The sequence below is a fragment of the Balaenoptera acutorostrata genome, chromosome 14, assembly GCF_949987535.1.
Source record: "Balaenoptera acutorostrata chromosome 14, mBalAcu1.1, whole genome shotgun sequence".
In the NCBI taxonomy this organism is placed as follows: Eukaryota; Metazoa; Chordata; class Mammalia; order Artiodactyla; family Balaenopteridae; genus Balaenoptera; species Balaenoptera acutorostrata.
Genome location: NC_080077.1, coordinates 74479599 through 75586470, shown reverse-complemented (window position 1 = coordinate 75586470; position 1106872 = coordinate 74479599). Strand labels below are relative to the sequence as shown.

The window sequence follows — 1106872 nt, the reverse complement described above, 5'->3', positions numbered from 1 at the left end:
CACCGACTCAGTGCCAGACTTCATACTAGCTGCCTTATTATACAAGTCTTAATCTGCACAAACAGCACACGAAGAAGGTATTACTATTCCTATTTTACAGATATTGAAAAGGAAGCACAGAGGGTAAATAACTTACCTAAGTCAAGGTGCTGGAGGGTCTCAGAGAGGGGATTGGATCTGAAAGCCGGTTACCTCCAAGTCCTACATCTTGCCCCAAGCTGCCACCTTGGGGAGGTCAGGTGAGCTCTGAGAGGTGCTCTGACCCAGAACACGGAAGCCGATGTTGGAGCTGGGAAAGACAAGAGATGCAGGGTGTGGCTCTGGGCAGCAATACTCTTTAACCTGCTTTTTCTAAGTGACGCTGCTATCATTTCAGGGTTTTTCCAACCATCTTTTAGGACAGAATGAGGAATGGGTCATCGACCCTAGGAGGCCAAAGTGACTCACCTTCTAGCTCTGCCTTTAGAGCCTCTTTCTTGGGGAGCATAACCCAGGTCAGCATCCCCCAAAGTGTGTTTAGGGAAATGAGGTTCCTGAGAAGTAACTTTTTCAAAAAGTAAAAAAGCTTATTTAGTTTTGTGTAATGCAACAGTTCAAACACTCACTTGACCACAACGCCTTTTTTCCATACAACACCTGGCACCCTGCAGAACCGACAGTTCCCAGAACACAGGGTGACAAGGGCTGAGAAGCAATATCCCCCAAGGCAATCCCAATATCCAGATGTGAATTAGCCTCTCGGGTGATGATTCCACCAGAGACTGCTGCAGGCGCTGTGGGTGTGAAGAGCTGGAAACGTGCCATGTTCTGATGACTAATCAGGGGAGTCATTAACTCCTTTGAGCCTCAGTTTCCTCATCTGTGAAATGGAAGCAGCATGAAGTTGTCTCGGGGATTAATGAAATAATGCATTGAATGGGTTAATATAACTGCCTGACACATAATAAGACTCAGGGAATGTTAGCGATTACCTTTTAAAATCATATGAAAAGCTGGAGGTAAAGTTACATGAGATTTGTGCAAATACTCTATAAACCCAATAACACTGTAAATGTCAATTATTATCAAACACTTCCTGGTCTCTGTAAAATGTCACAGTTTCAGGTACTGTTTTCTGTGTGCACAGAAAATACCCAGTCGCTGAAGGCTGATCACTCAGCTTGTTAAGGCTTCATTATTCTCGCAGCCCTGACCCGCAATGGAAAGAAACAAAAATCCTCCTTTTCCCCCTCTATAAATGGAAATTACTTTTCAAGAGGCCACTTCCTTTTGAGTGAGAAGTGGAAGTACTTGGGTAGGGGTCTTTGTAATAAATAAAGTGTATGAAAACTAAGAACATTTATGATCATAAGAAAGTTTTAATAGAGTAATCTGCAAGGATCTTTAGAATTTTTTGTTCAGGTGGTCAGTTTCTAGCTATACACTAGAATTTCAAATATCCATGGAAACAGGCCCTGGGAAATAATCCACTGTGTGACTATTCTGCAGCAGGCCAGGCATGGAGCTTCTAGAAGCAGCGGTGGGCCCTCTCTCTGTATACATAGGCTCTGGCGAACAGTTTTCTCATGTAAGCAGGAGCTCTGTGAATGTATCCTTTTCCACAGCTCTTGTTTCCTCGTCTAGACTCTAGAAGGAAGAAGGTGACACCTTCAGCCTAAGTCTGGCAGGTTGGGGCCCAGCAGGGTGGGATACAGACACCTGAAGAGTTTAGCATCCTTCCCGAAGGGGCTAACTGCCTGCCAAGGTGCCCAGAACATGCCGGAAGAGACTGCTCTAAGGCACCATGGGCACTTGATATGTGAGCAGCACCCAGCACCCCCAAACCCCCCAGATAACTCTGCTCACTTGGTCAGCAGCACCCAGATACTCCAGCCCCTAGTCCTCCCGCAGGTGTGTGGGCAGGGCACGAACTCAGAAACAGGAGCCCCTGCTCACGCCCTCCTGCTCCCTGCTTTCTTCTCTCATCTCCTATCCTGTCCACATCCCTCCACCTTCCTCGCTCTCTTTCTCTCTTTCCCGCAAAGAAAATGTCTTACCCATGATAACACTTTCTGGTCTACAAGGCAATTTTACAATTGCCCTGACACATGGGCTTGGGAGCCCAGAGAGGACTCTGTGTTTCAATCTAGCTCAGGACTCACCAGCATGTGCCCTTGGGCACATAAAAGTCAGCTAAGAATACCTACCTCACAAAATTGTTGGGAAGACTAAATATTCTAATAATGTATTAGAGAATTTTCCACTGGGATTGGCATGGAGAAAGTACTCATTTAGTAGCAGCTATTAGTATTAGGTCCCTCTAAGTTAGGGGCTAATAGCACCATTTTACATAAGAGCAAACTAAGGCATAAAGGGAGGATGGGATTGCCCAAGGCCATTCAATTAATAAGAAACAGAACTAAACTGAACCTAAGGCACACGACTCCCTGGACACTTTTTACCAACACAAGAAATGTGTTTCTTAGTAACACAGATAATGATTCTGTGAGATTGGCTTTATTTTTCTGGCTCTAGCGGCCAAGAACTGACATGATTCCCACCGTCCTACAGTGGTCGGGAAATTATGGTCTGATTTGAACAATTCATAGCTCTACACAAGAATATATGTATATATGTATTATACATATATGTGTGTATATTTGTATATTAAACCACAATTTTTTTGTCTAAGAAAACTGTAGGTAGGTTAGGGATAGAAAATCTGCAGTGACATTCAGGGGACATTCAAGAACAAAGCACAGACCATTCAATGATGGGAGAGGAGAGAGAAAACAAATTCAGCCTCCATGTGATTCCAACTTTGCTGCAGCGTTGCTGAGTCAGGGTTTTCATTTCTTCAAAGAAATGTTTGCTGTAGCTCTTATATTTCACAAGCCAGCCTGTGCTCAGTGCTTCATAAATTCAAAATAAGAATACACACCTTTTTAAGATGCAAGAACACACAATAATACTGAATAGTGCTGAGAAAGCACCATCATTTGGTACAATATAGTTGATGTATAAGAAGAGAACTTTTCCGAATACAGTTTGGATAGTTATTATCTTCGAACTTGAGAAAATACACATAAACAAAGACATTATCAAATATAATCATGTTGAGAAATCAGAAAACTTTACTAGAACCTAAATAAAACACTCACAAATAAAAACTACCTTTTATTACAACCTGCCTGCAAACTAGATGGACAACTGCTTTCAGGTTAAAATCAGGAGCCCTTTAAAATGCATTAATTAATACTGGACCCATTTGAAAACCCCAAAATGTAGAAGCTGGGGGAGGGGAGTTGCAAATAGTTTCCTGGATCCTCTGGAACCGCCCCATGAACTCTCGATCCTGGGTATTCTTATACTCTGACTTCCTAGGGCTGCCCAGGTCTTAGCGCCTTATAAGGAGAGGAAGGCCTGGGAAATCCAAAGGCATCTCCATGGAATCACTGTATAAATGAGTCATTTCACTCAAAGTACATAGAATTTTATTTCCTATAATCAATATACTTCTAGTATCTAGTATTAAATATACCTTTTTTTAAAATTAAGACTTTAGTTTTTTCAGAGCAGTTTTAGATTCACAGCAAAACTGAGCAGAAAGTACAGAGATTTTCCCATCTACCTTCTGCCCCCCACATGCACAGCCTCCCTCATTACTAACATCCCCACCAGAGTGGTGCATCTGTTACAATCGATGAACCTACAGTGACACGTCACAATCACCCTAAGTCCATAGTTTGCACTACAGTTCACTCTAGGTGTTGCACGTTCTCTGGGTTTGGACAAGCATATAATGATATGTATCCACCATCACAGTATCGTACAGAGTATTTCCACTGCCCTAAAAATCCTCTGTGCTCTGCCTATTGATCCTTCTCCCTCCCGCTCCCCACCTCAACCCCTGGCAACCACTGATCTTTTCACTGTCTCCATGGTTTTGCCCTTTCCAGAACATCATATAGTTGGAATCATGCAGAATGTAGCCTTTTCAGAATGGCTTCTTTCACTTGGTCATATGCATTTAAGTTTCTTCCATGTATTTTCATGAGTCAATAGCTCATCTCTTTTAGCACCGAATAATATTCCATTGTCTGGATATGCCACATTTTATTTATCCATTCACCTACTGAAGGATAATAATATACTTTTAATCACAAACAGTGCAAATAATATGGAAGTAGGATGCAATGTATAAACTCTCAGAGTTTTAGAGTCTAAGAGTTAAATCATTTCAGGGTAGAAAGCTAGGAGGAGATAGGTTTAAATCTTGGCTTTACTACTTATGAGCTATGCACTTTTGCACAAAACATTTATCCTCTACGGGCCTTTATTTACTCAGTTATGATATAAGGATAATAATACATACCTCCAAAGTGCTATGAAGAATGGATAAAACCACATGCATAAAAACTCACAGCTGAACAGACAGCGAGAGTTCTGTAAATGGTGGTTGAATTTGAATCTGAATTGAATCTGAAGCCAGACATGTCCAGTTCTTGACAGCAAATACAGGTGGCTTCCAGTTCCCTCCCTGCCCTCACCCCACCCTGAATCCCTGGAGTCACATTCAGAGAATAGGGGGTTTTCAATTCATCTGAGTGATCTTTCCTTCAGAAGATCTCAAAATTCTTAGACATAACTTCATTCTCAGAAAGTAAAGAATCACATATTTTCTTTGAAAGCACCAGTTTCCAAACATGAGGGGGTTTTATTTATTTTATTTTGTTTTGAGGAAGACAATCTTTATTAAACTGAAATTTTATTTTGAAGCACGATATGTATAAAATCAGTAAAATCTGTGTGTATACAATGGTGAAGGCTTGTGAGTTTGGAACGGGGTAGGGTCTGGCCTCCAGCCAGCTTGTCTTCTCTCCAATGACCAACCTCTTCTACATTCCCCCAACCCCCCCAGCTAACTCCCAGAAATCCCTAGGATGGTTTGAAAACTTCTGTTCTAAAGGAACAGATAAGCCTTCTCATTCTAGGGTAGGAGAGCTGCCAGGAATATTCTGCTACAGCAATCATGACCGTGATCCTGTTCTTTCATCAGTCAGATGAAAATATATGTAATCCTGGGAAAATCGGGACATTAAATACCAATGGGGTCACCATCTATTGAGAAGTCACAGCCAAATAGAGATCTGCCCCCTTATTTCATTTCAAATTCTTGTGATCTTTAAAACTATCTTGGGTCAGTTAATTAACAAAGGCTTAAAGTGGGATTTATTTCAACCTGACTTGTTAGCCCATCCTTAGTATTGGTTTGGTGATGAGTGAAATAAATGAAGGTCAAATAGGGTATTTCTGATTTGGGCACAAGAGAGCAAAACTGGATGGGAATGTAAGTTGGTGCAGCCACTATGGAAAACAGTACGGAGGTTCCTTAAAAAACTAAAAATAGAGTTTCCATATGATCCAGCAATCCCACTCCTGGGCATATATCTGGAAAAAACTATAATTTGAAAAGATACATGCACCACTATGTTCATAGCAGCACTATTCACAATAGCCACAACATGGAAGCAAACTAAATATCCATCGACAGATGAATGGATAAAGAGGAAGTGGTATATATATATACAATGGAATACTACTCAGCCGTAAAAAAGAATGAAATAATGACATTTGCAGCAACATGGACGGACCCAGAGATTATCACACTAAGTGAAGTAAGCCAGAAAGAGAAAGACAAATACCATATGATATCATTTATACGTGGAATCTAAACTACGGCACAAATGAACTTATCTATGAAACAGAAACAGACTCACAGACATAGAGAACAGACTTGTGGTTGCCAAGGGGGGAGGTGGGGTGGAGGAGGGAAGGATTGGGAGTTGGGGATTAGCAGATGCAAACTATTATATATAGAATGGATAACAACAAGGTCCTACTGTATAGCACACGGAACTATATTCAATATCCTGTGATAAACTATAATGGAAAAGGAATACGAAAAAGAATGGATATATATGTATAACTGAATCACTTTGCTATACAGCAGAAATTAACACAACATTGTAAATCAACTATACTTCGATTTAAAAAAAAGAGAGAGCAGAACTGCCAGATTCAATACTCTGCAGGTTTAAATTCATCTAATGGTTAGCACCTAGCGGCAGACATCCTCCAGAAGGCTATAAAGACAGACGCAATCCATTTGGGTCTAAATTGAGCAAAGTAGGCACAGTGACATAAGAGTATATTATAGACGAGGCCTTGCCCTGGTGTCGAGTATACCTCAATCTCCCAAGCAGAAGGAATAAAGAAAGTACCATGCTTTAATTGGGTGGCTATTTATACATCTTCATAATTACAGTTGTGAAAGCAATGTCTTTTGTAAGGGAGTTTGGGCTAAAAGCATAGTTGTAAGAATCTGGATAATAGCTTTCCAGTAGCTATTTGTATTTCTCTTCACATTGACTATTGGCAGTAACTTTAGACTTTATTTACAGAAACGTGCTCCATGCTGTTTAATCTAAGATTACTTCATTTCAGGAAGGAGAAAGACCCTCTTTACTTGGTTGGAAGCAGACAGAGGATATCTGCACGAATCCTCTGTAGCCCTGAACATTTTCCCCAGGACCACGCATAACACACAAACCCTTTGAACTATCAAGTAAAAGTGACTACACAGCACTTTGCAACTTAAGCTCTTCTTTTAAATAATACATACTACTATTTTCAGTCATAAATTCACTTCCATGCAAACACTACTTATAAAAGCCAAGTGTTAATGATACACAAGCTGCAGTATTTTCTACATAGCCTGTTATCCATTAATAGAGCTTGCTTCACTCTCTTGGAAAATGGGCCTTTTCAAATCAGTGAGTGGCTCTAATCTAATAAATTAGATCAGTCTGGATTTTTTACACTCTGCTCTTTTTTTTTTTTCCCCCTTTTCCATCTTATACTTAAACTAAAGAGATTTATTTAGTCCCAGACTTTGTGTTTGCTCTTGGAGAGATGCAAGAAAAATTTCCTGGAAGCATCACGTTTTCCTCGTTGTGAACTGGAGAGAAACAGTGTGTGTGGGGCTGTGAGACACCGAGCGGGCAACTAGGAAACAGAACCTGCCGCTCAGCGTTATGGCTAAAGATTTGGAAGTGCCAATATTCTGGTCTGAACGGGTGGCTGAGTTTCATAAATATCCCTACTGTTGTGTGATTAGCCACAGAAAGGAGAAACTATGAGTCACGGAAATGCAAGCAAATTAAAACGAACAGATAAATGAAAACCCAGAAGAAAACAAAACTGTGATTCAGTGCCGTATGCAGGAATAAAATGCTGTGTCGTTGCCAGTGGCCACAAATCACACTCCAATGCCTGCTGGAGAGTTTAGGAATTCACAGGACTGGACTCAGATTCAAGATGGAAGACCAAGCACCTGCATCAGCCTACCTTACCTCCTCTTGTGTCCTACTGAAATGGGAGAAAAGTTATTCGTTTTTTAAATGAACCTATAACTGTGCTGGCAAGAAAGGAGTCAAGCAGAAGAACAGAAAGTCTGAAGGAAAGAGGAAGAGAGAAAGCAAATATGGTCAAATGAACAAAGAAAACGAAGTAGTGAAAACAGCACTTCAAAACTACAGTGCTGAATGAAACTTCAAGATTTAGGTTAACTAATGAAACCAAAAGGGGACCCTGTACGGCTACTGGATACAAATACTTCAGTCCCCTTCCACCACCCCGCCATTTCTTGTTTGTAGGAAATAGGCTTCATTCAGCCTTCTTGACCTTCCCTGAGTTCCAAAGATTCAAATAGTTGCTAATCAGGGAAGGGAGGGGAATGCAGAAACAAAGGAGGAACAATCAAGAAACTACAGGGCAGGGATTAAAGCAGGATCCTGGTTCCTCCTCAAGGAATATACATAACACTACCTTTGAGTTCTGCTGCAGAACTAAGGTCCCCAACACAGGTGGAGGCTGGCAACTTAAGGGTGAGCACAAGATTCCTGGAGCACTGCCCTGTTACCACCAACCAATCAGAAGAAAGTCACACACCCTGCAGCCCTCATCCCAAATTTTGCCTATAAAACCTTCTTCCCCAGAACCATCGGGAAGTTTGGGGTTTTTGAGCTTGAGTCACCCATTCTCCCTGCTTGGCTCTGCAATAAACCTTTCTCTGCTCCAAACTCCAAAGTGTCAGTTTATTTGGCCTCACTGTGCATCGGACACATGAACTTTGTAACACTAATACAAAAAGCAGGAATGAGACCAGGGGCACTCATCAAGGTAATTAATACAAAGCTGAAGGCAGAACAGCTGAGCCAGCTGGCCCCTTGCAATTTCCAGAATTATAATGGCTAACATTTACCGAGGACTTACAAAAAGCCAGTTGCTCACTGAATCTTCATAATAACTATTTGAAGTAGGTATTATTTTTATCCTTATTAGTTAAATAAAGAAACTGAGGCACAGAGAGTTTAAGCTCCGTATTTACAGTCACATGGCTAGTAAATGATCAAACAGGAACTCAAACGCAGGAACAGTTTGCAGAAAACATCGTTCTAATAGCCGTGTTATACTATACTGCCACAGAAGGCCAGCTAAAAACTGTTCCTTTGTGAAATTGGGGGGCTTCAGATTCAGCATGGCAGACAGAGCCTCCCAAGAGGTAACAGCAACAAAATTTTTAGTATTCATTTCTTCAGTGAAAAGCAAACAATGCATCCATAGGACCAGAAACTCTGAGGACACCTGAAAGACAGAAGTCAAACGGGATCAGATTAAAGAAGAAAACCACAAACCAAAGCAGATGCAAAAAAGGACTACTGGGAAAAAACAAACAAACAAACAAAAAGGAGGCCAAGAGTGCTTGAAGCCCAGATTCAGCAGCTACTGGAGAGAGGAATGGGTCTTAGGGCAGCGAAGAGACAAGTGCCCCACCCTGCCCTTGGGCAATGCTGGTGAGCAACAGAAATGGTGACCCTGATGAGAATTATGTCTGTGGGCACTTGGGTCATGGACACAGAGCGAAACCCTGGGTAAAAGTGTTAGGGAACCGTTGACTGAAACCGCGGCCTTGGCCAGGCATGATGAGAACCACTTGCATGAGCTGTCTCACAACAGGAGGGCCCCATGAGGGACATGGTGCTGCCGCCGGAAACTAACCAGGAGAATTCGGGAGGGGCCAAAAGGAGGGAGGAGACGCCAGCCCAAATGTCCTACCAACCTCCCAGAATCCTTTGTGCTGGAATCCATCTTGGCTGAGAGCTGCATGTGCCACCAGGAAGGACCCTGAGTCAGACCAAATATGGGCACAGGCAAGATGATTGGCCAGAGACAACCCAGAAAGCTAACCCCGTTAGCATAAACCCAGAGACTGCGAGCCACATGGCAGAGCAGTTTTCCTGGGTTCCCTTATCCCCCTGCTCTCTGCCCTGGCGCCCCTTCCCAATAAAGTCTCTTGCTTTGTTAGCACGTGTGTCTCCTCGGACAATTCATTTCTGAGTGTTAGACAAGAGCCCACTCTTGGACCCTGGAAGGGGTCCCCCTTCCGGTAACAAAAGGAGGGGAAATGGGTATCTGCTAACCCAGAAAACTGGACGAGGGGCAGATGTGCTTATATAAATATAGGCACATCTGCCCCTCCTCCAGTCACCAGAGAATACAAGTCATCAGACAGCACATGTGACCCTCTCCCAAAAGCAGGCTCCACAGACAGGCTGACAGGGAAGCTGGAACACAAAGAAGAATGCAAAACCAGGAGTCACCAATACTTTGATGTAGAACAGCACCAAATATAACAAATGGAAGCACTTGCATCCTGAGGAAATACAGCAAACAGAATAAACCTTTAAGATGGGTTAAATAATATCCTCAAAGACATAAAAGTGAGTATGACATCCATAAAGTGAATCAAGTATAGATCTTGAAAACTAAAAATGGTTACTGACTTAGTGTACCTGAGACTAAAACAGAGTCTCCAGACTGGGAGAAACAAGATTCAGCTGAGGGACGGGTTACCATATGAATAACAGAGAAGTGAGTGAAAGTCTAGGTACATACAAATCTTGTGACCCACTGCCTTGTTCCCAGCAGGATCCCAGAATGTTTTCAGGAATGGTTCACCCTCCAGACAACACACTAGGAGATTCTCTGGGAAATTAGAACAGCCCCAAAGAACAGACCAAGGAATTAAACTGCCTGATCAATGGCACTAAAAAGCCCCTTAATTAAATGAGCTTAGAACCAGAAATCAATATATATCTGAGGAAAGGAACGATCAAAGCCACACCCAGAATGAATAAAGTTGGAGGAAACAGTCTGTTCTAAAGAAAACTTAAAAAAATACTGTCATTAATATTCTTCCAGAAATAAAAGAAAATATATTCATAAAATAAGATTAGGATGCTTTTAATAAGGAGCATTCAGAGCAAAAAGAGATCTTAAAATTAGATATATGATGGATAAATATTAGAATGCTGGGAACAAAGAGAAATTCTAAAAACTTTCAGAGGGTAAAAACAGTTGTGGGCAAAAAAAAAAAAAAAGAAAAATCAAAACTGCATCAGCCTTCTCGAAGGCAAAAGTGGAAACTTGAAGAGAATGGAGCAATGCCTTCAAAAATTCTGCGGGAAGTGGATTCCAACACAGAATTAATTTCAAATCCAGCTAATCATCAATTAAGTATGAGGGTAGAATAAAGATGTTTTCAGAAATGTAAGGTGTCAAAACGTGTATCCCATGCACTGTTTCTCAGGAAGCTTCTGGAGGAGATGTTCCTCCAGAATGAGTACATGAAACAAGTCAATGAGATTCTGGAACAGGAAATTCAACGCAAGTGAGGTGAGGAAATTCCCAAAGTGATGGTGAAAGGAGACCCTAGCTAGGCAACAAGACTGGGAAGAGAGAGGTCCAAATGAGAGAAGTTCAGAAATTTCCAGTAGAGAATTCTCCAAAGATGCAAAATTGATGGTGTCCCACATGCACTCAAATATATGTATAAAGGATATTTAAACAATTTGCAGAAAGTTTGGGTATAAATTAAAGATAAATGTATTTTAAAAACTTAAATGAAAATCCTTTTCATTGCAGTGAGAGCAAAAAGATGTGCAATAGTTTTAAATAAAGTTACCATGGTCATAATCATAAAAATATAATATTGATCTAAGCAAAATTATGTATAAGTTCCTCAGAAAGACAGGAGGAATGGAAGCCTGCTTGCAGAATTAATAAAAAAATGATAAATCTTCAATTTCCATAATAAAAGATCAATAGGTAGTTCTCAAAACTAAAAACAAACAGAAAACAAGAAGAATTGGCAGTAAAACATGTTATTTAATACGCTTTTTAGAGCTACTTGGCTCTTAATCAACAGCAACAATTTGGAGGGAATCATGAATTACTTTAAATTTAAAAATAAATTTTTAAAGACTCACACCTACCTACAAAGAAATGAGAAATAAAACTGGCAACACTAGGTACTAGAATACCAAGTTGTAACATCGTCAAAGGTCAAGGGAAAACAATTTTCAACCTAGAAATTTATACCTATGTGAGTTGTCAAATATGGTGAGAATAAAATAAAAAGTTTTCAGCTATATATGGATTCAGAAAGTTTACATTCAGGTATCTCATATGAAAACTTCAGCAAAAGAAAAAGAAATGCAAGAAAGAAAATGACATGAGAATCAAGAAACCATGGTAACTGAATATTAGCTAAAAGATGAAAAGAAAACTGAAGATGCAAATTCATTGTTCTTTGGCAATTGGGATATTCTTTTCCCAGTAGTTACAGTTCAGAGACACAGTATGACAATTTTTTTAAGAGCAAAAAGAAAACTTGGCAATGAAGAATATTTTAATACTGTAATTGTTATTTTTATTTGGGGTTAAATTTAAAAAATCAATCTACAGATAAATCAGAGAATGCTGATTTCTAGTTAAAGATCATATTGTAAATGTCATAAACTTTGACCATAAAAAATAAGAATAGAACTTTTTTTAAAAGCAGGAAATTGAAGGGATTGCGGTTGAGGTACATATATACTAAGTTCCTCATCTTCCATAGTTGAGAATTAAAAGATGCCATCTAAATTGTGAATTATGAACTATGAATCATAAATATTTTATTTAAATTATAAAGGAAAGCAACAAAAGATATAAACAAAAGCAGTTAAAAGTAGTACTAGTACTCCCTTTGAGAAAGGGAATTAGTGGTAGGGACAGATGACAAGTATTATTTTTCATTTTATATATGTTTTCCTTATGGTTTGAGTATTTTTACTATGCTGCTATGGTCTGAATGTCTGTATCCCCACCCCCCACCCCCAATTCCTATGTTGAAATCGTAACCCTTAAAGGTGATGGTATTAGTAGGTGGGGACTTCAGGAGGTCAACAGGTCATGAGGGTGGAGCCCTCATGAATGGGATTAGCGCTCTTACAAAAGAGACCCTGCAGAGCTCCCTAGCCCCTTTGGCCACGTGAGGACACAGTGAGAAGTCTGAGACCCAGAAAGGGCCCTCACCAGACCATAACCACACCCTGGTCTTGGACTTCCAGCTTCCAGAACTGTAAGAAATAAATTTCTATTGTTTATAAACTACCCAGTCTGTGGTATTTTGTTATAGCATCCTGAACGGACTAAGACATATACCTAAATAAAAATTTAACTTTTATAAAAGACTAGCTTAAAATGAGAAAATAAAATGAAGATGGGCCTTCACCACAGGGAATTGGTAGCATCTCCTCCAATAGGTGGTAATGTGTCCACGCAATGGAATCCTGGCAGATGCTGGAAGGACAGAAGGGGGACTGAAGTCCCTCAGAAAAGGATGTCCACAATGTGATGTTGGTGAAAATGTTTTCCATTCATTTACTCGAAATTAATCAAGGGACTCTTATGGGCCTAGAACTGTACTGGGTGTACACTGGAGAATAATAGTTCTTATGGTACTGACAGTCTGGTGGGGAAGATAAACTTAGAAATAAATGTATAGTTACATTAGGACTTCTGTACAGAGACTGAGTCCTAAGCAAAGGCCTCGCAGTGGCAGAAAGTAAATACGTAATATGATCAGTGTGTGTTAAAATATTATATAAATATAAAAGTATGAATTATGGATGTAGGTAGAAAGAAGACCAGAAAGATGTACACCAAGAGGTCAGAATAAGGAACAGTAGGTGGAGGAGGGGAAAGAGTTTCATTTTGTACTTCCTTATTTTATAATTTAAACATTAAAAATAACACAAATTCCTGGTTAAAATAAGCAGAACTCAGCTAAGAAAGTGGACAACTGAGCAATATGCTATTCATCACTTCTGGAGGAAAAAATTAAAACATTCTTTCCATGGATAGAAAGTTGTTAGCATTATTCTCCTACCAAAAGGAAGAATGCTATTATTTAGCCAACAGGGCTTTCTGGAGCATTAATTTAGAGTCCTTTAAGAGTATTGAATTACTCGGACATTGATACTTATTTCTGTATCATAGACTTCATGCTTCAGTTAAGATAAATTTTTTGTGGGCCAACTCAGTATTTGGCAAGTCTTTAAATTCTAATCATTCAATTCACTTAGATTCAACAAACTTTTGACAAGAGTCTTTGTGACTGGACCTTTGTTAGAACCTGAGGGTCACAACGATGAGTAGGACACGAAAGCAGCTCGCGGGAAATTCGCAGGGGAATCTCAGTGTCTATACAAGGATAGCACCCCCTCTTGAGAGCCCTGCAATGTTGTTCTCTTCTTCTAGTAGCCTGTGGCTCTCTTCTTCTCATTTCTGTATCAAGTTATTAGGTTATTTTTCAAGGTAGCCAGGAGTCTTGCGGTTCTTCTGGTTAATGGAGATTTGAAATGTGGCCTTGGAGGCATGAAGCATAGTTTGATTCTGTGCTCTTTTCTGGTGAGTGATATCAACAACCGAAATTAGAGTTATGCGGTGCCCAGGACCTGGATGGAACCCCATCTGTGTTACCAGTGGTACAGTTTTTGCCTTCTCATTCCCAGCTGGATTTGCAGGTTCCATGTACCAACTCTGCGTAGGTGGAATATTGGCTTTACCTCCTTGAGGGCTTCATTTTGCCCTGATTTGAATACAGCTGCAGATAGATCTCTATCAGGTGACTCTGAGCAGGTTTAATTGCTCTTACACAGCTCCCTGTCACTGGAGACCAAAAATATACAGCACCCCAGTGTTTGTACCTTTTTATGGCCCCCAAGGTATCAGGTATTAGTTTCTATGTTTACATGTTTCTCTTCCCCTCTAGAATGTGAGTTCTGTGAGGGCAGGGGACCTGTCTTAACTGTTTTTGGTCTCTCCAGTACAGTACAAACTTTCTGGATATAAATTTTTGATTAAGAAGTGTTTAATGAGGGAATTCCCTGGCACTCCAGTGGTTAGGACTCCAGGCTTTCACTGCCGTGGGCCTGGGTTCAATCCCCGATTAGGGAACTAAGATCCTGCAAGCTGTGTAGCATGGCCAAAAAAAAAAAAAAAAAAAAGTGTGTAATGAATTTAAAAAAATAAGATTACTTAGGGGACAGTTTACCCTGTATGTATGATACGAAATATTTCTTGTTTCCATACACATCTACTTCCTCAAAGTACTGAATCTTTGACTCAGTATTTGAAGAGCATTCTATGAGAATCTAGCCCTGATTACAGTAGCAACATGTACTGATTCCTTTTTATGTTCCAGACCACGTGCTAAGTGTGTGTGTGTTTATGTACACATTGTGTTATTTTATCTTCACGACAATACATTAGTCAGTTACCATTTCTCACCACCGCACACATGAAGAATCGAGGCCTAGAAGTAACATGTCCCATTTCAAGACACAGCTAATAAAGGGCAGACAGGATTTGAAACCACACCCTTCTATCTTTAGAACCTATATTTAGTTACTGCATTATACAAAAGGTGGAGTTTTCTGGACTCTGAGAAAAAATAGTAAAGAAATGTATTAATCTCACGAAGTGGTAGAGACAGGCAACGCCTTTTAGAAATGTCTGGAATGCTAATCTTTGGGTTTGGTAGAAGTTTATTCTACCCAAATAGAATAAGAAGTAACATGAAATCCTTTGCTTCAACAAGAATAATGGACTTGAAAAATCATTCCATTACGTTTCTCAAGCAGCATTTAGTCACTTAACACTTATTTACATCACGGGAATAATTACAACTCATTTTGTAATTTGTACAAATATGCATAATGAACTATTTACAATATTTAGACCCATGATTGTACCACGTAATCGTAGCATAATTTTTTTTAACAAGCATTGATAAAATTAATCTTTTGGGTTTTTTTCATAATGCCTTTAAAAAAAATCCCAATGTTTAATTATTAGTATTTTCCTTTCTTCCTGTCTAACATTTTTAGTAAAACTTCTTCCCCTTCCCATGGAAGTGTTTTTAAAGCTTCAGAAAAGCCTGGGTTTACATCTTGGTTCTGCCACTCTACTTGTGTAACATTGGACATGTTATTTAACCTCCCTAAGCTTCAGATATCCACACATAAAGCAGGAAAAAGATGTCCTAACTTGCCAAGTTCTTTGAGAAGAAGAGACAAAATACACAAAGCCCCTTGCACAGGGACCCAGTATTGATAATTACTGGAACACAGTAATGGTGAGAAGGATAATGAGGATGAGAACAACATTTACTGAGGGCTTACTATTTGCCAGGAACGTTTCTAGGTGCTTCACATGAATAAACTCACTCTATAAAAAGTAGTGGGCAGTAGTCCCTGCAACAGTAGCGCTCAGTTTGAAGACTGCATCCCATGCCACCATTTCCCTATGGGAAACACAGTGATGGAAGGTTTTAAAAGTCATTGCAGCTCCTTGGTATTTACCCAAATGAATTGAAAACCTAGGTTGACACAAAAACCTGCGCATGGATGTTTAAAGCAGCTCTATTCGTAATTGCCAAAACTTGGAAACAACCAAGATGCTCTTCAATAGGTGAATGGATAAACCAATTGTGGTACATCTATGCAATAAAATATTTTTCAGCAATTAAAAAAAGAACTATCAAGCCACAAAAAGACATGCAGGAACCTGAAATACATATTGCTAAGTGAAAGAAGCCAATCTGAAAAGGGTACATACTGTGTGATTCCAACTACATGACGTTCTGGAAAAGGCAAAACTATGGACAGAGTAAAAAAAGACCAGTGGCTGCCAAAGGTTCGTGAGGAGAGAGGCAGGGAAGGATGAATAGGTAGAGCACAAGCGATTTTTTAAAACATTAAACTACAGTTGACCCTTGAACAACACGAGTTTGAACTACACAGGTCCACTTATATGCAGATTTTTTGCCATAATAAATACTACGGTACTGCATGTTCAGAGGTTGGTTGAATCCTTGAGATGCGGAAGTACAGATGCAGAGGAACTGCATATATGGAGAGCTGACTTTTAAGTTATCTGCAGATATTCAACTGTGCAGGGGATCGTGCCCCTAATCCCAGGGTTGTTCGAGGGTCGACGGTATTCTGTTACGATACTGTCTGTAATGGGGGATCCATGGCATTATACATTTGTCAGAACCTGTTGGGGAGCCATTGATCAAAACTCCCCACCTTGGCCAGGCACGGTGATAAACACTTGCCTGAGTTGTGAGAGGAGGTCCCGATAAGGAACATGGTGCTGTTGTTGAAAACCAACGGGAGAAATCAGGAGGGGCCGAGAGGAGGGAGGAGACGCCAGCCCATAATATGTCTGCCCACCTCCCAGAAACCCTCACACTAGAATCCATCTTGGCTGAGAGATGCGTGCGCCACCAGGAAGGACCCTGAGTCGGACCAAATGTGGGACAAGCAAGATGACTGGCCGGAGACAACCTGGAAACTCACCCCATTACCATGAAACCTGAGACTGCGAGCCACATGGCAGAGCAGTTCTGGGTTCCCTTACCCCCCTGCTCTCTGCCCAGGCGCTCCTTCCCCATAAAGTCTTTTGGTTTGTCAGCACGTGCGTCTCCTCGGACAATTCATTTCTGAGTGTTAGACAAGGGCCCTGGAAGGGGTCCTCCTTCCTGCAACAAACTCACTGAATGTACAAAGAGGGACACCTAATGTAAACTATGGACTTTAGTCAATAATAATGTATCAATATTAATATTAAATCATCAATTGTAACAAATGTACCACACTAAAGCAAGATGTTATTAGGAGAAACTATGTATTTGGGGGGTGTGGAGAGTAGTATACGGAAATTCTGTACTTTCTGCTCAATTTTTCTGTAAACCTAAAACTGCTCTAAGAATAGTCTGTTAATCTGTAAAAACATATGAGCTTGTACACTTGAAAAATATAGAGTTCTTTCAGAGAGTTAATACAATTTTTTTTCCTGAAAAAAAAAAGTCTTTGTAAAAAAACTAAAAGTTGGGAACTGTCTTACTTAAATAGGATTAGATGTAATTGGGTTCATTACCCAATGTTATTACTGCTTCTTTTTCACACATACACACATGGGAAGGAAAGGGGAGGGGAGGGGAGGGAGGGGAAGAGAATAGTAAAGAAGAGAAGGCAAGGGAAGGGAGGGGAAGAGAAGTGAAGGGAAGGAAAGGGAAGGGAAGGAAAGGGGAAAAAAAAAGAAAAAAGAAAAGAAAAGGAAAAAAAGATATTCAAAGATTAAATAAAGGGAACCCACTTTGAATGCCCAACCCCCCGGGATGAGCAATCTCAAACAGAGGAATCTCACATCAGTGATTCCTAAGGTGTGGTTCCCCCCAGCAGCTTCCCCTGGGACTTGTTAGAAATGCAAATTCTCAGGTCCACCCAGACCTGCTGACTCAGGGGCAGGGCCCAGCAATCTGTGTTTTCCCTCCAGGTGAGTGTGATGCTTCCTAAAGTTTCACAGCTGCTACGCTAAGTCCGTGCATCTCTATCCTTTTAGCAGACACAGAAACTCACAAGCAAAAGTCTCCTGTGTTTGATAATGGGGCTTCAGCATAAGACTGGGACTAGGGTGAGGCAGGTAAGGTGCCAAAACACGCAGTAATCAAGATAGATAATACTTCGATGCAGTGTTTGAAAAATCATAATTAATGCAAAAAATCTACGATGAACAAAATACCAAAATTTTCAGTAAAGACAGGATAAGTGTGACTGATCTTCCCTTTCTCCTCAGGCTGCAATATGGCTCCACAAGGTGCGGCTTCAACCAGGGGTGGAGGTAGGGGTGGAGGCTCAGGGCTACCATCGCTGAGGCCACTTCCACGCCTTTCTCCTGACTGATGCACAGACCCTGTGTCACACACCTTCCTCCTGCAGTCACTGCCTCTTCACTGCCTGTTTAGACCTCCCTTCACTGCACCCATTAAAAAATGATACTAATTGAGTGGAAACTGTTAGCATTTCCAAAAGAAATTAAATAAATACTGTTCTCCAGAAGCCTACTATTTCTGTGGGAGACTGAGTTCACACACAGAAATAAATAGCAGAGAACCCATAAAATAATACCTCTATATTCAAGCAACAGCAGGGTTGAGGGTTTAGATTCTGGGGAATCACCAGGGAGAAGACTGAAGTGAGCTAAATGGTTCATGCGATAACTTCATGAAAGTGCTTTGTGAACTGCACGTCCGTCACTGCAGGACTCGTAGCTGTGGCTATTCTCCTCCTGGGAGAGATCAGCTTCAAGCCACGTTTGAAGGAAGTGAGGTCTATATATTCAACACTTGGCCGAGGGGATTAGAGAAGAAACAAAATCTACTAGAGCGGGAAGAAGAAATGAGAAAACTGGAGAGTGCGGGAAATGAAAAACAGATTTGCTTCGCTCCTGTAGGAATAAAGAAAACAGGCCAAAGAGGGAAAGCAGGTGTCAGAGAGAAAGGGCAAAGTGGGGCAAGGTGTGTAGGGGGGAAGGCACAGCTTGTGACTAAGCATCGCTCGGCCGAGCCTTAACCTGAATTCTGGAAGCTGAGACACTGGAGGCCCTGATTCACGGTACAAGTGGCACATCATTAAAAGGAGCAAATGACATTAAAACGGAATTAAATGATCACTGTTAATTTCAACCGAAGGGAGACGTCAGCACGATTCAGACTTGTTCTCTGGAGTGGTGGTTGTGCGGACGAGAGCAATTGTTTTTTCTTTAGAACTGAAAACAAAATGAACGGCAGCTCCATGTGGGAGCCCTGACCGATCGATCCCTGGACGCCTGAGTCATTCTGGATGGAGACACTCAGCAGCAGCATTGCTGTGGGAATCTAGCACCTGGTGACCGTGTCAGGGCTGATTTTGGCAAACTGTTTTCTCTTTGGAGAAAGGTATTTGTCTTTCTCAGTAATTGTTGCTGAAGACCTGCAGCTGAGACCCCACAGTGGCTGCAGGAACCAGAGCAGGACAAGACTCAGCAGGTTATAGGAACAAGGGCTCCGGCTCAAGCCGCGAAAGCAAAGAGGAATCACACTGGGCGGGGGTAGAGCTCATCCCTAACCTGTTGCTAAGAAGTAAATGGCCAGCTGAACTAGGGTCAAGTAAAAATTGAACAGCAATGTCATCGCTTTTTGGAACTGAGAAGGAAAGGCGCTCCTCAGGGTTATTGGCATAGCTTATAAGAGCCAGAATTATTTAAGATCAATTTCTCAGGGATGGCCCATTAGGGATTTTGTGGAGAGGTGATGGCACTGGAACAGAGCCTAGAAGAGTATGATTATTTATAGGGATCAGGGTTCGTCTGTCACCTCTGTTTAGCAAATTGCATGGACTTTGTGGAACAGGAAAGTGGAGGGGATGAGTTCCAACAGGCTGGTGCTCACGGTGCCAGCCCATCACAGCTAGTGACATGTGGGCGGTCCTGCTCGGAACAGTCTTCCTACAGGAGGTCAACACGGACTGACTGACCGGGTCCAAGAGAGGACTCCACTGTCCAGAGCTGAACTGAAGCCCAGCTCTGTATCTGAGGAGATGATGACCCTAGGACCATGCCAAGGGAGAAAAAAAACATAGGTTCTGAGAGGGATAGAGAGTTCTACCAGCCTAGAGGCCACGCCCACTTCAGGGTTGAAGTGAAGGAAAGAAATTCAAGGCTCAGATCCTACAAGTTGTATCAATAGGTAAGATAATGATTTTCCTAAAATTGAAAAAAAAAAAAAAAAAAGAAAAGCTTCTTCCCCCCCACCCTCTTAGAGTCGCATAATGGTCTTCTTTGAAAATACTAACTTGTCTCTGACAAATTGCAAGTAAATGATTTTTGTTACTTCTTGAAAATGAAGACAAGGCCAAAAAGTCAAGATCTTTGCATTAGAGAGTGAAGAGTTTTCAAGATTCTTGAGTTATCCAGTGACGTGGTGAGATCAGTCTTCAGTGAGAAAGATCTGAGCAGCACTGCACAGGGTGCATTCGAAGAGAAGACTGAAGATGGAAAGCCTGGTATTTCAGGCTGTTGAAACGATGTAAAATCTAAGACAATAATTGCTAGGACTTGATGGTAGTAGTATAAAGGGACAAATCTCTAAGAAAAAAAAAATGTGCAGAGCTGCATGTAGGTAGAAAAACAGGAGAGATGTCTCTATGTCCTCTGAAGGGGGGACGAGAAAAATGTTGGAGCTCTTGACAGCGATGAGGAAACTGGGCTGAAGTGACTGTTTTTTGGGGGGGGCAGATAATGAATCATTTCCATGTTAGGTTTCAGGATAACTGGAACATCCATATTTTGTGGGCAAACTAGAGCTATGGAAATGGAGAGAGAGTGAGAGGTCAAATAAAATTTAGAAAAGAAAATAACTGGCTTGAAACTATGTGCATAGTGGTGGAGCAAAGAAGCAGAAGCACAATAATTATAATAACAACATTGGTAATTACAACTTCCACTACTTACTGAATAGCTCCTGTGTTCTAGCTGTTGTCCCAGCCATTTTACCTGTTTTATCTTTAGACACTATGAAATAGATCTGGTTGTTTCTATTATAAATGGAAAACTGAGGCTCCAAGAGATTAAGAGACTTACTTAAGGTTACACATTAAAGAAGTAGGAGTAGATTCCTATCAACTCCCAATCCACTCTCTCTCCATAGCCTGTTTCCTTACATGGATGGGGGTTCAGTCCCCTTATCATAAAACGACTGAGGTGGAGCTATGAAAATATGGATATCATGAGAGTACCACTGGAATGACTTTAAATAGAAGAGGGTAAAGGAAATCAGGGTGTAAACACAGGCTGGGCCCAACAGATGCACAGGTCTGGTATAGAAGGTGGCCAAGAAATGTGTCGTGTCCTCGTAGGATGACGGATAGTCAGTAAAGGAAGCATCTTCCCCCTTGTCCTAAACCTGACACAGCACAAAGACAGAACTCTGAAACAGAATTTGGTTTTGAAACACTGAATTGCCTCCCCCATTGATGCAAAGGGAAAGAAGAGGTCCAGACAACAGCTTTAGAGAGAAGCAGAAGCTCCACCCGGGAGTTGAGCAGAGAGAACCTACTGCTATACAGCTTCACTGATAAACTCCCGGGACACTGTCCACATTCACGTCAGTTACAAGCCCCCCCCCAACCCCGGGTCCTCCTCTCCTCCCTTTGGCCCCACAGATCCCAAAACCAAATGTAGGCAACTTTTATTCTATTTTCCTAATATTGAATGTAATAATTATATGTAAGTCTTAAAGCCAAATGATAAGGTCCTTAAACTGATGCCGTTTAATAAGCTTTTATAAATCTGTCAACATGTGCTAATCTCTGGTCAAGAGATAAAGTAGACATTTACGGAGATAAAGTAGACATTTCCTGCCTTCCAGAAACTCACCATCTTTACATAGGCACCAGTAAATCATACCATGTGATGAAGGCTACAGAAGTATGAACTAAGTATTCTGGGTATTTAAAAAAAAAAAAAAATCAAACTTGGCCTGGAATGGCCAGACAGAATCTCATCAGGAGATAATGTTTGTTCTGGGTCTTGAAAGGTGAGTACCAAATTTCTGAGAGGCTCAAGGACACAGAGGAAAGATGGAGTATTTTAATTGGGGCAGAAATGGAGGCTGGAGTAATTGACCAGACTAGAACTGGGCCCAAAGGGAAATAACCCACCACCTAATGGACGTGTATAAAGGAGCCTGAAGGATGGGTACCCTTTTGCAGTCCTGATATGGAACATGGTCCCATCAACTGGGGTGTGGGGATCAACAGCAGAGCCCAGGCAGCAGGGAGTGTCTGAAATCAGAGGGTCAGCAGAGCCGTGATTCCAGGGCTCTCTCCCTGGCCCTGCGACCCCAGGCCTGGGAAAGACTTTGACAAAGGCTTAGTCACGAGCTCAAGACAGAGTGCCGTCCCTCTCAGTGTTGGAAAGCGTAAGGAGCCGAGGTCCACGCAGAATGGTCTTGGCCATCCCATGATGAGCAGACCACCAATGTCTAGAATACAGCCTGAGAACATCAGATACCAGGTCTCGGACAATAAAATTAATCTGTGACCCCACCCAGCCAGAATAAGCTAGTTCTTATTATCTTTACTATTTCCCCAAATTGCTACTACAATGATTTACAAGAGGTAAGTATTCAATATATATTTTCTGAACAACTACACGAATGTGTTTTTCTGCTATACTAAACTTGTTTTGTTTCTATTTCCTGCAGGACTACAGGCTACATTATCATCACCATCAATCATCATTATAATCATTTTACTAGCTACCAATTATGGTGGGTTTACCATGTGCCACATGCAATGCTGAGAGCTGGAGATCTCTAATCCTCAGACAATCCTACAAGACAAACGTTATTAGCCTCATTTTACAGATGGAGAAAGTCGACTTTAGAAAGATTATAGATCTTGCCCAAACTCATATATAGCTAATAAGTGGTAAAATAGTGGGACATCAAAGCTGTGTTCTATCCAGTATCAAAATAGCACACTTTGATGGTAAGTAAGTCATTTTTATAAAAAAAATTGGTGAATTAAAAGGAAGCAAAAGTCACTCTGTTCAATTGGTATTCTGAGAATGAAACACTTAAGTGAATTTTTTAAAAAAATATTTATTTATTTATTTATGGCTGTGTTGGGTCCTCGTTTCCGTGCGAGGGCTTTCTCTAGTTGCGGCAAGCGGGGGCCACTCCTCATCGCGGTGCGCGGGCCTCTCACTATCGCGGCCTCTCCCGTTGCGGAGCACAGGCTCCAGACGCGCAGGCTCAGCAATTGTGGCTCATGGGCCCAGCCTCTCCGCGGCATGTGGGATCTTCCCAGACCAGGGCTCGAACCCGCGTGCCCTGCATTGGCAGGCAGATTCTCAACCACTGCACCACCAGGGAAGCCCCAAGTTAAGTGAATTTTTTCAGAGGGTTTTATTTAATTTATATACAGAAAAGTACACAATTTGATGAGTTTTTACCAACTGACAATATTGATTTTTCACATTTTGGTTGGATGTATTCGAGTTCTGTGAATATAGCACAAAAATCCCATTTTCTTTGTCTATTACAGCTTTCTTACAAATAAGAGGGAAGATGTAAGTTTCCAGTCTATAGACTTGTATGATCTTATTCTATAATTTACCAACAGACTTCCGGGGCCAGAACTCAAGTGTCTTGTCTATTTTTCTGCCCGTCACATGTTTAAAAATTCTAATTAGTTAAAACGTGCAATCAACTCCATCACCAAGAACTTCTACACTGACCTGAAGAGATTTTACTCCACTACATTCATGTTATCTTTCCCAAAGAAATATCTCAATTTTCTCCACTGTCTCCTAAGGAAACTCAGCTCCCCTGAAGTCCACTCTGAGTGCGTCAGAAGTTAGAGACCTGGTGGAACCCCAGTCGCCCCATTTATTCTCATCAGACAAAACTGTGAAATGTAGCAAGGAAGCTACACCTGACTGGCGAAGAGCCTCGCAACATTCCATTTTTAAAGTGTCCCTGTCTGTCAGGGCAGATGAATTATGATCCTCTACCGCCATAGCTAAGCCTGTCCCCTCTCATGGGGGTACCAGCTGCTGCCTGTTCCCCAGCAACAGCTCTGTCACTTTTACTTTGCATCTTAATTAAGAAGACATCGAGAGACGCATGGAAGAGCGGGTACCAGAAGGACTGTGCTATCTGTCACACTGTCCTCCAGATGTTCTAAGGATGCCTTTGAACGTGGACGGAGGAGACGCGCGGAAACAGCGCTGGTGACATGAAACCTTTCCGGGGCTACTTTTTAAAGAAAGACAACCACCAAACCGCTACTAATGGGAACCTTTAGCTGGAGAACTTCTTATGAAAAGCATTTACCCGCGCTCGGAGGAATTCATACAGATCAATACCATAGTTATGCTCCTTATTTTTGTTCTAAGATGCATAATTTATCCTTCCTAAATCAGTTTCCTCCCAATACTAAGAGAGCTCATTAAGATAAGAAAGTTATATCACCAATTAAAAAAAAATTATTCGGTAAGCTCATGAAAGCCTACAACAGGAATCATTTCCCAGAAAGGTTTTTAAAACTTCCCAAATATTTGACTGGTAGCTGCTGGTATTGTATGATAGGGGAATTGCAAACAGAAAGTTTTGAAAACTGGTGCCAAATAAAATGAACTTCCCAGCTGGTTATACCGCTAATTCACTATTTTTTTTAAAATAAATTTATTTATTTATTTATTTATTTATTTATTTATTTATTTATTTATTTATGGCTGTGTTGGGTCTTCGTTTCTGTGCAAGGGCTTTCTCTAGTTGCAGCGAGCGGGGGCCACTCTTCATCGCGGTGTGCGGGCCTCTCACCATCGCGGCCTCTCTTGCTGCGGAGCACAGGCTCCAGACGCGCAGGCTCAGTAGTTGTGGCTCACGGGCCCAGCTGCTCCACGGCATGTGGGATCCTCCCAGACCAGGGCTCGAACCCGTGTCCCCTGCATCAGCAGGCAGATTCTCAACCACTGCACCACCAGGGAAGCCCCACTAATTCACTTTTTAAAAAATACTGGACTTGCATGTAAATCAATGAAGTTAGAACACACCCTCACACCATCCACAAAAATAAACTCAAAATGGCTTGAAGACTTAAATATAAAACACGACATCATAAAACTCCTAGAAGAGAACATAGGCAAAACATTCTCTGACATAACCTGTACCAATGTTTTCTTAGGTCAGTCTCCCAACAGAAATAAAAGCAAAAGTAAACAAATGGGACCTAATCAAACTTATAAGCTTTTGAACAGCAAAGAAACCATAAATAAAAAGAAAAGACAACCTACAGACTGGGAGAAAATACTTGCAAACGAAGTGACAAGGGCTTAATTTACAAAATATACAAATAGATCATACAACTTAATAACAAAAAAACAAACAGCCCAATCAAAAAATGGAAAGAAGACCTAAATAGACATTTCTCCAAAGAAGACATACAGATGATCAACAGGCACATGCAAAGATGCTCATTATCGCTAATTATTAGAGAAATGCAAATAAAAACTACAATGAAATATCACCTCACACCAGTCAGAATGACCATCATTAAAAAGTCTACAAATAACAAATGCTGGAGAGGGTGTGGAGAAAAGGGAAACCTCCCACACTGTTGGTGGGAATGTAGATTGGTGCAGCCACTATGGAAAAACAATATGGAAGTTCCTCAAAAAACTAAAAATAGAGCTGCCATATGATCGAGCAATTCCACTCCTGGGCATATATCTGGAAAAAACCACTATAATTTGAAAGGATACATGCAACCCTATGTTCATGGCAGCACTATTTACAATAGCCAAGACATGGAAACAACCTAAATCACCATCAACAGAGGAACGGATAAAGATGTGGTATATATGTACAATGGAATACGACGTAGCCATAAAAAAAAATGAAATAATGCCTTTGGCAGCAACATGGATGGACCTAGAAATTATCATACTAAGTGAAGTAAGCCAGAAAAAGACAAATACCATATGATGTCACTTACAAGTGGAATCTACAATATGACACAAACGAACTTATTTATGAAACGGAAACAGACTCACAGACATAGAGAACAGACTTGTGGTTGCCAAGGTGGGGGAGAGGGATGGATTGGGAGTTTGGGGTGAGCAGATGCAAACTATTATCTATAGGATGGATAAACAAGGTCCTACTGTAGGGCACAGGGAACTATATTCAATGTCCTGTAATAAACCATAATGGAAAAGAATATGAAAAAAAGAAAAAGATATTGGGCTTGGAGTACTGTGACACACCCCCACACCCTTCTCCACAGGCACTTAATAGAAGTTCTTGCTTTGGATACATGTGAAGTTCAGGAACAAAAAAAGGAAGAAAGAAAAGGATCCAGTCAGCAATCCTTAAATTTTCATTTTGGCAGCAGATTTTGTCTTTGAGGGGGCCAGGCTTTACTATAACTGTGGGGTACATTGTTCTATTTGCTCTGAAGTGTAAAATGAAATTGAAAGGTATGCTTTTGATAAGGAAATGATCTTGAGCAAATTTCAATCAGTGTTGGTCTCATCCCCTGAAGAGAAAGACTAATTAATAAAATGGTCTTTTAAATAGAAACTCTGTCAATTCTGTCCAACTTCATTATTCCAATGACCCTTTTCTCTACTCCCAAAGAAAAATGAACAATTTTTACTAATTTTCATAAATACTGTACCATGCAATCAGGAAATAATTAATTTAGAGCTCTTCATCAGTAATGGGGATGAAGTTCCTTAATGAGCAGCCTCCCTTTTTTTTTTTTTTTTTGCAGTCTCCCTTTAATTCAATGATGAGACAACTATTACTGAAATATTTATTGCTATAAAATTATATCAGGGAGGGCTTCCCTGGTGGCGCAGTGGTTGAGAATCTGCCTGCTGGTGCAGGGGACACGGGTTCGAGCCCTGGTCTGGGAAGATCCCACATGCCGCGGAGCAGCTGGGCCCGTGAGCCACAGCTGCTGAGCCTGCGCATCTGGAGCCTGTGCCCCGCGACGGGAGGGGCCGCGATGGTGAAAGGCCCGCGCACCGCGATGAAGAGCGGTCCCCGCACCGCGATGAAGAGTGGCCCCCACTTGCCGTAACCAGAGAAAGCCCTCGCACGAACCGAAGACCCAACACAGCCAAAAATAAAAATAAATAATAAAATTATATCAGGGAAAGAAAAAGAAGCAATTTTTTAAAAACTTAATCTAATCTTGAATAAGGTATAGCTGATTGCTTGTCCTTTTTATCACCAAAGTAATGAATTTCTAAAGAGTACTAGCACTTTAAAAAATATTCCTAAATATTATTTTTGTTAAGAATAACAGTCAAGTTTCTATGCATCTTACATTAAATGCATTATATTAAAAGATATGGAGTGATACAAGTAAAAGAAGATTTTCCCTCAAGAAAATTATCATCTAATTCAGATTTTCTAAACAGCAGCACTATTGACATTTTGGGCTGGATAATTCTTTGCTGTAAGGGCTGTCCTGTGCATTGTAGAACGTTCAACAGCATCCCTGGTCTTTACCCAGACAATAGCACTACCACTCACCCCACTTAAAAAACCAAAAACCTTTCAGACATTACCATATGTCCCCTGGAAAGTAAAATCACCTCCAGTTGAGAACTGACTAATTGAAGGATCTAAAGCTCAAAAACCTTCAAGCTCATAGTTTGCATAAGTGGGATACAATGATAGATCAAAATAATAGCTCAGCATCAAGTGAAGCATCTAAAGAGCTAGATAATTGGGTGATCTAGTGATAAAATGAGCTCTGACTGTAAAGTTGGATGGCTTAGGTTTAAATCCTGGCCCCAGCTTTTTCTAATGTAGGCAGGTTACCTGTCTTTTCTAAGCTTCAGTTTCCTCCTCTACAAAATAGGGATAATAGCAGAATTTACACATAGGGTTGTTTTGAGGATGAGATAAAATAAAGCAGAGAAGGATCTCAAATGAGTCATATCGCCTGTTATTATCATAGATGGTATTCAAATTTTTGTTGAATTGGATAGACTAGACCTATGAATATTTATCCATTATTTGAATAGACTAACAAGTGCAAAATAACTGTGAATGAGTATTTTAGTGCTAGTGGAAAATGTAAGCATTTTTTATACATTGGTATAATGCTACTTACATTTTAAATAATATGTTTTATAGCAAATATGACATGTCTAATCTCATGAGTTTTTCCTTTACAGTAAAGGGTACACACTGACTCAGGAATAATTAATCCAAAATGATGAAAATTGAGACATATCCAGGGACTTCCCTGGCAGTCCAGTAGTTAAGACTGCCTTCCAGTGCAGGGGGTACAGGTTCAGTCCCAGGTCGGGGGAGCTAAGATCCCACATGCCTTGTGCCAAAAAACAGAAGCAATATTGTAACAAATTGAATAAAGACTTTAAAAAAGGGTCCACATCAAAAAAATCTTTAAAAAAAATTGAGACATATACTACAAAAGTTATTAAAGTTCAAAAACAAGCAAAAAATTTGGGGGGCAGCCAGGCAAAAAACCCCCAGGAATATATGAAGAGAGGAAAAAACAAGGCTGATCTCAGATTTCTCCATAGAATCCAATGCCAAAAACAAGTAAATCATTTCCTAAGATTTTCAAAGAAAGAATTGTGAGCTTAGGAATTTATATTCAATCAAGCTATCCTCAGAGTTTTATAAAAGCTTCAGTCAAACCACTTAAAAATATGAGAAAATTCAGGGAATACTGCCATGATCCCTCTCTGAGAAACTGCTGGATGACAAGTTCCATCCAACCAAAATACAGATGGGAAAGTATAGCAAGAGAAATGATGGTGAACATTGAATGTATTTCACTGTAAACCAAAGAAAAAATATTTCAACATGGTACCCTAACAAAAATTTGGAGAGAATTGTGAAGGAAGGTGATAAGAAAGTTTTTTGATTACCTCACCTTTAATATTGAATACCTGGAAATGAAAGGATCTCAAAGGCAACAAAGTCAAGTAATATGTTTCAACATACTTACAAGTACAAAGGGAAACACTAAGAAAGCTAATCTTATTGATTGAAATAAATTGATAAAGTAAAAGAGGAGCAGGAGAAGGAACAGAGAACATGTTAATTTCAGTGCTGCATATACTAGGAAACTAATAAGTATAGCCTAAAAACATGGAGGAATTAAAGGTATTACATAAAAACATAATGAAAAGGTAATTAGAACAAAAATGCAATCTTCTTAATATCAGAAAAACTACACATAGGCAAACAATGAAAAAAGACCACAAAGTGAAGGACTCTTTAAAATCGAAAATGTTGCATGAATACAGCAGAATCAAGATCAAGTATAGCTGTCATATCAATATATCTAAATGGCCCACACCAATTAAAAGACAAAAATTGAATCACACATAAAAACCCAATTCTATATATATATATATGAAAACTAAACTAAGGTGATTTATAAAGTGAAAATAAAGAGATAGGCAGCATTATAAAAAGCAAAAGCAAATAAAAAGAAAATTAGGCTTAAAGGTTTCACAGCAGGCAGCATGGAATCCAAAGCAAAAAAGCATTAAACAAGACAAAGAAACCTATTTATGATGACAAAATGTAAAATTTACATTGAAGATACAACTGCTAAAATATTTCTGCACCAAATAGCATAGCAGCATTATAACCGGAGCAGAAATTACAGGAGATGAGAGGATAAATACCTAGAAACAAATTAAAGTAAGAGATTTGAAGTTACTTTTCTCAGTCCACTGACAAATAGTGTAGAGGAAAAATATGTAAAGTCATAGAAGAATAAAATAAAAATTAACAACAGAGATCTGACTGGTAAATATAAAATTCTGCACCCTGAAAATTGAGACAATACCTTCATTTCATATAAACATAAACATTCACAAAGATTAACAACATATTGGACTCCCAAAATAAACTTGTAAATCCAAAAAGTAGAAATCACAGTGCCATTAAAATGAAAATTCTATCTAGAGATAGTAAAACTTTCCATTAAACAATGCTTGCGTACAATAGGAACTAAAAAGCAAAATTTCCAAATTTCTAGAAAACAATGGTTATAATAATGCACCATATCAAGATAAATGAGATATAGTCAACACAGTGCTAAGAGAAAAATTCATACCTTAAATGCCTATTTGTATAATAAAGAATAAAGACAAATGACACAAGCATCCAACCTTAAAAAAGATGATAAAGTGGAAATGTAAACATAAGAAATTAAAGAATCACAAGAGACTAATTTGCATAGAATTTGGTGAATTCTATGAAAATAAATTTTAAAACCTGTATGAAATAGATAACTTTCTAGGAAAGGACATTTGTAAAAGCCGACCACAAAAGAAATAAAAAATCTAAAGTGATAAAGAGCTTCAAACAACAACAACAAAAGAACTAAGCCCAGTTTATTCACAAGATAATTCTAACAAATCTCAGTGATTTTAAACAGCTCAAATTATAGGTATTGACAGACGTATTTAAACTATTTTTGTGAAGCAAGCTTAACATTGATAGCTACACTGACAAAAGAGCATAAAAAACGAATACTGGAGACAAATCTCATTTATAAATATTAGTGCAAAAAATCCTAAATAAAGTATTTGCAAACAAAATCTCGCAGCACGTTACAAGAATAATATAACATAACCTCATGAGATTTATTATGGAAATTATATGAAAATAATTTAATAACCATTCTTGAAAGAATAACACTCAGTAAAATAGAAAAAGACAGATACCATCTTAACATGGCCCCAAAGCCAACCACATGCTTAATAGGGAAACACTGGAGGCATTTTCACAAAAGGCAGGAACAAGAAGTGATGCCTGTCACCATTTCTGTTATTTAACATTTCACTAGTGTTACTAGCCAATAGAATTGCAAAGAATAAAGAGTCAGAGGTATAAAATATCAGAAAGGAGAAAGTGAATTTTTTTTTTTTTTTTTGCAAATGATATGGCTGTATATTTGGAACATCCAAGCCAATTAACTGCAAACAGTAAGATAATTCAGTAAGGGAGCAAGGTGAAAAAAATAAACACAGTAGTAATCAATAACTCATGTAGTTAAATATAACAGATAGAAGGTATAATAGAAGAAATGACTTTATATATCGTATCACCAAGGAATAAAATTAACAAGAAATGTACAAGAAATTATGAAGAAAAGTTTAAAATGCTACTGAATAATACAAAAGAAGGTATGAATAAATGGAAATGGTCTTAGACAGGATGACCAATATTACAAGGAGGTTGATACTCCCTGAGTTAATCAAATATTTAATAATATCCCAATAAGAATACCAGTTGATATCTTAAATAAGCAAGTGGATTCTAAAGTCTGTATTTAAAAAAAAAGAATATGCAAAAAACTCTGAAAATGAAGTAGGAACTAGCATCACTAGATTCTTATAAAATTATAGTCTCAATAATTAAAAACAGTGCTCTGGCATATGAACAGATAAAACAATTAGTTGAGATATAGATCCAAATTCATTAGGTGATTTAGGATGTTACAAAGGTGATATTTAAATAAGTGAAAAAGGGAAACGGTGCTGGGGAAAATGGATAGCCATATGGAAAACATATCCACATCTTGAACCAGGATCATTTCTAGATGGATTAAAATGTTAAAAGTAAAAAATTAAACATAAAAATACCTGGTGAAATGTCATGGGGGAAGTTTTTATATAACTTACAATTTTCTAAATTTAACACAAAATCCAGAAGTCATACGAGAAAAGACTGATAATTTCAAATATACAAAACACAAATTTCCACATAGCAAAGCCAAAATACAAAGGAAAAAAATGGTAAAAAAAAAAGATTTCACACATATCCCAAATGGCTAAGATTGCTCAATTAAAAGGACCTCCTGGACTTCCCTGGTGGCGCAGTGGTTAAGAATCCGCCCTGGTCTGTGAAGATCCCACATGCCATGGAGCAACTAAGCCCGTGCGCCACAGCTACTGAGCCTGCGCTCTAGAGCCTGCGAGCCACAACTACTGAGCACATGCGCCACAACTACTGAAGCAGAATACACATTCAAGTGCAGAGAAACATTCTCCAGGATAGATCACATGCTAGGCCACAAAACAAGTCTCGGTAAACTTAAGATTGAAATCATGGCAAACATCTTTTCCAGCAACAATATGAGACTAGAAATCAACTTTTAAAAACTGCATAAAACACAAACATGTGGAGGCTAACAATATGCTACTAAACAACCAATGTGTCACTGAAAAAATCAAGGAGGAAGCCAAAAAATACCTGGAGATAAATGAAACTGGAAATACAACATTCCAAAATCAATGGCATACAGTAAAAATGGTTCTAAGAGGGAAGTTTATAGTGATACAAGCCTACCTCAGGAAACAAGAAAAATCTCAAGTAAAAAATCTCACCTACACATAAAGAAACTAGAAAAAGAAGAACAAACAAAAGCCCAAGTTAGTAGAAGAAGAGAAATAATAAATATCAGAGCAGAAATAAATAAAATAGAGACAATAAAAAACAATGGAAAAGGTCAATGAAGGTAAGAACTGGTTCTTTGAAATATAAACAAAACTGAAACATGTTTAGACAGACTTATCAAGAAAAAAGAGAGAGGCCCCAAAATAAATGAAGTCAGAAATGAGAGAGAAGTTTCAACTGACACATAGAAATACAAAGGATCATAAGTGATTATTACAAACAATTATATGCCAATAAAATAGACAACCTAAAAAATGTGGATAAATTCCTAGAAACATACAGTCTCCCAAGTTTGAATCAGGGAAAAATAGAAAATATGAATAGGCTGATTACCAGTAATGAAACTGAATAATCAGCCAAAAAAACCCACAAAAGCTCCCTACAAACAAAAGTCCAGGAACACAGAGCTTCAGACATAAAGTCTACCAATCGTTTAAAGAAGAGTTAACACCTATCCTTCTCAAACTATTCCAAAAAATTGAAGGGGAAAGAATGCTTCTGAACTCAATCTATAATGCCAGCATCACCCTGATACCAAAACAAGGACAAAGACACCACAGAAAAAGAATATTACAGGCCAATATCACTGACAAACTTAGATGCAAAAATTCCTCAACAAAATATTAACAAACTGAATACGCTTGGGATTTATCCCAGGGATGCAAGGATGGTTCAATATCAGCAAATCAATCAATGTGATACACCACATCAACAAATTAAAGAATAAAAATAATATGATCATCTCAATAGATTCAGAAAATGCTTTTGACAAAATTTAACATCCATTTTTAATAAACATTCTCAACAAAGTGGGTATAGAGGGAACAATACTTCAACATAATAAAAGCCATTTATTACAAACCTACAGTCAACATCCTACTCAATGGTGAAAAGCTGAAAGTATTTCCTCTAAGATCAAGAACAAGACAAAGATGCCCACTCTTGTCACTTCTATTCAGCATAGTATTGGAAGTCCTAGCCACAGCAATCAGACAAGATAAAGAAATAAAAGGAATCCAAATTGGAAAGGAAGAAGCAAAACTATCATTGTCTGCAGATGAAATGATACTATAAATAGAAAATCCTAAAGACACCACCAAAAAACTATTATAAATAATAAATGAATTCAGTAAAGTTGCAGGATACAAAATTAATATGCAGAAATCTGTTGCATTTCTATGCACTGATAAACTATTAGAAAGAGAATTTAAGAAAACAATCTTATTTACAATTGCATCAAAAAGAATAAGATATTAAGGAACCAATCTAAACAAGGAGGTAAAAGAGCTGTACTCACAAAACTATGGAACACTGAAGAAAGAAATTGGAGATGACACAAACAAATGAAAAGATATACTATTCTCATGGATTGGCAGAATTAATATTGTTAAAATGACCATGCTGCCCAAGGCAATCTACAGATTTAATGCAAGCCCTATCAAAGTACTAATGGCATTTTCCACAGAACTAGAACAAATAATTCTAAAATTTGTGTGAAAACAGAAAAGACACCAAATAACCAAAACAACCTTGAGAAAAAAGAACAAAGCTGGAGGTTTCATTTTTCCTGATTTCAAACTATACTACAAAGTTACAGTAATCAAAACAGTATGGTACTGGCACCAAAACAGACACATATATCAAAGGAACAGAATAGAGAGTCCAGAGATAAACCCACACTTTATGGTCAATTAATCTATGACAAAGCAGGCAAGAATATACAATGAGGAAAAGAAAGCCTCTTCAATAAATGGTGTTTGGAAAACTGGAGAGCCAAAGAATCAAAGTGAACTCTTTTTCCATACCATGTACAAAAAATAAACTCAAAATGGATAAAGACTTATGTTTAAGACCTGAAACCACAAAATTCCTAGAAGAAAACAGAGGCAGTATGCTCTTTGACATTGATCTTACCAATATTTTTTTGGATCTGTCTCCATAAGCAAGGGAAACAAAAGCAAAAATAAACAAATGGGACTACATCAAACTAAAATGCTTTTGCACTGCAAAGGAAACTATCAACAAAACAAAAAGACACCCTACTGAATGGGAGAAGATATTTGCAAATGATATATATGATAAAGGGTTAATATCCAAACTATACAAAGAACACATGCAACACAACATCAGAAAAACAAACAACCTGACCAAAAAATGGGCAGAATACCTGAATAGACATTTTTCCAAAGAAGACATACATATGAAAAGATGTTCAACATCACAAATAATTAGGGAAATGCAAATCACAACCACAAGGAGATATCACCTCACGCCTGCAGAATGGCTATCGTCAAAAAGAACACAAATAACAAATGTGGGCGAGGGTGTGGAGACAAGGGAGCCCTCGCGCGCTGTTGGTGGGAACGTGAATTGGTGCAGCCGCTATGGAAACAGTGTGGAGCCTCCTCATGAAAACCGAACTGCTACAGGAACTAGCAATTCCACTTCTGGGTACTTAACCAAAGGAAACAAAAATACTAATTCTAAAAGATATACACACCCCATGTTCACTGCAGCATTATTTACAATAGCCAAGATATGGAAGCAACCTATGCGTCCACTGATAGATAAATGTATGAAGAAGATGTGACACATATCACATATGTACATATATGACTATTACTTAGCCATAAAAGATAATGAAATCTGGCCATTTGTGACAATATGGATGGACCTAGAGGGTATTATTCTAAGTGACATAAGTCAGACATAGAAAGACAGATACCATGTAATTTCACTTGTATGTAGAATCTACAAAACAAACCAAATGAACAAACATAACAAAACAGAAACAGACTCATAGATAGAGAACAAAGTGGTGTTTGCCAGTGGGGTGGTTGAGGGGATGGGGGAATGAGTGAAATAGGTTAGAGAGATTAAAAGGTACAAATTTACAGTAATAAATTAAATAAGTCATGGGTATATAACGTACGGCATAGGGAATATAGTCAGTAATATTGTAATAACTTTGTAGGGTGACAGATAACTAGACTTGTCATGGTGATCATTGTATAAGGTATAAAATATCAAATCACTATGTTGAACACCTAAATCTAATATAATATTGTAAGTCAATTATATTTCAATTTTTTACAGGTAAGAAAAGAAATTCAAGGAAGAGAAAAAAGAAAGAGAATAGGGGTTTATTTTACTCTATTTCTCAATAGGAACATATGTTACATTTGCTTATATTTGGAGAAGAGTTTAAAAGCATAAAAGTTGATACATAGTAAGTAATCATATAAAAAGAGAAAAAAAGAAACTAATCACATCTGACAGCATAATCCCAGAAAAAAATTCTTCTTTTTTTATTGGAAGGGTTATGGAAAAAATCACCTGGTGTTGACTCCCAAATTACTCTATAGATTCAAATCTCTTTTTTCAGTCCTTGAATGATCCAAATTTCTCAGATTTGAAGACTTTTTGACCTTCCTGTAATGTTTATATTGCCAACCCACACAATTTCTTATATATGTCTCACTCTCAATTAAATCTGTAATGGGTTTTGACCAATCTGAGCCCTCCTATTTCAATAATTTTTTAGTGACACGTTTATGGAACCTAGTGCAAACGGTATCTACACAATCACCTCATTTTAAAGTTTATCTTCCCACAAGTCTACTTCAACTTCTCACCATATAAACTGAAATTACACAGTATTTATTGGACTGTTTATCTATATACCCTGGGCCATTATTTCATATAAAAGGTTTTTGGTAAAACAAGAAGCATGTTCTCTTGAACCTTGCCCTTTAATTAGTGTAAGCTCATTAGGGCCTGATGGTCTGACTTCATAGCAGGTAATAGAATGGATCTAGGCAACAGTGCTAAAATTAAACATTCCTTCCAAATGTTTCAGGCAACCCTAAGCCATGAAATGCCTGCCAACCCGTCCCCCACCCCAGAAGATCAACAGAGCAACCGCTGGGCACATAAAGTAGAACTGCCCACTGCAAAGTCCAGTTAATGAAAATCCACAATGGGTAATAGGTCTGCAATATAAGCACATTCTTACAGAAGAATGGATTCCCTTTATCTGTGCTTCTGATTCCAGAGGATGGTCCAGTGAGCAATTAGACCAGCAAAAAACTAATACCCATCAGCACTAAACTGATTAGATAGCTTCACATATATAAGATTAGATTATTATGGAGTTCTTGCCTTTAGAAATCACTAGAGTACTGATCTTAAACACAAGCATTCTAGGGTCATATTGAGTTACAGGGCTTTTTTTTCTTTTTCTTTTTTTTTTTTAAAGAAATTCAATTCAAATCAGCAAACTTTCAGATCGCCTTTTGTAGAAAAAAGTAATTTGTCTTTTACTGACCAGCACACTTATCCATGTCCTTTGGCTTGCTTCATTAAATTCAATGCACATGTTTTGTACATATTTTAAGAGGAGAGACACACTCAAGTGTTACAGGCTGGATCTACTTTGCAATTCTGTATGAGGTTAGAATCCCTCTTTCAACAGCAAGTTATTTATCTTCCTAACAGTCTATCAAAATAAATATCTCCTAAGGTAGAGTATTATTAAATATTTTTCACAGCTGAAATTCTCCAACCCCCTCAGGCAGAATTAATAGTTCTTTGCTCAGATATATATCATGATGCTTCTCACCTTTTTAATGGGTGCTGTTGTTGACGGATCTTTTATTACTGCCAGATTGGGAACCCCCTGAAGGCAGAGAACATGTCTTATTCATCTCTGCATAAGTCCCAATGACTTTCACGGTGCCTCCCACATTATAGGTCAATAAATAATGACAACTTGTAGCTGGAAGTTTGTAGTTCTCTCTCTCTTCTGCCTAATCCCCATGGCACTATTGGGATGGGGGTGGCCAGGCAGAGAGGGGCAGAGGGTTGAAGCACTTTAGACTATTTCTCCTGAGTTCCTATCAATCCCAAAGCCCTAGTTCTCCTTTCCCTTTCAATTCTATTGCTATTTTGACTCCTAGATTCACAATATAACTCTCTTGAATGTGGCAGTGCTGTGCAGAATGGAAATTTAGACCCATGACAGTTCAATGCCGGAACAGGCAGCCTGGAGCACTAAAATTACCCAGTGGCACCTGAGGTCCCTGTTGGTGACACACTCTCACGCTGCCCTTGCACAGCCCTCTTTTCTTTCTTTCTTGCACAACTTCTCCTCTGTCTCTTCCTCTGGTTCTACTCTGTGACTGTCTTTTCTTCCCACACCCCACTATTTCTATTCCCCTGCCTGTGGTCAGAGTAGCCCATGGGCTAAAAGTGTTGCTGAGCAGGGCTGGAAAATAGCCAGCAGAGTGCTGCCACTCTTCTTTCACTTGGCCAGAACAAAAATCATTAATCGATTTTTAAGACTCTTGTCTGCAACCCCCAAATCCTAAAACAGGGCTAGAGACGGCCACCACCAGTTAATACGAGCATGCGTGGGAGATGAAATTCACTTGCAATCTCTAGGGAATTTTTATTCTCTTGGCAGTAGAAAGTATTCATTTATTTAAGCCTTAGTACTGAACTGTCAAAATAAAAGCTTTCTTTTTTTTTCCCTTAATCTGCCCCACCCCCACTTCCATCCTGATTGACTGGTAGCGACTCTCCTGAAGCACTGTGTTTCAAGTGATCAAGAGATCGCATCCTGGCCCAATAATAAAAGGTGCTGTAATGCATTAGTGACGTCTTGCTAAGAAATCAAGAATAGAAAGTGGCAACATCCATGCTAGATATTTGCTGCATTTGCCCTACACTCTCGTCTGGTAAGTTACTATTCCAAAATCCTCAATGTAATCATCAGGGCTTGCAAAGTTTATTTCATTCATTCCACCAATGAACTGAACTTGAGTTTGGGTTAGCTCATTACAATTGAGTATCAGCCGGCACTATTAGACATTAGATGTATAAAGATAACTAAACACATTCCTTAATGTCAGGCAACAAATACTCTAGCTTCTAACAACCACGGTATTCCATTTGTGCTTCAGTAAAACCAACCAGTAGGCAACGTTATCTATGGTCTCCCAGTTTAAGGGAATGGCTTGCATGGAACCATACTTTTATTTAAACCATGAAATCTTAACCTTGGATTTCCAAAAGCCTAAGCCAGTCACAGATATTTCAGAAGGTCTCCCAAGATTTTCTTGTTACATTTGAAAGGGCCTAGGTGATGTAAGTTCAAATAGTTAAATATTGTGTTCCCCTCCAAAGAGTTTGGGAATCTGTGGATTACATTTACATAGTACATGATATTGGTGACAATCGCTGAAATCAGGACAAGCCCACAGAAAATAACAGACTAAAGCAATACAGTTCTGCACAGATAAGAATACAGTTGACCTTTGAACAACTCGGGGTGGGGGGGGGATAGGGGTGCCAATGCTCCACAAAGTCAAAAATCTGCCTATAACTTATAGTCAGCCCTTCTATCCCTGGTTCCTCTATCCTCAGTTTGGCATCTGCAGATTCAACCAGGCACAGATGGTGTAGTACCATAGTATTGACTATTGAAAAAAATCTGCCTATAAGTGGACCCACGCAGCCTAAACCCATGTGGTTCAAGGGTCAACTGTACATGCCATGCAAGCAGTGACTAACTTTACAGAATAATCAGTTTAGGGTGAGGTGTGACTAATGTAGGAACTGTGACATTGACACATCCATGATGGTAGTAACAACCAGCCATCTGTGCTCAAAAGAGCTGTTTCCCTGCAAGAGGAGCATCTGGTCAACCTGAGAACTGGGGCAGCAGCAGGGCAAAGAGTGAAGATCAGAATGGAATATATACACGCTTAGTTCTCTGAGTTGAATCACCCTCTGCGATCAAGGTCTCCTCCTCTCTCTATCAAATATCATGGTGGTTTCAAACCCAGAATCCTCCCAAACATTCGGCTTCTGTTTTTTAACTAGGTACAGCCCAATGTGAAATTGGGGGATGGTGTGTCTTCCCCCAAACCAGCCAAAATAAATCCAGGAATTGGTTTATTTTCAGCTGTTGCTCTCTACTGCAAGATGAGATGGGTATTGCCCCTCTTTTACCTCCCTACCCCCCCCTTCATTAAAACCAAATGGATCCACAAGATAAGGTATTTCTCAAGGTGCAGCCCATCGACCACCTGCCTCAAAATCGACCAAGGAAACATTAAAATGCAGATTCAGGGGCCCCACCCAGGAAATATTAAGGGCCCGTGAATCTGCATTTTAACAATTTACCAGACAATTCATAAAGGAATTGAAGTGTAAGGATCCTTTCCATTCTCGGGTAATGGATTCATGGGAAAGGGCTTTTCCCATCTAGTTCTTAAAGGCATCTAAAATATATCAGAAAAACTGGTCACATCTGCGCAGTGGTACCAGGGTGACGCACAGTTCAGATCACTGGAAATTTTCCAAAGGTTGACATGAGGCCTCACCATCAGCCTGGTGGGCCCAGAATAATCCTGTTCCCTGAGTACACCAGGCGTACGGAGACCGGATGGCTGGATGTCTGTCGCGTGGTGATTCGAGGCCTATTTACAGACAGGGCACAGATCTTCGACCCTCAGAGGGCCTCTGGCAGCCAGGTCTCGGCCTTCACGGGAGAGGCAGAAGCTGACGTAGCTCCTTCCCAGTGCCGGGCCGCCTGCCTTGCTATTTACTGACGGATATTCCTGGCTCTGGGAGGGTAGCTCCCAAAGCGAGTCACGGAGGGATTTTTGCCTGCATCTCTGGCCAGAGCTGCTCAAAGCCAAGCACCTATCCTTCCTCCTGCCCCCATCAATCAATAGCAGACACAACATAACATGAACCAGGAAAGCTTCAAGTTCAAACACGGCCACTGAGGGAAAGCCCACTGTCCACTGATTCCCTGCTTCCTTTTTAAGAAAGAAGACGTCAGAGATAAATAGAGAAAATCATTCCCTTGCTATTTTCAAATATCTAACCTTTAACTTTGTTTAACTTCAATAATTGCCTGAGTTGAGACTACTTTTAAAACCAGGTTCAAGTTAAATACTAAGTTCTCTATTTGATTTTATTCACTCTAGATTTCCTTTTCCATCACCTCAAAAAAGCAATCATTTTGGGGCTTCCCTGGTGGCGCAGTAGTTGAGAGTCTGCCTGCTAATGCAGGGGACACGGGTTCGAGCCCTGGTCTGGGAGGATCCCACATGCCGCGGAGCAACTAGGCCCGTGAGCCACAACTACTGAGCCTGCGCGTCTGGAGCCTGTGCTCCGCAACAAGAGAGGCCGCGACAGTGAAAGGCCCGCGCACCGCGATGAAGAGTGGCCCCCGCTCGCCGCAACTAGAGAAAGTCCTCGCACAGAAATGAAGACCCAACACAGCCATAAATAAATAAATAAATAAAATTAAAAAAAAAAAAAAGTTTAAAAGCAATCATTTTGATTCACGCACCCTTATTTCACAGCACACATTTTAACACCCAAACAAAAAAGCCCCCATGCTAATGCTTCTATAGAATGAAAAGAGTTGAATTTGTGCATTTCCAAAGTATTTGTAAATCTCTTGGTACTCCTACCATGCTTCTAGCAAATACACTTTACCAGGCATATTCAGAACATGATTTTGTACAGAATTCTTACCTTGTCCAGAACTGCACCTACAGGAAAGATCTACAGTCAATGAAAGAATTAAAAAGTTAGAGAAGAAAATGTCTAGAATTTAGTGGACAGCTCTCATTTTTGCAATGAAAGAAAATGGATCCTGTAGGGTGAACTCAAAGTTTCCTTCCAGCACTGAAATTGTGATTTGCCTTGAATGGTGGAAGCTGTTGACACCCTTCACCACCAGGGTGGCCACACAGGCCCACAGCATCCTACAGCGAGCACCTGTGTCTCTACCTGCCTGACTGTTTTCTCCAGCCACAGGAGCCAACTGAGTTTATGCATAGGTAGGAGGCAAGTGCTGGGGAGTTAACGCCTCCAGACAAACTCTCAGCCAATGACACAGGTAGCTAGGTTAACCAGCTCCTCGCCCTCAGATGACACAGCCCTGAGGTGTGCTTCACACCATCTCCCAGAAACAGGTAACCTGCTGACATACCTTGTGTTGGTTTCCCTGACCCACTTCCGCACTCCCTGCCATACTTACCCTCCCTTATACTCAAATTCTTGTCTCAGGATGTAATTTCTGGCAGAGTCCACCCTAACACCCAAGGTCCCACAGTTATGGCAGAAAGGGAAAATCAAGCCAGTTTGGTTTTGTATTTTTTAAAGAGAAACGTATTGGGGAACACAGACGAAGAAGTCCATAGCTCTGTCTCAAACAGTGTGAGAGGTGTTCATCCGGTTCTTAACAAGTGCCAAGTTTTCAGAATCTTTATCTCAATTGATACTAGGGTGTTATTCAAATGCTGGAGAGGGTGTGGAGAAAAGGGAACCCTCCTACACTGTTGGTGGGAATGTAAATTGGTGCAGCCACTATGCAGAACAGTATGGAGGTTCCTCAGAAAACTAAAAATAGAGCTACCATGTGACCCAGCAATCCCACTCCTAGGCATATATCTGGACAAAACTATAATTCAAAAAGATACATGCACCCCTATGTTCATAGCAGCACGAATTCACAGTAGCCAAGACATGGAAACAACTGAACTGTCCATCAACAGATGAATGGATAAAGAAGATGTGGTTCACACATACAATGTAATACTACTCAGCCTTAAAAAAAGAACAAAATAATGCCATTTGCAGCAACATGGATGGACCTAGACATTATCATACTAAGTGAATTAAGTCAGAGAAAGAAAGACCATATGATATCACTTATATGTGGAATCTAAAATATGACACAAATGAACCTATCTACAAAACAGAAACAGACTCATAGACATAGAGAACAGACTTGTGGTTGCCAAGGGGGAGGATGGTGGGGGGGTGAGGGATGGACTGGGAGTTTGGGGTTGGTAGATGCAAACTATTACGTATAGAATGGATAAACAACAAGGTCCTACTGTAGAGCACAGGGAACTATGTTCAATATCCTGAGATAAACCATAATGGAAAAGAATATAAAAAAGAATGTGTATATATGTATAACTAAATCACTTTGCTGTACAGCAGAAATTAACACAACATTATAAATCAACTATACTTCAATAAAAAAAAATACTACGGTGTTATTAAGAATTGAAGAACACATATCAATCAGGCTCACAACTAATTTAGTGACCAATTTTGAGATAAAACTAAAAAAGCAACCAAATTTCCTCAAAGCCAAAAGTAGCATTTGGGATACTTGCTGTAAGAGGGCAAAGTGTTAACAATTCTGTAGATGTCTTCAGAACTAATATTTAGTCTGAGTAAGCCCAGTGTCTCTATTTGGTTCACTATGTTTCAGTTTTGCTTTAACCAAGACACTTTTGCAATATTTCATTTAATTTGTGTTGGAGTAACCCTACAAATACTTGCTGGAAAACTTGAGTTTTTATCTTTTGTTTTTATTAACCTGGCATTTGGTAACACTTTTGTCTCTGTAACAGTACACAATTTTTATGAAATAAGTTTTGTGGGCAATTTGCAGGTTTTCAGAACAAAGGCTTATCCCTCTTCCATTGTTATATTGATGGATACATAAAGACACGAAAAGAGGATTTCCAATTTGAGCCTCCACTCCACTGAGTCTGAGATCACCCAAAAGATTAATTTAGGATGAAAAATGTAGTAATATGGTGTACTGGTACAACTTTCTTCCCAAGGAAAGATATTAAATATCTTAAAAATAGTCATTGCTGCAGCAACACTGACAGAAGAAAAACATATATAGCCATGTTTTCCAGAACAAACCAAGACACTGAGGTTGCAAGTGAGCAAGTGAATTGCTGAGACCACTCTGAGTCAAAAGTGTAAATGAAAACAGGTTGCAGGACCCTAATTCCAGATCATGCTGTCTAGATAAAAAATTTGATTATTTAACTTCACTGCCAGACAGAGGTGGATTTACCCCCAATTCAGTGAAGCTTAAACTTCAGGACCCTCAATGTGCATGCATCACTTCCAGAGCCCTGGGTGACCCCCTCATATGATCTCACATGGTGATATAATTTTGTAAAATCTGCAAAAGTACCATTATTCTAACTGTAATTCATTAAGATCAGTCTCCTAAAGAGGACCTCCCCAAATTTTTTAAGCTTCAGATTCTACAAATTTGGAATCCTTTCTTCTGCTGGGTCTACATAAACATTACATGTATTTTTCAGCTGAACACTTACCCTACAACTCACAAACCCACCAAGAAGTTTTCTTTTCCCAAAGAGACTTTTTATTACAGCATTAGCTCAGGCCTCACAGCACCTCCCCCAAATAATGACTTCACTAATCCACGGACCTAGAGAAAATATTTTACAATTACTCTGAACCTTTGTGAGAAACTTAGGAAGCTTTAGTGCATCAGTGAGCAGTTAACATCTGTGGGTTCCTACTGAGATCTGAGGTTTAAATCAATTAGTGTTAACCTGGACTCTCTGCAATGGGCTTTCATAGAGAACAAGCATATGCTAATGTTTTAAATTAAAAATGTACTCTCCTGTAGAGAATGTCCACCAGCATTCTCCTTCTTTGGCCCATGTAATTCTTATTGCATTTTGCACTCCAAGAGTGGTTATGGGACTCATGGAAACAATGAATCCCCAAAGAAAATATTTCTTTGTAAGAAACCATAACTCTTTGAATCCCATTATTTTGTGGACTTTTAATCATGTAGCTCTTTTTATCTTTGTTTTTTCATAAGCCCCTGCAGCTCTTTCTTCATTCTCCACTCCCAAATCCCAGCCAAGATACTAGACAAAAAGAGATGAGTCCTAATTTAATAGCAGGACACCCTGGTGTTACCATGCTTCCAGGCTAAGGGGTAGACCTGGAGAGGAGCTGGCAACTCAGCCTTCTTTCCAACTCTTAGTATTGTAACTAGTATTGTCAAGTTGCCTGCACAGGTTTCATTATCAGTAATAATAGCTAACATTTATTGAGCTCAGATTATAAAACAGGCACTACCCAAAGCATTTGGCATGTATTATCTCATTTGAGCAGCCCAGTAACTCTAGAGGGTAGGTAATCTTTAATGTCCCCATTGTACAGATAAGGAAACTGGAGGTCAGCACGGTTAAGTAACTTGCCCATAATTAGTTTTTACAGATATCTACTAGCTTGAGTTGGCATCTGTTATTTGCAACTAAAGAGTTCTAACCAAAACAACTAAATCTTTCTCACACCAAACCCAAGTTCTTAACTATGAAAAGTTTCATTTTTCTTCCTGTTAATGGAAGCACACTACAAAAACATGTAAATTGTGACACCAATAACATAAAGGGTGTGTGTGTGTGTGTGTGTGTGTGTGTGTGTCTGTAGGGGGGAGTAAAAGTGTAGAGTTTTTGTATGTGATTGAGGTTATGTATTTATCCGCTTAAAACAGACTGTTAAAATTATAAGATGTTTTATGGACTCCTCATGGCAACCACACATGAAAATCCCTACAGAAGATACATAAAAGATAAGTAAAAAGTAATAAAAGAATATCAGTACAAAACATCAATGAAACACAGAAGAAGATAGCAAGAGAAGAAAAGGGGAACAAAAGAACTACCAGAGAGACAGAAAATGGCAATAGAAGTCCTTCCCTATCAATATTTACAATACTTTAAACTAAATGGATTAAACTCCCTAATCAAAAGACATAGAGTGGCTGAATGATAAAATACAACAGTCAACTATTGCCTTCTACAATAGATTCACTTTAGAATTAAGGACACACACAGGCTAAAAATAAAGGAAAGGAAAAAGACATTCCATGCAAATGCTACACAAAAGAGAGCAGGAGTGGTTATACTTATATCAGACAAAATAGATTTTAAGTTAAAAACAGTCACAAGAGACAAAGAAGGACATAATATAACGAAAAAAATATTAATTTATCAGGAAGATATAGCAATCATACATACACCCAACATCAGAGCACCTAAATATATAAAGCAAACAGTGACAGAACTGAAGGGGAAATAGAGAGTGATTGTAGGAAACTCCAATACCCCACTATCAACAATGGATAGAACATTCAGACAGAAAATCAATAGGAAACGGCAGTCTTGAACAATACTATAGATCAAACGAAGCTAACAGACACAGAACGTTCCACCCAACAGCAGCAGAATACATAGTTTTCTCAAGCACACACAGAACATTATTCAGGATAGATCACATGCCAGGACACCAACAAATTTAAGAACACCGAAATCATACCAACTATCTTTTCTGACCACAATGGTATTAAATTAGAAATCAATAACAGGATGATCACTGGAAAATTCAGAAATGTGTGGAAATTAAACAACACACTCTTGACAAAACAATGGATCAAAGGAGAAGTCAAAATAGAAGTCAGAAACTGTCTTGAGACACATGGAAACAAACACACAACATTCCAAGATATATGGGATGCAGTAAAAGCAGTCCTAAGAGGGAGGTTTATAGCAATAAACATCTACATTAAAAAAGAAGAAAGATTTCAAATAAACAACTTAATTTTACACCTTAAGAAACTAGAAAAAGAAGAATAAACTAAGCCCAAAGTTAGCAGAAGGAAGGAAATAAGAAAGATTAGAGGAGAAATAAACACAATACAGACTAGAAAAACAATAGAAAAAGATCAATAAAACTAAGAGCTAGTTTAAAAAAACAAAGTTGACAACCCCTTAACTAGACTAAGAAGAAAAGAAGACACAAATAAATAAATCAGAAGTGAATAAGGAGACAATAACGGATGCCAGAGATATACAAAGGATCCTAAAAAAACTAGTATGAACAAACTGGATAACCTAGAAAAAAATGGATAAATTCCAAGAAACCTACAACCTACCAAGACTGAATTATGAAGAAACAGAAAATCTGAATAGACTAATTACTAGTAAGGAGATTGAATCAATAACCAAACCCTCCCAAAAAAGAAAAGCCCAAGACCAAATGATTTCATGGGTGAATTCTACCAAAAATTTAAAGAAGAATTCACACCAATCCTTCTCAAACTCTTCCAGAAAATTGAAGAGGCGAGAACACTTCCAAATTCATTTTATGAGGCCAGCATTATCCAGACACCAAAGCCAGACAAGGACACCAGAAGGAAAGAAAATTACAGGCCAATATCCCTAATGAACATACATGCAAAATTCTCAACAAAATACTAGTAAACCAAGTTCAGCAGCATATTAAAAGGATTTTACACCATGACCAAGTGGGACTTTTGCCTGGGAGGCAAGGATGGTTCAACAACTGCAAATCAATCAATCTGATACACCACATTAACAGAATGAAGGATAAAAATCCTATGATCATCTCAATATATGCAGAAAGAGCATCAGACAAAATTCAATATCCATTCATGATCAAAACTCTCAACAAATTAGGTATAGAAAGAATATACCTCAACATAATAAAGGCCATATATGACCTAGCCCACAGCTAACATCATAATCAACAGTAAAAACCTGAAAGCTGTTTATCTAAGATCAGGAACAAGACAAGGAGGCCCACACTTGCCACTTCCATTCAACATAGTCTTAGCCAGAGCAGTTAGACAAGAAAAAGAAATAAAAGGTATTTAAAATGGAAAGGAAGAAGTAAAATTATCTCTGTTCACAGATGATATGATTTTATACATAGAAAACAGTAAAGTTTCCACATCCAAAATGTTGTTAGAACTAATAAATGAATTCAGTAAAGTTGCAAGACACAAAATCAACATACAAAAATCAGCTGTTTTTCTATACACTAACAACAGACTATCTGAAAAGGAAATTAAGAAAAAAATCCCATTTACCATCACATAAAAAAGAATAAAATACTTAGAAATGAACTTAACCAAGGATGTGAAAGACTTGTACACTGAAAACTGCAAAACACTGATGAAAGAAATAGAAGAAGACATAAATCAATGGAAAGACATCTGCCTTCATAGGTTGGAAGAAATGATATTGTTAAAATGCCCATTCTACCCAAAGCGATCTACAGATTCAATGCTATCTCCATTAAAATGTCAAAGTCACTTTTACAGAAATTTTTAAAAATTCTAAAACTCATTTGGAACCACAAAAGTCTCAGAGTAGCTAAAGGGATCTTGAGAAAGAAGAACAAAGCTGGAAGCATCACATAGGCATCACACTTCCCGATTTTAAAATATATGACAAAGCTACAGTACTTAAGACAGTATAGCATAAAAACAGACCATATAGACCAATCGAGCAGAATAGAGAGCCTAGAAATAAACTCATGCATAAACAGTCAACTGAATTTGATAAGAGTGCTAAAAACACACACGGGGGGAAAAGACTAGTCTCTTCAACAAATGGTGTTGGGAAAACTGGATATCTACATGCAAAAGAATGAAAATGGATCCTTATCTTACACCATACACAAAGTCAACTCAAAATGGATAAGACTTAAATATAAGACCCGAAACTGTAAGACTCCTAGAGATAAACACCTTGACATTGGTCTTGGCAATGATTTCTTGGGTTTGATACCAAAAACACAGACAACAAAAACAAAAACAGACAAGTGAAACTATATCAAACTAAAAAGCTTCTGCATGGAAAAAAGAAACAACAGAGTGAAAAGTCAACCTAAAGAATGGGAGAAAATATTTGCAAACCACATATCTGATAAGAGGTTAATATCCAAAATTTACAAGAAACTCCTGCAAGTCAACAGCAAACAAACAAAAAAATAACTCAATTTAAAAATGGGTAAAGGATCTGAATAGACATTTCTTCAAAGAAGATATACAAATGGCCAAAAGGTAAATGAAAAGGTGTTCAACATCTCTTATCCTCAGAAAATGTAAGTGAAAATCACAATGAAGTATCACCTCACACCAGTTAGGATGGATATCACAGAAGAGATAAGTGATAACAACATCTTGTAGGTAAGAATGTGGAGAAATTGGAACCCTTGTGCACTATTGGTGGGAATGTAAAATAGTGCAGCTGCTATGGAAAATAGTATGGAAGTTCCTAAAAAAATTAAAAAGAGAACTACCATACGATCCAGCAATCCCACTTCTGGGTATATATCCAAGAAAACTGAAATCAGGATCTCAACTTTTAACCAATGCCCTGCTGTCTGGAAACCCCCATTGTAATAACTCATCATTGTAAAGGTTAAACAACTTCCTCAATTTCACTTTATAAGCCATCCTGTAATGTCATGCCCCTGAACTTCATATCAATGTTTGAATTTGAAAGCTCCCAGTTTGTGAACTGTTCTTATATGCATAATGGACTCTTACTAAATACTTTTTATTGATATAGTGGTTTTAATTTTGCTATTTCTGGATTTTTTGACAACATTATGTTAAGTGAAATAAGCCAATTGCAGAAAGACAAATACTGCACGATTCCACTTATATGAGGTATCTAAAATAGTCAAAATAATAGAAGCAGAAGACAGGTTGGTTGCCAGGGGCTGGGATAGGGGGAACTGGGGAGCTGTTGTTCAATGGCATGAAGTTTCAGTTACGCAGCATAAACTCCTGTGATACAGTGCCCATAGTCAACGATCTTGTGTTGTACACTTAAAATTTGTTAAGAGGGTTGATCTCATGTTCCTACACACAGACACACACACACACACACACACACACACACATACACACAAGGCACAAGAAGACTTTTGGAGGTGATGGATATGTCTATTTCCTTGATTGTGGTGATGGTTCCATGGGTGTATCCCTATGTCCAAACTCATCAAATTAGGTACATTCAGTGTTTTTAAATATCAATTACACCTCAATAAAGGTGTTTTTTAAAAAAGGTTGCCAATGAAAGAAGTATGTTTTCCCACTGACTTCCATAATAAATCCAAAGGTGCAACTATGAATATGGATCAAAGAAGGCCTATTCTTGAATGGAGTGTCCTACCCTCAGAGATTTTGATCTAATTGCTCTGCAATGTAGCCCAAACATCAGGGTTTTTTGAAACTCCCCAGATGCTTTCAAAGTGCAATCATAGTTGAGATCATCTGATGTACATCAGGGCTTCTCCAACATGAATAAATGTACACCTCACCTGGGGATCTTGTTAAAATGCAGATTTTGATTCAGGATGTCTAAGATGGGGCCCAAGAGCCTACATTTATAAAAAGCTTTAGGAGATCTGAAGGTTGCTGGTCTGTGACTCACTCTTGGAGCAGCAAGACTCTCATAGGTACCAATATGTAACCAAAAGGGTAACTTGGATACAAGAAAAGTGGCTCCTGTAGAAAACATAAACAGTGCTTCTTGGCTAGTGCGGGGTGACTTTGTAAGGAAATCCATGAGTGGGACTCCATCTTTTTCATTCTGTTTCCCTAAATTTATCAAGCACCCACAACATCATTGATCTGTTGTAGTGCTCTAAGTCAACCACTCGGGATGGGGAGAGAACAGCTTCCTTTTATGAGTAGAGACACTCTGGAATGGGAAAGATACATTCATCTTTTTTTGTATTGCACCCGCCTGTGACAAGCTGTAAACAACAGGGGAAGTCATGTGGCATTTTACCTGCAGCCATTTGTCAGGTGTCATAATTCAATGAAAAAAAAAAAAAAAACGCCTTTGGGAAAGTATAATGAATGTATTCCTCACTATCGAATTTCTATTTATGCTGCTATCTCTTTAGAGTCTCAAGTATTATCTGTATTGTAACATTATTTTAATATTAATATCATTAAGCTTTTTGGAGAATACTTATTTGATACACAAACAGAAGGTATTTTTGGTAAAATAAAACAAGTATAACATTTCAGGATTTTCATTCTCCATAAAGTTTGTTCCTAGAAATAACCAGAAAAGACATACTTCTCACATTTATGACACTATTAAAGATTTTATGGCTATTTTTTTTAAAGATTTTTTTTATGTGGACCTTTTTTTTAAGGTCTTTATTGAATTTGTTACAATATTGCTTCTGTTTTTATGTTTTGGTTTTTTGGCCACAAGGCATGTGGGATCTTAGCTCCCCGACCAGGGATGGAACCATCACCCCCTGCATTGGACGGCAAAGTCTTAACCACTGGACTGCCAGGGAAGTCCCTTACGGCTATTTTTTAATGTCATAGAAATGTGAGTGCTGGTTTTAATTTTCATGGAAGATGCATAAATGAAAGGACTTAAATGTGACCTCAGGAGGTTTCTTCTAGACCAGTGGTTCCCAAATGTTTTGTCACAGGACCCCTTTCCATCCTTAAAAATTATTGAGGATAAAAATTGCTTTTGTTTATGTTGGTTATTTCTATTGATATTTACTCTTTTAGAAACTAAAACTGATATGTTCATATCCTTATTAATTCATTTAAAAATAACAATAGTACACCCACTACATATCACATAAATAATATATTTTTTAAAAGTTTATTTCCAAAATACAAAATATTTAGCAGAGTATCATTTTTTTTTCTACATTAAAAAAAATCCCTTTTGAGTCTGTATTACTGGACATTCATATCTGCTTCAGCATTCAATTAATTTTGCTATGTTATATTTGTTAAAGCATATAAAGAAAATTTAGCATCTCAAGATCTAGGATCTGGAAAGGAGAGAATATTTTAGCATTCAGATAATTGTGGATCTCTTTCTTTGATACTACACTAAAACTCAACAAGTGGTCACTTCTGAAAGGTTAACCTGCAACATGGAATCAGAAACCTTGTCAATAAACTTTCATTCTTTGTTACATTAAAATCTATTGGTCTAGCTTGCTCTTTGAATGGATCTCTTACCCATGCATGATTTGGTAACATTTGGAGCATACTGATTCCCCGAGTTATGGCAATCTTCCAAATGTTGATGCATTTCATTATACAATATCAAAAACATCAATTAATATCACCACCAATCTCATCAGAAAAGTTTTTACATATTGGATTAAGCTCATGGTGGCAGATAAAAGTTTTCCAAAATTCAAATTTTCACTTGATAAGTCAGAAGGAGAAAGACAAATACCATATGATAACACTTATATGGTGGAATTTAAAATACGGCACAGATGAACATATCTACAAAACAGAAACAGACTCACAGACATAGAGAACAGACCTGTGGTTACCAAGGTTGGGGAGGTGGAGGAGGGAAGGAGTGGGAGTTTGGGGATTAGCAGATGCAAACTATTATATATAGGATGGATGAACAACAAGGTCCTACTGTATAGCACAGGGAATTATATTCAATACCCTGTGATAAACCATAATGGAAAAGAATATGAAATAGATTGTATATACATATGTATAACCGAATCACTTTGCTGTACAGCAGAAATTAACACAACATTGTCAATCAACTATGCTTCAATAACATAAGATAAAATTTTATCATTGGCAACAAATGATGTCAGTTGTTTTCCTTGAAGCGACAGGACCAATTCATTCATTTCTTTTTAAATGTCAGCTAAACATTCATGTCTCAGTACCAGTTATCTGTAGTCATTTTATCAAGTGAAAAGGAAACATCTCCTGGTGTTCCAGGAAAAACATGGCTAGTTCAGCTACAGCTCAACTCCACAAGTGATTTTCTTCAAAATAGCCGTCCTACTTCACATGCAGGAGAAGTGTTTGTGCATAGTTTCCACTTACCCACATAGATTATTAAAAATATGTGTGCTCAATAGTCAAGATTTAATAATAATAATTTTTACTGCCCCATTGAGAACATTACTAAGTAAAATTGGCTTTTTGTTTGTTTATTGTTGTTTTACTGCAAGTGTGTGACAGTGAAGAATACAATGACCACTAGTACAGCTTGGAGCCACTCCCTTGATTTGTGCTAAGGCACCAGCAGTTTTACCCACCATTTGACTTTGCACCATCATTATTTGACCACAGAAAGTGTTCATTTATTTCTTGAAAATACTACTATTTTCTGCAATGGTGTTCCATGGAACACATTTGGGAAAAGCTGTATTAAATACCCCCTTTATTCCTGTCCTACTTCTAAATCTATGAAAGAATTTATGGTTGCACAAATCTGCCATTATCTCTTTGAACTGACATATATTTAGGGGGTGGGGACATTTTTACCAGTTTTCATTAGGCTTCAACGTTCTTTCCTATAATTTACAAATCAAGTTTTGACGCAGGTCTGTCGTACCTAACACAGTGCCTGCAACAAGAGTATGTTCTGAAAATGTTTATTTCGTTATACTTTATCATTTTAAAAGAGGATTTGAGGCACTTTACCAAAACATACAATATAACAAATGCATTTTTAAAATCTGATCAAACAAAAAATTGCAGCATGTCAGGGCCCGCAGCGTAGTGGATATGCAGTATGTTTACAACGTGGTTAATGCTCCTGTTCTGACTGATGGCTATGATCAGAAGAATTTTTGGAACTACTTGCTTTTCAAGGATATAGAAACAGTCATTATATAACTCTCAATAAAATTCTAATACACAAATAGCCATATGGAAATTATAAACTTAAATCCGTTTCGGGGGCTATGTTAATCACAGATAAAATCAGTCTAATTAAAGCTGGGACCCAGCCCCACCACAAGTTGCCTCTAGGAGAAATCTGAACTATTAATACTTTACCTTACTGTACCATACAAGTACGATAGAGAGGAAAGAGTAATAAACAGAATAAAATAATATTTTTTTAAAAAGTGCAGCATGAACATTTATAAGAAGTGAGTTGAAAATTTGACTCAGAACTTCCTCCTGGGCAAAAAAGCCATTAAATCTCCCTCAGAAAGAAAAGCCACATTATGAACTTGGGTTTTAATAAGAATTAGGCAAAAAAAAAAAAAAAAAGAATTAGGCAGAAGAGAAGTCAGGGTCATAGACAGTGGTCCCCATCCATATCCAGAGGGTTGAGACAGTTTAATAAATATTAGATACAGATTTCTGTTTCAATTTATGAGTAGTAAAATATTACTTCCCTATAATTTTATTATTTCACTCATAATTATAATAAAATCTACCTTTTAAAATAAAATCTACTTATGATTGTAGCTGTGAGGAGCCAAGTTGTCCAAGTGTCCAAGGGAATTATCTGTCTCATTCACTGAACAAGTTAAAATCCCTCAAAGTTTCACTACAATAACTCAAGAATCATAATAGCAGCACATGCCAATCATTCTAGAAGGATTAAAGTTTGTAAAGAAGTCTAAATATATTTGTTACTCTATTAATTTACTTACTTGGGAAATATTTATTGAGTATCTTTTGTGTACAAAACCACTGGCTGTGAGGTATGAGCACCAACATAAGACTTTCATGTTTCCTTGGAGTCAGGTATCCAGGTGTGATAACTCATGCAAATAATATTTTCCCCCAAATATAAAGATACTTGGGAAGTAGCTAAGAGCAAGCAAATTTTGCATTCACTAGGGATCATCTTTGACCATTGTGTACAGGGCTTGGATAAGAGCTCATATTAAGTAGATGTGCTAATTTAGATTTGGGACTACATAGCACAATGTGAAATGGAGACACACACACACACACACACACACACACACACACAGGAATATTACTCAGCCATAAAAAAGAATGAAATAATGACATTTGAAGCAACATGGGTAGACCTAGAGGATATCATGCTAAGTGAAGTAAGTCAGACAGAGAAAGACAAATACTGCATGATTTAACTTCTATGTGGAATCTACAAAACAAAACAAATGAACAAACACAACCAAACAGAAATAGATCTATAGATACAGAGAACAAACAGGTAGTTGCCAGAGAGGAGGGGTGTAGGGAGAGTAAAGAAATAGGTGAGGGAGATTAAGAGGTACAAACTTTCAGCTACAAAATAAATGAATCAAGGGGATGAAATGTATAGTGTCAGGAATATAGTCAATAACATGTAATATTTTATCAGGTGGCATATTTTAACTAGATTTATCATAGCAATTATTTTGAAATGTATAGAAATATAGAATTACTATGTTGTGTACCAGGAACTAACACAGCATTGGAGGTCAATTATACTTAAAAAACAAACAAACAGGAGCTTCCCTGGTGGCGCAGTGGTTGAGAATCTGCCTGCCAATGCAGGGGACACGGGTTCGAGCCCTGGTCTGGGAAGATCCCACATGCCGCGGAGCAACTGGGCCCGTGAGCCACAACTACTGAGCCTGTGTGTCTGGAGCCTGTGCTCTGCAACAAGAGAGGCCGTGATAGTGACAGGCCCGCGCACCACGATGAAGAGTGGTTCCCGCTTGCCACAACTGGAGAAAGCCCTCGCACAGAAACTAAGACCCAGCACAGCCATAAATAAATAAATAAATAAATAAAATAAAAATAATAATAATAATATTTAAAAAAACAAAAAACAAAAAAAATACAAACCCACAGAAAAAAAGATCAGATTTGTGGTTACCAGAGATGGGGGTGGGGGAGGGGAATTGGATAGTCATTCAAAAGGTACAAACTTCCAGTTATAAGATAAATAAGTACTAGGGATGCAATGTACGACATGATAAATACAATTACCACTGCTGTAGGTTATATATGAAAGGTGTTAAGAGAGGAAATCCTGAGTTCTCATCACAAGAGGAAAGATTTTTCCTATTTCTTTAATTTCATATCTTTATATGATGATGGATGTCTGCTAAACTTATTGGATAATCATTTCATGACGTATGTAAGTCAGATCATTATGCTGTATACCTGAAACTTATGCAGTGCTATATGTCAATTACCTCTCAATAAAAATGGAAGAAAACATCAATCCGTTAATTAAAAATCTCCAACTCTGTCAGCTAACTGACCAAGGAGGATTTATAATAAAGAACCTTAAGAATGTGTCTTACTTGTCCTGAGTAGCATTTTGAGGGCTGGAAGGAATTACATATCTGAAGGATATATCCAGAGCCTCAGGAATTACATCGCTTACCACAAATGGGCCTCACAAAAACAATGATGGTAGATGACTTGTAGCACAGTATTTTGTGATTTGTACTGAACAATCTATTTGAACAAGAATAAAATTCAGGCAGAATTAGACTTGCTGAAATTCTCTAATAATCATTAGAAACCCTGCTACCATTTTTGGTATGATGTGTTCCAGACACTAGCAAATCTCTACAAACCAAATGAAACTGATGTTAACATCACCATTTTACCGATAAAGAAACTGAAAATCAATCAATGAAGTAAATAATTTGTAGAGGTCATATAGCCAAAAAACAGAAGAGGTAGGAAACAAATACAAGTCTGTCTAATCTCAAGTTCCATGCTTGTAAATGCTATGCAGACCCACCCTTAAAAAACTATTTATATTCTGCCAATTTCTGAAGAGGATTTGCAGGTAAAACCTAGGCTACTTGGGAAGCTGACACAATTTTAATTTACCTTCCTCAATGCTCCTTTGTGGAATCCAAATAAGGCTCTCCCTCTATACATAAAATTATTTCTCCTAACATTTGTACAGTCTTACCTTGGTGTTGAGCTTTCTGCCCAGAAGTTAAAGCAAGCAATTTAGCTATGACTGTGTTAGAGAAACGACAGAGAAGAAAACATGACTAACAAAAAGGTAATTTTTGTCTTGGCTTCCATTCATTTAACAAATATTTTTTGAGTAGCTTCTTCACATCAGGAGCTGTTCTTATGCACTGGGGATATGACTGTAGGCAAATAAAAGGATCTTTGCTTTCATAGAACATGTCCGGTGGGCAAGAAAGACATTTAACAAAAATAATATAATGTGAATAAACAAAGAAACAAAAACTAAGAAAGAGTCTCTATGGAAAAAGAATAAGAATCTATGAGGGCCTATAATGAATGAAGGCTTTAAATTCAGGGAAGCCTTCCCTGAGGAAGGGACCCTTTAGCTGAGATCTAGGTATGATACGGTACTAACACTACATAAAGAGGATGAGGTTCGAGAGAGAGCATTCTATAAAGAGAGACTTGGTTCTTCCCTGGTGGTCCAGTGGTTGAGACTCCATGCTCCTAATGCAGGGGGCCCGGGTTTGATCCCTGGTTGGGGAACTAGGATCCCGCATGTCGCACGGCGCAACCAATAAACAAACAAACAAACAAACAAACCAGTGGCTATGTAAATCAACCACACTTCAAATAAAAATAAAAATAAGAGAGACTTACTTGTGCAAAGGTCCTGTAGTTGGAGGCAAGATGGCAGCATTGGGAACCTGAAAGAAGGCCCTGTAGATACCGGGAAGAGGGCAAGAGAAAGAGTGTGAAGGGACGTTGTAAGAATCTGTGAAAGGTGGCATATAGGACCAATGATCTTTTTCTTTATTTTAAGAACAATGTAAAGCTAATGGAAGATTTTAAGAAGAAAGAATGGGCTGACATAGAATAGATGTGGATAGGCCACATGAGAAGCAATTATGATAGGTCAGACATGAGTGCATGGTAGCTTGGACAAGAGTGAGGCTGGTGGAAAGGGCGAGAACAGGAACATTTTGAGAGATATTCTGTATGATCAAATAGACAGGACTTGGTGATATGTTGGATGTAGACAGTGAAGGAAAAGTCATCATCAAGAAAAACTCATGGGTTTCTGGCTTGTGTAAATGGTCTGATGAGATTATCATTCAGCGAGATAAGAAATACTGAAAGAACATCATGTTTGGGGAAATGGCAAGATTCTAAGTTCAGGGCTGGACATGTTGAGTTTAAGGTACATTTGAGGGTATCCAAGAGAAGTCAGTGGGCAGTTGGACATATGGGACTGGCATTAGAAGCGAGATCTTGAATGAAAATAGACATTTCCAGTCATCTAGACATCCACAGTAATTGAACCAGAGTTCTATCTGAGATTCCTTAGGGAAGGACTAGAGCATGAGAACAAAACGGAGGGTGGAGAACAAGCCCAGGACAGTGCTTCGAGGGAGATGAGTATGTATAAAGAACACAGAAGAACTGGCCAGAAAATATAAGAGGGAAACAGAAGGATATAAGAGGATACCAAGGGGGCTTCCCTGGTGGCGCAGTGGTTGAGAATCTGCCTGCCAATGCAGGGGACACGGGTTCGGGCCCTGGTCTGGGAAGATCCCACATGCCGCGGAGCAACTGGGCCCGTGAGCCACAACTACTGAGCCTGCGCGTCTGGAGCCTGTGCTCCGCAACAAGAGAGGCCGCGATAGTGAGAGGCCCGCGCACCGCGATGAAGAGTGGCCCCCGCTTGCCGCAACTGGAGAAAGCCCACGCACAGAAACGAAGACCCAACACAGCCATAAATTAATTAATTAATTAATTTTAAAAAAAGAGGCTATCAAGAGAACTAAGGGAAGAAATCATTTTAAAAGGAGGCTGTGGTCATCAGTCATTGAGTGTCAAGATTATCAATTGAATTCGGCTACATGGAAGACATCATGACCTTCACAAAAGGTATTCTGGTGGACTGATGAGAGCATAGTTAGATGGTAATGGTTTTGAGAGTAGTAAAGAATGGAGCAATGATTATAGAGAGCTCTTCAAGAAATTTGGTTGTGAATGGGGAGAGGGGAAATAAGATAGAAGCTTCTGGGGCTATGTGAAGTTTAAGAATTTATTTTACCTGGGAGAGACCTAAACAAGTATAACTGTGCATAGATACGATCCATACTCGTGGTGGAAGTGAAGACTGTGATCCAGGTGCCAAAACTGTCAACAAATGAAAGAGACCCAGAAGCTTCCAGATGACAGGAACCAGGAGGGGGTGGGGTGATAGAGCTGAATGGCATTGGCTTTAAAGAAAACAACTTTTCTTTTAAGCAAGTAAGGGAGTACTAAGTTAGAAGAAGCAAGGAGAACATCAATTCCATCTCTAAACACAAGGTATGGAATGTGAGTGGTAGAAGAGTAAAAGGCACCACTTCGATGGCCACAAGGAATGCCCTATCCTTGGGGAAAAGCCTGGTTTCTATTAAGGCAAGAGGGTCTTGGGAAAACTATGAAGAGGCTATGACATAAGGGCATCTGTCTATTAGACTGTGAGAGCCTTGAGATCAAGGATTATGTCTGTAATGACAAAATAGTTTAGACCTATGCTTCTCAAACTTTAGTATACATCAGAATAACCTGGAGGACTGGTTAAAACAGTGTTTGTTTTTTTTTTTTTGTCCCATCCTTAGAGCTTCTTATTTAGTAGACCTCAAATGAACTCAAGGATGTGCATTTCTAATAAGTTCTCAGGTGGTGCTGATGCTGCCAATATAAAAACCGCACTTTAAAAACCACTGAGAGTTCCATTCTTAATTTTTTGAGGCATCTCCATTCATGGTCAAGCTATTCTACTTCTGGGTATTTATCTGAAGAATATGACAGCATTAATTCAAAAAGATACATGCAACCCCAGTGTTCATACAGCATTATTTACAATACCCAAGATATGAAAGCAACCTAAGTGTCCATCAACAGATGACTGGGTAAAGAAGATGTGATACATATCTTCTTTAGTCCAACTGGGATGGATAGCTCTTCTAAGCAGAAACCCAGGAGTCCAAGTTACTGCTTCCTTGTAGTGATGCCATCTGGAACATGTGGCCTCCAAGGTCACATGGCAAAGAAGAGAGACCTGGAGAGTCATGTGATATGTTCTCAGGGGTCAAGTCTGGAAGTAGTTTATATTATCTCTGCAGAGATTTCATTGGCCAGAACTTAGTCACATGGTCCAAACATAATAGCGAGGGAGTCTGGGAAATGTAAAGAAGAACATGGATGTCTTGTGAGCATAAACAATCTCTCTCAGAGCATCTTCTGTCTCTAACTTCAGCAGAGAGAACAATGCCAGTCAAGATCCAGAGCTCAGTATATGCTGACTACTGGTTTAATAAACAGAATTGAATTGAACAATTATTGACTGAAACCTGGGTTTTAGTTTTCCTTTAGACACACAAAGCACCCCTTACAACTAACCATTGTTATCCATGCATACCCCTCAACACACACACACAAATCATGCCTTTGCTGAGTTAGCTTTTCTGTCCTTTCCAGGTTCAACTTTACATTGCTACACTTGGGACATTCACAGATTGAAGTGATATGATCACGTCGAGGTGGAAAAGAAAATTACACTGATGAAAAAAAAACAACTTTGAAGCATGTTCACTCCCCTTTGCTGTGAATTTGGACACTTGAAGGAGAGCATTTAGTTCAACAAGCAGCCTCCTTTTTGAGCAGCTTATGCCTTTGGGATGCTTCACTTCCTGTATTACCTTCAAGGCCTTTATTATATCTGAGGACTGGTGATGGCCGAGTGACAGGAGAGCTGACAGTTCTATCAGCTGTAGAAGCAGGACAGGTCAATCAAGACTTTTCACATCTCTAGGTAATGAGCTGAGTTTCCGAAGGCAGCCCAGATTTCAGCAGGATGAGCTGCAGAGTCTTGTTACAAGATGAAATGGGCTCTTGAAGGCTGCTTTTATACTCAAGGATCCTCGGTCACTGCTTGAAACGGACAGTGTTAGTCCTGTTTCAAACTTGTCCTGCCAGCCTTTGCACCTCGTGCAGAGGACAGAAATACAAACTGGTAGGGAGAGAGCAATTTTCTGGGTTCTGAGGTGTCAAGAGAGCACACTTCATCCTCAACCACTTGTGGTCTTTCAGGAAGGAAAAGATCTTGTGATGGGTACTGAAGATAAAAGAGGTTATGTTTTAATAATGTACATCTTATTTTGAATCACCAATTGAAGCACAGGTCTCACAATGCTAAAGAATTACTTTGTTCAACAAGCACATCTATTGGGGAGAAAATGAGAAAACTTTATGAAAAATAGTGAAAGACATTCCAGTGTGAAGTAAAAATGTATTATTCGATGTCTCAGTACAATTTGTGTGATGGGGCAATTCTAGTTAAAAAGTAGTTAGATTGGCATTTTATCAGAAATATAATTTTCACAGCATATCATAGATAGACGATGCATTAGAACATGTAGTATCTAGCTGCGGCTTTGAATCTTTGCACAGTACAAATCTTATATGTCTTCAAGTTCTCATGATAGTGACCAAAGGAACAAAAAGTTCATTTCTTAATACTTGACCTTGGTGAGATGCCTTTCAAAGGGAAGCTGAGACAATTGTAGCGACTGTCACTGAGTTCCCTTTTCAGGCATAAAAATATAGTGAGGTTTGCACAAACACGGTCAGCCTTCAGATCCCTACACACCCCAGGAAATGACTGGCTGAATGAGACTGTATTTGTAAAATGCCAGTGTGGCTTAAGAGCTCCTTTGCTGGGAGAAGTTGTTATTTCAGGAATGAATGTCTTACTTTTTGATACTCTGCTGTGGAGATCTGGGAACCAGCGCTGTCCAAAGATCTCACCAACACACACCACACCACAGGTCATGCTTATTAAGGTGTTATTGTCCTTTAAAAACATGAAAATGGTATTGTTCTGGAATCAATTCTGCACTCAATAAATATTTATTGGTGCCTATTATGTCCAATGAAAATAATTCTACATAATTTTAGTGAGTACATAGAAAAGTGAAACCATGAGGCTCAGAATCAGGGCTCACGTTTCAGTACACGGATAGAGAGAGCAGTTCTAAGAAAGAAAATACATCAAATTGCATTGGAAGGTTTGTTCAGGGACTGTCGTTGTAATGGAAAGCGTTTTTATGAATTTTTTAATTAGCAAGACTTGGGTTTCTCCATCATCCTATCATTTTCTATTTGTGGGATCATGGGAAAATTACTTAAGGCTCAGTGAGCCTCAGTTTCCTCATCTGTAAAAGAGACATAATATTATGTACCTTGTAGAGTTGCCATGAGGATTAAATGAAAGATATATGAAAAAGCCAAGTATGTAGTAAATGCCCAATAAATGGGAGCCATAATTGAGCTATAGTTGTTATTATTATTCAGCCTTCTGTGAAGAGGTGACTGTATTAAATGTTCTTTATCAAAAAGAATATAATTTCTTTTTTTTTTTTTTTTTAATTTTACTTATTTATTTATTTATTTTTGGCTGTGTTGGGTCTTCGTTTCTGTGCGAGGGCTTTCTCTAGTTGTGGCGAGCGGGGGCCACTCTTCATCGCGGTGCGCGGGCCTCTCACTATCGCGGCCTCTCCTGTTGCGGAGCACAGGCTCCAGACGCGCAGGCTCCACAATTGTGGCTCACAGGCCTAGTTGCTCCGCGGCATGTGGGATCTTCCCAGACCAGGGCCTGAACCCGTGTCCCCCGCATTGGCAGGCAGACTCCCAACCACTGCGCCACCAGGGAAGCCCAAGAATATAATTTCTAAATAAAAAGTGCTATAGACTGAATGTCTGTGTCCCCCCATAATGCATATGTTAAAACCCATTCCTCAATGTGGTGGTAGTATTTGCAGGATGGGCCTTAGAGAGGTGATTAGGTTACGAGAGTGAAGCCCTCGTGAATGGGGTTAGTGCCCTCATAAATAAATGAGACTCCAGAGAATTCCCTCACCCTTTCTACTATCTGAGGACACAGTGAGAAGATGGCCACCTATGAATCAGGAAGCGTGCCCTTACCAGACACCAAATCTGCCAATGCCTTGATCTTGGACTTCCCAGCCTCCAGAACTGTGAGAAGTAAATTTCTGTTGTTTATGAGCCAGTCTATGGGATTCTGTTATAGCAGCCCAAATAGATGAAGACAAAAAAAGCTTTCTTTGTAAAAATTTTAAAAGGATCTAAATGCATGATAATATATTTGTATAACTGCTAACATCAAATATACATTAGCTTGTAAAGGCTTGTTAACCTGAAGAGCTGGTTTATATTTCAAAAGAAATGAGGATGAAAAATAAGAGGAAATGAATTCTGACTTGCTATTTGATTATACTTTCTATTGTGTATTTGAATTTTTAAATTTCCATTGACCTTTAAATTAAACTGTTTATGTGTCACAGACTAGATTTGGAACATTCTTTTAGACAAGTCCCTAGGCAATTTAAAAGAACCAGGCTAAGGCTGGATATGAACTACAGTATACACACTGAAATTTATCAAACACCATATGAGAGACATATGATTCCTGAGTCACAGAAGCCAAAGAATTGCAAAAGTAGAAAGTTATTTTAAAATTTGCTCATTTTTTAATTAGCTCCTATAACATCATTCATCATAAAGTGTGAGAGACCTGTTCACAAATATCAGAATTTGAAGTTCACATTTATAGATAATATACTTGCTAGGCTTTCTCTATCTGGCCAATTGTCCAGAAGTAGGTTGTTTTTTCGCATGGACCAGACATACATTTTTAGAGTTCTCAAAAAATTTCATTTCTAGAAGGTTATGGTCACAGTTCCTGAAAGAAGAACTTTTTTACTTAGAAGCCTATCATCTTTTTAATGGAATAAAAAAGATTTATCTACCTCAATATTTGCCCTCAATATTTGCTTTCCTTTTTAACAAAATTATTTATTGATTACAATAAACCTAAATCATCAGGAAAAGATACATTATATTCAATACGGATTTTAATACATCTTATATTTTATAAAATGTTCTTTTGCAAATTATTTATGATATTTCTTGGAGTAAGCATCATTTATTTGCAAGTTTAAGGAACAAGAATTTTTAGAAAAAATTTAGAAAATTTTTTAGAAAATCATGATCTATTTAATATTAACATATAATTTTTATGGCCACATAATTTATTCTGAAAGAAGAACTTTAAAAGACACATATTGTAAAGAAATTAATATGTCTTTTACCAATATGAAGGTCTGGATTTCATCTTCCATACTGTTCGACAGAGTTAAATGTCAGAAATCAGGAACAAAGCTTAAATGTTCCATGCCATCTCTGACAAGGGTGTAAATTTAAAGGCTGTCAACACATTTAGTTTTAAAAACGAAAGTAGGCTTCCTGGCAGTCACATTTTTCCACCACTGATGACTCTGACTGTATCCAGAGAGGATGTGAACCAGCAAAGCGGAGCCAGGCAAGGAAGGAGAAGGACAAAAGGAAGTGAGAAGCATAATAAGGGAAAGAGAAAGAGAAAAAGAACAGTTTGATAACCAAGAATAGAAATAACCATGTTATTTTTCCAACTGGCTCAAATACAAAGAGAATTGAAGAAAATCAGAACTATTTTCTCAGTAAGATGTGATAAATAAACAAAAGGAGGCACCCCTTCAGGTCAAGTGTTTCTAACTTAGATGCGATTGTCCTCGTGTGGGAAGAGGCACCCAAGGCCAGTGTTTTAAAATCACATTCTAAATAGATTACGTTTCATATTTTAGTTTTAGGAGTGGCCATACATTTGGTCTCTTATCAAATCCAAGCCGTGGACTCTAAAAGTAACAATGTGATATCTCTAATGAACTTATTTAAGGAATGAAAGCAGGATTTGGGAAACTAATTGGATTTCTTATCTAATTTGCCCTGTTAGAAATAAATGAGATTCATTTCTTCTCCAGAAGTAAATTTTAGAACTAGGACTCATCTATGCTAATTTATATACAGATATCTGGTTGTGTTCTGTCCTTTATACACATTACTACATCTGTATATTCCCTTATAAAAAATACTAAAATGAACAACCACACTGAAAAGATTAGTGGTCATCTGTTCAGATCACACATTTCTATAGAAGCCAAGCATGAATAGGTAATCGTATTTATATTGTTACGATAGGATACTATTAAAACAGATGGATTTAGACATACTGTTGTCAAAATATATCTAAATATAACTCCTCACTGAGAGGAACCAGGGCTCCTTGGTAAAATGCTTAATTCCACGGCTGGAACAGGCAAAACATGAGCCTAGAACATCTTGTGCCAGAAAATGCTCACAGAATGAATGAGATATTTTTAAAGGACAGAGAAATCATCTTGAAGGTGCCCCCACTGGCCAAATTGGAGACAATTAGATCATCAAAATACCTAATAGTGGTAATAGATTATAACCCACTGAACTAAGAAAACCCGAGACAAGACAGTTATAAATAAACAAATAAACTGAAAGGCTGGTGAGGAACTGGCATTTACATAGTCTCATGGCACATGCCCACAAAATATTTGGTAATTACAGAAGGAAAAAGAATAAGCCTCTGGGAAACCCTGGCAGACATCACCTTTATCAAGAGAAAGTGAACACCATCAGTGATGGGACAAATCAGGATTGGTACCACCTAACAGGATGCAATGAGAAGAAGCCAGCATCACTTCTGTGATGTTCCTGCTAAGATGCTAATCTGAATCAAATCATGAAGAGATATCAGACAACACCACCTTAGGGACATTCTACAAAAATACTGACCTGTAACTTCAAAAGTTACAGGTCACGAGAATCAAGGCCACGAGAATCAAGGAAAATCCGAGAAAGCGGTCCAGACGGAATGAGACTAAAGAGACCTGGTAACTAAATGCAACCCATGATTCTGAGCTGGATTCTTTGGCTATAAAGGACACTATTGGGACATTTGGCAAATGGGGTCTGAAGACTAGATAGCAGTACTTTATCCACTTTAATTTCCAGACTTTGATGGTTGTTATGGGCTGAATTATGACCCTTCTCAAGTTCGTATGTTGAAGTCCTAACTCCCAGTACCTCCGAGAGTGACTGTATTTGGAAATAGGGCCTTTAAAGAGATGATTAAATTAAAATGAGGTTGTTGGCGGCGGGGCGGGGGGTGGGGGGAATCTATTCCAACCTCACTGGTGTCCTTATAAGAAGAGGAGATTAGGACACACGGAGAAACACCAGGGATGTGCGTGCACAGAGAGTAGGCTGTCTGCCTGCCTAGGAGAGAGACCTCAGAAGAAACCAAGCCTGCCAACACCTTGATCTTGGACTTTCAGTCTCCAGAATGGGGAGCAAAATAAACTGCTGTTGTGTAAGCCAGCCAGTCTGGGGTATTTTGTCATGGCAGCCCCAGGAAACTAACACCATGGTTATATTGTGGTTATGTAGGAAAATGTCCTTGTTTGTAAAAAAAATTAACTCAAGTAACAGGGTGCTTACTCTCAAATGGTTCTAAAAAAAAATTCTTTGAAATTGACCTGTAAATGTTCTATAAGTTTGTGATTGTTTCAAAATAAATAAAAATAAATATATATTTTAAAATTATATATATATATATATATATATATATATATATATATATGTATATGTATATATGGGCTTAAAAGTCCCCAAAAGAAGTGTTTGCAGAGTTGAGAGAAGAAAAGAAAGGTTTCTGACACACACAAAGTGCTGTTTTGCTGTTCCAGATCACTGCCAATGACAAGCTGAAAGGAAATGGGTTTAAACTGAAAAATTAAATATAAGGGTGGAAATGTAAATAATCTTTTTTTTTTTTTTAAAGACTTGAATTTTTTTTTTTTAAGATTGAATCTAGGTGATAAGGTCTAATTTCTTTCTTTTTTAGTATTAATTAATTTATTTTTATTTTTGGCTGTGTTGGGTCTTCGTTTCTGTGCGAGGGCTTTCTCTAGTTGTGGCGAGCGGGGGCCACTCTTCATCGCGGTGCACGGGCCTCTCACTGTCGCGGCCTCTCTTGTTGCGGAGAACAGGCTCCAGACGTGCAGGCTCAGTAGTTGTGGCTCACGGGCCTAGCTGCTCCGCGGCATGTGGGATCTCCCCAGACCAGGGCTCGAACCCGTGTCCCCTGCATTGGCAGGCAGCTTCTCAACCACTGCGTCACCAGGGAAGCCCTAAATAATCTTCTTTTAATGAAATAGTCTATAAAGCCCTCTATAAATAGAAAATTCCTTTAATTTTATTCCCCTCCTTAATTGATTCAGGCACCCGCCTTCATCCTCTGTAAGCTGTGGTTTCAAACTCTTTCAATCTTGTGAGGGTCCTCGATTATGTCAGCCGGTCAAAACGGAGTCACTCTGGATAAAATAATGGTTCTGGATGAAATAAAGTCACGTTCACTCAGCCTACCTTTTCCTTCCCTCTTGAGCTCAGGAATTCTGGGATGTCCACAAAGTTTGTGAGGCCTCTTCCTATAAGGGCTCCTTTGGCTTTTTAGGAAGAGCTGTGTAGATTCTAGGTCTTTATCACACACACACCCAGGATTTCGTGGGCATAAATACGGGTCGGGGAGTGTCCAGGGCAAACGGTTGGTACCATGCTGACAAGAAGGTGGCACCGACACCTGGATGTTGCTGACCCTTCAGGGCTAGCCTTCAATGCCCCCCCAGGCTACACCTTGTCCTGCTGGCCCAGAAAACCTCTAAAGCGAAGATCATGTTGTAGTGTCTGTCTGGGCCTAACCAGAATACTTCTGAGCCTACCTTGGGGTAAGTTAGGGCACTCTGGGGCATTGACAGGAGTGGTACGTGTTGGAGAACTGAAGACCTGAACTGCCCAACTCAAGACGATCTAGACTGGGAGCTGGCACTCAGAAGGCTTCCAAGATAACAATGAGCTCCTGAGTCTCTCCTGCTCTAAAAACCACATCCCTCTAAAACAGCCTCAGGAGCGCCGGGGTGGACGGCATTCTTGTTCAAAAGTATTCACTGCTCCTCTCTGGGGAAGGACTATACTTTCATACCCCATTGATGGCAGGCTTGGTCTTGTGATTTGTTCTTGGCTGTTAAAAAATGTCAAAGTGACACGTCATTTCTGGACAAAAGCTTTAAGAGCCAGTACGTGATTTGCTGTCTCTTTTCCCTCTGTTACAAAACTGGCAGTACTCCAGATAGAGGCTACTGCATCAGCCTGATCCCAAAGATGATGGGGAGTAGAGTTGTAGCTTACTCAGGAGGGACCTGTACATACTGTTAATGTAGTGTGGATTAAAAATAAGTCTTTGGGTTGTAGGCCATTTAGATTTCGGAGTTGTTTGTTAACACAGCAAACCTAGCCCATACTAACTAATACACAATCCAATTACCTAGAATCATTTCATAAAAAGCACGAAGTTTATTGTTCTAATACGTACATTGGAAAGTTCAGGTTGAATACCATATATTTAGTCTGGCATTTTAAAAGAGATTCTGTAAAAACTTGTGCTGTATTGCTTTGGTCTATGAAGTCATCATTTGCTGGAGAGCTAAAGGTAACAAGGTTTTAATATCCATAGTCTGGGGTCACAAACATCACCTCAAAAGTATACATTCAAGCAGGGCTTTTCTCTTAACCTGCGAGTCAAAGAACACATGCTCATTTTTTGCCCTTTTTACATCACAAGTTACGTTATCCACATTTTTGGAAACAATCGTTCCCCAATCACAAATACCTGGAGGTCATAAGATTTTCTGTCACTTAGAGACCCATGGCCCCAGCTATGTCTCAGTCCTAGTGAACTTTAAAGACCAGAGAGTTCATGTTTCTAACCCCCATCTGAGAACATGGCATTCAAAGGCCCTGTGTGGGTAAATCACACCATCACAAGCAAGGGGGAACATTGGTCTTAGCCACTTTCTCCTATATTTGACTAGAAAAAAGATCCGATTCAGACGATTATCCTCCTGGGAAATGACTATCTTACTATACCAAATTATAATAAAATTCATTTCTAAAACTCAACAGTAAGACCTAGACAATGTCCTTTTACAATTTGTTTAGTGATTTTTTTAAACAAAATTAATAAAAATAGGAAAAATATGTAACCATGACTATATAACAAAGCAGTTAGAGTTCTTCCATGGAGAAGAATTTGTTTTTCTTTCCGTGGACTAGATGTTAATTCCCAAGGGAATGATTTGGAAATTTAAAACAGGAGGTAACAGATTGTCCCCACCGGCTCAGAGAGGTTATTTGGCTAATATGATTGCGTTAATGACACTGGAATTTCACCCAGAAATAATAGCTCAGCTCTGCCAGGGATTGATAGGATTTTCTTCAATTCAAAACGTCAGGCTAAGGTTTTTCTTAATTTCTGTAAAACAATATTTCTCAAACTGTACTCCTTGAAACAGGATTGTCCTGTAAGCTATTAATAAGAATTATGTGAGAGAGGGATGTTAATGAGTATTCTATGAGAAATTTTCAAATAAATTTGTGAAATGCTGAATACCATATCATCTCCTTGTTCCAACTGACATTAGCATATTAAGACCCTGAAAAGTCTTGCAGGAAAGGAACCTGCTTAACATCGTTTAACCAAGTGATTTACAAAATTATAGGGAGCACCGTATAACATCCCTGGGAACTAATAATTCTCTGGATGTACTAAAAGATTAAATCTGTATAAGTACCACAGAATGGTCAGCACAGTAGAGCTAATCCTCAAAACTGTCTCAGGTCCCCAGGGAATTCAGACTCTGTGTGACCAAAGACATACTAGTTAGAAGAGACACAACGTGGAGCAAGTGTAGCCCACATGATATCAGGCATGAAATGGTAAAACAGAAATGCTCCTAAACTATTCCTGCGGCACTGCAAGTAGGGAGTTGTTGGTGTCACATAGGAAGTGTCATCGGGCTACACAAGGGGTGGATCCATTTCCAACTTCCACTGCAATTTGCAAGTGGTTCCAACCAAGAGAGATTCTCACCCTCTGTTACCACCCCTAACCCCCAGCCTCAACACCGTAGTATGTAGAATGCTAATCCAACAGGAAGAGCATAGTTGCAGAGCGTGAGGATTAGAGATACAGACATCTACCGCATGCATCACAAAGCCATTCCTGGGGTTACCAGGCAATCAATCATATGCTATGTGATTAGCATTTGAGAGCCAGTGACCTCAACTGATTGCAATCTTCATCTCTGCTGGCTTCGGTTGTTCAGAACCGTCATGCTTCCTGTCCAGTAGGCTACATGGGCTTCTGCTATGCGAAGTACAGATCCTTAAAGCTCTATCATCTCCTGGTGTCTTGAGAGTTCAGTAGACTCTTCTGAAGTGAGAACACAAATGTTTCCTCCAAGGAGCACTCTTACTGGCTGGGGAGGGACAGAGTCAAGTGTGTGTAACAGCCTCTGTGTTAGATGTGCAATCACAACTTCCTCAGACCCTGAGCATCTGCAACATTGTTTCACAAAACCTGAATTCCATTGTCTTCCACATCCATTATCCACAAGACATGTCTGTAAATCTCTGAACTTCCCTGGAAGTCACAGTTCAAGACAGGTTGTTAATTCTGTGGTTTTCCAGATTCTTTGGTCCCTATGTACGTCACTGGGTGCAAACAATTACTTGAGGGAATTACACATTTCACACATTACATTCAGTCCAGTCTCAGTTCCAGACCATTTATGACTCTTTATATGTATGTGATTTTCATTTCTGTGTATGGGTTTAGTTATTCTTAACAAAATTGTTATATGGAGATGCCAGGATAGGCTGACTACCTCCTTGGCCAATAGAGTCAAGAGTCTGAGTCACTTTGTAGAATGCTCTCCGGGCAAGCTGAACATCACACCACAAAACCACAAGTTTACTGTTTTTTTTTCCCCCTGGGGCATTCACACCCACACAGAAGAACTCTTTTTTTTTTTTTTTAAGATTTTTTTTTTTGATGTGGACCATTTTTTAAGTCTTTATTGAATTTGTTACAACATTGCTTCTGTTTTGGTTTTTTGGCCACAAGGCATGTGGGATCCCAGCTCCCCGGCCAGGGGTCGAACCCACACCACCTGCATTGGAAGGCGAAGTCTTAATCACTGGACTGCCAGGAAAGTCCCCACACAGAAGTACTTTTAACTTGCAGGTCAAAAGACAGTATCAGTGAAGCCGATTGGCCCCCATAAGCTTTAGCACATTCGTGTTTCAATTTTGCTACTCCCTTTCTCCTGTTTGCACAGGGAGTCCACCTTAAGAAATCACCTTTTCCCACACAACACTAATTTTTTTCTACCCTCTTGCAACCTGAAGATTTTCTCTCCTGACCACCTGAGCCTGAACTTTTCATCCCAGATCCCAAGTTCTCATTCACATGTGAAGTTACTGTCTTTGTTTAGGCGCTTCCTCCCCTTATCTGAGGCAATGGTCAGAATCTCTCAAGGTTTCTGTTACTGAGAAGACCACCAGCCTTGCAGCTGAAAATTCTAACTGGAAGCAATAATGAATTTACAACACTTAGACCAAACTCTTGAAAAATAATTTAAATATAATTGATTGACTTTTAAAAAAACTTTGCAAATCATTACTAGATGATATCTTAATATTTTGGCTATAATATGTTGTTCCTAAAATTTTTTTTCAAAATATTATTGTGACTAAATATAACAGGGATTCGTTAATGATTTTAATTATATTTTATTTGCACATTTAATAATAATTATTTATTGTTTTAAACATATATAATTTTATTTATAGTATTTTAAAATTATCCATAATTATTTTATCTATTTTTTATACATATTCAAACTATATTTAGTGCTATACTCTTTTTTAAGACAAAGAGCTTCACAAAACATAAATCTCTGATGTAATTTTCCTCACATAGCAACCTTATTAGCAACAACTATACATTTATTTATTTATTTATTTTAACTCTACATCTGTGTTTTCTTTTTTTTTTTAATTTTATTTATCTTTTTGGCTGCACGGGGTCTTCGCTGCTGCATGCGGGCTTTCTCTAGTTGTGGTGAGTGGGGGCTACTCTTTCTTGCACTGTGTGGGCTTCTCATTGTGGTGGCTTCTCTTGTTGCAGAGCATGGGCTCGAGGCACGCGGGCTTCAGTAGTTGTGGCACACGGACTCTAGAGCGCAGGCTCAGTAGTTGTGGCGCATGGGCTTAGTTGCTCTGCAGCATGTGGGATCTTCCTGGACCAGGGCTCAAACACGTGTCCCCTGCATTGGCAGGGGGATTCCTAATCACTGCGCCACCAGGGAAGTCCCTCAACAACTATACATTTAGATTCAATTTCTTTCACATTCAAAACGATTTCCTCATAATCAGGCAAATCCATTTGGAAGTTATTACTTCTCTAACACTGGAGTAGCATTTAGTGAGCCCAAAGAATAATGTTCTAGGCACTGGGAAATGGCTTAATAACTGCCATTCCTATGTGATGAAGAGGACCTCAATAGGTAGAAAACTTCTATAGGTTAAAAAAAACCCAACAAACCCCTCCCCCCTGCCATTTCTAGTTATGGGGAAACGATGACATACCCTTCCCTTAGGCACTGATACTGCCTCTCCCTGTGGAAGTGAGGTTAGCCATCTCTGCTTTTCTTCAGGCCCCAAAGTCCTCCTCCAGCGTAAATTGCCAGACACATTGGAGAAGGGGAGAGGAAGCACAGAGAAATACTGGGACATGAGTGGAGAACACACAAGATAAGAGTTGCTTCTTTTTTGAGCCAAGGCCAAGAAAAATAGCCATTGGGGGAGGGGAACAGCAGGTACATGATATTAGGAGAAGGTAGTCAGGGTGATTTTGAAATTATTAAGCATTATCTTAGTGCATTCAGGCTGCTATAACAAAAATATCATAGACTGGATGGTTTAAACAACAACATTTATTTCTCACCAGGGAAATGGCTGGCAAGTCCAATGTCAAGGCATCAGCAGATTTGGTGTTCAGTAAGAGCCCACTTTTTTGGTTCATGGACAGTCACCTTCTCATTGTGTCCTCACATGATGTAAGAGATGAAGGAACTCTGTGGAGTCTCTTTTATAAGGGCACTAATCTCATTCATGAGATTAACCTAATCACCTAATCACCTGCAAACTGGTGCAGCCAGTTACACAAACTAAAAATAGAGCTACCATATCATCCTGCAATCCCACTCCTGCGCATATACCCAGAGAAAAACATGGTCTGAAAGGATACATGCACCCCAGTGTTCACTGCAGAGCTGTTTACAATAGCCAAGAAATGGAAGCAACTTAAATGTCCTTCGAGAGAAGAATGGATAAAGAAGATGCATATACAATGGAATATTACTCAGCCATTAAAAAGAATGAAATAATGCCATTTGCAGCAACATGGATGGACCTAGAGATTGTCATACTGAGTGAAGTAAGTCACACAGAGAAAGACAAACATTGTGTGATATTGCTTTTATGGGGAATCTAAAAAAAATGATACAAATGAACTTATTTACAAAACAGAAACAGACTCACAGACTTAGAGAACGAACTTATGGTTACCAGAGGGGAAGTGTGGGAGGGAGGGATAGTTAGGGAGTTTGGGATTGACATGTACATACTGCTATATTTAAAATAGATAACCAACAAGGACCTACTGTATAGCACAGGGAACTCTGCTCAATACTCTATAATAACCTAATTGGGAAAAGAATTTGAAAAAGAATAGATATATGTATATGTATAACTGAATCACTTTGTTGTACACCTGAAACTAACACAACATTGTTAATCAACTGTACTCCAATGTAAAATAAAAAGTTAAAAAAAAAATAAGGGCACTAATCTCATTCATGAGATTAACCTAATCACCTAACCACCTCATAACCTAATCACCTCCCAAAGGCCCCCCCCCGTCCTAATATTGTCACATTGGGGGGTAGGATTTCAACATATGAATTTTGGGGGAACGCAAACATTCAGTCCATAACAAGTATATTTAAAGAAATATAGTGTCATTATTTCAGGTACACACTACCAGGAAGCAGGGCAAGGAACTATAATTACATAAAGTTTCTTAAGGGAATTGCTTTCAATAAAATCTGAGTGACTTATAGTTAATGAATCAATTATTTAAGGATAAATGGGTATTTCTGAAGTGTGTAAGGGTGCTTAAACTGTTTTGTTCTCCTCGAAATTTCAGCAACTGCCTACAGTTTTGTTTATACCATTTATTTTCGGAGTAAAACTTTCTTTACAGCTTCACCCAGCAGTGACCTCCACTCTCCCTAAAATGGGCTCTACCACAACAAGGTGTCAACCATGAGCTTCACCTTGAGCCTCCAACTGCTCTGGCACCAAGGCACTTTATCACTGAGTTCTGTTAAAACCTTGAGGCCCGTTGTCTTCCTTGGCCATGGCCCCAAACAGAAGCAACTCTTACCTTCTTTGTTCTCCACTCGTGTCCCAGTGTTTCTCTGGGCTTCCTATCCCCTCCCCACTGCTTCCCTCCTTCCCAAAGTTTTCCACTGAAACAAGCTCTCCTCCATCCTTTAACTATTCACAGAAAGCATCTTCCATCTATTTTTCCTGGCTTAAAAGCTTTCTCCCCTAAGATTGTTGCTCCCAAAGATTATCAGGCTTCAGGAGACCATTCTAGCTTATTTCTTACTCACTTTACACCTGGAGGTTGGGAAATGGGGTTAGCATTTTCTTAAATCACTTATGCCACTTCCAGACCATTATTTTTTCCTGTTTAATAATAATCCCTGCTTAGTTTAGGATGCTGCCATTTGGCTACACCACTTTGGCCCTTCCTCATCTCTGTCAGTTCTGATCTCCATTCACTCCACCCTCTTCTGCACAGTTTATGGCTCTAATTCTTCCTCAACTCTCCAAGTATAGCCACCAGCCTGTGTGACTTCACATGGGTGACCATCCAGGGCCCTAGACTCCTGGTTCCTCAGAGTTCCATTGATGGGAGCCTCTGTCATTCCATCTACTCCTTCTTACATCACACTGAGGACATCATCATGTCTCAGAATTGCTCCTCTTTTGAATTCATACTCTATACTCTCTAGAACCTCCTGGCCTCCCTTCCTTTAATCCCACTATTAGTAGTTCAGAAACCTCAGCAAGATTTTTATCCCCCTAACGTCATCTTCTTCCAAACTATCAGTTTTTAATGCTGTCTTGGGTCCCAGTACCCATGGTCTATCATTACCCCTTTACCCTCCTTTATATTATTCTTCATTATAATAATTAAAATCGGAATCACACTAGTTATTTACTCGTCTATGATTTTTCCACTAGAATATAGCCTCCTTAAGGGCAGGGACTCCAGTTCACTGAGGCAACCCCAGAGTCTAATAGCATGAACCACTAATGAAACTCACACATAGCATAGATTCACTAAATATTTGTAGAAGGAAGAAAAAAAAGGAGAGAAGAAAGGATACAGACATTTCTTCAATCTAGGGACTAAGATCCCCTTATTTAGTCCAACAAGTTTAAACCTGAAACAACTTTTCAGAAATGTGTATGTTAAAATGATTCAGTAAATCTAAGAATATATTATTCAACATTAGAGGGTTGATTTAATCCTTACTGGTACATCTATATAAGATAATACTGGGCAGTCAATGGTAAATGACTTAGAAGAATATTTAACAACATAAAAATTTACATATATATGGATAAGTATAAAAAGCTATTACAGTACAATATAGACTATAATCTCATGTTGATATAATAAAAAAAGACTAAAGAGAAAAATCTATGTGGCCTTGGATTTGGTGATGACTTTTTAGATACAATACCAAAATCATGATCCATGCAAGAAAACAGTCTGACCTTATTAAAAATTTTAAAATCCTCTCTGCCAAAAGCACTGTTAAGAAAACCAAAAGACAAGCCACAGAGAGGAAGAAAATATTTGCGAAATATTTTCACAGATCTGATAAAGGACTTACATCCAAACTATGCAAAGATCTCTTAAAACTCAACAATAAGAAAACAAACAACCCAATCAAAAAATGAGCAAAATAGCTTCCCTGGTGGCGCAGTGGTTGGGAGTCTGCCTGCTAGTGCAGGGGACATGGGTTCGAGCCCTGGTCTGGGAGGATCCCACATGCCGTGGAGCAACTAGGCCTGTGAGCCACAACTACTGAGTCTGCGCGTCTGGAGCCTGTGCTCCGAAACAAGAGAGGCCGCGACAGTGAGAGGCCCGCGCACCGCGATGAAGAGTGGCCCCCGCTTGCCGCAACTAGAGAAAGCCCTTGCACAGAAACGAAGACCCAACATAGCCAAAAAAATAAATAAATAAATAAATAAAATTAAAAAAAAAATGAGCAAAAAATCTGAACAGACACCTCACCAGAGAAGGTATAGAAATGGCAAATAAGCACATGTAACGATGCTCAACATCAGTTGTCCTGAAGGCAATGCAAATGAAAACAAGGATGAGATACCCCTACACAGCTGTAACAATGGCTAAAACCCAGAAAAACTAACCATCCCAATTGCTGTTGAGGATGTGGAACAGCAAGAACGCTCATTAATCCCTGGTGAGAATGCAAAATGGTACAGCCATTCGGAAGAGTTAGGCAGTTTCTTACAAGCCTAACAATCGCATTCCTAGGTGCATAGTCACAAGATTTGAAAACGTATATCCACACAAAAACCTGCATGTGAATATTTACAGCAGCTTTAAAGTGAAAATCAAAAGCAATCAACTTGTCCTTCAATAGATAAATGGATAAACAAATTTTGGTATGATTATCCAGTGACAAAAATGTGAAATATTCTTCAGTGAGGAAATGAAATGAGCTATCAAGCCATAATAAAATATAAATGAATGTATCTTAAATGCATTTTGTTAAGTGAAAAAGTCAGTCCGAAAAGGGTACATACTATACGATTTCAATTATAACATTCTGAAAAAGACAAAACAATTCTAAAAAGAGCAGTTGTTGGCAGAGATTTGTGGGGGGGCGGTGGGTAAGAGGGTTGATAGGTGACATAGAGAGGATTTTTAGGGCAGTGAAACTATTCTATATAAAATTATAGTGGTGGATATATACTACCCTTGTCAAAACCCATTGAACTTTACAGCACAAAGAATGAACCTCAACTTATGCAAATTTTTAAAAAAATCACTTAGGAGATCCTGCAGATCCTAGCATGGAATGCAGAATGTGACAAAAGAATCTAATTGTATTACAAATGTGTGAAACAACTACAGTGAAAGAAGTAGGGGGAGAGGTGTTGAGTAAGTAACTTTAGAAATGAGTGAAAACCATAAGACTAAAGGCAAAAGAAACTGCACATAAATACTGTGGTCTAGTTAATAAAGTTGGTTCCCATATGAATACCAGTTAACAATTCTAATTCTGCTATACACGTGTGCTAGAACTGAACCATTATGCCCTTGCTCTGTCGGCTGAAGGGGCCTAAAAGCAATGACACCCCAGTAACAATGAGCACACCTAACACCCAGATCTTGCTTCCTAATACCATTCTCTAATAAAAGGACCAGGATTCCTTGGAGAAATGGCTGACTAGGACCAAGACCATGAAGATAACCCTACACCATCTTGCAGTACCAGAAGGTAAGGAAGTACTCAAACAAACAAAACCACTTACAATTAGGAGGTAATGTCAAAAGGCAAGGACACAGAGCCAACTGAAAGAGCTCCCAGTAGTGAAAGCTGGAAAAATTTGTGCAAGAAAATAAATAAAGCAGTATTGGATTATAACCCAAAGTACAAAAAAGTATATTCATATGTATATTCATATACTCAAAAGTGTATTCATATGTTCACAATGATAAATAAATAAATAAAAATAAAGCTAGCTAGCTAGATAGATGGATGAAGAGGAAACAAATCTCTCGTGCGGAAGAATCCCAAATAGTCCATATAGACTCTCCATTCTCAAGGATGTGAAGCATAACTTCCCACTCCGTAAGTCTGGGCTATGCACAGTGATTTCCTTCCGAAGAGGACAAGATGGCGAGAGGGAGAGAAAAGAGTCACTTCACAGTGGAGAAACCTGACAACTACTCCTTCATCCAGGAGGTCAAGGTCAACATCAACGGTGATAAGTCATGTGTATAGCTTGCATCCTTGATACCATGGGATCAGAACGCATTTTACCTCCATGGTCTTCCTTTCGACAACCCATAATCCCAGTCTAATCATGAGAAAACATCATACAAATCCTAGTTAAGGGATAGTCTATAAAATGCCTGATCAGTACTCCTCAAAACTGTCAAAGTCATCAAAAACAAGGAAAGTGTGAGAAAATGTCATAGCCAAGAAAGACCTAAGGAGACAGGATGACTAAATGTAATGGGGTCTCATGGATGGGATCCTGAAACAGAGAAAGGATACTGGGTAAAAACTAAGGAAATCTGAATAAAGTACATTACTTAATTAACAACAATATATAAATATTGGTTTATTAATTTTAACAAAGACACCATACTAATACAAGATGTTAATAATAGAGAAACTGGGTACAGGGTATATAGAAAACTCTATATTGTACTCTCCTGGAAACTCATCTGTAAACCTAATACTTTTTAAAATGTATATTTAAGAAGGAAGAAAAAAACTGCAAAGATAAGCCCTAAAACTTTATCAGTGACTGTGCTTTAGTTATGGAATGACACATGGCTTTCTTTTTGGTTATCTATATTTTAAAAATAATACTATTGGATTTTGATTTTTAGCTCTTGAAGGCTTGACATTAGCCTAATAGGTTTAACATTTGGTCTCTTGCTTCTTCAGATACAGTTTTGGCCCTTGTTAAGCAAGTGACACCCGTTACCACCTCCAGGGAAGGAGTCCCACTGTGCTGAGGGTCCCACTACCAGGAGCCCGAGTCCCAGAATGTCAACCCACTGCACGGTTTGCAGGTTGCATGGGTGGCTGAGAAAAACATGACTCCCACAGACGCTGGATGGAACAACACTCACACAGAGAATAGACAGAGCCAGATCAGCCTTGATAGCGAGCGTGGGTGCCCCACGGCCAGTGCATCTCACCCCGCAGCTGACACAGGTCTGCACACACCCCTCTGTGATACAGGCAAAGGACCCCCTTCTCTCCCCACCAGGAACAAACACAGCAGTGGGGTTGTCCAGATGCCATAGGCACACGCTTGAAGCAGAACAAAGAAGTACACGTCAAACCCAGAACAGGAAAAGAGATTCACAAACAAGGCAGTATGTTCAGCACAGGCGGTGAGGGCTCCAGGTAAGGAAACGTTCCAGGCCCGAGGCACGCTCTTAAGCATCCCTGCGAGGTCAGCAGGCTCTGCGTGACCGCCCTTCCCCAAACCCCTCATTCATAGCAATATACCCCAGACAGTGTAACTTCCTTCTGAAAAATGAAATAAACGAAGTATAATTATCTCCTAATGAGTGATAGAGGTAAGCCATTTTAAACATCAGGGGAATACCGTGAGCCATTATTTTTAGAGAAACAATTATTTCTGCAAATTAAATTTTAGGAATCATGCCAGAAAGATAGCTGCAAAACTAATAACGCCTAGTAGAAGTAAAATCTCAAGCTCTTCAGAAAGACAATCCTCTACATATGTTACAGAAGCCAGAGGGAGAGCAACAGAGCAGAATTTCTTTCACAGAGGATGGCAGTGTGTCAGAGGGGATATGAGCAGACATCAGTCTTACCCTTGGTTGATAAAGGAATCCCTCTAAACTTGCCCTTCACATCTGCCTGAAGTGCCAGACTCCAGTGACAGCAAGTTTATTTGCCATCAACGTGGCTGGTTTTATTTCCAGATAGATTCCAAAGCCAAGTTACATAAATTAAGACTAAATTACTCTATGATGATTTGTTTGCTGTTTGTAAACAATCAGTCAGTGAAGACTAATTGTGAATTGAGGAGATGAATATTACTTATAAAATGTCTACTATCTGTTTGTTCAACTCTAGAAAGGCTATACAGAGGCACAGAAGTTCAGAACATACATTCATATTCTACCCTGAGCAATTATTTAACTTTTCAGTGCCTCAGTTTCTCCATCTGTAAAATGGAGATATTTGTAGTCCCTATCTCTAGCTGCTGCAAGGGTTCCATTGAATTAATGCGTGTTAAGTGCTTAGAATGGTATCTGGCACGTAGCAAGTTCTATATAAATGTTAGCTGTTAATTTAAATAAAGGCACTCAGTGGCTTTTGACCGTCTCCCTTTTACTCTTTCATGTTCCACTCAGATCTCCAAACCCAACATCATTTTGCCCGCATCCCTTGTCACTCGCTTCTGCGTGGCCTAGCCATTCTCTGAGTTACACGGGAACAAAGCCTACTGATTCTTTCCTTTCTCACTCCTTTTGCCGTGGGAATTGCTACATCCTTTAAGTCTCCCTTTGGTTATGGTTCTTGCATTTTTTTCCCCATTGCCATCACTAACACTGAAATCAATAGTCTATTAACCTGTTATTCTACTTCCCTCATCCACCCCCCCCCCCAATCACTCATACTTCGATACCAGGTTAAATTTTCTTTTTAACTTAATAACAACTTTGTTGAGATATAATTCACATTTCTTAAAGCTCACACTGTTAAAGTGTATTACTCAATGGTTTTTAGTATATTCACAGACTTATGCAACTATCACCATTATCTAATTACAAAATGTTTTCATCAGCCCCCCCAAACCCCATACCCATTAGCAGTAACTCCTATTTTCCCCCAGTACCACCACAGACAACCCCTAATCTGCTTTCTATCTCTATACACTTGCCTACTCTCACATCCTCTTCAACACTTATTACCCATCTTTTTAATTACAGCCATTCTATAGGCATGGAGTATTAGCTCATAGTTTTGATTAATATTCCCCTAATGCCTAATTTCATGTGCTTTATTGACCACTTGTATATATTCCTTGTATGTAGTCTTTAGAGAAATGTCTATTCAATTTTTTGAAACTGGGTTATTTGACTTTTTATTGTTGAGTTGTAGGAGTTCATTACGTATTCTGGATACAAGTCTCTTATCAGATATATGTTTCACAAATATTTTCTCCCATTCTCTGGGCTGTGTTTTCAAGTTCTTGATGCTGTCCTTTGAAACACAAAGGGTTTTCATTTTGATGCACTCCAATGTATCTGATTTTTCTTTTGTTGCTTATGCTTTTGGTGTCATATCTAAGAAACCACTGACTACCTAAGGTCATGAAGACTTACTCCTATGTTTTCTTCTTAGAGTTTTATAGCTTTACCTCTTACATTTGGGTCTTTGATCTGTTTTGAGTTAATTTTTGTGGAAGAAGTTAACACTCTAGCTTCATTCTTTTGCATGTAGATAGCCAGCTGTCCCAGCACCATTTGTTGAAAATACTATTCTTTCCCCATTTTGAGTTGTCTTGGTACCTTTGTTGAAAATCTGTTGACAATAAAGGTAAAGGTTTATCTCTGGACTTTCAACTGTATTCCATTGACCTGTTTGTCTGTCTTTATGCCAGTACCACACAGTCTTGATTACTGCAGCTGTGTGGTAAGTTTTGGAATGAGGAAGTATGAGTGAGTTCTCCAATTTTGTTCTTCTTTTTCAAGATTACTTTGGCTATTCTGGGTCCTTTGCCTTTCCATATGAATTTTAGGATCAGCTTGTCAATTTCTTTTTCCTTTTTTCTTTTTTTTTCGCCATGCTGGGAGGCTTGAGGGATCTTAGTTCCCTGGCCAGGGATTGAACCTGGGCCCTCGGCAGTGAGAGCACAGAGTCCTAACCACTGGATCACCAGGGAATTCCCAGCTTGTCAATTTCTGCAAAAAAAAAAAAAAAAAAACTGGCTAGGATTTTGACAGAGATTGCATTGAATCTGCAGGCCAGTTTTAAGAGCATTGCCATCTTAACGTTGCGTTTTCCAATTCATGAACATGGAATGTCTTTCCATTTGTTAGGTTTCTTTAATTTCCTCCAACAATGTGTTACAATTTTCAGAGTACAAGTTTTACACTTCTTATGTTAAATTTATTCCTAAGTATTTTATTCTTTTTGAGGCTATTGTAAATGGAATTTTCTTAATTTCATTTTTGAATTGTTTCATTGCTAGAGTACAGAAATACAATTAAATTTTCTATATTGATCTTGTATCCTGAAACCTTCCTGAACTCATGTATTATTTCTAACAGTTTTAGGATTCTTTAGGAGAAAGGTCTACATACAAAAAATCATGTTATCTTCAAATAAAGATAGCTTTACTTCTTCCTTTCCAAGGAATACCTTTTATTTCTTTTTCTTGACTAAGTGTCCTCTCTAGACCCCCAGTACAATGTTGAATAGAAGTGGTAAGCACAGACATGCCTATTTTGTTCCTGATTTTAGGGAGGAAGTCTCCAGACTTTCACCATTTAGTGTAATGTTTGCTGTGGGTTTTTTATAGATGGGCTTTCATAGATGGATGTATTTTACACTCGGGAAGAGTGTGAATTTGGCGAGGAGGTAAGAAGGCAGACTATGGTAGGCAGAACCTTTCTGCTCTAATCTCCAGAACCTATTAATATGATGATGTTTCATTCCTGTGATTATGTTATGTTCTTTGGCATAATCTTAAGAAAGGAAGATAATCTAGGCAGGCCTGAACTCATCACAAGCCCTTAAAATCACGCAGCTTTCTCCAACCAAAAGCACAAGAGGAAGTCAGAGAAATTTAAAACATGGGAAGAACTCAGTGTGCCATTGCTGGATTAAAGATGGAAATGGCCTCATGAGAAGGAATGCAAGCAGCATTTAGGAGCAGAGAGCAACCCCTTGCTGACAGCCAGCAAGGAGACAGGGAACCTCTGACCTACAGCCTCAAGGAACCAGATTCTGCCAACAATAGGAATGAGTTTGGATGCAGATTATCTCCCAGAGCCTCCAGATTAAGAGCCCAGCCCAGCCCTGCCGACACCCTGACTTCAGCCTTGTGAGATCTCATACATAGGATGTAGTTGAGCCCACCTAGACTTCTGGTCCATAGAACTGTGTGCTCACCAGTGTGTGCTGCTTTAAGCTTTGAAAGTTGCAGTCATTTGTTACGCAGCAATAGAAAACTAAGACAAGGACTGATAAGATTCATTCACTGCAGCAGAGGAGGTCAGCGCATTCCTCTAGAGTAGGGTGTAGGCAGTGTGCTAGGCGGCCCCGCGGACCCGTCTCTTGCTTCAACAGTGTTTGGGTGGAACAGACCCACAGGGACATCCCATGCTCCAGCCTCCGATCACGCTCCAACCTTTTTTCCAGTCACAACCTTCAGAATCAGCCACTCAGCTACCCTTGGTCACCGGGACCAGCCAACACCACTTACTGAGCTGAACTGCTTACTACCGATCAACCACGAGCTCCCAGATTCGTGAGAATTATCCCACTGCGGCGGAGGCCGCTGTCAACCCCCTGGCCGACACGCATCTGCGGGCCTCCTACACCTCCCTCTCTCTGAGCTTCTATTTCGACTGAGACAGTGTGGCCCTGGAGGGCATGGGCCACTTCTTCCGTGAATTGGCCAAGGAGAAGTGCGAGGGCGCCAAGCATCTCTTGAAAACACAAAACCAGCGTGGGGGCTGCGCCCTCTTCCAGAACGTGCAGAAGCCATCTCCAGATGAGTGGGGTAAAACCCAGGATACTATGGAAGCTGCCGTGCTCGTGGAGGAGAGCCTGAACTAGGCCCTTGTGGACCTGCGTGACCTGGGTTCTACCCGCGCAGGCCCCCGCCTCTGTGACTTCCTGGAGAGCCTTGTCCTAGATGAGCAGGTGAAACTCATCAAGAAGATGGGCGACCACCTGACCAACCTCCGCAGGCTGGCTGGTCCCCAGGCTGGGCTGGGTGGGTCTCTCTTCGAAAGGCTCACCCTCAAGCATGACTAGGAGCCTCTGAAACCAGCGGCCTTTGAGGAGCCCCTCTGGTGTCAGGGTTTCTGCCTGAAGCCCCTCCCTGCAGCCACTAGGCAGCTTTTTAACCACCCTGGAGCCCTCTCCCAAGCCTTGGACCAAATGGAAACCATAAGGCTTTTTACAGCAAAAAAAAAAAAAAAAAAAAAAAGAGTGGGGTATAGTAAGTAATGCATTATGCTTGGAATACGTTGGAGACACTTGGAAAAGCAAGCATTGCTGGCCAGGAGATTTCTCAGCCATGTGAGATCCTTCCTTCATTTGAAAGTCTTGGACTTGGAACTGTCACTGGTGTTCCTATAGTCTGGCACCTCAAAAGCATGACCATTTAATTTTATTCTCCACAGATAATTTACAAACAGTCAACAAGGGAAGGAAATGGAAGCAGGAAAATTTTTATAACTGGCTTCTGTGGTCAGAGGAATTGTGCTTGCTTGTTACTTTGTAATCTGCCCACTAGAGACTAAAGGAAAACTCATTTGAATGTGTACCAAATAAGAAGCAGAAGGTTGTAACTGGATATTATAACTGTCCATTACTTATCTTATTAAAGAGGGATTCAATTTTTCTCAACAATCAAAAGTGGAAACAACACAAGTGTCCATCAACAGATGAATGGATAAACAAAATGTGCTGTATACATACAGTACAATATCATTCAGCTTTAAAAAGGAAATAACTTCTGATATGCTACAACACGGATGACATTATGCTCAAAGACATCATGCTAAGTGAAATAAGCCAGTCACAAGAGGACGAATATTGTATGATTCCACTTATATACGATATCTAGAGTAGTCAAATTCACAGAGACAGAAAGTAGAATGCTGTTGTCCAGGGGCTGGGAAGAGAGGAATGGGGAGTTGGTGTTTAATGAGTTCAGAGTTTCAGTTTTGGGAGATGAAGTTCTGGAGATGGTTGGCGGTAATGGTTGTGCAACAATATGAATGTACTTAATGCCAATGCATACACTTAAAAGTAATTAAAAGGTTAAATTTTATGTTATATATATTTTACTGCCATTTTTTTTTAAAAAAGGGATTACATCAGCTTCCCTTCTTCAGAAATCATCATTCAGTTGTTAAAGGAATTTCACTGTGGGTGACTTTCTATAATAAAACTCCTTCTATTCTCACCTACTTATTTGTGTGAAAAATTTTCTCAGGATTTACATCTTATAAAACACAAAATAGGAATATAATTACTGCTAAACCTTGTGTCTTTCTAGCAACTCTTGGATACATAAATTCATTGAAACCAAGCAATACTGTCCCAATAAGTGATGCATTTGCAATAAAATTTTACTTTGTATGTTTAGTTATATTGGTCAAAATGTGGAATACATGTGTTTTTTTGACCAATTGTGCACTAACAATAAGTGTAATAGTAACTAAATTTTAAATTTTAATAAAATAAAGAGACATATCATAGGAAATAAAAATTAATATTAATCTATACCCATAATTATGGAAAGAGTTGTGATAGATCAGTTAAAAACCTTCCACCAGGAAGTATAGTGGTCCCTCAGTATCTGAGGGTGATGATTGGTTACAGGTGCCTCCGTGGATACCAAAATCCTCAGGTGCTCAAGTCCCTTGGTAGTACAAAGAAAAGAGCTGGCCCTCCATATCCGTGGGTTTCCCATCCACAGACTAAAACCACTTTTGATCCACGGTTGGTTGAATCTGAGGATGCAGAAAACTGCGGATACAGAGGGCCAACTATATATTATTATAACTTTTGAAGGAAGAGGGAAATGCACAGATACAGAGAACAGACTTGTCATTGCCAACGAGGAGGGGGGTGGGGGAGGGAAGGCTTGGGAGTTTGGGGTTAGCAGAGACAAACTATTACATACGGGATGGATAAACAACAAGGTCCTACTGTGTAGCACAGGGAACTATATTCAATATCCTGTGACAAGCCATATGGAAAAGAATATGAAAAATAATATATATATGTATAACTGAGTCACTTTACTGTACAGAAGAAATTAACACAACATTGCAAATTAACTGTACTTCAATAAAATTTTAAAAAATGTATCAGGAAGAGGGAAATGGAAATCTAGCCTAAATTGAAAACTAGAGCAATGCAAAATTTCTGCTTATTAATGATAATCTTGTTCTTGTATTGTTTAAACAGGTGATGGTATATCTCAAATGCTATCGTACTTTGATTCCATACTAGTTACATTTAAAACTAATGTAAACAATTTTATTTTAAAATCAAACTGGAAGTTATGCACTCTTTCTGATAACTGTACTTTCTTTTGAAAATTTATACTGTTTATTTCTATTCTTCTAGGGGTTTTCCTTGAAATTTTATGGTGAGTACCTAGCACAGTGCCATCCATGGTTAACATATTGACCTTAACCCAGATGCTACAAAGATTTAAAAACACTTTAATTTTAACCACCCCTCCCAATTTACATAATATTAGTTGTCAAGTATTTTAATTCTGCCCTTTGTTTAATTCTCACAAATTAGATACGATTTTATACAGATCATGTTTGTTTAGACTTATTTACAAGTTTATCAGTTTCTTTGTTCGTCACTCCTTGCATGCCTTTTAGAATAATCTTTCTTCTTCCTTAAATGCTTCCTTCAGAAGTTCTCAGGTATAGATCTGTTGATAAATTCTCTCCATTTTTGGTTATGAAATGTCTTTATTTTGCCTTTCTTCTTAAAAGGTAGTTTTGGTGGATATAGAGAGGTTTTTTGGGGTTTTTTCCCCAGCACTTTGAAGATATTATTCCACTTTCTTCTGCTTCTATTGTTGCTATTGAAATCACTGTAGACGTCAAATGTCTAAATGTCTTTTCTCTCTAGGATTTATTTTTGGGTTTTGGTGTTCTAGTTTGATTATAATCTTTCTAGGTGTAAATTTCTTCTGATTTATTCTTCTTGGTATGAATAAGTGAATTCATGTCATCCATCAATTCGTTATCTCTTCGAATATTGCTTCTTCCCCATTCTCTTTATATTCTCTCTCTGGGATTCAAATTATAAATTTGTTCACCCAGTTTCTCAAACCTTTGGGTACATACGAACCACGTGGGGAGTTTATTGACCAATGCAGATTCGGATTCAAGAGGTCATCAGTGAGGCTGAGTCTGAATTTTGAACAATCTCCTAAGCGGGGCTCTTGCTACCGTTCCATGTATTATACTTCAAGTAACATGATGTTAGACCTCCTCTTTCTATCCTCCGCATCTCTTAACATTTCTTTCCTATTTTATACCTCCTTATTTCCCTGTGTTGTATCCCAGTTAATTTCTTCAGGTCTGTCTCTCAGTTAACTTATTTCTCTTATCTTATATCTAATTTGCTCTTTAGCCAATCTGTTCATTTTTCAACAACTACATTTTTCATTTCTAAAAATTGTATTTCATACTGTTTTATATATGCCCAGACATTTTCAATAGTGCCTTGTAGTTTGCACATTTTGGTTATTCCATCTTCTATTTTTTCTTAATTTTATAAAATATCATTTGATGTTCTACATCTTATGGAAGTCTATTTTATGATTCCCATGTTCAGAGTCTTGAGGGTCTAATATGTCATAGGTTACCTAGGCTAACTCTCACTCATGTAGTTTAGTTCCTTTGCATGTTTAGTAATCTTTGATGGTAGGCTTACATTTGGTTGATCTTAATGAGTGGAAACCTAAAAGCCTACAATGAAGATATTTAGCAAGAATTTGGTTTCCCTCAGCCTTGAGCTAGGATAGGCTACCAACCTGTGACCACTCAGGCCACCTTCAAGTTTCCTAGGCTTATTCTGGACACTCAGATTTAGCAACTTCCCACCCCTACCTTGTCACCAGGCCAAGGCACAGTTTCTTGGAAGCAGTGACAATTTGGTTCCTGACTTTGGAGAAATCCCTGCTTTCCCTTGTGTGTTTGTTGTTTGCTGACTCCTCACAGATTTTCTCTTTTTTTTTTCTTTTTTCTTTTTCTTAACCCTAGATCTTTTCAGATTACCCTGAATTGCTTCAAGCCCCAAAATACCGAAAATTATGTCTCATTAAGTATCTAGGCTTTTTCCCCAATGAGAAGACCCCCTCCACAATACACACAGATATAAATATTCAATATGTTATACTCCAAGAACTATAAGTTATGAAAAGAATTTTCACCCAAGACTCCCTCACAATTGGGTATGTGTGACCCACAACTCATTACATGGTTATTTCCCCAGGTCCTGAACATAATGTTTGAATACATTTCAGTAGCTGGAAAAATAATCACAGTAGATTTCCAACTCATAGAGTAAGGACTATAGAAAATAGGTCCACCTGGAGCCTGTGTATCTCTCTTTTTGTACGGAATAGTAAATCAAGAGCAATACTACACCCCTAGGAGCACAGAGATTATTGCTACCATTGAAGGCTAGAAAATGCAGGGTGGTAATTCTAACATGCCCAGTTTAATTCTCTAGTTTAGTTAATGCAAAATATCATTTGATTCTGAGAAAGCAATAGTGAATTTTCATAACTTGAGCTAGTTGATGATGCCAACAAATGTTGCTATTCCAGATGTACTTTTTCTTTTTTTTCTTTTATTTTATTTTTGGCTGCATTGGGTCTTTGTTGCTGTGCGCAGGCTTTTCTCTAGTTGCGGTGAGCAGGGGCTGCTCTTCCTTGTGGTGCACGGGCTTCTCATTGCGGTGACTTCTCTTGTTGCAGAGCACAGGCTCTAGGCACGTGGGCTCAGTAGTTGTGGCTCGTGGGCTCCAGAGCGCAGGCTCAGTAGTTGTGGCGCACGGACTTAGTTGCTCCGTGGAATGTGGGATCTTCCTGGACCAGGGCTCGAACCCGTGTCCCCTGCATTCGCAGGCAGATTCTTAACCACTGTGCCGCCAGGGAAGCCCCAGATGTACTCTTTTTAATGGACTAAATTAGTATAGCCAGTGACACCTGGTAAGCAGCTACTGATCCAGTGATTTTCTTTTCAAATCTCCACAAGCAGAAAAAAACACCAGAAACCATTAGATTCCCCTGAAGTAGAGTAGTACATCTTTGTTATCCTGCCTCAGGAAACATCAACTCCCCAGCCCTGTGCCACAATTTAGTTCCCAAGGATCTTGACTGTTTCCCAGTCTACAACATAGCTCACTGGTCCACCATATTGATGATAACAATAATATAACCTGAAGAGCAGGAAGTAGCAAGTTGCCTGGAGGCTCAAGTTAGACACAGGCTCATCAGAAGATAGGAGGTAGGTGTCACAAAGTTAGAGGGATCTGATAGTTCAGTGTAGTTTTTGGCAGATGGGCAACCTGGTACAAGGCAGGATATCCCCTTCAAAACTAAAAATAAGTTGTAGTTTCATGTACATACAAGTCTTGGTGGAATCCTTGCATTTTGGAAGCTATATATACTATATTTACAAGGTAACTTGTTTATACGGTGATCTGACACTCTACTTAGTTTGAATAAGGCTTAGAGCAAGAGAAGAGTTTTTATCTTGTCCAAGCTATACTGCAAAAGCTCTGTCCTTTGATCCCCATGACTCAGCCAATTCAATAGGGTATGGCAGTTTAAATGCCTTGGGGAGATTAAGATAATGTATTAAGCTTGTCGCAAAATCCCGGCAGAAGAGTCACAGTGAAGGCTCCCAAGGATTTTGAAGAAAGCCATGTCCCCTTTGGTGTATCACTACTTTTTTGGAAAACAACTGTTTGCTTGTCACTGAGTCCTGCTAACCATAGAACATCTGGTGATCAGGAACCTCAGTTTGTTACTGAGTCCAAACGCGTACTGCTCACTGCACAACAGGGCAATAAATCGAGAGATGCGTTGCTGGGGCAAGGAATAGCAACTTTAATAGAAAAGCCAGCAGACCGAGAAGACGGTGGACTCATGTCCCAAAGAACCATCTTGCCTGAGTTAGAATTCAGGCTTCTTTTATACTAAAAGGGGAGGGAGTAAAGTCAAACATTTCCTGGTTCTGGTCAGCCTCCAGAGAGGATGTGTTCATTTCTTCCTCTCTGCAGTCGTTCACAGATGGGCCTGGTCAGGATGTTTCCTGTGAGCTAAACAAAGGTATTTTAGCTTAATGCTCATTACCTGGGAGGCAGGGTTCCCAGAGATGGGCCATTACGTATAATTTAAGCTTATAGACAACATCCCTTTAGTGATTAACTTGCAATAAAATACAAAGGTTCTTTCCTATTACAAGTTGACCATCATAAACTTGGAGTTTTCAGATCTACCTAGTTCTAAAACGGGCTGTAAGTAATGTACTCCACAATCAAGAAGAAATTGGTGTATTAGAGACCAGCCTTAGGAAGATCCTCAAGGAAAAAACTGAAAAAGAACATTGTCCACTTTTCTAGCAGGGCTACATCTCCCAAGCTGCTGTCTCTCCCTCAGCTCACTTCATGGGCTCACACTGCTTCATGGGAAGTCTCCTATGACTAGCTGATATGAAAGAGAAATCTGTGACTGACAGCAGGCCAAGGTAGACCACCATGATATTAGAGCCCACCCTGGGGTGGACCTGAAGAGAAATGAAGTAAAGGAAAGAAACAGTCCCAGTGGGCAGAGCTTCAAGTACATTTTCTGTCCACATTGCCGAAAAGAAGGTCCTGATTGGTTTGACTGGATGGGTTGTCAAGTTCTTAGAAGAGACAGGATCAGAGGACTGACGACAAAGAGAATATCTGTATCTCATATTGATGCTGGTTATAATGCCTTTACTGCAGAGAAGATGCTTGGTAATTAGGTGGCGCTCAACTAGCCTGTGGTACCACTTAGCCTCTTTCTCCAGCCTGGCAATCCTGCTCACTGGGCTTCTGCACAGTCATCCATATTGGCAGGGACAGAGGTAATACACAGACTTGTCAAGAAGGACCTATTCCCACTATGACTGTCTGGCTATTGTCCCAGTCAGTCAGCAAATCTGCCAACTACAGCTCATACCCTCCAATATGGTAGAACACTTAATTGAACCGTGAAGCCGTCTTGTGGCAGATTAATTATGCTGAATCCTGCTACGTCCCCTGGAACAAACACTTATTCTGAGTTTGGATATGCCTTTCCTGTTGGGCAGTCTTTTCAATACCATGGACTTACTAGATGGGTTTTTCATCCTAACAGAATATCACACAACATTGCCTCTGGCCAAAAAAAGTCCTTTTATTGTAAAAAGAAATAAGTCAATGCAATAAAAATTCACTGACCACAACTGTTTGCCCATCCCCCAGATGTAGCTGGAATTGCTTACTGAATACCCAGTTATCATGCCAACCGGTACATAACATTTTTCAAGCTGGAAGTGCTGTCCTAGAGAATACGGTAAGCGCTCTGAAGAGGACCGGCTAGAAGACGCGAGTCCCAGCACCAGCGGGGAATGAGAGGGGCACATCTTTTACTTACACCCAATGACTCATTCACAAAATACTTGCTCCCAATCTCCATGACTTTTTATTCTGCTGAATTAGAGTTTTCAATATCCAAAGGAGAAATGATTCTATCAGAGGATTTCACAATAATCCCCCTAAATTAGAGGTGGTGACTACCATCTATTCATTTACTCCTCCTGGGGATGTTAGATAAAGCAGCAAAAAAAGTGATGCTAAGGTCCTGGCTCCCTTGGGGAAATAGAGTGACTGCTGCAAAACAGGGCCATGAAGGAGTATGGCTGGAACCCAACTGATCCTAAGGTGCCTCTATTAAGTCAAGAGGTAAAGATTAATGGAAGAGTCCTGCAGTTCAAGACCGATTGGACATCAAGAGCCCAGATGCTCAGGAATGAAGGTTTCAGTAAGAAACCCAACAATCGGAGGTGCCGGCTGAAGGCAACATCAACCATGGCTCATGCCAGCTGCGTAATTTCTTCTTGCTGTATTATGTACACATTAATATACCTACATAAATGCCCTTCTCTTTTTTTTTCCTTTTTTCTCAGGATAGTTAATTTTACTACTTTGTACTTGTACTATATTGCAGCATTTGAGATGGTAACCTAACTGAGATCCTAAATAAACTTTATTTTATTTTATTTTTTAAATTATTAGCACCTTTAATTATGTATTTATTTATTTATTTATTTGGGCTGTGTTGGGTCTTCGTTTCTGTGCGAGGGCTTCCTCTAGTTGCGGCAAGCGGGGGCCACTCTTCATCGCGGTGCACGGGCCTCTCACTATCGTGGCCTCTCTTGTTGCGGAGCACAGGCTCCAGACGCGCAGGCTCAGTAATTGTGGCTCACGGGCCCAGCTGCTCCGCGGCATGTGGGATCTTCCCAGACCAGGGCTCGAACCCGTGTCCCCTGCATTGGCAGGCAGATTCTCAACCACTGCGCCACCAGGGAAGCCCCTAAATAAACTTTAGATTCTTCCCTTTGAGAGTTTCTGACCATTCTAAGGATGATAACATAATATTAAGCAACTTTTTGGAAGTGTAAGTATGGGATTAGATTTTTATTTCTGTGCACAAAGCACATAACACAATATAAAGGCAGAGTATATACTTGAATAAATGTTTAGTGACTGAATATATGGGAGGGAAGGATTAATGATTAGGTGGATGGATGAATGGATGGATGTGTAGTAATAGAAGAGAATAAATGTATGTGATCTTTTCTCTTAAGGGGAATTCTACCCTCTGTTTCTTCCATGTGGAAGTTGTATTAGACATATATGTTAGAGCAACTCAGTCTGTTCTTTATGTCTATCTGTAGTTCATATCATCCATAATTTTAATTGAGTTACATTATAGTTTTCTTCAGATATATTTTTCAATTCATTAATTCACTTTTCAGCTGAATCTAATATTGTTTAATATACTCTCTGAGTTTTTATTTAAATGATTACATGTAAATTTCTAGAGGTTCTCCTTGATGCTAGCCATGTCTTGTTCTTTTATATTTCTTCTTTTAATCATTTTAATTCACCTTTTTAAAGTCTGAGACTGAACGCTCTGATACAGTTTGAGATTTTTAAATGTAACATCTGAGTTTCTTCAGGTTATGATCCTGATGTTTGTTTACTGCCTTTGCTGATTCTAGTTCAGGGTGAATTATTTCCTTAAATATTTTGTAATTGTAGATTGTGAGCTCATCTTCAGAGTGTCTATTCCTGTGGGAAACCTCTGTGGTCTGGGCTGGGTGTTTGCTGTTTCCAGGTACTCATGGGTTTCACTGACCTGTGACCACTTCTCATGTTGATTTTCAACTTGTGGGTTCACAAATCATACAGAGCAGTATACATCTGAACCACAAATCCACAAGATTAACAAGCCAATGATTACGAAATTCTTCATGGAAGACTGACCTACAGCAAACATGCTTAGTTTTAAAAGAATCCTTGTGAGAGTGAGATTTATTTTCTAGTCTCTCTTTTATGGAGGGTGTTGCCCTTCAAGAGTCCCACCATAAAGGTCTCAGTTCCAATCCCTACCTCATATAGGCCCCAAGCCTTGTCATTGGTCCCCCCATGGTGATATAATCTAAATCCCTAGCTTATCATGATTACTGGAAACCATCCCTCTCCTACACACACACACACACACACACACACACTCAGAGCAATTAGAGTGTCAGATATGGTTTTTTATTCATTTGTCCCTTAGAGATTATGTTTTGTGAACTCATCTAGGCATTTATAGGGGAGGTTTAAAAAATTGTTCATTCAGAGTTTCTAGGTATTTTGTCAGGGGAGGATTTGCAGGTTATTTCATATGAAATATTGTCTGAAAAGGAAGTCTCAGGTGGTGAGAAACTGAAAGGTCTGTGACATGATGCATCTTAGAGAAGGATTTAATTTTCTGAGAAAGAGAGAGAGTGAGACATGTGTGGAGGGAAGGAGGAAAAAGACCCCAGGCAGGAGAGTAGCACTTGTAAGAAAAATCCACAACAGGAAAAGATAAAGCAGCTGGATTCCATGACTGAAAGGAAAATCATTGACCCAGGCAGGAAAGACTGTTAGACAAAGGGGCACAGAAGGGATGGTGTGTGGGGGATTGTGTGTTTTTCTGGGAGGTGATTGGAATTTTATATCAAAGATCTATCAGGTCACTGTTAAAAGAAGTAAACAGTACATGCCCACATTTCCAGTTCCATGGGGAAAGAGACAGAAGAGAAAAGCCTTGCAGCTTTTTAATGGAAGTTCATTTGACCAAAGGAGATCTAATAGAGCTAGGAGGTGACTGCTGAGGTCCAAAAGGAGATTGAACCCTCTGATACAATTTGAGATTGAACAAGTGTTGATAGATTAGCATCCACAAGCATTTCTGACAAGATATGGCTCCCTCGGGCTGTGGACAAACCTGGAAGTGGGCAACCGACAGCCTGCAGTACACTCACCACTTCCTACCACCTCGTCTGCATTTTATAATTATGAATCAGTTTTCTTTGACATGCCCCATTTTTCACTGCAGCATCTTCATCTCAGTGCCTGTATCAGTTATAACTTCATCAGAGCATCTGAGTGCACCATTTACAAAATTGCTTTGCTGCTGAAAGCGAGGGAGTACAAAGCAGTGCAATTCTGCAGAACAAAAAAGAGAAGAAAGAAGTACTACCCGGAGATGCCAGCACAGATGGCCTTCATTTTTCTAACAAAACACCCCTGTGAGGTGTTTTGCCAATAAATATCTTTATGTGTTGCAGTAAGATGAAACTACCATTGAGTTGTTAATGCATGCAGGTTTTCTCTATAGGTGGATGAGAGAAAAAAAGTAAAAAGGCCTTCCATGGGACACGTGCACAGAGAAGCACTGGAGTATGAAGAGTATCTACATGCAAGCTTCTCTCTCAAGTCCTCCAGCTCATAATAGATTCGCTTATTCCTGTTCCAAATGAGAACTCAGTTCTCTTGACAGGCAGCTCTATTTTATGCCCTTCCCTATCTGTGTCCTTAGGCTTCCCTAACATACTTACTACAAGGCCTAGAGCAGAAGACTGGAAAATCTTCTGCTTTCTAGAAGCTGCATGCACCATCCCTTCAGTTTGGGCATCTTCAATTGACAAAATGTGTGTGTATTTATTCTATCATCCCATGCATTAATGTAATATTAATCACCACAGTATGATCAGCTGCAATGGCTTCATTCACAATTATGACCTGTGAATAATCTATAACCCATGAATAAATAACCTGGTAAATATTATTTATGGAAGCAACATCATGTCCTTAAAGTCACAGATTTCTCCAGGTATCAGTCATGGCCAACAGGGGCTGACATTTGCAATGTAGCGTTTGCTATGCCTCCAAGGTCAGCTCCCTGGGACCAGATCAGCTTCTCTGTGTTCTAATCCTCGCTGCCACTAAGCCACTCATCCAGAGCAGGTAATTTACCCTCTTTCTGCCTTTGTTTTTCAATCAGCAGAGTGATGGTAGGCTACTATTTGCAACTGGGCTGACAGAGTTCAATAACTGTCGTTGAGCGCATGACTATAAATTTCCTTGAAATATGCCTGCAAATGTACCAGATGTTATTGTCCTAACTGCCAATTACTTCAAATTGCAAATACTTGGTTTAAAAGTTGAATCGAGGCCATTTTTATATTCCAGAGCCACTTCATATAACAAATTATCCTAGCTTAACACAAAATAAACACCTGTCACACTTGGGTATCCAACCAAATCCCATCCCCCCAACAAACATGAGCCACATAATTTATTCAGCCCCCCTCAAAAAAAACAAAACAACCCTCCAGCTGCCCTCATGGAAAGTTACTGCCCAGATGATTGTTAACTCCCAAGAGTCTTAGATTGGGTGGGCAGCTAACCCTTTCCTGAATCTATTTTGTATCCAGTCCAGTGAACAGGAAACAGCTAATGATTATTGACCGCAGACAGCCCTGCAGTGACCGGAAGCAGCAAGGTGCCCATCTCTGCCCAGGGGGTCAAGTGATTCACAGGTGAGGCTGCTGTAGTCCTGCAGTTGTTGTGCTTTTTCTACTTTTTCCCCTTTTTCGGCAGTTCTAGCAGATGGATTCATCAAAGCCCCAGATGCCCTGTGCCCCTGAGAGTCCTACTAGACCCAATGTGTGAATAAATCTCTCCTTCACCGATGTTCATTTTTCATTGGCAAATAAAACTCTGTTGATTGAGTAGGATGGTTGTTAAGTCAACACTTCTCTGGCTTTTACCAGTGAGGATGTCTGCATAAGCTATGACTTATTCCATCTTCAAATCGCTTTCCCCTTTTCTCCCTCTAATCACCTTCAGATTCAGTGTTAACGTTTCTGCAGGAGCGTCCATAGTAAATGTTTCATGAGTGGCCTTGCTCAGCAGCTCTCCCTGCATCACTTACCTTTTTCCCCAGCAACTGCCTCATCCCAGGGATACTGTTTGGTGGAGATGGGGATTCATGGCACTCATACACCTGATCTGGCAGATCACAAATCTGCCTGGTTATAAAGAGAAAAATCTATATCCTTTTGAATAGTCAATGCCTTTTCTTGACCTGCATGTTATAAATAAACTGTGTGCCTCCTTCTTAGGATGTATCCTGAACCTCCTCTTAAGTTAACTCCTTTTTCCCACTGCACTGGCTGCATCTCACGTATCCTGTCCTCTGTATTTCCAGATATTTATCTTTGAAGCACAATTTCCATAAAAATCTGGAAAACTGACTTAGTAAAACCAATACCTATCAGTTCCAACATCACCTCTGGTCTTTAAAAAAATATCACAGCAAAGAATTTTGCTCTGCTGTCTTGGCCATGTCACCGTTATTCTACATGTCACTTAGAAAGCCACCAAGGGCAGGGGCTCTGCTGCCGAGTCAGCTCCACCCTGGCCCTCGCCAGCCCGTAAAACCTCAGGGTTCTATTTATAGTGCCCACCCAATCCCTGGCCCAGACCATTCCCCCAAAACCATCCGGCACAGGGTTCGTTCTTCCCACCTCAGTGGCTACATCCCGTACCCCTCTCCCTCTTCTCAGGAGCAGGCAGGAGTTTTTCTGTCCCTGCCAGGTCACACAAGGACCCAGGATTTCTCAAAGGAGCTCAACCCAGACCCTTCTTCCTGTCTGCAGGGACTTCTATCAGAAGCACCTCTGCGGTCAAGTCCACTAAACGTTGATATATTAAGAATCAGAAAATTCCTTTGTCTTAAAGCGTCTGGCTTTTAAAGGTGTGTCTTCTTGCAAAACACTATTTCAGATTTCAGGAGCTAATTTAAAACTTTCTTGCTTTTCTTTGTGTCTTGTTCTCCCCCATCTAGCCCCACCCTTCCGCTGCCCTACCCCTTCACACCCCTACCTCAACACACCCCCATCCTCCTTTGTAGGCCTGCTATAACAATCTTCAACCTCCCCAAGACAAAGAATGCTCTCCAGAATAGTACGAGGTCGGGGGGAGGGTGGAGATGCAAAAGAGAACTTACACATATATATATAGTTTTTAAAATTATCCCCCTCACAAGCACCCGTCCTATCTGCAACTCAGTTAAGCTGCCTGACAGCTGCAGCTCATTGCTTTATTTCTCTCAGGTCCTCCTAACGGCTTGAGCAATAGCCTCTGTACTTCTTTCTCCTGAAGTCATTCCCGGCACCATCTTCATGTTCCCTCTTGCTCTTGTTAAGTCTCTGCCCCTTACGCACTCTGGGGATGGAGGCTTTATCGTTGCCTGAACTTCTCTTTCTTCTCCTCTCCTGAACTCTAACCGAACTTCTCACTTCTATTTTAATTTTTACCATTTTGACTTAAATTTCATCACCTCCATCCGCCCCACCCACCATCTTCCTAAGTGCTTCTATAGCTGGGAATATACATTTTAATTTTTCAAAGGCTTCAGCTTCCTTTCTTCCCTCAAGTGCTTCTGGAACACAGCGGGGATATTTAATGCTGTGATCCAGGAAGTCTTAGAACCTATGTAGTGGACATACATTTTTTTTTTTTTTTAATGAAATGAGGTTAAGGATATGTGTTTTTTTGTTTTTTTGTTTTAAGACAATCAGATGTTTTTATTTATTTATTTATTTATTTATTTATGGCTGTGTTGGGTCTTCGTTTCTGTGCGAGGGCTTTCTCCAGTTGCGGCAAGCGGAGGCCACTCTTAATCGCGGTGCGCGGGCCTCTCACTGTCGCGGCCTCTCTTGTTGCGGAGCACAGGCTCCAGACGCGCAGGCTCAGTAGCTGTGGCTCACGGGCCCAGTTGCTCCGCGGCATGTGGGATCCTCCCAGACCAGGGCTCGAACCCGTGTCCCCTGCATTGGCAGGTGGATTCTTAACCGCTGCGCCACCAGGGAAGCCCTACATTTTTATCTAAAGCCCCACAAAGGAAAAACCCCTTAGCAAGAAAAGGCCCTACTATCAAAATGGGGGACACAGCACTGGCCACAGCACCCAGCCAGAGAATACTCAGGTGAGAAAGAGCTACAACAGGGTCTAATAACAGCAAGAGGCAATTTTTCCAGTTACAGTTTTCCAGGAAGGCAGGCATTTTGCAGAGCACAGTGAAGGAAAAACCTCTATAGAGACAGCACTTAAAGTGAACAGGTATCACGTGCATATTCATTGACTGGAGGCAATTTGCAACTAATAATAAGAACCCTGAAAGGAGAGAGAAAAAACCAAACCCCACCGCTAGTTTTTGAGTGTTTACCAAATGTGTTGGGCAGAACGCAAAATATTTTACATGCGTTACCTTAATTAATTTTCACACCAACCATACGAAATTGAACTATTAACTTTGACAATCTCACAGAAGAGGAAACTAAGGATCAGAGAGGTTAAGTGAATTGCCAAAAATCACACAGTATATATGTGACAGAATCCAGGTGGTTTTAACACAAAGTAATCAGAAGACATAAGGTGATTTGGATAACACAAGGAGAGGAGCAATCCAAAACAGAAATCCTTCTTGGACATCTGGATAAGGATGATTATCTAATATTTAATTTAAAAAAACATGATATTGACATCAGAACCCCACTCAATAGTATGTAAAGCTAATGTATATATTTAAGCTTTAAAAATGTATAGTAGGGTCCAGACAGCAGAGTAGGAAAACCATGAGCTCACCTCCTCCCATGGGCATACCAAAATTACCACTATTTACAGAGCAACTATTAATGAGAACAACCAGAAGACTAGCAGAAAAGTGTTTGGCAAAATGAATTAAACAGAAAGTAAGGTTAAAAAAAAAAAAGAAGAAGAAGACTAGCAGAAAAGATTTTTTTCACAACTAAAGATATAAAGAAGGAAAGACAGCAAAATGGGGAGAAGGGACAGAGACATGGGCTAGTCAAGACCACTGGGGAGATGACCCACAAATGGGAGGATAATCACCAGTGCAGAGGTTCTCCCCAAGGAGTGAGGGTTCTGAGCCCCACATCAGGGTCCCGAGCCCCACATCAGGGTCCCCACCCTTGGTGTCCTGCACTGGAAAGATGAGCCCTCAGAATATCTGATATTGAAGGCCAGAAGAGCTTGCATATGAAAGAGCTGGAGGGCTGTAGGAGACAGAGACTCCACTCTTAAAGGGCGCACACAAAATTTCACAAACTCCGAGTTCCAGAAAATGGTAGTAATTTGAAAGAAGTCTGATCAGTCCCAGTTACTGATCTTGGAAAGCGTCCCAGAGAGGTAGGAGACAACTGGGACTCCCCCTGGGGATTTAGATACTAGTGGCAGCCATTTGAGGGAGCTCATTCTACCACAAGGACACTGATACTGTCAGTGCCATTTTGGATTCCTACCTCTAGCCTATTAGCACCAGGGGCTAACCCATCCACCAGCAGGCAGTCTAGTGAAACCCCCCAGCCAAGCAGCCAGCTGCAATGGGGACCCAGATGTACCCACCATCGGGCAGAATGAACCCTGGGCCCCCTGGGCTGTGAGCCAGCAACACCAGAACTTGGCCCTGTCCACCAAGGACTGGAACCAGTCCCACGAAGCTCTGGGCCACACAGCCAGCCACACCAGGACCTGGCCCTGGCCAAATAAGGCAGGGCTGGTAGCCAACTGAGCAGGGGACCAGCCTCACCTACCAGCATGCCTCAGTAGAAGGGCCCACACAGCCCACATAGTGGGCACCCCTAGAGTTTATAGATCTTGTGATCAGAGGAGAGTGTGCTGATGAGCCCCATAGGATGTCTCTGACACAAGGCCACTTCTCTAAGACAAGAAAATGTAACCAACCTACCTAATACATAGAAATAAACACAGAGAACTAGGCAAAATGAGGAGAGAGAGAGGACTATGTTCCAAACAAAGGAACAAGACAAAACCTCAGAAGAAGAACTAAACAAAGTAGAGATAAGTAATCTACCCAATAAAGAGTTCAAGGTGTGATCATAAAGATGCTCAGTGAACTCAAGAGAAGAATTTAACAAAGAGAAAATATAAAGAATAACCAAACAGCTGAAGAATACAATAACTGAAATAAAAAATACACTAGAAGGAGTCAACAGCAGATTAGATAACACAGAAATACAGATCAGCAAACTGGAAGACAAAATAGTGGAAATAACCCAAGCTGAACAGAAAAAAGAAAGAGAATTTTAAAAAATGAGGATAGTTTAAGAGACCTCTGAGACAATATCAAATGTATTACAATTTTCATTATAGGGGTCCCAGAGGAGAAGAGAGAGAGAGAAAGGGGCAGAGAATATACTTGAAAACATCATAGCTAAAAACTTTCCTAACCTGGGAAAGAAAACAGACATCCAGGTCCAGGAAGTGGAGTCCCAAATAAGATGAACCCAAAAAGTTCAAGAAACATTATAACTAAAATGGCAAAAATTAAAGATATAGAAAGAATCCTAAAATAAGAGAAAAACAACTAGTCACATACAAGAGAACTCTCATAACACTGTTAGCTACTTTTCAACAATAACTTTGCAGGCCAGAAGGGAAAGGCATGATATATTTAAAGGGATGAAAGGAAAAAATCTAAAACCAAGAATACTCTATCCAGCAAGGCTATTATTCAGATTTGGATGAGAGATCAAGAGTTTTACAGATAAGCAAAAGCCAAGGGTTCAGCAACACTGAACCAGCTTTAAAGAAATGTTAAAGAGATTTCTCTAAGTGGAAAAGAAAAGATCACAACTAGAAATATAAAAATTATGAAAGGAAAAATCTCATTGATAAAGGAAGCAGATCAACCACTTATAAAAGTAATAGAAAGGTTAAAACACAACAGTAGTAAAATTATCTATATCCACAATAAATAGTTAAGGGATACACAAAACAAAAAGATGTAAAATATAAAGGAAAAACATTGTATGGGGTGGGGAATGCAGGGTTGTAAGAATGCATTCAAACTTAAGAGATCATCAACTTATAATAATCACATACATGTAATTACATATATGTAAGTTGTTATATTAAGAACCTCATGGTAATTACAAACCAAAAATCTATGCTAGATACAAACAAAAGAAGAGACAGGGATCCAAACATAACACTACAAATAGTCATCACAAAGGAAGAGAGCAAAAGAAGAAGAAAGGAATGAAAGAGAACCTCAAAAACAACCCCAAAATGATGAACAAAATGGCATTATGTACATACCTATCAATAATTACTTTAAATGTAAATGGACTAAATGCTCCAATCAAAAGGCATAGAGTGGCTGAATGGGTACAAAGCAAGACCCATATATATGCCATCTACAAGAGACACAATTCAAATCTAAAGATACACATAGAAAGTGAGCAGATGGGAAAAAGTATTCCATGTAAATGGAAATGAAAAGAAAGCTGGGGTAGCAACACATATCAGACAAATAGACTTTAAAACAAAGACTGTAATAAGACAAAGAAAGACATTACATAATGATTAAGGGATAAATCCAACAAGAATATATAACAATTGTGAATATGTATACACCCAACATAGGAGCACTTAAATACATAAAGCAAATATTAACAAACATAAAGGGAGAAATTGATAATAACACATAATAGTAGGGGACTCTAACACACCACTTACATTAATGCACAGATCATCCAGACTGAAAATCAGCAAGGAAACACTGGCCTTAAGTGATACATTAGACCAGATTGAGTTAATAGATATATAAAGGACATCCATCCAAAAGCAGCAGAATAAACATTTTTTTTCAAATGCACATGCAACATTCTCCAGGATAGATCACATGTCAGGCTACAAAACAAGTCTCAATAAATTTAAGAAGACTGAAATAATATCAAGCAACTTTTCGAACCACAAAGGCATGAGACTAGAAATCAACACTAAGAAAAAAACTGCAAAAAACCCACAAACATATGGAGGTTAAATAATATGATACTAACCAACCAGTGGGTCACTGAAGGAATCAAAGAGAAAATCAAAAAATACCTGGAGACAAATGAAATGAAAACTCAATGATCCAAAATCTATGGGACACAGCAAAAGTAATTCTAAGAGGTAAGTTTATAGTGATACAAGGGAACCTAAGGAAATAAGGGAACCTAAGGAAATAAGAAAAATCTCAAATAAACAACCTAGTCTTACACCTAAAGGAACTAGAAAAGGAAGAACAAACAAAACTCAAAGTTAGGAGATGGAAGGAAATAATAAAGATCAGAGCAGAAATAAATAAAATGGAATAATAAAGATCAGAGCAGAAATAAATAAAATGGAAACTAAAAGAAACAATAAAAGAAACAATAGAAAAGATCAATGAAACTAAGAGGGTTTATTGAAAAGATAAATAAAATTGATAAACCTTTAGCTAGACTCATCCAAAAAAAAACACAAAAAACAAACAAAAAAAAAGAGCAAGAGAGAGAGGGCCCAAATAAGTAAAACAGAAATGAAAAAGAAGTTTCAACCAACACCATAGAAATACAAAGGATCATAAGAGATTACCATGAATAATTATATGCCAATAAAATGGACAGCCTAGAATAAATGAATAAATTCCCAGAAACATACAATCTCCTAAGAATAAATCAGGAAGAAATAGAAAATATGAACAGACCTACTACCAGTAATGAAATTGCATCAGTGATTTTTAAATCTCCCAACAAACAAAAGTTCAGGACCAGATGGCTTCACAGGTGAATCTGACCAAACATTTAAAGAATAGGTAACACCTGTCCTTCTCAAACTATTTCAAAACATTGAAGAGGAAGGAATGCTTCCAAACTCAATCTACAAGGCCAGCATCACTTTGATACTAAAACCAGACAAAGACATCACACACAAAAAAAATTATAGGCCAATATCACTGATGAACATAAATGCAAAAATTCTCAACAAAATATTAGCAAACTCAAATTCAACAATACATTAAAGGGATCAAACACTATGTTCCAGTGGGATTTATCCCAGGGATGTAAGGATGGTTTAATAGCTGCAAATCAATATTATACACTGCATTAACAAATTGAAGAATAAAAATCATATGTTCTTCTAGATAGATGCAAAAAAAAGCTTTCAACAAAATCCAATGTCCATTTATGATAAATATAAGACCTGAAACAATAAAACTCTAAGAAGAGAACATAGATAGAACACTCTTTGACATAATTCATAGCAATATTTTTTTTGGCTGTCTCCTAAGGCAAAAGAAATAAAAGCAAAAAGAAATGGGACCTAATTAAAAGCTTTTGCACAGCAAAGGAAACCATCAACGAAATGAAAAGGCAACCTACAGAATGCGAGAAAATATTTGCAAATGATACATCTGGTAAGGAGTTAACATCCAAAATATACAAGGAACTCATACAACTCAACATCAAAAAACAAACCGATCAAAAAGTAGGCAGGGGATCTGAATAGACATTTTCCAAAGATGACATACAGATGGCCAACACACATGTGAAAAGATGTTCAACATCACAATCGTTAGGGAAATGCAAACCAAAACCACAATGAGATATCAACTCACATCTGTTGGAATGGCTATCATCAAAATGACCACAAGTAACAAATGTGGGCGAGGATGTGGAGAAAAGGGAACTCTCACGCACTGTTGGTGGGAATGTAAATTGGTGCAGCCACTATGGAGAACAGTATGGAGGGTTCTCATAAAATTTAAAACAGAACTACTATAGGAACCAGCAATTCTACTTCTCGGTATTTATCCAAAGAAAACAAAAACACTAATTTGAAAAGACAGATGCACCTCTATGTTCACTGCAGCATTATTTACAATAGCCAAGATATGGAAGCAACCTAAGTGCTCATTGATAGATGAACAGATAAAGAAGATGTGGTATATATAATTAGTGGAATATTACTCAGCTATAAAAAAAGAATGAAATCTTGCCATTTGTGACAACATGGATGGACCTAGAGGGTGTTATGCAAAGTGAAATAAGTCAGTGTATGATTTCACTCAAGTGGAGTCTAAAAAATAAAACAATGAATGAACAAACATAACAAAACAGAAACAGACTAAGATACAGAGAATAGACAGGTGGTTGGCAAAGGGGAAGGAGATGGGGAATAGGCAAAATTGGTGAAGAGGATTACGGGGTACAAACTTCCAGTTTAAAAATAAATAAGTCACTGGGATGTAAAGTACAGCATAGGGAATACAGTCAAAAATATTATATGGTGACAGATGACAACTAGACATCATAGTGATCACTTTGTAATGTATAAAAATATTGAATCACTATGTTGTACACCTAAAACTAATATCATAAGTTAATTATACTTCAATTAAAAATTATATAAATATATGTCACTCTCTTTACAGAGCGTGGACTCAAGACATTTTGAATGAATTATTTTTACATCTTCATAACATTATATGTTCAAGAACCCCTCTAACTGTCATCAACAATAGATACATAAATATTTCAGTCAATACTCAGGTAGCCAAAATGGAAAACCAGGTGAATAGTTCACTTCTTACGGAATTATATCTTAAAGAGTGTTTTAATTTGGTGTGTCAATTAATACTCTATTTCATACCGTGTTACATAACACCTTTCTTATACTATCCCGAAAAGGGACAAGAGGTTCTTGCCTTTAATCATTTAAAATCATATGCTAACATTATCTCTTGTTTAAACAAGAGATTTTTTATGCTCTATGTATTCTTTGCAAAGTATTCTAGGTCCGAGAAATTATTTCAGCTATTCCAAAGCACGATCAGAAAGAGCAATTATTTCGCATTATATTTCATAACCGAAGTTCTTTTTTAGTTTGTAATTCTATTCTTTTTCTTCTACTTTCTGTTTTGTAAATATTCATACTCCAAGTATTAGCATACGTACCTAAATAAATACCTTTCAGTCCTCCCTTCTTGCAGTCTGATTAGAAAATGTGACGGCACCATAACAATGTTGAGTTTACAACAACTTATTAATGGTGTCTGGCAAAGTGCTGCGTGCACTAAAAGGTGCTACTTTTAGTAAATATTTATTTACAGAATTTTGGCTACCTCTGGGCTTAATAACAATAATAATAATAGAAATAATAATGAACATTTCCAGAGGGAAAGTAACGATTTACTCTGTGTTTGGCATTGTGCTAGGTTTTAAATTACTTCTCTCATGTGAACTTCATAGCAACACATTATTTCTACTGAACCAATGGGGAAATTAAAATTTGGGGAGGTTACATGTGCCCTTCCCAAGATCACACATCCCATAAGTGAGAGAGCCAGATTCCGTCCCAGGTGTATCTGTTTCCAAAGCCCACCATGCAAATAGTTTACAATACTATCATCTCCCTACCTTTTCGACTTTCCTAAAAAGCTCCTGAATAATTTTTTTTTTTTTTTTTTGGGCTACACTGCACAGCATGCAGGATCTTAGCTCCCCGACCAGGGATCAAACCTGTACCCCGTGCAGTGCAAGCGTGGAGTCTTAACCATTGGACCGCCAGGGAAGTCCCAAAAGCTACTGAATAACTTTTTAACCTCACCATTTCCTTTCATATTTCCTTGCAAGATACAAATATTTACTAATTTCAGTCCCCAACTCCCCTCCAATTCAAATCTATGCCCCTGCAAAAAAAATGTCAGATCTTATCACGTATGCTCGTTATTTATGATTCTTCTCAGGGGTGTGCTGGTAAATATCTGACAGTCAACTCTGAGAATGGAGGTTGGGAGAGGGGCCCTGATTTGTAGTGTTTGTCTGATTTCCATGGCATAAATCCTGCTACCATGGATAATTTCAAGCCACCGAGGTGATGTCACTGAACACAGAGTTGGAAAGAGATGCGTACAGCTCACTTTCTGCATCTGGTGCAGGCGTGCTTCAGCACACACCACCAGCTCTTCTTTCCCATATTGACTAGTGTACGTTGAAAAAAAAAAAAAACATTAAAAAAAAGTCCTCCCTGTTTGGACTAACTTTGGATGACTAACTAGGAAACACATCTATTTTAAACACTCACGTACTGTTTGATGAATTAAACTGATTTTTTGTTCTTCCAGACCAGTGGTTCTAAAAGAGTGGTCCCCAGGCCAGCAGTATCTGCATCACCTGGGAACTTGTTACAAATGCAAATAATGCGCCCCACCCCAGACTTACTGAATCAGAAAGAGGATGGTGATGGGGGTCGGTGGGTGGGGGGGGGGGTCAGCAATCATTATTTTTATGAGCCTCCAGGTGATTCTGTTCCTACTTTCAAAATCTCTCTTCCATTTCAGCCCTGTGAAACTAAAGAAATCAAGGTAGAGGAAGCTAATGAGAGGAACGCAAGGTCAATTTTAATGGAAACAAGAGCCAGGGGTGGTCATAGATCTGGTAAGTAAGTGTGTAATGCAGACCGCAGAGCAGAAAGGTCTCACTCATTTACCATTCACCCGATTATCGCTCACATCTGGGTCAGGAGAAGTGACTGTCAAACCTGTCTGCAGACGGTCTCTCCAGAACAAAGAAGCAGCTCATTGACTTTTTGAGACTCATCCCAGAAGCACTGGGATGGATCCAACTGGAAAGCCTCACTCCTTAGTGTACAGCTTGGGAAGCTCTGCACTTTACCCAAGTGAGTTAAAACACAAGCTTCCGGGACTTCCCTGGTGGTCCGGCGGTTAAAACTCTGCGCTCCCAATGCAGGGGGCCCGGGTTCGATCCCTGGACAGGGAACTAGATCCCGCATGCACGCCACAACTAAAGATCCCACACGCGGCAATGAAGATCTCGCATGCTGCAACTAAGACCCAGCACAGCCAAATAATTAAATATTAAAAACAAACAAACAAAAAAACCCCACAAGCTTCCTACCTAAACAGCACCTGGGTTTACCTGGGGGTAATTTTTTTCTGTCTTCCTCAGTAGTTGACCTGCTTCAGAGTCTCCTGGAGGGCTTGTTAAAACATATTGCTGACCTCTGTCCCCATCCAGCTCCTGATTCATTAGGTGGGGCCCGTACATTTGCATCTGTAACAAGTTCTCAGTGAGGCTGAGGCCGCTGGTCTGAGAACCACAGGCCACACTCTGAGAACTACTGGCTGTACCTCCGTGCTCTAAGTTCTCACCCCCTCTGGATCGTGTTCTTGGATTGTTAAGGAGCTGTTGGATTTTACCCTGAGGCTGGCCTGATGGATTCGTTGGTGGGGAGAGGTACACAGTGGAACTGGCAATAGCAAAGCTTTCATTTTAGTAAAGCCATCACTGCAAAACCAGAAACACAGTTTAACCAGAGCCATAATTGGTACACTGCACAAGGATTTTCATTTATTCTGCTACATCTCATTTGACTCTGAAGAGGCATTTACTGCAGACAGTTTTTAAAGGAAAATTTTTATAATTAGAGAATGCTTTATAAGTGTCATCAATTTTGGCTTAATGGGAAGGCTTTTCTAGAAATCAAAATGCACACTGGCATCAAAATACAAATATTCCAGAAACAAACATTATGCAATTGGCAAGGTATTCATTAATATTCAAATATTACTATTTCCAGCATCTCACTCAGGAATGAGTTGATACTTTCTCTGTGAAGACTAAGTGTTCCTATTCCTGAAATGACCCAGAGTCATTAGTACAACTTGTCTTCTTCATTCAGCTCCAAAGCACATGAATAACCAGATAGCAATCATTAAGTTTGCAGGTGGCATCAAGCTAAGAGAGAAATTATCCCAAAGGAGAAAAGAAAAAAATTAAATACAGCATGACCTCGGTAATTTGGAGCAAAGGAGAGAAAATACAGCAAACATTATCTGAGCAAGATATACATTGAAAGAGAAAATCCAAATTGCAAAATAAAGGTCAGTATATAAGCAAGTTTGCCATTTATTTATACATTTATTCAGCAATTAACTATTGAGCACCTACTATCTGCCAGGGTCTGGGGATAGAGCAGTGGGCAAAACAGACATTGTTCCTCACTCATGCAGCTCAGAGACAAGAGGGAAAGAGCCCTTAAACAAGTAAGCAAACAAATAAAACTTTAATTTTCTAATTATGGTATGTGCTTTGAATGAAAAGAGCAGAGGAATATGAAAAAGAATAGATTGGCGTGAGAGAAGAGGGATTATTTAGGTGGAGTGGTTACGGGAGCTTCTCTGAGGAGGTGACATGAGCCGGAATATAAGTGATGAGAAGCAGTCAGCTGTAGGGAGGAGACACTGTTCCAGGCCAAGCGAATGTCCTGTGGTTATTCCCAGGGCAGGAAGGGTCTAGGAACTGAAAGACCAGTGTGGCTGGAGCACAGGGAACAAGAGAGAGGTAGAGAGAGATGAGGAGTAGGGAGGCATCCAGGTAAACATGCATCAGCAACACAGTGACATTTTAAAGCAGGGGCTCAGCAAACTTTCCCCCCAAAGGGCCAGATAGTAAATAGTTTAGGCTTTTGTGGACCATAAGGTCTGGGTCCCAAGTTCTCAGCTCTTCAGGTGTAGTAAGAAAGCAGCCATAGACAATACTTAAATGATGCATATTCCAATAAAACTTGATTTACAAAACAGGCAATGGACAGACTTAGCCTGCAATCAGAAGTCTTTCAGTTGCCAACCCCTGAAAGAATAAAAGCAGGAATAAGACTAGACTAGAAAACATAAGCAGGAGCAGGAAATTCATCTTCTAAATGAGTTAGGAAATTCATCTTCTAAATGAGTCAGTACTCGTCAGACCATCACTCGATAAACTGTCTTCCTTAGGCTCAGCATTTAAGTGGGGTTTGATAAAACATGCATAGGTTCTAAAATAGTGATGATTATAGCTTTGGAAAACCCTGACCAAGTGAACAGTTTAAATGAGTCGACTTATCCAACGTGAACAACAGAGAAAAGGTAATAAAATAGTTTTCACATGTTTGAAGTGTTATTTTTGCTGAGGATGTGTCCAACTGTTTTCCATGTTCACTGAGTGGAGAGACACGGGAAACAAAGGGAAGGGGAAAGTGAGGCGTGGGAAGGAAATGGAACTGGAGGAACAGAATGGCCCGACAAGGTAAAAACTTGTAAACATGGTCCCCGCCAACCCTCCTCCCTGTTTCTGTGGCAGACATGTCTATTCAGGACTAAAGGAGTATTTTCATCAATGTGTCGCAGGTATACCACTGTTTAAAGGAACACCACCACAGGGAACTATACTCAATATTTTGTAACAACCTAGAAGGGAAAAGAGTCAAAGATAATAGATGTATATGCATATGTATAACTGAATCACTGTGCTGTACACCTGAAACTAACACGACATTGTATGTTAACTATACTTCAATTAAAAAAAAGGATGCTATATGTACACTTGTCAAGTGAATAGTCGCCCCATAATTTATCTTCTTTTAAACACTGCATCTTCCTTTTTAAAAAGAAGCTCACATGTATTGATCAATTATTTTATGCCAGGTGTGCTAAACACCTGATATGCATTTTCTCATTCACCCCTCATGATACTCCTAAGAATCAATTTTATTCTCATCCTCATTTTACTAAAAACTGAGTCCTTGCTTTTATTGTCCTCATTTCATAGAAAACTTAGACTTAAAATAGTAAATAACTTGCCCAAGGCCTAAGAACTAGTAAATGGTAGACACAATTTGTTTTACTTTTAAGGTGAGGCAGATTAAGGAATAGCTGTATTTACATTTCTTTCGTAAATAGCACTGAGCGATATAAATCATAAAATTTCCACTTTTTTGTTTGGAGGATCAAAGTTTAAAGAGAATGTACTTTTGACTAGAGCCAACTCAGCTCATCCACAACTCTGAAAACATTTCCAGAAGATCAACGATTTTTATTTATTGTCTATAGGTATGTATTATGTGAAGAGGCTCAAATCTTGGAATAGTCTAAGATGTTGATTCACTTTTCTAAGCTCTCCTAATATCTGTGGTAGTAATTAGGGGTTTGATTTCTTTAAACACAGGAAACATAGTTGTTTTGCCACCTCTCTCACACTTCCAATATCTGAAGTATTTGTGGGTCTGTTTCTTATTCTGTTGGTTCTTCCTCTCATGTCTGATGTCCTTATGTGCTTAGGTATCTTTTACTATATGATGTTCATTTCCTTCAGAAAATTCTTTGTGAGAATTCTTTGAGGCCTAGGATGAAGGTGCATTCCTCCGAAGAGGATTGGAATTTACTTCTGCCAAGTGCTTGGAGGGACCACTGGTTTAAAGCCAATTTAAACAAAATTCACAGGCTGCGTTTTATTGGACCGCAAATCTGGGAAGTTTGGGCTGCAAATCTGTGTCAGGATCAACTTGTCGTTACATCTCATGTTTCCCTCTTTCCATCACTGCTTGGTGCCAAGGTAAATATCCTGGCGTTCTCTTGGAGGAGAAGGATGTTAAGTGAATATTTGTGGTTTCCCCTTTCCCCCTGAGGTCCCAGAATGATGACAGAAGGGTCTACTATTATATTTCCCATCTCGGGCTTGGTCTGATTCCCCACACCTCTGAGGCCAGCTGGACAAGCCCATCAGGACTAGCAACTGTCCTTAAAGCAGGGATGGCTTCAGGGATTTGCCTACCTCTCTGGGTCCCACCCTCACTTAATCTTGGCCTAATAATTCTGTTATCTTATCAGGTCTTTGATGCTCTTAAAAGAGGGGTCTTAAATATTTTGTAGTATTTTAGGTTGTTTTATAGGAAAGAATTAACCTCACTCAACGAGGGGCCTGGCCTTTGCTCTTGGCCCCTGGGAGGTGATCTCTAAGCTCTTGGAACGTCCTGCCTGATACGAGTGTGTCTTGGTTACCTAAGGGCCTTGGGTCACACCAACAGCCCACTGTGGAGGATGTGAGTCACTGGGTATCAGCCACACAGGCGTCAGCCATGTCTAAGTGACTAAGTCCTTGGAAAAACTCTGGACACCAAGGCTCAGGTGAGCTTCCCTGGTTGGCAATACCCTGTGCATATTGTCACACATTGTCCTGGGAGAAGTTAGCCCTGCACATGACTCAACTGGGAGTGCAAGGGAAGCTTCACACGTGGAACTTCCCTGAACTCTGCCCCTGTATCTCTGTTCTTGGTGGATTTTAATCTGTATATTTTTGCTGTAATAAACATAACCATGAATAAAACAGCTTTCAGTGAGTCCTGTGAGTCCTTCTGGCAAATTATCAAACCTGTGGGTATCTTAGGAGCCCCAAATTTTCAACTGGTGTCTGAAGTAAGGGTAGTCTTGGGGACTTCCCAAATTCTGCAGTTGTATTCAGTGGAAAGTTGTTGCTTTCAGTGGAAAGATAGTCTCATTACCTACCCATGATTGGAAATGAAAGAGTCTGTAATAATGAGGAAATGCATTTTCCTGCCTTTAGTCCATGTTTTCATACAAAACTGTTTACTTGAGTTAAGCAATATGACTGAATTAATTTTAATCAAAATGTCGGAACAGGCTTTTATGAATCAGACTTAGTCAAATACTGACTACTTGGTTTTTCCAACAAAACAAATGTCATCATATGTGTGTGAATATATAAATATATATAAATGTAATGTATGTATATATAGCTATGTCTGTATGAATATACCTGATTAACAATAAAGCACTACATTAGGACTCAAGACATGTGGGTGATACTTGCGTAACTGATTTTACTACTTTCTGGAAAAGGCAACTTTAGTGATTCATTTATTTTCTTGAGCCTACTCCCTTGTAAACCTAGTGACATAGGTCAGGTGTTCTCATTGGGGGTGATTTTGCCTATGAGAGGCCATTTTGAAAATGGAGGGGGCGACATTTGGTTGTCATAACATTTGGGAGAACTACTGGCATTTAGGGGGAGTGAGGGGTTTTAAATGTTCCACAAGGCACGGCACAGAGCTGCCCAGCAAAGAACTGTTCCACATCCTACACAATTTTTGGATGTTTTATCAGACATTCATTTAGGTGAAACATTTGTTTAAAACTATCGGAGCCTACAATCTATTTTATACATAAAAACAACATATGTTTTGCATGATTTTAATACCTGTGGAATTTTCCAGATTTACAACTGCTATGTAATTGAGAGAAGACTACACATTGTCTTGTCTGGCATTGTCCCAGCAATGCCACTCATGGGTTTGAGTGCCTCAGACCACCCACCCACCTGCATGAGTCTGCATGTGTGCCCGTCACACCCATGGTGCAAGCACAGATGGCTTCATCAGGTCCTCAGTGTGGTCCTAAACTGAGCATTTGCCTACTGAAATGTAGGTTATTATAATTATAAATCACGTCTTTCATGTCTTCTCTGTACTGAAGTTAGTGCACTATAATTACTTAAAATTAGGTATGTATGTAGGTTATCATATCTATGGATTTCATTTCTGTGTGGTGCCCTGGTCTGCCTGTCAAATTTTCCCTAGGCCACTTGTAAACACACACACACACACACACACAAATGGAGGATGACTGGGATCTCCTTTTTCATTAAAAGATATTCCACATTAAGAATATGCCAAGGTGGGGATTGGTTCAAGATGGCGAAGTAGAAGGACGTGCTCTCACTCCCTCTTGCGAGAGCACCAGAATCACAAATAACTGCTGAACAATCATCGACAGGAAGACACTGGAACTCACCAAAAAATATACCCCACATCCAAAGACAAAGGAGAAGCCATAATGAGACGGTAGGAGGGGCAAAATCACAATAAAATCAACTCCCATAACTGCTGGGTGGGTGACTCACAAACTGGAGAACACTTATACCACAGAAGTCCACCCACTGGAGTGAAGGTTCTGAGCCCCAGGTCAGGCTTCCAAACCTGGGGGTCCAGCAACAGGAGGAGGAATTCCTAGAGAATCAGACTTTGAAGGCTAGTGGGATTTGAGTACAGGACTTCGACAGGACTGGAGGAAACAGAGACTCCACACTTGGAGGGCACACACAAAGTAGTGTGTGCATCAGGACCCAGGGGAAGGAGCAGTGAGCCCATAGGAGACTGAACCAGACCTACCTGCTACTGCTGGAGGGTCTCCTGCAGAGGTGGGGGGTGGCTGTGTCTCACCATGAGGACAAGGACACTAGCAGCAGAAGTTCTGGGAAGTACTCCTTGGCATGAGCCCTCCCAGAGTCAGCCATTAGCCCCACCAAAGAGCCCGGGTAGGCTCCAGTGTTGGGTCACATCAGGCCAAACAACCAACAGGGAGGGAACCCAGCGCCACCCATCAGCAGACAAGCAGATTAAAGTTTTACTGAGCTGTGCCCACCAGAGCAACAGTCAGCTCTATCCACCACCAGTCCCTCCCATCAGAAGACTTGCACAAGCCTCTTAGAGAGCCTCATCCACCAGAGGGCAGACGGCAGAAGCAAGAACTACAATCCTGCAGCCTGTGGAACAAAAACCACATTCACAGAAAGACAGACAAGATGAAAAGGCAGAGGGCTATGTACCAGATGAAGGAACAAGATAAAACCCCAGAAAAACAACTAAATGAAGTGGAGATAGGCAATCTTCCAGAAAAAGAATTCAGAACAATGACAGTGAAGATGATCCAGAACTTCGGAAAAACAATGGAGGCAAAGATCGAGAAGATGAAAGAAATGTTTAACAAAGACCTAGAAGAATTAAAAAACAAACAGAGATGAACAATACAATAACTGAAATGAAAACTACACTAGAAGGAATCAATAGCAGAATAACTAAGGCAGAAGAACGGATACGTGACCTGGAAGACAGAATGGTGGAATTCACTGCTGCGGAACAGACTAAAGAAAAAAGAATGAAACAAAATGAAGGCAGCTTAAGAGACCTCTGGGACAACATTAAATGCAACAACATTTGCATTATAAGGGTCCCAGAAGAAGGAGAGAGAGAGAGAGAGAGGACCTGAGAAAATACTTGAAGAGATTATAGTCGAAAACTTCCCTATCATGGGAAAGGAAATAGTCACCCAAGTCCAGGAAGCGCAGAGAGTCCCATACAGGATACACTCTAAGAGAAACACACCGAGACACAGTAATCAAATGGGCAAAAATTAAAGACAAAGAAAAATTATTGAAAGCAGCAAGGGAAAAACGACAAATAAAATACAAGGGAACTCCCATAAGGTTAACAGCTGATTTCTCAGCAGAAACTCTACAAGCCAGAAGGGAGTGGCACGATATACTTAACATGATGAAAGGGAAAAACCAAAAACCAAGATTACTCTACCCAGCAAGGATTTCATTCAGATTCGATGGAGAAATCAAAAGCTTTACAGACAATCAAAAGCTAAGAGAATTCAGCACCACAAAACCAGTTCTACAACAAATGCTAAAGGAACTTCTCTAAGTGGGAAACACAAGAGAAGAAAAGGACCTACAAAAACAAACCCAAAACAATTAAGAAAATTGTAATAGGAACATACATATCGATAATTACCATAAACGTGAATGGATTAATGCTCCAACCAAAAGACAAAGGCTTGCTGAATGGATACAAAAACAAGACCCATATATATGCTGTCTACAAGAGACCCACTTCAGACCTAGGGACACATACAGACTGAAAGTGAGGGGATGGAAAAAGGTATTCCATGCAAATGGAAATCAAAAGAAAGCTGGAGTAGCAATACTCATATCAGATAAAATAGACTTTAAAATAAAGACTGTTACTAGAGACAAGGAAGGACACTACATAATGATCAAGGGATCAATCCAAGAAGAAGATATAACAATTGTACATATTTATGCACCCAACATAGAAGCACCTCAATACATAAGGCAACTGCTAACAGCTGTAAAAGAGGAAATCGACAGTAACACAATAAGAGTGGGGGACTTTAACACTTCACTTACACCAATGGACAGATCATCCAAAAAGAAAATTAATAAGGAAACACAAGCTTTAAATGACACAATAGACCAGATAGATTGAATTGATATTTATAGGACATTCCATAGAAAAACAGCAGATTACACTTTCTTCTCAAGTATACACAGAACATTCTCCAGGATAGATCACATCTTGGGTCATAAATCAAGCCTCAGTAAATTTAAGAAAACTGAAATCATATCAAGCATCTTTTCTGACCACAACGCTATGAGATTAGAAATCAATTACAGGGGAAAAAAACGTAAAAAACACAAACACATGGAGGCTAAAAAATACGTCACTAAATAAGCAAAAGGTCACTGAGGAAATCAAAGAGAATATCAAAAAACACCTAGAAACAAATGACAATGAAAACACAATGATCCAAAACCTATGGGACACAGCAAAAGCAGTTCTAAGAGGGAAGTTTATAGCAATACAACCCTACCTCAAGAAACAACAAACATATCAAATTAACAATCTAACCTTACACCTAAAGGAACTTGAGAAACAAGAACAAACAAAACCCAAAGTTAGTAGAAGGAAAGAAATCATAAAGATCAGAGCAGAAATAAATGAAATAGAAACAAAGAAAACAATAACAAAGATCAATAAAACTAAAAGCTGGTTCTTTGAGAAGATAAACAAAATGATAAACCATTAGCCAGACTCATCAAGAAAAAGAGGGAGAGGACTCAAATCAATAAAATTAGAAATGAAAAAGGAGAAGTTACAACGGACACCGCAGAAATACAAAGCATCCTAAGAGACTACTACAAGCAACTCTATGCCAATAAAATGGACAACCTGGAAGAAATGGACAAATTCTTAGAAAGGTATAACCTTCCAAAACTGACCCAGGAAGAAACAGAAAATATAAACAGACCAATCACAAGTAATGAAATTGAAACTGTGATTAAAAATCTTCCAACAAACAAAAGCCCAGGACCAGATGGCTTCACAGGTGAATTCTATCAAACATTTAGAGAAGAGCTAACACCCATCCTGCTCAAACTCTTCCAAAGAATTGCAGAGGAAGGAACACTCCTAAACTCATTCTATGAGGCCACCATCACCCTGATACCAAAACCAGGCAAAGATACTATAAAAAAAGAAAACTACAGACCAATATCACTGATGAATATAGATGTAAAAATCCTCAGCAAAATACTAGCAAACAGAATCCAACAACACATTAAGAGGCTCATACACCATGATCAAGTGGGATTTATCCCAGGGATGCAAGGATTCTTCAATACATGCAAATCAATCAATGTGATACACCATATTAACAAATTGAAGAAAAAATATATGATCATCTCAATAGATGCAGAAAAAGCTTTTGACAAAATTCAACACCATTTATGATAACAACTCTCCAGAAAGTGGGCATAGAGGGAACCTACCTCAACATAATAAAGGCCATATATGACAAACCCACAGCAAACATCATCCTCAATGGTGAAAAACTGAAAGCATTTCCTCTAAGATCAAGAACAAGACAAGGATGTCCACTCTCACCATTATTATTCAACATAGTTTTGGAAGTCCTAGCCATGGCAATCAGAGAAGAAAAAGAAATAAAAGGAATACAAACTGGAAAAGAAGAAGTAAAACTGTCACTGTTTGCAGATGACATGATACTATACATAAAGAATCCTAAAGATGCCACCAGAAAACTACTAGACCTCATCAATGAATTTGGTAAAGTTACAGGATACAAAATGAATGCACAGAAATCTCTTGCATTCCTATACACTAATGATGAAAAATCTGAAAGAGAAATTAAGGAAACACTCCCATTTACCATTGCAACAAAAAGAATAAAATACCTAGGAATAAACCTACCTAGGGAGACCAAAGACCTGTATGCAGAAAACTATAAGACACTGATGAAAGAAATTAAAGATGATACAAACAGATGGAGAGATATACCATGTTCTTGGATTGGAAGAATCAACATTATGAAAATGACTCTACTACCTAAAGCAATCTACAGATTCAATGCAATCCCTATCAAATTACTAATGGTATTTTTTACAGAACTAGAACAAAAAATCTTAAAATTTGTATGGAGACACAAAAGACCCCGAATAGCCAAGTGGTCTTGAGGGAAAAAAATGGAGTTGGAGAAATCAGACTCCCTGACTTCAGACTATACTACAAAGCTACAGTAATCAAGACAATATGGTACTGGCACAAAAACAGAAATACAGATCAATGGAACAGGATAGAAAGCCCAGAGGTAAACCCACGCACCTATGGTCAACTAATCTATGACAAAGGAGGAAAGGATATACAATGGAGAAAAGACAGTCTCTTCAATAAGTGGTGCTGGAGAAACTGGACAGCTACATGTAAAAGAATGAAATTACAACACTCCCTAACACCATATACAAAAATAAACTCAAAATGGATTAGAGACCTAAATGTAAGAGCAGACACTATAACACTCATGGACAAAAACATAGGCAGAATACCCTTTGACATAAATCACAGCAAGATCTTTGTTGATCCACCTCCTAGAGTAATGGAAATAAAAACAAAAATAAACAAATGGGACCTAATGAAACTTAAAAGCTTTTGCAGAGCAAAGGAAGCTACAAACAAGACAAATAGACAACCCTCAGAATGGGAGAAAATATTTGCAAACAAATCAATGGAGAAAGTATTAATCTCCAAAATATATGAACAGCTCATGCAGCTCAATATTAAAAAAACAAACAACCCAATCCAAAAATGGGCAGAAGACCTAAATAGACATTTCTCCAAAGAAGACATAGAGATGGCCAAGAAGCACATGAAAAGCTGCTAAACATCACTAATTATTAGAGAAATGCAAGTCAAAACTAAAATGAGGTATCACCTCACACCAGTTAGAATGGGCATATCATTAGAAAATCTACAAACAACAAGTGCTGGAGAGGGTGTGGAGAAAAGGGAGCCCTCTTGCACTGTTGGTGGGAATATAAATTGATACAGCCACTATGGAGAACATTATGGTTGTTCCTTAAAAAACTAAAAATAGAACTACCATATGATCCAGCAATCCGACTACTGGGCATATACCCACAGAAAACCATAATTCAAAAAGACACATGCGGGCTTCCCTGGTGGCACAGTGGTTGAGAATCTGCCTGCCAATGCAGGGGACACGGGTTTGATCCCTGGTCTGGGAAGATCCCACATGCCACGGAGCAACTGGGCCCGTGAGCCACAATTACTGAGCCTGCACGTCTGGAGCCTGTGCTCTGCAACAAGAGAGGCCGCGACAGTGAGAGGCCCGCGCACCGCGATGAAGAGTGGCCCCCGCTTGCCAGAACTAGAGAAAGCCCTCGCACAGACACGAAGACCCAACACAGCCATAAATAAATAAATAAATAAATAAATAAATAAATAAATAAATAAAATGGGAGGAGTCATTGTATGCATTAAAAAAAAAAAAAAGACACATGCACCCCAATGTTCATTGCAGCACTATTTACGATAGCCAGGACATGGAAGCAACTTAAATGGATAGGATAGACGAATGGATAAAGAAGACGTGGTACATATATACTATGGAATATTAGCCATAAAAAGGAATGAAATTGAGTCATTTGTAGAGAATGGATAAAGAAGACAAATGGATACAGAAGAAGTGGTACATATATACAATGGAATATTACTCAGCCATAAAAAGGACCGAAACTGAGTCATGTGTAGAGACGTGGATGGACCTAGACACTGTCACACAGAGTGAAGTAAATCAGAAGGAGAAAAACAAATATCGTATATTAATGCATATATGTGGAACCTAGAAAAATGGTACCAATGAACCAGTTTGCAGGGCAGAAATTGAGACACAGTTGTAGAGAACAAATGTATGGACACCAAGGGGGGAAAGCGGCGGGGGGTGGGTGGGATGAATCGTGAGATTGGGATTGACATGTATACACTAATATGTATAAAATGGATAACAAATAAGAACCTGCTGTATAAAAAATTAATTAAATAAAATTCAAAAAAAGAGAGAATATGCCAAGTTAAAGAGTTCTCTGAAATCTTCCCTCCTTCATTCCATTAATTCGCCTGGTTTGGACTGTACGTGACGAAACACTTTGGAAATGTTTCTAAGTCACCCTGCCCCACATAGCACCATACCCACCTGCTCCTTTAACGTGTGGTCTATAACCAAGGATGATCCTCTGGTTCGGAGAAGAAGAAAGAAATGCATCAAGTCCATTCTTTTTTTTTTTTTTTTATTACTTAATGTGGAATTTGTTGAAGTTTATTTTAAAGTTAATGGGTTATTTATTTGTTTATTTATTTTTGGCTGTGTTGGGTCTTCGTTTCTGTGCATGGGCTTTCTCTAGTTGCGGCAAGCGGGGGCCACTCTTCATCGCGGTGCGCGGGCCTCTCACTGTCGCGGCCTCTCTTGTTGTGGAGCACAGGCTCCAGTCGCGCAGGCTCAGTAGTTGTGGCTCATGGGCCTAGCTGCTCTGCGGCATGTGGGATCCTCCCAGACCAGGGCTCGAACCCGTGTCCCCTGCATTGGCAGGCAGATTCTCAACCAGTGCGCCACCAGGGAAGCCCCCATCAAGTCCATTCTTAAAGGTAGCCTCTGCTCAGGATCAAGTGAGTGTGTCTTCATTTCACCATAATTCATTTCAGTGAACTTACTACTAAATAGTAGAATCACACGGATGACTGATGACCAGTGTCCTTCATCACAAAGGGCTTGCCATCTAACTGGGGAGAACGTTTTAAACCCAAAAGGCTACGACATCATGCAGCAGATGGAAGAATCTGAAGGGTGAAGGATAAGCAAAATGCTGTGGGGGAGCTCGTATGGGGATAACTAATTTGACCTGGGAGAAGATGAAAGGTTTTGAGAAGTGGGAGGGGGTGTTTCAGGTAGGAGGCACTCCATTAACAAGGGACCAAGTGGAAGTTAGAAAGTGTAAGGCAGGCCATGGGAAAGTCTGGTCCATGGTCTCAGAAATTTCACATCAGTGAGGAGATAAGGACAAGGTAAGGCTGGAAAGGTAGGTTGGGACCCGATCGTGGAGGACCTTGAAAGCCAGGCTGAGGAGACCCGACAGGATTCTGAGGCAATTCTGCAGCAAGCCACAAAGTTTTGAGGACAGTGATATGATCAGAGCCCTGGTTTCTGAAAATATTCTGGCTGACCTCTGCAGGATGCACTGGGGGCTTGGAGGAGGTACAGAGAAAGACACGTCTGTTGGTAGGTGGTTGCAGCAGTCCAGGTGAGACTCCCACGTGAGACTCTCAGGTGAGACTCCCAGGTGAGGGTGGGAAGCAGAGCAGCAGCAGCTGGGTTGGGAGAAGAGGGCAAAGAGACACTTACAGGGAAGAAGGGTGGTGAGGGAGGGCTCCAGCCTGGGTACCCAAGTGCAGGTGATGATGCTGCAGCCTGGATACCGACAGCCAGGGGAGGGCTGCCCAGGAAGATGGAGGAGATAAGGAGCTTGGTTTTCAGACCAGTTGGATTTGAAGGGCAGACACTATATTCATGTGGAGATGTCCAGCAAGCAATTAGAAAAAAAGGGCTGAGTGCTCTACAGTTTCCAGATTATCTGTCACTTCTCTACCGCTCTCTCTTCCTCCAAGAAAGGACCTCTCCTCTGTCATGACTGAAAGGTTACACAGAGCACTGTGGATAAGAACTCATGCTCTGGATCTGGCTGAGCGAGAGTCCAGTACTAACTCTGCCACTCTCTAGCTGTATGACCTTGGGTGAGTCATTTGATTTCTCTAAGCCTTGGTTTCTTCATCTATAAAATGGTGCTCACAAAAGTATATTCTGTATAATGTGGGTTTTTAAAATTTATTTATTTATTTTATTTTTTGGCTGCGTTGGGTCTTCGTTGCTGTGTGCGGGCTTTCTCTAGTTGCAGGGAGCGGGGGCCACTCTTCGTTGCAGTGCGCGGGCCTCTCATTGCAGTGGCCTCTCTTTGTTGCAGAGCATGGCCTCTAGGCACGCGGGCTCAGTAGTTGAGGCTCGCGGGCTCCAGAGCGCAGGCTCAGTAGCTGCAGCACATGGGCCTAGTTGCTCCGCGGCATGCGGGATCTTCCTGGACCAGTGCTTGAACCCCCATCCCCTTCATTGGCAGGCATCCGGATTCCTAACCACTGAGCCATCAGGGAACTCCATAATGTGGTTTTGACAAACCAATGAATTAGTACCTGGTATATTGTAAATGTCTAAAAATGTCACCTGTTATTAAACCAGATGACTTACCATTCCACAAACACACCCCAACTTTCCTACCTCTGGTCATCTGCCCCTGCTGCTGTTCTCTGCTTACAATGTCCTCCTACCTGAGTCTGACCCATCCACTAACAGATATCATTCCTCCTATTCACCTTGCTCCCTACTCAAGATCTTGAAATCTTATTTATCCTTGACTCTAAGAGCTGGGGTTGGAATTTGGAATTAACGAGATTGGAAGAGTTTTCACACTCACTGTGATGATTAAACAAAGTCTTGGCTGGCTCACAAGGGGAAATGCTGACTTTATTCTATGACAGAAAATACTCTGATTCTGTGAGACTTTTCTAATACGTTTTATTTAGTTACTTATTCAGAAAAAATTTACTTATTTATTTATTTATTTTAGCTATGTCAGATCTTAATTGTGGCACGAGGGACCTTCGTTGAGGCATGAGGTATCTTTCGTTGTGGTTCATGGGCTCCTCTCTAGTTGTGGCGTGTGGGTTTTCTCTCTCTAGTGGTGTGAGGGCTCCAGAGCTCGTGGGCTCTGTAGTGTGCAGCATGCGGGCTCTCTATTTGAGGCGCGTGAGCTCAGTGGTTGTGGTGCTTTGACTTAATTGCCCCGCGGCATGTGGGATCTTAGTTTCCGGATCAGGGATCAAACTCACGTTCCCTGCATTGGAAGGCGGATGCTTTACCACTGGACCACCAGGGAAGTCCCCTAATATGTTTTAATAGAAGGATCGTATAGCAAGCATCTCGCCAAACACAGCCTTTATCGAGTATAAAAAGGAGAAAAATGAAATCTTGGGAAGCCCAGACAAATTTGGTACTGTCTAATGTTTGCTATCCTTTCATCTTTGTGAAGAGCTGAGTGCTTTTTCCTTGGCACTTCTGTTTTGGATTCCTCTTTGGCAGCATTTTCCCAGAGAGAAAGTGCTACCAGCCAGTTCTTTCCTGTTACCTTCCACCCACGCTTTGTTTTGGCAAAGGTAACCTGCCTGGGAGCTGCAGAAATGCTGCTCTGCACACCTCTCGTGCCAAATTGGAAGAGACGTTGTTTTCTGTAAAATTAAGATAAGAGTTCAGAAGGGCCAATCTGCTTCAAAATATGATTTTAACCATTTTTTAAGTTAACTGAAACAGTAGCTCAATGTCATTCTTTGGGTTTCTACTTATTACAGTATCTTTCTTTTGTTTTCAAACAGTTCCTATAGCGATATAATGAAAATAACCTTTATTTTTTTTCCAGCTGCAAAGAGAGAACTATAAATTATTCCTTACCCTAGTTTCCTTTCAGCACATACCAAAGCCAGTGCTTGCTCTGCCCCAATAAATCAAAGCTTCAAAAGGGCAACCCAGCTAATCAGAGAACACAGCTTCCACTAACTAGACAATGAAATCCTGCGTCTGTCATCTTTGGAATTAATAAGAGATAAAGTGCCACTTTACACAAAGTTTCCAAACCAGGTCAGGAAAGAGTCAGGACACAGAATGGATTTGCAAACCTGGTCATTATATTCATGTAAGAAGATATAATTCAATCAAGATTGAATTTTCATCTGCATTTCATAGCCATGGGTTAATGTCTTCAATGCATTTTCAATAGAACCAAAGACTTAATCATTTTACTTTTGAAAAATATATTTCCAAAAGAGAAATATTTTTGAGCTGATAAGGAAAATGTTTCTAAGAGAAAGTGATATTGAAAATAAACCTTGAAGGATGTAGAAGTTTTTAACAGAGATGCACAAACATTTTGTAAGAATGGATAGACTCAAATCATAGGGTCATGCCCTATTGACCTAACTTTTCTAGTTTTCCAATATTATTGTCCCCAATAGAGTAATTAATGAAGGCAACAACTTACTGAATGCCTTCTCTGTACCGGGCACCATGTTGAACACAGGGTTAAGGAGACGAATAAACACTGGGCCTGCCCTCAAGGAGCTTTTAACCTTCAAAAAGTTCTAACTCTTGTTTAGCTTTATTACACAAAATAAAACACAAGAATCATTATAAATTGATTCTGAAGTTCAGTTGGAAGCTCTACATGAAAGTTTTGCTTCATAGCAATTTTCTCTGAAAATAAAATTGAATGACCTAAGATACAAAGAAGATAGCTTTTCTTTTTCTTCTTAATTTTCATACTCTTTTAATTAAAAAAAATTTTTAATGAATAAATGCGTGTAACATTATATATGGTTAGGGTGTGCAATGTGTTACTTCGATACGTTTATATTCTCATATTGCCAATGTAGTGATATTTATCACCTTACACAATTATAGTACAATATTATTGTCTATATTCATTATACTGTGCATTAGATCTCTATGGCTTATTTATTACTCATTATAAGTTTGTACCCTTAAACACCATCATCTTATTACCCCAGTTCTCAGCCCCTAGTGACTACCATTTTACTCTGTTTTTTACAGGTTTAAGTTTTTTATATTCCACATAAAAGTGATATCTTACAGTGCTTGTCTTTCTTGAAGACAGCTTTTCTAGGACAGAATGTAATTGCAAAAATCAGCTGGATTCCATAAATTTTCACCATAACCATAGCCACAAATTTAGTAATTCTACACAACTGCTTGAAAATTAAAACAGAAGAAAAAATTGGTTAATGCTTAAGTTACAACACTTCTGTAAAGGTAGAATAGTCAAAAATACATAAATGTATTGGAGTCCCATCTTCATCCAAACAGTGGCAACATCTGGGTCCAAGAAACTTCCTGGGAGAAAATCATTTCAAAAGAAGAGAGAATTCTGCATGTGGGCTTGGTTCAAAAGTGGCATTTTAGTGTGTTGTACTCAAAATTTGTCTTTAAGTCCAGCTACAGGATGGGGACTTCGAATTTTAAAAATTGATAAGCAATTTTTACTAAAAACAGACTATAGACACTGGGGTGCAGGGAAACACTGTTTTGGGATTTCTGTCACAAAGTGTAACACAAAATGGAGACACTCAACATTCTCCTACTTCTGCACCCTACACAGGGGACCATTGGCTTATCCAAGTTTCAGAGACAACTGCACCCTTTTGCTCCAATGGGGGGCATCCAGGAATAAGGGACACCATGCTCACAGACAACAGCCCCACCATGGACACCTTAGCAGTGGAGATCACCAGCACCAAATGATGCTGGATAAAAGAAGAAGAAACTGGCAGATGCCATAGGGTAGGTGATAGCTGGTAGATGATTTATATGATCACCACCTAGATACAGAAAATTTTGCAGGGAGCTGCAGGACTTTCAATAGCAGGTGAAGATAAGAACCAGAGAACTACAGTTTATTCTTGCTCGTCTGACCCCATTTGTCTACTTCCCTATGCTGAAGTTGACTACAGTAGACTACATAAACATATGTTACTCAAATATTAGGTCCTAGTTCATTTCAAGAATATGCTGAATTATTCTCTAAGAAGAAAAGTGATCACTTATCTGAAATTTAGTAACATATTCAACAACTTCTTTCCCATCTGTGGTATTTCTGGTTGAGTACTCATATTTTACACTGCTGCGACCCCAGAGCCTGATGCTTGAACATAAGGGAGGGAGAAAAATACACAAGAAAATTAAGAATATAAGGGAATAAGGCTTGTTCACCATGAAGACTCCACCCTGTTCTCCTGAGAACCAGTGACAATGAACAATGAAAAAGAACTCCTGTTACTTTTGGAAATTATATAAAAGGTAAATTGAACTGGTCAGAAACTTCTGGGCTGGCTTCATTTCCTCTCTTAAAGAGTTTTGCAAAAGCTTTTCTGCTCACAAGAGAATACTGAAAAAGAACTCATTGTAAAAAGTCTATGCGAAAGTGCTGAGAATGGGTTATCCTGCACCGTGGTAGATCAGAGCTGACTGCAGATGGAAAGTATGTGTCCTACTGTACTTTTAATGGCCTTCAAAAATAATTAAGAACTGAACAGGAAAAGCATTGATGAAGTTCCTCCATCAAGACTCTCTTTGACAGTTTTTTTGGAATTGGATAGCCTCTTCTTGTTTTGTAACGATAGATCTTCCTTTTCTTCTCAATCTACTGGGTGCTCTGCTACCAGCTTAATTTTCCTAATGTACCACCTTCATCATGTCATTCTCCTGCTTAAAATCTCAGAAAATAAATTTCATAGGCAATGGGAAGGAGGAGTGGCAAAGAATAGCTAATAGAATAATAGCTAATAGAATAATAGCTATAGCTAAAATGTATGGTGCACGGCGTGCCAGGCACTCTTCTAGACACTATGAGTATGTTAACCCATGTAATACTCAAAAATCCCTATGACATAGATGCTAATTTTTTTTACCCCAATTTAAGGATGAGGTTACAGATGGCCAAAAAGCACATGAAAAGATGCTCAACATCATTAATTATTAGAGAAATGCAAATCAAAACTACAATGAGATATCATCTCACACCAGTCAGAATGGCCATCAACAAAAAATCTACAAACAATAAATTTTGGAGAGGGTGTGGAGAAAAGGGACCCCTCCTACACTGTTGGGGGGAATGTAAACTGATACAGCCACTATGGAGAACAGTATGGAGGTTCCTTAAAAACCTAAAATAGAGCTACCATATGATACAGCAATCCCACTCCTGGGCATATACCCGGAGAAAACCATAATTCGAAAAGATATATACATCCCAATGTTCATTGCAGCACTATATACAATAGCCAAGACATGGAAGCAACCTAAGTGTCCATTGACAGAGGAATGGATAAAGAAGATGTGGTACAATGAGAAGCCCACACACTGCAAGGAAGAGTAGCCCCCGCTTGCTGCAACTAGAGAAAGCCCTGAGAGCAGCAATGAAGACCCAACGCAGCCAAAAATAAATAAATAAATAAATTTATTAAAAAAAAAAAAAGATGTGGTACATATATACAATGGAATATTACTCAGCCATAAAAAAGAACAAAATAATGCTATTTGCAGCAATATAGATGGACCTAGAGATTGTCATACTGAGTGAAGTAAGTCAGACAGAGAAGGACATATATCGTGATATTGCTTATACGTGGAATCTAAAAAAATAGTACATATGAACTTATTTACAAAACAGAAATAGAGTCACAGATGCAGAAAACAATCTCATGGTTACCAGGGGGGAAAGGGAAGGGAGGGATAAATTGGGAGATTGGGATTGACATATACACACTACTATACCTAAAATAGATAACTAATAAGGACCTACTGTATAGCACAGGGAACTCCACTCAATACTCCGTAATGACTTATATGGGAAAAGGATCTAAAAAAGAGTGGATATATGTATATGTATAACTGATTCACTTTGCTGTACAGCAGAAAAGTAACACAACATTGTAAATCAACTATACTCCAATAAAAATTTAAAACAAAACAAAACAAAAAATAAAGATGAGGTTAGTAACTTGCTCAAGATTATAGAGGTGACATTTCAACCCAAGCAGTCTGACTCTAGCGCCTTTCACTCTTAACCACTGCAGCTAAATCCCAAATCAGGGGCACAGAAGAAAAATGTGTCTCTTGTTCATGTTGTGCTCAATCTGGAGAAGTCAGAAGGAAGATTCTATGGTTTCATGATGGCATTCAGTGCCTTCCACCATCTAACAAGAACTCTTTTTCTATCTTATTCACTCTTCCATCTCAACTCCTCCAAATTAGCCAAATGTTCTTAATATCCTGAAATGCCCTCCTTCCTGAGTGTCTCCATCTTCCTGTCTTTACAAATTTAATGATCATTTAAGGTCCACATCAAGTCCTGCCTCATCTAAACAAGGACATCTTCTCCAGCCATATTCATTGGGAGGGACCTCTTTGAACTCCTACAGTCATTGCAGTCCACACCAGGGGTTTGCTCTCATCACTCATTTGTGATGGAATAAAGCAGAGGAGCAAATAAATACAAGTATCGAAACAGGCTTTTCTAAAATTGCCTTGAACAATTATCACAAGGTTGGAAAGAAACATAGGAAATGTGTTTTATTGATCGAGTCTCTTTGTTTCCTCTAGTGATTTCTAACACATATATTTCCAATTGGCTCATGATTTCTTTAAAAAAATTTAAAAATATATTTCAACTTATTTTTCTCTTAATTTCAACCATAAAACAGCATCTTCTGCTGTGCTAGATGAGAAAGAACCTTGGCCACTTTTTCTTTTCTTCTTGACATCCCTTCTCAGGTTTAATTGAATTAAAATGCAGAATTTTAGTTCAATTCCTTTGTTACTTTATGTACCTTATTTCAAGAATTCTTTCTTAACATTTGCACTAAACTTTGTAATCCTATGAACAATTGAGAGAATTTATAGTGACCTCTGTCGAGTTTATTATTCAGAATATTTGTGGGGATGGTATACTCTCTGAGTCCAATATGTACTATTATGGAATGATGACTAATTTTGATACTGTCACCATTCTATGAAGACAAAGTTTCAAGAGAAGAGGCCACACCAGTTTCCAATCCTTAAGCCTTTTTTTTTTAATTGGAGTATCATTGCTTTACAATGTGATGTTAGCTTCTGCTGTACAACGAAGTGAAGCAGCCATATGTACACATATATCCCCTCCCTCTTGGACCTCTCTCCCTCCCATCCCCCCCTCCCCCCTCCCCCCGATTCCCGCCCATCTAGGTCATCACAGAGCACCAAGCTGACCCTTAAGTCTCGATTCTGGAAGGGAGTATAGGAGTAACTAAGGCACGTGCTTCTGGTTCATTTTCCTAGAAATGGTGTTGCTTAAGGACGGATGGGGAAGGGGGTGGGAAATGTAAAGGGAGATACAGGTCAGAGATCTGTTTCCTGTTTCCAAGCACTGGTTTCCTAAGACTCAATGAAGAAACAGAGATTCCATTATTTTATGGGCACTTAACAAAATGCTTTGCTTCTATAATTCCTTTCCCAGCTTAAGTCTGCAGAAAGCCTGCCAATGGCCTCCTCAAGCCTGGAAGGGTTCTGGGCAAAGGGTAGCAAGTCCCATTTTTCTTGAGTTTAGAAAAGGTTCAGCCAGAAACTCCAAACAGGCAATTTACTGCTGCAATCGTTTTAAATTAGGTTACCTACTTGTTCCCGATTTAGGTCTTTTGGTAGATGTACTGAAATTTGCAACCAACATACTGATGGAGTGTGTATAAACAAATTTTGGCCATAAAGATTCTTCTCATTTTTTTGCCTCCAAAACAAATAATAAAATAGGAGGAAAAAGTTTTAATCCATGAAATGTTAAGAGATCAAATAAAAATATTAAAGAAAGGCTGTGGAAGGTCACAGATAGGTCTAATACAAGGCAGAAAGGGGACACAAATCCTGCACTCTGCTAATTGTACCCGGTAGCCCAAGGACCCTAGAATAATTGTGGGCCCCTGAAAATGGGTTTCTTAATTTATCTATAACAGGATTGAGAATGAATTAGTTTTGTCTATTCTTCAATGAAAATGGACTCATGTTTTTAAAAGAATATTAGGATAGGTTGGATGCTTTTTAAAATGTTTTGACCAAATGTTTCTCTTGTCATTTTTCTTAAAACTAGAGAATTTACCTCTTAAAAGAACTTATTTCCATGTAAGTCCCCCCAACATTTTCTCCCAGATTAAGGAATGATGAGCTCGATTCAATAGATAAAAGCTGGAAGCATCTCAAGAGGCAAACGAAGAGAAATCGTTATATTAAGTCACACTGAATGCCATTGAGTATAAAGATTATTTAAGAATGTGTAGAACGCTTAGATAAGCAGTTAGTGGGAATCACCCCTCTGATGTGTAAGATAAATGTTAATGCTTTTCTAACTCCAGAATAAGATGTACCAGTCATCCCCACATCCTGAATTACAATGAAACATGAGTCCCAATTAATCTTTGTTATATGCTAAGAACAAAAACAAATGTTACAGGGTCAGCAACTAGGCTGGCTTTTTCTATGCAAAACCATTTAACCTTGTCAGCACTTTTTACTACACGGGCTACTGATGGGTTTAATTACCAAAGTGGTTACTACAAAGCCAATTTCATCTGAGTTCTAGTCGGCTCTTCTGCAATCAATGAAATCAAACAAGCTTTGCTAACACTGGTGTATCTTGTTTAGTCAAGCTACTTTCGGCAAAATGATGTAAGTTTGCGGTTTCTACTCAATCTGTTGGCATTTAATGATGCGTCTCCACAGTCACTTTTCATGGAGTTGAAATATTTTGTACACTTTAGGCTCAAGTTGGACCTCCCTTCACTCTCCCTTTACCCAGTTTTTTCTTATTGTATTTATTATTTTTAGAAATTATACTATTGTATAACATAGCATTGTACAATAACATATAGTACTTTTTTGGTCAGCTCCCCCATGAAAACGTAAGCTCTGTGAGGGTAGGGACTTTGTTTTATTGATTCCATCTGTTGTACCCATAACTGTGCCTGGCATGTAAAAGGCATTCGATAAACACATGTTAAATGAAGAAACCTCAGAGACTGGTTTGCCAAAATGGGTGGCCAGTAGAAATGTTCAACAGGATCTATGTACTGTAATTATACTAGGTGATAATAGGTTCACAAAACCACTTATTTAAGCGATATGTGATTTAATAGATAACCACTTTGTCAACTTAAAAGAAAAAGCACACAACATAAGGGTTGTGAGTTTAAGTTTTACTCAGGGTCTTATTGAGGACTATAGCCCAGGAGACAGCCACTCAATTAGCTCTGAGAAAACTGCTCCAAGGAAGTAGGGGAGTGGCCCATTTATATACAACTTTTGGTGAGGTCATACATGCAGTCTAGCACACACCTTGGTAAAAGATTACTGCTAATCGCAAAGAATGGATATCTCAAGTTCATGATTTTAGTGCCTTCCTATGTATGGAAAGATGCAACACTCTGGGTTCATAAAATTCTTCCTGAGATAGGCATCTAACTATCTAAGGAGCCTGCTTGTTTAAGCACAGAGTGCCTCCTCTGGTTTTCCATCCCGAATTCCTCTCAGGGTGCACTGCTGTTCAGCCACTGCAGTGTGTTATACCACGTAACCCTAGTAGGATGAGGGGTGAGCGATGCTCGTTGATCTTATTTGTTCACAACTTACTTAAGCGATTTAAGTTTTTAGATATAAAAAAAATGGACTGGAAATTGATATTTTACTATGCTTCTGGTCCTAGGTAACCTCTTACTGTTCAAAATTCTCAGTACCATTATCTAGGAATGCTATGGAATAGATTCTGGAATTGTGTTCACAAGACACAGGAGGCTAACGTGGAACGATTTTCAAGGGCCAACATTAAGGTTGTACAGCCTGTTTCAATTCTCTCTAGCCCTCCTAACGTGGTTTACTAAATTCACACACACACAGATACACACACACACACACACAGAAGCAATTTTCTCTGTACAAAGAGGAAGTTGGATAGAAAGTCTCCCATTTCCCTTGTTTTCCCACCCCCTGTGGCCCCAAAGAAATAAACTCTCCCAGGTTTAGACATGTTATTCTCAGGCCTACCCAGTGACTTGATGTTTACATTCAGCTCACTCTGGGCACTAGCTGAGCTGTGCTGGCCCCCCCCTCCTAGCCCTGGGAGAACCAGTGGAGACCGACTGAGCTTGAGAACTTCACCATGACAAGATTTCAGGTGCCATGATAGATGCAACTTCACCCATGGTAACTGCAGTGTGTGGACAGAAATCTGTGATGCGTTTGTGTGTGTGTGTGTGTGTGTGTGTGTGTGTGTGTATGTGTGTCCCCTCCTTTGGCTCCCACCCCTCGTTCAGAGTCCCTCACAGCCACTCCACCTTGCACTGCCCCCCTCTGCCAACAGAAAGGAGGTGGGCGGGCTTACCTCTCATTGGCTTGGTTCCCATTCAGACCCCAGACACAGGTGAAGGGGTGTCACTATATTTGACTTAACCTGATTTTACTTAGACAAGGTTAGTAAATCAGAATACCTTTCTAGTTGGGTTTTGTTGAGTGGTAGAGTTATCTTTTGAATCATGAGCACCTTTACCATCTAAACTAAACAAACATTAGTATGGTACGGGTTTCTTTTCCAGAGGGAGAAAAACTATCTCAGAAGGAAATTCTATTTTAGGCACAGGATGAACTCTGCTTCATCTAATTTATTCCAATCTCCAACAATTAGATCAAAACAAACTGAACTCTTAAGAAATAGTCACACAGTGGTATTCATCAGCAGTGTCCATTTGCGAAAACAAGATTATACTAAAGCCAGGCCACATGCCAGGAAAAGACTCAGATTTTGTAATGACTGTGTCACTGGCGATACACCACTATAGGCAACCACCAAGTGTTGTTCTCAGGATACATCCTCAATAGCAGTGGTTCTCAACTGGGGTCAATTTCAGCCACCAGGGCAATGTCTGCAGACATTTGTGGTTGTCACAACTGGGGGAGGGAGCAACTGGCATCTGGTGGATAGAGGCCAGGGATGCTGTTAAACATTCTCCAATGTACTGAAGGGTACCAGGATATGTCACCCCAAAATATGCCACTTTGGCATAAGGATTATTTTGAGCTAAAGACAACTGAGAACGAGCAGAGGCAAGAAAGGCTTTTTAACCTCCCCTTAACTGCCTAAAAATAAAGTCTAAATTTCCCCATTTGTAAAGGAAATTTACATTTACAAAGGAAATTCCCATTTGTAAAGATGTCTCTGTATCAGGAAAAGATCTACACCTGGAGACAACTCTTTTAATCATAGAAACTATTACCAACAAAACAAGACAACCCTTATTTACCACGCATTTCCTCCCCTCACCTTCTTAGAACTTGCCTCCCCCTGCCCAGAAGCCGCAAAATCCCTTTTCTTTGTTTATTCTAAGATGGTATATAAATTTCGATCATCTGGCCACTTCCTAAAGTCTCATGTCTTTGTAAAACTTCTGTGCAGATGTATGTAATTAAGCTGGTTTTATTTTTCTGTTGTTAATCTGTCTTTTGTCAGCTTGATTTGCAAGCCCCAGCCACTGAACCTAGGAGGGTTTAGGAAGAAAGGTTTTTCCTCCTCACAGCACAGCACAGTCTCCAAAACAAAGACTTATCGGGCCCCAAATGTAAATAGTGCCGAGGTTGAAAACCCCGCTCTATACTGACAGACAGAAATCTAAAGCACCAAAAGTCAGCAAGGTGTTTGGGAGTTTAGTAGCTTCAGTGATGTCAAATCAACTCCCCTTTATGGCTGTGAGTCTTGGACATAATACTAAGAACTTTAATGTTTCAAACTGTGCTTAATAAAATGACCCTGCAGGATCAGACAGAGGGGTTTTCTTCCTCTGTCCATTCACCAGCCACAGAATTAGGAGCATGACACACCACTGCTCTGCTGGTAGGACCTGTGTTTTGGTTAAAACTACACGGAAGAAGAAATCATGAAAGGTTCACTAAATCACAACGCCAGTGACCCCTATGTTAAGGGTGTTAGGAAATCAGGGGACAGAAAACTTTTTGAGTAAAGAGGTATTAGGTGGTCCGTAGGGTAGGATTAATGCCAATATGAAACAAAGGAGGACCCTCCTGGGTACAATTCCTTTCCATGTCTCCCATTTCTTTTTTTTTTTTCCATTTCTTGTTTGTAGGAAATAGGCTTCATTCAGCCTCCTAGACCTTCCCTGAGTTCCAAAGGGCAGATTCAAACAGTTGCTAATCCGAGAAGGGAAGGAATGCAGACACTAAGGATGAGTCAAGAAACAATAGTGCAGTGATGAAATCGGGGTCCTGGTTCCTTCTCAAGGGACATACATAACAATATCTTCTGCAGGAACTAAGACTCCCCATCCAAGTGGAGGATGGTAACTTCAGGTTGAGCACAAGATTCTTGGAGCACCACCCTGTTACCTCACCAACAGCCAATCAGAAGAAAGTCTACACACTCTAGGAGAAAATGAAGACTCTGACCCCCTCCCCAAATGATTCTCCCTTTAAAAACTTTCATGGTTGAGCAGAATCTTTGGAGTTTGTTTTTGGACACAAGTGCGCCATCTCCCCAGGTTGCTGGCCTCCTGAATAAAGCAGGCTTTCCGTTCCAAACAACACTCATCTCTGGAGTAGTGGCTTTCAAGCGGCGAGCAGCCGAACCTGAGTTTGGTAACAAACAGGCTTGATGAGAAGCAGATATAGCTGCAAATCCAGAGACTGTCCTCCCTTGAGGAGTGGGCAGGGAGGATCTGCTTGGCTCCGGCCCCAGAGTTACTCCTACTGTGTGATTACCAGCAGGTCTGAAACCTTCTCTGTAAAATTAGGAACGGGGCCTATGCCTTGAAGGACCCCCTCCAGCTCTGTCATTCTCATTCAGTGGTTTCCTCACCACCTGCTCTGGCACACAAGGACTCAGACAACTCTGTAACAGGATGCCAGTGAGGTATATTTATTGATCTGAAGCAGTATTTGGTAAAGGAAATAAAGAACAAAAGGAACACATACAGGTTTGCATAAATGGGAAACCCTTTAATTTGATAATCATGCATTCAACAAACATTTATTTACTGAGCATCTCCTCTGAATAAGGTATACAAAATTCCATATTTTATTTTTAAAAAATGCCTTTATACGAGCCTGCGAAGTTCTCTGAAAGTTTATGTCCTAAGATTTGCAGCAGCTAACATTCAACTCCACCAGCGAAGCCCCTTGCTGCATTCCGCACAGGACAGATGGGTCTCCACCAGCTCTCTCTCTCTCCAGGTGGTGCTGACGCAGCACATATTTGAACACTCCTCTCGGTGGGAAATAGAGACGTAAATTCTATACTTATCTCTCAACCTGCTACTATGACTTTCTTCACAGCCTTGGTTTTTCAAAGATTTCAAGTTAACTCTTCTCTTAGAGAATTTATGCAAGCAAGTAAACTCAAAACTGCAATGCCCTGTTCTCATTCTGTCGCTGGGTTCTTGTCTCTGTAATTGCTGCCCACTGGGCCGACTGCTGGCTGCCGGTGCACCCCGTGCTGTGGAGAGGGATGCGTTGGTTCCCGCAGTTACATCTTCAAAAAGGCCACCTGGAAGAGGAAGAAAAACCCACAGTGCTTTCCTTATATAACGTGATGAAATGGCTGAGTGCACATCAAACCTGAATCAGGTAAGTCTGCTCGGTAAGGATGCTCGCCGGTCTACAAGGAAAAATGACTCGTAGTCGGGCCAGACGTTGCCATTTCACAGCAGGAGCCAATTAGTGCTTTTTTAATGAACCATACAGTAGTTAAAACAATTCACATGCACTTTAAAGGAAAAAAAAAAAGTTTAAATTGACACTAAAGTTGTATTGCCGTGAAGTAATCCAGTTCTCTTTCCCATTGGTTCAAATGGCTGCTTTGGATCTTCCACGAGCATTATTCCGAATCCCGAAGACTCCTGGGCAATTCCAGTTTCTCATTACGATTGGTAATTACACCAGCCTCTCTTCGGGTCATGCCAGTGCTTTCAATTGCATCATATTTATTGGGCCTGCCAGCGGCAATTTATCTTAAAACTCGGTTGTTTTAAAACATTTTAATTCATACAGGCTTAGGTACAAAATATTTTCAGACTGTTTAATAAGGTCCAGATCAAATGCATCGAATTTCTCAACAGTTTTAGCTAAAGGAGAAACAAACATCATGAAGTCCATCATAAACACTTAGAAAATTCTAGTTCAGGGTTCAGGGGTGATGATAAGTTGGGAAGGCGCCAGCACCAGGAAGAGGGTGGAATGTAGGTTAGAGATAAAGACGGAGAAACACGGGGCAGTTAGAAAGCTCGTCCCAGGCCTTTTTTGGGGGGAAAGAGAGAGAAGCAGAAGGAAAACATTCTACTCTGGGACATTTGGTACTTAAGTCCCCAAACGCAGTTGAAGGAGGTGTGTACTTAATGATCCCTGTTAAGGGGATAGGAAAAGTGAAGAGTCGTGCAGGGCAAAAGCCATCTGCTTTATGTTGAGTAATTCAGAAGGATGTTACTCTTCATACCGTGCTGGTGAGAAAGGCCCCTGCTGAGTTTCCGTATCAACTTCCCGCTGAGTTTTTACATCAAGTTCTGCAATGAGAACAAAGCTGAAGGAGCAGGCAAAGAAGAGAGGTTAAGATTCCTAAACAAAATATAAACATGGAATGCGGAGGGGACAAGATAGGAGAGTAGAAGGATGTGAGCTCACCCTTTCTTACGGACAATTGATGCAAACCTCAAGGGCTCATTGTGAAGAGTAAATGAGATAATGCTTATGAAAATACTTGTGTTTCTCTCCCTGGCCTCTCAGATGATAGACATTAGGAGCCCATGAATATTCTGATGAGAAGGGGCTGCTGAAGACAGACCAGCTGGGCCCTTTAGGGAATGATCACAGAATCCCAGGGAAGGGGACTTAGGGGTCGCTGAGGCTGACTTCTGGCTCACGGTGGTTAGTTGCCCTGTCGGGACATTCTGCTTCTTCAAGAACAGTTTCCAGGGAGATTGCCAAGATGCCAATACCACTGCTGATACTCAGAGACACAAGGATGATGGATAAAAACCAGTTATCTCTCTGTTAATTCTGAAAACTGCTGTGTCATGGAGTATTCCAACCAAGAACTACTTAGAATAACTGATGATGATAAATGTCATCATAAAAATGGTTAAGAACTTTGGCTCTGGAACCATACAGACCAGTGGCTCTCTACTTGGGACAATTTCGCCCACCAGGGGACATTTGGTAGTGTCTGGAGATTTTTTTTTTTTTTTTTTTTGTCACGGCATGTGGGATCTTAGTTCCCAGACCAAGGATCGAACCCAAGCCCCCTGAAGTGGAAGCCCCGAGTCCCAACCACTGGACCGCCAGGGGAGTCCCTGGAGATATTTTTGGTTGGCACAACTTGGGAGATGCTAATGGCATCTAGTGGGTAGAGAGGTAGGGATTGCTGCTAAACATCCAACTATGTGCAGGACAGCTCCCCGTAAGAAAGAACTAGCAGCCTCGAAACGTTAACAGTGTCAGCGCTGAAAAATGCTGAAGTTTAGAATTAGATCTCTCTGTGACCTTCGACAAGCTTGTTAACCTCTCTCAGCCTTTCCTTGTCTGCAAAATGGGAATTATAACAGGACCTGCCTGAAACCTGTAAAATGCTTTCCTATTTTGACTCTTTTCATCCTCAGCACAGTCTGGTGATTTAGGTAAAGCAGGCATTTGAAACTTTGTTTTACAAATGAAGAAACAGAAGCTCAGAAAAACTAAGTGACTTGCTCAGGATACAAAGCTAGTAAGTGGCAATGATGGGTTTAGGAAGAAATTTTGATTTCTAATCCATGCTTTTTCCCCTGGTAAGTTTACAGATAGATGATCAAGATAAAACTGCACAGGTTGGGGGACTTTTAGTCCTCATTATTGTCTCAAGTATGAAAGATTTATTTTCTTTTGCATGCCTGTGAATATGGACAAAAGATGGAGAAAACTACATGAGGCTGAGCTCATTAAAACAAATAATGCAAAATGGAGTCCCCATCAAAAAAGAAAAAAATTTTAATTTGACCTAATATTTCTTTTTTTTTCATCGTTCGTTTTTATAGTGCCGCCTGCCAAGGACACTATGTGTTTTGCAGGACTTAATAACAAGAAACTGCAATCATCCTTGGGAACAGGTACTGTACAATGCATTTTAGCTTCTTTTTATTTAAAACACTGTGAGTTAACATATTTCAAATGTTGATTTTGTGTTCCCTAGCTTTTATCCATGACAGGAAAAATTGCTTTCCCTAACTGTCATTTATTTTAAGAGAGGATAATTTTATTTTGTTCTACTACACTGAGAAAAGTCTCTGTATTTCATCTTTTTAGTTTTATTCCCCAAAGTAAAAAGTTTTAAAGCTTTGCAGAGTCTATGAGTACAGCTACAGCTTCAGGTTCCGTTGTTACATTCCTGGAATATATAGTTACAAAAGTATAAATAACTATTAGAAACTAGGGAAGACAGGACTCTTTGGAGTTGGCTGTAACATTTGACTCTCCCTGTTCTCTCCTCCTGAATTTGGACACTTGGGAAAGGAAAAGGGGAGAGAGAGTGAAAATGTCTAAAAATAATGTCTCTGCTTTGAGTCACCATCTAAAAACAATCTTCTTAAACTACCATAAACAGGGCCAGGCTGCTGTAATAGCTGACCAAATGTTCAGTTTATAATGCTTCTGTACAATTGCGTAAATATGTTAAACACTTCTGAATGTTCTTGTTATCTTAGTTAACAAAATTATACTATGAAATTCTATTTCTCAACATAGAGCTGGAATTTCAATCAATAAAAAGACATGCTGTCAAGGCAGACTGCACAAGATAAAATTAACATTAAAAAAAAATCCTACATAAATGCTTTGAGGTGCACTAAACAAGACAGATGAAACTGTAAAATACTGGAAACTGTGAGTTTCATAATAATTGTGAGCTTTAGAAAAGTCTCTTTAGAATAAGTAGCATAGCCATACACAAATGTTCCTTTTAAAGGGTACTGTAGACTTAAAAAAATAAATATTTAAAACTATTCCTTAAATATATATTTTTGTCTAGGTACGGCTCCTGTTCAAAGCTATGTCTGAGATAAATGTTATGGCATGGAAAAAAAGTTTATATTACAAAATCCAGTTTCTAGGCTCAAACTTCATTTACAGAATAAAATATACAGTATAAATGTAAATATAAAAATGATAAAAGAAAATGACCTTTTCAAGCATATTATTTATTTCGAGTCTTAAATCCCACTGGGGTACAAACCATTGACTAACTCACTAATTCAGCATCGATCAGGCCTGTGTTGATGACACCTGGACTCTACTCTTTGTGCTGAATAAATAGTATACGATCTTCCTCTCTCTGGGCTGGCAGGCTGTCTTCATTCATTCGATTCATTCAATGAGTAAGTACCATCTATGTGCTGTGATGTCCCGTCACAGACCACAGTGAGAAGGCGTTCCCTCGTGGCATTAACACGTGAGTGGGGGAGCAAGTCAAGTCGTGAGATGATTCTAATAGGTTGGAATAAGTCTAAGACGGACGCCTAACGCCTGCTGGCAGAAAAAGGATCATTCCTGGGTTATGAAAGGAAGTGCGATTTCTGAAGCAGTAGCCTGAACAAGGTAGTTATTACTCTAATTATGAATAGTGTGTTGGCGAGGAGAGGCGATAAAACCTGGCCTGGCACTGAGTGGGATATACTTTGTTCCCACCAAAAGATGCTGGCTTTGCTAAATGAACTCCTAGCAAAGAGGAAGGATGGAACAAAGGACCAAAGATGTGAGAAGCAATACAATGAGGAAGAAGGTCTTATCCCACTAAACGCACAACGAGTGTGTGGACAGAAATACCAGACCAAGGAAACATCAGCGCGGCCTTCCAACTCAAATTCTGTAAAAGCTTTTAGAGAGTGGGAAAAAAGCAAATAGGATCAGTGTCTTTAAAGGGATTTAAACCCTTACCTTGTACTTTATTTAGGCCATGGATGCACTAGGATAATTTACAGGTCAATCAAAAGCTTGTGATTTTCATCTACCGGGAACCAGTGAAGCAAAGCACAAGCTGTGTTTTCTAGCGGAGGGCAGCGTTTGAAGTACCAGAAGACGGAGATGTGAGTGGGGTAAAGATGACTGATGCCTCTTGCTTTCCAGATGGGGCTGGACACATGGACAATTCCTGGGTCCTGAGCCTATTCTTCAACAGAGCAAGCTGACTGCAGATGGAAAAGTATGTATCCTACTGTACTTTTAATGGCCTTCAAAAATAATTAAGAACTGAACAGGAAAAGCACTGATGAAGTTCCTCCATCAAGACTCTCTTTGACAGTTTTTTTGGAATTGGAAAGCCTCTTCTTGTTTTGTAACAATAGATCTTCCTTTTCTTCTCCATCTACTGGGTGCTCTGCTACCAGATTAATTTTCCTAATGTACCACCTTCATCATGTCATTCTCCTGCTTAAAATCTCAGGAAATACATTTCATAGGCAATGGGAAGGAGGAGTGGCAAAGAATAGCTAATAGAATTAGAGGAACGACTCAAACACAGTTCTTCTAACTCCTAATCCAGTGCCTTCATTTCTGGCCACTGCAAAGTGAAGACGCTGGTCTAGGGTATCCAAAAGTCCTTTAAAACAAACATTTTTTTTTTCTAGATGACAACAAGATTGTCAAAACAAGGGAGAAAGAAACAAATTATGTCTAGACCAGTATCTTGATATTGATATAGATTGGGCCCAACATCTACAAAAGGAGGACTGAGTCCTTTTTGTTAGCTATCTAGAGACTGAAGGGGCCAAATCTCTCAAACTGACCCACTGTGTAAAGCTAGTCTAGTAAGAGTTGAGAGAATGATTTTTTGGGGGGTGGGGGGGGTGGGAGGGGAGAGCTTCTGATATGCCCTGATATAGTTTTCTTTTCTAAATCTACTTAACATGGGCATCTTTAGCAAACTTATTTGGTTCAGGTAAAGAAAATTGTCACAAATTTGACTTCAGAATAAGCTGGTAAAGAAGAAATCTCCCACACATTGCTTGGAGTATGCCTATAAAACAGGATAGACATTCTAGAAAACAGTTTGGCAGTCTTTAAAAACTAAACATGTACATAATTACTGTATGACCCAGCGACTGCAGTCTTGGACCTTTATCCCAGAGAAATGAAAACTTTATATTCACACAAACAGCTGTACATGAATGTTCATGGCAGCATCATTTCAAGAGCCAAAACCTGGAATCAGCCCAGAGGAATGCTTAAGGGTGCGTACATCCATACTGCGGATGCCCATTCAACACCAACAAGCAGCGAATTGCTGATACATGCAACAACTTGGAAGATGCACCAGGGAGTTATGCCAGGCTCAAAAGGTTACGTACCGTAAAGTTCCATTTATACAACATTTTTGAAATGACAAAATTTCACAAACAGAGGACAAGGTAGTGGTTACCAGGGGTTGGGGATGGTGAGGAGAGGAGGGAGGGTGTGATTCTAAAATGGCAACAGGAGGGATCCTGGTGCCAACGGAACTGTTCAGTGCCTTGTCTGTGGTGGATGCACAAACAGACCCACGTATACAATTACACAGAACGTCACACGCTTGCACACACACATGCAAAGGAGTACAAATACAACCAGGGAAATCTGAGTAAGATGGGAGGACTGTACCATGTCAATACCCCAAGTACCATAGTTCTGTAAAATGTTACCATTGGGGGAAACCGGGCAACGTGTGCCAAGTGATCTTTCATACTCTTTCTTACAGCTACGAGTGACTCTATAATTCCTTCACTAAAAATTTTGACTAAAATAATGCCACAATACTTTGCAAATGACCTTGTCTAGCTTACTCCAATCCAGTTACCTGGAGTATCGTTCTGAGATGCATTATTCAAAGTCTTGTTCACACTGATGTTATGCTTAATATATCATTGTGATCCCATTTTCCTCAGTGGAATGACCTGAGTAAGCTGGTAAGTTAATTTTGGAATGAGTCCTGAAGCAGACGGCTACAGTGAGACTCAACACCGTTATATTTAACACAGGTTGGGCTGACAGTCTGGCATTAAATGCTTAGGTTACACATAACAGCACCTGAAATCTTAGGTTGTATATGAAGTACTTATTCTAAATAGTCCACTAAGCACTATTTTTTGCTTTTTTATTGCCATGGAGTAAATAATGAGAAAAAAGTCTGGCATTTTTAAAACCCAGAATTGCTGTAACAAATTTCCCAGACACATAAGAGGCACTGGACAAATATTTTTTTCAGACTGAATACATTAGATTAAAACTCTAATTTTAATCTTAAAATTAACAGTATCTTACAAAAGATTTGGAGAAAGAGGAAAACAGAGTTAGAGCGTTTGTTTGTTTCTTGTAATTTGGTTAACTGTGAATTCGCGTCCTTTTTTTTTTAACCTACCAACAGGGGGCTTAATTTTTTTAATAGTTTGTATAAGCCCTTTAGTAAATGTTAATATGTTTTTTATGCAGTGAAGAAATTAAGTGCATTATTTTTTCCTGTTTCCCCAAATACTCTAACATTATTATTATGTGGGTCTATTTCCATATGGTTTTAAGATGCATTTTTCTCATACTGATTATCACATGTGCATATTTTTTATATCATAAACATTTTTAGGTGCTGCTCAGTAAGCCTTTATTCTTATTTTAATAGCTGCAAAACAGTCCATCATAACAATCTATTACAAATTTAAGTTGTTCCCAGGTTTGTTAATATCAAAAGTAATAATGAAGTAGTTACTATCGTGTTTATAATTTTTTTCAATTTTTAGAATATTCCCTTAGGATAGAGTTCCAGAAATGGGACTATTAGATTGAAATGTATGAGTATTAATCTAATTTGATACATATTTTTTCCAATGAGCTGTACCAATTGGTAATGCCACCAGCATCCTATCTTTTTTTAAAAAAATTAGTACTAATTTAATAAAAGGAAATGACATCTCAATGTTTTTTGAATTTATTTAATTGCTATGAGTTTAAACATTCTCCCAAACGTTTGTTTAATAAACATTCTCCCAAACGTTTGTTTCTTGTAATTTGGTTAATCGTGAATTCACATCCTTTTTTTTAACCTACCAACAGGGGGCTTATTTTTTTTAATAGTTTGTATAAGCCCTTCAGTAAATGTTAATATGTTTTCTATGCAGTGAAGAAATTAAGTGCCAGGCAGCATCTCATTAAATCTTTATAAAATCCACTTGAATTAAATATCTAATTTAATTGTCTCTGGATTATAAATGGGGAACTGAGGTTCAAAGAAGCTGAGTAACTTCTGCTCACTGCTATAAGCTAGTAACAAGGCTGGGTGTGCAATCGGGTCTTTGTTTCTGAGCCTAGTATTCATTCCATCATCAAAGCTCCCTTCCATCTAATTATGGTGAGAGATAATTGCAAGTAACTTTAGTTGAAGAAAGAATCCATAATATTCCAATTTTAAATCAGATTTAGTAGCAGTTGAAATGATGCAGTCGCTCTTATTTGTTAAGCAGAAAGCAGATTACTTCTTTACGGTTAGATGTAAGGAGGAGAAAGAAAAAGACAGAAGAGCAAATTAAAGCCCTTCTTGTAAAGAGAAAATAATTCCTTGATTAGAAGAGAAACTTCCGGCAAGTGAGGAGAGCCTGCAGGATAAATGAGAAATCAGCCTGAAACCTCAGAAAGGAATTTCTGTCTGTAAGTTTAGCAAGCAGGATAAGTTACATTGGCATAGTTTAGTCAGTTCAGTAGAAAAGATTATAACTTGGAATAATCAAACAACAGTTAAGGCCTAGTGAGAAATGGATCAAATTGGAACCAGATGCTTATTTTCTTTAGCCACTTACTCCTTAGACATTACTTTGAAAATATAATATTAAAGATACGTGAATCTTTAAAAAGGAAAGCATGCTAATATATCCATTTTTAAATAAATACCATTTATTTCCTTAGCCTGTTATTTGGAATTGCCAGAAATAAACAGGGCTCATAAAACTGTAATTTATTTATTTTAAAGGAGGAGCACGAGGATATTATAACTACAAAATGAAACAATAGTAAATGCGTGCGGAAGGGAGCACACTGAAGAGGACAAAGCTTTGTGATTTTTTTTTTTTTTCCTTTTTGCTTTAAGCCACGTGGAAAGTAAAGAGGGGCTCTTGTATATAGAACTGTTGGTGGAGCGTCTCCAAGTCAAGAACAGCTCAGTGTATGGGAACAGAAAAGGGCACCTACTCATCAAGGGCTCCCAGGGTTCAAAGTGGTAAGCTTTACACCTGCCATTCTAAGCTCCACGAGAAGCCAGAGGCAATCAGGTGGACACGAGCAAAGTACAGACTGGTGAAGTCTAACTGATGTGGAAAGACTGGAAAGCTGGAGACAGAGTATACGAAGCCGAGAAGTAAAAACAGATTGGTGTGAGAAGGTGGTACTCTGTACAGAGAGCAAAGATTCAGACCAAGGGAAAGATGAGACTGAATCCCTTCCCTGACCCCTCCAAGCTGAGAGCCTCCTCTCCCTCCAGTTCTGCCCACTGGTGGCCGTGGGGACGAGTGACAAAGGACATCAATGGCCTGGCAGGCCCTGGAATGGACACAACCCTCAACAGCGGAAAGAGACGATTATTATTATTATAACTGTACATTAATGTTTTATGTATTTTAAATATTGCTACAGATGCTGTTCATGAATAAATTCTTCTCTGCTGTTCATGAATAAATTCATGCTTCTTTAATTATATTTAAAGGAAGAAGCACAATTGGCTGATTGTGTATAAAAAGCCTCCAAGGCTTACATAAGGCTTTCTCTCGCTTATACTATCCTATAACAATAGTATCTACCAGGGACAGGGACTGACACCGCACACATTGCCTCTGAAGAAAAAACTGCAAACCTACAATGTTTGCACACGGAAGAAGGTAGATGGCTTAGTGTAAGATATCACCAGCTACTAGAAAAATAACTCCGAGCCCAGAGGCCACTGATAGGATTGTGTAGAGAGGGTGTGTGTAACGGAAAGCACTCCAAGTGGTTCAGACCAGCACATCCTTGGTTAGAGACATAATTCATTCCATAGAAATTCAGTTCTGAACCCAGGATTATTGACTAAGCCATGGGTCTTTAATACATGAAACTATCTGGCTGAATTTACCAATAATTAGGCTTCTCCCCAATATATCCAACTGATAACATTAACTAGAAAGAAGAGTCTGACTGATTATTCATCAAGGCACTCTGTAAAGCAGCGGGAATGAATGGATGGACCTAAACACGACTTATAACCACTCATCATTAGTGTATTACAATGTGGACTGGACTTTTCTGGCTTCTGGGGCATTGAATACTTGGAGATGACCAATGCTCAACTATATTTTGTTGGGAAATACCAGTAACCTTTAAAATCAGCTAACTGCCTTCAAATGCTGGCCTTCGGAGTTCACTATGAGTTCACCATGCCAGCTTTCCACAGAAATGCACGTTCTATGAGATGGCATCACAGATTGACTGAAGAACTTGCATACTTCAGCATACTTCAATCAAGTAACAGCTGGCACAATTTATAGCTGAAAGAGGCTTCCTGGCTTAGGAGAAAGACCGTATGTAATTTCCAGAGGCAACACAGTCAGGTTACCCAACCTCTGTGCCTGAGTTTCTTCATCTGTAAGATGGGGCTTCCCTCTTCCTCTGGTGGGTCAAGGATTGTATGAGATACTGTGATGTCTGCGACTGGAACCAAGGAGGTCCTCTCCTCCCCACACGGATGATGAGGAAAGCTTATTCAGCCAAAAGCCTCCCTCCACCTACCTAAACGGGGTCTGAACATCATGACTCATTGAGCTGCAAAATTAACATCAAATATCTACGGGTGCTTTACAACAAAGTGCGAAATAATTTTTTCAGGATTAGAGAAGTTCTGAGATGAGACACAGAAACAATTTTGATCTGCGGAGAAGAAGGACTGGGAAGCCATGAGAAAATAATGTACTACATTTTGATGGGAAGTGGAGAAAATTTGGAAACTCATATATTGTTTCAGGTGTCTTTAACTCACCTAAATTGCTAAAAGGTGGTGAGCAGAAACAAGTATTCCACAGAGTCTGCTGTGTTCTCAGAACTATTCCATTTGGTATTTTTAAAGACAAGGCCTATAAACACTTGAAAAATGTTCTCTATTTTCTACTGGTTTAGGGGTAAAAAAATTTTCTTTGAAAAGAAAAAATATATTTTTTAAAATTCCCCCAAATTTTCTTTGAGGTCATCTTTCTAAAGTATGAGAAATGAATGGAAAAGGAAAGTGGGCCCAGTTGGGGGTCCCTCAGTAAGGGTTTTTGGACAACCAAGATCCCATATGAGATAAGCGTGCACGATCTCACTCCTTTTCTCGAGAACCCTTGGTTCATAACATTAGTGTGATGCAAATGTGGAGAGAAAAATGTTGGACTGGTTACATCAGTGAGTTACTATCTTTTCATTTTGACAAACTTATGAACAAACCCGTCAAGACAGGGCACCTCTTTGTAATGTACAAAAAATATTGAATCACTATGTTGTATGCCTGAAACTAATATAATATTGTAAGTCAATTTTACTTCAATTAATAAAAAAAGACAGGACTCCTCACTCAAGTCCCATCATCCCCAGAGGTTGCCTCTCCCTGTTCAAACTTCTGCCGGTTAATCCATGACACCAACAACCTTCAGGGCACTTAGCTGTTTTTTGTTTGTTTTTAACTTATAAAAGATTTCAAATATTAACATATTCTCTAGTCAACAGAATAGTATAATAAATCCACAAATATTACCCAGAAACAATAATTACCAACTCATGGCCATTTTGTTTCATCCAAAGCCCTGCCACAGAACTCTTTTGAAGCAAATCCCAGACCTATTATTTTGTATATAATTCAGTATGTGTCTCTGAAAGAGAAGGACTGGGATAAAAATAAAACCACAATGCCATGACCACATCTAAAACATTAATAATAATTCCTTAACATAATCAAATATCCATTCAGTGATCAAGTTTCCCCAACTAGCTCATAAAATTTTTTAACAGCTGGTGTTTGTTCAAATCAGAATCGAAACATGTCTAAGTAGTGTTACACTGGATTCATACGTCTTTTAAGTTTCTTTTAAATTATAAGTTCCTCTGCTCTTTTTTCTCCCTTTGATTTTTATGTTTTGAAGAAATCAGATCTTTTGCCTGCCGGGTTTTCCATAGACGGGAATGTGGTGAGTGTTTTTTGTTTGTGTTTTTAGTGTCATTATAAACTCATGGATTTAAAATACATCTGATACGCTTTAATCTACTACAGTCATTATTTGTATTAATACTCACATCATCCCATCTTTGTCAGTGAGAATCTCTTCAACTCAGAGCCTAAGTCCTGAGGACATGATCATAGTAATTTATATTGGTTTTTTGTTTGTTTGTTGGGTTGGTTGGTTGGTTTGCTTTCTGGTAGGATGGGACTCAGCCTCATCTTATCCCAGACATGGAATCAGCCATTCTCCGGAGGAGCCTAGGTCCTTCAGTGAGGAATGGTATTTGGAGATAAGAACTAGAGCGCCTTCCTGCTTCCAAAGTTCCTTGGACACGTTACCTCATGTGTACACATATACAGCCGCTACCCACCTCTGGGGCCACCATGTTCCCTTTTCAAAATGCACTCAGACCCTATTCAGAAACCAGGTCCTCAACTACTCAGAGATGAACCTTTTTGTCTGGTTACCTAAGGAGGACAGGTTAGAAAAATACCACCTTAGCAACAGAGAGAGAAACTGAAACCAAAGAAAGATCATGAGTCCCTTCCTTTTCCACTGGAACTAAAAGGAAATAGTTAAGATCTGTTATCAGAACTTAGATGGAAAAAGGAATCTTTCTAGATAGAGAACTTAATTTTTTTTTTTTTTAACTAGGTAAAGACCTTCCTGTATGAGTAAAAGAAAAATGCTTCCAGAAAAAGGCTGATCAAGAAGCTCTCTTGGGCATGGAATGATAAAGGTGACTCACTGCCTTGCGGGACAGGTCCCTGCTGTTAATTTGTTTGTCAAAGCTGTGGAAGAATGAAGGGGGGACGGTCATTCCGTGGAGGCTGAGCGCTGGAAGTCCGTCCCAAAGACAATAAAAGTCGTTTTGTAAACTTGTCTGGCTAATTAGGAAGAGTATTTCTGCCCTCACTAAAGGAGAATACCCTATAACCCTCACAGTATGTCAGGAACAGAGAAAAAAATGAAAAAATGGAAGGGCATGCTTCACAGTAATTTTGATAATTTAGAGCAAACTTATTCAGATGGCAAAATGTTTCCCAGCCCCTGAGGAGCAGCAGAAGGTTCCTGTAAAACCTGAACCTATTATCGGGGGGTGGGGTCTGGGGGGGGTGTAATGGGGACTCCTCCAAATCAACCATTAAAAAGTCTTACAACAGACACTTCACAAAAGAATGTAAATAACCAAAAAGCATCAGGGAGATGCAAATAAAAATCATAATGAGATGCCCACCAGAACAGCTAAAGTAAAAACGACTGGCAACACCACATGATGACGTCGTGGATGGTGATACGGAACAACAGCAATGCTCGTACACAGTTGCTGGGAGTGTAGAATGGCATAACCACTTTGCAGAAGTGTCTGGCAGTTTATTAAAAGTTAAACACATGTTTACCCTACAACCCGGCAATTCCATTCCTAGATATTTACTGAGAGAAATGAAAACATGTCCACAAAGAGCCTTTATCAGACTGTTCGCAGCAACCTTATCAGAATAGCCCCCAATCAGAAACAACCCGGGTATCCATCAAGAGCAGAATGTATTAACAAATTGTGTTTTTTTCATACAATGGACCACTATTCTGCAATAAAAAGAGAGTGAACCACTGATAGATGCAATAATGTGGATAAACTGCAAACGCATCACGTTAAGTAAAAGAGACTAGACCAAAAAAAAGAGTATACACTGTACGATTTAATTTATACAAAGTCCAAATATAGGCAAAATGAATCTATGATGATAGAAATGAGAGACTGGTTTCAGGGGAGGGAGGATTAATAAAAAGGCCTGAAGGGAACTTTCTGGAGGAATGGATATGATCTATATCTTCTTTCTGGATGGTAGTTACGTGGGTGTATGTACAGCAGTGGTTCTCAACCACGGGTGGTTTTGCTACGCAGGGAACATGTGGCAATGCCTGGAGACACTTTTGATTGTCACCCCCCAGGACGGGGTGCTACTGGCATTTAGTGACTAGAGGTCACGGATTAACAGGGCAGCTTCCTACAAGAAAGAATTACCTACTCCAAAATATCAACCCTGCCAAGGCTGAGAAACCTAGTGTATATACAGTTGTCAAAACTCACCAAACTGAACAACTAAAATCTGAACATCCTATTGAATGTTAATTATTACCAAAAGAAAGAAAGAAAAAACTCAATAACCTCTCTCCTCACCCCAAAATATAGGTGAAGGACAAGACTGGGGGGAAAACGAATTTCACATTTCAATTCTGTGAGTTCAACTGCCCAAAAAACACATTTCAATATCCAAATCACGCTCAGTTAATTTTGATTGAAATTTTAAAATCTTGGGCAAACTTCCAGTTCTGCATGTAAGGAGCTTGGAAGTTGCCATTCCAACCTAACAAGTAAAAAGCTGAACAGACTGAAAAATCAACAGCTCTTGGATCCATGAGGGAGAGGAGGACACAGGGCAGACGGAGGCTGGAGAGACAGGACAAGGCGGGGATTCAAGGCTTGCTGGAGGAGAGATTTACCAGAGGGAGCCAGAGCCAAGGTAGGAGACCTGGGCTGTAACTGACGAACCGCTGGAGGCTCAGTGTGCACCCGTCTGAGAGTGAAAAACTGCAGGGGGATCCAGTCATAGTGGGTCCCACAGTTGTGCGAGATTTACCTCCAGAGGCTCGACCCAGGTTCTCACAGTAAATATGGGAGAAAAGTCCCCTTGAGCTTCCAGAGAGGAGAGGGGAAAAGGAACCATTCTGAAATATGCCAGAGTCCTCTGCTGTTAACAAGGTCTGCCCTTGGGGGGCGGTGGGGGGGGATGACTAGTTAACCAGAATCTAACCTGCTGGGTGTTATTACAGCCTAACTGACCTGGGGAAAGGGAAGTGACCAACTCCAGCCCAATCTGGCCATCCCGTACCACCGAAGGGGGGAGAAAAAAAATTAAAACTTGATATAAAAATGTCCAAAAAAATTATACCGGGGGAAATATGGACGGGGTATGGGCAGTCCTCTCCACAACTCTCCCTGCAAACACACCCTTCCTATCTCCCCTCTCCCACTGGTAAAACGCACACCTTGGGCTACTGTACTTAAAACTTCCTGAAGGAATTACATTTGGGCCTCAGGGGAATGTTGATATAGTTGTGGACAGCCCTGGGTGATAAAAACAGTGGGGGGCAGGGCACCCGCCTGGCCCTTCAGCCTCAGCATCTAATCACCACCCCAGGCTCCACGCTCTTCCCGCCCATGGCTCTGAGCTCACGAACTTCGAGGGAGGCAGCTGCGGGGCGAGGCAGGCGTGGAGCTGGGTGAGGGCTTCCCGCTATCTCACAGGTCACAGTGACAAGCAGGCAGCTGATTTCCACGGTTCTCTCTGAATCTCAGGAAATTTCTGGTGCAAAGTAAAAAGCTGTTCTTAAGTGGAAAGAGAAATGGATCCGGAAATGCTATGCCGTAAACTAGTTTACGGTACAGGTGCTGTTACCTCTGATGTTTGCAGAAAACAAGTAGCTCATGACTCAGGTTACTAAAGTTGAATTTCAAAAACATTTTTTCCCTCGGGGGGAGTCTGAACTGTATACAATTAGCCTTCGTGCCAGTGAGTTCCATTCCCTACTTACAGTGGCACCCAGAATACATTTTACACTAAAGCCTGGAGGCAGCCCTGAGTCGGCTGTACCATTACCTGTACACCTAAGCCAGTCAAGAGACAGGTTACTCAGAAATGCCTCCGGAGGAGATGCTGCAGAGCTCCTTCAATATTCTGGCCTTCTCCCAGACCGAGAACTTATTCCTGAAGTTTGAATTAACTGACTTTTAACACAAGCGTGCACGTCTGCTTCCCTTCCCTTTATGCAGGAGGAAGTAGCTGCTTCAACCTGTGGCCGGGCGAACGAGAACTCCCAAGTTAGAAAAACTGCCCTCAAAAACTGTATCCCTCACTCACTCGCAGAAGCCTGAAGTTCTGTGCTTGCCTCTAACCTTCGCGCTGATTCTCCAGGAGGCGAGCTCTCTGAGCAATGAAGCCCATTAGCTAAATTCTCTTGGAAACCTGACAACCTCACACTGCGCCCTGGTTCCTGTGGGCGCATCTGCTGCCCAGCAGGGGAGTGAAATTGTATGTGTTTTAGACGCACATCTAAAGAGAGTTTTGGACGTGGTAGGTGGTGGACAAGAAAGGCACCTTTACACTTTGGCCACCATCTCTGACATATTCAGATACTCCAGCTTTACCATCGTCCATTCAATACTTTTACTGCTGATTCCAGGGAGCTACTTCGTAGGGTGGGATTCACAAAAGAGACAAAGCCCCAGTGATTTTTAATTCCCAAACCTTGCATGCAACGCAGCTCCATGGAATGTTCAACAGCCCTTGCCCATGTACATGGACACGGGGGGGCGGGGAGGGAGACGGGGGGGGGACCACATGCCTCTTCTTGCTGACACTTGGTGTTTTCATTTTCCCAGTAAAAGCCATTTTTATCCACCCACCCTCCACCCCACAAAAGGCAAACCTGCAATGTGGGATAGTAATGTCTTATCTAAATTTCTGTCTATCCCTCCATGGGGTCTTGCACGCAGGAGGCTTTCATTAAATATTTGTTGGCTGAAATGAATAAATGATTGAATTAATGAGTTACGTAACTAGAATCCAGGCTAAGTTCTTTTCTATGGAGGTGTCAAAAAAAAAAATAATGTTTAATAGGATGGAGCTAAAAACAGACTGGGAATTTTGATATTTTCAACTCTAACACTTCCACGCTACTGGGCAAAGCCTCACCCTGGCCAAAATGGGACTTGGCTTAGAAAACACTGCTTACAGCTTTGCCCAGCACTGCTTCACAGGCCTCAAAGTTGAGACCGAGGGGCAGAGACCCTCATTGCCCTTCCCAGCTCTGTGAGGAGGTAACTATCAGAAGGTAGGGGCCTGGGGATTCCGTGGTGATTTTGTTTCCTACAAAAGTTGCTTGTTGGGGTAACGTTGTAAGAATCCAAGAATTAGAATGGGGTGATAACCATTTTCATGATGAAAACACAAACTTAAAGACAACCTCAATCATCAAGTGATTTAAAATGTAGAAATTTAGGCGGGTGGTGACATTGACAAGGTGAAGATGTTCCAAGTGTGATTCTGAACACTGAAGCACCATCTGGGTCTTAACAATGACCATGGGGACCTACTGTATAGCACAGGGAAGGAACCCTTCTCCATACTCTGTAATGACCTATATGGGAAAAGAATCTAAAAAAGAGTGGATATATGTATATGTATAACTGATTCACTTTGCTGTACAGAAGAAACTAACACAACATTGTAAATCAACTATACTCCAATAAAATTAAGACAAACAACAAAAGAACAATGATCGTGGCTCACCAAGTTTACAAGGGTTTGCCTTCCATGCACAATTTGTGTCATCCTCGTCTAACTCAAAAGATCTAATCCCACAAGATCACCTATAATTAGTGATGATGCACTCTTAGAAGACAAATATAGACACCAGAGGTGATGCATCAGCGGTCTTAAAATAATTAATGCTTATCCTCACAAGGCCACCTACACCAAGGCACTTGGGAACAGTTCACCATAGCCATGTCATAGAAGGATGGCAAAATCATTTTTCTTACCTGCAGAAGTAGGTCACAGCAAGAGCCTTTGGCAAAGGAACCAGAGTGGACGTGAATGGGTTTTGTGACACAATCTTTTCATTTTTCATCTCAATGCAAGACTCATTCGTTGGTTCACTGTACTCACTAATCGTCTCCCTCCATGGTAACAGGACCAGAATGAGGCTTGGAAGTGCAGTATTTGGGGACACAGCAAAAAGCCCCACTACCAGAATACTGCTGCTACACTGAATAACCAGAGCTCAAGCATTTCAGGCAGCCACTGGGTTTTGTTGTTTTATTTCCAGTGATATGAAAATAAAACGGATCATCATAAACCAGCACACCGATCCGGAGTCTGAGCTAGGCAGTACAGAAGCACAGAGGCTAAAGGTTATAGCATTTCACACAGCAACCTTTTAAACTCCGCATACGGCCCCCATGTGGGACATTTTATTTCTGTTGAGACTTCTATTTAAACTCAAACATTCAGACTTTCCAAAAACAACGTTGAGTTATGTGCATTTCACTAGGGCTACTGCCTTCTAAATAATGAATGCCTTTCCCAATGAGGATGAAGAAGGTAGAAAAAAGAGGTAGACAGTAGCAAGAAGGGGAACCATGACATTCGCAAGTACTGTGTGATCTCAGGAAACCTCATCAGAGGGGCTGAAACGCACCTCATCTAAAGCTTTGTCCTGCCATCCCTCAGAAAGGCTCAACCTGCTTCCTGTACCAGCAGCTTCTCCCTGGCTAATGCTGTGTCTCCTGACCATCAGGCACTTGTGTTCAGACTGACTGATGGTGGACTTTCTTCCCGGGGCACGGACAAATTGTCTCTAGGACACCAGGCTTCTCTGCTAACTCTGTGGTCTTATCGACCTACATTTTTTTTTTTTTAATTTAAGTATAGATGATGTACAATATTATGTAAGTTGCAGGTGTACAATATAGTGACTCACAATTTTTAAAGGCTATATCCCATTTATAGTTATTATAAAATATTGGCTATATTCCCTGTGTTGTATAATATATCCTTGTAGCTTATTTTATACAGAATAGTTTGTACCTGTTAATCCCCTCTCTCTATATCACCCCTCCCCCCACTGGTAACCACTAGTTTGTTCTCTATATCTATGAGTCTGCCTAGTTTTTGTTATATTCACCATTTTGTTGTATTTTTACCTGTTTTTAAAGGGATGTGCTCTGAAGTTCTGGTAAGGGCTAGAACCCATTCTTTGGCTCCAATTCAGAGTTACTCATTTGGTACAGTCCTTCCTCCCTTCCCCCCCAAAATGCACTAAATAGCTTTCCTCTGTCCTTTTTCTCCCCCTTACTTTCTTCTTGCTCAGAGCAATCCTATTTCATTTTTCACAGAATATGATTTTCTGTGTTCGCTTTATCATTTTTACCCCCTCAGTGTCATTAATGACCTTCGAGCTATTAATAACCTTCAGTTATTCTATGTTTTTTCCTTCCACCTTCATCCTTATTTTGCCCCCATTTCAGAGCTGAAGGACAACTGTACAATGAGTAAATTGTAAAGTTGTGTCACAGTTCCCCTAGGGACAGTCTCCTTCCTTGCGCTATTAAGTTGGGAAACGGCTTTTTAAAAAAAATCAAGGTTTTGTCACAGAGCAGGTGCAATCATTACGATGTGAAATTAGTCCTTTTTCCAGTGAAAGTGGTGCAATACTTTACTTGTAACTGCACAAAGGGATTTAGGAAATGGAATATAAAAAAACCTATCAAGAGCTTTGGAGGGTTATGTGCAAAGTTATATGATAGTTTGTTCCTGCAATATAGACAATAAAGCCATGCCACTGTGGAATGCCAAAGTTTTGCTTTCTGGATTCACCAATGCAAAATCAGTTCATTTAAACTCTGGAGAATGACCTGCTTTTCATTCATGCACACATCCATGTCGTCTCTGTTCCCCACGGTCACTGGGCTCCTCCAATGTGCCAGGCGGAGTGATGAATTAAAGAAAAAGCAAAAGAAAAAAAAGAAATCTTTTTTATCCTGAGAAGCATGTCAATGGTTATCCTCTATGCTAGGCAAGCCGCTCACTTCAAAAATTATCTCATAAATTGTATTTACTTGCAGAAAATGAGGCGGCACAGTAATAATAAACCTGCCTGCAGGCAGATTCACTAAGGCAGATGTGGTTTTACAGCACCCTGTAAAACCATGACTGTTTCGCTAGTTAATAACTGGCAGCCCAGAGGGCTTGGACCACAGTGGGAGAAAAACAACCAGCCCTTGGATTCTTGCTCTGTGGTTTGCCACTTGTCTGGCTTTGACTTAGCCTCTCTGAGCCTCAGTTTCCTCCTGTGAAAAACAGGACCAGCTGCACCAGTTTCCAAAGAGTGGTTCTTAGGACTGAATGAGATAAAATCCACAAGGCTTCTATGACTGTGCCTGTTACAGTTTCAGCAGCATGATTATCATGACTGGAGTTTACAGCCTGGGAGACATGACAGCCCTAAATCAAGGCATTCTTTCTTTCTCAGAAGGAGAATGACAGGGCTAATTTCAAGGAGGCAGAGGAGACGGGTTGAAAATTAGGGTCTCCCTCCCCGTCCTAGCCCCGCCTCACTTCTCTGAGTTGGGCACCTACTTCCTTCACCTACATACCCCAATTACTCATTATCTCCACGAATGCCCTTCTACATCAGCAGCCCGGTCACTGATCCCTCCCTGTCACCATGATCTTTTCCTCTATCTAGCCCAAACTTATTTAGAGATAGCTTAACTCAGGGAAGTAGCTGACCACTTTAAATGAGTCAAAGAAAGGGAAGAAAATAAATCAATTTTCTTTTTGTTTGGGGATGGAGACGACGGAAGAGGAAAAGAAGGACACGGAGATAACTGGACTAAAAAAAAAAAAAAAGGGACTTAATAATCCAAACTTAACAACAGAAACTGATGCTTGCTTGTGGAGAGGCCTATCGATTTCATGTGTTCGCCTCAATTTGGCTCACAGAATTATAGAACGCTAGAGCTGGAAGAGATCTCAAAAATCATTCAGTCAAATCCCATCCTTTTAGAGCTAAAGAAACTGAGGCCCAAAGAAGTCTTATATGATGTCCTGACGGCAACCCAGCTCATCGCTGCGGACCTACAACTAGACTAGGTTTCTTACAGTTTCATTCCAAACAGAATTTCAAATGATTTGGGTGTAGTATGTTTCGGTGGCTGAGGTTATGATATTTTGTCTCTGTTTCTTTGTTGCTATTGTCTTCATTTAGCATGAAAAAGATGCAGTCTGACTTGATAAGTCTGGACTGGTCGGATGTACTTTAAGTGCCCGGTGACGGTGGTGGAGCGGTCCGTGAATGCTCTGAAATTGCAGGCAGAATTGTAAGTGGATGGACATTTTCCTAGGAATAGGGTGAAAAGCTTTAACACGCTCTCAAAGGTGCCAGCGAGCGAAACAAAGTTAGGCGAGTGGCCTGGGCAGGGAAGAGAGTGGTGAGCCCAGTGTTTGCACGCTCTGCAGGTGCAGACCTGGGGGGTGCGGGGTAGGGGGAAGCTGGCTGGTACAGCAGACTCTGCCGTCCACCTTGGCGTCAAGCAGCGTGGCATGACTTCCTACCTTCTTTCGAAATTCATGTTCTGCTCAGTTTGCTGAAAGACAGTCTTCTGCTGCTGGGAGTCGGGAGACTGAAAACCACTGTTACAGCATGCCTGTAACACCTCAGCGAAGGTGTGTCCATAAATTATGTGTAAATTATTCCTGTCCATAATAATTTACAGCATTCTGCCAAGAGCGCCCCTTCTCCTGACTGTCTCTGTTGCTGTTCTTTTACTCTCGTGTTTAACAATCAAGATGATAGATACCTCTTGCCTTCTCAACATCTTCATGAGTTCCTGCCGGTGGCAAGAAAATAAGGGCCAGGCATTGGAAGCGGCTAGAAAAAAAGAGCCTGAGTCCATCCTTTCTCATTCTGAGAGGATAATGGAAATTACTTTTTCTGTTTCCCTGGCATCTCACAGGCTGATCTTCATCCCAAAGGCCTAGGTGCTGCTATAGATGCATCAGAATCCCTGAGGGATTGTCCACTTTTTTCTTTTTTAATCACCAGAGAAATGCTCTCCCCTCCATTTTTCTCAGACAATAAAGAGTTGAGAGCATATATTTACAAACAAGAAGTTTTAAGTTTTATAGAATGTTCATTAACTTGAATTATGGATGGGGAAAAATGAGAACTAGTAAAAAGCAATAATGTTTAGAAAGCAATATATTTGGTCATTTTCACCCCAAATTAGATCTTCATGCCCCTAAGACACAAGTCTAAATAATGTTGTTTGTGTTGCATTAACCTTAAGCTATACTATGGCAAAAGTAGATTACAGGAGATCACAAAAAAATAGTTATAACATTAGCAGCAGCTAGCAGGGGTATTTTGGCAAGCAATCACTCTTAAAGATTCAGTTATAAACATCAGGATCACGGTCTGGGCCTGTGTGAGTTTGTACGATATTCGAGTACAAATATATGACTTCAAAAATAAGTATCATACTGAAAATTGACCACCCAGAAGACGTTTTTATATTTGAGGTGTTTCTCTTCTTCTGGTTTAACCCCCTGACTTCATGTGTTGATGAAGGTTGGCAGAGCCTGGGGTTGGAGGGGTACTTAGCAATCAGCTGGTTCACTCTCTCTCTCCCATTCTCCCCAAGTCTAACCATTTCTGCTACTCCATATAGCCCCTCCCCTAGAATTAGAATTTTTAAAGCTATTCTCTCATTGAATAGCTGGGCGGACACCCAGCAATGTTCCGGGCATTGTGAATTATATTATACAAGTATAAGGTCATGTTCCTGTTTTCAAGGAATTTATCATCTCACTGGAAACCTTGGAACTACATTTAAGCAGCTGTCATACTAAGTGACAGCAGCCAGAGCAGGAAATGGTGAAAACGCAGGAGTTAATCTTATTGTCTTCTTTGGGATCCTCTACAGTACCTAATATCAGGTTTATAACACGGCTTGTTGAGCCAGAGTGGTACAGACAACAGAGCACTGGGCTGGGAGATAAGGGGCCGCGTCTCCAAGAGTAACAGAAGTCGATGTGTAGAATTAGAAACAGAGGGAATAGTCACAGGGATAAAAGTAACAACCATTTATTCAGCATTTATTTTTTTTCCAAGTACTTCTCATATACTCATTGACTTTATAATTACAATACCCATAAAGTAATACTATTAATATATAGATGAAGAGACAGAGGCTAAGAGGGGTCCTACAGTCAGCATGATGTGGAGGGGTTGAACTTTCACACCACACCTGTCTGATTTCTAAGCCCATGCTTAAAAATGCATCTCGACTCCTAAGTCCTATCATTTCTGAGATTCTGTAAGTGTGTTAAATACCTAGTATTTGATATCTTATTTAATTATGAAATATAGCAAAGCTCATAAAGTATTCAGACATTTCTGCAGAAATTTTACTGATATCTAAGTATGTAATGATTTTCTAGTCCTCACATTAATATACCTTAAAGACTTCTACTGTAGCATCCTTAAGATAACAACAAACCCTTCACAAGTCCAAACTTCTGTTGTTTATATGCATGACTGAACTGCTATGGTTACAAGGTTTTTAAAAGTCACTTTACAAATGAGAAAATGATGGTATCAGGTATTAAGAAACACACCTGAGTTTATTTGATGAAAAAGTTCAAAAGAAGACCAAAGCATTTTCCAGAACAGATTCCTAGTTTAGCTTAGCTGAAGTTCCACGGAAGCATAAGGTTGGGTATAATGAGATATAAACCAGTGCACTGTCTTCTTTGTTGCTATGGATTCATTCATGAAAGAATTATAAGATAGTTTTCACTCTCCTAGACTTCCCTCATGCACAGAAAGAGCAGAAAGACCCTAGTGAGCATGCCTCTGGACCTTCGTTACTCCCCCTTGAGGCTAGCGCTTCCAGAGGCCAGGGCAGTGGGCAGCCCCACAAGGAGAAAGTAGAATTCTTAGGATGCAAGTCAGGGGAGGGGTGGGTTAAGTTCCAAAGCGGTGGTGACTCCTGCTCTTCATATAGTTCCTGGCTGTACAAGTGTCAGGATGTGGGAGGGCAGATGATTCTAAGGTCAAGGTCCTTAGCGAAGGTCCCAGAGGCAGCAGCACGGATCTCAATGACTAGCCTGGCACAGAGGGAGTAAAAACCCCAGGGAAACCATTCTTCTGGATTTGGGCAGAGTGCCTTGCCAGGAATCTTTTTCCTTGATTTTCTTGGACTGATAAAGATTGGTTACTTGTAAGAGAATCAATCGACTGATTACTTTAGGAGAGAGAAAACTTGCCTGAGAAAAACAAGCAGACGTTGTAGTTTCAATGTCTATCCCCAAAATGGCAAACAGGAAGCAACGTCTCACACACAAAAGTTCACTGTAAACATTCACTATCTGAGAAAACAGTACTTCAAACATCACCATATGAAACTACTAAGAAAAGTCTCATTTTCCAAGTCTGATTCCTAACATTAAGGCTCAACTGCTAAAAAAAAAAAGTATATAAATTTCTAAAAAACATATTCACAGAGAGAACTACTATATATTAACACTATAACCAAATACCACACAGTTGGCTGGAGTCATGGGAGAGAAGTGTTTTGGGATGAATTATGGAACAAAGGGGATCCGCGTCTAGCAATTAATCTCTAAAGTCCTTCGCCAAAGCTTCCCTTCTCATCCAGGCTGACAGATGCATTTTGGGATTTGATATCCAGAAAATCCTTGGAATTCTAAGACTAATTTTTCTCTGAGGAGGCAAAGTAGTAAAGAAGGCAAGGTAAATTGCCTTCAGTACTCCTTTGATATGCTTCCCTTTTTAGTACGGTAACAGCATGCTGATCTGCAACAACACAATTTAAATGGAAGTTTAAGATATATTACACATTTTGCTGCCCTTAAAAACAGCAACGCACCAAGCCTAAAAAGATTTCATCAGGCACAATTTAACCTTTTCCTGATGATCCAAAGTCAATATTATGAATTACCTGTTAGTTCTGTGGTCTCAGGCAAGTCACGGGAACCTCTAAGCATAGGTGTCCTATTTACCATGTGAATGACAGTACTTCTCTCATAGAATGGTGATGGTGGATTAAAGGAGATCAACCCTGTAAAGCACTTAGCACAGAGTCCTTTGCATTCTTAAAAGACTCAAAATGGTAGCTACTGCTACTTTTAACATATTTCCCTGCTTTTGGCTGTGATCTAGAAAATTAGGTTGACCTATGAGTGTAACTTCTGAAGAAGTTACTACATAGGATTTAAAACTTTAAAAGATTTATTTGCCTTTTAGGAAAACAAAAGATCTAACTCCCATTTCTTCCAATATGGTAGACTTGATGTCAGAAGAAGCCCTCTCAATATAAAAGACTAAAAATGCTGAATAAATAATTTTTAAATCTTTAAAGCCCATAGCTGAATTGTCAGGAGAATAATTGAACCCTCCGGTGGGAAAAGAATCCTGCACCTCTTGGTAAGCCAGGGCGGAAGAAGGAGTTTCCCAGAGGCCTCTGCCTATCCTTGAAGGTCTCGACTAGAGTGTGAGCTTTAACCTGTGGAATTTTGGGGGTCCGAGGACAAGCCTGGGGCCCTGAAAAATAGAAGGTTGGATCAGAGACCCCGGAGATTCCTGCCCCACCCCACAGTGAACAAACTGGGGAAAAATATCCACGTTCTAGAGGCAGACTGTGGGTGAGGCTACTTGCCTGTCTCGGCCTTGACTCAGAGTCTGGCATGGGGGTGGGGGAAAGGCACCCCTGAGAAATCCTGATTGCAGGTCCACGCTAGAGCGTTAGAATTCACCCTGTTTGGGATCAGAATTCACCCTGTTTACAGGGCCTCACAAATAATCCTCTCTGCAGGAACATACATTCCAACCAGGCCTCAAAGAACTCCCACAGATACAGTTCCAAGGAGAGTGCGAGCTTGCCAGTACAGTTACCCAATACGTGAGCAGCTGAGCAGAAACAAGGTGCAGACCCAGACCCGCAAAGCCGTAGGGATTTTAATTATGGAAGAACATATAATAAGTATGTTTAAAGAAATAAAAGAAGTACCAAAAGTATGCCTAGGGAACATGAGACTTTCAAAACTTCGGGCAGATCTGAAAAAGAAACAAACAGTATTTCTGGAAATGAAAAATATAAAAATTGACATCAGAAATTTAATGGATAAGGCAAAACATGAGATGCGACATCGCTGAAGAAAGATTAGTGATTAAGACTAAATAATAGGGACTTCCCTGGTGGCGCAGTGGTTAAGAATCCACCTGCCAATACAGGGGACACGGGTTTGAGCCCTGGTCCAGGAAGATCCCACATGCGCAGAGCAACAACTACTGAGCCTGCGCTCTAGAGCCCACGAGCCACAACTACTGAGCCCACGTGCCTAGAGTCCGTGCTCTGCAACAAGAGGAGACACCGCGATGAGAAGCCCATGCACCGCAACGAAGAGTAGCCCCTACTCGCCACAACTAGAGAAAGCCCGTGCACAGCAACAAAGACCCAACGCAGCCAAAAATAAATAAATTAATTAATGTTAAAAAAACAACTAAATAATAGTTGTAGCAGGCATAAAAGGTATATTCTGAACAACTTTCACCAAAATTCTGAAAATGTAGATGAAACAGACAAATCTCGAGAATATAAATTACTGAAAGTGATTAAAGAAGAAACAGAAAGCCTGAATCATCCTAAACCTTTACTTCTGCTGAGTCAGCAGTTAAACATTTTTCTAACTTGGAAAACACCAGGTCCAGTTTTACAAATGAGTTTTACCAAACAGGTAATTTCAATCTTATTATAAAGTCTTCTAGAAACAGAAAAAGAAGAAACTCTCTCTCCAAGTCATTTTATGGGCCTATCAAAACCTTGACACAAAAACCCCACAAAGACAGTATAAACGAAGAAAAGTACAAGCTTGTCTCAACTCTGAATATAAATGCAGATCCTAAACAAAAGATGAGCAAACTACAGATCATGACCAAACTGAGAGTAACTCAAGAGTAAGTTTAACATTTGAAAATTTCAGGTAATTCACCATATTAACAGACGACATGCAGAAAAAAACTGTGTGCAGCCAAAGCCTGGAGTCAAATGTAAAAACATAAATTAAGCTTTGTAATGTTCTTTGTAGGCTAATTACACCTTCCCTGCATACCTGGTAATTCACAGTAGGTAAAGCAGTGAAAACAGGCTAATTTATTTCTTACGTAGAAACATGCATATGCAAAAACAGCATATAAAGAAAAGCCAGACGGGAGAAAAAACATACGTAAAAGAAACTAACACACCATTGTAAGGCAGTTATACTCCAATAAAGACGTTAAAAAAAAAAGAAGTCCCAAAACAGCCATCGTTAAACACATTTCTCTCTTTATTCAAAACATTTACTGAGCCTCTCTAACTGTGCACTGAGACACTGTACTTGACAAGATGTACAGTAATAAAAGCAAAAAAAGGTACAGCCTTTTCTTGCATAGCTTACAACTACTAATTGATAAAACAGTATATTTTGGTGGAAAAGTAAATTGATGTGAACTTTCTGGAGAGTGATTTGGCAAAACGTATCAAAACAAAAAATATTAAAAATATTCATAACCCTTTTGACTTCAGAAATAATTAGAGATTCAGCCAAGGCTTATGGACAAGAAGTGTTTCTATAGCATAATTAATTTTTTGTACAAAAAGCTGAATTTATTGTTTCTGAAAACTGCTGAGTAACTTTAGTTTGTTTACAGTCTCTAGTATCACAGATTCAAAACCCTGTATTTTGCCTCTCAATCCAATTATATGATCTAAAAAGTGATTAGGCAACTTGTAAACCATTTATTACCATTTATAGAATATGTTAAAAATAAATCCTTGCCCAGCAGGATACTAGCTTTATTTTTAAAATTGCTGAATCTTTGCATAAGTTTTAAAAAAGGCACACATATTTCATTTTCTTCTGTGTTTTAAAAAATGCCATCACTTGTTTCCTTTAAAAATTTTTCACCCATTTAAAAATGTTTTGAAGTTCAACTGTTCAATTTAAGGTAGAATGTAGAAATTTCATAGTATTTAAATTAAACCTTACCCTTGTCTTGACTGAACCTAAGAACTCTGCTGGAGTCCTTGCTGGCCTCTTGGTCATGCTTTTCCTAAGACGTGGAATCTCATCTTTACTGGTCATCACCTGCTATGTCTAAATGAGCCCATGGAGAATGTGTGCTGTGGCTGGACATGACCCTGCAGACCTGTATTGCCCACTGATATTAACAGCAACGAGCTGACACTCTGTAATCTGCCTTATACAACGTTCAAATAGAGACATCCCCCAGACATGGCCCTCCATTTCAATGCTGGCCTCAAGTCGTCTGGTATGCCACCAGTACGAACTGGTAAAAAGTCGAGTGATACCTGTCCCCCCCACTGCCCCGACCCCCAAGCTATGTCTGTGGCACCTGTTAAGGTTGAAACATTTCTGATGAACTTTGGATTGAAGATGTGCACATAACAGAGAATGTCAGCTAATATCCTTGGCTCGGCATCAATGTTATTGACTTGTAGGGTCTCCCCATTCTTGGCTCTGATGACACCTCCCGGCTTGAAGGCTTAGGCTTGAGGTTACGTCCACAGAGAGGGCCAGACCTGTTACATTAAGTGGCAAGCTGAGCTTGTGGCCGTCACAGTGGCTGAGCACACGGCAGCTCCTCCCATGTCAGCCCTCAGGAAGTTGACGTTTGCAGACACCTTGATAAGATTACCACCAGGGTCGAAGGACACCCCCTCCCAAAACTACGAGCGGCACTTCACTTGCACTGAGGCTGCCCCTGTAGTGAATCTGCAAGACGACCAGATGTTCATTCCGTCATTTGGCCACACTTTAAAAAGATCCAATTTCTGGGTCTTCAGTCCAAGACTTAGGTGTGATCTAGACCTGAGCTTTACTCTTAGAACTTTAAGATTCTTCTCCATTATTTCTGCAAATATGGTACGTATCATCTCATAGGCTGGTGTCTCCATCAAAAAGGAGGCCAAGTTCTGCCCAGAAGCAAATAGGACTCCTTTCTGCCAGGCCTGCGATTCCCCACTTCCACGTAGCTCCGCAGAGACAAGAGCTTTGTCTTCCTGTTTAAGCTCCTCACATTCATATAGACGAAGATATGCCCCTCCCACTGCTGGGCAACCCCATCGATACTCCTCCACGGATGAGATCTCTCTGTCATGAAGCTGCCTGCAGTCTGCTGGAGTAGCAACGCTGGATTTTTTTGCCTTCATTCTGGTTTTCCTGCTCATTTGTTCCATCTGCCTTTTTACCCAGGATAACAGGATGGTGGAGAAGTCAGGACGCAGGCCATAGAAGGTTTGTGTTTTGCCTGCCTTCGGAAGTGGTTCAGAATGATCAAATTTCTCTTGATATTTCAGAAATCAGTTTATCACGATTATCTCCTGTCCATGTAAACTGTGAAGCAACTTCTCTTCCTTTGACACAGATTCCTAAAACAAGGCCCTTTTTTATGGCTGTGGTAGGGAGACCCTAGTCCCAAAGATGCTTTATGCCCAGGCCCAGAGAGGGACTCTGTTTATCATCTTAAAAACTGGAAACAGCCTCAGACTTCATACAGATAGTCATACAAATGAATATTATGCAGTCATTAAATATTATGTTTGCAAATCACATTAATGGCCAGGGAAACTGTTCACAAAAATAAAACATTAAGGGAAAAAAGCAAAATCAACACTGTTCATGACTGAATATCATATAGGCATCACAAATCATGTTTCAAAGTGATGGAAGTCAACAGCGTAACTGTTAAAAGTCACAGACTCTGGAGTGAGATCTGAGTTTGAATCCCGTCTCTATCGCTTACGAGCTTTGTGAACATGGGCGAACCCCGTCTCTATCACTTACAAGCTTTGTGAACTTTGAAAATCTCTCCGTGATTCAGTTTGCTCATGTGACAAAGGTAGACAATGACAGCACTTATATTAGGGACTCTTGAAAAGATTCAGTGAGTTAATATGTATAAAGCACCTACAAGAGTGATACCACATTGTAAATACTCAATAAATATAAGCTATTCTTATTAAATGATATAAGAAACTATTAATGGCATAAATGAAGAAAGCAGGATTTAACATTATGCACAGTATGATTCTAGTTTTGTAAAACCAACTGCCTTCTCTTTTCCTCACCCTCCCCCCGCAGTTCTCCCCTGCCTGTATGCAGAGAAAACTCCGGAAGGCAAGACACTTAAATGCTAACGCTGAAGGATATGATTCAGGAACTTTTTTTTCCTTTTTAGACTTTTTCATTTTAAAATTTCCAACAAGCACTATATATTTCTTTTAAAATTAAAGAGAAATGCTTATTTTTTTTAAAGGACTCCCGTTTCCTCTTGTTGGGCCACGGTACTCTGCCTCAGTGCTAGTGTGCTAATTTTTTTTTTTTTTTCCACAGAGATCCAATTTAGGGACATAACTTTCAGGTTAGTAGGTAAGATAAGAGAAGGATGACTAGAGGAAAACATATCAAAAATACCAGAATGATGTCTAAAGGAGAATATATCAGAAAGGAAAAATTGGCAGGTGCCCACGTCATGGAGGAGAAAAGTAATTTCCATATTTCCATGTAGAGAAACGGGTCAGCTAGTGATGATGACACTCATGATGAAAGTTAGCACAAGGCTGGGGATAAGGAAAATGAGTTTTTCCCCCATCTAGGTTGATTTGCTTAGGTTTTGTGTTCACAGCCTACCAAAGTCAAGACGTCCCATATATTACGTAGGGACAAAAATTTGAATGATAAGGTTAAGTGACACAGATATGTCTGAAAACAAAGCTTACTTCTTTAAAAAATAAAATATATGATTTGAAGAAGGAATAATACACCAAAGTCACCTTTCTTTTAATTTGAATATATTTTTGTCTTTATAAATCAATCTACTGTAACAAAAATGTCCCTGGAGCGCTATTATATTTTCTGCCTGCCCAGCATCTTTTGAACACCCTTGAAATGTTTGAGGAATTTCTTTCCTTATTGGCCCTACTTCCCTAGGTCAGAAGCCAGAAAACTTGTTTCCCCAGACCCCTAAGAAGCTTAAAGGAGGAAATCCCAGCTTGCTTTACCCAAGCCCTTTCCCAGAATTTTCAGTCCATTTCACTGTGACTTGTAAACCTGAATGTAGAAATGGAGTGGGATCCACGTAAAAAGTGAGTAAGAATGCAACATTTGGTCAGATGCTAAACTGGATCCTGGGAGCCACACATACGAATGACTTTCTTTTTTAAGCCAATTGCTATCAACCACAAAAAACCAAAACAAGTCTTCGAATCTCTCATGGACGTCTGAAAACATTATTAATGATGTTACATGTATCATAAAAAGCAGAGGAACAGGAAATAATCTGAATTTTTAAAAATACAGTTCAACTACATCCTGATTTCTGTAATCAGCTCTATACTGCAAATTACCACTTCATCATAGTAAATTTGCAAATGTACGGGGAAGCTTAAAAAGATCTTTTAACACCTGTTTTAGGGACACCAACCACCTTATACAATCACCTCCGCACATTTAGAAAACAAGATTCATTTACCAAGTCTGCTTAAATTTTAAAACATGAACGCATTCAGTGATAATTTTATTTTGCAGAGCAGAAAGAAGCACAAGGGAGCTTCTAAATGTTGGCTCTCATTATACTTCCAATTATTTCAATTATTTCAGATCATGCATAAAGCAATTTCCCCTCTGACAAAATGCTGGTAAAGATATCCAAAGGAATCCAAATAGCAGCAGTCTTTGTACATATGGTAAATTACCTTCTTGGGGGGAAAAAGCTGTAAGTTAGGTGATGTAATATGAATTTGATTTTCTTGTGGAAACACTATTATAACAAAGGCTTGAGTAACTAAATCTATTCCAACTTTAAATATATGACTACAAACACTGTATTTAATCAACTCTTCTGTAATATTTCAAACATGATTCTAAAAAACCAATACGGCAACCAAAACAATAAGCCCATGCCAAGTATGATTCCTGATTGAGTTCATGATAAAAATCAGAGGTTAAAGAAATAAATCTTTCTTTGGGTAAAGGTAAGATATCCATTTAGCCCACAAGCCAATGAACCCTTTCTTAACAACTTTCTTACTTCTTAGGCATGGCTTTTCAATAGCCATGTTTGTCCTGCATACCCTGGGCCCTAATTCTATCCAATGTAATAAACACTGACCTACTAGAATTGTCTGTTGCATCATGAAACTAAGATTTTTTTGGGGAAAGGGTCACTTCAATGCTTTTAGAGAAAATGTCATCTTTGCTAAGCTTCTTTTATAATTAAAGGACTAGATAAGGGCTTTCTATAACTAAAAAACAGAAGATTTCTGATTTTCTTAAGATTCCAGTTCCTCAACACCACCATCTATAGTTTGAACCTTAATGTTAAGTCATGGATGTCTTTAAGATGAAGATAACCAACATTTACTTCTTCAGTATTTTCTATCCATCCTTCCAACCCTCAAAGTGTGCATTTATACCATCAACAAGCTTAAAAGCTTTGAAATAAATGATGCTCACACTCAAAAAACAATTAATTATTGTGTATATATCAAAACTTTCCACCTCAACCTGAAGTCTTATATGTTATCTTACATATTATAATAATAAAGTAAACTATAATCAGTGTGATGATTTCTTTTTTATTTTATTTTTTATGGAAGTACAGTTAATTCACAATGTTGTGTTAGTTTCTGGTGCACAGCAAAGTGATTCAGCTTTACATACATATATGTATGTATATATATATATATTCTTTTTCATATTCTTTTCCATTATAGTTTATTACATGATATTGAATATAGTTCCCTGTGCTATACAGTAGGACCTTGTTGTCTATCTATTTTATATATAATAGTTTGTATCTGCTAATCCCAAACTCCTAATTTATCCCTCCCTCTCCCCTTTCCCTTTTGGTAACCATAAGTTTGTTTTCTATGTCTGTGAGTCTGTTTCTGTTTTGTAAATAAGTTCATTTGTATCATATTTTAGATTCCACATATAAGTGATATCATATGATATTTGTCTTTCTCTCACTTTCTTCACTTAGTATGATAATCTCTAGGTCCATCCATGTTGCTGCAAATGGCATTATTTCATTCTTTTTTATGGCTGAGTACTATTCCATTGTATGTATGTACCACATCTTCTTTGTCCATTCATCTGTCGGTGGACATTTAGGTTGCTTCCACGTCTTGGCTATTGTAAATAGTGCTGCTATGAACACTGGGGTGCATGTATATTTTCGAATTATGGTTTTGTCCAGATATATGACCTGGGGTGGGGTTGCTGGATCATACGGTGGTTCTTTTAGTTTTTTAAGGAACCTCCATACTGTTCTCCATAGTGGCTGCACCAATTTACATTCCCACCAACAGTGTATGAGGGTTTGCTTTTCTCCACACCCTCTCCAGCATTTGTTATTTGTAGACTACTTAATGATGGCCATTCTGACCGGTATGAGGTGATACCTCATAGTAGTTTTGGTTTGCATTTCTCTAATAATTAGCGATGTTGAGCATCTTTTCATATGCTTATTGGCCGTCTGTATGTCTTCTTTGGAGAAATGTCTATTTAGACCTTCTGCCCATTTTTCGATTGGGTTGTTTGTTTTTTGGTTATTGAGTTGTATGAGCTGCTTGTGTATTTTGCAAACTAAGCCCTTGTCGGTATGTGAGGACTTCTTAAATTGTATCCCTGCTACCTCCTGGCCCAAACCCTCAGATGCAGTCTGGCTTCCTTCTAACACCTCTCTTCCCTACATGGTACCAGGATTTTCCCTTTCTTAGGGCTCAAAAGATAAGCCTTAGTCTAGCTTCCCACTTTGCATAGAATACCTTTTTTTCATTTTTTGGTATGCCACTCATTATTTTCAAACTTTTTTATCTTCAAATAATTTTAGACTCAGAGAAAAGTTGCAAAAAAAAGTACAGAGTGTCTCCATATGCCCCTAACCAGCTTCCCCTAATATTAACATCTTCCATAACCACAGGACAACTACCAAAACCAGGAAATTAATATGTGTAAAATATTTACTAAGTAAACTACAGACCTTATTCAACTTCATCAGTTTTCATTTGTTGCATTTAGATCCCTAATCCATTCGGAGTTTATTCTTATGTGTGGTGTGAGATATGGATCAAATTTTACCTTTTTCCAAATAGCAACCCCGTTGTTCATAACAGCATTATTCATAATAGCCAAAAAACAGAAGCAACCAAAATATCCATAAACTGATGAATGGATGAATTAAAATGTGATATATCCATACAATGGAGTATTACTCAGCAATAAAAAGGAAGGAAGCATTGATACATGTTACAACATGAATGAAGCTTCAAAACATTATGTTAAGTGAAAAAGACCAGTCACAAAGACCATGATGCCATCATTTAAAAAAATTCTGCAATTTCAATATATATGTCCCTTTCAGGAGTTGTTTAATAAGAGAATTTATGAATATCCAGGTATAAGGGCTTTCCTCTTTTTTGTTTTTGTTAGAAAACTGTGACTTTTAGCATTCAAGAGCTTTTTCATATTTAACGCTCTGGGGCTTACATTCTGTGTTGTCTGATATCAGGATCACTACCACTTCTTTTTCTTTCCATTTATACAGTACACTTTTGTCCATCCTTCATTTTTAGAATATCTATTTTAGCTAGGTCTCTGATATAGAACATATATTTGGGTTTTATATTGTGAACCAAATTGTAAATCTTTTTCTTTTAATAGGTAAATTAAGCCTATTCACATTTATTGTTATACCTGATGTGTTTAGTCATAAATCTATCATAATATTTTATAACCATAAATTAAAAAAAATTTCCCTGTGTTTCTTTCCCCACAAGAAGTATATACTGACATTTAGGAAAGTTTCTTATTTTTGTTCTAGTGTCTACCTTTGTAATTATTCTTTTTTTAAATTTTTATTTATTTAATTTATTTATTTTTGGCTGCGTTGGGTCTTTGTTGCTGCGTGCAGGCTTTCTCTAGTTGCGGCGAGCAGGGGCTACTCTTTGTTACGGTGCGCAGGCTTCTTGTTGCGGTGGCTTCTCCTGTTGTGGAGCAAGGGCTCCAGGCGCACGGGCTTCAGTAGTTGAGGCTTGCAGGCTCAGTAGTTGTGGCTTGCGGGCTCTAGAGCACAGGCTCAGTATTTGTGGCACACGGGCTTAGTTGCTCCGCAGCATGTGGGATCTTCCCGGACCAGGGCTCAAACCCGTGTCCCCTGCATTGGCAGGCGGATTCTTAACCACTGCATCACCAGGGAAGCCCTGTAATTATTCTTTTTAAACATCCTTTATTTAACTAGTCACCATCTGGATTATCAGGTTTTGCTTTTGGTAGGAGTATTCTTTATCACCCACTTACTGCCTATACAACGAGTTTTTTCTGTTTTCATTTTTCCTTCTCCCTCTCCTCCCGCCTTTTAGTTACATTATTTCTACTTTGCACAGTATGTAACATTTGTGCATTAGTCTTCTACCATCATTCCTGTCACTGTTCTAGTCTAATACGTGCATCTTTATATTTTTAAAGGTCATGATCAGGGCCAGTCCTATGCTGAATTTTTCTCAGCCATTACCAGGGAATCCTCTAGAATAGGGGTCAACATACTTTTTCTATAAAAGACCAAATAGTAGAGACTTGAGGCTTTGTGGGCCATATGGTCCCCAGTGTACTAAAACCCTGCCAATATAGCACAAAAGCAGCCACAGATAATATGTAAACAAAGGTCCGTGGCTGTGTTCCAACAGAACTTTATTTACAAAAACAGGTGGCAGTCCATGGTTTGCTAACCTTTCTCTAGTACATTCTTCAAGAGGGGTTAAGTGCAGGATTAATTCTGTATGGTAAAACTGTTTCAGCATTGCCTTAACATCTGAAGGACAGCTTGGTTGGATATAAAATGCTTTATTCACACTTTACTGAGGTGTTTCTTTGGTTTTGGTTTTTAAATGCTGCTCCACTGTTCCTTTGATTTGTAGTGGTTTTGTTGTTGTTGTTGTTGTTGTTTTGTTTTGTTTTCATTTTTTTTGGCTGCAACATGTAGGATCTTAGTTCCCTGACCAGAGATCAAACCCATGCCCCCTGCATTGGGAGTACCAAGTCTTAACCACTGGACCACCGTGGAAGTCCCTGTAGTTTTTGGTGGTGGTGGTGGGTTTTGTTTTTTTTTAATTTGTAGACTTTTAAGTCTGATGCTAGTCTAATTCTTTTGCCTTTGTAAGTTATTTGACCCTTGAGTCAAGGTTTTAGAAAATCTTTCTAAAATCTGTTTTAGTATGATGTGTACCAAAGTTGATTGCTCTAGGTTAACTTGCCCAGGTGCCCAGTGAACCCTCGCAATGTGTAGATTCAGGTCTTTTTCTATTTGTGGGAAGTTTTCACAGGCGTGTGGATTCAGGTTTTTCTATATCTGGAAAAAAATTTTTAATTATAGTTTTATATATTAGTTCTGTACCATAAATTTTTTTTAATTAATTAATTTATTTATTTATTTTTGGCTGTGTTGGGTCTTCGTTTCTGTGCGAGGGCTTTCTCTAGTTGCGGTGAGCGGGGGCCACTCTTCATCGCGGTACGCGGGCCTCTCACTATCGCGGCCTCTCTTGTTGCGGAGCACAGGCTCCAGACGCACAGGCTCAGTAAATTGTGGCTCACGGGCCTAGTTGCTCCACGGCATGTGGGATCTTCCCAGACCAGGGCTCGAACCCATGTCCCCTGCATTGGCAGGCAGATTCTCAACCACTGCACCACCAGGGAAGCCCCCATAAAATTTTTTAATGACTCTGTCTGCCTCTTTCATTCCCAACACTTTCTCTTGGACCTGAAGGATGGCAGAATATACCATCCCAAAATATACTGCTTTGGCATAAAGATTATTTTGAGGTAAAGGCACTTGAAAAACAGCAAATGCAAGAAAAAACACTCTGACTTTCCTTCTTTTTCTTAAAAGCAGGAGATGAAATTCCCACGTGAAAGATGTCTTCACTGAACCAGAAGAAAAGTAACATTTTTATCATCAAGGAATGTTCTTATCATTGAGACTGAAAGAATTCTATACCATCAGACCTTGTTAAAATAATTATCCTCCTTTAGCTTTTCTACATAGTTCAGTTACTTTTCCACAAGTGCTTCTCTCTGCTCAACCTACTATCAAAACATGTAGGTTTGGGCTTCCCTGGTGGCGCAGTGGTTGAGAATCTGCCTGCCAGTGCAGGGGACACGGGTTCGAGCCCTGGTCTGGGAAGATCCCACATGCCGCAGAGCAACTGGGCCCATGAGCCACAACTACTGAGCCTGCGCGTCTGGAGCCTGTGCCCCGCAACGGGAGAGGCCGCGATAGTGAAAGGCCCGCGCACCGCGATGAAGAGCGGTCCCCGCACCGCGATGAAGAGTGGCCCCCACTTGCCGCAACTAGAGAAAGCCCTCGCACGAACCGAAGACCCAACACAGCCAAAAATAAATAAATAAATAAATAAAGTAGCTATAAAAAAAATTAAAAAAAAAAACATGTAGGTTTGCCATTTCTTTGGGTTTTCATTCCTTATGACGGCTCTTGTGCCATGTAAAATTCATATAAATTTGTATGCTTTTCTCCTGATAATCTGTTTTATGCTACTTTAAACCTCAGGGACAGCCGAAAAACCCTAAGAGGGTAGAGGTAAAAATCTGCCTCCCTTCAGATACTTTTTAACTTCCTTCTTTATGTCATTTTTCATTTTCTTGGTTATTTTCCTATCTTTCTTCAAACCCCTTATTAAATTTTCATTAGAGTATTTTCATTTGGGCACTTTTTAATTAATTCTTCATTTCTGAAATAATTTTGTCTTTTTCTTCCATTTCTTTTCTGAGTTCAGTTAAATCCTTTATTTATCCTGGGCTTTGTCCATTTTGCAATTCTGACTAAGGGTGACTTTTCATATCCTCAAATGCTTGTTTGAGAATCCTTAATTCTATTTGGAGTGTGAACTTACAATTTTCTTTTGCATTATGGGGAGAATTTTCCTGAATTGATGTTTGTGATTTTTCGTTTTCTGATTTTCTTTTTCTTGAAATAAACACATTTATTTATTTATTTATTTATTTATTTATTTATTTATTTATTTATTTTTGGCTGTGTTGGGTCTTTGTTGCTGCGCGCGGGCTTTCTCTAGTTGCGGCGAGCAGGGGCTACTCTTTGTTGTGGTGCGCAGGCTTCTCATTGTGGTGGCTTCTCTTGTTGCAGAGCACAGGCTCTAGGTGTGCGGGCTTCAGTAGCTGTGGCATAGAGCACAGGCTCAGTAGTTGTGGCTCATGGGCTCTAGAGTGCAGGCTCAGTAGTTGTGGTGCACGTGCTTAGTTTCTCCACAGCATGTGGGATCTTCCCAAACCAGGGCTCGAACCTGTGTCCCCTGCATTGGCAGGTGGATTCTTAACCACTGCACCACCAGGGATGTCCCCATTTTCTGATTTTCTGTAAAGCTTCTCTACTGACTTTACTTTCCTTTTGTTCATTTTTATGATACCGAAAAGCTTTATAAATTCCCATTTTAACAGGTGCCCTTTTCTGTCAGCCTAGCAAAGTCCCAAAGCTTTAGTGGGGTTTTCTGTCAGAGTGTTTCAGTGGTGGGAAAGAGGTATCAATCCTCTGTGTGATTCTCTTTTATCTTAGAGAACCCTAAATTTCCCTTTTCTCCTTCATCCCCTAATTTCTAAAAAGTACTTTTTTTTTCTTTTTTTCTCTTCCAGAAGTTATACTTCTGGAAGACTGCTCTATTAAGTGATGCCTACCTTTTAAAATCATGCTTGCCCCTTTAAATCGTGTATGTCTTTAAATGGTGCACCTGGTCCTGTATTGCATCTGGCCCTTTAAATCACATGCACTTTTAAAATCCCTTCCCTAATCTCCATGCTCTGATCTGCTTGGACATTTTTCTAGCATTTTAAACTTTAGGCTGGATTTAATCTTTCTAGTGGCCATTCCAAATAGCTCTTAGGTACCTTTGCTAGCCTCTCCTGCCTTCTCTGCAGTTTTTTTAAGTCTGCTTTTGCTCACCAAAAGCCTGGTGGCAGAGTGGAGATGGGGCAGAAGTATAAGGCATTGAGTGCTGGAACCTGTTGATATTTTTTTCTGTTTACTCACAGTCACTTTGCAGTTCTGGCACTCTCTGTCTCCAGAATAATGCTAAAGGTGTGGTTCTGTGTAGAATTTTCACAGTTGGGCAGTTGTTTAATGTTGTTTTCACTTTGGGAGATTGATTAGTACGTGGCTGCCATTGTTTTCTGCTATGTAGAAACGTGCGGGGAGCATTTTTAACCTCGGGTGATCAGAGAATGGAGAAAGAGAGGGAGACAAGATATTCAATTTAAAAAATGGCCAGTTAAAGGAGAAAAGCAGGGCTCTGGCTGACTGTTGCCAAGATTGTGGCAGCAGGAGAAGAGGAAACCTTTAATTTTTGTATCCAGGGTCAAACTCAGGCTGGGGCCTCTCTGGCTGGTTCTTAACACCTGATAATGCACAGTTTTCAGTTTTTTCTGTCGGGGAGGGAAGGACCTAAACAAAATGGTTTACAAAACTGATAAAAAGCATCATCTTCACAGTGAGACTCTCCAAGCCTTCTGCATGATGAGATGAAAGTAATCAGCTGAAAGAAGAAATTTAATAAACTCTTAAAATACCCAGAGCACGTTTAGTTTAAATGGATTTGTTTAAAGCACCTAAATATCAGATAGCAAGTTGTGTTTTGGACACCATCACTGGGTTAAAAAAGAAACAATAAAGTTGAGAAAAAAATGAAAAATCCAGTGAATGGTTGAGCTAGTTCTACTGTCATTAAACACAATTTCCTTTCCATTTCACACAAGTCTAAAAGTAAAAACAAAGCCACAATCCATTTGCCTCTAGAAACCACTCTGTAATTTGTGACCTGAACCGCTGACAACATTTAGTAGAAAACTAAAAATGTGGGGATATTTCATTCCCTCACCATGCCACTCACCCACCCCAAGAAAAATTTGACTCTAAAGATGTAGAGTAGTGGTAAAATGTGATACTAATTACATTAATTATAAAATGGCCACACCTTGCCTATATGATTTACAAAGTGCTTTCACATAGGAAGGGTAGTTGTTATTCTCCTTCTATTGATGTAAAAACCAAGGTAAAGGGCTTCCCTGGTGGCGCAGTGGTTGAGAGTCTGCCTGCCGATGCAGGGGACACGGGTTTGAGCTCCTGGTCTGGGAGGATCCCACATGCCGCGGAGCAACTAGGCCCGTGAGCCACAGCTACTGAGCCTGTGCGTCTGGAGCCTGTGCTCCGCAACAAGAGAGGCGGCGATAGTGAGAGGCCCGCGCACCGCGATGAAGAGTGGCCCCCGCTTGCCTCAACTAGAGAAAGCCCTCGCGCAGAAACGAAGATCCAACACAGCCAAAAATTAATTAATTAATTAATTAATTTAAGAAAAAAAAAACCAAGGTAAAATCACAGAGAGCCAAAGACGACACTAAAAGTCCTTGCCTTGAATTCTTCAAATATATGGCAATGGCGGATAAAATATAAAGTGAGAAAATTCCAAAGCACTCAACGAGCTAAGCATCTCCTTGGACCAGAAGAACGAAGAGGGGAGTCAGAGCTGAAGCCAGGGATCTGATAGGGCTGAAGTCAAAGTCAGGCTCCAGGGTGGAGTAATAGCCACGAAAGGAGACCCAAGAAAGTCGCTACTGACACCTGCTGGAGGTTACGACTCACACGGACTCCACAGCTACAGCAATGGCGAGAGGCCAGGCTGCCTGCTGGTTCAGGGGGTAAATCTGCAGGAAGCCCAGGAGCAGCACAGAACCGCACCCCCCCCATTCTGGACTCGGTTCTGGACGAGGCAGGGTGAAGTAGCTACAAAACTACCAGGAAGGTGGGACAAGCCCGGGGAGCACTAAGAGGAGAAACTTACACAAGGTGAGAACTTAAAGTGAGCTTGCAAACCAACATTCTAAAACACACGAAGAGACGTAACCCTGAATTAGGCCACAAAATGAACAACTAGAAGATTAGGCGACTCCAGACAAAATTAAAAGAACAGAACAAATGAAAAAGACTTAAAAGCGGGTATATTTAATAGCCTCAGAAAGATTTTTAAAACTTGGTATCATCTGAAGAGAACAGATTGATAATTGCCAGAGGCAGGGAGTGGGAGGGGCATGGGGGGCAAAATGGGTGAAGGGGTCACAAGGCACAAATTTCCAGTTATAAAATGTCCTGAGGATGTAAGGGACAGCATGGTGACTATAGTTCATAATACTGTATTATATACTTGAAAATTGCTAAGAGAGTGGATCTTAAAAGTCTTTGTCACAAGAAAACAAATTTGTAACTGTGTATGGTGACAGATGTTAACTAGACTTATTGTGGTGATCATTTCACAATATATACAAATACTGAATCACTACACTGTACATCTGAAACTAACATAACATTATATTCAATTATACCTCAATTTAAAAAACTTGATGCCTTGGAAATGAAAAAAATATCCATTGAACTAAAACTCAATAGTTGGGATAAACACCAGAATGAGTGAACTGGACAATCTAGTAGTGAGGAAGTTATCCTGAATGTGCACACGCACGCATACACACACACAAAAGAACATTTAAGAGATAAGCAGAATAGACTGAAAGACTCCAATATAAGTCTAATAGGAGTTCAACAGAGGAAATGGGGGCGGGGGAGATAATGGAGATTTCATATATCATAGCTAGTGATTTTCCAGAACTAAGTTAAAGACAGGAGTCCTCAGGTAGAGTCGTCTCAGAATACTAAGTAGAATACATTTTTAAAAATCCACACCTACGCATCACTGCAAAGCTAGAGTACATCAAGCATAAAGATAGAATCTTACAGGCCAGTAGGAGAAAAGAGATGGATTCCATCTGCAGAGCAACAGCAAATAATGCTATAATAGCTGTCTTATCAACAGAACGAGAGGGCAGAAGGCAATGAGTGACAGATCTTCAAACTGAAAAGGTGTACAGAATTCTATACCTAGCTGGGCCATCATTCAAGAACAAAATGAAGACATTTCAGACAGAAAGTCTGGAAAGGAATACTAAAGGATACGGAATGTCGGGAAAGAAAACAAAAAGTATGACACTGATATGTATATATGTAATGAATATTAAAATATTTAAAATCAATCACTAATTTATTTGTTTTTAAGTGAAACAAAGACAGTAGACGATAACAATGTGACAGATGTGGGGTATAGGGAAGGAATGTGCTTAACAGGTAGTTAAAATATGGTAAGGCACTTGCCTGTTTGAAAAAGGTAAAGATATTGAACAATTTTGTTTTTACTACAACACTTTACATATGTAAAAATTCTAAGAGCAACCACTAAAAGAAGAAACCTGCAAGCTATTGCTTCCAAGCCAGCAGAGGAAATTTTTTAGAAAGGGATGAAAAACCTATCAAGACAACAAGGAATAAGAAATAAGGAAAAAAGAAGAAAAGATCAAGTGTGACAACGAAAAAACACATACGTACACCCAACTGTATTATTAATCACAATAAAGTAAGTAGATTTAACTCCCCTATTTAAAATAAAAATACCAAGAGCCACGTCTTCTGTTTGCAGCGCTCTGATTTCTGTTAAAATTATTAGTGCATTTGGGGGACTTAGTGCTGAAAAGCAGCTGATGGTTCAAATGGACAATATCTGAAATGTTTACGGCCTTTACAAATGGGTTTCAAGCTGAAGGTAAATGAGAAGGAAACAATAAGACCAACAGAAACAGAGTCAGAAACATTGGGACTAGAGACAAATGTAGTTGTTTATAAAGAACATCAATCAACTCTAAAGAGACAAGAAAAGGCACCAGTACTTAAACATTACTTGGCTAATTGTTGACTTCATTTTAGTCTGTTCTGTTATTACAGCTTCGGACAACATATCAGACATCCTCTTGTAGGCTACAGATTTATCAAACCACCTTAAATTATTGCACGCTAACTGCTGACGCTTACTGCGTGAAGCCCAGGCTGAGCTACAGAAATACTCTCCCTGCTGTCCCAACGTCATCGCTACTCTGGGATCTTCATTCCCAACTTGTAACCTGGAAGGAAGCAACGTGCTAACGGGGATGCCAGCCTCTCCTCTTTAGACTAACTTAATCCACAAGCTCTCACACTTCTGTGAATCCTTCAACTCCTGACACGTAGCATCAGTGGATTCCTGAGCCGGAGGGATGAGAAACCTGGGGTCTCGGCAGGCAAGTGACTTGTGCCCAGATGTACCTGTTGCAGGTTCAGCAGCCAGGACCAGAACCCAGACCCATCTCCCACCTCCACGCCAGGGCTTTTCCATGCTACGTCGTATGTCAGGTCTACGAGAGTGAGGACCGAAAGGATAATAAAGTAACTCCATTCTTGTTCCTCACAGCTGCCCTGGCCTGGTCCTCCACACCTTCTCTGTTCTAAATCTTCTCTCTGCTGAGCAATCAGTGGTTCCTGGGTGGGCTCACGAGACGTTCTCAGCGGAGGCCCAGGACGGTGTCCCTTCCAATCCACCATTCCCTTGAAGGCCGGCATCACTCCCAGGCTGCCCTTTCCACTTTGAGCCAGAAAAGCTCCTTCAAACACACGGTGGCTTCCTCCACGGAAGAAGCCAGGGCAGTCATTTCAATCTTGATGCAACTTTGTTTCTAAAAGCAGACCTGTAGCTTTAGTTGCCTCTTCAAGGAAGCAAGACCAGGAAGCCACTTGGCTAAACACAGCCATGCTCAGTGTGGGAAAGAATCAAGTCCCTTTGTGAATAGCTCTGGGCAAGGGGAGAGTCTCACGTCTTAGAAACCTTTCTTGGAGTAACCATACTTACAAGTAAAATACATGCAAACGCGAAACCACTGGAAAATTCCTAAGCCACAAATGTTTCAATGTGGACCAGGATCAAAGTCAGAAATAGAAGTTGAAACCGAAAGCAGAAGAAGCCTGAGGGAGACTAGAGAAGAGAGAGGCAGAGAAATCAAAGGCTGCGCAGAGAACATTCCAGGTTTCTCTTCTTGCTGCTTTTCTCTGGCACACAGCCTACCTGACAGTGTTTTCCCCTCGCCTGCCTCCGTAGGAAAGGGTGAGCTGGGTCTCTCAGGCAGGAAGAGCCGAGGGCCAGACAGCACCCTCATCCCATCATTTCTGACCTTTCTTTGTGGCTGGTAGGAAGATCCTGTGACTGAGACTCCATTCTCTTGGAGAGCAAAACAAAAACAAAAACAAAAACCCTACATTATGTGGCTTTATCTATGCTTTCCTTCAGTTAAACACTTTCGAGATGTTCAAAAGAAATAAGGACTTAGTCCCCTTAAGGAATAGCGTTATATTATTCAGTCTGGGTGAATAAATTAGGAACAGCAGGGAACAGACAAAATGACTCTGTGTGCATCTACTTTCAAAGGAACTTTAGATCTTAACCCAACCCCCTCATTGCACAGACAAAGAAACTGGGACCCACAGAGGTAACCTGGCTAGGCGGGGTCACAAAACCCAGGTGGTGGCAGATCTGAGACTAGAGCTTGAGCGTCCTACATCAGGGTGAGTGACTGTCCTAGGACACCAGCCTTGCTATGAGAAGGAGAGGTTACAAGGGCTGCACGGCCCTGAGGGAGAGAGTATGCTAAGTTCATGCTGAATGGCACAAGGATGAGTCACAGAGAGAAATGACCCCCGGATTCTACCAAGCACTCAGTTCTACCAAGCACCTGAGTGCGGAAGGGAAAAATCGCGGTAGAAGAAAAAAAAAAAAAAAACAGCAAAAGAAAAAATACAAACTGCATGACGACAATTCAGTTTACTTCATTTGTTAGGGACTGTGTAAGGTGCAGATTAATAAGAAAAAGTGAAGAAAAGAGGAAAATAAGCTACTTGAGCTGATGACTAGGTGTTCATCATAACTGAAAGATTTTCATCCTTTACATTTCTCACTTCGGTAGGAATACATTCCATTTTCATTGAAGTGTTTCTTACCTTGGTTCTCAAAAACCTTTTTCAGCAACGTTTTGGGTGGTTGTTTTTGTTTGTTTGTTTGTTTTTGCTTTCCAAAAATTAATTTATTTTTTTAGGGGTGTTAGTTATAATGCAGATCCCTGGGCTCTCCTCTGGAGTTACTGAAGCAGAATCTCTGGGGCTCTCGCTCAGAAGTCTGAATGTTGAACAAGTTTCCTACGGACGCTGACATACAAGAAGCAGAACCATCCATAATCCCGGCGCTGCAGAATCAGCCAAACCCGTCGGTCCTCCAGGCCTCCCCTCACCCACTTCAGAGTTACTGAGTCTGAGGCACAGAGACAGTGAGTGCCCTCCAATCACAGAGGCTCCCCGGGCCCTGCCAGGCCTGCTCTCGCCGCCAGGCTGTGAAGGACTGAACCTGTTTGATTTGAAGATTCTATACTTTTAGGCTCAAAGTGCAAATAAGTATTGCTTTGCTAATGAAAAACATACCAGATTTTTCTGTCATGAGGATGTATTTTCCCTTCAAGGTCAGGGGGAAAAAATTACCTTATTAAAAACAAGCAAACAAAACAAGAGACAGAATGATTGACTTTCTGGGCTACGCCTCGTTCCTACTTCTCTCAATAAGGCCGAAGCCAGGGCACCCCAGCCCTACCAGGCTCCCGACCAAGTGGTAGCCCCTCAGAGTAAAGGCCATGGAAGGCCTGGGAACTGTCCCGCTTTGCCTACAAGCCCAACTCCTTGGAAGGGATAGAAATTTCTGAGGAGCAGCGCATGTGGCGGGGAATCTGGGACAGGGGAGCAGCCTCTTGAAAGAAGCAGTGTAGCAGCGAGAAGACTCCTGGGCTCGCTGACCCTCTGGGAGACCTCCAGGCTCTTTCCTGGCCCCTCCGTGTATTCTCTAGAATGTGGCCAAACAGCAGAGTCCAATACGAGAAGAGACAGAGGATGGAGAATTCAGACTAGAGACCTGTATGAATCTAAGGATACCTGCTTATTTCCCCAAACCACAGAACGCCCCACGGGGCAGAAAGGAAGGTTAGGGCAACATCCTTTTCACACCCAAATTGTTGAGGCAGTTCTCAGAAATGTTTTAAGGAGAGAGATTGAAAATAGCCAGAGCAGTAATCACCACCTTCGAGACTGGATTCCCTAAATATAATGAGTGGCACTCAACCCCGGATCATCTCTGCCCACTGAGGACGAAGGCGTTATAGAAGGAAAGAAAGAAGGCCTACGTGCCTTGGGACCTGAGGGCACCAACGCTGCATGCTCTCGAATCTCTGGACGGTGCGTGCGGATCAGGACAGTTTCTGTCTAGCAAGCGCCTGCCCATCTTGATGCGGGTCTGCCTGCCTCCTAATTCCATCTGCAGCAACCCTTGGACATCTGGAGTGGCTCGCAGCCTCCCTCCCCTCTATTCCCACCTGATAACAGGACCCCGGTTTATAAAGCCCTCCTTTGACAGTCTCCGGGAAGGCTGACTATCTTCATGCCAGTGACAAAACAGAGGAAAAGGAAGAATACAGCCAGTAATTGAGTCCCAGCATCTCCAACGAGGCCAATTTTATACCAAAATATATTTGTGTGTGTGTGCGTATATATACATATATAGAACAAGAGACACTAACAAGAATTACTCTAAAGTGTCAATCCTGGTGACTCCCAGTGATTTTCACTCCCTTTACATTTTTCTGTATTTCCCAATTTTTTATCATCAAGGTGATTATCTTTTTATAATCATTTAATAAAACGTTACCTTAAAAGATAATAAAGGCTATAATTTACCTAGACATGAGCATGGCATATGATAGACAAGACCATTTACATAGTGTAACGTCTGAAAGTAGACAGGAAAAAAATGGTGTAGAGATAGAATCCTCACTTTCCCTTTCTGTAGCCCCTTTGTTGCTCCTCATCTGTAAAGTTCCTGGGCCCCTGCCTACCCATTTCTTGGAGCCCCTATATACACTGCATATACCTATAAAAAAGTTCTGAAGTTGGAACCACAACTTCAAACTTCCATACAATCAAAGCCTTTCACCTGAGATGCCAACTAATGGCCAAATGACTAAACCAAATTTTTATGTGTTGTTTTCTTCTCTTCTTTGGATACAGGTATTAAAACAGGTAGTGAAAAAGTAGCTGGATGGGAGAATTATCTGTAAAATGATTAATTTCTGAACAATTGAGAAGTTGAATACAGCTGACCCTTGAACAACATGGAGGTTAACCTGTGTGTAACTCATAGCTGGCCCTCTGCATCCGCAGTTCCTTTCCATTGGCGCATTTGACCAACCACAGACCACGCAGTACAGTGATATTCACTACCAAAAAATACCATGTATAAGTGGAATCATGCAGTTTGAACCAATGTTGTTCAAGGGTCACCGTATACGGTTTTCACGTCATGGAAATGTTGACACTGGATATCAGTGTGTTTCTTAAAGTTAAAATCAAACTGCAACGAATTGTAAAAATTTTTTGTTCTAATTCTGTGAAGAATGCCATTGGTAGTTTGACAGGGGTTGCGTTGAATCTGTAGATTGCTTTGGGCAGTATAGTCATTTTCATGATATTGATTCTTCCAATCCAAGAACATGGTATATTTCTCCATCTGTTTATATCATCTTTGATTTCTTTCATCAGTGTTTTATAGTTTTCTGAGTACAAGTCTTTTGCCTTCTTAGGTAGGTTTACTCCTAGGTATTTTATCCTTTTTGTTGCAGTGGTAAATGGGAGTGTTTCCTTAATTTCTCTTTCTGAATTTTCGTTGTCAGTGTATAGGAATGCCAGAGATTTCTGTGCATTAATTTTGTATCTTCCAACCTTACCAAATTCACTGATTAGTTCTAGTAGTTTTCTGGTGGCATCTTTAGGATTTTCTATGTATAGTATCATGTCATCGGCAAACAGTGACAGTTTTACTTCTTCTTTTCCAATTTGTATTCCTTTTATTGCTTTTTCTTCTCTGATTGCTAGGACTTCCAAAACTATGTTGAATGAGAGTGGCGAGAGTGGACATCCTTGTTTTGTTCCTGATCTTAGTGGAAATGCTTTCAGTTTTTCATCATTGAGTATGACGCTTGCTGTGGGTTTGTCATATACGGCCTTTATTATGTTGAGGTAGGTTTCCTCTATGCCCATTTTCAGGAGAGTTTTTATCATAAATGGGTGTTGAATTTTGTCAAAAGCTTTTTCTGCATCTATTGAGATGATCATGTGGTTTTTATTCCTTAATTGGTTAATGTAGTGTATCACACTGATCGATTTGTGTATATTGAAGAATCCTTGCATCCCTGGGATAAATCCCACTTGATCATGGTGTATGATCCTTTTAATGTGCTGTTGGATTCTGTTTGTTAGTATTTTGCACAAAAACAGAAATATAGACCAATGGTACAGGATAGAAAGCCCAGAGATATACTCACACACATATGGTCACCTAATTTACAACAAAGGAGGCAAGAACATACAATGGAGAAAAGACAGCATCTTCAATAAGTGGTGCTGGGAAAACTGGACAGCTACATGTAAAAGAATGAAATTAGAACACTCCTTAACACCATACACAAAAATAAACTCCAAATGGATTAAAGATTTAAATGTAAGACCAGACACCTTAAAACTCTTAGAGGAAAAAAAAACACAGGAAAAACACTCTGACATAAACCACAGCAAGACCTTTTTTGACCCACCTCCTAAAGTAACAGAAATAAAAACAAAAATAAACAAATGGGACTTAATTAAACTTAAAAGCTTTTGCACAGCAAAGGAAACCATAAACAGGACAAAAAGACAACCCTCAGAATGGGAGAAAATATTTGCAAATGAAACAACAGACAAAGGATTAATCTCCAAAATATACAAACAGCTCATGGAGCTCAATATCAAAAAGACAAACGATCCAGTTAAAAAATGGGTGGAAGACCTAACTAGACATTTCACCAAGGAAGACATACAGATGGCCAAGAGGCACATGAAAAGATGCTCAACATCACTAATTATTAGAGAAATGCAAATCAAAACTACAATTGGATATTACCTCACACCAGTCAGAATGGCCATTATCAAAACATCTACAAACAATAAATGCTGGAGAGGGTGTGTAGAAAAGGGAACCCTCCTGCACTGTTGGTGGGAAAGTAAATTGATACAGCCACTATGGAGAACAGTATGGAGGTTCCTTAAAACACTAAAAATAGAACTACCATATGACCCAGCAATCCCACTACTGGGCATATACCCTGAGAAAACTATAATTGAAAAAGAGTCATGTACCACAGTGTTCATTGCGGCTCTATTTACAATAGGACCTAGAGTCTGTCATACAAAGTGAAGTAAGTCAGAAAGAAAAACAAATACCGTATGCTAACACATATATATGGAATCTAAAAAAAAAAAAAATGGTACTGATGAACCTAGTTTCAGGGCAGGAATAAAGAGACAGACATAGAAAACGGACTTGAGGATATGGGGTGGGAGGGTGAAGCCGGGGCGAAGTGAGAGTAGCATCAACACGTATACACTACCGAATGTAAAATAGTTGGCTGGTGGGAAGCAGCCGCATAGCACAGGGAGATCAGCTCCGTGCTTTGTGACCACCTAGCGGGGTGGGATAGGGAGGATGGGAGGGAGGCTCAAGAGGGAGGGGATATGGGGACATGTGTGTGCATACGGCTGATTTGCTCTGTTGTGCAACAGTATTGTGAAGCAATTGTACTCCAATAAAGATCTATTAAAAAAAAATCAAGGGCTTCCCTGGTGGCGCAGTGGTTGGGAGTCTGCCTGCCGATGCAGGGGACACGGGTTCGAGCCCTGGTCTGGGAAGATCCCACATGCTGCGGAGCGACTGGGCCCGTGAGCCACAACTACTGAGCCTGCGCGTCTGGAGCCTGTGCTCCGCAACAAGGCCCGCGCACCGCGATGAAGAGTGGCCCCCGCTTGCCGCAACTAGAGAAAGCCCTTGCAGAGAAACGAAGACCCAACACAGCCATAAATAAATAAATAAATAAATAAAATTAAAAAAAAAAAATCAAACTACACACAAGTAACATAACTGAGAATTTCCTGCTCTGGAAAAGTATACGCAACCCTTAGTCAAGGCGCTTCATCAGCTTCACCTTCCCCCGTGGAACAGTCTATGACTTCAAATCCATCAAGAGCTGAGGAAGCTTCCCTGACTAACCCTGTCAGGTGGTAATAGATAAGCTCTATAAAGCTCTTTTGTTTCTTCTCTTCTACATGTTTTCACTGCATTATGCAACCACACAGCATATACATAAAACTATAGTCTGATGAAGTTCAACTTATTTGCCAGGATCCATACTGCTCATGCTACTCCCTTGGCTGAAGGTTGTGGTTCTCTAAAGGATGATATTAATAAAAGAGATACTGTTACTGCCATATGGTAAAACTAAGATGCGCAAGACCCAGGGCAATTAGAGAGGACCATTTGGTACCTTCTTTGATGTAACTGCCATGAGATGGAATACGTAATAGACTCAGAACCAGAAGACCTAGGTTTGAAACTCAGCCTTGCGTTTTGGTAGTGACGTGATCTTGCCTACATTACTTACCTTCTACCCCTTTATTATTATTATTATTTTTTAAAACAATTTTTTTTTTTTTTTTTTTGGCCACGCCATGCAGCATGCAGGATCTTAGTTCCCCTACCAGGGATTGAACCTGTGCGCCTGCATTGGAAGCATGGAGTCTTAACAACTGGACCACCACGGAATTCCATGCCCCTTTAAAATGAGGGTTGTTGTGAGGATTTTAAAAAGGATAATGTCTGTGAAAACATTTAAATTACTGTAGGATGTAGCAACTTACCTGGGTAAGAAAAAGAAGCCTCAGTTCTGGGGCTCTGTGGCCTGGAAAATCCCATCCACACAGTTTGGATGGCCGGGCACAGTGCGCAGAGCTTGGAGTTAGAGGTAAGGTATGCAAATGAACAAAAGGGGCTTCCTGAACTTGGAGCTCAAGGCCGTAGAACATTCCTACTCTCTCAGTTGAGTGTAAGCTCCCAAGATAGACTCCCCTCGGGAGTTCTCGGTGGGAGTCCAGCCATCGGTTAGGAGAGAGACGGAGTTGAGCCAGATGGCCCCATCTATTAATGGGAGCCCTTGCCATATGACTACCTAGCGACGCTGTGTTTAGACTGGATGAGGTCCGAGCGAAACGGAAGGGGCAGCAGGTGCAGACCGGGAAAGCAACGCTCAGCCAAGGGCCTGCTGGGCCTCCAGGCAGGGTCAGTGTGTACCACAAGGGGCCACAGGCACATATTGTTCCTGTTGTACCTTTGGATCAAGGTGGCCCAGACCAGGAGGAGAACCACCTAGTCACTAAAGGGAGAGATGCTATCCTTCTGACAATCCACTAAGCCTGCAGCACTACTTCTCTGGGAGATAAACAAGGCTGACACAAAGACTGAGAATGTGAGCGCTCTGCCTCGGTCACTGTCATCCAAATCTTTCAAGATCTGAGAGGACACTGTCTCCCCGTCTGTGCTCTGAGAGCATTAATCCCATAAAACGCCCCGAGGAAAAGTCTTCCTGATAACAAGTTTTAAAAGCATTTACTACATTCTTCAACTAGGAGGGTCACACTGCCTCCGTATACACTTGAAAGGCCCTGAAAAGTCTTGCAGCTAAAAAAAAAAGATCTAACTTTGTTTAACCAAACTTCTGTTAATAGGCAACATTATCTGGTGGTTAAGAATGGGGGTGGAGGTGCGGTCTAGAGCCAGGCTATGAACCTTCTGTTCCTCCACTCACTAGCTGTGTGAGCGTGGGTGAGCAAGCTAATCTCCCTGGCTCAGTTTCTGTACCTGCAGAATGGGAATAATAGTGATAATATACCTTCCTCATGCTGTTTCTCATAAAAATGAAATGAACGAATAAGTACAAATCGTTGAGAACAGGGCCTGGAATACAGAAAGCACTGAATAAATATTAGCTATTGGGGCCTCCCTGGTGGCGCAGTGGTTGAGAGTCTGCCTGCCAATGCAGGGGACATGGGTTTGAGCCCTGGTCTGGGAAGATCCCACATGCCGCAGAGCAACTGGGCCCATGAGCCACAACTACTGAGCCTGCGCGTCTGGAGCCTGTGCTCCGCAACGAGAGAGGCCGCGATAATGAGAGGCCTGCGCACCGTGATGAAGAGTGGCCCCCACTTGCCGCAACTAGAGAAAGCCCTCTCACAGCAATGAAGACCCAACACAGCCAAAAATAAATAAATAAATAAATAATTTAAAAAAAAGAGAATGTTACAAAATATTAGCTATTTTAATTTGCATTATTATTATCTGATGATTAAATATCTCATGGTTTTTTATGAGTGGCACCTATTTATATGCTAAGTAACTTGTGTCCCACGGAACAGGGAAAATCAGGTGTAGCACAAAAAAGCCTAACGTAGGAATCAGAGTTTCAGTCTCCAATAACAACTTACCCTTCCTGGCTCTGCTCTTTATTTATAAAAGTAAAGTCATTAGACTAGTTGATCCTTCCAGCTACAATAGTCCAAGATTCTAAGAAAGAGGCACAGAACCATTAAACCCAGCGGCCCCGACCCAGTCCTGGATCCAACCTGGGTGCTCTAAGGTTCTACCTTCCAGAGACCTTGTTCAGATTTAAAGTTGCCACTGCAGGACTTCGGGTTAAAAAGCCAGATGCTGCTCACCAAGATGGATATGGAAACTGCCTTCCGCCACCTCCCCCCAGAGCTCTGAAGCTCTCAGAGGGGAATCAAACTGGCAGCAGTTACAGTGGCAGCAGCTGCCGCCCGCCCCCTCCAAAGGAGCCGTCGACACCCCCAGTCCCCTCTGCCTCGGTTTCTGGCACCGAAGCATCACTCCGGTTTCCCCTCCTGTGGTCTCCAGGGCCCAGAGGAAGCCTGGACCTGTCTACTGGTCATTCTGCTTATCTTGGATCTTGCCAGCTCCTTCCAAGGTCGACCCCTTCTTCGAGTCTTTCTCATTTGTACAGAGCTCCGGGCTGTCATTTCAGACACCCCTCTATGCTCAGTCTTGTTGATGTATCTCAAATCTGGACCTTACCCTTGGAGTCCACCGTGTCCCGGCAGGGAAAAAGCTGCTGCTTCTGCCCCTGAGGGTGTACTGCCCATGCCTCTGCTTCTCCCTAGCTCAGTCCTTTGGAATTCTCTAGAATGTCAAATGGCCATGCCAGTTTGCATTTTACTTGTGCGTCCGTCCACCCATCTCCAGCCAGCCAGCCAGCCAGCCAATATTTATTAAATGCTTCCTACAGCCGAGCACTGCCCTAAGTTCTGTGGATGCAACACCGAGCAAAAACAGACATTCTCCCTGTTCTCATTCAACACACATTTTTGTACAGGAAAAAAGACAAACAAAAAAAAAATGAAAAAGCACTCTAAATAGTGAAAAGAGCCATGAAGAAAATAAAACAAGGTGAGATTATAGAATAATAGTGACAGGGAGCGGGGGAATTTAGTAAGGGGCAGGGGGTGGGGGTGAGGTTAGGCTTCTTAGGGGAAGGGACACCTGAGCTGAAACCTGAAAGACAAGAGGACCCAGCCATGCAAAGCTCTGGTCCAGAGTATTCTCCTGGAAGCACGGAGAACAGGCAGTGCACAGACCCTGCGGCCAGGACCAGCTCGTGAGAGGGAGCAGGAAATAAGGCCAGTGTGACTGGAACAGAGTGAGTGAGAGGGAGCGAGCAGGAGATTAGGCCAGAAAGGGAGGTAGGGACAGATATTGCTGGGCTTTGTAGGTCCGGATAAGGAGTCTGGATTTTGTTCTCACTGCAACAGGAAGTCACAGAAGAACCGTAAGCGGGGAGTGATGTGCTAAGTCCATCCTTCTTGGGGCTGCAACAACTATGGTATGTGATTAGCAATACACCAGTGATTCTCAACCAAATCCTACATTCTGTTTGCTCAGAATCATACCAGGGATATTAAGGTACTGGACCAGAGCGGAAGTGAAAAGTATAACAAAACCACCCAACGATATCCCTGTTAGCCTGGGAGAAATGTTGCACTATAATTTAAGAAGTTAGAATTTCATATGCATTAATGGCTCTAACTAATAAGATAAACCCTTCCTTCTGGGATTTGGCAGTGATAAGAGCTCAGGCAGTAGTGCTGTCTGAATCCTCAGAAACCTAAAATGACATTTTTACAGAAAAAGCAGCATTGCTCACAGTAACTGACTCGCCCTGGAAAGTTAGAGAACTGGAAATGTAAAGATGGTATCTTTAACAAGTGTCATTCTACTATTTTACAGCTCTTGCCAACACAGCTCTTTTAAAACAACAACAACAAAAAAAAACAAAAAAAACACGCACTAAAGTGAGTTTCCACTTGAAGAAATAAATCCCCAACACCGGCAACATTAGCAGCCCAGTTCCTTGCCATTGTAATAACTGATAAGGTAGGTGTTCTGAAGATGAAAAAGCAGAGCATCTCTTTCTAATCCCGACAGACATCCTTCCCTGTTCACTGATCCTTTATCTTGGAGTGAAGACCTGCGTGGGGAAGTCAATTCCTGGCGTGTCCTTGATAAGAATGCATCTTTCCAGGGGTAACGGCAGGGACACGATCTCTTTAGCAGACATTGTTTGTGAACCCGCGCCCAGTTTCTCTGTACCTCTGAAACCGGGAAAAGCGTGTGTGTGCCGCTGACAATCATGCTCAGCAAATGCAGTGAAAGCAGAAGAAGCGCAGTCACTAATAGAGAGGGACAGTCAGCAATTCACGTCCCGACGGTGAGAGCGCCTGTGATGAGAGGTGCCGGGAGCGAGCACGGACGGCACGCAGGGCGGGCCAGGCTTTCGTGCCTGTGTGTGTATGTGTGCTCAAGGTGAGCACCTTGAAGGAGCTGGCTTTCCTCCGTCTCCTGGAGAAGAAGTACAGATTGGGCCTCCTCTCAAATCCCCCACGCCCGACCTAGATTACTCTTTTACCTTTAATCTCTTTAAGACTTGCGTGGAGGCTACCTTGTAATAAAATGATTCTAGATTTATATCGCCCATGGATGACGGTTCTATCTCCCCCAATAGGCTGTAAAATCCTCCAAGTCCGAGTCATCTCTTTTGCTCCTCACTCACCCGTCATATAAAAACTTCCAACAGTGTAGAAGGGAGTGAAATAAAAAATAATTGTCTTCCAGCCTCGCTCCCCAAAGACAACCACTATTAAGTTTCTCGCATCTCCCATAAAAGTCTGTGGGCGAACTTTTGTGTTCAATGTTCAATCCAAAGAGCAAAACTTAGAAGAAATATGGATTGATACACAGAATTTTAAATCAGTTCCAGTTCAGGGCAGTAGACAAATAATTACAATAATTACATAATAGGGGGGGTGTTGTGGACATTCCAAGGCAGATATGACCACTCACGCCCCGTCCACCTCCTGGGGCTTCGGCGAGCACTGAATTTGGGTAGCGGAAGCTGTTACCCAGCATAAGCCTGGCGAGTCCAGCTCTGTCTCTAACATGCTGGCTACTCCCTGGCCAACTGACTCCATCTCTCTGGGTCTCAGTTTCCTCCCCTACAAAATGAGAAGGTGTTCTCTCTGGTCCTTGAATCTAGGACCTTCAAGCTGACAATCGAGTAATGATAAATTCAAACAGGTATGACACAGCCAAAGTCCGAAATGTGTGTATCAGGAAGAAAATCACAGAGACAATCAATGTAACGGAGTACCAGGAGAATACTGATGCAACTTATTATGGAGCAGTTATTATTATTATTCTTTTTACCAAATTCCTGAGCTATATTTCATAGGAAAATCCACGTCTTGTTTTACCACAGAGATGCACCAAGCAATATCCGCCAATTCTGAAGTTATCTCAGGACACATCAGCAACCATTCAGAAGTAGAAACAAGCCACCCACGTTCAGTCATTTCTCAGCAACGCACGTGGCCTGCTCAACAGGCTCAGAGGGCTTGGGAATATTTTTCCAATGCCGAGAGTCACAGAGAAGTTCAATAACATTCAGTAGCTACATGGTCACAAGTGAAGTGACCAGCCAACATCTGGATTCTCATATGCCACCTTGGTGACAACTAGCTGCCTACCAGGGAAGGCGTCTTCCTGCTGGTCAGTCCACGTGTGTTGTTCTGTTCTGTACTGCTCTGACCAGGAGCACAGATAAATACCCAGAGAAGGGAGGGAGCGGGGAGAGAGGGAAAAGGTGCCGAGAGTGGCGGGGGGGGATGCAGCCACTGTTAAACCTCCATTCGGCAATCTGACTGCAAGCTAAAAGCAGCAAAGATCCTAATGATGGCCGAAGATCCTTGTTCTAGGGCAAAGCTGGGAAAAGGGAAGTGGCATTCACAGGTGTCTTTGCCGAACGTTCTCGCCTCTTCTCTCGGAGGCAGGAAAGACGGAGATGACGAGAACAAACCCCGGGTTAGAGAGACATGGGTTCGGCCACTACTAGACAATTATCTGATCAGTTCTGAGGCTCCATTTAGAAAGAGACAGAACAAGGCAATACATGCGTTGTGCTCGTTATTACTGTCCTGTGAAAACGTGGGATTCCGTGGGCTAGCGCCTGGTAAAGACAGGATCCTTAAAAAACGATAACGAGTCAAACTGAGAAATCACACCGTGGTAAAGGAGCCACGCCTTACCTGGAAAGAATTCATGCAGCGGAGGGAGGGAGGCAACGTGGCATTACTCCTTGACAAGATCAACAGCAGCTCCAAGCAGGTTGCAGAGGGCAGGGTGAGGCAGTGGACACTGATGTCACTTTCCCACAAGCTGGCGAGCCTGAAACACACCAATGGGTGCAACTTCATCATTCCATCCGGTCAGACGTATTTCAAAAACCTGATGTAAGGAGAAAACTTTTGGTTGTGGGAGAGAAAGAGCGATGTACAAGAAATAGAAATAAAATGGTTATACTAAAAATTCACAGAGAACATGTACAAGACATTTTTATAGTGTTTTTGATAGAAAACAGAGGGATTAGGCAATTTTTCTTCAGGTCAACAGCTCATACTCAAAGTTTAAGAGTTGTATGAAATGCAGTCTCATTTGTGAGGGACCTATTGGGGTGGGGGGTTAATAGCTAACACATCAAAAGCTTCCTTTGTTCTATGCCCTGTTCCACATGTAGTAATCTTGTTCAATCCCCAGATAGCTATGAAATGGAACTACTGTTATCCCATTCTCCACATGTGAAAATTCTTTCTGACCTGGATATGCCCCATGAAATATCTGGTTCTGTTTCTTTTTCCAGACTTAAAAAGTGATAGAATCCTTTTATCAATAATTCTTATAAAAGCCCCTGTTCATAATACAAACGAGAGTGAAGCTGCTCTCTTGCAAGGGAAGGGTTGGCGGAAGACCCCGTCATCTTCCAGAGAGGCCCGCGAAGCAGCTCTGCTACTTCCTGTGGGACCTACTCGAGAATCCTCTCACCAGGGACATGAGGGAACGGAGGGCTAGAAAAGTAGAGAGACCTGTCTGAGATGAGGCTGATGTTTAGAAAACGCTGTGGCTGGCTCTGAATCCTGGTTTCCTGACTTCCCATCTAGTGCTTAAAGTAAAGGGAAAATCAGGAAAGCATTATGAGAATACAACGTACTAAGAAGAGCACGAGTCTTATGCTATCAACTCTTCTATTTACTTGAGTATTTCCTGCCTGCGCCCCTACCAAAGTGTCTCTTATCGCTGTTCTAATTTTGAAAGAGTAATAGATGTGTATTTTAAATATATATTTTCGCTTAAAAATACATGTTTGCCTTTCCTTAAACCTCTCTCTGTAAAGGTACCTTTAACCGGATCAGTGGTGACTTCCGGAAGTTGAGAGGGCATCAGTGGCTGAGGGCATAAGGGATTTAACACTCTCTATGACAAGCCACAGCAGACGCTTTAGCTGTGCGGTCTACCAGGTTACTTAGGCTGATGCATCTCTGATGTGTGGTGGGGAGTTAACTCTGCAGCACTTGCCTACTCGCTGGACTGCAAAAGGACACTGTCCACTTTCCTAAAAAATGGTCTATTTCAGCAAGTGCACAGTTGAGTGCCTTTTCTATGTTTTAAAAATTACTCTTTTCTATTGATTGGCGAAGTTATTCTTTCTGCTTTTACCAAGTATATAACATTCCCAACAGTTCACTGGCATGGAAGTAAACATCTTGCTGTCTTTGGTAAAAGTCAAGTGTCATACTAGTGCCGTGGCTTCAAGCTCATCCCCCCCTCCTCCTTCCTTAGGACCCACAAACCACACGCTTACTTTCCATTCCCTGAACTGCAATATACTACACATGCTGTGTCTTGCTCATACAGTCTTCTGGGCCTAGAAGGCTGTTATCCTTACTGGTGAACTTCTGTTCATCCTGCAAGAACCACGTAGGTAACACTTCTTGGAGACAGCCTCCTGTTTCCCTTATGAGAATTAACTACTTGCGTAATACTGTACTTGCAGCTATTAAAATCCTTAACCACCGCCCTCCTTGCATTCTTATCCGGGCTGTGTCTACATCTCTGACTCATCGTAGATCAGACGTGAGCAACCACGGCCTGTGGATTCCTCTAACTCCACAGCTAGTGTGGAAATAAAGATAAGGTTAGTGTTGTTGTTCCTCAGATACACCCAGGTATTGACTTTTTTAGTGGCTAAAAGCAATAGTGATTTTTCACTTTTATTGTATGTTCAATCAACAACTTAAGTTTTCAGAATTGATACCGCCTGCCCTATCACCCACAATAGGGCTGACTAAAGCTACTTTCATTCTGAAATTTTTTTCAGTGTCTTGAAAAGGTATTTGCTTTTTCTGAATTGGATCTCTTGCCTCGACAAGAGGAGGCCTGGAGCGTGAATGTCCCTTGGGGACTCATCTGTGAAACCCCCAACCCTAACCCTGGCTCATCATGCCGCAGACCGTCAGCAAGGGTGTCCCCCAAGATGAAGGGAACACGGCAACCTGGACCGGGGCTGCTGCAGCTCATAGTTAAGGGTCCTGCCAATCAGAGATCAACTTCAGCCACTTTCACTTTTCATCATTTTCTTCTCCTCTTTTGGCAGTAATCATATTTGCAACAGAAAGAGGAAATGGTGAATTATACAACTAAATCGTTTCAGAACAGAGTTATCTTGGCTTATGGCTATAACATGCTCTCCATATTGAATGCTTAAATTTGACAAGTCTTAGGCCTTAGGTTGCTTCTGACTATCATCTCACCTGTGCCTACCCATCCAGACGGCAGGCCAGGCACTCTATTGACGGTTGTTGTGTCTAATCCTACAGCAGCCCTGAAAGGCAGGCATGTTCATCCCATTTTAAAGTTGAGGAAACCAGAGGTCAGAGAGTTTAAGTGATGGTCCAGCATCACACAGCTAGTGGGTGATGGGACCAGGATTCACTCAAGCGAGCCCTAATTCAAAGCCTTGCTCTCTTCCCATCGTACCACACTGATCTCTGAAGACATCGTAAGTAGCATTACCCTCTCCAAACAAACCACAAGCAGGACCTTAGTAAAGGAATCTGCCAACGCCTGTTTCTTCTGCATTTTAACTCTTTAGCTCGTAAAAGATAGAGTTAAGAGTATCTTCATTTTTCTGTAGGAAATTATTTTACCCTTTATAAGCTGCTACTTTATTACATATATATTCTAAAACTTGAATAAGAAAGGTGGTAAGATGAACATGGGAAAATACACCTATATCACGGTAAGCGAAAATAGTTCTACAGTGAGAAAAAAAATTAGGAGGCAACACAAATATAAACGGTTATTTCCATGAGAGGAATATAATAACCTCTTTTTTACATTTTCTTCTTTATTCTTGCTTATTTTCCAAGTGTTATTTTTTATAATCAGAAACAAGTTAATGTTATGATGTTGATGTGATCTGTGGTGCAAAGGAATGTTTAAATGCTGTTTAAAGGTATCAACATGTTGCTAAGTGGCTACAGTGTGACCTATCAAAAAGGACACTCAAATAGAAAATAAAATACATTAGCACTGCCTTGTCACTCACCAGCAAGTGATCTTGGATAAGCCAAGTTTCCTCATAAAATCCTGGAGTTTATACATAACATAACCAATGTATCAAACCACCAAAAGTTACATAAAAAGAACATTCATTCCACAAATGATAACCATAGTCACAAAGAAAAAATACAATTAGTTATACATATTAATTAGTCATGTTTCTCTGTAATTATATGTGTATGGCATGTAAATCCAAAACTGGCATTTTTAATCCAATCTTAAAGTATTCTGTGATTTAACAATTTTTATCTCCATTGAAGCTCAGAAAGGTGAAGAACGTTGTCCTGATCACATAGTCAGTAAGTGATGGAGAAGAAACTCAAGCATGTTCCTCTCCATCTAAATCTCATTCTTTTTTTGCTATATCATAAACAGAGCAAAAGCATAGTAGATATTTTTTAATAAATTTTATCCAAAAAAATAGAGAAGCCCAAGGGCAAATAATGGGATAAATTTTATTTATTTTTTATTTTTTTGCTTTACATAAATTTTATTATTAGAGCTTGCAAGCAGATATATTTGATATTTATCAAGTTTTGCAATGAGAGAAGAAAATTTTACTTACTCTGATCTAAATCCTATCTCCTGAGTCCTCTTTGGGATAAATTTTAGATATCTCAGAACATGTCATTTTTTAATACTTTGAACAGCCTTATTTTTGACATCAGACAATCCAGCTGGACCTAATATGGCTCTCAAATCCTAATATTCATCCTATCCTTTTTTTTTCTTCAGTATACATTTCATTTGCCCAGGACTTATTTTTTTTAGTGTTAAGATTTATAAATTTTCTTTACAATTTTAATTGCATAAAACATTAATCACATGAAACATCCATATCTGTGGAGAAAGAGAGAAAGTAATACATGAAAAATGAAAATAGCTGTTTTGGAAAGTTAGAGCTACAGGTAAGTTTTCTCCAAAACTTCACTTAATGTTTTTAATTTTTTTTTTTAATTTAGGAAGAAAGAAATGAGAACAGGAAGGAAAGAGGGAGAAAATTCAGTTTATCTTAATCTAAGTACCAAACTCATTATGTATTATTTAGGGCATGTGTTGTTTAAGCCAGAGGTGATACTTGAGACTATCCACCCATGGCTCAAATATCAATACAAATTTCTGTTAATGATATAAACATTTTAAGAAACAGGATTCTAATAATCCAGAATCTGGATTATTTCTGGTATTTCCTACAAAGACATCATAGACCTAAATCACATTAGACCTATAAAATCAACACGATACTTCAAACAGAATAATGAACTAAGTATCAATTGAAACCTATTTCTGTGATTTTTAAAGCACTGAAGAGGAAAAGCCTTCCTAGGAGACCAGAGCTGTCAGCCAGGTAACCTCAGTCTAAGAGACCAAATGCAAGCAGAGGACACACCATCTTTATTTCTAAACTTCTGCCTTGACAAAATTCCCTAGAGAAGCAGCTATGGCCTATCTATTTTAAAAGAGGCAATGAGAAGGAGAAAAAAAGTCATTTTCCATCACTTCTAACAAAAATAGTGAAACTGAGAATCAATCAAACACCAATCAATATTAAGAAAAGAACTTGAGAAAATAGAAAGGTGATACAGTCTTCTAGGAAACATAGAGGTCATCTAATGTAACAAAGGCAAAAATGACAAATAGAGATCATATAACACCTCTACCAAAAATTACAATTATATCAAAAGAGTCCAACACACTGTAATACGGTATAAAAGAGCTCAACTTAAAAATATTTAACTTAAATCTCATGTTTCTCATATTTTAGTAGTTGATTTGGACACTTCAGTCCTAGAAAGACCTAAAAAAGCAAATAGCCTTTATTAATGATGTTGAAATATAATATTGTTTATACCTGTAGATTCTTAAAATTCAATTTCAAAGCTTTGACAATGATAATCTCATTAATTTAAGCTGTCAAAATACCAAATCAGGCAAATGACCAAAACTTAGTGCTAGAATCATTAAAAACATACAACCATTTAATACATAATTTGGACAGAGTCAAAAATTTTTAAATTCTTATATTGTCAAGAACACAAAATTCTGCAACAACTAAATGTACTGGCATATCTGTTATGATAAGCCGTATTAACTCCATATTTAAATATTTAAAAAGTACTAATTCATAAAAATAGAACTTGAAAAATGCACATACCAACTACTGCTTATAAATTTCAAAATAAGGTTCTTTAAGTGATGAACAGTATTTCTTTGAAATTACAGTGTTTTCTTTGAAAATCACAGGAAAAAATGAGCTTTTCGAATCACAAATGTCAAAACCGTTCTTCAACTCTCTTTGAATTAAAGGGCTCTTGAGAGAAGACATTTTGGTACACAATTCCTGAAAGCTATGGCTTTCAAACTTTGCTCCTAAGACCTATAAGCTTATCAAGAGAGAAATATAAACTTCTTTCTCTCTCCCACATATCAGAAAGCACAGGGAAAATGGTTCTGCTTAAATAAGATACCAACAAGGCAATCTCAAAATTAAGTGTATTAATTCATGCCAAAAAATAATAAGAGATTTTGCTTTTTGTAAATGACTGTAATATTGCAAGATACCGGTTGTTGAGAACATCGGACTGGCATTATCCTTATCACTAAAGAAGAGAACTGACCCTAAGAACATGCGTGCCAGAAACGTCATAATTAGAAGTAATATCATTAGAGATGTCATAATTTAAAGAAGTCCATCTAAAGAGGCCAGCTAATTTCAGATTTTTTAAAACTTTTTGGTGTAGAAAATGTCAAGTATACAAAAGGATATTTGGAAGAAAATAAATTTAAAAACTTCTACCATATTCAAAATTAAAGTCAAGATGTGTTAATGGCGTAAGTGTAAAAAACAAATCTATAAAAAAGAATCTTTCCAGAAAAATCTAAGAAACGACAACAAACTCATAAGCCATAAGGGCTTTATTTTTTTTTAATGGTATTGTTAATAAACAAAAAATCTTTAAAATCACAGGCAGAGGGCAGAAACCATTGTGATAGAAAGAACTACTACATATTTATAAAAGGAGGACAAAGGATACAAATTCATTTTTTAAAAGGCTTTCAAGTAGTGATTTCCAAACCATTTGAACGTCACAGGTTTCCATGATAAGATGATTAAAACTATGAAGTCTCTCCCTACAACGGTGTTTATTTATACAAAGAAAATTTTGCCCAGAATTTTGATTGTTTCTCAGACCACCCAATCCCCCAAGCCCATTCGTGCCCTCCTTTCATATATACATGGAATCATACAATATATGAACTTTTTTCTCCTGGCTTCTTTCACTTAGCATAATGTTTTTAAGATTCATGGACCTCAGCATAAGAACCACTGTTTTTTAGGTCAAAATCTGATTTCTAATTTACCATATTTGATAACATATTTTAAAAGTTCCAACTAATTATACATCATAGTATTTGTGTTAGCATATTTTAGTAAGTATAACCAGTTAGAAAAAGTTTTTGAAGCATTTTAAAGAGAAAGTCTCCTGGCTCACATTTTTGTTTTGTATGTATGTATGTATGTATGTATGTATGTATGTATGTATGTATGTATGTATTTATTTATTTATGGCTGTGTTGGGTTCTCGCTTCGGCGCGAGGGCCTTCTCTAGTTGCGGCAAGCGGGGGCCACTGCTCATCGCGGTGCGCGGGCCTCTCACCATCGCGGCCTCTCCTGTTGCGGAGCACAGGCTCCAGACGTGCAGGCTCAGTAGTTGTGGCTCACGGGCCCAGTTGCTCCGCAGCATGTGGTATCTTCCCATACCAGGGCTCGAACCCGTGTCCCCTGCATTGGCAGGCAGATTCTCAACCACTGCGCCACCAGGGAAGCCCCTGGCTGACATTTTTATCTCAATACATTACCAGAGGAAGTTAGTTGAAAAGGAGACTGAGAAATGCATTTCCAATCCTTTAATCCCTTTCCTGAATAACTGAAGTCAATGTATGAGGTTGGGATGTAATAAATTAGGTCCACTCTGATGACATTCTCATAAATAAACCTCACACTGGGCCTCCCTATCTTCCCTGTCCCATCAGGTGCCACCGCAGCCAACACGTCCATCGATCAACACTACCTGCTCTGTCCCACAGTTTAAGTCCTTTGCCAGTGTGGATGGAAAAGTGCTTATGATGCATGAATTACAAAGCAATGGATTAAGACTTCTTCTTTTATTATTTCCTAGACCTGGTATATTTCCTAGACCTGGTATAACAAACAGGTTATCTTCATTTCTCAATTCAAATCGGTTGGCAGTGACCGTGTTGAGATGTCCAGTGAAAACACATTTGGTCTCAGCAGAGAAGAGACAGATGATCTATCGGAGCTGTATCAGCCCGTGGCTTCAGAATGGGTGTTTCCTGGTGGTTTGCACCATCCACCCCTCCCCTCCTCTGCCTTTACTGAATACCATCATCTTCAGCATCCCTGGCTACTCTTTACAACTCCTCCTAAGTCCACTCTCAGATGGCCTTCTTTTGAAAATCCAGACACTCTTCCTTCACGAGAGGGCAGTTGGCAATGGTGTAACTCATTTAGATGAATCAGGCCTGGCCAATCTTGGTATCCCAGCTATTAGTAACTGGACTGCATGACCCTACATCACAAGTGGCTCTCTCTGATTCATCAGAAGACGCATCCTGATGACTAAAAATTCTGTCCCTCTATGAGGAGAGATGAGAATCCAAATGCCAAGATCACTAACTTAACATATGTCAAAGTAACTCTGGTAACGTGAAAGCCCAGATGGCCACACCCATTTCAGGTAAGGTCAGAGAATCAATTTCCAAGTTATTTTGCATAGAGAAAATTCATTTCTACCAACTTAAATTCAATTCCCCTGTAACAATTTGATTCTTCTGTACCTTAATAAAATGAATATAAACCATAAGATCTACCAGGTCAGGCCATAGAGTCTCCTAAATTTTATACCTCTCGTTTACCCATTAGCAGACCCTAAAGAGATGTGATTATGGAGACTGGCAAGTATACTCCAAAGTTCTATTCAAAGGTTTTATGGATTAAGAAGTACCCCCTAGGTGAGCATCTTGAGTCAAAGAGGGAAATGTTTGACTAAATTTTTCCAAGGCAGAAAGAGATCTTGTTAAATGGAAGCTTTTGGAACCTGAGAGCAATTTCACTGAAACCCCCAAAGGCCACAATTTTTTTTTTTAATTATTAAATATATAGTTTCCCTTTCCTTGCCACCATACCCTTGAAATGAGCTATCTCTGATAACTGGCTTTCACTATTCTACATTCTGTTCATTTTGGAGAGGCTATTCTCAATATTTGGGACCAAAGTATGAAAAAGACACTGAAAATGTGGGTAATCATCCCTGTAAAAGTGTGTGTGTAAGTGGGGGTGGGAATGGGGTATTAAATGTGGGATACTCAAGAAATCAGTATTCTAGAAAGGTTTTCAAGTTATTCTCAGGAACTGATGAAAGGCAGTTAAGCACCTGAATTTACTGACATTAGGGGAGCTACAAAAGCTAACTTGTCATTTTTTTTTTTTTTAACAGCAATACAACACACTGTGAATAGAAAAATGTTGCCATCCTCCGAACAAATTTATACTATAATAAGAAATTATTTGTGAATGTTAAAATGAGGAAAGCTTGCATTTTTTAGCCTAAGAAATAGGAAGACAGCACCACAATGCTTCTTGATGGTCCAACCAGAAAAGCTTTTAATTCTTTACTTTAAAATAACAAAAATATTTCATTTATAACCAAAGTTTTTTTGTTAAATTATGATTACTTTTTACTTACTTTTTATTTTATATTGGGGTATAGCTGATTTACAATGTTGTATTAGTTTCAGGTGTACAGCAAAGTGGCTCAGTTATGCATATACATATATCCATTCTTTTTAAGATTCTTTTCCCATTTAGGTTATTACAGAATACTGAGTAGAGTTCCCTGTGCTATACAGTTGTTGACTGTCTATTTTATATATAGTAGTGTGTATATGTTAAACCCGAACTCTTATTTATCCCTCCCCCCAACCTTTCCCCTTTGGTAACCATAAGTTTGTTTTCTATGTGTTTTCTGTGAGTCTATTTCTGTTTTGTAAATAAGTTCATTTGTATCATCTTTTTACATTCCACATATAAGTGATATCATATGATATTTGTCTTTTCTCTGTCTGACTTACTTCACTTAGTATGATACTCTCTAAGTCCATCCATGTTGCTGCAAATGGCATTATTTCATTCTTTTTAATGGCTGAGTAATATTCTATTGTATATATGCACCACATCTTCTTTATCCACTCCTCTGTCAATGGACATTTAGGTTGCTTCCATGTCTTGGCTATTGTAAATAGTGCTGCTATGAACATTGGGGTGCATGTATCTTTTCGAATTATGGTTTTCTGCAGATATATGCCCAGGAGTGGGATTGCTGGATCATATGGTAACTCTATTTTTAGTTTTTTAAGGAACCTCCATACTATTCTCCATAGTGGTTGTACCAATTTACATTCCCACCAACAGTGCAGGACAGTTCCCTTTTCTCCATGCCCTCTCTGGCATTTATTGTTTGTAGACTTTTTGATGATGGCCATTCTGACCAGTGTGAGGTGATACCTCACTGTAGTTTTGATTTGCATTTCTCTAATAATTAGTGATGTTGAGCATCTTTTCATATGCTTCTTGGCTACCTATATGTCTTCTCTGGAGAAATGTCTATTTAGATCTTCTGCCCATTGTTTGATTGAGTTGTTTGTTTGATATTGAGCTGCATGAGCTGCTTGTGTATTTTGGAGATTAATCCCTTGTTGGTCACTTTGTTGGCAAATATTTTCTCCTATTCTGTGGGTTGTCTTTTCGTTTTGTTTATGGTTTCCTTTGCTGTACAAAAGCCTTTAAGTTTAATTAGGTCCCATTTGTTTATTCTGGGGTTTTTTGTTAACTTATTGATACAAACTTTCAAAACCTGTAAACTTGCTTTAGTTAGTGAAAGAAACATATATTTTCAGTGAAAGTATACTTTTGATACCTAAGTTCATCTCTTATTAACATCCCAAGCATCATCTTCAATTCTGCTTTCTAATTACTTACAACATTGAGTTTTAGAAACTAGCAGAAATAAGTCACTACTTCAAAATATGAAACCCCCAAAAATGAAGACCTAAATGATGACTGCAGATCTATATTGACATGGAAAGACAGTCACACTATTTTGACAAGTTAAAAAAAAAGCAAAAGAAGAATAAAGAACAATATATATAGCTAAAATTAATTTATATAAAACTAAATCTTCTAACCATATCTTTCTGTGTAATGTACATAAAGAGGTATATACAAGGAAGAGTGCCAAAATGTTAATAGCAGTTTCCTATGGGGACTGAAATTATAAGAATTCTGCTTGCTCTCTTATACTATATTTTCCTGTATTGTTTCAAATGTTTACAATGAATATGACTATTTTGGTGATCATACAAAAAGTCAAGCTATTTTCATTTTGAAAATATATGAAATGAAACCTATCTTTGAATGTTTAAAATATATATTAACATTACATAAAGTAAAATTAGTTTTTATGCAAGAAATCAACCAAATCATCTTACAAGTACTTTCAATCTTTAACTTAAAAATTTACTGAAACTAACCTAATCAGCCATCTTTTCCATGAAAAAAAGTACTTGAGATGGTAAATTTGGAACCCAAGATTTTCATCACTGTTAGCGTCACTCAAATTGCTCTAGATATTAAAAATCTGTTGCCTGCAAACTGACAAACTTGGTGGTTGCTATTAACAGCATTTTTTGCTTAGAAAACAAAGAATACAAAATAAATATACAAATGACTGACTGCTTGAGGTGACTTGAGCAGGTATATTATGTATTGTTAGGAGATAATAAAGAGGTGTGAATAAAACTAGGGAGACTTTTTTTTTTTAAGTGCCAGGAACAAAAAGCTTGCATCCAAGGAACATACGGCAAAATTATTTCAGGTAATTTCCATGAACTTGGAACAAGGTAAAAGCCCATGACAGTTGCTTTTGCACTTTGCCAAAATAAACAAGAGAGCGTGGTTTCTTCGGAATGTCAGTGTCCGACCTCGCAATCAACCTAGCATCCGTTTGTCTTTTTGTTATGTCCAATAAAATCATAATAACAGCCAATCTGCCTGGTGCTATGATCCCATTAGGTTGTGTTACCTAAGCAGAGCCAGCTTAAGTCTAATCAGACCAAACAGCTGTTTTAACAGTTGGGTTTCTCCAAGATTAAAATATTCTATTCCTGACAGTGCCTAGCAACTCAACTGTTAACACAGCTGCTCAAGTTGAAGAGTTAAAACCAAGTGTGCATACAGTCTTCCTTGCATTTGCAACTGCTTTGAGATTCTTCCAGAATAGAAGTTCCTAAAGTTAAGTGCATTTTGACATTTCCCTGACCTGTTTAAATTTTCATGCTTGTACTGCCTCTACCTCTGGACCTCAGCCAGCATTTCTGCCATCAGCCTCTCTCTTGGTGTTTGCCTTCTGTCACCTCCATACTCTGCACCATAACTGCCAGCTGGTGGTTCTGTGCTTCCCTCCTTAGAAATATCATCTGTGTGTTGTACACCCTTATTCTTCCCTTTATTGTCTCAGAATCAGAGGTGGAAACTCAGAAGTTCCCAGATTCCACTAAGTGATATACTACTTCCAGTGACTTCCATTAGTACTATTAAGGTTAATTGTTGAAGAAAGATCCTTAAAGATAATCCAAAATTGCTCACTGGCTACAGGTTTTCATTTGTGGTCACTTCATACATGTCTTCAAAATTCTGCATTTGTCACCATGCTCTCACTCAGATGTGTCTGTTTGTCCAACTGTTTTTACTCATTCTTTAGCACAGAAACCTATTCACCAACAATCATGTGATCAACAATAAGTTTTATCTGTCTATCCATCTCTCTACCTTACCTTTCTATCCATGGATTCATCCATTTATCCGCTCACTTTCTCATCTTAAAATTTCTACCAACTGGACTGGACACACCCAAGCTAAATTGACTCTGATAAGCTCTTCAAGTCTGCAAAAGATCTTGCCCCTGATTTTGTAACATTTGCTTTCTCCCCTCACAATGTCCTCATTCCCCATAATTGTACTGCATCACAGATAATTTAAAATCTTAACTCCCAGGGTCTGCCTGAGAACAGATTCACGGCAGTACCCAGACTCATCAAACCAGAAGATACCTACGAAGAAGCTGAACAAGTTTCAAGATGGCAAAATTCTTCCTGCAGCCACTTCAGCTCTTCCGCTGGGTTACGTACAGAGTGATTTGGGCATATTAACCTTAGAAACAACCTCTCTCCCATGGCCCACTTCTCAGCATGGGAGGGCAGAAGTCAAAGACTTCAACAAGTGCAGATGCCGTAAATGAAAAGGGCTCACAGACCTTGTACCAGGCAACACGATTCTGGGGCAACAAGACTCCGATGGAGACACTGGAGTGCTCTGGGAAACAGGATTCTTGGGCTGGAAGCCATTTCAATAAGTCATGCCACACCCTAAATTACCAGCATAGTAGAGCTGAACTTTTTTAGTTAAAGGAGACTTTGAAATACTGGCTCCGCTGTCACTATCCCATTCCCATCACATCAGTGCTGAAGACACTAGCCCCAAAGTTCCTGCACTTTATTTCTGAGTCAGTCTGCAGAACAGGATTCATTCTCCCAGCTTATGGTATTGTTAGGATCAGTTTTGCTTTCCAGGGCTAAACATAGAAAAGTTTTCATTTCTAATAAGAGCTTAGATAAGTAACCCTAAATCCCAAAGGGCCTCGTTAAAGCAGCCTCATAAAAGTTTTACACCTGCATATGAGTTTAAAAAAAAGAAAACCAAAAACTGTCTACCTAGCGGTTTGAGCTCCCACTGACTTCTCTAGCCTTGGGGAAGTCATTGTTGAAATTCATGTCTTGCTATTTCAGACGATTTAAAGCAGTCTATTATGATAAGTCACCATGAAATACACCAAATGAAAGACACTGTTCAAACAAAAATCTCAATTTTTAAATACACAAAATACACACAATGCACTCATCCATATGTTTAAATAGCATTAAGGTTCTGGTACGGTACTCATCTAGCCACATATTTTATCCTCAGAGCCTACGATGCAAAAACATATTTTGTATGAGGTGATCTGTTTTCCCTTTCTTTTCTTTAGGAGGTCATTTCAACACATTCTGACTCTACCCTGGAGAATTAAAATCTAGGCAGGAAAGTTCCAACAAAATTGGAAACTAAATCAGTTGGAATAACAAGAACATAAGTAGTGGGCAATGTTAACATTTTATCATCTCTCTTACCAGACCTGGAATGATCCAGACTGACACGGGATACATTTAAAAGGTGAGAGAGTGGTTGGAAACAGAACAGAATCTCATAGGTTCAAACAATGAAACACCAGAAATGGCTCCTTAAAAATGCCTCCGTACCTAGCACATCACCTTGCAACACGGTAAGTGTTTAATAAATATTTGCTAAATGAATTTTTAAAAATCATTTTCTGCCATTTTTATTCCATTATAGGACTATCATCCTCAGTACTTCTCAGACCTTGGAATCAGTGATCAGGAATCTTAACCCAATTCTAAAAGTTTGTTATATTTCAACAATAGATCCCCAAGAGTAGAAACCTGAGAGGAATTAAACTCCCCTGCAATATTCCTAACATGTGACTGTACGGTCTTGGCTTGAATATCTCCAGTAACAGGGAGACTCACTGCAAAGAATTTCTTTAAGTGAAATCTCTTCACAACTAGAGCCCTTCAGAAAATATCTGACATCTAACTCTTTCTCCTCACTTTTCCCTAAGCTAAACATTCCCCATTTCCTCATGTCATATGGATGAGTCTCATTACCATTCTAGTTTTTCAACTTGGTGACCATTTATTAAAATAGCCCTACCACGATCTTCATCTTCAGTGCAGAATGAAAGTTTGCATAGTACCTCTTATGTTATCAGACACTTTCAATATATTAGTTCATTTAATCTCCATAATAACATTGAAAATGGGGTTTCATTACACTCATGTTACGGACAAGCAGGCTGAAGTTCAAGAGTTTAAATGACATGCACATGGTCTCACAGAAGAACCAGGACTCAACTCCAGTTCCTCCAACTCCCAAGTGTTTTCCATTACTCTTTTGAACCTCAGTCTTTTCAGCTGTAAAATAGGGGTAATAATATTTGCCCTTTTAACCTCAAAGGTTTCTTGTGAATATCAAATGAGATAATATATGAAAAAAAAGCATAAAAGGCAGGTTTTTATCACTAAGATCATTCATATGTAGATAAATTCTGCTGTTTCAAGTATTTAACTTAAGAATGGGAGAGGTCCAAGTCACAGGTGATGTGAATGTTATTGCTCTTTGCTTCCAGAATTCAAAGCATATGGCAACTAAATGATCCAGGAGTATTAGGAGACTCAGTCCTATAAAGATGTAGGAAAGTCACTCATCTTTTGGAGTTCTGATTTCAATTAAGAAAGTATTTTCCTAACAATTAAATATCAAGAATACAAACTACCCAATCAAAAAATGGGCAGAAGACCTGAATAGACATTTCTCCAAAAAGACATACAGATGAAAATATCTCAAGATCGCTAATTATTAGAGAAATGCAAATCAAAACAACAATGAGATATCACCTCACACCTGTCAGAATGGTCATCATCAAAAACTCTACAAATAACAAATGTTGGGAGGCGATGTGGAGAAAAGGGAGCCCTCCTACACTGCTGGTGAGAATGTAACTTGGTGCAGCCACTATGGAGAACAGTATGGAGGTTTCAAAAAAAAACTAAAAATAGAACTACCATATAATCCAGCAATTCTGCTCCTGGGTATGTATCTGGAAAAAACAAAACACTAATTCAAAAAGACACATGCACCCCAGTGTTCATAGCAGCACTATTCACCATAGCCAGGACATGGAAGCAACCCAAGTGCCCATCTACAGCTAAATGGATAAAGAAGATGCGGGGAGTGTGTGTGTGTGTGTGTGTGTGTGTGTGTGTGTGTGTGTGTGTGTAATGAAATATTACTCAGTCATAAAAAAGAATGAAATTCTGCCATTTGCAGCAACGTGGATGGACCCAGAAAATATTATGCTTAGTGAAATAAGTGAGACAGAGAAACACAAATACTGTACGGTATCATTTATATATGCAATGTAAAAAATAATACAGGTGAATGTATATGCAAAACAGAAACAGACTCACAGATATAGAAAACAAACTTGTGGTTACCAAAGGGGAAAAAGAAGAGGGAGGGGCAAATTAGGGGATGGGATTAACAGATGCAAACTCCTATGTATAAAATAGATAAGCAACAAGGATATATTGTATAGCACAGGGAATTATAGCCATTATCTTGTAATAACTTAGAATACAATCTACAAAAATACTGAATCACTGTGCTGTACACCTGAAAGTAATATATATCGAACATACTTCATACAAAAAAAGTGTTTTCCTAGAAAAATTATGTAATTTTTGCCTGTACTGAAACCTTACTACTCCGTCAGTTTTGCAGATTATACTATATTATGGATTAATAGATTTTTGTGGACTGGACTGGAAACCTATTTGATATTTATAACATTAATTCTATGAGAAACATACTTCTAGTTCTAAGGAACTGCCTTAGAAAGAAGCTTTTGGAATATACCCAATTATAAGTGAGAAGAGACTTTTTTCACTTTCTTTTGTATGGCCCATTAATGGTTTTCTAAGGCATGAGAGAATATTTTAAAACATTATTTTATTCTCATTTTTCAAGGGGAATAAAGTAGTAGTGTATACTCTAGATCTAGTTGCAGAATGGCAAGCTGATTCTCAATTCAAGTACAGGTTACCCAGTGCTGCTGTGGGAACACCACATTAAGAACAAGACCTCCTTCATTAATGATTGTTTTCTAGAAGGATGGATTGATAAATGAATAGGCAGAAACCTATGGTAAACTACTTCTGTTTCTCAATGAAAATCATTTCACCTAAATTTAAAAAAAGATTTTTTTTGCCAAAAATTCAAAAGATATACAAAAGTAGAGAGAAGAGTGTAATAAACACCCATATCCCCATCAGCCAGCTTTAACATTACCAATTCATGGCTAATTTTATTTCAGCTATATTCCCCACCAAATACCTTCAACCCCTGGATTTTTTTTAAAGCAAATTTTACAAATGCTATCATATCATCTGTAAATACTTCAATATGTACGCTAAAAGTTAGGAACTCATTTTACACTAGCATAACCATAATATTATCATACCTGAAAAAACCTAACAATAATTTTTCCATCTCATCAAATGTTCACATCTCCTCAACTATTTTTTTTTTTAAATTTTACTGAATCTGAATCATATCTTTTTTTTTTTTTTTAAAGGATTTTCTTTTTTATTTATTTATTTATTTATTTATTTATTATTTTTGTCTGTATTGGGTCTTCGGTTCGTGCGAGGGCTTTCTCCAGTTGCGGCAAGCGGGGGCCACTCTTCATCGCGGTGCGGGGACCGCTCTTCATCGCGGTGCGCGGGCCTTTCTCTATCGCGGCCCCTCCCGTTGCGGGGCACAGGCTCCAGACGCGCAGGCTCAGCAATTGTGGCTCACGGGCCCAGCTGCTCCGTGGCATGTGGGATCTTCCCAGACCAGGGCTCGAACCCGTGTCCCCTGCATTAGCAGGCAGATTCTCAACCACTGCGCCACCAGGGAAGCCCTCAACTATTTTTTTTTAAAGGTTTTTTGATGTGGACCATTTTTAAAGTCTTTACTGAATCTGCTTCTGTTTTATGTTTTTGGTTTTTTGGCCCCGAGGCATGTGGGATCTTAGCTCCCCAACCAGGGACTGAACCTGCGCTGGAAGGTGAAGTCTTAACCACTGGACATCCAGGGAAGTCCCTCCTCAACTATTTTAAGATTCTTTTTTCAGTTTGTTTAAATTGAGATCCACATACAGTCCATATATTACAACTGTTTGATAAGTCATATGTTCCTTTTAATCAATAGGTTCTCCCCTCTATTTTTTTTTTCCTTTGCTAGTTTTTTGTTAAAGAAACCAGGTTGTTTGCCTTGTAGAGTTTCCCAGTTGGGATTCTTCTGATTACAACCTGATGGTATAATTTAACATGTTTCTGTCTCCTGACTTTCCTGTAAGCTGATTGTTGGATCTAGAGACTTGATTGACCAGGTTTGATGCTTTGGGGAACATCACTTCATAGGTAGGGTTATATACTTCTATCAGGAGACACATAATCAACTCCCCTTTTCTGTCTTTCTTCTGGTGATGTTAGTATCCATAGATGACCATTTCCAAGTCCCATTATTTCATGATGGGTCAGGAAATGGTGATATCTCAATTCTAGGATTTCTTTTTCATTTATTGGCTGGAATCCTTCTATAAAAAGAAACTTTGCCTCATGATCTATTTGGTTCCACTGAGGTGCAGTTCAGAGAGAAAAGGCAGGATAAATGCTAGACGTTTTTTCCCCCTTTTCAAAGCAATGAGGTGGTTCACTAGCATCTTCCAAAGGCAATGACCAATGAAATTTCTTTTTGAGTTTTTTTTAGTATCATTATGAACTCATGGACCTAAACATATTTATTGTTTTATTCTTATTATTAAGCTATTATCTTTATTGACTCAGATTGACCCATATTTAGCTAGTGAAGCCTAATTAAGTTGTCTCCTGAGTCCTTTTGACATGGCCCTGATAATACTTGATAACTTCTTTTCTGTTAGAACAAGGTATTACAAGTTCTTCTCATTCACTGCCTGTACATACCTGGAATAATCACTTCTGGCTGGAGTCCTGGTAGCTTTTATTGCAAAATGGTACTTAGAGATCAAATACTCTGGGTTTGATGGATGCATTGCCACAGGTTAGTCAATATTTTTAAGACTTTTCAGTGAGAAAAATCTAAAAGCGTTATTTTTTTGAGATTAAATTAAATCATGGATACCACTTATATGTGCAATCTAAATATGACACAAATAAACTTATCCATGAAATAGAAACAGACTCACAGACATAGAGAACAGACTTGTAGTTGCCAAGGGAAGGGGGAGGTGGGGGAGGGATGGATTGGGAGTTTGGGATTAGCAGATGCAAACTATTATCTATAGAATGGATAAACACCAAGGTCCTACTGTATAGCACAGGGAACTATATTCAATATCCTATAACAAACCACAATGGAAAAAAGTATGAAAAAAAATATATATATATAACTGAATCACTTTGCTGTACAGCAGAAATTAACACAACATTGCAAATCAACTATACTTCAATAAAATAAATTTTTAAATAAATAAATAAATCGTGTATTCATTTTAATATACTATTTCAAATGCAGGACTACAGAGGTTTTTAACCTCTTCAGTCCTGCATGTATATCTTCTTTCTCCCTTGCCAAAAATCCCAGTTCTCATGACACCAACATAATTACTGATTTGACTTATCCTAAAATGCATATAACAACAGCCTCAGTATATCAGCCACATGAGCACCAACAATATGACCAGTGAAAAGGCTTTAAGATGTTTTTGTAGTTTCTTTTGTCATGAGGCTATATCCCAAGAGAGACGTACAGTCCACTTACTGTGTTTTAAAGTAACTGGAGCGCTTTCTCTTCATGTGTTTATGCTACCAACAGTATATGTGCACTTAGGTGCCCCCCGCCCATGGATTTTTAGGGATGGCTTTTTAAAAATCGTATTTTGTCTTATAATTATGTAAAATACGTGCACAAAATCTATGAAATCTGGTAGATTTTCAAAAGACTAACTTCTACCCTTACTCTACTCACCCTCTTCTCTTCCTCCTTTTATACGTTATTTAAGGTTTTTATGTTTTATCCTTTGACTTTTTAAAATATAAGCAAATATATTCATATTCTAACCATTCTTCAATAAATAATAGAATACTATATACAATTTTCTTCACCAGAGCATACTGTACATACTTTTCTTCACCAAAAAGTTTCCTCACATTTTACAGTCGTATGGTTCTTAATTGCAAGAATACAGGGACTTTCCTGGTGGCGCAACGGTTAGGAATCCACCTGCCAATGCAGGGGACACGGGTTTGAGCCCTAGTCCGGGAAGATCCCACGTGCCGTGGAGCAACTAAGCCCGTGCACCACAACTACTGAGCCTGCGCTCTAGAGCCCGCAAGCCACAACTACTGAGCCTGTGCACCACAACTACTGAAACCTGCGTGCCTAGAGCCCGTGCTCCTCAACAAGAGAAGCCACTGCAATGAGAAGCCTGGGCACTGCAACAAAGAGTAGCCCCCGCTCACCACAACTAGAGAAAGCCCACGTGAAGCAAAGAAGACCCAACGCAGCCAAAAATAAATTAATTAAATAAATAAATTTTTTAAAAAAAGAATGCATCACATATGGATGGGCATTTAGGTTGTTTCTTTGTTTCTTTATTTCTTTCATTCATTCATTCATGCTACTAACAGTACAAATAGTACTACATTGAATAGTCTTGTGTATATATGTCCTTTCATTTTTGGCCAACGTGTCACTGGAACAAATTTCTAGAAGTGGGATTGCTGCAACAAAAAGGAAATGCACTTGTAATTTTGTCACATTCTCCTGCATCAGGATTGTACCATTCTGCATTCCAGCATTGTATGAGATTTCTCATTTCCCCACAGTTTCATGAGGAAAATATGTTGCCAAACGTTTGGATTTTTGCCAATCTAATAAAACAGAAGAGTTTTATTTTGCATTTATTTTATCAGGAGTGAGACTGAACATCTTTTTACATGTTTAAGAGTTCTTTGCATTTCTGTCCGTATGAAATACGTGTGAATATCTTTAGCCTATTTTTCTATAGGGTTGTTAGCCCTCTTCTCTGCAGATTTTCATACATTAAGGTTGTTAGCCTTTGTCTGTGGTTTAATTTACAAAGAGTTTTCATAGTTATTCTTTTTTACCTTATGATGCTCTTTTGTTGTACAAAAGTTATTTTTCTTAATGTAATCAAATTCATCATTCTTTCTCCTTATTGCTTCTAGATTTTGAGTCATAGAAAAATTTGCCGCACTCCAAGGTGATGGAAGAATTCACCCATATTTTTTTAAAACCTCTGATCCATTTGGAATGTATATAGCACAGGATGTGAAGATTAAAATTTTATCTTTTCCCTTGTATCTGTCCCATTACCCCAACACAAATTATTATAAATTCTGTATTTCCTGATTTGAGAGGCCACCTTTATTATAAATTCTATTTCCATATGAGATCAGGTCTATTTCTACTGAATTCCAATGGTCTGTCCATTCATGGGTCAGTCCCATACTATTTTAATTACAGTAGCTTAATACACTTTAATAGCTGATAGGTCTAGTCTCTCCCTTGGTTTCTTTCATTTTTCAGGGTTTCCCTGACTAATTTCGTTTGTTTCCAAGTGAATTTTGTAAATCAACTTGTCTGGCTGAAAACAAAACAAAGTCTGGTGGTATTTTTATTATTTTATTTTATTGGGTTTATACATTAATTTAGGGATAACTGGAATCTTTATGATTTTTAGCTTTCTTACCCAAAAGATAAGAAAACTTCTTGTTTATGGCACCTTTTGTGGTCTCTTTCTTTTACAATTTTCCTCATACAAGTTCTGGACATTTCTTGTTAAGTTTATGTATCCCCTCTCTCTCTTGCTATTTATTAGAAGTGGGGTATTCCCTTTCATAATACATTCTAAGTGATTTTTGATTGTATACTAAAAAACAGTAACCTCTACATAACTTGCTAATTTAATAAATTATTTTATTGTCTGCAGTCTTTTCCTGGATACTTTTGGATTTCCTTGATATAGAATCATATCACCCTCTAAGAGTTTTATTTCTTCCTTTCTAATTCTTATGACTGTAATTGCTTTCTCTTCTTTAATTGCATTAGCTAATATCACCAACACAATGTTAAAGAGTAAAAGTTTTAAAATAAAGTCAGTGCTCAATCACACTAGTAATTAGAAAGTACTATTTATAATAATGAAATATCAAAATTGGCAAAATTAAAAAGTGTTGATCGTGATGTGAAACAACAGGAATGCTTATGACGCTGTTGTGAGTGTAAATTTGTGTAGCTACTTTGGACAGCTACCCGGAATTAGCTAATAGTACTGAAAACGTACTTTAAGACCCAATCATTCCACTTCTTAGTGTAAAGAAGAGAAAAGCTCATGTACATTAATAAGACATATGAATAAGAATGCTCAAAGCTGCATTATTTGTACTGAAAAAAATTGAAAACAACTTAAATGTCCACTGAAAGGATAACAGATAAATAAGTTGTGCTATATTCTAACAAAGGAATATTTTACCATAGTTAAAATAAATGAATATAAGTTTCAACATGGAAAAGCCTTAAAAACACAATGTTAAGTGAAAAAAGCAAGTTGCAAAAGAATACATACAACCTGATACCATTTACATGGCATTTAAAAACACACAAATGAATAGTATTAATATTTATATTTAGTAAAAGTAAAAACGTACACATATTTTGTAAAAATATGAATGGTGATCAACAGCATATAAGCTTCTTATTTATAAAAGTATGCATGACAACGGTAAACACCAAATTTCAGAACTCACATTTTCTCTGGGGAAAATGAAAGAGGGTGGATTCAGAGGAAGCTTCAACTGTATTAATATCTTATTTTCAAAAATTACCTATCTATCTATCTATCTATAACAAATATGGCAATGGTAAAGTTTATTAAAAACTGGGAATAAGAAAAAGGAAGTTCATTACATTATTCTCTAACTTTTCTTTTTGTTTTGTTTTTTATCAGCCGTGCCGGGCGGCTTGCGGGATCTTAGTTCCCCAACCAGGGATGGAATCCGTGCCCCCTGCATCGGGAGCACTGAGTATTAACCACTGGACCACCAGGGAAGTCCCAGCTCTAACTTTTCTATAAATTCAAAACAGTTCGTAACAAAAGGTAATTTATTAGATTATAAGTTTGGTAAGAACACCTAGGAAATTAGCTAAAGTACTCTGAGAGACTGGCTCCCTCACTGAAGTTTAAGATGTAAGAAAACGAATACCTTTCACCGGCATAACCAGCCATACAGACAGAACTCTTCAGCAACTGGCTTTGAATACAGATGCATGAATCTGGTAACTGCTCCTCCCTGCTGAGGACATTAGCCAGTGTTCGCGTGAGGTCGATGTTAGTACATACAACGGTATGGCAGGTATCACGCTGCAGGTAGAGCACCTGGGCAGTCACGGTCAGCAGAAATAAGACAAAAAGACTGTACAAAACACTGACACAAACTACTATGTGCCACTTCCTTCTGAGATTTTTTCTGAACTGGATATTATTAAAGCTTGAGAGATGTCTTAGACATGAAAGAATAAACATTTAGCACAATGGAAACCAAAAGTACAAAGCAAAACCAGCTGTTTCCAGGAAGTTAACTTCAAGGAAACAGAATCTAACCTGAAGTTCCAGAAGGAAGCCCAGTACTAAAGGGAATATCACTTTTATCTGGAAGAATCGATCAGCAACTCTTAGTGACAAGAGAGTTCACGATACTATACAAAACAGAATGGAAATAGACTAGAATCTAGCCCTCAAGCCTCTTATTTCAAAATAAAGTATGCATCATTTATAGACCATTTATGAAATTTTGGGGGGAAAATAAGAAAGATGTCAAGTCATCGAGATAAATACAGGGGAAGCAAGAGCTTGATAGTAACAAATTACAGCAAGCTCTCCTACTTATACCCCTTATAGCTGAAGAGCCACTTTGAGCAGTTCAGCACCCTGGAGTGTTCACCTCTGATCCAGCATCATTAATCCGTGCCCTCTGTTCTACAAACCTCATTTCTCCAGGAGCCTGTCCAGATAGCCACTTCTTCCTTAGACCAGGATGGTAATCCCTCCTATGGGGCCCGGAGAGTAACTGTTAATGGATTACCTACCTGTAACAGAGTCTGCTACATGGCATGTGGTGTGTTCACTCATCAGTTGGAAAGATGCATCTTAGCTGCTACTTTTAGCCCACAAGAATGCCAGCCTCATCTCAGCATTCAAAAGTAAAGATCAGCAAACTTTTTCATAAAGGGTCAGATAATAAATATTTTAGTCTTGTGGGACGTCTGTCACAACAACTCGACTCTGCTCTTATACGGCAAAAGCAGCCTTAGACATTGTTTATACAAATGCACGTGGCTATGTTTCAATAAAATTTTATTTACAAAAGCAAGGGAGTGGGGGGATCTTGAACTTGTCCTGCTGGCTATAGTCTGCCCAGCCCTGATCTAAAACAACCAAACACATTTTGAAAGAGAACCGTCCCATGTGACTGTGTAAATTCTTTTCACTGTTTAAAGCCCAATTCATTCCAGGTTTCGTCAGCAAATACACATCAATTACTTATATGTAAGAGACGTTTCCCACAATGAAACCTTTCTATCTATTTCTCTGGGCCCTGCTGCTCTATTTCCTCTGAATAAAAACAGATTTAGAGTCTTTCAGAGATTAAGGACTCCTTTTAGAAACTGATGAAAGCTTTGAATACTTGCCAAGAGAAATGCACATGCATAATACACACATACTTTTCTATCCAATTTCATGGGGCTCACCGACACCCTGAAATTTGCTGGAGGTGCGGGTAGCAGGTCCCAGGCCTCCAGGTTTCTGTCTTATCCCTGCAGTTAGTCATCTGATACTGCTTAACGACCACTCCAAAACTTGGCAGCTAAAACAACAAACATCTCACGGTTTCTGTGGGACAGGAATCTGGGAACGACTGAGCTGGGTGGCTCTTGTTCAGGATCTCTCACGAGCTGGTAGCCAAGATGCCAGCAGGGCATCATCTGAAGGTTGGGCTAGGGCCCCAGTGTCCTCAGGCTGGCAGGTGGATTCCCCCAGAGCGAGTGATTGGAGGCCCAGAGCAAGGAGGAATCCGCTGTGCCTTTTATAACCTACTCTCAGAATCCACACTCGGGCACATCTACTTGGTTCTACTCATGAGAAGTAAGTCAGTAGGTTCAGCTCACACCGAGGGACAAGAGAATTTAGCTCCACCTCTTAAAAGGAGGAATAAAGAAATGGTGGACATACTTTAAAATCTTCACACACCATCAGGTAACCCAAATGATACCGAGAAGGTGGGATTATATTTAATCTGCCAGGAATAACTCATTTTTCCTAGCACCATGCTTACTAAATGATACATGGCACTGATTGATTAATATACTGAGTTAGGTAGGGATCAGGTAGTTTTTCATTAACAATCCTGTGAACTGGGTAGCAAACCATTTTTACAAGTATCTAAATAGAATCTTTAGTTGTTTGGCTTTCACAAATGAATTAAACTATACAATGAAGAATGAATGATGATTCCTGAGCTATGCTCCCAGGGCTTACAAGTTAAATCTGCCTCCCCCCACCCACCAATTTTTGCTAAGGAAGATCTTACATAAGAAGGTAAAACGGATAAATTCTATTGATAAAAAAGATTTATCATTTTGAAGATTTAAAAAAAAGAACACAAGCATAGCAATCCCTAACCAATTAACATTTACCTTCTAAACTGGCTGAACAAAAACCATCTTCCCCTGAGTACTTCCTGAATTCCAAACTTTTGGAATTTTCCCTTAAGGTTTTTCACCAAGCCTCTGATTATCCATAATTCTGCCAAGGACACAGCCTTAGGAGGTAGAACTGCCACGCATAATCAATATGGTTTCAGAGAATTAGATGTACAAGTCACATTAGCATTAATTAGCATCGCCTGCAAAAGTTCCAAGTGAATCAATAAAAAAATTAAGATCTTCATGTTAAAAAAAACAGTTGTAAGTTAAAAATTTTTTATTAAATTTTCTTTTGTTTCCATAGATTTCAGCGCAAACACACAGACTTTATATAAATATGCTAACATGTCAAATAAGCCCTCCAAAATTTATAGGTCATGTCTCCATGGTAAAAAAATGGTATCTGTAGTTTGTCTCTGTAAAAACATCTTGCATTCTTTAGGGAAAGGAGGGTAAAGTAGGAGAAACTGGGTTTTCCAACGGAAGTGTGAGTTGGAAGCAGGATGACAGCTTTGGGACGGCTCGTTACCTGTCCACCCTACAGGCCACGGGCACTAGGGTAACACTGGCTCTGTGTGTGTACTCGCATAACAGACCCAGTAGTTTTAACTCCTCACAGGGTAGTTTACCTGTAGCTACAATCCTGGGAACCCAGCACACTGGACAGGGTCCAATAAGATAGGCTAGTGTGCACAGAGGTACTGTTGGACATATTTTGTATTATAAGCCATTCTAGAGATTACTTCTATTTGAGTCCTTTACTAAGAATTGGCTTTGCCTTTTGGGTTTTTTCCATGCAGTCACCAGGTAAGTGGTGATACTCTTCAAAATAAATACTAGACATAGATTAGTCCCATTCTTAGACTGTATGTTCTACAAGAGCAAGAGTTTTGTAGCTTTTATTTACTAATGTATACCTATCACCTGACACACCATCTATTAGATGAATTCATGAACAAACAAATAAATAAATAAACCTTCCATCTTATCTGTGTGTACAGTAGGGCAGGGTTCTTGGGAGTGTGTGTGAGCAAAATAAAATTCATTATTTAAGTGGTTTAAAACATATTAACTTTAAAAGTGTAAACAGGTATAAATTCTTTTATGAACTGTTTTCCTTCGGTAAACAGGCATTGTTGGAAATGACCGACAGGTAACTGCCCTCCTTTAATCTATTCCCCTTGCTGGATGTAGCCAAGCCATACTTGGCACACACTGATACCTACCGGCTGGCAAAGAAATGGCTTCTGTGTGAACATGCACATTCTTCAATCTCTTTCTTCCTTAAACTCTTACTTGCCAACTTTGGTTCAATTAATATCAGGAAATCTCTCTTTCTATATTCACTCTGTTCCTCTGATACATAGGATCTTCTTGTGCAACTTCTCAAAAATATACTCTTTGGACCTAGCGTTCCCATGAAAAAGGGTTCCATGATCATGTAAGACTCATAAATGGTAAGTGCTCTATGTTCCTCTCAGCAAGTCATATTTACCTTTAGAATATTAAGGTGCTAAGCAGTATAGCAGTTAAAAATATCTACATATACAGTTTCACTCAGCCACTGACTCACAAATTTGTTTAATAACAAAATGGTCGTAATAATAGGCAACAATAATTGCACAGTAAAAATCTCAAATAGTATTATTTGACTTTGGCATCATTTTCTCCCCTCCAAAATATCTATTAATATCTTTTCAAATATATTTTGGGAAATACATCCTGTAATTTTCCACCTTTCGTCAGATTCTCTCCTCTTCAACCATTTGCCCCCATTATCTTTCCATATCTTCATTCTCAGAACAAATGCTGCCTTCTCCATGAAATTTTCCTTAATTAGAAATGATCAGAAAGCCCCTTGTTTGTCTATCATAGGACATAGCTTGTGTACCTTCTAAAGCTTTTATGTAATTTGCCAGTTTCCAAGATTAAACACTGAGACTCTGGAAGCTAAAATTCTGTCTTCTTTATATTTTTATTTTTTATATCTCTAAGCAGAAAGTTTTACACACAGGAAGCCTAAGTGAATGTCTGTTGAAATGAATCGGAGACTAGGCATTGCATTCATTAAATACTTGTAGCAAGGGAAAATTAAGCCTTCAGTTTATAAGAAAAACTAAACACAATAAAGAGCTTGAGGTCACACTCTTTAAAATGCTTATGTGTGTCCCAAAGTCGTGGTATTGCAGAATGTTAAAGTATACCCAACCCAAAAGATGAGGAAATTAAGGCAGGCCCAGAGAGGACATGTCACTTGTCCTGCCAACGTAGCTAGTCAATGGAAAATCTGGGACTAGATTCCACGTCTGACTCCAATTCCATACTCTTCCCATTGTAAAACGTCAAATGCCCTCCTACAACTTCTAAGCGCCCCAAATGTTTCAGGTCATCTCAATATCAAATACCCTAACAATCACCCCAGCTATAGATGGGGGAATCACTCCTGCGGCTGTCCTACTTCAGAGTGCTGAAGTCCCATACCAGATAAGATTATTAAATTTAAGAAATGCATGTCTACAACTGCATCACGAAGCCCCATGCAACTTTTTCAATTAGAACATAGTATCGTTACCTTAATCTTGTTCTAGGTTCATACTACTCTTCTAGAACACATTTGCTGAGTTATATGTAAATTTAACTAATAATTTGCATATATCTATAAGCATCTAAAGAACTATTTAGGTAAGAATTTTGCTAAGAACAAAGCATTTCTAAACAATCTCCTATCCTAAAGTTCTGCTTTTGTTGCAGGTGTTTATAAACACAGACCAAATGGTTTCATCAAAGGGGTAAAAAGTAGCTGGTAAGCCAAGGTGGATCTGGAGGTTTTACAGTGACTAAGTCAGTTACCCCAATGGGAAAAGGGTGAGGTGAATAATATACAAATAGCTATTGGAATTAGGTCCAAAGGCCAGGGAAAAGTAATGAAGCAGGAGACCTAAATGAGAGCTCACTATGGAGAATATTGGAAAAATAAAGTATTTGCAAAGGAGCCCTGCCTGTGCGTCAAATATGGAAAAGAAAGGGAAGGGGGTCAGCCCGAAAAGCACCAAGATGGTTTGAAGCCATTAGTGAGTGCATGGTAATGGGGAAATGAACTAAGATGGGCTCAGGGGGCAGCCAATTAAGGCTGCTATTTGCAACCAGGAGGGAAAAAGGAGTAGGTATTGAAATTAGGTTTAAAGGCAGTAAGTAGCCAAGTTTAGGCTTTATTAGGTAGATAAAAAGAATGGATTAGTTACTCTTACTTGGGGCTTTAAATGAGGTTTGATGGTATAAATCTAGAGTGCTAAGTAAATAAATCCATCTCCACCGCTATTTTTGCTTCACTGGCAGTGGCTTTAGATGCTAGTCCTTTAAGACTAAGACAAGGACACGTGGCAGACATAGCCCAGGGTTTTGAAGACAGACCTGTTTTTGAATCCTAAGTCTAATACATCTTAGCTGTGCCTCACTGGGCAAGTAACCTTAGTTTCTATAAACAGTGGTAAGCACAGCATTTCCACACAGAGATGATATGAAGATTCAATGATATAATGTATTAAAAAGCTTAGCACAAGCCTGATGCATAATAAAAGCTCAATCAGTGAGTTATAATTATTACTGTTAGATCACTAAAACCATAATATTTATCCTTAAACACTTTAAAGAGGAGGGGATTTATATCAAGCTTACAAAAAAAAGGAGTACATAATGCACAGAAAACACAAAAATATTAACCCCAAGGAAAAGTGGGAATGGTAGGCCACAGTGTCTATATAAACCTTATTTGAACTTAGAGACAATTCTATTCAGAAAACTCAACTATGCCTGAAAAACTTTTCAGCGTTAACTGGAACAACCTAGCATATAAAATGTCAGCTATGCCTCCCAATCTTTCCGTTTTGGCCTTATTGATTTAGAGACAAACTCTGTGATAAAATTAGTAAGGTTAAGCCACTTCACTGGTAAAGGTATTATTATTTTATGTTGCTAAAAGGAGAAAAATGATGGAAATAAGAGATGTTAAGGACTTTCTTAAAAATCCAAGAATCCACAGGACCTAGAATAAGCTTCTATATATTTATTTTTATGTAATTCCCTAAGATATAAAGAAGAGTTTATGAGCCATGGATAACAGAAGAAAAAATTTTTATAGGTTTCTTACTGAAGACCTTACCCATGCAGGACTACTTACAAAGACATCATTTTCCGTATCAATCCCTTTCTTATGGAAATATTACAAAAATCACACGTATATTGGTTGAAACGGAAAGCTTAGAGTCCTGTGGGTAATTATATACTCTTAACAAACACACTTAACTATATATGACCTGCACAGGTGAGTAAATATTTGAGAAGTTGCAGAACTCCATTCTGATTGGACATGACAGAACATGTGACAGGCACAGGAGAAGGCAGGGCTGGGGTGGTGAAACTGGAGCAGGCTGTGGAAGACCCCATATACTAATCCGAGGAGATAAAGGCTTTGGGTACATAACAGAAAGCGGGGGAGGGATATGACTGGGATGACCGGGCTGGCTGCAGAATACAGGCTGGACTAGAGAGTTCAAATAGGTTGAAGAAACACTTATAAACTTCACGTGAAGAGTGACAAAGTCTTGAAGTAGGTTAACAGTAATTATAATGAGAAAGGAAAGAATAGATATGAAGGAGATGTTGAAGGCAGAATGGACATGACTTCACAACTGCTTGGGGGTGCGGGGAGCAGGAAACAATCGAAGGCCAGCTTTAGGACTTGAGCCTGGCTGACGAGCAGGATTGTAATGCCATTGATAGAGACACAAACAAGAGGAAGCGTATGTTCACCAGGAATGTTAACGAGTTTCTTCTGCCTTGGCCATACTGAATTTGGGATATGGGATCAATGAGATCTATGGCAGAGACAACCTAGACAAGATGGAGACATAAGCTCAGAATATAAGTGAAAGGGAGGATTGGGAACGAAGACTTGAAAGGTTTTACTCAACAGAAATTAGAGTTTCTACCACAAGAGCAGGTGAGCTTTGCAAAGGGGAAGAAGGAGTCGGGGAGAACACTGTTAGCAGGGTATAAGACAAAGCAGATATGGCAGAAGAGGATGAGAAGAGGTCAAAAGAAAGAGGAAAGGGAAGAGGTCAAAGAGGTCAGAACAAAACCAGGAGAACGCCAAGGCACACACTTCCAAGAAGAAATGGTGAATGCTGGGTGCTAAAAATTGAGAAAAAGCAAATGATTTTGCTTAGCAGGTGACCACCTGAGATCTTTGGATCAGCAGTTTCAGTAGATGATTGGAGTAAAAGCATGAATGGCCATGTTAGAAAGAAGATCTCCTTAAGTGTGATACAGAAGCGAAAGCCTTCCAATTCTAATTTTAATTTTGATAGGATCAAAATGTAAACTTCTATGTATCACAAGGCATAATAAACCAAGCTTAGAAGTAAGTTACAGGGTGGAAAATATATTTTCAACAGATAAAGAATTAACATATATATATCACAATCTATAAGAACTCCTAATACCAAAGACACACACACAAACACACAGACTCACAGACACTAGCTTAAGTAGGCAAAGGAATATGAACAGGCTATTCATGGAAGAAGCTTGAATGGCTAGTAAACATAAACAAAGATGTTCAACCACACAATCGGGGAAACACTCACTTAAAAAAGATATAATTCTGGGGCTTCCCTGGTGGCGCAGTGGTTGAGAGTCTGCCTGCCAATGCAGGGGACACGGGTTCGAGCCCTCGTCTGGGAAGATCCCACATGCCGCGGAGCAACTGGGCCCGTGAGCCACAATTACTGAGCTTGCGCGTCTGGAGCCTGTGCTCCGCAACAAGAGAGGCCGCGATAGTGAGAGGCCCGCGCACCGCGATGAAGAGTGGCCCCCACTTGCCACAACTAGAGAAAGCCCTCACACAGAAACGAAGACCCAACACAGCCATAAATAAATAATTTTTTTTTAAAAAGCTTGCAATTAAAAAAAAAAAAAAGATATAATTCTGTCAGATTGGCCAAAATTATTAAACCTAATATAATCAAGTACTAGAACAGGTATGAGAAGTAAAAGTGCCAATTAGAATAGCCCCTAGGAGAAAAACTGGGCATTATCTAAGTATTAATATTTAAAATGCTAGCAGTAAGGATCACTTCCGTTCTCCAACAAAAAGAACCAGGGCTTCTTTTATGGCTGATTCCAGGGCTGGGGTAGGGAAAGTATAAGATGACTCTGGAGCATTTTGTAGTATCAGAAAGTAGGAAGATGATCAAAAATTAAAAGTATGAGGGCATGTCAAAGGACACAGGGAGCCAACCAAAAAGGGCTCCCAATGTCCAAAGATGAAACAACTTGAGCAACAGAATAAATAGCAAATAAATAAATAAAATAAATAACATACTGTATAGCACAGGGAATATGGCCAATTTTATAATAACTTTAAATGGAGTATAATATATAAAAATACTGAATCACTATGTTGTACACCTGAAACTAACAGAATATTGTAAATCAACTTTAATTCAATTAAAAACAAATGACTCACAGGGACTTCCCTGGCAGTCCAGTGGTAAAGACTCTGCGCTTCTGCTGCAGGGGGCACAGGTTCGATCCTTGGCCGGGGAACTAAGATCCCACACGCCACATGGTACACACAGCCAAAAAAAAAAATTCACAAAGAAAATAAAATCATTCACGTTGTTGCACAGATCGGTAATTCATTCCTTTTTCATTGCTCAGTGGTATTCCACTACATGGCTATTACAATGTTTGTCCATTCATCTGCTGATGGACATTTGAGTTATTTCCAGTTTGGGGCTATTAAAAATAAAACTTCTATGAATATTAAAAAATAAATAAATAAATAAATAAATAAATAACATAGTGTTGGTTTATAACCCAAGGTATGAAATAAAAATACATGAGTACATTGGATAAAAATAACTGAATAAATAAATAGAGGAAAAGAAACAAATCTTCCGTAAGTAAAAATTTCAAATAATATAAGTAGATACTAAGCCCTTCTAGGAGGTGGAGCTTATCTTCCCCCCTCCTCTTTGACTGGGGGCTGGACTTGGTGACTCGATTCCAAAGAAAAGAATATGGAAAGGGAAAAACAGTCACTTCACAGTGAGGAAGCCTGGCCAGCATTACTTTAGCCAGGTGACCAAGCTGAACATTGCCAGTTGATGGCTGTGGATTCCATGCACCCCCTGATATGATGTGATGTGATAGTATTCTTTTCAAAACCGATAACCTCAATCTAATCAAGAGAAAAAAATCAGACAAACCCAAACTAAGGGACATTCTACAAAATGCTTAACCAGTACTCCTCAAAACAGTCAAGGTCATGAAAAATAGGGAAAGTATGCAGAGCTGCTATAGACCAGAGGAGACAAAGGAAATGCACTGAATCAATGCAACGTGGTATCATGGATTGGATCCTAGAATAGAAAGAGGACGTTTGGGAGACCTAGTGAAATCCAAATAAAGCCTAGAGTTTAGTTAACAGCAATGTACCAATGTTGGTTTCTTAGTTTTGACAGAGGTGTCATGGAAACGTAAGATAACATCAGGGGAAACTGAAAATGGATGAAAGGTATGTACACAAGAACCATCTGTACTATCTTTGCAACTTTTATATAAATCTAAAACTACTCCAATAAAAATGTTTATTTTAAAAAATGTAAAATAAATATATTCCAGGAGCAGCAACTCCACTTCTTTCTATTCACTTGAAAGAAGTCCTTGCAGAGGTGCATAAAGATGTAGGAACACGGTCTTCACTGCAGAATTGTTAGTATCGGGGAAAGATTTTAAACAATTGTAATAGAATGGCTTAAGAAATCATAAAATACCTACATGATGGAATATCAGACTGCAGTTTAAAAAATGAGATATATCCACATGCACTGAGAACATATAATGTCGAGAGAAAAAAATAAACTGCAGAAGGATACTATAGGACAAGAAAAAGGAAAAGAGAACACAAAGTATTTCTACGTATATTTCTGGGGCATACAGACACATATGTCTATGTTTAGATAAAGTATGGCAAGATACACAGCAACCTGGCTACAGTGGTGACTTAGGCGGGGGGAGGTGCTGGAATTGGGGATGGTGGCCAAGGAGATGTGAGCTTTACCCTATGATGCTGAAATTATTTCACAAGGACGCGAGCTTCATCATTTACCTGGGGAATTAGTAATGATTTATAAGGTGGGAAGACAATTTTCCTCTAACACAGGAGAGAAAATGGCTAGAGGAGGGTTCTGGCAGTTGACCTGGTGCGGTGGCACAAGGCATTCCATGGAGAACAGCAGCATTGTTGGAGGCCCTTGGCCTGAAGCCCCGCCTGGGTCCCTGAGACAAGCACTTGCTGTCAGGTGGATGTCACAGAAGAAGCCAGCCTTAACAGTGGAGAGGCCAACAATGGAATGTTCGATTTATCTTGGTTTTCAACAGAGGTGCAAGAAGCACCCGGAGGGCTCCTACAGCCATATAAAAAAAAAAAAAAGGCCTCCAAGTGATACTGAAAGAAACTGACTTCTTCCCTCTACTCCAGATGACCTTAGAATCGAAGGTTCATTTTTCACTCCCGATGCCTAGAATAAAAGCAGAACCAACCAAGACCATTGCAGTTGCTTTACATGATAAATATCAAACTAAAACTCTGGCAGACTTGAAAAACTACGCATCTTTTCCTTTATACTTGTCCTCCCATGTTAGGCCAATAGATTTCCTTACAAAGTGGGATTACAAAAATCCTATGGAAAATTTAACTCCTCAGAGCATACATTTAAATAAGTGCCAAAGCTCCATTTTAAAGTATACAGCTTTCCTTAACATATTTTAAAGAACTCATTTCCCATCAGTCTGGTGTGCTTTAAAAGAACACTTTAGAAGCTTTAAATATGTAATTAAAAGTCAATTTCTTCTCTACCACAACTAAGTCTCAGTAAATGATTGGAAGCGATGGCCACTTTCCAACCCTTGATCTTCATTAAAACAGGCCACGTAGATTCTGTGGTCTATCGTCTTAATGATACAAGAAGAACACAACACTCTCTGCATTGAGACAACACAGTTTTAACCCTGATGATCCCAACTCTGCTTTCTGAGTTTACACTCAAGTAGATGATAAGCTGGAGAAAGTCACACCGAGGGGAAGATTCATACCACCATAAATTCAGGATGGCAAACCTCAAATGGGCAATGAACAATGCCTACTGGTCTCTCACCTGCTCTCCAAATGATCATTTTTCATCTCCTTTATTCTCTTCCAACCTCCAACTGTCCGTGACCCCCACCTCTTTCCCTCGTGCCCCTTCCCCATCACGTCTATGTTACAGATAAAACAGAGGCCATCGGAAGATGAGTCTCTCATCTTTCCAAAACCTAATATGCAGACCTGTCCCATCCTCTTCAGTTCTGATCTCCTTCTGTCCCGTCACAGAAAGGGAACCATCTGTGTTCCTAAGGCTGGCTGCTACGTCTGAGCCGGAGGTACAGCCCTATCCTGTAAGAATCTTAGCTTATCAGGCATCACTTCTTTCTCCTGTCTCGTCAATTCCTTCTTCTCAACGGGATCCTCCCTGTTGGCTTTTAAGTAGGCTCGAGGGGGCCCGACTGAACCTGCCTACCTTCAGTCAGCCCCCCACCCCCTTCCCATCCCTCCTACCCTTCAAAGTCAAACTTCTTGAAACGGTTGCCCATACTTGTTGACTTTGTTACATCACCTCTCACATGTTCCAATCCAGTCCCCAGCCCCGTCACTTGACAAAACAACCCCAGTTAAGGTCTCTAATGACCTCTGTAATCTAAATCCAATGCACATCTACGTTTGACATCTTACCTGGCCTCTCAGCAGCATCCGACCACTCCCTCCTTCTTAAAGTACTTTCTTCCCTAAGCGTCTATGAAACAGCACTCTGTAGCTTTCCTCCTTCCCCTCCAGCCACTCCTCTGTCTCCTTTCCAGGCTCATCCTCCTTTATCTGGCCCAGAAATGTGGTAGTTCTTCATGGCTCACTCCTTCCATCCTCTCTTCCTAAACTACAGAGGTGCAAGCACCCGGAGGGCTCCTGCAGCCATCTGGATTTAAAAAAAAAAAAAAAGGCCCCCAAGTGATACTTCAGTTATGCCCTTGGCTTCAATTATGACCAATATGCAGATGACTCACACATTTACAAATCCAGCCCAAACCTTTCACCCGAACTCCAGGTCTATGTATTAACTTTGTATGTGCTATTTCCTCTTGAGTGGCTCAAATGTACCTCAGACTCAACATGTGTAAAACTGAACCTCACAATCTTCTCTCCAAACCTGATCTTCTTCTAAAGTTATCTATCCCAGTAAATAGTGGTTCATCCCCCAAATCCAATCAATCACCAAGTGCTACAATATTACTTACTTTCAATTCTATCTTACCTACCATCACTCACTATAATCATTTCTCTTGAGTTTCTGCAATAACTTCCTATGTGATCTACCATATCCAACCGTTCTCTAGATGGCTGCCAGAATAATCTTTTGGAAGCACAAATTAAAACCACCTCGGGGCCTTCCCCGGAGGTCCAGTGGTTAAGACTCCGTGCCTCCACTGCAGGGGGCGCAGGTTCAATCCCTGGTCGAGGAACTAAGATCCTGAAGGCCGCACAGCAAGGCCAAGAATTGAAAAAATATATAAACAATTGAAAAACAAAACAATACAAAACCACCTCACCCTTGTCTCTGGATAAAATTCTTACTGATCTTAGGATAAACACAAAGACAAAACTCTATACAGTGTCCGTTAGGATGCTGGGTTGGTCTGGCTCCTCCCGACCTCACCCTCATTCTCACTCTCTCCAGCCACCTTCGCCTTCTTCCCATCCCCTGCACTCACCATGCTCTCCCATCGCAGGTCCTTTTGTACTGGCTTTTCCCCATTGCCTAGAGACTCTTCACACAGAGAGCAGTCAAGCAACAGTTCTGCATGGAATTCTCCATGGAATCTGGACCTGGCTGGTCTCCCTATAATTTTGCTCTCACAGCACCATTTATCTCTTTTTCATAGCACTGATCAGGTTACAACTTTGCATTTTCCACTAGACTCTGATAAGGTCTATTCTGCAAGGCATCAGATCTCTTTTAGCTCAATATTGCCCTCGCAGTACCTAGCATAGTAATATGCATTTATTAAGCATTTGTTGAATGAATGAATGACCATCTTCAACACCTCAGGTTGAAAACTTTTCTGTTTAATGTCCAAATTCAATGGAGTCTTGAAATCCAGTGTAGTTTCACTGAACACGCCTTCTTCCCTTTACACCTAAAATTACCTAAAACAGCCATGGAGGACGAATCCCTAGCTCTAGCTTTGCCCCAATCCACCCTGTCTGTGTAAAGCTGACAGGAGGCAGTGGCAACATCTACGGGCAATCAAGATGCTCACCAGGGGAGGAGACCTTCAAGATGGCGGAGGAGTAAGACGTGGAGATCACCTTCCTCCCCACAAATACATCAGGAACACATCTACATGTGGAACGACTCCTACAGAACACCTACTGAATGCTGGCAGAAGATCTCAGACCTCCCCAAAGGCAAGAAACTCCCCACGTACCTGGGTAGGGCAAAAGAAAAAAGAAAAAACAGAGACAAAAGAATAGGGACAGGACCTGCACCAGTGGGAGGGAGCCGTGAAGGAGGAAAGGTGTCCATACACTAGGAAGCCCCTTCGCGGGCGGAGACTGCGGGTGGCGGAGGGGAAGCTTCGGAGCCACGGAGGAGAGCGCAGCCACAGAGGTGTGGAGGGCAAAGCGGAGAGGTTCCCGCACGGAGGCTCGGCGCCGAGCAGCACTCACCAGCCCGAGAGGCTTGTCTGCTCACCCGCCGGGGCGGGCGGGGCTGGGAGCTGAGGCTCGGGCTTTGGTCGGATCCCAGGGAGAGGACTGGGGTTGGCGGCATGAACACAGCCTGAAGGGGTTAATGCGCCACAGCTAGCCGGGAGAGAGTGCGGGAAAGAGTCTGGACCTGCTGAAGAGGCAAGAGACCATTGTTTTGGGGTGCACGAGGAGAGGAGTTCAGAGCACCACCTAAATGAGCTCCAGAGACGGGCACGAGCCGCGGCTATCAGCGCGGACCCCAGAGACGGGCATGAGACGCTAAGGCTGCTGCTGCTGCCACCTAGAAGCCTGTGTGCGAGCACAGGTCACTCTCCACACCTGTCCTCCCGGGAGCCTGTGCAGAGCGCCACGGCCAGGGTCCCGTGATCCGGGGACAACTTCCCCGGGAGAACGCACGGCGCGCCTCGGGCTGGTGCAACGTCACGCCGGCCTCTGCTGCTGCAGGCTTGCCCCGCATCTGTACCCCTCCCTCCACCTGGCCTGAGTGAGCCAGAGCCCCCGAATCAGCTGCTCCTTTAACCCCTTCCTGTCTGGGCGGGAACAGATGCCCTCAGGCGACCTACACGCAGAGGCGGGTCCAAATCCAAAGCTGAATCCCGGGAGCTGTGCGAACAAAGAAGAGAAAGGGAAATCCCTCCCAGCAGCTTCAGGAGCAGTGGATTAAATCTCCACAATCAACTTGATGAACCCTACATCTGTGGAATACCTGAAAAGACAATGAATCATCCCAAATTGAGGAGGTGGACTTCAGGAGCAAAGATATATATATTTTTTCCCTTTTTCTCTTTTTGTGAGTGTGTATGCGTATGCTTCTGTGTGTGATTTTCTCTGTACAGCTTTTTTTTACCATTTGTCGTAGGGGTCTGTCTGTCTGTTTTTTGTTTTTTGTTTTTTGGGTTTTTTAGTATAGTTTTTAGTGCTTATTATCATTGGTGGATTTGTTTTCTGATTGCTGGTTGCTCTCTTCTTTCTTTTCTTTTTTTAATTACTTCTTAATTTTTTTATTTTTAATAATTATTTTTTATTTTAATAACTTTATTTTATTTATTTATTTATTTATTTTTCTTTCTTTTTTTCTACCTTTTCTTCTGACTGTGTGGCTGACAAGGTCTTGGTGCTCCAGCCGGGTGTCAGGCCTGTGCCTCTAAGCAGGGAGAGCCGAGTTCAGGACATTGGTCCACCAGAGACCTCCTGGCTCCATGTAATATCAAACAGCAAAAGCTCTCCCAGAGATCCCCATCTCAACACTAAGATCCAGCTCCACTCAATGACAGCAAGCTCCAGTGCTGGACACCCCATGCCAAACAACTAGCAAGACAGGAACACAACCCCACCCATTAGCAGAGAGTCTGCCTAAAATCATACTAAGTCCACAGACACCCCAAAGCACACCACTAGACATGGTGTGGAGGTAATAAAAGGAAAAAGAAAAACCCAAACTCTTCAGACATGAAAGTTTAAGATAACTACTTCAGACCTGACTTATAAAGATACCCAACACATGATCAGGAAGCATAGAAAAGCGAAGAAACAATTTCACATACACATTCCCCTCCTTTCCTTTATCCAATCCTTGTTACCCCACCCCCCTGCCCTTTACCACCACAGGTCAGGACAATACTTATCTCACGTTCTTTCAGAAGAAAGAAACCGGACTGTCCCTCAAGAAAGCAATCCCAAGAGATGAACTACTTCTCATAGGAAACCTGCTTGATTGGAATCTCTAGGAAAAAACGCTCACTCTTATTCTAAGTCATGGTCTTATTTCCTGTATCTTCTTTAATGATTATAAATGAATTCATGGATAATACAGGAATTCCAAATAAAATAGGCTTGAATTTAGGCCACTGTACTTAACACGGTCCACTCAGAAGAGGAATTTTTCCAATTACAGATCAAAGAAGTGTGTGCTCAACTTGCTTCATCATGAAGAGTGGTCTCTCGATGGATAAGTCTTGGTGATAATATGGTATTAGCAGATAAAATGTGTGAAAAGTCCTTTCCAAAGAAGCATTTATATTTTCCTAGAGGTACCTGATTATTTTCCTGTATTTTTAGATTAACTTTCTTTCAATGGATTCCTGTTCTAAGAAGCTAAGGTGAGGGACTTCTGAAAAAAATCACATTTGTATCCTTAAATTCTGACCTGTAAGATCAGATATAAACACAATATAAATCAGAAGTTTCTGCTACCAAAGTTACATATTAATATGTATAAATATTCACTGAGTATAATAGAGTAAGCAGTATATTTTGAGGCGTAATCAAAATGCTGACACATTCTAAACTACCACAGTGACAGTTCTTGAGAAAGAGTAAACATTTATAGCGACATTTTCAGGTCCCCTAAAAGGGACTACAGGATATAATGACAAAGCACTGAATTTGGAATCATAACAACATGGCTCTAATTGTGGCTTTATCACCAATTAACAAACTGACTAACTGTAGTCATTTCTTTTACTGCTCCTCAGTTTCCTCGCTTATAAAATATAACACGTGTACATTCATTTCTGAAGTGTAAGTTTCTCCTACTCTGCAAAGTCAGTGTCCCTAATTGCAGTGCATGGACAATGTCACCATGTGACTCCTATGTGGGGACGCAGAAGACGCTCACTTGAGATCGTTTAATAAAGTACTCTTTAGGGGCTGGTGACACGTATCAATTCATTCATTCACTTGTTCATTCATGTATTCATTCTAGCATCATATTCACACACTATCCACATAAGCTCATATGAAGTGTTTCAGCAGGTTATGCAATTAGTAAATAACAGGTCTTGGATGTTTTGTTGGATATAAAATTAGCATAAATTAACATCTGATTTATGTTTTTATCAATCAAAAGGACAAATTCCTCTAAATCTCAAAATCGCTTATTTTTATCTCCAAAGTATTTCAGGCAATGATAGTCTCCGGCGCATCAGGTGTAGAGCTTCAAAACTAAGTAGAGGGCTTCCCTGGTGGCGCAGTGGTTGAGAATCTGCCTGCCAATGCAGGGGACACGGGTTCAAGCCCTGGTCTGGGAAGATCCCACATGCTGCGGAGCAACTAGGCCCGTGAGCCACAACTACTGAGCCTGCGTGTCTGGAGCCTGTGCTCCGCGACAAGAGAGGCGGCGATAGTGAGAGGCCCGCGCACCGTGATGAGGAGTGGCCCCCACTTGCCACAACTGGAGAAAGCCCTCGCACAGAAACGAAGACCCAACACAGCCAAAAATAAATAAATTAATTAATTAATTTTAAAAAAAAACCAAAAAAAACTAAGCAGAGTTTGGCAATGATTTCTTAGTTATGACACCAAAACCACAGGCAACGAAAGTGAAAATAGACAGACAGAACTGTATCAAACTTAAAACTTTTGTGCATCAAAAAACACAGTCAGCGGAATAAAAAGGCAACCTATGGAATAAGAAAAAGTATTTGCAGATCATATGTCTGATGAGGGGTTAATATCAAAATACATAAAGAACTCTTACAATTCAACAACAAAAAAATCAAATAACTACATTAAAAAATGGGCAAAGAACTTGAACAGACATTTCTCCAAAGAAGATATACAAATGGCCAAAAAGATGCTCAATATCACTAATCATCAGAGAAATGCAAATCAAAACCACAATAAGATACCACCTCATATCCATTAGAATGGCTACTATAAAAAACAAAAACAAAAACAAAAACAGAAAATAACAAAACATCCAAAAGAATTGAAAGCAGGGTCTCAGCTATTTGCACATCCAAGTTCATAGCAGAACTACTCATAATACCCAAGAGGTGGAAGCAACCCAAAAGTCCCTAGAGGAATGAATGGATAAACAAAAAGTGGTATATACATACAATGGAATAGTATTCAGCCTTAAAAAGGAAGGCAATCTTGTTACATGCTACAACATGGATGAACCTTGAGGACATTATGCTAAGTGAAATAAGTCAGTTACAAAATGACAAATACTATATGATTCCACCTACATGAAGTATCTAATGTAGTCAATGTGATGAACTGAATTGTGGCCCCCCCAAAATTCTTGTGCTGAATATGAATACAGTTAGGGCTCTAACCACCAATGTGACTGTATTTGGAGATAGGGCCTTTAAGGAAGTCCTTAAGTTAAATGAGGTCATAAGAATGGGGCCTTATCAGTCCTTATCAGAAGAAGAGACACAGAGATTTTTCTCTCTCTCTGTGCATGTGCAAAGAGAACAGGTCACGTGAGGACACGGCAAGATGGTAACCATTTACAAGCCAGGAAGAGAAACCAATCCTGATGGCACTTTGATCTTGGACTTCTAGCCTCCAGAACTATAAGAAAATACATTTCTGTTGTTTAAACCATACAGTCTGTGGCATTTTGTTATGGCAGCCCTAGCAGATGAATGCAGTCAAACCCATAAAAACAGAAAACAGAATGGTGGTTACCACAGGCTGGGGGAAGGGGAAAACGGGTACAGTTTCAGGTTTGCAAGATGAAAAAGTTCTGGAGATCTGTTTCACAACAACGTGAATATAAAGTTGACCCCTGAACAACATGAGTTTGAACTGCGTGGGTCTACTTATATGCGGATTTTTTTCAATAGTAAGTACTACAGTACTACGCGATCCGTGGTTGGTTGAATCTGTGAATGTGGATACAGAGGAACCTCAAACACAGAGGGCTGATTATAAATTACAAGTGGATTTTTGACTGCACAGTTGGTTTTGTTCAAAGGGCAACTGCACTTAACATTTCTGAATTGTACACTGAAAAATGATTAAGATGCTAAATTTTGTTATGTGATTTTTACCACAATAAAGAAAAATTAAGCAGAATTTCAAATTTCCTTCTGAAATAAAGAGAAAAAAGAGATTAAAAAATACTACTTCACAAATAGAAACAACTAGTAATACTATTTTATGCATAGGAAATGTATATGTGTGCGGTTTATATGTGTTTTTTTTTCTTTTTCATTAGCCCTATTGCATTTATGTTCTCCTTTTAAAGTCTTAAACTTATATACTGTAGACTATACATTAACATAGCCCACAGATTTTATTTATTTATTTATTTTTATTTTTTATTTTATTTTATTTTTTTATAAGATTTTTTTTAACATCTTTATTGGAGTATAATTGCTTTACAATGGTGTGTTAGTTTCTGCTTTATAACAAAGTGAATCAGTTATACATATACATATGTTCCCATATCTCTTCCCTCTTGCATCTCCCTCCCTCCCACCCTCCCTATCCCACCCCTCTAGGTGATCACAAAGCACACAGCTGATCTCCCTGTGCTATGCGGTTGCTTCCCACTAGCTACCTATTTTATGATATGTGTTTTTATTTCATTAGAAAAAGCAATAATGATGACTATCTTAAGGCAAAAACAATACTTCTGTTGTAGAACCAATATTTAGCCAACAGAGAGAAACCTACTTAGTTTATAAAATTTAATTGCTAAATTCTACTAAAATTAGGGGTGAATATAACATGTCATCAGCATTTCCCTCAATACCTTTTGCAAGAAAATGCTGCTGTTAACAGTAGAATATAGAACAGTTCTTATCAGTTCAAATTTTCCAGATTCCTAAATCAGATATTGCATCTTTTGAAAAAGGTGGAAAGAACCACTACCAATATTAGGACTTATATAATTTATACAAAAGATACTTCAGCTTAGCTTAAAATAAAAAAAAAAAAAACCACTTATTTGCACTTAATGAATGCATTCCCCTAAGATCTCTTCTCTTACAAATATGAGAACAAAGGACTTGATATCTATGAAGTTCTTTGTCATTGTTTAACAAAAATACATCTATTCTTCACATTTGCCCCCCCATAAAAGAGAGAAGTGTAGCAATAGTTACACTATATTTTACCACTTATCCTGTTTTATTCTAACCAAAGTTAACATGTGGGATTATAGATATTTTAACCCATGCCACAGTAAAATTTCCCTTATTTGCTGGCCTAAATACCATTTCAAGAAAACTGTGGGTTGTGACCCCCAGAGGGAAAAGGTAGACACAGCCTGATTTCAGGAGATAATCTAGAACAGGGTATCTCAACTTTGGCACTACTGGCATTGGGGGCTGGATGATTCTTTGTTGTAAGGGCTCCAGTGCATTGCAGGATGTTTAAGAGTATCCCCAGCTCCACCTCCTACTAGATGACAGTGGTCCCTCAAGCTGTGACAACCAAAAATATCTCCAGACATTACCAAATGTCCCATGAGGGGCAAAATTACCCCCAATCTAGAGACTATGAGGCAACAGGTGAATTACTGAATTAGCAGAATTAAACTGCAGAAGTGAACTTAAAAGAGTCCAAAGCTAAAAAGTTAATATTTAGAATCTAAACTTTGATATGCAAACTAAAGAATGTGAGTTGTAAGGTAACTCTGGCTGGGGGTGGGTAGGGTGAGGGGGATTAAATAAAAGACAATAGACTTCAAAATGTTGAGACATGTGTCTATTGCTAGAAAGAACATTCTAAGAATATTACATGCCACATTTTTGTATGTGCTCAAGGAAATAAAACCATAGTTACATTTGCTATTTTCCTCTTTTAGACTGCCATCTGGCAATCCACACTTCCACTAGGAAAAAATTCTAGCTGATTGGACTAAAATAGTTAATATACCACCCCATGTGCCAAAAATATGCCAGGGAGTCTACGGTTTGCTCTGTCATGCCCCAAAAGAAAGAAATTAATGTCCTTAAAAGACAAAAGTAAATAACTCACACGATGCTTACTCAACCTGCGAAATTTCCTCCCCACCTTTGGAGGACCCAGAGGCAAACAGCAGGAGGAGGAAAAGCACAACAGAAGTAGGTTTATAGAACAGGCAAACTGAAGTAATAAATTCATTTACTGGATGTCCACTCATCCCCAAGACACATGGAGTTAAAAAATGTCCACTAATAAACACAGAAGAATACAATGGACTATATATTTATAGTCCATTACATCCCAGTGTCACAGGGATTTGTTAAAAATACATGAAATGATGGACAGGTGCACTGTGTCCTTGTTAACACTCCTGAAGAAAGGCAGTGCAAAGATCCTTCACAATAATGAATACAAGGTTCACCACCATAACTAAAGCTACAATCACTTCCTTTTTCACGACACCCAAAAGTTGTCAAAAAACGGGCACATCCAGACTAGTCTCTCCTTTGAGTTCTCATTCACCAGTCCATAAAGGCAAGCTATGGTAACAAGAACAAACAGTCACCAATAGATGAACATTAATTATCAAATACAAGGACAAGCAGAAAACTATGTGTGATTCACTTCACAAATGTTTCATAGACGTAAATATAAATTGCATGTTTTGAGCACTTCTACAAGCACTCATCTAGATGGAGTAATGAGCAAGACCGCCAAGGTCCTGGCTCACCTGGAGTTTATAGCCCAGTGCAGGAATTCCAGTAAAATCATCAAACATTTGGGAAAAGCAACACCATGAAAGGCAGTACCAAACACAATGGTTTTTTTTCTTTTTTCTTTTTTTCCAAAAGAGAAGAGTTAATATCCAAGGAACAAGAGTTAATAGAAAAAACAGAAGACTTTAAGTATAATTATGATTCTCACAGAGACTGAGGACAGATTATGACATTAGAGAAAATCTTGAATAAACACTTACATTTAGACACCTCTGAAAGAAATCTTAAAAATCAAGGATAAAGAGAAAATCCTAAAGGTTTTCAGAGAGACAAAATAGGTACAAGACATTTTCAGATATTCAAGGATTGACTACAGTCCAAGTTTAAAAGAGCTATTAGACTTTGTCAAATCAAACAATTGGAACAAAGAATCATGAGTTTAAAAAAATTGTAAAAATATACATACAATATAATACTATTTGTAAATATTTTTAAAACCATCAAGCAATCCTGTGTGTTTTTATGGAAACAGACTTACACAATAAAAACATAAAAACATTTATGGTCATAATGCACGAGTATAAGTTAGAAGTAAGCAAAAGGGGTAGAGCTTTGGCTTGATACTTCTTTAAGAAGAGACAACCACCATCATCAGAATCACAAAGGGAGAGTGCATTCAGGAGGGAGCAAGAGAGTGAATGTGAAACCCTGTTAAGCGTCGTTTCTTGTTTTGGTGAAGACAATGGATACTAGATAAATCTAGGTATTGACAGCTTTGAAAAAAAAGTATAAGGATATGTATCAAAAATTTAAGGTGAACCATTAAAAATCATTTTGAAATAGATTTTTTTTTAACTTTCAAATCATTACAGGAAAGAAATGACACAGAGAAGCCAACCAATGTAAAAGTTAGCAGACTAAGTTCAACTACATCAATAATCACAATAAATGTAAATTAATTAAGTTTACTATTAAAATAAACAGACTGTCACATTGGAGTTTTAAAATATCCAGCTACATGTTGTTTACAAGGTTGATGTTAATAAGATATATACCTAAGATAAAATAACACAAACTGAAAAATCACAATTGGAAAAAGATAGATCAATAATTTTTTAAAAAGGAAACTAAATTTAGCAATAATAACATCAGACAAATTAGAATTAAAGAAAAATAACATAAAATGAAAGGAGAGAAAAATCTTATTGATAAAATACACAATTAGTCAAGTCGTTATCGCACAAACCTTTCATGTACCTAATTACATAGCTTAAAATATATAATGCGAAAAGAGGCATCAAAACCAGAAGAAAATGACTTTTCCATAATCACAGTGTGAGATTTAACATACCCTTCTCAAAATATCCACGTTTCAAATAAATAAGAATAAAAAGTTTTAATAAATTTGACTATATAAATCTAAATACATAAAGGTACACACCACACACACACAACCCTCAACAAAGTCCCCAAAGCATCAAATACATAAGCCATATTCTCTGATCATGCTTCAATAAAACACAAGGAGAGTCAACTGAATCTGTTTCATTTAGACTGGCATCAGATGGGCAAAAATCTACGTAGCAGCTTGGGTGAGGGTGTAGGGAAATGGGCATTTATAGAAACTTTATGTGGGAGTATAAATTTGCAATGCCTTTTTGCAAAATAATTTGATATTACCTATTAAATTTTAAATGTTACACCCTTTGACTTAGTAATTCTACTTTTAGAAATACCTCATAAAAAAGTATACAAAATTGCAAAATAAATGTACAACATACAGTGGAATACTAATTATAGCAGCAAAAAAGTAATAACCCAAATATCCATCAACAGAAAAATGGTTAAATTACTTACAGTATATCCATTTCATAAAATGTCAAGCACTGACATAGAAAGAATCTCCAAGACACAGTGTGTTGTTGTTTTGTTTTTTGTTTTTTTAAGTGTAAAAAAATACACATGCATCATGCAAATTATGTTAAAATGCAAAATAGAAAAAAAGTGGAAAAATTTACAACATACTTTTTTCTTCTGGAGAGAGACATGATGGAGAACTTTCACAGTTTACTTTATGTAAGTCTCTACTGTTTGAATATTTTATGACTCGAACTGCTTGCATAATTCAAAGAAAAGAAAAGACAAGCAAGAATTTTTTAAAATTTCTTATTTACTTCCCAGAAGAAGACTGGGATCTTTCTGTTCTTAGTACAAATTTGATCAAACCCATCAGAGAGTACAGGACAAGTATAAACTTCCAATCTGTTTAAATAAGAACATTTTCTGTTCCCTCTGCCAAGAATGCTCTTCCTCAGATATGGCTCACTCCCTCACTGCCTTCAAGTTTTCCACTTAAATATCATTTTATCTGAGGAACCTTCTCTGACTTTTCAGTACAAAATGCCAACCTCCTACACCCTACTAACTTGCTTTACATTTCACACCTGTGTCTCAGTGTCCTTGTCTTTAAAATGGGGTGATAAGTGTACCTACCCCACAGGGTTGTTGTTGGGCTTAAAGGAGCGAGAAGCCCTCAGATGAGCGCCTGACTTACAGGAAGAGCCATATCAGTCTTTGATGTTTTGTCTGTTTTGTTTATGGCCTGCCTTCTTTCTCCCTATGAGGATGACAACCCCAGGAGGCAGGGGCTGCGTTTTGTTCACAACTGTATCCCAAATGCCTGGAAAGTGTTTATCAGTAAATAGTCATAGCTGTTGAAGCCTGATTTAGTCCTGCAGCCATATGTACAGAAAGCTGAGATTAAAAAAAAAAAAAAAAAAAAAGACCAATTATTTTCAGTAAAAGCATGCTTTCTGCACATTAGCATGAACAACCTGTAATGATTCAACCCATTTTTAAAGCACAATGGGTAGCAGTATGATTGCCAGAAGCATCAAGTAGGGAAGTGGTACAGTCCCATTTAATTCCTTAATTTCTTAACACCAGTGTGGCAACAGAAACGAAAACAAATGTGGAGGGAGAAAACCAAAGCATGACTTACTCTGCATTCCTGCTTTTGATGCATGGCTGGTAGAGGACCTTGACAGCATTCCAGGCAGAACTGGAATCGGCCTTCAATAAGTCTTCCAACAGAGGGAATTTTTTGATACTTGTGGAACTTTCCAAAGCTTCAATCACCAAACTGTCTGAGTTTAAAAGCCATAGCTAAAGACACGGAGAGAGAAGTCCAAGTACAAGAATATCACAACCCTATTCATACCTCTTACCACCACTCAAAAAAACAAAAACAAAACCATAAAAAAAAAGACAAAACTATAAAACACCAGAAAAAATATCACATATATAACTTTTAAGTAGGGTAAGCCTTTCAAAGTATAACCTTTGGTAGAGCCACTGACAACATAAAGTTTTTAAAGAAAAGACAACTGATTAGGAGAAAATACTTAATACATACAAAGTTATGATCCATAATATATAGAGCTCCTAGCAATCAATAAGGGAAAAAAAAAACAGCCCAAGAGAAATACAGGCGAAGAATATGAACAGAATGGAACAGAATATAAACAGAAGAAATAAGCGATAAATATATAAAAATGTTAACACAACTAGTAATAAGGAAATGCAAAATTTTGTGCCACCCATTTTCACTTATCAGATTGGCAAATACAAAAAGACTGATAACAGTCAGCTTGGAAGAGGGGTTTGGAGCAGGTACCCCCACATGTTGCTCATGGAAGACTGTTTTGGGATTTGGACACAGGTGATTCATTGAGGAAATGCTCTCAGGAGAAAGGGAGGGAGGTCAAGAAGATAAGGCAGGGTAGCCAACAATGTGGACTCAGCCTGATCTCACAGGGAGCTCTGAAGCCTGAATTCCACCTACAGAGTCTGTCCCATCTTGAGACAGGAGATGGCAGGTTTTGTAGCCCAGGGTTGGGTCATTGGCACTGGGCTGAGTAGGGCAGGGGTGGGGGACGGCGGAGGACAGGAAACTCCCGGGCCAGGAAGCATCTGTTAGGATGGGACAAGTCTCTGGAGAAGAGGACGACTGTGAGCCGTGAGCAGGCAACATTCTCAGCAATGGGAAACGGGGGGACCAGCTGAGGAGAGGGGACCTGGGGGGGGGCACCAAGAATGTCTATAAGGGATAAAGGATGTTCATAAGGGATAAATTAGTCCAACTTTTTAGAGGTGATAATTATCAGAGTTTAAAATGCACAAATTCCAATACTGCATAAGATGAGAAAGATCTGTTTCTGAAGTACTAAAATACATGTGCAAAGATGATTTTCCCTGCAGCACTGTCTTTACCGGCCATACAGTGGAGTTCTACTCATTAGTAAGAGTCCAATCCATATTTACACTAACAAGAAACAAGCCTCATGATACCTGGTTGTGTGAAGAATGCATGTTGAAGAACGATGCTAATCACATCATTATGTTATTTTTACAAATACCTGTGGGCGTATGTACATAGAAGTGTAAACAGGGAAAAGAATGATGAAGTACGCATGTCAGACTGTTAATGACTACCTCCGGATGGTATGACACAGTGGGGCAGAAGAGGGGACAGGACAGGGGAACTACCACTTCTTTTATGTTCTTCATGTTGTCAGAATGTGTTTCAAGACTGTATTACTTTTATAAAAAAGAAAAAAATTTTAATTTAAATATGCATTAGTAGTAAGTTTAAAAAGTTCCTACTCCTGATTTTCAACTTGAAAACTTTGCAATAAAAGGAAATTAAGGGAATTCCCTGGTGGCCCAGTGGATAGGACTCCGCACTTCCACGTGCAGAGGACACGGGTTCCCTGATCAGGGAACTAAGACGCCGCAAGGTGCGCGGTATGGCCGAAAAAAAAGGTGAAAAAAAAAAAATAAGACTGATTTCAGAGTAGGACTATGAGGTACACTTAGTATCAACCTGAGTTAGAAAATATTTTAGCTTTGAATAGAAATTATGTGGAATTAGAGAAGCATGTGGTCCCTGTGACAGATGGACAGCCACAGAGCAACACCTAATAACCACCTCAATCCCTCTCTCCTTTTAGCTACCGTGCTCCCTTATTAGCTTGCGAGGTCCTCAAAGGCATTTTGGTTCTATCTTGAGCACCCAGGACAGTGTCTTTCAAATAAGAAGTGCTCAATATATGTTTACTGGTTGAATAAAACAGGCGTGGAGGCAGAGAAGAGACGTGGGCCCTCGATCTTGGATTTTCACATTATGTCCCCAACTGTTTTCTGCAGAACATTATTTTTGACAGGAGCAGTTTAATATTAAATGCTTGTGGTACATGTAGGGGATGATTCTGCTAACTGCGGAGGCTTTTCTCCAAAACTTGCTACTACTTCTCAAACATCCAAGTGCTGAAATCAGGATCTCAAAGAGATCTCTGCACTCCCATGTTTGCTGCAGCACTGTTTACAATAGCCAAGATGCAGAAACAATCTAACTGTCCACCAGTGATGAATGGATGAAGAAAATGTGGTACATACACCCTATGGAATATTATTTAGCCTCTAAAAAGAAAGAAATCTTGAAATATGCAATAGTACAGATGAACCTCAAGGACATTATGATAAATAAAACAAGTCAGACACAGCAGGATAATACTACATGATTCCACTTACACGAGGAATCTAAAATAGTCTAACTCATAGAAGCAGAAAGTAGAATGCTGGTTGCCAGGCGCTGGAGGGAGGGAAGAATGGGGAGTTGTTAATCAAAGGGGATAAAGTTTTAGTTGGGTAAGGTGAGTAAGTTCTAGAGACCGGTTCTACAACACTGTGCCTATAACTGACAATGCTGTATGGTGCACTGAAAAATCTGTAAAGAGGGTAGATCACGTTAGGTGTTCTTACCACACACACACAAAACAATAAAAACAAAAACAGGAGCAACAGAACGTATTTTAACCATAAGAGTATCAAATGGGGAAAAAAGTGAGAAAGACAGAATTGTGTTACACTGACCAAGAAAGCCATTAAAAACTAAGAGTAGAAAAACTTCATCTTGTGGCATGAGCTTCTACAGAGGGATCAGGTTGTAGTTGTCTCTAAATCCCTAGTACCTAGCATGCAGAGGCACTTAAATCACTTGTTCAATTAAGGGGATTTGATTTGTGAATTAAACTGAGATTAAAAACTCAATTTTTCATCATTTATTTTCTAGACCCGAGAATTAAGAAAAAAGAATGACAAAAACCAAAGAATTTCTGAGACCCTGGATTACTAGGCTCCAAAGAGCTGGGTGAAATCATTTCTTACCAAGATGTACGCTTTGCCGTCGTGTCCTTGAAGAGTGAATCTAAAAGTGCTTCTAGCAGAGGAGAGTTCCACCAGGCACTGGGCAATAACGCTCTGCACAAACTGAGACCTGTTTGAACACAAACGAATTTTCACAACGTGCCTCTCCTAATAACTCTACCTGGCAGGATGAGCCAAAAATACCCACAGGGCACCTATAAGGCAGAGGTGGGTGCATGCTGGACTTTTCTATATGCTGCCCATCCCCTCACAACCTGTGCTAATTTTAATCTACTGTAATGTATTTGTGTTTACACCAGTCTTCCTATAACCCATTCTTTGATCCTTAATACATTTTCCACCCCAAACCTAACTATTCCCCCCACTAAATAAGAAAATACCGTTAGACAAGTCAATAATCCATTTGTGCTGTGGCACATTCAACAGTGCATAACTAAGTTAAAAAAGAAGGTAAGAAATTTCCTCCTAAACATTAGACAGTATTATCTCCAATGTTTTCCATCTGTATCCCCTCAGAGGGTCAGATCTGAGGTACAGAATCAAAGTATTTATAGGAGGATAAAGTTCAAGGTTATATTCAGAGAGCCCTAATTTTTAGACATCAATAAATTAGCTGAAATAAAGACATACTACATTTAACTTTCATTTGCAAGACTAAAAAGATTCTAAGAAAAGAAACACTAATGGATTGAGTGGCTAAGTAACATTCTTTCTTTTTTTTTTTTTTAACATTCTTTTTAAAAACGCACAAGTCATTTGAAAACTAACCCATGTTTCAAGTAAGTTAAATTAAAACCAGAAATAATTATACTCAAAAACCTATTGATGATTATATTATAAAACCTTGGGTATCTAGCACATAAAAAGAAACACAAAAAACTTTCAGAACTAGAAGATTTATAAGAGCACATTTGTCTATACCATTATGGAAGCAAACCATAAATAAATCCTCAAATCTTTCATATCTGTGGTTTGGTTCCACTACCTAAAAACCTTTCCAAAGACGTTTATTTTTCCTTTCCAAACAAAGAGGGGTATAAATAAAAATGAATTCCCAAATAATCACTTACAATAAATAATTATAATAAATAATTATAATTAATAATTCCCAAATACCTATCTTTCCTTACATGTGAAATTACAGAACACACTTAATTAGCTATTTGTACCTTGGTATGATGGGAAAATTTCTTTCAGATGGCTGAATAATTATCTCTGTCATATAAAACTTAGTGGTTTCTAGAAACAAAAAATAAGAATATTAAAAGATCTCCCCAATACATTAATATTTCTGTTGTGGACATGCTAGTTTCAAATTAAGACATTCCAAACCAAATATTTGTTATACTGGTACAGTTACCATTTAGTAAAACTTTTCCAAAAATGACTTAGTGTCAGAAGACAAAGCAATGATGACTACAAGGAGACAGTCTGAGACTTCAGATAATTCCGTGTTGTTTTAGCAGAGCACGTGGCCAGGTGAGCCTGGTGCAGCAAGACTCTGCTCACACGTAGGCAAGGTTATAATAACTAGTCACATCACAGCCATAGCCCACTCACCTAAAAATTAGTCATTTGGTTTCCTCATTTCTACAGAGTAGCCACAAAACTAGGAGTCACTGAAAAAGGCTTTTTAATCACAGTATTCTAAAGCCCATGAACAGAAGCTGTGAACCTCACGTTAATATTTACCCAGAATCTCACTGAGTCGATTAATGTGCAATTGTTACCAAATATGGTTATCTGAGTCCTTCATTTACAGAAAAATTTAAACAGTAAACTGAATATTTAATAGAACTGAATATAAACATAACCATTTTGGATTTTTTAAAAAATCCATGAAAAACGTTCACTCACTAGTAATGAAATGGAAATTAAAATATTTTTCAGCATCAAATAAATAACATATTTTTGAATGATAAAGTGCAGCAGCAATGAAGATATGGAGAACTGGATACACCTACTCACATTCTGCTGTCAGGAGTGCAAATAATAAATTTCTGGAAAGCCATTTGGTGAAGGCCTTAAAAATGTTTATATATTTTGACACCATAATTAAATGCCTAAAAATTTATCTCAAAGAAATACTCACAGATATCTGTAACATTTATCTATTAAGGTGCTTATAATATTAATAGAAAAATACTGCAATTTCTAAAAATTGAGGATGGTTGGATTAAATAAACAACTATACATTTAGGCAAGAGAATTATATACACTCATTAAAAATGCTGTGCTAACAATTTTTTAATTGTTTTAATAAGATGGCAAGTTGTTCCTTGTAGATTTTCTATAAATGTTTACAACTGCTCAGTATAACACACAGAAAAAGGCAAAAAAACAAATTTAAAAGTTTAACAGATTATTATATATCTAGAGTCATGATGATGAATTTATACATTTCCCCTTGAAGTCCAATTTTTCACTTTACTATTCTGAAGTCATGTTATTAGATGCAGAATTGAACCTTTTAACATTATAAAGTGATCCCTTTTGTCCCAGCTGTTGTTAAACTATAATTTAATTCCATAATTTTAATCCCACAAGGTATTATTGATTTACACAGTTAACATTCATTTAGTGTCACCCACATATTTACCACTTTCTTTACAAATCCTTCTTGAACGTAGACTTTCTATCTGGGATCATTTTCTTTTACTTAATATACAGGTAAAATTTCTTTTCATAAGAAACCAGACCATTAGAATTGAATTATCCTAGCTTTTGTTTGACAGAGAATATATTTATCTTTGTCTTGATTCTTTCATATCAGGACATTTTCTCCTGATATAAAATCCTAGGTTAACAGTGTTTAACCTTTGTGCACACTATCATTCCACTTCATTCCACTGTCTTCAAACCTCCATTTCTGCTGTTCCTTTGAAGGTGATGTCATTTTTCCTCGGTTACTTTTAAGATTTTCTTTTCTTTTTTTTATTTTTCTGCAGTATCCCTGATGTGTCTAGCTATAGACTTCTTTTTATTTCTCTTACTTGGGCCTCATCTAAGTAGAATTCTTTGGACTTCAAACTACAAACTGTTGTTCTTTGTCATTTTTGCAAAATTCTCAGCAACTATCTCTTCAAATATTGCCTATGCTCTATTCTATTTCTCTTTTCCTTCTAGAAGTCTGATTAAACATACATTAGATCTCCTCTGTGTTTTATGTCTCTTACCCTCTCTTCTATATTTTTTACCTTCTTGTGTCTCTGTGCTGGATTACAGATTTTTCTTCTCATCTATCTTCTGTTCATTAACTCATTCTCCACTTTGTACCTAACCTGCTGTTAAACTACCCACTGAGTTTTAAATTTCAATTATATTTTTTAGAAATTCTTTTCCAAATATGCTTACTGTTATAGTTTCCTTTTCCTTTTGATATCTTCAAACCTGTCTTTTGTATTGTTAAAAATAGTAAGCATGGTTGTTTTACAGTTTACATCTGATAATTCCAATAACATAAGTCTGTTTATATTGCTTGCTATTTTTGTTAGTTCTTGTGGATGGATGTTGTTTACTTGTGTGCTTATTTATGTTTGGTTGTATGGTAAACACTGTACTTGACAAATTATTTGCGGGAATAACATGAGTTTTCAATGAAGGTGTTTTCCTCCAGAGGTGACTTGCATTTGATTTTCCCAGGACCATGGCATTATGTCTAGTCCAACACAGACTAAGTTAAAGATCTGAAATTCCTAATGTCCCAAAGAACTGATACCTGCCTGTAATTCCACAGGCTTGTTTCACTTCTGATTCACCTTTACTGTGTGAAGGTGAATGGTACGGCCATTCAGGGTCTCATATTTTTGTACAGTCACCTACTAGGTTCTTACGTTGCATAGTCTTTGACTTCTGTCCTTACTTCTCAAAGCAATCAAAAGTTCTACTTTTAAAGAACTGGCAAATGGCAGGGAACAGGTGGTTTTCAATTTTATGCTAACCTCTTTTGAGTTTCCTTTTGTGCTAATTAACCCACATACTTTCCATTTATCTTGCTCTTCATTCCTTCATGTGGATTCCAATTACCATATCTTTCCTTAGCATTGTCAGCCTGAAGAACTTTCCTTAGCATTGTCTGCTAGTAATGCATTATTTCCATCTGTTTATATAAAAATGTCTTTATTTTGCCTTCATTTTTGAAGGAGAGCTTTGCTGGATATAGATTAGATGAAAGGTGTTTTTGTTTGTTTTCCCCCCAGCATTTATTTTTAATAAATTTATTTATTTTATTTATTTATTTTTGGCTGTGTTGGGTCTTTGTTGCTGCGCGCGGGCTTTCTCTAGTTGCAGCAAGCGGGGGCTACTCTTTGTTGCGGTGCGTGGGCCTCTCATTGTGGTGGCTTCTTTTGTTGTGGAGCACGGGCTCCAGGCATGCGGGCTTCAGTAGTTGTGGCACGCGGGCTCAGTAGTTGTGGCTCGCAGGATCTAGAGCGCAGGCTCAGTAGTTGTGGTGCATGGGCTTCGTTGCTCCGCGGCATGTGGGATCTTCCTGGACCAGGGCTTGAACCCGTGTCCCCTGCATTGGCAGGCAGATTCTTAACCACTGCGCTACCAGGGCAGCCCCTCCCCCAGCATTTTGAATATCTCATTTTAGTGTATTTTGGCTGTCATTACTTCTATAAGAAGTTGGCCTTAATTCTTAATGAAATCCCTATATGTGATGTTTTGTTTTCTCTTGCTACTTTCAAGATTCTCTCTTCACCTCTGGCTTTTATCAGTTTGACCACAACATGCCTGGGTGAAATGCTCTTTGTGTTTATCCTACTTGAGATTCACTGTAGTTCTTGGACCCAAAAGTTAAAATGTTTCACCAAATTTGACAAGATTTCAACCATTTTTTTTTCTACATTTTTTCCCTGACCCTTTCTTTTTCTCCTCACCTTCTAAAGCTTCACTTACACATTTATTAAAACAGTTAATATTGTTCCACAAATCTCTGACATTCTCTTCATTTTGAGAATTTTTTCTCTGTTCTTTGGATTGGTTAATTTCTATTCATCTATCTTCAAGTTCAACATTTTTTTTCTTCTGTCACCTCAAATATGAGGTTTTAGTAATCTAGTGAATTTTTCTTTCGTTATTGTACTTTTCAGCTCTGTAATTACCAACTGGTTCATTCTCTGAAGTTTCCAATTTGTTGAGATTTGCTATTAGTTCACTCAAGAGGTTTTTTGTTTTTTCTTTTTTTTAATTCTTTGCCATATTTATAATTAGCTACTTCAACATCTTTGTCTCCTAATTTAATATTTGTGCTTACCCGGCACCTATTTATTGAGTCCTGCTTTTTCCTTGAGTATGAGTCACTCCTTTCCCTTTCTCTGCATGGCTAATAAGTTCTGTAAGAAAGTAGGACATTGTATGTAATACATTGTACCAATTCCGGATTTTGTCCTTTTTTTTAAAAATTAATTTATTTTTATTTATTTATTTTTGGCTATGTTGGGTCTTCGTTGCTGCGCACGGGCTTTCTCTAACTGTGGCAAGCGGGGGCTACTCTTCATTGTGGTGCGCGGGCTTCTCATTGCAGTGGCTTCTGTTGTTGCAGAGCACAGGCTCTAGGGTGCGTGGGCTTCAGTAGTTGTGGCACACGGGCTCAGTAGCTGTGGCTCGTGGGCTCTAGAGTGCAGGCTCAGTAGTTACGGTGCACAGGCTTACTTGCTCCACGGCATGTGGGATCTTCCTGGACCAGGGCTCGAACCTGTGTCCGAACCCGTGTCCCCTGCATTGGCAGGCGGATTCTTAACCACTGTGCCACCAGGGAAGTCCCTTGCTGTTTGTCCTTTTAAGGGTAATTGGTTTATAGGTCAATTACCAAGCTTGGACTTAAACTGGGAAATATGTCTTCCCACAGTGTGTAGTCACTAATGTCTCTGTTCAGTTCTATTTTGTTTAGCTTGACTCCCTAGAGAGTATTCCCTATCTCTGCACAGTTTGGTTGTACGCAAATTTGGGGAGAGGTTCTGCTCAAATGCCTCAAGCCATTAATGCTTCCATCTTCTGCTGCCCAGGTTGTGTGTGAATTGAGGAATGCAATCCAAGGCACAGCAAATTTTCTGGTCTCCCCAAGCTTTCAATTCTTATTGGACTCCCTGGCATCTATTGTATGCATGTATAGTTTTGCAATCAGCCAGAGCCGGGTTAAGAAGTTATCAGCTCAGCCCCTCCAGGGCCCTCTTGCTTCCAAAATATCCCTCTTAAATTTCTACTTTCTCCTTTGCCTACCCTGAACCAAACCTACCACCTATAGATAATAAAGCTGTGGTTTTTTTTTCCTGCCCAAGTTTGGGGGGGCGTGTGAAGTATGGCAATGATCCCAAGCAAAAAAAGGTCACAAATTTGCCCTTCTAACCCAAGACAGTAGCAGTTTTTGGTAACTACACCTCTCAAATCATTGCTTCATTTTGGTTATTTTCTAGTAGCTGTTCTTCTGCACTTGTACAGTTCAGTACTTGTTTCCTACAGAGTAGGACTATCCATTCTCTTTATACCACCAGTTTTGGAACTGGAGTCCTACTAATTTACTTTTAGAGTAGATGTGGATATAGCTCTCTTACATCACCCCACACACATATGCACATACAATGACCTCCTAATATACTTATATATTACATCATAAAGAGTTTTGGTTAAATTGATATTCAGTGTTCACATTGTTGTGACCATAATGATACCATGGAAGTGCTTCCTTTTTTGTTCAATCTTCTGTTTTCCTGCAGCGCATAACTGCTTTCTTTTTCATGTGTTTAGTTTTTCCAGACACCTTTAGTTAATTCTTCCCATATGACGAGATGGCTTGTCTCAAGATTATTTGTTACATGTGGTTAAACAATTCAACAAATTTACCAGTTTCAGTGTATAACTGAAAAAGTCTTTATTACAATTTCTCTCCCCTTGCTTCAATCCGGGCTGTGATGCCTGCTGTACATCCCTCACCCTGGGACTTCCTTATCTCATTCTCCTGTGTTGAACAATCTGTTCCCCAAATCCCACACTTTCTCTTTTGAGGTTAAATCCCTAGTTTTGGTGATGCATACCCTATGGTAGATTCCTAAGGAAAATAAAACTTTGAGGTCCATGCTTTGAGACCCTGTATTTCCAAGTATGTATTTATAATCTTCATACTTGACTGACAGTTTGACTGTCTATTGAATTATTCTGGGTTGAAAATCTTTTTCCTTCTAAATTATGAGGGCATTCTTCATTGTCTTCTAGCTTTCAACACTGCTATTAAGAAGTTCAGTGCCATTCTAATTCCTAATCCTTTGTACATTACCTGCTTTTTTCTCTCTAGAAACTTCATCTTTGGCATTTGGAAATCACTCAATTACGTGGCTTTAAGTAGCTTCCCTGTCACCCCTCCATTAATTATATGAGACACTTAGTGGGCTCTTTCAGTTGAGAAACTTAAGCCCTAGCTCTGGGAAATACCTTTTTAATGTGTTTTTGGTATTTTTGTTCTTTGATAATTTCCCCCACCCTGTTGTCTCTATTCTCTCTTTCTAGAATTTCTCCTAGCTAGATGTTGGATGCCCTAAAAGGCTCAATTCATTCACTTATTCAACAAATATTTACTGGGTACCCACTATGTGCCAGATATTGATCTAAGTACTGTGGTTATCATGATAAATGAGATAGACAATATTCCTATCCTCAGGAAACTTACATGATCATTTTTTTGAAATTTCCTTTCCAATTTTCAACCTCTGTCTTTTGGTCCTTATTTCTGAAATAGTTCCTTAATTTTATTTTCCAGTCCTTTGGTTAGTTTTTTCAAGCTATTACATCTTTAATTCGACATTCTCCGAATTACAGAGATAATATTATTTCATTTCTCCAAGGACATTTATTATGGTTTTTAAAAATATTTTCTTCTGTTTTATACATAATTTGTTTCTTCTCAATGCGTCTACTCTGTTTACTTGATTATTTATTTGCTTTGGACTCTTTTTAACATTTACTGATTCTCAGCAATCTATTCAGATTTAAGTGTAAGGTAGTAAAATGCTGAGAGGGAGCTCTTGTGTGTAGATATGAGGCTTGTTGAGAGTAGGATGGCTGAATATAAGCTCATTTTTTTGCTGTTACACGACCCCTGAGAATCAGTGTCTGCAGATCTTTTCTCTGGTTAGTACACTTCCATTCCCTTATTCCAAGAAAGGCTGTTCCAATCCCCTACCTTGAGAGCATAAGCAAGTTGCAAGGAGAGAAAGAGTCTTAGGAATCTTATGGCTCCATATACAAACTCTGCATTAATCATCCTGCTCTCAGGCCCTTGTCCCTCTTACCTGCTACCTCTAAACTCTGGCCAGTTCTGGGGATCTACAGTGACAACTGGCTCACTCCTTATCTAAATGGTCTTCTGCAGACACCAAGGCTGCAGCTTCCTCCACACTGCCAAGTGTGTTCCTACCCATCTCAGCTCTACAGCTTCCAAAAAAAGTTCGCTTACACCTCTATTTCACATCACTGTTTCCTCCCCATTTCTCTTCGTCTCTGTGGATGTCCTTCTTTTTTTTATTCCTTAACTGACATTTTAACTGGGCTTCAGGTAGGAGAGAAAAGCATGAAAAAAATCAATTCACCTTATTTAAACTGGAAGCCTTAAGATTTTCTAAGTCATTGCTTAAGGGACTTGTTTTCATTCTCCAAAAATGACATTGAGGGTGGCATTCTTTACTACTACTCATTCTTCCTTTTCTGTTCTCTCAGAGCAAGTTATGAGACTCTGATGAGCTTAAAAAACAAACAAAAAAATGCTACCATCTGCCTTCCCTTGAGTACAACAGTTTCACTTAACTCACATCTTCTAATTAATTCTATTAAAAACAATTATTCTTCACCCACAAAGCTAACACAGCATGCTGTAGCTCTCTAGACATTTTTAAACCATATCTTTAAAGAGTGATGCATTTTAATTATCAGGATTTCATTATTATATTGGAAAGTGGTATAACATAGGCTTTATGTAAAATATAATTAACGCTATTGGAAAAAAAAGAACAAGGAAGAGAGTATAAAACTCAGAATGTTTCAACAGGTTCTCTGCACCCCCAACCTCCAAGCCTCAAAACACAGCCCTGAGGCAGACAACAGCCAGGAAAAGCATCTCCTCCATCATCTCTGGCAACCAATTCTTCTGACTGTGGAGCTGTACTAAGAAAAAAGCTCCAATCTTCTTTAAGATAGACCCAAGTACAAGCTTTATACTATTGCTTTATATCTACAAAGAAGATATGAAATATTGAAAATGACCCAACTTCTTAATGCTTAAAACTCAGTACTATGTACTTACAAAGGTCAAAATACACAAACTTCTTGGCATATTGGATGATATATTAGTTGATTTCTATTTTTAAAAGCATCAATTCTACAACATGCATTAGTTGTCTTTCATATATATTTCCTATAAAATCTCCTTCTACCGTTTTTTTTTTTTTAACAAGAAGGCAATCATTTTGGCTTTTTTATTATGAAATTCTTACCTGATGACACAGTCTCTCCCAACATTACCTTGCAACGCTTACAAATTACTTTGGTATTTGCCTTTGGTTTCTGTAGAACAGAAAAATGTCATTTAAATGTCATTCAGCTTTTCTTAAAAGGAATATATAATTTTAACATCGTCTCTAGAGTATACATTGAACTTTACATTTTATTTTGCCATCTACTAAATACTGGGAATACATTTAGCTTGTATGCATAATTCACATGCACAGAGATCACTTTTTTCAAGTCTAAAGACAAAATGAACAGAATGATTTTTCCAAACTAGTCACCTCCTGATAATCTACACGTTGCCAAGTAATTTGAACAAGAAGCATCTTACATTTCTAAAAAGCACCTCCAAACATCATTTAGAATAGGCAGATGGTGGGCAACAAAGGCAGAGAGGTTAGGTGACTTGCCCCAACTCATGTGTCCAGAAAACAGAAGAATTAGAACTTGAACCTATATTATTTTGACTCCTAGTCCAGTGCAATGTATGTAAAAGTAATCTATAATTCATAATCACCATTGGAAGTTAAAAATACCTAACCCATTCATATAATTCTATCTTTCCATTTAAGATATGCATTGTACCTGGAAAGATAGCATTCTGGAACAAATTCCTGAAACATTGTTAAACTTTGAAAATCCAACTTTATCACTGGGGATACAGATTAAAACAGCTAGCAGTCACCTAATTATTAAGAAAACAAAAGACTAATCTTTTAGACATCATACAGAACAGAGGTTGGCAGGAGTCGGCAAAAATGAGTGAAGGTGGTCGAAAGGTACAAACTAATTATAAAATAAGTCATGGGGATGTAATGTACAGTATGGCAACTGTAGTTAACAATACTGTATTGCATACTTGAAAGTTGCCTTAGTAAATCTTACAAGTTCTCATCACAAGAAAAAAAAGTTCTGTAACTAAGTATGGTGATGGATGTCAACTAAACTTATTGTCATGATCATTTTGAAGTAAATACAAATACTGAATCGCTATGTTGTATACCTAAAAGTAGTAAAATGTCCATTACACCTTAATAAAAAAAATCTTACTGACTTACAGTTTGTTATAAGAGATGATATTATAATTAATATCATGGTGGTTAAGAGCCTGGAGTCTGGGGCCAGACTTCCTAAGTTCAAATCCCAGCTCTGTTACTTACTAGACATGTGACCATGGGCAAGTTAATTAACCTGTTTTGGTTTCTTCATCTGTAAGATGAAATCGACAGTAGTGTTAACTCATAGAGCTGTTTATTAGGATCTAAAACGGAGTGCTGTAAAACACTGTCCCTGGCACATGGGTAACTGCTAGGCAGATGTTACGTAAATAAAATACACTTTTGGCACACTTCATTCAAGAAATGGGCAGAAAACCCATACCTTCCCACAAAGGTATAGATTTTTTTGTCTGGATGTGCTGCTAGTAACTAATAGAGCTGGTATTTAAATCCAGGTCCCTTTGATGCTACAGCTTATGCTTCCTAAGCACTATGCCAAGTGTTTTCCAAACTAATTCATAGAATCAATTCAGTGGGTGATACCCTGAATTTTTAAAGAAATATGAAATAGAATGGAACAGAAAATATCACCGTGCTTCAAACATAGTGTAAGTAGTTCTTCAAGAAACATCTACTTGAGGTGCATCTGTGTCTGTGTGTGCATTATCAGATCTTAATGTAAAAAAATTATTATATAGTTCTTACTTTAGTTAGAAGTCAAAAAAAAAAAAGTCAAAAGCCACAGACATAGGAACCAAGGCAGGTGCCAATTTGTTTAGGTCCAGGCAAGGTTACAGGAAGACGACAGCTTAGAAACCAAGCATGCTCAACTGCAAAGTTTCACATTTTGGCAGTTTCATGCTTTCTTACAATAAAATCTATCTGTATGGCTCCAAATTGGTATTAAAGATACTTTTTAAAGGACCCTATTTTGTACAAGTTAAATCAGACCATCCTCATTAAATCTTACCAAATACTAAGGGCTTTACTAAAAACTAATACAGGTTATTGGAGTAGCAATGCTTAAGAAGAAGGGATTTTTCTGTTCGAAGCAAAAAATTTTTTGTCAGGTGCTGTTATGTATTTCATTTATTATTGCTCTTATAGCACATTTTGCTTTGTCTTTCAATGAAGCGGAAAAAGTGTGTTTTGTTGGTTGGTTTTTAAAATAAAATTCTACCTTTTCAACACATGGGTAATCAGGATTTTAAAATCTGATCAATAAAAAAACAAATTACCTCAAACAACCAAATGTGTGAATTTTGATTCAAACAAATTTTACTGACATCAGAAGATACTTCTAATAAAATTTGTAAAATCTGTATATGGTCTGGTATTGTACCATCGAGTGTTCATTTTGTCTGGTGTGAAAATGACACTGTGTTCATGTGAAAAAGAACAATCCATATGGGGTGAAATGACATAATGTCTGGGATTTGCTTTAAAGCACTTCAGCGAAAAACTAAAAATAAAATGGGCAGATGAAGCATACTTTATGAATCAAGATGACTGGTATACAGAAGTTCATAATTCTATTTTTTATGTTTGGGAATGTTTACAAAGTTCAACACATTATTCTAAGAAAAAAAAAAAAAGAGAGACCCTCATGGATTTAACAAGACAAACAAATAACCAAAAAAAAAGGTAAAACTGTTAGTCATACTCGCCAGCTACAATACCAATGTTCAATCTCATTTGTTCTTTAAAATATAGGTTGAAGTCATCAGTGTGGCTATACTTTCGTCTAGAATAATAATATGAATCTTATAAAAGATTGAGGTGCCACCTTTATCAACCTGTTGTAAGACGCAAAATTTTTACTATGTTGGTGAAATGAAAAATATTGTGAAATAACAAATATTCAGTAGATGTCTTTTGAAAAGCAAAGATATATACTGTCACGTTCACAGAGGCACAAATAACACACTGTACACATACGGGGTTATTCAAGGAAAGGAATAAGTGTTGGACTTTGTTTATGCTGTTTCTTTGTCATTTGTGAATATTTTAGTTCAAGAGATATGCTGTGGAGTAATTCATTGTCAAATACTCCTTAAGCAGAACTAAATATACATTTCTCATGGTGAGGTGAGTTATCTCTTAAAATCCCTTTCCACAATTAAAATAGATTTTTATAATCTCTCACAAGCAGAGGCAGAAATTACTCCTACCAAACACTCAGAATACACACAGAATGCACCATTAATGTCTGATAAGCTAAACAGTCTTGACCTTTTAAATTAACGTATTACAATGCTTTTAATTCTGTTAAAGAGAAACTCTGCTTTGCAGTGCATTTTTCTTGACCTGCGCTTAAAGGAGATAATAAAGCGAGTTGCGCAAAGAAGCAGCCTAGCAGTGTAGGAACTCTACAGAGCAAACATGAAAGACAGACGTTGTTGTGCACTAATTAAATCAATATATCTGCGAGATGGCACTGCTGCTCGGAGAGGTGAGTCAGCCTCCGGTCCTCGTTTTTATTTTCCTTTGTGTTGCTTCCATTTCTAAGGACCCTTGATATTGTCTCGCCAAAAAAATGTTTCCCAAGAGATGCCATTAGGATGCTGTGTCACCACGTGACATTTCAAAACCCTGCGAGATGGCTAGACGGGGTGATGTGAGAAACAGGTTTTCAATAGCACAGAGAAGCCTTGTTCCCACAAGACCCTTGAGAGTACTGTTTAAGGAGTCCCTCCAAATTTATGTTACTATTTTGGTCACAGGCATATTCTTTCAAATGCAGCAATATGCAATTAAAGTGAAACTTTCATCTAGGCTAACTTGAAAACAATCTTGCTAACAGCAGCCTGTCATGACGGTAATTTCCCCGAGTCTCCGTGATACTTAAAAAACTGTAATGTCTCAATATGAAGGGTCTTCCTTTAACACGTGGGATGGTTGTTCACAATTAAGAGGACTTCTTATAAATGGCATCATATAACTGATAAAGACATAAATGTGAGGAATCTACTCCCATACAGAATGCAGAGTTCATCTGAAAGAAGGAAACTCATGGTTTTTCTTATTTAATCTTTCCCACTCCTCTTCTCGTACCTTCCAAACATTTAAAAAATTTATAGCTTAATCATAAAAATGAAAGTCAAAATACATAAAACATAAAGTACTAGTACAGAAATTTAGATTAAAATATAATTTTACTATAACCATATTAAATATAATTAAACCATAGATTTATATTATGTGCTTACCATTTATCTTTTAAAAATATAGAAGGCTATAGCACTAGAATTTGCGGGGGGTATTCTTATACATATATATATACATATATATAGATTAGAATATATACATACATTTTATCTAATGTGTATTATCTAATACACACACACATATACACACTGAAAAGCAGTGGAGATCAAAGGAAATATGAATGGTTATGATTTTACTAAAGGTAAAGATACATATAGAGAAAGAGTTGGGAGAGAGGAGGAGAGCGAGAGACAGTAAACTACTACAATTTTAAATAAACCTAAAGGTAAAGGGATTTGTGTTTATGGTGAAAGATGAGATACTTACATAATGTAAACAGATAACAGCTTAACCTCGATATTTGACAAACTTCCTTAATCTCCCGCAAATTAGAAAATAGTTCTATAAACTAGCAGACAACCTAAGAGCTGCGGACTGCTGCATGTTTCCTAGAGTGGCTCAGTTCTCATTACAAAAATTAAATGAGTTCTAAATGAAACTTAACACACAAGGCTTTCGTTCCTACCAATAATCAGATGTTAAAATGAAGGTTCTCTGGCAATGATTTTCTTAACTTTTTAAATGACATCAGTATTGACTTGCCATCCAGGGAATGATTTCTCACAAGGGCCAAGTCAATGGCACTGATTTTCTTTTAAAATAAGGTAAACCACCTGTTCTCTGCAGTGAGAGGAAATGGCCTTCTCCCTCCAGCAACTTTGAGAGGAGCTGCCTGACCTCGCTCATTAAGCATCAGCTTGGAGCCTGCAGTCCGAGCTTTATTTCCACGCTTGGGCTCCTCCACTTCCTCTTTTGCCTTGATGGCATCTGACTGTATGACACCAGCAGAAGTCTAGACTAGGGGCAGACACAGGAAAATACCTGGACCTATCAGGACAGTACATATCTTGAAGGCAAAGAACACATTTAATTTAAATCAGACTGTGAGGATAAAATGTACATGGATGACGGAATATTGTCCTAAAAGCAAGGAAGGAGGGCATTTTGGTTTGTAAAACGGTAACATTCCCAAAGTCTACGCGGGAAGAAGTCCTCTTCCCCTTCTTCCTCCCGCTCCCGTGGCTGTTTTGGTTTAAGGCCACAAGCTTTTTCCATAACAAAAGAGCAGAGCTGGATGATGAAGGCAACTGAAAGTCATGGATTTTGGTCTTTAGAACTGTCTGTCACATGCCCTGAATGAAGAAAAGACTGGAGGAAGCAGTTTCTAAACCGACCTCTAAATGAGCATTTATTTTGAAAGATACATTACCATTTTTAAATGGTTCTCAGAAGAAAGACAGCGCCTCTCCACCGGGGTTACTGCAGGTCTCGGCTGCTGTAAATCATGTCTTAAGTTCACCAAGAAGAAACAGTCTCCAGTGAAACAGTCATTCTCTTGTGGATGAAGTGGCTTATTAGCAAAGGGGTTGGCATGACAACACCACTCGTCAACCAGAGCACCCCAGTTTTCGTGTGGCAGGGGGAGCAGTCGCAGGAGCTTCCTAGTGGAAAGAGGAAAACAATGCTTTACAGGACAAAATGGAACTGTGACGTTCTCTCAATTAGATCAGCATAAAGGATGAAAGAAACTCATCAACCACATTACTTGCAGTGTGATTTTTGCCCCTGACGGCACCAGTAATATATACTCACTACAGACAATGTTGAAAACGCAGGGAGGCATAAAGCAAATAAAAACCGTCCTTGGATGGACCTAGAGATTGTCGTACCGAGTGAAGTAAGTCTGACTTACTTCACTTATTCCTAAGACGAACATCATATGATATCGCTTATATGTGGAATCTAAAAAAAAGGGCACAAATGAACTTATTTACAAAACAGAAATAGATGTAGAAAACAAACTTATGGTTATCATAAGGGGGGGGGAGGGATAAATTGGGAGACTGGGATTGACATACACACACTACTATATATAAAACAGATAACTAATAAGGACCTACTGTAGAGCACAGGGAACTCCACTCAATACTCTGTAATGGCCTATATGGGAAAAGATTCTAAAAAAAGAGTGGATATATGTATATGTATAACTGATTCGCTTTGCTGTACACCTGAAACTAACACAACATTGTAAATCAACTATACTCCAATAAAATTAAAAAAAAAAATCCTTTCTTTACCACCCAAGGACAGGTAGCTATTTTTTTACATGACTGTATTTCTTTGCCAGCCTTTCAAGAGAGACAGCTGTACATAGGCACACAGTCTGGGATCAGAGGAAATACACAAACTGTATCTTGCTTTCATTGTTTTATTTAGCTATATCATGATAATTAATGACTCCATTCTACTCCATAGGTATGACAAAACTTTTTAGATCATTCCCTCACTGTTAGATATTTGGATTTTGAGTATTTCATTATCAACAACAACCCTGAGATGAACAGTCCTAGAAAATTTGTATACAGATCTGATTATTTCCTTGGGAAAGAAATCTTGTAAGTGTGACATTACAAGCACAAATGATGCGCATTTTTTTTAAATTAATTAATTAATTTATTTTTGGCTGCGTTGGTTCTTCATTGGTTCTTTGCTGCTACGCGCAGGCTTTCTCTAGTTGCGACGAGTGGGGGCTACTCTTCGTTGTGGTGCGCGGGCTTCTCACTGCGGTGGCTTCTCTTGTTGCAGAGGATGGACTCTAGGCGCGTGGCCTTCAGTAGCTGTGGCACGCGGGCTCAGTAGTTGTGGCTCACAGGCTCTAGAGCACAGGCTCAGTAGTTGTGGCGCGTGGGCTTAGTTGCTTCACGGCATGTGGGATCTTCCCGGACCAGGGCTCGAACCCGTGTCCCCTGCACTGGCAGGCAGATTCTCAACCACTACGCCACCAGGGAAGTCCCAATGTGCATATGTTTTAAACTCAATTCCTATATTGACAAACTGCTTTCCAGAAAGGCTATACCAATCCATGATTCTTCCACTTACTTTTTTCAGAATTGAACACTATCATTTTTCCATGTAATTGGTGAAAGTGTTCTCAATACTGCTGTAACTGGCAATTCTTTAATTACTGGTGAGATTGAACTGGCTTTCATATTTATTCGCCACTATGTTTCTTCTGTGAATTACGATCAATGGCTATTTTCCAGTGAGATGTTAGTATGTTCTTATTAAATTGTACAAGTATATTCTATATTAAGAATATCAGTCCTGGGTGGGATAGGGAGGGTGGGAGGGAGGGAGACGCAAGAGGGAAGAGATATGGGAACATATTTATATGTATAACTGATTCACTTTGTTATAAAGCAGAAACTAACACACCATTGTAAAGCAATTATACTCCAATAAAGATGTTAAAAAAAAAAAAAGAATATCAGTCCTTTGTCTAAAATCTGTGACAAATATTTTTCCAGTGTTATTGCCTCTAATTTGATTAACATGTCTTAAATTTCAAATCATCCAACCCTTTCGTCTGTGATTTCTCTCATTACTATTTTCTATAAACTTTTTATTTTGGCGTAATTTTACGTTTACAGAAAAGTTACAAAGATAGTACAAATAGTTCTCATATATACTTCACCCAGCTTTCCCTAATGTTAACATCTTACATAACCAAGGAGGGTTTGTCAAAACTACTGACTTTATCTGGATCCCCCTAGTTTTTCCACTAAAGTCCTCTTTTTCTGTTCCAGGATCCAACTCACAACACACTGCATTTAGTCATCATGTTTCCCTCGTCTCCTCTGCTCTGTGGCAGTCTTTCCTTGTTTTTCAGGACCTTGAGATTTTTGAAGAGCACTGGTCAGGTATTTTACAGAATATCCCTCACTTGAGTTTGTCTGGTATTTTCTCAAGATTAGACTGAGACTATGGGTTTGGGGGATGTCTACCACTGAGGTGACTTCTCATCACACCAAACCCAGAGAAGACACTGTATTAGTATGACTTATCCCTGGGGATGTCAACCTTGATCACTCGGTTAAGGTGGCATCTGCAAGGTTCCTCCACTAGCAGAGCTCCTATTTCTGCCTTTGCACACTCTATTGTTTGGAAGTGAGTCATTAAATCCAGGCCACACTCAAGGGAAGAGAAATTAAGCTCCACTCTGTCATTATTACTTATGCTTAGAACATCCTTACAATTAAGTAGCCCCTTATATTTGCTCCCAGTTTTTGTTTTAATGGTTTCATTTTTTTCCTGTAGAAATATAGACACCTGAGACTTTTCCATGGTTTACCTCTATTTTAATCTAAATTGGGAAGATTTAATCTAAATTTACCTCTATTTTAATCTCAATTGGTCTAAGGGGTGAAGAAATGTGGGCAGGATGATGAGGACATTTCAAAATAATTTATCCTGAAAAAAAAAAAAACAGAATACAAACATGCTTCTGGTCTTCCTAATGCCTTTGAATATTGTGAAAGCTTAAAGCACCCTGAATACTTGCTCACTTCTGCTCCAATCGACTGGACCATTTGCCTGCTAAGGATCAACTGTATTTGATCACAGACCTGTTTATGCCACTTATGCATGCTTTTTTAGTTACATAATTTAATCAAAGATGTTATTTTGTTACATGTTATTTTAGTTACATAATTTAATCAAACATGTAAACCAAGGAAATATGAGTTGCTATTCCTCTGAAAGCTAAACATTTCAGAGAAGAGGAAAGTCAGTTATTAAAAAACAAAATCACTGGTGGAATGTGGGAGATACAACTATAAAAAAACTGAGGCGAGGGGAAAAGAATAAAAATCTAGAAGAATTCTGCAATCAGACTGCTTCAGTGTCTAACTTCTCATTCCACTTTAAAGAAACCTAAACTGGAAACTCTGGATAATGAATTTAGGATGGCATAAGTGAAAAAAGCTAAAAGAGTCCACAGCAGCAGACTCATATTCAACAAAAAGATATTAGTTCCATACTAAAATACTAGTAAGTTAATGTACATTTGCATGTTTTAAATGAAAATATTTAAGATGCAAATGTATCATTTTTAAATGATTCCCTCACATGAACCCATTTTCTTTGATTTCCCCAATCAACTCTGAGTCTCATAAAAGGGCAATTATAACATGGAAGAGGGTAGACATTTAATTTTAACTCCAGAGGACAGAAGTAGGAACAAGAAAGGCTGATTTTAGTTTAACAGAAGCAAGAACGTTCCCTTTTAAATTAGGAAATGCTGCACCACTAGCATCATTCAAGTTGCTGAGTCTATGAAGGAGATTTAAGAATCGATTCTTTCAACATATACTTTCTAGAAGTCTACTACTAGGAGTCAGGCATTCTGCCGACACAAAATATTAGTACATACAGTCCCTTTGTCAAGGTATTCACACTCTAGTGGGAAATTTACATCTATGAACAAATAACAAAACCAGAATATAATAGATGCTCATAACAGAGCAGCAGTTCTAAATTCTTGGGAGTTGAGGGGGGAAAGGGAGGGGATGGCTCAGACCCCTTTGAAAATCCGATGAAAGCATCAGCCCCTTTCTTCAAACATACATTCCCACCTGCACACAAAATCTGCATATTACTTTAGGGGATTCGTGGACTCGCAAAACCAATCCATGAATTCAGGGCAATATGTGCAAAGTGCTAGGGAAGTAGAGTGCCGCTGGACTTCAGAGAAGAGGTAACATCTGAGCTGACCTCTGAAGGAGGAATAGGAGTTCTCCAGGCATTGAAAGGAACTAAGGGCATCCCAGGTGTAGGAAACAATATGAAGACAGGCACCATATATGTTTAACTTGCCAATGGAGTCCCGGTGTCAGGCACAGTGCCTGACTCATAGTGTAAGCTCTTAAATCAAGGAATGAACTAGCATGTGTGGATAACTATAACATGTGAGGCCCCTGGTTGGGTCTGCAGCATACTCGGATGAAAGGGTTAACAAATATTTTCCTGTGCTTGAGAATCTGACCTTTGGTTTAACCATCTAGACCTGTTACCCTGGAAGCCAGGTAGATGGTAGGCATTGATTATATTGCTAGGCAGCGCTGACTATGGTAAAAATGATCCTTGATTGGTATATCGCATCTGGACTAGGAGGAAGTTTGAATGAGCTGTAAATATTAGATGAGGATGCCATGCTTCAAACTTCCCTGAATGCAGGTCTTTGTGGGGAACCCTAGAAACTATGCCAAAGAATTATCACAAGAGCTATTGGCTGTGTAGGGCATGAGGCTTCTTCTCAGGGTAGCTCCTGCACCTGCCAGATATGAATCTTGCACTTTGTACCTGGAACCGTGTCACATGGGGAGACGAGAGTCCCCAGAGGGGTATGTGACCTGCCATTTGCTTGGACTGCTGCAGGCCCTCTGCTGAGGGGAACTCCTGCCACCGCCCCGAAGGCGTGAAACGTGGCCTGCGGTAGTGTTGGGAGCCCACACATTTAATTGAACTTAAGAAAACCTCAGGTGGGCACCTCCCACACCTTATTCCATGTAATGCTTACTACAACTTTGTGAGATGAGAATTTCCATTCCCCTGCTACAGAGAAGGAAAGGGAGGCTCAGAAATGTTAAATAATCTCCACAAGTTCACAGAGTCAGAGCTGATGAAGGAAGGCAGGATCTTAACCCAGGTCTTCCAGACTCCAAACTAACTCTCTCCCTTGGAATCTATTCCCTCTCCTGGTAACACAGAACATCAGTAAAGGGGACAGGGAAGTCCCCTTTACTGGGATGGTACAGACTACATGGGGTGTGACACGTCAACCGAAGGGGCGGGAACTTGGTTCTGCAGATAGCTGGGGAGCAGCACAGAATTTAAGGTGCGGGAGTGACAGGTCGGATTTGAATTTTTACAAAGATGAGGAGGAAGACAGACAAAGGTGCCTGTTCAGAGTAAGAGTTGGGCCTAAACAGGCTCCTAGATCTTCTCCATCACTAAGATTCTCTGTCCCTTGACATTTTGCACGTAGTGCCAATAAACAGATGCTCAATACAGTGTCAAAGGCAGCAATGTCAAAACCTCATACATGATCAGAAATGAAACTGCACCGAGACTTAGAGAGATCTGGGAGCGTTGATGCACATTCGCACACAATGTGATATTTCAGACTTAACTTGACCCTGTATCACGGTGAATAAAAGCTATACTATATCCCATAGCTATCTGTGTAAGACATCAAGCAAGAAAGAGCCTAATTCTCAAGTCATTGCAAAGATAAAAGTGTTTTTACAGCAGAAAGAAATTTTCTGATGTTTGGAAAAAACATAAAACCTTTAAGAACAAAAGATGTATTTTAATCACAGCTCTCCTGAAAGTGTATCTATCGAAAACCCTGAAACTTTGATATGATCTACTTCCCAAGAGAACTTTCAAAAGAAAATAGATACCACATATTTTTCAAGGTAGTTTTTACGTAAAAACCTGCTGAAGCTCAGAAAAAGAGTGAAATGATTTCTTGAACATTCTCTCAGCTTAAGATTCTATGATGAACAGCAACACATGCTTTTAATTAATTAAAATGTTTTAGTTTTTTTTTTTTTTTGGCTGTGTTGGGTCTTCGTTTCTGTGTGAGGGCTTTCTCTAGTTGCAGCAAGCGGGGGCCACTCTTCATCGCGATGCGTGGGCCTCTCACTATCGCGGCATCTCTTGTTGCGGAGCACAGGCTCCAGACGCTCAGGCTCAGTAATTGTGGCTCACGGGCCTAGTTGCTCTGTGGCATGTGGGATCTTCCCGGACCAGGGCTCGAACCCGTGTCCCCTGCACTGGCAGGCAGATTCTCAACCACTACGCCACCAGGGAAGCCCTTTAATTATTTTTAACGTATCTTAAGCATAAGCTTTGGGGGAAAAAAACTTAAAATGCACAATTTTATTTTATTTTATTTATTTTTTTAAACTTGGTCAATGAGTATAAACAATTTTTAGTCTTTTAGTTTGTATTGCCAAATTGCCTTCAGAAAAAAAATGATCAATTTAGGGCTTCCCTGGTGGCGCAGTGGTTGAGAATCTGCCTGACAATGCAGGGGACACGAGTTCGAGCCCTGGTCTGGGAAGATCCCACATGCTGCGGAGCGACTAAGCCCGTGAGCCACAACTACTGAGCCTGCGCGTCTGGAGCCTGTGCCCCGCAACAAGAGAGGCCGCGACAGTGAGAGGCCCACGCACCGCGATGAAGAGTGGCTCCCGCTTGCCGCAACTGGAGAAAGCCCTCGCACACAAACGAAGACCCAACACAGCCAAAAATAAATAATAAATTAATTAATTAAAAAAAAAAAGATCAATTTAAAGATCCACCACTAACGTTCAAGAGTATCCATTTTACTACATTTTAAAATGTACAACTTTAATAAATGTTATGGATTGATGGTGTTTATTTAAAACTTAAACATAGATAAGAAAATGAAATGCCTTAACTTTAAAATCAACCATTAATCAGTGACATTAACAACGGTAATACAGAGATTTCACATTGGATTAGAACCAAGTGGGCAATAATCATTTTAAGAAAAAATCAAATATCTAAAGCTCAAGATACAGCCACTAGAATATAGATAAGCTGGCATTATTATTTATTCCAAAAGTTTGTACAGTGTTACCAATAATTCAGTGTGTGCCTGTCCTCTCTTTTCACCTCTTTGTTCTCTTTCATAGAAAAGTGACTATTCATAGGAGTAGTTATTTTCAGACTACAATAATAGCTGGTCTGTCAAGGGACCAATCAACTAGTTGGATATTCTGACATCTCTTATGTTTCCGTTAAGTTCATTCTGCTTGTTACCTGCTAGAGTTTCAATGCCCTCATAGTTGCTGGGCTGACACCCAGCTCTGCTGGTGCAGGTGGAACCGGGAGGGCCTTTCCAGAGACCTTGGGACACCTCTCAAATGACTGAAAATCAGGCTGATGTTTCAAAGAGTGTTTGACCAACCGATATAATTCAAGTCTGACATGAATTTATTTCTAAAAGACATAACAAATTCCAAACACAACGACCATTTAGCTGTTTCTGAGACTGATCACAATGAACTAAATTTTATTATTATTGTTGCTTGATATTAGGGACTATTAACAAGAGAATAATAAAAAATTGTATATGTTTGGACAATTTTTACAGAAAAACTCTGCTGAACTGGTAAGAATGCAAATTGGAGAATTTTACTGTAAAGAAACAAGGCATTATTTTCAAACAACCAAACAAATGGCTAGGAACGTGTGATTCTGAATGAAGAAAAAAGACTGCTGTAATTAGCAGATTTCATGCACCCCGGTGCTACTAAGTATTAAAAGCCATTAATGAGTCTTAATAGGTTAAACAGTCTTCTGCACCTATAATTTGCTTGACAAGAATCTTTTTCATTCAAAAAAAAAAAAGTAACAAGCATTAGTCTTGCACTATCCAAATAATCATGATTCACAGAACTCAAGGTGCAACTTTTTGAGGTTCACTAAGCACAGAATTTTCATGCTGGCAGGACTCTTATAGGTCTATCTAACTGAACCTCTGAATTTTGCAGATGAGGAAACTGAGAATCAAAGTGACTTGTTCCCAGATAGAAAGGCTGGCCGGTAAGCAGATCTTAACTCGGTTCCATTGCTCCCAATACAAGAGCTCCTGCTAAGACAAACCACCATATTCCAAGATGCCTTCCTGAAAAGAATGCCGACAATGAGTTGATTACAGCACATACAAGCCTCCTTTGAAATACCTTTGGTTTTACTTTCTACTCAACAAGCACAGATGTCCTTACCACCTGCGTGGCACAGGTAACTGGGGAGAAATGAGACGACCACTGGGCTTGATGCAAACAGTCAGCATGACATCCTTGTGCAGACACAGGAGGAAGCATGTCTTTCCATCAAACAGAGAGCCATGGGGCCTGCTGCCTAAGAGTGAAATGGAAGCAAAGCCTTCTGTAGCCTACTAAGGATTTCTCCGCATTGCTCAAGAGGCCCCCAGGTGCCAGGCGCACATGTGTGATAGGCAAAGGCATCCAGGGAAACCTTGTGAAGTGAGCGAGGCCTAAGTCACGTCCACTGTGGACCTTCTCGCAAAGAAAAAGGGAGAGAGGGGTTCATTTCCCTGACACACCTAAAAAATATGGAGTCCTGTGTCAAAAAGGCTTGAAACACTGTACTAGATAACCTGCTAGCTTGCCAATAAGGCCGATTATGGAAAACGGGGTGGAAGGAAGCTGTAAAGCCAACTAAAAGGAGCTTGTCGAGTATTTACTATTATATATGTTACAGCCTTAAACGTAAGAGCGTTTATTCTCTTCACAAGTTAGGAAACTAGGCCGCCTTACATCTACATAAGAAGCAGCGGAGGTGATGTGGACAAGGTTCCCCAGCCTGTGATGGTAAAGCTGGAGTTCGAACCCAGGTCCCGTTCTCCCGCTCTGCCTCTCACTCCACGGCCTCCCGATGGTCAGGATTAGGGAGAGCGCATACGGTCTTCCAGTGTCAGCCTCTAAGCCCTCCTAGCTCTCAAGTCCAGGGTCGTAAACGGGACTGACACAAAACAGAAGATGCAGTATCAGCCAATGATGTACGAGCACATCCTTCAGGCCAAGCACACCAGGACAGTCCGTTACTCTAGTAAACTCGCTCCTCTGTGACTTCCAGGTCTCTCACTGTTGTAGAGGCACACGTGTTTCAGAAACTGCGTCTGAGAGTTAAACCAAAGCCAGAAATAGACTGAGAGAAGGAAGACTGTCCTGGTTAAACTCCAGGGTAAGCTGGGATCCTCTGGACCTTCCAGGCTCAAGCGGGCCTATCCCTGACAGCGTGCCCTGTGGCCACCTCAGCCTTAGGGAAGCTGAGCGAGGACGTTCTCCCTGCCCTGCAGATCCAGAGTCACCCCGTGGCTTCCCCAAGATAATCACTCAGAGGGTGCTCTGCTCACAAGCCCCCCACTTACACCAGCATAACTTTCCGCGATCTCATCTACCCGGGATGCTGCCAGAAATCAGAGAGCAAGCAAGAGAGGCTGATGGAGGGCCCGAAGAAGCACCCTAACGTGTACTCGAGTCAACCCGGCAAGAATTTTTTTTTTTTAATTTTATTTATTTATTTATTTTTGGCTGTGTTGGGTCTTCGTTTCTGTGCGAGGGCTTTCTCTAGTTGCGGCGAGCGGGGGCCACTCTTCATCGCGGTGTGCGGGCCTCTCACTGTCGCGGCCCCTCTTGTTTCGGGGCACAGGCTCCAGACGCGCAGGCTCAGTAGTTGTGGCTCACGGACCCAGTTGCTCCACGGCATGTGGGATCTTCCCAGACCAGGGCTCGAACCCGTGTCCCCTGCATTAGCAGGCAGATTCTCCACCACCGTGCCACCAGGGAAGCCCCGGCAAGAATTTATAGAGAATGCACTCTTCCTCAGGCAGCGAGCCTGCTGCTGGGGGCGGTGATGATGAAGATGGTGATAAGAGTAAGAATTACAGCAGGAGCTATCGCATACTGAATGCTTAACGGTTACACTCATTCGCTCCTCCCCCTAACCCTACGGGGGTAGCGCTTATTGTTATCTATATCTTTGTAATAATAAAAAAAAAAGAAAAATGAAGGCACAGAGTGGGTAAGTAACTTCCCCAGGGTCACAGCTAGTAACTGGTGGACACAAACACAGACAGTCTGGCTTCCGGGTCTGTACTACCAGCCACTACACAACACTGCACTCTAAATATGAGCGAGGAGTAACATGCGTTATGCGTAGGACTATCCCGCACCCAAAGCCTCCAGTTTAGGCAGGAAGACAGGGAATAAACCTCTGAGGAGCACAGAAACCAACCCAGGGTTCAGGAGAGGCTCCCGGCAGAGATCTGCTGAATCTAGGTAGGCGCTAACCAGCGGGAGATGGGGAAGTGGGGTGCGTTCCAGGAGCGGGGTAGCTTTCACTAGGCACTAGGGTGGGGAAACCCATGAAGAGACCGTGGGACTGCAGGCCGATCGCTGGGGCTGTGCACAGGACGTGTGTAGGGAAGGAAGCAGGCGGGCAAGGGCGGGCTAGAACATGAGGGTGCAGAGGTAAGCAGAGGCACGCTCACAAAGCACCCGGCGCGGCATGCGGAGGGCTTACGGAACTTATCTTGGAAGACATGGGAGGCCACGGAGGGTCTGAACGGGGGGAGCCGGCTGCTTTTGGGAACAATCACTGGGCGGTCTAGACGTGATCAGAGGGGGTGAACCCAGAGTCAGGCTGAGCGCGTGAGGAGCAGGCAGCAAGGGCTCTTCGGCAAGAGGACAGTGGCATCGACTAAGAGGTGGAGGAAAGTGGAGAAACGCGGAGAAGGAAGTAGCAAAAGTACCCGGTAACTGGCTACCTGCAGGGGGACAGAGAGGAAGCCTAGGCAACAGCACCAGGATTCCACTCTGGGGACACAGGGAGAGAGAGGTCTGGTGTTCATCCCTCCATGGAGACCCGGAACACTGGAGGAGGAGGGGTCTCATGTAAGTCTCCAAGGAAACCCATCCAACAAAGAGCTCTAAATTCTTCCTTTAAATATTGTCAACAGGGACTTCCCTGGTGGTGCAGTGGTTAAGAATCCACCTGCCAATGCAGAGGACACGGGTTCGAGCCCTGGTCTGGGAAGATCCCACATACCACGGAGCAACTAAGCCCGTATGCCGCAACTACTGAGCCCGCATGCCACAACTACTGAGCCTGCGCTCTAGAGCCTGCGAGCCACAACTACTTAGCCCGTGCACCACAACTACTGATGCTCACACGCCTAGAGCCCGTGCTCCACAACAAGAGAAGCCACCACAATGATAAGCCCGCGCACCGCAACGAAGAGTAGCCTCCGCTCGCCGCAACTAGAGAAAGCCGGTGCACAGCAACTAAGACCCAACTCAGCCAAAAACAAAGTTAAAAAAAAATTGTTAACGATAATAAGGGTTTGCTCTGTCTTTCCAGCCTATGAGTGATTAGAAAATTCAGAGAGCAGGGTTTGCGCCCAGGAAACAAAGAGGCTGACAGGAGGAGAGGATGGAAAAATAATTAAAAGTGACAACGTGGGAATACAAAGAATACAGCAAAGGGCCCTTCCCATCTCAATGGGGTAATCACAGCACACCTCGAAGGCAGGTTACAGCATTAACCTAAGCATGGAGAAAAGGTTAATTTGTGCTTTATATGCTGTTTTAATAAGCAGGGAAACAGGAAATGGATTTTAGAAAGGCACTAAGAGAAATAGTTCAAGTACAAAATTGTGCTGCAAAAGCTTCTGTTATTTAGAAAATTCACTTAATGTGGAAAAGTTCATTCACCAGGATGATGGCTAAAACATGTGACAGATGCCGTGTCTGTTTTCAGAGGAGAGGGGCCTATCTCTACCAGCTATTCCACCAAGATAAGCCTTCCTCCCTCAGAGCCAGCATCCTATTGTTCCCCTTTGTCAGCTGGAGAAAATCTAGCTGCTCCGTGATTGCTGGAGAGCTTGGGGGCTGGTTTGGTTCAAAGTGACATTGAGCTGGCTCTCATTTGAAGGCCACAGACTGCTCCCTTGGCAGTTCCTTCAAAAATTCTGAGAGAAAAAGAGAAAAACCATTGCCAGGCACAGGATGAACCGGTGTTGACTGTGTTCCTTACCTGTTCCTTATGATGATTTCACCGCAGGACTGGCAATAAAACGTGCAACATTCTTGGGCTTGGGAGCTTTGATTAAACACTGAGATCGGTTCTAGAGGAAATCAAGGAAACAGCAAATCTTAGAGGTTTGGGACAAATCCATTAACATACTTAGAGTTTAATAGCCGCAATAAATTACCACCAATAAGCACTGCTTATGATCTACCCAGAAGCACCCATTTAGTTAGTATTATCTGATGGACTCAAGCAGAAGCAAATATTGGGAAGTGTTTTCAAAAACAGATTTTGCTACGTGTTTCAGAGTTAGGTATTGCCCTAAATTATTGGTGTAACATAGATAACTCGTTATTTCTCTCATTCTGGAAATACCAACATTAAGGATAAGAGAAAAGGAGCTATTTCTTTCACATCCAGCTGACTACTCAGAGCTTCCCCGTTCTCAGCTTTCCTCTGCTGTGCTTAGAGACAGTTTTTTATCACTGTGACTGCTGGTAAACAGACTTCTTAAATTCAATTCGATTTAAACAAGGTTGATGTCGGCTCTGGCATCTTACCAGTACGTACAAACAAAATCAATCTTGAAATTGGTCTTGATTGGGCAGGTCCCGGGGAATGAAACGGCTCCTAAGAAGAGTTCCATCTTCCAAGAGTGAAACTCAATTTCTGATTAAAGCTGTGGGACAACATATATTTCCCATAGAATATGAAAGAGCAGTATAAGACAGTATGTTTCCTTAGTTTCCGTTATTTCATTCACGAAGGAAACTTTCATTTCCAAAAAAAGCCCAAAATACAAAAAACCAAACCCACAAAAATATTTGTCTATTAAAAAAAAGTCTGAAGAAATGAGGTTATATCCATTAGAATCAAGCAATTTGAATTTGGTTTATGTTACTTTCTATTTTAAGATTAAAAAAAAATAATAATTGATGTGAGAAAGTTTAAGCCTTAAGAGTTAAAAATTCTTCTGTTTAATTTCTAGGACTGCCCTGTAGCACTAAAGTGAAACAAACAGTACTCTTTAGCTCTGAGCAGATAATAAGTAGACCTGGGTAAGACATCCAAAATTTTCTTTTCGGAACCCATAGACAAATTTTCAGTGACACACTGCCCTCTGCTGCTCACCCAGGATGATGCAGGCTCAGGTTCAAGTCAGAGCCTTCTGATACAGGGGCATCCTGGGAAGCACTGCCTCCTGGGGATGAACCTAATGCTGGTGCTACATCAGATTTTACTGCAGCCAGTTCTGGGTCAAAGGTCACGTCTGACCTATGCATTCAAAACAGTGTAACGATATGTCTACTGTAGTCCTTAAAAGAGCATTCTTAATAGTTGAAAAGTCAACTCTGTAAAAACCCTGAAACATAGATTGAATGCTATACATGTTAAGACTCGCTTCCTACCACAGATTTTGATTCACGTTTACATCAGTATGCACCTATTTGATATGTATTCATTCGGCGAATATTTATTCACCACCTATTATGTGGAAAGCACTAAAGCGATTAAATACTGAGGAATCTATTTTGCATACCCCTTCATGCACTGCGGAACAGGGCTTTGAATGTTTTTCCTTTTCAGACTGTTGAGTGAAATATGTGTTAAAAATGTAAAGAAATTGGAGACCCAAGAATGCCAACAACAGATGCAAACCAACACACAGCAGTCAATTTATTTTGTCCAACAGTTAAAACTAGACAGTAATGTTTGCTGATTTAAATTTTTAAAAATAGTTCAAGTTTTGCTATTTAACTGTTATAGAAAATGGGTAGGCAACATACCAATTCTGTCTCTGGAAGGTCTCCGTACCTCCGCATTATAGGACCTAAAATCATGGTCCCAGAAAACTAGCAGAAGATCTGAAAACACTCCACCGTGGCTTTCACGCCTGCCTTTCTCCAGTTTCCTGATGTGACACAAGATTCCTGCTGGGGGTACTGTTCCTCATCACTAAAGACAGGTGATGACGTCACAGGAGCCAGACTCCCAAGGCTTCTTCCCTGAAACAACACTTCGCCTGCCCATCATGAGGCACCCTCAGAGCGTCTATCTCCCATTTTGACGGCCCCATTCTTCTTTCCATGGTTATTCCAACAGTCATTCTTAGGTTTATCCTATGCCACTTCAGCCCCAGGACATTTCTTTCCTCAAACCAACCCTGCTCAACTCAGACTAGTTATTCACTAATCCAGCACTTGAGCAAAATCATTCTCCAACAAAAAGGGAACGGAACTCCCTCTACTTCTCTTTCGTTTCAAAAGCCAGGACAGAGATGCCAGGGAACACCTGGCAACTCCTAAACAGCGCTTCAGCACAATCCTGTCGACCGCCCTTGGGGCTGCATGGAGAAATGCAGAAGAAAGGCTTCGCATCCGCGAGGCAACAGGGAAATCTCAAGTGCATCTATAAGAACTATAATCCTTCTCTGAGAACGAGTATCACATCCAGCTGTTACAGCCTCCGTTTCTCCTTTTTGCATCATTTTTAATCCGCCGAAGCATATCACTCACATGGCAAAGAGGCGATGAACCAGTGAGGTCATTCGATAAATTATTGTGAGAAACATTTCTACTGCCTTTCTGAATCAATGTGCCAACAACAAAATATTGGAAGTATCACAGGCATAGCAACAATCAAAGTCAAATGATGCATCAAACTCAATTTCAGAATCTTTTTATGTACTGTTCTCTCTAGTTAGAAACGTCCCGGACTTCCCTGGTGGCGCAGCGGTTAAGAATCCGCCTGCCAGTGCAGGGACATGGGTTCGAGCCCTGGTCTGGGAAGATCCCACATCCCATGGAGCAATTAAGCCCAAGAGCCACAATTACTGAGCCCGCACGCCTAGAGCCCGTGCTCCGCAACAAGAGAAGCCACGACAATGAGAAGCCCATGTACCACAATGAAGGGTAGCCCCTGCTCACTGCAACTAGAGAAAGCCCACATGCAGCAATGAAGACCCAACACAGCCAAAAATAAATAAATTAAATAAATTAATTAATTAAATGTCCCTACATGGATGCAATCATTTCCATCATTCAGTTCTCTGGTCAAATGCTGCTTTCTCAGAGTGGCCTTCCCTGACCCTCATCTGCCCCTAGTCACGCCCTATTCCATTATTCTGCTTTACTTTGCCCACAGCACTTACCTCTGTATCCAAATAACTTGTGTGTTCATTACCTGTTCCCACTGATTAGAATCTTAAGCCCCATGAGGGCAGAGACCTTCCTAGCTTGCCCACTTCTGTACCCCAGCACCTAGATCAATGAGCTAATATTTGTTGAATGAATGAATTTCTACGTAATGCTTTAATATCAACCAGGTCTTGCACGATTGCCAGCTGATTTCATCTTCCCATCAACTCTGTGAGCCAGGTTTTTTACAATTAAAGAACCAAAGCAGGGAGTATGTGGGAAATCTCCGTACCTTCCGCTCAATTTTGCTGTGAACCTAAAACTGCTCTTAAAAAAAAAAAAAAAAAAGGGCAGGCTATTAGGAAAACAAAACAAAACACTTTAAAAAAACCCAAAGAAACAAAGCCTCAGAAAGGTTAAGTAACATGTTCAATTGCATGCAGCTAATAACGGGCAGAGCTGGCAAAAAAACATACGTCTTCTGGACCCCCAGCTCATTCCATGCAGCTGATGAGCAGTGATTTTCTCCTGGGAAAAGTTCAACCTTTCAAAGGAAAGAAAAAAAAATCACCTGTGACTTATAATGAAAAAGCAAATGCAGAAACAGGACCGCCAGCACTACTCACTTGTGCAGAATTCCGCCCGCGCCTGCAGCCGCAGGTGCAGTCCGTCCCCGGCCACGTGCTGCAGCCCGCGGCAGGAGGACGGGACAAGCCTGACCCCTGCTGGCAGCCAGAGCTCCGTGCAGCCGCCAGGGCTTTTCATCTGGAGCGAGGTCGGCGTTATGCAAACATCCATGGGCAGACCGCCTTCGTTTGGATCGCTGGGAATGAAAAATAACACACAAGAAATTATTTCTCACTGATGAAAGCCACATTATGAAAGAAACAAAAACGGCCAAGGAGCTCTCTGTTCCTCTTCAATAAGGGCCCTGAATTTAGTCTCTGTCGTGGAAAAACAGCAGTGAACTGATCGTAAAGGAAACTAATCTATACTAGGTTTAGATGAGGTCAGGGAGTACTTTTCGCTGTCACTGTAACAGGAAAGTTCAGAGACATGTTTTTCATTCCTGCTTCTTTTTTTATGGTAACGATGCATTTTTAAGCATGTACTCTTTCCCACTGCCAATGATCCTGAGTGCCAACTCTCTCCTCTATCCCAGTACTTCCTCCATCTACTCCAGCCCGGACCTCCCCCTGGGCTGCTCCTGGATCTGCTGCACAGCCTGCCACTTCGCTTCCCCACCCCCGACTCTTCCCTCCCACCAGTCTCCCCGACTCAGCTTCTGCAAACCAGCACAATGGAACGCTAGTCTGTCATGCACCACGCACTTGTTCATCAAAGTATTTTTGGTCAGAGAATTCAACAAGGCAGCGTAAGACGGTGGCTTATGCACCTTTGCATCCCTTGATCCTAGCATGATTTCGACATTCATTCACTCACTCAACACACCTTTTTTGAGTTCTACCATGTGCCAGGTACTGGGAATACAATGATTAACAAGATATTTCCTCTGCACCCCACCTCCCCAAGCAGGGGACAGGCTAGTAAACAGGAATGATCAAGGGAGCATTAAAACTACGTTGCACTTATTCATAATACAGGGGACTAAGGAAGCACGTGGAGGGGGGCAGCAACTATCCTAGGCCAAGCACTAAGTAAATGGTATGTGAATAATGAATGGATGAGTTAGTGACATATTCCTGCTTCTGAGACCAGCATTTCAATGTTTTACTTTACTTACAGTAAATTAGAGTAAAGCATTGGTATTTGATATACAGGATTTTGAAAAGGAAGCCAGGATTACGTAAAACAAAAGGTATAGGAGAAAAAACTTTGTCGATTTTAAGAATAAACAAATAATGAAGAAAACAATCTAGTGATGTATGAATACCAGGCATGAAAGGACTTACTAATCTAGTACACGGCAAACACAAATTACTTGGTGTAGGCAATAGAGTAAAACACAGTTGCTGTCTACCAGGCACCAAAAGGACAGAAGGGTATGAAGACATATAGAGATGATACTCCTACGAAGTTGAAATATTCTCAGCATTGCACCAGAGGAGCAAAGCACCTGGATCCCCTCTTAAGTGCTGACAGCAAGAGCAGGCCATCCACTCAGTGTCACTGAAGTGCAGAAGGTGGGCCATCCACTTGAATGTCATCTAAGTAGAGAGGTCATAACGTGTGTTCAGGTGTGAATCTTGGTCAGGCCTCCTATTTCGCCTTAGAAAATTTTAAAACTACTTTCTGGCTAGTTCCTTTTAGAAGTGTGTAGATCTGCACTTAATTGGCAACACAGAATATCAAGAACCTGAGTCTTGGGACTTCCCTGGCGGTCCAGTGGTTAGGACTCCACGCTTTCACTGCTGAGGGCGTGGGTTCGATCCCTGGTCAGGGAACTAAGATCCTGCAAGCTGTGCAACGTGGCCAAAAGTGTTTTTTTATTTAAGTTTTTTGACGTGGACCATTTTTAAAGTCTTTATTTAATTTGTTATAATATTGCTTCTGTTTTATGTTTTGGTTTTTTGGCAGCAAGGCATGTGGGATCTTAGCTCCCCAATGACCAGGGATCGAATCCACACCCCCTGCATTGGAAGGTGAAGTCCTGACCACTGGACTGCCAGGGAAGTCCCCCAAAATTAAAAATTAAATTAAATTTTAAAAAAGAAATTATTAAAAAAACAAAACAAATCTGAGTCTTTTCCAGGGAAGACAGACTCAAACTCTTGAGTCAAAAGTCTAGTCTTCAGAAATGATGTTTAAGAAATAATAATCCTCTAAAGTAGATGTCAGAAAACTTTATATAAAAGGTCAGATGGTAAACATTTCAGGTTTTATAGACCATATATGGTCTCTGAGGCATAGTCTACTTTTTTTTCTTCCTAATGACCCTTTAAAAAATATAAAATCCATTCTTAGCTCATAGACTGTAACAAAACAGGCCGTAGGTTAGATCTGGCCCCTAGGCTGTAGTTTGCCAACCACTGCTCTAAAGATACACAATTTGTTCAGTTTGGTACTTCAGTGATTTTCAAACTAGACTGTGCAGTTGGCACTTGGAAGTGTCTCAAGGGAAACCACTGGGTTCCTAAGTCCCCTGCCTGCCCATCTCTGGCATACCACCCTTTCCTCCCTTCCTCTTCCTGAAAAACGCAGCCGATTACATAGGGCAAAGAAAGATAGGTATCTTCGAAAGGGTGGGAGAACCACTGAAGCCTGGGGTAGATCTGAGAAACCCAGCAGGGTGAGGAGAGCACCCACCAGGAGGGCCACCCAGCAAGGATGTCAGGTTCCCAGAGGAGAAAGGAGGAAATGTGAGCAGCAGGTTGGGGGGGGGGGGCAGCTCAGCATGGAGTTTCAGAGCCTGTCTTAGTCTGCTCAGGTGCCTATTAACAAAACACCACACAATGGGGGGCTTAAACAACAGACATTTATTTCTCCTAGTTCTGGAGGCTGGGAAGTCCAAGATCAAGATGCTAGCAGTTCTTGGGGAGGACCCCCTTCCTGGCTTGCAGATGCCTGCCTTCTCACTGTATCCTCACATGGCAGAGAGAGGAAGCGTTGGCGTCTCTTCCCATAAGGACACTAATCCCGTCATAGTGGCTCCACATTCGTGACCTCATTGAAACCTAATTCTCTCCCAGAGGCCCCATCTCCTAATACCATCACACTGGGGTAGAGCTCTAACATATGCATTCTGAGGGAAAGGAAACATTCAGTCCGTAACAGAGCCCAAGCAGCTGAGGAGAGTGTCGACACTGAGCGGAGGGAAGGGAAGTGGCAGAGGAGGCCAGCGGAAGATTAATTGCATAGAGTGGAACTGACCAAGTAAATACATGTCATGAGGCTGATGGAATCCAGGATTCTCACTGTGGGAGAACAGCTACAAAGAGGGAAAGGGAGAAAACCAGAATGGATCCTATGGTGGTAGACTAGAATCTAAAATACCTGGGTGAAGTCATGGTTTCCAATGCATATAAATAGATACAGTAACATATATAGGTGTATATGTATGTGTATTATGATATATTTACAAACACACACATATACATGCATACATAAACACAATACATATGTCATACACACACACTCTAGTTCTGTCTGCTAGTGGGTCTGGGAGAAGTGACACTCCAATAGTAATGAGCACACTCTGTGCCCAGATCTTGGTTTCCAAAGGTCATTTTCCACTTAAAAACAAAATGAACAAAAATGAAACAAATCACGGTTCCTTGGAAAAATAACTACATCCAGGGCTGGGACAGGAAAAGAATGAGATGAGCCTGAGCCTGGCATATCTTGTTGTGCAACTAAGTAAAGAAGAAATCAAAGAATGTCAAAACAAACAAACAAACAAAAAACCAACAAAAAACAAAAAACACAGAAATCATCTTGAAGGGACTCCCCCTGGCCACATCTGGTTGTAATTTGAGAAAAAAGGAACCCACTGAATGAAACAGAGCTATGGGTCCATACTGATATGAATAAATGAATGACTATACGTCAATTAAAAATAATAATAAATAAATGAATAAAATGAAAGTATGATGAGGAACAGGGCATTTACATAGTCTCAATTAATACTTATTGATAATGAAAAGAATTATTAATATCAATTAATACTTACTGATAATGAAAAAAAAGGGCAATTTATGGTGGAGAAGCCTGGCAGATACCACCTTATTTAAGTTCTCAAAGTTAACGTGAACTTTAATGGAACAAATCAAAATCATGTGCCACCTGAGAGGATGCAATGAGAACACAGCATCAATTTTGTGATATTCCTGCCAAAGATGTATAACCTGAACGTAATCTTGAGGAAACGTAAGACAAAACCAAATGGAGGAATATTCTACAAAATAATTGGGCTGGAGTCTTTGAAAGTATCAGGATCATTAAAGTCAAGGAAACTGAGGACCTCTTCCAGATTGAAAAACGAAGGTAACATGAGGATGCAATGCATGATTCTGAGCTGGATCCCTTTGTATTACACATATTAAGTAGACAACTGGAAACACTTGAATAAGGTCTGAGTATAAGATGGCAGTAACATATTTCCCAGTTTTGAGTGTTGCATGCTGGTTTTGTAGGAGAACGTCCTTATTTGTAGGAAATCCACAGTAACGTATTCAGAAGTGACAGCAACTTACTCTCAAGTTTGAGATTATTCCAAAACAAAGTTTTTGAGACCCCCTAATTGCCCACACTTTTTATATGTGAGGCTTTTGTCACTATTCTCTTGTATTCTTTCAGGCGTCACACCCTGCTTGAAACTATCTAATAACCTCACATCTCAACTCTGAGTCCAAGCTAAGGTCCTTTCAATGGTCTCTAACACCCAGTAATATACTAGAGGCAACTGTTAACATTCCAGGCATTTTGCAAGCCAGTTGACCTCACTTTGGTAGTTTGATATCATCTATGGTGAAAGTATTCCCACCACAGGAATCAGTAAGTGCTGCAGATCAGGAAGAATGTTTTTGTCTGTTTGGTTTTCCTGGAGAACAGGTCATTGAACATTTTCCAGCACACCACTGCAAGACCCTTTACTATGTGCTTCACCAGCCCACCCACATCTCTCTGAACTAGGCACCACCTCATACTTTCTGTTCTCTCACAGGGCAACAGTCTTCCACTGGGAATAATACAGTCCCAGATCTCACCCCTTTCAGTTTATTGCTCCACTGTTGCTTTCTTATTCAGAATAAGGGGTTGGAATTTTTTTCCCTACCCCTTTTGTTTTATTTTCTGCTAGGTACATATCTCTATTCACTATAACATATATAAATATTTGTGTATTTTCTGCCTACCTCTTGCCACCATTAGGCTGTAAGCTCAATGAGAGCAAGTATTTTTGTCTTTGCTTTGTTCTTAGTGTTCACAGCCATATAACCATCACCTAGAATCTGAGTTTTGGGCCCTAGAATAGGAACTCAGTAAACGTCTGTGAATTTAATAAATGAATGGCCAAGGTTTATCCCAGGAATGCTAAGATGGCTTAATATAAATAGATTGTTTCTAATGCAATTCACAGAAGTAAAGACTAAAGGAAAAAATATGACCATCACAATACACGCAGAAATCATTAAGGAAAACACAGTATCTATTCATGATGAAAACCCTTAGTAAACTAGGAATAGAAAGGAACTATGGGGCTTCCCGGGTGGCGCAGTGGTTAGGAGTCTGCCTGCCAATGCAGGGGACGTGGGTTCGAGCCCTGGTCCGGGAGGATCCCACATGCCGTGGAGCAACTGGGCCCGTGCGCCACAACTACTGAGCCTGCGCTCTAGAGCCCGTGAGCCACAACTGCTGAAGCCCGCGCGCCTAGAGCCCGCGCTCCGCAACAAGAGAAGCCACCGCAATGAGAAGCTCATGCACCACAGGGAAGAGTAGCCCCCGCTCGCCGCAACCAGAGAAAGCTGCGCCCAGCAACGAAGACCCAACGCAGCCAAAAATAAATAAATAAATTTATTTAAAAAAAAGAAAGGAACTATGCAGTCTACCAAACAGATTCGCCAAAAGTCAACATCATCACACCTAATGATGAAATGCTAGAAGCAGTTCTTTTAAGATTAGGGGAAGAATAAAAATCATATCATTTACATTAACTGCAAATAGACTAAAAATTCTAATTAAAATGCAGAGATTGTCAGAATGGATTTTAAAAAACTCCGCCCAGTACATGCTTTTAAAATTTTACATATAAAGACACAGGTTGAGAGTAAAAGGGTAGAAAAAGACATACCATGCAAACAGTATAGTCAGCTGATTTCTGACAAAGACATTGAGTTATATCAGTGGAAGAAATGACAGCCTTTTAACTAATGATGATGGAACAACTGGGCATCCTTATAGAAAAGCAACGAACTTTGACCCCTACCTCATGCCAAATACAAAAACTAATTTGACATAATCACAGACCTAAATGTAAAAGCTAAAACTATGTAACTCCTAGAGAATAAACATAGGAAAAAAAAATCTCACAAGCTGGAGGTAGGCAAAGATTTCTTAAGGACACAAAAAACACTAACCATTAAAGAAAAAAATGCAATAAACTGGATTTCATTATAATTAAGATTTTCTGTTCATCAAAAGACACACTTAAGAAAATGAAAAGTTACAGATTGGGAGAAAATATTCACATACTCACAGGCATAAATGAAAAAGGTCTTGTTTCCAGACTATATAAAAAACTGGGCTTCCCTGGTGGCGCAGTGGTTGAGAATCTGCCTGCTAATGCAGGGGACACGGGTTCGAGCCCTGGTCTGGGAAGATCCCACATGCCACGGAGCAGCTGGGCCCGTGAGCCACAATTGCTGAGCCTGCGCGTCTGGAGCCTGTGCCCCGCGACGGGAGGGGCCGCGATAGAGAAAGGCCCGCGCACCGCGATGAAGAGCGGTCCCCGCACCGCGATGAAGAGTGGCCCCCGCTTGCCGCAACTGGAGAAAGCCCTCGCACAAACCGAAGACCCAACACAGCCAAAAATAAATAAATAAATAAATAAATAAATAAGAAAATCCTTTAAAAAAAAAAAAAACTATTTAAATTCAACAATAAGACAAACAACTTGATATTAGAAGACACTTGACAAAGGAACATATATAAATGACCAAAAAGCAAATGAAAAGGTACTCAACATTATTAATCAGGGAAATACAAATTAAAATGACAATGAGATACTACTTTATACCACCAGAATAGCTAAATAGAAGACTGACAACACTAAATGCAGGCGAGAATGTGAAGCCATTGGAATTCATTTTTTTCTGGTTAGAGTGTAAACTGGTACAATCACTTTGGAGAACTGTTCAATGGTTTCTCAAAAAGTAAAGCCGCCATCTACCCTATGACCCAGCAAAAACCCTTACACAAAAATGTATGGCAGCTTTGGGAATTCCCTGGCAGTCCAGTGGTTAGGACCCCACGCTCTCACTGCCAAGGGCCCTGGGCTCAATCCCTGGTGGGGGAACTAAGATCCAGCAAGCCGCACAGTGTGGCCAAAAAAAAAAAAAAAAAAAAAATGTATGGCAGCTTTATTCATAACAAGCAAGCTCTAGAAACACACAAAATATCCAGCAATAGATGAATGGATAAATGAATTGTCATATATTCATACAGTGGAAAACTACTCAGCAGGAAAAAAAGAATGGTCTATTGATATATGCAATGACATAGATGAAACATGAATCTTGCAAACACTGTTGAAGGAAAGCAGCCAGAAACAAACAAGTACATATTGTATGAATCCATTTATACATAGTTCAAGAACTGGCAAGCTAATCGTTGTTGAATGAAATCAGAACAGTGGCTGCTTTTAGGGTTGGGGGAATTGACTGGTGATAAAGCTCAACAGCCAAAGACCACCAGGGACAAAACAGGAGTCCAGCAAAGTCAGGTTTCTTAACTTGCTGAGAAAAGGGAGAGTTATCCAGGGGAACCATGAAGGGCCCCTTTGACGAGAGGAAGGAGGGAGGTTGTCTTGTTTCGTTTTGTGTAAGGTGTGGGCTCCGAATAACCTTACAAGGTGAATTTGAGTTGGACGTGCAGCACTTATTTGAACTCATGATTTGAGAAAGGGCGGGGGAGGACGCAGGGGAGAAAGAGAGAAAGAAGAGTAATAAACATCGTCCCCATTTTACAATTGAAAACATTCAAATGAAAGGATTCTACTCTGGTGAAGAAGCTAGGATTGAATCCAGTTCTCAGGCCAAATCCCAAACTGCCACACCAGACATCCGGCTGGTTTCAGGAAAAGAGAAGGCTAAGCATCAGTCTATCTCGGAGTGGCGCTGTGTAATAAAATGTTCAGGATTTTAACGTCTAATTTACTCTGTTTGAAACAGTGGTCACAAGGGAATAGTCGAGGTCCCATATACTACCGAACCAAAAAAAGAGAACACTTTTCCTAACAGTTTCTAGTTTGTGTAATGAATAGCAAGTTAGACGCGTGCAGACTTCGCACTGGAACTCCGAATATGAATAAAAGAATGAGCTCCAATAAGAAGTCTGCAACCTTGGTTAGTCGTTCACTGAACACACGTTTACTGAACCAGTGTGTCCGTTCCTTTGCATAGAGAACAGTTTGGGGAGGAAAAAATAACACCGGAGTTTATTTACAAAACAGGAAGCTCTCACATTGGAACAGATTTCTTACAACGAGGATCCCAAAGAGGCAATCAAAACATTTTTTGCACTGTTTTGTTGGAAACGCAGGGCACTGTCAACGGTGTGGTACATTAGGTATCCTCAAACTTTAATGTGCATCTGAATCCCGGGAAACGTGTTAAAATCTAAGTTCTGATTCAGTAGTGCTGATGTGGAGCTAAGACAATGCATTTCTAAAAAGTTCCCAGGTGATGCTGAGATTGCCAGCTGAGGGGAGACTGGGGGCGCGCGCGGGGGCGAGTAACTCGACTTTGAGTAACCCAGAAGCTCTAAGCAACTGGAAAACAGAAATTCAAAAACCCGTCCTTCCGAGGGAGGCGGAGCCTGCCCGGCCAGCGGAAAAGCGAGCTAGGTTTGCGCGTGGGAGCCCGCACTCCACCGCCCGCCTTACCCCAGGATTAGCAGCGCGCTCTGCAGCCGTTTCCGCACCTCCAGGAACAAGCGCGCCTCCGCCGCAGCCGCCGCCATGGCGGGCACCCAGCCAGAGGCTCCGGCGACGCCGGGCAGCAGGGCCGGAAAGACGCTGCACGTGCGGCCCGAGCCGGAGCAGGAGCAGCAGCGGCGGCGGTGTGGGCGGCGCGGGCCTCCGGGACCCGGAGGTCGGCTGCCCGCCAGCCCACAGCGCCACCTGCCGGGAGAAGAGCGCGCCGCCGCGAGGACTCCATCTGGGGGGCGTGGCAGTTTCAAATCCCGGCTTTGGGTCTGAGCGCGGAGAAAGATGGGCGGGGGGGTGGGGAGCCGAAGTGTCCTCCCAGGGTGCCCCCTGATGCATCCGGCTCCCTGGAAATGACCTTCAAAGTCAGACCCCCAGTGCAGTGCTTTGGGTAGCGTGGGTAGGGAGGAGACTGGGCGAGAGGGAGATGATGGAGAGGGGTCGTGGGTATAGCCGGGCACTGTCCCCAGGAGGCCAGAGAGCCGAACTCCCCACCCCAAACACACTGTATCTTGTATTTTTTTGTTTTTGTTTTAATGAACTACGCTCGGTTTTTGTTTTTTCTGTGTTTTAATGAACGCTAGTCGGCCGTTTGGTAGCTCTGTCTGAGGCAACAAATGTCCAGGACTGACGTGGCATTGCTTCTGAATTTAGACCCAGTCGCTCCAGGATGGAAACGATTGCAAAAATGTGAGAAGTTTTCTGTTATCTATGCAGAAGAGAGTGTGGTTAAATCCAGTATCATGAAGCACAGGATCAAGCATTCCCATGACTTTTGAAAAGAGGAAGATGAGAATGACTCCATATGTACATTTCCGCTCTTCACTTTTGCAAAAGTAAAAACTGACTCAGGGAAGTTGTACTATCATTGCTACTAGAAGATGTTTCTGGAAAGTTTGACCCAGTAAAGAAAAGGATCTAATATAATGTAAGTACTTATCATGGGAAAATATTAAAATATAAGGCCATGGTAGTATTATAATGAAAATTCTTTTCAAACAAGAGGCTTTAAAAAAATAGAAACAATGATTGCTTGTATGTAGAAAATCGTATGTTTATTGATTTCCTACTTTATCATTTCAAGGTCACAATTATCACACACCAAACGTATTAATTTGAAGATTTTCCAAGTAAATAATAAAGCCATGTCCCTAGAGATACTAGTTTAAGACAATTTTTCTAAAATCTATATTTGGAGTTTTTAAAGTTTATTGTTTTGCCTCACAAATTCCTGTATCCATCAGAATAATTAAAAATCATGGATGGAGGTAACACAATTAAAAGAATTAAGTTTACTGCTATTTCATCTCAATGGTGATGAAGGGTGATGGTTTTGATGGAAGAAATTTTCACATATTAAGATATAGGGAAGTCATTCTGGCTTATACAAGGTTTAACGTGAACTTTAGGCTAACCAAAACAGCCTATCTGTGGCCTATTAAATATGCATTGAGGACTTCCCTGGCGGTCCAGTGGTTTAGACTCTGTGCTTCCACTGCAGGGGACGTGGGTTCAATCCCTGGTCTCGGAACTAAGATCCTGTATGCCACCTGGCACAGCCAAAAAAAAAAAAAAAGAAAAAAAGAAGGAAAATGCATCGTGCATCTAATTTAACCATTAAAGAAAACATGCATTAAAAAAAAATGGAGTAACTGTGGTTCAGGCATTACAAATGGAGCCAAGGTGGTCATTGTGGACATAGTTTCAGACACATTCTTGTATTACTGAGAACTTAAATTTTCTGAACTGTATCAGACTCAAGGACGCCACCAGCCATTCTCAAAACAATATCTGCTAGCAGCTGCCAGCTGCAAACTTATAGTCTCAAGGTCTCCCCTTGTAACTACGCAACCGTTTCAGACCCCAACCAATCCTTACGTAACAAGCACCCGTACTTCTTGCCAGCTCCAATCCTAATTCTTGACAAATAATTTATGTAATTTTGGGCCTTTTCCCTTTATAAGCTGCCCCCATTTTGTAGTCCAGTGGAACACAATTCAAGTGCTTCTTTAATCTGTGTCTCCCAGGCTATAGTCCTCAATTTGGCTTAAATAAAACTCTTTTTTTCTTCCTAATATATATGATATATTGGTTTATTGATTATGTCCCTCCACAATTTCGACTCCTTATGCCTTCCACCTTTAATTCTCAAAGCTATTAAGTGCCTAAATACTGACACATTATATTGAAATATAACTTTTTTTTTTCTTTTCTTTGTGGGCCACTCGTCTTGCGAGATCTTAGTTCCCCGACCAGGGATTGAATGTGGGGCACGGCAGTGGAAGTGTGCAGTCCTAACCACTGGACCACCAGGGAACTCCCTATATACCATTCTTAACACAGCATGCTCTTCATAATTGATGTTTCATTATTTTTAAGAATTGTTATATTTCATGTATTCATGTATTTCACATTCGCAAAAGAAATCAATCATTTTTTTCACACTACATTTTAGGCAAAAGGGTGCAATTCTTGTAACAACATGATTCTAGGGTTCTAGAATGAAAATATCTCCTAATGTGATTACAACTATTTGTCTCCTAACTTCACAAGTCTTTTAACCTCTCTGTGCTTGGGGTTCCTTAATATTGAGGAATTAAACAATTAGTTAAACAATTTAAACAAATACTTAAATAATATTTAAAAGCTATTTTCAACTCCTAGCATCCCTTCCATCTCTCCACCCATCATGATGGGGCTGGCGTGTGGAAAACACCTGCTACACCCCTTTCCAGGTCCACTCCCTCAATTGGTGGTGATGGGCCGCTTCCCCGACAGTCCGCTTGAGGGCGCTGTGGCTACAGCTAGCGCCGGGAGGCAAGGAGCGGACCGGGGGCGGAGATCGAGGGCCGAGGACGTCGACGCCGGCGTGGGCGCGAGCGCGGTGCACGCCGGGAGCTGTCAGTAGGCCCTCAGGCTCCCGGCCTCCGTGTCGCTGCCGCGGTTGCCAGGAGAGCGGCGCCGGCAGGGAGCGGCCGAGCCCCGGCAGGTAACAGCGTCCCCGCCCCCAGCGCGGTCGCGAGGCCGGCCGCCGGCCCCGAGCGGCCTGCTCTGCCCGGCTCGTTCCCGAGCCGCCGGGACGCCCCGCGGGTCGGCTGGTGGGTTGGGGGGGTGTTGCCGCCCCGGCCCCGCCTGAACTCGCGAAGCCGGCCGGCCGCCCTCTGGTTTCCGTGGAGGCTGGAGTTGCGCGGGTACCGGCGGGCCGGGGCTGGGCAGCGGCGCCGCGAGGAAGGCCGGGGCCGGCGGGGCCGGGGCGTCGGGTGACCGGGCCGAGCCTCCTGCGCAAGGGCCGCGCGGTGCGCGAGGTTGGGGTGGAAGTCGCACCTGTGCGATGAGAGCGCGCGGATGCGCTTGTGTGTTGGCGGAATCGAGGCTTCGTGCGGTCTCTTGAATCTGGGGGGTTGGTTTAGGATTGAGGAGACACAAATGCCCGCCCTGGTTCATATTACATGTGGGGGGTTGGAAAGGAGTGTAGAAGTTTATTAGAGGAGGTCAGATCAGTTATAAGGAAGTTGTTAACAATCATCACCTTTGATTCTCAAGACTTTTAAAGTTGCAACATAACAATAGTCGCTTGTTCGGTCTCCTCCATTCTCGGAGGGGGAAGGGGAGTTGGCACACAACTACTTTTTTGAAAGCTAAGTAAATTGTGTTTTGATTATTCTTACACTTTCTTAGAGTTCTGTGGAGTTTGAGAAATATAAAGATTGGAAAATTCTGATTTGGAGATTGCAGTTAAAGCAATCAAAACTTTTTTTTGTGATTACAAAAAAGATAGGAAACTAAGTTTTTGCCTGAGAAATAAACCCCGAACTATAGAAAGACAAAATCCTTCAGTTTCGATGTTGTTGGTTGTCTTGATGCAGACATAAGATCTCGCGTTTTGCTGTGGATAACATATGTTAGCTTTATGTTGTAAGTAACTCTCCACCTGATAAGCAACAGTGATTTTGTTGAGCTGACAGAAGTTATAACAGGAGTAAATTAAAACCAGTTGTAGTACAAATGCTTTATTTTGAAGTGATTACTTTCAGCCACTCTGAACTAAATCATTACCCAGAATTACTAAACAATAGATCTCCAGGTGACCCTGATTATTAGGAACCCGAGACTCAAAGAATTAAAAACATCTAAGTTAATACACAAACCTGGAAATGTAACACCATAACCAAAATATTAAATGTAAAGTAAATGTTGTTAATTAAATGTTTGACTATATGCAGTCAAAGGAGTCCTATTTAATAGTTAAACTAGTGGAAAGAACTCTTGCCTGGGAAGGAGAGCTTTCATTCAAGTCCTTTGTTCTCCTGATGACCAGGTGTGATCTCTCTAGGCCTCAGATTTGTCATCTGTTTAAGGGAATTTCATAGGTTCACGTTTTTCCAAACTGTTTCCCCTGAACACTGTTCTCAATCCATTAATACTCTTACTGCCCCAAAACAGTGTTCCATGGCAAATAATTTGGGAGCACATTGGTTTACATCAGGCTTAACTTCTGATTTACTTTTAACGGCAAGACTTCTCAAAACCTTTACTACTCTACTAATACGCACGTACACCTCCAGGGTGTAAGCTTCCCAGGGAAGGTTATCCAAGCATTTCCTAAACTTACCTGGCCAGAGAGCACATTTTCTCATGGCCAACCTGTTAACGTCTCCTAGAGTATAATTACATAGAATACCAATATGAAAATTACTGTCGTTGAGCTGAGTCCCCTTTCAGCTCTAAAATTCCCTACATGATGTGCTTCTGTGGTGTTCAGCTTAAGCTTGGTGGAGCATGAAACCAAAAAAGCTTCTATTTGCCTTAGTAGGATATTGAGGATTCACATAGGTTTCTGTGAACCTTAATGCTTTAATTTATGGTGGAAGATATCGTCTTTTTCTGGTCTCTTGATGCTTTTCTATAACTGTAATTAATTCCAGTTTGGAATTTGATTTTATGGTCAAGTTATTGATTTTATTAAGAACGGCATTATAAAGTTCCAAAAGTAAAGACTTGTTGATAATGGCATTGTTTTTTACACTGATTCCACTTTCTGGTCATGAATTCTTAACCTATGAAATGTGATAAAAGCCACTTGAAATGTACTTAATAACTAAACAATTTTAAGAGCTTAGATGGTTGAAAAGAGTTAAAGGTTAAAATGTAAATACTAAGGCACTTATTTCTAAATTGCTTACAAACAAGGTCTGTGTTGAATACAATCTCAAATCATCTTGCTAAATTCCGTCAGGTGTCAGTAGCACACAACCTGTGTGGCTACTTCTGTCTATTCTTTGTTACTTTGTTAGGGGTGAGTACTGTTAATGTGCTCCTTTGTTTGAGGGGGTGCGGAACAGTACATTTAATTATAATAGGTAAGCCTTAATTCAGGTAAGTTCTGTCCCTGAAATGAAACTATTAAGTAGAAGTATGGAGCTGCTATTTTTGTGTAATAGCTAACAGCTTTTGTTGAGAATTTATTATATGAAAATAAGTACTTTTGATCCCCTTGTCTGAATTGGGATTTCCCTTCTCCTTATTGTGTTGACCTCCCCTTCCCAAACTCTCCAAGCCTGAAACCTCAATGATTTTCTTTGCATAGGTCAAAGATATGGTATCACCCTTATCAAGGAAAAATTTACATGTAATAATGTGCACTCGTTTTATGTGTACATTATATACACACCCATGTAACCACCACCACAATCAAGATTTAGCACATGTCACACACCACTCAGGCCTGTATTGTTATGCTTTTGTTCTCTTTGAATGTTCTCCCTGTCTCTGCATGTCTAAATCATACCTGTTAAGTTCTAGCTTGAATGCCACCTTGTCTGTGAATCCTTTAATTACCTCATTTTGAAGTAATTACCTTCTTTTCTGACTTTCCTGTTTACAGTTCTTTGAACATTTTTTCTGTCCTTCATGATGGCAAAACCAACGGCATGCTCATAGTAGGCAGTTATATTTGTTGACCAAATGGAAAGTATAGTATTTCTCAAACTTGACTAAGTCATTCTTATATCATCTTCAGAATTTTGGCCATATCTGCATACTTCCTGTATACTTACTTTCTTCATATTTATCAATATAATTATTAACATAATTTTAAAGGAAACTTGAAGTAACCACCATAAATAAAAAGCAGGTATCTGAGATTTCCTGATGTAGTCAGAGGAATTGAAAGAGAATGAAGGGAGAAGAACTTCCTCGCTTGATTCAGTGTCACTTAGCCCTGTCCTTGGGCCGCATAAAATCTTCTCCCATCTGATTGGTGGTCAAAATTTGGGAGATACTGGCTTAATCAGGGCCTGAGAATTCCTTAGAATTTTATCTGTGAAAGAACTGGGAAATAAAGCCTCAATTGCAAATTAAAAGGTGTACTGAGTTTCATCTTTGTATTGCATTTTTAAAGTTAAATAGGATCATTATTGAATCGGTAAATGTCTGTTTTCTTCAGAAATGTTTTTAATATTAGTAATGTTACTTTTACCCATAAAACACCTTTTTGTTATTATAGTACATTAGCTTTAAGATAAACCTTTGACTGTAGAGAAATAAATCTAAATTTAAAACCAGTTAAAGGCTTTTATATGACAAAGTGATGACTGTTGATTCAGGAGTGATGAAATGTTAATAATATGTTTATCTGGCAAAGCTCCTATAAGAGTAGATGGCAAAGCTCCTATAGTCATTATAAAAGAGTCTGATAATCTCCTCTACTTCTTCCTCTCATCAATTCTCAAGTTTGAGCTGTATATTTTTATTTCCATCTTGCAGAAGACATTTCCAGCCTTTTTTCTTCTGAGGTAATGAAAAATTCTCCTCTCTTAATGGAGTTTTATATGAACAAGAAAGAAAATAAATTCCCTACTTTTGTTCTATAAAATATACTTTGTATCTCAACTTGCTGACGTTATTTACCGGTGTATATCTATATTATGCACTTAATGTTTAAATTGCCATTGTTTCGTGTTTATGAACAAAGAGTTTACGTAAATAGACCATTTAGTTTGGTGCTACTGTTTTCCAAAAACTACTTTACCTGAGTGGCAATACTAGGTAATCTAAAGTTCTGGAATGCAACCTCAATTTGGAAATAAGACAAGAGCCCTTTGGATGAATAGTTTTTATTTCATAAAAAAACCTTCACCCAAGCAAGTAGTTTCTTTCCTGTGTCTGTACTATAAAATAAAGCAGCATTATAGAAGCAGTGCAAATAAACTCTTATCATTTAAAAGGGACAGCAGACTGGAATCCGAAAAACTATAAAAGCATAGCAGGCTTAGTCCTTTGCATTATACATATAAATAGGCCTACATTTCCAGTTGCTTTTGCTTGTGCTGTTATTTTATGGAAAAATACAGTAAAGTATCAGCCACCCGAAGCCCTTAGTATATGCGTTATTGTGATCAATCAAATTTTCCAGATAGCTGGAATTTTTTATATTATATACCACAAATGCCATCCCATTCTGTAGTTATACTTTTTGCTTATCTTCAACATGATGAAGAGTCATCACTTGGCACAGTGGCTTCTCATACACACATACATGTCTTACAGTGTTTCTCAATTTTTTTTTTGCATTTCTAATTATGTTTTTTATTGAATATTGATGTACAATATTATATAAGTTACAGGTGTACAATATAGTGATTCACAGTTTTAAGTTATACTCCATTTATAGTCATTATAAAATATTGGCTGTAGTCCCCGTGTTGTACAATATATCCTTGTATATTATTCCATACATAATAGTTTGTACCTCTTAATCCCCTACCCCTGTTGTCCCTCCCCCTTTCCTGTCCCCACTGGTAACCTCTAGTTTGTTCTCTATATCTGTGAGTCTGCTTCTTTTTTGTCATATTCACTAGTTTGTTGTACTTTTTAGATTCCACATATAAGTGATATCATACAGTATTTGTCTTTCTCTGATTTATTTCACTTAGCATAATGCCCTCCAAGTCCATCCATGTTGCTGCAAATTGCAAAATTTCATTCTCTTTTTATGACTGAGTAGTATTCCATTGTGTTCCATACATGTACCACATCTTCTTTAACCATTCATCTGTTGATGAACACCTAGGTTGCTTTCATGTCTTGGCAATTGTAAATAATGCTGTTCTGAACGTTGGGGTACATGTATCTTTTCCAGTTAGTGGGGTTTTTCCTCAGATATATACCCAGGAGTGGAATTGCTGGATCATATGGTAGTTCTATTTTTAGTTTTTTGAGAAATCTCCATACTGTTTTCCATAGTGGCTGCACCGATTTACACTCCCACCAACAGTGTAAAAGGGTTCTCTTTTCTCCACATCCTCACCAATATTTGTTATTTGTGTTCTTTTTTTTTTTTTTGACTGCGTTGGGTCTTCGTTGCTGCATGTGGGCTTTCTCTGTTTTCAGCGAGTGTGGGCTACTCTTCGTTGCAGTACACGGGCTTCTCACTGCAGTAGCTTCTCTTTTTGCGGAGCACGGGCTCTAGGCACGTGGGCTTCAGTAGCTGTGGCTCGTGGGCTCTAGAATGCAGGCTCAGTAGTTGTGGCGCATGGGCTTAGTTGCTCCGCGGCATGTGGGATCTTCCCGGACCAGTGCTCGAACCCATGTCCCCTGCATTGGCAGGTGGATTCTTAACCACTGTGCCACCAGGGAAGCCCCTATTTGTGTTCTTTTTGATGATAGCCGTTCTGACAGGTGTGAGGTGATATCTCATTGTGGTTTTGATTTGCATTTCCCTGATGATTAGCAGTGGTGAGCATCTTTTCATGTTCCTGTTGGCCATCTGCATTTCCTCTTTGGGAAAATGTGTATTTAGTTCTTCTGCCCATTTTTAAATCAGGTTGTTGGTTTTTTTGATGTTGAGTTGTATGAGCTGTTTATATACGTTGGATATTAACCTCTTATCAGTCATATCATTAGCAAATATTTTCTCCCATTCAGTAGATTGTCTTTTTGTTTTGTGGATGGTTTCCTTTGCTGTGCAAAAGCTTTCAAGTTTGATTAGGTCCCATTTGTTTATTTTTGCTTTTATTTCCTTTGCTTTAGAGACAGATCCAAAAAAAATATTGGTACAATTTATGTCAAAGAGTGTTCTGCCTATGTTTTCCTCTAGGGGTTTTATAGTGTCTGGCCTTACATTTAGGTCTTTGAGTTTATTTTGTATATGGTGTTAGAGAATGTTCTAATTTCATTCTTTTACATGTAGCGGTCCAGTTTTCCCAGCACCACTTATTGAAGAGACCATCTTTTCTCCATTGTACAGTCTTGCCTCCTTTGTCATCAGTTAACTGACCATAGGTGCTTGGGTTTATTTCTGGGCTCTCTATTCTGTTCCATTGATCTATTTGTCTGTTTTTCTACCATAACATACTGTTTTGATGACTGTAGCTTTGTAGTATAGTCTGAAGTCAGGGAGTCTGATTCCTCCAGCACCGTTTTTCTTTCTCAAGTTGTTTTGGCTATTTGGGGTCTTTTGTGTTTCCATAAAAATTTTAAAATTGTCCTAGTTCTGTAAAAAAAATGCCATTGGTATTTTGATAGGGATTGCATGGAATCTGTAGACTGCCTTGGGTAGTATGATCAATTTAACAACATTAACAATGTTGATGTTAAACAATTTTAAAGTTTCCTTGACAGAGGTTTTTCTCCTGAGGAAAAAAAAGAAAATATGGTACTTGCTTTAAAGTTAATATCTGTCATTTTGGAAGAAGAATAAATATTTAAATGACTTCCATACTGTATACCACCAGTTTCATAGGTGTTACACCAGTTAATCAGGATTTCACCCTTGAGCCTGAATGAGGGGTTCCAGCAGAATTACTTATCTTTTTTTTAATGGCAACTGGCATTTTATTGGAAGGCTGTCTTCAAAACTCTTTGCTCCAAGCCTACCTGATTCTATAATTTGAAGCTGCCAATTTTATGTGATCTGTTAACTACTTTTTAAATTATGGCTTTTAAGTTATAATAGAGGTGTGGTTTAAAAAGGAATATATTATTTGAGAATAAACTTTTTAGTTTTCTTTTGCTACATAACATTATCTCAAAATGTAGTGACTTGAAACAACAATATAAATCTCAGGAGGGATTGGGGAGCTGCTTGTCTCTGAGGTTCTGGCTTGAGGTTTTGTGAGGTTGCAGTCATCTAAAGGTTTAATTGGGATTGGAGAACCCCCTTCCAAAGTGGCTCACTCACCTATTGGGAAGTTCTTTCTGCTTGTTGAAGGGAGGCCTCAGTTCCTCCCACAGGGGCCTCCCCACAGGGCTGCTTGAATGTCCTTTTGGCCTAAAGGCTAGCTTGCCCCAGAATAAGAGATCCAAGAGACATCAGGGTGGAAACCACAATGTCTTTTATGGCCTGGTTTTCACTTCTGCAGTATTCTATTTATTGTTCACATAGGCCAGCAGTAATTTCGGGAAGAGACTACACAAGAGCTTGAGGATCATCGGGGGCCATCTTGGAAGCTAGCTACCACATCTTGTAAAGCTAGTATGTGAACATGTCATTAAGTAATAAGCAGTACATATTTACTCAAAATGCAGTTTATACACAGCTCATGCTTTTAGAAAGGATATTCAAAGATTAACTTACCATGCCACTTGAAGATTACTAAACAAAGCAAGTACTTTATCAACAAAATTCTTAGTCTCCATGGTTCTTTGGGAATGATGAGATGACTGGGTTCAGATATAACACTGAAGATACAGGTTTTATTCCTTTTGATTTTCTTACTTCTTATGAGACGAGGGAGGGGGAAAAAATGCCACATACTACACAGCTGCTATTTGATTTTCTTTAAGGTTACTATTCATTCATATACCTTTAAAAAATTAAACTTATTTAATACCATAAAGAGGGAATAAATCATGTGATTTTAAAAGTATAAAAAAAGTATGCAGTGAAAAGGCTCCATCTGCCTGGCCCCCATCCACCCAAGTTCCCACCTGGCCTCCAGGAAGTAATCAGCTTTACTGTTGTCTTGTGTGTTCTTTCAGAGCTATATCATACGTATGCAGATTATATGAATATATATTCCCCCCTTTTTATATTAATGGTAGCATTCTGTAAACACTATTCTGCACCTTGATTTTTTACTTCATATGTCTTAGGAACATTTTCTAAATCAGTTAGACTTTATTCTTTTTACCACTGGAGTATATTTTATTGTCATTCAGTTTTTAATATTTATTGGCTTTTTACTGTAGGTCAAGCACTGCTAGGAGCTGGGGATGTGAAAGCTAGATAGATAAAGACTGTGTCACAGGGATTAACACCCCTGGGAGTAACAGTTCAATTACAGTGAAGCAAAGTAAGTTCTATGATAGGGGAAGTACAGTGTATAGTTGGAGTCCACAGGAAAGATGTATGTATGTGAATGTTGGGGAGATGTAATGGTCAGGGAAGACTTCCCAAAGAGGGTAAAATCTGAGCCCTGAAGGATGAATAGGTACTAGCCAGGTTAAGTTGTGATTCAGTGTTTCAGGCAGAAGGAGTTTTTTAAAAAGACTTTATAACATATTACAAAGCTGTAGTAATCAAAACAATGTGGTACTGGCATAAAGACAGAATAGAATAGAAAGCTCTGAAATAAACCGTGGTGTATATATGGTCAAATGATCTTTGAGAGAAAAGGAGTTGTTGTTTAATTGGTATAGAGTTTCAGTTTTGCAAGATGAAAAAGTTCTGGAGATTAATTGCACAATTTGAATATACTTGATAACACTGAACTGTACACTTAACACTTGTCAATGTGGTAAATTTTATGCGTTTTTACCACAATTGAAAAATTGACATTAAACTTTTCAAAATGTGGCATATATGCATTTTTAAATACTATCCTGTAATGTAAGCCATGTTTCCAAATATTGACAAATGGTACTGTTTAAAGAATGAGCCAGGTCAGAGGAGTTGAATCAGAAGGTATTGTGCAGACACATAGCATTTCAAATATAGTTTGATAGAAAAATTTTAGGTGATGAAAAGGAGTATGGGGCCTATCCAGAGAAGAAATAGCATATGTAAAAGCACTGAGGTGGAAGGGAGCAAGTCTTTGAACAGTTGACTAGTGTTAAAGAAAAAATATTCAGTGACACTTCTTAAGATGGCAAGGCCAGCCTTATTCAGTATCATCGTCATAGGTGTAGGGACCACTGCAGTGGGATTTTACAGTGGAAGAGAGAGATTGGCCTCAACTCTCAGCGTGGGCACGTGGGACTTTATAGCCAAGGAGTAGTTGAGGGTCAGTGGATGGAAAACTACTCTTAAGAGGAAATATCAGGAGTAAGAGGGGATTCTGGTTAAAACCAACCTAACAGGATTCTTGCTGCAGACAGACCAGGATGATCAGTAGTTGGAGGGTGAGGACCCTGATCAGATATTGAGGGAAATCAGATATTGAGGGTGGAGGATTCTGGTTAAACTGACATAGCAGTGTTCTTGAAAAAGCTACATTTTATAAGAAAGTGCACAGACGGGCCTAGGAGAAGGTTCAGAACCCTGGCCAAAGTTTGGTCAAGCAAAGAATCTTTGTCACTAGGTTTTGCTTAGCTAGAACAGAAATATGCATTATAAGATTGAAAGAATGGGTCTAGTTTATGAAAAGACTTTAATCATATGATTAAAAGCTTGCATGTATATACTTTCTAAGTGATTGAATGTCACAGCTGTAGCAGTGATGAGAGTACTTCCTACATGCTAAGTAAGCACTGGGCTGAAGTGCTTTTCATGGTGTATGAGCTTATTTTTCTGAGCTTCCAGCAGGGAGTTATATGCTCAAACTCTTTTTTGCTGTGTAAAATTAATTGGCTCTTAGAAAGCTGAAGGTAGTGGAAGATAGATGGCTATTGTAATAGTCCAGGTGGAAATTATTCACGAGCCATGGTTAAAAGGCCATTCTGAAATATACTGTCTACCACAGTCAACTTCAGCTGAAGAAAAAAAAAAAAAAAAAGCTGAATTTGTTGATAGATTTGAATATGAGAATAGGGAATGAAGCCAAAGCTCATGCTTGTGTGATTGTGTGATTGGGAAGATGATGGTGCTGTTTTACTTCAGTAGTGAAGTAAAAAAAAAAAAAAAAAGATGACGACGTTCAGAGAATAATAATAGCAGTGCTTGACAGGTTTCTTGTAGTGGAGTGATATCCTAAAGAAATTTAACAGAGTAGAGTGACTGTGAAACAGAAAGTAAGGAGAGTCTAATAGTAATGATAACAGTTGATGGTTTTATCAGTGCTTTGGAGGATACCTAGTTTTCGTAAAGGGCCTCTGAATAAAGATCAAGCAATACCTTATTTTGGTTCTGATTCTATTAGGTGCTTCAGAATTTACCAAAGTATCTAGAGTTAATTCTCTTGCAGAGTAATAATACCTCAGCAAGGTTTTGTTCTTTTATATGTGTGTTATTAATACTTTTGTTCTATTTTTACCTTAACCGTAAAACGTGAGAGGGAATGAACATTGGAAGAGATGTAGAAGAAGCAAGGCAGGTCCGCTGTAGGTAGCACCTCATTTTTCTCTGTGAAGTTTCCTGATGTCCTTCAGATTAATTCTAGTCTCTTTCCTTTACCCATCAAGGGTTTTAACACTTACAAGGCTACTTACTATGTAGCACCATTGTTTCATAGCTTTGAGCAAACCAATGTGCACAAACACACGCGTAGTTTGTGTACAGTGTGAATGCTTTTTTTGTAAATCCCTGTGTGTAAAATTACTCAGCTAAAATGTTGATGCCTCCCTGCCTGCGTAATATTTTGATCCTGTCCTTTATATGCATAGGCATTGATTGAATCTGCATCTTAATGAGCATGTATGTGTGTATGTTTTACTCCTCATGATTATACTTTTGGAGCAGTTTCAATAAAATTCACAAAGGAAAATAAACCTTACTGTGTAGGATTTTTTTCAGCTGGGAAAAAAAATATATCTTTTTTCACAGGTAATAAAATTTGTTTACAGATACTCGAACTTAAATACATTACAGAAAAATTTATTTAGTATATACAGTATAGTATTTTTATGGTAATTTGTATAGCAACCAGTCTATTTTAAAGTTGAATAGTAAAATTAATAGTATATTGTTCATTACTTTTTTAATGCTGAGACCATTATTGTTAAAGTACTAATTTTAAAAAAATGAAATTTTATTTGAAACAATTGATTAAGTTAATATGGTGGGTTTAATTGTACTGTAAAGATTATTTTTGCTTCTTTTACTTTATTTCTAGTAGTTTATTTTAGTTAAGAAAATATTTCTTTCAAAGTTTAAGCAAAATCATTATTCTTCATTGTTAAATGAAGAAAATAGCTACAAATGAACATATTTATTTTGAGAAAGATACTTTCTGAAAAGTGATTTTTTAAATAAACTTGGAAAAGTACTTGATAGGATAGCTAAAAGTTAGATTTGTCCTTTATCTTGTTTCACATCTTTCTTTTTAATCACTCTGACTAGCTACTCAGTTTTATCATTATTGTTCTTATGTATAAAAAAACAAGCACTGTTTTCTTGCTTCTTCCTAATTGAAAACAAACCAGAACATGGTCAATCTGGATAATTTAGATTTTCTTTAAGTGTATTATTCTGATATTTACTCTCAGGCTGACTTACCCTTGCCACCTAAAACATTTCTGTTTCATCCCCCCTCCCATCCCCATCGATAGGGAAATCAAGCAGATTTTAATATTAGCAAATGCTAAACTTTAAAAAGGTATGTTTTAAAAAGGCATATGATAAGTCCCAAAGGCAAAATTTAGTTGTTTTAGATTCTCAGTTTTAAATTATGAACACAACCATTTCTTTCTATAGATATGTTTAATACAAATATGACTAAACTAGAATATGTAATTGAATTATCAGTGATGCCCATAGGTTTCATGAAAATGTGGGAAACTTCTTTGAAACCCTTATTTTCTGAACTATTATTTTGTCCCCTCCTACTTAACAGCCCTCATGAATTATATATCTCTTTCCCAAAAGAGAAATAAAATAAAACCTGTCTTTACTGGGTCTTGTAAAGCATCCCTTGGGTGCTTAATAATAGAATTTATAAACTAGATCCAACAGGATTCATCAGCCCTGGGCATCATTAATTTGGGGAAGCCACACCTGTATTGTTTTTGGACACACAACCCAAACCTGTAGCACCTCTCTAGGATTTAATCCCACTTGAAAGCATATTTTTACTTGTTTAGAATTGTTTTCTCGGGCATGTAGATTGTACATACTATATATAGTTCTTGTACATACTATATATATTATATATAGCAATACTATGTATAGTTCCTCTTCCACTCTAGTCATTTATTGAATTAGAATCACTGTTTTACATGTAACAACCAAAACAAAACCCTTTTACATCAGAATTTATAGTCATTTAGCCTTACACTTTAACGTAAACACTTGCAGTATCAAGCAATGAGCTAGGTAGGGGTATTCAGAGTTGAGCTTTTGTCCCTGTGCTTAACTCACGGTCTGAAAGGAACAACAGAGATATATTATGTACTTACATTATTACAGTTTTTTGTTTTGTTTTGTTTTTTTTAAGAAATAAGTGCAACAGGAAAAGAAAATACAATGTCTAAAAACTGGGGAGGTAAAGAGTCAAGAAAGGCTAGATAGCCTGAACAGGTTTTTGAAAAATGAAAAAGAGAGGAGAGGTAGGATATACCAGGCAGAAGAATTAAGAGCTGTGATTTAAAAGTAGTTCAGAAAGATAGTGATTAAGGGCCAGATGCAGGGGTCAGCCTGCCAGAGTTCTGCCAGGTTCCTCCCTTCACTCTCTGTGGAACCTCGAACACTAAAGCATTCATATGTACGTGGACCCATGAGCATACCTGCCTCATGGATTTGTTGTGAAGATTACATGAGATAATTCGTGTAAAAGAGCTTAGCGTAGTGCCTGCCACGGAGTAATTAATTCCTATGTCAGTTGCTGTAATTATCATCATCTTGAATAATGTATGGGCAATGTTTATTTGCCTGGTGTGATTTGGGGGCAGGATGGTTATCTTTAACTCAAGGGCATATGTTTAGTGTTCACTATTATAGCTATTTACTACTTGATGCTTACAGTAGAATCCCAGCTACCCATTAATGGATCATTTTAAGTTGTAATATGTGCCCACGCTTTTCTATTTTCTAAATTACTTTTCTTCATATTGCTTATGTATCACAAAAATCACAGAATTTAAAGCTACAAGGAACCTTAAGTTACCACGTTTATAGAATTCAAAGACTATTTTTAACAGATGTATAATTTTGTATATGTCTATTGAAAGAAAAAGCAAAATTAAATCAAGTTTGCTGTTTTTCACTCTGATGGAATGCTGGGATTCTTGATTTTTCATATCTTAGGTTTTAATTTTTATAGTTTTTACTGAAAGCAAAAGTGAAAATATAGCTAAATATAGTAAAACTCTTTGTCCGAATTTTCTTCAACATGAGAGTGTCACCTAATTAATTTTAAAAGATTAGACCTCTGGGAGTATCATACTTAACAGATTTCCTTTCACAAGGGCTAGAATGACATCTTCCACATTAAGAAGTTATGCCTAATACTGATGCTTAAAGTGAACTAATTTATAATTTGGTAAAATATAAATATAAAATATAATTGGATACAGCACAATTTTTATAGGTGTTCTTAGGAGAATCTTTTAATTTTTTAAAGCACTTAATAGCAATTATGAATATAGTCTGTTTGAAGAGAGTGCATGTTGGCTACGCTGGTTAGAAAAATAGAGCCAATTCTACTGTTTTCTACAAAGCTTTTCTCAGAGAAACAAAGCAAAATGGTTTGTGAACTGTGTTCACATTGACTAATTCATTTATTCAAAGCATTTGAGGGCCTACTATGTGTTAGTCACTTTTATGGGACTGCTGATACAGGAATGAATAAGTCCAGTAGGGCTCCTGATCTCATGACATTTGCATTCTAGTGAGGGAGGGTAGATAGGAAACAAGCAAATAAATAGGATAATTTCAGACTGTAATAAGTGCTAGGAGGGTAATCATGTGCTATTCTAGAGTAGATGTTAAGCTTGTGGGCCGAGCGTGGGCTACTTGAGAAAGGCTTCTCTGAGGGTTTGATATTACTTGGAGATGGGAAGGAATTTGCCTCACAAAGAGTTGACCTGAGAATTTCCGCGTGTGGAAAATAGCAAATGCAAGATGCCCTGCATTGCAAAACATGTTGCTGTATTTGAGTTTGCATGTTCTTATAATGATACAATGTGATTTTAAAAGATCTCTGGCTTCTCTGTGGATGATAGCGCTCAAGAATAGAAGCAGGAAAAAAAAAAAAAAAAGAATAGAAGCAGGATTCAGTGGCGTGCTAGAGTTGACACCAACCAGTTAGAAGAACAGAAGAGGAAATAATAGAAGAGGTGGTAATATATTTAGGCTCTATCAGTTAAATGCTATTTGAAACTGTAGAACTAGAGGAGATAACTTAAGGGAGAGAAGAGAGGAGAGCTCCTGATTGAGCCTTGAAGTACTTCAGCATTTAAAAAATAATAAAATAAAATAAAATTCAAATAGAGAAAAGAAGCCAACATAGACTGAAAAAGACTGGTTAGAGAAGTCAGAACATACCTTGAGAGCCAAGAACAAAGTACTGAATGCTGCTGAGAAGTTGATTAAGATGATGGGCTAGAGAAGTGACCTTTGGTCACTTTCCTGGTGACCTTTACATGGGTGGTTTTCTTGGAGGGACAGCATCATGAGGCATTTTTTTTAAAGTTATTTATTTTATTTATTTATTTTTGGCTACGTTGGGTCTTCGTTGCTGCGCTCGGGCTCTCTCTAGTTGCGGCGAGCAGGGGCCACTCTTCATGGCGGTGCGCGGGCTTCTCATTGAGGTGGCCTCTCGTTGCGGAGCACGGGCTCTAGGCACGCAGACCTCAGCAGTTGTAGCATGTGGGCTCAGCAGTTGTGGCTCGCGGGCTCCAGAGTGCAGGCTCAGCAGCTGTGGCACACGGGCCCAGCTGCTCCGCGGCATGTGGGATCCTCCCGGACCAGGGCCCGAACCCCTGTCCCCTGCATTAGCAGGCGGATTCCTAACCACTGTGCCACCAGGGAAGCCCACATGAGGCATTTCTGAGTGGGCTGAAGAGTGAATAGGAGATAAGGGAGTGCAATAGTGAGTACAGAGAAATCTTTCAAAAAGTTTTGTAATAATAGAGAACAGAGAAATGGGTTGGTAGCCAGAGAGCCTATGGGGGTGAAGGGGAGGCTGTTGATTTTAGTTTTTCTCCATGAGAGATTCCAGGGCTTATATGTAGCGTGATCCTGTAGAGAAGGGGAAACTGATGCTGAGAGAGGAGAGAAAGCCAGTAAAGCACTTGGGGAAAAGTCTTGAGAAGGCAAGAGGAGATGGAATCCAGAACGCAGCAAAAGAAGGAGGTTCCTTTGTTCCTCAGAGCAGGAGGGAAAGTGGAGAATATGGGTATAGGTGGAGATAGGTTTGTAGATTTGTTGGAGGGAATGTAAGAGCGTTCCTTTTTCTTCTGTTTTCTTACGTAATTTGAAGCTTGGTCTTTAGCATTGATGGAGAAAAGGTGGTATTAGAGCTTTGAGAAGAGAAGGTATGAAATAGTTGTGTCAGGCAGGTAAGGTTATAAAGGAAACGTGGTGGATTAGAACAGTGTTGAGTGTTTGAGGTTTGTGTTTCTCAATTTAAAGGGCAGTTGGTCAGCCTGGTTGTATGATTTTTCTCCAGCAATGTTCAGGTGCTTGGGTTCAGGCATAACTGAGCTCAACCAGAATTGGAATTTCCAGGTAAGTGTTATAGAGGGAGTAAGAAAGACACTTCACTCCCTGGCCCTGAGGTAGGATTGGGTATAAGAAGGAAAAAAGTCTCCATGAGAGTGAAGAGCAGTGGTTCAGTTAGAACTCTAAAGCCAGATTGCATAAGTGTAAATCCCTGGCTCTGCCATTTAACTGTGTCACGTATATTTCTATGCCTCAGTTTCTTTATCTGTTAATGTTGACAATAATAATGGTAAGTACCTGTATCTCAAAAGATCGAATAGGATTAAATGAATTTAAGTATGCAAAGCATTTGAACAGTGCCTGGCATTTAGTTAAGCACGATATAAGGTTAGCTAAGATGCTGCTACCTCTGCTACTTTGAAGGTCTTATCCTTAGAATATACTTAAGACCAGCAGGTGGCAGGACCTGCAGAGAAAAGCTGAAGATCTGTTGATCCTGTGTTTGGAGTTTCCTAGCATATATACCATTTGAAGGTTTGAGATTGGGTCAGATTGGTGGAAGTACAGAGCGTCAGGGTTCTAGTGGGTGATCTTAACCTATTTGTGAAATACCTGGTAGGTGTGTTCTTCTATCTGTATTGTTAGCCCTCCAGGGAAGTTACTAATTTTCTGGAGTAACTAGCTTCATAAATTGGTTAAATAAATGATTTGCTAAAGATTATTTAGTGAAAGTGTCAACATTGAAATTCAGAACTTTTGATCAAAATGAAATAGATTTGTCAATAATTGCCACATTCCTTTGTTAGATGGTAACAATTACTGGTTGATAATTTTTCGTTTCGTCAAAAAATTTTGGAAAAAGCATTTTTATAGCATTTTTTAGGTGCTTTTTCTTTCATAATCAACAAGTAGGGTTTTTCCCCTGCATTGCATGATGCTTTAAATAATTTATTCATATACATTCTTGGGATGTGGTAGAATGCTTGGACAGTCCCCAGGTATATCTTTAGAATTGGTTAATACTGAGTAGTTCCTGCTGTCTTCAGCCCTCCTCTTATCTTTCATGGCAAAGGAGGGAGGGAAGTGGAGAGCTCAGTGATAAGCAAACCAGCCAAAGTATCGTTGTGTAGTTATTCTGAAATTAAGTCTGCTCATTTTTTATAACCATTTAAACAAAACTTTTTTAAAATTCAGATGCTCTGTTGGAATGTTTTATTTCTTACTTAAATTTTACCTTTTTACACTGTAAAGTGTGAAAAAATAAACCTGTACTACCTGATCATTTTCACAGGGCATAATTTGCCTAGAGAAATTTATGACTTTATTTAAACAGCTATTTTGTTTCATTTTTATATTTGAATGACAAAACACTATACTAAACATGTTTCATGACAAGTTGGGTTCAATTTATCTGAATTAACAGTTTGAAAGAACTGCAACTAAATTGTCAAGTGGACTATAGATCGAGTCAGAAAAGCTACTTATTAACAGCTCCTGAAAGATTATAAATGCTATTTTGACTTTTCTGTATCACTTTAAGAAAAAACAAGTTAGAATTTTTATTTGTATTTATTTTTATATTTTCACATTTACTAGTTATATTAGTTATTGTATCTATTGGGGTACAATAGATTGGTTTTTTTAATTTCAGACCAAAAACTCGTTTGATGGAGGTGATGGATGTTCTTGGTTTCTTGTTTAGAGTGATGGAAATGTTCTGTATGTTAACTATGGTGAGGAATCTTCAGTGTCATGATGGTTTTATGGGTGTATGCATTAGTCAAACCTCATCTAACAGGTGCATTAAATATGTGTAGTTTAATAAAATAGTCAAAAAAAAGAAAAAACCAAAGCATGTTTGGCAATGATACATTTTAATTTGCATTCATGAGACAATGGGAGATAAGTTAGTGAGAGTCTTCAGTTTCCCATTTCTCTGCCAATAAGTTCAGAGCCATATCTGATGCTTAATTATAATTTATTAACCCTTATAATTAGCATAATTGCTTCCTAGTACTATGTTTTGTTTTTATTGGTAATAATTTTGTTTTTAGAGCATTTTCTATGCCGGGCACTCTGATAACTTTAATAGGTTCTTTTTTTTTAATTTTGACAACCACTGAGGTTGATATTATCTCCTTTTACAGATGAGGAAATGGAAGCTTGGGGCATCTTGCCCAAATTCATACAGCGAAGAAAGTGTAAGAACTAGGATCTGGATTCCCAGCTATATTGACTTTAAAACCCCTGTGCTTGGAGGCCCTGCCCTCTATTGCCTATCTTTCCATGGGCTGGGTTTTCCACAAAATACTGTTTTGTTATTGAATATGAGTATTTTTTGCCATGTGCCACCACCCTTTTGGACAAATTGCAGCATATAAAGTTTCCTCGATGCAATAGGAGAATATGTTACATTTGCATTATGATCTAAGCCAGTGATGTTCGAAGTGTGATTTGTGGACCATTCGTAAATTCTTTGTTAAGGAAACATGAGACAAGCGCAGAGAAGAAAGTAATCATTTAGAAACATTTATAGAAATTTGATGCCACTGCAACAATTAAATACATGATTTTATATTTTAGAAAAGCATCAGTCAGCAATGGGTTGTGGAGAAAACTGGTTCTTTACATAGATAGAGAATTACTGATCTAAGCTTCTTTAAAATAAAATATGGGAGGAAAAACCCTGAGAACTGGAATTTTCATTTATTGTATATTGGATGGAAAATTCAAAAGTGGTGCATCATCCCTAGACTTCTCTTCTGATATATAATAAGTAATTTTATTTACATTAAAATCACTGAGGAAGTATAACGAAATCTGACCATCTTTTCACACGAAAGAAAATACTACAGCTCACTGCTGATGAAACTTCTATAGAATGTCCTTTCTTAGTTTTCAACTATTTTCATAAGATTTTGCTTTTGATGTTCTACCTAGTATTATATGTGTCCCACGCTGTGTGTACTCTTCTTAATCATATTTAAGAATTTAGAATTTTTTTAGCTAAATAAATAAGAAAATCCAAATTTCTTACCTGACTCAACTTTTTTAGCTGTAAACATGTACAAGAGTTATAAACCCCAGAAACTTAGCTGGTCATTATTGGTTGGGTTTTTTTTTTTTAATATATATATACCAAATAAAAAAAGTATGTCTGAAAATATGTCAACTGAGGTAACTTAGTTTCACAATTATATTAATACCCCAATTACAGATAACTCATATTTTCATTGTTAGAAATTACTAGTAAATTGATTTTCAGATTAATCTTCCCTATGCACAAATATTGTATATCTTCAAAACAGATGTGTTATCTCTTATACTGGAAATACTGCTAAGGAAAAAAATGTACCTCTCAGTAAAATTTATACATGTGCTTTACTCTGTCTACCACTAGTACATTCTTAGGTTTATCAATTAGAATTTATAGTTATTTTATACTGTTTTTATACACCTTCAGAAAATCCAATCAAGTTGATTTTTTTCCCCCAAGTTTAATTGGTTTTGCAGTTCTTTCTTCTCTTTCAGAAGAAAAATTATAAATGTTTTATAAATGTTTTAGTTTGTGTTCATTCTAACCTTTCTTCCATATTTCACTATGTATTAATATTTATTAGTTATCAAATTTTATAGCTTTAAATGTTTTCGTATGTCAGTCTTTTGTATCTGAAGCACATATTGCAGTGTCTTTGTTTATAGTTGTGGTTAAATCTAGTTTAAAAAATTTTTAGAAACCATAGATTAATGATAAAACAGCTTGCAGAATTTTTAATTTATTCCCAGTCTTAACCATTACACTTAAACCACTTTGTATGAATCCAGCTTGAGCTTCACTATTGTAAGTTATGTGCTGTGCAGCATACGAATATATATAAAACGTAGTTCCTGCTCTCAAAGACGTCTACCCTAGTAGAAGAATTACATATCCAACTCTTCTATAAAACAAAATCAATTTTGAAATGGAAGGTAGTTGAGATAATTTTTGATTCACTTATTTAAATTTCACAGTCATCTTGGATTTTGCAGAGTAGTACTTCAAAATACTGCTTTATGTTTGGTTTGCTGCTTTGAGAGTCCAGACCATGAAGATAGAACTATAAAGTGGGTTTTTTCCCTCATAAACTTTGTATTAAGCCCCTAGGGTCAAATATCACAGTTTTAAAGAGAAAAGCAGATTAACTGTCTTAAAGGATTTACTTTACTTTATTCTCCACTCCCACCACTCCCAGTGGGAAAAGCATCAGTAAATCAGGTATATTCTCTCTAGTCAGCATCCAAACATACTGCTTGGCACATGGTGCAGTGAAGTGAATAATTTCATATGTCAAGTGACTCTATATTTAAGGTGATATTCTCTCCAAAGACGGGATTTAGGATTTGTCTGGTTTTGTTTTTATGGATTAAAGAGTTGAGATAGAGAATTGGGAAGTGCGTATTGCTTCTTTTTGGCATAACCTTAACCAGGGAAATTTTGATTTAATAAATTAAGAGATTTTTAGCTTTTTTCAGGCAAACAGGTTTTTATTAATATAGAGTACATTCTCTAGGGTAGTGATTCTTAGCCTTTTTGAAGATTACTTTAAAAAACTATTTTTGAGAATATTATAAAAGTAGGCTATTCCCCAATAAAATGTAAGATGTAAATTTTGCATGTAATTTGAGGTAATGCACAAATCCCTAAAGCCCATTTTTATATGTATACATATATCTATATATGTGTGTATATTTTACATATATAGATATATATCTTACATATATACACATATATATAGCTCTATACCTTTATTGAGATATAATTCACATACTATACAAGTCACCTATTTAAAGTATAATTTAGTGGTTTTCAGTACATTCACAGAGCTGTGTAGCCATCCTTATAAACAATTTTTTTATTGAAGTATAGTTGATTTACAATGTTGTGTTAATTTTTTCTGTACAGCAAAGTGATTCAGTTATACCTATGTATACATTCTTTATTTATATTCTTTTCCATTATGGTTTATCATAGGCTGCTGAATATAGTTCTCTGTGCTGTACAGTAGGACCTTGTTGTTTGTCCATTCCATATACAACAGCTTACATCTGCTAACCCCAGCCTCCCACTCCAACTCTCCCCAAGTCCCCTCCCCCTTGGCAACCACAAGTCTGTTCTCTATGTCTGTGAGTCTGTTTCTGTTTCATAGATAGGTTCATTTGTGTCATCTTTTAGATTCCACATATAAGTGATATTATATGGTATTTGTCTTTCTCTTTCTGACTTCACTTAGTGTGATAATCTCTAGTTGCATCCATGTTGCTGCAAATGGCATTATTTTGTTCTTTTTTATGGCTGAGTAGAATTCCATTGTATATATACCACATCTTTTTTTTTTTTCTTCTATCTGTATTGTATTTAAAAAAAAGGTTAACATTTAAAAACAAAGAACCATTATTTTCTTTGAAATCATTAAGCTTCTTGCACATCTTAAGCTTCCTTCTTCTGCCTGCGTTCTTCTGCCAATTTATTCAGAAATTTCTTTAATTTCTGATAATGAGGAAGACTGCTGCAATGAGTATTCTTTGTAACTTCTTCATTTGTATAAAAGAGTGAACACAGCTTACAGTAAAACCCTGTTTTAGGTATCACATAGTCTATACCAACAGGAACATTGGGCTGATATGGTCCAATTCCATACTCATCTGGGATTGTATAGTCCTCCTTGTTTTCATCACTTTGGCCATCTGCGTTTTCACGTATCTTTGTTGGGATCATCAGCATTCTCAGCAGATTTAGCACCTGGTTCTGTATTTTCCTCATTTTTAATTCCATTTTCCAACGCTGCTTCATTTTCTTGGTCAAGTTCCTCGATCTTGTCCACCTTAATTTCAACCAAACCATCATCATTTTTGTCACCAGATTTAAATGCCATGCCCGATTTACGAAGTTTCTGAAGTTCCGAATCTTCCTCATCACCAACCTCATCTAGAGTGACAAAACCTTCCATACTCCCTGGGAAACGACGCTTTTTAAGCTTTTTGTTCGCAGTTGCTGAAGCACTCGCATTTGCATCTTTTTTCACAATTTTGTCTGAAGGTTCCTTTTTCCCATCAGATGCCACATCCCCTAAATTAGCAAGATCTGTCTCATCTCCCACTGAACTGCCACTTTCTAGCAGTGCTGCTGCTTCTTCTTCTTCATCTACAAGTAGCTCATCTTCAGATTCAAGAAGCATGTTAGGTTCTTGTTCTGCCTGGTCATCCTTTGTATCTTTTTCACCATCTTCTCCTGATTTCTCTTCTTGTTCTTTACCTTCGGTTGTACTTTCAGTCTTTTGGGAACCATCAGTTTTGGATTTCTTATCACTTGGAGATTCTTTGCCATCTGGAGAGTAAGATCTTTTCCGGGACTTATCTTTTTTCAGTAAGTCAATGCCTCTGTTGGGAATCCTGAGTACCAATTTTTTGTATTTTTCAGACAGGTCAACTTTTATACATCTCCCTTGAAACCAAAGGGCCTTTTTCAAACAGTGGTCAACCATTGCCATTGCATCTTCTCTGGTCTCCATCTCAATAAAGGCCTGACTTTTCATCCTCATCAGTATATAATTCTTAATTTTCCCATAAGGCTCAGCAAGCTTGAGGACAGCACTGTCAGAATAGCCAGAATGAGGTAAATTGCTGAGATGTATCACACGTCCAAACTCTTGTTTTTGATCAAACTTCTGGTCTGGCTTCCCTTCAGGTTTCTTTATTCTTTTATACTTCTGGGATAAATGAACTCTCACTGGCTTGCCAAATACTAATGCTGGTGTGGTTGTATAATAATCCACTGCAGCCTGAGCATCTTCTGTGGTTGCCATTTCAATAAATGCCTCATTAATTTTATTTAGAATCAGATGATTTGAAATAACTCCAAATGGTTCCACCAGCTGTAATAGTTGATATCTCAAGTTTTTCCCTCGCTGGAAATCCATGATGTGAACAACTCGGCTAGTTATCACTCTGCCCTTTTGCATGTGTCTTGGTCCTTGCAGGTTTCCATTTCCAGCACCCAGATTTCCTCTTGGTCCAACTGCTGGTCCCCCAAGATGAAATGAGGGAGGCGGAGGTCCCAGAATTCCTGGTGCTGGGTTTGTAGATTGCTGCAACATGAATGGATCACCCATTGTGTGTCCTGTATCATTGTCAGGATTCCGTTCTGGGAAGATTTCAAGAAGAAGCTGGCATCGACGACTGTGACTTGCTCCATTGATATGTTGACCCCACTCCTTAAGGAGAGGGAGAGGGAAGAGGAGAGGTACCTCTCTCCAAGCGAGCGGGACGCTGAGGCTCCCCACCACACCACATCTTCTTTATCCATTCCTCCCGTCGATGGACATTTAGGTTGTTTCCATGTCTTGGCTATTGTGAATAGTGCTGCCATGAACATACGAACTTTTTGGATTAGAGTTTTGTCTGGATACATGCCCAAGAGTGTGATTGCTGGATCATATGGTAATTCTGTTTTTAGTTTTCAGAGGAACCTCCATACTGTTTTCCATTGTGGCTGCACCAACTTACATCCCTACCAACAGTGAAGGGGAGTTCCCTTTTCTCCACATCCTCTTCGGCATTTGTTACTTGTGGAGTTTTTAATGATGGCCATTCTGACCGGTGTGAGGTGGTACCTCACTGTAATTTTGATATACATTTCTCTAATAACTAGTGATGTTGAGCATCTTTTCATGTGCCTATTGGCCATTTGTATTCCTTCTTTGGAGAAATGTCTATTTAGGTCTTCTGTCCATTTTTTTTGATTGGGTTGTTTGTTTTTTTGTTGTCGAGTTCTATGAGCTGTTTGTATATTTTGGAAGTTAAGCCCTGTCAGTCGCATCATTTGCAAATATTTTCTCCCATTCTATAGGTTGTCTTTTCGGTTTTTTTAATGGTTTTCTGTGTTCTGCAAAAGCTTGTAAGTTTAATTAGGTCCTATTTGTTTATTTTTGTTTTTATTTCTATTGCCTTGGAGACTGACCTAAGAAAACATCGGTCCGATTTATGTCAGAGAATGTTTTGCCTATGATCTCTTCTAGGAGTTTTATGGTGTCATGTCTTATGTTTAAGTCTTTAAGCCATTTTGAATTTATTTTTGTGTATGTTGAGAGGGTGTGTTCTAACTTCATTGATTTACATGCGGCTGTCCAACTTTCCCAGCACCACTTGCTGAAGAGACTTTTTCACCATTGTGTATTTTTGCCTCCTTTGTTGAAGATTAATTGACCGTAGGTGTGTGGGTCTTATAATTAATTTTAACATTTTTGTCATTTCCCAAATGACAAAAGAAACCCTGTTGAAAGAAACCCTGTTCTCATTAGGAGTTGCTTTCTGTTTCTCCCCAATTCACTCCCCTTTCCACCCTAACCAAAAGCTCATTACTTTCCATCCCTAAAGACTTGTCTATTCTGGACATTTTATATAAATGGAATTATAAAATACATGGTTTCTTTCATTTAGCAGAATGTTTTCAAGGTTCATCCATGTCATAGTATGTAACAGTACTTCATTCCTTTTTATGCTTGAACAATATTTCATTGTTTTTTATTTATCCACACATCAGTTGATAGACATTTGAGTTGTTTCCCCTTCTTGGCCATTATGAATAATGCTTCTTTGAACATTCGTGTACAAGTTTTTGTGTGGACATGTTTTCATTTCTCTGGAGTGTGTGTACCATACCCAGGAGTAGAATTGCTGGGTTGTATGGTAATTCTATGTTTAACCTTTTGAGAACTGCCTGACAGTTTTCCAAAGCAGCTGCACCAATTTACATTCCCACTAGCAGTGTACAAGTGTTCCAGTTTCTCCATATCTTTGCCAATACTTACTATTGTCTTTTTTATTATAGCCATCCTAGTGTGTATGAAGTATCTCGTGGTTCTGATTTGCATTTCCCTGATACTTAATGATGTTGAGTATCACTTCATGTACTTTTTGGACATTTGTGTATCTTCTTTGGAGAAATATCTATTCATATTCTTTGCCCATTTCAAAGTTATTTGTCCTTTTATTATTGACTTGTAAGAGTTCTTTATATATCTAGTTCAAGTCCTTTATCAGAAATATGGGAGATATATTTTCTTCCATTCTGTCAGTTGTCTTTTCACTTTGTTGATGGTATCTCTTTTTTTTAAAATAAATTTATTTATTTATTTATTTATTTATGGCTGTGTAGGGTCTTCGTTTCTGTGCGAGGGCTTTCTCCAGTTGCGGCGAGCGGGGGCCACTCTTCATCACGGTGTGCGGGCCTCTCACTATCGCGGCCTCTCGTTGTGGGGCACAGGCTCCAGACGCGCAGGCTCAGTAGTTGTGGCTCACGGGCCCAGTTGCTCTGCGGCATGTGGGATCTTCCCAGACCAGGGCTCGAACCCATGTCCCCTGCATTGGCAGGCAGATTCTCAACCACTGCGCCATCAGAGAAGCCCCGATGGTATCTTTTGAAGCAGAGAAAGGTTTTTAATTTTGATGAAGTCCGGTTTATTTTCTCCTTGCTTGTGTTTATATCGCTTATGCTGCTTTTAGTGTTATTTCTGAGAAATCCTAAGAAGACCTAGCTCTAGGCCTTGAGGATTTATTCCTGTATTTTCTTCTAAGAGTTTTATAGTTCTAGCTGTTACATTTAGATCTATGATTCATTTTGAGTTGATTTTTGTATAGGTGTGAGGAAGGAGTCCACTTCATTCTTCTACATATGAATATCCAGTTATCCCAAAGCCATTTGTTGAAAGACTTTTAACCCTCATTTAATTGTATTGGCTAGTTCTTAGATCCTTCTGCAGATCCACAAACCCAGCTCTAGGGAAGGGTGCAAAGTTAAAAGTCAGATAGGACACCAAAAAGGTGGAGAGGCCACATTAATTTTTTATTTATTTATTTATTTATTTTTGCCTACGTTGGGTTTTCATTGCTGCACACGGGCTTTCTCTAGTTGAGGCGATGGGGGCTACTCTCCATTGTGCTGTGCGGGCTTCTCATTGTGGTGGCTTCTCTTGTTGTGGAATACAGGCTCTAGGTGCACAAGCTTCAGTAGTTGTGGCACGTGGGCTCAGTAGTTGTGGCTTGCAGGCTCTAGAGCTCAGGCTCAGTAGTTGTGGCGCACAGGCTTAGTTGCTCTGTGGCATGTGGGATCTTCCCAGACCAGGGATCGAACCTGTGTCCCCTGCATTGGCAGGCGGATTCTTAACCACTGTGCCACCAGTGAAGTCCCCGCGTTGATTTTTAAGTTGAGCCTCAGTTAAATCCTTGTTACTACTGCATTTTAGTTATCTATTCTATTGCTGTGTAACAAATTACCCCCCAGCTCAGTGGCCTAAAACAACAAAATTTCTCTAGGTCATGAATTTGAGAGACTTACGTAGTTCTGGCTCAGGATCTCTCATGAAATCAGTCAAGATGTCAGTTGGTACTGCAGTCAAATCAAGGCTTTCTTAGGGATGAAGGATCTGCTTCTAAGGTGGCTCACTCACGTGGCTGTTGGCAGAAAGCCTCGGTTCCTTACCACAGAAACCTCTCCATAAGGTTCCTTGAAATGTCCTCGTGATGTGGCAGCTGGCTTTCCCCAGATCTACTGATCTAAGAGAGAGAGCAAGGAGGAAGCTGAAGTGCTTTTATGACCTAGTCTTGGCCATTACAAATTGTCACTTCTGCCTTACTATTTTCGTTAGAATTGAGTTCCAGAATCCAGCTCACAGGGCTGGAGAATTAGGCAGTGCTTTTTGAAAGTAATATCAAAGAATTTGTGGACATATTTTAAACTACCACATATACTCATCAGTTTTATTAAAAGTTTTATTAATTCCAAACAGCTTATGTTCTTTCATACTATATGCCTATTATCGCTTAATAAAATAAGATGATCTCCAAGTCATTCATTTTCTTTTTCCTATTGTTGTTGTTGTTAGTGTTTTAATGTCCTTGATGTTTCTAATATAACCAGTCAGTGCATTTTAGGATCAAAACAAAGTAGAGGAGTATGTGTATCAGAATGTTATATCAGCAAATATGACAAAGAAATAACATTATTTCTAAATTGAAATAAGTACAGGAATATTTCCTCCTTTATAAATCCCTAAGTCCTCACAGCCATTTTTCCAGTTCCTAGAAAGGAACACATGAATAGTTACCTTTGAAGCTGTCTTTGAATACTTCCATGAACCTGCATACTAGCTGACTGAAGTTTTGATCACTTCTAACTCAAGAAACATTTTAAAGTTAGCCATTAACTCTGAACCCATTTTAATACTTTACTTTGTAACTTTGGTTCCTCCTGCAGACTTTTTTGTAGGTGATGATTTTACATGACTTTGGAATTTGCCTCTAGTGGGACACTGTGGGAGGATGAACACAGAAGAGCTGGAGTTATTGAGTGACTCCAAATACAGAAACTATGTAGCTGCAATTGATAAAGCACTAAAGAATTTTGAATACTCCAGTGAATGGGCAGATTTGATATCGGCACTTGGAAAACTTAATAAGGTATGTCTGTCTTACTCATTTCATAAAATAGAGTAAAAATCAGAAACCTGCATCTGTATTTACTGAATTTCTCTCAACCTTGAAGTAAAGAATTTAAAAACATAACTAAACCTCAGAATTACTTTTGATTCTGCTATTTTACTTCATGAGTTGCATGCCTATAGAGTCAGACTTTTTTTTTTTTTTGAGGCCAAAACCACAACAGTACTTGAAAAATATAGTTATTCCTTTATTACCTATAAACACAAGACTAGGAAGCAAATATGCTAACCATGAAGGTTAATAAGTTTCTGTAAATGAGCATCAGATATGGTTCTGGAGTTCCTAGCAGCAAAATGAAAAACTGCATGTGGAAAGCAGTAACTGCTGTGTCCTTTCCAAATGGTATGTAGCATTAAGAAAACATTTTATGTCCAGGCAGTTCTTAGTTATAGTCAGTACTTTTTACAAAAGTGACAAGCAGTTGCTTAGGCCTTGGAGCTTGGCCTTGAATGATCCTTCTTCACATGTCTGGTTGTTATCCACTGTTATTGTGGTGGCATCACTGATCAACTTGTAGCTTTAAATTTTGACCCCTTTTTTTTTTTTAACTTAGATCACAATTTTCTCACTTCACACACATAGTTTTTATTTTGGGGGCTTTTGGGGTTTGTTTTTAATATCTGTTATTGAATACAAATGCTACTAAATATTAAGTGGACTAGGGGAGCAGATAGGAAGAGCGAGCTCTTCCGGTAACTATTTTAACATCAAACACTCTAGCATACAATTATTAGGAAAGAAATTTGTCTTAAAATATATACCAAAAACACTAGTTTTCAATCTCATACTATAGATAATTACCCTGATATCTTAAAAAGAAAAGCCTTCATTTCCAATGCCAAGGATTTATCTTAAAATTAGATGCGCAAACTTCTGTTTGCATGTTAACTTCTAACATTTATCATTTGAGGTTTGATAAATTCTCAAAACTTTTACAATATCCCCAAGAAATTGCATCCAAAAATATAAGTTTGTTTAAAGGTAGTTAGGTTCTTTCTTGTCCTGAAGGGTCTCTTTCTGAAGACTTATTAGGAACTACGTGTAAAAGCAATTCATTAAATTGTGGAAATTAATTTGCCTAATTAAGTACATAATTAGTTTTTTATACTTAATCAATATTCATGAAAACAGATTTCACTGTATGCAGATAATATAACATAGGATATACAAGGCATTGGTGAAACTTACCTAAAATCATGGTGAAACAAGGCAAGGGTTTTATATATATATAAATTCGTTGAAGTTAGTCTAAATATGTTTTAGTATAAAATTTTATTAGTTATTAATATAGTAAATTATTATACCTCATTTATACAAGTTTTCTAACTCAAATGCTTTTAGAAAATAGTGCTATATTTTGCTTTTTTAAAAAAATTTTATTTGGTATCAGAATTTCTTTATTGAGGCATTTTGTGTTACACATCATTAAGTTTCCTTCTACAGAAGTACTTCTGGTAATAATTATACTTTTCTTTAAAATATATGTAAATATTGATTCTTTGCTCCTTCATCCAAAATTCAAAGTAATATTCTAGAAATGGAAGGCAGCTAGTTTCAAAAAATAAAAATGTTTTGTAGTTGAAGTCTTATTAGTGTTGTGCCCTTGATTTGCTTTGCATTCGTAGCTCTAATTTTATTTACATTCATTACATCCAATTTAAAACTGGATTGAAGGCTTGTAGTGGGAAGAACATTGAAAATTTTATATCTAAGTGGACCTCAGACCCTCCGCTTTTTTTATGAAATGGAAACTCTAGTGCTTCTCTTCTGTACTGCCTTTGACAGATCATTCATTTTATATATTTCAACCTCAGTTCTTTATTTTTTAAAATAAAGGACTTCTTTTGTGTTTCATCTAAATTCCAGTTCTCGTCTATTATACTGTATTCATTCTGAGTGTTCATTTTCTAGTATTCTATCAGCATTTTGCCATAATACTCTGAAGAACTGCATTTGTAAGTCTTTTGTCACTTAAATAATTAATCTCCTTTGAGTGATTTGTGAGATAGCATCTTCTTCTATAAATTCTGCCTTGACCATCATCTCTAAAGAAATGTAGTGGCTGAATAAATACAGCAACATGTATTTGGCCGAATTGGGAGATTAGTAAAAGCAAATGGGCAATTATAATCTCATGTATGTTCTTGTTAGCACTAGAGTTACTTGCTATAATATGATATACTACAGCAGTGGTTGTTCCTCTTCCAACAAAGTATCTATGTTGAGGTTTGATTTTCTTCATGTATTTCAAACAGTGTATCCAAAATAGGTTGAAGGCTGACTGACATTAAAGATTTGCAGACATCTAAAATAGTGCCTTTCTTCTGAACAAATTTGTTTTGGAAAGTATTGTTATTTTTCATAAAAATGTTATTTCTGTTAACACATAATGAGTTTTTTTTAACAAATTAATAAATATTTTTAAATCCTCAGTTTTAATTTTAAATCCAGTATTGACAGATGTAACTGACAAAAACAAAAGTTTTTTGACATCCTCTATAATTTTTTCAGAGTGTAAAGAAGTCCTATGAGGATTTTTGGTAATACTATGCTAGAAAATGGAAATAAAATGAAATGTAATATTTTTTCTCAACTGAATTAAAATGTTTTCTTCAAGGTTTTACAAAATAATGCAAAGTACCAAGTGGTACCCAAAAAACTGACCATAGGCAAACGCCTAGCTCAATGTCTACATCCAGCATTACCAGGTGGAGTTCATCGGAAGGCACTTGAAACATATGAAATTATCTTCAAAATCATTGGACCTAAGCGACTTGCCAAAGATCTTTTTTTATATAGGTGAGAATAATTTTACTATTTGCATGTAAGTAAAAAGTATTTTTAGCTATTATGCTTTTTGCAGTAAAAGGTAAAAAATTGAAAAGTCCTTAATGATGAAAGTTTCCAGATGTCAATCTAAAATATTTTGATAAATAAGTACTTCAGAAAAATTTACAGTATTTCTTTCTTTCTTTTTTTTTTTTAAGATTTATTTATTTATTTATTTTGGCTGTGCCAGGCCTTAGTAGCAGCATGCGGGATCTTCGTTGCAGCATTCAGGATCTTTTAGTTGCAGCACACATACTCTTAGTTGTGGCATGCAGACTCTTAGTTGCAGCATGCATGTGGGATCTAGTTCCCTGACCAGGGATCGAACCCGGGTGCCCTGCATTGGGAACGTGGAATCTTACCCACTGGACTACCAAGGAAGTCCCCAATGTTTGTTAATATAAGAATTTTTTCCTTCTCAGATGTCATTTTTGAAAAGTTTTCTTTTTCAAAATTGTTGAGACTACAGTACATTCTATGTTTTTAAGCTAGAGAACTACCCTGAGAAAAAACAGATACCTTGATCTCTTAACACCTTTCAACATAGTTGACCATTCTCTACTTAAAATAGTCTTTTTCTCTTGCCTTCTGTGATACTGCATTCTCCAGTTTTGTTACTGTCTCAATCTCCTTTACCAGCCTTTTCTCCTTTCCCTAAACTCTACATATGGAGTTCCTTAAGGCTTGCTTAGTCCTGTACCTAATGTTTTCATTTTATATTCTCTCCTTGGGCATGCTTATCCAAGCCATGGTTTATCTTTTATGTGCAGACTCCCAACTTGGTATCACTAGTGCTGACTTCTGCTTTAAACTCCTGGCTTACTCACCACCTCAGTGTGGATCTTTAAAGGCAACTGAAGCTCAACCTGCTCCAAACTAACCTCACCTTGTCGCATAAACCTGGGCATCTGCAGCGCGCTGAAGCCCAGCAAGTGGCACCACCATCCGTCCATTTACACCGGAAATCCGACTCACACTGGACGTCTTGTTTTCTTCGCCCACATTCTCCTTCCTCTCATGAACATTCTGTCGCTAAGGGTTCTATCTCGTGGTGGTTAAGAGCAGAGGCAGTGGAGTCAGACAATGCATATTTACAGCTAACTGGCTCTGTGATCTTGGGCCATTTTCTTCACCTCTGTATGTATTCTCATCTGCAAAAATGGGAATAAGATGATCAATTTCATAGTATTGTTAACAGAGTTAAGAGAGCTAATATATGTAAAGTGCTTAGAACAATGTACAGCATGTAATAAGTACTCAATAAATGTTAGCTATTGTTCCATGTTCCAAATACATCTACCTCTCTCTACCCTTGCTGGCAGCATCCACACTAAGTAAGCCTTATCCCTAGCGTGGTCTTTGTTACTGGCCTCCGAATATTCATATAACATCTGTTCTTATTCTCTTACACCCTTTTCTCCACATAGTATCAGAGTAAACTTTTTAATACATTGAATAGATAATGTCATTCCTCTGTTAAAAACCTCCATTGACTTCCTCCTGTCACTTAAAAATAGAATTCAAAGCCCTTACTGTGGCTTTTAAGGCTTTATATACTTTGGCCCAGTCTGTGTCAGTGACCTCTTAACTCCTACCACTTTCTACCCAGTTTACTCCATTCTGACAACATAGGTCTCTTTGCTTATTCTTCCTCATTTTCTTTGTTTTCCTCACCCTGTAATGCTTTAATCCAGGTCTCTGATAAAGTATCAGCTCCTCAGAGAAGTCTTGCCTGTTTACTTCTACATCTTTGTCATTAGTACTCTGCAGTTTTACTGCGATGTATTTAGAGGTAGATATCTTTTTCTTTATCCTGGCTGGGATTCATTGCGATTTTAAAATCTGTAAATCAATACCTTTCATCAATTCTGGAGTCTCTTTAAATTGAGTTTACTCCATGTATTCTCTCTTCCTTTTTTGGAACTATGATAAAACATATGTTAGAACTTTTCATTCTGGCTTCCCCATATCTTATCCTCTCTTCCATTTTAGTTTGATGTAGTCACACTTGTTTATTTTTGCTTTTGTTGCCTTTGCTTTAGGTTTCTTATCCAAAAAAATCATTGCCAAGGCCAGTGTCAGGGAGCTTTTCTCTATGTTTTCCTCTATGTTTCCTCTATATTTTATGGTTTCAGGCCTTATATTTAAGTCTTTAATCCATTTGGAGTTAACTTTTGTAAGTGGTGTAAGATAGGGATCTAATTTCATTCTTTTGCATGTGCGTATCCAGTTTTCCTCTATCATTCGTGACATTGGTGATGCAGACATCCTTTTTTACTTTGGTTAGTCTTGTCATGAGTTTATGAATTTTGTTAGCCTTTTTAAAAACAAACTTTTAACTTCATTGATCTACTTTACTGTGTATGTGTTTTCTCTTTCTTTAAATTCTGCATGGATGTTTTAAAAATAGAACCTAAAGTCAGTAATAGGTATTTTTAATACTAATAATAAACACTATATTCCAAGGAACAGTACTTTTTAATAAAAAGCTGAAAATTGCTCGGTTACATGTAATAACTGATAGATTCCTTTCTTAAGGCAAGACTTTTCTTATATAACTCATGCCTGCTATTTTTTAAACAAATAACAGAAAGTTTACTTTAAGAAACAGCTATTTTACAAAGTTGCAGTATATCTAATTTTATTAGCAATATGCTATATAAGAATAATAAATTAATTCTAGAATACCGTGTCTAAATATGGCAGACACTCTTACATACCTTATGGAGTAAAATTGTTATTCTGTATTTTTTAGAGGTATAGCTAAAAAACTGAAGTTTATATTAAACTTCAAGTTTATATTATATTAAAAACTGAAGTTTATATTAATGTTGGACTTTTTATTTTTTATTAAGTAAGTTAATCTCAAGGTTTATGCTTTAACATAATTAAATACAAATACTTTTAAAGTTCTATAACCTATTATATGGTAAAATATCATATTGTTTCTTCAAACTTATTTTTTTTAATATCATACAGTACACAGAGGTGTTACTAAGAAGGCTAGACATGTAGTTTGAGCAGCATAAAATATTAAATGGGTATGTAAAGTAAACTTTTGATAATACAAACCCAGGCTTCAGGCTAGAGAGATTTTAGAGCAGTTAGTATTCAGGTGGCAGTTGAAGCCAAGAGAATGATTGAGATCACCCAGTACATTGTGAATAATAAGGAGGGAAGAGGAATGAGACCATTCTGTGAATACTTAGGAGTCACATTATTTAAAGAGCAGGTGGAGGAAAGTAGTCATTGAAAAGGAACTAGAAGAATCAGAGATAGAAAATGTACCAGGAGACAGAGCTCACCTGAAGCCAAAAGGGGAAAGAATTTCAAGAGAAACTTGTGGTGAATAGTATCAAATATTACCGGCAAATGAAACGGTAGGGACTGAAAATAGACCATCAAATCTGGCAATTAGTAGACATTGGTGACAGTATGGAGAACAGCTTCAGTAGAGCAGGTAGAAGTGTCGTGATTGAAGATCACATGAGAGGTGATAAATTGAGAGAAGTGCTTTTTTTTCCCCCCCAAAAGTTGAAGTAGGAAGGCAGCTTCAAGCCAGGAGGTAGTTAAGATAAAGGTTTGGGGATTTTGTTGTTGTAATTTGTTCTCTTTTTAGAGTCATAGGAAAGATTTAAGCACAATTGTCAGTGGAGGAAGAAAGAAATTACAGGAAAGAAAAAGGATGGTAGATAAAGCAGGGCCCTGGCAAAGGCAGACATTGGGCCCTGGAGCGAGGTAGCTTTGAAGAGGTTACTACTGTAGCTTTAAGTCACACTGTACCTAAAATTGAAGGCAGGAAAGTGGCAAGTTGAGGGAATTCCCACTAGATGACCTCTGTTTTCTGTATAAAGTAGGAGGAAGACAGATTCTTAATTCATTTGTTAAGCACTTTGCAAGTGCAGGACTTGGTGTTAAGGATTTAGGATACAGAAATAAAAAGAGAGTCATGGTCTCTTGCTTTCTGATATTACAGAATTATCTATTAGAATTACTCTTTTTTTCCCCCAGTTTTATTGATAAATAATTGACATTCCTCACTGTATAAGTTTAAGGTGTACAGCATGATGGTTTGATTTACATATACTGTGAAATGATTACCACAATAGGTTCAGAAAACATCATCTTTTCATATAGATACAATAAAAAGAAAAGAAAGAAGAAAAGAATGAAGGAAAAAAATTTTCTCCTTATGATGAGCACTTGAGATTTACTCTGCTACAACTTTCCTATATATCATATAGCAGTGTTAACTGTAGTCATCATGTTTTACATTACATTCTTAGTACTCAGTTATCTTATAACTGGAAGTTGGTACCTTTTGACCACCTTCTTCTAATTCCCCCTCCCTCTACCATTGCCTCTTGTAACCACAAATTTGATCTCTTTTTCTATGAGTTTGGGTGTTTTTTTGTTTTGGTTTGGTTTGGTTTGTTTTAAGATTCTACCTATAAGTGAGATCATATAGTATGTCTTTTTCTGTCTGACTTATCTCAGTATAATACCTTAAAGATCCATCCATGTGGTTGCAAATGGTAGGATTTCCTCATTTTTATGGCTGAATAATATTCCAGTGTGTGTGTGTGTGTGTACACACATACACACAACTTCTTTATTCATCCATCAGTGGACACCTAGATTGTTTCCATGTCTTGGCTATTGTAAATAATGCTGCTATGAACATGGGGATTCTTTTTGAGTTAGTGTTTTTTTACCTTTGAATATATTCCCAGAAGTGGAATTTTTAACTTTTTGAGGAATCTCCATACTGTTTTCTATAGTGACTGTACCAATTTGCAGCCCCTCCAGCAGTGCACAGGGGTTCCCTTGTCTCCACATCCACACCAGCATTTGTTATATCTTGTCTTTTTGATGATGGCCCTTCTGCCAGGCATGAGATGTTATCTCACTGTGGTTTTTAATATGCATTTCCCTGTTGACTAGTGATGTTGAGCATCTTTTCATGTACCTGTTGACCATTCATGTATCTTCTTTGGAGAGAAGTCTATTCAGGTCCTTTGCCCATTTTGTAATTAGGTTACTTGTTTGTTTGCTACTGAGTTGTACAAGTTCTTTATGTGTTTTAGATATTAACCCCTTATCAGATATATGGTTTGCAAACATTTTTTCCCATTCTGTAGGTTGTCTTTTTACTTTGTTGATGTTTCCTTTTGCTGCTGCAAGGAATAGCATTACTTTTTTTTTTTTTTTTGGCTGCGCTGTGTGGCATGCAAGATCTTAGTTCCCCGACCAGGGATCGGACCCTTGCCCCCTGCAGTGGAAGCGCAGAGTCTTAACCACTGGACTGCCAGGGAAGTCCCTAGCATTACTTATTATTATCACAGCAATAGAATTACTTACTGTTGGTAAGAACAGAATTACTTATTAGAATAAGTGTTAGGTTCTATGGGAACATCAAATAGGGAGCCTAACCTAGTCTAATTAGGAGACAGTCTCCTCAAGGAAACAGCTTAGGCTGAGTCCTGAAAGTCTAGGAATCATCCAGACAACAAGGAGGTTGTAAGTAAGGGAGCAGGAATTGTATCTTTCAGAGCAGCATGTGCAAAGGCCTGCTCGCTAACGAGGGTGTGGAAAGTTCTAAAATGAACTTGAGAGGAATTGTTCAGCGTAGGTGGAGCAGAGGTTGCAGGAATGATATTGGTGAGCATACATGGTCTGTACAGAGGTATGTCATAGCGAGATGTTAAAGCCACATTAAGCATTTAGACTGTATCTTAAAGGCAGCAGGAACCCAGTGAAAGGGCTATCCTGAAGCAGTACTTGGTAAGACATGGTGATTGAGATATGATGATTGGTAAGAGATGATGACTGAGATATCTTGGTGGTCTCTTCTAAGGAACTATCTGATGGAGATGGAGAGAATTTATTATATTCAAAAAATATGTAGGAGAATGGCTTGGAGAGAAAACTTGATAATTGATTCCAATTTAAAGTAGATTTTTTTAAAAGGGTCAAGGGTCACTCCAAGATGTATAGCTTTTGGTCAACCAGATGGAGCTGATGCTGTATTTTGAAATGGAAATTACAGGGGAAGGATCAGGATTTGGGGTGGGGGGAGAGAGGGAACTCTGTTTACGAATCGTGAAATTTGAAGACCTTTGTGAAACAGCTAGGTGGCCACTGGGTTTATGAGTATGAAGCTCAGGTGAGAGACCTGGGTTGGTTACATAGATACAGAAGGCATCACTATACAGGGTACCATTTTAAGCTGAGCAGTATAACATTATTTCATTTAAAAAAGATTTATACACACATGTTGGTACATATGAATTAATATTTTGTAGTTATTTTATCCCCCACTTTTGTTTTTATTTTTTAAAACAGTTCTGGACTATTTCCACTTCTTGCAAATGCTGCCATGTCGGTGAAACCAACATTGCTAAGTTTGTATGAGATATATTATCTGCCTTTGGGTAAAACACTGAAGCCTGGTCTACAAGGATTGCTAACTGGTATTCTTCCTGGCTTAGAAGAAGGATCAGAGTACTATGAGAGGTAAGAGAGTACTGTTACTGCTGCAGCTAAGTAGTCAAAGTCATGGATTTGTCAGCAAGCATCCTTAAATCAGTAATAGTAACATCACAAAAACTAATTATTCTTGACACTTCAGTATATCACCTGAAGATTTTTATAGCAAAAAAATTATTGTAGTGTGTCTAGTTTGTGTATCACACTGAAAATTTAGCTGAGTAATAAGAGCACAGACTTGGAAGGTAGATGGACTGGGTTCAAATCCTAGTTTGACAGACACTGTGTGAGCTTAGGAAAGCTTTTTCAACATTTCTGAACTTTACTGAGTTTTCTCATGTATAAAAAAGCATAACCTATTTCATTGTGTTACTATAATATTTCAATATCACTTAGTCTAGTGCCTAGCACATAAAAATCACTCAAAAATTTGTGACCCATAATTTAAAATAATAGTACAATAGATAGGACATTTAAATTAATAAAAAGAATGGGAAATTGGGCCATGTACCATCAATTTTTAAATTGTTAATGGTGGAAAATAGCCTAGCACCAACCTATTGACATGATACTCTTGATATTTTAACTCTTCAAAGAAAATGATTTGATCTGTTTTGGAGCCTGTTATTTCTTTGAAAGTTAATAGTGGTAGACAATGCAGGGTAACGTTAAGTATCTTTAATATCTCTGTTACTGATATTCTTACCAAAAAGGAAATTATGAATTAAGGTGGCAGAAAAAGAAAATGCCAAACTTTCTTTACGAGTACACGTAATGATTTAAATTTAAATAATTTATTCCAGTGCATTGACAAGCTACTCTATTTTATTGTATTTCATCTGCTCCCATAATGCTGTAAGAATCTAATCCTGAAAATATTGGATTACTCTTATAAGCTACTTTGAGAAAAAATACTTTTGTCCTCAAAACTTATCATTTACTTTTATTAACTTTTTTACTTACTTGCTTACAATTTTAGAAATACAACGTGAGATTATTTTATTAAGTTTATAAATCAGTCTTGTTTTAAATTGTTTTATTAATTCTCCTAAGGGAAGCATACAATGAATACCATTTTATAAATCTGCTAGTTATAATTAAAAATTTAACGTAGAAATTGAATAATGATCTTTATGACTGTGGTATCTCTATGATTTAATCTTGTTATGTGTCTTAGTCCTTTGGGCTGTTGTAACAAAATACCACAGACTGGGTAGAAATTTATTTTCAGAAATTTAGAAATATTCAGAAATGCAAAAATTCAGAAATTTATTTCTCACAGTTCTTGAGGCTGGGAGTCCAAAATCAAGGTGCCAACATGGCCATGCTCTGGTGAGAGCCTTCTGCCTGGTTCATAGCTGGAGCCTTTTCCCTATATCCTCATCTACTGGAGGGGACTTTGGAGCTCTGTCGGTATTTCTTTCATAAGAACGCTAATCTCATTCATGAGAGCTCCACCCTCATGACTTAAGCACCTCCCAAAGGCTCCACATTCTAATACCATCACTTTGGGGGATCAGGGTTTTAATGTATAAATTTTCAGGGGACATAAACATTCAGACCACAGCAATATGTTTTGCCAGTTATTTCACACAAGTTCTATAAAATGATATGAAAACATGTTCTTTTAATGCGTAGGTAAATTGAGGCTAGAAGGGATTACAGTGTTAGTATTAAATCACATAGTAAGTTAACAGTAGAACTCGTCATCAGATTCTCTTGATTCTGAATTTGCTATACAGCAATGTAATAATTTTTGTGTATTGCATTATCTTATGTTTAAAACAAATGTAATTATTCTTTAAATGCAGTTCTTAATAAAGCAATAATGCGTCTCTGATTTTGTCATAGGATAATTCATTGAAATAGTGAATTACATAATGTGATTTCAAAGACAAGGAAATATTTAGAAATAGCCTTTAAAATTTTGCAGAAAATCAACAGAAGATATGTTCTGCTATAGGATTATTATTAACTATAATGTATGTGGGTTTAACAACCCACTGAGGCAGATGGGACTTGTGGTGGTGTTTTTGTTGTTATCTTCATTTTACGGATGAGGAACTGAACTGAAGAAAGACTAAGTGATTTCCCCAGATTACACAGCTAGTAAATGGGAGAGCCAGGACTTACACCCAGTTCTCTGACTCTGACGTGTATGCTTCTTCCCATCTATGGAACATATGACTATGGCAGGGATGCTTTCATACATTCTGGGAGAGGATAATGATTTGTGTTTAACATCGTGAAACTAAATATTTCCCTTTTTCAACCACTTTATTTTGTACCTCAGAACAAACACATTATTGGAAAAGGTTGCTACTGCAGTGGACCAGTCGGCATTCTACAGTGCCCTCTGGGGTAGTCTTCTTACCAGTCCTGCTGTGCGTTTACCTGGAATCACGTATGTTCTCGCCCATTTGAACAGGAAGCTTTCCATGGAAGATCAGCTTTATATAATTGGCAGTGATATTGAGCTAATGGTAGGTATACGTGTGGTTGCTCATTTAACTCATACTTCTTTATAGCCAGACACAAAATTCCAGATGCTGAGAATCGTGCCACGAATGAACTTCCTGTTTTCATGGAGCTTACATTTTTCATCAAGGAAACTTAAAGACCAAAATAGTTGCTAATTATTTTTTTGAAAACCTACAAATTTTTTTTTCATGGAAAAGGAATTGTTATTTATATGTTATCTTTATTATCTGTTATTCAAGCAAATAAATGGTCTTTATTACCATCTTGCTAACTGATTAGACCATTGTTAACATAGCCACATTCATTATATTATCCCGAAGTGTACCTTCTGTTGGATCATAGATTTCTTTATAGGAAAGACAGATTTTAGACAAAGTGATAGCCAGATTCTGTATGGGATTTATGCAAAATGATGTATTACTAAAGCAGATAGTGAAAGATAGTTGAAAAAAATCACATTGATTGTTTGCTTATACTTTTTAATTTCAAGATTAAGAACAGAAGGAAACCTTTTATCTCTGTAGAGTGCTGTACTCTTAAAATGAGCAAGGAGTGAAAAACAAAGAATCCCTTAAGGGTCATTTTGAAATGTTTAAAGAAGAAGGTTGTGATTAATCATCCTTTACTTTTTCCCCATATGATTATGAAATGACAGATTTTTATGCAGATTTTTGGTTATATGTATTAAAGTGTAATTAACATACACTGAAATTAACTCATGTGTACAGTTGTATGAATTTGACAATTATATAGTCATTTGTCAAATTCATACATACTATAGTATACTATACATACTATATACATATATACATACTATAAAATCAAGATAGAGAACATTTACATCACCCCAAAAAGTTCTTTTTTGTCCCTTCGTAGTCACTCTCATTCCCCTACACTCCCAAGCCCTTGTAAACACTGGTCTATTTTCTATTCCTGTAGATTGTGCTTTTTACAGAATGTTACGTAATAGAATCATGCAGTGTTAGCTGTTGTCTGGTTTCTTTCACTTTGTACAACGTGTTTGAGAATCATCCATGTTTTTGCATGTATCAATACTTTGTTCTTTTATATTGCTATGTAGTATTGTATGAATATACCATAGTTTGTTTATTCATTCACTGATTAATGAACATTTGAGTTCTTTCCAGTTTGGGGCAGTTATGAATAAAACTAATATAAACATTTGCATACAGTTATTTATATAGACATATGTTCTTTTTTTTCCATTTACAGCTATTTCTCTTTTTTTCTTATTTATTTATTTATTTATTTATTTATTTATTTATTTATTTGGCTGCGTTTGGTCTTGGTTGTGGCACACGCGATCTTTTGTTGCGGCACACAGGCTTCTCTCCAGCTGTGGCACTCAGGCTCTAGAGCGCATGGGCTCAGTAGTTGCAGGGTGTGGGCTCTCTAGTTGTGGTGCACGGACTCCAGAGCACGTGGGCTCAGTAGTTGAGGCACGCAGACTCTCTAGGTGTGGCTCACAGGCTCTAAAGGCTGCAGGCTTAGTTGCCCCGCGGCATGTGGGATCTTAGTTCCCCGACCAGGGATCGAACCTGTGTCCCCTGCGTTGGAAGGCAGATTCTTAACCACTGGACCACCAGGGAAGTCCCTCTTTTTTTTAAAATTTTTATTTTATATTGGAATATAGTTGATTTATAATGTTAGTCTCAAGTGCACAGCAACATGATTCAGTTATACATATGCATATATCTATTCTTTTTCAAATTCTTTTCCCATTTAGATTATTACAGAATATTGAGTAGAGTTCCCTGTGCTATATAGTAGGTCTTTGTTGGTTATCTGTTTTAAATACAGTAGTGTGTATATGTTACTCCCAACCTCCTAATTTATCCCTTCCCCCCATCTTCCCCCTTTGGTAACCATAAGTTTGTTTTCTAAGTCTGTGAGTCTGTTTCTGTTTTGTAAATAAGTTCATTTGTATCTTTTTTTTTAAGATTCCTTATATAAGTGATATCATATGATACTTGTCTTTCTCTGTCTGCCTTACTTCACTTAGTATGATAATCTCTAGGTCCATCTATGTTGCTGCAAATGGCATTATTTCATTCTTTTTAATGGCTGAGTAATATTCCATTGTATATATGTACCACATCTTCTTTATCCAGACATATATTCTTATTTCTTGGGAAAATACATAGGAATGGGATTCCTGCTTTATAAGGTAAATATATGTTTAACTTTTTTTTTATAACAGCTTTATTGAGATATAATTCACATACCATGAAATTTATCCTTTTGAATTGTACAGTTCAGTGGTTTTTAGTATATTCACAAAGTTGTACAACTATCACCACTAATTTGAGAACATTTTCGTCACCCCAGAAAGAAACCCCATCTGTACCTGTTAATCACATCACATTTTCCCCTCACTCCTGTCCCTAGCAACCACTGACTATTTTCTGTTTCCATAGATTTGCCTATTCTGGACATTTCATATAAATGAAATATATAATATGTAGTCTTTTATAAATAGCTTCTTTCACTTACCATAATATTTTCAAGATTCGTTCATATTGAAGCATGTACTTCATTCCTTTTAATGGCTGATTAATATTCTATTGTATGGATATATCACATTTTTATTTATCCATCATTCAGTTGATTACAGTTTGGGTTACTTCTACTTTTTGGCTATTAAGGAATAATTCTTTATGAACGTTCATGTATAAGTTTTTGTGTAGACATAAGTTTTTTTATCTTCTAGGTATACACCTAACAGTGGGATTACTGGGTCATATGGTAACTATGTTTAACTTTTTGAGGAACTGGCAAACTGTTTTCCAAAGTGACTGTACTGATGTACATTCCAATTAGCAATATACGAGGGTTCCCTTTTCTCTACATCCATTTCAATACTTGTTATTGTCTGTCTTTTTTATTACAGCCATCCTAATGGGTGTGAAGTGTTACTGTGGTTTTGATTTGCATTCCCCTGATGACTAATGATGTTGGACATATTTGTGGTTATTGGCCATCTTTAAATCTTTGGAGAAATGTCTGTTCAAATTCTTTGCCCGTTATTTAAATTGGTTTATTTCTCTTTTTGTTGTTATGTTGTAGGAGTTCTCTATACATTTTAGATATGAAATTCTTATCATATATATGATTTAAAAATATTTTCTCCCATTCTCTCAGTTGTCTTCTCACTTTCTTGATAGTGTCCTTTGAAGCACAAAAATTTTAATTTTGATCAAATCCAATTTATCTGTTTTCTTTTTTGTCATTTGTGCTTTTGGTGTTAGATATTATCTAAGAAATTGTGTCTAATCTAAGCTCAAACAGATTTACTTCTATATTTTCTCCTAATATATGTTTTAAGGTTATAAGAAACTACCAAACTATTTTCCAAATGTATCGTTACATTTCCTTTTAATGACTTAATGGAAGTTTTAAAGAAGTCATTTTTTAAAATTTCTTTAAAAAAACAAGTGCCGTAATTGGAAAACTGTTTATAATACATCACAGTCAAAGGATTAACCTCCTTATTATTCAAAGAGCTACATAAATAAATAAGTAAATATTAACAGTCAAGTAGAAAAATTGATTTGAACAGAAACTTAGACCTAAGGAAATAAAAATAATTCAAAGGTACGAAAAAATTCTCAATGTTATTTATAAGAAGAGAAATAAAAATTTAAACTGTATGAAGATACCCGTTTTCATATATCAGATTGGCAAAAACAAAAAATGTGTGGGTAAACACGGAAAAACAAATTGTCACACAGAGCTGGTGAGAATATAAATATACATAACCTTAAGACAAAGCATTACACTATTTAAATTGCAACTGCGTATATCACAATATCTGGCAATTCTGCTTTGAAAGATTTATCCTATAGGTGTGCTTGTATATTATGTAAGTATATTGCAACATTATTTACAATAGTAATTGGTTGTAAACAGTATAAATGACCATCATTAGGAGCCTAGTTAAATTAGGATTCATCTATGAAAGGAAGTATTTCTTCGGATATAAAAAATGAAGCTCTTTATGTAGTGTTAAGGAAAGCTCTTCAGAGTATGTTGTTAAATGAAAAAGGCAGAGTTTGGGATTATGCATGCATGTTTTTATTTACTTATATTTACAGAAAGTATTTAGTAGTCTTGATTGTTTACACAAACAAAACTGGGTGGTTGGAAACAGATGGGGGAGAAACTTTTGGCTGTGTACTCTTTTGTGCTCCTTAATTTTAAACTATTATAATATATTTACCTATTCAAAACAATGTAAAAATGTGTAATTAGTGATATAAGAAACTTGGAAGCATACTTCTTTTTTTTGAGGAAAATGAAGCATTGTTACATTTTCATGGTAACTATTTCCCAGGGTAATACACAATAGATACTAAAGACTCTCTTATTTTAGGTAGAAGCAGTAAGCACTTCGGTGCAGGATTCAAGTGTACTGGTACAGAGAAGCACACTGGACCTCATACTCTTCTGTTTTCCATTCCACATGAGTCAGGTAAAACAATAATGCCAATATCAACATAAGGCATTCTTTCGAAATTCATAGATACCTGATGTGTAGTTATTTTTAAAATTGGATTTAAGTTGGATTCTTTTGTTTTATAAACCAATAAGTACATAGAAAACAAGTTCCCTTTTTAAGGAGTGGAATTTGTGAAATTTGGGGGAAAATAAGATTTATTGATTTGGATAAGAATATGAAGAATGAAATAGATTATTTCATACCTTTAAAAAAAAAGTTTTAACCTTTAAAAAGCAAGAGGTACTGTTATTCATTGCTAGCTGTGAGTAAGCCAAGACTCTGAGACCCAGTCCTTCTACCTAGCTGTTATCTCTGTCCTAATGTCATCTTTTCTTGGTTTGGTGATTTTGGGGATGTATGTCAGACCCTTAGCAGAGTTGGCTGTAATTTGAAAGCCAAATATTGAGTTACTCTGACATTCTCTAGTACAGTTGAAATTTGAACAAGGGTTTGAACTGCACAGGTCCACTTATATGCAGATTTTTTTTCAGTAGTAAATACTACAGTACTACAAGATCCACGGTTGTTTGAATGCTAGGATATGGAACTGCGGATATGGAGGGCCGACTGAAATTATGCTTGGATTTTCCATTAACTGTCGGCACTCTTAACCCCCTCTTTGTTCATGGGTCAACTGTACTTTCATGACAGATGAGAATAGCTCACTTAAATCGTAAATGAAGCTGGAACTTAATTTAATCACTATCCTCATTTTTTAAGGAAGTGATCTAAATTCTTTTGAGTTCTAAATTCTGATGAGCAATTTAGAGCACCAATGTGTAAGTATTCAGAATGGTGGAACTACATACCTAACAAATGTAATAAGAAATGGAAAACTTTTACCTTGGAAAAGTAAGTTTGTTTCTAAAATGTCATTAGCAGAAAAGACTATTATTTGGGATTTTGTAAGAGCTGTGGTTAGTAGATAACTAGTGAATTTTCATTATGATTGGCCATGCTCAAATTTTTCTTTATTACTTTATTCAGTTTGAAATTGAGTTATTAATAATTGAAGAATCTTACCCTTCATTGCCTATACTGTTCCCTAGTAATAGGAACAGTATTTTTATAGGGGTGGGACATAAACCACCCCCAGTTTCTATTTTAAGACTTGCCATCCTTAAGCCAGGGGCCTTTATTCTGCCTCTGGCTTTTCACAGAAATGGCTGCTGGGGCATATGAGTGTAGTCTAAGCTTACCAGTAGAGAGGTGGGCAAGCAGCCTGCAAGGTAAGAATGATTTTTTACTTTTTAAAAAGCTTATAAAAGAAAACAAAGGAGATTATGGCAAAGAAATATATGTGGCTCAAAAGCCTAAAATGTTTATTAAAAAAACGTATTAACCTTTACTCTTAAACATTCCCATTGCTTTCTTCCCTTTCAAACTTTCAGCGCTATTAGTCCTTCAGTATACTGATAGATGATTCAGCAAGATCTGAAGAATTAAGTCATGGTAGACTTAAACTGAGAAGAACAATGTAATCTCACTAGACCAGTACTTCTCAGCCTTTTTTCAGCCTGAGCTTCTTTCAGTACTTTCTTACTCTACCACCTCTGTATCCCTACCAACCAAGAAGATTTTCTCTGCCTTCCTTCTGTAATTTGTATTATGAAAACAATAGCTGTGTTGAATATGTTTTTTAAAAGTACGTACTCCACCCAGACCCAATTCTAATACTCTTCCCCCCCATTACTATACCATATTATTAGATTACCTGAGAAAAAGGATCAAAGGATCATGACAGAGTAATCTTTGTTCCCCACTTTCCTCCTTTACATGTCTTGCATGTGATAAACTCATAACAAGTATTGATTGCAATGGTAATTTAAGAGAGCCTTCATTACCTTATCCCAAAAAGAGTGATTGCTGTTAGGAGTGTTAGCGCTTTACAAGTTTATTAGACTCTTTTTATTAATTTTATGGAAAGTTGACCCTAATCTCTAGAAGTTAGACCTTTAATTGAGATTATAATAGAATTTTTTTCCATATTAGCAATACGTAGTGATGTCAATAGTAATCAAGAAGTGACTTCTTACTTTCTTAGGAAAGTAAGCTTTTCTCTCAAAATAAGATTGGAAGACATGAGTACTTTTCATATCTTGTGACAATATCTGTGACCTACATATCTGAGGTTAAATAGGTAGATCAGCAGTTCTTTGGTTTCAGGACCCCATTACACTCTTTAAAAATATTGAGGATCCTAAAAATTCTTTTGCTTATGTAGGTTAGATCTATCTATGTTTATCATATTATAAATTAAAACTGACAAATTTTAAAATATTTACTAATTCATTTAAAATAATAAAGTTATCACATGAGTACAAATAATATTTTTTGAGAGTATTTTCCAACATGTTAAAGAGAATTTGTAGATTAGCATTGTTTTATATTTTTTGCAAATCTCTTTAATGTCTGGTCTAATAGTAGAAAGCAGAATGCTCGTATCTACTTCAGCATTCACTCTGTTGTGATTTTTTTCTTTTGATTGAAGTATATGGATAAAATTTGATCTCACACAGATAGTAGTTGGAAAAGGAAGGGGTATTTCAATAGTCTTTTTTGTTAAAATAGTATATTTTTCTTTGACGCTACACCAAAACTCAACAAGCTATAGTTTTCAAAACAATTAGTTGTAATATGAAGTCTAAAACCATATCAATGAACTTTGCATAGTGCGTTTCATTAAAATCCACTGGTCTGTCTTGCACTTTGAATGGATCTTTTACCCATACATGCTTTTGTAACATCATGATTGGTTGTTTGGAAAGTGTTGTTTTACTGAATAATGCATATCTCCCAAGTGTTAACACAGCAACAATCACATTTACTAGTATCACCACTGATCTCATCAGTAAAGTTTGTTAGGTATTGGGAAGCTTTCAAGCCAATTCAGTTCAATTCAATATAATTTCAAGCCAAATACAAATTTTCCAAAATTCTAATTTTCTCTTGGAAGCTCAAATTTTATTATTTGTAACAATGAATATTAATTGTTTTCCTTGAAGTGACAGGCTCACTTTGTTTATTTTTGAGAAAATGTCTGCCAGGTGTCCAAGCCTGAATAATCATAGATTATATCAGTCATTCTTTCAGGTAAAAGTGGTATTCTGTGACAAATAGCTGGTAGTTCACCTCACAATTCAAATACTCACACAAGTGCTTTTCCTCGAGACATCCATCATGCTTCAGTTTACAGTAGGAGTGCTTTATGTATACTCCTTTCATTACACAGAATATTAAAAGACAGGTACTCAAGAGTCAATACTTAATAAAATAAATGTTTGCTGTTTAATCGACATCCTTAAGTGAAACTGACTGTTTTTTCTTTTTTCGTTTTTGACTTTTACTGTAAATACATAACAGTAAAAAATACAATGACTACAAGTACAGTGGATGCCACTCTGGTACTGCTTCTTTTTGTGTTAAGATGCCAGCAGTTTTACCCACTATTGCATGATCAGAGCAAATGTTAACACATCAAAAAAGGCGAATAACATCTTGGTATTGTTTTATAAATTTTTTTTTTACCTTGTGGTCCTCCTGAAAGGCTCTTAGAGATCCCCGGGAGTCTGGGAACCACCGTTTGAGAATTGCTTAGATGAATAGAAGACACCTGTGTTCAGATGAGTGGCCGTATTTTGGCAGCTGTTGATGATCTGTGTTCTGTAACGTGTCAATTATTTCTCTAAGATTCCTTTAAAATAAGCAAGTTGGGTGAATTCCTTTCTAATACTGTCTGTCAAAAAGCATGGTGTAGTAAAAAGTTGGGTAGTCTGATTAAGGAGAGGTGCATTCTCTATCAACTGGGCACCAACAAGGCATTTAAGTACTTAGGCCCTGTGAGGCTCTGGTCCTTTATTCTAAAGTGGTTGTGAGACTAGGTGATTTCTACCATACCTTCTAATGCTCAAATTCCAAAATTCTATTCTAAAGTAATTATCTAGTAATATTCTTAAAATTGACAGCAATTTAATTAACTGCTTTCCTTTTTTCTTTTAACTTGAACCCTTTTAGCTGAAACCAGATCTCCTTTAGTAAATCATATTTTAAACATCTAATTAAGGCTATTAGGAAAGAGGCAAATAGTGAATTATTTCTCTTTAAAAGACCTGGAATAAAATGAAAAAAAGATATTAAGGTTTGTTAAAGCTGGGTGATGGTTACAAAAAGGGTTCATTATATTGTTTTCTGTATTTCTCCGTGTTTGAAATACTACAGGATAAAAATTTTAAAAAGAACAGGAAATGAAAGACTTGGAATTCATGAAGATAGTGAACTTCTGAACAGTTTATTTATAGTCAGTTGACACCACTATGAATGTGAAAGACTAAAGGCATATTATTTTCTTGTGTCTGTCCCTTCTGGCTCCAATTTCTTTGTTTCTGACAGATTTTGCTAATATTGGATAGGATAAAGAACTTTAAAATGGAGGTTAAACTATTTCAGTTATAGTTTTAGCTATGCAACTAAATAGCTGTGTTATCCAGCTTTTCTGTTTCCTAATCTGTAACATGGAAGTAATAATTCCTGTGTTTGAAAGATCAAATGAGATAATGTTGTATGAAAGTACCTCATAAACCCTCAAGTTCTGAATGTACTGTGAGGTATTATTTTTTTAAAGAGGAAAGAAAGTAATATATTTTTGTATGTGATTAAGTACAACCACATTCCCAACTGTTGCAGGCCACTCGACCAGACATGATAAGGATCTTGTCAGCAGCCCTGCACGTAGTATTAAGGAGGGATATGTCCCTGAACCGAAGACTTTATGCCTGGCTTCTCGGTAAGTGTTTGATGTGTGTGGTCTTAGCTAGGAAAGGATGAAGGGAAATTTTCCATACATAAGTATTATCAAGTTTATGTATGTCCTAAATTAAGAAACTAAAAGTTTACTTAAATAGACAATAAAAATAAAGACAGTATGAGTTGTGTATGGTATGAAGAAATCTCAAAAGCTTCTTAGTTGAAGAAGCTGTTTTAATCTATAGGTCATGTTCCCTTTGACAAGATTTTTTTCCCCTTATAAATTGAGGCTGTTATACTCTAAGTATGTAGACAAAGAAGGATAAATTCATAATCAAAATAATGACATAATATCCAAAACTTGAAAGGAATCAGGACTAGTACTACTGTCCCACACATGGTACCTGTCTCCCACTCAGGCAGTAAAATATTGTGTACACTTTGTTCTTCCATACTTTTTGTGAGTGTTTGGCCTGTCTTCACAACTCTTTAGTGCCTAGAGTGAGAAGACACAATATAACTTATTTTGGATTTTCTGAATCTTCAGTTATTTCACTGATTGAAAAAAACCAAGATAATTCTGGAAGTTTACTATGATACTCACTTATGTATTGAACTGGTTTCCCTTTATTAAACTATCTAAAATGATCTCTCTTGCTGACATTGATTGGGCTACTAATTGGTAAGTGTTTAGTGCTGTTTTTGAGATATTTGCTGTTTTGGTATTTAGTGAACAACAGTTTTAAGAATTCCATTTTAATTTATTTTACAATTTGTTTCCATGGAGGTTTTGATAACAACGGTGCTATCATAGGACCCAGAAGCACAAGACACAGCAATCCTGAAGAACACGCCACTTACTATTTCACTACCTTTTCAAAAGAATTGTTGGTTCAGGTAATGGATGCTTTCATTTCATTTTTTGGTTACTCCGTGACCACTGTAGTTACTCAACAAATAACAAATAAGACAGAGTCCTGCCTTAAATGAATTAATTTACAGTTGAAGGGGTGGAGACAAGACTCACAAACTTCCTAAGAATGACTGTAACAAGCAAATGGCTGCAATAAAATAAGTGAGTAATGGTAAGCTAGACTCACTTCTGTGTCAGTCCTGAGATCTTTTTCTTCATTTACTGTGTTTTCATGAGTTCATCACAACGTAGTTGCAGCTTCTCACCTGTCTGCCCTGTGCAAGTTGGAGCTCTTCCAAAAATGAGCCAGGACCTGTGTTATTTACTCTGAAATTCCAGGGAAATTTGGGTTGCAACAAGAATCTAAATGTTAAACTACTTTTGTAATGGAAATATTAAAATGATCTTATAGGCTTATTTCATATTATTTTTACTTCAATTAAATTTATTCAAGATATCATAAACTGAGAGAGTACATGGTATCTGAAACAGTTTGAAATAAGTGAGGTTATAAGAATACAGTTTTGAGTTACTAATGGGAAAATAATTGCATAATAGTAGATACTGCCATGATAACGAGTGATAGTTTGGGGCATGTTGACAGTCAAGAGGAACAGTTTTATCTTTTAGGAAATCAAATAATTCATGAATTTATTTTTCTAGATTTTCTTTACATTTTCTCTAGAAAAAAAGGTGGAAAAGTTAAGCCCTTTTTTCTTCTGTCAAGAGAAATGAATATAACTTTTCTTTTCCCCCTAGCAGAGGAAAAAAGCCAACTTCAGCAAAAGAACTTCAGAAAAGCAATAGGAGATGTAAATCTCTGTTTACATATGGTTGTATATAAAAATATTTTTCTTAAGAAAAAATCTTTGAATTTGTTTACTTAAATGATTAATGTACTTTTTCTTCTTTGAAGGCAATGGTGGGGATCTTACACGTGAATGGATTTGGAGAAGAGAGCACTTTAATGCAGGATCTAAAACCTTTTCGTATTTTAATCAGTTTACTGGACAAACCTGAGCTAGGTAATGTATACTATCCTAACTATCCTAGGGCATAAGATCATATGTGGTTGTTTTGTATTGCTTCATGATAAAAATAAGACAAAGTCATTACTTAGAAAAATTGGTGTATTTTGAGGTGGCCTTTTAAATACAGGTTCTCAACAATTTCTCACCTAAAATTCACTCTAGAACATTAAGAAGATACAGATGTACATTCAGCTGGTATGTTATCATATGTCTACCCTGTACTACATAGGTAGCAGAGGAGTCACCTTAAAGGTGCTATCTAAGCTCCTCTTAATCCTGATTAAGGTACTGAAATGGAAACACTGATGATCTGTCATGACTATCTTATAGTTCACAGAATTCAAGGATTTGAGCAAAAGTATTTTAGTCCCATCCCTCAGCCTTCTTCCCCACATCCACTTGGTTTTATGTGTTTTCCCTTTCTTCACTGTGCACTTCTTATATACTAGATCTCTGGGAAAGATAGCCATGGCACCTGGGACAGAAATTAAGGAAAACTGAAAATATTAGCAACGATAAAGTGAAATAATAAAGTATGTAGTTTTATTAAATTATGTGCAGAAGTTTTAGCAAATATGCATAAGTTCTCTCACCAACTCTTAAAAGAAAAATGAAAAAATTTAAATATAAAAATAACTTGAGTTGTACCAGTGGCTCTATTCCGTGGTAATAGATGGAAGTTCAGAAAGTTTTCTGAGGAGATTGGCATCTCTTATAGCAGTAAAGTTTAGCCTTGTGCACTTCTGTATTATTTTAATTAATAATAGTAATGTAAGTTACATTCATTGAATACTCATTATATTCTGGGAACCATGCTACCCATCTTACAGAAGTTTTCCTAACCCTTACACTGATGGTCCCATAAGTTTGCTATTATCCTCATTCTGCATGAAGAAACTAAAGCTCAAAGAAGTTACATAACTTGTCCAAGCTAATAGAGCTACTAACTGGCAAAACCAATTTCCCTGATTTTGTAATTTCTATTAAGTCAACCTATATAGTTAAATAAACATTTGTTCAGTGATTTACTATTTCACTGTTAGCCTCTCAGGATGTGAAGTTTAGTTTCACTTCTGGAAAAAACATTATGTTTTCAAAATGCTTGTTTTAAAGCATACTTTAATTGTGCCAATTTGCAGATAATCATGATTTGTAATATTGATTATTGTCCTTAATATGTATATTAATTCTAGGACCTGTAATTCTAGAAGATGTCCTTATTGAAGTGTTCAGAACATTATATTCTCAGTGTAAAGCAGAATTGGATCTTCAGCTGGAACCACCCTTCAGCAAGGATCACGCTCAGTTAAGCAGGTGGATTACCCAAATATTAAGCACGACACAAAGGCCCTCCTGTATTAATATTTGTAAAGTAGACATTGCTATATGAAATTTGTGTTATGAATGAGTGAGTTTGATTTAAAGTATCACTATATTTTAGTAATGTGAACTCTCATGATTAACTGCACTGACCCTTCAAACAGGCACGTGTAGCATGAGTGCTGTGTACAATGTCACCACCTTCCAGGGTTGGTTCTCAACCTCACCAGTTTAGAAAACTAAATTTTAGCAGTTAATGTGAAGATATAGATTCCAGGGAATTCATCCACACTTATCAAACTCACAAGAGATTAGCTTTCACATGTCAGTTAATAATGAAAGCTGTACCTTGCTTGGTAACCAGGCCTGGTAGTTTGCATGGGGTAGTGCCCTCTTGGTGCCTTGACACACTCAGGAGACCAAAGTATAGATCAGAAAAAAGACTTGAACACAGAATTAACTGAATCAGGGGGCACTAGGCGTTCTTTAAAGACTTTTTTTCAAGTGATGGTTCTTTCTTCTTTCAAATTATTTCTATATGTATATATGTGTGTGTTTATATATACACATATTTTTTTTAATCCCTGGGAGAAGTCATATAACATTAGCATATCCTCGTCTCCAAGTCAGTGGTAGATACATGCTGACAAAGTCTTACTTTTTCATTTCTTCTGTACTTTAAGGAGCCTACCTGTTTTCCAGTCTCATCTATCATTATGACAAAGGATCCAAGACAACAATTTCTTTTACATAGTTTGCATTTTATTTAATTAATTAATTAATTAATTATTTTTGGCTTCACTGTGTGGCTTGTGGGATCTTAGTTCCCTGACCAGGGATTGAACCTGGGCCCTCAGCAGTGAAAGTGCAGAGTCCTAACTACTGGACCACCAGGTAATTCTCACTTTGCATTTTATTAGTGTCACCTTGGTGACACTTTGGAGATAACCTGGGCTTTCCTAAAGCATACTTTTATATATTAAAACTTTTTAAGACAGTTTTTGATTTCTGATAAATATAATCCCCTCTGATTTTTGTTTGAGCAGCTAATATTGACTAACCTTGTACTCTGTTTCATTCTGTACACTGCCTGATAATTTATTTTGTCCCATAGAGTGTTTAATTAGCCTTTCGTGCTATAACATGCTAGTTATATTGACAGTACATCACTATATAGAAAAATAATTGTTTTAATTGTTAGGAAGGGTGACAGGAGATGGTAGTTAGGTGGGTATTTAATAGGCTAGAGGGCTCCCAGTTGAAATAACAAAGTTATTTTTCCCTGATGGAATTACAGTAAGAGTGGCTATTGACAGTATTACTTCTTTTTGTTGTTATTGTTTTTCAAGCTAAAAATAATAATTTGATTGAAACTCACCAAGATAAACTTAACCTTTCTCAAACAAATCCTGAATAGTACAGGAAAGCAGACAAAATTCTTTCAGAATCAAGGCTGTCAAAATCAAATCACCAGGCCTTCCGTGGTGGCGCAGTGGTTAAGAATCCGCCTGCCAATGCAGGGGACACGGGTTCGAGCCCTGGTCCAAGAAGATCCCACGTGCCGCGGAGCAACTAAGCCCATGCACCACAACTCCTGAGCCTGCACTCTAGAGCCCGCAAGCCACAACTACTGAGCCCGCATGCCACAACTATTGAAGCCCGTGCACCTAGAGCCTGTGCTCCACAACAAGAGAAGCCACCGCAATGAGAAACCTGCTCACCACAACGAAGAGTAGCCCCCGCTCGCCACAGCTACAGAAAGCCTGCACGCAGCAACGAAGACCCAGCATAACCAAAAATTAATTAATTAATTAATTAATTTTAAAAAAACATCACTACTCAGTTTATATGTGCCAAGGGAAACAAAGGAATTTAATGCCAAATTCACCATCAGGCTCTCAAAATAGTTCAAAAAGAACTTCCTGTTCTTCTGCTGGAAGCACAGCTATTTTTCTTATGCAAGGTTAATTTCTGATCTTGATCATACATTTGAGTTATAAAAACTCAAATTTGGAAACATAACTACACATAAAGTGATAAAGTGGCAGTAGATAAAAATTATTTGTTGCAATATTCTGACTAACAAGTTTTCTAGCAAATACTTAGGAATATGTACTCCCCTAACATCATTCCACTCACATTTAAATTTGAAAAAGTAGATGTTATATTTATCAGTTTTTGTTTTTTCCTTTTTTTTTTAGTAAATTAAGGGAAAATAAGAAAACAGCAGAACTGATTAAAACTGCCAACCTTCTCTTTAATTCCTTTGAGCCTTATTATATGTGGGATTATGTTGCACGTTGGTTTGAAGAATGTTGTAGGTACGTTAAACTGTTTTATTCATTTTCATTCAATAGCATTCAAAGCCAGTCTTTGTTATTTTTTTTAAGTTCTTGAGTTTAATGAAAAGAATGTTCTTTTATACATTTTACTACCACTACTGACAACTATCATTTAATGGCCATAATCTGTCTCTGCCATGTCACTCTAGAATACAGAATCGTTGATCGTATGATCTTAGATTTGAAAAGGAGTGTAGAGATGAGTTACTCAGTCCCCAGCATGGATGAACGATTTCCCCTCTCCAGTCTGTATTAACCCAGTTTTTCTCTGTTGTAGAGAAAACAGCACATGTTACTCAGTCCCCAGCATGGATGAACGATTCCCCTCTCCAGTCTGTAGTAACCCAGTTTTTCTCTGTTGTAGAGAAAACAGCACATTGTGGCTGGCGCCTCAGCACCCTTTCCCAAGACGCTTCTCACTTTGAATAACGAAAAAGTCCTCGGTCACTTTTATGTTTTTAAAAACACAGAACCAGCCCATATGATCATCCACTCCTTAGGTCGTAAACCTTAAAAAATGCTCTGAAAACCCAGTCATACTAGTGAACCTGGGTAGAATTTCTGTCTGGATTCTAGACCAAATTCTCTCAGCAGCAGATTAACCTCTCAAGCCTTGGGAGCATAGAGTCAACAAGTAAGCATTTATGATCTCGGGATTAGAAGTCTTTTAAAATATAAAAGTAATCCCTTTAATGATTTAGAAACCTGCTTGCTTACTCATTGAACAGCTACTGCGCACCCAGTGGAAAGGCACTATGCTAGACATATAGACAGTGCCTGTCTTCAAAGAGCTCACAGCAGGAACAAGTAAGACATGCTCATGCGTATTCCTAGTACTGTATTAAATTAAAGGTTACGGGTGCCTTAGAGATTAAGATGTGGTAGGAATGTAGAGGAATTGTGGGTGTCTTTTCACCACCTGGCCCTGGCCCAGGTTTCCACTTTGTTTTCACATTCACAAACATACACATATACCCTTCTTTAGCTAACCTGGACTATTCCTTGAACAACATTAACTGAGCCTTCAGTGATGCTGCTGAGCCTTCACTCATGTTATTTCTTCTAAAATATTCTTCTCCCTAGCCCATCTGGTAAGGTCCTGTAAAGGGGTCACCCCCTTTCAGAAGCCTTCTATGACTCCCTCAAACCTCCCATCAGAATCAACTTCTCCTACCCTATCACATTGTTATGTTATTTGTCTATAGGCTTATATTTCTTGCTGGCTAGGGACTGTAGCATATTCTTACTTTGTGTCTTCAGAGTGTAGGGCAGTGTATGGGCAGATAGGATTAATGTGATTTAATGCGCATATTTGTTGGAGGAATAATCTCTACTACTTGTATCAGAAGAGGCTTCTTGGAGGAGTTACCGTTTGAAGGATGGCTGCATTCTGGATGTGAGAGAATGAGGCTGGGAGGGGGTGCCTATCCAGGGGGACAGGCTGGTATGAACAAAGGCCCTGAGGTTAGAAATCAAGCAGCAAATAGTCCATTTTAACTAGAAGATGACATCTGTAGTGGGAGAAATAGGAAATAAGTCCCAAATAGAGAGAACCAACCAGAACACTTGGAAGTTCAGGATGGGTGTCATAGGGAGAGGTTCAGCGTAGGAATCTTGCTTTGGGAATTTTCCGTGTAGAGATACAGTAGTGTCCTAGGGGAAAGGGAACATACTTCATCACAAGAAGTTAACCGTGTGCATCCCAATGTTGACATGACTCATTTAAAAAACTGATGTCATCACATGTATTCACATCACTTGATAGGATACTTGATAAAGTGAATTTTGTCCTTTTAGGAGGACACTGCATGCCAGACTTCAGATTGGGCCTGGAGATATTAACGACTCATCTGAGTTACAGCTGACCAATTTCTGCTTACTGGTGGATTTTTTGTTGGATATAGTTTCTTTGGTAAGATCACCTTGGTGAAAAAATATTGAGGAAATGTAATAACATAGTTCAAATATTTCATTTTGGAAATAGACCTCATCTTCAAATAAATATCATTTTTAAAATTAAATTGATTTTTCCCCCTTTTGGCATAGCATTTTAAATAAAATTTTTGAAGTGTTTTGTCCTCTGACATACATTATATATAATACATATACAATTCTTATATAATACATGGAATATACTTCATAATTGCATGTTATTGAAGTCTTACATGTTTAGTATATAATAGTCTAATGCTGCATTTGTATTCATTAATGATTCTATTAAATGAAGACTGTTGGAAATCTTTTCCCCTTTTCTCTCCTCAATTCTTTGCTTTCTCATGTTGAAGCCCACTAGAAGTATGAGGGTGCTGTGTCAGGTATGACATTCAGCCTGTTTTGTTTCTAACTGATTGTATTCACTTTTGTTATGTTATAATTTCAGTAATGTAACAGATAAAACTGGGGTTCTTTTATAGTACATGCTTCGAAGTACTTAAATTGAGAATTTGGGAATAGAAATTTTACGTCATTAATAATAAATGACCATACAATGTTAATTAAGAGCATGGTACATATAAAATGAGTAAAATTATTTCTTTTTCTTATATATTAATAAATTAAAAATTAAATAACATAACTTTGGAGTTATACACTGTATAAACTTTTGTCACTTGGCTTTTATTTTCAGGAGACTTATATTGAAATCCAGACAGAACACTTGCCCCAGTTGCTGCTCAGGATGATATCTGCCCTGACAAGCCACCTCCAGACATTGCACTTGACTGAACTCACAGATTCTCTCAGGCTCTGCTCAAAGATCCTTAGCAAGGTTCAACCTCCTCTGTTATCTGCCAGCACTGGAGGTGTGTTGCAGTTTCCAAGTGGGCAGAACAACTCAGTCAAAGAGTGGGAAGACAAAAAGGTAACGTTTTGCTGTTATTTTTGATACTAGACCAATTATATTTCTTCAAGGCAGAACAGTTTCTAACTAAAATCACGTAACACATACTCATTTAAATATTCATCAGTCTTTCCTAGTTCCCAGTGTTGTGGCAGTAGACCGTCTTGTAGGCTTTTTTTGGGCTCTAGTGCAATTTAACTGTCTATATCCACACTTTCCAAAAGAAATGTAACACAAGCAACATATATAATTTAAAATTTTCTGGTGGCTACAGTAAAAATAAATAAATAAATAAATGAAACAGGTGAAAATAATCTTAATTGTATTTTTACTTGGCCCATTAGAGCTAATAATATATTACCGTTTCAACATGTAATCAATATAAAACTGATGTAACATAAAAAATACTAGTCAGATATTTTACATTCTTTTTTGTACTGTCTTCAAAATTCCACTGTGTATTTTATGCTTACAGCACATTCAAATACTAAATTTTTATTAGAAGTACTTAATCTATACTTAATTTCGTAAAATTTACATTTGAAAAATTAAATTCACATGCCTAGGTTGATCGAAACATGCTTAAAAGTTTTCTCGGAACTAAATTAAGGATCACTTTTAAAATTTTAATTAAAATTAATTGCATTAAAAAATTTAGTTTCTTTGTCAGATCAGCCACATTTCAAGAGCTCAATAGCCACATGTTGCTAGTAACTATCCTATTAAACAGCAGGTTTATAATCCAAACTTTATTGGTCCTTTTCATATATATACACTAAATTTTTGACATGTTCTTCTTGAAATCCAGAATCTTTTTGCTCTCCTCAGTCTTCCAGATTCTTAATGCTTACTTTATGATGTTGAACAGAATTGTAACACAGTTGACCCTTGAGCAACACAGGTCTGAACTGAGTGGGTCCACTTATATGTGGATTTTTTTTTCAATAAATATATTGGAAAATTGTTTGGAGATTTGTGACAATTTGAAAAAACTCTCAGACAAACCGCATAGCCTAGAAAAATCACAAAAATTAAGAAAAAGTTAGGTATGTCATGAATGCATAAAATATACATAGATATACATATAACATACAAAATATGTTTTAATATATTATTTATGTTATCAGTAAGGCTTCCAGACAACAGTAAGCTTTTAGAAGTTAAGTTTTGGTGGTATCAAAAGTTACATGTGCATTTTTGACTGTATAGGGGTTCGGTACCTCTAACCCCTGCATTGCTCAGGGTCAACTATAATTTGAATGTCTGGCACTAGTAACATATTTAAACACCTATGAAATGGGTGTGGAAAAATCAGCAATTTAAAAGCTTTCAGGTTTATAATATTACATGTACTTTTTAGTAAATAGTAATGAAAACATTCACGGGATCACGTAATTCCGTTGAATTTAGGCACAGGGGCACTATGTCAAAAAAAAGATTTAAAAATTTCTAGCATATAAGGTCATTACCTAAATCCTGTGGTTGTGTAGTTGCCCTTACTTTTTTTTCAGTTGCTTTTTAATTTTGTCAGCCAGGCAAAATACATTATCAGGATGATCTCATACAGCCTTGTCCATCAAGTCTTAACCCTAGAACTTTTTTCTTGGACCTTCTAAATATTATTGCTTTTCATGTATGAAATGAACATTACCCTCAAACAATTTAAATATATCCCAGGATTATCCCACATAAACTAAAACTAGTCTGTCTTATTTTCCTTCCTACCTGCTTATTATTTATATGTGAGAGATATTGATTCTGTTGTTGGACAGTTCATTTTGTTGTGCTGTTTTTCCTTAATTTATGCCTGTAGGATCTTCTTAGGAATAAATCTAAAATAGATATTAGCTGTTATTGGTTTGGTTTTTATTTGAATGAGATTAGTGAAAGCAGGGGAGGGACCTTAGCAGTCTCTCAATAGCATATTCAAATATGTGAATATTCACTATGTAGAAAACATCTGGAGGCACTTTATTGGTGGTTACAGGTAAAGTAAATGGGAACACCCATTCATATTAAATGAAAGACAATTAAATAATATACTTTTTTAATATAATGGTTGATTAACCTTAGATATGCTTCCCCCCCCCCCCACCCTTTGGTCTTCCTGCCTGTTCCCAGGGTTTCTACGTTCTTTTCTATTTTTTTGCTGAAGCACAATGGTATTATCTTCACTGAGATGTCTAATATTGATCATATTTGAAAGCTGAGAGTATTTTCAGTGTTCCTTTTTTTGAAATTGTAATTGAAGGAATGATTCTTTTGAAAATTATAAATCTAATTTTTTTCTCCATGCACTTAGTACATTTTTGTAAAATCAGTGTATTGGATCTCTATACCCAAATGTAATTCCTTTCTATTTTCAGAAAGATATTTTACTATAAAATAATCTGAACTATAGTTATGTAATATAGACCATACAACTAAGTGTTATAAATGTATGCAGGTGTAACTGAATTTATAGCACAGCACGAATTCTATTAATGTAATATCATCCATTGTTTTATAATCCTTATATGAGAAAGATTAATACAGAAATAATAATAAGCTAATGACAATTTTACCATTTAAATAAGACTTATTTTTTTAAAATGTATTAATTTCAAAGGAGAAAAATTGACAAGTTCAGTTCTGTTGCCTCTAAACTTTGGCATTGTAATGTGAAAAGTTCTCATGCTGTTATAGAGACAGTGATCTGTGGTGAAAGGAGGACGAAGTTTAGAATCATCTAATCTGAGCTCTTCTACCTACCAAGTTTATTTGCTATGACCTTGGGCGAGTTTTGTTTTGAACTTCCCTGAGCCTCAGTTTTCTTACCTTTGAAACGGAGAAAACAACCTCTCTTTGTTCAGCACCCACTCTATGTATCCAGTGGTGAACTAGGCACACCTAGGTGAACTCTGCCCTTCCTGACCCTTTCTTTCTGCTTGGGAGACATATATTAAACAAATAATTGCATATTTAATTATAGTTGTGATAAATGTATGAAGGAAAGAATGGAGTGGTAGGAATGTGGGAAAGGGGTGATCAGACCTAGACTGGGGGCCACGAAAGGCTTTCTTGAGGACGGATTGTTTGAGTGAAGCTCTAGAGGAATCCGGGCGGGTGAGGTAGGAAGAAGAGAGCCCTTGACAGAGGAAGGAGCATTTGCACAGACTCTTAGGCAGAAAGGAGCGCTGTGCAGACAGGGAGGGGAGATGCTGCTGTTGAGGTAGGCAGGGGCCGAGTCTTACGGAGCCTTTTCGCTGAACTAAGGCTTTTGTTCTTGATCTTCAGAGTGATGGGAAGACACCGAAGGGAAAAAAGCAAGTGACATAATCAGATTTGTGTATTCGAAAAATTAGTCCGAGGGAGGGGATATGGGGATATAAGTATACGTATAGCTGATTCACTTTGTTATACAGCAACAACTAACACAACAATGTAAAGCAATTATACTCCAATGAAGATGTTCAAAAAAAAAAAAAAAGAAAAGAAAAATTACCCTGGCTGCAGTGTGGAGTATGGATCTGAGAAACAGAAATGGATGTGGGGAGACCCGCAGTAGTACAGATGAGAGATGGTGGTAACATGTACTTACAAGATGGGGGAGTAAAGACAGAAATGGATGGATTCGCCACGTACTGAGGAGGAAAAATCAATAAGCTGTAGTAATGGATTGGTAGGGTAATGAGCGATCACTAACATTTATTGAAGGTTTACTAAGTGGCAGGTTCTACACTGTCTTACTTAATCCTCATTGCAACTGTAAAATGTGGGAATTTGCCATCTCAATTACATAGATTAGGAGGTTTGGAGAGGTTCAGTAACTTGCCAAGGTTCGGAGAGGTTCAATGACTTGCCAAGTGGGAAAGTGGCAGACTCTTAGCTGACTCATGGCCAGCACCCTTGACCACTGTACTGGAATGGATGTAAGGAAAGTGTGTAGGAGAGGTGGAGAACGTACTAAGAATCGCCCCTAGATTTCTGCCTTCCTGTGTTGATGAATGGTGGTGTCATTCACTGAGGCAGAGAACACCAGGTGAGGCCCAGCTTTGTAGCATCAGAACATTTAGTGTGTATATCTTCATTGATCTTCCATAAGATCACTTTTTAGTGATCTTATTCAACTTCAGATTATGCTCTGGCACAATCACCCAAGGAGTTTGTGATATGCATAGCTTTTGTTTACTTAAACTAAGCCAGAAAATATGCTTGATGATTGTACTCATCCTATCTTTATAGAGAGGGAACAGTTAATCATTATTATTAATAATGATGAAGTTATTCTACTTCAGTAGCTGGTTCATTTTTTGTTTATACTGTAATTGTCTCTTCTCCTCTAGATTATAAACAGTTCCTTTTGTTCCAAATATCTAATGTGGGAAATAATGTCGGTTCAGTAACTGCTTGTTGAAAGAATGTAAGCTTAATAGCAAACACTTAAATAGTACTTTACATATTTCAGACAGAAATTTCACTTCATATGGTCCCAAATAGAAGACTTACTAGATTTTATTTCTAGTTTTTGTTTTTGTTTTTGTTTTAACATCTTTATTGGATTATCATTACTTTACAATGGTGTGTTAGTTTCTGCTGTAAAGCAGAGTGAATCAGCTATACATATACATGTATCCACATTTCTCCTCGCTCTTGCGTCTCCCTCCCACCGTCCCTATCCCACCCCCCTAGGTGGACACAAAGCACCGAGCTGATCTCCCTGTGCCTTGCGGCTGCTTCCCACTAGCTATCTGTTTTACATTTGGTAGTGTATATATGTCAGTGCTACTCTCTCACTTCGTCCCAGCTTACCCTTCCCCCTCCCTGTGTCCTCAAGTCCATTCTCTACGTCTGTGTCTTTATTCCTGTCCTGCCCCTAGGTTCTTCAGAACCAGTTTTGTTTTGTTTTTTTTTTAGATTCCATATATATGTGTTAGCATACGGTATTTGTTTTTCTTTCTGACTTACTTCACTCCGTATGACAGACTCTAGGTCCATCCACCTCACTACAAATAACTCAATTTCGTTTCTTTTTATGGCTGAGTAATATTCCATTGTATATATGTGCCACATCTTCTTTATCCATTCATCTGTCGATGGACACTTAGGTTGCTTCCATGTCCTGGTTATTGTAAATAGTGCTGCAATGAACAATGTGGTACATGACTCTTTTTGAATTATGGTTTTCTCAGGCTATATGCCCAGTAATGGGACTGCTGGGTCATATGGTAGTTCTATTTTTAGTTTTTTAAGGAACCTCCATACTGTTCTCCATAGTGGATGTATCAATTTACATTCCCACCAATAGTGCAAGAGGGTTCCCTTTTCTCTACACCCTCTCCAGCATGTACTGTTTGTACATTTTTTGATGATGGCCATTCTGAGTGGTGTTGAGGTGATACCTCATTGTGGTTTTGATTTGCATTTCTCTAATGATTAGTGATGTTGAGCATCCTTTCATGTGTTTGTTGGCAATCTGTGTAGCTTCTTTGGAGAAATGTCTCTTTAGGTCTTCTGCCCATTTTTGGATTGGGTTGTTTGTTTTTTTGATATTGAGCTGCATGAGCTGCTTGTATATTTTGGAGATTAATCCTTTGTCCGTTGATTCGTTTGCAAATATTTTCTACCATTCTGAGGGTTGTCTTTTCGTCTTGTTTATGGTTTCCTTTGCTGTGCAAAAGCTTTTAAATTTCATTAGGTCCCATTTGTTTATTTTTGTTTTTATTTCCATTCCTCTAGGAGGTGGGTCAAAAAGGATCTTGCTGTGATTTATGTCATAGAGTGTTCTGCCTATGTTTTCCTCTAAGACTTTTATAGTGTCTGGCCTTACATTTAGGTCTTTAATCGATTTTGAGTTTATTTTTGTGTATGGTGTTAGGGAGTGTTCTAATTTCATTCTTTTACATGTAGCTGTCCAGTTTTCCCAGCACCACTTATTGAAGAGGCTGTCTTTTCTCCATTGTATATTCTTGCCTCCTTTATCAAAGATAAGGTGACTATACGTGCGCGGGTTTATCTCTGTGCTTTCTATCCCGTTCCATTGATCTATATTTCTGTTTTTGTGCCAGTAGTATATTGTCTTGATTACTGTAGCTTCATAGTCTGAAGTCCAGGAGCCTGATTCCTCCAGCTCTGTTTTTCTTTCTCAAGATTGCTTTGGCTATTCAGGGTCTTTTGTGTTTCCATACAAATTGTGAAATTTTTTGTTCTAGTTCTGTGAAAAATGCCATTGGTAGTTTGATAGGGATTACATTGAATCTGTAGATTGCTTTGGGTAGTATAGTCATTTTCACAATGTTGATTCTTCTAATCCAAGACCATGGTATATCTCTCCATCTGTTTGTATCTTTAATTTCTTTCATCAGTGTCTTATAGTTTTCTGCTTATGAGTCTTTTCTCTCCTTAGGTAGGTTTGTTCCTAGGTATTTTATTCTTTTTGTTGCAATGGTAAATGGGAGTGTTTCCATAATTTCTCTTTCAGATTTTTCATCATTAGTGTATAGGAATGCAAGAGATTTCTGTGCATTAATTTTGTATCCTGCTACCTTACCAGATTCATTGATTAGCTCTAGTAGTTTTCTGGTAGCATCTTTAGGATTCTCCACGTATACTATCATGTCATCTGCAAATTGTGACAGTTTTACTTCTTCTTTTCTGATTTGGATTCCTTTTATTTCCTTTTTGGCTCTCATTGCTGTGGCTAAAACTTCCAAAACTATGTTGAATACTAGTGGTGAGAGTGGGCAACCTTGTCTTGTTCCTAATCTTAGTGGAAATGGTTTCAGTTTTTCACCATTGAGAACAGTGTTGGCTATGGGTTTGTCATATATGGCCTTTATTATGTTGAGGTAAGTTCCCTCTATGCCTATTTTCTGGAGGGTTTTTATCATAAATGGGTGTTGAATTTTTTCAAAAGCTTTCTCTGCATCTGTTGAGATTATCATATGGTTTTTCTCCTTCATTTTGTTAATATGGTGTATCACGTTGATTGATTTGTGTATATTGAAGAATCCTTGCATTCCTGGGATAAACCCCACTTGATCATGGTGTATGATCCTTTTAATATGCTGTTGCATTCTGTTTGCTAGTATTTTGTTGGATTTTTGCATCTGTGTTCATCAGTGATATTGGCCTGTAGTTTTCTTTCTTTGTGACATCTTTGTCTGGTTTTGGTATCAGGGTGATGGTGGCCTCGTAGAATGAGTTTGGGGGTGTTCCGCTCTCTGCTATATTTTGGAAGAGTTTGAGAAGGATAGGTGTTAGCTCTTCTGTAAATGTTTGATAGAATTCGCCTGTGAAGCCATCTGGTCCTGGGCTTTTGTTTGTTGGAAGATTTTTAATAACAGTCTCAATTTCAGTACTTGTGATTGGTCTGTTTATATTTTTTATTTCTTCCTGGTTCAGTCTCGGAAGGTTGTGCTTTTCTAAGAATTTGTCCATTTCTTCCAGGTTGTCCATTTTATTGGCATATAGTTGCTTGTGGTAATCTCTCATGATCCTTTGTATTTCTGCAGTGTCATTTGTTACTTCTTCACTTCTCCGTTTTCATTTCTAATTCTGTTGATTTGAATCTTCTCCCTTTTTTTCTTGATGAGTCTGGCTAATGGTTTATCAGTTTTGTTTATCTTCTCAAAGAACCAACTTTTAGTTTTATTGATCTTTGCTATAGTTTCCATCATTTCTTTTTCATTTATTTCTGATCTGATCTTTATGATTTCTTTCCTTCTACTAACTTTGGGGGGTTTTTGTTCTTCTTTCTCTGATTGCTTTAGGTGTAAGGTTAAGTTGTTTATTTGAGATGTTTCTTGTTTCTTAAGGTAGGATTGTATTGCTATAAACTTCCCTCTTAGAACTACTTTTGCTGCATCCCGTAGGTTTGGAGTCATAGTGTTTTCATTGTCATTTGTTTCTAGGTATTTTTTGATTTCCTCTTTGATTTCTTCAGTGATCTCTTGGTTATTTAGTAGCATATTGTTTAGCCTCCATGTGTTTGTATTTTTTACAGATTTTTTCTGTAATTGATACGTAGTCTCATAGCGTTGTGGTCAGAAAAGATACTTGATACGATTTCAACTTTCTTAAATTTACCAAGGCTTGATTCGTGACCCAAGATATGATCTATCCTGGAGAATGTTCCATGAGCACTTGAGAAGAAATTGTATTCTGTTGTTTTTGAATGGAATGTCCTATAAATATCAATTAAGTCCATCTTGTTTAATGCATCATTTAAAGCTTGTGTTTCCTTATTTATTTTCATTTTGGATGATCTGTCCATTGGTGAAAGTGGGGTGTTAAAGTCCCCTACTATGACTGTGTAACTGTCAATTTCCCCTTTTATGGCTGTTAGCATTTGCCTTATGTATTGAGGTGCTCCTATGTTGGGTGCATAAATATTTACAATTGTTATATCTTCTTCTAGGATTGATCCCTTGATCATTATGTAGTGTCCTTCTTTATCTTTTGTAATAGTCTTTATTTTAAAGTCTACTTTATCTGATATGAGTATAGCTACTCCAGCTTTCTTTTGATTTCCATTTGCATGGAATATCTTTTTCCATCCCCTCACTTTCAGTCTGTATGTGTCCCTAGGTCTGAAGTGGGTCTCTTGTAGACAGCATATATACGGGTCTTGTTTTTGTATGGATTCAGCCAGTCTATGTCTTTTAGTTGGAGCATTTAATCCATTTACATTTAAGGTAATTTTCGATATGTATGTTCCTATTACCATTTTCTTAATTGTTTTGAGTTTGTTATTGTAGGTCTTTTCCTTCTCTTGTGTTTCCTGCCTAGAGAGGTTCCTTTAACATTTGTTGTGAAGCTTGTTTGCTGGTGCTGAATTCTCTTAGCTTTTGCTTGTCTGTAAAGGTTTTAATTTCTCCATCGAATCTGAATGAGATCCTTGCTGGGTAGAGTAATCTTGGTTGTAGGTTTTTCCCTTCCATCACTTTAAATATGTCATGTCCCTCCCTTCTGGCTTGCAGAGTTTCTGCTGAAAGATCAGCTGTTAACCTTATGGGGATTCCCTTCTGTGTTGTTGCTTTTCCCTTGCTGCTTTTAATATTTTTTCTTTGTATTTAATTTTTGATAGTTTGATTAATATGTGTCTTGGCGTGTTTCTCCTTGGATTTATCCTGTATGGGACTCTCTGCGCTTCCTGGACTTGGTTGACTATTTCCTTTCCCATATTAGGGAAGTTTTCAACTATAATCTCTTCAAATATTTTCTCAGTCCCTTTCTTTTTCTCTTCTTCTTCAGGGATCCCTGTAACTTGAATGTTGGTGTGTTTAATGTTGTGCCAGGGGTCTCTGAGACTGTCCTCAATTCTTTTCATTCTTTTTTCTTTATTCTGCTCTGCGGTAGTTATTTCCACTATTTTATCTGCCAGGTCACTTATCCGTCCTTCTGCCCCAGTTATTCTGCTATTGATTCCTTCTAGAGAATTTTAAATTTCATTTATTGTGTTGTTCATCATTGTTTGTTTGCTCTTTAGTTCTTCTAGGTCCTTGTTAAACGCTTCTTGTATTTTCTCCATTCTGTTTCCAAGATTTTGGATCATCTTTACTATCATTACTGTGAATTCTTTTTCAGGTAGACTGCCTATTTCCTCTTCATTTGTTTGGTCTGGTGGGTTTTTACCTTGCTCCTTCATCTGCTGTTTATTTCTCTGTCTTCTTATTTTGCTTCACTTACTGTGTTTGGGGTCTCCTTTTCGCAGGCTGCAGGTTCATAGTTCCCTTTTTTTTTTGGTATCTACCCCCAATGGGTAGGGTTGGTTCTGTGGGTTGTGTAGGCTTCCTGGTGGAGGGGACTGGTGCCTGTGTTCTGGTGGATGAGGCTGGATCTTGTCTTTCTGGTGGGCAGGACCGCGTCCGGTGGTGTGTTTTGGGGTGTCTGTGACCTTATTATGATTTTAGGCAGCCTCTCTGCTAATGGGTGGGGTTGGGTTCCTGTCTTGCTAGTTGTTTGGCGTGGGGTGTCCAGCACTGGAGCTTGCTGGTCATTGTGTGGAGCTGGGTCTTAGTGTTGAGATGGTGATCTGTGGGAGAGCTTTCGCTGTTTAATATTATGTGAGGGCCGGAGGTCTCTGGTGGACCAACGTCCTGAACTCAGCTCTCCCACCTCAGAGGCTCAGGCCTGACACTCGGTCAGAGCGCTAAGACCCTGTCAGCCACTCAGCTCAGAAGAAAAGGGAGAAAGAAAAGAAAGAAAGAAAGAAAAAAATAATAAAATAAAATAAAGTTATTAAAATAAAAAAAATTTTTTTAATAAAAATATAAAAAAGTAATTTAAAAAAAAGGAAAAAAGAAGAGAGCAACCAAACCAAAAAACAAATCCACCAATGATAACAAGCGCTAAGAACTATACTAAAAAAAAAAAAAAAAAAAAAAAAAAAACAAGAAAATACGGACAGACAGAACCCTAGGACAAATGGTAAAAGCAAATCTGTACAGACAAAATCACATAAAGAAGCATACACATACACACTAACAAAAAGAGAAAAAAATATATATATATTTTAAAAAAGGGGGCTTCCCTGGTGGCACAGTGGTTGAGAATCTGCCTGCCAATGCAGGGGACACGGGTTCGAGCCCTGGTCTGGGAAGATCCCACATTTCATGGAGCAACTAGACCCATGAGCCACATGTACTGAGCCTGCACGTCTGGAGCCCGTGCTCCCAACAAGAGCGGCTGTGATAGTGAGAGGCCCGCGTACCGCGATGAAGAGTGGCCCCCGCTCACCGCAACTAGAGAAAGCCCTCGCACAGAAACGAAGACCCAACACAGCCAAAAATAAATTAATTAATTAATTAATTTTAAAAAAGAAAGGAAAAGAGCAACTAAATCAATAAATCTACCAATGATAATAAGCTCTAAACACTAAAATAAACATAAAACTAGAAACAAATTAGATGCAGAAAGCAAACCCCAAGTCTACAGTTGCTCCCAAAGTCCACCACCTCAATTTGGGATGATTCGTTGTCTATTCAGGTATTCCAGAGATGCAGGTACATCAGGTTGATTGTGGAGGTTTAATCCACTGCTTCTGAGGCTGCCTGGAGAGATTTCCCTTTCTCTTCTTTGTTCGCACAGCTCCCGGGATTCAGCCTTGGATTTGGCCCCGCCTCTGCGTGTAGGTCGCCTGAGGCCGTCTGTTTTTCGCTCAGACAGGACGGGGTTAAAGGAGCAGCTGATTAGGGGGCTCTGGCTCACTCAGGCCGGGGGGAGGGAGGGGTACAGATGCGGGGCAAGCCTGCGGCGGCAGAGGCCAGCATGACGTTGCACCAGCCTGAGGCATGCCGTGTGTTCTACCGGGGAAGTTGTCCCTGTATAACGGGACCCTGGCAGTGGTGCTCTGCACAGGCTCCCGGGAGGGGCGGTGTGGATAGTGACTTGTGCTGCACACAGGCTTCTTGGTGGCTGCAGTAGCAGCCTTAGCGTCTCATGCCCGTCTCTGGTGTCCGCGCTAATAGCTGCGGCTCCTGCCCGTCTCTGGAGCTCATTTAGGTGGTGCTCTGAATCCCCTCTCCTCGCGCACCCGAAACAATGGTCTCTTGCCTCTTAGGCAGTTCCAGACTTTTCCCCGGAGTCCCTCCCAGCTAGCTGTGGCGCACTAGCCCCATTCAGGCTGTGTTCAGGCCGCCAACCACAGTCCTCTCCCTGCGATCCAACTGAAGCCCGAGCCTCAGCTCCCAGCCCCGCTCGCCCCGGCGGGTGAGCAGACAAGCCTCTCGGGCTGCTGAGTGCTACTCGGCGCCGAGCCTCTGTGCGGGAATCTCTCCGCTTTGCCCTCCGCACCCCTGTTGCTGTGCTCTCCTCTGTGGCGCCGAAGCTTCCCCCCCCGCCCAGCCCCCGTCTCCACCAGTGAAGGGGCTTCCTAGTGTGTGGAAACCTTTCCTCCTTAACAGCTCCCTCCCCGAGGTGCAGGTCCCCTCCCTATTCTTTTGTCTCTGTTTTTTTCTTTTTTCTTTTGCCCTACCCAAGTACGTCGGGATTTTCTTGCCTCTTGGGAAGTCTGAGGTCTTCTGCCAGTGTTCAGTAGGTGTTCTGTAGGAGTTGTTCCACATGTAGATGTATTTCTGATGTATTTGTGGCAAGGAAGGTGATCTCCATGTCTTCTCTGCCGTTTTGAAGGTCCCCCTATTTCTAGTTTTTAAAATGTCATTTTTTTTAACCTTACATGTCTCATTCCATGCATTGTTTAGGCATTAGGAAAGTGATTTCATGAAGTAGATTGAATAAATTATTAGTAGTTTGATAACAAGGATACAGATCCTAGAGAGTTTTACATATACGTATTTTGTCCTCAAGAACTTAAGCTTAAGTTATGCATATAGCAAATAATAAATATTTATTGAATAGCTTTATATTAATATATTAATTAGAACCGTAGCAGTATTTCCTATTAGCATAGATATGTGAATCAATTGTAGAAACTCTTAAGATTCAACCAAATATATAGATTAAGTTGTGAAATGTGAATTAGGTTGTGAATAAGTCAAATCTAAAGCTGACTTCTTTCAAAATATGACTTTTTAATTTTAATTTCTAATATAATACATGTAGTTACTCAGCCTTCTCTTCTTTTTACACTCTACCAGGTATCATCAGTTTCTCTTGAAAATCCTACTGAAGTGTTTGAAGATGGAGAAAATCCACCAAGTAGTCGCTCCTCAGAGAGTGGATTCACTGAGTTCATACAGTATCAAGCAGACCGAACTGATGACATCGACAGAGAACTGAGTGAGGGACCGGAGGCAGCTGCCATCCCAATTGGTAGCACATCCTCCGAAACAGAAACGGCCTCCACTGTGGGATCTGAAGAAACTATCATCCAGCCCCCTTCCATAGTCACTCAGGGGACAGCACCCCAAAGTGGGAAGACAGCCCAAAAAACTGCAATGCAGTGCTGCTTGGAGTATGTCCAACAGTTTCTCACCAGACTTATCAACCTCTACATCATTCAGAGTAACTCTCTCTCTCAGGCTTTGGCTACAGAGCATCAAGGGGATCTTAGTCGAGAGCTAGGAGAGACTTCAGACTGGGACAGGGATTCCCATGGTGATGTAAAAGAGAGAAACATAAGTAAACAAAAAACTTCAAAAGAATACCTTTCTGCGTTCCTTGCTGCCTGTCAGCTCTTCCTGGAGTGCTCAAGCTTCCCAGTTTACATTGCTGAGGGGAACCATACCTCAGAGTTACGTTCTGAAAAATCAGAGACTGGTAAGGTCATCTCTGTTTTATTTATTTAAAAATACTTTTTATGGCATGCTTTCCCCTCCCCCTTTATTTTAAGTAACACTCAGATATTAAAACTGGGTTTTTTTTTAGCCTCTTAATTTTTAAAACTTTTATTTTATTTGCTTATTTTTTTTCACGCACACACACTGTATTTTATTTTTACAAGAGATAAATAGACTGACACCAAGCATTGTACATGGATGACCACAACAAAAGCAACAATGATTGCAATTACCAAACATGAAACACACTCATACTATGTCATAATATTGGCATTCAGTCCAGTAATCCTCCACTGTAACAGCTCCTTTGCTTTGCAGTGAAAATTGATTTGTATATTCTTTGCCTCTGAGTCCTTGTGGGATTTTTTTTTTAATTTTATTAATTCAAACAGAAAGTCACAAAAATTATACTCATCCTCATCAGTTCACTCAGTCCCATGTAATTAGTTTTTTTTTCATCTTGATCTTTTGTTAGCACTTTTATGAGTTCATCAGTTTTTCATTAGAGTTCTGAAAATGCTTATTCATTCAGTTCAGCAGTACAGTCAGTTACCAGAAACCTGTACTTGTCAGAGTCTTTTCCATGAATTTCTTGAAGATGAAACCCTTTTATAGGAACATATTTGCAAAAGCATCAGAGTACACCCAGAACTGTCTGTAAATGACAAAAGACTTAAAAATGACCACGGTTAAAGATTTGATGAAAGTTCATAATAATGCAGTTGACAAGAAAATTAGTTATTTCTGAGATATACATTTTAAAGTAATAACTAGGATTATGACTTATAACATTATACCAGAACATATAATAAAACTTTTATTTTAATTTGTAGATTTTTTTTCAATGAAATACTGTCATTATGGGGAGATTGATATGTTGGAAAATTTCCTGATTTCCTTTATTATAACTAGCATTATATGTGTTTACCTTCATTTAAATTTTTATTTATATATATATACACACACACACACACACACATAGTGCACACACATAGTGCAGTGAGTACTACATAATGTTAATTGATTAATAAACTCTTTTTAGGACAGAAAATAGATTGTATGACTTGGCATAAGAAAAATACATACTAAAAAAATTTTATGAAACTCCTGTTGCTGCTTTATTTTCTTGAAGCTCTAGTCTCAGTGAGAAACCATGGTTCTGTTCACCGAGCAAGGCCTAAAGTTACTTGGTAGAAGTGCCTTGTGTTTTGAACTTAACCTGGAAGACAGAGCGTGCGTGAGAGGTTCGGTGTGATGGACTGTGCTGGCCTCCGGCTTTTGTTTCAGACTGGGAGCACGTGCAGCCTCCGCCGTGGCTGCAGACACTGATGAACGCTTGCGGCCAAGCACGCGACTGCAGTGTGCAGGGCGCTGCCATCTCACTAGTGATGGATCTGGTAGGACTGACTCAGTCGGTGGCCGTGGTCACTGGGGAAAATGTCAGCAGTGTGGAGCCTGCACAACCCTTAAGTCCAAACCAGGGAAGAGTCGCTGTGGTTATCAGACCTCCCCTCACTCCGGGCAATCTGAGATACATAGCTGAGAAGACTGAATTTTTCAAGGTGAGCTCTAAGAAATACATTCGTGACTAAGATGATACTTGAGCTAATTTGCGTAGCAGAGATTTTAAAGAAGATAATCAGGCTTGATTAAACACCTCTTAATATCATACCATATAGGAAAAGACACCACACTCGATCAGTGCTGCTTGGCCAGTCTTCTCCCCAGTTTTGTGAGGAGAAAAAAGATAAGGATGAGGGGAGTATTAGGGTAAAGAGAAAAGTTCATTTATACAGTAAAATGTATTCCCAGATAAAGTGGTTGTGACACTTTTGCTTTTCATAGAGTGCAACCTCAGCTCTCCAAAACACCCAGAAAAAGTTTTCTGACTCTGAATTGTCTGATGATCATTTGTGATGCATAATGTCATTCAAAAAAATGCAGTCTTTGATCTCTGTCACAACAGTACATATGATATCCTCTACATAGAAAGAACATCAAGTGTATTTGACTTAAGCAGGTAGACTATTTATATATAAAAATTTTTTTTAATTTTAATGTAATTTCAAGTTACTGTGCCCCTCCAGATAGTTCCTCCTGCTAGGTTAGAGCTGGGTTCTACAATGTTGTGGTGAACCCTGATGATTGTTGCATTTTTATTAATGCTGTCATAGATCATCAAGTGCTGCGTTAACACGTGTAGCACTGAAATACATACAACCTATTTTGTACGTTTTAAGTAGTTTGCATATTTGGACTATGAATTATATTTCACTTTGCAGCATATAACTGTAAACATTAAATCGCCTTCAATGTGGGATTTATATCCTCTTAAAGATAACATATTCTAGCATCACTTCACTAAGCATCTCTAAAATAGTGAAATGGGGTCTTATCTGGACCCTGTAAAAAGTGATTACGTATCTGCTGTTTAAGATAAATATAATTAAAGGACTATCATAAGAGGTTCTAAAAGCCTGGACCAGAAAGTAAGCAGATGGAAATCTGCGCTTTTAAATCTCATTCCAGTGGCATAATGAGTATTAAGACCTTCCAGGTCTGCCAGTCAGAGGCTTGTTTGTACCTAATAGGAAATGTCTGTTAAATAAGTTTCCATTTGCAATTTTGTAACTGTGACTTTTACATCTTTTTTTATAGCATGTAGCTTTAACATTGTGGAACCAGATGGGAGATGGGACACCTCAGCACCACCAGAAGAGTGTGGAACTGTTTTATCAATTACATAACTTGGTTCCTTCTTCTAGCATCTGTGAGGATGTTATAAGTCAGCAGTTAACCCACAAAGATAAGGTAAATTCTTCTCTTCTTATCCTGTGCCCACCCTACCTCCTGCTCGCATTATACTAAAAGGTAAATTAAGGAAACTCTAGGAAAATTATTTCATCTAGTATCTGAATAAGAGATAATATTAATTCATTCAGTGATCATCAAATCTTTAAAATACATGTGTTCTATTCTTTTTAGAGGCAAGTTCTTTACACACACGTCAGTAATATGAAAAATCAAGGAACCCAGAATCAAATGCTGGGTTTATTTCTTGGTTCAGGATACCACCTGTAGGGAGTGATGATTGAAGTTGTTGGTGGTCCAAGTTCTTGAGTCGTTTAAAGATGTATTCGGTGGCCTCAGTTATGAAACTGGTGGATACATTAACTAATATATGTGAAATGACATTTATAAGCTATAGAGTGTTAGTATGTGAGATTATATTATTTGCCTTATAATAAATTTCCAAAATAAGGATTTTGTATCCTGATGTATATGAAGTGTGATACATACGTCAGTTAGAGTAAAGATGACTGAGTCATGACTGGGCCTGAGAAGAAGCTAGAACAATCATTGTGATTGACCTGTTCAGGGTAACTTAATGAAGTTTGTGGTCTTCCTGTATCTGCTCTCTAATATTAATTTTAAGAAGATTTTACTGAACAGCTTTTAGAAGTGGATTGCCCTCATTTTGAGAAGTTCTCAATGCTAGTGAGTTTGAATGGGTTATGTTCAAAAAGGCATTGTGTAGAGTAAATGCAGCATTTGGCAGGGGGACCTGGCAAATGAAGGAGTAAATGAGAGGACTGAAAAGTTTATTCCAAGAAAACAGTTAAAATTCTAATTTTAATTCAACACATTCTTTCAGAATTGTTCAGAAAATTTTAAATAGAGCCTTGTATTTCAGTGTAGTAATTTGCTTTACATTAAGTATAAATCTAGGACAAATTATATACCTGTTTACTTGTATAACATTTCATTTTAAAGAAATACTAAGCACTGAATAAAGATATTATATATCCATGAAAAACAACTATCTGTTATTACTTACTTTTTTTTACATGTTTATATTGGTTGATGTACAAACACAGGCTTCATTGAAAAAACATTTATTAGGCCCACAGAAAAAGCAGGAACTCCTCTAACCTATCACAAACAGTTTAGACAGTCGCAATCCTGATTTCAGCGGTCTTTTACTTGAAGGATTCCACAAATGCTGGAGGAAGACTATAAAATTTTTGGTAATATTACAATTTCTTTTTCTCTGTTTTTTTTTTAAATTTTATTTATTTTTTTTATACAGCAGGTTCTTATGAGTTATCTATTTTATACACATCAGTGTATACATGTCAATCCCAATCTCCCAATTCATCCCACCATCACCACCACCCCCCGCCACTTTCCCCCTTGGTGTCCATACGTTTGTTCTCTACATCTGTGTCTCTCTTTCTGCCCTGCAAACTGGTTCAGCTGTACCATTTTTCTAGATTCCACATATATGCGTTAATATACGATATTTGTTTTTCTCTTTCTGACTGACTTCACTCTGTATGACAGTCTCTAGGTCCATCCACATCTCTACAAATGACCCAATTTCGTTCTTTTTCATGGCTGAGTAATATTCCATTGTATATATGTACCACATCTTCTTTATCCATTCGTCTGTCGATGGGCATTTAGGTTGCTTCCATGACCTGGCTATTGTAAATAGTGCTGCAGTGAACACTGGGGTGCATGTGTCTTTTTGAATTATGGTTTTCTCAGGGCATATGCCCAGTAGTGTGATTGCTGGGTCATATGGTAATTCTATTTTTAGTTTTTTAAGGAACCTCCATACTGTTCTCCATAGTAGCTGTATCAGTTTACATTCCCATCAACAGTGCAAGAGGGTTCCCTTTTCTCCACACCCTCTCCAGCATTTGTTGTTTGTAGATTTTCTGATGATGCCCATTCTAACCGGTGTGAGGTGATACCTCATTGTAGTTTTGATTTGCATTTCTCTAATAATTAGTGATGTTGAGCAGCTTTTCACGTATCTCTTGGCAGTCTGTATGTCTTCTTTGGAGAGATGTCCATTTAGGTCTTCTGCCCATTTTTGGATGGGGTTGTTTGTTTTTTTGATATTGAGCTGCATGAGCTGTTTATATATTTTGGAGATTAATCCTTTGTCCGTTGGTTCGTTTGAAAATATTTTTTCCCATTCTGAGGGTTGTCTTTTCATCTTGTTTATAGTTTCCTTTGCTGTGCAAAATCTTTTAAGTTTCATTAGGTCCCATTTGTTTTTTTTTTTATTTCCATTACTCTAGGAGGTGGGTCTAAAAAGATCTTGCTGTGAATTATGTCATAGAGGGTTCTTCCTGTGTTTTCCTCTAAGAGTTTTAAAGTGTCTGGCCTTACATTTTGGCCTTTAATCCATTTTGAGTTTATTTTTGTGTATGGTGTTAGGGAGTGTTCTAATTTCATTCTTTTACATGTAGCTGTCCAGTTTTCCCAGCACCACTTATTGAAGAGACTGTCTTTTCTCCATTGTATATCCTTGCCTCCTTTGGCATGGATTAGTTGACCATAGGTGCATGGGTTTATCTCTGGGCTTTCTATCCTGTTCCATTGATCTATATTTCTGTTTTTGTGCCAGTACCATATTGTATTGATGACTGTAGCTTTGTAGTGTAGTCTGAAGTCAGGGAGTCTGATTCCTCCAGCTCCATTTTTTTTCCCTCAAGATTGCTTTGGCTATTTGGGGTCTTTTGTGTCTCCATGCAAATTTTAAGATTTTTTTGTTCTAGTTCTGTAAAAAATGCCATTGGTAATTTGGTAAGGATTACATTGAATCTGTAGATTGCTTTGGGTAGTATAGTCATTTTCACAATATTGATTCTTTCAATCCAAGAACAATTTCTACGTGATTTCCATTAACACATTTTCATTATCTAGTACCAAATACTGGTCTTTCTAAATAATTTATTTTTACATTATTCTATCCATTGTTATCTTAACAGTTAATCTTTTCCAAATAATCCCAAAAGTGATGTAATATTTTTCTTGTAGAAATAATTTTTTTAGGTCCTTAAAAATTTTTTTTAATTAATTTATTTATTTTATATTTATTTTTGGCTGTGTTGGGTCTTCGTTTCTGTGCAAGGGCTTTCTCCAGTTGCGGCGAGCGGGGACCATTCTTCATCGCGGTGCACGGGCCTCTCAGCGTTGCGGCCTCTCCCGTTGCCGAGCACAGGCTCCAGACGCGCAGGCTCAGTAGTTGTGGCTCACAGGCTTACTTGCTCCGTGGCATGTGGGATCCTCCCAGACCAGGGCTCAAACCCGTGTCCCCTGCATTGGCAGGCAGATTCTTAACCACTGCGCCACCAGGGAAGCCCAGTCCTTAAAATTTTTAATCTAATAAACCAGCTTTGTAAGTGATGATAAATTCATTTGGGATTAACATGTAATTTCTGGGAGCAAAAGCAAAGTATATAGTGCCGTAAAATTAGTTTTGACTACTGTGTATTTATATATTAAAATGAGGGGGAAAGTGCTTCCTATACTCAGAATATCATAACATGCACATTATTAGGTTTTTCCATCCCCTGTTATAAAGTAATCTAGTAAACTGATTACCTAAACTAAATAATAACTTACATGGCAGCATGAGATGATCCTTTAGGTTTAATATTTCTTTATATATTTAAGTATTTTCCATTTTTCTACTTCCATAAAAAACACAGCTTATTTCATCATGTGTTGGAGTTCTGTGAACATTGAACATAATACAACAAAATACTCTGTCTTAAATAACTACTTTGTTTATACTAAAATCACTTAATACCTTCAAAGGATAATAAAATAATCTCTCATATTCATCCTCAGAAAATAAGGATGGAAGCACATGCAAAATTTGCAGTTCTTTGGCATCTAACAAGGGACCTCCATATAAATAAGTCTTCATCTTTTGCACGGTCTTTTGACAGGTTGGTTACATTTTATATTCTGATATCTTAATGTTTCTTTTCTTGAATCCCCTGGCCTATTTGGTAGGGGAGAGAGAGCAGGGATAGGAGAGAGCAATTTGCGATTTTATAAAGAGAATTTATAAATTATTTTTAAAAATCTAAGCTGTATTAAAAGGCATGGCGTTTTCATTTATCTAACAGATTTTCACCTTTCATGCTCTGGAGCACCCAGTGCCCCTTCCTTTCATTGGATGACTTCATCAAGTTACTTCTGTGTGCCAGGAGCCATTCTAGGTGTCAGGGTTACAGCAACAGATACAGCCTTCTTGAGTTTATATATATATTCACATTCAGTGAAATTTCATATAAACAGTAGATTGTATAAGTGTTTCTCTAGTAATCATTCTCAGTCTTCTGCCTGAACCAGACTTATTAAAATCTACAGCAAAAATACTGACAAACCGCTTCCATGGATTAAAAAAATCTGTAGTTAACTGCCTGAGAGTTTGTCTAGACTACATAGATGACCCATACCCCAAATATGAGATTTGCAGTAACTTCCAAGGAGATGCCATTTATAGGTAAATTTACATACATTGGCATAGATAGCAGTCTCAGCAAGTCTCATAGAAGTGGCCCCAAATCTAACTACGCTCAAGCCCCACTCAGGATCACATGTGGACTCTACTGGATGTTATTTCAGCTGGTGGTTTTTCACGCAGCATCACCATTTTAAAACGGTCTGCTGTTGGACCCCTGTAATGAACTGGGCCCTGGGCCTAGGTACTTTACAGATACCATCTGTAATTTAATGACCGCCTGTCCTCATCATGTGAGACGGTGAAGGCCCCAGTGAAGTTAAGTGATTTGCCCAAGATCATTATACACAAGGTGAAGTGGATGGCCCAGATTTGAATCTTGGGTTGTCTGATTCCAAACTATACCTCCACACCTTTCACAGAAGGTCTTTCCTTGAATTAAGCACATCGCTTCAACTGGTAAAGAGAATGGGAGCAGAGGGGCACAGACCAACATGAAAGTAGTGTTGACTTGCAGACGGTTCAGTATTTGGTGATGTGAACAGTAATATGTTGCTAAAACGAGACTAATTGTCTAAGGTTTTTTTTTTTTTCTGTTTTTTAGTATTTATCTTTTAAAAGTAATGTATGCTTGTGAAATTTCAAAAAGCACAAGAAAAGAGAAAAAACTATTTCTCCTTTCTTATTGTATCTACTGAGACTGGTGATTAAGATTATTAAAATGCTGTGGTCAAAAGTTATTCTGAAGTATGATTACTTTAAAATAGTTAATTCAAAGCAAGAAACACAACTTATAGTAATGTTAATTTTAGAAAAATTAGAGTGTTACAATTAAAGTAGGTATTTTGCTCATTGTTTTAATTATTGGTGTTTATTGTAGGTCACTGTTCATCATGTTAGATAGCCTTAACAGTCTCGATGGTTCCACCAGCTCTGTGGGACAAGCCTGGCTGAACCAAGTCCTGCAAAGACATGATATTGCAAGAGTTTTGGAACCACTGCTACTGCTCTTGCTTCATCCCAAAACTCAGAGGGTTTCAGTGCAGCGGGTACAAGCAGAATGTTATTGGAATAAGGCCCCCTGTTACCCTGGAGAAGAGAATGACAAGCATTTCATGCAAAACTTTTCCTGCAATAATGGTGAATATCACACGGAAGTAGAACAGCTTTATTTAGAATTAAATTATTAAAATAAAATGAAAGGCGAACACAACAGTGATTGTCAGGAGAACCAAACGTGAGAATTTCTCCATGGACTGATGTTCTCCCCTCCGCGTGCACTAGCAGTGCTCACGTGGGCTGTGTCAGTATGTACCTTATCAGTGACCATCACAGGGGACTTGGATCTCTGTTATCAGTTGCTTCTTTCAGGGGAGGACTCGGCCCAGCTCTGGGCAGAAGCATTCTTCAGTATTAACAAATAACCTTTAGAGTTTATAATCCTGGCCCTGCAAGGCTCTGTAGATACTTCACTGGGAATCTTTAGTAAGCTTATAAGGCACGTTTATATTTCATGCGTCATTTTCCTCATCTGTAAAATAGGTATGATAATACCCACCTCTCAAGGCTTCATTGTGAATGTTAGATATAGTAATGTTTGTGACATGTTTAGTGCAGAGACTAGTGTGTTTGATAAATATTCTCTATTGGTAGAATAAAGTCCGCACTTCACAAATTGTCAAATGATACCCTCTGTAATAATACACTGATAATGGCCCCCTTGGATTATTACACCTTAGGGACAAAAGACTCAATATTTCATTTGTATCTCTTGTCAAATAATCCCTTGAGGTCAGTAATGAAAGGTCATTTGAGCGAGCGGGAAGCTGACGCTTAGAAGGCTGTGGCTTTCTCACAGTCCCGCAGCCGGTAGGCGGTGAAGCTAGAGCCAGACTGTCCTGCTCCCGCTTCATCGTCAGTGTGTTTCTGCAGAGCCTTGCTTCCTTTCTCTAGCTGCCTTTCCACTGCTCCCACTGAAGCTTCTAAGAACATGCTCTACCCTGCTTATTGCCAGAACTCTCGTGTTAGCGCTTTGCCTGCCATGGTTCCCGCCTGTCAGCTGAATTCTCATCTGTCCTCTGAGATCATTCTCAGACCTCACCTGTGGTGTCATGGCGCTTTTCCTGAATTTGAAGCATCTGATTTTGCACTGCTTGCATGGAACTAAGCCTCTCTAAAAGAATGTCCCCCAAAAAGTACCGAAATGGATGTTTGTGATGCCCTGCTAGTTTTAAACTTCTTAGAGAGAACAGTGATGTCTTTTCCTTCCCTCACCCTCCTCTCCTGGTTTAGGGCCTTACTCAAACTAGATAATTCATAAATGCTTGCTGAATTTTATTAAAATCAAGAAGATTATGTATTTATTTATTAACTGTATACAAAATAATTTTAAAAGGATGTCGTATTTGGGGATAAGGGCAAAGTTTTATATTTTATCTGTTAAATGTGCTGTTTTGTTTAATTCAGTTGAATAATAGGCCTTCTAGTATTGAATTGTCTATTAAATTCTAGTTAATGGTCATCTACATAATTTTCTAACTTAAAAAGTCTAGCATATTAATAAATATTTTAATAGGAAAATATAAGGAGGTAATGAAAGTAATGATTAAAAATCTTGTTCAGTCTACATTTCAGTTATTTTAATATATTTTATATTTTTCCTTCACTCTTTTTCTCATATGCCAGTAAGCCAAGTACAACTCATTGCATCGAAAGGAAATGGTGAAAAGACGCTTACCATGGATGAAATAGAGAACTTCAGTCTTACTGTTAATCCATTAAGTGACAGACTGTCCCTTCTAAGTACCAGCAGTGAGACAATTCCAATGGTTGTGTCTGATTTTGATCTTCCAGACCAACAGATAGAAATACTTCAGAGTTCTGACTCTGGATGTTCTCAGTCCTCTGCTGGGGACAACTTGAGTTACGAAGTTGATCCTGAAAACGTGAATGCACAAGAGGATTCCCAGGTGCCAAATGCAGGCTCCGCAGATGAGGATGTTCAGCAGGTGGTCTTTGACCTGATATGTAAAGTCGTCAGTGGCCTCGAAGCAGAATCTGCATCAGCGCCATCTCAGTTAGAAATGGAAGACATGCCCCCAGAGGACAATGATGTAGATCCAGGCGAGGAGGTGATTGAAAGTGAAGATCAGTCCGCTCAGCAGAGTCAGACGGCTTTGCCGAGTAACGAAAATTCTCAGTTTTTGTCTGTGTCTGCAGAGGAAGGCTGTGAGTGTGCGCCGAACGGAATCTCCAGAAACAGCTCCTCACCTTGTATTTCAGGAACCACACAGATTTTCCATGACTCTGCTGTTGCTTCTACAGAAACCAGATCTAGACAGAGAAGTCACAGTAGTATTCAGTTCAGCTTCAAAGAAAAATTATCAGAAAAGGTCTCAGAGAAAGAAACAATTGTTAAAGAGTCAGGTAAACAACCAGGAGCAAAACCTAAAGTAAAACTTGCCAGAAAAAAGGATGATGACAAGAAAAAAACTTCAAGTGAAAAACTCAAACAAACCAGTGTTTTCTTTAGTGATGGTCTGGATTTAGAGAACTGGTATAGCTGCGGAGAGGGAGAAATTTCTGAAATTGAGAGTGACATGGGTTCTCCAGGATCACGGAAATCTCCCAATTTCAGCGTCCATCCACTCTATCAACATGTGCTTTTGTATCTCCAGTTGTATGATTCATCAAGGACTCTGTATGCTTTTTCTGCCATCAAGGCCATCTTGAAAACTAACCCCACTGCTTTTGTAAATGCCATTTCAACCACTAGTGTAAATAATGCATATACTCCTCAGTTGTCTCTGCTTCAGAATCTATTGGCCAGACACCGGATTTCTGTTATGGGCAAAGATTTTTATAGTCACATTCCTGTGGACTCGAATCATAACTTCCGGAGTTCTATGTACATAGAAATCCTTATTTCCCTCTGCTTATATTATATGCGTAGCCATTACCCAACTCATGTCAAGGTCACGTCACAAGATTTAATAGGCAATCGGAACATGCAGATGATGAGCATCGAAATTTTGACACTCCTCTTTACTGAGCTGGCAAAAGTCATAGAAAGCTCTGCAAAAGGTTTCCCTAGTTTCATCTCTGATATGTTATCTAAGTGCAAAGTTCAGAAAGTGATTCTTCACTGTTTGCTGTCATCTATCTTTAGTGCACAGAAGTGGTACAGTGAAAAGACGGCAGGTAAGAACGTGGTTGCTGTGGAAGAAGGTTTCTCAGAGGACAGCCTGATCAATTTCTCAGAAGATGAATTTGACAATGGCAGCACACTCCAGTCACAGCTTCTTAAAGTGCTTCAGAGGCTCATTGTTCTAGAACACAGGGTAATGACTATCCCTGAAGAGAATGAAACAGGTTTTGATTTTGTGGTATCTGATCTGGAACACATCAATCCCCATCAGCCCATGACTTCTCTTCAGTATTTGCATGCCCAGCCAATCACATCTCAAGGCATGTTCCTCTGTGCGGTGATACGAGCTTTACATCAACACTGTGCTTGTAAGATGCACCCACAGTGGATTGGTTTAATCACATCTACTCTGCCTTACATGGGAAAAGTTCTACAGAGAGTGGTTGTTTCTGTGACACTACAGCTTTGCAGAAATCTAGATAACCTAATTCAACAGTACAAATATGAAACAGGATTATCTGATAGTAGGTAAGGGTTGATTTTTAATTTTGTCATTATTAACATTTTTTTACATATATTACTGCTTAATCTAGTAAGTCAGTTGCAATTTGGGGAAGTAAATTAGTGGTTATCATTAGGTTACAAACAGTATCTTATTTTCATAAAGAAGAACATTGAGGAAGAGTATCAACAAAAGAAGCAGGAGTGGAAAACAGAAGGAATATATAAACAGGACTTTTTTCTCCTAAGAGCTGAAATTAATTTTGATGCTCTTAACGGAGCTGGCAAAAGTAATAGAAAGCTCAGCAAAGGGTTTCCCTGGTTTTATATGATATGTTTATCTAAGTGCAAATTAATTTCACAGTAAAATTAATTTAAAATTACAAATAATTATTTTCCCATCTGATTTTACTTCTCGTTTAGGATTTTCATAGTTTGGTGGCGAATTTTATCTGTATCCCCAGGCCATGTTCAAAATTAATCTGTCAAAATTATCCAGATGTTTAATAGACTAGTGTCTGGTTTATCTCCTGTATAATCTCAGGTACTAGATATAAAATATAAGAAAACTGCCTGTATCCTTTAATATTGATATGCCTGCCATTACATGGTTGCTAGAGATTTACTGGCTGTATTTATTTTGTATAGCATTTATTATCCAAAAAGAACTTTAGTACATTTAATGTGACTCACTTATTTTATTAGATGAGGATATAAAAGCTCCTAATTTATTCATTTAGTTATTTACTTATATAATATTTATTGAGCACTTACTGTGTGCCTGTCACATGCTGGACATTTACTACTGATAAAACACGAGCTTCTCTTTCACAGAACTTGTGTTCAAATGGATACATTTTATTTCAGGCCTCTGTGGATGGCATCAATTATTCCACCAGATATGATTCTTACCCTTTTGGAAGGGATCACAGCCATTATCCACTACTGTTTGTTGGACCCTACTACACAGTATCACCAAGTAAGACCACACAAATATTTGACTGCTTTTTAAAGACTATGAGGCCTAATAAGTCCCATTTGTAAACCTCAGGAAGTGATATGTTTTCTTCCCCCAACTTTAATAGCTTTTGGTCAATGTGGACCAGAAACACCTGTTCGAAGCCCGCAGTGGAATCCTCTCGATCCTTCACATGATCATGTCCTCTGTGACACTGCTTTGGAGCGTACTGCATCAGGCCGATTCTTCGGAAAAGATAACCATTGCTGCATCCGCCTCTGTTACCACTATTAATCTTGGAGCCACAAAGGTTAGATAATTCACACTTCATCTTTGGTGCTCAAGAGGCTATTTGAGGATTCTCCCAAAGATTATGTTCTGAATTTGTGAATAATTTGAGTAGTATTTATGATACTCTGCATGGATTGTGTAATTAGTTATCAAGTAATTTTTTTAACCGTTTTATTGAAATGACATAACACAGAATTCACCCTTTTTTTTTTTTTTTTTTTTAATTTTTTTTTTCCCCCTACTTTTATTTATTTATTTATTTATTTTTGGCTGTGTTGGGTCTTCGGTTCGTGCGAGGGCTTTCTCCAGTTGCGGCAAGCGGGGGCCACTCTTCATTGCGGTGCGGGGACCGCTCTTCATCGCGGTGCGCGGGCCTCTCACTATCGCGGCCCCTCCCGCTGCGGGGCACAGGCTCCAGACGCGCAGGCTCAGCAGCCGTGGCTCACGGGCCCAGCCGCTCCGCGGCATGTGGGATCCTCCCAGACCAGGGCTCGAACCCGTGTCCCCTGCATTAGCAGGCAGATTCTCAACCACTGCGCCACCAGGGAAGCCCCACCCTTTTTAAGCATTTATAATTCAATGTTTGTTTTTGTTTTTGTTTTGTTTTATTGAAATGACATAACACAAAATTCACCCTTTTTAAGCATATATGAGTCAATGTTTGTTTTTGTTTTTGTTTTGTTTTTTAGTAAATTTACAGAGCTGTAGTACTGTCACCACACTCTAATGTTTGAGCATACCCCTCACCACAGAAAGATGCCTCATGCCCATCTGCAGCCCCTCGGTTCCCATCCCTAACCACGATCAACCACTCATCTGTTTTCTCTGTACATCGATTCGCTTTTTCTGGCCATTTCCTGTAAATGGAATTATACATTATTTGGTCTCTTGTATCTAGCTTCTTTCATGTGACATAATATTTTTGAGGTTCATTCATACATGTTATAACTTTGTTCCTTTTTTTAGGACATTTCAAGCTGACATTTTAATATGCAGATCTCTCCTGGAAAACAGTTTAGCAATATGTACAGAGATCTTTAAGTTTCATAGTCTTTGACCTAGTAATCTACTTTAGTAATGAATTCTAAGGTAATCAAAATTATGTAAATATATACATAAAATATTTATTATAGCCTTATTTAATGGCAGGAAAAAGAGAGATCCTAAACAATAAGGGAATGGTTAAATAAATTATCTGTTCAGTGTTACATTATGTAGCCACTAATGTCGTGGTTTTGAAGAATTCTTAGTGGATGGAAAGTGCTTAAAAGTTTAGTGAAACAGGGATGTTACATAATTAAACAAATATTATATTTCTAACTATGTAAAAAAAATTTATCTGCGGAAAAAGGAATAAAGAAAATTCACGTGTTAGTAGTGATTTTCTTAGGATCATGAGGTTAATGGTTGATTTAAAAAAAGTGTTTTTCTTCTTATACTCTTAGGTATTTTCCAAATTTTCTACTTTATATTTAGAGGGAAATTATGTGAATGTTTAAAAGCATGTTACGCTATGGCAGGTTGTCAAATTGATATCCCGCAATTACCTAATCTTGCTCCTAGACCTGACTTCCTAGATCTGAGAGTCATGGGAGCACACCGGGCACCGCGGGGGAGGGTAGAAGTCATTAGAAAATTGTATTTAAGTCCTGATGTTTGGATTAAACTATTATAGGGTTTTTTTTTTTCCTTTTGAATTAAAATGACCATGGTTGCATCTCTTGACACTATTAAAGTTTCCTCTACCATTATTTAGGTAGTAAAACATACAAGTTCTGTATATTATTTCAAGAAAAACTAAAAGTACAGTCCAGTTATTAATGCTTCCATAATTTTTAATTCACTTGTCATTTGCTTAAATTTTTTTAGAACTTGAGACAGCAGATCCTAGAATTATTGGGGCCCATTTCAATGAATCATGGTGTTCACTTTATGGCTGCCATCGCCTTTGTATGGAATGAAAGAAGACAGAACAAAACCACCACTAGGACCAAGGTATGTGTTTGTCTTTTCATTTGGTAAACATATGGTGAGCACATGCTGATTTTCAATTCTCCATTAGTTGCAGTGGGGCTGGGATAGGGTGGGTGGTGGAAAGGCAACAACTTTGTGTACAGGTTTAGATAATGATACATTGCCTAAATTTCTTAAATAAATATAAAAAATATTTTATGTGAAGACAAGTAATTAATATGATATTAAAACTGTAGCTGTATTTTACATAGAAATGGTAATATAATACAATGTGTTTTTTAAATGATAGTCATTCAGGGCACAGAGCAAGAATATGGAGAGAAATTTTCATCTTGACTAGTTTTTCATTACAATGTGACTGCTTAAATCATTTCTAAATGTAATTCATATGTTGTCTTTGGATTATGTATGTGAAAATTTTGTTGTTTTGTGGGTTTGAAAGCTCAAAAAAGTGTTCTGGGACTTCACCGGTAGTCCAGTGGTTAAGAATCCACCTTCCAATGCACGGGATGCGGGTTCGATCCCTGGTTGGGGAACTAAGATCTCACATGCCGTGGAGCAACTAAGCCCGCGCACCACAACCAGAGAGCCCATATGCCGCAACTACAGAGCCCACATGCTCTGGAGCCCGTGCACCACGACTAGAGAGAAACCCACGTGCCACAACTAGAGAGAAGCCTGCGTGCCGCAGTGAAAAGATCCCACGTGCCACCACTAAGACCCGACGCAGCCAAAAATAAATGAAATTAATAGATAAATTTGTTTTAATCTGGAAAAAAAAGCTCAAAAATGTGTTCTATATTGGATATAAATACTAACTCATTAGAATACTAAGGCTATTAAATAATTTATGTTCCCATAAGATATATGATTTGTCCAGCTAAAGGTTTCTAATCTGTTATTTTTGTGCTTTCACATTACATGTAGGCTGACATTTCTAAAGTAATAAAAATAAACATTCCCACTTATATGACATTTTGCATGTGACGATTCAGTAGTAGATATTACATTGGACAGAACTGAGATCCTAGACTATTTAAAATCAGTCAAGCACACGTGGTTTAACATGGCAAATTGAACACATGCATTTTTCTCTGCTTTCTTCCCAAAAATGAGAGTAAAAAAATTTTAAATGGCAAAACCCACAATGACAAAAAAGTTGGGAGAGGTCACCACAAAAAAATAAGAAGAGTCAACAAAATTTTGCAAGATGAAAAACACATGTCTGAGTTGTAATTGACTTGGATATCAATATCAGCTTTCTCTGCTCTACTAAGTTGCTGCAAGAAGGGGATCAGTTCCCACTGTAAAACTATAGACAGTTTCTGGAAGTAGAAGTATCAGGTACGGGCTTCCCTGGTGGTGCAATGGTTAAGAATCCGCCTGCCAATGCAGGGGACACAGGTTCGAGCCCTGGTCCGGGAAGATCCCACATGCCGCAGAGCAACTAAGCCTGTGTGCCACAACTACTGAGCCTGCGCTCTAGATCCCTCGAGCCACAACTACTGAGCCCATGTGCCACAACTACTGAGGCCCGTGCACCTAGAGCCTGTGCTCTGCAACGAGAAGCCACAGTAGTGAGGAGCCCGTGCACGGCAATGAAGAGTAGCCCCCGCTCACTGCAACTAGAGAAGAAAGCCCGCGTGCAGCAACGAAGACCCAACGCAGCCAAAAATAAATAAATAAATAAATAAATAAATAAATAAATAAAAAAGAAGTATCAGGTACTTCTTAAAGGCAGAGAGTTAGGATGGGGCTGAAATCTGGAGGACTGATTGAGAGTTTATAGATCCCTTTTTCCCAACCCAAGCAACCAACCACCCACTTCTCTTACCCTACCCCATCAGGAGACTGGAGTCAAGTTTACTATGTGAAGAGTTTATCAAGAGAGGCTCTTGGGCTTACTCGGTGGTGCAGTGGTTAAGAATCCGCCTGCCAATGCAGGGGACATGGGTTCGAGCCCTGGTCCGGGAAGATCCCAGATGCTGCAGAGCAACTAAACCCATGCGCTACAGCTACTGAGCCTGTACTCTAGAGCCCGCGAGCCACAACTACTGAGCCCACGCACCACAACTACTGATGCCCACATGCCTAGAGCCTGTGCTCCACAGCAAGAGAAGCCACTGCAATGAGAAGCCCGTGCACCGCAACGAAGAGTAGCCCCCACTCACCACAACTAGAGAAAGCCTGCTCACAGCAACAAAGACCTAATGCAACCAAAAATAAATTAATTAATTAAAAAAAAAAAGAGGGGCTCTTGACCCAAGGGCATAAGGTTGACACAGGTAGAAATTAGACTTCATGCTGAAACCAGCATTCAAAAGTCTACATTTTGAAAAATGGGAATCACCCTCACCCCAGTGAGATGGCAGGAAGCTATTATGTCCCTCAGGTAGGAGTTTGGAGGATTCCTCTCTAGGAAAATGACCTGACCAAGAAAAAAGATCTGTAGCTACTGAAGTTTTTGAGTCTCCTAGCAAAAACAAACTAGGCTGCTATCACCACACAAGAAGGCCCACCTATCCAGTAGTCCTGCACACAAATGCTTGAGTTCCCATCATGTTTTACTTTCTTTTTGAAAGGCAATAGTAACATAGTTGTTAAGAGCACAGACTTTGAAACCAGATCTCTGGGGTTCAAATATTGACTTCTCCACTCACTAACTATATGACTTCTTCAGGGTAGCAATACTACTTCATGGGGTTGTGAGAATCAGAAAAAAAGTGAGGGGGGCGGGGGAGGGAGGGAAGGAGGGAAAGAGGAAGGGAAGAAGGAAAAATATATATATGGCACTTACCAATGCACAGCACTTAATAAGCACTCTGTAAATATATATATAGTTATATTATTATTACTCACATTTAAAATTGATAGAGAGCCAAGTCATATGAAGAAAGTCTCAAAAAATTGGACAAAGACCGAAACAACTAAATAGAGAAAGTCAAAAGAAACAATGCAGGTAACAGAAGAAAATGTAAATAATAGTAATGTCCTTCAAGAGGTAAAACCATACTACATCCATGAAATAAGAAGAGATTATAAGAAAGACTATTGCAAAATTTTTAAATTATCTTGAATGTTAAAAATTTTTATAGCAGAAGCAAAACAAAATCAGTTATTAAGGGTTGGAAAGTGAAAGTAGATAAATACCAAATATAGAATGTAAATTTAGAGATATGGAAAAATAGGTGAAAGGAGATTTAAAAATTAGGGAAATGATACCGGAGGCTCAATATCTTTTTGAAGAAAGAAGGAATAGAAAAAATGAGGGGAGAAAAGTATCTAAGAAATAGTACAAGGGAATTCCACAGAAATGAAGGAAATGAGTTTCTACAGGCACTGTAAAAAGAGATCTGTCTACACAAAGATCAGCAAGTAATTTCAAAACACTGAAGATAAAAAGGAGATCCGACAGTCTTCTAAAGAGAAAATACTGGTCATAATCAATGGAATAATGATAAGACTTGTCAACAGCAGCACTAGAAATTATGATGGGAAAATTAGTTTCAATCTATAATTCTAACTGAGCCAAACTGTCACTCAAGTGAGTTTTGACCATGAAATGTCTCAAAAAAACAAAAAATTGTGATCAATTCACCCTTTCTCAGCTCTCGTAAGATGTATCTCCACCAGAGGAGGAAAAAAACAAGAAAGAAGGCAACATGGGATCCAAGAAATAGGAGTTCCAACACAGAAGAAAAGGAAAGGGAATCTTTAAGACTGATGGTCACAGGAGAGATAGCAAGATGTTACTGTATAGCAAGCCTAGAGAGTACCAACCCAAGTAGAAGGTAGAGAGATTAATTATCTGATGTTTTTGAATACGCAATTAGAGGACATTTACTGTCTTTGACATGTTTGTGGATGAACATGTGATAGAGAAAACCAAGCAAACAAAAATAGTGCAGACACACAAATGCACGTGTGTGGGCACACACGCTTCTGTTAAACACATTGTGACAATTAAGGAAGTTTTTTTTAATAAAGGTAGAAAAATCCAACTGAAGTCATACTGCTTAGTGATGACCATGTTTTCTTGTATATACTTTCAGATTTTTAAACACATTTACATAATAAAATATTATGAATACGGGCATTGTATTCCTTTCCATTGATGTATATTCATTTTTTTCATCCATCTGCTGGTTGATATACAATTATTCATACATCTTTTATTTTTTTCATCATGATTTTAGTGAAAAGAGGAAATTTATATACAAAATATGCATAAATAATTCTTCATATCATAAACAACTCTGAAATGAATGAAAGTGCATACATAGTTCATCATATCCAGTGTTTCTTTGTGGAAATCCTTAAAAAAATTAAATTAAAAACAATTATATTTCTTTGAGGCAAATTATTAATCTAGACTCATTGAACCTTATCATTGGAATGAATAATGAAAACTATTTTAAAGATTGGCAAAAGAAAACAGTTTAGGGAAAACAAAAAGTTGTACAAGAAAAGACATGCAGTGATACTACACAGCATAACCATAAGTAGTCATGTGAACCCTAGATGTTGATTTAAATGAAGTTATGATGTAACTACGTTGGGAGGATAGGGAGAAAAGTATAAGAGAGCTAAACCTTTGTCTTCTAAAGTAGGAAGTCAGTAGATGATGTGTAAAATTAAAGAAAAATTGTGAAGTAGGAAAAGTAATAACAGTGTATATTACTCAGAAATGATAGAAAAGAGCTAAGAGTTGAGCATTGTTGCTTTGGGGCATGAGAAGTGCAAGGGCACTGCTATTTTGTCTTAAAAGGCTTCTTGTCCTATTTGATTTTTTGAAATGATGTACAGGTATTATATTGATAAAAAAAGAAATTTTACCTAAAGAAGAGGCCATAAAATATTCTCTCAATTCTGTGATTTGTCTTGAAAGACTTAAATATACATGTACATAAGTGAATACAATGATGTGTTCTCCAGGTTATTCCTGCAGCCAGTGAAGAACAGCTTTTACTAGTAGAACTGGTTCGTTCAATCAGTGTCATGAGAGCAGAAACTGTCATACAGACTGTGAAGGAAGTTTTAAAGCAGCCCCCAGCCATAGCCAAGGACAAGGTAAGAAGAACTTCAATTTGTTTACAGTTGTATTTCAGAAATGACCCTGGTAGGTAAGATATTTTTTGTACAATACATCCTTTTATTTAAAAGGATTGCAGAAATGACTGCATGTGTTCCTCGAATCGCCCTAATAAAAACAGTTCTCAGTATCTGCAGCGACTTGCTGCTGTGATCATCCCTGTGGCCAGTGAAGAGCCGTTCACTGCTCATAGCTCTACATATGTACATCTAAGGCAGTTAGGAGCTGTGTGACCAAATTCTTAGGTGAAATTTTCCTGGTCATGTAAAGGAAGAGCACAGAAGCCAGAGCCCAAGGGCTGTTTACCTCAGTTGTTGCCTTTTTCACAGCTTCTTACTGCATTCTCTTCAGAATGAATGTCTCAAGTCTGTAAACTCCCCACATTTTGCCATAACCTTAGTTCTAGTCAGTGTCATTTCTTGACCATGTACAAACTGTGCTTTGCAAGGGCTACCAAAAAATGAATAACGGAGTCTCTGCATTCACAATGCATTGTCTCTAGTTAGGCAGACATAAAAGTCTACAAGTTAATAAAGTTATGGACTTCTCTACTTTTTTTGCTCTTTGTTCCAGCAACACTAAGAGGTCCTATTTTCTTAAAAAATATTTACCAACTGAAAGCATTAGATTTTAAGCCAAGGCAAAATAGACCTAATCACTTCCTTAAAAGAATTATTACACATATCTGAAAATATTAAATTATTTTTTCTATTGCCTGAAGAGTGTACTACTTGTGTGTGTGAATAACCAGTGTCCTTATTAATTTTTTTTCTACTGTGAGTTTATTTTTTTTTAATTTAATTTAATTTTATTTTTTTAACATCTTTATTGGAGTATAATTGCTTTACAATGGTGTGTTAATTTCTGCTTTATAACAAAGTGAATCAGTTATACACATACATATGTCCCCATATCTCTTCCCTCTTGCATCTCCCTCCCTCCCACCCTCCCTATCCCACCCCTCTAGGTGGTCACAAAGCACCGAGCTGATCTCCCTGTGCTATGTGGCTGCTTCCCACTAGCTAGCTATTTTACGTTTGGTAGTGTATATATGTCCATGCCACTGTCTCACTTTGTCCCAGCTTACCCTTCCCCCTCCCCGTATCCTCAAGTCCATTCTCTAGTAGGTCTGCATCTTTATTCCCGTCTTGCCCCTAGGTTCTTCTGATCATTTTTTTTTTCTTTTTTTTAGATTCTATATATATGTGTTAGCATATGGTATTTGTTTTTCTCTTTCTGACTTACTTCACTCTGTATGACAGTCTCTAGGTCCATCCACCTCACTACAAATAACTCAGTTTCGTTCCTTTTTATGGCTGAGTAATATTCCATTGTATATATGTGCCACATCTTCTTTATCCATTCATCTGTTGATGGACACTTAGGTTGCTTCCATGTCCTGGCTATTGTAAATAGAGCTGCAATGAGCATTTTGGTACATGACTCTTTTTGAATTACGGTTTTCTCAGGGTATATGCCCAAGTAGTGGGATTGCTGGGTTGTATGGTAGTTCTATTTTTAGTTTTTTAAGGAACCTCCACACTGTTCTCCATAGTGGCTGTATCAATTTACATTCCCACCAACAGTGCAAGAGGGTTCTCTTTTCTCCACACCCTCTCCAGCATTTATTGTTTGTAGATTTTTTGATGATAGCCATTCTGACCGGTGTGAGATGATATCTCATTGTAGTTTTGATTTGCATTTCTCTAATGATTAATGATGTTGAGCATTCTTTCATGTGTTTGTTGGCAATCTGTATATCTTCTTTGGAGAAATGTCTATTTAGGTCTTCTGCCCATTTTTGGATTGGGTTGTTTGTTTTTTTGATATTGAGCTGCATGAGTTGCTTGTATGTTTTGGAGACTAATCCTCATATTAACTTTTTAACAATTTCCTTACTGTTCTGAAATCACCTCTGGGGCATTTGTGATAGGATTTTAAATTTGCATGTGAAAGCTCAATTCAGCTTAATATTTTGAGCATCTACTTGTGCCCGAGATATTGGGCTAAGTGTGAAGGATATGAAAACAAATAAGAGCAAAGTCTACACCTCTCAACTGCTGTGCCCCCTGCTCTCAATATACTAAATTCTGAACTTTTCTTTATATGGTAAAAGGGGAAGTTTTCAAGGGAATAGTTCATACTAAAAAGTAACGAATTGGTAAATTTCAGTGGACATCAGTATTATTTTCTTGCCAATTACTGATTTTTACGGACAGGTGTGTTCTTTTTATTATATGTTACACTCAGCACTACCTTTAGTTAAAGATTACATTTTAGGCTGTTAGGAGTTAGTTCAAATTTGGGACAACTACACTAATTTAACAGAAACGTGTGGGGTAAAATAGATTTAAATTCCCATTTCATAAAAAATTTCAACCTAATTCTGATAGCCCCAGCCAAGCATAGGCTGATTAAAATAAAAATAGTGTTGATGCTTACAGAGTGAATGGATCATTAAAAGTAATGACTGGGGTATCAACTTCGGATATGGGGTGGGGGGGGGGACTGAGAATAGTTTGATTTCTTCTGTCCATTTTCAACTTTTAAAATAGCTTTTGTTTTGTGTTTTCCCTACTACATGGAAGAGAGCTGCGTGGTTTTTATGACAACCTAGTGTTTGATTTTGTTTGCTTTTCATTTTTTAATTTAAAATTGGCAGTAAAATACAGAGTAGTTGCAACTATGAAAAGGAAAGGCAGCATTTTTCTTCACTATAAACTGATTTCTTTTGTTTATAGAAACATCTTTCTCTGGAAGTCTGCATGCTTCAGTTTTTCTATGCTTATATTCAAAGGTAAGATAACTGATGTAGATCCCTCCTCATTTCATTTAGCAATGTATAAAGGTTAGGATATATAGGAGAAAAGCACCTGAATTCTTTCAAGAACTTGCTTATTTTTTTCCTTCTAAAACTGAAAGAACTAATAGTAGAAACAGAAAAACGTTGTTTAAGGATATACTAATAAAGGTCATTGGTCTCTTAATGACCCAGTCATGCAAATCCTACGAACATAAACACCTAAGTGTATTAAAGATACATTGGACATTAAAACACTGAATTGTAAGAAAATCATTTAAATATGAATGAAAAGCTACATCCTACTCTTGAAACCATGCCTACTGCCACTAAATCCATTATTTTGATATAGGCGAACACATGGTAATCTAATCTGTTTTTAATGTTAGGAATGATGATATAAAAATATCTTCTTTTTGTGGTATTCCAGTTTTGCATTTAACTGACAACTGAACAGAAGTTAGTTGATTTGAGTTTTGATAAACTTCTTATTTAAGAACCTGAATCTTAATCCTCCCTTATAGGGTAGTTTCCATTTTAATCATCAAGCTTGGCAACAGTTTGTGATCTATGATTAACATTTATAAAGTTAGGTTAAACTGGTTGTGATTTAGAGCAAGGACTGCCTAAAAGCTGAATTTAGATACGTAGAGAGGAGTTAGGGTTAAGGTCAGCCAGAAACAGAGGTAATAATCTTAATTTCTCTAGAGATGATTGATATTCAGGATAGATTGACGGCTCTCCCTTAGATGAGATAGAAACTCATAGGTGAAGGAAAAAGAGCCAATATAAGAGAGATGTGGAGAGAATAGGATTGAGTAGGTAACTATGATGGCAGTAAATAAACTGAGATTTATTGCAGTTGTATTTTACTTTTGAGAGTCCATGTGATTAAAAATTGGTATTTCTATACAGCAGAATTTCTAGACTAATAATTTACACTGGATATTTTCAGTGTGCTTGGTTTTCTTTTTATATATAATATTAGTAGAAAATATAAAGCTTTTAGAAATGTTCTATCACAGTCTATACAAATTCAGGAAATGTTTCAGAGAAAGTAGTAGGAAAATATGGTAAAGACTGGGGAAATATAGGGAAAATTAAGGTTGATGTTGGCTTTCTCTATATATAGATGCTATGTTTATCTTGCAGAATTCCAGTGCCCAATTTAGTGGATAGCTGGGCATCATTGTTGATACTTCTGAAAGACTCCATACAATTGAGCCTTCCAGCGCCAGGGCAGTTTCTTATACTTGGGTAAGCAATTTCACTTAAAAATATGATTTCAAATAAAAGAATAATGTTCATTGTCTGATTGCTGAATAACATGTTTTGGGTGACTGTGTGACCTCTACCTTCTCATAGGATTCTCAAGGTACAGAACTAGATGTATAATATGAGGCCAGTAAAAAAAAAAGCGGGGGAGGGAACATTGTGTGTTTATACACATGGAAAATGTAAATGTGCTAACATAAAGCTGTTGCAACCGTAGTCACTTAGGAGAAAGTGTGGGATTGAAAGGGGTAAGGGTGAGTAGGATGGCTGAAGGGGAACTTCCTAGAGGAGGGTCATTTGAGTTCAGGGCCCTAAACATAAAAAGATTTGGAAGAGTCATTTTCTCTCTGTCATGTTGTTTCCTGATCTATGTTAATAATGTGTGTGATTATTTGATAAATTCCAGTCACCCTTAACTGCATGCACCATGATGTCCTAGGCAATGTCTGTCTTTTGTTCTCCATTATTCTTGGTTCATAACATGTCCCTAAGAAGTATTTGCTCAGTGAATGGAGGTGGTAGGAGCAGAAAGCCTTTGTGAAGCAGGAAGGGGAGGGGTACACTGGGCAAGGTACCTTGTCTGGTTTGGCTATGAAGTAGGGCACAGCAGTGGAATGGTGGGTGGATGAAAAGGGAGACGGGAGCTAGAAGGGGGAAGGATTTTGCATTTTCATTAAGAAGTTTGGTCTTGGGCAGGGGTGGGAGTGATGGCAGGTTTTGAGGAGGGTCATGACTGGCAAGTTAACAGTAGAATGGATCAGAGGGAAAAGACGGACTAGGAATTGTTTCTAGTGGGAGGTAGCAAGTTTGTGTGCTGTGGATGGTGGGATTGAAACAACAGGACAAAAAAAGAAGGAAAGGGGGCCAGCAAAGGAGATAGAAAAGCAAACATTGAAGCATCAGAAAATTAGAAGAAAAACAGGTATATTCAATGTTCTAGAAGCAAAGAGAATTTAAGAGGGCATGGCTAACCCCTTCAGAGAGATTAAGGAAGATGATATAAGAGGCTGTATTTATTGATGATTTGGAGAGCATTGGTGATTTAGGAGAGAGGAGTTTGGTGAGACGATAAGCACAGCAAGGGTTAGAGTGAGAAAGTAAGTGTGGATTATTCTTTGAATGTGTGATCATGAGAAGAAAAAGAACTGACAAGGTAGCAGGAGGAAATGTGATTTGAAAGTCATCATTAATGGTAAGGAAGACCTGAGGATGTTGAGTAGTGAACAGCAAAGACTGTTCCTGGATTCAGATCCCATCTCCTTTACTTCTTTGCTGTATGGCCTTGGGCAGGTTATTAACCTCTCCATCTGTAAAATGGGGACGATAATAGTGCCCCCCTCATAAAGTTGTTACGAGGATTAAATGAGTTAATATTTGTCAAATTCCTAGAATAGTGCCTGGCCTATGATAAGTGTTATATAAGAGGAGAGTGCTAGACAGAAGATTGTAGAGAGAGTGGGGCTCCTTGATAGCACCAGATTCCGGAGACAGCTGGGAGGGGATGGAGACCAGGGAATGGCAGGTGTAAGAGTGAGAAAGAAGGCTGCATTTTTTAAATTAATTAATTAATTTATTTGGTTGTGTCAGGTCTTAGCTGCAGCAGGCAGGCTCCTTAGTTGCAGCATGCATGTGGGATCTAGTTCCCTGACCAGGGATCAAACCCGGGCCCCCTGCCTTGGGAGCGCGGAGTCTTAACCACTGCGCCACCAGGGAAGTCCTGCTGCCTTTTCTCTAAGACTTTGCTACTCAGAGGTTGATCCTTCAACCAGCAGCACTGGAGTCACCTGGGAGCTTGTTAGAAATGTAGAGTCTCAACCTCCACCCCAGACCACCAGAATCAGAATCTGCATTTTAACAAGTCTCAAGTGATTTGAGTGCACCCTATAGTTTGAAAAGGACTGCTTAAGATAGAAGAGGGGAAGGAAAGGGAATACACTTTTCTCCAACCTGGGTTACCTTACCTCACACAGTCAACATGTTATCATGCTGAATGGATGTAAATTCAACCAAGTGCAAAGAACTTTGACCTCCTGTTCAACCTCTGTAGCTCTGATGGTAATTTTATTTTTGGCTGCGTTGGGTCTTCGTTGCTGTGCGCGGGCTTTCTCTAGTTGAGGTGAGCGGGGGCTACTCTGCGTCGCGGTGCGCAGGCTTCTCATTGCAGTGGCTTCTTTTGTTGTGGAGCACGGGCTCTAGGCACGCGGGCTTCAGTAGTTGTGGCTCGTGGGCTCTAGAGCGCAGGCTCAGTAGCTGTGGCTCACGGGCTTAGTTGCTAGTTGCTCTGCAGCATGTGGGATCTTCCCAGACCAGGGCTCGAACCTGTGTCCCCTGCATTGGCAGGTGGATTCTTAACCACTGCACCACCAGGAAGCCCTCTGATGGTGATTTTAAATGGGTAGTTGTCGGAATCTATATACACAGACTTAGCTTCTCTGTTGTCCTTAAGGGAACTGGTGATTCTGGTTTGGCAGCCAGTGGTCTAGAAAATTTTGAAGTGGAGGGGAGGGAAAGTGAGGCCTCTTTAGTAAAATGGCCTCAAGTGTTCTGGTAAATGTAGGAGTGTAGTCTTCCACCAGGAAGCAGAGAAGGGGTGGAGAGACAGTGATGAGAGCTGGAGGAGACCAGATCAGCCTGTAGAAGCTGAGTAACACTGGGAGCCCAGCCCGGCCACAGCGAGCTAGCAATCCTGCTCAAGAACCTCAGGGGTCATGATGATCCCTAGACCCTCGTGCTGTCTATTTTCTAAACCAAAAAGCTGAAGGAGTTTTAGCCATTGAAGGTGTAATGAAAAGAGCAGTGGACTCAATGTCTGCGATTCCTGGATCAAAGATTAAGATAACTAGTGTGTATGATAATTTTTAGTGATGACAGATAATGGTAAACACTGGAACTCAAACAACGTTCTCGTAAAGATTTCTGATTCTTATCTTCTGATCTCTAGTTCTAACCCTCATCTCTGGCACCCTGGGTACATCAGTAAACTTCTCCAACACTATTTTCCCGTCTGTCAAGAATAACAGTACCTGCCTTACCTACCTCTGAATTGTTCTAAGGCTCAAAGAGGGAATATGGACAGTTCTTTGAATCATCACCAAATATCCTGCTGGCTGATTTCATTAAAAATTAAGGCCATCTATTATGACTTGTAGCTTCTCCCCCACAAGATTTTACTGTTTCCTCACCTGTTTTTTTCTTCCTTTCTTGTTTCTCAGATAATGGAGGATCCTACCTCCTTCTCAATGTGTGTATCTTCTGAGTGTTTAAATTAAAAGTTGGACATTTTCAGTTATACTAGAAAATTCCCTTTTTAAATTTCTGGTGGCTTATTTTTTTCCCCCAACCATTCCACTGATCCTCTAAAAATTCCTAATTATAAAATAGAAATTGATATGATTGCTCTTCAATATCACTTTTCATACTAGTTTGGAAATAATTATGCATATAATTTATCTTAATGAAAGCAAGTCAAGGTAAATATTGAGTGGAATTTTAGCAAACAATGGAAATGGATTTTTTTCCATTCATGAAGTATTTTTAATCTTTTATACCTGTCTATCTGTACACACACACACACACACACACACACACACACAAGAAACCATTTTTATATTACAGTTTAAGATTGGTGGGATTTGGGGTATTTTTAAAATTTTTTGTTGATGTATAAAACACATACAGAAAACATACAGATTATAAGTATACAACTCCACAAGTTATTATGAAGTGAACATACCAACTGTTCAACCACAAACCTAAATTAAGAAATAAGACATCATATGTCCCCTCAGGTCCCCTCCCAATTACTGTCCTTTCCCTTTGCCCCAAGATAACCGCTGTTCTGACTTCTAACAACACAGATAAATTGTCTTGTTTTGAATAATAATTATATATATTTTATTTTGTGTCTACTTCTTTCACACAACATATGTTTATAAAATTTATCCACGTAATTTCATGTAGCTATAATTTATTCCTTTGCATTGCTGTTTAGTGTTTCATTGTATGAACATGCCACAATTTATCTCTTCTGTTGCTGGACATTTGGGTTCTTTCCTGTTTTGGATTTTACAGATAATGCTGTTATAAACATCCTTGTACAGGTCTTTCATGCATATGTTTATGCATTTCACCTGAGTCATAGGATATCCATATATACTTACTTTCATTACACATATAAAATAGAAATTCAGGCCACAAAACCACTTGCTCACTGTGAAAAATTAGATTGCATCACTTTCTTTACACTGATATTTCCTGTTTGTTTTTTTCTTTGGTCCTTTTAGGGTTTTGAATGAGTTTATTATGAAAAACCCTAGTTTGGAAAATAAAAAAGACCAAAGAGACCTCCAGGTAAGTCATTCTGAATTGAGAGCTGTTGCCCAAACTCTGTGTTTCTCAGTACCTCAGGTCTAAAATGGGGAAGTCAGATAAGATCATCTGTGAAGTTTTGTGTGTGTGCCTGTGTACATACATAGATATCATGGGTTATCCTTGTTTCTTCAGGATGTGACGCATAAAATAGTGGATGCGATCGGTGCAATCGCTGGTTCTTCTTTGGAACAGACAACATGGCTGCGGCGAAATCTTGAAGTTAAACCTTCTCCCAAAATAATGGTAGATGGAACCAATTTGGAATCTGATGTTGAAGGTATTGATCTCAGACATTTAAGTTTATATTGGTAGGCATCTATTCACTGAGAATTTATTGCAGTCAGCACTGTAGGTACAGTCAAATCGTCTCTTTTCTTGTGTTTAGCAGGTAGCTTTTTTCAGTGGGAAAAAAAACTAACCATATCTTTACCTGTCTTTTCTCTTGCTTATTAGATATGTTATCACCTGCAATGGAAACCTCAAACATAACTCCTTCTGTATATAGTGTCCATGCATTGACATTACTCTCTGAGGTAAACAAACATCACGGGTTTTTTCACATCAACTTTCAAGTAAACAGTTTCACAATTAAATATTAGCAAGTAATTCTTACAGAGAAGATTTTAATTTGAAAAACTGTTTTGTACTTCAAGAAATCACTATATAAAATAAAGTTTTGACTTTGTATTCAGATTAGTAGTTTGTTAAATATTAGTGATAATAACTTTAGATATTGCTCCCCACCATGCACTGTTTTTTAAAAGTGTACTTTTTAAAAATGGTAAGTGCTTTTGTATCACAGTATGGTAGGGAAGGGTGGAGGTGGTATAATGATGCTTGCCACTACAAAGTATTTACAGTTTACCAAACATTTTTATATACATCCTCTGACATGCTCTTTTTTATACCCTGTTATCAGGTCATTTTTGTTTCCCCTTTACAGATGTGGGTACTGAGCCTCACAGAGATTAGAACAGTATGACTAAGACCAAATTGACAGAGTTGCAGCTCAATTCATGTGGTTGGATTTTTCCCAAGCCACCTCGTAACCCAGTCAGGGAAAGAGAATACTGAGTTTCTAGTCTTAAATTTGCTGTTTACTCACTGTCACATTGGAAGGTTCTTAACCTCTCTTTTTCTCTTCTTCCCTGTCTTGGTTAGAAATAGTAAAATTTGCCCATATTTATATCCTATAGTTATAATGGAAAAAAACGCAAATTGTGGCAGAAACCATTCATGTAAAAATGGCTTAGGGAGATTTGATTTCAGGTTTTTCTAATTTTAAGGTATTCTAGGTTTTCTTACAGACTGAAAACCACCTCTAAGTGCTGTCAGTTTCAGCTCTCAGATTATACATTCCATTTCATTTCTTACTTTTTTTAGGTTTTGGCTCATCTTTTGGATATGGTTTTCTACAGTGATGAAAAAGAACGGGTTATTCCTTTACTTGTAAATATTATGCATTATGTTGTGCCCTACCTCCGAAATCACAGGTACTATTATAATTTAACTAGATGTGTTAGTTAACTCATACTCTGTTAAAAATAAATTATGTTCCTTTATTGCCATTTTTGGAATTACCACAAAATGACTTTATTTTTACCTTGAATTATAGTGATAAGAAAAATTATTTCTCTTATAGTGCTTTCTATTTCCCATCAGTGCTTTAGGTAAATGTGAACACTTAGGTATAACATAATATGATGATTAAAGTTATACCATACAGGTTAAAGTGGTCTTCCTTCCTCCTAGTGCACATAACGCCCCTAGTTATCGAGCCTGTGTCCAGCTGCTTAGCAGCCTTAGTGGGTATCAGTACACACGGAGAGCTTGGAAAAAAGAAGCCTTTGACCTCTTTATGGATCCCACCTTCTTTCAGATGGATGCCTCTTGTGTTAATCAGTAAGTCATCTTGCTTCTATTCAACATGATAATGCACCTCACAAAGTCTGTTGAAAACTACCATCTGCAAAGTAGAACACTTTTTTAATAATAATAACAACAAAATCTTATTTACATATCATAATCCTTGTCTCTTTCAGTTGGAGAGCAATTATGGACAATCTGATGACACATGATAAGACGACATTTAGAGATTTGATGAGTGAGTATTGTGGGGTGACAACCTAAGCAGTGTCTTTCCTATACAGGATCCATTCGTATTTACTTTGCTCTTTTCTAGAAACTGTTGAATTAGCTCTTTGTCAAGTTATACTTAGTACCCGATAGGAACATAATGTTAAAACTTAAAAAGGACAACATAGTTGATAAATAATAAGTAAAACTATTTGGCCATGTCAAATTTGTCTCCAAACTGTTTCCTCAGCACATAACGTAGAACATGGCACTCAGTAAGTAATCATTGAACGAATGAAGGACTGACAGGTAGGGAGGCCGAGAAAGGCAGGCAATAGGAACAAACCTAGCAAACAACTCCCTCTAAATCCTGGGGCTCTGGGGACTTCCCTGGCGGTCCAGTGGTTAAGATTCCGAGCTTCCGCTGCAGGGGGCACGAGTTCAATCCCTGGTCGGGGAACTAAGATCCCACATGCTGCATGGCTCAGCCAAAAAAGAGTCCTGGGGCTGTGTTTATCTTCTCGGAAGGAAGAAAGAGAGGGGCCAGGAAGGCCAGAATCGCTCCCCACCCCACTTCTTCTCCATCTTACTGGCTTATATATTAGGCTTCCTCATAGTATCTAATCTGGAAAAAAAAGGTTTTCTTGGTTTTTTTAAAGTTTGAAAGTTATTAAACTAATGACCTTAAATAGCAGTGAAGTTGGATGAATCTGTAGAATTTCTTGTTAGTTCTTAACCCAAGCTGCAGTTTCCCCCTCCGGAAAAGGGACAGCGTATTCTCTCTAGTCTTCACAGGTTTGTTTTAAGGTTCAGATTCATCTATTTAACAGTTATTTATTAAAAGACCAAAATGGGCCACACATTATGCTCACCTTAATCCAATAGATAAGATTATTTGACAGTAGGTAAGAAGTTGTGAAGGAAATAGGGTGATATGATAGATTTTAAATAACAGCTCAAGAGCTCATATTTGATGTGAAACTAAAGAAACCAACCATGAGAAGGCCTAGGGACAGAGTATTCCGGGAATAAGGGACAAAAATAATAAAGGTCTCAGGGTAGGAACAAGCTCGGTGAATTCAAGGAAGAGCAAGCAAGACAGTGTGCCTGCAGAAGAGGGAATGGGGGTGAGTACAAGACGTGAGGAAGGAGAGCTAGGTAGGATAGGCCTGGCCAGGCCAGAAATTTTTAAAGCAATGAGAAGGATTTTGGCAGATGGCCTAAAATAATAAAGGGTTTTATAAAATGGCATTGTTAGTGATTTTACCTTCTGAAACCTACAGTTCTAAATTTTTTTCTCTCTCCACATTGCAATTCCCACCCCTTGGTCTTTGGCTTGTATATGCTATATCTGTTTGCCAGTCCTTCTGCCTCGGAGAGGAGCCCCAGGTCCTCTACCCTCAGGTCCTCTCTCCCGGATGTCATAGGGTCTAGACATTCTTAAAAACAAAAAGCAGAATCATCTTTTTTCAAATCGCCTGATGACTATATCACAGCCTCTCTCACTTGTTTTTTTTTGCTTCCAGCTCGTGTAGCTGTGGCTCAAAGCAGTTCACTTAATCTCTTTGCAAACCGTGATGTGGAGCTAGAGCAGAGAGCCATGCTTCTGAAAAGATTAGCATTTGCTATTTTTAGCAGTGAAATTGACCAGTATCAGAAATATCTTCCAGATATACAAGGTAAATAGTGGAAAACTATTTTCTCTATTTTCCAAATATTTTGGTTCCTTAGAAATTACCTTCCATAAGTTGTAAGTTGGGGTGAAATATACGAAGTGTTGGTACATGGAGAATGTTGTTGAATTCGAAATTTGTTCTATTGAAACGACAAAAATTATCATCACCACTATGTAAAAGAAATCAAACACTGAGTTTATAGGACTTGCCTAAACATGGTCTCCATTTTATTGTTTGGGTCAAATTTCCTAGGAATTCATGTTTGAGAATGAGGTGTAAGACTGTTTTACTGCAGACAGGCATATTAGTGGGTTTTTTTGTTGTGGATGAGAGGTTATACACCTTTAAAGGAGGGGTCTGAAATAGAGGCGTAGCCTCTATTTTAGCTAGAAGGAGGTGGAGATCTAGAGTTTGGGGCCAGGGTAGGGGGTTGTGTAAGGTTTTTGATAACCTTCATCAAATGGGTTTGGTGGCTCTCTGTGTCCTGAAGGGTATCAGGGCAGTCATCGCCCTGTGCCACCAAATGGCTCCATGATGGGAGTGAACTTGCCCCAGGCAGTATTGTTTGCTGCTGAGTCAGCGTGCTTGTACAGCAGCCAGCCTCAGCAGGCTGTGCGGGGACGGGGTTGGGGATGACAGTTGTCATCTCTTTACTGAGATTATTTCTCTCTCTCAGAAGATAAGTGACTCCTCCTTTTCTAACCCTTTATACCTAATGTCCAGTGTGCAACATGCACACTATTGTCCTGTGATTTTTTTTTTTAAAGTCGACTAGATCGGTGCTACTCAAAGTGTGGTCCATGGACCAGTATCAGTCTGTTATTCCATCCATGATAAGTTCAGAAATGTAGAGTAAGCATTTTAAGCCTTTATAGCAGTGTGATAGAATCTGTTGAATCTAGCAATAAGAACATGGCATTGTATTTTATTTATCTTTTTTTAATTTGATTTTTTTCTAGTAATTCATTTTTATTATATTTTATGAAAGTATCGATCTGCAACAGACTGGAAATTATTTAAAAAGTTGATCATCATAGATAGTTTGAGAAGTACTGAACTAGATTATATAGAAAAGTTTATATGAAAATGATTCTATTTTGATATTGAAAATATACTGTATTTCTTTCAGAGAGATTGGTTGAGAGTCTCCGTTTGCCCCAGGTGCCAACTCTTCACTCTCAAGTGTTCCTGTTCTTCAGAGTGTTACTTTTAAGAATGTCTCCACAACATCTTACCTCACTCTGGCCTACCATGATCACAGAACTTGTGAGTTAATTTTAATTCAATTAGGTAATAAATCTAAATTATAAAACAATGTGACAAGCATCAACATGCTTACTGGATAAAAACTAATCTTGGAAGAGAACTGAAGTCTAGTTAAGCCTGTTACTGAAAATAGTAAACAAGTCAGATTCTGTCTCCATACAGCTTAAACTTTGAAATATGCAACATTAGCAATTATTAGCTCCTTGCGAATCATGACCTCTTCTGATCTGGTTTAGTTCATTCTCAACTACACCAAAGTTTTAACTTTGTCATGGCTGCCAGGCCTGGTTCCTGCCTTTTGCAGCACCTTGAGAGTGATTAGAGATGGTTTAGCTAGATTTAGGTGGCCTGACATAGGGCATGTGTCACTCTTGAAGTGCAGCACTTACCCAGGTAAGCTGCTTCAGAGAGACTCTGACAAGATTTTGTAAACCCCCAAACAATAAAACCTTCCTGAGTCCCACTACACCAGTCCATTCCCCTCCCAAACCATACCCTGTCGCCCTCATCTGAACAACGTGGGGAGCCGGGGAAAGAGATGAGAAAGGAAAGGGACAGGAATCTGTAACTCCGAAAACCCAGCATTATAACTTCCCCACAAAGAAATTGGCTTTAATATTTTTCCTTTTTTAATAACTGTATCTCTGTTCCATATCACCAAATAAGACCATGCTTTCATCTCATCTCTGCCAAATTAGTAGCAAGGCTCTGTGCTGAATTTTCAGTTTTACTTTTAGAAACTAAGTATAATTTAAAGATCCTAAAGTTGTATCATAAAATCTGTATTTGGATTAATGAAAATATAGCCTAAAGATAACTTGAAAGAAGGATTATATAAACATTTGACACTTTTTCCATGGTCTTCAGGTACAGGTATTTTTACTGATGGAGCAGGAACTCACTGCTGATGAAGACATTTCACGGTAATATGTAATTCATTTTGATTTAGTCTTGTCAGTGTGTAGTATCCTAAAATCATCCAGAATGTTACTTTACAACTAGGAGGGTATAGACACTATTTTATCTGAACACTTTATGTATTTAGTCCATTATTACCCAATTGATCATATTTGGATATAATACAGTTTCATGTATTCCTTAGGTATTTTAGACTGAATTAAACTATCAACATGTGTCTTTGGCCTCTAGACACAAATTTAGTTTAAAGCAAAGCAATACTGTTTCAGCTATGTGAGCAGTATTGGTTTTAGTAGGTCAGATCTTTTTCCTGAAACATTCAGCAAAACCTATTATGGCAGGTAACCTCTAACTAAGGTATACAAATGTCCATATCTTCCAGGATGATCTCAATTTAATGTACTAAAATTTGGAGTTTTTTTTAGCAGAAGCAGTTTATTAATATGTGACTAAATATAATTTATTTTTATTTAGGAATTTTTGTACAAATAAGTTTATAAATTAAGTTCCTTTAACACTGTGTGTCTTGAATATATTTTACTCTTCTTTAATCCTAGGTTTATAAAAGAGAGTCCCCTATACTAATAACTGTGTTGATGATTATAGAAAGTTTCCCTCCCACCATCCTTGCAGAAGGACACTGAGTAGTAGGGAGGCCTCTTGGTTTTACAGCTTGTATTTTTATACTTCTCGAGTATAACAAGTTATTCTCTACTATTTTTACATTCTTAAAATTTAAAGAAGAAAAATTAATTTTTGATTTGAGAACAGTAATATTAACTTAGTCATGAACTTGCTTAGCAATTTACTGGTACATTTATCAGAATGATTATGAAAAATATTAGCTGGCATTTTGAGATTTTCCAGGAATTACCTGTTAGTAAGTGGGTCCAACTGCTGACAGCACCGTCTCCTGCTTATAGGACTTCAGGCCCCTCTGTGGCTGGTCTGGAGACGACCTACACAGGAGGTAATGGCTTTTCTACTTCATATAACAGCCAGCGGTGGTTAAACCTCTATCTTTCTGCTTGCAAATTCTTGGATTTGGCTCTGGCATTGCCCTCCGAAAATCTTCCTCAGTTTCAGATGTAAGTAAAAGTCAGGATATTAAATGGATACTTTTGAAATGCATTTGCTTTGGTTGGTGACATCTAAGATAAAGTTTTTGTGTAAGTTGAAGTATTCATAATTTTTATTAAAATGTAATTGTTTTGGCAGGAGGATGGTAGGGCAACAGTTGTTGGAAGGTATCGAAAATGGTCGTTGTGGGTATATTAAGACTGACAGACCATTCAGTCAACAAGTTGAGTAGGCAGCACACGTGAGGCAGGGGGATACATGGCTTAAGAGCTTCAAGTCCAGTGTAGGAGACACGCCGTTAAACACACCATGGGTGTTCTGAGAGCAGCCGTGCAGGATGCTGTGAGGCCACACAGCGGAGACCCCTCCGGGCTCTAGGGGTCAGAGCAGGCCTGGGGGGAGTTTTACACTGAGGAGGTGGGGTGATGGTTGGGGGAGGCGGGGGTGAAGACCTAGAGGTTGGATGGCCCTGGTGTGTCTGCAGTGTTGAAAGGTCAGTATTGCTGGAGCAGCATGTTGAGATATGAGGCTGGAAAGGGCCCGAGTTACATAAGGACTTAGAAGCTATATTCAAGAACTTGGACTTTAACTAAGGACAGTGGGAAGCTGCTGAAGCATGAATTTTAAGGAATGAAGTGATGTTATCAGTCTTGTATTTCAGAAATTTTACTTTGGCTGTGCAGCTTGGAGAAAGGATGGGAGGTGGGCAAGACTGGAAACTAGGAGGCTCTTCTTTCAGATGATAGTGAATTGAACTAGAAATGGCAGAGGGGAATAGGGAGAAAATTAATGTAAGTTAAATGCCTTGTTCATAAGTGCTCAAAAGTATTTACTTATGATTTTTCATATTTAAATTTTTAAAATAATAGGCAAACTATATAAGATTGCTTTATCACTATGTAGCTAATTTGAGAATTTATCCACATGATCAAATATGTATTTATATAATATATAAAATTGTGTTATATTCTTCTTCTGGAATGGAATATTAATAGGATAAAGAGTAAGATACCAGAATCTTTTTTCTATATTTGGATATACTTAAATCTCTAAAAATTTGTTGCACAAGCTTACTTTTCATTAAATTTAATGGTAAGAACGAGAAATTTTTTTACATTAATTCCAGTTCCTTTAATAATTTTTTTTTTTTCCATTTGAAAACCATATATATCCACTTCTTAATGAATTTCAGTGGTTGGGTGTCTGTTAAACTGATGTTACTCCTGAAGAAGTTCAGAAAATAATACTAAGCAGAACTGTAGGAAAGTGGCCAAAATTAACTAGGATGCTTATGTTCACAGAGGTAACAGAAACTGTAGTCTTCATGCTCTAGGAAGACTATTATGCTCACAGCAGTGACCTTTCAGCTTCTGTGATGAGAACCAAAATGAGTTTGTCCTCTTTACTTGTCAAGATATAGTTATAGAAAAGAGATAAAAATGCTGTAATATCAACTACAGTTTTTTTTCTTTTAACTACTGTCTTTTTTCAAAAAATCTGTAAGGTAATAAAAGATAACATGGAGAATTTAATAATCTTGAAAGGGTAATATCTTTCTAAGCATGATATTTTTTCAAAAGTTTAAAATATTTCATAATTTAGTTACATACAATTTTTAGTCTCTGTGTGACTAAACAATACCATAAAGATTAAAAGGCAGCATTGAGTTGGGAAAAGATATTTACAATGTATATGACCAAGTCTAACTTGCTTAATATGTAAAAATGGATAACACAATAGAAAAATGGGCCAATGACAGGGTTAACAAATAGTTCAGAGAAAAGGAATGGCTTGTAAAACACAGGAAAAGGTGCTTAGTCATACTCATAAGAGAAATTCCAATTAAAGTTACTAATAACTATCAGAATGGTAAAGATCTAAAAGTACTTCCTTTTACCCTTAACAATAGACACATTCTTACTCTTGTTGGAAGAGTACATTGATATTGTCTGATTTTTCTCCAAAGAGGTTTATATTTACCAAAATTCAAAATATTCTCTTTAGGCCAGTAATTCTGCTGTATCCAAGGATTTCCCCAATCACTGTCCTCTCAGAAATGCATAAAAGGCAGCAGTTATACAAGCGTATCCATTACGGCACTATTTCTAATAGCAAGAAATTGGACAATCTAGGAGACTGGTTGAATCAGTACCTTCCAACACTGGAGTACTATGTAACTGTTAAAAAGGATGCTGTTTTGTATGATCTTATCTCCAAGATGTGTAATTAAAATAAGCAGCAATCATTTTATTTATTAAAAGAGGAGGGGATTGCTTGTGTGGCTATGTGCTCTTTTATGCATAAACTCTGGATGGATATATACGAAACTGGCAATATTGGTGGAGCCTGTGGTGGGAAGGAGACTGCCTTTCTTTGGTATGCCCTTTTATACTGTTTGAATTTTTTCCATAGATATTAATTTTACTTACTAAAGACAAAATTTAAAATAAAAATACAAGAGAAGTATGAAAGAAGTCCTACTTAAATCTTTCTTAAATCCTTTCAGTTCTTTGCCCCCTTAGTGTGTAGTTAGGGAACATCTGGCCAAGTATATGTTGGAGATTTTTATCTATATAGTAATGAATGAGCACGGAAACATTTGTCAAGTTACTTGTGTTGTGCTCATGAAAAAAATGGTGTTGAGTACTTTCCAAATTTCATTTGTTCATTACAAATGTCCATGTACTCATTTCAACTCTATGAGGTAGTTAATAGTGTCTTTATTTACTGATAAAGGCTCAGGTTAAGAAACATGCCCAAGGTGACAGGGCTACAAGTGGCACAGCTGGTGTGTGAATCTGTATAAGTGGTGGGGTCATGATGTGTCTACTGGATTTACATAGCCTTGTCTTAAGACGGCACAGCGTGCATCTTACCGATATTGGTATCATTCTTCTATACGTAGGTACCGATGGGCCTTTATTCCAGAAGCTTCAGATGATTCCGGTTTGGAAGTGAGAAGGCAGGGCATGCATCAACGAGAATTTAAACCTTATGTAGTACGACTTGCAAAACTTCTTCGGAAAAGGGCGAAGGTATTGCGTTCTTTTTTAAATTTGTTTTTGTTAAGTGTAAGAAGATAAAATTTGTAAAATATACTTATATCGTATCTATGTGCATCTTCCAGTGTGTATCAGGCTAATTAATTACAGATCTTTACCCAAGAAAATAGTAGTGAGTTTCTTACGTTCATCAGTAGGCCTTTGTTACAAACCTTTTGTCATCTTTTCCTTGCATTCAGAAAATTTCAAAAATAAATTGTACAATTTGGGGACGATCTGGGTTGTTTTGCGAGCCCTAGTTTGTAGTATGTGCTTTGAGTGCTCAGAAATTTTCCAGTCTTCTGGGGTCCCCTATTCAGGCAGCAGCTCCTAAACCACATTCCACACACTACAGAGATGGAATGGAGGACAGTGATTTAAAAGGAGGTTGTCCTTGAAGGACATGCGGAACTTGATTTAAAATCAAGTTGTTTCTTTAGGGACTAATAAGTAAAAGAAGAGATGAAAGATGGAAGTTGAGTCCAGAGTTTAGGAGAGCACTTGGGTACTTTCACGTTGATATTGCAGGGTCGGAGAAAATAATCATGACAACAAATCCAGAAGCAATGTGATTACAGGCACATGTACTTTGTCATCCCTGCATTACATTAGTAATGAGAGTTTTTATAAAACTCCTCCCTTATCTAAGGGATAAACATGACAGTCTTTTTGCACAACACTTGTCCCACAGAATAAAAAATGTTTCGATTGGAAAGCATTTTCCCATCCAAAACACCTTAAACAAGGTCTTCATGGCCAAGCCCACTTTTCACTGGAGCAAAGGCTATGAGTTCTCCTCTTTCCTTCCACAGGACAAGGAGGAGGACTTTAAGACAGTGATTTTGGAGGAGATGGCCAAGCATCAGGTGAGGGTGGCTTTTTGATGCTTGTGGTATGGCAGCAAAAGTTGCCACCTCTGGACCAAATCTTGAGACACAAACCCAGGTGTGGATTTCAACAGGACAAGAGAGGTAAACAGGAAGGAAGTCTTTCTTCAAGTGTAGACTGTTGCAGTGAAAGGAGGAATAGTTCATACGGAAACATGTTTGACTTGTTAATTTTATTATTGAAGAGGTGGTGTAGTTCTGATTAAGAAAAGCAGAAACACTAAAACCAGTGCACTGTTCTTGGTCAAGAGCTTAGCAAAAAAAAGTCCTCTTAAAGGTACATCTTGACAAGAATATAAACAAAAGGTTACATCATAGTTTTCTTACATTTGAAAATCAGCTATGTAGAGGGTTCAAGCATATTACTCGTTGCCCTTCAGAGTAAATTCATTTCTGTAGACCATTTAATGACGATTGAATTGCACTTTGACTCAGGGGACTGAAGGTGGTGTGGGCATCAGTCCCGGACTGTCATTAAAGGCAGTGTTATTAGGTGAGAGAAAGGAAAGCAGTTTCGTACTAAGAAATAAACTAATGGCTGTTTTTTCTTTTTTTTTTTTTTTTCTTCCAAATTTGACCATAGATAAAGAACTAGATGATCTTTTTTTCTTGTTTGCTCCTGTAGACTTCTGAGAAAGGAAAATAGATTTAAAGCAGGATTTTATTTTAAAATAAGCAAACTTTATAAGCACACACAGGAAAATAAGCTGGATTTTGCATCTGTTTTCTCCACTAGGAAACTAGTGATATTAAAATATTAAGTAAACAATGAAAGTTTCTCAGCAACATCTCATCTTAGAAGGCAAACTCCATTTGTCAACAAATATGGCAGACAATAATTCTGCTTCCTAAGTCCCACTTGATAGTTTTTTCTATCTAGTTCATTGTTTGTTTTCATTATCTTTACTCAGTGTGTTTTCATATCTATGATTCTGCCCCAGTTCACACATCTTCAGTTCTCTCAGAACTTTCTCTAGATAGACTGATGTCTACAACTGTGTGTGTACAGTTTAGCTGGCTTCTCAAACTAGCTACTTGAAGTATGTAAATTGTTGTGTTTATTGCAGTTGACAAGAGTTTTCACATACATTCTCTTCATCGCCCCATCTTGTAAGTGAGGAACTGTTCTGTACTTGCCCAGGACACCCACAGTAAGCAAGTGGCAGAGCCGGGGCCCTGACCCTGGCGTTATTCTGACTCCAGGTCCAGCTTTGCTCCCATGTGGTTTAGCACAACACAGAAGCACGTGGCAGGGTCTCTCCTGAGAGTTCCTTTCCTTTCTCTGTGCTGATAGTAATGATTCACTGTGGACTGCTGCTGTCTGTGGCAAGTTTAAGCCATTTGGCCGCAAGGTAATTGACTGACTTACTAGTAGTGAAATGTATAAGACTCTCTGTCCCTTCTTCAGTCATTTTGACCTAGTCCTCAGCTACATTAGTGGGGATCCAGAAATCTGGGAGCTTTTTGAGTATATGCAAAGCACAACATGAACTTTTGGATTTGACAGTCCCTATGCAAAACTAATTCAGCTAATAACTAAGCTTACTTGTGCATTCAAGTTGGAAAATATTACTACAGTGTTAGACCCTCAATGTACAATTAATAATTGGCACCAGAAGGCCTCAGTCAGAAGCAAACGTTTTAGCAAGTCTGGAATGGAGACTTAATGTCATCATTTGTATTCATTTCTTAACTCTGTTTGCTGATGCTTATATTCTTTTAAGTTTTCTCACATACTGCATCGTCTGTTGGTAACAATCGCCTTTTTGTTTTCTGCAGAAAAATCCGGAGGAGGACAACTCAGGGAGAGCGCTGGGCTGGGAGCCGGGGCACTTGCTGCTCACCATCTGCACGGTGCGCAGCCTTGAGCAGCTCCTGCCGTTCTTCAACGTGCTCAGCCAAGTCTTCAACAGCAAAGTCACCAGCCGATGCGCAGGACACTCAGGGAGCCCCGTCCTCTACTCAAACGCCTTCCCCAACAAGGACATGAAGCTGGAAAACCACAAACCATTTTCCAGCAAAGCCAGGCAAAAAATAGAAGAGATGGTAGAAAAAGATTTTCTGGAAGGGGTGATAAAAACTTGAGCAACATAGTGGTTCCATTTAGTTTAAATGTAAATGTAATTATTTAAAACAAACATTGCTCTGAGTTGTATAGTTCCTTTTTTTTTTGTATGTAACGAAACACATTTCAGGTTGTATTTAATTTAAATATTTGTAAATAAGAACGAATGTCTGACTGTGGCCTGAATCAAGCTTAAATATTATGGGCGCGTATTGATTATGGTGCCTAAGAGAGATCTATATATACATAAATAGTCCATTATGGTCCATTGTTTTCCTGTCCTGAGTTGTCTTAAACCTGCCAAATACACACTGCACATTTTTTTTTCTATTGGTTTCAGGCTTGGTTTAATTTAGATTGGTTGAGGATTTTTTTTCTTTCCCTTATTAACCCACATTCTAGTATCAGAAAGGCGTCACTTCTCTGTCAGAGGCTTGGTAATGTATTACAACTCGTTTCTCCCACATACCTTCACTAAGAGGAGTAAAGAATAATTGAAGCCTGGGCCACACATCCCTGTAAGTGTAGCACGAGCATCTCAACCTCGGTACGGAGTAGAGGTGTGTTCAGCCTGCATAGTCACAACTCTGAATTCCTGGTGATGTTAACTGAGGAGAGGTAAGTCATCTAAGAATTGTTCTGGAGACTCTGCTGTGAAAAAATTGGTTATATTAAGTCTTCTCCAGCCTCCTCATTTGTATTAACAATGGCGAATATTAGTACTGCAAAACGACTGAGGTAACGACGACGGAAAAGACATCAAAAGGAATTGGTAATAAAGTTTAATTTTCTAGCAGCCTTCATGAATTTTTCCTTGCATATATTATAAAGTTAATGACTGAATCATATACTTAAGCTCCAATATTTTACATTAGTGTGACTGATATTAGAGGTAAATTTCAGTTTTTTAAAAAACTAAATTTAACAAGTATAAGAGCTTACCTATTTCTAAAGAATGAATAATCAGATCTAGAAATAATCCAGTAAGGTGCAGTCTAAACATTTATGATGATAAATGTGTTTGAACCTGTCACAATAATGGCAGTACTATTATCCTGTAAAAAGTTTTTAAAAATCTAGTTTCTAAAAATATAAAAATTGTCCTCAGAAACCTGGTTGAGGTCTTTCTCCAATCCCTCCAGCCAGCTGAAATACTGCCAAGCTCACTTCATATGCAAGGCTGTCCGCATTTTCCTGCAAATTACATGAAAGGATATTAGATGAGAAAGACACAGCATCTACCAGGTTACTTGCAACTTTAGGGGAGGGAGCTTTCTGATTTTGTTTCACTAACAAACATTCAAATGAGAACTTTTTTTCATCTTTCAGTAACAAATTACAAGACCCTCAGATAAATGGAAAACAAGTCACATTCTTCTAAATCAGGTAAGTTCCTAGTTAACTAATTTTATAAGCTGATTTGATTATCATGCTAAAGCTCTGAATAAATTCAATAGAACCTAGTCCTTAAAGGCAAGAAGGCCACAATCAATCAGCCTAAAGAGTAAGTAACTCTTAAGGCCCCATCCTCATCCACTAGGGATATTTATTCACTATATTCTGGGATGGCCTAAGCTTCTGCAAAAAAGCTACTGTATAAGTTAACGGTAAATATCTCCTTCTGAGAGCTATTTACCTAGTCACCCCACTCTAACTTCCTCAGCTGAGCAAACACTTTTAAAAAAGTCTTTGACCCTATCAAGAAAACAGAGGCACAGAGCAAGGCTGTCATTTAAAGGAAATACTTTGAAAAACAAATTGAAACCTCCGAGACAAAGATGAATTTCAAGCAGTATGGATGACGGTACCAGTTGATTTAGAAATGGACTTGAAATAACCAGCTATTTTCTTTCATAAAGCAACAGGATGTTTTTTAAATGAAGGAAAAAGGTTTAATCCACTTCAGGATGCATAAGCTTAACATGTGTCTAAGTATGGTTTAGTACACTAAGTATTTATTAGTTATTCATGCAGCAGTTAGAAATATGACACTTTCAGGAAATCTAGAATAAATTAAAAATATTTGGGGGAATTCTGTTCAACTGTGTAACTACTGATGAAAATAAGAACCTAAAAGGCTCCATAAATCTCAGACATTAGAGATTCCAACACCATTAAAATAGTTTTCTCTCCTGCTGCCTGCCCCCCACCTCCGCCTCCCGCCTCCTCCGCCTATGTTAGACTCTCACCACACATTCCTTCAATAGAATTGTCCCAGCTTACCTGCGAGTCCGCTTCTGCATAGACTCGGACTATGTCTTCTGTGCCAGAGGGCCGGACAAAAGCTCGAGAAAGCCTGTACTTCTTCACCAGCTCATTGATGGCCTCCTGGAGTCCTGGAGGTTTAACCGCTTGTCTTTCGGCATCTGTGGTGCTAATAACTTGCCTGTCTGCAACCTAAGCACAAGCATTTCACATTTGTTACCATATTACACTCCCTTTCAGAAGCTTACCCCATTCAACATAATTCCCACCAAAAGATTATGGCCATTTCATGTCAACAGGAACAGACCCACATTTCAGCTTATTGTACCACAAAGTGTACAGCACTGAGATTTCCAGACTGTATTATAGTTATTACTAAAATAATGGCCAGTAAGTACTGTATGACTTAGTCATTGATCAAATAATCTTAGGTATTTAAAAAAAGAGGGTCCTAAGAATCTCTGGAAAAAACTGATCTGAACAATCAGCCATTTCTGTGAGCTCTGGCTTCCATAGCTCTGTCTTTCAAAAATTCTGTTGGTGAATGTGTAATCTGGTATAAATCTGTATAGAAATCAACCAGCAATTTATCTGAAATGCCTTTAAAAAAAAATTCTCTCCCTTTCAGCCCACAGATTCTGTCAGCATCTAGCCTCTGGAAGTACTCTGTAAACCAAGAATAATGCAGAGGAAATATTTACAGTTGACTCAACAGGCTATCCAGGACTCGCTTCAAAATAATATTAGGGACATGGAGAGCACTTGTTGAAATCTGTTCTCTCTACACATGTATCTTTTAAATTTTTTATAATAAAATCTTTTTAAGTAATACATAACATCATTTATAGTAAAGTTGGAAACCAGATACTTCTAAATAACAATAGAATGGTTAAGAGCGATTCTGTAATTTTTAAAGATGTGAGAAAATAGTCTTTTCTATGCAATATCTATTTATAGAATGCAATTGTTTTAGTTAATTTTCGGAAAAGAAATAATTTTAAAATCTCGCTCACACCTTAACTTTGAGCTGTCTGTTTGGAAGATCTGTATAGAGGGCGTCCCACTGCTGTACGGTCAAGCCCTTCAGAGCCAAGATTGCCTCAATCACCAGCATGTCAGAAATAGCATCACCAGTTGCCTGCAAGATGCAGAAGCAGAATACAAGCAGAGCGCAGACATGAATGCTTCTGTCGTCTCAGAAAACCAATCGCCATGTCCTGGCTGCCCTCCCCCCCGCCCGCCGCCCCCAATGCAGATGATAACTGACGGGGTAAATACAAACTACGATGAGGGAAAGGTATCCATGGAAGACAGCAGTAACAGGTCTGCCAAGAATACTGAAACGAGCCTGCCTTTAATCTTCCTGCTCATCTGTAAAGCGTAACTAACTCTTAAGGTTCCAGCATTAACAAACAAACAAACACTGAATGACTCAAAATTTTACTTACAACTAGATCCCTTTTGAGATGCTATGCCATGATGATGGAAGGCCTCATGCATGGTAAAGTGGAGAAATAGGAGCTTTGGTGGTAAGACACACCTAAAGCTGGATCCATACTCTGCCACTGAGTCGCTCTAAGTAAGTCTTTGTTTCTTCATTTATAAAACAGGAATTACAGTGACCCCCCTCCCTCTGTTACTGCAATACACAGTGAGGCATGGAAAGTGCCCAATATGTGCAGGACCCTCAAATATTAGTTCTGTTGCTTTCCGCTGGCCTACACTTTGCTCTTCCATTGCCATATTCTCCACTCCAATCCCAATAATCTGACCCACATATGTGCCTTGTCAGAGACTATTTTTCCTGAATTCCCTTGAGAAGGCTGGTTTCAAAACATGCTTAGATACATTTAGTAGCTGAATCTGTTGACTCCAGCTATAAGCTACTCATTACTTGAAAATTTGAAGCACATAAACATTGTCACTACATTTCAGTATAAATCTAAATTGTTGCAAGGAACCTGCCACAACTTCTCCACTTTGATGTTTTATACAGCACATTATTCTGTCCACCTTCTGAATAATGTAGAAGTAACCAAGAGTCCACCACCCCCTCAGTTCTGACCTGGTTAAACAAGTCAATCACATTTTCAAGCATCTTAGCAGCTTTCCTTTTCTTATCTTCTTCCAATTCTTTTGCTAGTTGTTTTATCTTCATTTCAGCAGCTTTACTAAACAGAACCTACAATCAAAGCATAACAAAAATCACAAAACACTATCCATGCCCCAGCCTTAAGTACCATCATCCCAACTAAACTGCTTTTGAAACTCTCAATGAATCTGGAGAAACTGAGGGAAAAATGGCAGCCTTAGAATGTATGAAATCAGTATACTACCAAATCAGAATTCAGACGAGATTACAAGGCGGGGGGAGTTCCTTTATGGATTATAAAATTGGGTTATCAAAATATAAAGATTACAAATAAAATATCACATTGGCAAAGGTGAATGCGCATGGCGAGTTTATGACGTTGCCCTCAGCCAGCTAAGCCAGTTCTGGGTAACCAGGGCTCCTTAAGCCTTATCTGTATCCATTTTACTTTGAAGAATATAACTCATTGCAATTAGTACAGTTTTCTTGTCCTAAATTTTTAAGGACATAAACTAAGCAAAAGTAGAAAAGAGGTTCATCTTATATATTACATTATAGTAAACAGTGCCATGGATATTTAGTATGATAAACATCATGTTGCTCAGGATTCCTGCCATTTTGAATTGCCTTGCCCATGCATGACTTCAGTGCCTTTGGAGGCCCAATACTAAAGAGGAATAGCTACACTACATTCAGCCACTTGATGACTGATATACAAAGTCTGTCGGTAAACGAAGATGAACACTGGTCACTTGTTTTGTGGGACCACGGCCATTTCCGTTCATTTACCCTCCACCAGGAGATCTGAGCTGATGCGACAGACCTTACGGCCTGTGAAGACTGAAATATTTACTGTCTGTCTATCTATTCAAAATCATTTACCAACCCCTGCATTAGATCGCTGAAGTTATATTTTAATTGCATTTTCTAGGAACTCATTTTTCTTCTCATATTCATGGCCTCTAGAAGCCAATTTTGAATTAATGAAAATTATTTGACCTAGATAACATTTTCTGTTAGCCACTTCAAATCCATTTATGAAATGAGGCTAGGTATAAAAAACATTTAATAAAGAAAAATTCTGAACGTTATGAATATGCTAAAGACCTATTAATATACGTTAAAATAGTGAATGTTACGATACGTGAATTATATCTCGAACTTTTTTAAACATTTTTCTCTGCTAAGAGCCATAAAAAACTTTATATAATGCCAATTCTAATTACTTTAAACTCATTTCTAGTTGCTAGTAACTTAATTCTCAACCTTTCCAACACTTTTCAATTCACCATAGCTACTGAACTTTCCTTTTGCCACGTATGGCCAGTTGAAGGAAAATATTTTAAAAGGGATGTATAGACCATCTGGTTGTAGGAAAATTAAGAACTGCATGTTTCTGAAGAAACTGTATTATAGGAACAAATTAGTATTATCTCTTCACACTCAAAGGAAGGTCATTACAACCTAAAAGAGCTATAGTTTCACAGAACATAAGAATATATTAACTAAATCTTATTCTATCACCATCCCAATCATTTCAGCGAAGTGGAGTATTACCTATTACTACCCGATACAGAATCCCATCACTGACGAGAAGTGCCAGCTAAAGCCAGATGTCGCCGCTTACGAGAACTTACTGTGCCGTGCCCGTTTGCTTCAAAATAAACTCCGACGTCAAACTCCTGAGCCTTGCGATGCAGGTGTTTTACACCAGTCTTAGTACAATAGACAGGTACCTGTAACACACGTTTAAAGGAACAGCAGCAGTTATTCAATCAGCAAACATTCACCGTGTACCTAGCATCCCAGGGAATGTAGCTTCCGGAGCTCAGTCTAGCGAGGAAGACAGCTAAGCGACTGACATACTAAGCGCTAAGTGTCACTGCGGGCGAGTGGCTGCACTGTAGAGGCGCACAGCCGGGAGAAAAGCAGGGCGAGAGTGAGAGGTCCCTTATAAGATAACGAAAGATCCCAAGTTGGGGAGTGACACGATACAACTGTTTCAGAAAGCTCCGTGTAGCTACAGTGTGGAGAACGGCTTAGAGCAGGGGTCTGCAAGCTTTTACTATAAAGAGCCAGATAACTAATATTTCAGGCTTTGCGGGCCACGTGGTCTCTGTCACAGTCGCTCGATTCTGCCACTGTAGTGCGAAAGCAGCCACAGACCATACGAAAACAAACGAGCACGGCTGTATTTCAATAACACTAGAAACAGCTGGCCAGCTGGACGTCGCCCACAGGCCACTGTCTGCTAAGCCCTGGCTCAGGTTAGGTGGTTTCTAGGGCTAATCCCAGTAAGAAATCACGGTGGTTGGAAGAGCAACAGTGGGTAGCAAAAGTCTCGGATGGATCTGCGAGACAAGCATGGCTAAGGAAAGACGGCAGCAAAACTGCAAAAGAGAGCAAGCTCAAATAAGCCTGGCATTTAATGGGATTTAGTAGACCTCAGGAATGGCTAGGGCTGAAAATATTTAATCCATAAGAGAATGTGTTGAGAAGGAATAGCTACTGATGTTGTTTCTTCAACAGGGCATTTTTACTATAAGAAATTTTTGAGACAGAAATTAAAATACTAAAATAACCCAAACACTGAGAATCCCTATGAAAGGCAGGCAACTGGGCCCCAGATGGAGTCCCTTGAGTAAGTTTACTGTGACCATATATTTAAATCCGGGCACAAACTAGCAGCCTCCAGATGTGTTTTACTTGGCCTACCCACTATTTCTTTTAAATTCTGAATCAGCTGCCAAGACTTAAAAGACAGGAAATTCACACAACAATTCAGATTTTCAGCTTCTCCTGAAGACTTTGCCCGGAGCGGGCAGCAGCTGGCCTGGGCACACCTTCCTACTCCTTGCCCGCCTGCTGGCTTCGTTCACTTCCCCTATCCAGATCCTAAAGGAATCTGACTTTGTCACTCCTGCTTTAACAAGAATAGAATGGCCACAAAAACTACTAAAATGCAGACATGTGAAAATGGATACACAAATGTCGGAAAATATTACACTAGCCAGGGAAAAAAAGAATAAAGGCAAAAAGACCCAATTTGGGCCCTGCAGCCTCTAACTCTTAAAGCGGGTGGCATGGTACAGAGGATAGTCACCTACCTGGTGGATGCTGGGGAAAAATTAGAAACAAAATCTCCCACCAACCCAGACAACATCTCCACAGAAGAAGAGTAAGACAAGTTGTATTACTGAATAAGCATTAAGCCAAACTGTGATGCACATCTCAGGCAATCTGCTAAGAGACGGCGAAGACAGAAAGAAATTCCACCCTTCTGCAGAGCTAAAGATAACTAGTGACCAAGATCTCTCCTCAACCGAACATGAGGGAGGCTCCTTTGAGCCTGAATAGGTCCTGTCCTTGGCCGTGTCTGCAAGAGCCCAATTTTATCAAGAATCTTTTGCTAAATCACTTTAGCCAGAATCCCCTACCCTCAATATCTGACCAAAGTCCCTACCCGGTACCATCTGATCACCCAGGCCTGCCTTCAGCAAAACGCCTGTTAGGTTGGTTTAGCCAGAATCCCCCCTGGCCGCCCCCGTTCCTCTTCGTACTTTCCCATCCACCAACCCCTCCCTCACATCTTATTCCTTGGCTACAAAATCCCCACTTTTCCTTGCTGTGTTAGGAGTTGAGCCCCGTCTCTCTTCCCCGCTACAAAACCCCATGGCGATATATCTATTGAATAAGCCTACTTCTTCGGAAGATGTCACAGTACCTTTTGTCACACGGAGTTTGTCCTAAATCTACCTGATAACTGGAGTGGCCACTGGTGTTAGCTAACTGCCCTTCTGCAAAGGAATAGTACAACTTCTCATATCTCTCTGTCAAGGAGACAGGTGTCTGGCTCTAAGTGGTAACTAGGTGAAACTCTCAGGAGGCTGAGACATGGGATGCTGTCTTCCTTGATGTTTATATTTCAAAGAGGTGACTCCAGGCCCTTATGGAAAACACTTCTGAACTGGAAAACTGGCCTATTTCGCCTAAAAAGGTTGATATTCATTCCAAAAGGACAGAGAAGAAAAATTGTAAGTTTTCTAAAAGAAATACTCTCAGAAAAAGGAGGGAGGAAAGTCTCTTTCCCTTTTTGCATTAGGGACCATTTAACTTTTTCTTATTTTTGATTTCTGTTTATCCTTAAGTAGACGACAGCTCTGCTTCGTGCACTTCAACCTGTTTATTTTTGTGAGGGCATTATTTTCCTCACAGAAGCGTCTTACAATAGAAGATAATGATGAAGAAGCTACCAGAAAATGGAAATGTTTCAATACCTTCATAACTTCTTCCAGGTACCGTGTTGAACTTCCATTGGCATATGCAGTTTGTACGACACCGAGACTCAAACTGTCTCCAATCTAGACAAAAACAAGGACAATTACCTTGCCATCAAAAGTAAAGACCCTACAAAAGCAAACCTATAATCAGAGTTCTAAAGGATGACAAAATTATCAGCCAGTTCAGCTGTGCCTTAGTTTTATGCAATAAATGACTCACCAAAAATTTACATGTATGCCAGAAAAAAAGCTAAAATACTTTTGAGCATTATTTAAAGCAATTCTACAAGGAATCCTTTTTTTTTTTTAAATCACCTGATTTCGTTTATATTACTCCACGGTTTATGTTAGGATTCACCCTTAGTGTTGTATATTCTGCGGACTTGGACAAATGTATAAGGACATGTTTCCATCTTCACAGTATCACATAGAGTATTTTCAGCCCTAAAACTCCTCGTGCTCCACCTGTTCATCCCTCAGCATCCACTTCCCCCCAGCCCCTTGCAACCACTGATCTTTTAACTGTCTCCACGGTCTTTGTGGGATTTGTTTTTGCAGAATATCATATAGGTGGACTCATACTAAAATACACAGCCTTCTCAGATTGGCTTCCTTCACTTAGTAACATGCGTTCAAATTTCCTCCACGTCTTTTCATGGCTTGATACATCTTTTTTTTTTTTTTCCTTCACTGCTGAATAATATTCCAAGGTCTGGATGGACCACAGTTTATTTGCCTATGAAGGACATCTTGTTTGCTAAGGAATCCTTTTCAAAGAAACCTGTGGTTTCTTGATCTCTTTCTCTTTCGTTTTTAGTAAAAGTATACACTGAATTCCTAAAGTACACATTTTCCCGATTGTGATAATTATCATTACATTTTATACTTAAAGCTAACCTGAGATTTCCAAAAGAGCATAACAAAATAAATCTCACGTTACTAAGCTTATAATCATAGTAAATAAATCCCTCAGAGGAGGAGATTTGCTATTTAAACTTGAGGCTCTGGGGAATGATGTTCGTGGAACCCTCATTAAAATATCAGTTATGAAGAAACCAAAACTTTGTAAAGCTGCAAATCATGAAACTTTTTGCCAGTATAAAAAAGAAAAGACTGGGCTTCCCTGGTGGCGCAGTGGTTATGAATCTGCCTGCCAATGCAGGGGACATGGGTTTGAGCTCTGGTCTGGGAAGATCCCACATGCCTCGGAGCAACTAAACCCACGCGCCACAACTACTGAGCCTGCGCTCTAGAGCCCGCGAGCCACAACTACTGAGCCCTCGTGCCAAAACTACTGAAGCCCGCGTGCCTAGAGCCTGTGCTCTGCACGCAACAAGAGAAGCCACTGCAATGAGAAGCCCGCGCACTGCAATGAAGAGGAGCCCCCGCTCGCCGCAACTAGAGGAAGCCCCGCGCACAGCAACGAAGACCCAATGCAGCCAAAATAAATAAAATAAATTAAAAAAAAAAAGAAGACAAGACTACTCTCTTCAGGTTTCAAACCAGAGCCCCAGTGTTGAAATGACTGGAATGACCACTTCTCCGTGTGTTTTCTGGCCACTTCCCATGATTGTGCCTCGGACATTCAAATGACTGCCTAATACAGAACAATCTCCCCAGTGAGTCTTGCTTGAAAGGGCAGTCCGTCCCCGCACCGTACCTCCAACAGGGGTTCCTTAAGGAAACTGCTAATGAGTGCTGCTATCTTGTCTCCGTCCACGAGATGAAACTGACCCTCTGCATCATGGTAGTAGTAAACTATTCTGTCTGCATCTCCATCGAAGGAACAGCATCTTTCATTGGACTTCATTTCGATTCCTGCCACACAGAATAATTCAAAATGAATAATTCAAACTAATTGAAGAATTCAAAATAATTCAAATAATTCAAATTTCTTCAGTCTAAGAAAGGGGGATAAAACTCAGTGTAAAAAGTTTTCAGTTTTTCTCTCACACCAGTTACAAGGGAAAATTCTTTTGGTTTAAGTATTGATCATAAGTGACCTTCTGTGTTACATGGAAGCATGTCCACTATGACTCTTCAAGAGGTGTTTAAAATTATCCTTCCAGGGCTTAAGCAAAATTAAACATGTGCTAGGCAAACAGAGCCTGTCCTCAAGATTTACAAAAATCAAATGTCAGTTGAACAAAGTTTCTCCCAATTTGTAAACTGAAGCCCACTTGAAAGGAATAAATGTCTTTATAACTGCAGATACAGAACCATTACTATCCTTACATGATCGAGCAGAGGGTACAATCAAATATAAATAACTGGAGTGTTTTGTCAATGAGGAGAATCCTGATCATTTCTCCTGTCTGAAGCGCTACATAAACATACCTAATTGTTTCTGTACCTGAATGGAGATAATAGCTTCAAAATCAAGGGAAGAGGATCCATTTAAATGGAAAGAAAACAACATAAAAATAATTATCCTTCCAAACAAAAACCAATGTCTTAAGCTTTAAATAGTATACAGGTTTACTGTATACAGGGCAAATTCTTTCACAGCTAAGTGAAAAAAAGAGCATTCAAAATCTATCTAAGCTGAAACCCGATATGATACTAAAATAAAATTCCATTTTACAAGCCAGAGGTTTGGCAATACAGATTCCCACATAGTGTTTTGAAAGCTACAGGTATTGAATTGAATGCAATTTCCCTAGTACCACAATGTCCTTTCTCATATAAAAAATAATCGGCAGTAGATGAGGTATGTGCTTGAATCCTGAAAAAAGTGATTTTTATTTGTTAACACCATCAATAACAAGAAACACTGGTCATTAAGAGCAAAGAATTATAACCTGTGAGAGACCAATGGCTTGTGTAACTTGTGTAAAGTTACTGAAACCCCAACAGCTGTGTCACATCAATTAGACAATGTGGCTGTTCCTTTGCCATGACAGCAGCGGATGGACAAACCCACCCCAGACCTACAGAGACTGAAACGCTGGGACAGAGCCCAGGAATCTGTGTGCGGACCAGCCCTGCAGGTGATTCTGATGCCTGCTAAAGCTTGAGACCACGGCTCTAGAATCCCACTTTGATTGCTTTCTCCACCAGATTTCCTGCGCCCGGTGAGGAGTCCTGTGACTCTCAGGCAGAGAGCAGCCTGTGCTCCATGTGGCACCGAAGAGCGGGAAGAGGCCCGGATGTATAACAGCGGCAGGGCCGGGACCAGCTGCATGACTCTTACTCACCTGGCCAGCTCTGTTTGTGAGACTGGTTTCAGGGAGAGCGCGAAAAACACATCTTTCACGTACCCTGTGGAGGTTTCTGGTGACTTTTCACAAAGTCAGCCCCACATAAATGATTGAGCTTCCCTTTGGTCCCATCGTTAAACAGCTGAACTGACAGCCCCTGGGAGAAGTAGTGTTTCATTTCTCTCAGCTTCAGGGCCCCTATGCCGTTCGCACAGTCAACCTTAAGTGTTCTTTGGTCATCTCCACTGCAGAAAGTCTGAAAAGGAAAAGACATACGCAAGAAAAATTTCAAGTTGTAAAAGTGAAGCATGGCATACATATGTATATATAAACATCTTCCATTATTTCAGTTAACTCGTCTGCTTTAACCCAGGAAACAAAAGGGTACACACATTCAGATGAAAACTGTAAAACACCAAAGTAAAATGTTAAAACACCTTTTTTCGGACACAGACACTGGAACACTTTCACTGACTGAATAAATGATGGAAATGAAGCTTTATTAGAATTTAGCCTCCATTAAGCAAGGTCTCTCACAATATTATAGTCTGTATTACACGGCAGGCATTCAAATACGGGCATGAGTACACAGACGAATGAGCAGTCATAGCATCCGTCATCTCCTCAGAGCGTATCACACCACCGGGCACGTCTGCCTTCTTTCCTGTCAGCCTCCTCTCCTACCCATCCCCACCCCAGAATGTAAGTTCTATGAGAGCAAAGGCTTGGGTTTGGTTAACTATGCCTGACAATGACATACACTCGATATTTGCTGATCAAATGAATTACACCCCTCAAACCTCGTTCAGGTTTAGGAAGCTAATTCACCTCGAAGAAAGGCTTTCTCAACAGTAGGTGCCTCAAGTATGACGCCAACAGCACCTACAGTAACTCTAAGACCAAATTCCTCTGAACAAACACAATGATAACCGCAAGGACACCACTCTTCTCCCCCAGTGAGCTCAGAACATACTACATGCCTTGCCGAGTAAATGTCAACACAGATTAGCAGGATACAAGGCCCAGACCTTGCAGAGCCCTAAAAAGAAAAAGGAGACACGCCACATTTTTGGAAGAGGAGGAGGGGTAACAAATATCTAATTAAAGTAAATTGTTCAACTGGTGTTATTTTGGTCATCTGCTTAAACTCTAACCACATTCAAGAGACTTTCACCTGTTTGGTAAGTTCCACAAAGGCTGTGGAGAGTTTCTGGTAGTAACCTTCTATGGTTGCCTTTCCATACCGGCCGCTGGTATTTCGGCAGTACACCATGTAGTGCAGCTGGGGCGTCGTCAACAAGCCATAATCTGTCACAGAAATACAAAAAGCAATTTACCACATTCCTTAAGAAGGAAGAAAAGTTTAGGACTCACACTGTGTGAATTTCAGGGTGACAAATCCTCTTCAAAAAAAGACATCTCAGAATACAAGAAACACTAACTTTGAAAACTATCCAGAAATATGCATAAACATCCACTGAAATCATTATAACTACATGTCACACTGTGACATCATGCTTTATAATAAGAAATATACATTTGGTCTCTGTCCCCACTTCTGGCACAGCCTCTAAACCCTCGGAACCTCCTTAACAATAAAGGTGTCTTCTGTTATGTTAATGAGGTGACTTTTGGACAGCCCTTAGAAACTAGGATGGGGGCTGGCTGCCAGGGAACCAACCACAGGATTAGAGAACTGGAACTTTCAGTCCTCCCCACCCTCCTCCCCATCTCCTCCCTAACTCCAGGGAGGGGAGGACGGAGCAGCAAGAGATTGAGTTGTAAATCAACTATACTCCAATATAAACACCAATGGCCAGCGATCTAATCAGTGACGCCTATGTAACGAGGCCTCCATAAAAACCCTGAAGGATGGGGTTCCAGGTTTGGTGAGCAAGAGGAGATTGGGGAGAGTGGCCTGCCCAGAGAGCACGGACACTCCACACCCCTTCCCATGTAACTCTCTACCATCTGGCTGTTCCTGGGTTATACCCTTTATCATAAACTTGTAATCTAGTAAGTAAAATATTTCCTTCTATGAGCCTACCTAAGCAAATTAATCGACCCCAAGGAGAGGGCTGTCAGAAGCCCAAGTGATAAATAAATTAATTAATTAATTAATTTAAAAAAGCAGCCCAGGTGACTGGCATCTGAAGGGGGGAAGGGCAAGGCTTGTGGCACTGAGCCCTTAACCTGTGGGACGTGACCCTAATTCCAGGTAGATAGTGTCAGAATTAACTGGTGGTGGAAAAGGCACACATTGGACACATACTTGGTTCTAAAAAAAATATGAACTACTACTGATAGCAAAAACCAATCATTTAGTATAGACGGGTAGCAGTGTAAAAATAGAGCAACGTAGAAAAGTGATAACTGAGTTCTATTTCCAGTAACATTACAAACTATGTAATTCAGATGAACCCGCCTCCCGAAAACAACCAAAAATGCTGAATAGAAAAATCTCTTTTTATTACAGTACCAACATTACAAAGGAATTAGGCCAAAATTTACATGAACAGAGAACTCCAGGATGTGAGCTAAGGGAAGCCAGTTTTGCTCTGAGGACATTCCTCTAAACAGGAAGTTGAGCAATGGTTCTCAGTGCAAACAGTCCATGCTGGTCTAAGACGTGCAACTGAGGGAACAGGCTCTCATGAGGCTGAAGCCCCAAAGGACTATTCTTCAAACCATAATTCGAAAAGATACAAGCACCCCAATGTTCACTGCAGCACTATTTACAATAGCCAAGACATGGAAGCAACCTAAATGTCCATCGACAGAGGAGTGGATAAAGAAGATGTGGTACATATAGACAATGGAATACTACTCGGCCATAAAAAAGAATGAAACAATGCCATTTGCAGCAACGTGGATGGACCTGGAGATCATCATACTAAATGATTAAGTCAGACAGAGAAAAACAAATATCATATGATATCACTTACATGTGGAATCTAAAACAGAAAAAACAAATGAGGGGCTTCCCTGGTGGCGCAGTGGTTGAGAATCTGCCTGCCAATGCAGGGGACACGGGTTCGAGCCCTGGTCTGGGAGGATCCCACATGCCGTGGAGCAACTGGGCCCGTGAGCCACAATTACTGAGCCTGTGCGTCTGGAGCCTGTGCTCTGCAACGAGAGAGGCCGCGATAGTGAGAGGCCCGCGCACCGCGATGAAGAGTGGCCCCCGCTTGCCACAGCTGGAGAAAGCCCTGGCACAGAAACGAAGACCCAACACAGCCATAAATAAAATAAATAAATAAAATTTAAAAAACAAACAAAAAAACGAATGAACTTATTTACAAAACAGAATAGACTCACAGACTTAGAAAACAAACTTATGGTTCCCAAAGGGGAAACGTGGCGGGGAGGGGTAAATTAGGAGTTTGGGATTAACATACACATACTATTCAATACTATATATAAAGCAGATAATCAAAAAGGACCTACTGTATAGCACAGGGAACTCTACTCAATATTCTGTAATAACCTACGTGGGAAAAGAATCTGAAAAAGAATGGATATATGTATACGTGTAACTGAATAACTTTGCTGTGTACCTGAAACTAACACAACATTGTAAATCAACTATACTCCAATATAAAATAAAAATTAAATTAAAAATAAAACCACAAAGGACTACTCTTCAGTGCAAGAGTGAGTGAGAAGTGCATCAGCCCCCAGGGCCTACTCCCCAGAAAGCTGTCTTGACGCTGAGCAGAGCAGAGGGGGAAGCCCACCCCAAACAGCTGTCACCACAAGCACAGGCCTCCCACGGACACCCAGTTCAAATTCACGTAAACACGGGATCCAGAAGAGCCCTGGCATCAAAGAACCTTGTCACCCACCAGCCAGGTAGTACCCCCAGGCCCCAGCAGAAGCAAACACTAAACTCAGCCAGGGAAATACACCTTTATCATAAACCGCAAAAATGTCCCACAAATAATTTTCCCAGAAAACAAACAGCTTATAGTCAAAAACAGCTAAACACACAAGAAAGGCACCATAAGCACGAAGCAAGAGAACAGCAAAAGTGGACCAGGATCCAATAAATATTCCGTGACGAAATCCCTCAATGTTCTTCAAAGTCAAGCACAAGACTTTGGACTGGAAGCAAGAAGTCACTTTAAGTTCTTGAGCCCTGCAGTTAGGTAACAGAAACGGTATTTTGTGAAGGCAACTTTGGCTCCGGTATAAGGATTAGGTGAGAGGAGGTGGAAAAGCTCAAAAAAAGTGAGTAAGAGCTTAGACTAGCTTAATGGAAGTGTGTAAGGAGAGAAAAACCATATTCCAAAGACACATACTGAAGGATGAAACAAAAGGATTTTGTGACCGATATCAAAATTACCAAATAAACATTTACTAAATGACTATTATAGACAGTTACTCAGTAAAAAGCATCACTACCTATTCCACGGAACAACCCAGAAACCTAGAAGCCATTCTTCACAGCTCTAGCCTCACCACATAGTCACAAAATCCTTTGAATTCATTACTAATTCCACCTTTTTCCATTTCTCTCACTAGCATCAGTCTTGCACGAACTACTGCACAGTCCCCTCCCTCTCTCCCCCTCCCTCTCTCCTCCTTCTCTCCCCCCACCTCTCTCCCTCTCTCCCCCCTCCCTCTTTCCCCACTCCCTCTCTCCCACCTCTCTCCCTCTCTCCCCCCTCCCTCTTTCCCCACTCCCTCTCTCCCACCTCTCCCTCTCTACCCCCCTCCCTCTCTCCCCCTCCCTCTCTCCCCTCCCTCTCCCTCTCTCCCATCCTCTCCCACCTCTCTCCCTCTCTCCCCCCTCTCCCCCTCTCCCCCTCCCTCTCTCCCATCCTCTCCCCCCACCTCTCTCCCTCTCTCCCTCTCCCCCTCCCTCTCCCCCCTCTCTCCCCCCTCTCTCCCCCCTCCTGCTCTCTCTCCCCCCTCCCTCTCTCTCCCCCCTCCCTCTCTCTCTCCCCCCCTCTCTCCCCCCTCCTGCTCTCTCTCCCCCCCTCCCTCTCTCTCCCCCTCTCCCCCCTCCTGCTCTCTCTCCCCCCTCCCTCTCTCTCCCCCTCTCCCCCCTCCTGCTCTCTCTCCCCCCCTCCCTCTCTCTCCCCCCTCCCTCTCTCTCTCCCCCCTCCCTCTCTCTCCCCCCTCCCTCTCTCTCCCCCCCTCTCCCCCTCCCTCTCTCCCCCCTCTCTCTCCCCCCCTCCCTCCCTCTCCCCCCCTCCCCCCACAACAGCTAAAGGGACTTAAAGTGAAAATGTGATCCTATCCTCTGGCATAAAGCCCTTCAACAGAGTCCCGCTGCATTTGGAGTAAAGCCCCAACTCTCACCAGGACCTGCAAGGCTTGGAGGGACTTGGCCCGGCTTACCTCCCTGACCCACCTTCTACTCGCTCCCCCCGCCTCTCTGCGCTGCAGCCACATTAACCGCCGTTCATTTCCTGAAACACACCAACTTGAGGAGAGAACTGAGCAAAAGGTTTAAAGAAAAGAAAAAGAAATCACTCTCAAATTTTCCTAGATTAAAATCCTAGAAAAGTGACGGTTCTAGAGATAGAATGACAGGACTGGAAAGGCCAACCATTCTGGGGATGACAGAAAGAACACAGTTTGGGGCAGGGTGAGACATCACTCAGACCAACGCTTTCAAACCTCAGGCCAAGCCTGTCAACAGGTCATGGAACCTATTTAGTAGGCCCAGCCACCATTTCTGCATTTTTTTAACGAAACAGATGAACACATGTCATTGAGTATGGGTAAGTACAGTTCACTGAAACTTTCATTTCAGTCATACACACAAGCACAGTAGAGACATGTCATGACACAAAATCGGTTTCTTACTGTAGGTTGTGATACGCAGAGAAACAGACTCCTGGAGGGCTGTATGTAGCAGGTAGTCAAAAATGGCTGATCAACTGATGAGCGAATGAATAAAAGAACATATGCAGCTGGAGCTATGGCAGTGAAGACACTCATTCAGAAATGAGGCAGAAAGAAAGCGAGAAGTGAGGAATGCCACATTAGGAGAGACACAAGAGGAGCCCGTGGACAAGACCAGTACACAACAGTGGCCAAGGAGGTAGAAGTTAAAGAAAGGGAGAGGTCACAGTGTGGACTGTTGATGTTATTTCAGTTGATGTCTCTTCACAGACATCAACGGAAATAAAAACTTTAAAATATAAATTCTGAGAGTTACTCTTAGATCACAGACCCCTTTGAGTATCTGACAAAAGCTATGAGCCCTCTCCCTAGAAAAGCGCACGTGCAGGTAACACAGCACGCTGTATCCAGAGGCCCACAGGATCCCTGCAGCTTGACCAAACACTCCCCGGGAAGCCCGGGCCCCACGTCAATTCCCGCTTTATAGCAGATTAGTGTCGGGGGAGATATTTCCCTGCAGAGGCAAGGACGAGGCTCACCGGCTTAGTAACGGAGGCTTAGTAGGCTTAGTAATGATGAGAAAAGCAAACAGAGAAGCAAACCAGGTGAGTCCCGGAAGAGGCCAGGTTAACCGGGAATGAGGGAACACACAGGAGGTTGAGGGGATCAGGAGAAGGTATTTTAAATGAGGGAGATCTGACACCAGGAAGATTCACCTCCAAGCACAGTGGAGTCACTGCATTCACATGGTGCACAACCTACGTGAGAAGAGGATTCCAGCCTGTTTTGTGGCATTCAATTCTTCTTCAGTTGATACAATAGGAAAAACCACCTGTCACAACTTCAAATCATGATTACAAGTAGGTCAAAGATATTTTCCATCATTATTTGACCTGTTGACAGCTGACTCCACACGTGATCAGCTATTCAGGAATACCCGATATTGACAAAAACTCCCCGGAGTGAACATCTTCAAGTTACCTCAGGGCTTATTTTTTTTTTTTGGTAAACATTTTTAAAAATTTATTTACTTATTTATTTTTGGTTGTGTTGGGTCTTCGTTGCTGCGAGGGGGCTTTCTCTCATTGTGGCGAGCAGGGGCTACTCTTCGTTGCGGTGTGCAGGTTTCTCATTGTGGTGGCTTCCCTCATCGCGGAGCATGGGCTCTAGGCACGTGGGCTTCAGTAGTTGTGGCACACAGGCTCAGTAGTTGTGGCTCATGGGCTCTAGAGCGCAGGCTCAGTAGTTGTGGCGCACGGGCTTAGTTGCTCCGCGGCACGTGGGATCCTCCTGGACCAGGGCTCGAACCCATGTCCCCCTGCATCGGCAGGCAGATTCTTAACCACTGCATCACCAGGGAAGTCCCCTCAGGGGTTTTTATATCAGGAAATTCAGCCTTATAAAGGAAGCTGTCTAAGATCAGCCTTGCCTACATATTATCTCCTACAAGTAAAATATAATACGCAAGCCCAGAAAATTTTTTTTAACTTAAAAAGCTAGTAGTTTAGAGCTTCCCTGGTGGCACAGTTGTTGAGAACCTGCCTGCCGATGCAGAGGACATGGGTTCGAGCCCTAGTCTGGGAAGATCCCACATGCCGCGGAGCGACTAGGCCCGTGAGCCACAACTACTGAGCCTGCGCTCCACAACAAGAGAGGCCACGACAGTGAGAGGCCCGTGCACCGCGATGAAGAGTGGCCCCCGCTTGCTGCAACTGAAGAAAGCCCTCACACAGAAACGAAGACCCCAACACAGCCAAAAATAAATAAATAAATAAATAAATAATATTTTTTTTTTTAAAAAAAGCTAGTAGTTTATATCTAGGAGTCCATTTTTTTTTTAACTTTATCTGTAGCTTCAAACTTTTCTAAATTAAATAGATATTTATTTTGCAATTTTTTAAAAAAACTTTTTTAAAGATTAATTTACAAGTCAGGATAAATACATACCATGGAATTGACCTCCTAAAACAGTCACACCATCTATTACAGACTGTGAAAGTTTCTCACTGCTGGGCCTAGGAAAGAAAAGGAAGAAAATATTACACCCCATCCCGAGACCAACTGAGCTGCTAGTTCTGAAAGCAAATGCAGAAATTCTGTGCTACCAGTTTCAGAATAACAAGTCCATTGTATTCGAACTAAATGAAACCTGCCAAGCCTGAAAACTCTGAAAAGATAATACGGGTAAAGCGTAAGCATTTTCCATTAAGCCTTTCACAATATATTTCTTGGAAAGAGTTTGGCTTTAAAATGCATTTAGGAAATAAAGGATACACTAATTAACCTACCCAAATACCTTTTCAAGTTTCACTGTAACAACACATACGCTGAGAACAGTAACAATAAATATTGAAACCACAGAGCGTGCGTAACCCAGGGCTGGGTATTAAACCACCAAGCGTACAGAATCTAGTTTTCATTCTAAAAAGTCAGAATAAATTATTTTTCTATCTATCTGAAAATAAGATATGTAAGATATATGACTGCCTTGTAGAAAAAGATGTTCTATATCATTTAAACTAGGTAATAGGTTAAGAGGCAAATACTGGGTTGGCCAAAAAGTGCCTTCGGTATTCGAGTAAAAATAAGAGACACATTCTTCATTTTCACCAAGAACTTTATTGAACAACGTAATCACCCTTTTGTTCCACTACCTTCTGCCATTTTTCAGGCAACTTCATAATTCCACTTTTCCAAAACTTTTTATCTTTTTGAGTAAAGAACTGTTCCAGGTACCTTTTACAGTCTTCCAAGGACCTGAAATTTTTTCCATTAAGAGAATCTTGTAAAGACTGAAATAAATGGAAATCCGAAGGTGCAATGTCTGGTGAATACGGCGGATGAATTAGAACTTCCCAGCCAAGCTGTAACAGGTTTTGCCTGGTCATCAAAAGAAACATGCGGCCTTGCGGCATCCTGATGGAAGATTATGCATCTTCTCTTGACTAATTCCGGACGCTTTTCATCGAGTGCCGCCTTCAGTTGGTCTAACTGGCAGCAGTACTTGCTGGAATTAATCATTTGGTTTTCTGGAAGGAGCCCATAATAGAGGACTCCCTTCCAATTCCACCCTATACACAACGTCACCTTCTTTGGATGAAGACCGGCCTTTGGTGTGGTTGGTGGTGGTTCATTTCGCTTGCCCCACAATCTCTTCCGTTCCACATTATTGTACAGTATCCACTTTTCATTGCCCATCACAATTTCTTTTAAAAACAGAACGCTTTCATTACGTGTAAGTAGAGAATCACATGTGGAAATATGGTCAAGAAGTTTTTTTTCACTTAGCTTACGTGGAACCCAAACCTCAAAGCAGTTTACATAACCAAGCTGGTGCAAATGGTTTTCAGTGCTTGATTTGGATATTCTGAGTATGTCGGCAATCTCCCGCATGGTATAACAATGATTGTTCTCAATTAACGTCTCAATTTGATCACTATCAGCTTCAGCTGGTCTACCCGACCATGGAGCATCATCCAGCGAGAAATCTCCAACACAAAACTTTGCAAACCACTTCTGACACGTTCGATCAGTCACAGCACCTTCTCCATACACTGCACAAGTCTTTTTTTGCGTTTCGGTTGCATTTTTACCTTCCTTGAAATAATAGAGCATAATATGCCGAAAATGTTGCTTTTTTTCTTCCATCTTCAATATTAAAATGGCTACACAAAAATTCACCAATTTTGCTAAGTCTTTTTTTAAATGCACGCTGATATGACAGCTGTCACATACAATCTAACAAAACTGTTTCGAGTGAAGTTTAAGACAACTAAGAGCTACTAGAGCCATCTTACGGAAAAAAACGAATGAACCTTTTGGCCAACCCAATACATGTGCAAGACTACTGTGAGATAATAATTTGCTTCAGAACATAAGTCACTTGGCTATTCTGCTACCTATAAATCCACAAACAATGGTATTTGGAAGTCCCTCTGGTAACACACTAAGGGTAAAACACCAGTCTAAGCCATTCGGAGACCGAGTAGAAATTTCCTTTAGAAAGAATCTCTGGCTAAAACCAGATCTTATGCAAAAGAGAATGCTTCTGTTCCAAAGTACACTTTTAATCTAACATTTTACAATAACACCTTTTTGTAGAGCTGCCAAACGTGACAAATGCGTAGAAATAATATAGATGGTTAATGCTTTCCAATGAACTCCAGCAAGGGAAAAATGATCTATGAACCAACAATAACACAGGTTATAAAGTAAATCTCTAAAAATAATGACTTACAATCACATGTTCTTACTCTATGGGGGAAAAACGTAAACCCACAGAAGTAAAGGGATGGGAGACATTTGCTAAGTGCTTCGCTTGTGCCAGGAAACAGGTGTGTTGCATGTATTACTTCATGTAATCCTCAGGAAGGACTGCATGATGTAGGCTCATCATCAACGTTGTACAGGTGAGCAAAGGTAAGCTCCAAAAGGTTAAGTGACCTACTCAACCCATACAGTAAGTGTGAGAGTTGGGGGGGGCTCAGACTCCAAAGCCCAAGCTGCAGTGGTCACTGAGCTCCTACATCCTTACTGAAAAGACCAGGACGTGGAGAAGCCTCTCAGGGCAGTTCCACTTTACTCGACTCTTTTGATTTGTCCTGGGTGCTAAAACAGATGCAACCATCTACGTGGTGTTCCCAGGCAGCTTTCACCAGTAGCTCCGATGGGCACCTGGTATCTCTACCGATCACCACGAAGGCATCTTGGTGCAGGTTCACAGCCGCTTTCTCGCCGATGTCCACCAACACTCTCGGCAAATCTGGTTCCTCAGCGTTTGCCAAACAGGTAGCGTGCTCCTCCCAGGATTGTGCCAACATCTCACCCAAAGGGTCAACCAACTTTACACCATTGTCTTCCTTGAAAGAAAAACAAATAATAAGCCATCGGCGCAAAGTCGTGAGGGTGAGTGAGGAAGTAAACCCAAGCTGCTTTCCCCCCAACAAAAGACAGTGTTGGCCGGGCAGTTTCACTGGTGACCACTACTGAAGGCCAGGCGCTGCACTAGGTGTTGTACACACATCACCTCAGTAAATCCTCACAACACACGTTATCTATCTAACTAATAATCCTATGGCTACTCCAGTCTTACTTGGAGAAAACTGAGATTCAGAGCAAGTAATCTGCTTACGTTCATACGGCTAGTGTCAGTTCTGATATTAAAACATCAAGTCCATCTGACTCGTAAATCCAACAGCCACGGTGCCATACTAGCTGTTTTAAAAGGCTGTCATCTGAGCATTCACCATCAATTAACTGATGAGGCACAACTGCAGCAGACCCAGGACCCCTGGAGATCCTTCCCGCTATGGCTGCACTCAAAGAACACACTGGCCAGCGTGTCAACCAGTGGGTGGTACAGAAGCTGAAAACTGACGCCCAATTCTGGTCTGCTCAAATTTCTGGAGAGAAATAAAGTGTAGTTCAGAGTGAATGTCAAAGGAAGGAAATAGCTCAGAATTGTTTTAAGCGGTGCTTCTGAAATTAACAATAAATGTGGGGTTCTGTCTAGAAAGCATTAAGCAATTAAGGTGATTTAGCCATGTAGACACTTACACCTTCAGAGTGATCCACATTTAGAAGCTGAATAAGCAACATCCTCTTGTTTTGGGGTGGGAAGGGAGGAGGTTACAATCCTTCACTAACCCACAGAGCCTTAACTTGCTGCTGATTTAGCTACGAAGGCAAAAGTCTCGTGCCCGAGCAACCGAACAGAAGCGTATTATTGAAGCCACGTATTAGTCATAGGCCAGTACAGAATATGACGGTTAGGCCTTCCCTGGTGGCGCAGTGGTTGGGAGTCCGCCTGCCAATGCAGGGGACGCAGGTTCGAGCCCTGGTCTGGGGGGATCCCGCATGCCGTGGAGCAGCTAAGCCCCTGCGCCACAACTGCTGAGCCTGCGCTCTGGAGCCCGCGAGCCACAACTACTGAGTCCACGTGCTGCAACTGCTGAGGCCCGCGTGCCTGGAGCCCGTGCTCCACAGCGGGAGAGGCCACCGTGGTGAGAGGCCCGCGCACCGCGGCGAGGAGTGGCCCCCACTCGCCGCAGCTGGAGAGGGCCCGCGTGCAGCAACGAAGACCCAACGCAGCCAAATAAATAAATTAAATTAATAAATAAAATTAATAATAAAAAAATTTAAAAAGTTAAAAAATAAAAAAAAATTTAAAAAAAGAATATATTGGTTAAATTGTGTCAAGAAACTTAATTGTCGTAAACACTAGACCCATCAGGCCTCATCAGTCTTCTGCCCAGTGCTCACCTTTGGATCCCTGGAGCCACGTGTTTGGCTGTTCACTCAGAACGGGAAACTATTCCCTAGCTATAGAAAAGCTGTGTGAAAATTTTCAAACTGTGCTAAGTCTTCTCAAATATTTGCCCTCTCCCCTCCCCCAGCTTGCCTCCAATCTCTTTAATCTCTGCTAAATTAACAGAGGCAACACTTTTTATTACTGATGCTGTCTCAATACAACTAACTTGGAAGGACGTTCTGTTACTTCTCAATATGGACACGCTCCAAAAAAATGACCATCTCATTTCACTCTCTCCACACCCTTTAAAGAGTCATGAGCTAAATGAACACTTGTTAAGAAAAGAGTTGTTTCAAAAGTAAAGGCATATAGCAATGAGAAGGCACATTCCTAGAATGAGAATTTGTACTTTGGGTCAAAGTGCTCAGAAACTAAGGTTTGGTCTTGCAAATAAACGTTCTGCTGTATCGGAGCACTAAATGCATTACCTCAGGATTGTGTGATGCTGTTACCATGACTCCTATAGTAGATTTGGTCTGTTTTGACCTCAGGACAGCTAATAATCCCATTCGAAACATGACATGATCAAGATGTTCTGCTTTCGTTCGAAATCCAGCAGTCCCATATTGAAGAGTGAGTCCATCAGGCTTGGCATGTAATGCTGACTGCTTTGTAACAGCATCTAAATCCATGTCTACAAAATTAAGGAAAGTTTTTCAGGCATAAGAAATCTTTCAAGGACCATCTGGTTCAAAAACTGCCATCCCAAACTAACAGATCTGCCTCATTCTGAACCTCCCCCCAAAAATCCTATGTTTGAGAGAGGAAAAAAATGGTAGAATAAGTCCCGGAGGTTAGCATTACCTGTATTGTTCACTTCAGGACAGAAATGAGACTGTCCCCAACAATTCCTGGACCCAAGGCAAACTTAAAATGGTCCATTCCCAACTAAAATGAAGATTCTACACCTAGATTCAGAGAATCCTACAAGGGATCATATCATTTTACAAATGGGAAAACTTAATTCTGGGTATCAGTTAAACAACCTAAATTTTACATGGGAAGCTGCTGAGAGACTGAGGCCAAAGGTCACATTCTCCAGTGGACTGGGGCTGCATACACAAAATATCTGGGAAATCTGTGTAGTTCTTCCGCTATTCCTCCCAGGCTACAGAGACCTATTCCCAAAGGAAAAGCAAAGCCTCCTCTCCAAGACCGCCCAGACCTCCCGATACACCTTGCAGTGGATTTTTGTATTTTCATAAGGGAGGATCAGGACACCCTTCTAAATTAAGCTCGGAAACTAGCAACATCTTCCTTTTACCTTTCATTTAAAAAATCAAACATCAGCCCTTAGCCCGCTAGTACTTCCTTCTCTGGGATACTCCAACCTTAAGTGGAACTTGGGGCTTCCAACTCTTGTTTTCTTTATTGTCCTTCACTGCGTCAATGAACAAAAGTTAAAATGTTTGCTTTTGTCCAGCTGGAAAAAGCTGGCATTCAGGACGCTAATTTAGTTTGGCCTAGAGCGATCAAATCTAGTTCACAAGCACGAAGACGTTTTATTAAAAAGTGACCGGTCGTCAATGTATCGTGATTATTTCTAAGGGCGTAAACCAGCTGTTACGTCCAAAAAGTCTTTAAAAAAAGAAGGAGTCAAGGTAAAATGTTTCCACCCTTTCATGCGTTTTAGGTCCTAAAACTACTTTCAAAGAGTATGTGAAGGGCTTTTATTGAAAGTATTTTCAAGTCCAAACTGTCCACTCTAAAAAAGCTAAGAACTTCCCTCCGTTCAGTCTTCAGCACCTCGTTAGTTCCCCTCTCCTCCCAGCCCCCGAATCGCCCCACGTTTCCTGGCACCCAGCCCTGAGGTCCCCACCTAGGTGATGGACGAGACCCCTTCCCCAGCTCGAGACCCTCGGGCCCGCGCCTCCAGCCCGCTCCCGAGCCGCAGGGGCGAGGAGGTGTGTCCCGCGCGGCCCGCGAGTCAGTCCGCCAGCAGGCCCGCTAACCTGGCGGTCGGCCGAACCCCTGCGGACCCGAAGGTCCCCTTCTCGCCGCCAAGCCTCGGGACCCCGCTCACCTCTGCCGGGAGACCCACCCCCGACCCCCCTCTCACCTCCACAGCGCGGACCACCTCCCCCGCGGCGGCGGGGGGAACCAGACTAGGCAGGAACCGCACTAGGGAAGTCGGCATCCGCAACGTGGCCCTCCGTGGCTTCCGGCCCGTCGTCCCGCCCCTCAGCCAATCACAGCGGGGAAAGACTCCGCGGGCCAGGCCCCGCCTCCTTGCCGGTCACGCGCGGCTCGCGCCTGCGGAACTGCGGATCCGCGTTGCGAGAGGGCTTGGGGCTGTTTCCTTTGAATGACCGGGAAGGGTGAGGCCCCCGCGGTGGCCCGGGGGTTGGGGCCGAGGGTCGCGGGCCCTCAGAGCACTGCGACCGGCAGATACGCAGCCCCTGACTCCAGATTTGGGTCTCAGAGGGTGGCAGGTCCCGCGTTCCTGGGAAGCCGGGCTTCCAAGTGGTCCTGGATGGGGGGTACCAGCCCCGATATGAGGCCTCTAACCAGGTGGTCCCGGCCCCAGTGAGCGCCGCCCGGCTTCCCACATCCCCCTGTCGATTCTCGAGGTTCATCTCCCAAACGTCTGATTCTGTGGAGCCTTCTCGTGCCCCGCCCCCTTCCCCATCCCCCCCGCCCCAGCTCGCACGAAACGTCATTTTATTTATTTACCTGTAAGACCCCCTCACTAAGCCTGGGCCCCTCGGGGCAGAGGCCAGGTGGATCCAAATCGCCCGGACTCACAGGATGCCGCCCGGGGCCAGGGTGGCTCCCGAGAAAGGCGGAAAGGCCCACCCGGGAGGGATTCGTGGCGCTGGGGCTGAGGGGCGGCAACTGGCGTGGAGCGCAGCTCGGCCCCGGAGACCTGGGAGCCGGGGGAGGCGGAGCTCCGCCCCGCCGGCACTGCGGGCTTCCCTCGCCGCAGCTGCCAGCTCCGCCCAAGCCCGACACCTGGGTGGGATTCGGAGGCTGGGCCCCTCGCCTTTCCCAGAATACAGGCTTGCAGAGCGTCTGCAGGTGGTGGTTGCCCAACCACCTGCAACGGAATAATTCGGAACACTTGTTGAGAGTCCGGATTCCCTGATCCAGATCGGAAGCGGGGGCTGGGGATAAAGGGACTGGGAATCTGAATTTTAACGACGTATCTTGGAGGATGTCGTGTATACTAGATTTGGGGGCCAGGAGGTAAAGCAGAAGAGTGTAAGTGTCCCGGTTTGTGCCCTTAGCTCTCGACGCGTAATAGCGCTCCTGCAAAGCTGCTTCCACGAAAAGGGAGCTGCGGGAAATTCCTCTGGACACCGCCGACGTTGACAAATCCAGTGTCCCAGGGCCCTTCCGGTTTTCCTGACAGGTTGATTTCAAGTCAGCATGTCTGCTTCAATGAAGGAATGCCTTCAACTTCAGCTGCTGGAGATGGAAATGCTGTTTTCTATGTTTCCTAACCAAGGAGAAGTAAAACTTGAAGATGTCAATGCCCTGACGAATATAAAGAGATATTTGGAAGGCACAAGGGAGGCACTGCCACCAAAAATCGAATTTGTGATTACACTCCAGATCGAGGAGCCCAAGGTAGGTGCCCTGAGTGGTTTTAATTGTTGCCAGGTGCCCAGTTTATATTGGAAACACTTGGAACCTGAGCTTCCTGTCCAGGAAGCAAATAGAGAATATTCCAGATGCATATATGGAATATTCTAGCAAAATATGGGATGCCCTGTAAGTTGTTTTCAATAAAGATCTTGAATTTTACATACATATGCACACCTTTTATACCAGTATGCCTAGTGTTTTGTGGGTTTTTTTCATAAATATGCCTAGTGTTTTTATTAAACACATCTTGCAGTCTTCTTCTGCCATTATTATTCTATTCACTCATCCACTTTTACCAATCTTGCTGTTGTAGTATGGACTATCTTGTACATATGTTATGATTTCACAAATCTAAATATTGTCTTTAGCAAAACTGGCTTTTAAGGAGTGAATGACCGTTTCTTTGATGGCACCGTGACACTGACAGCAAATACAGATAGAAAATCTAAATTCTGAAAATGAATTCACCTTCACCTTCTGATCCATTATCTCCAGCAACGTTGGCATAGCCCGAGTAACAAAGTGGACCAGGCATCTGAGAACCGCTGTGCTAGCTACTTCCCAGTCAGCCTCTGGTCGTCATTCCCGCAGAGGGATTCCCTGGCTCCCCAGGCTGGATGCATTCCCTCTGGTTCCACCTTTCAGTGGATCCGCGTACTTTTCTATGGCAATGCTTCTCACCTTTGCAATGAAATACTTGCTGTGGTATAATTGCTTGTTTAATGTCTGTCTCCTTCACTAGGCTCTCGGCTTCTTTCCATGAAGGGCAGAACTAGTGTCTAGCTTCTTCACTTCTTTATTTCAGCATAGGGTTCCTGACACGTGGTAGGTGTTGGATGAATATGGGAATGAGTGAATGCACACATGGAAGGAATTTATGTATGTGAAATTGTGTTCAGAAGATTGTGCAGTGTCTGGCGCATAGCTGACACGTAATAGTAGCAGTAACTATGACGTTGATCAGCATCGTGCAGTGGCCACGGATAAACTAGCTTACGTGATTTTACGGTACTTAAATCTATTTGATTTTCATTTCAAGGTGAAAATTGACTTGCAAGTAACCATGCCTCACAGCTACCCCTATGCAGCACTGCAGCTGTTCGGACGGTCATCCGAACTTGACAGACAACAGCAGCTCCTTCTCAACAAAGGTCTCACTTCTTACGTAGGGACTTTTGACCCAGGTGAGCTCTGTGTGTGTGCGGCCATCCAGTGGTTGCAGGACAACAGTGCCTCCTACTTCCTGAACAGGAAGCTCGTGTACGAACCGTCTACACAAGCAAAGCCGGTCAAGAACACATTCCTGCGAATGTGGATCTACAGCCACCATATATATCAGCAGGACCTACGGAAAAAGATTCTGGATGTCGGGAAAAGGTTAGACGTGACAGGATTTTGCATGACGGGAAAGCCGGGGATAATCTGTGTGGAAGGCTTCAAAGAGCACTGTGAGGAATTCTGGCACACAATTAGGTATCCCAACTGGAAACACATTTCCTGTAAGCATGCCGAAAGTATCGAAACAGAAGGAAATGGGGAGGACCTGCGCCTTTTCCATTCTTTTGAAGAATTACTTCTTGAGGCCCATGGTGACTATGGCTTAAGGAATGACTATCACATGAATCTGGGCCAGTTCTTAGAATTTCTCAAAAAACACAAAAGTGAGCATGTTTTCCAGATATTATTTGGTATCGAAAGCAAAAGTTCTGACTCCTAGGAAGCTATTAAGAGACCTATGCTTGTAATCTCGCTAAGTTAGTATTTCTGTTAATAAGACCAAAATAAAAGGACCAGTTAAGCATCATCTGTGGGGAACCTAGCTCCAGCATTTTCCCCTGGAAATGAAACACAGAAGGCTTTTAACTTTATAACAGTGCAATTGTGATGTTACCTCTATGTTCTTGTGTTAATTGAAAGCTATTTAATGGTAAATTAATAAAAACCTGTCAGTTAAACCAGTGAAGCTAATTTGATTAAAAAGGAGTCCAAAGCCCAGTTTAATGGCAGTCGTCAAATTGCAGCTCCGAACTCACAAATATGAATAACATTTCTCCTTTTCATGTTGCTAGCATGCAGGTGACACCCCACATTTTTCTAAGTCAAGTTTAAAATCAGAACAAAGAGAGAGCACGTGTTTACCACGTTTCTCACTTAAACTCCCTGTTTGGGGTTTTTTCTTTTCATAAAGCCAAATCCTAACTGTAATGGTGGTGACACCACGCCGTGTTGTTACATCGGTTGATTGACGGTACTAAGGGTCATGCACCAATGTTCTTGGTTGGGTTCTTCTCCACAGAACAAGATGTGGTTTCTGGTCCACGCTGCCCCACCAGTAGTGCGCATGGGTCTTCGTCCCTGTGCCAGTTCGCATCGCTCTGTGGGGCAAGGAGTTTGGGAGAGGACCAGTGTGGATGGCCCTGTACCATCACCTTCCTAGAGGACAAAAGGTGATGTCACTGCCATCTCTTCTGAAACTTTCAAGCTCCACAAGCTTCACCTGCCTTCTTCAAAATGAGAGTTTATTTTAACGATAATAGCTCCTATTTAAGCAGCTCTTGCCAAACCTTTTTATTACAAAGCATCTACCCCTCTCCAGGAATTTCTGGGAGTCTCACCTGCAGTAAGGGAGGACATGAGGTCGTGAGCTGCCTCTCTGCAGCTTCCTCTGGTTTCCCACTCTCTCTTTAGCTCCTACCGCCGTCTCCCGGGGAGCACCCCACTGATGTCCTGGTCCCCTCAGAACACCAAAGCTGGGTGCTGAAATGTAGGGACATGGAGGGGGTGCTTCACTCCCCATCTCGTGATGACGTTAGATGCCAAAATTCCTGCGTGTGCTGGTGGCACTTACAGAATCTTCGATGAAACGGTCCATTCCGGTGTCTGGTTTTAGTCTGTGTCTAGGGTGCAGACACATGTCCGGGCAGGGCCAGGACGTGACAAACCGCAGACCCTGCACTAAGCTGACTCTCCTAACCATGAGGCCTGGGAACGCGGTCCACGCTGTCCTTCCCTGCGCTCCTCTTAGCTCCTCAGAATGAGTCTCCTTTCACGGCACAACTCAGACCCTCAAACCAAGGCTCTTGTCGTGGGCCCGCCTTGCCTGCTTATCCACCTTGCCGATGCATGTGTTAATCCTGGCTTTGCATGAGGCTGGGACTCAAGCTGGGGCCTCACTTTCCCTGTATACAAAGGGAGGAAATAGGACTGACATGGCCAAAGACTCATTTCTCCATCTTTACCAGGACTGAAAACAACATAGTATAGGAGTTCAACTTCCCATATAATCTCCCCAAGGCCATAAGAAGTATAATTAGCATTCACAAGTTTTCAGGCCCTAAACAGATGTAACCCCGTTAACTTTTTTCCCTTTGAACTGAGACAGGAATAGATACCATCCACCTAATATGTGCCTAAGCCACTCAGAGAGGGTTTTCTATGATTAAATGAGCAAAAGTAGCCACGGAGAGAGAAGTTTAAAGAATACGGAACAAAAATTATTTACATAACTCAAATGAAGGGAATAAATTCTGGTTTATGAATGCTTTACTGCTTCTGGAGCTCTTTCTGATGATGATTTTTCAGAACCTACTTTGACAGGTCCAATAGGAGCATGTGCCAATGCTTTTTTCCTATCAGAAGCACTAATAATAGAAATGTAGGTTTCATAGAAAAAATATATACACACGTAATGATAATTCAAAGCTCGGCTTGTATGTACAGTAGATACACTTCTGGTGTTGTTTGCCTAGCCTGATAGGAACCAGCACCTCCCCTACCTTCCCCAAACACACACACACACACACACACACTTACTCTGGTGAAATGCCCCTTCTCTGGGAGGAGAAGTGATTGGAATCAAGCTGCCCTCTAGCAGCCTCCCGGAGAGATGGTTTTGAGCTCTTGCTGCTTGAATCCCTAATGCCACCCTCCTTTCTGGCCTACAGAATGCTCAGTTGGCCAAAACCTCCTTTGAGCTACCTAACATCTGCCCCCTTTTTTCCTTCAAAGTCAGAATCAGTCTCTATTGCTTGTAATCCGAGAATCCTGATGATGTATACATTATATTTTTAAATGGCTATTTGGAAAGGATGCTCATTATAAATCCGTGTGTCTTTTTTTTTTTAATGTAATTAAATCAGTATTTCTTCAAGTATGTTCTCCCTTGTCGGTCTATTATGTTAGGCTAAGGGCTGAGGATACTCGCATAATGGATTGAAGAGTGGGCTGGATGAGCTGATGGACCATAACATAAGGACTTCGAAAACATCCCTGTATTAAATCAGAAATATGTTGCCTGTGAGTTTCTATGTATGTCTGCTTACATGCCATCCTTCTGAGAACTTGAGAAGGCTTGGAGGGAGCCCATCTGAGGTCTTCACAGAACCCTCTTGAACAGGACAATTTTCTTTCACTTGCTTTTACCTCAAGCAGCCCAGTAGTAAGTTGAAAGAATAGGTATTTTCTGAAGAGGGTACGGTTTGCTCAAAAATCCTGGTTTTATACAGAATCCTGATTTGCCTCAAAACTCTAAGCCCACTGGATCTCCCTCAAAGGGTCCATATGGTAGACCCACTTTCACTGCAACCTGGATTGGCCGGAGAAACTTTTCTTCCGAGCCCAGTTAAATCTAGAAGCATTTGGATCAACCCATAAATGGGCTTGAGCATCGCACATAAAATTCAAAGAGGCCCGCCAAACACTGAGGCTCCTCCTTAGTTGTAGGTGGCAGAGAGCACACAATTTTTTCTTCACTATGGACAGGATATTCCAACATATACCAAAGACCAGACCACCACAAAGTTGGCTGAGGTGGCAGGATCTTGTGCTTTCCCAGGATGTATCTTCTACCCCTCAGCACGATGTATCTTACCAGGTATCCAGAGAAGCTCATGACACCTGTGCTCCAGGTCTTATGAGCATATATCATCATCAATGTGTTAGACCAGCATGATGCCCTGTACAATGGTGAGATGATCGAAGTCTGGTATCAAGAATTATATTCTGGCACACAGAGGGTTAATGGAACATTAAGAGAAGACAATCTTTAATGTGGCTTATTGATAAACTGACACTACAGGTGCCCTCTCCTTACTTGAATAAAGAAAAAACAAAAAAGCACTGGCCAAATTAATTGCTACCTACTGATTTGCTCCAAGAAAGAGAAGTTGTCTGACAACAGCTACAGTTAGAATCGGCATCTGATTAAATTAATGAACCTAATGCTGTCACTCTTCGAGCCCTATCTTTCTCTTGCACATGCCAAAGATCATTTAAGTCTGGATGTGATAAAAATCACACCCTTGCTGCTTCTAAAGCTTTTGATGGTGGGACTTACCTTGGCAAATCATTTGGTACTTCTTGCCAGAATAACTCTTCTTCTATGTATCATGGATCCAATGTGGGGATGTTGCCATAGACAATGAAGAAATCAATTCTGCCTCTTCACTGGGAAGATAACTAGACGATAGATTCATTCCTATAGCATACACTTTGTCCAGTAGATCACAATGGTTTCAGAAACTTGTATTTGTTCAGACTGTTGCCAGATGATTTCCCAAATGCCTAGTGGTTTCCTTTCTGTAATGCATTGTTACCCTAGTAAGTGGAGCCTCAAAGGAAGATTTGGGAAACATATTTATGATATTACAGAGTTCTTCACCTTAGGGGTCTTTCATTTATATCTGTGCATGGCAGTTTGGTGAGGGCCTTGATACTCTGTCTTGGTGGCTCTGGTCAGGCTTTTCCACTGTTACTGTTATACATATCAAGTAGGACTTACATGGGTTGTCCACATTTTGGTCCTAAGCCAAACTGACATTCAGCTGATATGCATTGCTGTGGCTGTATCAGTTGTATACACCGGCATCTATTTTTCTTGATCAAGACCTGTGAGGTCCTAGTTCAATTTTTCAGGATCATTTCAAGCTCTGGGACCCTGTGACTTACTGGCCCCCACCAAAGATTTCTGTAGGCCAAACTATTCTGATTACACTGGACGTGATCCCTACTATGACAACTGTTTCCACCTTGTCTCCAGTTGTTAATTACTGCAAAGTGCTGCTTTTTAAGCCTCTAGTAGCCCCAAGATTCTGACGTCTCTATTGAAATAAGGGGCCCATTTTAACTACAGCATTTCCCAGCTTATAGAGAAGAGTCATTAAAATGCTTTCCATGTCCTCCACAAAATATTAGCAAACCAAATTCAATAATACATTAAAAGGATCATACACCATGATCAAGTGGGATTTATTCCAGGGATGCAAGGATGGTTCAACATCAGAAAATCAATCAATGTGATACACCCATATTACCAAACGAAGGATAAAAATCATATCACTTCAATAGAAGTAGAAAAATCATTTGACAAAATTCAATATCCATTTATAATAAAAACTCTCAACAAAGAGGGTATCAAGGAAACATACCTTGATGGTATATATGACAAGGCATATATGACAAGCCCACAGCTAACATTATACCCAATGGGGAAAACTTGAAAGCTTTTCCTCTAAGATCAGTAACAAGGATGCCCACTCTTGTTATTTTTGTTAACAAATTATTGGAAGTCCTAGCCAGAGCAATTAGGCAAGAAAAAGAAATAAAAAGGATCCAAATTGGAAAGAAGTAAAATTGTCTCTATTTGCAGATGACATGATATTATATACAGAAAACCCCAAAGACTCCACAAAAAAATCTGTTAGAACAAATTCAGTAAAGTTGCAGGGTACAAAATCAATATACAAATTCTGTTGTATTTCTATACACTAATTAATAATGAACTACCAGAAAGAGAAATCAAGAAAAAGAATCCCATTTGCAATTGTATCAAAAAGAACAAAATACCTAGGAATAAATTTAACCAAAGAGGTGAAAGAACTGTACACTGAAAACTATCAATATAAGACACTGATGAAAGAAACTGAAGACACAAATAAATGGAAAGACATTATATGCTCATGTATTAGAAAAATTAACATTGTTAGAATGTCCATACCACTCAATCTACAGATTCAGTGCAATCCCTATCAAAATTACAATGGCATTTTTCACAGATATAGAAAAAACAATCCTAAAATTTGTACAGCACAACAAAATACCCTGAATAACCAAAGCAATCTTGAGAAGAACAAAGCTGGAGGCATCACACTCCCTGATTTCAAACTATACTACAAAGCTACAGTAATCAAAACAGTATGGTATTGGAATAAAACCAGACACATAGATCAATGGAACAGAACAAGCGAGCCCAGAAATAAATCCACACATATATATTGTTTAATTTATGACAAAGAAGCCAAGAACATACAATGGCAAAAGGACAGTTTCCTCAATATATGGTGTTAGGAAAACTGGATAGTCGCATGTATAAGAAGAAACTAGACCACTGTCTTACACCATACACAAAAATGAACTTAAAATGGATTAAAGATTTGAATGAAAGACCTGAAACCATGAAACTAGAAGAAAACAGGTGGTATGCTCTTTGACATCAATTCTGGTGATGATTTTTTGGATTTCACACCAAAAGTAGAGGCAACAAAAGTAAAAATAAAAAAGTGGGACTACATCAAACTAAAAAGCTCCTGCACAGCAAAGAAAACCATCAACAAATGAAAAGGCAACCTACTGAATGGAAGAAAATATTTGCAAATCACATATCTGATAAGGGGCTAATTAATATCCAAAATATATAAAGAACTCATCAAATCATTAGCAAAAAAAAATCTGATTTTAAAATGGGCAGAGGATTTGAATACACATTTTTCCAAAGAAGATATAGAGATGGCTAATATGTATATGAAAAGATGTTCAACATCACTAATCACCAGGGAAATGCAAACCAAAACCATGAGATAACATGTTAGAATGTCTATAATCAAAAATACAAGAAATAACAAATGTTGGTGAGGATGTGGAGAACAGGAAACTTTGTGCACTGCTAATGGGAATGCAAACTGGTGCAACCACTATGGAAACAGTATGGAGGTTCCTAAAATATTAAAAATAGAACCACCAAATGATCCAGCAATCACACTTCTGGGTATTTGAAGAAAATAAAAACCAATTTAAAAAGATATATACAGCCCTACTGCAGCAATATGTACTATATCCAAGACATGTAAACAACTAAGTGTCCACTGGCAGATAAGTGGATAAAGAAAACACACACACACACAAGCTATAAAAGAGAATAAAATCTTACCATTTCCAACAACATGGATGGACCTCAGGGGCATTATGCTAAGTGAAATAAGTCAGATAGAGAAAGATAAATACCATATGATCTCACTTATATATGGAATCTAAAACAAAACAAAACACAAACAAGCTCATAGATACAGAGAATAGATTGGTCGTTGCCAGAGGTGGGGGATGGAGGGGTGGACAAAATGGGTGAAGGGGGTCAAAAGGTATGAATTTTCAGTTATAAAATAAGTCATGGGAATATAATGTACAGCATAGTGACTATAGTTAATAACACTGTACTGCATATTTGAAAGATGCTAAGAGAGTAAATCTTAAAAGTTCTTATCACAAGAAAAAAAACTTTTGTAACTAGGTATGGTGATTTACTGTGGTGATCATTTTGCAATATATACAAACATTATTACCTTGTACACCTGAAACTAATATAATGTTATATGTAAATTACACCTCAATTTTAAAAATGCTTTTCATTGATGCTACTAATCCCTTCACCAATCTATTTCTCAAGGCCTTAGTGAAAGGAGGTTCACCAATAGGTCCTCTTGGGAGACTTAGGAGATCATTAGGATTAGGATGGTCAGATTGCACATGACAAATCCACTCCCATATCCCCAACTTTGTAAATCTTTGAATACTTTTATATTATCTCAAGGAATGTTTGTGTTCTCAATTTCATTTAATGTGTGTCATTATCAAGTCTACATTTCAGTCAACTAACTGAACCAACAAGCAGAATCATTTTCAGCTGCTCAAGGCAGCACATTAAATGCAGGATCTGTGGCAAGTGCACCCCCATCAGTCAAGTCTGCCCAATCCCAAATTACACTTTTCCATCCTCAGTACAACATTTTCAGAATTCCATGTTTTCCTCAGATGTTGCCAATGTAAATGAGCAAAGTCTAGACTTCTTTTGGTGGGAGTCTTCTCCTCCTGGGTTTGCCCTCTTAACTGTATCCACCACAGCTCCTCTCCATGCTGGTCTCTGATATGATGCCTATAGAGATCGTGAGATGTCATCTGGGAGGAGCAGGAGGAGATGGAGTGAGGTCATTACCGGATCTTCACCTAAGGCAGTAACAGCCTCTTTAGGCAGGAAGAGCTCCCGTTTTGATGAGCAAGGAAGGACTTGCCAACTGTGCTGGTTTGCCTGGGGATGAGGGGTTTCCTGGGACACAGGACTGTCAGAACTCAAGACTAGTTTAGGGTGTCACAAGTCCTCCAAATCTCCCTACCCATAGATCTCCATTCCAAATCAACATCCTCCTGTTTCCTGGTCAATACTCTTCACTTTCACATGAGAGTCCTGGTGAGGCTATGAATGCAACTCCTGTTAAAATCTGGCAACCAGCAGGATGAAGTATGACCTTGGGTTTCTGTTACTTCAGCCTTATAGCGAGTAAGGGAGAAGAGACTCTTTTAGCAAAAGTAGATGCATTTTTTTCTAGTGTTTATACGGTGACTTGAGCTGAGAATTTAAGCCTTTGAACCTAAACTATCGCTTTCTTTATGAATCCATCTCTGTAGAAGCAACCAACCTATTCCACAGTCCTGGATTTCCTCACTTTATACTGTTATATGGCAGCACCCACTTATCAGCCAAAACCTTCCTATCCTTAGATAATGCAACACATCCATTTTTTACTTCAGGTTTCTGTTTTGGGGGTCCCAAAGATATTTTGCTACATTAATTTTTATTAACTTTACATTTTTACCATTCGTATTTAGGTCTTTAATCCATCTAAAGTCTTCCTTTTTATATAGGGTGAGGTGGTAGGTCCATGAGGTAGGTCAGCTGTCCCAATCCTGTTACTAAACACTCTATTCTTTATGTGTTGATTTTTGTGCTAATTCTGTAACTGATATATTCAGGGGGTCTGTCTGTGAGCTGTTCTATTCCATTATTCTATATGTTCTCATGACTTTGATGTATATGCAAACATCTTTGATGTAAATGTGAAAAAGCTGGAGGCTTAGTATGAACAAAATGATGTAAAAATATCTCAATACTTTCTATAATATTCTGGATATGTTGGTTTAAATAAAATATATTAACATGAATTCCACCTGTTTCTTCTTTTTATGAGGCCACAGGAATTACTCATGTGACTCACTTTGTTTTTTTCTGCTTCGACAGTGCTGTTCTAACTGTACTCTAGTGAATAGAGAACAGACTACGGAGAAAGGTAAACACGGATTTAGAGTCCTCCTCCTTCACTTATGAGCTCTGTGGACTTGGCACATTACTTAAACTACCTACTTCCTAAGGGAATTGTGGGGACTACATTAAATAGGGTAAGGTATATAGACTGCCTGGTACCTGGTTAAGTAATCATCCAACGTTCGTTTCATTATCTTTCTCTGAGGACAAGGAAGTAGCTCATTCATAACAGTATACAGCAAATATGACTACACATATATTAAATGCGTGAAATTCGCTATTGAAATATTTTTAAAATTCCAAATTCCCTATCATATGACTGCCAAGACCCAGCATTGTCATTTTTAAGTGTAACAATATCTTAAGAAAAAAAGACAATTATTTTATAATTTTATTCATTCACTGTTTCTAGGCTTTAATAAATCTTTGCATAAGTAAATACATTTAGTTAGAGCTACAAGACAACATGGAAACTAGACGAGAAATAGGCATTCCGGATCTTTTCAAAATAACTATATTGAGGAAACCCTTGACTAAGCGTTACCATCAGAAATACCCCCTACTCCTACTGACACCTAAAACAACTTGTGTAACCTTCAACTTTCAATGAAATCATGTACTACTATAGTTTACCTTGAACACCTTCTTACACTCTTTAAAAGCATTACTTCAAAAACAAAAAAGTCTCCATATAATTCTATAAATAAATAGTAAATGTTACTGCACCTGAGCTTAAGAATTTACAGTTATTTCCATTGGTTCAATTATTAACTTCAAAAGTAAAACCTGAAATTAACATTCATTTCTGGGCTGTAACTACTGATAGTAATTAGAATATTTTAATATCTGATGTAAAGATAATTTCTGATATTGGGGAAGTGGTTACAAAACTTTCTTCAAACCCAGAGGAAAGTGACTTTGCTGTAACACAATGAGCTCTTAATTACCTGAGCTTATCAAGGGGACTTTAGGCCAGGTCACTCAGTTGGGAACCCAGCTTGCCTTGACTCTGGGGATGTCTGTCTGAAGATGTCAACTCCACAGGCAGCCCTTTCTCAAGGAGCTCACCCACTCTTCTCAGCTCTGCCCACTTCTCAGGCTGTGCTCAGCTGAAGGCACCAACCTCAGGATAGGGCCATGGTCCACAAAGGCCCAGCAGCAATGGTGTGGAGCTGAGACAGGGTATTTGGTCTGGGGGAAAGAAAGGTGCTTTTACGAAGGGATTTCTGACTGAGGACCAAGGTGATAAGGAGATGGAACAATGTCGAAAGAACATTAAAATCTAAGGCTGCACAAGGCATTGTAAACAGCAGTGGTCTTTCTTAGAAATGTTAGAATTCAGCTGCACAAAAAGAACAGGTATAATCTAGGATTGGAGTAAGAATACCTGAGGAGTTGTTTTTCTCTAGGCAACAGAGTAAGTGTTGTTTCTGTTTTTAGCAAAAGTTCGTCTATGCCTAAATTCATTTTGATCTTTTTTTTACAAAGTAGATTTTTAATAAAATGAACAACAAAAGAATTATGGGTTTTAATACTGATATCAATTTATTACTAATTTTAGTCTTCCCCTTAGCTCCCTATATAAAAATGATGGGTTTCTCAGTAGTAGTTACAATAGCTTTTAAACAGAACTTGGGCAAAATAATTAAGATAGAAACCATAAATAACCATAAAGTAAATGAAGCAAAATTGTCTAGTGAGATGTTTACCCTAAAGTATATTAATATTCTTCCATAAATTTTTAGATTGTAAAATTATCTTACTCTAGTATATTATGAATCATTATAAAAGATTCCAATCTTTGAAAATTATGAAAGATTTCAAGACCTTATTAATGGAGTTAGAAATATCAGCTATTAAGCTACTAGTCAAGTTTGGTCTGTATTTTCTGGGCCTCTTCAGGCCAAGAATAACAATCGGGTAGAATCTGCTCATAATCAGTGCTATACATCTGAGAGTAGACAAATGCTTCCTTGTTTTGGGGTTCAGGATAAACTGTGGCTGTCTTTTCTTGGTATGCATCTTTCACAATCTAGAAATAAGAAAAGAATATTAATTATTTTAATGGATAGAGAAGACGGTCAGCACATGTCAGAAATTTTTAATCTGTTTCATCAACAGATGAATGGATAAAGAAGGTATGGTACATATATATATAATGGAATACTACTCAGTCATAAAAAAGAACAAAATAATGCCATTTTCAGCAACGTGGATGGACCTAGAGATGATCACACTAAGTGAAGTAAGTCAGAAAGAGAAAGACAAATACCATATGATATCACTTATATGTGGAATCTAAAATATGACACAAATGAACTTATCTACAAAACAGAAACAGAATTACGGACATAGAGAACAGACTTGTGGTTGCCAAGGGGGAATGAGGGGCCAGGGAGAGACGGATTGGGATTAGCAGATGCAAACTATTATATATAGAATGGATAAACAACAAGGTCATACTGTATAGCACAGAGAACTATATTCAGCATCCTATGATAAACCAAAATGGAAAAGAGTATGAAAAAAAAGAATGTGTATATATATATATGTTTAACTGAATCACTTTGCTATACAGCAGAAATTAACACAACATTGTAAATCAACTATACCTCAATTAAAAAAAAAGAATTTTTTTATGTATCAAAAAATTAAGTTCTAATTTATATCTTATCTGTTTCCAAAAAATTAAGTGTATTATAATAAGAACACATAATCACAAAGAAGATATAAAGTGAAAATGCAATTATAAATCATGTAACAAGAGTAGACTACGATATCAGCAAGAAAGGAAAGTGTGAATAGTACAGATTTACTCATGGGTGATCCTACCAGAATTTCTCAGATAAGTCAGTCTTAACAGCCTTGAAATGACTTGACTGATAATTAACTGAACTAAATACCTTAAAATCCCTGCTAAGTTTGAACTCAGATACCCTGCAGTTTCAGCAATCCCGATTCCGACCACGGCCTCCTACGGAACCTCTTTCTCTATCCCAGGGTCTCCTGATTCTAATCAGCGGGGCTCTGGAGCCAGTCTCCGTGCTCTGTGCCTTGCTGGTATCACAGAACCTTGTCTCCACATCTCTGTGGGGAACGCTCAGTGCTGGCTTTCTCCTTTCAGAGCTGTCTCCTGCCATGTCATTCTTTTCCTAACCTTACTTGGGTCCATGTGGTTGCACATTATGCTTTTACCCTTTAAAAATCAAAAACGAACTAAAAAAATTTTGTCTCAAATCAATTTCCCCGAAGTCAATTTCAAACCTTCCCGTGTCAAGTCTCCATTTGACTCTCATCACTCTGCTGAGAAAATTCCAACTGATCAAAGAGAACGATCTCAATTTCTCTTTTCCTCAACTCAAACTGTCTCCTCCGTATCTTCAAACATTCTCTTCCCCTGCTTTCGTTGAAGAATGGATTCTCCCTGTTGTCAAAATTAATCACTCCATATGTGCTCTTTAATTCACTCCAGTTTTTAAGAAAGCAATCATTAAGGAGCTACTTGTATGACAGACTTATTTGAATAAGTGTGATTTTGAAGAATATCAGAATGATTAAGTATCTCTACTCAATGTAAAATTATGCATTTATGAAAAAATTAAAGTTATAAAGACTGTGCTGTATTATGGAAAAATATTTATGAAAAAAGCATGATCAAAAGTATGTGAATACACCCTTACACGTTATTACAACAGTGTTAGAAAAGAAAGCAAACAAATGAAAACAGACTGCAAGCAAACACACACGCCAAAATGATGACAATGCTTGTTTTAGAAAAGTAGAATATCAGGTATTTTCCTCTTTTCTATTTTTCAGAGTGCCTATGATGTGGTATTACTATGTTTTTAACAGATATTCTTGAGTTACAATTCACTGACCATAAAATTCAAGTTTTAACATATAATCCAATTACTTCTATAAATTCAGAGCTGGGCAACTGTTACCACATCCAGTTTCAGAACATTTCCATCACCCCAAAAAGTTCCCCTGTGCCTCTTTTGCAAAGGCTGTATCACTTTTATAATAAAATGTTCTGTTTCATTCCTGACACAAACTCTGCGGAAATCCATTCCTCTTTCTGCTCCCAGGACACACTGTATTAACGATGCTCTCTCTCAGTGAAATCTTTACTCTCTCCTTCTCGTCAATGCCAGACTCTCTGGAAGACGAGAGCTTCACCTGTTACCACATGTAGATGATCCCCCACCTGTATATCCAGCCTCTCTTTAAGTTTGAGTCATCACCATCTACTTGTTAGAATTGTACATTTGAACGTATTGGATTGGCCCAAAAGTTCATTCGGGTTTTTCTGTAAGACGTTACGAAAAACCAGAACGAACCTTTTGGCCAACCCACTGCCACAGATACCACAAACCTGCAGTCTACTTATATCACCTTCTTTCCTGAAGCTGATTCTTTGTCCAGGTTTCCCAATTTCTGTTTATCCACTCAGCGTTCGTTCCTCTTTCTAGTTGTCATATCTGAGTTTTTCATACTCTCCTGCTGTCCCTCGTCTTCTTACTTACCTCTCTGATCATATGCTACTCCTTTGCACTGAAACCTTCAAAATGAACTTAAAGTGATAATGTGATGTTCAGTGTATTAATAATTCAAACTAGTTTAAAACTAGTAGATACAAATTAGGAGAAAACATAAGCATACTCTTTCCTAAATAGATAACCAGGCAGATTATCTGAAGTTTTTTTTTGAAGGATTACTTGGCTTTTGAAGCATCTACCCTGAATCAACAAAATAAATCATGACATATGAAATCTAAATGGTGTTGTTCTGATACACTTGCTAATAGCTTTGGTTTTCAGCCAGGAGCAAATTTGCCTCCAAGGGGACATCTGGCAATGTCTGGAGACATTTTCGGTTGTCACACCTGTTGCAGAGGCCACTGGCATCTGGTGAATAAGGGCCACGGATGCTGCTAAACATCTGACAATGCCCAAGACAGCCCCCGTGACAAAGAGTTACCCAGACACGTGTGCAGAGCATTGAGGCTGAGAAACCCTAGTTTCAACATATGACGACTATCGTGGGCTGAAATACGTCACCTGAAAATGTTGATGCCTTAACCTCTAGTACCTCAGAGTGGGGCTGTATTTGGAGATAGGACCTTTAAACAGATAATTAAGTTAAAATGACGCTATTCCAGCGGGTTCTAACCCAAGTTGACTGGTGTCCTTGTAAGAACGGAAAACTTGGACACACAAAGAGACCCCAGGGATGTGCAAACATAGAGGAAAGGTCACACGAGGACCCAGCAAGAAGGTGGTCATCGACAAGCCAAGGAGAGGCCTCCAAAGAAACCAGACCTGCCAACCCCTTCATCTTAGATCTCTAGCCACCATGAGAAAATAAATTTCTGTTATCTAAGTCACCCAGTTTGTGGCAGTTTGTTATGGCAGCCTTAGTAAATGAATACAACTAGGCTGCAAAAAGAGTCAGTTTCTCTCTCGTCTTAGTTGTAGAAAATGTAGGTTCTAATTGGCTAGTTCCTTGAAGAGCTCACCCGCCACCCCAGCCAGCTTTGAGTTCTCTGTTCTCACTGTTTCGCTTTCTGCCCAGTATAATCAACTGTGATTTTCAAGGTGCCACACATCCAGAGAGACATGGATAAGGCAGGTGGTTCAAGGTCTGTCACTCTACCATATGTGCAATACTGTGGTGACTATCTCAGTGTCATATGGAAGATACCAACCAAAAAAAGGCCAAGTGGAGGAGGCTTAGCTGAAATGAAACCCTGATGAATTATCTGAATTATGGGAGAGAAAAAGGATGGGGAAATTAATGATTCAACCCATTTCTAAGGATCAAACATAGTTCCTAAGCTCTGCCGAAGCACCAGGCCTCGTTTCTCTGACTTCTGACATAATAAGTTGATACAGATATTTCAAGGAAGTGGATTTTTAATACCTAAACATGCACATTCAGCCACAGGTGGAAGGGAAAATAATGAGGCTTCAACAAGAGTGGTTTTACCTTTTCTGCAATTTTCAGAGAAACATCTCTAATGGTGTCCAAAGGAGGATAAAGCCGGCCCTCTTCCAAGTGTTTATCTGATACTTGCTGAGCTATAACCTTAAAAAAAAAAAAAAAAAAAAAAAGAAAGACCAAAAAAATACTTCATACCATAGAATGTGGTAGTTGTGAGGATAATGGTGAACGGTCGCGGATAAAAGCAGATCCCATTAACGCCATCACCCAATTGCATCTCTCCCTTTCTCAAGGGAAAAACTGAGCTCAGAGAGGCTTGGTGACCGGTGGGAGAAGACAAATAGTGAAATAGATGGGGATGAGCATCTGGGTTTCCTCTTAACCCAGGTTCCTTTGCTATGGTACCATGAAATGCTGGCAGCTTTCTTGTTTGATGCACTAGAGGGACGGGGGAAGAAGGGTAAGGAAGGCAGAGGAGGATGAGAAAAGTGATGGAAACGGACCCTGAAAACAGAGGAGGAGAGGCTGGTCAGGCCTTGCTCCCAGCTCACATACTCCTGCACGGGAGGCAGAGCAGGAGGCTGAGAGAGCTACTTCTGACTCGCATGGCAAGCAGGATACAGATTCTGGATTATCCAAATCACCTAACTAGCCTCAGCCTTGGCTGTCCCCAAGCCATTCCCTATCTCTAAAGGAAACAGTGTAGACATGAAAATGGGCTACAAGGGTAGATCTTATGTTAAATATTCTTATCACACACACATTCATAATAATAATAAAAAGGGTGGGAAAAAACTTCTGGAGGTGATAGATTTGTTTATGGCATGGATTGTGGTGATGGTTTCAAAGGTGTACACTTACTCATCTCTAAATTCATCAAGTTGTAAGATATATGGCTTTTTCTTATGTCAATCACACCTCAATAAAGTAGCTTAAAAACATGAGGCAAATTGACATTATGTGCTTCCTGATGTGATTCACTGAGAAGGATTCAATTATTAGGCAAACCTAAACCAAACCCTATAACCATACAACTTAAATTAAATCATGAGGAACACTGTAAAAAACAACTGGCCTGTACTCTTCAAAATGTCATTGCCACAAAAGAAACAGAAAGGCTGAAGTGCTCTTGCAGATGAAAAGAGTAGTCTAGAGGCTATAAAGGTCCTTTTTATGGATAACTGGCAAATTTGAATCTGGATTATACGTTAGATAATAGTATTATATCAACGTTAAAGTTACCTGGGTTTTCAGTTATCCAGTGACTTACATGAATCGCTTTCCTCCAGATGCCGTTGTCAGTGGGGATCTCTCTAGAGCCCTCTGGGCAGATAGCAGAAAGGGTGGGGGTGAGGAGAATGCGAGAACACAGAGCAGGTGACTTAGGAGGAGGGTGTGAGGGTAGGAGGCCCAGGTTTGCCTCCCAGATGTGAACAGGAGGGAGGGGACAGTGTTCCAGGCTGCGTACAGACCGCTCAGGGCCAGCAGGGCTGACCCCAGGGAGCATCAGAGGTCCAAGGGACTGTCCAGAGGACCGAGAAAGCCAAAAATCTCTTTGTGATATAAAAATGCGCAGGAATAGTCTTTGAGATTGGCGCCAATCCATGAGATTACTAGCTCCATAAGAGATCCAATTAGTACTTTGACAATAATCCTAACAGCTACTAGATTTGGGGTGGGCAAACAAAACATTCAGCTAGATCTCTTACATGCTACTTTTGTTAACTACAAAATATCATCTAGACAAGAACGTTCTTCTTTTTGCCCCCTCTAGAGCTGTGTCTGTGGTATTGTATTTATTCTCACTGATAAATACTACTGACTACTAGTTCTATTTAATTCAATAAGTATTTACTAAGTTTCTGCTACGTGCTTTAGTATTGCACTAGTGCTACTGGTGTTTTGAAAGAAGTATATGGGAGACCTTCCGTCTTTAGAGAAGATAACATACAATTTAAATATAAGGCAAGACTTGATTGTTTAATACGTGAAACTCTCGAGAGCATAATACAACTAGGAATCAAATGAAGTGCTTGCTAAAGACAGCCATGGCTAAGGAGAAAGATCAAAGTGAGTCAGAGAGGCCACAAAAGGACCCAAGGACGAGGTGGGACTTAAGCCGCGACCTGAAGACAGGCTTAGACAGGTGGGGAGTGAGTCTCGGGGTTTTCCAGGCAGGATGATACACAGGGCAGTTACATATGGGTGTTCACATGCCTGGTGTGTTTAAAGGCTTTGGGTTGAGGGCGGATAAAAAGAACATCAGGTTTCTAAGCTTCGGTGCCTGCTTAGAAAGGGGGTGTCACGAACAGAAATGCGGATATTGAGGGCGAGGAGAGATAAGAAATGGTTTTCCACATCTGTATTTAAGGAAATAGCAGGGCATTTTGGTGGAAATACCCATCAGGTCACTGGAGATGTGGTGAAAGATAAGAATAGGGATACACAGATTTGGCCCCTTTTAGGATGACGAGAATGGAAATAAGAGAATGCGTGAGATCTCTGAAAGTAGACTTTAAAAGGAAAGAGAAAAGTGAGGACAAAAAACTGAATACTAGGAAGAAGCTTAGTCGAAAGGAACTTGAGGGACTTCTCTGGCGGTCCAATGGTTAAGACTTCGCCTTCCAATGCAGGGGTAGGGGTTCGATCCCTGGTTGGGGAGCTGGGATCCCACATGCCTTGCGGCCAGAGGCCCAAAACATAGAACAGAAGTAGTGCTGTGACAGGTTCAATAAAGACTTTTTAAAAAATGGTTCACATCAAAAAATCTTAAAAAAAAAGGGGGGGGGGGAGACTTGAAAGGGAGACAAAGAAAACAATGAGGTGGCATGAAAAACAAGACTATCGTGTTGAAGCCTAAGAGGAGAACGGTGGAAAGGCCAAGATTCAGCCGGAGAGATAGCTGGCTATGATAAGAATAACACCAGTAACCTCACCACGTCTTACTGTTTTCCTTCAAAGGTGTTTGAGAGTGATTATTACTTTCCCTGGGTAGACTTATGGAAAGACTTTTTTATTCATGAAATTTGTCACTAGAGGGTGCTGGAGTTATTTAGGAAAGAAAACACTGGCTTCCACGAGTAAAAAGATCATCTTTCTTCTTCTGATGTGTCTGGTATAAAAGACAAGGACTACATTTCCCTTAATGTAAGAACAACTTTGAAAAGCCCCCCTAAATAATTAGACATCTACTTGGCTTTACAAGATTTCTTGAGTCAAAGAAGCTCTAAGACACCAGCCATCATGCTTTTAATGCAGTGAAGAAAAAGAAAGGCGCTTTAGAGCTGGCCGACCTCTGTTCTCACAGAACGACACCAAGGCGCGAAACCCCGGGTTTAGGCTCCTTGAGATCACACCAATAACATAAAAATCTTTCACAACGCCAAGAATAGCCTGTTTGCATGATGAAGATATGTGAACATTAATCAGGTTTTATTTGGTTGGGTTTAGTTAGCGTGTTGTACAGTGGTTTAATTTTGAGAGAAGAAATTCACTCAAATTTCTCCTTCATGAATTGCATCCTCCTCAGACGTGTCAACCAGGTGAATATTCCGATTACCCAAAGCTCATGATTTTACAAATATCGGTCCAACCACTGTATCATCCCCCTGAGGTTTGGGAGGCAAGGGGAACAGATGGGAGCCTTAGGTTCAGAGTACCTCCTGTGCCTTTGTCTCTGACCTAAGAGTTTTGTGTCTTTTGCCAGCATCTATGAATCTGTGGCAGGCTGACTTGCTAGCCTGCAGGTAAGGTGAAATTTCAGACCCTTCACAGTTCTAAACAGCAGCTTAATAGAGCATCCCTACCGGCTCTGCTCTGTGCTGTTCTGTGAATCCTTCCTGAAGGCCCACAGAAGAGCCCACTTCCGTCCTTTTAATGACTTTACAAACACCGAATTCTCTGTTTTAATTTCTTCTCTGCTTGAAATACTAGAGTGGTTTCTGTATTCTGCACTGCACACTGAATAATAAACACTTCACTATACCAAATCAGACTGTTATTTTTTTTCCATAATGCTTATATTAGTACAGTACTACAAAGATTATTAGATAGATATGTAGATAGATAGATATTGGAGGTATGTTCTTTTTTTAAAATTTTTATTCTATATTGGAGTATAGTTGATTAACAATGTTGTGTTAGTTTCAGGTGTACAAAAAAGTGATTCAGCTATACATATACATGTATCTATTCTTTTTCAAATTCTTTTCCCAGTTAGGTTGTTACAGAATATTCAGCAGAATTTCCTGTGCTATACAATAGGTCCTTGTTGGTTATCCATTTTAAATATAGCAGTGACATGTCAATCCCAAACTCCCTAACTATCCCTCCCCCCACCCTTCCCGCCCCGGTAACCATAAGTTCGTTCTCTAACAGACTGTCATTTTAAATCTTCAAAATGCCATCATCGGGAATTCCCTGGCAGTCCAGTGGTTAGGATTCGGTGCTTTCACTGCTGGGGCCCAGGTTCAACCCCTGGTTGGGGAACTAAGATCCCGCAAGCCACGCAGTGTGGCCAAAAAAAAAAACAAACAAAAAAATGCCATCATCTAGGTAGGTTCTCCATGGAGAAATATTTACCACTTCCTCCATAATTTGGAAACAAAATTTTTATTGTCTCATTACTGTCACAGAACATAATAGAAAGTGTGAAGATTTAAAATAAAAAAAAAAAAGGTTTGTTTTCTCATACCCTGTTGATGGGAATGTAAATTGGTGTAGCCACTGTGGAAAACAGTATGGAGGTTCCTCAAAAAACGAAAAGTAGAACTACCACATGACCCAGCAATTCCATTCCTGGGTATATATCCAGACAAAACTATAATTTGAAAAGATACTTGCACCCCTATGTTCAGAGCAACATCGTTTACAATTGCCAAGATATGGAAGCAACCTAAGTGTCCATTAACAAGTGAATGGATAAATAAGATGTGGTATATATGTACAATGAAATACTACTCAGCCATAAAAAAGAATGAAATTTTGCCATTTGCAGCAACATGGATGGACTTGGAGGGCATTATGCTAAGTGAAATAAGTCAGACAGAGAAAGACAAATACTGTCGGATGTCACTTATATGTGGAATCTAAAAAATACAACAAACTAGTGAATATGACAAAGAAGAAGCAGACTCACAGATATAGAGAACAAACTAGTGGTTACCAGTGGGGAGAGGAAAGGGGGGAGGGGCAATATAGGGGTAGGGGAGTAAAAGGTACAAACTTTTAGGTATAAAATAAGCTACAAGAACATATTGTACAGCATGGGGAATACAGCCAATATTTTATAATAGCTATAGATGGAGTATAACCTTTGAAAATTGTGCATCACTATGCTGTACACCTGTAACTAATATAATATTGCACATCAACTGTACTGCAATTTAAAAAAAGCCCTCTTTTAAGAAATCAGAACATAGTCTTTCTGCTGGCTACTGAAGAACACTCTTTACTAGTGACTCAATGTGAACTTACTACCCATCCCTTACTCTCTACTGGGAAAGATTTGATCTTCTTTGGACTTTACACCTTCTAGGGAGTGAGCTGGGATACTAAATAAATAAAACAGTAGACAACCTACAATGAGCTGATCTGAGATTTTACATCCTTGGCAAACGTAGAGTATTTCACAATACCTCAGCAATGGTGAGAAAAATCTTATCCGTGATATGCCTCAGTCCACACGCCACCACACCAAGAGCAACTCCAGGAAACACATAGGAATTGTTGCCTTGGCCAGGATATAGGGTCTGTCCACTTGGCAGAGTGACAGGGTCAAAAGGACTGCCACTGGCAAAAATGGCACGACCCTGCAACACAGACACACAACTGTAAAAAGGAGGCAGGCTATCTTCAAACAAATGGATCGTAAGAGAGTAATTCAAGTACTGAGTAGTTAGAAAGAAGTCTGATTTTTCATTGACTTCCTAGTAAGTGTGAGCAAGCTATCATGATGCTGGCAGTAAGTTCTGGAGTGAGTGATTATTTCTGTTCTCTATCTTCCTCTCTACTCCTAGGAGAAGCATGCAAAGCACAGGAGACCCCAAGACCACCATCCTGTTGCTGGCAGTGGTCCAACCCACGGGCCCATCAACCATCTCTAGACTAAAGACTTCCACTTACAGGCTTCTGAAGACAAAAAGCGTAGGTTAATGTTTGAATCTTGGAAAGGATGACATTTTAGCTTACAGTTTAGAGGTCAACAGGCTCCCAATGTAATCACTGGGACAAATTTTATATATTTCTGTATTGTAAAGAATTATCTGAAAAGCCATATAGGAAAAAAATTCATTAGCACAAATGGGGTTAGCAGATAAGAATAAGATTAAATTATCAATGAGTGTCTAAAACTGTCTTTATTTTTTTCCTGGTCTTAATATTTCATCATAATATTTTTGAGGAACCTCATGTATTACAGGCTTTAAGACGGCATGAACTTAGGGCCTGTCAGGTGCTGTATTCCATACTGCCAGTCAAAAGGGGGGCGTCTGTCTGATCTGGGAGGTGATACAGATGGAAGCGTTCAGGCTTCTAAAACAGGGATAGGAAACCCTCAACAAATAAAGCACTACAATCTAAGAAATGCATTTGAAAAGTCTAAAAAAGCACTAAATCCCCAAAGCATAGTTTAAATGGTAATAGATTGGGTTATAAATTTCATCCCTCTTATACCTTGAGTCTAAATCCATTATGATATTAATAATATTAACTTATTCATTTTTAACAAATGTCATACTATATCTTTTCTATAAAGGTAAAGTATAATATGATTCAACCTTATTCAGGATATAAAAAGAGGAAAATAGATGAGAAAAAAATAGAAATTCTCATCTAGGTGTTTATCAGACACTGTTATGTCTTGCACAAAATTAGGTTTTGTTTATGCAGAGTGACATAACTCTGTCTTGTTTATCTTTTCCAGTTCATTTTAGATTTCTTTCCAAAATAAAAGTGTTAGATATATGTGACTCAACTTCTGTTTTGTTGTAATGACATTTTCAAGTCTTTTAAGGAAAAAAAGGGCTCTTGTCAACATATTGGTCAAATATATATTAATACAAGCACAGTATAAAATAAGTCACTTTTTTGGAAACAGTAAAGTATTGAAGCTTTGAGGACTCCTATCCCAACCAGGCTGGATGTCAAAATAATTGCCCAAATGCTCCACCCATGCCATCAAAATCCAAACCCAGCAGGAGTTAGCAAAGCAGAAATAAGACTGTGGTTTTATACTGTGTGCTTCAATGTTTGAGAATAGCTACTGAAAAGCTATTTTCATCAGTATCTAGGATCAAGCTTTTTCCTTTCTAACTTTTACGTTTAAATCTTAGATACTTCCAAAGCACTTGAGGAAAATTATCAATAAAACATTACAAAGTTTATTTTGTTTTATTGAAGAACAGGATTTATACAAGATTCTAAAAAAGGATATGGTTCTTATCCTTCCTGACCTGTTCACTGTTCTTTCAGTCTTGGTTATAAAATTTTTAAAGGTTAACCGGTAAGCACCTTAGATACCCTGGGCTCCCTTATAAAGAATCACAATTTGACTATTCCATTTTCGCTTTACCTTGGTCAGTTTATAGCACTGCTCTGCGGTACATTCTGCTTTGCTAGTTGGATTACTCAAAGCAAAAATAATAGGCCGTTCGTTGAAGGTTGCCATGTCTTCGAGAATTTGCTCTGAGAATGCACCTCTAATCGCAGCAACTCCTAATGTAGAAACAAGAAACCAGTGAATAGGACTATCATTGGTTAATTAATCCAGTGCCCCCAAAACAATGAGACATGTCAGGTCATTTTGTAATACCCCCTAAACAAAATATAGAATATCTGTATTAAAGTGACAAAAAAGAGATGTTCGTTAATGCCAACAACCTTTAAGGTTACTAATCTACAAGTATCTATGAAAAAAATCACAGCTTTAACATTTGACTCATTAATAAATTTAGTGACCAATCACTAGGAATTCTGATTACAGGCAATTTTATCAGGAAATAAATGTGTCTAATATATAGTATCTCTCTGTAAACAATTCTAGAAGTATATTTCAGTCTCTCAGGCTATAAAGCAATCATGTTTTATAATCCAGTGCTAACACTTAAGACAATCATCCGATTCAATGATAAAACTGAAGTATGACTCACTGAAAAAACTTGAACAGAAAAACAAAGCTATTAGCATAATGAAAATGTAAAAAGTAAGATTCCTGATGGAACATAGTTCATAAAAAACAACAATAAAGGCTTACTACTACCCATTAACTCCTGTCGTGGAGTAAGTATTTGTTTTTATTATGGTTCTCATTATTATTCTCAATACTGTCATCTGTTTCACAGAAGCTTCTAGAAATGGAGTATAATACCAAGTAAGGGTTGGCATTATATACACACAAAATAAAGGATATAAAGTTTCAAAACTTTCTTTGAGTTTTTTTCAACCACAACAAATGTGTCCATAGTAAACATCTTACTGTGCACATGCAGTGTGTAACACACTGAGTTATCTACTATGAGGAACATAAAGACATGAAATACGGTACCTGTTTTCAAGGAGGGTCTAGTTCAGTCTTTCTCAACCTTGGCCCCATTCACGTTTTGGGTTGGACAATTCCTTACTGGGGCGGGGGGGGGGGGGCTCTGCTGGGCATTGGAGGCTGCGGACCAGCATCCTTAGTCTCTACCCACTAATGTCAGTAGCTCTGACCACCCCTTCTCCCTCCAGCTGTGACCACCAAAGAATGTCTCCAGACATCGCCAAGTGTTTCCTTTCGGGGCCAAACCACCCCTCTTTTAGAACCACTGTCTATGTGGAATAATCAAGCCTGGCAAAGCGCTGGATATGCCAGGTATTGGCAGGTCGACCGAGTGAGCAAAGGCAACGGCACGCTTCAGCCGGGATCATCAGTAAGATGAAGAAGACGGCACTGAATTTACAAATCTAGGCGTCCAGGGGGTACTGTTGCTTCAGGGAAGGCGTAATTTTGTTTGTGAACGCCAAAGGTTAGAATTTCAAAAAGCTAAATTAGGTCTCAAAATTCAGCAGTAAGAAAACAAATCAGGCCCACGTGGGCTTGAGGTAGGGTTTATGGCAGGGGGGAGGAAGCCAAAGCTCACCGATGAGGGTGGTTGGTTTTATATCTCGAACAATGGCTTCTAGGTTCTTCATTTCTTCATGTTCATGGGCAAATTCCTCTTTCTCTTGTGTTAAGGCAGCACGTCCCTAAGTACAGCAAATAAAAAGGAATGATAAATCTGCCAAACATGTGAGAGTCAAAGAAATTTCAGAATATTACGCATATTACCCATATTGATGCTTAATATTTTTATGTATTATGTCTTCCAGCTGTTCTTTTTTTTTTTTTAAATTTTATAGCTACTTTATTTTATTTATTTCTTTTTTTATTTTTGGCTGTGTTGGGTCTTCAGTTCGTGCGAGGGCTTTCTCTAGTTACGGCAAGTGGGGGCCACTCTTCATCGCGGTGCAGGGACCGCTCTTCATCGCGGTGCGCGGGCCTTTCACTATCGCGGCCCCTCCCGTTGCGGGGCACAGGCTCCAGACGCGCAGGCTCAGTAGTTGTGGCTCACGGGCCCAGCTGCTCCGTGGCATGTGGGATCCTCCCAGACCAGGGCTCGAACCCGTGTCCCCTGCATTAGCAGGCAGATTCTCAACCACTGCGCCACCAGGGAAGCCCTTCCAGCTGTTCTTAAAGTCTCCTTTCCAATTACCAGAGTATTATTTCATTCACTCTTGCAACAATGATTTATGTCTCACACAATGTTCTAGGCAATGGGGATATAACAGTGAACAAAATAAAGTCTTTCCTTTATTTAATTATTATTTAATATTTAAAATCCTAACTCTACAGACATTTATGAGAAACTGGCATTAACAAATAGCAATGAAAAACATCATTTAAATAAAGATATTGTTTACTAGACATGATTTCTGTTGATAAAGCAGTGTCTTAGAGTGTGCAAAGTTGCCTTTAGTGGCTGCACAAATAATTTATGGACTACTCACTAAGAATGGAAATTGATGCCATATTTATATCATACTTTGATGTTCTACATAATTACTAGCTATATACGTTTTTATTTTGTAATGTTTTGATTATAATTGTACCATGTATTATTATCTAGGAAACATCTAATTTAATATCCTAGCTACAAAAAAGAACGTAGGATGGGGGTGAGGAGTGTTAGCTGAAAATCTGGTCCTTCCTTTTTTTTCCTCTTCTGCTCTTTCAGTATTGTATCTTTCCACATAATTAGTAGATCTGAAGATGAAATTCTCATCCACACTTCTACGACCAGGAATAAAAATCTGCTCAAATTAGAATTCTCCTCATTCATCTATTATTCAGTCTCCTTACTTCATTGAAGCTTTCATCAAAGAATGAGTGATACAATAGCTTTTTGTTCCCAGGAAGCAATAGCTAAATTAAGTGCACTACTTATTAAACTTGACTTTTAAATTATAAAAAAAATAAAATAATAACAATAATAATATTCTACCTACAAATTTTTAAGATTTTGACTACATAATAAATCACTACCTAACTTTATATGGTACTTCATAGCTTATAAGTTGTTTTCACATATTTCGTTTGATTCCCTCAACAATTTGAAAAGTAGGGCAAATACAATTAGGTTTTTGCATGAGGAAACAGAGGCTCTGAGATATCAAGCAACTTGCCCAAGACAGGTGCTAGAAATCAGTCTTTCCAGTAATACAGCACAGTACAGCCCTGGAGAAAACACTTTACAAATGGTATATGTCAACTTGTATGCAAATTGTTAACCCTGAAGATGGTACAATATTCTTGCTTTAAAAGATTATTATCAGCCTAAATGGGAAAAGAATCTGAAAAAGTATAGGTATATGCATACGTATAACTGAATCACTCTGCTATACACCTGACACTAACACAACGTTGTAAATCAACTATGCTCCAATATAAAGCAAAAATTTTTATAAAAAGGTTATCATTTTATTTTTATTTTTAAAAGTAATACATGTGAATTATAGATAACTTGAAACATATGAACCTCTTTGCACTCATTTCATCTATAAAATAAGAATAATTAGAATTTCTACGTCATCAGCTTTTTAGCGAATTAACTAATACATCTAAAGCACTCAGGACTGTGCCCAGTTTTTAACAAGAACTCAAAGTTACTTGTTATAATTTAAATTTTTGTGAAGAAGAAAAAACCATAGTTCTAGCACTTATAACTCTAGTACCTTTTTTTGTAGTCTGCTGTAAAGTGCTATTTCTGTACCACTGTTTTCTGTCATGAGCATGACTTCAGAGCTAACAGCATCCTAATAGCAGAATTCACCATTACTCACTGCTCGGTTCTAAAAAGTTGTATCTTACCTTTTCTTCCCTGCATATCAAAATATATTACATCTGAGAAACTGAAAAATCATCTTATTTAACACTAACTGGAAACGATATATGTAGCCTCATGTTCACTGCCTCATTATTCACAATAGCCAAGAAGTGGAAGCAACCTAAGTGTCCATCAATGGATGAATGGACAAAGAAAATACACATGCACACACATAGGAATATTATTCAGCCATACAAAAAAGGAAATCTTGCCATTTGTGACAACATGGATAGACCTTGAGGGTATTATGCTAAGTGAAGTAAATCAAAGAAAGACAAATACTATATGATCTCACTTATACGTGGAAACTGAAAAAACAAAAAACAAAAAGCAAACAAACAAACAACAAACTCATAGATAAAGAGAACAGATTGGTGGTTGCCAGAGGCTGGGGAGGCAAAAATGGGTGAAGGAGGTCAAAAGGTACAAACTTCCAGCTATAAGATAAATAGGTCCTGCGGGTGTAATGTACAGCATGCTGACAATAGTTAATAATACTGTATATTGAAAGTTGCTAAGAGAGTAGATATTAAAAGTTCTCATCACAAGAAAAAAACATTTGTAACTATGTGTGATGATGGATGTGAACTAGAGTTATTGTGGTAATTGTTTCACAATATATACAAATGTTGAATAATTATGTTGTACACCTGAAACTAATATAACATTATATGTCAATTATATCTCAATTTTAAAAAAACCTTATTTAATTCATTCCAAATAAAATTTGGTTTCCTGTTTCATATTCACTTCAGGAGAGAACATTCTAGGCTCTAGTAACATTAACTCAAATATTGTTAGTCTATATTCTTGTTCATCATGTTTATTAAAGAAAAAATCAGGGCTTCCCTGGTGGCGCAGTGGTTGAGAATCTGCCTGCCAATGCAGGGGACACGGGTTCGAGCCCCGGTCTGGGAAGATCCCACATGCCACGGAGCAACTGGGCCCGTGAGCCACAATTACTGAGCCTGCGCGTCTGGAGCCTGTGCTCCGCAACAAGAGAGGCCGCGACAGTGAGAGGCCCGCGCACCGCGATGAAGAGTGGCCCCCGCTCGCCGCAACTGGAGAAAGCCCTCGCACAGAAACGAAGACTCAACACAGTCATAAATAAATAAATAAAAGAACGAAAAAAAAAAAAGAAAAAATCAGTCAAGAGAATCAGATAAATTCAGTTGCTATACTTTCATCAGGAAGCATCAAATCGTTCCATAAAACCTATTATCATAGCCTTTTTACAACTTGTTATAGGTCTAACACAAATAGTTGATGTAAACCTAGACTGATTTTGTGAGTAACCACTAAATATTCTCAAACCATTCTTTTGTATTCATAAGATTTTTTAATTGCCTTTTAATAATATAAAAAATTATCACAATACCGAAATCTTTACAATTCGCACTAAATGGGGGGGAGGAGGGGGAGGCTACCTGATGCCCCCATCCTCCTCTCTCTTAGCTTCACAGCTGGGAATTCATTTCATTTACATATCTCAGTCACAGAGATTAATTAAGCATCATCCTAGCATGTGAAACGTAGCTAGGCTTAATGATAATTAGTCACAAATAAGAAAACAGAGGTAGGTATCTGCGTGCCACAAGACTCCTCCCCCAAAAGTTTTGATAGTTCAGACTTTGATTTAGGCCCCAGTTCCTCATCATCTCTTTCCTGTGTCAGTGATCTTGCCAGGACACTTTACAGTTCCTTTTACAAAAGGCAGAGTATACTTTCCTACCCCTTGCCTTTGGATTTGAACACGAGGCTTGCTCTGGTCCATAAAATGTGGGCCAGTTCCAAGCTTAGGCCTTAAGAGTAAATTGCTGTTTCTGCTTGCTCTCTTGTACCGTCACCACTGCTTTGGAAGTGCAAGCCAGCCTGCTGGTCCACGGACGATGAGCCTTGAGAAGCAGACCTGGACCCAACCTGTAGCTCAGGACCACCCAGTAGCGCCATCACAGCCACTCCCTCTGACCCACAGGCGTGTGAGAAAATAAAGAATTATTGTTTGTACGTCACTGAGACTTTGTGGCTTTCGATAACACAGGAATAGCTGACTGATACAGGGGATGATTTTAATTTGTTTTTCTTTTTTTTTATTATTTTATTTTTTTATTGAAGTACAGTTGAATTACAATGTTGTGTTAGTTTCAGGTGTACAGCAAAGTGATTCAGTTATATATTCTTTTTCAGATTCTTTTTTTTTTTCCTTATAGGCTATTACAAAATATTGAGTATAGTTCCCTGTGCTATACAGTAGGTCCTTGTTGGTTACCTATTTCGGGATGATTTTAATTGTGATTACACATTCCACCGTTTCTTTTTACCCAATGTTATTCCTATCTGTTGCTTTGAAAATAAGAGGTTCCTCAGTGAAGTAAGTCAGACAGAGAAAGACAAATACCATATGACATTGCTCATGTGCGGAATCTAAAAAAAATGATACAAACGAATTTATTTACAAAACAGAAACAGACTCACAGACACAGAGAACGAACTTATAGTTACCAAGGGGGGAAGGGATAGATTGGGAGTTTGGGATTGACATGTACACACTGTTATATTTAAAATAGATTACCAACAAGGACCTACTGTACAGCACAGGGAACTCTGTTCAATACTCTGTAATAACCTAAATGGGAAAAGAATTTGAAAAAACAGAATGTGTATGTGTAACAATCAATTTGCTGCACACCTGAAACTAACACAACATTGTTAATCAACTATACTCCAATAAAAAATAAAAATTAAAAAAATAAAATAAAAAAAGAGGTTCCTTTCCCCGAAATGATTTGATGAGAACACTTTGGCAATCCACCTGCTACCTCAATGCCCTTATTACTGCTTAGTTATTTGGTAAAAAATAATCCTGCATTATTAGAAAAAAGAGAAATTCTGGTCATGGATAGGATAAGAATCTGGAGCAGTTTGACAGTTACAGTATTTCTCTAAATTATTTCTGAGCTCTCTCTGGAAGCAGTATAAACTAAAATTCATGACTATTTTCATTCTCACAACGAGGCAATTTCTAGGACACGTACTAAATAAAGGTGCAGCTTGGGGAGATATAATTCCTGGGGATAATAACCTTCAGCTTCCAGAATTCTAAGCTAACATAGTTTTGGCTTGTTACTCTTTCCCAGAAACACATATACTCAATTGCAGGTATAAAGGCAAGTAACTACACTAAAATCTCACTAAGGTCCTACATGGCAAATACTGCAGAAATGCAAATTGCTTCTAGCACTACTTCCAGTACAATGGAGCCTAAAGGGCTAAATTATAGGCCCCAGACTCCCTTGCAGCTAGGGTTTCTGCTTTAAACATAGCACTCACCAAGCTAATGCGCCTTCACAGGACCCTGAAGGAGAAATGCACGTCATGAAGTGGTAGCCGTATGGCTCTTCTGGAAGCTCGTGGTGGTGGTGTTTGTTTCCAGGCAGCTGTGTTTCCAGTCTCTAGTTTCTAGCCCACCACCAACAGGTGGGTGCTAAGTAACAGTGGGTGGCAGCTACCATATCTGGCAACTTTCTTGTTTGTGGCCGAGACCCTGATTCTCAAATGGGCAGGAACAGCAGCTCCCTTGCTAATGCAGATTTGTGTTACAGGAACTATTCCTCAAACTTCAGCATGGTGCTTACTTCTTCAAAGGTTTAGAGATTTGCTTTTCAGGGTATCTAATGCTAGAACCTCTGCTAGGTTGTCTAACAAAGAAAAACTATCTCAGGATAACTATTCACCTACTCCAAACCAACTATAGTCATCTCAATGCAATGTAATGTAATCTTGAGAGCTGCTGATAAAATGTGTATCTCTTAGAGAAGACTGAATGAATCACTGGGTTTTGCCTCTTGGTCTTTTGGTTTCCACCTGACAAAGTTTAAGTATTATGCAAATACATTCCATCAAAGGAATAACCAATGCTGAATATGGTCAAGGAATTACCATATGTCCTAGATCTTTCTTTCAATGTTATATTAATGTATTCTAGTATCAAGTTTTCTTCTTTAATAACAGTAAAATATTATAATTAATCTTTTTTTATCTGTGGTTTACTTTGAAATAGAAAGCAGAAACCCCACTGAAAGGGTTGTGAGCAAAAAGGACATTTATAAGATTTTCAGGGTTATTAACAGAATAAGAATAGGAAGTACTAAAAATAGTTTAAGAGGAAATATGCCACAGATTTGTTTATTTTAGAAAATGTTTGGGCTCACAAAACAATAGATTCCACACAATCCATGGGAAAGCACTGTGGCTCACAGTAAGAAACAGAAGAATTAGTAGCTCACAGTGAAGGCTTGCTGAAAGCATCTGGGTGTCCAGTCTGAGGAAACAACCCATTCTTGACCATTTAGCTACTGACAAACAACACGCCAATGACAATATATCTAAACTGCTTCTGGTATACAGTTTTAAATAAACTTGCATATGATCTCCATAAAAATGGAAATCTATTCATTTTCATTATATTACCAAGCCAAGAAGTAGCCTCCCACATGAGAAAATAAAACTAGCATGAGGGCTTCCCTGGTGGCACAGTGGTTAAGAATCTGCCTGCCAATGCAGGGGACACGGGTTCGAGCCCTGGTCTGGGAAGATCCCACATGTGGCGGAGCAACTAAGCCCATGCGCCACGACTACTGAGCCTGTGCTCTAGAGCCCGTGAGCCACAACTACTGAGCCCATGTGCCACAACTACTGAAGCCCGTGCACCTAGAGCCCATGCTCCGCAATAAGAGAAGTCACCACAGCGAGATGCCCAAGCACCGCAAAAAAGAGTAGCCCCCGCTCGCTGCAACTAGAGAAAACCTGCGCGCAGCAACGAAGACCCAACGCAGCCAAAAAGAAATAAATAAATAAAATAAATAAATAAATAAAACTAGCATGAGAGTAAAAGTCTTAGAAAAGTTTTACTAGCAGCTGAAATAACCAAATTCAACCTTGTATAATATGAATTGAATAGCTGCTACAAGTAGCATGTAAATGAGAGAAGAGGGTCTAGTCTGTTTATATTGAATGTGGACCTACAAATCCATAATGTGAAATGAATTTAAAAGATGTTGAATAATCTGAAGGTGGGAGAGACATAATCCTCATTTTCTTAGTTCAATAATTCAAAATATTTTCCTGAGCTTACTGTGCCAGATTATCCCAAACAGCAAATTAAACATTTAAAAATGTATTTTACAATGTTGTCCTCACAACTGTTGATTGTGGTCAAGATAAATTGATATAAATTGTGATAAATTTTGTTGGCTTAGGGACATGAATAAATAACTAGTAGCAGAGTACATTCTTTTTTTTTTTTAAAGGATTTTCTTATTTATTTATTTATTTATTTATTTATTTATTTATTTATTTATTTATTTTTGGCTGTGTTGGGTCTTCGGTTCGTGCGAGGGCTTTCTCCAGTTGCGGCAAGCGGGGGCCACTCTTCATCGCGGTGCGGGGACCGCTCTTCATCGCGGTGCGCGGGCCTTTCTCTATCGCGGCCCCTCCCGTCGCGGGGCACAGGCTCCAGACGCGCAGGCTCAGCAATTGTGGCTCACGGGCCCAGCTGCTCCGTGGCATGTGGGATCTTCCCAGACCAGGGCTCGAACCCGTGTCCCCTGCATTAGCAGGCAGATTCTCAACCACTGCGCCACCAGGGAAGCCCCCCAGAGTACATTCTAATAGCGAACAGCAAATACATTTATGTTACTTCTGAAAACCTTTAATGATATACTCAAATTAAAGAAAAGCCCCCCAATTAGACACAATAAATGTCATCTACAAATGTTGGGGATTGAACGTGGGACTCAGGATCAGGATGGAGAAGTCCTTAGGCCCTTCCATTCACTCATGACCTTGGGCAAGTCCTTTGATACTTCTACAGATGTTGGCTTCTCCACCTAGAAAACGGTTTGGATTGGTGATGATGACAGTGTAATAAAAATGAACCTGATTTGGACTTTCCAAAGCCAACTGAGTGCCAGACTCACCTGAGGAAAAATAGATTCCTGAGCCCTGCTGCCAGATATTTTAATTCAAATCCAGGATGAGGCCCTGGAATCTGTATTTTTTAAAAGCGTCTCAGATGATTCAAGTGATTAGCCAGTTTTTAGAATCACTGCACTAAAGGATTTATCAGATCTCTACCAGAAGCATTTTTAAAAGGCATGCGATCTGTTTTCAAAAAAGTATAAAATGATGAGCTCTAAAGAAGGAAGGCTACAGAATAATGCAAAAGCACAGATTTCTAGTAGTGCTCTTTTGGCTGGCAACCTGAGATATAATGAAAAGTATTTAATGTGTTTAAGCCACCTATGTTTCCTGGAATGAGCAGCAAATCATCAAGAAGGTAGATAAACATTATATGAAAAGATGCATGCTTTTATCATGAACATCTTACTTTATTAATCATAGTGACAGCACTGGCAGCTCCTAGCCACTAAAGCCAGAACTTGGCCAGAAGACATCCATCTAGCAAGAAACATAAATTACCTAGAGCCTCAGCCCCAAAGGCTTAATTCTGGGTGGTGACTTAGGAACGCAGGGAGAGTAAGTACTGAAAGAAGGCCAGGAATCATGCAAACTAGCATCACTCAAGGGCTCTACTTGCCAAAAACAGAAGAATCAAAAGACAAAAATAAAGGTCTCCCAAGTATTTTCTATACCCTTTTCAAAGTTGATGTGAAGACCTGGTTTAGATGAAAAACTATTGGGATGTGACATTCTCTGGATCTGTAATATTCAGGCAAATGTCTTTACCTCTGGACTTCTATTTTCTGTGCCAATGGCTCACTTTTCTCCTCTTTTCAAAATCCAATTTGGAATCTACCTTCTTTACGCCCATCACTTCAGCTCAATGTGGATATAGATTTCTTATCAGTTCAGTCTCCCTATTCGGGATCCCTTGCTGAAACCGTGTCTTCATTTGGCAACGTGCACGTGGGCACTTTTTATCTCAGAAACCCCAAACTCTATGGTGTTTCTTTTTTTGAGCGTCTCTAATTACACCAAATGTACTACAAATAGCTGGGAGCTTCTTTTGAATATTATTATTTCTTTGGTTTTCCCCCCGCCACCCCTTGTTTTGTGCTGATTCTTAGTACAGAAGATACAACCATACTGAACTACTACCTTTCTCAAAAGCGACATTTGCTCTGCTGGGGGTGGGGAGGAAGGTGGCAAAGACTGTCAAGATTTTGAGTTAGCATTTCATGACCCAGGAGAGGTATAAAAAAATTAACTGTGCACTGCCACTGATAGCTACGCATTCCTCCCTACACACAGGTACTAGAAGAACTCTGGAATCCGTGCCTGCTTGGACAACCTGCCCCATTTTACTGGCCTGTTTTTGTTGTCATGTCGATAGTTTATCAGAGTTGAATCTGGCCCGTCTTTATCTGAAGACAGAACCTGTCAGTCAATAATGTTTCACTTGCAGCGCGAGTGCATGTGCTTGCTAAAGAGCTCAGAGCTCAGTTTCACCATCTCAAGGACATATTAAAAGAAGATGAAGGATGTGACAAAAGTGTTTTCCACGTTAGAGCAAAACAAAGGGGTGCAGAGTGGTCGTAACTGAAGATGACAGGTGGTTAACTCCATTAGTATTTAATTTTGTATTTGCTAAAAATCAATGTCCATAATTTTCTGACTGTCTAAAAGACTCGTGTATATAATCTTCTGCCTCTGCGCTTTTTAGTACCTACATATATAGTGATCATGCTCAATAAGAAATGGAAAAGAGGGAGGAAAAAAAGCAAGCCAGATACTTTTCACCAAGCTTCAAAGTTTCTTAGGAATCAGAATTTTTTTTTTTAAACCACAGTGTACGCAATGTATTAACCATCATTCAAGGTGATGACAGTACCACTGGCTAAAATTCTGATAATATCACAGGGGAAAGGAAAACCTTTTCCATACAGCATGGAGTTTCAAGCCCTAGACCTAAAGATTAAACTCTTAGGAAGGAAACAACTACCCTTACAACATATAAAATACTTTTATTTCCTATCTCTTTCTCGCAGGAACCACACATTTAACTATAACTGTAAAGCAAAAAACTTTTTTAATAATTGAAAACAGAACTGTGCAAAGCAGAACAAAATAAAAATAAAATAAAATAAAATACTATAGTCCTATTCTGTGTTAGATGAAGTCTATCCTTCATGATATCTACTAATACCCTACTTTTTATTTTGGAGTTTTCTGCATTAGCATTCACTTGGTTTATTAGTGAAAGCCAAGATATATTTATTTAAGAAAAAGATGAAGTCTGGATTGGTTTGTTTTGTGGCTTCTTGTTCTCCCTAAAAATGCTCCAAATTATCACTGTGAAATGCAAATACTAGTCATGCTGGAAGTGCTCCTTTTTTATCCTTTCTTTACTGTATTTATTCTCCCTCTAATTTTTATTTTGGAAGGATTTCTTTTAAACCAAGTATTAGTTTGTTTATATTAAACCGTACTAATCTTAGTGGGCTAAATAGTATGTCAACTGTTTCTTGCTGTAAGACACTAAACTATGATATTTGAGTATTAGCAGTGACCAAATAATCCATTTCAATCAACCTTACTGATACTGATGAATTATTTAAAATATTGATAATTATAGTACATATGGATATGAGGTAAATGATAGAAAATGCTACAGATGTGGAGTTGAAAACGAAAACTGAAAACAGACAACACATTAGAATAATAATTATCCAGTCTGATGATTACATAACTCCACAAATGCGCTAACCTCACAGTGTTACTTTATAGTTTTGGTTTTATGTGTTTAAAGACTGAAGGAGTTCGACTAATAAAAAATTTTATTTAGAACTTTAAGATTTTTTTACACATTATAAACAACTGCATGTAAGTTAATGAAATTAATAAAATGATTATTATTGGTTTTCAAGAGAGGTGGTAAAAAATACTAAGAATAAAGGATAACAAGCACCAAAAAATCATGTAAAGCTGAAAGCAAGATTATACCAATTTAATAGTTACTCTAAGATTTATTAGTTCTGCCACAAAAATCAACATTATAATTTTGACGGTTTAAAAACATGAAAGAAAAAGTGGTGAATTGAAGTTTCATATGTCTCTCTTGCATTAAATAGCACAAAAACTATTCAATATATAAGAATCTTTTAAAACATAACTTTATCTATCTTGGCAAGCAGAATATATGCAGCTCTTTATTTTGGCAAGTAAAGGACATGAAGTAAGAGTGACTGATTAGGTCTAGGCAACAATTTCACAGTTATTCCAAATACTAGCCATGCTGTAATCCATGTCATTCCAAGTGTTGTAATCCATGGAATTTGGAGTCTCAGTTCAGTCAATCTATGTTAAAAGTGCTTGAGATGCTAAAATCTATGATATTTTTATGAAGATGTCCCGTTGAAATGTCATGAGAAATCACGAAAGAAAACCACAATCGTGGGCTTTCACCGTTTTGATTCTTGCATGTATTACATCCCTAAGTACGGCACAGTTTGTACAGCTTTTTCCATGGCTCCCACTATATACACATGATGATCCTCTCCACCTCTGGGAGCTCAGATCCTTTTCCTGAGCATCAGTCTTGTCTCTCCAACTGCCAAAAGGACACCTCTATCTGAGGTCTCCACGGGCACCTTAAACTTGCCATGTCCGAAACTGATCTCATTATCTTTTCCTTAAACTGGCCTATTCTTTATTCCTTTTTTTTTTTTTAACATTAATGGCTACATCACTTACCTAGACACCCAAGGAGTCCTGCTAGATTTCCTTCCTCTGCTCTACTCCTCCTTTCGTATTTAATCGGTTACTAAGTATGCCAATCCTATATCCTAAATATCTACTGAATCAAACATCTTTCACTGACCCTCTTAGTCACTGCTTTATTTCAGGCCTTAATTAACTTTGATCTGTATGATGGCAACAGCTTTGTAACTAGTTTCTTAGCTTCACCTCATTTCAGTCCATCCTCCACAAGGCCATCAGAGCGACAAGAGCCTGAAAACTGCTCACGTTCAGGATTTAGAGGAGCCTTCATCACCTGTCACTCGATTCCTTTCAATCCTAATCCCTAAATGTCTCTTCTCGCAAAACATTTTCTTTTGCAAATGCTGTTCTTCTGCCCGGAAGGCACTCATTCATTAATTCATTTATTAACAACATATTTATTGTCAATTACTAGACACTAGTAGGGCTTTGAAGATAGAGAGGTAGAAGACACGATTCGTAGCTTCAATCAAGATCTCAGAGTGAAGGCTTCCCTTGTGGCGCAGTGGTTGAGAATCTGCCAATGCAGGGGACACGGGTTCGAGCCCTGGTCTGGGAAGATCCCACATGCTGCAGAGCAGCTAGGCCCGTGAGCCACAATTACTGAGCCTGCACGTCTGGAGCCTGTGCTCCGCAACAAGAGAGGCCGCGATAGTGAGAGGCCCGCGCACCGCGATGAAGAGTGGCCCCCACTTGCCGCAACTGGAGAAAGCCCTTGCACAGAAATGAAGACCCAGCACAGCCATATATAAATAAATTAATAAATAATAAATAATTAAAAAAAAAAAAAAGATCTCAGAGTGAACTTGCCATTCAACTTCCCTTATTTCAGTTTTGCATATTAAGAAGTTTAAGATGTCTATGGAGACTCGAGCTCAACTCCCAACTCTTCCTTTCGGACTCAGCTGGAGAGACACCTTGTCTTGGAACCGTCCTCAGCCTCCCTGTTCTTCTCTTTAGTGCAGTGGAAGCACCATGTCCTGTGCGCCCCTGGCACCAAGGACATATTTCTATAACACTGCCACGTGGAGTTGTAAATCTTGGCTTGTTTGAATTTTTCCCACTAGGCTGGGAGCCTCCTGAGATCAAGGGCATTACTGTGTCCCCACGAGTATAATGCCTGAGCCACAGATGATTTCACTCAGTAAACGTTCTGATTTCATGACAGTATACGTCATGTGGTCACAGTGTACAATTTTTTATAGTTATGCTGATTCTTTAAAGCAATAGGAATTTTTAAGCCAACAAACTTAAAACTTTATTTCTTATAAACTATAAACAATTACACTGTTATTATTTATTGTTAATAAAATTAATAAAATTATCATTATTTGGTCCCAGGAGATGTTATAAAGGTACTTTCTGTTTTGTTTCATGGTTTTATAGATACTCCTGTTCTACAAACAGTTATGCATATACTTTTTCTTCATTTAAAGCAAAATTTCTTGATCTATATCTTTTTAAAAATGAACATTCTTCTAGCTTTAAAGAAACACAATTATTAAGGAGAATTTGGAATACGGAGAAAGGCACTAAAAATAAGTTTTAAAGTAATATGTATTTGATGCATTTCTTTCTCTTTCATATATAACTCAATTTTTAAAGCAAAATAGTTACATATAATATAGTGTTTTCCTATTTTCACCTAACATTATATTATGAATCCTTTAATGTTATTTATAGTTCTTTGAAAATAACTTTAGGCCTGTATATTACAGGGGCTATTCCCCAATTCATGTCACAATTATCCTTTATTTAGGTAAGTATAACATATCACTATTATAATTAACGTATGATGAAACGTTTCACTAATGTAAATAGTGCTGTGATAACACCCTCACACATAAAACACTGTACACATCTCTATCTCTATGGTAAAGATTCTTAGAATGGAAACTGTTGGATCAGAAGCATAAACTTTTAAAGACTCTGGATACACATAAAATAGCTTTCCAGAAAGTCAGCACACATTCACATTTGTTTCTATATTAAATTCCTGGATACACTGCTTATCGCTGGTTTTTAAAAAAACTCACCTTCATGTGGAAGGGGGATTTACAAGTATATTTTCTCTAGCAGTTTAAGGAAGAGTGAGGGATGTACACGAGTGGCAGGAGTAATAATAATGCCTTACAACGGTGTCATGGTCACCTTCCTACTCTTATTTAGCTTCTCACAATAACCCTATAAAGTGGATACTATTGTCTCTATTAAAGCTGGGAGACAACCTCAAGGAAGTTAACACTGAAACAGCCCATTTATTAAAGTTCTTCTCAGGAATTACCATTAAAACTCTCAAGACTCTGGTTAAGAGAAAATAGCTTGTAAAAGAGTAGCTGTTTCATTTTTTTCCCTTCTTTCTTTCCAGCCAGTGTGCAATTTGACAGACAGCCCTTAGTGAAAGGAGCTGGACCTAAGTGTTTCACCCCTATCAGTCTCAAACTACCTCACTTGGAAACTAAACTAATTCACGTGGGCAGACAACCGATGGAGCTGTAAAAAGCCTACTCACATCACAGACGGGTACGATAGCCGAGCCATAGTTTTCTTCTTTATGCAGAAGAGTATCCGCATTATTGTATGACATGGTCATTCGTGTGCAATGGCTACTCTTTTAACACAGTGTTGGAGGTGAGGTAGGTGGAAACAGTAGTTGTCTTGGAGATGGGCATCCAGAATGGGATATTGATTAAAATACTGTATCTGGTTAAAAATGACAAATTCTTACCTTAACTATTAATCCTTTTGAGTCCACCAACCATATCTTCTTCATGGCTTTCTCCTTTGGTAAACCTTCTTTCTCCATGGCCATAACAATCAAGTGTGCAATCCCTAAGGCAGCCTGAAAAACAAAAATGTTTCAAGTTGTTCCACATAATCCCTTATCAAGAGTTACATTTTACTTCATTTCATCATTGTTAACAAGGAAGTACAAAATGGCTCTATCTATTGACCGAAAGAGCTATATTCTTCACTTGTACTGGGAGTGAAGTATTTTTGTCACATTTGGGTTCCGCTAAATGACAATTATTTACTCTTTTTATTACAACAGAATCACTATTATGCTGCTTTATATTGAGCCACAGATAAACCAGTGATATCCTTGGTTGTCAGCGTCTTTAACCCTGTTCATACAATTAAGATTTCCTCTAATAAGAAAATATTGAATTTAAAATAATGAACTGCTCAACCTTGCTTATGAGACTGTATTGCTTATTGTTCAGTTCAAGCTCTGCTAACTGAATTGGAAGAATGAAGCCCGGTCATTTGGAATGAGAACTTGACCAATTAGGCAATAAAATGGAACACTTAAAATATGTGTTCCCGAGCATTTATTTACTCTCTTAATTTGGACAAAGAAAGTACTGTGAGATTTCTTGCAAGATTAAAGGAATCAACTCCTTTGGTATATGATAAATTTGGTGATGATCTGTGAAATTTCCAAAACCTTTTCAGGGACAAACAAGGGCCAGTTTTGAATCATCCAACCATGAATACCTCTCTCCTGCTGAGTGCCAAGAACTGGCCTGTGGCATTCAACAAAACCCTTTGGAAATTTAAAGAAGTTTACTAAAATTAAGTACAGCATGTAACAATTCACAGAAATAAAAAAACCTCAAATTTTAATGAGCTGTAATTTAACCTTGATTTTTATTCTGATGTGAAAATAAATTTGTGACTTACCCCCTGAATACTTTCACATGTTTATACCTTGGCATGTAAGTTTCAGCTTCATGTATTTTGCTTTATTTTAAGAACAAGTAAAATCAAACCCAACACAGTATACACAGCTTCTTCCAGTGTAATACATTTATTCATAATCATATTAAATTTGAAATTTTAAGGCTTCTTAAAATATGTATAGCCAAAAGTATTTCCCCATTTATTACATTCTATAATTCTAAAAAGATTTCGGCAGTTTTCTCACAAGAAGCTCAAACTAAGCTGACATTTTAATTTCTATTTTGGGGGTGAATTATTATAACTGGAGTCTAATTTTCCTCTTTCAAATGATTAACCCATAGAAAAAGAGAACAGGAAACAGCATTATTTTGTATTCCTGCCATCTCTTTCCAACAATTTTAAATGTTTTAGTTCTTTTGCGTGTGAATGGTTATACTGCATGATGAATCTCCAATTCAAAATATTTTTTCTGAAAAACTTCTATATAGTTATGTATGTGCACATTGAATTGTGAGTCAAGTTAAGAAAATTTTGGTATGTGACACTGGAGGATACTAAAAGTTAGCATCAGCTATAATAGCTTAAATACTTAAAGGTTTCTACATATAATTAGCCACATATTGGAAACTTGTTTGGTTCCTGCACGGCACCTTAAATATGCCGAACAAAAACCCACGGCAACATTTGATAATCTTACAAATTGAAAACTGTGAAAATATCTCTATGCCTCTAAAGTCTCCTGTGAAAAATTAATATGCCTCAATACTTAATTTGAAGAATCTTTCAGTAAAACCTATAGTTTCAATAAACTAAAAATTTGAGAGACTACCTCAAACTTCAAATTCATGAGTAATGAGAATGAATGTCATGTTCACTAGTGTAGGAGAACGTAAGCACTACATAAGGCAGGTACCTCTCCAGCTCCTTGGAATAGTACGGTTTGATCAGACAGCTTATTCTTGGTTATTCGAAGGGCTGCAAGGATGCCAGCGACTGCGACGGATGCTGTTCCTGCAACAGGAAACACGTTGAGCAATCCTCACATGGGCGCTGCTGTATCCTGAATCCCAAGCCTCAAACTGATACTCATGTCTTGAAATCATCACACAACAGGTTAACTGGTGCAGAAAAGGAACCTGCGGTTGTCCTGTCCGACCCCATGCTTGCATTTGACGTGAAATTCTCAGGCTACTGACATCTGTCTTTTAAGGTAGCAACTTACGACTGTTGAAAACTTTCCAAAAAAGAAGGTTCTGTGGCTGAATTTGCTGATGCAGTGACTAAGAACCTGCTGGAGAGGGTGTGGAGAACAGGGAACCCTCCTGCACTGTTGGTGGGAATGTAAGTTGGTGCAGCCACTGTGGAAAACAGTATGGAGGTTCCTCAGAAAACTAAAAATAGAGCTACCATAGGATCCAGCAATCCCACTCCTGGGCATATATACAGAAAAAACTATAATTCAAAAAGATTCATGCACCCCTATGTTCCTAGCAGCACTATTCACAATAGCCAAGACATAGAAACAATCTAAATGTCCACTGACAGAAGAATGGATAAAGAAGGTGTGGTATATATGTATATACAATGGAATATTACTGGGCCACAAAAAAGAATGAAATAATGCCATTTGCAGCAACATGGATGCTGGAAGACAAATATCATATGACATCACTTATATGTGGAATCTAAAAAAATGATACAAATGAACTTATTTACAAAACAGAAATAGAGTCATGGATGTAGAAAACAAACTTATGGTTCCCAGGGGGGAAAGGTGGAGGGGGAGGGATAAATTAGGAGTGGGAGGTTGGGTTTAGCAGATGTAAGCTTTTATATATAGAATGGATAAACAACAAGGTTCTACTGTACAGCACAGAGAACTATATTCAATATCCTACGATAAACCATAATGGAAAAGAATATTTTAAAAAAGAATGTATATATATTCAAACTGAATCACTTTTCTGTACAGCAGTAGTTAACACAACATTGTAAATCAACTATACTTCAATTTTAAAATAAATAAATAAATAGATAAATAAATAAATAAATAAAAAAGAACACGGGGTTTGGATTCTTAGGTGGATTTCCAGCTCAACCTGTTTACTAGCTGAATGAATTTAGAGAAATCATTGTGTCCATCAGTTTGCTCAGCTGTAAAATCACTGTATTATATGAGATCAAAAAATACTAAGTGCTATTAGAAAATTTAAGTGTTTTAATTTTCAACTGGAAAAATTAACAGTTAATAGCAACGAAAAGCTGATGTTGGTGCAGTCTTTAATCAGCTTCCTACCTATGATAAATCACTGGTGAATCCCAAAGACGCTGGACAAAATTAATGTAAAAATTATTTAGTATAAAAACTGAGCTTTCCTCATCATGCCTCATGGTAGCAGAAACTTCACCAGTTCTAATTTTATTACTTTGCCACATAAGCTTTCACAGATCACAGAGTGGTTCTTTTGCTTTGAACATAATTACATGGCTCAATTTCTTCATGGTTCACGTCTGAAATATAACTCTGAAGCTTCCTGCAGTACCTCCCTGTTGTATCTACAATTTACTCCTCTAAAGTAACATTCTACCTATGATTCCTAGATCACTCAGCTGGGTAGTAAAGCCTAGTGAAACTTTAAACACCCTCATTTAGTTAAAAAAAAATAAAAATAAAAATAAACCAAAAAACATAGATTAGAATAGGTTTGAAGAGTGACACAACGATGAAGTGTTACGTATGCCAAGTACCAAAGATGCATTAAACATTTCACCATCAGTAGATTTGTTCTTTTGAATCTTTTGGTTGTTTGCTTCTTTCTTATAGAATTTGGTAGTCACAAATAAGATCACAATAAATGATTAATTATTGAAGAGCTGTGTGTCTCTTGCATGTTTTTTATTTAGGAACACAAATATAAAATGCTTGCAATTTTGAGCCGCCACGCAACATATTATGAATTGCAGTAAGTCACACATCACACAAAGGCCACTCTTCTATAGATTATTTACGATGAAAGCCTGTGTAAAAATAAGGCTGATCGACGTAAGAAAGATACCATGGCAGGTTTAGAATGGTATTTGCCTCATACATCAAGATAGATTGACTAGAGTTGTTAAACAGATGAAAAGAGAATTTTAATTAGAGAGGTACAGCTATCCAGCCACTAGATGAACACTTATTCACAAATAGCATCTCAAGCTGTCTCTACATTGGCCAGAAGTTTGGATTTAAGGGACCCTAAGCTCCCTTCCAACTCTGAGATTCTGTAACTTTAAGGGTCTCCACAGATTCTACCAGCACCCCAAGATTTAACCAGTTGAAGAGTCAAAGTTGAAATATCATCAACAATCACTGTGTTTGTACTATTGTTTTGATTTTTAAATAGAATTGGGCATTTAAGGATAGGCAGAATAAAATATTACAAAAGATACCAGCTATAATGTGTGACATTTTTATATGGTTATGCTACATCATTCTGCACTAAAACTCAAGATGTTTTAAGTTCAGACATATTACCCCAAATAAGGCAAAATAAGTCTCTATCTACACTGGATATCAGAGCCTTATATTTAAAAGTATATTTTATGGGGATTCCCTGGTGGTGCAGTGGTTAAGAATCCGCCTGCCAACGCAGGGACACGGGTTCGAGCCCTGGTCCGGGAAGATCCCACATGCTGCGGAGCAACTAAGCCCGTGTGCCACAACTACCGAGCTTGCACTCTAGAGCCCACGTGCCACAACTACTGAAGCCCGCGCGCCTAGAGCCCGTGCTCCGCAACAAGAGAAGCCCCCGCTCGCCACAACTAGAGAAAATCTGCGCACAGCACCGAAGACCCAACGCTGCCAAAAATAAATAAATAAAATAAATAAATTTATTTTCTTAAGTATATTTTATAATATTTCCTGAGAACATAATGAAACATCTAAACTTCTCTTTACAGAATTAACAAAATTAGAAATATTTAGCACTACCAAAAGGTGAACTTGAACATGATTCTTCTACATAACCTGGTCCTACCACCTGATACTGCCTTGATTTAAATTTCACTGCAATCAAGGGAGTAAATGTGGCAAGTTGATCTTACATAAAAATGTGAGTCTCCACATTAAATTGTTCCAAAGGAACTTCTGCTTTGAGATTGAAAACTAAACTTTTTGGAAATCAAAGACAGGTTAAAGTTCATCTTTGTACTATCACTTTTAAAGAGTACTTAATATTTAACATTGTTAGCGAGATACTAAAGAGTCAATCTTAAAAGTGTAGAAACTTCTATTCGTCTTTGTGTACATTATAACTTTAAGTCACCAGTTATGCTGTCCCTTTGCTGTGGTTATTAAATATCAGTCTTACCTTTTATCAAAGAATCACTTCTACTAATGCAGTTCATTTGTTAAATCTGATGAGACTTACTATATAAAACCAGTAGAGAAGACTTATGTATAATCAAATTATTACAGTGCTTTACTAAATAAATAGATCAGGTGAATTACAAGAACTAGAAGCAGGAGGAGGTTGTGTTTAAGCATTTAGGGTACCTGCCCCGGTCCTGAGGGGTGACTGTGAGAGGTCCAGGGTACCTACCCCGGTCCTGAGGGGTGACTGTGAGAGGTCCAGGGTACCTGCCCCGGTCCTGAGGGGTGAATGTGAGAGGTCCAGGGTACCTCCCCCGGTCCTGAGGGGTGAATGTGAGAGGTCCAGGGTACCTCCCCCGGTCCTGAGGGGTGAATGTGAGAGGTCCAGGGCACCTACCCCGGTCCTGAGGGATGAATCTGAGAGGTCCAGGGTACCTGCCCCGGTCCTGAGGGGTGAATGTGAGAGGTCCAGGGTACCTCCCCCGGTCCTGAGGGGTGAATGTGAGAGGTCCAGGGCACCTACCCCGGTCCTGAGGGATGAATCTGAGAGGTCCACGGTACCTGCCCCAGTCCTGAGGGGTGAATGTGAGAGGTCCAGGGTACCTCCCCCGGTCCTGAGGGGTGAATGTGAGAGGTCCAGGGTACCTCCCCCGGTCCTGAGGGGTGAATCTGAGAGGTCCAGGGTACCTGCCCCGGTCCTGAGGGGTGAGTGTGAGAGGTCCAGGACCTCAGGCAGGAGAATACGCTGTGCAGGAAGAGCAAGTGCAGAGACAGCGAGGCAGGGGTGACTGTGAAAAATCAGGGCTGAACATATAATTTAGTTTTCCTTTCCCGCAACAAACTCTACTAAAACAACAGAAAGAAGATCTTATAAAAATCAAAGAGACCAGCAGAAGAGGACAGCAAGACAATTTTAGAAGCGGGAAGGCAGATGGGCAAATGGCAACTGACTGAGTAGACTTGAGCAAGCTGAATTCACAGCCAGCCACGGGGGATACTAAGAGGCAGTGGGACTGACACAGCAGAACTCTCAAAAGGCCCGAGTGTAGGAGGCACCAAGTAGCTCTGGAAGTGGGGATAAAAGACAGGCTACACACAGGAAGCTGCTCAAAAATCTGTTAAGAAGTTGTTTGAACCCAGATCCATTTCCCTCTCCTGTCGGCACACAGTTGACTCTCCCACACCCTGGAGGTTTAGAAAGAAACCAGAGGTTTAGTTTCTAAAGCGGGTCTCCGGACTGTAAGGCACCAGACATAACTGTAAGGTTCCAGGGATAATGGTGCAAGGGTACCATACTCAAAATAAGAAGATTAAATGAAAGTTTATTCTTTCCCTACTTGGCTTGAAGAATACTGGCAGAAAGTTGATACTGGCAGGAATAATAAACAATATAATAATAAATAAGTCACCTATAATCCCATTGTCTAGGTACAGTAATTTTCAACATTCTGATGTACATTCTTACAAGTTCTTTCTCTACCTGATATATGCAAATTCAAGAAAATTTTAATTTATAGAAAAATATTTCATGGGAATAGAATCTAAAAAAGAGTGGATATATGTATATGTATAACTGATGCATTTTGCTGTACATCTGCAACCAACACAACGTTGTAAATCAACTATACTCCAATAGCAATTAATTTTTAAAAATCTCATGCCATGCTTATTATTTTAACATACTTATTTGAAATATTTTTATCACTTAAAAATATTTTGTGACTATCTTACCATATCAATAATAATATTTTAAAATATTATTTTATATAGTTATAATATCCTATAGGATGAACCTGTGATAATTTATTTAACCAAACCTGTATCTTTGGGTATTTAGAGGCTTTCTGATTTTTGCCATTAAACATAACATCACAATAAATACCTTTATCTGAATAGACATTTTTCCAGAGAAGACATACAAATGGGCAACAGGTCCATGAAACGGTGCTCCACCTCACTAATCATCAGGGAAATGCCGTTCAAAACCAGCATGGGATACTACCTCACACCTGTTAGGATGGCTATTATCAAAAAGACAAGGGACCCTCCTGTAATTTGCTACAGGATGCATTTCCCAAATTGCAATTCCTCTGCTCTTCCTGAATAAACTTAATTTCTGGTATTAAAAAAAAAAAGACAAAAAATAGCACATGTTGTCAAGGATGTAGGAAAAAAAGAACCCTGGTGCACTGTTGGTGGGAATGTAAATTGGTGCAGCCTCTGTGGAAAACAGTATGGAGGTTCCTCAAAAAATTAAAACTAGAATTACTATATGACCCAGCAATTCCACTTCTGGGTATTTCTCTGCAGGAAACGAAATCACCACCTTGAAAAGATACATGCACCCCTATGTTCACTGCAGCATTATTTACAGTTGCCAAGATGTGGAAACAACCCAAGTGTCCAGTGACAAATGAATGGGTAAAGAAAATGTGAAGTAGATATATATATATGAATATTATTCAACCACTAAAAGGAAAGCAATTCTATCTTTTGTGACAACAGGGATGAACCTTGAGGGCATTATGCTAAGTGAAACAAGTCAGACAGAGAAAGACAAATATTGTATCTCCCATATATGTGGAATCTAAAACGAAAAACAAACACATAGATACAGGGAACAGACTGGTGGCAGTTGTACAAAATGGGTACAGGGAGTCAAAAGGCACAGACTTCCAGTTAAAAGATAAATAAGTTCTGGGGGTGTAATGTACAGCATGGTGACTAAGTTAATAATACTATATTGTACATTGAAAGTTGGCACAAGAGTAGATCTTCAAAGTTCTTATCACAAGAAAAAATGAATTTGTAACTATGTGTGGTGATGGATGTTAACTAAACTTATTGTGGTGATCATTTAGCAATACATACATGTATCAAACCATTAAGTTGTACACCTAAAATTAATACAGTGTTATATGTCAATTACATCTCATTTTGAAAATAAATAAATATTTAAACTAGCTAAATATCCTTGTATATTTGTTTTGCACACCTTCGTCTGCAGAGGATAAATTTCTAAAAACAGAATTCTTGGATCAAAGATCTGCATAATATTAAGATTTGTGACACGTATTGCCACCCCAAGAGTTGTACCAATTTATATTCCCAACATCAATGTACAAGAGTGTTCATTTTCTTAAAGCATCATTAACAGTTGGGATTACAATAAAAATCTTTGCCAGTTTGATACAGAAAATGAGTTTGTCATCTGCTGTTTAATACGCTTTTTAAAACTTGGTGTGGTTAAACTTTAAAACATGTTTTCAGGCCAATGGTATTCCTTCATTTGTGAAATGTCTGTTCTACCATGTCTGATTTTGATCTTTTCAATTATCAAAGCATTCGGTATAAGATTAGGCTACATTTACCTTATTTTTTAAAATCCTAACAAGCTAGTTCATTATGGCAAAAATTTCTATGTAAAATACTTAGAATGTCAAGTTAGAGAATAGCTATTCCAGAGAGGGTATTATGGAAAGAAAAATCTCTTTTTGCAGCTAATTTTAAATGACCAAAGGATGAGACCTTATTCTTTTGATCTGAATTTGTTGAATTCTGATGGTCTCCAGATTATATTATTAAATCTCCATTTCTTTTTTTTTTTTAAGATTTTTTTTTTTTTTGATGTGGACCATTTTTAAAGTCTTTATTGCATTTGTTACAATATTGCTTCTGTTTTATGTTTTGGGTTTTTGGTCGTGAGGCATGTGGGATCGAACCCGCACCCCCTGCATTGGAAGGTGAAGTCTTAACCACTGGACCGCCAGGGAAGTCCCGTAATTTCCATTTCTTAATAGCTAATTTGCACACTTTTTCTAGTTAGTAATAATTTATAATTAGAATGCATTAAGGTCTAAATAAATTTTGAACCCAAATCTCTATCATTTAAGATTATTTTAGATCATTAATATAGTAGAATTTAAGTATTTTTAAAAATCAAATACTTTTCATAAAATGCTAATAAATTTAAATAACACATCTGTTTAAAAAAAAAAAAAAGTTCCCCCAAAGGTCCAGTGTAAAAGCATTTATTTACATGGTAAGGCTGTAATAGTTACGGAATTATTTTTGTTGGCACTAGAATGCAATTTCTATGCCCACAGTGAGGAAAGTATGACATCTGTGGGCAAAATAGTAAAAACATAAGGTTAAAAAGGTAAAATAGAAACATATGGGGAAGATGTGTCACTAAGGACACTATTTTGGTATGGAGCAAGCACAAAATAGTTTGGTCATTTCTAGTCAGAACTCCAATAACTTGCCAAAAGTTTTGTCTAGTCAGAGATTAGACTCGTTTTTCTCAAACGTTAACTTTCTGTTGGCTAAGGCAGTAGGACGCTAAAATGTGGAAATATGTAGACTGTGTGTGTGCAGATTATATTTTAGGCAGATTAGTTGAGGTGAAAACTAGTTATTTAATGCTCCATAGGGGTGATCTGCTGGGGGAAATGTTCTGCTGTGGATTCTCAGGGCAGCTCCACATGCAGTGCTCTTGGCTTGGCCTGGCATCTGCCTCAGATTTCCTGCGCTCCTGACTTTAATTCTGATGCAGCCCAAGCCTTGACCCCTAAATTCCTGGCCACAGTTGACAGAAATGCTGACCCTAATTCCTAATTGCTCATTTTGTTTGATGATTTGGATTTAGCATTCTTTTTCCTAAACTGAAATCTGATACCTATTTATTCTGTAAAATGATTCAAAATTATGCAATACCAGTCTTTAACGTCTATACAGACATTTCTGTGAGACCCACAAAATCAAAAGATATAGAATATTAAAGAAAGGACAGGACAGTTTTGTTCAACAGTTAACTGGTGGCTACTTTAGAGGTTACTACAAAATGAACTGGTAAGTGACTTATAGACACTGATCTACAAAGCCTATGTCTGTAGCATCAAAGGCACTCTATCATTATATATTATATCTTCAAGTTAGGGTTATAGCACATTAAAATTAGACTGTCTTCATTTCCTTTCTGAAATCCTCCACATATTCACTTCTTATAAATAAACACTCAAAAAAAGGAATACAAAAAGAAGAAAATGAAGTTGAAATAACTTAAGGATCTTTGTCATGAAGATGGCAATAAAGTAATAATGTAATTAACATCACAAAGGATTTTAGGAAAAGAAAGAGTAGACCAATTACATTAGTGTGCCTCAAAATGTAAAAAGAGACTCATTATCTTTAAATACACTGTATTTACATAGCTATGTTATACTAAAGAACTTAAGCATAGTCAATTTTAAAAATTATAAAGTATATTTCAGTTGATAGAGTATTTTCACAAATAACTATTTTGTCCACAATATAAACTCTACGAGAGAAATATTATCATCCTCATTTTACATTTAAACTTTTCTTTGACCACCTCATTTCCAATGGCATTCATCTTACTCCACTTTGGCTACATTCCTCCTAAGTTTCATCTTGGTTCATCTCTCAGAACTAATCCTCTTGGAAGAACTACATTGGAATACCTCACTCATCATGGTTGCAATCTCCTACCTTTCCAGTTCTTTACTCAGTTATCCCCATTATACCTATTGTTTAACTTCATGGGAATCTAGCCCTTTGGCCCTACCTACCCATCCTTATATCTTCACTTCCATCTCTATCCAACTTAGTGCTATGGTCTTAGTGCTAACCTTAACTCTTATCCCATTGTCCTTTCTCTGCACAAATACAGGAAAATACCCAGCATAGATAGACCCAACTGACCATCCTGGCCTTGCCTACTCCTAAGCTCTTGCACTCAAGCTGCTCAGCCTGGGGTCATGGTATGTTTGTGGTTTTCAACTTCAATGGACCCTCAGCACCCACTACTGAATCCTTTTGTGTTTCATGGTCAGATGGCTCTCTAGTCCTCTACAGCAGTTCTTTCAAATTCCCTTTACCCTCATCAAACTTCTAATCCTCTCATTTCCAAAGAAGAAAATAGAAGCTATTATATAACTTCCTGCCATAGATGAGAAATTAAAACTCAGAGAGGTGAAGTCAATTGATCAAAGTCCACAGCTAATAAAGAAGGAGCAAAGCAAGTCAGTCTGACCCCGGAGTTCTTAACATCTATATGTTATAATGCCTCTCATTTTCTCATTCTCAGTTACTGTCTTCCCATTCTACCAGTTCTTCAAGGCAAACACCTAGGCTCTATCCTTGGCTATTTCCTCATCCTCATCATCAACAACTAATCATCTGTCTATTTCTTAGTCTTGACTGGCATTTTCCCAGAACCAGGCACCATCATCATGCACTTGGACTACAGCAACAGCCTTTAAGTTTGCTCCCAATGAATCTAGTCTCTACACTGAAAACAATGAAAGGGATCTCTCCAAAATGCACACCTATCTTAGCCAACCTAATTCCTTAGTTCGACTCTCACCAACTCTTTTTAGACCAGAGGTTGGCAAACTCTTTCTGTACATGGCCAGGTAGTAAGTATTTTAGGGTTTGCGGTCACATGATGTCTGCCCCAGACTTACAAAAGCAATCATAAATAATACATAAACAAATGGGCATGGCTGTGTGGCAAGAAAACTTTACAAAAACAGACAGTGGGCTGGGTTTGGCCCATAGGCAGTAGTTTGCTAACTCCTGCTTTGGACGTGTTACAGTCATTCATTCCATTAACATTAAGTACCTTCTATGGGCTGGGCACTGTATTAATGCCAAGGTGATGAACAAAACAGACATATTCTTGTCCTTCACAGAGCTTAAAGTTTAGTGGGGAGGGAGATATAAATTTTTTTAATTACATAAATATATAGAACTGTTTCTGTGATAAGTTCAACAAGGGAAAAATAAGTAGGGCTATGCAAGCCTATGATAGGTGGATTTGACTTAGCACAAGGATCCGGAAGATTTTCCTGAGGAATGTCATGATTGAGAAGAGATTTGAAGAAGGGAGGGAAGAGTATTCTAGGAGGATGGATCAGCATTTGAACAGACCCTGTGACAGGAAGAAGTCTGGCTTATGTTTGGACCTGAAAAAGACGGTGATGGCTAGAATGGCAAAAAAAAAATGAGGTTGGAGAGACAGGTAGGGATCAGACCATGCATTTTGGACCAATTTATGACTTTCATCTTTCATCTTAAGTGCAATGGAAAACCATTAAAGTATTTTATGGAACGGATGATATGACTAGATATCTACGGCAAAAAGAAAACTTTGGTTTGTCACAAAATTCTCAGCCCCTAGGTCTACATCTGGCAAACTGTAGTCATACTATGGAGAGAACACATAAGAAGGGGAAGGAACAGTAAATGTGGATAGATTTCTTAGAAAATGCCCATTATTTAGGAGAGATGATGGTAACTTACCTTAGGTTAATGGAGAGGAATCTGTGGAAGAGACAGACTTTTACAACAGAAAATCAGGAGGATGAGTGATGGAGTGTATTTGGCAGGGAGAGATGAAGAAGAGAGAGACATCAGGAATTCACGAAGAAGGAGAACACACGAAGAAGGTTGAGGTTGGTGGGGAAATAAGAGTTTGATGGTGGGGAGGTTGAGTATGAGATAACTTTGAGACATCCCAAGGGAAATTTTAAATAACCAGATGGGTATATGAACCCGAAATTCAAAGCAGTCTGGGCTAAAGATATAAATCTGCTAGTGGGATGGGTGGTCTTGCAGTATATACCTAAGATATAATATAACAAAGAGAAAAGGACCTGGGACTGAGTGTTGCAGTGTTCTGGCATTTAATAGCTAGTCAGAGAAGGATGAACCTGGAAAAAAAAAGGGTGAAAATTCAAAGAGGTAGGAAGCAAGTCAGCAGGGGCATGTGACACGGAAGTTGACGGACGAGAGTATTTCAAGGAAGACAGTGGGGTCAACAATGTTAAATGCTGCTGAGAATCCAAGGAAGGTCAACACTGAAAAATGTTCACTGCGATTAGTGAAATGGAAGCCATTTGTGATCTTCTTTCAGGTTGCCAGAATTTACTATGGTCTTCCTCCTTTGGATCTCTGCCTGCGCTTTTATTCTACCTGCCCTTCATGAAACAGGAAGAGTAAGATTCTCATTGGAAGGTTTCGGATGTGGGGAGGTGGGTTGGTGGCGGGGTGGATCTAGAGAGAGTTGCAAAAAAGGGCTTAGTGAGAAACAAAATAAGTAACTTAGACAAAAGCAGGTAGCCAAGCATCTACAATCAATCAAAGACAAACAGGAAAATGCGGTACACACTGTATACAAAGGCAGCTTCTGCTGGGGTAAAGCTTAGAAACTGTGACTGATTTCTAAGCTTAGAAAGCTTAGAAAACTGACTGAGATGAAGGCTGAAGAGAGAAAAATATACAGTCTTCATTTTAAACAATGAATAATATATTTTCATACATTTTATTCTTTGTTTAGCCATAATCACTGGGGATTTTATCAGATTTTAGGGCACCTGTTCGTTAGCTCATGCGTAATATGGAACATTCTAAAGTCACAGAGTACTTTTCTCAAATACGTAAAATTAAATGAGAAATAATGTGTGAAATCATCAAGCATAATCCCTGGCATTTAATCGGTATCTAGTGCAAATTTACTGAATTTGAATCATTATAAAATTACAAACTAATATCAGGACATGTTGTTCTTGTTCCACATGCAGTGAAAATCTCATTACCTTGAATATCATCATTGAATGTGCAATACTGGTTTTGATACTTTTTCAGGAGCCGAAATGCATTTATATTGGCAAAATCTTCAAACTGAATAAGGCAATTCATGCCATACCTATGGGACAAAATATTCACATTAGAAGAGGTTAATGAAATAACATTTAAAAATAAACCTTGAAAATTAGACTATAAAAAAGGCAAAACATTCTTTTCTTTTAAAGGTCCTATCTTGCTACTTAGTATAAATATATAATACGTCTGTTCAGCAAATATTTACTATATGCTTACTACAGAAAAAAGCATTGCATTGGCACTGTGAAATACTACAAAGATGACAAAAATATGGTACCCTGCAGTCAAGTAATTTAAACGTTAGTAGAACTTATTTTGAAATAAATGAAAAGTGCACGGAAAGTAATATAAAAGTGGTACAAACAAGGGATAACAGATGTTGAGAAGACAGATATCACTCCTGACTGGGGTTACAAACCAGGTAACAAATGAACTGAGTTTTAATCACGTCATGATTTCAAAAGTAGAGATGTAAGGTTCTACAAGCTGAGTAAACAGCAGAAGCAAAGTAACTGAAGTGAAAGTTAGGAGAGAAAAAAAATCATTCAAAAAACAGCAAGAAGCCCCATTTGGCCAAAATGTCGTGTTTGGTACATGTAAGGGTGTAGTGAAAGACAAGGTCAGAATTTTATGTCGGAAACCTTAAAAATTCTAGCCTAGGATTCTGGTGTTTGTTCTGCAGCCATGATCAAACACTGAAAAGCGTTGAGCTTTGAAGTATACAGCACAGATTTTTATTCCTGAAATTAACTTACTGGTTTGACCCTTTATTCTTATGATCATCTATGGCCTGTACATCCAAGACAAGGGAAATTAACACCATTGATACCCCAAGTATCTGAGAGCTACCAGAGAAAGCCTTATAGCCATGGCCATCCTTGCTAGGTGATTTAGAGATGTATGGTCTCCAGCCTCGGCTAGACTCCCACTGCTGCCATATTTATGATTCCTTTTCTTTGTCCTTGGTCAGCTTCCACTGCTATTGCACCCAAAGGCTATTCCTAATCTTCGCCAATCCTTTTAAATCTTGACCTCTTCATCTGTCTCCTACTTCCTGGCATAGTGAGGGCATAATGTGTGATCTCCCTCAACTATTCTCCTCCCACCACATCCCCCATCTCTATCTTTAGCGCTACCCTGCAGGCATCAGTCAACAAGGTGTTCCTCTTCCTGTTTAAGGTAACTCACCGCTGCTGCCCACGTTCCCACCACTTCCTTCTTAATTAGCTCCCTCTCTCCTATTTACAACTCCTTCTTCTGGACAAGTTCCTTCCTCTTTTTTGATAACTGACTTGGAGCTTCTCATTAGAGGGAAAAAGTTCTTTCTCAACCCCATGTTTTTCCTATCCTTTCCATTTAATGTATATGAAATATTAGTTCACAGTTTACATTATTTCTCCATCCCCTGTCATTTACCTTCTGTCCTCATGACTCTGCTAAAATTGCTGCTCTAAAATTAGAATGTTTCTGAACTAAAAATCCAAGAAACACTGTTTCCCATCCCTAATTTACCAGAGCTCTTTGCTGCATTGCCACTAATTCTGTTTATCTTTTTTCCTTGAAACTCTATTCCCTAGGCTTCTGTGATATCACGCTTTTCTGTGCCTTCTCCTAAACGACTGATCATTTCTTCTTCTTTCTCCCTTAGGGAGTTCTTAGCACTTAAACATTGGTGTTTCCCATGACTCTGTCCTTGGTCTACTACATGGTGTGTGTGTGTGTGTGCGTGCGCGCGCATGTGCATGTGTGCGCGTCCGTCCGTCCGTCCTGACAGAATCTCAATCCCACTCATAGTTTTAATCACCAATTATATACAGTGACTCCCAAAGGTATGTTTCTACTCTACTCCTGTGAACTCCAGACTTGTAAATCTCATGACCAGCTGGATAATTTCACTTGAACGTACCTCAAGTTGAAAAGTCCAAAATTAAACTCATTACATTTCCATAATACCTATAAGTGCTCAGCAAATATTTGTTGGATGAATGTAATTTACAGATATTTGCTCATTTAATCTCAGGGTACAATTTTATAGATGAGGATAGCCTTGGGCACCAGGTAAGCTGGGGAGGGGAGACCTGCACTCAAGTCTGCCTGATGAGCCTGACGTTTAAGCTAAGCTTTAAGCTTATGATTGATTCCTTTCTGTTATCCTGTAGGTTATTATATATACCTTTAAGTATATACCTTTGAAAAACTTTGAGTTCTAAAACTAAAGATAAGGAGCTCTATAACAGAAAAGTTTTGTAAAATTTAATCAGAATAATAAACTAGTGAAAAGACTGACTAGTCTTTAGGGGCTACGTTTTGTTGCAAACCAACAGTTAATAGAAAGCTGCTAAGCATAGGTTTGGTTGTTTAACATTTATGATGGTCCTACCTCTTCATGGTGAAGTCTGTCTCCTCAAGACTTCAACCAACACCTTCTTACAGATTATCTATTCTGTATTTCCAACCTAAATTGCTTATTGAAACTCAGTCATCTTCACAGAACATTTCCAAAGTCAAGTAGGCTCTTGACTCTCAACTTCAACAATTTTTTTTCTATGATGGAAGCATACATTTCCATGTCTCAGAGACCAAAAGACTGAAGCTATTATTTTACTATTTCCTTTTTAACCCATCATATTCAGTTAATTACCATTTTCTATCATTTCTACTATTTAAATATTATCACTGCCAAAGAAATCAGTCTTGCTCCTGCTAGGACTGCAAAAAGTCTACTGGTCTCTGCTTCTCCTTGTCTCCCTCAAACATATGACACAGAGCCACCAAAGTTTTGTAAACAACAACTTCCGACAGCTACTCCTTTGCTCAAAATTCACAGAGTGGATTGCTCTGATGATGACGCTCAAATTCCTTAAACTCAAGGATCTACAATCACATGTTATCTTTTCAATTGCCTTATCTCTCCCTATATTCCAGGGTAAGTCCCTTCCCCACTGAACCACTTCTCTCCTCTCTCAAACACGCCACGTCCGTCTCCTTCCCATGTCTTTATTAATGCAGTGCCATTGCAAATCACCGTCACTCTTGAATCGGCAAATATTTTCTATACCACTTACGAGGGGTCTAAAACTACTAGCATGTAGATGTCACATCAACTAGATCAAAAGGTTCCTGAGAGACTTAAAACTCTCTCAGATAGTACTACTTCAGTAGAGAGAAGATCAAGTGAATATAATATGTAAGCACAAATTTATTTCATTCAATAAGAATAATTGGTCGCTTAATAATCTGTACTGCCGAATACTATGACTAACAGTTGCTTTGAATGAGTTGCATCAGAGTAGGTATTTCCCTTTATTTGCCCCAATTCCAGAAGTTCTAGTGTTTTGCATTTTTCATACTAGTTCAAAAAAAAGTATAATCTTTCTATTATTTAAATAGACATGACTTTTATTCTAGAATTTCTCTATTGTTTAGCAAGAAACAAAATCAAGTTCGTTTCATGTTACTTTTTAAAGAGTTGGCACTAAGTAGGTTAGAAGAAGTTATAGAAGTTTTCAATATCAATAGTTTCTATTAACAGAGGTAAAAAGGTTAGCCTAGTCAAACCAAGATTTTTCAAAAAACTCATTTAGTACTATAAGACGTTAACACATTTTTCTCTTTTGGTTGAATTCCCAAATACAAACAGGAATTTAAATCATGTAAATCTCAGTTATTCTTATAATCTTTATTCATATTTATTTGCCCCTCCTTTGAAAATATTTTCTACAGTTACCTAAGAAAACAAATTCCTATGAAACTGCTATTTTTTCCATCAGCATTTTAAAATTCTTTCCCGTATACTTTCCCCTTTTCTTTTCTATCAAAGTCATTTTGGAAATGTTAATTATCTGTTCAGAAGACTTTCTACAGTAGTCCTTTAGGCCTTTAAAAGAAGTAATATTTTAATTCAAACAAGCAGCATTAGAAAATTCCCATAGGAGCAAAAAGACTAATAAAATATGAATTAATAAGAAGTTAATGGTCTAAAAGTTCTACTGCCAATACCTTAAATTCTCGAATACTCTCCTTCTCTGCCCCTAGTCCTGTCTTCCCTCTCTTCCACCAACTCCTTCCCCAGCACACTACCCACTCTTCATTTGGTCCTTCCTTCCCTCCGAGTTCATTCTTCCTAGCTTCACCTCTGTATGCTGAAGACAGTTACTCCAGCCATGCACTGGCCATCCCCCTAGTGAAACTGAGCAGGACCCTGTGGGGCTCCTGGACATAGAAGACTTTCTGTCCCCCGATTCTGTCCTCCCTATTCTTGTACGGGATAGCCATCAGTCTCCACGACCTTCCCTGAGTTCCAAAGGGCAAGGTCCAAACAGTTGCTAATCAGGGAAGGGAGGGCAGGCAGAGACAAGGGAGGAGCAGCCAAGAAACAATAGTGCAGCCTTGGGGCAGGGTCCTGGTTCCCCCTCAAGGGATACACATGAAAATATCTTTAAACTCTTTACAGAACTAAAACCCCCAACAAACGGAAGATGCTAGCATCCTTCATTCCAGAGAAGACCACCTGAGGCCAGATTAAAGGAACCAGAGAAGCTCATCAAGAGACAATATGAGGGCTTCCCTGGTGGCGCAGTGGTTGAGAACCTGCCTGCCAATGCGGGGGACACGGGTTCGAGCCCTGGTCTGGGAAGATCCCACATGCTGCGGAGCAACTAGGCCCGTGAGCCACAACTACTGAGCCTGCGCGTCTGGAGCCTGTGCTCTGCAACAAGAGAGGCCACGATAGTGAGAGGCCCGCGCACCGCAATTAAGAGTGGCCCCCGCTTGCCACAACTAGAGAAAGCCCTCGCACAGAAATGAAGACCCAACACAGCCAAAAAATAAATAAATAAATAAATAATAAGAGTGTTTTAAAAAAAAGAGACGACATGAGACTAGATAAAAGGAGTGCAGGCCCTGCACACACTCTGATCCTTATCAGCAACTCAGCCCTTGAACCAGTGCTATAAAACTCCTCACCAAATCTTCCTGGGTTGGGACACAGTTTTTGAGGGTCATGAGCCCTCTGTGTCCCCCTTTGCCTGGCAAAGCAATAAAGCTATTCTTTCCTCCTTCACCCAAAACTCTGTCTCTGAGATTTGATTCGCCACTGGTGCACGAGTATTCAGCAACACTAGGCGCCCCTGGCCCCTTGCTCTCCCTCATTCCACTTAGATAGCACACGAGTCCATGCTATGGAGTCTCAGCTAGGACCTCAATCAAGTCCTGCAATATTTGTTTTCTATTGCTTACTCGTCCATAGCATGATCCCAGAGCAGCTTCTGCAAACCATTTTTTACTCCCCTTGTCCCACAAGCATTCCATCTCTTACCAGCCACTACTTCACTGAGATGAATGCCATCCAGAGAGAACAATCTTCACTTTCTCAGCTCCCCTCCACATTTAAAAATATGTGTGCTTTTACTTTTTTTCTTCTTCCACTTCTGAGATGTATTCTTGCTTCCTTTTTTCTAATCTCTCTACAGACCTTACTGCCTCAACTCTACCTCTCTACACTAACAGCTTCAATTTCTCCTTCTCCACTGGTTCCTTCCTGTCTCCAAGGAGCCTCAGGACTCCCTGATTTTAAAACCATATCTCTTGACCATGACAAAGCCAAAGCTATGGTTACTTATCTCTTTCCACCTACTGCCAAACCTCTCAGAAGAGAGGCTGACAAACTTTCCCTCATTTTTCACTTCTTGTTAATATTAAGCCTATACTTCAAAGACAGTCTCACACTACCACATTCTGATATCACAATGTAGATGAGGTCTCTTTCTTCTGATCCAACAAAATACTTTGTAAATCATCTGTTTTTCTTCCATTGCAGTTATTTACATATTATTATTATGTCCCTGAAGGTCTATCTTTTTAAATCACTGTAAAATTCAAGGTGAAGACTGTTTTCTGAATTTTTGTTTCTTTTTTTTTTTTTTTGATTACTCATGAACCTTAGCATCTTTTTCTATGTCCAATGGTCATTTGCAATTCTTCCTGGAAGATTATATGGTCTTTGGTTTGTTTTTCTATTTTTATGGTCTTTTCTTTATTATTTCATAAGAGTTCTTCACATATTAAGAATATTAACTTCCTGTTATATATGGTGCATGTGGCTTCCCTACTCTAGCATACTGTGTCATTAATCATTTACACAGCATTCCTGTTTGTTTTTACAAAAGGAATTCTAAATTTTTAGGTAGTCAGATCTTTCCATCTTCTTATTTATAGCTTCTGCCCTTGATGGTATGCTTATTACAATCTTCTCCACACACGTTTATTTAACTATTAATCAAAAATTTCCTCTAGTGATATCATGGATTCAGAAAATAATTAACCTCTACAGCTGGTATTATTTTTCACTGTTTAGATGTAGATTTTTTTAAATATAGATAAAAATGTCTGACTTCTATATAATTCACTCAACTATGCCAGCACCATCTACTTAATAACCTATCTTCTCCCCTCATCACCTGCAATCAGATACTATATTCTCATACATAGTAGAGTCAGTTTTCTGTGCTTTTCTCTTTTATTCTACTATGGCTAATGACAACAAATATTTTTTAACCTTTAATAATATGTGTGTGTACATGTGTGTGTGTGTGTACACTCACTTATTCTTCACAACCACTCTGTGAGGCAGGCACTATTATTATTCTCACTTTATAGATGAGAAAACAGGCACAGCATGTTGGTAGTGCTCGGTAATGATAGCCTATAACAGTAATGATTAATCTACTAATCTCTCTATCCATTGAAAAATGCCTCTATTTTAACTACTATAGTTTTTAAGTGACTTTAATATTTAGTAATATTATTTATCTCTCATTCATCTTTTGTAAGTATCTGCTTGGCTGTGTTAGCAGTTTAAAAACATAGACTCTACTCAATAGTAAAAAACCAAAACCCTCCAATTAAAAAATGGGCAGATCTGAACAGACATTTTTCAAAGAAGACATACAGATGGCCAATAGGTACATGAAAAGAGGCTCAACATCGCTAATCATCGCTAATCATCAGAAATGCAAATCAAAACCACAATGAGATATCACCTCATATCTGTTAGAATGGCTCTTATCAAAAAGATAAAAGTAACAAGTGTTGGCAAGGATGTGAAAAAAAAAGGAACCCTCATGCACTACTGGTGGGAATGTAAATTGGTGCAGCCACTATGGAAAACAGTATGGAGGTTCCTCAAAAAACATTAAAAATAGAACTACTGTATGATCCAGCAATTCCGCTGCTGGGTATTTCTTTGAAGAAAATGAAAATATTAATTCAAAAAGATATCTGCATCCCCATGTTCACTGCAGCATTATTTACAATAGCCAAGATATGGAAACAACCTAAGTGTCCATCAGTGGATGAATGGGTAAAGAAAATATGGCATATATACACAGTGGAATATTATTTGGGCATAAAAAAAGAAATGAAATCTTGCCACTTATAACAACATGGAAGGACCTTGAGGGCATTATGCTAAGTGAAATAAGCAACACAGAGAAAGACAAATACCATAAGCTCTCACGTATATATGGAATCTAAAAACAAACAAACAAGAAGAAAAAAAAAAGTTCATAGATACAGAGAACTTTTTGGTGGTTGCCAGAGATGGGGGTGGCAGGGCGGGTGAAATGGGTGAAGGTGATCAAAGGCTACAAACGTCAAGGTGTAAAGTAAATAAGTCCTGGGAATATAATGTACAGCATGGTGACTATAGTTAATAATATCGTATTACATATTTGAAAGTTGCTGAGAGAGTAGATCTTGAAAGATAAAAACTTTTTTATAACTATGTATGGCGATGGATGTTAACTAGACCTATTGTGGTGATCATTTCACAATGTATACAAATACTGAATCATTATGTTGTACACCTGAAACTAAAATAATGTTATATGTCAATTATACCTCAATTAAAAAAAAAAAAAACATGGGCTCTAGAGTCAGGGATCCTGGGATGAAATTCTGTCACTGTGCCTCTGTTTCTCTATCAGAATAAATAAGAATAACAATGGCATATTATCATAAGTATATTATCAGGATTAAATGAAGCGATAAGTGCCAATGTTCAATGTGTAAAGATTGGCACTAAGTACTCTATAATCACTAGATATTTTCTATTACTTAATAGTAACAATAAAAGCCATAAACAGTGAAATAATACCTTCCAAAGCCTAAGAGAAAATAAATATCATTCAAGATCTAGCAAAGCTATTCTTCAAGAGTACAGTTGAAACAAAGTCGCCTTTAGATAAATAAAAGCCAAGACTTTTACTAAAGGACTTTTACTAATGGGTGTATTTCAGAGAGAAAGGAAATAATCCCAGAAAAAAAAGTCTGTGATATAACAAAACAAAATATAAGTAAATACAAGTAACTCTTATCCATATAAAATAATAACGATAAGTAAGCTATACTTCCGGCACGACAGAGTGAGGAGGTTGGCAAATTTCTTCCCCGCACAGCAACAACACAGCAGGACAAATACTTCAACACAACCATGTCAGTGCTCTGGAAATCAACTAAAGGCAAAGAAGCAAAACTTTTAAAGTAAAATGGGGAATGGGTCAGTTCTTGAAAGGAACATAAAATGTTTATGCTTCTCATACACATGATGCCATTCTAGGAAACTACTTAGCTATCTTGATTAAAAATAACTCAAATATTAAGAATGGGTAAAAGCATCTCCATAGTTATAAATCATTACCTTTTTTTTTTTAACAGCTTAGCAGAGAGGCAAACTTTGTGGTAGCAACTGATTACCCCAAACACAAGCATCAGTCAAGAATCATCTGGTGCTCATCATGGCTCCTTCCCCACCTCTTTGGTTCCTTAGCAGCCCTTTAGAAAGTAAAGGCTGTGTGTTTTCAGACAGTGTCCTATGGTTTGCTCCTGATGTGTCATGTACTGTGGTCCAGCAGCACCAGATGATCTGTTATTACGTACCAAAGCAGCAGAACCTTGTGGTTACAGGATGTGAGGAGGAATCAGAGCCTTCTCAGTTCTATTCCTGGACCTACTACTTACTTGGTCCTGTGGTTTGGGGGTGGTTACAATTTCTCTGTGGTTAAAATGAAATCCTCACAATATGGCTTGCCTTCAGTGTTTAGGATACAATGTGGTCAGGCTATAAATTTATAATGTTTTCTAAGTGAAGTCTGGGAATAGGCATAGGTAGTAAAAGGGTGCACAAGATACCTCATCATTTACAAAAGGATATTTTAGAATCATCCCCTGGAGAATACCGCCTATCAGTTTTCATTTCATGAATTTTCTCTACTTGGTAATTAACTCTGATTTGAGTCCTAAAGATATAGGGAGAGGCACCCTGAATTCATTTTGTGATACAAGCATCTTGCATCATATAATAAAAGAAAGCCATGGAAGGGATATTTTGTTCCAGATTGAACCAGCCTTGTCGCTATAAAATTATAAGCAGTGGAACACAAGGACGTTAGCCAATTGGATTCTACATGACTATGAAAAGAACCTACTATTTTATGATCAAAATATCACATAAAATAGTGGGTGTAAATGGTTTTAGAAGTTAACAGAAATACCACCCATAAAATTAACATGTAAAAGCTGCAGAGAACTTTCTCTTGTGGCATTGTTAAATTAGACAAAACCCTTATTACAGTGACGGCGCTTACTAAGTGCCAGGCACAGTACTCCACACTTTATAGGGATTATCTCCTTTAACTCTCAGCAACCCAGTGAGGAAGGTAGTTATTACCCATTTTATGGATGAAGAACCTGGAGCTCAGAGAGATTAGGGCTGTGGTTGAGTTCATACTGCTAATAAGTTGTAGGACCTGGACTGAACCACAGGGTCCCTGGTTTTAACAACTTTATATACTGGCTTCCACAGAGCACCAATGTTCCCATCAATGAAGTGAACAGTATGTTTAGAAAGAAAAGGACCGTAATGATAAAATAAGGGAGTTATAATTTTATCATAAAACTACCAAGACAGCATTTGTACGTATTCCATATACTAGGTATTTTTATAACAGAAAGTATATGGACAGATGTTGGTGAAAACATCAGTCTTTCTTTGATTATAAACTATCAAGAATTCACTGTAATCAGGTCGACCAAGCACATTTTGATTTAATAAAAATTTTTTTTAGCATTTATTACATACATGGCATTACGCAGCATTCAAGATCCAGAGCACTTTACCTCTGATGGGTACCTTAGCGATAATGTATTACTCACTTTTAATAATGTAACTGAGCAAATTGAGCAGTAAATAGGAAACCCGGATCTTGCCCTTAAAATGCTTACAGTCTCATTGGGAAGACAAAACATGCAAGCAGAAAATTTAAAGAAGGTTCAAATTAAAAGCAAAACCAGCGGTACACAAAGAGATCACTATAGGATTTAGGGAAGACAACATGAATTAGGTTGAGGCTTAAACAGGGCCCTTGGTAGGATTCCAACGGGGAAAAGAGTGAGGTGGGGGAAAAAAAACCCACAGAGGTCTCAGAGTTTGTGCTGGAGGACCCTGAGGACAATAGTTTGAGGAACTTTAGAAGATCAATATTGGCCGCTGAATTTCAGATTATGAATAGTCTTGAATGCCAGGATAAGTAATTTGAAGTTGACTGAAGTTCTCTTTGGCCAAGAACCACTCAAGTTTAATTCTTCCTTGTCGGTAAGAATTAAGAACAGAAATGTGTTCACTCATTTCTTAACCCACTGTAATATGGCTCCAGTTCCTACAACTTTACTTCTGTATTATTTTCTAACACTTAGATATACCTTTCATTTCTCTTATCATTCTTTCTGTTATATTTTGCTGACACCTCTTAATTATTCCCTGTGACACTGGAAATTATAAACATTCAGCAGTAATCATCCTTTCTTTCCTTCTTTTCCTCCTATAATCTTCCCTTATCAAGTTCACCTATTCTTAGGGATTCAGTAATCATCTTTAGATGAATAACTTCTAAATCTATAGTCGCTAATCTTTCAAAGAAACTCCAACTCTATGTAGCCAAAAGGATAGTAAGAAAGATGTGGAGACATATTATATTCTGAATCTTTTTTTAATGAGGAATACATGTTTATAAGATAATATTTTAATATATGTTAACCATTCTTACTCAGTTATTTATAGTATCAAAAGTATTTACAGTATCAAAAAATTCACAACTTTTTTACACCAAGGACAAACAATGAAACATAAACAAAATGAAACCATTTTCTTTGGTTGTCATCTACTTCTCAAAAGAGACAGCAGAGTTTGTTAAAATTTAAGTTCCTTAAAATTCAACAAATTCTGAAACTGCATTTATAATTAAAATTTCTATTTAGTATATTCACTAAAAAAAATTTAAAAATTACTTGTTGCCTCCAAAATCAGTGAAATCTTTTCTCTTAATGATTTTAATTTAATATGTGAATATAAAACTCCTAGAAATTCTGAACTTTTTTCCTTACAAAACTTATTATCCAAACTCTTCCTATTTCCACCAATGCCAAAATACTGTAATCAATTTCTATTTTGCCTCCTACCTTACACCCTAGTGGTCAAGTTCTGTTATGCCTTTTAATGATACACCTTTCACAGTAATTGTTAAGCTTTCTATTCCAAGTGCCTCAATTCAAGTTCAGGCTCTTTGGACCACATCACTGCAATAGTACTGCAATCTCCTAGTTAGTCTCCTTGCTTGTGTTTACTTCCCCACTGAAAGCAGTTTATACAGTAAAAAAAATTGTCATCCTATTTTAAAGCAGGTCTTGTGTAATGTGAGCTCTTATAAACTTATCTCCCCCTATTCTCAAAAAGAAACCGTATTCTTCCTTTCCTCCCTTATTTGTTCATTTATCAAATAATATACTGAGCACCTACTAGAGGTCAGGAATTGTTCTCGGTGCTGTTGACACATTCCTGCCCTCACAGAGTTTGTAGTCTTGGGGCGGATACAGTAAGTGGGAGATTATAATGCAGTGTGGTAAGTGCTGTAACAGAAAATTCAGGATTCCAAAACAGAGCAGGGGCACCTACCCAGAATTAAGAGAATTAACAAAGGCTTTCTAGAGGAACCTAAAGCCTGAAGGATGAGTAGGAGTTTGTCAAGTTAAGAGAAAGGGAAAGAATCTGTGAGAAACAGGGAACATGCTCAAAGGCCCAGGGTTCAATAAATCATATTTATTCTGGCATATTTCAAGAACTGAAATAAATTAAATACGATTGAATCACAGGGTTTGAAGGGGAAGAGACAAGAATTAAGGCTAGAGAGGTAAGTAGGGCAAGATTATGCAGGCCCTCTAACCTGTGTTGAGGGGTTTGTATCTGATCCTAAAAATGGGATATTAAACAGGAGTTTGACATGATCACTTTGCATTTTAGACTAACTCTGTGTGGTCAGGGCAAAGAATGGATTAGAGAGGGGGAGGACCAAATGCAGGAAGTTTCCTTAGGAGGCCGCCGCAAAACCCCAGGCCTGCACCTGGAATGAGAATGGGCTCAGGGAGAAGTGGGCGGATTCGAGAAATATTCAGGAGACAGAAGGGACCATATTAAGTGAAGAGGAGTAGGTGATGAGAGAGAAGAAATCAAGGATGAATTCCAAGTTTCTAGCTTGGGCCACTTGGTAGAGGATGGAGTATATTTAAAAAAAAAAAAAAAAAATAGGACATCTCAGGAGAAGAAGCTGGTTTGGTCAGGAAGACCATGAGTTCTGCTTTGGATACGCCGCTTTGGAGCAACCTCAGAGACATGCAAACAGAGGAAGCTGTTGTGAGAAATTAAGGTGTGTGACTTTAGTATGTCAGAGTTTGAGCAGCTGCCTGTGAAGATAAGGCCCATGAGGTAGCCATGAGTGGGTGTCTAAAGTGGTATGGGCCTAAGGCCATTAGAAATGAAGATCCTGAGAACAAGAAAGGCCAACAAAACACATCATCCACATGGAAATGAAAGTGGGTTGAGAGCAAGGCTTTGAAAACAGGTAAGAATTAGAGGAGGGTAGTTAGGAAACTGGGAGAAGATAGAGATAAGATAAACCTAATTGGCATAAACACCAAAGATGCCAGGGTGAGGGGCTTACATAAGGATGAAGGACTGGACTTCCCTGGTGGTGCAGTGGTTAAGAATCCGCCTGCCAATGCAGGGGACATGGGCTCGAGCCCTGGTCCGGGAGCCGAAGACCCACACGCCGTGGAGCAACAAAGCCCGTGCGCCACAACTACTGAGCCTGAATTATAGAGCCCGCGAGCCACAACTACTGAAGCCCACACGCCTATAGCCCATGCTCCACAACAAAGACAAGCCACCGCAATGAGAAGCTCATGCACCGCAACGAAGAGTAGTCCCACTCGCCGCAACTAGAGAAAGCCTGTGCGCAGCAACGAAGACCCAACACAGCCATAAATAAATAAATAAATAAATAAATAAATAAATAAATAAATAAATAAATAAAATTTATTTTTAAAAAAAGGATGAAGGACTAATAGTCTGAATGGACAGAGGGGAGAAGGCGCTGATCTCACCTCCCAACCCTAAAACACTGTGTGGACCAACAAGCATCACTCTTTGAAAGCACTGCAGGAACAGTGGAGGTCTTAAATGAGAGCCATGTTCTAGGAAAGCAAGAAGGTAAAGGGACCATCCAGTGAGGAAGTTAGGGAGCCTTTATTAAGGAACAGGTTTCCAAAGGCAGAGTGGAAAGTTTTGGGAGGGAAGGGCATGTTGGCAGTTTGGTTTGGGGGAGAGGAAATACAAAACATAAAGTATGAAAAGGCATGAAGTATGTGAAACGGTATATGGAATTAGACAAATGAGATGTTATTTTTACATTATAATGGGAGACCAAGTATAACAATAATATGAAGTGAGGCTTTCTAAGAATTATGTCCAGAGGCCACGCGATGGACTGCAAAGATGGAGTGCCAGGAGGTGGGTTTACGGCAGGGGGAAGGTTGCATCCTGGTGTCTATGAGTTGAGGCAGCACCAGTACAGGCTCAAGTCCTCAGGGCAGCTTTGGCTCTAATGGACGGATCTCTGTTTCAACATGCCATTTGTGTTTTGATCCTCCATTTCTACTCTGCACCATTTCCCATGCCCAGAACGCCTTCACATAAAGGATGCGGAAATTCAGAAAATGCTTTTATAAACTCCATCTGCAAACTTACTATAGAGAATTAAAAGTCTCCTCAAATGCATGTTCCAGTAAATACCTTATCCCCAACCTCAATCATGTCATTTACTTCTGCAGTTTGAATCACTAAATCTGTCTGTGTCTCCTTCCCAATTTAGACTAGATCAAACTGTTTATTTTTAAAAGCCAACAACTTCCACAAAACACTAGGGATCAGGTTTTGAGCAGCAGAGAGAATTGTATGTGATTTTGCTGCAGATTATCAGAGCCATAAAACTTTCAAGCTAGAAAGGTCCTTGGAGACCGGATTACAGGAGCAGACACTAGTGAGTATTGTCACCTAAGAGAAAAGCCAGGAACCCCAACTACGACAGCCACTTATGATACCAGGAGACTTTTTTGATGTAGGAAAATATCTTCTTATTTCAGACTATAAAATACAGAATATTTCCAGAGACATTTGTCAGAATTTATATATTCAAGTGAATATGAATACTACCCTTTAGAGTGTCCACTTTCAGACTATTTATTTATCCAATGGTGCTGCAAACTGCTCAACTACTTTCAGTGACTTTAAAATCAGTTTTATTACTTTGTAGTTCTATCTTGTAGGTAATTTTCTTCCCTCTTTCTTAACTAGCAGTAAAAAAAAAAAAAAAAAAAAATCTGAAGAAATATTTTGAGAACAAGAACTAGTTCCAAATACTGACTTGCATCAATATTCTCGTTCTGACTGTTCTCAAGAATCACTATCAGTCTCAAAGGATTTGTCTTTAAATGCCATCATTGTGATATTTAAAAGAATTGCTATAGGTTCTAAATACAATATTCAAAGAGGCATTTCAAAAGTACTATGAACATCGGCAGTAATCATTGTACAGAGTTCCAGGGTATTACCTAGAAAGAGATAACACTCATTCGCATCTAATCTTAAAAAAAAAAAAAAAAAAAAATCACGCTACTCTATAGTGAAACCTCAAAATCAATGTAAAAATGAAAAAGGACTTTGCATGTACCACTACTTCAAATAAAAACTTTGAAAGATGATATCCATTCTTATGCCACTGAATAAGAGAAATCTATGTATATTATTCAAGAAAAATCTGAGAACTCTACATTTGGAAATAGCTGAAGGCACAAATCCAACGTAAATTACAAATCAGGCCTCTCTGGCACAATCGTCTGGACTAATGTCAAAGTTTGAACACTAACCATTTTCCATAATCAGAACCCACCTACCAGTAATGTGTCCTGAAGTTACGTCTATTTATATTTCCATATTAATAGTATTTCTTATGGAAGTATTATTGCCTAATACTAATAAAAATGCCAAAAATATCATGTTCCCTGCTTTATTAGTAAGCTCTTTTCTTCCCACATACTGGGGACCTCATGAACTAAGTTCATCATATGTTCCATTGGTCCTGAAGGTCTTTTAAGCCCAAACTGCTTTAAGATTGTTTCTATTGGCACCTGTATGGGTACATTTACCTGTATGTCAATGCCTTCTTTTCCCCTTAAAATGGCTCAATAATTAGTTGAAGTGATTTAATCTAACACACTAAAATTAGAATTCTATTGCAGAGTCCCTACTTAATTCTGAACAATTCTTAGGGACAAAACCTGACATAGTTCGAAGAATTGTTTTGACTTCCTTTTGCATTAAATCACTTTTAAATGATTCTGACTTTTTTTTGAATTAACAAGTATAATATTTCAGTCTAAGTTTTCAAGAATGCAACTCTTTCTCTGCCAAACTGACATATTTCCAAAATCTGACTTTGGACAAGGGTATATGGAAGTATGATAACTTATCATTTGTAAAGTAATAATTTTATTCTGGTATCACTGAGAAATGCAAGCCAAGGCAAAGTATTTCTGTGCCTAAAACAGTACTTACTGAAAAACAACACTTAAAGTGAAGCTAATTATCTCGTGGTCTTAGAATCTAACTACCTGCATTTGAGTTCTGCCTCTTCATAAACTGAGTCTTTTGGGTCAAATTCTCAGTTTTCCCACTACCTTTCTGAGAACTCCTTTTGCAGTTCTAAATCAATAAAAAGAATTGAAAAAATATACTCAACAGAGGTCATTAACAACACAAACCACCTATTACTATGCACAGTATTCAGGTTTTGAAAAAGTCTGACTTTTACCAATCTGATTAGTGGAAAGTGAGGAAATAAAAATCTGATAATTTTGCTCTCGGTGCAGTCCAGATGGAGAACAGCTGTAGCCTCTCTGATAAGAGATTTCTGAATAAAACTATGACTACTTATGAGGTAGGCATACATGGCAAGATGTATAAATTTTTTTTAAATTAATTAATTAATTTATTTATGGCTGTGTTGGGTCTTCCTTTCTGTGCGAGGGCTTTCTCTAGTTGTGGCAAGTGGGGGCCACTCTTCATCGCGGTGCGCGGGCCTCTCACTGTCGCGGCCTCTCTTGTTGCGGAGCACAGGCTCCAGACGCGCAGGCTCAGTAGTTGTGGCTCACGGGCCCCGTTGCTCCGCGGCATGTGGGATCTTCCCAGACCAGGGCTCGAACCCGTGTCCCCTGCATTGGCAGGCAGATTCTCAACCACTGCGCCACCAGGGAAGCCCTATAAATTTTGCATTGTCCAGATAGGAGTATTTCGACACACCCGTTTTTCATAGATGTGCAAGAAACATAAATACTCTGAAAAAAGATAATTACAGTTCACATGTGTAAGAGTATTAGAATTCCATTCTCACTTCTGAGCAACAGTAGACTGATCAAGTGAAGGGAATACTGAATCAATTTCTCATATCTTCGTTCTTTTTAAATATACACATAAATATTGTATATATGCGTTCCACTTCACCATGGATAACCCACTGTAGAATATTTGGAGAACAGTAATACAGATACATGATATTTGATAACCTTTTATAATAAACCAACAGTTTCAACACCCTCCTCACTGAAACAGCCTTAACTGGCCAATTCAAATGTTGCATTCTTCTTTTTTGTTTTTCATACTCTTTTAGGTTTTCTACTATGCAATGAAACTGCCAAAAGGTAGAACATTCTTTAGAAAGGAGGAAAATACTGAAAGTGACTGGAAAATCTAAATACGGAATAATAAATAACAAAATCTATAAAGTCACTTCAATAAATGAGGTACTATAACAGTTTTATGTCAGACTAAGACTTTTTCTGTGCCTTGCTTTCTTTAAAATCAACTTCAATGACATAGGATAAAAAGCACCCATTTTAGATGTAAAATTTGATTAGTTTTGATAACAGTACACCCATCAAACCGTCTCTACAAGTAAGATATGGAATATTCAAACATTCCAAAAAGCTCTCTTGTAGCCCATTCTAATCAATCCTCAGCCCAACAATGACGCCAGACAACCACTGATCTACTTTCTATGGCTATAGATTAGTTTTGTCTTTTCCAGATTTCATATAAGTGGAATAATATCCAAGAAATCTTTCATATTTGGTTTCTATTGCTCAGCTTGATTTTTGGAGATGCATCCATGTTATTGCATAAATTGATAGTTAGTTCCTGTTATTCCTTCATACTATTCCATTATATGGCTATACCACAATTTGGGTATATTATGACATCTGGACATTTGGGTTGATCGCAGTTTGGGGATCTTACAAATAAAGCTGCCATGAATAGTTTAAAGTTCTCATTTATCTTTTGAAAATACCAGGGAATGGAATTCCTTGGTAGTATGATAGGTATATAAAAAAATGTAACTGCTGAACAGTTTTCCAGAGTGGTTCTTCCATTTTACACTCCCACCAGCAACGTATAAGAGTGCCAGTTGTTGCGAATGCTCACCAACACTTGCTGTCATCAGACTTTTAAACTCTAGGCATCTAATGGGCATGTAACGGCACCTCACTTGATTTTAATTCGCATTTCCCTGATGACTAGGGAGCTTACATGCGCTTAGTGATCATTGCAAAGCCTTGCTTCAAATCTTTAGCCCAATATTTTAAAAATTGAGTGCTTTATCTTGAGCTGTAAGAGCTTTGTTTTTTGTGTTTTTTTTAAAAATATATTCTGGAGAGAAGGCATTCATCAGATGCATGTATTATAACTCTTTTCCCCAATCTGTGGCTTGCTCGGTCATTTCCTGAACAGCATCTTTTGAAGAGCATCAGTTTCAATTTTAAGTTCAATTTAAAACCTTCTCCTTTTATGACTTGTGCTTTCTATAAGAAATACTTGCCAAACCCAAAGGCACCAAGATTTTCTCCCATATTTTCTTTTAAAAGTTTTATAGCTTTAGCTTTACATTTAGGTCGATGACCCACTTTGAATTCATTTTTGTGGGGTAAGTATGAGATAAGGGTTGACATTCATTTTTTTCCTTATGGATATCTAATTGTTCCAAGACTATTTCTTGAAAGGACTATCCTATCCCCACTGAATTACTTTGGTACTTTATCTAGAATCAATTCACCATCTGCACATGGGTCTATCTCTGGGTTTTAAAAATTCTTTTCCACTGATCTATTCTGCTTTATTGTTCTATTGTCTTATACCAATATCACACTATCTTGGTTTACTGTAGTTTAAGTCTTAGAATCAAGGAGTATAAATCCTCCAACTTTATTCTTTTTTTTCAAAATTGTTTTAGCTATTCTAGGTCCTTTATATTTCCATAAACATTTTGAACCATTTTGTTAATTTCTATAAAAAGCCTGCCAGGCAAAGATTTTTAAAAAATAGATTTATGTTTTTATGTCATAAAACTTTTTAACAAAGGATTTCAGTGAAATGGCATTGATCTTCCTTGAATGGATTATTTTATTTGGATCTGTAGATAGGATGCCTGCATGTGAAAGTAAGTTTTAGATGCCCACCTACAGTTTCACTACTAAACACCCACCCATCTATTAACAAAACATTTTAACCACAGAGAAAAGCATTAGAGAACATTCACTAACATCCACGTGTTCCACTACATAATTCTGTGAAATATTAACATTATGCCATCTTTATTTCAGACCACAAAAAGGTCACACATCATTTGAAACTCCCTGTGCCCCTCCTTGATCCTACTTCCCTCAGGTAACCACTCGCCTAAATTTGATGTTTATCATTCCCAGGCATGCTATACCTTTACTACAAATGTATAGTATCCAAAAGCAAACATGACATTGCTTTTAAACTTTATGTACATGGATAACCATATATGAATCTGATGGATGTTGAATGGTATCTGATCCTTATGAAATGACAGTATGGGTACCATGATTAAGAGCTCAGGCTGAGTTAAAATGTCTCCTTTTGGAATTTTTTCCTTAATTCTCTGGTTCTTAGATATATTCATGTGGACACACGAAGCACTGGTTCACCCCATTTTTATGTACTGTACAATACTGCAAACTCTCTCTATATGTGTATATATATGGCGCAAATGATCAATCCTCTTGTTGATGGACATTTAGATTGCTTCCAATTTATCACCACTACAAATGCTGCTGCTGTGAACATTTCTGTACGTGTCTCCTCATGAAGGAATTTCTCTGGGGTGCGAGTGCTGTGCAGTAGGTTATGATCAGATGATCACATATATTATATATTGCCAAAGCGTTTCATGAATTTACACTCTTGCAAGCAGTAGACATATTCATCTACAGCCTCCCAAGCGTGTGGCACTGTCAGATTTAAACATTTCTGCCCATCTAATGGATGTGAAATGGCATTTGGTATCTGTGAGGTGACAAGATGATGTCCGGCAACCATGGAAACGTGCTGCTCGGATTGCCCTTCAAGAAAGGACTTGCCTAGGAGCGCAGTCAGATAACTGTCTCCAGCTGCAGCTTTAAGATGGGCCGCAGCATTCCGTCCAGGCCAGGCTCTCCCGAGGAGTCCCCAGTCAATGACAGAGCACAGCAGCAGGACTAGGGGCTGGCCATTTCCACTCATTGAACAAGCAATCTCTGCTCTGCAGCTCCCACTGTGTTGGCTGAGACTTTGTCAGATATATATTACAGTCCGAGGCGCTCTCTGACCAGTTCTGCTTCCCAGATGTGCACTGGTCTGAAGGTTTTCCCTGCCCAATCCTTCTCCCTCCCAGTTTCACAGGCATTACCCCCAATATACTCCTCATATTTCAACTCCATCTCAGGAACTGCATTATGGAAAACTCAAACTGATATCTTGATGGAGTAGATCAGAGCTCAAGCCTCTACTGAATTAAATGGCTTGAATTTATATCCCAGCTCTATGTCTTAGTACCTCTGGACATTGGACAGGTTATTTAATTTCCCTACACCTCAGCTTCCTCATCTTTAAAATGGGAATAATAATAGTACTTACCTCATAGGTGTGATTAAATTAATATAAGCCCTTGGATGGAACAGTCTCTGACACACAATAAGCATTCACTAAATATTAGTTTTTGTTCACCAAGTGTGATTTCCTTACTTATCACAAGAGCTGTGATTAGGCTTGGGGATATATGAAACCATGATTTAGTAAACAACGATCTGGGAACAATTCACTGGTCCTTTCCTTAGATATGTGTGTATATTTATATAGGTGTTATTCTAACATGTGGGTAAAGGTAGGGTCATCTCAAATAAAATACTCAGTGATGATAAATAGTTCCAGCCCGATTCTCTTTGTCAATGATTAATCTATATTCTAAAACTTGTTCCTCTACCATTTGTGTTTTGATTTTTTTTTTTTTTTTTGCTTATAATAAAATACACAGACAAGTAACATTAAAGAATACAAACCATAAAACATGAGAAACAGTCTTGGGAGGCTTTGATTAATTGTCTTCTCTATAATAAAAGAGTATCATATATTTGGATTTCATAGTCCACAAATCTTGAGAGTGTTGTATTAGTTTACTTAAGGGGAGATACTAAGAATCAGTTAAACAATATCATAAATTGTTTCCAAGATAATGCAGAAGCCAAAACATAGCTGGTATTCTTTTTTAGATTGGCTTTTTTCCCCTAAAATTATTTTCCCAGAAATACACGCCAGTTCCCCCTTTTTTCATCAATAATTTTCTAAAATTTACAATAATTAAAAGTCAAAATGATATCTATCTATGAAGAAAGATCGGGAAAGAAGTGTAATAACTAATGCATTCTTCCTGCACTCTTGTCCTCAGAGACCAGGAGAATGAGAATTTGGAGGAACATTAAGTCTTTAAGAATGACCCAGCCAAACATTTATTGTAATGAGATTCTATTCCCTATCTTCGGTTTTAAGACTAGGAGTTTGGCCAAATATAAACTTCTGAATAAGTAAATGCTTGTAAAAATAAAAGTCTCCATTAACTTTTTGAAATATTTTTTCTGTCTCATTCTAAAATTCTGTATTTCTCCAGAGCAAGAAAAATAAACCTGTATTGTTCCAAAACCCTGGATGAAATATATACCCAGAAGTCCAGGCCTACTGACCTCTGTAATACATTTGTGCAAATAGATCATATATCCCATACTTTATCTATCCAATGGAACGAAAAACCAAGATAATGCATCAAAAAACAATGCTAGAGCAAGTGGTAGAAAAAGAAAAAGATATGCACTATCTTGTCAGTAAAATGAGTGATATTACCATACTTTGATTGATCTGCATAATAAATTCCTATTGCGTTTTCTAAGACATATGTACTATTAAAATATACTTTTAACCAGGCTATATCTGCTCTTACATACTATAACTTATCTTCTGAATCACCACTCTTCATTTCTTATCGTAGTTGTTAGCTAAACTCCAGAACAGATTAGGTTCCAGATTTCCAGGTGAGTGATCAAAATCCCTCTTCTCCCTAAAATCCCCTCAAAATAAAATAAAAGCTCGATCTTTATGCAGGACAAATCTCATTTCACCATTACACTTTCTTCTGTGAAAGTGATCGCTACTTTAATGATTGTGAACATCTGAGAAACTGGGCTTCTCAGAACCTTCTGCTGCAGCATGTTAATAGGAAGTTTGCAAAAACAGCAATTCTTGCACTAGGGTTTTGAGAAACACTAGGTAAAACAAAACAGGTCTCTTCACTCAGCATTTGAGTTCTCAGAACTTTAACATACTATTATAAACTAATAATCTCTGAGAAGAAGATGTGTAATCTCAATATGTAAATTTATCATTCTTATTGAACTAAAAAAATACCTCTTCATGGCCTAAAAAGAGATGAAAAGAATACTGAAGGACCTACACATGCAACTCTTAAACTAGGATAAGAAAGCTTCCAAGTTGTTCAACAGTTTATAATAAAGATCAAATATGTAAGAGTTAATTATTGTTCTATACTAGTAAAAAGAATAGGGATGCCATTGTTTGGAGGGGAAATTTTAAAAATCCAAACAAGGTATATGCATCATCAATGCCAAAACACCGAGTTAATTTCAAATGAAGGAAAGGTTGTGGCTAGGCTAAGAAATTTTTTAAAAAAATCCAACAAGGGACCCCACACAAAATTTCAGGAAAGGACCTTTTACTTTGTGGTAATACAAAATAAGAAGGTCTTAAGAAGGAATGGGCACGTGATTGGTGGAAATTCCTATTTCAAGATTATTTATTGGTATAGCTCTAACTCTTTTCAAAGCTAGGCTTATTAAATAGTAAGAAACTTCACAAAGTTCCACGAAATTCAAAAGGGATGAAAATTTTTAAAGGAAGTAAGTCAACTGACAATTTATCGACATAGTTTCATGAATGCACCAAGTTTTCTCTTCCCAGGGGTGACTCTACCAAATCAGAAGAGAAAAGAGGTATATAGCAGTTTAGTGGAAGAAAGGAGAATGTGGTTACAGCTGAGTCACGTGGAGGCTGCAATTGGTTTTCTGAAAGTTGGCAATGCTTAAATCATAAGCATATGTGGAGTAAAGAAGCCCCTGTTCTTCTTGCTCATATGAGCTGGATTAGTCACTTAGTTTTCCCATAAGCTGATAACAGTAACATTTTGTGGATTCTGTGGTATCCAGAAAAAAGGGTAACATTTATATTTTCAAACCCCAAGTTAAGAAGAAATTTTTCAATAAAAGAGAAAACAGATTCAGAGCAGTGCTGGTTGTAAGCAAAGTATCAGCTATGGGACATTCCAAATTCTCCACATACCAAGCAAATGTCAAGGCAACATGGAATGTTAGCGTACCAGAGGTTATAACCTTAAGTAAAAAATTTCAACTTCATAATCAGAATATAGGCAGTAAGGACAACATTTAAAAACATGGACATCCTTAAACCAACTCATCAGATAGACTAAAAGGACCCTGGAGTTATGAAGTATCTTTGATACTTCTTGAAACAATGGCATAGAAGAAGTCTTAACATTGCCATGAAATCCTAACAAAGAGAAGGATTTTTTCCTGGCACTACCTTAAACTTCACATTGCTGTGTCAAATTTTAAAATGTTATCAATTTCAAATGTTATAGAAGATAATCTGTGTATAACATACTTAATTGTATCTAAACGCAATATTCTAGTATAGAATACAGAAGAATATGACGATTTTTAAAAACAATCTGAAATAGGAGAAAGTGGAACAAAGGTTATCAGGATTAAAGTTGGAGAGACTTAAATATTATGCTTTCAAATATTCCTATGGTTCCATGTACAGGGGAAGCTGTAGGGTACAGGGGAATTACCTTTCAGGGGTAATTGGAAAAGAAAAGCTGTCAGCTACTTATTCTAGCCAGTTCTCTAAATCCAAGGATTAGATTCATACAACTAAAGTCAAGATGAAGCTTTTCTCTAAAACTGAGGACATATACATCAGGCATTTACAGAATCAGTCCCTATTGACAGGTTTAGCAGGTATATATTTAGCATATCTATATCTATATGCAAATAATTTTATATATCTATAGTTTATATTGATATTTACCTGTTTACAGAATTAGTCTTTAGATGTAGACTAATTCTATAAAAGCAACTAATAGCTCCTCAGAATAAAGGCAAAAGATAAGATATAAAGCTGCAATATTCATTTCTAAAATGAGTTTCAAATGATCTCTTTTAAGATATAAAGTAAGAAAGTTTTAATGTTTTTATGAGCTAATCTTTTGCAAAACCACAGTTAAATATAAACAGTGACTAAATACATTATATGGGAATACCATTTTTTTTCTAGCTTGGATTCATAAGAACCTTGGTTTAAAGACTGCTCTTCAAGTTTTCCATTGTTACCAATTTTTAACAAAATATTTTTAAAGCCATAAAAAAATCAAGCATCTCAAATCAGAAGTTATATTTTCAACAAAAATCCTAAAAGTTGTCTTATTCTACAATCAAAAACAATATTCTATGATTGCAAAAAAGTTTGCCTTCTATGATGAAGCATTTTTTACCTAAAAAAGATAGAGGTTAAAAAAAAGCTTGATTTTGCCTTCTACTCTGTTATCCTAAAATATTCAGATGATTGATTTTACAGTGCCAAATCAGGTAAAATCAACTACGACTTCTGGAAGAAAAATTATGCCTGCTGACAAAAATCCACTTCATGTTCTGTGTTATGGAACAGAAGTGATATGATACCATCTCTGCTGCTTCAGTTAAGTCTTATTCTGCCAAAGCTTTCTAACTATACTCCCATGTGTGCCCTAGTGAACTCATTTGGTTAGATGCCTGCTAATCCCTTCATGTCAAGTGTCCTATTTTTATAATTAAAAAAAAGGGAAATTTTCAGTGGAAAAATTTTAATCCTTACCTTGCTTGACTCACTGCTGTGTTTGGCCCTATTAACCCCTCTTTCCTGTAATGCTTATCCTTAGCCTCACTGCTACCTTTCCAGCATCTGTCTCCTTTCCTCTACTGTGCTAATAATACTCAAATACTGGTGTTTCCCAATGCTCTGCTAACACTGAAATATGGAAAAGAAGAACATAAAGTTATTTTATGCATATTACCTGACTTTTTAAATTTCCATTTTGATTTCTCTTATGGTACTAAGTGTTCATGTCCACAGTTAAATTAAAAAGAAGGATGGAAAGTACATTTTTATTCATTTGTTACCTGCAAAAACTTCTACCTATTAGCAGATATCTATTAACAAACTGCCACAGGAAAGAGACTAATTCTAAAAATGTCTAACTTACATGCTACAATTCTTTAGCTCTACAACAAACAGTTAAGAAAGTAAAGATTTTTAGAATGAATTCCAGTGCATTAAGTCCTAAGACAGGCAGTCATCTGTTTTTAAATAAACTGAATCCCACCTCAAAGAAATACTTAAGAGATGAATTCCTTTAGATGAAAATACAGCAATAAACATTCTCTCAAATATAGCTTTCAATACATTTTGTGAACTAAATAATTACAATAAGCCCAGCCATTTACATTGTCTTTTGTAAACAGAATATTTATATTCTTATATTCACTAACTCTAAGAGCCAAGATGTGTAACGCTTACCACTTAACTACTACAATTTTTTAACTACTGGGTGAAATTCAATGGTTTTTGGAATCTGAGTATAAATCTCCCAACAGGCCTACCTCCCACACTTTAATCAGCATCAACCAGTCATTCTACATTAACAGAAAATACACCTGAAAACCAGTGCTCACAGTATGTTAGCAAAGGCTCAGCTGGGCTTGTGGCAGAACAATTAGAAGACTATGGAATTTAAGGTAATACAAGGAGAAAGGATTCATACAGGACATGATGAGGCAAGGACATAGTCTGGACTGTCAAACTAAAACTGAAAACAAAAATAAGATTTAGAATTTTAACTTAGTGTGCCCGAAAGCTTCCTTTTCTTGGACCTCCTGCCATCTGCATCCCAGGCTTCTGAATCTGGGGTCAAGGTTTCCAGTCTGACATGCAAACAGCTTGAAAGTCGGCACTTCAGCCATTACAAGAAAAAAGCTGAACAAACTCAAAATTAAAAACTCTTCTTAGACTAATCCTGCTGCCCTGAAAACTGGAGCTACAACCCAACAAACACAGAGAACCCCAGCCTACCAGGGACAGAAGGCCAGGAGCAACCCTCCAACTAGAGCCCAAACATCATTTTCAGCTTTCAACAAAAACTTACAAGGTATGATAAAAGGTAAAAAATGCAAAGCAAGCATTAGAATGAGATTCAGCTATGGTAGGGATTTTGGAATAATCAGACCAGGATCCTAAAACAACTATAGTTAATAATGCTAATGGGTCTAATAGAAAAAGCAGACAACATGCAAGGACATATGGGTAATGTAAGTGGAAAGATGGAAACTCTAAGAAAGGGTCTAAAGAAAAGCTTGATATCAAAATCATAGTAATTCAAATGAAGATTGCATTTGATGGGCTCATCAGTAAACTAGATATGCAGGAGGAAAGAACTCATGAGCATGAAAGAGTGTCAATAGAAACTTCCAAGATTGAAATGCAAACAGAGAAAAAGAAAAGAATAGTCAACAAGTGTGGGACAGACACTGGAGGAACAAAGATGGTGGAGTAGAAGGACGTGCTCTCACTCCCTCTTGTGAGAACACCAGAATCACAACTAGCTCCTGGGCAATCATTGATAAGAAAACACTGGAACTCACCAAAAAAGATACCCCACAATCAAAGACAAAGGAGAAGCCACAATGAGATGGTAGGAGGGGCGCAATCACAGTAAAATCAAATCCCATAACTGCTGGGTGGGTGACTCACAGACTGGAGAACACTTATACCACAGAAGTCCACCACTGGAGTGAAGGTTCTGAGCCCCACATCAGGCTTCCCAACCTGGGGGTCCAGCAACGGGAGGAGGAATTCCTAGAGAATCAGACTTGGAAGGCTAGCAGGATTTGACTGCAGGACTTCGACAGGACTGGGGGAAACAGAGACTCCACTCTTGGAGGGCACACTCAAAGTAGTGTGCACATCGGGACCCAGGGGAAGGAGCAGTGACCCCGGGGAGACTGAACCAGACCTACCTGCTAGTGTTGGAGGGTCGCCTGCAGAGGGTGGGGGATGGCTGTGGCTCACCGTGGGGACAAGGATACTGGCAGCAGAAGTTATGGGAAGTACTCCTTGGAGTGAGACCTACCAGAGTCTCTCATTAGCCCCACCAAAGAGCCCAGGTAGGCTCAAGTGTTGGGTCACCTCAGGCCAAACAACCAACAGGGAGGGAACCCAGCCCCACCCATCAGCAGACAAGCGGATTAAAGTTTTACTGAGCTTGGCCCAACAGAGCAACAGTCAGCTCTACCCACCACCAGTCCCTCCCATCAGGAAACTTACACAAGCCTCTTAGATAGCCTCATCCACCAGAGGGCAGACAGCAAAAGCAAGAAGAACTACAATCCTGCAGCCTGTGGAACAAAAACCACATTCACAGAAAGATAGACAAGATGAAAAAGCAGAGGGCAATTTGCCAGATGAAGGAACCAGATAAAACCCCAGAAAAACAACTAAATGAAGTGGAGATTGGCAATCTTCCAGAAAAACAATTCAGAATAATGATAGTGAAGATGATCCAGGACTTTGGAAAGAGAATGGAGGCAAAGATCGAGAAGATGCAAGAAATGTTTAACAAAGACCAAGAAGAATTAAAGAACAAACAAACAGAGGTGAACAATACAATAACTGAAATGAAAAATACACTAGAACGAATCAATAGCAGAATAACTGAGGCAGAAGAACGGATACGTGACCTGGAAGACAGAATGGTGGAATTCACTGCTGTGGAACAGAATAAAGAAAAAAGAATGAAAAGAAATGAAGACAGCCTAAGAGACCTCTGGGACAACATTAAACGCAACAACATTCGCATTATAGGGGTCCCAGAAGGAAAAGAGAGAGAGAAAGGACCCGAGAAAATATTTGAAGAGATTATAGTCGAAAACTTCCCTAACATGGGAAAGGAAATAGCCACCCAAGTCCCGGAAGGGCAGCGAGTCCCAGGCAGGATAAACCCAAGGAGAAACACGCCGAGACACATAGTAATCAAATTGGCAAAAATTAAACACAAAGAAAAATTATTGAAAGCAGCAAGGGAAAAATGACAAATAACATACAAGGGAACTCCCATAAGGTTAACAGCTGATTTCTCAGCTGAAACTCTACAAGCCAGAAGGGAGTGGCATGATATACTTAAAGTGATGAAAGGGAAGAACCTACAACCAAGATTACTCTACCTGGCAAGGATCTCATTCAGATTCGATGGAGAAATCAAAAGCTTTACAAACAAGCAAAAGCTAAGAGAATTCAGCACCACCAAACCAGCTCTACAACAAATGCTAAAGGAACTTCTCTAAGTGGGAAACACAAGAGAAGAAAAGGACCTACAAAAACAAACCCATAACAATTAAGAAAATGGTCATAGGAACATACATATCGATAATTACCTTAAACGTGAATGGATTAAATGCCCCAACCAAAAGACACAGGCTTGCTGAATGGATACAAAAATAAGACCCATATATATGCTGTCTACAAGAGACCCACTTCAGACCTAGGGGCACATACAGACTGAAAGTGAGGGGATGGAAAAAGATATTCCATGCAAATGGAAATCAGAAGAAAGCTGGAGTAGCAATACTCATATCAGATAAAATAGACTTTAAAATAAAGAACGTTACAAGACACAAGGAAGGACACTACATAATGCTCAAAGGATCAATCCAAGAAAAAGATATAACAATTATAAATATATATGCACCCAACATAGGAGCACCTCAATACATAAGGTAACTGCTAACAGGTATAAAAGAGGAAATCGACACTAATACAATAATAGTGGGGGACTTTAACACCTCACTTACACCAATGGACAGATCATCCAAAACGAAAATAAATGAGGAAACACAAGCTTTAAGTGACACAATAGACCACGTAGATTTAATTGATATTTATAGGACATTCCACCCAAAAACAGCAGATTACACGTTCTCCTCAAGTGCGCACGGAACATTCTCCAGGATAGATCACATCTTGGGTCACAAATCAAGCCTCAGTAAATTTAAGAAAATTGAAATCATATCAAGCATCTTTTCTGACCACAATGCTCTGAGATTAGAAATGAATTACAGGGAAAAACACGTAAAAAACACAAACACATGGAGGCTAAACGATACGTTACTAAATAACCAAGAGATCAGTGAAGAAATCAAAGAGGAAATCAAAAAATACCTAGAGACAAATGACAATGAAAACATGATGATCCAAAACCTATGGGATGCAGCAAAAGCAGTTCTAAGAGGAAAGTTTATAGCTATACAAGCCTACCTCAAGAAACAAGAAAAATCTCAAATAAACAATCTAACCTTACACCTAAAGGAACTAGAGAAAGAACAAACAAAACCCAAAGTTAGCATAAGGAAAGAAATCATAAAGATCAGAGGAGAAATAAATGAAATACAAACAAAGAAAACAATTGCAGGGATCAATGAAACTAAAAGCTGCTTCCTTGAGAAGATAAACAAAATTGATAAACCATTTGCCAGACTCATCAAGAAAAAGAGGGAGAGGACTCAAATCAAGAAAATTAGAAATGAAAAAGGAGAAGTTACAACAGACACTGCAGAAATACAAAGCAATCTAAGAGACTACTACAAGCAACTCTGTGCCAATAAAATGGACAACCTGGAGGAAATGGACAAATTCTTAGAAAGGTATAACCTTCCAAGATTGAACCAGGGAGAAACAGAAAATATGAACAGACCAATCACAAGTAATCAAATTGAAACTGTGATTAAAAATCTTCCAACAAACAAAAGTCCAGGACCAGATGGCTTCACAGGTGAATTCTATCAAACATTTAGAGGAGACCTAACACCCATCCTTCTCAAACTGTTCCAAGCAATTGCAGAGGAAGGAACACTCCCAAACTCATTCTATGAGGCCACCATCACCCTGATACCAAAACCAGACAAAGATACTACAAAAAAAGAAAAATACAGACCAATATCACTGATGAATTTAAATGCAAAAATCCTCAACAAAATACTAGCAAACAGAATCCAACAACACATTAAAAGGATCATACACCACGATCAAGTGGGATTTATCCCAGGGATGCAAGGATTCTTCAATATATGCAAATCAATCAATGTGATACACCATATTAACAAATTGAAGAAGAAAAACCATATGATCATCTTAATAGACGCAGAAAAAGCTTTTGACAAAATTCAACACCCATTTATGATAAAAACTCTCCAGAAAGTGGGCATAGAGGGAACCTACCTCAACATAATAAAGGCCATATATGACAAACCCACAGCAAACATCATTCTCAATGGTAAAAAACTGAAAGCATTTCCCCTAAGATCAGTAACAAGAGAAGGATGCCCACTCTCACCACTATTATTCAACAAAGTTTTGGAAGTCCTAGCCATGCCAATCAGAGAAGAAAAAGAAATAAAAGGAATACAAATTGGAAAAGAAGAAGTAAAACTGTCACTGTTTGCAGATGACATGATACTGTACATAGAGAACCCTAAAAATACCACCAGAAAACTACTAGAGCTAAACAATGAATTTGGTAAAGTTGCAGGATACAAAATGAATGCATAGAAATCTCTTGCATTCCTATACACTAATGATGACAAATTTGAAAGAGAAATTAAGGAAACGCTGCCATTTACCATTGCAACAAAAAGAATAAAATACCTAGGAATAAACCTACCTAAGGAGACAAAAGACCTGTATGCAGAAAACTATAAGACACTGATGAAAGAAATTAAAGATGATACCAACAGATGGAGAGATATACCATGTTCTTGGATTGGAAGAACCAATATTGTGAAAATGAATATACTACCCAAAGCAATCTACAAATTCAATGCAATCCCTATCAAATTACCAATGGCATTTTTTACGGAACTAGAACAAAAAATCTTAAAACTTGTATGGAGACACAAAAGACCCCAAATAGCCAAAGCAGTCTTGAGGGAAAAAAACGGAGCAGAAGGAATCAGACTCCCTGACTTCAGACTATACTACAAAGCTACAGTCATCAAGACAATATGTTACTGGCACAAAAACAGAAACATAGATCAATGAAACAAGATAGAAAGCCCAGAGATAAACCTACACACCTATGGTCAACTAATCTATGACAAAGGAGGCAAGGATATACAATGGAGAAAAGACAGTCTCTTCAATAAGTGATGCTGGTGAAACTGGACAGCTACATGTAAAAGAATGAAATTAGAATACTCCCTAACACCATACACAAAAATAAATTCAATATGGATTAGAGACCTAAATGTAAGACCGGACGCTATAACACTCATAGAGGAAAACATAGGAAGAACACTCTTTGACATAAATCACAGCAAGATCTTTTTTGATCCACCTCCTAGAATAATGGAAATAAAAACAAAAATAAACAAATGGGACCTAATGAAACTTAAAAGCTTTTGCACAGCAAAGGAAACCATAAACAAGACAAAAAGACAACCCTCAGAATGGGAGAAAATATTTGCAAACAAATCAAAGGACAAAGGATCAATCTCCAAAATATAAATATAGCTCATCCAGCTTGATATTAAAGAAACCAACAACCCAATCCAAAAATGGGCAGAAGACCTAAATAGACATTTCTCCAAAGAAGACATACAGACGGCCACGAAGCACATGAAAAGATGCTCAACATCACTAATTATTAGAGAAATGCAAATGAAAACTACAATGAGGTACTACCTCACACCAGTTAGAATGGGCATCATCAGAAAATCTACAAACAACAAATGCTGGAGAGGGTGTGGAGAAACGGGAACCCTCTTGCACTGTTGGTGGGAATGTAAATTGATACAGCAACTATGGAGAACAATATGGAGGTTGCTTAAAAAACTAAAAATAGGATTACCATATGATCCAGCAATCCCACTACTGGGCATATACCCAGAGAGAACCATAATTCAAAAAGACACATGCACCCAAATGTTCATTGCAGCACTATTTACAATAGCCAGGTCATGGAAGCAACCTAAATGCCCATCGACAGACGAATGGATAAAGAAGATGTGGTACATATATACAATGGAATATTACTCAGCCATAAAAAGGAAAGAAATTGGGTCATTTGTTGAGACGTGGATGGATCTAGAGACTGTCATACAGAGTGAAGTAAGTCAGAAAGAGGAAAACAAATATCGTATATTAATGCATGTATGTGGAACCTAGAAAAATGGTACAGATGAACCGGTTTGCAGGACAGAGGTTGAGAAACAGATGTAGAGAACAAACGTATGGACACCAAGGGGGGAAAGTCACAGGGGGGTGGGGATGGTGGTGTGATGAATTGGGCGACTGGGATTGACATGTATACACTGATGTGTATAAAATTGATGAGTAATAAGAACCTGCTGTATAAAAAAATAAATAAAATGAGATTCAAAAAATAAAAAATAAAAAACTAACAGTAAACTTTCTTTGGGTTATTTGTATGGAAATATGTTAATATAAATGTTTCAGACATTACATGAAATTCCTAAAAATCTTATATGTTCTGGTATAATGTTATAAGTCATAATTCTAGTTATAATTTTGAAATGTATATCTCAGAAATCACTAAATTTCCTTGTCAATTGCATTATTATGAAGTTTCATCAAATCTTTAACCGTGGTCATTTTTAAGTCTTTTGTCATTTACAGATAGTTCTGGGTGTACTCTGATGTTTCTGCAAAAATGTTCCTACAAAAGGGTTTCATCTTCAAGGAATTCATGGATAAGACTCTGACAAGTACAGGCTTCTGGTAACTGACTATACTGCTGAACTGAATGAATAAGCATTTTCAGAACTCTAATGGAAAACTGATGAATTCATAAAAGTGCTAACAAAAGATCAAGATGAAAAAAAATTAATTACATGGGACTGAGTGAACTGATGAGGATGATTATAATTTTTGTGACTTTCTGTTTGAATTAAAAAAAAAAAAGAAAAGAAAAGAGGGACACTTTTACACCAAAGATAGCAAACTGAGAATACAATAAAAATAAAAAAAGAAGTGTGGGACAATTAGAAAATGTATAACATGTATGTAATGGATATACCAGAAGGAGAAGAAAGAATGGAAGAGAGGAAATATTTGAAGTAATAATGGCTAAAAATTTTACAAAATTAACGACAGACACCAAACCACAGATCCAGGAAATTCAGAGAACACCAGGCAGGAAAAATACCCCCCAAAAATCTATACTTAAGTACAACATATTGAAGCTACAAAAATCAAAGAGAAAACTTTGAAAGAAGCCAGAGGGGGAAAAATACCTTACCTATAGACAAAGAAAGTTAAGGATTGCATCAGATTTCTCTCCAGAAACAATGCAAGCAAGAATAAAGTGGAGTGAAATATTTAAAGTGTTGAAAGAAAAAAGCCCACCAACCTAGCAATCTGTAACCCGCAAAATTATCCTTCAGAAGAGAAGGAGAAATAAAGACTTTCTCAGACAAAAATTGAAGGACTTTATCTCCAGTAGACTTGCCTTCCAAGAAATGTAAAAAGAAGTTCTTCAGAAAGAAAGAAAATGATATAGGTCAGGAACTCAGCTCTACATAAAGAAAGAGCTCCAGAGAAGAAATAAGTGAAGATAAAATAAAATCTCTTTTCATTATCTTAATTGAACTAATAGATAACAGTTTGTTCAAAATAATAATGGTAACAACGTATTTGGTGACTAGAGATTATGGACAAGTGAAATAAATGACAGTGATGTTATGAGGGATGGGGGTAGAACTGGGAATACTCTGTTATAAGCTACCTACACTACCCATGACGTGATACAGTTACTTGAAAGTGGACTTGTATTAGTTTCAAATGTGTATTACAAATCCTGGGGCAACCACTAAAATTTTTTAAAAGAAGTATAATTGATACACTAATAGAAGAGAGAAAATGAATGTATGTCAGTACTTGTTTCTTTGTATACTAATTAACTCCTTGGCCTTCCTTTACTTGTAGTATATTAGATGTGTCTTTTGGAGCTCTATGTATTTCAAGTTTTGGCTCCTCCAGTTGCTCTATCTTTTTGATGCTCATGTTTTGGCAAGATGGTGAATAAGTTCAACAAACAGAAAAAGCTGCCCACAATAATGAAAGAACTGATCCAGCAACCACATTGGATAAAGACCTGGAAGTGTGACAGAATTTTTATAACCCTTGCCTCACCAGGAACATATAAGTGTGTAATAGTTGATACAACACCTCTGAGCAGGAGAGTCTGATAATACTAGTAATAAAAATATATCTCCAGTACCTAGAACAACACGTGGCATATAGCAAATACCCATTATTTATTGAATGAATAAATGAACTGATGTTAAAAGGAAGAACATTTGATACCTGCTGAGGAGCAATATTTCTTAAATATTATTTGACAACTTGCTTTAACAACCATCTCACAAATAAAATGAAGTCTCCTGTATTGGTTTGCATTTCTGAAATCTAACTTTGCAGAAGTATTTAAGAGTACGCCTGGAAAAGATCTTACATCTGGCATATTGAAAGGTGTTGAGGCCCGGTGTCTAAGTCTTTAAACACAAAACACTCACTTGAAAAAACACTTTGAAAGCTTTCTAGATACATACACAGATTTAGGCAGCCTTACCCCATGATTAAAGCCAATTTCATGGAAATTTAATATAACTTTTTCAAAATATCAAGGGATGATGGTGAATCAAAAGGAACAAAGTGAGCAAATCTGCCCCTAATTTTAATTTCACATGGTTTGGCACTTGAGAAAAAGAACAGTGAATACTAAACTATTCTTTCTACAAAAGCCAGAAGAGACAAGTGGGACAGGTCTTCTCTGACAACTCCTGTCTCCCACATTACTTATTAGGTACACTGTGTCCTATATTCTCTTACGGTACTCAAGTCATTTCTACTACAGGGCTTATTGAAAATGTCTGTTTACTTATCTCTCTCCCCAGCCACACTGATTTCCTTAAGAGCATTTAGCAAAAGAAATGCTTGGCACATATAAGCGCTCGATGTGTTTGCTGAATAAATAGATAATTCAAGGTACCCTAAATATTTTCTTTGACTATGTTCACAGAAATCTTTGGTATGATGGGGGATAGCTGTAGAAGACTGAGCTAATTTCTCTCACTGTATACTAGTCAACAATGTTTGATTTTGTTTTCTTCCTTTAGCCTCACTATCATTTATTTGCTTTTCAATGTATCAATATAGCTTACCTAGAGAAAAAGTTTAACTTAGACAACTATAAAAATACTGGTTTGACTTTGAACCCACACTGAAGTTCATATTAAGTCCTATTTGGCTATGGCATGCTTCCTACATACAGCATTGTTTTGCTAAAACCAATCAAATTTAAATGGCTATCTTTCTATTCCAAAGATGCCTGGGAAAATTCTTTACCTCTCCAGGCTGGCATTCCAACATTTAAAATTCCAAACAATCAATGATTTTCTTGCTCGTTGAATAATAATACATAGTTGTACATCAACATTTAATGACAACCAATGCATGGTAGGGGTATGAAGTGATTCTAAAGAAAAATAAAATATGACTGCTATTCTTTTTCAGTTTTTACAAAAATAATGCATGAATTCTTGTCACGGTGACATATATATGTCAACCGAAATTAAGATTAATTTTAGGACCAAAAGGCAAAAGAAATGTGATGACTTACAGTGCTTTTACCTGGATGAAATCTTATAAAGCAGAATATAATTTCAGAATAAATCTATTTAATTTAATATGCATAACTGTGGGATACAGTTGCTTGTTTTGTCTTTTCTTAACATTAGAATGTTAAGAATGAAAAACTGGGAATGGGAGTATAATATATTATAAAACTGACTAATACAACAAGCTTAACCACTGAAGTATAACATGTATTTAACAGTTATTGAAAACTTCTTATGTGTTAGGGGCCAGTCAAAATCACGTGGATGGGTTTATTCCATTTTGTTCTTTCACCTGCAACAAAAAGATGAAAGCTTTCATTCTTGTTAACTACCAGCTAAATCCTAATGTGAACTATTTAGAAACCACAGATAAATTGAATGCATTCAACAAACATTTACTGAGCGTTTCCTAGGAGTCAGGCTCTGGGGATACAGCAGTAAACCAAATTAGACAAAAATCCTTGCTCTCATAGAGTTTACACTGTATTTACAGGAGACAGATAATAAATAAGAATAAGTAAATTAAATAACATGTTATAAGGTGACAAGCAGCTCTACAATAAAATAAAGCAGAGAAAGGAGAGAAAGCCAGCCAGTGTGGGGTGGGAGGGGTGGGGGGTGCAATTTAAAACAGAATGATGCAGGGCAAACTTCACTGAGAAGGTGACAAGTGAGTAAAGACTTGGAGGAGAGAGAAAGGGTGAGAGAAAGGCCTGGAGGTTCAAGAGAACAGCAAAAGCGAAGAATCCAAGGTGGGAATATATCTGAAGTGTATAAGAAATAGCAAGATTTGGAATTCCCATGGAATTCTATTGCATTCACACAAATTTCCTATTTGTTTATAATTCAAATGTCACAAAATATCATTAAACTATTCTGTATGTTTAAGGAAGTCATAATGTTTGGGGAAAGAGGAAAATGCATAGTTTTCAAACAAAATCACCTAGTTTTCCGTAACTGCTTTCCCACAGTTGTTAGGGCCCTGCTTATCTTCGTGGCCACGTGTTTAAAATTCAGCCTAGACCTTAGAGTTATTGTGATTTCTATTTTCACCATTATACCAAAAGCTGCATTTATAAGATGTCTGAACTCAGAACGGACTACAGATGCCATGTTATTTGCACTTGACATATTTGGATAACATTCCTTTAAATCAGAGAGGAATGGAGCACACTGATTAAGAGCATGGGCTCTGGAGCCAGACTGTCTGGATTTGAACCTCAGCCCTGTCACTTTCCAATTGGGTAGCTATAGAAATTTACTCAATCTCTCCGTGCCTCTGTTTTCTTATCGGAAAAATGGGGATAAATGATTGTAAGAATGACATAGGGCTGTTTTGAGGATTAAAAGAATGTAAAAGTAGTGGGAATTCCCTGGTGGTCCAGTGGTTAGGACTCTGTGCTTCCACTGCAGGGGGAACAGGTTCAATCCCTGGTCAGGGTACTAACATCCAGCATGCAGCCCAAAAAAAAAAAAAAAAAAAAAAATGTTAAAGCACTGAGAACAGAGGCTGGTATATACCCTAAAAATATATTAGCTGTTGTTGTAGTTGTTATTATTTTTAGTAATAATGATGGAAGACATCTGGTGGTTTTCTTGATGTGTCATAACCAAAATAAGATGAAATTATGATTCCTTAATTTTTAATCTTTGTTCTCTCTCAACGGCACCAGTAAAAGTCATTCTTTAACTTTTGAAGATTCTAGTCCATTATAATATTTGAATGCATATCAAGTATTCATTCTTGGGACTTCCCTGGTGGTCCAGTGGTTAAGAATCCACCTTCCAATTCAGGGGACACAGGCTCGATCCCTGGTTGGGAAACTAAGATCCCACATGCCATGGGGCAACTAAGTCCGTGCGCCTCAACTAGAGAGTCCATGTGCCACAAACTACAGAGCTCATGCCGTCTGGAGCCCGTGCACCACAGCTAGAGAGAAGCCCATGCGCCTCAACGCAAGATCCCGCATGTCAAAGAGGATCCTGCGTGCTGCAACTAATATCCGACGCAGCCAAAAATAAAATTAAATAAATAAAAACATTTTAAAACTATTCATTCTTATATTTAGTTTTAATTATCAAGAAAACAAACGATGCATTCAAATCAAGTTACCTTCTGATCATTTCTAAGAAGAAAATATGCCTTTTAAAAAAAATTTTTATTGGAGTATAGTTGATTTATAATGTTGTGTTAATTTCAAAATATGCCTTTTAATACCTAATATTTTTGAGTGTTCAGTAGTATGTAAAAGGTATATTAAAAGCAAATTCTTTTGTATTTTATAACATTTAGGAGAAAAATACAAACAAGTGATAAACAGAGGAGCAGAGTAGCTATTCCGGGGAAATTTACAAAGCATAAACTATCCCCAAAAATGTGTATTTATATTAAAAGTTTCCTTTTAGCCTCAAGGTGTTCTGTCTATATAAATAGCCCTTTATCAGAAATATATCAGATCATTTTGAATTAGAATGCCAGTATCCTGTCATTAAAAGCAGTTTAAAATGAATTAACATCAAATTGCATCAAATTGAATTGAAAAGTGAAAGTTACTGTATTCAATTACGACATTATTGAGCTTTTACTATTCCAAGCACTTTACGTGGACTGTAAATTTCATTTACCATAAAAGTAATAAAATATTTTAGTCTCTAGCACTAAATGATATTTTACTAATCTTTAAAAAGCTTTTTCACTTACATTTTTCATCTATAAAAACTTTACTAACAATTTCTCTTTTTTATTGTGGTAAAAAACACCTAACATTAAATTTCCTATCTTAACCATTTTTAAGTGAACAGTTCAATAAGTTAAGTATATTTACAGTGCTATGCAACAGATCTCTGGAAACTTTTTAATCTTGCAAGACTCAAACACTATAAGCTTTAAACACTAATTCCTCCTCCCCTCTTTCCGCAGCCCTTGGCATCCACCTTTCCACTTTCTGTTCCTATGATTTTGACTACTTTAGATACTTTATATGAAGAGACTCAAACACTAACAACTTCTTATGGGCAACATTTTATTTAGGCATGTTTTGCTGAAAGTGAAGATTTAGTGCCTAGCATTTTAACCTGGACAAGAAATGTTTTCTAAAATAAACTGAACAGAAATGAATTTTCCCTGGAAAATCAACCATGTATATATGTGGGCTGGAGCGGGGGCTGAGATAAGAGAGAGGAAGGGGTTATCATACTGGGCCTGCTGCTGGGTCACTTGTTTCACTGCACTTGCCCTCATTCTAGGTATTTCCAAAGACCATCTCTAGGGAATTCCCTGGTGGTCCAGTGGTTAGGACTTTGCGCTTTCACTTACAGGGCCCAGGTTCAGTCCCTGGTCGGGGAACTAAGATCCTGCACAGCGTGCCCAAAAAAATAAAAAATAAAGAACTGTAGTAGAAAATCTGGAGTGTGAAACCTTTCAAAGCAATTTTAAAAAGAACAAAAAACAAACAAACAAACAAAAATCAAAGTCCATCTCTACCATACAAATTCTCCAGGGTCACTTTTATCACAAATACCATTAGAATGAACTAAATGTTTAAATTATTCTCTTGCATTAACTTGTAGCATCTCTTTATATACTCCCTGTGCACACATGATTTTCAACAGTTGTAAATTCTACTGGGCAGAGACTCTAGATCTGGAGTAGCCCAAATGTAGAGTAATCTAGAGTTTAGTTAGTAAAACTAAAAATGGTTAGAATTATTAGTTGTTTATATCTTTAGCCATTTGTAACCAGAAAACAACATAAATGCTTGCAGGTTAAATCATAATAAGTATGGGACATAAATAAGGCTAAACTTTTACCTCCTATGTGTAAAAATCCTTTTACCCTTGAAATGCATATAAAATACTGAAGTCTGTCCAGAAACATTGAACAAATATAAATCACTCTATGGATGTTTTGCTCATCTATAGAGAGTTGTTAGTTTTACACTATAAAGCCATAGGGAGTGGAAATACTATTTCTTTATGGAATTCAGAACAAATTTCAGGTAATCATCCAACATACTTTTCCTTAAAGTTATATACAATCTTCAGATACAACATCTCTGAGGTGTAAGATTTCACCTCAGCCCTCATTCAATAACCATTTTTTGAGCACCTCTTACGTATTATGACAGGTATTATAAAGGAAAAGAAAAAAAGATCCAGTCCTAGACCTCCAGTATTTCCAAGACAATGCTAACTCAGATAAATAAACGTAATTACAACTCAGTGTGATACATGCCATTAGGATATATCCATGCTAAGGAACCATCTAGGAAGCCTCTATTATCTAGACTGGGATAGTCTACAGATTTAAGCTGGTTTATAAAAGACAAGCAAGAATTAAATAATCAAAAGCACTGAGGCAAGAAGGAGCATTATGTACAAAGACAGAGGTGTGACAGACAGGTACATGTACAGGCAACTAAAACTAGCTCTTCGTGAATTGTACAAAGGATACACGGAGGGTGGCAGGTGGCAAGAGAGAAAGACCAAGTGAGAGGACCACATCAGAAAGGGATTTATATGTGGAGGGTGAAAAGAGTTAATAAAGGGGTAAAGATAAGTGCATGAAGACTTATTACTATGACACCAAAGTTACCAGATGGTTCTGTATGGTGATAAAGATAGAAAGTGGTCAAGGTCTAGGGAAGGTGGGTTATGGTGATGCAAATGGAGTCAGGGCATGGATCAAGGACATAAGAGAGGAAATGTCGGACAGATTTAGTAATGGACCTGTCCTTGAGTTAAATGCACAGGAAAACACTGGGGGGTCAAAGAAGGCACTCAAGAAGAGGAAATTATTTGTCTCTGCTTTGGGACATAATCAGATGGGATATAATGAATTACTCAAGAAGGAATTATTTGTCTCTTCTCCAGGGTATAATCAGATGGCGCTGATATAGATGTTTTAAAAACAAAGAGAGAGAGAAAGTCAAGAACTGGTCTATTCAGACTATACTACAAAGCTACAGTCATCAAGACAGTATGGTACTGGCACAAAAACAGAAATATAGATCAATGGAACAGGATAGAAAGCCCAGAGATAAACCCACGCATATATGGTCACCTTATCTTTGATAAAGGAGGCAAGCATACAGAGTGGAGAAAAGACAGCCTCTTCAATAAGTGGTGCTGGGAAAACTGGACAGGAACATGTAAAAGTATGAAATTAGAACACTCCCTAACACCATACACAAAAATAAACTCAAAATGGATTAAAGACCTAAATGTAAGACCGGACACTATAAAACTCTTAGAGGAAAACATAGGCAGAACACTCTATGACATTAATCACAGCAAGATCCTTTTTGACCCAGCCCCTAGAGAAATGGAAATAAAGACAAAAATAAACAAATGGGACCTAATGAAACTTAAAACCTTTTGCACAGCAAAGGAAACCATAAACAAGACCAAAAGACAACCCTCAGAATGGGAGAAAATATTTGCAAATGAAGCAACTGACAAAGGTTTAATCTCCAAAATTTACAAGCAGCTCATGCAGCTCAATAACAAAAAAACAAACAATCCAATCCAAAAATGGGCAGAAGACCTAAATAGACATTTCTCCAAAGAAGATATACAGATTGCCAACAAACACATGAAAAAATGCTCAACATCATTAATCATTAGAGAAATGCAAATCAAAACTACAATGAGATATCATCTCACACCGGTCAGAATGGCCATCATCAAAAAATCTAGAAACAATAAATGCTGGAGAGGGTGTGGAGAAAAGGGAACACTCTTGCACTGTTGGTGGGAATGTAAATTGATACAGCAACTATGTAGAACAGTATGGAGGTTCCTTAAAAAACTACAAATAGAACTACCATACGACCCAGCAATCCCACTACTGGGCATATACCCTGAGAAAACCATAATTCAAAAAGGGTCATGTACCAAAATGTTCATAGCAGCTCTATTTACAATAGCCAGGACATGGAAGCAACCTAAGTGTCCATCATCGGATGAATGGATAAAGAAGATGTGGCACATATATACAATGGAATATTACTCAGCCATCAAAAGAAATGAAATGGAGGTATTTGTAGTGAGGTGGATGGAGTTAGAGTCCGTCATACAGAGTGAAGTAAGTCAGAAAGAGAAAAACAAATACAGTATGCTAACACAAATATATGGAATCTAAGGGAAAAAAAAAAAAGGTCATGAAGAACCTAGTGGTAAGACGGGAATAAAGACACAGACCTACTAGAGAATGGACTTGAGGATATGGGGAGGGGGAAGGGTAAGCTGTGACAAAGTGAGAGAGTGGCACGGACATATATACACTACCAAACGTAAAATAGATAGCTAGTGGGAAGCAGACGCATAGCACAGGGAGATCAGCTCTGTGCTTTGTGACCACCTAGAGGGGTGGGAGGGAGGGAGATGCAAGAGGGAAGAGATACGGGAACATATGTATATGTATAACTGATTCACTTTGTTATAAAGCAGAAACTAACACACCACTGTAAAGCAATTATACTCTAATAAAGATGTTAAAAAAAAAAAAAGAACTGGTCTAGTTGATTAGCATAAATGGCTTATGTAAGCCCAAGTCTCATTTTTAATCTTCGCACAGTTAATTCAACAGGTTCTAGTTCTCTGTACTATTTTTTATTGTGAAAGTAATTCTTATCATGAACTTGCTTTGAAGCTGACTATACGATTTAATAGGCAGCATAGAGAAGATAATGCAATGCAAATAAAAAACCTTTTGTGAAATTTTTTTCCCTTGAATGAATCCCTTTGCCAACTGTCTCTTGAGCTCCTGCTGAAATAATCTTTGGGCAGCAAGGAAAAGCTAAAGTTTATGCAAAACAAAGCAGTTTAAAACATTGAATGAGTTTATTCCTCTGAGTCAAGTATAATTATATGATGTGATCAACATTTTCAACTGACTCACTAAGTTTTAGGCTACAGATCAGCCCTGAATTGTGAACCAATATACAGCTTCTTTAGTACTTTAATAAAATCCTAAAGTTGGAACACTTCAGAGAATGTTTAATTATAATCTACCCTCTCACTTAAGACAGAAATCTATACACTAAAGTGCATCTGCCCATGCACTTTTCAAAGCCAAGGTTTTACATATCACATGTTCCTGAGATGTGGGCTTTGTAGTCGGGCTTCTAAACTTCCTGAGCTGAGAGTCAGATCCAAACTACGGTGAACTCACTGAAATAAGAAATGTCATCCTGTGAGGACTCTGAAGAAATGGCCTGTGAACCTACCCCAGGCGACCCCACTCCAACCTGTGCTCAGAATGATTAAGTCTTTTTTTCCATTTGGATTTCTACAGTCCCTATCTCACCATATTGGCTAACGATAGATTTAACAGCTGCTTATTTTGTTTCCTATTCACAAGTGTGGCAGTCTTCACGTATGCTGCAGGATGTGGTATTATTTTGACTGAAGATGTGAAAAATAAGTGAGTCACCGTCTGTGGATGTCACAAAGAGAAACAGTCTGAAGAATTAATCACTACATCATGGTTAAATCAAAATTGTGGCATGCTATGGTAATTCTGGCTTGCTTTATAATTTGTGAAATAAAAGTAACAGTCAAGTGATGGAAAATTGAGTTAGCCAGAATGTAATCATCTTGGCAATATGAATGATTATTTTGTTCTTATGTCTTGATTAGGGCAAATTTTACACAAATTTTGTTACAGCTTTAAGTAACAGAACTTTGAAGTGTATCAGCTCAAAAAGTATCTACTGCCAGCTTACATTAAATGTAGTTATTATTTTATGTAACATACCAACTTCAGCACTTATTTTTAGTCCCTCAAGAAATAGTCTATTCATGAGACCTGAGAAAATCAGGTATTCATCACTCACAACATCTTTATGGCTCTCCTTCCACATGAAAATGATGCGAGTAACTCATCAAAAGTAAGGCATGTTTAAAATTTAATTTTCCAGTAACAGAAAAGATTCGTGTCAATTCACTCATATTCTCTTGTGTGGCCTCCCTTTGACTGTAGTCCAATTCAGTTCAACAAGTATTTATTGTATATCTGTTCTGTGTCAGGCATTGATATAGGAACTTGCTCATTAAAGGAACAAACTAGATCCCTGTCCTTGGGGAACATACATTCTAATGGGTGAGACACACAATAAGCAAAAAATGTAATAAATGAATCATATACAATGATATCATCTATATAAATAATATAAAGTTGTATCATAAGAAAAAAGTCGAGCAAAGCAAGTGTATCAGGAGAGCCAGGGGTGGTGAGAAGGTGGGGCTGTTTCAGTATCATCTGGGGGAATCAGGATAAGCCTCAGAAGAAGGTAAGATTTCAACAAATACTGAAAAACCAAGTTAACCAAGTAGATTTCAGGGTAGAGGAGGGAGCATATTTCAGAGAAAGGGAAGAGCAAGAGCAAACTGGGAATATACCCTGAGAGTCCAGTGACAGGGAAGGCAGGGCAGAGAGTGGCAGAGGAAGCCAGGGAGGTCAGGATGGGCCGTCACAGGGGCTCTGGCTTCTACTAACTGAAATGTTCTGACCATCAGCAATAACGTTAGGTCCAGATACGGCATTAACTGCAAATTAGATTCCACATTTCCTAGAGAACAAAAAAGTCCCTTTAATTTCTGACCTTACCCCAACCAACTTTCTGACTTTGCTTCCTTAATTCCCCTTTTCCTTTCAGCATCCTTAATTTCCAATAATAAAATTATATCTCTCTCGTTCGAATACGGTTACACTATTTCCCCATCAAACCCAGCCATACAGATAGTTTCTAAAAATAAAAACGAAACTGTTTTCATATGTGCATACCTGCTTTATCTTTGTTTATAAATACATATAAACTAAGGAGGGCAGGAAAGGTCATAACAAAGGACCTTATTTTGACCCAAAAGGCATCGCTACCGGTAGTGGGTTTTTGCTTTTGTTTTTAGATTAACCTATGAGTACAACTAAGGAAATCTACAGTGAGTCTCCTTTTTTAATGTTGCCAATGAGCAGATATATTCATTCATTTTTTCTAATTTATTACATATGGTAATATAGACGGAAAACAACAAGAAACACAAGCTTTTAAGAAATTGGGCTTCACTTAGCTAAATGAAAGTCAGGAGAATAGGCAAAGAAGAAAAAGAGGAAGCATGGTATACAAATTGTCAAACCAGAATGATTATCTTTAATAAATACAATAATTTAGCTTTAATAAACTCAGAGTAAAATATTAAGGGATTCCTCTATACAGATCTCAATGTTTGCTGATTCAAAGAGAAAAAGAGAGGTAATAATGGACACAATAGGAATTTATTAAAATACTTTTCTTCTTTAGAGAAAATTTAAAATCTAAAACATAAATGTCTCTCTGTAATTAAAATTCAAACCTTTAGTTTACTACAGGCAGAGCCACTTTATTTGGAAAATCGTATGATTCTCTAGTTTATGTTAGGAAATCACCTCTCCGTCGGCTATGTGCCACGGTACTTTCATCATGACGGTCAGCTTCAACGTTTAAGTAATGCTTCCAACGGGAGTTATTTTATTCTCACTATGTAGTATGGTATAACGTGGGACAGTGAGAAATAAAGTAACCTCTTGATAATAAAGCTCTTTTTCTGACAAAACTCACACTCAAGTAAGGAAAATAGGGCACAGTAAAGCAATACATACACAAGACTCATACAAACAGAATAAAATCAGTGTAAAAAATGTACACCCATATTAAAGGAAGGCTGGAATTAATACAATTAGAATTAATGATTAGAATAAACTAGGATTAGGAAAGAAAAGCATCTGAAAGAAAAGAGTTGTAAACTATGTTCAGAAAGAGATGATACATTTCACTTGTTCCTCCAAGTCAAATTGGCTCCTCCAAGGCTGGGCTGGAATGCGGGCAAAGATGCAAAACTAACATTAAAATACTGAAGTATATATCCACCTTAAATCTTTTAGAGAATATAAATGTATTTATATTCACACACACACACACACACACAATGCATACCTATAGATTTTTAATACTTACATGACCTATCTTTTTCATTCACTTGAAAAAAAAAGTAGAGAGAAAGTTATAAACAGAAATAGCTGGCATTCCAAGAAAAATATGGCTATAGTTAAAGTGTGAATCTGATCTTTCTTTGGATGGAAAAATGGGGAAAAAATCTAGTCATAAATTAGATTTGAGTCATGTTCCTTAGTAACATGGTTGCTGATTTTTCTCATATTGACAGACATTCTTTCCACTTGATTTTTTTTTTTCAAATGGTTTACGTCACCTTTGGACCACAAGGAAGAAGAGCAGTGGTGTCCCATAGAGTCATATGTTTTTATTAAATTTCTTATGAAAACCAAAGTAAATTATGCTGCCCAAAGTGACAGGTGGAATCCAAAGGGACTCACAGATTTATAGATAAAATCATCTAAGCTATAAATATACCCATTCATCTAAAACAAGGATCAGGTATAAAAGGCAATGATTGGAATAGGTGGAAGAAGGCAGCACAGAGAGTCAGCCATGAAATTAATTGCAGCAGAAATGGCAGAAAGAAGAACAACAGGACAATGAAAAGGCCCCTTCCCTACGGGGCAGCCAAAGATTTAACGTAAAATGGTGGAGAAATTATTGAACTGCAGCCCTATGTAAGGATGAAGAACACATTAACTTCCATATCTGATGACATCTTTAGAAAGAGAGGATATTATAACAATAATAAAAATTTACTTAGTAAATCTGGCCATGATAATCAGGGGCTATATATCTTATACCTTTGAAATCTGATATGTGACCTTTGAGAACTTTGACCAAATTAATAACTTCTCTAAATAGTCGGGTCTGTCTCAGGCACATAGTCAAGGCTTTAGTTCAATGCTGAATCAGTAAAGAAAGCGTCGTTTTATGAAAACACCATTACCACACCTTGTGGCAAATGGTAGATGGAATGGCTTCAAACTAAGATTATTTCTCTTAAGTGTTCTGTGACACAGCATAATAAAATTTGTGATGGTAGCCAAGGTTGAGGTCTAAATGTAATAATCATCCTTGTTGCCATTCTTAGTGCTTCCAAGGGATTTTTAATTTTAATCATTTAAAGAGGAAAAGGAAAAAAGATTAAGTACAGTCATTGCTGAATAGTTTCTATTACTTTCACTGAAAAATTTAATACTAGCTTTTTAAAGCTCACTTGAGGTACTGCCTGTTTTCTCATTTAGTTAATAACTATCAACGAAATTCTGATATAAAGAATTTTAGACAGCAAAGCTGAAGCTGTCACTACTTTTCTTATTAACTTTCAGAGGCAATTGATTCTGGAAAACAAAGGCTACTACAAGAAGTACAAGCACAAAAACAAACACAAATATTTAAGGAGTGCCTACAAGTAGTGATTTTAATATATACTTGGCAGTATGCAAGGATTATAAGAGCTTTAATATTTCCTGAAATTAAATCACATGAAAAGAAGGAATTATTTAAAATACCAAAGTTCTGCCATTCATACCTATCATTTTAAGCTATATAAACAAAACAAATCAAATTCAATCATTCATCTGACAAATATTTACTGACTACTTATCACATGCTGGATAATATTTTAGAAACCAGGAATATGGTAGCGAAGGAAAGAGTAAACTCCCGCTCTCATGAAATTTATAGTATAAGGATGTAGGCAGAACATAAATAAATATAAATATGTCAGATACTGATAAATGCAGAGAAGAAGAAAAATGAGTTGGGGGTAAAATTGTAAATAAGTTGCTCAAGGAAGACCTCATTGAGAAAGAGATATTTGAGGAAACTGTATTTTATTTTATTTTATTATTATATTTTTTGCAAAGCCATGGGATCTTAGTTCCCCGACCACGGATCAGACCCAGGCCCCAGCAGTGAAAGCGCCGAGTTCTAACCACTGGACTGCCAGGGAACTCCCTTGAGGAATTTTAAATATCTCTTTAAAGGAGAAGAGAGCTAGCCATGTGGAAAACTGGGCAAGGTGAGGGTGGGAGGATTCCAAGGAGAAGAAATGACAAGCCTTGAGGCATTAGCATTCCTGGCTTTAATTAGAAAAATAGCAAACAAGGAATCAGATGGTTCAGGGCCTTTTTTGCTATGGCAAGGACTTATTTTTATTCTGCATGAAATAAGCCCTTGCAGGGTTTTGAGCAGAGAAATTACCTAACGTACAGTCATTTTAGCTTCTGTGTTGAGAACAGACTAAGGGGCAACAAGGGAGGAAGCAGTCAAACTAGTCAGGAGACTGTTACCAACAATCAGGGAGAAGACGTTCAGATAAGGGAAGTAATAATACAGACAATGAGAAACGGCTAGTTTCTGGATACATGCTGAGGTTAAAGCTAACAAGTTTTGCAAGTAGCAAGGTACAGAGTGATGACTCCAGTGATTTTCATCTCAGGAACGGGAAGAATGGGCTGCCGTTCACTGAGTGGGAAGTACTGCAGCAGGAGCGGGGCCGGGGCGGGTGGGAGGTCAGGAGTCCAGCTCCCGATCTGCTCCGTACGCTCTGTCTGGCGCAGATCTACATCAAGGAGGAAGCAGACTATGAGCCTGGAGCTCAGAAGAGAGGTACAGACTCCAAACACAGATTTTGGAGTCACAGATATAAAGATGAATGACCAGACGAGGTCACCAAGGGGGTGGGGATAAACAGTAACGAGGAAAGCTCCAAGCCCTGGAGTACGGTAAAGTATAGAGGTCAAGGGAATGAAAAGAAAGAAGCCAAGGGAAGCGTGAAGGAGCAACCAGTGAGGTAGAAGGAAAGCGAGGAAGGTGTGCTATTCTGGAAGCAGAGGGAAGAAAATCATGTGATAAAAATGTTCAGTGAACATATCTGGGCATAGAAATTATTTCTTATTCAGGATTATTTTCTTAACCTATATTCTCAGATGTAGAATTACTAGGACCAACTGATAAAATCGTTGAAAAGGCAAATACTAGGCAAACAGACCTGTGGTACTCCATTGGAGCTTCTACTTAGTATCCAGGCTAATCAATCCTTTCTGAATTCAGTTTTCCACTGTTAATGAATTTACCTAACTATAATCAAAGAGCTCATATTAATTTTCAACAGAAGTACCATGACTAAAAAGTATGACTTTGACAACGGACTTCATAGAAGAGGTAACTGGTATCTATAACACTCATCTGATTTATATAAATTAAGTCACTTACTATTATTCTCAGTCCAATTTCCTGTTTCTTTCATTGCATTCACTATAAATTTCATTCTTTCATTTGCTTATTTGCTTATTTTCTTGTCTATTATCTGTCTCCTCTAGTAGAGAAGCTATGTGAAAGGCAGGGATTATTTTTGTCCTATTCAGCCCCATATCCACAGCACCAAACACAGTGCCTGGCTTTCAACAAATGAATGAATGAATCAAAACAATGAGAAAGAAAAAATAGATTGACAAGACATTCTTACTGGAGAGATCTAGCTTCTGTTAGGGCACAGTTGCCTGGGGCAACTCAATGATTTGCTCCAATGGCCAATGTTTCCAAAGCAAAAATATTATGCAGAGGCTAGCATTTATCTATCATCTGACTTATAACAGAATATCAGAAATATGGTCCATCCTACAGATTCTAGCACCTGCCTTTATTACAAACCGTAAAATTTTTTTTCTGCTCAGTTTTCATCTTAATCTAAATATCACTGTGTTATGGCTCTCAGATCCCCCACTGTTGCCCCAGGGGTTGCCTCAGCTACAGAGAGCGCTACACCATAGGCCATGCTCTTTCTCAGGGTGACATACCTCCAGTGACTAACTGATGTAGGAATAGAAAGGCTTGGCTATCTCAGCCCAAGTGGGGACAATTCTGAAAAGCCACTGTAGTTCCCGAGTTCCCCATGGGGCCAGAGGAAGGTGTCTTGTGCTGCATCCCAGCTCAGTTTTTCCCTGTGCCCATTCCTGCTCCCTGTGTACCCCTTCCACAGGGGTTGATCTCTAGGGCACTTCTTATAAACCTCTGAATAGTAAAGGTCGTTTCAAAATATGTTTCCCAGGTAACCTAATCTGTGACAGATGGTACGAGGAGTGGTCTGAGAAAGCAGGTGATAAGATGGGGCTTTGGAGCTAGATCACTAGCCGCCTGGCTGGCAGTGAGGAGCCCAACCCCAGTGGAACACAGAGAAGCCCTGGCACAAGGTGGCGGTCCAGCTGTTAAAGCTCTCACCAGGGGTAGGCTGGGATGGTATACCAGCAGAAGGGGAACAGTTTAGCTGCAATGACGTTTGAGAAACATAGGAGGAATAAAAACTGTAAGGACAACGGAAAAAGAATATAAAAAGCTAAGGGCAATATACGTATAACTGATTTACTCTGCTGTACACCTGAAACTAACACAACATTGTAAATCAACTCTACTCCAATAAAATTTTTTTTTTTTTAAAAAAGAATGCATTTGCAAATTTGAAGAAAAAAAAAAAAGCTAAGGGCAAGTAACCACCAACATGAAAGCCAGAGGAACTCTCTGGTAGATACAAAAATGCTCTCAGATCTTGCAGCTTTGGGGCAAAGAAAGGTAATGACCAGGAACAGGGATTAATCGTCAGAGTAGTCAGAAACTCCCTAACTTCCAGGCACGGAAGATGTGCTAAGTCAGGATCCTGACTGGAAAAGAACAGGATCCTGCCACATGGGACGAGATGTCTCGTTTGATGCCTCCCAAAATCCTGAATTCCCAGATTCCCCAGAACTTTCTGAACCCACAAAAGTGGCCTGCCCCTTCTTTTTTGGGCGATGATGTAGGTAGAGGCTTCTCTCCCATAAGACAACCTGGGCCTCTGTAACCCCCCATCTGTCCACCCTCACCTCCTCTCCAGAAACTTTAGCCTATATAACTAGGGTTATATCACAATATAACCCACCTGGGACGTAAGAGGCCTGATAAAGGAAAAAGAAAGAGGCTATTTGAGAAAGGAACTGCAAGATCTAGCAAGTTTACATTAGCAAGGAGAGTACATCTAAGATTAAATTCTGAGGGTGTTTAATCAAAGGAGCTGGAATTTAAGATGAGATAAGGGAGAGTTTATTGATTTGAGGGCACTGTGCTGAGATGCAAGGTTTACAACCAGCAAGAATCTCAGGAGACGGTACAAACTGGCTACTAGGATGGCTCCTAAAAACAGGGGCAAAGTAATAGCTCATGTAATGCTGAAATGCTAAGAATGCTGGGGCAGATGGCAGAAGAGGAGAGTAGAGGCTCAGAGAGTGCATTCTGGGGTGCACATGCTACATAAGGCCAGGACCCCATTGGATGGTGATGTTCCCTGGGAAGGCCCAGAAAACGCACCACTTACCAAAGCCATGAGGAATGTACTAGTGAGAAGACATCTACATTACTAGGTTCTGCGTGGTGGCTCTCTTCTGAAGGTCAGAAGTGACAGAGGAAAGGTTTTAATGGAACCAGGCTCATTAACAGCAATGGGGATAATAGGACCAGGTGAGGACCAGAAGCCACCAGAAGCCAGGCAGGTACAGTTATCCTGAGAGTGGCAAGGTTGGTGTGCAGGGGGTGCTGACCCACAGTTATTGACCTAATTCATAGAGTATGGCATCCCTAGAGACAAAATAAGAAGGTAACGAGGCTACTACTCAGTAGGTACATTCAAAAGAAATCAAAGACGGATGACCACAAAGCTGAGGGTAGCTGCCCCAATGAAGTCCCAATCACATGCTCAGTTTCCAAACCTTCGCTAATTTTTGGACTCACTGATGGAAGAAGAAGCCTAGTCTCCAGAAGGGAGGATCTTGCAACACCATGGCAAGAATACAAGATAATAATTTCCCCAATCCTTCCCCAAACGGACCTATAGCCCTTTATTCAAGCCACTGTGCACTGGGGACAGGGAATACCCAAACATTTTGAGGGCACAGAGCTGACAGTGATACCAGGAGACCTGAGGCATCAATATGCTGTCCCTCCACGTTAGAAGCATATGGAGGCCCATAATTAATGGTGCCCTGGCCAAGGTCTAGTTCATACTGGATCCATTGGGACCACAGACCCAGGCGGTGGTGATTTCCACAGTCCCCAAATATAGAACCAGGATAGACATATACTTGGCAGCTGCCACAACACCCGTATCAAATCTTTGGCCTATGAGGTAAGATGTATAATTGCAGAGAAAGCCAAGAGGAAGAAGTTGCAACTGCCCCATCCCAACCCTGACAAGACAGTAAATTATAAAACCAACATAATGTTGCTTGGGGAGTGGGGCATGGAAATTAGTTTTCCTTAAGGGTCTAAATAGCATGCAGGGGTGGTCCCAAGGCTGTTGGCCAGTCGAAGTTGCAGCTCAACTTCTCTTTTATCCACTTCTTTTTCTGTCCCCTCCCCCTCCAAAGGGGTTGATTCCAAGCACACTCCTTAATAACTCCATCTCAGAACCAGATTCCTGGCTAAGCCAACTTGTAACAGGCATTTTCCACCTTGAATGTAAGTTATATTTCCTTTTTAAATAATCTTGGGCTTATCTTCAGGACTACTCCCCAATTTAATTCGGTAGTACTAGGTTTCATTTCTAGAAAACTTTTCCCAAAGTAGTGTCCTGCCAGGAAGTGTCTTTGAAAAGTCTGTGGGATTTTTCTCTGGGAAGAGCCCAGAAGTATAATTCCTGATTTACACGTGGTCTCTGCATTTTAAATTATTGTTGACTCTTGTCAAACCCCATTTCCTTATTACAGATTCTAGGTAACCTCTCAATTCAACATTTAAAAAAACAAACAAACAGCTTTTCTGATTCTAGATTGACACAGCTTATTCAAAATCAGCTTTTCATCTGGAAAGCTTTTCATTGATTATGGAAATATTCTCTTTTTATTTCAACAGCATTTAAGTATATAGGCCATACACGCTAAGTTCATAACTTGTTTTAACAGCTTCTTTGTAAGTATATTTAAGTTACCTATATAAAGATAGATTTTATTTACACAAACAGACAATAAAAGCAAATATGTTGAGAATTTCCTTTTCTTTTATATAGCCTTGCAGTATTCTCTATACAATCTCTTGATTAATGTTGCTACCTACAAAGTTACACATAATTTCAAAAACTTACATAAATTTTACAGGGTAAGGAATTTAAAATTAAACATGAAAAACTACTATCAATTAACTGTACCATGAAATCTTGAACTTAAAGTGTAGAGTTTCTCAACTATTTCTATGAGTAAGTGTAGTTCATTATAAGTTTAAGTTAATAAATAATAACAATAAATAAATCAGGCGTGGGTCTTTAAAAAGTAGTCCATACTAACTGGCAAATATACTCTGCACAAAATCTTGGGTAATAAGAGATTCAAAATATTCTAAATACTGTGCAAGCTGATGAAAGCATTTTCTGCTGTTGAATTCAACTTCTTAAAATTAAACCTTATAATTAAAAAAAAAACGAGAAGTATGTCTATAGTTACAATTGATTCTAGTGATGAGTTCATTTCTATGAAAAACCAAAGCAACATATATGTTTTTAAACAGTACATGGTTTCTGTGGCTATACAGAAACAAATGGGATGACTGTTAGTGCGACAAAATTCTCTCAGAACATATTACTAAATTATGGCAGAAGTCTCTACCTTGAAGGAAAAAAACTGGAAAATTTTACAGTAGCCCTGGGTCCACAATTAAATGCTACCTAGACCAGGTGAAATATTGTACTGCATCTTAACCAAATACAGTCAATTTAATCAGAGATTCATGGATCTTGCTCCATTCTGGACCCTGTGGATTGTACTAACTCATGCTCACTTCTTCCTCTGCTTCTCCTACCACAAGAGTCAGATTCATCCACAAAGATGATGGAAGACCAGATTTTATCAGCAGCCAGAAACAAAGTACAGACTGCCAATAATCATGAAAAGGCTTGCTCAGGTAATTTAGTCACTAGCCACTGCTTCATTCACCATAATCATGCCTCCCAAACAACAGAATCTGAAGATTCTTGTAAGAAAAAAGTATCTTCAGGGATAGAAACAGAGATAACTTATGGGGGGGTAGACACATTAGATTATCATTTGGTCAGCAATAGTTATGAGGAGATATATATATTTCATTCAAATCACTTCTAGTTATTAAACATACTGTACCATACTTGGATATTTTTATAGTTTATTATGTTAGGTTATCTTTAAGTTTTTGAAATTTAACTTAAAAATAGATAAAATAAAGATTATACGTACTTGGAAGAAACTGCCTCCATGAATTCGTCCAAAAAATCGTCATATTCAGGACCTCTCACTCTTCTCTGCCGTAGTCCAATGTACAATGGATCTTTAAGTAACTCCTATTTGTAAAAAAAGTTACCATAAGTATAGAAATAACTAAAGGCAAGTCATTTACTCTTTCTGAGTGAATCTCAGTTTTCTCATCTCTACAAAAAGGATAGAAATGGAAATAAAATCTAGCTATACTGATTCAGAATTAACCTACAGAGTTATTATTTAGTATTATATATAATATAGCTACAGTGCTTATAAATAAGAATATGAAATATAATTACTAAACATTTAAAACATTCTTATGTTTTTATTGTTATTCTTATGTCTTATTCTAGAGGAGAGAAAAGGTATTAAAATCTCTCAGTTGTGTAAAATTCAAAAGGCAAAGTTCATCACAAAGAAAAATATATTGAGTTTTGAAGTATCATATTAGCTTAGGAAATGGAAAGATAGCAATTCCTTTCTTAGATTTTTTTCTAAAACTCATACACACAAACACACATACACACACACACACACACACACATATCAGGCAACACTACTCTGTTTAAGCTTTAGAATAGGTAATTTTTTAATGAAATCAGTTTTTAATTGAGGTATAATTTATATACAGTAATGTGCACCCATTTATGACAAAAGCTCCCAGTAAACTAGGAATAGAGAGGAAATTCCTCAACCTAATAAAGGGCATCTGTGAAAAACCCACAACTAACAACATATTTAACAGTGAAAGACTGAATGCTATTCCCCTAAAATTGGAAACAAGACAAGGATATCTAGTCTCATCACTTCTGTTCAACACTATACATACTAGAGATCCTAGCCATTAAAATAAGGCAAGAAAAAGAAAAAAACAGGAATAAGGATTGGAAAGGAAGAAGTAAACTGTTTCTATTTGTACACACATGACCATGTACATGGGAAATGCTAAGGAATCTATCAAAAAATTCACTAGAAATAATACATGAATTTAACATGATTGTAGGATATAAGGTCAATTTACACAAATCAAATGTATATCTATATACTAGCAATGAATAGTTGAAAATGAAATAAAATACACAACTCCACTTACAATAGCATTCCAGAACATAAAATTCATAGGGACAAATTTAACAAAACATGTGGAAGGCCTATATAGTGGAAACCACAAAATATTGCTGAAAGAAATTACAAAGACAAACTTTTTACAGCCTGGGAAAAAATGGCAATCTGTTTGACATAATAGTGAAACAATTGACAACACTGCCACCTTCAGTAACCTAGAATAGAGAAAAATGTACCTAACGAACTTGTGAATCTGACTAAGAAGATTTCCAGGCAGAATGCTGAATGCATAAACTGGCTGTGTGCTAAGGTTAAAATGGACATGAACTAAAGAAGGAAATGCTCAGCTTGTGAGCAAAATTTAAACAGAATATAGAGGACACAAGACTTGCCTGTAAAAGATTTCCAAAGTAAAATAAGGCCTGTGGTCAAATTAAGTGTGTGGTTGTAATAACTCTTTTGAAAGCTTCTGAAAGATTTAAAGTGGAGCCTGGGAGACCCTCGTGCCTAGTTCAGTGGAACTGGTACCACAGCACTTGGATATGTCAACCAATAACAGGGAGAAGGCCTATTTTGAAAAGAATTGTGAGTAGGGCCTTTATCTAATGTAGTAGACTATAATCTGATACACAGAAAGCCGCAAAGAAATTTTTAAAGGTACTGTACTACTTGGATTAATTGACACAGAGACACTTCAAAACAAAAATAGTTCATTGGATCCTCCACTTTCCACAGGCAGGAAGCAGACTGAGAGAGCCATTCTGATGCAATGGGGCCATTTCTTATGGAAAAGGGAGACTATCTCAGAGGACAGAGCCAAGAGTCCAGACAGAAGAGCCAAAAGCCTAGAAGAACAATGAACTACAGAACCACCCTGAAGAAAAAGAACTGGGCTTATTCAAAGAACATTCCCTCCCCCTCAAGTAGGTGGCCTGGCAACATATGTCCATTGGGAATTCAGAATTGCTATGAACCACTTAGAGCCATATGACTCCTATTCCTGCCATTCTGGAAGGGAGTGTTGACTGAGGTCGTTCTGTCCCTGCCTCACCACTGTATGCTTGGTATGTGGGAACATATAGGAAGAGCCACACCAAGGAGCAAAACACGAGGATCTTCATTTGCATCTAGACCTGATTTAGATGACAGGGTCCTGAACTGTGGGCCTGCTGTTTTTCCTGGGATGACATTTTTGGAAACCTAGGATGGAGATGAGCATATTTTACATGTGGAATGTGAACAATGTGTGATGGGTGAGAATCTCTATGGAGAAAGGCCAAGCTGTCCCAAGCATCCCAGCCTCCCTAGCCATCCCAGGGAAATCAAGAACATTAATAAAACAGCAATTATTCTAAGTCACTAGGTTTGGAGGTGGTTTATAGATAAATGATATGGTTTTGCAGGTGTGGTTATGTTGTCAAGAAGGTTAAACCATTTGAATCACCTGAGTTGGAATTTGCTTACAGACAACAGAAACTGTAGCCCAGTTCACATGTCTTGTCCTAGTGTAATTACTAATAGTATCCTCTTTCATTGTGAAAGTGCCTTGGTTTGGCCAATACATTATGTGGTCGTCCCACTTATAACGTACTGCACAACAATGAGTTAAGGCTTTCTGGCTAGCTGGAAGTTAACATATCAAATCATATAAATGTATTTCACAGGAAATGTAAAATCTAAAACTGAGTACTGTTGTAAAGCCCAGCTGTTCCTTGAGGCCTAAAAACTTTAAACAATCTACTGGCAGGCTTCTGAACAGCTGATGTTAAAGTGCCAATGAACTACTAATGGCTGCCAGAATTAAATACTTTCTCCATGTCTGGGATATAGCTGGACTTCTAAAACGTGAATTAGAAAAAGAACACAATTGAGAAAAGATGTTACATGTTTCCCCTTCTCTTTTCTCTCATTCTTTCCCATGATAGTAATTAAAGTATATCATAAAGAAGTCTGCTACAGTGAAGAGTCAATTATGAAGATTTATGAACAAGATAAAGCTTTTGAATTAAATCAGGAAGTTATAAAATTCTTCCAGTCATAATGTCTCTGTCAAAAATTACTGTTTTTTAAAAATGTCATGATAATTAAAGCTTTAATAATGAGTGCATTCTTGGAGATCTGGCTGACAAAAAAATAACATCTACAAAAAGCAATTTAACAAGATTACCCAGTTGAGATAATGGTACCATAGACCAAGCAGCCTGGCACAGAAGTGACATTAATTCACTGGATTAAAAACTTCTCACAGCCAAGAGTAAAAACTTAATAGATCTTTGTTGGAAAATAAATGAAAGACTTGGTATTAAGCAAACACTTTAAAAAGATTAGACCTTCTTTAACAAGAGGTGTCACATGCAATGCATTTGTTGTCACTGAAGACTCACAAAGACTTAGAAGCATGTGAGAAGGAAAAAACTTAGGCTTTGAAAGAGAGTAAAGGACAAAAGCATATGGAAACATAAGAGAGTTTCAAAAAGGAGATAAGGAGGGTATATATTGGTAAAATTAATTATCATACTTCTTAGCACTGTCTCAACTCTGGAACCTTGGGAATTTTTATTTGAAGTTAATAGTAATCACTATCAACTTTTACCTTGTTCACATCTCTCATTTCTATCATTCCAGTCTAAAGTTTCTGAGAAATAAAAAATATTTTCTCAATATTCTAAAGTTTTAAAAAATCATTACAAAAAGCAGTATTTCCTATCAGAAAATTTGACAGCGCTGAAATGTAAAATCAAAAACAAAGAAAACCAATAAGCTCTACCCATTCAGAACTACCCCACCACTAGCACCTTGATGCATATTCTTCTAGGTCCTTTTCTTTACATCTATGCATGTATAGTATTATCTGTCCAAATTGGGGACAATATCATAGACTGTTTTATATATAACCCCTTTTCACATAGGAATATATTGTGGAAAATTGTCACATCACTCACTAGATGAACATTTTTAAAATTTGTGATCTGTATTGGAACTCTGCCCTTCTAGAGAGGATGAACAAATTAACAATCCCCCACCCCCCAGTGACATATAATAAATATGTTTATTTTGTTGCAACCAAAGGAACAGTATTATCTTTCCACACATATGTGTGTGTGTGTGTGTGTGTGTGTATCTGAAGTATACATGTAAAATATATAATAAATAAAATATATAGTAAAGTAAAAAATATATAAATATATTTAAATATAATGTTATCAAATAGTATTCATTTATATTTCTTTTCTAATATCATTAAACATTTTTCATAAGTTTACTGACCATTTTCATTTCTTCATTTTTAAATTATCTGTGACCATGTGTCCTTAGGCAATTTGTATATTTCACATTTAACATTTTCTCATTGAATTGAAACTGTTCTTTGAATACTAAGAACATTTTAAATCTTTATCTGCCATAAATGTTATGAATATTTCCCATTTCAGCATTTATTTTTAAATTATATTTATAATATACAGATAATAATACTCTATGCTGCTATTTACTCATTATTTTCAAATGAAAAACCAAATTCTGTAAAGAAATAATATAAACTTTTTGCTGTTTTGCTGGTTCATGTCATCAATATGATTAAGCAATCTAACTGCCAATGTTCAGCCAAGAGTCTCAAGCAATACTTAAAATGTCAGCATGCATATGAGCTGGCATGAATCTTAACAAGCAGTAGAAATAAAAATCATTAAAATTTGACTGTGGTTCAGTAAGTCTGGAGTGGAGCCCAGGATTCTGCATTTTTAACACATGCCCCCAGTAATTCTGAACTGGTTTCGTTCATGGAACGTATATTGAGAACCACTCATTTCAACCTTAAATTATTAAGTTAAAATAAAATTATTCTACTTCCCTGAAAGTTCCTGTCTCAGGTAAATTTTTTTCTATTTTCGTTTATAGAATGGGTATTTCTGAAATATATCACAAACTTCAAGGAGTTCCTGAGACTTACAGCGCATATAAAACCAAACTGTAGACCCCATTCTCTTTCCCAAGGCACTGGTGTTGTGCCTCAGAAAACAGAGGAATAAATCCTTGATATAATCCTAAATTAGAGAGGGTGAGGTAAGAGGAGACGATGAAAAAGTAAGCATGTGACAATACACACCAAGCTGGGAACTGAGGGATTATCTTCTCTCCTCTGACTTTACTATACAATATAACGATTGGTACTCATTCAAATGCAGGATCACTTGACTGAAATGGCAAGCAATCCCCATAATATGAAAGGACAAAGATAAAAAGTGCGGGGGGTTGAGGGAGAAATGCTGACCACCCAGCTGGGACCATGTGGCAGGCAGAATAATGACATGCTCCTCCCCGCAAACCTATAAATACATTACCTTTTGTGGCATAAGAAACTTTGCAGATGTGATTAAAGGTGAGTCCTTAAAAGCAAAAAACCTTTTCTGGCTGTAGTCAGAGAAAGAGATGGGATGACAGAAACAGGGTCAGAGAGACACTACATTGCTGGCTTTGAATATAGATAAAGGGGACCATGAACCAAGGACTGGAGGCATTTCTCTAGAAGCTGGAAAAGACAAGGGCGTGGAACTCAGCCCTGCTGACATCTTTTATGATTTTAGCCTGTTGAGACTTGTGTCAGGCTTGTGACCTATAGAACTATAAGGTAATATATTTGTGCTATTTTAAGTCACTAAGTTTGTAGTAATTTGTCATGGTAGCAATAGAAACCTAGTACCAGTCACATTCTAGTGCCAACAATGACTTCTGTACAAGTGCTGAAAGATACATGGCAGGTTCATATGACAGAAAAATCTATCAGGTTTTTCTTTTGTTCAGTTACTCCCCAACACAGCTGCTTCATGCCAAACATGAAGAGCACTTTCTAGAACAAAAGGGGGAACCTTCTCAATGGGAAGAGGCTTCAACATTGTGACTTTAAGTTCCAATAAGGATTCCAGATCTAGATACACTGTACACATGAACTGAAGGCCAGACTAAACATAAAACTAGAATCAGAAAAGCTGAGACCCAGAGCAACAGTTTAATAAACAGAGACTGACTATGTAGAGACAATATTCTCCCACTCATACTGCCCATGCCCTCTTGAAGACTGACCATGTGTTACGGGCTCAGTTGTGCCCCTCCAAAGTGCATATGTTCAAGTCCTAATCCCAGTACTTCAGAATATGACTGTATTTGCAGACAGGGTCTTTAAAAAGGTAATTAAATTAAATGGGGTCACTAGGGTGGGCCCTAATCCAACATAACTGGTGTTATTCTAAGAAAAAATTAGGACACAGATGCACAGAGACAAAATACCACTGAAGGAAGACAAGCCAAGGAGAGAGACCTTAGAAGAAAATGACTCTGTTGATACCTTGATCATGGACTTCTAGCGTTCAGAACTGTGAAAAAATAAATTTCTATTGGCTAAGCCACCCAGTTTATGGTACTGTTACAGCAGCCCAAGCAAACACACACCATGTGATACATGCAGCAGTTTTTAAGACTGGAGGGGGCAAAAGGAACATTTACTCACATCTTTAGTAAAATATCAAGCTTCGATATTGGTCACTTTCTTAAGAAAAGGTATACGATAAACATAACTTCTATGAAAAGATTTGGCAACAACAGAAAAAAATAAATAAAGTATGGAATGCTCTTAAGAGACAAAGACAATTTACTTCAGGTAGAAGATAACTTTTATATAGCAACTGCTTCACAAGTAAATTAAAGAAAACGTGGACTATGAAATAATAGATGAAAGGTAAGATAAAAACACAAACATCCTACCTAAATAAATGTTTTGCATTATTAACTTAAAGAATAAGAGTATTTTTTAGGCAAGCACTTCTATGGCTCAGTTCCAGTGTCTTTGTTCTTTAAACTTCTTTTAGGTGTAAGCTGCAGAGATTGAAGGCAGGCAAGTGTGATTTAACAGCAAGTGAGGACTATCTTATCAATCAGCTGCTAATTCCTTTTCTACTTTCATTACTACTCAATATAGGTATTTATGATAAAAGAGGAAAACATTTGTAATTTATAAAAAAGGGATCTAGCCTTCATGAAACTTTGCTAAGTTATTCTGGCTAAGAAACTAACTGTTGTTAGCAATTGCTTTTGTATTTTTATTATGAAGTGTTAAAACTGGACAGAGATTCACAAAAGGGATGAGATTAAAAATTATGACTACAGGATATTTTGACTACAAGGACATGTGACTTGTCCTTTTGACTACAAGCACATGTGAAAGTGGAATACAGAGTGGCAATATAGAAACTACATTACATGTCACACAAACCCATCATTCTGTCATATTTCAGTGCATTAAGTTTTCTTTTTGTCTTCTCAGTACAGTAGCAGTGCAAGCATAAAGAGAATAAAATGTCGAGAGGTGGTCAAGATGGGGGAGTAGGAAGACCCTAAACTTACCTCCTCCCACAGACACAACAAAATGACAGCTCCTTACAGAACAAGTATCTAAGAGAAAGGCCTGAAGACTAACCAAAAAGATTTTCCACAAGTAAAGACATAAAGAAGAAATCACAATGAGATGGGTGGGAGGCAGAGATGACATAGAGTCAGGACCCACACTCTTAGGTCAGCCACCCACAAACAGGAGGGATGTCACAATCAGAGGTTCTCCCCAAGGAGTGAGGGGTCTGAGCCTACATCAGACTCCCCAGCCCAGGAGTCCTGCACTGGGAAGATGAGCCCCCAGAATATCTGGCTTTGAAAACCAGTGGGGCTTCTCTTTGGGAGAGCTGGAGGACTGTAGGAAACAGAGACTTGGCTCCTAAAAAGCATAAGCAAAATCTCACACACTCCAATTTCCAGCACAGAGGCAGGGGCCTGGGTCCAACACGCTTGCTGATCTTAGAGAGCCACCTAAAGATACAGGAAGCAACTGGAACTACCCTCGGGGAAAGAAGTAGTGGCAACAGCCATTTTGAGGAGCTCATTCTACCATGATAATACTGGCTCTAGCAAAGCACCATTCTGAAATCTTCCCTCTAGCCTATTAGCACCAGGGTCCAGGCCCCATACTCCAGCAGGCCAGCATCGGTCCCAGGCTCCCCAGCTGCACAAAAAGCCATGCAGGAACCCAGCCTCACTCACCAGCAGACTGGCAGCAGTCCCACGCCACCCTGGGTCACACAGCCAAACACACAGGAAGCCTACCCTCCCACCTAGTTGGCCCACAGCCACCTCAGGAGGCATGGCCTCACAGTCAATCAAGGAGGAAACCAGCCCTGCCTACCAGCATGCCCACAGTAGTTGGCCCTGCCAAAACAGAAGGATGCACACAGCCCACACAGGGTGTACCCCTAGAACATTTGGCTCTGGTAACCAGAGAGGAGAGTGCTACTGGGCCCCATAGGACATCTACATAAGGCCACTTCTCCAACACTGGGAAACATAACCAGTCTACCTACCACATAGAAAAAAACAAAAGAATTAGGCAAAACAAGGAAACAGAAGAATTTGTTCCATATGAAAGAATAAGCCATAACCTCAAAAAAAGAACTAAATAAAATGGAGATAAGCAATATATCCAATAAATAGTTCAAGGTGATGATCATAAATATGCTCACCAAATTTGGTAGAAAAATGGATGAATACAGTGAGAATTTCAACAGTTAGAAAATATAAAAATATAAAGAAGAACCAAACAGAGTTGAAGAATACAATAACTGAAATAAAAATACACTAAAGGAATCAACAGCAGATTACATGATAAAGAGCAATGGATTGGCGAACTGGAAGAGAGAGTAGTGGAAATTAACCAAGATGAACAGAAAAAAGAAAAAAGAATTGTAAAAAAATAAGGATAGATTAAGAGATCTCTGCAACAACATGAAGCATACTAACATTCACATTATAGAGGTCCCAAAAGAAGAGAGAGAAAGGGACAGAGAATTTATTTGGAGAAATAATAGCTGAAAACTATCCTAACCTTGGGAAGAAAACAGACATCCAGGTCCAAGAAGCACAGAGAGTCCCAAAGGAGATGAACCCAAAGAGGTCCACACCAAGACACATTATAATTAAAATGGCAAAAATTAAAGATAAAGAGAGAATCCTAAAAGCAGCTAGAGAAAAGCAACTTGTTACGTACAAGGGAACTCCCATAAGACTATTAGCTGACTTTTCAGTAGAAACTCTATAGGTCAGAGGGAGTGGCACAATACGTTCAAAGTGTTGAAAGGAAAAACCCTACAACCAAGAACACTCTACCCAGCAAGGTTACCATCCAGATTTGAAGGAGTGATAAAAAGTTTTACAGACAAGCACAAGATAAAAGAGTTCAGCACCACTAAACTGGCTATACAAAAAATGTTAAAGGGACTTCTCTAAGTGAAAAAGAAAAAGCCACAACTAGAAATATGGAAATTAGAAAAAGAAAAATCTCACTGGTAAAGGCAAACATACAGTAAAGGTAATGGACCAACTACTCATACAGCTAGTAGAAAGGTTAAAAGAAAAAAGTAGTAAAATCATCTGTATCTAACATAAGTAGTTAAGGAATACACAAAATAAAAAGATGTAAAATATGACATCAGACATAAATGGTGGGGGAAGGGATGAGTAAAAATGTAGGGCTGTTAAAATGCATTCAAACTTAAGAGATCATCAACTTAAGACAGACACCTATATGTAAGGTTGCTATATATGAATCTCATATAACCACAAACAAAAAACTATAATAGATACACGAAAAAAAGAGAAAGGAATCCAAACTTAACATTAAAGATGCTCAACACATCACAAGAGAAAAAAAAAGGAACTAGGAAAAACTATAAAAACAACCAAAAAGCACTGGCATTTTAAAATGCCAATAAGTATATACCTATCAACAATTACTGTCAAGGTAAATGAATTAAATGCTCCAATCAAAGACATAAAGTGGCTGAATAGATTAAAAAAAAAAAAGAACCATATATATGCTGCCTAAAACAGACTCACTACAGATCAAAAGACAGACAGACTGTAAGGGATGGGATGAAAAAAGAATTCTATGAAAAAGCTTGGATAGCAACAATTATATAAGACAAAATAGACTTAAAGACTATAACAAGACACAAAGCATATTACATAATGATAAAGGGATCAATCAAAGATGAATATATAACAATTAAAAATATATATGACCCAACATAAGGGCACTTAAATACATAAAGCAAGTATTAACAACATAAAGGGAGAAAGCGACAGTAATACAATAATGGTAAGGCACTTTAACACCCCACTTACATTAATGGACATATCATCTACACAGAAAAACAAGAAGGAAACACTGGCCTTAAATGACACATTAGACCAGATGGACTTAATAGATTTATAAAACATTCCATCCAAAACCAGCATAATACACATTCTTTTCAAGTGCACATGGAACATTCTCAGGACAGATCACATGTTAGGCCACAAAACAAGCCTCAGTAAATTTTTAAAAACTGAAATCATATCAAGCATATTTTCTAACCATAATGCTATGAGACCAGGAATCAACTACAAGGAAAAAAAGAGCAAAAACCACAAACGCGTGGAGGCTAAACAATATGCTACTAAACAACCAATGGATCACTTTAGAAATCAAACAGGAAACCAGAAAATACCTGGAGACAAATGAAAATGAAAACACAATGATCCAAAACCTATGGGATGCAGAAAAGCAGTTCTCAGATGGAAGTTTATATTGATATAAGCTTCCCTCAGGAAACAAGAAAAATCTCAAACAAACAACCCAACCTTACACCCAAAGGAGCTAGAAAAGGACAAACAAAACTCAAAGTTAGGAGGAAAGAAATCATAAAGGTCAGAGCAGAAATAAATAAAATAGAAACTTAAAAAAGAAAGAAAGAAAGAAAAGAAGAGATCAATGAAACTAAGAACTGGTTCTTTGAAAAGATAAACAAAATTGATAAACCTTTAGCGAGACTCCTCAAGAAAAAAAAGGGAGAAGGCCCAAATCAATAAAATCAGAAATGAAAAAGGAGAAATTACAACCAACACTGCAGAAATACAGAGGATCATAAGAGACTATGACAAACAAATAAAATGGACAACCTAGAAGAAATGAACAAATTCCTAGAAATGTGCAATCTCCCAAGACTAAACCAGGAAGAAGTAGAAAATGTAAACAGACCTATTACCAGTTATGAAATTGAATCAGTAATTTTAAAACTCCCACCAAGATCAAATGGCTTCAACAATGAATTCTACCAAACATTTAGAAAAGACTGAACACCATTCCTTCTCAAACTATTCCAAAAAACTGCAGATTAAGGAACACCTCCAAACTCCATCTATAAGGCCAGCATCAGCCTGATACCAAAATCAGATGAAGACATCACGAAAAAGAAAATTACAGGCCAATGTCACTGATGAACACAGAAGCAAAAATCCTCAACAAAATGCTATCAAACCGAACCCAACAATACAGTAAAAGGATCATACACCACGATCAAGTGGGATTTATCCCAGGGATGCAAGGATTCTTCAATATTCACAAATCAATCAGTGTGATACATCACATTACCAAACTGAAGAATAAATATAATATAATTTAATATAATTTAATTTAATATAATATAATCATCTCAATAGATGCAGAAAAAGCTTTTGACAAAATTCAACACCTATTTATGATAAAAAAAACTCTCCAAAAATGGGCATACAGGGAACTTACCTCAACATAATAAAGGCCATATATGACAAACCCACAGCTAACATCATTCTCAGTGGTAAAAAGCTGAAAGCATTCCCTCTTAAGATCAGGAACAAGACAAGGATGTCTACTGTCGCCACTTTTATTCAACATAGTTTTGGAAGTCCTAGCCACGGCAATCAGAGAAGATAAATAAATAAAAGGAATCCAAATTGGAAAAGAAGAAGAAAAATTGTCACTGTTTGCAGATGACATGATACTATACATAGAAAATCCTAAAGATGCTACCAGAAAATTCCTAGAGCTCATCAATGAATTTGGTAAAGTTGCAGGATACAAAACTAATACACAGAAATCTCTTGCATTCCTATACACTAACAACAGAAGATCATAAAGAGAAATTAAGGAAACAATTCCATTTACCATCACATCAAAAAGAATAAAATACCTAGGAATAAACCTACCTAAGGAGGTAAAAGACCTGTACTCAGAAAGCTATCAGACACTGATGAAAGAAATTGAAGATGACACAGATGGAAAGATATAACGTGTTCATGGATTGGAAGAATTAATATTGTTAAAATGACCATATTACCCAAGGCAGTGTATAGATTCAATGCAATCCCAAGGGCATTTTTCACAGAACTAGAATAAATAATTTTTAAAATTTGTATGGAAACACAAAAGACCTCAAATAGCCAACACAATCTTGAGAAAGAACAGAGCTGGAGGAATCAGGCTCCCTGACCTCAGATTATATTAAAAGCTACAATAATCAAAACAGTATGATACTGGCACAAAAACAGATGCATAAATCAATGGAACAGAACAGAGAGCTCAGAAATAAACCCACACACTTGTGGTCAATTAATCTATGACAAAGGAGGCAAGAATATGAAATGGAGAAAAGACAGTCTGCTCAATAAGTGGTGCTGGGAAAACTGAACAGCTACATGTACAAGAATGAAATTAGAACATTCTCTAATATCATACACAAAACTAAAATCAAAATGGATTCAAGGGCTTCCCTGGTGGTGCAGTCGTTGAGAATCTGCCTGCCAATGCAGGGGACACGGGTTCGAGCCCTGGTCTGGGAGGATCCCACATGCCGCGGAGCAACTGGGCCCGTGAGCCACAACTACTGAGCCTGCGCGTCTGGAGCCTGTGCTCCGCGATGAGAGAGACCGCGATAGTGAGAGGCCCGCGCACCACGATAAAGAGTGGCCTCCGCTTGCCACAACTAGAGAAAGCCCTCACACAGAAACGAAGACCCAACACAGCCATAAATTAATTAATTAATTAATTTTTTTAAAAAATGGATTCAAGACCTAAATGTAACACCAGAAACCATAAAACTCCTAAAAGAAAATGTAGGTGGAACACTCTTTGACATAAATTATAGCAAGATTTTTTTGAGTTTGTCTCCTAAAGGAAACAAAGGCAAAAATAAACAAATGGGACCTAATTAAACTTAAAAGCTTTTGGTCAGGAAAGAAAACCATCAACAAAACAAAAAGACGACCTAATGAATGGAAGAAAATATTTGCAAATGATATAACCAATAAAAGGTTAATATCCAAAATATATACACAGCTCATATTAAAAAAACAACCCGATTAAAAAATGGGCAGAAGAAATGACTAGACCTTTTTCCAAAGAAGACATAGAGATGGACAACAGACACATGAAAAGATGCTTAACATCACTAACCACCAGAGAAATGCAAATTAAAGCCACGATGGGATATCACTTCACACCTGTCAGAATGGCTATCATCAAAAAGACCGCAAACAACAAATGTTGGTGAGGATGTGGAAAAGAGGGAAGCCTCGTACACTTTTGGTGGGAGTGTAAATTGGTGCAGTCACTGTGGAAAACACTATGGAGGTTTCTCAAAAGACTAAAAACAAAACTACCAAATGACCCAGCAATTCCACTCCTGGGTATATATCTGAAGAAAACAAAAACACTAATTCGAAAAAAATACATGCACCCCAATGTTCATAGCACCATTATTTACGATTGCCAAGATATGGAAGCAACCTAAGTATCCATCAACAGATGAATGGGTAAAGATGTGGCATATCTATATATACAATGGTATACTACTCAGCCATAAGAAGAATGAACTTTTGCCTTTTATAACAACGTGGACGGACTTGGAGGGTATTATGCTAAGTGAATTAAGTTTGACAGAGAAAGACAAATACTGTATATCATTTATATGTGGAATCTCAAAAATAAAACAAACTAGTGAATATAAAAGGAACAGAATCATAGATATAGAGAACAAACTAGTGGTTATCAGTGAGGAGAGAGAAGGGGTGAGGGACAAGAGAGGGGTAGGAGCTTAAGAGTTCAAAACTACTATGTATAAAATAAATAAGCTACAAGGACATATTGTACAACACAGCGACTATAGCAAATATTTTATAATAACTGTAAATGGGATATAACCTTTAAAAACTGTGAATTACTATGCTGTACACCTGAAGCTTATATAATATTGTAAATCAATTATACTTCGATTAAAACAAAAATAAAAAAGAAACCCTATGGTACCCAGGAAAACCATTTCTAAGGGGAAAGTTTATAGCTATACATGCCTACCTCAGGAAACAAGAAAAATTTCAAATAAACCATCTAACCTTACACATCAAGGAACTATAGAAAGAAGAAAGAACAAAACCCAAAGTTAGTAGAAGGAAAGAAATCATAAAGATCAGAGCAGAAATACGTGAAATTGAGACTAAAAAAAATAGAAAAGACCAATGAAAATAAGGTCCTTTGTAAAGATAAACAAAATTAATAAACCTTTGCTCAGACTCATCAAGAAAAAAAGAGAAAGGGCCCAAATATATAAAATCAGAAATGAAAGATGAGAAGTTACAACAGACACCACGGAAATACAAAGGATCATAAGAGATTACATGAACAATCACATGCCAATAAAATGGACAACCTATTAGAAACTGATAAATTCCTAGAAATTTATGTCTCCCAAAAACTGAATCAGGAAGAAATATAAAATATGAAAAGACTTATTACAAGTAATGAAATTAAATCAATAATAATAATAATAAAACTCCCAACAAATGAAAGTCCAGGACCATAAGCCTTCACAGGAGAATTCTATAAAACATTTAAAGAAGAGATAACACCTATCCATCTCAAACTATTCCAAAAACTTGAAAAGAAAAATATGCTTCCAAGCTCATTCTACAAGGCCACTATCACCCTGATATAAAAATCAGACAAGGATGTCACTCACAAAAAAAGAAAATTACAGGCCAATATCACTGACGAACATAGAAGCAAAAATCCTAAACTAAATATTAGCAAAACAAATTCAACAATACATTAAAAGGATCAAACACCATGATCAAGTGGGATTTATCCCAGGAATGCAAGTATGGTTCAATATCTGCAAATCAATGTGATGTAACACATTAATGTGAGATACCACATTAACAAATTGAACAATAAAAAAAATCATATGATCGGGACTTCCCTGGTGGCACAGTGGTTAAGAATCCGCCTGCCAATGCAGGGGACATGGGTTCAAGCCCTTGTCCGGGAAGATCCCATGCCGCAGAGCAACTAAGCCCGCACGCCACAACTACTGAGCCTGCACTCTAGAACCCATGAGCCACAACTACTGAGCCTGTGTGCCACAGCTACTGAAGCCTGCAGGCCTAGAGCCCATGCTCCACAACAAGAGAAGCCACCACAAGGAGAAGCCCTCACACTGCACTGAAGAGTAGCCCCCCCCTCGCTGCAACTAGAGAAAGCCCATGCACAGCAATGAAGACCCAATGCAGGCAAAAATAAATAAATAAATAAATAAAATTTATTTTTAAAAAAAGAAATCATATGATCATCTCAACAGATGCCAAAAAGACTTTTTACAAAATTCAACACCCATTTATGATAAAAACTATCAAAAAGTGGGTACAGAGAGAATATACCTCAACATGATAAAGATCTTATTTGACAATGACATTCTAGACCTAGCTTTGATATTTGCATGCAACTTGAAAAGTCTATCTTAACTGACCATTATTTTTCATTTCTATTTCATAAAATTCTACTTTTAATTTATAGTATCTATCACTCACAACTAATCCAAATATTAGCAATTACAGATGAGCAAAAATATGTACTACTTGATATATAACTTTAAGATTCTAAAATATCGATGCAGGAAAGAGAAATGCTAAACTCCAAAACATCTACCACAGACTCAATATAGATTTTTAGAACAAGATTTCAGACTGACTAAACTTAATAAACTCTTTGGGATTAGTTCCTGCCTAGTATAAAAATAATAATTTTTTTAAAAGTAACAAGGATATCCTAAAGTAAAACATATACTTTACAGAATAATGGTGTAAGTGCTCATCAAAGGATACTAAAACACTAAAGAAGCTGCTAAAAAATTAATCACATTACAGAAAAGGGGAATGGGAAAGGAAAAGCGAAAGAATAATTTCTTTATAAGAGTTGGGGGATGGGTTTGAGGAGAGAGAAAGAACCAAACAAAAAAGATGAATTTCATTAAGTTCCTGAAATAATCTCAAAATGCAGAAATATGGTACTATTTTTTAAGGTGTATAGCTGTGTTATAGACTTAAATTGTTTACCTCATTTTCTGTTCCCACGTCCAGCATGACAGGCAGACATTGTTGAGGATTCACCCCTCCACAAGCTGTATACAGAGCCAGTTTACCCACGGGGATGCCCATCCCATTGCAGCCAAGGTCTCCCAGGCCAAGAATACGCTCTCCATCAGTCACCACAATAGCCTCAAAGAAAAAGAAAAAAATATCTATTAATAGATGTTTGCAAATTCTGGGACATAGTTCCTACTCTCTGTTTCTGAAGTTAATATTTATGCAATGAAATACTAAGCTGTCAAAAAGCATAAATTGAATATACATGGAAAAGATTTTATGTGATCATTAAGTGTGGAAGACTGGGGAGAATAAATAAATTTGATATATGCATTTTAAATGTATTTTTAAAATACATATATATGATTGTTTGGTTGTTGAAAAAAGAAGACAAGGTATGCCCATAAAGATTCAAACAACTCAAATAACTCAGTCTTCAATCAGGAGGAGTAAGTGGGCAGAGTACAGGTAAATAAGAGCTCAAACTGGGAACTAAAGTGAACCTTAGAACAGCTTTGAAACTAGTCACATCCACTTTGAGTACCATTAGGGGAGAGTCCATGGTTAAATCATCGCTCAGGAGTCCCCGGTGCTCTGATCTTCAGTTTATGCATCCTCCTAATTTCACAACAATGTTGTGATCCATCCTCTTTAACTCCTATAACACTGGATACTGTTCTACCACCTTTGAAATATGCCAAGCACAGTCTATTACTACTCTTACCTGATAGTAGAGTACCACTAGACAATGAATTTTGTTTAGTTTATTTCTAATCATCTTGAATATCTACAAAGCATACATTTTAATCATGTGGAGATTTTAATGCTAAGTACTTTGTTATCTTTATTGAAATTAATGCATCTATCATCTTTGTTCTGTGATTCATGGCCATTACATGAATTTAAGCAAAACCAATTTTGTGAGACACAATTTATTAGATTTTCTACAAACTGCTACACTTGTCATATCCATGGAGCCTAGAAAACATGTCGGTTATTTGACCTTAGATAAACTGATGAATTAAAGCTTCTGTTTCTTATTTATAAAAATGCGAATGATAAATGTACTTTTCAGAGTAGCTGCAAAAAATTAGGAGCCAACTCTGCTGTGCTCACTACTGTGCACCAACATCTAGCACAGCGTTTGGCACAGAGTAAACAATCAAAAACATTAATTAACTGAATAAATCTATGATTCAACACAATGAAATCATGATAAACAAAGAACTTACCACATTACCTGGTACATTAGAGTTCTCAAAAAAATTATAGATATTAGTACTATTATTATCATAAGGACTAATGTACAGAGTCATAGCATTTTAGAAGCAAAGGGGAATCTGGAGTACATTCAGTCTACCCCTCTTACAGATTAGGAAACCGAAGACAAGAGAACTGAAATAATTTGCCTACGGTGATTTACCTCGTTAATATCAAAGAACCAGGACCCGAGTGTGTTAACTCCTAGTGCAGTGTTTTTCTACCACAATATAATGCAGAACGTATATTTAAAAAGTTTGAGGGCTTTTCATTTAGTTTTCTGTTCACCTATATTATGCAGCTCTTAAAGACCTGCCTGAAAAGTAAATATGTACATGTATATATGTACTTTTAACTAACTTACAAGTACATACATACATTTCACCCAAAAGTGGGGGAACCTTATTTTTGCATATTCCGTAAAGTTGATCTTTGTCAAATTTTCCGTGTCTCATTGAAAAGGGTCAGTATGTTAGGCTGTTTTGGAGAAGGCAACTTGAGATACCTGCATTCAATTCCCACCACCACCATGCACCACTATGCAAGCCACCTGAGACTTCCTTTCCTCATGGAATTATCATGATACTACATGACTTAATCCAGGTAAAGTGGCTCACTCAGAAAGCTACCAAACGGCAGATACTATTATTATTCTATTTTCACTAGCTCACTCCCAGAGGGGAGTCAGGTGAGATACTTCAGGCCACCACGATAAAGGAAATGGATTAAGATTTTTGCCTACCTTGATTCCTCTTAGTGGATGATTAAACACAAAAGAAAAAGGAGTGTGCTCAAAGAAATTCAGACACTACTTCAACATTTTTTCAACACTTATCATAACTTACAATGAATAAAGAAATACTAAGAAATCTGATGGAAATAATGGTGAAACTTAGAATCCAAATGGTATCAGAATAAAATGAATCCACTATGCAAAAATCAAAGGGATATAAATAGAAAAGCTGGTGAATGCTACATCGTATGGTGAAAAGTGTCAGCCTGTTATGGGACAGGAAAAAGAACAAATGTGCCACAGTGGGAAAATGTGATAACTAACTTACCTTGATGACATCTTCTGGCCATGCATTAAGAACAGAAGCAATATGCCCTCGATCATGGATACTAATAAAGAGACCTCTGACAGGAAAAAAAAGGAGTAATTTCAATTTACTTCAGACTTGTCACACTATCACAAACTTTTTTTTAAATTTTCAAATCCATGTAATATATCTCCATTTTTATCAAACTAGTGAAAATTATTTCCTTGAACACATATGGGGCAAGAATCTTACAAATAAGGGAGAAATTATTTTAAATGATATATCAACATCTACAATAAAGGTAGCTTCATTTTTATATTACATATTCTTAAATACTTTTTAATTAAAGAAATATTCACTATTTTTATACACAGAGAATTTAAATAGCATTATCATTTCCACACGTAGATATATTCATGGTCTTCATTAAATAAGATAATACACGTAAAAGCAATTTGAAAAACAGCATGAAGCATATGTACATAGGCATTTTCAGTGTATATTCCATTATTACGTATTCACAGTGTGAGACAAGACCCCTATGGGGAGGACTGAAGTGAAAGACACACGCTGAGCAGTGCTTTCATGTGGAAGTTACTTGGGAAACCCTGAAACCGAGCCCTCTCAAAAAGAAGTTCCCTTACCAAGTTTATGATTAATCTCTCTAGCCAAAACTTTATTCTTTTCTTGTCCCCTCTAACCTCAATCCTGTGCTAACTGAACACCAATCAACCAGAGTCAGGTGCTAAAATTCATGTTGTTGATAACATAGTTGATGTACTAAAACTGTTATTATAGATATCATTATTAACATACAAACAATACAAACTGTTTCTCCAGGGCAAGATGAGCTAACAGACCTCCAAGCCACAGACCACCTGGCCAGAGAACCCTGAACCAGAAGCATCCTGACTCCCAAAACTACAATTAAGAAATGTCACAAGACAATGATCAAAAGCCCAGCCTCTATGTTCTTCCCCTTTAAAAACACCCACAACTCAAAGACCAGGCTTGTCTCCCACCTCCTTGCTTGGCGCCCTGCAATAAACCCTTACTTTGCTGCAAACTCCCCCACTGGCAGAGTTCGGTTTCACTCGATTCTTCGATTTGTGGTCTCAGTTGTTTGCAGCTCTGTTCTTCAGACTCTCAACTTTAACTCTCAGTCTTTAACACTGCTCTCTGACAGCCCTGCATTTCCTATGAAAGCTTAACAAGGAACTTTAAAAATTAAAGTAAGAAATTTGTAGATGTCTTAACCTCATTTAAAAGTGTTGCCTTAGGGGGCTTCCCTGGTGGCGCAGTGGTTGAGAATCTGCCTGCCAATGCAGGGCACACGGGTTCGAGCCCTAGTCTGGGAGGATCCCACATGCCGCGGAGCAACTGGGCCCGTGAGCCACAACTACTGAGCCTGCGCGTCTGGAGCCTGTGCTCCGCAACAAGAGAGGCCGTGACAGTGAGAGGCCCGCGCACCGCGATGAAGAGTGGCCCCCGCATGCCGCAACTAGAGAAAGCCCTCACACAGAAACGAAGACCCAACACAGCCAAAAATAAATAAATAAATAAAAAATAAAAATAAAGGAATTCCTTAAAAAAAAAAAAAAAGTGTTGCCTTAGTATCGTTAAATACGACTCAAATGCAGAGCACCACACACGACAAATGTACAGCCGAAAGCACTGTTTATGGCCACCACCCTTCTTCTCTCTCTCCTTCACAGCAAAACGCTTCAAAGACTTGTGTATTCTTACAGCCTTTATAACCTTACCTCCCATTCTCTCTTCACCCTGTTAATTAGGCCTTTCCTCCTCACTTCTCCACGAAAACAGCTCTTCCCAAAGTCACTGCTGACTGACATCTGATAAAGTCAAAGGTCAGCTCTCAACTCTCACCCTACTCGATGTCCCAACTGTGATTGACGTGGCTTTCAGTGTCTTGTCCACAATGAAGATTTTCAAACTTCTATCTTCAACCGAGACCACTCCCTTGAGCTCCAAACTGTAAATCTAACTACATGCCTAATCCCTCTCATCATTCAGGCCTCAACTCAAACCTGAGCTCCTCAGACAGGCCTTCTCTGATAACAGCGGTCCAAGCACCTCCACCCTAATATTTTCCCCAGTGTCATTATATGTATAAAGCATCTGAAATCCCCTTAACTATTTTCTCATATGTTGGCTGTCTGTCTCCTCCCTGCCACCGCCCCCCAGGACACATATACACACAAAGCAGCAAGTTCCTTACGTACAGTGACTATTTTGCTCACATTTGTAAGCCCAATGCCTGTAAGTGTGCTGGTACATAGTATCTGTCCAACAATATGTGCTGACTTCGGTGCTGAAAAAATAAGCCTTCCATATTCAAAAAAGGTTTTAAGTACAGAAAACATGAAGTAAACCCAGACTTATTATGACTTATTAAGTAACCAAAAATTATATTATGATAGTAAGTACCACAGGCAGACTACTGATGACTGTCTGATTCAACAAAAACATTAATTTACCAAGTTGGCACTAAATTGTATCCTTTCCTGTTTATTTTTTGCTGTTTCATATGAAGTTATTTTGTTTCTCCAAAATGACTATAAGCTCTTTGTAAGTTATATATTTCTTTTGGATCCCTGTCATACCCAACTATGCAATCAACATTTAAGATCTCAATAAATGTCAAATTTAAATGAAATATGGCTGGACTTTTCAAAGAAGGCAATTTTGTTGAATTATCTAAGATGTTCTTGGCAATATACCATTAAGTAATGCTCCTTGGGAACTTGTTAGTTAGCCAAGGTTTTCCAAGTAACACTGGTCTCAGGAAATAGTATCATTCTTTTTAAACAAGACGGACAATGAATTTACTAAAATTTGCATCAATTAAATGCCAAAGTTTATTAAACAAATATATGAATACAACTTCAGTTGGAGAGCCATTTGGACACCTGTAATCTCTTGCATTCAGCAGATTCATTTGTACAAAAGTGCTTACTCTTGGAGAGAGCTCAATAAAATGAAGAATCTGTAATGTTCCACCAAAGTCAAGCATTTTGATAGAATAATTTCTAAAACTTCCTGGAATGTCTCCTTGATCAGAAATCTAATGAGATATCCAAAAGTGTTTCAGCACAGAAATGACTCATGCTTCCTGGTATAAAATTGGATCTGAAACATTAATCTGAACATATTTAAATATATACATATTTATAAAATGAAAAGTTTAGACAAGAAAGTTATTTATGAATGATATTTTTAAATGAATGGAATTACAATAAAAACCTTTTCTTGGTCCAATTTCTTGTTGATCAATTTGTTTAAAATATTTAATCTTTATTCAAAGTATATTAAACATGCCAATTAAAATACTCATACTTTTGTGTCTATTTCATGTTAGAACTGAGATAATTTTAAAATGTGGATCATTTTCTCATATACGCAGTTCAAACTTTTCTCATAACCTCTGTCACTGTATATATTCCACTCTCAAAACAGATTTGTTAGATAATATTCTTACTTCATGTTGTCTCACATAACATCTCTAATGAAATTCATTTCATATCAAAATAGAGTTCATTTTCTAACATGCAACTTTCTATTGTAACTAGACTTATATTTTCTTATGGAAATGGGTTCATGACTCTCTCCTGACCCAGTGGAGAACGCAATCATTCTACAGTTTTCAATAATAATCCTCTCTTGCAGAAACTGAAGAAAATTAAACCCCATATTTTTCACAAAATTTGAGTATGCATTAGTGAGCTCCAGGAGTTAACCTAAAGTTGAGTTATACCAGCAGGTCTGGGCTGATGAGAAAAGACATACTAAAGAAAGCTAAATTCAGGTAAAATGGAAGTCAGGAGAAACCTAGATCAGGAGAAACCTAGGATAAAGATGCAGAGTTAAGAGTCATATGCCTAGAGTTGAAAGGAATGGAAGAAATTACTAAAGGAGAAAGAAGAGAAGGTCAAGGAGAAAACATTACAAATTAGTACCTATACTAGAAGAATAGGATGACTAAGAAGAGTCCACGAGAAAAAAACAATCTAACAGGTAGGACAACCAGTGTTTCTAAAGTCAGGGGAAGTCAACGGAGGAAATGTTAAGAAGGCATGTGTCAAGAAGACATACAGATGCCCAAAAAGCACATGAAAAGATGCACATCATCACTAATTATTAGAGAAACACAAATCAAAACTACAATGAGGTACCACCTCACCTCAGTCAGAATGGCCATCATTATAAAGTCTACAAATAACAAATGCTGGAGAGGGTGTGGAGAAAAGCGAACCCTCCTACACTGTTGGTGGGAATGTAAATTGGTGCAGCCACTATGGAAAACACTATGGAGGGTCTTCAGAAAACTAAAAATAGAGCTGCCATATGATCCAGCAATCCCACTCCTGGGCATATATTCAGACAAAACTATAATTCGAAAAGATACATGCACCCCTATGTTCACACCAGCACTATTCATAATAGCCAAGACATGGAAACAACCTAAATGTCCATCGACAGATGAATGGATAAAGAAGATGTGGTACATATATACAGTGGGATATTACTCAGCCATAAAAAAGAATGAAATAATTCCATTTGCAGCAACATGGATGGACCTAGAGATTATCATACTAAGCAAAATAAGTCAGAAAGAGAAAGACAAATACCATATGATATCACTGATATGTAGAATCTAAAATACAACACAAATGAACATATCTATGAAACAGAAACAGACTCACAGACACAGAGAACAGACTTGTGGTTGCCAGTGGGGAGGGAACGATTGGGAGTTTGGGATTAGCAGATGCAAACTATTATATATAGAATAGATACACAACAAGGTCCTACTGTAGAGCACAGGGAACTATATTCAATATCCTGTGACAAATCATAATGGAAAAGAATATGAAAAAGAATGTATCTATATATAACTGAATCACTTTACTGTAAAGGAGATATTAACACGACATTGTAAATCAACTATACGTCAATAAAAATTTTTTTAAAAGGCATGGATCAATATTATTTTATCCTTCAGTAAATGCTTAAAAGAATTCTCCCAAGTATATTACAAAGAATCATTTTTTCGGGACTTCCCTGGTGGTGCAGTGGTTAAGAATCCACCTGCCAATGCTGGGGACACAGGTTTGAGCCCTGATCTGAGAAGATCCCACATGCCACAGAGCAACAAAGCCCGTGCACCACAACTACTGAAGCCCATGCGCCTAGAGCCTATGCTCCGCAACAAGAGAAGCCCGCGCACCACAACAAAGAGTAGCCCCCGCTCACCGCAACTAGAGAAAGCCCGCGCGTAGCAACGAAGACCCAACGCAGCCAAAAATAAATAAATTTATTAAAAAGAACCCCCCCCCTTTAAAAAAAAAAGAATTGTTTTTTCCTGAACTATTTGAGAGCTAAGTAGCCAGCATGATGCCTCATCATTACCAAATAACTGAGTGTATTACAAACAAAAATATTCTCCTACATAATTATAATTATAATCAGAAAATTAATACTGATACATTACTATCATATAATCTTCAGACACCTTTCACGTTTCACCATTCGTCCTTCATAACAAAAGAGCCTAGTTCAAAATCCTGCGCTGTAATTAGTTGTCATGTTTCTTGGTCCTGTTCAACCTAAAACATTTCCTCAGTCTTTCCTTGACTTCCACGACCTTAATACTTTTGAAGTTATAAGTCAGTGTTTTTGTAGACTGTCCTTCAATCTGGATTTAGGTGGTGATTCCTCATGATTCGATTCAGACCATAACATCTTTTGCAGGAAGGTCACGGAAGTGATGCTGGCTTCTTCTCCCTGCATCCTATCAGGCGGCGCTGTTCCTGCTTCCTCCCATTATTGATGATGTTCACTTTGATCACTTGATTAATGTGGTGCCTTCCAGGCTTCCTCACTGCAAAGATGCTCTTTTTTCCCTTTGTAATTAACAAGTATTTTACGGGAAGATTCTTCAAAACTCTGTAAATACCCTATTCCTCCATTCAACTCTAAAATTATTCATATCAATGTGGGCTTGTGTTTGTTATTTTACTCAGTAGGTTCTAATCTGCTGCCAACATTATTTATTGAGTGCTTACAATGTCCCAGATTTGGCCAGAGGGAGCCTCTTCAAGCTGGCTCCTATGTCCTTCCGACACATCCCCATCATTCTTTAAGCACCTCCTTGCTTTCTGGTATGACAGGTTCCGAGCTCATCTTTTGCTTACCCTGGCCCAGCCCTGGGATCAGCAATTTCTCTAAGGCGTTCCGGTTGCTTTTGGCAGAGAGCAGCATTGAGGTCTGAGTGCTGGCGGTGCTCCTTGTTACTGGGGTGTTGTGGCTTCCAAGCCGACCCAACGGGCAGAGCTAGAGAATACATGCGTGTGCACACGTACTCTACATGTGTACACACAGACGGGTATGTACACGCACACATACACATCTTATGTATACCTATTTATTTCTATAACTATCCATTCATCTATCTATTAACGTTAACAGTTAATTATAACTTTTGGTTGGTTTTTTTGTTTTGTTTTGTTTTAACTTAAGAGAATTCAGGATTAAGCAGCCAGTAAATTAAATCATGGTATTTAAGTATTAAAAAAAAAAAACAACCCATATTGAAAACCATAAATTCACACCAATGCCTCCAATTCCACCAACAACACAGGGTTCCTTCTATTATTCTCCCCTGTTCTCATTTGTAACAACTTTCTCCTAGAGCGAGAAACCTACCTCCCATCGTGCTTAATATATTTCCTTACTTGATGGGTCTGCCTGTGTGAAGCCAATCTTGTCCCCTCCCGCTGTGTCACACCCCACTTACTTCCGCTAAGATTCCAGCCTCTGAAGTAGGCAGCCCTCCCACACGGATGCCCTCTTTGCCCCGCTGGGGCTCTGACACCTGGCGCTGGACCGCTCTCCTACCCAGATCCTCCCTTCCCCTTGATTGGCTCCCACCCCTGAGCCAGGCTGCCCTCCTACACAGGTGTTCTCGACCCGCCCAGGCTCCAACACCCCATGCTGGGCTCCCAGCCCTTTTAATCAGAGACAGGACGAGTGTGAGACAGAAAGAAGTTGCAGCCTGACTGCTGCTGTTATCTTTGAGGAACACAGAAAAACTGGTGCTAGACGTGCAAAAAAGAAGCTTTAATTATCCACAGCTACTGGGGAAATATCAACCCAGATCCCATCTTTACAGATGAAGGATTTTTATCCCTTTGCTTATCATACTGGTACAAATTCGTTTCTTAATTTCTCATCTTTCACTTTTGTTTGTTGTTGTTTTCCATTTATTTATAGTAAAACGAATTGATTTTTCTCCTTTCAGATTTCTTACATTTCTTTTAAGTATACAAAGTCCTCCCTCATCAATCATGTTCCTATATTTTAATTTTTTTTCTAAGTTTGATCCAGTTCTTTAAATCTATCGGAAATGTCACTGTAGTCTGTGATGTGAGGATCTAACCCACATCATACTTTTCCAAATATCACACTTGTAACAACTTTCACATTTGTAACAACTGCAATGATAATCTTGTGAATTCCTTTTGTTTATTGCAGAAAATGTTTAAAGCTCTATTTTTAGTCTCAATCCTCCTGAGGAGTGACAATTAGTGTGGTGGGCAGATTTCTAAGATGTTACTATATAACTACATTTTGACCTCATTAATGTCTCCTGTCTTTTGGTACCTGCTTTTATTTTTTTCCTCCAAATTAGCAGTCTATCCTGATTGAACTTCCTTCTTTATTCAGCTAGATTTTTATCTGTTCTGTCAACCATTCTTAACTCCCTTGACTTTTTCTCTTCCCATCACACCCTTGCAGAAAACCTCCAAATCTAAATCAAACCACCTGCCTTCTCCTTTCCGCAAGCCCTACTGCAGAATGCCGCTTGAGACGGGCACTCAGCTGGGTGTGTTAGATCCGCTGAAACCTCGCGGCGTCTCCACTGTCAGCCAGGTCCTCACAAAGCATGACCTCCCCAAGGACCTTCTATTGGTTTTTCTGAGATTGTCCATGAGAGCTACTTCCTTTCTCCCCCCTCCCCCATCCCCACCCTTCTATACTCTCATCAGATTCACACACCATTCTTCACTCGGAAGACAAAGTAGAGACTTCCAGCTTCCAGCTCTCCACCTAGAAACTTCCTTCCACTGTTCACTATTCATCAGTGAATAAAGCGTATCTCTGTCCTCCTGCGGTCACGCTCTGCCCTCTTCCCGGTCTGTCTCACAGTCTCCTGTTTCTGCTTAACCCTTAGATGCTGGCACTCTCCAGGCTCCGAAACAGTTCTCTTTTTCACTCTCATGCATAGTGAAGGCCTCTGGACCCTGCTTTGTTCCCACCCTTGGACTCATTTTCAAGGTTCACTTTGCCTCAGCTTCTGCTGAATATCTTATCTTTTGGCTTTATCTCCCATTTTTTGGTCCCTTCCTTTGCTCTTGGCATTTGCTCAACTAGTTCAGCCTGAGAACGATCTAGTTTCCAACTCTGGATGGTCTTTAAAGGATTCCTTTAGGCCTCCCTCCAATGCCCCCGGCTGCTCTTCGCTGCTACGCTAGCTCCTAATTGCTTATCAGAGACAGTGCAAGTGTTACCTCCTCTTGGAAATATTTCCTGACCGACATTCAAGCTGAGCTGGAATGTCTCTGTAATCCCACAGACCCTTGCTGCTTTTCTGTAACATAACACATCATATTGTCATATAATTTTTCACTTTCTTATATGTCCGTCCTATTAGATTATGAACTCTTGAAGTCAGGAATTCTACATTTCTCACAGAAAAAAAAAAAGAAGTGATAGAATATAAGTAAGAAGAAAGGGGGAAAGTAGTTCAGATATGATTCTGGCACTAGCTAACCCAATGGTGGGGAAAGCAGTACAGCAAAGAATCTGGGCTGGAGAACACCCAGGTGCTATGTGGTCGATGTATATAATTTCGGAAGTCTTCTGAAAATGACAAGGCCAAGGACCAGACCGAAGAATTCGCAATTTATGGGGAAAGGCCCTGGGAAAGTATAGCAAGAACCAGAGTCAATGCCCAGTTGTAGGACTTGGAGCACCTGCGGCTAAGCGATCAGCAATTTGAGATCTTAGTGTTAACATGGGGGCAACGGATTTTAATGACAGCAAAAGACTTAAGAAATAATGAGAGAACCAACTGACAGCTTCAGAGCCACTAGGTCTGAGGAAGAATCACAAATTATAAGATCACATCAGCTTTGGAAGAAAGGTAAATAAGGTGGTTTAAGCGCCTCGGACTTCATTCTGGTTTAGCTTCGAAATAAACGTAGGAAGACACAGAGTCTATAGGTTGGGAGGGACCCAGTGGAAAGGTCAGGGGCCAGTGGAAGGTGACATCCTTGTTACTGAACACCAATTTATTATACAAGTAAAAAACTTTTTAATTGAGATTAGAAGAGAAAGGTAGATTTCCAATTTCCTCTGGTCACCTACTTCCAAAAGTAAGGTTTTGAGGTGGTTTTTTTCCCATATAACATCCTAATATTGCTAACATGCATGACATTTTTCTTTGGGTAACTATTTGATTTTGCTCTGCAATGATAATCTTGTGAATTCGTATTCGTTTATTGCAGAAAATGTTCAAAGCTCTATTTTTAGTCTCAATCCTCCTGAGGAGTGACAATTAGTGTGGTGGGCAGATTTCTAAGATGTTCCCAAGATTTCCCGTCTCCTTGGTGTTCACATCCTGAATCATCCCAGGACGGTGCACATGACGGATATTACTCTGCTTAGGTGACAGGTGGATAGAACCGTTGGGCCTCAGGTAGCAAGGTCATCTGGGTGGGCTTGTACTCTTTAAAGGCAGAGAATTTCTCCAGCCGGTCACAGAAGGGGAAGTCAAAGGTTCAGAGTGAGAAAGGCTCCAAGCACTGCTTCGAACTTAGAGGACGCCAAGTGGCAAAGAATAAGAGCTACTTCCAGCAGCTGAGAGCCGTCCCTGGCGAACAGCCAGCAAGGAAACAGACACCTCAGTCCTACAATCACAAGGAACTGAATTCTGCCAAGAATAAGAAGCTTGGGAGCAGATTTTTCTGTAAGCCCCTGGATGAGTACTCAGTCTGGCCGATCCTGTGATTTTAGCCTTGTGATACCCTAAACATAGACTCAAGCATACCATGCCAGAATTCTGACCTTCAGAACTGTGAGCTAACAAACAGATGTTGTCTTAAGCAGCTAAGTTAGTATTCACTTGTTACACAGCAATACAACCCTAATGTAAATAGTATGTATATTAAAAAGTAAAATTCAGATGCTCATTCCACCATTTATCATAGATTCATATTTATTTTATGAAAGACATGACACAGGGCTAGACACCAGGGAAAATACAAGAGGACTATCTACGTATAGCTGAATAGCTCTGTTGTCACTTCTGTGACCCAATTACCAATGCACAGCATTATTTAGCAGAGATGTCTATAGTTTCCAGAAATTAAAAGTGACTCAGTACTAAGGTTGATACTATTCTTTCAAATGGTGGTAACATGCTAGCTATTACAATTCAATTTTTGGAATTCCAAGAAGAAGCACAGGCAGTATTCTTTTAAAAGAATGCAGATACAGTGTGGTAATGTCCTCAGATACTATGTGACAAAACAGGAACATTTGGGCAGAAAAAAGAACCATACATTTGGGAAAAAAAATTTTAAGTTAAGAAATAATAACAACTACGTTATTATAACTTACTGTTCATCTAATCCAATGCTATATTATGGATATTTTACAATATTTTATTTCAAGGCCGTTAGTGGGCAATGAATAAACAACTGCCTTCAGGATGGGTGAAGGTAACAGCAGTAAGGTTGGAGGCCAAAGGCGCCTTCAATGTTATCACTAATTTTTTTAAAAATCCAGCAATCCCACTACTGGGCATATACCCTGAGAAAACCATAATTCAAAAAGAGGTATGTACCATAATGTTCATTGCAGCTCTATTTACAATAGCCAGGACATGGAAGCAACCTAAAGGTCCACTGACAGATGAATGGATAAAGAAGATGTGGCACATATATGCAATGAAATATTACTCAGCCATAAAAAGAAACGAAATTGAGTTATTTGTAGTGAGGTGGATGGACCTAGAGTCTGTCATACAGAGTGAAGTAAGTCAGAAAGAGAAAAACAAATACCATATGCTAATGCATATATATGGAATCAAAAAAAAAAATGGTACTGATGAACCTGGTTGCAGGGCAGGAATAAAGAGGTAGACACAGAAAATGTACTTGAGGAAATGGGGTGGGAGGGCGAAGCTGGGGTGAAGTGAGAGTAGCATCAACATGTATACACTACCGAATGTAAAATAGTTGGCTGGTGGGAAGCAGCCCCATAGCACAGGGAGATCAGCTCGCTGCTTTGCGATGACCTACGGGGGTGGGATAGGGAGGATGGGAGGGAGGCTCAAGAGGAAGGGGATATGGGGACATGTGTATGCATATGGCTGATTCGCTTTGTTATGCAACAGAAACTAACACAGTATTGTGAAGCAATTATACTCCAATAAAGACCTATTAAAAAAATAAAAAATAAAAAAATCAAATGTGATACAATGTTAACAAATGTCAACTCTAGATGATGGATACATGGGTATTTGTAACTAGTCTTTGTAATTTTCTTACATTTTGACTTTTTTCAAGAAATGATTGTATTTCCCATCTTTTAAAGTGAAGTAAATGTAAATACATTTCTCTTTGTGCAGAAGGAAGATGAGTGATTTTTTTTCAAGCTTCGACAGCTACTTAGTAGCAGAAGTGGAACAAAAACTCTGATCTTGTGACACCTAGAGCAGTGGTCCTTCCATCTTACTATGAGATGTAAACTCCTTCTAACCACGAGTACAAAGGGTTATCCTATACTATAAACCATTTGCGTCTACAGCCAGCTGACCAGCAAGAGAGTGCATGAGGTAGAGCCCAGGTGACCAGGCTATGTGCAGTCAGGGTTTCCTATTCACAGGTAAGGGGTCTGGGGCCAACCTGAACACAAATAGCTCAACGTACATCATGATGGAAGAGGAGAGCCATGGACTAACGACCAAAGCAGGAGGGTTGAATATTGGGGAAGTAAATCAACTGCCTAACAAGAAGGTCTGAGAGTTATGAGAGGTAGAAACAGAGTGGATGGGAGAGTGTAGCGATATGGATCATGTGATGACCTTTTGGGAACTAATGGTCCTTTCTGTGACATTCCTCTTGGCTTGACACTTTCTCCTTGCCAGGGAATAAATCTTTAAAGTGGCAGAACTATGGCATGAAAACCATATTTTAATGATTTGCACAAATATATTAATAAGCTTGGTTCCCTAATTAACTATTTTCATGTGCTGTGCATTAATAATATTTAATTATTAATTCTATTACTTTTCTGGCCTTTATACATTTTCAATTTTTGTTGTAGTTAGTCCTCCAATTCCAAAGGAGTTACTTAAATATTATTTTATAATGAATTAAAATACAATAAAGTTACTTATGTTGATCTCACAGTTTAGGACATCAGTTTATGTAACTGACACACATGACCATTTAATGAGTAGACCATATCATACTTTTTGGCTTCCTACTATAGAAGGGCACTGGGTAGGAAGAGGAGTTTTAGTCACAGCTACGAAACTCTAGACCAGTCAGTTAACTCTTCTCGTCTCACTAACTTACAAATAAGAAAGAAGATTTGCTCTAGAATGATATTAGTAAGCTGTGTCTCAATAGTCTCTGCATCTATGACATTGTCTTTTCTAATCCTGAGGCTGCAATAGAAAGAACTTTCCAACTTTATTTCTTTTTCTTCTGCAATATATATATAGCTACCAGCAGAACTACAGGAAATTTGAATGGAGAAACTCTTCTTCTAGAGAAAACAGACTTTAAAAAAAAATAGAAATAGATATATGCTTTATAGAATTTTCTCCTGTGACTTTTTTCCCCCCACTTTTCCTGGTAGTTTCAGGCACATCGTTAAGAATCAGGTTGTGTAGGGCTTCCCTGGTGGCGCAGTGGTTAAGAATCTGCCTGCCAATGCAAGGGACATGGGTTCAAGCCCTGGTCCAGGAAGATCCCACATGCCACGGGGCAACTAAGCCCACGCGCCACAACTACTGAGCCTGCGCTCTAGAGCCCGCGAGCCACAAGTACTGAAGCCCGTGCGCCTAGAGCCTGTGCTCCACAACAAGAGAAGCCACCGCAATTAGAAGCCTGCGCGCAGCAACGAAGACCCAACGCAGCCAAAAATAAATAAATAAATAAATATTTAAAAAAAGAATCAGATCGTGTGTGTCATTACAAGAAGAAAAACGAGGGATGATGAGTGGGAAATCACAAACCTATCCAGCTGTCAGGAGACCAAACAGAACATGTCATAGGAACTTTCATTTCTATGCCTGACACCAAACTATGTCAAACACAGGCAAACATGTATACACTCTAAGTACCTACTGAAGTGAACTGAGATGTTTGTTTCATGCTTTAAAAAATAACCTTAATTTAGAGGATTTTGGCTGGTTAGATTATTTTAAAGCAATTCCTTAGTTTTTCCAACAAGTCAATGACCTTATTTTCCCCTTTTATGTAAATACAAAGGCTGCCATCATATAAAGAAGATATTTTTGTTCCTAAGCTGGAGATAATATCTTCCATTTTTGAATGACTGGTAGAAAAATGACCCTTCTATTTCCTAAGGTGAAAAATGTTGATTATTATTAATGTTACAGGTATGTATTTTTACCACAATTGGTGATAATTTTTAAGACTGTTTCATCAAGTGTAACAAATGGACTACTTTTCCTTTTGTTCAATCCATCAGTACAAATTGATAATATTGTGATCATTACAAATTCATTGTGAATAAAAATATTTTAAAGAATAGGATAGGTTCTTCTACACAGGCCATGCCAACTGATATAGATGCCGGTGCTCTTTCTATAGATGACACTGTTTTAGTCATTTCATAAAATGTAGGTTATCTATTCTCTATTATTTAGGCAATATATATATTTGGGTCTTATATTTAATTACCTATAGCTTATAGAAATAAGACAAACATATCCTATGTTGAATGCTCGCTCAATGAAAAAAAGAGTTCAATTCTTAATATCCTCAGGAAGGATGTTCTCATTTATTGCAAAATGTCATTATCAGGAAAGAGCAAGAATATCTACTACTATTAGAAATGAAAGCCATAGAAAACAATTTTTTTTTTTTACAATAATTTGAGAGGAAGGAGCATGTTCTTTCTCAGATCAAAACCTGGCAGTCACTGTAACAAAATTCCTATATATTGTCAATCAAATTAATAAGATTTAAAGTGATTACAGAGAACTTTTTAAAGGATCTTAAAAGGACAGCAAAGATGATTCCATGTTTTAAAAGGAAACCTCTAAAGGAAAAGTTTTCAAAGGACGCAGTGGAGAAGACATAAAGAGAAAAAGATAACAGTTTTTAAATATTTACAGGATTCTTACAAAGAGTATAAGAATCCTTATTTTTAAAATCTCAATTAAGAATAAAAACTTAAAAAAAAAAGAATAAAAACTTAGACAAAATACAAGTGATTCAGGTTTGCATTTGTAAAGGCTGTTAAATATTCAAATGGTTAGGTTTAGGAAGATCATAAGAAGGTGTGTTTAAGGCTTTCTGTGATATTAGAAATTAAGGAAATAAAGTAGCTGACATATCCAGGTCTTTCTCCGTCTGTACTACTATTATTCCAAGATACTGTATGGTGAGACGAAAAGGTACAACAACTTCTGCAATTTAACTTTGCAAGGAAAAAGAAAGGCAACCTTACCTACCTTGTATTTAATCCCTTATGTGATATTTTCTTCTTCTAAACTCCCTTTCAGTAAAGAAAGCAGTAGCAAAGACACCAAAAATATCTGATAGTCTAAAATTCTTTAAATATGACATGATAGTGAGGAAAATTTAAAAATACCCAGAGCTATGTGGCAGAAACGAAAATGAGACTAGACAAACATGGAGAAACAGTCATAGCATGGTAGATTTCTATACACAACGAACAATTGCGTTAGGACCAATTACTTGCCAAGCATCCATCTGATTCATTCTGTTTGAATTAGCAGACTCTATCAGAGGAGAATAATTACTTAGTCTCACATCTCAGCTGGTATCTCAGGTTTCCTTCCAAAATTACAAAAAAGAGCAATGAAGGAAAGGAAAAAAAAAAAAAGCACTTTTCTTCTCACTGTTATGGGAAAATGCATACATCCTATCAAACATTTACTGGCAATGGAAGGACAAAAATCCTTCAGTTACTTGATGTCTATGGAATGAGAGTCACATCCAAGGCCAATATAAACTGACTATGCAATGGCATTCAAGAGCGGAAATAATAAAGACGCTCGATGATGGAAGTGCCCTAGAATAAAGCCGCTTCTTTTTATGCAAGAAGTCAAAGGCACTAAGGACAAGAAACAGCAATGAAAACAAGGATACTGAAGAATTCAATTACTTCTCCATGTATAACACATTACTCAGACCATTAAGATTTGTCCCAATACTTGCATGAAATTTACCCACTCAGGCTCATGATCCCATGTCCAAAATCTTAAGAGAATCTTGACATGAATGAATGTAACAACTTTCATTAATCATGCTGTTGTTATAAACTGACTAAAGTTATCCTAATTCTTTCATTCTCATTTCTCTGATAAACAGCATTCTTGGATAGCAAGAGCTTCTTAGATGAAGCTTTGCTTTCAGGTTCCTTTCAAATGGCTAATAAAGTAAATCCCACAGCCTTGACTCTGGGCCTTTATCCAGAAGTCTTTCCTTTTGCTAATCTTTCCTTTGGAAGTCTGTATTCTTGCAGAGGAGTTTATGTAAAACCAAAGCTGGTGATCAAACTATTCACCCACTTAGTCCCATTTCCTTTTCTAATACTGAAGAAAACTAACAGAGTTCTATATGCATATGCTGAGAATCATAAAAATAAGAATTTATTAATCTAAAAGAAAAAAATGTGTACAGGTATTGTCCCTGGGTAGTCTTTTTTTTCCCCCCTTTTCAGAGAAAGAAAATTCATCAGTAGAAAAATATAAGCCACATGGGCAGACTTGGTATACTGCCAAATACAGTTCAAGCAAATGCCTTTGATGTGAGGCCACTTTGATACGGAGCAGGGCCCTGTGGGGCTCCTGGGCACAAAAGCCTTCCTGTGTCCCCCATTTCTTTCATTACAGGAAATAGGCTTCATTCAGCCTCCAGGACTTACCCTGAGTTCCAACGGACAAGTTCAAACAACTGCTAATTAGGGAAGGGAGGGGATGCAGGACAAGGGAAAAACAGTCAAGAAACTGTAGTGCAGCCTTGTAGCAGGGTCCTGGTTCCCTGGATACACACAGCAATAATCCCCCTGGATACACACAGCAATACCTTTGAGCTGTTTTGCAGATACTGAAACCCCCAGCAGGTGGGAGAAGTTAACAGTATGCTGCCCACCAGAGCGTAGACCCCAGACCGGTTGGAACCAGAAGGTTGACGATGCTGACGCCCACTTACCTCACCACCAACCAATCAGAAGAATGTCCACGAGCTGATCACGCCCCCTGTGAACCAGTGCTATAAAACTCCTCACTACCCGCTCCAGGTCAGGACACACAGTGCTGGGGGCATGAGCCTGCTGTGCCCCCTTTGCCTGGCAAAGCAATAAAGCTGTTCTTTTCTACTTCACCCAAAACTCTTGCCTCCGAGATTTAATTCAGTGTCGGGGTGCAGAGGCTGGATTCGGTTTCAACTTTTCCAAAGAATTTTGCAGGGGGGGGGGGTTGCCACTGCTGGGGCCTAAGAAACTGACGCCCCCAATCCTACTCTATAAACCAAATAATGTCCATTTTCCCTCACATTTTGACCATCTCTCTACAAATTCAAATCTACATTATCACAGGAAATCTGTCACATTTCCTTTAAGTCAAGCATAAGTGAGAAATATGCTTTCTAAAAGCATAAGCTACGTTATTATTATATCAGTAAGACTTTGGGGAAATTAAAGGATAAAATTAAACAGCATTAACCTGATTTATAATAGGGTTCTCAGGCTACTTCTTTTGGGGAGTTGTGCCTAATTCCAGTTCTGTCTGGTTAGGTGCCCCACCTATGATTTTTTTCAGAAGTATTAAACAGTTCTAGATATACTGGATGAAACCTGCAGATTAAAATTTAATATGATTCCATTCAAATAAAAGGTCTATCATTTAATTAGACATTATAATTTTATCAAATTTATGACATATTTCTTCCTATTATAGTTAATCCCATTATTTTATTTTATGGAATGTTGCATATTTTTCTACAGCTTCATCTAAAAGGTAAAGTTATTATCCACCATACCAATTTATTTTTAGCAACATGTATTTTTACCTTTCACTAAATATGTAGAAAGTTTGAACATTATGTCGAGCAAAGTTAATAAATTTACTTTTTATTATTTACATATATTTCTTACCTAATTGTTTCTAAAAGTCCAACACCAGAATTTAATACAGGCACTGCATTCCTTGCAACTATTCAGACTTATGATGATAGTTTTTAGATGTTAAGAAGGGTGCAGTTGGGCTTCCCTGGTGGCGCAGTGGTTAAGAATCTGCCTGCCAATGCAGGGGACACGGGTTCGAGCCCTGGTCTGGGAAGATCCCACATGCCGCGGAGCGACTAAGCCCGTGAGCCACAACTACTGAGCCTGTGCGTCTGGAGCCTGTGCTCCGCAACGGGAGAGGCCGCGACGGTGAGAGGCCCGCGCACCGCGATGAAGAGTGGCCGCCGCTCGCCACAACTGGAGAAAGCCCTCGCACAGAAACGAAGACCCAACACAGCCATAAATAAATAAATAGATAAATAAATAAATAAATTTATTTTTAAAAAAAAGGGTGCAGTTCTTCAAAATTCTCTTGAAGAGTTAACAAGCAAAACAGTATGATGATCACTGATCTACAGGAACAAACATAATCTTGAGTGTTCACTGGTGTTGACAGATGTGACATCTTAATTTCCTAAATGATGCAAAAGTTCAATGTTATATTTAACATTTACTCCTGAATGTGACTGGCTGCAGAACTGAGCAAAATTCTTAAACAAATCAGTTGAGTGGCATGCCAAGAATACATGTACTTCAATAAAGGACTGACAATGATTTTAGAATCCAAGAAATACAGTTTTCACTGTATTTAAGATGAAACATGAATTTTGAAACTTATTTTTTTACTATTTCTAGACTGTTCTTATTAAATTAAGGATTTGTGTTTACCATACATTGTGAAGAGCTACAGAATTCTCTCAATGGTGTAGTTATACGTTGGCACATTTATAAATATGACATGAAGTAACAGAAATAAAATTAAGTTTCTATCAAGAATGTCTCTTCTGAAAGGGGAAAGAAAATCATTTGGCATTGATGAAATTATCACAGTTACTCTCAAGCACTGAATTGTAGACTTGAGAATATGGTTATCAGAAATATCTAAATTTATCCTAATGTTTAGCAGCATATTGGCAATCAAAAGAATATAATCTTTTAACCTCCCAAATATTTAACTAACAAATTAGTTTAAAACGGAGAGGCAATAGGTCGGTGAAGAATCACTTGAAAGAAAATGTATGAAGCCTTATGGATCTCAAGATCTTGCTAATTAACAACTCTGTCACATGTTCATAGCTGGGAAAACAAAGGGATTGGTGTTTAGAAAGCATTAGAACAAAACAAAGACTGAAATGATGGTTTTAGCTTCTGTTCTTGTTTTTTTTTTTTTTCTTTAAAACAGTTAATAAAACTAGACTAGATAAATTGATGTTTTCATTACATTAATAGGCGTTTGAGGCAGTAAACAATACAAGTTATAGATTCAGGGAAACCATGCAATTATTCAAATCATAGAAAAATGTCAGGAAATACAGGGACCCAGAGGACTGGCAGGCTTTACTCTGATTTCTCTGGAGTGCAAGAAGCCATCTCACCCTGGAGGGGGAAGAAGATGTAAAATTCTAAGAAGATACTTTTTTTTTTTTTTTTTAAGAGGACATGGGCTTTCCACTTAGCCTGGGAAGAAATCCAGGGCTAATGACTATCTAAAACCTGGGTTTGCAAGACATACCATTGAAGAGAATTAATTCTCTTTGGGTGGTGTGCGGGGCGGGATGGAGACAGGAAAAAGAAGGTGATCTAAAGAAAACTACTGCAATTGAGCACAAAATACAGCCAAAGTCCAAGACTGAAAATGGAGTTAGTTCTCAAATCTAACATAAGGAAACATACTACTGCATCTGGGAAAGGAAAAAAAGGCAGTTCTTCAATTTTGAGAGGAATTTATCAAATGAGTCTTTATATAAAGGACACTGAACAATATATCAGACATTCTTTCCAAAAGAAGTTTTAATAAAAGATAAAGAAGAACCTTCTCTATTTGGCATTTCTTTCTCATAGGGACCCTACGAAAGACAGAATGTAACATTAAATTATGAATGCCTGCGAATCAGGTTGAATAAATCAAAACTAAACTTCACTGATCATAGTTTGCTGTACTGTTAAAGTATCAAACTGGGAGGTATATTCTCTACTCAGTAATTATTTGTCTATTAAGTGGGGCACATGAGTGGAGGGCAGGTTTTATGCAAACTCAAGGTGGCAGTCAGCAAACACTTGCACAATAGAAATCCTTCATATGTGAAAGTTTTCTTAAACTGACTCAAGCAGCTTAATACATAAATGAGACTTCATGCAATTTATCCTTGTTTTCCAACCACAAGGAATTCTTCCCACCATAGTCATTGATGGTTTTCTCTGGGTAAGGAATGATGATTGTCCTCGGAGATTGTTTAGTATTTTGTTTTCATTTTGGGGGGTTGGGGGTGGCGCATGTATCTCTTTCTAAATAAAAGCAAGAAGAAAGCTGTTCTATATCTATATACACCCTTTCGAATTGTTCGTGTTAGTGTTACATACTTTGATAAACACTGTGTTCAAATTACTTCCTTATTTATATTACTAAGAAAGTGTATTTCATTAGTACAACTTTTCATATTATTTAGTGAACTTTGTGCTCCATATTGTTACATGAGAAATAATGAAGGGTAATAAAGGAAAAAGAAACCACATTACCATGTCCAAGACTTTAAGTCACATGTTAGGAATGTCTTATAACTACAAGATAATAAATTAGAAGCTAAATTTGGTGTAAAAATAATCTTTGCAAAAAAAAAAGTATGCAATGTCAGTATCTTGTTTGTCTTACTGGAAAAATTAATGAGCTCATCTTCTCATGTGAAAGAAGAACTCCCCACTACTACTAGATTTTTTTCTGGGTGAGTGCTTCCTTGAAAAACTTAACAGAGTTTAAATTATTGCTTGTATTTAACACTTTCCATCTGTTTTCAGAAATAGTTGTACCAAATATAATATACTGGTCAGGAAGCAGAATAATATATAAACTTCCTTTGTGTTCAATGAATACTTACAAACACGTTTTCAGTAATTTTTTACAAGTCTTGATTTGCTAGTGCCTTAGAAATATCTTCATTAGTTATATTTATAATACATAATTTATATTTGCATACCATTTTTCTTGAAATCTTCTAATCCTAAAAATATAGTTTGACTTGATGAGTCACATGAAAGCCATCCTTTTCCATTCTTATATTGTACTAAATAAGTACATTCTACAACATCTTAACTGTTTCAATTATAACTACTGTTGTCAGTGTTAAACTAATTTCAATACTTAGAAAAAGAAATTTCCACCTCATAAGTTCAGAATTTGATATTTGAGAACTGTAACATCTGAACTTCAGATAAACTAGTTTTTAATTTCTGCCATACGTCTCCTGTCAAAAGATAGGTTTAAGAAAGATAATCTTATTTTAATATATTAACAATACTCATCTTACAGATGAGGAAACTAAATATCAGAGAATGTATGTTACAGACCCAAGAAACCACACAGTCAATAAGAAGCAATAAAGAGATTTATACCAATCCTCTTCAGATCCAAAGCTCATACTAGTCTGGCAATGTTTAACCATGCTCTATTGCCCATCTATCCACTCAACAAAGACTGTGCTGTTTCACCTAGGTTCTGGGGTAGAGGTGAAGGATACAGAATTGCTACCCTAGAGAAAAAACAGTCAGATAGACAGAAAAGAAAGTCAGTTACTATATGTCAGTGTGATACAGACTGTGAAAGCACCCAGGGTTTGGGGGGACACTCAATTTCGGGTGGAGAGCTGGGTGTGAAGAGGAGGAAAGGGGTAACCATGAGGACAGAGGGTAGACAAAGCAGCCAGATTACAAAAATCCTTGAAGGCCATGCTAAGAAGTTTGGATTTTTATGATGGGGGAAATGAGGAGTCGTTGGAGGATTTTAGTCAGAAAAGGGACTTAAATAGGCATCCTGTTTTGAAAACTCACTCTCTTTTGAAATGAGAAGGGCCTAATCTAAAAGAGTGGCAATGGGATTGAATGGATGAGAGAGATTCAACAGGTAAGTAAGAGGTAAAATTGACAAGGCACAAAAAGGGAAAAGGGGGTTAAAATCCTGAAAATCTCCGAGGTGTCTGGTTGAGGTGAATGAGTGGATGGTGTTGTACCTCCCAAAGTTAAGAAACCTAGGCGACTGGAACGGCAGGCTGGGGAGGAACAGAAGAAAGAGAAAATAGGACCTAGAAGAAAACAGTGGGGAGCACTGACATTTTAGTGGGTGGAGCGATCACTGCACTTAGCTGTACAGATTAAGAAGGAAATATATTGAAGAGCAGAAACGGATTAGGTTTAGTTCATGGAAATAAGATGTTAAGCCAATGAATTCCTAGGGGAAATGGAGAGGAATATATGAGATAAGGAGGATCAGGCAGAGTGTTTACATTCTTGCAGCCGTAAGGGTGAGAAGAGCCAGGAACACAGCTGGAGCTCAACCCTGTAGAGCAGAAGATCCAGCTGAGGCTGAGCAGTGCAGGCAGAGTTACGGAACTCCAACCCCACGTTAACAACATATGAATTGAAAAAATAGGGGCACAGGAAGGAAATGAATAGGATGTAGGGGCAGTGTAAAACATGGTCTACTTGGCTCTTCCTTGAGGCGGAAGAAAGGACGGATTTGTGCAGTGCACAGAGGACAAGAACGTAGGAGAATGGACTTGGGTTATAAATAAAATTAACCGTACTAAGTCTGCAAGCTTGAGAAATTCTTACGGACAGCAGCTCTTCTTATCTCTGCTAATGTTTTCAGGGTCAGTGTAAACACACTAGGGTGTCGTATTTCCACGTCACCTCACCTACAGCCATCACTCCAGGACTAAGAGACTGTGGAGTTATTCCCATGTGAATTGGTTACTGCTATTGGCAACTGTGTTAGCCTACTACAGCCTTCCTTGACTTCCTCGCTCCATACCCTAAGGGGATCAAGTCCACTCAAAGTGAGCAGGATTGATGCAAGGGGAGCCCATATCACCACAGTCTCCTTACTGGGCCTCCCATTTCCATTCTAGCCCCTCATTTCCAATCTTTTAACCACATTGACAGTCAGAATAATCTTTTAAAACTTTAATTGGATAACATCATTCCTCTGCTTCAAATACCTCAATGGCTCCCCAAATGGATTAAGAATAACAATGAGACTCTACCATGACCCGCAAGACCTGCATGTGACTCCTGACTATCTCAAACCTCGTCTCATGCCATCCTCCCCACTTCCAGACCTTTTGAACATGTTATTTCCTTTGCCTCAAATGAGTTTTTTTTTTTTCTGGTTTTCACAAGCTAACTCCTCATCCCTCAGGTGTCAGCTTAAATATTATCTTCTCAGAGACACATCCCTGGCTACACGATGAAAAGAAATCCCTCTGTTATTCCTCATCACTCTCCTCTGTTCATTTCCTTCATAACCCAAGCTGTACTCACGTCGTTCTTTGTTCCCCTGAATATTACAGGCATGCCTCGTTTTATTGCACTTCACAGATGTTGTGTTTTTTTTTTTTTACAAATTGAAGGTTTGTGGCAACTCTTCGTTGAGCAAGTCTATCAGCGCCATTTTTCCAATGGCATCTGCTCACTTCGTGTCTCTGTGTCATACATTGGTGATTCTCCTAATATTTCAAACCTTTCCATATTTGTTACGGTGATCTGTGATCAGTGATCTTTGATACTACTCTTGCAAAAAGACGACAACTCACTGAAGGCTCAGATGATGGTTAGAATTTTTTGCCAGTAAAGTACTTTTAAATTAAGGTATGTACATTGGTTTTGTAGACAAAATGCTATTGCACAATTTAACAGACTACAGTACAGTGTAAACATAACTTTTATATGCACTGGGGAACCAAAAAAAATTTGTGTGACTCACTTTATTGTGATATTCACTTTACTGTGCTGGTCTGGAACCAAACCTGCAACATCTCCAAGGTATGCCTGTACTTATAAATTCCACAAAGGCAGGAAATACTTCTTTTATTTACCTATATTCAGATTAGTAAAGTGCCTGGCATGTAGTGGACACTCAATGTATTTCTGTTAAAGAAAGGAAGGAGAGAAGAAATCATGAACACAGAGAATCAACAAAAAGATTTTGAAGAAGTGGCAGAGTTGGGAAGAAAACAAAGCAGGGACCTTCCAGAACAACTGAGTGATCAATAATGTTATTTGACAATTTCTAAAACTAAGTTTAAATGTTAAATTACTGTCATTAAATCAATTAGTGTTAGAAACTTCTTAAAGTGAAACCATATTTGAACAATATTCCTATGGAGTATCTATTAGAATTAAGTCTTCTAGAAAGCAATAGATGAAATTCTTTATATGTAAACACTCCATTATTTGGGAGACAAATCTTAATTAACAACACGATGTATAATTTTAGCTTTTGAAAATAAGAACACATACTAGTCAATGAGGAAAAGCCCAAGAAGCTACATGTTAAGAGTGTAGCTTCTCTGAACAACTCAGATCCAAGATAGAACCTAATCAATGCAAGAAGACGACTCAACATGAGTCTAGGAGGATGTCATGGTTAATTTTATGTGTCGGGACTTCCCTGGTGGTGCAGTGGTTAAGAATCCGCCTGCCAATGCAGGGGACACGGGTTCGAGCCCTGGTCTGGGAAGATCCCACATGCCGCAGAGCAACTAAGCCCATGCGCCACAGCTACTGAGCCTGTGCTCTAGAGCCCGCGAGCCACAACTACTGAGCCCATGTGCCTAGAGCCTGTGCTCCGCAACAAGAGAAGCCACCGCGATGAGAAGCCTGCGCACCGTGACAAAGAGTAGCCCCCGCTCGCCGCAACTAGAGAAAGTCCGTGTGCAGCAATGAAGACCCCACGCAGCCAAAAATAAATAAAATTAAAAAAAGAAAAATTTTATGTCTCTCAACTTGGCTAGGCATGGTATCCAGATAGTTGGTCAAACATTAGTCTAGATGTTTCTGTAAAGGTAATTTTTAGATGAGATTAACATTTAAATCAGTAGACTTTGAATAAAGCAGATTACCTTCCATTATGTGGATGGGCCTCATCCAATCAGTTGAAGAGCTTACTAGAAAAGACTTACATGACCTTCCCCAAGGGAGAGGGAATTCTGCCAGCAGAGACTTTTGGAGTGAACTGCAGCATCCGCCCTTCCCTGGGTCTCCAGCCTGGCAGCCTACCCTTAGGATTTGGGACTGGCCAGCCTCCACAACTGGGTGAGCCAATTCCGTAAAATAAATCTCTCTCTCTCACACACACACACACACACACACACACACACACACACATTACTGATTCTCCTTCTCTGGAGAACTCTAATACAGAGGAGTACAAAGTAGAAAAATGAGTTCAAGCCCTAACTCTGGTACTTAACAACCTGGTGATACTGAGTTTCCTTGGAATGACTGTATTAAATCATAAAATACATAGATTTTAAAAACCAACAACTAGTAAACGTTAATGACTCCATCTCCACAGACTCCATTAACACTCAACTACTGTTTCCAAATAAATGTGAACTGAAAATGTACATAAAAACAATTTGAGATAAGCTCTTCTTTATTCATTTTAAAACTAGTATGAGCATGCCAATTAATTAAGCACAAATTAATAGGTGTTGTTCTGATAGTTAAAATCCAACGTACTTTCCACAGCAGAAAACACTGGAAAGAATCCTAAGGTAATACTGAATTCATCAAACAGATGGCATTTATTTGGCACGTTGTCAATAAAAACTAACTTCTTCCATTAGGGAAATAACATACCATTTTCAGCTTTTAAAATAAATTACCTCATTTCATAGTGAAAATGTTTTACTTCACAAAGCAGCATTAATTTTGTAAAATATGTAAAATATGATACCCTCCAAATTATTATAAATGTCATTCATTCAGCCGCCAATCATAGTAAGACTAGAATTTATATTGATAAATGAAAATTTTCCTTGCTTAGAAAGAAAGGAAATTCAATAACTTTCATGATTTAAGTAGATAATTACATAATTTGGAATTCTATCAAATATTTTATGAATTTTACTACAGTGAATATAAAATATTATTATAAAATATATAGTAAGGAGCTCAAATTGACAACTTCAATTATGACTTTACTTCAAAGAGTTAAAATTCAGACTATAAAATTACCTACGTATAAAATAACCAACATTTTTTAAAGGTACATAAAATAATTCTTAGATGATATTAACTACAAAGTACTTTGTCATAAAATCAGACCTTTGAATTTTCAGAAGCATACCTAAGAAGCACAAAGGAAATTTTGGTGGAAAGAGTAAAAGCAAACTCTAGCCTGGCTATTTCTCCTCAACTACTGATTGGGGGGGCAGGGGGCAGGGGGGAGGGAAGAAGCACTGCCTCTGGGAAAATTCTTCCTAATAATTTCTCTACGAGCTAAAACTGTAACTAAGTTAAGGAAAATATATAAAAATAAACAACAGTTTAAAAGTATATACAGAAAAACAAAGTCTGAAAAAAACTACAAAGAAATTTTTAAAAATCAGATGACAAGAATGTAATTACTTCAAATGAGAAAATGTCAACATTAAACTTTTTATGCATTCAAACTGGAGAAATGTTGAAACAGAAACATTATAACCAGGATACAGCTGTGTAAACTGACATGTGCTTGTGTGTTTGTCTGGGGGAAGGAGTACGAATTTTGATGAGACGTGTCATCAAATCACTTGAAATCTGTTCACAATCCTTCTTCTTTGAAAATCTATTATTTTTAATAAATCCTAAAATTGTGATTTAAAGCTGCTACTAAAAACTTTCTGAATTAGAAAGCAAGGTTATTTGAAATGATGTGAGTTAGTTGTGAGGTGTTCCAAATACCTGGAATTATTCTTCCGTAGGCTGCTCTTTTAAAAATTCACAGACTTTTCTAGTTAAAAGTGACCTTAGAATTCAACTATTTTACAATCACACCCAATGCAAGAATCTCACTTATAATATGTATGACCACTGATTATCTAACCACATGAATATTTCCAATGACGGAGAATAAGGAAAGTCTATTCCAATGTCAGATAAATTATCAGAAAAGCTTCATCTACACTGACTGTAAATCTGCATCCCTGTAATAACTTCTATCTACTGATTTTATTTCTACATTTTGAGGCTATTCCATGCAAGTATACTCTTTTTTTCACATGAAAATCTTCCAAATAATTGAAGACCTAACTATGTCCCTTTCAAGCCTTATCTTTTAGGCTACACATTTCTATTTCCACCAACTCTTTCTCACATTACAAATTTTCAGTAACTATCACTGCTTTAGTCACTCTTCTCTGGCTATATCTCAGTTTGCCAATGTCCCTTCAAAAATATGGAATCCAAAACTAAACACAATATTCCAGATGTGATCTGGGAAGGTGATGTAAAGAACCATTTATTGCCTCCCTTTAAAAATATTCTTTATTTTTAGTAATGAAGACTGGCATTTATAATCCTTCTTAAAAACATAATAACGCCCAAATTAATACACTTTCGTAAAGACTACCTGAGATAAAACTTGGTAATTTTTCATAATTCTCCATATGCTATGTGTAAACTTAAAACACCTGGGTGTACCACACAGATTGTAGCAAAGTTATTTTTGGATCCTAAACTTAAATTTCCATTCAAGTTTTCCACACTTAAAGTCTCTAGCTGAATATGGAGACTCGATGAACTGTTACTTTACACTTTTTAAGGGTCTTTTACAGTAAAAGATAAGTTTCACGGCCTTGCAAAAGAGATTTATATGTCTATGCAAACGTCTAATGCAATCCTTAGATCCTGATGTGAAAGAACACTCTTTGAATCATGCCTACATTTTTTCCATTCTCCAGATTTTTCCTAATTAAGGCAATACTTAAGAAAGAAGATAGTTTGGTATTTTAAACTACTTCTGGGCACACACTGTATTTCCAGAACTTAAGATATAGGCTACTCTACCTCACTCCTATTTAGCACAAATCACATATACATTTTCATAAATATGACATTTAGTCTGTTCAGAAAAAAATAGTCAATTTGAATTAATTAGTAGTTCAACAAATCATCATCCTCTAAATCTCCATAATAAATGAAAATCAACTTTTTGCAAATAATTATCTCTAAAAAATCAACTGAGGTAACAGTTAAGAGACTTGAACTAGTCCAAATATTCCAATAACTTGTTTCATACTTTTGAAAAAAAAAAAATTCTACCAAGTAGTGTAGTTTTTTTTTTTAAAAAAAGGCGGGGGGGGGGGTAGATGCAAATATCAGGCCTATGTCACGGGAAAAGAAAGAAATGAACAAAAGAATATTTTGGAATAAGTGTAAATCCAAATCAAAGGCTTATTGCCATGGATAAAGGGTGAAAAGCTTATTAATATCTAATATTTAAATGATAACTTTTCTAGAAGCATTAAAAATTTAGCTGCTCTCTTAAACACCAACTATTTCAATTTCTAGAGATTCTAACACAATAAAATTGTAGAAACAGAAAATTCCAATACAATAAAAAATAAAAATTACAAACTGAACCAGAGCTATCAACCAAAAATATTCCCTGGTTCTCAAAAGTCTCCTAAATATTTATTCTAAAGATTCTAAAGTGGCTTAATTGAAGAAAGCCAAATTCAATAAAAAACATTCCTGGTCCACCTGGGCAGCGCTCTGTATCCAGGACTACTTAGAGGTTTAGGACCTCCTCTGACCTCTTCCCAGAAACCCCCTTAGCTCTGAAAGTGAGATGACCTAGGAAAGCAAGAGATACTCTGGGCACTGGATCACCTGGCAGTTTACATCACAATAGATCACAAAGGACCACATCACAAAGGATAAAACTATTCAAAGTACCACAGCTTTACGGGTTAAACACCTAACTCACAGCTATTAAAACTGGCTGTGAAATCATGTTTCTTTTCCCTAAGCAACTTAAACTGTCCTTATTTATAATTAATTACTGAGTTATTGAAATACTTATAGTTTAATAAAGTAAAATCTCCATCATATACCTGTATAGTACATATAAAAAAACATTGTTTAAGAAAACCAGATAGATTTAAAATGTGAAAATTTATAAAACAGGATACAATATAAAACTGTTCATCCTATTAACTATTCATTTGATAGCTATTCCAATTATAATCTGTAGCATATAATGAGAACATTCTTGGGTTAAAGGAGTATTAGCTTTGGGAAGGTTTCTTTTTACATTTATTCCTTTTAAGCTTTTTTCTTACTGCTCTTTCATAAACCAAATACCAATTAAAACCGACACCCTCACCCTATAAGACTACAAAATTTGCTGAACTTTTGGCACTTCTGCAGAAACCATATATTTCCACTACAATAATCATGGTCTAATCATGGTCATGTTTACGACCATTTCTATATTACTAGGTAGACATTCTCATATGAAATTGCACATGAGGTAATAAATAAAGCTTGGTCCTCACAATTTAAAAAACAAATACTATACTTCAAGTCCTTTTTGGAATTCCAAAGGAAATATGTATACAAATAAACAATAAATGTAGAAAAACGATCTTAGTATTTTGTTTTGGTTCATCTTAGTATTTCCTTCCATGCATTTCTCTAAGAATTTTCTGGGAAAAAATAAAGCAAAAAACTGCATCTTATTGATTCTCTTTGACAATTAGTCTTGTTAATAATCTTCATCATTGCCAAAATCAAAACATGTACCTTTTATGTAGCATATATAATGTGTGAGTTAAAATAGTAGGATCCTTAAATACATTATCTATTAAGTTCCAGGTCCATACATTTAATTGCCTATTAGACACCGCCCTCAATTTGGAAGTCCCAAAGACATTTAAAACTCAACATGCCCCTACAGATGGCCAACAGGCACAAGAAAAGATGCTCAACTTCACTGATAATTAGAGAAATGCAAATTGAAACCACAATGAGGTATCACCTCACACTGTTCAGAATGGCCATCATTAAAATGCAAAACAATAAATGCTGGAGACAGTATGAAGAAAAGGGAACCCTCCTGCACTGTTGGTGGGAGTGTAAATTGGTGCAGCCACTATGGAAAACAGTATGGAGGTTCCTTAAAAAACTAAAAATAGTTGCCATATGATCCTGTAATCCCACTCCTGGGCTTACATCCGGACAAAACTATAATTTGAAAAGATACCTGCATGCCAACGTTCACAGAAGCACTATTTACAATAGTCAGGACGTGGAAGCAACCTAAATGTCCATCGACAGATGAATGGATAAAGAAAATGTGGTGTATATATACATACAATGGAATATCACTCGGCCATAACAAAGAATGAAATAATGCCATCTGCAGCAACATGGATGGACCTAGAGATTATCGTACTAAGTAAAATAAGTCAGAAAGAGAAAGACAAATATGATATCACTTATATGTGGATGAATAGAGGAATATTAAGTTACTATTTCTGTGAGGTAGCAAACAACATATATTCATTCAGCACAAACCAGATACTAAGCTTAAAACAGCATGGGAAATACAGGAATAAATTCTAAAATATGATCCTTTCTCTCTAGATGCTTACAATCTAGTTGTAACTAAATGAATAGTAAAATGACAACAAAAGAAACCAAGAGGGGAAAGAAAAACTGAGCTTGCAGATTGAACAGACAGTTGGTTGCCAGAAGTAGGGGGAGGGGGACGGGGAGAAGTGAGTGAAGGTCAAAAGTTACAAACTTCTAGTTATAAAATAAATAAGTCCTGGGGATGTAATATACAGCATGGCAATTATAGTTAGTAATACTGCTTTACATACTTGAAAGTTGCTCAGAGAGTATATCTTAATACTTCTCATCACAAGAAAAAAGTTCTTTTGTAACTATGTATGGTGATGGATGTTAACTAGACTTGTGGTGATAATTTCACAGTACGTACAAATATCGAATCGTTACGTTATATACCTGGAACGAATATAATATGCCGATTATACCTCAATTTAAAAACTGAAATAAATTAAATTAAATTAAAAAAGAAAAGAGACCAAGAGTACCTGATAGAACATTCAAAATACCAAAAATAGGAACATGATTAACTGCCAAAGGCACGGTGAAGTGGTAATGTAGCTAATAAGAACTTACAGAAGGAGATGATTCTTGGAAAATGCAGTGTAAAATACAGCAGGCAGAAATATTTCCAAAGAAATTACATAAATCTGCTTTAGCTGTCCTTTACATAAACCTGCATTACCAATTTGCACAAAACTTTTCTTTAAGAACAGTTTCACAGAATACAAGTAATTTAAGTAGCACAGTAGGATCAGCATTCTGCAAAAATATAAAAAAGAATTGTCTTTAGCTTCCAACAATCACACCTTTATCATCTACAAATTAGCCACAATTAGATGTTGACATAAGCATATTGCACTACTAAATACCGAAAATTCTGCAAGAATTGAATGTTATGGGAACAAGATAATCTAAGCAAACTCAACAACATTCTTAAAAATCATTATCCACGACATGTTGAAAAAACCCACACAATGTGTCTATGCCAAAGAGAAAAGAAATTCCACACAACACCAACAAATGAATATTCCAGCATCATACCTCAAGAAAAAAATGTTACAAGTAGAGTTATTCATATAAGAATTTATTTTTGGATGCCTAGCCAGATTTTAATGCCATATTCAAAACGAAAAATAAATATCTAGCCATAGGAAAGTATCATGTCATTAAGATATATTAAAAAGTATAAGATCAAAAGATATACCTATTTGCAACTGTACTAAGCTCAGTACTTGTACTATTAACCCTTAACTTTCACTAATTATGTTCCTAATTGCTACCACCAAACCCACAAAGTAAATATAATAAGAGGTATAATCCTCCTGTTCACTTTCTAAATGTCTTTGAATACCTACTGTTGCAGTAGGAAAGGTTGAAAAGACATTTGTCAATTTTGGCTTAAATAAAAAATAGTCTAGATGCTAACTGATGCCTGAAAGATCCATCATTATTCAAACACAATCACAATTTCCTTTCTAATTAAATATAATATCTAGATATATGTCACATAACACATTTTCAAACAGGTTTCTTTTTTTATAATCATGGGAGAACCCATGAGAATTATTCTACTAAAGAATTAAGGGGGGGGGGGGCAGGATCAAGATGACGGAGCAGGATGGTTCTAAACTCACCTCCTTCACAGGCGCACCAAAATGACAACCACTTACAGAGCAACTATCTATGAGAACAACCTAAAGACTAGCAGAAAAGATTATCCACAACTATAAAGATATATAAAGAAGGAGCCACAATGAGATGGGTAGAAGAGGTGGAGACATGGTCTACTCAGGACCCACACGCCCGGGCTGGCGGCCGACAAACAGGAGGGATATCACAACCACAGACGTCCTCCCTGATGACATAACATTGCACGCCAAATATTATTTCAATAAAAAAGAACTTCGAAATCACCAAAAGTTTAACAAAATATACGCATTAAAAATCAACATGACAGAAAACTGCCATAAAGAGATCATTTAGAAACACTTGTGGAAATTTTACTTTCTCTCTGTTAGTAAAGTATTCCTTTACTTAAATTTCAAATACTGCAGAAAAGTTGATAGACTAATACCATGAATATGTCACCTAGAATCAACATTTGTGAGCATTCTGCTACGAATGCCCTACTACATCTCGCCCCATCTCTCCCCTTTCCTCTCCCTCTCCTCTCCTTCCTTCTTATCTTATCTATCTACCTATCTATCCATCTATCTACATACCTATCAGATTATTTCTGACAAAGCTCCCCATAATCAAATACACTAATACTTCTAAAGAAAAAGAAATGGGGCTTCCCTGGTGGCGCAGTGGTTAAGAATCTGCCTGCCAATGCAGAGGACACGGGTTCGAGCCCTGGGCTGGGAAGATCCCACGTGCCGCGGAGCAACTAAGCCCGTGAGCCACAACTACTGAGCCTGCGCGTGTAGAGCCTGTGCTCCACAACAAGAGAAGCCACAACAATGAGAGGCCTGCACACCGCGACGAAGAGTAGCCCCCGCTCGCCGCAGCTAGAGAAAGCCTGCGCACAGAAACGAAAACCCAACACAGCCAAAAATTAATAAATAAATAAATAAATTTTTTTTTTAAAAAAAGAAATGACACTAAGTCACATAAATCCTATAAATATCCCCATATAAATCCAGTTCAAATTTTGCCACCAAATGGGCTCCGATAGATCAGGTTTGGTCCCAAATGAGATTTTTTTTTTTTATGTTTTGGTTTTCAAAGTTTGGGATTTAAAAAATGTGGATAAAGGATGTTGGGCTGTAGTATTATACCCACGTTACAGAGGAGGAAACTGAAGCACAGAAAGGTTAACTAATTTATTCAACGCTAGAACAAGTGGCAAAACCAGTAAGTGAAAACAGGCCATCTACTCCAGAACCCATACCTTTAACCACTGCTCTAGGAAGCCTTCAATCCAATAGGAAGTCCTCGTGACTTTATCTTTATCCAGAAACTGAACTCGTACCCCTAACTCCATTGCTACCCTCCTAATCTGAGCCACTGTTATCACTCACTAGGTTTACTGCAATAGCCTGCTACCTGATTCTTCTACCCATTTAACTAATGGTAAAAGCCAATGTTCTTCAAAATAGCCGACAAGAAGCTATAGGTTCTGTACCCTCTTATTTATCCTACATCTGTGACCTCATCTACTACTCGGCCCCCTCTCACTCCACCCTGTCTCTATGCTACTCCTGCTCTCCAGGCATTTTCCCACTTAGGGCCTTGGCACTGACCATCCCTCCTGCCTGGTACGCGTTTCCCCTTGTATCTCCCCCTCTCACCCTCCAATATCATCTTCCAATGAAAGCTACAATGTCCAGTCTATGTAAAACAGCTACTGCCCCTCCCCCAAAGCACATGACACTCCGCATCCCCCTTTTCCTGCTCAACTCTTTCTTTCCCCATAACACTTATTGCCTCCCAACACTCTAGACAATTACTTTTTGTTTCCCTGTCTCTTCTGCTTTTAGATTTATATATATACCAACGTATCCCAAGCCCTTAGAAAACCATCTAGTACCTAGTAAGTGCTCAAAAAAATAACTGTTGCTATTGGGATTTCTATGTCAACTTCAACCCAAATACTTTGAGCTAAGCTCTTCTACATGTCTTATAGTTGTCAGCAAATCTCAGGATCTCATAGAAAACTTTGAATTTCAATAAATACGCTTAAATTACATTTTAAAACAGCTAAGATGTATACACTTACACTTTTATTAAGTCTTTCTTCATGTAGAAATATATTTTATAGACATGGACAGACATATATATTTTATGATGTCACTCAGAGAAACAGTAAGGTAAAGAACAGTTTGTACAGTATGATCCCTTCTGTAAGGAAAACAGTATGCATTTGTATGTATCGCGATTTTTGCTATGATGACATTGTGTATTTTTAAAATATTTCTTCCTTCCGTATATATGTATTTTCTCATTCTTTCAATAATGAATATGTATTATTTGTATGATTAAAAAATACTGATATACTCAAAAAAGAATTATCTGTCATAATACAATTACCAGCTAAATTCTAACTCTTGTTTTTCTATGAAAAAAATTTATTCAGTGTTAACAAAGCCATTATATAAATGCAACATAGATACATGCTATTAGTGTAATTTAACAGACCATCTACATATAATTCTTCTCTTTATACAAGGGATAATGTGGCTAATTCTTTTCTTTATACAAAAAGTAATGTGGCACAAGTGTGCAAAATATTATCACCACATCAATATACCTTCAAGAAATCTACATATTCAATCTAACTTTCAGATCTTACCTCAAAAATACTCATTTCAATGACAGTATTTTCAATAGGCTTTTTTTTGTGTATAAACTTATAATCATTTCTTTTTTAATCTTTAAATTCAGAACTACAAGCAGCACAAATACAGTCAACTCGAGCTTTTATTGTTGCTGCTGTTAAAAGCACTGATACTTATTTCAATTGCTTCTTGCAGCAAAAGTATTTAAAGTGATATAATAAATAAAGCTATGGTTTTAGAAAAACTATACTATATATTTTATACAGCTTTAAAGGTGATTACAATTTCATTTAAAGGAAATCAACAAAAGAGCCAGTTGAATGCCAACTCTGAATTTAGGAAACAATATACTCCTTATTTTCAGGAAAATTGGGAATCTGTTTTAACCTGTAAAATGTAACATAATAGTGGTAATTACCATCTCAGAGCCAAGCTTAATTATGATCAATTACTCCCCCCCCAAAAAAAAGCTCATTTATTGTCTGTAACAGGAAACATAAATTGGTTTATAAAAAAATACTTTCCCATGATCTTAAATCAGAAATAAAACACTATATTTTTAAATGTTCGTTTAAATGAAGTTTGTTTTAGATTTTCCCAAACTTCAATTCCATTCCATAATTCTTTTTAATTATTGCAAACACTTTACAAAAAAAATAAAGAAAGACACAAATTGTACTTAAGAGTTTACATACCTTGGCTTCCGAAAGGCTAAACTATATTGTTGGCAAGCCAGACCCACAGTGGGCGTATAAACGATAGGCATGAATTTCTCAATGTCAGACGTTAGCACTCTATAAAAGAGCTTTTCATTTCTATCTTGAAGATCCATTAAGAGAAGATACCTGTGGAAATTGGACATAATTAGATCTACGTTCCAACAAAGTTGTAAAATAGCTGTTAGAAATCTAACTAAACATTTCTCAACAAAGTATACACTAGGACACACAGAAAACATCTGATCAAAAGACTTTGGAAGTATTCCTAATCATCTCAAAAAATGAAGTACCATAAACCTGAGCTAGTGTCATTCAAAACGTTAAAATCAGTGCTGAGGGGCTTCCCTGGTGGCGCAGGGGTTAAGAATCTGCCTGCCAATGCAGGAGACACGGGTTCGAGCCCTGGTCCGGGAAGATCCCACATGCCGCAGAGCAACTAAGCCTGTGAGCCACAACTACTGAGCCTGCGCTCTAGAGCCTGGGAGCCACAGCTACTGAGCCCACGTGCCACAACTACTGAAGCCCGCGTGCCTAGAGCCCGTGCTCCGCAACAAGAGAAGCCACCGCGATGAGAAGCCTGCGCACCGTGACAAAGAGTAGCCCCCGCTCGCCACAACTAGAGAAAGCCCACGCACAGCAACAAAGACACACGCAGCCCAAAAATAATTAATTAATTAATTAATTAATTAAACAAAAATCTCTGAGGTACAGTCTGTGCTAAAAATATGAAAATCATTAGCTCCGAGGAGGCAGCTGATAAAATGGCCCAGGAAAAGAATATAAAGTAAAAATGGAAGAGGCTGAAGGAAGGACTTAAGAAATACGTGAAAGGGATGGTGAAGGAATTTAAGAAGCAAATATACATGTTGAATAAACTGAGTCAGCCTCTTTCCTCAGCTGCCCCATCATCACTTATAGGCTCATAAAAGAAGTGGCCATGGCAGGGATAGAGGGTACCCATGGGCTCAGCAACAGGGACCTCCACGCACCAAGGCGGACCTGTCCACAGACACTGCTGAGAGTCCCATCCGCCAGCAGCAGGGACCGACACTGAGCCCCTGATACGCCGCCACCCCATGGCGTGATCAGCGAGCTACCTGGTGGCAGGTGGATTACACTGGACAGCTTCCATCACGGAAGGAATGGCACTGGTTCTTACTGGAAGAGACACTTCCTCTGTATGAAGACTTACCTTCCCTGCACACAATGCTTCTGCCAAAGCTACCCTCCATGGACTTACAAAATGCCTCATCCACTGAATTCCACCCAGCATGACTCCTGATCAAGGAACTCACTCCACAGCAAATGGAGGGAGGCAATGGGCCCTTGCTCATTGGAATCCACTGGTCTTACCATGTCCCCACCATCCTGAAGCAGCTGGCTTGACAGAATGGTGGAATGGCCTTCTGAAGACTCAGTTACAGCACCAGCTGGGCGGCAACACCTTGTAAAGCTGGGGCAAGATATTCCAGGAGGTTATACATGCTCTGAATCCGCATCCAGTATATGGTTCGATTTCTCCCATAGCCAGCATTCACAGGTCCCAGAATCACAGGGGTGGAAATGGAAGCGGCCAGCAAAATTCCTGCTTCCGGTCCCCCAGTGACCCGCCAGCAAAATTCCTGCTTTCAGTCCCTGTGACGTTATGCTCCGCTGGCCTAGAAGTGTTCATTCCAAAGGGAGGAATGTTTCCACCAGGAGACAATGATTCCACTGAACTGGAAGTTAAGACTGCCACTGGCCACCTGGGGCACCACGTGCCTCCGAAGTAACAGGCAAAGAAGGGAGTTACTGTGCTGGCTGGGGTGACCAATCCTGACTTCAAGGGGAAATCGGACTATCGCTCCATAATGGAGGTAAGGAAGAGGGTGTCTGGAATACAAGAGATCCATTAGGGGGTCCCCATGATTAAAGTCAATGGGAAACTACAACAACCCAATTCAGACAGGACTACTAACGGCCCAGACCCACCAGAATTAAAGATTTGGCTCACTCTACCGGGTAAGGAGTCAAGACTGGCTGAGGTACAGGCCGAAGGCAAAGGAAGCGTGAAATGGGTAGGGGCAGAAGGTAGTCATAAATACCAGCTCTGATCACGTGACCAGTTACAGACATGAGGACTCTAATTATCATGTGTATTCTTATTTTGTTATGAATATGTTAGCGTGTATGTGTATATAAATATATATATTTGTAATATATATATACAAATATATGTAAACAAATATAATTTTTCCCTCGCTTATCCCTTTATCATGTAACCTAAGACGTACTGAGTTTATATCATAGTATTTAAATACAGTTGACCCTGAACAATGTGGAGATTGGGGTGCCGACCCCCACATAGTCAAAAATCCACATATAACCTTATAGTTGGCCCTCCATATCTGTGGTTCCTCATTTAAGGATTCAATCAACTACAGATTATGTAGTACTGTAGGATGTATTTATCGAAAAAATCCACATATAAGTGGACCTGCACAGTTCAAACCCATGTTGTTCAAGGGTCAACTGTATTTTTCTTTTTTAATATATTTATTTATTTATTTATATTTATTTTTGGCTGCATTCGGTCTTTTTTTCATTGCTGCATACAGGCTCTCTCCAGCTGCGGCGAGCGGGGGCTACTCTTCGTTGCGGTGCACGGGCTTCTCATTGCGGTGGCTTCTCTTGTTGCAGAGCACGGGCTCTAGGCACGCGGGCTTCAGTAGTTGTGGCACGCGGGCTCAGTAATTGTGGCTCGCGGGCTCTAGAGCTTAGGCTCAGTAGTTGTGGTGCACAGGCTTAGCTGCTCTGAGGCATGTGGGATCTTCCCAGACCAGGGTTTGAACCTGTGTCCCCTGCATTGGCAGCTGGATTCTTAACCACTGTGCCACCAGGGAAGTCCCCAAGGGTCAACTGTCTAGTTAACTTTACATCATAGTATTAAAGTCAAGAGACATCAAGGAGAAAGGTAAATATCACCAAGGGCTTTACATCCTCTTTTGGGGAAAGAGTTAGTGTGTTTTCGGTTGTACCTGGGATAGTTCTATCATGTTAGGCAGAGGTAGGACTTTTTATTGTCTTTATGCAGATATTCAGTTTGGTTTAAGGAGACGTGCATGGGTGCCAAGTTGAAAAGGAGTGGTTAATTTTATGTGTCAACTTGGCTAGGACACAGCACCCAGATATTTGGTCCACTATTCTGGATGTTTCTGTGAAGGTGGTTTTTGTATGAGATTCACATTTAAATTGGTGTACTTTGAGTAAAGCACATTACCCTCTATAATGTGTGTGAGCCTCATCCAATCAATTGAAAACCTTAATAGAACAAAGACTGGCCTTCCCTCCAACGCCAGAGCAAAAAAAGAATTCTGCCAGCAGACTGCCTTTGGACTTGAACTGCAACTCTTCCCTGGGGCTCCAACTGGAGATTTAGGACTGACCAAGCCTCCATAATCACTTGAGCCAATTCTTTGAAATCAAAATCTATCAATCAATCAATAAACCCCTCCCTCCCTCTCCCTCCCTCTCCCTCCGGCTCATTATGTGTATGTGTACACACACACGCACACGCACACACACACATCCTATTTGTTCTATTTCTCTGGAGAACCCTGACTAATATGAAGACTTACTAGGTACTGGGTTAGCTCTCTCTTCTAACCTTCGCAACAATATTTTCAAATAACTATTATTCTCTTCAACCCACAAATGGAAAAACTGAGGTGTAGGTGGGTCTAACACCTTAATATGAAAAGGCAGCATCAAAAGCAGAGGGCAAGGCACATGCAATGGTCATGGCAGTGGGTGTAGTGGTTTGCTCTAGTGAGGTACAGCCAGAATTTCAACTTAGGGCTAGCTAATTCCCACGGTTACCTTTATCTTTTTGTACAAACATGGAAACTGGGTTCTAAACAAAGTAAGTGACCTAAATTCACAAAAGTGTGGGAACCACACTTGGAAGATGAAAAAGTGCACTTTCACCTACAACGTACTTAGTGTCTGACTCAAAGCCACTTTCACCTAGTTTGGAATGGCATTTCCTGGTAATTCACCTTCATAGCAACAACTTTATCACATGAGAAAAGTTGTCTTTCTGAGGATATAGTTTAGAAATTTTTAATTTGTTCAGATGTTCCTACAGAGGGTAAATTTTTTTACAAAACGTCATTGTATTTACAGGCAAATCCTCCTCAAAACTGGCTACTCTTTCCAAAGCACTAAATATTTAAACTTTCTCATGTGATAAAAAATAAACTAGACAGTTGCCTATGAGACATATAAAAATCACCTTCAGGAACATGTTACCTGTCAAAATCAGAGTTCAGATGCTCGAAATTCTTAATCACTCTAAGGACCTGGAGGTCCTGGCTGATGAAGCAAGGTGGCAACAATCCATGAATGTTCAATTGCTGTCTCTCTTCCAGGGTAAAAGCCAAGTCCTATGGAGAAAAGGAAAACACGATAACTCAAGAGGGGAAAAGGACAAAACGCATATCTACGCACCAAATAAATCCAACAAGTATATGGAATTGAAAATCAGAAGACCTGGCATCCCTCCAAGCGTGGCCATGTGACTGAGTAAACCATGTAATCTCTCCACACCTCACTTTCCTCACCTTTAAATATTAGGATAATATTTTCAGATCTGTGTCACCTAGATAATGTTAGGATAAAATCAGGCAATGGATAGGAGGAAATTATCTGAAGCCACGCAAATGAAAGAAGATATAATTATCAGTATTAGTATCATTAAATTTAAAAATGAATAGTAGTTATTACAAAAGGTTTTTAAATGATGAACATGAGTAGGTCACCTACAACCTGCTGTGTTTCTTTTTCTTTTTAATATTTATTTATTTATTTATTTATTGGTTGGTTGGTTGCATCAGATCTTAGTTGCGGCACACGGGATCTTTCGTTGTGGCATGTGGGCTCTTTGTTGCAGTGCAGGGCTCCTCTCTAGATGTGGTGCGCGGGCTGCAGAGCGCGTGGGCTCAGTAGTTGCGGCGCACAGGCTCAGTTGCCCTGTGACATGTGTGATCTTAGTTCCCCGACCAAGGATCAAACCAGTGTCCCCTGCATCGCAAGACTGATTCTTAACCCCTGGACCACCAGGGAAGTTCCCTGCTGTGTTTCTATGTATAAAATAGGTCAGGAGACGCCTTATCTATGATTCCGAGGTACCTTTTCCAACACTCCTCGCCCAAGCTATTTCCCACTAATTATACACTCCTAGTTACACAAAACTTCTCACCATTGCCTGGACATGCCACACCCCTTTCTTCTTGCACTATACCACAGTCAAGAATGTCTTCCTTCCCTGCTCCTCTCCTTTCAAGCCATACCTCAAACGCTCCCTCCTCTCTAAAGCCTTTCCAGACTCACCCAGCAAGCCCATTCGAACCTTGTTATTATACCTACATCATCTGTTTACACGAACACTGACTGTACAAAACAACAGCATTACAAACTATGAGGCTCAAAAACAAGCAAACAAAATAGAACTGATGAGTGCCTACAAAAACCCAGAATGGACCTAGGTGACTGGCCAGGATATAATACGAGGGGAAGTAATAGCAGATAAACCCAGTAGTCATTCATCTGGAAGATTAGGATCTCCCTGGAGACACTGAAGCCCAAGAGGCTTCTTCGATTAGACTGACTGCTTTGGGTCTGGCCCCAACGTGATGATGGGCGGGTTTGCTCCACTGCTATGGGCACGGCTGGGGCCCGTTTCCAAGATGTTTTGCTCCACCAGCAGCCATTCCTTCACTACAAAATGCCCAGCGGGGGGTCCTCCCGAGTTCTAATACATGTGGACAGCAGCAGGACGGCCCCCCTCCGAGAGGATAATCCAGGGTGTCCAGCCGTGCCTGGTACCATCACCCCCTCCCAGATGCCTGGAGCACAGCGGACCAGTGCAGCCCCTCTATCCTCTCCCTGGAGTCCCCGTCCACACCAGGAGACACTGCGGTGTTGCTAGAACCCTTCCACGCCATTTTCGTTTTCATTTGTGGTTTGTGTCCCCACGAGAATGCAAATTCCATGAGGTCAGGGAATTTTGTCTGGTTTTTTTTTTTTCACTGCTTTATCCCTAGTGCTCAGAACAGTAACTGACATAATTAGACCTCAGTAATGTGCAAGATAAACAAAATAGAAAGGTTTAAATATTTTAGAGACTTACATTAAAATTTTAAAAACATTAAAACGGCTGCTCAGGAAACTGATTCGCCTATTAAGCCTGGTAAAATTACATTTAAAATTTAAAGTACCCAGAAAGGGATGTTTTTGTGAAAAAGGAATCTACAAAATGGAAGGCATACTTTACCTGCTAAAGATACAACTTGTTATAAAGATATAAAGTAAAACTTTTTATAAGGACATAAAGTAAAATACTTTAAAATATAAAGATATAATGTAAAATGTCTGCTTCCTAGAAATAATGTATTTCAAAAAGAAGACAATAGACTTTTCTCTAGCTTGAAATGAAAACTTGGAAATTAAAAATGGGAAAAAAGCTAGGCTGAAGTTAAAGTCTCAAAAACATATGAATATATGTGAAGAAGCAGCAAACTTTTGAATGTTATGCCCTTGAAAATCTGCCTGTAAAAATAATAATCAAAATATCGATATTCTGAGAATAAGGCTCATTATCGGAAGTACTAACATATGCTCGTTCTTTCACTTTATAATGGCATTAACTCATTTACTGGTGTCATTAGCCAGTCTTTTTACATGAATTTTCCAATGTTTGGTCTGAAACAATTCCTCAGTCTAACAGGTTTACCATACCTTATGCCATGTAAATGATAACGCCACCTGGATATCTCTTGCTATATTCTTTGATGTTTAGTAACTACAAACTCCCATAGGCTGTTAGCCAAATTTTCCAACATGCACTAAAGTACCAATTCAACTCTTAAACAAAAACAAACAAACCACTAGGGCTTAGAAATCTGAAGAACTGGGCCAAGTTAAAGAGTTAAAGTCCTATGACTGGATTCATATCCTATTACTACTCTTTGTGAATTTTTAAAAAAATCAATGAATATGTAAACTTAAATCTTAAAACCCCTGAAAAATTTTAAATATATACGGCAGTTTTAAGAATGACACATCAGGGCTTCCCTGGTGGCGCAGTGGTTGAGAATCTGCCTGCCAATGCAGGGGACACGGGTTCGAGCCCTGGTCTGGGAAGATCCCACATGCCGCGGAGCAACTAGGCCCGTGAGCCACAATTACTGAGCCTGCGCGTCTGGAGCCTGTGCTCCGCAACAAGAGAGGCCGCGATAGTGAGAGGCCCCCGCACCGCGATGAAGAGTGGCCCCCGCTTGCCACAACTAGAGAAAGCCCTGGCACAGAAACGAAGACCCAACACAGCCAAAAAATAAATTAATTAATTAATTTAAAAGGAAAAAAAAAAAAAAAAAAAGAATGACACATCAGTGTGATTCCTACCAACCAGCAGCTTCCCAAAAAGCATTCAGAGAAACAATAAGTTGAATTTTGAACAATGTAATAATCCCGGCTCTCTATTGCATTTTTTCATACTAACAGAGACATATTAATATATTTTGCAGAAATTTCTGAACAGGTCAGTTACGTCTAAAACTTGACAGTGACAGGCTAGCTTAATACATTCTCCTTATTAAAAAGTTGAGGTAACATATACCTGTTTCAAAGAATTTTTATCTTAGGGTTCTTCTCCTGCAGGGCCTATCCAACAAAGGACAGTGTATCCAAAGTACACATGCAGGTTCTAACTTTCGAATGACGTCTACTAAGTCTTTTATGTAGCTGAAAAGCTTGGCTATACATATATTAGGTTTCCAGATCACATATAATTCTAATTAACTAAAAGTGTTCTCATACACTCTAGGTTCAACCCTGTTTTTCTCTTTTTCTTTCTTTTACTTTCCTTCCTCCTTAAAAAAACCTTTTGGACTAGATCCCTAGACAGCAGAATGGTATGTTGTTTCACTGCTGAGGGCAACAAACAGGACAACTATTCTTCCAGACTCTACTAATTAATCTATGTATATCTTCTTGAGAAAACTGAGACTCTCAAGCAAAAATGAAAACAAAATTCCTGGCATAACGGGAGACTTATATTAGAAAACATGTTTGCACAGAGCAAACATAACTGAGAAAGAAACTTTGTCCTGAGTAATTTATTAGAAACTACTGCCATAAAAACAGAACAAATAGGATCTATATTCCACACTAACAGTCTTTAATGTTTCCAACGAACTTCAGTAGTTTTTTTTTTCCCTGTATAATGACTAAAAATAATCAAGCTGAATGGCAAAAAGGAAAACATTAACTAAATCACAAAAATCTTTAAGATAATCTCTACACGTATGGTAATGCATTATGATAATAGAATTCATTAATTTTAATGTTTGAAGCCATAATCATATTAGGGCAGAGATGTTTGTATGTTTTATTCAACCAGTGAATCCCTAGTGTCCAAGATAATACCCGTCACTTTGCAGGTGATCAACAAAAAATGTGCTGGATTAACACATTAATCATTAATAAATCATTAATCAATTACTGATTTGCTATAACTATACAGTTGCTATTATATGTTTCGGAGAAGACAAAGCAGAAAAGTGAAGAAAGAAGGTTTAAAGAAGTAGAAAAGACAGTGGAAAGTAATAATCGCAAAAAACCTGAAACAACTAAGCTACATTGGTACACAAGAATATTACTCAATAGTAAAAAAGAAAAACTACTGAAACAAGAAACATAGATGAACTGCAAATGCATTATGCTAATGAAAGAAGCCGGACTCAAAAGGTTACGTACTGCATGTTTTCATTTATTTGACATTCTGGAAGCAGCAAAATTATAAGGATGAAAAAGATCAGTTCTCGGGTCGGGGAGTGGAGAGAAGAGTTGACTACAAAGGAGCAGCACAAGGGAATATTTTCGAGGTGGTGGAACTTTTCTTGATTGTGGCGCTGGTTACGCAACATTGTACACTTGTCAAAACTAAGAGAAGTATACACCAGAAAGAGTGAATTTCACTGTGCTAAATTTTATTAGGTTCTATAAAAAAATCAATTCAGCAGCTACTTTGCTCCTTATTTGAAAAGAATATAATTAAAATGACTAAAAGTTTGCTTAGCAAATTATGGATGTATTTCACATTCCAAATTTTAAAATACCTTTTTTAAAAGGTAATTTGTCTTCGATTTCTTTACCAAATTTTTTTCATAATTTATGATTTTGACTGAACTACATACAGATTTGATAAATGTGACATTACAGATAATATGGCATATCTGTCCTAAAAGGTCTTATGAGAAAATGTTTTAGAATTTTGTTGACAGTAATTTTGGGGAGAAATTATTTATATGTAAAGAGTACGAAAGGAGAGACCTTTACATTTTTATTATTTATTGTTCTGAAATAAAGAGATCAAATTGAGCTTTAGTTTTAAATATAATAATTTCAATTGTATTAACATAGTTTATGTGCATATTTCATATCTATAGAATGAGAAGAGATATTGGACATTTGCCCTGGACACATTCTACTGAATGGTTCCTTCCCCCAAGTCTTCCAGATTGCCAAAAATTGTTCTTTGAAATTGATTTTTTTTAAATTCTAATTGACAACATAGATAATAACTTTTAAAATTTTCCTGGTGGTATACAATCTCATTTCTTCAAAAAAACCATCAGCCAGATGGAATATACATTTCCAAGGTTAAGTTTACATCAGAAAAATAATCATATGATTATTTTGAATGCATTCAGCTGTGCAATCAAGTTCTCTGGTAATAGTCTCTTTTAAGAGACAGAAAAATCAATTATTTAAAATCAATAATATATTAACATCTTTAAGAAAAAATATTTGGCTTTATTACATAGCAATTAATTCTTACAGATATCTGATATAAAGTAATTTAAACTGATATAAGTAATGATTATAAAAATATATCTAAAATACACTTGGCCCTAGATACCCTAAAACTTATAAGAAAATACCATAATTGTACAACACCCCAAACTTATTTCATCTAGGTATTACAGGATATAAGTATAACTACATTGTAGTTTAAGTGATGTTTGCCCAATTTTAAAAAAGAAAGAACACCTCTACCTAAGAGAGCAAAAGGATTTTTAAAATATCAGGTGAGATGTTTAATTAGTTTAAGTATTTCTTACTTAAAAGTCAGAACTTTACAGATTCCTTATAAGGCTGAGAAATTGTTAACCATCAATGTCAACACTACATTTTCCAAACATAACTCATAAAATCATTAATAAGGTTTCAAGATCCTTTCAGCAGGATGGAGTTCTATTGTTCTCAAAGAAGTTTTAAGGCAAATTTCACAGTAGAGAAAAGTCCCTGTTAAGTAAGCAGACTGGTAATTCTTAATAAAGTATTGAAACTACCAATGTACACAAACGATAAAAACAAGTCTAAGATCACGGATTGAAATGTATATGAATAATCCAAGCCAAATGGGTAATACCCATCGCCAGAAGAGTCTCCAGTAATCACATGGACATTTACGCTATTCTAACAAATATATTATACATGTGACTCAGACAAAACCCTCTAAATATGCCTATGATAATATATGTAAAGCGAATACTCAAGACAGTGAACCAGAAAGATCAAGACCATAAGATAACTGTCTATTGTGCCTTCATTTGATTTCCTCCTTCTTTGAGGCAGTAGCAGAATCTACAGCCTCAAAGTAGACAGCAATTCAATACACTGAGTTACCAATTAAATTACACATGAATTTGTAAATGACCCTTGCGGATTCCTGAATGGTGGCCTTCCTCCTTCTCTCTGGGTTAGGGAGGTGTCCTCCAATGTTCTCCTACAGCACCACGCACTTCTATCATGGGACTTCCCATATTTCATTATTTCTGTTTAGCTACTATTTCACCCAGAGATCTAGGTGCTTCTGAGGGGCAGGCACTATGCTAGTCATATCTGTGTGACAGCATCTAATCCAACATCAGGATGGAGCAGTGCCTCAATCAATTTTAAATAAACAAATGGATAAATAAATACATGGATCAGAAACAACGTTTCAGTTTCATGTAGTTCAGTTCTCTGTAGCTCTATTTTGAATAACCAACACACCCAATTCAAATTCAAACTAAAAATTTTTAATATGTGCACTAATACAGAGTGCTCATGATTTGAAATCTCTCAAATAACAACTGCGCTTTCCACACATACATTAGATTATTTAATTAAATTAATCCACTTGTAACAGCTTTTTAAAATGACTTTGAACCAGGCATTCAAGATCAACTTGGTATGATAAAAAGACATTTCTACCTGTCAGCCTAAGTGCTAGAGCTTGTGAGGATTTTTTTTTAAGTACCTTCATCTAAACAAGGGTTTCTCAACCTCAGCACTACTGACATTTTGGGCTAGATAATTCTTTGTTGTAGGCAGCTGTCTAGTACATTTTGAATATATTATAGGTTCCATTAATCCATACACTTTAAATTTACACACATAATTCACTAGCAAATATGAATTCGTGGCAATATAAGTCTAAAGAGCATACTATCTGGATTTAGACCCAAGTTTGATTCACAAGTAGATATTATTTAACACTACGATTTTGAGCAGGTACTTAAAGTGCTTGGGGTTAAATGCAGACTCGCCTCAACTTTTGCATCTACTAAACAGGAGTAATCAAACATATGGAACACACAGTATATGTGCATGTTATGTGTGTCTCGTTTGGTTGTTGAGAGGATAAAATGAGACCAGATATTTTTGCATCCTATGTGAATTATAAAGTATTATATTGATAAAAATGCTTGAGTTACTAATAATAACTTTTAAAACAAAACCATGAATATACAAGAGCTAAGTAAATACTGACTTTTATTCTTCACATTCTTGGTATTGTCAGAAAACTCCTGAATTTAAGAATCAGTTTTTAGAGACCCTGTCAGTACTTTTTGTGAAGATCCAATTTAGATCCCTACCAAAGGTTCTGAACCTAAGGTCCAAGGACCTAATAATCACAGACCCTCAAGGAATCAGTGGGTATAATTCAGGAATCTTTAAATGTGGACATCTTTTCTCACTAACTGTATGAAATTTAGTGTTTCCTTCCATTATAAAAGAAGGGAGAAGACAAGAGAAATAGTAGTAGTTCCTGTGATTATGTCATAAATAGAAATAACAAATATTTTCGTATCACATGACATCTGTGCCACATATCTTGAAATATCATTTGTTTATCATCACTTTGAAATTACAGTAGTTTTAGACCCAAAATATGGTTGTTTCATAACATGAACAGGCATACAGTCTAGTCATATCGACGACCTTCATACTGACCGCTTTACAAAATAAAATTTTATTTTAAATTGCCCGTATTTAAATATACTGTCTTGCTATTTAAGTCTTTGATAAAGAGGAATATATCTTATAATATCCCACCTTTATTTTTTCAATATTCTGATATCTATATTTCAATATAATCTGTTTCTTTTGTAACACTATCTATTTAAAACACTATTTATTTAAACCAGTGATTTAAGGAGTCACAGACTTCACCAAATTTCCAAAGGGGACTTTGGCAAAAAATATGTTGAGAACTATTGCAGAGAATTATGCTTCAGTGTCCTAAGGGATATATACTTCACATGATATTCCCAGAAATACCACAAGATGGCTTTCTTACTTCAGATCCACAGTTGAGATTTTCAGAAACGTTTTGTCTCCTCTTAGAGTTATTTTATGGAAGACTATGAAGCTCACTGTATTGGTCAGGTTCTCCAGAGAAACAGAGCCAGTAGGGTGTATGAATATACATCATACATATGGAGAAATTTACTATAAGGCATTGCAATTATGGAAGCTGACAAGTCTCCAGATCTGAAGTCGGCAGGCTGGAGACTCGGAGAGCCAATGGTGTAGGTCTAGTCCAAGTTCAACGACTGGAGAAACCAGGAGTGCCAATAGTATGGTTCTAGTGTGAAGGCCAGTAGGTTCAATACCCAGGAAGAGCCAAAGATTCAGTTCAGGTCCAAAGGTAGGAAAAAACTGATGTCCCAGCCTGTAGGCAGTCCAGCAAGAGGGGTTCCCTCTTACTCACAGGAGGGTCAGCCCTTTTGTTCTATCCAGGCCTTCAACTGATTGAATGAGGCCCACCCACATGAGGAAGGGAAGTGTGCCTCACTCAGTCTACCAATTCAAATATTAATCTCATCCAGAGACACCCTCCTAGACACACCCCAAATAATATCTGACCAAACATCTGGGCACCCAGTGGCCCGGTCAAGTTGATACAAAATCAATCACCATGCTCACCAAATATTTTTCAACAAGTATTTGTTGAGTGAATGCTCACAATACTTATAGGCACTAAACCAATGGAACACTGACATGCTAAATGTGGTTCAAAGCTTCATGAAGTTTGCAGTCCAGAGAGCTTAACAGGATATTATAGGAATAGCTACACAAATAACTCTAAAATAACAATGTGATAAGTACGGGGGAAAAAAAAGGCAAAACTTAAGATCTAAGTTCATCTAGAGGGTTAAAAAGGAAGAGCTCACTGAGCAGTGAGGTTCAACTGAGATCTAAGGACAAGTAGAAGAGGAGGGGTTGACCAGCTGAAACGCTGGAGGTGGTAATGCCGGCAACAGAGGCACAAACCCCGATGCAGAAAAGCGTGGCTTCTTGGAGAGAGCAGAGTGAAGGAAACAACAGCTGTGGGAAGAATGATGAAAGAGGCAAGCTCTGTTGACTAGGTAAAGTTTTAAACCTTAAATCTAGTTGTCATTGTTGTTTTCCTGGTGAGTTATGCCGTTTCATGAAAATGCTACCAGGGAGCTGGCAGCACTCACCACACAGTATCTGTGACTCCTACACTGAGGAATGCCGATACACAAGGTGGCTCAGTGAAGAAAGAAAAAGCCGTGCTTCAGAGCCGGTTTCAGAGTACCAGGCAGCTACCAAAGGACTCAGCCGGGGACCACGACTCCCTGTTTTCCGCATCTCCGTCTGATTCACACACATCCTCCCAACTGCGCCCGTTCTCTGTATACCACCACCTCCTCTCCACCACACTAAGGGATTCATACCCTACATCAAGGACAACTTAAGATATGAAAATTAACTTCAAACAATATTTTAAAACACACTTTGTAGAATATTTCTAGTCTATAATGGAAACCCTGGTCACCTGAAGCAGCAGTTGCCTCCAGGAAGGGAAAACAGCTAGCCGGGGCACAGAAATAGGAGGGAAACAGACTTGTCATATTTTTGTGTATTTATTTTTATACAGTGAACCTGTAAGGATATTAAAACATATTAAGAACCATTTATCTCATTTTCCAAGAATATGATGATCGTATTTCTTATTTACATTGGTTAAATCGCTATCCTTATGTTTCCGGCAGCTCTGGCTTCGGTAGAGATGGCCAGTTGCCTACTGTAACATCTGTTCTCCCTTTCCTGCCCAGCAAGAAAATCCTAATATTATGTAGGGCGGTCATGTATCAGGTGAAAGACTACCATTCCAGACTCCCCTGGAGTGAGATGCGGTCATGTGATGAAGTCCTGAGCAATGATATGGAAGCAGAAGTGTTGTGTGCATTGTGGGAAAGGCTCCTTAAAGAAAGCTGACTCCACTGGAAAGGAGGCCTTCTTGTGTTCCTCTCATTCCTTCCAGCGGCCAGCTTGGAAAGAGTATATGATGTCTATAAACCTATAGTTGGTTAGGACCAAGAAGTGCTCTTGAAGACGGCAGAGCAGCAACATCCCTGGTGACACTGTGGACCCACCAAACAGCCCCAGACTGTCTACCTCTAAGTTCCTTCCTGTGTGAAAGAGAAATAAGCTAGGTCTTAAGTGAGGCACTGCTGTTTTGTTGGTTTTTGTTTGTTATATGTAGTAAAGTCTAATTCTAAACGATACACTGGTCATCCTTATACTCACTAAAGGGAAGAGATTCTCCAACACACACCCAATAGCATAAACATCCCCCAAGTGGCATGTGACCTGTGGAGAGGTTATGGCCACATCTGAAAGGTAGAACAGAGCTATAAGAATGACTTCAAGAATGATCCCTCATTTATCCCTTCAATAAACTCTTTTTTGCAGAATACTTAACTATATTCCAGGGCCTATGAGCAACTATGTTGAAAGATGAAGCTATAACACAAACCAGCATAACCACCCTCCAACCCACCTCCACCAAGGAACTCTGAATCCTGTAATTTCTGTAGTATTTTTTTCATCATAACATGAAGAGGAACAGAAGTGAAGTACTATATAGATGTTAAAAAAAAATCATCTTTCTAAATTCTTAGAATACAGAAATATTTCCACAGAACTCTACATAGAAATGAACCATTTTCCACAGAATAACCTTTATTACTAATATTTATTTGGCTATAGAAAATATGTCCCCAGTAAAATGGGCAAAAAAAATGTGAATAAACATTTGAGAGCTGATTCCCCGATTTTTTTTTCCCCTGAAACTTAAAATCAAGTTAGACTTAGTTTCACACAGTCGCACCTTTAAAATAACAATCTAAGGGATCTGGTCCTGTGCAAAATGGTATAAGCATACTTTTTCTTGTCTCTCCCACTAAATCCAACTATAGACCTTGCATACAATGCACTGAGCAGCCATGTGAAAACTCTGAAAAGTAAATGGTAGGAGAAGAACTGGGGAAGAAGACCAGAATCCAAGGTACCACCAAAGCATCAGTGACATTTCTTGGAGTTTGCCCTCCAGTATGACCTGGCTTTTATTTTTTCATATCCCTCTGTAATCAACTGGCCTTGACTCAAAAAGCAGCACAAAAGCTGGGAGTGCAACTGAGTGCAGGCAAAAAGAGTGCCAAGAGAAGATTTCTCTTTCTGGTCCAAGAATCAGAAAAGATTTTTTTTTTTTCTGACTCTTTTAAAGGTCAGAGAGGAGGGAAATTGACTATTATTTTCCATTCTCTCCAGTCCCAGCCCCCAGGCAATCTCATAGTGGGTGACAGGAGCCACTGCAGATATCTAAAATTCTGAGGGAGGAAAATCATTCTTTTTAACCAAAGGAGCAATGGTCCCAAGATCATGGGTCAATGTCTGTTGCATTTTTCTCTGTCTTCCAGTAAAACTTGGCCCCAGATACAAACGCACCTAGAGGAAACACATAGCAGAGCGGGGAAACTAAAGGCCCAGTTTTCTGGCTACTGGGCTGGAAAGGGGGGACCTCAAGAAGACAGAAAGTATCACAGAGAAAGTAGCACAAAGATCACAGAGAAAAGGGAACTCAAGAAAGTAATCTCATAAAGTTGTATATAAACTCCTGAGGTCACCTCTGAGCTATGCATGTATAGGTCTGATCTTAAACAACATAACAAAGGATTTCAGAACCAAACTATAGAGTAAACCACTGCATAGATCCTACACTAGCCACTAAGCAGGACACATGATGAACAGATCCAAGCAGAACTACAAAGTAGGCTTTGAAAACATAATTGATACTGGAACCACAACCTATAGAAGGTGAGTCCAACTTTCAAACTGACCTAACCAGGTTGAGTGGCTGCAACATACTAAAAAGAACAGCATTCCCTTGAGGATTTCACCAAAACCTAGACCCTCCTAATCTGCAAATATCCAGAATACATGCAAAAATTACTCAGCAAATAAAGAAACAGGAAAGTGTTAATTTTCAAAGGAAAAAAAAATCAACAAACGCCAGTCCTGAGATGACACATACAATGGAATTATCACATGAAGACTTACAATGCTATTGCAACTATGCTGCAAACCATAAGGGCCAAACATTTTGAAACAAATGGAAAGATAAAAAGTCCTGGCCAAGAAAGAAAAGCTATAAAAAACCAAATGGAAATTTTAGAACTGAAAAATACAATAAGTGAAATAAAATATTCATTGGATGGGCTCAAGAACAGAAACGAGGTATAAAGCAGAGAGTCAATTAACTTAAAGATAGATAATTAGAAATTAACAATCTGAAAAGAAAAAAGAAAAAAAAGACTGAAAAAACAGCCAGAGCCTCAGGGACCTGTGGGACAATACCAAAAGGCCTAATATTTATTTCAACAGAATCCAAAAGAAGAGGAAAAAGAAAAAATATTTAGAGAAATAATGGCTAAAAACTTATAAATTTTAGCACAAGACATAAACTGACAAACTCAAGAAGCTCAGCAAATCCCAAGAAGATAAAGAAATCCAAACCCAGAAAAATTATATTCAAGTTGCTGAAAACTAAAAGAAAACATCTTTAAATGAGCCAAAGAAAAATGACATCACATACATATGACATTTCAAATGACTGCAGATTTCTCATCAGAAATAAGGGAGGCCAAGAGGATGAAAAATGGCATTATTAAAGTGTTGAAGGAAAACAACTGTCAACCTAGAATTCATTCAAGATGGCAGAGTAGAAGGACGTGCTCTCACTCCCTCTTGCGAGAGCACTGGAATCACAACTAACTGCTGAACAATCATCGACAGGAAGACACTGGAACTCACCAAAAAATATACCCCACATCCAAAGACAAAAGAGAAGCCACAGTGAGATGGTAGGAGGGACACAAGCACAGTAAAATCAAATCCCATAACTGCTGGGTGAGTGACTCACAAACTGGAGAACACTTATACCACAGAAGTCCAACCACTGGAGTGAAGGTTCTGAGCCCCACGTCAGGCTTCCCAACGTGGAGGTCCGGCACCGGGAGGAGGAATCCCTAGAGAATCAGACTTGGAAGGCTAGCAGGATTTGATTGTAGGACTTCAACAGGACTGGGGGAAACAGAGACTCCACTCTTGGAGGGCACACACAAATAGTGTACGCACTGACACTCAGGGGAAGGAGCAGTGACCGCATAGGAGACTGAACCAGACCTACCTGCTAGTGTTGGGAGGGTCTCCTGCAGAGGCAGGGGGTGGCTGTGTCTCACTGTGAGGACAAGGACACTGGCAGCAGAAGTTCTGGGAAGTACTCCTTGGCATGAACCTTCCCAGAGTCAGCCATTAGCCCTACCAAAGAGCCCGGGTACGATCCAGTGTTAGGTCTCCTCATGCCAAACAACCAACAGGGAAGGAACCCAGCCACACCCAACAGCAGACAAGCAGATTAAAGTTTTACTGAGCTGTGCCCACCAGAGCAACAGTCAGCTCTACCCAGCACCAGTCCCTCCCATCATGAAACTTGCACAAGCCTCTTAGATACCCTCACCCACCAGAGGGCAGACAGCAGAAGCAAGAAGAACTACAATCCTGCAGCCTGTGGAACAAAAACCACATTCACAGAAAGATAGACAAGATGAAAAGGCAAAGGGCTATGTGCCAGATGAAGGAACAAGATAAAACCCCAGAACAACAACTAAATGAAGTGGGGATAGGCAACTTTCCAGAAAAAGAATTCAGAATAATGATAGTGAAGATGATACAGGACCTCGGAAAAAGAATGGAGGCAAAGATCGAAAATATGCAAGAAGTACTTAACAAAGACCTAGAAGAATTAAAGAACAAACAAACAGAGATGAACAATACAGTAACTGAAATGAAAACTACACTAGACGGAATCAATAGCAGAATAACTGAGGTAGAAGACCAGATAAGTGACCTGAAAGACAGAATGGTGGAATTCACTGCTGCGGAACAGAATAAAGAAAAAAGAATGAAAAGAAATGAAGACAGCCTAAGAGACCTCTGGAACAACATTAAATGCAACAACATTCGCATTATAGGGGTCCCAGAAGGAAAAGAGAGAGAGAAAGGACCAGAGAAAATATTTGAAGAGATTATAGTCGAAAACTTCCCTAACATGGGAAAGGAAATAGCCACCCAAGTCCAGGAAGCACAGAGAGTCCCACACAGGATAAACCCAAGGAGAAACACGCCAAGACACATAGTAATCAATTTGGCAAAAATTAAAGACAAAGTATTGAAAGAAGCAAGGGAAAAATGACAAATAACATACAAGGGAACTCCCATAAGGTTAACAGCTGATTTCTCAGCAGAAACTCTACAAGCCAGAAGGGAGTGGCATGATATATTTAAAGTGATGAAAGGGAAGAACCTACAACCAAGATTACTGTAGCCAGCGAGGATCTCATTCAGATTTGATGGAGAAATCAAAAGCTTTACAGACAAGCAAAAGCTAAGAGAATTCAGCACCACCAAACCAGCTCTACAACAAATGCTAAAGGAACTTCTCTAAGTGGGAAACACAAGAGAAGAAAAGGACCTACAAAAACAAACCCATAACAATTAAGAAAATGGTCATAGGAACATACATATCGATAATTACCTTAAACGTGAATGGATTAAATGCCCCAACCAAAAGACACAGGCTTGCTGAATGGATACAAAAATAAGACCCATATATATACTGTTTACAAGAGACCCACTTCAGACCTAGGGGCACATACAGACTGAAAGTGAGGGGATGGAAAAAGATATTCCATGCAAATGGAAATCAGAAGAAAGCTGGAGTAGCAATACTCATATCAGATAAAATAGACTTTAAAATAAAGAACGTTACAAGACACAAGGAAGGACACTACATAATGCTCAAAGGATCAATCCAAGAAAAAGATATAACAATTATAAATATATATGCACCCAACATAGGAGCACCTCAATACATAAGGTAACTGCTAACAGGTATAAAAGAGGAAATCGACACTAACACAATAATAGTGGGGGACTTTAACACCTCACTTCCACCAATGGACAGATCATCCAAAACGAAAATAAATGAGGAAACACAAGCTTTAAGTGACACAATAGACCACATAGATTTAATTGATATTTATAGGACATTCCACCCAAAAACAGCAGATTACACGTTCTTCTCAAGTGCGCACGGAACATTCTCCAGGATAGATCACATCTTGGGTCACAAATCAAGCCTCAGTAAATTTAAGAAAATTGAAATCATATCAAGCATCTTTTCTGACCACAATGCTCTGAGATTAGAAATGAATTACAGGGAAAAACACGTAAAAAACACAAATACATGGAGGCTAAACGATACGTTACTAAATAACCAAGAGATCAGTGAAGAAATCAAAGAGGAAATCAAAAAATACCTAGAGACAAATGACAATGAAAACATGATGATCCAAAACCTATGGGATGCAGCAAAAGCAGTTCTAAGAGGAAAGTTTATAGCTATACAAGCCTACCTCAAGAAACAAGAAAAATCTCAAATAAACAATCTAACCTTACACCTAAAGGAACTAGAGAAAGAACAAACAAAACCCAAAGTTAGCATAAGGAAAGAAATCATAAAGATCAGAGGAGAAATAAATGAAATACAAACAAAGAAAACAATTGCAGGGATCAATGAAACTAAAAGCTGCTTCCTTGAGAAGATAAACAAAATTGATAAACCATTTGCCAGACTCATCAAGAAAAAGAGGGAGAGGACTCAAATCTATAAAATTAGAAATGAAAAAGGAGAAGTTACAACAGATACTGCAGAAATACAAAGCAATCTAAGAGACTACTACAAGCAACTCTGTGCCAATAAAATGGACAACCTGGAGGAAATGGACAAATTCTTAGAAAGGTATAACCTTCCAAGACTGAACCAGGGAGAAACAGAAAATATGAACAGACCAATCACAAGTAATCAAATTGAAACTGTGATTAAAAATCTTCCAACAAACAAAAGTCCAGGACCAGATGGCTTCACAGGTGAATTCTATCAAACATTTAGAGGAGACCTAACACCCATCCTTCTCAAACTGTTCCAAGCAATTGCAGAGGAAGGAACACTCCCAAACTCATTCTATGAGGCCACCATCACCCTGATACCAAAACCAGACAAAGATACTACAAAAAAAGAAAAATACAGACCAATATCACTGATGAATTTAAATGAAAAATCCTCAACAAAATACTAGCAAACAGAATCCAACAACACATTAAAAGGATCATACACCACGATCAAGTGGGATTTATCCCAGGGATGCAAGGATTCTTCAATATATGCAAATCAATCAATGTGATACACCATATTAACAAATTGAAGAAGAAAAACCATATGATCATCTTAATAGACACAGAAAAAGCTTTTGACAAAATTCAACACCCATTTATGATAAAAACTCTCCAGAAAGTGGGCATAGAGGGAACCTACCTCAACATAATAAAGGCCATATATGACAAACCCACAGCAAACATCATTCTCAATGGTAAAAAACTGAAAGCATTTCCCCTAAGATCAGTAACAAGAGAAGGATGCCCACTCTCACCACTATTATTCAACAAAGTTTTGGAAGTCCTAGCCATGCCAATCAGAGAAGAAAAAGAAATAAAAGGAATACAAATTGGAAAAGAAGAAGTAAAACTGTCACTGTTTGCAGATGACATGATACTGTACATAGAGAACCCTAAAAATACCACCAGAAAACTACTAGAGCTAAACAATGAATTTGGTAAAGTTGCAGGATACAAAATGAATGCATAGAAATCTCTTGCATTCCTATACACTAATGATGACAAATTTGAAAGAGAAATTAAGGAAACGCTGCCATTTACCATTGCAACAAAAAGAATAAAATACCTAGGAATAAACCTACCTAAGGAGACAAAAGACCTGTATGCAGAAAACTATAAGACACTGATGAAAGAAATTAAAGATGATACCAACAGATGGAGAGATATACCATGTTCTTGGATTGGAAGAACCAATATTGTGAAAATGAATATACTACCCAAAGCAATCTACAAATTCAATGCAATCCCTATCAAATTACCAATGGCATTTTTTACGGAACTAGAACAAAAAATCTTAAAACTTGTATGGAGACACAAAAGACCCCAAATAGCCAAAGCAGTCTTGAGGGAAAAAAACGGAGCAGGAGGAATCAGACTCCCTGACTTCAGACTATACTACAAAGCTACAGTCATCAAGACAATATGGTACTGGCACAAAAACAGAAACATAGATCAATGAAACAAGATAGAAAGCCCAGAGATAAACCTACGCACCTATGGTCAACTAATCTATGACAAAGGAGGCAAAGATATACAATGGAGAAAAGACAGTCTCTTCAATAAGTGGTGCTGGGAAAACTGGACAGCTACATGTAAAAGAATGAAATTAGAATACTCCCTAACACCACACACAAAAATAAACTCAAAATGGATTATAGACCTAAATGTAAGACCAGACACTGTAAAACTCTTAGAGGAAAACATAGGAAGAACACTCTTTGACATAAATCACAGCAAGATCTTTTTTGATCCACCTCCTAGAGAAATGGAAATAAAAACAAAAATAAACAAATGGGACCACTTTAAAGCTTTTGCACAGCAAAGGCAACTACAAACAAGACAAAAAGACAACCCTCAGAATGGGAGAAAATATTTGCAAACGAATCAATGGACAAAGGATTAATCTCAAAATATATAAACAGCTCAGGCAGCTCAATATTAAAAAGCAAACAACCCAATCCAAAAATGGGCAGAAGACCTAAATAGACATTTCTCCAAAGACATACAGATGGCTAAGAAGCACATGAAAAGCTGCTCAACATCACTAATTATTAGAGAAATGCACATCAAAACTACCATGAGGTATCACCTCACACCAGTCAGAATGGGCATCATCAGAAAATCTACAAACAACAAATGCTGGAGAGGGTGTGGAGAAACGGGAACCCTCTTGCACTGTTGGTGGGAATGTAAATTGATACAGCCACTATGGAGAACAGTATGGAGGTTCCTTAAAAAACTAAAAATAGAACTACCATATGACCCAGCAATCCCACTACTGGGCATATACCCAGAGAAAACCATAATTCAAAAGGACACATGCACCCCAATGTTCACTGCAGCACTATTTACAATAGCCAGGACATGGAAGCAACCTAAATGCCCATCGACAGACGAATGGATTAAGAAGATGTGGTACATATATATACAATGGAATATTACTCAGCCATAAAAAGGAACGAAATTGGGTCATTTGTGGAGACCTGGATGGATCTAGAGACTGTCATACAGAGTGAAGTAAGTCAGAAAGAGAAAACAAATATCGTATATGAATGCATATATGTGGAACCTAGTAAAATGGTACAGATGAACCAGTTTGAAGAGCAGAAATTGAGACACATATGTAGAGAACAAACGTATGGACACCAAAGGGGTAAAGTGGTGGGGTGGTGGCGGGATGAATTGGGAGATTGGGATTGACATATATACACTAATATGTATAAAATGGATAACTAATAAGAACCTGCTGTATAAAAAAAATAAAATTCAAAAATTAAAAAAAAGAAAATATCCTTCAGAAATGAAAATGAAATAAAGGCATTCTCAGAGGAAAGAAAAAGAAGACAACTCATCTCCAGCAAGATGCTCCAGAAGAAATGCTAAAGGAAATCCTTTAAGTGGAAGGGAAATGATAGCTAAGGAAAACTTCAAATATCAGGAATGAAAGAAGAGTAACAGAAACAGTAAATATCTCAGTAACTATAATAGATTGTCCTTTCCCTCTTAAACTCTTTAAAACATGTATCACAGTTAAAATCAAAAGTTATAAACATTATATTAAATTATTACATCAAAAATTTTTTTCATACAAATCAAAGCAAAACAACAAAGAATCTGATTTAAAAAAACAAACCAAAACAAAACAAAAATAAACAAAAAACAAAACAAACAACAACAACAACAACAACAACAGGCAGAAGATCTGAACAGACATTTATCCAAAGAAGACATACAGATGACCAACAGGCACATAGGAGTGCTCAGTATCCGTAATCATCAGGAAAATGAAAATCAAAACCACAATGAGATATCACCTCACACCTGTTAGAATGGCTATTATCAAAAAGACAAGAAATAACAAGTGTTGGCAAGGATGTGGAAAAAAGTGAATCCTTGTGCACTGTTAGTGCAAGTGAAACTGGTGCAGCCACTACGGAAAACAGTATGGAGGTTTTTCCCCAAATTAAAAATACAGCTACCATATGCAGAAACTCCACTTCTTGGTATTTATCTAAAGAACACAAAAGACTAACTCAAAAGGATATATGCGGGCTTCCCAGGTGGCGCAGTGGTTGAGAATCTGCCTGCTAATGCAGGGGACACGGGTTCGAGCCCTGGCCTGGGAAGATCCCACATGCCGCAGAGCGGCTGGGCCCGTGAGCCACAACTGCTGAGCCTGCGCGTCTGGAGCCTGTGCTCCGCAACGAGAGAGGCCGCGACAGTGAGAGGCCCGCGCATCGCGATGAAGAGTGGCCCCCGCTTGCCACAACTGGAGAAAGCCCTCGCACAGAAACGAAGACCCAACACAGCCAAAATCAATCAATCAAACATACGCATCTGATTCAAGATCCTCATTAAAAAAAAAAAAAAGGATATATGCACCCCATGTTCAGTGTGGCATTATTTATGATAGCCAAGATAGGGAAACAACCTAAGTGTCCATCAATGGATGAATGGATAAAGAAAGCATGGTGTAAATATTTACAATGGAATATTATTCAGCCATAAAAAAGAAAGAAATCTTGCCATTTGCAGTAAGCTGGATGGACCTTGAGGGCATTATGCTAAAGTGAAGTAAGGCAAACAGAGAAAGACAAATACTGTATGATCTCACTTATATGTGAAATCAAAAAACAAAAAAAAAAAAAAAAGAGAGAGAGAGAGAAATGAGCTCATAGATACAGAGAACAGATTGGTGGTTGCCAGAGGTAGGGAATAAGGAATGGGCAAAATGGGTGAAGGGGGTCAAAAGGTACAAACTTCCAGCTATAAAATAAATAAGTCCTGGGGATGTAATGTACAGCAAGGTGACTATGGTTAATAACACTGTATTGCATATTGGGACGCTAAGAGAGTAGATCTTAAAAGTTCTCATCACAAGAAAAAAATTTTTGCAACTACGTACAATGATGGATGTTAACTAGACCTATTGTGATCATTTCACAATATATACAAATACTGAATCATTATGTTTTACACCTGAAACTGTATCAATTGTCAATTATATCTCAATTTTTAAAATACTATGTAATACACGTATTAAGATGTAAGTGGATGTAATACATATAACACCTGTAACATAAACAGAGGAACATAGTGAGTCCTATATGATGGTAAGATTTCTACACTCCAATTAAGTGGCAAAATGTTCATTTTAAGTAGATTGTGAAAAGTTATGTATATCATAATTTCCATAGCAACTAATAAAAAAGACTATACAAAGAGATATTGTCAAAAACTCAATAGAGGACTTCGCTGGTGGCACAGTGGTTAAGAATCTGCCTGCCAATGCAGGGGACATGGGTTCGAGCCCTGGTCCAGGAAGATCCCACATGCCACGGAGCAACTAAGCCCATGCGCCACAACTACTGAGCCTGTGCTCTAGAGCCCGTGAGCCACAACTACTGAGCCCATGTGCCACAACTACTGAAGCCCACACACCTAGAGCCCATGCTCCACAACAAGAGAAGTCCCTGCTCGCCACAACTAGAGAAAGCTCACACGCAGCAACGAAGACCCAACACAGCCATAAATAAATAAATTTACTTTAAAAAAAAAAAACCTCAATAGAGAAATTACAAGGGAATAATAAAAATATTGAAATAATACACAAGAAGGCAGGAAAGGAGAAACAGAAGAATAAAAAGCAGAGAGAACAGACAGACACCTAATAATAAAATGCTGGACAGAAATCCAAACATTAATAATTACATGAAGTGTGAATGGTCTAAACACAGAAACTAAAAGACAGATAGTGTCAGAAACTGGCAACGGCTACAAGCAAAACTGACTGATTAGATCATTACTGCTGTGAAGATCCATGAAATGTCAACCTTAACCTCTGACTCTACAAGTACAATTTCCAGCTCTTCCTTTTGTCATTGGGTCTTTCTAATCAGTAATATCTCTGTTATTTACTAAGCTTTCTCATTTTCCCAATTTCTCAACTGAATTTTCTCATGATTAGGAAAAACATAAATTTCCTGAGAAATTTGAGGAAGAAATTACTGTACAGAAAGTTTTTCCCCCCTATGATGTGTCCTGCACTGAGAGAGCTTTGTTGAAGTCTTCTAGCATTAGTATCTTTTTTATTTCTCTTTGCATGTCCTATACTGTCTTTTTTATGAAGGTACCTGTTGTGTTATCTGGTGCATAGACATTCATTACATGTATAACTTCATTCAGAATTGTACCTTTCAGCATTATGTATTTTGTCTCATTTAATGCTTTCTCTTTGTTTTTAAATAAATTTATATATTCACTTATTTATTCCTGGCTGCGTTGGATCTTTGTTGCTGTAGGCGGGCTTTCTGTAACTGAGGTGAGCGGGGGCTACTCTTCATTGTGGTGCATGGGCTTCACATTGCGGTGGCTTCTCTTGTTGTGGAGCACTGGCTCTAGGCACGTGGGCTTCAGTAGTTGTGGCACAAAGGCTCAGTAGTTGTGGCTCGCGGGCTCTTGAACGCAGGCTCAGTAGTTGTGGTGCATGGGCTTAGTTGCTCCGCAGCATGTGGGATCTTCCCAGACCAGGGCTCGAACCCGTGTCCCCTGCATTGGCAGGCGGATTCTTAATCACCACACAACCAGGGGAGTCCTGATCATTTAATACTTTTTGACATGATGTCTACATTGTCTGATGTCAGGATAACCCTGATTTCTTGCTGTTTGCACTTTCTCATATTTTTATTTTTAGCCTTTCTGTAACATTTTGTTCTCAATGTATCTTTTATATTCAGCATATCTTGCCTGTGCTCTGTGAAACAATCTGAAAATAATTTTATTAGAGTTAATCTTCATTCATATTTATTCATAATGACCAATTTGCTCTCAATTCTGTCATATTATGATATAGTTAACATATGTAAAAATTAAATATAAGCAAGATTTTGAGTATGTAAAAAGGTTTAAAGGCCCATAAAAATGCTCACTAACCAGGTTTCAATTTCTTATTGGCTCTGGGTACATAAGTAACGACACTGTTTGGCTTACTAACCAGACCTGCCAATATTACTTACAACAATAACATTCTCATAGTTTCAAGATTATTGGTTTAAGAGATACCTCAATTTGGACAGGTAGATGGAAAAACAAAAGGAGACTGGGCCAGTACTGCCAAGACAAACTCAAACTTCATATACAACACTAAGACACAGAAGAGAAAGTCACTCTGCAATAATCCTCCCAGGTACATAAATGCACTACTTAAGCAATAGAGCAGATTTTTTTTTAACTCGGATTTTAAAATGGATTAAATGGATTGTGATTCATTAATGAATCACAACCAACATTTTTAAAAAATTGAAATGGGATACTACTAGAGTGTGCTATACACAGCAAGTACTGTATTATAAAATTTTGTTTCACTTACATAAATGTGTTAGTTTGCTAAGGTGCCATAACAAAGTACCACACTGGGTGGCTGAAACAACAAAATTCATTTTCTCACAATCAACATGTCTGTGGGCAGGGCTGCTTATATTCCAAGGCTTCTCGCATTGACTTGTAGATGCCTATCTTCTCCCACTGTCTTCACACTGACTTTCCTGTGTATGTGTCCTGATCTCTTCTTCTTATAAGGACATCAGTCATATTGGATTAGGGCCCACCCTAAAGACCTGATTTTAATTTAATTACCTCTTTAAAGACCTTATCTCCAAATATGGTTAAATACAGAGAGACTGGGGTTAGAACTTCAACATATGATTTTGGGGAGGACACAATTCAGCCCATAACAATGTGTTTACACATATATTATGTATGTATATATACACTGTCTCACAATCAAAAAATTTTTTAAATATCTTAGAGGACTCTGAATAGATGTCTTAAATGTATTTTAATATACTGCAAGCTTAAGGGGCCCAGCCTTAATATTTTAATGGAGTCTTAGGCCTCCTTCAGTCTCCAGATCGTCAGGTCTTAGTGAGACAGTTTAGAATTTAACTACTGCAGAGATACTCATAATGTATTCCTGATGTAATTCATAGAACCATGTTCCTATGAACATGTAAGTACTTTTGCTGATGTTCTTACTCAACCATTACTTATTAAAAAAAAAAAATTAGTGTTTTAGGTCTAGGGTTTATTAGCATAGAAACTCTAATAGCTATATTTCCATGTTTTAGAGAACATTATCAATTACTATATTGACTTCCCAAACTACCAGATTAAACTACAGATATTTAAAGCCATAGTGTCTCTCCCCTGTCTTTAATCTCAAAGGCCTCAAGTATCTGAAGCCAGTTTAGTTAATGGCTAACTTAGATATATCTTCAGGGCCTGAGGAAAAATATTGATGTTTTAAATTCTCTAAATTCATTTAAGGCAACATTAATCCTTTGTTTTAAAGTGTACTATATTACATACACGAAGCTACAGACAGGTAAAAATTAATATATAAGCCATAAAATATTTTAAATAGCACTTCAAGAATACAAACAACCACACTTTATATTTAGGCCCCATGTCTAAGAAAATTTCTTAATAATTTAGCTTAGAAACATTCCCAGCTTAGTCCTACTGAATTGTAACATGTCTGCTGATCAATTCTGGGTCCATACGCTATCAACAAGTTTGTTGAGCTGGCTCAGTAACATAAAATAAATAATGATGTAATGAATAGACCAAATCAGTCCACTTGGAGTCTGTAACAGTATTTGGTCATGTCAGTTTTGAAAGCCATTGGAAAACGGTCCATATACTTGTTTTGTTGGAGTAACTGACTACTTCCAAAGTCAAATAGATTAAAGGCTGGTTTCACACCACTGGAACTTTTAAATTTCGTATCTTTGCATTTCACTGCTCTCACCTCAGCAACTTTAACTCCCCAGGGCATACCTCTACCTTTCTTTCACACTTCCAAGCTTTCACACACTTTGAGCAGAGTACTGAGAAGCAAAAAGCTTTCCTTGTTCTTTTTCTTCACAAAGACATTTTTTAACCTACACCTGGCATTCTGTGAAAAATCTATGAAAGACCGCAAAGGTCATGTGATGTCAGTCAGGCTCACTTACATGAATCTGAGAGTAAAATGTCCATCTGTCTCTCCCAGAGAGAAAGTATAGTTTTATTTTTTACTATGACACTCATAAATTTAATAGGTAACACAATCATGTTTGATTTGTTAAATCAAAAATTCAAGAGAGGGGCTTCCCTGGTGGCGCAGTAGTTGAGAATCTGCCTGCCAGTGCAGGGGACACAGGTTCGAGCCCTGGTCTGGGAAGATCCCACATGCCGCGGAGCAACTAGGCCCGTGAGCCACAATTACTGAGCCTGCGCGTCTGGAGCCTGTGCTCCGCAACGAGAGGCCGCGATAGTGAGAGGCCCGTGCACCGCGATGAAGAGTGGCCCCTGCTTGCTGCAGTTAGAGAAAGCCCTCGCACAGAAACGAAGACCCAACACAGCCAAAAATTAAAAAAAAAAAAAAAATTCGAGAGAAGGGGGTAAAAAGTACATAAAAAAATAAGTGCTTCATAACCGTTCCAGCTGAGTTCAGACTCTCTATATAAAAATATTACCACATCAATAATTAGTTGTAGTAATAAAAAACCTGTTTTATAATATGTCAGAAAAAACTAATATGCACTCTTTAATATCTGAGGAAAGAGGTAAAACAGAAATCATATTACAATGGAAATGTAAGTACATCCAAAGCAGGAATCTTATTCATTGCTATATCCCCTGCACCCAGAATATTACCTAGCATATAGTGGATTCTGAATATTTGTTAAAATTTGAAAGACATAAATAAATGAAATCATCACTCTATTTTATAAAGACAATAACTGAAGCCAGTTAAGAAAATCTCACTCAAAATCTCACAACTGCTAATGAAAAGAATTGAGACTTGGACTCATTCCTTCTAGACACAAAGTCTTAGAAGGTTCATTCCATTATTTCGCATTTTCCACACTTGCCCGAAAGTTTGAAGGACATCAGAACACAAAATGAAAAATCTCAAACCTATTCCTCTCTTCAACATTTTCTGTACTCCACGTCACCAGTTCTCAAATCAAATTCATCTTTCTACTCATTAGAGCACTGCATTGTTTGGTTTTGTACTCTCCTGCATTGCCAAGGCAATAGACAAATATGGAGGTAGGTGTATGGCTGAACTCTTCATTACAATGGGCTTCACATTAGTGGGATTCCACGTTAAATAATATATCAGTTTACCATATTGCTGAGGCAACTCCAGAGAACTGTGCTAGGTGAAAACTTTCTGAATGATTCCTTCTGGTATAGTTTACACTGAAGAAAAAGAGGGGGTTTAAGGTAACTTTCCTTCACAGTCATCAGCCTTGTTTCTCTCTTTTTTCCCTACAACACATTCAGCTCACTGACGTCTTGACATATCAAGACAAACATCTACAAAAGCACTTCCCCAGAAGCTCATTTCTCACATTTAAAAGTTAATAAGCTAACCAAAACTGACTTAGATAAATCACCATCACTATCTTAAACTGGATCTAACTGCCTAAAATGTTGACAACTGGTATCTTTGAGAGATTTACTTGTAGGTCACATTATCATTTCATCTTAAAGATACAGAAACCATGTAAACACAACTTAATTATGATTAAAGTATCAATTAGTGTTTTCTACCATTGCACAGACAAATAAAGCAAACTAATAAGTCGAGAAATAAAAAAATAAGTATGATTACTTTTGTATGTAGAATTTGCATTTTGAAGAGTGATTTATGAAACATTATTAATGTCTATTATTGAAAATTCCTGAGAAAAAATTTGAAACACAACTCATCTAAATCAGACAGTATCCTTGAAAATTATAAACATTAAACATTAAATTAAATGAGCTTATATAACACAGACAAAGATAAGCACCTCACAAGTACTTTGGGCTGTGAACAGAAAGATACTGAATCTCATAAGTGTGAGGTAGAAATGCTTCTCCAAATGCTATGATGAAATCCTACCTGCAATGATGTATACTTGAGTATACAAACAGTAAGAACCAGACATGAATTATTACCAATGAAGAAAGATTCTATTTCTCTAAGGTTTTTTAAATTCTTTATTTTATTTTATTTTTTATTTATTTATTTTTGGCTGTGCCGCGCAGCTTGGGGGATCTTAGTTCCCCAACGAGGGACGAGGGACTGAACCCGGGCTCTCGGCACTGAAAGCACAGGGTCCTAACCACTGGACTGCCAGGGAATTCCCTTAAATTCTTTATTTTTTAATTCAGATCACATCTACTGTTTACCTCAATTTGTACCAAGATTAAGCACCTCCTAAAGCTTATCCAGCAAATAATTAAAATTTCATGGCATGGTCAGGCTTAAACCAAATTCCACCTTTTCTGACTATATGCCATTATACAATATAATGGTATATGGAGTCAACTGAGCTTTAGACTTCAATGTGAATTTACTTTCAAGAAATTACATTAAAGAGGAGAAATGTCTTAGAATAACGCTCAAACTACTACTTTAAAAGCTATCTGCTCTGGGCTTTCCTGGTGGCGCAGTGGTTGAGAGTCTGCCTGCCAGTGCGGGGAACACGGGTTCGAGCCCTGGTCTGGGAAGATCCCACATGCCGCGGAGCAACTGGGCCCGTGAGCCACAACTACTGAGCCTGCGCGTTTGGAGCCTGTGCTCCCAACAAGAGAGGTCGCGATAGTGAGAGGCCCGCGCACCGCGATGAAGAGTGGCCCCCGCTCTCCGCAACTAGAGAAAGCCCTCGCAGAGGAACGAAGACCCAACACAGCCAAAAATAAAATAAATTTATAAAAATTGTTAAAAAAAAAAAAAAAAAAAAAAAAAAAAGCTACCTGCTTTAAAAGCTGAGTTCTGTTTGGAAGACTAAAAAAAAGAATGTTTTAACATGGCTCGTTTCTTCATTAAATAAACATTTATTTTATGTTAAATGAGCAAAATTCTGTACTAAGGATTATGATTCCTATGACAATCTAAATCAAATAAGAAAAAATACAATGCAGTAAATACCAAATGACATGTTACAACTGAATACATTAAAAACAGAGGTGTTAAGTAATGTTAATAGGACTAAGATATTAGGAAAGTCTTCCCCAAAGAGACCATTATTAAATCAACTAATGACATTTTCATTGTAGGAATTACGCACAGACAAAAAGGCAAGTACTAAGTAAGACATTCAGCAAATGTATTTTAAGTGGAAGACTAAATTGGGGACCTAATGAGATAAATGTGGAGAAGACAGTAGACCTAATTGACAGATTGATTTTACATTCAACGTAATAGGAAATAATATCATACTAAAAATACTTGGATAACAGAAGAGTAACATGAAGAAAATGCTAATTGATGAAGATATTTCTTCCATACCTACATAGAGGACAGACTATAATACTGAAAATAAAACCAGGAAAACTGTCCCAGTTACCCAAAGGTAAGGTGATGAAGGTCTGTGTGACAGTGGCTGAAGAAGGCTTAGTGTAGCCAGGCGACAGGCTGGGGTGTTACAGGCGGGAAGATCTACTAGAGTTTCTTTGCAGCTAAGGTTACCACAAAAATCAAGAAAAATTTCTGGGCTACTGGAAAACTTAAAGGCCCAGAGGTCTTCAGAGCAGCGCCCATCAAGAAGATCCCACAACTATAGTTTCAGTGGTACATATGAGGATGTTCTGTGACTTCCACAAGGTACCACAGAACCGTCCTAGGACTGAACAAGAAGAGTAAAGCTTATTCCATTAATCACTCCAAAGCTGGCCACCTGGATTTTAAATCCAATTTGATACTATGCAGACAATAAGTTCAGTTACAAAGTCAAAACACCTGTTCTTAACACATTAAATACCACACCTTAATGCCTTTGGTGGAAGATCTCTGTGATATAATTATTCTTAAGTGGAAATTAACCCTTACTCGCGAACAGGAGTTAAAAGGATTTCAAGATCATAAATTCTTTTCTTTTTTAAACATCTTTACTGGAGTATAATTGCTTTACAGTGTTGTGTTAGTTTCTGCTATATAACAAAGTGAATCAGCTATACATATACATACATCCCCATATCTCCTCGCTCTTGTGTCTCCCTCCCACCCTCCCTATCACACCCCTCTAGGTGGTCACAAAGCACCGAGCTGATCTCCCTGTGCTATGCGGCTGCTTCCCACTAGCTATCTATTTTACATTTGGTAGTGTATACATGTCCATGCCACTCTCTCACTTCGTCCCAGCTTACCCTTCCCCCTCCCCGTGTCTTCATGTGCATTCTCTATGTCTGCGTCTTTATTCCTGTCCTGCCCCTAGGTTCATCAGAACTACTTTTTTTTTTTTAAGATTCCATATATATGTGTTAGCATATGGTATTTGTTTTTCTCTTTCTGACTTGCTTCACTCCGTATGACAGATTCTAGGTCCATCCACCTCACTACAAATAACTCAATTTTGTTCCTTTTTATGGCTGAGTAATATTCCATTGCATATATGTGCCACATCTTCTTTATCCATTCATCTGTCAATGGACATTTAGGTTGCTTCCATGTCCTGGCTATTGTAAATAGTGTTGCAATGAACATTGTGGTACAGGACTCTTAAATTCTTGATGTAAACAGTAAAGGCATAATGACTCTTGCTCAGGGATTGCCTATTCCATCAACCCACTTGAAACAGACACCCTGGCCCCTGACTGGAGGAAATTCAAACAGGCTATACCACTCACGTGGTCCTTTCTAAGGGGCAACCCATTATTTGGTTATAAATTACAGCAGGCAGGTACACCTGAAAGTCATAAATTGTTTTGTCACATCAAATTTTCCCTTTATTTCCTACTGAAAATAGGCGCAACCTGCAGAATAATAAAAAGGAAGAATAAAATCAAACTAGCAATTAACATCACTGAGGAAAAATTAGGTAGGAAATATTTAAAATTTCATAATGCTTTATGACCAGAAATACTGAATAATCATAGATAAGTAAAAGTTGCCTGTCGTCACAAAAATCAAAAAGAACTCACAGGAGCTATAGTTTATTAAATCAAAGAAATCACAAGTCTTCAAGCCATTAATAATGATTAACAAATCACCGGTACCATGTTGGGGGAGGGGGACGCTAAGGTCCAATCCTTGATGAAAAAAAGCGTCTGGTAGAGAGCCCCAAATGACCCAACAGGCCTCTGTGCTGACTGATGGCATTTTCCATGTACTAAAGGAAATGTCAGAAAGCACACTCTTAAACAAAGGAACAATCCAGAGACAAATCCTGGCGATAAAATACGTGTGACTGCTAAGTATCTCGTCGGCAAATTGATACACTCCCAGGTGTTTTTCATTTGAGAGAAATCTTAGGTGTTTACATTACCAGTGAAGAAAACGGAAATGTTACGAGGATCTGAAAAAGGGTCTCTTGCACTGTATTCCCCTTTTCATAAAAAAGAGAAGTCTTAAAAAAAAAAAAAATTTCCAGAAGGCCAGGTTCAAAGACACAGGAACGGCTTTACCCACAGTCCCACGTCTGGGGCAGGGATTCTACGCCAGGCCACGCCAGGGCCCCCGAGGCAGAAGCCGCCCACCACGAATTCCCAGCCCCTCAACCGCCGTCCCTCCAGAAACCAGGAGGCTTTGACTTTGTGGTTGCTCACGTGACCCCGCTCAGAACACGTTCCTGGCCGAGCTGGGCCAGCAGGGCCACCTCGCTGCACGGCAGCCTCCAGCGATGGGCACCCTGAGTGCGCGCCGTACGTGCGTGGCACGCCGAGGCCGAGCTGGCAGCCCACCTGCCACCTTCACAGGCGCACTCCATTCACGCACGTCGCTGCCACTACTTTCTTTGCCTCGGCTCTCGCTTTCGGAGAAGCCAAGCGGTATTTAAACAAGTTACATCTCCTCCGTTCCCCGAGCAGGATGCCCAGGCGCGGGGCCACAACACCCCTTCCCAGCACGCTCCCGGGGACCGACCCCCACGGGCGGCCCCTCCGTTCGGCCCGCGCCCAGGCTCTCGGGGGGCGCTCCGGCGGGGCGGCATCCCGGGGGCGCGGGCGGAAGGGCCAAGCGGCGTCCGCTGCGCAGCCGGGGGGCCTGCCCGTGACCTTGACCGAGACCAGGGGGTGGGGGGGGCCGGCGGGCTTACCTTGTTGAGGTGGGGGCTCCGGGTCACGGCGTAGCCGCGCTGGGGGGTGTGTCGGCGGCCGGGGGCTTGGGGCTGCATGGCGGGCGGCGCGCGGGGTCGGCGGGGTCGGGTCCGGCCGGGTCGGGCGGCTGATGCTGCCGGGACGCCCGAGCTGACTGCGGCGGCGGCGGCGCTGGGGAAGGGCCGGCGGCCGAGGGCGGGCGTGGGTGGGAGAGAGGGGGTGGACGCGGCGGGAGGGGCCGGCGAGGAGCCCGTGTCCCCAGCCCGGCAGCCTGCGAGAAGCGCTGAGTCATGGCTGGAGAAGAGGCGAGCGGCGAGCAAGGAGGAGGAGGAAGGGCGAGGCCCGGGCGGTGCCGCTCCCTTCCACGCCCAGGGTCCCCGCTCGCCATCGGTTCAGAGTCGCAACCGTCCCAGCCCATCCCTGCGTGGGACGTGGCTCGGTGTGGCGCACGCAGTGCCCTCCTTGCTCCAGAGACCCAAATGGGGAGCAAGGTCAAGTTCCCCCCGCCCGGCCCGTGGGCACCATCACCCCTGGCCGAGGCGGCCCCGCAGCCGCACCCCGCGGGGAGGTTGAGATGGGGTGGGAAACGGAGAGCCTCGGGCAGAGAGGACGGCTGCCCAGACACAGAGGGGGGGCCCGGGGGCTGTTTGCAAAAGGCCTTAACTGACTGATGCGAACGACACTTCATCTCTCCCCTCCTAGCAGGCTCTTCCAAACGCGCTGTGCACAGTTCCAGATGGCAGCCAGGGCCGGGGTTCGGAGGAAACCAACCTTGACCCAGAAAGAACAGGCCCGGGTAGAACTGGGAGAAAGGCAAGGGAGGAAAGTGCGGGCCGCGACGCCGCAGGAGTCTCTGTAGATCATCCCTGGAATTTTATTTTAATGCCATTAATATAAAAGACAAGGTGCAAATGTTAGAGCCCACTGGACAGTCACATTTATCTCGTATATATTGTTCCCAAGAGTTCTAGAAGCCGAGATGTTTACGAACCTCTCTCTCTGAATAATGGTGGGTAACTCAATCTTTAAGGGCTTCAGTGTCTTCTTTGGTAAAACGAGAAGGTCGGAATAAATGATCTCCCAGCGCTGGAATTCCATTATTATTGATATTTATACTTGAAGTTTCAAGGAATGTTGGAGCAGTCAGATCACAGCCAAAAGGAGTGTCTGACACAGCACACCCTAAAAGCTTCCTGTGCCCCAATTGCTTTTTCAGTTAATAGGATCGCTAGTTTCTGCCCTGTTCCTACCTAATGATTTTACAAAAAGTAGTGCTTGGGATTGAGCGTTTGATTTTATATATCCATAAACTAGACATTCAACCAAAGTGTTTTATTTCTAATTATGTTACTTTTCCTTATCAGAAAGATTTGTTACGGTCTTGTTTTTTGGCCATCCTGAAGTTTCTTAGTGCTAGCCTTTAAATTATCTAGAATCAGTTGCTTGAATAGAGAACATTTTATTTGCATCACAGAGTTCTTTCAACATTCCTTGCATTCCAATAACACTTTTCCCTGTGAATTGTATAATCCATCAATAATTAACCCAACAACATCTGAGAAGAGGGTATACTTTACAAAACTCACCCTCTTGAATTAACTGAGGTACATTACAATTAGCGTATTTTATTGGCGACAAGACCAGTTTAACAACAGGCCGGGAAACAAAACACAAGATGCTGAAGAAGAAACAAAAATGTTAGTACAACAGAACCTTATTATAATACAGCTCTTTATTACATAAATTTAGACACATTACCTGTCTATTCCTAGTTCTGTGATATAATATTTACAGATAGAAAGGCTGATGTAAATATAGGGAGTAGCCCCAAAAGAGTGTGTGGGCTCTTCCCCCAAGCCATCATTACAGAGGGATTACAAAATCCTGCCGGTGCAGGTAAAGTTCACATCTCCCTTCCACGCTTATTTCTCTCATGAAAAGAGCTCCAATCCTCTTGAATGATAGGATAAGGCCTAGCTGGGGGAGTCATTTTGTATACCCATGTGCAGTTCCAAGAGTATTGGGAAGAACCTATTTTTCCACATAAATGTTAGTTAGAACACCAACTTTTTCCATCCTTTTTAAAGATTTGTAGGTTTAGGCTTTATTACAAAAAACAAAAAACGTTAAAAAAAAACCAAACACATTAGAAAAAAGTTTTGCTATAATTTCCCTTGTGAGAAACTACAGTCACTCTATACACAATTGACAAAGTTAGGAATGGGTGTGATTCACAAACAAAGAAACTAGAATCTGTAGTTTCTGATGCGCAGTTGAGAATACTAGGTCAAAATCAGATATTTCTTGCCCAAGTTTAATGCACAATGAACTCTAATCATATTTAAGTATGATTGTAGCATTCCTATCTAAGGTCATTGAGATTTCAAGCAGAGAAAATTCAGGAAGTACGTAATAGCACATGCAACATTTCAAATGTAACTTTCATGAGAAAAAAATCTAATAGAAAAAAGCTGTAGCTGTATGACCGTTTGTGATATTAAGTAAATGATTTTGTATTTCTTCACACAAAAACACATTATTGCTGTGTAAAATTAGTTCCAATTTTTTTTTTTTTTAGTTAAAAATCTTAACACGCCTGGTTCTTGGTGTGTTTCTGTATGAAGGAAAGACCTTTGACCTTTGGGGGTTCTAATTTGAGAATCCCCGTGTCCAATATATTAGGGAGGACAAGGCCTACAAGAGTGGCCAACCCTAAAAGTTCAGAATCAGAAGTAGGCAGCTGAATCCTTGGGGTGGCCAGCCCCAGGGTAATTGGCAACCTTGGCGAGAGTTGACTTTCTGCCTGCCTACTGCAGTGAGGATACAAGTTGAATGAGCACTAATGGGGGGGGGGGGGAGGAAACACTTAACCTCTACCCATTTTAGGTTGTCAGCTGGGACGCTAAGAAGATAACACATTAACAAAAGAAAAACAGTTCATGAACTAACACATGCAGTGCACATCACCCAGGAGAAACCTAAAACGAAGAGTGGCTCAAAGCAGTAGCTTAGGACTGCGATCTATACAGCATCTTCGACAAAGAACAATAAATTGGTAGAGAAGTGACAGGACAAAGGAAAGCAGTTTTAGGCTTCCAAGGGCGGCAAACTCTAGGAAGATAAATACATGGGAAGAAATTAATGGAATAAGATTCGTTTGCAGATTCCTCTGGTCCTCATAATTTGGGGTGACATATCCTGGCTTTACCTGGCTCTAAGGAATCCCTGACGAACCAAGCTATAAGTTATTGGTATCTGAGTATTAGAGTAACAGGTGAAATGGGTTCATGGGTCATTTCATTAGAATGTTTTACAGAGACGCACCCTTATTTTATTCTGTTCTTTAAGCAAAAGGCCCCATCCTCTAGCAGACCCTACAGAATGTCTAGAGCCCTATAGAACACATCTTTTTTTCTTAAAGTAAGCAGTATTTCTCTTTATTAACCCTTAAGAGCATTACCTCTACTATTAGGAATAATGTAATACCACCTCATTCTTAGTATATATTACAATCATTAAATATAGATGAAAACATATAAAATTACAGATACTGCATGGTGACTTCGTCATTTGGGAATAAATCTACAGACTAAGTCAGAACATGCATAAATCATTTATATTTAACTGTTCCTTTATACCTGAACAAGTTTTCACTAAGCATGCTAATAATTTTCAAATGATGTAATAAAAAATCTGCTTGCAGTATTTGGCTGAATTACATTTGGGAAAAAGAAGCTAGCTGTTTCACTTATTTCAATACTTGTATAGTCTGGATCATATTATACATGTATAGAAACTTAAAAGATCATAAATTTCCCATGAGGAGACATTATTTAGTCTGTGTCATGGTATGTATTTGTAAAACATTTTAACACTGCAAACATTAGAAGTTTCAAGATGGGGCACTGGAAAAAGTTTATACTCTACTACAATGATGCTGGGTACTTTTCCACAAGGCCTCTTAATGTCAATCAACTGGAGGTGGGAGTTTACCAATGAATTGCTTGATAGCCATCATTTCCTGGTGACATGAACTGGGTTTTGAAGGTTACATTGACTGCATTTACCAATGTTTTTAGCTTTTCTACAGCAAGAAAACCGACCATTAGGGCAACTTAAGGGGAGTAATCTCCATGGTACTGGAGAGTAGAAATATCTCTATTAGCACCACTGATAGAACCCCGTGGAATCCAAGCCCCCAGTGGAAGTCAGCAACTGATTGCAGTGCTGTCTGCCCGTTACTGCTGAGTGGTAACAGCGGTGTGCAAAGATGAAGCTCCTCCCTAAAAAAACTACCCAAAGTAATAATGTTAAAAGGAATACTCTTCTTCACCTCTGCTCTATCAAAGCTTTTACATTTTCTGCTGTCTGTTTAATTCCAGGTTTATCCTCCTGTGAATCTGGTGAAAGCCCAATAATATAGCCATTTAATGTAACAGGCATAACTGACGCATGTAGGTAGATATATTTGAAATGTGAACTTCTGATACCTGTAAAGCCTTCTTGCCCATCCAAGCCCTGTATCTCTCCATCCACCAGGAAAATCACCACAGCAGTTGCCTTTCCAGGATGAGCAGGACAGGAAATCGAGCAGATACATCGGAAGCTGAAAGGAGAACGTGGTCCGGCCAGCTACAGCCCCTCTGAAGAGCACAGTTTAAAAATCATGGATCATGGCCAGTGGTTTTCAATCTTTCTCCCATATTAGAATCACCTGGAGAGCTTTAAAAACACTCTTGACTGGGCCCAAGGTTGTTGATTTCATTGGTCTGGGTGGTAGCTTTAGTGCCTGGATTTTATGCCCAAGGTCCCCAGATGATTCTAATTTGCAGCCAAATTAGAATTCTGGACCCCTGGTCTAGAAGAATGGTTCTTACACTTTTGCTTGCATCAGAATCAGCTGCGGGGCTCATTAAAGCAGGGACCCGGCCCCAGAGTCTCTGATTCAGTAAGTTGGAGGTGGAGCTCCATGATTTGCATTTCTAACAAGTTCCCAGGTGATGCTGTTGGAGATAGTCAAGTGACCACATTTTGAGACCCACTGATCTAGAGTAATGCTATCCAACAGAAATGTAACATGACCCACATATGTAAAGTTTTCCAAGCAGCCAAGTTTTTTAAAAAGTAAAAGAAACAGGTCAAATTCATTTAAATCATATATTTTATTTAACCTAATACTATATCCAAAATATTTGTATATCAACATATTATCATTATAAAAATTACTAATGAGATGTTTTACTTTTTTCATTGGTACTAAGTGTTTGAAATCTAATGTGTATTTTATACACACCGTACATCTCAATTTTGACACCAAATTTTTATCGGAAGTGTTTTTCTGTACTTAGATTTTATAAAATTTACAGTTGAAGTAGTAGATGCATATAACCAAGTTGCCGCAAACATACTTAAAAGTTTTTTCATAATGAAATTGAGTTTTATATTTAAATTAAAACCAAATAAATTTCTTTTCCCCATTTGAAAAATGTAAAGACTATTTGGTCTACTGAAGGTTGATCATTAACATTACCTACCTGTTTCTACCTGTTTGTGTAGGCAGTTTCCATATTGGTAATGAATTGTGTTCCTAAAGTTCATATGTAAGTCAATCATATTGCATTTTTTTCACAGAAACAATACAACAAATGCTTCCACAGTAGCCTTTAAAAGCCCATTAACACATAATGGCTGAAATATCATACAAAGAATAAAAGAGTACTTCCCTGAAGATTTTAAAACATATTTCTGCATAAAATGTCTGACAAGTTCCAAATCGGTACTCCATGAGTAGAATTCTCTTTCAATATGCCCTGGGAAAATAGAAGAGCGATATAAAGATTTATTTCTCAATAGATATGAACTATGTCACTTTCTTTAAAAGGCAGAATCAATTACAGTCACATCTGGTTTGAAATAATAATTGTTTTATCTCACTGCATAAATAAAGGACATTCATACAACCTGTGCCTTAAAAAAAAAAATCACAGAAATATTTCCAAATGCAAAATAGTTCCCATTTTTATACTAAAATTAAAAATAAGGACTAGTTCTAAATTTAAGTCCTCTGCTCAAAATTCTCCAGTGGCACCCACCTCACTCATGATAGAAGTCAAAATCATTACATGGCCTACAAGGCCCCATAGGAACTGCCCCAGTCCCTTTATCTCTGTGGCTTTGTTACCTTTATTTTCCTCCCCCCTCTCCCGCTATTCTAACTGACTGTGACTGCCTTACTTTTCCCCAAATAGGATAAGCACATTCCTACCTCATGGCCTTTGCTCTTGCTGTTCCTTCTCTGGAGCACTTGTCCCTCAAATATCTACATGGCTCCCTCAATCCCTTCAAGTCTTTGCCCAAATGTCATTTTTCATCTGGGGCCTCCACCAACCATTCCATGGAATACAGCAATCGCTATTCTTCCTTCACCCACCTTCCTTACTCTCTATGGTTCTTCCTTACTTAATTTTTCTCCATATAACTTTTTATATTTAAATATAGAATGCAATTCACTTATTATTTGTTTGTCATCTCACTACCATGACCACTAACATGTCAACTCCATGGCAGTGGAGGTTTTATATCTTTTGGTCCTTTCTGCGAAACCCAACACTTCCATGTTCCAAAACTCCACATAAACAACTTTTCTAACTTATTTCATGATCTATTTATTTATACACACATTTCTTTCACATGTATTTTTTTTATTTGACTGTCTCCTTTAAGTCTTCTGCATAAAGGGAATAGATCCCTTCATCTTTGGCAAAAGATTTATCTGGAAATAATTAACGAGCCATCAGAATTGGAGATAGAAAGTTCATTGTTGCAATGGTTGGCACAATAGCCTTTCAAATAATCCTCAGTTTTCAAATCATTCTTGAAAAATTCACGTTTACTGTATTCCTATAGAATGGCATAAATTTGGTTGAGGCTGTTCTCTAAGGAATACTCATTTGGATTGTACAACTGTATAATGTTTTATCATCCTGTACAATTATATCTACTGTCAATAAAGTATCCATTCATTAGTAGCATGTCTTGTATTATTTAAAACCTAAAGTTACATCTATTATGAAAAAGATCCAGTGCAATATTTTTGCTATTCAATTTCATTGAATTGAAATTTTACTACTTCCTTACATTTGCTTTTTATCAATTAATCTAGATAAAAACCAACCCCCATCACTGTCATGAATAAATCTGTATCATTGCTTCCAAGTGCTTTTTAGTATAGCAACTCTGTCATTCGTTGGTATGATTTTTTAAATTCAATTTATTTAAACTAAAACAAAAAATGAAAACACTTCACCCATTTCTCCCACCTCTCCCACCCCCTCCTCTGGCAACCACCAATCTGTTCTCTGTATCTATGAGCTTGTTTTTGTTTTTTTTTTAAGATTCCACATATAAGTCAGATCATACATTATTTGTCTTTCTCTGTCTGACCTACTTCACTTAGTACCATACTCTTAAGGTCCATCCAGTTTGTTGCAAACGGCAAGATTGCCTTCCTTTTTTATGGCTGAATAATTCCATTATATATATATAATGTGGATATATATATAGATCACACTTTCTTTATCTATTCATCCATCCATGGACAATTAGGTTGCTTCCATATCTTAGCTATTGTAAATAATGCCACAGTGAATGTGGGGTGCATGTATTCTTTTGAGATAGTGTTTTGTTTCCTTCAGATAAATAGCAAGACGTGGAATTGCTGGAGCATATGGTAGTTTTATTTTTAATTTTCGGAGGCACCTCCATGCTGTTTTCCATAGTGACTGCACCAATTTCCCTCCTCCTGACTGTGCACGAGGGTTCCCTTTTCTCTACAGCCTCACCAACACTTGTTATTTGTTGTCTTTTTGATAACTGCCATTCGAACAGGTATGAGGTGATATCTCATTATGGTTTTGATTTGCATTTCCCTGATGATTAAGTAGTAGGTTAGAATATAGAGTCTGGAACCATAATTCCTGGGCTTCTATTCCAGCTTTGCCATCTCCAACTTGTGTGTCCTTGTTAACTTACTTACCTCCCCTTGTTTCCTCAGATGATTTAGCCTGACTAGTGATAAGCACTATATGAATAGTTATCAAATGAAAACCAACAAGATGAATAAATCAGGCACACTACTCTATGTACTTAGTTTGAACTTTTAAAAAGATAACACTACACATCACCATCACTAGAAGAAACTGGAGTGTCCTAAGGATATAATTTTTAGTTAGAATTTCAGCACTTAGACGTTTTGGCATTAGAAAGCAAAATTAAGTGACTTGACAAGTGTTGAGTATTAATTCTGTAGGCTTATCTAATGTACTAGATTCTTCTCGTATTTTTTACTCTCATAACAAAGTAAATATTATTTGAAATCACTTGTTTTTGTTTAAATTTCGTGTTTTTAAATTTGGAGATGAAGTTGCTTCAAAATATAGTTGAATCCCTGGAAGTTCCCCTGATTTGTTAGTTTTTCCAAGATATCACCACAGAACAGCTTCCATAACACATCATTTCTCTATCCTGGTCCATTTTTTATGAGTTGCATGCTACAGCTGACCACTCTCATTGGCCATTGTACCCGCACTAGTCCAAACCTCTTCCCTAGATTGAGGAGTGGTAGAGCTACTCAGATTCTATGGGAAGCAGGGAAATTATGTTATGAGAAATTTGGAAAAGCTTATAGGGTATTCCATTTATCTATTGGTATGTAACATATTACCCCCAAATTTAGTGGCTTTCAACAATAATAACAATTTCATTCTCTCTCATGGTTTCTGCACGTGAGAATTTGGGAAGCCTCAGCGGGATAGTGCCAGCCCAGCCTCTGTCACATGGTTGCAGTTAAACAACCAGTGAAAAGGGGGGTAGCTTAGAGTAGCTGGAGGCTGTCCAGGCACTTCTCTCTCTCTCTCTCTCTCTCTCTCCCCCCACCTCAAGTACTATCAGGCTCTCTCCATGGGGTCTCTCATTGTGGGCTAATTTGGGTTCCTCACAGCATGACAGCCTCAGAGCAGTCAAACTGCTTACTTGGAGGCTGAAGCCTTCCAGAACAAGTATTCCAGGGAACAGGGTAGAAAAAGTGCTTTTGCTTTTGATTACCTAGCCTTGGAAGTCACAGATTGTCACTTTTCCATACTCTCTTGATCCAGTCACAACAGCCTGTCTCAATGGGAGGAGTGCCAAAGCCACACTGTAAGAAGAGCTTGTGTGATAGGAGATTTGTTGCAGCCATTTGGAAAATACAACCTGCCACATAGGCGTGTGAAGAGATCTATTAAAAGGTTTGTTCCCATCACATTTTTTAGATACTAGTTTATCTAAAATATGCAGTGGGCAGTACACTTGACACAAAGTATTCACACCAATAAAAAATGTGCATAAGGAAACAAGAAACACGTATTCTAGAAAAGCAGCCTAGAGGGTAAACTGTAATTCAGTTTAGATACAGACCCCCAACCTTTACTACGTCTTCAGTGTACCAGGTTTTGGAGTCACCGATGATGATTCTGAATATTACAAGATTTCAAAGTGCTTTCTAAGTTGTTTTCAATCTGATTTAATGAGGTATATTTTCTTTTAATACTTTGAAAAATGACAGTACATAGAAAATATATATATTAGTGCCAGAATATTAAATTAGCCATAATGCACTATTCTACAATACCTTAATTATCTTAAATAATTAGGAGGTTACTAAATTAGTCTAGTTTCATAGACTGTTAACAAGGAGCAGTGAAAGAATTACATATTAGAAACCAAAGACATCTGGGCCTGTTGGAACCACGTATTGGTTTAGTTTTAGTAAGAATACCATATTAAAAGTAATACTGAACACTGAATACCGAATGGAGTTTTCTCTTTTTTTAATTTGGAAAAACCTGCTCCCAAACTGTTGATGGCTTGTTGTATTTTACAGTTCTGTAATGTTTGAAGTTTGTATAATTACTTTTACATTCAGAAAAAACCAAAACTTTAAAATTTGGAACATACCCGGGGGTGTCTATAATTATAAAGCAGAAACTAACACACCATTGTAAAGCACTTATACTCCAATAAAGATGTTAAACAAAAAAAACCTAAAAAAAACCCCCCAATATACTGTAAAATTTTAGGAATCTCGATTTTTTTCTTTTGTTCCAAAGGTAATTTAAGATGACAATTTGGCATATGCTGCTTTACAGTATGGATACTCTAAAATCTCTGCTTGCCAGGAGGCACTGAAGCCAACTACATAATGCAACTCTGAGACAGGGAGGATAAATTTCATAATACCCTCCTCTGCCAAACACCTGTGTGGATCCACCCTACTCTTCTAACTTTTAAAAAGCTGGACTAAAAACAAACCAAAAAAAAAAAGATTAAAATTTAAAGTTAAAAAACTGTGTAGAAATGTAACCATTTTTCATAACACTATATATTGAATTTACCATTTAATGCAGACTCACCCAAATAACAGATTATCGTGGAATTTCGTTAACAAATAATTGATTTCCAAACATAACATGATGCTAATAGCAGTTCTGTAAATGACAATATTATGTGGCTTTTTTACTTCTTAGTATCTGCTTCATGTTTTGAAAAACTTGATGTTAAAGTTAGAGAAAATACACATTAAATATGATTGAATTTCAAATAGAGTTTTTCAATCACAAGAAATGTTTCCAAAAAAACCACTTAAATATCTCCTTTTAATGAATAGCGAGTAACTGCTTGAAAATTGCCGTTCATTTCTGACACTGTGTGAAACTATTCGCCTGTATAGCTCAAACAGATGTTATAAAAAATAATGAATCAAAAAATCACACCCATAAAAGGGCTAGCCTTATTTGGTTGCCTTATTTAACTTGAATTTTAAGAGACAGAATATTCTGTGTTTTTGGAGAGCAACTCAAAACACATCGACTTTGTTAACATGAAGCTCGTGGGCTGTATCTAGCGGTTAGCATACAGTGACTGCCAGAAATACAACTAAGCCAGCCTTAGGCACCAACTATCAATCTGTAATGTCACCAGAAACCTGGCATTTCAAATCTAGTCCTAAGCTGAAGCTCTAATACCGTGGCAGAGCTCCAGACCTCCTGGTTTATGGGAGAGGGAGAAAATGTGTATGAAAGGTTGTACTCAGGAGAGTTACACAAGAGGTTCATTCATGACACATGAAGAGACTTGGGAGAAAGCACGTAGGCCAGGGTGGAACTGTGGAGTACTAAAATAAATTTTGCTGCAGTGGAAGCAGCAGGACCAAATCATTTTCCTAAAGACATGATCTAATTTCTGAAGGAAAATTGGGAATTTGGGGGCAGGAGAAAAAAATCGTATAGATTCGGCAGGAGAGTTATTAAGTCACAAGTCACTATGGGGTTCTGAAAATAACCAGGCTTAAAGGAGAAGGGTAGGGATGGGGGGAGGGATATAAACCTTAGATGTAATAGTGCATTTCCAGCCCTGTGCTTATTCAGATTTGGGGGATAGGTATTCTTTGCTGGAACCATACGCCAAAAAAGTTGGAGGAAGTAACCAATCACCTTCCCTGTGCTTCCCCCCACCCCCAAACGCCCCCGACAGCCTGTTTATCATCTGTGGTTAATGGAGGTTAAAAGGTGGATTCTGAGAGCACTTTCCTCCCCTGCTCTGTCATGCAGTGAAACTAGGCTTTGGAAAGATCTGAGGCCATTATGCCCTTACCATTGTCTTCCTGTGGTGGAGAATAATAAGGCAGGAATCAAGTTCTATCAGGTGAGCCGGACCGGACCTGCACAAAAACAACAAATAATCCCCCACTCTCCCTCTTCAGCCCTTACCTTGCCTTTCTTTATGCTTTACTAAACCACTACTGATGGAATGGGGAAAAAAAAAAAAAAAAACAGGGAGCAAAAAATGAAGTCTATGCTGAGCAGAAGAATGGAGGAAACTTCTGGAACACAGGCCAAGTTAGAGCAAAATGATACAAATCACTGTTAAAAGGAGTATACCAAAATGCCTTCAAGCTTTTGGAATTAAGTTCAGAAACAGCTCTACGTTTGTCAGAGAATAAATGATTGAAAGTTGTACAGGTCATGTCCCAGAGTTGATTCGTACTTGACTTGTTAGCCCTGTCTACAGGGAAACTGATACATAGTAGGAGAAAATACAAATATTAAATCAACTGGACTTTGTTATATATAGTTTTGCTTGCAATTTTCCTGATAATATCTGTTGGAGAGACATTAAATCTATCTCATGAGAATAAAATAGTTTTTTAATCACAATATCTTCCTCCAATCTGTATATATTCTTCATAATAGATCTGTACATAGCAAAAGTAAAAGGGCATAAGAACAAAGTCATATAAATTTGAAGCCTTATAGTAGTTTCTGAACAGTTAAAGAACAGCAGAGAGAAGCACAGTATTTTAATTTTCTTGTACCTCTTGTACCTAAAGATCCCACTTTTTCATATGCCCTACTCCTAGCTCCCACATCTTAAGGAAGATACAGCCTTACAATATTTTTCAAAATTACCTGCTTTAAAACCTTCATCAAACTCAGAGGAAAGAGCTATTTCTTCCCTTAGTGATACATTTTACTTGAATTTATGTTCCTTTTGTTTCCCAGTTCTACTCCTGACAATCATTATGATCTATAATATTCTTACAGGAACTAGAGTACTTAATAAACCCAGCCTAAACTTGAAATCTCCTTAGAGAGATTCCTTTTAGAAATTTATAAATAAATATTTACCACACTCCAATTATTTCAAAACCATCAATAAATGTAAATTTATTTATAAACATAATAGTTACATGTTTTTTTCAGGTATCTCCTTATTTCTATACAGTCATTTAATAAAACTATCAAATCTATTAGTTTTACAGTATGGAGGTTCCTCAAAAAACTAAAAATAGAATTGCCATATGATCCAGGAATCCCACTCCTGGGCATATATCTGGACAAAACCATAATTTGGAAAGATACCTGCACCCCTATGTTTACAATAGCCAAAACATGGAAACAACCTAAATGTCCATCAACAGATGAATGGATAAAGAAGATGTGGTACATGTATACAATGGAATACTACTCAGCCATAAAAAAGAATGAAATAATGTCATTTGCTGCAATATGGATAGAACTAGAGATTATCATACTAAGTGAAATGTCAGACAGAGAAAGACATATATCATTTGATATCATTTATGTGTGGAATCTAAAATATGACACAAATGAACTTATCAATGAAACAGAAACAGACTCACAGACATAGAGAACAGAACTGTGGTTGCCAAGGAGGAGGGTGGGTGGGGGAGAAATGGATTGGGAGTTTGGGATTAGCAGATGCAAAGTATTATATAGAGAATGGATAAACAACAAGGTCCTACTGTATAGCACAGGGAACTGTATGCAATATCTTGTAATATACCATGATGGAAAAAGAATACATACATACATATATATATATATATATATATATATATATATATATATATATCTGAATCACTTTGCTGTACACCGGAAACACATTGTATTGATAAATCAACTATACTTCAATAAAATAAATGTTTTTAAAAATCCATCAAAAATTAAATCTATTAGTTTTCTAATAGGTTGCTAATATTTCTACCCATTCAACTTATTAAAACGAAACAGAAGTTAAATGCTACAAACAAAACTTAGGGGGGATAAAATGTTGTTGGAGAACCATAAAATTAGATACTTTTTAAAAAATGAGTGAACTGAGATCTAAGTAAGGATAGTTCTGCTGGAAATATGCTCCCCTTACTATGAAATACTACTGATTTATTGACATCTACCCTAAAGGCCCTTTTAACATTTTAGTTACAACATCAGCGTCTTCCTGACAGTAGATAAGGTAGTTCTTGATGTATTTTGTTGTCTATTAATGTGTAAGAAGTTACCAAAAAACTGAATGATCTAAAATAACATTTTTATCTCACAGTTTTTGTGGGGCAGGAGTCTGAAGGCAGCTTAGCTTGATACTCTGGTTCGGGGTCTCTCTCAAGGCTGTGTCAAGGTGATGGCCAGGGCTGCTTTCATCTCAAAACTCGACCAGGGAGGATCAGATTCCAAGCTCACTGAGGTGAATGTTGGCAGGATTCAGTTTCTGGTTGGCCTTGCTGGCTGTGTGGGACTCCGCACAGGGCAGGGCAACCATAGCGGCTTGCTCCATTAGAACAAGCAAGAAGAACTGGAGAGAGAGAGAGAGAACAGCATGAGTTTCCAAATTTCAGGAGCGACATCCATCGCTTTTGCCTTATTCGATTCTTTAGAAGCAAATCACTAGGTTGTCTACACTCAGGGAGAGGAGATTGCACAAAGTGTGTGAATACCAGGAGGTAGGTGTCTTTGGGAGCCATTTGAGAGACTGCCTACCACACCTGATATGGGAAATTCTTTATAATTCCAGAGCTTTTTCAGATCTCAACACTTTTGGATAACAATTTCCAAGGGTTAGTGGTTTTTATTTTAATAAAATGTGGTCTATTTTGTACTTTAAGATTTTTTAAATGGGGGGGACGGAGAAATTTCTTATAGGCATTTTAAAACAATTGCCTAGTTTTCACTGATTAATGCTATATCTGAACATTCCATATATCAAAACCACTTTTTTGACTAAACAAAATTAAAGCGAGCCAAAATGAAATAAGTAATATATTTTTCCAAAATATGCTTCAGTATTGAGCTAGATAATATCATGGAATATAGCTTGTTTGATACATCTGTCATTCATAACTCTCATTTTACAAATAAATTAAGATAAAGGGCCATGATAGGTGGACATTACAACTGTTTCCAAAAAATAAACAAATCCATAAAACAGTCTAGTCAATTCTTTTAAAAAACTTCCCCTTCTCACTAGGTCAAGAGTTCTCAACCAGATATTTTTGTATACTTATAGATGTCAAAACTTGATGTGATTGTGCATTTTCTGTAGAAGGAGTTAATAGCATTCATGAGCTTCTCAAAAGAACAAGAACCATTGCCCTAGGCAACAAGGATTTCGGCACTGAATTCTCATACAGAGTCTCATGAATTTGCTTCATATAAACACAAAAAAAAGTAAAGCAAAATTTATTGAATTTTCTTTTAAACTGTCCATTTCATCAATGTAACTAGTGTTGAGCTCCATAGTCACTCAACAAATATTTATTGAGTATCTACTAGATGCCAGCCACAGTTCTAGGCAATGGAAATACAAGTCCCATCCTCAGGGAGTTCACATTCCTGAGGGTAAGGGGGTGGAAGACAATAAATAGTAATGTATACTATATTTGGTGTGATAAGCGTTGTGGAGAAAATAAGCAGGTTTTTCCTGAATTCTTTCAAGCTTTCATGGAAATATACAGTTCACCATAAATCAGCCCTTCTGATCTTTCATAAAACCTTTTAACATCAGTAAAATACACTCAGTTCAGTCCAGCGAATATTTATGCAGCACTCACTATGGGCTGCGTATTGGGCCAGATGCTGGAGAAACAGAGATGGACATGCTTCTCTGAGAAGTTTATATTATTGGATTAGAGGGATCACCTCCTCTAGGAATCCCCTCTGTGATCATACAGCAATCTGGGCATACCTTTATTGTGCTTACCTCCAAGTCAAATCTGTTGAAGTGTATCTCTTTGCTGCTTGATTATGAGCTCTTTGAGAGCAAGACATACATTTCATTAATCTTTGAATGCCTAGTGCTTGGGGCATGGTAGTTCAAGGAATGTTTGTTGACCTGCACTTGAAGAGACAGAGGGACTGCACATGCCCCAGGACTTTCTCTAACTTCTATTTTAAGTAGTAACATGCAGAATGACTGACATTTTTCCTCCCTTAGGTTTTAGTCAAAATCAATGAATGTCGTTGATATGAGATCTGTTATGACATAAGAAATGTCTTCATCAAGACCATATGCTTTCTTTCTAGGGAAACTGGTTAGAAACACATTGCTGGGTTTTATCAACCAAAAAACGTTCTTCATCTCAGTCGTCTCCCCCTTTCCTGACCCGAGCCAATGGCACAGCTCCACCCATCACGTTCTATCTCAGCTCTTGCCCTGAGATCAGCAAGTGACCTGGGAAATGGAGAAAAGAGGATAATGTTATTAAGGCAATGACCTGATCGTGTCTGCTTCGCTGGCAAGTTTTAGAAAAAAGGCACATATTAAATTTTCCAAAACAGGAATCAGATTCAAGTGTCAGGTCTTCAGGGAAATAAAGGGATAGATAAAAATTCAAATCAAACTGAACTTCTCAAGGTCAATGTGTACACTGTATCAAAACAATTATTAACATCATGTAACCATTTCTCTCTGAATAAGGATGAATTCTCTGCCCACACCCAGCAAATTTTTTTTTTATTCTAAATTTTTGTCAAAGGCAAATGCTTTCCCACACTCAGAAATGCATTCTTGGTCCTCCAAGTATTCATTTTATGCCAAGTTTCAAAGTTTTAATTCTAAACTCTTTTGTTTAGTTTTTGAAGTATACATTATAGCACAAAAGAACATCTTTTTGTTTGATTCAAACAGTTAATCATTATTTCCATGAATTCTTGAGAAAATTACTTTTAATCTAAGAAGTAGAAATTCCACCAGATAATCTCATTTTTTTGAGAATATAACAGATATGCAGACATGGAATCAAAGGCCTGCATCCTCATTTTGTTGCTACCTTACTGTATTAATACAATTAGAAATATGTTACTATGGCCCAGGAAGAGTTGGGTTTATATTAACAGTCCTAATAATAAATTAACTGCCCTGTATCAGCCAGGAGAGAACTCTCTAATAGAATGACACAGTGCTCTGTCATTGTCTTTTTTCTTTAACACTCTTCAACTTTTTAGATGAAACTGTAGCAGGCATACCTTTTAAACAAGTAATGTAAAATATATTTTTTATAATGTCTTTAAATTATAATAATAGTTCATGCCTAATATAGATAATTTAGAAAACATGGATGATGGAGGAAATCATCCATTGTGGTGTGACTTTTCTTTCTCATGGGCAAATTATATTTCTTGAACAAATTAGCATGGCTCTGAATTTTTTTGTGTTTGCTTGATGCCTATTTTATAGGCCTAGCAACATATTAACTAAATTTATGAATGACATGGAGACTGGAAGCATAGGTAAGAGAGTAGAGGAGAGAATTAAGATTCAAAACCTCTCCACAATATTGTACATCAACTATACCTCAATTTAAAAATCCGAAAACAGGGCTTCCCTGGTGGCGCAGTGGTTGAGAATCCGCCTGCCAATGCAGGGAACACGGGTTCGAGCCCTGGCCTGGGAGGATCCCACATGCCGCGGAGCAACTGGGCCCGTGAGCCACAACTACTGAGCCTGCGCGTCTGGAGCCTGTGCTCCGCAACAAGAGAGGCCACGATAGTGAGAGGCCCGCGCACTGCGATGAAGAGTGGCCCCCGCTCGCCGCAACTGGAGAAAGCCCTCGCACAGAAACGAAGACCCAACACAGCTAAAAATAAATAAATAAATTAATTAAAAAAAAATCCGAAAACAAACAAGCAAAAACCTCTCCAGAGGCAGGAAGAATTAGTTGAAACTAACAAGATAGCAAAGGTAAACCGCAGAGCTCTAGTACAGAAAAAACTGTGTAGCATAGGAAGGGCACAAGGTGTCCAGAGGGGAGTTCCTATGGAAAAGACCAAGTCCTTCTAGTTGATGACAACTTAGTATTGGGCTATAGTCACTCCAAAAAAGATAATGCAAATTTATGTCCCAGGAGTGAAGTACAGAATCCAGGTGAAGGGAAGAGATGCTGTCTCTGTATTCCATGTCGTTTGGGCTACATCTGGAGTATTGTTTTCATTCTAGGGGCACATTTAAAGACAACGTTGATAAATCGGAGTCTTCCCAGTTGAAATTTTTTGTTGAAATCATGTTATATAAGGAATAGTTGGAGGGACTGGTGATCTTCAGCTTGGAGAAGAAAAATCTAATGGAAGACAAGTTAGCTGCCTTCAACAATTTGAAAGGTTTCCTTCTGGACTGTTCCGGAAAGCATAATTAGGACAAGGAGTAGAAGAATTGCCATTCAGCTTTCAGCTGAAGTGACACTTCCTCAGCAACACCTTGCCTGATGTAGCCGCCCAGTACCATGTATGTAACCCTATTTTAATTTTCAGTGTAACAGGTATCATTATCTATTATTTAATTTTTCCCCTGTAAACTTAGTTCATTTAATTTTTGTCTGTTTGTCCGTTTTTTCCCACTAGAATATAATTTCCCTGAGAATAAGGTCCCTTCAGCTTTGTTCACAGTTAGATACTGTAGCTTGAACAGTGTTCCTATAAATATTTATTGAATGAATTAATTTACAGAGAAGCAGATTTGGGCTTAACAGAAGAAAAAAAAATTTTTTTCTGTGGGGATCAATCACTGAGCCTACTTTACATTAACCAGTTTTGTCTTTATAGTTTGTCATTAGCTATTTTTTGAGCACTTATATGCCAGAAATAGGCAAAGACATGGCTCAGAGAAGCTAAGTAACTTTGCCCCACCTCATGTTGCTAGAACTGGGATTGTAATCCAGCCTGTCTGTTTGCAAAACCAGTGGGCTTTATACTATACCAGAAACAGAACAAGGTTTTTATGATGAGTTTCCCATCACAGGTGGACTTTAAGTCAAGGTTAGATGACCATCCATCAGGGTGCTAAGTTATACTAAATAATGGATTCTTTCATTGGGTGGGATGTTGGATTAGATCCAACTGTAAGAGTCTGATTCCATGATGTAATTCATGATGGGAAATTATTCTACAACAGGATTTCTTTCTTTTGGAAATAACAAAAGAGAAAGTTAACCTTTTCTGAAAGTGTTGCTTGGAACCCAAGAATGTGAATTTACACAATTACTGAGACATTATCCTTTATTCCTAGCTGGATGGTGTGGAACGTGAAATATATTTGTGTTTCAAATGTGATAGTTCCTTAGGAAAAAAAACCCCAAATCTTTGAAACTATAAAATGGAAAGTTTTCAGTAAAGTCAGAAAACTGTGTAGTAATCTCATAAATTGTTCAGGGTGAATGTCTAAGCAGAGGTTATATAATGAACTCTGAAAAGGAGTCAAACAATGGAAAAAAGGAAACAGACATTGGCAATGTCCCAGGAGTCATTCTTGGAAAGAATAAGTATACCTGTTACAGTATTAGCATTAATAGGATTAGCTGATACTATTACCTTATACCTTGAATATATTAAGAATCATGTTTTTTTTTTTTAATCAAGTACTGAAGTTTTTTAAGGTGTCAATGTCTGATGAGTATTTCATTAATCAGAAATGTTTGCCTCTGGTGTTTGAAAGGAGTTACTTTTGGATTCATGGACAAAAGATATTCTGAAAAGAGATTAGTTATGATGCAGAGATAAAACAATAAATCATGGCCTCTAGAAAGGTCATAAGTGACTAACTTTGTGAGAGATCTTTTTCAGAAATCTTGAGCACTTCCCAACCTCCCAATTTTTTGCTAATTCTTTTTGGTTTAGCTTTTTAATGCTCGTAGATAAGGATATTCCTAGTTAATTTTCTTAAAAGGCTATGGTGATTTCAGCAGCTATTCATGTGAAATTAATATGCTTCTTAACTGATATAAAAAATTGAGTGAAAGCAAGTTATAATGTATTTGCAGAATATAGAATACTGGCCTGTTTAGTCGATCATTCCAACATAAAGGTGACTTGTGGTATCCAAAGGAATCATGCAATGGTTGAAAGTGAAAAAGTCAAGTGAATTCAGTAGACGAGAGAGGTCAGGTAGATGAGAACTAAAAATGGATTTACAAAACTGGATTTTAAAAGTCCTTTTCGTATGTGCACCTGGCATATAGAAGTTGCCTGGCAAATGTTAGTTTCCTTCCTTGCTCTGTATTATATGTTCAACTTCTGGCAAAGGAAACATAGTTGAATAGTTGTATCTTACATTACACTATAGACATGACCCTGAAAAGTGTAAGTTGAAATTGTATACACTAAATATCTTAACTGGATTATTGGGATCTGCTTTAATATTATTTGTTAACAAGTTATAACCTTATCATTTCTACATTGTGTAAATCTGAGTTGTTTTAAGAATGTTTTGCTTGCAGTACACATTTTTAGCTGTTGAGAAATGGGTCATATCTTCTTGGCATAAGATTCAGAATAAAAAGGCAGTATATGACACCTCCCTATTCAAACCAATTATGAAATAAACTGCTATAATTCATTTATTCTTAAGTGGCAATGTGATAGGATCTGAGAAAGGGGTTCCACTATTCTGCTTTTTGTTGAATACAACACTCCAGTCTTGAATTAAAAAGAGTAAGGGTAGGTCATTCAAAATAATTACTTTTCATATAAACACCCTGGTCAAGTTATAAAAATTTTACCACCTCTTGAGGCCATTTATCACTGTACAGTTCCCAAGAGAAAATTAAGATGGAACTATTGAAAACAAGTGAAAATACACGACAGTAATTAACAGTGGAGAAAAAGCCAACTCAGACATAGGCGAGAACATAGTATGTGGGAGAAACCAGCTGTGTGACCATAGCTTAATAATGTGGAGTTCCTGATGGCGGGGCCTAGAGCATCTTCACTTCAGACTAAGGCTAATTGCAGTATGCCAAGATTTGCCAAAAGCATTCTCTTTCCCCCATTATACATGCTACTTCTTTCCTCCTCTGTGTATCCCACATTCTTAATTATATAACTCACTCTCCATAGAAGAGATAAGTTCTTTTAAAAACATATAATATGTAAAATCATGTTTTTACACCAGAGGAATCTTCAGAGTACAGATGTTCTGATATAGTATTTTTCTAGTTTTTGTTTGCTTTAATTCTTCTGAGGAAAAGAGTGCATCAATAACATTGTGCAATAATAGATAATATTAAATGTCTTGAGAGTAACTCAAATGCTTGCAATTTCTTTTTCTTTTTTTCAAATTAAGGAATTTAGCACTTTTTTTAACATCTTTATTGGAGTGTAATTGCTTTACAATGGTGTGTTAGTTTCTGCTTCATAGCAAAGTGAATCAGCTATATGTATACATATATCCCCATATCTCCTCCCTCTTGCGTCTCCCTCCCACCCTCCCTATCCCACCCCTCTAGGTGGTCACAAAGCACCGAGCTGATCTCCCTGTGCTACGCGGCTGCTTCCCGCTAGCTATCTATTTTACATTTGGTAGTGTATATATGTCCATGCCACTCTCTCACTTCGTCCCAGCTTACCCTTCCCCCTCCCCCTGTCCTCAAGTCCATTCTCTACGTCTGCGTCTTTATTCCTGTCCTGCCCCTAGGTTCTTCAGAACCTTTTTTTTTTTTTTTAGATTCCATATATATGTGCATACGGTATTTCAGAAAGAGAAGAACAAATGCTTGCAATTTCTAATTTTAAGCTTTGGCATTTTTATCTGAGGCAATAAAAAGAGGAGATTGGTTCCAAGATTAAGTAACAACTTGTAGATCACAAAACAGCAAGAGCATCTGTGCCTTGTAACGGTGACGAACAATAACACACCTGCTCCTGTAACACCCACACCATCAAGGCCCTACCGCTATGTTCTAAATGGTGAAGACCCTGCCGCGATTCATTACATGCCCCCTGAAGGAGACTGAAAAGGAAACTAAGATTGTTGGGTACCTAGTTTACACTAAGCATTTTGCTAGGCACTTTTACATACAGTACCTGGCTTCATTCTTACCGGCATCCTGCAAAGTGAGTATAAGTATCCCTATACTCCACTGATAATTCTTCCTTGAAGAATGATACAGTCATAGATGTTACATTTGATAGCATTTTTTTCTGCTGATAAGATGAGGGTGAGATAGATTTGGAGGCTACATTGCCCAATATGACAGCCACTAGCCATGTGTGATTATCTAAATTTAAATCGGTTAAAATTAAAAATTCAATTCCACGGTCACACTAACCACATTTCAAGTGCTCAGTAGCCACATGTGGCTAGTGGCTACTGAGTTGGACAGTGCAGACTACAGAACATATCCATCATTGTGGATTGTTCTATTGGACAGTGCTAATTGGAGGCTTGCAACAATTAGAACAGATGGCAATTTTACTGGAGAAAACAAAAGTGGAGTTGATATACAATTGAGTAATTAGATTTAATAGTGAAATAATTTTTGCTCAATGATCATTTATCATGTGACCAGGGACTAAGGTGGCGTGAACATCTCCTTCAGCCAGACTAAACTTTAGATAGGCTTCTTCCTCATTCTCGGGTCCCCGTCCTCCCTTTTCTTAGATCACTGTCTTTAGAAAACTTGTAAATTATTTCTCTGTCCCTTAGAGATGCCCTTTAAAAACTCTCTTGCCAGTTTCACAATCCAGGAATATCTTCCTCCATGACCTGGGAGCTATCTCTTTAAAATGTAATCATCAAAGGAGACAGCACCTCTATCTCCCAGTTCCCTGGGAGGGTAGGAGCCTAAATTCAGTGGGTACCTTCTTCCAAGTTGCAAAACCACCTCCTGTCATAAAGGTACGAGGAGTTTATTCTTCCTTTGGATAAAGCCACTTAGCAAACACAGATGGCCTATGACTTTCCCTAACATTCTCCAGCTCCCCCAACCCTTAAAAAACCTACCCTTCTCCAGTGAAGCTGGGTTCAGAGTTAGTTCTGACATTCAGAGTTAGTTCTTCCCTAACGCAATAGCCTTGAATAAAGTCTTTCTTGCCTGTTTAACTTTGGTGCAATTTTGCTCTGAAGGAAGTTTTCAGAAAATGAAAATAGTCATTCAAACTACTGTCTTAGTTTATACTGAAAATAGTTTTGATATTCTTTTCCTAAGGTCAACCCCCTGTTGAATGGTCTACCTAGGCAATCAGACAGTTATGTGCACAAGGTGAAATGGTTCGATTGCAAAGGCAAATACAATTCCAGGATTGAAGGGTACAGAATTACAGTTACATGTAGCTATGCCTGATACTGCTTCAGTGCTACACAGACCTGTTACCCAGCTTAACGGCTGTACCATGAAAACACGATGGGAAAGGAAGCCAAGCTTTTTGATCTAGGAATAGTTTCTTCTGGAACATACTCTTTCTCTAGCTGAACATCAAGGTAAGCCCCACCTAGGCTTGGAATGGTGGAGCTGGCTTCTCAGGTGGGTCCCTCCAGTGATCTGTTTCCATTAGGATTTTCAGGCCCAGCCAAGGCCACTTCTAGCCCAAATCTACACTCCCAGCCCTTCCTCCAGTTTATATTCTCTGCAAATTTCAAGGAATTAATCATCATGTCTGTTGGCTTCTTCTCAGCATTTTGCCAAAGCTGAATCACTATTAATACAAAAACACTTCCTTTTCAGAGAGTAAATCCAATAGTTTGGAGAGAGACAGCTCTTTAAAGGAATTTTCTTTCCTTTCTTCATGACATCTCAGGGCATTTCCTTCCATTACCACCTGGGCACCAAAGGCGGGTCAGGAAATGTTGACACCACCCAGCTCTTGTTCCTGGTTAACCACTTTTTTTTTTTAAATTAATTAATTAATTTGTTTTTATTTTTGGCTGTATTGGGTCTTCATTGTGGTGCACGGGCTTCTCATTGCAGTGGCTTCTCTTGTTGTGGAGCACGGGCTCTAGGCGCGGGCTTCAGCAGTTGTGGCATGCGGGCTCAGTAGTTGTGGCTCACGGGCTTAGCTGTTCCGTGGCGTGTGGGATCTTCCTGGGCCAGGACTCAAACCCGTGTCCCCTGCATTGGCAGGTGGATTCTTAACCACTGTGCCACCAGGGAAGCCCACCACCCTTTTTTAAAAAAAAGAAAGCTAGACTTGAAAAGAGATGGCTTTTGGGGGTGGAGGTGGGAGCAGGGGTCGGCATGGAGCAATCACAAACTTTCATTAGAACTAAAGATACCTGCTAATGTAGAGATATACATTTCCGATGCTTTATAATTTTCAGAAAGCTTTCATGTTAATTCTTTCAAATCTCCCAACAATCCTGTGGGAATGGGTTTTAATGTTTGCCCACTTTACAAAAACGAAACAAAACAAACTAGGAAGCTTAGAGACACTGAGCGGTAAGCAGAGCTTGTAGAAGAGATGTCTGCCTCTACCATCCCCACTTCTCACTGCCATTCTCTGTAACCCGTGGCAGTTTATGCTTGGGCTCCTACCACTGACTGAAACTACCCCCTCCAAGGAGTAGTATAGTAGTCCCACGACCTCTTTGTGGAAACCTTTCAGTCCTTATCTTCCAAGAGTGTCATCAGCACTTGACTTTGTGGGCTACACTCTCCTTGGTTTCTGGGACACCACACTCCTTTGTATTTTCTCTTGCTTAACTAGTTGCCCATTTAAGGACTTAACTTCCTCTACCTCAGAACTTTCCAACAGGCAGAAAGCAAAGAGATATTGATTGCTTTACCCACACAGTGCCTGGAAGTACAGAACCTCCTAGCTGATGGCTGTCATTACAAGCATTTTTATTCTGTGATCCTATGAAGGCCACTAAGAAGAATGGATCTGAAAGTGTGCCTCTCTCCTTCCCAGCAACACGGAACTCACTTCCAAGGCCAAGTTGCACATCAACTTTAGCAGCCCAAAGAGGGGAGTACACAGCTCAAGTTACAGCTGGCAGTGGTGGGGAAGCCAGGTAGGGAGGGGTTCCTTCTTACGGGAGCAGCAATCAGAGGACCAAATTCAGTCTTCAGGTATATTAGTGCCAACTCCACTTTTAGTAGTCTCCAAGGTAGCTGCAGGATGGCCATCCTAACAAGGCAGGCTTGTTCATCAAGAGAAAATTTGATTGGCAATCCCACTCTTGGGCATATATCCAGAGAAAACCATAATTTGAAAAGATACATTCACCCCAATGTTCATTGCAGCACTATTTACAGGAGCCAAGACATCTAAGCAACCTAACTGTCCATCGACAGATTAATGGATAAAGAAGATGCGGTATATTTATACAAAGGAATATTAGCCATGAAAAAGAATGAAATAATGCCATTTGCAGCAACATGGATGGACATAGAGATTATCATACTAAGTGAAGTAAGCCAGATAGAGAAAGACAAATATCCTTACGATGTTACTTATAAGTGGAATCTAAAAGAAATGATACAAATGAACTTATATACAAAACAGAAATAGACTCACAGACATAGAAAACAAACTTATGGTTACCAAAGGGGAAAGGTAGGGGGAGGGATAAATTGAGAGTTTGGGATTAACATATACACACTACTGTATATAAAAGAAATAATCAACAAGGACCTAATGTATAGCACAGGGAACTATACTCAATATTGTATAATAACCTATAAGAGAAAAGAATCTGAAAAAAATAGATATATATGTGTGCATAACTTAATCCCTTTGCTGTACACCTGAAACTAACACAACATTGTAAATCAACCATACTTCAATTAAAAAAGAGAAAATTTGATTGGATTCAAAATTCATTTTCATGGAATTTACTATTACATTTGTCAATGAAATTAAAAAAAAAAAAAAAGGAAGGGCTGGGACTTCCCCGGTGGTGCAGTGGTTAAGAATCCACCTGCCAACCCAGGGGACACGGGTTCAATCCCTGGTCCGGGAAGATCCCACATGCCGCGGAGCAACTAAGCCCGTGCGCCACAACTACTGAGCCTGCGCTCTAGAGCCCGTGAACTGCAACTACTGCAGCCCGCACGCCTAGAGCCCGTGCTCAGCAGCAAGAGAAGCCACTGCAACGAGAGCACACACCACAACAAAGAGTAGCCCCCGCCTGCTGCAACAAGAGAAAGCTCGTGCACAGCAATGAAGACCCAACGCAGCCAAAAGAAAATAAATAAATAAAAATAAAGTAATAATATTTTTTTAAAAAAAGGAAGGGCTGATGGATTCTTTATGTACAATATAATTTTAACCATCATAAATTTTTGAGTGGTTATAAAAATTTTTATTACCTATTTGCATGAACATTTCTCACCATTGGTAATAATCAAGAATATGAGAATCGGGCTTCCCTGGTGGCGCAGTGGTTGAGAATCTTCCTGCCAATGCAGGGGACATGGGTTCGAGCCCTGGGCTGGGAGGATCCCACATGCCGCGGAGCAACTGGGCCCGTGAGCCACAATTACTGAGCCTGCGCGTCTGGAGCCTGTGCTCCGCAACAAGAGAGGCCACAATAGTGAGAGGCCCGTGCACCACGATGAAGAGTGGCCCCCGCTTGCCACAAGTAGAGAAAGCCCTCGCACAGAAACGAAGACCCAACACAGCCATAAATAAATAAAAATAAATAAATTAAAAAAAATAAAAGCTTAAATTGCCATCTACTTATTAAAAAAAAAAATAAAAAGAATATGAGAATCAAATTCCCTGAGCAGAGGAAAGAAACCATGTCTGTTTTAAGACTAAATGGCATGTATTATCCAGAGCCCTGTACCAGCCGAGAGGCCCAAAATCCAGCAACACCTCCATCTACCTCTTCACTGATTTTGATTCTCAAGCCAAAGTGCCACACGTCACAGAGCCACCATGTCCAGTTCCAACAGAGCTGTGTTGCACGGGAGGACCATGGATTCCAAGGTGGCAGGCCCCTGGCCTGGAGCGGCAACAAAAGCACCTCCAGCCAGGGCTACTCCAGCTCTGCAAGTCCCTGGGATGCCAAGCTGGTAGAGCAAAACTTTGCAACAGATATGAACCTAAACTTCCCAAACCTGTCAGTGATTGGGCTCCGCATCCTCCTGCCCACAGCGGCCGGGCTTAACCTGCTCCTGACGCCACGGCTGTGGTCCAGCTGAGGTGGCCAAGATTGCAGACTCTGTGGGCCCCCATGCCCTCTCCCATTCCTCATCACCCCCTCCTCTTTCCCTTCAAGCAAGTTCTCTGCCTCCATGAAGGAAAAGGCTCCCTCCGCCTCTCTGGCCCCACTGGCAAGGCCACCAATTGGATCCTACCGGGGATTTGTGATGAAGAAGGTGAAGATCTGCCCCAAACTGCTGCCACCCGATCCGTTCCCTCGTTGCTGCTTGTCACTGCCTCACATTCCCAGCAAAGGCGGGGGCTACTGCAGCCTCTCCTGGCCATGGAGAAACTCCCTACCCCTCCCTGGAGACTGCTTCTGATGGATGATGGATCCCCCGTGGGAACTCTTGGGCTCTAGCTCCTGGAGAATGCTGTGAGTTTATATTTTAAAAATAGTGTTCATAGGGCTTCCCTGGTGGTGCAGTGGTTGAGAGTCTGCCTGCCAATGCAGGGGACATGGGTTCGAGCCCTGGTCTGGGAGGATCCCACATGCCGCGGAACGACTGGGCCCGTGAGCCACAACTGCTGAGCCTGCGTGTCTGGAGCCTGTGCTCCGCAACAAGAGAGGCTGCGACAGTGAGAGGCCCGTGCACCGCGATGAAGAGTGGCCCCCGCTTGCCGCAACTAGAGAAAGCCCTCGCACAGAAACGAAGACCCAACACAGCCAAAAATAAATAAATTTTTAAAAAATAAAATAAAATTTTAAAAAATAATAATAAAAATAAATAAATAAATAAAATTTAAAAAAAAAGATCCAACTCTCTGCCCTCATGGTGCTTCCATTTAAAAAAAAAATAGTGTTCATAAAGAAATACATTTCATTCTTTTCCCCAAGATGTGGGGAAAATTATCTCATTATCTAGGCCCTGCTGTGCTGTGTATCCAAGCCATGTTGTATATTCTACTGCCCATGGCTTCATTCAAAGGGATTTGGAAGACAAAAAAAAAAAATTGAAGAGATCATATATAATTAGAAGGAAAATATATCCATTTCAAACAAAATCTGATATTAAATATTTTACAAATTCAATATTTAGCATTCCTACTACTTTTAATTTTATTTTCTTATTATAGTTATAGTATATAAAGAAGTTATTATTATGGATTGAACTCTTTTTCCCTCCACAAAAAGATACGTTGATGTCCTAACCACCATTTCCTCAGAATATGACATTATTTGGAAACAGAGCGATTGCAGATATAATTAGTTAAGATGAGGTCATACTGCAGTAGGGTGGAGCCCTAATCTGACGGGTGTTCTTACAAAAAGATGATCATATGAAGACAGAGAGATACACAGGAAGAACAGATAATGATGGAGGCAGATAGCCGAGTTATGCAGTTTCAAGCCACACACACACACAAAAAAAGCCAAGAACTGCTGGCAAACTACCAGAAGCAAGAAAGAGGTAAGGAAAGATTTCCTTTACATGTTTCAAAAGGAACATGGCCCTGCTGACACCTTGATTTTGGACTTAAAGCCTCCAGAACCGTAAGACAATAAATTTCTGTTCTTTTAAGCCACCCAGTTTGTGGTACTTCATTACAGCAGCCCTCGGAAACCAATACAGAAAGTAATGAACAATTTCACCAAGTCCATATAGACACCCCTAAATCTCTTACAGCTTACCTGCAGTGTGACATACAGATGCTATTTTCTATGGGTGCTCCTATATGTTTAAAGCTGGGAAACACAGTCCTCCACCCTTTCTGAAAATATTGGTAGTTTCTGGGAGGTTTTGTCATTGGCCCTCTTCTCAGTCAACCCATTCTTGCTGAGTAATCTTTATCTACTCAGTTTATATCTGAAAGTTCATTGCTTCAACTCTGTGTCTCCAAGCCCAAATTTCTCTCCCGAGCCCCAGACCCTATATCCAACTGTCTGCTGAACTTAGAGTCTCCACAGTCATTCAAGACTGCAAGGCCCAAGTGACATAATAAAAGGAATGCAGAGTGGCTTGAATTTAGATTTTCAAGAGAGGCTTGGGGACATAGGTGTCTGGGCATTGCTTCAGGGCGTAGCTCAATCATTTTCCTTTTTTTAGATAGAAATTCATCACTAGTTTCTCCCTTGAGTCCATCTCCCAGCCCAGTCAAAACAGTGTTCATAACCATTCTTGAGGAGCCTAAAATGCTGGTGAGACGAAGTACACAACCTGTGAGAATCCTTCCACACTAAAATAGAGCCAAATATACCACACAGGATAACGAGCTAGTTCATGATGTTAAAGAGAAATTATTCACCAGACTCTGGTTAAAAGTAGCAAGAAAGATTTTACGTGAGCTACTGCAGTAGGGGAGAGAGACTTCGCTATAGAACTGAACTAAACTCAGCAAAACAAAAGGCATGAGGCTTTTTAAATGCTGGAGGTGCTAAAGGAGAATTACTGAAGGACATTAGGGGGGCTTGGTCAATGTGATTAGGCCATCTGTGTCTGCGAACTGGCATCTATGGAAGGTGGGCTCCTATTCTCCCACGGGGTCTGGGAGACAAGCATCCTGGGCTTGATGATTGCATTTTAAAGGGATGGCTCCCAGATCCTTGACAAAGACATTCCCGGGTTGTAGAAGATACAGTCTCAAAGAGACAGAGAAAGGATCTACAATGGCATGTTTTCTAAAGTCAATGCTCTAAGAAAAGTGAGGTCAGGGGCCTATTGTCAGGTTTTTGCTAGAACAAACAATAAATTCTTTAGGCAGTATTGAGTTTTCCCAGGCATGGCATCTTAAGGGGACTGGGGTTGTCATCCTAGGACCACAGACTGAGCTAATAGAAATTATGTTAGTGTTTGTTCAAGTCTCTTAGTGTGAGGGATGGATAAAACCATGTGTGCTAAAAGTTACACTTCTTAGAGGCAAAGGTTGAGGCCTAGTCAAGAAGAGGCCTTGAAGAATAAAATGAAAGTTGTTAACTTTTCACTATTTCTAAAATACCTAATTGTCCAGACTTATGCTTTTTGTGAAAAGCAAGAGTCAGTCTCAATGAAATTGAGATGTCTATTATCACTAATGCCCAAGAGACAGAAATTTAATTCATAGTAGTGGACTGAGTGATGCTGAGAAAGGAGTTTATTAGAAAAGCAAATGACGAGTCCTCTGCTATCTCTGTCTTTGGGTTGCATCTTTTATTGTAAGTAAGCAAATGGACTCGGTACCCCGCCTAGGTATTTTACCTTGAAACACACTTTGTGCTCTAAGGAAAAGCCAAATCATTCAACAAATACTCATTGTTTGCCCACCATGTTCTAGGCATTGTTCTAGGCCCGGAGGATACAGTGGTGAACGAGACAGATAGATTTCTGCCTTTAGGGGGCTCACATTCTAATGGTAGGAGACAGACAATAAGTGAGTAAGGAAATAAGATGTTAGAACATTTTATAAAAAATTACTGTAAGCTAGTCCAAGCAGGGTGATATGATAGAGTGTGACGGGCCGGGAGGGATCTGCTTTAGGTGTAGAGCTCAGGGGACCTCTTTGAACAGGCATTTGAGTTGGAGCCTGAATGATCCTGTGGTCATACAAAGATCTGGGGGAAGAGCATTCTGGACAGAGGGCACATGTGCAAATGCCTTGATGTGGAAATAGTTTTGGTGAGTTTACAGAACAGAAAGGAGTCACTGAAGCACAGTGAATTAGCAGGGAGTGGGCTGAGATGTGGAGAAGGAGAGCCAGGTCACATGGGACCTTAGAGGCAGTGGTGAGGAGTTAGGGCTTTATTCTAAGTGAAGTGGAAACTCAGGAAGGATTTTAAGCAGGGGAGTGAGAACATCATAGATTGATAGATAGGGAATAGCATCACCTTGAAGAGCCTAAAATGCTGGTGAGACAAAGTAGACAATCTCTATCTATCATCTATCTATCTAACGATCGGTCTATCTAACGATCGATCTATCTATCATCTATCTATCTATCTTTAATCACTTTGGTTGTTTGTATAAAAAGAATGGTAGGGGACAACAGTGGAAATAGGAGAGCAGCTTTGAATGTATTAGAAAAATCTGGAGAAAATGTGATGGAAGCTTGTACTACGGTGGTAGCAGTAGAAAGGAAAAGACTGAAGAGATGAACAGACTGAATAGAGCTGAACAGATTCAGGATATGTTTGAAAGGGGAACTGACTTGTGAATGGATTAGATGTAGGGAAAGGGAGACACTGATTTATGGCTTGAGGGATATTTCTAGGGGAAAATAGGTTTGGGGAGGTGGCCCTGCATGTATAAATCTAGAATTCAGGAAAGGGTTCAAGTTCAAGATGTCCAGTGGGGAGTCATCAACATATAAACCATATTTACACACATTACCTTTAGGAGTCAAGGAACACAGAACACAAAATGGCAACATTTTAGGCAAATGGGCAGATGAGGGGAATATAGTTGTCTATGTTATTTATTACGTTTAATGGTAGTTGTTATTATGCATTACATGTGTGCATTTTACATGCTGTATTTTCAAGTGGGCCCTTAGTCACACTTATAAATATCATGGGGCCAGGGAGAGAGACCTTGCCATTATGTTTTATGGTGTTGTAATCTTCAAAAGTATTTGTCAATTTCTCCAATCAGTTAGTGCTCCATATGCCAGTAATAGAAACAGTACACTCACTAGTACAAAGGCAGAGAGCAGAAGTATAAGTCATCTCCTGGAGCATTCCTGCCTTATTATGCAGCAACTGTAGTAAACGCAGTGCCTCTTAGCTGTCACTCACCTCTGGAGATAGGAGGGTGGAGTAGAATCGCTCCTATGGCCCATGTGAAGCTATAGCACATCGAGCCATTTATGATTACTGTGTAATTGAAGCAAGTCTCTCACGGCACTTCCCCAAAGAGTGTCAGGCTGGGCCTGTCGCAATCAGTAGGCAGTTCAGCCATGGTTTGCTTATGCCCAATCTCCATGGCTCATATACTCTGAAAAATTCTCCTTTTTATGAGATTGAATATTACCCTACAACAGGTCAAGCAACTCTAGAATTCAGCCAACACTGTTCAGACATTGGAGCTGTTCATTTGGAAAGGTGTCTTTTTCATTGGCTTCGTGCTCAGCCGAAGTATAACCATACCCAGCTTCCGTGGCAGTCTTAGTATTAGTGCAGTTTCATAAATATTACTAGGCACCCAAAGTCTAATAAGCATTTTATGGAATTGTGAGGAAAATTATGCTTCTGAGTCATGGGTGGTTGGATTAAATGATTATTTCCTTCAAGCTTTAATGTTTTATTGATTTGAAATGAATGCTACAGATTACTGTCCAATAGAAACTATCGCAGCCAAAAGCTTTCTATTCTTGCCTGAATGTCTCTGGTGATCAAGAATTTTCAATTCTCTGACACAGTCTATTCTAAGGGAGCATAGTGATTTAAAGCTGATTTATTCCTAGTACATACAGCAGTTGGGGGCACAGAGTAGAACCAAAAATATTAACTTACAAGCTTTGGATGAGGCAGTTATAGTTTCAGATCCCAGTTCTGCTTCTTTAAAGCTGTGATACTGATGATGTTAATCTTGTAAGCCTCACTTTCATCATCTATAAAATGCAATTAAAATAGTCACCTGTTGTAAGTCAATTATACTTCAAAAACAAACAAATAAACTCATAGAAAAAGAGATCAGATTTGTGGCTACGAGAGAAGGGGGAGTGGAGGGAAAGAGAACTAGATCATGGTGGTCAAAACATACAAACTTCCAGTTATAAGTACTGGGGGTATCATGTACAACATGATAAAGACAATCACCGCTGCTGTACGTTACAAATGAAAGTTGTTAAGAGAGGAAATCCTAAGAGTTCTCATCACAAGGAAAAAAAGTTTCTCTCTATTTCTTTTATGCTGTATCTAAATGAGACAATGGATGTTCACTAAAACCTATTGCAATCATTTCATGATGTGTGTAAGTCAAATCATTATGTTCTACACCTTAAACCTATACAATGCTGCCTGTCAATTATTCCTCAATAAAGCTGCGGGGGAAAACCACCTGAAAAAAAGTTAGAAAGGGACTTCCCTGGTGGCACAGTGGTTAAGAATCCGCCTGCCAGTGCAGGGGACATGGGTTCGAGCCCCGGTCCGGGAAGATCCCACATGCCGTGGAGCAACTGAGACCGTGCACCACAACTACTGAGCATGTGCGCCACAACTACTGAAGCCCATGCATCTAGAGCCCATGCTCCGCAATGAGAATCCACCGCAGTGAGAAGCCTGCGCACCGCAATGAGGAGTAGCCGCAACTAGAGAAAGCCCCCACGCAGCAAGGAAGACCCAACGCAGCCAAAAATAAATAAATAAATATAAATTTTAGAAAAAGTAAAAAAAATTTTTGTGCTGTTTCTATAGCTTAAAATATGAAGATTATTCTTTTAAATAGCAAATAAGTACAGGAGGAATGATCATTTTAAAATCAGCATTTTGCAACCTTCAATATAGTAATTTATTCAGAGATTATCATCAGCATAGGCTAAAAAAAAATTTAACCACCAAATGCCATGTGGAAATTTAACTGGATCTTGGATTTAAAAAAAAAATGTTATAAAATCACTTTTGGGGTAACAGGGGAAATTTAATTGTGGGCTGTATGTTAGTGATGTTAGTGATGATGCTTTGTTTTATATTGATAAGGGTATTATTACGGTTATAAAATAATATTTATCTTATTTATGCAGGGCTATTGTAGGGATGAAATGCAAAGTGCCTAGAACAATGTTTGGCAATACTGAGCACCAACCCATGGTAGTCGGGGGAAACTTTCTTGCCATTTATGGTGGGTTCTCTCCTCCCTCCACTCACCTCAAGAGTCTCACCCATTGGAGCCACTACGAGTGCAGTCTGAGGCTTCCATTGCCTCAAATGGGTGGCTTCAAACAAAACAAGACTTCAAAATATCAAATTCTTCAAGAAGGATCTGGATGAATAAGGGACCCAATTCCTTCCTACCTTGCCTCCTCCCATCTCCTGAATATGCAAAGTCCTCTGAAGTGAGGGAAGGGAGAGGCGGCTGGAGAAAAGGAAAGAGGGTAAGACTTCAAGTCTCCCTGGCCCTGCCCATCTGGAGGCACCGCTGCCCCAGCCCCCGAGGACCCGGCATCTACGGTTTGTGAGTGGCTAGCCTGCGACTCCCTTACCAATCTCTGTGCTCTGGCGCACGGCTTGGTGCATTTGCAGGAAGAAAAAGGCTCCCTTTCTGAGGAATCTTGAACTGATCTAATTTGCCTTGAAATGAATTTTTTTTCCCTGCAGTTGGGGACTTGAGATAAAATCTGTTAAGACTTAGAAAAAAAAAATTACGTTTTGTAGACCTTAGTATGTGACTTAAAAAATTCCTACTAGCTATAGGAACTTTTATCTTTATAATAGCCAAAATGTTTCTCTAGTCTCATTTCTATCCAGCAGCCATATTTCTATCTTTGATGTCATAGAAATATAATTTATCTTTTACCCAATAACTCTTCAAGTATTTTAACACGAACATCTGTCTCTCAAATTTTCTCTAAGTTAGTATTGCTAAGCTTTGTTAATCATTTAGCACATAAAGTGATTCTAGACCCTTCCATTGTAGTTACTGTTATCTGTACATGCTCAAGCACATTTGTGTCTCTTAAAAACCGATGCTTGAAACTGGATTTTACATTTTATATAAAAATTTTATTCTGCTAAATGGGATTAATCTTTCCTAACACTAAGGTCACGAAGAACTTTTAAAACAATGGGAATAACTGCTTTAAACAAAAGCACATAGTAACAACTCTGAGTTTAGTAGGAACTGAAGTGTTTAGTGAATTTCTCTTCCCTTCATTCTGAGCTTTGTCATCTCTTTTAGACGCTTCATAAATGCTAACATTTATTGTGTATATTATAAAATTATCAGTCAGAAAAACTATTACTTATCTATTTATAAAAATTGATTAACTTAAAAGTTAATAATATGCAATTAAAGTAAATTACATACTATCTTATTTACATCTTTGGAGAAGATTACAGAGTATCTGTAAAATCTTACGAGCAAATGGCAGAGGGCAGAGACATCAGCAAAATCCAAATGGAAAATCAGTCCGTTCAAAACATAAAAAAAATTTTTTTAAGGGTTTTGTCTTTCCCACTTCCCTGCTGCTTTACACGAGCAATGACTTTTGGTTTCTGGTGGCTGTCAAAGATGTTGTATGTTAGGTAACATAAGGTTAGCATTAGAGGCATGACTTTGTGCATTAACAGCTACCACCAGTGTAACCATCTTTCCAGATTTTTCAATTTGCTTGAATGGCTCACAAGCTGACATCTTTATGCTGTTCTCATCGCTAATTTACTGGCAAAGTGCTTTAGGCTCCTGCACCAGCAGTGCCTAAAGAGAACACTATAGTTGTGCAGCAGTAGCTAGAGGGCCCCTGAACCCCTAGGGACGCTTCTTTTCACTGCCCTAGCAGTGCATTGTCTGCTTCTAAGTACTGTGTAGCATGGCCTCAGGAGCAAAGCCTGGGGAAGAGATCAAGATTTACAGCGTTTGTTCCTGCCTTTGCAGCAGATTTCTTAACAGCTATGTTTATATCAGCAAAATTCAGTCGTTTAAATCATCCTCATCTAGTAATGAAACAGTTTTATAAGAGCTTAAAAATGTCCACTTGCTCATGTTCGTTCATCCGTTTATCCAACTCCCCGCCCATTTTCTGATGGCTTTCCTCCTCTCTCACCTCCATAGATATTTTTATTTGTTTATTTTGTTTTATCTACTTTCAATTTCAGCAAAATATATATAACATAAACTTTACCATCTTAACCATTTTTAAGTATAGAGTTCAGTAGTGTGGTGTTAAGTACATTCATATTATTGTACAACCAACCTCCAAAACTCTTGCAACTTGCAGATCTGAAACTCTACACCCGTTAAACAACAATTCCCCATTCATCCCCTGCCCTCCCATCCACCACTACCCCTGGCACCCACCATTCTACTTTCTGCCTCTATGAATTTGACTGTGTTATATAAGTAGAATCATACAGTATTTGTCTTTTTGTGACTGGCTTATTTCACTTAGCATAATGTCCTCAAGGTTCATCCATGTTATAACACATGTCAGCATTTCTTTCCTCTTTATGGCTGAATAATGCTCCTTTGTACGTATATATCACGTTTTGTTTATCCATTCATCCCTCAATGGACACTTGTGTTACTCCCACGTTTTGGTTATTGTAAATAATGCTGCTATGAACATGTGTGTACAAAAATCTCTTCAAGACCCTGCTTTCAATTCTTTTGGGTATATACCCAAAAGTGGAATTGCTGGATCGTAAGGTAATTTTATTTTTAAGTTTTTGAAGACCACTCTACTGCTTTCCACAGTAGCTGCATCACTTTACATTTCTACCAACAATGCACAAGGGGTCCAATTTTTCCACACCCTCGCCAATACCTGTTTTTCTGAAAACAGCTGGTATGGGCTGAATTATGTCCCCTCAAAATTCATATGTTGAAGCCCCAATATGATTATCTGAATGTAACCATATTTTGAGATAGGGCCTTTAAGAGGTAATTAAATTAAAAGGAAGCCATTAGGGTGAGCCTTAATCCAATCCAACTAGTGTCTTCATAAGAAAAGGAGATTAGGGCATCCAGAGAAAAACCAAGGATGTGCACACACAGAGAAAAGTCCAGGTGAGGACAGAGTGAAAGGCTGCCATCTGCAAGCCACGGAGAGAGGCCTCACAAGAAACCAAACCTGCCAACACCTTGGGACTTCCAGCCTCCAGAACTGTGAGAAAATAAAGTTCTACTGTTTAAGCCACCCAGCCTGTGGTCTTTTGTTATGGCAGCCATAACAAACTAATACAGTAGCCATCCTAATGGGTATAAGGTGGCATCTCATTGTGGTTTTGATTTGCACTTCCCTAATAAGTTATGGTGAGCATCTTTCCATGTGCTTTTTGGCCATTTATGTGTCTTCTTTTGAGTTGTATCTATTCAAGTCCTTCGCCCATTTTTAAATTGAGTTGTTGGTTTCTTTGTTGTTGAGTTGTAGGAGTTCTTTACATATTCTAGATGCCAACCCCTTATCAGATATATGATTTACAAATATTCTCTTCTATTCCGTGTTGGGAGTCCTTTGGTACATAGAAATTTTAAATTTTGATGTAGTCCAATTTATCTATTTTTATTTTTTTATTTTTTGGCCTGTCTTTGGTGTTACTTCCAAGAAATAATTGCCAAATCCAATGTCAAGAAGTTTCCCCCCTTTGTTTTCTTGTAAGAGCTTTATAGTTTTTGCTCTGATGTTTAGGTCTTTGATGAATTTTGAGTTAATTTTTGTCTATGATGTAAGTAGGGCCCAACTTCATTCTTTTGCATGTACCTATCCAGTTTTCCAAAGCTGTTTTTATGGTCGGTGTTCCCAAACTCAAAGTTGAGGATGAGAAACCAACACTTGGGAAATGGTCTAAATTGTCTGTAATTCTCTAAAATTTCCAGACTCCCCGTTTGGGCCCTTGCTGTGACAATGCAGGGTTACAGAATGCAGGTTGGAAGGGTGAATTTCAGAAAGTACAGCTCCCATATAAAAACAAGAGCCAGTGCTTGGCCTGCCAAAGACACTTCGAGGGGGATACCTCCATTTCCCAGGACTCCCAGAACTGTTTCTAGTATCCTCCATTGTCTCAAGGATTATTGCCTCTTAGGCACCACTTAAAATTTCACTCAACCCCACCTCCTGCTCTAGGTTTCCTCACAGACTTTGACCAGCTCTGAGGTCCTCTGGGAACTTGCTGGGCACTCACACCTGCAAAACCTGAAAGTTCAGGGGAGTCAACACCTGTGGGCCCACCCTTGGCCAATGGGGAGTGGGAAGTGACAGGTAAACGCTTCTTCCTTTTGTCCTCTAGTTAGAGAGCTCTCAAGTCACTTCATAGGGTCCAGGAGGAATCCAGCACCATCACCTGTACCAGGGGCTGACTTGATAATTATCCTTATTTTTCGTCCCCTCACTTTCTGTTTGACTCCCTCTGTCTGCCCTGCTGCTCCAAGGAATCTCCATTCTCAAATAATCTACCATCACACAAACATCTGTCTCAGACTCTGGTTTCAGGGGAACCCAGGCTAAGACAGATATTAAGGACTTTCAGAGAAGCTTGCTCCCCATGAAATGCCTACCCACCCACATAGATGGCCTTCTGGCTTGTTTCTTTGGCTGAAAAGGGATGGAGGGAACCAGAAAAGATAAGGGAGAATATAGAGCTGATTTTCTGTGACTGGTAATTGAATTCCTTTATAGCTCTTTGTTTTATCACCAGTGGAGATGAAACCATCTCCACATCTTCCCATCAGCTACTTCCAAGTTCCAAGAATGGAAAAAAAAAATCAACGACAATGCCTGTGGGAACTTACTTCTCATTATACCATTTGTTCTACGTTGCAAGAGTTCTCAACATTGCACTTCAACCAGGAAGCTGGTCCATGAGGAGCCTTCTTGCTAAAGCAGAGTAGGTGGCAGTTTCCTGGTGAGTTAAACAGATATACCGACTGACACATAGTTTCACTTAATGGTCGGAATAGAAGGGAAACGAGAACATGGACCACTGGGGAGGATCTCTAAGCAGGAGTCAGGAAACCCAGGCTCTGGGCAGCTCCATCACTGAGACGAATGACAGCTCCTAGGCTCTCCCAGAACCCACCCACCTCCGCCAGCTCACCTAGCAAGTGGGCGCCTTGGTTTTGGTCTCAGCTGGGCTTCCAGGAGCTGCAGCTGGACAGGTGAGGGTATGAGACTCCAAGAGAGGGACTTACATAAAATCAGGCTCTGGAAACAAACAAAAAAATAGTCTGAAGCCTGCTGTGCAGAGAGGTAAAGGCAGAGTCTGCCATCAGGTCACCCAGGAGAAGAATCAGACGCAGAGTCCCCAAGACAAAGCTAGAGCCAATCTCCTGAGAAGCTTGTACAGAGAGCAGGTACCATTTGTGGAATTCCGAAGCCACAACTCTGGGTGGTAAATGAACTGGTAAGGACACCAAGACAGTTCAGACGTCCTCTGATTTAGATGCTTGGACCCTTGTTACTCGAAGTGGGATCTGCAAACTCACAGTCTCGGCATCACCTACAAGCTGGTTAGAAATGCAGAATCTCACTCTCCATCCCAGACCTCCTGAGTCAGAGTCTGCATTTTTAACAAGATCCCTTGTTGATTCTCACACACAGTAAAGTCTCAGAAGAGCTGTCAGTGAGTCAGTTGTGTTAGCACGGGTTTCCTGGTTGTCTCTGAGCAATTTGGCTCAGAGGTTTTCAACAGCGAGGGTACCGCTCCCTCTGGGAGGGCCCACTGGGAAGTTGGCAGGGGAATCGTGCTTGTCATAATGACTGGTGCTTCCTGGCATTTAGTGGGCAGGTGCCAGGGATACTAAACATCCTGCAATGTGTGGGATGGTCCTTCAGAGCAAAGAACTGTCCTGCCCAAACGCCAGTGGTGTTCCTGATGAGAAACATGTTGGCTATTACTTAATCTGTAAAATGAGCATTTAGACTAGATGAATTCCAATGTTGCTCCCAGCTCTTAGTGTCTTTTGTTCTACCACTGTCTTCACAGCGATTTAGAAAGTTCTCAGCACTTCCTTTCCCTCCTAATTATGGCTGCTCTAAGCCCAAGTCATTTTCATTTAGACAATCCCATGGAACCAGTCACAGAGAATAACCCTAATGAACGTAATTCATAGAACCCCCTGTAACATATAACTTGTCCATTCTGGCTAGAGTTCAAAGAGTCCTTTTAGTCAATTTAATGTATTTGTCATTATGATGCTGGTAACACAAAATAGTCTGTTTAACATCATCTCCAGAGAGACAGCAGCAGACAGCAGACATGTGGAGGGTCACAAGCAGGGTCTGGTGAACCTGACGGCACCAGAACTTTCTGAATACGTGTGCCTGGTGGAGGAGATTAAGTAAGACTGGAACTTGTAGAATCGTAGGAAAATCTGCGTAAGTAAGTGGGCTCCTTTTGTGTGTGGTGTCCCTATTTGAAAATGAAAACATGAATTAATTACTATGTATCCCATTGCAGTGCTGTCAGGACAAAGGAAAGCATCTAATGAAAAATGTGAACTTCTGTGATGAAAGGTAGTGTCTACCTCTAAAGCACTAGTAGTATTTACCCTTGTACTATACTTGACACACCCTACAGGTGCCCAGGTCAAGAAATGAAGATCCGTTCAATCCTAGAGGAGCTGATCTTTCCTAGGATTATTTGTCCTGGGATTCTCTGTAGCAGTGTTTGTCAGTGCACTCACCATGCTGTCTTCTGGCTTCAGAAATTAATGGTGTGGATGAAAGCACAGCCTTTTGATAATCGGTGCTTGCACAAAGCTCCTCTATACATGTTGTTGGCTGGCTGCTGAGCTAAGCAAACAAGAGAGACAATGTTGAAGACTGGAGTTTTGTCTGCGGCTTAGACTTTACGTCAATCAATAGTGTACTAATTATGACCCCAATGTAGCCCTGGTCAGCAGTAGAAGCGAATGATTTTTTTGACGTGCTTGGGAAAAGCAGTTGGTCAATAAAGGCAGTTAAAAATAATTTTTAAAGAGCATGCCTTAACATTTTATTTTAATGTGAAATGTGTAAATGCACATGATGTGTATGCCCTTAATAATGTCCATGCTTTGAATCCACTGATTTGGGGGACCTGCAACCAGATCTTTGCATTATACTTTTATACTTAGTACCTAATACTATGTCTTTGGTCCTCAGGAACACTTAGTGGCAAAGTTGTATTGGGTCAATACAAACTTATTACCATTTCTGGAAAACTGACTTAAAGTGCAGAGCCTAAGTTAATGGATCCTGATAAACAGCATATTCAATTTTATTTCAGGCAAATTTTGAAATGTATTTACAGGTCTAATTCTAATAGTAAATTATTGAATATAGTTACTTAAACCAGCTCCTGGACTTACCACTAAAAATAATCACAGATAGCCCTTTACAAGTTAGCCCTTTTCTACTTATAGTGTCTGTATATATAATTATATATAATATATATAATTAGTATATTATTATATAATATTGCTATAGTAATACCATATATATAGGTATACTATACCATATACTGTATACTATATATTTGTATACCATATACTACATTATATATAGTAATATACACATATAATATATAGCTGTTATGTAACTAAGAGAGATATAAAGATTAGAAAAAAAGTCATAAAACCATCATTATTTTCAACTTATATGCTTTTCTACATAAAAATATCCAAAGGAACCAACAGATAAATGATTATGCAAACCAACTGCATCCCCCAAACCAGCAACAAATAGTTCAAAAATATAACATTTAAAGATATCATTTATAACAGCAACAAAACATGTAAGTTATCTACAAATAAATCATTGACAAGTGTGTAAGACATTTATAATAGAAAGATGAAAAACTTGTTGAAAGCTATTAAAGAAATAAATGTTCTTGCATGGGAAGTCTCAATAACATAAAGACATCAGTTCTCCCAATGGGCTTTTACTTTTGATGAAAGTTAAACCATATTACCCTAAAGTCCATGTAAATGAGCAAAGGGCCAGGAATTGCCAAAATAATTTTTAGGAAGAACAAAAGGGACCCACTTTTAAAAATATCATGCATCTTGTATGTCAAGAGGAAACTGTAATTTGAAAAGATACATGCAGCCCAGTGTTTATAGCAGCACTATTTACAATATTCAGGACATGGAAGCAACCTAAATGTCCATCGACAAGTGAATGGATAAAGAAGATGGGAGATATATATATATATTGCAGTATATATACTGGAATACTACTCAGCCATGAAAAACAATGAAATAATGCCATTTGCAGCAACATGGATTGACCTAAAAATTGTTATACTTAATGAAGTCAGAAAGAGAAAGACAGGTAATCTATGATATCACTTATATGTGGAATCTAAACTATGATACAAATGAACTTATTTACAGAACAGAAACAGACTCACAGATATAGAAGACAAACTTATGATTACCAAAGGGGAAAGCAGGTTGGGAAGGGACAAATTAGGAGTTTTCGATTAGTAGATGTACACTACTCTATATAAAATAGATAAACAGCAAGGTCCTACTGTATAGCATAGGGAGCTATATTCAATATCCTATAATAAACCATAATGAAAAAGAAAAAATATATATATATATAACTGAATCACTTTGCTGCACACCAGAAATTAACACAACATTGTAAATCAACTAAAGTTCAATAAAAAATTTAAAAATTAAAAAAAAATCATGTATCTCATATCTTGAAGCTATTGTAATTAGGACAGTGTGGTTTATAACAGAGTAGGTTAGTACAGGGAGAGAGCAACTAGACTGATGAACAGTCTATAAATAGATCCACATATATGGAAGCTTGTTATCTAACAGAGGAACTACTGACTCCTGGGGACAGGATGCTGGAAGAGCTGGTTCTCCACACTGAAAAATTATATTTCAATCTTTGCTTCATATCATTCCCCAGAACAGATTTCAGGTGAATAAAAGATGTAAATGTGAACAGAAAAACTTTAAAATTTTAAGAAGAAAATATAGGAAAATATCTTTATGATCTTGGATTAGGAAATGATGATTTTAGGCAAGATTTTACAACTACATATCATTAATGATAAGATTCATAAACTAGGCTAAATTAAGATTTAAAACTTCTGTACATCAACAGATACCATAAATTAAATGAAGACAAACCTCAAAATGACTACATTTATTATAAGGCAGATACTTGATAAAGGATTAGTATTTAAAACTGTAAATAGTCCTACAGATCAATTTTTTAAAAAGACAAATGTTTTGGAGATTGGTTCAAGACGGCGGAGTAGAAGAATGTGCGCTTATTCCCTCTTGCAAGAGCACCTGAATCACAACTAACTGCTGAACATTCATCAACAGGAAGACATTGGAACTCACCAAAAAAGATACCCCACATTCAAAGAAAAAGGAAAAACCGCAATGAGACGGTAGGAGGGGCACAATCACAATAAAATCAAATCCATAACTGCTGGGTGGGTGACTCACAAACTGGAGAACACTTATACCACAGAAGTTCACCCACTGGAGTGAAGGTTCTGAGCCCCACGTCAGGCTTCCCAACCTGGGTGTCCGGAAATGGAAGGAGGAATTCCTAGAGAATCAGACCTTGAAGGCTAGCAGGATTGGATTGCAGGACTTCGACAGCACTGGGGGAAACAGAGAGTCCACACTTGGAGGGCACACGCAAAGTAGTGTGCACATCAGGACCCAGGGGAAGGAGCAGTGACCCCACAGGAAACTGAACCAGACCTACCTGCTAGTGTTAGAGGGTCTCCTGCAGAGGCGGGGGGTGGCTGCAGCTCACTGTGGGGAAAAAGACACTGGCAGCAGAAGTTCTGGGAAGCACTCCTTGGTGTGAGCCCTCCCAGAGTCCACCATTAGCCCCACCAAAGAGCCAGGTAGGTTCCAGTGTTGGGTCGCCTCAGGCCAAACAACCAACAGGGAGGGAACCCAGCCCCACCCATCAGCAGACAAGCAGATTAAAGTTTTATTAAGCTCTGCCAACCAGCAACAGCCAGCTCTACCCACCACCAGTCCCTCCCATCAGGAAACTTGCACTAGCCTCTTAGATACCCTCACCCACCAGACTGCAGAGAGCAGAAGCAAGAAGAACTACAATCCTGCAACCTGTGGAAAAAAACCCACATTCACAGAAAGATAGACAAGACGAAAAGGCAGAGGGCTATGTACCAGATGAAGGAACAAGATAAAACCCCAGAAAAAAACTAAATGAAGTGGAGATAGGCAACCTTCCAGAAAAAGAATTCAGAAAAATGATAGTGAAGATGATCCAGGACCTCGGAAAAAGAATGGAGGCAAAGATCGAAAATATACAAGAAAAACTTAACAAAGACCTAGAAGAATTAAAGAACAAATAAACAGAGATGAACAATATAAAAACTGAAATGACAAATACACTAGAAGGAATCAATAGCAGAATAAATGAGGCAGAAGAATGGATAAGTGACCTGGAAGACAGAATGGTGGAATTCACTGCCACAGAACAGAATAAAGAAAAAAGACTGAAAAGAAATGAAGACAGCCTAAGGGACCTCTGGGACAACATTAAACACAACAACATTCTCATTATACGGGTCCCAGAAGGAGAAGAGAGAGAGAAAGGACCCGAGAAAATATTTGAAGAGATTATAGTCAAAAACTTCCCTAACATGGGAAAGGAAATAGCCACCCAAATCCAGGAAGCGCATAGAGTCCCAGGCAGGATAAACCCAAGGAGAAACACGCCAAGACACAGTAATCAAATTGACAAAAATTAAAGACAAAGAAAAATTATTGAAAGCAACAAAGGAAAAAAGACAAATAACACACAAGGGAACTCCCATAAGGTTAACAGTTGATTTCTCAGCAGAAACTCTACAAGCCAGAAGGGAGTGGCATGATATATTTAAAGTGATGAAAGGGAAGAACCTACAACCAAGATTACTGTAGCCAGCGAGGATCTCATTCAGATTTGATGGAGAAATCAAAAGCTTTACAGACAAGCAAAAGCTAAGAGAATTCAGCACCACCAAACCAGCTCTACAACAAATGCTAAAGGAACTTCTCTAAGTGGGAAACACCAGAGAAGAAAAGGACCTACAAAAACAAACCCAAAACAATTAAGAAAATGGTCATAGGAACATACATATTGATAATTACCTTAAACATGAATGGATTAAATGCTCCAACCAAAAGACACAGGCTCGCTGAACAGATACAAAAACAAGAACCATATATATGCTGTCTACAAGAGACCCACTTCAGACCTAGGTACACATACAGACTGAAAGTGAGGGGATGGAAAAGGTTATTCCATACAAATGGAAATCAAAAGAAAGCTGGAGTAGCAATACTCATATCAGATAAAATACACTTTAAAATAAAGAATGTTACAAGAGACAAGGAAGGACACTACATAATGATCAAGGGATCAATCCAAGAAGAAGATATAACAATTATAAATATATATGCACCCAACATAGGAGCACCTCAATACGTAAAGCAACTGCTAACAGCTATAAAAGAGGAAATCGACAATAACACAATCATAGTGGGGAACTTTAACACCTCACTTACACCAATGGACAGACCATTGAAACAGAAAGTTAATAAGGAAACAGAAGCTTTAAATGACACAATAGACCAGATAGATTTAATTGATATTTATAGGACATTCCATCCAAAAACAGCAGATTACACTTTCTTCTCAAGTGTGCATGGAACATTCTCCAGGATAGATCATATCTTGGGTCACAAATCAAGCCTCAGTAAATTTAAGGAAGTTGAAATCATATCAAGCATCTTTTCTGACACAATGCTATGAGATTAGAAATCAATTACAGGGAAAAAAAATGTAAAAACCACAAACACATGGAGGCTAAACAATACGTTACTAAATAACCAAGAGATCACTGAAGAAATCAAAGATGAAATCAAAACATACCTACAGACAAATGGTTATGAAAACACAATGATCCAAAACCTATGGGACACAGCAAAAGCAGTTCTAAGAGGGAAGTTGATAGCAATACAAGCCTACATCAAGAAACAAGAAAAATCTCAAATAAACAATCTAACCTTACACCTAAAGGAACTAGAGAAAGAAGAACAAACAAAACCCAATGTTAGCAGAAGGAAAGAAATCATAAAGATCAGAGCAGAAATAAATGAAATAGAAACAAAGAAAACAATAGCAAAGATCAATAAAACTAAAAGCTGGTTCTTTGAGTAGATAAACAAAATTGATAAACCATTAGCCAGACTCATCAAGAAGAAGAGGGAGAGGACTCAAATCAATAAAATTAGAAATGAAAAAGGAGAAGTTACAACAGACACCGCAGAAATACAAAGCATCCTAAGAGACTACTACAAGCAACTCTATGCCAATAAAATGGACAATCTGGAAGAAATGGACAAATTCTTAGAAAGGTATAACCTTCCAAGACTGAACCAGGAAGAAATAGAAAATATGAACAGACCAATCACAAGTAATCAAATTGAAACTGTGATTAAAAATCTTCCAACAAACAAAAGTCCAGGACCAGATGGCTTCACAGGTGAATTCTATCAAACATTTAGGGAAGAGCTAACACCCATCCTTCTCAAACTCTTCCAAACAATTGCAGAGGAATGAACACTCCCAAACGCACTCTATGAGGCCACCATCACCCTGATACCAAAACCAGACAAAGATACTACAAAAAAAGAAAATTACAGACCAATATCACTGATGAATATAGATGCAAAAATCCTCAACACAATACTAGCAAACAGAATCCAACAACATATTAAAAGGGTAATGCACCATGATCAAGTGGGAATTATCCCAGGGATGCAAGGATTCTTCAATATATGCAAATCAATCAACGTGATACACCATATTAACAAAATGAAGGAGAAAAACCATATGATCATCTCAATAGATGCAGAAAAAGCTTTTGACAAAATTCAACATCCATTTATGATAAAAACTCTCCAGAAAGTGGGCATAGAGGGAACCTACCTCAACATAATAAAGGCCATATACGACAAGCCCACAGCAAACATCATTCTCAATGGTGAAAAACTGAAAGCATTTCCCCTAAGATCAGGAACGAGACAAGGATGTCCACTCTCACCACTATTATTCAACATAGTTTTGGAAGTCCCAGCCACGACAATCAGAGAAGAAAAAGAAATAAAAGGAATACAAATTGGAAAAGAAGAAGTAAAACTGTCACTGTTTGCAGATGACATGATACTACAAATAGAGAATCCTAAACATGCCACCAGAAAACGACTAGAGCTAATCAATGAATTTGGTAAAGTTTCAGGATACAAAATTAATGCACAGAAATCTCTTGCATTCCTATACACGAATGATGAAAAATCTGAAAGAGAAATTAAGGAAACACTCCCATTTACCACTGCAACAAAAAGAATAAAATACCTAGGAATAAACCTACCTAGGGAGACAAAAGACCTGTATGCAGAAAACTATAAGACACTGATGAAAGAAATTAAAGAGGATACCAACAGATGGAGAGATATACCATGTTCTTGGATTGGAAGAATCAATATTGTGAAAATGACTATACTACCCAAAGCAATCCACAGATTCAATGCAATCCCTATCAAGTTACCAATGACATTTTTTACATAACTAGAAGAAAAAATCTTAAAATTTGTATGGAGACACAAAAGACCCCGAATAGCCAATGCAGTCTTGAGGGAAAAAAACGGAACTGGAGGAATCAGGCTCCCTGACTTCAGACTATACTACAAAGCTATAGTAATCAAGACAATGTGGTACTGGCACAAAAACAAAAATATAGATCAATGGAACAGGATAGAAAGCCCAGAGATAAACCCATGCACCTATCGTCAACTAATCTATGACAAAGATGGCAAGGATATACAATGGAGAAAAGACAGTCTCTTCAATAAATGGTGCTGGGAAAACTGAACAGCTACATGTAAAAGAATGAAATTAGAACACTCCCTAACACCATACACCGAAATAAACTCAAAATGGATTAAAGACCTAAATGTAAGACACTATAAAACTCTTAGAGGAAAACATAGGAAGAACACTCTTTGACATAAATCACAGCAAGATCTTTTCTGATCCACTTCCTAGTGTAATGGAAATAAAAACAAAAATAAACAAATGCGACCTAATGAAACTTAAAAGCTTTTGCACAGCAAAGGCAACTACAAACAAGACAAAAAGGGCTTCCCTGGTGGCGCAGTGGTTGAGAGTCTGCCTGCCAATGCAGGGGACACGGGTTCGAGCCCTGGTCCGGGAAGATCCCACATGCCGCGGAGCAACTGGGCCCGTGAGCCACAACTACTGAGCCTGCGCGTCTGGAGCCTGTGCTCCGCAACAAGAGAGGCCGCGATAGTGAGAGGCCCGCGCACCGCGATGAAGAGTGGCCCCCACTTTCCGCAACTAGAGAAAGCCCTTGCACAGAAACGAAGACCCAACACAGCTAAAATAAATAAATAAAATAAAATTAAAAAAAAAAAAACAAACAAAAAAAAACAAGACAAAAAGACAACCCTCAGAATGGGAGAAAATATTTGCAAACGAATCAATGGACAAAGGATTAATTTCCAAAATATATAAACAGCTCATGCAGCTCAATATTAAAAAAACAAACAACCCAATCCAAAAATGGGCAGAAGACCTAAATAGACATTTCTCCAAAGAAGACATAGAGATGGCCAAGAAGCACATGAAAAGCTGCTAAACATCACTAATTATTAGCAAAATGCAAGTCAAAACTACAATGAGGTATCACTTCACACCAGTCAGAATGGCCATCATCAAAAAATCTAGAAACAATAAATGCTGGAGAGGGTGTGGAGAAAAGGGAACCCTCTTGCACTGTTGGTGGGAATGTAAATTGATACAGCCACTATGGAGAACAGTATGGTGGTTCCTTAAAAAACTAATAATAGAACTACCATATGACCCAGCAATCCCACTACTGGGCATATACCCTGAGAAAACCATAATTCAAAAAGAGTCATATACCACAATGTTCACTGCAGCTCTATTTACAATAGCCAGGACATGGAAGCAACCTAAGTGTCCATCAACAGATGAATGGATAAAGAAGATGTGGTACATATATACAATGGAATATTACTCAGCCATAAAAAGGAACGAAATTGATTTATTTGTAGTGAGGTGGATGGACCTAGAGTCTGTCACACAGAGAGAAGTAAGTTAGAAAGAGAAAAACAAATATCGTATATGAACACATATATATGAAACCTAGACAAATGGTACAGATGAACCGGTTTGCAGGGGAGAAATAGAGACACAGATATAGAGAAGAAACGTATGGATGCCAAGGGGGGAAAGTGGTGGGGCAGGGGAGCGGTGGTTGTGTGATGAACTGGGAGATTGGTATTGACATATATACAATAATATGTATAAAATGGATAACTAATAAGAACCTGCTGTATAAAAATATAAATAAAATTCTAAAAATATAAAAAAGGTAACAAAACAAACAAACAAAAAAGACAAATGTTTTAATAGAGAGATCAAAGGGCAGGACAGAGGGTCATTTCATGGAATAAGAAACTTGAATGTAAAATAAATATAGGAAAGGATGTTCAGTCTTGTTGGTAATTGGTAAATAAATGTAAATTAAAAAAATGTGATTCTATATTCCACCTACCACAGACTAGAACTAGGGAGAACATAGAATAGAAGGTCAGTGTCAGGGGAATTATTAAGTAGTGGTCATACATATCCTAGATGTTTAATGTTAAAGATTGGCTAGTATATTTGAAGTTCTGCATGTTTAAAATTTAAGGAAAGAGAACAAACGTTCTGGAAATCTCTATGCCCTTGGCCGACAAAAGCTCAATAAGTAACAGGGACTATAGGCAGGTGGTACTGATGAAAGTAGCCATGAGCAACAGGTCAATGGAAAACTATTTTGCTATTTGAACCAGCTTTCCAGTTAATGCCAATATAAATGATAGTAAGTATAAATTTAATATAATTAAATATAAACACAAGTAAATATTAATATAAACAAAGCATTTTAATAACCAGAATGTTTGTAATGTTGAAAAGAGTGGAGACAATTCAAAATTGGGGGAACTGAACTGTATTTTATTTTCTATCCACATAGAGACCATGTTTCCTTCTGCATGTCTACACAGCAGCTGGTTCTATTTTTAACACATAGTGAGGGGAATAATAAAAAGTTAATTGTTTAGTAATAATGATAATAACCTTTAACACCCTCCTCGGCATAGTCTATCTTATCTTTCCTGAATTATCTATTACTGCTTTCCTATGTACTTTATATACCAACAAAACAGAATTGTTCCTTTTCCTCTAAACCCATCCCTGTACATTTGACTATGTGTCTGCCCCTAAAAACACCGTTCACTTAATCAATGGCTATCAAATTTCTACCCATTTTTTAGGGCCCAACTCAAATGTCCCCTCCTTCATGAGGCATTCTTTGATCAATCCCAGCCTCTGTTTTTCAAATTTAAGGTGCATGTCACTTTCTACCTTATCCTATGGTTATTTGTGTTCATATTGTAGCTCCCTCTACTTGACTGTGTCTTCCTTAAGCAGTAATCCAGACTTTTTCATTTTAGATTACCCATGGTGCCTGGCAGGATTACAAGTGCTTAAAAAGTGTGAATTCATGTAATAGATGACTTCGGTTTTTTGTCTTTCTCACAGTACCAAAATCAAGGTAAAAGAAATTAATATAATTACTGCTAATAGAGAAGAACTTAGCCACATCAAAGAGACCTGAGTTACAATTATACCTCACAGAATTATTTCTTAAAATTTCCCAGAGTTCAGTTTTACCCCTTCACCAAGAAAACCCTTGGTTAAACATAATCTCCACACATGCACAGACTTGCATCATACCTGCATGCTGTAAGCCTGGATCATATCAATCACCAAGGGAAATAAGTTCTCTAGGCAGTCTGCCCCAAACCTCCCTTCCCCTGAAGCTTTCCAAACAAATTTCAAGCATATTACCAGAGGGAGAGGAAGGTATTTCCTTAAGAAATCAGTCAAAAAAAGAAAGCTGACATGAAACCAATACAGCATATGTTTCTCCAATGCTAGAAGTGTCTGACATGATATCTTACTATGTTTCATGAATTTTATTGTATGATTTTATGGAAATACCTACTGAATTAAATTAGGACATCATTCATATCGGCCCCTTGAGAGATTTTATGAATGCACAACTTTTTTCTTCAAATACTTGAGTTAAATTCTGGCTTACAAGCTAAAACAGCTTGGCAGAACCATTTATTCTGATACACCAGTCTGTTGTCATTTAATGAATTCATTGTAGTCAGAAATTAATGAAGTGATATCATTAAATTATGAAATGTGCTCTTAAAATTCATCACCTAGATATTTAGGATTTAAAGGCAACACACACACGGCACACTATACATGCAGACACATGTGCAAGCATACATGTTTGTACACATACATATGCAACATATTCACATATGCATAACACATACCCCCCCACACACACACCCCTACACATATGCACCACCCACATATACCTTGTAATAGGAGACCAAATCATTTCACATAGAAAAAAAATAATAACCACAATGTAAAAATATAAAGGTAAGAACTGTGACTATGTGAATTTTGGTGCATAAGGTTTTTGAGTTAGTAATTTATTCCCTACATCATCAAAACATCTCCAGTTAGTATAAGAAGGTAGATAAAATAGGAGGGAAAATTTTGATTAATCCAAAAAAAATCCATTAAACGAAGAGCAAAAGTGTACGGGACAAATAGAAAACAAATACTGAGATGACAGACTTAAATCCATGTCAGTAATTACATTAAATGTGAAAGGACTAAACATCCCAACTAAAAGGCAGATATTATTAGACTGACTAAAAAACAGACCCAAGAATATTCTTATAAGACACAAACTTTAAATATTAGGACACAGAACAGTTGAAAGTAAAGTATTAGAAACATGAATATCATATTAGATGTAAACACTAACCACAAAAAGCTTAAAAATTAAGTTTATATTTATAAAAATTATAGCTCTGGCTATAATATCAGACAAAGTAGACTTTAAGGCAGAAGGTATTCCCAGGTAAAAAGAGGGGCGTTTAATAATGATAAAAGGGTCAATTCAATAGGAAGATATAATATTTCTTAATGTGTATATGCCTGATAGCATACATTCAAAATAGGAAGTAAAAATTGACAGAAATAAAATGATAAATAGATAAATCCATAATTAGAAATGGATATTTGAGAAAATATCTCTCTGTAATTGATAGAACAGGCAGACAAAAATCAGTCACCATATAGAAGATGAATAATCTGACCTAATCAGACATTAATAAAGCATTTAAAGAATATTATAGCCAACAACCATGCAAAAGAAAAAAAGAACACATACTATTTAAGTGCAATAGATCATTCACAAAAATAGACCATATTCTGGGCTATAAAGCAAGTCTCAATAAAATTCAAAGGATCAAAGTCATACAAAATATGTTTTGCAAAGACAATGGAATTAAATTAGAAATCAGTAACAAAAAATAATTAGAAATCGTCCAAATATTTGGAAATTAAGCAACAATTTCTAAATTATCTATTGGTCAAAGAAGAAATCACAAGGTAAATTAGAAACTATTTTGAACAAATAATAATAACACAAATTAGCAAAAATTTGAGACGTAAGTAAAGCAATGCTTAGTAAGAAATTTATATGTTTAAACGCATATGCTGGAAAAGAAGAAAGTTTTCAAATCAAGGAGGTAAGCTTCCACTTCAAGAAACTAGAAAAGGAAAGTAAATTAACAAATAGTGTGCAAGATGTACATGCTAAAAACTATCAAACAGTGCTCTGAAAAATTAAAGAAGACCTAAATAAATGGAGAGGTATACCACAGGCTTGATATTATTAAGATATCAATTATCTCTAAATTGATCTATAAATTTAATGCTATTCCAATGAAAATCCAAGAAGGCTTAATTTTTTGTGCATAGAGATCAATCATCTGATCTATAATTTATTGGGAAATGCAAAGGGCATAGACTAGCCAAAACTATTTTAAAAAAAAAGAAAAAAGGAACCAAGTTGGAAGACCTATACTAACAGAATTTAAACTTACTCTAAGGCTTGGTGTTTAAGATAGTGAGGTTTTGGCAAAAAGATAGACAAACAGATTGATAGAACTAAAGAGAGAGTTCAGAAATAAACACATATATATTTGGTCACTTGATTACAACAATGACACTCATGCATTTCAAAGAGGAAGGATGGTCTTATTAATAAATGCTGCTAGAGCAACTGGATATTCAAATAGAAAAAAAATAATATTTGATGCTATCTCTCACCATACACAAAAATCAATTCTGGGTAGATCAAGTGTAGATTTGAAAACTAAAGCTACCTTGAGATAGACAAAGATTTTTAAAACAGGGAACAAACAGCACTAACCATAAAAATTTTTAATTGATACATTGGTCGTCATCAAAATCTAAAAATCTGCTTATCAAAAGATACTCTTTAGGAAGTGAAAAGGCACTCCAGAGCCTGGAAAAACATATATCTGACAAAGTATTTGTATCCAGAATACATGAAGGACTCTTACAGTTCAATAATAATAGGGCAAACAACCTAATTTTTAAAAAGGCAAAAGATTTAGGAGATAATTTACAAAATAAAATATCTAAATAGTCAACGAGCACAAGAAAATTATTCAACAACATTACTTATCAGGGAAATGCAAATTAAAAACAAGAGATACTTCTACACACCCTCTGTAATTCTACAATTAAAGACCGACAGTTTCTAGTGTTGGCAAGATGTGGAGTAATTGAGACTCTCATATGTTGCTCTTTGGCTGTTTCTATTCGAAGTTAAACAAGTGTCTTTTCTATGGCACAGCTACGTCCACAAAAAGACTTATGCTAGACTCTTCATAGCATATTAATTTATAATAGTCAAAAATTAGGAACCATCCACGTATTCATCATAAGAGGAACAAATGAATAAGTCATGGTATGTTAATACAAGGGAATGCTACACAACAATAAAAAAAGAATGTACTGATATATACAACAATAAGGATGAAACTGAAAAAGATATTGAGAGCAAAAGAAGCTAGATACAAAGGAGTATATAGTGCAGGATTCCATTTATATGAAGTTTTAGGATAGGCAAAGCTTTTCCACAGTGATAGAAGTTAGCATAATGGCTACCTCAGAGGTTGATTTTGTCTGGGAAGATACCACAGGAACTTTTTTAGGGAGACAGACATGTTCTACATCTTGATTAGTGGTGGTTACACAGATTTATAAATATGTAAAGTTTTATCAAGTTGTGTTTTTAAGATTTGTGTATTTTACTCTGTACAAATTATACCTTAATAAGTAACTTTGCATTTTGAATATGTGATATGTTAAATATAAACTGTATAAATTTGTAAAATTTTGACAATGTGTTATCTAAAATACAAAAAGAGAAAGAAAAATAAAGGATCTTTAACTTGTATGTAAGAAATGAGTAGCTTGAATGGCTGAATTCCGCTCAAGGTTGTTAATAATAAGTTAATGCTTTGAAGGTCAATATTTACTTCTAAAAGATAGCAATGATTTCTACACAGAAATTTATGTAAAACGCAAATAAGACAGGCTGACAAAGACATAATCAGGCTCAACAGAATATAAACATTTCCAAGAACCAGAAAAGAAGCAGGACATTTAAGAGTGAGAGTCCTGCTGAAGCCAAAGGCATGCTGTGCTCAAGGTAACTACTAAAAAATAAAACCAAAAATCATAATGGAAAAACAATCCTTATTTTACAAAATCTCTGAGGATGTAAAGGGTATATAGAAAAGTTTATCATTTAATGAGAACACAGGAAGAGGAAAAAGGAAATAGATAAAGAGGAGGTTAAACAGAAAACCCAAACTAAGATAGTAGAAATAAGAAAAATTCTAATATATTTCAATGAACTATCTTCACCTATCAAAAGATAGAGATTATCATATCGATTTAAAAAAATAAATCTTCATTTCTCCAAAGAAGACATACAGATGGCCAGTAGGCACATGAAAAGATGCTCAGCATCAGTAGTTATTAAAGACATGCAAATCAAAACTACAATGCGGTATCACTTCAAACTGGTCAGAGTGACCATCATTAAAAAGTCTACAAATAAATGCTGGAGAGGGTATGGAGAAAAGGGAACCCTTTTACACTGTTGGTGGGAATGCAAATTGGTGCAGCCACTAAGGAAAACAGTATGGAGGTTCCTTAAAGAACTAAAAATAGAGTTGCCATATGATCCTGCAATCCCACTCCTGGGCATAAATCCAGACAAAACTATAATTCGAAAAGATACATGCACTCCAGTGTTCACAGAAGCACTATTTACAATAGCCAAGACATGGAAACAACCTAAATGTCCATCGACAGATGAATGGATGAAGATGTGGTACATCTATACAATGGAATATTACTCAGCCATAAAAAAGAAGGAAATAATGTCATTTGCAGCAACATGGATGGTTTACTTCACTTATCATACTAAGTGAAGTAAATCAGAAAGAGAAAGACAAATACCATGTGATATCACTTATATGTGGAATCTAAAATATGATACAAATGAACTTTTCTATGAAACAGAAACAGACTCACAGATATAGAAAACAAATTTATGGTTACCAAAGGGGAAAGGCGGTGGAGGAGGGATAAATTAGGAGTTTGGGATTAGCAGATGCAAACTACTATACATAAAATAGATAAACAACAAGATCCTACTGTATAGCACAGGGAACTATATTCAATGTCCTGTAATAAACCATAATGGAAAAGAATTTGAAAAAGAATATATATATATATATATATATATATATATATATATATATATATATATATATATATAAAACTGAATCACTTTGCTGTACAGCAGAAATTAACACAACATTGTAAGTCAACTGTACTTCAATAAAAAAAATTAAAATTAAAAGAAATCTTGGTATATGCTACATATAGGAGACAAAATTACCAAAAAATCACTCAGAAACGTTGAAAATAAAAGTATGGAAATAGATATACCCAGCAAGTACTAACCAAAGACAGCTGATTTAGCAATACTAATATAATAAGATAAAATTTATAATTAAATGCATTAATAGGGATGAAAAGAGGACTATAAGGAAATTAAAGGATTCAAGAAGATAGAACATTTATAAACTTCTATGTATCTTAAATAGAGCTTCAAAATACGTGTAGCAAAACTTAACAGAATTATAATGATAAAATCGCCAAAAAATCGCATTACAAGTGTCAGATTTTAACTCATTTCAAGAATATCCAAAGAGACAAAATAATTAACAGGGATAATCTAATCATAATTTGATAACTCAACCAATTTTAAAGAACTGACATTAGACTAGAGTGACCAATCATCCCGGTTTGCCTGGGACTAAGGAGTTAATTGCTAAAACTGGGAGAGTCTTAGCTGAACCAGAATGACTGATCATGCTAATTCTCTGTTCACAATGCAAGTAAAACAGAAACCCATAAGTATTTCAGTATGTATCTATAAAAGATAGCAACTCGTGTTTTTACACAAAGTCACTATACCATGATCACACCCCGAATTAACAATAACTGCTTATTATCCATGGGTAGGCTTAACATCCAGTAACTATTTAAATTTCCAATTGTATCCTAAATGTCATATTTTTTACAAGTTGTTTGAATCAAGCAAACTATGAATATTGCAACTGGTAAATATGTCTTTTATGTTGCTATTGAATCAATAGGTTCTCCTCCATATTTTCTTTTCCTTGCAATCTATTTTTTTTTTAATGAGTTGTTTGTCCTGTGGAATTTTCTACAATTTGGATTTTGCCAATTGCTTAACCGTGGTTTAGTTCCTCTCACACCTGTAAACTGATAGTTGGAATTAGAGGTTTAATCACATCTAGGTTCAATGTTTCTGGCATGACTACCTCATCCATGACAATATCCATTGAGTTTTTAATTTCAGTTATCGCAGTCTCATTTCAAAAAAAATTCTATTTGGTTCTTTTTTCAAATCTGCTTGGTCTTTTAAAAATGAATCTCTTGATCCTTACACATATTTTCAATGCCCTCTTTTATTCCTTTAAACATAGTAAACAAACTTATTTAAAATGTTATGTCCAATAATTCCAGTGTCTGCAATCTCTGTGGGTCTGGGTCTCCTGGATCTTGCTCACATGCCTTGTTTCCTTGTGAGCTCATATTCCTCAGAAATGTGTCTGAAGGAATTATTTGAGGTCTGTCTTGAAAGTACTTCAACACAAATACAATAAAGAGACTCAGAGCATCAATTTCTTGAGCCACAAGCCATGGGCCCAGAGGAGTGGCCCCAGGAGCAGAATAAAACAGGTGACATATGACAGAGGTCACTACTACACTCCAATTACACACTCATCACTGTGCCACATGACTCGCAGGAGAGGCAATAGCTTCAAGACCTCTAGTGTCAGCTTCTTCTCTCTGCCCTGGTACGCTATACTTTCCCGATCTTTTCTCACTATACCCTAAGGCTCTGACAGAATCTCCTAGAGGATGAACAAACAAGCAGGGGCCAGGGAATGCCTATCAAGGAGAGATAGCCATGTGTTTAAAAGCAGTCTTGATACCCTCTCCAGCATTTACTGTTTGTAGATTTTTTGATGATGGCCATTCTGACCTGTGTGAGGTGATACCGTGGGCAGAAAAGCCAACCCTCCTACACTGTTGGTGGGAATGTAAATTGGTATAGCCACTATGGAGAACAGTATGGAGGTTCCTTAAAAAACTAAATATAGAGCTACCATATGATCCAGCAATCCCACTACTGGGTATATACCCAGAGAAAACCATAATTCAAAAAGAGACATGTACCACAATGTTCATTGCAGCACTATTTACAATAGCCAGGACATGGAAGCAACCTAAATGTCCATCAACAGATGAAGGGATAAAGAAGATGTGGCACATATATACAATGGAATATTACACAGCCATAAAAAATGAAATAATGCCATTTACAGCAACATGGATGGACTTAGAGTCATACTGAGTGAAGTAAGTCAGAAAAAGACAAATATCATATGATATCACTTATATGTGGAATCTAAAAAAAGGGTACAAATGAACTTATCTACAAAACAAAAATAGAGTTACAGATGTAGAAAAGAAACTTATGGTTACCAGGGGGTAAGTGGGGAGAGGGATAAATTGGAAGATTGGGATTGACATATACACCCTACTATATACAAAGTAAGTAAGTAATAAGGACCTACTGTATAGCACAGGGAACTCTACTCAATACTCTGTAATGGCCTATATGGGAAACGAATCTAAAAAAGAGTGGAGATTATATATATATATATATATATATATATATATATATATATATATATATATATATATATATATATATCTGATTCACTTTGTTGTACACCTGAAACTAACACAACATTGTAATTCAACTATACTCCAATAAAAATTATAAAAATAAATAAATAAAAGCAGTCTTGAAAAAAGATGATCAGATTTGCTTCAAATAATACTTAGTTGTAGAGAAAATATGGGAGTATAAATGAAAAAAGTCAATTATTGAAGCAGGGCAACGGGGCCATGAGCATTCATTTTACTCTTCTGTCTACTTTGTATATGTGTATGTTTGGAGAACTTTGAAATTCTCTGAAATAAAAGAATTTTAAAAAACAAAACATTAATAGGTGGTTTTAACAATAAATGATATAAAATAAACTGGAAGACATATTGGAGAAAATGATACAGAATGTACCAGAAGGAAGAAGAAAGGAAGTGGAGAGAGCAGAGCAGATGTTGAAAGCTGGAACATAGGAACATAGGACCAGGGATAAAAAAATAGAGGAAGAAGAGTAAGAGGGGAGGGGGGCAGTAAAAGGTGAGTGGTCCTGAGAATTTACTTAGAAGGGATAATGTATGCTTTAGGTTTTGTAGATACTCAATACGAACAAATTCAGAATCCTTCTTTAATGTCTCTGGAAAAAGGGGTGTATGAGATTTGGGGCATATATGGTTCCCGGCAACCACCATCACTTCAAGCAAGGTCCTAGCTGGCAGGCAGGCTTGCCCCATCTTGGTGAAGTGCAACTACTTTCTAAGGCGATCTGGACGACTCTGAATTCTCTCCTCATCTTTACCTTCTTCACATGGTAGACTAATGGCAAATGTGAAAATAACTAAATATGCAGTGTTTTCAAGTATTCGAGGTGAATGTTATTTTTCTTTAAAAAGCGGACCAACCTTGTCATCTTTAGGTCACAAATATGCTACAGTCTTAGTTGACTTGGGGCTAGTCTTCTGTAAAACAAACAAACAAACAAACAAAAAAAACCCTTAACTTTAAAATGTCAACAGCAAACCAGAAAAATACTTTCAAGAACATGACAGACAACTGGATAATATAGGTATTATATTAAAGTACACATAATTGTGAAGAAAAAACTGGTAGTTATCCATGATGCTAATTTTTAACATTCATGTGCAGATTTTTGGGTGGACATATGTTTTCAACTCATTTAGGTAAATTCCTAGGAGCAACATGACTGGATTTATGGAGCCTATGTTTATCTTTGTAAAAAACTGCCAAACTCTCTCCCAAGGTGGCTACAACATTTTGCATTCCCACTAGCAATGACCGAGAGTTCCTGTTGCTCCGCATCCTCACCAGCATTTGTTGTTGTCAGTGTTTTGGGTTTTAGCCATTCTAATAGGTGTGTGGTGGTTATTTTAACTTGTAATTTTCTTTCTTTTTTTTTTTTTAGCTGCGCCACAGGATCTTTAGCAACTTGCAGGATCTTAGTTCCCTGACCAGGGATCGAACCCCGGTCCATGGCAGTGAAAGTTCCAAGTCCTAACCACCGGACCGCCAGGGGATTCCCTAACTTGTAATTTTCTAAGGATATATGATATTGAGCATCTTCTCATATGCTTATCTGCCATCTGTATGTATTCTTTGGTGAGATGTCTGTCCAAACTGTTTGCCCATGTTTTAATTGGTTGTCTCATTATTATTGAGTTTTAAGAGTTCTTTGTATATTTTGGATACCAGCCCTTTATCAGATGTGTTTTGCAAATATTTTCTCCCAGTCTGTGGCTTGTCGTTTCATTCTCTTAATGGTGTCCTTCACAGAGCAGATGTTTTAAATTTTAATGGAATCCAACTTATCAAGTTTTCCTTTCACTGATCACACTTTTGATGTTGTATCTAAAATTCATCACCAAACCCAAGGTCACCTAGATTTTCCCCTTTTTATCTTCTAGAAATTTCATAATTTTGCATTTTTACATGTATAATCCATTTTGAATTAATTTTGGGATGAGTGTAAGGTCTGTGGCTATATGATGATGATGATGATGATGATGATTTGCATGTGGATATCCAGGAGTTCCAGCATCACTTGTTGAAAAGATTACCCTTTCTCCGCTGAATTGCTTTTGTTCCCATGTCAAAGATCAGTTACTATATTTGTGTGGATCTATTTCTGGACTCTCTATTCTGTTCTACTGATCTGTTTATCTATTATGTCACGAATACCTCACTGTCTTCATCCAGGTAATGTCAGTCCCCTGACTTTGTTCCTCTTCAGTGTCGTATTGGCTCTTATGGGTCTTTTGCCTTTCCATATAAACTTTTGAATCAGTTTGTTGATATCTACAAAATAATTTTCCAAGATTTTGACTGAGAATGTGTGGAATCCATAAATTAAGTTGAGAACTAACATCTTGGTGATATTGAGTCTTCCTATCCACGAACATGGACTGTCTCTCCATTTATTTAGATATTCTTTTATTTCTTTCACCAGCATTTTATAGTTTCTGTCATATAGATCTTGTATATATTTTGTTAAATTTTTACCTAAGTATCTCTTAAAAATTTTTTTTGAGGCTAATGTAAATAGTGTTGTTTTTATAACTTCAAATTCCAATTGTTCATTGCTGGCATATAGGAAAGTAATCTTGTATCCTGCAACTCTGCTCTAATTGCTTATTAGTTCCAGCAGTTTTTTTGATTGATTCTTTGGTATTTTCTACATATACACTCATGCCATCTGGAAACAAAGACTGTTTCATTTCTTTCTTTCCATTCTGTATACTTTATTTATTTTCTTGTCTCATTGCATTAGCTAGGACTTCCAGTATGATGTTAAATAGGAAAGGAGACATCCTTGTTCCCAATTTTAGGGGGAAAGCATTTAGTTTCCCATCATTAAGTATGGTCCTCGCTATAGGTTTTTCTTTTATAGATGTTCTTTATCAAGTTAAGGAAGTTCCTCTGCATTCCTAGTTTGCTGAGAGCTTCGATCATGAATGGATGTTGAATTTGTCAAATGTTTTTCAGCATCTATTGATATGATTATATGATTTTTTTTCTTTAATCTGTTGATGTGATATATTACATTATTTGATTTTTTTTGAATGTTGAACTAGCCTGGCATACCTGGAACAAATCCCATTTGGTTGTAGTGAAGTATACTGATGTCTGCAACTTTCTTTGAAATGTATTTAAAACAAAAATAAGATGGATAGAGTGATTTGTTTGAAAGATTTTATAATACATTGTTGGAAAAATTATAAATCTAAATGGTCAAGGACTGTAGAAATAAGACAAATATAAAAGCAGAAGTGATTTGATTTATGTGTTTTTGTTATTATGGATAATATTTTTTCTCTTTTCAATTTAGAGTGCCCTGAGTGTTGCTAAAATTTTTTTTTAAAAATCAGTGGTAAATTCCCACTGAATTTTTAAAAGCTCCTTCTTATTCCCTAAGAATATGTTCCTGTTTTAAAACCCACTTTCTCATTTTCAGCCTAAAGGTCAAAATTTCAACCGATATAACTGTTTTTCACTAACAGCAGTAATAATCCTTCTCTGACCCTGTTGCTTTTTTTTTTCTTATTGACTTTAAAAAAATCTAGTTTAATAATTAATTCAAAATTTTCCTAATGTTCTAATTTTATAAGGACATTCTAGGTACCATGGACAGAAACAAAGGGGTTAAACTTGTAGTAACATAGAACAGTGTCCACCAGCCACTCACCACATGTCTGTTCATCACTACTGGGATGTGGGGAATGATTTCTTTGATCTTGTTATGCATTTGGGTTGTTCTTTTATTGCAACTCTGAAAAACAATTTTTAAGAGAAAAGAGGACTAAATTACCCAGCAAGAATGTTTTTAATAAACAGAGTTCAAATTCAAACATCTTAGTACAGAAATATCAAAGGAAATGTTTATTGTTGCATTTTTCTCAGTTGTTTTTCAGCCTTACTTAGAGAAAGGATTTGACATTTCAAATGAATAAGCTCAAGTACCCACAATATTCCAGTTATTGTGCTAGACATATTTTGGAAATGTAACAATGAAATAGATAAGGTCCTTGTTTCACAGCGCAGAAATCCTATTTCAAACATCTCCTTATGCAGACTGCAAGAGCAGCCAGCAGAAGGAGAGAGGATAGTAGAGTTGACTTTGTAGAGGAGGGGCATGTGAGTTTAGATGCAAGGCAGCTTCAGGGAAAAGGTGTTTTAGGAAAGGAGGGTATATTAGGGTTCTACAGAGAAATAGAACAAATTTCTATTTGTATATACAGGGAGAAAGACTTACTTTAAGGAACTGGCTTCTGTGATTATGGAGGCTTGGCAAGTCCAAAATCTTCAGGGTAGGCTGGCAGACTGAAGACCCAGACAAGAGTTGTAGTTTCAGTCCTAAGAATTTCATCTTCAAAGAAGTTTGCTTGACAACATACTTCACTGGAACAGAAAAAGCAAATGATAGAGACAAGACCTCCTGAGGCATAACCATTACACCCACTGACAGACTCCTTTAAAAAAAAAATTCGTCCTCTTCCAGAGAGGCCAACCTTTGACTGATTGGAGGCCCACCCCCCTAATGGAGCGTAATCTGCTTTACTCAAAGTCTACTGATTTTTAATCACATCTAAAAAATATCTTCACAGAAATATCTAGAATAATATTTGACCAAATAACTGGGTACCATGCATGGTCTACTCAAGCTGACACTTAAAAGTAACCATCACAAAGGGAGAAGCATGTGCTCAGGCCTAGGGAAGAACTGAAGACTTGTCATGGGGATCATTTGTAGTAGGGATCATTCGTGAAGCAGGGTTAGAGAGAAGGGAGGGGGTGTGATCAAGGGCACAGGTAGAGGGGTTGGGCTTAGAAAGAAGGATGGTAAAGGATGGGTTAGGTGTTGGAAGACTTTTGAGATGAAGAGAAAAAAACTGGAAAAAACTCACGTTAGACAACTTCCATCTCTCAGGGAAAAATGAGATATTTGTTGGAAGGGAGGGCTGGGGGTTGATGGCAGCTAAAAGCACATCCTGGGGACGAGAATAAGGTTTGAGGATGTAGAAAGTATTAGAGAATAGCACTCAGAATAATTTTTATGTTTTAAGAAATCTTGAACCTAAGTCAGATTTCTCCTTTTTCTTTTCTTTTTTTCCAGCATGATCTCTAAAAGAAGAGGAACTGTGGAATTATACCAACTGGAATTTGAATCCCAGGAACCCACTCACTAACCCACTATGTGACCTTTGGAAAATAACATAAACTCTCATAGTCTCTGTTGTAAAGAGTAAATAAAATGACCTATGTGAAAGTGTCTGCAACAGTGGGGGGTACTTAACTGGGATGATTCTGCCCCTCAAAGGACATTTGACAACGTCTAGAGAAATTTTGGTTGTCACAGCTGGTGGAGGGAGGGTGGAGGTGTGCTATTGGCATCAAGTGGGTAGAGGCCAGGGATGCTGTTTAACGGTATTCAATGTACAGGACAGCCCTCAACAACAAAGAATCATCCGGTTCAAAATTTCAGTAGTGCTGAGGTTGAGAAACCCTGTTTAGAACAATGCCTAAAGCATTATAAACAGTAAATGTTGGTTTCTGTTTTTCTATTAATCATGGCAAATCAAATGGAATAGAATTTTTACCCAGAAATGGCCACATCTGAAGGTTTATTTTCTAAAATATTTAAAGTAATCTGCTGTTTGAAGAAGAAGATTAAAGTGTAATTTAGAGACCAAAAAAAGAGGAAATTCTATTCAGAAAGAAAGAAATAAAATATGAAGAAAACCCCCAACGAATTTAAGAAATGCCCAAAGTCTAACTCCTCATTATAAAAGGGTCCCTGTAGTTCCTTTTGAAAAGCTCTGGGGCTAGGACAGACTTGCTCTAAGGTTTTATGTGGAATCAACCAAACTTTGAGGGAAAATTTCAACTGATTGGGATTTTCATTTCTACACTTATTTATACATTTTCCCTATATCAATGATTTATTTTAGAAATAAAACAGACAACATGGCAAATTGAACGGTTAAGTTTTATCCAGACTTATATGGAATTTCTTAGCTGAAAATAAAACAGAAACACCTTACGCAACTTCAATGCCGACACAGTACAGCTTTACCTGAAATATCTCAGTATTTCCTGTTTCTCCAGGAGTGGAGACACTAAACAAATATGCAAACATAAGGTGATTTTAATTCCTCTAAATCGATTTGACCCTATTTGTATCCAAAGTTCAAATAATTTCTATTATATTTTGATGGGGCTGGGAGGGAGGGTGGCTCTGTAAATATTACCTAGCACTTCGTAATGCTATCACACCTAAATCCCACCTTCGTTTCATCTTTTTCTTTACACTGTGAGCAAAACTTGCAAAAAATAAAACTTGCCAAACTTGCAAAAACATGCCCCCCGAAAGGCTTTTACTTGTTAAACATGATCAGGAGGCTTGAAAATGACTTAAATTTGATGGTAAGTTTTGAACTAAGAAGTCTGATGAGCTAAAAATAGGATGAGAAAGAAACTGAGCCTTGATGGCTGCTCACTGGTCAGTGGCCCAGAATCCCTTCCTTGGCCTCAAGTAACTGATTAAAGTCTAAAGAAAAGGAGAGGCAGCGTTGTCAGTGGAACTGGACGGAAAAGTATCAGTGGAGGTTCAGGAGGAACTGAAGGCCGTGGCTGAAACCATCAACCACGGCACACTTGTGAGCAGGGTAGTGGGAAAGTATTCTCTAAAAGTACTAAAAGTAGTAGCTGTCATCTAAGGAGAGTCTCAGGGTTCAGGCACTTTATGGATATTCTTTCATTTGATCCTAACAACAACATTTCAGGGTTAAGATGATCTTTCCCATTTTTCAAATAAGAAAAATGAGGCCGAGAGAGAGAGATTCAGTAGATTGCCTGAGTTCACCCAGCTGGTAAATAGCCATGGCAGGATTTAAATATAAAATGAGAGGAATACTGAGATGATTGAAAAATATACCTCGATTTGTGCTTGTCTACAATGAAAAGAGATCTCTTGTGGGTTTTTACAAAATTAATAAACTTCATTTGTTAAGCAGTTTTAGGTTCACATATTGTGGGGAGTTTATACCAATTTTATAAATAATCTATAACTCTAAGAAACTAAAATCAACTGGAATCCCTCAAACCCCATGTAACCATTTCATGCACCTTTTCAGTGGTTACACACACATACGCAATTCGACAAAAATAAAATATGCATTCTTTAAAAATCCAAAGATCACATTTTATAATATAGTTATTTTCTTTTTTGCTGTTTTTTTTTGGTTTTTTCCTACTTCCTTCATCCTCCACTTACTCCCACGTTCTATTAATATAATGATTCCCATCATTTTTCCTTTGTTCATATGATCATAATCAAACATACACACGTACATATATACGAATGAATACACACCACTCTGCATATACATACATACGTAGGTTAGGGGGTTGCTGCTTTTTCGTTAATGGAATCATCTCATAAACGTTCCTCAGTGCATTTTACCTAAGTACACTCAGAGGAGATCCCTGCATGGCAGCTGGTTTGGATCTGACCTATTCCTGACAATGGCAGTACAGTGTCCCAGAGCATGGACATACCATGGTATCTTCAACCATTTTCCTTTGATGGGCACTCACTTGGTTTCTATTTTTCTGCTACTAAACAAAAACTGTTGTAATAAAGACCCCTGTGCATAGCCTTGACATATTTTGAGCCCTGAAATTCTCCCTTTCCTTCATTCACCCTCTATGTTCAGTCACCAGCTCCCTCAATTTTACCCCCAACTTATCTCTGGAATCTGTCCTCTCCCCACCTCCAGGGCTACTGCCCGGTTGGAATGTTCTTGATGTTTAGTGTAAACTATTGTAGTCCCTAAACTGATCTTTTTACTTTTGATCTTTAATCCTTTTCTTTCACTTTTTCTCCCTCTCACAGTAACAAATCATTCAGTTTCCAAGATTATCTTTCTAACACTCAAACTGATCTTATCTTTTCTGGTAGCTCCCTATCATGTAAATAGTACAGTTGGCTAAGAGAAACAGTCATGCATTGAGATAACAAATGGAAACCAGTATTGAGACCGGATACAGGGCAGATAATAAGGAGTGGAAGCAACTGTCAAGTTCAAGAAGGACTGGGCCACCTCATTTGTTGGCTCCTACTTGGCTTCAACGGACTCTTGCCATGAGGGAATGTGAAGTTGACTTGTGTGATCTTCTAATTTTTCACAGAAAAATCCTAGAAATCAGGATTTTCGCAGTAGCCTTCCAATTTATTAGCTATACCAAAACTTCTGCAATCTGAAACATGGGTCCTAAGATCAAAGGTGGCCCAGCCTTTGTGTGTTATTTCCATCTCTCACTGCTCCTCCCTTCATACCCTTCACTCCACCCTCTGGTGATCATTCCCTGTTTGTTCACCCCCTACCAGGTGACTTCAATGTTATGAAGGCTGTTTGACCTAACTGATGCTTTGTCTCTAGTCAGAGTTGGGGTACAATGAGAACAGAAGGGAAAACATAACCGAGAGAAGAAGCTGACATTAGAGGTCCCTGGGTCTCTTATCTGGGGGTCATGTGGAGGCACAGAAATCAGCTTCCGGTTACACCTGGGAGTGAGGTCATGACCTCTGCCATTTGTCACCCACTATACTCTATTCCAGGACCACTTCTCTGGATCTGTGGAGTTGGAATTTATTTACTGAGCACCTATCATGGACCAGGTCACAGCTAAGGACATTCACATACATTCTCACATTTATGTCTCAGAACCACTCTTCCAGGCAAGTTTTTGTCATGCCAAATTTTCAAATAGGGAACAGAGGCAAAGAGAGGTTAAATGGCTTGACAAATCACATAGCTAATAAGTGGCAGTGTTCAGCTTCCAACTTTAGTCAACCCCAAAAACACTTGCATTGAGGGTAGTGTTGTTACAAGCCTAAGATGGACTCAGTGCCACATTCAGAGAACAGCCTTTATTCTTCCTGATTGGATACATGTTAGAAAGTACAGTTTGCCCAGGATCATTTTGACCCTGTTAAAGATCTTTACTGAAGCCTTCCTCATGTCCTGTAGTATTTATCACTATTTCCAGAACTAAAAGAGAAAGTAATAATAATAGACAAAAAAGGTATCATGAGCTTCCAAGCTTGGAGTATAAGTGATTCTGCTCCATTAGCCTCAATCTACATTCTTATAAATTCAGGTTTACAAGGTTCTCTATTTACCAGCAATGCCCTGTGAAATCCTGTCTCTGGGAGACTTTCTGGTTGGGGCCCAGTGTTTGTATCCTAGCTGCATTCCCTGGAGTCCAGGTCTTCTTCAGGTTTTTTATTTATACTTATTTGTGATGGTTCTAGGTTAAGTCTTAGTTATTTCTGTGGGAAATCTGGTTTCTTCTGATAATCTTCTCTACTCTCTCTAATTCACCCATGGCAGCGGGAGAGAATCTCTTAATTCTGGTCCCCTTTGGAGGCCTTTTCATTTTCTCAGTTAACACTGAATATCAAAATTCTGGGTACTATACTTGGTGTTGGAGATAGAGAAGTTTTGATGCTCTTGAGGTTCTCACCGTCCAGTCTGAGAAACAGACATGGGAACAAATAATCCCAGAAGAGGGTGACAAGTATCCAGGTCCAGTGTGGGCACACAGGAGGGAGAGATCAACACCACTTATCAGAGAGACCAGGTCCAAAGGGAGGAGGGCTACACCTGGGGACACAACTGCCAGATCTCTTTTGGGAATACATCATTGCTTCTCCTCGGGCCACAGAGAAAGACGGAGAAAGTCAAGGATTCTGTAGGTTTGTGGAGAGCCAGAAGCCGTTCCTCAAATTAGCTGATCATAGGTGGCTCCTTTCAGACTAAATCTAATCTGAGGGTAAATGTCACCTTATCTTCTAATTTTTCTTATCATCACATTTGCTTAATTTTCTCTGTCTTGTTAGCCAAGAGGCCCTGGGTTTTAAACACAAAGATCCATATCCGTACTACCTAATAAGTAAAAGGTTTTGATCAAACTTTGGGGTTAAAAGTTAACAGGGTTGATTCCAGCCACAGCAAGTCATTCCCCTTGTACAAGGCTGAGTCATCGCTTAGACCTGACCATAGATAAACCATGAAACATCTCCTCTTCCTGTCTTTCCATGGCTAAAACTTTCCAAGTACATTTCCATGACAAGTAAGATTTAGCCTCAGAAAGGGAGCTCTTCTATTTTGATCTGAGTCCCTTGGGAAATCAAGTTTAGGAAGAAAAAAAAAGTTAAGTGATACAGCCTTAATCATGGCCACAACTTCTCCCAAAGTCACAATATCCCTAATGACCTGAAATGTGACAAGAGATGTGTCCAGGACTCTTGGTCCATTTTTGGAGGGGTATACCAATGAGCCCATAACCTAGAGGCCCCACACAGGGTAGGTAATTATGAATTCTACTCCTGAATTAATGGAGGGCTTGGGCCATATTGAGAGTAATTGGATAAAATCTCTGGTCATGATGGTCACAGCACTAAAAGACCAAGCCTAGGAGTGTTGGGGAAAGAAGCCTAGAAACTTCATTATTCCTGTTTTATTTTAAACTGACAACAGCATTCCCTACAATGCATTTTCTAAAATGGTAGGAGTCACTCATATTGTACGAAGTGTTCATTCTCACAAAGAAAACTGGTTGACGAGCATTGGAAAATTGAAGGATCATTGTAACAGGACCAGAATGGGGAACTTGAGGGGTTGGCAAAGGGCCTTTTTGTGAGACAGTTGAGTATGGGTGTCTGAATTGCTCACCCAAGGCTACAGAAAACCTGAGGGACTGGATGAAGCCAGGAGAAGAAATTCCGATAAAGAGAAGCCAGAATCCTGAAAGCAGAGAAGCAGTATTTATCACGCATCAGGGCCAGATGAGGTAAAGCTAGAAATTAATTCATGAATTGGTTAATTAATTTTTTAAAAGTTTCCAGTTGATGCTACGACAACCTTGATCAGATCCAGAAAGAGAGTACAAGGGGGCTTGGGGTAGATGGGGGCGTCATGTCACCAAGATGGCAGCACAGGAAGCTCCAGCCTCTGCACCCACGCAAAGATCAGCAATTAGACGGATATCAGTGAACAAAAACAGATCTGGAGGAGCTCTGGAGTCCACTTAAGAAAATGGAACAGCGAAACAGTGGAACAAAAACCCTGAGAATAACCACCTAAAAAGGGAAGGAAGGCAGCTTCATTTTGTCTGCTTTGTTGCTTCCCCCCAGCACTCCCCCACATGCACACACCTACCAGGTGGCAGCGCTCAGCACAATGAGGGGAACACCCAAGCTAGAAAGAGTTGCCTTCATAGGGAAAGGAAGAGTGAGGTGAGCTACCATTTTCCCCAGCCTTTCAGATCACCCCATGAAGGTTCTGCTTTGGTTTCACCCTGCCCAGGGAACACAGAGCTGAAGCAAATAGAGATGGCGAGGAGCAAGGGACAAAAGCAGGGGCTGCCAGTAGCAGCCATCCAGTGGGCGTGATCCTGGTTCTCGGTGACCTGCTTTGCTGATAAACCCAACAGTTTTCACCACTGAAGTAACCAACCGCCAGCACAACCACCATGGACCTCCTGCACATTTCACTGGCTGTCGTCCCACAGGTATTCATGTTTGCTGACACCAGCTACCTGAGTCTCTCCCTGCTCCTCACCCCCCAAATCCTGCCAGAGCCCAGGAGCCACACCGACGGCCACTGCAGGCCTCTCTGGCTGCCAGAATACAAGACACCAGCCTAGATCCCAGAGACCGACCACTACCACTGCGCGTGTGCTCAAGGCTAGCCCCTCTAGCTGTGCATTTGCATGCAATCCATCACCAGGCTTCACTGTCATGCGCGTGCATGGGGGGGAGATGGTGAGACATGGAAAAGCATGCCCGAAGTCAGAGCCCCTGCAGCTGCTTGTGGGCACAGATCTGGCCTTGTCTTTCCATCACATGCTTGCACTGTGCTCACAGGCAGCCAGTGCACCTGCGTGCTCCGGGCCCAACCTCCATCACCACCTTCTACTGCCGTGTGCCCATGACAAGAGCCGGCAGCCGCAGTCGCGCACGCCGATAGCCAGGGCCTCCGCAGCTGCCTGCCTTGGCCCCCACCACTACGTGTACATTTGCAACCAACCCCCCTGTCACTACACAGGTGCCTACAGCTGGTCCCCCACAGCCAAGTGTGTGTGTATCACTGGCTCTGGCCACTACCCGTGCTTGCCCTGGTCCCTAGCTGCTGGACCTGGAGATGCTGCTGGGCAGTGAAGCAACCTCTTAAGACCCCTTGCAGCCTCTTAAGACCTCTTGTAGTGCTCACCAAGTCAATTCCGTGGACCCCAATGGCCTGAGCCGATGAGCTACCATGCCCCCCTGGGGCTGGTGCCAGTGCACACCTCTGCACTCGGCTCTCAGCAGATTTCTTCTCAGAGACTTTGCGGAGCAGGAGAGAATGGGATGATACTCTAAGTGCTAAAAGAAAGAAACTGCCAACCAAGAACACTCAACAAAATTGTCCTTGAGAAGTGAACGCAAGATAAAGACTTCTGCAAACAAACAAAAACTGAGAGAGTTCATTAACACTAGATCTGCCTTACAAGAAATGTTGAAATGAAAGACTGCTAACTAGAAACATGACAACATACAAAAATAAACAACACACATCTGAACTGCCAGATTCAGAATACTCTAATACTGTAATATGGTGACGTGTTAACCACTTAGGTCTGGTGTAAAGGTTGAAAGACAAAAGAACTAAAGATAACTTATAGCTACAGTAATTTGTTAATGGATACATAATATAAAAATGTATATTGTGACATCAAAAACATGTGGCGGGGGATAATCAATAACAGGAGGAAAATTGGAAAATTTACAAATATGTGGTAATTAAACAACACACTTCTGAACAACAAATAGGTCAAAGATGAAATTAAAAGGGAAGTCAAAAAGTATATTGAAGCAAATGAAAATAAGAACTCAACATACCCAAACCTATGGGATCCAGCAAAAGCAGTGCCAAGAGGAATGTTTATAGCAATAAATGCCTACATTTAGAAAAAAGAAAGCTCTCAAGCAAACTTAACTTTATACCTCAAGGAACTATAAAAATGAGAACAAACTAAGCTCAAAGTTAGTAGAAGGAAGAAAATAACAGAGTAGAAATAAATGAAATAGAGGCTAGAAAAAATTAGAAGATTTTAATCAAACTAAGAGTTGGTTTTTTGAAAAGATAAGCAAAACTGACAAACTTTTAGCTAGACTTACCAAGAAAAAAGAGAGAAGACTCAATTAAATAAAATCAGAAATGAAAAAGGAGACATTACAACTGATACCACAGAAATACAAAGGATCATAAGAGAGTATTATGAACAGTTATATGCCAACAAATTGGACAACCTAGAAGAAATGGATAAATTCCTAGAAATATACAACCTACCAAATCTGAATCATGAAGAAATAGAAAATCTGAACAGAGCAATAACAAGTAAGAAGATTGGATCAGCATTTAAGTCCCTCCCAACAATGAAAAGCCTAGGACCAGATGGCTTCACAGGTGAATTTTGCCAAACACGTTAAAAATTAATGCCAATTCTTCTCAAACTCTTCAGAAAAACTGAAGAGGAGAGAACACCCCTAAACTCATTTTACAAGGCTAACATTACCCTGATGCCAAAGCCAGATAAGGATATCACAAGAAAACTACAGGTTAATGTCCTTAATGAATACAGATGTAAAAATTCTCAATAAAATATTTGTAAACTGAGTTCAAGAGCACATTAAAAGGATCATACATCATGATCAAGTGAGATTTATCCCTGGAAGACAAGGATGGTTCAACATATGCAAATCAATAAATGTGATACACTACATTAATAGAAAGACAATAATCATATGATCACTCCAAAAGATGCAGAAAAAGCGTTTAACAAAATTGAACATCCTTCCATGATAAAAACTCTCAAAAAATTGGGTATAGAAGGAACATACCTCGACATCATAAAGGCCCACAGCAATAAATAATAAAGGCTGTTACCACTCTTGTTCGTAATACTACTGGAAGTCTTAGCTAGAGTAATTAGGCGCAAGAAAAAAAAAAGGACATCTGAATCAGAAAGGAAGAAGTAAAATTGTCTCTGTTTGCTGATGACATTATCTTGTATACAGTAGTACAGTACAGAGCAAATTCCAGACTTCAAAGAACCCTTAGACCTAATAAACTATCCTAAAGTTTCAGGATACAAAATCAACCTATATAAATCTGTTGTGTTTCTATACACAAACAATGAACTATCTGAAAACCAAATTTTTAAAAAATCCCATTTTCAATAACATCCAAAATAATAAAATACTTAGAAATAAATTTAACCAATCTAGTTAAATATCTATACATCAAAAACAGATGCATATACCAATGGAACAGAATCAAGAGCCCAGAAATAAACCAACACATATATAGTCAACCAGTATTTGAAAAGAGAGCCAAGAATACTCAATGCGGTGAGGGATGCGGGAAATGGGGAGAAGTTGGTCAAAGGGCATAAACTTTCAGTTATAAGATGAATAAGTTTCAGGGGTCTAATGCACAGCTTGATGACTATAGTTAACAATATTGTATTGTGAAAGTTACTCTGAACCTAAAGCTTTAATGTTCTCACCATAAAAACAATTAAAAAATGGTAATTATGTGAAGTAAAGGATGTATTAACGAACCTTGTTGTGGTAAACATTTCGCTATATGTGTAACAAATCATCACATTGTACCTCTTAAATTTACACAATATTACATGTCAATTACCTCTCAGTAAAACTGGCGGAAAAAAGATGGCTTGGGGCAAAAGACTCAGGAAGGGGCCCCTGAAAATATGAGAGCGTTGAAGTTGGCTTTATGTGCTGTCAATAGGGGTGCTGACGGAATTAGAGGAATCAGACCTGCGTCCACACTAAATCCTCCTGGATTTATGCAGTGCTAGAATCCCCAAAAATGTTTGAGAAGTACAGACTGTAGAACTCCTCCAGTGCAACCTTCTCAATTTACTGATGAAGAGGCTGAGGCCCAGGGCATAGCTATTTAGTGTCAGACGGGACTTCCCATTCTGAGTTCTGGGCTTCCTCTCTCAATTCCCCACACTCCATTTCACCAGCAAACTCTTTAAGTTCGGCACATAATCAGCAGCCGTTATATGCCAGCCCTCGTTATATGCCAGTGGTAGAGGGTGGTGATTCAAAGATGCATTTGAAGATTATGATCTAACTGGTGAGACAGAGAGCTTCAGAACTAACTGTTTTATACCAGATAAAATTTATTAATAGATTTTAATTATATGGGTAAGCGCCTAAATGAAAACGCTAAGTGGAAAAACAGGAAACAAAACTGTATATATGTTCTAATCTCATTGCTTAAAAAAAATAAATAAATAAAAAATAAAAACTTGCGAAATGCAATAAACCACTACTGAGCCAAGTCTTATGGGACATGCTAAGACTTTGTGTTATAAATACTTGTGCACTTATTTGATCTTCCTTCCTTGAGGGCCAGCACCAAGTTTTTGAACTCATTTTTCTATCAGTGCCATCTTGCTCCAGACCTACCACCCAGTAGAAGATCAGTAGAAGTTGAATAAATGAAGTCCCCTTCGTTACGCAGCTCCCACCCCAAAGGAGCACCTCTCCTAAGGAGGAGAATAAAGAGAGTAAGAAAGGATGTGATTAGAATTTTGGTGGGACTGAGATGGGCAAACATCTTAAAGGATGCTCGTCCAAAGTAGAGAAAGCCTACTAGCCTCGGGACAGACAGAAACTGACGCGCTCCCCCTGGAGGCCGCATGGGATGCTCACAGGGTGACCCAGATCCCAGCCCAAGGCCAGGTCGCAGGTCCTCAGTTTGGGTGTGGGCGCCTGCAGGAGGAGCCTGAGACGCAGGATTTGCCTTGTGGAGAGCGCGTTCCAGGCGGAGACAGGCTTGCGATGGGGTTGGGGGAACGCCCCTGGTTCTTCTAGACGCTGGGGTCTAAGAGCCGGGGGATCGGCACTCAAAGAAGCAGTCCCGAACACCCCCCCATCCCTCCAAGCACACACTTGGGAGTATCTTCTTGACCTTATTTAAGGGATGCACCCTAGCACAGCGACAGACATCTCTTGTGAACCGACTCATGAATTTTTCCTAATGCTGTGGGCAGAGGCGCTGGGGTGAGAGGCTGCCCGGTCCGCCCCGCACCTCCTCGTAAACCCTCCCCAGACCCCCCTCCTCCTCCTCCCCGCCTGCCCCCCTCCTCTCCCTTCGCCTCCGACACTCCCCCCCGCCCCCCGCCCCCGGCGGCCGCCCCGGTCCCCGCCCCCTCTCCCCTCCCACCTCCGCGACGCGGCGCTCAGCTCGCCTCCCGCCTCCCCGCAGTCTCAGCCGCGAGCTCCCGGCGGCGCTGGCGGGCGGTGGCCGGGCGCCCGGGCTCTGACTCCGGCTTGTCCCGAGGCTCGAGGCAGCTGCATCCCTGCCCTCCTGCCTCGCCGGCGTCGGTGACTGCCTCGGGGGCACTTTGATTCGAGCAGGGCAGCGCCCCCGGGACCGAGTGAGCTTCGCAGGTAAGGATGGAAACCCCCCCACCCCGGACAGGGCGAGACCCTAGAACCTGGAAGTTTCCCCCGAGAAAGGCAGGACCCACCCGGGGAGAGCTTCTTTGAAGGGCTCTAAAGACAGGGATCAAACTTAGCAGTTTTAAGTCATCAAAGAAGCTACTCTTCCAAATAGGCAATTCTTTGTGTCGGCCTCTGCACCGTTTAATATTAACAGTAAAATTATTTGCATTGGAATATAAATGGAATTCTTTCCACTTAAGCACTACCAGAGGGGGCCCTCTTTATTTTTATGATTATTAACAGATGCCATTGAAAAAGGTGTAAAACGCATTCCTGGAAAGTCTCGTCTCCTTGAAAGCCTCTTTGGCAGAGTTACTATGGAAGCTAGGAATCTCTCTCTCTCATCAACCTGGCTGCACAGGTCAGCAAAAGGAGCAGCGGAAAACATTTTTTAAGTGAGAAGATGAAATGAAATTGAAAAGTCTTGGACTTGCTTTAAAATACTCTAGGAAAAAAAAAAAAAAGGTGGGGGAAGACAACTGAGTGAGACAAGATTGTCAAAATATTGGTAATTGTTGCCGCGGGATGACGGGCATGTAGGGTTGTAATTTTCTACTTTCTAGCTTTCCCTCTACTTTGGAAATTTTCTATCATAAAAGTCTTTGAAAAGTTGTAGAAACACTTCCTGCCTGATTCCTCTGCCCTTTTTACACTGTCATTGATTCGAAAGAAGCTGCATATCCTGTCTAGGTGTTTTTTTCCCTTCTATTAACTCTTCTCACTTCTGAAATTCTCATTTTATCTCAAGTGCATTTGTCTCCACAGAGAGTTATAAAAGTCATATTTTGCTGCTTGGAGAATTATGCTTAGGATCTGGTATATAATTTAAAAGAGGGAAGGTTAAAATTCCAGCCAAATAAGACATCTAGGCTTGAAAGTAGTGTGTGAGCATCATATGGAATTTTATGTTTATTAGGAAGTAACCAGAAGAGCTCCTTTAACGTGAGAAGAGGTTGGATGTGGATACTCTTCCTGTTTTTCCTCCAGACAGCTCGGAAACCTGCACACTTTTAAGAATCTTTTTCGTGTTTTCAAATGTGAGATTGTTTAGCCTAGTGCCTGGCACATAGAATGTGCTTATTATGTTAAAGTAATCAACTGCTAATGTGAGTTAATTTCCCCTGTTGAGTTCATTACTTACCTTTCTCTGCCCAATGCTCAACTATCCAAGGCAAGCGCACTGCATTTTAACAGCGGGATCAGACTCAGAATTTTCGAGGCTGAAGGTACCTCGCGTGGGTTAACTTTGCACTTGAGAAATCTGAGATGAGAGATTGGAAACAGCAAAGTTAAGTATGAACGTTATTATTTTATGACTTTGCTTAACTAAAATTTTTTCAAAAGCTTCACAAGCTTTAACAGATGTTTGCTTAGCTAGAAACACAGTGATCATAAGATGCTTTAAAGCCTGAAGAGTAGCAAACCTAATACAGTTCCAGATATTCTTCGCTTTCCAAGGCCAACTTGCAAGATAATAAGTCAGGAGCCATACGCTGTGCATTTCCTATGTCAGTGGATGATAGAGCCAGCAGAGGGTTCCCTTGGGGCTCCCTCAGTGCCATTCACCCCAAATTTGATTTACACACAGCATAGCCATTGCACAAACTGAAATATACTGGTCCTGGAAAAATAGCTTAAAAAACAAAGGGAAGTTTTATTTTTTTATTATGATGAGAAACAGAAGTTGTGGGTTACTGTAAAGTAATCAACTGTGTAACTTTACCATCTTCCTTTCCCTCCACTACTGCTAAACTTTTCAAGCAGACATTACTCTGTCTCATTCCTGAAACTAAACTTGAAGATAGTGCTATGGTATGATATTTTGAATAGCAGTTGGCACATTGTCAATGAACTTCCTTGCCATTTATTTTCAGCATAGAATCAGTGGAGAGCTTACCCTTTGGAAGTGAATTATTAAGTACTTGATAGACATGGGAAATATTTGACAGGCTGAAGATTTTTCTTCCTGCTGAAATGAACTGCAGCACATTTGGGGGACTGTTTAGCAGCGCTGGAGGTCATAGTGGAAGTGTGCTGACACCACAATGGTTTTGGGAAACCACCTGCCAGAAAACCGTCTGGCTGTAGACAGCATTATCAGCCCTCAGCTCATCCGGATGGGCTCTGTGGCCTGGAGGTGGGTTTTCTAAATGTGATCAATTCCATGTGATAACCATCTAGTATATTATTAGCCAGTTAGACTTCTCTCCCTCCCATGAATCCTACATGCTTTTAAAATAAATTCGATTTTGTACCTCAAGGAACATAAACCATCTGAAGTGTGGGATCTTGGATTGGGCATCACCGGGCTAGCTTCGCCATCTAGTGGTAGAAATAGGGATAGCAGGCAAGTTCCTACCCACCTCCCCCCCACCCCTCCCCTCACGCGGGACTAGGAATTGAAGCGGCTTGAGGCTCAGTGATGAGTAAGTTAACTTGTGTTTTTTTCATTTGTGATTTAATCTAGGACTTTAGAGCTAAAAGAGATCTTAGAAATTTTCTAGTCCAACTCAGTGGCTAAGGAGGACTTATCACAGAGTTTCATAAGCAAGGAAAGAGGCTTATGAAATGATGCACAGCACTGTAAACATTGTGTGTATTTGTCGAATAAACACATTTATCTATCCTGTTCCAATTCTTGATTCTCCCTAGCAATACTGCTGCATGCTACCGGAATGTTTTATCACGATCTTCTGATTTTAGCTCTCAAGTGGTGTGTCTGTATAATTTTCCTAAAAATGAACGTTTTCATTTATGTTTAAGTCTCTGAACCAAACATTCTTTTCCCCCTTATATCACTCCCCACTACTTCTTTCTTTCCAAACATCCAGGGCAGACAGTTTTAAAAACTAGGTTTTTACCTTTCTAAGTATATTGCTATCGCTGCTGTGACAAATTACCAAAACCTTCATGACTTAACAGAGTATCCTATAGTTCTGGAGGCCAGAAGTCCAGAGACGGTAAGCAGGGTTGCCTTTTTCCCTGCAAGTTCCAGCAGAGAATGTCTCCTTACCTTTTCAGGTTCTAGAGGCCACCCGCATTTTGTAGCTCGTGGTCCTGCCTGACTGACCTCTGCCTCCATCTTCACAGATCCTTCTCGTTCTTGACCCTCCCGCCTCCTTCTCAGAAGGATTCCTGTGATTACATTGGGCTCACCTGGGTAACCCGAGCTAATCTCCTCATCACACAGTCCTTAACTAATTCACATTTGCAAAGTCTCTTTTACCAAGTCAGGAACACAGTCACATATGACACATTAGGATGTGTCATAGTCACATCCTAATCTGGGGATTAGGATGTGTTACAGGCATAACTTGGAAATACTGTGGCTTCATTTCCAGACCGTTGCAATAAAGCGGCTATTGCAGTAAAGCGTCACGTGATTTTGGGGGTTTTCCCAGTGTATATAAAAGTTACTGTAGTCTGCTAACTGTGCAATAGCATTATGTCTAAAAAACAACGTATACAACAATTGAACACACACTTTGTTGCTAAAAAATGCTAACCATCATCTGAGCTTCAGCAAGTCATAACCGTTTTGCTGGTGGAGGGTCCTGCCTCGATGTTGATGGCTGCTGACTGAGCAGGGCAGTGGCTGCTGAAGACTGGGGCGGCCGTGGCAGTTTCTTAATATTAAGACGCTAATGAAGTTTGCTGCATCGAAGGACTCTTCCTTTATGAACGATTTCTCTGTAGCATGCAATGCTGTTTGATGGCATTTCCCCCACAGAACTTCTTTCTTGAGCTGCTTTATCAACTAAGTTTATGTTACATTCTAAATCCTTTGTTGTCATTTCAACAATCTTTACAGCATCTTGCCCAGGAGTAGATGGCATCTCAAGAAACTACGTTCTTTGCTCACCCATAAGAAGCAACTCCTCGTCTATTACAGTGTTATCATGAAATTGCAGTAATTCAGTCACACCTTCAGGCTCCACCTCTAATTCTAGTTCTCATGCTGTTTCCATGACACCTGCAGTTACTTCCTCTACTGAAGTCTTGAACCCCTCAAAGTCATCCATGAGAATCAACTTCTTCCAAACTCATGTGAATGTTAATATTTTGACCTCTATGACTCATGAATGTTCTTAATGGCATCTACGATAGTGTCTTCTTTCCAAAATTTTTCAACTAACTTTGCCCAGATCCATCAGAAGAATTACTACCTGTGGCAGCTGTAGCTTTACGAAATGTATTTCTTAAATAATAAGACTTGAAAGTCAAAATGACTCCTGATCCATGGACTGCAGAACAGACGTTGTGTTAGCAGGCATGAAAACAACATGAATCTCACGGTAGATCTCCCTCAGAGCTCTTGGGTGACCAGGTGCATTGTCAGTGAGCAGTAATATATTTTTTTCTGGGTTAAGAGTCCATTTTAATTAGATTCAGTTACTTAGAATCAGTTCATCTCAAAACATCTGTGTATTATCAAAGAAAATATAGGGACTTCCCTGGCGGTCCAATGGTTAAGAATCCGCCTTCCAATGCAGGGGACGCAGGTTAGATCCTTGGTTGGGGAACTAAGATCCCACATGTGGCGGGTCAACTAAGTCCACGAACCACAACTAGAGAGAAGCCAGCGCGCTGCAACGAAAGATCCTGCACAACTATACCCGGCGCAGCCAAAAATAAAAAATAAATAAATATTAAAAAAAAAAAAGAAAATATAAATTACAGCTCTCAAAATTCAAAATCAGTGAGCAGTCGTATTTTGAAAGGAATCTTTTTTCTGAGCGGTAGGTCTCAACAGTGGGCTTGAAATATTCAGTAAAGCATGTTGTAAACAGATGTGCTGTCATCCAGGTTTTGTTGTTCCATTGCTAGAGCACCGGCAGAGTAGATTTAGCATAATTCTTAAGGGCTATAGAATTTTCAGGATGGTAAATGAGCATTAGCTTCAGCTTAAAGTCACCAGCTGCATTAGCACCTAACAAGAGGGTCAGCCTGTCTTTTGAAGCTCTGAAGCCAGGCACTGACTTCTTTCTAGTTGTGAAAGTCCAACAGCATCTTCTTCCAATCGAAGGCTGTTTTATCTACATTGGAAATCTGTTGTTTAATGTGGCCACCTTCATGAATTCTCTTAGCTAGACCTTCTGGAGAACTTGCTGCAGCTTCTTCACCAGCACTTGCTGCGTCACCTGGCGCTTTTATGTTATGAAGATGGCTTCTTTCCTTTAACCTCATGAACCAACCTCTGCTAGCTTCAGATTTTTCTTCTGCATCCTCCTCACTTCTCTCAGCCTTCATAGAATTGAAGTGAGTTAGGGCCTTGCTCTGGATTAGGCTTTGGCCTAAAAGAATGTGTGGCTGGTTTGATCTTCTATCCAGACCATTGAAACTTTCTCCATTATCAGTAATAAGGCTCTTTTGCTTTCTTATCATTGTGTGTTCACTGGAGTAGCTCTTTTACTTTCCTTCAAGAACTTCTTTGCATTCACAACTTGGCTAACTGGTGCAGAAGCCTAGCTTTCAGCCTATCTCGGCTCTCCACATGACTTCTTCATTTCTAGCTTTTGATTTAAAGTGAGAGATGTGCAACTCTTCCTTTCACTTGAATACTTAGAGGCCATTGTAGGGTTATTAATTGGCTTAATTTCAATACTGTTATGTCTCAGGGAACAGGGAGGCCCAAGGAGAGGGAGAGATGGGGAGAGTGCCAGTGAGTGGAGCAGTCAGATCACACACAATACTTAAGTTCACCCTCTTATATGGGTGTGGTTTGTGGCCCCCCCTGAAAAAATTACAAAAATAACATCAAAGATCACCAATCACAGATCACCATAACAAACATAATGATAATGAAAAGGGATTACTAAAATGTGACGCAGAGACACGAAGTGAGCAAATGCTCTTGGAAGAATGGCGCTGATAGACTTGCTCAACAAAGAGTTGCCACAAACCCTCTGTTTGTAAAAAACACATTATCTATGAAGTGCAGTGAAGCACAATGAAACGAGATCTGCCTGTACTTGGCGTACCACAGTGAATAAAGTCCACAGCAGTCAGAGATGCATGAAATCCCTTATAAATACCTATGTAGGTTTTGACCCCTATTCTTTGATGCTTCTAATAATAATTGCTGCCATTTGCTGAGGGCTTACTGTGCTCTGGGCACTGTATTTATAAATATATCATATTAGTGTCTCACAAAAATACTCCAAAACATTATCCCTGTTGAACCAACGTAGAAAGTAACGTTTGGAGAGATTAAGTGACCTTCACAAACTCATACTGCTGAGAAGTTGCAAGTGGACTTCAGTTGGTTTGGCTTCAAAGCCCGCTGACACCACCGTCATTGACGCACCCCAGCTCTCACTGTCCCTCTTGGTCACGTCACTAACACTATTACTTTCTCGTCATACTGATCCCACACTTTTTAGCCCAAATGTTGCCTCCATTTCAGTGCTCCAGTTAGTGACTGACATTCACTGGGGGCTTCAAGTGCGCTGGGAACCGAACTTTATAAAATACCTATTCTCCTCTGCATCTGCTCCCAATTTGCGAAAGTGACTCAAAGTTTGACAAGTGTTCTCCCAAACCTGACCCATTTAATGCTCGCTTTCCACCTGTCGGCTCTCACTAGTAATGTTCCTTCTCTCCTGCCCTGGCCTTTTGCCTAAGCCAGCACTTCTCTCTGCAGATACAGAGAGTATCTGGTCCAGACCGCAATGTCTACCTGTTGTGCGTCAATCTTGACCGAGCAGGTAGAGGATGAACGTGGAGGAGGAGGGAGATAGCTGGAACATGTTTTCACATTCGTGCACATGTGTAAATGTAGGCAGTGACGCTGGGAGGGGTGAGTGGCTGGGATCATGAATGGCTAAATAAAGGACAGGCAAGTTGTCAAAAGTGGTTATGCAGTCATTTCTGTGTCCTAATATACATTAAGGTAGAAGTTGGTGTTGGCCCTATGAGGCCATTGATCTGAGTGGTCCCTGACCCGTATCAGCCCCCAAGAAAGTGTTTGACAGAGTAATGCAAAATTATGATCCAAGGCAGCATACTATATACACATGAACTTGGGCAACTACTTCACTGTCCATTACGAGGGACCAGGTGAAAAGAAGGGCCCAAGTAAGTGTGACTCTATCACCTGGTGCAGATTCTGGATGGTAAATCAGCTCATGTTCGTTTACAAGAAAAATAGTTCATTCAAAACATTTAATATAGCAAGATCATCTAATCTTTCTTTCGTCTGCCTGACATAAGTTAAAATATAAACTTTAAAGGGTAACAAACCAAAAAACAAAAGAGAAACTGAGCCTGAGAATGTAATTATGTCATGCCATAGTAAAATTCTATACACTCTAGATGACTCAATCAAAAAGTTAGGTTTTTCTTTCACTGTAAATCGCTCCCTTAGAGTAATTATTCTGACACTGACTGTTTCTTTTTAGGCTGAGGGCCTGTTGCAGTTCCAGAATTCTTAGGGTAGATTCAGGCTAAAAATAAGACACGGGAAATGCAATTCAAGTGTTCTGTGGCTGGGTAAGGTTTAATCACACTGAAGTTTAATAGCAATGAGAAAAATATATTACAAAGCCACAGATATTCATAGAAATGAGTAATTAGGAAAGCATTCATTTGGGAAGTCTCTAAAGTGAAGCTGTCCTTGAACAAAAAAACAAAGCAAAGAAAAACGGAGTTTGAGAGTGTGTCAGAAACTATACTGAATTAAAAATATTTGAGTGTAAAATTGACTTTCTAGAAAACTAAAAGTGCTATAACTTTGCCTTATATAATGAATTGTTTTAAAGTGATATTAATTCACCCACTAAGGTAGAATAATAACTATAAAAGAACTTATTATTGATTGTGTCTATGCTCTGGGCTCAGTGGTAATTCTTTGCATATATCAACTTATTTAATTCTCACAATTACGTTATGAAGTTGAGATTACTATTATCTTCACTTTGCAGATAAGGAAATGGAAACCTAATTGAACTTAATAAACTGCCCATATTCAGTTGCCTAATAAGTGGTAAAGATGACACTTAACCCAAGTCTTCTTACTCCTTGGTCTGCCCTCGTAACCACTATGCTGGTAGAGATACCCAAATATTCTAAATACTATCAGCATTCACATTTCTAAGAAAGCATAAGCAAGCAACCAAACAAAAGCAATAGTAAGTTATCTCTTGTAGTTACGGGTGGTCATTTCTGTTAATAGTATAGACCAGGTAGAACTGTGGACTAATATCTGCTTCATCAGTAAGAATTCATCTACAAATCCTGGTATTCTTGCTTCCTGCCTAATTCTCTTCCCTTCCATTCGTCTCCATGGTCCAACCCATAATCAACTATGTGTACATTGACTCGTGGTGAGAGCCATGACTGCAACCTCACTTTCATTAACCAAAATTGGAATTTGAAGCCCCAAATCCAAGCCATCTGGAAAGTGACAGGGAAGGTCACAATTATAATGGAAGACAGGAAAAAGGAGGAGAATGAGGGAAGACATGGGACATTAAAGCTTTCAAAACACTATAACTGCTCCACCAGCTGGGACCGTGTCTCTTTAGTTAGTGCTTTTTGGATGACAGGCGTCTATAGATGTATCCACTGAACCATGGCTTGCTCTATCAGCAAGAGCTATCATTTACGTTACATTGACGTTTTACCACAAGGCAAACTTAGATTTCCCAAAAGAAAGTGTCCTGAGACATTTGTCCAATTTGAAATTACAGGCCAAATTAGACAGGCTTACTAAATCCATGTCCTTTATTACTGTGATTCTGAGGTCATATGACAAGGCTCTGCCCCTCCCGTGCCCAAGGATAGATGTGGGCATGGCTTTTATTCCTGGGCTGCGTTGCAGCTGAGTCCCTCAAAGGGCACCAGACCGGGCTGGCCAGCTAACACTCTTGCATCATCTGTAGCATCTGTAGCATCAGAGGCGTTACATACAAGCCTACTGAATTTGAATCTTTTCAGAAGTATTATTAAATCACTTATGTAAAAGTATGTTTTTTTTTTCTATTAAAGGTGGAACCATTCAATATTAACAGTTGCTAACACAGTAAAAGAGCAAAGTTTAGAATAAATTTATTTTGTACAGATGAAGCAGAGGTCCTTTGAAACCTGGTGAAGCAATCATCCCTGGAAAGTCCATCTTCTGGGAGGGGCTTAAGCTGCTACACCAGGACCTTGGTTGCTGCAGTGGTTCTGAAACTGTACTGAGTATCAGAACTGCCTGGAGGGCTGTGTACAACATGCCTAGCTGGGAACCCACACCCCTCCTGGAGAGTTTTGAACAGTAGGTCTGGGTTGGGCCCTGAGAATTAGCATTTTTAACAAGTTCCTAGGGGCTGCTGACACTGCTGGTTTGGGAACTACAACCTGGGAATCCCTTGATGTGACACAGTTTATTTTGCCACTCACAAGTACAGAATCTTACTAACAAAATCTTACTAACAAAATCTTATTCAAAATTCATTTTGAATCCAAAGGCAGGAAAAAACCCAATTTCCCCGCTCAAAGCAGTCAGGCAGAAGGAGTTCTCCATCACTCACAGGAGGGTCAGTCTTTTTGTTCTATGCAGGTCTTCAGCTGATTGGATGAGGCCCACCCACATTAGGGAGAGCAATCTGCTTTACTCAGTTTACCTATTCGAGTGTTAATATCATCCAGAGACACCCTCCCAGACACACCCAGAATAATATTTGACCAAATATCTGGGCACCCTGTGGCCCAGTCAAGTTGACACATAAAACTAACCATTACATGGGACTTTCTTAAAAGTCTGACTACAGAATTAATGCACAGGGCACATGTTTTATTTGGTAAAGAATAAAGGAACTTCTAAATTTGAGATTCATATTCTAGGTCGATTATTTGTAAAGTAAAATACCATCTGGTCTGTTATAATTTAATATTTGTGTTCTGCCTATCTAAATCCTAACTAGCTAAAAATTTGCAAGACTAAATTAAACAACACTGGAAAAAAAACAAACAAACCCAAATCCGAAAAACAAAACCTAACTGTGGAGGCAATACCACAACACCATGATTTTGACGTTCTCTCTTTTGCCTAGGAATGCCTTTCACACATTTATTACTGCACAGATCATTATTACCAAGTGTTAAAATGTACAAAGTGATCCTGTGTATTTTTTAATGTGGGTAATTGGCTGATTCTCAGTCTTTGCTGTACTCATATATTAAGTACATAATGAACAGCTGTTATCACATAGGGCTAAATAAAAAATCGATTTTTAAAACTTTTGTTTCCCACATCAAAAAACTCCCTTGGTTGAAATTTTGCTAAGAATCAAGTAGATAAAAAGATATATGTACATCTATTTTTAATCATCTATTATGGCCTGTTGATAAACTAAGAGGCAGCAAATAACTCTGATTTTAGCTTTTTTTTTTGGAAAGACATAACTTTTCATCTTGGGAACCACCCAGTTAAACGTACAATTTCAGGGTCTCAGTAGAGTTACTGAGTTGTTAGCCTTTGTCATTCCAATCCAATTAAATAAAATGGATGAAATACTCATTATGAAAATTGCACAAAAGGCAACAAAAGAAAATACTAAGTGGTTCAACAAAATAATTACTGATATAATTACTGCTTTGTGTAAAGTCAAATTTGCCATGGTAATGATTAGAAAATATTGTGACGTGAGTGTGGATTTTTTTCTCAAGTATATTGTTTACTGATTTTTTGGACAATATCCATCAGTCTACAGAAGAATGCCCTGTCTCCAAAATAAAGCACAAGCTATTCAGCAAACAATACGAATATTAACCAGAATCACCATTACTTAGCATTCAACTGTGAGCAAATGGAAAAAAATGGAAATTGCAAAACTTCTAGGTAATTTTGCTGATGCCAAGTCATGGTACAGATTATTCTAAACTTGCTTAACATGTTCCAATGTATGATCATTCAAATTAATTATGTCATGTTTTGATGAATAGATCATGTTTAAATAACAAAGAGGTTAATGTAGTATATGTTTTTGTTTTATCAAAAGAATGTTATTAGTGTGTTAATAAAATTCTGTACTTGTATATGGCAAAATGAACTCTGCTGTGTCAAGAGATGCCCATATTCGGCTCTGAATCAGAGACAACTTTTGCTTTTCCTGCCAGCTCCCAGGATCTTATGGGTGTACCCTGCTTTGTGGGCCATTCCTGACATTCCTTATTAGCTTTCTTTTCTTTGATAAGCAAAGAAAGCTTATGAGAAAGCCTTGAGAGTGAAGGTATTGTAGGAATAATCTAACCTTGAACCGCCTCTGCTTTGTACACAGTGCAAATCATTTGCTAAGCCTGGATATTTTAACTATTAGTTAAAAACAACTTGGAACGTAGCTTACAAATTTCCAAATTGCTGCTCCAAAGACTGCTACTCCCCCTCACTCTCACCAAGCAACAACTGACAAACATCAGTTCTAGGAATAGATTTACATACCAGTGAACCTAGAGGAGCAGGAAATGAAGGCAAGAAGATGTAAACAGTAGAAGAGGTATTATACAATTTAAATAGTTTTCAGATGAGAGACCCAGGATGAAAGGGACTATATTTCATCGTGATCATGTTCCCGCAAGTAGCAAATGCATAACCATCGCCTGTGCTCCATAAATTCTTACAATTTTAATATAAAGTAAAATGCCACTATAGAGTATTTTCGTGTGGTGCTTTGCTTAGGTGGTAGTTCCAAGCACAACTTTGTTTAAAAAAAGGACAGGGTACATTTTTCTTATTTTTGGATAAAAGGGCCTGTGCTTTGTATTTTCTTTTTATGATTAGGGGTTCTGCTTGTAAAAATCAAAGCAGGTCAATAGCAGAGGAGCCCATTTATTTACTTCTAAAATCTCTACTGAATATTTTAGAATATTATCCTATGATTTTAATTGCACCATCAATCAGCTTGGTCTGCAAGCCGTGATTAAGGGAAATTCATTGTATTCCAGTGAATGCTTTTTTTGAGCTCTGTGCTAGCCATTTACATTCTAGAGATGAGGAATTTGTGATCCCTGCTTTTATTAAGAAGCTAAGTTCAGGGAAAGGGCCGGACATCTGCTGTTATCTTTATTTCTAAATCATCTGGAGATAAGGTTGTAGGAGACCTTGGAAGGAAGATGGCGTGGCTTATGCAACAGAGGACCCCAGTTTGCCACCCCTTCTTATTCTCCCATGTGTTGGGTTGCAAGAGGGGAGAAAGAGGGGGAGATGGCAGATGGGGGTAGGATGCACGGGGATTAGGGCTGGTGGAGGGAAGTCTGAGTGAAAACAATTTACTGATTTTGGATGTCTGTATGAGCCTACTTAGTAGGGTGTTTATCTAACCTCAGTAAAATCTAAGTACAGTGAAAATATGGGCTCCTCTTTGTGGTGAAGCTACCTTTAGGACCCAATACCTAAATGAATGATAAGTAACATACTTTAAAAGAAACCATTATAAAGCTTCTCTTTCTATCTTAAAGGACAACGTAGAAGAACAAAATGGAAATGACGCTGTTTTGGTTGATACTTTTCACCCTTGGGCGGACTCCCATCGATGGATCTGAAATGGAACGGGATTTTATGTGGCACTTGAGAAAAATACCCCGGCTTGTCAGTGAAAGGACCTTCCATCTCACCAGCCCCACCTTTGAAGCAGACGCTAAGATGGTGTTAAATCAAGCGTGTGGCATCGAATGCCAGAAAGAACTCCCGGCTCCCAACCTTTCTGACCTGGAAGACTCTCTCTCATATGAGACTGTCTTTGAGAACGGCACCCGAACCTTGACCAGAGTGAAAGTTCAAGGTTGGGTCCCCGAGCCACATGAAAATCTCACTGCACAGGGAGCACCTGTGAGGAGAAGGAGACACGTGTACGGCACTGACAGCAGGTTCAGCATCTTGGACAAGAGATTCTTAACCAATTTCCCTTTCAGTACGGCCGTGAAGCTCTCCACGGGCTGCAGTGGTATCCTCGTCTCCCCCAACCACGTCCTAACAGCTGCCCATTGTGTCCACGATGGAAACGACTACATCAAAGGCAGCAAAAAGCTAAGGGTAGGGTTGTTGAAGATGAGAAATAAAGGTAGTGGCAAGAAACACAGAGGTTCTAGGAGGAGCAGGAGGGAAGCAAGGGGTGGTGACGGAAGAGAGGGTAGCAGAGAGAGTCTGAAGGAGAGAGCCAAGGCCGGAAGAAGGAGAAAGGAATCTGCTCGGGGTCAGAGAGCTGCTGACGGGATGCCCTCCTTCCAGTGGACCCGGGTCAAGAACACCCACATCCCCAAAGGCTGGGCTAGAGGAGGGAGGGGAGACGCGGCCTTGGATTATGACTACGCCCTTCTGGAGCTGAAGCGTGCTCACAAAAAGAAATACATGGAGCTGGGAATCAGTCCCACCATCAAGAAGCTGCCAGGCGGGATGATCCACTTCTCAGGATTTGATCACGACAGGGCAGATCAGTTAGTCTACCGGTTTTGCAGTGTGTCCGATGAATCCAATGATCTTCTCTATCAATACTGCGATGCCGAGTCGGGCTCCACTGGCTCTGGGGTCTATCTGCGTCTGAAAGATCCAGACAGAAAGAGATGGAAACGCAAAATCATTGCGGTCTATTCTGGCCACCAGTGGGTGGACATAAACGGTGTTCAGAAGGACTACAACGTGGCCGTGCGCATCACGCCTCTCAAGTACGCCCAGATCTGCCTCTGGATGCACGGGGATGACGCCAGTTGCACCTACGGCTAACGGATACCTGAAACGAGGTTGTGGATGACCTACATTGCAGAGAAAACTAGTTCTGATTACTCGAGTAAAGATCACTTCATAGGTTTTGCTTGGACTTGAACCCTATCAATAGTATTTCAACATGTTTATTTTTTCAAAATTAGGAGCTTTTCATACATTTTAAAAAGGTGTAGGTACACATCCTACAATTAGATGGACACTTCAATGCCAAGTATATATTCTTCTTTACATGGTGATAAGTTTCATTGGTGGGAAAATTTTTGTTTCTTTCTGCCTTGTTAAAGATTAGACACTCTTTAAAATTTCAAGCTGGTATCATAAATAATATGCGATTTCTCAATGGACTAACTCTCAGGGTCCTACTCTAAGAAGAGGCTAATAGGGTGCCGGTTGTGTATTAAATGTGAAACTGCATATACAGAGGTGGACAGTTACACAACTAGAATCAAGTTTGAGACAGTTATAACACAGTTTGTACTACTCTGAGGTAGACCCATTCAGCTCATGCCCTCCATGTTTATATTGTGTTTTCCATTGGGTCTGAGAAACTTTAGGTTTTTTTTCTTTCTTTCTTTCTTTTTTTTTTAAGAATTACAATGAACAGCAAGCTTTATAAACAAAACTATTAACTGTTTTACTGCTTTAAAAAAATACCAACTGAAGTGTTATTATTTATGGGAGAACTACTTTGTTCTATGAAATAAATCTAATTTAAAAACAGGGAAACTGAGACATTTTAAGATCTCAAGTTTTTATTCAACTAGTATTCAAAACATGGACTTTTCAAGTATGCGTAGGAAGACAGTTCCAAGGTTAATAAATGATCAGGTGTTGAAAGCCACATCTTTTTATACAGCTACACAGTCTCCTATGAATGAGGTGTTACAGTTTGAGACAAGGAATTCTATCGTCCTTTTTAAGAGAAAGACTTTCTTCCCCTTGACAAAGTTCGCTTTTCTTAATAGGGCCATAGACATATTATTTTGGTGAATTCTCTGATTAGCGATTTTGGATATGTCCTTTTTAACAAAATGAGTATAATTTATGAATATAATTTTTAAAAGAAAGTTCGGATCGTTTTCATTAGGGACCAAGGCGGTGCACACACTCGGGCCATCATGGCAGCCTCAGCAGACAGAGTCCAGTGGCTGCCCTGGGGCAAAACACCGAGTAGACACTCAATACATCTTTCTTGAATGATCAGATATTTGCTGAATGGTTGTACAAGCGGTTGAGTTCAGGCCATTATGTTTAAAGCGTTTTAGTGATTTGTAATTGAGTGCACTATAAAATTCAGGAGTTGCAGACCTTATTTCTGGGCTGATCTTCCTGGTAGTGTCTAGGGTACACACTCTTCTCTTGGGACACACCCAAGTCATTGATTCTGCCTGAGTTCCAATTTATTTTACTTGTTATTATTTTCCGTAATAAGGGGAAGTTATACCCTTGGCTAGTATGCAAAGGAATACATGATTAGATTATGTTAAAAAGTGATTTTGTAAATGGTGTTGAAAATAGCCGAAATTTAGCACAAGTTATATTCTTTTATAATGTGAATCTGTTAAAAATCATTCAATAAAAATTTAAAAAATAAATCAACTATAACTCTTACTGTATTTGTATATATGTTTTACATACAAGGTTTTAGCAAGTATTAAATTAACTGTTTATTTAAAAAAATGATTCTACTTAATTCTAAGCACATTTTGCTGGGAAGTATTTTATCACACTGGTGGTAGTGGAATAAGGCTATCGTCTCAAAAACTTTGATCAAATCTTTTTTGGGGAAACTTCTCTATGATCACTGAGACTAAAAATGTTCCAAGGTGAATTTTGCACATTTGCACTCTTGCAAACACACATGCATTCTTCATCTTAGTTTCTTAGAAAGTAAGTCCTGGGTTTGAGTCAGTTTGGAGGAATTTATGGTGCTTACTGTCAACAGTTTGGTTCGTAAGGTTAAGTTCTGAATATACATGATTTCCTTAAAATCACTGTATAATATACTTTTCAAAAATATAAAATTTTAGCTCATTTTATTTGCAGAGGTTTGATTCTCTCATTTTCTTCTCTTTCCCAAGAGAATCATGGATCTCATATGACCTACTACATTACTCAGAAGGTTTTACTTCACATACTTCTTCTGTTATGCTTATCGGATTTGAAATAGAAAATTAATTTGAATCCTCTTAGCTAAACAAATATACCCACACACGCATAAGTTGTCTACTGTGTGTAAAGGATGATACTGACTTATTGCTTAGAAAGACTTATCAATGGGTGAATTCAAAGAACTATTTATAAAACAACTGAAACTTAGAATTATGTTTTTTTCTTTACCCAAATAATATATTTCATTTTATATATGTTTTTTCTTGCTTAAATCAATAACTGTGTGGGCAGAAGAGACATTTTTCCTTTTTTGATATGCTTCTAGTTAAATCCCAAATATTCACTCTGAAAAAGATTTAAATATATGTATGACCAAGATCAGAGTTGTGCACAAACCATTACCTTTTTTTTTTTCAGCTTCTTTAAATCATTATGCTTTTTGTTTGTAGATCAAAGAATTCTTTGAAATTCTTATTTTCTAGAATCCCAGGATTAGAAGAGACCATAAAGATTATATACTTTAATTCCATAATTTAGATTTTAATTTTCCTCTATAGCATTCCATTTGAGGGGTTGTCCAGTAATAAGAAAAATCTTTTCACTACTTAAATATTGTTTAGTAATTAAAATTAATTCAGGAATATAACTTATTGCTTTAAATTGTTAGGTCAGTTTGCTACATACTGTAAAAATTGTATAGTGTTTATTTTGCATTTTAACCCAATGTTGACAATTTCAATTACTAATAATTCTTTGGCCTTACACTACTAAATCAAACGTTTACTCTCATCAAAAATGAACTGTGGGGCTTCCCTGGTGGTGCAGTGGTTAAGCATCCACCTGCCAATGCAGGGGACACGGGTTCGAGCCCTGGTCCAGGAAGACCCCACATGCCGCGGAGCAACTAAGCCCATGCGCCTAGAGCCCATGCTCTGCAACGAGAAGCCACCGCAATGAGAAGCCCGCGCACTGCAACGAAACGTGGCCCCCGCTCGCCGCAACTAGAGAAAGCCCATGTGCAGCAGTGAAGACCCAACACAGCCAAAAATAAAATGAATTAATTAATTAAAAAAAAATGAACTGTGATCATTAATTAAGAATATTGGGATAAAGCAATTGAACCAAGCACTGGGCATTAGAAGGATGTGGATCTATAACTATAAATAGCCTGGAAATAGCATCATCATTCTTTAATGCAGTTTTCTTATAACATATATTTTGGCTACTGATTTTATTTATTAATTTTCTTTTATAAATTTATTTATTTTATTTATTTATTTTTGGCTGCATTGGTTCTTTGTTGCTGCGCGCGGGCTTTCTCTAGTTGTGGTGAGCAGGGGCTACTCTTCATTGCGGTGCATGGGCTTCTCATTGAGGTGGCTTTTCTTGTTGCAGAGCACGGGCTCTAGGCATGCGGGCTTCAATAGTTGTGGCACGCGGGCTCAGTAGTTGTGGCTCGAGGGCTCTAGAGCGCAGGCTCACTAGTTGTGGCACACAGGCTTAGTTCCTCCATGGCATGTGGGATCTTCCCGGACTAGGGCTTGAACCCGTGTCCCCTGCACTGGCAGGCGGATTCTTAACCACTGCACCACCAGGGAAGCCCTACTGATTTTAAAAAGTATCTGCCAAGGCTTAAAAGTATTTTTGACCAAAACTGATTTTTATAAAAACTGGAGATAAAAACAATCTTTTTAATAAACTGATTTTTCTAGCTTTCTTCAATGGCCAAATCATAAAGTTCAGCGATATTTAGGATATTTGGTCTAACTGGTGGTGAAATCATGTTGTCATTATATGCGGTCAGTGTATAGGCAGATTCACAATTCTTTATCGATTTGCCATTCAACTAAGGGGAAAAAGTCACCCTCAGATGGTTTTTTTTTTCTAAATAAAGTCTAGGAGGGCAATTCCCTGTCTACTCCTTTCTGTATTTAATAACTGGCAGTTTGATCCAGTTAGTGAAACTGTCTAGAGCATGGTGGCCAAAATAACTTTTGATCCCAGTCTGGGCTAGTTTGCTTTACCGACAGTCCAGGTAATTCTTAATCAGCTTGGGATGCCATAACAAAATACCATAGACTGGGTGGCTCAAACAACAGAAAATTATTTCTCACAGTTCTGGAGGCTGGGAAGTCCGGCAAGGTGGGTTTCATTCTGAGGTCTCTGATCTTGGCTTGTAGGTGGCTGCCATCTTGCTGTGTGCGTGCATGACCTCTTCTTTGTGTGCTCTCAGAGAGAGAGAGAGAGAACAAGCTCTTTGGTGTCTCTTCTTACAAGGGCACAAATCCCAGCATGAGGGCCCCACCCTCATGACCTCATCTAACCCTAATTACCTCCCTAAGGCCCCATCGCCCAATACTATTGCATTGGGGGTAGGGCTTCAACACATGAATTCTGGGGGGACTCAAACACTCAGTCCATAACAAGTGTCTATTCTAAACCCACAAGTTGCAACTTGGGCCAGGCCCAGGGAACTCATAAAATAAAGCAGTCAGCAGAGGAACGAGGCAATGGGGTATGAATGGAAGCCCAGGGCAACCAATATCCTTCTCCTCACTTTCATGATCATCATCTCAAGTGCTTATACCTGGCACAGAGGAGGTGATAAATACATGCTTAAAAATAACACCCAGTATTCCTTGAGGCTTACTCTTTCAGGGCATTATCTACTCCGTGCTGTATGATAAGGCTCCAAAATATTATACTAGAGGTATTATCTTAACCACATATTGTATATAGCACATGTTCAAATAATGGGGACGTTTATTTGTAATGAGAATTTTAATATCAGAATATTGTAGCATGGCATAGGAATCAGACATTTGCCATGTTCCCTACTGGTTCGGGTATTTCTGATAAAAATGCCTTCAAACTGAGGAGTGCCAGGGTCCTGTAGTTATGCCTCATCCCCTGCTCTGCCGTGTAAATATTTTTTTTTAACATCTTTATTGGAGTATAATTGCTTTATAATGTTGTGTTAGTTTCTGTTGTACAACAAAGTGAGTCAGCTATACATATACATATATCCCCATATCCCCTCCCTCTTGAGCCTCCCTCCCACCCTCCCCATCCCACCCCTCTAGGTGGTCACAGAGCACCGAGCTGATCTCCCTGTGCTATGCAGCTGCTTCCCACTAGCCATCCATTTTACATTTGGTAGTGTATATACGTCGATGCTACTCTCTCACTTCATCCCAGCTTCCCCTTCCCCCATGCCATGTAAATATTTAATCAGATAATCTCTGCTTCAGAACTTGTCTCTGAAGTCTTTCATTTCAGTAATATTTTAAAATTTCCAATAACATGTTAAAATTCATTCACTTTTCTCAAGCCCCGGGGACAAGTAGTCTGCTTCGAATGTCTACTTTAATCTAGATTCCAGTCACTGTGACCATATGATCCATTACTGCCTTCCAGTGTGGTTTTACCAAACTGAGACAATATGATCACATTTTAATCTATATTTGTAAATGTTTTACTAGTAGTAAATCTTACATTTATGCTTTTGAAATCCTCTGTGTATGCATTCATATACTGAAATGTGTACAGTATATACTCTCACACATGTGGCACAGATAAGAGCAAAACTCTGGAAACTGTTCACACAAGTGAATACAGATGAGTTTGGAAAGTTCCTTTAGCCTTTTGCTCAGCATAACTACTACTCATTTTTTTTTACTCGTCTCTGTATTTTACATTCAACTTCATCAGTGATTTGTAATATACCATGCGATTATCATCTCATTTACCCAGAATTTCCTTTGCTGGTAAGTTCAAGTATCCAAAATATAACAAAAATATTAAGCCCCAAATGTTATCCTCTGATAACCGAAATGGATGACATGAAATTACTTTTACTCTGGAAATAATCTTAACAAGTTTGGTTATCTCATTTCCTAAATTATACTTGAAAGCAGCTGTCAAGGCAAGTCTAGATCAGTCCCCAAAAGTGACAGCCTGAGAGAGAAGATGCAGACAAATTACTAAACTACTAAAACAACAACAAAAGCCAGTTATTAAAAACTACAAAATTACAGTTGTTTAGAGCTATTGAGTTTTGGTGCTAGTAGCTATGCAACCCATACTAGCTTGTGAAAGCCTACCAATGTATGTTATGTTCATAATGCTGGCTGAATAATTGATATGAAATTTAGTTATGTTCAGTATGAGTTTTGTAAGGTGTTATAGAACATTTTTTCATAAAAAAGCTTAACATACATTTTTTAAAGCTTTGTTAAAAGAAGAGAAACATTAGTGGTCTACAGAATCGACTTGCTTCTGTACCAAATGAAATTCTCATCTCGAAAGTCAAGAAAAAAATCTTTCCCAGATGTTTTATTATACCCCCAAATCCTTAACCATTAAAATATTTGTGATTTTGACTGGTAATGAGTGTATTAAAAGTTGAGAATTAGCCATACAGCTGCACCCAGTTTATGCAAACACATCACACAGGTACAGTGACTCTGGTGTATTGGAGAAAATTCAGGATGTGGAATACAATAGCTTTAATTGTCTAATCCTAGTAGACTGCCCTGAGTGAAGTAAATGGTCACCAAATATAATATGCTGATAATTGTAATTAGTATTATAAAATGATAGAAATTACCTCCTATAATTGAAAGAAAGATTGGAAGTTCCTAAGGGCAGAGATCAGCGATCAATCATCCCTGAAGAACTAGTGTGAGTGTGAGTGTGAGTGTGTGCTGGTGCACGTTTTGGGAGGATTGGGGTGTTGCAACTCTTGTTCTCTGAAACTGTCAACTTCCCCTTCCCACCACTATGTTGCTCTTAAACCTCCAGCTTCCTGGGATTTAGCCAACAACACAAGGTTTTTCTAAGAACTGCCTATTAAGGAACTACTCTCTTCTCAGCTAGATAAGCCCTCCAGGGGCTTTCCAAGAGTAATCCTTAGATGACTGAGGCTTCTGGAAAATGAGGAGAAGTCCCTTTCTGTTCTAAGCACGTTCCGTTCTTCTCCTCTTAACTGACAGGAGTAAAAACTGCAATTTTTGCGTTCCTTAGGATTTAAACTATAGCTACTGACCCAGATACCAGATCACAAAACAACACCGATCTCAGCGTATAGGAGAAAAGAACAGACTAGTATACAGTACAGAGATCTGAGAGGACACATTCATTTATTCCCTTGTAACTCCTTTAAGTTGATCAGTTGTTGGAAAAAATTGCAGCTAACAATCTTAGAAGACGCACCTTTTAAGCTCTTCAACAGTTTTTCTTCACAATACCTACAAAAGTGCCCTTTAATTCTTTTTTTCTTTTAAAAATCAGAGTGGGCTTGGTGCCAAGATTCTGCTGCCAAACAAAACTACCACTTTATCAAGCAACTGCCTCAAGATAAAAGCGTGTTATTTCTAAGACAGAACCAAATTTAGTATTCTGCCACTGTGCTTGGAACACTTACTTTAAAAGGCTCTCTCTGTGGCCTGGGAAATAACACCACTGTACCCAGCCAGTGGGCAGTGGTGCCACTTCCTGTAGGTGGTATGTGGCCGATGTGGGTCCAAGGACGGATGTCCTGGGCGCTCAGTGGTCCAGCATCTTTCCGCACATACCCGCCAAATGAAAGGCTGGTTTCTGGTGGCAGCTAATGTATCCTAATGCCATAGGGACCACCTTTTTATGACTAGGAACTACATGTCTCAATTTTTAGACTATAGATGAGACAAAATACTCTCCGTGGCTTTCCTATTTTGAAGACTTCAGAAATTTTCTCTTTTGCTGGAATTATCTATAACGTTCAAATAGAGCTACACCCTGTGAGTCCACCAGATTTATGATATTTCAGTGGTTTCCAAAGTTGGTTGCTCATCAGAATGACCTAGGGAATTATTTTAGAAAGATTGCTTCCAGGGCCCCACTGAGATCTACCTTGCAGCCCCTAAGAGTGAGGCCCAGAAATCTATATTTGATAAAGCTCTCCAAGGAATTATGATGATCATAATTTAGCTTGATTTGGGAACCACCATGAAAACCTATCTTCCCTAAATTAATTGTTCCTCCAGCTCCTATACTTTCCTTCTGTGCACAATGATGTTTGTCTTTTTCTCCCCAATAAAATGTTTTCTCAGTTTTACCTATCTTTATATTTTTTCCTGTAAACTATCTTAAGTACTTTGGTAAGGAAAGTGGTGGTAAAACTATCAGACACATAGATGGTATGCTTTTCAGTATTTTTATAAAGCGGAAACACATTTTAGCAATAACATTGTCAAATTCTGTTTTATGATGGTAAGAAATGAGTCAAATTTACAAAACTCCTGATCATAGGCAATCATTTTACAATCAGGGACAAAATCCAATTTTACTTGTTTCCTGGAAATGAGATAATTTTTTTTTTTTTTATTCACGATCTGCTTTACACTATAGGTTAGATCAAATCACTATAGTTCAACGAACATTTATTGAGTCCAATCTTAGGCACATAGGATATAGAGTTAAGTACTAGATTCTACCCTTCTTCAAAAAATTCATAATATAGTAAGGAAGTCAGACACATGTTTAAAAAATAGTGTGAAAAAGGTGAAGCAAGTACAAGGTGCTGAAGGAACACATTTGAGAAGGATCAGCTCTATCGGGGTGGGCAGTGTGATGAAAAGAAAGGTTTCCTAGAGGAGGTGATACCTCAGTTGGGTTTTGAAGGATGCGTTGAAGTTTGCCAGCCTATCAGTGGGGAGCTTGGGGGAGTGGAGGGCACCCACAGGAGATGAAACAGCCTGTGCAAAGGTATGGAAGTGTGACACTGTCCTGTGTGTTTAGGACGCAGTGTTGGGGGTTGCTGCCATGAGAGGTTAGCTCCTGCTAGTGGCGAGGAATGGCAAGAAATGAGGCTTCAAACTAGACTTCTAGCCTTGAATAGACGTTTGACTTGAATGCCATGCTAGAGAGCTTGGACTTCAACCTTTACATGCAGGTTTTGAAGTCAGGGAAAAGTCATGTCATCAGATGAGAATTTTGAAAGGGAAACCTGGCCAACCATGTAGGCTGAATTGGGGTGAGTTTGGGTGGGGATTAGACTAGAGGCAAAGAGCCCAGTAAAGAGCTACTGTCCTAAGAAAGTGGCCACAGAAATGGCACGAGAGGGCAACTTGTAAGACATTCCGAGAGCAGAATGTTCAGTGTACTTAGTGGCTCACTGAATATAGGGGAGAAGAATTGAGGGTGTAATGTCACATCAACTTTCTGGTTTGGGAGACTAGGTAGACAGTGAGACCACCAACCTAGACAGAAAAACCAGGCTTGAGGTAAACAGATAACGAGTTCACTCTTAGACATGTTTGTTAAACATTTTTGTAGAACATTTATCAGTAAGTTCGATAACACCTAGACATAAAGCAACAGTTATAAACATTATGTGGTTTTACAATGAACTAACCCATTAGTTAATACATCACCAACTAGCCAGTTATGTAACTATATTTTGTTCTGAACCCAATCAAATAGGAACACTTTTGTCTCTGTTCTAAACTAAATGTTCCTTTTAGTGTAGCTTTGAAGCCATATTTTTTTTTTCCCCTGCGAGAAGAGATAGATTTTTAAAAAATCTGGCCCCAAATTTACATCTAAAATATTACACACATGGTCACAACTGCATGTCCTGTTTTCAATGGAGTGCCAAAAGCCATGTGATCCAAAATAGCAGGTGATTTAAAAAATAATTCCAAATTTCCTTGGCACAGATTTGTAAGTCACTTCAGGCTGTAAGTTTTAACTTCCTGTTTAGGTTTTACAAAGACAATTATTAATTACAAAATTAGTTGACTTACCCCAAAGATGTTCTGTACTCTGAAGGAGAGAGATGAACCACGGGCTGTTTGGGTATCTGGAGATGAATTTAGCATTAAAGAGTAGGTTAACAGCAGAGAACACGATCACTAAAAGAAGACTGTCTCCCCCTCCCCTTGTCGGAAGGGGGCCCTTCTAGGTCCTACTCACCTGTGGTCTGCTGTCTGCAGGCCTGGGTTCTGTCCTAGGCTATAGTCTCTTGCTGCTGTAGGCTTCTGTTCAAAATTATCTCCCTACTCCAGTCCTCAGTGTTGCAACCTGCACATACTATGTCCATTCTGGATATTTTTACCTTCCATCTCTGTCAAATACTCATTAAATATTTCTCCTATTTTTAAAAAATCACTATTAAAGTGTATTTTTTAAAGATATCTGATCTCCAAGTAGAAACACTTTTGGCCAATGGCAACAATTCTATTATGGGCCCAAAGCACCTTTCATATCAGTATCTTTCATTTATGTTCTTAAAAAGTGTCATTAGACACTGGAAACTGTGCCCAGGAAGAGGCTCCAGGGAATCAAGTTGAACTCAGTGGTAGATGTTGTTTGTACCCTGCTCAGATACCTCATCCTCCGGCTCTGTGTTGAACTGTGAGCTGTATTTATATGTGGAACAGGCACTTACGTTGATGAAACTTTAAAACGCGTTTAGTATTTCTGGTGATTGTACTTTATTAAGGAATATTCCTATTATTGACTACTTTTTATACTTCCATCTTCTCCATCCTTTAGTGTTCTTACAATCATAAACAAATGACAAAATCTATAGCAAAAACAGCCATAGTAATTCTAAAAGTAACAACAGAAGTTATTTATTGGGCACTATCTCTGTGCCAAGCATTTTCCATGGATTACCTCATTGAAGAGTAAGTACACAGATAGAAATTTTCTCCTTTCCACGGACAAGAAAACAAATTTAGAGAACTTATGTAACTTGCCTAAGGTAACAGTGGGTGGTTGAGCAGGGATGCCCTTCTGTGGAGTTTGACACAGAATTCCCATTCCTGTACATGTCTCAAAGTTGCTTAAAAAGTAATGTGGGGTTGGTGGAGGAGGGCATTTGTTCAGACACTGAACAAGACACATGGTGGTGGTAGGGTTATTCTGTTCACACACACAGAAAATGATGCAATCTGTTAACTAGTAAATGTTTTCTCTCTTTCAAAGAACATGAGAACAATTCTTTCAGATCTAAAGAAGTGGTTCTTCAAGTGTGGTCTGGGGACTCCTGAGGATCTGAGACCCTTTCGAAGGGTCTGTGAGGTTGAAGTTATTTTTATAACAATACTGTGAGGTAAAAACTGTTTTCATAATAATACTAGGATGCTCATTTTCTCACACTTGTGCTTATGGTGAAATTTCCCAGTGACTGCATGACATGGGATATGACAACAGACTGAATGCAGAAGCAGATCTAAGAATGTAGCTGTCTTCTGTTAAGTCTAACATTAAAGAGATTAAAGAGCAAAACAATGCCACTCTTCTAAATTTTTTTTAATTGGAATTTTTCATAAAAATATTTTATTGATGTTAATATAGAATAGTATTAATATTTTAAAAAATGAATTAAACAAAAATTTAAAAATTGCTCAGTTTTAATTTCTAACATAGTAAGTATTGACAGACATAACCCATATAAACAAAGCTTTTGGAGGTCCTCAATAAATTTCAGGGAATTCCCTTGCAGTCCATTGGTTAGGACTCCGTGTTTCCACTGCCAGGGGCCCAGGTTTGATCCCTGATTGGGGAACTAAGATCCCACATGACGCGTGGCACGGCGAAAAAAAAGTTCAAATTTAGTTCTGAGACAGAGTTTGAAAATCTCTGTTCTGCGATCAGATACACAATACCTAATTATGGAATCAATTATAGCATGGCTTCCTCTTTCAGAATTGTTTGACGAGGCATGTCGTAAGTGGAAATGAACCTGGATGATTTAGTGCTGCAGCTCTGAGGGTTTAGCTAAGGTTAACGACCATATCACTAAGTCACAAAACCTTGCTCCCTCATACATTTCCACTCATACAGGAGACCCGAATGATGTATCCAGTAGTGAAATGTGCTGTCAGCAAGGCTATGAGAAACAGAAGTTTTCTTACAGTCCAAGAGGATGAATAACAAACTACCACAAAGCCTGTTGCCTCAAAAGTATAGACCAACGTGACTTTTCAACTAAGACAACACACATTTTGAGTTTCATCAACTACTTCCACACAAGAAACACTGTCATTACTGCTACAAGACCATGCCCTTTTTCCACCTTCAAAAATTTGGAGATCTATTGTTAAAGGTGTGCCTATTTAAGAGGCAGACAGAGGGCTTTGCACATCTTATCTTTCTGTGAATCAAGTTCTCATGTATTTTTTTCATGTCCACTCCTTTCTTCCTCTTCTGAACCCCATGACTCCTCCCCAGAAGTCTTTGGTCTTTATTCTTTTTTTAAAAAGCACAACAAATAACATGAAAGACAGAGAACAAAGGAGACACTTCAGTACTGAGAGAACCACTTGTTGTAATCATTACACCATAAAGTAATTCAAACCTTCAACTCAAGATGGGTTTTCAATTGGTGTTAATGCTTGCATTGCAATGAGCTGGGAGAGCTATTCAAACTCCAGTAACATCTGACAATAACTGCACTATATGAGGTTTATTCTTTAGTCATCAGAAATACAACAGCCCAGCAGTATCCAAGTAAGTGAAAAGACCTCTAAGACATATACATAGTACTATATAAAATAGGTTAATTAATAAGGACCTGCTGTATAGCACAGGGCACTCTGCTCAATACTCTGTAATGGTCTATATGGGAAAAGAATCTTAAAAAGAGGGCTTCCCTGGTGGCGCAGTGGTTGAGAGTCTGCCTGCTAATGCAGGGCACACGGGTTCGAGCCCTGGTCTGGGAAGATCCCACATGCCGCGGAGCGACTGGGCCCGTGAGCCACAATTACTGAGCCTGCGCGTCTGGAGCCTGTGCTCCGCAACAAGAGAGACCGCGATAGTGAGAGGCCCGCGCACCGCGATGAAGAGTGGCCCCCGCTCGCCGCAACTAGAGAAAGCCCTCGCACAGAAACGAAGACCCAACATAGCAATCAATCAATCAATCAATAAATAAATCTTTAAAAAAAAAAAAAAAAGAATCTTAAAAAGAATGGATATATGTGTATGTATAACTGATTCACTTTGCTGTACAGCAGAAACTAACACAACATTGTAAATCAACTATACTCCAATAAAAATTAAAAAAAAAAAGAACTAATGTACTCGTGGGGTTGGGGGAGGGAATTAAGGCAGAGGGCCCTGTGCTGGCCAGCAAAGTGACCCCTTGTGTGAGCAGTGGTGTGGTCACACCCTGAATACTGTGCTCGTGTGTGTATGCATGCAGAGCTCAGGAGAGGCAGGAAAGGCGTGCGCACCACGAGGAAGAACACCGCGGGTAAAATGGACCTGTGTTGAAAGTTCTCCAGAGAGGTAAATCGTTTGAGCAGAGGACCTGATCCGGCATCTCATCTATAAGACAATTCCCCACCCAAGGACATCAAGAATCTCACCACAGCAAGTTTCCAGCATCCAATTTAAAAATAATGCTGTTGTAGCTTCTCCTATTAAGAATTTATAGCACATGGGTCATTCAATGAAGGGAAAAAAGCATATTAAAAATGCAATATTAAGCTTAAAATTATTTACAATCTGAAACACATTTTTATTACAATATGCCCGCAAAGTAACATACGATCAAAATGTAATCTATAAAAATCACATTACATAATCAGATACTAGCTTCTGAAAGTTAGTTCTCAAGATACAAATCCTAGGTAACTAAGGGAAAGACAATTTTAGAAATAGAAATGTGCTTCTATTTGAGATTGGACTACCTTTTGAGACACTGTAACAATCTAGTTATAGGCATCAAGTCATCCAATTTTACTAAAATTGGCTAATCTAGACTTTGTGTCCGAGTATCTGTGCATGCAAGTGTGTGAGTACTGTAAACTATTACCTAAAATCATACAATTCTTCAACTTCCACAGAGAATTCTTGCAAAACTATTATAAGAATTTAACTGCATATTTTAAAAGAAAGTTCATCCTTTTCTTTTTTGGAATATGGAATTTCAGTGTATTTGGCAGTAGCCACGGAGTCCCAAGTTCAATGACAGCTGATTAAAATTGTTCTTTTTATCCTTGTCTTTACTTTATTGGAAAATAATCAAAACTATGTTGGCACAGACCGCATTTCTCATCCTAAATGTTTTAACATTTGCAATATTTTGTATATGATACGTGTGTCATCTGAAACAGACTTTTTCCCCTAAGAAATAATCAAAAGAGAAAGATTATGTTTGCATTTTCTTTGTTCAAGGTGTTTATTGCATCTCAGAGGGCATACATGCACTGGGTTTTTAAACTGAAATACAAAGAAAAGCCATTTTGAAATTGGTTTTAGGTAATTTTTCCCCATTACAGTGTATGTTATCCCCACAGTAAATTCAGATACAACCACTTTTAAATGGTACCATACATCTATTGAATAATTTGAAAAAAAGGCAAACACCTTTCCAACCCAATATGCTTTAACGAAGAACTGCCAAGCCACTAGCAACACTGATCAACAGTGATCTCATTTATGCATCGAAATCTTAAGCCAAGCCATCAGCACAGACAATATGACAACAACTTAAAAATTAAAGAATACAATATGTACAGTAAAGGATACAATTCTCTGATTTAGTTTAAATTCTAATCACAATGGTACAACAAAACCTACTTTGAGCTCAATTGAGGGATGGAAGAACACTACTCTACAGAACACATAAAGAAATACTAAATTAACAGATGTACATAAAACTCACAAGAAAATAAAAATATTTGCAGTAATCTTTAAATTACAGTTATACCTTGGGGTGCCTTTATAATCACTTGAATAGCACATTTCTAATTGCATTTTCACGGACATGACGGAAATGGACCCTTCACTTTTCAGTGCCTTGAGTCAAAACTGAACAAATAGGTCAATTTAGATGCAAAACCTGTCAAATATAATTAAAATATATATTTTAATATAGCAGTGATTGAATATGGAATTCTTCCCATATGATTTTCATTCTTGATAAGGTAGCTTCGAGGAGAAATATTTGTTATGGACATTAACCTTTATATTTTTTTAAAATAAAAGTTCTTAACATATACAGTGCCACAAAAATAAACATTTCCCACAACAGCTGAAGTTCCTGTGATTGGAAAAGTGTACTCCACACCGAAAAAAGTTCTGTATATTTAAGAGTGTTTTCTTTACTATCTGATATCATCACACTATGTTTGTAACGTACATACAGAAGAAAAGAGAATTTATGGGGAGAGTTTAGGTTTGTCCAAAAGTTATATATACATTGAAACCTTCAGAAACACAGACACGTCTTTCCAAATGGCTCACCACACAACAGCTGCATCATCCATCCATGGGTGAGGTCCAGAAAAGCACTAAAGGCATTAGAAACATCCATTCGTTGTTTACATCGTACAACACACAAAGAACCCATATACACTACAATTTTGAGAGTAGGGTTAACAGCTAAGGTAGTACACATTCCTAATGTTCACTTTCACAGCTGTGCTACACATTTTGGAAGAGAAGTTATGTATAAGCATTGGGATTGGTACTGGTGGCTCTCTTTGAAACTCTGAGCATCAGTCTTATTTGAAGTGTCCAAACTCATTATCTTTTTCCTATTCAGTCACAAAAATTGCAGCTGTAAAGATAAAAAGCACTCGAATTAGAAAACAATACTACATACTCCTCAAACATTTTACCTTCCTTGCAATTTTACTTCGCCGTTACAATGAAAATCTTTACACCAAAGGTTTTTGTATTACCAAAGTCACATTTATATACTTTTCACAATTCTTTAAAACAAGCTTAAAGTTTCATCCAGGAAAAAAAAAAAAAACTTTCAATGTACAGCTTCATTTTTAGATAAGAAAATTCTACCGGCAAGATTTTGAAATTTGGATACTTAGAAACCTTAGCAAGACATTCAGTACCAATTAAGAAACTTAGAAACCTTAGCAAGACATTCAGTACCAATTAAGAACAGCTAACCTTAAAAAAAGGGCAGTGAAAAAAAGGGGGAAGGGCAGGGACTCCCTTTTTTTTTTTTTTTTGGTCCTTTTCAGTTATGGTTTTCAAGGAGCCACTAAACAGTTGCACAAGTGACAGAACAGAATAGAGGGGAGACACCCCTGGCGATTCAAAGCTTTCACTTATGCCACCCCCCACTAGTCACCCTGGCTATCTCCCACGCTTCATCATCTCTGCCAGGAAAACTTTCCTGGGGTCTTCAGGCTTAGCCATGGGGGTAACTCTTCTTCATAACATAGTCTGTATCTGTCCCTCTTTGGACTGTGAATCTCTGAGGGCAGGGACTGTCTAAAGCATCTCCGTTTCAGGTCCTTATCAGAGTTCCTGCATAGACTGACAGCAACGTTACTGAATAAAAGGCGGATAAAAGGCTGCTTCCTGCAGTGTCCTTGGTCATTCCTGAAACCTCAGCTGCTAAGAAATAAGTGCTCATTGTCTTACTTAGGCCTACATGATGTCTACCTCAGCCCAATCCAAACCAAAGTGGGACAGAAAAGTTGGGCACAAGGAGAATTACTTGGCTGAGATGCCAAGGCCTTAAAATGATAAATTATTTATTAATTTTGTATGAAGAAAAAACTCATAAGGCAGGAATCCACAAAAATCTTAGTAGGCATTTGAGAAAGTTTAAAAAAATATAGGTAGTAGATATACGATAAAAATAACAGTGGATGGGGGTCCAAAAGCTTCGACACTCTTAACTGCTCTTCCAGCGTGACCTTGGGTAAATCACTTAATGCCAAGGAACAGTTTCTTTAGCTGTGAAATGGAGGCAGAAGTATCTGACTAGTTTATCTCGCAGGGTCTGATCTTCTACAGAGATGGTCAAAGAGTTAATGACTGGCAAGTATGAAAAATACCATGTAAATGAAAAGCATCATTACTACTGTTCATCCACATGCAGCAAGTATTTGTTGAGAACCTACCCACTGTGTTAGGTGCTGGGGTTAGTAGTAAACCCTCTTCCTTCATCAGTTTTCTTCTGTAAGTCCATTATTAGTCATAATGTAATTTCATAAATTACATTAGAAATTTAAAACTAGAATGTTAGAAATTTAAAATTTTGCTTGAATGCAGATACAAGGATAATAATCTAAGCTTTATTTGATGAGGCCACATAAGAATAAGCAAAATAAAATTACAATTATTGTAGCCAAATATATTCTTAGACAATTTCTAAATGAAGTATTATAAATGTTACCTTTCTATAAATTCCAGTCATCATGGAATGAAGTGGTCATTTTCTAATTTATGTAGTAGCTTGGGCAACTTTTTGCTTTATCAGTATAATCTTTGTGCTTTCCAGTGTAAGGACAATTTGGAGGTTTCTCTCCCTCTTAGTTTTATAAATTAAGATTAAAAAAATCATTGATAAAGATAGCTTTCAATATTGATTTAAAAAGCATAAACATTCAAATTATCATTATTATATACATGTATTAAAAACACAGAAGTACAAATATTATACCTAATAAAATAGCTCAGCATAGCATAGGTCATTATTACAAGCCCACAGGAAAAGCTCAATATTAGATACCTTAAATTGTTTACAAGAAATCCTTGATGTTAAGATCCGCTAATGGGTCCTTTGCTGGAGGTTTCTTGGGACTCTGAGTGGCAGGTGTAGGGCTTGGAGAAAGCTAAGGGGGGAAAAGCCAGCCCAAGATAGTGGAAACAGAAAGCAAACAGAGAGATAGATAAGCATTAGGCTGAGCACATACCACAGAAAACAAACATGCAGAAGATTAGATGGCTAAAAGTTTACAAAATCTACTTTGTTCTACTTAGTCACAGTGTTGTTTTAGATTTTGGATTTATAAAACACACTTCAAAGGATATTGGCTTTCTTGAAATTCTTTGACATCAAATCTAGCCAAAGTAAAATTTGAGGACTCTGGTAGAACAATATGGATATTAGTTAGGGAAGATGTGAAAAACTAGTCACATTAAAGCTATTATGAATATACAGTTAAAAAAAAACAACAAACCCAAACAATTTCTCTATTCAAAGCATTTTACTTTGAGTTATTAGTACCACTAAACTAATAAAGGAATATAAATGACTTCTCTTAGAGTGAGAGTGAGTGTGAAGGAAAAATGGGAAGAAAACAGCTTGCAGAAAGTTACTTAAGAAATTATTTTAAAAAGTATTTAAATAATTAAGTAAAGTATTAATTAAGTAAAGTATTTTAAGTGAAAACCTGTCAAGTTTTGGGGCACTGTTAGTTTCAGATGAGCAAATAGTCTCCTAGTTATGAATGTCGCTAATTCCAATCTTGCCTATCCAGCTTGTAGAGAGGACTAATTATTACAGACTATAGAGAAGAATCATACTAAACCTGCAGCAAAAGCAACAAAAAAATTTCTTACCTTGTTTCTGTTTAGTGAATACCTAAATTATTTCATTGTGTGACAGACATAAGTTCTAGGAACAGGCTTTTGCAGGAATGTTAGGGTCCAAGGCCTTGAAAAAGGTCATGGAATTTACGCAGAGCAATAACTGACATGTATCCTTCGAGTCTAATTAATTTCCTAGGCTTATAACATGATGGAAACCTCAGAGACCTGGGATTGTAGGGCACGGATGTATGTTTTCATTGGTTCCATAAACAAAGCTCCAGAAGTAAGAAGTTTCAGATTTGTTCCTATGTCCATGAACTACTGACTGACTGTAGTATCTATCAGTCAAATTTCCATTTTTAAAACTGGGATCGTATTTCATAGAAAGACCGAGGTAAGGGTCAAAGTTGTTTGGAAAATAAGAAACTCAAGGACTGGTCTATAATTAATAATTAGGTGATATGACAACACTGTGATACTAGCCAACTGAGCAATAGTGGAATAGTCCACATATCAGTAATGGAAAACTGTTCTGTTTTCTAAAGCTACCAACTCATGTTTATTTTCTTATCTAGTATATAATCAGCTATGCTTCTTCTCTGATATAGGAAATACAATCTAAAAATTGTGTAAGTATGGCATACCATTTCCTAAATTACCAGAAATTCAATTAAATGATGAAAACACTGTGCTTTCATCATATCATCTATTTTTCATTTTCATTCTTTGAATTAAGTAAACAAACTGATGCTCTGTAACACTGGTATCACACAGAAAAACTACCTTAAATAATAAAATTATATTAATTTATTTCTAAAGCTTTCTGCACACCAAATACAATGACTTTTAAAAATCTCAACAACATCCTTCCAAGTTCATAAAAATAGGAACATCTTTCCTTTTTTTCAAAACGGTGGTAGGTAGTCATGGATATAGTTAACCATCAAGGAGACATTCACAATAAATGAGATCCTTCTTAGAATTTAAATATATCTAGATTAAATTTAAAACCAACTATTACACCTAAAAGCTTCCTCACTACCACCCCACTCCCTCCAAACAACTTTAGGCAGCATTCATTAGTATGAGAGCAGAACAGAAGATTTCTCATGAAGCCAGTGCTTTGGCTATGGCCTTGAAGGCTAGAGTCTCTTACATTGTAAATTCATCTCTCTGGACACCCACCATTCTCTCTCCTGGTCATTATGGCTTTTGAGGGTTAAAGTAAAGAAGCTGAAAGCAAATTCTGGGAACAGGTAGAAAATGAATTTAGAAATGATTCAAGGAAGCAAAGGGGATTAGAGTACACTCAGAAAGTTCACAGTAGGATTCCTTGGCTGACACAATATAAATACCTGTGTGGTAAATTAAAAACATTATAGAAGTGAAACTATTTACTGATGTCCTTAAAATATATTTGAGCTATGTGTTTTGGTTTGCTCAGCATGGTGCTAGTAGTTACAATGTTCTGTCTCCATCTAAATCAATTTCTCACAGTGACCTCTTTGGTTCTACATATACCTTCACTTTGGCCAGGCAATTTATAAGAGTAAAAAGAAAGGGTGATTCATCAGTATGAACATCACTATTAGCAGCAAAACAGTTCAACCAAGTGCATATATTTTAGCACCTTCATAAATGAAGGTAGCACATTGTGCAGTAAGAAATTTGGCCTCATCTAAAGAGAGGTTTGCCCTTTGTTCTGGACCCTGGTAGGTAACCTCTCAACCCCTGGAAATGTCCTGAGTGACAGGAATGTCTTTATTATTCAGGGCAGGTGTCTGGAACCACACCTGATAATTTATGCTAACAAGATGACTCAGGGTGGGGGGCTAGCCATGCCAGAAAGACCAGCCATGTGATTACAGAGTTAAGTCTTTGGGCCACAGGATATGAGCCTGACCTTCAGGGAGGGAGGAGGGCTGGAGACTGAATTATTTCCCATGTGGTTGAACTCAATCAGTCATTCCTATCTAACGAAACCTCAATAAAAACCCTGCACGCTGAAGCTCAGGTAAGCTTCCTGGGTTGGCAGTACGGCTTGCGTATCCTCACACATTGATGCCAGGTGGGTAATGCATCCCTGAGGACAAAGAAGCCTCATGTGTGGGCCCCCCCCAGACTCTGCCCTACGCATCTCTTCTTTTGGCTGGATCTGATTTGCATCTTTTTACTACACTAAAACTGTCATCATAAAGTTAGCGCTCCCCTGGGTTCTATGAGTCATTCTGGAAAACTGTCTAATCTGAGGATGGTCCTGGGAACCCTCAAATTTGTAGGCAGGTGGTTGGAAGTGAGGGTGGCCCTTGGGACCTGAAGGGTCTGATGTGAGGGCAGCCTTGTGGGAACTGCTCCCTCAGGCTTTGCAGTTTGGCAAACACACTGCAGTTTGTGTTACTGGTCTCGGGCAAACGTGGCAATCTGGAGGACTGTGTCCCTACCTTTCCGTCTGGCTAACTCTGGGAACACATAATAAGAGTATCGATCAGAGCTGCTCATTTTCCCCGGACTAAATGTCTGGATACTTTAAACACCTGGTAGTTCTCAGGAGCCCTTCTGAATTAAGTAGGAGAGGAATGGAGGGACCTTAGGACAGTTAGTTATTTCCATCACTTTCCTCCAAATGTCACATTATTGCTCCTCTCTCTTCCATGTTCCCTTTACTTCTGAAGCAACAGGTATGAAGACTGTATCAGGTAAACATATCTTTAAACAGTTTGTCCCATGACCGTTTTACATGTATAAAGTGATGTCATTCTTTGGCGGGACATTCAAAAACTGACCTGTGTGCCAGGTACAGCTGCGGCTGCAAAGGGTGGCCTCCTCATGGGCTGTGCAAACATGACAGGCTGCTGAGGCATCGCGGGCATGCCTGTCCCAGCAGGAGGCTGGAAAGCAGAGCGGTTCAGAGCATGAGCGGAACCTACTCTGGCAACGCCCTGACCTTTACGTCTTTAATACGTTCCTGAAAATTTTTCTTTCCTTTTTTTTTTTTTTTAAACATCTTTATTGGAGTATAATTGCTTTACAATGCTCTGTTAGTTTCTGCTGTATAACAACGTGAATCAGCTACACGTATACGTATATCCCCACATCCCCTGAGGAATCCAGGTCTGTGAGAAAGCATAATTTGTAATTTTGAACGATGGGTGCTGTGAGGCTGGCAGGTGGCAGAGAATCACTGAGGTGCAGTAGGGGCCTGGCTGGCCACACGGCATCCTCACCCCACCCAGGCTTGTTTGTTGTTGTTTATCCATCTTCTGGAAGCACAGTTCTTGAAGAGATGAGAACTTGTTTCTTTATGGAAAATGGCTCTAAAATTTGCTACTGATAAACGTGGTAAGTGAAAAGTCCTAGTATAGTGATTAAAAGTGGATTTTGATGATTGAGCTAAAAATATGTTTGGTAAATAGTATGCCAAAAATGACATTAACAGTGTACTATAAAAATTATTTTCATGGCAGAATTTAAGTGTCTTATAAGTGACTCAATCATGCCCTTTGTAGACTACTTAATGTCTAAAGCAGATGACTTAACTTTTTAAATTTTACTTTACTGCATTTTGGGGAGAATTATATTCTATAGTTAATCTGGGATTTGGTGAAGGCCGTAGAAGTATTAATTACAATTTTTAGCACCGGTCATCACTCACCATTCCAAATCCTGCTCCAGGTTGTCCGACAGATGGGGCCCCAGCAACAGGAGGAACTGAACTAGTTGGAGGTACAGCTCCTTGCTATAAAAACAAAACAACACACACACACACACACATACACACAAACAACAACAAAAAGAACCAATATAATTTGGTTTTAAAATGACAGAATATAATTTTAAAATGCATGCCCTTAAGTATGTGTAAAGATGTAAAGAAATCTCAAATTTCAGTTTTAAATTAAAAAAAAAAAGGCACTAGCGCCACGCCAATGATATGAAGAAGGTTACTAACTTGATGTTCACTGTTGTGGTGCTATTTGGGTTCACTTATTCAGGCTCAGCTTACACTCAAGCACTGGGCTTCCTCTCTATCTCCTTATACCACCCTCACTGTAAACAAATTTTTCTAAGCTTGTCTTTTCCTATCATTATATCCTCCAATAGGCACTGAATTAGAAATTTAAAGAATGCTTTCATTTACATTTTTAATGCTTGGTTTCCATTTTTCCCCCCATTTTTATATTATTCTTTTCTGTGTTATATTTGCTTCTCTCTGGCTTTTGACTGTTGTACATCTGCACAAAGACCAAAATTAATTCTAAGTTTTAGGAAGCATTTAGAGGACTGCACATAATATCATACATATATCCCATTCCAGGCACAGGTTTGATAGTTTTCAGTCACACACCAAAACCCCTAATATTTCCCTTATGCATAAAATTAACCTTGCTGCAATCTCTTAAATTTAAGTTAACCATTAGAGCAAAATCCTAATTGAAAAAGAAAATACTATAGTGATATCAGCAAAAATGGTGGAATAAGGAACTCTAAGAGTCCCCCTAGGCATAAAAGCAATGGAAAAACAGGCAAAAATGGTCAAAATCAACTTTTTTGGAACTCTGGAAACTAACTAAAAGTTTGCAGCAGCCTAGAAAGTACTTAATCAAAAAAAAAAAAAAATCAGCTGAATCTTGGTAAGAACATTGAGCTTTGGGGCATTTTAACTTACCCTAGAGTTCCAGCCACTGTTCTCCAGTTCAGCTGTAGCTTTGAAAATAACAGCACACAGCCCCAGTAATAGTACCACGAGGAGCAGAATATATTTTAATTATTTGCTTTGCCTTGTCTCGTGTATAGGTGGCTCCCTGGAAACACTGCCTCAAAAGGCTTGTCTCTATCTTGCCAAACTGGGAACCCACCTAGTGCTAAAGTTGTCACCGGAAGACATTTGCGGAAAATACTTAAAGGCAAATGTTTCAGTTGTTGCTGTATCAGGCAATGGATATCAGTCAGCAAAAAAAGCAGACTAAACAAAAAGCTCAGAAGGAAAGGCTGGAGAATGAGATGCTTTGAGGATTAAGGGTTTGCAAAACCCAGACCTTCTCCTGGGAATTTAGACAGCCATGCACATGCCCAGGGCTGTGCATAGGCTCAGGAAAGATGTGAGATGCCTCTGGGTTGACTTTTTTTTTTTTTTTTAATTTTATTTATTTATTTATTTATTTTTGGCTGTGTTGGGTCCCTGTTCCTGTGCGAGGGCCTTCTCTAGTTGCGGCAAGCGGGGGCCACTCCTCATCGCGGTGCGCAGGCCTCTCACTGTCGCGGCCTCTCCTGTTGCGGAGCACAGGCTCCAAATGTGCAGGCTCAGTAGTTGTGGCTCACGGACCCAGTTGCTCCGTGGCATGTGGGATCCTCCCAGACCAGGGCTCAAACCCGTGTCCCCTGCGTTGGCAGGCAGACTCTCAACCACTGCACCACCAGGGAAACCCTCTGGGTTGACTTTGAGGCTTTAAGAAAGCAGCAGTGATCGCTAAGGTAGAGTTGCAAACTGCCTGGTTGAGTCTGAAGTCATGCCTAATACACACTCAGAGCCCCTCTGCAAAGACTGGGAGATATTTTTGGTTCCAGGAGTTTAAGTAGTATCTGTCTAATCATTAGCTGACCACTTAGCTAAAAGGACAAAACAAACAAACAAACAATAACCCCCTCCCCCCAACCAAGGTAGCAAAACAACAAAAAAAGTAGCAACAAAAACCTTGGGGAGGGGGTAGAACATGATTTCCAAAGCTGCCATATTATAATATTCAAAGTGACCAGGTTTCAACAAAAAATTATGAGGCATGCAAAGAAACAAGAACATAGAGACCATATGCAGGAGAAAGATCTCAAATCAATAACCTAAACTTCCACCATAAGGAGCTAGAAAAAAGAACCAATTCCAAAGTGAGCAGAGAAAGGAAATAATAATGATTAGATCAGAGAAAAGTGAAATAGAGAATGGGAAAACAAAAGAGGAACTAGAAGAAACCAAAAGTTGGTTCTCTGAAGAGATCAATAAAATTAACAAACTCTCAGGTAGACAAACCAAGAAAGAGAGAGAAACTTACATGACCAAAATCAGGAAAGGAAGTGGAGATATTACTACCAACCTTGCAGAAATAAAAAATTATGAGGAAATATTATCAGAAATTACATGCTAAAACATTAGATAATCTAGATGAAATGGTCAAATTCCTCGAAAGACACAAACTATGAAAACTGACTCAAGAAGAAATAGAAAAATCTAAATAGTTGTATAGCAAGTAAAGAGACTGAGTCAGTAATCAAAAACCTTCTATCACAGAAAAGCCCCAAACCAGATGGCTTCACTGGTCAATTCTATTACATTTATAAAGGAGAACTAATTTCAATCCTTCTCAAGCTCTCAAAAAAAAAAAAAAAAATAGAAGGGGAACATTTTCTAATTATTCTTTGATTCCAGTATTACTGTGATACCAAAGCCAGACAAGGACATCACAAGAAAAGAAAACTACAGACCAAATCCTTTACAAACATTGATACAAAAATTCTCAACAAAATACTAGCATACCACATCCAGCAGCATATTAAAAGAATTACACACCAAAACCAAGTAAGATTTATACCAGGAATGCAAGGTAAGCTCAATCAATGTAATATGTCATATTAATAGAATATAAGAAAAAAAGATCATCTCAGTAGATGCAGAAAAAGCATTTGACGAAATCCAACATCCTTTCATGTACAAAACAACACTAAATAAACTAAGAACAGAAGGGTAATTGCTTAACCTGATAAAGGGCATCTGCAAATAACTAATGGCTAACATCGTACTTAATGTTGAATGACTGAAAGCTTTCTCCCTAAGAACAAGACAAAGATGTACTGGAAAGTCTAGTCAGGGCAATTAGGTAAGAAAAAGAAAGAAATAGTATCCAGAAAGAAAGGAAGAAATAAAACTATATCTATTTGTAGATGATATGAGCTTATATATAAAAAATCCTAAAGAATCCACACACAAAAAAACTAACAGAGTTAATAAACAAGTTCAGCAAAGTCACAGGATACAAAATAAATATACAAAAATCAATGTGACATTCACCTTACACTAGCAATGAACACTAAAAAAATGCAATTATAAAAAAATTAATTTACAACAGCATTAAAAACAACATACTTAGAAATAAATTTAACAGAGAGTATAAGACTTGTACACTGACAACTATAAAACATTGTTAAAGAAATTAAAGAGGACTCAGATAAATAGAAAGATGTTCTCTGTTCATGGACTGGAAGATAATATTGTTAAGATGGCAATATTTCCCAATTTGCTTTACAGATTCAGTGCAAACCCTATAAAAATTTCAACTGCTTCTTTTGGAAAACTGGACAGTCTGAACCTAAAATTTATATGGATATGCAAGGGACCCAGAATAGCCAAAACAACCTCGTAAAACAAGAACAAATTTGGAGGACTCACACTTTCTGTTTTCAAAACTTACTACTAAGCTACATTGATCAAAACACTATGGTACTGGCATAAGAACAGACATATAGATCAATACAACAGAATAGAGAGTCTGGAAATAAATCTATATATCTATGGTCAATTGATTTTTGAGAAGAATGTCAAGACCAATAAATGAAGAAAAATCAGTCTTTTCAACACATATTTCGGGGATTAACTAGATTTCCACATGCAACACAAAGAATTTGGACCACATATGAAAATGAGCCTAAAATAGGTCAAAAACCTAATGTAACAGATAAAACTATACAACTCTTAGAAGGAAATCTGGGTGTAAATCTTTAAGACTTTGGATTAGGCAATGGCTTCTTAAATATGACACCAAAAGCAAAAGCAACAACAATAAAAGTAGACAAATTGGAGCTTATCAGAATCAAAAACTTTGTGTGTTAAAAGATATTACCAAGAAAGACAACTCACAGAATGGGAGAAAATATTTGCGAATTATGTATCTGATAAGCATCTGGTATCCAGAATAATAAAGATCTCTTAGAACTCAACAATAAAAAGACAACCCAATTATAAAATGGGCGAAGGACATGAACAAACATTTCTCTGAAAAAGGATATACAAATGGTCAATAGGACATGAAAAGATTCTCAGTATCATTAGTCATTAAGGAAATGCACATGAAAACCACAATTGAAACCCTATGCATTGCTGGTGGAAACATAAGATGATGCAGCTGCTGTGAAAAAGTTTGGCAGTTTCTCAAAAATCTCAACAGAGTCACACAAGTCCTGGCAATTCCATTCCTAGATATGTTCCCAAGAGAACTGAGGACATATATTCTTACCAAACTTGTATACAAATAACAGAATCATCTTTCATAATAGCCAAAAGTGGAAACAACACAAATGTCCATCTGTTAATGAATGAATAAACAAAATGTGGTTTATCCAAACAATAGAATAGTCAGCAATATAAAAATGAAGTACTGATACATGCTACAACACGGGTCAACTTTGAAAACATTATGCTAAGTGAAAGAAGCCAAAAAGCCAGGCACAAAAGCCTCCAAAGTATATGATTCTGTGTATATTAAAAATCCAGAATAGGCAAATCCATAGAAACAGAGTAAATTTTTGGATGTCATGGGATAGGGAAGGGGAAAATTAGGAAAGACTGTGTTCCTTTTTGGGGTGATGGAGATATTCTGGAATTAGAGAATGGTGATGGTTTTACAACATCAAAAATATACTAAAAATCACTGAATTATACACTTTAAAGTTGTGAAAATGGTGAATTTAATGTTACATAAATTTATCTCAAAAATTTTTAAAAAGAAAGAAAATCCAAAGGGTAGCCGAAAAACCCACCCCGCCCCCAAATGCTTCTTTGGCATAAGGATGATTTTGAGCTGATTATTTTGAAGAACAGCAGGAGAAACTCTGAAAACAGTAGAAATTAAACTTTTGTAAGGGACATTTAGATTTATAAAGGAAATCTTCACTTGTAAGGGTGTCTCCTTCTCCGTACCGGGAAGAGAAGGATGACTAAATCACAAGAGAATCTTATCAATGGAGAAGTCACTGACTTAAATCTACATAACAAATCCTACCTTTGTTGACCCTGCTCTTCCTGGTAACCTCCCCACATCATTCTTTCTTTTGTCTTTAGCTGAAGATGGTATATTTAAGCCAGTGGCTTGGGCCACCTTGGGGAGTTACTCATGTTTTTCTCTGGGTATCTCCCTGTATATATGAGGCATATATGTTAATAAACTTCTGTTTTTCTCTTGTTCATACGTCTTTTATTACAGGAGTCTCTACTAAGAATTCAGAAGGATAGAAGGAAAGTTATTTTTCCTCCCCTACAGAAGAAGTATTATACTTCAGATTCACTCTACTCATCATTTCAACAGGTTAGGTGGTAGGCTATTCATAGACCCAGAATTGCATATTTTATCAGAATTGTACCATACAATAATAACTGTATTTACAAGAATTGTATCATTAGGACTTAAGACTGTGAAAGAAAAAAGCTACCAAAATAAAATGAACCTGCAGATAATCCTGATCAGACAAATGGGTCAAAAAATTTAAAGAGTCTAAGTTTGTCATTTTGCTCAAACGGTAGATTAACTCTTAATAATTTACTCCCTCAGTATTATTTATCCTAAGGTTTTACAAGTTGTTTTCTTTTTAAACACTCAACAAAATGTTTCACCTACAGGCATATAAAGATTAGTTGTTTTCAGGGGGAGAACTGTGGATTCTGTGGCCTCCTGCAAAATGCACATATTTCTGAGTTGCAAGTACCTTCCTAGTTTGTCTGATGGAAACTTAACAGGTCTGTTGTGCTCAAAACTAGGAATGAGTAACCCTCTTGATGGCCATGATGATATGCCAGTCCTGCTAAAGGTTTTTAGATATAACTTGGGTTCTATGGTCTGAAAAACTTTAGAGCTGCACCACCAAGTAAAAGCAAGGCTACACCTTTGTTCAGGAAGAAGAGCTTTACAGTAAATGGAGTAAATGGCAGTGAATTTTTTTTTTTTTTTTTTTTGGCCTCGCCCTGTGGCCTGCGGGACCTTAGTTCCCTGACCAGGGATTGAACCCGGGCCCTTGGCAGTGAAAGTGCAGAGTCCTGACCACTGGACCACCAGGGAAGTCCCCAGGCAGTGAGTTTTTACACAACTAAGTGAGGGTTAATAATGATAAAATAACTGCATAGGACAGCCTTCATATTATTACCTAAAATGTTAAAGAAAATAGACAAAAGAAATAGGACTACATGTAACTCTGCCCTCCTAATAAATTATTTCTGTTGTTCTAGTTTCTCTTTCCACAGCTGCTGTGGACACTTTATGCTAAAGCCTACTGTCTTTAACTTTCTGGAGTTTCATTATGAACAATGTAAAGTTTTTCTGCTTCATAAACAAAAATAAGGAGTTCTGGGGTTTAAAAATACGAGAACATTAATCTCAGTCTCAGGGATGGTGCCTGACAATCAGATCACTGGCAGCCTTGTGGGCCTGAAGAAGCAAGAGAGTTGTTAATTAAGTATCTGATGAATTCTTAACCTTGTATGGTTAAAATCTTCATCTCAGGGGAGGTGATGGCCAAGGAAGCTCTCCAATTCAATACCGTTTTTAAAGGACTTCTCCCTTGTTCCCCTTCTGGGGTAATGGTCTCATTACTTAGCAAACTGCCCCACATACAAACCTGGGCAACCAGTGTCTTGGTGTGTTTGTTCACAATTATCCCCAGTTGTGTGGATTCTACCTGAGACTTTTCTTTCTTGTCTTACTTTCCATCCTCACCTCTGGCTCCAACCTTTTTTAAATTTTTAAACCTACAGCTGATCTGCCAGATGCCAGTATTCTCATCGCCCTTCCCTCCATGACTGTTTTGAAACTAACCTGTTAAAAAACATTAAACAGCTTTATCCTGCTGATAAGGGCAACAATACTAAAATATAAACTTCTTAGGACTGCAGATAAGGTCTCTTTAATTTTGCATAGAACAGAACAGAAAAATTAGTTCTTTTAATTTGGTGATGATAATATAAATTGTGAGCTTTCATGTCAATATGCAGTATTAACAGATTTATGAGATCCGTTCTAAAGAAGCTTTCTCTTTCTTTAGGGATGTTATTTACATTTATTGAATCTCTCTCCCTCTACCCCCAACAACGTTTTTGTATTTAAGAACAGAGTGCAGCCGAGGGATAGACTGGGAGTTTGGGGTTAATAGACACAAACTATTATATAGAGAATGGATAAACAACAAGGTCTTACTGTATAGCACAGGGAACTATATTCAATATCCCATAATAAACCATAATGGAAAAGAATATGAAAAAAAATACGTATATGTGTATAACTGAATCACTTTGCTGTACAGCAGAAATTAACACAACAGTGTAAATCAACTTTATGTCAATTAAAAAAGAAAAAAAAAGAATGGAGTGCAGCTGCCTAGGCCCAGAGTGCTACCTGCTTATGGTCTCAGCATCTATGTGGGCCACCAGGTACCAGGCACATGCTTGGGGTCCCAGGGTAATAATTATGCTCCCTTTCACCCTTAAAGAGCCCTAGTTTGGGGAATAAATTATATGGTTATCCTGGGCATAGCTCAGTTTAAGAGACTGGTAGCTTTCTACTAAGTATCCTTTATAAAAATTAAAATGGAACTCTATTTATAGCTAAATACAAAAATGGCCCTCTTAAGCATTGTTTCTAAATAATGAAAAGAAAGATTTGAAGAGGTAAATATCCATATATAATAGGCAATCTTCTCATTGTTATCTTTTAGAAATCACTTCTTAAAATTAAGTTCGTTCAGACTTTGAACTCACCAAAGGCAGAGAATATCAGTCCTTGAATTTCCTGCTCTCTTACAAACACCAGGGGGTGGAGTGGGCAGACCAGAGGAAGTGGGTTTTGAGAACCAAGTCTGAGCACAGAATGTATTTTCCTATAGAAACTACGGTATAAACTGTAGTTCAATTAATACTATTAGTACTGTTTAGTGGTAAATTTTGATTCAAGAGGCCTTTTTCAGATTGATTTGAGCTTATTTTTATTTATAAAATCGTTATGAAACTGTCTATGTGTAAAAACATTACTATGTATAAAATTGTTTAAAAGAAAATGTGTTCTTGTACACACTACTATATTTAAAATGGATAACCAAGGACCTACTGTATAGCATAGGGAACTCTGCTCAATATTATGTAACAACTTAAACGAGAAAAGAATTTGAAAAAGAATAGATGCATGTATATGTATAACTGAATCACTTTGCTGTACACCTGAAATTAACACAACACTGTTAATCAACTGTACTCCAATATAAAATAAAAAGTTTAAAAAAAAAAGAAAATGTGTTCTGAATTCAAAAACTCAGATATTTAAATAAATTTCTGGAACACATCATTTTTAATGGAGTCTATCTAAAATGTTTATATTCTAATTTACATTAATTCACTTCCATGCATGCTTGTTTGGCTGGGGTTGGCAGGTGATGGTTAGGAATTAATTCAGGCAACAAGGAGAGGATGGCATCAAGAAAACCTTAGAGATGGGTGAATTAGACAGGTGAAGGTGTAAGCAAAGGTGAAAAACTACGGGTGAGCTGGGGAAACAGTAGCTAGCCTAGTTCTGCTAAATATGGGGCATATATAGAAAAATAGTAAATTTTGCTATCTTGGAAACGTACTTTTTGTGGTGGCAAATCACACTAAGTAATAATTAAGTCTTTATTTCCAGTGATATGCTCTTTCACAGAGTGAATGGTGGTATTAATATACTGATGGAAATTTAATATACAGAAAAGAAACCTATTTAAATTTTATAGAAAAGATGGTGAAAGTCGTTTCAAATTGAAAAAATGGTGAGAAGAATCCATAGGGTTTTAAAATGAAAGTTCACTTACACAATAGAAAACTGCCCAATCTTTCTGGTAAGAAAACAAGTTTTCATTACTTCTTATGGCCATCAGGAAATTTGGGCAAGAAATGTGGTAAAAACACAGAGAACGATCAATGATATTACATGTTTTGAAGCATCATTTCCATAATTGTACAAATAAAGGACTAATATCTGAAGAAGCATAAATACTATTTTGAAATAATTAAAATAAAAAAGATAGGTCATAATCTTTATTAAAGTCAGTGAAATTTGCATTTTGGTAAATATGGCATCTTGCTCCTATTTCTTCAATGTGGGTGAAAAAGTACAACGTCAGTAGCAAAATTCAGCAACGCGGACCCTGCTCTATACACTTGGAAGCTGGCAAAGTGCCCGCGCTGCCCTGGCCTCTGGGGGCTACATACCAAGGGCGCACTGGGTGGGACGCCTGCTGACCAGGTGGCAGGGGCTACTTTTGGCTGCCAGTTGGCTCCCCCAGTCAACTTCTTCTCTCCGGCATTCCACTGAAGATCTCCCCTAAAATCAAGCATGCAAAACAGACAAAGAGACAAACGCACAATCAGAAAAGAATGGTGTGTGGCTCACTGAATACGTTTATCTGGGGTCAGAAGCAGTCTGTTTGGGTCACGCGGTAATAAAGAGAACAGGTTAAAACAGATAGAGGAGGCTTACCATATCTCACCTAAGAGACCTTAAGAGCATTTGACAAAAAAGCAAAATCAATTAGAGTTTAGACCTCAGGGATGACAAGAATTTCCTGTCACTTCTAATGGAAAAATGTGCCACAAAATGCAGCTGAATTCATCACTGGTTACAAAAATGCCAAATAAGTATATCATAAATACTGTGTATCCTTTGTTGAATTGAAGATGAATCCATAATGGCACTTTCTGGATCTTACAGGGTTCAAAAGAAGGCTTCACATAACTATGTCACGACTACAACCTGCCTTCAAGTGACTGTAGGATTACATCTACTGTTAAATGCATCCCGATTTCAGAGACGTCGAAATATGCATCTAAAAAAAGTGTACGTTGTTTGTCATTTTTACTGCTCTTCCCTAAAACTGACCCCCATGAGACTGTTTTTAAAATCAACGTTAGTTACGAAGATTATAATGAATCTACAATTTAAAGCTACTAAAGTATTCAAACCACAATTCCCAAATATTTCTAGATATACTTAGTGACAATATGGAGGCCGAAATCGATTATTCCTTCTCACTGCAGAGCCAATAGTTTGGAGGTTCCAATAGAATAACAACAAAAACAAAAACTGGGAATGACATAAAAACCAATTTTGCAGTTACCTAGCCTGGGAATGAGTAATTACTCCAATGAGTGCACTGTCTGATAGTCTCAAATAAGTACAGATACACTTCTCATAAGAAAACCAGACAATTTCAAAAACACTTACTTTTTGGACGTGGTACCAGAAATTCCAAGATCTATAAATGGATAGAAGAAAAAAAGAATTTAAACCTCTATACTCAGCTTAAATGATATGACATTTAAAAGAGCAAAGAATCAGAGGTCTAGAAAAAGTCCATATTTTGCCTACAAATGACTGCATTTAGTTTTACAAAGGAGAAACCACGTTAGGAAACATATTCTCAAGTCTAACATTTTCTTTCACTTCACGTTATTCTTAAGGATCATACTTGAATGTCAACTGGTGTCCAGAAAAGAGTGAACGTAGCAGGCTTGAGACTGCTATCTTAGGAAGGCCCGTGTGGCCGGGGACCTGGCTAATATAAATTGTTCTCTACACTGAGATAAAAGTTTTCCTAATGATAAGCGTGGATCACTGTATCTAAACTGTACAAGCAAGGTGTATGCTGAAAATCTGCTTTCCTTCCACGAGACTGATATTTTGGTACATGCTAGGCAGAGTGCCTACAGGATTAGCATCCAATAAAAACCTTGGATGCCAAGTCTCTAAAGGGCTTTCCTGGGCAGGAACATCCTATGTGTGGCTGCATTTTTGTGTGTTCTTCCCCTCAAGGGGAAGAGAGAGCATAAGGAAGTCCATGTGTGGATTCTTCTGGACTCTGCCTGTGTCTATTCCCCTGATGATCCAGCTGTGTATCCTTACTATGCTGCTGCAATAAACCTTAGCTGTGAGTACAGCTACGCGCCGACTCCCTTGAGTCCTTCTAGCGAATCTACAAATATGTGGGTGGCCTTGGGGACTCCTGACCCAACGGGCTTAATCATTCTGCTCTAATCTCAATTCATTTATTATTTCAGCAAATATTTATTGAACCCTACATATGCTAGGCACTGTTCTAAGCAGTTGGGATAGGTTAGTTACAAAAACAAAGAGCCCAACCCCAGAGGAATTTGCATGCTGATGGGGTGAGATGGATGATAAAACAATAAAATAATAAAAGAGTATACAGGCTGCTAGAAGGTGATACGGCAAGCCTACGGAAAATGGAAAGCAGGGTAACGGGGAGCTGGTGGGGTAGGCTGAGAGTGAGGGGCAGGCAGGATTAAATAGGGTGTTCAAGGGAGGCCTCATAGGGGTGAAGCTTACGCAAAGCTGAGCAGAGATCTGGGGGAGAGCTTTCTAGGCATCTCTGCCTAGTGGTAACTCTATGTTTAACATTTCCAGAAACTGCCAAACTTCTTTCCATAGCAGCTGCCCAATGTTACATTCTCACCAGCAATGTTAGAGGGTTTTAATTTTTCCACATCCTTATCAAGACTGGTTATGATCTGTCTTTTTCATTATAGCCATCCTAATGGGTGTGAAGTGATATTTCACTGTGGTTTTGATATGCATTTCACAGATGACTGATGTTGAGCCTCTTTTCATGTGTACATTGGCCACATGTATATATTCTTTGGAGAAATGTCTTTTTTATTTATTTATTTATTTATTTATTTATTTATTTTTTAGAAATGTCTTTTTTAAATCATTTGACCATTTAAAAATTGGGTTGTCTTTTCATTATTGAGTTATAAGAGTTCTTTACTTATTCTGGGTATTTCACTGTCTTGATGATATCCTGGGTAGCACAAAAGTTTTTAATGCTGATGCAGTCCTATTTATCTTTTATTTTCTACTGTTGCTTGTGCTTTTGCTGTCATATCTAGGAACATTATCTAATCCAAGGTCATGAATATTTACTCATAAATTTTCTTCTAAAAGTTTCATCATTTTGACTCCTACACTTAGCTCTAGATTCATTTGGAATTAATTACTTTGGGGTAAATAAAAAGTCTAACTTCATCCTTTTACATGTGGATATCCACTTGTCCGAGCACTGTTTGTTGAAAAGGTGATTCTTTTCCTCTTTTCCCATTGAACTGTCCTGGCACCTTTGTTGAAAGTCAACTGACCATAGACGTGTAAGCTTATTTCTAGACTGTCATTCTATTCCACTGATGTATATGCCTATTCCTATGCAGTACCACTCATCTTAATTACTGTAGCTTTGTAGTTAAGTTTTGAAATCATGAAGTGTGAGTCTTTCAAAATGATTCTTCTTTATTCAAAATGTTTTGGCTTATTCTGGCTTCCTTGCATTTCCATATAAGTCTTAGGTTCAGCTTGTCAATTTCTGTAAAAAAGCAAAGCTGCAATATTGATAAGGAGTATGAAGATAAATTTTTTTTCAGTTTTGGAGTATATTTTCATTAATAAAATATTTACTTATAGTGAAATTCAGTGGGACTTTTTTGGGGGGTGTTGTACGTTTCTATAAATTTTGACAAATACATGGCTTCACGTAATCATCACTACAATCAGGATTCACAGCAATTTAATCACTCAAAAATATTCTCTCTTTGCAACCCAAACTTCCCCTTACTCCTAACCCTGGCAATCACTGATATATTCCCTATAACAGTTTACCTTAACAAAAGTAAACTGTATAAGTGGAGTTACCAGTATGTAATTTTTTTGTGTCTGGCTTCTTTCCCTTAGCATAATGTATTTGGGATTCATCTGTGCTCTTGTGTACATCAATAGTTCATTCCTTTTCATTTCTAAGTAGTATTCTAATGAAGGGGTTTACCACAGTTTGTTTATACATTTACCCAGTGAAAGACATTTCGGTTGTTTCTGGCATTTTAAAGTAATACTCCTATAAAGATACATGGACACGTTTTTGTGAGAATATATGTTTTCATTTCTCTAGGACAAGTACCTAGACATGCATTTACTGAGTCATATTAAGTACAGGTTTAACTATAAGAAACTGCTAAACTGATTTCCATGGCAACACCATGTTGTATTCCCACCAGCAAAGTGTGAGAATTCCAGAGGCTCCACACCCTTGGTAAGTACAAAGTATTGTCAGCTCTTCTCTTCTTTTAAAAATTTTAGTCATTCTAATGGGTGTACAGTAAGATGAGACTTCTAAAAATATCGATACAATTCACAGATCATAAAATTCATACTGTTAAAGAGTAAAATTCAGTGCAAAAAGTATGTTCACAAGGTGGTGAAATCATTAACACACTCTAATTTCAAAACATTTTCATCACCCCAAAGGGATCCCCATCCCCATTAGCAGTCACTCTGACCACTACTAATGTACATTTTGCTTCTAAAGATTCCCCTGTTTTGGACATTTCATATAAATGTAATCATAGAATAATGTGGCTTTTTGTATTTGGCTTCTTTCACCTAGCAAAATATTTTCAAGGTTCATCTTCTTTTTATGGCTGATTAATTATTTTACGAATGTACCACATTTTGTTTACCCGTTCAACAGCTGATGGACTTTTGGGTTGTTCCCACCTGTTGGCTGTTATAAAAATTGCTTCTGTGAATATGTGTGTACAAGTCATGTGGACATATGTTTTCAATTCTCTTGGATGTATAGCTAAGAGTGAAATTGCTGTACCACATGGAAACTATGTTTAACTTTTGGAGAACTGTAAACCTGTTCTCCAAAGAGGCTGCATCGTTTTACATCCCTACCAGCACTGTGTGAATTCTAATTTCTCTACATCCTAGCCAAAATTTGTTATTATCTTTTTGATGATAGCCTTCCTAGAGAGTGTGAAGTGGCCTGTCATTGTGGTTTTGATTTGCATTTCTCTGATGGCTAATGACATTCAACATCTTTTCACATACTTATTGGCCACCTGTGCTCTTTTTTTGGAGAAATATCTATTCAAATCCTTTTCCGATTTTTAAATTAAGTTGTTTTACTTTTTATTATTGAATTGTAAGAGTTCTTTATATATTATGGATACAAGTCCCTTATGAGATATATGGGAATATTTTCTCCCATTCTATGGGTTGTTTTTCCACTTTCTGGATGGTATTAATTTGTAACACAAAAGTTTTTAATTTTGACAAATTTTTATTAATTTATTTTTTCTTTGATTGCTTGTATTTTCAGTATTATATCTAAGAAGCCACTGCTTCATTTAAGGTCATAAAGACTTGTACTTAGTTTTTTTCCTGGGAGTTTTACAGATTTATTTCTTACATTTAGATCTTTGATTCATTTTGAATTGATTTTTGTGGATGGTATAAGGAAGAGGCCCAACTTCATTCGTTTGCACGTGGCTATCCAGTTATCCAAGCATATTTTTTGTAAAGATTGTCCTTTCCCACTTTGAATGGTCCTGGAATCCTTGAAAAAATTGTTTGACAATATATGTGAGGTTTATTTCTGAGATCTTTATTCTGTTCTATTGGTCTATCTTTCTATCCTTAAGCCAATACCATTTGTCCTGATGACTGTAGCTTTGTAGAAGTTTTGATATTGCAAAATGTGACTACTTCGAACTTGTGCTTCTTTATCCAGATTGTCTGGCTATTTCTCAAGTGGGTCTGCTTTCTTCAGCTGAGATAATTTTAAAAGTGGTTGCCACCTGAGGGATGTGTGCTAGTGGCACTTTCAGCCCTGGAGGTATAAAGTCTTTATTTCTGAAGGAAGATCTAGACAGTACCTTATAATATTCAGTAAAAGCAGTTACTACTGCAGACTATCCATCAGTAAGATGAAATTTTAAAGTAGGAAGAAATATTCAAATAACCTCTCCGTGGGTGTCATCAAAGCATTTTCATGAATGTCCAGACCAAGGACAATGAATGGGAAAAAAAGTATGTCCACAGGATAATGCATAGGAAAAAAGGTCTGTCTCAGGGATCTGCTAAATTTTTGATATAGTCTTGAGTAAAATGAAAGGTATCTGTGACGGTAAACCCATTCACCTTATTAAAAAATTAAATTCAGAGTTTTTTAAAAAAGGCAATCTTTATAATAGCTGCCCTCATCTCCTAGGACCCTCTCCTTCACTTATCCAGCTCTAGCCACTAATCTCATTGGTACTCCTTGACTATGCCAGGCAATCTTCTGCCCCAGTGCTTTTGCACTGGCTCTCTCTTTTGCCTGCAAATATTCTCCTTCAGATATCCATATGGTTAATTCCTTTACATTCAAATCTTTGCTCAAATTTTACCTTCTCAGTGAGGCCTACTCTAACTCCCACTCTGTAGGACTCACAATCCCTCTTTGCGTGTTCTATTTTTGTCCTCCATGGCACTAGAAAATTTATTTATTTGAAAACATTTAATGTTTGTCTCTGCCCTTCTAAGCACCTTACGAATAGAAATTTATACCTGTTTTGTTCATGATTTATCTCTAGAGCCTGGAAGACCGCCTCGTGCTCAGTAAATACTTGTTCAATGAGTAACTGAAACGAACTTGGATACTCAATTGGTAAGTACACTGCATTTAAGCTACTCTATGTTATTTCCAAGAGAAATAAAAAATTAAGTACTTCTTAAACATAATACAGTGGGTTTCATACTTGTACATGCTCTCTAATTACACCTTCGGTAATTTAGATTAAAAGTGTCCTGGGTATTGCTTGGGAGACAACGGCATAGTGACTGTGTATCTTCCAAGGAACTGTACTGGGTAAAGCACTAAGAATTTTTCTGTCCGCTCCTTGACACACTCGCCTGTAAGTGAATCCAGAAACAATACATACGAACGGATAGAGAAGAAAATTCACATGTGATTCTGTTAAAGAAAACTATATTACTCACTGCCTACTAAGCTGGCAAGAGACGAGTCAAGATCACTGCCAAGAGCTTTGCTTGCTGCCACCGCAGAACTGGCAGGTACCACGGAGATGGGCGCAGGCTGCCCGGCTGGCACCATGGTTGGCATCAGAAGATCACCTAGACCATCAAACACTGGAAATCAAATAGACCGGGTTCAGAATAACTGCAAAAAAACCCATATGCAAAATTAAAGGGGCACTGCCTTTTGAAAAACTATGGAAACAAGTCAATGTATTTACAATCTTACAAAAGAAGGCACTTCATTCACACTTTTAACGACTATGACACCAAAAAAGAACATCTCTGCATATGTCTACTCATGAAGTATGAAAATACTAATGAACGTGAAGGTGGAAAAGAAAATCTGTATAATGTACAGGAAAGAGCACAGACTTTGGCATCAGAACTGGGCTCAAATTCAGCAGCATGCCTCACTAACGTGTGACTCTGAGAAAGTGACTGAGCTTTAGTTTTCTCATTTGAAAGTGGGGAGAGTACCACTACTACACGGGTTTGTTGTGAAAACTAAAATAGATAATATATGTCACGCCTTTATTATAATGCTTGCTTTATATAGGCGCTCAGTGTGTAGTATTTACAATGCTTACTTTTATAACAATTCTTAAACGAGAAAGGAAGGCCGAATCTCCTAGTTTCTATGAAATCAGTGCTGGAATAAAACCTGATCTAATGGTCGGTACCTAGTAATAAGTATCTGAAAAACAGCTGACCATATTGTAGAAGTAAGAATTTTGATTTTCTTCTCTCATTACAGTATTCACTTTTGGTTCTAACTTTAAGGGCACAGCTACAGTAAACACTATTTTAAACATCAGGAATCATGACATTATGGATGGTTCCTCATCAGCATATAACAAATGATCACTTGTTTAGTTCCTGGAATACAGAAAGACCATTCAAAATGCAGGCTCATAGGATTTCCACAAAAGTTATTGCTGATAACTATGTCAAAAATTTTATGGTTGTTAATTTTTTATCAAAAAACTATGCATATTTACCATACATACCACTCTACAATAATTCTAAATTGAAAAAAACGATAGCATTCAACTAGGCACTGGCAAAGGAAGCAACCAAATTGTCAGGCAGGGGATATATTTAGGGTGTTTCTGAAACACATTTGATTGCCAAAAACTCACCAATTGAAAATTTGTAGTAAGGACCCAGCATGGGAAGAGTAGAATGGAAGAGAATACAAACAAAATGACAGCAGGATGAAAGGTTAAAGGCAGGCAAAGAATACTATTTGTGTCAACTTCATAAAACCAAGGGCCAGGCAAGCTTCAGAGGGTGTAAGCAACAGCAGTGGGAGTGTCCACACACTGAGATACTGCACAAAGATTTAGCACAAAGTATTTGTTTTCCCTTAACCTTCTCCAAACTATGTGCATGTAAGCTCATGCAAACAGATGGGTGTGCATGTTAAGTCAGATTTCTGCTAAAAGTTAAAAACAAACACAGAAAGGGATTGCAGGTTACTCTTAAAGCTACCAAAATGTACAGAAAATATTTACTTTAAGTTACAGAATGAGAGATTTATTGAACAGTTTTAAAACAAGGTCATCACTCAACATTTGCTTATAAATTTCCTGATATCGCGCTAACCTTAGGTGGTGTATTTTATAATCAGAACAAATAAAAAGCATGTTTGAAAATCACTGCCTCACCTGACGGATCAAAGGAGCTGCTGCTAGAAGTTGAAGGCGTGGTTCCAAAAGCTGCCTCAAAATTGGGCTGTAGCAGGTTATTCTGAGCAGGAGTCACTGGTGATGGGGAAGGGGCCATGAAAGAACCCCCAAATCCTGGGAATAAAATAGTTCCAGAAAAATATAAGCAGAAACAACTAAAGATAAGTAAAGGCCATTACAACAGAGTCAGAAAAAGTCATAGAAGACCAAAAAGGAATTGAATGCATATGGATGAGAAGGCACTGAAACCCAGGAAGTTAGTTTTTAAAAAGTTTTTCAAGTATCTTGAAATCTGTCATGTATTAATGAGAGATTTAATTTAACTGGAAATAAGAGAGCACACAAGACTGTATACCCTTGTTAAAAGAACCTGCAGCAATCTAATCTACTGTTTTAATGGAGTACATAAAGCTAAGAAGGTCTCACTAGGGTTAAACTTCAGATAATTATTTTCATCGTAATTTAAATTTTGTCTCTTCAAATCACAATACCAGGTAGCTAGAAAATGCTTAGTTGTACACACTGGCTCAGTATAATAATAAAAGGCAAATCAGAAAAATATGCATGTACTCTGCCATCAAATCCTCCTTAATATATTTCATGTATGTTCCAGTCCCACGGCTGCTACCGACAAGTTTAGGCTTACCCAACACAACCCGAGGGGGCTTTCTGCTTCTACCTCCTCCAATCTAGCCTCTACAGTGCAGCCAGAGTGATCTTTCTGAGTGAAAAACGTTGACAAAGTTACTTCTGTAAAATCCTTCACTGGCTCCCCTTAACTTTCCGATTCATAAAATGCAGGTTCCTCTGCACGGCAAACAAGCTCATCTGTCTCTGGGCCCTTCCCCATCCCTGCAAACTCAGTTGCAGCCATAATGCACCGTAGTGAGTCAAATGCCAACTCTGGGAGGGCTTCCTTACCTTATCTTGCACGCTACTGCTACCAGCCACAACACGCCCTGCCCCTCCCACCGCCGGTACACGTGGGTTATGTGCTCTGCCTCTGTGTCCTCAGCACCTGGTACATCTCTCCACCCCAGCCTAGGAATGGCTTTTTGGTGTCAGGAACTGTTTCCTCTTGTTTTCATCTTTCCCACTAATATTCAACAAAATGCCTAAAACACTGAATTAACACTTATTGAATGAAGGGCAACTTTTGAATTTAAATGGTGAGGAAAAATCAAAGACTACTGTAAAGTAACCAAACCTCAAATTAAATATTTTTCTTTTGAAGTCTGGAAGTAAATTACTGCTCTCAATCAACAGACAGAAGCAGAGCTCACTGTTTCGCTTCTGTACAAAATTATGCAGCCTGTGAAGAAAGTGATTTCTTAATAAGACATTATACAATATTCTATTATCAAAAATGTATTACTACCAGAAGTCTTTTTTACACTCAGTTTGGAGATATATATATATATATATATACACACACACACATATACATACATATATATGTATATATACACACACATATACTATATATGTATATATATACACATGTATACATATAGATGTATATATATATACACATATATATATTCCTTTCTCATCTAGCCATATCTTTTCTTCACAAACTGCTTGCCAAAGAACATAAAGAATGTTTACCAAAATCCTTCAGCTTACAATTCATAATAATCAATTATAATTTTGAAAATGACTTCCATTGACATTCTCCAGTTACTATTTTCTAACCAGAAAGTCATGTTGTCCCTGGCAACTGATAGTGACATGGGTTTAGTCTTTCCATGCCTAAGTTTTTCATATGTTTATGAAAAATTGCAATTTGGAAAACTGTTACCTATTAGAAGTTGGTCTTTTAAAATTCATGGGGACTACTTTAAGTGGTTTTAGCACTGTTTGAGTGACTTAGGGATCATGTAACCTTCCTAAATGAAGATAAGACATTCACCAGATCTTTAAGAACTAATATCATTATGAAGCTAAGATGGGTTAGATGTAATTATTTTTGAAGATATGCCCGTTTCGCTTTTAGGGAAATTGGTGGCTGTGTTAATGCTGACTTTCTGGAGACATCCCACACAATTTGGAATATGGCTGCAGGAAATCTAGGCAATCGTTCTAGGGTGTGGTTCTCTCTGTTACAGGTGAACGTGGAAACAACTGTACTTGACTCTCCGTTTCTTAAAACTTGTTCAAGAAGAGACAATTTATTCTAGAATCACAGCACGTTAGTGTTGGAAAGGGCCTTAGGATCATCTGATCCAACCCTATCTTTCCACAGTTAGAAAAGATGCAAAGAGAAGTGAACACACCTACCCACAATTCAGAAATAGAAAAATACGTGCATTTACCCAGGGCTCATCTGCTTAGGGCTGTTCAGTTTCATAAGGTAAGTAGATCATTCCCATAGGTGAATAAATAACACTATTCAATGGAAAAAAACTGTTTTCTCTAAGAAAGTGATGGTAAAGCCAAAACTGGCATGAGGCTCACCAAGCGCCAGGCACTGTTCTGAGCATTTTTTTTAGGGTGAACCATCTGAATCACATAAATTGCCAATATTTGACTATTCTGATCCTACGAAACAGCAATTTTATATTGTTCAACCTAAAACATATATTAGCTCATTTAAGCCTCACAACAACCCTAGGAAGTTTCACAGATGAGGAAACTGAGGCCAGAGAGGTTAAATAATTTGCCCAAGGTCACAGGATGGCAAGTGCAGAGCCAGGATTCCACAAAGGAATCTTCCAGAGCCTTGGTTCTTCACCACAATACTACTTGGCGTCTTTCCGACAGCCAGGAGTAACGCTGGAAAGAGTTGTCCCCTTCTGATACATTTATAAACTTGACAGAGATCTAGAAAGATGACTTTCCCCCATTATACTCAGTTCTTATGAAGCAGGGGCCCTCACAAACCTAGACTAATTAAAAAGCTAAGTGATACAGAATAACCAACTGAGTATGTTAAAGAAGAAAAATCTGTTGCTATACTCTTAATGAAGAGCTAAGCAGGAAAATTACAGACATTAATTAAGGAGTTTGGGGAACTCCTCCTGTTAAGTGAGGAGTGTTAGAGCCCTGGAATAGAGGTAAGTAATAAGAGAACCCTAACCACGACTCTTTCTTTCTCTGTGGTTCTGAGAAAGGTGCTTTGTGGAACTGAAAATAAAGTACTAATCACTAGGCTTCCGGATGCCCTGCAGACATGTTTGAACTGTCCTACAACTGAATCACCAGCTACAGACACACTGCCTTTTATCACAGATGATTAGTCTTATGAATGTATCTTTCCACAGGGGAACGGCCTACACACTTAATGAAGTTCTACTAACGCAGACAGAGCAAAACTGACAGTCATCCTCTACATATCACTTGGGTTGAAGGAGTGCAATGTTAAAACTATCGGTAGATAAACACACTCCCACACATACTCTCCCACTCTCACACCTGCTCTATTATGTTAAAGACACTGTCGTTTCCATTATTCTCAGTGGTAAAGTCAGTTATTAAATTCCATTTACTAAGATCAATCTGAGATAGTAAATATTTCTAGGAATAATACCCTGAGAACCTTTTGTCTGACAATTTTCTGTTTTTGACCCCCCGAGAGGATGAAAGAATTGGTCCTCTATAGACCTTCCCATTTAGTGGAAATGGTTAGTTATTATTTCCACACTGATTATATTTTAAATCAGTTCAAGGACTTCTGTGGCTCTGCTAAAAAAAAAAAAAAGCCAGCTGTGTCACGTGGTTAACAGAGACTGCAAAACTATGAAGGACCTCACAGGGTAGGCCCCTATTCTTCCCTACCTTTGGAATTAAAGATAGGAAGAGGCACAGTCCTATGCTAGTACAGATTATGGTACAGTTGCCCCAGAATGGTCTATTATGGAAGAACATGGTTTTCCTGTTTGATGTCAACCTCAGAAGTTAGGCATATCCTTCAACATACCTAACCTCCCTTAATAATCCACTTTTACACTGTCATCCAGGAATCTGTCTCTAGCTTTCAAACATCTGTATTTTCAGCTGGTACATCATGAGAGGAATTTGACAGCTTTACTCTTCACTGTGTGAAATAATATTTCCTTATATTTGTTATAAACTTAACTCTCAAGGGTCCAGCCAGACTCCGTCTGAGACACGGGTAATACCTGCATCCCACCAGTAACCTCGATGACTTGGAGAGACTTATTCGGTTAGTCTGTTCTCCCTGGTTACAGCAGTTGCCTTTTCTAGAATTTTCTCTAGTGTCAACACACTGGGTGCACCAAACAGAACTTGAAATTTTTACTCAAGGAGTAGAAGGTGACTAAGATGATATTTAATCCATAGTTCAATTGTGGAATTGGTATTATTTGACAGTTCTAGAAGTAAATTAAATGAAGAAGAATAACAAGTTTTTCTGGGAGATAAGCCCATTTTTAAGAGATTATCCACTTAGCCTTTATTTTCTAGCTTTAAATTATAAACCAAGTTTTGATAAAGCTTTCTCCCCAATTTTGAGATGATTCTTAATTCTTGGTTTAAAATCTCTAAAAATCATTTTTAAAATTTAGTTACACTACATCTTTATTGCATTTCCCTTGTTACTTACATGCATATTTATTCCCTCAAAAAAATCTCAGTCAAGCATAAGGTGAGATCTCCTCCCAGTCCAGCAACGGACATTACATTCTGGACAGTCTAAACCTCCCATTACTGTGTCTGTGTATTATTTTTCTTTTTTACTCTTTCACAATCATCTTATTACTGAAAGCCAATAATACAAGATTCTAGAGACTCACATAGTACAACCTTCTCTCTCTCTCTCTTTTTTTTTTTAATTCAAATTCCTACTTTGAACCTGATGGCAGTTGTGGACTTCTTTGTTATCCATGATTAGGCTCACTTATCTTTTAAAATAATGTTCCTCTTTATTTCAATAGCCTGTGGACTTAGCTGATCTATCTCCACAGACACACACACAGGTATAACCCAGGTGCTAAGCTTCACTGCAAATTACTGTAACACAGGGCCCCGAATATTTGTCCTATCACTGATATTCATCAAATAAAGACGTCTAGGCAATGTGAAAACTCAGAATAGCCACTGTCAGCTAGATTACCTATATAAATATGACTGTGATTTTATATTGTATATATTTGCAGGGTTTGTGTTTATTCATTTTTTGGCTAGGAAAGTTGCTTCTGGTTCATAAGATAGAATTATATTAATGGTCCATGATATTCTTCACTGAAAACATGGCTTCTTGCTATTTAGTTACTTGAGCAAGCGTGAAAAATGTTTTTCTATAAGCAAAACAGAAGTATGAAAAACCTTTCAAATAATTAAGAACTGGAGAAATTAGAAGTAATTTAAAATTTCCTATATCAGGATATTAGGTGAAAATTTCTTACATCAGGATATTGGCCCATGTCAGGTAAATCAGACACAGAAATGTACAAACTCAATTTCAAGAAATATTTGGAAAGCAAACTAGACATTAAAACCCATTTATACCTATTTCTATTAAAAAGTTAATTAATTTAAATAGGAAAAAAAATAGAGAAAAACATGTACAGAAAAATACCTTTCCCATCACTGAAATAATCACAAGGAGACGCGGTGGAAAAGGGGTGAAGGGCACAGTCAACAACACCTATGTAAATGACACTGTCACTTTCAGCACTGATTTCTCCTCTTTTCTACCCCATTTTATTAAGATTTCTGGATGGACAACACAGTTGAATAATCTAAGCTTGCTTCTAGTGAAGGGACCCGACTTGCACTTTCTGTGCACTTCCCCCGTGGGACCCATCCATGTACCAAGCTGAGCAGTGGAGGCTCAGCTACCTGCTCTTAGACTCAGCAGTAGGTGACAGAACCCTTCCTGCTCGTTGCAGGTGTATCTGAGTTCCATCTCATCTCCCAGGATCAAATCTCTCAGCTCTGTCACTGATGTCTGACTTGGCACTGGAAGGGAACAGTGGCTTTCCCCACTGGCCTCTCTGCTCCTGTTTCTAGTGTACCTGGCTCTTTTGGAAACACAGTATCTCAGGTTCTAGCCCTGGAAGCACAGAGAGCCCAAACAAACTGGGGACACTGGAGAAGATGACATGGCTTTGCAGCGCTGGATGCGGTCAGCGGTGGCTGATCACTCCGCCAGGCTTCTGTCTGGCAGGCTTCAAACCCCTTGCTGGGGTCTGTGGCAGGATGGGGGCTACCCAGAGAGAAAGAAAGACTTCGTAGAATTTTGCAAAAAGCTGGAACGTTTGATTTCATGTGCTACCTCAAGCTTAATTATAACTTCAGAGCAAAAGGTTTATAATTAGCAACCTCATGTAAAAATTGACAAGGTCATTTCCCCCAAATATGCTATTTCTGTGGCCCGTTAAAATCCTTTTGCTGCACCTTGAAAACATGGATTAAGTTTACTGGTTTAGTAAGAGCTTCAAAGTTACTGTGACCGATTTGAAGCTGTTATGAAGACTACCTAGGTCAGGAGAAAAGCCAGGCAAGGTAGTATTTTTTTCCCCAAGTAACCAGCTGTGGTCTGTGTTAAGTGCACTGCCTCTTACATTTGCAGCTTCCAAAGTCCACAGTGACGTCACAGTGGAACCCTGGCTCTTCACCCTTCAGGAAAATATCGGTTGGCAGTTACTGGTTTGAAGTGGATTCAGAAAACAAGAGTGTCATGTTTAACCAGGGTAGTCCGGAGAGAATGGCAAAGATGCAAAAGGAATGCTATTGCCCCTGGGAAAGGCTGTTAAACAACCTGTCTGAGTGACTGACAGAAGGAACGGGTAACAGCTGGGCTGTGATGACACCTCCAGGCTCTGGACCTTGTGTCAAACTTCCTACAACTGGGAAAGCTGGTGGGGGTCCTTTAACGAGGCCACTAGTCGTCACTAATCCAAGAACGAATGTTCCTTAGTGTGCTGTTCCTGGTGTCAGGATTGTTCATTACACGAAAAAAATGAGAACTAGTCTCTCAGCCTATCAAGGGCTGCCTGGGTAGCAGGGAATTGAAGCTGAGAGACTCCAGACATCGGTGACTTCCTTGTGCTGATGTGAGCCACACTCTCATCAGCCCCTTGCCAACCTTGTGACAAAATGCATCCCTTGTGATGACAGGGGAGGGACATCAAAGCTGCATCTGAGTGTCTATGGCCTCGGCGATGCCACTGCCGTACCTCCTGTTATGTACCCTTCTAAGTCAAGTCAGAGCAAGGCAAACCAGCAGCGTCTGCTGAGTTTGACTGAGAACTTGAACCTGAAACTTACTACTGTGGTCTGACAACTGGCAAATGCTTTGCTTGTAACAATAATAATGTCTAGGTCTAGCTATCATTAAGCACACTTTGATTTGGTCCCAAGGAAAACTATTAGTTGGCTTTTATTATCTTTGAGTCGTTGAAATGTTTCCTGCTATTCTATCTATCCCATCCTGGCAATGAGCAATAATCCTAGGCACCTTCTGCCAATCTACTTCACACTATGGCCCTGTTGAACTGGGATCACTTCAGGGGTTTTCAGATAGGAGAATGATCAGTTATTTTACAATGTCATATAGGTAGCAGCGGCTTCAACCCAATGGTGGAACTCTGTAACAGTTTCTCATATTACAGAACCAACTGTCAAATATCACGGTACTTTTCCCCACGAATTCCTTAAAAAAAAAAGGTGGGCACGGGCAATACAAGATAAAAATTGCTACATAAGCACATTACCTCCTTAATAAACGAAAAAGGATGTGCTAACTGAAAGAAACGCATATTAAGAGCACCCAAGGAGACACAGGGGTGGCTTGTGTACAGCTGTGATTTTAAGACCAATTTCATCAAATCCTGGGAAATAATCAACCTTCTATTACACAATGTCTTGCTTTTCAATGCCATGTCTCAAAAGGGAAAGAAAACATGCACCTTGAAATTTATATAATATCTGTTACTTATAAAAATATATCCAAACTTAACTTTAACAGAACACCGTTTTATGTTAATGTAATTAATTACCAGCTAGTAGGTCTGCAGATGCTGACGAGCTAGAAGCAGCCTGAGGTGCAGGTTGAGGTTCAGAAGCACTACTTCCAAATGCATCTACCCATTATCCATTATGCAGCAAAAAAGTAAAAGAGTGTAAACAGTAAGTACAGTAAGTCAGGGAAGTGATTTCCCGAGAAATGCACAGACATGACACTCTGTGAGGTAAGCTCATCTCCTGCGGATGTGTTAAATGACTTAGTGGACTGAATTACACTCTGACCAGTTTATTCTCTCAAAAGATGAGTTCTAAGCTATTTAAGAATTAACATCTCTTTGTAAGAGTAGGAGAATTCTTTTTCTTTTTTTTTTTTTTTTTTTTAAGAATAAAACTTTGGGACTAAATTCTGTAAATTCTAATTCCTATCCAAACAGGATCAAAGTTTTTAAAATTTTTGCCCAAAGGTAAAACGAAAGAATCTTCCCACTTAGAACTCTATTAAATAAAATTTAACAAACTTAATTCAAACAGCAGCAGCCCTACTTGTACATATATATTAAATTTCAGTGTTTATTTGCACAAGTTTTGAGCCCCTGAATGTCACAGACTGGGACATCTTTGTACCCCATGTACCCATCATGGCACATGCCATGATGTGTCAATGTACTATAGGTACTCAGGGTGGGTTTAATTTGCTAAGGATGGTATTTTATCCCATAGCATACACATTTATAGACATTCATGAAGAAATCACTTCAAACCTGGACTTTTCCCTATAAATTTACTGCTAATAGAAGACTTCGAATGTATCATCCAAATGAGTAGTTCAAGAGTTAATTCAGTACATCTGCCTATCTTCTGATAACACACAGGAAAAGGAAAATGCATTTAAATCAGTGAAACATCTTCCAGTTCTCTGGGAGGATTTAGAAACATTAAACGCAACATAAATAAACCCTATAGAATAATGTATGACATCTAGAGCTTATGCTTTCAGTTCTGACTGACTCATGTCTTTTCAATTCTGAATTATCTATGTTTATATTGCTTTTAAGAGCTTAGAAATGTTGATTTAGCCAACAGATCAGGATCACTAAGGAAGAGCAGTAGAAGGAAATTCCAATCAGCTGATTCTACATTAGGACGAACAAAAAGTTAAAAACACAAAGATTTCAAATGAAAAGACTTCAAATGAAAAATGATCTGGTTTTGTTAGGACATGCACTAAAAAATATGATGAACCGACGAGCATGTAAATGATGATGACAAATGGAAAAGATGTTAACGTAAGTTTACATTTAAAAGATGGAAATAACTTCACATAGTCGAAAGAAAAAAGACGAAGTATCATGAAATAGAAGATCTAAAAACTATTCTGAGGGAAAAAAAGATTCTGTGAGTGTTGAAGGAGGAGAGATACGCACCCCCAAAAAGGTCTATCACACCTGAAGAATCCACCTTTGCTGGCGAGGCAGTGGTTGCAGGAGATGGTGCTACAAACGTATCCACTGTAGCAAAGCACAGAACAGGACAAAGTGCATGTCACCCAAAGGAAAATGAAACCATGAGCCTCGACAAATGGCTTCTTGAGATTTCATGTTGAATAGCCCGAAGACTGTAGACAATCTTAACAGTTAAGGAAAAGCCAACAGATTTAGAAATACATACTTTCCAGAAGAAAATAAAACTTTTGACCCCTGAGGTCAGAGGCTTTAGTGTGAAAAAGAGGTTTTCTCTTTTCAATCGGCAGTAGATTTGAAATATTTACCCTCATTAGTTGGGGATGGACACAAAATGAGACTTTTTTATTGTAAAGTGAGTTTTCAGTGTAAAAGAACTCAAGACGAACCCGCGTGTTTTTGCATCTGCCTCTCCACATATGACGCCCACAGGACACCTCGGAAGGCTTCACCTTGGCAAAAGCACTCACCGGATAGGAGGTCAGCAGTGAGAGAACTCTCAGGCACGGGAGAGGCCCCTTGTGGTGGAGAGGAGAAAGCATCTTCCAAAAGTGAAACAAACCAAAACCAAGCAGAGGTAAGTAGAGAGCTGAAATCAAAGTCACAAGTCTAACAAGTGCATTATCACAGGTGAGGACAAAGGGCTTAGTCATGAAAACATCTAGGCAAATTAGTGTAAAGAAAGGGGGGAGTTGGCTTTACCTGTCCCAAACAGGTCTATGCTAGGAGCAGCATCTGGCTTAGGCGCGGGGGCGACTTCGGGAGCAGACTCAAATAAATCTAAGACCAAGAACACACATGCCTTTACTCAACTGGACAAACCCGCCTGAAACAGCATCACTTTCCAGTTGTGCGTGAGCACTCTGGAGGGTTCTGAAACGAGCTGCAAATGGTTGCTGGAGAACCATTTAACGACACAATCACCATGCAGACAGAGGTGGGGATGCAGTACATCACAAGGACCAGAATTCAATCCACCAGGTAGAAAGAGTTCAACGACAATGACAAAAAAAATTACCACCAAAGATATCTAGAGCAGGAGGAGCGGTGGTGGTGGCGGCGGAGGTGGTGGCAGTGGTGGCAGCGGCAGCTGTGGTGGCAGCGGTAGTGGCAGAGGTGGCAGCTGCGACGGTGGGAGCAGGAGAAGGAGCGGTGGCGGGAACCGGAGGGGCTGTGCTAGCTGTAGGGGTAACTACAGGAACACTGGTCTCAGGTGGCTTCATTGCAAAGAGGTCCAGCTCGGGTGCAGCCTCTGCACTACCTTCAGACGGGGCAAAGGGGTCTTGGGGAAAGGAAAGCGGAGACACATACAGCATCAGTAAGGAAAGAGACAACAGAGAGGCGTCAAAACTATAGGTACGAGACACCTGGCACAGATATTCACATGTGAGAGCTAAGCATTAGGCGGCCTGCTTTGAGCTACTACCCTATTAGCAGGGGTCAGTCATTAGGATGTTTTTCTAAAGAGAAAAGAAAATGTAGTAGGCACCACGAAGTTCAGAAACGGAAACACTTCAGAGTATTGTCAGATTAGCCTACAGTCTAGGATCAGAGATGGTTATTCAAATCCTTACTTTAATCTGGTCAATTTGGTAGCTTGGAAAATTCATGAAAACATGCCTACATATTGGAACTCAGTGTTACAAAAGAGTACAATACAGCATTAGAGGGAAACAAACAAACAAAAAAACATTAAGAGAGCATACTTGCAATGACAAAAATTGTCAATCTTGAGAAATTGTCAATTTTGATAAGGATGCCCTTCGTTTTCTTAATGTTTTTAAGTGCCCGCATTCTTTATTCCATTACGATGAGTGATACTTTATACTCAGAAGAAAGCAAAATTAGAAACACATAGGGCCAAGTCTAGCTACGGGAGTTTCACATCAGGACAGAACGACAACAGATGGGCTCAGGACTGGAAACCCACCGTTTCCTGAACACGCATCAAGCGCCGCGGCTACAGGGGTCGGGGGTGCTGGCGCAGTGGCCCCTTCGGATGCTGCAGGGGCCTCCCCGGGAGAAGCTGCAAAGGCATCTTGGGTGCAGGTTTTAAAACAACAGAAATGAAAGGGACAAAAAGAGAAGAAAAATATAGTAAAAGAACCAAGTTAAATTGCAAAGAAGGCTCCCTTATACAACATGAATTGCTTCAAACGCATTTTTATGGCCCATGCACTGTTGGCGGTCACAAGACAATGACTCTTGGCGCCCCTTCATGTTGGTCACATGCAAGCGGTACAGTGTTGATCCTGCTGAGGCCTGCGAGGATCCAAAAGGTAACAAGATTCTCATTGTATAAGGGCTCTGAGAAGCATGTTTTATGTATCATTACAAAGCAATGGATGTGAAAAATAAAACACAAAAATAACTTCATTATGCAATTTAAGACATTGATCTTTCATGTCCAGGTAATATTTATATACTCTGTTACTATGATGTCTCTGACTAGTGGTTCCTAGCAAACACGGATATCTTCTATAAGCCCAATAAAATTAAATACATGATGATGATGTAAACAATTTTAGTTTACATGTCCTTTTATAGTCTACTACAGACGAAATTACACTGTTAACATGAAAGGTATACTAAATGTTCATAAAAGTTAAATCTTCACTATCCCTGAAAGACATTTTCAGACACAACCAAGGATTTGTTTTAAAGAACTAAAGAAAAAAAATTAGGAGATGACACCATAATGCCTTTATTTTGACTTAAATTTATAGCTGTTTTCAAATACTGCATTGCCCCAGTTATGTGGACAATGATCCATGTTTAACAGATTAAAAATGTAGCTTCATGTTTTAAGACTACAAGCGTATAACTATCTATAGTAGATTATAATAATATACAGTGGATCCATTAACATGCAGGCGGCCTCCATTTATAAACGTCCAATTTATCAATGGCTGAGGAGTGCAAATGATTCCCAATGTGTTTCTGTCAACACACCATGTTAATTATGGTAAAAAAAAAAAAAAATCCTGGAGCTTTCAAAGAAACCCTTTAGTTCCAAAGTACAGAAGGAATGAAGCCATCATAAATATGCCTTGCCTAGAAGAAATTTCTGGAAGGTAGGGACCAACAAGAACCTGCCACTGACCTGCTAGATTTCCCATCCTAAAATACCGCCTTCTGCAATATCTACCAGTGTTCCCTAGAACACTGTTCCTCTAGCCATTAAAAAGAATTCGTCAAACATGCTTGGGAAATGCTACACAGTAATACCCACTTTCTCAGAGATTTATGTGGTATATTGGGCTGTAGGAAGTCCTGCAGTCGAGACACTTGTTTCTCAGGTTCACCCAGCGTGTTCCAAACTGATCTGAGTATGAGACACATTATGGTAACGTCCTGAAGCCCGGCCTTAACAAACATTAAACATTAGAGACTCGCTTGAGTTAAAAGGTCCTTTACAAAAACACAAATATCCCTAGAAGGGACAATGGGACAATCATATGTTACAGCTTGATTTGATTGCTTCCCACAGCTACACTGAGGGAATATATATATGTTCTGAGTAGAGGTCAGTCAGGGGAGAGGCTGAATAATAATAATGGAGTAGGAAAAACACACCACGGGATAGGACAGACATACCTCCTCAGATGCCATGTTAAGAATACTATCACAGAGGACTTAGAGCAACTTGAAAGCACTAACAGCTGGGGCAGAAGACCACAAGAAAAGTCTAAGAGGAGGTTGGGAGGGCTGAAAATATTTTGCCACAGGTCAGGTCTGTTTTCTTTCTTTTCATTCTTAGAAAATTTGGAACTGAGGGTAATGCCATTGGAAGTAATAGAAACAGTAATAGCAGTCACTATTTATGTGCCAGTCGCTGTGTAAATATTTTATTTGCGTTATTAAATTTAATTCCTACAACTTTCTTGTGATATAGGTTTTATCATCTCCACTTTGTAGATAAGAGAACAGAAACTTGTAAAGTCTGAGGATGTGACCAAGGTCCGGCAAGTGGCGGAGTCAGGATTTGGCTGTAAATTGTTTGACGGAGGTTTGGGTGTTTGACCACTCTACTGTTATGAACTGTGCCACATTCTACTATACTGTTCCCTCCTTGTAGGATGGAATAAGTACCAGTTATATCAGCGCTAGAGTTCAAACAAATATTCACAGGCTGGCCTCCTTAATTTCTGTGTACGTAGGTGAAACCCATATTTGTAGCTATATCTTTAGGAGAGGTGGTGTCCCTCCATCCCCGGTCAGCAAGACATCTCCTTTTAATGCTTCTCTGAAACTAAACATTGTAAACTTAACTCATCAACTGTCAACACTTCTCTTAAACAAAGGAGCCCCAGCTGCTCCAGCCCCCAGCTGCTAAGTCTTCCCAGGCCATTTGATGGAGATGTGAATGAGTGAGACTGGATGATCCCAGCCCCACAGCCACTGTCTGTAGCCACGAAAGGGACCCTGAGAGACAACCGTCCAGCTGAGCCCACTAGAACCCCCAGGACTGTCAGAGATAATAATATAATTTTGATTTTGTTTAAAAAAACAGCAAAACTTCTTAGCTACTCAGCTTTCTTTCATCATCGATGGCAGCATTATCCTTCCAGCACTGAAAGCTAAAGTCATCTCCAATCTAGTTCTCTTTCCCTTGTTACCCGTTTGCAGTTCAGGTCTACATTCTGCCAATTACCAACCAGTGCTACTTCCAGGAAATGCATGTTCCTGCTTTTCTACTGTTATGGACTCAGTCCAGCCTTACCCAGCAAACCAGTCTCTGACACTGCTGCAGACTAGCCTTCTCTTCCTTCTGGAAATCTAGGAAGAATTTTTTCCCTCACTTTTTATCATGTGACTGACTACCTTTGTAAAAATTTCTTACTGCTATTGTCTTCTGCAGCCTGAACTCCTCTCCCTGTCTTCTCCAGGCACACACACCATCTTTAAATCACGTACTCGGCACAAAAGTTTCAATCATTCTCAGCGTCTTGAGCCCAGGGGTCACCATTCCAGTCCATTTTCTTCCCCAAAGGTCCCAGATTGTAAGACTCTTACATGAAATCTAGTTGTAGGTGCTTATATTTAAGTATTGGTTTTAAGGAAGATTGATTAACTTGGTTTGTTAACCAATTTGTTCAAATGAAGTCAGGTTTGGGAGGCAAGTTCTTTGGTTTTCCAGCCACTTGGTTCTGTGCTCACAGCCTACCATCATGGAGGCTTGCTGACAAATTAACACAGTTGACTGAAAGGGTACCCTGGTGAACATGCAGAGGAATTAGCATCAATTTAGCATTGCACTGCTTAGAAAAAAACTGTATTGTTAACAAACTAACGTGCTGTTGTTAGTAGAGTTTACATCAATGAAAAACAGAATGCTTTTAAGGATTTTGTGTTTTATCTTTATCAGTATCTAAATTTTACTAAATTTTTAAAGCATAACACTGCCTTGCAGTCCTGTTCTGCCTGACCACAGAAGGCAGAAGGCAGATTTCATTTCTTAAAAGTTCCCTTTAAAAAAATAAGCATTTAGTAAATATAATGTTTCTAAAAATTTTTTTTTAATGACTTACATTGAAACGACTAAAACATTATGTGGGTATCAATCTGAGTATTTTAAAATAACAGACACTCCATATTTTTCAAATTTGTAATGAAAATACAAGACTAAAATACATAGAAAAATTTAACATTTCAGTATTTCATATTCCTGAAATTAAACAATTAGCCATTATTCAGAAATTAAAATTCATTAAGCTTATTTCTAAAGAAATCTACTTAATACTGCTATATATGCTACATAAAACCTCAAAGGGGCATATTTTAAAGTCATATAAATGAAAGAACTGGTGCTCTTATTATTCAAAAATTCTACCACTTGCCCATTTTAGAGATACAAAATTTTTAAAAAATGGCCACACAACACAACCAAAGAGATTTTAGTTTAAGTTTTAATTTAAAATCTTACCTCTAAATGATTCCTTATAAATCCATAAAGAACACGAAAGAAATCAGGGAGTATCACTGAAAACTACAAGACAGACAGTGACACATATAGATTTCTGAACATAAAGGATAGAGATTTCACAGCTATCAGAGGCCGGGAGACAGTTTACAGAACTATAAAGATTAGTAAAAATAATTGTGATGAGATTTGCAGATGTCCTCATCTTTACTTATCCTCCAGCCAGATGACCAGAAAGGATATTGGTGAAATTAAAGGAGAGCCTCCATTCTTTGGCATTAAATTATATGATTTTCTACAGTACTGACCTTTTAAATTTGTATTTCGGGGTAGAAAGACTGACATCACGAAAATATTTTCAAACATACAGGTTCTTCTGCTTGATGACTGTCGTCAAAGCAGTAATAAATGATTAACACAAACAGCATAATGGCACAAAGAATATTTCCAAGAAATATCTTAGGCAGGACCATGAGAGAAGCAAGATGGAGTTGACTGATTTCTTATAGGCAATTAAGCTCCTTAAAATGGACTGAAAAACAAAAATCTAAATAGCTAAAGGAATAGAAATGCTTACGTACAAAATCGTTATCCAAGCTGTCCATATTTTCCTTGAATTTTTCTCTTAACATAAGCCTATGAGAAACCATCCATACTCAAGACCAATAATGGAGGTAGGAAGGATGGGGTGAAGAAGTTGGTTTTATAAATTTAAGCTAATACTTTAATTTCTGGTCTCAAAAGTTACACAGGCATAACTGAAAAACTAACTTTCTCTAGTGGATGACTCCTCATAATAAATTATTCAAGAGTATGCAAATCCCTTCTCCTACTTTAAAAAACAAACAAAAAAACCGGATTTCTCCTACAATAGATTTGGAAGAGCAACAGAATGGCAGTGCAGCAAGGCAGGGGCAAATTCCTCGCATGAAACAGAGGCAATGATGCTGTGTCCCGTTGAGTATTCCTTGTCTTAGACAATGTTGGCAAGCCTCAGAGACTGGGGCACGGCATGTAGCACAGTGGTATGTGACAGTGTATAAGTGTATGTTCCCAGGGGAATATGTTAACTCCAACTGAGCCTGCCAAATCTCTCCTGCCCCCACCCCTTATCATTTGCTTTCTCCAATTTCTTTACCATATTCTCAAAATGCCCTGGGAAAGATGTTATACTGTAACGAAGAAACACAAAACTATGATGACTATAACACTGTTCAATGTACACATGTGAAATGAGCACTTCTCCAGGTTTGGACATTAGCACCACTCAAAATGGGAAGATGTAAATAAACTGGTTTCAGATGGTTCGTCAGGTCTAGGCATATTATATTGACAGAGCGTAGGATATTTGACTCAAGCTTACAGCTGTAAATCAACTCTGTGTCAGAATTTACATTTGCATGGAAAAAATATTTTCAGACAATCATTTCAAAGTCTGATATAAACTGTTTTCAATCAGCGTTGCAAGTGTCGACTCCAACGGTCTCTCAAAGTTCTGAAGCCAAAGATAATCCAAGTTTTTGCTTGGACAGAACAAGCTTAAAAAGTTGCAAAGATGGACATATCCCTAAACTCTCTTCAGAGACCTCTAGATCTGAACTCCACTTAGGTGATTTTTTTTTGGTCCTAAATCTTAAAAAATAACTTAGGCCAGGATTTCTCCTCCCATTTTCCTCAAACGTTTTTTTCTCTCAGCTAGTTCAAATCTAAAAAAAATTCCAAAAAGCCAATTCTAAATATGATAGAAAGATCTGGTACCACTCTTACAGATACTGCAGGGCTGAAGCATATACGGGACGAGAGTTCTAATAGCAACTTAAAATCCTAACTTCGCAAAAAGTAGAAAATTGAATAGGTCCAAAGTATTTGCAACCTTTGCTCTATAATCACTAAAATTAAATGAATATGAAGTTGACAAATTGAGCAAAGATAAATATATATGAATAAATGTTTTAAAAGTACTTAAACACTCTGCCATGCATGTTCTATCATGTTCTATCTGCCATGTTCTATCACGTAAAAGATTTTAAATGCTTTAATGCTGCGGTAATTTTAGCAATCCTGGAAGGAAAATGAAAGAAAAGTGATGTGACTGACTAACCTCCAAAGAGATCCACTTCAGCAGTGACAGCAGTGACAGTTGTAGTAGTTGAGGCAGAGGCTGAAGTAGTTGCAATTTCAGCAGTTGTAGCAGGAGGAGTAGGTTCTGGTGCGAACGGATCTGAAATCTGTGCTTCGGAGGGAACAGAGGAAAGTGCAGCCAGAGAATCTATGTTGCACCAGAGACAGAGAACAAATGGAAGAGAAGAAAAGGAAAGGACAAAAGATATACCAGGCTCCAAATGATCCAAGTGAGGACAGTTATTAAGATATGGAAGTCTCTCGAAACAGAGGTTTACAAATAAAGTTCTACTCACCCTCTCCCAAGAGGTCTATCGATGTCCATGGGTCAGCATATGAAGAAATAAGAGATAAAGCTGAAACTTTCAACTACACCAATGTCCAAGCAGGGGGAGGCACTAACTGAAGAAATTTTAGCTTTATGTACCTTTCTGGACCATTTGAAATTTAAAAAATAAATGTATTACCTATTATTATCATGGAACTTTTGAGCCAGAATGGACCTTAGAGATCCTCTAGATCAACTTTCCAACTTCATAGATGGGAAAACTGAGAGCAAGGGAGGTCAAGAGACTTACCTTAAGTCAGGCCTAAACAACTTTGACAAACTCAATTGATTTCTTATTGGATTTACCATTTCATCTGCTTTGGTTGATTTCATTAGACTGTAATTGTCAATTCTGAAGAAACTATAGTTAATTGAATTTTATTGATCTTCTTTATTTGATGTGTCATACCAGAGCATGAATAGAGGCTTTATAATGGCTCTAGTTTGACTGTGGAACATACTAAGCTGAATGCAAGTTTAGGGGTCAGAAAAAAGAAACTCTAACCTAAACTATTTTCTTCTTCGTAAGTTTCACATTACCAGGTGTTTTTCAGTTCAATATATAATCTCTATAAACATTATGTGACAACATATGAAAATTATGTTTAAGAAGAATGTGAGAGATTATACAGCATCAAAACTTTTCAGCCCTTCTGAGGTCAGCATTCCATTGGGAGGTTCAGACTTAGTGACCAACAGTGGGATTACAGTTGGCATTCTAAATAAAAAGCCTAGGAGGGATTATTTTTAACTGTACTATGACTTTAGGTTAAACATTTATAGAGTGTCCAATGGCATTCTTCTACTCTCAGTCATGTGATACATCTCAGGGATCACATTCAAATTCATGAATGTTACTGGAAATTTATTTTAATCATGAAGAAACTTTATCAAAACTCATTAGGGAGCTATTTTTTTCAGAGCCTTAAAAGCCATATGGGAACTCAGTAAACCAAAAGTTCTAGAAGACATTTAAAAGATTGAGAAACATAAATTTGACATTAAAAATAATTACTTTAGATATAAAGACACACAGACTGAAAGTGAGGGGATGGAAAAAGGTATTCTATGTAAATGGAAATGAAAAGTCAGGGTAGCAATACTTAAGTGAGACAAAATAGGCTTTAAAATAAAGACAGTTAAAAGAGACAAAGAAAGACATTACACAATGATAAAGGAATCAATTAATGAAGAAGATATAACAATTGTAAATATATATGCACCCAACACAGGATCACCTAAATACATAAAGCAAATATTAACAGACATAAAGGGAGAAACTGACAGTAACACAGTAAGAGTAGGAGACTTTAACACCCCACTTACATCAATGGACAGATCCACACAGAAAATCAATAAGGAGACACTGGCCTTAAACTACATATTAGATTAGATGGACTTATATATATATATATATATATTTTTTTTTTAATATATAAATTTATGTATATAAACATTCCATCCAAAAGCAGAAGAATACACATTCTTTTCAAGAGCACATGGAACAATCTCTAGGATAGATCATATGCTGGGCAACAAAAGACGTCTCAGTAAACGTAAGAAGACTGAAATCATATCAGGCATCTTTCCCAACCAAAATGCCTTGACTAGAAATCAACTACAAGAAAAATCTTCAAAAAACACAAACCCATGGAGGCTAAACAATACGTTACTAAACAAATGGATCACTGAAGAAATCAAAGAGGAAATAAAAAAATACCTGGAGACAAATGAAAATGAAAATACAGTGATCCAAAATCCATGGGAAGTAGCAAAAACAAGGCTAAGAGGGAAGTTTATAGCAATACAAGCCTATCTCAGGAAACTAGAAAAATCTCAAATACAACCTAAACTCACACATAAAAGAACTATAAAAAGAAGAACAAACAAACAAGAAAGCTGGAAGAAGGAAAGAAATCACAAAGATCAGAGCAGAAATAAATGAAATAGAGACTAAAAAAAGCAATAGAAAAGATCAATGAAACTGAGAGCTGGTTCTCTGAAAAAATAAACAAAATTGATAAACCTTTAGCCAGACTCATCAAGGAAAAAAAGAGAGAGGATCCAAATCAATAAAATCAGAAATGAAAAAGGAGAACTTACAACCAACACCACAAAATACAAAGGATCATAAGAGAGTCCTACAAGCCATTATATGCCAAAAAAATGGACAACCTAGAAGAAATGGACAATCTCCCAATACTGAATCAGGAAGAAATAGAAAATACAAACAGTTCAGTAATGAAATTGAATCAGTAATAAGAAAAACTCCCAACAAACAAAAGTACAGGACCAGATGGCTTCACAGGTGAATTCTACCAAATATTTATTGAAGAGTTAACACCTATCCTTCTGAAACTACTCCAAAAAACTGCAGAGGAAGGAACACTTCCGAACTCATTCCACAAGGCCAGCATCATCCTGATCCAAAACCAGACAAAGATATCACAAAATAAGAAAATTGCAGGCCAATATCACTGATGAACATAGATGCAAGAATCCTCAACAAACTATTAGCAAACCAAATCCAACAATACAGTAAAAGAAGCATACATCATGATCAAGTGGGATTTATCCCAGGGATGCAAGGATGGTTCAATACCTACAAATCAATGTGATACAACAAACTGAAGAATAAAACTCATATGATCATCTCAATAGATGTGGAAAAAACTTCTTACAAAATTCAACATCCATTTATGATAAAAACTCTCAACAAAGGGGTATAGAGGGAACATACTTCAACATAATAAAGGCCACATGTGACAAACCCACAGCTAACATCATACTCAACAATGAAAGGCTGAAAGCTTTTCCTCTAAGATCAGGAATAAGGGAAAGATTCCCACTCTTGCCACTTTTCTTCAACATAGCATTGGAACTCCTAGCCATAGCAATCATACAATCAGAAAAAGAAATGAAAGGAATCCAAATTGGAAAGGAAGTAGTAAAACTGTCACTCTTTGCAGAAGACATGATACCATACATAGAAAATCCTAAAGGTGCCACCAAAAAAATGACTAGACCTCACAATGAATTCAGTAAAGTTGCAGGATACAAAATTAATATACAGAAATCTGTTGAGTTTCTATACACTAAGAGTGAACTATCAGAAAGCGAATCCACACTTACATGGCAATTAATCTACAACAAAGAAGGCAACAATATACAATGGGGAAAAGACAGCCTCTTCAATAAATGATGTTAGGAAAACTGGACAGCTACAGGTAAAAGAATCAAACTGGACTACTTTCTCACACCATGTATAATAATAAGTTAAAAATGGATTAAAGACTTAAATGTAAGACCTGAAACCATAAAACTTCTTGAAGAAAACATAGGCAGTACACTCTTTGATACTGGTCTTAGTAATATTCTTCTGAATACATCTCCTCAGGCAAGGGAATCAAAACCAAAAACAAACAAATGGGACTACATCAAACTAGAAAGCTTTTGCACAGTGAAGGAAATGATCAACAAAATGAAAAGGCCACCTACTGAATGGGAGAAGATATTTGAAAATGATATATCCAACAAGGGGTTAATATCTAAAATACACAAATAACTCATACAACTCAACATCAAAAAAGCAAACAACCTGATTAAAAAATGGGCAAAGGACCTGAGTAGACATTTTCCAAAGAAGACATACAAGATAGCTATCAGACACACGAAACGATGTGCAACATCACTAATCATCAGGGAAATTAAAATCAAAACTGCAGTGAGATATCACCTCACACCTGCTAGACTGGCTATTATCAAAAAGACAATGAATAACAAGTGTTGGTGAGAATGTGATGAAAAGGGAACCCTCATGCACTGTTGGTGGGAATGTAAACTGGTGCAGCCACTATGGAAAACAGTATACAGATTCCTCAAAAAATTAAAAATAGAACTACCATGTAATCCAGCAATTCCACTCATGGGTATTTATCCAAAGAAAATCAGAACACTAATTAGAAAAGATACATGCACCCCTATGTTCACTGTAGCATTATTTATAATAGCTAAGATATGGAAGCAACCTAGGTGCCCGTCACTAGATGAATAAAGAAGATGTGGTGTGTCTACATATAGATAATGGAATATTACTTAGCCACATTTGCCATTTGCAACAATGTGAATGGACCTAGAGAGGATTATGCTAAGAGAAATAAGTCAGAGAAAGACAAATACTGTATGATTTCACTTATATGTGGAATCTACAAAACAAACCAAATGAACAAACACAACAAAACAGAAGCAGAATCACAGATTTGGGGAACAAACAGGTGGTTGCCAGAGGGGAGGGGTTGGGGGGTAGGAGAGAAATAGGCGAGGGAGATTAAGAGGTATAAACTTCCAGTTGCAAAATAAATGAGTCATGGGGATGAAATGTATTGTGGGGAATGCAGTCATTAATAGGTACAATCTTTGTATGGTGACGGATTGTAACTAGACTTATGGTGGTGATGATTTTGAAATGTATAGAAATACTGAATCACTATGTTGTGTAATGGGAACTAACAGTGTTGTAGGTCAATTATAGTTCAAAACAACAAACAAACAAACAAATGCATAGAAACAGAGATCAGATTTGTGGTTGTCAGAGGCAGGGGAAAAGTGAAGGAGGAGTTTGATGAAGGCAGTGAAAACATACCAACTTCCAGTTATAAGATAAAAAAGTACTAGGGGTATAATATACAACATCATAAACATAATCAGCACCATGTTATATATGTTATATATGAACGTCATTAAGAGAGTAAATCCTAAGACTTCTCATCACAAGGGAAAAAAATTTCTATTTCTTTAATCTTGTATCTCTATGAAATGATGGATGTTCACTAAACTTATTGTGGTCATCATTTCATGATGTATGCAAGTCAAATCATTATGCTGGACACCTTAAACCTACAGTGCTGTACATCAATTATGTCTCAACAAAACTGGAAGAAAAAAATTATCACATTAATTTAACTATGCAATTTGTGAACCCGATCCACTAAGATAATCAAGGCTCTTCCTAAAACTAAATCTTACATATTTCATAGCAACATTAGGAAATTATAGCACATAGAGTTCTCGACATTAGAAATAGTTTTTAAATTTTAGAATGTACGCCTAGTGAATAGCTGACGTAGGGCTAGGGTATTTTCTGCTGTTAGGTGTCCAGGTCCCAAATCCTGAGAAGTAGAAGGTCCTTCCCATCATTCCTCAAGCCAACCGGACCTGGCCCAATACAACTGTTACTCTACAGTCCTAAATCCTAAAAATATTAATTAGAAACCAAAGTGGGTCATCAGAAGCCAGAGAGACTTGGATTCTTTCTTCTCCTGGCATTGGTGGGGCTCTCCCTAGCCCTGCCCTTATCAATGGCTACTTCAAGCTGCAGTGTGACTTAGCAGAAGAGCTGAGAGCCATGTGATTTAACAGCTTCCAGACCTCCCATTGTCTATCACAGGGGACGGGTAATTTATTTCATACATTTGGTAAGTGAGAAAGGAGAAGACTGTTTATGTGTACTAGAAGGAGAGAGAGTTAAAAAGATTTTAAAAAGAAGTATGAAAGATTAAAATATTAGTTCCTTGCTCTTAACTAGTGTTTTGTTCAGATGGAGGGTGAGGAGAATGATATGATGGAAGATGGAGAGTAAAGTTTCCTAGGAAAACGTACAATGATCAAGCATATTGGTGGATAACTGATGTTGAAAATGTTTTCCGCTCTTGGAAACTACAGGTGTTAGTCTCCAAAATCTTAATTTTCTAGATGAAGTATAATTTATGTTATATATTCCTTGTTTTATGCAAAATTTTCTCTACTATAAAAGCAAGCCCCTATTACAAGATGATGAGGATGGTTATTAAATACTCCCAAAACTGCTACTTTTTATAGAGGATTAAACTATACAAAAAAACCCCACTTCAGCATAAGAGTTCAATCCATTTGCAAGTAGTACATAATCAGAGTTGTTTGTATTATAGAAATTGCCAGAAGATATTCCCTGTAACCAAGGAAACAGAGCTACAACTAAATTAACAAGGAAATCTATATTGTGCAGTGAGATGGAGCTGAACTTTTCAGGTTTTTATGAAGATTAAATGTGTTAATATATTTAAGTGCTCGTCCATACCAAGAACACATCAAATGCTCGATAATAAAAGTTAATAATAGCAATAGCTTAGATGGTAACTAGCCTTATTGTGGTGATCATTTCACAATGTGTATAAATGTTGAATCACTATGTTGTACACCTGAAACTAATATAATGTTGCATGTCAATTATACTTCAATAAAAAAAATAGCAATAACTAACATTTAAGTTAAATAATAATTTTTCATTATAGGACTGTGAATTTCAAAGCTTCTATAAATCTTTCAGAGAGAGCATGTGTAAATGTGTGTGTGTGTGTGTGTGTGTGTGTGTGTGTACACATGTGTTTGAAGACAGCCTGCAGGTGTGCCCCCCCAGATCTAATTAACAAGCAGATGGTAATATGGGTCACAAAAACTGCTTGTACTGTAGCTAATATTTCTCATGGAAACTATTAAAGTCATGTGATCACATAATATTGATGAGCGTTCCAGCATGTGTAAATTAACTTCTATTAAGCCTATTAACTCTAACTAAACCCTAGCAGTAATTCTGTATTTCTCAAAAAGCAGAAATTTCACTTCAAGCATCTACAATAAAAAATTACGCATTTTCCACTTCTAAGATGCATAGAAATACAACGCACACACACTCATTTGTTTGTGCAGAGAGGTGAATTTATTATGAAGGAAAAAAACACTCTCCCTTTTATGGGGAGAAAGGTAGGGATGTTAAAAACACTCTGTATTCTTCCAGGTTCATTACTGGCTGGCAGAATGCCACATGGAATATGCACTATTTAAATTAAATTTACTAAAATATGAATTTGCTAAAATTTGGTTTACGCCAATGACAAGAAATGCTATCCTTTACGATATGTCCCCTAAAATGGCAATATTCATCCATACCCAGAAGCCCCAAGAGAAATCTGTAAACAACTGATGTGACCACAGTCACTTGAAAATGAAATCCTCTTACTATCACTGTGGTCGGATAAGAACATCCAAATAGGTCTAAAGAGTTTTAGAGTTTGCATTTTACCATCTAGTTACACAAAATTCAAATAAACTACAATAATAGTGAAGTGGCTTGATCTTATCAAACAAGACTGAGAAAGTGGTTTTACGTATTTAATTTTTTGCTTAGTCAAATGAGCCAAAACATATTGGTAACAATTTAGCATCCTCTTCAAATACGACTGGGTATCTACAGAATAAATGTAAACTGAAGGTAACATTTATCAATTTCATATTTCACTAGTTTACTTGAATTTCTTTTTTTAAATAAGATACATATTTTATTTTTTAATTTTTTGGCCGTGTGCGCGGGCTTGTGGGATCTTATTTTTCCCGGTCAGGGACTGAACCCGGGCCCTGGCGCTGAGTCCTAACCTCTGGACCACCAGGGAATTCCCTACTTGAATTTCTTAAGGCTTATAATTTTTACTGTTTTGCTTAGGAATGAGAGAACTTACTTATTAGTATTTTTCTCCCCAGCTGACTTTTCTACTGCTATGAAAGGAGCTGTAGATATTTTGTTGAGACAAAAGACTAATACTAACCATCAGGCCCTAAGCCAACATTTTGATACACTATAATGTGTTTTGTACTAATTATAAAAAAGTGCTCCCGTTGGGCCAGCAGGTTGGAACAGGAAAAGCACTTCTTCCTCAAGGACGAAAAAAGCCCACAGCTTGGCTAGCAGAAAGCAGGCTGGATTTCAGGCCTCTCGCCCTGCCTTTGGGCAAGGCACAAACTGCGGGTCCACACTGCACAGCCCTGGTTAAAACCACACTAATCTGCTTTCTTCTATATCCACTGACACCTCAGTGTGTCAATCATCAATAGTTATTTATTCCTAACAAGTGAAGACTGAAATGTGTTATAATAAAGTTGGTTATTATAACTTATTCCTTATAATATTGTGTCTTAGCAAAAAGTACTTGAAGATGAATATAAATAAAAATGTTATAATGCCACTTAAAAAGATTTCACCAAGGGTTTTTCTTTTTCATTTATTATTATTTTGGTGCCAAACCAACCAACCAAACAAAAAAGACACAATTTCTCTTCAATTTGATGCTGGAGAATACAGTGAAAGGAGACAGTTTACAATTTCACTGTTTATTCATTAAAGTTCTAAATCACTAAACAACTAAATGTTTAATAAGTTCTAAAAATTACAGTGTGAACAATCTACTGATTTAATTAGTTGAGAGCATTAGAGTTAACACATTCATATAATACTGAAAAAAAATTCTGTATAACCCTACAAATTTATAATTAATACTAAATTTTAAATTATAAAAGTTCTATGAAAGTCATTTATATGAATTTTATGACAGAGAAAGCCTGATTTAAGGATATGGATTTGAAGCATTCTTAAATAAATAGGAAAACATGATACACTGTATAAGATACTGTGGCAATGAAAATTATTAGTAAACTGAAATAATCAAACATTTCTGAAAGATGAAGCTCAGAATGAAATAAACATGAAAACCAGAAGGCCCTTATAAAATCTCTCCAACAAAAATATTTTCCTTTACCAATTGAAATTTAATAAAGTTAAGTGTAGTTGAAAGAAAATTTTTATTAAAAAAATGATAGCTATAGGCTTAGGAGTTGAACATTTCAACAAAGGAGAAGTTTTAAGTATTTAAATGGAAAAGCACCAATATTTAAATGCTTGTAAATATAGTTAGCAACTTTGTTTCACAAGTAGTTATTTTTGTTTATTTTGTTACCACAAAAACTTGGAAATAAAACCAAGAGATTATAGCAGATAGTGTTGATGTTATATTGCCAATGTTTACCAAACTCACCCAAGGATTATTTAATTACCTGTGGAAATGTATCTTCATTTGATGCTGCAATTTAACTGTTAATTAAGGACTCTGATTCTGAAATGATATACTGAGTTACAGTTTTTGTCTGCTAGTGATGCTCTGTCTGGGAGAAAAGATAACCTCAAGACATGATTTTTACTACTCTACTGGACATTAACCAGTTTTGTACTTAACCTAGCCATCTTATTTTAACATTTCCTTTCAAATGTCTATAAATACCCAGTTCCTCAAAACGCTCTTTGAGCCAGCTTTATCGTCTTACCAGTTTCCTCATCAGTCAGTTAATGTCTTTTACCAGTGCTGTTTCTCCTCACCCCCTTCAGGTTTATGGAGGTATAAGTGACATATAAAAATTGTATATATTTAAGATGCACAATGTGATGATTTGATATACATATACATTATGAAAAGATGACCACAATCAAATTAACACATCCATCATCTCACATAGTTACTGTATTTTTGTAGTGCAAATACTTAAGATTCACTCTCTTAGCAAATTTTAAGTATACGATACAGTATTATTAAATATGGTAACCATACTGTATATAAGATCTCCAAAACTTATTCATCTTACAACTGACCCTTTGTACCCTTTGAACGTCTTCCAATTCCATACCCTGCCCTCCATCGCCCACTACCAGCCTCTGGCAACCACCCTTCTACTTTCTGCATCTATGAGTTTAGATTTCACACAGAAGTAAGATCATACACATTTGTCTTTCTGTGTCTGGTTTATTCACTTAGCATAATGTCCTTCATGTTCATCCATACTGTAACAAATAGGAGGACTTCTTTCTTTTTAAAGGACTAAATAATATTCCATTGAATATATACAATGTGGTTTTTTTATATCCTTTTGTCTGTTGACAGACACTTAGGTTATTTTTATATCTTGGCTATTGTGGATAATGCTGTAATGAACATGGGGGTGCAGATCTCCATCCATCCAGAAGTGAGACTGGTGAATCATATGACAGTTCTATTTTCAATTTTTTGAGGAACCTCTATATTTTTTCCATGATGGCTGTACTGCCACTATGGAGTACAGTATGGACGTTCCTTAAAAAACTAAAAATAGGGCTTCCCTGGTGGCGCAGTGGTTGAGAATCTGCCTGCTAATGCAGGGGACACGGGTTCGAGCCCTGGTCTGGGAAGATCCCACATGCCACGGAGCAGCTGGGCCCGTGAGCCACAATTGCTGAGCCTGCGCGTCTGGAGCCTGTGCCCCGCAACGGGAGGGGCCGCGATAGAGAAAGGCCCGCGCACCGCGATGAAGAGCGGTCCCCGCACCGCGATGAAGAGTGGCCCCCGCTTGCCGCAACTGGAGAAAGCCCTCGCACGAACCGAAGACCCAACACAGCCAAAAATAAATAAATAAATAAATAAATAAATAAGAAAATCCTTAAAAAAAAAAAAAAAAAAAAAAAAAACTAAAAATAGAACTACCATATGACCCAGCAATCCCACTACTGGGCATATACCCTGAGAAAACCATAATTCAAAAAGATACATGTACCACAATGTTCATTGCAGCACTATTTACAATAGCCAGGACATGGAAGCAACCTATGTGTCCATCGACAGATGAATGGATAAAGAAGATGTGGTATATACATACAATGGAATATTACTCAGCCATAAAAAGGAACGAAATTGAATTATTTGTAATGAGGTGGATGGACCTAGAGTCTGTCATCCAGAGGGAAGTAAGTCAGAAAGAGAAAAATACCATATGCTAAAGCACATACATGGAATCTAAAAAGATGGTACTGACGAACTTAGTGGCAGGGCAGGAATAAAGACACAGACGTAAAGAATGGACTTGAGGACTCGGGGGAGGAAGGGGAAGTAGGGATGAAGTGAGAGAGTAGCATTGATGTATATACACTACCAAACGTAAAATGGATGGTTAGTGGGAAGCTGCTGTATAGCACAAGGAGATCAGCTCGATGCTTTGTGATGACCTAGAGGGGTGGGATAGGGAGGGTGGGAGGGAGGCTCAAGAGGGAGGGGATATGGGGATATATGTATATGTATAGCTGATTCACTTTGTTGTATAGCAGAAACTAACACAACATTGTAAAGCAATTATACTCCAATAAAAAAAAATTTAAAAATAAAAATAAATAAAAAATAAACCATAATGGCTGCACCAATTTACATCCCCAGCAACAATGAATAATGGTTCCCTTTTCTCCACTCCCTCACCAAACACTTGTTATCTCTTGTCTTTTTGATAACAGTCATCCTAACAAGTGTGGGGTGCTATCTCTGTGGTTTTGATTTGCATTTTCCTAATGATTAATGACAGTGAACACCTTTTCATATACTTGTTGGCCATTTGCATATCTTGCTTGGAAAATATCTATTTATGTCCTTTACCTATTTTAAAATCAAGTTATTTGGGGTTTTTTTTTTTTTTACAAATGTTTTCTCCCATTCCATAGGCTGCACTTTTATTTTGTTGTTTCCTTTGCTGTGTAGAAGTTTTTTAGTTTGAATGTAGTCTTACTTGCTTATTTTTGCTTTTGTTGCCTGTGTTTTTGGTGGCAAATCAAAAAATTCACTGCTAAGATCAATGTCTAGGAGTTTTTTCCCTATGTTTTCTTCTAGGAGTTTTATGGTTTCAGATCTTGTATTTAAGTCTTTAATCCATTTGAGTTAATTTTTGTGTATGATGTAAGATAAGGTTCCAATTTCATTCTTTTGCACATAGATGTCTAGTTTTCCCAACACCATTTATTAAAGAGACTATCTGTTCCCTGTTGTATATTCTCGGCATCCTTGTCAAAGGTTAGCTAACTGAATATGCGTGGGTTTATTTCTGGGCTCTCTATTCTCTTGTTCTGTTGGTTGAGGTGTCTGTTTTCATGCCAGTACCGTCTCATTTTGGTTACTATAGCTTTGAAATATAGGTTAATTTCAGGAAGTTCGATGCCTCCAGCCTTATTTTTCTTTCTCAAGATTTCTTTGGCTATTTGGTGTCTTTTGTGGTCTGTATGAAGACAAAATTTTTTTCTATTAATGGGAAAATGCCATTACAATTTTTCTAGGGATTGCAATGAATCTGTAGATCACTTTGGGTAACATGGACATTAACAATATTAATTCTTCTAATCCATGAACACAGGATATCTTTCCATTTATATGTATCTTCTATTTCTTTCATCAATGTCTTACAGTTTTCAGTGTACAGGTTTTTCACCTCCTTGGTTAAATTTATTCCTAAGTATTTTATTCTTTTTGATGCTGCTGTAAATGGGATTGTTTTCTTCATTTCTTTTTCAGATAGTTTGTTGTTAGTGTATAGAAATGCAGTTGATTTTTGTACATAAATTGTGTATCTCGAACTTTACTGAATTTGTTTATTAGTTCTAACAGTTTTTTGGTGGAGTCTTTTGGGTTTCTACATATAAGATCATGTCATCTGCAGAGACAATTTTATTTCCTCTTTTCCTATTTGGATGCATTTTATTTCTTTTTCTTGACTAACTGCTCTGGTTTAGACTTCCAGTACTATGTTGAGTAGAAGTGGAGAGAGTAGGCATCCTTGTCTTGTTCCTAATCTTAGAGGAAAAGGTTACAGCTTTTCATCATTAAGTAACACGTTAGCTGTGGACTTGTCATATATGCCCTTTATTATATTGAAATACATTCCTTCTTTACCTAATTTGTTGAGAGTTTTAATCATGAAAGGTTGTTAAATTTTGTTAAGTGCTTTTTCTGCATCCACTGAGATGATCATATGATTTTTATCCTTTATTCTGTAATGTGGTGTGTATCACTTGCATATGTTGAACCATCCTTGCATCCCAGGGATAAATCCCACTTGATCATGGTGTATGACCCTTTTAATTTGCTGCTGAATTCAGTTTTCTAATATTTTGTGAAGGATTCTTGCAGCTATGTTCTTGTAGTATCTGTATACGGCTTTGGAATGAGGGTAAAACTAGCTTCAAAAAATAAGTTTGGAAGTATTCCCTCCTTTTAAATTTTTTGGGAAGAGTTTGAGTAGGACTGGCTTTAATTCCTGTTTAAATGTTTGGTAGAATTCACCCATGAAGCTATATGGTCATGGGTTTTTCTTTGTTGGGAGGTTTTTGATTACCGCTTTAATTTCCTTATTTCATATGGGTCTGTTCAGATTTTCTATTTCTTCTGATTCTGTCTTGATCAGTTGTATCTTTCTAGGAATTTATCCATTTCTTTTAGGTTATCCAATTATGGCATAAATTGCTCACAGTAGTCTATTATGATTCTTTGTATTTTTATGGTATCAGCTATAATGTTTCTTCTTTCATTTATAATTTTATTTTTGAGTTGTTGCTCTTTTTTTCTTGGTTAGTCTAGCTGTAAGAAATTTTATCTTTTCAGAAAACCAACCCTTAGTTTTGTTGATCTTTTCTATTGTCCTTCTAGTCTCTATTTCATTTATTTCTGCTCTAATCTTTATTACTTTTTCCCTTCTGCTATCTTTTGGCTAAGTTTGCTCTTTATCTAGTTCTGTGAGACGTAAAGCTAGATTGTTTATTTGAGCTCTTTCTTTTTTTTAATGGAGGCATTTAGCGCTATGAATGTCCCTCTTAGAACTGCTTTTGCAGAATCACGCAAGTTTTGATAAGCTGTGTTTCCATTTTCCTTTGTCTCAAGATTCTTTTTAATTTCTTTTTGATTTCTTCTTTGACTCATTGGTTGGCTGTATGTTATTTAATCTCCACATATTGGTGAATTTTCAAAATTTCCTTGTGTTACTGATTTCTAGTTTCATACCACTGAAGGTCAGAAATGATACTTGATATGACTTCAATCTTCTTTAATTTGTTAAGAAATTTTTAGTCTCCCAACATATGATCTACCCTGGATAATGTTCTGTGTGCACCTGAGGAGAATGTATATTCTGCTGTGTTGGATGAAATTTTCTGTTTATGCCTATTAGGTCCATTTGGGGTAAACTGTTATTCAAGTTTGTTATTTTCTTACTGATTTTCTGTCTGGATGATCTAGCTACTGTTGAAATTGGCATATTGAAGCCCCCCACTATTACTGTATGGTTGTCTATTTCTCCCCTCAGTTCTGTTAATATTTGCTTTATATATTTAGGTATTTTGATGTTTATATCCTCTTGATGAATTGATTTTATCATTATATAGTGATTTTCTTTGTTTCTTGTGATAGATTTTGACTGAAAATCTTTTCCCATCTCTTCACCTTGCCTATGCATGTCCTTAAAGTTAAAAGGAGTCTCTTGTAGGCACTAGATTGTTGGATTTTGTTTTTTGTTTGTTTTTTAATATCCACTGAACTACTCTATTATTTGATAGAGAATTTAATCCATTTAAATTTACAGTAGTTATAGGTAAGGACTTACTATTGTCATTTTGTTTACTGTTTTCTGACCATTCTGTAGTTCCTTTGTTCTTTTCTTCCTCTCTTGCTCTCTTCCTTTGTGACTTGATGATTTTCCTCAGTGGTATGCTTTGATTCCTTTCTCTTTATTTTTAGTATCTAGTAGAGGTTTTTTTCTTTGTGTTTACCATGGGGCTTACATAAAACATCTTATAGTTTTAACAGTCTATTTTAAGCTGATAACAACTTAACTTCAATCACATACAAAAACTATGGACACTTTTACCTTTCTCTACTTTCCACATATTATCCACTCTACATCTTTTTATACTGTGTATGTAGCAGCAAATTATTGTAGCTTTAGTTATTTTAAATTCTCTTGTCTTTTAACTTTCATACCAGGGTTAAAACTAATTTACCTACCACATTTACAGTATTATAGAGTATTCTGAATTTGACTACAAATTTACCTTTACCAGTGAGTTTGATACAGTTCACCCTTGAACAGCAAAGGGGTTACGGGAGCCAACCTCCCATGCAGTCAAAAATCCACCTATACATTTACAGTTGGTCCTCCATATCCACAGTTCTGCAGATTCAACCAACCATGTATTGTTTAGTTGTGTATTACATATTTAGTGGAAAAAAAACTGTGTATAAGTGGACTCTCACAGTTCAAACTCATGTTGTTCAAGGGTTGTGCTTTCATACATTTTCTCATTGTTATTTAGCATCCTGTTGTTTTATCTTAAAGAAATCCCTTTAGCATTTCCTGTAAGACAGGTCTAGTGGTGATGAATTCTCTCAGATTTTGCTTGTCAGGTAATGTCTTTTTCTCACCTTCACTTCTGAAGAACAACTTTGCCAGGTATAGCATTCTTGGTTGGCAGTTTTTTTCTTTCAGGACTTTGAATATATCATGCTACTTACTCCTGGCCTGCAAGGTTTCTGCTGAGAAATATGCTGATAGCTTTATCAGGGTTCCCTTGTATGTGAGGAGTACTTTTCTCTTGTTGCTTTCAAAAGTTTCTCTTTGTCTTTGACTTCTGACAATCTGATTATATACTGTGTCTCAGGTAATATTCTTTGGATTGATTTTGCTTGGAGACTTTTGAACTTCATGAATTTAAATGTCCATATCCCTCCCATGATTTATGAAGTTTTTAGCCATTATCTCTTTAAATAAGCTTTCTTCTCTTTCTCGCTTTCTTCTCTTTCTGGGACTCCCATGATGCATATATTCATTCATTTTATGGCATCCCATATGTCCTGAATGCATCACTTTTTTTCCTTTTTGTTCCTTTAATTGGCTATTTTCTAACGCTCTATCTTTGAGTTTGTTGATTCTTTACTCTGTCTGATCAAGTAAGCTCTCTACTGAGTTTTTCTTTTCAGTTCAGTCATTGTATTCTGTTTCGTTCAGAATTTCTGTTTTGTTCCCTTTTATGGTTTCTATTTTCTTATTTTGTTCATGTATAGTTTTCCTAACTTAATTTTGTTGCCTATTTGTGTTCTCTTGTATTTCATTGAGTTTCTTTAAGATAATTATTTTGAATTCGTTATCAGGCTATGTATAGATCTCCATTTCTTTAGGGTAAGTTACTAGAGATTTATTGGTTTCCTTTGGCAGTGTCATGTTTGTTTGCCTGATTCTTTGTATTCTGTGTAGCCCTGTGTTGGTGTCTGTGCATCTGAAGGAGCAAACACCTCTTCCTGTTTTTAAACACTGGTTTTGGCAGGTAAAGGCCTTCTCCTGTCAGGTCCCTGGGCTGATGATACTGCCTCTGGGATTGCAGTTGAGTGGGGTTGGGGCTGGGTCATGTGGCTGCTTCTGGGTCTTCTGTAGTGTCCATGTTGGTGGGCCTGTTACTAGGGGCTTGGGTGGGTGTAGATCCTGCCTCCTGGTCCCTGAGTGGACAGGACTGCCTTCACGACCTTGGTTAGTATGGCTGGAGCTGGGACAAGGGTCCACTTAAGGATGTGCAGTTGGGTTCAGAGATGGTGGGCTTGTTACCAGGTACATGTTTGGGTGTAGCTCCTGCTGGGTCTCTGGCTACGCCAGACTAGGCTTGGACTGCAGCTAAGTGGGGCTAAATGAAGTGAGAAGGTTGCTTTAAGGTCCACAGTTGGGACCAAGATCTATAGGCCTGCCCATAGGGGCACGGATGAGTGTGTCTCCCACAAGGTCCCTGGGTGGGTAGGACTGCTCCCTGAGTGAGGCTGGGAGGGGCTGGAGCCTAGTCACAAGGCTGCTTCAGGATCTGAGGTTGGATTAAGGTCCCTGGGCCTGCCTCTGGGGGCACAGACAGATGTGTCTCCTGCTGGATCCCTGGGAAGGCAGGACTGCTCCTGGACCATGACTGAGAGAGGCTGGAGCTGGGCCACAGGCAGTTTCAGGGTCCACAGTTTAGACCAAGGACAGGAGGCCTGTTACCCAAGGCATGGGTGTGTACACTCCTCCCTGGTCCCTTGGCAGATGTTACTGGTGGCAGGATCATGGCCAAACAGGACTGTAGTGAGTCCACAGGGGCATGGCAGTGTTTCCAGGTCTGTTGCCAGGACCAGCGTTGGCGAGCCTCCCACCTGGGAGTAGGCTTGCCTTCTCAAATCAACTGTTCTTGGTCTCGGGCTCCACTTTGGCTTTGCAACCTTTTACCTGGATCCCAAAGCTCCCACAAAGGCACCTTTATCTGTGGGTGGCTGCCGAAGTATTGTTCCTATGGGGAGATATGATGGGACACCTCCTGTGTCAGTTCCTCTGTGTTGTTTCCCTCTGTGTTGTTCCTACGAGCCATTTTCAAACTTAAACAATTTTTTATTTTGATAGTTTGATGTAGTAGACTAAGTTATTTAACACCAATTCTGTGAAGCTTTGAGAATTAAGCAGTAGTTATCTTAATTTTTATATTGGTATTAAATATGTTTAATTAAAAACATATAAAAGCTTAATTTTTTCCCCAAGATTCATGAATAAAATGGAAATCAAGCACTTAGGTGTGGTTCCGCTTAATTAGTTTAGTATGGATATTTTCTGGCACCGACAAGAATCTATCCCAGATTTCCACTGCATGAAGTCAAATACAATGTGAATAAAACCAGTGAAGGTCTAAAGGAATCCACGAAGGAGACCATATCTGAACAAACCAAATTCGAAATGCTGCCCCTGAGTAATCTCTTAAGTTCATGGGAACACCCAATCTTCTAAGGCCTGCATCTCTAGGGAGCAATTACTAATCAGAATTTGAGAACAGCGAAGAAAAAATACTCCCATTGTTCCAGCTTTTAAACTAAAAAATTATATGATTACTCGAATATTTTAACTGTATTATGGGTACTTTTTCTGTCTTTGTCTCGCTCTCTCAATATATAGTTCAATCAATCAATCAATGCCATTCTGAACATTTTCTCCCCGAGTTTCCAGCACCATTTTGGATAATCAGAAGGTAAGTATAACAATTACAGCCTGAATAAAAACAACTAAATAGAAAAATGGCATTGTTGTCTGGCTTCACTCACCCCCCCACGCAGTGGCGCCTCCTGAAGATGGTGGTGGTGGTGCTGGTGTCGCGGCTGCTGCCGCCCCTGCGGAGGAGAAGTCTGGCTGCAGGTCCAGGAGATCACTAGATGGTTTAGAAGCGCTGAAAGGAAAATATGATTTTAAAATCAGATTCTGAAATTTTAAAATGTAAAGATGCTTTTTAAATAAAGACTTATGCAGAAAACATCACAGCTTTTGGCTAGTTTAAATCCAGTAAGAGAATAATATTTTGTAAAGTACAGCAGTAAAGCATATGTTCCTCTATACCGAGAGTTGGCAAACAACTTCTGTAAAGGGCCAGATACTAAAAATTTTAGGTCTGCGAGCCAGACAGTCTCTATCGCTATTCGACTCCGCCAGTGCAGAGTGAAATAAGACAGAGGCCGTACGTAAGCAAACGAACATGCCTTTGTTCCAATAAAAATTTATTTACAGAAAAAGACAGTCGGCTAGATTTGATCCATGGGCCATCGTTTGCCAACTCTTGCAAAGTTAAATTATACTTCAAGCAATGGGTCACTCAGCAAATCCCAAAGCAGAAATTAAAAGGGAAAATCTAAATGCCTCAAAATAAGGGGGAATTTTAAACATGTTATGTCCACTGGGTAGCATCTGAAATGCTGGTTATGAGGGCCGTGACAGAAGGAAACGTACTCCAAATATTAAAGGTAAGAGAATTATTGGTAATTTTTTTCCTTTTCTCTATTTTCTAAAGTTTTTTTGTATGTTTTTTTTGGAGTATGGTAAATCATTCTTAACTTGAAAAGAAGAATTTATTTATAAACCAAAGAATACTAAAATGAATAATCACTATTGTACCTTTTTTCTAAGTTAAACTACAACACATCAAGTTTGCCTATAAGAGACCTCACCTAAAAATAATTCCGTATTTTTCACTCTTATTAAATTGGGGCTGTGCTTTTCAAAGCTCCTCCATCTATAGAAGTTCCAAGGCGGAGCCTAGAGCATTGCTATTCAAAGTGTGGTTTCCAAACTAGCAGCATCCTGGGACCTTGTTAAAAATGCAAAATCCCAGGCTTAACCCATATCTACTACATCAGAGTCTTCATTTTACTACAACCCCAGAAGTTTCACTGTACAGTCAGGTTTAAGGAGCACTGGCTTAAAGGCTGCCAGACCAGGTACTAAGCCATCAGGGTCCCAGGTTCCCCACCCCTCCTCATAAATAGCCGTTCCATCTTTATCTTTTTTACGTATTAGATTTCCGAGCAATATTTTTTTGAAAAAAGGATTCTGCTGCTTAAAAAAAAAAGTTTCAAGACCCCTGAAACTTGCCTAGTTTTGATGTCTATTTCATAAGTACGACTGGTCTAAGAGCCAGAATAGGGAAATATTTATTATTAAGACCAGAATCAAAGCTTTTATAAGAAGCAATTTATCTTAGTATAGAGGCAGAAAGGACTTGGCTTTACCAAGCCTGTGATTATAAAAGCAGAATTAAGCAAGTAGAGGGTAATGTGCATAGTTAACATGCGTACATTATGGGGCTTTATTGCTCAGGTCAAAATTCAAGTCTCCAAATACAGGGCATTCATAATCAGAGTCACAGATACTACAAGATGGGACTAGAATGCTCTCAAGGCTAAAGAACCAAACAAAGAGTTGACCTAAAATTATTATCTGAGGAAGCCTCTCTGAGTTGAGGCTTCATTTCAGGTGGCCCAGAGATTTTACAGTCATCCCCCCCTTTCTCACTACTGTTCTTACCTTTAGGCACTATGAAAGCAATAAGGGGCCTTCCCTGGTGGTGCAGTAGGTAAGACTCCGCGCTCCCAATACAGGGGGCCCGGATTTGATCCCTGGTCAGGGAACTAGATCCCATATGCATGCTGCAACTAAGAGTTCACATGCCACAACTAAGGAGCCCTGGAGCTGCAATTAAGCATCCCTGGAGCTGCAACTAAGGAGCCCACGAGCCACAACTAAGGAGCCCACCTGCCACAACTAAGGAGCCTGCCTGCCGCAACTAAGACCTGGTGCAACCAAATAAATAAATAAATTTTTTAAAAAAGCAATTAGGCTCATCCTGATGGTTTCTTCCTACCACCAGAGTTTGAGTTCCTCATATGCACCAGTAATTGGCCTGCAACTACAAGCATTTCATTTCACTTCACTTCCTTTCATCTCATTCCTTACCACTTTAAGACACCCTTTAAATTTCACACAAGAAGAAACTAATTTCAGAAAACACTGTCCATATCATCCATTTCAGAAGAACCTGAAGTGTGCATCTTTCTTCCACTCCTTTCCCAAATGTGTGAGCAACAAGGTGATTTCCACAGCTTAGGTCTTCCTTACACTTTGAGAGGTACAAGCCTAAGTAACTGTATGAAGTACAGAAGAACTTAGTCTATGTACCTGAAAATAACCCAAAATATCACACATTTACTAGGACTACATTTCATTTTGCGAAGTCATTTGGGTTTGGTACTCAAAAATAAAATGAACACCTGATCATAAAATTAATAAACGGTTCGCTGCATTCTCATGAACTAACCTGACTGGTACAGCCGCAGATGCAGTTGCAAACAAATCAACTGGAGGGGATGTGTCAATAGTTTTAGCTGGTGTAGAATTAGGCGACGTAACAGTTGTGGCTGGAGAAGACTGAAAGGGAAGATGCAAAGCACACTCTGGTCAAATTTGAATCTACGCAAGGCAAGAGGACCTCCAATTTTCAGACGCATGCCATTCCCAGCAATTTTTTGGTTGCTCCTCGTGGGAGAAAAAACTCAAGAAAATTTGAAATTGAGAATTGTAATAAATAATCAATACTGGACAAAACATGTTTCAAATTTTAAAAGTTATATGTAATTTATATACAACTATGAAAAAAAATATTTGGCCTAACGTTGCAATGACTTCTATGCATGTATTTACAATCAAAGCCAAACAATAAATTAGGAGCTTGGGATTAACAGATACACACTACTATACATAAAATAGATAACAACAAGGTCCTACTGTATAGCACAGGGAACTTTATTCAGTAACTTGTAATAACTTATAATGGAAAACAATCTGAAAAAGAATACACACACACACACATATTTACACATATACATATATATAAGGGGTGAATCACTTTGCTGAACATCAGAAACTATCACAACATTGTAAATCAACTACACTTCAATAAAAAATAAAATAAAATCAAAGCCAAACATATTTCCTAAACATTAAATTAGTGGGAAAGATCTTGCTAGCTGCCAAAAATGGAAAAAAAAATTAATTGTAATGACTGCTGTGAAACCAAGGCCATTATTTTCTTTTCTTCATCCTAAACAGATTTCATGTAAGGTCTTCTCAGATGCCTTTAAAATCTAGAAATGTAACTTACAAAATAGTTCACAGATGGCAGAGAGCAATTCCCAAACAAGATTCAAGTCACTGACAGCTTGAGGATAGCCCATCACTAATATGAAACAGATAAAACTAAAAAAGTGAAATAAAATCTAACATTTATTGTCCTGGGCTGGTTTAAGAAGAGGACTTAATAGTCAGCTAATATATCAAAAAAAATGTTTGTTTAGTAACTATCCTAACTCTATTTGGTATATTTAATTTGCTTGTATTCACAAGAGAAAGATTAATACCAATCTCAAACCAGTCCACCAATACTTAGTTCTATAAGTGGAAACGAGACCTAACAGCAAGCAAGACGCACGAAGACCAAGGTCAAGCAAGGGCCATCAGACACTGCTGTAACAGGACAACTAATTTCAAGTAGACCAAACTTAGAGAAGTTTGAAAAAGAATAATTTAAGAAAAAGGACTGAGGAGATAAGAAATGTATAGGAGTTTCCAGACTTAAATAGTATCTGTTTAATAGCTGTTTGTCCAAGAATATAACTAATCAAGAAGTCAAAATCCAAAGATACACAAGTGCCAAGTGCTCAGCACTTCAAGAAAGGCAAACCCATGAGCAGCATGGATGCTGTTGCTCAGAAAGGGTGAACTCAAGCTTTGCTCATCACCAAATATTTAAAATTTCCAAATGGAATATGAAAGATTATCAAGGGGATAGAAAGAACTAACATTAATTTGCATGTCATCCATTGTGGACACTGACAACTCTGAAATAAATTAGTGGGGTTTTTTTTTTAAACCAATATATGTGGGCTTCCCTGGTGGCGCAGTGGTTAAGAATCCACCTGCCAATGCAGGGGACATGGGTTCAAGCCCTGGTCCAGGAAGACCCCACATGCCGCGGAGCAACTAGGCTGGTTCGCCACAACTACTGAGCCTGCGCTCTAGAGCCCACGAGCCACAACTACTGAGCCCACGTGCCACAACTACTGAAGCCCACGCGCCACAACTACCGAAGCCCACGTGCCTAGAGCCCGTGCTCAGCAACAAGAGAAGCCACTGCAATGAGAAGCCCGCTCACCTCAAAGAAGAGCAGTCCCTGCTTGCCGTAACTAGAGAAAGCCCACGCACAGCAACGAAGACCCAACACAGCCAAAAATAAAATAAATAATAAAATAAATTTATAAAAATAAACCAATACATGTAAATACCTTGGAAAGTGATGTTTATGAAACACCAGGGAGAACGTAATGACAGCAATGAATCTACCAATATAAATGCAGAAATGAAGGTCTTCAAAGGCTCATTAAAAACTGCCTTGTAATAATAAGCTCTGAAGAGATGCGGGAGGTATGAAAACAGAACCAAAATAATCCTGTTATTACAAGAAGAAAAAGTCAAAATTCATTTTGGCCAAAACGCAGAAACAGACCATCCCAAAGGATTCCAGAATTTTACCACACTCTACTCAGCAGTCGTATGGTGGAATTTTTCCATAGAAATAATGATTTTATTTATTTTTCTTTTAATAGATCTTTATTGGAATAAAATTGCTTCACAATACTGTGTTAGTTTCTGTTGCACAACAAAGCAAATCGGCCACATGCATACACATGTCCCCATATCCCCTCCCTCTTGAGCCTCCCTCCCATCCTCCCTATCCCACCCCTCTAGGTCACCGCAAAGCACTGAGCCGATCTCCCTGTGCTATGCTGCTGCTTCCCACCAGCCAACTATTTTACACTCGTTAGTGTATATATGTTAATGCTACTCTCATTTGCCCCTGCTTCGCCTTCCCACCCCATGTCATCAAGTCCATTCTCTATGTCTACCTCTTTATTCCTGCCCTGCAAATAGGCTCATCAGCACCATTTTTTTTTTTTTTAGATTCCATATATATGGGTTAGCATACAGTATTTGTTTTTCTCTTTCTGACTTACTTCACTTTGTATGACAGATTCTAGGCCCATCCACCTCACTACAAATAACTCAATTTCGTTTCTTTTTCTGGCTGAGTAATATTCCATTGTATATATGTGCCACATCTTCTTTATCCATTCATCTGTCGATGGACACTTAGGTTGCTTCCATGTCCTGGCTATTGTAAATAGTGCTGCAATGAACATTGTGGTACATGACTCTTCTTGAATTATGGTTTTCTCAGGGTATATGCCCAGTAGTGGGATTGCTGGGTCATACGGTAGTTCTATTTTGTTTTTTAAGGAACCTCCACACTGTTTTCCATAATGGTTGTATCAACTGACATTCCCACCAACAGTGCAGGAGGGTTCCCTTTTCACTACAGCCTTTCCAGCCTTTATTGTTTCTAGATTTTCTGAAAATGGTCATTCAGACCGGCGTGAGGTGATACCTCACTGTAGTTTTGATTTGCATTTCTCTAATAATTCGTGATGTTGAGCATCTTTTCATGTACCTCTTGGCCAACTGTATATTTTCCTTGGTGAAATGTCTATTTAGGACTTCCACCCATTTATTTTTTTAACATCTTTATTGGAGTATAATTGCTTTACAACAGTGCGTTAGTTTCTGCTTTATAACAAAGTAAAACAGTTATACATATATATATATCTCCATATCTCTTCCCTCTTGTGTCTCCCTCCCTCCCACCCTCCCTACTCCACCCCTGTAGGTGGTGACAAAGCACCGAGCTGATCTCCCTGTGCTATGCGGCTGCTTCCCACTAGCTATCGATTTTATATTTGGTAGTGTATATATGTCCATGCCACTCTCTCACTTTGTCCCAGCTTACCTTTCCCCCTCCCCGTGTCCTCAAGTCCATTCTCTAGTAGGTCTGCATCTTTATTCCCCTCTTGCCCCTAGGTTCTTCATGACCTTTTTTTAAAGATTCCATATATATGTGTTAGCATAAGGTATTTGTTTTTCTCTTTCTGACTTACTTCACTCAGTATGACAGACTCTAGGTCCATCCACCTCACTACAAATAACTCAATTTGTTTCTTTTTATGGCTGAGTAATATTCCATTGTATATATGTGCCACATCGTCTTTATCCATTCATCTGTTGATGGACACTTAGGTTGCTTCTATGTCCTGGCTATTGTAAATAGAGCTGCAATGAACACTGTGGTACATGACTCTTTTTGAATTATGGTTTTCTCAGGGTATATGCCCAGTAGTGGGATTGCTGGGTCATATGGTAGTTCTATTTTTAGTTTCTTAAGGAACCTCCATACTGTTCTCCATAGTGGCTGTATTAATTTACATTCCTACCAACAGTGCAAGAGGGTTCCCTTTTCTCCCCACCCTCTCCAGCATTTATTGTTTGTAGATTGTTGATGGTGGCCATTCTGACTGGTGTGAGGTGATACTTCATTGTAGTTTTCATTTGCATTTCTCTAATGATTAGGGATATTGAGCATCCTTTCACGTGTTTGTTGGCAATCTGTATGTCTTCTTTGGAGAAATGTCTATTTAGGTCTTCTGCCCATTTTTGGATTGGGTTGTTTGTTTTTTTGATATTGAGCTGCATGAGCTGCTTGTAAATTTTGGAGATTAATCCTTTGCCAGTTGCTTCATTTGCAAATATTTTCTCTCATTCTCAGGGTTGTCTTTTCATCTTGTTTATGGTTTCCTTTGCTGTGCAAAAGCTTTTAAGTTTCATTAGGTCCCATTTGTTTATTTTTATTTCTATTCCTCTAGGAGGTGGGTCAAAAAGGATCTTGCTGTGATTTATTTCAAAGAGTGTTCTGCCTATGTTTTCCTCTAAGAGTTTGATAGTGTCTGGCCTTACATTTAAGTCTTTAATCCATTTTGAGTTTATTTTTATGTATGGTGTTAGGGAGTGTTCTAATTTCATTCTTTTACATGTAGCTGTCCAGTTTTCCCAGCACCACTTATTGAAGAGGCTGTCTTTTCTCCATTGTATATTCTTGCCTCCTTTATCAAAGATAAGGTGACCATATGTGCGTGGGTTTATCTCTGGGCTTTCTATCCTGTTCCACTGATCTATATTTCTGGTTTTGCACCAGTACCATACTGTCTTGATTACTGGAGCTTTGTAGTATAGTCTGAAGTCAGGGAGTCTGATTCCTCCAGCTCCGTTTTTCTTTCTCAAGATTGCTTTGGCTATTTGGGGTCCTTTGTGTTTCCATACAAATTGTGAAATTTTTTGTTCTAGTTCTGTGAAAAATGCCAGTGGTAGTTTGATAGGGATTGCATTGAATCTGTAGATTGCTTTAGGTAGTATAGTCATTTTCACAATGTTGATTCTTCCAATTCAAGAACACGGTATACCTCTCCATCTATTTGTATCATCTTTAATTTCTTTCATCAGTGTCTTATAATTTTCTGCATACAGGTCTTTTGCCTCCTTAGGTAGGTTTATTCCTAGGTATTTTATTCTTTTTGTTGCAATGGTAAATGGGAGTGTTTTCTTAATTTCACTTTCATATTTTTCATCATTAGTGTATAGGAATGCAAGAGATTTCTGCACATTAATTTTGTATCCTGCTACTTTATCAAATTTATTGATTAGCTCTAGTAGTTTTCTGGTAGCTTCTTTAGGATTCTCTATGTATAGTATCATGCCATCTGCAAACAGTGACAGTAAACTTTACTTCTTCTTTTCCGATTTGGATTCCTTTTATTTCTTTTTCTTCTCTGATTGCTGTGGCTAAAACTTCCAAAACTATGTTGAATAATAGTGGTGAGAGTGGGCAACCTTGTCTTGTTCCTGATCTTAGTGGAAATGGTTTCAGTTTTTCACCACTGAGGACGATGTTGGCTGTGGGTTTGTCATATATGGCCTTTATTATGTTGAGGTAAGTTCCCTCTATGCCTACTTTCTGGAGAGTTTTTATCATAAATGGGTGTTGAATTTTGTTGAAAGCTTTCTCTGCAGCTATTGAGATGATCATATGGTTTTTCTCCTTCAATTTGTTAATATGGTGGATCACATTGATTGATTTGCATATATTGAAGAATCCTTGCATCCCTGGGATAAACCCCACTTGATCATGGTGTACTTCCACCCATTTTTTAACTGGATTGTTTGTTTTTTTGATATTGAGCTCCATGTGCTATTTGTATATTTTGTAGATTAATCCTTTGTTGTTTCATTTGCAAATATTTTCTCCCATTCTGAGCGTTGTCTGTTTGTCTTGTTTATGGTTTCCTTTGCTGTGCAAAAGCTTTTAAGTTTAATTAAGTCCCATTTGTTTATTTTTGTTTTTATTTCCGTTCCTCTAGGAGGTGGGTCAAAAAAGATCTTGCTGTGGTTTACCTCAAAGAATGTTTTTCCTATGTTTTCCTCTAAGAGTTTTATAGTGTCTGGTCTTACATTTAAGTCTTTAATCCATTTGGAGTTTATTTTTGCGTATGGTGTTAGGGAGTGTTCTAATTTCATTCTTTTATGTGTAGCTCTCCAGTTTTCCCAGCACCACTCACTGAAGAGACTGTCTTTTCTCCATTGTATATCTTTGTCTCCTTTGTCATAGATTAGTTGACCATAGGTGCGTGGGTTTATCTCTGGGCATTCTATCCTGTACCACTGACCTATATTTCTGTTTTTGCACCAGTACCATACTGTCTTGATTACTGTATCTCTGTGGTATAGTTTGAAGTTGGGGAGCCTGATTCCTCCAACTCTTTCTTTCTCAAGATTGCTTTAGCTATTTCAGGGTCTTCTGTGTTTCCATACAAATTGTAAAATTTTCTGTTCTAATTCTGTGAGGAATGCCATTGGTAGTTTGCTAGGGATTGCACTGAATCTGTAGATTGCTTTGGGTAGTATAGTCATTTTCACAATATTGATTCTTCCAATCCACGAACATGGTATATTTCTCCATCTGTTTATGTCATTTTTGATTTCTTTCATCAGTGTTTTATAGTTTTCTGAGTACAAGTCTTTCACATCCTTAGGCAGGTTTATTCCTAGGTATTTTATTCTTTTTGTTGCAATGGTAAATGGGAGTGTTTCCTTAATTTCTCTTTCTGATTTTTCGTTGTTGGTGTATAGGAATGCCAGACATTTCTGTGCATTAACTTTGTATCCTGCAACCTTACCAAATTCACTGATTAGCTCTAGTAGTTTTCTGGTGGCATCTTTAGGATTTTCTATGTATAGTATCATGTCATTGGCAAACAGTGACAGTTTTACTTCTTCTTTTCCAATTTGTATTCCTTTTATTTCTTTTTCTTCTGATTCCTGTGGCTAGGCCTTCCAAAATTATGTTGAATAAAGTGGCGAGAGTGGACATCCTTGTCTTGTTCCCAATCTTAGTGGAAATGCTTTCAGTTTTTCACCATTGAGTATGATGCTTGCTGTGGGTTTGTCACATATGGCCTTTATTATGTTGAGGTAGGTTCCCTCTATGCCCATTTTCTGGAGTTTTTTTTTTTTTTTATCATAAATGGGTGTTGAATTTTGTCAAAAGCTTCTTCTGCATCTATTGAGATGACCATATGGTTTTTATTCCTTAATTTGTTAATGTGGTACTTCACACTGATTGATTTACATATATTGAAGAATCCTTGTAGCCCTGGGATAAATCCCACTTGATCATGGTGTATGATCCTTTTAATGTTCTGTTGGATTCCACTTGCTAGTATTTTGTTCAGGATTTTTGCATCTATGTGCATCAGTGATATTGGTCTATAATTTTCTTTTTTTTGTGATCTCTTCTGGTTTTAGTACCAGCATGATGATGGCTTCATAGAATGCATTTGGGAGTATTTCTCCCTCTGCAATTTTTTGGAAGAGTTTGAGAAGGATGGGTGTTAGCTCTTCTCTAAATGTTTGCTAGAATTCACCTGTGGAGCCATCTTGTCCTGGACTTTTGTTTGTTGGAAGATTTTTAAATACCGTTTCAATTTCATTACTTGTGATAGATCTGTTTATATTTTCTAATTCTTCCTGGTTCAGTCTTGGAAAATTTTACCTTTCCAAGAATTTGTCCATTTCTCTGTGGTTGTCCATTTTATTGGCATATAGTTGTTTGTAGTAGTCTCTTATAATCCTTTGTATTTCTGCAGTGTCAGTTGTGATTTCTCCTTTTTCATTTCTAATTTTATTGATTTGCATCCTCTCCCTTTTTTTCTTGATGAGTCTGGCTAAGGGTTTGCCAATTTTGTTTATCTTCTCAAAGAACCAGTTTTTAGTTTTATTGATCTTTGTTACTGTTTTCTCTGTTTCTATTTCATTTATTTCTGCTCTGATCTTTATTTTTTTCCTTCTACTGACTTTGGGTTTTCTTTGTTCTTCTTTGTCTAGTTGTTTTAAGTGTAGGGTTAGATTGTTTGAGATTTTTCTTGTTTCTTGAGTTGAAATTGAATTGCTATAAACTTCCCTCTTAGAACTGCTTTTGTTGCATCCCATAGGTTTTGGGCCTTCGTGTTTTCATTGTCATTTGTTTCTATGTATTTTTTAATTTCTTTTTTGATTTCTTCAGTGATCTCTTAGTTATTTAGTAGCACACTGTTTAGCCTCCATGTGTTTGTGTTTTTTAAAGTTTTTTTCCTGTAACTGACTTCCAATCTCATAGCATTGTGGTCAGCAAAGATGCCTGATATGATTTAAGTTTTCTTAAATTTTCCAAGGCTTGATCTGTGACCCAAGATGTGATCTATCCTGGAGAATGTTCCATGTGCACTTGAGAAGAAAGTGTATTCTGCCACTTTCGGGTGGAATGTTCTATAAATATCAATTAGATCTATCTGGTCTATTGTGTCATTTAAAGCTGTATTTCTTTATTTATTTTCTGTTTGGATGATCTGTCCATTGGTGTAAGTGGGGTGTTAAAGTCCCCTACTATCATTGCGTTACTGTCGATTTCTCCTTTCATGGTTGTTAGCATTTGCCTTATGTACTGAGGTGTTCCTTTTTTGGGTGCATAAACATTTATAATTGTTACATTTTTTTCTTGGATTGATCCTTTGTTCATTATGTAGTGTCCCTCCTTATCTTTTGTAACAGTCTTTATTTTAAAGTATTTTATCTGATATGAGTATTGTCACTCCAGTTTTCTTTTGATTTCCATTGCATGGAATATCTTTTTCCATCCCTTCACTTTCAGTCTGTATGTGTGCCTAGGTCTGAAGTGGGTCTCTTGTAGACAGCATATATATGGGTCTTATTTCTCTATCCATTCAGCCAGTCTATGTCTTTTGGTTGGGGCATTTAATCCATTTCCATTCAGGGTTATTATCTATATGTATGTTCCTATTACCATTTTCTTAGTTGTTTTCGGTTTGTTTTTGTGCGTTTTTCCTTCTCTTGTGTTTCCCGCTCGGAGAAGTTTCTTTAGCATTTGTTGTAAAGCTGGTTTGGTGGTGCTGAATTCTCTTAGCGTTTACTTGTCTGAAAAGCTTTTGACTTCTCCACTGAATGTGAATGAGATCCTTGCTGGGTAGAGTAATCTTGGTTATAGGTTTTTCTCTTTCATCACTTTAAGTATATCCTGCCACTCCCTTCTGGCCTGCAGAGTTTCTGTTGAAAAATCAGCTGATAACCTTATGGGGATTCCTTTGTATTTTATTTTTGTTTTTCACTTGCTTTTAATATTTTATCTTTGAATTTACTTTTTGTTAGTTTGATTAATATGTGTCTTGGTGTGTTTTTTCTAGGGTTTACCCTGTATGGGACTCTCTGTGCTTCCTGGACTTGGGTGACTATTTCCTTTCCCATGTTAGGGAAGTTTTCTACTATAATCTCTTCAAATATTTTCTCAGACCCTTTCTTTTTCTCTTCTTCTTCTGGGACCCCTATAATTCGAATGTTGGTGCGTTTAGTGTTGTCTGAGAGGTCTTCAATTCTTTTCATTCTTTTTTCTTTATTCTGCTTCTCGGCAGTTTTTTCCACCATTTTGTCTTCCAGCTTACTTATTCGCTCTTCTGACTCAGTTATTCTGTTATTGATTTCTCGTAGTGTATTTTTCATTTCAGTTATTGTGTTGTTCATCTCTGTTTGTTCTTTAGTTCTTCTAGATCTTTGTTAAACATTTCTTGTATTTTCTCAATCCATGCCTCCATTCTATTTCCAAGATTCTGGATCATCTCTACTATCATTACTCTGAACTTTTTTTCAGGTAGATTGCCTATTTCCTTTTCATTTATTTGGTTTTGTAGGTTTTTACCTTGCTCCTTCATCTGTGACATATTTTTTTGCTATTTTTTTTTTTTTATGAGTGGGATTGTGTTACTGTCTTACTGGTTGTTTGGTCTGAGGCTTCCAACACTGGAGTTTGTAGGCTGTTGTGTAGAGCTGGTTCTTGGTGCTGAGATGAGGAACTCCGTGAGACCTCACTCCGGTGAATATTCCTTGGGGTCTGAGGTTCTCTGCTAGTCCAGTGGTTTGGACTCAGAGCTCCTGTTCCCACTGCAGGAGCTTCCCCCCAACCCCAGGCTTGCAAATCAAGATCCCGCAAGCCATGTGGGGAGGTACAAAAAAAAGGTAAAAAATAAAATTAGACTAGGAACCTAACAGACATGTTAGAAAGAATGTAAAAATAAAACTATAGATCAATCAACAACTGGAAGGTACATCAGTACCACAATAGTAAAAAAGAGGAGGCGGGAAAGGAAAAAAAAAGAGGGGGGGGAGGCCTTGGCTGTGGGGGGCGGCACCTAAGCAAGGACAAGGTCTGGGTGGTGGGCGGGGCCAATGCTCAGGACCCACAGGGCTGGAAAAGGCCTTGGGAGCTGTGGGGGGGGGTGTGGCTTAGGCTCAAGGAACAGAAGGGGCCAGGCGTGCCCCCCACCCCTGGTCTCAGAGGGAGAGGGACCTCACCTGGGAGCCCAGCAGGCTTCCTGGGCTCAAGTGGGTGGGGCAAACGCCCTACTCTCCTCTCCCGCTCCTCCCAGAGGGCTACCTCTCCCCCACACCGCCTGCCTCTCCTGATCTCCCCGGCCTCCCTCCTATGCCCCCAGGACCAGTGCGGCCGGCAGGGAAGGGTGGGCCTTGGTGGGGAGGGGACCGGCCTGGGAGCTCAGCAGGCTCCCCGTGCCCGAGTGGGCAGGGCAATCACCCTCTGCTCTTCTCCCACTCCTCCCGGAGGGCCCCTCCCGCCTGCCTCTCCCAATCTGCCTGGCCTCCCTCCTATGCTCCCAGGACCCACGCAGCCTGGAGGGGGCTTTGGATGGTAGGGGACCAGCCTGGGAGGTCAGAGGCTCCCGCGGCCCCAGTGGATGGGGCAGCCGCCCTCTATTTCTCTCCCGCTCCTTGTCTGGCCTTCACTTCTCCTCCCCACTCAGTCCCCCTATGTCCTACCAGTTCACTTTGGGGTTCCTCCAATCTCCTTGGGCATCAGAGTCCCCAACCAGCGGCCAGCAGGCTCCCTAGTTGTGGGGAGACGCTAACTCTGTGTCTTCCCACACCGTCATCTTCTCCCATGTGACATAATGATTTTAAACCTGGCTCTGTAGCAGAATCACAAGGGAGCTTAGGTTGTTTGTTTCTTTGTTTGTTTGATTGTTGGAGCTCCCTGAGGGTCTCCTGGGCAGCCGGCCAGGTATTGACACAGTAAAGGTTGTCTGGGGTACCCTGTGCAGTCATAATGCCAACCTTCTTGTCTGGAATAACAGCAGTTATGTAACAGAAATTTGGCAAAGAGGAAAGAGCACATTTATCACATTTTTGCAATGAAAATGGCAATGTGAAAAATACAATGGCAAATGTGAACTACTGACCTAGAGAAGTAAATACTCTTGTCACTAACAACCCTAATCCTGTCCTTCAAGATGCTAAAGGAGAGAGGGAGGTGAAGGAGTTGTGACAGTTATTACGGTAGACTGTCTAAAAGGCATGCTTGCAAGGATACCCAACGACAATTGGTTTCTCTACCATCAAAGCAGGCACAATGTTATATGCCTTATTTATCTCACAGGGCTGTGATTCAGAGTACGTGAAAGTGCTTTGTAACTAGTAAGACGTTAACACTGACACATTTGTTTTCAGTTGTAATATAAATGTATGAAAATTTCTTCTACTTAAAGAAAAATTTAGTCCAGATAGAGGGCTAAGTAGACATTGCTATATGACACTGCTATACGACTAAGAAACTAATATAAAGGGGAATACATAAAAACTTACCTTTCCTCAAGAAATTAAAAATAAAATTATCATATGATTCAGCAATTCCACTTCTGGGTGTAGACCCAAAAGAACTGCAAACAGGGACTTGAACAGATACTTGTACACCATGTTCACAGGAGCATTATTTACAATAGTCAAAAGGCGGAAGTGACCCAAGTGATCATTAATGGATGGATGGATGGATGAACAAAATGTGGTACACACATAGAATGGAATAGCATTCAGACTTAAAAAGAAAGGAAATTTCTGACATATGCTACAACATGGATGAACGTTGAAGATACTATGCTAAGTAAAATACGCCAGTCACAAAAGGACAGATACTGAAGGACAGTTCCACTTATTTGAGGTACCTAGAGTAATCAAATTCATAGAGACAGAAAGTAGAATGGTGCCTGCCAGGAGCTGGGGGTGAGAGTGGTCAGAGAGGGGGACGGGGAGTTAGTGTTTAAAGGGTACAGAGTTTCAGTTGGGGAAGATGACAAATGTTCTCCAAATGGATGATAGTGATGGCTGCCCAACAATGTAAATGTACTTAATGCCACTGAACTGTACAATCAAAAGTTGTTAAAATGAAAAAAAAAAGTTGTTAAAATGGTCAAAACAAAACAAAAAACAAACTTACCTTACTTAATGGAGAGGGAGCACCAGATCTAAAAGGCAACCAAAAAGAATTAAAACTGGATATACATGAATACATTTGTAGAAGCACTTAAGTTTGATGCTTGGTCAAGCATTAACTTGTTTATATATAGACTTTTTTAGTAATGGATAAACTATTTTTAAAATATATTTTATCTTTTACTCAATTATGACATCTGCTTCCAATGTCTCCCATCCACTTAATTTCTAGTATTAGAAATTCTTAAATTCAAAATCTTTTTTTTGGTATCTCTAGCAACTCAATTAATTATTCGAGTTGATCTTTATTGCCTACGTCCATCAAAAATAAACTGTTCAAATTGGAATTTTAAAAAATTTGCCAAGACTTGGGAAAAATAATGCTTTACAGAATTTTTAAAAAACCGTCCGGTTTATTATTTTTAAAAGTTAGAAAACCCATTAAGGTTAAAGCAACATTGTGATTCATTTAGTCATAATTGTGATACCTAAAAGGAACACTAGAATTAAAAAAAAGATCCCTACAAGCCCTGTGCCTGATGTGTGTCTCAGCTTCCACACTGAGCTGAGACACACTGTGCATTCTCCACACTGTGAGTACTCCTAGAGACTGTCTGGTTTTTTTCATGGCTGTAATGAAAACTGTCTATGAGAAATATTCCCATTATCCTGTGAGAATTTGGGAGCTGGAAAAAGAAGAGTAACCTCAATGCTTGTGTCTAAGGGAGTGAGGGAAAATCAGGAAGAAATATATATATTTTTTCAGTTAGATTGCTGGTAGCACTGATTATAGTATATCATTTCTAGCAAAATGCTTCAGAGACGACTGCCTAAACAGTGTAGGTTTTACTAACCTGAGTTGGTGGAAAATAAATTAGTAAGGAAACAAAATGAAGAAAAAAAGACATTTCAATAAGAAGACTATTGTCAGGGTCTCAGAGGATGGCAGGGATGCCGTTCTACTTATCTACAGAGAAAATATCACACGTGGCAGGAGTAAAATAAAATCAGCAGAGATTTAGTAACTGGAGTTTTGTACAATATCATGAATTTTTGTTTTATGGGATACAGCAAAATAAATTTAACAATATTATATGCCAGATTAATACCTCTTATGTTCAACTTCATTTGCAAACACAAGCCTGCCATTTCCTGTCTAAATTTAGTTTTCACTTAAAATGAACATGAAAGCAAGGGCTAACAGAGATTTCTGTGATATAAGGAAGATAGAAGCCTAAGGGTTACACTCGATTAGGTTATGTGTAGTTGGGCTGTTATCTTCAGAGTAACATATCCTATGAAGAAAAGGATATATGCTTCTCTACATTGCTCATCAAGGGTCTACTGAAATAAATGGAATCACAGTATTCTCTATATCTCAGAAACTTAGGAACCTAAAAATCTAGTACTGAGGTTGAAAATTCCCTAATGAGTTTTTGGTTAACAATTCCTCCACTCCTACCACTTTTTTCTCTTTACATATGGAGAAAAGGAAGGGAGTTAAGTCTAAATAAAAATCCAAGAAAATAATAGCCTTAACTCTGCAAAGAAAACATAGAAGCCATCTGATGTGGTCAGTTTCTAAGAATGAGTTAATTGAAATTAATTTGCTTCTCTCTCAAGAGATTTTCATGAACCAATTCTTAGTGGTACTGACACAATGAGCAATATTAATACAGAAAAGAGAATTGAGGATGAACGAGAACTTTTTGAACTGTATTTCCAAACTAATACATAAAAGTTTCTAACATATTCTATACTCTGTAGCAAAATAAAGATATAGTAAAAATGACAGAATTTCTCTACCTACTACTAAAGAATATCATGCTCAAACCTAAGTACAGAATATCATAATTGGCACAAGAATCACTTTGTCAAGCTCTCGCATGAGTGCTATTATTAAATGACACTTGTAGCTACCCCATGGATTCAGCAAAAAAATCTCCTACTGTCTCCCACTATCCTCCCACTTAAAGCACTGTATCTTATTCGTCTGTCTTCTCCACTAGATGCCAAATTCTTTGAAGGAAGCGAACCTATCTCATTGTTTTATATCAGATAAACATATTAACCAAAATAAACTAACCAAACATCTTAAAAATAAATTAACCAAACATCTTAAAAATTATTTTGTATGAAACTAAACTGTCAGGATGTATGACTTCTGTTCCCATGGACCAGATCCAGGTTTTGCCATGATTTCATCAAAAAGGTAGAACCAGAGGTGCTCCCATTGGGGCCACAGCTTTAAAAAGCATCACTCAACACTGACTAAAGTCTGAGGGCTCTGAGGCTCAGAGGGGTAAATAACTCGCCAAAGTCTCATCATTCTTTAATGGTGGATTTCAGGCTTCAGTCCAAGTCTGTCTGTGCACATTTCACATTCCAGCCTGTCCTGACAAAAACACAGGGGAGTCCATCACATTTGTTCCTCTCCTACACAACACACAAATTGCTTCTTTTTACCTGTTCCTCAGCTGATTTTCTGCCCTACTGGCTATTCACCATTTATAAAAGAAAATGCTACAATCTTTTATATATAATGATATTATTTAAAGCCCAATACTTATTTCAACAACTTCAGCTAGAGAAATTTAGTACATGGTGAACCATGTTGGGGGAAAATAAAGCATGAATGTAATTTTAGAAGAGAATGCATGACCCATAGATCCTGTAAAATGTTACAAATACATGGCTTTCTATGATGAACACAGAAAATGTTAAGGTTTACACTTCCCATGTGTTAATGGTAAACTATCAAAAGAAGAAATTTTATTTCTTATTCACAACACTAATCGCTACACAGTTTTTGGTCAAAAACGCTAGCCAGAAAGACAAACAAAACACAGATGTGAAAAACCTATCTCTTCCAAATAATTTTAATTACAATAAACTTGAGTTTCTTTACTAACTCTCAACACTTAGTAAACTCACATATAAAATAAAATCAATTTCTCTCTTTTGTTCTGTGGAATTACAGAAACAGACAATATACAAAGGCATATCACACAGTATTGCATAGAATTTCAAAAATGAGTATCGGTGGATATAAGGCACTAAATATAAAAGGCCTACATATTTTTTAGCAGACATTTGAAAATGCTTCATTTTATGCATTTACTTGACTTAGAGGTTAGAATAGTTTTATACTGCTACCAGAAGACAAAGAAAACCCGTTTAAGTAATTTATTTTCTTTATAGCATTGTCTTTTGGCACTTCTGCCATGTGCCATAGGGAAATCTTTTGTTTACTAAACAAGTGAAAAGTCTTTGATTTCTAAAATCTAAGAGGGATATCTGAATATACAACTAAGAGAGTCTGTTAGTCTTGATCAAAGAAGACCAAAATAAAACCATTTATGCGAGTCACCTTAAGAGAAAATTTTAAAAGTATAATGAAAAAACACAGATGTGTAAAATGGACAGAAATCAGTTTTCAATATTCTAAATACCAAATGTGGAATTTTAAGAGTGTTTTTTGCATTTTTAGGAATAACCAAATGCAAAAAAAGTCACTCAATATAGTACTCACCCTTCACTTAAGGTCCCAGGTAAGCACAAACATACAAAGAAGAAAATAGTTAACTACTATAGTTCATTTATTTTAAAAATAGGGAATAAGCAAAAGACAAGTTCATAGGTGGTCTCAGCCAATTCAGAAAAGAAATCTGACAAGCATAAAATGATTTTAAAGGAGAGAGGGAAATTACGCTCAGTACAAGGTAATTCAAAACAGAAGATCATTAAGTTCTTATTTTACTACTCTTAGAAATGTAACCAAGTGTCCATAGCTAAATAGTCCAAAAATAGTTGGCAGCAGCCACAAGGGGGCGGCTTTAGAGCTGAAGTTAGGGCTGATGAGATCCACTCTAGGAGGCGGCTTCTCACAGGATTGCAGCCCAGGCAGATTTCAGGAGGGAAGAGGGTGGACCTGTGCGGGGTGCGGGGACCTGAGGGGGGGAAGAGCGCGGAGAAGCTGACTTGCACCCATGCGCGTCCTGCATTGCCCAAGGGAGAGGCTCTAACTCTGGCATATGCATATTTCCTCAGCTAAAGGGATCCATCTGCCACAGGAAGAGGGACATTTCTCAGGCTTCCTGCCTCCTTTGGCTTAAATCCTAGGCGACTCATTTGGCTTCCCAGACACCCTAATACGGGAGTGGTGGGAGGAGGCAGCAATTACTGGAAGCGGGCACCCTCTTTTGTGACTTAATATACTCGCACGTCTTTTCAGTTGACATCAATCTACCAACGCAAGTCTGATTGTCCTTGGCCACACTGAAGTGGGGACAGACCTGGGACAATGGTACAACCTTGACAGAGCCCCTGAGATGTCCTGTCATCCATCATTCCAAATAGCTCTGCCATCACAGCCTGAGAGAGCCCTATTCCGTTGTTTACCATCGAAAACTTAAGACATGCAATAATTGTTATACTAACTTGGAAAAGATGACAGAAATCACCCTTAGCTAAACAACAGGCAAAAAAGTGACTCAAGACACGAGAGTCCAGATTCTGGGAGAATGCCCAGAGAGAAGCAAGCAGAAAGGAGGTGCATTTTGATAGCTGTATCACAGGTAAAATCCACGATCAGCCTATAGCCCTGCAATGAGCAGTTCATGGGTTGTCTCTACCAATTTCTGCTGTCGATCTAAACAGAATCAACATAAAGCTGGGATCACCAACAAAAACAGATTTCAAGGTGACTCTGTAGAGAGAGCTACATTACATTTTTAGGTGGAGATAATGAAGTATAAAATAGTCCCTGACCTTAAGAATCAGAAAATCCGTTTAAACCACATATCGGGGCAGGGGAGGTGGGGAGGGGAGTCATTAAATAGTGTGGTCCATGATTAAGGAAGCCCTCATGAGATGGCCCTCCCAGGATGTGTAAAATGCACGCACGCAGAGACAAGGAGGGGAGGCACCCAAGATTAGCAGAATTACACTCTGAGCGAGGCACAAAGACGGGAAAGTACCAGGTCTTGTGAACCGAAAAGTATGACCCCAGCTGGAGAGAAGACAAAAATGGAACCTGGACATTTTTGGCATGCAGTCAGGAAAAATGGTCAAAAATCTAAGTGTCCAAACAGAAAGGTTGAAAATCTACTAAAACTACACTTATCGCTGCTCAACTGCTACTCTGTCTAGAAAAATAACTCTGAGTCAAGTGTCAGCAGCATGCCATGCCGAAGGGTCCACCTGGGGAGGGTCTGAAGTCCAGAAAGCCATTCCTGAAGGCTCTGCTTTTTCACAGTAGGGTTGGTAACATAACAGAGTGTTCAAGGCTGCTTGGGAAATTGGGTTCCCAATGATGACAGCCTCAATTTTTAGCACGAGCAATTCTTTTTCTGAGGATTGTGAGTCCCTTCTGAGGGCAAAATAATAAATAAATGTGCAAGTCCAGCCAACACAGGTACAACCTACTAGTTTGCTGAATTAGCCTGCAGACAGATTACCTATAATGGGGTCACGATGTCGTAAGTTAATGGAAAGGGTAGGGGTTTTCAGGGAACTCAGGATAATTACAATAAAGCATACCCTAAAACGGTAGTACTGTGATAAATCTCACTGTATAAAGAATGACTCTAGTATTTTTCATCTTATTTAGAATATACAACTAATGCGTACTTGTTTCCAGGTTTCTTTCCTTCTAATGTATTTAGATGCTGTTCAAGGGTCTCCATAAGACTGCTGGGAGCCTACAATAAGAAAGTAAAAAATAAATGTCTGCATCGCTTTCTTTCAAAATAAATACACTGGAACATCACTGTAACTTTGTATAGTGCAGGTCTGGGCACCCTAATACATATGGGAGATAATTTCATTCCAGGGTCTTTTGGTACTTAAATATTCAAATTCCACAGAATCTCCAACAGGCCCATCATACATGTACTTAACTTCACTGCATAACAAACAGTGTTACAGTGTGGTTTCGGTGTAGAAATGACATTGGATAGACTTTTACTAAGATATTACTTAAATGTAGTAAACTCAATTAAATCAAGTTCACCATATGTTTCCATAAGACCACAGTGAAAAAAGTAAAGGTATTTGTATCCAAGTCAAAAATATAAGTGCCCAAATACAAACTTACAGAAATATGAAAATACAGTAAAATCCCACTTATCCACATTTGACTGAAATATTAGGGAAAATTACTACTTTATTAAAAAAGAGAGGGTAAGTGAGAGTTGTGGGGGAAAAATACAACTTTAATAGTCAACCACAATTAAGATTTTCTTATTATTGAGCTATTTAATTTATATACATAGTAAAGTAACTTTAGCAAATATTAATGTTATATAACAGACTACTGTGTTTTGGCAAATTTAATATATTTCACCTCTTTTATTAAGAAGTACCTGAATGTTTTTATCATCATATTTTAGGCAATATAAAGTGATGGCATTTTGCTGTATATTAGGAGAAGAAATAATAGGTTCATATAAATATTCCATCCCATCTATTCCTCAAGCATTAGAAATTTAATTTCACCTTTCTCGAATAATCTTAACCCAAGTTAGACTTTAACAGCAGCATAGGCATTCAAAGACTGGCATAACATTTATAGATACATTTAATTTTGACAATTATTCTTAAAATTAATATAAAATTAATTCTGAGGGATTTTAAAGTAACTATGCTAACTGCTAAAAAATAGTATAACTGTACATTTTACATTGCACCTATAATGACAAATGAAAATAAAATTCTTATTAAAATTGTTTAGTACATTTAATATTCATTTTCATTTCACTAATTGATTCATATACTGCCTTAACAATAATATTATTATATATATAATTATGTGAGATTATTGTATGTGTAAATTACTAAGTGAGCCACACATAAATTTATAAATATAAATTAGTAAGTGAACAAAAATATTAACTTGATCAAAGTGATGAAGGTAGGGTAGAAAGGGACAGCCCTGTGAACATTATATAAAAAGTTAATTACTGTAGAGTAGAAAAAATGACTTTCAGGAGATATAATAAATTTTGAAAGTTATAAAAATTAGAATTCTTAATATAGGTCAGGTAAAAGCTGACTTAGCAAATTCCAGTAAACTACAACTAGGGGTATACTTCTAAGTTTTAAAAAATGAATTTTTAAGAGATAAAGGAAATTTTGCTCTATAGAAAAAGTGTAAACTACTAAGATGTGCTTGCTTAATAAACAGAATGTGTATTGTAACTTTAAAAGGAAGAAGACAGAAATGGCTTCACAATTTTTAGATGAATTCACACCTGATAACTTCCATTATAATTGTCATAATAGTAATAACTATAATTGTTATAATAATGGAACCTAGGAGGCCCGGGCATATAACTTTAAACTTTTCGGTTTCCATTCTTTTCATTGGGATCACAGTAAGGAAAAATATATCAAGCCACAGAACCTCTCTCCAGTTAGAAGACTTAGGTCCTCTGAATATTAAATGCAATGTAAAAGAAATGTGATTCTGTGCTAAACCTGTTTAAGAAATGCTATTTATAGTTATAAAATAGAGAACAGTATGGGATAACAAAAGAAGTAGTATTTTTTCCTATATAGTTTCTTAATTATGTAAAACAAAGAAAACAAAAACTAGGATGATAGTTTCCAATTTCATTCTTTTTGTAAAGTTTCTTAATAATTTAAGAAAAAAATTAAAAATAAAGTAGTAGTCACTAAAATCACAATAGTTGAGAGAAATGTGACCAAGAACACAGACTACAAAACTGACTTTGCCTTTAAGAGGTGTTATTTTGCAATGCATTGCACATAAAATTAAGTTTGGAGCATTTTAGCTTAGACGTTTAAAAATGCTTCATCATTTATATCTCTTATTAGGACGTGTGAAATCTAACAGAAATAAACTCCTCAAACATTTCTGGAGGGAAAAAAAACGACTTTGATAGTAAAGTTCGTTGAGTGTAGGAATATTGGCCTTCTGAGCTCTATCTACAGCACTGAGCACATCCTGGCATGCAGCAGACAAAAATGAAAACTGTCTCAAATTTCCAAGGGGCAAAACTTTGAGAATGCCTCTGCTGTTGTGAAAGGAACTTTAGTATAATTAGCAGTATCTTTAGTTGCTTATTTTAAATAATGCTGAAGTCAACAGACCAATCAGGTGAAAATACCAACCCAAAGAACAAGAGGCAGCTTGTGAAAGCTAATAAATAACAGTGATATATCATGGTTACCGATTCATCAGTGGTACAGTCTTTAAAAGGAGACTTTTCTTTACCAGTAGTTTTCAGATCAACCAGAATTCCTGACATCAAAACCTAAGATGTTTTTCATAAATGGAGATATATTAAATTCGGAACACATGCACACACACCAAACAGGAAATAATATTTTGAAAATCCTTTTCTTGAAACAAATTCATAGCTGATTGTGAGTACAGGATCAAAAAGGAAGCATCCATCTACAATTCAGATGCTTTAGGTCCTAAAGCATCATTAAAAACAAATGGAAATAAAAAGCAACCAAAAGGTCATTCAAATTTTTTGATTATTAGATCTAAGAAACCATTGGAAAGTGCTGAGGAGGAATATTTCAGTTCTGATATCATATTCACTTCTTATTCAATACAGTACTTTTGAGTGTTTAAAAATGTTTTTCATTGGTATTTATAAATCATTTAAAATGCTGTTATGATGATATTATATGCACAATTTAAAAAGGGCTACAGATGACCACACTGGTATTTACTGTACATTTTCTAACCAGAAAGACATCCATTCAGTCCCTGTGTTCCATCTTGCTGCAAGAGGAATCCTAATCCTTTCTCAGTTAGGAGCAGCCTTTCCCTACTCCCAGTCAATAGGTAGCCCTTCTGGTCCCCATCATCTCCTTAATCCTCTTCCTTGCTGGCTATTTTTGTTCATCGCCACGGCTAGATTCAGTGGCCATGGCAGCCACAGAGAAGCCTGGCAGAGAGTAGAACCCAATCTCAGAGGTCTCAAACAGAGTCCACACTACCTGGCATTTCTGACCCATCTCCAGATTAGTTCTGGTCTAACACTATCCGAAGGACTAACCCTAGGACAGCTCACATTCCAGCTTCTGTCTGACCAGACTGTCACAGTGGGTCTAAAGCCCCAGCTCAATGACAAGCCTCCAATTAGACCTGTGGAAGGGCTCTAAATAAAAATTAGGGGGTGTGTTTAGCTCTGCTGCTCATGAACCCAACAGAAATCACAATTAAGTAACTTATTAAGAAATTTCAGAAGCACACAAAACTTTCAAATTGAGATTTAAATATACACTGGAGAAATGAACTAGAGGATTTTTTTTATAAGGAGGTAATTTCAAAATAAATGTTAATACTGAAGTCTATGTGGCTCTTAAAGTCATAACAAAAGCAGAGGATAGAATGTTACCAGTATCTAATGAATCTCTACCACAGAATCGCTTTCTACTAGACCCAGAGTAAGATTTTATCTTCTTTAAGGATGGGTCTCTGTTCCCCAAATTATAATAACACAGAACATACATCATTACATAAAATATTATGCCTCTGGACTTCTTGAGAGAAGATTATATAAACTGTAAAGAATATAACGGTCTCATTAAAAATTAAAGCCAAGTATGTAAATCTGTCAATGATATGCTATAATTTTCTAATTTTAAAAACAGAAAGGTATTTAAGTATGCTTTTAAACCTTTCTTTATCTCCCTTCAGACTCTGCCCAAACTGAGATAAACGAGGACCTCTTTTCTTCTTAACCTGCCAGCCTCTCTAACATGACTAGTTTTACTCCTGTTCCATGGTGAGAGCAGTCTATACAGTTGAAATAAAGATGATTTACCATTTCTAAAAGCTATTCATTGAGTTAAATACTTAGATATCTACATTTTTTAGGTTAACATGTATTTGGGTTTTTGGGTTATTTTTAAAAACTGCAATGTAAATGTTAATGTTAATAATGTAAATAATTAAATAATTTAAAATGAAAGCACAGTGATTTTCTTTGCTTTTTATTAATAATAATTAATACATCTTTATTAGATTATAATCTAATAAAGAAATTTTAATAGCATTTTATGCACACAATTTTTAGCCATATCCAAGACGATACCAATATCTTATTTAGGTATGCACCTGATCAAAGAACACTATCTTCTCATAGTAGCAAAAATATTTTATACTAATAGTCTGTCTATTAGAAGGTACTTTCCCCCAACTTTTAAATAAAAAAATACAATGCCATCATTTTCTGAATTGTTCTGTGGATTTTATTTATGAAGAATTCTTGGCATTTAATTGGTATTTTAATAATGTAAATGTACAGAGACCATTACTTTGGGTTTCCCTAATTTTTAATAAAAATTTAAGATTAACATTTAAATATAAAAACATTTTAAGGGATAATAAAGATAATAAATTATTAAACACATTTCGATACTACTAAAAATGAGTAATCTTTCATTATGACAATTTTCTTCAATTACAATAACTTTTTTTTATTTGCAAAGACAGAAAGCTCATATATTCATTACTGGTATATATGGTAGCAGTTCTTAACTCTCTCCTATCATCTATTTCTAGTTAAAGAACATGTTTGGAACAGAAATTTACCGTAGCAGAATGACAAGTTGATTAAACAAAAACAGTTCCTGCCAATTATGAGAAAGGTCCTACAGTAATTCTGCACATGTGAATGATCTTGATTCTACATCCAAGGAGCCGTACAATGTACCCTCTTAACAGATAAAAGGATTGATAAGGAAGCTCTACTATTGTTTTTGCTTCCTAGATAGTCCCCAGAAAATCACTCATCTACCACTACTATTTTTTAAAAAAAGGTTCTCTTGTATATAGAAATTCCTCCCCTTCACAGGGGAGACAAGAATCAGTGTATTGAATAGTAGAACTACAACCTCAGTGTTCTCGCTATTCGTGCCCCTCCTCCATCCCTGGGACATGTTGAAAACTAGGAGAAGAAGCAGGAAGAACAGTTCAAATGTTCTGATTACATGCCTATGAATAGTCACATTTCATGGATAAAACACTTATTAAACATTTTTCAAGGCTTCCTTTTGATTCAAGTTTAAGAATGAAAAAATGAGCTCAATAATTAAATACAGTTGCCTTTAAAGAAGAAATGATTTTATAAGAGTAGGAAAGTATTCATATTATCTCCAGAAATATATTTAATAGCTAAAAGAAAAATAGTAAGTTAGAAGGATTTCCAAGAAAGGTGGTTGGCCTACATTCAAAAATGCATTAAATGCTTACAAGCCTCTGCCCTAGGTAAGACCATTTATGGTGAACTATGGATTAATAATTTCATGCATACTAAATTTTTCACTCAGAGAATCACTTACCTGTGTGAGGTCAGGAATGTCACCTTTATCAATGCCAACTTGCTGCGGATTAAAAAAAAGTTACTTAATAGGTTTTTAAAAATTAATTTCTTAGATCACCTATAGAATTAGTTAAAACCACAGCTCAATCTTGGTATAAAATAATTATTATTATATATATCAATCTCACTTTGAATATGTGCTTTTTGTGGAGTTTTCCACTCAATATAAGAGCAATGATTTTGGCAATACAGATATAACAAATGCACAGAATTTTGCTAGAACCCGAAAAAAGAACTTAGGAAACTGAAGTGTAAAAGGTTTCCTCCATGGTTAATGGCAACTAAAATTTTTTAAAAAATGCTTCGACTAAATTTAAATTGTTAATTATGCCCAGTCAGTCCTCTGGACAGGGAATGTTCACTGAATTTTAATAACTTGTTCAGGGTGTAGTTTCCACCCTTCCTCACACAGAGAGAACCACTGTGACATCCAAGATGTATCCTTCCAGAGTTTCTTTATGCATATCCAAGGAAATAGGAAATCCATAAATACATAGTTATTTCCCAGATTGTTATACAATAATAGTGTATTATGTACACTGGGATTATACTTTTCATTTAACAGTACATCTTGGAACTATATCCATATTAATACACAGAATTTCCTCATTTTTAAACAGCTTCCTTGTCTTATAATTTATTTAACAAGTCACCTATTAATGAACACTTAAGTTGCTTGCAATCCCTTGCCATTGCAAGCAATGTTGCACACATCACTTTGCACCTGTGTGGACACATCTGTAGGACACATTTGTAGAAGTGGAATTACTAGATAAAAGCATATGTGAATTTTAAATTTTGGTAGCTTGGGGAGGGAAGAGAAGGGAGGGAGGGAGGGGCAGAAAAAGAAAGTGCTAGCAAGACTGCAAGTACGGGAATATATTAATAAAGGTGAATCAATGAAGAGAGTACACAGGTGTTCACTATACAAGTTTATCAACTCTTTTGTAGGTTTGACAAGTGTTCAAAATAAAAAGCTGGGGAAAAATACAAATCATAACTTCATTCTCTCATTCTATATAAATGATGGAATTGAGGCTTAAAGAAACAAAGCGGGTTAACCCAAGTCTCTGTGTGAGAAACGAAGTGCTTCTTTATGCTGATGGAAATGTGGAAGCCAATACAGGAAGCCTAAGTGTCGGCTCCTGAAAGACAATAAGGCAAACTGGAGAGGCGCAAGTCCACTTGTGTGTCAAATGCTGAGCTAACTTCTTTCCTTTGCCTTTTCTATATCTAAAGCAGCATAGGGAGACGCAACAGGGAAGAGATATGGGGCTATATGTATATGTATAGCTGATTTACTTTGTTATAAAGCAGAAACTAACACACCATTGTAAAGCAATTATACTCCAATAAAGATGTTGAAAAAAATAAAAAATAAAGCAGTGTTTCTCAGCCTTGGCACTAGTGACACTTTGGGATGATAATTCTTTGCTGGGGGCTGTCTTATGTCTGCCCTAAACTCACATTCTTTCAAAGTATGGAAATTATAAATTAAGGCAACTTCATTCTATTTATTTCCATATTTCAATACCTCTTGAGATGATCCATTAAAATAAATATGAATATGAATGAAGTCAGTGTTTGTTAAATTAAAGCATTATGGGTCCCTAATATTGGAATCACCTCCTTGAAAGGTGATGCGATTCTATTAAGTGGGTAACTCTGTTAAAGAAATTCTTCCTTTACTTTGGTATTCTTACTGTCCTGAACTTCTGAACCACAATGAAGTTGGAGGATGGAGCTGAAGTGTGATTGTATTACAGAAATCTCATCACTTTCTGTCTGCAAGTATTCTGGGAGACATAACTCCTATGAGTTGGTATTTACCTTGGAATAGCAAACTAAGAATAACTTAGTTCTATAAAAGGTAAGTGCGTTTAGCAGACATGCCTATTACTTGTAAAATAACCATTTTACAAAGTTTCAGTTGTCTGCTTTAGGAGACTTCAGTATAAGAATTCAAAGCACGGGAAGTTTTCTGTACTTCAAGCAATTCCTCTGTGCAAAATTTGAATATATCCATAGGAATTATTCAATTACTCCACATTTCTTTTAATACAATGGGAAACTTAATGTTAACATTTGCCATATAGCCTATATAGAGAGTTGTATTTTAAAAACAACATTCTTGCAAGTCATCTGCACATTCTTCAGGCAAATGGTATTAACAACAGGGTAGCTTATTGGGTAGGAGTCCATACATATGTACACCACACAAGCACTGCTTGGTAGAAAAGAGAAGCTTCGTATATTTGCTGAAAACTTTCTGTATTTACCAATCATAACCAAACGATTCAACACTGGTATCCAAACAGTTAGTGTTTAAATTATGAACAATGCGATTTAAATGTGAAAGAAAACACTAATGGTTAACCCATTGCGATTAATGTTTATTCTATTAAAAATAATTTTGTAAATTAGTATCCATTCTATAAAAAGTCTTAGTCATGTTTGAATAAAATTAAAATATTTATTATTATGTTGTTTAAAGACAAACTCTCAAAATGACATCTAATTTCTGTATATCTCCTTCTCAGCAGCCTGAAATGGGCCTGTGATAACACAAGGTTATCAAGAGACACAAAGTAAAATTTCACATGTAAGAATAGAAGGAACTGATATATAAGTACCCTTTTTCTCACGGAGACCTTTAGCCCAGCCTTATTATGCTGATTACAGAAATATTTACCCCAAACTGTAACATGTCCAGCTCTTTACTTTTCCGATATACACAACATCAGATGGGAACACTGGGAAGCATGTGCACCAGGAATTAATCCAACAGTGAAATAATCCTCTGCCCTGGGTGTTTAGGTATAACTGATCTTCTCACAGAAAGAAATTAGGCAAATTTTGCTAGATTACATTGATAATTACAGTTGAACCATGGGAAAATCATATCAAATACAAAGAATAAAACTTGTGTAGCAGCAAAAGTTTCAAGCAATTCTATCCTTCTTTAAAGGCCACCAACATCAATAAACCCATGGAAATATACATGAACATGCTTTAATGTATATGTAATTTATTAAGCTAATCTTTACCTTTTGTTTCCCATATTGATTTTTTTTAACAAATTCTGATTATAAACTGTATGGATCTAAGCTCAAGAGATAGTATTTTGCAAGATTATTTTGGTCTTGGAATTTAAATGTGACAATTATCACTCCTGTGAATAAATGAAATTTGAAGAATAATGCTTGGACTAGAGTGCTTTTGAAATTATGTGTATAAAATGCCTGTTCTTGTGCTATGTTCTGAAAATGGCGAAAACATCAAAAACATGGCATGAATGTCCCACGTCCACAGCATTTAATGCTTTGCTGGTGAGCTTCAGAACCCTTCCCACAAAACACTTCAGTCAGCCCTAGCAATCAGTTAGTTGACAAGCAAGACAAGAACCCATTTGTCACCCTGACAAAGGATTGTAATAAAATGTCACAATTTCCACTATGAGTCAATCATTGGATTTCATAAGAGAAGACACCAATTTACAGATAACCTCAGGAACAACAACTTGATGGTTACACAATTACTGTGATTACATATAAAGAGACATCCTTAAGACACAATTTATAAACTTTATAAAATTAATTATACTTTGTTTTCTTTTTTCCTTGTATTGAAATCATTTTGACAAAGTAAGAAAAGTCAGGGTTTATCGTTTACACACTGAGAACAATGGACAGACTTTCCTAAGGGCTTTTTTCTACAGTTCAATACAAAGGAAGCACTTTCTTACAATCAAGGACAGCCATGAGGTGAGATGGAGGGACAAACCACCTTGCAAAGCTGTGAGCTCATCATCCATGAAACTTTTATTTGGACACAGGATGATCTTCTGACTGAAATGCAAGAGTGCAGAGCACAGCTCTGGGTGAGAAGCAGGATGAAATGTCTTCCAAGGCCACTTCCAACCCTAATAACCTGTGACTCTGTGGCAGAATGTCATGCCAGATTATGAACTCTACTGTTTACTCCAGATACATGTGTTAATATTACTTACCTCTGCAACTTTGAGAAATTCAGACACTCGTGTCATCCTAGTTAGAAATCGTTTGTAAATTTCTAGAGCATCTTTACATTGTCCTTTCTTCATTTCAAAAAACTTTTCTAGAAGAGATAGATAAGCATTTCGAAAAGTGTATTATATTCAATCTGCTTCTAAGCTTACATTAATACTATTACTTACAACTTTAATGTTTGAATCAAAACACTTGGCACTAAAACTTATGGGAAATATTAAAAACACCTAAACAAGGGAGGTCTGAGTAGTTTAGGAAAGGTGTTATGTTCTAAGGTGTCTCACATGAAACAATTTAAATAATGAAAATACAGTTAAAGTAGAAGAATATATTAATTGTCACAACAGGTATACTTCATGATACATATATTGTAATATTCTGTTTCAGAAAACAGCATCAAATTCTTGCTGATAACAATCTCAAAAGTTAAAACTGCACCCTACAGCATCCTTTTTTTCTTACTAGTTCACTATAAAGCAATAATCTATATATTATAAAGCAATAATCTATAAACTTCCCTGAATTAAAGAATTCTTTAAATTGTCTACACTCCATATAAGTGATACTTGCTTTTACTGGTCATTAACTATTTCTTTCAAACATTATGTCTTTTTGTTATAAAATAGTGGAGTTTCGTCCTTTCTAGTCTATATTCGTATCCTCTTTCTCAACTTTTAGCTTTCTAGACAGAAAAACAAAGGGTCCTTTTGCTGCTCTCTTCTGCCTCCCAAGACTAGAATTCAGTCATGAATTATAACTGTAGTATGAGAGTGTATTTTCTCCATACATGTTTTGAAGAAAACTAGCACTTTAACAGTGCTTTCCCCAGCCAGTCATTCATCCATTCATTCAGTCAAAAATTATTGACATTGCGGATGGACACACAGTCGGCCAATGTCTACAATAGCTCCCTGGCAACCCCGGATCATAACTGATGGTTCAGTATCTCCATTATTTCATATTTGCACATGGCTAAACATATGCTATTTTTATGCTCTCTCATATTTGAAAGTTCTGGATTTCATTCGGCATGTAATTTTACTACCTCAAAAGTATTTTTAATTTTCTCAAGAAAGGTTTAATAATATATAATTACACAAAGAATTAATTATTGAGGGTAGCTACTCATTACCTTCTGTTGACAGTCTTTTGGTAATTTTACTTTTAACATGGACCTCCCCCGTAGGGTATTCGAGGGAAGCAAAAAGATCAAGAAAACAAACACATAATGTTTTCTAGTTGTTAGGATTTGAGAGGAAAGTGGGTCTTTTAAAAAATGGCCAAATTTAAGGATACTTTCTTGGTCCACGCACCCTGTCTTCTAAGCTAGAGATAGAAATATGGTGTTACAGGGGAACAAATCTTTTCAGTTTAAACCTTTGAAAATTAGGACTTATTCTGGTAAAACACATCTTTCTTTCCTTTTAAACAATCTTCACATAAACAATTTCTTCCAAGTGTCTAAATTACTTTTCTTTAGTATAAGTTTTATTTCTTTGAATCAGATCTTCAGTGATAACACAAAAAGAGAAATCAAACTGAATAATCTCAATCTCCTGTTAGAACCAATGCATCAAAATTTTAAGCAGTGTTTTTTTGTCTCCTCTGGATGCTTTTTAAGTTGTTTGTATCTTTTGCGGTAATTTAGGATTCAGTAACAAAAGACTTTCAATAATGATGGTTTTAGGTTATAATCTCGTAAGTGTTTCTGTAACAGTGGTAATGACACAGCAAAGCAACATGTACTGATCAATGCAAAGCTGTAAAGTTCCCTCACCCGCTTAAGAGACCAGAGGAATTAACACTTTTAACAGAGGGGATGGGTCACCCAGAAATGAGTCTCTTTCTTTCATAATAAAGAAAAACATATGTTGATTTTCAGTATCTGAAATGATCAAATATTGACATTTGTAACGTGAATCTTTATAAAGTGTTGATAAATTCCTTTGTCATATTAGTACTGACTTTTGCAGAATAACTGTCCGAGGAAAAGAACCAGATGAAAAGGTATCTCATCCTTGTGAAGCAAACTGAGACCTTGCATGTAGGCTATTACTAACGACCACTAGTCAGTAAGGGAAGCATCTTCTTATTCATGCGTCAGAGTTTCATTACAGTGACAAAATGTTTGCTAAGATTTGCACCACTGTTGATTCCAACATTAGATGTAGAGATCTGGTCATGAAGTCCTTGACTAAGACTCACCCATGATATATTTATAAAGTTAATTCCTAGCGCTTAGTTAGTAAACAAACAAAAAACAGACCTGTCTCAAAACACTTGGGACACTGTGTATACTTCTCTTCTAGAGTGTCACTTTCACAAGAGCAAGCTGACAATGCTGAATGAAGGCCACTCAACGCCACAGTGTCGTGAGGCCAGAATGTACAACTACCACGTTTGAAAGGTTAGGTCTCTAATATGAAAAGGTACAACTCTTCTCCTTTTCTGCTCCTAATCTTAGGCAAGAGACTCTCTTTTTCAAATTAAATGAAATAAAAAATATACATTGAATGTTTATTATTTTAATATAAGGAGAAAATGCATGCTTAATACACTCCATCTGTAAAGTCAACATAAAGTAAAGCAGAGCAGCATTTAAAGAGTGTTCAAGACAATAACAGAGGAGAGTCACATGACTTGACATCTTTAATTGCTAAATCAACGGTAAAGGCATTAAGTCCAATGTTCATGAAGCAGAAGTGGGGATGAAGCGGGGGTACACTGGGGAGAAAGGATGAGAATGAATCAACAGAACTTCATTTCTGACTGGCACAGAGTTTAGTCAGTGGGCAACTCAAAGAGAACTGAGGTTTCAGGTTTAAAAGACTAATTATATATAAACAGAAACAAGGAGATTAGGAAGGGCAAATTCAAGAGTTCAGTTTCAGAGGTTGCCGAGTTTGAGGTAAGAATGCAATATTTAAATTTAAGTGTCGACAAATAAGTAGACGTGCAAAACTGAAGCTCAGGAGGAAGGGAAGGACTGAAAGGATAGATGTGAGACTCCTCATAATGGAAATAATAAGTTTCCCAGTGAAGAATACACAGAGAAAGCAAAACAGCAGATGGCTGGACATGAACTTTAGCAAAAGCTCACCTTTATGAGTTGTAAAGAAGATTAAGATCAGCCAGCAAAAGCGAACGGAAAAGTCTACCTTACTTGGCTTGCCACCAAACTCCCTCACCTGAAATAAAGGTGATGTGGTTTTGAACTGCACACCACAGGCAGGAATCTTTCCCCAGGAAAGGCAAAACCTCCCAGAGCACTGTATTCGATGGTTGGTGACTGGCTCACCCAACTCCATTCTATCTTTTTTCTAGACTCATGAGAAGCCAGGGATCTGGATGCACATTTAGTTCTGCACATTAGACAGACCTGTGGGCGATCTGGAAGGAGAAACTGAGGCAGCAGCAGCAGGCTTCCTGTACCTGAACAGCTGTTTCTCATGGCAAGTGATAAGATCCCTGGAGGGTGAGCTATCTTTCACAGCATTTCACTGTCACCCTCCAGCTTTCCTGGGCTTTAGGGAATAACTGTCACAGTCACAGACACTCGATCTGACTCCCTACTCCCTGGATTATAGCTTCAAGTGTCCATTCTCCAGCTCCCTAGTGTTGTAAGGCAGCCGAGGTGATTTCAGCATACTTTCAAGTAGTGGTCTCATAAGCAGTAACGTCCCTAGAGCACAGAACTGGTTCCTCCAGGAGCATCTCAGGAGGCCGAGACCAGAACCAGGTCCTGTAGGCTTCCCATAATTAAATGAGGACCTAACCCCTTGTTTTGAATCCCTTTCTATTTAGAATACGTAGAGTGGTTTCTGTTTCTTGCATAGACACAGTATTTGGTGGCTGAAGAGGCTGCAGAAATCAGACCCTCAAAAATGTCCAAGGGAGGAATCTGGGATTAGATATGTAACCTGAATGAATCTGAAGGCAGTGATGACCACCTGCAACTAGTGGAGAATGGGATTCTCGGGTTCTGTGTTGCACAGGAGCAAAATAATGACTTAAATTATGACCCGTGGTTTTCTGAAATAAGCACCTAGAATGAAGCTTATCAGGACAAGCAGCTGCTGGGATAGACCGTGATGAGAACAAGGCAGATGGAACTGTGGGGTGGACGGCTGCTCCCGACCCCACTGGAGAGCTTAAAAAGGAAAATGACAACACAGGATGTAAAATGACTGGCTCAAGGCTCCGGTCAGACTGTGGTACTCCAGGCTGCCCTAAAATAATCTTATCCTTACAGACACAGGGCTGTGATCGCTAAAGTCACAGAGTCTAATCTTGTGAGTTGCTGAATTATAATGTACGTGGGCAAGTTAAATTTCCAGCTTCAACATGGTCTCCTTTGTGAAAGTTAGGACTCTTATTGAAAAAGAAAACTGGAAAGGAAAGTACTTGGGTAGATTCAAACCAACATGAGCTACCCTTGTTGGAAAAAGCTTTTCTTTCTCAGTCTGAAGAGGCTGGTCCTGCGTTGCCTGGAGATCCTGTAATCAACCCACCTTTCACGAGGGAATAAAAATTCTCCTCGTGCTCCGTCCCTCTACTTCTTACTCCCTTCCCCTTGCCAACTGCTTCAACACCTAGAATGAGATTTAGAACCCAGCAATCCAGCATGTCCTCGGGAGACATGTACAAAGCCTGACTCAAGAGGAAAAAAACATACATGCTAAAAGAAGTGCAAGACTGTGCAAATTCATGTTGGCAGTCGGGATGCCAGATAAAATACAAGACACTGAGTTAAATTTAAATTGTAAAAAATAATTTTTAGCATAAGTAGCTCCCAGATATTCCATCGGACTTACTAATACTAAAAAAGTTACTCCTGTTGATCTGAATACAAATTGAACGAGATGTCCTGTATTTTTTTCCTCCTGAATCGGGCAATCCTAATTGATAAAAATCTAGAGAATTCAAATAAATTCTAAAGGTTCTGAGCAGTAAACAAGGACCATTACGTTCGTTTTTGTGATGTCACTGATAATTCATCAATTTGGGTGAACATGCCAAGAAGCACCGATTCAAAATGCTGGCCTGTAGCCAGGACATGGAAGCAACCTAACTGTCCATTGACTGATGAATGGATACAGATGTGGCAAATATATACAATGGAATATTACTCAGCCATAAAAAGAAACAAAATTGAGTTATTTGTAGTGAGGTGGATGGACACAGAGTCTGTCATACAGAGTGAAGTAAGTCAGAAAGAGAAAAACAAATACTGTACGCTAACACATACATATGGAATCTAAAAAAAAAAAAGGTTCAGATAAACCTAGAGGCAGGACAGGAATAAAGACGCAGATGTAGAGAATGGACGTGAGGACACAGGGAGTGGGAAGGGTAAGCTGGGACGAAGTGAGAGAGTGGCATGGACATATATACACTATCAAATGTAAAACAGATAGCTAGTGGGAAGCAGCTGCAAAGCACAGGGAGATCAGCTTGGTACTTTGTGTCCACCTAGGGGGGTGGGATAGGGAGGGTGGGAGGGAGACGCAAGAGGGAGGAGATATGAAGATATATGTATATGTATAGCTGATTCACTTTGTTATAAAGCAGAAACTAACACACCATTGTAAAGCAATTATACTCCAATAAAGATGTTAAAAAAAAAAATGCTGGCCTGAACATCCGGAAGTGGCTCTAACACAGTGGTTCCCGAACTGTAGTCCCCCAGACCCAGCACCATCCAGGCCGTCACTAGATACGCAAATTCTCAGGCCCTACCCCAGACCTACTGAATTAGAAACTCTGGGTTAGTATCCAGCAACCTCAATTTTAATAAGCCCTCCAGATATTCTTGAGTAGGAGCCTTGAAACACAGCTAAAAGCATCTATTCCTACTCTTCTGCAAAGGGACATTTACCAGAGTGACTACACACATGGGAAAGGGACATACACAGAATTTTCAGGGACACAGACTCTAAGCCGATGCTAGTCTCTGGGGATCCAAAATGTCACTATATTTTCTACCAATCTGAGTGGAGGCTTTCTGGGGATTAGGAGATTAAAAAAAATTAGATCCAGTGGATGCATGAAACTATCAGTGGTTATTTCCCCAGTTTCATGAATACATAGATGAAATACTTTGAAATACACAGAAATACTCTAAACATAGCAGGATCCCCACATCAGTTTCTTGATCTCTACAAAGATACAGGGTAGCAATTCCATCATATTCCCAGTTAACTTGCATATCTGGTTTGTGCAAAAGATGAGTGAATCTTAGAGATGAACTGTAGGTTACTGGAAACTTAATCAGGTGATGATTCTTACTTGCAGAGATCCAGATATGTCCTCCTTTCCAGCATAAAATCAGCATAGTTGCTGACATGTGATAAGCTTCTATCAAACTAGCAAGTTCTTTTCTATCTACCCCAGTAGACACAGCCCATCAGAAGTAGTTTTCTTTCATCTGGCAGGTATGCCGGTACATGGTCACTGTCTTATTTCAAGTATATTAACCTCTCTGGTTGTCATAATGCCACTGGATATCATTTGATGACATCAGGTTGACTGTAGCTGATGGGAAAGAATTTCAGGTATGCTAGGTGCCTAATAAGTCACAGGCAGGTCAAAGGGAAGGAGAGAGAATCTATGAAAGCCCAGGGAACTGCTACATCAATGAAGTTTCTGCGGGTCCAAAGGTCCCCTCCATCTGAAAGACACAATGCTTCACCTTGCACTCCCTGTAACGAAAATGCAGGGGAAAGTTTTGCTGAGCTTTTTTTGGTTTCGGAGGTAACACAGACAACATGCGTATGTGCTGCTCTAAACGGAGTATCGGTGTATGGTGTCAGATGGAAGCAGGGCCCAGATCAAGGAAGACACTGCAACTGCTCCAACCTGGGGCCACTCAAGCCTTTGTTCCTGCAGAGCTAAAGGCACTGCAAGTATCTACAGCAGATCCAAATGCTGCAGGACGACTCTGGCACATGCCAATAGGAAAATACAATAGAAGCCTCTAGCGCTTTGGAGCAGGGTCATTTCTTTTTCAGACAGTAACTGATCTCCTTTGGAAAAATTGCTCTAGGCTTGCTTCTAGAGACTGAAGTTCTCACCAGAGAATACCAGGTGATCATAAGACCTCAAGCGATATCTTATACACCAAACCATAAAGCTAGACAAGTGCAAGAATATACTCCATCATCAAATGGAGGTGGTAATATAAGCGATCAGCCTCGAGCAGTGCCTGAATACCCATGTAGGTTGTATGAACAGGTGGCTCATACTCCCAAGTGCACCTACATCTTCTGGACGGCTACTTCTCCCTCCAATCATGCCTATAGGCTTTGGGTAGATCCCTATGGCCAGCTGACAGAGGGAAAAAAATAATTCAAGCTCGGTTTAGAGATGTTTTCTCAGACTGACACTAGGTGGAAGTGGTTTGCTGAATCATTATATCCCAGAAAGGGGTGACCCTGTCCATAGAAAGAAATCTTTTACTGTAGGCCAAACGTCAAGCAGTGCATCTATCTGATTTTCACTTTATGGCGAAGGAAAGATGGTGAGACGTATGGAACTACATCAAAATAGGAGCACCTCCCGGGGAGGCATCAGAGGTAGTTGTCAGCACAGTGGAACAGTTATGTATCGTTACGGGACTTATTCCAAGAGGCAAAGCCTAGAACCTGCTCCTTCGGTCATTCCAACATTTTGTAAGCATCAAAATCCCTGTATGAAATCTCTTTCTGCTGAAAATACCTAGAATGCTTTCCATTCCCTGCACTTAATCTCGACATAAGAACACACACAGAAATGTGACCTGAATGAGCCATGTGTTTAGATTTTTATGAAGTCTGCAGCATCCAAGTCTTTGCATTCTGATACAGTCTCTCTTCATAGACACCATTCAGTAGTTCCACCTACCAAGTAAATTAATAACTCCATCGTTGTAGCAAGCAAAAAGTTTGATAAGGTCCTTGAAAAGAAGCATAAATGCAGCATTTATGACACCATTTGTTAGTTCATTTGGATGTACCTAGAAACAGACGAAAATTTCATAAGTTAACTGAAGATCATCAAACGACAATTCTTCTCAGAGCATGTTAAAAAGTCTCAAATGATTACTAAGAAATTCATTCATATTCACCAAATGCTGTATAACTCTTTGAGTAACACTACCAATATCAAAAACTGGATTGTCTATTTTTTTGCTTCAATTTAAGTCAATGAAGTTAGTCCTATCAATTATAAGATATATATATATACATTCTATTTGATTAATGATCCACAGATAAATCAAATCCAACTTTTGAACACCTGGACTCTTGTTGCTTTTACTATGCCATATTACATTCTTCTCCTTCCCCTGTGTAATGATATCTGTGGAAGGGTTCAGGCTCCAGGGGCCTGCAGTGACTCAGAGAGGAAGCCTAGCATAGGAAAAACATACCTTAGTCGGCTACCCTTAAAATAATTCTGGAGACTCATGGTATTCACGCACCCACCAAATACTCTAATCATTAGCACAAAGAAGAATAATTTCTCTCCATTTCCCAATCCTTGCTCACAACTCCTCATGCTCTGCTCTTTTTCCTTTTCTGACTTCTTTTCTCCTTTAAGTAAGACAGTACCAACATTAAGGGTAAGGAAAGCAAACAAAAATGAATAATAAGAAAAAAAGTTAAGAGAAGCAATTCCATATATACCTAGTGACGTCCTTACTGTAAAATCTGTCAAAAAACAGTAAGATGGTTTGCTGCTTTAAATGAAATTTCACAGGAGTTGGGTGTTGTGACTAGGATAGACGAAACCATAATCTTAACAGAGATTTTAGTTACTCATAGTTGAGGAAAATCTTTGTTTTAGGCAACCACCAAAACAGAGGAAAGCTAACAACGTGAGTTAAGAATCTTCCTACATGACAGAACATTTTATTTTCACAAATCAGATATGTTTCATTAATTAAAATTTTTAGTTTGAAATAACTGCAAATCCACATGAAACTGTAAAAAAAAATATAGAGATTCCCATGTACTACTTACCAGTTTCTCCCAGAGGTAACATCTTGCAAAATTATAGTACAGTATCACAACCAGGATACTGATATCAATACAATCCACCCATCTTACTCAGATTTCCCGTTTTACCTGTCGTGTGTATGTTTAGTTCTATATAATCTTATCGCATGTGTGAGTTAGTGTATCCACCATCACAGTCAAGATACAGGTTTGCTTTTAAGAGACAAGCCCCGTTGGTATTGGCAGGAAGAAGGACCGTGACAAAACAAAAATAATTCTCTTCCACGGATGATGCCATTTAAACAGACTGTATAAAATAAAATAAAATAAAATAAAATAAAAATAGTTGCTAATAGCAGGCTGGGCTATTTAGCCGCCTGAACGTACGTTTCGCAGCTACTTTATTCTGTCACACACAACAGGAGGCCACCATCCTGCTCTGAACATGGGGATCCAAGAACGCACCACTCGTAGTTTTTCCATGACTGAAGTAATAAACACCTGTAAACTTCTCTGACAGTCTGGACAACCAAAATCCTCTATTCCTCACTGACAGCCTAAACTAAGTGTTCATCTAATTCAACTATATGAGGGAGACCTAAATCTGTTTCCTGAGGAAATTCTTTATCTGTAGCCCACCTTCAAATAAAAGGCAGCATGACTGCGTAAGAAGCATTTTCTGGTGAGATACGTACGTCAAATTCCAGCAGCGCGTCAATCTGTCCCTGTAGTATGGGCATACTCTTCAGTAGTTTCTCAGGAGCCATTGTCCTCATGACACCATCAGCCCTACAATTTAAAAAAAACCAAAAAGGTAAAACTTACTTGTATGTGGAAAATTTGAGAGCACGTGCATTGTTCCAAACTGTTTTCCTCCTATTTCCTTGTTAATCTCCTGGGATGATTCTGAGATGTGAAGAGGCTTTGGTTGGGTCCCTTCTCTGTACTCCTTCTTACCCACTTGCATTCCTTAACCACACAGGCCATGCTTTCTATGAACTGCCCTCAGGAAGAAAGCAATGTGGTCTGGATAAAAGAGGCCAGCTGAATTTAAGAATGGATTTTTCTAAATCTGTAACAGAAATACTAGTATTAAAAATCTAGGTTTCCTAAACCCCAGTTTGTTTGTTTTTGAGAGAGAGAGAGAGAGAAAACATGTCTTGGAAGTCTTCAAAACCTGTAGGACTGGGAGCAGAATTTATACTATTAACCATCAAATGAAGAAAAAGGCATTCTGATATGCAGTTTGGTCAAAAAGAGCTGAGTCTAACCAGCTGTAGAGAACGTGACTGGAGGTTAGCACTGAAGGGTGCATCGTAGGGGGCACTGAAGCCTGCACCCACCCACAGGCCTCTTAGGGAGCTCCTGTATCCAGAGATGGTCAAGGAGCAGCAGGAATGAAACAGCTGAGGAAAATGCCCAGGTGACGTGACCGCGCTGATAATGGCAGCTTTCGGTCTCTCCCACCTCAACGGTAGGGAAAGCAACCCCAAGTGCCCTTATGTGCCCACTCAGCGGTGCAGAAGTTTCTAAGAAGGCTGTGGACATATTGTGGAGAGGTCACAGTCCAGCTTGGAACATCAGCCACGGCTGCCCAGGGCCACGTAAGAAGTCAGAGGGAGGCACAGGAACTAGAATCATCTCTAATGAGATGGGGATGAAGTCAAACCTTCATTTTATAAAATGTTCACCCACAAGAAACTAGTTTATTTTGAATAGGCAAGTTTATATTTTTCACTACCATGATAAAAAAAAGTAGTTCAAAGCTTAGTTTAGGTCAGCTATCAGAAAACAGAGTTATATCTCTTTGTGTGAATTCTTGAGACTAAAATATTAAACTTTGTACAATATGTTGCCATTATTTCAAAGTAGGAGTGGATACAAGATTTGCACAGATTTATAGCTGAACACTTTTGATTAAATTCAAACATCTACTTAGAGGGAAATAAATAGCAATTATGAATTAAACATGCAAGCAGTCTGTATCAATGAGATTTTCCTAATCAATGGTTAGTATTAATAATTAGTTCAAATATGGTATGTTTTCATGTGTTTGTGTGTGTGCATGTATAATAGTAGGACAGTATTATCTGTCCTCCAGATTTGTGACAGATCTCCACACATACATACAGTTCAGTTTCACCTCAATCAAAACACATTGAACTATTGTCGGCTACAGCCATGTTCTTTTAAATGAAACTTGTTTAAATTCTCTCCATTTAAAATTATTTGAAGGTATATAACTGTTCAAGAATTTTGAGTTGATTTTAACAAAATAAAATGTTGTACCATGTCAACTCTGAGCAGCAAATCAGATTTTCTGCATGAAAATATAAATAAGTAACATTGCAACCACAAGGCTAACTTGCATAATATTATTGAGTTTTTTTTTTAGGTTATTATAAACTGGGCCTTCATGATCAAAACTAGTTGGCAATTAACTTAGTTAAGATAAATCAAGTATGTCTCAAAGACTTCTGCTCAAATAAATATGAGAAAGAAAAAACATACCCTTTCTTCACTCTGGCAAAATCAAATGCCATCTGTCTGTAAGAGAAAGCCTTTTCATTCAAATATCTACTATAGCGCCTTATGAAGGTAGACATATCATAACCTGGGGGGAGGGGCAGAGGAGATAAAACTAATTAATAAAATACCTTCAACTGTGTTTTGCTAGTTCCAATTTTTTTTTAAACTCCTCAAATGTAAATAATTCTAAGATGAGGTCAATAAGTGTACCAGACAGGCCTCATTTAAAATCGTACTTCAGGTAAAAATACTTTTGGCATGAGACATTCCAAGACTATTCAATTTAGATATGCTACCATCTTTGTACAGAATGTCTTTTCTGATTTTTCCTTGCATTTTTGTTCACTGTTTCAGATTTAATACATGCAGCTATCTGAGAACTATCCACTTGCTTGGTGTGCTTGCCTTATACGTAATAGACAACCAGTAAATATGCTGAATGAACAAATGACTGCAGTACAAATTCTATTAATTTACAAAAAAACATTTAAAACTGGATTATTTTTAATTGGGAAAGTACTTTTTCATTTCATTGCCTCTTACACCTTCATTAACAAACAATTGTGGATCTAACATACCCACTGTTACTTTTTAAGGTAAACACTGAAAAAGACAAGAAATAGAATTAATGTATAATTCATATGCTGAGTTGCATAACAATTAAATATTTTAAAGCTAATATAAAGTAACTATATAGTTACGTTTACATTTTTTTCCTTGTATATCCAATGGAGCTATCAGTTAACACTGACTTTTAATTAATAACCTCACTTCAAAAATCAAAAAATTCTGCATCAAAAACATTAGCAAGAAAATTATAAAACATAATATTCTCACCATGGGATCCACTTTTGTCCAAAAAATTGCTGAGATTGAATAGTGTATTTCTAGAGGCCAAATACTGAATAAATCTCTGAAAAACAAAAGTCAGAACTAAACATCAATATTCTGAAATCACTACTTTAAACAAGTTCTGATACTAAAGGGAATTTTCTAAAAATATAAATTCTCATTGTGATATTTTTTACTCAGTATAAAGTTTCCTAGTCTGCGGGCTTTCTCTGAGGGGGAATAAAAACTGATCATACTCACTGAAATAGAATTAAATTGTGTGATCTTTCATTTCTGTATATAACAGAAACACTGCAATTTAATAGGATTCGGAAGGTATCCCATATAAAATGGCTAATTTTTAGTTTAGTCAATATTTTCCAAAATTAAACATTTTTATGAAAGCAATTTTCACACAGAGGCACAAAGAATTACTTCCCAATGGGAAAATAATTTTGTTGTACCTTTCTCCTAATATTTTTGTCCATTAATACGTTTACATGGTATATACAGATTTAACACTTTGATATCTCTAACAAAATGTCTAACAACATATTTCTAAAAAACAGCTAAACAGTAGATTAAAATTGTACTCCAGATGACTTTGAACCATATACTTCCTCTTATTTTTCTCCTAATTAGTGAAAGCTTAAGAAACTTAAGTCATCACCAAGCTCCCTCCCCTGCCAAAAAAAGAGAAGTTAGGTTTACATGGTTTACCTCATTTCCATGCACCATGAGATGATGCGTAGTGACTAAAGCTTTAAATACAACCACCCAGCTACTGTTTGTTGCTCGCTCAAAGAGCGTGTCCGCCATCTGAGGAATATTAACATTGGTCTCATTGGTAGCCTGGATCAAATCTATGAAAATAGAAGATTTCAGTCAATGACACTAATGATTGAATAAAAAAATTTCATTTCAGATTTTAAACATTTAAACCTGTTGAGTTTATGAGTCCAAAATTGCATTGACAACAGCTAAAAAGATTTTCAAAAATTAAATGTCAGAGACATTGGTTCAAGATGGTGGAGTAGAAGGATGTGCTCTCACTCCCTCTTGCGAGAGCATGGGAATCAAAACTAACTGCTGAACAATCATCGACAGGAAGACACTGGAACTCACCAAAAAAGATACCCCACATCCAAAGACAAAGGACAAGCCACAATGAGACGGCAGGAGGGGCGCAATCACAATAAAATCAAATCCCATAACTGCTGGGTGGGTGACTCACAAACTGGAAAACACTTATACCACAGAAGTCCACCTACTGGAGCGAATGTTCTGACCCCACGTCGGGCTTCCCAACCTGGGGTCTGGCAATGGGAGTACAAATTCCTAGAGAATCAGACTTTGAAGGCTAGCGGGATTGGATTGCAGGACTTCAACAGGACTGGGGGAAACAGAGACTCCACTCTTGGAGGGCACACACAAAGTAGTGTACACACTGAGACCCAGGGGAAGGAGCAGTGACCCCATAGAAGACTGAACCAGACCTACCTGCTAGTGTTGGAGGGTCTCCTGCAGAGGCAGGATGGGGTGGGTGGGTGGCTGTGGCTCACCGTGAGGACAAGGACACTGGCAGCAGAAGTTCTGGGAAGTACTCCTTGGCGTGAGCCCTCCCAGAGTCTGCCATTAGCCCCACCAAAGAGCCCGGCTAGGCTCCAGTGTTGGGTTGCCTCAGACCAAACAACCAACAGGGAGGGAACCCAGCCCCACCCATCAGCAGTCAGTGGATTAAAGTTTTACTGAGCTCTGCCCACCAGAGCAACACCCAACTCTACCCACCACCAGTCCCTCCCATCAGGAAATGTGCACAAGCCTCTTAGATAGCCTCAACCACCAGAGGGCAGACAGCAGAAGCAAGAAGAATTACAATCCTGTAACCTGTGGAACAAAAACCACATTCACAGAAAGACAGACAAGATGAAAAGGCAGAGGGCTATGTGCCAGATGAAGGAACAAGAAAAAATCCCCCAAAACAACTAAATGAAGTGGAGATAGGCAACCTTCCAGAAAAAGAATTCAGAATAATGATAGTGAAGATGATCCAGGACCTCGGAAAAAGAATGGAGGCAAAGATCGAGAAGATGTAAGAAATATTTAACAAAGACCTAGAAAAATTTAAAAATACACAAACAGAGATGAACAATACAATGACTGAAATGAAAAATATACTAGAAGGAATCAATAGCGTAATAACTGAGGCAGAAGAATGGATAAGTGACCTGGAAAACAGAATGGTGGAATTCACTGCTGCAGAAGAGAATAAAGAAACAAGAATGAAAAGAAATGAAGACAGCCTAAGAGACCTCTGGGACAACATTAAACGAAACAACATTCGCATTAGAGGGGTCCCAGAAGGAGAAGAGAGAGAGAAAGGACCAGAGAAAATATTTGAAGAGATTATGGTCGAAAACTTCCTTAACATGGGAAAGGAAATAGCCACCCAAGTCCAGGAAGTGCATAAAGTCCCATACAGCAAAATCCCAAGGAGAAACATGCTGAGACACATAGTAATCAAATTGGCAAAAATTAAAGACAAAGGAAAATTACCGAAAGCAGCAAGGGAAAAACGACAAATAACATACAAGGGAACTCCCATAAGGTTAACAACTGATTTCTCAGCAGAAACTCTACAAGCCAGAAGGGAGTGGCATGATATATTTAAAGTGATGAAAGGGAAGAACCTACAATCAAGAATACTCTACCCAGCAAGGATCTCATTCAGATTCGATGCAGAAATCAAAAGCTTTACAGACAAGAAAAAGCTAAGAGAATTCAGCACCACCAAACAAGCTCTACAACAAATGCTAAAGGAACTTCTCTAAGTGGGAAACACAAGAGAAGAAAAGGACCTACAAAAACAAACCCAAAACAATTAAGAAAATGCTAATAGGAACATACATATCGATAATAACCTTGAATGTAAATGGATTAAATGCCCCAACCAAAAGACACAGACTGGCTAAATGGATAGAAAAACAAGACCCATATATATGTTATCTACAAGAGACCCACTTCAGACCTAGGGACACATACAGACTGAAAGTGAGGGGATGGAAAAAGATATTCCATGCAAATGGAAATCAAAAGAAAGCTGGAGTAGCAATACTCATATCAGATAAAATAGACTTTAAAATAAAGAATGTTACAAGACACAAGGAAGGACACTACATAATGATCAAGGGATCAATCCAGGAAGAAGATATAACAATTATAAATATATATGCACCCAATATAGGAGCACCTCCATACATAAGGCAACTGCTAACAGCTATAAAAGAGGAAATCAACTGTAACACAATAATAGTGGGGGACTTTAACACCTCACTTACACCATTGGACAGATCATCCAAACAGAAAATTAATAAGGAAACACAAGCTTTAAATGACACAATAGACCAGATAGATTTAATTGATATTTATAGGACATTCCATCTAAAAACAGCAGATTACACTTTCTTCTCAAGTGCACATGGAACATTCTCCAGGATGGATCACATCTTGGGTCCCAAATCAATCCTCAGTAAATTTAAGAAAATTGAAATCATATCAAGCATCTTTTCTGACCACAACACTATGAGACTAGAAATCAATTACAGGGAAAAAAATGTAAAAAACACAAACACATGGAGGCTAAACAATACGTTACTAAATAACCAAGAGATCACTGAAGAAATCAAAGAGGAAATGAAAAAATACCTAGAGACAAATGACAATGAAAACACGATGATCCAAAACCTATGGGATGCAGCAAAAGCAGTTCTAAGAGGGAAGTTTATAGCAATACAAGCCTTCCTCAAGAAACAAGAAAAATCTCAAATAAACAATTTAACCTTACACCTAAAGGAACTAGAGAAAGAAGAACAAACAAAACCCAAAGTTAGCAGAAGGAAAGAAATCATAAAGATCAGAGCAGAAATAAATGAAATAGAAACAAAGAAAACAATAGCAAAGATCAATAAAACTAAAAGCTGGTTCTTTGAGAAGATAAAATTGATAAGCCATTAGCCAGACTCACCAAGAAAAAGAGGGAGAGGACTGAAATCAATAAAATTAGAAATGAAAAAGGAGAAGTTACAACAGACAACACAGAAATACAAAGCATCCTAAGAGACTACTACAATCAACTCTATGCCAATAAAATGGACAACCTGGAAGAAATGGACATATTCTTAGAAAGGTATAACCTTCCAAGACTGAACCAGGAAGAAATAGAAAATATGAACAGACCAATCACAAGTAATGAAATTGAAACTGTGACTAAAAATCTTCCAACAAACAAAAGTCCAGGACCAGATGGCTTCACCAGTGAATTCTATCAAATATTTAGAGAAGAGCTAACACCAATCCTTCTTAAACTCTTCTAAAAAATTGCAGAGGAAGGAACACTCCCAAACTCATTCTATGAGGCCACCAACATCCTGATACCAAAACCAGACAAAGATACTACAAAAAAAGAAAATTAGAGACCAATATCACTCATGAATATAGACGCAAAAATCCTCAGCAAAATACTAGCAAACAGAATCCAACAACACATTAAAAGGATCATACACCACATTCAAGAGGGATTTATCCCAGGGATGCAAGGATTCTTCAATATATGCAAATCAATGTGATACACCATATTAACAAATTGAAGAAGAAAAACCATATGATCATCTCAATAGATGCAGAAAAAGCTTTTGACAAAATTCAACACCCATTTATGATAAAAACTCTCCAGAAAGTGGGCATAGAGGGAACCTACCTCAACATAATAAAGGCCATATACGACAAACCCACAGCAAACATCATTCTCAATGGTGAAAAACCGAAACCATTTCCTCTAAGATCAGGAACAAGACAAGGATGTCCACTCTCACTACTATTATTCAACATAGTTTTGGAAGTCCTAGCCACGGCAATCAGTGAAGAAAAAGAAATAAAAGGAATACAAATAGGAAAAGAAGAAGTAAAACTGTCACTGTTTGCAGATGACATGAAAGTATACACATAGAATCCTAAAGATGCCACCAGAAAACTACTAAAGCTAATCAATGAATTTGGTAAAGTTGCAGGATACAAAACTAATGTACAAAAATCTCTTGCATTCCTATACACTAATGAGGAAGAATCTGAAAGAGATATTAAGGAAACACTCCCATTTACCACTGCAACAAAAAGAATAAAATACCTAGGAATAAACCTACCTAGGGAGACAAAAGACCTGTATGCAGAAAACTATAAGACACTGATGAAAGAAATTAAAGATGATACCAACAGGTGGAGAGATATACCGTGTTCTTGGATTGGAAGAATCAATATTGTGAAAATGACTATACTACCCAAAGCAATCTACAGATTCAATGCAATCCCTATCAAATTACCAATGGCAGTTTTTACAGAACTAGAACAAAAAAATCTTAAAATTTGCATGGAGACACAAAAGACCCCGAATAGCCAAAGCAGTCTTGAGGGGAAAAAATGGAGCTGGAGGAATCAGGCTCCCTGACTTCAGACTACACTACAAAGCTACAGTAATGAGACAATATGGTACTAGCACAAAAACAGAAATATAGATCAATGGAACAGGATAGAAAGCCCAGAGATAAACCCACACGCCTATGGTCATCTAATCTATGACAAAGGAGGCAAGGATATACAATGGAGAAAAGACAGACAGCCTCTTCAATAAGTGGTGCTGGGAAAACTGGACAGCTACATGTAAAAGAATGAAATTAGAACACTCCCTAACACCATACACAAAAATAAACTCAAAATGGATTAAAGACCTAAATGTAAGACCGGACACTATAAAACTCTTATTTAGAGGAAAACAAAGGAACAACACTCTTTGACATAAATCACAGCAAGATCTTTTTTGACCTGCCTCCTAGAGTAACGGAAATAAAAACAAAAATAAACAAATGGGACCTAATGAAACTTAAAAGCTTTTGCAAAGCAAAGGAAACTACAAACAAGACGAAAAGACAACCCTCAGAATGGGAGAAAATATTTGCAAACGAATCAACGGACAAAGGATTAATCTCCAAAATATATAAACAGCTCATGCAGCTCAATATTAAAAAAACCAACAGCCCAATCCATAAATGGGGAGAAGACCTACATAGACATTTCTCCAAAGAAGACATACAGGTGGCCAAGAAGCACATGAAAAGCTGCTCAACATCACTAATTATTAGAGAAATGCAAATCAAAACTACAATGAGGTATCACCTCACAGCAGTTAGAATGGGCATCATCAGAAAATCTACAAACAATAAATGCTGGAGAGGGTGTGGAGAAAAGGGAACCCTCTTGCACTGTTGATGGGAATGTAAATTGATGCAGACACTATGGTGAACAGTATGGAGGTTCCTTAAAAAACTAAAAATAGAATTACCATATGACCCAGCAATCCCATTACTGGGCCTATACCTAGAGAAAACCATCATTCAAAAAGACACATGCACCCCAATGTTCACTGCAGCACTATTTACAATAGCCAGGTCATGGAAGCAAGCTAAATGCCCAAAGACAGACAAATGGATAAAGAAGATGTGGTACATATATACAATGGAATATTACTCAACCATAAAGAGGAACGAAATTGGTCATTTGTAGAGACAGGGATGAATCTAGAGACCGTCATACAGAGTGAAGTAAGCCAGAAAGAGAAAAACAAGTATCGTATATTAACGCATATATGTGGAACCTAGAAAAATGGTACAGATGAACCGGTTTGCAGGGCAGAAATTGAGACACAGACATAGAGAACAAATGTATGGACACCAAGGGGGTAAAGCGGCAGGGGGTGGTGGTGGTGGTGCTGTGATGAATTGGGAGATTGGGATGGACATGTTATACACTGATGTGTATTAAACTGATGACTAATAAGAACCTGCTGTATAAAAAAATAAATAAAATAAAATTCAAAAAAAAAAATATCTTTCCTTCAAAGAAAATTAAATGTCATATTTTCACACATCGACATATAAATACATTTACCCAATGTATTTATTTTTTCTTGGGCTTATTTTTTCTATTGAATGCTCTTCTGTATCCTCTTCTGAATTTTATCCGTTTTCCAGTACCACTGTCATTTTTTAAAATTACAAACTCCCAGGAAAGCTAAACTTTATGTTAATCTTTTTTGTTATCACTCCTAGCACAAAGTCTCAAACATGCGGACACTTATTCTATACACCAGCGGTCCCCTACCTTTGTGGCACAAGGGACCGGTTTCATACAAGACAATTTTTCCACGGACTGGGCAGGGGGGTGGTTTTGGGATGATTCAAGCACATTACATTTATTGTGCACTTTATTTCTATTATTATTACATTGTAATATATAATGAAATAATTATATAACTCACCATAATGCAGCATCAGTGGGAGCCCTGAGCTTGTTTTCACTTGCCACTCACTGATAGGGTTTTGATATGAGTCTGCAAGCAGTTGATTTATTGTGGTCTCTGTGCAGTCAAACCTCTCTGTATTTGCAGCTGCTCCCCAGCGCTAGAATCACCATCTCAGCTCCACCTCAGATCATCAGGCGTTAGATTCTCATAAGGAGCACGCAACCTAGATCCCTCGCATGTGCAGTTCACTGTAGTGTTCGAGCTGCTATGAGAATCTAATGCCGCCGCTGATCTGACAGGAAGTGGAGCTCAGGTGGTAATGCGAGCGATGGGGAGAGGTTGTAACTACAGATGAAGCTTCGCTCGCTTGCCTGCCACTCACCTCCTGCTGTGCGGCCCAGGGGGGTTGGGGACTCCTGATATATACCATCTGAAGGCAATAACATAAGTGTATTTTTTGAAATACTATATCGAAAAGCCTACTTCACTTGGATTTTAATTTTGATAGGTGCTAATACCACACTTGTCATGTAAGTGGCAGAATGAGAGGGAACAGTAAAAGAAGAAAGAATTCTACTATGCTCATCAAAGCTTTCACAGATCATGCAGGCATTAAATTACTATGATTTGACCTGAGTTTATAAGAGAGTAAATCTTTGTAACACGTTCACCATCCACATCTACATATTAGCTACTATTCCAGGTGTACCTCAGGGGAAGAAAAATGTCTATAGTGTCCAAGAGGGGCTGCCGAGAATTCAGAAAAAGTGAGCACTGTCAAAAAGTTAGCTGAGGCAACCAAAGACCATGTCCTAAGGAACAGAAGCAAAGCCACCCTGGCGCAGTGTGGACTTAAGAAAATTACTTCAACAGACAAGATGACCTTGTCAGGACAAGAAAACTTCGAATTCTCTTACAGGCCACACCCGTCCTGCAGAGGACCGCATGTGATACCCAGTGCCTAGGAAATCCCATGCAACAAACGCAAAGACAAACCCACCCTGTTCCTTACTTAAAATTCACACTCATTAATCATTAAGCTCCACATTTGTTTTATGCATTTGTTTATTGTACAATAAACAGAATTTTTTAAATTGATACTCCATCACTGCTCTTAACTCCAAGACTAAAGGGTATCAATAATTGATCTGGGGCTTCCCTGGTGGCGCAGTGGTTGAGAGTCTGCCTGCCAATGCAGGGGACACGGGTTCGAGCCCTGGTCTGGGAAGATCCCACATGCCGCGGAGCGACTGGGCCCGTGAGCCACAATTACTGAGCCTGCGCGTCTGGAGCCTGTGCTCCGCAACAAGACAGGCCGCGATAGTGAGAGGCCCGTGCACCACGATGAGGAATGGCCCCCACTTGCCGCAACTGGAGAAAGCCCTCACACAGAAACGAAGACCCAACACAGCCATAAATAAATAAATAAATAAATAAATAAATAAATAAAATATTAAAAAAAAATAATTGATCTGAATTATAAATGGACCAAACCAGACTTCTTTCTTACTTTATATTTATTTTAAACTTCCTATCCCCTGAATAGGAAGATAGGAAGTTTAAAATAAATATCTCCCTTTATTGGAATCCTACTCACCCATCAGGAAATCTTTCCTGGTCCCATTTGAATGCAGTCTCATGTGACCTTCCTCTGCTTAAAAACCTGAGGCGCTTTATTCTTACTGCCTGTCCACATCAGCTGTGTGTCTGTCATAAATTCCTACCATACCAAAGCTCTCTGAGGATGGAAACAATCATACCAATGTCTGTTTCCTGGGCAGGGCTTCGGACGGAGAACACTGCGCACAGTAAACATTTGTTGACCAAAACGTACAAGAACCAAAATACTTTACCCAAGATCTAAATAAACAGTTCTTTGAAAAAGACAAATCACTAAGCTCTAACACTGTTTTCTGAGATTATATCATGGGACTGCTTTATACCTGAAACTCTGTGTCCGTCACAAATTCTTCTATTCCTTTTTTTATTGAACTGGTGATGTGGAAATGTATTGCTGATCAGAGGAGATGGATACATGTTCAGATAGTAAAGAAATCCCTAGAAGAGTAAAGAGATACAGACTGATAGAACAGAAAGAGCCCAGGTCCAGAGCCTAGCTCAGTCCCCATCTACATGTGTAACTTCAGACAAATCATTTAATATTACGTATCTTGGACTCGGGCCCTCATCTTTAAAATGGGAGTAATAATTACTACCTTTCAAGGTTATTATAAGGATTGCAAATGATCTGAACAAAGTAGGCACCCAAAATAAATGTCTGTAAATGCTGTTATCCATGCAGTGTACTGTGAGAGTATGGTGGGGTATTAGGAAAGATTCCACGGGGAGGAAAGAGTGGAGCGGGACCCTTAAGTCAACTGTGACATGGGAGGGGAGTGAGGACATTTTTAGCAAATGTGCAAAGAGTGCAGCCGTAAGAGGTGATGGATGTGTCCCTGGAGAACTGTGGTGGTCTGGGGGCTGGGTATATGTGGGCAGACGGAGGGGAGGAACTTAACTAAAGAGCCAGGGGATGGCCAGTGAGAGATCTCACACCTGGCATTAAAGAGTTTCAACTTCAGCCTTTGGACCAAGGGGAGCCCCTGGGAGTCTTTTAGCAGAAAAGTACCAATAAGATTTTGCTTTTACAGGCAACCACATTACCCAGTGACTACTAAATAATATCGGCAAGGTAAGAAGAGGCAGATAAGGAAGAATCACCTTTGCCTGGAAAGATATACTAGAAGACAGGACAAGGGTACATTAGAAAGCCCAGCTGAGAGCCAGAGAGAGGAAGCTGAACTCACGAAAAGGCAGTGGAGACAGGGAGATAATGAATGTAGCAGAAAGAAATTTAGGAGGTACAGCTATGGGGATTTGCAGGTGAGCACATAGATATTAGAGGTGAAGGGAAAAGGAATCTTAAATAACTCCAGATTTCTAGTTTGGGGCCCAGTAAATGCTTTTTACTGAAATAAGGAGGAAAGTGGGTTTCAAAAGAGAAATAAACTATTTTAGACATGATACATATGAAGTAGCTGCTGGAGCTCCAAATTGAGATGTCTGATAGGGGAGTGGAAGCATGTTCTAAAGCTCAGGAGAAACGCTTAGTCTAGATACAACTTTGGGAGTCACCAGCAAAGACATGGGAGCTGAAATCATGAAAGCAGAAGAGGTAACCCATGGATCATACAAAGAACAATGAAAATTATCTGTTATAAATAAGAAAATAAGAAGCAAAACCAAGAAAGACCAACATTTAAGAGATGAATGGAAGAAAACTGGGTGAAAGAACCATCAGAATGATAAATAGAAGCCCAGGAAAATTAAATTTTGGAGGCAATTGAGAGCTTCAAAAATTTCAAGAAGCAATCAGGGATCACTGGTATCAAACATTACAAAAGTCCTAGCAAAGAGAACCCTAAGAACAAAATGTACGACTAGGAGACTGCTGCCATTGCAAAGGAAATAGAGCCCAAGCACAGACTGGGTGTGAGTGGAGGAGAGGGTCAAAGGAAGGCTTTTATCATTTAAAGACGGGACACATGTAAGCATGTTTGAGATCAAGAAGGAGAAGTCAAAAAGAGCTGAGTTTGAAAAGAGGGTAGAGATAATTTATGGGACGTTCTCGAGGCAGGATAAACTCTAGAATCCAGGGCTCAGATGCTGAGAATAGCATCCGAGCGGAGGGTTACACAATGAAGAGCAGTAAGCATGGATCCTCTTGATAGATGCTCAAGAGCATCTATCATTCAGATAGAAGAATGATGACAGATATCAATGCTACTGAGAAGCATGTCCTTAGTGAAGCAGTAAGTTATTAATTTTATTAACTCTTAACCTTAATATACTCATCTTTTTAATACTGTATGTCAGGGTTGGCAAACTACAGTTTGCTGTGCAAACCTAGTCTGCTCCCTGTTTTTGTAAATAAAGTTTTATTGGTACACAGTCACATCCATTTGTTTACATATTGTCTAAGGCTGCTTTCACACTGCACTGATGTAGCTGAATCGTTACAACACTCAACTAAAACTCAATTCCGTGGTCCACAATGTCTAACGTATATACTTGTTGACCTCTTACAGAAAATGTTTCCTGTTCTGTCCCTAAATGTGAAGCTGCATAAGGCACTTCTGATGCCTAACAAATAGCAACGTCTATCTCAAGGAAAAGCAATCGTGTGCTTGAATTGCAAGCTGAACTTAACCATTTTTTCCACAGACCACTGTTTTACTTGAAAGAATGACTGACAGATTTCAAACCATCATGATTCAGACTTGGTATTTAACAGTTATCTCTCGAAAATAAAGGAAGTGAACCTGTCACTTCAAAGAAATAAATGGTATTACTGGCTGCCATTGATAAAATTCAGTCTTTCAAGTAAAAATTAGAATTTCAGAAAACTTACGTCTGCCATGGCAAGCTTGACAGTTTTCTAGTTCTTGGAGACTTTTCTGATAAGATTGTTGGTGATATTAATGAGTATCATTTGTTGATATTATATAATGAAATGTGTCAACATTTGGAAGATGTGAATTACTCACCTGACCCAATATTTTCCAAACTAGTGCATAATATTACAAATAATGTGATCAATGCATTCAAAGTACAGATCGACAAATGCCAATGGATTTTAATGCAACAGAGTACAAAAAATTCACTAATGTGGTTTCATATTCAACACTGCAACTTAAATTTAAAAAACTATCACTTAGAGAGTTATGATGTAGTATCAAAGAAGACTACCCACAATTATCTGCTAAGGTTCTCCCTTTTCCAACTGTATATCTGTGTGAGGCCAGATTTTCCTCATACACTTCAATTAAGACAGTATATCCCAAAACATTAAATATAAAAACAGATATGAGCGTCCATCTTCGATTGAGCAAGATATTAGATATAAATATATTAAAAAATATAAAACAATACCACTCTTCTCACTTGTTTTTCTGTTTTGGAAAACCATTGTTCTCCCTAAAAGTATTATTTGTGTTAACCTGTCAGTATGTTTATTATGGTTATTTAAAAATGAAAAATATTTCTAAATGTTATCAGTTTTGATTTCTAATATAAGTAAATATCTAAAGATATAACTCACATAACATAAACAAAAGCTCTTTGAATTCCTCAATAATTTAAGAGTGCAAAGGCGACCTGAGACCAGTTTGAGAGCTGCTATTCTCGGTCCATTCCAAGAAAGAGAACTGCTATGTTGTAGAGTACGCACATATTTTACATTAGAAGTGTTTTTACATAGTGATTGCACCAATTTATATTCTCACCAGTAGTCTGTATGCATTTATACTGCTCTACTTCTTCATGAAATAAAGGGCTTCCATGTAAAGAACTTCAAAAAATTGAACAAAGACATGAACATGCTGAAAAAAACTCTTGAAAATCGTGAGAATCTAAATGCTAAATATTTATCACATTTGAATTCCTTAGAATTCAAAGTCTTAGTTGAACTTGGGAAGACAGATCTGGTGGCACTCTGGTAGTTTAGAAATAGTTTTACTGAAGTATAATTGAGATTCACAAAACTGCATATATTTAAAGCATACTATTTGATAAGTTTTGGCTAACATATGCACCTATAAAGCTATCACCAAAATCAAGATAATGAGCATATCCATCACCCCAAAGGTTTCCTCAATCCCGTTTATAAAATCCTCCTTCCTATCCCTCCCCATTTGCCTCCCTGCTGTCCCTTAGCAACCACCAATTTGTTTTCAGTAAATATACATTAGTTTGTATTTTCTAAATTTTCTGTAAAGAAAATCATACTTTTTTCTTTCGGCGGGGGTGGGCAGAGGTCTGGATTCTTTCACTCAGCACAATTATTTTGAAACTCATCGAATTGCTGCATATATCAACAGTTCATTCCTTTTTATAGCTGAGGTGTATTGCCTTATATGGACATACCAAAACTGTCTATCCATTCATCTGTGGATGGACATCTGAGGCAACTCCAGTTTTTGGTTATTACAAGTAAAGCTGCTATAAACATTTGTGTACAAGTATTTTTATGGACATATGCTTTAATTTCCCTTGGGTAATTGCCCAGGAGTGAAATGTTTAAATCATTTGGAAGTAAATATTTAAGAAACTGCCAAACTATCAATACTTCCAAAATGATTGTATCATGTTACATTCCTACCAGCAGTACATGAGTGTTTCAGTTTACTTATTTTTTACCATTCTAACAGGTGTAGCGTGGTATCTCATGATGGTTTTTCTTTGCATTTCCCTGATGACTAATGATGTTGAACATGTTTTTCATGTGCTTTTCATTAGTTTACCTGCCATTGGTATATATTCTTTGCCCAATTTTTTTGGATTGTTTGTTTTCTTATCACTGAGTGATTCTGGATAAAGTCCTCTCACAGACACACGATTTGTAAATATTTTCTCCAGTCTGTGGTTTTCTTTTTCATTCCCTTAACAGTGTCTTTCAAAGAACAGAAATTATGATTAAGTCCTATTTATCAGGTTTTTGTCTTTCATGGATTATGCTTTTGGTGTCATATTTGAGAAATCTTTGCTTAAGTAAAGGTCACAAATTTTTGTCCTATGTTTCTTCTAGAAGTTTTATAATTTTAGGATTGCACGTTTAGGTCTATAATACATTGTTAGTTTTTATAAATGGTGTGAGGTATGGATATATGATTTTTTTTTTTTTTTTGCAGATGGATATCAAATTGTTCCAGCACCATTTGTTGAAAAAACTGTTCTTTCCCCACTGAATTGCCTTTGTACCTTTGTTAAAAATAAATTTTGATCACATATCTTTGGGCCTATTAAAGGACTCTTTATTTTGTTCTATTGATCTATTTGTCCAACTTTATACTAATATCACGTTATCTTGCTTACTATAAATTTATAATAATTAATTGAAATCAGGTAAAGTTACTCTTCCAACTTTGTTCTTTTCTAAAGTTGTTTTAGCTCTTTTTAGATTCTTTGTATTTCCATATGAGTTTTAGACGGAGCTGATCAACTTTAACAAAAATGTCTGTTGGGATTCTGATTTAGATTATGTTGAATCTATAGATCAACTGAGGGGGAACTGGCATCTTAACGATACTAAGTATTCCAATCCATGTACATGGTTTGTCTCTCAATTTATTTAAATCTGCTTTAATTTCTCTTAGCAATGTTTTGCAGTTTTCAGTATACAAGTCTCATACATATTTTGTCAGATGCATTTCTAAGTATTTCATATTCTTTGATATGGTAAATGGTACTATTTTCCATTCCAATTTCTAATAGTTCATTGCCAATATTGAGAAATACAACTTATTCTGTATTATTGACTTGTATCCTACAGTTTGCTACAGTCACTTAATAGTTCTTTTTGGTAGATTCCATCACATTTTCTGCATAGATGATCATGTGATCTGTGATAAAAGTCAGTTTTTACTTCTTTGCAATTTCAATACCTTTTCCTTCTTTTTTTTTAAAACTTGATGGTAATGGCTAGAATCTCCAGTGCAATCTGAATAGAAATGGTAAGAGAAGATATCTCTGTCTTTTTTCCTGGTTTTAGAGGGAAAGCATTTAGCCTTTTACTAGTTAAGTATAATGTTAGCTGTAGGTTTTCCATAGATGTCCTATGACAGGTTAAGAAAGTTCCCTTCTATTCCTAGTTTGCTGAGATTTTTTTCTCATGAATGAATATTGGACTTTGTCAAATACTGATCATAATCACTTTTCTTTTTCAGTCGGTTATTATGGTGAATTACATTGACTGATTTTCAAATGTTAAACCAACTTTGCATTCCTGGGATAAACTCCTTTGGTCATGATATTTTGTCATGGATTTGATTTGCTAAAATTTTTATTTTTGGCTGTGTTGTGTCTTCACTGCTGTGCACGGGCTTTCTCTAGTTGCGGCAAATGGGGGCTACTCTTCGTTGTGGTCCACGGGCTTCTCATTGTGGTGGCTTCTCTTGTTGCGGAGTATGGGCTCTAGGCACACGGGCTTCAGTAGTTGTGGCACGCGAGCTCAGTAATTGTGGCTTGTGGGCTCTAGAGTGCAGGCTCAGTAGTTGTGGCACACAGGCTTAGTTGCTCCAAGTCATGTGGGATCTTCCCGGACCAGGGATCGAACCCATATCCCCTGCATTGGCAGGCGGATTCTTAACCACTGTGCCACAGGGAAGTTCAGAATCTTTACATCTATGTTTATGGGGGATATTGGTCTATAGCTTTTCTTTTCTTGTAACATCTTTGGTAATACTGTCCTCATGGAATAAGTAGAGAAGTGTTCTCTCGTTTTCAATTTTCTGGAAGAGTCTGTGTATTCTTCTAGAAAGAGTTTGGGATTGTTTCTTTTATAGACAGAATTCACCAATTAAGTCATCTTGGCCTGGAGTTTTCTTTGCTAGGTGTTTAACCATAAACTCAATTTCTTTAATAGATATAGGGTTTTTCAGGTTTTAAATTTATTTTTGAATGAGCCTGGGTAGTTTGTGCCTTTAACAAATTTGTCATTTTCATATAAGTTGTTGAATTTATTGGCATCAACTCATTAGCAGTATTCCCTTATTGTCCTTTTAACGGCTACAGAATCAGTAGTGATGTCACCCCCTCTCTTAATTACCTGATATTGGTCATTTACATCTTTCTTCTTTTCTGATCAGCCTGGGTAAAGGCATTTAACTGTGTCAATGTTCTCAAAGAACCAGCTCCACCCTCCACCATTCAGCAGACCACTAGGATCCAGCTGGGGTCCAGCACCCTGTGCTATGGCATGGAGACCCTCTCATGGCAGTGAGCTTGGACAGTCCTAGAGTTAACCTTGTTTATTCCCCGTCTCTCAGGGGTCACTGTCATTTATTGCCTAATGTCCAACACATTGAAAAGAGTTATTTCATACGCTTTGTCCAGTTTCTCAGCTGTTTCAGGCAGGAGGGTAAATACAGACCCTGCTACTCTATCTTGTCACAAAGTAAGTCTCTCTTTTCAGCAGTTTTAAGCTATTAAAAATGTCTTAGAAAAATCTCTCTGAGGCAAGATAATATAATCAAGAGAATAAAAGAAATAAATGGGAGTGGGAAAAAATCTTGAACTTTTAGGAGTTGTAAATAATTGTTCACTAAGACAAGCAAATAGCAACAAACCTGAATGGCTCTCAAATTTGTGATCACCTGCTTCTTGTTCCATGACTATGGGAGACTCTCATCTACCTGAGCCACGTGAAAAGGTAGCCACGTGACAGGGCCCTCGTTACCTCTTGCTTGGACTGCTCTTTAGCCTGTTCTCTGGATCACCTCCAGCCCAACTAGATATATTTGTGGAAAAATAATTGCCTAAGTGTACCCTTCTAGTTATAGCAGTCACCTGCTCAAACCCCACTGGATCCTCTTGCTGTTCACTGAATTAAGTAAATACCTCAACCCTGAGTATAAGGCCTTTCATTAGAAGGCTCAGCTACCTTCCTAATTTTTTTCTCTGCTACAAATTGTGCACCAAGAATATCGCACTGAAGCCTTTCATGCTGTTCTCATTGCTTAGAATGTCTCTGCCCTCACCCTACTGAGATCTCATCTCTCAAAGCCAATCTCAAATACTATAACCTCCATGAGGTTTTTTCTGACACTGCGCTCAAGGGGAAGAGAGACCCGATTTTCCTTTCCATGCAGAGTAGGCCAGAGGACACTGGACTTGGGGCCAAAAATCCAGTCCACAATCTGACTTGGCTGTTTATGGACAAGTTAATTTGACTACTCTGTGGCTGTTTTTTTTTTGCCTAGAAGTGAGGATAATATGAACTACCTTATAGGACAGACACTGTCATTTGTGCTAATGCTAATCCTTACTTTTACACATCTCTATTGTAGTCTGTAGTACCTGGAATTGTAATTGCCTGTTTACATAAGCCTCTGCCCCATTGGAGCTCAAGGTCCAATAGGTAGGAATGAGGCCATCTCTATATCTTTGGGTCCTTTGTACCTAACACAGGCCCTGACATACAAAAGAAACTTAGTAAATGAGATGGCCATGACTGGCTTAGCATTAGCTGCCTCAATTTAAGATATTTTCATGATAAAATTGATAGGTATTAGAGGCTGTTTCTTTCTGTAACTCCTACTGGACATAACTGAATCACCAAATTAGAAAGGAAGAGTTACTTTTTATTTCATTGTTACATGTACTTTTATCAGCAGCCTACATTTAGAAAGACATCTTCTATTCCATTTAAAAATCTCTCCCTAAAAGCTGGACAGCTACATATAAATCAATGAAATTAGAACACTCCCTCACACCCATACTAAAAAAACAAAAAAAAAACAAAAAAAAAAACTCAAAATGGTTTAAAGACCTAAATATAAGAGGACACCATAAAATTCTTAGAAGAGAACATAGACAAAACATTCTCAGACGTAAATCGTAGCAATATTTTCTTAGATCAGCTTCCCAAGGCAAATGAAATAAAAGCAAAAATAAACAAATGAGACCTAATCAAACTTAAAAGCTTTTGCACAGCAAAGGAAACTATCAACAAAACAAAAAGATAACCTACAGAATGGGAGAAAATATTTGCAAACAATGTGACCAACAAGGGGTTAGTATCCAAAACATACAAACAGCTCCTATAGCTCCATATCGAAAAAATAAACAACCCAATAAAAAAATGGGCCAAAGACCTAAACAGACATTTTTCCAAAGAAGACATATAGATGACCAAAAGGCACATGAAAAGATGCTCAACATCTTTTATTATCAGAGAAAGGCAAATCAAAACCACAATGAGGTATCACCTCCCACTGGTCAGAATGGCCATCATCAAAAAGTCTACAATTAATGAATGTTGGAGAGGGTGTGGAGGAAAGAGAACCCTTGTACACTGTCAGTGGAAATGTAAATTGGTGCAACCACTATGGAAAACAGAATGGAGGTTCCTTAAAAACTAAAAATAGAGCTACCACATGATCCAGCAATCCCACTCCTGGGTATGTATCTGGAAAAAACAAAAACTCTAATTTGAAAAAATACATGAACCTCAATAGCAGCACTACTTACAACAGCCAAGACATGGAAGCAACCCAAGTGCCCATCAACAGATAACTGGCTTAAGAAGATGTGGTATATATATACAGTGGAATATTACTCAGTCATAAAAAAGAAGGAAATATTTCCATTTGCAGCAACATGGATGGACCTAGAGAATATTATACTGAGTGAAGTAAGTCAGACAGAAACAGACAAATATTATATGGTATTACTTATATGTGAAATCTAAGAACAATACAAATGAATCTATATACAAAACAGAAACAAATTAGCAGACATAGAAAACAAACTTATGGTTACCAAAGGGGAGAGCGAGGGAGGGTGGGAGGGACAAATTAGGAGTATGGGATTAACAGATATGAACTACTGTACATAAAATAGATAAGCAACAAGGATTTACTGTAGAGCACAGGGAATTATATTCAGTATCTTGTAATAACCTATAATGGAATATAATCTGATAAAAATAACAATTGCTTTGTTATACACCTGAAACTAACACAATATTGTAAATTATACGTAAATCACCTATACTTCAATTTTTAAAAAATCTCTTCCTAAGTTCAATTACATGATTCTGTCAAACTGCACTAAGAAAGCAATTTTCCTTCGACTGAATGCCAGAAAGGGGTACAAAGATTGGTCATTATTTTATCTTACAATCATCTAAACTTGAGCCCCCAAAAAGAAAATGAGAAGTTATAGACCAAAGTCCAGTGACACAGTAATATGAAGGTTTTAAGAGTTGCTGATACATCATAATATCTCAGAGTATTTGCCACGTGAACTGATATATATGAAAATTTATTAACTATAGTTCTTCTGAATTTATATCTTTTTTCTTTCTTCCTCTCTCCCTTCCTTCCTGCTAGTTAACAACATCAAAGAGCTCAAACATTTGTAAACTGAAACTAATCCTTCCAATTTGGGCAATGCAAAAAGGTAATGATGCAGATGGTTCAGAAGCTCCTCTTCTTGGGTTCACTATGAATGGCAGACATTAATGGTTGCCACACCAATAGCTAGTTCCTTCTCTCTTCTTCTATACCAGCAGAATCCACACGCCCACCTCGCCCATCAGAAAGCCTAAAAATGCCAGACACATGCCATCCCTGCTTCCCCTGTAGTTAGCCGTGGACATAGGAGTGGCAGTCTGCTGGATCACCTGGGAAAACATTTCCCTTTGGAATGAGCAGAGCTGTACAATTAACAGAGTGGAAACAAGTCTCCTCTCTTTCAGTGGACGTAGCTGTGTATGCCTGTGACATCATGGTCATCATGACACAGAAGTACAGGCTTCACCGACAAGCTGAAGATGGCAAGGGGAACTATGGAGAGCATCTGGTCCGGTGGTGATGCTGCTGAGCTCCTAATCAAACCCAGGAACGGGCTCCTCTCCAGACTTCTTGTTAAGGAAGATGGTAAATCATCTTGTCAGTTCCTTTCGTAGGGTATTCTGTTACTTGCAGCTGAAAGCAACCTAAGTGATGCAACCTACACAGAACATAACACAACAAAAGGAACCAGGCCCATGACTTCTCCAGTGCCTTCCGGCTCTAACATCCTTGGAGCATCTCACTCACTGCTCCTCAAAACCACGTTGCTTCTGAGCTTTTACAGAGTGTTCAACAGCCCCTTAATGTCTTCCCTTGAGAGATAAGCGCTTTTTGCACAGAAGTTCTGTTTCAGGTGAGCTGGTTACAGGAACTAGGATAGAGGGTACAACTGAAAGAATGATATTTCGGGAAGGAGAAAGAGAGTTTCTGTGTGCCATGCAGAAGGACCTAACAAATGTGAAATAATTTTATAAAATATGAATTTTGCATATAGAAGTTCAGAGGTAGCACAGACAGTAATCAGAACAAAAATATGAAGGAGGTGGTTGGACACTGCATGGACATCCCAAAAGAAAAGAAGCTGAGGAGGGGTACTGGGAGAACCTTGGCAAGTCTAGGCAGGGCTGAGCATGTGAAATGAAGTGACCTAGTGAGGGCTTAGCGGGGGAGGCGCTGAGAGCTCCGTGAACGACAGCAAAGGTGGAGACAGCAAGGGTAAGTGATGTCCCTCAACTGTTAAGTGTAGACAACAAGGATGAATGGAGCAGGAAATAAAAGAATAAACACCTTCGGGTTTGCAGAGATCAAGGGGGAGCACTTTGTAAATGTGCCCAACTTGATGAATAGGATTTGCAGAACATAACAACAGGTATCCTTCAAACAAATCCTTTAAATAGGAAGGTATAAAATGTAAGCTTTTAGTATTTTTCACTTAATTTGGTCAAAATAGCTGAATAAAAACTTTATTTGTATTTCATATTACTATCTGTGAACTTTAATGTAAACTAATTTCTAAACCACTAAGGGAACATCTTTCATCTCAAAGAAAAATATGTATACCTTGTGATTTTTTTGTAATCCTTTGTAGAAATATATACTACAAAAATCTCCTGCTTATCCTATTTGTTCCGCTATAGGGTTTTGGCAAATTCAAAATTAGGAGATGTAGTATACAGATAGCATAGTCAAGTCACTCAGTAAGGGTTCTGGAGCCAGATCACATCCTGTCCATTATCATGTTATTGAATAACTGTGTGACCTTGAGCCAAGTTGCCTCTCAACCTCCATTTCTGCATTACCATGACGGGGATAACGACGACACCTATCTGAGAGCTATTTTATTAAAGTGGGTAATGCAAGCAAAATATCTAGCACAGAGCCTGATACACTATAAGGGATGGATACTTTGATAATATATCAGGCTGGGTGCTAGATACTTTGGTTGAGATACGCTCACGCACACACACACACACACATTTATACACACACATATATACATACTCTACTACATACATAGTATAGTATACACAAAAAGGGATGGATACACACACACAATTATAATTAGAGTCACCCTTTGGCTACCTAGATCAAAAAGGACTTGGCATATTTTGTTAATTCAACTGATTCACTAATTAACAAATACTTACTGAATGCTCATCATGTGCCAGGCAGAGCTAAGTAATGTGATGAGAAATAAAATAAGGGATCACAGAGTAATAGTGGTTACTGTTTCGGAGAGGGTGATCAGAAAAGGCTGCCCCACAGAAATGACATTTAAAGAGACCTACACGCGATGAGGAAGGAATGTTCTATGCAGAGCACACAACAAATGCAAAGGCCCTGAGGTGAGAGCATGCCTGATGGATTCAAGAAACAGCAAGAAAGCCAGGTTCCTGGGGAACAGCAAGCAACAGAGAGAGTGGCAGACAGAGAATTATCAGGACCAGGTAACTCAGTGCATCATCGGTCACAGGAAGGACTTGGCATTTCATTAAAATGCAGTAGGAAGTCACTAGAGGGTTTTGAGCAGGGGAATGATATGACCCAACTTATATTTTGAAGAGTTACTCTGGGGGCAATGTGGAGCCTACACTGGGTAGAGGGAGTGGAGTTAGGGAGACAATAAAGGAGGTTATTTCAATAGTTCAGGTGAGAGGTGATAGTGAGCTTACATCAGTGTGACAATGGGATAGAAGCAGGAAAACCAAAGGTAGGATTCTGGATTATTTCAAAGGCAGAGCCAAGAATATTAGCCAATGGATTTGATGGGAGGCATGAGATACAGGGAAGAATCAAGAATGATGAGCTTGTAGCATCTGAACAATTGGATGAAGTGCCTCTTGTACCCTCTGGGAAAGAGAAGCACTGTAGGCATATGCTTGCATTCGTGTTCTTGTTTCTCTTTCTACTTACTTTCACCTACTTTGTCACTCTCTTTTTGGACTTTACTCCCATCCACAGGGAGCCCCATTCCCTATGCAATGTTCGAGCTACATCCGATGGAAGGTCTATTGTCTGTGGAACACATAAAAGGACGTCCCAAGAATTATGTCAATCATTTAAGCCTCATGGAATCTATACCCAAAAGAGTTCTAAACATGGGTTGGTTTGAGATGCAGGCATAGGCGACTTTTCAAAAGGAACATTATAAATTACTAACTATGATTGTTCTGACCAGTTGGAGTAGAGGAGATACTGACCACGTGCCTCCCGAATGCAGGATCATGACTCAGAGAGCTTCAAGGAGCCAGAACAAGTGCCCACCTGCCTGCCTGCATGACTCTGGATCCAGGGCCATGAACCACTATTGCTTGGGATTGGGGGGTAGGGGGCAGGTAAGCAGTCCATTTACCAAATACTGCACCCTCAGTTAACTCTAGGGTAGTAGAAAATTATTAAGACAAAAATTGGAAGGTTACATTTTTGTCCTTTAGGATTTGTACACAGTTAGTTCTGGCATTAACACTATAACCTTGAGGTAGAAATAAACACATACGTCCACTAGCCATAACATTACATTGCTTTTATATGTTATCCTCTTCCAATTGTTTTCTATAAATTATCATAGGGTTCTCAAAAGAACTCTGTGCCTTAAGAACCAGATGACAATTTATATGAACAGAATTTTAAAAGGATACCAAAAAAGGAGACAGTATCACAGAGGTAGGAGATGACATTTGTAACAGAACCACTGAAACAGAAGATCATGGTGTTCTGGGCAATCCACAAAGACTCTCTAGCCAGTTCTTTAAGCTGGCAGTAATTGCTGGAAGGATGGCCTTTGCTGACTTCGTTGCCAGGGAGATTTCAGAAGATATGTGCAGCTTGGGTTTCTGAGTTCCTTCTACTGCCACATGATGATCTACCTACGTCTAGTCTTCAAGTGTGTCAGGTAAATTAACTCATGCCCTATTTACATGATGACCTTAAGTTTTGTTTTTGTTTTTCACAGAGACTTGGACTAAAATTAAAAGCTTATATTTAAGTTATCCCCAAACAACATTTTAGGGGTGTCTGGAGAAGAATTTGCCATGTTAGTAAATTACTGTATCTCAACACTGATCAACCCTGCACGTCTTTTTAAATGTCTAACCTAAGTCCTTCATGCACTAACCACAGCCCATCACTTCTTATTCCATCCTCAGAAAAGAACAGCCATTCCAACCTCGGTTAACCCTTTATATTCAACATCTCCTTTTAGAGTGCTCTTGAGCCATAGAGAAAAGCAGCGTTGCATAGTTAGGACTCAAGCAGCAGAAATAAGGCATCAGTTTTCTGATTCCAATCAAGCTCCCCACTCACATATGTGAAGCTTATGTTTCCTAAAAATAAATAGTATCCAGAAATGACAACTCCTGCTGTAGACATTTAGAACTTTCCTCCTTTGCTGTATCTACAGCCTAATCTCAGGGTTTCTCCCAAGTTCTTTTTTTTTTATATAAATTTATTTATTTTATTTATTTATTTTTGGCTGCATTGGGTCTTCGTTGCTGTGTGCGGGCTTCTCATTGCGGTGGCTTCTCTTGTTGCGGAGCACGGGCTCTAGGCATGCGGGCTTCAGTAGTTGTGGCTCGTGGGCTCTAGAGTGCAGGCTCAGTAGTTGTGGCTCATGGGCTTAGCTGCTCCACGGCACGTGGGATCTTCCCGGACCAGGGCTCGAACTCGCATCCCCTGCACTGGCAGGCGGATTCTTAACCACTATGCCACCAGGGAAGCCCTCTCCCAAGTTCTTAGCCCTCACTCCAAGGCTAGTACAGGGCTGGATGTTCTGTGCTTTCCACTCCTGTTCCTCCACAACACAAGGATCCTTGGCAACACCTCCCAGCACTATCCCATCTCCTTGGCTTACCCAAAGTCATATCTGTTTTTATTTTTCACAATCCTCTACAGAACTTCCTAGAAGGAAATGTCAAAAAAAACCTCAAAAAAACCCAAGTCTATTTTCGGTCTGAAATACTAAGGAATACAACTCTAGTTCTTTATACATATTTATTTTATGGATTATTTAATACATAAATATTATATATATCAACACATAAATAAATATATTATATAAAAACACATATACGTAATATCACTTTCCTGCAGTAAAAGAGAAAAAGAATGTTTAAGCGAAATGAAAAGAATATTTAGGCCTCTCCTTCATATATATCCTTAATCCCTAGGGGATAAAGGGGTGGGGGAATAAAGGAAAAGCCGAAAAAAGGCTTTACATTTGCTCTTGAGACCCGGAAGAGAAGCTGTTGAGACTTCATGTACTGATGCGTAACTGTAGGGAAAAATGAAAGATGGTCAGAAATTCAGATATAACAGGTGGTAGCAGCAGAAAGCTAAACCAGTTAACTCCTGAGACCCCAGATCCCAACTCTTCTTCAAAACTGTCTGTTGTCTAAGCGCTCTGAGTGCACTCTGCAGACAAGCAGCCTCAGAAATCTAGGATAGTTAAGCCATTGGTTTTGCTCTATTATATTCTCCAAACTTTATTCTGCCAAGTTCTACCCATCTCCTTACACACTTTTCATGCTCAGCACGAAGAAATATGATTTGTGTGTGTCTTAAGTTCCCTGGTGGCTCGGTCTAGAAGAAGTTTCTTAGCCTTGGCACTACTGGCATTTGGGGCCAGATACATTCTTGGTTATGGGGGCTGCCCTGCGCATTGCAGGATACTTAGCAGTATCCCTGGCCTCTGCCACACGACGCCAGTCGCACCCTCTCGCCCCCCGAAACACATCTCCAGACACTGCTAAGTTTCCCCATTGGGACAAAACTGCCCCCTAGTAAGAACTGCTTGTCTAGAGTAAGAATCAGGAGATCTCAGGAGCTGAAGTCAGGCTAGATTAGGTCCCCAGGGAAGCTGTCCCAGCCTATGACCAGTATCCTCTCCAGTTGCAGTTGTGGGCAAAGGATCGCGCGGCATGGGTAGCAGTCTATAAGAACTGAATATGCACGGAGAAAATGTACTGTTGTAAGCAAAGAAGACTTACAGAAAAGGAACTCTCACACATAACCAAGGACAGCAGTTCCCAGCTTTCAAAAGAAAGGGTTATGATTGTTATGATTTTAAAGTTTACAAGTGTCCTTAGAATCAGGAACACATTCAGTTGAGCTATATCAAAATTACCATTTTTGTCAATCAAAAAATGGTGTAACACCACCAGCAACTTCATATAATTCAACATAATCATTTCTTTCTGTAACAATGCTAGGTTCCCACAAAATCCTGCTGAACTCTTCTACTCCGGCTGTCCCTTTACCTCAAGGCACTACTGACTCACATTTTCATTTTCTCCAAGAGCGGTCTCTGTCTCTGATGAGGTTTTCCACCTGTCCAGACCCCGTGGGAAAATACATCGCCTTCCAGCTTTTCTAAGACCCAGCGGCCCCCAAAAGATGTCAGCTTCCTATGCTTCTCTTCGGCTCTTTTCTACCATTTATTTAGATCCCCAAGATAAAGACAAATGATAGGTCTTAGTATCTACAAAAGTCCACTTCAGATTCATCTATAGTTTACAATATGACAAAGATTACTAGCCAGCTCAGAGGCAAAAGAAAAAGTTAGAAAACATAAAGGAAGAACAGATGAGGAAAGAAAAAGAATTGCACTTGTTGTAAGTGAAGAATAATAGAGAATGCAGGTAAATGAAGGGTAGCTACTTTGAGGAGCAATTCTGTATTGCAGAGCAAGGGCTGAGAGGTAGATTAGAGGGTTATCCATTAAGCGGCAATCAACTCTGCACACAATAACTCGTACCGAAGATGACTAAACATGCTCTACCGTTCCTCCAGAAATGTTCTGAAATGGGGAGTGGAGGCCGGAATCCTGGACTCAAAACCAGTGGAGATGCCGAGTTTAAACTTCCAGCTCCATGGGTCATGGGGCTCCCATGATCAACTCACAGAAGATGAGGGGGGGGAGCAACCAGCACACGAGAATGTTCTTTTAAGTCACAGGGTAACAAGAGCTCCCTAGAATTCTGCTGACACCCTCTGGACCTCCCTTCCATTTGGTGGTCTGATACTCTACTGCTTTCTCTCCTCAACCTTGGAGAAAGACGAGTCCTCCCCTCCTTCTTAAGGCCACACCTCAGTCTGCGTTCTCTTTCCCCCCGGCCTCTCTGCCACTCTGTCTATATCTTTATTCTCTTTCCATCATACCCGCTCCTCTGTATCTTCTAAAAACAAGGTCAACATAGCCCATTCTGGAGGGTGAAGAAACAAGAAATCCCTCTCTTGACCCTGTGTTATACTCTAGATTTCCTGAACTCACACTTTCTCTCTCTCCCTCCATTTCTTCACTCAAGTGTCTGGAATCCACTAGAACTCAGTCACAGGAGTCTCTGCAACATGACAATCATCCTCACCACGCTACCGAATCTGCTCCGGGGCCAGCAGGGACCCCTAAACTGCCAAAACCAATGGACACCCTTTAGTTCCCGTCCTATTCCATTTCGTGTGCCGCTGGATAATCTTTTTCCCCCAAATTTTAGTTTTTAAAGTCATATTTCCTGTGATTTGGGGGAACCGCCCTTTTCTTCTCTCTGCTTTTCCCTCTCAGTCTCCATCACTGGCCCTTCTTCTTCCTCCAGTCCCTTAAATATTGGATGTCCCCAAGATCACTTTTCTTTTCTCATCAAGACTCTCTCATTAAGCACTCGCTCCCATGCCTGTACTTCTACTAGACCTGGATAATCTGAAATGGACCAGCAAGACAGAAATCATTCCCTTCTCTTCAAACCTACTTAGCCTTGCCCAGATGACAGTGCTGCCATCCACAAGGCGCCGCAGCTTTCTACCTCAGCGTCATCCTTGTCTTCTCTCTTGTCTTTTGTATTTAATTACTGAGTCATAGAGATCCTAAGCCCTAAGTATCTCTGAAATTGTTTCTCCGCTCTGCTCAATCATCTTACTATCTTCCACTAGGATCACTCTCACAATTACCTCCTAACTTGTTTCCCTGTCCTTTTCTCACTTTATTTTTAATCAGCTTTCAAAAGTATATTTCTAAATACAAATGTGATGTCATCCTACTGATAAAATGAACAGTTTCATATAATACTGTCCTTTTCAACCTGGGTTCCCCAATGCCCTAGAGCAGCCATTGTATGTAACAAATTAACGTCTCTGGTGTGCATCTGGAATAGATTAGTTATAGACCACCACTGGGAGAACTGAGGAAGGAGTCACTTAAATGATGTTCTACGTTCTGTGGTTCAGATGAGTTACCCCGGTTGAGAAAGACTAACACAGGCCTCCAGCTGCCCAACTTCCATCATGTCCTGCTACTTCTTCACACACACAGCCTGCCTCCAAACAGGACCCCCAGGCTCTTGCACACCCATGTGCTTCTGCACGTGCTGTTCCCTGGCCTGGCATTCTCTTCTTCCACTTGTCCACTCAAGGGCTCCCATGCAGCCTGGGTGCTCACACAATGCTTTCTTTGTGAACTTCTTTGGACTTCACCAAACACAGTCCTTTCCATGGCACTCTGGACCCACCTTTCGGGCTCATCTCACAATATCATGCAGGATAATTCGCATATCTGCATGCTTTACTAGGATGTGAGCTCTGCTTCACCAGCAAAATCCCTGAAACACAGTGGATATGCAATAAAACTCTTTGGAGAGAAACATAATAAATGTTCCTTTTCTCCTTATCCCAAAAAACCTGCAGTAGTAACTCCAATTCTTGGAGCTCTACCCATTAATTAAGAAAATCAGAAACTAATATCACATTGGCATTAATCACAAGAAACCCTCGAGCCACTATATAATGACTCCTCTTTCTCAAAGGAAGAGATGGAGAAAACCCTGATGACTATTATTACAATGAGTTGCAACAAGATCTGTGCCTCCTTCCCAGAAGATAACCAACACGTGACTAAAAGAAAGGGAGGAGGACGAGAAATATCCGCATAGACCTTGTTAAAATTCTCTTTAAAGATCATTCTTGTTTGCTGCTCTAATTTCTTGTTAGAAAAAGGAGCCAAACTTGTCCCTCAGTGTGTAAACAAGGGAAGAATTATGATTGGATGTCACGGACCCAACATTTATGCATCAGAGAAAGATATAATAAGGGTCAGCATACAGCCCACACGGACACAGTTGCCTGGTTGTGCCCTTAGAACATGACTGTTGAAACCCCTCTGCGCCTTCCCCAAGCACAGTGGGTACACCAGCTTGGGGGTTCAGGCCTCCTTCCCCACAGCGAGACATCTCACTTCTGGCAGAGGACAGAAGGCAGAGGAGCCATGCCTAATGCGTTGCTTGGCACAGACTAAGAGTAGAGAATCGAGGAAATCATAAATTGATTTTCCCTATCCAAAAACATTCATCTCGTTGTGATTAAAAAGAATTAAAGTGAGATTCAACACCAAGAGGGACCATCCCTAACTTTAGTAAATTAAAGATGATCACACACTGCTTAACTTCTTATTCAACCATTCCAAGCAAAACCAGGCTTGGAAGCACTGCAATCTCTGACTCTTTCCTTCTCCTGATCACCACACGAAGTGTTGCGAATGTCTTTTATTCTGTCCACTCCTTCCAATTTCCTTGTAAACACCGCCTACCAACCCTTCAGAACCTGGTCTTCTGAAACAATCCTATCAAGTAGATTCCCCTCCCTCCAACCCTCTCTACATTCGACAAGACTGAGGTTCTCAAAAACATCTCTTTGAGCTGATTGTTCTCTTGCGCTAAACAATTTCAATGGCCTATTACCTACAAATAAAATCCAGTCATTTTTATTTCACACTCAAGGCCCCACCCAATGAATTCCTGCATCTGTGCTCTCATATCTCTTTTTTTCTGGACCATTTTTTGTCTTTAACATCTAACTCCATTTGCTTATGTTTATTTTGACTGTCTTACCCACCTCAAATATAAACTCTACAAGGGAAGCATTGTCATCTGTTTGATTCCCTGATGTACCCCCAAGCATCCAGAACAGGACCTGGTGGACAGCGGACCTATTCACTAATACTTATTGTCAACCTGGAATGCACTCTGCCTTTATCTCAATTGCCTAAGTCTAGTCTTCCTTCATCTCCTACAGTCAGCTCTGATTTTTTCTTATGATTCTAATCTGGGTTCTTCCTATACCAGGCCTGCAAAACAGACAAAATTAGATGAAGTCTCTCAGGTGTAAGGTGGCTCCTTAGTTACGTGCTATTTTTATTACTTCGAGTATTTTTCTGAATCAGCTGGTCATATTTACATAACTCATAATAAAATTCACCATTTTCTTTTTTAAGAGCTACTAGCCCCAGGACTTCCCTGGTGGTCCAGTGGTTAAGACTCCGTGCTTCTAATGCAGGGGGTGTGGGTTCAATCCCTGGTTGGGGAACTAAAATCCCATATGCCACGTGGCATGGCCAAAAAAAAAAAAAAAAAAAAAAAAAGGAGCTACTGGCCACAGAGGTATTTAATTAACAATGACAAGGCGTAGACTGTAATGAATTTATCAGAATTTAAATTTGAGGGTGAGTGGAATGGAGGTTTTGAGCAGAGCAGTGTCATAACTGGAATGACACTGAAAAGGATCACTTGAGCTGCAGAATTAGGCAGCTCCTGCAGTAATCCTGGAAAGAGATGATGGTGGCTGAGACTGGCAGAGGAGGTGGTGACAGGTGGTTGGATAAATATAAGTTTGCAGATGGGCAGAGGCAACAGGTTTTCCCGACCAACAGAATACAGGGGAGGAGAGAAAGAAAGGAGTCGAGAATGACCTCAATGACTTAACCAACAGAATGGATGAAGCTGCTATCAACTGAGATTCAGATGACTGATATGAGATGAAATGGGTTTGAGGGGAAAATAAACAGGTCAGTCTTGGATGTGCTGAGTGTTAAGAGTCTAGATGTTTGCAAACTCATTAATTTTGCCTCCATGGTTAGCCAGCTTAAAAGCTTAGGTTTCTCTGGTCTCTAATCTTTCCTCCTTACCCTTCAAACACACTCCCGTAGCTTCTGAGGCAGAATTTCCTCTGAAATCTAGCCTCTCCATTTTAACCCCTTCGCAATTTCCTTGCTCAGACCCTCATTCGCACTTGACTCACTCCAGTATTTCCATCTGGTCTCCATTCTTCTTAATGTAGCCATCTTCTCCATAACCAGATGTATATTCCTAGAAATTAAATCTCATAATGGAACTCTCCTGTTTAAAACTCTGCACTGGCTTTTCACTGCTTTATAAAATAAGACTTAGGGCTGGCCCCTATGATTCTTTACTACACAGCCCCACCCTACTTCTTTTTCCTTTTCATTGCACACTAAATATTTTGTGCCTAGTCACACTTCTTTGTTCTTTGCAAACTCCTATTTGTCTCCCATGAAGCCAAACATATCACCACTTCAGAAAAGCCTTTCCTGACTCTCTTCCGGCAAAACTGGCCATCCCTCCTCTGTGCTCTCACAGTACATTGGTTATTTCTTCACTATATCACTTATAATGGTGTATTATTATTGGTCTGTTTACATGTTTATCCTATGAGGATCTCAATAGAGGCTGCTGTGTCTTACCTAATTTTTTCACAGCATCTCACTAAGCAGTAGGTTCACGGAAAAGTCTTTGCTAAACTGAGCCTCCCCAATGAAACTAAGTGTTGCTCAGAGGTAGCAAAGGTACTTCTTATTCAAGATCTTTCACCTTCAGATGAGCCACCCATCAAGGTTCAGAGTAGGGCTTAGGACATCCTACCCCATCCCACCTGCAACATTAGGGACAAAGACATTTAGGACCACCCAGAGAAAGGGAAGCGGGTGGGAGGCCAAGAGAGCTTGATGACAGAGCAGCCTTCATGGTAACTGAACTATCAGCCATCCTTTGTATTTGAATATATTTAAGTCTTTATAACATGCCTATGAAACTACAAAGCACAGCTTTCAAACAATCATCCAATTAAGTCCTCAAAATTCAAAATTCTACTTTGGTTCTCCTGCCAAATTACAAAACCATAAGAGCCAGAAAGCCAACACCTAGCAGAATATTCTATGGTCTTCAGTAAACATTTGTTGAACATAGCAATGATAAATGAAATCTTAATACATTTTGCTCATACAAAGAATGGTTTAAAAAAAAAAGGTAGATTATAAGAAAAAGTATACACAAAACAAGCACTAAAAAATGGAAACTTTCACATAACTTTGGGATAAATATTTTTAAAATCTGGTAAATATTAACCCAATTTCAGTATGATGGTACTCTCTTTACTCTGTCATCTAAGTACTCTCTTGTCATCTAAAGATCAAGAAAGAGGACCAGGGACTTCCCTGGTGGTCCAGTGGTTAAGACCCCGTGCTTCCACTGCAGGGGCACGGCACGGGTTCGATCCCGGGTCAGGGAACTAAGATCCCACATGTCACGCAGTGTGGTGCCCACCCCCCACAAAAAAAAAAGACAAAAAGAAAAGAAAAGAAAGAGGACCAAAAAGAATGAGGCCTCAAATGGGGGCGGAGGTGCAAGAGGGAGGGGATATGGGGATGTATGTATACATACAGCTGATTCACTTTGTTATACAGCAGAAACTAACACAACACTGTAAAGCAATTATACTCCAATAAAGACGTTAAAAATTTTTTTTGAAAACAATTTTTGACATCAATCCTCAAAAAAGTATGGCTATAAATATGACATCTTTAATTTTCTATTAATCTATGTCAAATATTTGTCTTCAAACCTCCCACTTCTTCATGTCAGTTGCCTCACCTTTCTTTCTGTTCTATCTTACACATACTGTCATTTAACTATCTTTTCTTCAGAGTATAAAATTTTATCTTAAGTGGTTTACAATCATTATCTTCATTTTTTCCTTTTACTTCCTTTCCATTTCTCATCATTTAATTTCATTTTATATGTTAAAAAACTTTTATTAATCTTAACAGCTTCTTTCTACTCCACCCTATTTTTGAACAATTAAAGTTTTCTTTGCATTCATGATGAGTATAAAAAAATACTCTCAGGTAAATTTTCTTGAACATAAGGATAAAAGGGAACATCATATATTGAAGGTTTTCCTAATGATTACGGACAGAGAACAATAACTTAACTTGAGCATTTAAATGTTTTCCAGGAAGTAATTCCTAATACTACTCTGATGAACAAATCTCTCTGTGAGGAATAAATCATACTGTGATTAAGACAAATGGAACACATTTCTGAAGTACCTCTCTTTTAGCACAGTTTTTGATGAGAACTGTGATCTCATTACTCTTCTCTTGCTGTGTAACTCAAAAGAGACTAGAACATATTTTAAGATCTCAAAGTTAGTTAGGAAGCACTTGTTGAAAGAAGGTTTGTAGGTCTAGGAAAACACAGTTCAGCTCAGTTACACATTAGTAATAAAATACTCAATTCTCTGTTAAAGCAATAGAGACACTGAACCAGTTGTTTTGTTTGGTTGGTTATATCCAAACTGACTGACATACCTGAAAGGAAAGAGAAGGCTGACAGTATAAAACCTCAAGTGTTTTCATAGGAATAAGTCTGGAAACAGAAATAGTGAATCTTTAGCTGAAAACAGATAAGTCTTACGACTTTGACAATTTTTGCTTTTCCATCTCACTCCCTAATACCCTTCAATTTTATCTCTTCTGCCATGCACTGTAAGAAAGATGAGATGGGCAGTATTAGTTTGGTTCCTATATTAACTAACAGTCCAAAAATAATTATTAGATTAGAATGGGAAAGGCATTAATTTTTCTAAGAACTATCACATAATATAAAGAAAATCATTTAAACTACCATATAACACAGTTTTATATAAAATAACCAAGATTTGATATACATAGTGAGTTGTACTATGGTACAGACATTGCTAATATTCCATTTCCTATCCTTTTCAACTCCAATGTTCTACTACTGATAATTAATTCCTGGGTTTTTAAAATTAAAATTTTAATTCAAAAAATGGTACTCCTGAGTCAAGACAAATGCTTCCCCTTTCCACACTCTTAACAGAGGCTGGCCAAGTTTAGACATTTTTAGAAATATATAACAAAAAAACACACAAAAAATGTTTTAAAATAAAATAGCTCATAATTATGACCTAAGATTTTGACAAGCTCTACATACTATAACCTCCCTAAAGTTATATTGCACCTGATCAATTAGTTTATTAAATGTTATGAATTCCTAACCACAACTACACAGCTTACTGTTAGCTATAAGGACTAAATTCTCATATGTAAAATTTTAAATGATTCAATTATCCTAATATTTTTTCAAAATGTCTTCAATACAAACAATGAACATCAGTATCCTTAACATTATTTATTGACTACATCTTGTTATATGGTTCTACTATGTCTTGTTTACCTTTCTATTAGTACTAAAAGTTGTCAAATCCTTCAAATATAATATTATTAGTATATACAATATAAATTGAGAATCACCATGAAACTGACCTCACTTTTAAATCAGTTTTGCTATCAGTTCAAAAGTTTTTTCTAAATATTTAAAAAATCTTTCCTCAATTCATTAATGTTCAATGCAAAACAATATATTTAGTGTCTCTCCATTTCTATTCATGTGTTCAAATATAAACCAAAAATAGTACAAAATGCTAACCATGAAGAATCTAGACCCAACAATAAAGTCACTCCACATTTTTCAGTTTTATCACTGCCTTCTTGTCTTATTAAACATTTCAGTGAGCAATGACCATTATCTTTCTTAAAGCAATAACCCTCTTTTACTAAAAGACTATATTTGAAAAGCTTAATATCTAAAACTGCGAAGTTTAAACCTATAGCATCAAGTCAATCTATTTCAGTAGATGATTTTAATCAAACATAAGTTACACCTATATTTTGATAATTAGTACTAACATCTGTCAACAGAATAAAAACAAGATCATGAAAACCATACAGTGAGGGTTTAATTGCCCAATTCTCTTTTCTTATCTTCTAGGAATAAACTATCATCTCTCAAGCAGATGCCAAAGATATGCAGAGAGCAGCTGAGACTGGGATCTTTTTGTACATTCACTGCTGCACATCGTATGTGAAAGATTCCTAGGACGCTAACTGTTGGGGCCCACAAGGCTTATTCCTCTAATAACAATAATTTGTAGAGTCATTTAGGGTTGAAGTTTATTGTTGTTATTGATGTTTTTAACAAATCTATTCATTTAAATATTACCATAACCCCATGATGCCTTGGAAAAGAGGAGATTGAGGCCCAAAGAAATGAAATTCATCTGGCCAAGATCACAGCCAGAGAGCAACAGAGCCTGGAATTACCCTAGGTCCTCTTCACAAATCACTACTCCTCCTGTACCTCCCAGCACTGCCCGGAAGTCCTTAATTAACAAGTATGTTCCAACAAAGGCTTCAGTAGCAAAGCATCAAAAGACGTAACTGATGAGAGGTGAGACTGGGCTAAGGGCGGTCATTTGAAACCACCCCTCCACTTTTTTCCCCATTAGGCAGAAGAGGACCTTCACAGGGCTTTTGCCCATCAAGCTAATTAGCTAATGAACTGCCTTCAGAGCTCACCCTGGTCTTTCCTCCCTACAACAATCATATGGTATCTTAATTGGTTTGGTTTTGTTTGGATTATTGCGACTTGTGATAACTAGAGACACAGGCAAGAGGCAAAAAACACGATACAAAGGAAAAAAAAATCCTTAACTCTTGCAGTTAGAACCCGTGGCTCCTCCCTTCATTAGCCAGGGGACTTCAGGTGAGTTTCCCAACCTCCCTAGGATAAGAGTATTAACTTCACGGAGGTTTGTGAGGAAAACAGCAATTGATCCTGTACACGTGCCAGGCACAATGCTCACCCCCTTCAGCCCTAGGGCCGCCTTTAGTTTTCTTCACTTAAATTTTACAGGAAAAGACAGACTGCTAATACATTATACATCAAACAAGTGAATCAAGAATCAACTTACATTAAAAAAGAAACCATATCCATGTAGGTACCTAAGCAGCAGCTCAAAGACAATTCTTTCGTACTAAAATTCTAATATGCTTTGCATAACTTATATTTTAAGGCAATTGGTTAATATCAGACTTGATGCCTACCTAGAGAAAGTTTAGGTTTTATGCAAAAATCCAAAACATCCTTTCCTTATCTCACAAAAACTATAACTGTCTCTGTTACACAAAATATAAAATCAAGAACAATAGCTTTTTGCTGTTAAATGGAGCCAGGAAGCACTTCTCCCCATGGCCTAACCACACAAATCACTCTATTACTAGCTTTTAAAGACAAGATCACTGGCAGATGAATCCCGGGCTAGGAACCAGCCAAGATGAATGTCAATTCTGGGCGTCTAGATAAATCCAGAGAGCAGTATGCCTCAGTATCTAACATAGATAAATTACCTAGACAAGTAATAGCAAATCTGTTTCCTCTTAAATGTCAACTACGATTGACAGTAGAAATCCAAAACATTGTATATGTATGGCATTTTGAGGCTGAATCAATGCTTTGAAGAGTGCCAGCATCAATCTGCAATGTCTGCCAAGGAGGGAGGAATATGCAGTGAGTCTACTGACCAGACATCAGTCATCCATTTCCAGAATTATCTGGCCTCACTGAAAAAACAATTAACAGCAACTAGCTTATTGCTAGATATGAATGACATTACTATAGCAGTCAAACCTTTGGAGATCTCAGTGGCATAAAATAAGTATTTTTAAGATATAGGCGACAAGCCATAATCCAATTTCTTTTTCCATAGGCATGGTGGAGTCAACAATTGTGTGTTCACATCCCATTTCCTTCTACTCCTGGACTCATAGCTAGACTTCATTTCCTACCTTCCACATTTTGGTGAGGCCACTGAATTCTTGTCAATGGAAAATACACAGAAATGATGTCTAGGCCTGGCCCTCAATCTTCCCCTACAATACTCCCCTTTCTGTCTTCCTTCTTCCACCACACAGATGCATAGAATCCAGTGGAGGACTCTGAAACCCTAGGTGATGAAATCACCTAGATGGAATGAACTAATCTGTAGCAAATTGTGATGCAAGCAAGAAATAAAACTTGTATCAAGCCACTAGCTCTTGGGGTTCCCAACTAAGTAGTTCTGGTTGGACCAGTAATCATTAGTATCATGCCACATACTCTCACAGGTCAACCAGGACCTGAGCAAAGCAAATCAAAGTTCTTCCCTAAGGAGATGAGCTTGGTGCTTTGTGACAACCTAGAGGGGTGGGATAGGGAGGGTGGGAGGGAGGCGCAAGAGGGAGGGGATATGGGGATATATGTATACATATAGCTGATTCACTTTGTTATACAGCAGAAACTAACACAACATTGTAAAGCAATTATACTCCAATGAAGATGTTAAAAAAAGTTCTTCCCTAAGATTTTCTAAAACTTTAGCTCTAGGAAGACAGTCCCTTTCTTTTGGTGAAGCTGTTTGCCAAAATAGTTTGATCTATATTCTTGTGACTCACATTCAAAACGGTCATGATGAATATGGGTATGAAGCAGAGAGTAAAAATCTTTCCATCCACAGACGACGTTTTGGCATATATTCTACCAAAATAAGTACTATGGGCATATACATACTTTCTAAAAAAATGAAAACTGAATCATATCTCATAAACTGTCTTTCCATGTCAAATATACTTTAACAAAGTCATTTTTCAGGGTTGCCCAGTATCTTATTGTTGGCACACACCATCCTTTTTTAATCAAGTATTTAGGTGTATTATTTTGTATTCCTGTATGCACTGCTGCAACAAATACCCTTAAATGCATACTTTTCTCTATTTTTCCAATTATTTATCTGAGACCAATTTATAACAGTCAAATTGCTGAGTCAAAGGATTTTCAAGAGTTTTGACTAGCACTGCCAATCTGCCCCCACAAAAGTTTGTACCAATTTATACTCCCACCAATTGAGTGCCCAATTCATACTCTTCTTTTTCCACCTGAGAAAGTAATGCTGAACTCAACTGAAGAAGCATTTCTTGCTGAATTCACAGCATTACTGCATGAAATGATTAGTACAACCCACAAGAAGGACCAAAGTCAAATCTCTATTCTACCAATATATATACACACACATGCAGAACAGACCCTTGACATAGTAATATTAGTGCAGCACACTGTTCTTCAAAAAATGCACTAAATTTTTTATAACTAAAAATTTGGAACCATGATGAGAACTCTTGTGGGGAAAAAAATGAACAACTAGAGAACCACAATGCAAAGAGGAGATTCCAGTGTTAAAAGCAGTTGGTGCAGCCTGTCGATTAGCAAGGCTCAAATCAGTCTTCCACGGCAACTGCCATGAGTACACTCATGCTCATTCAAGGGTAGCCAAAACCAGAATCTCAAATGTTAAAATATTTAATGAAGAGACCAGAAAAACATGAACACGCTGCATCTCTGTTGTGATGGGGAGACAAAAATAACAACTTCGTTAAGCCATGGTCTAACTGAAGTGTTTAGCTAGATGATGGTTTGTAAACTGTACAATTTGATGCTAATCAAGATGATAGTGAGATTATAGAAAGTTTTTAGAAATGTTATTAAGGAAGAACCAATAGGATATTTTCTTATATCTTTTTAATATTTACCTTGAGGAAAAAATTACAAAGGATAGCAATGTGAAAGCAACTGGCTTTGGAAAGAATAGGAGAAGGGTAACATTCTTCACTTGGATATTTTCTTAACCTAAATTTTAATAACTGTCATGTTTTTCTTTGGTGTTAACAGACTAAGAGACCAACCCAGTGAAGTATGGCATGAACGTACTTAGATATACTTAACATATATGGTGTTTTGGGGGGGATTACTTTCGGTATTTTGTTTTGGAGTTCTAATAGTTAGGAAGCCTGATTTGCAAAATTCTATTAGTTCAGTGGTGATAGTTAAGGAATGTTACAAATTATGTCACCACAATAAGAAGACCAAACTAAATGGCCTTAAAGTTTGTTTTAATACATAGTTTTAGAAGACTTTCAACTAAATTACACATCTGTAATCTTTATAGTCTTCACTGTCACCAATGGCATAGACAGCATTCTCTGGTGTCAGCACCAGGACCCAAGAACCAAGCAAAAGACAAGGAGAGGAAAAAGGTAAGAAGGTTCAGGCTGGCAGGATGAGGCTTGGAACACTTATCAGGGACAGCTGCACAGTTGTCCCTGTGTCAGAAGTGCCCAGGGTTACGTGTACCTTTATGGTGAATTTGAATTCAACACTATTAAAGTGTGTGTGCATGTGTGTATACTTAATATTTATATATATTTTACATTTCCCACATGACCCCACATGGAGAGTATTATCTGCCATAGGCACAGCCATCAGAACTAGGTGAACAAAGCAATGGCCCATTAGTGTACCTGCTGAAGGCAGATAGCTAAGAAGTATTCAGTATGGTTTTTTTTTTTTTGGCCGTGCTGCATGGCATGTGGGATCTTAGTTCCCTGACCAGGGATTGAACCCATGCCCCTTGCAGTGGAAGTGCAGAGTCCTAACCACTGGACCGCCAGGGAAGTTCCAAGAAATATTCAGTATTAACACATATAGAATGTGTCATTTTTGCCTCTTTGGGACTCAGCTTCCTCATCTATAAAAATGAAAAAGTTGGACAACTTCTAATATCCTCTGCAGCCTAGAAGGCCCTCCAGATCTGCCACTGCCCACAACTCAGGTTTCCTTTCACAGCATTCTTAGCCTTCTTAACCTCAGTCTTCCAGCAGCCCTTACCTTCTTTCAGTTCCTAAAACATGCCTCGCTTGCTCTGAGCCTCTTCCAAGATAACACTGTGCGGCAGCCCTTGTCCACCCCTCACCCAGGTAAGTCATGATCATTCTTCAAGGCTGAGCTTAAATATCAGTTCCTCTTCAATGCATTCCCATGGATGTCTTCACCTGCCCCTGTTAAAACTTTTAGAACCACCTGTAATTAGTTTTTGCATTTTCTGTCAACACTAGTAAGTTGCAAGCTCTCTGATGCCAAGAGCTCAATGGATCTTGTTCACCATAGTACCCCTGCCTCCTGGAATAATTCCTGGCATTTAGTAAACACCCAAACATTTGTTAAATGAACAAATGATGGGATTGTGCTTAATAAGCTACTAAAAGCCTCAATACTAAAAGTAATTTATAATTTCTCCAAACAGATCATTAAAAGCTAAATTAAATATGTTGATATTCACCGTTCTTTTTACAAAGGCAAGAGAATCCAAAGCTTTAGGTTAAGCTTGTCTCCTTTCCTCACTCTTTTTCTAAAACCCTCAAGTTGTTAATGGTAATATCATATCACTATACACGTGGTGAATGATATCATTTCAGTGAAAATTAACAACATGTAGCTACTTTTGAAATAATGCTTTTCTTCCATAAATACCCTTACCATTCATAATGTAGGCAGTTATAAATTATAAAAGGGCTATTGAAGAACAATGCTACCCAACTGTATCTAGCTCAAAAAAAACCAAAGCAAATGCATCTGCACACACAAGATGCTGGTGAAGAATTTTCTCTGATATTAATACCCAGTCATCTCCTATCTAATCATTTGTGATATGCACCAAGAGAAGTACATATGCTTTAAATCCACAACCAAAAAACTTTGCATATCAAGGCTATAATTTTCCCCAAATTAAATTTTTGTCATGTCAAAAGAATGCAAGTGTCAAGAGACGGTCAGGAAATGCACATTAACTATGTACATTAAGCAATTTAATGTTTCTTTTGTTTGTTTTCCTTCAATATCATACTTCTATTGTTTTCATAAACTTGAGAGACAATGGATCCAACTTAAGTCCATGCCCTTCTGAAAGATTAGTAAGCAAAAGTAAAATCTTTAAATAAAATAGTAAAATCTTTAAATAGTAAGAAAAAAAAAAGGGCCTAAAATTTAGGAAAGGTGTAATAAAAAACCACTCAGCAAATGTTTACCTAAACCTGCTACCATGCTATGTTTGGTGTTAGAGATGAGGCAGCCTCACAAAACTGCAGGTCAGAGGAAGCCACCAAACCCAGCACAGCTCCATGAGTGAGATGACAGGGACAGAAGCACTGGGTACCATCGACCTACTGAAAAGGAGTGAGTGAAGCAAGGTTTCAGACATGAGATTTTAAAATATATATTAAAACATAGAAGCAGCGTGTACAAAGGCCCCACAATAATGCACAGTATCGTGAAGCTGATGAATGTCAGAGCTGCTCTGGAATGTGTGTAAAGGGGGTGTGTAAAAGGAGTGGGAGGACAGAGGATGGGAAAAACAGGCTGGATCCATTTCTAGCATATAGGTGGACTCTCAAGGAAAAAAAACCACCTGATAATTTAGATAAACATTACAGGCATCTTCTACCCATTTGGCTGTACTCATGAGGAAATAAAAACAATCCCCAGGGCCAGAAATGAAAGAAGATGCAGAAAACCACAAGGTAAACTGATACTTAAGAGAAGTCTGCCCTGAGGCCATGTGTTAGTCTGAGCAGCCAGAGGCTTAGATTTTAACAACCCTGTGGGGAATAGAAGACAAGATCGTTGGGACTAAGCAAGATGGCTGATTGGAACTAAGACCTCCTTATAGAGCTGGGATCCTCAAAGAGTTACTCCCTTACTAAAATTAGGAGGAAAAAAACCAACAAAGAACACCTTCAAGCAAAGGAAGACCAGAGGGAAACAATTCACTCAACCTAGGTTCTTGGTAGATGTCAGGGGGAAAAAAATCTCTGGGGCATTTTGTAAACATAGCTTTTCCCCTTGCCCGAGTCTGTGATTCAAATTTATATTACAGACTCACATTCCTCCAACCAAGACCCTTAGAGCGATACATGTTTCAGAATTTAGGATTTCCCAGATTTTACAAAAGTAATGTGGTACATATACCATATACTAAGTAACCTAGTATAATATGGACAACACACCATAATATGACAACATTTCTGTAGCTCAATATATGAACCTTCATGGTAGGTAGTACAACAGCTGTATCTGATCAAGTTTTGCCACCAGATGATTTACAAAAAGAATTTCATTCTTCTGAGCTTTCTGGATTTTCAAATTATGGATAAGGATTATGGACCTGGTCTTGCACTAGATGGGAAGCTCCAAGAGCACAAATCAACTTAAGGTGCTCCCAGGATGGTAGCACTTGTGGGACCTTGCAGAAGCAAACACAAATCCTCTCTAGGTGATCCTAGGCTTTCCAGGATTCCCAAAGATGAAGTCCTAGCCAACGTGAACTCACAGTCCAAAATTATAAAACACACAAGGAAATAAACGATGACTGAGGGTTAGGCAAAAACAACAGCAGAAACAGAGCTTCATGTAATAGATCTATGAGATACAGAATATAAAAAGAGTTGTGTTCAAAATGGTAAAGAAATAAAAGAGAAACTCAAAACTGTGAGCAAGAAATATATGTTGGGCTTCCCTGGTGGCGCAGTGGTTGAGAATCTGCCTGCTAGTGCAGGGGACACGGGTTCGAGCCCTGGTCTGGGAAGATCCCACATGCCACGGAGCAGCTGGGCCCGTGAGCCACAATTGCTGAGCCTGCGCGTCTGGAGCCTGTGCCCCGCAGCGGGAGGGGCCGCGATAGTGAAAGGCCCGCGCACCGCGATGAAGAGCGGTCCCCGCACCGCGATGAAGAGTGGCCCCCACTTGCCGCAACTAGAGAGAGCCCTCGCACGAACCGAAGACCCAGCACAGCCAAAAATAAATAAATTAATTAATTAAATAAATAAATTAAAAAAAAAGAATAAACCCATGTGTTCATAAGGAAAAATTTAAATAAAAAAAAAACCTCATTGGTCACCTTTAAAAAAAAAAAAAAAAAAAAAAGAAATATATGTTATCCCTAAACAGGGAAATTTTGAAAAACTCCAAAAGTGAAAAATATAAATGAATAAAATTAGAAACTAAGAATGAGTAAAAGCAGACAAGACACAGCTAAAGAAAGAATTAATGAACTGGAATATATCTGAAAAACAAAGCATGCCAAACGGTAAAGAAAGTGTTAGAAACTATGAAAGGTATATTTATAGATATAAGGGTATAATGAGAAGGTCCAGCATATATATAATCATGTTTGAGGGAGAGAAGGAAGAGAACGGGTGTAGGCAACAATCAAAGATGGAGAATTTTCCAGAACTAATGAGAGACATGAATTCTCAAATTCTGGAAACCCATAAAGCTCCAAATAGGGTAAATAAAAAAGAAAATTATGTCTAAACACACATACAGTATAGATAGAGAAGACACAAGATTTTAAAAGCAACCACAAAAACAGAGATTACCTAAAGGCTGGTAGTCTAATAGATGACTTCTTAAGAGCAACAATGGAAGCCAAACATCATCTTTAAAGAGAAAATAACTCAATCTAAAATTGTATATCCAGATAAACTATCCTTCAGCAATGTGGGTAAAATAAAGATTTTTTTTTTGGACAAAAACAGAGTTTACTACTAAACAGCCTCACTGAAAGAGCTTCAAAAAGATATAGTTCAAGGAAATCCTAGGCATAATCAAGGAATGGTGAGCAAAGAAGGAAAGGTGGATTCAGCTAAATAAACACTGCCTGTATGAAGTAATAATGTCTGGCTTTGGGGGTTAAAACAATGGCAGACTAAAACCCTGGACAATAATACCATATAAGTAAAAAGTGGGTGACTGGAATTCAAAATGTCTAAGTTTCGTCTCTTGTTGCCGTGACGCGAGTGGGAGCACCGGGACCGCAGGCTTGGAGTGGAACTTCTAAGATTGTTTTAAGAAAATGGCAGACAAGCTGGACAAGAGAGAAATCGTGAGCTTTGATAAGGCCAAGCTGAAGAAGACAGAGATGCAGGAGAAGAACACCCTGCAAGCGAAGTGAGATTTCCTAAGAACCTGGAGGATTCTCCGCCTCCATCATCTTGGAGACCCTAGTCATGATGTGGAGGAAGAGCCACCTGCAAGATGGGCACGAGCAACAAGCTGCACTGGGAACCTGGGCACTCTGTGCCGATGCCACCGGCCTGTGGGTCTCTGAGGGGATCCTCTAATAGGACTGCCAAATTCTCTGGTTTGCTCTGGGATATTATAGAAAATTGTTTGTATGATTAATGACAATAAAACACGCTTCATGGCAAAAAAAAAAAAAGTTTCTAAATTTCTTGTCTTTGGTAGGAAAAAAAAGAGATACTGATCGACGTGAGACTTTAAGAATGCACACTAAATTTTGAAGGGCAATCACTAAAAGAACTGAAATAGTATATATAGCTTCCAAACTAAAGAAGGGGAAAGTTAGAATTAAAGTAAAACCTGAAGCAATTGAAAGGAGACGAAAAACAAGCACAGTAAGGGCAAATTAGTAAGGATCATGCATCAGTTGTTATAGTGGTGGGAGTAGCAGTAATGGTACTAGTCGTGGCAACAACAGCAATTGTACTAATAATGGTTAACTACAGTAGTGGTAGTAATAACTGATGTTCATTGCAGGTGTGTGTGTCAAGCTCTGGGCTGGGTCTCTTACATGTACTCTCTCTCTTACTCCTCAACAAATATGAGGTAGGTACTATTACTAATCATTTTACAGATAAGGCTTATTACTGATCAAAACCAGGCAGAAGACAGCTAAAGAAGGAGAGGTCAGAGAGCTTTAAAAGAACTGATCACTCACTGAATTTGAGAGAGGAGGGAAAACCCTCAGGTCAGTGGCCTGGGCAACTGGGTGGGCAATACCTGGCACCTCACAAAGCTTCTAATATTTCATGCATGAATTAAGCCAAAGGCACAGAATATCCAAAGTAAGCTAGAGCTGTGCTTGTTTTCTTTGGAATCGTGCGTGTCTCTTTCAAGAAGCATGGCTGTGAAAGAAAAGCAAAGGATGACAGGTTGGTTGCTAGAAGAGGTCATAGAGTCCAAGGAGAGCTGTGTGTAGGAGGTTTTGTTTGTTTGTTTTCAATGGAGATACTCGAAAATTTCATAAGAGAGCTAGAGAGAGAGGTTAAAGATACGGATGACAGAGAGAATAACTGATGCAGAAAGGAGGAGAGTTATATCTTAAAATAAAAGTGCTAACCCTAGGAGAATAATCAAATAATCGGGCCACAAAGCAAAACCACAGAAAGCAAAGATCTAGCTTCTCTCTCCTGGGCAGCCAGGAAAGGTACATCACAAAACCTTTCAGAAGACACTAGACCCTTCTCAAAGATGCATAATAGAGAAACCTTATGTACACATGGGAGGGCAGGGAGGCGGACAGGGGGATCCTCACACACTTGGGACAAATGAAGAGAGAGCAGGAAAACAGCTAGAGAAGGGCTGTGGGCTTCAGGGTACAATTCTCCCTCTGGTTTGTGCTTTCACCCAACTGCTCCAAGGAAGACACCATCATTTTGCACTTACAGGTCACCATGCAATTGACAATGAGTATGCCATTCAACTATTCTCCCCTTTGTGAGGAACAAAAGATAAACTTCCATGTTACATAAACACCTAAGAAAAAACAGAGAGTCAACATGTCCCTTACAAGCAAACAATATATTCCTCTGTAAAGAGAAAGGAATTTTACAAAGTGAAACTGAAGAATAAATATTTTTAATGGCAAGAAATATGGCTTTTCAAATTTTTTAACTGCACTAAGATTATACTGAAGGTTCTCTCAGGAGTTGCTGGCTCAGGAGTTGAGTCACCTAAAATACAACTCAAGCATCCTCGGCCCTCAGGGAACAGGGTTATATGCCACTTCTGACCTTCTTTACCAAGTTACTGAAACCAAGATAAGCTTCAAAGAACACCCTATCCCAGGATCAATCAATTTGAAGAGAAGAGGTAAGATATTTAAGGGATATTTACTTGTGAAAAACTAAGGGAAAGATCCATGGCAACTAACTGTACAGATTAAATTTCAAGTAAGACTTTAGGAGCCATTTGTTAAATGTTAAAACTAATATGGCAATGTACGAAAAATCTAGATTTTAATCTAAAATGCATCAAGCTAATATTGCAATTAAGATATGAATTCACCTACTACGTACATAGTTTTACATCTTTTTCCATGTGTACAATCTTTTAAATCACTAGAGTAACTTCTAAAAAAATTGATTTGAGTTACCAATTTTATACTGCTTCTAAGAAAGTACCCGCTAACCACATTGATCTCAAATGGGAAAAAAAAATCTAAAGTGACCCAAAGATATACCTAAGACTCTTTGCCACTCTTCTTTTCCTAATCCTGCTAACCCCTAAACATCACAAGATCTCTTTTCTCCCCTCCTGGGACGCTGAACATCACCTGAGAATGTCACAGGACCACACAGATTGGACCCCTTCAGATTTAAGGTATAAAGGATACTCAGCTTGAATGTTTTTCAGAAGTCTATTTCCCTCATCTCTTCTTGACTACCTAAAAAATAACACAGACTGTTCTAAACCATCTCCACACGGGCTGAGGCTTCCGGTGAAATCAAGGAGGAGGAACAGAGTATGCCTCGGTATAGAAAATTAGAGGGTTTCTTTAGACAATAACAAATGGTTAAATGAGAACTGGAATCAAAGTAAAATATATTTACAGCAGGTTAGTACGCTTCTCATATTGAAAGCTACCCGAGTGTTCAGTAAACTTTTATACACTGTTCTGACTTAATTTTACTCAATAAACTAAGCTTACATTTTTGATACTAGCATTACAGAAAGATCTATAAGTTATCACAAAGATAGATATGGTATCAACTGAATCAGTGTGCAAATAGCACTTCTATAAACTGAATATATTTTATATACTGTATCCTAAAGAAGCTTATGTAAAGCAAATAAATTTTTAGGTTTAAATTTTCATTCTATGTTTACTCACAAAATTTCTTATTAGCAGATAGTTTATAAATAAAGTAAAAGCAGTAGGAATTTTGTGGTCATTTGCCAATATTTGTCTCGAATCAAAACATAGTCTTGTATCTCCCATTCCCTTTACCAGACGTTCTTATAAGAAATACAGTCTTGGACTTCCCTGGTGGCGCAGTGGTTAAGAATCTGCCTGCCAATGCAGGGGACATGGTTTCGAGCCCTGGTCCGGGAAGATCCCACATGCCGCGGAGTAACTAAGCCGGTGCGCCACAACTACTGAGCCTGCGCGCCTAAAGTCCGCAAACCACAACTACTGAAGCTCACGTGCCACAACTACTGAAGCCCGGCATGCCTAGAGCCCGTGCTCTGCAACAAGAGAAGCCACCGCAATGAGAAGCCCGCGCACCGCAACAAAGAGTAGCCCCCACTTGCTGCAACTAGAGAAAGCCCGCGAGCAGCAATGAAGACCCAACGCAGCCAAAAATAAATAAATAAATAAATGTATATATATAAAAAAAAGGTATCCAATAAAGATAGTCTGATTTTAAAAAAAAGAAATACAATCTTATTTTTTCTTAATTTGGGAGGAAAAGAATCATTTATAAAATGCCAATATCTCTCAAACATAAGATTCAGAACTTGAATTACTTGCTTATTATGTAGGGTAAGCTCATTATTAAAAACTCACAAGAGGTTTAGAATGGAAAAAAGTAGGATTACTGATAAGCAATTTGGCTTTTCATAAGGTTTGGTTTGATGTTGATAGTAACGTCTAAGTTTGGAATTTTGACAATCTTAAATAGGGTATTTTAAAAGTATAGCATACACAGAAACTGTTCATAAGAGCAATTAACCAAAATGAATCTTATACAAGGGCTGTAAAACTTCCCAAATTCTCCCTGCAGGTGTTACTCTGGGCCAACTCTATTTTGTTGTTGTTCTTTAACCTTGACGCAGCACTTGGGAAAGCACTGGGTGTCCTACTGGATCCTGTTACTTTATTATTTGACTTGGGCTATCCCTTAGGCCATCAACTACAAAACAGAAAAGGAAAAGCAATGGAAATGTAAAACAGTTTACATTTTGTAATGTAACGCAATCAAGAAGGTGAATGCTTGACAAGTCTGGATGTTTCATGTGCTATAAAATAGGTACACAATGTTAAAGGGAAAGAAGTGAGGATGTACAGATGGATCCAGAAAAACTAATGTTAAACTAACATTGGTTAGGTGTTTAATTTTCATGTACAAAGGGCAATCTTATTATAGTATAGAATAAAAGTTTTACATAATCCAAAAGTACCTTAAAATATATAATCCTTATTTAAATTATTAAGGTTAATCATAGCCCTTAAATTTCATCTATAACTGCTGATTATGGTCAAGCTTTTCTGAATACATTTTTTTCCTCCAAGAAACATACTATGAGTGAAAAGAAGGACAAAATATATGAGAATATACGTCTAGAGTTTGCTTTTCTCTCTACCTTCTTACTACATGTAATTCTGCCTCCAGATGTTGACAAATCATTTCTTCAAATGTATAAATCATATATCATTAAGCATCATTTTATAAATGACCATAGTTAACAATAATTTTTGTGGCCTATCAACCCAAAGAGAAAAAAATTATCTTCTAAACCAGTACTTTAAATAATATTAAGTACACATTTCATAAAGATTCTGAGCCCATTCAATTAACCCAGTGTCTTTAAAAAAAGAAAATCACAGAGCCATACATAAACTCTATTCTTACAACCTTCTAATCTGAACTCCAAACTACAAAGTTATATACATATCAAACTAATTAAAACTTTTTTGGTTTCATTTGCACAGCAAAGGAAACCATAAACAAGATGAAAAGACAACCCTCAGAATGGGAGAAAATATTTGCAAACGAAGCAACTGACAAAGGATTAATCTCCAAAATATACAATCAGCTCATGCAGCTCAATATCAAAAAAACAAACCACCCAATCCAAAAATGGGCAGAAGACCTACAGAGACATTTCTCCAAAGAAGACATACAGATTGCCAACAAACACATGAAATGATGCTCAACATCACTAATCATTAGAGAAATGCAAATGAAAACCACAATGAGGTATCACCTCACACCAGTCAGAATGGCCATCATCAAAAAATCTACAAACAATAAACGCTGGAGAGGGTGTGGAGAAAAGGGAACCCTCTTGCACTGTTGGTGGGAATGTAAACTGATACAGCCACTATGGAGAACAGTATGGAGGTTCCTTAAAAAACTAAAAATAGAACTACCATATGACCCAGCAATCCCACTACTGGGCATATACCCTGAGAAAACCATAGTTCAAAAAGAGACATGTACCACAATGTTCATTGCAGCACTGTTTACAATAGCCAGGACATGGAAGCAACCTATGTCCATCGACAGATGAATGGATGAAGAAGATGTGGCACATATATACAATGGAATATTACTCAGCCATAAAAAGAAATGAAATTGAGTTATTTGTAGTGAGGTGGATGGACCTAGAGTCTGTCATACAGAGTGAAGTAAGTCAGAAAGAGAAAAAGAAATACCATATGCTAACACATATATATGGAATCTAAAAAAAAATGGTTCTGATGAACCTAGGGGCAGGACAGGAATAAAGACGCAGATGTAGAGAATGGACTTGAGGACACAGGGAGGGGGAAGGGTAAGCTGGGACGAAGTGAGAGAGTAGCACTGACATATATACACTACCAAATGTAAAATAGATAGCTAGTGGGAAGGAGCAGCATAGCACAGGGAGATCAGCTCGGTGCTTTGTGACCACCTAGGGGGGTGGGATAGGGAGGGTGGGAGGGAGACGCAAGAGGGAGAAGAAATGGGGATATACGTATATGTACAGCTGATTCACTTTGTTATACAGCAGAAACTAACACACCATTGTAAAGTAATTATACTCCAATAAAGATGTTAAAAAAAAAGACCTATATACCAGCTAAACAACAGGAAGCTCTTCGTTATGAATATTGAAAATAAACTTACAAGAGAAATTTAAAAAAAAACAAAACTTTTTTGGTTTCAAATCCCCAACTCTACATTTTGCACTCTTTTCCTCCTAACTAGTATTTAATATTTTCAAAACTAAATAAACGTAAGATTATTTCAGTGCCTATAGTGAAACTTAGTTATATGTTTGCATGTTTTAATAACTGGTTTAACTCACTTTTAAAACTGGTGTGTTACTGGAACACCTGTGAATAAATTACTAAGGTAGTCTACTGTTACTTAAAGGAACATTACAAAGAATTCTGTGCAAAGATCCCCTCTTGCAGTACATATACATACAACATTATTTATATGTTCAGACTTTCCATATCATGTTTTCTTAAAATAGGACATATCAGTAACTTGATACCTATCTTTCCAAATTCTACCCTAAGGTTGGCTTTAAGTGAAGATAATTTATTTTATGTCTTATTGGAAAAGTAAAATGTTAAAAAGAAAGACCAATACTCCTCAGTGCCTGGCTTTTGCTCATTTTTTAAATGACAGAATTAACATTTTTGCACGCATATCATAGAAATTACAGTCAGTGTGCGGGGCTGTGATGCTCAATTTCACATAAAGCCATGCAAACAGGATGGGTATTCTGAAGATTAGACCATTCAGGCTCATTTGGTTCCCTTTTTCCCCCCTCTCTATTAGAGAATATTACTAAATAAACCACAGATGGCAGTTAAGTGCAGGGGTTAAAAGGTATGAAAGTTAATTACCTTCCCCGAACCTTTTAAGTGATGATAAATTAATAATGTAAAGCTCAGTGCCCAGCATATAGTAACTGCTCAATAAATGTTTAGCTCTTATGATTATCCGTGTTCTTAACTCAATACCAGTTCCTACTTCCGCTGCTTTCCTTAAATAAGGAATCTTCCCCCTATGTTCCACATCTTCAGAATCACTTCACTCACTAACATATGCTGGAGCTACTGAAAAACCTCCCGCCTGGAAAGTTTATAAAAGACTTTTCAAGATCTAAAGATTAAGGTGACTATCTAGATATGGAAAAGTCAGTCTTTATCTGAATCATGTTTAATGAAATGCTCAAACCTGTAAGTGTTCTCTGAAATGTATCAATATATTGATCTATCATTTTCAAACCATTGAGCAAATCCATAACCTATAGCTTTTTTATTATGAGGATTTGCTACACCTACACCTACCTTTAAAACATGAATCATCCTTCCAGAGTTGGGGAAACTGATCAAAGATGGCTAAATGATTCAGCACGCTGCCGCAAAACGAGCTGGTCATGAATTTATAATTTCCACATCTGTTAGGGGCCGTGGCCACCTCTCTCACCCTGTACCGCATGTATAACACACGATACCATAATCAACACATTTTGTTGAAAATTCCCTCAGGAAAAGAGTAATGGTGTTTCCCCCTCAGGCAAGCTTCTAGTAGCAAAGTTATTCAATTTTATGAGACAACAGGTTCGCAAGGCTGGAGAACCCTTACAATATCCAGCTGTAAGCTTCATCAAGCTTTGCTTACACAGGTAACAGGACCAGAGTCAATTCTAACAGTGGGGCCATTTTCTCAGCTGCACAAGGCAGACACTGGGGAAGGCCTCAAGCATAAGAAAACCAGAAAATGGGCAAAGGAAGCCAGGTGGGAAATGGGTATGGCTAGACCTGCCTGTGTCTTTCATGCCAGCACTGACCTTTACAAACGAACACCACAGCAGGACAGATCCTAAACAGGTCCCAAAAGACTGAACAGCAACTACAGAACATATTCTGATGTAGCCTTACTTATAAGGAACCTCACTACTCAAAGCAGGTGAAAGCCTTTTTCTAAATGTCCCCATTTGCCCTTCAATAACTAAACATTTACTATGTTAATCAAATGAAATATTTACTTCAGAAATATATAGATTCCAAACTAGATTAAAGCCTTTTCCCATCAAAAAAACCAATACTTTAAAAAAAATTATAAGTTGAATGTTTTCATCTAAAATTGCACCATCTCTAAGGCTGGGAAAGCACATCCATTTTGTGTCCATTGCATGGCCATTCTGCCCAGCAGCTCCTGAGAATGGGACAAAGAAGTGTGCCAGGATGGGTAAAATGAAATCTCCATTATCTATGATGTGCAATTTCCTCATTCAAGAGCTGGAATTTATTTCAGTTTGGTGTGGTGACATACAACACACACTCAAGCACCAAATCTCAGCAGCAGCACCGAAAAAGATGACACTCTTTTAATAGGGTGATAAATTTGACCTTCCATGAATCCATTTTTGCGGTTACTGTTATTACGACTGTGTAACCCCTGATTTCCTCTAACGTGGACTGGAAAAGGGGGGGTGGAGAAAGGGGGGGAAAAAAAGAGGTGAAAAACGCCTAACCCTGAATTTACAATTTCTCGGTATCAAATTTTAATCTATATATATATATATAATTTTTTTTTTCTTTTTCTCCAGCAAAACCTTGGAGGTCAACAGGAGAAAAAAATGGCTCAAAGACAAGGTTTCAGGGCCGACCCAAGGCGACACCTCCACGGTGGGCGATTTCGAGTTCAGGGGCAGCCCCGCTGGTAGGTCGGAAGGCTGCAGTATTACCGACCGAGAGCCCAGGCCGCGCCGCTCGTATCCACCGCGCCTCGGCCGTGCGCATGTCCCACTTATATAAAGAGATGCTTACAGTCCAGGTGCTTCTTCTTGGGGCCCATCACTTCATGAGTGGTGGCTTTGCACACCGCTCTGGCTACAGCGGAGCCTGTCACGCTGTACTGAGCGGCGGCGATCCGATCCGTGAGCGTCTGGCCCGACATCTTCTCCGGCCGCGTCTACCGCCTCCTCTTCTGCGGGAAAAAGGGGGAGATGGTCCTGCTTTAAGCCGCAGACCCGACCCTCTGAGCACCCAGGCCTTGCCTCCTCCAGCCGCATGGCGGCTCTCTTCTCCGTCCCCGCCCCGGTACCACCTCCCCGGAGCCAGCACCGCGCTAAGCCCCGCTCGAACGACGCGGTCTAGGAGATCTTGAGCGAGACTAGCGCGAGTCCGGTGCCAGCATCGTGACAATGTCCCCGACCGACCCCCCCCCACTCCCCTCCCCCCGGATGCTGCCCGCCTCACCCTTCCGCGCCCCCCCCCCCCCCCCCCGTCCAGCAGCACTTCCCCTGCAAGCTGTCTCGGGTGCCAGACCAGCTCCCGCGTGCGTCGGGGTTATGCCCTGGGCGCCGCGCCCGCCGTGTGCCCACCTCTCGCCTCCCAGCCGCAGCGTCTCCTCCTAGCAGCCCGCAGGCTTCGGAGAATGGATCGTATACCCAAGCCCTGGCCGCCTCCCTCCTCCTCCTCGCGCTGCTGCAGCAACTGGCTCGTCCTCCCTCGGTCGCGGCAGAGATTATCCTAGCGTTGCGCCATATTACGCGCCCGCCTCCCCTTCCTTCCTCACCGCGGTCTCCAAAGCCCCGCCGAGGCCCTCCGCCCGGACCCCCTCCCTTCGCCCCCAAATCCCCGCCGCAGGGGCCGCCCCAGGGCTCCGCGGAGGCGCCGGCGTCTCGCAGCGCCTCGCCCTTCCTGACAGCGGAGCAGAGACGGGCTGACAGCCCAGCCCCCCGCCCGCCCTCGAGCGCGCCGCGGAGCTGTCACCCGGCCGCTGCCCTTCTCCGCGCCCTAGGATTATCCTCTCCGGATCCCCGCGCGGCCCAAGCACGGGGAGGGGGCCGAGCCTGGGCGGCGGTACTCACCCCGCCCCGGGAGCGGCGCCGCCCGCCGCAGGATGAGCGGAGCCCGGGCAGCCGAGGGAAGTCGCGTCGGGTGGGTGTGAGCGGCCGCGAGCGGACCCGGTGTCCGCGGCGCGCCGCCTCCGGCCCTGGCCCGGCCCCCGCCCTCAGCTCCGCGGTCCCTGCGCCCGCCGCCCGTGGCCCCGGGAGCCAGCCGCACCCGCCCGCCGCCGTGCCTCTCCAGCCCTCCGCGCTGCGTCCCCATCCCCGCCCCCACCTCAGCTGTGGCTGCTCCGACGAGTCAGGTGACGGCGGCGGACAAACCCGGGCGAGCTCTCCACGCAGCGCCTCGCGGCCCCCTCCCAGCTACTCACACACGCCGCCCCCCGGGGCCGCGAGCCTACAGGCAAGGGGGCGCCGCGCGCGAGCATCCCCGGCAGGCGCGAGGAGAGAAGGAGGCGGGGAGGCGAGGAGGGCGACACTCACCCAGCCAGCCACCCTCCGCCAGGCGCTCAGCTGCCTCTCGGCTCGCGGGACCCGCACCCAGCACGCACTGCGTGCGCGCGCACCACGCACACCTGCCGGCCGACTGCGGGCTGCGCCGGGGGCGCCGGGGGCGTTGGCGCAGATGGGCAAGTGGGCTCCTGGAGTTCAGCGCCGTGAAGGCCGCGGCTGGGGCGTCGTCCCGCGCTGCCTGGCAAAGCCCAGCCAGCTCTCCCCTACCTCCGACTCGCCCGCCCGTCAAAGGCAGCAGAGGCCCTGATGGGCAGGGCGATTTAAAATGTCAGATTCTGCTGGCCAACCGCGCCCTTTACCTGTGGGTCCTCAACTCCTTGGAGCTCCTCTACTTGTCTCTCTTTTAGTTGGGATCTGGGGTGGGCAGTTAATTCTAGCCACTTTGGTCTGAAACGCATACTGAAGTCTACCACAAGGACGAGTAATTGACAAAACCATCAATCGAGTCCCAGATCATACGCACAGTAATCATTTAGGTGTGCAAGGAAAACTCTTTGTACCCCTAAGTAATTTTTGCCAATTAAATAGAGTGTTTGAATGTCTTAAGTGTATTTGAATTGTATACATGGATTTCTAAACAGGGATTTGGCTATGCTAAAAGTTTCACGTGTTGACATTTTCAAAGACTGTTATTTACCTTAACCTAAAAAAACTTTTAAATTCTCACGGTACAATCAAGATGAGAACTTCATTTGTGAATTTTCTTGCCGTGTTTCCTGGCTACAGGTGGCCTCTATTAGGCCTGGAGGCTTTAAAATGTCCACCTATAGATACCGAGGTTTTATTGTGTACTCTCTTTCACCTGGTACGGTGTTGAGTAAGAATCATGATTTTGTAACTGTTGGGACTGATTCTAGCATTAATCGGAAGCTTGACAGCTAAAGAAAGGCAGCCCAAGACTATCTTTGTCAGGATTCAAATGCTAGTCTTACCATATCTAGCAATACCACACCTAGATATTTAAACAAAAGAAATATATAAAAACACACTTCCATTCAAAACCTTGTCCTCCCATTTTGTAATAGATTTATATAGTGGCTCCGAACTGGAAGAGTGTTATTCTAGCGGTAAATGGATAAACAAAATGGAATATTACTAAGTAATAACGAGGAAGGAACTAACAACATAGATGAATCTCAAATGTATTATGCTACATCAAAGAAGCCCCACCTCAAATGCTATTTATAGCTGTGATTCTCTTTATATAACATTCTAAAAAAGGCAAAACTATAGAAACAAAGCATGTCAGCTGCCAGGGATGGGGGAAGAGATTGACTGCAAAGAGGCAGAAGGTAACTTTTCTGGAGTGATGGAAAAGTTGGATATCATGATTGCGATGATAGTTACACAACTGCATATATTTCTCAAAACTTATCAAATTGTACACTTAAAATTGGTGAATTTATTGTATGTAAATTAAACCTCAATAAATCTGATAAAAAGAGCTGGAGTGGCAATATTATCAGACAGAACAGACTACACAATAAGGAATATTAGGAGTGTTAAAGAGGCACATTTCATAAAGATAAAAATTCCTCAAGCATATGTAAGAATCCTACCTGTATATATATTGAGGAGAAGAGTTTCAAAATGGGCTGAAGCAGAAACTAATAGCAATGAAAGGAGAAATAGGCAAATCCACAATTATACTTCAGGATTTCAACACTCTTCTATTGATAGCACAGGTGGACAGAAAGATTACAGATGACTTGAAATAACCATATCAATCAATTTGACCTAATTGGCAATTTTAAAGGACTCCACCCAATGACAGTGGAATACATTCTTTTCAAGTGCACATGGAATAGTTATCAGGATAGACCACATTCTGGACCATAAAGCTAGTTTCATAAATTTAAAAGGATTACTATTATGCAAACTGCATTCTCTTACTACTGTGGAATTTAACTAAAAGTTAATAACAAATAGATATCTGGAAATCCCTACATGTTTGGTAATTAAACAACACATTCTAAATAACCCATGGGTCTAACTTTCCCATAGGAAATTTAGAAATTACTTTGAATTAAATGATAATAAAAATGCTACATATCAAAACTTGTGGGATGCAGGTAAAACAGAAATTAGAGGGAAATTTATAGCATTAAGATACTTTAAAGAATGAAAAACAACTAAGAAACGAGAAAAAGAAGAAATGAAACTCAGCATGAGCAGAAAGAAAGAAATAATAAAGATAAAAGTAAAAATCAATGAAAGTGAAAATAGACAAATAATAGAGGAATTCAATGAAACCAAAAACTGTTTATTTGAAATGATCAGTAAAACAGATAAGCTCCCCAGCCAGAAAGGAAAAAGAGAGATAGCACAAATTTTCAATGATAGTAATGAAAGAGAGGATAGGTCTTATGGATGCTAAAAGGATAAGAGATTGTTGTGAACATTATGCCAATAAATTAGACAATTGTCATGAAATAAGGAAATAGTGTAGAATACTGGTTCTCCCATAGTCCAAAAGTGATGTTGGGTCATATACATTGCTATTAGTTAAGAGATTTTGAGCAAGTAACATGATTCCAATAATGGTTAAAATAATACAATCTGTGAGTCATATACTTTTCAAAAATAAATTGGAGTGGATTCATTGTAATCCTATAATAGTGTGATATTACATACAGTAAATTATGTACATGTGGCATGGGAAGTATGGAAAGCCATAGTCTGTCTTCAGTATGCTAATCGTGTCTCTGTTACTATACATGGGAGAGTATCCCACACATGAACATCCTTCTGTCATGGGTGGTAGCAGAAAAATGTTTGAAAATCTCCCTACAATGGTAGTATCATATCTAAATTAGTGAATCATGTCAAGGGTAAAACCAACTTTTGAAATGTAATTGGTTGTTTTGAAAGAAAATCTTCCTAAGCTTTGAAAATAGTAGCATATTTCCAGTGGCAAAGATTAAGAAATGCCATGTTCTTATCTCCAGAAAAACTTAGAAATTTCAACCATGAAAGTTGAAGGAAAGAAAATTGACCAAAAGAAATACATTGAGAGAAAGAAAAAGGATTCCTTGTCAATATATTCCCTCTGAAAGCTCAAAGACATAATAAATAATATTCAACAAATCTGAAGCAAGAATAAGTATCGACATTCAATATTTTTAAAAATGGAAAGGGTTTTTGATCTCTCTCAGTGGTCAGAAAAGAAGTTAAATACATAGATATCCAAAACATGTTTTTAAAAAATACATTGCACTTATTTTTTTCTGAGCCAATCTACATATATGTCACCATATACATTCTTTTCTGTATCTCTGATTTAATACATATTTTCTTCTGAGTATCAGATTTAATGAAGAAAAAACAAACCAACAATAATTACATGTAGATCGACAATTTACACCAACATGTGAGGGCAAATGTCTTTAAGACACAAGAGTAAGATACAGTGAGTACAAGAAACAGAACTAAAGCTAAGGACAATCTGATTGCCTCAGGCAACGACCTGAGGTATAAGTGGAATTTGCATTTTTCTCTAAAACCTTAATGTCGTTCTTCAGGTAGAACTGTAGAGTGATTTTATTCCAGGGATGCTTTTCTGACAAAGCAGAAAAAAACACATGAGGTGCAAATATAACTATATTGGAATATATCCACCTCCGCATACAAATGTGACATGTCTGTCCAAACTCAAAAGCAACCGACAACAAAAAGCAAATTTTGATATCCTGAATGCACTTGCACTGTACAGAGATGAAAAGATTGCTTCTCTTTTAAATGATTTTTTTAATTAATTAATTAATCTTTGGCTGCATTGGGACTTCATTGTGGTGCGTGGGCTTCTCATTGAGGTGGCTTCTCTTGTTGCGGAGCATGTGCTCTAGGTGCACGGGCTTCAGTAGTTGTGGCACTCAGGCTCAGTAGTTGTGGCTCGCAGGCTCTAGAGTGCAGGCTCAGTAGTTGTGGCGCATGGCCTTAGTCGCTCCACGGCATGTGAGACCTTCCCAGACCAGGGCTCGAACCCGTGTCCCCTGCATTGGCAGGCAGATTCTTAACAACTGTGCCGCCAGGGAAGTCCCACTTCTCTTTTATAAGATGGCAAATGAAAGAGACCATGAAACTGATGAGCATTCTAACATAGCAAGAAAACAGTAGGTTGCATGAAATATCAGTAAGATTGAGATTCAAACAACTAGATCATCTCAGGAAATATAACATTTCATCCATGAAACCATTCAACTTATTTAAGAATGAAAGTAAATGAAGAGACAGTATATTCCAAGACAGGACAAACATATTTATTAAGTTGGTTCTGCTTCATAATCAGTCTAGGAATGAATTCCATGACAATAAGCATATTTGAAGGAACATGTACATTTTAATGCATGATAACAATTAGAAAAATTTAAATATGGTGTTTTCATTTTGCTTCCCTGTTTTAAGTCTCATGTGGCTGTTCCGGTTACTTATTGGTGGACAACAATCTTTGGCTTAAAAAAGCAATTTCTTATTCTCTTTCACAGTTCTGTAAATTAACAGGGCTCTGCTGGGTAGTTCTCCTTTGAAGTCTTTCATGTGGTTGCAATCAGATGACAGCCAGGGCTGTGGTCATCGGAAGTCCCCGCTGGGCTGTCCAAGATGGCTTATTCACTCTCATGCCTGGCACTTGACACTGGCCGCTCACTGAGAACTCATCTGAGGTTTCTACCAGAGCACCAACACAAGTTATCTTTATGTGGCTTGGGCTCCTCATGGGAAAGTGGTCCAGGGTAGTCACATTTCTTACATGCTGGCTGGCTTCCAAGAGGGAACATCCCAAAGTGAGTGCTCCAAGAAACTTAGGTGGAAGCTATAAGTTTTCTTGTGACCTGACTCCAAGGTCATGCAGCATCAGTTCTCTAGTATTCTATTGATCAAAAGCAAGTGACACAGACAGCCCAGATTCAAGGGGAAGAGACTGTTACTGTAAGGTTCATTTGGGGACCAACTACCACAGCGACACACAGAAGTAAACCCTTGTGAAGAACCTATAGAGAGAAACCTATGCTTTCAAAGTATGAGGTTAAGTGATTCACTTAGGTCTCATGGAGAAGTACCCCCAAAATTAGCAAAAAATTGCTTGAGCATAAATTAAAATAGCACAGTACACCATTTCCTCTTGTTGGAATAGTCTCTCTCACATACTAGGTAAACTCCTACTCATCCTTCAAGACCCCAGATCGAGTTGTACATGATCGGCAAATCTTTCCCAAATCCTCTGTTAGTCTCTTATTTTTACAAATAAGGACATTTAAGACTTGAGAGTTTAAGTGACTTTCCCTCTATCACACAGTGAGATAATGGCATAACAAATCCTAAACCCCGCACGTCCAACTTCCAATCCAGTGTTCTTTCCACTGTACTCATTGCTTCTGATAAAGATAGGATAGTATTACAATAGACTCTCATGTCATAATATTAATTAGCTTTTTAGTCAGCAAAGTTCTTTTTAGAAATTTATGGGCTGGGAAGTGTAGCAGCTAATATCCTAGGTTATAGTATTGGTTTGAATTCCTTGCATTGGCCCTTATTCGCTGTATGACTGGGCAAATTCTGTAGTCTTTAAGGCTTAGTTTCCTCATCTGTTAAATGGGTATGATCATAACATCCACCTCAAAAAATTGTTATTACCACCAAATGAGGCAATGGCATATAAAGCCCATAGCACAGTGTATGACGCACATTAAAAGCCCAATAAATGTGATTAATAGTACTCAAAATAGTTCATGGAGTAATGGATTCTGAGTAATAGTACTCAGAATTGTTCATGGAGTAATGGAATTGTTCATGGATTAATATATGGTCATGTTACATTATATTTTTATTATTTTATTTTATTAATTTGGAACTAAAATTCAAATTTATACAGTTCTCTGATAAATACATTATTCAACTAGTATCATTTCTAAAGTGAGAAAATAAGAATTTACCTAGTTCCTGAGACATGAAACCAGATTATTTCAAATATCATCATAGGTTGAACTGAGCTTCTATTATTCTCAGTAAACTAGAGAAGAAAACACTTGCATATACAGTCATTGTACAGTAATGCTGTTCTGAACAGCAATTTTTTTCTATTTTTTTCCAATCTAAAGAGATGATTTCAAGGGAATTCTTGGGGGTGAGAAGGTTTTTCTTTGAAAAAGGAGAGGATTAAGCAGAAAAGTTTGTCTGGAGATGGAAGTTCCCTAAATAAACTTCTAACTTAAAAGCATGTGAGGGCTGAGCCAGTGGGCCTCACCTCCCACTGTGTATTTCTTTAAGTTTTCTTCTCGTTATTTTACCTTCTGTATTTTCAGTTGTTGTCTGTATTTGTCTACAGTTTATATTCTGAGCTGCTTAGGGTGAGTGACTCAGGCTGTCTTTGATATTGGGTATTATAGAAGGCTGTGCATTTGTCTTTGTCCAGATGCAGGAACACAGCAGTGCACTAGGAAAAGACCCAAGGTTCTGACCCTCCCTCAAATTGTGTAACTGGAACATGCACACATTGCCGGTCAGTTTCAATAGTTTTCATGCAAAAGTAATTACATAGATCAGCTATAATTATAATTATATAATTATCAACTATAATTATATCAGTCATCCACTTCTGTTTCTCCAGTAAAGAGAACATTAAAGAGAAATGGTAGGTTTAGGCTATTTGATGTTCAGTATAAGCAGATGAGAATGACTGCTGTGTTACTGTTTAAACTAATTTTGGCTGGAACAAGTAAGGCCTTACTCTTTCTAGCACATAATGCATTTAACAATATTGAATTTTGTTTCTACTTGCCTCAGGTGCTTTCCTTTGTCCAGGGGCTTATGCTTCAGTCATGTGGGTGTCATTACATAGGACAGAGGACTGTCATGAGAGGTTTAGAAAATTAGAAGTCTCTACATTTATAGTTTATTCAAATACTTATGTTAGCCTCATGTTAGAAAGTTCCCAAATTAAACTCCAAATACAAGTATAATGAAACAAGATATATAATTTCCTTTTTAAAAAAATGTTAGTTTGGAGAACCAACTTCTCAATGGAGGATCACATTTTTGCTTTTAAGGAGGAAGACAGGTAAAAAAAATGTCAGAGTGACAGCTCTTTGGATATATGTATATGTATAATGGATTCACTTTCTGTATACCTGAAACTAACACAACATTGTAAATCAACTGTACTCCAATAAAAATTAATAAAAAAAGAATGAGTTGATTGTTGTGCTTCCCCAAATTTATGGCCATTATTGACTTGATCAGTGTATGTCTTAACCTTAAATTTTTGTCTTATTCAACTTAAAACTGGATTAATTCTATTATTGTGAATGATTTTAGATGTATTCATAAGAACAAAACTTGAAATTCTCCGGCATCATCGTTCATCACTCGTGGACTTGGAGGCTTGCTATGTCTCTGTTTCAGATGCTTCTAGATGGGTATCACCAGAGATGTGCATTTGATTTAATGACACCTGAATCAGTGTCAGTGGTGCATCTTTTATGTCTACTAGATGTGGAGAGACAGCCAATTTGTTTCCATTGTTACTGACTTTATTCTATAGCCCCTGTCAAGTTCACTCAGGATGTTGCTGATAAGAAAGAGTGAACATTGACATACAAGAAAACCCTAAAGCTTCCATTTCATGGGCATAGGCAATAAAATAGGAAACAAATAAATAAGTCAATAAACTTAGTATTTATGTAGCTTTGTTTCCTAGGGACATCAAAATATTTCTCATTAGTCAGCAACAAAATTTTGAAGATATACATTTCTTTCAGGTAACACATACTATTGTTTGGTCTTTGAAGTTTTGTTGAGGGCTTTGGCCCTTAGCCTGGCGCTGTCCAGTGAGGGACATTATTTGGCAGCTGTGTGGTTTATTGCTTGTTTCTGTCCTTTGCATTTGGAGATACTATTGATTGTCATTACCAATCAGTCCTTATTAGGGACCCATAGCCCTTTCTGAACTATGTATATAAATATTGTTGATGAATTTCCAGCTATAGTCATGGTTTGTGTGGCTGCTTCTGTTTGAGACCTGCCTCAGATACACAATCTCTTGCTTATAAACCCTTAATGGTGATTATATTCACTTAAGTTCATCATCTTTCACGGGCTATAATCCCCTCATAGACCACAGCCTTGCCACTTACTAGGCATAATAAGCCCTTAAAACATATCTGGTGCTTTCTCTAGTTGCAGTTGTCTGAGCTTCAGCTGGCAATGGTGAAGCCATTTCCAAGTCCTCAGCCCCATCTGCTTCATTTCATATGGCTGCGTGTAGCAGAATCATTTAATGTCAGGGGTCTGTCCAAGGAACTCATTGCTGCAGAGTCTCTGTTGCCCCTTTGTTCTCCCTAGTGACCATCTCAAAGGCTGGATGACATTTATGATAGGTTTAAGTGTTACTGTCATCTGGAAAGTTAGACCCATACCTCTGCAGCTTGATAACTCACTGATTCTAAACTTTGCCAGCTTCATCTTGGCCTCCTTGATTCAGGAAACCAAAGTGTCTGTTTTCAAACTCTGCCCTGTGACCTCTGACTCCACAGAGTAGATGGAAGGTCTTAATTGTGGTAGGGATACCTCTCAGAGGCTTGGCTGAGATCAGGTCAGTAGAGATGTGCTCATTCCATGGCCGGGAAATTCCTTCCTACATGGAAACTTCAAGAATAGCAAATAGCAGAATTATTTGAGAAATAAAATAACACAACCCACCTTCATAATCTTGAGGGATATCTTGGGCTAGTGGAATGAATGATTTTCTTACATGTGTGAAAGAATATTCTGGCACAAGCTATGTCCATTTTTGTTAACTATGAGCAAGTTTATGTAGAATAGATTGCTTTAATTGTTGTTGAAAGCATATATTTGGATGCTTTATTCAGGCTGATCTAGGTACAGAAGGATGAAAAAAAAGGATTTGAATCTCAGCTCATCTCTAGTGTTTGAGGTGCAGGTGTCTATGACCAAATTGCACATATTAGGGTAACATTCAACATGCCAGAAAATGCTCAGTGTTCATTAACCTTGGTGAGCCTAGGACCAAGCAGGCAATACCTAGTTATCCAGGCAAGTGTGTTATGAGGAAGCAGAACCCAGTTAGCAGGTCAAGGGCAGGGGCAGGAGTGCTGGAAAGAGAAATTCTAGAGCAGGGATTAAAAGTCATTCTTTAATACTACCCACTGGTTCAGACTTGGAATAACACTCATTCTGCAAGGATGAATAAAAGAACCCCATTTCCAAAAATGGGTGCAGAGGCAAGAAACCAAGCTCAGTGAGAACTCTGCCTTGTTTTAGTCTTATTATCTTGCACTATAGTTTCATGTGAAAGCTGTCTTCAAGTGGTTTAGAAAGTAGACAATAATATGCAATCATATTTCTTTATAGTGCTAGACATATAAATGAAGTAATGTAATTATTTTTGGTGTTTATATTTGGTTTAACATATCTATATATGTTTAATGCAAAGAAGATTTCCAATTATAATCTTTTAAAACAACTTTTAAAGCTGGAGCTAACTGAATGTGTTTTTTTAAATAAAAGTTAAATATATCTTCCTCTATTTACCTAAGCCTTCTCATTTTTTTTTTACAAATAATTTCCTGACTATACAATTGTCCCATTTTACCTCTTAAAATCTGTGTCCCTCCTCAATACAGATAAATATTTGATGAGTGAGCTAATAAATGAATGGACCAATATCTACCATGGTGCCAAAAATGTAATAGATGTTCATTAAATGAGTTTAATAAATGAATGAATGGGAAATCATAGGTAGTAATGACATTGACAATGGAAATGATTTTTCCTGGAAAATTTTATTGGTGAAATAAGCTTGGAAACTCTTCAGATCCCTCGATTATATGAGGTCAGATACACAGGGAAATTAAAGGGAGAATTCCCAGCCCTTTTTCAACTCAAATGGCTTTTCTCCAAGGAATTCTAGACATTGCCACAAGCTATAATTTGCCAACTGCACATTAGTCCTTAAAGCACCTTCAAGTAAGGCTACAATAGTGTTTCAAAAGTAGGTTTAAGGGTTAATCACTCCTGTGTTGTGAAAATACTATAATTTAGTCAGCACAGCAGAATATTTTGATTGTTATATGTAGCAACATTGTAAAATAGCTAAGCTGTCACAGTGACTCATGATTCCTGACCATGTTTCATAATCTTTTCTTCCTAAAATTTGCTCAGTGTTTTGATATTTGATCAACTAAAAACATTTTTCCATACACTTGAGTAAGGAGATGATGCATTTCTGCTGCAGCAGCAATTTTCATTTTTAAGAATCAAATCACCATCCATGCTTTGCTTAGCTAGGAAACAGTTATTTTAAACAAAGTATATTGAAGCATAGACACTGGTAGATATGCCATCTTACAATATAGCTCTAAATAATAATGTGATATGCCATTAACTCAACAAATATCTGTTGAGAATCCATGTGGCAGGCACTTTCTAGGAAAAAAAATCCTTGCCCCAGTGGAGCTTACATTCTAGAAGAGAAGACAGAAAATAAACTAATAAATAAGTAAATTATCGAAATGTTAGAAAGGGACAAGTGCAATGGAAAAAGAGAAGAGCAAGTGGTATCTGGAGGCTAATGTGGGAAGATGGTGCTGTAATCTTAGAAAGGGTGGTCAAAGGTGGCGGGTTCATGGAGGAGGGACATATAAGTAAAGACTTGAGGAAGATGGGACTTCCCTGGCGGTCCAGTGGTTAGGACTCCGCGCTTCCAATACAGGGGGTGCGGGTTTGACCCCTGGTGGGGGAACTAAGATCCAGTGTGGCGTGGCCAAAAAAAAAAAAAAAAAAAAAGACTTGAAGAAGATGAATGAGCCACTATGGTGTCCAACACATTAATTCCTCTTGTAAATTTCCTATTGAGCAGCCCTCATATGTCTGTATGTGGGTGACGTCATTCCCCTGCCTAAAACTTCAGTCATTTCCTACTGCTTTTAGTGTAATGTGCCATCTCCTTAATTTGTTCTATGACAACCTCTGTGATCTCATTCCTGTCTCAAGTCCAGCCCCTGCCTCTTTCTATTGCTTCCTATGCCCCAGCCATGCTGGATTTATTTCAGTTCCCTCTCGAATACCAATGGCTTTCCTACAAGCATTTCTCTCTGCCTGTAACCATTCCCTGGACTGGACTTTTACCTGACCCACTTTCCAACCAGCTGATGCCCCTCACCCTCCGAACTGTCCCCCGTTCTTAGATTTTCATTGCACATTATATTTGCCTTCCCAGTTCTTATTGCAACAATAAGTAAATAATTGTTTGTGTAATTATTTGTTTCATTTCTATTTTTCCAGATAGACCTTAAGCCATATGATAGGGATGTTGTCTGATGTCTGCCTTGTTCATTCCTATATCCCCAGTGCCTGGCATGTGGTAGATGGTCAATATTTGTTGAGTGAACAAAGCAAGCTTGAAATGAGGTGGTATTCCTGTTGTTGGGCTAGGGATAAAGAGTGTACCCAGATTACACAGTGGACAAATAATAATGAAAAGTATTCTTTCCCTGAATGAACTAAATATACTATTAAACCAAATGGTCGAGACTGAAAGACCATTAACGTCTATAGGCAACCCTTTTAGGGTCTATTCTTCTCATGGATCCGCATATAACTGGCAATGAGTCTTCTTCGATAATGATTATAGACTAGAAAGTGTCACCATTAGTGCTCTCCTCCAAACATTTCACTCTCCCCCAGCCCCTGGGTTCTAGGCATGTGGTAGGGATACACTTCCCTGCCCTTCTGAAGTTGGGTGTGGCCATGGGACCTTCTCTGGCTCGTGAACTGAGTAGCTATAGGATATGTCACTTCTGGCAGGAAATTTAAGAGTCACTGCACACTTGGCCACCTTTTCCCTTCTGTTTGCCATAGCACTAGGCAGTGCTTCAGGTGGCAGCTAGTCTGTGAGCGGTCCCTGCACTGGGGTAACATGGCGCTCCCAGCTGACCCACGTCGGATATATAGCCTAGAGAAGTAATTCACCTTTACTCTATTTACGTCGCTAAAACCTTGGGTGATTTGTTTTTGCAATATCATCTAACTTATCCTGACTGACACAGAAATAGGTTTTGAGGCTCAGTTGTACAAAGAAAATTTTAAGCACCAGTAGTGACATGGAAAACTGACCTCACCATCTCTCCTCCCAAGCTGGTATCTCTGTAAGACCACTGACCCAAAGGAAACCAGCTGTCCAAAGCAGAGCAGCTGACTCCATTTGGATGCCTTCCTTTCCCTTGTTCCCCACAGGCTGTCCACCGGTTTCCTAATGCTTCCTGAATACTTTCCCTTCTTCCCACCGTTCCCTGCCTGTCTGGCTCTGTCTTATCTCAGGTCATCGCCATTTCTCTCCTGGATAGCCTCTTATCTCCCTGTTTCCACCCTCAATGCTCTCGAATCTGTCTTCTGCATGGTTATCAAAGTGATTTTTCTAGAAGAGCGCTCTGATCAGACCCTTCCATGTCAAACTCTCTAAAGAAGTCTCATTAACTTCAGGATTAAGTCCAAATCCTCAGCAGGATGTGTACAGCAGGACACCTGAGAGCCTCAGCCCCTGCCCCTGTGCCTGCACAAGCTGAGCTGCATACTCAGCCCCCGCATTCCTATAATGCCCTACACACACTTCTGCATTAGTGCGTTTTACAGTGCGTTGCCTTCCACCGCAACCGCTTGCGGACTCTGTGGCAACAGAACATTGTGTGACAAGGATTGTAGTGCCTCTCCAGGGCGGCCCCGCCTCAGCCCCTGCAAGTCCTTCTTATTCAGAGCTGAGCTAGTGAATAGAAGAGACCATACACCATGCTTGTCATGGAAACAGTCAGGTGTACATTTCTGCTAAGTTATTTTCTTTTTTCCTTAATAAAAGACATATTTTTTATGTGTATTCAACACGTTCGGTCTTGAATGATGTGTATGTTTCCTATATGTGAACCAGGAGTCCATTTTCCTAGTCTTTTTATTATTGGATGTTTCCTTCTTCTTAGGAGTTATTTCTATGGGAGCCTGAAAAAAAAAAACTATAAGTACAGACTATTCTGTTCAATGTAGCTCCATTATATTTAATTCCTATTGGGTTAAAAAAGAAGAAGAAAATGAACCAGTGTCCACCAACACTGTCACAGGGTCAGAAACCAAACCCCTCAAACCATGCTCAGAAGAACCAAACTTCATGTGGTCTTACTGCAAGTAAAATAATTTATTGATTTAAATTTAGTTGAATATCACCAAAGCTGGGACACCAAATTTAAAACGTATGTTTTTTTTTTTTAACATCTTTATTGGAGTATAATTGCTTTACAATGGTGTGTTAGTTGCTGCTGTATAACAAAGTGAATCAGCTATACGTATACATATATCCCCATATCCCCTCCCTCTTGCATCTCCTTCCCACCCTCCCTATCCAACCCCTCTAGATGGTCACAAAGCATCGAGCTGATCTCCCTATGCTATGCAGCGGCTTCCCACTAGCTATCTATTTTACATTTGGTAGTGTATATATGTCAATGCTTTATATTACAGAAAAAAAAAGTTAACGATCTAGTTTGAAATACCAGGACCACATGAATAGGAAGAAAGGCCTGTTGGGCCAAAGATAGTCGAGTGTTTATCTAGTACATCCTCTTGCCTTCTGATAACAATCCATGTAAGTCATTCCACACTAGGGAAAATCTCTTTTTTTAATGAAGATTTGAGAAATGAATTCCATAAACTCTTTTTTTTTTATTAAGGTATAGTTGTTGTACAATATTATATAAGGTTCAGGTGTACAACATAGTGATTCACAATTTTTATTTTTGAAAATATTTATTTATTTATTTATTTATTTATTTATTTATTTATTTATTTATTTTGGCTGCGCCAGGTCTTAGTTGCGGCATGCGGGATCTTCGTTGTGACATGAAGGATCTTTAGTTGCAGCACGTGGACTTCTTAGTTGCGGCATGCATTCAGGATCTAGTTCTCCAACCAGGGATCGAACCCAGGCTCACTGCATTGGGAGCATGGAGTCTTTGACCTACTGGACCCCCAGGGAAGTCCCCCACAATTTTTAAAGGTTATACTCCATTTATAGTTATTACAAAATATTGGCTATATTCCTCATGTTGTACAGTATGTCCTTATAGCTCATTTATTTTATACATAGTATTTTATACTTCTTAATCCCCCACCCTTATATTGCCCCTCCTCTCTTCCCTCTCCCCACTGGTAACCACTAGTTTGCTCTCTATATCTGTGAGTCCGTTTCTGTTTTGTTATAGTCATTAGTTTGTTGTATTTTTTTAGATTCCACATATAAATGATATCATACAGTATTTGTCTTTCTGTCTGACTTATTTCACTTAGCATAATACCCTTCATGTCCATCCATGTTGTTGCAAATAGAAAAATTTCATTCTTTTTTTACGGCTGAGTAGTATTCCTTTATATATATATATATATATATATATATATATATATATATATATATATATATGCATGCCACATTTTCTTTATCCACTCATCTGTTGATAGACATTTAGGTTGCTTCCATATTTTGGCAATTGTAAATAATGGTGCTATGAACATTGGTTTACTTGTATCTTTTCAAATTAGTGTTCTTGGGTGGTTTTTTTTTTTTTTTTTTGGATATATACCCAGGAGTGGAATTGCTGGGTCATATTGTGGTTCTATTTTTAGTTTTTTGAGAAATCTCCATACTGTTTTCCACAGTGGCTGCACGAGTTTACATTCCCACCAACAGTGTATGAGGATTTCCTTTTCTCCACCTCCTCACCAGCATTTGTTCTTTTTGATGATAGCCATTCTGACATGTGTGGGTGATATCTCATTGTGGTTTTGATTTGCATTTCCCTGATGATTAATGGTGTTGAGCATCTTTTCATGACCATAAGCTTTCTTGATTGTTCTTTCCACTGGGATCCATTGGTGATCCCAAACTTTTGTCTCAACATGTTAGCAGCTTTCTAATTTCATTATTATCTTATTTTTTGGCCTACCTTTTGAATTTTGAATTTTAGTAACCTGGCTCACTTATTCTTATTTCACAGTCATCTTTGTCAAGGATAAATTTTAGTTCATATTTATTTAGATGGGTTTATATTTTTAAAAACACACTTTTTTTGCCCTGTTGGAAAAAGTGATGCAGTATTCAGGCCTATATAAAAATATCATATATTTATAGAATTTAAAAAATATAAACCATATTAAAAATTCTTTGATGGCTAAAACAAAAGATAAAAATTCACTTTGTAATTAATAAGATTTTAATAGTCACTTTTTTCAAAAGTAAAAGATTTTTCTTTCCGGCTTAAAATTTATTTTATAAACCATAACATGAAATGCATGCTTAGTTTTAAATATATGAGGAATATTGAGAATAACCATAGTAGTAAGCTTCTTTAAAAAAAACAACAACAAAAGTTGCAAAGGCCATTTTCTTATTTATAGCAGGTGCTACAAATAAAATACTTTATTTTACCCAATAAATTTTCCCATTGTTTTTTTGCTGAGGTTTCCTCCCAGGAAGCCTGCAGCCTTTGTTATCTGGGTCTCACCAGGGGATCAGGGCAAAGACATTGGATACCCATGTTTTCTGAAAACACTATTCAAATGAATCCACAAGACCTAAAAGGAGAGGGAGAATGCTCTTTTACCCTTATACAATTACCAAATATACATATTTATTTATCATATTAGGGAGCTGTCATCATAAAAGGCACAGAGACCCTAGATGAAGAGAAAATGAGCAATTATGCTTTAGTAGAATTTTTGAAAAGCAAATTACAGAATCAACATGTTTGGTTTGTGGGATAAGGACTCAGTGGAACCTTTTACTAGGATCACTGAGGTCAAGGGCATAATGGAAAGTGTTGGTGCTTTGGGACGTTAGGCAAAATTTGATAAACGTGATAGGCTGAAAAACTGAATACATTTTTACTGTTTCGTCCAGGGCTGATACTTTATTATTCAATTTGGCCATTAGTTTAGTCCTTCTTTCAACAAGAAGTTACTGAGCACCTACTTTCTACCAAACACTATTCTGGGGACCGAGTGACAAAGATGAAAAGGACAGAGTCCCTGCCCTAGAAGGAGGCGACATTGATGCAAGGGTTTCTCAAGACGCACCTGCTGGTTTTGCTTCCAAGGAGAGGCCTCGATCCCATCCCCAGAGATTGGGATTCAGGGAGCATGGGGCCGTGGAGGTGAGGGTACAGGCGTCCCCTGAGCGTGGGCTGGCCTGCGTCTGGGCTTGGGGTTATTTGTACTCTAAATTCAGAGTAGTATCCTTCCATTCATTAGGAGGAATAAAGTGCATCTTGACAAGATGAAAGAAACAAGTCAAGAAGGAAAGCATAAAGATAGAGAAAAAAATTATCAGCAAGTGGAGGTGAGGGGCAGAGGGAAAGGAAAATGAGTGTGAGATGAATGAGTGGGTCTCGAAAGAGAAAAGAAAGCGTACTATTGGGGTGACACACAAACACCAGGCTCTTTCCACACAGGAAGTCTCCTTGCACCTGAAGAAGCGGGGCTGCAGACTTCACAGAGCGGGAAGCAGTGGCAGTCCCGAACTAGGAGGCACCAGCGCTTGTCCCAGCCCCTAGAAGGAGGCACGGCCTTGGGTTATGTGTTCCTGTGGCAGCCATCCTTGTGTTCTGGGGAGGAGGGCTAACTTCTGGCAGTCTGTGCCTGAGGGGCCTTAGAAAGCCCTCAGAGGCTCACAGATTCAGTCACTACCCCTCCAATTGGATAATTAATGTCAGGTGCAATCATTCATTTTAAAGACTTGCGGGTGCAATGGTCCAAGCCAAGGGGGCTCGGAGCTGCACTCCCTCCCGCCAAGCTGCTCTGTGCCCATCAGTCTCACCCTCCCTGTTCTCCTCTGCCCTCTCACCTGCTCACCTTCCAGTCAGCCATCCTGCCCAGCATGGTTCCTGGTTCTTAGTTCACCTGCCTTGGTCCTCAGCTTGGACTTGAATTTCTCCTAATGTTGAGCTGCTAAGAGGTCACTGACCTCTGTGTCTTGGCCCAGTCCCGGAACTCCCATTGGTGAACTGCACTCTGATTATTTGCATCCCAGCCTTAGGCCCTTAAGGGGATGGAGTAGGCGTTGTGAGGGAAGCCATTGTCCCTGAGACAAGAAGGCAAGAGCAGAACGGAGGGTCCCTACAGACCCATGACTGCCCCTGTCTCATCCATAAAGCCCTGAAGGAGAAAGCAACTTCCCTGTATGCCTCCCACCCCCAATTAATAGCAGCTTGTAGGACTCTCCCGGCTGCCTAGTTTGAGGATACGGTGGAGAAATGGAGACTGTTCCGGTCCCCACCTGACAGGTGATGCAGAGGAATGGCTCCCAGGTGTTGGTGGACGATAATGAAGGAGGCTGCCTCAGCTCTTCAAGAAGTACGAGAAGCCAGTCTGGTCAACAACATGAACAAGGAGTCCGGAAGCTTCCCCTGGCTCAGTGGTTCTCCGTCACTTGCCGCTGTTTACCTTGGCTCCACGTCAGGGCTGGACTCTCCTGGAGGTGGTAAACAAGACTGTTTTCATGAAAACCACGCAGTAGGAGCCATAATGCTCATACAGGATCCTGAGAAGTGATGCAGGCCACTTTCCTCGGAAGCGTGCTGAGCCTTTTAACAGGATTTGGATCATTTATGGACTCCTCCGATAGCCCGTCAGGAATGTAAGGTTGACTTATTCTATCTTATTTTCTGAAGCAATTTGATGTGTTCTTTGCAGTAGAGGGCACAATTCTCTCCATTTAGATAGGAGGGGAATGTTAGCTTGGGGGAGAGGAAGGTATAAGAAAGAACTTTCTGACAATAAGAGACTTACAAGAATGGAATGACAATCTCTTAGTGAAGCCAGAGAGGAAAGTATCAGGAATTAGGTAGAACTGAAAACAATATGGAAAACCTTTTTTTTTTTTTTTTCAAGTGAAGCATTTGCTAAACACATTTTAACAGGTGAAACTGAGAACTCAAAATGGGTCATCTGATTGACTAAAAGTCTCAAACCCTGTGTTTTGATATATTATAAAGACTGGATTATACATGCATAGGCAACACACCTCTCTTCCCTAGCTTGGGGTCACGATTATTTGACTATTCAAGCCATAACGATTGGTGTTTCCTACTTGCCCAGACTGTTGAAGTCTGCAATCTCTTTCCTAGGACTCCTCTCCTCACGTAGTCCTGGGAATCACTAGGGAATGCTTCCACATCTCTCGAACCCACCCAGATGGTCACTCGGAACTCCAGAGTTTTCCAAGTCACCTGTGGCCATTTCTGGTAAGACTTGACACTGCGCATGCAAGATCGATTTGCTGTAAGTGCAGATACATCTTTCTCTGAACCCTTCCAAATCACTTTGAGGTGCAGGGCAATGATGTTCAGTAAGGCTTTACTGAATCTTTGGGAAATAATACTCTCTGGTGCTGAAGTGGTTTACCTGGAGGTTTGAACCCAGTGTCGGGGTTCTAGCCCCGCCCCCTGCAGATTCTTGTGTGTCTGGAAGCTAGTCTACTACTCCAGCCAAGTAGAAATCTCCACTTCAGGCTCCCTACTTCTTCTTCTTCTTTTTTTTTTTTTATAAATTTATTTATTTTCTTTCTTTATTTTTGGCTGCATTGGGTCTTTGTTGCTGCGCGCAGCTTTCTCTAGTTGTGACGAGCGGGGGCTACTCTTCGTTGTGGTGCACGGGCTTCTCATTGCAGTGGCTCCTCTCGTTGCGGAGCACGGGCTCTAGGCATGCGGGCTTCAGTGGTTGTGGTTTGCGGGCTCTAGAGCGCAGGCTCAGTAGCTGTGGCACACGGGCTTAGTTGCTCCACGGCATGTGGCATCTTCCCGGCCCAGGGCTCGAACCCGTGTCCCCTGCGTTGGCAGGCGGATTCTTAACCACTGCGCCACCAGGGAAGCCCTGGCTCCCTACTTCTTTATCTCCATATCTCAAGGAGTATCTCTCCTTCCCCAAGGCCCAGGCCCACCCATTCTTGCCCCAGCTAGACCAACATTGGAAACTCCCATTCCTTTAGCAGAAGAAGCAGTGCATAGCTGACAGTGAAGGCTCAGATGGTACAATCACAATACTAGTTGAAAATGTATTTCCCAGGTTTGGGGTAGTTCAGTCTTGGTATGTGGAGGGCACTAATATCCAGTGTAAATCCATATTTGGGGAAAACAGTTCACTAACCTGCAAAGACACAGTCTGCATGAAAATGCAGCCATTCGCATTTACCTGACAGAACAAGGATTTATTCCATAGAAAGTACATTCAGATTTATGGTGACTTCCCAAGTCTCTCCAGGAACAATGGGAGGTAATTTTATGTGGAACTAAAAGTTCCTTCCTGGTGAATTTCCCAAAACAAAGGGAATTTGTTACCAAACTTAACTGATACTTTCAACTCTAGGAACTGAAACTTTCAGCAACCTCAAATGGAAATTCCTTTTCTAAAAATAATAATAAATGCAATTCTTATGATTCTTCGCCAGGCACACCACACTAAGTTTTAGTTACTGCTCACCATGAATTCAGGTTAGCATGGGGAAACAGAATACAGATGAGATATCCATATGCCTTCTTTTAAAAAGGAATAACAAATAGGTTGACATTTCTAAGTGGCATTCATTTTTTTGTGTGTGACAAGTTCTAGCTCAGGCTTTTCTTTCTATTTGCAGAAAAGCATCGACAAACATTCATTCAAATAAAATTATGTTCTTATCCCAGCCATTTATGAAAATATAGGTCTTAATTAAGCTGCAGAGGTGAACTGAACAGTTATCTGGAAATGAAATAAGTGAAACATGAATAGCAATTTGGTAACATTTTTTTTTTTTAAACGTTTCTTTAATTAATTTATTTATATTTATTTATTTATTTATGGCTGTGTTGGGTCTTCGTTTCTGTGCGAGGGCTTTCTCCAGTTGCGGCGAGCGGGGGCCACTCTTCATCGCGGTGCGCGGGCCTCTCTCTGTCGCGGCCTCTCTTGTTGCGGAGCACAGGCTCCAGATGCGCAGGCTCAGTAGTTGTGGCTCACGGGCTTAGTTGCTCCGTGGCATGTGGGATCTTCCCAGACCAGGGCTCGAACCCGTGTCCCCTTCATTGGCAGGCAGATTCTTAACCACTGCGCCACCAGGGAAGCCCAATTTGGTAACATTTTAAACATAAAAGTTTTAGAATTATACATATAGTACCTGTTTATTGTAGAAAATTTGGATGATATGGGAAAGAAGAAATAAGAAAATACTCACCAATAATCCAACCACCCAGAGATAATCACTTGTTATTTTGGTGTCTTTCCTTCTGATAGAAAACTTTCTAATCATTAAAAAAAATGACTGTGACCATATGATATCTTAATTTTCCTGTGAGTTGAAATAAAAGTATTTTTCTAAAGAAGTATTCTTCTATAAAGATAAAAGTATTTTTCTATAAAAAGTATTTTTTCTATGAAAAAAAGTATTTTTCTATAAAAGTATTTTTCTATTTATTTTCTATAAGATATCATTTTGGTGATCACAAAATAGTGTTATTGTTGAGCTTGTGGAGACCTTTTTCATTTCTGAGGTTAGTTATAAGCCATGTTTGTACAGGTCGATATAGGACAAGTAATTTTGTTAGAACCAGAGGTTCTGTTATAATCTGGTCTGACTTACCATATCATTAGTAGGAGACTGGACCATTCAGAATCCAGTTAAAGGCATGAGCAAATCATATGGTTTCTCTCCTATCTGAGGTGGAATCTCAGGTGGAACCCTTGGATTTTGCCTTTTTTAGGCCAATGATGATTCTCATTAGTCTTGGGAGAACCTCTAATGATGGGATTGCTGAGTGGTTCAGTCATAACTACAACTGGCCAGTCCATCAATTTCGCCTAGTAGACAAACCAAATACCTTTCCTGACATCCTGCTATGTGCCAGACTCTAGCCTAGATGCTGCATGTGCAGTAAGCACGTAGTTCTGATCTTGCTCTGTGGCACCAGCAACCTAGCTTGAGCTTGTTAATCAAAATTTATTTGCAAGTTTCTGTGCAGCGTTACATCTTTGAAGTGAGTCTCATCAATCACTAAGCATGTAGTATAGCAGGACGGATTATAAAGCGACGTTCCAATTCTTCAAAAGGAACCAAATGCGGAAATGTCTATTTGATTATCTAGTCTATGTCCATGGGGAAAGCATTTTGTAAGCCTTTGGATTGCATATTTGGCTAAGGTCTGCAATCAGAAAGGGAAGCCGCTACCTAGAATATATGTCAATTATAGGCAAGGTGAATCATGTCCCTTATAGAGTTGAAGAAGTCCAAGAGGAACAACTTGCCCCTAAATGCCTGGTCAGTTACCTTGAAATATAACACCGTATCAGGGACTTAAAGTTGGTCTTGGAAGCTAGAAGACTGAACATTTGACTAAATAAATGTCATTTCTCAAACTTTGCAGAATCTCTCGTTTAAGAGCAGATGACGACCCTCAGGAGTCAATAAGTAAATTTGTTAAAAGTATACGGCACACAATATAGCTTTTCCATAGAGCTTTTAATTAGAAGATTGTATACTAGGCAATGAATTCTATATTCAACGTAATCAAATAGATGGAACTCATAGCTGAAAAAGCCATCTATTTCAGAATTCATCCATCTTAAAAGAGGTACTCTAAGTGGATTAGATGGTAGCAAAAAAAAATAATACACATTTGTTATTCTAATCTGAGGAACGTGACAGTCACTTCTGGTAAGTTATTCTCGCATAAGCCATAAGGTCAGTGGCTTAACAAAGAGAAGTAACAGAGAAGGGGAAACAGAGAGAGGCCAAACGTACAGTTCTGGATGTATATTTATATATCCAACACCTGCTACTGACAAATCCTGAAGACCTCATTCCATGCATGCTGTACTAAAAGCAACCATTTTATCACCTGTGCATTTGAATTGTTGGTGCATTAGATAATACTCTTTTTCCATTTGCTTTCCACACTTTAAGATTCCTGAGAGTGTGGAGTGCCACTAATTATGGTGTATGAGCACGTGGTAATCCTGTCAGCATACAGCAAAGGACAAATCTGCTTTATTCAGTTACTTGTATTCCCACAGAGCAAACCTGACTCATCACAACATAGGAATTTAACATTTTCCATTGCACGCCTTACCCTGTAATACATATAAATGAAGACATTAATGTTTTCTAAGTATCCACAGATATCTTTTTGACTACAGGTTCTCATTTTATTTCTTTGCTTGATGCCTACATTAAAATAAAATGGATTAGGACAAAAGATAGATGATTAACATCACAATTAAACTAGCTCTTTAGCTAAGTATGCAAAGGTGTTAATTGCCCATTTAATATGCATTACAAAACTGAATTCAAGTATATGTGACTACAGAGGTAGTCGTATATGCTGCTTGTTTATTTTTATGATTGGATTTTGAAGGAAAATGGTTAGGATTCCACATACTACACAAAACATACAAACAAAATAGTACTTGATAGTTAAAGCAGAGAGATTAGGTTTTGAACCTGTTACTTTGGATGACATTTTAAATGTTGCCTTTCATATGGGAAACAGTTGCTCACTTGGTGTTGCCAGTAAATCACTGAAAAAAAAAAAAAAACAAACCCACAATACTGCGTTTAAGGAATCAAAACTAGTAGTAGCTTTTTCATTTTATACTTTCTAGTATTCATTGAGGGTATTTACTGAATTTCCTAATTACAAAATGTTCATTCTTTTCATTCTTGTTCTCTGGAATGAGAGATTACCAAAAGTCAGGACCAGTAAGGTAAATTTGCCCTAAAACCACATAAGCCTAAAAATAGAAATCTATATTAGACTCTCTTTTCAGAATGGTGAGGCGTTAAACTAACAATTCTAGCTCTGGGACACTGAAAAATATATGAGAACTTGCTAAGGGAAAGCACTAATTTAAAATTACGTAGGTGTATGCATTCAGTTAAGAAAATCCCCAGAGCAATGAGAAAATGTTAAGAATTTCATAAGGCTTTCTTTTCTATTATGCTTGCCCTGTTGCTAGGGTTAACATTGGACAGGATGAAAATTTTTACATGCAATCATTTTAGGACTTTCATTCCGAATTTTAAGACCATGGCTGTGAAACAGCTTTCTTATAAATGAGCCATTGAAAAATCATTTTGTAATACAAAATAACATCTGAGGCAGAAGTTGAATTTTTTTTTTTTAAAGTTTTTAATTATTTATTTATTTATTATTTTTGGCTGTGTTGGGTCTTCGTTTCTGTGCGAGGGCTTTCTCTAGTTGCGGCGAGCGGGGGCCACTCTTCATCGCGGTGCACGGGCCTCTCACTGTCGCGGCCTCTCTTGTTGCGGAGCACAGGCTCCAGACGTGCAGGCTCAGTAGTTGTGGCTCACGGGCCTAGTTGCTCCGTGGCATGTGGGATCTTCCCAGACCAGGGCCTGAACCCGTGTCCCCTGCATTGGCAGGCAGATTCTCAACCACTGCGCCACCAAGGAAGCCCCTAGAAGTTGAATTTTGTAAGTGATTAGAACATTGAACTGTTCGTTAAAGGTGTCTGGAACTCTGTGCTTCAAGTGAACTCTGTGTCACTTGAAATCAACTTTAAATAGGTTAATGAAATGATGGACTAGAAGTGGTGAGTGTCTTTTGTATGAAGACAGAAGCCACCTGAGATAAAATGGGAAGAGTTCTATGTTTATAAACAATGGAAATAGCTCAATTGTGAAAGCAACAAAATTATTTTTTATAAAAGGCCTCCATTGTATTCTTCTCAAAATAATTCCTACTATTTCTTGATGACTGTAAAGAAATCAGCTGTCTACTTAAAATACTTACTGGAAAGCTATTTTATTCAAATCTAGTGATCAAGAAATATCTGATGAACCCAATAAGTACCTGTCACTTCTACTTTCTGAAATATTAATGGTTCTCCTGAGAAAAATTACCAGACTTAGGGGAACTTTGAGAGAATATAACACAAGGTACCTTAGTAGTAGATAGCCTTACTTCTGAAATCTGCAGGGGCTATTAGGTTGGAATGAAGTTCATAGCCATTTAGGGATATCCCACATCAACTTTACAACTTCTGAATATGGAAGAGAAATACAATTAAGATAAAAAAATTAAACACCTATCACAAAATCCCTAGGGACACCTTTTTCTTCCTTAACACAAATACATTGTTCTATCAGGCAAATGTGTGTAAACAATCTACCTGGATTTCAGGATGGCATTTTGCAGTCTCTTATGGCAACATAATGGACAGGAGAGAGAAATGTAGACTGGATTACAGTACAGCTGTGTGGATCTTTAGGTGTTCAAATGAGACAGGTGACCCTGCGTATATGTGAGTGGTTTTGTATATGACGAGAGTAAATGGAATGAAATACAAGAGACATTTTTTATCAAGTTTTAGATAATACATTTGCTGATGTGAATATATTAGAAACAGAATTCATATTCAGAAGAATGCTGAAATGTGGATTAATGAATCAAATGAATGAGATTAAACTTTAAAGGAAGAGCATGACACTCGCCTTTCGGTCCCAATGTCTTCCAAGGCTTGGCAACTTTCTAAGCTTTGAAATGAGAGAACAAAATGTAAAGAAGAGTAACAGACTCTCTCAGTGCAGTGAGGATAGCTGGAATCCCTACAGAGGGGCAGTGGCTAATGGGAAATGAGCCGAGAATTGGCAGAGGATGCTGAGGTGTGGGGTGGGTGTGGGTGGGAGGTTGGCTTGTGTCTGTGCTGTGCTTTGGAGGCTGGGGGTCTGCATTCACACTTTAAGAGACTCTATGCCTTCTGTGGGTATAAGTAGCAGTTTAAGATCATGATACCCAAAAGGGGAGGTGGCCTTAGTCTCGAAGGAAACGTTTTACTGTCTGACACAGGGTTCTGTCTGATAGTTGGGATGAGCCAGTGGGGGGTTTCTCAGTGGAAGGGGCAATCTGCCTCCTAGTGTTTAGGTGGCTGTAATGCTGTGAGTAGGAAGTGCAGTTGAGGAGCAGCACAATTCCCAGCAGGGGAGGCTGGCAAAAAGCCACCGCAATGAGAAGCCTGCGCGCCACAACGAAGAGTAGCCCCTGCTCACCGCAGCTAGAGAAAGCCCGCGCGCAGCAACGAAGACCCAACACAGCCAAAAATAAATAAATAAAATAAATAAATAAATTTATATTAAAAAAAAAGCTATGGAGAAAGTCAGTTCTATGGATAAACGAGTCTCAGTCTTAGCAGGGAAAGTGAATTAAATTCTGGAAACAAAGATAACATCTTCACAATCAGGATTGCACATGGGGCAGGGGAGGGAAGGATCAGTGTGTGAGGCTACCTGGGGTCCACTTTGGGGTGTCAGATGCCAGACTAGGCAAATCAACATTAAAAACAACCAACCGATTTGAAGGAGCGGGCCTCCAGATTATAATCCAGCTTTGGTCTAGATAGCCCTGGACACTGAATTTATTTTCAGACTATTAGTACAACTGAAAATAGAGTAGCTAAAATAAATAGCACAACCATAGACTAGTTTATTGATTATATTACAATAATCAATATTACAAAATTAAATATTACAAAATTTAATTTTAAAATATGAATAGGGACAGCTTAATATAGGGATTAGGACCCTGGACTCTGAAGTCCCTGGTTTTGAATCCTGGCTCTACCCTTTACTAGTTGTGTGACTTTGGACAAGTGAGTTAATTTCTCTACGCCTCTAATAGCACCTATTTCTAAGGGTTTTTGCAAGGATTAAATGAGTTAATATTTGCCAAGCACTTAGAGCAACACTTGGCAAATCATAAATGCGATATAAGCATTTGCTAAATGAAAATGGACATTCAGATTGATGATGGCAATATAAAGGCCTATCCCAACACATAAATGGGCAAAGAACATAGACAATTACACAACAGATGATTCAACGATTGAATAAGCATGGAAAAATACTCAACATTAATAATAATCAATGGGATGTGTCTTTAAAAAAAAAGGTACCATTATAATGGTAATACCATTGCAGACAAGATGGAAAGGGTATGTTTCTCTGTTCCTTCACAAAACACTTACTCTTTATGCCAGGTACACTTGTATATACTGGTGATAGAAAAATGAAGACCTCATCCTTCCCTTGAAAATCTCAGTCTAGGTAAGAGACAAAGATGTAGAGTTCAATTATGAAACAATGTGATGAATTGTATATCTTACTCAGACACATGTACAAAAGGCTATTGGAACACACAGGTAGAGGTTATTAACTGTGCCTGGAGGAAGAGAGGAGAGTAGGAAAGGTAAGGTGAGGCCAGGTTAAACAGATGCTTGCATGACACTGCTAGGGAATTTGGCATAAGGTAGAAAAGGATAATAACTGTTTTTCATTTTCTAATTAAGAAGTTAAACCCAATATCTGTAATATCCATCCATTAATTTGAGGGAAACAAAGATATCCTTAAGTACTTAGAGGGTATTCCTTGGAATGGTCATTCCTACGGAGTTAGGGGAAACCTAGCACATGCATCTCCTTCCATTTTGGAAGCAGTTTGACCATTTTACTGTAGATTCATAGAGGAGTTCATCTAACCTTAAAATCATGGGAAGTAAGTAGGACGATTTATAATAATAACTGGAAATGCTTAATGAAATCGTGGTATATTAACGGAAAATTCTGCAGAAGATTTAAATAGAAATCTTGGAATCCATGTATTAGAAATATGGAAACATACAACATAATATAAAATGAAATAACAAAATGGTATGTATGATAGGAGTACTACTAAGCATATAGGAAAGACTTACGGGAAAAATTTAAATGGTTGATTTGATATGTTTAGATTAGTGGAACTGTGGCTATTTAAGTATTTTTTCTGTTTCTATTTTTGCGGGTTAATTTTAGTGCCAAAGAAAACAATGAAAATGTCTTCATATAGGTCCAAAAAGATAAATATTGTATTAAAGAGACCAGCTTGACAGCACATCAGGTAAAAAGGCCCAGAGACTTTAACTATAAATTCAAAATGAAACAACAATTTGATATCATTCCCCCAAAAGCAAATTCCATATTGAGGAGCTAAACCACAAGAATAGAATTTACAATAGGGATGTGGCATCCCAATCTTAGTTGTCACTGATCAGACTGTCTGAAACTTATTTTGTTCTGGAAGCCACATTGTAAGAGAGATATAAGCAAACTGGCATATACTCAGATAAGAAAGGGTGAGGGAATGGAATTGAAGAATGTGCCAGTGCTTAACACAGGGGAAGGTGACTTGGGGGTAGGTAGATGTCATAGTTTTGTTCAAAAATGTTAAGTGCTGTCTTGGAGAAGACAGAATAGACTTTCTTTATGTAAATCCAGGAGTCTCTTTGAATAGTCACTTTAGTACTGTTCAAAACAAAATGGTCAGCCATGAAAAATAATGAATTCCTTGGAATTAGATTGGTTAGCTAGATGATGTATACAGTCTGAGGGGGATATTGCAGAGGAGGTGAGACTTTGGAAGTCAATAACTCAAATTGTCCTCTGAAGAAATCCACAACTTGGCATGCTTTTCTGAATCTGCAGAACCTACTTGTTACTTCTCTTTTGTATCATGTTTATGATTAACTGGGCTGTTATGATTAGGAATGAGAAAGAGCTGGGTAAGATGTTAGAATGAGTTGAAATGAAGAAAGTTGATATTTAAGGATGAAAGGGGTGACTTGAGAAAGGTGCTACTATCAAATCCTTCAGTAATGAAAAGTTGGATGAAAAGCTGAAAGCTTGTGTTACAGTAGCAATTCCAATTACTGGCATTTTGCAATGAAGAACAGTTTTATTAAATTTCATTCCATTAAAAATTAAATCCATTTAAATCCTCGGAAGGAATGTTGAAGGAACATTGCAGAACCTAGAGCAATAGCTATGGACTCACATATTTTCTGGTTTTTGAGAATGAAAGATATACTTAAAATATATTTTAAAGTGGATTCTTTTTATTCTTGAAAAGCTGGTTTATTTTTTTAAAACTTTTAATTTTATATTAAAATATAGCCAATTAACAGTGTTGTGATAGCTTCAGGTGCACAGCAAAGTGACTCAGCCATACATATACATGTATCCATTCTCCCCTGAACTCCCCTTCCATCCAGGGTGCCACATAACATTGAGCAGAGTTCCCTGGGCTATACAGTAGGTCCATATTGGTTATCCATTTTAAATATAGCAGTGGGTATTGAAAAGCTGGTTTCTGAACTGGGAATTTTCTGTGGTTGATTATTAAAGACCTAGTCTCAAAAATATTATAACATATATATTGCTTTTTGCTTTAATGATTTTCATAGGACAGAATTCATTTCTTGAAGTCAAAGATTCAGATTATTATTGTAATAATTCAAGGCTTTTTGTTTTAATTGAGTGATTTGTGGCAAATTACAAGGACATAATTCAGCCAAAGGAATGTTCTAAATCTTGGTTTGTCTTCTCATGATGCTTGAAAGAGTTGCATGGTGTAATCAGCAAGGAACGACCAACATTTCAGAAGTTCCTACTTATAATAACTCACTTTAATCTACTGGATCTTATGATTTTTGTTTTAATGTGGAATTTTAAGTGTAATTGTTGGTATCTATTCTTAAGTTATTAAGAAGTGTCTATAAATACTATGTTTAGTTCTTTAGTTAGGGTAATGGGATTCTGTTGTAAACTAGTTTAATTAAAAATGCTTGATTGGGGACTTCCCTGGTGGCACAGTGGTTAAGAATCAGCCTGCCAATGCAGGGGACACAGGTTCATGCCCTGGTCCAGGAAGATCCCGCATACCGCGGAGCACCTAAGCCCGTGCACAACAACTACTGAGCCTGCGCTCTAGAGCCCGCAAGCCTCAACTACTGAGCCTGTGTGCCACAACTACTGAAGCCTGTGAACCTAGAGCTCATGCTCTGCAACAAGAGAAGCCACTGCAATGAGAAGCCCGCGCACCGTGACAAAGAGTAGCTCCCGTTCGCTGCAACTAGAGAAAGCCTGCACACAGCAGTGAAGGCTCAACGCAGGCAAAAATAAATATAAATAAATAAATTAAAAAAAAAGAAAAAAATGCTTGATTGAAACTATTTTATCTTATGGGAAATTAATTTTGTGGTTCCTAAAGAGATGACCCACGTAGCACACATTTCATTTCAAGACAATTTGGTTTAGTCCTTCCAATCTACTGAGATTTTGTTTGGTTTTCATTTGGTTTTCATTGTTGTTATTGTTGTCAACAGGAATTTTGTAGATCTTGAAATTTTGATACTGTTTAGGATTATTTTTTTTGGATTTATGAAGTACTAAACTTTCCTTTGTTATTTTTTTGCCCCAGATTTTTTTTTTAATTGGGGTATAGTTGTTTTACAATGTTGTATTAGTTTCTACTGTACAGCGAAGTGGAGTTCCCTGTGCTCTACGGCAGGTTCTTATTAGTTACCTATTTTAAACATATTAGTGTATATATGTCAATCCCAATCTCCCAGTTCATCCCCCCCACCACACCCCCACTTTCCTCCCTTGGTGTCCATATGTTTGTTCTCTACATCTGTGTCTCTATTTCTGCCTTGCAAACTGGTTCATCTGTATCATTTTTCTAGATTCCACATATATGTGTTAATATACGATATTTGTTTAGGATTTTTATTTGGAAAGAAAGCATTATTTATGTACACATATATTTCAAATATGGGAATATATTGTTTGTCAGCAGTTCAGAAATTATTCCATTTTGTAAATGTTTTATGGGCAAATCTCAGAACAAACTATCTATATTTTAAATCTATTTTTCCTTGGTGAGTGGTAGGCCAAGTGACATTTCTTTTGAAGATAGCAGACATGACATAAGTAAATTAAAATGAAAAGAGTTAATTAGGTTCAAGCATGACGTGCTGGTACTCAAAAACATTTGGAAGTTCCAATTGCTAAATAAATAAACAGTCAAATTTAAATGGATTAAATATGAACATAATGGTATATTTATTTCTTGGATTGCTATAGTTCCCCCCACCCCACACCAGATAATTAGTATTCAGAACAAATACTTTATAATCAACAGTATGCAACAGAGGGGAAGTAGAGCTTGACAATTATGAGAAACGATTCTTTTCTCTGGAGACTTATAAGCAGGTGTCCTTAATATGCACAAATACACACACACTCACACCCACACATGACTTCCATCAACTACCTCTGCTGCTCTAGCTTATAGAGCACTTCTGTTCTTGGCTTATGGCCATGTGTTTCTGGCCTTGGGCCTTGACATTGTCCTTGAAAAAGGAAACAGATGACTGTAGGAAACAAGTCCAAGAAGATGTAGCTCTAAATTATCAAAACAGCTAGCAATCCCAGGGACAGAAATGGACTCATGTCCTTACAGAGCCTGAAGCACTGCTGATAGCATCCTTTCACAGTAAAAAACAAATAACGAGTGGTATTAATTGATAGAAGAGACCTTGTAGGGAATGAGGAGAAATATCACCTCAAGTGTGAATGTTCCTGCCTACTGGATACATTCTAGTAATCTTAAGTTAGCAACATTGATCAAGAACTCTTTTGACTCTTAGAGGAAAACATAGGCAGAACATTCTATGACATAAATCACAGCAAGATCCTATTTGACCCACCTCTTAGTGAAATGGAAATAAAAACAAAAATATACAAATGGGACCTAATGAAACTTAAAAGCTTTTGTACAGCGAAGGAAACCATAAACAAGACGAAAAGACAACCCTCAGAATGGGAGAAAATATTTGCACACCAAGCAACTGACAAAGGATTGATCTCCAAAATATACAAGCAGCTCATGCAGCTCAATATCAAAAAAACAAACAACCCAATCCAAAAATGGGAAGAAGACCTAAACAGACATCTCTCCAAAGAAGATATACAGATTGCCACCAAAATGTGAAAGGATGCTCAACATCACTAATCATTAGAGAAACGCAAATCAAAACCACAATGAGGTATCACCACATACCAGTTAGAATGGCCATCATCAAAAAATCTACAAAAAATAAATGCTGGAGAGGGTGTGGAGAAAAGGGAACCCTCTTGCACTGTTGGTGGGAATGTAAATTGATACAGCCACTATGGAGAACAGTATGGAGGTTCCTTAAAAAACTAAAAATAGAACTACCACATGACCCAGCAATCCTACTACTAGACATATACCCTGAGAAAACCACAATTCAAAAAGAGACATGTACCACAATGTTCATTGCAGCACTGTTTACAATAGCCAGGACATGGAAGCAACCTAACTGTCCATCGACAGATGAATGGATAAAGAAGATGTAGCACATATATACAATAGAATATTACTCAGCCATAAAAAGAAACGAAATTAAGTTATTTGTAGTGAGGTGATGGACCTAGAGTCTGTCATACAGAATGAGGTAAGTCAGAAAGAGAAAAAGAAATACCATATGCTAACACATATATGTGGAATCTAAAAAAAAATGGTTCTGATGAACCTAGGGGCAGGACAGGAATAAAGACGTAGACGTAGAGAATGGACTTGAGGACACAGGGAGGGGGAAGGGTAAGCTGGGACTAAGTGAGAGAGTAGCACTGACATATATACACTACCAAACGTAAAATAGATAGCTAGTGGGAAGCAGCCGCATAGCACAGGGAGATCAGCTTGGTGCTTTGTGACCACCTAGAGGGGTGGGATAGGGAGGGTGGGAGGGAGGCACAAGAGGGAGGGGATATGGGGATATATGTATACCTATAGCTGATTCACTTTGTTATACAGCAGAAACTAACACAACATTGTATAGCAATTATACTCCAATACAGATGTTTTAAAAAATAAAATAAAAGAATTAATTCTATGAAAGAACAAGGGACTGGAGAAGAAGGGAATAATGTATGCTCTTTAGTTTCTGCATATTTGTAATATCTGAATTTTTTAAAGGGGACATACATTTTTGTAATATTAAAACACTAATCACTAAGAAAAGTGTAATAAAATCTATTGCTCTGTTGTTCATCCAAAAAAAAAATAAATAAATAAAAAGAACTTTTTTGAGTACTATAGGTTTAACTATTCCAGAAGGCATTAGAATATGAAAGTTTACTGAGAGATAGAAAAGAAGACCTGACCAAATAGGAATTCACATGGTCCTTGTTCTTGGTTGGAAAGTCTAATATGGTATCAATTCTTCCCAAATTAATTCAAAGTTTTAACATCTCTAAACACAATCTCTGTGATGTTTGGAGGAATTTACCTTAGTATTAATATAGAAAAAGAGACGACACATGACAGAATTAACTGGTGAGGACCTATTTCCCCATGCCACCCATTTCAAACATATAGAAATTCTAGATGAAATGTAATACAAAAAGCAAGTAAATAGCTAAGAAAGTGAGAAAAAATGAAACTGAAAATCTTTGTATTCAAAATGAGTCTACAAACCAAAATTTTACCATACATGAGGAAATTTAATTTCAGACATATGGCCAAACCTCTACAGTGCATCAAGAAATTTGATCTCAGAAGGCCATCTAACAAAATCAACAATGTAGATTATGTATAGCAGCTCTAACACATGTCTAATAGAAGTTCCAGAAGAAGACAATAGAGGAAAAATAACATTTGAAGAAATAATAGCTGAACTGAAAAAGAAAAAGTGAGTTATCATAACAAAAGTACACTATGAATAGAAAGCAGGTAAAATAAATTCAAAGTGAGATGTATCATGGTGATACTGTTGAACATCAAAGAAAAAATAAGATTACTTATTTTTAGTAAAGATACCAAGGGATAAAGGTAAATTATATTGAAAGGAAATACTTTGAAACTGGTAACAAACTTTTCCTCAGCAGCCATGGATGCTAGAAAATGATAGGATAATATCATTAAAGTGCTAAAGGAACATACCTGCCAAATTCAAATTGTTTATGTGGCAAAACTATTATTAAAAAGTGAGGTAAAACTAAAAGAAGAAAGTCAGACATACTCAGAAAGAGTTTACCCCCTACAGACTTTTTCTAAATTATACAAGTATTAATAACACTGGATTAAGAGTGGAGACATGGAATGAGGGAACAACTGTTAGCTCAGAAAATGATAAAAGGACCTCTTAAATGTAATTGGCTATTTAAACATAATAATTTTGCCTTTAAGAAGGAAAAATAAAATTCTAGATAACAGTAACATGATTGTAGGTGGGATGGCTGAATAGGTAAATTGCAATGAGAATCTGATATTTGAGAGGAAGATGGAAGTACTAAAAAAGTAGACTTTGTTAGAATTATTTGCATATATGTAAACATTTACAAGTAATCACCAAAAAGCAGAAATACAATCTATAGGTTCCAAATCAGCAGAGGAGGAAAAAGGGAGTATGAAGAATATCAATTCAAAAAGGGCACTAAAGAAGAAGAACTACAATCCTGCAGCCTGTGGAACAAAAACCACATTCACAGAAAGACAGACAAAATGAAAAGGCAGAGGACTATGTACCAGATGAAGGAACAAGATAAAACCCCAGAAAAGCAACTGAATGAAGTGGAGATAGGCAAACTTCCAGAAAAAGTATTCAGAATAATGACAGTGAAGATGATTCAGGACCTCGGAAAAAGATTGGAGGCAAAGATCGAGAAGATGCAAGAAATGTTTAACAAAGACCTAGGAGAATTAAAGAACAAACAAACAGAAATGAACAATACAATAACTGAAATGAAAAATACACTAGAAGGAATCAATAGCACAATAACTGAGGCAGAAGAACAGATAAGTGACCTGGAAGAGCGAATGGTGGAATTCACTGCTGCGGAACATAATAAAGAAAAAAGAATGAAAAGAAATGAAGACAACCTAAGAGGCCTTTGGGACAACATTAAATGCACCAAAATTCGCATTATAGAGGTCCCAGAAGGAGAAGAGAGAGAGAAAGGACCCAAGAAAATATTTGAAGAGATTATAGTCAAAAACTGCCCTAACATGGGAAAGGAAATAGCCATCCAAGTTCAGGAAGTGCAGAGAGACGCAGGCAGGATAAACCCAAGGAGAAACACACTGAGACACAGAGTAATCAAATTGACCAAAATTAAAGACAAAGAAAAATTATTGAAAGCAACAAGGGAAAAATGACAAATAACATACAAGGGAACTCCCATAAGATTAAAAGCTGATTTCTCAGCAGAAACTCTACAAGCCAGGAGGGAGTGGCACAATATATTTAAAGTGACAAAAGGGAAGAACCTACAACCAAGATTACTCTACCCAGCAAGGATCTCATTCAGATTCAACGGAGAAATCAAAATCTTTACAGACAAGCAAAAGCTAAGAGAATTCAGCACCACCAAACCAGCTCTACAACAAATGCTAAAGGAACTTCTCTAAGTGGGAAACACAAGAGAAGAAAAGAACCTACAAAAACAAACCCAAAACAATTAAGAAAATGATAATAGGAACATACATATCAATAATTACCTTAAATGTGAATGGATTAAACACTCCAACCAAAAGACACAGGCTGGCTGAATGGATACAAAAACAAGACCCATATATAAGCTGTCTCCAAGAGACCCACTTCAGACCTAGGGACACATACAGACTGAAAGTGAGAGGATGGAAAAAGATGTTCCATGCAAATGGACATCAAAAAAAGCTGAAGTAGCAATACTCATATCAGGTAAAATAGACTTTAAAATAAAGAATGTTACAAGAGACAAGGAAGGACACTACATAATGCTCAAGGGATCAATCCAAGAAGAAGATATAACAATTATAAATATATATGCACCCAACATAGGAGCACCTCAATACATAGGGCAAATGCTAACAGCTGCAAAAGAGGAAATCAACAGTAACACAATAATAGTGGGGGACTTTAACACCTCACTTACACCAACCAAGAGATCATCCAGACAGAAAATTAGTAAGAAAACACAAGGTTTAAATGACAAGATAGATTTAATTGATATTTATAGGACATTCCACCTGAAAATGGCAGATTACACTTTCTTCTCAAGTGCACATGGAACATTCTCCAGGATAGATCACATCTTGGGTCACAAATCAAGCCTTGGTAAATTTAAGAAAATTGAAATCATATCAAGCATCTTTTCTGACCACAACGCTATGAGACTGGAAATCAATTACAGGGAAAAAAAACCGTAAAAAACACAAAAACATGGAGGCTAAACAATATGTTACTAAATAACCAATAGATCACTGAGGAAATCAAAGAGGAAATAAAAAAATACCTAGAGACAAATGACAATGAAAACACGATGATCCAAAACCTATGGGATGCAGCAAAAGCAGTTCTAAGAGGGAAGTTTATAGCAATAGAAGCCTGCCTCAAGAAACAAGAAAAATCTCAAATAACCAATCTAACCTTACACCTAAAGGAAATAGAGAAAAAAGAACAAACAAAACCCAAAGTTAGTAGAAGGAAAGAAATCATAAAGATCAGAGCAGAAATAAATGAAATAGAAACAAAGAAAACAATAACAAAGATCAATAAAACTAAAAGCTGCTTCTTGAGAAGATAAACAAAATTGAGAAACCTTTAGCCAGACTCATCAAGAAAAAGGAGGAGAGGACTCAAATCAGTAAAATTAGGAATGAAAAAGGAGAAGTTACAATTGACACTGCAGAAATACAAAGCATCCTAAGAGACTACTACAAGCAACTCTATGCCAATAAAATGGACAACCTGGAAGAAATGGACAAATTCTTAGAAAGGTATAACCTTCCAAGACTGAACCAGGAAGAAATAGACAATATGAACAGACCAATCACAAGTAATGAAATTGAAACTGTGAATATGAACTAAATATGAACTGAAGTACTAATAGAAATCAAGAGGCATGGCATAACAATACAAAGAAAAACCCAGCAAGAACATTGATCATAAACTTGTATTTAACCACATAGCCATGAAATACATTAAAAAAAAACCTAAGAAATAATAAGCAAATTTGAAAAGTCCACAGTCATAGTGGGTGATTTAACACAGCTTTCAAAAATTTGTAGATCAAGCAGACATAAAATTAGTAAGAATATGGAAGATCTTAAAAATGTAATAACAAGTTTGATTTAATAGATGTATAGAGAGAATTTTGTACCTTTCTATCAGACAATCCCACATCGAACATTTACAAAATTGACCCTTTACAAGGCAAAAAGGAATTCCAGTAAATTTCAAAAAATTACTGCAACATCCACCAAATCTTCTCACCATAATAGAATATTAGAAATTAACAATTAAAATCCTATATTGAAAATACAGGAAAATATATAGAAAAACTTAGAAAAACAGCAAGAAAAGAGTTGTCAGTCATGTTTGTGAACATACCATAAAGTCACAATAGTAAAAATAGTGTTTCCCACTCAAGAATATATAGCTCAGAACAGACAACAGAATATTTTTTATATATTAAAGAATTATGTATATTATATGTGTGTGGTATAATAATTGAGTAGAAAAGAAAAAGATTCAGTAAATTGTATTGAAACAAGTGGTTCATAATTTGGAAAAATTCCTTTATGTTCTCATCTCATAACACACACCAAAATCAGTTCCAGATGGAATAAACTGTTGAGTGTAAAAGTCAAGACAGAAGATAACTAGACAATGATAGAAATAAATAGTGTATCTCTGAGCAGGAGAATATTGCCTAAGCCTAGAAGCAAACAAAAGATATAGTAAGGAAAAGATAGATTTGGCTATATAAAATTTTGTTTAAAAAATTCCTGTACATTAAAATGTCTACAATAAAAAAATTTGCAACATAGATTCAAATAAAGACAATACCTATAACTATCACATACAAATCAGTGAGAAAAATGCTATGAACATCAGTAGATAAATGAACATTGGAAAACATGAATTATTTACCAAAGAAGAAATATTGGGTTGACCAAAATTTTCGTTGGGGTTTTACCATAAGATCTTATGGAAAAACCGAAATGAAATTTTTGGCCAACCCAATACAATATAAATTTAAAATTTTCTGTTCACACTATGAAATTTGATCTCCCTAATCACATTAATAAATACCTTAAGCATCTGTGAGGTTCTGATGAGATGATCAGTCTTGTAAAGAATTGGTAATCAGTTTGGCAGTCTGTATCAAGAGTTTTGTAATGATTCTATGCCAAAGCATGAACAAAATTTTATTCACAATGATGATTTTCACCTCTTTATCTGAAAAGTAAAAATTGCCAATAATTTAAGTGTCTGGTAATGAAAGAATGATAAAGTAAATTATGGTGTCCAATAAAATATTATGTAATCGTTAAGGTTATGATTATGAAGTATCTTATTACTTTATGACTATAGAGTATGATTATATGAAGTGTTTTTTTTTTGGTAGGCAGCCTCCAAGGTGGCCTTTATTTATTTATTTATTTAACATCTTTATTGGAGTATAATTGCTTTACAGTGGTGTGTTAGTTTCTGCTGTATAACAAAGTGAAACAGTTATACATATACATATATCTCCATATCTCTTCCCTCTTGCGTCTCCGTCCCTCCCACCCTCCCTATCCCACCCCTCTAGGTGGTCACAAGGCACCGAGCTGATCTCCCTGTGCTATGCGGCTGCTTCCTGCTATCAATTTTACATTTGGTAGTATATATAAGTCCTTGCCACTCTCTCACTTCGTCTCAGCTTACCCTTCCCCCTCCCCATGTCCTCAAGTCCATTCTCTAGTAGGTCTGTGTCTTTATTCCCGTCCTGCCCCTAGGTTCTTCATAACCATTTTTTTTAAGATTCCATATATATGTGTTAGCATATGGTATTTATTTTTCTCTTTCTGACTTACTTCACTCTGTATGACAGACTCTAGGTCCATCTGCCTCACTACACATAACTCAATTTCGTTTCTTTTTATGGCTGAGTAATATTCCATTGTATATATGTGCCACATCTTCTTTATCCATTCATCTATCAGTGGACACTTAGGTTGCTTCCATGTCCTGGCTATTGTAAATAGAGCTGCAGTGAACATTGTGGTACATGTCTCTTTTTGAATTATAGTTTTCTCAGGGTATATGCCCAGTAGTGGGATTGCTGGGTCGAATGGTAGTTCTATTTTTAGTTTTTTAAAGAACCCCCATACTGTACTCCATGGTGGCTGTATCAATTTACATTCCCACCAACAGTGCAAGAGGGTTCCCTTTTCTCCACACCCTCTCCAGCATTTATTGTTTGTAGATTTTTTGATGATGGCCATTCTGACTGGTGTGAGGTGATATCCAATTGTAGTTTTGATTTGTATTTCTCTAATGATTAGTGATGTTGAGCATCCTTTCATGTGTTTGCTGGCAATCTGTATATCTTCTTTGGAGAAATGTCTCTGTAGGTCTTCTGCCCATTTTTAGATTGGGTTGTTTGTTTTTTTGATATTGAGCTGCACGAGCTGCTTGTAAATTTTGGAGATTAATCCTTTGTTAGTTGCTTCGTTTGCCAAAATTTTCTCCCATTCTGAGGGCTTTTTGTCTTGTTTGTGGTTTCCTTTGCTGTACAAAAGCTTTTAAGTTTCATTAGGTCCCATTTTTTTTTTGTTTTGTTTTTATTTCCATTTCTCTAAGAGGTGGGTCAAAAAGGGTCTTGCTGTGATTTATCTCATAGAGTGTTCTGCCTATGTTTTCCTCTAAGAGTTTGATAGTGTCTGGCCTTAAATTTAGGTCTTTAATCCACTTTTTAAAAAAGAGATTTCATTGTAATTACTGCTGACTTTTTAAAAAAATAAATTTATTTATTTATTTTTGGCTGTGTTGGGTCTTCGTTTCTGCGCGAGGATTTTCTCCAGTTGCGGTGAGCGGGGGCCACTCTTCATCGCGGTGCGTGGGCCTCTCACTGTCGCGGCCTCTCCTGTTGCGGAGCACAGGCTCCAGACACGCAGGCTCAGTAGTTGTGGCTCACGGGCCTAGCTGCTCTGCGGCATGTGGGATCTTCCCAGACCAGGGCTCGAACCCGTGTCCCCTGCATTGGCAGGCAGATTTTTAACCACTGCGCCACCAGGGAAGCCCCTTTAATCCATTTTGAGTTTATTTTTGTGTATGGTGTTAGGGAGTGTTCTAATTTCATTCTTTTACATGCAGCTGTCCAATTTTCCCAGCACCACTTATTGAAGAGGCTGTCTTTTCTCCATTGTATATTCTTGCCTCCTGTATCAAAGATAAGGTGACCATATGTGAGTAGGTTTATCTCTGGGCTTTCTATCCTGTTCCATTGATCTATATTTCTGTTTTTGTGCCAGTACTAGGCTGTCTTGATTACTGTAGCTTTGTAGTAGAGTCTGAATTCCAGGAGCCTGATTCCTCCAGATCCATTTTTCTTTCTCAAGATTGCTTTAGCTATTCGGGGTCTTTTGTATTTCCATACACAGTGTGAAATTTTTTGTTCTAGTTCTGTGAAAAATGCCAGTGGTAGTTTGATAGGGATTGCATTGAATCTGTAGATTGCTTTAGGTAATAAAGTCATTTTCACAATGTTGATTCTTCCATTCCAAGAACATGGTATATCTCTCCATCTGTTTGTATCCTCTTTAATTTCTTTCACCAGTGTCTTATAGTTTTCTGCATACAGGTCTTTTGTCTCCCTATGTAGGTTTATTCCTAGGTATTTTATTCTTTTTGTTGCAAGGGTAAATGGGAGTGTTTCCTTAATTTCTCTTTCAGATTTTCCCTCATTAGTGTATAGGAATGCAAGAGATTTCTCTGCATTAATTTTGTATCCTGCAACTTTACCAAATTCACTGATTAGCTCTAGTAGTTTTCTGGTAGAGTCTTTAGGATTCTCTATTTATAGTATCATGTCATCTGCAAACAGTGAGAGTTTTACTTCTTCTTTTCCGATTTGGATTCCTTTTATTTCTTTTTTTTCTCTGCTTGCTGTGGGTAAAACTTCCAAAACAGTGTTGAATAATAGCGGTGAGAGCGGGTAACCTTGTCTTGTTCCTGATCTTAGTGGAAATGATTTCAGTTTTTCACCATTGAGAATGATGTTGGCTGTGGGTTTGTCATATATGGCCTTTATTATGTTGAAATAAGTTCCCTCTATGCCTACTTTCTGGAGGGTTTTTATCATAAATGGGTGCGGAATTTTGTCGAAAACTTTTTCTGCATCTATTGAGATGAACATATGGTTTTTATTCTTCAATATCTTAATATGGTGTATCACATTGATTGATTTGCATATATTGAAGAATCCTTGCATTCCTGGGATAAACCCCACTGATCATGGTATATGAAACTTTTAATATGCTGTTGGATTCTGTTTGCTAGTATTTTGTTGAGGATTTTTATATCTATGTTCATCAGTGATATTGGTCTATAGTTTTCTTTCTTTGTGACAACTTTGTTTGGTTTTGGTATCAGAGTGATGGTGGCCTCATAGAATGAGTTTGGAGGTGTTCCTCCCTCTGCTATATTTTGGAAGAGTTTGAGAAGCATAGGTGTTAGCTCTTCTCTAAATGTTTGATAGAATTCGCCTGTGAAGCCATCTGGTTCTGGGCTTTTGTTTGTTGGAAGATTTTTAATCACAGTTTCAATTTCAGTGCTTGTGATTGGTCTTTTTATATTTTCTATTTCTTCCTGGTTCAGTCTCAGAAAGTTGTGCTTTTCTAAGAATTTGTCCATTTCTTCCAGGTTTTCCATTTTATTGGCATATAGTTGTTTGTAGTAATCTCTCATGATTGTATTTCTGCAGTGTCAGTTGTTACTTCTCCTTTTTCATTTCTAATTCTATTGATTTGAGTCTTCTCCCTTTTTCTCTTGATGAGTCTGGCTAGTGGTTTATCAATTTTGTTTATCTTCTCAAAGAACCAGCTTTTAGTTTTATTGATCTTTGCTATTGTTTCCTTCATTTCCTTTTCATTTATTTCTGATCTGATCTTTATGATTACTTTCTTTCTGCTAACTTTGGGGGTTTTTTGTTCTTTCTCTAATTGCTTTAGGTGTAAGGTTAAGTTGCTTATTTGAGATGTTTCTTGTTTCAAGGTAGGACTGTATTGCTATAAACTTCCCTCTTAGAACTGCTTTTGCTGCATCCTATAGGTTTTGGGTCATCGTGTTTTCACTGTCATTTGTTTCTAGGTATTTTTTGATTTCTTCAGTTATCTCTTGGTTATTAAGTAGTGTATTGTCTAGCCTCCATGTGCTTGTATTTTTTACAGATTTTTTCCTGTAATTGATATCTGTCTCATAGCGTTGTGCTCGGAAAAGATACTTGATACAATTTCAATTTTCTTAAATTTACCAAGGCTTGATTTGTGACCCAAGATATGATCTATCCTGGAGAATGTTCCATGAGCACTTGAGAAGAAAGTGTATTCTGTTGTTTTTGGATGGAATGCCCTATAAGTATCAATTAAGTCCATCTTGTTTAATGTATCATTTTAAGATTGTGTTTCCTTATTTATTTTCATTTTGGATGATCTGTCCATTGGTGAAAGTGGGGTGTTAAAGTCCCCTACTATGACTGTGTTACTGTCGATTTCCCCTTTTATGGCTGTTAGCATTTGCCTTATGTATTGAGGTGCTCCTATGTTGGGTGCATAAATATTTACAATTGTTATATCTTCTTCTTGGATTGATCCCTTGATCATTATGTAGTGTCCTTCTTTGTCTCTTGTAATAGTCTTTATTTTAAAGTCTATTTTGTCTGATATGAGAATTGCTACTCCAGCTTTCTTTTGATTTCCATTTGCATGGAATATCTTTTTTCATCCCCTCACTTTCAGTCTGTATGTGTCCCTAGGTCTGAGGTGGGTCTCTTGTAGACAGCATATATATGGGTCTTGTTTTTGTATCCATTCAGCCAGTCTATGTCTTTTGGTGGGAGCATTTAATCCATTTACATTTAAGGTAATTATTGATGTGTATGTTCCTATTACCATTTTCTTAATTGTTTTGGGTTTGTTATTGTAGGTCCTTCTCTTGTGTTTCCTGCCTAGAGAAGTTCCTTTAGCATTTGTTGTAAAGCTGGTTTGGTGGTGCCGAATTCTCTTAGCTTTCGCTTGTCTGTAAAGGTTTTAATTTCTGCTTCAAACCTGAATGAGATCCTTGCTGGGTAGAGTAATCTTGGTTGTAGGTTTTTCCCTTTCATCACTTTAAATATGTCCTACTACTCCCTTCTGGCTTGTAGAGCTCCTGCTGAAAGATCAGCTGTTATCTTTATGGGTATTCCCTTGTATGTTATTTGTTGTTTTTCCCTTGCTGCTTTTAATATTTTTCTTTGTATTTAATTTTTGATAGTTTGATTAATATGTGTCTTGGCGTGTTTCTCCTTGGATTTATCCTGTATGGGACACTCTGCACTTTCTGGACTTGATTAACTATTTCCTCTCCCATATTAGGGAAGTTTTCAACTATAATCTCTTCAAATATTTTCTCATCCCTTTCTTTTTCTCTTCTTCTTCTGGGACCCGTATAATTCGAATGTTGGTGCATTTAACGTTGTCCCAGAGGTCTCTGAGACTGTCCTCAATTCTTTTCATTCTTTTTTCTTTATTCTGCTTTGCAGTAGTTATTTCCACTATTTTATCTTCCAGGTCACTTATCCGTTCTTTTGCCTCAGTTATTCTGCTATTGATTCCTTCTAGAGAATTTTTAATTTCATTTACTGTGTTTTTCATCAGTGTTTGTTTGCTCTTTAGTTCTTCTAGATCCTTGTTAAACGTTTCTTGTATTTTCTGCATTCTATTTCCAGGATTTTGGATCATGTTTACTATCATTACTCTGAATTCTTTTTCAGGTAGACTGCCTATTTCCTCTTCATTTGTTAGGTCTGGTGGGTTTTTACCTTGCTCCTTCATCTGCTCTGTGTTTCTCTGCTTTGTTGTCATTTTGCTTAACTTACTGTGTTTGGGGTCTCCTTTTTTCACGCTGCAGGTTCGTATTTCCCATTGTTTTTGGTGTCTGCCCCCGGTGGCTAAGTTTGGTTCAGTGGGTTGTGTAGGCTTCCTGTTGGAGGGGATTAGTGCCTGTGTTCTGGTGGATGAGACTGGATCTTGTCTTTCTGGTGTGCAGGTCCACGTCCAGTGGTGTGTTTTGGGATGTCTTTAACATTATGATTTTAGGCAGCCTCTCTGCTAATGGGTGTGGCTGTGTTCCTGTCTTGCTAGTTGTTTGGCATATGGTGTCCATCACTGTAGCTTGCTGGTTGTTGAGTGGAGCTGGGTCTTGGTGTTGAGATGGAGATCTCTGGGGGATTTTTGCCATTTGATATTACGTGGAGCTGCGAGGTCTCTGGTGGACCAATGTTCTGAACTCGGTTCTCCCACCTCAGAGGCACAGGCCTGACACCCAGCTGGAGAACCAAGACCTTGTCATCCACACGGCTCTGAATAAAAGGGAGAAAAGAAAGAAAGAAAGAAAGAAAAAAAGTAAAATAAAATAAAACAAAATACAATTATTACAATAAAAAATAATTATTAGAAATATAAAAAGTAATAAAAAAAGAAAGAAGAGAGCAACCAAACCAAAAAACAAATCCACCAATGATAACAAGCACTAAAAACTATAGTAAAAGAAAAAAAAAAACCGACAGAACCGTACAACAAATGGTAATAGCAAAGCTATACAGACAAAATCACACACAGAAGCATACACATACACACTGACAAAAAGAGAGAAAGGAAAAAAATATATACATCGTTGCTCCCAAAGTCCACCCCCTCAATTTGGGATGATTCATTGTCTATTCAGGTATTCCACAGATGCAGGGTACAAGTTGATTGTGGAGATTTAATCTGCTGCTTCTGAGGCTGCTGGGAGAGATTTCCCTTTCTCTTCTTTGTTCGCACAGCTCCCGGGGTTCAGCTTTGGATTTGGCCCCGCCTCTGCGTGTAGGTCACCTGAGGGCATCTGTTCTTTGCTCAGACAGGACGGGGTTAAAGGAGCAGCTGCTTCGGGGGCTCTGGCTCACTCAGGCCGGGGGGATGGAGGGGTACGGAGGAGGCGGGGCGAGCCTGTGACAGCAGAGGCCGGCGTGACGTTGCAGCAGCCCAAGGCGCGCCGTGCGTTCTCCCGGGGAAGTTGTCCCCGGATCACGGGACCCTGGCAGTGGCGGGCTGCACAGGCTCCCAGGAGGGGCGGTGTGGAGAGTGACCTGCGCTCGCACACAGGCTTCTTGGTGGCGGCAGCAGCAGCCTTAGCGTCTCATGCCCGTCTCTGGGGTCCGCGCTGATAGTCGCGGCTCATGCCCATCTCTGGAGCTCGTTTAGGCGGCGCTCTGAATCCCCTCTCCTCGTGCACCAGGAAACAAAGAGGCAAGAAAAAGTCTCTTGCCTCTTCGGCAGCTGCAGACTTTTTCCCGGACTCCCTCCCGGCTAGCTGTGGTGCGCTAACCCCTTCAGGCTGTGTTCACGCCGCCAACCCCAGTCCTCTCCCTGCGATCCGACCGAAGCCCGAGCCTCAGCTCCCAGCCCCGCCCGCCCCGGCGGGTGAGCAGACAAGCCTCTCGGGCTGGTGAGTGCTACTCAGCACTGATCCTCTGTGCGGGAATCTCTCCACTTTGCCCTCCGCACCCCTGTGGCTGTGCCCTCCTCCGTGGCTCCGAAGCTTCCCCCCTCCGCCACCCGCAGTCTCCACCCGCAAAGGGGCTTCCTAGTGTGTGGAAACCTTTCCTCCTTCACGGCTCCCTCCCACTGGTGCAGGTCTCGTCCGTATTCTTTGTCTCTGTTTTTTCTGTTTTCTTCTGCCCTACCCAGGTACGTGGGGGGTTTCTTGCCTTTTGGGAGGTCTGAGGTCTTCTGCCAGTGTTCAGTAGGTGTTCTGTAGGAGTCGTTCCACATGTAGATGTATTTCTGATGTATTTGTGGGGAGGAAGGTGATCTCCACGTCTTACTCCTCCGCCATCTTGAAGGTCTCCTATATGAAGTTTTGATTATGTTCCAGGTAATAACCTGATAATATGCTTTGTCTTAATTTAAAATAAATCAGCATACCAACCTATAAATACAGTATCATTTTAACTACATTAAAAAGTTGGAAGAAAATACATTTCACATGTTAACTGTGTTTCTCTTGGGTTGGAACTCTAGGTAATTTCTAGTCTTTGAGATATTCTCTTGTATTCTCCATGTAGGGCATATATTACCTTTTATTAACAAGTAATTAAAAAATAGGGATCTGCACGTGGCTGGAGGTGAAATAATAGACCAGGTAGAAAAGTCAAGGATGAAGGGAGTAACAACTTTAGGAATCCTAGAAACTACAAAAATCTTGCCTAACAACAAAGAACTGCCTTTTAGCATTTGTATGACCCAGCTCAGGTAAAAACAAAACAAAGCAACAAACAAACAAATAAAAACAAACAAATAAACACGGTTATATTTAAAATGGATAACCAACAAGGACCTATCGTATAGAACAGTGAACTCTGCTCAGTGTTATGTGGCAGCCTGGATGGGAGGGAATTTGGGGGGAGAGTGGATACATGTATATGTATGGCTGTGCACCTGAAACTATCACAACATTGTTAATCGGCTATGCTCCAGTATAAAATAAAAAGTTAAAAAACAAAACAAAAAACCAATTTTTAATTTAATTTAATGTAAGTATTTACTGTATAGTCCTTATGATGGTGCTTAGAAATATTAATGAACTGCTGTGATACACTCCGAAGTATTCTCATGCAATTGGATTTCTCGTTCAGTTGATGGTAAAATCTTTTGTAAGGAGCCAAAGCCCCGCTTTTACTAATGTGTTGTACATTTTCATGTTATTGTTTCTCCAGGATCAATGAATGAATTGATCTGCAAATCTCTCCTGATGCATTTTGTTTAGATACCTAGTTTCTCCCGGGCTCAGTTTTCTGGTACACATAATGAAGAATATTCTAGTGCTTTTCAGACTTTATTGTGTATGCAGATGACTTGGGGATCTTGTTAAACCTCTGATTCTGGTTCAGTAGGAAGGGAGCAGGGCTTGAGAGTCTGCATTTCTATCTAACACTTATTTTTAGCAGCAGGCTTCTGGAGAACTCTGAGGCCCCCAGCAGCTTCAGAGGCCTGTGGTTTCATCTGTTACTGTGAAGGTGATTCCTACAGAGGTGTAGGACTCAGGGCTAGTTATGCTGTAAAGGGCCATTCCTTCATTCTCTCCCCACTGACAATTTGATCAACCTGAGTCCTTTGGCTGGAGGGCAGAGGTGGGAAGAGATGACTGCCAGATGGTAACCATCAGTGTGGAAAAGATGGCTGAATGGTGACAGTGGAGGAGGAGGAAGGGGAAATACATGCTGACATGGGTCACTTTTGCTGACTGAGTTCTAGTTTATTGATATCGCCTCCTTCTCCTGACTTCTCACAGGAACTAATTACATAGGCCCGTCAGGCTGATATGTGCTACAGCTTCAACCCCACCAAACTGTAAAATTACATTGAATAGTCCCAGTTGTCCAGGCCCTGGGGACTGTTTTATCTACTGGACTCGTGCCAGGCAATGAAGGCAGTAGAAAACAAGCCTTGTTTTTGTTTTTGTTTTTTTGCTCTGGAGGAGCTTACACTCTGGTTGAGGAGGAAAAAAGAGGGAGAAGAAGCAACAGGAGAAAGTGAGAAGAACTTGGATACTGTCACTTACTCTGAAGGACTGAGAACAAAATGTTAACCTTGCTTTGTTTGAAGAAAGTTTGGGGTGGCGTGAATTTAATAAGAGGAAACATTGCATCTGAATTGCTCCTAATCAAGTTAATTGAACAAAGGGAAGAGTTCCAAGAATACCTTTAGTACTGAAGTAGAATATTTATTTTCATCGCCAGACATAGACCCCAATAAGCTCTCCATCCCTTTCTTGAATGAAATGTGACTCTGACAATAAGGTGGATGCTCTATTTTTACATCATTGATAAGATCAACCCGTAGTATGTGGATTATTGATCGATGACACAAGCTCCAAATTTATAATACTAAAGTATTTTTTGTTTTTATTTCAAGAAATATTTTTGAGGAACAAACTTCCAGTTATGAAATAAATAAGCTATGGAGATGTAATGTACAGCATGGCGACCATAGTTAATAATAATGTATTGGCGTACCTGTACGGTGCTAAGAGAACAGATCTGAAAAGGTCTCATCACAAGAAAAAAATGTTCTGTAACTATGGATGGTGATGGCTATTAACTACACTTACTGTGATGATCATTTCACGATATACACAACTATTGAATCATTATGCTGTACACCTGAAGCTAATATAATGTTGTATGTCAATTATACCTCAATTTTAAAAATCACACACACACACAAAATATTTGATACAATTCTTATTGACCACCAGAGAAACAAAGGAATTTGATTTGACAGTTGGTAAGATAATTGAAAACAATGGTTTAGCATTCTAGCATTCCTGTTCTTGAAACTGTTACTGAAAATACCCTTATCGGCCAGATACCAGAAGTGCACAGTGTGACCTTGTGAAGCCTAATGTATGGGAAACCGGTTTCAAATTAGTTCCCAGCAAAGCTCTGGTGTCCTGCGAGAACGTCCATGCTCTGCTTAGTGGACACTTTTCTTCTTGAGGCTGCTCTGCTGGTTACTGGGAGCTGTTTCAAGGAGGGAAAGCTTGGTGGTTACAGGGTCTTCACTCTTGTGATGAGGCCAAACATGGAACACTCTCAAGAGAGAAAGGGATGAACGCCCCTAAATTAGGATTTTTAAATCGTCTACTGGATTTAATGTAGTGGTTAAACCTTTTACATGGCCAGGACAGCATTTAAATTACAGATTTATAGGATCCTGGTCTGGGTTCAGGGAGATAGGATAAAGCTAAAGATGATTTTGGCAAATGGTTCCTAGATCCCAAGAGTCTGGCCGAGCCTCATTAGCTCAGAAATTAATATCTAAAGCAGGGCCTAAGGTCAAACGTACTTCAGTGAGATGCCATGAATTCCCTTTTTCCCCAATCCTTTTCCCCCTGCTGATATTAAATCTCTTTTAGAGTTATATCATTTCCCTCCAAAACTTTTTTTCATACACAGTCTTTCTTGAAAACCAAACTAGAAATCTCTTTCAAAAGTACATTTTAAAAAGCCCTCTTAGTGACCTTACAGTGTACCAAGTATTTAGGTCAGTGAGATTTGGGAGTATTTCCCAAAGTAAATGGAGACGTTTTGGCCCACACTCCGGGCTGTAAATTAAGATCAGACCTGAATGAAACCTATAGTCTTTCAAGTGAAATCTGGGGTCATTTTGGAAGATTGGATCCTTTTCAGACCTGACCTAATCTGCATTCTGTCCTCATGCATCTCTGTGACGGAAACAATCCGCCTTCCAGGAAGGACTCAATGCCGGGGCTGTCAGCACCTTCTGGGCTTGCCTCAGCAGCAGACAGACCCCTCCCTCCAGGCAAGCCCTTCCCAGAGGCCCACATACAGTGACTGAAGTTGGCGGGCGAATAAGGGTTCAGTGGGCACCACAATGATGAACAGGACGTGCTCTAGCTCCCTGGGACCTTGGCTGAGGCTTTGTCATCCTGTATCACAGTCTGACGTTTCCCTATGCCCAATCTGCGTCAGCCCCTCCTTTACACATGTGTTGATTGTTTCATCAACAGATGCCAACCTGAGACAGTACCAGCAGCGGTCCAAGAACACAGATAATATGATGGGGCTTTGGAGCTGGATGACTCGCTGCCCAGCTAGCAATGAGGACTCCAATACTGGTAGCGGTGGAGCAGAGAGCCCTTGGCTCTGGCTGTGAATTAAGATGGTTGACTGGTGGGTGGAAGGGAACTCACAAGCAGGTGTGACTTATCAGGTTCGTTGAGAAGTTGAGGAAATGGTAACTATGAAGAAAATGGCATTGGATGGGTATTACTTAACACCATTGATATACTTGGAGATAAAGAAAAGCTACAGGTTAAGAACCAGTGTTCTCACCAATAGAAAAAATAAGTTGAGATTCAGATAAACTAAAAGGAAACACATTTCAAGCCCCACAGAGCATCTTCTATAGGTGACAACACTCTGGAAGACAAAGAAGAAGGAGGAGGAGGAAGAGGTGGAGAAATTTAGAAGAGAATAAAGATTTCAGAAGAGTAAAAAAATGAGGAGTTCCCTCCATTAATACCACTTGTTTCAACAAAGCTGATTATGGCTGCTCGGTCTCCTTACTAGTTTTTCTTTCCTACCATTTCTTGTGGTTTTCCAGCAGTTACTGCATCTACATTTGTGAATTTCAGCTGTGGCTGTTCAAATCCTTTCATAAATAAATGTGTCAGCTGACTTTCCTTGAGCTGTCATGATTGCTAACAACTAAGGGTGCAAAGTGATAACACAGCTCTTTCGTTTATATTGGCAACACTTGAATTTTATTAATCTGAATGCATTCAATGCTGCTAATGCCAAAAGCAGAGAATATGAGCGTTTTTCTGCCTTTATCATTTTGTCACGTAGAATTAAGGCACCGAATATACATAATAAGCATTTTTTAATAGACCAAAAACTGTTTCTCAATTCCCCGATGGAGATTGAAATTCTCCTTTTCCTAAGCCTTTTCAGAATCTTTCTAAATGATTTTTAAAATGAACAGAAAGAGGTACAAACCTCCAGTTACACAATAAATAAGTCACAGGGTGTAATATACAGCATAAGGGATACGGTCGATAATATCGTAATAATTTTGTATGAGGATGGATAGTTACTAGACATTATGGTAATCGTTTCATAATTGATACAAATGTCAGATCATTATGTAGTACACCTGAAACTAACATGATATTGTACATCAACTATATTTCAGTTTATTAAAAAATGAACAAAAAGCCAAAAGAAAAAGAAGCTGAACACCGGTATCAGAACATTGGTTTAACTAGTATCAGATAGAGATGTAAAATGACACCTGAGAGAAATATGTATTGGTTCTGCTTCCTTCATGTTTATGGATACTCTTATGTGCTTGCCATTTTAAAATAACAAATTAACAGATAACAAACAAGGACCTACGTTATAGCACAGGGAACTGTACTCAATGTTTTGTAATAACCTATAAGGGAAAAGAATCTGAAAAAGAATATATATGTATGTATATAACTGACTCACCGTGCTGTACACCTGAAACTAACACAACGTTGTAAATCAACTATACTTCAATAAAAATAAAATAACAGAAATTATCTAAAAAAGTTTTTGTGGAAAAGAATCAGAAATATTCACTCACTCCTGAATGAAAGCCATCTCTCAGGCAGCACATGGAATCAATCTACACTGAGTGAGTTTGTTGAGGACAGTAAAAACAGCTTAGGATCTGGGATCCATGTGTTGCACATAGAATCAAGTTCTGGTGGGATCATTTTTCCGTAATGGAGGAGGCAGTATTTTTCATACACGTAAAACAAAGCTGGGAATCAAGAAAACCCGGCCAAGTCTCTTCACTTCCTGGGACCTCAGTTACCTCCTTGGCGTGTAAGTAGTTCTCAAACCTAGATGCACATTAGAATCATTCAGGAGCCTTTTAAAAAGAAAATTCTATCATCATACATTAGTTTTGCCTTTCTTTGAACTTTGTAAAATGGAAGAATACAGAATGTACACTTTTGTACCAGCTTTTTAAGTTCAGCACTATTTCTGTGAAATTATCCTTGTCATTGCATACCAGTAGTTCATCCTTTATTACTGCTGTAAAACATTCCATAGTATAAACATGTCATAAATTATTCATCCATTAACTGTTGATAGACATTTACATTGTTTCTAGTTGGGGGCTATTATACCTAATAGTGCTATGACAATTCTGATCTGTGTCTTAGAGTAAACATGTGTACTCATTTCTTTGGGGTAGATATGTAGAATTGCTGAGTCATAGAGATATTGCATGTTTCATTTTAGTAGATGTTGCCAATCAGCTTTCCAAAACAGTTGTTCCAAACAGCAGTGTACGAGAGTTTCAGTTGTTTCCTGCCCTCTCTGACCTACTGTATCATTAAAAAAATTTTAGCCATTCTGGCAGCTGTGTCACGATACTTCATTGTGACTTTAACTTACACTTTCCTACTGGCTATTGATATTGAGAGCTTTGTTCAAATTCTTATTGGGTATTTAGGTAAGCCCTTTTTTGTTTTGTTTTGTTTTGCTTTTTTATTAACCATTTCTTAAATTGAAGTATAATTTCAATGTGTGTACAGCAAAGTGATATATATATAGTTCTTTTTCAGATTATTTTCCATTATTAGTTATCCTCTTTCATGAAGTGCTTGTTCAAGATTTTCCTCATTTAAAAATTAGATTGGCTGCCTTTTCCTTATTGAGTTATAATAGTTCTGTATACATTTTGGATACAAGTGCTGTGTTGGATATATGTATGGAAAAACTCCTCCGTGAACTGCCATTTCATTTGCTTTGTTGTCCTGTGATAAGGACAATTCCTTGATTTAATGAAGTCTAATTTATCATTCTTGCTCTTTATGATTAGAAAAGTTTTGTGTCCTGTTTAAGAATTCTTTGCCTACCTACCTCATGGCTATGAAATATTCCATGTTTTCTTCTCCCAGATTTATTATTTTGTAAGTTTTTACATGTAAATCTATAATGTGTTTGAAATGAATGTGAGTTAAGGGTCAAGGTTCATTTTTTTCCCATCTGAATATTCAACCACTTATTTAAAAGATTTCTTGCATCTGTGTTCATGAGATGGATTGGGCTCTAATTTACTCTTCTTAAGATGTCCTTGTAGGTTTTATTATCTGGGTTGTGCTGGCATCACAAACAAATGGGGAAATGTTTCCTGTTTTTCTATATTCTTAAAAAGTTTGATAAATTAGTATTATTTTTTTCCTTACATGTGAGAAGAATTCACCAATGAAGCTATCTGGGCACTTCCCAAATTAAAGTCCTGCTGGGTTACCATTATAGTTTTCTAGTAATTCTCTAGCCTGCTTGTGCCCACATAATTTTATTTGCTTATCTGCTCTGTTATAAAGCCATTTTAAAGCATGAAGGAAGAGTTGAATATAATTACAGAAGATTTTTAGAAAGTATTCACATAATTACCCAAGAAGGCAGTTTTAGTTATGGTTTAAAAAACTAGAAATCATGTGTCATTTCTCCAGAAAATGCCTTTAAGTAGATGAAACAGAAAAACAAACAAACAAACCAGTGTGTAGGTGTGGTAAGTGCTCTTTCCCTTTTGTACAAATTTGGATAGCGTGTCTGTGATCTAAGGAAGTATTTGCTTATTTGTTAGATTTCTAAAAATGTGCCTTCAGTAACAGGCTGCTGGGTATTGGTAAAAATAAGCATTGTAATTAAACAAACGAAATGGCATGGCTGTTGAACCGTGAGAGTTTTGTTTCAGATGGAGATGACTGCAGTTCCTGCTTAGGGGAGGAGTGGAGAATAAATAAGTAGATTGCCCAGGTTTGTCAGAAAATATCATCACTATCTGCTGTAGGAAGAAGAGGGAAGAATCACTGCCTACATTAACTTAGCGATATAGTAATTGACTTGAAAAGCATTAACTAATACAGCAGGTGGTAATTTTCTACAGAGAATCTCTCTCTCCCCACTTCTCGCTCTCTCTCTCTCTCTCTCTCTCTCTCTCTCTCTCTCTCTCTCTCTCTCCCTCCCTCCCTCCCTCCCTCTCCCTGACAGCTTTGACCTTCTATACTTATATTTCAGCTCCTTTGACCTCCCTGGCTCCCATCTGTTCTGTCAATACAGCCTAAGTACATGGTACAAAATAAATTCCCATCTTCCACCAAAATCAAAGGAAGACTAGATAGTAAAACAATTCAAATGGGCAGAGAATAAACCAACAAAGTCAGTCTGAAGAGGCGCTATGAGGATGCTTCCTGTATGGTTGAGGGGAAAGTACAGACCAGATGTAGTACTTGGCGAGGGGGCTGCATGGGGACCGAGGGGACCCTAAGAGGTAGAAAAGGATCATTGGAAAAATTGGAAGAAAACACAGGAGCTTTTAGAGGAGGTTTTAGAACACGAAGAAGTGGTTACATCATGGACAACATTGAGTTTCTGACCCAGGGATATATAATTAGTGAATATTTTATAAGCAAATTAAGTTACAGTTCGAGTGGGTTCAAGCAATGAAGTGGGTGTGACCTGGAAACAGAGGCGGAACTGTAGCTCAGAGAGAAGGGATTTCACTTTCTCATTAACCAAGGAAGCTGGGAAAAGTAGCTCTGGTTTGCAAAGAAGGTGGTTGTACAAGTGAATTAGGAGAGGGCCTCCAAAACTACCCTAAAATGCCATCACAGGTGTCAACTTATGTCAAAAGGAATGCAGTGCTACAAATTCATGCAGCTGTCACCCACCTGCCTTCTGTGGACTAAACTGATTGCGTATTCTGTAGCGCTCACTGAACAACGGGCGGAAAGCACAGCGGGAGAGCCTGAGAGCTCATGGTCCAAGGGGCACAGTCTCTTCAGGGGAAACATCTGATCTTCTGGAAGTTGGAGGCAGAAGGCAACCTAAGTAAAACTGCAGAAAGCCTTTTTGTAGCTGTCCTTGGCCACCGAATATTGCCCTGACACAGCAGCCAAGACAGGGATTGTTTACCAAGCATCTAGGGGAATCCACTGTGATTGGCTGCAAGAATTCCATGTGCAATTTCATGTCAGTGTCCTGACCTCTAGGGCAAGATTTGCAACTTTGCCTTCTTGGTAGTCTATGAATTGCTTCAGCCCAAACAGAAAACCCCGGGCCCTGATAGCACCCTCTGGAATTTTCTGTCAGATACTATGTATCTCAGCTGCTGCACTGTTAAATTGTTCCCAACTGCACTTCAGTGGAACCTTGAAGCTTTCCTTAGTCCCTTAGATGTATGGATACCCTGCCCTGCTTGCCAGTCACTGTGAAGCAGAGGCTGGCATGCTCTGCCATTGATCTTCCTTGTGTGCCTTCCTCACTGGATGACCTGAATTCACCACAGCTTCACTTCCTTTCCAGAAATAAACCAGACATACTTTGCTCAGACTTTTGAGGTGAAATGCCTTCGGAGTCAGAGGGATATAGCTTGATCCAGGTGTTGTATGTGCCCCTTGAAGCCATCCTAGGATAAAACTCAAAACAAGGGCTCAACTCTGCCCCCCTCTCTCTCTCTCTCTTTCTTTCTCTCCTAGTCCATTTTAGAGACAAGAAATCTGTTGGCAGGGAGTCATGGCTGAACACCAAGTTATGCTTGAAGAATACAGTAACTGGTTTTCTGGGGGTGGGGGGGAGACTGGTAATGATTCTGAGGAAGTTCCATGTTTATCAGCCCTGAGTAGTAATTTTATTTATTGCAGATGGAGGAGATGATGCAGGTGAGACAGGCCAGAGGGGTCTCCAAAGGAAGTAGTCCCAAATAATATTTGTCTCTACCCTTGTTATTGACCACAGATAGTAAGATATGGAAACCTATATCAACCCTCCTCTGGTTTCTAAAGCATGAGATCCAGTAAAAGTCTGCGCCCACATTGAGTTCATGAAAGCCTTGCTGATGTTCATTTTTTGCTTATCCCTGTGCACTCATAAACTCCTACTCCGATCTCTTGCTCTCTGATCACTCTCTCCTCTCTGACCACAGCAGGAAGTGAGTAAATGTTCACTGACTAGATGAGTGAGGAATTTCTGGTCAATATCAGTCAAAGGAAGTGGGGAGAGTAGAGCAGCCAAGGAAGGAAAATAGAGCGTGGAAGAAAGGGCTAGAAGGCAGAGAGAGCTGATGGAAAAGGGGCTTGAGGGATGAAAGTAGATAAGGTTTTGTAAAGGGGGTTGGAGAGATCTTAAAATAGTTCCTCCTCGATGTTAAATAGGAACCCTCATTCTCTCCCTGCCTCTTCTCACCCACTGTGGGAACCAATGGTCAGACATGGAAGAAAGACCTGGGCGTTTGACTAGGACCTATGTTAGTGGGTTTGGAGAGTATTTGGGGAGGTAAACCTACCAGACTCCTGACCCCTTTTTCTTTTAGATCCTTTGTGTGTATGTGTTGATTCTGTTTTCTAAATCCTTCTCTTCTTTTCCACCCCCGTCCGTGTTCCTTAATTCTGGCCCTCACATCATTTCCTATCTTGAAACCTGGCGTGACCTTCTAACTTGTTTCCCAGGTTCCAGTAGTGCAATCCACTGCCAATGTTGCTAGCAGAGATATCTTTATAAAACACATATCTGATCGTATTACTACTGAATTAAAAATTCTTCCATGGTCCATTGTCTTCCAAACTCAGGACCCACAAGACACTTCATGGTCTAGCCCCTGCCTACCTCTTCAGTCTGACTCCTGCCAGGTGCCCAGGACCACCAAACCACTTGCAGCTCCAGGAGTTTACAGTGTGTCACTGACCCCAGTGCCTTTGCACAAATGGCTCCCTCTGCTGGGAATCCCCTGTGTTCTCCTCTTCATCAACCTCCCACTCCTATCACTCCTACTTATTCTCTTAAAATTAGCTCAGGCATCATCTCACCTGAGGAACTCCCTGGACTCCCCATCTGCTGGGGTGCCCTTTCGGAGTGCTTCTTTAGCATCGTTTACTACAGCTGTTATGACAATACCTGACAGCTGCTGCTAGCTTGCTTTTCTCTCCTCATGGACACATAGCTTCTTGAAAGCAGAGGCTGAGTCTTTCAAACCCTGTTGCCTAAAACAGTAATGGGCATATCATGAGTATTCAGCAACTACTTGAAAAAAATAAAGACACAAAGAGAGGAAGTTAAAAGAAGATTATACTAGAGAGTTGATCACTGCCTGCCTGACTCATAGCCCGTCTGCCCCACGGGATCCTATTCCTCAGCCCCAGGGGATTAGAACCCTCAATGGTATGGCTCGTAAAGATGGGCTGAGCCAGTCAGATTCATTTCTTGGGGCTTCAGAGTTGGGGAATGAGAAACTGAGTGAATTAGGAAAGGAAACTGGAGCTGAAGGCATGATGTAGAGTCAAGAAATGGGCATGGTGGAAGCACAAATGAATAGTAATGAGAAGTCAGATAATAGAGGGGTGCAAACAGAACAGATGCACAAAGAAAAACAGATGTATGAGAGAGAAGTCATACAACCAGAGAGAGGGGAGGCAGACAGCCAGACTTCCGGGGTTCCTCTTACTTCTGGTGTCTGCTGTATTCTAACATTAAATCTTTATGGGAATGAATCTGAATGAATTTCTGCTCCTTGTAAATAAAAGAGTCTAAACTGAAACAGGAAGAGAGGAGAGAGTAGGAGAGGAAAGGAGGCGTGACACTGTGATTTTTAATAAGAAATATATACTTGGTCTTCATTGCATTTTGGGCACAGAGCTCTTAAAACCCTTGGAATTTTCTAAGTGATGAGAGCAATAAAAGTGTCTTTTGTTGTGTTAGTGAGGCGACTTCTGGGCTGCACCTAAGGATGGGGGCTGGTTGCCGGGAGAACCAACCCTGTGAAAAGAGGGTTAGAACCTCCGTCCCACACCCCTGACTGCTGGGGGAGGGGAAAGGATCTTCAGATGGAATCAGCCACCAGTGGCTAATGATTTAATCCATCATGCCTGAGTAATGAAGCCTCCAGAAAAACCCAGAAGGAAGGGGTTTGAAGAGTTCCAGGTTGGTGAATACTTGTAGATTCAAGGAGAGTGGCATGCTTGGAGAAGACATGGAATCTCTGTGCCCTTTCCCCATACCTTGCCCTACTTATCTTCCATCTGGCTCTTCCTGAGTTATATCCTTTTATAAGAAACTGGTAATCTAGTAAGTAAAATAGTTCTCTGGGTTCTGTGATCCACTCTAGCAAATTAATCAAAGGAGGGGTCATTGGGACCTCTGATCTGTGGTTGGTTGGTCAGAGGCACTGGTGACAACATGCGCTGAAGTGGTGAGTGGGGTTGGGTGGGGCAGTTTTGAGGGACTGAGCCCTTAACCTGTGGGATCTGATGCTGTTTCCAGGTGGATAGTGTCAGAATTGAGTTGAATTGTAGGACACCCAGCTGGTGTCAGAGAATTGCTTGGTGGTGTGGGAAAAACTCCCACACATTGGAATTGGTGACCAGAATTATAGGAGCGAAAGAAAGGAAAAGAGGAAATAAGACTTGTTTAGACCGCCAACTTCCCTTTTCCCTAGGCTTTTCTGCTTGCTTCAGGATTTACTCCACACCAGAAAGGATCAAAGAAACCCCTCCCCCTTCCACAAGCCCTGACCCTGGGGGATCTGATCCCCACTATTTTCTCCCTCTGTGGGCTCACCCTGGTCACTGCTCTGTTGCATTGTCATTGTGAATTGTGTACAAATGAACAGAGGTTTGAGGGAACATTGTAAATCCCTGGTGCTAACAAGAAATTAATTGAGGAAGTTAAAAATGTTAAATACTCTACTGAACTTCAGATGTAATTCATAACAGCAGAACTTCAATAGCAAAAAATAAATGCAGTCAAGAAATATTTTTGGCTTTAGGAAATTGATTACTAAATGTTTTTTAAATGGCCAAGGATTACATAGAAATGCTTTCAGAGAAAATCTGTAAAATAGTAAATGAAAGACAAAGATTATTTTTTTCTAATTCTGGATCTGAACAATTGTTTTATTGTTGCAAAATTGACATTATGACCTAATGCCATAATGCCAAGAAATAGAACTCTTTTTTTTTAAACTACTTTATGGATTTATTTAGAGGAATATGTTGAAAGTATGTCTTACAAAGCCTTTCAGACATTTTCGGATACTAGTTGGTAAAACAAGAATTAATATGATTATGTTAAACTCCAAAAACTGATAGAAGAGTGATTTGCTTGTAGTTGGAAAAATGGCTAATATTTTAACAATATTTTTAGGAAATAATTAAGAACTTATGATAAAATGTTAGATGTTGGCAAAAATTCATTCATGAGCTATGTGATAGCTGCCATTGAGAGACTATCTTGCGGGGGCAAAAAGTCCCTAAAGAATGTTTGTGTGGAGAGGACCAAAATTTCCAAGAAGGGTGGTTGTTGACTTGCTTAATGAGAGGAAGACTCACATTTAATTCTTGAATTAGTTCCTTATGAAAAGCAGAAGCTGGAAAAATGCGAACTAGAATGATGCGTGTGCCATGCAAAATCTAACAGATCCTTTGGGGAATTCAATATGTATATTTTTTCAGCTTTACTGAGGTATAATTGCCCCCAAAAATTATAAGCTATTTAAAGTGTTCATCCTGGTGATTTGATATACATACACACTGTGAACGAATTTACAGCACCTAGTTAACACATCATCACCTCACATAGCTATCTCTTTGGTTTCTTGGGGGGTAAGAACATTTAAGTTTTACACTCTTAGCAAATTTCAATTATACAATACAGTGTTGTCAACTATAGCCAGCACGTTTTACATTAGATCCTCAGGACTTATCCATCTTATAGCTGAAAGTTTGTACCCTTTTACTGACCTCTCCCTATTTCCCCCACCTCCCAGCCCCTGACAACGAATTTCTACTCTGTTTCTATGAGTTTGACTTTTTTTTAGAAAAAAGATTCCACAAATAAGTGATACCATGCAGTATTTGTCTTTCTCTGTCTAGCTTATTTCACTTAGTAAAATGGCCTCAGGGCCCATCCATGATGTCCCAAATGGCAGGATTTCCTTCTTTCTCATGGCTGAATAATACTTATATATTATTATACATTGCATCTTCTTTACCTATTCATCTGTTGATGAACACTTAGGTTGTTTCCAAATGTTGACTGTTGTGAATAATGTTGCAGTGAACATGGGAGTGCATATATCTCTTTGATATCCTGTTTTCATTTCCTTGGAATCTATAACCAGAAATGGAGTTGCTGGATCATATGGTAGTTCTATTTTAATTTTTTGAGCACTCTTCATAGTGTTTTTCATAGTGGCTGCACCAACGTAAATTCCCACCAATAGTGCACAAGGATTCCCTTCTCTCCATATCTTCTTCAATACTTGTTATCTCTTGTCTTCTTAATGATTACCTTTTTAATTAGGTGTGAATTGATATCCATTGTGGTTTTGATTTGCATTTCCCTAATGATTAGTGATGTTGAATACCTTTTCATGTACCTGTTTTTTATTTGTGTGTCTTCTTTGGAAAAATGTCTATTGAGTTCCTTTGCACATTTTTTAGTTGAATATTTTTTTCTTATTAAGTTGTAAGGTTCTTCGTATATTTTGGATATTTACCCCTTATCAAATATATGATTTGCAAATATTTTCTCCCATTCTGTAAGATGCTGGAAATTCAATATATTTTTTAAATACGTAGTTTATTTTATTAACAAAGAAACACATTAAGGGGATACGTTCTTTTTTACAGGAGCATTTTAGCTATATTATTCTTTATTAAGTAGTTTATGGCTAATGTACAGAAACCAAATTATATGTGCTATTCTTTCTTATAGAAAGTGTAAGTAGAGGACCCATTTTTGTACCAAATGCCATTAATTTCTAAATCCTAATCAGTCGTGTCCCATATAAAATTAAAAATAAATAAAAATAAAAAACAATTACTTGATCTCTTTTGAGAGGTACAAGAAATGTTTCAATCACTTATTTAAAAACTGACTAGGAAGAGGGAACATCACTACAGATCCCATGGACATTAAAAGGGTAGTAAAGGAATATTATGAACAACTCTATGCCCACAAATTTGATAACCTAGATGAAATGGACTAATTTTTTGAAAGACACAATCTGTCAAAACTCACACAAGAAGAAATAGACAATCTGAATAGGCCTATATCTATTAAAGAAATTGAACCAATAATTAATAACCTTCCAAAACAGAAAGCACCAGTCATATATGTGTTCGCTGGTGAATTCTTCCAGAAGATAAAATCAAAGAGGATACTTCCTAACCCATTCTATGAGGCCAGCATTACCCTAATACAAAAAAATGAGACAAAGATGCTATAAGAAAACTACAGATCAATATCTCTCATGAACATAGATGCAAAAATCCTCAACAAAATATTAGCAAGTCAAATCGAAAAATGTATATAAAGAATTATACACCAAGTGAGATTTATCTCAGGTAAGTAAGGCTGGTTAAACATTCAAGAATGAGTTAATGTTATTCACCACATTAACAGGCTAAAGAAAAAATATCACATCATGTATCAATAGATGCAGAAAAAGCATTTGACAAAATCCAACACCGATTAAGATAAACATTCTCAGTAAACTAGGAATGGAATGGAACTTTCTCAACTTCATAAAGAAAATCTACAAACAAACAAACAAAAACCCCTCTATAGCCAACATTGTACTTTATGGTGAGACACACAAAGCTTTTCTGCTAAGATCAGAAACAAGGAAAGTATATTGCCTCTCATCACTGCGTTTCAACACGTTACTGGAAGGCTTAGCTAACATAGTAAGACAAGAAAAGAAAATAAAAGGTATACAGATTGGGAAAGAAGAAATAAAACTGGCTTGTTTGCAGATGACATGATCATCTATGTAGAAAATCTGAAAGAATTGACCAAAAACTCCTGAAACTAAGAAGTGATTATAGCAAGGTTACAGGACACAATGTTACTATACAAAAGTCAATTGCTTCCCTACATAGAAGCAACGAATGAGTGGAATTTTAAATTAAAAACACATTACCATTTACATTAACCTCCCCCAAATACATTGGAATAAATCTAACAAAATATGTACAAGAACTATATAAGGAAAATGACAAAACTCTGATGAAAGATGTTGAAGAAGAACTAAATAAATGGAAAGATATTCCATATTTATGGATAAGAAGACTCAATATTGTCAAGATGTCAGTCCTTCCCAACTTGATCTACAGATTCAATGCAATCCAATCAAAATCCCAGTAAATTATTTTGTAATTATCAAAAAACTGATTCTAAAGTTATATAGACTGGCAAAAAATAATGAAGAAGAACAACAAAATTCAAGGACTAACATTATCTGACTTCAAGATGTACTATAAGGCTATAGTAAACAAGACAGTGTGGTATTGGCAAAACTATGGACAAATAGATAAATCGTACAGAAGACAGAGCCCAGCAATAGGCCCACATATATATAGTCAACTGACATTTGAAAAAGGCAATGCAATGGAACAAAGATGGTCTTTTCAACAAATGGTGCTGGAACAACTGGACAGCCACATGCAAAAAACTAAGTGTAGACACAGAACTTACACCCTTCACAAAAATTAACTCAAAATAGATCATGGACCTAAATGTAAAGTGCAAAACTATAAAACTTCTAGAAGTTAACTAGGAGAAAATGTAGAGACTGGGGTATGGCGATGACTTTTTATATACAACACCAAAGGCACATTCCACGAAGGAAATAATTGATAAGCTAGAATTCATTAAATTAAAAACTTCTGCTCTGTGAAAAACAATATCAAGAGAATGAGAAAACAACCCATAGACTGGGAGAATATATTTGCAAACAACACATCTGATAAAGAACTGTTATCCAAAATATACAAAGAACTCTTAAAACTCAACAATAAGAAAATGAAAAAGCTGAGTAAAAAATGATCAAAAGAATTGAACAGACATCTCACCAAAGAAGATATACAAGTGGCAAGTAATCATATGAAAAGATGCTCAACATCATACGTCATTAGGGAAATACAAATTAACACAACATTGAGATACCACTACACATGTATTAGAATGACCCAAATCCAAAATACTGACAAGTGCTGGTGAGGATGTGGAGCAACAGGAACTCTCACTCATTGCTTGTGAGATTGTGAAATGTGGCAATCACTCTGAAAGACCATTTAAAAGTTTCTTGCAAGACTAAACACACTCTTAAGATACAGTAATTGCACTCCTTGGTGTTTACCCAAATTAACTGAAATCTTATATCCACACAAAAATCTACACATGGATGTTTATAGTAGCGTTATTCATAATTGCCAAAACTTGGAAGCAGCCAAGGTGTCCTTCAATAGGTGAATGGATAAACTGTGGTACATCCAGACAATGGACATTATTCAACTTTAAGAAGATATGAGTTATTAAGCCATGAAAAGACATGGAGGAAGCTTAAATGCATATTGCTAATTGAAAGAAGCCAACCTGAAAATGTATGTACTATATGATTCCAACTATATTCTGGAAAAGGCAAAACTACAAAGACAGTATAAAGATTAGTGGTTGCCAAGGGTTAGCGGGGAGGGATGAAAGAATAGGCAGAGCACAGGGGATTTTTAGTGCGATGAAACTATTCTGTATGATCCTACAATGGTGGGAATGTGTCATTATACGTTTCTCAAAACCCATAGATTGTACAATACCAAAAATGAGCCCTAATGTAAACTATGGACTTTGGGTGATAATAATGTGCCAATGTAGGTTCATCAAATGTAACAAACACATTACTCAGGTATGAGATGTTGGTAGTTGGGAAGGCTGTGTGTGTTGGGGGCACGGAGTATGTGGGAATTCTCTGTATTTTTCATTCAATTTCGCTGTGAACCTAAAACTGCTCTAAAAAATAAAGTTTATCATTTCAAAACACGGACTAGAAAACTTTGTTCAATAAGCATAAGAAATAGTACATTGTTTCTGTTACATGCTTTAACCAGTTCAGGGAGAAGTGACACTGTCACTATTACTAGTTCCTCCTTGCTCCATTTATTTATTTTTTAAAATTTCTATTGGAGTAGAGTTGATTTACAATGTTGTGTTAGTTTCAGGTGTACAGTTATACATATACATATATCCCCTCTTTTTTAGATTCTTTCTGGCTCCATATAAAGGCCCTAACTTCCAAAACGATCTATTCTTTTCCTAGGTCTAACAGAGGGAAGTTGAAGAAGACCCTGAGAAATTTTAGAAAAACAATTTTTCAATAGACACAGTAGTTCTCCTGATTTTAATGACAAGAAACTTGTCCTTTAGAGACTCAACTGGAAAACCTCCACAGGACCAGATGAAATTCAACTACTCAACAAACCAAATCATGAGTTAATGTTAAAACATCATTGTAGTCTTTGAATCTAGTCAACATTTATTTTCTCCTGAAACTGATAGAGGCCTTTAAATAATTTGACCCAGGTCCAGTCCTAAATCATGATTTACTTGTTGATTTACATGTCCTACAAGACCTGCAAATATCCCTAACTTACTAACATTTGATTATTATTTATGTAGTCACAGAAACGCTGAGAGAATGTGTTATAATTTCATGAACTGAGTGAGAATTTCAGAAGTAGGAAAGATCTTAGGAACCATCTCATAAAATATCTCCATTTACAGGTTAGGAGATTGAGTGACAGTAAACTTAGTGACTTGACCAGTAAATTTATCATAGCTAATTAGCAGCAAAGCTGAGGCTAGAACTCAGTTCTCCATAAATAAAGAGCTCTGAGTTCACAGAATGCAAAGTGTTGGCCTCAAAAAAGAAATCAGAGAATATTTGCAGACTTATGCTTTTACCAATTAACATTTTGAGCAATATGAATTACTAACCTGACCAAACAGAGTTAATGCACTGACTCCGACTTTCTTGGACTTGATATCATTTTCTTGCAGTAGCAATGCACTGTAACTCAAAGAAACAAGGAATTTATAGCAGGATATGACTTCAGTTTGGTCTCTCCTTAAATAGAAGCCAGCTCTATTAGAGAACAGGTGTGTTATTAGGGTAAACACACCAACTTGACACTCTGAGTCTCCTCTAATGCAGTACTTAGTTCCTGACAAAGAGAAGTGAGGAAATCTGCTGAATATTTAATGACATGCTGTTTTGTGTTTTCTCCTAAACCACAATGTTCAGGTAGTATTTGTTTGTCTTGAGTGATGATTCTACTTGGTGCATTATGTTCCATTTGGTATGTAATAATATACCATGTCAAAATCCTTAATGATGTGAGAGGAGGAACAAAACAAAAATGTGGTTGTTTGTGGTCCTAGAGAAGAGAAATGGTATTTTTTATCAGTGGGTAAATCAGTTTTCACAGATAGAATGCATCTTCACCGGAAACAAGCAAATAAGAAATTATTCCCCTTATATGAGATTTCCAATGCGTCCTTTCCCTAAGATGACTCTTCCTTCAAGTTAAAGAATGTGTTTATTTCTTTCCCATCATTCAATTCATTGATTTAGCACGCCCCCCCCATCTATAATAAAGAGGATTCAAGAGCTTTTGTTAAGATGTTTTTAGATTTCTATTGGAAAACAAGGTCAAAGGCTTCCCACCTTGAACTTTATTCAAATATTTTGAATCTACCTGCATGACATTTCTTTATCTTGCTCAGTCCTCAAACAGCTATTCTAATTTTAACTTTTCCCCTGACAGCTCTTCTGTAGAAAGTTCTTTGATTTTAGAACCAATACTCACTATGTGTAGCTCAAGCAGGCAGTGTATTGATTTTTTTCCCCTCTATTCCTTGCTTCTATGTAAGATAATATTGGCATTTTGAAAGTGTGTTATCACACCTCAAAAATTCAGTGTTAGACGCAAACTATTATATATGGGATGGATAAACAACAAGGCCCTACTGTATAGCACAGGGAACTATACTCAGTATCCTGTGATAAGCTATAATGGAAAATAATATGAAAAAGAATAAATATGTATAACTGACTCACTTTGCTGTACAGCAGAAATTAATACAACATTGTAATTCAACTATACCCCAATAAAATTTTAAAAATTCAGTGCTAATTGTAAACATTCCTTTTGTCATATTCAAGGAAACATAACATTCTTTTCCTGTGTCATAGTTCCTTATATTGCTGAACTATCAGGCTGTTCCCTGAGCATTTGTTCATTTCCATCATTTGTCCTCTTCACACGTAGGTGTAAAGCATTGATGCCAGACATGCAAATAATTTTGAAAAACCATTAGGTGGCAGAAATTGTGTATCGATTGGCCATTCTTAAAATGTATAATTTCTCCTTCCAGACACTCCTGGTTATCCTACTGCTTCTCCTTATCACTGACAAAGCTAATGCTTTACCAAAGCAGTTATTGTACATCAATATTATATACAGAACCCATGACCCAGCAAACCAAAGCAGGAAGGAGGGGCACAGTTGTCTTATGAAAAGTGAGATAATTTACGTAGAGTGATTTGTGTTTGCATCATAAGATAGCATAAATGTAAATCCAAGGTATTCGGTGATTATTAGATCTTGTTGAATCAAAGGCAGTCAACTGGGAGGCAGAAGCATTTATCTCCAGCCTCAGCCCTGCCACTAACCTCTTAGGTGATTCTGGAAAACACACTGAATCTTTTTCTCTTTGTATCTATTTGAAAATTAGTCCAACATCCAACCTATCATGTTTTTAGTAAAATATATTATAATTGCTTGCCTATGGATCTTTCTCGCCTATTAAAGTTTTGTTCTCAAAGATAAAGAACCACATCACGTGAATGTCTCCACTACTCATGCATAACCCTATTACTGTTACAAAGTATCGATAAATGCTAAAGGAACTTCAGCTGATAACTATATTTCACCAGTCTGGGCTTCTGCTATCTTCTGGGTAGCCCCTAATTCTCCTGAGGCCTTCCTGACTTGTTTTTGATTTTGATTTTTTGGCCACACCATGCGGCTTGGAACCCAGGCATGCAGCAGTGAAAGCAGCGAGTCCTAACCACTGGACCACCAGGGAATTCCTCTCCTGACTTGTTTAAGGCCCTGGGTACAAAGCCTTGTGCCTGTTTTTCCACATCTGATTTGAAATAAGATTTGTGTAATGAAAGGAGATGGAGGATACAAAGTGCAGGGGATCATTTTACAGGCAAAACCCCTGTGGAATATCAGTTGCAGACTTATTCGGGGGAGGTGTTTTACACCACCGCTGGCAAGGTTTAAACGTATGCACGTGCATCTCCCATTGAAACGGGAGTTCCGCACGTCAGAGCCTGCCAAATGGAGTCTGCCTTCTCTCCTGCTGTCAGGCAACTCACCTCCCACAGCGGGAAAACCACCACACGTGCCTGAACACACTGTGTTCGTAATGCGTTTCTGGGGTGTGCTCTTGAGCGAGCGCTATTTCTAGCTGTCCATTCCTTGTGATGTAGGTTTTACCTGGGTCATAGGGTAGTGCCCGGTTGGGGCACCATGTTTAGAAGGATTCTGGGCTTCTGTCTGGGTTCAGTAGAAAAGTGTGCTCTTGTCACAGGATGTGGCAGTACATAGGCCAACAGTTTGCCCTCTCTGCTGGGTATGTCTGATATTAATAATGTCTAATATTTATTAAACACTTACTATGCCAGGCACTCCTGTAAAGCACTTTACTACTCTTAGTTCCTTTAATCCTTTCAATAATCTTCTGAGGAATGTACAAATTATTATTACCATTTTACAGATGAGGAAATGGATGCCCCGAGGTGTTGAGTAATTTGTTCAAGACGGCATATCTGTTCAGCAGCTGGTCCGTGATTTAAACACAGGTGGTCATTTTCCAGGGCTTGTCCAGACTTAGTCAATGTCCAGACTTATTCGATAAGAAGTATCTTATCTACTCTCTAACAAAGACACCAAAATTTATGAGACTATGAAGTCTCTGAAGACCTCTGCCATCCACCATGGCCTTTCCTTAAAGGGACAAACTGATGACCACGGGCAGGGAGACTCCAAGTCCTCCTTATAAGAGGACTTGAAATAGCATGTCTCTGACATATGAGTCTTTAAAATGCATAAACTGAGAAGTTTCATGAGACTGTGGGCTTATGGCTTTCATTTGTGTTTTTCCACTTCTTTCCCAGTAAAGACATCAGCTATGATATTACCTAACAAATGATTTTGCTTTGAATATACTTGCTTCTTTAGTAAAAGGCTCAATAAGGTGGCCTACGTTTCATTAACTCTAGAACAGAACATTAGCACCTCTCAAGAACTTGTGGGAAGGTACATAGTTGGACTTGACTTAGTGTTTGGAACACAACCAAATGCTATCATAAGGAGAAAAATGGAAAGTTTTTCAAATGAAGTGCATACCTCAGATGTGATTATATTAGGCTGCGGGCAGTGTGTGTGTGTGTGTGTGTGTGTGTGTGTGTGTGTGTGTGTGTGTGTGTGTGTGTGTGTGTACAGCATGGATTCTGTTTCCAGATCTTTTCTGAGAAGGGGCAGCCTCATGCAATGAAGAAAAATAATGATTTCCCTCTAAATTAGCTCCATATTGCATTGAAATATCTGATCTGTCTTGTGACAAAGTTCATCAGGACATTAATAAAATGTAAGAAACTTCATGTTTGATAAGTAGGTATGTTATTGAAGAGAAGAAGATGCCCATTGGGTTGGCAAAGTATTGTTCTATGGTAACATTTAAGAACGATATTCATGGATAGTTTTGCATTAATATAGGTGAATTCTAACCTCCACAAGAAGAAGAAGATATCCTTATCTTTGCATAAGGATAAAATTTTCTCAGTCCAGGGAACTATACTCAATATCCTGTAATAACCTATAATGGAAAAGAATCTGAAAAAGAATATATATATATATATATATATATATATATATATGTATAGCTGAATCACTTTGCTGTACACTTGACACTAACACAACATTGGAAATTAACTATACTTCAATAAAATTTTTTTCTCAGGCCACACCTCCAAATCCCATGTCTATTTAAAGGCACAAGTTGGTACCCATTTTGAGCCCAAGGTTCCGATCATAAAATGTAGGAGAAAAGGCTTTGGTGTATAGGATTTGGACGATTGGGGTTGTGAAATACCCTCATTCCCATGGATCCTCACAGGGCTTACTATGATGACGATGATAAAATCTTAATAGAGCTCTCCTCACTCATTTATTTGTGCAGAAATGTAAACTTACAAACCTGTCATATTCAAAAGATAATTTTTGAGCAACTACTGTGTGCTAGCATCTGACAGATAACATTAACTGGAAATAGATGCTGAACAAGTAAATGAGTTGGTATAATTGTTTGATAACATTCATTAGTATGCTAAAGCATATTTGACAAAAAACCAGTTTAGGTGTTGGAAAAGTTAATATTTAGATTTTTAGAAATACGATGAGCTTCTCCTAAGGCCATTCTTAGTGCTGAAAGAGGAAGTCATAAAAATCAGTGTAGAGCGTATTTATCATCCTGTTTGTTATGGACTAGAGTCACCTGGTTTGCCTGGTTTAGTTCATGTTCATACCTGTTGCCTGGTTTATTTTCTTGAAGTATAGTTGATTTACAATGTTGTGTTAGCTTCTGGTGTACAGCAAAGTGTTTCTGTTTCGTAGATAAGTTCATTTATGTCAGATTTTATTTATTTATTTTTAACATCTTTATTGGAGTATAATTGCTTTACAATGTTCTGTTAGTTTCTGCTGTATCACAAAGTGAATCAGGTATACATAAACATATATCCCCATATCTCCTCCCTCTTGCGTCTCCCTCCCACTCTCCCTATCCCACCCCTCTAGGTGGTCACAAAGCACTGAGCTGATCTCCCTGTGCTATGCGGTTGCTTCCCACTAGCTATCTATTTTACATTTGGTAGTGTATATATGTCCATACCACTCTCTCACTTCGGCCCAGCTTACCCTTCCCCCTTCTCCGTGTCCTCAAGTCCATTCTCTACATCTGTGTCTTTATTCCTGTCCTGCCCCTAGGTTCTTCAGAGGCAGTTTATATTTTTATTTTTTAGATTCCATCTATATGTGTTAGCATACGGTATTTGTTTTTCTCTTTCTGACTTACTTCACTCTGTATGACAGACTCTAGGTCCATCCACATCACTACAAATAACTCAATTTCGTTTCCTTGCATGTATGTGGAACCTAGAAAAATGGTACAGATGAACCGGTTTGCAGGGCACAAGTTGAGACACAGATGTAGAGAAAAAATGTATGGACACCAAGGGGGGAAAACCGCGGTGGGGTGGGGATGGTGGTGTGCTGAATTGGGCGATTGGGATTGACATGTATACACTGATGTGTATAAAATTGATGACTAATTAAAAAAAAATAGTTGTGTTAAAAAAAAACTTCGTTTCCTTTTATGACTGAGTAATATTCCATTGTATATATGTGCCACATCTTCTTTATCCATTCATCTGTCAGTGGACACTTAGGTTGCTTCCATGTCCTGGTGATTGTAAACAGTGCTGCAATGAACATTGTGGTACATGTCTCTTTTTGAATTATAGTTTTCTCAGGGTATATGCCCAGTAGGTGGATTGCTGGGTCATATGGTAGTTCTATTTTTAGTTTTTAAAGGAACCTCCATACTGTACTCCATGGTGGCTGTATCAATTTACATTCCCACCAACAGTGCAAGAGGGTTCCCTCTTCTCCACACCCTCTCCAGCATTTCTTGTTTGTAGATTTTTTGATGATGGCCATTCTGACTGGTGTGAGGTGCTGCCTCATTGTAGTTTTGATTTGCATTTCTCTAATGATCAGGGAAGTTGAGCATTCTTTCATGTGCTTCTTGGCAATCTGTATATCTTCTTTGGAGAAATGTCTATTTAGGTCTTTTGCCCATTTGTGGATTGGGTTGTTTGTTTTTTTGTTATTGAGCTGCATGAGCTGCTTGTAAATTTTGGAGATTAATCCTTTGTCTGTTGATTCATTTGCAAATATTTTCTCCCATTCTGAGGGTTGTCTTTTTGTCTTGTTTATGGTTTCCTTTGCTGTGCAAAAGCTTTTAAGTTTCATTAGGTCCCATTTGTTTATTTTTATTTCTATTCCTCTAGGAGGTGGGTCAAAAAGGATCTTGCTGTGATTTATGTCATAGAGTGTTCTGCCTATGGTTTCCTCTAAGAATTTTATAGTGTCTGGCCTTGCATTTAGGTCTTTAATCCATTTTGAGTTTATTTTTGCGTATGGTGTTAGAAAGTGTTCTAATTTCATTCTTTCACATGTAGCTGTCCAGTTTTCCCAGCACCCCTTATTAAAGAGGCTGTCCTTTCTCCATTGTATATCCTTGCCTCCATTGTCATAGATAAGTTGACCATAGGTGTGTGGGTTTATCTCTGGGCTTTCTATCCTGTTCCACTGATCTATATTTCTGTTTTTGTGCCAGTACCATACTGTCTTGCTTACTGTAGCTTTGTAGTATAGTCTGAAGTCAGGGAGCCTGATTCCTCCAGCTCCGTTTTTCTTTCTCAAGATTGCTTTGGCTATTTGGGGTCCTTTGTGTCTCCATACAAATTGTGAAATTTTTTCTTCTAGTTCTGTGAAAAATGACATTAGTAGTTTGATAGGGATTGCATTGAATCCGTAGATTGCTTTGGGTAGCATAGTCATTTTCACAATGTTGATTCTTCCAATCCAGGAACATGGTGTATCTCTCCATCTGTTTGTATAATCTTTAATTTCTTTCATCAGTGTCTTATAGTTTTCTGCATACAGGTCTTTTGTCTCCTTAGGTAGGTTGAGCGTTGAGATGGAGATCTCTGGGCGAGCTCTTGCCAATTGATATTATGTGGGACCAGGAGGTCTCTGCTGGTCCAGTGTCCTGAACTCGGCTCTCCCACCTCAGAGACTCAGGCCTGACACCCGGCCAGTGCACCAAGACCCTGTTAGCCACACAGCTCAGAAGAAAAGGTAGAAAAGAAAGAAAGAAAAATAATAAAACAAAGTTATTAAAATAAAAAAAAATATTTAAAAAAAGTAATTAAAAACATTAAAAAAAAGAGAGCAACCAAACCAATAAACAAATCCACCAATTATAGCAAGCGCTAAAAACTATACTAAGATAAACATAAAAATCAGAAACAAGTCAGTCGCATACAGCAAACCCCAAGTCTACAGTTGCTCCCTAAGTCCACCGCCTCAATTTTGGGATGATTCATTGTCTGTTCAGGTATTCCACAGATGCAGGATACCTCAATTTGATTGTGGAGATTTAATCCACTGCTTCTGAGGCTGCTGGGAGAAATTTCCCTTTCTCTTCTTTGTTCACACAGATCCCAGGGTTCAGCTTTGGATGTGGCCCTGCCTCTGCGTGTAGGTCGCCTGAGGGCGTGTGTTCTTCGCTCAGACAGGACGGGGTTAAAGGAGCAGCTGATTCGGGGGCTCTGGCTCACTCAGGCCGGGGGAGGGAGGGATACGGATGTGGGGCGAGCCTGCGGCAGCAGAGGTCAGCGTGACGTTGCACCAGCCCGAGGCGCGCCGTGCGTTCTCCCGGGGAAGTTGTCCCTGGATCGTGGGACCCTGGCAGTGGCGGGCTGCACAGGCTCCCGGGAGGGGCGGTGTGGCGAGTGACCTGTGCTCGCACACAGGCTTCTTTTTTTTTTTTTTTGTAGTTTTATTTATTTATTTATTTATTTATTTATGGCTGTGTTGGGTCTTCGTTTCTGTGCGAGGGCTTTCTCTAGTTGTGGCAAGTGGGGGCCACTCTTCATCGCGGTACGTGGGCCTCTCACTGTCGCGGCCTCTCTTGTTGCAGAGCACAGGCTCCAGACGCGCAGGCTCAGTAATTGTGGCTCACGGGTCTAATTGCTCTGCGGCATGTGGGATCTTCCCAGACCAGGGCTCGAACCCATGTCCCCTGCATTGGCAGGCAGATTCTCAACCACTGTGCCACCAGGGAAGCCCACACAGGCTTCTTGGTGGTGGCAGCAGCAGCCTTAGCACCTCATGCCCGTCTCTGGGGTCCGCGCTGATAACTGCGGCTCACGCCCGTCTCTGGAGTTCGTTTAGGCGGCGCTCTGAATCCCCTCTCCTCGCGCACTGGGAAACAAAGAGGCAAGAAAAAGTTGCTTGTCTTTTCGGCAGCTGCAGACTTTTTCCTGGACTCCCTCCCGGCTAGCTGTGGTGCACTAGCCCCCTGCAGGCTGTGTTCACGCTGCCAACCCCAGTCCTCTCCCTGCGATCCGACCGAAGCCCGAGCCTCAGCTCCCGGCCCCTGCCCGCCCCGGCGGGGGAGCAGACAAGCCTCTCGGGCTGGTGAGTGCTGCTCAGCACCGCTCCTCTGTGGGGGAATCTCTCCGCTTTGCCCTCCGCACCCCTGTGGCTGCGCTCTCCTCCGTGGCTCCGAAGCTTCCCCCCTCCGCCACCCGCAGTCTCCGCCCGCGAAGGGGCTTCCTAGTGTGTGGAAACCTTTCCTCCTTCACAGCTCCCTCCCACTGGTGCAGGTCCTGTCCCTATTCTTTTGTGTCTGTTTTTTCTTTGTTCTTTTGCCCTACCCAGGTACGTGGGGAGTTCCTTGCCTTTTGGGAGGTCTGAGGTCTTCTGCCAGCGTTCAGTAGGTGTTCTGTAGGCGTTGTTCCACATGTAGATGTGTTTCTGATGTATTTGTGGGGAGGAAGGTGATCTCCACGTCTTACTCTTCTGTCATCTTGAAGGTCTCCTCCCCTCTGTCATATTTTAGATTCCACATTTAAGTGATATCATATGGCATTTGTCTTTCTCCATGTGACTTACTTCACTTAGTAAGATAATCTCTAGGTCCATCCATGTTGCTGTCCTGGTGTAGTTATTATTAGGACTCCATTTTACTTTCAGAATTGTCCTGGTTTGGATTAGACATTATGTGATTACCTTAGCATCATCATGTATTGTAACTCATACAAGCTCAGGCCTGAGACATGCAGGGACTGAGCAACATGGCTGAAGTGGTGTCCAGAAGAAAAATCAACAGGATGGGAATGGAAGGAAGAGTAAAAAATCTCAAGAAACTGTAACACACTGAACAGGTCCAAAGTGGTGTATTTGGTTCAGAGCATGTTACACAAAATCCAGTCTGGTGGATGTGACCAGCAATAGGCAGTGCTCGAAACCAGGCCTACGGTCCAGGTCTGCTTAAGACAAGGCTCTGTGTGAGCGAGTGTTCAGGGAGCAGCGGGCTGTGGTAGTGATGGTGGAGGCATACTGGCAGGAACTGGGCTTGTCAGGGCTCCCCGAAGTGGACTGGCTTAGGCAGAGGCCATGACCCAGACCTGGGAAGGAAGCTAGATTGCTAGCTGAGAAAACTCAGGCATAGACTTTACTGTATGTATTGGTCCGTACAGCTGGAAGTAAGAGAGAGCTGCAATGTGGTGGGTTCGTTCTGGGTCCACAACAGAAAGACCACAGATTCAATCCACCATTAGTGCTGCGTCTTGTAACTGTCAGTGTTGGCTCAAGAGCTGGGTGTGAACTTCCACTGAATGACAGGTGGAAGCCATCATTGAAACTGCTTATGGAAGGGGCTGGGAAAAGAGCTAAGTCTCTGGGGAATAAGGAACCTTGGCACATATTAGCTCATATTAGCTGTGCCGTATTAGCTTGACACACATTAGATGGAGTGAATGAAGGCCCACAAGGTGTGAAGTTTGCTACTGAGAAAACACCAACTGAAGGGAGCTGTTAATACAGATGCCAGCCAGAGTCCTGGAGGGAGATCAAGGTGTGGACCAGAAGCTCACAAATGTCAAGGTCAGGAGTACAAGCACACACAACTGACGGAGGTGAGGGCCAGAAACCAGACTGGGTCAGAGGAGAAACAGATGGGAGCAAGGGAGGAAGGCCTGAGAGGATGGGCATGCCCACCACTGGATGACAGCGGCTGACCTTTGTGGGCCCGCAGGTGTGGGCAGCGGAGATATGTCTGCTACAGATGCAGAGTGCAGCTGGGTGGCTGGCAAAACCGAACACAGGAAGGAAGTAGCCTTGTTTTCTGAAAACTGACCCAGTTATGAAGCACGCTTTGAAAAAAGTGAGAGGGGCTAGGGTAACAGCCTGTTTTATGTCTTTTTTTTTTTAAATAAATTTATTTGTTTATTTTTGGCTGCATTGGGTCTTTGTTGCTGCACGTGGGCTTTCTCTAGTTGTGGTGAGCGGGGGCTAATCTTCATTGTGGTGCGCAGACTTCTCATTGCTGTGGCTTCTCTGGTTGAGGAGCACAGGCTCTAGGTGTATGGGCTTCAATAGTTGTGGCACATGGGCTCAGGAGTTGTGGCTCATGGGCTCTAGAGTGCAGGCTCAGTAGTTGTGACGCACGGGCTTAGTTGCTCCGCAGTATGTGGGATCTTCCCGGACCAGGGCTTGAACCCGTGTCCCCTGCATTAGCAGAAGGATTCTTAACCACTGTGCCACCAGGGAAGCCCTTATGTCAATTTATAAAAACAGCATAATGCCAGAAAGGCTTTTCTGCCCACCCTGGTTCACGTGGTGAGATTGTAATAAAGATTCAGAGAGAGTTTAAATGTTGAAATCACTATTGCAATCATTAACATTTTCTCCTATATATGATTCTTGTTCACAAAGTAAAAAGGGTTGAAAGTGTGAAGGGCATTGAATTAAAGAGAAAAGAAGAGAGAAAATGGAAGAAAACAGAAGTGATGTGGTTAAGTATCCCCCACTGTGTCCAGTTAGATGGAGAAGATGGAAGACTCATGACACACACAGAGGGAGGTGGAGTCCGCAACTCTAGGCATCTACAGAAAGCCTCATTCTAGTAAATGAAGAACAGCAGATAATTGTTAGTGTCAAGAATATAACATTGCAAAAGATCGAGAAAACAAAAAGAGCAACTTTTTTTTTTTTTTTTTTTTTGGCTGCATAGGGTCTTAGTAGCTAGCAGCGCCTGGGGTTCTCTCTATTTGTGGTGCACAGGCTTCGTTGTGCCGTGGCATATGGGATCCTAGTTCCGCGACCGGGGATCGAACCCACGTCCCCTGCATTGGAAGGCGGATTCTGGACCACTGGGGAAGTCCCCAAAGGAGCAACTTCTGATATACATTTAGTGTTAACCTACAACAGAACTTTCAGTTAAATGGAAATGATACAGACCTTGGAGAAAATCATGATACAGTTTATCATATCCGAGAGGCGAACTCCAAGATTTTCAAACCAGATCCTCTTTCGTGCTTCCTGCTATTTCCTCTACCCACTCTGCATTTCGATAAAAAGACGTTTTCAAGGGAAACACACATACATAAAAGGGGATCTAAAATTTCAAGGATCATTATGTGAGAGTGACCTAAACCTAGGAGAAGATGATCAGAAAGGCTCAAATGTAGGATGTGCTGAATCTTGTAGAAATGCTGACAGTATTTTAAAAAGGGTTTCAAGTGATATTTTTATTAAGTCCAGAGCAAGAACAACAAAATAGAGATACAGCCAAGACTTGGGGCAGATGGTATGATATTAGCAGATGGTAGAAAAAAAGACAGAACTAGAACTCTCTTTTTATTTCTCTATGAAGAAAATGGTATTTAAACTGGGGCTCACAAAGTCAATGTAGTTAGGAGGGAACAAGAGACCAGCTTCAGAGAGGTAGTCATTGAAAATCACTTGCTTCTTTAAATGTCTTTAAAACTCCAGACACAGATCATACACAAGATTCTTTTTTCCCCCCAGCTGTATTAAAAGATACTTGACATATAATGTATCCAAGATTCTTAGAAATATGATCACAGAACCTCTATGGGTAAGCTTGGGGGTTCATGGTAAAGAGTTCAGGTGCCCGAAGTAGGAAAGTGTAGCCACGATGTTTAAAAAGTCACATATTGATGGGTGGACCTTGGAAATGCAGATCAACGCACTTGAGGTCAAATCCTGGCACAATTCTAGCAGGGATTATTAAATAGATGGAGAGTGAGCATTTAGGAAAGCCCATCACCAGCCACTGCTAGCCAGAATATTGAAAGCTTTTGACTCTGCTGCATCTAGGCTGCCTAGGACCATATGCCCTTTAAAGGGACCAACACCTGGCAACGAGTCCTCCCAACCAGCACTCAGTTCAGAGCATCCTACAGGTGTTTTCATTTCTTGGTGTACAAACAAAATCATATTTTGAAAAGAGAGAGAACTGCATCTTACTATACTGTGAAGTGTTTAAGATACTGCCTTAGGGAAGCCCTGAGTTTTCCACAGCACTGAGCACTAAGCACTCACAAAGGAAAAACACTTTTCTAGACATCACGAAAATGAGTGTTGCAGAGGAAGTCCTGCTTGGCTAAATGCTATTTTGTCCTGTAACTTAACTTAAGGATGTTAGGAAAGAAACAGAATAACATGCTTTCTTTAATTAATTGCGGTGAATATGACTTATCATTTTCAATATCATGTTTTAAAAATGATAACTTGCCCCAAATTAGTTACTCTTGGCAAGACTGTACCAACTACTGTAGCCCATATTTCCTATATCCAGGCAATTCTTCATTAGGAGAACTTCATTAGAAGTTCAGTAACACAGTAAAAAATATATATATATTTATATTTATATATATATAGAAATATATATAATTTTTCCTTCTGACAGTTATATGGTCCATTCTGTTCTTAGGTAACCTTTCCTCGGATTAAATTTCCGATCTACTGTCTTGTATTTTTATCATCCTTGAATGTTTTCAGAGTTAGGAATAAAATGGATTTCTTTTCCTCCATGGGAAATCTCTTAAATTATATAACGTTTTCATTAGGTATTTTCTGCCAGTTTATGAACTTCCTGACTATGTGATGAATAATTTTTAAAGAAATATGTATATAGTATTGACTATTGGAAGGTGCTTAGCAATTTCTCACCCGCTGTTCTTCTTCCTTCCTGACTCCCACCTCTAATTTTGACACCTTTTATTAGTTAAAAATACTTTCAGTAGCAAATAATAGAAAACACCCTTGCAGTGGCTTAAGTAGGCAGGAGTTCATTTTTCTCACATATCAAGAAGTCTTGAGGTTGGCAGTCTAGGGCATCTGGCAGCTCAGTGATGTCACTGAGGGCCCAAGCTCTTTCTGTCTTACAAACACCACCATCTTCAGCCTGTTAGCTTCTACGATCAAGACAATTGCCTCCTTTGGCTCCATCTTTGGGCAGGAATAGAGAGGAGGAGAGAATGGCAAAAGACCAAAGGACCATGCCAGTCAAGTCTGTCCATTAAAAAATCCTTTCATTTACTTCATTGGCCCTAATTGGGTTACACTGGCATCCCCACACCCATCATTGGAAGGTGACCAGAGAGAAAGGTTGTGGATGGGATGGGCTCAACCAAGCAACACTATCGACCACATTCACGTATTTCCTCCTACTAGACCCTCCAGCTTAGTGAAAGAGTAGTTTTAGTGATTCCTAACATGTTTTGATTGTTCAGTATGTGCCAAGCATGATACAGAGTAAATTATCATCATTATTTTATTTAAACCCGATAAAATCCCATGCAGTAATCATCACTGTTATTATTACTATTCTCAGTTTAATATTGAGAAAAGAGAGAGGCTTGGCCAGCTCAAGGTCACGCAGCTAATGAGTGGTAGGGTACATGGATGGCCCAATGAAAAGTCCATGAACTTACGACCATCCATTTGGCCTCTCAGCTGTGAGCTACAGTGTGAGAAGTGGGCTTAGAGATTGTTTTCTCCTAAAAACAAAAATGTGAAATTCTTGTGTGTTAACTCATTCAGACTGCTCTAACACTTAAACTTTTAAAAATAAAGTTAACCTGTAAGATGAAATGTGAAGAAAGGAACCACATATTTGTCTACAATCAGTGATCCTTGTCCTATCGCCCTGCTGCACTTCTCTTTGAGAAGAGGGACGAGGGGTTTGAGAAGAATGCTAAGTCTGGGATGCAGGGTCTGATTTTGCATCACCAATTTAACACTCCTTAGCTGTGTGAACTTGGGCTGGGAAATGTTTAGCACCTGGTTCTCTGAGGGTAGCTCTGACGTGAATGTTGATTGATGTTACTTGCAGTTATGTTACCAAGACTAAAGTAAGGCCATGAAGATGTATGTTGGCTCTTCACTTGTTTGTCAATGATGTGACTTCTTCACTAAGTCGGATAATCGGATTTAAATACTGGAAGGACATTTTCTCATTTTTTTGTTCTATTCACAGTGGAACAGCTATAGACAAAACATAAGTTTAATCTGATTTATTAACGTTTTCTTCACTTCTTTTGAAAATCTAGAAAGTCAACAAAATGATGAGTCAAATACTGACTTCCATGATGTAAATATTCTCTCTAGAGCCAGTTTCAAGCTGCCAACATGATGTTGCTGAATGTGGGACTGAAAAGACGGGCAGTAAGGAACACAACATTATATGGTGTTTCTATCATACGGATACAAGAGATGTAAGTAATCTTAAGAGAATACTAAAATAACTAGGAAGTGATGAGTTTTGGGTATCTACTACTTTTGTTTTTAATATGATATAATTATAAATTTATAAAATTTAATTTTTAATAATGGCTACATTTAACAACTAGCTCCCAAGACTCCCAAAAATTTAACGATTGGCTCTCAGGAGCCTGTTCAAGTGAACTCCAGTACCCAACTTAACCTATTTGAGTTACTGTTTCCTTACTATAAAATGGGAATTTAAATGCTTGCCTTGTCTAACAATCTCTGATTTTTGTGAGAATTACATAAAATGATCCATTTGGTGAAAGAACTTTGTAATGCCAAAGTGCTATGTAAATATTACTTCAGGAAAAAAAAAACCCAGAGAAATGTAAGGAAGAGAAAGCAGGAAGCATGCCCTGCAGAAATGGGTACTGTTTCAAAGAAATAAAACTGAAAATAAATTTCAAATTAATCCATCACTTTAATTGTGAAGACCTCCTGCGAGAGTACTGGAAAAGGAAAGGAAATGAAGTCAGGGCTATGGTGGATGGGAAAAATGGCCACAAGTCTTTGCATCTCCTCCCATCAAGAGGTTAACCATGGACAGACCTGGTGACTTGCTTTGGCCAATAGAATGTGGTACAATCAACATCGCGTTAGTTCTGAACCTGGCCTCGAGGCTTGGCATGCTTCTAATTGCCTCTCGGAACCCAATGACTGCGATATGACCTGGAGGCCAGCTGCAGACACCGGAGGGACCCCAGTAGAGGTTAGCCAAGCCTGCCTAAGTCAGTGTAATGGCCCACTTGAGCCCAGTCCAAATTACTGACCTTCAGCACCATGAGCTAAATAAATGGTGGCTGTGTAAGTCACTAAGACTTAAGGTGGTTTGTTACAGAGCAAAAACCAACATTCCCATGTTCAAGGGTTCAAGGGTTTATATTAGGTTCTTCGTATTACTTAAACTCAATCCTTATAAGAGTCCTGTGTGGAGGGTTTTTTTTTATTGAAGTATAGTTGATTTACAATGTCATGTTAGTTTCAGGTGTACAGCAAAGTGATTCATATATATATATGTATATATATATATATTTTTTTTTCAGATTCTTTTCCATTATAGATTATTACAAGATATTGAGTATAGTTTCTTATGCTATACAGTAGATCTTTGTTGATTATCTATTTTATATATAGTAGTGTATATATGTTCATCCCAAGCTCCTAATTTACCCCTCCCCCTCACAGTGAATAGGTATTTTTTAATCATATTTTAGTTCTTAAGGTAACTGAGGACTTCGGTTAGGGGAATGTGGTCACATTCAAGTTGAAGAGTGTGTGGAAGGACATATATGATTTGTGAAAAGAATATTCACAGGTGTGTTGGAGTTGAAAATCAGTATGTGGGAAAGAGATTTGAAAGATGAGACATAGGGGAGTCTATTGTTGAGTGACTAATAAATGTATACTTTTGTGCCTGTAAAATTTGGGTCACCTGAACACATGTGGCAAATATACTCCTTCATAATTCCTCTACTTAGATTTTAAAATAAAGAATTTGGGGGAATCAGGTTTTTTTTTCACAAAAAGTCTGAAATTGTATCTGATAGTTACTACTAGTGGTTCTACAAGTATAGCAATGTTTTCCAAATACCCTTGAAGGATTTTCATTTGTCCAGATATAACCTTCAATGCTTTTTAAAGTTGGATGTCCTTTCTGAATTTCATAATGATATTTTACATTCAAGGCTCATTACTGGCACAGTGACTGTTAGTATTTATTGCATTGGACTAAGATATGCTGTAATTCCGTAATTTGAAGTAATAAATTCATAGAGAAATTTAAATATCTCTAAATTATACACAAACATGTAAACTCTTAGGTAATGAATTGATTCATATTAAATTAATTTAATCATGAAAGAAAAAAAGAAAAAACCTGCCATGTCTTTACTCACATAAATGTTGGTTTTTATTAAGAAACTAAATATGAAAATGCTGAATTGCATTTCTCTCCAATTCCCTATTGCCATCTCCTTAAAATATCCCCATTCTCACTTCTTAGCTTTTATATACATTTAAAAGCTTTATAAGAGTTCTGTGAGTAGGTATTTTTAATCCTATTGTTTTTAAGATTTTTAATTTTATTTTATTATTATTTATTTTTGGCTGTGTTGGGTCTTCCTTGCTGCATCCGGGCTTTCTCTAGGTGTGGTGAGCGGGGGCTACTCTTCGTTGCGGTGCGCGGGCTTCTCATTGTGGTGGTTTCTCTTGTTGCGGAGCACAGGCTCTAGGCACACGGGCTTCAGTAGTTGTGGATCACAGGCTCTAGAGCGCAGGCTCAGTAGTTGTGGCGCACAGGCTTAGTTGCTCTGTGGCGTGTGACATCTTCCTGGACCAAGGCTCGAACCCATGTCCCCTGCGTTGGCAGGCAGATTCTTAACCACTGCACCACCAGGGAAGTTTAATCCTATTTTAATTCTTAAGGGAACCTGAGGACTTTTTTTGGATATGGATTATAAAACAGGAAATTCTGGTAATACTATCTGCATTCAGCAAAAAAAAAACAAAAACTGTTCATCGCTTACTTATTATCATGTTTTATTTCCTTTCAAAAGAAAATTATTTTGAGACCAGCTCTTAAAAGCCATAGGGAAACCAATGGAATTATTTGCACATTTCTTCATTAAGGGGGATTGCAGGAGCCGTCAAGCTCACTCTGAAGATGCGTGTTGGTCACAAGCCAATCATGAAGATGGTCACATTTGTCTTTGAGGCTCCCATATCCTGACTCTGTGCTCATTCCCTTCTTCCACTAGTTCTCCCCCAGCATCGTCATGCTCCCTTCTCACCATCTTTGGTGGAAAAGTATCGTATTACTCATCTTAGAAAGTATTTGCATTTTTTATAAGAACCAAATTCTTAAACTAAATGGATAAAAGTTTACAGCAAGAAATTCTCAGGTTAGTTTGGCTGGGTGTGGGGGGGGCGTGTGTGGGTGTGCGCATGCGTGTGCGCACTCGCACATACAAAAAGGAGGGGCAAGTGATCATCTGACATCACAGCATCACACTCCATGACCTGTTTAATGTGGGTGCATTTGAATCTCCAAGACTCTAAACAATGAGATTATACTGCCCTTTCTCCATTTGTAATTTAAAAGCAAAACAATATTAAAATATGACATAAATGCAAGGAGTTCAACAAAGTTTTGGCTTTTCTAATAGTGTGTACTTGAATTGGTTTTAACATCAATATGAAATACTTTCAAACATCTTTGTTTTGTCATTTTCTTTGGGCCGCTGCTCATGTCTGAAGCCACAGCCCAGATACTTAGTGCTGCCTTTGGAGATCCAGCACAGCCTGCACGGCTAAGATGAGAAGCTAGCTTTCCGGGAAAAGTAACAGCAAGACAGCCTCATCAAAGGCCATTCATCATGGGTGCAAAACGCTTACTTCTTCTTAGTCATTTTTCCAGTTGCTACATATTTGGAAAGCTCTTTGGGAATAATTATCCTTAAAATCTGCACATAAATGCATACAAAGCCAGGAAGGATAGTAAAAGTGAAACATTTGGGATATCACTGGAGAGGAGAGGGGAGTGGACCAGGTTGGGATGGTTTCAAAAAAGGATTTTAACCTTACCTGTAATAACTTAGAATTTTTACAACGAATACATATTTATAATTTACTTGGGTACTTAAAAATTATTTTCAAATGAGTTCATATGGTGGAATAACTTCCAATGTCATCCAGAATTCTCTGATTTTGGTCTGCTTTAATTTTCCTTTGTCCATTTTCCCTTTGGAGTCTCAGTGTGGGCTCCCTACTGTTTCTCCAAGCTTCTTTCAGCTCTCCCAGCTCCTGAGCCAATACTGTCTGCCTCATTCCCCCTCTGGTGAGATTTGGTACTCAAGCCCTAAGCTCTTGTCCTCATCTTAGAGTTGCAACTTGCCTCTTGTAGTATCTGCATTCTGAGAGTGGGGCTCTAGTATTTGCGCTCTCCTGTGGCTCTGCTTCCTAGCACTGAGCACCTATCTGCCTTGATCCCAATTCTGAGACCTTCTTGCATTAACCTGCACAGTTCACCAGTTCTATGAAATAAGTACCAGGACTCTGCTTCTCTCTTGTTTGGTTCTTCCTCAAGATTGGTGATCGTCCTATAAACCCAATCTAGAAGCCGGAGCCTTGATCCTGTGGACAGATCTGCCCAGGAACCACTGCCCACACCTGGTATTACACCCCTGCACTTTCCCGTCACCATGCCAGATTCATCATCCTGCTGAGAAATCTCATTACAGCTGGGACTTCCTCTAACCCGGTGCTGACTGTGTGCTTGAATCCTGAATTGAGCTGTTTAAACAGGTCAGCCGGGCCAGGAGCTGTACCCCCTAATCCTTTGCTACATGAAAGAGACCCCTCAAGAAACTTCCAGAAAGAGAGAGAAGTCAGGTGCAATGTCAAGTCAGAACACAGCCGAGGCAGCCAGAAAGACACCAGTTGTGACCTCAGAGGCAAAGGTGCAGATGTCAAGGCTAGAGCTAAGACTGAAGAAACAAAATAGTTAGGCAAAGCGAGGGTTGGGGGCTGTCAAGACAAATTAGGCAGAGGTGGAGCAAGGCCTGGCCGCCAAGCTGGGTCTGTACACAATACATCATGCTGATGGAACATTCAGGCTGATAGGCCTCTTTTAACCAGATTTGGTGTAATTCTGAGGATCTGGATAGGGTGAGGAAAGAGCTTAAAGTGAGGAGCTCCACTCATGCCTGCCCTTCGCCTTCTGACTTACTTCACTCTGAGTAAACTGCCATGCATGACTCACTAAAAAGAAAAAAAAAAAATTCCCAAAATACAGCAGTCAGATCCAGCAGTAGTCTGCTGAGTCACCAGTTCTGGCATTCTTAACCATACCAGGGGCATTTATATGAAAATGAGTCGTTTTATTTTTAATTAAGTTTTTAAATTATTTTCTTATTTCAAAGGAACATACGATAATTGAAGAAAATTAGGAAAATGCAAATAAGTAAAGGGAAGAAACAAGAATCGGCCACAAATATACCACTTATATATGTTTTTTTAATATAAAATAATTTCTGTGTGTCCTTTTATACTTTAAACTGTGTACATGTGTAACCTATCTAACTACCTGTCTATCTAGCATCTATCTCTTTTTATTTATTTTTTACTTTATTTTTTTTATTACTTATCTGTTTTATACATATTAGTGTATATATGTCAATCCCAATCTCCCAATTCATCCCACCACCACACCCCACTGATTTCCCCCCGTGGTGTCCATACATTTGTTCTCTACATCTGTGTCTCTATTTCTGCCTCGCAAACCGGTTCATCTGTACCGTTTTTCTAGATTCCACATATATGCGTTAATATACGATATTTGTTTTTCCCATTCTGATTTACTTCACTCTGTATGACAGTCTCTAGGTACATCCATGTCTCTATATCTCTTTTTAAATGAGGAGGTCAGACTATACATACTGCTGGTGGTTTTCTTTTCTTCATCCAGCAGTATGTCGTAGATATCTTCAACAGAATTACTTTCAAGTAGTTCTTTTCTTTTCCCCCTTTCCCTTCCATAGAATGATCTGACAGCTCTTGAATACTGTACATTTATTTATTTTGAATGATCTGATATCGTTTTTTTAAATTGTTTTTTTGAACAGCCTCATACTAAGTTCAGTTGGTTTATGAAGAATTTTAACTGAGAAAGTGTCAAAGCAGGCAAAGAAAGCACAAGCAAAATGACTAAGACTGGAGAAGTGTTAACTAGAAACAAAAATAATAGTTTTTGAAAACTTTTTCCTGATTTTTAAATAGAAACAAACCACTCCAATTCCCAACTTGTCTCAGAGTTCTTGTGACTTATATTTCAACTTCAATTATTCATAAATTGCTATTGTAATTGGACTCCTTTGGGTGAAACATGCAGTAAATATCGAAAAGGCAATTATTCTGTGAAAATAGAGGCCCAAGGAATGGAACCCAAAACGATTCTCAGAAGCAATCGTAATTCTAAATTTCATGTTTTTTCCAGGGCAGGGAAACCCACTGAATGTGGTCAGTGCCATTCTTTTTTTTTTTTTTTTTTAAAGGATTTTCTTATTTATTTATTTATTTATTTTTGGCTGTGTTGGGTCTTCGGTTCGTGCGAGGGCTTTCTCCAGTTGCGGCAAGCGGGGGCCACTCTTCATCGCGGTGCGGGGACCGCTCTTCATCGCGGTGCGCGGGCCTTTCTCTATCGCGGCCCCTCCCGTCGCGGGGCACAGGCTCCAGACGCGCAGGCTCAGTAGTTGTGGCTCACGGGCCCAGCTGCTCCGCGGCACGTGGGATCCTCCCAGACCAGGGCTCGAACCCGTGTCCCCTGCATTAGCAGGCAGACTCTCAACCACTGCGCCACCAGGGAAGCCCGGTCAGTGCCATTCTGTTGCATGCACTACTGCGAGATTTCTCCGCAGATGTGCCCACACAAAAGGCCTCTTGAGTTGTTTTGTTAGTTTGTTTGTTTTTTGTCCATTACCTGGAGATGTCTGCCCTGACCATGCCACTTCCCACCATCCATTGTGGAATCATTGCTTTTCTCAGTAGACCACAAAGCTCAGGCAGGTGTCAATGGTCTCTCAGTCAATTCCATTAGCACCTTCCTAAATCTTGCTGGAACATTTAAATTCTTGTCTAAATTATCTTTTTCTTCTCATCCAGGGAGATATCCTTCAATTATCAGATCATAAATGTTTTCCTTACATACTATAATCTTGGTTTCAATATTTCCATACTCATCTGGCCATTTTACCATGTTCAACAGCTGTGCTCTACCACTTTCCTGCCCTTACAAGAGTTAAACCGGGCTATTTATTTCTTATATACATGGCTGATCTGAAGCCCCTTGCAGTGAAATACTGTATGGTGCTTAAAAATAAACACAAAGATTTGATGATCAGTCATTACTTTTGGACATGTGGATTCTGTGGCTTAGCCATTCAAAGAGAATTTTTTTGAATAACAATAACCCTAAAACTTGTGGGGGAGCTTATGGCTGCTGCCTTTGCACAACTTCCTCTTGAATGGCCTATGCTTGTTTTTTTTAATTGCTTCATTTTAAAAATATTTTTAAATTAAAGTATAGTTGATTTACAATGTTTTGTTAGAGTAATACATACATATACATATATATATATATATACATACATATATATATATATATATATATATATATATATATATATTCTTTTTCAGGTTATTACAAGATATTGAATAGAGTTCCCTGTGCTATACAGTAGGTCCTTGTTGTTTATCTATTTTATATACACTAGTGTGTATCTATTAATTCCAAACTCATAATTTATCTCTCCCCACCTTTCCCCTTTGGTAACCATAAATTGGCTTACGCTTTTCATGTTCCTCCTTCCAATTTCTTGGAATCTCTTTGTAAATTCTTGTTATTTTTTTCCACACCTGGAATATTTACCTGTGGAATCCATGTAACTGGAGAAGCATTTTTTATGGAGTCATCGGGGGTGTTCAATAACACTTCTCAGAATTACATGACCACGGAGCTGTTCTTCCCAATTTAATCTCATTTCCTTTCGTGTCTTGACCACACTCTGCCTGTTCCCCAGCAGCAGCTTCCAGGCATGTGACTGGCCTCCTGGGCAGCCTTTCAGTGATTTGATGGAGGCACCAGCAATGTAAAGACCTCTTGGGTTGGGCTTTATAGCAGCCAGTCCTTGTCTTGCATTATAAGTTCAAATGTCAAATGGCTCTCTCCTTTTTCCTGTCCTGACGTATTCCCCAATATCAACTTGTCGTTGTTAACAATTAGAGTGACCCCAGGTTTCTAGGAGCCCACACGATGATCCTGTGTTCCAGGGTGGTCCCAGCCTCTGCTCCTCCTGGGCCCCGCCCATCGCTCACAACCCCTCTATTGTCCACACAGCTGGGTTTTTCATTTTCATTACCTTTTCCCTCAAGGGCTCTAGGAGCATTTATCTTCTCATTCAAGACCATCTATATCCACAGACCAAGTTTTAATGCTGTGTTCCATCAGATGCTTTCTCCTTCCACCATTTCTGTTCCAACGCCCAGGTTTTCTGGCACTTGCTTTTGTTTTCTCTTTGTTTTAAAACCTGTAACCTCTTCTCATCCTTTTACCAGAACATAAAGTAGATGCCCGTCAAACTCTTAGTGTAAGATTCTGTCGTATGCCACATTCAAGAAAGTAGTCTGTGCTTGTTTATTATTGACACAGAAATGTTAAAATGATTTTTACCTTTGAAAAATGTAACATTAGCATTCCCTGGAGCCAACTCACATGGTGCAGAAGTTATAAATGTAGTAAATATAAATTCTATGGTCTTGTTCTTAATAGTTTTCCAAGCTACTATTTTTCAAAGCACATATTTACTTAAGTGTTCAGAAATTGTTCCTGGATGATTAGAGTTGTGATTCCATTCTGAGACTTTAAAAACTTGTTAAATTAGCTTTTTGGATCATATGGTGCACTCTAGTGGGGTCTACTTGAATTACAAACAGTCCTGTTTCCAACTCTCCCACCATTTTGGGGAGGGTGGGGCATGACAAGGAGAGGCAGAAATTAGTTTAAAATATACTATAACACAATAGTCACGATAAAAAAAAAAACTGGATAATTTTTTGAGTAAAAGAAGCATAGGTCTGGAAAGAGCAAGGAGATGTACAACTCACGCCATTGCTTCTAATAAGCACTTCACCCAAGACAACCCAGAAGATAGATTTCTACAGTAAGCGTTTGTCTGCAGGAGAGAAGGTGTGAATCATGTAGCATAACCATGTTTGTTTTCACTTTGAGAACATTTCAAATAGATGTTAAACACCCTTATAGTCAAATATTTACAGAGCATGGCTTGTGTACCTGAACTTGTACTAGATGTTATGATTAGTTTTTCCTGAGCCATTATGTACATTATAACTACTAACAAGCCGCTACACACAACTGTTCCTTTACAGGTCAAATCATTTAATTAGAAACCTAAATAGATCTCTTCTAGCAGGGGGCAATATCCCACCATTGTGGGAAATACTCATGTTCTGCCAATACTGTTCAGGGGGTAAGAGACAGCCCAGCATGGGAAATTTCTAGTTCATTCACCTTTAAGATAGCACATATTTATTTCTGTCTGTTTTTTAAGAAAGGAAACACCACTGCAGGTATGAGGTTGTACAATTTTGCAAAGCAGAGAGGACTGAAAGGTGAGAGATCTGATTCTAGTCTGTGCTCTTTCACCAGACAGCTGGGAGACTGGGCAAGCCAATGACAGTCTGGACCTCCAGAAAGGTCACTTGCTCACCTGTCAACTTGGGAGGTTGGCCAAATATTTCTTCATTGGTTGGTTCATGAGTTGATGTTATTTATGAAATTGCATTGTTCACAAGTAGAAAAACTATTTGGGTACCTTACCTCAGGAGATCATTTTAAGCCTGTTAAAACTGAGCACTAGAAAGGAACCCTCCTACACTGTTGGTGGGATTGTAAATTGGTGTAGCCACTATGGAAAACAGTATGGAGGTTCCTTAAAAAGCTAAAAATAGAGTTACCATATGACCCAGCAATCCTACTCCTGGGCATAGATTCAGAGAAAACTCTAATTTGAAAAGATACATGCACCCCTATGTTCATAGCAGCACTATTTACAGTAGCCAACACATGGAAGAAACCTAAATGTCCATTGACAGATGAATGGATAAAGAAGATGGAATACTCAGCCCTAAAAAAAAAATGAAATTATGCCGTTTGCAACAACATGGATGGACCTAGAGATTATCACACTAAAAGAAGTAAACTAGACAAAGGCAAAAATCATATGATACCACTTTTATGTGGAATCGAAAGAAAAAAGATACAAATGAATTTATTTACAAACAAAAATGGACCCACAGACAAAGAAAAGAAACTTATGGTTACCAAAGGGGAAAGGGCAGGGGAAATAAGTTAGGAGTTTGGGATTAACACATAAGCACTACTATATATAAAATAGATAGCCAGCAAGGACCTACTGTATAGCACAGGGAACTATACTCAATATTTTGTTATAACCTATAAGATAAAAGAATCTGAAAAAGAATATATATATGTATGTACAACTGAATCTGTACACCTGAAACTAACATGGCATTTTAAATCAACTATACTTCAAAAAACAAAAAACAAAAACAAAAAACTCCAAGCACTAGATACTTGTTCACATAATTCAGACAAATAAGGGCCACAGCAGAATATTCTTCAAACATTACCTTTTGTTTATGATGTTTACATTCTCTTGGCTTACCGGAACTCAGTAAGTGATAGCAGGTTTCTGGTCCTCAAAACAGGAAGGAAAGCCTAATTGCAAGATAGGCACTTCTTGTTTTTGATAAAACAATGCAGTTACAAATAGACTCTATCAGAATCTTTACTATATCCTTCAGTTTGGCATAGGAAATCATTGTTCACATTTTTCTCATTGTTAATATTAAATTTATATTATATCATATAAAAATATAATATTTATATATGGATTTAAATATCTCTATATGTCTAAGGTTTTTTTTTTTATCAAGCCATACTAAAATGGTTGTGGATTCTGAGTAACTATTTCCAGTTCTCCCTTAAAATTAATACAAGAGATATACTCTGCTAAGTGAAGTAAAGCTAGGATAAGAATCAGTGACATGAAAGCTTCCTTGAAAGATGATTAAGTCCATCTCTTTGACCACAGCTAAACCTATGTGCTACATTACCTGGGCAGAAAGAGAATATTGATCTATTTTAAAATTCCACTTTCTAGTAGGTTCCTCAGGCCTCCTAGTAATGCTCACATTTCTGTGTTCAACTGTGTCTTCAAACCCCATCCTGCACTCCAGGATGCAATATTAAAAAACACTATTGAAGGATGAAAAATTAAGAAACAGGGTTCATACATTATTCTACAAAGTAATCTCCATTCCATACACACATATTTCCATTTGTTCTCTGGGTTTGCTTTTACCTCACCATGATTATCAAGTAGACGTAGTTGAATTATAACTTCACTCTTCAGTCATTTTTTTAAATAATAGTTATTGGTACCTAGTAGGCTCTGGGCAGTATGTAAATGCTAGGGTTACAGCCTAGTGAATATTTTAAACTTGCTCTTTTTTGGTTTTATTAATATCCCTAACGTCACAAAATGAGCTCTGTGGGTACCTAGTTGATACCAAGCTAAACAGTTGATTTGGTCAGAATAGTGCCTGACAACGTGTAATCACAATTTAAATAAAATTCAACTCAAGAACAAAGTCAGTTGAGAAAAAAGGAAACAACACTGTCAAGACTATATTTGGATTCACACCAAACCAAGTACACTGCTATAGCGTAATCTAAGTTTTATTAGTTTCTTGTATACACAGAAAATAAATTTTTTTAAAAATAAATTTATTTATTTATTTATTTATTTTTGGCTGTGTTGGGTCTTCGTTTCTGTGCGAGGGCTTTCTCTAGTTGCGGCGAGCGGGGGCCACTCTTCATCGCGGTGCGCGGGCCTCTCACTATTGTGGCCTCTCTTGTTGCGGAGCACAGGCTCCAGACGCGCAGGCTCAGTAGTTGTGGCTCACGGGCCCAGTTGCTCCACGGCATGTGGGATCTTCCCAGACCAGGGCTCGAACCCGTGTCCCCTGCATTAGCACGCATATTCCCAACCACTGCGCCACCAGGGAAGCCCAGAAAACAAATTTTTAAACATCATCAAAATAATACTGGTAAGGTACCTCTCCCTTATGCTAATGAAATATATCAAAATCAAGACACATAACATTCAGCTTACTACAAAAGCTTTAATCATCTGCATCACAGTTCTATATTAAGGCACAAGCCAAGAGCAGTTGACGAATTTGCCATATAGACACTGAAACCAAGTTTCTGCATTTAATCAGCTACGAATAGACACTATATTTAGATCATTTCTCAGAGCAGCACTTTGGTTATATCTCTATCTTGTAAAAGATATTAGTGGAAATGAATTATTTTAAAAGCTGATAAGCTTTCAGAAATACCCTAACTTAACAAATGCATGCTAAAAATGGATATTATATAGATTAGCACAGGAAACATAAAATACTGTAAGATGATTCAGTTCCTCAGAAATTCACATGTAGTCCATCTCAGGAAAGAATTGGTTGTAATCCCATAACAATTACCTCCTACAAAGTTCTTACCTGTCTGTCATAGGCCATTTCCCATCATCTAGGTGTGTTCAGACTCTACAAATAAAACCATGATTAAAAATATCACACTATGGTGTCCTGGTTGCCATTTGAATAAACCAATAAAATTTAATCACAGAATTTTAACCTGTCCTTTCTATAAATGCTAAACAACCCCCAAAGAATAATCACATCTACTTTCATGAAATATTCTAATATCAGACTCATGAAGTACTAAAAGCACCATTGTGAGGTGGAAGCATTTAATATAATGGAAGACCTTGGAGGGAATATATTACATACAATAGAAATTCTCATTCGGGAAGGGTATGTATCTGCTTAAGCTGTTTTCTTCCTGTTACATAAGCACCTGGGAGTCAGCCAGTGGACATCTTGCCACGGAGAATTGACAGATGCCTACTGACTAAGATGGAAACAAGCCAGGAAATCCAAATTAGCATACTTCATATTGACTATGAGCAAAACATTTGCTTTAATGAAAGATATTCAACGAGTTTTCCAGTTTTTGACTTTATTAACACATGTATTGCCTCCTTCTCTGAGGTTTCTTAATAGCAATTCCTATATTTGCTTTTATCAGTGTGAAGGTGTTGTATTTATTATAGACCGATAAGTGTACTGCAATATGGTATGTGGCCAGAATCATAGAATATTTCAATGTTAGAGGCCTACACTGTTGTTTTGAGATGGCGTGAGAAGTCTGTGTATTTGCATGGGAATTATCAATTAGTAGGGAAAAAAAGAAAAAAGAAACAAAAGAGTTTTCTGCAAATAGTCAACACTACATTTTATTAGTGAATCATGGTGCTTAAAATCCCCATTTTTGTTCTAGTTATCAACATTTCCAGTTTACCTCGTAGTTATAATGGAAAAGGCATAAGCTCTTAAATTGGACTGAGCTCTCCCACTTACTAGCAGAATGACCTTGGAAGCTAAGGCTCAGTTCCATCACTTATACAACAGGTATAGTAATATTTAATTTGAATGGTTGTTACAAAAATGAAATCAGGAAATACTGCTTGTCACAGTTAGTAAGTAGGCTATTATTTCACTTCAAATCCACCCTCTACCCTCAAAGCAACAAAACAATAAAACCTGGGTACATCATGAGGGTATTGTGGTTTGGGGTGGTATGAAGCTTAAGAATACAAAATTAGTTTTAAAAAGCTGATTTTTTTAAAAAGCTGATTTAAAAATCCAGATGAAACAACATACTTTCTGTTAGCCTTCTAATATGACAACAACTTTTGTAATAGCATTTTTCTATATTAAGAAGAAAATAATTTAGATTTTCTTCTAGTACGTTGATGGAACTTTGGTTTTTAATTCTATTTAGTCTGGGAAAATTTTTTTCGGGGGTCATAACTTGTTCTTGGGAAAGGCATGTTGAACTGTAGAATTGTTGCCAATTTTAGAAGAGTTTTAATCAAGTTTCTTTCCTACATGAGTTACAAGATTTGGGGGAATTTCAAGTTTTCTCTAAGTGACAAATTTTAAATATCCTTTTGAAAGGATACTGGCAACACTTGACCTATTTTTTTGTTGATGTCCTTGTGTCCTGATGTTGCATAGTGTGGGCAGAAACTATTTCTGAAAGCTATTCTTGTATCTGGTCAACCAGCAGTAATTTAACTATACTCAGTTGTGACTTTGTAATAAATTCCAATAAATCCAAACTAAATGTATCTCCAATTCAACTTCCCCTTAATTTACATCCTGTACTGAGGAGAAGTTAAAGAGGAAAGAAAATGGTCTTACAACAAATTGCAGTAAAAATATCTTGCTCTTGCAAAATTTACAAAACATACAACCATTATGGGTCCATTGCTAGCATTCCTCCCAGGGCCTTGGAAGGGGTCATTGTAAGTAAGGGGCAGTGAAGCTTAAGCTTCATTAGCTTCACCTAAAATTCACCTTTTCTTTTCATCTTTTCCCTTCCTTTCCTGCCCAACCTCTGGTCACCTCTTTCTTTATATCCTCTCATTGCTTCAGTTCCCCATGTTCTGACTTTTTGCTCTATCAGTACTGAAATTGCTCCCACAAATGTGATAACATTCCATAGCTTTTCCTTGGTTTCCATTCGACTTGATCTTATAACCCTTTAGGCTATTATCACATGCTCCTTGAAACTCCCCCTTCCCTTTTAGTTTTTGGTGACTCCTTGGTTCCCCATTTGTCCTTCAGCCTTGCAGTCTTCTTTTTCTGCCATATTCTGGCTTGTCTCTTCCTTCACCTCCCACATCATATGCATCCCTACCATCTTTTTATCTGCCCTCTGTACTCATTGCTCTGTGAACTCCAAAGAGAACCCTCAACTCTTACGGTTGCAGCTGGTACCTCCACAGGGGTGATCTCTTAATCTCTAATTCCCATTTTACCCTTTCAGTTTGCTCCAATTTCATTTTTCCACTCATCTGAAGGACAGGCCGCTTCAAAGTCACATCAGCACCTTAAAATGAGATGTTCAAAACCTACTTCATCCTCACCTTTCATCAACTGACTCCACGTTGGTCTCAAGGATATAAATTTTAAAGTAATTTTGATGAGATCCTCTTTGTCACATTTTACACCTCAGGCTATCACCAAGGCAATTCATTGAAAGGGCTTCCTTAACTCTCTCTCAGTATAAATTCCCATTTCCATCTGTTTATAAGCTTTGAACTTAACCCCAGTAGTTTATTTTGAGTAGTCAAATCTTACCCATCTTTCAGAGTTTAGTTCATAAACCACATCTTCCTTTAAAGTGTCCCTAAATAGGCCAATCAACATTTATTTTAATCACTTGGCCAAATCAGCAACAACTCCCTTCTCTGAACTGGGCCTAATTTTGGTTCTTCTAAGTTAAGCAATGGAGACAGAAGTTTGAGGACTCCAAGACACTTTGAGGCCAGTTAATTTCTCTACCACTCCTTTGTTTATTCTCTACTGAGAACAATAGTATACAACATTTTGGCATTACCCATACAGGTTTTTGGTCCTCTGTTGGTGAGATTTTTTTTCCCCAGATGCCCAAGCAAATCTGAACCTCTATTTTGGGGCGTGAGGACCCAGAGTTCTCTGCACACCCAGGCTATTGCCTCACAGGGAGAGGTGGCATTCTGACTATCTTTCTTGCTTCTTTTGTGACAAAAATGGCAGGTCACTGTGCTACACACTAGCTCCATGTCTTCATTTGAGGACAGTTCAGTCGGTAGGCCCCAATCTGGTCTTTAAAAGTGACCAAAAAAAAACAGCAAAGAGAAACAGTTTGTTCCACTTGTTACAGTTTGTGAAATTTATCTTCCTGAAAAGGCACTCACCATTCCTCATTGCAATAAAGAACAATCACATTGGCTAATCCCATTCATTTCCCAACAGTGAGGAAAAATTGTCACTTGTGTGATTGACACGGTTACAGGCCCATGCAGGAGAATTTGAGCATGGATCTTCCAGAATGCAGTTCTGTCACTCTTTTCTGGATTTCTACTTCACTTCTAGTCTGTATCTTGGGGAAGAGGGAGAAGGGAATGTGGGAGAAATAATGACTCCTCATATTTCCTAGAGATTCAGTACCAGAATCAGAATTTTTAGAAATGATTTCTTTATGGAGGTCTCACACATCAGCCCACAGACTGAGAGAAGGGAGAAACTCTGTTATGAGTTGAGTCCAAGCTTCCGTGGGGGGCAGGGATTGTTAGTGTACTATGCACTTGTGCTATATAATTATTTATTGACCTCTAATTAGGTATCATCTCCCCCCAAAGACTATAAATTTATGAAGGGCTAGAAACGTCTGCTCTTCTTCCTCCTCCTGCCCCCTCCACCTTCTTCTCCTTTTCTTCTTCTTCTCCTGCGTCTCCTCCTCCTCCTTCTTCTCTTTCTCCTTCTCCTGTGAATTCTCAGACAGCACTGGTTACATAATGGCTACTTATTTAATATGTGCAGATGAAAAAATTAAAGGATTATTTTTAGAACATTGAGGAAAATTCTATACATGTTTCTCAAGTTCAATCTTGTTTGCCTAAATTGATTTTACAAGCCTAATACCTATTACATTTCCAGGAAATCTTGAAACATGGGGAAATAAGGGGGAAACCACTAAGATTTATAAGATAATGACATATGTGCAACACTCTAATTGTGTGGTCCGTAATTAAAATGAGAAAATCTGTCTACCATCTGCCATCCAAAGAATCATAAGATTAAAAAACACAGGCAAATCAAGTCAATAGATGACTCACAAAATGGGTACACATTTGAAAGGCAACACATTACATAATGAGTAACAAAGTCTAAAACAATGGCAAAGCAGTGAGGGGGGAGGAGGGGAGGAGGAGGGGGAGGTCTGACGTTGATTATCCAGTTGCCATGTCACTGCTGAGCTACAAGAAAAGAATATGTAGTGGGGGGAAGATGACTAACTAAATTAACTATTCTCATCCCGCACCATTCCTGCAGAGACTCAGGAAAGATGTCTTGAATTTCAGGAAGATGTCTTGTTGTCCTTTAATCATGTGATTGTCTTTCATTTTTTGGTCAAATCTGTGATCAATGGTGGGGGAAGAAGGGAAAGGACAGAGAACCTCCAATTTACTCACAAAAACACAGTTGCACTCTAACAGAAGCATTTTGATCCACAGTTGTTCACATTTTCTCAGGGGATAACCCAGCTCTGAATAAGAAAAATGCTCTTGAAAGGAGCTGGAGATTGACCTCACATGATCCAGACAGAGGAGTGATAACAATGAGGGTAAATTGCTGCCATGTATTGAGTTCTTACCACGTGCCAGGCATCTGGAAGTGCTCTGAAATTACAGTTTCATCGATCCACACAGAAATCTTATATATTTGGAACAGTTATTACCCTGATTTCACAGATAATGAAACCAAGGCACAGAAAGGTTAAGTAAATTGCTCAAGATTACACAGTTTGAAAGTATCATTAACCAGGATCTAAACCCAGGCAATCTGATTTTAAATTTCATGTCTTCATGAAGAAACTTCACTTTTATCCTATGCTGTTATATCACAGTGCATTTTAATGTATTTTAGGTCATTTTGTTATCATAAAAACAGAATAATATAGATGAGTTGTATTATGAAAATATCAATAAAACTGAAAATTCCATAAAAGTAGGTGGTAGCTATTACCATTACTTCAGTTTTAATAAGAGAAACCCATGCATAAATGAATTAGAACTGAGAATCAATGTGAAATAATAAGATAATTATATATCATTTTTGTCTCCCCGGTGATCTCAGATTATATAGAGTTTTACAACTAAGTTAAAAACCTAAATATTGTTAGGGATTTATCCACTTTAAAGTTTAACTCATTTAAAATAAAAAGGAAAGAAAAGATTGAAAGCATTTATCTTCTACTCTTGCAGAAAATTCAAATACACAAATTTTATTGAGTATCTCAACTCAGAAAGTTTTGAAAAGGTTGATGAGATTTAAACCTGTGAAGTACTTAAGAACACCTGGCACAGGTATTTTAAAAATGCTTCCTTTAAGATAAAACTAATATATAATAAGTCAAATTTCCAGTGACCTTGTATCTTACTTTGGTGTCCCACAGAAGCAGACACTGAGATAAGACTTGAAAAGCAAATAGTTTGTTTGGGAGGAGAAGGATGTGACCAGAAGAGAGTGGGGAAGGGAGACAGGGAGGAGGCAACGAATAAAGGGCACATTAAGAAGCCAGTTATCACCTCGTATGAATGGGGCATAATTTCCCTGGGGAAGCCCTGAAAGCCAGTGGAGACCATGCACCCAAGAAGGGTGAGGGAGTTGGGACATTGACACATCAACTCCCATCAGTTGTTGCTTTAGTCATCAAATGAGGGTTGCTCTGGGGAGGGGCAACGATTCTGCCATGGGTCAAGCCTGCCCTCTGTGAGGCAGAGAGGGCTCCAGTAGCAAGAGGAAGTCCTTGGTGCAGGTGCTGGAAGCTGGAAGCCCAGCCAGTGTGTGGGCACCAGCATCTGCTACACCTCTCCTCCATCCTACCTTTCACTCTAAAGGACATTAGTTTGTCTCTAAATCTTTACATCCAAACAGCATTTCCTCTTGATAATAATAAAAGGAAAGATCAAATTATCCTACAAATAGACTTCATCACGTTGGTTATTATGAGGGTTCCACAGAAGCAAATGCCCAGGAAGAGAATCCAGGCTCCCTGTTTCAAGCTGCTCTGATGATCAGGGTCATCACAAGGTCTTGCACAGAATAGTGGATTATGAGTTAGTGGGAAAGAGTGTGTGCAAGAAGCCAAGTGCACTGAGTATATATCATTGATCCAGGATATCAAGATGCCTTCTGGGAAGTCTCTCTTTCGACCCTGGAAGTAAAATGATTGTTATTATTGGACCTGATGGTCATCCTTCTTACTCTATCTATTCACAAAACCCTGAAGTTCTGTGGGTCTCCAAATCCTTAATTTATGAGGCAAGGAGATTTGCAGTCCAGAGAGAGATCAAGTGGCTTATCCTTGGTCATAAACTGAGTCAATTGTTCAACAGGGGGCAGCACTGATTCCACATCGTCAAGGAGATGGCAGGATTTGGAATAAGAAATCTGCTCCAGATCACCCACTCTCCTCTAAGTTGTATGTGTTTCCATTCTTACCCACCTTCTAATTGTCTCATTCTTTCCTTCCCTTCACATAAAAGTTCCTAAATTGGCCAAATAGCCAAATGAGTAGATAGGTGTTTCTCTTTTCTAGTGTTCTTGCTTCATTGTGGCCGTAGGCTATGACCTGTACTCCTTTCTCAGGAATGAAAAATACCTGGTAATGAAATAAACCCTCATGGGATTAGAAGGTGCAAAGAACATTTGACCATTTCTTCCTGCCCTTGTATCCTGTTTCTAGTCACCTAACTCTGAGCCATATGCCCACATAGTTAGAAATATGGATTTTTTTGCATGTCTTCTGGTTTGCCCCAGTTCTTCCCCATGTTAAACTGTTTCTTAGAACTGTTCCTTGATGCTTTGTCCTGAAACTCCCTCATTCATTACCCAAACACTAATAATCAAAATTACTTAACCTTGAAAAATCAATTATAGAGATGACCCAAGTTGGGAGAAAAAACATTCAAGAAAGAAATGCTTTTAACAAAAAGAAAAAGGTGATGAAAACTGGGGAATCATGCACTCAAGTAAGAAGTGTGATTTTCACTCTCTTGTTGGATGCCTGGTAGGATTGCTTAGAAGAGGAAAAAAAGGATCAGCTATGTGATTTATATTTGCATTTTGAAATTTGTCCCTAGCCTGAAATCAGATCTCTGTGTTTACTCAGCCATAAGGTGGAGTCATATTACTCCTCCAGCTGATGACTCACAGGAAACACTGGATGATTTTTAAACAGAAAAATAAGCATAACACTCCTTTTCTGAGCATTCTGAAAGATAGGTGGATAAGAGAAGAAGGATGGAAAATGTCTTCCTACACTCATGACTCAATAATCCTCACCAAGTTCTGAAGAGAGCAGAAACACTGAGCTTTTTCTCTGGTCTATGCAATGGGAAGTATGAAAAGCTGCTGTTACATTGTAAGTGGATTTATTGGAAGGTGTTCTTCCCAGCTAAAGCTCCAGGGTGTGAGTGCACCTGTGGATGTGTGCGTGTGTGTGTAAAAGAGAAAGACATGAGCATAGGACCAGGAAAATGAAACTTGTAAATATTTATCCCTAGGCTTCTTATGCATGTCTCTTCTATATCTTTGGAGAGAATATCATAAAGGTCTGAAGTAGTTAAACATATAGATTACGATTACGATGGAAAAGCAAAATACAGCAAAGTTATCAAAGTTGCAGTTACAACGCTGCATAATCCAAGCATGACATTGAATCATACTTGGCGGAATAGCATGCATTCCTGTAAAAAATAATATTACTTAGAGGACAACATATGCACACTACTGTGTTTTAATTGCATCAAGAAGACTGGTATTCAGCCAACATTGATTGGATTTAGAATAGACAAGAACATCCTGCCAATTTAGGGTTTATTTATTTACTATGCTTGGTTATTTAGTTGAAGCTACATCAATTATTTATTTAATGCTCTTGTTAATTTGATCTGCTCCACATGTCTTAGTCTATGGTCTAGTAGACAATGGCTCTTAGGTATGTACTTAACACAGAGACTGTAGGCTATTTATACTCAGGCATATCGTCCCTATGAAATGCTCTGATATCCAAGTCAGACAAAAGGATGAGCACCAAGTCTTGATTTCCTAGTGAACTCAGGTTCTCCTTTTACATCCTCAACTGGACCTTGTGACTCAAGGAATACATAGGAAATCCAGATCCTTAAATATGAATTAAAAATTCTGAAAGGTAATAGCAACTTGATAGACATTCGTAATTGCCAGAAGCGTCTGGGAATAGTGCCAAATTACCTTAACTATGTCTAACAATGATCCATTTAGGCAGAAATTTTAATTAATGACAGGAGCAAAAGCACAAAAGTATCAGATTATTCTGGCATTATGTAGAGACTTTATGATCTGCAGATAGAAAATGTAGCATGTTCTTATCCTGTAAAAATATAATCCCTTGAATCTATAGAACATAACTGTCCAATGGAACTATCTGTGATGATGGAAATCTTCTATATCTGCTCTGCCCAATGCAGTAGCCACTAGCTACACATGGCATTTGAAGTATAGCTGGTGCAATGGAGGAACTTAATTTAAAATTTTATTTAATTTTACTTAATTTAAATTAAAATACCTACAGGTGGCTAGTGGCTACCATATTGCACAACATAGTTCTAGGGAAAAAAAATCATTTTTGATCATCAAAGAAAAATTATAGTAGAGTATGGCAGGGATGAGATAAAATTGGAGATTCTGAACCACTGGGCATGGAGAAAATATTTGCAAAAGATGCATCTGATAAGGAACTGTTATCCAAAGTATATGAAGAACTCTTAAAACTCAACAAAAGAACACAAACAACTGGACTAAAAAAGTCCGAAGACCTTAATTGATACCCCACCAAATAAAATATAAAGATGTATATACCCAAGTAAGCATATGAAAAGATACTCTATGTCATATATCATGAGGGAAATGCAAATCAAAACACTAATGGGATACCACTACACATCCATTAGAATGGATAACACTGATAACAGAACACTGATAACACCAAATGCTGGTGAGGATGTGGAGCAACAGGAAGTCTCATTCATCGCTGATGAGATTGCAAAATGGTACAGTCGTTTTGGAAGACAGATTAGTGGTTTTTTACAAAACTAAACATACTCTTACCATATGGTCCAGCAACTGTGCTCCTTGGTATTTACCCAAAGGAGCTGAAAACTTACGTCCACACAAAAATCTCACATTGATATTGATAGCAGCTTTATTTATAATTGCCAAAACTTGGAAGCAACCAAGATGTCCTTTAGAAAAGAAATGGATAAAGATCAATGGGCATAATCTGAAAATATATCGATTTTAAAGCAGGATCTAACTCTAAAGGTTTGGAGACCCTTCTAAGAAAATATATTTTTCAGTTGCACTTTGAGTTCTCTGAGACTTTGAATCAGGCAAAAAACTCCTAGAAACTCTTTTCTCTTCTTGAGTTCTTTGGCCCTGGTGTCCAGCTTCTCCCTCTACTCTTCTATTCCTTCTCAGTCTCCATTTTTGGTCCTTTGGTTCCTATTTACTTTCATGCCTCCTATTTGGGCGTTTGTCCCCTGAGCCCTTAAGACTCTTCTCTTGATATCTGCTTGCTCCACCAAGTCTCCATTCACTTTTCACTCCCAATGACTATGTTTTGACTCCCAAACCAGCATCTTGAGCCTCAGACTTCATATTGGGCTGCTTCATCCTAGCTGCTAACTCCCCAGGACCCTTCTGCCTGAATGTTCCACACAAACCCAACATCAGAGGATTTGGCTCAGTAACACTCTAATATCGATACCTTCTGACACCATTAGGCTACAGGTCTATCATTTTATATCCAGGTTGATCTTATCATGGACTTCTTTCACATCTTATCTTTTGGGGGTGGTAACACTATTCTTCTCCTCTTGCGACTGGAGATATTGGTGTCTAGGACATTATCCTTTCATTCAATTTGTCAACAAACCAACCTTCAGAAGACCAAGTCTTCCTCGATAAATGTCCCTCGTATTCATCCTGCCTGCTCTTCCTGCAGGGCAAGCTGGAGGCCTGGGGCTCTAAGAATGAAGGCAGCTTGGGCCTGGGAATGGGAAGGGGGTTGGCTGTGTGCTGTGTGATCAGAGCACAGGGCACTTGCGGTTCATGATCCACGAATCAGTGAGAGGTCAAAGCAGAAAGTCCATTGGAGAGGACTGAGAACAACAGTGAGAAATATGGGGAAGGTTTTATAGCATATAACCTGCAAGATGGAACAAGCAAGTCTGAGAAGCAAGGTCTACAAAGGGTTCTAGAAGTATGGATGTAGGACAAAGGAACTTGTATGAGCATCTGTTGATGACTCTGGGGGCAGGAAGGGTGCTGCTAAGATTACAAAGCTTACTAGACTGGCTTTTTTCTTTTCCCTGGTACGTCACCCTAGTCTAAGTCCTCATATCTATATTACTACTTAATTACTGTACTACTGCTCTGCCTTAATTATTACCTTTGGCAAGTTAGGCAAAGTCTCAGGGCCTCAGATCCTTATTAGTAAAAGTGTTCCTACCTATCTCATAGAGTCATTTGAGGATTAGATGTGTTACTGTATGGAGAGCACTTAGAAGAGAGTCTGGCACATAACAAATGCTCTATAAACATTAGCTGTTGTTCTTGTAGTGTTATATTAATATTATTATTTCTGTAACAGTTTTTTAACTGGCCCATCTATTCCCAAACTCTATCCCCTCCATTCCATTCTGCATTTAATTTTACAATCATTTTCTTCATGGTCCTTCTTTGTCCTTCAGTGGTTCCCCAGTTACCTGATGATCAGGCCCAAACTCCTCTGTCTGACTATCATGACCTTCAGTAATCAAGCCCCACCCACCCAACTTGACTTCTCTTTGCTCTCCAATGCTTCACCTCTCCTTTCAGAGACCTACTTACTGTCTCCGGAGGAAGTCAAGACTTTTCATACCACCTTACCTTTGTTTGGGTTGCTTTTCTTCCCTGGAAAGATCTCCTTTCTTATCGTCTACCTGTCTCAATTCTAACCACTCTTCAGGGCCCAGCTCAAATTCTACCTCTTCCACTGCAGCAGAGGTAGTGTCTGTTGTGCTTTTCCAATGTGTATGTCTAACGACATCAAGCAGAATATCTGACACATAGTAAGTGTTTGATAAATATTTCTGTTTTAATTATCCTTTCTCTAGTAGTCAACATCACAGATTTTAGAACTATCTATTGCTTGATTAATAGTTTATGACTATATGTTATAACAGTTTAGAAAGCCTTCAGTTTCATGTCATAGAAGACCACATTAATGGAAGGTTAAACCCTAGGGATATTTATTGTCTGCTTCCAAAGTTTCATCAACAACCTGTAAATGTCTTTCTACTCTTTAGTTTCACCATTCTCAGCCTGTTGGATGTTCATCTCTATGCTTTTTACCTCACCAACACAAGATGGCTATTATAGCTCCAGTCATTACATCCTCACTTCAGTGTCCCAAGTGGAAGAAAGTATCAATGGCAAATATGTCAACCCTAGTTGGAGAGGCTAGCAAAAGGAGTGTCTGGGAAAGGAGAAAAGGGATGCCATGATTGGCTTAGATAATTCATCACTTGGGGCAGGGCACATTGCTACCCAAACAAAATTGGAATTCTGCTGGGAAAAAGAAAGAAATGACTCTTGAATTGGTCTCTTGGTTAGAGTCTGACCCTCCCTCTCTTGCATTTTCACTCTTGACTGTAGTTTCCTTGAAGGGAGAAATAACATCTTTATTCCCAGAGCACACAGCACAGTCTTGAAAACGTAGCAGCCATTCAGTAAGTAACATTGTTGAATCATTACCCAGATAGCTACCTACTTTGTAAGTAAGAGAGGTTCAACACGCACACTGTGAGCTAACAGACACATACGTTTAACATGCTTTATATGGATTCCTGCAGAAGCTCAGAAACCAAAATACAAATATTGAAAAGTATTTTTTTGTTGTTGTCGGTACTATCTGCTTGATGTAAACATTACGTGCTTAGCTGAGCTGGGAGTTCTTTAATTATCTTTTCAGGAAGCCTTGTTGAGAGGGTAGATCCTAAAGCAACCAACCAGAGTAGCCTCCTGCCATTCTGTGCTCTAAAACAGGAGTCAACTCCAAATAACAGTTCCCTCCCGGACACATTATAGTGTTTATCTGAACGCAAAGTAATTAACATCTCCATCAAATCAAATCTCTAATTGCATCATATGGTCTCAGCAACTATCAGGCCACTTACCCATCTGGTTGCATCGATTTAGCCATTTGCCAGCATGTGGGTCTGTGTGTGTAGTGAGGGGGGAGCAGAGGATTGTTGGGTGTTTGGAGTAACACGTTACCACATGTGCATAGACAGGGTTGTAACGTGTCCCCAGTCACTGTGTGCCTCTGCTCAAGTCAGAAAGGGACAGCTGTTCCTGGTCACACCACTCTTGCACTTAAATCCTAAAACGTTCCCTGCTCACTGCCTCTGGAGAGCATCACGGCATGGAAGAGATAAAGGTTTTACAATTAACCAGATGAAACGCTATAGCCTAGCAATTCCTTAGCTGTGAAAGGAAAATTCTACAGGTCCAGGAAACAACGGCAATTCTAGATAAAAGCCACGCTGAGATTTTGAGCCCTTGGAGAGAATGAGATATAGAAAAAGAAAAGTGATTGTTAAATAGACTCAGAGAGTGAAAAATTCCAAATATCACCAGATGATTTGGTTATATGACACTCCACACCCAGATGTTTTAGATCCGAAGTCTTACTTGACTTCGAAGCACATAAATGCGATAAACAAATCTGCACAACTATAAGGAGAACTGGCCCAATTTATACGATGGTTAGTGCCAATGCTAAGAAATATTCAACCCAGGGATTTGAATTGTCTGAAGTTGCTGGTCAGGGGCTATCCTGAGAAGTCACTGAATAAATATAGCTGACATAGCAGATGTGTTACTAAAACTCATGAATGGCCATTTGGTAAATATGCTGAGACAAAATAAAAGAAACAAAATGGGCTGTGGATATTCCACACAAGCTAAACATAGCACTTGCAACGAACATCACCTAATGAATGACCAATAAGGGTTGTAAGTTGCATCCGTTATTTCAATACGCCTTTTTGTTTAATTTTGTTTTCCACGAAGGGAGAATGCCAGCCCACCTGGAATTAGTGCTTGATATGCTCTCCTCATAGGGGCTACAGTGATCTTGCCTTGATATTAACAATTACAGCTCCCAGGCTTGGGTGGGAGGTATGGGTGACTGGCAAGGGCAGAGAGGGAAATGACCAAAATGGCCCTCCAACCCACAGTGTTCATGATTGCTTTTTGCTTCTGTTGTCTCTGACTCATACTCTGACATCCATTTAGCTCATGCTGATGTTCCCACCAAGAGTGAAAGAGTGCACTAGAATAGTCAGCATAGTGGTTAGGGTGGAGGTTCTGGATGGATAGAGACCCAACTCTACGAGGCTATAACTTGGGCAAACTGCTTAACCTTTCTAAGTTTCAGTGTCCTTTTGTGTGTGTGTGAATTGGAGATAATAATAGTAACTATCTCATAAGATTATGGGCAGATTGAATGAAATAATGATACAAATGGTTTAGCCCATGATAAGCCCTATAAATGTTAACTCCTATTATTATTACTTTAGTTATATTGGTGATAAAAGAGAGGGGTATAGGAAAGAGGCCTTTTAAAACCTATTCCAGACATCATTCATTCACTCATTTCTTCATTCAGAAGAAACCCCTTGGTTGTCATATTGGGTGCCCACTCTATTGGGGTAGAAGTAACGGCATTGGATACAACACAAGATCTTGGTAAAATCTCAACTAGGTGAAAACTGCTTCTGAAATTTCTTTCCTCCCTTTCAGCTGCCCTCCTCCACAGTACTATTTTCTCCCAAGGCCCTGGTGGTTCAGAGCCACTCACCGAAGATCACCTTCATAGGCCAAACGGTCACCTCAGTCATCCCCCACCGAAGTCTCATTTCCTCAGATGTTTTCTTTGGTGACCGACTTAATTCATGCTACGATGTTAAATTTTCTGGTCTGGTGGTTCATTGGATCACCTCTTCCAGATAATAACCCTGCAGTTCAACGGTAGAGACACAGTGCCTTACACATCGGAGTCCTTCTCATATGGAATTTCAGAGCTCAGAGTGGGCCCGTGGGGTAAAGACCTTGGGGCAGATAAGCTGTTCAGCATCTCCCAGATCAGTTCACACAGGAAGTTCTGTCTATGTACATGGATGGCTTAGTGAGAGATAATGAGGTCCTATTCCAATCTGATGCTGCATGCAGTTTAGTTAGAGAGAGAAAAAAATTATCAGTTAGACAACAATAGAATAAAACCCAACGCATAATATTGTTAGATAATAACCGTGAAGTAATATTGTTCTGAGAATACATAAAAATGCCAAAAGTTATTTAGTAATGATAACTAATGTTTATGGAATGCTTACTATGTGATAACAAAGTTTCATGTGGTAAAATACATGTAACATAAAATTTATCATTAGTGGGGCTTCCCTGGTGGCGCAGTGGTTGAGAATCTGCCTGCCAATGCAGGGGACACGGGTTCAAGCCCTGGTCTGGGAAGATCCCACATGCGGCGGAGCAACTAGGCCCGTGAGCCACAACTAGTGAGCCTGCACATCTGGAGCCTATGCTCCGCAACAAGAGAGGCCGCGATAGTGAGAGGCCTACGCACCCCGATGAAGAGTGGCCCCCACTTGCCGCAACTAGAGAAAGCCCTCGCACAGAAACGAAGACCCAACCCATCCATAAATAAATAAATAAATAAACTACATTCCTTTAAAAAAAAATTTATCATTAGTAACATTTTGATATTCACAGTGTTGTGCAACCATCACCATTATCTAGTTTCAGAACATTTTCCTCACCCCAAATGGAACCCCATACCCATTATACTCCCCATTCTCCCCTCCCACCAGTCCCTGGAAACTACTAATGGGCTTCTGTCTCTATGGACTTGCCTATTCTGGATAGTTCATATAAATTGATTCATTTAATATGTAACCTTTTGGATCTAGCTTCTTTTTCTTAGCATAATATTTTCAAGATTTCATCCATGTTGTAGCATGTATCAGCACTTCATTCCTTTTTTGTGGCTGAGTAATATTCCACTTTTTGGATATACCACATTTTGTTTATCCATTCATCAGGTGATGGACATTTGGGTTGTTCCTATGTTTTGCCTATTGGGAATAGTACTGCTTTAAATATTTATGTTCAAGTCTTTGTTTGGGCACCTGTTTTCAGTTCTTTTGGGCATATACTCAGGTGTTGAATTACTGGGTCATATGGTAATTCTAAGTTTAACTTATTGAGGAATTGCCAGACTGTTTTTCAGTTTCTATTTTCCATTACCACCAGCAATATGCAAGGGTTCTAATTTTTCCACATCGTCACCAACACTTGCTGTTTTTCATTTTATTTGATTCTAGCCTTCCTAGGTGGTGTGATGTCTTGCTATGGTTTTTGATTTGCATCTCCCTAATGACTAATGATACAGAGCATCTTTTCCTGTGCTTGTTGGCCATTTGTATGTCTCTGTGATAGCATTTTAAACACCTTATCTCAGTTAACTCTTACCCTAGACCTGACAGCTATTTTGCAGGTAAACTGTAAACTGAGGCTTTGTAAGTGAATTTAATATATTGTCCAAAGTCATGGCAGAATCAGGTTCAAATTGATTTTGACACTCTGGAACTAGGGGTAACGAACCTGGCAAATAATGGTCTTGGGTAACTGAAGAGCATCTGGACCTCCCAGGTTACAAAAAACTTCCAAGGACAGCGCAGTTAACAATCAAGTAACGCTGAAGCAGCTCACCTGCAAGGCAGGTCAGTTCTAGAGGATTACCACACTCAGTGGGTCACTGAGCCAGTGGCGGCACGTGGGGCCCAAGGCAATCAGCGTTCACAACGGAAGTTCTGGGGAACCTCTGAAGGTCATTGGAAAGTTTTATTTCCATTTCGTTTCTCATTATTAGAGAAAAAAGAAGTGGCCTGTCATAACTGCACCAAAATCTAATTTCTTTCACAAAATGCCATTTTATTTGATTCACTACAACATTGTGGTCAGAAGGTGCAAGACGAAGCAGTTAGACTTACATAACCCAATAGGAACAGAATCCAGACTGTATTTCCAAGAGCACTCAGGATATTCAAAGAGCTTTTGGAATAGGCCAGGTGAGAAAGGAACCTGTGCTCTTCTGACCCTCGGACTGAGTCGACAGCCCCAGAGAAGAGCGTCTATGCTGACGTGTCACACGGGTCACATATGTGGATGTGCCACAGGCCACTGGCAACTGGTTAGACTTTATACACATCTTGGTTAGCTACCCTGCCTCCTCCTTAGATTATTCTGGAATTGATTACGTAATTTGGAAATAATGCGCAAATAGGAATGAGAGTTCCTACAAAGTCCCTTTGATAGAGTAGTTTCTAGGAAGAACACTCCATGGTAAAAAAAAAAAAAAAAAAAAAAAAGAAAAAGAAAAAGCCAAAGTACATGGAAATTGAGCCAAATGAGGGAGACTTTCAAGTTACAGTCTATTTTATCCCAAATACTGAATAATCTTTCACTCTCCGTGAGAGGGTATTGGAGTATGGCATGACTTTGTAAATCAGAAGCAAAGAGAGTCAAATAGACACTGGGACTAGTTAGAGAAACCCAAGTTTGAATATCGGTACCTTTAAAGTAGCGACAAATCACTTGAACGGGACAAAGCTTGCTGCCTCTGCTATGTGGGAGCATTGTCTTTTCCCAGGTATTTGTGTGAGTAACACTTGCCTGTCACATGCCACCTGGACCATGTGGAGTGTTTTCATTAGCACATACAGACTGATCTCCAGCCAACACCAGCTCTTTCTGTTTACTTTAAACGAAGTGCAAAGTATAAATGTTTATCAAATCTGGACTAGACTGCCTAGTCTCCAAAGAGTTTGATTGCGGTTTCTTAAATGTGTTTGAATATGGAAGAGAGCAATTTTGGACAGAAAATAACGAGATTCACTTGAATACTTTTTCTCTTATGATCTGGACCTCCCAAGGAAAGATGAAGAAATTGGCAGGAATTTTCTTATCAAGGATGGTGACTGTGTAACATCACCCATATAAAGTATATAGAGTTATTTTTTTAAGAAATACTTTTTAAGGGTAGTCATTAAAAATTTTTTTTTTCCCCAAGAATCCTCTATGCTCATATGAAAAAAAAGAAAACCTCTCAGCAAAAGTAACATGTATGTAAAGATGAGGCATTAGTGAAGCAACTGGGGAGCATTTGCTGGTGCCAGGCTGCTATCTGGAGCATTTGTTTCCTGGAGAGGGTGGTGAGATAAAGTGAGCTCTTTTATCCTCTGCATTCAAAATACAGATGCCTTAAATCCTGTTTCAGTGCAGAGCTCAATCAGAGCTGGAGTTGGACCGTGAAACCACAGATCCTTTGTAACAAGGTCTTCATGTATATGACTGCCTGTACTGAGTGGGTACAACCCAGCTGAATCTATGTGAATTCCCTGATTGGTGTAAAAATACTTATGGACCTTTCAAAGCAGCTGTATGTTTATTTGAACCATGTGATTCCAAATTCAAAAAGCCAATATATTCAACATTAAAAGCTTATGGAAAATTACAAGTAGACATTACCGGCTTTTTAAATTTTCTCTGCCTTAAAATATATTTCACTAAGAGTACACGTAGCCAATGGTTTATTTGTTTGATGCTAGTCAAAAAGAACTCTAGGAAGTTTTCCCCTTCTACTTTTGATATTATTTTAGTTTAAATTTACTATTTTTCTTGATTATAAGTGGAAAGAAAGAACATTGCTGAAAAAATGGAAAATGTAGAACATTATAAAGAAATAAAAATCACCTGTAATTGCAACCCCCAGCTCTAACAAGTTTTAATGTTTTCATCTATTTTTTCTAGTCTTTTATCTATGATTGTATGAATACATATGCATATCTAGATTTCTGTTTGCTTACCAAATTGAATTCATACCTTAAATACATTTTGTCCCTGATTTCACTGAATTATACAATGAGATTTTAACATGCCTTTAAGTATTCTCTGAGCACAAGATTTTAAACTGCTGCATATTACCCTTTAACAATTTCATTACTGTTGAATGTGTAGGTTGTTTTTACTTTTTTGGTTTTTATGAATGACACAGTAATGAGTATTTTGATATACAAATTTTTTATCATATCTCTGATTATTTCCTTTGCATAGTTTCTAGAATTGGAATTGGTGAGAAAAATATAAAAGTAAAACTTTCTTAAGGTTCAAATATATTTTGCCTGTATTCTTCTGAATTAATATGCCAATGTACATTTTATAAACTCCCACCACCAGTGGAAAAGAAAGTGACTATCTATCTCACCATATTCTCATCCAGACTGCTTACTAGTATTAAAAAAGAATAGTTTCTGGTTTGATGTGCCCAAAATAGCACCTCAATGTTGCTTTAATTTGCTTTTCTTTCAAGCTAGTTAAAATAGACATTTAAACATTTTGGTAAATTGTAATTTGTATGTTTTCTTTTAAAAACTGTTCATTTTCTTTGCCCATCTTCCTTTTTCTATTAACTTATTTTCTTCTTCAGTTTTGGTTTTTAAATAAAAAGTAGATGCTGGTTATAAAAATTTAAACAAAATACAATTATGAATAGAAATATGAAAATTACCTTCTACCTTCTACCCACCTCTCACCAGTATAGTTTATTTATATATTTCTCATAGAAATTTGCTTTTACAAAATACACAGGCATACATATACATCTATAGGGTGTTTTTTTGTTTGTTTGTTTGTTTTATAAATTTATTTATTTATTTATTTTTGGCTGTGTTGGGTCTTCGTTTCTGTGCGAGGGCTTTCTCTAGTTGCGGCGAGCGGGGGCCACTCTTCATCGCGGTGCGCGGGCCTCTCACTGTCGCGGCCTCTCTTGTTGCGGAGCACAGGCTCCAGACGCGCAGGCTCAGTAGTTGTGGCTCACGGGCCCAGTTGCTCCACGGCATGTGGGATCTTCCCAGACCAGGGCTCGAACCCGTGTTCCCTGCATTGGCAGGCGGATTCCTAACCACTGCCCCACCAGGGAAGCCCGGGTGTTTTTTTTTAAAACATAAATTAGATCATTTGCTTTTTCACTTAAAAGTATATTATAGAGTTATTTATCAGTGTTAATAGATATCCATTTTTAAAAACTCTATAGTATTCTGAAATTTGGGGGCTGTATTGCATAATTTCTCTCATCGTTTCATTATTTCTGTACACCCTTGTGCATATATTTTTATGCTTACTGTGAATGAGGCTCTGGCCTTTTCTATGCGTCTTCCCTCTAAATGAATGCAAAATATGGATTTGATTTTCCGTATGTCTTTTCCTCAGGGAAGAGGCTTCCGTCCTACAGCTGAGAACATAGTGTTCTCATCAACTAGTCAGAAGAGCCAAAGGCCAAATAAGGTGCTCTGGCAGGCCCTTCTTTGTGCTCAGAAATGACAGCACAGGATTCCTGCAAAAACAGCAGAAGATGTCTGACAGACTTTTCGCATCCCTATTCCGAAATCAGAGAACAGGAGTGCAGCTATTCATGGCTCCAGCAGGGAGGAGAGGGGTGAGTCACCATCTTGCTGCCTGTCCTCTGCTGAACTGGTGGCTTCATGCTTGTAGCTGATGAGCAGGTTGCCACTGGCCACACCTAGAGGCCAGGCTGACCCCGTACTTAGGATAGAGAACTCCAAGGACAGCCCCCAAAGCCTGTGCAGCCAGTAGGCTCTTGGTTTCTACCTCCAGGAAATAGCCCAAGGGGCCAAATACCTCAAGAGGCCGGAGGAGGGAGAAGCTGCCAGGCTCAGCCTGATTTCACCTCCTGGCTCAGAGCGATCTGCCTGGACTGCCAGCAGCACCGCACAGCCACCTGCCTGACCCGTCTCAGATGAGCACGATAGAGAGATGCTGTTATGCAGACCCATCGTTCACAATCTCTTACCCCCGGAGATCCCGGGAGGGGATCATAGAAAATCCACGCCTTCATTCATCAACCAGACATTTATTAAGTGCCTCCATGACACTGGTTTGTGGCATCTTGTTGGGGAGGAGGGACACGGTGATGAAGAAAACATGACCTTCTCCCTCAGGGAGCTTGCTGTTTATTATAAAGACACAGATGTGAGCAAGTGATTATGGTAACGCTTCACTATGTTAGGTGCCAGACCAGAAGTGTGTCCAGAGTGGGGCTGGCATGAAGGAGGAGGTGAGTTATTCCTACTTGGGGGGGTGAGGAGACTAGGGAAGTCTTCATGGAGCAGGTGCTGTTGGAGCCAAGTCTGCAGGTCTTTCCAAACACCGACTTCCTTTGCATCCCTGGAGCTCTGTCCGACTCCAGAGCAGTTTCTAGCAGTCACAGCTAGTGTCCAACAGCTGAGCATGGCCAGCCTAGTACCCAGGATTGCGGGTAGGCCTCCAGCCTATGCAGAAGGCTTCTTAACCACGAGGCAACGAGGCAAGCCTAGGAACATAGTGTGATGTCTTAGGGTTGAAGACCTGACGCTCAGAAAGGCCATGGATTGAACCCACAGTGGAGATTCATTTGACCTTTGTCTTTGTTTACGTTTCCCGTAAGAAGACCCTGAGACAAAGCTAAATTTTCCGCAAAGGCAGGATGAAAAGCAGCTTTCTTGTATATGATTTTGTGACATCATTATCTCCAGTTCCTCCCAGGTCAGGGGTACAAGTGGGGAGATCAGGATCCATAGCCAGCTGTGGATTCAAAAGGCCTGGGTACCCTTGTCAAGGCTAATAGTAAAGAGAGAACCAGCAAAGTGGTCTAGGACAAGAATCCAGTCAAGTTGAGGAATTTCTCAGAGGTAATACTTTACTGTTTCATTTTATGAGGAAACTACAGTTATTAAGAATTTAAAGAGGATGGGTGCTCACTAATAAAATTCATCCTATGTTTAAAATTAAACTTCAGGGACTTCCCTGGCGGTCCAGTGGTTAGGACTCTCTGCTTCCACTGCAGGGGGCACGGGTTCGATCCCTGGTTGGGGAACTAAGATCCCTCAAGCCGCGCAGCATGGCCAAAAAATAAAGAAAATGAAACTTCAAGCTATTAACAAATTAAATCTAAATAATTGAATCTAATATTATGGAGAGCAGAGAGCAGAGTGTTGTGCCCATTACTTCTCACAGAAAGAGCGCTCCCACACACCGCTCATTCATCTGGGGACACAAACCTCCCACTGTGAAGTCAGCACTGGAGGCAGAGAGACATTCCTGAGGGGCCTGGAGCCCCTAGAGCTTGCCGTCAGACCTTCAACAGTGATTCTTACACTGTGGTTGGAGGGGATAGAAGAGGGAGAGGTTGAAGCTGAAGACGGAAAGAGCTTCAGGAACTGTAACAGTTTCCTATCGCTGCTGTAATAAATTACCACATGCTTAGTGGCTCAAAACAACACATTTATTTTCTTACACTTCCGAAGGCCAGAAGTCCAAAATAAGTCTTATGGGGCTAAAATCAAGGTATCTCAGGGCTGGCTCCTTTTAGAGGCTCCAGGAGAGAATCCATTCGTTGGCTCATCCAGCTCCTAGAGGCCTCCTGCTTTCCTTGGCTCATGGCCCCTTCTTTATAGCACTCCGACCTCTTGCTTCCATCACCATGTCTCCTACTACTGATGTCCTTCTGCCTTCCTCTTACAAAAATGCTTGCGATGATCCCGGGCCCACCCAAATAATCCAGAATAATCTCCCATCTCAAGATCCTTCATCACATCTGCAAAGTCCATTTTACCAAAACAGATTCACAGGTCCTGGGGATTAGGATGTGGACACCTTTACAGGGTGGGAGGATGCATTACTCTTCCTACCATGGGTATCATGCTGTTGAGTGCAAGCATATCTATGGGATATTGAGAACTATTGTAAGTTTCTACTCTGTAGAATGACTTGGACAGATTTTCATGTTAGAAGATATCAGTGACTGTGTAGCATAGATGCAAAGACTCTGGACAGGTCCAGGTGGGAGATGGTGAGGCCCTGAATGGGGAAGGGAACAATGCGGACGGAGAAAAGGGGACATGAAAGAGTCATAGCAGAATACAAATATTCAGTCACACTGAAGGTGAAAATTTGACTGCTTTGTTCTTTTTCGGCCTTTTCTTTGCTGAATGAGAGGGATGGAATGTAATTATTTCTTACCCCTGGGAGGGTTCAAAGACTGAGCCTTCTGTTCTCTTGGAGAAACGGATTTGACTATTCTGGCTGCTTTTGATTTAGGCTCTAGATTTAAAAAGTCTTTGAAGTCTGTTGTAAAAGAACATGGGGTATGGAGAGGAATAGAGGTTGTGCGGATGGGGCAACTGAAGAGAGGAGCAAGAGATGAGCAATGCCAGCTGGGACCCCAGAAGTCTGGGAGTTAAACTGGGGCAAGTGGCCCAAGAAGGGGAAAAGCCCGGTGGCATGAGAATGGGCCTGCGGAGGGATCTGAGCCCTCCTCCATGACGGCCCAGCAATCACGGAGCGAGAGCCTCCGGCCAGAGGAGAGAGAGACACTCCTTAGCTCACCAAGTCATTTCGTGTCCCTCCTGGGCACACAAGGAGTCTGCAGTCTCCAGCCCACAGCACCTGGGTGGGACCATGTGACTGGTTCTGGCCAATGGGATTGGATGGAAGTAGCACGTACCACTTCCAGGCCTGGGATGTAAGACATCATCTACGCTTGATCCTGCTTTCCCTTTCACTACACCCTGTGAATCGACAGGATGGCAAGAACTTGGAGGACACTCGTCCTGGAAAGCTGCTGGAGTATGTGCATTGGGCTTTGCAAAAGTAAGAAATAAACTTTCATTGTGTTAAGCCACTGAAATCTGGGGTATGTGTGTTAATGCAGCACTGTCATGACTAAAACACCAATTGATTTTGCTTTTAGTCCCCAAGAGAACATCACTTAGGGGACACTGGCACCAGACCCAGGGAGTGTACAGTAGGAGGGATATATTAGAAAGAAAGACGTTTCTGGGGTTCCCTCTGATTGTTCCCTGGTTACCTACCTCCCGACTGCACCTCAGGATGCCTGTGAGTCCAAGAGGTGTCATATCCTGGACACCTAATAAGATAGTGGGGTGGTGAAAAGGTCTGGCTTGTACTAGGGGTACTGAACTGCACATGCAAGGTCTGTCCACACCAGGGACCTCTGAGATGGGATCACAGTTACCGACACCTTGGATACACCGTACAATTATTTTTCTAATATTTAAAATTAGAGTGAATAGGACCCACATAAATGCTGCTTGCTATTTTCATGGATATAATCCCTGAAGCCAGCTTTGTTTTGGCTCCTTAGCACTTGCTCTGTCTCAGCCTGGCTTCCCTGAGAGCAGAGCCTGAAACGAAGGCTCATGTGCAGGCTGTTTATTTAGCATGTGATCTTGAGGGGCCAGAGGAAGGAACCAGAAAGTGTAAAACAGGGAAGAAGGAAGAACTACTACAAGGCTATTTTATCAAGTTCTTCACCACGGTGGGCAACTGGGGCTTGATCCCATCAGGGCCTGCTGAGGAGTATATAGATAGTGTCAGAACTGTCTACTGAACAATTTGACCGGGATAAATATTTCTCCATCACCCACTGGTTGAGGTTGGCCCCAGGAGGAAACGACCCTCCTGACTTCAGGGCTGAGCCGTCTGCCGTGGTCCTGGAACGGCGGCCCCGGGGCGCAGGCAGCAAAGGGCGCTCAGAGTGCGCTGGAGGCAAGGGGCTCTCAGTGTGAAGCCACACAGTAATTTGCCAAAGTCACGGCTGTGAACAGTGCTGAGGCTCGGGCTGTGATGCAGGGCCCAGCGGGTGTCTGATACACAACCCCCTTCCTGCCAGTACCCTGATCTCTTATGGGGAATTCTTGGGGGCAGGAACTCCTGGCTCTCACCTCCCGTTTCCTAGAAGCTGAAAGCCAAGAGTACTGATCTGTCCTCTGCCTGATCTAAGTGTGAATGACCTTCCTTGGATGGCATGCTAAAGAGGGAGTGGAGGCGAGGAGAAAAGCTCAAGGGCACTTGGCAGCTGCACCAGCCAGATCCAGCGACGCAACTGGAATTGGGGGGATGTTTTAGATGACAACTTTCCTTTCCTCTGCCCTGTAAGACACTTTGTGTCTTCTTTCTCTCCTGTTATGTTCCAGCTCTCTCTGGGGCCACACACGTCCCTGGTATATCTTCTGCTTCTTTCATTGCTCTTCTATGTTTTAGGCAAAGAGCACAGAGTTGGGAGAAGTGTTGGGACCTTGTCATGGGACAGAATCCCCAAGGTTCCTGTTCTTGCCTCCTTCCTGAGCCTCATGTGTGTATATCATTTCAGTATTTATTGCTAAGGGAGGGGGCTTAATTTTTTTAATGACTCAGTTATTGAGCAATTTTTATTTTTAAAATTTAGGTCCTTCCCCTTCTTTAGGGCTGGAACAGAATTAAATTTGTTTGGAAAAAAAAATACTGTGTAGTTTGGCCTGCTTCATTCTCTCTAGGCTTGAATTCTTGGTTTTAGGATCACTTCAATCCATTAGAGTAATACCCCCTTCCCCGCTTTTCTCTTTAAACCAAAAAGTTTATTTCTCTCTCAGTTAAAAGAAATCTGGCAATAGGCAGCCCAGGGCAGGAATGGCAGTTCCACAAAGTCGTTGGGAGCCAGCTCCCTTCCAGTTCCCCGTTCTGTCATCCTTAGGAGTGGCCCTTATCATAGCCCAACATGACAGCAATACTATTCTGATAGCGTTACTAGCTGAAAGACCAGAGAGAGCTAGAATTCAGTTCCACTGATGGGTGAGTGGACAGCTCTGGGGGGGCAGGCTGGACATGCCCTGGAAGGTCCTCGCAGGATCAAGTTCAGTTTCCCATGGCTGTGAGCAACTTGATATCATCCCCTTGTAGTGGCTTGGGTTGGACAGAGGCGGTTCCCAGACCTTGAATCCTGAGAGGGTGTAGCAAGGATGGGGCTCTTTGACGATCGTTCTTATACAGTGGCAGCCTCAACAGCAACATTCTGACCTGACTGTTCTGTGTGGGTGATGGTCCCTCTGAGTTTCCTTGTCTCTGTCATTCCCTCTCTTGAATTTCAGCCTCCTTTTGTGTCTATGAATCCCTAGTAATCTTCTAGTAAATTCCCTTTTCCTTAAGTTAGCCACAGTCAGAACGATCACTGAACGAGACAGAAGACAAGGTGGGGAGTGGGCGGGCTGAGGAAGTAGTACCATCCCCCCCCCAAAAAAACCCCGTCAATGTGAACTCATCGTGCGACCCTCCACTAATCTGTGTAATAAACTACTAGATTCAACATCGAGTATGCATTATGTGTATCGTGGCACATTTTTAAATAGAGTTAAATTGTCTATAGAAACCAGCTCTGGAACAATCTTGCTAGACTTCACATTCAGTAAGAAATTAACATTCAGTCAGAAATTAACATTCATACAGCAGCTTGTCAGTGATAGTCTTATCAGAATAAGAGCATATCCTTCTGAATTTGTACTGACCTAGAGATTGTTCTTGGTTCTGTTTCAATCCCACTTACCTTTAATGACATAATTAAAGAGATATCTGGAAATGTGGATTGAATACACACATTTATCTCAGTTCTCTCCTAAAACCCTACTCAAAATGATGGTAAAGGAACCACAAAAAAGGCATCCATGCTCAAGGGCAAAGAGAAGGGGAGTGAAAGGAGGATTAGTAACTGACTCATCAGTCAAAAGAAAGCTGACACCTAAACCAGCAGTGGGAGAGAGCAACATCCTGACAACAAAAAAGCTGATTCATGCTACAGAACCCCAGAGGCATCAAGCATTGGAGGTACCAGGTCCCTTTGAAGATGGGAATGTAAAGAGACGCTGAACACGGAAGAATTAGTTGAAAGTCTGGATTTGCAGCAGCCAGAAACCCCCTTCCCCAGCATGTGCACCAGGCAAACACCTCTGCCCTGCCACAGCTGAAGACTGGAAAGGTCAACAACCCTGACAAGTTTTGGATCTGAGGACAACAGACACAGCTGAAGCATGAGTGGGGAGGCACTATACTGAAACGACGGGGGATTAAATGGACCTGTTACAAAGAAGCGCCTGACACTCTAAAAACTTTAGATAGACTGTAAATAATCAATTGCCATATAAGTTCCAAAAGTTTTAATATCTAGGTGTCTATTTTATTTTATTTTATTTTTTTTACATCTTTATTGGAGTATAATTGCTTTACAATGGTGTGTTAGTTTCTGCTTTATAACAAAGTGAATCCGTTATACATATACATATATCCCCATAGCTCCTCCCTCTTACGTCTCTCTCCCACCCTCCTTATCCCACTCCTCTAGGTGGTCACAAAGCACTGAGCTGATCTCCCTGTGCTATGCGGCTGCTTGCCACTAGCTATCTATTTTATATTTGGTAGTATGTATAAGTCCATGCCACTCTCTTACTTCGTCCCAGCTTATAGCCAGGACATGGAAGCAACCCTAGTGTCCATCGACAGATGAATGGATAAAGATGTGGTACATGGGGCTTCCCTGGTGGCGCAGTGGTTGAGAATCTGCCTGCCAATGGAGGGGACACGGGTTCGAGCCCTGGTCTGGGAAGATCCCACATGCCACGGAGCAGCTGGGCCCGTGAGCCACAATTACTGAGCCTGCGCGTCTGGAGCCTGTGCTCCGCGACAAGAGAGGCCGCGACAGTGAGAGGCCCGTGCACCGCGATGAAGAGTGGCCCCCGCTCGCCGCAACTAGAGAAAGCCCTCGCACAGAAACGAAGACCCAACACAGCCAAAAATAAATAAATAAATTAAAAAAAAAAAAAAAAAAAAAAGATGTGGTACATGTATACAATGGAATATTACTCAGCCATAAAAAGAAATGAAATTGAGTTATTTGCAGTGAGGTGGATGGACATAGAGTCTCTCATATAGAGTGAAGTAAGTCAGAAAGAGAAAAACAAATACCGTATGCTAACACATATATATGGAATCTAAAAAAAAAAAAGGTTATGAAGAACCTAAGGGCAGGACAGGAATAAAGATGCAGATGTAGAGAATGGACTTGAGGACAGGGGGAGGGGGAAGGGTAAGCTAGGTGTCTATTTTAATGTAACCTTTCTTAGCTATCACGTAGAAATAAAACTTCAGGCCCTCCTAGGACTGAGGCCTGCCTTGCTCCTGATAATCCTCTGGTCTGCAAACATGATGAGTCCATGACCATAGACCCCAGCCCAGGAAAGGAAACGTACTCTTCATAGACCAGCCACCCAGCCTGTGCATTCTTCTAGTGAGTACTTCCAGTGGTCAGCTCTGATCTTTGATTCTTTATAACACAGGGGTTATAGAGCTCAATCTCTGGAGTTGTGTTGCTTGGGTTCCAACTTTAGCTCTGTCAGTTACCTGCTAGGCGATTTTAGACAAGTTACTTCCCAGTGCCTCAGTTTCTTTATCTAAAATACATTTTTAGTTATATAATGATAGTTATAATATGCCTACGACCTACCTTGGTCACCTATAAAAAACCACCATCAAAATGACATTGTGCTCAAAGACAGAATTTCAAGACTTTCACGTTATGAAGTGAATGTTTATGTCCTCTGAAAATTCATATGTTGAAGTCCTAACCCCAGTGTGATCTTGCTGGGAAGTGGGGCTTTGGGAGGTGAATAGGTCATGAGGGTGGTGCTCTCATGAATGGGATTAGTGTCCTTATAAAAAAGACCCCAGAGAGATCCCTAGCTCTCTCCTCCATGTGAGAACACAGCAAGAAGACAGTTGTCCACGTGCTAGGAAGAGAGCCCTCGTTAGAAACGGACCATGCTGGCACCCTGACCTTGGTCTTCTAATCTCCGGAACTGTGAGAAATAAATTCTTATTTTTTCTAAGCCACCCAGTCTGTGGAAATTTGCTATAGAAGCCTAAACTAAGATACTTCATTTACAAAATGATAAATTGCTTTGTTCTTTTCCATGCCTATAGACTTAAATATCAAACAGAATTCTGACTTAGACTCATAATTTCTATGAAGTTTTCAGGAATAATTTACTCCATGAGTGTGGATTCCATCAATGTATCTCTCTAGAGCCTAGCATATGAATATTTTTAGAATGAATGAAGAGTTTTTTTTAATAAAATCAACTCCAAAATGTTGTCTACAACATTAGAAATTCATCTCAATTTGGTATTGTTTTGGTTATTATAATTTGCTTCAAAGGTCACATTAAATATATTTCTTTCCTGGTAAACCTTTGGTCAAAAGCAATACAGTTCTTATCTGGTCTTGCAGCTTGTTCAAATTAGAGAGAATGTTATGATTATATTGTTTGCTTCCTTGGCATTCTTCATTCATGGATCAAAAAGTAAAGTGAATCGGGCAGCACAGGCTGTGTTACATCACAGGAACAAACAACTCCAAAATCTTACTAGTTTAAAACCACAAAGGTTTAATTCTGATCAGTGGGAGGTCCTGCTCCATATCTTCCTTATTCAGACCAATGGAATCTCCTCCATCCAGACAGGGGGGAAAGGAACATGACAAAGTGCCCATTGGTTCTTGAGGCTTCCATTCAGAAATGAGACATATCACTTCCACTCATATATCACAAGGCCGCACCTGACTTCAGGAGACAGGCAGAAAGGGCACCTTGCCATGTACCTAGGGTGAGCATGCCAGAATTACTGGAGGACACTAATGACTACCAGATAAAGCATTTCACAATTGATTCTGAGCTCAAAGACAGAATTTCAAGACTTTCATGTTATGAAGTGAATGTTTATGTCCTCTGACAATTCATATGTTGAAGTCCTAACCCCGGGGTGGGGGGGGGGGGGTTAGGTTCTCATCTCAGTCTTCTCCTGAATTTTCTTTCAATAATTTTTCAAGTTAAGACAGATTTGGTTGGTTAATAGAATGAGCCATTTATCATGATTATGGAGAGTGAAATTTTCCTGAAAAGACAGAGGATTGGATCTAATTCTAATCTACCATGTTTGCTTGGGACTACCTGATGATGGAAAACAAAACAACACGGATTCTCAAAGTCTTGTCGGTATAGTCTGACCATGATAGATCAGTGGGTCACGAAGTGTGCAGGACTTCTGTGGAATCTCTAGAATGCAGTTAAGGGTTCACAAAACACCTTCTTTTCCAAACATATCTGTTTGGGACCAGATTTTCTTCATGTACTTTGACCAAGACAACATATTGCAACAGACTGAATGCAGAGCAGACATGAGAATCCAATCATTTTTCATTAAGTCAGACATTAAAGAGATTTGCCAAAGAAATTAGTTCTGGAAAGTATAGTTATTTTTATAAAAATACATATTTTTATATTAATATGCAACAGGTAATGGTTATTCTAAAGGAATTAATAAATATATATATAGTTTAAAATTTTCTCACTTTTGATTTTTAATATAGTAAATGTTGATAGATATAATCCACACAAACTAAAGGTCTTTGGGGCCCTCAATAATTTTTGTTTTAACTTTTTATTTTGAAATAATTATCCTCAATAATTTTTAAGAGTTTAAAGGGGTCCTGAGACTAAAAGACTTAAGAACCAGTGCCTTAGAAAATACCCTGCTTGGAAAATTTCAATTTAATCTTTCAAAAGAGAGAACTACTAAACAGCATTTTCTCTACAGTGAAGATTTTAAGGATCAATGAGATAATGGTAAGAATTTGAATTTACCTACAAAAGGAGCAATTGCATGGTGAATACTCATCCCATTGCTGGGAAGCATAGTTTGACCTGTCTGTATTGAAATACCAAGTCAACTGTATATCTGGATTACAAAAGAGTATATTCTGTTAATCTACTAAATACGACCTGAGAATAGAACTAGTCACTGAATGAAGATACAGACAGCTGCAAATAACTAAAACTCATCTAAAAGAGGCTAAAATTAAAATAAGAAAATTCCTATTTTCATATAAGAAGTCCAGATGTTGGATATTTCCACAGATGATTATTTGATAACCTCAACAGCATTAAAATGTTCCCAGGATCTTTACATCCTTCCAACCTGCTAGTTTCAGGATCCTGGTTCATATCAGTTCTTATGAGCCCCAAATCCTAACATCAAAGGTAAATATTATACAAGATCAAGAGGTAGAAAATGGAGGAGTGGCATGCTTATTCCCATGCTTTTCTTTTAGGCAGCAAGAAAGACTTTTCCTGGAAGCACCCTGCCGCCATAACACTGACTCCTTTTCACATATCATTGGTCAGAATTGGATCACATGACTGCTCAAACCAATCCCTGGCAAGTGGGATGGAGGTTACCATGATTAACTTAGACCAATCATGATTCTCCCTTTGTGGGTGACGAAGGGCTTAGCTTTTCCAAAATCATTTGACTTCTTGATATCTGCACAAAATTGGAGTTCTTTTAGCAAGAATGAGGGTGGGGATGGAGAATAGCTATGGACTAGGGAACCAGTAGGTTCCTGCAAAATCATGACAACTGAAATGTCTCATTGTGGTAACCAAGACTGTTATGAGATAATAGATAAAATTCAGAGACGTTTTATAAAGATCATAGTTGCCTGTTTTCCTTCTTTTAATTAATCGGTTGTCATTGAGAGCTTAATGAATGCCTAGCAGCATTAAATATAGAGTCTCAATTTCATAAATTTTTATTGATAGTTCATTCTTAGCTTGTAGTCTATAATTTATTCAATAATAACAAAAAGTCAATTCTACTCAATTTAATACTACAACATTTTTGTTTCCTTACTTAAATTATTATGCATGTGTCGCTGCTGATACATTATAGTATCACATCTTTTACACTTAATGTTTTCAGTTAAAATTTGGCTCCCCATTAAGCCGAGAACATTTACATATTTAAAGAATGTAAATTTCATTCCATAAGCCAAGTAATTCTCTAAGTAATTAATAAAATTCAGAAACAAATACAGAGAAAATACTATTCAACATGTCCTTCCTTTTCTAGAGCAACCCACACACCAGCTGTCTGGTCTCCCACTAATAGTATGAACCAACAAGAGCAGGTAGATATTTTCTGCTATGATTCTGTATGGTCTGGCTATAGCAGGAATGATTTATAGATCATTTAGGAAATAGTCCTCTGTCATTTTTCCTTCAAGCCTCAGCTTATATGTCATCTCTTCAGAGGACTTCCCTGACCACCCTGTTTAAAAGAGGCCTCATCCAACTACTTTGTATTAAATCATTCTTCTAATTCTGCCTATAGCACTCTTGCAAATATCTGTAATTATCTTGTGCATGCATTTGTTTATTTTCTGTTTCCCAACTAGAACATAAGCCCTATGAGAGCTGGAAAACATGTTGGTCTTATTTTACACTGTATGCTCAAAGCTTAATACAGTTCCTGACACACTGTGGCTGATCAATAGATATTTAATTGAATCTGGTTTTCTTTCCTGAATCATCTATTTTATGTTATATTCTGAAAGCAAAATTTAAAATTAAATCTTGGTGCTTATCATATTTTGGCCATTGATATGTAATAACATAGGATATTAAAATTGTATAGTTAATGGATATTTAACATAAGGTGTCAGATGTGGTGAAACATTGTAAAACATAGTTATATAATGGGACAAATCAATCTCTTTATGTCAAATGGATACTTCTTTTATAGATTGTATTTTTATTTCATACAATTTATTAAGTATGAGAAATTAACCTATTTAGGGCTAACACAGAAGTTTAGAAATGTCAAGAAATGAGGCCATCAAGAACTTACAATACTCTATTTGTCCAAATCTAAACTTCAGCAAATATTTTGTATCTTCAGTATACTTTGGGGACCACCTCTCATGAACTCTCATTGTGGTTTTAATAATATACATCCAGCTGTAACTATAATACAAAGCATGGAATATTTTAGGCCATTAAATATTATGCTGTATTGTTATTAATGAAGTAAGCAAGTTACTGAAGGGGTACAATGGAATCTGGCTGTTTTCCATGGAGATATTCCCATGTATGAGTGTGATTAGCACAGACTTGCTAAATCTCTCTCTGAGCCATCTGTGAGCACCTTCTTGGTTTAAAACAACACACACTTGCTCTGCTCACTTCTTAGTTTTTGCCACAACTGTTATCTTTATCTTACACCTGGGAAGATTCTCAAATGCCTGAAGTTTGGAAACACCACCTTTCACTAAGAATCTGATCCTCAGACTGAAAAAAGACCTCTATTAAAGTCAACTATCTCAAATGAGATTTTATTGGCATAAAATGTTGACCACAGAAGTGCCAGTCCAACTGCAAGGGGAAGCAAAGAGAATTTTAGCTTACTATTAGGTTTAGAACACATTTATGTGTTTAACTTCCTAATAATGCAAAATAAAATTCCTGGTCACTTGAGTACACTGGCTTGTTCTTTGGTTCCATCTCAAGTTAGGGTGATTCAAATGCTCCTTTTTTAATGGCCTCAGTGTGAGGTCCTAGGTTCTGGCAAATCAGCAGTAGTGGAGACATTGCTGACAAAGGTCCGGCAGATAATTTGTCACTGCACTCGATGCTTTGGAGGCCGAGGTCCTTACGGCAGACCCAATACAATCTTTTCTAAAAAACTTGCTCTGATCGCCATGGAGCAGGGGTCCTCAACCCCCGGGCCGCGGACTGGTGCTGGTGAGCGAGCGAAGCTTCATCTGTCGCACCCCATCGCATTACCACCTGACCCATCATCCCCGCCCCTCGAGGAAAAATTGTCTTCCATGAAACCGATCCCTGGTGCCAAAAAGGTTGGGGACCGCTGCCCTGGAGGATCCATCCACGTGGAGACTCAGGGAAACTGCACTGCAATAAAACTACCTAGAACTGTCCAGAGACCAGTGTAAATACAATGTCTGCTTTAAAACAAATTCTAAAGTGATCATAGACATTATAGCAATCACTTTTTCTACGAAAGATGCATGTTTTTAAAAACCAGCCAATCAGAAACATCTAAAATAGGCTTCATTCTGACTGCGGTATTTAGTTTTTCAAGCCTAGACCGAGTATGGTTAGGAATCCGTCCTTTAAGGTCATATTTAAAGTGGTTTTTTTTTTCTTTTCTTTTTAGGCATTTCGAGGTATTTTATTTATTTCTCAGCAGAAGTTTAAGCATATGTCATGATGATGGCATTTCCATCATAATATATGTTGCTTCATACCCATCTCTGCAAACCCATCAAAAGCTGCACAAATGACTGTGGAATGGTAGAATAAGATGAGTCTATCAAACACACTTCCCTCTGCTTCAATTCCAAAAGTTCAACTTTTACTATAAATTAAGCAACAGAAAATCAAAGTTCTGAAAACTTAATTGCCTTCCTTAAATCTTAGTTTTACTTTAACCTTTAGAATGATCTAATATGTCATGACATAGGCATTTCCATTTTCTATTATATTTGTACACCATAAAATTCACCCATTTTAACTGTGCAAGTTAATAATATTAGTAAATTACAGAGTTGTGCAACCATCACTACAATCCAGTTTTAAAACATTAACACCCCTTCAAAAAGATCCCTCATATGTATTATGTTCAGGGTTTTATATTGCCTTTTTCACAGCTTTTCTGTGTGAAAACATAATTACATCATTGAAATAAAATACCAAAAATGTTAGTAAGTTTGATTCTGTTGGCATTCAGACACAAATGAATCCTTTTCCCAGAAAGGAACACATTTTATATGTACAATCTTTTAAAGAGGAGTCTAGCTAGGTAGGCAGCCATTATCATTTAAAAATAATAATATTCATAAGATCATGGATAAGAGGGGAGGTACAGCAACTGAGACTGGCCCTGCTTTTGTGCGAGTGAAACCGGCCTTATTCCGGAGGCACGTGGTGGCAACAGCAGCTGTGAGTCACTATCTTCCCCAGATCCCTTCACACTGCTGCTTCTCACCTCAGTCTCTGAGTGGAGAATAAGTCATGCCCGAGCTGAGGTCATCCTGTCCGTGGAAAAGAGCAGGGAAACGTCAGGTCACATTCAAAATGGGAAACTAGTTGAAGCTCTAATTTTTCTTTTCATTGGTTATTATTTTCTGGATAAGATAGAAGCCCTTTTGCATTGTTTTTATGTGGTCTCGATTTTTTCCATGCTTCCTCCTCAGGGACTTTCACCTAGCACCCTCTCTCCAGGATATGCTCCCTTTCTTTCATCCTGTAGTCATTCAAATATCCAAAGATTAAAAATAAAGCATGTTGGGTACACATGCACCATGTGTAAGGTGAATTTATAATCCTTTCTTTTTAGTAAAATATAAAAGCTGGTGGCTTCAATGTCTGTTAGAATGTAAGCTCCATGAAGGTAGGGAGTTCTGTCTGTTTTGTTCACTGATATATCCCAAGCTCCTAGAACAGTGCCTGGCACACAGTGGGTGTTCAATAAGTACTTGTTGAAGGAATTAAGGTTTTTATATTTTTAATCTAATTTTAATCCTCATTGTTGTGCTATGGAAAACATATTGATATGTTATATACAGCACATATTTTAGGAATGGATAATTTCCTAGAAACATACAACCTACCAAGACTGAATCATGAAGAAATAGAAAATCTGAGCAGACCAGCTACTAGTAAGGAGGATGAATCAGTAATCCAAAAACCTCCCAATGAACAGCTATAAAAATAAAGGAAATCCTGCCATTTGCAACAACATGAATGGAGCTTGAGGGTGTTATGCTAAGTGAAATAAGTCAGACAGAGAAAGATGAAAGTACTGTATGATCTCACTTATATGTGGTATCTGAAAAAAAAACCCAAAAGACAAAAAAAACTAAACTCATAGATACAGAGAAGAGATTGGTGGTTGCCAGAGGTGGGGATTGGGGAGGGAGGTTGAAAAGGGTGAAGGTGGCGGAAAGGTACACATTTCCAGTTATAAAATAAATAAGTCCTGGGAATGTAATGTATAGCCTGGTGACTACAGTTAATAACACTGTACTGTATATTTGAAAGTTTCTAAGAGAATAAATCTTAAAAGTTCTTATCACAAGAAAAAAATGTGTAACTACGTGTGATGATGGGTGTTAACTAGACTTACTGTGGTGCTCATTTCACAATATATACACATGTTGAATCATTAGGTACGCCTGAAATGAATATAATATGTCAATTATATCTCAATTTAAAAAGCACATAATTTAAATGTACCAGTGATCTCATACAGACTTCTAAAATAAACTTAAAATGTAACAAGAATATTGATTGGCCTTTGCCACACTGGAAATCAGCTTCAACGTCTGTATAAATAGGTGGCAGAAGTGGAATAAATATATAAATGGAAGATTTAGGATCTTCTATCTCTAATAGTCCATATTTCTATTTCTCAGTTTGACTGAGTTTGATCAAGTATAAATCTTGCCCTATTTTCATTCATTGGTTCTCCCTTTTTTCCTTCTAGGGATTCATTCTTTTTGTTTTTTTTTCCTTCACAATTTTAAGACAACTGATGTTCTCTTGGATTTACGTCTCATCATCACAATACACCCATCCTTCCCCGCACCATTTCTAGTCCCCTTGATTAAACTTGTTTCTCGAGTGTTCCCAGACCTGGATTACTATCATCACTGAGACACACTCTCCAGTCGCATGAGAATCCTCCCCAGGGCTATTGATCTCATTGCTTACTTCCCCCTACAGGACCATGAGCCATCGTCCAGGTCCGGTGCCCTCTCTCTAGATGCTTCTCCTCCCCCGCTTCCTCTCTTCATCTTATCAACATTCTCCTGTCTCAGGACTTCCTTGGTGGTGCAGTGGTTAAGACTCTGCGCTCCCAGTGCAGGGGGCCCGGGTTTGATCCCTGGTCAGGGAACTAGATTCCACATGCATGCTGCAACTAAGAGTTCGCATGCCACAACTAAGGAGGCTGCCAGCTGCAACTAAGACCTGGCACAGCCAAATTTAAAAGAACTATTTTGACCTCTGGAAGACCATTAACTTCCCTTTAAAAAAAATTCTCCTGTCTCTTGCACGCTAAAAACAAAACCCCTCGACTGACCCAGGCTTCCCCTTCTCTCTCTTTTCCTGTAAATGGTAGCATCATCTCACTGTTTTTATTTCTTTACCTCTATAGCTCAACTAACTGTAAAAAATCTTTCCCTCCCATTCACTCAAGATGGTGTTTTAAAGTCACTTATAACCCCTTAACTGCCAAATTCAATTAACACATGTCCTTATCTTGTTTGACCCCTTGGTAGCACTTAATACCTTGGACCTTTCCTTCCTTGTTAGAATTCTTTCATCCCGTGTTTCCACCACCCCTGCTCTATAAATGCACCTTCTACCACCTTCACCATTCCTTTAAAGTGAGGGTTTTTCATTTGTTTTGTTTTTGTTTTATTTTATTTTTTGCATACCCTCTCATTTTACAAGCAAATGTTGCTTTCCAGAGCTCTGTCCTTGCTCCTGTTCTCAAGCTTACAAAATTTCTATGGGAAAATTATCAACTCCCATCGTTTTAATTTCTACTTCTTTTTTTTTTTTTTTTATGATCCCCACATTTAAATCTTTAGCTGTAAACTCTCTGCTAAACTCCAGATCTCATATTTCTGGTTGTCCTCTGGATATCTTCTCAATATATGTGTTCCTAAGCCTTCTAAAATCTATTAATTTTATTCTCTTCTCTGTGTTATGACAACCGGCCACGTTCTAGAGGAAAGAGGCTCCATCACCTTTTATCATTAAGTGAAGATGATGTGCAGTAGCTCCCCCACCAAACAAAAGTGAGTATGTGACCTGAGTGAGAAGTAAATGTCTATTATTTTAAGCCTATGAGAGTTTGGAGCTATTTGTTATTGCGGTCTAGCCCAGCCCGACCTGACTGATTCAAGATCCAAAACCAAATTCATTGTTGCTTCCTTGAGCACTATTAACAGAACGAAAGAACATAAAAGCATCTCACTTGCTCTTCCTCCTATATTCAGTTCTCTTCGTCTTTTTTGAGCCATCAACATCAACCCACCTAACCAGGCTAGAAACCTGGAAGCATATCTAGACTTCGCGTTCATGTCCACCCACATTTTATGATGCAGGTGGTTCTGTAGATTCTATTTCTAAGTATCCGTCAAATATATTGTTTCATTCCCATCCTTAGTATACATCTTCTCATTATCTGTTGCCTGAACTATTGCAATGAGTTTGTAAATGATTTCCTTGTCTCTAGTGTCAGACTCCCCTAAATCCATGTGGCTGCCAGAGTAATTTTTATAAAATGAAAACTTTGATTATTCCACCCTCCTGCTTAAAATCTCTCACCAGGGCTTACAGAATAAAGCTTAAGTGCTGTATCATGGTATATGAGACTCTTAATAGAACAAGCCTTTTCTCCCTTCTCAGCCACATCTCTGCTCCAGCAACACCTAATCCCTAGAAGCACTGCTCTTTCTCCCACTCCTGCACCACACACACACACAGGCTCCACTATTTCTTGACTGATTCTTCTAGAAATCCCAATTTTGGCTTCTTTTGCTTTAAGAAGGTTTTCCTGGTTGCAACAAACAGACTTATCAATTCCCTCCCTTGTACTACTTCTTTGCTTAAAATGTGCTTTTGTTATTGAACGTGGCAATTTAAAAAAATCTTTGCTCATGTGGCCATTGTGATGGCCATAGATGGCAATGACTGCGATCCTCTTGAGAATAGGGGGATATCTTATTCACAATTATATCTGGAAAGTGCAGACCTTAGCACATTACAGATATCCTAAAAGATGTTTACAAAATGGATATGATAAACCATTTCATCAGATAGCTTAGCATCTGTTAAGTGTTTAGATTTTTTATATAACAAAATTTATTGAGAGCTTACTATGTGTCAGGCACTGTAGCAAACATTCTATAAGTTTTATTTTATTTAGCCTAGCAATACTTCTAGGGGCACTGAGACTGCATTAGATACCTATCCTCACTGATTTCTCTATCTGAAGCAAACCCTATCTCACCTTCCTGACAGGTAGATCATTACAGGCCCTTGAGTATTAATTAGATGGATTTCTTTCCTACACAGTAATTGAATGAATAGCAGAAACATTACAGCCTACATTTGAGGTTTTTCTCTACAACTTTCAAGAAGAAGTTCAGCTCTATTATTTAAAACATTTTGGACAAAAATCATGACATTTATATATCATCTTTTCTTGGAAGCATAACTTTTTTTTTTTTTTAACCAAGATTCATGGACCTCTGTGATAAGTAAGGGGTAACTTAAATAAGAGAAACAGGCACAGAGAGGTTGACTAAGTTATTCCACATCATAACTTTTCAGGATTTCATTATTATTCCACACATAACCAACACTCACAAAAGAACTTGCTAATTATCACTGAGTGACAAAATGCCAAGAGTGACAGAATTGTACAGATGACACTCAAGACTTATCTTTGGAGGACACTGATAAGATGTTGGGGAAAATCGCAAAGAGAGAAGACAGAGTAGAACTCTATGCCAAAATCCTATGACTCCAGCCTCTGGTCCTGTAGGTTGGAACATTCAGTCTTTTACAATTCAACTCTTGTGAATCTTTAATTTTCAAATAATAATAGGCAGATGGAGGAACCTAGTCTGTCAACACATAAAAAACAAACAAATCCTCCCCAAACCGATATTCCTTTCGTAAGGAGTGCAGAACCAGTGGCATTTGCTGAAGGCGAAAAGCCGTGAGACTGTCGAGCAGTGATGGCCCGCCACTCGGCCTTTTTTTGCAGAAATACACAAAACGTGTAGAATCGCTTAAGTTTAACCCGTCCTAGCCTCTTCACTAGGAAACTGGCCGCTCGGGAGAATGTTGTTTTCCACCCCCCGCAGACAAGTGTGGAAGAGCGATTAACACTCGCTTGACAAACCCGCTCCCCGGGCCATTTGGGAGTTGCACGCGTTCGCCCCCGGGGTTCGGGCCGCTGCGCCTTCACGCGCAGCCTTTTTGTTTACGCGGCCGGCAGGGGAGAGAGGGGAGGAGAGGGAGAGGACGTGTAAAGATGCAGCGGGCCGCGGGGGCTATATAAGGCTTCGGGCTCGGGCCGGGTGGGTGCCAGGGGCCAGCCTGCCCATGGAGATCGCGGAGACCACGGAGACCCCAGGCGGCCAGCGAGCGCGCTGCCGCCTCCAGCCGCCCGCCGCTCCCGAACGCCAGACGCGGCGCGGGGGCGCGGACTCCGGGTACCGCGTCTCGGCCCCGCCCTGCGCCTCCCCCGCTCCATCCCTCCCGCCTGCGCCTCCCCAGCTCCTCCCCTCCGCTCTCTCACCCCCGCACCCTCCAGGCCCTCGCTCAGATGCGGTCGGTTCTCCCGGGTCTGGGTTCACGTCTCCTCTGCGCGCCTTGTGCTGCCCACCTCGCAGATCCGTAGGCTTCTGGAGACCGTGGGTGGAAGACCGTGGCGAGAAGGAGGAGGAGGCGCCGCACCACGCCGCGGAGGCGGTGAGTGAGCCGCGCCTCCCAGGGGCGCTGTGGATCGATCAACGCCGGGTACGCCGGGCCCCAGGGAGACACGCGCCTGGCCTTCCCCTCGCTTAAGATCGCGCCTGCTGGTGGCCATACCGGTGGCCCTGTCGGTGCTGATGCGACGAGTGCGTCCTCCACAGCTACTGGCACGCACAGATCGGGCCGGGAGCGAGGCTACTGAGAGCCCCGCGGTCACATTCCCTGCAGACGAGAGGAAAGCTTGGTCGCCAGGGTTTGCAGTTTTTTTAGAAGGTGAGTGCTAACTTCGATCCATTTCCTTACACCTCCAGATGCCAGATGGCCCTGGAATAACGGACGCCTCAGGAAAGCTTTGCCGATACAGACACCCAGTCAGGTGAGTGACAGGCCTCTTCGAAGGTCTCCTGCTCCTGCAGCCACAGGGAAGAGCCGGGGGCCTCGTCCAGCCCTGCTCAGCACCTGGTCCTGAAGTTTTTCTCTTTTGGAAAATCTATCTTTAACGTTTCTTTATCTTCCTCGTCCCAGAGGTCCTTTACTCATCGAACTGGAAAATGTAGGAGCTCATGCTCTCCCCTGAAAGAACTGTTAATCAGTGCACACTTAGTAAACGCTTAAAAAATATATTACGAAGAGGGAGAGTGGGCGGTATTAGTAAAAGTAGAACGGTGACATCTTGTGCCTGCAAAACAATTTCTTTTTAATGCCAAAGGGTTCAAGTGAAATTGACTTCACACCAGGCAGAGTGTGTATATTCTTATTCTCTTGCAAACCAGAAGGAAGAATGGTATTCACAATCATGGTTTACAGCAAACTGAACAAATCGAGCTTGACGTGTTAAGAGAAAAAGGAAATATGCTGAAAATCCTAAAGACTACTAAGGATCACAAAAGGGACCAAAAGTTATTTGACCTAACAATTAGGAGCTAGTTTACTGTTCCTAGCTACTGGGAAGTCAGCCTTCCTGCAAGATTCTTTGTAGCTTTTAATCAGGTGGAAAGTTAATTCTGCAGTTTGCCTGCCTTAGAGAGCTGTTAGATGAAGAGCTATATAATGTTTGTAGAATGTGTATATGTTTATAATAGCACATAGTAGTCGATACATGTTGATTAATTTCCTACCCTTTGCTAGAACTTGTGAAGTACAGAGAAAAAAATAATCACAGCCCTTTGGAAGTGTTTTAATAGCTTAGTTTGGTCAATTTTATGCCTAACTCTGTCAGAGGGGGTGGAGAAGGGTCAGGTAAGTGTGTATCATAGGTGTGATTACCTGGCTGAGTCTTGAAGTTAACCAGATGGATGGTAGGTGGGGAACGTGGGAGCAGAAGAAATAGTATAGAAAAAGAGAACAGCATGGTTCCTTCTGGGAGCATCAAGGAACTAGCATTTGGGTGTGTGAAGCTGTGGTCATTTCACCAGGGAAGCCAGAGGCCAGATCTTGTTCACCTTGGTACAAGAGTTTTGTCCTGATCCTGTATGTGGCATTGGGAACTCATGGACTTTATTCTGTAGGTGGTATTGGGAATTACTCAAAGGATTTTAACCAAAAGAGTAATGTGATCAGATTTATGTTTCAGAAAAATCACTAAGGAAATGGTATATAGCTTTAGTTAGAACACCAAAAGTGAAATTGGAAGTTATTGCAGTTCAGGCATTGGAAGCGGGGATGGGACTGGGTGAATCCGGGGAATACTTAGGTGACACAGTAGATTAGGCTTATGATGTATTGGATATGGGAGGTAAAGTAGAAGTAAAAAGACAGAACGACGCCCAAGTTGGTGGAACTGTAGATCTGGGGAGCAAGATACTGAGTCGAATTTTCCATTTGTCATATTTAATGTGCCTATGGTGCCTCCAAATAGATATTCCAGTAGAGAGCAGCATGTACAGGTCTGTGGTCCAAAGTCAAGTTCTTAAGTGGAAATACAGACAGACTTGGGAGCCTTTGGTAAATGAACAATTGTGGAAATCATGGCAGTGGGTCAGGTCATCTGGAGGAGTGAGAGAGGAGAGACGATCACTCTTGATGAAATGGTGGGGGAAGGCCAGCATCTAACCTGTCTACAGAGAAAGAGACGTCCACAAAGGTTACTGGGAAGAATCACTCAGAACAGGGGAGAATTCAGTAAAGTATGAAGTCCCTGGAAGAAAAATGGCCAGTGAGAGATTCCGGGGGAGAGAGAGTGTGATAACAATTAAACAATGTTCTTTGGGTTTGGCAGTTTTACACATTAGAAAATCAATTGCTTCCTATATAAGCACTTCTGTTTTTGAACTACTGTAGCAGTTTCTTTGTATTTCTCTTAAGTTTACTGTATTTTTATTAAGTTCTATCTTGAGTAGTAATGTGTGTTTCTGATTCTTTTTACTCAGTTGTCAACTTCCTGAAGGTAGGGACCATGATTTATTCATCTTTGAATTATGAATTATGTTTGGCGCAAGAGATCACTAAAATATTTATTGAATGACTGAATTACTGATGGTTGTTTATTTAGGCACCCAGTTTATAAGCTTAAAAAGAGACTATTTGGCTAGAAACGTTTATATACTACACGGCCTACTTTTTTGCCTTTTAAAATAGAGTATAGTGAACATATGTAACTTTCTCTTTGTTAGAATCAGTCTATTATATGGGTATGTGGGGCTATTTATTGTATACTAAAATGCTGTGTACTGTAGCTGGTGATTCAGCCTTGTCCTTTTATTTTACTTGGATGAAAAATAATAGAAGATCAGATGGCAAGATTAATATTTGTTGGAAATTTGAAGTTTTGAGGTAATCACGTTTACATACAAATTATTTGTATAAAACCAGTCTAATTCTCAACATCTTAATATGGTGTTCCAAAATTTAGTTGGGTGGGGAAAGGGGAGAGAGATGGGCTCGAGGTTGGGGTCAGAGGTAGCCTTTTGAAAAGATTGCTTTTTGTACTTTTCTAAACTTGCTTTGGTTCCATCTGTAACTAAGAGCTAAGTCTGAGTTTCAAGCAAAATACTAGGTAATTTCTGCCTATGTGTAAGATGCATAATATTTTGACATCTTTATAAAGTTGGCTATCATCACAATTTTTAATGTCATGGTAAGATTCATTTTTTTTTCCCAAAGGAATTTGGAAATTGGAAGACAAACCTTCTTCTGTATTTTGTAAGAATAAATATATCCATAATGCCTGAAGTAAGTTAAATATTGATCTTATGCTCACGAAGGGTTTAGTGTGAATTTGTTTGGTCCAATTTATAGCTTGGATAAAGATTTAAAGTAATTAACCAGTTATTGATACTTTGTCAAGTAGACTCCGTGAAAGCTGTGATAGTAGCATTTTAAACTATCTAAATGCATAAATCAGTTGTTAAATATATGGAGATTTTGAAATTTGAACGTTTCATGAGTAGAAGGATTCTGAATGTGAAAAAAATAAAGCATATTATGTTGTCTGCTTCTTTCAGACTATTTTGGCCAAAATCAAAGTGTTACGATTACTTATATCAAGAAGCAGAAGCTCTTCTGAAAAAATTTCCAATTCAAGCCACAATTTCATTTTATGAAGATTCTGATAGCGAAGAAGAAATTGAGGAGCTGATCTGTGAAAATTAATCTGATTACTTTTGATGACATTCAAAGCTTGTAGGTACAAATTAGATTAGTGTACAAATGTATCATAATCCTTTTAAATTAACTTATTTGTATATAAATTATTAATAAAATGAACTATTTAGTAATTACTATGGTAGTTTGGCCTTTTTTATCTCTACACTATAATTCAATGTTGGAATTTAAAAATAGGTTTTATTTATAATGGAACCTTGATTGTATTATAAACATTTGGGGCTTATAAAAGATAATTTGGATATCTTCATCAAATTACAAATTTATCTTCAGCTATAATTTTGAAAATAAAACTTTTCAAAGAAAGACAATATTTAATTTTCAAGACTGAATCTTGTAACATCTGGTATTTCCTACCAATCCCCATTGGGTGTTGTAGTTACAGATGAATATTATCTTACTAGATAATGAGGACAATCCCCTTATGTTTCCAATCACACAATATTATTATGTATTAGCTAGCAGATGGTGAAAAATGTTGTAAATCATTGTTTATAATTGAGATTGGGAATCAATGTTAGGGCTATTAAATTGTAGGGATTTTAATGAATGATGAGTCAAGTAATTCTTACTTTAATACCCTTCTGTTGTGCTCAAATCCAGTAGTAAAATAGCATGGGTGTTTAGTACTTATGGCACTACACCGAGGGATCCCCAGAATTAAAACAAAACATTTAAATGGCCATGACTTACATGGAGTCTAAAGAAGGGGAGACAAAGGCCAGAATTTGATAGTATTGTTTTTCCATTTCTGTCCACGAGGGAGCTAAGAAATTTGGCAGATAGGAAACATTCTCCAACAGCATCACCTTCCATCGCTGCTGTGGTTCCCTGCTCCTGAGAGTCTCATGTAAAAAATTTCACACAGGAAGTGAAATAAGAAATTCTTAGAGATTAGCTTTTTTTTTTTAAAACATAGACTTATAGAAGAATACATCATCTTTTAATGAAAGAGAAAACAGGAGCACTTTGCATGGGAGAGGTAACAGTAAACTATGATCATGAAGTTCTTTTAGCTCAAATACAATCTTTGCAGTGGCAAGCAATTGAAATATAAGCATTGACTTCCAGGCACTTTAAGGACAAAGCAATTGAAATAGAGCAAGTTCAAACCATGTTTCAGAGTCAGGAAAAGTTAGTAATGGCAGGAGGATGGAGAGTTACTTAGAACTATATTTCTTTTCCTGAAAACTTCTTCTTTCACTGGGTTCTGCTCTCAGGATATGTGTGTTCCCCAAGAGATATGCAAAAAAACCACCAGGTCACCAATCTGGACCTTGAGTATTAGGGACTGGTGTTTACCTGCACAGTATTTGTGCTGCTGTCATTAATATGGTGGAATAGTATGAAAAGCCACAGCCACATTTATTGAGTGCCTACTATTAGCCAGGCACTGTGCTAGGTAATTTGCACTTGACGTCTCACTTAATTCTTACTAAAACCTAAATCCATTATGCAGATGGGAAATGAGGCATTGAGATACTAAGGTAACCTGCAGAAGGATGCTCACTTATTAACTGCAGGGGTGGCATCCAAACTAAACCTATCTGACTCTTAAACGTGGCTAGCTGTTCAGTGCTACATTTGGACGTGGGCTGCATCAGTCCTCAGTCCCCTTTATCTTTCAGGGAAGAGAGGAAGTTAGATGAGGAGAAAGAACTTGTGAGTGGGTGAATGGAGCAGAAAGAGACTTTATTAACCTCTGCGACTCATTCGTTAATCATTAGTGAGAGTTCTTAAAGGTGAAGTGTTCTCTTCACCTAGCAGGAGTGGCTGTTTGCATTTGACATCTTAACTCTTAAAGGTTCTCTTTCCTGTACAGCGTGGTGCCTCAGAAGAGAGAATTTCTGGGAAATCAAAATGCCTTAATTGTATTATTTTATTCCATATTTCAAGCAGTGTGATGGTAGTGCTTCAACAATGGGCAGACACTTGTGTTCTGGGTTAACAGGCGTCTCCAAGAATTTATTCTCAGATTCAGTCAGCACCAAGGTTTAGGAACAGCTTCACCCTTCAATCTTTCCATGGAATAGCTGTCACTTCTTTGCGGTGCTGAAATTCAGGGTGCGGGACGAACGGAGCATGCGTACTTTGCCCTGGTTCCACCCCGCTGGCTCGCCGTTGGTCTCGTTGGCTCCGCCCCTCGCGTCCTCGACGTGCTGCGTCATGGCGCGCCTCACCCCGGGCGACCCCGGAAGTGGGTTGGGGGCTTGGCCTCTGCCCGGCCTCAGAGCCGGCGCCGGAGGTGTTACTCCAGAGGGGTCGCGCCGAGCTATCCCGTCGGGCGGCGTACCCCGGGCAGGGCCCGGGCCACGGGTCCAGGATGCTGAACGTTCCTTCCCAGTCTTTCCCGGGCTCCAGCTCGCAGCAGCGCGTCTCCTCCGGGGGGCGTAGCAAGGTAAGCGGGTGACTCCGGCGGTCTTGTGCCGCAGCCCTCCCTTCCCGCCAGCGTTTCATGCTCCGGCACAGTCCGTTCTCTCCTTCCGTCCCCTCTCCCACCTCCTGTCCCCACCTCTAGCTTTCGTTCCCTCCCGCCCTTGCTGGCGATCTCTTTCAGATCCCATGCCGTTTCCAGTCCTCGAGCTCTCCTAACCTCCCTCCCTCTTACGTACTGGCCCCTTTTCTTTCCCATCCCTTTATCCCGTTCTGTCAGTTCCCTTCTTCCAACTCTTTTCCCATTAATTAAATTCAGATGTATGATAGGGCCAGGCTCTGTGCGTCCCATATTGTAGGGACTCAATATTAGCTTCCTTCCTTCAACATAACCTCCTCTCCTTTCATTTGTTCACTTTCCGAAGGGGTTGTGAGCGATGTGAGTTCCCTAGAAGAGAGGAAAGGCTGAGCACTAGCGACAGTGACCAGTGATCATCCCACCAAGGGTGGGGACTCCGGGAGCTAGGGAAGATTGGAGAAGCGAGAACAAGTGTCTACAAACCTCCAGTTAGGTTTACGGACACTTCTCCAAGTCACACTGCCTTTCTCTCTTCCTCTGGTACCTGATTGTTTTATCACTGCCTTTTTTTACGGATGTCATTTGCTGACTCTGAAGCTAATATAATACTCTTTAACTTTTTGCTGCACGTAGCTTCTGTTACCAACAGGTGGAACACAAATGTGTTTTATATTTGCAGAATTTAATAGAATTGTCTCCTGTGTTCGTTGCAACATGAATGCTGCTTGCTCCTGTTGATTGTTAGTTCCTCATTCAATAACCACATCTTCATGTTTTGTTTTCAAGACTTCCACCTACTCGGGCCACTCCTTTTTCATTTCTGAACTCTTGAGCCTTAGCATTGACATCATTTGGGAACTTCACCAACTTTCTCTATGTTCTCCACATGGACCTGGAGTTTGACTCTAGATTAGAATTATGGGTTCAGGGATCTGTAGCTTTCATTAGCTTTTCAGAAGTCTATAACCCCAACTGTAATAATAATAAAGCTGAGGTTTATTTAGTGCTTACTGAAGACCTCAGTGCTTTACATGTATTAACTTGTTTAGTCTTTCTAATGATCCTATGAAGTGGGTGCTTTCGTTATCTCCATTTCACAGAAAAGAAAACTGGTTAAGAAATGCTGCCTTGGACCCAGTAGGCTTGATGTGATGTGACTCTGACTGTGACTTTTCACTTATTGCTGCATATATTATGCAGCCATCAGTCGTGTGTCCTCGTCTCCTTGGTGTTTGACCTGCTTCTCTCCTTAAGCTAAGTGCTTGTCTGAATAGTAGAGCCTTTTCAAAGAAAGCATCTCTGGATTAGAATATGAGAGTTGCTGCCCTTCTCCATTAAAACTACCAGCCATGTTCTCAGTATCATTTAAAGGAGAAAACTTAGAGGCAAAGACAAACTTTTCCCCAGGTGGTGATGGCAAAGGTGAGTCTTTGGGTCCAGAAAGAGAATAAAATACGATTATTGTGCAATTCAAGAGAAAACTCAGACGATTTTTCCCCCTTTGTGAAATTGTTGCTGAACCGAACTTGAGTTCGCTTTCCTGATGCGCAGCAAAGGCCATCTCCTGATACTGGGTTGTGGTGGAGGAAAGTGCAGTGTTTATTTGCAGGGCGCCAAGCAAGGAGAACAGGCAGCTAGTGCTCAGAACACCCAGACTCCCCGATGGCTTTCAGGCAAGGGTTTTCAAAGGCAACATTTGGGGTGAGGGTCCAGGGAGCATGATTAGCTTGCAGACATTCTTCTGTTTGGTTGGTGGTGAGGTAACATGGTGATATTTTAGAAATCTCAATCCGCAACCTTCTTGTTCCAACCAGGCTGGGGCCTTCGTGTTTGTGGTCAGCAGTTTCTATCCCTTGGGGTCCTGGTTGCCGTAAAAGAACTCAAGGATATGCATCATGTTGTTATCTGTATGTCTTCAGGAGGGACTAGGAGTCCTGTGACTACTGTTCAAGCTCTTAGTAGTTTTCTTGCTTGACTACTTTTCCTTGGTTTCTGCATTTTCTCACTTCTGTAGTCATTAGCTGTTTGATTCTGCTCTTTGGAACTCTGGAAAGGCCTAGGAGACTGAAGCTTTTTCTACAAATAAGAAGCAGAGACATGGAGACCCAACCATATTTGGGTCTCAATACCATATTTATTGAGACCCTACCATATGCTGGAGATGTGATCTCTGTTGGGGAGGGGGAAATTTCTACAAAATTGACACAAGACAGATTAGCAGGAGAAAAAGAAACAAACTTAATTGGCATGCACAGAAGTCTTGTAGAAATGGGATCTAATGTTATGAGTCTAAGCTCATACTGCTCGCAGCATGACAGGCCAATAAGGGGGAGACGAATTACTGGGGGAAGGAATAATGACATTATTTGAAAAGCCAGCAAATGGAGAAGCTGGTGGGGTCATCCCCCAAAGAACCATCTTGCCTGAGTTAGAATTCAGGCTCCTTTCATACTAGAAGGGGAGGGAGTAAAGTCAAACACTTCCTGGTTCCCATCAGCCTCCAGAGAGAATGTGTTAATTTCTTCCTCTCTGCAGTCATTCACAGGTGGGCCTGGTCAGGATGTTTCCTGTGAACTAAACAAAGGTATTTTAGCTTAATGCTCATTGCCCAGATAGCCGGGTTCCCAGAGATGGGCCATTACGTATAATTTAAACTTATAGGCGACATCCCTTTAGTGATTAACTTGTAATAGATTCTTCCCTATTACACTAAGAAGTGGCCAAAGCAGGCAGCTTTTATACTTTTTAGACAGACAATACATTTGAGAGGAATTGATGGGACAAAGAAACTTAGGTCTGGATACTGAAATGGTAAGGAATTTGAGCAAAGTTTGGGCTTGGGTGGTAAATTAGTAAACAAATAACAAGATTTGTTTACAGGCTTCTTGGCCCTAAATTTCCTATCTCTGGTGAGAAGGATGTCTTTCTGCCTCCCAGTACAGGGAGGGCACCTTTCACATGGGAGATTTATTTCCTGCTTTCAGGGGCCTTCCCTGGGCCCCAACATCTCTGTTGTCAAAGAGTTTAGTCCAGTAGGCTTCACAGACTAGTAAAGAGGCAGTTATAAATACCATAGGGACTATAACAGTCTGTTATGACCTTGAAGGAGTCAGGGTCAGAAAAGGCTTCTGGAGGAAGTCATGTCTGCGGGGGAGAGAGCGGAATCAGTTTCCATTTACCTAAAAGTATAGAATGGGAAGGGGCAAAAGTTAAAACGTGGAGCTAGTGAGGTAAACTATGACCAGATTATGAAGGGCCTAGTAAACCACTCAAGGGCATTTAGAGACATTATTACACGGAATGTGGGGAGCCACTGAAGGAGGGAGGGTCCTAGATTAGATTTGCATTTCCAAAAGATTACTTTTAACTACCCTGCAGGTGATGGAGTGGTGAAAGAAGTGGTTTGGGATGGGAAAGATCATATGTATTCTCACACTTTACTTCATTTATGAAGACTAAGAGACCTAGAGAGTTTTAGCGATGGTAAGAATGGGATGATGTGGATTGGTAAGAAGAAATGTGAAGTTGTAAAGGCACCACAGACCTATTAACTTGGTTATTTTGGGGGCAATTGCATGTCTAAAATAGATATGATTCAGGAACGTGAGATGTGTGTTTTAGTGCTTTCGGGCTGCTCTCACCGAATATCATAGGTGGCTTATAAACAACAGAAACTTATTTCTCACACTTCTGGCGACTGGGAAGTCCAAGATCAATGCCCTGGCCAATTCTGTGTGTGGTGAGACCCCGATTCCTGGTTTGTAGCCATCTTTTTGTGTCCTTACTTGGCGGAAGGGGTGAGGGAACTCTCTAATGCCTGTTTTATAAGGGCACTAATCCCAACAACTTCATCACCTACCAGAAACCCTATTTCCTAATACCATCACATTGAGGATTAGGATTTTAGTCTATTTTGGGGGGACACAAATAGCAATAAACTTCCTTGAATATGACTGCTTTTATGTTAAACAGGTATCTGGTACTATGTTACAAACTAGTTATACAGGTTAGATGTCTTGAAAAATTTCCACTAGGGTGTCTTAACTGGTTAAAACACTAATTGTACCTCTTATCTAAAAGCTTTGAAAATGTGTTTTGTAAAAAAAACAAAAAAAACAAAAAACCCACAAAATCCCAAACATCCTGTTATTAAACCCTCTAGGCAGGAGAAAACAAAGTTTTGTGCAAAGCCCAGGTAATAAATAATTTAGGCTTTGAGGGCGTCATAAGGATTCAGTCTCTTCACCTCCACCACCACCACCACCATGGGTGGAAATTACTTGTAGCTCAAGGGCTATACAGAAACGGGCATAGGCCAGTTTGCCAACCCCTTCCCTAGAGTGTGACAGTTTAGAGACGTTATTATAAGGAATATGGGGGGCCACAGTTTTATTATTTTCCATTATTTGATAACCTTTGTTTCTCAGTGGATTCTTAGAAAACATATTACCATCTCATGTGATTTCTAGTATTCTGTGTATGTTGAAAATCCGGAAAATCAACTTTAGCCAGTTGTTTCTATTTTCTTCTATCAAATCCCTTGATTTTTAAGGCAAAGAAATTTTGGTCCAAATTGGTAAGCGACTAGAACATATTAGCGATAGAGCCAGGACCAAAACTTGTTTTCCGACTCTGGGTTCAGTACTATCTTTGTACTATGGTACCATTTGGATGGACATTTGTGTGCCAGAATTTCTAAGCCCCACCTCATGGCCCAGGTACTTTATATAGGGTTCCATTTATAATTCTAATACCACCTCCTAAAGCTGAAGAAGATTTTTAGAATTGTTATATTTGAGTTTTCTTATCTTTTGGAGTGGGAATCAATAATGAAGTGGCCTGAAGACCAGCAGCCCTAAGGGGAAGGGAAAGCAGCTTACTCGAAAAAGCCACATTGAATTCTTCCCTTTTCCTTTTTGAGGTCCCTCTGAAACAGGGCAGAAGTCTTATGGATTGGATTCGACTGACCAAAAGTGGAAAGGACCTAACAGGATTAAAAGGAAGATTAATTGAAGTAACTGAAGAAGAACTTAAAAAACACAACAAAAAAGATGATTGTTGGATATGCATAAGAGGTAGGTGGTATTTATTATGTACTGCAAAACGTTTTGGCTAGGGTTTCCAGTTGTAATGCTATACAACCCCTTGGTCCTGTTATTTGGTGATATGATTTGCAATTAGATAACAAAAATATGCCTTACACTGGGCAATAAATTCTCTAATTCTGAATTTGGGCAGTATTTCTTCCCTAAGTCACTGTTCACATAGCATCCCCGTACTGTATTCCGTTTGAAAGAAAACAAGTGTTTACCAGGCAATTTAATACCAAAGTAATAAAATTATTCAGTAACACCTAGTTTATATGGAATAATGTTCCACCTTTGTGCCGTGTAACAGAATTCTGTAGGAAAAAATGTCTCTGAGAATCTAAAGTAAATCAGGAAACCCACATTAAAGCCAAATCCTTAGTTCTCACTTGCAGCACTTTTTATTACTTAATCCACGCTTGTTAGCAATATGAGTTACCTGATTTTTCTAGCCCACAGCAAATTAGAAGCCCCAAGCTAGAAATGGATAGATTGGGAGAGAGTGAGCAAAGAATGATAGTTGATGGAAGTAGACCTCATGGTGTCCTACAACCTGGCATCTGGGAGGGAAGCAAAAACAATAAAGGGCTTGCAGCTGTGCACTGGGTCTGCATAGCAATGTCCTGGAGTCATCTAGAAGGGGTTCAATATATCCACTATCCTCAGTTTAAAGAAGAAAGGAAGTGTGTCACTTATTGCTGTTATTGCAGTTGTAATTTTATCATTGTATAATTTTGGTTTGTTGTCAGTTATCCTGATGACACTGTCACCTGTATGAGGGCAGGGACCATGTCAGTCCCCTGCTGTGTCCTCGGTGCCTGGCACATAGAGGTCATCAGTATGTGTTTGTTGAACTAGTGCAACACTTATCATTCTTAAGAAATTTGGTTACTTGAAGAGGTGTGTGGTGGTCACAGTAGATCAGTGGTATAGTAAATGGAAAGACGCCAGTAGCACTGTTAGTTTGCTAGGGATGCCCAAACAGAATTCAACGAACTGGGTGGCGTAAACAACAGAAATTTATTATCTCACGGTTCTGGAGGGTGAACTTTAAGATCAGGATATCTTCTCTGGGCTTGAAGAAAAATCTGTTCCATGCCTCTCGCCTCTCTTCTGGTGGTTTGCTGGCAATCTTTGGAGTTGCTTGACTTGTGGTAGCATCACTGTGATCTCTGACTTCATCTTTATATGGCATTCTTCCTGTGTGATTGTCTGAGTCCAAATTTGCTGTTTTTATAAGGACATGGGTCATATTGGAGGAGGGGCCTGCCCTACTCTAATATGACCTCATCTAATTACATCTGCATTGACCCTGTATCCACATAAGGTCATGTTCTGAAGTATTGCAAGTTAGGATTTCAATGTATGAATTTGGGGGTACACAATTCAATCCATAACAGATATAATTAGAGCGTGGAATGTTTTTCAGTGGCAGAGGGTATGGAATCTTCCAGGAGGGGATGACATAGCTTGTTCTGAGACAGAAGAACAGATGGTCAACTTTTCAAAGTTTCTCAAGGATTAATACACTGTGGATAGACCAGTAACTTGGAATGAGGATTCTGCCAGACACAAAAAGCTCCTTTTGCCATTTGATAGGGTTTTTAATACCCTCCTTGCCTTCTCTCCGTGCTGCATACCTGTTTACCAGGTGCAGGTGACTGGCACAAAATGACCTCCCCACTGTGCCCAAGTGTCTTCTGCTGGCCTGGGTGAAGTGGAGGTCAGTTTCCCACGACGATTTCTCAGCTGGTCCAGTCTACGGGCGTGTCTGAGCTGTTTCTGCAGTAGGAAGCCACTTTTTCAGAAAACTCTCTCATGTGAACCCTTCACATCCTAGCGCTATTAGATAAATGAGGCATCGTTACAATACAGTCATACTTTATTATTCATTTGATGTATTGATGCAGATCAGTGACAGGTTTGCTATGTTTGAAAAGTAATACACGTTGCTCCCAGTTACATATCTCCCGTAATGATTTGAATGGATGACACTCTTCTGGTAAGGTTGTTGATTTAAGGATAAATTCTTTTAAAGTTTCTGTTGGAGAATGTATTCTACCCTACTAATAATTAGGCTTTCCCCCCACCCCCAATTGCAAAGTAAGATGTGTCTTTTTTTTTTCCCCTTTTGACAGAGTTTGGTTTTTAATTTTAATAAAGAAACATTTGATTTAGGCCCTGCCCCGGGACCCTCCACCCTAGGAGGAGAAGATAAATAACTGCTAGACAAGTCTGAGTGAAGTGCCCTACCAGGGCTATAAAGAAAGTGATGTCAGATTGCAGGGAGGGAGACATGTGGGTTAGGAAAATCAGAGACGCTTTTGTGATAGAGATAAGCCTTGAAAGGGTGGACAGGACTTCAACCGGAAGGGAGGGGGAAGTACACCCAAGCGGAGGGAAATGCTAACCACGGGTCTAGACACAGAAAAGCTGGAGGTATGTTCTGGAGCTTAGGCTGCCTGTTGGAGAATTATAAGAAAGAAAACTCTGAAGGCATGTTAGGGCAGATTACGGAGGACCTTGAAAGCCAAGCTGAGAAATGTGTTCTTAATTTTGATGGCAGTGTGAACTGTTGGAGGTGCTTGAATGTGGGGACAGAGAAGGCCTTGGAAAAGGTAGTCTGGTGGTGGGCATAGTGAATTGAAATGAGACTAGGAAAGCATTTAGCTCTTACGGAAGTTCAGGTGGTAATAGGTGAACCAGGATGTTGACAAAGGCAGCAAAGTAGGATGAATGAGAGACAGACAAATTCCTGGTAATTTCTAACACAATCCTCTATGAAAGTAGAAGAAAGCACAGGACTGAATGTAATTGTCTATTTCTTCTTAGCTGTTCTAATTTAAAATGTTAATGATACCTTCTTAAAGGGAGTGTATGCCAATTTAGCTTCGAAGGTCAGTGCTAATGTTTGGACCCAAGTTTTAATCAAAGCTCTACCACAGGGAAGCATGGTATCAAGGTATAATTTTTTTTCTTTTTTTAAAGTATTGGATTCTTCATTTTCTAACACTTGCCCCATTTTTAGATCAGTTCAAATTTCAGCTTGATCAGACCAAGGGAGACACAGTGTCTCTTTAGAAAATATACACTTTGGCATGGGTTTTTATAGCTAATATTTGGGGGACTTTTTTTTTTTTTGAGTACATAGCTGTTCTGCTTAATGTTCAGGTGTGCTAAATCTAGTCACGTTCCTAAAAATGATGGTGTAAAAAGAGCACTTGGCTGGCAGCTGACTGTAAAATGTGGGCATTGGTCTGGAATGATCTCAAAGGCAGGTTTATGGAGTTTCTGATTTGTTCACTTAATTCTCACCTTTCTCTGTAAATTATGTAATTCCTATAATGCAATAAGAGTTAATTGGGACATTGAGGGACTGGATGGGAGAGAGATAGCTTTTTCAAAAATTTTGTTGAATTTCTCATTAATTCATGCAATTGTAGTTTTCTCTTTTATTGCTATTTCTCTCTGTCTCTCTCTCAAGAACTAAAGGTGATTTACAAATATGTGTAGCTTTGAACATGAACATTTAGGTGTTTGAATAAAAATCTAAATCACTCATCTGTGAGAGCTCTGTAGAGCCTAGATCAGACTTTGTTTTTCCTGTAGTATATTTTACTGTAGTATGTAAGCAGTGTGGGTAATGATGTATTAAGTCATGAAATCATCTTTTGGCATCATTTTAATCTTAGGATGAGGGGAAGTGTGGCCTGATACTCAATAACAGTCCATTGAAATAAATGATATTTCTAAAAAGTTGATTACAGTAAATATGTTGGCCATTCTGCTGTTAAAAATTTAGTGAATTCAGTTCCCCAAGTGGGATTTAATGGATTTCATTTATAACTTAGAAATGAACAGATTTTGATTTCTCCTAATGCTGATTGTCATATGCTAGTAAATTGAAGAGGCCTGCTTGAGACCATTGTAAAAGTGACTTTTAATGGGTTTGTATTTTTCATGTTTCAATAACTAAAAAATCTTGGCAGATTGATTCCAAGAAATGGTATTTTTCCATTACCGTTTCCTAGATTTCTAGGTTCATTTACAGTAAACTTTTAAAAAATTTACTCATATGACAGTAGTGTAAATTTTTGTGAGTGCATCAATCCTCATTATTCCTGGGTTTCAAATTTGCCTACTCACTAAAATTTATTTGTAACTCCCAAATCAGCACTCATAGTGCTTTCATAGTAATTTGCAGACATGCGCAGTGCAGTGAAAAATTGGTGCTGCCCGAGCACACGTTCCTAGCCGAGGTCAGACAAGGCAATGTTCTGCCTTCTTGTTCCAGCTCTCTTACAGTAACAAGTGTCTTTTTCGCCATTTTTTTAGTGCGACATTTTTCACATCCTGTGCTTTTCGTTGGTGATTTCACTGTATACATGCCCCCCGCCCCGCAAGGAGAGTGCTGAAGTGCTGACCCAAGAATGTGGTCATGTGCCTTCTGGAGAAAATATCTGTTAGATGAGCTTTGTTCAGCCATGAGTCATAGTGCTGTTGGCTGTGAATTCAGCGTTCATGAATCTACAGTATGTATTGAATAAGATGTCAAGCAGAACATACATTAAACGAGGTTATGCTCTGATTGGTTGACAAAAATGTGATCAGAGGCTTGCAGGAACCTTACCTTGTATTAATCTTTTCCCTTAGGAGCAGTGGTTCAGTGTTGGCTAATTCAGTGTTTGAAGTGAGTTTGTAGAACGTAACTGCCTGGAGTAATGAGAATTGACTGTAGTTTTTAGGCTATCTTTTATTTATACTTCAGTAATAATAAAGTAAAATAAGTTTTATACTTTTTAGGTTAGATTCAAACCCACCAAGAAGAGAGCTGACTTTTTTTAACACCAAATTCTTTTCTCCAGGTTTCCTTAGTTCCCTGCTTCAATGCTGTTTTGAGAAACTGTAGTATTTCTGTCTCTAGCTGAGAAACTTTTTCTATCTGAAAATTTTCTTCTAGAAGCAGTTTTTCAAGTTTGGAACTAATGCTTTAATATATAATAGAAGGTATTATCACAGTAATACAGAGTGCCTCTAAACAATACTGTATTGTTATTCCAGTTAGCTCAACTATTCTGTACCTTGTCTGCTTTGTGTAACAGCCTCCTTACTTGATTCTTGACAGTTTGCAGATTCTCGAACAACTAACTCCCTTCTGCTGTCACTTGCTTGTTTAGGAAATACAAACCAACATTTTTTCAGGTCTATTTCCCTTTATTAATCCATTTCTAATCTAATCTGTAGGTTCTCAGGTTGCCTATTATACACCATTAATGCAGGTAATCTAGTCTTTGTTGATTTTATTCTGTCCTGCTGACATATGAGACCATTCGATTTCTTTTACTTTTACTCTGTCTTTATCTCCTTAATTGTTATTCAATCTCTTCTTTCTTTTTTTGACTCTTCCTCTCTCCGTACCACCCTTCCATTCACTAAAAATCCACTAGAGGGGGGCTTCCCTGGTGGCGCAGTGGTTGAGAATCTGCCTGCTAATGCAGGGGACACGGGTTCGAGCCCTGGTCTGGGAAGATCCCACATGCCACGGAGCAGCTGGGCCCGTGAGCCACAATTGCTGAGCCTGCGCGTCTGGAGCCTGTGCCCCGCGACGGGAGGGGCCGCGATAGAGAAAGGCCCGCGCACCGCGATGAAGAGCGGTCCGCGCACCGCGATGAAGAGCGGTCCCCGCACCGCGATGAAGAGTGGCCCCCGCTTGCCGCAACTGGAGAAAGCCCTCGCACGAACCGAAGACCCAACACAGCCAAAAATAAATAAATAAATAAATAAATAAATAAATAAGAAAATCCTTAAAAAAAAAAAAAATCCACTAGAGGGGAAAAAAACTGGTGTTCTGGGGTGGGGGTGGGGCTCATCTAACCCTCAGGTGTTTTGCTTGATTGACACAGTGGTTTACAGACTTCAGCCAACATTTAGAAATTTCCTTTGTAAGAAAGTTTTTGATTGCAAATTCAATTTTAAAGAAATTTTTAGGGCAATTCAAATTTTCTCTTCTTCTTGTGTCAGTTTTTATAAGTTACGTTTCTCAGTATATTTGTTAATTTCATCTCTGTTATTTACCATATTGGCATAAAGTTGTTTATAACATTCTCTTATTATCTCTTTAATGTCTTTAGGTTCTATAGTGATAGACCCTCTTTCATTCCTAATATTGATAGTCTTTGGTTTTTTTGTTTTTTTTTCTTTATCAGTCTTACTAGAAGTTTATCAGTCTTAACTTTTGGCTTTGATTTTCTCTGTTCCTTGTCCATTTTCTATTCACTGATTTCTACTCTTGTTGTTACTGGGGAGGTGACTGTTTTAATTTCTCTTCTTCAACATTGGCATCTATACTTCTGTGGTGATAATTTGCTTGCAATAACTCTTGTTATAGTCTTAGTTAATGTCTGAATTACCTGGTAGCAGGCAACTCAGTGTTGGGATTTTTATCCTGATTTACATTTTAGCTGTTGCCATTATCTTTTTACCAGAGGTTTTTGCTCACTTAAACTTATTATCCAGTCACATAATTCTCAGATTTTTAATTCAAATCACATATATAGCTCAGTATTCTTTATAAGAAGTGTTTTCTGTTTTTAAACATCTTAGCAAGTTGATGATGTGTGAGATCTGTGCTATGTGCTAAGTGTTTACTTTTCCCAACAAACCTATGAAAGGAAGTAGGTACTCTGCTTCACGGATGAGGGCATGGAAGCTTAGTGAATCCTCATTTTCCAGATGATGAAACTGCAGCGGAGAAAGTATATTAGTGGGGACTCATGGATGTAAGTGGCAGAAACTCCAGCCTAACTTGGTTTAAGCAGAGGGCTAAAAAGTTACAGGTGGAGCTGACTTGAGGTGAGGATTGGTACAGGGGCTCAGGTGGTGTCCTCAGGATCTGCTTTCACACTGTCTGTCAGTTTCCCTTCTGGGCTTGCTCCATTTTAGGACTAACTCTTCATAGCAGCAAGATGACCACAGCAACTGTAACCCCAGTTGTTTTCAGGTTCTCTTCCTTTTATCTAATAGCTAAAAGAAAAGTCTTGGAATTGGCTCTGATTGGCACAGTTTTGATCATGTTCTCATTGCTGGAATTGTAGTTCTATTTAGGGGGAAATAGTGTACTTAATCACTTAAACCTAGGTCACGAGTTCATCCTCTACCCTAGAGAGGGGCCGCACTTGAAGAGTCAGGGAGGAGGATGTAACTCCTTGAAGAAAAAGTGCTGCTGTTGCTGGAAGGGGAGTGGACGCTGGGAAGGGAAAACATTAATGCCCACTACAGAGCAAAGAGTAACTTGCCAAAGCCATAGCTGATGAGAGTAGAGCCAATATTTTAACCTAGGCAACCTGATTCTAAGCTGTTATGCTTAAACTACACTGTACTGCTTCCTGTTTTATCATATTCAACTCTAGATTGGATCCTGGCTTCGCCTTTATGCGTAACTCACTTTGAGTGCCATTTGTGAATTAATTTATTTTGAAATTATGATGGAGTGCCTATTACTTGTAGCTCTTCCCTTGTGCTAAATAGCATTGCTAATTAACAGTCATACAGGATAGCCTTCCGAGACAATTTCTATTTTTAGTAATTTAATGAACTATAGCTTTTGCTTTCTGTGTGACTTTGTGTGTAGTTGTCATTCATACAAAATAGAGACTATAGGTTTTAACTTTCTCTTTCTCTATATTGGTTCACTCATTTAATAAGTATTTCTTGGGGTCTACTATGTTTCATGCATGATATCCGGTTCTGGGGAGTGACATGGATATTTAAAACAGAGCTGGCCCCTGCTCTTATGGAATTCACAATCTGGCAGGGAACACAAAGTGTTACTCAAGTCTGAGGAGTATTGTGAAGGAGAGGTCTGCTGTGCTAAGAGTGAAGATTCCAGGAGACTGAGTAGAGATGAAAGGTAAATGGGCATTAACCAGGCAGAGAGGAAGGGGAACAATATTACAGGTTCCGGAAAAAGCACGTGCGAAGTCTGGGTGGTGTGATTGTGTGAGAGAAAGAGCCCAAGTGCAACACATAGGTGTTTACTGTGAATATGAGGAACTTCAAGTTAATGATACCTGTATTCTTTCTTCTCAATTTCTTGTATTGCAAAGTCAAAGACATCATTCTTTCTAAGGCACACTCTTTTCTAAGGCTTGACCCTTTATGTGCTCTTATCAGTCCTCTCCAGCCTCTTCTGTGACCTCAGGTAGTTGTTTATCCTACATTGTTGAAACACCCTCAGTTCTTTCCTTTCTTTCTTCCGACAGCTTCTTCCTTTCAGTGTCCTCATCTTTTTCTGGTCGTCTTGGACTTTGCTTCTTCCCCTGGACTTTCTTCCTCAGTATTTGATGTATGTCCTCTGTTAGAACATCTATAACATTTTTGGGCCATTTCTTCTATTTTTGTCTTTTTGTTTAAATTGAGTTTCAGGGTATTAATATGCAGCTTCTCTCCCTACCCCTAACATCTAGTACAGGGCATGGCTCATCGGCAGTGTTCAGTAACTATCCTTTGAATCACATGTAGGACTTTTAAACCACATATGGTAGGGATATTTTAATGATTTCACAAAATAGTGACCAGTTGAGGGACTTTCATTTTTGCTGTTTCCAGGTTATTGGCTCTTAGAGTTAGGGAATATATCAATTCCTTAATAAAAAATTTTGTTATTTCTGGACAGATTTCTGATATATACTCATGGTCAGTTATTCATTTTTGAGCTCATAGAATGTGAGCTGCAGCCTGATGGGAATCCTATGTTCTCTCTCCTTTGTACAGCTTCATATTTCCTTTTGCAGACTTTGCACACTGTAGGGGTTAAGTAAATATTGGAGATTTCTTCAGGGCCATTTTTTGCCATTAATATTTTCAATTAAACCTTTTATTTTGAAAAAGCTCCAGACTTTCAAGAAAAGTTGCAAAAGTGATGCAGTGAACTCTAGAAACCCTTCACATGGCTAGATTCACCCATTGTTGACATAGTCATCATTCTATTTTAATGAATCCATTTTATCTTCACTATTAACTTATTCTTTATACCTTTTTGTCATCTTTGTTTTAGTCATTGCTGTAAGGGTTTATGATATACAATTTTAATTTATCACAGTCTACCTTCAAATAATATTATACCATTTTACATACAGTGTAAGAATATACTTCCATTTCCTTCTCCAGTGTCTTGTGCTATTATTGTTATCCATTCCGCATATGCTATAAATCCTGCGACATGTTACTATTTTTGCTTTAGACAGTCACTTATCTTTTAAAGAGATTAAGAAAATGAAAAAAATTACCCACATTTTTACCATTTTCAGTGCTTGGTATTTCTTTGTGTTGATCCAGATTTCCCTTAAAGAACTGACTTTCACATTTCTTGCACTACAGATTTGCTGGCAATGAATTCTCAGCTTTTGTTCATCTGAAAACATCTTTATTTTGCCTTCATTTTGAGGATACATTATAATTGGGTATAAAATTCTAGGTTGACAGTTTATTTTCCTCAGCGCTTTAAAAATATCACTCCATCTTCTAGTTTGCATAGATGAGAACTCTGTTGTCATTCTTAATTGTTTTCCTGTAGAATGTAAGGCTTCTTTCTTCTCTGACTGCCTTTAAAATTTTACCTTGCTTTTCAGCAGTTTGACTATGATGTGGTTTTCCTTTTATTTTTTCTGCTTGGGGTTCTCTAAATTAATTTTAGGAAGTTTTGGGCCATTATCTCTTCAAATACTTCTACTCCTTCCTCTCTTCTATTGGGATTCCAGTTCCATATACGTTAGCCTGTATTGTCCCACAGCTCTTGCACCATTCTGTTTTTTCACTCATTTTTTTCTTTGTGTTTCAGTTTGATAATTTTTGTTGACTTTTCTACAAGTTTAGTTATTTTTTCCTCTATTGTGTCTAGTCTGCTGATTAACTCATCAGAGGAATTCTTCATTCTGACATCATGTTTTTCATTTTTAGTGTTTTCATTAGGCTTCTTTGTATAGCTTTCATCTCTGTGCTGAAATTTCCCATTTATTAAGTGTCAACCTTATTTTCTACTAGATCTTTTAATATATTAATTAGAGTTATTTTAATGTCTCTGTCTGATAAGTTCCAGTATATGCACCATCTCTAAGTCTGGTTGTATTGCTGTTTTTCTCTGTTGACAGTGGGTTTTATCATTTTGAAAAATGTGTCTTACAATTTTTTGATTGTGTGTTACACATTGAATATAGACGAACAGTAGAACTTGAGGTATTTATACTCAGAGATGTTACACTTTTGGATGTGAGGGTGATCTGGCTGCAACATCTGTCACCCCATTGATCACCAGGGTTGATTCAGCTGATCTGGACGGCTAGGCAGGTCTCCCCTTTCTCCCTCACTGCTCCATGTGCGTCCCTCTCGAAGCTGCATGCTTGGTTGAAGAGGATGACCTTGCCCAATAGAGGGGGACTGTTCTTCCGTCAAGGGGGTATATGAGTAGCTGCGCTCCCCTACTAGAACCTGCAAACAAGCTCTCAGGGTCATTTGTAGGAGAACGTAGGGTAGTCAAGCTTCCAGTACTCCACACACATCCAAATGAGCTGCTTGCTGCATGTGGCAGTCTGCCTTTCTTTAACAGAAGGAAAAAAAAAAAAGAAATGGTACACTTTTTCTGGCAATTAGGTTGAGTCAGCTTAGTTAGTAGTTGATCTGGGTTTGGGGTGGTTGTTATTGTTTTCACTGGTGCACCACTGACTTCAAATTCCTCCAACAGTAGGTTACTGCTACCTTGTTTTTGATGTGGGGCCTTAGTGTTGGAGGATTTTTTCATTGTCCCTATTCTACTCTCCTTAGCTGACAGCTTGCCCTATATACTTGCATAGGGTCTCTCACCATGTTCTTGCCCCTCTCCCAGTGGCAGACTGCTCTTACTTGTTGTTTGATGTAAGACTTGTGGTGGTAGAAGGGGTTTTGCAGTTTTCCTGTTTCAGCCTCAGTCTTAGGCAGGTCCTGTTACCTGAGCCCCGTGGGCTGAGCTTTCTCAGTGATCCTGTCACTTTCCCACTGCCTCTTACTCAGTGCAGGGTTTAGAATGCAGGCAGATTTCTTGCCCATGGCAGCTGAACTTTGCCTTATATCAGTAGGGGAGGAGGAGGACAGGGCAGAGGGCATGGGGTGTGAGCAGTTACTCTGCCTGCCTTCCAGTGCTAGAAGTCATCTGTTTCATATCAGCGTAGGATCTCGGCCTGAGTGGGCTTTCTGTCCCTCCTCTAGTGTTGACCTTACATTTGCCTAATGTCAATGCAGGGTGAAGGAGGATGTGTGTTTCCTGCCCTATCCAGCAGCAGCTAACCTTGGCCTCATATCAGTGCAGGGACTTGAGTGTGGGAGGCTTTACCATCCCTTCCCAGCAACAGACTGCGTTTGCTGCGTGTCAGGGTTGATCTGCAACATGGGTGAATTTCTTGCTCCTTCCTCAGCAGTAGCTGATCACCTTGTACTCCTGCAGGCCCAAAGTACAGATGGCCTTTTCTTGGTACTCCTGCTCTACCCTCAAGTCTTTGAGCAGGTACTACACACCTGGACCACCTATGGACCTTTCTCAGGTCTGCCCTGCTCACGCAATTTCCCATGAGCATCTCATGAAGTGCAAGACTATGAAAAAAGAATTGACTGGATGCAGAATCCCTTTGTTTCTGAGCCTCTCAGCGTTCTAAATTGGCACTAGTGCACACTGGGCCCTAAAAGAGTTTGTTAAAATTTCAGTTGTTTTATAGCAACATCTCTTTGGCTGTGCTCTGTCAAAGGTGAAGTGGTTCATATGTCCCATTTCCTCAGAGGGGCTTGTCACTCTGTGGAATTTAGATATTTGGTTGCCTTACCACCTCACCTCTCTGATGGGCTCAGAAACTTGCAGCGTTTTGGGACTTCCCTGGTGGCGCAGTGGCTAAGAATCCACCTGCCAATGCAGGGGACACGGGTTCGAGCCCTGGTCCAGGAAGATCCCACATGCCACGCAACTACGGAAGCCCGCGTGCCTAGAGCCCGTGCTCCGCAACAGGAGAAGCCACCGCAATGAGAATCCCGCGCACCACAACAAAGAGTAACCTTCACTCACCGCAACTAGAGAAAGCCCGCACGCAGCAACGAAGACCCAACGCAGCCAAAAATAAATAAATAAAATAAATAAATTTATATATAAAAAAAATCCTCAAAAAAAACTTACAGTGTTTTTGGATTATCTGGCTTTTTTCTTTTTGTTAAGGGTGGGAGCAATTTTTTCTTGTGGCTTTCTACTTCTTAAGTTCATCATTACACCTTTTTTTTTTTTTCTTTTCCCAGCCATGCCGCTCAGCTTGCAGGAACTTAGTTCCCTGACCAGAGAATGAACCTGGGCCCTCAGCAGTGAAATTGCGGAGTCCTAACCACTGGACTGCCAGGGAATTCCCCATCATTACATTTTAATTAATCTTTGCAGCTGGCTTGTTTCGGAAAATAGGAAATAACTCAAAGCATAAGGACATATTTGGGGTTTTTTTCCAGGTAACTAATAGCAAGGCAGTTCAGTGTTGGTAGCTGTCATTGGTAGCCCTAAGGCACAGGCAAACAGAGGGAAATGATCCCAGGGAATAGGAAAGAGTGGGGTAGTCGGAAAACTGATCTTTTAGAGATAGGGTGTCTTGTTTATTACTGGTGTAAGTTGCAAATCCAGTTTAAGAATAGTAAATGTGTCTGGTGCTAATAATGTTTGGTCATTATTCTTTCTAGGAGAAGTCTGTGGATTTTTTTCAAAATACTCAGAGTGTAACTGACTGCTCAGACTGTTTGTTAATTTTTCATGCTTTTACAGGTCAGTTTCCTTTTAATGAAACTGTTAAATGCCAGGGCTCTTTTTCCTAATACTAATAATGTAACATAAGATGACCTTTGATACTTATGGCCAGTCAACCTTCTGAAGTGCTTGGAGGCCTTTATTACATTCCATTTAAATTTTCCTGGGCAAACTGAGGCATTCAGACCAGATTCTTTTAGCTCTTTTGTTAATTAGACTGGCCATCATTGAAGTCATTTGGTGCAGTTTGAAGCTCTGAGTTATACTCAGGACAGTTGCTGTCTGGTTCTCATTTCTCTGAGGTAGCGCTGGTCTCATTTCTAGTCTTTGCTTTTTTTCCTCTTAAAAACTGCACCAGAGCTTGACAATTAATAAGTACTTAAGATAGTAATTTTAATTTTAGAGACTTTTGTCAAATGTTCTGCCTCTTCATGGTGAGAGTGACGGCCCAGAAAGCTGAATGGAAGTTCCACGTGTATGGGCAGAACATTTTTTTATGAATTGACTGGGGGCAGTGGCAGGGATCCCCAGCCTACTATCTATAAATCTTTTCTTTTAGGCTACAATCTTCCAATCATCTGCAAATAAATGTTCTGCTGCGATGGGTGGTAGGAGGTGGATCTTAGTGTTTTGACATGTAGACTTTTACTTTTCATTTTTAGTTCAAGCCCCTCCTCCACTAATTGCTGCTTCCCTGAGTGTAATGTGTCTCTGGTTCCTTGTCTCTAGAGAGTAAACCTACACTTCTTGTGGGTTGGGAAAGGGGCTTATTACTTGGTTGCCTCCTGCACCCTCACTTTCAGAACTACCTGGAGTCTCTCATTACTGTACCTTTTGGGGGTTCTGCTGCACATATTGGCTTTTTTATAGGTTCCCCTCCAATTTACACATAGGCCTTATTTCGCCTTTCTTCACTCTGCTAAGTAAATTATTGCTTATCATTTGGCTTTCAGTCTTCCAAAACTTTATTGCTCTCATGTCCTCTTCTGATTTCTGTGTCTCTGTGGTTTTATGTCTTATTTATTCTTTGTAGTCATTAGGAAGATTGCAGGAATGTGAGAGGCAAATGTGTGCTTTTAATCCCAAAGTCCTGAGATACTCTATTATCCAACACCTTGCAAGCCTACATTCTATTATATTATTCTTAAATACCAAGGCCACATTTACTTTAAATCATTGTAAAATCCATTTATCTTTCATTAATATCTTTTCCATTTGTCTCTATTGAAATTAGCAAGATAATTGCCTAGTTTTCTAAAATATTAGGCAGAATTCTGCTCTTAGGTGTAACTGATTAACTCCTTTTGGACTAAAACCCCAGCAAATACTGACTGTAAATTGACAATAACATATTTAAAAAAAAAAAAAACTATCTAAAAACACTGGTGAGCAACCAAAAGCAGACAGAAACTAGAGGGTAAGGGTCATCTATATTTAGAAGAAGGAACTGTCGCTGGGTGAATTGCCATTTCCTGTGGCATTTGACTTGAGGTCATGCCCAAGTTGGTACTGTGAAGGGTGGCTAAAATTCAGATGGAGACTCCCAGTCTTGAGTTGAAGAACTAGATGACAGAATTTGGCTGGCCTGAAGAACTAGATGACAGAGTTTGGGGCATTTGTACTAACTGAAAAATGAGGAAGAAAATCCAGAAAAAGAGATCCAGAGAGGGATATAAACTGTCTAAATCTTGCATACGAATGAACTCTAGGCAGCCTAACTAAGGCTAAAAGGATTGAACAGAGGTTTTAGTTTTCATTCCCCCAAAGGGGAAACAGAGTTTAGAGTTTGAGTCCAGTCAAGTTAATTGCCTACTAAAACAGTCAGTACTCTTTGGAGGAATGTAACAGAATCCAGAATTTCTACAACATACTATTTACAGTGGCCAGAATATAATCCAAAGTTTCTAGACATGCTCAAGAGAAAAGGCAGTTATTAGAGACTGACCTGGAGATGATCCAGATGTTGAATTTAGTTCACAAGGATTTTAAAGCACCTATTACAGCAATACTCAAGGAAGTAGAGAAACATAGATGTATAATGAATGAACAAATAGGAAATCTCATCATTGTTCATAATGAATGAACAAATAGGAGACTATAAAAAATGGGAATGTAGAACTGAGAAATACAATATATGAAGTAAAACATTTTACCAAATGGGCCTAATAGCAAATTGGACCTAACAAAAAGGAAGCTTAGTGAACTTGCAGATAGATTAATAGAAATTATCTGTAGAACAGAGAGGAAAATGACCAAAAGTGAAATGAATGGAGGCTCAGGAACCTCTGGGATAAAATAAAAATGTCTAATATATATTTATTTGGAATTCCAGAAGGAGAGGAATGGCAGAATGGAACAGAAAAATATTTGAAGAAATATTGGCCCAAAATTTTCCAAATTTGGTGAAAGACATAAAATTGTCAATTCACAAGCTTAGCAAATCCACACATGATCAATGCAAAGAAAATCACATAGGGACACATGATATTCAGACTGCTGAAAGCCAAAGATAAAATCTTGAGAACAGCCAGAAGAAAAACACCTGGACGCTATAAAAAGGACTGCTGAAGAGAATAAAATAACACCATCAATTCTGAATTCTATATCATTAAAGATACTTTAAGGATACAGATGAAATAAACACTTTTTTGGATAAACAAAAACTACGAATTTAGTATCAGCAGACCTATACTACAAGGAGCTCTAAAGGAAATCCATCAGGTTAAAGGGTAATGATACCAGATGGAAACTGAGATCTTTAGGAAATAGTAAATATGTGAGGAAAGAGACAGGATTACTTTTTTTCCTCTTTTAAAAAATACATGACTTTCTAAAGCAAAACTATAACATTGTATTGTGGGGTTACATAAAGTATCAGGGATGGAGGGTGGTGAATTGTTCTTACATTACATGTGAAGGGGTACAACATTAACTCAAGTAAACTGGTTAAACTTAGGGATATACTGTAACCCCTAGAACAGTCACTTAAAATATAATGCAGATAGGTATACTAAAAAGCCAATAGATAAAATAAAATGAAATTCTCAAAAAATATTTGGTTCGCCCTAAAGAAGTCAGGGAAAGAGGAATAGAGACACAAACAGAAAACCTGGAGGAAAAAAAAAGAAAAAAGAAAACTTGGGACTGAGGAGGGAGACTAATAAGATGGTAGCTCTGAATTCAATCACATCAGTAACTAATTTAAGTGTAAATGGACCAGTTATTCTAATTGAAAGATAAGAGATTTTCTGTGTGTGTATATGTATCAAGACCTAACTACGTGATATCTGTGAGAGATACACTTTAAATATAAAGACAGGTTGAAAATAAATGTGTAGGAAAAAGTATACTAGCTAAATAGTAAATATAGGGAATTCCGTGGTGGTCCAGTGGTTAGGACTTGGTGCTTTCCCTGCCCTGGGCCTGGGTTCAATCCTTGGTCGGGGAACTAAGATCCCGCAAGGCGTGTGGCATGGCCAAAAAAAAAAAAAAAACAGTAAATATAGTAAGATTGGGCTTATATTAATAGCAGATATAAAACTATTACCAAAGAAAAGACTCTTACTAGAGATAAAGACATTTTATAATGTTGAAAAGGTCATTAGGAAGACTTTATGCCTGATAACAAAGCTTCAAAATACATGAAGCAAACATTAATAGAATTGAAAGAAAAAATTCAAATCCATAACCATTGTGTATTTTAACACCCTCTTCTCAGCAGTTGTTGGAACTAGATAAACATCAGACATAAAATAATGAAAACAATATGCAGTTTCTTTACTGAACACAGGATGGCAAAGTAGTCACAGTACTTGCAAAGCTGGATCTGTGTATTTGAATACAGTGAAATATGCCGTGATTTTACTATGTGAGCACACCCTTTTCCTTCATTTATTGTAGAGCCAACAAAATGAACAGTGGTGATTAGTGAAATAAACAGGAACACTGCAGTACACTAGCATAATACTTTGTATATACATGATAGACATTAAATAAACTTTTGTTGAATTAATGTAATGTGGGGCTTTGGAGTTACATTTGTGTTTGAATTTTAAAACAAATTATTTTAAAAGCTAATTATAAAAATACCACTTTTACTTATAGCAGTAGTTCTCAAACTTTTTGGTTTTAAGATCCCTTTACTCCTTTAAAAATCACTGAGGACCCCAAAGAAGTTTTATTTATGATGGTCATATCTATTGATGTTTACCCTTCAGAAATTAAAATTGAGAAATTGAAAGAATTTAAAAATAAACTCACTGTATGTTATCATAAATAATAATATTTTCATGAAAAATAACTATATTTTCCAAAACAAAACATAGAAAGTGACATTGTTTTACATGTTGGCAAATATCTTTAATGTGTGGCTTAATAGATAACAACCATATTCTCATATCACCTTCTGCATTTAATCTTATACACTTGTGAAAGAATTTTTTTAAAAAGGCAGGCAGCATCTTAGTATTGCTATGAAAAAGTTTTGGCCTTGGACCACCAAAAGAGTCTTGAGCTTTGCAGGAGCCCCCAGACCAGACTTTGAAACTCTCTGACTTACAACATAGAACAAAGAAAAAGTGAAAAATTACTAGTTAGTGGGTGTGTGGCCTGAACCATGGGGATGCCCTTCCCTCCTTATTGGTGGGCTATTAGGGTTCACATATATGGGTACCTAACCTGAAAAATTGTGGGAGCCCCATCTGGGAGCTAGATTAATAGATATAAAAGGTCCACTTGAGTCTTCCATTGTGCTGTGTCATCTAGAGCTGGGGGTTGAGAATAGTTTGGGTCATGCTGCAATCCAGTTCTGAGTTCAGTTATCTGAGATATGAGGTGTGATTCAGGTTCCACAGGTGGCAAAAGGCTTTTCGTCTCTAAGGGGAGTTGGAGTAGTGACTAAAAAAAGAGCGGTCTGGAATTGGAACCTTCACATATTGCTGCAGAGAATGGAAAACAGTTCCACAAAAGGTTAAACATAGATTGCTGTATGACCCAGGAAGTTCACTCCTTGGTATATACTCAACAGAAATACAAATATGTGCCCATACAAAGCCATTTGCACAAATGTTCATAGCAGCATTATTCATAAAAGCTAAAAAGTGGAAACAACCTATATGTCCCCGAGCTGATGGATGGATAACTAAAATGTAGCCCATCCATACATGAAATATTATTCAGCTGGAAAAAGGAATGAAGTACTGATACATGCAACACCATGGATGAACCTTGAAAATAGTATACTAAGTGAGAGAAGGCAAACACAAGAGACCACAAATTGTGTGATTCCATTTATGTGAAATGCCCAAAATATATAAATCTAAAGAGACAGAAAGTACCTTTGCGGTTACCTGAGGCTGGAGAGGATGGGAGGAATGCTACCTGAAGAATGTTTCTGCATGTTTTTAAATTGTACTATGTTATGTGGTCCATGGCCCCTGTGTAGGGACTCAAATCTTTGCAATATCAATATCAAAAACTCGAAGGGAGTCTTGTGCCTTTAAAGAACTAATGAGTCTCTGTTTGTTTGTTGTTCCCTTTTAATACTTTTTAAGATCAGGTAATGAGACCACTGTAACTAGGGTCTCCTTTGGCCTTAGCTGCTAGGAAGTTCAGGACCACATTTAATTGCTCAATCATAGTAAAGCTGTTAGCTAGGCTAGGCAACTAGTATATTTTCTTTTCTTTTACACGTTTTAGTGTGTGTTTTTAAAATTTGTACACACAAACTTAAAGTTAATATATTACTGTAAGATGCCCATAGTCTTTATCAGTAGCAGTTGGGGTTTAAATTACAACAAATAAAAACATACGTGAAAAACCAGAGGCAGCATTTGCCAAGATGGAAGAGTTCTTTGCGTGTAAAATGGCAACGTTAGTTTTCAGGTTATACCTGAAATGATATTGATCCTTGAACTAAGCTTTTCAACAAGCAGTTTTAAACTAGGCGTTGGTACTGGATGGATCCAAGCAGATGCTGGATGACCCTGTATGCTGTGTGCACATGCTGTCTACACATCCTGTAGAGGTGAATCCTGTACCGGATGCAAGAGCAGACTAAAGATTGCCTGTAGAATTCTCCCAGTTTTAAGACTGTCATTCTGTGATTGAATTGGTAATTTTGAAGCGGCTGATTTTTATTCTAGGAACTTATTGGAGAACTCAGAGTTCCAGACATATAACAGAAACAAGATAATTTACTGTGAAAATATTAGAACAGGTTCTACCAGTACCTTGCCTAAAGAGCTCAGTGTAGCTGTTGTTCTGACTGTGTGCTTTCAATTGCACTGCAGCTCTGCTAGGATGAATTAGCTATAAAATATACCCCTGAAAAAATATATATATACCTCTGAATATTGCTAGGGCATTTTAAAATAATGTATCGATATTTAAACACTAGAGTATATATTCTTAGTAGAACTGCTGTATTTCGGTTTCAGTAAGTTGTTCCTTCTCTTTTTTTTCCCCCAGTTTCATTGAGATATAATTGACCTATAACATGGTATAAGTTTATGGTGTATAACATTATGATTTGGAGTATGTATATATTGTGAAATTAAGTTGCTTTTCGTCACAGTACTCAGTCAATCCTTTTCTTGTATCTACTCCTGGTTAGAGTTTAAAAAAAAAAACTACAGAAAATAAAATATAAGCACAAAGGAGGGGATAGATAGATGGGTAGGTAGGTAGGTATCCTCCCTAAGTCCCCCTCTACCACTGAAAGTCATCCATGTAAATGATCTAAAAGCAGCAGTTGGGCTGTGACCAGAGGATCTTGGTCTCAGCCTAGTTTTGCACCATTTAGGATTGATGTTTCATGAATCCATTCCTGCCCATTTTTGTTCTTAATGTCATTATTAACATTTAGGTTTTGCAGATTTATTAATAGCCTAGCATCAAATTGAGATTATGTCCGTTGGTTCGTAAATACTATTTGTTTATATTTAATGGGCAATCAGTTGTGCAAATCTGCCACACCTGAGCAATTAGAGCTTTAGGAAGAAGTTAATTGCATCACTGCAAAATTTGGAACGTTGTAAAATTAATTTCTAAAAATCAGGTGGTAAGAACTCATAGGAGTCTGGAAACTTGCATGTGAGAAATTACTATCTAAAAGCCATGTATCGGGGCTTCCCTAGTGGCGCAGTGGTTGAGAATCTGCCTGCCAGTGCAGGGGACACGGGTTCGAGCCCTGGTCTAGGAAGATCCCACATGCCGCGGAGCAACTAGGCCCGTGAGCCACAGCTACTGAGCCTGCACGTCTGGAGCCTGTGCTCCGCAACCAGAGAGGCCGCGACAGTGAGAGGCCCGCGCACCGCGACGAAGAGTGGCCCCCGCTCGCTGCAACTAGAGAAAGCCCTCGCACAGAAATGAAGACCCAACACAGCCAAAAATAAATAAATAAATAAATAAATTTAAAAGCCATGTATCGTACAAATAGAATACAGTAAAGCATGAGGGAAAAGCATAAAGCTAGGTTCTTGTTTTCTTCGGCTACAATCAGAGGTGCAAATTTTAGTTGTTAGGAAATGCTTTTGAAAAGGTAAAAAGGAAGGAGATAGGGGAGGAAGAAAAAGAGGGAATAGCGAGCCTCTGGACCAGAGGAAATGCACCTGTTGCATCTTGGGGCTGGGTTTAAAGTCTCATGATTAGCAAATTACTGACGCTGCCAAGTGTGGTTGGAGCTAACATTTCTTGGGCTGAGACACTAACAATCTTAATTCCTTAAAGTGAGGGATTTTATAGGCGTTCCTGATTTCGTGCATTTGAAGAGGATGGGACATTCTTCAGGTCCAGAGTGATCCTTGTCCATCAGAAGGAAGATATGAGAGGACAAGGGTTCATCTAAAGGATTGGCAGGCAGCAGAGAACACCGTGAGATGTCTCAGGCTTTCTCTGGTGATCAGGGGTAGTTGTTAAGCTGCCTGGTCATCTTTCCACTGGTTGCTGAAATACATGGGATTCCATCACAGAAAGTTAGATGATCGTGTGTTACAGATTTCATGTTCCTGAGAAACTCTAGAACCCAAGTCAAGGTTTGGTTGCAGAGAAAGTTTGGAATTCTTTTGTTTGGAACGCATTCTCTATCTTTAAAAGCCTATTGGGAATAATTCTGATCCTAATCATTACTTCAGACATTTGTGGTCTGTGGAATTTGGAGCATTAAACAATCGCAAAAATTCCTTCTAAATTTGGCGGGGAAAGGTGAATGGGGAAGGGGAGACAGGGGAACTCTGCCAGTTGTTTTTTTTTTTTTTTTTTTTTTTTTACTTTTCCTGACTTTTTTGGAGGATGCTGGAAGAGAGATTTTGTGAATTTACTTCTTTTTGTGAATTGCCTTTAAGCAATTTTATAAAGAAACCTGGACTGCTTGGTTATTTTCCAGAATTAAACTGGTGGAAAAATTACAGTACCTTTCTTGAGTCTGAAATTCAACTACTTTCCTTCCAAGATTATTATATAGGATGAACATTTTAAATTATCTGAGGTTATTTAAATTCATGGAAGTCATTACATAAGAAGGAATAGTCCTGGATATAAGAAAACCAGTTGTCCTCCTTGCACTCTTGAGGAGTCTTGAGGGCTGGATTTGTCTGCTCTCTAGTTTACTACAAGTGAAGGATTAAAAAGGAATTCACTTCCTTGGGAAGGCTATTCATTGAGCTGTTCTCCTGTATTTCTTGTTCCCTATTCCTTCTTCTTAAAAGATAAAAACATAGTTAAATATATGAACAGATAAAGTAAATATTGGGGAAGATGAAAGGATTATTAAGATCTAAACAATAATCTTGGTTCCTTGGGCAACTGCAGAAAAGAATTGTGCTTGCTTTCGCAGACCGTGCCTCAGTGGCCCAATCACCATCTCAGCCTTTGCCGAGATGATCAATATATGGATGACAGCTCCATTCTTTTTCATCAGATTCTCCTGCCAGGGCAGTAGAGGACGATGAAGTTGTAATATGAGAGAGAGAGGTAGGGGGAGAGAGAAGTGTTAAATATTATATATGGTGTTTCATTATTTCTTTGCGTTAGGAGGCAGTTCTCTATAGGTCTTTGCACACCTGCATAGCTTGCGAGCAGACGCGCCGACTGTCATTGTTCTAGGCAGTCTTTTCAGGGATGTTTGCATAGTGAACAACCTTAGATGGTAGAGCTAGTGCCTCCCTCTAGAGCAAAGGACAGCTTTGCTTACTGTTCAGTGTAATAGAGGTCATGTCTCCCTCCAGAGCAAAGGGCCAGGTGTATTTACTGCCCATTAGTAAAGGTTCGAGCTTCTTAAGCTCAAGGTTGCTTTTCCGTCATGAAGCACATTGAGTTTACAGGTGTTATCTGGCCCTCTTCACATAGCTCTGTGGGAACTGGGGTTCAGGGAACTCATGCAGATGCTGATATTCTAGTTACCGCTACTGATGTAAGTACTAAGCTCTCCTTTGTTTCTAACCTGGGAGTCTCGTGTTTTCTGTCAGGACCCATGAAACCGGCAGGCTAACTTGTTAGCTTGCAAGTAGGGTGAAATCTCAGACCCCTCATATTCTTAATACTTCTAAATGATGGTTTGTTAAATGGAATGTATTTGGAAAAATGTATTGAAACTTCGATTTCTAATCTGTACAGTTTGTAAGAAGTTCATTTAGGGTGTTATTTCTCCTTATTTGATGCAGGCTTTGTTTATAACGTCAGCCCGTATATGGAGTATCATCCTGGTGGAGAAGAGGAACTTATGAGAGGAGCAGGATCGGATGGTACTGACCTCTTTGATCAGGTAAGGTGCTGGAAGTGATCGTCCCCTCACAGTGGAAGAGTGCTCTTTTGTTCAGCAGCGCGACAGTGGTAGAAGGAAAGAAAATAGGGGCATAAACTTCAGATGTGTGGCTTGAATTCTGAAGTGTGGGAAGATGCTCATAAGTAACAACTGTTCATTTAATTTGCCTTTGAATTATTTTACTAACATTTTAGAGTTGCTCTCAGATCTGTATCTGGGAGTTCACTCTTAAGTGTTTGCTGCTCCTCTGCTGGCAACAGTTTACTCAGTTTTGATCAATTTTGATTATGATGATGACTGACTTAGAGGAGGCGGTGACCATTAGAGGAAATAACAAGTCCCTTAGCTTCTTTGCTCTTAGTCTTTGCTCATTTGGGGATTGTTACATAATCAGCCTGTCTTGCTGTAGTAAGTCTGCATATTATGTAGAAAGATCATTAATGAATAGAAAACCTATTTTTCCTAGAGATAGCAGAGATTCTGTAGTATGTGTCAAAAGATATTTAAATTAGTCACTTTTCCCCCGTATATTTATTAAAAACAATGATTAGCTCTTATACTGTTTAAAAATCATGTAGAATATGATGATTACTATCAATTGGCTGAACTGCTATTTTGAAACAACTATCTTGAGAAGAATAGAAATTTGCCTTTGTCTCACAAATGCTTTATTTTGTATTTTAGCGATGATTAACCATGTTGTAGTATTGGGTTTTTACCATTTGAGATACCTGAATCAGATTGGGTTATTTTTAGAGTTGCATTCTGAACAAATGAAATTTGATTTCTGTTCCTCTTACCTTCTCATCCATTATAGGATTTATTTTTTGACCAGGATACCAGAAATATAATTTGTTTTGTATTTTAATGTACTTACTTGCATCTGCTTAAATAACCGAATCTCATTTGCTGTTAATGTTTTTCCTGGGTTGGAGAAAAGTCATTCTTACCCATTGGTGATAATAGGATTCTCCTTGGGAGGTCCTTATTGCTGATTTAAATTCCCGTTGTCATTTGATATTTGTTATTGGCTAGCAGTGCAAGCCAAATAGAAAGTTTGGGAACATTTGCCGGAAAACTTGTCTACCATACTTTTATCTGTCCTGTGTCAACTGAAAAAAAATTCACAATGTGAGAGTTGTGAGTTAAGTTTTATTTGGGGCGAAATGAGGACTATAGCCTGGGAGACAGCATTTCAGAGAGCTCTGAGAATCTGTTCCCAAGAGGTAGGGGGAGAGGTCAATATTGTATATGATTTTAGTGAAGAGGGGTACGTGGAGTCAAGCACACATTTTGGCAGATGCTTACTGCTAGTTACGAGGAGCAGATGTCACCTTAAATGATCTTAGTGCTTTTCGAGATATGAGAAGATGCAGGAATTTGGGCTCATAAAATCATCTCCTGAAAATATCTAACTCTCTGAAGGCCTGTTCTGCCAGTTTTTCCCAGAGTACAGCGTGCGTCATTCCTGATCTCCACCCTGCACTCCTTTCAGGGGGTGTTGAAGGTCAGCAGCTGCAGTGGCTAGTGACTTAGTCCTTGAAGAGGCAAGACGGCAGGTACCAGTTTTTAGTTGGCGCCTATAACGTCTTGATGCTGAATGTACTCTTCCACAAGAAGAATTTCCAGTAACATCTAGTCCTATTCATATTTCTTAGTGTTGTGCGATTATATGGACCTTATTGAAATAAGCTTGTTTTGGGGAAGTCACAAGAACTGCTATATTGTTAAATTCTTTAGCAGTTTCAACAATACTTGTGTTGACCAAAAAAAAATGCACAACCTAAAAGTTGAGAATTATGTTTTATTTGAGGCGTTACTGAGGACTGTAGTCCGGAAATAGCCTCTCAGATAGCTCTGAGAAACTGTTCCAAAGAGATAAGGGAGAAACCAGGATATATAGGAGCTTTTGCTGGGAAAAAACATGTAGTAGAACATCAAAACATTACTACTAATCACAAAAAGCAGGCATCTCAGTTAATTATTTTAGTGCTTTTCTGTGTATGGGAAGATGCACGAGTCTGGGCTTGTTGAAATTGTTCCTTTAATATGCACCTTAACTCTCTAGGGCCAGTATCCTCTTTTTCTCCATTCTGAATTCCTCTTAGGCCACACCATAGGGGGCGGCTGCAGTGGCTTGATGGCTTTATGGCTGCAACATCCTTTGATTACTGAAATGTCAGGCTACACTCTTTGTCCACACTTTAGTTACCAGATAGCTGCATTCCCCTTGGCTTTAATAAGACCAGTGATGTTTATTTATGACTTTTACTCACCACAGAAGTAAACAACTTTATAAAATTCTAGAAACAGTGGTGAAGCTTCTTATATCTTTAATATCTAGTATTTGAGTTGTACAAAGAATATTAAGTAATCTCTTTATTGTCAGACTTCTGTCTCTAGTTTTGATCTCACTTCTGACTTCTCGTTTCGTATTTCCAGTTGGCTGATGGGCAATTTGAAAACCTGTTGGCAGTTGAACTCAGTGTGACCTCAAATAATATCAACTCATCTTCTTCCCTTTGTTTTTTCTACTGTTTCCTCTTTCTGGAAATGGGAACTTGAAACCACTTGAGTAATTTTTGCCTTCTCTCATTGTGTTATTGAAGTGGTCACCTGGACCTGTGCCAGGGTCTTGGCCCAGGCCGAGATCCCTTGTCTCAGCCTGGGAGGTTCTTTTTCTGCTTGGATTCGTATAGCCAATAACAAAACCAGTGCTGAGACTGGAACAGCACATGCTTTATTCGGTGGCCAAAGAATGGAGAAGCAAGAACTAGTTCGCAGATCAACTTCTCAACCTGACTCAGGCTGAGACACCATATATATAGGAAGGTTGAGGTAAAATGGAGGGAACTGAGTAAAGAGTGGGAGGAATATTCATGACTTATCCGAGAACTGGGGGTGTGGTTTGGACCAGGAACTGAGGCAACACTCCTTTTCAGTCCTTTTTTGGGCTCTTCTGGTTGTTGTCATGGCAGTTGTCAGCTGTCATGGCGCTGGTGGGTGTGTCACTTAGAGCATGCTAATGTAGTACAGTGAGTGTATAATGAGGCTCAAGGTCCACTGGAGTTAGGTCTTCTGCCATTTTTGGGCCTAGTTAGTTCTAACCGGTTGTTTAGAAATTTCTTTAGGAGCAGCTTCCTCCTTTTGTATTTGGTCCTGAAACTCGATAAGGGTAGTTAGTTTCCGTCTGAGGGAGGGGCAGGAGTATGGTTCTGGGGCAACAGTCTTGGTAACAAATGTGCCTCAACGTCTAATCACTGGTGAACTTCTATGATGCTGTCTTTAAACATGGCACCTTTTCTCTCTTCCCACTGCCTTTAGGTCAAGTCATCATCACCCTCTCTAGTCCTAATATTTTAATACTGTCCCAGTATCTTTACCTTCAGTACCCATTTAGATAACATGACAGCTAGAATAGTATTCTTAAAGACAGTCGTCTTAGCACCTTGCTCTACAAGTTTCAGAGGCTCACCATTGACAGTGTAATAAATTCAAAGTCATTCGTCTGGCATTTGAGGGCCTAAAAATAATGTATCAAGGTAAATATTCTCAACATGCAACTTGCTTTGGAACTGAAGTGCTTTGAGCAAATCACCAGTTCCATGATTGACAAACCCCATACCTTTGTCTCCTTGAATATCCTTCTCCTTCATCTATCTGTTAAAATTCTACCCAACCCCATAGCCCCAGAGATGGTGCTTTACACGTTACTGGAGACTCCATAACTATTTGGTAAATAAAATTTCAATTTATATTAATTAGTGTGCATTTATAACTACATATATATTTTTTACATATTTGCTATTTTAGTGTATATTTATTTACTCAGGAACATACATAAAGATTCTGGTATCGGTATTATTTGACCTGATTATTTAGTGATTATATAGCGTTTATGGAATAATATATTATGGTTTTCCTTTACTGGTTATTTACAATTGGACTTCTAGGTTGTTGCCAATATTTTGCTAATATAACTAGTGCTGTGATGAGTATCCTGGTGCCTGCATCTTTGTGTTTACGCAAATATTTTCTCGGGTAAATTCCTGAATTACTGAGGGGAAGAGCTGCATATTTTAAGGCTTTTAATATATATTGAGAAGGTGCCCCCCCAGAAAGGTTGTTTAAATTTAATTCCCACTAGTAATTCTGGCAACAAATACTGTCAGTTGTTTCCCTTGAAGTGACAGTCTCACTTTGTTCATTTAGAAGAAAATGTCTATCAGATACCCAAGTCTGAGTAACCAGTTTATAGGTCATTCTTTTTCTTTTATGGATAAACAGCCTGTCAAGAAAAAACAGTTTAATAGGCAAATCAAACAGTTGCCTAAGTGTTTTTCCTCGCGGCAACCATCTTACTTAGCAGCAGAAGTGTTTTTGAGAACTTCCCATTTTGTCACGCAGCATATAAAAAAGACCTGTAACCAAGGCTTGAGGTTTAAGAAAATTAATTGTTTTTTCTACTTCATGAAGGATATTCTTAAATGAAACCAACTCCCTCCAGCCCCGTGGGTCTGTGGTGGTAAACAATGTAATGATGGAGACCACTGCCTTGATTTGTGCTAAGGTGCAAACTGTTTTACCCACCATTGCTATTTCAACATCACTGCAAATGTCAATACAGTGAAAAAGGCAGATAACATCTTAGTATTATTATGAAACTAATCGAGACCTCGTGGGTATCTGAAAGGGCATCAGGAACCTCCAGAGGTCTGTAGACAACACTTTGAGGACATTGTTCTAAAGTACCTATATATGCTCCCATTTTGTCACTCCCTTGTTGGCTAATTGAATCTGCTTCTTAGTTTTTCAGAGCCGTGTAAGAATATTTAGTTTTCATCAGAAGAAAGTTAGGGCATCTCATGGAGTTAGAGTCATGTTGCTTTTCTGCTATTTTTCTCCCACACCAGGTTCATCGTTGGGTCAACTATGAATCCATGCTGAAAGAATGCCTGGTTGGCAGGATGGCCGTTAAACCTGCTTTTCCTAAAGGTACGTGGAGCCAGGGCTAAACTGGCATTGATGTGTGATACACATGGACTGTCTTTTAGGTGGATTTCAGCAAATAGATTTAAAGAAATCACTAAATTGTTCTCATTTCACTGGGCTCCTGTTCTAGCCACTGTAAAGATTTTACTTTAGTTCTTTAGAATGAAACAATGACTTTACCTTAAAAATTTGGCAGGTTTTGAGAGAACATTCATAGTGTGGAGAATAAGCATAATGGAAGTGAAAGAACTTTATTTACTTAGTTTTCATTAGTCTTTTATTCTCTTGTTACATAGAGTAGCTCGAACAGTTGGTTAGAGGTGACTTTTAGACTAGTTTCCTAAAATTTAATTTTTTGAATATGTAATTGTATTCACATGACTCAAAAATCAGAAAATATAAAAAGTTATACAGTAAAATTTCCCCTCAGCTTTGTCTCCCATTTGCCTTGAACTTTTCCACTGATTGACTCTTTACCATAAAAACTGATTTTAAAGTACTTTTAAAAAAACCGATTGCTTGGGACTTCCCTGGTGGTCCAGCAGTTAAGACTCTGTGCTCCCAATGCAGGGCGCCTGGGTTCGATCCCTGGTCAGGGAACTAGATCCCACACACATGCCACAACTGAGATCCCACATGCCGCAACTAAAGATCCCATACACTGGAACGAAGATCCCATGTGCTACAACTAAGACCTGGTGCAGCCAAATAAATAAATAAATGTTAAAAAAACAAAACAAACAAACAAAAAAACGATTTCTTTCCCTTACCTTCCAAACTGCCACTCTACAATCGGCATGGTGTTGGAGATCATCTCTTTCCTCCTAAGCTTCTTTTGGAAGAGCGCCCTTTGAAAAGTTTAGACAGGCAATTGGAGTAGCAGGAGTACTTTGCTTAAATCCTTTACTGTGGATGGAACGGAGTCTTTTCTTTTGAACAACTCCTGATTTTGACATCCAAATTAAGAATACATTGGCTTGTTTGAGCTGACTCTGCTACTGTTTATTTAGTTCAGTGAGTTTTGCATTTCAAGGCCTTATTGTTAGAGGCCTGTGTCAGCTGTAGAGAAATAGCACAGGCGTACCTAGATTTGAACCCTAGCTCCATGGCCTATTGGCTGTACCATAAAGATGGCAGTTTCTGTCTCTGAGCCTCAAGTTTTTTCATCTGTACACAGTTTCATAGGGCTAAGAATTAACGTGAGTAAATTTGCATGAATGTAACAGAGGCTCAAAAAGGATTTTTTTCTTTCTCTTGCTATAAAACAAATAAGCAGTACATGCATACAGGCATACTTCGGAAGTATTGCAGGTTCAGTTCCAGACCACTGCTATAAAGCAAATATTGCAATAAAGCAAGTCACATGAATTTTTTGGTTTCCCAGTGCACATAAAAGTTATGTTTACACTCTACTCCAGTCTATTAAATGTGCAATAGCAGTATGTCTGAAAAAACAATGTACATACCTTAATTTAAAGACACTTTGTTACTGAGGAAAGCTAACCATCATCTGAGCCTTCAGAGAGTCGTAATCTTTTTGCTGGTGGAGGGTCTTGCCTTGATGCTGATGGCTACTGACAGAGCAGGGTGGTGGCTGCTGAAATTGGGGTAGCCGTGGCAACTTCTTAAGATAGGACAGCAGTGAAGTTTGCCACGTTGATTGATTCTTCCTTTCATGACGACTTTTCTGTAGAATGCAGACCTGTTTGGTAGCATTTTACCCACAGTAGGACTTCTTTCAAAAATCAGTCAGCCCTCTCAAACGCTGCTGCTGCTTTGTCAGCTAAGTTTCTGTAGTATTCTAAATTCTTTGTTGTCATTTCAACAATCTTACCAGCATCTGCACCAGGAGTAGATTCCGTCTCAGCAACCACTTTCTTTGCTCATCCATAAGAAGCAACTCCTCATCCGTTCAAGTTTTATCATGAAATTGTAGCAAGTCAGTCACATCTTCAGGCTCCACCTCTAATTCCAGTTCTCTTGCTGTTTCTACCATGACTGCAATTACTGCCTCCACTGCAGTCCTGAACCCCTCAAAGTCATCCAGGAGGGTTAGAATCAACTTCTTCCAATCTCCTGTTAATGTTGATATTTTGACCTGTTCCCATGAATCAGGAATGTTCTTGATGGCATCTAGAATAGTGACGCTTTTCCAGAAGGTTTTCAATTGACTTTGCCCGGGTGCATCAGAGGAGTCACTATCTGTGGCAGCTGTAGCCTTACAAAATGTATTCTTTAAATAATAAGACTTGAAAGTCTAAGTGACTCCTTGATCCACAGGGCGCAGAATGGATGTCTTGTCAGCAGGCGTGAAAACAACATGAGTCTCATTGAACATCTCCATCAGACATCCTGGGTGACCAGGTGCATTGTCAGTGAGCAGTAACATTTTGAAAGGAATCTTTCTTTTATGAGCAGTAGTTTTCAACAGTGGGGTTAAAATATTCAGTAAACCATATAATAAACAGATGTGCTTTATTATTCCATTTATAGAGCACAGGCAGAGTAGATTTAGCATAGTTCTTAAGGGCCCTAAGATTTTCAGAATGGTTAAGTGAGCCCTGGCTTCAACTTCAAGTCAGCAGCTGCATCAGCCCCTAACAAGAGAGTCAGCCTGTCCTTTGAAGCATTGAAGCCAGGCATTGACTTCTCCTCTCTAGCTATGAAGGTCCTAGATGGCATCTTCTTCCAGTAGAAGGCTGTTTCATCTACATTGAAAATCTGTTGTTTAGTGTAGCCACCTTCATTAATTATCTTCCTAGATCTTCTGGATAACATGCTACAGCTTCTACATCAGCTCTTGCTGCTTCACTCTGAACTTTTATGTTATAGAGATGGCTTCTTTCCTTAAACCTCATGAACCAACCTCTGCTAGCTTCATACTTTTCTTCTGTACCTTCCTCTCCTCTCTCGACCTTCATAGAATTGAAGAGATTAGGGTCTTGCTCTGAATTAGGCTTTGGCTGAAGGGAATGTCGTGGCTGGTTTAATCTTCTATCCAGATCACTAAAACTTTCTCCATGTCAGCAGTAAGTCTGTTTTTTTTTTTTTTTTTTTAATTTTTATTTATTTATTTATTTTTGGCTGTGTTGGGTCTTCGTTTGTGTGCCAGGGCTCCCCCTAGTTGCGGCGAGCGGGGGCCACTCTTCATCGCGGTGCGCAGACCTCTCACCGTCGCGGCCTCTCCCGTTGCGGAGCACAGGCTCCAGACGCGCAGGCTCAGCAATCGTGGCTCACGGGCCCAGTTGCTCTGCGGCATGTGGGATCCTCCCAGACCAGGGCTCGAACCCGTGTCTCCTGCATTGGCAGGCAGATTCTCAACCACTGCGCCACCAGGGAAGCCCCAGTAAGTCTGTTTTGCTTTCCTGGAGTAGCACTTTGGATTTTCTTCAAGAACTTTCCCTTTGCATTCACACTTTGGCCGACCGTTTGGTATAAGAGGCCTAGCTTTCAGACTGTCTTGGCTTTTGACATGCCTTCCTCACTAAGCCTAATCATTTCTAGTTTTTGATTTAAAGTGAGAGTTGTGGGAGTCTTCCACGCACTTGAACACTTAGAGGCCATTGCAGGGTTGTATTAATGGGCCTAATTTCAGATTGTTGTGTCTCGGGAATAGGGCGGCCCAAGGAGAGGAAGAGAGATGGAGAAATGGCCAGTCGATGGAGTAGTCAGATCACACATATTTTAGATTGAATTTGCAGTCTTATGTGGGTGCAGTTTGCGGTGCCTCAAAATAATTACAATGGTAACATCAGGTCACTGCTCACAGATCACCATAACAAATACAATAATGATGAAAAACTTTGAAATATTGCAGAATTACCAAAACGTGCCCTAGAGTCATGAAGCGAGCAAATGCGGTTGGAAAAATGGCACTAATAGACTTGCTCAGTGCAGGGTTGCCCCAAACCTTCAATTTTAAAAAACGCAGTATCCGTGAAGTGCAGTAAAGCAAAGCACAATAAAACCAGGTCTGCGTGTACACCAAAAGCAAACTAGTTTGAACTTTAGTGTCTGGCAGTTCTTCCAAACCAGTTTACTTTTGTAAACAAATCCCTTTCTTCTCTTAATGGCTCCTGAGTTCACCTATTCGCTGCCAGCAGGGGCCATGTTCTTAACGAAAGCTTCTAACTGACTAATTTTACCTCATCCTGAACAGTACATATCTTGTTTACACAGTCCGGCACTAAAGGTCATGTGCTTCTCTGTAACACCGTTCAGTGTGGTCAGAAAGCATGCCAGCTCCTTAGGCTTCTGTGTCATAGGAGACATGAAATTAATAAAAGGACCTTTCCGGTTTCCTTCCTTCCTCCCTGGAAATGAAAGACAGATAATCTTCAACATGTTTCATCACATACGGCAAACACCGTTTAAAATGAGCAGATTCCACAAGGAAGTCCCCAGATATTTCATTTTAAAAAAAAAAAAGGAGGGCACTAGAAGCAGCAGTCCAGGATGATAAGCTCGTTCTGATGCCTCCATTTCCCCAAAGCACTTATCAGATACTTGGAACGTAGAGCCACATGGGAATTTTAATGGTCACATAGGAAATGGGAGACCGGATCTTGGGTCTGTAAAGGCAGGGAGTTGGAGCTGAGATCCCTGCCTATGGCTTGACTCTTGAAGTCTATATGATCAGTGAAATGGGAAGGCTTGAAAAGAAATCTGTGCAACAACAAAGGGAGATGACAGGATAGTCTGCCTTGACGTTGTTTATGAGGTGATGGAGGAGAGGAAAGAGATATCTCCTTTCAGAATTTGTAACCACAGTCTTGCCCACGTAAGAGTTGGGAATTCAAATATATATACCACCTATGTGGTCTTAGAAACCTCAAACCGAGAAATAAGATGGTCTCCCATTACTGGTTTCCCTGCCTGCTTGGCAGATTTATGTACACATTTTTAATGGTGGAACAAACTTTCAACCTAAAACCCTTAAAATTCCCACAGGGACACATCACCAGTTATTAATGTACAGTAGAAAAATTAAACAATACTTGAGGAAGCAAGTCAGCAGAAACAAAAGCAGAATTTCACCCCTTGGACTTTATTATTTGTATACGAGTAATTATAAAAATAATTATGAATAAAAATAATTATGTTTGACGTGATTAGGAAAATAAGAATGAATTGGTAACATGAGTAAAGCAAGAGACTGCTAAAATAATCATGTAAAATTGAAAAAAAAATAGAACTCCTAGAAATGAAAAATGGAGCTGGTGAGATTAAAAAGTGCATAGCGTGAATAGTTAGAGTTTAGACGTAGTAGAAGAGTTGAGTGAACTGCCAGACTGAGCAGCAGACGTTGAACAGAATGTGGTGCATAGAAACAAAATGATAGAAAAATATGCAAGAGACGCGGAGGATAGAGCGATAAGATCTAACACTTGTCATCAGATTTCCAGAAGGAAGTAGTAGTGAGAATGAGGAAGAGGCAACATCTGAATGGCTGAGACTTTTCCAGAACTGGTAAATCACAAATCTCAGATTTAGCAAGTTCAGCAAATCCCCAATCAAGATAAATAAAAAGAAATCCACACATAGACTATACATGGTAAAACTGCAGACCACCAAAGACAACGGCCAGAGAGAGACAGGTTTACTAACAAACCAGTGATTAGTAAATTGACAGCTGATTTACTAGTGTAATTTACTGGCTGTTACTGCTAATTTACTAGAACATCAATAGGAGACAAGGAGAGCAGTATCTTGGAAGTTCTGAGGGAGAGCAACTGACAACCTAAAGTCATTCAGTAACAAGGATGAAATAAAGGTAGTTAAGACTAACAAAAACAAACAAACAGATTTATGAAACCAAAATCAGAAGGGTTGAGGAAACTGGGATTTCTGACTAGATCCTAATGGTGGAGAACTAAACCATAATGAATATTCCTTCTCCTTCTCACCACCTGGTTCAGGGAAGTGCAAACATATTTCTTATCCAGAATGAGAAATGGACTCTGAGATACTGTGTATTCATAAATTAAAAGTTTCCTTTTTCACACTGTCTCTGGCCCTGGGATTGGTTCCTGAGGCTGCATGATCCGTAGAAAGAGCCCAAGTTTCACAGAAACTAACATGGCTTCAGATCTCATCTCCGCCTCAAATTACACTCATAAGCTGTTGGTCTTCAGCATCAGTTAACAGAGCTGAGTGTTTTTGCTCAGCAGTGAAATGGGGTATAAGAATGAAACATCCCAAAGTCATTGTGAGGATTAAATAATGTTTGCTAACCACCTGATGCATTAGAAGTAACAGGTGGTGGGAATAGTAGAAGTGGTTATTGCTGTGGTGGCTACTTTTGCTCCTCGGCTCCGACAATACTGAGGCTGCTTACATTTTCTATTCCTTTGTATCCCTATAATTATCAGCATGTGTCTTACCATGGCTCTGCTTCTGGGAAAAATTAAGTATTATCATTATTATTGACAGGGCATGTGAGAACATGTTTATGAATCTCTGTTTCACTCTAAAGCCTTTTTGGATTATAAGTGTTTTGCTAGGATGAGGCCAGTAGCAGGTAGTGATGTGAGAGAACTTGCAAGGCATTAGGAAGCAAAGACAAGAATTTTACAAATCAGGAAAGTTGTTGACTGCAAGTAAATGGATCGGGTTTTTTGGAACAGTAGAGAATTAAGATCCAGCAAGATACAGTCTGAACTCCAAGCTAACCAGAACTAGTAGATCATATAAAAGGGACAGAGTAACTAAAGAGAAATGTTTAATGTGTCAAGAATGTTCATGATAATTAAAGTGAATGTTGTTTTAACAGTACCTCCTGTGCCTTTCATCTACAGGCAGAGATTGATCCTTGAAGTCTGCTGGCGTGAGACTTAAGGATAGAAACTATTAGATGGGGTGACCATGTAATTGTCCAAACTGGGGCAGACTGGAGAATGAATGGAGCCTCTATTAGTAGTTACACTGAGACAACAGGGGGCAGGCAGTAAACTGTAACTGTAGCAAACTAGAGACTATGTTCACTCTACAACTAGAGCTTCTAGATGAAATGGTAACAGAGGTGTAAACAGAGATGAAGTGGGAATAGAGGATGAAAACAGATTAAGTAGGAATAGAGGATGAAAACAGAGACGAAGTGGAAACAGTAGGTGGAGACTTGCTGACCTGAGGATTTATAGGGGGTTGGGGGGCTGATGGATACACTGAAGAGAAATGTTATATATGGGCTTCTTTCAATACGAGATCCTTGACACCATCTTTTAGGTGGGGTGACCTGCCAGACCCCAGTGCAGGGAGGAGCCAGAAGTAGCATTTTGTAGGCATCCCCACAGCTGAGCAGTCCTGGGAGGACAGTTTTCCATTTATCTACTGGCTTCTAGGGTAGGAGTGGTATCTGGGAAGAACACAGAAGAGCTAACATTGTCAGAATATAAAACACATAATACTAGTGGGTCCTTATCAAGAGAAGAATCAGTGGGTTTTTTATAATCCTTTGTTTAAAAAGTATTGTGGTTTGTATTGTGCTTTAGAAAGATACCAATAATGAATAAAGGGAGAAACTTTGCTTGAAAAGGTGAGCTTCAGTTATTGATTCCAAATGTGGAACACTTCATTCTCTGGCAAAGATGACAAGTGTTCTTTTTGCCCTTTTTTTAGTCCTTTGCTGTCATTATTACAGCCACTGGCCACATGTGGCTGCTATTGAGTATGGAAATACTCTCCAAATTGAGATGTGCTACAAGCGTAAAATACTGCATTTCAAAATTTAGGATGAAAAAAAGAATGTAAAATATCTAATAACTTTACATTGATTACATGTTGAAATGACAAGATTCTGGATATGTTGCATTAAGTAAAAATATATTATTAAAATTAATTTGACCCGTTTCTTGGTACGTTGTTAATGTGGTTATTAGAAAATTTTAAATTATATTTGTGGCTTGCATTATATTTCTTCTGGACAGCACTGTTCCAGATCATAAATGTACTCTTAAAATTTTAATATATTATATTTTTTAAATAGTCACATTTTCTTTATATATATATATTTTTATTGAAATATAGTTGATTTACAATATTGTGTTAATTTCTGCTGTACAGAAAAGTGATTTAGTTATATATATACACGCATACATACACATTCTTTTTTTTAATATTCTTTTCCATTATGATTTATCATAGGATATTGAATATAGTTCTCTGTGCTCTACAGTAGGACCTTGTTGTTTATCCAGTTCTATATATAAAAGCTTCCATCTACTAAACCCAACCTCCACTCCATCCCTCCCCCACCCCCTCCCCCTTGGCAACCACCAGTCTGTTCTCTATGAGTCTTTTTCTGTTTCATAGATAGGTTCATTTGTGTCATATTTTAGATTCCACATATAAGTGATATCATGGTATTTGTCTTTCTTGTTCTGGCTTACTTCACTTAGTATGATAATCTCTAGGTCCATCCATGTTGCTGCAAATGGCATTATTTCATTCTTTTTTATGGCTGAGTAATATTCCATTGTATATATGTACCACATCTTCTTTATCCACTCATCTCTCGATGGATATTTAGGTTGTTTCCATGTCTTGGCTATTGTGAATAGTGCTGCTGTGAACATAGGGGTGCATGTATCTTTTTGAATTAGAGTTTCTTCCAGATTTATGCCCAGGAGTGGGATTGCTGGATCATATGGTAGCTCTACTGTTAGTTTTCTGAGGAACCTCCATACTGTTTTCCATAGTGGCTGCACCAGTTTACATTCCTACCCACAGTGTAGGAGGGTTCCCTTTTCTCCACATCCTCTCCTCTCCAGCATTCGTTATCTGTAGAGTTTTTAATGATGGCCATTCTGTAAAATAGTCGCATTTTCTAATGGCATAGCCCAGTGTCAGGAATGTTTCTTCTTAATTTCTCATTGTTTTATCATGGCTTCTAATACTTTATGTTTTTAGTTTTCACAAGCACTTGCTGACTATAAAGCACTTAGAACCATAGATCAGTAGAATACTTTTGAGGTGGAAGAGGGATTTAGAGCTGTTCTAACACCCTCAGTTTAAAAGGGAAGATCCTGAGGCTTGTAGGTATATGTACCTTCCTTAAAGGCTACAGTAATTTAATAGGAGAAGCCCACCATTGAGAGAAATCCTGGGTGCTTCCTTTTGTAAGGCAGAAAATCACCTCATTAAAGTTATCCTCTTGCAAATAATTTATTTCTCTTTGGTATATGCCAGTGGTTCTTAACCTGGGTTGAGTTTGCTCCCCAGTGGACATTTGGCAATGTCTGGAGATGATTTGGTTGTCACAGCTGAACTAGATGCTACTGGCATTCCCGTGGGTAGAGGACAGGTCAGGGGTGCTGCTAAATGCCCTACAAGGCACAGGATACACTCCCACGACGAAGGATCATCCAGCCCCAAGTGTTCCTAGTGCTGACATGGAGAAACCCTCATATATGAATTAGTTTTTTATTCTTAAAAATGATGGTATTAGTGGCATCACTAATTGGGTGGGCTGGTTGCCAGCTGGGAGGTCAGCTTCTGTATAGTCAGTCAAAGTTCCCTCTTCTAGGAGCTACCGTTTCCTCATTGATAAAATGGGGACAGTTCAGGGCTCAAGTGGGTGGACAGAACACAAGCTCAGAGGCTTAGTACGGGGGAAGCAAGACAGTTACTAGTGGAGAGAAAGGGGCGGGTGTCATGATGAAGTGGACTTTACTGGCTGAGCAGATTTGCTTTCTCAGCCAGGCTGCCTTCATTTGCTTTTGTGCTATAGGTCCCACTGTCTGAGTGATTCCTGCCAGAAAGATATAAGGGACAGGTAATTAAAAATGGGGGGTGAGAAGTCCCTGGTCAGGGGGCAGATGCAGGCCTGAGCAGGAAGTGGGTCTTGCTGTATGATTGTGACTGGCCAGTGTTTGGTTTAAGTTAGTATTTGTTTTGTTTTCAGAGAGAAATGATTGTTTTTAAAGTGTTGTTTTAAAAATATTTATTTATTGATTTATTTGGCCGTGTCGGGTCTTAGTTGCAGCACGTGGGATCCTTAGTTGCAGCACGTGGGATCTTTAGTTGCGGCATGTGGGATCGAACCCAGGCCCCCTGCATTGGGAGTGTGGAATCTTAGCCACTGGACCACCAAGGAAGTCCTGAAAAATGATTTTTGAACATGTGTATATTTGTGTATAGGTAATACCAAATAAGGAAGGAGTGGTTAATCCCTCTGAGGATAGGACAAGAGTAGAAAATAACTAATAAATTGGAGAACTGAATAAAAAATGACAAGTATAGCCTTGAAAACAGAAAATACAAACTTCTAAAAATGCAGTATTTGCTGTGATTAGTTAAATGAATAGTGGAGAGAAAAACTGACCAGGAATAAGTAACTATATACTCTGGCACTTTTAGAACTTTTTAATCCTGGAATTTCTCAGAGTATGTGTTTGAACTATTAAACCTTTATTTTAATTCTGCTAGTAGACTACTTCTAGGATAAGGAGTAAACTTCTGGGCCTTGAAGTTTGAGAGATGTACAAAATTTGAAGATGATTCAGAAGATACTTAACATAGATAAATTAAGGAGAGTAAAAGAGAAGGATAGTTTAGAAATACATAAATTATTAAATTTTATAGAATTTGAGAAATGAGTTTATGACTTTGGAAACAAAACCAAGAATTAGGCCTCAGTTGTGTTATGAAGAGTTAGTTCTCTTTAGAGATGAGGAAGAATTTCTGGAGAAAAATGGTTATTAAACACATTGTAGAGAACCAGGGAGTCTTCTGGCCAGGCAAAGCAGTAAAGGGAACATGGAATGGTACACTTTGGATTTTGTGACTAAGATCCCTGGTAATAAGACGGAGCTCCTATCTGATGGTTACGTGACAACGTCCTTTTGGAGTGAGAAAGGAAGATGGGGTGTGTAGCTACGGATAAATATGACATTCAGATATGAAAGTGCAGTGTTTGTCTTCCTAGAATGTTTTTGTTCAGGGCCTCCTGACAAATGCATACATATTTTCAAAATGTAGCTAAAATACTATTTCCTCAATGAAGTCCTTTCAAATTCCAAGTAGCAATGCCCTCCCTCATCCCTGTGCTTCCATACCACCTTCTATATATCTCTTTTAAAACATTTATCATATCATATTGAAAAGACCATATTGAAGTTTTCAATTTAGTTCATTTAATTTTTTCAGTAATGCATTCACATGATTCCAGAATGAGAAGTGCCATGGTCATACCTTTGTCTCCCGCCTACCCTTTTCCCTCCTGTGCACAGATGCAGGTAACCGTGTTAGTGTGATCCTTCCAAATCATCTTTACGCATGTATAAGCAAACTGAACATATAGTCGTATTTTCCTAACTTTTTATCCAAAGCGTTTCATATTGTGTCACTACCCCTATTAAGATGATGGTCAACGGGTATTTGTTAAATGAGTGAGTATACTAGTAAGACAGGGTTTGTTTGTTGGTTGGTTTGCTTGTTTTTTAACTTTCCTCATCCCAGGGGCTCCTTCTGTGGCCCCACTTAGAAGAGGTCAACTAGATCGGGGTCACAATGAAAACCTGTCGCCAGCCCTCTTACCAAAGAAGAGTCGAGTGCTGAAAGATCACAGCTCCAGCCTTCTGCAGGACTCTGACCTTTCCAGAAAGCAGAGGCTCTGATCAGAGTAATGCAGTCTAACCAATATTATAAGAAGATGCACATTTTCTTGGCCATGGAGCCAACCAAATGATGGAATTACTTATCAAGACAGAATGTTAGATTTCTTGTTGGAGAGGAAAGTATCTCATGTGCCCAGAGTAACTCTGATGTAAATGTGCTTAATAGTAAAAAAAAAAATAGTCTCACTTATTTCTGTGACTCAGTTTTCAAAAAGAGTTACAAAAGTACACTAGTGGAGTTTTAAAGATATTTTAGATCATTTAGGTAGATGTTCTTTTCCTACTGGCACTTCTTGTATTAAAGAAAAAAAGACTCAGAAAAAAATGAATAACTTAGCAGGATCCGTAAAGTTCTGACAGGTTCAAATCAATTCACATCAGACAGGAAGTAATCATATGAGATGACATATTTTTTCCCTAGAAACAAATTCCCTGGGGACAAGTTTTCAAAATCTGTGAGCCTCTTAGATAAAAACAAGTTGTTTTACATGATAAATGAGATTCATCAAACTGCCAACTATGTTGTACACTGAAACTAGGTTTAATTTACTTATGTTACTGTGAGTTTGCTATTTGTTCTAAGATATTGATAAAACAAATGATCACAACTGCAGTAGCAAAGACAGATGAAATTATATGAAAGTAAGTCAGCAAGCAGGGACATCAGTGATCCCTTGCAAACTAATGACTAGATTTTCATCTGGCAGTTGAAAAACAAAGCTCATTTTGAGGCATAATTTAAATGGTGTTTAGGTCCTGTGTCTTTTCAGAAAGTATTATCTCTCACAATGGCATGTTAAGAAAAATGTCACTTAGTTTCAGGGGAGATGAAGTTTAATCTTGGCTTTGCTGCTAAAGAGCTCTGGGGTTCATTCAAGTCCTGACCTCTGATTTTCAGCCTTAAATGAGGGGAGCAGATGATAATTTGGTGTATGTTGTTAAGATCCCTTTCAGCTATGAACTTATTTCGGTAAAAAGGGGAAAATAAAAAGAATGGTTATCTGACCTCCTTAATCATGGGTATTTTATAGCATGTGAGTGAAGTGGTAGTAATTATGGGATCTCTGGTTGATTGAAAATCAGAACATAAAAAAATTTGAAAGCTTTGATATACGTACTTTGGTTTCTTTTTCTACAAAACAAGATGATGTCACCTTAGCAATTAATGTCTATCAATTTAGTTTACTACTTGAATATTTTGTGTTAGCTTGGCATTCTTTTTTTTTTTTTTTAAACTCTGGCAACTTGCTGAGGGTTTTATTTTGACATATGGTTATAAAACTTGTGTTGATCAAAATATAATATAGATTTGTGAGCTGGCTGCCATCCTGAAAGAAAACACCCATTAAATTTTTTTCTGGCTTGTACCCCTAATGATTGATTGCACTGATATACAAGTGAAAGTCTTAACATATTTTCAGCATTTTGGCCATTTAAATTTGGAGTAATAATAATCATTTTAACTGCTCACCTAGATAGGAAAGATAATAAGGTGTCTTTCTTTGGGTTAATATATATGTTTCATATATAAAGTGTAATCTAATAAACTTTGGATAGTTTTGACTAATTCAGAATATGATGACAAGGACAAAACTTGGGTCTTTATGTGCTTTCTAAAGAAATTAACTAAGATATTAGAACAAGAATGTCCAAAGGAGGAGGAAAAAGCCCAGTGAAATGGTAGACAAACGCCTGCAGAAATGGCCTGCAGTCTTCAGAGATGAAATTTCTTACTTAAAGCATAGGCCATCTGTTTATCAGCCTTATTTCTCTCCTCAGGCCTCGGAAGAAAGCCCTTCAAGAGGAGGGCTGTTATCTTTAACTCAATAATACTAACCGATCTTCTCTCTGATGTTACAATATTCTTACCTAACTTTTTTTCTAAACCACTGTACAGACTATCATGAGGAAAAGAAACTCTTAAACGGTAAGTCATATTCATTTATAGTAAAAAATGAATCATATTCACATAACTGTGTACAATATTGCCTCACAGAATTACTTGGGGTATTTAGATATTTTTTATATAAAGGATGTGTTTACTTGCCTAAGCTTAGAGGATTTGGCAGAGAACTTTGTAGATCCCTTATTGAAGCCCTCCTTTTTTTTAATCTTTATATATTGATGTTTTTATTTTATAGGATAGATTTTTTCACGAGTGTAATTACTGTTTACATTCTTTATATATATATATCTTTATTGGAGTATAATTGCTTTACAGTGTTATTAGTTTCTGCTGTACAACAAAGTGAATCAGCCATATGCATACATATATCTCCCCATATGCCCTCCCTCTTGAGCCTCCCTCCCACCCTCCCTTTCCCACCCCTCTAGGGGGTCACAAAGCATCGAACAGCCCTGACTCTTACCGTAGTCCCTTCTATAACATCCCTGAACATGTGTTCATCTGCCCTCAGCTTGAATACTCATCGTGACTAGGAGTTCCACCCTCAGAGGCCAGGCTGAATGTGTTCCTCCCTCAGGCACGGGTGCTCTTCCAGTGTCTACACAGATGCTGAGCAGCCAGCCTATTAATCTCCCCTCCTCTGGGCTCGGCGGCTCTGGCTTCCTCGGCCGCTCACTATGACTTGGAATTATGACTGACACTGCCGCTAACCCCCCAAAAAAGTTTGGTATGACACTTACGAAATGCACGGGGCTACTCTGACTGAACCGTATTACTAATGTATGTTTAAAAATTGGGGGTTTTTTTCTCCCTGTTTGCACAAGAAAGTTATAGAAATTCAGCTAATAAGCTGGATTGCCAGATGAATTACCTTTTCTTTTTTAACTAGAAAAGATTGTCTTATTGTAGACTACTTTATGCAATTTGTGATGTAACACCTGAAGTTGTTTGTCTGATAGTATCACTGATAGTATCTTTGGAGCTCTTCCGTGTTCTCAGAGTTTTCGAAAACAATGAGAAAACCAGAGCCTTGAAAATGCGATGTTGAGGACTTCCCTGGTGGCGCAGTGGTTAAGAATCCTCCTGCCAATGCAGGGGACACGGGTTCGAGCCCTGGTCCAGGAAGATCCCACATGCCGCGGAGCAACTAAGCCCGTGAGCCACAACTACTGAGCCTGCGCTCTAGAGCTCATGAGCCACAGCTGCTGAAGCCTGTGCGCCTAGAGCCCGTGCTCCGCAACAAGAGAAGCCACCTCAATGAGAAGCCCGCACACCGCAACAAAGAGTAGCCCCCGCTCGCCACAACTAGAGAAAGCCCGCATGCAGCAACGAAGACCCAGTGCAGCCAAAAATAAATTAAAAATTAAATCTTTAAAAAAATAAAAATAAAAATATAAAGTTTGATGCTGGGGCACATCCACAAGAATGTCTAAAATGAAAAAAGACAGAATGCCACGTGCCAGCAAGGTGGTGGAGCAACAGGGCTCCCACACACTTCTGGTAGAAAGTGTAAATTGGTATGACCACTTTGGAAAACTGGTTAGCAGTATTTACTAAAGCTAAACATACACATGTCCTATATACCTACCAGAAATGTAGATGGATGTTCTTTAAGAATGTATATGTACATGTACAAGAACATTTATAACAGCACTATACGTAATAGCTAAAAACTGCCCAAATGTCCATCAACAGGAGAATGAATAGATTCCGGTGTATGGTATGTTCATACAGTGTAGTAATACTCAGTAATAAAAAGGAACAAACTGCTGACGCATTCAGCATCCTGGATAAAATCTCAGAAAGCTCCAGACCTGATTTATTGTTTACTATTAATCATGCTGATTTGACATTAACTGAAACGTCTATAGAGCTGGACCAAAAAAGCCAGACCAAAAGAGAACATATTTTATGATTCCATTTTTTATAAAGGCCAAATGCAGGCAAAAACTAATCATGATGTTAATCAAGAGTGGTTACCCTTGGGGGAGGGGCGCTGAGTGGAAGGGGGCACAGGGAGGTGCTGGCTACAAGAGTATGTTTTACTTATGAAAATCCATTGAGTAGTACATTTATGACTTGTGTCCTTTTATAATATTTCAATAAGAAGTTTACTGAAAAGATGGGGGGAAAAAAGAAAAATGCTACATAGATGAACTGTAGCTATTTTGTTTGTTTTTCTTTGTGAAGGCATGCTTCCCAAGAGCCAAGTGACAGATCCACTTGCCAAAGAAGGACCTAGTTCTCCAAGGTATGCATTCTTGTTTTACTTTTTTTTTTTTTTAATTTATTTTATTTATGTATTTATTTATTTTATTTTTGGCTGTGCTGGGTCTTCGGTTCGTGCGAGGGCTTTCTCCAGTTGCGGCAAGTGGGGGCCACTCTTCATCGCGGTGCGGGGACCGCTCTTCATCGCGGTGCGCGGGCCTTTCACTATCGCGGCCCCTCCCGTTGCGGGGCACAGGCTCCAGACGCGCAGGCTCAGCAGCTGTGGCTCACGGGCCCAGCCGTTCCGCGGCATGTGGGATCCTCCCAGACCAGGGCTCGAACCCGCATCTCCTGCATTAGCAGGCAGACTCTCAACCACTGCGCCACCAGGGAAGCCCTTGTTTTACTTTTTTAAAGCTTAATTAGTTCGACACCAAAATATACACATTAAAAAAATGGCTCTAAGTTTGATTTATTGCTTATTATATTAATTATGCTTCTTTGACCCAAGAACTGCAGTGCCTCATTTATCAGGCATTGTTGGAGAATGAGCTGTTCCATAAATATGAATTTTTAACATAACTGAAGTTTAACCCATTTTAAACACCACAACTTTAAAAAAGAACTATTCAGAACTATTTTTTCTGATTATAAAATATACATTCATGGTAGAAAACTTGGAAAATACAGAGAAATACAAAAGAAAGTGATAAAATCAGTTGTAATCCCATCAACCCTGGATATAGACTCTTAATATTTGGTTTATTCCACACAGTTTATTCATGTCATACCTATTTCCATACTATTCTATTTTGATAATACGGTGTTACAGTATATTCTGTGATCAATTTCCTATGTCCTGAAAGATTCTGCAAAAGCATTTTTTGTCTGTATTCTATCATATGATGGCAATTGATGATAGAATATCCATAATTTATTCAACTATTCTATTTTTTGTGTGTCTAGTTTGCTTTATCAGTTTTTAATGGAAATCCTTCAAAATGTATTGTACCCTGTCTTAGTAAATTAAGCAATCCATATATGTTTTTGTTAATGATATTTCAGATGCCCTTAGGGTTATGTGTGTTATTTGTAGTCTTTCTCTTACCACCTTTCCCCCTATTGTGAGTCTGTAACAGCAGCTTCCGGCTCTACTTGCTATACCGGTTAAATTATTTCATATTCAATTTTAAGTTAAGGGCGTCAGGATACCTCCTAGCATTCACATTGGGGGCCTGTCTACAGGTAGTAAGTGCAAAAACAGAACCAATTTGATCAATAGCTATTACAAAACCGAAGACTTAGTTTTTCCTTAAGTTTTTACTGTTGACCGTTAAACATCCTTGGTGAGCTAATTTCTTGAGGAGTAATAATATATTTGTGAGAGGGAGGAGTGAAGGTTAATAAGCATGTCGATTTTGTCATGCTCCTTCAGAAAACATGTTGTGTTATTGCTCTGATAAAAGGAATTTTAGATGTGTAACCTTTATAAAAAGTGCCTTGTCAAGGATGTTGTTTGTTTTTATCCAAGTTGGAATACATGGAAGTATAAGTATTTTAAATTGAGAAATAATTGCTTTATTATTTATTTCATGGTAACACCACTGATTATTTAGAAAAAAAACTTTACCTAGAGAAATATATTTCTCACTGTAGATTTTGAACTATATGTTTTAAATCATGTATTCATTGTGTCATATTTTATATTTTTAAATTGTATATATTTTAAAATTATATATTTAATGATTTAATATATGTTACTGCACATGATTATTTATTCTTTTTAAAATATTTTACAGCTATGACTGGTTCCAAACAGACGCTTTAGTCACCATTGTCATATATACTAAACAGAAGGTAAACACATTTTTAAGATCAGAAAAAACAAAAAAGTAAACAACAAATGTTAGCTATGCGCAGGTGTACTTTTCTAAGAGCTCTTCTTGTATTAACTCACAGCAACTCTGTGAGGTAGATCCTTTCGTTACCCCTATTTTACAGATGAGGAAACAGAAATTAAGTACTTTACCCAGAGTCACACGGTAAGCGGCAGCTCTAGCGTTTTGAACCCAGGCAGGCTGGCTCCATGGTATGTGCTCTTAACAGCCATGCCAGAGCATCTTAGGGAGAAAATAGACTAGGAAGGAGCGTATTTTATGTGCTCTTCTGTGATTTTGTTTGTGTTGAAGCATAGATAACAGCAGTGAGAGTCCCAGTTTAACTTCACCATACGAACTAATTTCCCGCACTTAAATTGGAATTCAAGAGACAGGAGAGACTGTACTGCTGGAGCTTAGTATGCTTAAGCCACTAACGGGGTTCAGTAAATGCCCTCTGAAAACTAAAATTAAGGAGTTAATTCATTCACTAAGTATTTATTGAACCCCTGCTTCATTTGCAACACCATCGTAGAATTCAGGAATCTAATGATGGGCCAGATTCATAGAGACCGAACTCCCACCAGGCTTACAGTCCAGCTGGGAAATCAGATAAATAAGCAGGCAACTTACAGCATCTCCAGACACATCCTCCAGCAACTGGCAAGGTTCCCACACTTGAGGAACTGTGGAGATTTAAAGACATGTTCTGGCAGCTAGAAATTTCTGAGAATTCATGCTACTTCTGTAGTAGCAGAACCACATCTGAGCTGGTGAGTTCCTCCTACTCCTGCAGCAGGATTTGCTGGCTCCGCAGGAGTGACCAGCCTCTGCCTGAAAGAGCCGGGAGGCCCAGAGAGGCACTGCTTGTCCCGCCTTCCACTCCCTCTTGGTATTGTCTCCTAACCAAGCAGTCCTGAACCAAGAGGACAGGGCCTGGCGAGGTTGGGGTCTGTGTGCTCTCATTGGTGATATCAGTGAAGCACAGAGGATGGATGATTAAGGGAAGGGGGAAGGTTTCTACGTGGAATAATGTATTCGGTGTATGGTGTAAACGATAGGCACCAAAATAACTTGCACCAAAGCTATGTAGAAACTAGAGACGTCTAAAAATTTGTTAGTGAATTTATTATTATTATTATTTTTTTTGATAAGCTGAGCCTAAGAGGTTGTGTTATTTGCACAGTGTCACATAATAGTGGAAAGATAAAAATGAACGCAAATATCTTGGCTTCTTGTCTGATTCTAATTTTTTTCCAAATTATTTATCCAACAAATATTTGAGCACCTACTTGGTGCTGAGCAGTATTCTGAAGACAATATTCTGCCCCTTACACTTAGAGCGTAAAGACGAGTGTGTAAGGTAGACATTAAGCATAGACAAATGCATAGTTAAAATTGTGATATATGCTTTGAAGGAGAAGAACTGGGTTGTATGAGAGAGCAAAAAACAGGAATAATGTGTATTTAGCTTGTGGGTTCTGTAAATAAGTACCATATGAACTTCCACTGATCAGCTTAAAAGTATAGTAATAGGAGTTTGGTGAAAAGTTTACTTTTTAATCTTTCTCTTTTCGATTTCCATTTAAGGATATCAATTTAGACTCAGTAATAGCTGATCACCGGGATGATTCCTTTAGAGCAGAAACAGTTATCAGGGATTATTCATATCTTATACATATTGGTAAGTACCTTATTCTGTATTAATGGAAACAACTTTTGTTTCCTTTAGGTATAGTAGTTACTGGTGTAGAGTCTCGGTACCTATAATATTTTATGTGCCATTGTCATTTTGGTTTGTCATTTTTGATCTTTTTTTTCTGTTATTTCTTTATGCTAAGGAAAGCGCTAGCAAATGGCAGTACAACCTCACTTTTCCCAAGTTGAAACAATTAGGTGCGATCAAAATCAATAATCATATGAAATATTTGTTGGCCCAGCTTTGTAAGACTCTGTAACTTAATACCTATAAATAAATCTCCGGACGCCTGCCTGTCATGTGCTCCCGCTGAGTAGACATCACCAGGCGCTGTTCTATCGGCCTGTCTCTTGCCAGCCGCAAGGTTATACTGTACCCCTCAGCTGCCTGTCCCTTCATGGGCAAAGACCTACCATACACTTCACTTCTGTCTGTTTTGAGAGGTTACAGATCTATCAGGGGAAAGAAATCAGGACTAAAATCTAGAATCAAGGTAGCAGATTCTTAATCCATTTCTCACCCATAATGACTCTAGGAGTTCATCCTTTTCTCCTTTAAAGAAGGTAATGTTATTCTAGTTAGAAAGTAGAAATGAAACAAACCAAAACAGCGAGAAGAAAACTGTATTTTAAGCACACATTCTTATGTAAAGAACGTTTCATTTACTTTTGCAAAACAGAGACTGAAATTCTCCAGGCCTCAGATGACTCGAGATTCAGCTCATGGCTTTACCATATTAATGAAGGACCTTTAGTCCTGAATTTGATTGGAGTTGATAGATGTTTTTTCTTTCTTATTTTCCCCCCATTCATTAATCAACCTCAAATCTTAAACATTTCTTCTAGAAATACATGCTACCCTATTTTTTGCTAGCATAAGATCTAATATATATTGCCTCTTAGGGAGAGTTTTAATCAAAAACTCAGATGTCTAGAAAAGTATACATTATTCATTAGCTCTGTCATGATTTTTCTTTAAGGAAGACCTCTGTGTCAGCATTTATTATGTTTCAAATACTTTATGGCTAGTTCTGTTCACACTGTAGCTAACTGTGTCTTGCACACATGTAAAAAACAAACAAAAATTCCACAGTCAAAAATGTGAAACTCCTGGTTGCTAATATTAGATCAGAAGGACTAAAATAATGCAGAATTTTAAGTTCCACATAACTATATTAACACAGTGAACTTTAGAGCAGATGTTTGTAAAAATACTTCTTGCATCACCCTCTTCTGGAATGTAAGTTCCATAAGAGCAGGGCTTTTTCTCTTTTACTAACTGTGATAACTGTAACACCTGGAAAGTGCATAACACGCATAGATACCCAATGATTTTCTTTTTCAATAACTGAATGAATATTCAACTTAGAGAACAGTAAGAAAGGAAACGCTGAGCTAGACCCAGTCCCGGCCTGTATTCACACACGCACGTGCACACCCTGGAGTATGTGTGTTTCACGTGCTATCTCTCCCTGCCTTGCTCCCTTCTTGGTTTGTAGCATTGTCAATCTGGGACTATCCCTGCACCAGTGTGGGTTATCCACCTGTGGGCAACTGAGTATTTACTCCTTAATTAATAGGGAGAGAAATGGAAAAATTGAAGATACATATTTAAGTAATTTGTCTCAAAATATTGTATACAGTATTTTGGTTGTGTTCAGTTTCTTTCTTTTGATTTCTCAGGATATGTTTGAGAGATTTGAAATGGTGCATGAAAGAACCATTTAAATGATCTTATATGGTGTTTGTAGACCATAGGAACTGAAGCTGGATCTTAACTGAAATTTTTTTTTCTCCAGCCCTAAGTCATGAGATTCAGGAAGATTTTTCTGGTAAGCTACCAAAAATAATTTATCTTTGTACATATACACACACACATATATATACACACACACATGGAGGGGTGGACAACATTTATCTTATTATTCATTTGTATATTTTCATGTTGCAGACAAGGACATGATGTTTTCTATATAAGCAAATACGTTAATTTTTAAATGTACTCTTTTCCCTCTGGTTTCAGTTCCCCCCACGCCTTTTTTCTTTCCCCTTTTTCATCTCATCTCTTTGCCCTTTCCTTTTCCTCTCCTTAGAAAAAAAATTCCTGTCCCCATTCTTCCTTCCGGCCCTACTCCTGACATGCAGCTTGTAGAAATATACTTGACCAGACCAGACAAATTTTTCTTAGGTGTATATATTCAAATATTTAATATTGACAGAGCACATTAAATTATGAATATTTCTGCATGTAACTACACAATGTGGATTTTACACAGCTGTTTAGCAATAGAAGACTCATCAAAGAATGGTGGTTTCTTGTTTTTTGTTTTTCTTTAGCTTTATTGAAATATAATTGACAAAATTACAATATATTTAAAGATTTAAAGTGTACAACGTTATGATTTGATAAAGGTATATGCTGTGAAAAGATTCACACAATCAAATTAACACATCCATCACCTCACATATTTACCTTTGTGTGTGTGTGTGTATGCGTATGAACACAAGTTCTGTTGTCTTAGCAAATTTCAATTATACCAGACAGTGTCATCAACTGTTGTCACCATGTTATACATTAGATCCTCAGACCTTATTCATCTTGTAGCTGAAAGTTTGTACCCTTTTATCAAGCTCTCTCTATTCCCCCCTCCCCCTGCCCCAACTCCTGGCACTATTTTGCTACTCTCTGTTTCTATGAGTGTGACTTTTTTTTTTTAATTCCACATATAAATGATACCATGCACTATTTGTCTTCTCTGTCTTATTTATTTCATTTAATATAATGCCCTCTAGATTTATCATATGTCGTTGCAAGTGGCAGGATTTCCTTCCTTTTTTTAAGGCCGAATAATATTCCATTCTATATTCATATATACATGTGGTTTCTTGTTTTAAAGTACTGTCAGAGTACCTTACACCGGTTCTATACCTTCCCTTTTCTTTATACCATAGTAAGTTCTATAAATTGTATAAATTAATCTCTTTAAAGTCAAGGACTTCTTATGTTTGTTAAGCTTTAAATCAGTGCTCATTGAATTGATTTGATTAATCTGTGTTTAAAAGTTGTTACATTGCTACTGAATTATGTGTTTACAGTGAGGAAGGACAGATTGTTTCTAAAGACAAAAAGAAATATACTTTAGGTCTTTAAAAGCACATTCAATTCATAAAATTTAATCAATTTTAAAAGTTAATTTTATTATTGTACTCATGTATTCTAAACTATTTTAAACATTCAAAAATAAAAAGAGAATCTAAAAGATTTTTAATTATCAAAGATTGACATGCACTTTATTGGGATACATTCTCCTGAAGCTTTTTCCATGTTTATTAGGCTCAATATTGGTTTACTGAATTCACTCATAAGAACCCCTCAAATCCCAAGAAATGTTAAAAGAGTATAAATTAAATTTGCTTTTGTGGATCCATTCAATGGCTAATTTGTATATTTAAGTTTTTTTTTTTAAAGCTATGTGTTAATTAGTTGTCATGGCTCTATTTGAGCTTGTATGAAAACTAGCATTATGTATTAGTTTGACCCTTGATAAATTAATTTGAAAGAAGTTAATCTGAATCTAACATAAACTGGATTTAACACCATATAAGGCATAAACAATTTTGATGAACATGTACACAGAATTTTATTTATCTCACAAATGCTCAGTGTCATTCATATCTGATTGGGACATTTGGGTTGTTTGAGAAAGATTGGTTTAAAAGTAAAACCTTATATTTAGTATCAATGAATACAAATGGAATTTATCTTCTTTTCAGTGCGAGTTGTTGAGAATGTGGGAAAAATAGAGATTGTCCTGAAGAAAAAAGAGAATACTTCTTGGAAATGCCTTGGTCATCCCCTGGAGAATCATAATTCACTTATTCCAAAGAAAGATACAGGTAGGCTGTGCTATTATTTTGAGTCCTGGGTTAATGAAAATGTTGTGTCAGTGGCTCAGTTGTATCAGAGTTTGGAAGGCCACTTGCAGTGAGCCAAAGGGTCCTTGTATCTCTCTCTAAGGAGTTGAAAATGGACATTGTGTCTGTTATCCTCCTTTTTTTTTTAAGCAGAAATTAAATTTCTGACTCTGCTATCTAATGTTTAGACATAACAAAGGTCATTTGGTAATGATACCTAAATGTAGAAACCCACTCAAACTCTTGTCCAACCATTCACTCCTTGAGGGTTTTTTTTTTCTAAAAGGTTCAGAAACAAGTTAAGTTTATGCCTTGTGGGCACATCTAGATTTTTTTCTGTTAGAGAAGGCACATTTACTGTCTCTCTGCTTACCTAAACCAGTTTCTGAGTTTATTCCTAAAGGATGATACCATTCATTTCCTTCCTTTCTTTATTTTTTAAAGCTTTTTATGTAACTATAACATTTATAGGCAAAGGTGCATATTACAAGTGTTCTACTTGATGAATTTTCACAAAGTGAATGCACTCCATATTTTCTCTTTGGAAACTGGTAGGATTTGCCTCTTCCAAGTGTTTTGAAATTTCACAGTTTGATGTACCTTAATGGGGGGGTCTGCTTTCAACTTCTGTGCCGAATGTTCATCTTTTTTTGCTAATATTTCCATTACAGAAACTTAAGACCCTCAGGCCTGCGGAATACTGATATTTCTTCCCTCCATGGTCTGTTCTTACTTTTTAGAAATAGTCTTACTTTAAGCCTTCTTAACCAGTTCTCTAATTATCTTGTCTTTTCTCTCTCATTTTCAATTTTGTCCTTTTCTTCTACTTTTTGGGAGATTTCTTCCGCTGTGTCTTCCAGCTCTGCTGTTGTGATACTCATTTCTACTCTCATATTTTTAACTTTGGAGAACTCTTTTGATTTTTGTTCCTTTGTTTTAGCATCCTATTTTCTATCTTCTCTTTTTAAGAATTATAGTGTTTGAGAGTTTTTGTCTCCCTGTGTAGCCTCTGTTCCTACAGTTTGTTTATTTTGGTCTGTCTTTCATATTAGATGCTTTCTTTGAATGTCTGCTGATCCTTGACCATCTGCTCGTATTTCAGGGTGGAACTCTAAAAGCTGATTGGAAACTCTGTGCATGTGGGTGTGGCTTGTTGACAGTAGTATTTACTATGTGGCTGGATGGTTTCTTCGGGAAAAGTCTGATGCCAGTATTTTGTCAGAGTCTCTCGGGTAAACAGTCTTCTACCCCGCATCCAGCATTTCAGAAGTTATATGGGAAAAGAAGGCTGGGATATCTGTAAACTTAATTTCCTTTTTTTTTGCCTAGTATACTATATTAGTCTACTAAGGCTGCTGTGAAAAAGTACCACAGACTTGGTGGCCTAACAACAGAAAGTTATTTTCTCACAGTCTGAAGGCTAAAAGTCTGAGACTAAGGTGCTGGCAGGGTTGACTTCTCCTGAGGCCCCTCCTTGGCTTACAGATGGCTGTGTTCACGTGGTCTTCCATCTGCGTGTGTCTGTGTCCCTATTGCCTCTTCTTATAAGGACGTCAGTCACATCGGATTAGGGACCACCCTAATGACCTCATTTTCACTTACTTTTTAAAATACCCTGTCTCCAAATATAGTCACTTTCTGGGGTACTGGGGGTTATGACTTTAATGTTGAAAATTGAGGGGGACACAGTTCAGCGTATAACATATACCCAATCTAGAGACCCTTTGTTTTGCCCTCTACGGAGAGAGCAAAATTCTGATATTTTGCCAGAATAGGAGAGAATCAGTCATGTGGCCGTGTGAAGTAGGAGAGGAGTTCAGAAAGCGGGGGAGGCGGCATCTAGGCTTCTTAAATGAACTTTCTTCCAGAAAGTGGTTTTAGCTCTGCCTTCACTCTGATTCTAGAGATACTTGGTCCTGCCAATTTCTGAGCCTCAAAGGGATCTCATATTACAGATGGGTTGATTCTTGGCTTTTTGTTTGTCTAGCTTCGGATTTAGCTTTACGGAGTCTACTGAGTCAGTTACCAGTCGTCTCTTTGCTTTGTCAGCTCCCAAACTTCTGTTGCTTTTTTATTTCTGTTCTTATTGTCCTTGCAGGCTAGGCCTTAAAAAAACAACCACACACACAGAAAAAAAAAACATCTTTGCTGTTATTTTAGGGAGGTGTTAGAAGAAACTAACTGCATGTATTCAGTTTAGCATCTTTAAATATTTAAAATTATAAGAATGTATTTGTGGATAGTATTTTAATTTTCAGAAAAGTATCACGTGGCTGTATTTTGAGTACATACTGTGTGTAGAAGGCTATTTTAGGTATTGTGATACGAAACAAATAAAAGGCATCGGAAATTATTTTCCCAGGCGGAAGAAAGGACATACACAAACATGAGACTGAAGAATACTTGTATCAAGAAATAGGCCAGTAAGAGCAAGTTACATAGTGCAAACTTGAATGTATTCTAAGGTTACCTTAAGTGAACAAACAGATGCAGATGAATTTGACCTTAAATGACTCTCCATGAATGAAGGAGGTGAATATCAAGCAATGTTTTGAAAGTGGCTTTAAAAAAAACCCCAAAAAACTATGAAGGGCTTTCCAGGTATAATTACTGGGTACTTATTGTGCCAGACCTTTTGCAAGTGGTAGAGAAAGAAAATGTAAGCCATATGTGGGAAAGTTCAAATAGAGTCATTTTCCCAGAGCAGGAGATCTCAATTGTGTGGTATAAGGTAGGGAGAGAGAACATAGAGGAATAACTGAGTGATGTAGCAGATCAGAAGAGAATAGGTAGAAGACAGTGAAAATGAAAAGAGGTATTATTAAAGTGAAGTCTGTTGCCCTGAAATTATCCGACTCTCTAGTAATTGGAAAATCATAGCAAACCAGGTAAAAACTAAGTCCTAGAAATAAATGATGCTGAGAACCCAGGCTGACCTCCATTTGGAAATAGAATGAACATTGCTCAAGTATTCTTTTCTATAATTTCCTGAGGCTTTCCATGAACTCTTTCATCCCTGCCATAAATTTTGGCTTGAATCATGAACCACCGTAGTTCGCTTTAGCTTTCTTGTCTGAAATTAGAGCCATACATGTATTTTTCAGTGAATTAGATTTTCCACTTTGGAAAATGACTCAGAGTTCAGGGTTTTTTTTTTTTTTAATTTGTTTGACAGAATTAGCATAGATAATTTCTTCTTTGTCCTTTCTCTTCCTTAAATCATGACAAAAACTATAGGTTAGTTTCCGCACTAGCAAAGCTGAATACTTACATGATCAGAGTATTATGATTAACTTGCTGTCAGTAGCTTCAAATGTTCAGTCTATCACGTGGCTCCTTGGTTTTCAAGGAGGTTTTCATGCTGGCTTCCTCTTAGTGAAATTTCTTAGTTTAAAAATTTAAGTTTGAAAATAAGCATGTAAGTTGAAGACTTAGTGCACTACCTTCTCATGTCATTTCTAGAATTTACTTACACAAAAGATTCAAATATAGCAAAGAACATAATCAGAGAAGAGAAACTACTTCGTTTTTACCTTTAATCCAGCTGTAATAGTTAGTAAATTAAATTATATGACTAGAACCAAACTACCATTTGTAACTTGGGCGCTTCCAATTATTTTCTTCTTCCCAAAGATGAATAGATGAAGATTATGAGTGAGTAGTTGTGTGTGTGTATGTGTGTGATGACTAATGAACTTGTGTCTATTAAGAGTCAGAAGCTAATAGATAATTGGATTGCTATTTCTGTATCCAACCTAAAGTTTATTTTAATTGTGATTGCCTTTAATATGGGGACTTAGATCACCAGACAAAGGCAGTTATACAGATTTGCCAACGAACAACTCAGTAAATGAATATTGGGATACAAAATTATAAATAAGATTTTAAAAAATTGTGTCGTAATTGTGATATGTCAGCAGCTATTTATAAACCTCTAGGTTAAATATATATAGAATCTATAACTGTCCTTATAATTCAAGTTGAACTGTGTATGAAATCACTGATATTTATTTTTTAACCTAAGAAAATGGCAGTTTCTCATTATTTGAACTATACTTTCATCAGGGCTTCCTAACTGCTAACACCACACCTGCGCGCGTGCACACACACTGAAGTACTGTCTGTAGGTGTAAATGTGCTTGTCAGCACTCTGTGAGCAGTCACTTAATTGAGGCTTTCTGTGGCGCCTGTGATTCTGCAGGCAAGCTGTTCGCTGCCACAGGGAACAACAGCTCTCGTTGCAGGTGTAGAAAGAACCACCCTCACCCCTCCCCTCCCCTTCCTTGCCTGTGCATCCATGTTTCTTTGCTGCCTAAAACAAGCATTCAGAATGACTGGAAAAGAAAAGAATATTGTGGATAGCAAATAGGAACTTCACTGTGCTTTGTTCTCTTAAATTGTCTGCTCGGCCCAGCAGGTGTAAAGTCGTTGCTTGCACAGTAACTGTAAGATGCTTTGGCATTTTGCTGTCTTCTTCTTACTTCTAGCGGAATGGCCTGAATAAGAAGAAACACAGAATAGATGGGGCAGGCTGTAAAGGAGTAAGAAATTATGTACTATACTAAAAGATAGAATAGAAAAAGTTTAAAAACTTCGAATTCAGGCAGTTCAGGCACTTCAGTGTATAATGTTGGCTGAATTATTAGTTATGGAACCGAGGAAAAGTGATAAGCACAGAAATGTTCAAATCTAGTGACAACCTTGCTATGATGTGGACCCCGTTGTCTAAGGGCCCCATTGAATTTAGTCTTGGAGAAAGAGCTTCCTTTCTCCTAACTTAATGCTAATATTTAACTCTATAAAATCCTCACTTTGAAAGAAGGATTCAGCTCACATCAGTCTAGGTGAGGTAGTAAAAGACCTGAATACACTTTAGGTATATATATTTTTTTTCTTAAAATAATTTTTTATGTCTTTTTTAATAAATTTATTTATTTAATTTATTTTTGGCTGCGTTGGGTCTTTGTTGCTGCATGCGGGCTTTCTCTAGTTGCGGCGAGCGGGGCCACTCTTCGTTGAGGTGTGCAGGCTTCTCATTGCGGTGGCTTCTCTTGTTGCGGAGCACGGGCTCTAGGCACACGGGCTTCAGTAGTTGTGGCTCGCGGGCTCTAGAGTGCAGGCTCAGTAGTCGTGGCACACGGGCTTAGTTGCTCCGTGGCATGTGGGATCTTCCCGGACCAGGGCTCAAACCCGTGTCTCCCTGCTGTATGAACTGGCTGACCCCGGCTGTATGAACTGTGACAGATTCTGTAAAGGAAAAACTCAGATTTTTCCTGTGTAGGAAAAAAACTCACTTCCTCCCTACTGTCTTTCTCTCCTATGTGTCTCCTTTACTGTTTACACAGAACGCTTCACTTCTGACACTTCTGGTCCCAAATACCTGGAGATTTTCCTCCACAGCAGGCAGTTCTTTGCAGTGCCAGCTGCTGTCTTGCAAGTTAACTCAGTTCTGACACTGTCTACCTGGAGACACCATCGGATCCCACAGGTTAAGGGCTCAGTCCCACATGATCCCTCCCCCCGTCCCCCAAAACACACACACACTTCAGACGCCAGTGGCAAGCCCAGGTTACCACCTGTCCTTCTGACCAACTGGCTATAGATGGGAGGTTCCAAAGACCCCTTCCCTGGGCTTGATTAATTTGCTAGAGTCGGTCACATATGATAAAGGATACAGATGAATATCCAGACGGAAGAGATGCAGAGGGTGAGAGAAGGTCTGGGAGGGTCCTGAGCACAGGAACGTCTGTCCGTGGGGAGCTGAGGTCTGTCACCCTCCCAGTGTTGATGTGTTTGCCCACCTGGAAGCTCTTTAAACCCCCTGCTATTGGGATTTTATGGAGGTTCCTCATGTAGGCATGATCAGTTATTAACTTCATTTCCATCCCCTCTCCCCTCTCCAGAGGGTGGGACGTGGGGCTGGAAATTCCAAACTTCTATCATAGCTGAGTCTTTCTGGTGACCAGCGCTCATCCAGGAGCCCACCCAGAGTCACCTCATGAGAGCAAAAATGTTCCTGGTTCTCTTATTACTTAGGAATTTACAAGGGTATTAGGAATCCCGTGTTAGAGATGAGGGTCAAAGACAAATACAGTGGTTCCCCCCTTATTTGTGGTGTTGCTTTCTGAGGTTTCACTTACCGCAGTCAGTCGTGGTCCAGAAATATTAAACGAAAAATTCCAGAAATAAACAATTCATAAGTTTTAAATTGTGCACCATTCTGAGTAGTGTGATGAAATCTCAAGGCGTCCCGCTGGGGACGTGAATCATCCCTTTGTCCAGCGCATCCCACCCGTTAGTCACTTGGTAGCCATCCGGGTTATCAGATCAGCTCTCGCGGGATCACAGTGCTTGTGTTCAGGTCACCCTTATTTTACTTAATAATGGCCCCAAAGCGCAAGGGAAGTGATGCTGGCAATTCCAGTATGCCAGAGAGAAGCCAGAAAGTGCTTCCTTTAAGTGAAAGGGTGAAAGTTCTTGTCTTAATAAGGAAAGGAAAAAAAAAATCAAATTATGAGGTTGCTAAGATCTACCATGAGAACAAATCTTCTCTGTGAAATTGTGAAGAAGGAAAAAGGAATCCGTGCTAGTTTTGCTGTTGTACTTTAAACTGCAAAAGTTACTGCCACAGTTCATGATAAGTACTTAGTTAAGATGAAAATGGCATTAAGTTTGTACGGTAAGATATTTTGAGGGAGACAGACCACATTCACATAACTTTTATTATGGTATATTGTTATAATTGTTCTATCGTATTATCAGTTATCGTTGCTAATCTCTTACTGTGCCTAATTTATAAATTACAACTGTATAATGTGTACATATATATAGGAAAAAACCAGAAGTTTCAGGCATCCGCTGGGGGCCTTAGGATGTATCCCCCATGGATAAGGGGGAACTACTGTGTAAAGAACAAGAGATGTTCCTAGTGTTCTTATCACTTAGGATATTATAAGAATTTTAGGAACTCTGTGCCAGGAACCGGGGGCAGAGGCCAATATAAAGATTTTCTCTTATCTCACAGCCCAGCCCCTGGTCTCTGGCCGTGAACCATTTATATCAAATGATACACAGCTAAGAAGAAACCGGTGCTTTACTAGAATCTCATTCAGTCATTAATAACTCTCCAGTCCATCACCACATCATATGAAAAATGTCTCCCAGGGCAAGGCCCCTCAAGTGTGCAGAGGCTTTCTATTCAACCTTAGGTTCCAGAAACAGGAGTGGTCTCAGCAACATATGGCTTCACCCTTTCAGGCATCTTATAAAATTGAGCTAAGAGACAATATCATGTCTTGCTCTGAGCCTCTTCCAAGGTGTTAATGTAATACTGGATGTCCCTCCTTACATAACCCAGATTCTAAATGGAATGTCTATTGAATTGAATGGCTGTAGGTTGTGGGCTTTTCTGCGTGGACATATCTAGGTATGTATATCAATATATTTTTAAGTATTGTAGATGTTCGTATTGATGTTTGGGGTTATTTATTTTCCATTGGAGCATTTTTTAAGTGTGTAGTTCCACTAACTGCTTGCCCTATGTTGGTTCAGGAAGATCTTAGAGGAAGACATGAGTAAAGGTAGATTGCCAATTAGGAGGTAAGTAAATCATACAGGTTTCCCCACTATCCAAAAGTAGAGCCTTCCTATGGAATCTTTCATAAGTGGAAATGGTGTAAAGGGAAGAAGCAGCTACCCTAGGACACATCTAGCTCACGGATGCACAAGGTAAACTGAGACAAAGCGCAGATGCTCACAGGCACAGTTCAAAGTTATGGCGGCTTGATGCTGAGATGCTGAGTGTAGTTCCCGGGGAAGGAGCTTGGGGTGCCACTCTCTCTGCTCGGGGTGCACGCCGCCTCCGTAACAGCTCACTGCAAGACAAACGCTGAATGCTATTTTCCCTTTTCACCGTTTTTCATAAAAGTGAACATCCTCTTTGGATTTCTTTCAGTTAGGAAAAACAGGTACTAATGTAGATTTTTCATAGAAGATAAGTGGCGTAAAGGGAAATTTCGAAAAGCGGGGGACACCTGTATTTAGGTAATTGAAAGTAGTAAAGAGTGCTAAGAAAAGCTGTGGTTGCTCAGAACGGTAGGAATCGGGGATGTTGAAGAAGAGATGTACCTGGGATGGATGGTGACTTGCTGAACTGGTTCCTTAATTTGGACATTAAATAGTTAGTAGGGAGTTGTAAAGGGTGGAGGGATAATCTATAAACATTTATGCTTGAGCTGATGTGGTCAAAATAAGGAGGAAGATGCTAAAGAATGATGTACTGTTCTAGAACGATGATTCTCAAACTTTTTGAACAAGGCCTATCAGTTGAGGCGAGAAGCTCTCATAACTTGTTGCCCCATCCACATCTTCTCAAGCGACTCTGTGATCTTGGGCAAGCTGTTTAACTTCTGTAAGCCCCTGCTTCCAGCAGGGAAAATGAGAGTGGATAGGTGCTTTAATAGTGTACTGGGGGGGGGGGGCTTCCCTGGTGGCGCAGTGGTTGAGAGTCTGCCTGCCAATGCAGGGGACACGGGTTCGAGCCCTGGTCTGGGAAGATCCCACATGCCGCGGAGCAACTAGGCCCGAGAGCCACAACTACTGAGCCTGCGCGTCTGGAGCCTGTGCTCCGCAACGGGAGAGACCGCGATAGTGAGAGGCCCGCGCACTGCGATGAAGAGTGACCCCCGCTTGCCGCAACTAGAGAAAGCCCTCACACAGAAACAAAGACCCAACACAGTCAAAAATAAATAAATAAATTTTTTTAAAAAAGTAAAATGTTTCATCAATGCAATAATTCAGATGTTTCCTCTAAAGCCACTAAGAAACTTATTAGAAAAAAAAAAAAGTGTACTAGGGGGAATTCGGGTGGTTAGGACTCTGCACTTCCACTGCAGCGGGCACAGGTTCCATCCCTGGTGTGGGAACTAAGGTTCTGCATGCCGTGTAACATGGCCAGAAAAACAAAAAGTGTACTAGGAGCAAGAAGGAGCTGCAGGACAGGGTGAAGGCAGTATGGACTCCCAGTCCAGTGCTCTCTTTCACGTCTCTCTCCCACTGAGCTTTGTCTTTATTTTAGCCTGTGAAAGTCTACTCTTTAGAAGGAAAGCTATAGTTTCTTTTCAACAAGAAGAAAAAAGGATACCCAAATTATCATATTATCCTCAGCATTTCAGTGTCACGCCGAATGCCTCAATATTATATGTATGTTATTAAAAGAAGTTAATGTGGGATTAACAGATACACACTACTGTATATAAAATAGGTAAACAACAAGGACCTCTACTACATAGCATAGGGAAATATATTCAATATCTTGTAATAACCTATAATGGAAAAGATCCTGAAAAAGAATGTGTGTTTTTGTGTGTGTGTGTGTGTGTGTGTGTGTGTGTGTGTGTGTATAACTGAATCACTTTGCTGTACACCTGAAACATTGAAGATCAACTATACTTCAATAAAAAAATAAAGATTAAAAAAAAAAGAAGTGAGGTTTCTGGGCAGACAGTTTTCTGTCTTATGTTTTTGTTTCACCATCTCATATTTATTTTCAGTTTCTCATTTTCTTGTATAATTATGCTTATAAAACCAAAAACCTGACACTTCAATACAGGCATTATCCAGACTGAAGTCGTCAGTGCATCTGCTTTGTACTCCTTTTCCCCCATTTTTCAGGCCCATGCCTGTGACGCTTCTCTCCTCAGTGCAACTGAAAGACGAAAACATTCTTAAATTTTCCATAAGACTTTTAGACCCTATTGTTAGCACGTCCTTGTGAAATTATGGCAGTTTTATTATTTTATCGGTAAGATGTTGAAATTATCTCAGTGGTGTTAAATAGCCGGAATACTGTGTTAATTCTCTAACAAGGAAAGCCAGTCAATCACTGGAACCCAGAGTTTCCTTGTGTTTTAAGTATAGTCAAAGAGGTGCATACTTACTCTAGCAAATCCTTTCTGGTAAAGGCTAGAGGTGAAATTGTCAGGCGGGGCACCTGCCCTGGACTCCGTGCTTGGAGGAAAACACAAGGGCTCTCCTCCAGCCGCACGGCTCCCACAGGATGAGGAGTGTGCAAGGTGAAGAATCATCCACCTGGAGTTCAGGCGCTTTCCTTCACCACTGCACTCCAGGTATCTGGAACCCCAGAATTCCCTGCCCAAATGGCCCCAGATCCGCTTCTGTCCAAGAAGTGGCCAAGGCTGTTTATGGAGAGAGCAAGTAGTTGAGCCTTAACATATGGGCTGGTGCGCCCACACCTGCACAGGGCTCCACTCAGGGTCAGACAGTGGGGCTGAGAAGAGGGGGGTCAGGCCATAGGCAGTCAAGGGGGTGCAGCTCTCATCCCTCCACCATCTTCCTGCGCGGAACTCTGAGGAGTTCAAGAATCCTGAATTCGAGCCTAGCCTTCTAGGACATTATGAAAGTATATTTCACGGTACAGCGTAGAACATATTTTATTTAGCAGTTATTTGTCTGATTTATAACTTTCACGTATTTAGACATATAGATGGGGGTCTCATATTGTATTACCACTCTGGGTCCCAGGAAGGTCTAGAGGAAGGAATAAGGAGATCGTTTGAACCTTCATTTCTTCTTGGGGGTGAGCCTAGGTCCTTTGATCCTTCGTCGGTCCAGTACTGGATTAGGCCTTCCGGGATAGCTCTGGGACGGTACCCTTAGCTGTAATCTGGTCTAAGCTTTGCCTTGGCAACGATGCACTCTTAAGTTTATGTGCATACTGAGCTACCATGGCGACAGATGGAAAGATTTAGTGACCAGGGTCTTTGGGAGCAAAAGGGACAAGGGAAGAAGAGAATTGGGTGAAACTGTGGCCAAAATGATTTCTTAGGATTCTATGTGAATTTTAGTTTTCCACTAACCATTGATGATTCGACGTAGGACCTTCACATCCTAAGGTCTGGAGTAAATCTTTCTGCACCTACTTAAATATTTTTAGGTTAAAAAAAAAGAGCATAATTAGGATAATAAGATGTTTTATTAGGATTAATTCCTGACATCTCTGTAAATGCTGTTTTACAAAAGGAAATTTTGAAACAAAGTCTACTCTGGCATGCTGTTTACATCCGAAAGAAAATTTACAAGTGAAAATGTTCATGCTTTCAGAACTTCTGTAACAAGATCTTCCAATCCAAGTGGTATTATTTTGCTCTGTATACAAGTAATATTTCCTGAGCTTAGGGTATTAATTTCAAATATTTCCCGTATTTATAGAAATACTTGATTCCTTTTGTTTATTTGTATTTTAGTACCACAAACTTGGCATCTTCAGTTTTTCACTTAAATTAATTTTCCAGATAATCAGAACTTACACCCTTAAACCTAAGTTTATTTTTTGTTTTAATCATATTTTGACCATTGAAATGTTCTATAATTCATATGCATATGAATTTTGTTTGTGTATATATAATACATATATACAGAGACACAAGAATGTATATTTTTCCTGCCTTTATCCAAGAAATATTTCTAAGTTATTGAATAGTGCTGGTATTGTTAAACCTTAAATATTTGAGTTTCAGGACTTTTCCATTCTGTAAGAAAAGAATTTAGAATGAGCTTTGTTGATTATCAAGTGTTTTTCACATATACAATTTAATTATATAGCTGTTACAGGCTTAAAAGATGGAATTAGTTTAAAAAGTAAATTTAAGAAGAAATAAACTAGACTTCAATTTCTTAGGCTATAATGGTTTTAACACGCTATAACGACAGACATGAGGAAATAACACTCATTTTATAGAGCTTATTTTTCAAATGACAGAAGTACTTACAGGTTTTAGAAAATGGATATCGCAGGAAATAAAATGGAAAAAACTAACATTATAAGATTTTCAAAATACTGACGAATTTTTAAAATGTCATAGGCCTGTTAGTGAAACTCAAGCTCACTAAAGAGCAAAAGCTGAGCCTGTGTTTTTGCGTGGTAGGTCTGAGAGTACTTCTTATTTAATTTATTCATCACTAAGAGAAAATGAATCACTTTCTAGGTTTGTACTACAGAAAGTGCCGGTTAATTTCCAAGGAAGATGTGACTCATGATACGAAGCTTTTCTGCTTGATGCTGCCACCAAGCACACATCTTCAGGTGCCAACTGGGCAACATGTTTACTTCAAGCTAACTATTACAGGTAAGGCAAGCAGAGGCTTGGTGGAAACATTTTCTTCTTCTATAAGCAGTTCGGAATCAGTACTAATCTCTCGAGGAAGCTCCCATTTAGGTTATAAATAAAATGTTTCTGGGCAGCTAGACTTATTGATAGCCAGATTCTAGGTTTGTGGATGCAGTGATCCTGAATGTGGGAACTATAGCTGTGCTGCATCACTCTTTGAACAAAGAAGTTATCACTAGTCACAGAGGTAGTGCCACCAGCACTGTAATTTATTACTAACAAAGCCTTAAAGGAAAGAGGTGAGGGAGCACACAGATGGTCTTCCGTGAAGACAACTGCCAGAAACACACACTAACGTCTCTTATTTAGCCACTTACGGGTCTGTCATTTAGGAAGTTGAATTTATAAAGCTGAAAATGAGTGGATGATTATAAATGATTTCCTTGCATGTGCCACTAGTATAAGAAGCTCTGTAAACATATTCCTTACTGTGTAAATTCTTTTCCCCTCATTTTCGTCCTGAAATTACCTCATTTACTTGTTTTAAATACCTTTCTTACCGATGTCTAACATCTTCTTAGTCTTTTGAAACTGCAGAAGATAACACTCCTAGCCTTTCCAGCAATCAGCCTCACAGACTACCAGCCAGGATTTGGTGAATATGGTTTATTATGACGGCACTATTCAGTTTTTCTCTCCATCATCACTAATGCCACGTTATCATTCAATAGCTGGTATCTCCCCCAGTGTGGTTATTGTCAATGTCTTATAATTTACACATAGATTAATTTTTGTATATGTGGTGGAACCATGTGTAAAATTTTGGTCTTTCAAATATGTGGTGACTCCTCTTTCTTTGGAATTTGGCTAGCTAAAATATGACTTCTGATTAATTTTACCCTGTTTTTTATTATATTCTTAGAAGTAGTTGGATTAACATTCTTTTCAGTTACGAAAGTAATATATAAAATATTAAATTGTTAAAACAATTTGAAATATATAAAGTAAAAAGTGAAATTCTTCCCTTCCTGGAACTCAGATGATCCCACTGGCCGTCGGTATCCATTGTTAAAAATTTGGTGTATGGGGACTTCCCTGGTGGTCCAGTGGTTAAGACTGCGTGCTTCCACTTCAGGGGGCACGGGTTTGGTCCCTGATCGGAGAACTAAGATCCCGCATGCCATGTGGTGAGGCCAAAAATAAATAAATAAATAAAATAAAATAAAATTTTTTAAAAATTTGGTGTATAATTAAAATTATTATGCAAGTACCTTCTTGCATCTCTGTATAAACTTTTAATGCCATTTTTGTTGTGGCCTATTACAAAGCTTACATGCTGATGGTGTAGATGGTTGTCTAAGTTTATTAACATAAAACCCCATCACCTTATGCCACGCTTAATAAAAACAGGTTATTTATATTATGGGTAGATTACTGATTTGTTAAAATTATCTCAGCACACATAGGTTTAGGGTATATATACATGTACTACATACATATAGAACATAGAATTAAGTTCACATTAAGTGTACAGTTTTAAATATATACTGATAGCATCATAAAATTTGTATGCTTCAGCTTCATTTAGATTTTCAGATTTGAATTTCTTTGTTGTGACTTTTTCCAGGTACTGAAATTGTGAAGCCATATACACCTGTATCTGATTCCTTATTCTCAGAGTTCAAGGAACCAGTTCTTCCCAACAATAAATACATCTACTTTTTGATCAAAATCTACCCTGCTGGACTCTTCACACCAGAGCTTGATCATCTTCAGATTGGTTAGTATGTATTTTTTTAACCTAGATTGTGTTCTGGATTGGATCACAAGTTACACTTTCTTTTAGTTATTTCCCTGTGGGAGTCTGTCACATATCTTAAACTCATCATGTCTGCAACCAAAGTCGTGTTCTCTTAGTCCCACCAACCTATCCTTGCTTCCATATTCTTCATCTGTTATTTGCAGCATCACTGTTCATCCTCGACCCAATCTGGAGACTCGAGTCGTCCCTGAGTCTTCCCATTTTCTCCCTCCCAATCCAGTCAGTCACTAAGTTTTATTGAGTCTACCGCTCACTGACTTTTTAATCTTTCCTTTCTATCCCTTCTGCCACCTTCTTAGATCAAGCCTTCATCATTTCTCTCTTAATCTGTAATTGGTCTCTCTCAGTTGCCTCTAACTGGTATCTTTCTATTAATCTGCATTTTCCAGTTCTTTTTCCATACTGCCTTGATGATAGATTTAATCATGTTGCTCTGCAGCTTTGACACCTTGGATGGGTCTCCATTACCTGAGTAGCACAAGTATTTTGTATAGTGAGAGGTGAAGCTGGAAAAAGCATCCAAGTCTTCGCAGGCCACGAAGAGGACTTAATCAGTCCAGAAGTTTGTCGTCCTCATTCTTAGGTGCTTGAGTTTTTTAGAATGCCTCTGTCTACCTGTCAAGTACCTTTTTTAAAATATTTTTTTAAAATATCACTTACTTTATGAAGCCTCCCTCCTCTTCTGAACCCCTCGGTAACTAACACTTTGTTCATTGATCTAGGATAAGAATAAATAATATTCCTTCTTTACAGGACTTTGAGTTTAAGGATAGATATGTCTTATCTTTGTGTTTTCCATACCCAGCAGGGCAGTTAGCGCATAACAGGCTCTCAGTAAAAGTACTTTGAAAGAATTAATAAAGGGACTATAATGAAATCTACTAATATTTAGAGACACCCTCCCCCTTCCTGTTTCTACTCCTTTTTCTGTGTCTTCAACTTTTCACTGCCTTTTGCCTAACAATAAAAGAGCTCTTCCCCTTTTAAGACACTATTAGCAGTAATATCGAGTGAAGTAGACCACTAACATTTGGAAATAGAGAAAATTTGTTGCTGTCTGAAAGTTAAGCTCAGCAGTCTACATATAATAGATGTGATGAGTCATCTGTGGTTACATAAATGAAAATATTGACCATAAATGTGAACCTAAAGAATTTTGGAGTACCTACAGATCTAGTGAAGGTGATATCACCTTGTGAAGGACTGACAACATGATTGTAATATGGCAGGTGGAAACTTAACTGATGGTATTATAACCTATCCATAGAGATTGTGTAGCAGAGAGCAGGGTGGAGAGTCAGCATAGAGCTTGGGAAAGGAAAGCCAAAATAGCAAGATCAGTGTTGTTTCAACTTCATCTAGGGGAACTAGTCATGGCACAGGTACTGGTACCACTTAGAGGGTTGTACACTGGCATGGCAGTGGTAACTCATGAAGTCTCATTATGGCCTATGTGAGCTATCCTATAAAATTACCCACTTCTTTGTTTCAATTCCATGTTCATCAAGCAACTTTTAAACGATTATTTTGCCCTTCCAAATGTTCCAAATATTTGGTCTTCCAATACTGGGAATGAGATGCCCTGGATGGGGCATGTAATGCTCAGGTCACTAGATGCAGGTAGTCAGGCTGAAAATCCATTGCCATTCTGGCATGTGTGCTTTATTTAATCTCTTGTGAACTTGATTAGCATCAAGTCCTTGCCTGAGTCTAATTAATTTTATGACATTGGAAGGACTGGACTGTGGACAAAAGTTATCAAGTTAATATCATTCTGTGAGGCTGCTTTAGTGAACAACCAGCTGACTTTTTCCTGAGGATGTTCTGATCTTATGGTCCCTTTCAAACTATAACAAGGATCTTCTGTTACTTTCTAATGTTTAGCTCATCAATTACTACAACATTCTGACTATCCTGCCATGGACAAAAAAGGGAAAAATTAGGAGCATCCAAACATTTAAAAATAAACCAGAGCATTTGAAATTGTTTTTAAAATATGGTCAGCTTTATTTTTTATTTTTAAAGTTAACACTGAAAATTTCTGAAATGTCCTAAAGACAGTTCTCTTATATGAGTGGTACATAGCGATTATATCAACTGCACAGCAGAAAAGGGTTTATTCAACTGTTTTGATTGAAAATTTGGAAGGAGCATGCCCCAGGTACGGTTTCTGATCTTGCTTTGTCTTTATGGGAATTAAATGCAGAACAGCTCTTGTTTTAATTGATAAGTATTTTCAGAGGTTTGATGGAGGCAAAGTTAGCACATTTACTAACAACATAAGATATTAGAATACATTTCTATTTCAATTTTCTCTCCTGCTACGCTTATTACTGTGGTTAAGAATCAGTATGTAAGTGTATTTTCCACCCTATACTGTACAAGACTCGGACTCTGCTTTTGAAGTGCCTAGTTTTGTTTAGCGATCAAGCCTTTATTGATAATTTATAGTTAAATATTTGGCAGTAGTTTGTATGTTAGAGACTCCAGTTGATTTGGGAAAATAATATTTGGAAATGAGTATAATGAAATCTCATTATTAATGTGATTATAATGATAATTTGAGTATAATGACATACTTGGGAGCCTAATGAGTATTCTCAAAACACCTTACATTCCTTAAAAACTGAGATGTAGTCTGATAATTATGCATCCTGTTTCTCCTAGTGTTCTTAATTCAGCTAGGTTAACGGTCTCAGTTTTTGTTTTTCCTGATTTTATGTATATTTCATTGTTTAGGAGATTATGTTTCTGTAAGCAATCCCGAGGGCAATTTTAAAATATCCCAGTTCCAAGAATTGGAAGATCTCTTTTTATTGGCAGCGGGAACAGGCTTCACACCAATGGTTAAAGTACTGAGTTATGCCTTGACTAATATACCCAGTCTCAGGTATGTCATTTTGTCTTTAATTACTACCCCTTGTAAGACTGCTAGATTAGTAGAAGGTATTCTAAATCGATTAAATACTTAGTGGACCTCAACAGACATGTTATCCCTCAGTCGTCATTTCTCACTCTTCTTCCTCCACTCCAAGCTGTTTTATTTACTTGATTCCTTTATTTTTGATATTTTTGGTTACCTAATTGGCATTAAAAAAACATTCACACTAGTTCACTTTTAGACTTTCCATTCATGCATATTTTTAATTCTATAATCGAAATAGTACTTTTTGAGTTGTTGTTGTTTTTTCTTTTAAGGAAAGTGAAGCTGATGTTCTTCAATAAAACAGAGGATGACATAATTTGGAGAAGCCAATTGGAGAAATTAGCATTTAAGGATAAAAGGTATAAAAGTGGTATTAGCTTTGTTTTTAAATATTCATACAGGTTTAGTCAGTTGATACCCTGCCTCCTTTGGTTGGAGTTTTTAACTGACCAGGAACTCCTTAGAACAAAAATAATCACTAATTCTCTTTTAAAAAAAACCCAAAAAACTAAATGTAAGTAATGTTAGTACACCTCCCCCAAAGAAATAGTTTGATAAGGTCAATGTGACATCAAATATGTATCAATAAAATATGTACTGAGCTTTATGTTTATGTTATGTTGTTTATACTGAGTTAGGTTTCATTGAAAATGATCCAATGTAGCCAATTTGGTAATTCAAGATTTTCTTGTTATAATGGGGACAGATCAAATAAATCTGGTGAGATAGGTTAAGCAAAAATAAACATGTTTTTTTACTACAGGATTTCTTAGAGCCTTTACTATGCCAATGTCCCTTGTGACTTTCCAAGAAGGGGATTCCTTCTGCATTGTTTAGCAAGATTCTCTTCATTTTTGTTCGTTTACATTAACACGTATTAAATATCACTAGTGGTCCTCAGTACACACTTTGGGAAATGCTGGTATAGGTAATAGAAAAAAGTCTGAGTCAGGCTGAATTCAGTGGTAAGATGAGGCAGCAAGGACAGCAAGGTGGCAATTTGTTTCATTGAAAAAAGAGCCCTAGCACAGTCCAAGGAAGTGAGATAATTTAACCACGCATATGCCCCATCTCCCTTAAAGAGATATGAAAGCAGTTGGAAATTCAAAACAAAATTTTCGGAAGAAGAATGAATTGGACAAGCTGTCATATTTCTGAAGCATTTTTGTAATCATTAAAAACTATTTCTAAGAATTGCAGAACTTCATAAGTCATACAAAATACCTGACGTAAGTATTTATGTTTATGACAGTATGGTGGAGATAAAGTTCTAGACATTTTAAAAGTTAAAGACCTCAGAAATGCAGCTGTCCCAGGGGCTCCAAGTTCTTCTGAATATTTTCTGAACATTCTCACGAAGGTGATGCCGTGGTTCCTTTTAGTCCTTTCCTCCCTGTTGTCTCCCATCCTCCCCCTCTTTCTCTTTTAGTAAATAATTTGCACAAATGAAGGACGACCTGAATTTAATCATCGAAGTGTTTTCTCTTCTTACATACTTAAAACATAAACCTAAGAATATGTACTATACTTAAGTAGTTGCATGGCAATTTAGAGCATAATTTAAAGAAATACAAATTCCTGGGTTTTTCAAGTATCTTTTTCACTAATTTTCAAAGTGGAAAATTGGAAGCAGCATTTATCAAAAAGCCTAAAGACCTAAATTCTGGTTTTTAGTCTACCCTTTACTAGCTTGAAACTGTATTCAAAAATTACGTAGCTCTGTGGGCCTGTCCCTTTATTTTCAAAATAGAATAATGACATCTTTCCTACTTACTTCATAAGCCTGTTGTGAGGATTAGAGAAGATAGTGTAAATGCTTGGAAATTGTGAAGCCCTGCCTCAGATATTTGGATTGCTGTTATGAAGGACCTCTGTATACATGTGTTCTTATATTGACTGTTTGAGCTCCCGTTTCCTAAACAAGCATTTAAAAGACTTTAAGCAGACATAGCTACACTTTTTTAGCTAGGTTTTTTAAAAAAAGTATTTCTGGCAGTTTTGGGACATGGTATTCTTCAAGATAGTTTGCTTGTACAAGAAAAATTCATTTACTATTATTTCAGCAAACAGACATTGTACTCTTAGTCTATCCATTGATGTTAAACTCGACATAAGAAGTGACGTGTGTATATATAACTGAATCACTTTGTTTTACACCTGAAACTAACACAACGTTGTTAATCAACTATACTCCAATATAAAATAAAAAGTTTAAAAAATTAAAAAAAAAAAAGAATTGGTGAAAAGGCATGTGTTGACAGCTTCTGAACATGAATTGCCCTTTAACAACGTCCCCTGTGTGTTTTGTTTTGTTTTGTCTTGCTTGGTCCACATAATTTGGGTTGGTGGAATTGCATAGGCTGCAGGATTGAGGATGAGGAAAGGCCCCTTTTTTTTCACTTCTGGGTGACTGGCTCTAAGTGAGTGAGACGCTCCAGTTTGCTGGGAGAGGTGAGAGTGTTTTGCCTCTGGCCTGCTTCTATCCTCTCTCTCTCCCGGCTCTCACCTGCCTGCTCCCGCTGCTGTGCGCTCTGTGCCCCCTCCCTTTCCTTCCACCTTCTGGAGGTACACTCTCCTTGCTGGGGGCCCTCTACTGGCACTGACTTCCAGCATCGGATAATCTGTGCCCCCTGGAGACTCGGGGTCAGACCCTCACTGGAAAATACAAAGGCCTTGGGGTCAGACCCTCACTGGGAAACACAGAGGCCTTGTGTATGTATGTGGCTTTGGAACATTTATCAGGAACCTTCCATATTCTCAGGTTTTATGCAGATAGAGGAGAAACCTAGCCTTAAAGGTTTACTGATGGCTGTCAGTAGTACTGTTCATTCAAAGCATAATTGTTGAGTCCCATACATAGAAGGAAAGTGAAAGTTCAGAATTAATATAAGGTAGTTTTAATTTGTCACATCTGTCATTTAGTTAACATTTAAGGCTTAATTTTTTTTATCTGTTAAACCACCCTTTCCTACATCTTGACTCTCCTATGTCACTGCTCGTTTTAGTAATAAAGTTTCTGATGGCAGAATGTGAAACTTGAACACATCTCCTTGGTTAAATTATTATTGGATTGTGACTATTAAAAAAAGTAAGTTCTATAGTTAAAACAAATGAAATACCTTACTCTCTGTAGGATTAGGACACAGCTTTCCATTCAATCCTTTGCGGAGCAAGTAGGGATAGGAAAAATGTAAACTGAGACTGGTGTATTATCTAATATTTTCATTTTCAGCAAGCATGCTGTGCTTGTCCTCAGAGTTTATCCAAATAATATAGTTAGCAAAGGAAATTCTTCGAAACGTTGTATGATGGAAACTTATTAACCTGTGACCTCGGGCAAGTCACTTGATCTGACGGAGCTTCAGTTTTTCCATCTGTAGAACAGGGACATCAATATCTCCGACATAGGGTTGTTTGGGGGTGGGGACCATGGGATAGCAGACGTGGGTGCCTCGCCCAGAATTAGCATATTTGTAACATTCATTTACTCATGAATTTCCTGTGAGCGTCTCCCAGGCGCCTGTATGGGGGTATAACAGGGAACAGGATATTGTGTTGGCTTATCTTCTCATGCAATCCAGGGAATGGATCTCTTCATTTTCCCATGTTGCTAAACTTAACAGAATTGCCGAAGATAGGTAGACCATTTGTACTCTTTCAGGATGTTTCTGTTTCAATTCAGTTTTCATGTCATTAAGCATAAAATTTCAACAGAAAAAAAAAAGTTAGCTTGCCTGAATTTTATCCAAATATTTTATTACACTTGACTGTTAACTCCAGTAGAAGGTAAATATGTACAGCAGCAGGTGTAGCTAATTACTATGTAAACTGAAATCCAAATTAAATTTCACTTATCACTGTCTCGACTCCTGAGCAGTGTTATGAGGCCTGGTTGACTCAGTCTTACACACTGGTACTCGCCCCTCCCCCAGTAGAATGCACCCGCTGTGAGTTCTCTGCTTTTGCAGAATTCTTTTTGAGGTGCAGGACAGTTTGACAATGAGATTGACTTCTGGATGGCATTTTGTAATATATAAATATAATAAGTATTTTCCTTCCCTTTCAAAGCAGTCATGTTTGAAGATAATAACCTTATTTTAGTAAAGTTAATAGCATATTCTTTTCTATAAATAGTAGAAGTTGATGATTTGCTTATTTTCCCCCTGTTTATAAAATTAATACATATTTGTATAGAAAAATATATAAGGGAAAAGATCACCCATAATCTTACCATCCAAGGAACAACATTATGGTTTGTATCTTTCCATTCTCTTTCTCTCTCTTTCTCTCCCTCTCTCTCTCACAGACACACACATACATACATGCACGCACGCACTTATATGCTTAAATGCACACATTATTTTTGTTTTGTATTTTTAAATAATGTAGCCATACTGACTATACTTTTTATAACTACATTTTTAGTGAATTGTGTGTATTCTATGTATAGAATACTTTCAACCGGTGGCTCTCGACCTGGAGTGATTCTGTTTCTCCCTGCCCGACACCCTGACACCCTAGGGGACATTTGTGTCTCGAAACGTTTTTGATCGTTAACAACTGATGGAAGGGGTTCCCCTGGCACCTAGTGGGTAGAGACTGTTAAGAGCCTCCAGTGCACAAGACAGCACAGGACAGCAAAGAATGATCCTGCCCAAACTGCCAGTAGTGCTAGTTGGGAAAACTCACACTACACCATGATTTTTCATAGCTGCATTGTATTTGGTCATTGAGTTCATACCATAATTTATTTAACCAACCCTCTACTGTTTGACATAGTGAGTACAAATTTTTCTGTACCTCTCTAACTATGCAGGATAAAGATTCACCAGAAGAGTCACTAAGTCAAAGTGTACCAAGGCCTATTGATCCATTTTGACAATAGCCTCTCGAAAGGTAAAGTTTTTCTATATTCTGATGTCAGTTTGGGGACCAGCAATGTGTCAGTCCCATTTAAGACAGCAAAATCCAGTGATTCCAGAAGCACGAGTAAGTTAAACAAGGTGCTTGAACGCCTTTCTTTTTCCCCAGCCTGCGAGGCAACTCAGTTATGTGGGCCCCTAATCTGGACCCTATACCACTCTCTGTTCCTCCCAGATATTCCTCCAGGGGTGGTGTTTTTTTGGGTTTTTTTTTAATTGAAGTATAGTTGATTTACAATATTGTGTTAGTTTCAGATGAACAGCAAATTGATTCAGATATATATTTTTTAAGTTATTTTCCATTATAGGTTATTACAAGGTATTGAATACAGTTCCCAATGTTTTTTGGTTTTTTTAAAAATTTATTTATGTTTTGGCTGCACTGGGTCTTAGTTGCTGCGTGTGACCTTTCTCTAGTTGCGGCAAGTGGAGGCTACTCTTCATTGTGGTGCGTGGGCTTCTCATTGCAGTGGCTTCTCTTTTTGCGGAGCATGGGCTGTAGGCACGTGGGCTTCAGTAGTTGCAGTACGCAGGCTCAGTAGTTGCGGCACACAGGCCCTAGGGCACGTGGGCTTCAGCACTTGTGGCTTGCGGGCTCTAGAGCGCAGGCTCAGTAGTTGTGGTGTACAGGGTTAGTTGCTCCATGGCATGTGGGATCTTCCCGGACTAGAGATCGAACCTGTGTCCCCTGCATTGGCAGGCAGATTCTTAACCACTGCACCACCAGGGAAGTCCTAGGGGTGTATTTCTTGGAATGTGTTCCTTGAAATTTTCATATGTTCCCCCTAAAGGGCTCTATGATTAAATAAGTTTGAGAAATAATGTATACTATGTTACCTTCTTGAAGTTTAATATGAGCTTAGCATATTCAAGGCTTTGAGAAATTCGAAACAAATCTATTTAACTTCTTTTAACCCAGTAGTCCCAAACTTATTTGACAGGTTAGCCTTTTGTTTTCATGGACGGCCACTGACATTTGGAGGAGCACAAATGTTTAATCAGATTCGCTTTGAGAAATATTTTTAACCCCTAGCTGTTTATTTTGTGAGCTGTTTTTCCCATGAGCAAATAGCAAGTTTTTCTGCTAGATTCTAGTATTTTTCTTTAGCTAGAGAAACCAGGAGAAGCTGGGGCCCCAAATGCTCTGAAATACTACTTTGTGGGCAGTGACAAGCCACTGAAGCTTTAGCAAAGAAGTTGTGAGATTGGGTCTGGGCTTTTAGGAGAACTAGTATAAGAATGCTGTGCCAGATCGACGAGGGTAAAGCTTAGTAGAGCAGCACCTTAGACACGAGATACAAGGGCCGGACCTGGAGTTGTGGCGGTGAAAATGGGAAGGCAGGGATATGTGTGTGCAAGAAGTAGGAAGGAGTGGGTCTGGGAAGCTGATTGCCTGGAGGAGGAGGGAATACGGTGTTGAATGACTTCAGGCTCTGCGTATGGTTTAGACTGAATGCATACGTTTATATTTCAAGATTTTTTTTATCTCAGGTCATTTATCAGCCTACTTGAAAGTAATTTTTTTTGGACGAGCTTGTTTACTTCCATTGACATTTAGACCTCATAGGCATTCATCAGAAGCAGGCCTCTCTCTCTCTCTCTGTCTCTCTCTGTCTCTCTCTCTTTCTCTCTCTCATGTTGCTTTGCACTTTATGGATTCTCGAAATTTATTTTCAGGTAACCTTTTCAAGAGTCCCAGTCCTTTCTGGCACTTCTGAAATCATAGGGCAGAAAGGAGTTTCAGGACGTTTGCCAGTGCATCCCCTCATGCCTCAAGGCTATAAATGCTTCAGACAGTAAGTTGCCCTTCAGAAAAATTCAGAAGCAACCATCCACAGTAACCATCTGTATCCTGATATGGTATAAGAAATCCTTCATTCATGTATTCTTGAGCCTTACCTTGGGATTGCTCCCGCTCCAGTGAAAGCTCTTTTCCAGTGCTGCGAAGGAGAAGATAAACAGGATAGCAGCCTCCTAACAATCCCCTGGAAATTGCATCCCTGCCACCTGGTCACTTTTTCCATTGAGAGACCCAAAGGTATACCCAGGGGACCAATATGTGAATAAATACAAACTACATGAGGAATTTATACCATTTATGTAAGGATCACAGTTACTTTTCACCCTTTAGTAGATGCCTGCAGAAAGCATGCCACTGATAGGCTTTTTTTTTTCTTTTTTTCTTTTTAAAGCATCTCACTAAAGGAAAATTAAGATTTTTTTTCAGATGACAAAGGACGCCAGTATTGATTTATATATCTTAGCAGTTTTATTCCAGTGACAGACTGATTGGAAATAGAGGCAGAGGAGACTATCTTTTATTCGTAATTTAACAAGGCAATTGCTACATTTTATTGCGTTGTCTATGTATAATTAGAGATGTCTTAAGATAGTGGTTCCACAGCTGCTTTTGGGTCCCCTTTGATAATCTGATGAGAGGTTATAGACCTTCTTCCCAGAAAAACGCCCTTACAAACTCACGTACATTTTTATATGTAATTTCATAGATGCCAGCCTATGGCTTTGTTCTTCTGAGTATAGCGTTTGTTTTTAACCAATATGGCTTCTTGTTAAATAAATTCCTTTATTCATTCACCAAGTATTTTTTGCACACTTGCCTCAAGCCAGGCCTGGATACAGTATGAACAAGACAGGCAAGGACTCTGCCCTCATGGAACAGCAAACAAACATCACATTCCAGAATTATGTAATGCTATCTTAATTATAAGCGCTGGGAAGGATAAAACATTAGTGAAAGTATTCGGGGTACTGTTTTGTATAAGGTGGGTTCCTATTGCTGCTCAAGTGAAATGGGAACCTTGAAGGCAAGAAATAAAACACGTCTCTGTTGGGTTTTTAAATATAAAATCAGAATATTAGAATTGTAAGAGAGCATATGGTTTTCCCACCTTGTTCCACAGATGGACCTATAAGCCCTAGAGGCTGGGTCTGGTGAGAGCTGGGACGGGTTCTGTAGCCCCGGCTGGCGCCCTGAGCTGGTCTGTATGCTTGTGCTGGCCCGTCCGCTCTTGGGAGCGTTTACCCAGCTGCAGCCGTGTCTTGCTTCTGTTCTGATGTTTGGCTCCCAGGGCCACCTCACGAGAGAAATTATTCGCTTCAGGGTTTTCTTAAGATTGAGATTAACATATTACTCAAGTGGAAAATGTAGAAACACATTCGATCTGGTGCTACTGAAAATGATAAGAACTAATTGTGTTTGCAAAAATGGAGCAAAGGGAGCAGGTACCGCTTAGAATTTTGAATTTGCTATGGCTGTTCATCAGCAGTTCACTTAACAGATTACCGAGCTGTGGGAAGAAATGGTCTGTTGTTCCCTTGTGAGACTTGGTTTGATGTGCTTCTTTCTGATTGTAATTCTGTACCCTTTCTTTTCTTTGAAATGTTTCACTCCATAGTGTTTGAGTGCCTCCTGTGTGATGGCCATTAGGGGTGCAGTGATAACCCAAGCAAACATGGTCCCTGCTCTCACGGAGTTTCTGGTCTAATGGGGAAGGTGGACATTACTAGAATAACCATCTTGGTGGCCACAGATTTACAGCCTGATAGAAAGGCTATAAGGAAGAGGAAAAGGGAAACATTTCTACAACACGTGTAATTACGAAAGGGCTCCAGACTGGTGGGGCTGCTGTGCTTCCCTGGAAATGATGTTGAGCTGAGAAGCTGAACAGTGGGGCGTGGTAGAAACATACGGAAGGAGAAAGAGAACAGGCACGGTGTGGCAGTGGAGGCTGAGAGAAGCAGAGCACAGACTTAGGAGCTAGGATTGGGGAGAATTTGGACGTGGAGGGTGAGGCAGATCAATCCCGGGTTTCTGCCCGGGATTTGCGCAATCTGCCGGGATTTGTGCCATTCGCAGCAGTGGCATCGGGTGTGGCACGGGGGTACTGTAAGTCAAGGTGGAAGCCGTGACGACAGTAACGGTAAGAAGTCAGATAGGCCGTTGGTTATCGGGGTCAAGGACTCATTGGAGGGGTTTGAGTCAGAGATGAAAATGCACATGTCACTGGTCGTTGCTCTTTGCTGTGCTTTATACAAGCGAATTATTAATAAAAATGTGGAGTTCTCTGAGATCCTTTAGAGCTCTCTTTCTAATGAGTTCCATAGAAAACGTCAAATTATTCTCTTATCTGTAGCAAAAGTTTATCTTTAGTAAATGTGGATTTACCTGTATGTTTTTGCAAAATGTTTGTTTACATTCTGTTCTAGTGCTTTTCTGGCAAGCGTGTCAACCTTCATATATTCATTTGTTCTCCAGGGGAGAAAAAGATGCGTTAGTGAACTGGAAACATGTTCATAATATATTTAATGTAATAGACTTTAAAAAAATGTTTCTTTTCTCCAGATTTGACCTTGAATTTGTTCTCTCAGCACCTACTTCTGAATGGAATGGCAAACGGGGATACCTTTCACCAGCTCTGCTTTCTGAATTTTTGAAAAGAAGTTTAGACACGTCCAAAGTCCTCATCTGCATTTGTGGACCAATGCCATTTACAGAACAAGGAATGAAGTGAGTAGCAACGTGGTAGGAGAGAGAATCCCAGCACTGTGAAATGACGACCTCCTATAAACAGCAGTTGACGTGGCTCTCATTTCTTCCTATTCATATGAAACTGCACTTCAATAGTCTGTCACAGCGTAAGAAAATAATAACAAAGTGTTTAATCTGCATGCAGGTGAAGTGTCGGAGGCCCGGATTATGCACAGAGTTAGATGTGAACACAAAAGTCAGACACAGCCAGCTCTTGATGGCCTCTGGTAGTGGCTGGTAGTGTGGACACTTTCACAAGATTGGTGCCAGATAGTTTTGGGGACACTAGATTCAACCTCCTCTTCCACCAAAGCTTCATAATAGATAATAATTTTTTAAAAATATATCATAATAAGCAGTGTTCATCTCATTGTAGCTTTTGATCTTCCATCATTCTCTGCAACTGGGTGAGCATTAATCAATAACACAGTGAGAGAAAGCCAAACAGCAAGACAAAAACCAGAGACTAGAACATAAATAAGCCAAGACCAAGAGTTGAACTCCGCACAAAGAACAACCAGTGGTAGTGACTGTCTTATTTAAAAATCACCTTGATCTTATTTAACTCTAAAATGACACTTTAAAATATTTGGTTAGATATAGCCACTATTGGGTTTCTAGATGATTTTAAAATATGACTGCCTTGAATGGCCTGCATTTCCTTGTTTGGTATGTGACTGACCCTGACATTTGCTAGGTAGTTTTCTCTCTTGCTCCTTTATTTGGGTTCAGATGGCGAGAGGCTTGCGTGCCGCACCACGTTGGCCCTCGTAACGCCTCTGCCATCCTGTCCCTTTGTCTGAACGTGTGTGTCAGCTCCGGAAGCTGCCGCTTGGGGTTGGAATCCCAGCTCCACCACTTACGGTCATCCTACAATCATCAGCTAGGTGTCCTAGGGCCAAAACCTTCTAAGCTTTAGTGCACTCGCCTATCCAAGGGAATAAGTGATGATATTTATGCATGTGAAATGCTTAGCACAGTGACTACAAAGAGTTGAGTACTGAGTAAATGTTTATTACTTTCAGCAGCATTTTATTTATTTTTTTTCACCTCCTTTTTTTTTTTTTGGCCATGCCACATGGCTTGCAGGATCTTAGCTCCCCAACCAGGGGTCGAACCCATGCTCCCTGCAGTGGAAACGTGGAGTCCTAACCACTGGACCGCCAGGGAAGTCCCCTTCAGCACTATTTTAAACAGAGCTACTGTTAAGATCTCAGTCTCCATTTACAGTATTTTCCAAGTTGAATTATACTTAAGCAGTATTTCTGCTTCTCCTGTTCAGCGGGGGAAAATTACAATAAGAGTGCTAGGGGATCGAGTCCTTACTTCAAAAACTGGTGAATAAAGAGGAAGAAAACCAGCATTTATTCCGCCTTTTCTGTATGAGTTATACTACTGGATAACCACATAATAGATGAGGAGAAGTTATTCTTTATAGAATTCCTCGGCTGATAAACGAATAAAGAATGATAGGAGTAGAATGTCACCAACTTCGGTCCCTAATGAAACTAGTAGATGTGTACGTACGTCACCAGTGGTGGTGAGCATCCAAAAAGAGAGGCAAGCCGGTATTCTGTGCCTCCTGATGAGAGAGCACTATGAAGTAGTCTTGTCAAAAAGAATTGAACCTGTATCTGATTAAGCCTCTCGATCCAATTATTAAATTTTGGGAGATAAAAGGAAAAAGGAACATATTATTAAAGTAAACCACAGGGATGCAGCAAAATGAGAACCGTGGGAGACTCAACACTTAAAAATCTGATTTTGTCAACAAATAAATTGCAGGACAGAGACAGAGAGATGGAGGGGATGTTATAGATCAAAAAATACCCAAAAGACATATAAACCAATCACAGTGAGTAGACTTTAATTGGATCTTGATTCAAACAAACTTTAAAAAATTAGGGCATTTATGAGACAATTGAAAATGTGAACACTTACTAGATATTTGATGATATTAAGGAATTACTGTTAATTTTTTAGAAGTGATAATTGTGGAGTGTTTTAGAAAACACATGCTAAATGGGGAAAATGAAAAAATACTATGGTTACGATGGTAAACTCCGATCTTTATTTTTAAACATCTTCCCTAAGAAACATGTGCTTTTTATTTGTTTTTCAGGTTGCTGCATGATTTGAACTTTTCCAAAGATGAGATCCATAGTTTTACAGCATAATGAAGAGGTGTCATTCAACTGTTTTAGCTAAATTTGTGATTACTTAGGGTTTTTTAAAAGAACATTTTTGTATATAGGTTAACTAGAATCCAGGTTTTAGTTTCTTAAATGAAATCAAATGTTTCTTCACTATAGATACCTTGTTGACTTTATTTTGTACCATAACTTATTTTACTACTGATATTTGTCCTGGAAGGTCAATCATGGCAACAAGTATATACAGGATTCTTTGTTATGAATCACAAAGTTCCTTACCATTTAAACTGTATCACTGTTCTACAATAAGCTCTTGTGTTTTATGATATGATAAAGCAAATGATCATTTTGATCACATTTCTATGCTGTAAGATGTCTGATTAGCAATACAGATTAAATTTTACATTGCACTGTAAACTCAGGAAATGATCATTTATGTCCTTGTTCTTACTATGAAAACATGGAATGTTATAACTTATTAAGTGATCCAAACATTTTGTGTGTCTATGGCCTTGATACAGAGTAGAATAAAAAATATTCTTAAGTACTTTTTAATCTTTGTGGAGAAATGTGTTTGAGTGCAACAGTATGGGTTAGTGTCTACGGGGAATTTTAAAAGCAGCAATAAAAGATTCTGGAGACACTTCACACACGCAGCTTTGGATTATATGTGTTTAGAAAGTTTAAGACAACCTTAACAACTATTTTGATTCTTAGCCAAAACTAGAGGCATCAGGAAAGATAATGCAAGTATAGCATCTGGTCTCATGGTCTAAAATAATCATTTGGTGCTTTGGAATAGGTTACATTTAAATTCTTTTTGAGCCCATCTAGACCAGCTGGGAAAATGAGGAACACTCCATCCTAAATGGTACCTTCCCTGGCTGGCTGCTTGCCCCACAGCTGGCGGTTCAGCAGGGAGCTCTCCTAAGCTCTGCTGTGTGGGCATCTTGTTCTCTCTCCCTGCTGCTGTGTGCAGCCTTCAAAAGCTTTCACAGATTGGGATTCTGCAAAGGGTATCAAGAAAAGCCACTGTATATACTACCAAACGTAAAGTAGATAGCTAGTGGGAAGCAGCCGCATAGCACAGGGAGATCAGCTCGGTGCTTTGTGACCACCTAGAGGGGTGGGATAGGGAGGGTGGGAGGGAGACGCAAGAGGGAAGAGATATGTATATGTATAGCTGATTCACTTTGTTATAAAGCAGAAACTGACACACCATTGTAAAGCAATTATACTCCAATAAAGATGTTAAAAAAAAAAGCCATTGTGAGCTTTTCATGAGGAAACTGTGTTGGATGCGTAGGTGGTTATGCGTAAGCTACCTTGGATTTTTCAGTCGTATTCAGGATGGCAGCACTGCTGTTACAGAAATCGGGGTGTGGGGAGTCTCCAACTCCCCTGTACATGATTTTGTAAATAGCTAAGTCTTCACTGAATGAATGGTGTACTCAGGAGGAACACAATGTTAACATTCCTCAAATTACGAATCCCCAACCCAGGAAGCTCCCCAGGTGCGAGTGGCTGGGTCAACACTGTCTTCTTTCCCTGCGTCTCCCTCTTCCGTCCATCGTCGTTCACCCAGGCCGGAGGTGGCAGTGCTCCCTGTGGCTAACAGGGACGTTTTCTACCTCTGCCTTCCTACCACCTCTTTTTCTCTCCCCTAAGATCATGAACTTTCCAGGCACACCTTTTTCCCTAGTTTATTAGTAATATATCAATTAATTCTACCTTAGCCAGCTCTCTCATCTTTTCTACCCTCCTTTTTCCTCTCTCCTCCAAACCCTTTTCTAATTACCTCCAGGTTACTCCCTGTTTGTATCTCTTCCTCCGTCTTCTTACTGTATTTTAAAGCAAAAGAAAACCCATGAGCATCTTCTGAAGGTATATGTTAATAATTCCCAAATTGGCGTCTTCGAGAATCAGCTGAGCTTCAGTTTTCAATATCCAGTTACCACCTGGATGTTCCACAAGCCCCTCAAATTCAATAGATCCCAAACTAAGCTTTTTCCGTGACCACCTTGTAACCAGACCAGGTTCATGTTTGGCTGATGCTCAGCAAGCCGAAACGCTGAGACGCCAAGGTTTGCAGCAAAGAGAGGGTTTATTTAAAAGGCAGCCAGGTGAGAAGACGGGAACACAAGTTTCAGATCCGCAAGGGGCTCAGGGGAATTATGGGGTAATGAACGAAGAAGCAGGGCCGTCTGAGGCGTGCGGAGCGTGGGGAAGGGTGACCGGGAAAAGGGGAGGGGGGATTGTCGTTCTGCGCAGGCGTAACGAAGCTACAGGCTTCTGCACGTTCAAAAGTGGAGGCGCTTAGCACGAGCTGAGGGTGGAGTTTTCGACCCTCTGGCGTCGGAAGGGCCCTGCGTGGCCACTCATGTGTGCCCATTTGGAGGGTCAGTGGGCCTCTCCAGTGTTAATCAGCTGAGCTCCAACTAGGCACAGCTGACTCCAAGTTCCTGGAAAACAACTCGGGCAGATAGATACCTGATTGTTTAGGCTACATGCCGCTTGGAGGACATGCAAGTCTTAAAACCACCTTGATTAGTGAAGGCAGCTGAAGTGGCTTTAAGCAAACCCATGGTTTCAGTCTCTCCCACGTCTATTCCTCCTCTTGAATTCTCTGATTTACTGGTGCTACCTTCCACCTAGCCAGCTCTTCTAGAACTATTCGGGATCAGTGTCTCCCTCTCCAATCTGACTCCTCCATACCAGCTAGCCCTGCCCTGTGGTCCCTCAATCACCTCAGTACAATAGCCTGACAACTGGTCTTCCTAGTGCAGGTTTTTTTTTTATTCCTATTGCAGTCTTGACCTCACTGAAATCATTCTCCATTCCAGTGTTGCTAGAGGGCCTTAGAAAATCCCCTAAATAGAGCCTCAGTCTCCCATTTAATACAGCCGTGTACTGAGGAGCACAGAAGGGAGTATGGATTGTAACTATTATTCTTGAGCAAAGAGCTCCAAGGCTCCTATGTCCTGTTTTTGCAATAAGAAAAGGGAATTATACTGAAAGTCACTTTTCCTTGAGAATTCTGCTTGCTTACTTCCTTTGTAAAAATGTGTTTATGTGTCAGTTTTGTATCAGTTTTCTATTTCTGCAAGAACAAATTACTGTGAACTTCAAGGCTTAAAACAACACCCATTTATTCCATGGCTCAGAGGTCTGGGCCCAATGGGGCTCAGCTGGGTCCTCTGCTGAAGACCTCGCAAGGCTGAAATAGGGTTGTCAGCTGGGCTGGACTCTTCTCGGGAGGTGCTAGAGAATGTTTAGCTTCCAGGCTCCTTCAGGTTGTTCGTAGAATTCAGTTCCTTGAGGTTGGAGTTCCCCATTTCCTTGCTAGCTGTCAGCTGGGGGCCAGTCTTTGCTTGTATAGCTGCCCATGTCCCTTCTCATGCTATCTACGTGGCTCCCCCCAGCACTGGTAGATCCAGCGCGTCTCATGCTTTAGATCTCTCTGCATTTCCCTTCTGCTACAGTCTTTCTTCCCCCTGCTGGAGAAAGTTCACTGCTTTTAGGGGCTCATGCAATTAGACGGGGCCCGCCCAGATAGTCCTGGATAATCTCCTGATCTTAAAATCTGTAGCGTTACAGCTGCAGAGTCCCTTTTGCCATTTAATATAGCATATTCAAAGTCTGCAGGCAGTAGGGTGTCGACGTCTTTGGGGGACCATTCTGCCTACCACAGTCTATGAAGAGAACAGAGAAACTTGTCCAAGGTAAGATAATTGTATTTTGTCTAGAGCTTGCTGTGGGCTCTCAATTTTCACCTTAATGTGATGGAGGAGTGAGAGATGCTTTCCACTCCAGAATACTTAACTCCATTATGCTGGCGAAGGCTTGGCTACAGCTTCCTCTGTGGTCTACCTTCTCTGACACATAAACTTGTCCTAAACTAGTTTGGGGCTGTGTCTGTTGATAGCTGCAGACTCCCACCTTTGGGCAGATGACCCAGTCTCTGTTTGGTCTACGATATTTAGAATGGCGGCTAATTGGTTAAAAAGGAAAAGTGAAACCTCAGCCAGCCCCAGCCTCTTGGTGTCTTTCTGCTTTGGTTTTTTTTGGGTTTTTCTGTGTGTGTTTTTAATTGAAGTATAGTTGATTTACAGTGTTGTGTTAATTTCTGCTGTACAGTAGAGTGATTCAGCTATATATACATTCTTTTTCAAATTCTTTTCCATTATGGCTTATCACAGGGTATTGAATATAGTTCCCTGTGCTCTACAGTAGGACCTTGTTGCTTATCCATTCTATATATACTAGTTTGCGTCTGCTAATCCCAAACTCCCAATCCTTCCCTCCCCACACCCTCCCTCCACCTCGGCAATCCCAAGTCTGTTCTCTCTGTCTGCCAGAATGCCAGAGTCACCTATCTGAAATACAAAAAACACGTTTTCTTTCCTGGTTCAAGTTCTCTTCTGCTGCCCTGTCCCCACTCATGGAATGGAGGCTCCATCTTGGGGGGCAGCACATTGAGCTCGGGGCCCTGGTAATGAGGCACTGGTTCCACACCCGGAGAGCAAGCCGAGGGGACCTCAGGCCACGGCCCCCAGCCCTCCACCAAGTGCTCAGCTCTTAGGAAGGGTGTCACCCCGAGAGAAGCTTCTATTGTCCCCAGAACGTTCACGCCCAAGTCTTTCTGTGGATGTATTTTTTCATTTCTCTTGGATGGATACCTACAAGTGAAATTGCTGAGTCATGTGGTAACTGTACATTGAACTTTCTTTTAAACCCTATTTTATTCTGTGTATATTTCTAGATCTAATGCTGAGACATATACTAGTTAGATAATCATGCTTTTGAATGTACAGTTTCAAACTTTTAAGAAAATGCCAGGTTTTTTTTTTTTTCCAAATTGGTTGTACCATTTTACATTCCTAGCAGCAAGCACTGTATCAGAATTTCAATCCTTCCACATCCTCAACAACCTTGAATTATTAATCTTTTAAAAGTTAGTGTGTAGTGGTATCTCATTGTGATTTTAATTTGCATTTGTCTGATGTCTGTTGATGTTGAACTTGTTATCATGTGCTTATTGGCCACTGGTATATTGTCTTTTGTAGGGTTTTAATCTTTTGCCCATTTTTAATTGGATTGTTATTAAATTGGAAGCATTCTTTATACATCTAGATACAAGTCCTTTTTCAGATATGTGTCACGAATATTTTCTTCCATTGTGTGACAGCAAATCATATGGAGTGCTTAGGGCAAGAATAAGCTTGGGTATAAATCAATTTAAATTAAGAGTGTAAACTAAATAACAGTGCAGAAGGCAACAGTGAAGTTGATAAATGAATGACTAACATTCTAGGAAGAGAACTCTGGTGATAGCGTGGGGAGAACATTCTGGAAGGGACAGGTCTGAGAGGCAGGCAGCTAATGACAAATAGGACCATGATGAGACATCTTTAATCCCGGTACAATGGCAAACACATTAAATAATGCAAATCATCACTGTAGCTGTGGAGGCAAATACGAACCACACAGGCTTTGTGTAAGCTTGGCTGTTTGGGAGGAACAACCATTTCCATGTTGCAGTACATCTTGTCCATATGTCTCTTAGCAACTGGACACTTGGAGGTAAATCTGAAAATGATGCTGGCAAACTCTCTTCCTCGAATTTGAAGAGCTTATGTTCTGACTCAGGATTTTCTAATTAGCCATCTCAAGCCGTGGTGATCAGAATAGTGAGGGAAGTGTTTTTATTGTAGTGTTTGCTGAGGCGGCCTGTGTGGACTTCATTACAATTCCATTTCCTCTCATTTCGAACATGCTGAGAAACGCAGTTATTTGTGTTCGGTACAAATAACTCTGGCTCCTAAACATGTCTAAGGGAGAAGCTGCTGAAATTCTTAGTAAAATACATTCAGGTGTTTGTTATGCTGAGGATTGCTCACTTTCTGAGCAAGTTAATGTTTTACTAATAGAAGAATTGTCACAAGGCAAGTCTCAGGATAGCCACATTCTTGCACAGTTTAGAGAGAAAAGATCACAGAAATCATTATATATCTAGATTTTCCTCATTGCCTTTCACATATTGTCTGGTGTATTTTAATATAGATACTTTCCTATTTTAAAATCTTGAATTAATTGTTCTAAACCTTCAGTGAGATGGGAATTCTGTGCAGTAAACCATTAGAAGAAGGGGCATTCTCCCTCACCCAGTTAGGAAGTGGCAAAGGCAACCAAGTACAGGGTTCCCGGTACTTACTGGGGTTTCAGGAAAAGCACAGTGCTGGTCAGGTTAGAAAGTAACACGTGAAGATACCACCTGCTCACTCAGTAATGAAGCCGTGGAGGTTGGCCCCTTTGTGCTGGACCGGCTGTGGAAAAACTGCTGTTGCCCTGGCACCCCACCGTCCCGGCTTGGGCACAGAGGAAGGCCTTACCTGTGTGTGCTGCACAGGTGTTCCGTGAGATGGAGGACCATGTTCTTGTGGGAGCTGTTTTCACCCCTAAACATTCTCCATTTTGTCCTCTTGGTCATGACATCTTAAACAATAATAGCTAATATTTATATAGTTGACAAACCAATTCCAACAGTCCTGCAGGGGTTGCTGGTAAAACGTTTAACAACCAGCCCTTAGAAAAATAAATAAATAAAGCCCTGATTTGTAGAATTTGTCCATTTTTGTGGTTTAAGTCCTTTTGCTGCTGTTACCGACCAGGATTCTTAGCCTCCTTAATCAATAGAAATTGATAAGAGGCCAGACAAGAAATTCAGGCAAAGCTTTACTGGGCTTCCTGCTGCAGCAGAGGGGAGCGAGAACACGCCACAGTTTCGCTGGCTTGAGCCCCAAGGCAGGGGCTGAGCTGGATCCTTATATGGGGTGAGGGTAGGGCTGTGTCCAGGGGTCTGGCCGGAGGGGTGGCTTAGATGCTTTACCCACTTTCTTGGTGGTTTTGAGTGCAGGGGGCGTGCGCAGTGTCCTGCTTTTGTTCCTGGCTCTTCAGAAGTGGCAGTTGATTTTTTTTTTTCGTCTTTTTGTATCTTGTTGTCCATAATTTGCCCCAGCTGCACATGCACACAGTTGTTTTTAGTCCCTTATAGTTTCTTTGCATTTTGTTGCTTGGGGAGATGTTTGCCCAGGTGCAAGCACTGCAGCAAAGGGTCCCAGGTCCCAGCCTGTCTCACTATGGCCAATTTCAACGTGAGGTGACTGAATGTGGGGTTGGGAAGGGATGGGCACTGTTGGCTCTGCCCCGTGGGTAACCATCTCAGGTTACGGAGCGGGCAGGGTGCAAGAACTTCTGACATGCTTTCACTTAGCACCCTCAGACAAACTCAACGAGGAAGGTATTAAATACTCTGTTTTTTCGATGAGGCTTAAAGAAGCTAAGTGACGGGTCAGAAAGTGGTAGAACCGGGACTGGAATGCAGTTGGTTTGATTAACTTGCCCAAGGTCACACGCTGGCGGGAGCTGTCGCGTGGCCTCAGAGCCAGGGGTGCCCATAGGGAGTGCTCGCTTCTCCCCCAGAGAGCCCTCTGAATTTTGTTTTCTATTCTGTGACATTAGAAAGCTCCACGTTATGGTCAGGTCTAGAGATTGCCAGAAGCACCCTTATTTCATCTACCCTGGTTTAAAAATTACTCCGAGGTAAGACAGAAAAACAGGGGCTGACCTGGGTGGGGCAGAAGAGTGAGTGTGGAAAAGGCTCTGTCCCTGATTAGCTAGGTGGCTTTGGGAAATCGACTTCCTCTCTTGGTGCCCTGTTTTTCTCATACATACAGTGGGGATCATAGGTGCCTGAAGCAGAGGATATACTTAATACATATTAGCCACTAATACTATCTCCAAATGTTCTGGGTTTTTATATATTTGATGGAACGAAGGAGCTGACCTTTTTGGAGGAAAGATCACAAGTTCTTTGTAAGTCCAAAAACATAGGGAGTAATTAACAGGCAATTTACCAACCATTTCTATTTCTCACACCAGCTTTGTGTTATGAATTCTTATAAACACATTTCAGAGTTTTGACCAATATGAGGATTGATATATATAGGTGAGTAATAAAGTAATTGATGCCAGTCCTTCCTTATCTTTTTAATAAAAATCAAATATTTCAGACATATAAAAAGGTGGAGAGAAACTGTCAGGAACAGGTAAGTATTGCCCACCTAACCTGAGAAGCAAAGCACTTAGATATTGATGAAGACTCCTAGGGACCCTTCCATGATGCCATTTTCCTCGAGATCACTCCCAGGGTTACCATTATTGTGCATTTTGTGTTTATCTTTCCCTTGCATGTTTCTTATACTTTATCCTCTGTATGTGGTTCTAAACAATATCCCTGTGCAAAATACAGAATTGTCTTTTATGTTTTTAAACTTTATATGAATGATATTGTATATGGTCTTCTGCTCCTTGCTTTGTTTTAATGGCATGGTTTGAGGGATAAATCCATGTTAATACATGTAGCACTAGTTCCTTCGTTTTAACTGTGATATAGTATTCCATTATTATATGAATATATAACATTAAAAAATTAATTCTCCTATTGATGGACATTGAAATTATTTCCACTTTTGAAACCATCTCCAAATGGTTAATATTCTTGTACATGTCTCCTTGTGCATATATGTGAGAATTTTCTCTGGAATTTATACCTAGGAGTGGAATTTTTAGGTCACAGATGTGTGCACCTTCCATTTTACTAGAGAAAAAAAACCTCTATTTTCAAAATTGGTTGTGTCAGTTTCCTCGTTCACTACCAGTGTATTAGATTTCTCATACATTCACATCCTTAAAATGCTTTTTATTGTTTGACTTTAGAAATATTCCAGATCTAATGGATACGGAGTGGTCTCAGTGCATCCCCTGATGTGTTGGGCATTTACATGTTTTCTCTCAGATCTTTCCTTTCTCTTATTCTGGAGGGAACCCGTCTCTAAAAGGACAGTTCCCTGGGTCCCTTGCCTGCTGGCTTCCGTTTTCATTCAGCTAATGTGAAGCACTGATGGAAGGTTAAACGGGAGAAGCCAAGGTCTTTTTGCCCATCCACTCTGCCTCCAATGGGGTCTCCATGGCCCCAGCTCACCTTGGCCAGCCCCTGCCGTGGCTCTGACTCAGCTGGATGGCCCCTTCTCCACTCAGGGCCTGCTGGGCAGCCCCAGGTCCTGGATTCTGAAAACACCATGTCTTCTCTTTCCTTTCCAGCCTAGGGGTTCCTGCAGTTATGTCTCTTGGTTGCCTCGCCTTTTGGGTTTCCAAAGTCTCTGAATTAAATTTCCTCTGAATTGAAAGACTGGGTGTGAATGTTGCTTTCCACTCTGAACCCAGCTGATACATCTAACCCAAGTGGGATTGAGCTTCTCTTTTTCTTTCTTCTTCCCTCCATTCCTCTTTCCCTCTCTTCCTTTTTCTTCTGCCATTTAGATCGTCTCTGCTGTAAATTAATTGCA

General features: G+C 38.7%; 10 protein-coding genes and 2 pseudogenes across 31 annotated transcripts; 6 read left to right on the top strand and 6 right to left on the bottom strand.

Annotated features, from left to right (window-relative positions):
- The first annotated feature begins 81019 nt into the window (after nt 1–81019).
- On the top strand, nt 81020–82468 carry LOC103004331 (ferritin light chain-like; annotated as a pseudogene).
- Nucleotides 82469–132182: 49714 nt separating this feature from the next.
- Nucleotides 132183–279157, bottom strand: UBE3D (ubiquitin protein ligase E3D). 3 transcript variants are annotated; one of them, XM_057527485.1, is made up of 10 exons: nt 278973–279157; nt 270040–270236; nt 266283–266373; nt 254053–254284; nt 248565–248634; nt 240252–240321; nt 239083–239191; nt 235856–236019; nt 188687–188825; nt 132183–132732 (listed from the first exon to the last, which is right to left on the bottom strand). In XM_057527485.1, the coding sequence occupies exons 1-10, from the start codon at nt 279047–279049 to the stop codon at nt 132712–132714; spliced, it is 1170 nt and encodes a 389-aa protein (XP_057383468.1). In that variant the 5' UTR covers nt 279050–279157; the 3' UTR covers nt 132183–132711. The 3 variants fall into 3 exon arrangements, with proteins under 3 accessions (XP_057383468.1, XP_057383470.1, XP_057383469.1); XM_057527487.1 differs by lacking the exon at nt 132183–132732 and adding an exon at nt 133682–133744; XM_057527486.1 differs by lacking the exon at nt 132183–132732 and adding an exon at nt 158042–158146.
- Nucleotides 279158–279819: 662 nt separating this feature from the next.
- On the top strand, nt 279820–393991 carry DOP1A (DOP1 leucine zipper like protein A). Of its 10 annotated transcripts, none has more exons than XM_057527571.1 (39): nt 279820–279942; nt 309002–309204; nt 311864–312045; nt 318421–318591; nt 320858–321051; nt 325443–325537; nt 330248–330347; nt 331095–331204; nt 332137–332245; nt 333445–333565; nt 335773–335892; nt 337711–337825; nt 338199–338228; nt 338540–338773; nt 351331–351952; nt 353260–353534; nt 354631–354783; nt 358624–358724; nt 360126–360385; nt 361931–363920; nt 364761–364872; nt 364979–365161; nt 367012–367137; nt 372052–372186; nt 374950–375005; nt 376161–376265; nt 380567–380633; nt 380787–380931; nt 381108–381187; nt 382038–382147; nt 382407–382556; nt 382697–382758; nt 384257–384409; nt 385536–385672; nt 386540–386595; nt 387514–387678; nt 390576–390705; nt 391524–391577; nt 393378–393991. In XM_057527571.1, the coding sequence occupies exons 2-39, from the start codon at nt 309067–309069 to the stop codon at nt 393681–393683; spliced, it is 7452 nt and encodes a 2483-aa protein (XP_057383554.1). In that variant the 5' UTR covers nt 279820–279942; nt 309002–309066; the 3' UTR covers nt 393684–393991. The 10 variants fall into 10 exon arrangements, with proteins under 10 accessions (XP_057383554.1, XP_057383555.1, XP_057383553.1 ...); XM_057527572.1 differs by lacking the exon at nt 279820–279942 and adding an exon at nt 281891–282003 and having other exon boundaries at nt 331122–331204; XM_057527570.1 differs by lacking the exon at nt 279820–279942 and adding an exon at nt 281891–282003.
- Nucleotides 303099–305012, bottom strand: LOC102998451 (matrin-3-like). Its single transcript, XM_057527584.1, is given in 2 exon segments — nt 303099–303446; nt 303448–305012. Coding segments are annotated over 2 exon segments (1680 nt in total). The 5' UTR covers nt 304860–305012; the 3' UTR covers nt 303099–303178.
- Nucleotides 392246–420834, bottom strand: PGM3 (phosphoglucomutase 3). Of its 2 annotated transcripts, XR_009005162.1 has the most exons (14): nt 419666–420149; nt 418035–418240; nt 415971–416155; nt 413244–413311; nt 406615–406748; nt 405501–405696; nt 403901–404058; nt 402238–402321; nt 399598–399696; nt 397934–398050; nt 396884–397006; nt 395887–396060; nt 394133–394857; nt 392246–393590 (listed from the first exon to the last, which is right to left on the bottom strand). XR_009005162.1 is itself a non-coding variant. In XM_007165007.3 (13 exons), the coding sequence occupies exons 2-13, from the start codon at nt 418236–418238 to the stop codon at nt 394768–394770; spliced, it is 1632 nt and encodes a 543-aa protein (XP_007165069.2). In that variant the 5' UTR covers nt 418239–418240; nt 420280–420834; the 3' UTR covers nt 394431–394767. The 2 variants fall into 2 exon arrangements, 1 of the variants encoding a protein (XP_007165069.2); XM_007165007.3 differs by lacking the exons at nt 392246–393590; nt 419666–420149 and adding an exon at nt 420280–420834 and having other exon boundaries at nt 394431–394857.
- On the top strand, nt 419880–423409 carry RWDD2A (RWD domain containing 2A). 2 transcript variants are annotated; one of them, XM_007165005.2, is made up of 3 exons: nt 419880–419924; nt 421055–421176; nt 422234–423409. In XM_007165005.2, the coding sequence occupies exons 1-3, from the start codon at nt 419912–419914 to the stop codon at nt 422909–422911; spliced, it is 813 nt and encodes a 270-aa protein (XP_007165067.1). In that variant the 5' UTR covers nt 419880–419911; the 3' UTR covers nt 422912–423409. The 2 variants fall into 2 exon arrangements, with proteins under 2 accessions (XP_007165067.1, XP_057383568.1); XM_057527585.1 differs by lacking the exon at nt 419880–419924 and having other exon boundaries at nt 420976–421176.
- An 8524-nt stretch (nt 423410–431933) lies between these two features.
- ME1 (malic enzyme 1) lies at nt 431934–618183 on the bottom strand. Of its 3 annotated transcripts, XM_057527581.1 has the most exons (14): nt 617918–618181; nt 587157–587290; nt 582843–582992; nt 547898–547973; nt 545547–545708; nt 529182–529285; nt 475303–475412; nt 463241–463338; nt 461372–461485; nt 446620–446725; nt 445074–445216; nt 443140–443313; nt 437549–437647; nt 431934–433592 (listed from the first exon to the last, which is right to left on the bottom strand). In XM_057527581.1, exons 1-14 carry the CDS (start codon nt 617993–617995, stop codon nt 433425–433427), a joined length of 1716 nt encoding a protein of 571 aa, XP_057383564.1. In that variant the 5' UTR covers nt 617996–618181; the 3' UTR covers nt 431934–433424. The 3 variants fall into 3 exon arrangements, with proteins under 3 accessions (XP_057383564.1, XP_057383565.1, XP_057383566.1); XM_057527582.1 differs by lacking the exon at nt 437549–437647 and having other exon boundaries at nt 617918–618183; XM_057527583.1 differs by lacking the exons at nt 431934–433592; nt 437549–437647; nt 443140–443313 and adding an exon at nt 443322–444000 and having other exon boundaries at nt 617918–618182.
- Nucleotides 618184–621885: 3702 nt separating this feature from the next.
- Nucleotides 621886–642642, bottom strand: LOC103004618 (acyl-protein thioesterase 1-like; annotated as a pseudogene).
- A 49314-nt stretch (nt 642643–691956) lies between these two features.
- PRSS35 (serine protease 35) lies at nt 691957–707545 on the top strand. Its single transcript, XM_007165017.2, has 2 exons — nt 691957–692178; nt 704674–707545. Exon 2 carries the CDS (start codon nt 704693–704695, stop codon nt 705932–705934), a length of 1242 nt encoding a protein of 413 aa, XP_007165079.2. The 5' UTR covers nt 691957–692178; nt 704674–704692; the 3' UTR covers nt 705935–707545.
- Nucleotides 707546–720004: 12459 nt separating this feature from the next.
- On the bottom strand, nt 720005–877169 carry SNAP91 (synaptosome associated protein 91). 5 transcript variants are annotated; one of them, XM_057527739.1, is made up of 30 exons: nt 876942–877169; nt 875896–876055; nt 824989–825131; nt 824275–824350; nt 823420–823522; nt 821604–821697; nt 819815–819926; nt 811915–812021; nt 807865–807906; nt 804732–804815; nt 802168–802238; nt 796541–796568; nt 784034–784143; nt 781494–781615; nt 763673–763687; nt 763357–763524; nt 757263–757370; nt 756351–756614; nt 756035–756112; nt 755803–755874; nt 755297–755380; nt 753905–753988; nt 745920–746054; nt 744214–744363; nt 738607–738637; nt 737595–737706; nt 727983–728066; nt 727114–727218; nt 723528–723630; nt 720006–721601 (listed from the first exon to the last, which is right to left on the bottom strand). In XM_057527739.1, exons 2-29 carry the CDS (start codon nt 876023–876025, stop codon nt 723538–723540), a joined length of 2805 nt encoding a protein of 934 aa, XP_057383722.1. In that variant the 5' UTR covers nt 876026–876055; nt 876942–877169; the 3' UTR covers nt 720006–721601; nt 723528–723537. The 5 variants fall into 5 exon arrangements, with proteins under 5 accessions (XP_057383724.1, XP_057383722.1, XP_057383723.1 ...); XM_057527740.1 differs by lacking the exon at nt 753905–753988; XM_057527741.1 differs by lacking the exons at nt 753905–753988; nt 755297–755380; nt 755803–755874; ... (1 more) ...; nt 756351–756614; nt 757263–757370 and having other exon boundaries at nt 720005–721601.
- Nucleotides 877170–1006622: 129453 nt separating this feature from the next.
- RIPPLY2 (ripply transcriptional repressor 2) lies at nt 1006623–1010763 on the top strand. Its single transcript, XM_007165024.2, has 3 exons — nt 1006623–1007053; nt 1007368–1007432; nt 1010500–1010763. Exons 1-3 carry the CDS (start codon nt 1006685–1006687, stop codon nt 1010645–1010647), a joined length of 582 nt encoding a protein of 193 aa, XP_007165086.2. The 5' UTR covers nt 1006623–1006684; the 3' UTR covers nt 1010648–1010763.
- A 2084-nt stretch (nt 1010764–1012847) lies between these two features.
- LOC103002221 (cytochrome b5 reductase 4) lies at nt 1012848–1098020 on the top strand. Of its 3 annotated transcripts, XM_057527942.1 has the most exons (16): nt 1012848–1013057; nt 1018033–1018186; nt 1040654–1040754; nt 1045668–1045749; nt 1059259–1059288; nt 1061458–1061518; nt 1063275–1063332; nt 1064943–1065036; nt 1066850–1066882; nt 1068825–1068947; nt 1080971–1081111; nt 1082721–1082873; nt 1085655–1085805; nt 1086114–1086200; nt 1095127–1095291; nt 1097435–1098020. In XM_057527942.1, the coding sequence occupies exons 1-16, from the start codon at nt 1012983–1012985 to the stop codon at nt 1097487–1097489; spliced, it is 1563 nt and encodes a 520-aa protein (XP_057383925.1). In that variant the 5' UTR covers nt 1012848–1012982; the 3' UTR covers nt 1097490–1098020. The 3 variants fall into 3 exon arrangements, with proteins under 3 accessions (XP_057383925.1, XP_057383926.1, XP_057383927.1); XM_057527943.1 differs by lacking the exon at nt 1059259–1059288; XM_057527944.1 differs by lacking the exon at nt 1097435–1098020 and having other exon boundaries at nt 1095153–1095282.
- The last annotated feature ends 8852 nt before the right edge of the window (nt 1098021–1106872 follow it).

Excerpts from the sequence above, each read along its gene's own strand:
- RWDD2A (XM_057527585.1), top strand. The coding sequence starts at position 420,976 with ATGTCTGCTTCAATGAAGGAATGCCTTCAACTTCAGCTGCTGGAGATG. Across the intron at positions 421,177-422,233 it reads TCCAGATCGAGGAGCCCAAG|GTGAAAATTGACTTGCAAGT; the intron begins GTAGGTGCCCTG and ends TTTCATTTCAAG.
- RIPPLY2 (XM_007165024.2), top strand. The coding sequence starts at position 1,006,685 with ATGGAGATCGCGGAGACCACGGAGACCCCAGGCGGCCAGCGAGCGCGC. Across the intron at positions 1,007,054-1,007,367 it reads CGCACCACGCCGCGGAGGCG|ATGCCAGATGGCCCTGGAAT; the intron begins GTGAGTGAGCCG and ends TTACACCTCCAG. Across the intron at positions 1,007,433-1,010,499 it reads CGATACAGACACCCAGTCAG|ACTATTTTGGCCAAAATCAA; the intron begins GTGAGTGACAGG and ends TGCTTCTTTCAG.
- PRSS35 (XM_007165017.2), top strand. The coding sequence starts at position 704,693 with ATGGAAATGACGCTGTTTTGGTTGATACTTTTCACCCTTGGGCGGACT.
- SNAP91 (XM_057527739.1), bottom strand. The coding sequence starts at position 876,025 with ATGTCGGGCCAGACGCTCACGGATCGGATCGCCGCCGCTCAGTACAGC. Across the intron at positions 804,816-807,864 it reads ACATTCCTGACCTCACACAG|GTTTTGATGTCAGGAATTCT; the intron begins GTAAGTGATTCT and ends AAAACATCTTAG. Across the intron at positions 727,219-727,982 it reads CTGGAGCAGGATTTGGAATG|CCTCCTGCTGGGACAGGCAT; the intron begins GTGAGTGATGAC and ends TCTGCTTTCCAG.
- UBE3D (XM_057527485.1), bottom strand. The coding sequence starts at position 279,049 with ATGGCGGCGGCTGCGGCGGAGGCGCGCTTGTTCCTGGAGGTGCGGAAA. Across the intron at positions 188,826-235,855 it reads ATCAAAAGCAGGAATGCAGA|GCTCGCCAGCTTGTGGGAAA; the intron begins GTAAGTCATGCT and ends GGTGTGTTTCAG. Across the intron at positions 132,733-188,686 it reads GCTGCATGAATTCTTTCCAG|GTGGCCTTTTTGAAGATGTA; the intron begins GTAAGGCGTGGC and ends TTCCTCTTCCAG.
- ME1 (XM_057527581.1), bottom strand. The coding sequence starts at position 617,995 with ATGCAGCCCCAAGCCCCCGGCCGCCGACACACCCCCCAGCGCGGCTAC. Across the intron at positions 446,726-461,371 it reads CAAAAGGATTAATAGTTAAG|GGACGTGCTGCCTTAACACA; the intron begins GTAAGAATTTGT and ends TGCTGTACTTAG. Across the intron at positions 437,648-443,139 it reads TTTTTCTCACCATTGCTGAG|GTTATAGCTCAGCAAGTATC; the intron begins GTATTGTGAAAT and ends TTTTTTTTTAAG.
- LOC103002221 (XM_057527942.1), top strand. The coding sequence starts at position 1,012,983 with ATGCTGAACGTTCCTTCCCAGTCTTTCCCGGGCTCCAGCTCGCAGCAG. Across the intron at positions 1,045,750-1,059,258 it reads TAAACCTGCTTTTCCTAAAG|ACTATCATGAGGAAAAGAAA; the intron begins GTACGTGGAGCC and ends ACCACTGTACAG. Across the intron at positions 1,063,333-1,064,942 it reads TCATATATACTAAACAGAAG|GATATCAATTTAGACTCAGT; the intron begins GTAAACACATTT and ends TTTCCATTTAAG.
- PGM3 (XM_007165007.3), bottom strand. The coding sequence starts at position 418,238 with ATGGATTTAGATGCTGTTACAAAGCAGTCAGCATTACATGCCAAGCCT. Across the intron at positions 406,749-413,243 it reads TTTAGGAGGTCAATTCCATG|ATTATGGCTTGTTGACGACG; the intron begins GTATGTATTTAT and ends TTTCTGTGACAG. Across the intron at positions 399,697-402,237 it reads ACCTGGAAGAAGTTATGAAG|GTACCTGTCTATTGTACTAA; the intron begins GTATTGAAACAT and ends CGTGTGTTACAG.
- DOP1A (XM_057527571.1), top strand. The coding sequence starts at position 309,067 with ATGAACACAGAAGAGCTGGAGTTATTGAGTGACTCCAAATACAGAAAC. Across the intron at positions 335,893-337,710 it reads TGGTTTGAAGAATGTTGTAG|GAGGACACTGCATGCCAGAC; the intron begins GTACGTTAAACT and ends TTGTCCTTTTAG. Across the intron at positions 375,006-376,160 it reads TTCTATGCTTATATTCAAAG|AATTCCAGTGCCCAATTTAG; the intron begins GTAAGATAACTG and ends TTTATCTTGCAG.